Source organism: Gasterosteus aculeatus, chromosome 2, assembly GCF_964276395.1.
Source record: "Gasterosteus aculeatus chromosome 2, fGasAcu3.hap1.1, whole genome shotgun sequence".
Taxonomy (NCBI): Eukaryota; Metazoa; Chordata; class Actinopteri; order Perciformes; family Gasterosteidae; genus Gasterosteus; species Gasterosteus aculeatus.
The window spans coordinates 4,856,419-5,863,044 of record NC_135689.1 but is presented as its reverse complement, the minus strand read 5'-3'; the positions used below and the strand labels follow the sequence as shown (position 1 = coordinate 5,863,044).

General features: G+C 45.1%; 69 protein-coding genes, 10 long non-coding RNA genes and 2 pseudogenes across 255 annotated transcripts in view; 39 read left to right on the top strand and 42 right to left on the bottom strand.

Moving 5' to 3' along the window:
* The window catches only part of iqsec2b (IQ motif and Sec7 domain ArfGEF 2b), a 24,120-nt gene extending 20,046 nt beyond the window's left edge, over positions 1-4,074 (top strand). The window contains 4 exon segments of the mRNA XM_078086161.1: positions 8-71; positions 73-163; positions 382-431; positions 668-4,074. Coding sequence (XP_077942287.1) covers positions 8-71; positions 73-163; positions 382-431; positions 668-1,849 — 1,387 coding nt within the window. The 3' untranslated portion in view covers positions 1,850-4,074.
* Positions 4,075-4,737: 663 nt separating this feature from the next.
* kdm5c (lysine demethylase 5C) lies at positions 4,738-21,291 on the top strand. Of its 4 annotated transcripts, none has more exons than XM_040194522.2 (29): positions 4,804-5,170; positions 6,908-7,055; positions 7,702-7,779; positions 7,877-7,999; positions 8,112-8,282; positions 8,443-8,577; positions 10,565-10,621; positions 12,600-12,723; positions 12,989-13,263; positions 13,343-13,501; positions 14,047-14,166; positions 14,249-14,407; positions 14,960-15,141; positions 15,297-15,459; positions 15,548-15,667; positions 15,750-15,944; positions 16,084-16,265; positions 16,369-16,493; positions 16,593-16,740; positions 16,814-16,904; positions 17,033-17,415; positions 17,514-17,652; positions 17,777-17,956; positions 18,036-18,164; positions 18,271-19,026; positions 19,135-19,177; positions 19,265-19,464; positions 19,953-20,141; positions 20,233-21,291. In XM_040194522.2, exons 2-29 carry the CDS (start codon positions 6,912-6,914, stop codon positions 20,239-20,241), a joined length of 4,779 nt encoding a protein of 1,592 aa, XP_040050456.1. In that variant the 5' UTR covers positions 4,804-5,170; positions 6,908-6,911; the 3' UTR covers positions 20,242-21,291. The 4 variants fall into 4 exon arrangements, with proteins under 4 accessions (XP_040050458.1, XP_040050456.1, XP_077944359.1 ...); XM_040194523.2 differs by lacking the exon at positions 4,804-5,170 and adding an exon at positions 5,430-5,669; XM_040194524.2 differs by lacking the exon at positions 10,565-10,621 and having other exon boundaries at positions 4,738-5,170.
* A 69-nt stretch (positions 21,292-21,360) lies between these two features.
* On the bottom strand, positions 21,361-35,759 carry LOC120829917 (PDZ domain-containing protein 4). 2 transcript variants are annotated; one of them, XM_040194525.2, is made up of 8 exons: positions 33,735-33,939; positions 28,452-28,505; positions 27,211-27,521; positions 26,967-27,054; positions 26,782-26,880; positions 26,632-26,694; positions 26,184-26,285; positions 21,361-24,715 (listed from the first exon to the last, which is right to left on the bottom strand). In XM_040194525.2, the coding sequence occupies exons 1-8, from the start codon at positions 33,792-33,794 to the stop codon at positions 22,793-22,795; spliced, it is 2,700 nt and encodes an 899-aa protein (XP_040050459.2). In that variant the 5' UTR covers positions 33,795-33,939; the 3' UTR covers positions 21,361-22,792. The 2 variants fall into 2 exon arrangements, with proteins under 2 accessions (XP_040050459.2, XP_040050460.2); XM_040194526.2 differs by lacking the exon at positions 28,452-28,505 and having other exon boundaries at positions 33,735-35,759.
* Positions 35,760-42,006: 6,247 nt separating this feature from the next.
* LOC120829919 (uncharacterized) lies at positions 42,007-45,911 on the top strand. Its single transcript, XM_040194532.2, has 4 exons — positions 42,007-43,465; positions 43,567-43,654; positions 44,090-44,165; positions 44,274-45,911. Exons 1-4 carry the CDS (start codon positions 43,273-43,275, stop codon positions 45,168-45,170), a joined length of 1,254 nt encoding a protein of 417 aa, XP_040050466.2. The 5' UTR covers positions 42,007-43,272; the 3' UTR covers positions 45,171-45,911.
* A 1,131-nt stretch (positions 45,912-47,042) lies between these two features.
* On the top strand, positions 47,043-54,188 carry LOC120829918 (protein-serine O-palmitoleoyltransferase porcupine). 6 transcript variants are annotated; one of them, XM_040194530.2, is made up of 15 exons: positions 47,048-47,228; positions 47,838-47,975; positions 48,089-48,281; positions 48,402-48,445; positions 48,547-48,728; positions 48,849-48,979; positions 49,086-49,106; positions 49,816-49,830; positions 49,930-50,055; positions 50,147-50,247; positions 50,383-50,459; positions 50,582-50,645; positions 50,853-50,938; positions 52,115-52,225; positions 52,392-54,188. In XM_040194530.2, exons 2-15 carry the CDS (start codon positions 47,840-47,842, stop codon positions 52,491-52,493), a joined length of 1,389 nt encoding a protein of 462 aa, XP_040050464.1. In that variant the 5' UTR covers positions 47,048-47,228; positions 47,838-47,839; the 3' UTR covers positions 52,494-54,188. The 6 variants fall into 6 exon arrangements, with proteins under 6 accessions (XP_040050465.1, XP_040050464.1, XP_077944321.1 ...); XM_040194529.2 differs by having other exon boundaries at positions 47,050-47,228; positions 47,833-47,975; XM_040194531.2 differs by lacking the exon at positions 49,816-49,830 and having other exon boundaries at positions 47,043-47,228; positions 47,833-47,975.
* Positions 54,177-56,307, bottom strand: LOC120828793 (uncharacterized). 2 transcript variants are annotated; one of them, XR_005713587.2, is made up of 5 exons: positions 56,149-56,307; positions 55,149-55,418; positions 54,973-55,004; positions 54,808-54,877; positions 54,177-54,649 (listed from the first exon to the last, which is right to left on the bottom strand). It is a non-coding gene; the product is annotated as an uncharacterized LOC120828793 (long non-coding RNA). The 2 variants fall into 2 exon arrangements; XR_005713586.2 differs by lacking the exon at positions 56,149-56,307 and adding an exon at positions 55,597-55,628.
* wdr13 (WD repeat domain 13) lies at positions 55,825-61,669 on the top strand. 2 transcript variants are annotated; one of them, XM_040192380.2, is made up of 10 exons: positions 55,825-56,084; positions 56,618-56,705; positions 56,841-57,072; positions 57,473-57,582; positions 57,805-57,935; positions 58,032-58,339; positions 59,429-59,609; positions 59,740-59,881; positions 59,996-60,114; positions 60,862-61,669. In XM_040192380.2, exons 2-10 carry the CDS (start codon positions 56,665-56,667, stop codon positions 61,044-61,046), a joined length of 1,449 nt encoding a protein of 482 aa, XP_040048314.2. In that variant the 5' UTR covers positions 55,825-56,084; positions 56,618-56,664; the 3' UTR covers positions 61,047-61,669. The 2 variants fall into 2 exon arrangements, with proteins under 2 accessions (XP_040048314.2, XP_040048315.1); XM_040192381.2 differs by having other exon boundaries at positions 55,912-56,084; positions 57,473-57,570.
* A 2,523-nt stretch (positions 61,670-64,192) lies between these two features.
* LOC120828792 (putative G-protein coupled receptor 173) lies at positions 64,193-69,469 on the bottom strand. 2 transcript variants are annotated; one of them, XM_040192390.2, is made up of 2 exons: positions 68,347-69,469; positions 64,193-67,286 (listed from the first exon to the last, which is right to left on the bottom strand). In XM_040192390.2, exon 2 carries the CDS (start codon positions 67,139-67,141, stop codon positions 65,924-65,926), a length of 1,218 nt encoding a protein of 405 aa, XP_040048324.1. In that variant the 5' UTR covers positions 67,142-67,286; positions 68,347-69,469; the 3' UTR covers positions 64,193-65,923. The 2 variants fall into 2 exon arrangements, with proteins under 2 accessions (XP_040048324.1, XP_040048325.1); XM_040192391.2 differs by lacking the exon at positions 68,347-69,469 and adding an exon at positions 67,371-68,327.
* Positions 69,470-71,607: 2,138 nt separating this feature from the next.
* On the bottom strand, positions 71,608-79,738 carry ppp1r3f (protein phosphatase 1, regulatory subunit 3F). 3 transcript variants are annotated; one of them, XR_013452531.1, is made up of 5 exons: positions 78,030-79,738; positions 75,428-75,474; positions 74,742-75,006; positions 74,604-74,630; positions 71,608-73,334 (listed from the first exon to the last, which is right to left on the bottom strand). XR_013452531.1 is itself a non-coding variant. In XM_040192376.2 (5 exons), exons 1-4 carry the CDS (start codon positions 78,944-78,946, stop codon positions 74,604-74,606), a joined length of 1,074 nt encoding a protein of 357 aa, XP_040048310.2. In that variant the 5' UTR covers positions 78,947-79,738; the 3' UTR covers positions 71,608-73,334. The 3 variants fall into 3 exon arrangements, 2 of the variants coding, with proteins under 2 accessions (XP_040048310.2, XP_040048307.2); XM_040192376.2 differs by having other exon boundaries at positions 74,924-75,006; XM_040192373.2 differs by lacking the exon at positions 74,604-74,630 and having other exon boundaries at positions 74,924-75,006.
* On the top strand, positions 79,732-85,016 carry tspy (testis specific protein Y-linked). Of its 2 annotated transcripts, XM_078088112.1 has the most exons (8): positions 79,732-81,341; positions 81,438-81,515; positions 81,604-81,715; positions 82,118-82,272; positions 82,525-82,601; positions 82,853-83,106; positions 83,347-83,418; positions 83,604-85,016. In XM_078088112.1, the coding sequence occupies exons 1-8, from the start codon at positions 80,364-80,366 to the stop codon at positions 83,642-83,644; spliced, it is 1,767 nt and encodes a 588-aa protein (XP_077944238.1). In that variant the 5' UTR covers positions 79,732-80,363; the 3' UTR covers positions 83,645-85,016. The 2 variants fall into 2 exon arrangements, with proteins under 2 accessions (XP_077944238.1, XP_040048323.2); XM_040192389.2 differs by lacking the exon at positions 83,347-83,418.
* Positions 85,017-88,209: 3,193 nt separating this feature from the next.
* Positions 88,210-99,691, top strand: sema3ga (sema domain, immunoglobulin domain (Ig), short basic domain, secreted, (semaphorin) 3Ga). 2 transcript variants are annotated; one of them, XM_078088075.1, is made up of 18 exons: positions 88,210-89,720; positions 91,388-91,524; positions 94,317-94,477; positions 94,597-94,659; positions 94,776-94,895; positions 95,083-95,176; positions 95,276-95,395; positions 95,520-95,665; positions 95,756-95,870; positions 95,976-96,045; positions 96,180-96,324; positions 96,424-96,646; positions 96,751-96,839; positions 96,934-96,975; positions 97,082-97,239; positions 97,330-97,397; positions 97,477-97,604; positions 97,892-99,691. In XM_078088075.1, the coding sequence occupies exons 2-18, from the start codon at positions 91,413-91,415 to the stop codon at positions 98,297-98,299; spliced, it is 2,262 nt and encodes a 753-aa protein (XP_077944201.1). In that variant the 5' UTR covers positions 88,210-89,720; positions 91,388-91,412; the 3' UTR covers positions 98,300-99,691. The 2 variants fall into 2 exon arrangements, with proteins under 2 accessions (XP_077944201.1, XP_040048306.2); XM_040192372.2 differs by having other exon boundaries at positions 97,922-99,640.
* On the bottom strand, positions 99,504-103,462 carry LOC120828787 (actin nucleation-promoting factor WAS-like). The gene is made up of 11 exons (XM_040192378.2): positions 103,069-103,462; positions 102,248-102,388; positions 102,026-102,112; positions 101,773-101,878; positions 101,502-101,531; positions 101,364-101,399; positions 101,071-101,269; positions 100,799-100,974; positions 100,111-100,706; positions 99,924-100,026; positions 99,504-99,834 (listed from the first exon to the last, which is right to left on the bottom strand). The coding sequence occupies exons 1-11, from the start codon at positions 103,168-103,170 to the stop codon at positions 99,776-99,778; spliced, it is 1,635 nt and encodes a 544-aa protein (XP_040048312.2). The 5' UTR covers positions 103,171-103,462; the 3' UTR covers positions 99,504-99,775.
* An 18-nt stretch (positions 103,463-103,480) lies between these two features.
* Positions 103,481-111,449, bottom strand: LOC120828790 (sodium-coupled neutral amino acid transporter 3). Of its 4 annotated transcripts, XM_078088138.1 has the most exons (18): positions 111,228-111,438; positions 110,120-110,150; positions 109,880-110,015; positions 108,184-108,266; positions 108,008-108,092; positions 107,767-107,882; positions 107,173-107,246; positions 106,853-106,945; positions 106,667-106,748; positions 106,482-106,564; positions 106,249-106,307; positions 106,028-106,165; positions 105,788-105,867; positions 105,597-105,697; positions 105,385-105,509; positions 104,947-105,091; positions 104,743-104,846; positions 103,481-104,637 (listed from the first exon to the last, which is right to left on the bottom strand). In XM_078088138.1, the coding sequence occupies exons 4-18, from the start codon at positions 108,222-108,224 to the stop codon at positions 104,533-104,535; spliced, it is 1,431 nt and encodes a 476-aa protein (XP_077944264.1). In that variant the 5' UTR covers positions 108,225-108,266; positions 109,880-110,015; positions 110,120-110,150; positions 111,228-111,438; the 3' UTR covers positions 103,481-104,532. The 4 variants fall into 4 exon arrangements, with proteins under 4 accessions (XP_077944264.1, XP_077944269.1, XP_040048320.2 ...); XM_078088143.1 differs by lacking the exon at positions 110,120-110,150 and having other exon boundaries at positions 111,228-111,376; XM_040192386.2 differs by lacking the exons at positions 109,880-110,015; positions 110,120-110,150 and having other exon boundaries at positions 111,228-111,449.
* On the top strand, positions 110,882-111,376 carry LOC144388231 (uncharacterized). Its single transcript, XR_013452542.1, has 2 exons — positions 110,882-110,972; positions 111,151-111,376. It is a non-coding gene; the product is annotated as an uncharacterized LOC144388231 (long non-coding RNA).
* A 530-nt stretch (positions 111,450-111,979) lies between the features above and the next one.
* On the bottom strand, positions 111,980-114,767 carry apex2 (APEX nuclease (apurinic/apyrimidinic endonuclease) 2). The gene is made up of 6 exons (XM_040192379.2): positions 114,548-114,767; positions 114,377-114,460; positions 114,035-114,215; positions 113,639-113,782; positions 113,492-113,561; positions 111,980-113,138 (listed from the first exon to the last, which is right to left on the bottom strand). The coding sequence occupies exons 1-6, from the start codon at positions 114,660-114,662 to the stop codon at positions 112,110-112,112; spliced, it is 1,623 nt and encodes a 540-aa protein (XP_040048313.2). The 5' UTR covers positions 114,663-114,767; the 3' UTR covers positions 111,980-112,109.
* Positions 114,066-127,704, top strand: LOC120828781 (protein bicaudal D homolog 2). 4 transcript variants are annotated; one of them, XM_078087909.1, is made up of 10 exons: positions 114,066-114,201; positions 116,288-116,608; positions 118,689-118,901; positions 119,119-119,271; positions 119,544-120,053; positions 120,625-121,485; positions 121,740-121,919; positions 122,884-123,035; positions 123,983-124,343; positions 125,351-127,704. In XM_078087909.1, exons 2-10 carry the CDS (start codon positions 116,360-116,362, stop codon positions 125,354-125,356), a joined length of 2,685 nt encoding a protein of 894 aa, XP_077944035.1. In that variant the 5' UTR covers positions 114,066-114,201; positions 116,288-116,359; the 3' UTR covers positions 125,357-127,704. The 4 variants fall into 4 exon arrangements, with proteins under 4 accessions (XP_077944035.1, XP_040048292.1, XP_077944043.1 ...); XM_040192358.2 differs by lacking the exon at positions 114,066-114,201 and adding an exon at positions 114,758-115,195; XM_078087917.1 differs by lacking the exons at positions 114,066-114,201; positions 123,983-124,343 and adding an exon at positions 114,933-115,195.
* A 1,421-nt stretch (positions 127,705-129,125) lies between these two features.
* Positions 129,126-136,542, top strand: nt5dc2 (5'-nucleotidase domain containing 2). Its single transcript, XM_040192377.2, has 14 exons — positions 129,126-129,892; positions 131,687-131,871; positions 131,964-132,038; positions 132,128-132,183; positions 132,275-132,368; positions 133,017-133,145; positions 133,875-133,935; positions 134,022-134,124; positions 134,225-134,326; positions 134,415-134,496; positions 134,632-134,718; positions 135,240-135,380; positions 135,571-135,635; positions 135,951-136,542. Exons 1-14 carry the CDS (start codon positions 129,544-129,546, stop codon positions 136,210-136,212), a joined length of 1,791 nt encoding a protein of 596 aa, XP_040048311.2. The 5' UTR covers positions 129,126-129,543; the 3' UTR covers positions 136,213-136,542.
* A 157-nt stretch (positions 136,543-136,699) lies between these two features.
* On the top strand, positions 136,700-179,000 carry LOC120828783 (rap1 GTPase-activating protein 1). Of its 35 annotated transcripts, none has more exons than XM_078087954.1 (26): positions 136,743-136,759; positions 152,403-152,438; positions 160,945-161,038; positions 164,822-164,857; positions 165,815-165,862; positions 166,832-166,870; positions 166,956-167,147; positions 168,014-168,117; positions 168,896-168,974; positions 169,079-169,132; positions 169,442-169,525; positions 171,005-171,105; positions 171,274-171,403; positions 171,981-172,136; positions 172,211-172,282; positions 172,421-172,507; positions 172,611-172,751; positions 173,896-174,027; positions 175,067-175,144; positions 175,781-175,890; positions 175,993-176,112; positions 176,282-176,417; positions 176,533-176,659; positions 177,008-177,087; positions 177,199-177,246; positions 177,441-179,000. In XM_078087954.1, the coding sequence occupies exons 3-25, from the start codon at positions 160,970-160,972 to the stop codon at positions 177,205-177,207; spliced, it is 2,184 nt and encodes a 727-aa protein (XP_077944080.1). In that variant the 5' UTR covers positions 136,743-136,759; positions 152,403-152,438; positions 160,945-160,969; the 3' UTR covers positions 177,208-177,246; positions 177,441-179,000. The 35 variants fall into 35 exon arrangements, 34 of the variants coding, with proteins under 34 accessions (XP_077944186.1, XP_040048300.2, XP_077944080.1 ...); XR_013452529.1 differs by lacking the exon at positions 136,743-136,759 and adding an exon at positions 144,414-144,602 and having other exon boundaries at positions 176,235-176,417; positions 176,533-176,650; XM_040192371.2 differs by lacking the exon at positions 136,743-136,759 and adding an exon at positions 144,414-144,602 and having other exon boundaries at positions 176,533-176,650.
* A 1,280-nt stretch (positions 179,001-180,280) lies between these two features.
* On the top strand, positions 180,281-181,875 carry aurkaip1 (aurora kinase A interacting protein 1). 2 transcript variants are annotated; one of them, XM_040194249.2, is made up of 4 exons: positions 180,281-180,341; positions 180,692-180,781; positions 180,907-181,370; positions 181,561-181,875. In XM_040194249.2, exons 2-4 carry the CDS (start codon positions 180,736-180,738, stop codon positions 181,675-181,677), a joined length of 627 nt encoding a protein of 208 aa, XP_040050183.2. In that variant the 5' UTR covers positions 180,281-180,341; positions 180,692-180,735; the 3' UTR covers positions 181,678-181,875. The 2 variants fall into 2 exon arrangements, with proteins under 2 accessions (XP_040050183.2, XP_077944012.1); XM_078087886.1 differs by having other exon boundaries at positions 180,284-180,342; positions 180,700-180,781.
* A 659-nt stretch (positions 181,876-182,534) lies between these two features.
* On the top strand, positions 182,535-190,609 carry LOC120829148 (matrix remodeling-associated protein 8-like). Its single transcript, XM_040193017.2, has 10 exons — positions 182,535-182,667; positions 185,116-185,142; positions 185,251-185,559; positions 185,657-185,758; positions 185,849-186,310; positions 188,655-188,813; positions 188,950-188,980; positions 189,074-189,153; positions 189,248-189,301; positions 189,414-190,609. The coding sequence occupies exons 1-10, from the start codon at positions 182,640-182,642 to the stop codon at positions 189,434-189,436; spliced, it is 1,275 nt and encodes a 424-aa protein (XP_040048951.2). The 5' UTR covers positions 182,535-182,639; the 3' UTR covers positions 189,437-190,609.
* Positions 190,610-191,118: 509 nt separating this feature from the next.
* Positions 191,119-210,866, top strand: LOC120829147 (segment polarity protein dishevelled homolog DVL-1). Of its 16 annotated transcripts, none has more exons than XR_013452493.1 (17): positions 191,119-191,628; positions 195,938-196,007; positions 198,015-198,136; positions 200,673-200,791; positions 203,387-203,525; positions 203,926-204,010; positions 204,145-204,214; positions 204,356-204,495; positions 205,297-205,373; positions 205,846-205,913; positions 206,071-206,202; positions 206,284-206,418; positions 206,650-206,817; positions 206,923-207,138; positions 207,396-207,445; positions 208,104-208,142; positions 209,043-210,866. XR_013452493.1 is itself a non-coding variant. In XM_078087875.1 (16 exons), the coding sequence occupies exons 1-15, from the start codon at positions 191,459-191,461 to the stop codon at positions 207,404-207,406; spliced, it is 1,725 nt and encodes a 574-aa protein (XP_077944001.1). In that variant the 5' UTR covers positions 191,119-191,458; the 3' UTR covers positions 207,407-207,445; positions 209,043-210,866. The 16 variants fall into 16 exon arrangements, 12 of the variants coding, with proteins under 12 accessions (XP_077944001.1, XP_077943997.1, XP_077943992.1 ...); XR_013452492.1 differs by having other exon boundaries at positions 203,923-204,010; XR_013452494.1 differs by having other exon boundaries at positions 203,917-204,010; positions 206,071-206,148.
* Positions 210,867-213,416: 2,550 nt separating this feature from the next.
* tnfrsf9a (tumor necrosis factor receptor superfamily, member 9a) lies at positions 213,417-216,611 on the top strand. The gene is made up of 7 exons (XM_040193715.2): positions 213,417-213,792; positions 213,924-214,037; positions 214,121-214,258; positions 214,351-214,423; positions 214,549-214,649; positions 214,728-214,937; positions 215,036-216,611. The coding sequence occupies exons 1-7, from the start codon at positions 213,657-213,659 to the stop codon at positions 215,149-215,151; spliced, it is 888 nt and encodes a 295-aa protein (XP_040049649.2). The 5' UTR covers positions 213,417-213,656; the 3' UTR covers positions 215,152-216,611.
* ccdc187 (coiled-coil domain containing 187) lies at positions 216,594-229,275 on the bottom strand. 9 transcript variants are annotated; one of them, XM_040193711.2, is made up of 13 exons: positions 228,528-229,275; positions 228,195-228,338; positions 224,100-224,162; positions 223,679-223,817; positions 223,475-223,565; positions 220,946-221,024; positions 219,174-220,475; positions 218,622-218,743; positions 218,467-218,535; positions 218,258-218,383; positions 218,037-218,131; positions 217,847-217,941; positions 216,594-217,745 (listed from the first exon to the last, which is right to left on the bottom strand). In XM_040193711.2, exons 2-13 carry the CDS (start codon positions 228,241-228,243, stop codon positions 217,600-217,602), a joined length of 2,376 nt encoding a protein of 791 aa, XP_040049645.2. In that variant the 5' UTR covers positions 228,244-228,338; positions 228,528-229,275; the 3' UTR covers positions 216,594-217,599. The 9 variants fall into 9 exon arrangements, with proteins under 9 accessions (XP_040049645.2, XP_040049644.2, XP_040049646.2 ...); XM_040193710.2 differs by having other exon boundaries at positions 228,612-229,005; XM_040193712.2 differs by having other exon boundaries at positions 228,454-228,543.
* Positions 229,276-230,181: 906 nt separating this feature from the next.
* On the top strand, positions 230,182-232,768 carry LOC120828964 (urotensin-2). The gene is made up of 4 exons (XM_040192668.2): positions 230,182-231,593; positions 231,868-231,993; positions 232,224-232,264; positions 232,358-232,768. Exons 1-4 carry the CDS (start codon positions 231,488-231,490, stop codon positions 232,469-232,471), a joined length of 387 nt encoding a protein of 128 aa, XP_040048602.1. The 5' UTR covers positions 230,182-231,487; the 3' UTR covers positions 232,472-232,768.
* Positions 232,769-232,853: 85 nt separating this feature from the next.
* On the bottom strand, positions 232,854-478,627 carry camta1a (calmodulin binding transcription activator 1a). Of its 13 annotated transcripts, none has more exons than XM_078087806.1 (25): positions 478,424-478,483; positions 474,524-474,625; positions 466,159-466,262; positions 439,087-439,167; positions 370,190-370,257; positions 339,201-339,336; positions 285,506-285,577; positions 265,020-265,173; positions 260,813-260,953; positions 257,926-260,234; positions 256,142-256,268; positions 255,611-255,745; positions 244,893-245,086; positions 244,509-244,699; positions 244,316-244,394; positions 243,818-244,166; positions 243,256-243,731; positions 242,447-242,625; positions 241,604-241,847; positions 240,703-240,774; positions 240,510-240,530; positions 240,178-240,377; positions 239,953-240,027; positions 239,569-239,599; positions 237,116-237,895 (listed from the first exon to the last, which is right to left on the bottom strand). In XM_078087806.1, exons 6-25 carry the CDS (start codon positions 339,318-339,320, stop codon positions 237,863-237,865), a joined length of 5,202 nt encoding a protein of 1,733 aa, XP_077943932.1. In that variant the 5' UTR covers positions 339,321-339,336; positions 370,190-370,257; positions 439,087-439,167; positions 466,159-466,262; positions 474,524-474,625; positions 478,424-478,483; the 3' UTR covers positions 237,116-237,862. The 13 variants fall into 13 exon arrangements, with proteins under 13 accessions (XP_077943943.1, XP_077943920.1, XP_077943930.1 ...); XM_078087810.1 differs by lacking the exon at positions 478,424-478,483 and adding an exon at positions 477,903-478,235; XM_078087817.1 differs by lacking the exon at positions 260,813-260,953 and having other exon boundaries at positions 232,854-237,895.
* Positions 478,628-480,161: 1,534 nt separating this feature from the next.
* On the top strand, positions 480,162-487,615 carry dnajc11a (DnaJ (Hsp40) homolog, subfamily C, member 11a). The gene is made up of 16 exons (XM_040194461.2): positions 480,162-480,306; positions 481,220-481,349; positions 481,482-481,555; positions 482,199-482,300; positions 482,435-482,563; positions 482,704-482,826; positions 482,917-482,990; positions 483,103-483,292; positions 483,390-483,475; positions 483,714-483,830; positions 484,221-484,376; positions 484,504-484,573; positions 484,797-484,854; positions 485,736-485,878; positions 486,091-486,220; positions 487,170-487,615. Exons 1-16 carry the CDS (start codon positions 480,235-480,237, stop codon positions 487,193-487,195), a joined length of 1,680 nt encoding a protein of 559 aa, XP_040050395.1. The 5' UTR covers positions 480,162-480,234; the 3' UTR covers positions 487,196-487,615.
* Positions 487,616-488,264: 649 nt separating this feature from the next.
* Positions 488,265-492,038, top strand: LOC120829885 (F-box only protein 6). The gene is made up of 7 exons (XM_040194469.2): positions 488,265-488,656; positions 488,762-488,947; positions 489,880-490,129; positions 490,246-490,360; positions 490,446-490,541; positions 490,991-491,126; positions 491,213-492,038. The coding sequence occupies exons 2-7, from the start codon at positions 488,882-488,884 to the stop codon at positions 491,357-491,359; spliced, it is 810 nt and encodes a 269-aa protein (XP_040050403.2). The 5' UTR covers positions 488,265-488,656; positions 488,762-488,881; the 3' UTR covers positions 491,360-492,038.
* A 1,038-nt stretch (positions 492,039-493,076) lies between these two features.
* Positions 493,077-495,999, top strand: LOC120829890 (F-box only protein 6). The gene is made up of 6 exons (XM_040194475.2): positions 493,077-493,706; positions 493,793-494,042; positions 494,169-494,283; positions 494,382-494,477; positions 495,002-495,137; positions 495,227-495,999. Exons 1-6 carry the CDS (start codon positions 493,626-493,628, stop codon positions 495,371-495,373), a joined length of 825 nt encoding a protein of 274 aa, XP_040050409.2. The 5' UTR covers positions 493,077-493,625; the 3' UTR covers positions 495,374-495,999.
* Positions 496,000-496,923: 924 nt separating this feature from the next.
* LOC120829884 (F-box only protein 6) lies at positions 496,924-501,484 on the top strand. Its single transcript, XM_040194466.2, has 8 exons — positions 496,924-497,373; positions 497,498-497,558; positions 498,945-499,109; positions 499,245-499,494; positions 499,619-499,733; positions 499,833-499,928; positions 500,326-500,461; positions 500,551-501,484. Exons 3-8 carry the CDS (start codon positions 499,035-499,037, stop codon positions 500,695-500,697), a joined length of 819 nt encoding a protein of 272 aa, XP_040050400.2. The 5' UTR covers positions 496,924-497,373; positions 497,498-497,558; positions 498,945-499,034; the 3' UTR covers positions 500,698-501,484.
* Positions 501,485-502,326: 842 nt separating this feature from the next.
* On the top strand, positions 502,327-503,958 carry LOC144388201 (F-box only protein 6-like; annotated as a pseudogene). Its single transcript, XR_013452477.1, has 5 exons — positions 502,327-502,530; positions 502,612-502,861; positions 502,986-503,097; positions 503,192-503,252; positions 503,672-503,958. The product of XR_013452477.1 is annotated as an F-box only protein 6-like (transcript).
* A 375-nt stretch (positions 503,959-504,333) lies between these two features.
* LOC120829889 (uncharacterized) lies at positions 504,334-519,371 on the top strand. The gene is made up of 17 exons (XM_078086155.1): positions 504,334-504,571; positions 504,653-504,902; positions 505,027-505,138; positions 505,238-505,333; positions 505,858-505,993; positions 506,083-506,226; positions 510,100-510,349; positions 510,474-510,588; positions 510,688-510,783; positions 511,181-511,316; positions 511,406-511,549; positions 517,524-517,619; positions 517,701-517,950; positions 518,075-518,186; positions 518,286-518,381; positions 518,613-518,748; positions 518,834-519,371. The coding sequence occupies exons 1-17, from the start codon at positions 504,491-504,493 to the stop codon at positions 518,978-518,980; spliced, it is 2,397 nt and encodes a 798-aa protein (XP_077942281.1). The 5' UTR covers positions 504,334-504,490; the 3' UTR covers positions 518,981-519,371.
* LOC144388204 (uncharacterized) lies at positions 508,063-508,685 on the top strand. The gene is made up of 3 exons (XR_013452483.1): positions 508,063-508,229; positions 508,354-508,414; positions 508,542-508,685. It is a non-coding gene; the product is annotated as an uncharacterized LOC144388204 (long non-coding RNA).
* On the top strand, positions 513,279-514,877 carry LOC144388202 (F-box only protein 6-like; annotated as a pseudogene). The gene is made up of 5 exons (XR_013452478.1): positions 513,279-513,482; positions 513,564-513,813; positions 513,938-514,049; positions 514,144-514,204; positions 514,624-514,877. The product of XR_013452478.1 is annotated as an F-box only protein 6-like (transcript).
* Positions 519,257-523,527, bottom strand: LOC120829888 (cell division control protein 42 homolog). 3 transcript variants are annotated; one of them, XM_040194472.2, is made up of 6 exons: positions 523,385-523,527; positions 522,710-522,851; positions 522,541-522,613; positions 522,341-522,450; positions 521,489-521,686; positions 519,257-521,310 (listed from the first exon to the last, which is right to left on the bottom strand). In XM_040194472.2, the coding sequence occupies exons 2-6, from the start codon at positions 522,812-522,814 to the stop codon at positions 521,221-521,223; spliced, it is 576 nt and encodes a 191-aa protein (XP_040050406.1). In that variant the 5' UTR covers positions 522,815-522,851; positions 523,385-523,527; the 3' UTR covers positions 519,257-521,220. The 3 variants fall into 3 exon arrangements, with proteins under 3 accessions (XP_040050406.1, XP_077943886.1, XP_040050407.1); XM_078087760.1 differs by having other exon boundaries at positions 519,257-520,848; XM_040194473.2 differs by having other exon boundaries at positions 519,257-520,644.
* A 673-nt stretch (positions 523,528-524,200) lies between these two features.
* On the bottom strand, positions 524,201-526,887 carry LOC120829886 (CMRF35-like molecule 3). Its single transcript, XM_040194471.2, has 4 exons — positions 526,810-526,887; positions 526,353-526,718; positions 525,751-525,793; positions 524,201-525,599 (listed from the first exon to the last, which is right to left on the bottom strand). Exons 1-4 carry the CDS (start codon positions 526,844-526,846, stop codon positions 525,461-525,463), a joined length of 585 nt encoding a protein of 194 aa, XP_040050405.2. The 5' UTR covers positions 526,847-526,887; the 3' UTR covers positions 524,201-525,460.
* On the top strand, positions 526,429-532,549 carry LOC120829883 (acidic mammalian chitinase-like). Of its 2 annotated transcripts, none has more exons than XM_040194465.2 (11): positions 526,429-526,740; positions 529,382-529,411; positions 529,495-529,696; positions 529,823-529,879; positions 529,970-530,135; positions 530,737-530,861; positions 531,032-531,155; positions 531,266-531,451; positions 531,555-531,674; positions 531,841-531,982; positions 532,058-532,549. In XM_040194465.2, the coding sequence occupies exons 3-11, from the start codon at positions 529,563-529,565 to the stop codon at positions 532,348-532,350; spliced, it is 1,347 nt and encodes a 448-aa protein (XP_040050399.1). In that variant the 5' UTR covers positions 526,429-526,740; positions 529,382-529,411; positions 529,495-529,562; the 3' UTR covers positions 532,351-532,549. The 2 variants fall into 2 exon arrangements, with proteins under 2 accessions (XP_040050399.1, XP_040050398.1); XM_040194464.2 differs by lacking the exon at positions 526,429-526,740 and adding an exon at positions 528,950-529,220.
* A 93-nt stretch (positions 532,550-532,642) lies between these two features.
* On the bottom strand, positions 532,643-535,531 carry slc60a1b (solute carrier family 60 member 1b). The gene is made up of 10 exons (XM_040194462.2): positions 535,196-535,531; positions 534,890-535,088; positions 534,451-534,693; positions 534,168-534,330; positions 533,965-534,080; positions 533,681-533,854; positions 533,431-533,578; positions 533,270-533,340; positions 533,030-533,150; positions 532,643-532,938 (listed from the first exon to the last, which is right to left on the bottom strand). Exons 1-10 carry the CDS (start codon positions 535,423-535,425, stop codon positions 532,844-532,846), a joined length of 1,560 nt encoding a protein of 519 aa, XP_040050396.2. The 5' UTR covers positions 535,426-535,531; the 3' UTR covers positions 532,643-532,843.
* A 5,419-nt stretch (positions 535,532-540,950) lies between these two features.
* lemd1 (LEM domain containing 1) lies at positions 540,951-550,554 on the top strand. Of its 16 annotated transcripts, none has more exons than XM_078087711.1 (12): positions 540,951-541,109; positions 545,495-545,609; positions 547,081-547,174; positions 547,301-547,447; positions 547,871-547,911; positions 548,191-548,238; positions 548,341-548,493; positions 548,650-548,730; positions 548,861-548,953; positions 549,067-549,156; positions 549,330-549,388; positions 549,895-550,554. In XM_078087711.1, exons 3-12 carry the CDS (start codon positions 547,093-547,095, stop codon positions 550,205-550,207), a joined length of 1,107 nt encoding a protein of 368 aa, XP_077943837.1. In that variant the 5' UTR covers positions 540,951-541,109; positions 545,495-545,609; positions 547,081-547,092; the 3' UTR covers positions 550,208-550,554. The 16 variants fall into 16 exon arrangements, with proteins under 16 accessions (XP_077943837.1, XP_077943836.1, XP_040049634.1 ...); XM_078087710.1 differs by having other exon boundaries at positions 547,078-547,174; XM_040193691.2 differs by lacking the exons at positions 540,951-541,109; positions 545,495-545,609 and adding an exon at positions 545,668-546,238 and having other exon boundaries at positions 547,078-547,174.
* A 129-nt stretch (positions 550,555-550,683) lies between these two features.
* Positions 550,684-555,086, top strand: pm20d1.2 (peptidase M20 domain containing 1, tandem duplicate 2). 2 transcript variants are annotated; one of them, XM_040193689.2, is made up of 13 exons: positions 550,684-550,964; positions 551,114-551,200; positions 552,174-552,409; positions 552,488-552,574; positions 552,668-552,801; positions 553,022-553,141; positions 553,286-553,361; positions 553,450-553,511; positions 553,598-553,676; positions 553,757-553,828; positions 553,916-554,081; positions 554,170-554,269; positions 554,577-555,086. In XM_040193689.2, the coding sequence occupies exons 1-13, from the start codon at positions 550,745-550,747 to the stop codon at positions 554,704-554,706; spliced, it is 1,569 nt and encodes a 522-aa protein (XP_040049623.2). In that variant the 5' UTR covers positions 550,684-550,744; the 3' UTR covers positions 554,707-555,086. The 2 variants fall into 2 exon arrangements, with proteins under 2 accessions (XP_040049623.2, XP_040049624.2); XM_040193690.2 differs by lacking the exon at positions 552,488-552,574 and having other exon boundaries at positions 550,687-550,964.
* A 1,748-nt stretch (positions 555,087-556,834) lies between these two features.
* LOC120828944 (chitinase-3-like protein 1) lies at positions 556,835-564,764 on the bottom strand. Of its 9 annotated transcripts, none has more exons than XM_078087700.1 (14): positions 564,690-564,764; positions 564,023-564,061; positions 562,915-562,946; positions 562,533-562,559; positions 562,233-562,437; positions 562,087-562,143; positions 560,451-560,616; positions 560,209-560,333; positions 559,999-560,122; positions 559,723-559,905; positions 559,461-559,577; positions 559,236-559,368; positions 557,950-558,288; positions 556,835-557,883 (listed from the first exon to the last, which is right to left on the bottom strand). In XM_078087700.1, exons 3-14 carry the CDS (start codon positions 562,937-562,939, stop codon positions 557,282-557,284), a joined length of 2,103 nt encoding a protein of 700 aa, XP_077943826.1. In that variant the 5' UTR covers positions 562,940-562,946; positions 564,023-564,061; positions 564,690-564,764; the 3' UTR covers positions 556,835-557,281. The 9 variants fall into 9 exon arrangements, with proteins under 9 accessions (XP_077943826.1, XP_077943831.1, XP_077943829.1 ...); XM_078087705.1 differs by lacking the exons at positions 564,023-564,061; positions 564,690-564,764 and adding an exon at positions 563,621-563,718 and having other exon boundaries at positions 556,835-557,661; positions 557,788-557,883; XM_078087703.1 differs by lacking the exons at positions 564,023-564,061; positions 564,690-564,764 and adding an exon at positions 563,621-563,718 and having other exon boundaries at positions 557,950-558,103; positions 558,146-558,288.
* A 4,352-nt stretch (positions 564,765-569,116) lies between these two features.
* On the bottom strand, positions 569,117-569,652 carry LOC144388103 (uncharacterized). The gene is made up of 3 exons (XR_013452475.1): positions 569,515-569,652; positions 569,335-569,410; positions 569,117-569,255 (listed from the first exon to the last, which is right to left on the bottom strand). It is a non-coding gene; the product is annotated as an uncharacterized LOC144388103 (long non-coding RNA).
* Positions 569,653-581,029: 11,377 nt separating this feature from the next.
* Positions 581,030-584,382, bottom strand: LOC144386404 (uncharacterized). Its single transcript, XM_078087609.1, has 4 exons — positions 584,283-584,382; positions 583,662-583,706; positions 582,840-582,866; positions 581,030-582,619 (listed from the first exon to the last, which is right to left on the bottom strand). The coding sequence occupies exons 2-4, from the start codon at positions 583,684-583,686 to the stop codon at positions 581,484-581,486; spliced, it is 1,188 nt and encodes a 395-aa protein (XP_077943735.1). The 5' UTR covers positions 583,687-583,706; positions 584,283-584,382; the 3' UTR covers positions 581,030-581,483.
* Positions 584,383-592,950: 8,568 nt separating this feature from the next.
* Positions 592,951-594,226, bottom strand: LOC144386405 (uncharacterized). Its single transcript, XR_013452123.1, has 2 exons — positions 593,284-594,226; positions 592,951-593,202 (listed from the first exon to the last, which is right to left on the bottom strand). It is a non-coding gene; the product is annotated as an uncharacterized LOC144386405 (long non-coding RNA).
* Positions 594,227-594,851: 625 nt separating this feature from the next.
* On the bottom strand, positions 594,852-613,513 carry LOC144386402 (uncharacterized). Its single transcript, XM_078087607.1, has 4 exons — positions 613,386-613,513; positions 599,870-599,914; positions 596,959-596,985; positions 594,852-596,739 (listed from the first exon to the last, which is right to left on the bottom strand). The coding sequence occupies exons 1-4, from the start codon at positions 613,432-613,434 to the stop codon at positions 595,289-595,291; spliced, it is 1,572 nt and encodes a 523-aa protein (XP_077943733.1). The 5' UTR covers positions 613,435-613,513; the 3' UTR covers positions 594,852-595,288.
* Positions 613,514-617,624: 4,111 nt separating this feature from the next.
* Positions 617,625-623,397, bottom strand: LOC120814084 (uncharacterized). 2 transcript variants are annotated; one of them, XM_078087560.1, is made up of 5 exons: positions 623,308-623,397; positions 622,152-622,196; positions 621,044-621,070; positions 618,634-620,942; positions 617,625-618,600 (listed from the first exon to the last, which is right to left on the bottom strand). In XM_078087560.1, the coding sequence occupies exons 2-5, from the start codon at positions 622,174-622,176 to the stop codon at positions 618,397-618,399; spliced, it is 2,565 nt and encodes an 854-aa protein (XP_077943686.1). In that variant the 5' UTR covers positions 622,177-622,196; positions 623,308-623,397; the 3' UTR covers positions 617,625-618,396. The 2 variants fall into 2 exon arrangements, with proteins under 2 accessions (XP_077943686.1, XP_077943680.1); XM_078087554.1 differs by having other exon boundaries at positions 617,625-620,942.
* A 20,769-nt stretch (positions 623,398-644,166) lies between these two features.
* Positions 644,167-650,187, bottom strand: LOC144386392 (uncharacterized). 4 transcript variants are annotated; one of them, XM_078087493.1, is made up of 5 exons: positions 650,090-650,187; positions 649,259-649,342; positions 648,375-648,419; positions 647,229-647,255; positions 644,167-647,013 (listed from the first exon to the last, which is right to left on the bottom strand). In XM_078087493.1, the coding sequence occupies exons 3-5, from the start codon at positions 648,397-648,399 to the stop codon at positions 645,104-645,106; spliced, it is 1,962 nt and encodes a 653-aa protein (XP_077943619.1). In that variant the 5' UTR covers positions 648,400-648,419; positions 649,259-649,342; positions 650,090-650,187; the 3' UTR covers positions 644,167-645,103. The 4 variants fall into 4 exon arrangements, with proteins under 4 accessions (XP_077943619.1, XP_077943634.1, XP_077943627.1 ...); XM_078087508.1 differs by having other exon boundaries at positions 649,259-649,308; positions 650,090-650,131; XM_078087501.1 differs by lacking the exon at positions 649,259-649,342 and having other exon boundaries at positions 650,090-650,140.
* Positions 650,188-653,536: 3,349 nt separating this feature from the next.
* Positions 653,537-655,917, top strand: LOC144386398 (uncharacterized). Its single transcript, XR_013452108.1, has 4 exons — positions 653,537-653,639; positions 653,818-653,862; positions 654,600-654,626; positions 655,089-655,917. It is a non-coding gene; the product is annotated as an uncharacterized LOC144386398 (long non-coding RNA).
* A 1,889-nt stretch (positions 655,918-657,806) lies between these two features.
* On the bottom strand, positions 657,807-658,821 carry LOC144386401 (uncharacterized). The gene is made up of 2 exons (XR_013452112.1): positions 658,514-658,821; positions 657,807-658,314 (listed from the first exon to the last, which is right to left on the bottom strand). It is a non-coding gene; the product is annotated as an uncharacterized LOC144386401 (long non-coding RNA).
* Positions 658,822-665,525: 6,704 nt separating this feature from the next.
* Positions 665,526-672,971, bottom strand: LOC144386399 (uncharacterized). The gene is made up of 2 exons (XR_013452109.1): positions 672,150-672,971; positions 665,526-668,480 (listed from the first exon to the last, which is right to left on the bottom strand). It is a non-coding gene; the product is annotated as an uncharacterized LOC144386399 (long non-coding RNA).
* An 11,626-nt stretch (positions 672,972-684,597) lies between these two features.
* On the bottom strand, positions 684,598-686,993 carry LOC120815503 (uncharacterized). Its single transcript, XR_005711743.2, has 4 exons — positions 686,955-686,993; positions 686,559-686,603; positions 685,740-685,766; positions 684,598-685,547 (listed from the first exon to the last, which is right to left on the bottom strand). It is a non-coding gene; the product is annotated as an uncharacterized LOC120815503 (long non-coding RNA).
* A 7,768-nt stretch (positions 686,994-694,761) lies between these two features.
* Positions 694,762-696,346, bottom strand: LOC144386395 (chondroitin proteoglycan 2-like). Its single transcript, XM_078087522.1, has 4 exons — positions 696,249-696,346; positions 696,033-696,077; positions 695,813-695,839; positions 694,762-695,523 (listed from the first exon to the last, which is right to left on the bottom strand). Exons 2-4 carry the CDS (start codon positions 696,055-696,057, stop codon positions 695,168-695,170), a joined length of 408 nt encoding a protein of 135 aa, XP_077943648.1. The 5' UTR covers positions 696,058-696,077; positions 696,249-696,346; the 3' UTR covers positions 694,762-695,167.
* A 2,120-nt stretch (positions 696,347-698,466) lies between these two features.
* On the top strand, positions 698,467-700,059 carry LOC120815502 (chondroitin proteoglycan 2-like). The gene is made up of 4 exons (XM_040170297.2): positions 698,467-698,572; positions 698,744-698,788; positions 698,982-699,008; positions 699,298-700,059. The coding sequence occupies exons 2-4, from the start codon at positions 698,764-698,766 to the stop codon at positions 699,651-699,653; spliced, it is 408 nt and encodes a 135-aa protein (XP_040026231.2). The 5' UTR covers positions 698,467-698,572; positions 698,744-698,763; the 3' UTR covers positions 699,654-700,059.
* Positions 700,060-706,720: 6,661 nt separating this feature from the next.
* LOC144386391 (uncharacterized) lies at positions 706,721-712,919 on the bottom strand. Its single transcript, XM_078087488.1, has 4 exons — positions 712,499-712,919; positions 712,038-712,082; positions 709,989-710,015; positions 706,721-709,834 (listed from the first exon to the last, which is right to left on the bottom strand). The coding sequence occupies exons 2-4, from the start codon at positions 712,060-712,062 to the stop codon at positions 707,088-707,090; spliced, it is 2,799 nt and encodes a 932-aa protein (XP_077943614.1). The 5' UTR covers positions 712,063-712,082; positions 712,499-712,919; the 3' UTR covers positions 706,721-707,087.
* A 3,105-nt stretch (positions 712,920-716,024) lies between these two features.
* On the top strand, positions 716,025-719,855 carry LOC144386390 (uncharacterized). Its single transcript, XM_078087484.1, has 2 exons — positions 716,025-717,085; positions 717,239-719,855. Exons 1-2 carry the CDS (start codon positions 716,737-716,739, stop codon positions 719,695-719,697), a joined length of 2,808 nt encoding a protein of 935 aa, XP_077943610.1. The 5' UTR covers positions 716,025-716,736; the 3' UTR covers positions 719,698-719,855.
* A 4,835-nt stretch (positions 719,856-724,690) lies between these two features.
* LOC120828841 (acidic mammalian chitinase) lies at positions 724,691-728,371 on the bottom strand. 2 transcript variants are annotated; one of them, XM_040192475.2, is made up of 12 exons: positions 728,330-728,371; positions 727,852-727,916; positions 727,745-727,771; positions 727,426-727,630; positions 727,295-727,351; positions 727,041-727,206; positions 726,830-726,954; positions 726,619-726,742; positions 726,261-726,443; positions 725,344-725,460; positions 725,110-725,236; positions 724,691-725,015 (listed from the first exon to the last, which is right to left on the bottom strand). In XM_040192475.2, the coding sequence occupies exons 2-12, from the start codon at positions 727,904-727,906 to the stop codon at positions 724,747-724,749; spliced, it is 1,455 nt and encodes a 484-aa protein (XP_040048409.2). In that variant the 5' UTR covers positions 727,907-727,916; positions 728,330-728,371; the 3' UTR covers positions 724,691-724,746. The 2 variants fall into 2 exon arrangements, with proteins under 2 accessions (XP_040048409.2, XP_040048411.2); XM_040192477.2 differs by lacking the exon at positions 725,344-725,460.
* On the top strand, positions 727,913-729,803 carry LOC120828844 (uncharacterized). The gene is made up of 3 exons (XR_013452110.1): positions 727,913-728,223; positions 728,351-728,429; positions 729,043-729,803. It is a non-coding gene; the product is annotated as an uncharacterized LOC120828844 (long non-coding RNA).
* On the bottom strand, positions 729,497-732,847 carry LOC120828843 (acidic mammalian chitinase). The gene is made up of 11 exons (XM_040192480.2): positions 732,676-732,847; positions 732,548-732,577; positions 732,251-732,455; positions 731,784-731,840; positions 731,513-731,678; positions 731,253-731,377; positions 731,044-731,167; positions 730,532-730,714; positions 730,287-730,403; positions 729,892-730,024; positions 729,497-729,801 (listed from the first exon to the last, which is right to left on the bottom strand). Exons 1-11 carry the CDS (start codon positions 732,698-732,700, stop codon positions 729,527-729,529), a joined length of 1,440 nt encoding a protein of 479 aa, XP_040048414.2. The 5' UTR covers positions 732,701-732,847; the 3' UTR covers positions 729,497-729,526.
* Positions 732,848-734,857: 2,010 nt separating this feature from the next.
* On the bottom strand, positions 734,858-745,863 carry nfascb (neurofascin homolog (chicken) b). Of its 2 annotated transcripts, none has more exons than XM_040192474.2 (27): positions 745,441-745,863; positions 744,788-744,915; positions 744,599-744,704; positions 744,299-744,489; positions 743,240-743,362; positions 742,874-743,092; positions 742,054-742,165; positions 741,691-741,878; positions 741,479-741,610; positions 741,251-741,394; positions 740,538-740,649; positions 740,258-740,421; positions 740,022-740,169; positions 739,791-739,915; positions 739,562-739,663; positions 739,282-739,479; positions 738,956-739,026; positions 738,648-738,870; positions 737,982-738,097; positions 737,316-737,526; positions 737,108-737,230; positions 736,633-736,806; positions 736,393-736,524; positions 736,243-736,312; positions 735,708-735,719; positions 735,496-735,531; positions 734,858-735,374 (listed from the first exon to the last, which is right to left on the bottom strand). In XM_040192474.2, exons 2-27 carry the CDS (start codon positions 744,861-744,863, stop codon positions 735,143-735,145), a joined length of 3,540 nt encoding a protein of 1,179 aa, XP_040048408.2. In that variant the 5' UTR covers positions 744,864-744,915; positions 745,441-745,863; the 3' UTR covers positions 734,858-735,142. The 2 variants fall into 2 exon arrangements, with proteins under 2 accessions (XP_040048408.2, XP_077943607.1); XM_078087481.1 differs by having other exon boundaries at positions 744,788-744,909.
* Positions 745,864-748,378: 2,515 nt separating this feature from the next.
* On the bottom strand, positions 748,379-754,123 carry LOC120828836 (calcium-independent phospholipase A2-gamma). 4 transcript variants are annotated; one of them, XM_078087453.1, is made up of 9 exons: positions 753,992-754,123; positions 751,657-753,126; positions 751,272-751,430; positions 751,034-751,191; positions 750,846-750,940; positions 750,588-750,759; positions 750,417-750,474; positions 750,049-750,243; positions 748,379-749,695 (listed from the first exon to the last, which is right to left on the bottom strand). In XM_078087453.1, the coding sequence occupies exons 2-9, from the start codon at positions 753,028-753,030 to the stop codon at positions 749,561-749,563; spliced, it is 2,346 nt and encodes a 781-aa protein (XP_077943579.1). In that variant the 5' UTR covers positions 753,031-753,126; positions 753,992-754,123; the 3' UTR covers positions 748,379-749,560. The 4 variants fall into 4 exon arrangements, with proteins under 4 accessions (XP_077943579.1, XP_040048401.2, XP_040048402.2 ...); XM_040192467.2 differs by having other exon boundaries at positions 748,379-749,673; XM_040192468.2 differs by having other exon boundaries at positions 753,978-754,113.
* On the bottom strand, positions 754,012-756,804 carry LOC120828839 (uncharacterized). Its single transcript, XM_040192473.2, has 3 exons — positions 756,355-756,804; positions 755,136-755,324; positions 754,012-755,019 (listed from the first exon to the last, which is right to left on the bottom strand). The coding sequence occupies exons 1-3, from the start codon at positions 756,505-756,507 to the stop codon at positions 754,825-754,827; spliced, it is 537 nt and encodes a 178-aa protein (XP_040048407.2). The 5' UTR covers positions 756,508-756,804; the 3' UTR covers positions 754,012-754,824.
* LOC120828837 (monocarboxylate transporter 2) lies at positions 755,666-761,891 on the top strand. 5 transcript variants are annotated; one of them, XM_078087471.1, is made up of 6 exons: positions 755,677-755,794; positions 756,252-756,306; positions 757,537-757,756; positions 757,977-758,120; positions 759,456-760,307; positions 760,418-761,891. In XM_078087471.1, the coding sequence occupies exons 4-6, from the start codon at positions 758,027-758,029 to the stop codon at positions 760,639-760,641; spliced, it is 1,170 nt and encodes a 389-aa protein (XP_077943597.1). In that variant the 5' UTR covers positions 755,677-755,794; positions 756,252-756,306; positions 757,537-757,756; positions 757,977-758,026; the 3' UTR covers positions 760,642-761,891. The 5 variants fall into 5 exon arrangements, with proteins under 5 accessions (XP_040048404.1, XP_077943597.1, XP_077943585.1 ...); XM_078087459.1 differs by having other exon boundaries at positions 757,537-757,767; XM_040192470.2 differs by lacking the exon at positions 756,252-756,306 and having other exon boundaries at positions 755,666-755,794; positions 757,537-757,767.
* Positions 761,892-764,218: 2,327 nt separating this feature from the next.
* On the top strand, positions 764,219-794,962 carry LOC120829797 (chemokine-like protein TAFA-1). 3 transcript variants are annotated; one of them, XM_040194248.2, is made up of 8 exons: positions 764,219-764,748; positions 764,983-765,034; positions 771,651-771,750; positions 778,370-778,514; positions 792,410-792,550; positions 793,589-793,713; positions 793,898-793,984; positions 794,128-794,962. In XM_040194248.2, the coding sequence occupies exons 4-7, from the start codon at positions 778,373-778,375 to the stop codon at positions 793,928-793,930; spliced, it is 441 nt and encodes a 146-aa protein (XP_040050182.1). In that variant the 5' UTR covers positions 764,219-764,748; positions 764,983-765,034; positions 771,651-771,750; positions 778,370-778,372; the 3' UTR covers positions 793,931-793,984; positions 794,128-794,962. The 3 variants fall into 3 exon arrangements, with proteins under 3 accessions (XP_040050182.1, XP_040050180.1, XP_040050181.1); XM_040194246.2 differs by lacking the exons at positions 764,219-764,748; positions 764,983-765,034; positions 771,651-771,750 and adding an exon at positions 773,731-777,290 and having other exon boundaries at positions 778,373-778,514; XM_040194247.2 differs by lacking the exons at positions 764,219-764,748; positions 764,983-765,034; positions 771,651-771,750 and adding an exon at positions 773,731-777,290.
* A 7,875-nt stretch (positions 794,963-802,837) lies between these two features.
* LOC120828988 (chemokine-like protein TAFA-4) lies at positions 802,838-807,520 on the bottom strand. The gene is made up of 5 exons (XM_040192698.2): positions 807,175-807,520; positions 806,288-806,432; positions 805,079-805,234; positions 804,848-804,972; positions 802,838-803,881 (listed from the first exon to the last, which is right to left on the bottom strand). The coding sequence occupies exons 2-5, from the start codon at positions 806,400-806,402 to the stop codon at positions 803,870-803,872; spliced, it is 408 nt and encodes a 135-aa protein (XP_040048632.1). The 5' UTR covers positions 806,403-806,432; positions 807,175-807,520; the 3' UTR covers positions 802,838-803,869.
* A 408-nt stretch (positions 807,521-807,928) lies between these two features.
* On the bottom strand, positions 807,929-813,362 carry LOC120828986 (NEDD8-activating enzyme E1 catalytic subunit). Of its 3 annotated transcripts, none has more exons than XM_040192694.2 (18): positions 813,255-813,353; positions 813,115-813,153; positions 811,902-812,025; positions 811,680-811,760; positions 811,498-811,580; positions 811,257-811,337; positions 811,129-811,172; positions 810,968-811,032; positions 810,660-810,815; positions 810,238-810,340; positions 810,029-810,139; positions 809,857-809,910; positions 809,075-809,111; positions 808,906-808,987; positions 808,692-808,792; positions 808,552-808,615; positions 808,394-808,448; positions 807,929-808,310 (listed from the first exon to the last, which is right to left on the bottom strand). In XM_040192694.2, the coding sequence occupies exons 1-18, from the start codon at positions 813,272-813,274 to the stop codon at positions 808,222-808,224; spliced, it is 1,389 nt and encodes a 462-aa protein (XP_040048628.1). In that variant the 5' UTR covers positions 813,275-813,353; the 3' UTR covers positions 807,929-808,221. The 3 variants fall into 3 exon arrangements, with proteins under 3 accessions (XP_040048628.1, XP_040048629.1, XP_077943537.1); XM_040192695.2 differs by having other exon boundaries at positions 813,073-813,153; positions 813,255-813,297; XM_078087411.1 differs by having other exon boundaries at positions 811,129-811,337; positions 813,255-813,362.
* Positions 813,363-813,523: 161 nt separating this feature from the next.
* LOC120828987 (PRA1 family protein 3) lies at positions 813,524-816,782 on the top strand. The gene is made up of 3 exons (XM_040192696.2): positions 813,524-814,137; positions 814,714-814,931; positions 815,677-816,782. The coding sequence occupies exons 1-3, from the start codon at positions 813,956-813,958 to the stop codon at positions 815,850-815,852; spliced, it is 576 nt and encodes a 191-aa protein (XP_040048630.1). The 5' UTR covers positions 813,524-813,955; the 3' UTR covers positions 815,853-816,782.
* Positions 816,783-817,184: 402 nt separating this feature from the next.
* lmod3 (leiomodin 3 (fetal)) lies at positions 817,185-819,825 on the bottom strand. Its single transcript, XM_040192693.2, has 3 exons — positions 819,311-819,825; positions 817,579-819,174; positions 817,185-817,329 (listed from the first exon to the last, which is right to left on the bottom strand). Exons 1-3 carry the CDS (start codon positions 819,596-819,598, stop codon positions 817,282-817,284), a joined length of 1,932 nt encoding a protein of 643 aa, XP_040048627.1. The 5' UTR covers positions 819,599-819,825; the 3' UTR covers positions 817,185-817,281.
* A 390-nt stretch (positions 819,826-820,215) lies between these two features.
* frmd4bb (FERM domain containing 4Bb) lies at positions 820,216-836,546 on the bottom strand. Of its 4 annotated transcripts, none has more exons than XM_040192691.2 (24): positions 836,316-836,546; positions 830,413-830,478; positions 830,006-830,100; positions 829,807-829,899; positions 829,614-829,698; positions 829,205-829,261; positions 829,066-829,088; positions 828,154-828,237; positions 827,903-827,968; positions 827,567-827,624; positions 827,389-827,475; positions 825,958-826,034; positions 825,615-825,753; positions 825,377-825,518; positions 825,060-825,193; positions 824,812-824,928; positions 824,100-824,328; positions 823,953-824,006; positions 823,704-823,851; positions 823,366-823,533; positions 822,466-823,250; positions 821,984-822,122; positions 821,532-821,651; positions 820,216-821,067 (listed from the first exon to the last, which is right to left on the bottom strand). In XM_040192691.2, exons 2-23 carry the CDS (start codon positions 830,476-830,478, stop codon positions 821,534-821,536), a joined length of 2,964 nt encoding a protein of 987 aa, XP_040048625.1. In that variant the 5' UTR covers positions 836,316-836,546; the 3' UTR covers positions 820,216-821,067; positions 821,532-821,533. The 4 variants fall into 4 exon arrangements, with proteins under 4 accessions (XP_040048625.1, XP_077943511.1, XP_040048626.1 ...); XM_078087385.1 differs by lacking the exon at positions 836,316-836,546 and adding an exon at positions 831,381-831,502; XM_040192692.2 differs by lacking the exon at positions 821,532-821,651.
* Positions 836,547-840,955: 4,409 nt separating this feature from the next.
* Positions 840,956-862,804, top strand: LOC120829706 (microphthalmia-associated transcription factor). 6 transcript variants are annotated; one of them, XM_078087378.1, is made up of 10 exons: positions 840,956-841,202; positions 849,110-849,350; positions 856,322-856,537; positions 856,622-856,717; positions 857,003-857,120; positions 857,265-857,360; positions 857,459-857,512; positions 857,674-857,749; positions 858,477-858,624; positions 859,195-862,804. In XM_078087378.1, exons 1-10 carry the CDS (start codon positions 841,099-841,101, stop codon positions 859,504-859,506), a joined length of 1,461 nt encoding a protein of 486 aa, XP_077943504.1. In that variant the 5' UTR covers positions 840,956-841,098; the 3' UTR covers positions 859,507-862,804. The 6 variants fall into 6 exon arrangements, with proteins under 6 accessions (XP_077943504.1, XP_040049993.2, XP_077943500.1 ...); XM_040194059.2 differs by having other exon boundaries at positions 859,108-862,804; XM_078087374.1 differs by lacking the exon at positions 840,956-841,202 and adding an exon at positions 845,779-846,315 and having other exon boundaries at positions 859,108-862,804.
* A 917-nt stretch (positions 862,805-863,721) lies between these two features.
* On the bottom strand, positions 863,722-865,939 carry LOC120829667 (uncharacterized). The gene is made up of 4 exons (XM_040193974.2): positions 865,684-865,939; positions 865,406-865,500; positions 864,759-865,004; positions 863,722-864,628 (listed from the first exon to the last, which is right to left on the bottom strand). The coding sequence occupies exons 1-4, from the start codon at positions 865,770-865,772 to the stop codon at positions 864,372-864,374; spliced, it is 687 nt and encodes a 228-aa protein (XP_040049908.2). The 5' UTR covers positions 865,773-865,939; the 3' UTR covers positions 863,722-864,371.
* A 236-nt stretch (positions 865,940-866,175) lies between these two features.
* LOC120829666 (forkhead box protein P1) lies at positions 866,176-877,107 on the bottom strand. 4 transcript variants are annotated; one of them, XM_040193972.2, is made up of 17 exons: positions 876,942-877,107; positions 875,982-876,053; positions 874,674-874,814; positions 871,835-871,972; positions 871,650-871,739; positions 870,698-870,818; positions 870,328-870,430; positions 870,113-870,220; positions 869,738-869,825; positions 869,284-869,361; positions 868,993-869,197; positions 868,726-868,802; positions 868,543-868,644; positions 868,261-868,388; positions 867,502-867,556; positions 867,235-867,401; positions 866,176-867,115 (listed from the first exon to the last, which is right to left on the bottom strand). In XM_040193972.2, exons 2-17 carry the CDS (start codon positions 875,982-875,984, stop codon positions 866,953-866,955), a joined length of 1,767 nt encoding a protein of 588 aa, XP_040049906.1. In that variant the 5' UTR covers positions 875,985-876,053; positions 876,942-877,107; the 3' UTR covers positions 866,176-866,952. The 4 variants fall into 4 exon arrangements, with proteins under 4 accessions (XP_040049906.1, XP_040049907.1, XP_077943474.1 ...); XM_040193973.2 differs by having other exon boundaries at positions 868,999-869,197; XM_078087348.1 differs by lacking the exon at positions 875,982-876,053 and having other exon boundaries at positions 876,942-877,039.
* Positions 877,108-877,932: 825 nt separating this feature from the next.
* Positions 877,933-882,627, bottom strand: LOC120829576 (eukaryotic translation initiation factor 4E type 3). The gene is made up of 7 exons (XM_040193825.2): positions 882,044-882,627; positions 881,081-881,153; positions 880,474-880,568; positions 880,331-880,391; positions 880,184-880,250; positions 879,926-880,081; positions 877,933-879,836 (listed from the first exon to the last, which is right to left on the bottom strand). Exons 1-7 carry the CDS (start codon positions 882,184-882,186, stop codon positions 879,793-879,795), a joined length of 639 nt encoding a protein of 212 aa, XP_040049759.1. The 5' UTR covers positions 882,187-882,627; the 3' UTR covers positions 877,933-879,792.
* LOC120829575 (serine/threonine-protein phosphatase 4 regulatory subunit 2) lies at positions 882,583-887,308 on the top strand. 4 transcript variants are annotated; one of them, XM_040193822.2, is made up of 9 exons: positions 882,583-882,739; positions 883,460-883,541; positions 883,688-883,882; positions 884,332-884,425; positions 884,571-884,608; positions 884,781-884,855; positions 885,074-885,217; positions 885,411-885,691; positions 886,112-887,308. In XM_040193822.2, exons 1-9 carry the CDS (start codon positions 882,706-882,708, stop codon positions 886,429-886,431), a joined length of 1,263 nt encoding a protein of 420 aa, XP_040049756.2. In that variant the 5' UTR covers positions 882,583-882,705; the 3' UTR covers positions 886,432-887,308. The 4 variants fall into 4 exon arrangements, with proteins under 4 accessions (XP_040049756.2, XP_040049758.2, XP_040049757.2 ...); XM_040193823.2 differs by having other exon boundaries at positions 882,604-882,739; positions 883,712-883,882; XM_040193824.2 differs by lacking the exon at positions 884,781-884,855.
* A 725-nt stretch (positions 887,309-888,033) lies between these two features.
* On the top strand, positions 888,034-890,188 carry guca1b (guanylate cyclase activator 1B). The gene is made up of 4 exons (XM_040193820.2): positions 888,034-888,878; positions 889,086-889,235; positions 889,355-889,469; positions 889,555-890,188. Exons 1-4 carry the CDS (start codon positions 888,675-888,677, stop codon positions 889,677-889,679), a joined length of 594 nt encoding a protein of 197 aa, XP_040049754.1. The 5' UTR covers positions 888,034-888,674; the 3' UTR covers positions 889,680-890,188.
* A 231-nt stretch (positions 890,189-890,419) lies between these two features.
* Positions 890,420-892,086, top strand: oard1 (O-acyl-ADP-ribose deacylase 1). Its single transcript, XM_040193821.2, has 5 exons — positions 890,420-890,717; positions 890,881-891,046; positions 891,439-891,497; positions 891,602-891,714; positions 891,826-892,086. Exons 1-5 carry the CDS (start codon positions 890,673-890,675, stop codon positions 891,971-891,973), a joined length of 531 nt encoding a protein of 176 aa, XP_040049755.2. The 5' UTR covers positions 890,420-890,672; the 3' UTR covers positions 891,974-892,086.
* LOC120828943 (synaptotagmin-2) lies at positions 891,849-942,425 on the top strand. 19 transcript variants are annotated; one of them, XM_078087201.1, is made up of 12 exons: positions 891,849-892,003; positions 892,154-892,198; positions 893,696-893,759; positions 914,181-914,245; positions 928,547-928,762; positions 929,111-929,271; positions 932,961-933,098; positions 933,225-933,392; positions 933,819-933,986; positions 935,114-935,231; positions 935,569-935,702; positions 936,385-942,425. In XM_078087201.1, exons 5-12 carry the CDS (start codon positions 928,567-928,569, stop codon positions 936,598-936,600), a joined length of 1,299 nt encoding a protein of 432 aa, XP_077943327.1. In that variant the 5' UTR covers positions 891,849-892,003; positions 892,154-892,198; positions 893,696-893,759; positions 914,181-914,245; positions 928,547-928,566; the 3' UTR covers positions 936,601-942,425. The 19 variants fall into 19 exon arrangements, with proteins under 19 accessions (XP_077943327.1, XP_077943342.1, XP_077943363.1 ...); XM_078087237.1 differs by lacking the exons at positions 891,849-892,003; positions 892,154-892,198 and adding an exon at positions 893,292-893,594 and having other exon boundaries at positions 932,970-933,098; XM_078087184.1 differs by lacking the exons at positions 891,849-892,003; positions 892,154-892,198 and adding an exon at positions 893,292-893,594.
* On the bottom strand, positions 941,811-954,680 carry LOC120829572 (protein phosphatase 1 regulatory subunit 12B). Of its 6 annotated transcripts, none has more exons than XM_078087317.1 (8): positions 953,883-954,680; positions 949,255-949,271; positions 949,019-949,148; positions 948,008-948,112; positions 947,817-947,867; positions 947,622-947,672; positions 946,908-946,976; positions 942,807-944,163 (listed from the first exon to the last, which is right to left on the bottom strand). In XM_078087317.1, exons 1-7 carry the CDS (start codon positions 953,982-953,984, stop codon positions 946,935-946,937), a joined length of 498 nt encoding a protein of 165 aa, XP_077943443.1. In that variant the 5' UTR covers positions 953,985-954,680; the 3' UTR covers positions 942,807-944,163; positions 946,908-946,934. The 6 variants fall into 6 exon arrangements, with proteins under 6 accessions (XP_040049753.2, XP_077943443.1, XP_077943446.1 ...); XM_078087320.1 differs by having other exon boundaries at positions 946,908-946,973; positions 953,883-954,647; XM_078087309.1 differs by lacking the exon at positions 946,908-946,976 and adding an exon at positions 945,190-945,477 and having other exon boundaries at positions 944,029-944,163; positions 953,883-954,647.
* On the bottom strand, positions 954,671-959,055 carry LOC144383007 (uncharacterized). The gene is made up of 5 exons (XM_078087301.1): positions 958,968-959,055; positions 957,998-958,091; positions 957,695-957,913; positions 957,467-957,581; positions 954,671-957,038 (listed from the first exon to the last, which is right to left on the bottom strand). Exons 1-5 carry the CDS (start codon positions 958,985-958,987, stop codon positions 956,749-956,751), a joined length of 738 nt encoding a protein of 245 aa, XP_077943427.1. The 5' UTR covers positions 958,988-959,055; the 3' UTR covers positions 954,671-956,748.
* A 705-nt stretch (positions 959,056-959,760) lies between these two features.
* Positions 959,761-965,386, bottom strand: LOC120829374 (uncharacterized). 2 transcript variants are annotated; one of them, XM_040193411.2, is made up of 5 exons: positions 964,857-965,386; positions 963,176-963,648; positions 962,718-962,784; positions 961,318-962,170; positions 959,761-961,220 (listed from the first exon to the last, which is right to left on the bottom strand). In XM_040193411.2, coding segments are annotated over exons 1-5 (1,674 nt in total). In that variant the 5' UTR covers positions 965,136-965,386; the 3' UTR covers positions 959,761-961,218. The 2 variants fall into 2 exon arrangements, with proteins under 2 accessions (XP_040049345.2, XP_040049344.2); XM_040193410.2 differs by having other exon boundaries at positions 963,176-963,651; positions 964,857-965,377.
* A 560-nt stretch (positions 965,387-965,946) lies between these two features.
* Positions 965,947-972,599, bottom strand: LOC120829375 (immunoglobulin-like and fibronectin type III domain-containing protein 1). Its single transcript, XM_078087166.1, has 12 exons — positions 972,481-972,599; positions 971,799-971,940; positions 971,362-971,658; positions 970,500-970,796; positions 968,355-968,534; positions 968,124-968,252; positions 967,667-967,975; positions 967,299-967,384; positions 967,012-967,204; positions 966,626-966,922; positions 966,232-966,558; positions 965,947-966,134 (listed from the first exon to the last, which is right to left on the bottom strand). The coding sequence occupies exons 2-12, from the start codon at positions 971,812-971,814 to the stop codon at positions 966,130-966,132; spliced, it is 2,136 nt and encodes a 711-aa protein (XP_077943292.1). The 5' UTR covers positions 971,815-971,940; positions 972,481-972,599; the 3' UTR covers positions 965,947-966,129.
* On the bottom strand, positions 972,481-977,328 carry LOC144386356 (uncharacterized). The gene is made up of 9 exons (XM_078087181.1): positions 977,165-977,328; positions 976,086-976,281; positions 975,471-975,743; positions 974,999-975,319; positions 974,424-974,525; positions 974,167-974,286; positions 973,536-973,661; positions 973,126-973,258; positions 972,481-972,605 (listed from the first exon to the last, which is right to left on the bottom strand). Exons 1-8 carry the CDS (start codon positions 977,285-977,287, stop codon positions 973,128-973,130), a joined length of 1,392 nt encoding a protein of 463 aa, XP_077943307.1. The 5' UTR covers positions 977,288-977,328; the 3' UTR covers positions 972,481-972,605; positions 973,126-973,127.
* A 77-nt stretch (positions 977,329-977,405) lies between these two features.
* LOC144386221 (immunoglobulin-like and fibronectin type III domain-containing protein 1) lies at positions 977,406-981,887 on the bottom strand. The gene is made up of 7 exons (XM_078086150.1): positions 981,722-981,887; positions 980,737-980,813; positions 979,317-979,376; positions 978,200-978,322; positions 977,891-978,030; positions 977,653-977,752; positions 977,406-977,485 (listed from the first exon to the last, which is right to left on the bottom strand). Exons 2-7 carry the CDS (start codon positions 980,780-980,782, stop codon positions 977,406-977,408), a joined length of 549 nt encoding a protein of 182 aa, XP_077942276.1. The 5' UTR covers positions 980,783-980,813; positions 981,722-981,887.
* Between the last annotated feature and the right edge of the window lie 24,739 nt (positions 981,888-1,006,626).

Genomic DNA, 1,006,626 nt, shown 5'->3' with positions numbered 1-1,006,626 from the left:
GGCCTAGCCTGCTCACCGGAAGCGTGGTTGGAGGCATGGGCGTGAAGAGCGACGTTGTGAACGGCACCCTGGGGAAGGACAAGTTTTGATGACAACTGCTCGATGGGTGAGGGTCTGAAACGCACGGCGCTCAGCTCGTCTCTCAGGGACCTGTCGGATGCAGGTGAGCGAACGGCACATCAGAGACGGCGTTTTAATTCTGGGTTCAATTGGGCAGCACAGATTTTCCATGATTTCTTTATCCGCTGCTACACGCTGTTCCTTTCTCTCACCTGAAATTAAGACACGGCTCACGCAGTGGCTCTCTTTTACTAAAACACATGTGAGCAAACTTTCCATCTTCCGCTCCTCGCTAACCTGACTCTTCCTGGTGGGGTGCAGGGAAACGTGGTCGCAGGAACAGTGTTGGTTCTCTGGACAGTACCATGGAAGTAAGTCTCAAAGAATGGGTGTCCCCCTTTACTGGTGCACGCTCAGTTTGTGTGCAGTGTGCATACGCATGGTGTATATCTGTGTCCACATGTGCCCGACCTGCCACTCACTACCCTTTGCATGGCTCTGTGTGTTCACGTCTCCTGTGTGTGACGATGTCAGTGGGAGCAGAGGCGTTAAGCGGACCCCTTCAGGGGATTGTTCTAAACCCCCCATGATGCTTTCATCCTCCCAGGGATCCATCATTAGCAGCCCGCAGCCTCACCAGCGCTACCCACTGCCAGGCGTGTTGCCCGGCTGCTACGCAACAGAAGACTTCCGGCCCCGTCATCGCCCCATCCTGAGCCCCGGATCGGGGGTGGGGGGTGGGCCGGGGCAGCAACACACCACTGCTGGGACAGGAGTTGGGGGAGTCTCCAGCAGTGCAGAGAGAGCAGGAGCGGGGAGCGGGCCTGGGGGGAGCAGCAGCAGCAACAACACAGCGGCTCCTTCCTGGGCTCCCTATTCGGCAGCAAACGTGCCAAACCACCAGGGCCCCTTATTCCACCGGGTCCACCATACCCCGCACCTGTACCCCCACCGACTACGGGAGGGCCCCCTCCTCACTCCCCTTCATCGCTGTGCCAGCTGGACGGGGGCCCTCCAAGATCCAGGCGTTGCACGCACAGTACTGTCACGTGGGCACCGTGCAGCCCCCACCACCTTACTACCATCACCATCGCTACACGTCCAAACTGTCCCGCCTCCTTTGCAAGGCGTCCCCCACCCCATTCTATCCAGAGAGGCCCTCTACCCTGTCGTCTACCGCTTGGCGCCCCCGCACGTCCAGCACCCGCAGCTGGCCCATCTCTCCAGCTCTCCAGCATGGGCTTCCGGTTCGTTACGCCAACATGGTGGTGGGGTGTCCCCCCCCCCTTTCTCCTCTCTCCCCAACATTCCCAGAACCCACAGTTTGCCCTGTACCACGCGCAGCCTACAACACTCTATCAGAGGGGGCGGCGTCCCTGGCCCCAAACTCCCACTAAGCATGTCTCACTCCTCACCCGCACCCCCACGCACACTCCCCAAACCCACCCCGGACACGTGCACACCCCACACCCAGCCAGCCACTCCACCCATCAAACACACTTCATATTCGGCACTTCTGCCCCACAACCTGCCGTCCGCCTCCGTCAATGCCGCATCACGCAGCTTCCCGCCGGCCCGTATCTGCCCCAGTACCCTCTCTTTCGTCTATCCCCCCTCCCCCACCACATTCCCCTTTACCCCCCCCTTCGTCCCCCCTTACCCCCTCTTACACCTCTCTCCCCCTCTCCCCCCCCAGCACCCCGGGCAGCCTCAGCAGGGGCCGCAGGTGACGGGGGCTGGAGCGACAGGTACAGGGGGCAGCTCCAAGTCCAAGCCTATCACCGGATAAGCACCGTGTGTGAGCAGGATGTGGGGCCCCAGGGGTCAGAGGTCAGATCACAGGGTGGAGGAGGTTGGCAGAGCCAGGCCCAGGAGCAAGTCTGCCAGGACGGAAAGTAACAGCAGCAGCGCTGGCGACAAGAGTAAACGCAGCTTGCTTCGTCTCTGTTACTTTCACCTCCGCTTCCCACACATGTAGGTGGCAACATCGAGCGCAGCGACACACAGAAACACAGACACACACAAATGAATAAACACTAAATATAGAAAAAAGTCTATAGCCATATAATTTAAGATAAAACTAAATCTATATCTAGATATATCGCCTCGGTTTTAATTGTCTAGTTGAGGCTGTATGAGATTATTTACATGTACAGTACTAGGATGTGATAATGTGATGCAGAGATCATATATATCCGGCTGCTTACATGAGGATGTAAATAAAAACAAATGCACCGAATGCATTCCAGCGGAGTTTGTCATTAAAAACAGCAGAGAATTGCAAAAAGAAATGTCCCTCGACTTTGCAATAATTTACTTGGCTTCAGGCGTCTCTGTCCACTTTTGCAGGTTACGCTTTGCTGACAGGCTCCTTTTTTTTTTCTCAAAAAGACCTCAGATCTGTTGCTTTTGTCTTGAATTTCTAAAAACCAACGCACGGTTTCCTGACAGTCTTTTGCTTTATGGTCTTTTACATGTCAGGAGCCACTTGGCTTTTTAATGCATTCCTTGTGGGGTATTGGGAAATTAATGATACAATCAATAATATATTTTGAATGTTTCTGAAGCTTCTTGCTGTTTTATCGATACTATAATATACCTGCTATGAGTATGATGTATATTGTACAATATTTGTTTTGATCAGTGATTAATTATATCAGCAGATGTTTATACATGGTTATAGAGAGTATATATGCACATATAATTCCCCTCAGTATGCCAAAACCTGCAGAGGGTGTTCCGATATGTGAAGTGTAATTTATTTCCATTGTACCATTAAAATTCATATTTTTTTCGTCCAGTATGGGTTGTAAGAAATTGAATGAGGTTTAGTTTTGTTCAAATTGAATTTGAACACGTTGCTCCATTTCTGTTTTGTTTAACGTGAGCAAACAAGGGGCGTACTTTCTGACATGGGGTGACGAGCAGAACTTGAATTTAAAGAATGGATCAGAGTTCATGTTTCTTTTTCTATATTTATTAATGACGTTCCGAAAATTGGAAAGAGGCTTGAATACGGTTGTGTAAATTGAAAGAAACCTTTTGGACAATGTCATCCCCTCACGATTATAAAGGGCATCTATACTCACTTCCTCGCAGTCATCAGATTTAGTCATTTTGTGTTTGTCGGGATGTTTTGTGGTTTTGCACACGTGATGTCTTAAGTCAGAAATGGCCTTCTTCTTATCCTCCCTCTTCTGCCACTTTTAGAAATATCTTGTTACATTTTCTGATGCCATGGCATCCTGCAGAGGGCTTCTTGTTTAAAATGGTAACAAGTTCGAGAATGTAAAAATAGCCTACAGATACATAATGTATTTCCCCTTCTGTAAGTGTTACCCCTTCTGCTTCTGCAATTTTTTGAAGATAAAATGAGCACTGATGTCATTTACCTTTAGTGCCATTGATTTCCAAGGAAAAACTACACTTAACACGATTTGAATGGGACACGATGAGAACAAACTATTAAAATAAATGGCAAAGTTTAAAATCCTCAACAAAAGGATTTGTAAGGAGGTTTGGAGACGGTCAAGAATGTCAAATGAAGATTTTATAAGTATTTGTTGGCTGGCCTTTTCTTTTTATTGTGTCCTTTTATGACTCGTCTTGCATGAATATACCTGCCCTTATTGAATAGATTGTATTGTATAAATCTGAATGTATATACAATAGGCTTCTATACATATGCTTCTTATCATAATTATGGGATGAACTACTCCCATTCTGTATTCAGGTGCGTGCATGTCAGTGCCACTAAGACTGTACATAAGAGGCGCGCGGATATGAGACGTTGGCCACAGGGAATGTTGACTTATTTTTATTTCTGACCGAGGGTGAGAGAATGAGTTACCATTATACAAATTAAAGGCAAAAAGAAATGTATATGTTGGTGCAGTTATTGATTTTAAAACAAATTTTCTTTTTATTCCTTTGTGTATGTATTATGTGTACTGAAAGAGTAGAGAATTGAGATGTGAATATTTATTGCTTCTGATGAATTAAAGTGTCCTTGTAGTGAAGTGGTCTCTGTCTACTTTTTCTGAAACATCTGTTTCAACCATTCATTTGCTCAGTAATTAACATATTTACCAGAAATACATAACCACAAGACAATAAATATGACTACAATATATATATGAGAGGCTCCTTTGCATATTCACTCTTCATAGAAGCCATATTTAATAATGCAAATATGCATAATATCAGAAAACAACCCCAAAAACCCTCAGTGGCACAACATACGTATATAAGAGATGGATAACCAGCAAAATCGCAGGTTGTCGATAAAATCTGCGTCATTAATAAATTATTCAGAACAATGAGTGCTAAAAATAACTCAGGATCTCAAATACACGGTATGGATGCATTTTCATCCAATGCAATTCATAGAAAGGGAAAAGAGTGCAATGACTTGACGGCTATAAATTCAGAAAACAAGCGACCCGGACATTATGCTAATAATATAAAACGATGCATAATCACGCCTGCAAAAATATAACACAGCACGAAACGCGTCGCGTTATGGTGTATTTTATATAACATGGTGTATTTCTATATTTGCATTAAATGTTTAGTATTTGTAACGAGACTATAATTGCGTGGAAGCACAGTCAATTTGAAGCGATTATGCAACGACTTCCCGGCCGGTCCCGTCGCAGCTGCGTGACTTGAATTGGCGTACATGGGCACTACTTTCAGGGAGTAAACGTGAGGGACGTGATGTGAAGATTTGAGGTTGTGCTTCGGTCGTGAGAAAAAAAAAAAAAACTAAGATGGCGTCTCATCAAGAAAGATAGAATGGCTTGAAGAGAGTAATGATGTTGGTCAGGAAATGATTGATAACGACACAACCGATGACGTTTAGTCCCTCGCTTGCTATTAAACGAACTGCTGCCATTTATGTTTTGAACCCGTTTGTGTGTGAGAGACTGAGCGGACTATATGGAGAACCGAGGCCGGAGAGAAAACGGTCAACTTTGCTAGCAGCGTCGGCTAGCCAACTGGACCGAGCACAGCTGGCGGTGTTAGCTATCCACCAGTCATCACAACAACAGAGGAAGGAGAACGGCCACCGGCCCTAGCATTCCCCGGGACATCGCGGTGTCTTCGGGTCAGTTACGAGAACGCAACGACACATTATAGTACAACTACCTGCATGTGGGCTTTATCTTGTTTGTATCGAACATAGATACTGTTACGTGTGTGTGTGTGTGTGGGTGACGTTAGCTGTCGGGTCTAACAGCACCGCCTGGTTGCGTGTGTGTGTGTGTGTGTGTGTGTGTGTGCGCGCGCGCTCGGTTAGCCTGTCTGTGTTTGTGTGATTTTGAGGTCAATCCACAGCCGTTTAGTCAACGTTAGCTAACTGTGCTAGTTAGCGTTACCTAAAGCCGTGGGAGGCGACGGCACTGGGCAGGGTGAAAATGGAGGCCTCGATGCTAACGTTAGCTGGAAGTGGCGTTATCGGCTGTGATAAATGAACAATGAAGACAAACATACCCCGCGGGTAACCGGGGACATTACTGACACCTAGCTGACCCACTTCAAGTCATTTAATTGGCGACATTTATTTTTCTTCTTCTAAATTTCTTTGTCGAGACTGTCACTGGAAGGTAAGGTTAGTTTCAACGTCAGTTCCCCCAAGTTTAGGAGCTAATAGTAGTTAGCTAACAGTTATCAGTTAACTAATTTGTATTATTGAGTAATGTCGATAAGATAGACGTGGACACTTAAATGTCACCATGTGGGTTACACGATTGAGGGTTGTTTATTTGTTGTCATGTGTTTCTGTAGACGGTATTAATTAATCTAGCCCAGCCTACTCGCGGGCAGTGATGCCTCCATGGCCTTCTATACCTTGTGGGTTCATGGCCTCCACGCCATTGTTTGTATGAAGGCCTTTGAAGGAGATGACAAACATGTTACTGTAATCCCAGAATCACGTTGATATGGGTGGTTTTTTTCTTCCCGTAGCAGGTAATACATTAGGAGATCGTTTAGTAAAATACCTGGAGACTCATGTGCTAACACGTTGCACAAACGATTATATTTTTAATATACAAACTGTACCCCTTGAGAAAAACGATCAGTTCTATGTGATTATAATCGGATTGTTGCTCAGTTATGCGATTGAAAAGGCACTACCTAAACTTTTGCCCTTTTTTCACCCTGAGCCTTTTAGATTCAGCAGAGCATGGCATTTGTTTTGTTGTGTCTGGTTTTGGGGGAGGGGGTTTTAACAAGGACCACAGGGATTTAAAAAAATAATTATCTCTGGATTATCCATGTCTCTTGTTATTCTCTCGCTATTACTTTAGTCGAAGTTTGAATGGAAATGATAAACATAAAACATGCAGAGGAGCTGTTCACAATAGTACAACGCACTGCGAGACCAGGAAGTGGTTTGAGCAAGAGTAAACAAACACAAGCGGCTTGTGTATTAGCTTCATGAAACGCTTTTTAATTTCTTCTACACGTATCCCTGGTACTCAATGTGTCTGTACTATCTGTTTACATTTGATTTGGAATTTATTTTGATAGAAAGCATATCTTGGCCTATGAACATTAGCGTCACAAGTATCATTTCAGCCCCCCTGGGGCCCATCATTCAGTATCTTTGTATTTGTTACAGCACTCGGGACTTCCCTATACTATACGGAGCTCCTTCACTAATCAGGAACAGAACCACGCAGAAAAAAACAGAGTTGTAGTTTAAGGGCTTAAGACTAGTATTATCTACAAATTAGCTTTTAAACTTACAAATATTTCTGAAAAGGTGTATTGACGCCGCTCATAAGAAACTTCATTATGGTCCATTGACTTTTTTTTTTTCTTCTCTTCCTGTTGTCAGGGCAATGGAGGGGGAAGAGTTTGTGCCTCCACCGGAGTGTCCAGTGTTTGAGCCGACATGGGAGGAGTTCCAGGACCCACTGGGCTACATTGCCAAGATTCGTCCCATTGCAGAGAAGTCTGGAATCTGCAAAATTCGTCCTCCACCAGTAAATATTTGCTGACGCTTGGATTTTTTTGAAAATTGACATGCTCACTGTGTTCTGTGTGTCGCATTTGTAGCATGCATTGGGTTTAAAGTGTCTAGATGTGCTAGGTAAGAAGTGTGTGGGCTCGCTGTTCAAGCCCTGACAACGAGAACGCTACGTGCAACATTGAACAAAAAAAAGAGCAGCATGTTTTACTTGAGATTAGAACGTTTCCCGTTGAGTTTTTTTTTTTTTTTTTGAAAGGCGTTATCAAGATTCAAGTTTCAGCAGGATTTCATTTGTGTACACGCGTTTACTGTTGAGAAACTATTAATGATGTGTAAACTGAATGAATCTTCTTCATGGCTTGGTGGACCTTATCATACATAGAGTAGTTCTACTGACAGTTGGTGGAGTTTTTCTATTTGGTTTTACCAGGTCAAGCTCTTTACCAATGACAATTTCTTCTGATTGAATTGGTATTGATGTGATCTTGAGTTGTTCTCCAATAGAAGACCTCGATTTTTCTTTCTGGTTCTTAAGCCAAACGTTAAAACAGGGTTAAGTCCAAACAAATTAACATGATTTATTTCCCATATTCATTTGCTATTTTTATTGCGCTCCTTGAATGTTAGAGGTCACATCACATGCCTTTGCTCCCAAACAGGACTGGCAACCACCATTTTCAGTAGAGCTGGATACATTCCGGTTCACACCCCGCATCCAGAGGCTTAATGAGTTGGAGGTAACTTTCTCTCCTTTAAATTGTTGATTGATAATTGAAGCTGACACTGGAGTTGTGTGGTAGTTCTCACGGTGTTCCCTCCTGCGTCTGATTTTAGGCGGAGACCAGAGTGAAACTTAATTATTTGGACCGCATCGCCAGGTTTTGGGAGGTCCAGGCATCCTCCTTGAAAATCCCTCATATTGAACGGCGCATCCTTGATCTCTTCAGCCTGTCAAGGGTAGATATTGAACACATTGGTTGTACTTTCAAATTAGTAGTAGTTATATTTTTAAGCTAGATATTTTTTCCCTGTATATCGGATTTTCTAAATCTGCCTTTTTCTGTTCCAGATTGTGACGGATGAAGGGGGATTTGAGATGGTCTGTAAGGAACGGCGCTGGGCTCGTGTAGCCCAGCGGCTCGGCTATCCTCCGGGCAAGAATATTGGTTCTCTGCTGCGCTCGCACTACGAGAGGATCGTCTACCCCTTTGAAGTGTTCCATTCTGGTGCCAGCATACCGGTACCACGCCACTCATTCCCTCCACCGTCCTTTTGTGTTAGGGTTAAGAGCAGCTTAGTAACTGTTTGATGTTCTGTACGAGTTCTTTTCGTCAGAATCCAAAGACATTCATACACATTTTATGTGTTTTCATATGAACTATTTTTAAATTCTTTCCTAGAATTGCAAGCCAAAGCACTATGATGGTGAGGATGTGGACAAAGAGTACAAGCCCCACTCCATCCCCCTGCGACAGTCCGTGCAACCATCGAAAACAAGCAGCTACGGACGCAGAGCCAACCGCTGCCAGCCAGAGGTGAGTTGAGAGTTTCCCTTCGTACTTGTCATTCAATCAATTTGCATACCTCTATGACCACTAACCCTGAACTACTGAACTGTACTCCGGTCACTGAAATATGCTTTTTGGATCACATTTCCGCCTTCAAAATTATTCAGAAATAATCAATGTCCAGCTGCCTTTCAATTCAAGGGTTGGGTGCGTTTGGGTTTTTGTGCAACTAATCTGCCGAAGAGGAATTTGCTTAAGGAGCTGCACAAAGATGGTGGTTTTAATTCAACCTGTGAATTCATTTAGAGATCCACGGTCGAGTCACATTGTTTGTTCCTGTTTTTGAACATAGATTTCGAAATTGTGGACAAAAAAAAGATTGTCAATGAAAAGAGAGACTAATGTCTGAGAGCAAAGCTGTGAATTGCAGGAAGAAGACATAATTTTTACAAAGTTTCACGGCGGTTTTCCGTCCCGCAGCTCAAAAAACATATCCACACTTCTGCAGAAACCCGCGGGAAGGTGCCGGGTTTTTGGATAAATTCAGCCCAGTCTCTCTGCCTGCACACAGTGTGATAAAGCACAAACCACCAAACAGACTGACACACAGACACGTAAAAACATGGAGTGAGGTGACAACCCGTACTCTGACGCTGACAAGTGCCACATATCCCGAGCCTCGCTGTGCGGAAACGGGGGCGGGCTGCCTGCCCCGTTTAAGGTCTCCCGGCTCTTTGCAAGCGCTCTGAAGAGTCCCAAACGTGGCAAAGTAAGAAGGCAAGAGACGATGTTGACTCTGCAAATACAGACTCCGCCCCACACTTTTAATGGGTGACAAGTGATGATTGAGAAAAATTCTTTTTGTATCAGTCAGCACATTGTTCAGGAGTAAATTGTTACATATGATTATTTTTAACAACCAGGCTTTCAGGGAACTTAAAGCTCACAAGCTGGACACAAAGTTCCACTAAATAATGTCAAAGCTACAGAGTGCTTCTATGTTGTCATTGTGAGACATGGTTTCCCTGGATGTTTAAACCTCTGTATACAACAGAGATGTGATGATCTGTGTATGACGAGTTTACCATCCGCCCGTTCGGCCAAACTAATAACGACAGCCCTCCCGTCATCGCAGGCAAACAAAAAGCCGAGCCAGCGGTCGACGACAGTGTTCGTCCGATGACCATCCTCTCGAGAGCACCGCGCTGTCTTGTTAACGTTCTTCTCTGCTTCTCCTTGTGTCTCATTGCATCGGTTTCAGTGGCGGCGCCTGGAAGCTGTGGTTGTGCACTCAGAGCTCATCCCTGCTTGCTTACTCTCCATCCCGCCATTGCTGCTCTGCTTCACTCCGCTCCTTTGGCTCTGCTCTTTTTTGTTGTTCTGCTTGATTCACCCCTCTCACTGGTAGACACGCCATTGTTTATTCCATGAGCCTCATTCTTTCACACGGCTTTCGTTGCGTTTCATTAATGGAACCAATGCACAGTTCTGTGTTCTCATGCTGGTTGCGTGTATTCCACCTCCTTTGTTCTCCATTAGGGCTGTTAGAGCTGCATTCAATCAACGCCTGCTTGAACATACTGCACACATAACACACGATGGGATTTTATTCCCGTTTGTCATAACTAATAATATTATCCAATTCAATGTCCAGCTGAATCACCTGTCAGTTGTTGGCAGCAACTAGTAAGGTCACGGCTGAGATACAGAAGTACGGTTGTCTTTTTATAATAGTTCAGCTTGTTTTTAAAAAATGATGAACTGTAACCATATCCATTGGTCTGCAAACTGAACCCAACTGACCTTTTTTCCTTTTAAATTATGCAATCCTATCCAACAAAATACTACTCATACCAAAAATATACCTGAATGCTGAATTATTTCAGCATCCACATCTTTGCCATGTGCACCAGTGACAACTAGTGGCTCTGTTTTCCAGGATCTCCCTCTTCCTCTCTCATCTGTTTCCCTCTTGTCTTGGTTTATTTGTTGCTGTTATTGTCTCCCCTTGCAGGGTCCAGAGGATCTGGCCCCCCATCCTCTCACCACTGGCTCTCAACTCATCCCTGCGGTACTGCCTCTTGAGCATTCAAGCTCTACTTCCGCATCGCTTTCCTTCTGCCTCTTTTCTTTCACCACCTCACCCCCCTCTGATGCTGGTTACATGTTTCTTGTTTTTTTAACTAACCACTGAAACGTTTTCATCACCATGCGATCGCACCTCTCAACCCATAACCGGTTCACATAACCGTTGCATACTTTCTTAAAAAGTCATTGAAAATGGCAGCGTAACAACAATAGGGAATGCAAGTTTTAAAATTACCATTAAATCCCAGATGTAAACCAGACAAGGAAAACCGAGAGGAAGATATTCCCGGCGCGTTTCTACAGTTAATGATTCATATTGGACAACGGTGTTTTGGGGTCTTTTCTGTTTATTTTTTATTTTTATTATATTACAGAATAATAAAAAACATGCTGATTTGAATGCCAATGTAAAACTAATGTGTTTAAATCTCCTAAATTGCACACACACTTTGAGTAAATCCTGCATCGGCTAACCCATTCGCCTGGTAGTGGGGCGGATGCACTCTGCAGCTTGCTCTCTTTCACTCGGCTTGAAATGCCTTGTCGCTGAGCTGGCTGTGACCCTCCTGCCGTTTTGCGTCAGTCTAACCACTACAGCGCCTACGAGTGTGGCTGCACGTGTTCTTTTTTGTACTCTCACTTGGTTCTTTTGAAAAGGTTTTACCTGCAGAGTACCTTTTTTGATAGACTTATGGAAGTCTTAAATCACTGAAGCATCTGAGCCTTTCAACGTCCTGATGATCGGATTTATTGTCTAGTGCTTCCAGTCCCACTTCCACTTACATAGTCCTTGGACCAACACAGTTTGGGGGCGATGACAGGCCAGTCTTTTTATCTGAGGGAAACAATATGAAAATGGATGTCAGCCAGAGTTACATTTGCAGGACTGAAGAGGGTCCAATTTGCATACAGGTGGAAAAGTCAAAGACATGCATGCTGCTTTCTTTGGGAACAAAGGCTTGAGTGGTATCTTTTTTGGCAATGTCATAACCAGATGTTATGCCTTGAGTGGCACTACAACAAAGTTGTCGTGGCAATCATCGATCAAACATCACCCAGATTAGAACCTAACTGCATGTCTGAAAGCGCCTTCCGTTGGTGTTAAGACAAGATGCTCTGAGTTGGGTTTAGATCTGCTGACATCAGCTGCTACATTGCTGATTACACAAATGTTGTGTTTCCTGCTTGCAATCATATGGCAGAGTGGAACTAGGGTCCAAACGTCTAGCACAACATCAGTCCATTACAAGGGAGGGAGTCTGAAATCAAAGAATCGTTCACTGCAACACAATTGTCATTTTTTGAGTAACATTGTGTTTGACCAATGTCTGCAAATAAAATCCCAGAAATATTTCATTTTTCCCCCCTGATGTCGCCATGCAGCCAGAGGCTGCAAGAACACCCAGGATTTGGCCCTTTAATGCATAAAAAAGGTCACCCCGGGCTGAGAACAGGTCAAAATATGCCTTCAGTTAGTCCGAGGAAATGTGACCATGGATCAGCCATTGTGTGTCTGAGATTAAATCAGAGCAGTTGTAGTGATCGATCATCAAAAGGGGGCAAATGCAAAAACCCAAGTTAAAAGAAATCTTTCAAGACAAGTGTGTATACAACTTGTCTAAAAAAGAGACATTTGACAATTTCTTTTAACACAACACATGGATAAATGGGGTATAAGCATTACATACCTTTTGGGTCATCAAAGAATAGACTCCTAATTAAAAATAAATGTGGTAGTGGCCTACTCTAACATGATTGCAACTTCTGGTGGTTATTTGTTCTGGTTTCGCTGTGATCTCTGCTAACGTTTCCTTATTTTCTAACCGAGCATTGTCTCGTCTTGTGAATCTGTCTGAGCTGCGTTTGGCCCTAGATCCTCGCTTGGTTCTGTGTGCTTCTGAGAGAGCCGTTGGTGTTTCTCTGCCTTTTTTTTCCTGACAAAAATGTACTTTTGTCCAAAGCCTGAACCCACAGAGGAAGACATAGAGAAGAACCCAGAACTGAAGAAGCTTCAGATCTACGGCGCAGGGCCCAAGATGATGGGACTTGGACTTGTGGCGAGGTACAAAGGCATCAGGAAGAAAGGTACGTCCCGTGACCACAACCGCAGTTCAACACCCTTTTAGACGCACGCAGTTAAAGCTGCGAGGTCTTTAAATGTGGTCAATATAACGATGAGAAACCTGGGCATCTAGACAAGTCATCAATTCTTGGTGCGGTTGAATAAATTGTGGGTATTGGAGAGCTTGTTTTTGGTTTGGATACAATTTTTAAGCTGCCAACTAAAAAACAAAAACGACCCCAATTGCAGTACAGGACATTGATCCCTCCCCCTGTTTGTTTTGTTCAGATGAGCTGCCTCAAACTGTAACCGTCAAGGAAAGCATCTCTCCCGCTCCCGGTGATGCTTCGGTCAAAGCGGAGTCAGTGGAGCCCCCAGAGAGGCAGAGCGACGGAGGTGCATCGAGCCCCCAACCGCCGCCTCCTACCGTCAAGGTAAAGACGGAGGTGAAGAAAGAAGAGCCGGACGTCGCCGCTGGTAAAAAGGAGGAGGGCGGCGTGACCGATGGGCCGTGTACCAAAATGACCATGAGGCTTAGACGCAACCTGGGCAACCCACAGAGTGTAAGTAGACCGGAACGAAGTGTTATACCTGTTATAACTATAACCCTACAAACGTCTGATGGGATGAACTTTTCCAAAGGTGGACTCCTTTGTGTGTCGGATGTGCGGTCGGGGAGACGACGACGAGAAGCTCTTGCTGTGTGACGGTTGCGATGATAACTACCACACCTACTGTCTACTGCCCCCCCTCACCGACCCCCCCAAGGGGAACTGGCGTTGCCCTAAGTGTGTGGCCGCGGTGAGTAGAGACGTTATGTGTGTTTGGACCAAAATGCTTGTTAGTTGAAATCATTGTTTTGTTTTTAGTCAACTTAAAAACCTTTTCAGCCCAGTGTTGGTTCACTTTATAGTAGAATCCCTATAATTAATTACATTTCTATTCATTACTTGTTGTTTAACTATGTTAAAATGTATATCATCATCACTGTTTTAATGACGTTATCAGGAGAGATTTATTGCAGTAATATGTCAGACATACAAGGAATTTGACTTGGCGGACTGGACAACAAGACAACGGTGCAAGATGGATAAAATATAATTCCATGGGTTAGTTTAAAAATAAAGAAATAAAAGTTAAATATTAAAAAATATAGAAAAATAAAGTGCACCAGCGTGTGAAAGTGAAAGTGACCGGTGAGATGTCAGTCAGAGGGGGACCGGGTTCTGTTGATGAGCCCGACTTCCGACGGAGTGGCGGGAGGTCGCCTTGTCTTAGTCACACAAGTTCTTCTAACCCACGAGGCAAATCTCTGTTTTGATCTTCTCACTTCACGACTCTTTCAGGAGTGCAAGAAACCCTCGGAGGCATTCGGCTTCGAACAGGCCACCCGCGAGTACACGCTGCAGAGCTTCGGGGAAATGGCGGACGCTTTCAAAGCGGATTACTTCAACATGCCAGTCCATGTAAGCGCGGCCACCCGGGACGTCACCTGCTCATCACGATGATGCCTGGCACTCACCCTCTGGCCTTTTGTGTCGGTTGTAGATGGTTCCCACTGAGCTGGTGGAGAGAGAGTTCTGGAGGCTGGTTAGTAGCATTGAGGAAGACGTGGTCGTCGAGTACGGGGCCGACATCCACTCCAAGGAGTTCGGCAGTGGCTTCCCGATGAAAAATGGCAAGAAGGAGCTCACAAAGGAAGAGGAGGTACGCACATTGTTGTCCTTTCTGTGAGAAGTTTGCTTGAAGGGTCTTCGAGGTTAAAGTGAGCTCGCTACATCCTGCTTGAGATTATGTCAAAGACGCTCCCAACTTATCCTTATTTATTTCAGTGGTGCTCTTGATAATAATATTAACCTAAAGTTAACTGCAAAGTTTGTATTTCCTATGAATCTCTGCTCCAAATAAAATCTTTTTTTATGACCCTTCCAACACTTCATCACCCAATAAGAAAATGCAACTACACTACATTTTTATGAGGATTAATGGACAACACATTTCTACAGTGTTTACTTATGGAATAATTTTTAAAAAGATAAATCCACTGTCTTTAATTTTCTATTTTGCTTCTATCGAACGGTTTCCATTACCATTTCCATTATTTCAACAATCAGCTGTTTGGAAAAAGTTTGAATTTACAATATTCTCCATCGGTAATGGTGTAGTTAAGACACTACCTGCGTTCTGTGTTATTTTCAACCTTTTCCTAGTCCTCCACCAGTGTCTATTCTCAGTGCACTCTGTTCTCTCTCTGTTCAGGGATACGCCCGCAGCGGCTGGAACTTGAATGTGATGCCCGTGCTGGAGCAGTCGCTCCTTTGCCACATTAACGGAGACATCTCCGGGATGAAGGTGCCCTGGCTTTACGTCGGCATGGTGTTCTCTGCATTCTGCTGGCACATCGAGGATCACTGGAGCTACTCCATCAACTACCTGCACTGGTGAGGAAACCTTTTGGTTTCTTCATACTCGGACTTAAAACGGGTGCTGCTTTTCAAGCGGCAGGTTTGATGATGTTGCCTGGAACGGTTTTTGAGTGAAATACTCCAACAATTCCTCTTTGTTCTTTCCTTCTGTGCCCGTCTTTAATGCGTAGGGGTGAACCCAAGACGTGGTACGGGGTTCCTTCCGTGGCGGCCGAGCGACTCGAGGAGGTGATGAAGAAGCTGACGCCAGAGCTGTTTGAGTTTCAACCTGACCTCCTGCACCAGCTGGTTACCATCATGAACCCCAACATCCTCATGTCTCACGGTGTACCGGTCAGTCTCCCGCAAACACGCATGCCGCAGCCACGCGGCCGCGTCCGCCGTTGTCTTTTGAGTGACTTCCGTGCTTGTGTCCCGGCAGGTCGTTCGCACCAACCAGTGTGCCGGTGAGTTCGTCATCACCTTCCCCCGAGCCTACCACAGTGGCTTCAATCAGGGATACAACTTTGCTGAAGCCGTTAACTTTTGCACTGCCGACTGGGTACGTCCGTTTACGCCGTCGCGTCTCCTGTTTAATTTAACACCGTTGCCGTATCAACATCCCTCTTCTCTCTCCCGCCCAGCTGCCCGCTGGCCGTTCCTGCATCGAGCACTACCGGCGTCTCAGGAGGTATTGTGTGTTCTCCCACGAAGAGCTCACCTGTAAGATGGCGGCCAGCCCAGAGAAACTAGACCTCAACCTGGCCGCGGCTACACACCGGGAAATGTTCATCATTGTTCAGGAGGAGAGGAAGCTGCGGAAGGGTCTGATGCAAAGGGTGAGACGCAGCAACGGGTCCTAGACATTGTTTTCCTCTCAATTTTATTCATCCATTAATTCACTCAATATCAGCATGCTGTCTGATGAGGATGCAGGAAGTCTGATTGTCTAATCAAAGACTGTCGTTTAACCTGCAGGGCATCACTGAAGCCGAGCGCGAGGCTTTTGAGCTGCTGCCCGACGACGAGAGACAGTGTGACAATTGTAAGACGACGTGCTTCCTCTCTGCGCTGGCCTGCTCCAACTGTCCCGAGAGACTAGTGTGCCTCTATCACACTCAGGATCTGTGCAACTGCCCCTCTGAAAAACTCTACCTCAGGTATTTAGCTCAGAGTGTGTGCACTCATTCTTTTTCAGAGTAACATTTCCTTTGTTTATTACCGGCGATGCTGACATATTATTTCTCGTCCCCTCACTTTCAGATACAGATACACCCTCGATGAGCTGTTGGCCATGTTGCATAGATTAAAGGTTCGTTCTGAGTCCTTCGATTCCTGGGCCAACAGAGTGAAGGAGGCACTTGAGCAGGAAGAAGGAAACAAGATAGGTGGGAAATCACAATGGATGTATTCCTTTAGAATTAGTTTGAGAAGGAAGCTACGACATTGAAATGACGCGGTATGACCAAATGGTTGTGGAATTTCAGGAATTGACGACCTGGAGAGGCTGAAGGTGGAAGCGGCGGAGAAAAAGTTTCCCGACAACGAACTTCTGCGGAAACTCAACACTGTTCTTAAAGACATAGAACGCTGCCATCTGACCAGTACAGAACTCCTCAGTAACCCAAAGACCGGGTGAGACCGACGTTCTGCTTAACATTCACACAAACTGTCCCGTTCCATGCGCTCACTTCTTCTGTCCTTTTAGTGAAGGTAAGATGACGTTGGCCGAGCTGAAATCCTTGGTAGAGACTATGCAGAACCTCCCGTGTGTGATCACCCAGCTGGAGGATGTGCAGGTGAGACGTTCCTCTTGAGCCAACTCGCTATGGTCTTTTGGGATGTGATCTAAATGTTTCCACTAAATTAAAAGTTGGCTTTTTAATTATTTTTTATTTATCTACCTCCGTGCCGTCTGATCTTCAAGGTGGTTCTGCGGGCGGTGGAGGAGTTCCGGAGCCGCGCTCAGTTACTGGCCAACAACAGGGACTGGAGGAGGGACTCTGCGCCGCCCGAACAGCTGGAGGCTCTGCTGGCGCAGGGGGCCGAGCTGCTCGTGGTGGTGCCGGAGTGTGATTTGCTCCGGGGCCTGAAGGAGCAGGGCCACTGGCTCGCCGAAGTGAGGCGCACCCTGGGCACCGAGGGAGGGGAGAGGCAGGAGGTGACGTTGGAGGTTTTGAGGAGCCTGATGGAAGCCGGCTGCAACGTTCCCCAGAGTGTGTCCGTGGAGACGGCCATGGCGGAGCTTCAGGAGCTGCTCACCATCGCGGAGCGTTGGGAGGAGAAGGCACAGATCTGCCTCGAGCAAAAGTGAGACCCAACGAGGTCAACCGTACACTTTAGTCGACGTTAGCGTTGCCATCACTATGTAAATGTGACCTTTCCATGTCGTGCTTTTGTTCCTGCAGGCAAAAGCATCCCCTCTCCACACTAGAGGCGATAGTAAACGAGGCCCACCTGATCCCAGTCAAGCTGCCCAACATTCTTGCTCTGCAGGACTGTCTCACTCGGGCACAAGCCTGGGTGACGGACCTCGAGGAAATCCAGGTAGCAAGAAAAAAGTTTTTCTTACGCACTCTGTTGTGTGATTTAGAATGAGATGTAAATACCCCCAAATTGTGCTGTAACTTGGTGCTTTAAACATTGTTATTGGTGTTTTTCCTTGTTGCAGAACGGGGAGCATTACCCCTGCCTGGACGACCTGGAGGGCCTGGTGGCCATCGGGAGAGACTTGCCGGTCTTCATGGAGGAGTTGAGACAGCTGGAACTGCAGGTAGCCAGCGCTCATTCCTGGAGGGACAAGGCCACCAAGACCTTCCTGAAGAAGAGCAGCCAGCACAGTCTGCTAGAGGTGGGCGATGCAAAGAAAGCAGTTATTTTTGCATTTTGCTCTTTATCATGCGCTGATGAACCCCGGTGTGGCCCTGCAGGTGTTATGTCCCTTTGCAAAAAGGAGAGCGAGGCGAGATGAGGTGGCGCTGTTGGACGAGCCTTCAGACGATTCGGATACCAACACTGTGGGCCTCTCTGCTCAGGACCTGAGGGACCCGGCCGCCATCGTGAGTTTCTTGACCATCTTGTGTTTTTTTTATTTTTATTTCTCACACGTTTTAAAACGAAATACTAGTTTAGTAGGTGAACTTGTTCTATGCACCTTGTCTCTAGGTGATTGCATTCAAAGAAGGGGAGCACCAGGAGAAGGAGGCCCTGCTGAGGTTACAGAAAGTCAACCTGTACAAATCGGGACTCAACGCCGCGAGCTGCGAGGAGACCAAGGAGGGCAAGGACAACGGGAGGTGGGAGGACGCCATGGAGACGGACACGTCCAGCCACTCGGAGGACTCCGTGAAGGGCAACGGCAACCACGCCGGCCCGCCTCAGCCGGTGTGCGTGTGCACCGGTCAGCCTCGCGCGCCTCAACTGCGCTGTCACCTTTGCAAGGACTGGTTCCACGGGGGCTGCGTTCCCTCCCCCGCCCTGCTCCCTTCCTCGGGGCCGGCCGGGAACCCGCTGTGCTGGTGGGACTGGGACTCTCGCTTCCTGTGTCCGCGGTGCCAGCGGTCGCGGCGCCCTCGCCTGGAGACCATCCTGGCGCTGCTCGTGGCCCTGCAGCGGCTGCCGGTGCGGCTGCCCGAGGGCGAGGCGCTGCAGTGCCTCACCGAGCGGGCCATCACCTGGCAGGGCCGCGCCAAGGAGGCCGTGGAGACGCCCGAGGTGCAGCTGGCCCTCCAGAGGCTCCAGGACCTCAAAGAGACGCTGCATTGCGACGCCGAGGAGAAGGAAAACGCGGGGCAGGAGACGCCGGGGAGCGGCGTGATTGTTTTGTCGGACTCCGAGGGAGGGGAAGCGGAGGAAGGAGTCATCGATCTGACGGACGAGAATTCCCCAAAAAAGAAAAGCAAGGAGAGCAACGGAAGCAAGGTTAACACGTTATTGTGACACTCTGATGTTAAGACTAAAAATTTGAATAACAAAAATGAGCCAAATATCTCCAACCTGCCTGTTAAAACAAAGCTTGTGTGCCCACAGGCCGGATGTGAAAACGGCCTCAGCCAGAAGTCAAATGTTACAGGTAAGATGGCGTCTTCTAAAGCCAACGTCAGGCGTAATAAGACATGATTCCTCACAGCGTGTCTCCCTGTGCTCACTCATCGCTCAGGCGTGGGGTCTCTGCTGCCCCTGCTGCCGTTGCTCAAAGGCCAGGTAGTGGAGCTTTTACCAGCAACCAAAGTCCAGCTGGAGGAGCTGCAGCTGGAGGGAGATCTGCTCGAGGTGTCCTTGGACCAGACCCTCATCATCCACAGAGTTCTGCAGGCTGCTTCCGTTCCACCCAGAGAAACGCTGCGCACACTCATTCAGGTCAGGAATGAAGATTTACGGCTTTAATTCAAAGTTCACAGATTATTTCAAATCTAGTATTCATCATGATTGACCTTATGATGGAGATATGAAATTACTTTTATCTTGGTAAAAGGATTTGGCCGTATCGCCGTCTTCAAGGTGTGACACCTGGATTGTTTAGCACCATCTTTACTTGGGAAGTCTTCTTCTATGCCTTTGCTGGTACATAGCTGCCCCATGTTAACTTACAACGCAAATTAACTTTAATTAAGATATATTACATAATTATTATTTTGGATTCTAGAATAATTAAACTGATGCATTTAGAGAGATGAGCAGCTGATCTAGCTTTGGTGTCTTTTGCGAACAGGCTGTATCCAAAAAAAAAGTCTGACTGACTTTTTTTTTTTTTTTTTTTGAGGAAACTATAAATAAGGAAACCGTGTTTATTCATTGTTGCATTTTTGGTAACGAGGCCCTTAAATCCCCCCCCTGCCCCTCCTCAGATTGAGCTTGAGGAGCAGAGGCGAACCAGCCGCGGGCGCGCCAAGGACTCCAAACGAAAGCGGAAGAGCCACCGAGGAGGCAGCGGGGACGCGGCGGGAAAGCGCTCGCCGGACACCTCGGAGTCGAAGAAAACCTGCCCGCTCAGCATCAGCCCCTCCCCTCGGTTGCCTGTCCAGACCAATCCCGAGGTAACTGACCCCTTCTGGCCGGCCCTCGCTGCGCCGCTGTAGTTTTGATGCCAAGGCTTTATTTGAGGCTTTTGTCTCCCTCCGTTGACAGATTTTGTGATTAGAGTCGACGCCGGATCTCCGTTTAGACGGATCGGTCGGAGGAGGAGAGCGAAGGGACAGATCGTTCTGTGCCAGAAGACAAGTTATTGAAAGATGCAGGACATCCCCATCCCTGTACCCAACGTCCCTGCTCCTCCTTCATTCACACCTCCAGACACTAACAGAGCAATGACTCTTCTTCTACACTCCACCCTCACAAACCCTCATGAACTCGGCCATATCTCACACGTCTTGATTTCTTTTTTATTATTATCTCAGACTCACTGTCTTACCCCACCGTATATATATACTATTTTGCCGCCTCATGTTTCCTGTGAACATATTCAGACTGTTAATGGACCGATACAGGACTCGCGGCAATAGGAGTGTATTTGCGGTCTGGAGTCGTCTCTTGAGGTCACTCGGTATGCTACGTAATCCCAACTGTATTCAAGGTTAGTTGAAGCGAAGCCCGGCTCGGCGCCGGCGGACGCCGCTCTCCTTCACTTGAGCCCAGCGGGTGGAAGTCGGACACGCTGCGGGGTGTATTTAGACCGCTGTGTCGGGGATCCTGAAGCTGAGGTACAGCAGAAGGTCTGACTGCTTTTTGGACAGCAGCATCGTGGTTACACTCGTTTTTTTTTAGTTGTATTGGATCTTGTGTTTGATGCTGTTTTGAGGGAACTTGCATTTGATAATAAACTGAGTCAATTTTGGGGAGTGTTAAAAACAGGCATTAATGTTTTTGGTGCTACTTTCCCAAAATGGACATCTGTACCTCCTTAGCTTTGTCCTACCTTTCCTCCCCATGATTCCTTTTTTTTTTTTTTAAAGAGACCGTTACTTTTTGGCTCAATCTGTTCCTTTTCATTTTCTCCCTCGTTCTCTTTGCAAATTAAGGTAACTTCACTGTAATTCACTTGTCGCAACTTATTTTGTTTCCTGGGTTCAAATATTATTGATATTGCAGACAGTTGTTGTGAGTTTGTGTATAAACTTTTCATTTTACTGTTGCCTTTGTTTCTTTTCACTCTTGTTAGAAAAAATAAAGGTTTAGAATTGTTTAGGACATATTGACTCATTATTTCTCAGCTTAGTCTCAGATCAAGGACGGTGACACAAAGAAATACGAAACAAGTTTCATGATCACAGCGTTTATTTAGAAAAGCTTTCACTGGAAAATGGCCGACACCAAACGGACACTACGATATTGAACAAGTACACATTGTTTTCATTAACTATGCAAGAGCAAGTTAGAAACACGCACACAAATACAGTATGTCAAATGCTTTCAGTCTTTAAAAAGGACACGCATTTCTGCCTCAATATCAAACATGCATTTAAGCCGAATAAAAATGAGCTGTTGACTGTTTTCTGAACCATGTTCTTTGCGTTAACTGGATAATAATCCAGGCTAGTTCTCTGTTCATCATTTAGAAAAGTTATCTTGAGAATGAAAGTGCCAAAGCAGCTGTAGACCCAAACAACAGATTCTGTGGTTGAAGAACAATCTTTCTTTGCAATGAAAAAGCCTTGTTTAGTCAACAATGGGGGGAAAAGCATATTTGCATACTGACCAAACTCGTTGTTCTGGGGGAAAAAAAGCCTTTACCACTACTTTAAATGGCAGCGAGAAAGATGTTTTATTCATTTACATGGCTGCTTAAATAAATTAACTGCCCTTTTTGAATACAAGTTTGTGTGCTTCATACAACAAAGGGTGCTCTTCTTAAAAAGATAAACGTCAGTTGATCTGTGCTTCAGTAGTTTAGCTTTTTTCCTTTTATCGCTTTGAAAATTGTGCTATAGAGTCAAGCCTGCCTGACAGGAAGGCACCGCTCCTCTTTCTCAAAAAGCATCTATGGTCTGACCAGGTTTCCTGCATCACAACAAAGGAGCAGTTATACATGAAGACTACAAGAATGAAACAACATGTAACCACATTAACTGGCACACATCAAAATGTGCTTTCTGGACACTTAATAAACAGTTCCATGGCACTTCATGTTTTCACAGCCGCGTTTTGGGGCTTAGAACCATGCGGCTGTTTTCACAGCCGCATGGTTCTAAGCCCCACTTTTTATTTCCTTCATAAAATCTAGAGGCCAATCAAAGATTACTTCAGTGCAAAGCTCCTCTAATGTACTGCAGGTGGTGCTATCGCTCTTTGCAGCAAGACAAATGTGCTTCCTCCAGAATATCAAGTCGGTTTACTCCCCCACCCACGCATTCACCGTGTGACGTCTGGATTTAAAAAGATGGGTGGCATTCTTATAGCGCACCATGAAAATGTTTTGTCCTCACAAATTAAGATCCATTCAACCAGACGAGGAGAGAGTGAGAGTATCATTGTACAAACTGTTACTTCAGTTGCCTTCCTGCGGCTGTGATCCATCTTCTAAATGTGTGCACCACCTCTGTGATGACGTACACGGTGACCAGCAGTCTCAGTCATGAGGCCTTTTCTCCAATCCAATCGGTGCCTTAAGTACGGCGAGGTGCACTGAAGCCACTTGGTCTCCTTATAGGCCCTGGGCCAAAAACGCTTTGCCCCCCCCTCCCCGGGTCCCTCAGACCGTGGTGACAGACAGCAGGGGGTTATACACCTTCTTCCCGTCTGCGGACCTGGACCCGTGGGCCAGCAGCTCCTGTATCGTGATCCAGTTGTCCAGGATCCTGCGACTGCGCTTCTTCACGCTCCTGCGGTGGCACAGCTCCAGGATGGAGGTGGGCTCCTGCTGTGGAGTCGACCCCTGCTGGCCGCCGCCGCCCCCCTGCTCCCTCTCGCGCCCCCTCAGGCAGTCGAGGCGGCTCTGCATCATGAACTCCCTGCGCCGCCGCTGCTCCCGCGCCTTCAGCAGCTGCTGCTTGCGCTCCTCCTTGCTCCAGTAGCGGCCCATCTTCATCTCGCTCACGGCGTCGTCGTCCGTCGTCGTGCCGCTGCGCTCCTCTCGGATCTTCATGGCGCGCGCCTTCAGCAGGCGGTCCCTCACGGGCCGCTTGGCCACGTAGCGGGAGCCGTCGCTGCGGATCTTCACCTTCCACTCCATGCGGGGGGAGGCCGGGGACAGGGGCGCGGCCCCCGGGGCCTGAGCGACGTCCCTGCACGTGCTGCCCAAGCTCATTGGGCTGGCGTCGCCCCACGTCTCCACGCCGCCCTCCCCGGGAGACCCCAGCTGCATGCAGCTCAGGTAGTGCTGGGCGGGCTTCGTGTCCGGCTGACGGCGGGACAGGTAAGGGCTGTTCTCCGCGCTGTGTCCCCCGGACCCCTCGGCAATGGCTCTGGGGTTGCGTCTCACCTCCCCGTCTGAGCCCCGCCTGGTTCCCCTGTCCCGGGACAGGGGTCCCCCGACCTTTGCCCCGGGGCTGTATGTCTTGGCCTCGCCCCGTCTCCTGTGAGAGTGAGGAGAGTAGGGCTGGTTGAGGTTGGCCTGCGGCCCGTCGCCCCTGGCTCCTCGCTCTCTCTGGCGGGTGGAGGGCGCCGGGAGAAGATGCTCTCCCCTCTCCAGGCTCTGCGTGGAGGGGGAAGGGTGCTGTTCGTTGACCAGCGGGGTGCTCCTGCAGCTCTCCCCGCCGGTGTTGTAGGCACTCGTGCTGTCCTTGTCCGAGCGCTCCCTCTCCGGGAGCTCGTTGATGTCCGACAGAGCGTGGTGGCAGGACTCCTCGCCGGCCGCCGTACCGCTGGCGTCCGGGCGTCCGGCCCCTGCGCTCGCCCCGTTCTTGTCCTCGAGGGGCCAGGCCTTCAGACACCGCTCCCTCAGCTGCTGCATCTTCTGCGCCCGCAGGATGTTGCGGCACTTGAACTCCAGGTGCCGCAGTTCCTCCTCCAGGAGGGCCATCTCGTGCTGCGTCAGGCTCTCGTTCCTGTTCACGTCCAGCGAGACGCCGTCCCCCGGGGCCGCACCCTGCCCTCCCACCGCCGGCATCAGCGCGCTGCTGATCTTGTCATAGTAACACTTGATCTCCAGGAGCTCTTTGTACCTCTCGCACTCCTCCTCGGTCAGCCCGGGCATCATCATTCTGAGGGGGTCGGCGGCGTAGGCCCTCTCCAACCGCTCCACCTGTTCCAGCCCGCAGCAGTCCAGCCCTAAGAGGGAGTCGGCGCTGAACTGCAGGTCCTGGGAGTGCAGCAGGGGCGGAGTCTCCCCGCGGCCGGACAGAAACCTGCGCATGCTGCCCGGCGTGTTGGTGGCGTTGGTGTTGGAGGCGCTGGTGTGGTCGTCTCCCAGGAGGTCGTGTTCCGAGGACTCCTCGTAGCGCGTGCTTTCGTCGGTGCGGCCCACCCCGCTGTCCAGCTCCTGGCTGTTGCTCAGCACCTTCAGCAGGTCGGGCGAATCCCCGCCCAGCGAGCGGCCGCCGAGGACTCCGGCGACGCCCGCTGGCCCGACCCCGAGGGCGGAGGGGCCGCTCCTCGCCCCGTGGCCCCCGGGCAGGTGGACGGCGTTGTCCAGGGTCTCAGGGTCCAGCTCATCTTGATCCAGCTGGTTGTCGTTCTGGCGGGTGGATGGCGAGGAGGTGGATGGCGAGGAGGTGGATGGCGAGGAGGTGGATGGCGAGGAGGTGGATGGTTCATTGTTGAGGAGGAGAACAAAAGACAGCAGGAAAAGTGTCCGTTAATATAGAAACCCGTATATCTGAATGTTTATCAAATATTTCAGCGTGGGATTTTTAACAGAATGAAAAATTTTAGAGAACAAATAACGAAACATTTTTTTTGCTCACCTGCTATTTACAGATGAAGCAGATAAGGATCATTTTCAGTGTAAACAAATGGATTACAGCCGCTTTAATGCGGCGCGCAGCCCGTATGAGAGAAGTGCTCCTGTCTGCCACTAGATGAAGCCATTGCCCTGTGAGATTCTAACATTTCAAAAGGGGGCGAATTGTAAAAACAAACGCTCCCAGCTCATGTTGAGACCGTATCCAAGTATGAGCGCTCTATAGAACAGGCGTTTACTGTTCAGCCGTCTATTGCACGATGTCCATCGAGAATATGATGAATATCACTTAATATTTTAGAATTGTTATGGTTTGTGAGCTGTTTTCTTTGCTCTATTGATTTGCATCCCCTCATCAAATGAGATGAAATGAATAACTAAACAACTCCCTCCGCTAAGCCCAGTTGCTCTTGGCTAATTGGCCTGATTGGAATGTGAGTTGAGGTGCAGACTACAGACAACGTATTGATTATCTTCACTCCTATTCGTCGACATCCCCTTCTGCTCCCTCACTTTCTCCCTCAAGACAACAGATCAAGCTTTAATCTCAGCTTGTGCATTTCCCACCGACGCCCCTCCGTCCTCCGCTCGCTCCCTTGAATCTTAATGCGAGGCCGCGCCTCGCCCACATAAATCTGGTCAGCCTGTCACAGGTAGAGGTTGTGCAAATCTCTCGCCATGCAAGGGCACATTGCATCGTTTGACTTTGAATATTTGAACGCTCCTTTTAAATCCCTTTAGCTCCTTCTGTACGGATGCGGCATACACGTCTTTACAATTGCATGTTTCAAGGAAATGTTACACGGTCAGCAGTGAGCATCTGTTTAATTGTGTCACACGTGTCTACGTTGCTATTTACAAGTAATTTAACCAGACCTGCGTTAGTGAGGCGCATCTTGCAATGTCCCCATATCTGCTAGAAAAGTGACCTTGAGGCGTTCAGAGCATACAGAGCGGTGCAACATTTGCACAGCGAAGCACAAGCTCTATTTGTCTTTCGCCGCTCCCTTCACACTATCTGTGTACTCATCATGTTTCTGCACCTCTTTGCTTTTCTAGCAGCACAGGACGCAGCGGAGCACCAAGCCCCGTTCTTTATCTCACGACTCGACGTGTTCACACGGCGGTAGAAGTAGTAGTAGTAATCTCTCGCTTCATAATGAGGGGAGAGGAGGCATCTCGTTTTAGGTCAGCGGTCATACTTGTGCAGAGCTCTAGGAGACCGCATATCCAATTTGCTCACCTCGATCTCGGGCCGTGCAAGGAGCAGGGAGACATTAGTGCTGTCCTCTCTGGTGAGAATAGCCACTGCCTCCTCTCTGTCCTGGATGTCCACACCATTTATCTGAGCGAGGAAGAGGAGAAGGGAAAGAAAGAGCCGTCACACCGAGGCTAGACTCAATTAAATGACTTGATTCGGGAGAGGCAGGGGGAGAAATCTCTCCTTGGTTTAATAGCAAAAGTAATGAAATTCAATCTCTTATGAAATGATTTAGAATTATTGCCGCGCTAAAACATGAGAACTAGAGGGTGGATTAAGGGGGACCCGACGTCCATGAACCAGGAGTTATCTTACACTTCAGTTCCATCCATTACGTAACTAAAGAAAAAATAAAAAGCCCTTCCACAACCCTGTAGTATCGAAACTGTAATCATCTAAAAGGAATCCAGCATATATGGGAAACTTGCACCTGCAGTATTCGGTCTCCTTTGCGGATGCGTCCATCTAATGCGGCGATGCTGTTTGGGTTCACCTGGGAAAGAAAAGAAGCATTTGTTTAGGAGTGTAAAGAAATGGAAGAACATTAGGGGAAACTTTAAAAGCACAACATCCTCTTCACCTCTCCTACGTATATCCCCAGGTCCTCCTCATCGTCGGTCCTGTAACACACCGTCAGCCCGAGTTTGTCCTGCTGGCGAGACTTGTACAGCTCCACCTCCTGAAGCAGGTAGAGAAGAAGTGTGAGGCGGACGGACGGACGGCCGGACGGCAGCTTTCTGAAAAACCGGCTCTGAGGGCCCTCACCTCATATTCCAGCTCGTCCTGTCTGTCCACTTCGTGCTGAGTGATGTCAAAGTAGTCGGCGGGGTCGTAGTACACGGGCTCCACGAAGCTGAGGAGGACAATATTCAGGACATAATGTTTCAGCAATTGGGGCGGCTTTGAAATTGAAAACGTGTGGACGGACGGGCGTGGACCGGGACCAAGGCGGCAGACGAGGTCTGGTCAGACAGCTGGACACGCTGCAGAGGCCGATCGGACCACTCACAGTTCATTGAGCAGATACGGCTCCAGCAGCGGCGGCAGGGGGGGGGACGGCGGGGGGTCGGGTGGGGGCGGAGCTCCACAGGGATGCTGGCTGCTCTTGCCCAGAGTCAACATATGCTGGAAGCTGATGTCCGTCTGGGTGCAGCTGTCCACGCAGTCGGCCATACCCGCGGTCACTGGCGACGGCCCCCCGGGGGCTCCCGCCAGGCCTGCGCGCCTGCGGGCCCCCCGCCTCAGTATGTTGGACAGCACAGGGTCCCGTAGGTCCAGGGTGGGGTCGCCAGAAAGGCGGCAGAGGTCCTTTCCATTCACCTGGAAAACACGGCCGAGGTCAAAATGAGAAAATGAAATCATTTGGGCGAAGGAGGCGGAGCTTCAACATTCAGTGCTGTAAATATGTAACAGGGCAGCAAATGGTGAATAAAACCGGGAAGCTGCAGCATGTTGTCCTCCTGGGATATGCTTCCTTTTCACTTTTCTAAAAGCATATGAATTTAACAAAGAAGTAGTAACGGCGTGGAGGAGTGTCTCTCTGAATATACAAAGAACTTGCGAGAAACAGAAACAGAAGATCTAAAGAGCGGGCAGCAAGGTCAGTGAAAGAATGACTACGGTGATGGCGACACGGTGAAGCCAGTGGTGGAAAGCACATTTAATCAAGTTCTGCACAACTTTAAAGTATCGCGCATTTTGGTGCACGCTTTTTATGTCACTTAGCTTTTACTCCACTAATTCAGAGAGAACGAAAGGCTCTGCGCAGCCACACAGGTGTTTCCCATCGCACTGATTAAACCCCCGGTCAGGTGTGCTAACGAGGGAGATGTCCTCTAGTTAGGAAAGTGAAAACACCCGTGTGGGTGGACGAACGGAAAACTGTCCGTTTGTTGTTGTTGTTTACAGCGGGATGTTGCTTCAACTTAATTACAGTTTACTTCTTCCACCACTGCAGGACGGGAGGAAGACAAGATGAATGAATGGAGTACACAGGGTCAGTATTATCAAACAGGGAAGGTTAGTTCGTAGAAGCAAAGCGGCCTCACAAGTACACAAAGGAGGGGGGGGCTACGGATACACACGGGTCAGGAAAGACAGAGGTGTCCTCGGTTAATAGGAGACTAGCAAAGACAGATAAGTGGCGCGCGGCTGGGCGCGTTCCCACAGGCACACAGAGACAAACGGGGGTTTGTATGAGAACGGGTTTCGACACCACATGACACAGAGCAGGAAGCTTTATACTGAGACCTTCATTCGACCGTCGGCATCAAAAGAGCACAACATGTTGTTTATGTGACTCTTCTGTGGAGAGAGAGGGACAGAAATGTTAGAAAGTCCCTAACGTTGAATGGCAGGAAATACACCACAGGGGGTTTCTTGAAAATGCGTTTCATCAAGGATTGAACTGGAGGTGGAAAATATAATAAGTTATCAGCCACAGAGATAAAAATGTGTTTTCGTCACCACATTAATTTTGTGCTCTCCGGTCCTCCTGAAAGCTCTTCTGCAAAACAGTTATCTTTCTTTTGTGTGAATCAGAAGTGGTTTCCCTGCAAATATATTTTGAATGAGTTTATTGGGGAAGCTACTTAAATTCTCCCTCATTTCTGAGCAACGGCTTCAGTAAAAAGTAATGCATTGCAAATTCTGCTGTATCCTGCTTTAATAAATTTGCTTTAGTGAACTACAACTCTTCCAGCTGAGACATACAGTAGATTTTCATCATTTCGTTCCAGAGACCATTCGACATGGAATTTAAACCGTACTCATGTATATTTATATATATATGAGTGTATTTGTGTGTATATCTACAGTTGAAATTATTTTTATGCACATACTCATCACAACTCAACATTTGGTACGATCATGCATGTTCCCCAGAGCATGAATCCTAATCATTTAATGACCATTTCCTCCAGTGCCGCCGCCACCAGGTCAGCGTATTGAGTGGCTTTTTCTAATCAGCAGGTCAACATTTCAATTAGCTCAATGACTCGGTTTATAATCATCTTGACATTTTGTTTGCGCTAATACTAATTACCAAATATAAGCATGGCAGCGCTTTGATAATGAACATGTAAGAACTGTACTTGTAGCTCAAAGACCCCTCATGTCTGAAGAGGCTCTTGGTTGAATTTTAATAGAAATTAAATTAACACATTTTCAAAAGCACTCATGAAGACAAATTGAATTCCGCTGATGTCATTACAGGGCGCAGGCGGCACCATGAGGACGTTCGAGTGTCATTCACGCTGCACCCAGTCGCTGACCTTGGCCGTCTGCGACGGCCGACATCTTTGCTGCACCGCTTCGCGCCCCCCCCCCCCCCCCCCCCCCCCCTTTGCTCGTGTCCCCTTCCAGTAATTGCATGTCAAATCAATGTTCCCCCAGTGCAGCCAAGCGCGAAAAACTTTCTTGCCACGCTGAGTCCATGCTCCCGTTGGTCGTCTCCCATGCTGCTACACCTCCACCAGGACCCACACCCACCCCAACCCCTCTGGTCCTGCTTTGCCATCGTGTTTCCATGCTCGCATTATTCTCCTTCTCTTCTCTTTCTCTGTCTCCACTTCTTCTTCTTCTCTCTCTCCTGCTTTCCCCACATTCTGTTTTCTTTAGCGGTGCCGCCTCAGCAGTTCTGTCTTCCCCGTCCCTTCCCCAAGGGAGACGACATCTCCCACCCCTCTATTCCAGTCGGTCCATCTCTTCCTGTGTGTGTGTGTGTTTGTCCTTCCTCCAACTAAAGTACCCTCGTAAATCTTACTGTCTGCCTTAATGAGCCTTTCTACTTGGAGACAAATAAGATGCTCCCTCCTTACACGGCGTGCTGGTGATGAAGGAATTAACTATGCGTTGTTTTGCATTGTAGAAGCAAAGAAAATCGAACCTTAACATCCTTCACCAAAGGTCATATTCATTACAGCTCCAGCCTGTTTTTCACCAAACTGCAGGTATCAGCTGTTTCTGTGATTCTGACCACATGGTCGAGCTGTTAGTGGCTTTTCTCTAAAGCGAGTGACAGGTATGAATACAGAGAGAGAGGAGAGGGGAGGGGGGTTCTCATTCATTATCAATGAGGGGTGCTGGGATTGCTTTGAAGATGACTTCATGCAGGCTAATGGTTGTTGTGTGTTTGACCTGACTTGATGGAGAATCCATTACTTGCCGTGTTCTGTTCTCTATGATCTCTGTTAGTGGGTCATTTCTGCTCTGTTGTTAGAAAAGAAAAGGAATGCAAATAATGACCCCTTGGGTGTACACCCACCGCACTCCATCTCCATTCAGTTTGTTTGTGTTTAAAAATAATTTACATTCAGAAAAATGGTAAAGCCTCCACAACTGGGCGCAGTAGGGCGGTGGCGGCAGGAGCAGCAGCTGTGAAGGGTGGGGACGGTGGGGGACGGGGGCCGATCGGTTCGAGATGAAAGAGATGCAATGAGTTCAAAGTGTAGAAAAGCGAACGCAAAGGCAGGAAGATGCAGGGGGGAGGAAGGGATGTGGGGGGGCATGTAATGATGCAGGAGAAATGTAGAGCGCACACACACACACACACACACACACAAATAAAATGCAGGCTCGTGGGAAATTGCTAAGTGGTTGATGCATAATTAGTATTTTTCGGAAAGCCCTTTTTAAAAGAGTAAATTAATTGCGTGTGCCGTACAACAGGCGGAGATGGAAAAGAAGAGAGAAGAGAAGGGGGGGCGGCTACTCCACAGTAACGCACAATAGCCTAATGCGCGTTCCTCCCTGAGTGTTTCACAAACGTGGGCTATCTGCATTTTACAGAAAAACACAAAATGTCCTTAACTATCTCCTGAAAGATGCTAAGTGAGGGGTGTTGAAGTGGGAGGGATGCACAACGTTACAGGATAATCTTATGGATGATAATCTCAAACCCCACAATAAAATATAATAATGCCTTTTGAGAAACTGACACTTTGCTCAGTGCTTGTCCAGACATTTGTTTTTTAGATGCCCTTGTCTAATAATGTGTACACATGCATGTGAACATAGGAACATGCACCAATTTAGCTCCTCTCAGCTGATCATTATTGATCCTCATCGATTTACCGTTTGTGGCTGTCAGCATGTTTCTTCACGACCATTGTGAACAAGAGCACGTTGGGTTTGTTCAATGCCGCCGGTTGCCATGGAAACAGCGTGCTGCTTTACGGTGATGGAGGAGAGAAAAAGGGAGTGGCTGCAGGGCTCGGGGAGGAGAGGGGGGCTGTTTACTGTCTGTGTAGGTCAGGTACTCTGCAAAATGTAGGCCAAATGCAAAAGGATGCACATGGACGTGAAGTCTACCAATGAGTACATCATTTATCAACTGAACAAACAATATGCCTTCTCATCGGGGCTACAGGAGGCTAAATTCATCAGATACATGCCAGTGGGTTTGGACCAATCACCAGTGTGCAGCGTATGTGTAGCAGAAGCCCAATGTATAATGCATGAGTTTTATTCCTTTGGTACGAGAAGAAACTGTTTTTTGACGGAGACTAATTTAACAGCCTGGTATGCAGTTTAAATGTAGCTGTAAGCGGTGTAATGCTGCATTTATTGTCTGAAAACAGTTACTCAGTGGACTGCATCTAAATCTAATTGGAAGGTGTAATTATACTTGATTAGTTAAGGAAAACCGCTCAAAGCTGAAAACCTCGAAAAACCATGAAATGTGTGCACGACTGGGTGGGAGGGGATTGTGTTCTGTTGAACAATTGTACACAGTATACCTCAATTCTTTCTTTGGCATGATCTCTGGATTATTCAGCCATCTGCACAGCAAGGCTTGTTTTGTAATCATTAATATAATCACAGATCTAAATCTTTATGGGGAAAAAAACAGCATGAAGACAGTAAATACCTCTTGGCCGCCTTTTTTTTAGGATTCTCTCTCTCATGCTCCTCTGCCTCCCTGCCCACAATGCCATTTCAGGCTCACCAGACCACAATACATGCAGTCTTTCTGTTTCAACCCCCCAAAACGACCTGCACTACACAACCTCCATTCACAAAATGTGTTTGCATGCGACGTGACGACCGCTCTGCAGGCGCTGACTCGTGTAACTCCCCTTCACTGTTCGCTCCACTCGTCGCCACGCCCGTCTGTGAACCGCGTGCACGTCCTCCGTCAGCTCGAGTGCTTCTGGGATGACGGACGTGTGCAGACACGGCTGACCTCACATTGCTGGATCAGTTTCCACTTTCAAAGTCGTTAACCTGCATGATGTCCGTGTCATTGCTTCCGACTCCTGTTAGATGAGGCCACTGATTAATAAAATGCTTTGTAAAGTCACTTGAGCCTTACTTTGTTCCATGACGGGTAAACGGCAGGAAAAAGACTCTCACTTCCACATTTATTTTGCCTATTTTCTCCCCCGTTCGACTCATTATCGTGCCTCTATTTGGACTCTTGTCCCCCCCCCCCCCCCCCCTCCATGTTTTTCTTTCTCTTGGCATCGCCCCTGGCACCAGATGCAGCCCGATTAACTGGCCCGGAGCCTGACTCCAGCCTGCTTCAGAGACCCAGCCGAGGCTTCCGATGCCACAGATGCCGGGAGTGTTGCGCTGCATTACCCATGAGTGCCGGGGCATTTCTCATGCTTGGTTAGCGTGGGTCTCTTCTTTGGTCACTGCATGTATCGTGGAGTTAGTCAGCAGCAGCAGCAGCAGCATCCTTGGGCACTGCGCGGCCAGATGAGCTTACTCACGTACCGTCTGTGGTCCCAGTTGGCAGTTGGTGCTGAGGCTGTAACCGTAGCAACCCCTCTCTCCCACAACACTTTAGCCCAGCTTTAACGAGCCATCTATCCGGCTGCCTTTCGAGGCTCGGCAGGACTCCACGTTCCCAATGCCAGCCTAACATTCCATCTTGCGCATTTTAGCACTGCTCCCTCTGATTGTAATCACAGTGAATCGTCATTATCATAATTATCGGTATTAACGGCACCGACTTTTTAAATATATAGCTTTGTCCAAAATCTTTTGGAGGGGATCATTTATGTACCTAAAATCACATAAGGGTTACAAGCTCACCAAAAAAAGTGTCACACAATCGGGAATTTATATCAAACCAATCAGTTGCGTTCACTGCAGCCACAGTTTAAATTCACCCAATACATTTTAATAATTGCTCGATGATATGTCACTATCATGTTTAAGTATATATAAATATAATGTCGCAAATATTCTAGTTGGACTCATCCATGACTGACAAATGGCTGCATTTTATCAGCTACATTGATCTTACATTTTAAACTGGTTATTGGGAATATTATGTGTGAATTATTCAGGTTAATTGAGTGTGTCAACGTGACGAGGTTCCGTTTTATTTTAACAGTAGACTTTCTTGTCTGAGCTGTTTTTTATTTTCACTCATGAAGTTGCATCACTGCAAGAAATGGCCAAATTAAGACAAAATAAATAACTTTAAGGACAGCAAATATAAATGCTTTTGCTTGAAGATGGAAGAAAATAGAACCGGGCAGAGTAAGAGAGAGAGCGAGAGGACGGAGATGGAGAGCTCACCTGGAACATGACCCTGTATTGTTCCTCAGGCTTTTGAACCACGCACATGTTGCACCCCATAGTGACCTTTGACACGGCGCCGGACTGCACAGGTTCAGAATCGCCCCACTTGACCAGTTCTCACGGCAGGACTTTCTCTATCAAAGTCTTTGTCTGTGGCAGTGGGAGAGCCCCACCCTCACTGCACTCTCCCTCCTCAGAATAACATGCGACACATCCTTTGCCGGGGAAAGACTCTCAGTTTATTTGGCTCCGTTCTCCTCTGGTCCTTTTTAGGAAAAAATGACTTTAATGCAAAGTAAATTCTAATGTGGCGATTGTTTCAGAGCTGCACGACCACGTGTTTGTAACCGTCTCCATCTCCAAAATGCGGCTCGTTCGAGTAAATGTGCTTGTTGTAGATGGTCCAGTTTGAGTGTTCTCTCCAAATCCAGCGGGTTTTGTTCTTATGTAGATTCGGCAGTTCTTTCAGGCAAATAAACGCTGATCCAGTGACTTTGTCAATAGTGGTCATACGGTACACTTCCTGGGCCGTGGCCGGTCCTTCTCTTTACTGAGGTAAACTGCAGCACAGAGCAGCTTTCTGGAAAAAAAAAGGTGCTATCAGGACCGCCCTGCTCTCATCCGCCGCCTCAGGATCAAAGTATTGCTCAAGGAATTTGCTAATTTAACTTTTATGTGAGGCGGGTTGGCGGTGAGCCGTGAAGAGGGGGCAACAACACACGGAGCTTTCAGCTACGAGCTCTCACGCTGACACATTTCCTGTACCTGTCAACAAACCTGCCATCGACAGAGAACTCGTCCTCGTGCTGCCTCTTCGAATGATACAAGACGCGTCAACATTGTTATGGGAGACTGCAGACGAAAACGCAGTGTGTTTATCTGATCTGCTGTCGAGTATTGAACCATCGGTTCTCCGCACGCTCAGCACTGCTCTGGGGTGAGATCTGAATGACGGATTATAATTAAATGAGTGCCCTCTTGAGCAGAGATGAGACAAGTCCCCGTCCTGACTGAGCCGAGAAATCAATATCCAGCCAACTCACGGATCAATTGGACTCTGCGCTTGCAAGGTTGCTTATCAGTAAGTTCCATCAATGTTCGTCTTCACCACATCCAGTGATTTATTTGCTGTGGTCATTTTTATCAGCCTGTCTGTATGTAAATCATGTTCTTGACCAGCTCCTATAATTGAATTACCAGTCAAAGCCGACCTGAATTAGAAGGGTAGCAGAATCTCTACATAACTTTCTCAGCTGACGTCCTGTGCGTTTCCTTGCCCTCTGTGTCCCATCACGGTGGTGAAACCCTCCTCTTTAATCCTCCGGTGAGACCTCGAGAGTCTCGTCTCAAAGGTCCGTTGCCTGTGTGCTGCCGGCTGCACGGTGTTAGAGCTGCTAATCCCCGTTCACGGCTCCCCTACACCTGTATCCCTTCCAGAGGCAGCGTAATCCCAATGTCCACCCCCAACCCCGACCAAGCAATCCACACTCACCCGCGCTGAAATACTCATACGCACACCAAGTTAAGGGAGACGCAACCGCATAGTCTGGAGAACAGACGCTACCTTAGACAGATGTGTCAGACGTGCTGAGCAGGCAGGTGTGCTCCAACTGTCCCCCCCCCCCTCCTCTGCTTCGTCATCACCCTGAACCTTTATGTACAAGTATCAATCCTACATGATTATCACAGTGAAGTGGCTACAATCATTCTCTGCTTTCCATGATGATGATGATGATGATGTTGAATACGTCAGATAAATTAGAAAAATGCCTGTATTCTTCTGTTATCACATGTCCTCATGTGCCACAATTGCAGCCATAAAAGTTGTCTTCAGTCTGCAGCAGAAACAAAAAAGTAATTCCATTTTAATCCTCCCTTTGTCCTCTGGTCAGCCGGTTTGAAATATCCACAAGAGGGTATTTGTGCTTAAGAAAAGAAACAACCGTGGTGGAGTATTCCAGGTGGTTGAGGTGCTGAGCAGCGTGCAGCGATAAATCACCTCCAGCAGCCCCACAAGATGAGAGAAATCACCAACGGCTGATTGGAGGATACTTCTCGGCTTCTCCCTCTGGGCGCGACGGTAAGTGCACTCCCCCCCCCACTGCAGCGGGGGAGGGCGAGGGGGGGGACACACAAAAGGCGGTTGTTCCCCAGCGGTGAAGAAGCCTGCTGGTCTGGACGCTCCTAAAAGCTGGATTCGCACTGGATTTTACACTGTTTCATTTCTGTCTCTCTCTCTCTCTCTCTCTCTCTCCCTCACCGGCTCCATTTCCAGGGCTGGGCTACTGCTCTCTTCTCTAGTCCCCCATAATTCTTACCAACACCTCATTTGCTACCATCTCCCTCCTCCTTACTCCCTTTTCTGCCCTGCCTCTCCCTCTCTCTCTCTGCTTGTCTGCAGGCAAGGGAGCAAGCACTGGAAAGCCTGTGCACGCTGCTGGAGCGGGACAGGAGGAGATAACCACGTAAAGGTGCATGAAATATCAAGCATGCAGACAAGCAGGGAGGTTAATTCACCCCTGGCATCTTAAGCCATTATATGTCACCTTGAGTTCTCATGAGATGGTATTGGAAAGAGAAGGATGATTGCACTTGTTCAAACCAGTCAAAATGCCCAAAGCAGGCAGAGAGCTGGTGACAGGCTGCGCATTTAGATGAGCTTTTACGCTTCCACAAAGGAGGAGGAAATACTGGGGGAAATGGAGGAAAACAAGTGAATAACAGGTGTGACAGGACGCGTTTAAAGATAACGGAAGAGAGCCCGGGAGAGAAAATGCAAATGAGCGCGTGGGAGAGAATCGAAGAAGCTGAGATTGTGCGGTAATCACGATGACCTGCTGAAGATTCGGTTGGATATTTGTGATTATGAAAACCTCTGGGCCGCACTACCAGCGCTGCTAAACACAATAAGAGCACCGATTTCGGCTAATTTCCTCGTTTAAAAAAAAGCCTTTTTGCTGCAGTGCTCCGCTGCCACGGACCTCAGAGATCCACAGGGCCTCGAGTCAAGGATGTCAGTAACTGATACCAACAGCTACTTTTCTCCACACCAAGCACCTGTTTTCTACGCGGAATCTGCAGTTTTGCTTTTATTCCGTCGTTGCACGCTTGTCTGCTACACCAGAGAGGGATTTATCCGCAGAATCAACTTCTCTGCCGGGTCACTTATTATGCCGCGCTCCCTCTCATGTGCACATCTTGACGTCCTGTGATAGCTGGCGTTTGATATTTCATTTGGGATATTAGTTCAATCGGGCTTACGCGGACGAGAGACGCCCACGGCATACTGAGTGCGCGCCACATGCGCTTTACCCTTTCTCACACAAACACAAGCAGAAAGACGTCTCTCTCTCTCTCTCTCTCTCTCTCTCCCCCCAATCTGTCTGCTTTAAATCCTCCTCCCCATCACAAAAGGTCAGCGTGCAGTGTGGAAACATTCCGAAATATCAGCCGACCCGCTCCGCGAGACACCGAGGAGTAGAGGGCGTCCCGTTCAGACAGACAGGTCGGCCCGTGTGCGGCTCATGTTGGATCTGTCGCTTCACATCATCTACTCCAGATACTTTCTTCTTGAACGGAGCAGAGAGCCGGGAGTATGCTGCCCTTCTGTTTCTCCACTGAACTCTACCTTTGGTGTGACATCAGCATACGCCCGCCGGCCTTGACCCCCGCCGGGGTCAGACATGCAAAAAGCCAAGCAGACATTTCGTCTTCCTGGGACTTTCAATGAGACGATGTGTCGCGTTCTGCCAGTGAGGGTGAAGCGTCTGTCTGGTAGAAATGTTAATAGAAAATGATGTATTCATGAGTAAAATAAAAAGAGACACAGTAGGATCTACGTTTATAATGGGGAAGGTGGACTGCGGGGAGATTAAAAGGGATGAAAATATCTAGAGAGAAGAACAGCAGTTCTTTTCAAACACTACTTTCTTTTCACTCGGCACAGAGCTGATAGCAGAGTAATGGAATACTGGCAGAATTTTAACAGTGTTCTCATTATTTATTTACTGCTCTGAGGATAAGCGCGCCGATACACTGCTGCAGAAAACATGCTTTGTGGTTTTCTTTTGCGTGTACGTGTTCATGTATGTTTGAGTGTGTGCGTGCGTGTGCGTGTGGCGTGACTGCCATATCGTAGCGGGGGGGAAGCGGCAGCAGCTTCATTCACATTCAAGAGAAGTCACTGTGTGTGTGAAAGCTATTTCATAGAGAAAAAGGATGAGGGTCATCAGCCAAGTCTGAGCGGCACCAAGTAGTAAGAAGCAGCAATGAACTACAAAACAAGTAGAGGACACACATCATCTTCTGCCAACTGATTCTTAATATCTGTTATTGTACGGAGTCGGCTTGCTCTAATATTTCTTTCGCTGTGCTCTCTTGAAAAAAAAAAAAAGATGAAGCTTAGACAACGAATGTAAGAAAGAAAAAAACATGCAGTAAAGATTTTAGCTTCGCATCATGTTTTAAAAGGAGCTGCACAACAAGAGATGTTGAATCGCCGTGTGAATGGCACAGATTATTTTAATGGAAGGGGAGAGAAGAGACGCAGACACACTTGAGAGCTGTTGAGCTGTATGAAGAATTAAATTAGCTGTCTGTCACGGGAGGCTGACCGGCATGTGGGACATGTAAGTCCTCTTACACAAATTAATGGCTTTTCTTTGCAGTCGGGGAGATGAGGCAGCGACTGGAATGGCGTAATTCCCAAACGCCAACCCGTCACTGTGCTTCAATCTCCGCTCATCACGAGTCTACACCCTCGATCGCCTGGTCTCAGTTCGCTGTGCTACTGTGGAGGAGGCGGGGAAGAAGAGCGGAGGGCGATGAAGGAGGTGTAAGGGGCGAAGGAGGAAAGCGGGTGAGCATCTCGCCTTCAAAGGAGGAAGAAAGGCTGAGACCAAAGACATTTCCGAGCATATAATTGGTGTTTCAGTACAGTACCAAGTAAGCCTGCCGAGAGAGAGTAAGAAATACACCAACAGTTTGGAAAAAGAAGAGGGAGTGAACCGAGGGCAGAGAAACACAAGGGGGAAAAGGTAAAGCAGGTTGAGGAACAAAGGAAATCACAAAAAAGTGCAGTGGGCGTCAAAGGGGAGGAAGGCTTAGTGAGAGTGGCCTGATCAATCTGAGGACCAGAAGTCTCCATCATCGCTTCGGCCCCTTAATTGGCCAAAACAAAACACATTCATTCATATTTCTCAGCACGGACACAACGGTAGTATCGCATCAACAGAACGGGACGCTGGATGGCTCGTTCACATCAACTTGGCGGAATAATGGATTCATAAAAGCTCAGTGAGAACTGAATTAATTAGTTGGATTCATACTTCGAATGTTAAATCTGTAATCTTGCCGGCTCGTCGGCAACTCCAGCCGCGAGATTGCGGGTTGTTTCCAGGCCTTTTTACCACGATGCTTCGACCTCACTGACCCTTCGGATCAATAAAGACTGTATCATTCACCAAGCAATGTATTTAATGATCAATATCAACATCTTTCACCTTCTTGCCTGCAAGGACACATGTGCACGGACACACACACACACACACCTTGATGCATTATGAGGAGAAAATCCCATTAATTCCACTCCATCCCTCCCTCTCCCCCCTTAGTGATCTCCCCTAATGTGATCCCAGATGGCCGTCCGCTGTCTAAACGCCTGCTTTAATAGCCAGAAGCTTGATATAATTCTGGTCCAACGGAGCGCTTTGGATTACAGCTGAGCTATCGTATTTCGGGCATAAAAAACAATTCAAATTCCCATCTACTAGCAGTCGTGCTGCAACGCGACGTAGAAACGCCGCGGCTTTGTTTGTGCTCACACACTGTTGGGCCTCTCTTCCCGTCTCTGAAGGCGTAATAAGACAAACAGGTGTTTTAAGACATCTGCGAGCTGTGGCTCTCCTCCTGCTACACACACCTACTCATTTGCCCTACAGGCCCATCAAAATCAATATGTCATTACCCCCCCCCCCCCCCTCCCTCCTCTGTTCTTCATCCATAAAACCTCAGCTCACTCCCACTCCACTCTCACTCCGTCTTCCCCTCACATTTCACACTATTTCACACTGTTTTTCTCGCCTCTCATCTCCACCCCTTGTGCCTCCACCTCCTCCCCACTCTCGCTTCGGCTGCTCTTCGGTCCTTTGGGTATTTCTCTGAGCTCCGCCGCTCATGTGAAAGAAAGTGTGCTGGGGAGAGTTGGGGGGGAAGGAGGGGAGGGGGGGAGGGGGGAGGGGGGGGGCAGGTTAAAGGTGTAAGGGACAAATTGGAGCCGTGTCAGGTGTAGAGATGGCGGGTGAGGGTCTGTGTCGCAGAAACATGAAGAGAGAGCCCAGCAAAGCAGGGAGGAGATGGGGGAGCGCGGGGGGGGGGGAGTCTCTCCCCGGCTGTCTGTGGGGGTGAAATGAATGTGTAATTGCGTCGCAGTGGCTCAACCCTTCACCGACGGCAGTAAGCGACGGCAGCAGCGACCGTGGGCCTCTCGCCTGGGGGGGGGGGGGGGTTCCGACATACAGAGGCTGTCAGCAACACGCCCACACCCCGAGTGTCAAACATGGCAAGTGGCGAGTGATACATGGGTCAGGAATGCTTGAAGCAATGGTGTGAGCACTGGTCAGTTTGAGGGGTGAAACAAAGGGAACTGTTCAAAATAAGACTGAATCTCCCCCTCACTGCTTCTTCCTCCAGCTTCACACTGCCGAACCGTAGCCAACCCCTACATTTCTTCTTTTGCATTCCCTCCTCGGGTCTCTCCTTCCTCCCACCCCCTCCTCCCCCACCTCCCACTCCTCCTCCACTTTAAACGACGCGAGGAGGGCTGAAGAATGGGGTAATTAAAACGGGGCGGCTGCGCAGTGAAATGAAGCCAAGTTCAAAGAGACACCTCATCACCAGGAGAGGAAAAATACCAACGGCAAAAAGGACGCACTCGGCCGCGTGGAAGAGAAGTGTCTAAACAGTCGGTTCACGTGTCATTTCCATCCAACCAAGAGTAGAAAATAACCCAACTTTGACGGCCCGCGTGTCCCCTTCTCGCAGCAGCAGCCCATCGCTTTGATTGACGTGCGCAGCTGCAGGACAACGGACCAAACCGGCGAGATGGTGACAGCTCCCGGAAAGAAGAGGGGAGTCAGATGCAGCGACTGTACCGCGGTAACTGCAGCAGAGGCCGGGGGTTGGCCCGAACACGAGAGGGTGCAGATGGAGGGGTCACCTTGAGGGAGAAGAGGGGCAGGAGGGAGGGGAAGGGACGCCGCGCCAATGCCAATTTCATTTCTGTTCAGGCCGTCCGTAAGCTGGTCGATATTTAAGAGACTCCCTTGAGGAGCAATTCAACTGGATCCCGGAGAGGATGTTTGCCTTCGCTATCGAAACCACGAGGTTGTAACGTGTGATAACTGCGGGAGGGGGGTAAAATCCTGTAAAAGCTTCACAGGTGTCAGCTTCTGTTTGCCTTCACATTAGGCCGGCAGTCTGTTCCATGTTGACTAAACACGGCGGCCGGTGGGATTGTGTTTTCACACACCAGTGGGGGAGGATGGAGCTGAAATGCTATTGATTTAACTCTCGGACACAGCTTTATAGAATTGATTTTGGATGAGTATTAATGCCTTAAGTGAGATTACCATATTCCAGTTTGCCTGGGTGACGGCTACAAATTTGTGTCGTTCAAATGAGTCAAACGGGCAAAGTAAGTGCAGAGGGTTCATTGGTTCTACGAATGATGTTTTATGAAATGATGTTCAAATGTCCAAATGAATTACCAGAGTTTGTTTCAACTTGTTCTTTTAAAAGAGTTTTCTGTTATTTTGAGCACCGGAAAGGGGTCGACTTGCCCTCATTAAACAACGGTGACATCTGTTGGTGGAGTGTGTATGGTGATCATTTACATTTAAATTTATTACAATCAAAAGATCAAAAGCAACAACGAATTGATCTGTGAAGCCAAAGTCTAAATTGACATCTGCAGATTTATAATAGATCATGAACCGTTTAAAATATTCACAGTAGGAACAAATGGGCTGAGTGGGCTGCAGACTAGAGGGAAATAAGATCTGGAGCCTTATCCTTTCATTTAATCTAATTTAAGGGAAGAATTAAATGAGTAATATTGTTATCGATATAAATGTACGGTGTCTGAGTTCTAAACAACGCATTGCTACAAAATGTAATACACTGCGAACCACATTCCCCATAAACGTTTTTTAAAGAAGACATTAAACTCCTCAGACTAGTACCAATAACGTTAATGATAGCGTGTACAAATAAGCATCATTAATTTTTATTATTTTCAGTTTTTACAGCTGCCACCAGTTAAAAGGGTCATCCAAGTGAAATTGCTGGTGCATTAAATGGCACTGCCTGCCGTGTATCCATCATTGTCACACAACGCATAAGCATCCAACCGCAGTTGTAGAAATGAAACGAGTAACACTTAACAGTAAGATTCACAAAATGCATCATTTACATTTTTTTCATTGCATCATTGCTGATTAACTATACGCCAGTTGCAATTTCTGTGCCATAAGTACTTTATACTTTTACAATGAATCATTATTTAATGATTCCTGCACCCTTAGTTCCGACTTTATTTGATCATCTAATCGGAATAATTCAGGAAGTAATTATTAAAATGTTTGTTAATTTGTTATTGGATCATCTTGTGCTAATTCGTTGGTAACTAACGATTGTGTGTTCCTCATTGGAAAGTGGAAAGGAAAGAACACACACATAGACATACTGTGAATTTCTATTTTAACTGAAAGTAATACATAAAAACGAAAGTGTTGGTTTAGGGTAAATTATGTGTTCGGATGTTTAATTTAAATTTAAGTCAACAAATTATCACATGAAAATATGATAATTAGTTTGTAAAAAATATGTGTAGGTAATGCAGTAATTAAAATTCAACATTCAAATATAGCCTTCAGTTCATAGCTTTAGTGACCAGTTTGACTAGTTAATTAGTTTCCCAAGAACCGTGCTTAAAAGGTAATTAAAATGAGCTCAACTTTTAGCAGATGCAACATTAAAGAGATGAACACATTAGTGCAACAAAATGCATAATCAAGTGATGAAATACAAATTCTGATTCTGAAATGGGCCACTCTGCATAATAAGAGTAAATACGTATATAAAAGTGTTTAAATTCTCCTTACTTACAACACAGTGTGCATTGCTAATTACTCAAGTTCTTCCACCACCGGCCAGCAGGGGTCCTCAGAGCACCATGAGGTGGCGGTCGCAATGCCGGAAGAGAAACACAACAACATCTTCTTTACTGCTGTTAAATGATTACCAACAGTCGGCCAGCACCGGCCATTTTTTGTTAGCTTGAAGGGAAATTACAACAAATATACATACTACCGTTTAACATAACCCGTTAAAAACAAAACGTCCTGTTTTTTACAAATCTAACGTTAACGTTAGCTCAAATTGTCCGTCTCTGCAACCGGAAGTCGAACGCTGTCCGCCGGCGATAACTTCCTTCGCCGCAGCGAAACAGCAGCACCCAGACAGTTGCTCAGCTAAGATGTCGGCGTGTTGCGTGTCCGGCTGTAAGTCGACCTCCGCCGGCGGACTGCAATTTTTCAAAGTACCCGTCGGGTCGATGCCGTTTACGGCCAACCGGAGGCGTCTGTGGCTCAGAGCCCTCAAGCGCGTGAACGGCAGCACCAAGGAGCTCGCGCGAAACTCTTTTGTTTGCGGCGCTCATTTTAAGTCACGTAAGAAACCCGTGTTTGTAGCTAACCTAGCTAACGTTAGCTCACTGGAATGTTGCAGTTGGTTAAGAAAAAAAAAACTTTGTGTTGTTTGCATTTTGTAGAAAGAGCCGCATTGAACCCCGATAGTCCCGACTTTGTGCCTTCCGTGTTTACGTGCGCTAAACGGAACCGAAAGAAAAAAAGGAAAAGGTGAGACATGTGGATGCACGTTATCTTGATGACGTCACCCACTGTGCAGTATACAAACAAAACAAAACATTACGCTTGTATAATTCCCCCCTCTATTTTGGGGTTGGAGACATAGATATTGATAACAATATTTCACAACACGTCGAGCTAAGAAAAGTACATTTGTTGATAAGGACTGTAGCAATTTGCTCCTAGTTTCCATGATTTTTGATGTCTTGCACATGCTTGTAGATATAGATAACGTGACCTAAAAGGAAACTAATCTGAAAGCCAGAACGCTATACTTCGATGTGAGGTTTCCTTCCTTATAAAACCAGATCATATTGTTGTGTACATAATAAATTGGTTGTTTTTTCCTAGTCCACATTGATCAGTGTATGCGCAACACGTTTATTGTGTATTCAGATCATACTGTTTTTCCATGTTTTTCAAAAGCGTTTATGGAAGAAGGCAACACCACAAAGCCGATGTGGAAGAAAAAGCAACACCGCCCGTAGTTGATTCTCCTATGGTACGGAGGTCCTCTGTTATGGTGACACATACACATGTTATGCTCTCAGTTTATTTAATGTTGTTTTGGTATGGTGTTGATGGTGTGTCTCTCCTTTGTTTGTCCCAGAAAATAGAAACATTGACTGAGGAGCCCAAGATGGAAACCACACCTGTCAAACCAAACACATCATCCAGCCCACACAAGGCGTCGCCATTATTTAAAACCGCGGGGGGCATCCCGCAACTAGACAAAAGAAGTCCGTTTGTGCTGCTTAAAAATATATATCGATCATCTGGCGGGTATCAGTGTGAGCATTGCGATCAGAGCGTCGCCAGCGTTTCACAGCTCATGGAACACAGAAAACGGCACAGCTCCTTTGTCTGTGAGAAATGTGGACTGTCCTTCGAAAGGCACGCCGATTTCACCAAGCACCAATGTGTTCCCGAGCCCTTCTTTCTGTGCAACATGTGTGATCGGTCTTTCTCTACACGGCCTAACCTCAAGCGCCATCGGCTGATGCACGTCAAAGACGGCAGGAAGTGTCCCACGTGCGGCGTGCTGTTCTGTCAACGCCACAATCACGTTTTGTTCGCGCCACTGCCGCCGTCCATAACCGAGTATGAAGAGGATTCCACCGCCACCGGGCCCCAAAATGCCTACGGCACTGACCGGGGTCACCATGCTGAAAGCAGTGTGGCCACCGAGACCCCGCGTCCAAAGATCTCTTCAGAAATCTTTGTGCCCGTGTTATGCAAGCCTCCCTCTCAGTCGGGTCCACCGCTGCCGGTAACCAAGGTTACAAGGAAATCTCCGACCGCGTCGTGTCATGCATCCTTCGCTCAGACGCTTCTGCCTCCACATCCAGAACTTCCACCCTCACTGAAGCTCTTTTCACCAAAGTACCTCACCTCAGCATTTCTTCAGGTTAAAAGAAATTATGAATATATTTTAAGCAAACCAAAAGGTGTCAACAAGACTTGTGAAGGAGAAACCATGAAAGCGGCCTCTGATTCCTCCGCATGAGCGACGTGATGCACACATGAAAAAGGACTACTTACAACCTGGAGGTTGTGCTGTGATCTTAAGGTTTGAGAGTGAGAGAATAGTATCGCTTAAAAAAAAAAGTAAATTAATAATTTAGTTTCATTGCAATTGAAACACCTTTTTTTTTTTAAGTTGCCCATTTTCTAACGAGTGTAATGTTTACTAAGACTTGTGCTTTGTCTGATATGAGGGGGATTTTAACATTAACCCAGTTTTGGTCATGCTACTGCCAGTGAGCCCCACCATTGCGTTCTGCATGACATGAAGGGGTCACATTTTGTTTATTCCTAAAATGTTCAGACTGTGAAGATATTGCTGCACCTTTTTTCTTTGGCAGTTTGACTCAATATGCTCCAGCACCTTGACAGTAATGTTTAAACTAATTATGCTGCTATTTTTTTTATTTTGTAACGACATCTGTATTTAGGTTGCTGCCACTTCCACTAGATTATACTAGTTTGGACTGCTGGCTATATTATGTGTTTTGCAGTTTGTAGGATAACCGATTAGGTACCCTCCAAACTGCACATTTCTATGAATGACATCCTTACCTAGCACCGTATCTGACAAGACTATTTAAGTCCCTCTGTGTTCTCGTCTATTGCAGTGAATGGGAACTGCATAGAAAGTGTTTATTTATTGCCATATGTTGCACACGAAGTTACATTTTAAAATACAAGCTCCCAATTTTTAAACAGTGAATAAAAAAACTTTACAGATCTCCCTTTTCTGGTAGTCTTTAATGATTGTTCTTTTTAGTCTCTTTAACAAATGAAAATGTTATAATAATTAAGTGTTCCTTCATAGTTTTTGGGTCTTGTAGCACTAACCGTAAATAGATTATTATATTCACCTCAAACTGTCTTGGACCAACCTCCATTTGTGTGTTACAGTGCATTAACTGGCCAGCTTAAATAAGGTTAAATTTAACCACAAAAACTCAAGTGGCGACTCAATAGTTTGTTATAAATTATAACATTATTGACAGTTAGAATTTGTATTTGATACTGACAAACGTAGACCTGTTCACACAACACAATGTCACTTGAATATTTCAGCAGAATTATTTATTGTACGTATTTGTCTTGTTTCCATTTTGTGGTAACTTAGACACTTTTTGCCACTAAAAACGTGTTGATGACACAAATAGTTTTTTTTGTTCTTTGGCAAATACAAGAAAAAGTACGTGCATTTTGATTTTTAATTCTTACCTACAGTTCATCCCTCCAAAACCTTTATTATGATAATGTCAGGGTTTTCTCTGCTCCGCCCCACACGTATAGCATATGTCATGTCATCTCCACCCGCGTCCCATCTTGGATGGAGCAGATGTCACTAAAGGATGAAGGGGAATGCTTTTTACTGTTTAATTAACTGCAGTCAACTTTTACTCAATTCTTAATTGTTTAAAAATGTCCTTTTCTTGTGCCTTATGTTTTAATGGCGTCATGGGAAGTACTTTGAATTGTCTTGTTGTTGAAATGTGCAATACAAATAAACGTGCCTTTCCCACTCAAAACATAAGAAAACCTATAGAGACTGTCTCCCCAACGGCGACTTGAATTTTTTTAATTAAAGGTAAAAAGTTGAGGACATCATCAAAATTACCTAAAGGAAAATTAATAATTTGAAGATATACAAAATGAGTTGAATTCAATTAAATCACAACTACGACCCAGATGTGCGTTCACGGCGAATCTGCACGCTGTACACATCCTATTGGTCGGCAGGAACCGACAACGGTTTGCTATGGATCTGATTGGCCGCGGTACCTGTCACTCAAGACACACGACTTGAACGAGTTGCTGGCGTCCCCGGACCCGAGCAGCCGATTGGCCGATGCGTGTCCCACGGACACGCCCTCTAGTCGACGGTCAAGCGGTGCTGATGCTGTTACAATGGGAGTCATCCAGATACGCATCATCTGGACCCAGCGCGTTTAAAACACGGCAGGCAGCACGCGCGCACGCACGCGCCCCAACTCACTTGTGAGGGAACACGAGGAGGAACCTCCAGCTGCTGCCGCTCCGCGTGACGGTAAGTTGACCTCGACCCCCCCCTCCATGGAAATTGAACTTACGTGCCCGGCGGCGTGCGTGTGCGCGCCGGTATCGCGTCTCCGTCCGTCCCGCTGGCTCGGGAGCCTCATCACCCTTTTCCCCTCGAGCGCAGCAGCGCGTTGTCGATGCAGCGGTGTGCAGGAATGCAGCTGTGAGTCAACTCATCGCATCGGCGGACTGCATTGCGGGGGGAGCACAGCCCTGCAGAATATCACGGAGACACTACTCTGCTTTGTGACCAACCCCCCCCCCCCCAAAACATCCAAATCACCAATAAGCAGCTAAATAATTCAGCATGTTTTTGCACCACGGTGGGGAAGGTTTCTATCTGACAGCTACGGGTGCGATGAATTATGTCTCAAGAATAAAACATGAAGTCATCTATAGTATAGGCCAGTAATAGCATCAGGTTTTGCTTACTTTGACATCTAATGCATGGATTTATACAGCAATCGGGAAGGTGAAGTGCATGCTGGGATTTGAAGTTTGAAGGCAGTCTACATGTTCTAGGCACTGCTAAAGCAGACACATTTCTTTTTTTTTGTAAATGCTGTAAAAATGGCTTCCCTCTGCTTTCAAAGTGCAGCGATGGGAGCATTCAGCCGACAGAAGTTCTTCCAAGAGCTCACTCATGGATGCCTGCTGCCTACAGCTCAGCAGGGCCTGGAGCAAGTATGGCAGCTGCTGGTCATCTGCCTGCTGTGTCGACTTCTCTGGATGTTGGGTGAGAGGCAGTCGGTGTATTTCACTGTTCAGCCGTCATACAGCTTAACTCCACCATTAAACAACTGCACTGTCGTCTGTCGCTTTGTGTGTCTCTCTCTCTCGGCGTGTCAGGCCTGCCTTCTTTTGTGAAGCACTTGTGCACCATGGCGGGAGGTTTCTACACTCTCTACCTGTTCTTTGAGCTTCATATGATCTGGGTGGTCCTTCTCAGCCTTCTCTGCTACCTCTTCCTCTTCCTGTGTCGCCACTCCACCATCCGAGGCACCTTCCTCTCCATCACCGTGCTCATCTATCTGCTGCTGGGGTGAGAGACGCCTCCCTTCTGCTGCCCGACGCGGCTCAGCGGCACGCATCGAGTCCGTGTTTAGATTGAGGCCTAAAACCCACATCAAACAATGAAGCTATTCTTATCTAATTTCATCAGAGAGCTGCACATGATGGACACCACCAACTGGCACAAGATGAGAGGTAGCGTTATCTTTTGTACGCAGCGACCTTCTAGTTTTACCTTCCACATGCAGCGTTGATAACTGTCTCACGCTGGAATCTGAAACGTTCACGGGTTCCAGGTTCACAGATGGTGGTCGCCATGAAGGCCATCTCTCTGGCCTTCGACCTGGACAGAGGCGTGGTGGCCAGCGTACCGTCGCCCGTCGAGTTCATGGGCTATATTTACTTCGTGGGCACCGTCATCTTTGGTCCCTGGATCAGCTTCAACAGCTACAAAGAAGCTTTGGAAGGACGTAAGCTGGTGAGCGCGATAGGGGATCTCTCGAGAATGGAAGAGGGTTTAGGGTGAGGATTATTTCAAAGATTTAGGCAGAGATGAGCCGCTAACTGTTCAGATCTTTTGCTTAATTCTCCTCCTCAGAGCTTTTCGTGGCTGCTAAAAGTGTCCGTCAGCTGGGTGAAGAGCCAGGTATGCCTTGTTATTTCAAACTGCGTGGCGCCATACCTCTTCCCGTACTTCATACCGGTCTATGGAGACAAGCTGCTACGAGGGTGAGTCAGACACACAGGTGAACGAATCCAAATCCCTGTTTATTCTCTGGCTTGGATTGCCTGTGAATAATATAAATCTTTCTTCTGTTGCCTGTTTTGTTTCCAGCAAAAAGAGGAGGAAGATCAGGTAATTCCCCCCCAGTGATTCTGATACTCACCATTGTAGCCGTTCCCCTCACATTAAAGAGATGCTGGTTTTAAGTGGAGTCGCACGACGTTTTTTATGTACGGTCAGCAGACGCTCCGCATGCTTCTGGTTTTGGTGATGCGCACATATTACACACAAGTTGCGGCTATAAACGGTTTACGTGTACGCTATATTTAGAATAATTTTTACCACATTATCTTTCCACGAGACGGCAGTTTCCAACCGGGAATGGAAGCCGTTGTATCCAGCTGTGCTGTTAAGAAAAACCACGAGACTCCATTAAAATAATCTGTAATTTTACCTCTCACAACACTGGGAATCGGTATGCGATTCTCTAAGCTTGCGGGCGTGCAAATGGTCATGTGCTGTATGTAAGACTCTGGCCAAACTGTCCCTTTAATGCCATGTAACCGTTTGTGCATCGCCTTTCTCCTGTGACACTCGCTGAATCACTCCAATGGAAACTAAGCGAGCGACCACCTACAAACCGTCTATTGCACCATGTAGCGTGTCCTGAATGTCACTGCATGTCTCCACGTCATGCATGCACCTATATGCGCCAGCACCATGTTTGGCGGTTTCACCATCTTGAAAAACAAAGATCATCACACGGCAGGTCAATATAGCTTTGGATGAAATCTCTAACATTAACTGCTACGTCTTCTCTCTTCATCATGTTGCTTCTCAGAGGTGCACCAGCAAAGTATGTTGTTTTGTGCTTTGCAGAGATGCATTTGGTTGTGTTCTGTGATTGACCTGCAATACCTGAACGTTCCTTCCTCTTTCATGGTCGTTGCATTAGGTGGTTGTTGGCGTATGAGAACACGATGTCTTTCCACTTCAGCAACTACTTTGTGGGTTATCTGGGCGAGACCACCAGCACGCTGGCCGGGGCAGGCTTCACAGAGGAGAAAGAAAACCTCAAATGGTCAGAATTGCATGTGTAATATTAACGTTAACTGTGTTTGTCTCTGTTCGTATTCGTAAAACAGCCCCCTTTTTTACCCTCTGCTGTGCAGGGACATGACTGTATCCCAGCCGCTGAACATAGAACTCCCCCGCTCCATGGTGGAGGTGGTGACGTCGTGGAATCTGCCCATGTCTCGCTTCCTGCACACCTGTGAGTTATGATGTTAGCGGTGATTTGCTTGATGGCAGCAGCTGTTTTTGGTTGTTGTTGTTGTCGTTGTGAACAGCATGCTAACGGCTCACTCAAACGAACACCCTCAAGCAAGCCGATGCTCTCGTCTCACAGATGTTTTTAAGAGTGCTCTCAAATTTGGGACGTTCTCTGCCATTATGGTGACGTATACAGCCAGCGCCCTTCTGCATGTGAGTTCTTTTCTTTTTACATCACGTGTAAGCCATGATACACCTGATACCCTGTGCGCGCTGCTGTTGTGTGTCTGTTTTAACGAGTGGATTGTTTAGATTGTGTCTCCTGTGTCCGGCAGGGTTTGAGCTTCCATCTGGGTGCAGTACTTATATCTCTGGGGTTCATCACGTACGTTGAGCACGGTGAGAGTCTAATGTTGTCTCTTTTTTCGACATTAGAACCTTTCCATTAAGAGAAGGTGCTTAGCTTTGCGGTAATGGTTAATCGGACCCGCTGTTGCACAGTGTTTCTGTTCACCGCGGTGCTTGTAATTTACCTCTTATGGCTGAAAGAGAACTCTCTTTCCCCCGGGCTTTGCTTTAATGCTTTGGACTTGTTTTGTGTTTCAGTGTTGCGGAAGAGGCTTGCGGCCGTTTTTAGTGCCTGCGTACTGTCAAAGAAATGTCAGCCAAATTGCACTCATCGTAACAAAAAGGTAAAATGCTCCATTTGTCTCCCTTTCAAAGAAAGCGCCCATTTATAGCCGGATCTCCGCCAAGAAGACCGGTCCAGTATAGTTCAGTTGTTTAGTTACCACTGAAATGATTCAGCCAGTGTCACAGAATTTTAATTTGCCGTCGCAAACAAATCCTTTAAGAATAAAGAAAACGTGATGATGTCACGTAATGTGCCTCACAGTTGGATTTCTAATTGAGTTAATTGAAGGATTTCACAGGTTTTATGAACTTTTTAATGCATGTTTGATTAATGATTTGTGCTGCACTGATGCTGATGAATTCTATTTCACGTTCCAATCCAACAAACCTTTGGTGTTTTCTACATATTTCGGACGTTTCCCTGGTTTTCTTCCAATTTTGTTATCTGTGCAAATGGCCGTTGCACTGAAATTTCTGGCACCTCCTTTCAGAGCAGGAGGTGTTCAAAGGGGGCCTCCCTAGAAGACCCTCTGGCCTAGTTAGCAGGTCTCTATTTTTACTCTGCATATACTTACAAATATGAAATTGAGCCACTTATTATTTTTCCCTTTGATTTACTTATAATGAGAATAAAATGAAACTTCCTAAACAGGCAAATCCTATTAGAAACATAAGAAAAGGTGTAATCAATCAATGAAAAGGTGCCTAATGGGTACAGTGTGTAGATTGGATTTTAATGGCAGTAAAAATACAGCACAGTTAGTTGATAGATTTTAGGAGTTGAGTGGCAAGATGCCCAGCTCGAATCCCTTCTATTATATTGGTTGCACACATCAAAAGGAGAATTAGGGGGGGGGGGCAATAATGATTTAATGATGATTTATTTAATAATGGTGCATGCCGAGGAGAAGCAGCCTGCATGGACTGAAACATACTGCTGATTGTTCAAATTGTTACCTGCATGACACATTAAAGCCAAATAATGGCTGCATAACTTGAAGTATCCATGGGGCGAAATTCAAAGCTGTCGGCTGATAAAAAGACGTTATTCCTCTTTAAGACTTTAACCGTCAAGTTCTGATCTGCTTCATCCGGACAGTGTGAGAAGCTTAGTGAGAGAAGTGTACTGCGGAGTGAAGCTCACACATAAGACAACGAAAAACAAGATAGACGTGTTATAAATATTGGTTTGAGCCCTTTGTTCTTACGTGATGCTTTTTTTCCTCCCCGTGCAGAAGCTGTGGGTGTATGTGATCAACGTAGCATTTAGCGCTTTGGCGATACTCCACCTGACGTACCTGGGCTCCGTGTTCAACTCCAGCGTGGACTACGTGGACGAGGAGGAGGTGAGGTCACAACCTTTAAAACGTTGTGACGTGAGAACATGTTAACTCCCTGTGGAGGAAACAGCTCCAGTGATTATGGTTCAAAGCAGAAAAGTGAGCTGACGCATAGTTAAAAAGATACATTTTGAATCCCGTTTGCTTATTGTCATTGTCCTGCCCTGCGCAGGATGACGTAACCCATCACACCATTCAGAAGTGGTCAGAGCTGAGCTGGACGAGCCACTGGGTCACATTCGGATGCTGGATATTTTACCGCCTCATCCTCTAACAGCGAGAGACGAGACAAAGTGAAGCAATAACAGGAGCGACGGTTTGGTTCTCCACCTCTTTGGTTCTCCACCCCTGCACTGGGGCTTCGTTCGGCATCAGCCCGGGGGGGGGGGGGGGGACGACCTGCACACGAACAATAAACCAAGACGCGGCTGAAGCGTCCCGGCATAATATATGAATCTCACCTGCTGGGGGGAGGGGGGGGGGGATAGTTTTGATGTCCATAAAATGACAGCCCCCCCCCCCCCCCCCCCCCCCCTCCCTTTCTCCGTGTAGCGACCTTTTTCTTTTATCTGAGCCGCGGTTGCCAGGCGCTCGTGTTGTGACAGTGGTTCCCGAAGTCTCACTGTGAGCCGCGATCAATACTTATCAGCATGGTGGAGGCCGACTGCTCCTCTCTGTGGGTCCGTGGTAGAGCTCATTATCCAGCCCCCCCCCCCCCCCCCCCCCCCCTCAGATGTGGTTTCTCCTTCACCTCAAGTGTTCTACAATCAAGTTTATAGTTTTAAAGACGAGGCTGGTGGAGTTCTACGTATTCTTGTTTCTCCATAAATCCCATGAAAAGGAAAACTGAACATTAAGAGTCCGTGGCTCTCACGACTAAGCATGTTTTTATATTTACATTTTTTTTAAATGAATGAATGATTTTCTAAAATACCCGAGCAGTGTAGTCTCTCGAACAAGATTACTTTAATTGATAGGCCTGTTCCACCGGGTGCATGTGCAGCAGCAGGACGACGATGGAGGCAGAAAGAAGCCACACGTACTACATTCGTGGATCGAGCGTTTTCATGGGATTTGCTGGAACTAAGAAACACGTAGAATCCTCCACATTCTTTGCCAGAGGTTGTGCGTTGTGCATGTGTAAGATAACACAGACAGGTTTCTGTTTTGGGATGATGAGAGCACAGGTTTCGAATACGAGGCAGCACTTACAATGTAAAAATATTTTCCCTTTTTATTCTAGATAAAGAAATGAATCAGTAATCTACAAATCATTTGTGTAGTGAAATTTGCTAATGGTGTTTGTATTTTGTTTTGTGTAATTACGACAATTTCCTTTAAACAATTTCATGATTTGTCTTAGCGAAGATCTCATCAGTATATGTGAACATTTTAAAAACTCCTTGTCCGGTATTGAGAATAGAGGTTTGGAATCAGGGTATTTCACACTTGTTACTGTCACGGGGGAAATGTTTAAACTTCTTTTCTAATTTCAAAGTGGATGAAATGGTACAGAAAACTATATTGAACCATAAGTACAGATTTCTACCACGCAGCTGCTTTAAATGGAGCATTTATGTAATTGATGATTCCCCGACAAAAGAATCAAAGCGCCTGTGTCAGATTGTGTTTACTTTCCGTCTACATCTTTCTGAAAACTGGGACGTCAAAAGGATTTGCTTCGTGACAAAGACGTAGTGTTGTAGACGAGAGACGGAATGTTTGCTCTTCAGAACTAATACCACTCAATCCGACAAGCAGAGTATATCAAATACCATTGTGATATGTACTTTAAGCCGACTTTTCTCCCTGTTAATGTGAACGCACTGATACATCTGTGATATTTTTATAAAATTTTACATCAAACCTGGATTATTGTCTGTTTAATTCAATGGGAAAGTCTGAGAAGATAACAAACGTCAGAATATCCGGTACAAATAAAGCCCCATACATGGACTGCTGTAAGAAATAGTTGTTTATTTGCATCGTTATTATTTACAAGAAGGACCGTTAGACAGTCGATTGTGATATGAAGGCGAGTTCAGGGAGGATTGCAAAGGGATAACAACATTTTTTGTTGTTGGTGTTGCTCGCAGCAATGGTCCGGTTTAACCTGGAGTCTATTTCTGAGCATCCGATAAGCCTGCGTGGAGAAGAGGGCCGGGGAGGGTTTAAACAGCAGACGGGGATGGATGGAGATCAGGTCCACTTTTATTTCTCCGCGAGAGGTGAACCAGACGCTGGTTTGGAAGGCCGCACAACCGCCCAGCCTGCAGGTTCAGGTTCAGGTTGAGTGCGATGGGAGACGTGCGTTCAGCCCTGTTTGCCCCGGGAGCTGCCGTGTTTGCGGCGACAGGACCCCAGCAGTGTCTCCAAAGCCATCTTCACAAACGCCTGGAAGTTATTGCTTCTCTCCCTTCGGCTGTCCTGCTAGGAGAAGAAGCGCAGACAGATACCTACACTTGGAATGTCTTTTTTAAATTTTTTTATTTGTGTTTAAACTTGGAATGCATCTACTGTGTGCACAGGTTTGATCCACCGGGTCGAAATGTCATGCGGACCAAATGTAGCCTCGTGTAAATGCTTACCTCCTTGCTTTTTGGTATCATCTCCTTTCGGCTCAGCTTTCTTCGGCTGCTCTTTAGGACTCTGAGGTTGCTGTGAAGTGAAGGCAATAATAACCGTCAAATGAAACAATAAATACTTAGTAGAAAACTAGTGTATGAGTACAGTATAGTAATGATTTTTCCTACCTTGGTAGCTGACTTCTTGTCCGACTTATTACCTGAGAACGGAAACAGACAGACGTTAATTTTTGAATTAGCCATTTAAACGTATACACCATTGAACATGCAGCTCAGCTAGCACATAGATAAATAAAAACAAAACGTATTTTTATCTAAATAAATGTTTCTTTCCCATTTTGTACCTTTTGTTCCAGGCATTTTGGCTGTGCTCCAGTCAGGTCTGATTCCTGAGAATGCAGTGCTCAATGCGGCGTTCAACTCGGCCATTTATGGCCCTTGCTTGTGAATGACTCCGTCACCGGGGCCCCTTTGAGATAGAGCGCCTCGAACAAGCAAAGAGCCCCGTCAGCTGAGCAGCTCCGCAGGTCTCTGCTGAGCCAGGCGAAACCTCCGAGCTGACCTTGTCATACTGCCATTGTGATCCCGCTGGAACCGCGCTTTCACCCATTGTCCTGTGGATGTGTTTTATGATTTAAACCGGGATCATTTAAAAAAAAAGAAAAGAAAAAAGTGATCAGCCACATTAGACGCTGTATAGACGAGTCAAATTTGGTTGTTACACATTAGTTTAAGTGTTGTCAGCACTTCAGGAGTGAAGGATAATATCAGGGGTCATCAAGTGAGGCTCACATTTGCAATCATTTTAATCTTGATGGTGTAGACTTTGCTGTGGTGGAAGTACAGAGCTTTTGTAAAATTGTACATTCCTACACTTTAGAATATTGTATTTTACTCAACTACATTGATTTACCATTTGCATTTGCGGCAAATTACTTTACTAATATAAATAAACAATTAGTAGTAGTAGTAGTAGTATTTCAATCATTAATATAGAATAAGATTCCTAGCTTTACCAGATGCAGCATGATTACACATTAATGCCTAATGGTACTTTTACTTTAGCTCGATGATACTACTCATACGTTTACTTTTTTCAATGCAGACCTTTTACAAACTATTCGTACCCAGTGGTTTCTTGTGATCTGGATAAAATGCTACAACAGATATTGCTCTTATTAGCTAATGAACGACGTTAACGCTCCACATCACTACGTGGGCTGGTTGCACCGCGTCACGTGACCCGACGCTAACGCAGCGATGGAGAAAAGCTAAGGAAGGTGAGCCGTGTTTCCACGTTCATTTCTCGTTTCATTCTGTGCCGCATTTGAAAAATGAAACTACCTTGTACCCCGCACGACCCTGCCTACCGGAACGCTATCTACCGACGCTGGAGAACGAGGGGGGGGGGCTGATTTTTGTGGGAGTAAATCGCGCCCGATGTTGTGGCTAACTCGCTAGCTGCTAGCTGACGTCGGTTAGCTTTGAGACGTTAGCTGTCAGGAAATGCGCTCCCGTGCATTTTGGGTTCCGCTTCCGCCAAACGCTAACGTCCCCCAACCCGTTCGTTCTTCGTTTTGATTTTCACAGTTTAACAATTTACATTATGGCGTCAAACGTCGCTAAACAGCGAGTCCTGTGGTGGCATCACGTTCTGCATCATCGCCACCTTGAGCTGTGGATGCGAGGATGATATTTCAAATCCTCTGAATGTAACACTCAACGCTAAGCTAAGCTGTTTGTGTATACAGGGGCGTAACTGTCATTTATCGCCAGTTGCCTATAAATGAATGTGCCATGTTCCTCTGGGCAGGAATCTGCCCTGGCAGTGGGTTCCTCTCTACGCACAGTGCTTGTGGAATGGCAGCAGTTTGGCAGCAGGTGTTGGCAGTGGACGCAAGGTGAGGCTCGTCACACCGGCTTCTATTTGTCTAAAGTGTCGAAGGAGACGTGTAGTTGCTTATGGATCACTTGTGAGTTAATCTGTGTGTATGTGTGTGTGTGTGTGTGTGTTGTGTGACTTTTCCCTTCCCCAGGTACAATGCTTACCGCACGCCTACGTTCCCACAGTTCCGAACTCAGTACATCCGCCGACGCAGCCAGCTGCTCAGGGAGAACGCCAAGTGTGGCTTTGAGCCGGGGCTGCGCAGGCAGTACCTGAGGCTGCGCAGTCAGCTGCTGGCCCTGCGCTACGGGCCCCTGTCCGAGCAGAGCAGCTTCAGGGCCAGCAGTGTGCGCAGCTCCCGCACCACACTGGACCGCATGGAGGTCAGACCCGAAGAAAGGGCAGGGAAAGTAGAAGGAAGGAAGGAGTAGAAAAAAAGGGGGGTGGGGGTCTGTGTTCGTTTGAAAATAAGATATGCAAATATCCGACAGTTGAAATAAAAAAATATAGGAAACAAGATATGAGGGACACGTGGATGGTCCCGCCTTAGTATTCATTAATCGGCAGCATAGACGGGTAACACTCGAACGCATTAAGCTGAGCAGCTTGGTTGAAATGGCTGGCAGTGCCCGTGTATATTTGCAATACCATTGACTTCAAAACCATGTTCATTTCAGGACTTAGTGACTGTCATTTTCTGATTGTTTGTGGTCACGAGTTCTGTCTCTCCCCCCCCGCGGCTCCCTCCTCATCCTCCTCATCCTCTCCTCTCCTCTCGGGCAGGACTTCGAGGAGGACCCCCGCGCCCAAGGGGCTCGTGGCCACCGGCGGTCCGTCAGCAGAGGCTCCTACCAGCTGCAGGCCCAGATGAACAGAGCCGGGTACGATGACAGGTACCCGGAAGAACGAGACCCTCCACTCGCCTTCAACCTCTTGTCTCATCGCCTGAAGCAATTCTCTTTTGATTTATTGCTCCTTTGAGCCGCTGCGTTTTGTTGGATTTGCTGGCTGTAACTCTTCGGTTCGGTTGCGATCTGTAATGATCGGATCTCGTATATTGAGTTGTCAGCTTTGGGGAAGCTTGTTGTACTCAGTGTTTTCATTTCTGGCGGCAGGCCTCCGGGCAGCTTGGTGCCCACCTCGGTGGCAGAGGCCAGTCGCGCCATGGCGGGGGACACCACCTTGAGTGAAAACTATGCTTTCGCTGGAATGCACCACATATTTGACCAACATGTCGACTCTGCTGGTAAGTTATATAGTCTTTAAAATATGAGATGATTCATTTCAACACATTAAGCTTCAACATTTATCCCGGCCGATCTTCCTCTCTTTGTTCCTTTAGTCCCACGTTTGCAGTTTGCTAATGACGACAAGCATCTCCTGGCTTGCTGCTCCCTGGATGGCAGCCTCTCCATCATGACGCTGTCCCCGTCCCCCCCCAGTGTGAAGGTGACCCTCAAAGGTCACGGAGGTCCAGTGACGGACTTTGCCTGGTCGTTGAGCAATGACATCATCGTGTCGACGTCACTCGATGGGACTCTACGGATCTGGAACACGGGGGATGGCCGGTGCATTCGAGAGGTCAGAGATCCGGAATCCAGCGAGTTGCTCTGCTGCACCTTTCAGCCCATGAACAACAACCTCACGGTGGTGAGTCCCGATGGAGACGTTTTGTCATTTTTTTATATTCTCTAGTACAAGGGTGGCCAATAGGTCCATTGTGGGGCACTTTTTCATCCTAGATTTGCTTAAGGTAAAAACCTGGGTGTGATTCAATATCTTAAATTCTACTTATGCTGTATATTTAATATTTTACAGGCCTATAATAAGTTTGCAAAAGCCGCCTGATGTTTTGTAAACACAAACAATAATAGAAATGTTTGACTTCAATAACAATGGCAATACTTTGATTTGATGGCTCAGTAAATCTGTGATAATTCTAGATTTTAACAACAAATCCAAGAATATTTCACATGATACTTAATGATCCATGCGTTTTAAAAAAAGTCTAGGATGCCGTCATTATTTTGCTAAGACATCAAATCTGTGTCTCATTTTTGAGATTTCAAACGTCTGAATTTAAATCCCCGACTCTGCTTTGCAGCTGTTTGCAGATTTAGTCTTTTAAAGACGACTTAAACCAACGATTGCTTGTCAGTATTTGCTTTGTGTCAAATGGGAAAAGGCCTCTGTTGGACTAGTGCGAACACCTCGGGAGGCGAGGCACTGGTTAAACCTGAAAAACACTATAAATACTTTTCTTCTCATGTCTCTGTCACCAGAAATCCATTTTGACACTTATTCTTGGCATCTAAGTCCAATTTGATCACATACAGTGTTCAGAATTTTGGAAAAATGTAGCAAACGTGCTCGTGTCCCACAATCAATTACACTGTATTCTTCAGTTTTTATTTACTCCTCTACGTACACAACATGCTGTAATAATATATTTAATAATCAGCGCTTATTTTCTTATACTGTCATTTTTGTGAGTAAAGTATTTTCAGAAATTAATTCAAAACATCTCTATAGGAGCCTTTCATCCCGTCCCCGTAACAGCTCGCCTATTCACACCATTCAGACATCGACAGTAGGTGCTTCACGTCGGATTGCTTAGTGTTATATTTTACAAATACAACCTGTCTTCACTGCACCCTCAAAGAACACTCTGACCGGTCGTGTTATCGGAGCTCCCTCGTGGAGGTGCTGCAGGTCCTCACGCCCGCTTCTGTCGTGCAGGTGGGAAACAGCAAGCACCACCTGCAGGTGGTGAACATCTCCACAGGGAAGAAGGTGAAGGGGGGCTCCAGTAAGCTGACGGGCCGCGTGCTGTCTCTGTCCTTTGATGCCCCAGGGAGGATCCTTTGGGCCGGCGACGACCGGGGCAGTGTTTTTTCCTTCCTCTTTGACATGGCCACAGGTACCATTCCAGCAGAGGGCAAAGGCACCCGAGTCGCAAACTCCAATCGGATCTAAAATCACACACTGGATAGTGTCTCTGGTCGAGGGGGTTAATGTGCGTTTCTGCTCCACCCCCCCTTCCCTCACAGGGAAGCTGACCAAAGCCAAGCGTCTGGTGGTGAGCGAAGGCAGCTCCATCTGCAGCATATCTGCTCGGTCCTGGATCAGCCGAGAGGCCAGAGACCCCTCCCTGCTGATCAACGCGTGTGTCAATAAGCTGCTGCTGTACAGGTCCGTGTGTGAGGGCGAGGCGCCGTTTCCGATAGTGCAGCTGGTATGTGAGGGTGTGCTTGGATGGTTGGGTTGAATCTGATCAGTTGTTCCACCTTTTCTTTGCCCCGGCAGGGTGGTGGACAATGATGGGACTCTGCAGCTGAAGAGGAGCTTCCCTATCAAACAAGGGTCCCAGCATGTACACAGCATCTTCTGCCCCCTCATGTCTTTCAGACAAGGGGCCTGTGTGGGTAAGATATTCCAGTAGTAGATTATAAACTGCAGCTTAAATGAGTGATTTATATGTATATATGTGAGGATATTCAAAAAATAGCAGACTGTTTTTTTTGGGGGGGGAGCTAAAAAGAAAAATAGCAACGTTTTATCTTATGAAGTAACCTACCTTTAAGGCAATTTTATTGGCTTTGTATAGTACTCAACTTCCAAAGGGTTGTAGATTTTCATTGTATGGAGCAATTTGTTCAGCAAATTGTTTGCATGAGGGATATTTAACACCGCTCCACTTTAGCTTCACCTTATTTGGCTTTTATCACTTCTTTATTTTCGACACTATGACAATCTTTGTCACCATCACGGGCAATTCACAATAATCTAATAATCAGTATGATCTAATATATACTGTATATATGTGAGAAATCTGCCCCGATTGACTGTTCGGCTTCAGCAATTGTGAGGAGAAATGAAAGTGAGAAACGCGCAGAAGGTTGTCCGTTTTTCCATCCTCGTCTCATTTGATCCTTCCAAACGCACGGATGTTCTCACAAGAACACGGCCTTCTGGGAGCTAAGTGGAGGCTGAGAAAATGGGAGGCAAACGGCCTCGCGTCATTTCCGTGTCCTTTTTTTAAATGGCCGACTCCACTTTCTGCCGGGACGGACAGTTATTTCCTCGCACAGAATGCACACTGCTAGTCTTCGCGGCGTGACTGTCGTCTTTACACTGTGTTCACGTACACCGCTTTGATTTCTCCCACGCAGTGACCGGCAGCGAGGACGCCTGCGTCTACTTCTTCGACGTCGAACGCAACACCAAGGCGATCGTGAACAAGCTGCAGGGCCACGGGGGGCCGGTGCTGGACGTCAGCTTCAACTGCGACGAGAGTTTGCTGGCATCCGCCGATTCCACCGGCATGGTCATCATCTGGAGGCGGGAGCAGAAGTGACCGGCCCGCCGTCCAAAATGGCTCCTTTAACCGTCCAATAACGAGTCCGCAGGTCTTTCACTGGAATGTAAACGTTTAACGATGACTCAAGTGCAATCAGATATAGAACACCGTGCTGTGTAGGTGGTAGGGATGTTTTGGGGGGGGGTTGTGTGTGTGTGTGTGTGTGTCGGTACTCCTACAGCTGAGAATTTTCTTTTTAACACAGAGCACCACTCCATGCATGTGTCATGGCTGACCTCTGACCCGTACGGGTGTGACCGAATTCCATGTTAGGAGGAAGCAACGTAATCTTCCGGAGAGAACCGGTGCAACACTTGGTATCGCACACACACGCCGGCGTAGATCTAGTTCACTATTTATGTAACTGTTATTCGAGCAGTGTAATCAAGTGCAGTAAAACCCGCCGTGTTTGCTTTCCGTTCTGCAATCGCCTGTTTTTTTGCATTTACGACCATGTGCATGACACTGAAGTCGCCACCAGACCACAGGCGCGTCAAATTGATCGTCTCTCTTTTTGAATATGTGTTTGTACTGATCCGTGTGCGCTATTCAGATCATGCTGGTTGCAGATTCAAATAATTTATTGAACGCACATACTGAATAAACTACTGGAACTGTCAGCGGTCTTTGTGGGGTTTTTCTTTTTCACCAAATGTATTTGAAACGATCAGATGGAAATGGTAATAAGAGCCTGATGTAGCCGGGTGGTCCGGCCTACGGTGGAGGAGAGTATTAGTCACTGTGTGGGCTTTTCTCCCATCTCCCGACTTCAATGACTGAAGGGAAAATATTCCGTTGCTTTTGGTTCTTGGCAATCGATGTCATGTATCAATGGATAAGATATCGTTATAGAACGGTGAAATAACTCGCATGTGGTCTTCTATGGTTTTCATTAGTGTTGGAGCTGTTTGGCCGTGAATCATAATAATCACGTCGCTGAGGAGGCTTTTGGCGTTGCCCAGTGGACGTCGATGTTGGGGATATTGGCTTGATTGTGTTTTTACAGATCTGCATGTTCTCCTCAGGATGAATACTCCGGACTCGTGATTGTGCTATTTCTTTATAATACTTATAATACTGTGTTTTTACCCGCGTCACCTTTTCCTGTTGAGTAATTATCCACAAAATATCAGGTAGATTTACTTTCCAACCTGTGAACCCTAACAGAAATAATTTGTACTTGTGTTGTAGAGTTCAGCCGTGGAGTCATTTGTCCTTTTCTAATACCGTGTAATTTTGTAATGTGTAATTTCATGGGTTTCTTGAGGCTGAATAGATCTAGTTTCAAGAGAAAAAAACGCCAAATCTGGAAAAAATAATGTTGAGCTGACGTCTCTAATGACCTCTGCACACATTTATTTGATCCATTTAATCGTCTTTGGATCCGTCTGATGGGTGTTTTGGGACACTAGTCGCAACCACAGAATAAAGCCATACTATTTCTACACAGAATGCAGTTCTATGTCTAATCAGTCGATATTATACGTTCGTGTATAATGCATCTTGGCACAATCTGTGCACCTTTTGCACCGTATCAGTGCATGAAAAAGATAAAAATAGTTTACTGAAAAATGTGTTTACAGGGTGGGGAGAAGCACAGTGTGAATATAATCTATAATTTGATGTTTTGAACACATTTTGTGTGATTAATACACAAATGCTGCCCCCTCAGACTTGCCATATTTCATCCTCTCACGGTTGGTGGTGTCGTTAGTAATGTGAAAGAAACAAACAACAACAAGGATTTCTATCCGAGAGAGCAACACAAAACCCCCGATTGGACGATGCAAACGATCCTTATCTTCAGTGGGCGAGGACACGTTTTTGGCAAATGAGTAAGAGCCTTTGTTGTGGCGAATCTCTGAGAGAAGTGGGAATAAGATAAAAATAAGGTGAATGTTCCACACCAGCTCCGCACAGCCGTATGCAACCTGTTAACGGGACTATTTAGCAGATGTCCACTCGGGTGATGCTGCTCACTATGGAAACGTCTTTTTCATCAGCCACAGCGCTCAAATAAAGACAATGGAAATTACTCCTCTTTCACATTCAAAGTACAGGATAATTGTGTATCCAGAGAATACGCAATCACACAATGGCTGTATTTCAATCGGGCCCTAATTAAAATTGAATCATCATGTTCTCGAACACCCATTCCATTTATATTTTATAATGTCACAAGTATGATTATGTGTGAATAAGGTTTGGAACCCGTCTAAATGAGATTCAGTACACAAAGAATTTTTGTTCCTTATCGGTCTGGGGAGTTAACCCTTAACAACAGTTAACCACATCCTAAAAGAAGGCATTTATTTCGCTTTTGGAGTGGAATCCTGATGCTTATTAATCAGATGCTATTCATCCAGATAGTGCCTGAGTTTAAAGAATGAAATGAGTTTTTCTGTGTCTGTTGAAGGATTGGATGCCGCCTCGAGCCAATTACCCGGTTTACACTAAAGATTCCACAGCTGCCGCTCGAGAAGCCGGAAACACAGGAGCAGCTATTTTTATTGACCTTATTTCTGTATCAAAAACAAAGATCTTTATGGTTTCCCTCTGGAGAATCGCAATTAAATGCTATTTCTAAGAAAAAACATATTACTGAATTTAACCACTTAACGTTTGAATCCAATCCCGAATGATTTTATAACACACATTTTAGAAAATATTTCTTTAGCTTCATAGTTTAAAGTGTGGCTACACTGTTTTAGCACTACTTTCTGACCTGTAGCTTCTGGTTACTAATTATATCAAATTTTGAACAGTAGTTGCCGCACAGCTTTGTATGACTCCTCTCTGTTTGTGTAATATTCACTATATCCACTATTATCCGGTTAATTTCATTTATATCAGCCAAAGTCAAATAGTCTCACTTTAAAATCTACTTCATGAAGATCTAAATATGTCTGATCACTAAATTAAGAAATCAACTTGTGACTTCTGACCACATTACTTTTTGTTTACAAGAGTCCAGTTGAAGTGTTATATTACAAATGTGCCACACATACCAACTCCTCAGTTTGTGTAATTCTGCACCTGTCTCCACAGATCCTACACAGGGTGTCATTTGTGCGGTAGATAAACTTCTAAGCGGTCTTTTTCCCGTGAAAGCGTAAAATCCAGACGGCTCATTACTCAGAGTGCATCAAAAGTAGAGTCTTTATTGATGAGTGGGCAAAAGAACCACCTCAGGTAAACTGTACAGTTACAGAATATCATCTCGCCAAGGAATGCCAGACGTAAAAATGATGGACCTCAGTTCCCACTTTACTTCGTCTTTCCATATCAACATCTGTACAGGTTGTAATCCCCAGTCCTGAGTCTATGAAATGCCGTGGGATGCATGCTAATACAGTATGCAGTGCAAGTGTCCACATTTAGAAAACTGACTGCACAAATATACAGTATATATGCCTAACATACTGCAGGTCTGACATTTTGGATTCTCTTCGGCATTTGGAGACACCTTCATGTACTTTGAGCCGGTTGCCACACAACAAACGCCTGCGGGGTCGTATGCAGCCTGAGCTTCCTTTGATCCAGTACAGGACACTCGGATGGGGACATTTATGTTTGGGGGGGGGGGGGGCTGTAGATATATGGAAGGGGGCCTGCAAACATTCAAGTTTTCTTCTCATTAAGAGTCACTTCATTGCTTTTCTCTTTTTTTGTATTCTGGTGAGAGCATAACAATACTTTAAAAACATTCCCAAAATCACCAATTGCAAATGTTTTTTGTTTTTTTAAACAAAGTAAATTTACATCATCATTCAAGTCATTCAATTCTTTCGCCGGTTGTTTTCTAATTATTCAGTCCCCTTTTTCATAACCCTGAACCCTGAAAAGAAACTACATTTTTCAGTTAAGGAAATGAAGGATACATTTCCATATGTTTACTGTTCAATTTCGCATGATTTTGAGACACCAAGATGAGGCTGCTTTCATATTGACTCAATATTACTGGGACCTATTCTATCATTATTATTTTTCTCATCTTCCTCCTTCTCCTCTCTGTCTCTCTCTCTCACACACACACACACACACAAATGTTATATAAAAAACACAAGCAGGAATATACATTCCTGTACAGTCTGTACAATATGAAATCAAGTCATATTTCAAAATAGTGTCATCTGCTTAACATGTATAGTTTACAAATAAAGGAAAACAGGCATTTTTTTATGATACAAAGAAACCTGACACGCCCTAAATCAGGTTCATAAAATCAAGCATGTTAGGGGTTTCTCGGGTTTAAAACAACTATTTTAAATGTATCCAAGGTTATTGGGTCCATTCAATAATCTGCAGTCTCTCCTTTGAATTACATGAAAAGGCGTCCGGGGTGGTCTTTGAATCCATTCAGACCCTTTGAGTTCCTTGATGTGTTTCACAGTTAGTAACGCTCCGATTAACACTTTCTATTCACAGTCCGCAGCAAATTTCTTCAAGGATTTCCACCCGCTGTGCGTCTGTTTCGTGCCTCAAGTGACACAGTAACTCACTCTCGGTTGAAAGCTCTGGGGCGTGTCCCATCGAAATAAGGCAACGTTATTTTTAAAATGGCATCTGTCACACTTAGTTGGAGCGGTGATAGTTGTGATCTTTCCTACTTAGTAATCATACAGCACATCATCAGAAATACAAACCGTCGCCAGGGCTTCTCTGGGCTCGAACCGCCGCATCGCACGCATTTATTCAAATATCAACATTCTCAATAAAATGGCACTGTGCCTGCATTTGTCGGCAAAATATTTGATGTTGTTGTGCGGAACAACAAAACAGACACTCAACCATGGTGCATTAGATCACTTCTACTCTCCAAATACTCCCTTTGAAACCTGAAACATTCTCTTGATTATTGAACTCATATCTTATCACATAATGCAGTAGGCCTCGTCCTGGGGCAGGTGTTGTTTAGTCCTCCAGTATGTGGGCAGGTGAGCTCTCAGCACTTTCCTCAGGTCCTCGTTGAGCAGGAGACAGAAGATGGGGTTGACTCCGGCTTGGGCGAAGCTCATCCACACTGTGATGGAAAGGTACCTGTGGGGGATGGTGCAGGACTTGACAAAGACCCTCCAGAAGCACGCCACGATGTAAGGAGCCCAGAGGACCAGGAAGAGCAGGGTGATGGTGTAGAACATCCTGCCCAGCCTCCTCTCTGACCTCACCTCTTCCATCCCGAGCAGCCGCCGATGTTGATTGTGTAAGTTTTGCCTGATGCCCAACAGGGTGGGTGGCATGGGACCCCGACCGAAACCTGCAATCCAGTTGGCTGCGGCTTGACCTGTGGCCCCGGGACCGTGGAAGGTCCAGTTCTGGCTGATCGCTGGCACCAGCTGGACAGGTTTCATCTTGCGGTGCCGGTACTCAAATAGGAGCAGCTTGGCGTAGAACCCGTGGGTGGCGAGGACCACCACGGCCAGCATGAGCATGAAGCCCAGGGTGTCGTTGGTCTTCAGGTAGCGGTGTTCAAAAATGCACTGGTCCTCATCGGGGATGAACTTGTACGTCCCCACGTCAAAGACAGGTGGGAACGCCATGGCGACGGACAGAGTCCACACCATGCAAATGACGGCGGCGCAGGTCCAGATGGTCATGCGCTTGGCGTAGAATCGGTGGTGGGCGATGGCAAGGTAGCGGGTGACGGCCACGCAGAACAGCATGAAGGCAGCGTGAAAACAAAACAGCACGGCCATGAAAGCCACCACTTTACAACTCAGGGCGCTGTAATTCCACGCCGAGTTGTTGTGGACGGAAGCCAGCACGAAGGGGAAGCAGGCGGCGGAGCGAACCGCATCGGCCAGGCACAGGTCCAGGAGAAAGAAGTACGGAGCCTTGTGAAGTGTCCTGTCCCGGAGAACCAGCAGGGAGACCAAGAGGTTGCCCGCGAGGCCCACGCAGATGATCAAACTCAAGAAGACCAGCTTAAAGTAGGCGGACACATCTGCGGCGGAGATTCCTCCGCTGTTGCTGCCGCTGTTGCTGCCGCCGTTGCTGCCGCCGCCGCCGCCGGCTCTTGCCATTCCGCTCTGCGAAGCCAGTACCGCCAGCAAACTGCCGGGCCCATCGATGGCAAAGCTCTGGTTAGCCATGTTATCACCTCCCACTGGAGCCCCCCTGGTTCGGTCCCTTTTTATGAACACTAGTGATCCTCCTACACCGTCGTCCCCCGCGGGGCCTTTCGTCTTTACAAGGAGAGGCCGCGTGGATCGTTCCTACGTGACAGACTCATCTCTCCTGTGAACAGAGACACAGATTTTGAGGAGCGGAAAACAAGATGTCTGATGTTGCCCGTTAGGTCTAAAGCAGTGCCAGGCTCACATGTAACAGCGTGAGCGGAGAAGTGCTGTGTTGGGGGCGACACGGCGTCTGAAATCTTCGCCTTCCTCTTTCTCTGAGGCTGGGATCAGATCAGCAGCTCTACAGCATGCCAGCTCCTTGGCTCTCTCTGTAATTACCTTGCCCGTTGCTAAGATACAACAGCTCACATACTTTGTGCAAGTGTGGGTGTTTGAGTGAATGCACGGGGGTGTACGATGGGGGGGGATGGAGCAGACACAGTACAAGTAACACAAAGCATGTCCAGCAAACAGAGACGTTGCAAAAGAGCAAAGAGCATGTAATGCTTTCTCTCTGACGCTCAGTGCAAGTGTTGTGCGTGACAGTCTAGTTTAAGAGCACACGGTGCAGTGTGTCCCATTCACACGTCAAAGAAATATGAAAATATAACGGGCAGCCATTTTTCTTTTTGGTGTACTGTGGGCCTACGTGTCTGCATTAGTCTCTCAACAGGAGGTGGAAGTTATTATTTTGATTATCATAATCCGGCCCCAGTGTTTCAGTACGGAGCCCACAGTCAGCCCGGGTTAAAGAAGATGACTCAAAACGTGAAAAATTCAATTTTATAAAACCGATCCGAGAAGCGGGCCTCGTTTAAAAACTCATTTATCGCTGTGTGGTGATAATAAAACCTCGCGGTGCTCGTCTGGGTGGGCCGTGTCTATGTAGGCCATGAAACATAATGTGATCTGCTGTAACAGAGGACTTGTTTTTTTTTGCACTACACATAAAAAAGCCCTCTGACACCTTGACTAATATCATTTTACGATTTTGTGATTCGACGGTCGTTCGTGTCGGCCAGGCCTGAAACCCAGACTGGACTGAAAAACAGATGAACAGGTGTCAAAATCACCTCCGTTGTGTGTACGTGTGTTTGCGTGTGTGTGTGTGTGTGTGTGTGTGTGTGTGTGTGTGTGTGTGAGGGAGGAGAGACAGAGAGAAAGAGAGGATAACCTACCTTTCATCCTTTTCATCCTTCCATCTTTTATTTGTGGGGGGGGGGGTATGTTTTTTCTTCACGGCAAAAAACACAAAAGGGTCCCCGTCGCTTTGTTTCACCGTTTGTTAAACGTGGAGAAAGGGACATAATAAAAGCCTCATGCTCGTGCTGTGCTCTCGAGCACAAACAACACCTGTTATTCATAAATCCATCGCGAGGAAAATCGAATCTGCCCCGACGTACAATAAACACGAGACAATAGAGGCTAATCTGATGATAATCAACAGCTGATCAAGCGATCCGGGATGAGGACTCATTTAAGAGGTGTATGAGAAGAAGAAGAAGAAGAAGAAGAAGAAAAAAAAAGATCCACCCTGTTACAGTGTCACGCGCGCGGGGGGGGGGATGTTGTCCATCTGTGTCTGAATATCATCCGAGAAAACACATCTCTGCGCTGCACCCCGCCGAGGACGGACTTCCACTGGGCCGGAAGCAGACGCGTGGAAAGGACATTATCTTCATCTGTGCACATACATCCAAATGATGTCAGCTTCTCAACGCTCGCAATCAACCCACCCACAGGCGTTACAGGGGAAGGAAATGACTCGCGCATCCCATAAAGCCGTCGCCCTGGCATGTGTGTCGGATAATGGCACCAGAACAATTAGTCCGCCTCGATTCGCCTCTTTGCCCCATTCTTCAGTAAAAAAAAAAAAAGAGAGAAAGAGAAAAAAAGGCGATGCGTTTACCCCGAACTGTTAATATGCAGTCTGTGTGTTTGCTGTCCAGCGAAGGCAGGCTACATTTTATTAGTCCAGAATAAAAAAATAAATAAAAAACCCTGCGCGACAGGACAAACACATCTCGGGTAAATCCAGCGATGTCACGTCGACCAAACGCCGTCGAAACCCCGAATCCGGGACAAAAAAAAAAAGAGAAGAAGAACAACGCGGCTGGATTAGGTGAATTATTCCTGAATAATCCCAATTATGGCCGCTCGCGAGGAGGCAGCTCGCACATTCGCGGAAAGCGTCGGTTTTATTCGGGGCGGCGGGGGAGAGAGAGAGAGAGAGAGAGGGAGCGAGGGAGGGAGAGAGGGAGCAGTGAGCTATTGTGAGCAGTCTGAAAGTGATGTTTTATTCCAACTGTCTCCCCGGCATCACGCAGTCTGTGACGCCGCCTGGTTTCTCCCACAGCGAGGAGCTCCAGCTGTAGACCGGCCGGGTCTCTCATCGGCCCCCTCCCCCCACCCCCCCGGGAGGGACTGCGGCCTGAAAAAGGCACAGACGGGCCCGCAGGGCCGCAGCAAAGAGTTCAGGGGCCTCTGGAATGATTCTCTGAGAGGATTTATGTGAAAACTGGAAATAGGTGAAGAGCGAGTGATGTGACATGAAATGAAGGTCTCGAGTCTGGAATCGACCCCCCCGACCTTCTGGACCTCCTTTTTGACAGGATAAAATAGCACAACTCAAATTTCCAGGGAGACCTTAAACACCACAAAATATACATTGTTTTATTTCCCATTTGTGCAAAAGAAAGGTTATGTTTGTAATTTTGACATACCTTTGAAATTCTGAAATCGATCTCTCAGATCTCACCGTTATTCACTATACCTCACCTCCCTTTTTGATTTATACCACATATCATCCATCTCACTTAAAGGTTTTCTATGAAATATGCAAAATAAGGCAGCAAACAACCGTTGGCTAAGTGTAGGTACAGTGGAGGAATGTCTGCCCTGTGTGCAATGTTATCCCAGCCTGCCGCTGTTTGTTTTTTTTGCTTGGTTTTAATGCACATTTCAGCATGTGCATTCATACTCACACTCATACTGCCGTTACGATAACGCCGTCCCGTTGTGGAAGATCGCCTTCCGTCCCGCCTAACAGCGTTAGCTCTGTCAGCACCGTTGCCACTGCTCGCACTGTTAGCGCTGAATATTGTTTCGAGGACCTTTAAGTATCTATGGATGCTGTATCTCTGTAGCTTGATCCAAAGTGAAATATCTCAACTATGGATTGAAACGACAGTTAGCAAAAAAAAAGTACATTTGTTAAATTACAAAACCCATTATCACTCGCTAGTTAACCCTCAAATGTATTTTGGGGACAGGACATGAGGGATGTCATTTTAATCTCCAAGGGACAAGCATTAATGCCATAAGATATAATTTGATTGACAAATGGCTCGCCTGATAAGCAGCGGGACTACATTTCGTTTAGGTTCAAAGGTCTTTATGGCCTCATTCCACGTTTTTGAATGGGATGTTTTGAAGATTTTACAGGCTTTAGAGATCGGACTAAAACATATCTGGGTTAAATAATGGCTGTGAGGGATTGGATAAAGGCGTTAAGCATCAATGGACCATGGGTGCTAATCCCTCTACAGTGCACTGACATATTGAAGGAGGGTGTTATTGTTTGAAATATGTTCTCTGGAACAAACAAAACCCTCTCTCAGTGATATCACATGGAACGGAAAGAGGAAAAGGGTGAGAAAATACTCCTCAGGCTGCTGTTTCACTCACAGATCCTCTTTTGAAATACTGGTCTAATGCAGCTTTCAGCGCTGTATTGCCTAAAAAGCTGTTAATTATTTCATGTTGAACTTCTGTGGTAGAATTCACACCAATTATCCTCCTTTGGTCACTTTTAAGTCTGCTTAAATTTTTAATACATCCCACACTGCGGCTATGTGACCATCACACAAATGAATTACACCCTTTTCCCTGCACAAGTCCACGAAGTGCTCTGATTAATAATTTTGTTTTGAGGCCAAATACATAATCCAAAGAATTCCTGGCATCCAAGGACATTTGGAAGTTAATACGGGATATAATCGATTGAATCAGCAGGACAGCACTGAGTAGTTTGACCCTCAAGCACATCGGCCTTCTCATTAGAAATAGTCTGGCGGCGCGTTGTGTGACTTGCGAGGAGCTTTCCTGAGAACATGGATCATCAGCCAGCGTGCCCGGGACTCGATGACACCACGACCTCAGAGCAATGCGTGACCTTTGGCTTCTATCCGCAGCTTACGTTACCGTCTGTGTGTATTCCCACTTCAGGCAGAGCCATGAGCTCTGAAAAAATGTATGAGACAGCTGAAAAAAAAAAAAAGAGACCAAAAAAACAAAAAAAAAACGGGCTCTGATGTTATTTTTGTGGCGCGTCAGTCTCGCTGCACTGCGGAGTCATTACTGCGCACAGAACTGTCATGCACACCGCAACTTCTGCAGAGCGGATGAAAAGACCAATAAATCACCAAAGACACAGTGGAGGCGATACGACCACGTTTAATGGCAATACACTGCAAAAAATAGCCACCACTTCAAACACGTCACTCAGTGCTTCAAGTCTGTGAGGCCGTCAAAGTAGTGCGATACAGTTTTGTGTTGTGCAACAGCAGCAGTATGGGTTTAAAAAGCTAGAATCCACGGGAAGACTCATCAAACTAAATGTGCAACGCTGAGGAATAAATATATCTCACAATGGACAGTTTTCCACTTTTGTCCCTCGAGCAGCATCCACTCCCCTTCTTCTGTTCACCGTGGGTTGTTTTTTTGGCATTAAGGCAACACTTCACATCCCAAAGCCTCTGCTTTGCTTTTGTCAACAAAATTCCATTGCAAGTTTCAAAAGTGTCCCACTACCGTAACTTTCTTTTGTCCTTCATTTAAGACGTAACAGGTGGAATTCACAAAAGTTAAATTCGTGTCAGTGGGGTTAGACAACAGCCTTCGCTACACTCACAACAACAATGAAAAGTCTATTAGAGGACTGATTTATTGAATCGGAACACACAACACCACATCAACGTGACCACATACAAAACATTGTGCTTCAGTGTGGGTGTGATCACAACGTTGTGGTACAAGTGGGGTAATAACTGACTGCTGTTCTATTACCTAGCACATTTTTTTTCACATAATGCATTAAAAAAATATCTGTAATATTTGTAAAATTACTTTCTCCTTGCATGGTAACACTCATTAAGTTCTCCCCTTTTCTTTGATTAAAACATGTACTAATCTATAAACTCACACGGTGACACACAACTTCAACAGACTTGGGTTTCCCGTTTGTTTTTCTTTTTTCTTTCTCTAAACTTGTTGGCTTATTTCGGAATCACAAAAAGGCACTTTACTTGCAAACAGATCCGAAAGAACTTTTGTGGCATGATCAAAAACGGTGCAAGACCCAAAGAAGTCCAATGATAAAGACGGCGCCGGGTTCCTGCAACGCCACCGAGAGGCAGACGACGGCGCTCAGAACGACGACGCACGGCATCACATCCCTGCCGGCGTCGTGCTCACACTGCGCCTCAGGACCCTCGGACGACGGGTTCGGTGGATTCTCCAATAATGCTAATGATGCGTCAGGGGAACTCTGGGGAGCGCCTTCCTCCTCTCCGTCTCGCCCCGCGCTCTTGGTGAGTTCAGGCGTTGCCGGAGGAAGATGCTCCCCGCATCCCCCCTGGCACATTATGCCACCTTCCGATAACCCCGCGACACGTTGGCTCAATCCCGCCGCGGCGCCTCGCTCGGAGCCGGGAGCGGAGCACTCGGCGGGCGCCTCCAGACAGAGACGGTCCTCTCCCGTTGTTGGCCGCAGGTTTGACCCTGCGGTGGGAAGATGAAGGGCGGAGGCTTCGGAGGCAGATGTGTCCTCCGCGCCCGTCCAGCAGCCGTCTGCTCTCGGCTCGTGTCGCAAAGAGGGAGTCGAAGCCGCCGCTGCCGGCGGCAGCGAGCGGGTGCTACCGTGTCCGGGCGCCTGTGACGTTTGGTTGCCTAATTCACAGTGAGGCCTGGGTAAAGGCCGGGACTTATTTGGCTGGAGCGGTTCTCTGGCACGGAGTACAAAGGACGGATCTGATTGAAGTGTGGTTTGGGGAGACGTGGAGGGGAATCGTTCACCTGGGGGTACGGCGTGAGCGGACAGCGTGCCGTCAACAGATGGGAGCTCCTGGTTCGGTGGGACGCGGGGACCAGGTGGGCGAACCGCAATCTGTTAAAAGTACAACAACGGGACAGCGACCGTTAGGAGAGCAACGTTAACGTTGCACGCAGAGAAAGGAAAATCATCTTCACTGCATAATGATGCTTTTCCGTAAAATGAATCTCATGCCGACAGTGTAATTGTGGGAAAATGAGCAAAGGAAGTAACAGGCACAGGCACAGTATGACGAGATTGACTTACGAACAGCAAAAAGTAAAAGTAACAATCTACATTGGAATGCTTTGACGTCCCTTTGTGTAAAGAGATTTAATTGAAGTCGTCAAAGCACAAGGGCATCCAAGGGAGAACAAAATGCAAAATCAAAACACATAAAAGCACAAATTACAGAAAAGGCTGAGAGTGTGCATGTACATAGATGACTAAACATTATAACATTCGCGTGTGTCCTGATGATAATCCAGCTTCACCCTGTATCTCTGCAGAATTGGCAAAGATCTGCACTCAGTGAAGGGCAGACCTTCACCAGGCCGCTGCAATAACCATTTATTAAACGAATTCAAGCCACAATTTCCCTCCTTTTGGGCCGCAAGCGATCAGCGTGCTTTTCACTCACACGTCTCACCCAGCGGAAACGCTCCCGTTTTACTACAGTTTTCTGCAGTCGAATGACTTTCTTGGAAATGATTGGGTCTGAATGTTTAGCCCTCTGAAGAAGATTCTTAAACTGGATGATGGGAAAACATTCACTGATTGGAAAGAGACAGATATATGTGTGTTATTAGTGAAACAATAAGAGCGGATCATCGCTTAAAATCAGTGCCGAACCGTCAGTAACGTCATCTTCTGAAAAACAAATGTCTTCCAGTCTGTTATGTTCTTTATTGTACACAACCGCTCCAATAAACTTTTGTTTTCCAAAAAGCTAACGTGACCCTCCAGGTAATCCCGGTTTCAAGCAGCTCAACAGTTTTGAGTCTTTTTCACCATTTTGAGCTCATGGGGCAATTCTACACTTACGTGTTCTCCTCCAACTTCACAAGGGCAGATATGAGCAACATATTCATCAGCTCATCTGACTCTCTGCAGCGGAGCCAACGAGAGCGTTTCCCGAAGAAAACAGCACAAATAATGTAACTCATCAACATGCTTGCACGTGGTGAGGATGAATATTAGCACACTGAATCATTTGCAACTGAAAAAAAAAAAAATCAGAAGGTGCAAACAATACAACCAGCATGCAGCATGAGATAAAAAACCCATACGAAGCCGACGGGGGGAGATGCACACAGTACTCAGCGGGGAGAAGCGAGACGTTACCTAAGTTGTTGCCGAAGCTTCAATGAGCTGTGAACAATAATAACAAGCGAGCCAGTGATGATGAGCTTCAGGAGTGGACCAGAAATGTTTGTTACGTTTTATTAGGCTAAAAAGGGATCAAGCACTGAACCTGCTTACCTGTTAAATGGGGAATGCGTCAACGTGTGCATGCAAAATCAAGGTCATCGGAATATAAACCTATAAATAATTTGCTGAATGTGAGAAGACGTAAAAGGTCGTAGACAGTCCACGGGGACAATTACACAGGCGGACCCCGTTGGTCCATCCGATTAAAAGCCACGCGTGTGGTTCACACGTACCTCTATGTCAATCTCCGGCTGTACGATGATTGGGCAGACCCCCGTGGGTCTGCACAGTCCAGTCCTGGAGGTCCGCGCTTCGTCTGCCGATGGAGAATAGATAATCACGCTGCGAGAGCCCGATTAGCTTAATTAAACCATTATTAAACCAGACATTGGCGTCACGTCTCCTGTGCCTCAGATGGGATCTATTGTTCGGGGCTTACATCTTTCCACAGAAAGGCTCGATTACGTTCGGACCATTTTACAGAATGAGGGAGGGGCCATCTGCTGGAAGGCGCGGACCAGTTGCACTATAGGAAATTTATGACGGAGCAATTTAAATCCCTAGCTTCATGGATGTGGAACTTTGGCAAAGGAGACTTAAGTAAAGGGATCACTTCAACATCCTATGAAGTGCAATGATTTGGAACTGATCAATTGTATTATTGCTAAATGTCCGCTGTCTCAGATAGCACGTTGACATGTCCATAGTGATTTCGGACGACAGCATTCATGCCCTACCTTCATCCTTTTCCTGCTCATCTTCCGAATCGAAATCATCATTTATGCTGAAAGAAAAGAGACATTTTATTATATTATAGGATGTAATCTGGAATTGGATCGTCCGGATTCAAGAACCAGACTATATGATATAGTAAAATACCTCCACAGTTTTACACACCGATTTAGTGTAAAACATAAGGCTTTAATCATAATTCTGTATTTACGGCAGTCAAAATGTGGGCAGATGCAGAAGATGAGCCTTTGAAATAAACCAAAGGCTCATGTTTTAAATCCTCCATTAGATTACTCAGACAGTTTCGTATTGAAGATTCGTCCTTGGCTATAAAAGCAGCATCAGAAAGGAAGAAACCCAATTTGGTTCCCCAAATGGAAAATAGTACTTGAAGCATGAAGACGGCCCATTCTACATGTCGGGGGGAGGTGGTCGTGCACCACCAGCTACACCGGTTACAGGTAATTGGGGTCAATATTTGCTGATGCAGGTTGTCTATGTGCCCAGTTAGCCGTTTTCACTGAATACGGCTCAGTATCTCATTGCACTGCATCGTATGTTTTGTTCTGTTCTGCTGCAGCGGCTGACGGACTGTTTTGCCGTCTCGTTAGAGGACTCATTTAAATAGGCGGCGAGGTGGGAAATTATTGAGTGAGATGTTGCGGACTGAGGTCAATGAAAGGAGCAAGCACAATACAAGTCCGTAGATGTCATTTTTCTGTATTTTATTTAATGTATCAGATGTAATTTTAGTGACATTGGGCTAAATCCTCATTTTTTGGGGGCTGTGTAATAACATAGCATCCATGTCCGATCAACCGTGACATGACTTTATATACACTTAAATCAGATTCTAAAAATTGAAATATTTGTGGTCGAGTTGATACAATTTAGCCGTGATTCATTTTTAAAATTATTTGCAAACTCATGGCACTAAAGTGTCCTTTCAAAAGAGGGGGGGTGTTGCAACGTTGGCAAAAGTCTTTCAAAGGGTGCCAACTGAACTAAAGGTCAAGAAGTGTGAGGAGCATGTGACAGGAGCTGGAAGAGCTGCTCAGACTCACTCATTGCATCTCCAGTTGAGTAGATTTAAAATGTGACGGACACATGACATAAGATCGAATGTGAAGATCTGCGCATCTCTGCATTCTATGAAAGTCCAACTACAACTTCCAAATTACAACTGCAGGAAAAGGTCCCTTTTGAAGAAAAAAAAAACCCTGACTTTCTAGAAATGCCTGGACCAAACCCCTAAAAAGCCTGTGTTCCCTAGTGTGACCTAAGCCTGATATCGACCAAAGATGGTGTGATAGTGTAGGCAGGTGTGTGATAAACGCTCATTTAGATACAGGTTACAACATGAGTTAGCCTGAGCTGACGTTTGTATTTACCTGAGGTGGATACCTGCTGTGTTTGTAATTCTTATCCCTTTGCAGCAGGTAAAGCTGTTTTTAATCCCATCGTATATTTTCCTCCCCCACTGGGTGCCTTGTTAATACGTTCAAATATAATGATCAGAGAATTTCAAAAAGGAACTAATGAATCCATAATGGTTGCTACATTGGTGATGGCGGCAGTTTCCGCTCCCCCATTTCCAATCAGTGACTCATTCATTCATTAACAACCCATCTGGCCCGTTCCAGTTTCAGAACAGACCTACATGTCAGCTACGTCAGTGCACACCGTGTTCTTCCTCTCTGGGTCCTGGGGCTGGGGGGGGGGGGGGGGGGACTATTTCCTGCTATCTTGCATCGCGTCACTGCACGTCAGGAGATTCATGACACAATTTCATCTTCATGTGAAAATGAAGTTTAGTTCTTCCTGCAGTGATCAGCTGATTTGAGTGAAGGTGAAATAAAGAAGAGAGGTGGTTCGAGCCCCAGTTTCCCCGACTACTCAAAAGCGAAAGAGGCCAATCTGTTGCAAAGAAGTTGCTCCTCTGCCCTACGACTTTGATAGAAAAGGTCACAGGTTCATCTACTGGGGGCAGGGGAACATCAAGCCTGAAATCGACACCTGCCCTTTGCCTATTTTGATCGTCCTCGCACACCACTGGATGGACTGGCATTCTGTTCATTCGGTGTGCACCCTCTTCCAAAACTCATTCTCTCTCCCACTGCGGACCCCGAAGGCTTTGGCTATAAACAAACTCTGCTTAGCAGCTTTGAGCTGCACCCTTGTGCTCTCATGATCCAACAGACTATGTAAGAACAGAACTCCTGGAACAAGCTGCATGCTCAATTCGGCCATGAGACCTCCCGGGGAATTAGTAGGCAATTGGAGCACAGCAGCTGTTGCACAAACCCCACGTCAACTATCGTGACTTATTTCTTAATGATTTGATGGATAATACGGAACCCAAGCAAAAGTTAGGGCTATTCATTAAATACAGAAGGCTCTGACGCTATTATTATTCTGAAAAGATTGTGTCTTTAATGCGTCTTCATTTTGCTTTGCAACTCCTCTGGGCCGATTGAGGTTTTTACCAGTTCCAATAGAAAGGCGAGCCCTCTGTGGAGGTCAAAGGTCAAGGGAATCCCTCAGTTGCCAAAACATTCCCCGTGGTCTGACAAATGAAAGCATGCGGCGTGACACGCGGAGATTTACCTGTACGCTTGTGGGGGTCTCAGGATACCTTTAACTTGCTGCAAGATGTTGTTGTTGTTGTTGGTGGTGGTCGGAGCCATTTGGTCTTCGTAGGAGAGGAGCAGAGTGACCACATAATTCATAGAGGAGTTATTAGCCCAGAAATCGCCGTCTGAGGTTTCATAGCGGACAACAAACTCAATGCGAGAGCCGTGCGTGGTGTAAGGTGGTGCAAAACACAGCCTGAAGGAGAATTGGTCAGTGGTGCCATCGTGGGACCCCTGGACATACTCGGCTGGGTGGTCGTAGTAAGAAGCCCAGTTGTCCATGGTGGATCTGATATAAACTGCTTTGTGGAACGAGATGTTCAGCACCCGGACCACCCCACTGAAGGCAAGTGGCTCCGTCTCTGAGGGAGACAGCTGCTCCACCTCCACTTTATTGGAGTGCACCGCCTGCAGCAGCGCGCCGCCGGCGGGCGCGTCAAACTCCGGGCGCACCCGGTAGCTCGGTTCCCGCACCGGCTTTCGATACTTCGCCTCCTCTTCCTCCCACCTGGCGCTCTCCTCATCGTCGTCGCCGTCGTCGGAATCGAAGGCGACGAACTCCTTCACCTCCACCAGGTCCCCACCTGTTGTGTCGGCGAAAAACACTCGCTTTTTCCCGGCGGGCAGCGCGACCTGGATGCGCATGTACTCCGCCGTCTCGTCGTAGATGGAGTGGCCGCGCTTCCTGGGCACCGGGGAGCACCTCGGGATGAGGCGCACGTCCTCGCAGTCGTCGTCTTCATCCTCATCGTCGTCGTCATCGTCGTCGTCCTCGTGGTCGTCGTGGGCTCCGTCGTCCAGGTGGGACCGACCGCCCGCCCGCTCCGCGGATCTGCCGGTTCTGATCGTGGTAAAAAGGCCCTCTTGACTCGGTATGGATAAAAAAGACATGCTTGCAGAGGTGTACAGGCATGGAATGCTGTGCGCTGAAGAAAGTACTATGGCGTCCCCCGCCCCCCCCTTCCCTACTCCAGAAGAAACAATACACAATAAAATACTGCCGAGTGTGGATCGTTGCTGGAACCACGCAGTCAGAGCCTCTGTTGTCAACGAGTGGCCTTTGATTCCCCTCCTCGGGAGAGTGTATCCCCTGGTTTACATGACTGTGTGCATCGCAGCTTGGCTGCTGTCGCGGAAGGAATAGCCTCTAATTTTAGCACTGACCTACAGGGCTCTCCGTGCCTCAAATGTGCCTTTTAAATTGGTATAATCCTGTGACTCCCCCTTGTTCCCTTTGGTTTGGGCTGGCTGAACGCCCACTACTGGAAAGTAGACGCTAAAGTGGCATTATATCTTCCAGGTATGACCTTCTTTTGTCCACTCTATGGGGATGGCACATTTAAAAACCTCTGCAAACACCATCTGGTGGAAATTGTGACCTGATTTTGCAATCTACAATCAGAATTTATATTCAATCAATATATGGACTCACTGTGAAATTCCCAAAAGGAAATGAACGCACACACATTTGAATTTTTCCTGAAAACAATCGAGCTGTACAAACTGAATTATGAAGCTACTTTTGTGTTTGTCCTCCCCTGGGAATAAACACATTATCTAATCATCACACAGACAAGTGTTTACGGCCTGTCGCCTCCAGGGCTGCTCATTTCAGGCATTAAACCATCCAGGGGATCTTTATAACGGCTGTAAAATAATCCCATTGATTGTTGTAAACGATTGTGCTAAAGTGATATAATACACAGAGTGCGTTGAAAAGCGTTTGCTTGAATGCATAAACCGTGTTGCGCAATCATTGCCGTGCGGGTTATCTGTGCTGCGCAGTTATGCCGCTGCTGCCGATATAATCATCTAAACACACCCTTGTAAACGATTGGCCGAGCGGTTTTAGCGCGGCGCGTCGCAGCCAATCAAACGATTGTTTTTCTGTCACGTCGCTGCACGGATAGTAAGCTAACGGATATTGCAAACATAAACTAATATAAAGAACACGGGCTCTTCCTCAAGGCTGCCGAGCGGGGAAGGGTTTTGTTGTTCGGGTCGAGTCTTCCTTGTTGGGATTTTATTCGTGAAATGTGGAGCGGCCATCACCGCCGAGACACGCGAAGTAGGTTACGTTAGCTAACTCGCGTTAGCGGTAGCTTGCTCATTTTGTAACGTTCCGCAAGGCCTCGGAGAAACACAACAACCGCTTCCTGTTTTCGCTCCCCCGAGAATGTAGGTTGAAATTACGATCCGAGTTACAGAATCGCGAGTAGCCAGGCCGGCGGTGCAATCGACTGCATTTTAAGTTTGTTCGAGTTGTGCTTGCGGGCTACTTGGCTCGTTAGCTATTTGGCTAGCTAGCATGAGTGAACTGACGGGCTGCAAACAGTCCGCCGACTCTGCGTCGAGGAAACGGTGTCCGTCACCCGGCCACGACGAAGGCAGCGCGATCCCCAGCAAGTCCACCAGAGTAACCGACGCGCCGGACGAGGCGGCGGCGGCGGCGGCCGCCACTTCGGAAAGTTGCCGAAACAGCGAAGCCGAGAGTAAAGAAATAGCCGCGAGCGGCGAGGGCCAATCAAAAAATAGTGAGGGAAAACCAGCTGCCGTTCAAGCGGACCAGGGTCCGCGCAGCGCGAGCGGCACCGGCGCGCCGCCCGCCAGCCGCTCCGAGCCGGACGCCGCCGGCGACTCGGAGAAGCCGCAGTCCTCCGACGCACGCGGGTCAGCGGACGACGACAACGACGACGCCGCGAAGACCGCGGGGACGAAGCGGCGTCCCCCGGCGAGCCTGGACCAGAGCGACTCGGCGGCCATCGCGGCCGCAGAGGCGCTCGCCAGCCTCACCGCGGGAGACGGCGAAGGCGCCAAAGAGACTCCTTGTTCATCCGAAAAGGCGAAACAGGTGAAACAGGGGAGCAAGTTCAAACAGCGGGGGAGCCACCACTCCTCGAGGACGGGCTCCAAAACGCAGGCGGCCGCTGCGGACAGCTCCACATCTGTGCACAGCACTGACCGGGAGGATGCAGACGAGATGCCAGAAGCAGACGACGGGGATGAGTCCATATCCGGATCCTCCTCCACTCCGAGCTCGTCTTTCCCTTCGGACAATGAGGACAATGACGATGGAGAGTGCGCCATCGTGTCGGTGAAGATGGCCCCAGAGATGAGGCAGTCGGTGGCGCTCCTGGCGGAGGTACAGATGAGGCTGGAAGCCCTCGAGAAGAAAAGCGCTCGGCTCCACCAGCGAATGGAGCTGAAGATCAGTCGTCAGCGGCGTCCACATCTGGACCAGCGCAGCTCCATCACGAAAACCATCCCGGGCTTCTGGGTGACGGCTGTATCCTTGCAATGAAACGTGGCCCCTCTTTTTTCCCTTCCTGTGCTGTGTGATTTTAGTTTGAACATTGTGTCGCTGTTAACTTTAACGTACCAGCTGTTGAACCATCCTCATCTCTCGGCCCACATTGACGAGACGGATGAAGATGCTCTCAGTTACATGACGGATCTCGAGGTAGGAATCGTCGTCGTGTTCTCCCGATGTTTTGATCCTGCAGGTGACAGGTGGCACTAGTCAAACATTTACCGATGTCCTTTTACAGATTGAGTCCTTCAAGAATAATAAGCTGGGCTACAGAATCCGCTTCCACTTCAGACGAAACCCATATTTCCAGAACAACATCATCATGAAGGAGCTTCACCTTGGGATGGGAGGTAAAACAAAAAAAAAAAGAATAAACGTGGTTATTAAGGCGTTTGCAAATGAGTTTGTTATGTGCAGTCCTGTTTCTAGGCTACACTTTGGGGCATTTGCAAATCTGCTTGTTCAACCACCATTTTTTTTTTTATTAAAAAGAACAGCTCAATCCCTGGAACAGCTGGTAAAAGGTGTTGACGACATGGCCAAAGTTCAACAAAATAACCGCCCACGACGACCAATAAACTGTGTAAAATAGCTATTTTTCTGTCACCCTTCAAATATCATCCTCCGGGGACGTCCTCTTCTAGTACACAACATCTAAAGTTCAGTATTGATCGTCACTTGATGCCACCTAAAATCTCCCTGACCATGAAACTCTGGTTCTCCTCCCCGTCCCGGCTGCTCGCCCTTTTCAGGATCTCCCATGTCCTTCTCCAACCCCATCCTGTGGCAGCGTGGACAGAACCTGACGGCCCACAGTGAGCCCAGGAAGTCGTCGCGCGGCGTCTACAAGACCTTTTTCAGCTGGTTCAGTGACCACAGCAGCCCGGGACAGGACGATGTCGCACAGGTACGGCCCGACCTGCGCCTCCACACTAGACGCCTGGCTCGCGATTGTTTGCAGACGCGCCGATCGGATCGGCGGACGTGTCTCGACAAGTCGCCGGCCTGCGTTCGGTGTCCGTGTTATGGTGACACTTTTGTGGATTTGTTGCATGATACTGAAACCTTTTTTATCTCAAATTAGCAGGAATTTGGGGTTTATTATTAAATGAGTACATCCATCCATCGAATTGAATCCTCCTCCTGTGCTGTTGTTTAGATACTAAAGGATGACCTGTACCGGGACCCTCTGAGATACTACCTTACTCCACTGTGGGAACCGAGGGAGAACGGCAGGTAAAACAAAGACACCCGTGTGTGTGTGTGTGCATGTGCACGATGTGCAGTCACGGGACAAACCGCTTATTAAGACATATGATTTAGGGCCGTTCTCTGGTCCTTTGAAATTGCAGTTCATGTGTAAACTCCCAACAGTTTCCTGTCTGCCCCCCCCCCCCCCCTTTTCCCCCTCCGGTGAGACCAGGTGGGATGCATACCGAAACAATGAGCGCGTCTACTATTAACACAAATGTGTGGTTTTCCTCCAGCGGCGGAAGCGGCGCCAGAGCTGCTGACAACGGGAATGGAGACGACTGTGTCGTGATCTCCGACTCGGACGACGAGCCCGGCGAGGAAGCTGGCGAGGCGGAACAAGGCCGTAGTAGGGATGAGGAGGAGGAGGAGGAGGAGGAGGAGGAAGAAGAAGAGGAGGAGGAGGACGGAGAGGAAGGAGGAGGAGATGAAGAAGAAGAAGAAGAGGATGAAGAGGAGGAGGATGAGGGCGCCAGGGGACCGAGTGCTGGTCAGTGCTCATGTGTTAAAAGAGACTTAAGATCCTTCTGGGCCACACAGCTGGACAAATAATGCAGGTTCACTAAAAGAAGAAATTGTATATTTTTACGGGTTTAAAAGCATCCACAGTGTTTGCTGTTGAGGTCGAGAGCCTGTTCGCGCTGAGTTGACCGGCTCGTGTTGTAGCTTTAATGTCCCTGTTTGGGTAATGCAGGCTAAACTAAATAGACAGGAAATATCTCCTCCTCAGATGAGAGTCCGGAGGAGGATGATGATGATGATGATGATGGTGGTGGTGGTGGTGGAGAAATTTTGATTGACGGTAAGACCACTATCCCAACAAACCAGCGAGGGAGTAGGGAGGTCGGAAACCTGTGGCTGCTCATAGTATTTTTCCACTTTTTCACTTTTTTATTTTGACACTTGGATAGAGTTGCGGTCGACGCGATTGACGTTGGTAAGAATCTCCTTTAAAAATTCCAACCATATTCCTTTTTCGTCCGGCAGGCTCCGACGACAGCGAGCAGGAGGACGACGACGAGGCCTGAGAAGAGGCGAAGAGGAGCAGGTTTCATGTCGACGATGAAGGCGAGTCATCAAGGGACCAGAGACCAGGAGGGGGAAGAGGACGCCGAGCGACTAACAGTACCAGAGCGGAGTCCTTGTTATGCACAGAATATCAGTTTGAGTTTTTCTTTTTTTTAACCTAAAACTACATAGGAGCATTCTAAATCAGGGTTAACTGTAATAATAAAGCCACTGCAGCATGGTTCCCCCTCTATTTTATACAGTCACCACTGTGTAGTCACTTTTTGCAAGATGTGTTTTTTTTGTCTACACAGGTTCTCGGGCATGTTATGCCAGTAGTGTTCCTCTATTTAAGAAGGCGCAGCCTGCACGTGTGTAATGTGACACATCTTGATTGCAAACTCATCAGACGAGTAACGCCGAAGCCTTCAGGGGCATTATTTAGTGGTCATTTTAAGGCACCGTTTTGGCCGCGTTTTAGAATCGATGTGACAAGCTAAATTGATGCTTACGACAGTACTTTTTAGACTTGGCGAGTACTGAACCAAAATCTGTTCTCAGGGATGATCATGGTGGCGGTTTTACTGAACGAACCATACTGATTCCAGACATCTACTCTCTGATCATTGTTGGCTGTGCATAAGGAAACGTGTACTCTACTGTAGTGAATAGGAACCATTATTGTTTTTATAGGCTACCCGTGTTTCTCCTTCACCTCTTTGCTCAAACCTCCACCCCCCCCCCACCCCCCCGTTAAGTCTATGAAGTTTAAAATCATGACGTAGTTTGATCAACGTTTCTGTGGTTTCCTACATTTTGTAACATGCTAATACAATAAATAGCTGAGTTTGTATCATTTTCCCCCCCTTTTTAGGATTTAAATTAATTCGAATAACCTTAAAACATTTCAGTTGTTTTCATGTTATGTGTTTTAAGATCTTCTTTTTTAAAAAGATGGTATTTATTTGTTTTTCTACAAATCCACATTATGGCATGCCTGTGAACAGTACGATTACAATACTTACAAGGCTTTTAATGTGCACAGTGTCAGTAAATGTAGATGAACTCACAGCAACATGGGTGCACTGTATAAAAAAAACAACAAAAAACTAGTATTTGTATTTGCTTACTTTTCTTAGCAATGACCTGTAAATAATGTCTCAGCGTTGTCTTTTGGATAAGACAAGTACACATGTTTAATCCATGGATAATTTATCAAATAATCTGAAGTTTTCCATGAACGTGATCAGAAAGTTATATTTTGTGTGCTGTGTTTTATAGAACACTGTAGTTTAAAGATACCTACTTGATTGTTGCTTTGGTTTATTTTGTTTGCTTAAAGATAAATGTCCACCTTTTGACAGAGACCTAATAAAATAGGCAGATGTTTTACCTTCCTGTCTCCGACTGCAGTTCTGGATTTTCTTGTTTTCCACTGAACCCCCTTTTTTTTCCTCTTTTCTTTCTCTTAACTCAACCAGCAGGGGGCAGTGTAGTTCAATGATGTCCCAAATTGTTGTACTGAATCGTCACGGATGAAAACAGTCTATAATTCAGTACTCTAATTGCCAGCATTAAATCTCTCAGATGTGTTTCGACGAGAAACAATTAAATGCTGCATAAACGCGACTGTCTGGAATCCTCGGAGAACCGCCGCAAACAAATCATTCGTGTGGAATCCGTTCCCAGAAACGCCACGCTCCTTTTCGCCCGCTTGGCCTCGACCTGTTCTCGGATAAAATAATAAAACGACCCCCCCCTGCTGTGATACAGCTGTTCTTTAATGTGTCCGGGCCTTTGATATGACAGCGGTGTGTGATATCTGACGTTCGGAGTGTAGCACTGCAAATAGCTCCGGGCAAAGACATTTTTGGACAGGCCCAGACAAAGGAGGCAGCGGCGGTGTTGCAATGGTACACTTAAACCCCTTGATTCCACTTTTAATGCACAGCTATAAATATTCCACTCGCAAAAACCTGTCCTGCCGCAGGCCCAGCAGCGCCCGGGGTATGCGGTCTCAGATGGGCATATACTATTAATACTGATGATGGGAGCGCGTCGTACCCCCGTGTGATGATCTCGCGTGAAACACAGTGTTTGTCTCCTCTTTGAAGCCGCTTTGCCCACAACAACACGCTTCTTTTTTATCACTATGAATAAATAATAGGGTTGGTTCCTACAATATTGATCGTGACAAACTTAAGTAGAGATTTCCGGGACGACGAAGCTGTCCTCGGGCTGCTTTTTGCGGTCTGAGGTGTGTACGGGGCGATAAAGCCTGGATGGATCCCCCCCCCCACCCCCCCCGTGTGCACTCCACTCCCCTGCGTTGAGCCGGTGTTGCTACTGTACACAGATCGTCTTGTCACGCTGCTTCATGCTCTCACGTTTCACAAAGCAGTCCAGAGGAATCCGCCGCTCAGACTGATTCAGTGGAGACCAAAAACAAAAGATAACACACATGCACACAGATAACACACACACAGATACACACAGCAGATCATCAGCCACCTTTGTGAAGGAAGGATTTTGTTTCCTGTACAAATGTGCAAGAAAAGGCCCTGTGCTGCTCTCCTGGGTACATTTGAGGTAATATGATAGGCTGAGGAAGGACCTCTGAATACCAACTACTTGTGTGTGTGTGTGTCTGTGTGTGTGTCTGTGTGTGTGTGCGCGTGGAAGCTGGCATTCTTTCATGCAGTCCGTCTTCATGTGCATATTTGTGGCTTTTCAACACCACGACGCGCCGCACGTGTGATTGTCTGCACGTCAGCTGATCAAGATTGAGCACAGGATTTGAACTGTGCAGGTGGGGGTGTGGGGGGGGGACATCTAAAGGAGGGGAGGGCTTGGGGACGGGGGGGGGGGGCAGAGAGTGAGTAGGACTGGGGGAAACGGATGAGTGCAGTGATAAGCGGAGCAGCCTGGGCCCTGACAGATACACACAGCAGATGGATGACTCTTATCTGGGAGATCACAGAGTGCATACTCGCGCCCAGGCCCAGTTACAGAGAGCCACAATCACACCAGACAGATGAATAGCCCCCCCCCACCCCAATCACACTGCACACACACACTGGTGCACACATACACCTACACACACAACCACAGAATGAACAGATTGCAGCGCTTGCGTTACCTTCATGTCTTTGACATTGGAATTCACCTGGAGTCCGATATGTGTGTGTGTGTGTGTGTGTAGGGGGGAGGGGTGGGGGGTGGAGAGTGAGGGGAGAGATAAGAGAAAATCGTTTTTTATTTTAATTGAGGCAGCAGAGCCAGTCCATTTGTGTGTGTGTGTGTGTGCATCTCAGCCCGCGCACCCTGTATGCGTGTGTGTGTGTGTGTGTTGGCGTCCACATTTATCTGCCAAAACACAGCGCCTCGTGCTCTACGTTCTCACTTTTTTTTACCCTGCATGACAGATTTTTCTTTCACGGATTCTCTGATCACAAACAATCTCCGCCTGCCGAGGTCGAGACCAAGCTGAAGGAAAAACCCATTTTCGCAGCGTTTGTGACCTTTAACCGTTAACCGGCTATTATCGAATGCTTCTGCACGAGCCCTGACAGATTTACCTTTTTCATCCTCACTGCTTCCTCACTGTAACACTCCCTCCCTAACACACACACACACACCCCTTGTTATTTGGAAAAAGAGCTCTTCTTCAACAGCTGTCGACTCTCCCGGCTGCATTTTACAGCGAGTGAGAGTGCCAGTCTCGTCTCGGGAGGCAGATGGTGGCGGGCTGGCGGACACGTGGCACGCTGGACGACCACAGACGGTGCTGCATCTCGACCGGAGCTGCAGCCTCAGTCTTGCAAAAAAAAACAAAAAAGAAAGGGGAAAAAAAGAAAAAACAACCAGCAGACACCTCACAGCTGGAATGTGTGCCACGTATTCATTCATGTTAAACATGTTTCCCTTTTGGCGGTCGCTGGTGTGTGAAGTCGACGGGCGTCACGCGGCACCTGTTCCCTTTATGTCGCATTTTCCACGTTTACATCTTCTCCCGACTGGAGACTTAACGAGTGGTGGTTGGAAAATAGAGAAAATAATCCTGGTGAATATTGCACCTTTCCTGGTTTTCTACCCTGTAATCTCCTCCCAGGGCTTCGGCGGTCCATCCCAGCGTTCATTGGCGACGCCCTGGACTCGCCTCTCTCGCAGCAGGCGTGTTCAAACCCCGAGCTCAATTCATCAATACACTTGAAGGAAAGACCATCAGTCGGTTCAAATAATGGGTTCTTCTTCCTCGAGGGGACAAAACTCTAGAATTGTGATGATTGATGTGTCTGAGGGGCCGGGTTTTATCCGGAGTCTTCGGTTGGCCTACAAGGATGAATGTAGCTCCCCATCACCTATCCATTAAACTAGGCCGTCCCTCTGGCAGAGCTTTACGGGGACCGGAAGAAAACAGAGCCAATGTTTGTCTTTTCCACTCCGAGCCGTCCGTCTCCACGATACCAAAACCCATCCATCATGTCAGGGGGGGGCAAACAAGCCCCTTTCACAAAGCAAAGACAACCCCCCCGCCCCCTTTCCCGCGCTCTGCCGGGACGGTACAGCCAGAGATAGGGATGACGTTAAGAGGATGCGGTGGGAACTTGACAGTGGACCTAAAGTTAAGAGCGCACCAGGACCAGGAAGCCTGACTCATTTCCTCAGCTGGAAACACCAGGGAAGCCTCCTGTGGGACAGGAAACAAACGCCCCCCCCTGTCCCAACCCTGCTGGGCACACTGCGAACACGTTGTGCCAATGCCCAACTTGAGGTAAGGTCACAGAGGTCAGACGCTTGTCCCCGTGACGACGGATCCAACATTGGAGGCGTTTTTTAAAAGAGAAACGCGTGAGTCCAAACGTCCAGCTGCTTTCCAGGAACCGCCCCTCCTCCGTGACCTTTCATTCAGCGAGCCATCGACTCGTGTGTTTATTCTGTCGGACTGTCACGCCGGCCCGGGGGGCTCAGAATACATTCACACGCCGCCTTTTTTACAGTTACTGTGCCACACTGCGTCATAGCTCGCCACAAAGCCGGCAGCGATGTGAGGAGCCCCGAGAGCTGTTTTAATTCCAAGCTCAAGGCTCCGTTAACAGGACGGGTGTCCTTTACGTCCAGTCCCATACCCCCCCACCCCGTCCCCCTCCTGGCTGCTTTGTCACCGTTGTCATGAGCTCCAGAGAAAGCCAGGCAGGAATCCCAGGAATCTTCTCTCGGGCTGACCTGCCTCTCATGCGGAGCCAAGGGGAGTAATGGTGACATTGTCCGAGAGGCAGAGCCGGCACCCCCTTTAGTAGTGGATCGCGGCCCCTGAATCATGCATGAGAATAGGCCGTGGCCCCCCGCTGGTGCATGAGAAAAACATTTATATTAAACGGTGGCTGTATGCCCGTCACCACGTAACCGACTTATTCAGCTTCAACTTTGACAAAAAATAGATGGATGAAGAGCAATGTGTGAACCCCCCACACACAAAAAAAACCTCCTGCCCAGCAGCGACGGGGTTAATCATACCCATATGGCGTACCAAGAGGTTTGGTCCAATGCTGCTGTGGGCCAACAGGAGAGAGGAGGCTGGGTGGGGGCAGAACAGAAGGGAGAGGACAGCAGGGTGAGACAGCCTCTCCTCCACCTGCACCTGGTCTCTTGGTTCACTCGCAAACGCCTCCCCAGGAACGACCAGGGGACCGGAGCCCCGTACTCACCCCCCGGGGATACTCGCCGCCCTCCGGGCTTAAACTTTTTGGTTTTTTTTTTTGGAGCGAGTGGAACAAACGTTCAGGGATCCATTTTCTTTTCTTTTTTTTAAATGTGTTGCCTGGAAGAAAAGCCGTCGGCTTATTAGCCCCCCCTCCATTCCCCCCCCTCCTCCCCCTCTCTCTCTCTCTTTCGCTCTCTCTTTCTCCTTCAGGATGAATTTGTAAACCTATCGGATTGTTTAATTCCTGCGCAGTGCTGCGCGCAGATTTTCCAACACGGCTCCAAAAAGGCGCAGCGCGCGGGGAACGCGGCGGTAACATCCCGCAACTTTTCTTTCTGGTCTTTCCTTCTTCCCCCCCTCTGGATCTCAGCGGCGAAGTGCCAAAGCCAAAGGTAGGACATTTAACCGGTTTAACTTTTAACCCGCGTCCGGTTGCTCTGTGGTCCGGATGGTGGATGTGAAGTGGCGCTCACATTTGTTCGGCTTCTATTTGTGGGTGTGGAGTTAACAGGTAAGTGCGCAGAGAGGACTAGGCTATTTAAATCCTATAATTATATATGTATATATATGTTTTTAAAGGGAAAGCATATTATTACAGCTGAACTTTAATAGGTCACCCAGCCTGCACAGAGACCAGTGGAAAAATCCTTCAAACACCTCAAAGTACAACCAGTATGTCAAACTGTGGTGTTCTACATCCTGTTAAAGGGAATACTGACCCTTGATTTATTTACATTTAAATAAAAGAAGATGAAATACAATCAGTTGGATATTTTTATAGCCACTAAGCCCAATTTTCCCCTTTTTTCTTTCTTTTAAAATAATATTCAAATATGGATTCAAACATTATTCTGTGGTGTTCATAATCCAATAAGCTAATTTCACTATGATAAAATAACTATTGACTATGTTTATTATTTTTGTGATGGGCTTCAATGATGTTTTAATATTGAAATGACAATCACACGTGATTAAATGTGTATCCGTATCATTTCTGACGACCCGGCTCGTGGTTTAAAACCATGTGAATGCACCGTGTTTAATAGAAGGAAGAGGGATCGAGGCACCCCGATGAGCCGGTATATGGTACACGTGTGATTACGCCAGAAAGCCCGCGGGGCTTCTGTTTTTCCTCGCTAAATGTTGGCCACGCCACTCATTTCAGTTTCATCAGTTTCATTTTGACAAAAAAAAGAATTCCTTATTGTGAACCCGCAATGTATTAATGCGTTTTGTAAAATCTCTCTAGCGTCCCTCCCTAAAAGCCCTCATTTCGAGGCTTGTAGCGTGTGGCCCGTTGGGGGCCTTGTGAGAAAAAGAAAAGCCGGTGGGGTTCCTTACGGCCCGAGCAAAGCCCACCTTCAGGGAGTCAATTTAATGGACGTTGTGGACTCAGCTTTTAGTATTCATAATTTATACGTGATCCTCTCCAGCAAAGTGCAGATGCATAATGAATGCTCGAGTTAAGGTCTAACCGTCAGACTACGCTCCAACACCCCTAAACTGTCAGAAATTGTCTCCGCGAGGACTACCTGTGTCTTTGAACTGTCACGTATTTCACTCGTCAACTCCTGGAAAGTACGTCGATACGCCGCTGAAAGAGAGAGAGACGCCGGGAATCCCTGATGGGCACCAGGCTCTTGATTAATTTAGTTTTCTAGGAAAAAGTGTATGAAATACATGTCAAAGAAAATGCAATACGTTAAAGAAAAAAGACTTTAAACTTGTTTTCGGAAGACCTTTTCCGTGTGACTGCTCATGCAAATACCGTTATATAGTCTCAACACATACCTCACTGCATTTACACCTTAAATAAGTAATAGGGCTGTCATATTTTCCAGTGTGAGTGTGAACATTTGGACGTTGTTCTCTCCTGCCAGACTATACAGCTCGCTGCAGGCCAAACTTCTGATCATAGAGATCAGAGAAAGAGAGAGAGAGGGGGAGAGAGACAGTCAGTCTCCCGCCTGTCCCTGCTTCTTTTTCTGTCTCACACACTTCTCACTGGGCACTCTATAATAATAATAATAGTTCATTCCGCTGTCTTTTCTTCGTCCAGATTTAGATCTCTGTGGGCTACCTGCATGACTGTTACCATGGCAGCATCTGGAGCCCAGCTCCTCCTGCTGGCCTTGTGTGTTTACCGAGGCTCGGGCCTGCAGCAGTCGGCTCCGCGGATCCGCCTCTCCTTCAAAGGTGAGCTCCTACAGATTAACCAAAAGTCCTGTGACGGCGAGGGCTTGTCTTAATAGTTTCTTTCACTTGTTTGGCAAGTCACTCAGCGCACACACGCGCCCCCCCACCTCCCCCCTTCCCATGCGGTTATGTTTCCTCCTCGAACGTATGCAAAGAGCGTATTTCCTGCCGCATGTCAAACAGTGCGACGCTGGAAACAAAAGGTGGATATTACGTGGGGTTTGTAACTGGTGCCCTCGGACACGGTTTCTGCCCACACCCTAAAACCCAAACGCACTTGAGTTTGACCCGTCATTTATTCTTTGTTTTTGAAGTCTGACATGATGACACAAGAAGGAAACACCTGAAATCCGATCACAGGAGCCACAGTGATGTTGTAGAACTGCAATCTTTTGGCCGCAAAGGCCTAAATTATAACAGTGTTTTTAAAGCCTTCAATGGAGCCTTAAAAAAATGTTGAAGGGATCTGCTATTTTCTCCGTGTGGTCTTCTTGTTCTCACCGGCTGCCGAGATTCATGTTACAAATATGTGGCTGACACCTTTGAAGAAAAACAATGCTGGATGATTACACTTATCTTCGTCATCGTGTTGCACACTTCAAGCCCACCTGCACACGAGAACGTGCACGCACACGCGTCACGCCTGAAGAATCTGTGGAGGAGGGTCACGAACGCTCCGCTCGCAGGTCGCGTCGAGGCGGCCTCAGTTTGTTTGGCGTCTCGCCCTCAGCTGCTCTGTTTCAATAACAGAGATTTGTGATTTTGCACGATGTGGACGGGGCACATCTGACGCAGATTAGGACCGCGAGCTGACCGTGAGATCCGTGGTTGATTTCTGGGACTTGGAGGCTGCAGCGAAGCGACTGAAAACAGCTGTCTGCGCCGGGCTGGCGGCTGTCGCGCGGCTCCATCTGAGGGATTGCGGTGCATTTTCATGTGACCTTTAACACAAATCCTCTTGCAGTAAACAGCTTATAAACACCAGGGCGTGTTTTTTTTTTTGGTGCAGCAACACAGTGCACAAAGTGGTAGTCTGACTAATTACACAAGTTTGGTCCTGACCTTGATTCTCTTCCTTCACCATTTTTGAGATGCAGGAACTCACATCTGCACAGAGCTCTCTGTAAACAGTACACGTGCTGCTGGCGGTTCACAGCAGCGCTGGGGTGCTAAATTATTAGTTAGATTGTTCGATTTTGAAGATAAAGGAGCCATGTTGAAAGACCTCGGCCACCCCTCCCCCTAATGCCAAAGAAAAATTACTCCCCGACTGTTTTCTGCCACTCCAAGGTTTTATTGTTCATTGTTTGCGACAGCGAGCCCCTTTGTCCGCGGGGCCGCCTGTGGAGGAGGCTTTGGGCCGGCTGGAGGACATGTGACTGTTCCGAGCGAATGACCCGGCCTGATTGACACGGTCGGGGGTGGTGGGGGGGGGGGGGGGGGTAGGGGTTACAGGAGGCCTGCCGGGGAGAGGGAGCTCATATTGTTTCCTCCGTTGCAGGGAACTTGTGTCAGTTATGCACACTTCAAAGGGACCGACCGAGTCTCCTTTGATGGAATTAGTCAGCACTGCCAGAGAGCAAAATGTGCAGCGTAATTGAAGCCATGCTTTAGGAGGCTGGTGTCACCCGTGTGTTCATACTTGAGATTTGCCCGGGACTAAACGGCAGCGGTCATTAGTGATTCAAGTGACAATATGTTGCCTGGCTGTAACGTCAGAGCTTGTAGTAGCCTACGTCAATCGTGTGTCCTTCCCAGTGTTTCCCAGTGCGTGTCAGAATGTTGCCGGGGGACAAGTGTCTGCTGAATGTTTACCAGATGATGGCAGTGTGCATTGTTTGCTATTTTTGGGAGAATGGAGACATGCACGAGTTCGGTGTGATGTTTCTACATTTAGCCCGTGCAGTGGATCCACTATGGCCCACTGGTGCTCGGCCAGAGGCTTGTTATCCTGTGTTTACCTCTCAGGAACAGAACCGGACCTTCCTCCCCGCCTCCCGACAGGCTCCATCCCGGAGCCGTCCGGAGATCCGATTGCGTCGGCTATTTTAGTTCCCGCGCCGTGGCCGCATCCTGTTCACGTTGACCTCAAAAAGGAAGATGGGAGGCGCTTTGATGTAAATAAAGATTGCGCTTCCCCCCCGAATCCCCCCGTAAGCTGGCTTCTGAGGGTCTCCGTGAACATTTGTCAAGACATAAGCCTGCTGTCTTTGACACGCCTCAGCTGTGTCCCAGCGTGAGCACATATGCTGGTCAATATCTTACCCCTGATGCCACTGAAGTGAGGATGAAAAGGGGTGGAGGGCTTTTTCTCCCTGATGAAAATTGTTCAATCAAAGCTTTCAGGGGGACAAAAAAAAAAGGAAGGAACATTTTCCCCCCCGTAGCGTCTTAACAGGTTCCGCTCTGCTAAACCCAATCCCAATTCCACTGACCGTGTTTCCTAAGGGAGTCGCTTTTTCGACTAACTCTGCAGGGCGTGTGGCGCCTTAAACTCAATCAGCCGGTCAGGACACATAAAATATTGAGATCTTAAAAGCAAAAAATAGTTTCTTAAAATGCTCCAAGTTGGGTCATATTAAATCAGTGACACACATTTTCCAGAAAAGAAGCGTGAGGGGAAGATTGCTCGTGGCGCCGTGGGTTCATCCAAGTCGGTAATGAAACATGTTAAAGGCATAAAGCGAATTATGGGACAAGGTTTTTAGAGGTAACCTTTGCTCCCCCTGCTGTCGGTTTTTCCAAATAGTGAAAATGGTAATTTTTTTCAAACAAAGCAACTCTTCACACAGAGCTTTTGGACACGAGGGCGGCGCGGCCTTTCAGTTTCTCCTTCAACACCAGCGACTACCGCATCCTGCTGATGGACCAGGATCAGGGCCGCCTGTACCTGGGCAGCCGCGAGTACCTGGTGGCCCTGGACATGCACAACGTCAACAAGGAGCCGCTCATAGTGCGTACATGCAGTCTAACCTTTTCACAAATCCAGTCTGCCGTGTGATACCCGGCATTAGATCTCACAATGCGATGATCCTGTGTGTGTGTGTGTGTTTTTTCCCTTCATAAATACAGATCCACTGGCCGGCATCTGCTAAGAGAAAGGGAGAATGTCAGATGACAGGAAAGGGAAGACAGGTGGGATCACGTATTCACATCCTGTTCTTTTGACGAAGAAATAACAAGACGCCTGCTTTCAAGACGGGACAAGGAAAAGTGTTTGACTCGCATTTGTCTCTGTCGTCTTTGTCCAGGGGGAATGTGCCAACTTTGTGCGGCTCATAGAGCCGTGGAACCGCACCCACCTCTACACCTGTGGAACGGGGGCGTACCAGCCCATCTGCACGTTCATCAACCGAGGCTGGAGGGCGGAGGTGAACACAGAGACATTTACAGTTCCCAGAGCGGGATTTACAGGAAACATCCCTCAGCGGTCGGCCCTGATAAATATTTCAGGACTACAAACTAGGACACTGATTTGTTTGTGATTTTTTCCCCATGCTTCCGTGTGTTCCGTGTCACGATTTAGCAGTCCATTTTTAATGCACGCTCTCCCTGCAGGACTACCTGTTTAGGCTGGTCCCTGGGTATGCGGATTCAGGGAAGGGAAAATGCTCCTATGATCCCAAACAGGAGAACATTGCGGTCCTGATCGGTGAGAAGCTAAAAAAAAACAACAGCACAAAACCTGATCAAATTCCATCTCCTACGAAAAGCCTCAGGTTTCTGTCGCGTTGTTGCCTCCCCCTTGCAGATGGTAACCTGTATGCAGGGGTCCATATCGACTTCATGAGCACAGATGCCGCTCTGTTTAGGACCATGGGAGGGAGAACGGCAATCAGGACGGAGCAGTATGACTCCAGGTGGCTCAACGGTGAGTAAGTGTGGGTTGTGAGGAGGGAAACGTGGTTTGATTACAGTTTACGGTTCCTCTCGTATTGCTGGACAACCTCTCGCCTCAATCCTTCCCCCTCGCTCGTCTGTTTTCCTCCTCCCAGAGCCCGTGTTTGTTCAGATCCAGCAAATCCCTGACAGTGCAGAAAGGAACGACGACAAGCTTTACTTCTTCTTCCGCGAGAAGAGCCTGGACTACAGCGGCGGGGCGAGCCCCAGCGTTCTGGCCAGGGTGGGAAGGGTGTGCCTGGTGAGCCCAACCACGACGCGCGGCGTCCCTTTCACAATGAAGAAGCGCACTGCGCTCGTTGAGCCGTGACCCAATTTCCTTCCTGTCCAGAATGACGAAGGAGGCCAGAAGTCCCTGGTGAACCGCTGGACGACGTTCCTGAAGGCTCGCCTTATCTGTTCGGTGATCGGAGAAGACGGAGTGGAGACGCGATTTGATGAACTACGTGAGGCCGCGAGAAAAAAAGAAAAAAAAACACCACCAAGCCGTATAAACTGATAGCATTTTAATTGCAACTCCCTTTGATGTTGGGTTATTGATTTTCTTCCAGGAGATGTGTTCATTCAGCCCACACAGGACGAGCGAAACCCTACGGTGTACGCTCTCTTCACCACAGCGGGGTGAGTGGTTCTCCGAGGCTCGTTGGGTCGATTCACCTCTCAACTTCATAGGAATATTTTCTCTCAGATGATTCCTGCCGTAACGTGGGGGGCGTACTTCTAAATCCTGCCCTGACGGTCTGTTTCTGCCCCAGCTCTGTGTTCAAGGGGTCCGCCGTCTGCGTGTACTCGATGGCCGACATCCGCAATGTCTTCAATGGGCCGTTTGCCCACAAACACGGGCATAACTACCAATGGACAGAGTACACCGGCAAGATTCCCTACCCGCGGCCCGGGACGGTACGTTTCAGTCACGTTGTCTCCGAGGCGAAATCTAAATCTGCAAAGACCCCCCCCCCCCCAAGTGATTATCGCCACCTCTTCTTTCTTCCCGCCCAGTGTCCAGGAGGAACCTTCACTCCCGGCATCCGTTCCTCCAAGAACTTTTCAGACGAGGCTGTGAATTTCATCCGAGCCCATCCCCTCATGATCCATCCGGTTTATCCCGTCCACCGGCGCCCCCTGGTGGTGAGAACCGGCGTGGACTACCGCTTCACCGCCCTGGTGGTGGATCAGGTGGATGCTGTGGATGGACGCTACGAGGTGCTCTTCCTGGGGACAGGTGGGGGACGGCCGGACGGACGGACGGCCACTCGTTTGGCTTTCGGAAGGTAGTTTCGCTAAAAAAGAAATGTAGGTCTTAAATATGATTTCTTTCATTTGTAGATCGAGGCACCGTACAAAAGGTTATAGTGTTGCCGAAGGACCCGACCAGCATGGAGGAACTGACTCTAGAGGAAGTGGAGGTTTTCCGGGTATGTCTGAATTTGTGGTCCTGAGATACTCAAAGATTTTTGAAAAGGGGTTGTATTTTAATTTGTCCTTTTTTGTTATTTTATTAATTTACAGTCCAGGGCGTCAGTCAAAACCATGAAGTTGTCCTCTAAAAGAGTAAGCCCATTCTCCATTCAGACCGATCCCCATTTCGGGGCGCTGACCAACCCACAACAACAAATCACACTATTGTTGTCTTTCGTTTTCCTTTCGCCACGTTCAGCAACAGCTGTACGTGTCGTCGGACGCGGGCCTGACCCAGGTGTCTCTGCACCGCTGCGGTGTGTACGGCAGGGCCTGCTCCGACTGCTGTCTGGCTCGAGACCCCTACTGCGCCTGGGACGGAGAGAGCTGCTCCGCTTTCACCCCGTCGACCAAGAGGTCAGTGGGTCCTCGTATCTCTGCAGCGATAAAACAATAAAGTGCTGTGTGTGTGTGTGTGTTGATTCTTATTTCTGACCTTTTTCTCAGGAGGAGCAGACGACAGGATGTCAAACACGGTGACCCCCTGAGGCAGTGCAAGGGCTTCAACGCCAAAGGTGGGTTTCACTCAGGTGCACATCACATTCTTGTTTTGGAGCACTTGGTCACCATTTCTTCTTCTCTCTGCCGGTGCAGTGGAGAAACGTCTGAGGGAAACGGTGCAGTTTGGGGTGGAGGGCAGCGGCACCTTCTTGGAATGTCAGCCTCGCTCCCCCCAGGCCTCCGTCAAGTGGCTCTTCCAGAGGGAGGGAAAGAGGAAACTGGTGAGGAAGCACACTCACATTCTAGGAAATGTTTAAGCAAATAGTTGAACATTCTGGGGGATTTGAGTTCGATGAGGACATTTCGCATTCTTGCATCTGTAAATATAAGTATAGACTTGTCAGACGGACAACCCCCCCCGTGAAACACCATACGGACAGATATATCAAATTCCTCATCAGATTCTCAGAAAACCGCTAAGCGCATCCACACACACACACACACACACATTGACACACTGGTCTCCGAGCGATAAACACTCTGCAACTCTTCAACTTCCCTCTCTTAGACTCCTGCTGTTTCCTTCCCTTTTGTGCAGCTCACCCGCGCCGGAGGTGTTCTCAAGACCAACCACGGCATCCTGCTGAAATCTCTCAACCAATCGGACGCCGGGCTGTACCACTGCCTCGCCACCGAGAACAACTTCAAGCACACGGTGGCCCGCGTGGCGCTGCGCATCCTGGATCGAGACATCGTTTTAGCCCTCACCGCTCAAGACGGCGAGGACGACGAGCCCAAGACCCTCAAAGCGGGGCCCCACCAACAGTCGCCCCTCGTCTCCACGCCTTTCCCGCCGGAGATAAGACTGATCAACCAGTACTGCCAGTCCTACTGGGAGAAACTCAGTCCCAAACAGCAGCAGCGCAAGCGCACCAGCCGCAGGCACACGGAGGGCCAGGACCAAGGCCTCGGCTAGAGGACGGAGCGGGCGGCGTCCAACGCAGGCCTGTGTGGACTTTTACGGTGGACTTTTGTGTTTGACATGCATGTTTGTGTGTCACCTCTGTGTTCATCAGGCAGGTGATGCTGTCATGCTGTTGCTGAAGTACTATATTTGTGGTTTCCTAAGTGTCAGTCCGCAGGAGATCCTATTGTGTATACTTTAGGGGTATTTGTGACCACTTCCCCAAGAATTTTATTTTCTGGGTATTAGCTTGTGGTAGTTTGACATTCAAATCATTTCATAGATGTGTCAGAGGAGTATTCTGGTCAGCCGTAAATAAACCATCTGCTAGTGTCAGCGCATACACTGGTATTCACATTTTATTCTCATAATGGGAATTAAAAAAAAAATATGGACCTTATATTTTTCCCTATTTCAACCTATCGTAGGGATGATTTTAAACCTTAACATGATTTAGGTGCTTCTGGGAAAAAACCCCGGCATCCTTAACTTGAGAAGCATGGAAGATTGATTTTAGTGCAAAGAAAAAATTAAAACAACCAAAAAGTAGTTTTCCCGACATCATTCTTTTGCTTACTGTAATTTTTCTTCGAACTTGCGAAATCCGACATTTTCCGTCAGCTGATTCTCAGATGGTCGACAGCTCAGACAAAGAAGCTTTTTCTAAACAAGGCCGCTAGGTCGAGATTGATCACATATAGTAGTTACTAGGCTTCGACATGCAGAACCACAGGTATGGTACTGTCAAGTACCTTGAAACAGAAATGTAATATATTGATTGTGAATATAATATATATTGTCATTGGATTACACTTGTATTGTATGAAGTTGATATAAATGCATATGTTGCATGCATATGTTTTGTTTGTTGCAAGTTGTACATTTTACTTGGTGTGTAATGTTTGTAAGGTGTAAAGTATTCTGTTGAACTAATTCCATTGGTTTTGTCATATAATGACTCCCTTACTGTCCTGTGCTTTAGTATGTTGAGGATATGTTTAGCATACAGTGTTCTTCCAGTTATGCACTTTGTCGGTGTTTGTATTCAAGGGAATTTGGGATCTTTGCACAGATGTATGAGGTAATGAAAAATGACTTTTTTTTATGTACAGTATGTTATTATAAGACTGGGAATAGAACTGGCTCAGATGTAGTATTGATTGTTGGTGTTTTGTCATATGCTGTATTTCCAGACTTTACAAATTGCTCTTTTAAGTGGAAGCGTAACAAACAAGATTTATTTTCTAGTCGGAGTCACCATTCACGTCATTGTGAGTATCACAGTGCTTTAATCAGGATCAACCTACACTGGAACGTTTGAACAAATATATAAAACGTTTCAAAACTCTCAAACTTCTTTTCTTTCACTTTCAAGTCTTTTATATTAAATTCGTTTGACCTCAAGTCACATTCCAGTTTTATTATTAAACTTGAAATTCAAGTATTACAATTAAGAATTCTATCAGTTCAAAATCGACACAAACTTCATCAGTCGTCCCATTCGTCGTCGTCTTCATCGTCATCCCCACCATCATCTTCACTTTCATCTGGCGGAGAGGACAGATGCAAACACGTGTGGGTCCTTTTCCTTCCACTCTACCTCGACGTTGGCTACAATTAATGCTCCAATATTTACCCGAGGAATGGATGGCTTTGCTTCTCTTCTGCATGACCGACATGAGAGCGCCAACGATGCCCTCGCTGGACTCCGGTGCCGGCGCGTCGGGACTGTCTATCACCTGGAACACACAAAATGATGTAAACACAAACCTCTGCCTCAGACGTGTGTCGATGAAGACTTAAGAAAGAGAAGTTTGCTTTACGTTTCTGAGCTTCTTCCCCAGTCGAATCTGATCCAGCAGAGCTCCTCTGGGCTCTTCTCCTCCTCCGCCTCCGCCTCCTCCTCCTCCTCCTCCTCCTCCTCCTCCTCCTCCTCTGCCTCCTCCTCCTCCTCTGAAGGCAGGGGGAGGTGGTGGTGGCAGGTCCCCAGTGAGAGGAGGAGGGGGAGGTGGGAAATTTGAAGAAATGGGTGGTGGAGGTGGCGGAGGAGGAGGAGGAGGTGGCCCTCCACCGCCTCTGCTGGGCGGTGTAGATGGAGGAGGAGGAGGTGGGAAACCCGAGGAGCGCTGCTGGCTCGGCGGAGGGGGTGGAGGCAGGTTGTTGGGGGCCTTCGGGGGCGGCGCTGAGGGGAACTGAGGAGGTGCGCAGTGGGCTGGTGGTGGCGGAAGGCCACTTCTGCTCGTTGCCGGAGGCGGGGGTGGCAACGCTCCTCGGGCAGGAGGCGGGAGCCCCCGAGAGGACTGGCCCGGGACGGGGGGCAGGGGGCCGGAGCGGCCTCGTGGGGGCGGAGGGGCGGGGGCGGAGGAGCCCGGCACAGGAGGCAGAGGCCCCTGTCTCCCGGATGGAGGTGGTCCGCCAGCTGTGAAAAAATCAAAACATGCACGGCAAATAAACAGAAGCCGTAGAAGACCACGTCAGCCAATCAACCAATCGACGGAGAGCCATCCTGACCTCTGTTCACCTCCCGCTTGACCGCCTCCATGCCCCCGGACTGCTCGATGACGTTTAAGATGAGCTGGGAGGTCTTCTCGTCCTTCATCTCATCTTCGCCTATTCCGGCTTGGGAGAGCAGATTCAACAGGTCGGGGTCGATGTTGTTGGGATCCCAGCCGACGTGAGAGACGTGCCTGACGAGGAAGGAGACCGAAAGGAGACTCAGTAAAACCCAATCCTCTCTTGTTGTTACCTACACTTCAATGTGTGACATCGAGGCAAACGCTCACTTAAATCCGCTAGGTGCACCGATGTCTGCTTTGGAGAACTTGGGCGCCTTTTTGTCTTTCTTCTTGTTCTTCTTCCCTTTGCCGGTGAGACTTAAGGAAGCAGTGGGCGAAGGCATGGAGCGGTAGCGTGAAGACTGGATGTCCGGGTTTGGGATCTCCACAGTGGACATTTGAAAAGAACCGGGGCTGCCAAGTGACGCTTGGAGAGACGGAGCACAAGCAGTGTGGTTATTATTTCATTGCACACGTCGTCGCTGGTGGCAAAAGGTTACAGTCAGAAAACCTTTGTGCACCTTTTTCTGGTGGGGGTGGAGGCAGGGAAGCTCTATCTACAGCGCGGGAAAGAGAGAAATACATTTACTCTTATAGTTTGTGACGTGTAATATGGGATTCATTCAATCATTCGGTCCTGGAGTTTGTTGTTATTTTACCACTGGGCGGCAGGGGGCGCTGTTTCTTTTCTGTCAACAACAAGGAAGTGAGAGAAACCATTTTGAGACGTAATACCAAACCATAATAACATATTTATTCAGCTACAAATGCCGTTAAAATATTTCTCTTCAATTTTGATTCAAGAGTTTATTAATCAACTGCCATGATTATTTAACATCGTCTGCGTGTTATATTTTCTGTTCACTGGAAGTATTATTAGCAGGGAAACGTTTGTGCTACAAATACTCATCCGAGCGGTGTGGGTCTGACCTTTCTGACCCTGACGGCTCTGTCTCTGGTTGATTTTCTCCTCGACAGCGTCCTGGAAGGCTTCTGCTTCCTGCTGCGCAGAAAAGTTCAGGCCGACTTGACAGTCCTGCGTCCGCGTGAGGCAACAGACAAGGAATGTTTTAGCAACAGTACGCGATCCTTCCAAAGATGTGTGACCTAGTGATCAGGGCGTCGAATCAATCAACCCAAACCCCAAATTTTGCAGCGAGAGGTCGATCGAGGCCGTGCTTACGTCCGCGGGAAAGGTGTGAAAGTACTTCTGCGGCGAGGAGTAAAGCATCTGGTTGTAGATCTCCTGCTCCCAAACCATCCTCCCTGTCTGTGGAGAAACGTGCTGAAGGTTGAACTCTTTAAAGGAAAACCGCTCACATTTTGCGTCTGCTGCAGTTCAACGCCTCACGCGGCGATGTGATTGACAGCTTAAGGTGGGCCTTAAGCGGCCGAGCCGTCTCACCTTCAGGTCAAACATCCGTATGAAGTAGGAGCGCTGGAAGCTGTCTTTGATGAAGCACAGCACCCCGGTGTGCTGCAGGCTCCACGCGGAGGGGCTGTGAGGCAGGGCCATGAACAGCTGGGCCACCGCAGTGGCTGTGGACTGTGGACACACAAACGCACACTTAAAGCCGGGGACGCCTGAGAGCGTTTTATTGCAGATTGCATGCAAATGTGCAGTTTTGTGGTGACAATTCACTTCCCCTGCAGTCTTCCGCCGACAAGCTATTTTGCTGTTAGCCAGGCGGACACATCTGCCAGCAGAATGCGCGTCTCGGTGGCTTTACAGAAAGTCAGGAACAGAGCTACTTCTGCTCTGCTTTACATGTAAACCTAACAATAAAGTGTAATTTTGAAAATGGTTCAGCCACCATTTCCTGTTACAGCTACCTCTTTTTTTTTTGTTGATGACCTAATGTCAGCGGCATCGGCATGACAGCGCGGTGGATTCCTGCGGATAAGTCAAAATTGGAGTTTAAATGGCCCTGATTATGTACAATTCCTAAAACATCAGTCGAGAATCTAACAGAATGCGGCGAATGTGAACGTGTGAGAGCAGAGTTCGACAGTCGAGTGGGCTCGTCTAGATTCAGGATGTTCAACCACCATGAGGCAGACACACAGAGAGACTTTTGACCTTTTTCTAGCATTATTTCTCTGTCACAACAAAACTCTTCCAAAAGTCAGGACGCGAGTCTGAACAAACACAGCTTATCATGTCCCACGGTGGGCTATGGACGGCAGAGGAGGAAGGGGGACGGGGGGCAGCATCTCAGAACTTACAGCACATCTTCTGCCCATCAGCTCCTCCAGCTGCTCATTCTCCTGCGAACTCAGCAGCGAGCTCCGGACGCTTTCTGTTTTTGCTTTAGATCCACGGCTCATGGTCCCTCTGGCGCGTCTCCCCCGGTTTATTTGGAATTCATGTGGACAGCATGTGAAAAAAGGCGTCCGTTGAGCTCTAGTCGAGGAAGTTTCTCTTCTGTGTTCTGCACACACACACACACAAACACACGCACACACCGACTGAAAGCAGGAAACGCACAACCGCACTTCTCTAACCCCCACTTTTCTTTCTCTCTCTCCGGCGCACAAATGAATGTGCTACTTCCATGTTCAGAGGGGGAGGCAGGGTGTCGTCGCTCTCCTCCTCCTGTGAGTGCGCTCAACGAACAGCAAGAGCAGTTAAACGCACTTCATTTCCAAACTTCCTTTGAACTTTTGTACAAAGGAAGGACATGTTTTATTGACAGAGAGCAACACTCATATTAACTTAAAAATGTACAGGATGAATTACAAAAGTCAAAATATATTTTGGTCCAATTTTAAAGACAAAATAACAAAACATAAGAGAAAACAGACTTCAATTGAACTTAAAACCCATTGAACGCACAGGTTGTACCCCACCGTTTATGACACTGCTAAAACAGGCCGAGCATTTAAAATCCTAACGTTTCACATTTTTTATTGGCCTTTGCTGAACATTGTAAAAAAAGAAAAAGAAAACCCTATTTCGATGCGATACAATATTATATTCTTTGGTGTTTCAGGACTGCAAAAGAATCGCACAAACAACCTCCATCTCCGTTGACTCGCAGACGACAGTTGACCTTTGTGAGCAGCAGCCAAACAAAAGCAGAATTGCACCGTGTCCTTTGGATTGTTCAAAAAAGTGAAATCACTTCTACAACAGTTATTGTCAGAATATATTTACACAAAATCCACATCAGTAACATCAATGTAAACGTCATTAAATGTCGCGTTTTGCTGGATAGCAATGGTTAGTGTGGAGCTTGCGGGTAAAACTTGATAGTGAATCTGTGAAGTTTATTGAAATTTCTGTCCGTGAAATGTGAGTTGTTGGGGAAGTAGATTGGAGGACTTTGGCAGTGACTGAGTTATTCCAAGGGAACCGTACACATCCATACTCTAAAATGGGATTTCCGTTTGAGTCACGTTGTTCCCATTCATCTTTTTTGCCGTCTTTTGCTTTTCTTCACGTGCCTCCAAACGACATGCTTATTACCATGAGGCGTGACAAAGGTTTCATTCAGTCAGAGCACATCGCTTTGTACCTCCTCATATCATGTCAAAATGCTTTCTTTTTGTTGTTGTCGAAGGTTCGAATTCGTATTCTTCGTCTTGCGCGACCGAGCTTTCCTATTTTGGCTTTGTGTGACCAGGTGAGCGGTAATGTGCCGACAGGGAGAACGTGGTCTGGCTTTCTGTTTGGTTGCGTCTCCGCTGCTAGTGGCCGCCGACACTCCGAGACGCCCCGGTCACCCAGTCGATGATGATGAACGTCAGGCTGGTGATCATGAAGACGACTCCCAGGGCAGCAAAGCAGGCGGCCTACAGGGGCGGAAGGAAGCAAGAAGGACTTTTGCGTCAACGACACATTCAAAATCGAATTAAAAAGTAGATTTATTTTCAAGGGCTGAAGGGACTGAGATGTACCTGAATTTTGGGTCTGGACCGAAGTGGCTCCTGGTCTTCAGGAACGATACGGATGTAGAAGATTCCAGGCAGGATGAAGATGAGGCTGGGCGCAGATGTGGCTCCTGAAGATGAAAGATGAGGAAAAGAGGTTACACACTTTATACATTTTATAGTTCCCCCCGCAAAAATGTGCTGCAAAGCCCAAACCAGACGGTCACGTACCGATGAGGCCAAAGATGTCTTTGATGGAGGCCACAAAGATAACCAGTAAGTTGACCACAAAGATGAGGCAAAAGGCAATGCCGATGTGTACCAACCAGCTGAAAGGCTTTTCGGGGAAGAAGATCTGGAGCAAAGCCCTGCGGATCTACAAGGGGGGAGGAAGGAAACGGTTCAACACCTCATATTCTTCCCCAGAATAAACAAAACTACATGAAAGTAAAAGGCGATCTTGTTTTATCACCTCAGGCAAAGTGTCATTGAACGATTGAAAGATTCAATTTATCTTAAAGATTCATTCAGGATTGATATTTTCTCTAAAGAAAAGTTGCATTGCATCTATTGTAAGAAGGTTCAAGAGGATTTCATCTGAGTCTGCTCATGTACGTTAAGTATGTTGTGTATCCTAATAGACAGTGTTCGTGGTGATGGGTGTCTCACCGGGAAAAGCACCACGGGGACGGTCAGAGTGACGGCCACCAGCACGGCCACGCGCACGCAGAGGAGCAGGACGTCCAGCGTGCCCGCTTGACTGTAGGTGTGCAACAGCTCCGACTCCACCCCACCTGCGCACAAAACAAGCCGTTATCCCGTGGGCTCTTTCCTCATTCACGACACTGGCAAATCACTCGTTTTGAGCCGTAGCGTCTCACCATAAAAGGTCAGGTAACCAAACAGAGCCGTGAGCAGGTACATGACGAACATGGCCAGGATGGAGACGTTGGCCACCTTCTGCATCCGTTTCTTGGTGGCACTGGGGTAAAGAAAAGCAAAACCATGACTGTTTCCCTTTCCCTTAAACCTCAGCGTTCGGTGAAATCGCAAAGGCCGCATTCTGACTCACTCTCGTAGCTCAGTGTAGATTGGCAGCACCTCCGGGTGGCAGACAAAAGCGAAGGCCAGAATTGGGATGGTGTACGGCGTCTGCAAGACAAACAGGGCAAAAGTCAGAGAGCGACCCCTGAAAACATCTGCACGAGGATTTCGTTCCCGCTGTCGACACAACATGCCTTAATGCTGTTGGGGCTTATCGCGGTGAAATAAAGATCCAGCCAGCGATCCATTTCTTTTTTTTTTGTCGTACCTGCGGGTTGACGGTAAACAGTTTGGCCTCACAGGTGTCGTTCGCCCCACTGGCGGCAGTGTGAAGAAGAGCAGCGGCAGTGGCGTTGTGATGTGCATTCGCCAGCGGACAGAAGGTGTTGAATTTCTTGTAGATGACCTGGGGAGACACACCGGTCGGTTAATCAAAGACACGCGTCGGAAACGAGCCGCGTGTTCTATGTGTCTTTGGCTGAAGCTCACCGAGATGAGGAAAAACACCATGCAGGACAGGGAGAAGCCACTCGTATAGCCCAAGTAACCTGCGGGGCAAGGGTGACAACACGTTGCAGAATGATTTATAGATGCTGAAAAGTGATGGTGACCTTTCATTTCAATACAGCACACAAAGGCAAGCTCAACAAAAAACGCGGGAGTGGACACGCAGAGTGACGCGGGGCGAAAGGAAAAAGACGAGAACAGAATGAAAAACATACCGAGGTGTTTCATGAGCGCCAGAGGGAGGATGATGGCAGCACTGACAATCATGATCAAGTAGTTTCCATCCAAGAACCACTCTCTGGGAGACAAACGGATGGAGGGGGGATCAGTTCATCGGCAAACAAAAAAAAACCCTGAAACGGCACATGAAGCTTTGTCTGAATACCTCGTGGACACTCACCCCTTGTCTACCTGTTCACCGAGGAACGCTTTAATAACCAGGGGCAGCTCAGACTTGACGATGAAGAGGTAGCTGGACATTGCTAAGAAGAGGAAGTGAAAACAGCCGCCGTTAGCACACGCTTACATTAATAGATCGAACACATCTGTGACACGAAAGGGAGGAAGCAGCGCGACGATCGTGTACCTCCAATGTTGTGCACTGTAATAATGCAAGCGGCCAGCATTTTCCCCGGCGCCCCAAAGGCCCGATTCCCGAGCTGCTCATAAGCCCGGATGCCTAAAAAAAACATTATTATACACATTAGAGAGTGATGAGTCGTGAGCGCGGCATCGGCTGAGAATTAGGCCGAACCACGGCAGTGACTTCAGGCCAGGGTCAAAAAAAAACTTCCACTGCTTCATTTTTAATCAACTTAAGTCTTTTATGAAATAATCTCTGACATGTGCCTTCGCATATATGTTCAGTGCAACCCCCAAAAACTGCAATATCACGGCTTTGCTTACCAACGACCCCAGCACTTTTCAGCAGGAGATGAATTGAATACGCAGACAGAATGGCAATGGATACCAACAGGATTCTGAATAAAAAACAAGATTTGGGAAATACAATGAATCTAAAATGAACACAAACAAAAGACAACATTTAGATTGGCCGCCAAACATTCTTCTTCTTATCTTTGCTCGGTACGTTAAACAATGACAGACGGTGAAAGCAGCCTCCACCTCCCACTGCCACACAGCCAAGGACTGATCCAGGCGGTCGTGTCTTGGATCTGATCACCGCCGGCTATTTTTAAACACTTAAATCAGATTTAGGACGCCTGCCTGCGTATGAGCTCTAATGTACATTCTGACAGGTCAGGCTTGTGTGTGTGTGTTTGTATACAGTACAACACCTGCAGCTTACAGAGGTGGACGGAGAGAAACAGAGCCCCTTAGTTCTGGACGTATGTGGACATTGACTTGTCCAGCATCCCGACTTCACACACGTTTACTGTGAGCGAGTACACGTCTCAATGCGGGCGGAAACACACACACAAGCACACTGACAAACACAGCGCAGCGTTCAGGGGGAGGAAGGAGGACTGCGTTACTCACAGAAAAAGAATGATTCCAGTGTTGGCCATCGCATAAGCCAATCCCAGAATTCCACTGCCCATAATGGCGTTACTGAGATTAAAGATGGACATGCCAAAAGAAGTCTTCCCCTCGAACTGCAGGAGGAGCACAGCAGGTTAAGTTACACAAATAAATGACTTTGCTTTGAACTCATCAAAAGCGTCACAGTCAATTACTGTATCGGATTTAGCTGCAGCAAATCGATTTGACGGGCTCTCACATCTGTGAAGCGGCTCTCTTTCTTGACGCCAGGTTTATGTGGGAGAAACTCGTCGTGTTCGGCCATCGCGTCCAGCCCGTCGAACCTGCAATGGGATAAAAATCACTGGTTGGAAAGAGCCAAAAAAAAAAAAAAAAAATATTTGAACTACGGTAATTACTGTTCATTCGTCTCACCCATCTTCTCTGCTGTGTCCATTTATTTTCTGAAGCTCCATTGTGGTTGTTTCCAGAGAGATCCACCTCAATCTGTCCCCTGGCTGCAGGTTTAGAAAGAAACACTTGGTTTTAATAAATGTTTAACACCTGATTTGAAGGTTTACCTGTGCGTGGATTTGGTTAAATGTTCAGCTGGGATGATTGTTTTCACACATCAAACATAACCTTCATGCACCGATGTTGCCAGCTTTCTATCCATTTGTAAAGAAAACTGCACTCAGCACGACCTCTGCACGCGTCCTGACCTTTCATAACTTTAACAAGATCTCACAGTAAACAGTGACACACAGATTAATTTCATGAGACAGATGTACGGTGTTGGCATGTTGATGTATAAATATCGAGTAGTGTAGTGTAGACGGCAGACTGCTATAAGCTTTATAAAGGTTACAAACTTGAACACAAGGAAGACGGCATGAAGAAACACAGAGTATGACTGTGACTGCAGCACAGAAATGTGGTTTTAAAAGAGCCGACCTATTTATAAAGTCTTGGGACACGAGCTGCTGTAATTCTTCCCGCTCGCCAAAGACAAGAACAGCGTTGCTTTTCTTCTTTTGCCGATGCCAAAAAAAATCCCTTTAGATAAAATTCCGGCAAATCGGGACGTCGACCATTTAAAGCTCGACGTGAAGGGCTTTAAATAACAAACGTTGTCAGAGGACTTATGTCCCTCTAATCTGTTGTGGGACACACACACACACACACACACACACACACACACAAAGCCGGCGTGGACGGACTGCTGGGAACCGGCGTAGGTCAGTGCTGCTGACACGGGGTCATGGGATCCTTTCCTCCTCTGCGGGTCAGTCTGCCTCCCCCGGGATTTTCACCTCGGACCCCCCCGAGGACACGCTGGCACTGCATTGCGCCATTCCTTAAGACTTTCACACAAAGCTAGATCTTTTTCTTCTTCTGATGATCGGCGGGTCTGTGGAGCTGCAATAAGTCATCCGGCTTGCTGGTTGGTAGCAGTGGGACGTGGAGACGGACAAAGGCTTCCTGTGTAACCGCTGCTATTTGGACCGAGCTGCTTCCCTGCATACCGGCCTCAGGTCAAATTTGGTTTGGACGACTTTCTTTAGCTACATAACAAACAAATTCTCCCCCACGGTTCACACCCAACGCACACAACCACGAAATGCCAGTAACAAAATGACATTTACTTCAGAAGGACTTATTACCACTCTTCCCCCATTTCAGGTTATACAAAGGGAACATTCTTTGCATTCTCACGAAGGGGGAGATAGAGAAACTTAACCACAAACTGGTCCCAAGTTAAATATTCCAACGGGCCCCGCGGGCGACTCGCGCAAACGGTAAAACAGTGTAATAAAACTAGTGCTTCTGCACTTTCCATCTATCTGAGCAACCTTTGTTTTCCAAACAACCAACTTCATTCCCTTTACTAACTGTTTTGATTACAACCTTTTTTTTTATGAATATGACATTCATATTTCTATAAGAATCTTGTTGTTAACGTTTAAAAGTTAAACCCAGTGAATATTACTAAAGCGCTGCGACCAAGCGGTGAGTCCCACATGGCTCCTGCCTGACGCAACACCCGCTCGTTATTGACAGCTCCTTACTTCCTTTCCTCAGTATCTGGAACACACACACACACACACACACACATCTTACAGCAACTTACCCTCGTGGTCAAGAACAAGGCAAGTTTTCTCCTCTGATTATTGACAAGAATGAATCCTTGTGGAAGTTAACTCAATTTTTCCAATCCTCCCAATGTTTTATGTACAGCTCCGTCCTCATGAGTCTCTCCAAAGCTCCTTGTTAGTGAGGAGGGGAGAGAGTGAGAGAGATTAGAGGCTAGGAGGAGTGAGCGGGAAAGAAGAACACCCACATTTAACCCTTTGTGGAGGTGTGACTCTACCTGTAGTGGATCCACTCAGCAGGTGTCCAACCTGAAAAAAGGCCAGTGATTCAATCCAAGCAGGCGAATCGATTGCCTGTAGTCAGCGGTTTAAAACTACAGGAGATCCCAGGAACCAATGAAATCAGCAGAGAGCTTCTGGGGTTCACACTGGAGACCAACTACCATGTTATCACAGGGGGGCGTGGGGGACAACTGAGGGGGGGCTTTGTTACACTGCTGCTCACTGACAGTTTGCATCCTGCTGGAAGTCACCGTGATGGTAATTAGCTTAGGAGTTAGGTGCTTTTTTAAGATTGCCCACATGTGATTGTGCTCAAGAGCGGAAACATCGTGCATGCACACTTGATCCCATGAAGGCACGTGGACATGCACGCGCGTACGTGTGCGGTTCGACACACCGGTTGGACATGTCATCCGAGACGCGCTCCACCTCGAGCTTGTTCGGCTCACAACCTCCTCCACCTCTCAGGCACCACATTTCCGTTGGCTGATAAAGTTCAACTCGACTAAGATACCGGGTTTGTCAGCACGCCCGTGAAACACCCACGTTTTCTTTATCTCACCACGACACAAACACACTACTGGAAAACGTGTTCTTTCTTGTTTTCAGGTACACTTATGGCCGGTGTTCATACCTTCTGAGAAACATTTGATACATTTTTTGTTTTTTAGAAAGCTGGATATCATTAAAAAAAGGAAACATTTGTTGCCATTTGTGAGACGATGAGTGAGAATCAAAGCCCGTACTCGTCGGGAAAGTGAAACCATGAATGAGCTTCAGCTAAACATGTGATCCAGAACATGTACATCTACATACTTGTATGTGGCAAATGAGGATCTCCCATTGCAAGTGAGTGTGAAAAAACTGCCAGCATGTCAAACAAAAAGACAGCGTTGATGTTTCTCAGGACTCAAAGAATTGAGCAGAAACCGGCTGAAAAGAATTTTAGCCACATCGCTGCTGTCGGTACCGTTTCATTGGAGTTAGTGACAGCTATTTTCTTAAGTATTTCCCCATGTGTGTGCAGGGAGGAAATTGAGCAATGGCCCCAACTGCTGGAGCATCTGCATCGTGCGGGCCTGCCGGCCTTTGTCTGGCACTCACCACTCTGGAAACAGTCCCACAGATGGATGTCCTCAGTCCAGACAGAAGCGACAGGAGAAAAGGGGAAACTTGTTTGCCGAATTACGTCACAAATATGCTTCCCATGTAAGTAAAGAAGTTCCTGAGAGCCGTGAGACCAGTGAAAGAAATGAGAGAGAAGGCGGGAGCAGTGCCATGTCACAAACCTACAGGCCACTCCCTGTTCCTGAGCAGCAAACACGTGGCCCCTTTTTCTTACATCATTACTCGGGACTAACTCTGTATGTTTTAGCAACTGTCAATGTTCATGCTGGCATTTTACCCAGGGAAGATTTGATTTGATTATCAAGTTATATTTTAAATGAGAGGTAAATGTCCAAAGCTGATGAATGAAAACCACATCCTGGTTTGAGATAAATTACAGTGGTTATATTTTAACTGGGTGACGCTTCTGGTGTCAGTGGATAGAATTTGATGCTCTGTGAAGTAACAATTTCCTTTTTTCTTTGTGCTTCAGCGTTGTACCATGAGGCCAATACCTACTCCATCTAGTGGGCACAAACACCACGGTGCTAAAGAAAACCTCTGATCACATTGAATCTGTTATAATAAAAACGGTTTTCAGACTAAACCAATACATATATCCACCTGTCCAAATTGTTTAGCTAAAACTGAATTAAAATGGTGCAAATCCTCACAAAGAAAAGCTGAAAACTGATTATATTTAGCTTCTTTTCTGCAAATCAACTAACAAAGCCTTTTATAACTCAAAGTTATAAGAAAATAGTTTATTATTTTTTCCAGCAAAGACAAAAAAACAATCAAATAAAATTGTTCCAATGACGAGACATCCTTGCAGTAGTCTTACAGTACTTGTTTGAGCAGGAGGACAAAGTACACACGTCACTTGCCCTTGTCAACCCATGTAAAGTAATTACAGCGAGCCTCGGGGTTGGAGGCATGTCCTTGAGGACGGGCACACACAAAGAACTGCCTGCCCACGTTCGGCCCTTCCTTTTTCACGGTGCGAAGCACACAGGGTTCCCCGTGGACCTTACAGGAGGGCGGTGGTGGCGGTCCGTGAAAAACAGACTTCCAAAACCCCGAGGGAGCCGGCCCTTTCTTGGCCTCCGGGTTCCCCGCAGCGTGCCGTGCGGCTAAAGGTCTCGTCGGCGGCGGCGCTTCTTGGGAGGGAGTCACTCGGAGGGGTTTTCCCACACGCTGCTTCAGAGGGGCCTCGGTAGAGGGAAAAGCATTTGCCAGTTTGGGTTTGAAAAAGGACAGGAGGCTCCCCTGCGGGTTTGGAGAAGTCTTCACTGTCTTAGTCTTCTTCCCCTTTGGCGCAACAGAGTCTGCCGTCGAGGACCGTCTTTTGCCGGAGGCGTTTCCCGCTCCGGACGGGTTAGAATTCTCCCTCTTTTCCCCCTCCTCCTGAGATCCGGGTAATGCATCCCTCTTCTCCCACGCAGCTGACCTTTGGTCCACTTTAACAAGGAAGCGGGAGAGTGTCTGCTGCTTGCCGGCAAACTCGGGCAGGTAGCGCGTGCAGAGGGGCGGAGGCTTGGAGCTGGCCAGGAGACAGCAGCTCAGCCGCCCCCACACGGGGCAGTGGTCCGACCCCTCCACCTCCGGCATGATGTCGGCTGCCACAAACTGCTCCTTGGCCAGTCGGCAGTCAGCGAATACGTAGTCGATGCGCGTGCCGTAGTTGGTCTGTCGCGCGCCGGTGAGGGTGCTCCAGCAGGTGAAGGCGCTGGTGCGGGTTGGGTGGAAGAGGCGAAAGGTATCGACGAATTTTCCACTGCGATTTGTTTCTGAGGAAGTTACCTCGGATTCTTCATTGGGCTCCTCTTCTTCCGTTTCCCCCTCTTCTCTGCCACTGTGCAAAAAGGAATTTAGCCATTTCCTTCCAGGGTTTTCACTGAAATCATCCTAGTGAGAAAAACAAAGAAGGTAGTTTCATTATTATTATTAATAAGCCTGTTATTTGCATATTTGGCAGACTTTTTAAAACTAATATTATATAATTTTTTACATTATGTTAAGGATTGTTTTTGCCACAATAAGGTTGCTTACTTCTTTTGTTATTATTCAAGTTAGGCACTTGAAATGTAACGCTAATGGTAAGCGGATTTCGTAACCTTTGGTCGGAGCCTTGCTAATAGTTAACTCCTGTTTCGGTATCTAATCATAAACTAAGATAATGTTCCTGTCTACTATACACATGACAGTTCAATTTTCTCCTACTTTCGGCAAGATATTGATGAAGCATGTTCCCAACTCACAGTGTCGCTGGGGTCACAGTGGTCTATTTGCCGGTGAGATGTATTCACATCTCCCAAAACAATCACGTGGCTGTAAAGAGAAACCATTAACTCAAAGAGTAACTAAGCAGTAAGTAAGTAAGATGTAAAAACTGTGTAAAGTCTCACCTCCCTTCTTTCAGCAGAGCTTCAGCCCGACACTGAAGCAGCTTGTAGAACTGCAGCTTGAATTGCTTTCGCTCCGGCTTTTCAGGGTCGGCTCGAGGACAGTATACATTTATTACAGTAACCATTTTCTCTTTCTCCCCACACCTGTGGGGGGAAAACAGAGTCCGAAAGAGACACATTCATCTATGGTTTACGGCTGCTTTAATAGATGAATTACGCATGCATTAGGACCCCCCCCCCCCCCATGATCTTTGTCAAACCGTTACGTTTTCAGCAATGACTTAGCACCCAGCACTATTCTAGTTAAAGAAAAACTACAATTTGAGCACGGATCTCCATTAAATATTAACATGCAAAAAGCCTGCCATAGGGAAACTTTGTTTCATTTTCTGTTACATAATTCTGTGCTGGGTGATAACGGCTCGTCCTTCATTGTCCAAAGGCTGCAGCTCCTCACTGCTGAAGTCCTTCTGGTCACCGTAACATCCAACGGCCCCTTCGTGGTTGGTTAGCAGACCTGTGAGACCCTCCTCAGCAGCGAACGGAGTGGCACTGTCTTTACAGTAAGTGGCAACCCCTGTGCACGTAAGGAACGGAATGGGAATTAGTCATTAGTATCATGGCCATTGGTAACATGGATTTTGTAAGTGCCGGGTGGCTCCAGTAAGAGGTCTTTTCGGGTAAAACTAAATCTAATTTAAAGAAAATAAGGGCAACTATGATCACAAAACAACGCACCTGAATAGCCGCTGCGTCCTCGACTGAAGCTGAAATAAGAGTTGTAGCCTTCGACGATGGCAGTTCTTTCATCAAGCAAATCTCCTGTGGGGGACACATGTTGGAGTTTACTGTTTTATTCCTCCCAAAACAAGACTTCTTCTGACGTCATACCGCGCTATCGCCACTTACTTGTCACTTTTGTTTCTTGGACGCAAATAATGTCGGCGTCCAGTGAATCGAGGGCCTTTTTAATGCCGCCCCCGAACGTCCTGATGCCATTTATGTTCCAGGTAACGATTTTCATTGTGATGCATGAATATTTTACCGTTGTTTGACATGTGGGGGGGGACACTGCAGCCAGACAACAATGTGATCATCCGGAAGTAAAACGGAAGTAGTGACAGGCACGAGCGGAAGTGAATTTCTCCACTCGTCTGTTATTATTTTTCTCTAGTTTCGGGTTTGTGGTTTGAAATAAAATTGTTATATTTATTGCACTGCTGTATTTATTGTATTTCCCATAAAATAATGTATCCCGCCTAACGCTGAAAATAAAGACAATTGAATGCGGGTGTAATGCATCGCGCCGTTGCCTAGCCAGAGGGGGCTGTGGTGCCTTCACGTTTTTCGGCGCGCTTTCGACAGCAGAGCAGCAGAGCTCACTGTGAAACCGGAGAACCGGGTGGGTGGAAGGGTTAGCGGTCGCTCGGTAACCTGGGCTGGTACCCTTGGCTACTATTGTGATTAGCAAGCGTTGGTAGTTTCCCGGAGGAAGTAACCACAGGGCAAACGTTTGCCTGCAACTGGCGATCTCCATCTTTGAAAAGAAGCCGGAGGGTGAGTAGCCGGTTTGGCTAATAGTTCGCAATCTAGCGTTAGCCAATTAGCTCGCCTGACAGGATGCGACTGACGTTACCGGAGGAGCCGTGCGCAGCGGACGGCGGTGTCAGCTACCACGTTAAGCCCCCGCAGTTACGTTTAACGTTAACAAATGACAAAGCCAATAAGTTAGCTAACGTTAGCTCAATTGTTCGACTCCGCCGCTGTCGCGGTGCTTTCGTTTGCTAACCGCACTGGGGGCTGAAACTGCTCCCCGACTAGCTAAGCTCTCAGGTCGGTGTCGTCTTTAGTTGTTGTATCTCCGACAGAATAATGTTAATAATTCATTCAATTGAGGAACCAGATTTTACCTCAAATATAATGTGTTTGAGGGAAATTTGGTCTCAGTTGATGCTAAGAGGAAGTGGTTCGCAGGGGAGAGACAGATGCTCATGGGATGCATCACTTGGCCCCGGACATCGCCGGCTGGTGTTTCCATCTGCGGTCAAAGGAGAGGACATTAGGAAATAAGGGAAGGCTGCCCCACCCAGTCAATACGGGGGAGGTGGGGGTCAAAGTAACCGTAATCCAGGTCCGCCCCACGTTTAAGGTTACCTTGAGGAGGACGCTTTAAGCGCCGGATATTTACCACGCAGGTAGCATTCGCCATCAGCCCGAAGAGAAGTAACGTGGCTGATGTTTATTAAGAAACCTCACTTTAAGATTTCCATCCTTTTCACTGCGGGGAATTGAGCGTTCATCGATCTGTCAGCACCACGGGGCCGGTGTCAATTTCAAAAGGAGGATATCAGCAATGTGCTAGTTGTAGATTTAAAGGGCCAATAACACCCGCCAACTAGATGATTGCAAACCGCACCAGCGGGTAATCGAAGGTTTAAATTGGGCTTTTTGTGCAGACATTTGAGGAGGTTTTCCCCATTCAAGATAATCCCGCCCACTGCTGCCCTGCTCTGTTCTGTCCTAGCCCATCCTATTGTTTCACAATCTGATTTACACCAATCCCATCCTGGCAATTGTTCTAAGAAGTTACATATTAAAATACATAACCACCGTCTTTGTGTTTTTTTTTCTTTCCTTTTTGTGGTGTAGAGTAATGCGAGTGGGGGAGTGAGTGAGAGAGAGGCAGGCGTCCCCCGTAGGACATCGGGAGGCCAAGCAAGAATGCTGGAGGCGGACGCAGACGCGGCAGGTGCGGCGTCCGAGCGAGAGGAAGCGGAGATGGGGAGCGGAGATTTGAAGACGGAGGTGGTGCGGCTAACCCTGGAGCTCCAGGAGGCCACGGAGGAGAAGCTGCAGGCCGCCCGCTACGGCCTGGTGGTGCTGGAGGAGAGTGCCGCTCTCAAGAAGAAACACAGGCACCTGGAAGAGGAGTGTGAGACCCTGAAAGGGGAGCTGCAGCAGCTCAGAGAGGTAGGAACGAACGCCCAAAGCCTACAATTCTGTCTGTGAGATCGGTGGTGAAAAATTTAAATGAAGTCCAAATGTAAATGTTATCCAGCTGGGCTGTATCTGGGCAAAGGAGTTTATCACACCACAGAAAAATATTTGAATGATTTCAAACAAAAGACAAGTGTGTGTATATAACAATTCCAAATTGCGATAACATCCCTCGCCCGATCTTGTGTTTGGGAGGATCACACAGTTTAAGCCCAGAATAAATGGCCAACGGGCTTGCATTAGGAAAGAGACATTTGTGCCTCAGTGAATAATCTTTTTTTGGGACGGTTGATCAACTTCCCGCTAAAAACACTTGCATAGACATTATTTTAATCAATAATTGTCAAATCTAGAATTATTTTCCTTTCTATGTTAATGCAAAATAGAATGAGTGCGGACTGCGTAGTTGGCAGACAGAGTTGCTCTGTGGATCCATGGATAGGAAAAATGTGGGTCTTATAATCCAAATTTTATGCACGTATGTTTAACTTGTCTTTCTTCTGATTGCTGAACATGTTTGACGTGTTTGGAACCCGTCTCAAATTTCACTTTGCCCCGTCCTCTGTTTGCAGCTGATGAGCAGCATGGCAGCGTACCAAGTAGTCCTAAAAACATACATACCATTGTTGTTTTTATGATGTGCCAGGGACATACGACAATGATTCCTACCTGATTGCTTATCCTTTAATTGCGTTTGGGTAACTTTGTCAGTCTATCACCACAGTACCAGTTCTGTTACAGCTGTGAGCTCGTGGTATACTTTCAATGAGGTGGCTTGTGATCGCATGCTGAGTCAGTTTTGTCTAACATGTCATCTGATGCTGATGGCATCAGTTGGAGAACGTTAAGTGATTATAGGGCTTTTACAGCCAATTAGTCAGCACATCTGGTGATTTAATTCTTGCACTGGATGTTTTTTCTGGTTTTTAGGGTTTACGGTTTGAATTAGGTGTTGGTGGAACAAGCTTTAAAAACAGTTTTATGTATTAATTCATCTCCATAAAATCCAAACCTTTCATGTGGGCAGATTATTTTTGTTCTACTAATGCACCTTTTTGAATTCCTACATTTGAAATCCTGCTCACATTTAGTTATTTCGAAATGAATGTGTGCCAGGATAACAGTACAACTGCTCATAAGCTCTTTACGTCTTAAAGTACGTCGTGGTACAGAATTTCAGCAATTCCATAATCTGCATGAACCTCATATGACTAATTAGGCCTGTTTACCTAATTAGACTGTGGAAGAGTTTTAAGAAAGCAGAGCGGACTCATGTGTTGTGAATTAGCACCATTATTAGTGGTGCCGTGAATCATACAACTCACTGTTTGGATCAAATCAGAGGCCGGAGTCACCGATCCCGTCAGCACAAGAGGAAAAAAACAGAAAATGTAACGTCTGCACATCCTGGATCTTTTTTTTTTTTTTGCTAATAATAATAACTGCAGACTATTGCTGCTCTGTTTTGCCAGATGCAGATCCCTTTGTTGTTAGATCCTAGCTGATGGTCTCAGAGGCTCGGCGCTATTTTCATTATTTGTGTGTGCAAATTTCCCAAAAATAATTTCACCCTCTCTGAAGTCAGTAAACCATCAAAATATTCAAATAGTTTTACTTTCAGCCGTAGTATTCTTTTTTCAACAAACCGGTCTGTTACACCACTAATCTTTGTACAGCCGTTAGTAGCATGTTCATCATTCAACCCCCTCATTTGATCGTTCTTAGGTCTGCAGGCATTCATGCAAAATGTGTCAAAGCAAGCTGCGAGGAGAGAAAAGCCAGTGCTATCTTTTGAGATTTTCTCATAGTGTCACATCGGCTACATACGAGCACAAGCTGCTGTTTCTCCGTCGCCTATCTTCTTATCAACCAACAACAACCTGTATTGCCTGTAATCAGGTAAAACATGATTGTGGTCAGTGAAGTCCTGTTTCCCCTTCTTTTTATTTACGATGTCTGCGTTTCTTGCCTCCATGAGTAGCATGAGTTATTTCCCTTCACCCCTGCAAAGGTCGTTCCAATGTGCCCTCAAGCCCTCTTTGTTTGTGTAAAGGCATTCGCAGATTCTGTAAGCAGCCAAAAACGTGCAGCTGCTGATGGAGAATGCCGGGAGGAGGATCTGCTACAGGAGACGGCCTCTAAGGAGGCTGCCATGGCAACCCGCCTTGAGGAAGTCCAGGCAGAGCTCAAGCAAGCACGCCTTGCTCTGAGCAACGCACATGCAGAGATCGATAGGCTGGGGGTGGTCTCCACCCAGCTAAAGAAGGTATAGTGGCTCACTCAGTACATCCGCACATTAGTGTCACACTAAATACTATTATTTCCTACCCAGTCCTGATGCATACAAGTAAACCATGTAATCGCTGCTCAATACATTCGCTCATTCCCAAAGTGAAATTAGCTGTGCGTGGTGTAACATCAGTAAATCTGCTACTTTCAACGTCATGCTTTGTACTGATTTCACCGAGGGTTGTTTTCTACAGGAGTGCGAGTGTCTGGAGGGCGAAAAGGGCCATCAGAGGGATGAGATGAAGGAATATAAAGTACGGGAGCTGCGCCAGTTGCAGGACAACAGCGAATTAGAAGAAGAAAACACATCTCTGCAAAAACAGGTGTCTGTACTGAAGGAAAACCAGGTCAGTGTTCACGCGAGCCAAAGTTGTACCGAATATATGTACGTTCTAAATGTACAGTTAAGAAGGAAAAGAAAACATTTATTGGAGTCATCAAATCCCCAGTTTGGAAACAGCCCCTCATTACTGTCAATCCCGTCAAAAAACTACATTTCTTTTCTGGGGGGAAACGGATTTAATCGCATTGGTGTTGATCATCTCAAGAGGCCTTTCCTCCTAATTGTGTAGCACAAAGCACCGTAGACACAGACCCGTCATTGTGCTCCACTTTTCAGGTGGAGTTTGAATCGATAAAGCTGGAGCTGACCCACAAGAACGAGGAGCAGGAGGAGCTGCGAGGTCAGATGGAGGAGGCCGAAAGGCTGAAGGAGATCGCAGAGCGGCAGCTGGATGAGGCCCTGGAAGCCCTGAAGGAGGAGCGGGAGCAGAAGAACTGCCTGCGGCGAGAACTCTCCGCCCTGACGCTCAACCCCTTCGAATCCGTGGGGAACCTGGAGCTCCACTTGGACCAGCTGGACGACAGCCAGGAGGAGGGCCAGGGAGGGGAGGGAGAAGGTGAGGGAGAGGATCAAGACAGCGGCATTAATAATGGTCCTGGTTCTGCTCCCGATTCTGCTCGCCCTCCTCACTTGGGCGGCTCCAAAAGCAACGGCCTCATCCAGCGCTACTCCACTCCACGCAGCAGCGACGTGTTCCTGCGCGCTCCCGCCTCCGGGCTGGTGTCGGACCTGCTGAGCGAGCTGCACTTCTCCGACAGCCAGAAGCTAAAGCAGCAACTCTTGCAGGTGGGCAACAGCTTCTTAAAGATGCATTAAGACGGTTTGATTGGGGGAAGTGATTAAAAGAAGAATGAACGGGGAACACGGTACGTAGAGAAATTGGGCTGCGCAGTGAGGTTGTCATCGAGATTGGTTTGCGTGTCAAAGCTGTCGATGGGGATGTCGGCCGCTTCCTGCTTCAGACCACATCCCCCGCCCATCAGTGGAGTGAGCCTGTTTTTATTTATTTTAAAACACGGATTCAGTTACACCTCACAAATACAGGCTACTTTTAAGAAGGTCTTGAACCACTATGAGGGATATATTTATATATTATTCATGGTGCATTTAAATTGGGGGCTGGGTTAGTGAGCTGCTACCCGTCAGATGTGGGGTGTGGAGCTGAAGGGGTCATCCACGCTCTCGCATAAAAAATGCATTACGAGTAAAGGGGGTGGGGGGAGAAATTGTCAGAGAATAATTTTTCTCCCTATGGAAACCATTTAACTAAAATGGTTCCATAATGGGTGAAATGGATGATTATTCAACTAATGAGCGGCAGTAAATTTATCAAATTTGGTTTCTTCTGTGAGTCCAGGCAGAACGGGAGAAGTCCAGCCTGATCAGCAAGGTGGAGGATCTGCAGCTGCAGCTGGTGGCGTCCAAACAGGCGTTCAGTCAGCAGGAGGACAAGCTCGGATCGCTCACGCAGCAGCTGGAAGCCGCGCAGAGCGGCCAGCACCCCAAGCACGAGGCGGGCGACGGCGACCCGGAGAACGGAGACGCCGTCTTTGACTACGAGGTCGACACCAAGAGCAAGGAGGTGCTGGAGGCGCGAGTGCGCTCCGCCAGCGAGGAGCTTCTGAAGCTGCGGGACGACCTGTCCCAGGCAGGAGCTCGCTACAACACCCTGGAGCACCGGTACAAGCAGGAGAAGGACCGGTGGCGGGCGGAGGCCCAGGAGCTGGCCGACAAGATCCGCCAGTGCATCAAGTCCAGCAAGCAGGACCAGGAGCGCATCGGCGAGCTGGAGAAGGAGATCGGAGCCACGCGGAAGGTGGCCATCGATTCGGAGGGGCACCTGAGCGTCGCCCAGGAAGAGCTGCTGGCCTTCTCTGAGGAGCTGTCCAACCTCTACCACCACATCTGCGTGTGCAACAACCTGACGCCAAAGCGAGTCACCCTGGACTACTACCGCGACGGGGCCCGGGCGGGCATCGCGGGGGGTGGCCGCAGGTCCCATTACGTTCACTCGCCGCAGAACTCCCAGAAGAAGACGCGGGCCAACGACGCGTTCATCTCCAAAGCGTCGGTGCTGCAGTTCATGGGGGAGGTGGATAGCGCCGGAGCCAGCGGGGAGTCTCTCAGCTGCCCCGGATCCCCCACGCTGGACTTCAGGGACCCTTCAAACGTCTGCAACTTGGTGGCGGTCATCCGTTGCCAGATCAAACACCTCCGGGTAAGAGGTCACACAATTTAAAGCAGGTCTTTTAACCTACAGTCATTTCTGAAGCTTCACTTCACAGATTATTATATTAACATTATTGTCAATAAATGTTAGAATGTATATATTTTGCAAAGAAGGCCATTGTTGATAACTTTATATTTTGGATAAACTGTTTATAAAACAAATGGAAGCTACGAGACAAAGTTTACTTTTCCAGTGAAACAAACCGGTTTACCCCCTTTCTGAATAATTGTGTATTCTCTCAGGTGGCAGTGGACCTCTGTCGTCAGAGGGGTGCGATGCCGTACTCCGGGTTTAGCAGCAGCGGGGAGTCCGAGCGGGACGCTGAAAGCCTAATGGAAGAAGTTTTGAAACTCAAGTCCCTTTTGAGCACCAAGAGGGAACAGATTGCCACCCTGAGGACCGTCCTCAAGGCCAACAAGCAGGTAAGTCACAGCAAGCTGCGCTACAGTGGGTCCTGTAGTCACTCAGTTCTATTCTACTGAAGGGTCAATCAACCAGACCTGTGTGAGAACTTCTATCTCATATCTATCTATCTCATATGTGGTCATTTTAGTTTTACTTCTGTTTCTCTGCAAAACATCTTGAACACTCAGGATGGACAATGCGCTCACCCGTTGTTGATGAGGGCCTGACCAAAGGGAAGAGGTCGCCACCATTATACTCGCATGACCTTGACATAAGCGGCTTCTCGTCTAGACGTTTCCTCGGGCTCACGTGGGTCTGCACCTTGAGTACAGCGGGATGTTTAACTCTCCTCCCCCGTTCCTGTGGCTCAGGCAGCGCCTGACCTGCTCCTGTCGTGTCCTTGGCGCGCACGCGCACGCGCACACACACACACACACACACACACATACTCACTCTCACGGTAATCTAATCTACTAAGCTGTACAATCATACAGAAGTGCTCCCTCTCAATTCAGATTTCTAGGACCATTTTGGCAACTTAATGTTAAAAATTAGAAATTTCTGTATTGTATCGCATTCCCGTCACAGACCCCTCAAAGTGGGCGTAGGCTTGGCTTCTATCAACAACCCCACTGTCCAGCCAATCGTACTGCTTTGATCATGCAGCCCACCTCGTGGTCTTAGAGACAGTGCGGGATAATAACACACTATCGACAACAAAACCGTTTTTTTACGAAAAGCGTAAGAAGAGTGAACCAGTGGTGTCTCTCTTCTAGGTGCCATTCAGTGGAGCACGGCTTGATGCAAAAAGCCTGAACCTAGCTGTGTTTTTGTTGGTTTTATTATTTATTCTTCATGGTACAAAGTGTTTATTCTGTCCAAATCATGTGTGATAATATGCTTTTTTAAGAGCCCTACTTGAGGGGAGTAATGGTGCTACAGTATTCTCTAATCGTGCAACTGTCTCGCTTGTCGATGTAGACTGCGGAGTTGGCTCTGTCCAATCTGAAGACCAAGTACGAGACGGAGAAGAGCATGGTGTCTGAGACCATGATGAAGCTGAGGAACGAGCTCAAAGCCCTGAAGGAGGACGCCGCGACCTTCTCTTCGCTGCGAGTCATGTTCGCCAGTCGGTGAGTTTTGCTTTTTCTGTTTGTATGGAAAACAAGGTAAGCCGTAGTATTGTAAAGGAAACGCCTTCACTTATTTTGTCCCGTGGCAAAGAAGGTTGTTCTTTGCTTTGAAGTTCATTTGAACTAACTTAGCGTGTGTTTTGCATGCTCTCGTTGCGGCGCGGCGTCGGCCGCGTAATAAGCTTACCGTGCTTATTGCGCCTGTGGGCAATCCACCGCTTCACGTGAAGATTATGAACCACGTGCTCTGCCCCGCGGAGTTGGGGGAGGAGGCAAGAACCGATTTGTCCCCTCGGTCCAGGTTGCAGTAACGAGGGAGATGCCTGATGTGGGTGGGATGTTTAATTGTGTGGGACGGTGCTGTTCACTCACTACGCACCTCTTCAGTGGATCCGATTGTTTGGAGTTTGACTAGAGGAGCTTGTTAGGCGTGCATTATCTGTCTGGGACTTCAGTCCGGTATGAGCTGGCATTTGATTCACCTTTAGAAGGATTGGGGAGCAGAGTTCTACGGTCTACCGCGGGCTAAAGATTACAGCTTAAAAGATCTCCCTGTCCGTAACCAGGGGATGTGGTGCCATCGTGTGGATAGCTGGAGTGGTAACGGTATAAAACGACGACACGGGAATATTCATTTATAAAGCTATCAGTCCAGTCCAGATACATTCTTAATGTCGTTGTCTTCACATGCACCCCAGATTTTCTTTATTTTATATCGTAGTAAATTCAACGATTTCATTTTCCTAAAACGTAACTTGTGTGAAGGGATCCCTTTTGTGTTTTGCTTGAAGTTTTTTTTTTATATATAACAATTCGGTAATCCGAATCAAACGGCTGCTTGATTTAATCAATAATGAAACTAATCTTTGTGTCACGGCTGGTGTGTAAACGTCGTGCCTTTGCCTGCTTGTGCATGTTGCATCTTTTGACTGTGTGCCGCCTCTCAGGTGCGACCAGTATGTCACCCAGTTGGACGAGATGCAGCGGCAGCTGGCAGCCGCCGAGGACGAGAAGAGGACCCTGAACTCCCTGCTGCGGATGGCCATCCAGCAGAAACTGGCCCTCACTCAGCGCCTGGAGGACCTGGAGGCGCCTCCAGCTTCCCACAGCCTGAACAGCAGCCCCCGCCGCTCCCGGGCCAAAGAGCTGGCCACCAAGTCGGGTCGGGCTCCTCGGAGCCCCCGAAACAGCCCCGCCCGGCCCCCGCTGAGGAGCAGCCCGCGGGCCAGCCCGGTGCTCGGCGGCAGCGTTACGGGGCTGGCCACGCACCACCTGCGAGGTTTGACCCGGAGTCTCCACACAAGCCCCGTAAGAACCGCTCTCTCTCTTTGCTCCGACGGGCCCGTGCAGACGAGCTCCCGCCGGGGCAAGCCCCTCCCGCGGGACGCCACCTTCATTAGAAGTCACAGTGTAGGGGAGGTTTTTGACACAGGGTGGAGTCCCGGTTCCCCCCCAGCGCGTAAAGCCTCCACCAGTTCTGTTTCCAGCGAACTAACGGTAAAAAACACACAAGTCAGGGAGTCAAAGAAAGGTTTGTCTTCGGTCCCCGTACGTCAGGACACCTTCATCACAACCCGCGTCGTACCGGCCTCTTCCGGCAGGCCCAAGTCTTTTTTGTTTTCTTCATCCACAGCTAATCTAACCTCTTCTAAAGCCTCGCGTGTGTATCCTAACAAACCCGAAGCATGGCGTGAGACTCGACTAAAGCCTGATCTCGAAGCGTACTTAAGTACCTCGCTAGGAGGAAAGCAGTTGACTCGCGGGTCTGACTCTGTGCAAGCAGCGGCAGCTCGCAGCACGTTTCAGCCGCACGCAGCAGCCTCTTCGCCGCTGACCGCCGAATCCCCGGCGGTCCCGGCAGCCGCATCGCTCCGCGTGGACAATCCACCGGGGAAGAGCAGGCTGGCCGGCGCCTTCAGGGAGTCTAGGCGCAGAGCGTCCGCCTCCTCAAGTAGAGCCACAGAGGAATCGCTCCCCAGCGCCGGTAGGGGCTCCGCTAGCAAAGCGCAGGGCACAGCGGCCCGGCCGCGGAGCTCGCACTCTAAATCATCCCGCAGGCGATAAGATTTAGGCTCAATGCTAAGCTAAGCTTTCTCAATAGCTGTACATTGCCACTACATAGCTACGTACTACGCTATTATACATTTGTTCTGTGGTATTTTGTTTAGATTGACGCTCTTGCGGTTATGATTTGCTTTTATACATCTCATGTACATGTAGCTTGGATCCTTTTTTATATGTTGTCATCCTCATTATTTGTTTTTAATTTGAATTAAATGTTTCTTTTGTGTCTCTGTGTGCCCCTGTCTCCGTAGCGCTGAAACACTCCTTCCATCACTCCAACCTCCCTCTTCTCCATAAGGACCTGTCTTCATGTTGACTCCCTGGCTCCCACCTCCCACAGATATGACGCAACATTTCCCCGTCTACCCACCACAACCATGGATGAAAAAAAAAAATGTAAAAAATGTTAAAAAAAAAAAAAAAAAAAAAAGCTCCCACCTGGTTTTCTCTGCTCGGATCGGAGAAACCTGCATGCAGCCGGGAGCCGGACGGGGAGAGAAATGTGCTGCTTGTTGCTCCGTGAAGTCAGTGACTGTCTTGTCCCGAGTGGATCCAACGTCCCTCTGGTCTTGTTCAAGGCTGCTGTGTGTTGTGGTGAACCAGTGACAGTATTTATGCCAGAAGGAGGGGGGGGGGGGGGGCGCAGCGTTTGCAGTGGTTACTGTCCTCAGACTGTGATTTGACGGTCGCAGGCTGTACGTCTTTACACTGTTCCCTTTAGTCAGGCATCCTTGGTCAGATCGCTCTGGCGTATCTTAGTGTCTGTAAGCCATTAGATCCCCTGTGATAAACCCCCCCCGAGTAGTTGATTTTGTAGAACAATGCAGCCTTACTAACATAATTTAACAATCCCACACTGTTGTATCGAGGTCTCCTCCTCTCACTGATGGTGCAGTTTCTTGTCCTCTTTTGTTCTTGTTCCTGTGACGTGCCTGGCACTTTGGCTCTTGGCCGTTAGCCCCGCCCTTTAACTGGAGGTCAGTAAAAATGCTTTTAGTTGATGGAAATCAATCAGCCATGAGTTCACCACCTCAGGTCAGGCAGAGTAATCCGATTCATGATTTGGGAGATCCTAAATGAGCAAAACTATGCAGACCATGTCAGGGCGATGCCTGCGCGCTTCTTGCTGTTCCTTTGAGTCCCGAAGGGTTTTGAATTTCAACTTCACTTAAGTACATAATGGTTTGGCTTCTCTCACCATAAGCAGCTTTTGGAAACTTCTCTGGGCATTGCAAGCATCCCATTGGCTGAAATGTAGTCACCTTGTTTGGCTGTTGATTTTAAAAGACCGCATCACTGAAGAATCCCAGTTCTGATTTGAGCAAAATCCGAACATATTGGGCCACGTGCATTTCGCTTGGCTACATAATCATAACAACAGTTCCCCATTCAGCTTCTGCTACTTCTCACTCCTTTTGAGCAACTAAGCAACCATGTTCCTCTTTTGTATTCCATCGCTTAATGTAAACCCGCTTTTGTCTGCTACCAAAGTCAGCATGTTGTAATGAACTGGTATTACCCACAACCCACTAGTTCCCCCCCCCCCCTCTCCCCCCCCGAGGCTGCGGCATCAATTGCGTTAGCAATGTTAATAGGGCTAACCGGCTACTGTTCCAGTTGCTACTTGTAGAACAATGTAATATTGTCCCATTATTTGAAAAGCATTACGCAGTGCTTTGCGTCTATTGGACTATTATGACATAAAAAAAAAAAAAAGAATAAATACATACAATATTTCAAAGAGGCGTAACTGGCATTGCTCTGCTATAAGGAGCTCCACGACAAGAGTGGAAACGCAAAGAAGGATAAATGATGTATGTGCTCATTAGGCATCAGGAGTTTACAGAGTAGTTTGATGGCAGAGCTCTGATATGAGGGCAGCAGCACAAACGCAGGCGTCTGAAACAAGACCTGCCTCGTTAAATGCAGTTAGAATTCAATGATTTTAATTCACCTGCAGTAGACCGATCATGCTCAACTGTCCTGTGGTTTAGTAGAAGAGGCCACAACCTGCTGATTTGTTTGATTTTTTTTTTTTTTTTTTTGTGCCTTGGTTTTGATTTGGTCTGGTTTTGGATTACATCGAGTTTTCTAAATCAAGGCTACTTTTCAACACTGTTGTAGTAATTATTATTTTTTGAAGGAATGTTTTATTTACTTTGCCATTAAGCAGTATTCACACTGAATGAGGGTGTCATTTTGTTAAATATTCATATTCACTTTTTAGCTTGCATGCCTTATATGGACTCATTAGTATTAACTAATGAACAATTAATGCAGAAAATAAAGAACATTATGTATCACAAGGATGAATTTCCAGGCTAAGAAGTGAAAATGCTTTAACAATATGTCATATTTCTTCAAAGGTTGTAAATAGATTTCTTAATCTATTTAATTCTGTGCAGAGGTGTGTATAATTTAATTACCATTGTTGTATAATATTTTAACTGTATTTATGTGGTCTGGCTTCTGTGTCTGTAAATTGTTATAGAGGACGACGTGCACACTCCGCATAACACATCGGATGGTCCCCAACTTTTGGTGTGGAATCTCCTTTGACCTGTGAACCGCTTTAGTCATGAAGAATAAAAACAAGCCAACACTGTTTGTTGATTGTGGTCTTTTGAGTTCAAGCGCAGCAGTGGAATGCTGTTTACAGTGTGTTGATATGTGATTGCACAGCTGGCTGCTACTACTAGTTAATGGTAAAGCTTCTGCTATGAACATGTGCTTTGTCTGTGTGCTAAAAGCACTTATTCTATCTTACTGGAATATGTTTCCGTGAAGGAAAGAAAATGAGTAAGACCTAGATGAGTAGTGCAATTGCCTTGAGATCTGAATCATGCTGCAGTCGCAGATGATACCTACATTTATTGCAAAAGTGCAAAAACCACCCAAAATGTTCCCCTGCGCTAACAGGAAATTGCAAACTGCAGGAGGTAAAACTCTCTTTCAAATAGAGTCCAATAAAAACAAAGCAAACAATTAATGGAGAGCATTACAATACCAACTTACTTTGTCTCAGAGCATCACCACTAGTCTAAAGCATCTACCACTAACTCTAGAACAGAATGAGTAATGAGCAATACCAAATTCTGTCAACATTTTTAACCTGATCTCCTGGAGCAGCTTATTCTGGAGCTGATTGTTAGCCTACATACAGTATTTACTCCTGGGACCTTTATCTAAGGCCAGCTGGCAGAACAAGTTTGATAAGCACCAGATCTCCTTGTGAGGAGTTAAAGTAAACAAAAGCATATTAGTACAGCAGTTCATTTAGATAACCTTTACAAGCAAACATGAGGCAATGACACGCGCTCTTACACTAAAAGGAAAACCAGGGGAACCGGCTGGTCTGGTCAAACTGTCCTGCTCACGTTCTGCACTCCCTAAATCCCTCGCATCAGAAATATAGAGTGCAAAAGAATAGAAGGTGTTGCCATTTTATTTTTAAACATTTATGTATATTCTCAGATAATGAGTTTGTGGATCATTTAAATGGTGTTGGATGCTATTGCTCCACCTACTCACTTTACATTACAGACCTCTTGGGAGAGATGTGAGCTGTACGGTCAGAGTAAAAACTAAGCAACGTTTAGTTTCTATGCACCATGTATCTGGAATAAGCTGTAATGAAGGATGCAGACTCTGAGATAACAGAGCATGAGGTGCTCAGACGTCATAAAAAACGTTTTGTCATGATGTTTATATTCTTGGTTGCATCGGTGGAAATGGGCTTTTATACTTTTCTTTGCCACTACCTTATATTAAATCAAATAACTGCATTGTAAGTATTATTCTTTTATTTTATAAATGTCTTATCCTGTTTTCTGTCCTCGCCTCTCACGATGCTCTTAATGTCAAAGTAAGAGTAGATTGTTATTATAATACATTATTCTTCAGTGTACAAGATAAGATCCTGCATGACTTTTGAAAAATAAAATTGCAATGTGCGTTTAAAAGGAGATAACTAGTGAAAGCATGGAGGTGTACAAAAAGGTAAACAAAGAGCACGGCACAGTGTGTTCAGACTGTTATTAATTGCATACATTTAAAACGTCGAGGATTAAAGATGGAGAAAACCCCCCACATAAAATAAGACTATATATATTACATAATTCATGAAATAATAAATGCATTGATGCAGTTTGGAGAATAAAAACAGTGAAACATTTTAAATGACCTGTCAGTTAAATGCCTGAAGTTTAGAGCTTCAGGGTGGAGCTTGAGATTGAGGTCCGTGATTAGCTGCGGGGCCTGAAGACCCTCCCTCTTTTAAACAAAAGGGGCGGGTCTATCCGGGTCACGCTTAAATTGAGGGGCGGGCTCAAAAAATGAAAAAGTCAACGAGTTGTTTTCGCCAGCCTGCTGCTCGTTCGAGCGGTGCGTCCAGCCTGCAACGGAAGAAGATTTTAAACTTGGTTCGCGAGCAGCAAAGTTTAAAATGTCTTTCAAGGCGGTGGGCGCGGCGGTGGTCCGCGCGCTGTGGACAAAAGGACACGGCACCCCGCCGCTGGCGCGCTCCACCAGGGCGAGCACGCTCACCACAACGTGCAGCGTGTTGACAGCGAGGGAGCCAGGCTCCGAAGCCAGCAGACTCTCCCCCGAACAAAGCTACGGGCCCGGCTCCGACGGGCCGAGCGGCGCCGACGTGCCGCCCTCCGGCGAGCCGCCTCATCCCGGGGAGGGCGAGGGGGCTCCCGGTGCCAGGGGACGGTCGTCCACCGCGGTCCCGACCCGTCAGGCGTCCTACCTGTGGGCTCGGTACAATGACACCAAACGGCTGGTTCACGGTAAGCAGCAGGGGGAGCAGCAGCAGCAGCAGCAGCAGGAGGAGGGAGGGAGGGCGGGGGGGAGGTGGGGTTCCCCAATACACCCCCCCCCCTCACCCCCACACTCTCCAAAACAAGCGCCCGCCGGCCCTCCACGTCACCAGCCTCTGAGCCGTTGGTGAAGACATTTTGTTCACGCGCAGGGTTGTTTTTCATCGTTTTTTTTTTTTCAAAGCAACGTTTTGCGAAGCCGTTGGCAGTGTCTTTTGAAATAGCAGAAGTCTGTAACAGTGCGGCTGTTTTATGCAAAAATTAAATAAATAAAAAATGCAACCATAAGAAAAAAAATAAGTATTCAGAGTTGCGGAAACGTCGGAATCTGTGAATATGTTCCCGAACTCGATGTGACGTTATTCTCTTTGCTCGTTACGCTGATTCCGTCGTGGCATTTGAACTTGAACGGAACAATGGTCCTTTATGTGGCTGCAGACCCCCGTCATAGAATTACATGCTGCATCAAATACCATAAAGTACAAGTCTAACAAAGCAAAAATGACTCATGCATTTCAGATAAAATATAAACGTGAATAGTGATTCACCTCTTAACTCTTGCAACATTGGGTTATACTTCTGCAAAATTGGGAGTTTCTGCTTCGTAATCTCATTAGGTTTCAATGACTAACGTTACTTGGTTCGTTACACTAATCCCTGGTGAAACCGTGTCCCATGTGCTCTGTGCTTGTTCAAAGCAGCCATTTTGACATGTAAATGCAGGGTAAACACCGGTGTTATTACCACCAATCGCAATTACCGTCCAGATTAATGTGAGCGGGCGGGGCGCTGCTGTTTTGCATGCTGGGGCGCTTTAGTGGCGTCGACGCTTAATGTGATTGGGACCTTATCAGTTCGTTACACCTTTTTGTTTACCCCGCGATCACGTGTCAAAAGAGCCGGTCACGTGGAGGCATTGGGCGTGTCTTTCCACACACACTCTAAATGTGGGCCCCATTTTCACCCTGTAACTAATACAAACTTCTTGGTAAATTGTGTAAAATGTGTGAGGAGCATATTTCTGTTTGCAAAGCGTGAATTGTAAACATGATGTGTATTAAGACTCACAGACCGACTAGTTATTTGGTAGAGCTCATAGTTTTGAAACATGGCTGGGGCCCTTTTTCAGTAGGCCGGTGATAAAATAGCCCCGGGCTGGTGCACATGCATGTCTGCTGACCAGCTGCTGGCCTCCCTGCAGTCACACAGCCGTGTGCTCGTATTGCAGCAAATGGGCTTGTAAGGCGGTCTCGTGAGCCCACCGTGCCCATGCGTTGGCTGCATGGCTGTTATGGTTATCAAGTGTGCAACAGTGGCCAGCATAACTCCTGAAGTAACGACAGGTAGTGCACGCCATGATCCCGTGCAGCCGTACATTAAAGGGACACTCTGAATTTGGAAGGGCTGGTCTAAACGTTGTTGTTTGGGCAAGTACTTACCTGTAGTTCTGCTTCAAGTCTGTTGTCATTCTGGAAGCGCACACATTACACAACATCCTATGAGCCCTATGAGCCAGCCTCACTAGATTGAAACGAGCAGTGGAATTATTGCTTTAGTCTCTGAGATCACAGATCAGATCCGAGCTGGTTTCATAATACAGGAGATAATATTACAGCTTATTTAGTGACACTGCATTGCCTAATCCTTCCCCTTCTTAAAGGAAACCAGAGACTTTTATTCCCTTTTCTTTTTTACTGAGTCATTGATTTGTGTCCATCTACTGTTGACTTTGTATTCTTAACGTTTTTTCCAATCTGCTCTCAGACCTGATCCCCCCAGGCGCTTGTAACCTCCTCAACTCCTCCACCATCTACGCCAACAACGAGGTCGACCTGTCCACAGTGGACATCTACGGCTTTGACTACGACTACACGCTGGCGCTGTACTCGAATGCACTCAACGGAATGATCTACGACAAAGCAAAGAGCTTCCTAATTGAACACTTTAAGGTGTGTTTCTACACTCGCTGCGTGACGGTATATTCGCATTAACACTTCTGCTGGTCAGCTGAATTGATTCGTTTTGCCTTCCCGCCCAACAGTATCCGAAAGAAATCCACAAATACGATTACATTCCCAACTTCACTGTGCGGGGTCTGCACTATGACATCCAAAAGGTACTCGGCCTTTTTTGAATCACAAACGTCCCACTTAAGAAATGGTTTCATTCCTCAGTGCCGATAATCACGAGTGAATCTCTCTGCAGGGTCTTCTGATGAAGATCGATGCCTTCCATTACATACAGCCGGGAACGGTGTACCGGTAAGACGTTGCTGCTGTGTTGAGTGTGTCTTTTGTTTGATCATATTACGTGTGTTTTTATCTTTTGGTACACTTCTCTGTTGGTCTGCAGGGGACTGAGCCCCGTGCCGGACGAGGAGGTCCTGGAGCTCTTCGGGGGGACTTACCATGTCCCGCTGGAGCAGGACAGTGGCTTCTATGGGAAGGTGAGGAGATTTTATTAGAATAGTGGACAGTAATATAGATACAATGCAGCAAGTCGTTTGGCTTTGATTTGTGATAATTTGCCTGACATCTATTAGTTATTGCTCTTTGGGTTTAAGATAATTTCACAACATGTTTTTCTTTGTAAGGCATTTGGTTTTGGCACAGAAGAAAAACCTTCATTTTTGTAGACTTGCACATCGGATTCAACTCATCTTACAGGGACGTGCTTCAGGATTAAATGTGTTCAGTTCACCAAGTGGGCTGTCCCGGGTCTGCTGTTGCATAAGCTGGGATGTTGAATTTTTAAATCTCATTTGTTGCGTTGTTGACAGCTGGAAGGCAGCGTTCCTGTCCCCAAATGCTGGAAGCAAAATCTGCGTCCAAAAAAAGAATCTTTTAATCATGATTCCCCCTCAATATTTCATACAGAAGTAGAAACCAGAGTCCGGCAGTCACAAAGGTCAACTACGGTTTGGCTCATTAGGAGTGATGAATAGTTTTAGTGCAGCAGAAACAACAACTAATTCACCTTGAAGCATTCCTATCAAAAATGGTTTCTTATGTAACTAGGAAGGGTTATTATTACAAGTTAACAAACATTGGACCCAAAGTAATCCTCAAGCCTTGGAATGTGTTTCCTATCTCAGGGACCAAAGCTGAAGCAGTTCATGGACATCTTCTCTATTCCTGAGATGACTCTCTTGGCTGCGGCAAATGATTTTTTCATCCGAAATGGCATCGATTATGATCCAGTTCACCTCTTCAAGGACGTCTCGGTCAGTATGTATTGAATGTCTTCTATGTTACGTGTGCCTCGTACCGACCCGTTGTGTTCGACTGTTTTCTCGCTCCGGGGTTCTTCAGCTGGAGGCTCAGGAATCTGCTGGGCTCACTTAAAGTTTCTCAAGGACTCTCATGAATAGAACAAGAACAGGACAATACTTGCTTTTCCGCTTGATCCTGAGAGCCGGCGTTTCCAGTTACAGGAAACTAGTGCAGCAATCACAACATCTGCTTTGCTTTAAGAACAAAAGGAAACATGCAAAACCAAAGTCTGTTGGAGATACTAACTGTGTAGGACTGTGTCAGTCCCATTTTTATACTAATGTCTCTATATGACTCACATATTCAAATGAGACCAACAGCAGGAAAATGGTCTGTTTCAATATAAATGTATCTATGATGCTTGATCATAGCATGCGAGGGTAAGAATTTGGCAAAATCCTGCCGGTTTACCAGAAGCTCTTTTTGCCTCGGCCACGGCATGCCCCAGAATCGGCGTGTGGGCGGAGAGCTTGGCACTCTGTAGCAACGGCTCCGACTCTGGCCAAGAGTCGTGCATTGTCTCTCGGCTCTTTTGTCCCACAGGGGCCCACAGTATTGCCGTCATCCTTTTCATACACGGTGCCCTTTTTTATTTGCGTAGCCTGGATCTTTTTCTCGCAGTGTGTAGCATAACATTTGTGGATCTGTTGCCCGTCTGTAAGCTCTTATTTAATCCACAGGAAGCCATCGGCATGGTTCACCTGAAAGGCTTCATGTACAAATGGATCATGGAGGATCTCGGTAAGATGACTTTTTCCAAAGTTTGCATACTGCACGTGCAATTCGATCACGAGTGACCTCTCGTGCCGACCTCCTTCCCCTCACAGATAAGTTCATCCTGAGAGGAGACGAGACGGATGCCGTTTTGCATCGGTTGGTCAGTCAGGGAAAGAAACTGTTCCTCATTACCAACAGTCCCTTCAGCTTTGTGTAAGTGTTGCTATCTTTCGGCTCAGAGTCCACTCTGACCCATAATGAGGGGTTAACTGTTCTGTTGCAATGTGTTTGTTTTGTTTTTTCCTGTGTGCAGGGATAAAGGAATGAGACACATGGTGGGAAAAGACTGGCGAGACTTCTTCGATGTGGTCATCGTCCAGGCAGATAAACCTCACTTCTTCACTGATTGCATCAAGTGAGCAAAACTGTTTTGGGAGAAAACGGGGAACCGAACGTTTATCATCTGCTTCAGCAATAACCCTTTAAAATGTTTTCTCTTGCAGACCCTTCAGGCGTTTGGATGGTAATGGAGACCTTCAGTGGGAGAAGATAACCAGTCTGGACAAAGGACAGATCTACAAGCAGGTCCGTGTAACTTTCCTGGTCTTCTAATGCTTTGGCTCATTTATCTCTATTCAGTAGTTGTTTGCCCATTACTAAGTCCATGCGTTATCTGCCTTCGTGACGAAAATGGTGTGTGGATTTCCTTTGTGTCTTTAGGGAAACCTGTTTGACTTCCTCAGACTGACTGGCTGGCGAGGTTCAAGGGTTCTTTACTTTGGAGATCATCTTTATAGCGACTTGGCTGTGAGTTCCAAATCCTGTTGATGGAGCACTCCATTGAGCATCCACTGAATAACTTTGATTCATATTTTTCTATGTATTTAATCACAATACTTAAGAATTTACTTGGTGGAGGTTTGTAGTATTTTTTTCAATATAACGTGTATTTTGTTGCATTGAAACATCCTTCATGGTCTGGACCTTGTCGAACACAGACTCACATATTGCACAATTCAGAACATTGACAGTGACATTTGGGTGCGGCTGCAAAGAACATTTCAAACAACAGATGGCAGCAAAGACCGTGTACCATTTATAAATGAGGTCATTGGCTCGGATTTACAAAAAGTCTAAACAAGTTGCCAGGAACATGTATATGTAGCATTGAAGTAATATTTGTTTGCTAAAAAGTGTTTTAAAGCCTTTGTATGAGACTTGAAGCACAAACGTTACCACCTTACTGCAGATCAGAAATGTTTGCATTGATTATAGACACTACAGACTCGTACCGGCTACAGTTTGACCAAAGCTTGTTGTCACCGTAGGACCTGATGTTGCGACACGGCTGGCGTACGGCCGCCATAGTGCCGGAGCTGGAGCCGGAAACCAAAGTGGTGAGCACCCACCGGTACGCACTGAGCCTCACCTGGCTGCAGGCTTTAACCGGCCTGATGGAACGGCTACAGGTGAGAGGTTTACAGAGCTTTTATATTATTTTCGTCGTTGAATGTCTAAAAATGTGAGTCTGTCTTACCGACTCAATCTAAAAGGAGACGGATATTTAAACCGCTCAGTTATTCTTGTTTCTTTAGCCTCAAATTGCCAAATTTAATAACAGACGTTGATTTTTGTTTTGTGTTTTCTTTATATTCGCAGACTCATCGGGACCCAGAGTCTAAACGTGTTTTTGAAGAATGGCAGAAAGAGCGGGAAGAGCTCAGGTGGGTGCCTTTTTAATTCATCAATCGTTTCGGGTTACGATTTCCACTCAATTAGGAGAAATACGATGCCAATAAACTACCTGCGTGTGTGTACGGCTGTTCCAACTCAAGCAGCTTCAAAATGCTGAAACATTTAAGCATCAGTTGATTTTTATACGTGGAGAGAATTCTGCATTAATTTTGAGTGAGAGACGTTCGCTTGGGATCTGGTATTTTTGCTGTCGTATTGCTACAGTTACTCAGGAAAAGTATCCGCATACTCCACGTCCACCACGGTGTGTATTAACTCAACCTTTTCTTTTTTTAATGTCTCAGGGCGATGACTAAGAACGTGTTCAACCCGCAGTTCGGCAGCATCTTCAGAACGTGTCACAACCCCACTTACTTCTCCAGACGACTCTCCCGTTTCTCCGACGTCTACATGGCCTCCGTCAGCTGTCTTTTGAATTACGACCCCTCGTACACTTTCTACCCGCGCCGCACCCCCCTGCAGCACGAGGCTCCTCTGTGGATGGACCAGCTGTGCACGGGCTGCATGAAGACTCCACATCTGGAGGAGATGTCTCAAATACGATGAGATCCTCGCTCTCCTCAGTGACTTGTTTTTAATAGTTTGTTATTTTAGTGCTGGCGGCCATTTCGTTCTTAGGATTTCTTCTCAATAACAGGGTTTCATTTTTAATCACGATTCTGCTGCACAACTCCCTCGTCGCAGGGCAAAGTATTACCGCACTGATCCACGTCTCCAAAGACTTTACTGAAGGGTGCTGCAGATTTACCTGCAGGACGGACGGCGTGCGATTCAAGATTGCCAGACTCTCTGGTTGCTGCCTGATTTTAAAATGTGATATGGAAATGAAGTGCAATAATGGAGCTATTGTCGCACAAATAAACAAGTGGCATCTTATGTGTTCTGTTATTAATAAACGTGTTACAGTAGCTTTAAGGAAGTTACCTTAATATCCTGAATATTACTGCATTCTAGAATTATACATCAACCAGTTGTGCACGCAGTCAATTATTTGATTGGTTGTTCGGTTGCTAGGCAGCGCAGCCTCCATTCATCGCCGCTGTACTCTGCATCCCAGACTCATTGAGCCGCCTGCATGAAGACCACCGCAAAGGTACTTGTCTCTGTCGCTGCATGCTTTGACACATACTCGTATGGTGCAGATGTTTGCTAAGGAGCGCGTTTTGTGTGTCTAATGGGTGTAATGCTTGGATGGTTCCCGTACGGAAGTTCTTGGTTTTGCTGCTACTCAGCGTCGTTGCTCCTCGGACGTTTGTGTTGACAGTTTTAAAAATTCTTTTTTTTTTTTCTTTTTTTTTTCCGGGGTGGGTGCGAGGAAAGTGTTTTTCAAATGAAACATTAATAATTAATTTTAACTGGAATTGTGAGGTTTGAGTAGCTCTCGAGATATCAATTTCCTCTCTTTCTCTCGAGGTATTAATATTTTGGGGAGCAGAGCCTTTCGTTTGGACCAACGTTTCCAAGTAACTTGAGTGACATGAAACCCCAAATAATCCGAGTTTGTTCCCGCAGGCGTTTCTCAAAACCGAATATGTTGAACTGCATCTTTCATCCTGTGATTCTTATTCGTCGTTAGATGAAAGCTCTTAAACATTTAAAAAATGTATAAATAAAGATTCCTGACAGATTTAAAAATGAACTTAAATTCATTTTTATACAAGTCATGACGCCCCTTTTTCAAGTGCCTGTAATTTTGTTCATTTTAAATTCAGATTTGACACACTGCTGTCCTCAATAATATTTTGGAAATTGACACTTATGATGCAGTTACTTTCTCAAAGTTAAATTTATATTCTTCATTGTCTGCCGATACCCCATTAAAACCAATATGTTTGCGAGGGATCACCGTTTGACTTCATGCATTCTTCTATATTTTTTTTCCCACAAGGTTTTATTTTCCCGTGTTTATTCTTGTGCCGCTTCTGTGCGTTTGCAAGGCTGACTGGTGTTTCACTTTATTTCATGGCTGCCTGCCTTCAGTGACTCTGCCAGGTGTTTCGTAATGTGCTGACCTCTTTACATACGTTAGTCGACCATCACTAACCTCAATTTACTGAAAAACAAGCGAGTCGGAATGAATATATTTAACCGATGCATTATGTAAAGAAACTTGTTTTGAAGAGTCCCTTAAGTGATGACACAGATTTGAGCGCCCCCCCCCCCCCACCTTCCCTGCTACGACACTCCATCCTTTTGCGGTTCCATTTGCTCCCTCTAGCTCCTTCATTTTCTTACCTCCTAAATCTCCCAATTGCCTCCCTTCCTTTATACCTTCACGTCTTTGTTTGCAGTTGAGTGCCTGTGTGTCTGTCGCCGTGTGCGCTCAGAGGTTTGTGTGCTCTGGCAGCCTCTTCCATTATTTAATGTCAACGGGACCTTTGGCTAAGTGCAGGAACATTTCCCTGTTTCACAGCATATTTCTTCATCCTCCTTGAAAGTAAAACAATAGAAGCTCTGAATAGAAAACACAAAACAGGTCTTCCGTTATCCTACAGGGCGGCACTTTGAATTCAGACTTGTGATCAAATGTATCGAGGATAATTATATGACATATCCTCTATTTTTTAGGTGATTTATAAAGGTAATTTCCATCAGATTTATATTCAATAACCGATTACGGATGTGAAGAACCGTTCTCTCTCTCTCTCTCTCTCTCTCTCTCTCTCTCTCTCTCTCTCTCTCTCTCTCTCTCTCTCTCTCTCAAGAACCTCCACTCTATGTTCAAGAAACCCAGTTGGTTTTCTTGCAAGGGTTTGCCAATTTCGCCTTGATTATTTATAGTCTGGTCTGTGAGGCTGCTGCTGAGAAACGCCGCCGCGCTTTCATCATCATGCACATATGATTTCCCTTTTGGCAAAGCGTCAAACATGCAGGCCTGTGAAGATGCACATACAATTTACCCGCTTGCCCTCTCATGCCGGCGATGAGGAGGCAAAGTGGATGAAGACGTTTGTGCAGCCCAAGAAAAACTGGCTAATAGCAAAAAGGAAAGCGACAGCACTGGTATTTCATCATCAATGAGATTCTGCTCACGATTCTGTTTGATTATTGTAAACCACGCGCCCCTTAATCTCTGTCTCTGCTATATTAAGTCACTTTGGATTTTTTCATAAGACATGCTAATTACAGAGCTGTCCCAGCACAACAAACTATATTTAAACCCTCACGTTGATACTTACAGGTCTTTTTTTCTTTTAATTGGCTGCTTCATTTCCTGCCCTGTTTAATTATTCATCTGCAAACTGTATTTGTGTGCGTTCTGTCCTCTGGACCAGTGCAAACGTGTACTGTGTCTTTTGATGGGCGTAGAATGAGTCACCCGCTCTCTGCATGTGTATACAGGAGGCTTGTATATTTATTCTCGGCGTTCATCACACGTTGCCTTTGTACTTTTTACACATTCAGACGTTTCGGTACCTTCCAGGGTGCATCTGCTTAATCGTCGAGTTTCACGTGAACCGGTTTACCTGCCGCTCTTCCTCACATCCACGCGCTTTCATGTCGGCCTTATTAAAATCCAGAAAAGTGTCTGGTCATGTGCTCTTGTATCTTGACCCTGGGGCTTATTATTATATTCACCTTTATCTTGTGGTGGAAAGTCTTTCTTTGCTTTCATCTTGCTGTATTACAGAGAGACCTGCTGATGGTGAAAAAGGACGTTTGTCTCAATGTGCCACAAATAGATCAACCACAGTAAAGAGTAATTAGGTGTCAATCACATACTATAAAACATCATTGACTCTATTTTTATGGTGTGTGTGTGTGTGTGTGTGTGTGTGTGTGTGTGTGTGCAAGTTACCATCTACGGAAGCGTTTAGATAAGATTAATTGGCACACTGTAAAATGTTATGGCTCCATGTTAACATGTGTGCCATGCACATATCGTGTACAGCTTTAAATAGGCACGCTCAGCTGTTTGTATGAGCACGGCTGTCATGATACCCGACACTCACTTCATCCTCCTTATTTCCATTTCCATAAACACAAGCGCACTCATTGCAGTGGTGGGGAATTAATGCAACTCACTGCAGATTTAACGTCCAATCGTCATGCGGAAGAAATGGTTCCCACTGATGATGAAAAGGTTTTTCTCGATAAGCATGAATAAGAAAAGCTACGTGCGTTCCTCCTCCTTAATGGCTTCCTGTAGCTTCTTCTCTGCACCACTGAGCTGTGTGACCGACAGACACAGAAGAGATGGGAACTTTTCTTTCTATTTTTGGGGTCACCTGCTGTTCCCATTCAGCCACTGTGACAGCGCGATCCCCTCCGTCAGGTCTGTAGCTGGCTGGAGACCAGAAGTAGACGTCACTCCTGACAGCAAGAACACAATGTCAATGCACTAGAGAACAGAAGTTACCAAACAGGACTTTTCTCATTATGCCGAGTAAGTGGGATTATGTTGAGGGGACTTTTTATGATCAATCTTCTCCTGTCTCCAAGAACCCCTTTAATGTAACATTTGAATCAGACATGTTGCCAGCAAAGACATTATGTACAATGCTAGCTAACACAAATATTTTCATATATATTTCATATTTATAACATTTTTTTTTTCAGAAGCTCATGTAAAGCATAATTTATCGAATTTTTGATTCCACTAAATTATTCATTTAATTTCATTCATTTTTTGAAAACTGAATACATTTAAGCTTAAAATACTAATTTAATGCAAAATTGTGATTTTTTTCTAAACCCTGCATGGAGGACAAGCAGCTTTGAAGATGATGGATGGAGCGAAACAAGCAGACCGATTTGTCCTTAAGTACATTTTGTACCTGGGCAATATTTTTTTATTCTAAAATGGGTTATAATGGGCAGAGTCCACTAGAGGGCGCTGGTATCCTGCTTTATACTGAGCAACACTTGCAATTCTGCAATAGAGCCACACATGAAGGACTTTTTTCAACACTTTTTAGAGACCGTCACAACATTATTTTATATTTTTTTTACCAACTGTAAACTTGAATATTTGCAGAATTCACAAAGGTAACATTGAATTATTTTGGATTCTGGATTAGTGATCAATGGAAATTAATGCCGTTAGATGTACTATTTCCACCAGTTTAAAGCAAAGGGATTCAAACGAGCTTTTCGGCTTTTGTGCAGCGAGTCTGTCTCGAGTCATCTATTGACCACCTGGCAGGACGGCAAAGTCCTCAGTCGCTGAGAACACATCGATCTCAGAGCTGCCTGAGACGCACCGGAGAGAGTAAATAGATATTTCCCTGCAGCAGAGATCTGTGTGCAACAGGCCCCTGCAGCTGTGATCTTTCATCAAATCATCATCGTCATTACCAGGAAATAAAAACAGCTGCAAGCCGTTGATTTTGAGGCTGATCCCTTTTATGAAGTCCCTCCATTGGTAAGAACTCTCAATATTGCAATTTGTGACGCTAAAATGAAACCAGTTGATAGTTTGATAGTCACTCTCCCGTGAGCAGAGTGAAGCGGGGCTCCTTCAATCGGAGGAGAGTGCAACGACGCTTCTTTTCCTGGTACTCTGTCCTGTCCCCATAATGAGACGCTGCACTTTGTGTGCCTCAGGCTGTTTGTAGCGGCTCCCGGGGGCCCGAGGGCCCGCGACCCTACCGGGAGGAGGCTGGTTGCACAGGCTCGCTCCACCGCTCCCAGTCAGATGGTCAACCACCCGTACTGTGACTTCCCAAGAAGAACAAAACACACACACACACAATGTATAAATATCCCTTTTGTTCTTTTGAAGTGACACTAAAGTTAAGTGAAGCGATTTAAGAGACCTTCTCTGGTTCAGCATGAAAACCCAAAACATTTCACATCTTCTTCACATATTCCCATCTACCAGAGCCTCATCCGTGCGCTTTCACAGCAGCTGCACACATGTTTCAGTGTGGTGAAAATGAAACGCTCTCAGAGATAAGGCTCAGCCTGTTTCCACTTTGCCCGAAGCTCAATTGCCCTTTTGAATATTCGCTCTGATCAAATATTTGTGCGGCACCCCTTCATCCGCAAACTCACCTTCTCCAAATAGCCGAGTGTGTAGTCCTTGTTCGGCCAAGTATCTGGAAAATATTTAGAAGGTATACACTCCACAAGCAGCTGGTTCATGGCGATACAGTTTAAACATTGTGGGATAATTCATTGTTTTTTTAAATGGTTATTGGCGAGCTTTAGCGTCTGCCCTCCGAGACCAGAGGTCCTCTCTATACAAAAACACCCTCACTCGTATTGATGATCGACCTCCATCAGGTACAGAGGTTTGACCCCCGAGGAACACGCAAAGAGACCTGTAGCGATGTTGCTCAAATGTCGACAAAAGCCTTTTGATTTGAGCGATCGCACGTTTGTAGGACACCAGTGCGCCTCACTAAACGCACTTTGAAGGCCTTTAAAGAAATCTCAAACACTAAGCTGGCTTCCAATTCCTCCATTCGGGCCAAAAAAGTGCATTATATTAAAACGACATGAACATAATTTGCCCTGAACGGAGAAAAGCCAGATCATGAAAGAAAACACTCCAATACAGAGAAAAGTATTATTAATGACTAGAAACAAAGCTCAAGATTTTTTGTTTTGTTTTTTGACACATAGCAAATTAGATTTCTCTCTAATGAATTGCGGCGTGAAGCCTTAACAAAGGCCTTTTGCTCGAGCTGCCTGTTTAATCAGTGCACGCCTCTCGGCGCAACGCTCATTTATTCCGCGGGAGCAAATTTCCTGTCCCATGAAACCCGAGCTGTGAATGAATGAATGGATGGACTTTGCCCCCCCCCCCCACACCCCTCCACCCTCCACTCCCCTCCACCCTCTCTCACTCTGCTTCCACCGCTGCCCTCCCCACACTGTGGAAAGACTGGAATTAATGGGACATTAACTTCCCATTCACACATACAAGTCAGAGGAGACACCCGCCCCCTCCCCCCTCACCTGTAGAAATAATTGCATGCATCGGTGTTGCTTCACAACATTGCAGTGCTTTGGGTTTCTGTCTGGGTCGGTGTGGCGGTGGCGCGGCGGTGTCAGTAGTTTCGGGGAGGGAACTCGGCCTCTCTTGTCCTCTTGAGGGTCGTCCTGCCCGTGCGCTTCCTTTTAAGACGGAAAAAGTGGCCTGAACTGGGGGAGGAGGAAGAGGAAGAGGAGAGGGGGGGTGGCCTTGTTGCTGACGTGATGTGATTAAAAGGCCTCCGTCAGTCTGGGCTGCACCCGTTCGGAAGCCTCGCACGCCACGGCCGCTTAAGTTAATTGAATTGTGAGGAAAGCGGACGGGACTCTGATGGCGGCACCAAGGCCGAAGCGCCAAATCGATAGAGTGCTACTTAAATTTGGTGCCAAGGATGGAAAGAACAGCCTGGTGTTTGTGGGCATCAAGCAATTGATTTCTGATTTGTTTCAGCTGATTAAAAGTAAGTCGGCTTGTGGTGTTGGATGAGAAATAAAGTCACAAGTTTTGACATTTGTCGTCAGTCCCCATACTACTCCTTTCCCTCCATGAACATGTTTGCACATATTTATTGATTCTGGATTCTAGATATGCTTTTGAGCATAGTTGGGTTTGAATTGTTCAATGTTTATTTTAGGTTTTGTCATATATGTATATGTATGTATTCTATTACATTACATAGGACGTCATTGAATTAATAGTTGTCTTTTCCCGTGGGCATATAAGTATTATTACTGTCAAATAAAGAGATAAAATGGCCAAAGATGTGATTAGATCAGATCCCTTTCCAAGTCAGCCAAGTACTCTTGGTAAAATCTTTTCAGAAAACTGCAGTCTCAGAGGAAAGGGATGATGTCATTGTGGGGAGATGATGTCATTCTCCCTCAGCGCGATTGTGCTAATTCTGTTGGTCGATTGATTAAGTTCTCAGTTAATCTGATGAAGACACTGATGGTCTTTGGGGAAATTAAGGTCGTGGATTGCAAAGGTTTTATTTGCTCAAGTCAAATGTTATCACCTTTGCTCCTCCGTCGGACACATCTGACAACGATTGTGTCCCCTTTGACATACCGATGGCTCTTTGGGATTTAAATGTCTATCACATGACGTCTTCATGTTTTACAAATCATTCTTTATTCGATATTTCCCTCCCCCTCAATGCTGCTTATCGAATTCCAAAGCGTCCAGTCGTCCAGACATTCACTCACAACGGGGTCCGTTACCGACTGACTCGCTCCTCCGCTGACTAATGCTGCTGGCATCGTGTGCACAACTGCAGTGACACAGACGGGAAACTTGTTCCCAGAGGTCGTCATCACTTAAGAGGAGTGGAGCCGGGGCAAAGCGCCACGACGGGCGCCATCGCGAAGGCCGATGATCCTTTTGTTTACAGCCTGTTTAACCCGCTGTCTCCTAGTGACGGGGGACGGGGAGTGTTGCCAGACTCGTTCTCAGGGATTTCTCACAATACCGAGAAATCGGCCTCTGTTTTGCAATTAGCCTTATTAGTTTTTGTTTCCTTTCTTCACCTGTGCCTCTGACGCCACATGTTGGGATCAATGGCAAAGCTGTCATTGTGGTTCCCTGTCGCCTTGGCGGGTGAGAAAGCGCAGGGAAAGGCTGCCGCCACCCTCCATGGTTTCCCTGGGAGACCGGCATGGTCAGCAACGCCCTCTCCCCCCTCCTCCCTCATCCTCTTCTCTCCCCCTCATCCTCTCCTCCCCCCCTCCTCCCTCATCCCCCCCCCCCCCCCCCCCCCGTGAAGGAGGCGTGTGTGCAAGGAAGAGGCAGGGCAACGTTAGCCGACGCTGCGGGAGTGCAACTCAGACGGCAGGCAGAGCACACAGACAGACACACACACACACACGCAGACACACACACGCAGACATGCTCAGTCAGCGTAAGTGACTCAAGTGCTGCTCCATTCAGATTCAGCAGTGTGTCGACCGGCTCTCTGCAATCCGTCAGCCGGCATGCCGCAGAGGAAGAGGAGTTTCACTTTTGGTGCCTACGGAGGGTAAGAATGAATACGATTATTTCTCCACAGCAGCCGAACCTCTGCACAACACACAGTGTGTGTGTGTGTGCGTGTGTGTGTGTGTCTCTCAATGTGTACCTGTCTGGCTCTTTGATGACTGTGCACATTCTATTTGTACATGTGATCCATTTTCATTTGACCGTCACCGTGTTGATGTGCCAGTCTTTACTGGAGAGACGTCAAATGTAGGAGCAGAAAGCCACAGACAGAAAAGTGAAAAGCTGCAGCGCAGCCGGAGGCGGGATGGATGTGGGGATGTGGATCGTGTGTTGTGTCAGGCGTTTTTTATGACTCCCACTTCAGACTCGGCAGGGCGGCAGGAGCTTTTTAATGGGCAAAAGGTGAACAGGTGCAGCGATGCCTCACTGCCTTAGGTCGCCCATACGGTTTGTGTACATCCATATAATGTGTACGCGTGTGTTGAAGGTGGCCTCACCGATAGAGACGCTAATTAAAGAGCATTATTGGACTGATGGCAGACAAACGCTTTCTTTCTACGGTCGCTTGTTTTTGGTAATAATTTGCTAGAAGATTTCTAGGAAAGAACCATATCATTGGGTACTAACGATTTGGAAAAATATAGACAGTTTATAATTGATATTCGGCTTTTTTTGGGAATCGACCCAAAGGGCTCCATAGAGAAGCTCCATTAACTGTCCACTTCTCTTTGACCTTTTCTAGTTAAGGGCAACTGACCAGACGTAACCTGGCCAAAACAGTTAGACTTCATCCTGTCAAAAGATGAAGATGAGATTTATTCGTTCTTGCTTTTACAAAGTAAAAAGTCTTGGACAATATAATGGAGCTTAATCGTTAATAGTGTGTCCGTTAAACGAACACGCTTGTCAGTACTTCAGCACATTTATACAAAACAAAAAAAAACACCTGCTTTTTCACTGGAGGAAACCCGCTGCCCCCCGCTTCTCCGCCTCCCTCCGCCGCAGCACGCTCCATCACCTCCGCATCAAATATTAATCTGAGTTGTTACGTGTTAGCTTTTTGTTAAGACTTTGGGTGCGTCCTTTTTATTCATTCGTTCATTCACTATGTGTGACAGGACGCTGAGAGATGTGGCCAAGTCAAGTGTGACCATTATATTGCGACATCTTTTTTTTTTAATTTTCGTATATCCTTCGGATCGGCTCTTACACGCCTGTTATTGTCACATGAAGTCCCTTGTCGCTGCTGCACGGCGTGCATTTGTTTGTCAGCTGTGCAGCTCCCCGTCGACTATTGAATCACGAGATGAACACATAACTCCAGCCTGTGTTGGTGTCACATTGGAAGAACGCGTGTCAGTTTAAAATCAGCCCAGTGGAAATACCCGCATTGTTTTGAAAGGCGAGAAGGCCTGAATTGGGCTCCACATTCTCTGGTCAGCTGAGTGAGCAACGGCATTTCCTCCACGCAACGAGACACCGTAGCCTTCAGGGTGTTTCTGAGTTTTAAACAGATTAATGATAGCACACGTTCACGTTTTATCTCACCCGTCTGTTGCTCCAACAAACAGGCAAAGTATCTGAAGGTCTTTCCTTGATGAAAACCTTTGTTCCGCGCTGCCGGAAGAAAACAAGAGGCTTCTATCTCTGTTTGTTTTTTCTGAGTAGCTCGTCTCTGAGGCTGATTGTATTAAATATTGGACAAAAGAGGAGAAGAGACACACCGAGAGGATATTTTTGTTTGACGGAAGCGAACGTTTGCATGACAAAAGATGATTAGACCTCAACGCGGGGCTACTTGAGGACGGGAGGCCTCTCAAGGGCCCCAGCAAGGTCAGTGGCAGAACAAACCAGAGGGCTCTTCATTGCCCACACTGTGAGTCCACCTTGACTCTTTACTGTGACATTCACATTCACAGTGGCAAGCCGTCCACGGTGAAGAACCGGGTGGGTGAATTTATATATGTATTTTTTTTTTGTTGACGTGATAAGACTAAAAACATTAGTGTTATTGTTCTGTTGTGAGTCCCGCTGTGCACTCATGCATCAGATGGACCTGCTTCAGAGAGGTGCGCTTCTGCAGTCATGCCAGACAATGTTATTGCCACTGAATGCCTCATGACAAAGTTAAAACTTAACAACTGATGTGGTTCAAAAAGTGAGCGGGAACTGGTTGACTTTGGCACGGGGAGGTTACTTATAGGGGCACCAATAATATGAGCCCAGATAAGACAGTGTGTTGAGCCTGGGTACAAATATGTGCTCCAGAAGTTGGGTGAAATAGTATAAAGAGAGAACAAATATATGAATTCTCCCCTCGGGAGACCGATGGTTCGTATGATGACGATTCCATTGGAAAAGTTGGGAATGAGAATGACGTTAAAGGACGCAAAATGAAAAAGATGCATGATTTGACCTGCAGAACATATAAAGGTTTTTATTTCCAAACGGACACTAATACTTTTATCTCTTCTTCATCTAACCAATTCAAAAACAGTTTTCCAAACATATCTCTACATCTTGATTTTATCAGAGCAGCAGGTCACATTGAGTCAACAACGTAACAGGGTTAGTGCCTCACATTCCCCCGTACGGCTAACGCAAAGCTAACGCTGTTAGCTTTCCCTTCACTGCAATAAAACAAACTCCCAGGTTAGGGACTACAGAACAGGGTTTTATAAAAATATCTGCTTTACAGTATCAAAACCACACACATAATTAAATATGTGAGGGACATGACATCGCAAAATAAACAAATATTAATCATGACAACGGAAAACTTGATTTTTCTTCGTTGGTTGTGATAGATATCACAGTGCCAATAAGCCAAGCTCTGGTGTGTGTGTGTGTGTGTGTGTGTTTTCATACACACTGTGTCCTACTGTACTGCAGCTAACCGAGGACATTGAACCACTTTATGCCCAGTTCTCCGTCAATGGATGCATTCAGTGCGCTGGGTGGAGATACAGTATCCAGGCTGGTCACGTGCTGTTTGACAATGTTTCTTGTTACTACCCCGTGCGTAGTGTGTGAAGATGTTGTTGCCTTTTGTGTCTCTCTCTATGAATCTATTTTCTATCCAGTTACTATCCTGAGGGACAATGGCTAAGCCTGACACAATACCTCGTTCACAGTAAACCGAATGAGCTCTCACGCTGTGTTAATCCATATTTCTTATTACAACTATTTGATAGATTCTCCTTTTACATTTGCCGAGACATTTCTGGTCCCCAGAGGATGAATCCCACTGACATTGGTCCCACACATGTTTCTAAACCACTACAAGCAAGTTGACTCTTGTCATATTTTGACAACAACTACAACAGCTGGGTGGATTGGAATGATATTTTGTAAACACATTCATGGTCCCTCGGCCCGAACTGTAATTGCGTAGTCGACCCTGTTGCTGTCTGGCCGGCGGCATCATCAGGTACTGAAGGAAGATGCAAAACTACTTCCCATGTGGGCTCAATGTCAGCTTATTTCAGCTAATTCCTAAAGTGAAGGAAACCGAAAAGGAAAGAAATTAAGAAATTTAGAGTTGGGCTTTAAGTCAGATTAAGTTGAAGCAACTAGCTGACGCGGCGATGGCTCAGGGTTTCCTGTGCCTCGCCTCGAGCCTGCCCATCCCTCGCTGATATTTGTTTCCATGGAAACCGGCCATCTTTATCTTTCCCAGTGCGTTGATATGAGGTCTCTCTTTTTGGGTGTCATGTTGTATAGCTGAAGTAATACAGTACATTTCCTGTAATGGTCTTGGTATTTCAGTTTGGAGCCTTTATCCAATAATCTCAACACACCCTGGTTGATTTCACTTTATGGGAATTTCACGAAACTTGAGAGTGGGTGAGACGCTCAGGATGAGGTTCGGGGGAACGTTGTTGTTAGTGGGGCGGTTCATCTGAACCATATCCTTTCCTCTCCGCTTCTTAAGAGACAACCCAGACGTTTTAAGGCTGTTTACCGAGGGCGGCTATGCATTTCACTGATGACGGTCTGATTTATCTGCACACTGTCGGCATCACTGAAATCGACACTCTTTGAGCTCGAACCGACACCACAAAAACCCATTTAAATGTATGTGTCAGGCGGAGACCTTGGGGTTGTAAATGACCTTCTGCATTGGGGGAGTCGGGCCTCGTCCTACTGTGACAACGCGTGTGTCCACAGTACAGTGAACAAACAAACCCCACAGGGCCGGTTTCCTGACACTTTTTTTTCGCACTGTTTTCTGAGAAGGAGGAAGCTTTAAGCTTTCATTTATATTTTTCAAAATTTCTCACGACAGTGAAAGTGCAAATATTTGTTTCTTCACGTCTGTGTCTTTTCATAATATTAGAGTCGTTACAACATCCTGCAAGTTGCAGGCCACAAATATTTACTCAATGTTATCATTAAGATGAGGTCAAAATTCAACCGTCAGCAGTAGATCACAGCACCATGTCTTGCCGTGCTGCCTGTGAGGTATGTGCTGTCGCGGCGTGAGGCGCCACTTGTCTGGCGTGGCGACGACTCCCTGGCCGACCACTCGGGGTCGAGGCTCCTGATGGGCGCTGGGGCGGGTTTGCCGATCAACTGGAGCGTGGCGGTTAAGGAGACGCGGCTAAGCGTCTCCAAGCACAATCAACTGGGCAGATTTCTCAGGGAGATCGTGGCCTCGTTTGGGTAAAGTCCCGCGCGCTGACAAAGATTACAAACGCTCTTCATTTGTGCCGAGGGCCTCTGGTATGCAGCTCGTCAAGCTCAAAATACCTGCTGTAATAGTCTGTAACTGCTGTAACTGTGAGTACAGTCCTCGTTTGAACTGATCAGTAGGGATCTGGCTCGTCTTTGGCTCTTTATCGCTCAAAGGCATGCGGCAGGCGGGGCACATTCCAGCCATCGTCTCAATCTGCGTCTTCATCCTGCACCAAAACATCATCTCACCGGCTCTTTAAATGCACTGTCCTCCCCATTGTGTATTCAGGGCAACGTCTCTGCCAACAGTAAAGTATTGATGAGTATTCCTCCCCCTTTTGAAGATGACGTCATTCATTTTTGAAAAGTCATCTTGTGGTTTCAGGTATTTGGCAAAGCTCCGAGGGCATATTCCTTTCTCCTCTGACATCCTTCCCTGATGATTTTTCTCAGTAACTTAAAGCTTTGTGTCGCTTTCAGCTCAGTGTCATTGAAAGGTGAAATGCCGTGTGTACCTGCATGTCCATAGCTGCTCTGATGCCGTCCTCCTGGACAGACACTGACTTGCTGGAGACAGTAATTGCCTTGTTTAAACTGTGGATGATAATAAACTGGTCCCTCCTGAAGTATCCTCTAGTGGGATTATTTCTTACATTATTTGGAATTCTGTGATGTCATGTTGGGAATCCCAATACGAGCTCACAGGACGCACTACCGGGAGACACAGGAGCAAACTTTGACATATCGTTAACCGAGGGTTGCTTCTCGCTCGCCTTTTGGCCGTCTCCGTGTCTCTCGCGGCTGAAATCTTGATCTTGAAGTCTTGATCAGGCTAGATTAGTGATGCGGTGCCTGAAATAGATGATCTCTTTGGCCCAGATCGTGATCTTCCCCGGGTTAAGCTTAAGTCCTGGCTCTCTGGGGCGCTGCAGCACGCCACAGAGGTTTTTTTTTAAGGTCGACCTTTTATTTTGCCGTAAATCAGGACGCCAACAACTATCTGAGTCCCCGTCAACTCTCCGGCTTCCCGCTGTAACTGGTTTTGGGCAGATATCTGTCCAAAAGGTAGATCCGAACACCGAACACAGTGTTGAGTGTGGTCAACTTGGAGCTATAAAGCCCGGACGCCTGATCTGGAAGGCTCCTGCTAACCTGGACGTGATATCTTTGAGGGTAAAGGTCAAAGTGGCCACTTGTTGACCTTGTTCAAGTGATGTGGGTCATGGCACACACTCGGCTGTGCCTGGCCCTTGTGCTGCAGATGTCAAGTTGACCCATTGGGTCAGGGACTTTCACAATGGTCCCTTGTTTAGTAACGTCCTGTAGCTCCCCTTTTAGGCTGATTCGCAGGTTGATTTGTCGTGCACGATGGCAACCTTGGATGTACCGCCGACGGACAAAAGAGTTTATTGAATTGAGGCGGGACATGGAGCTTAAGCAGAAATGAGATGGTCTTATACTGACATTTCATTTCGCACTTGCCTCTGACAGTTCTCTCACCACCATAGTCATATATTGGGCCGGATGAGGGCTGTTGTTTGTCGAATCTTCTGAAAACACACGTGGGAATGACATTATCAGCGCCTCCCTTAAAGCTGACTGCAGTTCTCTTTGCTGATCTGCATTTCATTCATTCCATTTCCCTGCCTCACTGCATCAGTAAACAAATCCTCTTCATCTGCATCTTTGTCTGCATGCTCGCTTTTAGCGACAGGCGGAATGTTTTCCAATTGTTGCACATCTTACACGGCTTTGAACAGGCAGCTGCCTTGTGCTGCGTGAGCCTCGTTCCCTCGGTAGCCGTGTGTTTCATGTCTGTCTCCCTCCCTTCCGAGGATCTTATTGAGTTTTCTTTTCTTTGCAAGAGAACGCCGGGTGAGCTGCAGTTTCGTTCTGTGCTTGTGCTATTACACATGACACCTTTCGATGCCTGTCGTTCACGGCGACTGAATCCTGAATATCACACGCTCTCTCTCATCATCTCTTGCCTGTTAGCATGATTACAGCCAATTGTGAATTGAATTGATACAATCTAATTACAGCAGAAGTTGTTGGAGACACACACAATAGTGACCTTGATAAACGTTATACCAGTTAAACATCAGCATCTTAATATTGACAAATGGGAGATCCCAAAGCCACTAACACGCCGCTCTCAGTCTTATTTCTCAAGCTTCATTTCTTTTCTTTTTTTTTCTTCTTTTTTTCCCAGAAGTGGTTATTTGATCCTTTTGGTTTTGTGAAAACGAATCACGTCCGGGAAAATATGAGTAAGAGGTCTGAACGGCGTTGCTTTGGGGACAACCGCGCAGGAAAGGAATGAGGCGCATGAGGGATGGAGCCGAATATGTTGCCATGGGAGATAAGGTCATCAGCAAGGGAAGAAAACTATGTGAAATCTACAGTTTGGGGTTTATTTTCATACATATTCATATATTGCCTTTGTGTTGGGGTCCGTTATGTGCAGACACATAAGACGAGTTCCCTTTCCCCTGTGACACTGCCTGACGCCATCACGAGAGACCGGCGCGCAGCCCCGAGTCTTTCCACAGACATTTTTCACTATAAAGTCAAGTGCTGCTTCCCAAGACTGGTCATGCTTATGATTCTGGTGGTGATGTTTAGCAAACAAACTTACTCCTCTTTGTCAGAGTCCGGCCGTCATGATACCAGTCCTACGGGTTGATGAGCACAGGGGATTTTTTTTATGAACTGCACCTGTCAGAAATGAGGCTTCTCCCACACAAACAGCGCCATCTACGGTCAGAGGCAGTGCTTTGCATCATAACCTGAGCAGTCATCTGGTGCACAAATATTCTTATAGAGCGACGGAAGGATAAATGATATATTTTTTTTCTTGAGCAACACTGATTGATGATCCTCATGGTGGGATTTATCAACCATGACAATACCCGTTTGTCTCAAGGAACACCAAGCTTGTAATCCTCCTCTCACTCAGAGTAATGAACTCCGTTATATGCCAACTTATATGCAAATATATTTTAAAAAGTATAGCTGACTTCCTTTCCTCGTTGTTTTCATAAATCACAGCGGTTTATCTTCTTATTGATCCCAAATAAACACAACTACAAAGTCATGAAATGAGAAATAGAGAATTGTTTGTAACAGCTGTATTTATTTTCTCCTTCTTTTCTTTTTTTAGCGTTGACAAGACATTCGCCAAGGCCAGAAGCTTATGGTGAGTTCTTCTCTCTTTTCTCAATAAATGTGTTCAATTACGACAGCACAGCACGTTGAGGCGATGGCAATTTGTTATCTGAGTCACACACAGCTTTACAACAAACACAATGGAATACCCCCCCGACCGGCCTTGTCATTTTTTTAAATGTGTGTCGCCCGAGGAGGCTGAAAGCGACATGAATGAGCGTGTGAAAGGCAGAGCAGATGTGTGTGTGTGGTGTGGGGTGGGGTGGGGTGGGGTGGGGTGGGGGGGGGAGATGGGGGGAGTCAGACTCCCACCCTGCGCCGCTATCTCTGCAGTGCTGGCAGGGAGCTGAGCGCGCACGCCTCTCGCCACTGCAGATGGACCACACTCCTCAATGCGTTAGGTGTGATGGCCCCAGGGGGCCCTCAGTCCCCCCCCCCCCCCCCCTGCTGACTGCAGCAGGTTATACGGTGCCCATCGCTCCTTCCCTCTGGAATACAGCAACAGGAAGATCTCACTTTCCAGGCGGCCCTGCAAGCGTTACTCAGCAGAGGCTTGAGGGGACTGAAGTTTGGCCGTCGGGGCCACAACGCCGCGTCAGACTGCAGTCGGACAGCTGCAGCGCACGGGAGGAAAGAAGAGGACAAAGCAGCGGATAATAACCTCCAAGAGGATGACATCACAGGAATGGTGAACGAGGATTGCAGGCGAGAAGAGAGGAAGCGGCACTAAGGAAGCGAGTGGACGAGATGACGTGAAGGGAACAGCGTGAGAGTTCAGCAGACTCGCACTTGGTCTCCTCCTTGTTTCTGGGTCGTGCGGTTCTTCAAAGCAATAACTTGAATTGTTTTATTAAAATCATTGGTGTTGTGACAAATTTCTAAAAAAAAATACTGTTGTTCAAATACAAAAAAAGATCCAGTCTCCCACCAAGTTCTGTATCTTGGACAAAACAGAACCCAGCAAAATGCTGTGCTCACCTTTCCGAATTGGAAGGCCGAGAAAATGCTGGTGAGTTTTTTTACAACCTGCCTGAAGTTGGTTTTGATGACGAACGCATGACTCCACACCTTAATGCAAAGTTGCTTCCTGCATTAATTCCTCCAAAATCCCTAAACATTAAAAAAATTATTAAGGAAGCGAAGCGTGCATTCTTTCTAAAAAGCAGCAATATCTTACCGCTATCTATGTCAAACAAATATATACGTTTAATTTATGATTGATATAGATTCAAACTTCATTTGTACAGCGGATTAGTGTAGTGTAAAAAAAGACTGGGAAACACATTTGTTTTACAATTTAAGTACAGTAATCCCTCGTTTATCGCGGGGGTTACGTTCCGAAAATGACCCGCGATAAGTGAAATCCGCGAAATAGAAAACTTTTTTTTTTTTTACAATTAGCAACTATTACATGTATACAAATACAGTGACTCGCGTGTAGGCCGTTTCACTGCTCTTCAGACTGGGCCGCTGCATCCTGACTGCGCTCTGCAGTGTTCTCTTCTTCTGAAGCCCGCGGTGCAGGTGTGTTTGTTCGGGAGAAGAACATAGTGATAGGCAGCTGTTGTCGCTCTTTTTTCTTCTTTGCAAAAAGATCCTTGTACACCGACATGCCACCATCGATTACGTTGGAGAACTGTAATGAACGGCTCGGGAGTGAGTTTTTAGCGAATCAGAATGCAGAGCACAATGCACCAAAAAAAAAAAAAATGCAATATGAAAATCCGCGAAATAGCGAATCCGCGATAAGTGAACCGCGAAGTGGCGAGGGATCACTGTATTGCCATAAAAAACAGCTCAGACTAAAGCAATGGTTTTTAAATCCAAAGATATCAACAGTTTCATCATCTCTCAGATTCTACAACAAAAGCATAAATAAAGACAACAGCTCCTCTGGTTTTGATCCTTTGACTCTTGTAGCTGTTTAAATGCTGAATGACCTTCTTCCATCTGGTCACAGACAATAGACAGATGCTCCTCGAGCCCCGTGGCCGCGCTCTTCAGGGGAGGCCTGTAATTGGTTGTAATCCCGCCCTGCTAAGCTCCCCTGATGGCGGCAAATGGCAGAGGCGGGTCAGTGGGGACAGTGGCTAAATGGACATGTTGTGCAAGAGCCTTTCTTTTTTCTATACGTACAAATATCCGGGCCCCAAAGTGCACTCGGCCCCTGGAGCATGATGGATCATAGGGGCGGGTTGTCCTGTGAAACAACTTGGCCCCTGAGATCCTTGCCTCAGACCAGCTGACCTTTAGCCGGGCAAGTCTGCCACCCTCGAGTGCTGCTCTTGCTCGCAGTTCTTCCTCGACTGTGAATATCTTCTTGCTATTAACCTCTTCTTGAAATGCAGCAATAAGCAGAATGTAAAGTCTGACTTTTGCCTAAAGTCTGCTTCCACTCAAAACTGTGTGTTATTGTTACTTCTCTCGGGTGTTTGAGCTTCGCTCTGCGGAGCTGAAAGAGGTTTTTGTTCGATCGCATGTTAGGAAACCAATCGCGGTCCGACGTGCAGCTTCCAGAGGTGTAATGTGGAAAGGCCTCAATCCTGGACTTTTATTTTGGAAAACAGGAGTTTGAGCTCTGCGTTAAGTGGTGCACATTTTGAAACATACAGTATGTTTAAAATTTTCAACTTTGTGCACAAATGATGCGTGGGAGGGCATCTTCAGTTTGAACAGAAGAGTCCAGCTGTGTTCGATGGTTGTGCTGGTCTTGGTTTCCCTGTTTTCTGCCCTCTAGTGGTAGAACGTGTAGTCTGCAGTTGTCCTTTTATTATTGCTCAAAATGATATCTTTGATGAATTGGTCGTCCAGACGGGTGAATCGCAAAGGCTTGACAGTGGCGTACTTTTCTTTCAGACTGATCTAAATATCAATTGTCTTGTTCAAATGACCTCGCTGTTTTATTCAAGATTGTGTGACGCAACAGCACATTCAATTTTTATGATGCTTTCTAAATTCTAGGCCCATTTCATCCTCTGTCTCCTGTTTCTGCCCCCAAAACACTCAAGAGGCGTCTGTGCACACACTCGTCTGTTTGTGCTCACTGATTCCCCATGAGATGTCACTCTGCATCATCCTCCACCCGTCTCCTCCGCACATGCGCTCCCGCCGCGGCGTGAAGCCGGGCCGTGGTGTCTGTTTGGTTGTGCACGCTCGTGTGTGTGTGTGTGTGTGTGTGTGCGTGCGTGTCGAGCCGAGTTTGTCTGGAAGAGAGGACGTAGTGGGAGAGCAAACTGTCACGCCGGATCAGACCAGACTCTCTCCCTGCGAGTCTCCTGCCGTCCGACCAAATATAGCAGCGGAGTGACAAACTCGTCTCAATAATCCAAATCTCAACATGTCGTCCACCATCCAGCGGCGGCAGGAGAAACCATAAAGCTCCCGGGGAAGCAGGCGGCGGAAGGTTGAGAGGAGAGCCGAGCGACTTTGACGTTACGTTTTCCTTAAACTTTGTCTGATTCTTGAACCTCTTCAACGGCAAAGTAGTTCAACACCTCGTCTTTGCTCCGGACTCTCTTTAAGATTGAAGAGGCCTTTTTTGTTCCTTGTTCGTGGGTGGGTAAATATCCCGGGGAATACATTTGAGGAGGTGTCCCTCGTGGGATATTGATGATAAGCCAGTGAGGACTTTGCACTGTAGTTGTTCTTGTGTTGATTGAAGGTTTGAAGACCACTGGATACAGAGTTTTCTCTGACCGCAACTCAAGAGAGTACGAACCGATCCTTCTGTGACCTGCTGGCATTGAAGAGGCACATCCACACGACTGTGATTTCCCAAGGGGGGGGGCGGGTTTCCAAGGAAATCTGAACTGTGATATTGTGAGAGATAAGCCAGCTAGAAATCCAATACCAAAAGGCCGTCAGAGTGAACATGCTTTATTCAAAAACAGCTGCTGTTCATGGCTTATGCAAGCTGAATGCGGCCAGCTGTTGGGGGGGGTCAAGGAGTCTCCTCACACGGCAGATCCCACAGACATCTCATTATTCATCATTCAATGCATGATGAAGTATTGTTTGGCCATTTTGTTATTTCTTCTCATAAATACAGTTGTACTTAAAAACAGTCGGTGTGGAATTGCTAAACGAAAATTCCTTATCTTAATGATTTTACAATCAAGTGCAGTTCCCCTGGGAACAAAAAGCTTCTCAGACTTATCTGGTTTTCTAAATGTGTCAAATATTTGCCTTTGTCTGATTGTGGCGGCAGTGACGCTGACGGCTATCGGACTAAAAGGGTCTGAAGGTTTTACTTTGAAAACAGAATGTTTGAATACTTCCCTGCCGCTCACACGCGGAATCAGACTCAGAAGATCAGACACAGCGTTAAAGGTTTCACTACATACAGTGTGTTCATGGAGGCAAACTTCCACCACAGACTTTCTTCAAGTGGGACTCGCATCTTTTCATGTGGAAAGATTGCTCGCCGCTCAGAGAAATGGTTTCACACCGGAGACAATCACCCTCCTATTTGTGCGAGTGCTTCAGGTCATTTTGAAGGGGGGGGCAGAACGACCCGGAACACACGGCAATTCCAGGCTCTATTTGTGTGGTAATTCATTGCACACGGGCCAGCCGAGGCACCAGGTGTTCCTTCTTCATGACAAATTAAAAAAAAACAAGCAGGTTGGTTACTTATATCTGAACTCCTCAGTGTCGTCGGCGTCATACGTGATGGCGCCGGGGAGACGAGATCACCGCGGCTGAATCTGTTGTCTGACCTCTGAAATACATTTTCACACACATTGAAAAACAGCCTGCTCCTGAATTGATTTGTGTTTGAGGAGTGTCAGCCGTGCTTATGAATGAAGTGAGGTCGGACCTTTGGTTCAGTGGGTGGATGCTGACATGGGGGCGGGATCTTAGGGGTCAGAGGTCAGAGAATATCCTTTCAAACTGAATATAAGTGATATTGAGCCAGCACGGATTTACACATGTTGGAAATGTTGGTCAGGGGATCCATTCACCACTTTCCACTACCTGAGACAGCTGTAGAGCGCTGTTATTATGTAGGCGCACTTATATTGTCATTATTTATGATAATAAATGTGTCATTGCGGTTTACTTTGTGCATCAGACGTCACTACTTAACAACTGTTTCAACGGGATAATAAAAGTTATGGCCACGAGCAATAAACACGCTTACCTTTCATATCGGCCTGACTGCCCCCCCCCCTGATGTTGTGGCGCAATTACCCGTTTCCAAACATGACATTTCAAAATAAACCTTCATGATTATCAATCCGGTCCCGATCATGTGACACACACAGCGGGGCTCTGCAGAGAAAATCATGCTGGCAACGTAAAAGTTAGGAAGCAGTTGGCCCTCCTACTTTGACTTGCAAACAGACTCTGGGCCTGATTACCTCAGTGGATTTGTTTGTATGTCCAAAGCACATCTAGGAACAGCAGGAGAGCCCTCAGACCTCCGACATTTCACACGTTGCTGCAGGAAGAGTGAGAGCTAAGCTGCTGGAACACTGCGGTAATCATTAAATACCTCATCAATTCAGTGCGGTCCCTCCCTGATCCCCTCTGAGGTCCAGCACCGCTAATTAAATCTCCCCCTCTGGGAGACGCTCGATCGTTCTGCAAAAGTAACCGCGCATTCATATTTCATTGGCCCTGTTGCCGCGCTGCTTGTGTATAATGTGTTTTAACCCCCCTAAGTGACCTCTGGGGTCACAGGCTGGTCCCCACACGCACACATTATACAAATCTGGATGTATTAGTGATACCTGATGAACTCACGGTTGCCGATTCTTCATCAGTCTCGTCCTGAGCCTCTGCGAATGATACGCTGCTTTAAATCATTATTTCAATTATTATCTAACCTGTCTTGGTGGAGAATTAGCTGCTAAAAAGCCTGAGCTGGAATGAGGGGAGGAGGTGAGGACATCGGAGGAGAGCAATGGAGAATGTCCACTGGCCTCTTCCCCGGGCCACTGGGATGGGAATCCTTTACATTCACATTGGGATTGTTGTGCTTGTTGTCTTCTTTACTTATTAGAGGAGTGTTGATCTGACCAGAAGCGTTAAAACATCCGTCCGCCTGCTCTTATCCGATGGTTTTTATCTGCAAGCACCATTGACGAAAGCCCTCACAGAAAACAACGTCATGGTTTAAAAAAGGTCCTACCTTCGTGTATATGTATGAATATATCGATCCGCAGTCTTTGCTCAAGCGTCATACAGAGTTCCAACCAAAGTCCTTACAAATCGCTTCTAATCTCCGCAAAATTAAAGTGCTGTCCGACAATATGTTTTACTTCCTTTTTGCCAGTAAGCTTTGGCCATGTGAGAGGATTATTTGTTTTGTTTATCACAATACAAAGCTCCTAATGGAGCCCAGCGTGGGGACTGCGCTCTAATCCCTTGTTATCTCTCCGTGGCCGACACGTACAGCACACACTCCGTCCTCCTGCACAAGGAGCAGTAAGGGGGCAGCTACGCCGGCTCACCTTTAACTGGTATATGCTGGACGCAATTACCTCAATCATGTCGAGACAAAATTAACACGGCTTTAAATTTGCGTGTGGCTGATGTGGTTGCCACAGCAACAGCCGTTAGCTGGCTCATGAGGCGGGGCGGGGATGGAAGGAAACACCCATTAGTCTAATCAGCGCTTCTTTCTCTTTCTGAGCGGCAGACTTCTTTCGTCCCCCTAAATGGACGAGGGGGGGGCAGGGACGAGGGGAGCGGGGGGGGGGTCTCCCTCTGTGAAGGGGACCAGGTCACGCGTGGTTGAGCTTTAGAGCGGAGAGGGTGGGGATGAGAGGAAGCGACAACTAAAGAGTGCATGTGTGTGCATGAGAGACTGGGTGGGAGGAGAGTGATGGAGGGTGGAAGGAGAGTGAGGGAGGGAGGAGAATCAGAGGCAGGGGGGGGATGCTCACTGGGAGTTTGCGGCACTCCGAGGAGCCGTGAGTGAGGCCAGCAGGTGAACGACCGATTTGAAAGCAGCAAGTGAACTGACACCGGAGAGAGAGAGAGAGAGAGAGAGAGAATAAACAGAGAGAGAGAGAGAGAGGGAGGGAGGGAGGGAGAGGAGGAGAGAGGGAGGGCTCTCCTGGAGGAGAAGCGCACAGACAGTGAGTCATCTGTCTGACTGCCGGTCAGCGTCCGGACTTCCCGCGGAGCGTCCAGCTGCCGCTGTGTGAGTACGCTTGCTGCTGATGTCGCTGGTGCGTCTCCAACCAGCCGGGGCGTGTTATGTAATTTGTTGTGGTGTTTTGGGATGAAGCCGTGGCTTAGTGATGCAAACTGATCCGCGGCAGGGGTCTCGTGTGGAAGTGGAACAGGCAGGTGTGTGTGTGTGTGTTCCTGGCACAGCATGCTCGTTGTGGGGGGGGGGCGAGTTTGTAATGGACTGGACGGGACGATTCTTCTGCCACTTTATTGTGTGTTTCGATGACGCCACAGTGGAGCACTTAAACAAGTTGTTGGGAATGAAAGCTTTTTCTTTCACACATATATGTATGTATGTGTATATATATACACATATGTGTGTGTTTTCAGAATCCATCTATATTGCATCATGTCTAATTAAGAGTCCGGGACAGATGATGCCCCTTGGTATCCCACGGGAGAGATGCTGCTGCTGCTGCTGCTGCTGCTGCTGCTGGGGCTCAGCACCTTGTGCATGCTTATTGACCCTGCTGAGGAAGGGTCCATTTATATCGTTTTCTTTATTTTTTCATCCCCTATATTGTATTTTAGGTTCCGTGGAGAGATTTCCATCCCGGCCGTTGTACAACTTGAGCATCTGTTTGTCTCATCCTCAGCACCAGAGCAGCCTACATTCACTCTACTAGAAAAACGCTTCGATTCGGGAGTATTTTGTGCGTCTGCTCGGTGCCTTTTTGTGTGTTGAAGGACACTTCCCTGGATTCGGAGACATGATGCATATTTTATTGTGGCCGCTGAAGCCCTCTTTGATCATCGCAGGTACAAAAGGAACATATTTAACTTTGCACCGTCACTGCTTCACAAGGATTTCCGATCCCTTTTCACAGCAAACAATCACTCGCCACTGGTCAACAGGGGACGCCGCTAAGTGGGGGTATCGACCGGGTCGTGTGGGGATGAATTGCCCCGGGGAGAGATATTGACTTTAGAGCAAAGGACAGTGGTATCGTTGGGTTTTGCATTAGCAAATGTGTTACTCGAGGGAGTTGGCGGCATTGTGTCCCTCGATCCCTCGAAGTTTTGCGAATAGCAGCTTATTCTCTGAAAGAAAGTAGGAACCTCCTCAGGGGATTATGATTTGTTATTTTCTAGGCAGCAGTTTTATGTTTTTTTGAAAAGAGAGAATAAATTGTGTATTGACTTTTTGTGTTTCCGACACGCTTAACTTAACTGGGTTGAACCCTTTACCACATATTTCATAAGAAGAAACCTGAAGAACGATACCTCAGAGCAGTACATATAAACGCATTCTGTTGATGAATGCGAGCAACAACATCTCCCGGTGCCTTTCGTCTGTTCTCCTGCTTGATCCCAAACTGACGGAATGTTCTCTTTCACCTGTCTGATCGCAGGAAACAAGATGGGAATGAGCCACAAATGTCTGCGACGCTAGAGCCCCAGCTGCTGCAGCCTACGGCCCCGTGCACCACCTCGCCGTTCCACAAGGTAGGAGGAGAGCGAGCGGGGAGGAGGAGGAGGTGGGGGGTGGGGGGGGGGTTGAGTTGCACTTTGACCCCTGACCTTATCCCAGCGACCTCCGTGTGAACTTTGCTAGGCGTCTCTGCTCATTTTGTCCCCACGCCTGCTTCTCTCCGGGACATGCTCGCTGGGTTTTCTGTCTCCCGTGTAATCTGTCGTGACTGTTAAGACTCCGGCTTCCTGCTTTTTCATTCTCGTCCTCCTTTCAGCGCACGGAGCTTTGTGTCTGGGATGATCATCTTCGCCCGATTCAATTAATACAAATCTATTTTTATCAGGAAATTGTCAGCTTGATGACGAGATATTCTCAATGCAAGCCGAACGAGTCTGAGGCCATCGAAGCAGACAAAGTACAGCTTGTCTGAGGAGTCGTCATTGTTAAATCAAGAGACTTTGTCTCGCGTAGGATGCATCACTAGATTGGAAAGACACTAGTGTTCAATCTTTGTGTGGGGTTCAGTTGTTATCTAGTTGTGTCCAAGCAACGACCAAGTGTTATTTTAGCTTCGGTTAAAAATCACAATTTTATTTTTCTTCTGGTAAGCAAAGTATGCGTCAATTCCTCTTCTTCCAAACCTTTTTCCTTCAACCCGCAATGCCTGTTTGGCCACTTTGTGAGACTCACTGCCAGAAGGTCTCGTCGAGTTTTTCTCCAGTCCACTAAAATATTCACATTAGCATTTATGAATGTGCTTCGCTTGTTCTCTTTTTCTCCCGTTCAGAGGAGAGCATGTGAGGAAAGACTTAGATTGGAGGTGGAGAACACAAAGGGGCATCATTTCCATGAATCTATTTCAGGTCGTCACAGTACGCATCGCATCCACGAGGCTTTCTCAATCTTCCAGCCCACCTTTTGGCGCCTGCTCTTGCCATAATGAGCTGCTGACGCGTGAAACCGTCCACGACTCGCCTGGTTTTTCAGATATTTTTGGAACTCGGAAACGGAACAAAGCTGAGCTTGCTGGTGATTAAAAAGTGGATACAATCTCGCAGGCGTCAGATTGGTTTTCGCGAGGCCTCTTCCACTTTGGATGGGGCTTATGCTTCGCTCCAACTGACTTGATCTGAATAGAGCGGCGGGAGTGGGGAGAGAAAGGGATTAAAAGGGGAATGTCGAGGTGGGGGGGCGTTAAACAGTCCCCTCTGATCTCTGCCTCCGTACTTCAAACCTTTATTTCCAAACACTGGAAAGGTGTCAGCGGCAGTTGGCCAACGTTGTGTCTCCAAATCCCTGATTTATTCAACTCTCTTTTAATTTTGCCATTCAGTGTTTGATGAGAATATTGAGGCACAGAATGGTATTGTAGTGTATAGTACTGTAGTATAATAAGGGTTTAGTGGGTAAGACACAAAGGAGCATATCACTTTAATTCAGAGCCCTGCGGAAAGCAGGTCAATCTGCATTTAACCCCGGCAGGTCTTATGGTCGCTGATTCAAACTACTCCGGTGTGACAGCAACTAAGTGCATGTAGGTCATTTAAATCAGTAATTCCAGATGCTACTTTTCTCCCATTCAATATTTCACTTTTTACTCCACTGCATTTATGTGACATCATACATTACTAGTCAGTCGTCACTACCTGCAGGTTCAGACATTGGTGCAGCACAAATTATAATACAGACATGTTTTTATTCCCTAGATGTGCCACTCTGCACACTGATGCTTGGGTTAGTCTCTGTAGTTGACTTTTGACACATGGAAGAATTTTCAGTTCACTGCTGGATGCCTTCAAATCTCACCGTCTGAACCTTTTAAGTCAAAGATATTAATAATGTTGATTATTTCTGACAGATATTAAACACACAAATGTCAGTATTCTTATAGTTTGCTTCACAGTTTCCAATCACAAATCTAATGGAAAACCACGATGCATTTAGTTCAATACATAAGGTAATTTTCAGAAGCTCCTGTGCTTAAAACAACACACTTTGAACAACAAGCGCTTTATAAACGCACACACCCTGCCTGGTGTTGCCTCACACTTTGGATTTTAGTGCTACAATAGAAACTGTTTTCTCCAATAGTCCTCCATAAGCTCTTGATGACAGTGAGATCCTAAGCAAACAAAACTAAGAACCAGACATGCATCAAAGAAAAAGACAACCGGCATACTTAAGCCTTTTGGAGCCGGTTAAAGATTGAGTCGCCCTGATGAGGAAGATGGTCTTATCATCTTATGATGAGCTCCTCGGCTCTGGTAGTGAAAGGTGTAGAGCACTTGCACCTGCACTGATCCCCAAACCTCAACCTAATAACATTTACTCCTCTTTAAAAGCTTTAAAAGCATTTGTTTCCAAGCTTGTGATCTCCTAAATTCTCAATGTTTGCACCACTGCTCTATTAGTTTACGGTTCAGTGGCACTGCCCACACGCGGTAGTTCTCTTGTGAGCAGAAGTTTGTTCAAGGCACGTCAATGACAGCTAATTGTGCTCCACCCGCGGCCACCTGTCAAGATACGCCCGGTGATAAAGAGGTGGATCATTTGGAATTTGTCCTGCACTGCTACGTGGTGACTGAGTAGGACAAGACTTCGAAGGTCAGTGAGAGGATTACTGCTCCGACCTCCAAGCAGCAGCAGCAGCAGCAGCAGCAGCAGCAACACGCGCCTTTGCATGCAACCTGAGACACACACGTGCCGATAGTGTTGTGTGTTTAGAGCACGACCCGGGAGAGCCTGCGGATCTCGTCTCCAACTCGGTCTGATACGACTCTTTGGTCATATGGTGCTTGGGATGCAGCTCCACGTTGGCTGTCAAAGTGGGACGTCGTCAAACCGCCTGCGATCCAGGGAACAGGTGTAAATCGCATGCTGAAGTCAGTAAGGAACCATCTTTTGGAGCTGCAGGACGCCGTTTTTTTAGGAAAGTTAGAAATGGATAAAAGTGGCGACAAGCCCTTCAAAGCTCCCCTGGTGACGAAAACGAGCTGGAAGAAACCCAGCAACGTAAGTAGCTTCACTTTAGAAACGTGCAGGTTGGAAAACATCCCTAGATGGAAAACTATAGATGCAATTTCCAGAAAATTTCCGTCGAAGCTTTGACACCCGCCTCTCAAAAGGCGATTATCTCAGTGTAAACACACAGATGACATTACATGAACATTCGACTAACCTGTTCTTTCTGGGCCGGTATGTCATGACATACGCTTTAATAGCCCACGGAGAGGTTGTTGTGCAGCTCGGCAGCTCCTCCGGTTCTAATCTCTAGTTAATGTTGTTGAAGCTGCGGTTATTTACTTTCAGGGTTTCGTGGCAGCCTATTGTTTGCACATGGTGGAGGACTTTACTCATACTCACACCAAAAGCAAAGATGAGATGGTTCTGCACACAAACTGTTTCAGCCTTCACTTGAGAACCTCGGACCGGCGTTTAAATGGACAGTTGCAATTCACCTTTCTTTCTTTTTTTTGCAGTAGTTAAAGAGTCGCCCTTGTCTTTGCATTTATACAAAATAAATACTAGTTAATGCATAACCTTTTGTAGATTATAATACATTAAATATTTTCTTCATTTATTGCATTTGCTCATGTTCATGTTTATGCAGCCCGGTTTGTTGCAATATGGTGGACACATTATCTGTTGGACCTCACGCAATAAGGAAGTACGCTCCACCAGTGGGGTTGTAATTATCTCAACTAGCGAACAGGACTGAGCTCAAAGCATCACACTCACTGCTGTAACATCAACTAACCTCCTCAGCTTCCAACGACCCGTCTCAAAAGAGTTTTATCTCACTCTCCTCTCTCCAGAACCCCGATTTATTTGAAATGATTGAAAAGATGCAGGTAAGACGACGCGTCTTCCCTTGTGTTCTGCTTCGGCTTTACGGGCTGCGCTCAGCGAGCGACTAACCGTGACTTCCTAATTCTGCAGCACCTTGTCCCCCCTTCCTCTGCTGCGACACATCTGTGCATTCTGTAAACAGGTCGTATTAAGTCTGGTGTGTTTTCAGAGATTCGTCAGAGCAATACGTGTGTTTCTCGGCCTTTGACATTGTGATTGTAACTCCGGCTGACAACGTCGTACTCTTGTTATCACACCTCAAAAACAGTCTCCTGGTTTCTGTTGCTTATTCTAATCATGCGCTCCCACACCAGCAAGCTGGGGATTGTTTTGTTTTTTTAATTGTTGATCTAATTGCAGCCATAAGAACATCAGTGGGCGCCACCTCTCGTACGTTTGGCCGGCATTACTGAATATCTTAGAAATATCATAACTATTCCTCCTTAGCAGGCGGAGTGATGCAGGACTGTTTTCTTATAATAAAATAATAAGACACGATCGTCTCGTGAAGCCGGTTGCCCCCCCCCCCCCCCAGCCCTGCTTAGGTATCTCGGCTTCTCCAGTTCTTCGTTGTCATGCTCTTTCACATAAACTCCCCGCAGGTGTAGTTTAAGCGCATCACTTATCTCAGTATCTCCTTAATGCCCTGAGTCTTATTACCCCGCCGCCCCTCGCCTGCTCTTTATCCCTACGCCGTGGTTTATCTCTCTCTGTATCTTTCCATCTGTCCCTCTCTGACTTTGCTCTGTTGCCTGCTGCTCTTTCTCTCTCGAATCTCGTGAGAAAACTCCGCCATTATGTAACGAGGGCGGTGATTCTTGTTTCAGGACATGATTGTTATGTAAGGTGTTAATTCAAAAACATTCCGAATTTGGAATGAACATACTTGTGTTGGTGACTGAGCGTGACCCCCCCTTTTCTCCCCCTGGTGTTCCTCTTTCCTCCTCTCCTCTTTGTAGGGCGACAGAATGGATGAGCAGAGGTGCACCTTTCCTCCCCCGCTCAAGGTGGGACCCTGCATGCACAGACACGACGTCATTCACACCTGCACCTTGTCCCATGACTTGTGTCCATTGTCCCATGACTTGTGTCCACTGTCTCATGACTTGTGTCCATTGTCCCATGACTTGTGTCCATTGTCCCATGACTTGTGTCCATTCTCCCATGACTTGTGCCCATTGTCTCATGACTTGTGTCCATTGTCTCATGACTTGTGCCCATTGTCCCATAACTTGTGCCCATTGTCCCATAACTTGTGCCCATTGTCCCATAACTTGTGCCCATTGTCCCATTATTTGTGGGCATTGTCTCATGACTTGTGTCCACTGTATCATGACTTGTGCCCACTGTCTCATGACTTGTGCCCATTGTCCCATAACTTGTGCCCATTGTCCCATAACTTGTGCCCATTGTCCCATTACTTGTGGGCATTGTCTCATGACTTGTGTCCATTGTCCCATTACTTGTGGGCATTGTCTCATGATTTGTGTCCACTGTCTCATGACTTGTGCCCATTGTCCCATGACTTGTGCCCATTGTCCCATGACTTGTGGGCATTGTCTCATGACTTGTATCCATTGTCCCATGACTTGTGCCCATTGTCTCATGACTTGTGCCCATTGTCTCATGACTTGTGCCCATTGTCCCATGACTTGTGCCCATTGTCCCATGACTTGTGCCCATTGTCTCATGACTTGTGCCCACTGTCTCATGACTTGTGCCCATTGTCTCATGACTTGTGCCCATTGTCCCAGAGATGGTGAATTCACAGCGAGGAAATAATTCATTTAAACCGTCGATGTGCCAAATAATGGCATTACTCAAATCAAGCATTGATTCCAATGCAGTTTGCAGTATTGCATAACAGTTATGCAATGCTCTAAACCGGTTTCATTTGGGGTCATAGAGTTGGACAGTGTGATTATTATTCTTTTGACGAGGAAATAAAGCTTTGCTTCTCCGTTGTTGGTTTTCAGACTGAAGAGGATTACATTCCGTACCCAAGCGTCCACGAGGTAACATGATCATCATTTCATTTACTTTCACAACGTCATGCCTTGTGTTCCTCAACGCGTCTTGTCATTCTGCACTTTGGGACAGGTGTTGGGCAGAAAAAGTCCCTTTCCTCTCATCCTCCTGCCGCAGTTTGGGGGCTACTGGATCGAAGGGACGAACCATGACACTAGTTGCGCGGTGGAGACGGTACATCCGCAGCCGACGTCCCCGACCACCAGCGGCAAGCTGCAATGTAACACAACGGCGACGCTCTTCCGGAAACACTTCCTGGGAAAGGTTAGCGGCAGCAGAGAGGAAGATCACAGTGGTTTGCTCTGTTATTGTCACCTTATGTAAAAGCTAACAATGATCTAAAAAACCCACAACATTTTACGATTGAAGCTTTATGAAAACACAGGGATCAAAAACACAGGCAAGACATAAAGACAATAGAACAGCAGTGAGGCCATTTCTAACTGCAAGTATATGTACACGTCTACAAATCTCATTTTCTTCATAATGTGAATTTTCCAAATTATTTCTTTCCAGTTGTGGAAGCAGAGGCATGATTCCTTAAACTATGATTCATACATAAGTTTCAAAATATGTTACACTAAATCGATCTTGGTACTCTAGTAATACTAATTCTACATCCAAAAAATATGCTGTCTAGTCCTGTCATGTAAAGCAACTGTTTGCATTCATTCAATGAAACATAATGAGCATCAAACAATTAAGTTTATTGAGCAATAAAGTGCAATCCTCAGGTTTGTAAAAGGTGTGTTCTACAGGTGATATTGCTGTAGTCAGACTCATGACACCCCTGATTATAACAGAATGAGCCTCTTTACTCTAATAGAACATTTCACAATCAATTTCAGTTCTTGCTCATTGTTGTATTGTAATAAGCAACAAGCGTATCGCGATGGAATAACCCAGACTCACTGTTGTTAATGAAGATGCTGTGGGATCTGCTAGCTGTTCTTACACACACGTAATATGAACACATTTCACCTGCCTGCGGTACGAGAGGTACAAAAGTAGAAATGGGTACTGAGTACTTCAAGGTGTTGGATAATGAGTGGAGTGAGTGTGAGCATTAGTGTCGTGTGTGTGTGTTTCTGACAGGTACTAATGGCCGTGTCCTTGTACTGTGCCCTCAGGAACACTTTAATTACTATTCAGTGGACAGCGCCCTCGGACATCTGGTGTTCTCTCTAAAGTACGATGTGATCGGTGACCAGGAACACCTCCGTCTAATGCTCAGGTAATGCTCAATAGGCATACATGGTGGGGTACGTCATGGCATTTTTTAAAATCATAATGTTGTTTTATTTGTTTTATATAAATAAAAACTTTGTTTTTTAAATGACACAAAGGAAATAGAAGGATGCTAAAATTGTTAAGGGTTTGTATAAAAAAAACACTGTCAAAAGCAAACAAAAATCATCAGAATCATGTTATATTTTAAATGTTCACTGATAAATAACGGTGGAGAATATGTCAAACAAAAGAAGTAATGTACAGCACAAAGAACAGTTTTTAAGATAAATTCCTCTTTTTGTAAGGAGACAATGACACGAAGGAATCATATAATTGCTGTTTTCAGTCTACGCAGTGATTCTGGATAGAAAACTGCCCACAAAACGTTTGACACAAAGGGAAGTGAAGATTCCAGTTAAGCAATTGATTAAGAATTATCGACGAAAGTATGACTCAAAGGGATTCTGTGTTCCTTTACCTCACTTTAAAGACAAATGTACAGGTTTGAAGAACGTTGATGTCCAATTTAGTCAGCAACTTCACGGCAAAAAAATTGCTTTAGAGAGAGTATATGCTATTCTAATCTAATATAGACATGAAGATCTTTATATCAACCTCTGAAGTCACAAATATTGAAACTTTGACAAAATGTCTGGATTTTCAGCATCAACAGGAAATATATGGTCCACGTCGGATCGTCTCTCTCATGTGATGGCTTCTGAGAAATGTTGCATTGCGTTATGTGGCTTTAGACTCCACTGATTGTTTTATGGCTTCATCAGAAACAAGCTGAAAACCCACCATGATGTGATCCCCATTTCCTGTCTGACCGAGTTCCCCAACGTGGTCCAAATGGCCAAGGTGAAAAGAGATGTTTTCTCTTTTTATTACGCAGTGATCAGTCCATTGTGATCAAAACACAGTTTAACATTTCTTCCTCTGCTTTTTTTTTTTTTTAATCCAAGCTCGTCTGTGAAGAGGTCAATGTGGACCGCTTTTCTCCGGTCCTTTATCCAAAAGTAAGATCTGGTTTGGTTTGTATAGTTGCAGCAGGTGGAAACGTCGGTTGCATTTCCACACATCTGATGACTCACAGGATAAGGATGCAATTCTAATAGTCTGCATTACTGCAAAACGAAATACTTTCATTTGGAGCATGCACACTTTTGATTTGTGATTTCAGACGCTTCAGATAAACTTTTACAAGATGAGCATTTACATTGTTAGCAGGAGATATCTCAGGATAAACGAGGCAGGATTACAATTTTTGTTTCATAAGAAATGTGAAACTAAACTTGAATATCCCTTATTTCTCTGTTTTTGTACAGGCTTCGAGACTTATTGCCGCCTTCGATGAGCATGTGATCAGCAACAATTTCAAGTTTGGGGTCATTTATCAAAAGTTTGGACAGGTGAGTTTTGACGTTTGGATGTCAACTAATTTTTGGTCAGATATGGCTTGTTAGATGTGCATGTACCCAATAATTATCCTATTCAGTAAGTGAAGAAATGGGAATGTAGCATACATTGAAATGTCAGATTTCTCCAAAGAATCACTGTCTTTCTGAGTCCGGCACAGTAACTCACTCTTATTTCACGAGGCAATCACAGCTCTTTTGTTTACTGGGATGAGGGAGCGTGGGGGATGGGGAGGGGGGGGCACTTGTCGAGGGCACTTGTACTTCTGAGAAGAGACCTCAGTGTGTCAACATCTGCCTGCAGTCGTTTATAAATACATTGTTAAATGACTTGTAAATGAGCCGAGGGCCGTCTCACAGAGGCGTTGAGGGCCCTCTTCCCTCTTCTCCTCCCGCCGGACCTCGTTCCATCCGGAGGGGGTGCCGAGTGGAGGAAGGCCTGATGGTTGAAAGGGCACATTGCATGCGGTTAACACCACATAAATACTCACTGGGCAGCAGGATCTGCACGTCGGGCCGTCGTTTCCTTGTCTGCGTTGAAGCCGCATTACGCTGCCCACGCTTTCAGTAGACGATCTAATATCTATCATAGACATTGTTGCACAAGCTTTCTTAAGCCCCCCCCCCCCCCGGTGCTACATCCACCTGTTCTGTGATGCAGATGTTTCAACCGTATTGAACTGTTGCACATAAAAGGCGTGTTTTGTCGCAACGCTCACCTCTTGAGATCTGTTGTCCCTAAACCTCCCAGATATTGTCCCTGCTGCTTGTTTATTTGTAATGCAGACATCAGAGATGGGGACTTGGACTTAGCCTCGAACACACTTGAGACTTGGACTTGCAAAGAAACAGGTGTGAGCACGTCTGTGTCTGAGGGGAAGAGGGAGCCTGAGAATAATTCTGCGACAGATTATTATTCTATGCCTGTAGTGTTGCAGGATTTTCCTGCTACTCTGACTGGAAAAAAAAAACGCAAAATGTATTTATTTACTTTGAAAGTAAAGCATTACAATAGTGTGTTTTGAAGTTTTATTGCACAGTACTAACATGTGCTGATATGGTAAAAGATAAAGGAGTGATGACACAGCAAATGCTTTGAATACCTCAGATATCAGAAGTGACGGCATGCTGCAGATGACAGAAGGTCCATTACAACCACAAGACACTTGATTTGAGACCTAATTTGCATTCTATGGCTCAAAGATTTGACAATTGACTTGCTCAACTACACAACTTGGATTCTTTGGCTCAACATCTTGAATATTGACCTGGACTCCTGCTCAAAGACTTGAGAATTGTTTTGGAAACTTGAGTATTCGCTAAGACTCTTTTGCTCCAATGTTTTGAGACTCAGACTTGTAAACATCTCTGGAACACACACAGCAACTCACAGAAATCAGCCCCGGTGCTGCTGCTGAAACCCTTTTGTCGTCCCAGCCTTGATGTTGATGAGATTTGTTCTGCTGCTTTCAGACTTCAGAGGAAGAGCTGTTTGGCAACAGCCACGAGAGTCCTGCCTTTGTAGAATTCCTGGAGTTTCTGGGAGATAAAATTGAGCTGCACAACTTTAAAGGGTAAGGATCAAACCCGGGTGTGTAAAGGCTCTACGTACTCAATCACGCATTTAACAGAATGCCGACAACCGCCACTTACTCCACATGCGGCCCCGGAAATAGAGGCGGTCACGGTGCAGCAGTGATGGCGGAGGATACCTTGTGAGACATGGTTGTGTTTGCTTGCAGTTTCCGCGGAGGGTTAGACGTCACTCACGGGCAGACCGGCACTGAATCCGTCTACTGCAACTACCGTAACAAAGAGGTCATGTTCCATGTGTCCACCAAGCTGCCTTACACGGACGGGGACACCCAGCAGGTATCGTAACGCGATGCCAGACCAACACAGCTCCCATTGGGGTCACGAGTACCAGCTGTTGCACGTACCTTCGTGTGGTGCCAAACACTTAACTTACAAGAGGGAGAAAACACCCCACTGGTAGTAAACATGCATCACTTTGAATGTATGCTGTGGCATCACGCCGCCCCCCGCTGGGATTTAAAGCACTGCCGAACCCTCCTCATGTGATTTAGGGTGATTTAACTCTCCCCTGAAGCCATTATCTGGAGACACAGCGCTCCCTGGTGGTGGTTGATACATTCACATGTGTCTAGTTGGAGGACACGGAGGAGGAAGAATGGAGAGCAGTTATTTTTTTAGTCATTATTTATGATGCCTGTATATTTCACAAAGCACGGTTTTGTTGTACAACGAGTACAAAAATGTGTCATAAAACACCGATATCGCAGGCTTACTGTATTTTCTTATCCTAGCTGTGATCAGTCGGCAATGCGCCAACTGGCTTTGTGACGGATGAGTGGGCTTAATTGACAATTAGTCCCACTCAACCTCTCACTCACCTGTGAGTAAGTCATCTGTGGCTGCTGTGTTGCAGTTGCAGAGAAAGAGGCACATAGGAAACGACATTGTGGCCATCTTATTCCAAGAGGAAAACACTCCCTTTGTACCGGACATGATCGCCTCCAACTTCCTCCACGCATACATCGTGGTCCAAGTGGTGAAGCCCTGCTCTGACGACGTTCTCTACAAGGTGAACGGTCTATCTCTACCCGTGCGCTGACTTTGGATCCTGTGATCAAACCTAAACTTCCTCTTAATTGTCAGGTGTCCGTGACCGCTCGGGATGATGTGCCTTTCTTTGGCCCCGCCCTCCCCAACCCTGCTGTCTTTAAAAAGGTGAGAGGAAGAACAACCCGAGGCCTCGACTACCGGACCCACCCCCCCTCCCCGCCACTGAGGCAACGCGCTTTCCTCCTCTCGGCCGTTTAGCCGCTGTAGCTCACGACGTGACGTCTCTTTGATCTCCATCCGCAGAGCCCTGAATTCCATGAATTCCTTTTCACGAAGCTCATCAATGCAGAGTACGCCTGCTACAAAGCTGAGAAATTTGCCAAATTAGAGGTGAGCAGTTGCAAGGATCTTGAACATTTCTGACATTCAGTAGAAATTAACCTTGTTTCATCCCCTCGTTGTGTGTGTGTGTGTGTGTGTGTGTGTGTGTAAGGAGCGGACAAGGTCAGCTTTGTTAGAGACCCTTTATGAGGAGCTGCACGTCAACAGCCAGGCCATGATGGGTGTTGGAGGAGACGACGACAAACTGGAAAACGGGAGCGCGGGAGGAGGGGGCTTCTTTGAGTCCTTCAAGGTAACTGCAGAGGAGGTCCGGCCCGGTGACAGCTTCACTTTATACAAAAGTCTGCTTCTAACGAATAAGCCGAAAAGTTCAATTCTGCATTTTTGTTTGCTAACACCGAGATAGGAACGCTGTTATTGTGTTGACAGATATGTTAAATCAATATTACATTTTTATCTCTGTTAAGGAAGTATTTTCACAAATTTGGGAATTACTTTCCTATAGCTCAGGTATTCAAACTGAAGGATGCATTGCATGGATTTAATCAAGTCATGTATTCTGTGCCACACATGTATTTGGTTATTTGCACACAGCTAGGCTTAATGCTAAGCTAAGAGAACCTGCTGCTACAGACACATTGAACAGTGATTTTTGATCTTCTCATCTAACCTTTTGCAAACACATTCCCGGTAGTTATTTGTTTCAATGTCATTATAAGGTCATTTCTACTGCACAGGAAAAGCATAATACTTACTTTACGTTTCCAATGTTCCTTCTGATGATGTGAAAAGGGGTGTCTTCTCTCTTATCTATGCACAATGGGCTGTAAGGGTTTACCAACCTCCCTCGATCTCTGTTCGATCTACATGAAGAGGAGCTCTGCTGCTCTGTCCTGCTGGGACGCACGGCTCTCTGCTTGGACGCTCTTCTTCCTCGCGCCTGCTGTGCTCTCCCCGCATGCTGCAGTGTTCAGTCCCTAATCCCTCATTTGTGTGATTCTGTCATCTGTGTTTCTCATTAACATAAAGCAAATGGAAAGAGTTCCTCCACCCTCAGATGCCTCTGCCTTCTCTCTCTCTGCTCCGTGCCTGCAAAGAGGGGGTGGGGGGGGTGGGGGGGGGCGCGCTGGGCTTCGACCTCTCCTGGCTGGGTTCTAAAACGTAGTGTGTCCTTCTAGTCCCCCTCTCTTGCCACCTATCCTAACATAATGACTCATCTGGGGCCCCTTGTGGTCATTAAAGCTCAGCAGTGTTCTCTGTCGCTTCCTTGTCGTCAGTATCAGCATCAGGCATAGACACCCCCCCCCCCCCCGCCCGCCCTGCCTCACCCAAGGCTCCGGTAATGGGCTGGTAAGGCCGGTAAGGCCGCACAGCGGCGCTGAGGGGGTCGCGCGGGGGTCCGCACCATCTGAATGTATCCTCGTCTGTCTCTGTAGCGGGCGATGCGCAGCAGGAGCCAGTCTGTGGACGCCACGGGTCTCACGTTCAAGAAGCCGCACACTTTCTCCACTAGCTTCAGCAGCAGCTTTAACCACGACCCCGCAGAGAGCCCCAAATTCCCAGGGATAGTAAGTACAGCCCCCCCACTCCTCCAGGTCCTGAGCGAGGCTCAGCCCCCCCCCCACCACCAGCAGTTCTGCTAGGGCTCGTGGCCCCTCCTCCCTCACTTGCCTGCTGCACTAACTTCTCACAGAGAACCGTGAACTGTAAACTCGCCTCTCGCGTTGCAGCGGTCGCACATGCCATGTCTGCCTGCACGAGACGGAGTGTCCGGACATGCGTAGCCTTTGAATGCTTCTAGGACACAGGGTGGATTCCCCCCCACCCCGGCCCCCCCCAGGGTTAAAGCTGCTTCTAGTTCCTAAAGATTTCACCCCATGCACCGGCATTGTTCATAACGTCTCACGGGAATTTCAATGAATGTGCATTGGTTCCTGTTTGTATGCATAAGTGTTTGTGCATGCCAGCCAATATGTGTGGATTTTTATTCAGTCCTCAGGTAAAAATCTTGTTCCTCCAAATTGCAACTTTTGTGCATTTCTTTATATATGGTTTCTGCAACGCTGCAAAACATTGAGGGTGTTACACAAAAGCTTTGCCCTTTTATAGAGAAGCTTTAAAACACTCATTCCATTCCGGTCACGAGGCGTTGACTTAACAATGACCACGTGTGCGGTTGCTGGTCTGATACTGCAGGGAGGTATTTTTTTTTGTGGGAACTTTGATTTTATCAACGTAAGACATTTAAAATGGTCTTCTAGAATAAGTAACCAACAGCTTAATCTCGCTCTTCCTCTCTGTACTGTGTTGATGTGAAATGTTTAATATGCTGTACGTCTTTGTTTTGTCCTATTTGCCCTCTTCCTTGCAGGCGTAACCATGACTCATCACTTCTCTCTCCCATTCAGCTGCCCGTGTTGCACCCACGGGGCCGAATGTCCCTCTTTGTACCCTCCAGTAAACAAATGCTTTGTATTGTGTTCATGACTGACTGCTTGTAATCTCATATATATGTGCATATGTCTCATGTTTACCCTCCTCTCTTCCTTTTTGTCACCTGTCTTCATCTCATCTCTCTCTCTCTCTCTCTGTGTGTGTGTGGCTCAGTCATTGCTTGTCCCAGGCAAAAGTCCCAGTAAATATGGACGTCGAGGCAGTGCCATAGGGATAGGAACAGTAGAAGAGGTTGATGTCTAATTCTAACTACTTGTTTCTCCTATTTTCTCTGTTTCTTCTCTGCATGGCTTCACTGCATCGGCCCCTTTGCTCTATTTTAGCATTCGACACAGTGTGCGTTCGTGTGTTACATTGAATCAACTGCATTATCTCAATCTGGGATTAAAAAAATAAAGCAGAAATGGATATTTTTCTCACATGGATTAATTGCTTCGCCCTGTTATGTTGTTACATAAACTGCAATCTGGCAATCAAATTGGTAAGAGATAAGCAGCTCATTGTAGCACACACACAAAGTCGCATTTTAAGGGCCCACATATGACTCCCAGCTGACTAATTTTCTTCTGTTCTTTGAATCCAATCTTCACGCTCACATTTTTTTATGACTACCACATATTACAATTCCAATATGCTTAATTCTCTAAAAGTATTAGTTTAAAAGTTATGGATCTGCCTTACTGTTCCTTTATAGTGACAACTCAAAGTGAACAATGCTAGCTAGTGTCCATATTTCCCCAAATATTTGAAATTCGAATAGTTAAAATTAAATATAATCATCACCCCGCCCCTTGGTAATGATGAAATAAATTGATAAACTTGATGTTAATTACTTGCCTCTGACTATCGTTCCTCTCTCCCTGGCAGTCATTGATAATCCCGGGAAAAAGCCCAACCAGGAAGAAGTCTGGTCCTTTCAGCTCCAGGAGAAGTAGCGCCATTGGCATAGAAAACATCCAAGAAGTCCACGAGAGGAGGTGAGAGAGAGAGAGAGAGAGAGAGAGAGATATCTTCTCCCTCTTTAAGCCACGTCGTCTTTGCTGCGCCTGACCGCTTGTTCCACGTGTCTTACGCCGCAGCCGAGAGAGCTCCCCAAATACCCAGAAGACCCCCGACAGCGGCCACGTCTCTCAAGACCCCAAATCCGACAACTCGTCCAATCAGAGCTCTCCGGAGGTGCTTCCGTCGCCCAAGAACAGGTGTGTTCACGTAACAGCCGCACCTCATGGCTCTATTGATCAATGGAATAACACATTTCATGTCATTTGGGGGCAATCTTCTGCCGTGGCATCGTGTTGAGTGACTGTGTCCTGTACGTAAGATGAAATCAGGGTTGGCTGTGCTGGAGGGTGATAACCCCAGGTGTAGTTCTTGTCTCGGTGGCAGGGCCCCGTCCATCCCCGAGGGTCACGACCTCTCCCGCTCCTCCTCCAACGCTAGCAGCTTCGCCAGTGTTGTGGAGGAGAACGAGACGGAGGCCGCGGAGGAGTACGACACGGCCATGGTGAGTGCTGCGTGTTAACGGAACGAGACCAGTGGGAATCCGCTGTCGGTTTGTCCTCAGGTTGCATACGCACGTTGGCATGTTTTGCTGCATCTGTCCTTTGCGCGCTCTGCAGGAGAGTCTGTCGTCCGCCGGGACGCCGCTCAAGCGAGACTCCCTCACCTACAGCACCTGGCTGGAGGACAGCAGCAGCATCAGCAGCGGCAGCACCACCGGTCGCGGCGGCTCCTCAGGTGAGAGAGGTGGGATGCTGAAAATTCCCCTCAAACAGAATTTTCAAATATGTAAAACAATTTAGTCCATTAGTCCTCAGAGCAGTCATTGTGCCAGATACAATGGTCCAGATATACCAAAGCAACGACAAATATTAATGACCGTAAATACCAAATATGTAATATTACAATTATCTACACAGAATATTATTTTGCAAACACAAACTTTCATCCTAACACATCAGGGATCACCTAGTGTCTTTTTCAAACGTAGTGTCTTCAAAGCTCCCCGTCCCTTAATGTTCACGGTTGACTGTTTTCCACGTGGATCTGCGATGGACATGAGACTGTTTCACTCACTGCTGGTCCATCACTCAGGGCCTGCCAAGCCTGACCGAGGGAAGGGGACAGATGTGCGAATCAAACTGGAACGCCCACCCGATCATCGGTCCTCATCGGTGAGTCGGCCCGGAGTAAACAGATATCTGACTTTACGTTTCTACCTCCGAATTACCTGTTTTCGTTGTTTTTTGTGTGAACTTCTTTGTTTTTTGTTCCTTTGTGCGCAGAACTGTTAGCGCCACCCACACGGCCGTGTCCCAGATCTCCATCCTCAGGTTAGACTCAATCCACGGATTTTAACTAGACATAAATGGACCAGATACACTGTATGGACATTGATAGCAAACGTGTCTACACTGTCTATATACGTACAAATGTCAGCATGCATGCAGATTACGGAGGAATGAATGAAATCAATACACAGTTGTTTGGACCCATTTTATAATCAAGTTTTCTTTTATTCCCAAAGCATTCTCATAGGTCACAATCCCTCTGGGAGGTGAGACAAGTGCAGGCGTTTGCCACGAACGATCATGAGAAAGACAACGATGAGGAAGATGAGAGAGAAGAGGGAAAGCAGGTGGGGCTCGGCCGGGCTGCTGCTCGGTGGGGGGCAATAGAGGAACGGGGGGGGGGGGGGGGGCACGAAGAGCGGCCAGCTTTTGCACAGTGTTGTTTCCTTCCACTCTTTTATTTGCCTCTCCGAACTGTTTCCTAGCTGTTTATTACTGTTGTTGTTGTTAATGGGTTTTTTTTACCACATCTTTGGTTTCAAAGGCGCACATTTTTTATGAATTACCAATGAAATAGTTTTATTTGAAAAATATATAACTTTGGTTGAGTTGGTCTTGTTGAAGCCCAGGTGTGCTGGCTATACAGGGTAAAGACAGTGCCATCGAGATAATATACATATGTATGATATAATTCAGCATCAAAGATGGATATTTTCCAACAAAACCTCTAATGTGATATTGAACTGCTCTGTTGGATGCTGTTAAATGTGATTATTTTGATTTATGGGTAAAGTCCAAATAGAAGGAATACACGGCTGCAGAAAAACCAACATGTCCCCAAGCTGACATTTCAAACTTCCATTGAAGGTATCGTAGGAAATGGCCTTAAAACATAAACATGCAATTTCTTCTTCCCTGGGATTTAGTTTGGCTAATTGCTTGACTCACTTGTACTGCATATAATAATGGAATAGCATTATTATATTATTTGTCAAACTAATAAATTCATATTCATTTTTCAAGCACAGAATTTTCTCATAAAAGGGTGTTACATTTGAGTTATGCATCAGCCATGTCTGCATGGAGTGTTTGTGTGTGGATGATTCATCGATGACATTGATATTAATTGATGACACGTTCTATTCTGATTTTTTTTATACTGATATAATTTATTTATTGTTTTGTTTACTGCTGAAGAGGCATTTTTCTAGTGTATATCTATCAAACTGTACCTCTCTGGTGACATGCATCATCGTGCCATTTGCTTATTCTGTGTGGTGCATTGGAGTAAATAATAATGTTGTCATCTTTAGAGATCTGTCTCCAAAGGGTCAGATCTCTTTCAGTGCAGTGCATTTGCAATGTACTTATAATAAACCGTCAATATGTATTTGTCTTTAAAGAAAGAAAATAACAACACAACTACTGATTTTGTAAATAGATATTTAGCTGGATAAAACAGTGTGTAATATACAGACTATTCATTTTAAATGGGGTTGACCAATATCTCGTCGTTACTGCCAAGTTATCAGTACATTGTTATATTTCTTCCCTACTTTGCATATTATTTTGAGAAAAGTTTTGTAGAAGAGAACTATTTTAAAAGCTATTCAGACTGTTCTGTTAAAGGGAAATCTCGCAGTACGTCCTGCTGATCATTTCAGTTGCCTTATCATCATAAACTGATGGTGTAAGTATGAATAGTGAAGCAAATAGCAAATAATAACAGGATTTTCAATGAAATTAATGTTTTGTTGTTGTTGTTTTTATTGTAAATAAACATCCTGAGAACTTTACAGTCTATTTCCCACATGTTCTTTTGACCTGCATCATGTTGCTCAATACAAACTGTACTGTGTGTTCTTTGCACACCACTACGTTATTCTGAATGCCACATTAAGAAGATTTCTGCTGCGACATGCCTACAAACTGTAGATGTTCCACTTCTCACCATCCTAATGAAAGCTAAGAGAGAAATCCCCCCTGAATAAAAGATTTGAAGTGGCTGCCCAAAAATACTTCAAACTAGAGCAATTTAAAAGTGTAAATAAACCTTGCTACATACTTCAGTTTTAATGATTCAGAAGGTTATAGTCATAGTTATGACTGAGATTGGCTTTCCAAAGGTATCGATTCATGAAACAATGAGGGAATAGGTCAAATATTTTAAGTATTTTGTAAATACATTTAGAAATGTGCAATTCTATAATGTGAAAACAACATAAATGGCAAAAAAGAGCTTTTCACTCTGTCCTGAATATGTTATGCAAATATGAGTTTAAATATATCCTCATTCCGAGGAATAAAGATCAATCTATAAAGTGAAGGTCAAGGTGTGTTTGGGTGTACGTGTGTTGTAAGAGCCTTGGGGCATTCTGGGTTGATGTTATCCAGGCAGATGTTTTAAATACTGTAAAAAACACCACATGCATGTTAATATACAGCCTACTGATAGTACTAGAAACAGATTCAATTAAAATGTGAAGCTATAGTATAAAAAAAATATAATAAAATGTCTACTTTTAAAATGTTTGTTTGGACAAATACAAAGGATTTTTTTCTTCAGATGTTTATGCGAGATTTATGTGATCTTTGTGATTTAGAAATAAAAACAGCTCTTTCCACCTCAGGATATACAGTATTTATAGTTGCTCAGTTGACCTCAATCAGCTTGGAAGATGAATAAACCAAAAAAATGAAGAAGGTACCAAATTGTATGCTTGTTACAAATCAAAAAAGGAAAAAAATTATCCAAGGGTTATTTTTTCTGGATGTGCATTTGTGGTTCATTTGTGTTCACTGATCTCTCCTCACGTGGACTCGTCCATTTGCACCATTTTGCAGTATAGAAAAGTAGAAAGTAAAAGTTACATTCCATCAATCAAAAACACACAACTTATTTACTTATTTGTGTTCTTATTATATTCTTATTATAGAATTACTGTTGCTGTCATAATTAACTTGATTATTATAATAATATAAAGCCAAGTTCTCCCTGAGGAGAACCACTTAACTGCTCAGGCGGAACCGTTGTTCGCTCCGAGAAACAGGAAATGCATTAATTCTGTGGGGCTCAATCCGGAAGTGGACTTCTCGAGTCACATTGAAGACAGATATCCCGGTCAAACGAATATCAGGTAAAGTAAAGCTGTTCATAAAATAAGTCCAATTATTCTTTTCATATTGTCAGGTAGTTGATGCCCGAAATATTCTCAGCTTCAGTCTTTTTAATATTCGCTCCCAAAGCGGATCCACATTGCTAGCTAGCATTAGCAACCAACCGAAGGTGTCCTCCGTGGTCTAACGTTATGTTCATAGTAATTATTTGACATTCTCTGTTTCCCTCCTTTTGATAACGTTTGTTAAAGACATCCGCTATATCGTCGGTCGCCTACCCATATATACTGCATTTGTAGCCCAATAATAAATGAAATGTTTGACTAGCTGGATGGAAGAGTTTTGACCAACACGATGCTTTTGCCCACAGGACCAGTGACCAGTCAACTCATCCCTGATGACTTCACTCTAACCATGTTTAGTTCAAGGGTTGTCCCCCGCTTATTACGTAGAGCAACATGTAAGTACAACTATAATAAAATACTAATAGCAAGTGTATGTCTTTAATACATATTAAACCCTATTCCAGTTGAAGTATTTAATTGAAGATCTAACTCTGAATATCTTCCATTATTTCTCCATCAGGTGCACTTACAGGCCACGGAGAAGTTCTGAATGGATGTGTGCGACCGGTTCTTCCCGCTTGTTGTTCCTCGCTACAACGAAAGCCGCGAAACTACTCCACGGCAGCAGACAACAGGCCTCCCCCCCGATGGGTACAGCTTGAGCCGGAGCTGGACGAGGCGCTCGTGCCACGTAAATTGTCAGTGAGTCCTCTGGAGAGCTGGCTGTCGCTGCGCTACTTTCTTCCTCCCCTGCTGGAGTCGGCTCCGCCGCAGGAGGACGCCGGGCTGCTGGAAGACAAGGTTCTGCCCCCCATCTCCGTCCCCGTGATGGAGGATGGAGAGGGTTCACCTACACCCCTTAGTTGTAAAAATGTGCTGGAGATCCGACGGCGGAAGATGAACCGACATAATTACAAGAAACTGCTTAAGCGGACTAAGTTCTTGAGGAGGAGGGTGCTAGAGGGGAGGGGGAAGAAGAAACAGGTGAGCTTTTGCTTTCTTTTGGATTTAAAAAAAAGGGTCTTGTGATCTTGACTGGCGAGATTTATACAACTTTTCCTATAATATTTACCCTATTAATATGATGTAGGGTCATTTGATAACATAACAATAATGGTTAACTGAATCAGACTTGTTTGTTTCTTGATTGTTGTAATGTGTGTGTCTTGTGCAGAAACGATTTGAAGAGGACCTGAAGAGGATTTGGACACGAGCTGGACTGAAGAAAGCTCCAGAAGGCTGGCATGCACCAAAGATCTTCATCAAGCAGCACGGAAACAAAAGAGACTGAGAATCACCGACTCACAGGAGTTTGTGTCACATCGCTAAACACTGGACGGCTCGACACGCTGCAGTCGAAACACTCGGCCGACTCTGTGTTCTTTACATCTCAATTTGAAAAATGTTTCAGTGATACAAGTAGAGACCTGTGTACAATTATTTTTAACAAAGTGTACATAATCCAATAAAGACCACTCTGTTACCCCAAGACGTGGTGTTTTTCATTTTCAGAGATTTGAATTAAACGACTTCTTACATTTTTCTTTTCTTGCCATGGATGGCAGCATTGTGCAAAATCTGAGGAAATGCTTTAACCCTGTAATTCTCTTGTCAGGGCACTGGCTATTTGTTTTAACCATAGCTATTTGGTTTAACTACAAAATCCAAGCACAGAAAAAATAACAAATCTGACTTGTTGACAATTTCAAAATTTAATAAAACAGGGAATTAAGTAAAATTACTTTGAGAAACCAGCAAATCAAGACCTGTGAAATGAGCAAGGATCCTTTCAGAATCACTTTATTGTGTGGAAGTTCTCCCAAACAGCCTGTTTTCTATTCTTGGTTCTGCAACCATATACTAATATATTCAATATTCTTATATCCATACGTTTTTGGTTTTTTTAAGGAATAAAAATATAGGCCCGTTATTCCTTCAGTAAAAGCAATCCTTGTTGTTTTGTAGTATAAGATATTGTAATTTCGGACACACAACATTACAAACCCTATTGAACATCGATCCTTTGATTCTTCTGCTGCACCTTCAAAGTGTTTCACATTTCGTGCAGCAAATGTCGTCCCGCTGTAGTCGCCGTTGCAAACACCCGCTTTTCTGGTGTTTGCGTGGGATCCTTCGGCCTGCGGAGGCGGAGCGTGAGATCCGAGACTGCAGGAAGAAAACAAAGTGGAAACTCCTCACAAGCGGAGCCGCTCCCGTCTCCGCATCCACGCGCACAGCAGCTCCACGGCCACGATGCACCCCCACCTGACTCTCCTCCCCAGTAAGTGCTTCACTCCTCCGGCTTTTAGCAAATGGGGACAACGATCACTTGAGGATACTTTTTTTGTTGTATTGTTGGATCCGGGTTTAAAAACGTCCGCTCGGAACAAAAGCAGAAAGCTCTTCAGTTCAGATGCTCTGCACAGTAAATATCTTTAAAAAATCTTGAAATCTTTAAAAAGATATTTTTTTCCTGTCAACGTGCCTGCATTGTTTATTAATATCTAAAGTGTGATCTTGTTAATGACCCCGCTTTCTTCTGTTGTCCTATTTGTATTGTTTATTGTTAACTCGGTAACATCTCCATGTTGATCCAGTGTTAGTCTACAGATGTTACGGCCCACATCATTTATTTCCTTTTATGGGCTTTATAATACTTTATCTGTGCACGTCCGTCATAAAAACCAGGTTAGAACTGTATTACCTGTGTGAGTGACGTCATGCATTTTCTTTGAGCGCCTCTGTTATGAAATATAAAAGTTCTTGAAACAACACGCGTGGAGCTTCGCGGGCGTGAAACGGGGGCTCGCGCGGCTTTGACCGTGTTGTCGACTAAGGGGGATTTTTTTTATTTTTCTTTCTTTTTTTTGTGGGTGGCGCACAATGTGTTTCCAGTTAACCGCGGTCTGAGTCGAGGAGTCAGCACAATCCCACAACCCGTTATTATGAGTGTGGGTAATGAGTGTTTCACCGCGGGGGGGGGGGCTCCTGCCGTGTTTATGGTGGACTGCGTCTCACCTACCCTTTTACTTTATTCAATATCACTTATATGTATAAAATGGGTATTATTCTGGAATAAAGTTTTAGGTACTGTGAAAATCACTATGACTTAAACGTGCTGGATACTTGGCCTCATGTCATTATGAGTCCACATGGCTGCAGGCGTGTGAATGTGTCTTTGCATGTTTAACCAAAAGCTGCAGCTGGACTCATTCGTTTGATTTATTCCCGTGTTGTGACTGCGCTGTGGCTAAACATCTTCCTCCCAAAACCCCCATCAATCGCACGGATTATGCTGAGTAAGCACATGCTTTACGTCCCAGTTGAAACCGTTCTCTTGTCGGACCTTAGCGGGGACATTCCGTTTGTGGTTTTCTCCATTTTGGTTCCTGGGCTGCAAATGAATACAGTGATCTGGAAGATCGTTTGGTAAATGCCGGGTTATTATAGCCGACTACTCGATGGCACATTGTTAAGTCTTTAGCTTTAAAAACAGCCCTGCGAGTCATGAGCCTGAGTAAGTGTGTGTGTGTGTGTGTGTGTCTGGGGGAGAGAAAATTACAGGGGTGGGGTCATTGTTACCTTCTGCAAGAAAGTTTATAGCCTCCATCAGAAAAAAAACAAAGTTTTCCAGCATGATGTCTTCTCTCTGATGTCAGCGTGTGCTGAAATCACTCTGCTCAGCTTGGGAGAATTATTCTATAAAGGTGCAAATCACCGCATTAAAGGCATTTAGCAGCACTCCTGCGAGGCATCTGCTGTATCTTCACATGTGGTTCTCCTCTGATCACATGTGGAGTGATTCAACCGTATGTGCTCCCACGACGAGCAAAACCCTTTGATGGAGAAGGATCTTTTAGGTCCTGCACTCTGTCTCAAAATGATCATGTGCGGCTGGCTTTATGGTGTCAGACCGCGAGTGTCACGCATAGACCAAAAATACGCCAGACGCTTTTGAACTGTTGCAAACATTAGAAATAATGCACCTTTAAACTAAAGAAAGACGCATTCAGCAAAGCAGCATCATACTTCAATGTACAGTAGAACATATTGGCCATTAAGAATACATACTGTACGCTTCTTTTACTAAACCGGATGTATCCTCACTCAACACCTGGATGCTCTGCACCTCCAGCCTCCGTATTTCATGGTACAAATGACCAGTAAAAATCTAGTGTTTTTGAGTGACTTCATAGCAGCCCGGTAGTTCATCCCCTCAGCGGGCCGGCAGCAGCGGGATGAATAGAGGCTCTGTGTGCGTCTCCCCCGGACCTTCAGTAAACACACCAGGAAATAACACTGTGGGAAAATGCATAGAAATAGCAAATAGGCTGTAAGCAAAGATGTTCCGTCTCTCGCGTGAAAAAGCACAAGCCGCAACATACAGTATATTCCAGAGAATATTGTTGCAGTCTGTTTTTTTTCTTCTGTTTTTTTTCTTTTGTGGTCCCGTGTGGAACTTTTATGCTTTTTAAACCCTTCGCTTCTCACTTCGTCTGACTCTTCAGCTTTCCTCTGTTATTGTAAACCGTCCTCTCACTGAACCCGCAGCAGAATTCTTTCACTGTCGGGTCTTTGCAGGTCAAACCGAAACTTTCAAACTAGTCTCATGAATATTCCTCAAGACATGAACTAGTGCCACTGCTGAAATCTGTGATACCTCAGCATGAAAAACTGGATGCTTCGGTGGAATAAAACTCCAATCGCTGGTGTTTATTTTCTCTTTCAGTTGTGGCCTTCGTCTTCTCGCCCGGAGGTAAGGCCTTTTGGTTTTCTCTGCCTAAACCTTTGATGCGTCTCTCTCTGTCATCGCTGTATTGGGCTCCTGAACCAACGTATTTCCCGTGTTGTATTTGTCCGTCAGCATGGGGCCTGAGCGGCGGCAGCGCGCCCGGCGTGGTGGCGGAGCCCATGGACATCACCCTCCCCGCGGGCTCTAAGGCCCTTCTGCCCTGCCAGAGCCCGCGCATGGTGTGGACCAGGGACCGGCTGAAGGACCGTCAGAGGGTGGTGCACTGGGACTTGGTGCGCAGCAGCCCGGAGTACTCTGTGGAGCGGGTCCTCGACATGTCCCCTGGGGCCCACCAGAGGGTCTACAATGGCTTCAACAAGGGACGCGTCTCCATCCCGGACTCTGCCTTCGACGACGGCAACTTCTCCCTCGTCATCGACGGTAAGACCGGCCGAGCTGTCCCACCGGCACCACGAGCGCCGCACTCCAACGTCCTCAATTTAACGCCGCGCTTGCTTGTCGCCCTTTTGTCTTTCAGCCGTTGTCGCGGCCGACAAAGGGATGTATACTTGTAATCTGCACCACCACTACTGCCAGATTCACCAGTCCATCCAGATCCAACTCAACGTGACTAAATCAGGTGAGGCGTCCTAAGCGTCCCCCCCCCTCCTCGCGCTCTCCCATGATGTCACGGCGCATCCGACAGTATCTCACGCTCATGTCTTTCCAGCTCGAAAAGAGAAGCGCTACTGGGATGGAGAGAAGTCCGTGTTCGTGGTGCTGCTGGGGAAGTCGGTGGTGTTGCCCTGTGTGAACCGGCGCCCCCTGTGGAGGGAGGGCCTCCAGGAGGAACAGCAACAAGTGGCCCACTGGGACTTCCAGCCCCCCGGCGTGCGCCCTGACAGTGCCGACCGCCTGGTGGACCTCTACGCCTCCGGGGAGCGCCGGGATTACGGGCCGCTCTTTGGGCAGAGCCGGATGAGCGTGGAGGAGGACGCGTTCACCTTGGGAGACTTCTCGCTCTCCATTTCTAGCTTGAAGCCCGCCGACAAAGGCCTGTACTACTGCCACCTGCATCACCATTACTGTGGTCTGCACGAGAGACGCATCTTCAGGCTCACTGTGGGACCTCCGCTTCCATCCGGCCCCACCACGGCACCCAGGATTTCCCAGAACGATGTGCCGGAGCTAAGTAAGTTGCCGAGAATTTCGAAACCGCAATCAGAAGAACTTTGTTTTCCCAGATGATGGTAATGGTAAATGTTTTCCCCATATGGCGTCTTGGCTACATTGTGCATAGGGTGACAGCACAGATACTCGGCTTTCTGTGCTTATTATGGGCATAGTTGGTCAGTTAAGTCAGTTCCTCTTCTCCTCTGCCAATTCTCTTCTCAGACCTCTGCTGTTTTTGTGTTTGAGCCGAAGAGGGAGGCAGTAGAAGGAATGTAGACGCTGGTTGAGTGAGAAAGATCAAAATCGTTCTGTTAGTTTGTTGACTATGAATTCAAGGGGAGCTTTCTCGAACTAAACTGTACTCCACGAAGCTCTGGCTTGTGAAGCTGTCTGCAGTAAACCGCTTTAAATTGCCTGAGATGGAAGCGGTCTGATTCTCCTCGCTGACCTTTTTTTTTCTCTCTCCATTTTTTCATGTACAGCTGGAGACATTTTAACAGTGCTGAGCGGAGGAGTAGGCTCCAAAAGCCAGTCATTTTGGGAGTGGACGGTCATATGTTGACTGTTTTTTTTCCTCCGCTTGACCCCGTTTTCTAAAAGTCCCGACCAGATGTCCCGACTGCTCGCGCTCTATCTGGAGTTTTGTTTATTCGTCCTCCCACTCCGTTCTGTCTTTCTGCTGTCGTGTATCTCCCTCTGATTCAGGATTTACCAGCAGTTCAAGGAAGTCTTGAACATCTGTTCAACATATGGGCCAGCTGTGACATGAAAGAGCAAAGCAAAGGGAGGGGACGGAGGTGTTATAGTGTAGGTCCTCCCACAACGGCGTGAGCTCCAGGAGTACGTTGGAAGAAATGCACACGTGGATGGATGCCATCCTGCCTGCGCCTTTTCACTGAACCTCATCTGCAATTCACTCCTTCTTCACGCACTGCTGATCTTGTGTGTTAGATGTAAAATTACATTGTTCCTTTCCACACTGGCAGCATTTGTCTGAGATTACAGCTTTCACGAGAGCTTTCCCCTTTAATGCTGTGACTCTTTCTGGCGTATCGGACGTCGTTTCTATTGAATCATGAAGCTTGCGATCTGTAAGCTGTTCGCGTCTCTATTTGAAAATGAAGACGCTTTCCTTCAGACCACTGAGTTGCAAACGAAGCGCATCCCACAGGGACACAAACACCGGGTAACCGCTGTGCGACATATGTGAGATTAGCCATGAACACATGCACGCTCGTCAGATCTGTCAAGGACAATGGAAATGGGCCGCTGTTGGGATGCAGCGCCGGTTGTTGACACATGCCCTCTGGAGACAATCCCTTTGGAGACGTCTCTCCAGTTTCATCCGCAATAGGTACATTAAACAATGACAGGTGATAATTGGCAAATATGCTCCCATTTAGGAGCTGGATGATTAAGTTAGAATAATCTTTCTGTGCATGATCGGCTGCTTTTGAATCCATGATCAGAGACGGTACACTGCCTGTTTTTTCCTCATTAGGCTCCTAATGGCGCCTTGTCTTACCGGTGTCTTATCGGCTTTAATGAGAGAACACAGAGGGATCCTAGAATCAATAGAAATATCCAAGAGGAATATTCAATGTCTTTCATGATGCATTATTGTGTTGTGATCTGGCTTCTGTGAAGCATTTGAATTAAAGGAGAAATCAAAAAGATTATATTAACAGCAATGAGGATGTTAGTTCTTTGTTGTTGCTTAAACTGCCTCCATAAACATGCATTGAAGACCATTGTGCAAAAAGAATCTGCAGCACAGTACATCCATTGTTGTTTACCTGGAGACAAGGAAGTGTGTGTAGTGTTGTCTGACATTGTAGCTTGTAGATTTCACACTTTACTGAAAGTGTCACCGTTTTCCTTTACATGCGTGCGGAAACTACGCCTCTGTGTTTGTCAGAAGACGTGAAAAGAGACAAATGGAAAACTAACGCAGACGTGCAGACAAACCACATAACAGACTCTGCTTCTCTTCCCTCACACTTCTGGTCAGGTCTTGTTTTTCTGAGTTGCAAATGAAAAAGCTAAACAGCTGCATGACATCAGGTCTGGAAGTCATTACCCCAGAACAGACATTTAACTCTTGCTCTCCACGTCTGGCTTTTGGAGACAAATAAAAAGAAAAAAAAAAGGGGAAACATGTTTTTCGTTATGTATAACTACTTTCCAGTTGGATCTGTTTATGGCCATTGACAATTGACTATTTCCACAGTTAGAATCTGACAATAAATCTTCTAACATCCATCCCATTGTTGTTAATTTGTGACTACACGGAGTTTACAACGTGTCCCACCAGCTTTGTTTAACATAGAAAACATCTGCTCTTACCCGCATTCTCCTTTCAGGGACTGAAGAGGTGGAGGGTCCACGTGTGGTGAATGTCATCCTCCCCGACCACCGCGGTTATTTCGTGCAGCATTTGGGCTACTTCCTGGCCACTTTCCTGCTGCTGGCCTGCATCGTTGTCGCAGTCATCATGCTGACTCGACGACGCAAAAAGAGAGGTGCTTTGTGTGACCGTAACTCACCTGCTTCTCTCTGCTCATACCTGCTTGTAATTATGAACGTAACATTGTCAGAGACATGGATACTTTGTGGTTTGAGACCACGTGTTGAATCTTTTTTTATTCGTATTTCCAGGTCTCGAGTATGACCTGCGTCGACATGATCGGTAAGAGATTATCATACGTTACATCTTGAGCCGTTTCTTTCCTTTGAATTGGACTGAATTTTAAGCAGAACAATGTTTTTTTTTCCTTTGCAGGGTAAATGTGATCAGTGGAGGTGAAATGACGTTAGACTGCACAGAGCTGAGGACCCGTAACCAAGAACCCAGGAATTCAGGTACAGTCAGCTTCCTCCATACATGCAAACACACACTAGTTTTACAAAAGAAAAGCTGCTGTCTCATAACTGGTACGTGTGTTGTAATCCACAGAACTCAAAAACAACCTACTGAAAGAGAGTAACATGGCCAAAGACTGCGATATGGGTGAGCAGACATCGTGCAGTTGCGTATCAGTAAATAAACGTCCACAGTAGCATCGTTATAGGAAACATAATGTTTTATTAATATGACGTCTGTCTCCACTTTGCTGCCTCAGACTCTGGGAAGCTGTGGAAATGAGAGCCATGTCTCTGAGGCGCTGCTGGCAGGTCCAGGGCAAAGACCGGGAGGGCAAAGGACTGTGGAGAGAAGGAGGGGGAAACAAGAGGCAACCCAGGAGAGGACAGGAGGAATGCTCCCTCTGCTGTAACGCTAACACACCAAGCTTTTTCATTAAAAGCCACCACATTTGTTTTATGACTCATTTTTTGAATTTAACTTGCATTTTCACCAGGTCCTATTCAGTTAAAGATAGAGTTGACCCTTACTTTTTGCATTCTTTGAATAGCTTATGTTGAATATTAAGCATTTTTTACTCATTCTTTTGAAAAAGTGCATGCTGTTTATGTTTTATGTGTACTTTTCATGCTTACAGACTTGTAAGTTTGCAGTTTTGAGGTGTGATCTTTTTTTAACTAAGTCTGCTGTAGTGTAATATCTAAAGGATTTTCATTATGTTTCAAAGTTAATGTCTGTGTAGGTCGACAGTGTTTGAAAACAAGGTGAACTTATTTCTAGCTCCCTAATAAGACTTTTTCATTTCAAAACTGTGGTTATTTTAGAGATGCAGACTGCCAGACTTCATTTATTTTCCAAATACTATTTTTGTTTCAAATTGGTTCTGTGGTAATTTATAGTGAAATTTAATAGTCATAATAAATGGACCAAAGGCTCGGTGTACCAAAACTCAGGAAACAAATACATAATAACTGCTATCTGGTTTTAATGGGCTGCATAAAGTGCAGCTTTGTAAAACACTAACGTTTCATAACTAAACCTGATGATACGAGTTAAGAATCTGTCTTAAGCGCCATGAGGTTCACAGGAAGAAGACTGTCTCCTATCTCAGTAACGCTAAACCACAAACTGTAATCCTGTCCCGATTTTGCTGTCTTCTAGACAATATTTCTTCTATTAAGGGTTTGCAACAGTAGCCACATATGCGTCACTCTCTGTTCTTGTTGTTAAGAGGGTGGGACACACAGACGTTGACCAATAACATGTGATATTCATTGTATCAGCACAGTTGTAGGTAAGTAATTTACTTTTGTTTTGCATCATGAGATAAGTGAACCACTGTAGTGTTACAGGTAGTTAACATGCTGTTGTTCATGTCACATTGTAACCAGCCAGGCATTACTAAGCCTTCACCTATTGTCACCCCATCCAGTGATAATAAAGCAGTTACACTCATATGAATGTCTAATAATTGGAAATGGCATTTTTGGAAAAGCCTATTCTATTTTTTATTCTGGCCATACCTAATATTTAATAAGCCTATATCTACTAAATGATACCAAACGGAATTAGCCTGCAGATTATCCTTTCCCGCCAATCTCCCACATTACTGCTATTGTATTATATATATATATATATTTAGAAATCGCTTATAACATATTTTGGATATTTTTTAGTATTTTAATTTGAAAATTGTGTCTATTCCAATACGATTTGTGTCAGCAATGCCAAAAAAGGGGAAAAGGGTCATTGTGTATCTTGACCGAGATTTTTTTATTTTTTTAAATTTTTTTTTATTGTATTCTATTCAAAGAATATGCTATTAGCTTTATTTTCTACCGCCTCGCGCGGTAATGTGGAGGCTTCACGGTTCCTCTTTGTTCGCGAGGTCCTTCCCGTGCAGCTCGCGAGAACCCGGCTGTTGTATAAACCGGCCCGCGCGCGCGGCCCGGACACGCCGCTAGATGACAGCACCGTCCAACCAATAAGCTGGTGGGGGGGTGAAAAAAACAGCAATATTCCCTCACTCCATATCGCAAGGATGTGGACTGTCCCTTCCTGTTTTAGTGCCGAGAGAGCCACCGTACCGACTCGCACCGGAGCAGGAACACAGGCGACCGCAGCGCGATTATGTCGGGATTTCCGCGGCGTTGGTCCGACACACGCAGCCGGGCGCGCGGGTTCGCCGTTTAGGGAACGCGGGTATGTTATTCTGCGGGTAGCTGGTAACGCAGCAGGGCCTCTTTATCGCGCCGCCGACCCTCGTTGCTTTCCCGTGTCAATGATTGTCCTCCCCTCACTCTCATGGCGGAGACTAAAATAATATACCACATAGACGAGGAGGAGACTCCTTATCTGGTCAAGCTGTCCGTTTCTCCGGAGAAAGTCACCTTAGCGGATTTTAAAAATGTCCTCAACAACCGACCGGTCAACAGCTACAAATTCTTCTTCAAATCGATGGACCAGGATTTTGGGTGAGTGGCCACCATTATTATTATTATTATTATCACCCCGTTTGTCGGGCTCACTCGCTAATTTGTTATTGCGCTGCGTGCGCGAGCGGTGTGAATGACATGACAACAACATACATGCATATCCCGGGTCCCCCGCGGGGGGGGGGCGGCAATTACATGTGTGTGTGAACTTGCGTGTCTTGCTTCCACGCTCCTGGCACCTGCTCGCTGTGGGCGGCGTGTGCGCGCAGCGGCGCAGGCACGCGAGGGTTCCAGGTGATACCAGATCCGCCCTGAGCCGCGATGACGCAGAGCCAGAAAGAACCGTGCCCGGCTCCTTCGCGTCCACGTATTAACGCATTAACGCACGCTCACGCGCTCCGGTTTCACGTCGTCTTACTGGAGTAAAAGATGAGCCCCCTTTAAAAACATTTTTTTTTTTAAAGAGGAATGTTTTATTCTCCCGTGTAGGATGTCCCAGGAAGTTGTCTTCCTTTACACACAATGGACTGCAGGGAATACGACCACTCATGTAACCATTTAATGCAAGGAGGACATCTGTCGAACAAGGCCACATCCTCACGACCTCATTTTTAACGAATGCATTATAAGCTGCGTTATTACAGTGACATGTAGTTTAAACAATGCAAAGTGAACACATTTCTACACGTTTCAAGCCCTGATTAGTGTTTGTCGTTGCATCAGTTATGGAACAAAATAGAATATTCAAGGAAACATTAGATGCCATGCAATGCAGTTTCAAGCCGATGATTAGTAGCCCAAATAGAATTAGCCTTCACAGTAACTCACTTTATTATTTCCCCCCCGTTGAATAACACACCAGAAAGCAACGAGAGCCACTTCCTTTATTAGCTGGACGCTGGAAACATTTCTCCCTGCTCTGCCTCCCTTTTGTTTCCTCGCCGTTTCTCCTCTTTGTGATCCCGTCCCGACGTCCAGGACGCCACAGCGGGTCTGCGTAGTTCTCCGGCTCTCTCCGTCTGCGAGATCTAGTCTTATCGGGGCCTCTTCTGTGGATCACAGCTCTGCGTCGGTGCCGGTTTTCTGATTCCAGTCCGATCAGTCACGCGTGGGGGAAAAAAAACAAACCTGAACGGTAATCGCAAGCAGGATTGCAGGAAATGCAGAGGCGGGCAGGCGGCGTGCGTGGAGCCAAAACGTCATACATTCCCACTGCAGCCTGACCTTGTGAGGGAAACCGTCTCTTCCTGGTGGCGGGCTACAGGTTTTGGTGAGCCGCCCCCCACCCGCCCGGCTTCCTGCCCTCGGTTTGCAGGCCGGACTGCTCACTAAGGCCTCAGGTGATCGACAGGCAGATTATGGAAACAAACAATGCGTGTTTGCTTTCTCCACATAAGAGACGAAGCCCCATGTTGCGGGAGAAACGCCGGCTTCCCCCGGGCGCGTGCATCAACAAAGCACGTCGCACTACGCCGCGAATTGGACATTGGCGAATGTTTTCACACAGAGTCGTTGTGCCGCAGTCGGTAAAGGCGTCTCCGTCGGCATTCCGGCCCTTTGAGCTGAGGCCGAATACTCCGGCTCTGTGAGCGCCGTATGGCGCTGGCACGGTATGGGAGCGAAAACCAGTCCAAAGCGCAGGAGGATAGCAGCACTTTGTGGTAGCCGTTCTGGCTGCACTGCAAGCACACACACACACAGACACACACACACACACAGACTCGATGGCTTCTGGAGAATTAGCGAGGGAGGAATAAGACTGCAGAGCACGGAGGGAAAACATCAAATCCCTCGCAGTTCTCGACTGTGTTTGAAATGTAAATGAGCAGTCAGCGCGAGGTCCTCTGTAGTAGACCCCCTGCTGCGCAGAAAAAAAGAAAAAAAAAAACCCCGCCATCTTTATGTGGGATTGGTGGGCCACATTCGTGCCGGCGATATCAGCTCTCCAAGCAGCGGCCCGCCGCACACACATTTTTGATGAACGGGCCTTTTGCACCCTAATCGCCTCGGCCCGCTGCAGCGAACATGTCACTTCGGTTCCCTTTGGAGTCGCCGGGGATACTTGGAAACGTCGCCTATGGCGTTTATATGGCATTAATATGCCATTACTATGACAGCTTTAATGATGAACGTTTCTTTGTGCACACACACCCCCCCTCCACACACACACACACACACACACACACGTAACATTCACTCATCAATATTCAGAAGGCAGGCAGGAAGCTCGTTGAGTGAGTGTTGTTTTCAAGCACCAACACACTTGGGCTTTTTTTACAAGGCGATGACACGGCGTTTTGTGGTGGGCGCGCTGGTGGCGAGCGGGTTCGAGGCCTCGCTATAATAATGCAAGTCACACAGGCTCTCCGAGGAAGGAGGCCAACCCCGAAGCCCCGGAAGAAACAGTCCTGTTTGTGCCTTAGAAAAACAAGGGGGGGGGGCTGCTGTGGGAGTCTTTCTTCTGCGGAGGTAGGGGTGCTAAGCCCCCGCAGTTAAGAGGACAAAAATCTGCAGCTCGCCGCACCAATGCACCTCTGCTTCGCCTCGCCTGCTCTCGCTGAGGATAGCGGCAGATTTTGCAGGTTGTGCTGCGTTTGTGTCGTAATAGGGTTTACAACAAGAGTCTTTGTTAGACCTTGTTATCGTACCGCCGTGGAAGAAAATCACACGGCTAAATCCGGCACCTCTGTCTCACACTGTCTCATGTTGAAGTCGATCTATTTACGATTATGTTTGACTGCAAATATTTTTGCTTCGGTGTTCATACTATCATTAGCATCAGCCCACTGAAGTCTGAAGAGTATTGGCCGGCTTCTGCTGCCCCTGGTTTCTGGTTTAAGCCCTCCTCTGTCCATCAAAGCATCAACTACCACGTCTAATCCCTCCCCCCCACCCGCCAGAACACCCCCAGTAGTGGAATATCCAGCCATCTTGTGTCATTATCCTGTAAAATCTGTTAAGAAGGGACCACACCAGACATGTGCTCATCCCTCATTTGTGTGTGTGTTGGGGGCCTGACACGATAAAGACGTCATCTGTCGTGATTAGAATTGTTTCTGGTTGCTTCAGTTCTTGTTACAGATATGGTAAAGAAATCCATTTGGCAGTTCCTTCGAAAACCTTAAAAATACACTTACAAGTGGACCTTGTAACCTTTCGGGCCGCTCCCACATCCTCTCAAGTCACCTTGCAGCTGGCCGTGCAGCTCGAGAGGGAGGATGCAACCACTTCCTACCTAACAAGCAGCCGTCGCCTCCCCGCCCCCCTTTCCCCCCCTCCCCCCTTCCTCCCCGAGGTGGAACGGGGCCACGGGCGGCGGGGGGGGGGCCCGTTCCAGCCGCAAGGCCACGTTATCTCTGTCCGCCACTCCCGGCAGTGCAGCTCCCACAAAAACACGAGCGGCTTGGCTAATCATTTCAGTAGCGGAGAAGTTCTGGCAAACAAGTGTGCGTGTGTGTGTGTGTGTGTGTGTGCGTGTTGGAGAGGCGCGGGGCGGGTGTGGGGAAGGTGGGGTAGGGGGGCTGTAAAGTTGCTGTCAGGGTGCTGTCCCCTGCGTAGAATCTTCTCAGGCTTTCCTGCTGCTCTCAAGCCGCGCCTCTCCCCTCGTCATGTGGCAGGAAGCTAATGCGAGGTCTCCAGAGGGTCTCAAAATGTGCTTCTTTGCGACAAACGAACATTTCCCCCAAGATACAAAGGAGGGTTTGTGACGGAACCTGTTAAATGTGCACGTCGGTGTGCACAGAAGGTGTTTGCCAGCTTATCACCTGAGCCCCCTCGGCGAGCTCCAGCCACCCTACGCGACACACGAGCCCGGCAGGTGTGGGGACTGGTTGTCACTGAAATGTGTCCCAGCAGGTCAAAGGTTAACTGGGAGGTATTTTGGTTGGGAATTTACAGCCGAAGATGTACACACACACACACGGCAAAGTTCACGAGCTTGATCGCTCTATTAATACGTACTCCTCTGCCTCGACGCCCTTCTGAGCGCTTACGTACGCCTGTCAGTCTCTCACTCCCTCAATCTCACCTGTGCAGGTGACTATCACAGCCAGTCGTTACAGATTAATGGTTCTATCCGGACCGGTTGGACCGGTCCTCATCGCGCTAAACACGCCGAGTGTCACTGGAGGGCCTTGATTCATGTTCATGAATCAATAACTCAGAGGCTCAGACGCTCTCTGACTGTGAGGCGCGTCTCGGGCCCCGTGCGCCGTGTCCAACCCTGTGTCCCTCACTGTGTCCCACCCTGTGTCCCACTGTGTCCCTCCCTGTGTCCCACTTTGTGTCCCACTCTGTGTCCTTCTCCTGGTCGCTTCGCCTGACCGCCTGTGTCTGCTTTGCTCCACAGGGTTGTCAAAGAAGAGATTTCCGACGACAACGCCAAGCTGCCCTGCTTCAACGGGCGAGTAGTGTCCTGGGTAAGTGATACGGCTGCTCTCTCTCCTCAGCTCAGAGACGTGTGCAGGGCACTCATGGATCATGTGAATGTGGTTTTGTTACGCCTCCACAGAGCTTTTTTAACGCTCTTTACCTTGATTTGTAGCAGTGTGGGTGATTCCATTAGATATTTTAGTCGCTACTGCAACAAAACACCATAAAATAGTTTAACTGCTAAAACAAGGAATATCATTGTATCTGTTGTAAGCTGTCTGATGGTCACTTACTCTATTGACTTGTGTGGCTTTATTAGCGTTTGTAATTATGGAAGAAAAGCCCGGGTTCCCCTATAGGGACAACAAATTATAGTAGCTTAGATAAATCCATCAATCTGTCATGTTATACAAGGATTTAGATCGGAATCATAAAAAGCAGAAAACGCAGGTTCAAGCGCCGGCTTTTAATACAGATGGAAGATTAAAAGCAAGAATGTATTGATGACTTTGACGTGTTTAATCTACTCTGTGGCTTTCTTTTAACGACGTAGTTTGACAGTATACTTTATGGATCTCAGTGGGAATGTTCATTGGTTGGCTCCCGGGGGAGGTCGGAGGTCAGAGCGAGGAACACGGTGTTGCCTACCGAGTCATTAAGGGCCGTCTTGTTCAATATCACTTACTTAGTGTCAATGCGGTGATTAAATAGGCTCCACTGAACGACGCTCCGTTTGACCAAATGTACACGTGTGAGTCTTCATTACTATCCACATGCTGTCGATCTGATTTTACGTATATTTAGTCTCCTACAAGTTATATAAAAAGATAAATCTTGGCGTCACCCTTTAGCGATTATTCTGCATAATTAACTATTTTTCCGTTGTTGTTGCAAACGGGGGGTGAAGCAGTGATATTCATAAAGTCACACCAGGCCAGAGCTCCACAGCGACCGCTGTAAAACCAACCAGATGACTTCCACACATTTTCGTTTTCCTTTGACGATACTGTCAAACGCAGAGAGACCACATCTCAATAAAGCGGCTTTCCGTAAAGCTGGAGCACCGAGGAGCGGAGGGCTCGTTCTTACAGGCAGAAAGCCGCTCAGAAAGGAGCTGACGCTGATGGGAAATGGTGGAAATGATCCAAATTCTATTGGAGGAAATAGAAAGTACCCCACAGGGTTAGCATAAGAAGCTAGTGACACCACAGTGACAACTGTGAATCCCAAAGTACTCAGGGTCCCTTGATGCCCCTGATGAAAGGAAAATATCTATATCAACGGCTCACTGTACCTCATCCTTCGTGCCGACACACAACTGAGTAAATGCAGCGTGGCGCTTTTTAGTCGTCGTCTCCGTGGCCTCTTGGCGGCATCTCGCCCGTTCGCCTGACGTGCTCGTCTCCGGTGCCGGCATCACTGCGTGTTTATGTCTGTTTAGGTTGTTTTACATCTTCCCTCTGCTCGCTATGGAGCCTGTGTCATTCAACACCATATTTATTGTCGTTTGTGTTTCTCTCAGAGCATAAATGTCTCTTGTGTCTCTTAAAGAATTGACTTTAAAATCGTATCTGTTGGTTTTATAAAACCCCGAACGGTTTAGGGTCAAAGTACATTTCTGATCTGCTGCTACCTCGCCAACCATGTCGGCCAATCAGGACGTCAGGGACGGGTCTCCTCTCTGTTCCCAGAGTCACAACCAAACATGGAGAAGCAGCGTTTAGTTTTTCTGCTCCAAATATCTGGAGAAACTCCCAAAAGGCTGCAGGTCTGCTGAGACTCGACATAGACTTTTCTATTTCGAGCCGCCTTTAATTTACTATCTACTACTGTATTTTATTTCTTAAACTGCAACCCAACATTTATTCAGTTTTTATCTTTGTTTATTATTTTAATGTTCCAATCAAATGTTTTTAATTGTTTTTTTCGCCGTACGCCTCGATGCTTCCATCGGTTTCACGTGAAGCGCGTTGAATCGCCTCGTTGTTAAAATGCGCCGTACAGATAAACTTGCCTCGTCTAACGCAAATCTCTCCCGACTCCCCCCCTCTCAGTTGGTCCTGGCAGAGAGTTCCCACTCGGATGGAGGATCTCAGTGCACAGAGAGCCATCCAGAGCTGCCCCCTCCTCTAGAGAGAACAGGGGGCATAGGAGACTCCCGGCCCCCCTCCTTCCAGTAAGTGGGCCGATTACTGACCGTCGCGCATGCACAATTTCACCCACACGTACACAGACATGTAGGCGGATTCATTCAAGCCCGCCTCCCGGCGCACCGGCTCGCCCCTTCTGATTTCACGCCGCGCCGTACGAGCTAATTAGCAGCGCGGAAAGCTCATCACAGAGGTTCGTGGTCACCGGCCCGTGCGTGAGGTGCAGGTGGTCCGTGCACGCCTGTGTGTGAATACGGGCACGTATGTAAGTATGTGCTGAGGCTTCCAGGATGCGGGATCATGCACGGGTGGGAGTTTTTCTCCCACGCGCGCCCGCTTGTGTGCGTTCCCTCCCGCCCACTCCCGACCACGGAGCGAGGCGCTCATCGATGTAAACATGACGCGGATGCCCGCCGGTGCTGCTGATTCTGGAAATAGCCTTTTCGCGGCACGAATATCTTCAGGCAAATACTTGCACTCAGCGAGGCCCGTTATGTTCGGTCTCTCCGAGCACACGTGTGGCCCAAACACACACACACACACACGTTGAAAGCTCAGGAATGAAGATTCTCCCCCGTTCGGCCCGGTGACGATTACCTGAGCCCAGACTTTGACCCCAAACGGCCAGAACGGAGGATATCGCTGCACTGCACAGGAGAAGTCCCTAGCTAAATATAGCCAGAAGGGCTGGGGGGCAGTGGGGGCCGGGGTTGTTGCCGCTACAGCGCGGGAGCAATATGGCCCAGGCTCTATATTGAGAACATGCAATCTGTCATGTCTCAGTGTATCTCTTTATCCAGTGTTTGACATCTCGGCTCCCTTTCGCCCCCTATGGGCCGTCCCCCCCGCTGTTCGCCTGTCAGCTGCCCTGATGGTTTTATTGTTCCCGGGGCGGCTTCCACCCAGGACTACCGCCACCTTGTGGAGTAAGACGTCGGTGTCCGGGCCTTCCTCACCCACGCCATGCCCCCCCCCCCCCCCTCCTTTACTCTCCCTTTCTTATCCCCCTGTATTAGCCGGACAGACGGGCCTTTCTTTTAGAGAACCAGCGTGGTGGCGACTTCCCGATAGCAAACCTCTCGTTCTGAAATGAATCCAGTCCTCAGCCTTTTGCTTCTGTCCGTAAACAGCTAGAATATTATTACCACTTCATTTTCTCTTGTGATTTATTCATGCGTTTCATGTGTTTGTCGGCGTGATAGGCTCCATTTGATGTGCGCACAGAATAGGTGTTTTGGGCTGCGAATGCACACCAGCGATGTGCTTCTGCCTGGTAATCCGGATTAACGGACATTAAAAGCCACCGTCTCCATTTCCCAGGAGGGAGGGGGGGGGCGGCGATGGGCAGCAGAGAGGAGCCAGGCCGGGGGAGGGGGGGGGGGGGGTTGAAAAGAGGTGGCATTCGTTCACAGCTGCAGCGCCGCGCCCTGGATAATCCCTGCCCCCCCCCCCCGGCCCGGATCAGCAGCCCGCCGCCTGGCTGGTCAGACTGGCAGCCGCAGCCACATCAACCAGCACACCGTTGGCCTGCAGCCCGTGTTGGTGCAGCCCGGCCCAGGTGCACCCATTAGCACCTGGAGGCAGAAGTGTGTACGCACGCCTCATTGAGCGCCGCATCCCGCTGGGCGAACGCCGCAGACACGGCACCTTGTTTGCTTTTTTAATGTGCATTGATCCTTTGCAACATCGCCAGTGAGCGCTGTGCGGACTTTTGAGCCGGCGCCGGGTGACGTTTGTGTTTTATTTTCCTTTTTTGTGTGTGTGACAACACGAACACGGCACAGCATTTCTAATTGAGCCGTTTCAGCGCGCGTGAACGCACGCCCTGTGGCAGCGCGACAGCGTGATTATTTATGAATGGTGTCGAGTGCTCGTCGCACATCAGCCTAAGTGTGTGTGACGGACTGACAGGGCTTGAGTAGAGTTCTCACCAGCTTCAGGTTTCTCTCTCTCTCAACCCGGCGGCGGTGTCGGCCCCTTGACCCCTGGTGCCGGAGGCCACAGAGTCTCTGAATAACAGACCGCCCTCCAGCCCCTTCAGAGCCCCCAGACTCCTCCCACAGGCCGGCTCATTGCTCGGCCCACACCTGATCTGCAGCTTCTTGCTTTTTTTTAAATGCAATCTGTCATTCTCCTCTGTCTGTCTGTCTGTGTGTCTCCCGATCAAACTCCAGGCACCATCTGGGCTTTCAATGGGTCTCATTAATGCCGGCATTGTCCAGGATGGCTCCCTCTCAGGGTATCTGGTCATTAATGACACTTAGTGAAAAACACATCACATACCATAGAACAATGAGACTGCTATTTCGGCCCGAGGGATTGAATTGGAAACAGAGTGATAATATGAGTTGGTTATTCCCCTGAGGCTGAATGGCAGGCAAACCGATATCATAACAGACAGGCGTGCATTGTAGCCGGGGATTATGTTCAGGAGTTTTGGTCGCAGGCTGGCTGGAGAATTAATTTGAACGATTTTTCTTTCGAGGGAGACAGAGGGAGTGTGCGCGTCTTTGTGCACATCGTTATGAATCTGACTGATGTTTTCCGATGTATGTATTGTAGCGCCAATGCGGTGAGCAGCCGCGATGGCCTGGACACCGAGACGGGAACGGAGTCCCTCCTGAGCCACCGCAGAGAGCGAGAGAGAGAGCGGGCGCGGAGGAGAGCCAGAGAAACTGAGCGTGAGTATCGGAACGGACGGAGGCAAAAAAATCCAATTACGTTGTCATTTTTTCTTGTCATTGCGTTTTGTTGCCTCCTACAGCACTTCACTTCCCTTCAAAACTAAGCTAGCAGACAGCAGGCACGTATGAAAAGAGGCTCCATGGGATCACATGACCCAGCACAGATATTTAAATCCTCAGAGGAGTGAAGAAAGCGCCGGGTGAATAAGTTCACTGTTTGGCAAACGGGATGTTTTTGGTCAGAGGCTGTTTTCCACTCGGTCACTCTGACACTTTTTTAATTATACCCTGTCGACAGACACCAGCGTTTTGGGAAATATCACAGGAAAGTCTGTGATTTCTATTGAAATCGCTTATTTGAGACAAACAAACTACTCTGCTTCAGACTCCACCAGCCAACGTCGCATACCAATATTTTTGGCGAAATTAGTGCTTTTTTTGTGGGCAATGAGGTTTCAAACTTTGCTGTTGTTAAAGCCAACTCTCTCTAACTTCCTTTCCCCTGTCCTCCCCTGTCTCTTCGTATCCTGCACAAAATCCATAATCGGTTACGTAATTAGTTACGCAGCGTGAGGTTCAGGCCTTAGTAACGGCCTTTTTAATCCGAATCTGTCACCCTCGTGTATTTCGTGGCAGTGTTTCACTCGATTCCAGACATATTGTTGGCGACCTCCGTGTCGGATCCACTGCTGCTGACTCCCAAACTGCACGTCCGCTGTTTCCTGGCCGACGCGGAAATACTTCGGAGACTAATGAACTTTACATCTGTCCCCATTCCCCTGTTGTGCAGACTGACCTAAAAAGACGTAGCAGTGCGGGAGCACGTGTGGCTAATGAGCTTCATTTTGGGTGTAGCCAGCTTTGTGGTCGCTCTTCCATCGCTCGGTTGTACGGAAGGAGCCGGTAGCCCCGCTTTAGTTTTCTTTGCAGCCTGCAGCATCAGCAGGAATTCCCCCGTCACCTTATACGCACACACGCTTCAAGGGATTTTGTCACAGATTGAATGCCGGCTGTTTGACAGTGACGGGTGAACGTTTGCAGCCCTGGGAAACAGCGTTCGAGAATAAACAAATGAATAATACAGCGGTTGGACATTTTAGTATGGTTAACAGGTGCTGGATGAAGTTACGATCTGTTTCAACGCCGCCAGCTGCTCTGCATCTTAACCCGCCTCTTAATGCGCAGCTACTAGATTGTAGCAGAAAACATGTAATACCCTGAACCAGTTTAATGCTGTTCAGCAGTGCTGGGATTTCAGGGTTGAGGTCAAAGACGACACGGCTAAGCCAAAGCACTCACGCTCGTATGAAAGTATTAACACAAAGCACAAAAACATCTGTCGCAACTGTTGGTCAGAACGGCGCATGTGCTTCTAACAACCCGATGGCGCTTTCACACCGAGGCAGAGGTGGGACTCGACAGCACACCGTCTTAAGTCCCTCAGTGTGTCCGTTTGGGAGAATACCGTCGTCTGATTGGAGGGAGGCGGATTAGCTGTCATTCTATAGTTGCCATCTATTGAAGGGCGGGAGGAGGCAGTCGTTTACCCCCCCGACTCGCAGCTCAGTTTCTCTGTGCGTCGGATGGAGGCTCACTGTCTACACTGGCTGTGGTGAGAGAGATTTGTTGTTATCTCTGATGATGAGATTTAATGTTTGAATATGTTTAATGTAGGTATTTGTTTTCCATCGCTTGAATGGGAAAGTGCTCTCGTAGAGTTATATATATATAGAGTTTATTGTTATTTATACGGTACTGTTAACCCAGTCCCGCATTTACTTTATCCTGTGCATTATTCATTGATTTAGGGATCATAATTCATTAAAACAAACTTGTATGCGATTCGTTAATACCATATTATCTTTTTAAAATGTCTCTATTCCCAAAAATTGCCTTGCTCACCTCTTGTTTTCGGACTCCCCGCTCTCTCCGCAGAGCACCTTCACGCTCATTCCCCTCCGCTGTAGACGAGCCGCGACGCCTGTCAGCGGCCAGCCGGCGGGTGAAGAGCGTCTGGGCTGAGTTTTAGAGACGGCGCAGAGCTCAGTCTGGCTCGGCCAACCCGCACGCTTGTTTTCCTGTTTGGTTTCCCCCTGGTGTGACAGTCATCTGAGCGTGGGAGGACACATGTTTGTGTGATCTTGACAGTGGATGTCATGTCCGTCCGCCGATCGAGCGCCTGCGTGCGGTAGCTCGGCTGTCCCAGGAGCAGCCTGTGGGCGGAGAGAGAGAGAGAGCGATGGGAACATCCACGTTGCTGGAATGTTTCGCTCGCTCGCGGCCAATGCGTTGGCTGCCGCGCCCTCTTCGCCTAATGAGACCTTTCCGGCCAATCCGCTGTCACCCTGAGGCAGCCCCGCCCCGCCGGCAATGTGCGTATGGAAATGGGCACGGCGGTTAAGTACACTCCTGTGAATTTTTAGAGCGCATTAAGACATATATTAAGGGATATTTTTTTCCCAATTGTGCCACTCGTAGTGACTGCGTCTTCCCTCCGTTCCCGGTCCGTCCCTCTCGTTGTGATCTGACCCCCGCGATGAGCCACGCGACCTCCAGTCTGACTCACTGCCGCTCTGCTCCTTCCCTCTCCAGTCCCTCGCATCAACGGTCACTCGAAATCAGAGCGCACCGCCAGGGACTCGGCCATGGGTTACGACAGCGCCTCGGTGATGAGCAGCGAGTTGGAGTCCAGCTCGTTCGTTGACAGCGAGGAAGACGAGAACGCGAGCAGGTAACAAAATACTTCTCCTCCTTTCCCTCCGCTCCATGCAGACTCTCAGAAGCTTTCTGTTTTATACATATATACAATTATAATAAAACATCATTAGGAACTATATATTTATATTTATAAGGCAACATAAAGAAGTTGTAACTTCAGCTTAAGTGACAATTGATTTGTTCTGTTTCTTTGTAAGTTTATTGTACTGCAAATGTGTATTTAGCTTAATTTTGTTAGTTAAATGTACACTGTTTTACAATGTAAACACGTTTTTTGTTAACGTTTCAGGTCTTTTCAGTGCTGTACCCGTAGTATACGTACTCACCACTACTTACCGTGTACATTTTTCTCCCCCCCCCCCCCCCCCACATCTCTATTTCCCCTCTCTCCTACTGTGTTTGAGGCTCAGTAGCTCCACAGAACAAAGTTCTTCTTCACAGCTCATGCGCAGACACAAGCGGCGACGGCGGAGACACAAAGTGGCCAAAATAGACCGGGTGAGCGCCTCAAAGACACATCACACGCATATATCCTGGCGAAATTGATGTAGACATTAAGCATAACAAACAGATGAGAGGGCTGATGTATTTTGACTGTTTCTGATGTGTTTGTCCTCCTCCTGCCTTTCCAGTCTTCGTCCTTCAGCAGCATCACAGACTCCACCATGAGCCTCAACATCATCACCGTCACGCTCAACATGGGTGAACCTGACACTTCCATAGCTACGATTCCATTTTATTTACATGGATATGTATCGACACATACATTTGAATGTAAAAGCATAGCTATAATACGTTTTTTAAAGCCCTAATACTGTGTGTTCTGTGCTTTCTCCCGCACAGAGAAATACAACTTTCTCGGTATCAGTATTGTGGGTCAAAGTAACGACCGAGGAGACGGCGGCATCTACATCGGCTCCATAATGAAAGGCGGCGCAGTGGCTGCTGATGGGAGAATAGAACCTGGAGATATGCTCCTTCAGGTACTTCAGATTTTCTTTCAATTTTACAAAGTGTTATTGAACTTTCAGAGTTTTCATCAAGATACATGTTTGCGATGAATGTTGTTGTTTTGGAGTAGTTAGAACACCTCTGTGTTCTTTGTACAGACAAGTCGAGTCAATCCTATGTATTAAAAATGGACGTCTTTGGCCTTTACTATCAGCACAGCATATGAGACCCTCTGTCCATGTCCCTTGATTTGGATTAGGACAGACGGATGTGCGACAGACGCTGTGTGTACAGAATAGACAATCCGTATGACACAAAGGATACATAACAAGGGAACAATTGATCAAGAAAATGGATCGAGTGGGATGCTGAGCAGCTTCCAGGTGTTATCTAGAGCCCGAGCCCAACAACCTCCATTACAGCATGTCGCCTGGAAGAGAAAGGACGGGCTACGTAAACACACAAGAAGCAAACTGGAAGCACATCATTCACTAGGATGGGACGTTAATAACCACAATGTTGCATTCCCTTCCGTTACCAGCCTCTTTTGTAGAAGTTGTAATTCTGCCTCTCCTTTTCCTTCCTGCTGATGCCTCTGTTTTGAGCTCCGCGCTCTACAGCGACTCCCTCTAGAAAAGAGTTACGGCCATTGTTGCCTCAACATTCACAAAATAGGTTTCATTATGAATGTGTATCCGATCAAAAGCAGTTTAGGAAGAACACAGCGGAGATGAATGTGCCCAGTAGAGTGCATCGATTCTGCGTAGCTTCACAAATCGTATTTGCCGCTGGATTGCGTCTTTATGTCATGCATGTTGTTGTCTGCCCACCAGGTGAACGATGTAAACTTTGAGAACATGAGCAATGACGACGCAGTGAGGATCTTAAGAGAGATTGTTTCCAAAACTGGGTAAGAAAACACAACTTGCTCGGACCAACAACTACTGAGCGTTGTGATGCTTCACTTCTCTGCTACAGAAGATTATCACATCGAGGGCAGAAGTAACTGTAGGTCGAGGGTAATCTTACACCAACTAACTAGTTAATCTCATTATTCTTTGTTTAGGTATTCAAAGAATTAAAGGAATCCCTGTTGAGAAAAATCATGTCCCAACAGCTTCCCCGTTGTTGCCAAACCTGCATGTTTGTTGCTAGATTTCAACTTTACCAACACTCTTTGTTACTATTCCATAAGACCTTTATGAGCTGCTATCGGCTACTTTCCTGCATCAATGTCCTGCTCTTAATGTAGTTGAGAGCGAGCTTTTGTAGTACATGGCACACTCTTGATACTGAGCAGAGACACATAGATTAGCATATGGTGTCGGTAGGTGATTTGTAGCGATGATCTTTAATTGTTTATCTATTTGCCTTTTCTCCAGTCCCATTAGTCTTACTGTTGCCAAATGCTGGGACCCGTCTCCACGGAGTTACTTCACGATCCCTCGTGGTAAGACGGACCCCGGTACTATTTTACAATCACATCAAAAACCTTTATTACCTCCATAGAAAATTGATGTTAGAACAGATGTTTTTAACTAATCTGGAGAACTATATACCAACGTCTCGGAGGAGGCTGAACTGTATGTTTGACCTTATTTGTTCAGCTGAGCCAGTGAGACCCATTGACCCAGCAGCCTGGATTTCACACACCACCGCCCTGACGGGACCTTACCCGCACTATGGTAAAAACAACCAACCATCACCTGCAACACACTCTATGAAGCATCCATTCTGTGGTAATTATGATAACCTTACAACATTTAAACATTTGAAAATGTCCTTTTGTCAATATTTCTCTGACTCCTCTCCCATGCCAGAGTTTGACGACTTGCCTCTGTCTGCAAGTAAAACAGACATGGCAACCGTCGTCAAGGTGATGCAGTTGCCCGACTCTGGGCTGGAGATCCGGGACAGGATGTGGTTGAAGATCACCATCGCCAATGCCGTCATTGGTGAGAAAAGTTTTCATGTGAAATCTAAAACCGGTTTCTGAAAAAAATGTAAAACGTTAAATCCCACCAGTTTTCCTCAAATATATCAATTGTTATTCTCGGCAAAATCAAATCAATGTCTGAGGCCTAAAAGGTATCATTTTAACATGAACAACACCAACTTTATTCAAGGCTCTATTGTCTGTATTGTGCTGCTTGCTGAGCATGTCGGCCCGTTTGTTGCTGTGTCAGGTGCTGACGTGGTGGACTGGCTCTACTCCAGAGTCGAGGGATTCAAGGACCGGCGGGACGCGAGGAAGTACGCCAGCAGTCTGCTGAAACACGGCTACCTGAGACACACCGTCAACAAGATCACCTTCTCCGAGCAGTGCTACTACACCTTCGGAGATCTCTGCCAAAGTACGGCCCCCCGGTGTCCCTCAGTGTCGCCCCGGGAAACCAGCTGTGTGAGGTTCATTCATTAACAGAGTGGCTGCACTAAACCTTCTGCTGTTTCCCCATCAGACATGGCGTCGCTTAACTTAAACGAGGGATCCAGCGGCGGAGGCTCGGAGCAGGACACCCTGGCACCGCTGCCTCCCACGACCAACCCCTGGCCTCTGGGCGGGCAGCCGTTCCCCTACCCTCCCTTTCCCTCTGCACCCCCCAGCTTCCCCCCGGGATACTCAGACCCATGCCACAGTTTCCACAGTGGGAGCGCAGGCAGCCAGCACAGCGAGGGTGAGCAACAAAAAAAAAGCAGAGAAAGCTTTTTTTTTTCCACGAGGCTTTAATTAACGTGGTAATTTGACTCAACGCGCAACGTGACATTTTTGCCTCCCAATCTAATTCTTCCTGACATATGACGTCAGTATTCACACGTGTCCCCGCGCTCTTGCTAATTCTATCCGTTCTGCCTCACGGGCGGAAAGTTGACATTGGATTGCATCTTTATCAATCAAATATGTGTGTTCTAAAACGCATCCTGTATTGTCAAGGTCAATCATGAGCATCCTGAGTCACGCAGCGGACAGCTCTGCAGTACTGGGTGTGTACACACGAGCGAATCTGATCAAGCACAATTACCAATCACCGGCTTGAAATGATCAACACCGAGGCCATCCCTCATCCGGGCCGGATTGATCTTTTGTTCCATTTTGAATCAGAACGTTGCTTTGTGTTGCTTCTGCATGGTTTTGGATGTCTGCGTTGAAGGGGAGTGGAGAACCGGGGGGGGGGGGGGGGTGTACATGGGTGGATGGCTCTGACGGCGTGGTTGTGACACATTTCAAAACCAGGCGATCGAACATGTCACCATGCATCATTTTTTTTAATGATTCATCCAGACATCATCAGGTCTTGTTCTCGCCGGTTGTCACTCAGCTTAGTTGGTTCATCAGAAACCTTTGATACGTCGAAGAGAAGGAGATGACAGATAAGTATAGCTGTGTGATGTAATTTATACGTAGTTTTCTGTCTTTTGGCACTTGTTGGCCTACTAGTTTGAAAAAGTGCATGTGTTCTCCATAACTTGAACAGATATTTTTAGTCAGATGACAAGGAAAATACCCAAAACAGCCACGGGTGCACCATTAGGTGCGTCCATAAGGGACAGACGCACAGTATTAGGGTACATCGGGTAGTGGGCTGGGCTGGGAGGTGTGTGTAATTCTATTGTTCCCTCTGTTTCTGCTGGGCAACGGTAGACTGAAGGAGGAGGTAGTCCCAGGACACTGGGGGAACCGGTAAGCCCGCCAACCCCCCTCCACTCCTTTGCTCCTCTCTCTATCCCATCCATCAACCTCTTCATCTTGTTCTTTTCCTCTTCTGTCCTTTTTTTTGTTTGTGTGTACCCTGTGTGTGTGTGTGACTCTCCCTCACAGTCCATTCTCCCTCTCTCTGCACCTCGGGGCATGCATTCACGCCGGGCTGGGAGGTGCATGATGCAGGACGGTCGCTCTGAGGCTTGTGCTCACAGACAGGGGGCGATCATGCACCACTTTACCCAGTACTGTGGGGCTCATTGCGGAAGGACTGGCGAGGAATGTTTGACTTTGCGACATCGCGGTGCACCTCTTTCAGGATGACGCCAGTAGTGTGCATTCACAGCATTGAGACATTTTTAAAACACTATTGACAAAGTTGATATCCTTTAAAACAAATATGTACTGTTAATCTGTAAGTGCTGTGTGGTGGTGTCTTTCTGATTCAGGTGTATCATGTTTTCATTCATAGTCAGCGATGTTTGGGGTTTTGTATGAATAATTGATAAAGGTCACGGCATTAGTTGCTGCAGGTACAACGTGGGAAATAAACCTTTGAGATAAAGGTGTGTTGCCCTTTACTGGTGACTCTTGTCACACCTTTGAAAGAGTGCATTTAAGCATTTGATCGCATTAATGCATTTAATCGTGTAGTGCTCAAGAGGAGGTGTTTCATGTCATGTGATGGCTCATGTCCGTTGCAGCTCATGAAGGCCAAATAGAGCTTGGTGATATGAAGTATTTTCTTTAATGTGTGAGGTTCTGCTCCGGTGTTAATCAGTACCTCGTAGGTCTGAGCTGCTGACTCTTACTATAAATGATTATTCTGTGGTGAACCGCAGAAGGCCGTGCTTCAATTTCCTCATTTTCTTTCCTCATCAGCAAGCCGAAGCAGTGGATCCAACCCCAGCGCGGGCAAAGGCAGACGCTCCTCTCCGCAGGAGAAGGGTCAAAGGTCAACATGCAGCGAATCAGAGCCCCGCGTTCGTGGAGGGAGGCGCGGCGAGAGGTCCGCCAGCCAAATGAGCCATCACAGCCACGCCGTCTCCAGCCACAGCCACGCCCGGTCGAGCCTCAGTCACAGTCAGTCACACAGGAGTCACTCACAGAACAGCCACCCCTCCTTCGTCCACAGCCACGCCCCCTTCGCCCAGCCGGGGCCGGGCTCGTGCGCCCACAGCGAGCGGAGCCACGCCTCCTCCTACGGCCCCCCGGGCCTGCCCCCTCCTTATTGTCTGGCCCGTCTGGCGCCCAAGACGTCAGTCAGCAGCACCACGCCCCCCGGAGCCCCCCCTGGGAGGGAGTTAGCGTCCGTTCCTCCCGAACTCACCGCCAGTCGCCAGTCCTTCCAGCACGCCATGGGCAATCCCTGCGAGTTCTTCGTTGACATCATGTGACAGGACAGTGCCTTCAAAACGCATCAAGCACAAAACCTCCTCAAAACCCACCCGGGCCCTTTCGCTCCTTCCCCTCAACCTTTTTTTGACCATCTCGTCTGTCCCGCGAGGCCCTGCAGGAGCACGCCGGGGGGGGGGGGGGCAGGGGGAGGTGCGACGCCTCTCACGCACACACGCACAGACCCTCGGTGGTGGAAACCCCTCTTTTTGAATTGACGTGACGTTGTGCCGTTTGTGAAACGTGAGTGGTATTGTGGTGATTCGTTAAATCTGCCACGCAGACATTCCCGGGAGTGTGTGCTGTTACCTGGGGATGTGTTCTCTTTAAGCTACTGGGCCTGGATCTCAATCGCCCCCGGACGCCGGCCGACACCCACAGGCCCGCACTTAGGAACACTTCTATGGGCCTAGAACCTGGAATTCCTTTACTGACTCAAATCTAGCTTGTTGCACCAGACCTCCGGCCCCAGTTTCATGGCCTATTTGAGCGGCCAAGCCACTAAAACGTTAACCTCGGTCAGTGCACAGTCCATGGCCGTCTGCAGCTCCATCAGCGATGGGGTGTAGGCGGCCATCGGTCCAACTAGGCTGCACATTGCATGACTTTCTCCACTGCGTTAAGGAAAGGAAATGTACTAATACATTTTGTTTTAAAGTATTACTGTTGTATGGGGAAGGGGGTTACCTCTTGTTCCGCCAATGTTCAAGACTCAAGTACACTGGATGATTTTTGTGACGTTATTTATGTGATCATGTTTTTGCGTTGATGGTGTCATACGTTGTCTACCGAGGCCGACTGACCGACAATCAAACATCGCTTATTGTGATTGAGTGGCCAATTTCCACTGTCCTAGCTGTGCTCTGTGGAATGTATCATTATTCAGTGATTAAACCCTGACGTTCGTACCACTTAAAAAGATCTAAATAAGCAAAGCGACTTACAGACAGGACATCCCCCCCCAGTGGTGAAAAGCATCTCAAACCAGTGGCTCAAAGCACCGTGACATTTCTCAGTTTGAACTTTAAACTGACTTCAGGGGGAATCCTGGCTTTCTGATTCTCCTTGCAGAATAATGGCAACCCCCCCCCCCCCCCCCTCGTTGTAGCTCTTGGTAACAAGTAACAAGAGGGAAATAACACACAAATATTAGTTTTGTGAGCACTTTTCCATTTTTTTCTCTCCCTCCCTTTAGTATGAAACACTGTTTGCAATCAAAGCTTTCTCTTCAATTTTGTTTCTTTACGGAAAAAAAAGAGTAAATTGTACATAGAAATTTATTATATATATAAATAAAATATATATGTTCAACATGATGTCTAGTTTTTGCAATGATAATCCACATCCAGGCCCACTAGAGGGAGGCATTCAATGTGTGAACCTCACACATTGAATGCGTGAGATATATATTTATTTTGTTTACGCATTCCAACAACTTACACACATTACATTATTATTAATTATTAACTCGACACAATCGAGAAGGTCTCTCAAGACACGACGACTACGAACGAAAAAAAAAGCAACAACTGTAAAGAGGCATGAAATTCTCACAACCCCAGACGTGTTAGCCGCAGCCCGTCGAGTTGACACCCCGGGGTGGAACTTCTCAGCACCGCGCGGCGGCTGCGTACTTTCCCCGTGGGCTCAAACGCACCAAGCCTCCCACCCCTCACCCCCCCCCCACGCACACAGACCCCAGAGTCAGCTTGACCGGCCAACCGCGCACACCCCGGGGAGGCTGTTGTTTCGAGTGACGTCACGCTTCCCCTCCCCCGCTTGTGAGAACGCCTCTCGGGGAGGAAATGACGTCAGAGGCTTGGCATGAAGGGGGGTGGCGGCGCGCACGTAGGGAGACCGCGGTGGTCCCGCGTGCTCGCTGGCACGACGCTCACAACTAAAACATCTAGAAAACGTCTTTTTGACGCTTATGTCGCTCACTGATTTGCACTTTGTGCAGACCCACACGCACGCGCGCCGGTTTACCGGCAGAGTACCAGCACGTCTCTGTTTAATGGACAACTCTGTTTCCCCAGTCACTATGTTAATTGAGCTCCCGGGGTTTACTGCGCGCCGTTGCCGGATTCAGGAGGAGGTTTGAAGAGTAAGTGTGGGAGTCGTTTCTTGACCAAGCACGCGTGGGCACATGAGACGCTGGCGCGTGACGTCAGTGCTCGACAACGTGTCCCTCGCAGTAGGCGAGCCTGCCAAAGGTCATCCATCAGCATCAAGCGCATGACGAGTTGTGTAATTTGGAAGCGTCTAAGAGGGATGATTGTCAAATGACTTGAGGGGACGGACGCGATCTCATCATTAATCAGCAAGTTTCTTGTTCTCCAGAAGATGAAGTGCTTACTGGGAGGGAAAGCGAGGTCACTTTGTGAAAGATATAAGCACTTTGAACGCAATGAACTGCTCTTGGAATGCACACTCTGTTAATCATAAAACGATGGCGCCTCATGGAATGAAGCTTCTGGGGGAGGAAAAGAGACCCCCCACAAATCAGGAATCAGGAAACATTTATTACCAAAATATGCCAAACATACAAGGAATTTGTCTTAGCGAGACAAAGAGGCGAGGTCAAGGTTTGCTAAACTAAGCATCGCTTTCACTTTGAGTGCAGGTACGATATCTATCGCACTTCTGCCCATCCTGGGGAAGGAAACCCTCTTCTGGTTTCCTTTTCTTTTCTTCTCCCTGTTAAAAGGGGATTTTGGGGAATCAGGGGAAATACGGATCGCAGAATCCCAGGAAAGAGGATGTTGCATGTGTCCAGATTGTCCTTCAGGGGGTAATTTTATACAAAATTAATTTAATTTCATCAATAGATTATGGGAGAAGGGCGGCACGGTGGCGTGGTGGTTAGCACTGTCGCCTCACAGCAAGAAGGTCCTGGGTTCGATTCCGCCCAGTGGCCTTTCTGTGTGGAGTCTGCATGTTCTCCCCGTGTCTGCGTGGGTTCTCTCCGGGTTCTCCGGCTTCCTCCCACAGTCCAAAGACATGCTCTGGGGATCAGGTTGATTGGTGACTTTAAATTGCCCGTAGATGTGTGAATGTGAGTGTGAATGGGTGTGTGTCTCTGTGTTGCCCTGCGATTGGCTGGCGACCAATCCAGGGTGTACCCTGTCTATCGCCCGAAGTTGGCTGGGATGGACTCCGGCCCCCCCGCGACCCTGTGTGTAGGATAAGCGGTTTGACAATGGATGGATGGATGGATTATGGGAGACATTCTGTATTTCCTCACTGTCGCCTCACAGCAAGAAGGTCCTGGGTTCGATTCCGCCCAGTGGCCTTTCTGTGTGGAGTCTGCATGTTCTCCCCGGCTTCCTCCCAAAGACATGCTCTGGGGGCTTACTGGGGATCAGGTTATTTGGGGACTCTAAATTGCCCGTAGATGTGTGAATGGGAGTGTGAATGAAATATAAGAATTTCATAAAAAATGTGATAAGGTTTTTAAAGGTTTCAGAGAAAATGTGTAGTGTGTAGTATGAAATAACAATTCACGAATAATGCCGTACTATAGCATGCCTTTAGTTTTCATAAATAATTAAGCAATTACAATATAACCTACATTTTAATAAATAATGTTATACTATAGTGTACCTTAATGGTCATAAATATGTGTTGGTAAAGTACACCACAAAAGAATCGTTTCATAAGATGCCCTAAAAATTGTTATGTAAAATGTTACAAAAGTAGTATTACAGCATTACAAGTCATTGTAGGTCATTTTGTGATGACCTACAATGATTTTAAAACAAGCCACAACAAAAGGCTGGGCAACAAAATAGCTCTGTCATTCGTGAGTCACTAACAAACTAGACACGCCCCCCGGAGTATAAATCAACCTGCTCAGCTTGCTGAGTTGATTATGAGATGGAAAGCTCTCACAGCACAGCACAGGGAGATCTCTTCTTCTCTCTTTCATCTTCCCACCCTGCAACGTTAAAGCGGACTGGCTTTTGGTTAAGAAGAATGCTCACGTCTTACAGAATTAAGCTACAGACTTAGAGAGAAGAAAACAAAAACAAACAAATTTGTTCCCGGGGATACTTGTTGGACCTGGATCACCTTTCCCGAGGAAGCTTTGTTGGCGTCAGCATGGCTGCAGTCTTCTGGACGATGGGTCTCTCTCTGCTCCTGCAGGGCTGTTTGTGGAGCGTTGGACAGACGGACACAGGCTGCATCCGGTGGACAGCAAGCGGGACCGACGTCTGCTGTCAGGCCTGCCATCCTGGTGAGTGACACATTACACATTATAGGTTTTAGTGTCTGGCGTGTTTTGTGTTTCTCAAACCTTTCAATATTTGTAAGCGCGTTCTACGTGGATGTCCAGTTATCCGTTATTAGAATTCACCCTCTTCGTAGGAAACCGCCTTGTGAAAGATTGTGGTCCACGGCCAAAAGAACTTTGTACCCCATGTGAACGCGGCGCATTTGTGGAGAAACCCAACATGTGTACCACGTGCACACGGTGCTTGGGTAAGTTGTCATATCTTGAAACCCATCTCAGGAGCAATCCCTCCAGTGGTGACGTTCTTTGACAACCCTCTTTGCACGTGCAGGTGCTCTTGTCGAAGTGGAAAAGTGCACGACCACTACCGACACAAAGTGTGGCTGCAAAGAGGGGCTCACCTGTGGGGACGACCGCTGCTCCTTCTGCGTGGATAAATGTGACAAAGGTCAGGAACCCACAGAGAAACGTAAGTATGACCTCATGACTTTAGTGCGCACACACACACACATTTACAGGTTATGTTTTTGGGGCAAACCAACTGAACGACTGTCTGCACAGGTTCTTGCAGACCATGTCCAGATGGAACCTTCAATGACCAAGTTCACCAGATGTGCAAACCGTGGAGTACTAAGTGAGATATTAGCCGCTCTAATATATATATATATATACACATATAATATATATATACACACACATACACAAGTACCGTTGCCATGTTTCATTGGTGTGCTGACTGACGGATTTGTCTCCTCGAAGGTGTCCCAATCCAGCGGAACACATCGTTGCCGGGGGAAACGCCCTCACCGACATCACGTGTGGCGTTTCACTCAGGCCGGCGAAAAGTCCAAAGCGACCTGGTAGGGCGTCATCCTGCGGCGCTTTAACTCGCGCGTCTATCCAAAGAGAAGCATTGACGTCTTGCTGTTTTCTGTCAGATCCCACAGAAGAAGCATGGCCTTTCGTCCTATCTATGGTCACCAGTCTGCTGCTGACGTCTTTCGGCACCGTCGTCATCATCACGATCATCATCATCAGCAGACGCAGAAGCAGAATTATGGCCAAGAAAGCCTTACAGAAAATGGAGGAGGAAGAAGAAGAAAAAGGAAAGGCCATCCCACGGACACTGATAATCGATAGTCCTACAGGTAATTACCAACACACTGTCGGATTGTGATCACACCGTTTGTCAAAAAGCCCAAACGCAGTGAAAAGGTATCTGATCCGTCGTCTTTCTCCTCTTCAGATGATCCCAGGACATTGATAGCGATTGAGTGCAGCTTCCACGAGGCCGAGCAAGAGCAGGGCAGCAGCTCCGAGTCGCTGGCGTCCGACGACTCTGCCGAGCGGCTCATCGCGTGATGGGCAGAGTACCACACCAGAGTTCCCGGGGTTTTTACGTGGCATTCTCAGAAAAGTTAAACATCCCTCCAGAGCTGAAAGGAATACGCAGACAGGTCGGCACGAACTGCTTGCTCTGCGGTTACAAGGATGTAATTATAGTGATCTTTTGACGATAGCAAAAGGGGATTTTATCTGGAGGAAGACAAATGACAAGGACTTTCTATTGTATTCTTCTTGTGAAGTTTAACAGTAAATGGGGATGTGTTTTCATTTTCCTCTTTCGGTTAAGCTTGTTGCATGAGATAGAGACCTGTGGCGTCCTTTGTTTCCTTGTGCCAGCTGCCTTTTCGAACAAAGTAGTTGCATACTGCAGGTGACGGTGGAAGCATAACCAGACAGGTTTAGTCACGCCAGATGTGTAACCCACACTCGCCCCCAGATAAAAGTAATCACACCAGTGACTAACGGAGCTACCTTCCTCTTACTGCTCATGCTCGTACATGTGAAACCGTAGTTTCAGTACAGGGAGACAATAATATACATCCTGAATACTGATCATTATCATGTAGTTTAGTTTTTGTTTATTACCAATATTTAATGTATAGATATGTGCCAATAGAAGACAAGATAACAGCCTTATTACAGCCTACTGAACATCACCAGGAAGTATGAGGAACTTCCTAATACAGTGTGAAAAAGTCCGGGGGAGTTTTGACAAGTTTTACAATATGTCATGGGGAACTCTGCAGTAAATAATTCAAGGTAAATACACACACGCAAGCAGGGACGTGCCCTTTGAACGCAACACCGGATCCCCAATGAGACTGTGGAATGTTCATTACGATAAAACGTCAAACAAGATTAGTTACGAGCAGCTTATAGATCAGTAGAAAATCCCACGGTGCGTCACATTGGGAGTCCTTGATGTTGGTTTGTTTTTCAAGATTAGTCAAACTAAGGGTGCAGATAAAATAAGCCTTAACCGTGGGACATATGTCATACACGGTGGTCTATTATTGGAGGCGCGGAGCAGCTCACATCAAGGGTCATGTGGAAACCCCCCCCCCCCCGTCACCCCAGAAGGCTCCGTGCTCCGAAATGCTTCAGCTTATCTTCTAACACGACAGAGTGGGCAGCTCGATCTGACGTGAATGGAACGTCTCTCCTCAAACACGTCTTTTGTAAACTGCAGCGGGCGTACTCCTTGATTCTGAATGGAACATTTGACAGATGTTGGCCCAACGCTGTAGTAGTGTATCAGTATCTGAGAGTCATAGTGAGACCACAAAAGGTTCACAGTTACCACACTCTACGTCATTCAGTAATTTATCCACTGTAGCACTTTACATTACTGTTATCGGATTAACTTCTTCCGTTTGTTTCTTGTTAAGAAAAATGTTTTACAACACTTGTTTTTTACATTGTACTTTTCTAATAAAAAAAAAAAAACACCAATAAAATTTAAATTTTAAATTTTATTTGTTGCCCTTTCATGCTGAACAATTGCATTCATAGTGGTCCACCTGAGCAGTGGCACATTTAATTTGTATAATAAAAAAAACAATGTAGTGTATATGGCAATGTAGTAATTACAGATGGGAGTAATATGAATAAACAAATAATCCATTATTGTGTTAGAATACATATTCAATGTATAAATGAATAATATTAACAGACATAAGTACATAACTCACGTTGTAATGTCAACATTTATCAGATCTGCACGGACTAGTTTGAGCATAAAAGGTCCACTTTTAGAGTTTAAGAGTGGCGGTTTCATCACACGACCACAAGACGCAGTTTTAACCCCTAATAAGTGGATCTTTGACCTTCGATTAGTTTGAGATACACTGTCCGCAGAAGACATGGTAACATCTGGAATCTAAATATCACTAAACAACATAACGTGATTGTTATAATTTGCTTTTCAAAAAGTTAAATTGATTGTCGTTGTACGGTTGCAAACATGGACAAGGCCGCGCCACACTTCCACAACACAAATTTGGCAGAGACTAAGAAAGAGGATGTCTTAAAGTAGCTTGTCCTTAAAAGCACGGGGTTATCGACTTGACTGTTTTTTTGTTATTTCGGCGGCTCTTTGGTGGCTATTATTAGCTGTGAGGAATGACTACAGCGCTACTAAGCTCATCCAAAAACACGTGGTTACAGATGAGGGAGGGATGCAAAAAAATAAAGTACAAATATTGAAAAATATATTTTGTATGATTAACACTGAATAATTCTAACAAGACTTTCTACATTTCCCTTTGAAAGCTGGACAAGGCACGAGTCCAAAGTGTCGTTATTTGCATATTTTGTAAAATGTCACTCTCTCAAATCTTTCTCTGATCCACTGGTCTAAAGTGCTGGTTGGGTGGCTGGTAGATACCTTCAACCTTAAACAGTAAAAAACAAACAAACTTAAATACATATATATAAATATGCACTCTAACAGCATGTGTGAAATTATTGATGCTTGCAATTGTCCTTCTTTTTAGATTTAACTCGCCCGGATTTGTCCGTTTTCCGTTTTGTGGGGGGAATGAAAGTCGCCTCCTCGAGTAAGTCGTTCAAGCCAGTTTGAGGCATTGGGAGTGACTGACAGGTTGGACCTATATTGGAGGAAATAGATTGTGAGTGTCCACTCATTGGGATGCAGGTCTCCTTTAAATTGATTTTTTTTTTTTAAACCATCATCTGCCGTTTACGGTACCTTCTGCCCCCCCCCCGAAGCCCTCTGTGCTCGGCCTCTCGCCTTGGAAGGTCGGGTCCAGCTCCTCCGCAATGTTTCGGAACTGCTGGGATTCTCTGTAAATGCAGCATGTAAAGCAGATGATCAACAGCTGGTCACGGACATTCATTGGTTTCATGTGTATTCACAGGAGGGGGGAGAGGGGGCTTACGGTATCGTGGCGAAGGGGCTGGGCGGCTGGTTCTCTGGGGAGCCGTCCTCAGTGGGGGAAGGAAGGCCTTCTGAATCGAGTCTCTCTCGATGGACCTGCAGGGAGTAAATAACGAGATAATGAACATACTATTGTTAACAGATTGTGCAGCGGGACACAGTTACTGAGCGATAGAAATGCTGTGTTAGCATAGCGAGACACTTCATCTACAACCCATTTACCGGTCTGTCCCGTGCAGCTCGACCGCTAATCATCCCTCTGTGCTCGCGCCACGACTCCGGCCCCTCGAGCTCCCGAGATCTTCGCTTGGACTTCATTTCCTGCTTCTGCATAAAGTGAGCAATTTCCTGGTCCAAAAGACACAGTAGATTATTCCACAGCGGCCTATTAGGGATGAGATCATTGGGTGCCGTTGGTAGATCAATTGTACCTCATCCTGCGCCACTTGTGCCACTCTGAAGTCTCCCTCTGGGTAAACACATGGAGAGGTCCGAGAGTTCTGTGAAAACAAAACGGCAAAAGAACAAAATAAATAATGAGAATACATTCCTTTGTCCTTTTGTGACCCCTAAATCCTCCATCTACCCTTCTCAGCAGCCGTTCCTCTTCCTCCTGCAGCTTGTGAGCCAGTTCTTCATCCTGCAGCACCTGACGCAGCTCCCGCAGGTCCAGGCTGGCCCCGCCCGCCTCCGCCTGCACCGGCGCTCCTAAAGGTCAAAGTACGACATGCATCAATCTGAAGACATCACTCAAACAAGTAGTGAAGACACAGGACGATTACTGATGAATCATAGGTCACTGAAGAAAGGAAAGACAGGGAACGATGGCGTTTGAGTCATAAGAGATGAGAGGAAGCACGTTAGGGCACGTCAGTAAGTTTTGAAAGGAACTTCGTGGCGCGGATTCCCTCACTACACGAGAACAGAAGGAAGAGGAGGATGAAGATGATCGCACACAGGGGAGATTGTTTCAGGACTACTGGAATTACACAGAGAAGAAGATGTCCCACTTCGCCAAGAGACCCCAAGTCACCAACAAAGCCCCCATTTGTCCAGATTAGACGGCGATTGAGGGAAGATGGGAGGAGCAGACGCACAGAGAGGCAGGAGGCGGAGCTTCGGGAGCTCGGCGCGTTACCTGCTGCCGCGCGCCTCCACCGACCCCCGCTTGACGCCCGGCTGCTGCCGAGGCTCCGGGTGCGCTGTGGGGCTCTTGGAAGGGGCCGCTCTCCTCCCCTCCCCGCCTCCCGCCCTTCCTCCTCCGAGCTTAACCTTTCTTCTACGGCCTCGGGCCGAAACCTGCGCCGTTGGCTCGTTGTCCTCTCGACCCTGCAGTGGTTTGCATTCCTCTCGCTCCCGCCACCTTCGGTGCGCCTGTGGTCTTTCCACCGTCTGCTGCCCCCCCGCTCTCCCCGCGCAGGATGATTGGAGTCTCTTCCACTAATCTCATTAAGATTTCTGTCTTTGCTCTGCCAGTCTCTGTGATCTCTCCCACTGCTCTCTGGGTATCGCTTCCCCTCCCTGATATCTCCATGGAAACTGTGCCTGGTGGCGGCAGCTCTCCGGAACGCTCCCTGATGTGGTCGGGAGTCGCTGCAGGAGACCTCGCTCCCGTGGAGCACCAGGCTGTCTCTGCCTGCAGGCCTTATTTGAAGCGGCGCCCCCTTGCAGCCAAACCTCACAGGCACGCCCCTCTCCCTGAGGACCTGGCCCAGCATCTCCCAGACGTGCAGCGCGTCTCCCTGCGGCCTGGGAGAGCGCCTGGTGTCGTCCTGAAATCGGACATGTTTGTCTGGGTTTTCCGTGCAGCTCCAGGTCCTCGCCAAGTCTCCGTTGCTGGGTTTCCTCCGGTCGTGTAGCCTGACAGATTTACTGCGACTGGATCGCCTTTCTCTGACCTCAACCGACCTGCAGTCTCTAGCCTGCTCCCTGCCACTGTGGAGACCCCGGTTCTCCTCGCTCTGGGCATCCAAATTCCTACGGTTCCTCCTTTCTAGATCCCCACTTTCATTATAGTTCTCAGTCCTTTCGCCTCTCTCCTCCTCTGTGTAGCTGCGGCGAGAGTAAAGACTCCTGTAGTTCCTCTCTGGCGGCTGATATAAAGATGCCCGCCGTCGAGGAGGCGCCGTGTCGAGTCTCTCAATCAGTCTCTCAGAGAAAACGGTGTCCGAGTCCTCTGAATCCTCACTCAAACGCTCCCTCAATTCACTCGTGTTTTCCCTAATGGAGTCGGTGTGTCCTTGATTCGACCATGGAGTTGTGTTTTTCTGAGCGTCTACCCCCCTGGGGGAGTAAGCCGGAGGCCTGGTGAAGTCTGAATGGCTGTGAGAAGTGGAGTACTGCCACCTGGTGGTGGTAGACGAGTACTGCGCCCCCCCGTGGTGAAGGCCAGTGAGTGTGTGCTGGCGTGGGGACGGTGGTGCAGGGTCGATAGTGCGGCCTTCAGTAATGCCAAACATGCAAACACAAAAGCAAGATGGGTGAGTCTGTTAGCATGTACTACGGCATAACTGCAGTTAATCATGTTACGCAAATGCTTTGCATACGATGAAAGGGCATCGTAAAGACAGACACTCACAACTAAAACATAACATAAAGGGACACATGTTCCATGCATGAACGGATCAGAGCACATGGAGGGAAGAATAAACTGTAGGGCGATAGCAATGTAGAGGATGTTTTGCTCATGCAGTTACAATGTGGAGAATGACTTATAATAATCAGCAGTAGCAATAAGCTACTAGTTTCCACGTTTGCCGTTCTTAAAATCTCAGCAAATACACACATTTAGTTCAAAACAGCCCATTTTAAAACAAGAGATCTTTAACATTATTTGTCAGTGTATTTGGATTGTTGAGTAACGTCGCTGACTGTAGAAAACATTGAAATGAAAGAAATGACAAACCGTACCTTCATTAAGGCCGTCCCACCCTCTGCTTATTCTTGTGATTCTCTCCTTCTCCTCTTCCTGCATTTGTTTAGCTATTTCCTGTGAAGACACAGATCGCTTCTATGAAATATAAGTAACCTATTTTAGAACACTTTGCGCTAAATGAAGGTTACAGAGAAATGCAGGTAAAATAAGAAAATAAACATAAATATCAAATTGATTTCTTGACCAGAAGTTGACAAATCAGTTATCGCAAGTGATGAAATGGTCGGGACAAAAACAGCCTCTGGACTGAGAGCAGTCGGATCAGACGTTGGCGTGCGACCGGTTGGTTTCTCTCAGACTTCGACCAGCAGGAGGCAGAACAACACAGATCATCACCCGACTCCACACTCAGACGGGTTCAGTCTGAAGGAAACTTTTGCTTTATCTCACATCTGCTAACCTGCTTTTGGAAATCTACAAAAACATCTCCAAGAAAAACACCTCTTACACTGTATTCAGTAGAAGACCATTTTCAATCAAACCGGTTTGACCCAAGATCACTTTTTCTTCCGAGAGGTTCTCAGTTCCCTTTGATTGGATCTGTATATTATTAGCTTTCAAGCAGCAACGTGAATGTAACGCGTTGGTACTACTGCGTTGGTACCGCAACTCGGCGTAAACACCGCGTCACGGGGGAACGGCTGCGCTTACTAGAGCTGTTCTACTTGAAACCCCCCCCCCCACCAACCTGTCTCCGTACCACTTTGCTTGGAAAGTCCAGAACCAATAACATTCTCCACTAATGGGCCAATTCTTGCGGAGAGTTCTGTGGAATCGCTCTCTGTAGGCTGCCTTTGCCACTTAGATCACAACTAAAAGCCAACGCAGCTCCATTTGTTTTGCAGTCGGTGTGTGTGTGTGCGCGGCAGCCACTGTGCCACCGTCAGCAGACAATTAGCAGCTTGCCGTGGCGCGTCAGGCGCGGCCCGCCACGGGGATCTGGCATTTTAAAAATGCACAGCCGGATGCCTTCTGCTCCTTAATTAAAGGCAAAATCTACAGGGAGGCAAATATTTAATCAACACCTCTGATCAGTCAGTCATTAAGGAAGGTAAGCAAACAGTTCATCATCTGCTCCCGACAGCAACACAAAACGAGTACATCCTTAGACGCCTCACGCCGGCTCCAAGCGCTGCAGTAACGATGAATAGAGCCCACAGTCGCTCTGACTTCACCTCCACCAAACAAGGAGCTCTTAGAAGCCTTTCCACAGCAGCCTCCTCTAGAAAGGAAAATGCAGAGTAAAAGGAAAATATTATGCTGAGCAGCCTTGTGACGCCGACTCCTCCACTCCACCAGCTGGGGAGCTTCATGGCACAGTTGGCTTTTTCTCTTCTACGGCTCAACTCCGTTGTTTTTATTAGTAGGCAGTTGAATGTTCCTCTCTGTAGAAAACATCGGATGCACAGAGGTTTTTAGACGCCGGGCTCCTGAGAGGCGACCCATTCGGTTTCCCCAGCGTGTTCCGCTTCAGAGAAGAATGTTTTTGTATCTGAAACATTTTAGGAGAGAGCCGCTGCTTTAACACAAATCACCACTAGAGGAAACGGGAATACAGCTGTGAACCAGTGAAGCCTTATCGAGAAATCCATGTTATATTATATGCTTTCATTCAGCCACACACACACACATTCTGTATCAAGGGCTTGATGCTCCACGTCTGGGATCAACCACCATATAAATAGCTTGAGCATCATCCAGATGTGACCGGTTAAACAGCTGACTTGGCTCACACAGCCGTCTTACATCAGAGGGCCAGAGCAGCACTTTGCTGCAACCGCCGTTCATTATGGATTCAGTTGCCCCTGAGAGAGAGCAAAGTAAACGGTACGGTACTCCCCGACCTGCTGGTAACTGGGAGGTAATTAAGTGATATACAAGTACGTCCCAGGTGGTACTCAAGTCTATGAGTCCCAGTGCTGAATGAACAAGTACTGATCATGCTGGTGCGGTTTTAAGTCGGCCAACTGCCCTTAGATGCAGTTTGAGATACATACTCATTAATGGACCTTTATATTCCTCTTTTTGCGCCAACTTACTAAGTTGAACTATCCATTAACACGATCCATTGTGGCCTAAGCTCAGTAGCCGCGTTAGATATTTTTGAGGGACACTTTGAACAAACTTCTGGCCGCCGGCATTAATTGTAACAGAAGTGACAAATGATCAACTATTAACAACCAACTTTCAGGCAAATGTCACGGAAAGTCCAAAAAAACAAAGTTCGAAAAACGTTTAGAAAAAAATAATATGTCCAAAGATGCTAAAAGAAAAGTCAAAATGTATTTTGTCCAAAATATTATGGGGGAAAAAAAAGACAAAAGATGTCATAGTTCAATAAATTACAAAAAATATCAGCTGGTTAAAATATTAGCATACTCAGGGCGCTCCAACGCCTGTCACGACTGACCTATTTGTCCATATAAAGGAGAGTTGAGTCTGGCTAAATGTTAATGGGAGGAATGCAAAGCGAGTGAAATCGGTTGACCTCGGTTTGAACTCACCTTATCCTCCTGCTCCCTCCTCCGGGCCTCCTCGGCACAACGCTGGATCTCCTCCTGAACTACACGGGCGTATTCAAAGTCCTCCATCTCTCTGCAGACAGGGAAGGAAAAGACTTCACGCTTGTGACATACGTGATGAAACTACCAAGCCACCCAGCAACAATGCACATCTAACATGAGGGCAACACGCAGGAAGTCACCCACAGTCGCCTGGAGGACTGTCTGTGGAGGGTGCTCTGCTGGGCCTGCTCCTCTTCCTCCTCGTCTTGCAGCCTTTTGGCAACACGGATGTCGTTCTGCACCAGCTGGTTCTTGTGGATGTTGGTCGTGTAGTATTGCTCAACTATAAAAGGGCGAGAAAAAAGAAGAAAAAGGCAGAAGTCAGGACAGACTCAATGTGTGCGATAAAAAAAAAACGACGTGCAACAAATAGTAATCCTTTGTTGTGTGTGAATAAATTACAATAGATGCTGCTAAATAAAATGGTCGGGTGCTTTTCAGTAGGAGGGTAACTACAGATGAAGTCACCAAAGCGGAGAGGTAGTGATTGCCTAAGACTAGAGAGCAGCCCACAGTACAAACGACTACACACTCGTGTGGTGTGCAGCTGCCACGTTGTACTTACTCTCCTGTTCCTGCAGGTTGTGTGCCAGCGCTCCATCCTCCAGCACAGCGAAGCACTGGCGCACTGCAACAACACAGGGAAGCTTCAGCGTCAGACAAAAGGTGACAAATGCAGATTTCTGCTCCCGATGCAGATACCTGAACCGACACCGACAACCAATCAGATACAAGTGCGTCAAAAACTATTTTAAACAAGTTTTCTATAAAATAAATAAAATAAAAAGACTATAACCTTTGTAGTGCATTTAGAGATGCTCTTGGTGCAGCAACCTCCTTTAAATTCCATGTCCATAAAAATAAACCAGTGTTATAAACTGACAGCCTCTATTCTCCGAATGCTTAGTCACCAAAACTACACATTCTAATAGACTCACTCGATCCAACATCTGGTTTAAAGTCTTCCAACGTGACTGCAGTGGGGATACGAGTGTTAAAGAAGGAAGCTGTTCTCTCAGCTTGAGGATCACTGAAACAACAGAACCACCACAAGCATCTTGTTTGCTCCATCCAGAAACACGGTTGAGCCCTTGGACGGCTTGAAATGATATTATAGTGTATTCTGGTTCAGCACTTTGCCTAAAAAAGGAAAGAAATATATAGAGAAGTGCGGTGTGTCTTTTATTGTTTATTTGACAGTCAAAAGCTGGAGGAGTTTACCGGTCTGGCCTGAACAAACCATTAAATATATAAAAAGCCCTCGTGAAGCCATCATAACGGGGTGAGTGACCACAGCTTTTACTGTCCTCCCAAAGCTCCCTGGAGTAAAGACTGCAGAGGAACAGCTCTGCATCCTAACAGCAGTAATGTGACCAGACTGGCGCTTTGTGTCTCACAGTTTTGGTGTGTATGCATCTTTAAATTACGTCGCCAATATTTTAAGGAAGCAGGTCCCTGTTTTCCATTCAACAACGTGCGGAGACGCAAAGTTTATGGTACGAAAGCATCGTTGTGAATCCAGAGGCTTTAGCAAAGAGTCTGCAAACCGTCTGCTTCTCCACATTGAACCTTCCCTTTCCCATGATCCCACGGTGTCACCACCTGCTGCTGGGTAAAGTCCTAACATATCGGTTTCAAGTCATTAATGCCAGCTTACGCATTGTCCCCTTTTGTCACAGCGTTGACAAAGCTACTCGAGGGGGGGGGGTCAACATTCCGGAGGAGTTATTAGTTTGCGTTTTGACCAGAGTTCTTCTGAATACTCAGATGAAAAGGCGGTGAAGGTCGCTTTGCTCTCTACAGTTTAACAGAGCATCTGTGTACTGTTGATGTCGTCTACTGCCGGACGTCCTGAATCACCCTCCTGTCTCTGTGTGCGTGTGCGTGTGCGTGTGTGAGTCGACGCCCCGAGGCTGTTAAAAGCCTGTCCAACGAAACCCCAAAGTAGCAGCTGTTTTCTCCACTTCCTCCATATTTCACTCGGTCCGGGAAAAAAACAACAACAACAACAACACACTTTGCGGTGTGTCAAAGAGCGTCTGTTCAAACGGTGCGGCCCAACGACAGACCGGCGTGGAAGATGTTTCGCTCGCTGCAGAGGGAGCGAAAGTACAAAAGATGTACAAATAAGAAGAAGAGCGACTGAACAGACGACTCCGGAAGTTTACTTACTTGCTGAAGATAAAAACGCATTATGTCGTGGACCACGAGAACAAATGGACAAATTTCTACTGCTACTACTTGTGTTCACCATCTCTCTTTAAGGACAGCTCTTCAGGTTAATTTAATCTAGACACATCCATCCCCGTTGACCCACCATGTCGGACTCCTCTACGGGTTAAGAGTCCTCTTTAATGCTGCACCTTAGCTGAACTACAAGAGAACACTAGAACAAGCACTTACAGATCAGCTTCTGAGTTGATATAACAAGTCAAACTGAGGACAATAGAAAGAAAACACTTCTGAAAACAGTCTGCTGGTCAAATCCTATAAAAGGAAAACAATGTCCTTGCTGAGAACAACACTGGGATGGGGGAGGTGGGGGGGGGGGGTTAGTCTACAGGGGCCCCAACAGTCAAAGTTCATAGAACCCCCCCAGAGAGCGGAGCCCTCTCCAGGGTCTGTTTACACCACATAATACTACACTGTGTTAACCCGCACCAAGACTGACACACCTGTCGTGGAGCTTAAGAGACTATCCGCTGAAAAGACCTCCGAGCTGCCTTCATCCATCCCGTCTGTCAATACGGAATAACGACCAACCGAACACTTGGTTTCAATCCCAAAGGATAAACAGACGCTTCAAGACAGGAGCTTACTCTTAAATCTCACTCAGAAAGCAGTGAAAGAAGCAGGTAAAATGATAAATATCTTGTTTGGTGTGTGTGTGTGTGCAGACGTGGCTGAGGGCGTGTCTGCATTGCGGGTCAACTTGTTTTTCCTCTAAGCCGCAGTCACACCGCCGTGCTGTGGGAGGGACAAGGAGACGCTGTTACTACCACGGATAAACGAGTCCAGGGACTTGTGCAGTGGGAGTTCAAAATTCAACTCCTCCTATATAAGCTTCTTAATAAGGGCACCGAAGAGGACCCTGCCGGGCCGCGTCGGGGTGGTACATCCGCAGGAATCGCCTGTGGCATTTGAAGACCAGAGGCTAAAGAACGCCTAAGGCGACGCGCTGCCTTACCCGGTACATCCGCAAAGGACGCGGCCAGACAAAAGTGTGGCGAAGGGGCCGGCGTTATGGGCAGGAAACCACGACCTGCGTGACCTCGAGCCTAAACAGTCCAAACAAGGGGTTTATTTTCCAACGCCTGTCGGCCCCTTTCAAATATACCACGTTACTATACCTTCATCTCTTCGGCTACTCGGTTAGCAGCACTTCCAAGTGGCCCGATAAACAAAGAAAGCGGGCCTTAAGGAGAAACTGACGCGGGTTCTATTTCCAGACAGAATCCTCCACCCGCCTCGCTCGCTTCATCTCCTGTGGTGCTCGCACAACATTTCACCAATCGCGGTCGGTGCATCCAACCACTCTTTGTGCTGATGAGTGATAAACTACGCGATCTGAGGGAAACTGATGGAGAACAAAGAGATGTGAGGGGTGGGGGTGAAGGGAGTCTGGGTCAGTCGGTGCGAGTGGAAATGGGAGCGTGGAGGGTGGGGGTGGAATTCCTCCAAGAGCTGCATTCCCTCTGCACATCGGGCTATATCTGGAGACGCCAGCGGAGGGGCAAAACAGGAACTGATAAGAGGGAGGAGTGTGTATGGGGGGGGGAGGCAGTGAAAACTAAGAGTTGACTTGGCTGAGCCTGCCGGATCGGGTGGAAAGTGAAGAACACGATCCCGATGCCGCAGAGAGGAAGAACAGCGGCGCAGTTTGGAAAAGCCGGCACCGGCGAAAAGCGCCGACGGGCTGAGAAAAGTACACGAAGCAGCCGTCTGATTTACGTGCCGCTTTTGTCTCGGCGTGCAGTTTTATCGCAGGCGCGACCGGCTTTGTGTGCACATCGGCCCCTTGCTCGATCAAGCATGAAAACGCAGAGCCGCACAGTGCGCCCTTTGTGCAATGGTAACAAGAGTGGAGTGTTGAATTATCTGATAAGTAAAAAAACTAAACACACGCAGTCCTCTTTCCAGCCCGTTCATCAGCGTGGACGTGTCCACGTGTCCAGGCCGCACCTTTGACTGTTTTCAGACTCACACGCAGACAAATAAGGTGTATGACAGCGACAAATGGCGTTTCTGCAAACACCGGACCACGACGGGATCCACCTCAGGAGATACCGAAGGCGGACTTCTTAAAGAAGATGGACAAGTGATGCCACAGAAATCCGGCTGACACACACAAGGCGAGAAAAGAAGCCATGGACAGTTATTTGTGGGATAGAGTATATATATAAGTTGTCAAATGTCTGATGGTCTCCAAAGCATCCAGCAGACATGAAGACAAGCATGTCTTGCGTATAAACTGTGCTGAAGACTCACAGAATCACACACTTTGTCCCCTACTGGCTCCAGACCAGTTGCCCTGACCTCTGGTCGGCCTTAGGGGGGGCTAAACAAAAATAAATACCTTTCCCCAGGACAGACAGGCCGGGAACCATCGTGCAACGTTTCTATACAGTAGAAGCCTGATGGGAGTAAGTTAGGATTTTACCTTCTTGGACACGTGGAAGGTTGGACTGGTCTATTTCCACCTCGGCCATCGTGGTCCCCGTCTTGTCACAGCCTCATGCTGACACAGAAGACCCGGACACCAGGACGGGAATCCAACATCAGTGGGGGGGAAAGGCAAAGACACCTACACAGGGAGACATTCGGTTGAAGTTAGTGTCTTAAAGTCAAAACACACGACTGGTTTAGCTCAGTGGTGTTGACGCAAACATAAAAATGTCAGCTATTAGTTAAATACTAACAGCGACCGAGCTAGCAGGAGCAGCGCGGTGACGCGTAGCTCGGCTAACTACAGGTGGAGACATTAGCGGTTTACCTATAAGCACTTTAGCGTCACCTGCGCCACTTTTGTTTGTCGAGCAAAGCGGAAGAATGACGCCGTCCATTTGTTGTCACCTACCTGTCCTCCCGCAGCGAGCCGTGTGTGCGCGCGCAGCCGGTTCAACAAGTAGCCACGAAAACTTTGTCCGCTCCGCCGCACCTTCCGCCTCCGTCCCGGGTCCCGGGTGTCCCTGCCCACCGATACGAAATGTCCCCAAAGGACGAGGGGCCGTTTGCAGCGCCTGTGTGCTGGTGGATGTTTAGGCGAACCCAACGAGAAGTTACCGTCGACTGAATGGAACAAACCCTCCCCACCCTCCGCGCGCGTCAACTCGTGATGGGATGCCAGGGTGGAGAAACCTAACCCACCAGTCCGTCGCTCGCGCTGCTCGATCGCGGCTTCAGTTCGACGGCGTTGCCTTCAGGTGCTGTTTTAAGCTCGGAATTATTTATATCGGTCACGATGTGAAGCCTCGGAAACTACAATAAACTTTATTTGAAGTAAATCAGATAAAGCTTGAAGAGCGGCCCACTGCCAGCAACAGAACAGTGGATATTCATCTTCGTTTAGTGACACCCTACGTGACCTCAGGCCGACAATGTGCCTAGAACTCAAATATTCCAAAAGGTTCCTCGACTACAACTTTAATGTGCGCTGACTAAAATGCAATATCTTGATTAGTCGTTGAAGGCAACTCTCAACCTGCCGATGGTTGTGTCTGTATTTTATTATTTGAATGAACAAATTCTGGATTAGAATGTGCAAATATTATGGTGGAGAGGACTACTTCGCACCGCAGAGTATGCATTTTAGCATAAAAGTGTTGATTTACGTTCTGATAATGTGGCAACGTGGTTGGCAAAAATAATCCCAAAAGACCCATTTCTGAGAAAGATGGGCTCTTTTCAAAAACTGCCTTGTAAATGTCAATAATGAAGATCATTTGGAGGCTGTGCAAGCTATAGGTTTTGTGATGTCTTGTGCACTGAGACTGAAATGAATAAAAAGTGTTTAGGAAGATATTTTCTTTGAGCTAAAATCAAAAGATTAGAATGGAGGCTAATGTGCAGACAATCTATAAATACAATAGTTTATGGAATATAGGTGTATTTGGTTTCCTAGACATGACGTTGCCCTCTGCTGGCTGTACATACGTCAGTCAGAGTCCTGTGGGCCGAATATTGTCAGCAAGTGGTAAAAACCTGTGAGGTCACAAAGCTTGGACTGTTTAATGGGACATGTGAACATAAAATCAGGTATTTTCAGTAATAATGTCTGAATATGAAATCAAAGGTTGACAATTTAAATACTCAATCACATCTGAATGATATCTGGTGTGGAGATGTGGACATTTCGGTGTAATTTGGGTTTTTCATTAAAGGATCCATTTAATTCTGCTGTTACTAAATGTTCAACAGGTACTTTACAAACTTCAGTGGAATATATTTCTCAAACACCATTTTGCAACAATTTTGCATATTAATGTGGCAGCATTTTAAACTGCAAATGGGACGGGAATGTTTGTCATTTTTTACACTGCTTTTGCTACATCAGCATATTTCAGTGCAAATACTTGTTCTCATTCATATTCAACATTTGGAAAGCAGGACTTCATTTGTAATATATCTTTTTTTTAATCGACATTTCTATACCGGGAGAGTTTCCATAGAACTTCTTAACAAATAGAGTTTAGCCTTTAAATTCTATTTAAGGTTAATAGTCACGATGTCAACAAAAACTCCCCATCGTTGATGCAGCTACTCTCGCTTTACCTACTCGGCTCTGTTCACACTAATCCAAATGATATCGTGTGAAGAAATTAGAAAAGTGTCCATTTTGCTTATGACACGGCTGTACCTTGATAAAATTCAACCGTCCTCGTGAAGTTGTAAAAGAGGACCCCATATGTTACAAGATAAACCTCAAGCATTGGGGGAGACTATACGTTTAGTTTAGAGGCCGGAATAAACTGGGATTGGCAGCCGGGCCTTGACTAATACAGAATATAAATGGTAATAGCTTTTTATGAAGCAGCACCTAATGTAGAGCCGGGTCTTCGGGCAATAAAAATCAAATGTCACTGTCGCTCTGTCGACCCTCATTATCATAGAAGACACTGAACATTGACGTCAGACTTCTAATAAATATACAAATCACGGAGGGGCAGAATATGACCCCGTGAGTAGCATTCTCCCTCCGTCCCCACGACAGCAGGGGAAGGTTTTTTGAGTTAGAGCTGGACGTTGTCATAAAGTTGCGTTTTGTTACATAACCAGGAAGTGAATGCACACGTTTAACATCTTACCAAAACAAGTGCTCTAAATAATATGCACGTGTCAATCTGATTCAATGCCCCATAGAACACATTCGTCTCTTAGATTGACTTAGAATGTCAGATGACCTGTAGGCTCCAAGGCTTCCAACATTTGAACATTTCTGCTGAACCAGTCTCTGAAAATGATCACGCCGTTTCATTAGGAATAAACACTGATTTGTACGCAGCTCCACATTGTGGAGATTCACTCTGAGTCAAGAGGATTCAAATTGCCCAACAGTTTAATGAGCCGGTAGCGTGAAAGCGTCGGCCATTTGGCTGCCGCCTTTCTCCACCTGCTCCCCTGCAGGACATCTGAAACACCTGCTTCAATCCCATTTACAAAGACAGTTAAACAGTCAAGTAAGCTGAAGAGCTGGTAAAACACGGCTGTGACCTGGAAGCGACGGCCGCGGCACCGTAACTCACCTGTGACTGCCCATTGATTTACTGCAGTTAGAAGGGATGGGGCTGTGGTTTTGGCCGGAAAGAGTGCATGTTTGCTGCGTGGCATAAGGGTTGGGGGGGGGGGGGGAGTATTTAAGCCAGTTGTGACCGAGCACGTACAAGTCTTCTTTCCACCTGAGGATCACCGTGCGGTTCAGAGCAATCTTCCAGCAGCAGCGGCGTCGGGTTCGTGATGAAGTGTGACCATCTTGTGTCCTGGGCCTTTTTGCTGGTGGCCTCTGGCCCCCTGCTGGCCCACCCCATCACAGAGTCCCAGGAGATGCCCTATCCAGGACCCGGTGAGTGGAAAGTCCTATACACTGTGTAGCTTTTGTTCACGGAACATTTAGCACCGCGATTTGCATTCATAGCAATAAAACGTAACCATTGAAGAGTTTGACTGTGTGACTCTGATTGTTCTGCCAAACTGATTTATCTCCTGTTCCAGAAAATATATTTAATTTAGTTTTCTGTACAAATAATGACAACTTCAGCATAGACTAGCATAATAACCTAAATAAATCTCTAGAAATTGTACATTATGTGAACTTGTGGTCGTCATCTTGTCCTCAGTATCAGCTGAGGACGGAGGACTCAGCGCTCTGGATGATCTGTCTCCCTCCGAGCAAAACTTTCCTTCCCGGGATGCAGCTGGTCTCAGATATTCCACTCTGATATCTGGGGATTATAACAAAGACGGTAAGAAACACGCACACAGCTCGTCTTGTATTAAAGTGCTCATACTCGATGCAGAACCTTTAGTCCAGGGAAAAAATCTTGCAGAAAGAATGTGCTACATATTTTGCACCGACACAAAGAATGATGTGTGACCCGTGTTGTTACCATATTTTATCCATTCATTGGAGGTGCTGATCAAGACCGGGTAGTTTTAGTTGTGATTGAATGATCTTAGGTTTTATTTCTTCCAGGTGTTAGAGCGGGCCTGCTTCCCAGGGGGATGAAAAGAGAGGTGAGTTTTCTACAAATGCTTTCCTTTAAAACACCAAAGAAAAGTAAGCCGGAAGTCAAATGTTTACAGCTGCTATTTCATCCCGCGTTGCAGGTCCTGCTGGAAAGACAAAGCCTCCTAAATCCTTTCAGCCGCCTGTTTGGCATCCGGAAGCAGTTTAGGAAGAGAGCAGGGAATTCTGAGTGTTTCTGGAAGTACTGCGTCTAAAACACACATAAGTACATCCAGACACAATGATAATCACCACGCAGGTATCAGTGTGTCATGTAATCACACATGTCCACTCACATGCATGCTCACTGTCAGTATTAGGTAGTACATAGGTACAATTAGGATCAATATCTGGGGACTTACAGTTGATTTATTGAAATAATTTATGTATATTTATGTGAACACATTTTTTTAAAGTCCTTAGTCGTACGTGTTATGCCCACATGTCTTTTAAAGGTGGGAGTAAAAGGTCGTACAGCGCTGTTTGTTGAACAATAAAAACTGCATCATAAATACTTGTCTTTGTAATTGTCTCAACTTGAAGGTGTCTGTGCAAAACATACTGGGCCAAAAAAATGGAGCAAACGTAGTAGCCAAGTTTTTCTTCATTTTTACCTTTTTTTATTATTTTACAGCAGAAAGAATATAAAGCATTCAGAAAACATCTTCCATATTTTAAGGGCAATTCAAAACGTTTTGCATGGCTTCAGCAGCTGAAATATCTTTTTTTTCCTTTTTTTTTAAACATATCCATCGAGTCAGTGACGCTTGTACATGCACAATTACCGAAATAAAACTTACAAACAAGAGAAGGGAAGAAAAAGGAGGAAAGCAAAACACATTAGGAGAACCAAGAGGAGATGAACCTTTCGAGGTTTGGGGTCGGGAGCGGAGAAAAAGTGGGTCACATAACGAGGAAAGACAGAGAGAAAGACAGCTATAGAGGAGAGGAAAATAGATCTAACACTAGTTCACATGCAAAGTGTCGAGGACCCATAACTTTCTATCAAAGCAGGGCCTGTTTTTTCTTCTTGGTTTGGAATTGATGAAAACGTGCAGTTCGGTAAAGGGTGCCATATAATTGCTGTCCATAAACTACTGAATGCTTGTCTTGCAATACTGGCATTTGCATAAGAGTAAGTCGACTACATGTGTCCAATCGTTTTAAACTTCACTAGGTCTATAGGTCTCCACAAAATAGTTCTTTATTGCTCTGTGTCCACAAGTGGAATATGTTGTAAAACTGTTTCTGTTCTGTTGTCCTGATGTGCCTACCTTTCTCTGGTCTAGGTGCTCGGGGAAAAAGAAAAAGAGGAGGAAAGGCAGATTCCCTGGTCAATCCTTCGAGACAGATAACGTGTATGAAGCTAAACCTGTCATCCCATTCACAAATGGCAGTACAAAACAAGATTTGCAGGGTGCACTTTTCACATAGCTACAATGTTAAATCTTAAATACCCTCTGCATTTTGTCACTTAGATAAATTAAAGGCCTAAAGAACCGGCCTGAGTTACACTGTGATTTGACAGGCTCCTATGACAGAAAGTCAAATCATTTATCTTAATAAGCTATATATATATATCACAGGACTTTACTCCGCGGCCCCACCGGTGTCTGCAATGATCAACGTTACCGGGAGGAAATGGATTATACTTGAAAGAAGCTGTCTGTCTTTACCGGAGGGCACAGCAGGAAGGATTTTTTTTTTTTTTAATTTCAGCTTCTTCTTCTGTGAATCACGTGTCCCACTCTGCTTCTTCCTCCCCGTTTTGGCACCCTGAGTAAAATACAGACGGGGGTGGTGTGGGGGGGTGAACCTGTCCCTCAGCCTGGAGGAGAGCGATGCCGCTCAGAGTACAAATGGAACGGACACCGCGATACGTCTGCATGTGTGCCGCTGTGCTTGTGCGTGTGTCGGTGTGTCACTTGGTTAATACTTGCTATACATACTGTGACAATGGTCTCCACCCATGTACATTTGTCCTATTTGAAGTTGGGAGCACACTGATCAAATCTAAAGGAATAGAAGAAAAATAAAGAAAAGGTCTAAAAAGTTTGTCTAAAAACAATCCCGTCCTCCCGCAGCGACGCCGAGTATCGATCGCCGGCTCATTTGTAAGTTTCCCGTCAGGCCTCTAGTCACTTTCTGAGTTCTGTGACACGTCAAAACCAACGTTCAACAGTGAGTCTTTATAACAAGTCTATCTGACTACAGATTCTAGGAAAATAAGCATGCTTTAGGTGCAGTTTGGTCACCCAGTTAACTATTTTACCCATGCAAGCATAATAAATCCTTCTCCTTTTCACCACGACGTTGCATTGGCTATGCGTTCTACCCACAGACCGGGAGGATTTCAATCGCCAGGCAACAAACCCCAGTAGTGGCGTATCTAAGTGAGATTTCAGCAAGCTGTCCCTTTACGAAAGAGGAAAATAAGGCATACAAAACAAAAATAGAGCCGAGCGCGTAGACAAGCTGGAGTGTGCGGTGGGAATGTTGTGCGTTTGGTGCGTGTGAGGTGACGGCGATGGTGCGTGTCCACGGAGAGGACGCAGCACTGTCTGTTCTCTCACATTCCCTCAACCTCGGTTGTGCGCCGGCCGCATTGTGACACCGGGCTTGCGTGATCAGGACATGAATAGGCACTTTCTACATAAACACTCGGGAAATCAAGTTTACATGTCAGGAAAACAACAAAAAACAAGCGGTCAGTCAAAGTCAATGAATGTGAGATATGACCTGCCGAGGCTGATAATCATTCAACAAACGTGACAATACTTAAATAAACAAAACTCATCTTTTTCAGTGGCAACTTGGCTTAAAAAAAACCAAATGTCATTACTTCGATACAGAATACACTTTGTGGTAGTTGTGGTAGGAATAAATTATGTGACACCAGGCGGCAACCAGGCGCCTCTGAACCAGCAGCTCAGGTTCTCTCTCAGATGGTTCCTACAGCCCAATCAATACTGATATATATAAATACATACACGCTTAATATAGTTTATCCAATGTAGAAGACAGTTATTATGCCTGATTATAATAAATGGCACCCGAGCACTATTTCACACATAGTTACTACAGTCATTTTGGCTCATTGACTCTGCATCGAGGCAAGTGGCAACGTTTAGTGCCGTCTTTCCAGATAGAATCGGTTTAGCACCTTTCAATGTCGGGACAGTTAGTTTTGCAAATCTTGTCAGCTGCTTGACAAAGAAATCCATTCATGTACAGTATGCTACACATGTTGTTCAACTAGATGGAATATAAGGTCTATTTAGACCCTGGCAGCCTAGCCCACTGTGTTTTTTCCCCGTCCTTTAATTAAAACAAATTGAACTAGGACAATCCTGCCACTAGTGCATTGCAGGGATCAGACAAGAATTGATGAATCAATGCTCGCTGCAAGTTAGTGTAAAGTTAAAGACGTGCATCTAATCTTTCTCAGTGAGGGACACAAATTACATCGTGGGCAAGGCTGCCAATTTTTAAGCTCAGGCAAGACACCTCAATAACACATTCCATTTGTAACGACAACACAAGATGAAATGTAAACGCTGCTGTGTTTTCAGTGATGGTCAAATGCTTCGGTTATCAGTGGGAATAGTGGAGACGTGACAGACTTCAATGTGTTCTGCTTACTTACAGCTCCCCCTGCAATGTGTGTACCTTGTTGTTCTAGAGACCCTCGACCACTCGCGTTGTTACGGTCTTCAGTGCTAGTGTGTATTTCACGGTATGATTATCTGTTCTGCAAAAAATGAACTTAATTCTCTTCCTAAGCTAGATAGCATTCACGTACCTCGGCACCATTGGCAACAAATTCTTGGTAGCCCAAAACAAACAGATAACAAAGAAAGTAAACATAACCGTACTTGATTTGTGATAATGCAGACATCTCCTAACTCTAAATACAGTATTTTTTTGTTTTTTTATATTGCAATAATATCATGCTTTAGCAAAATGTTCTTCTTAAGAACAATCAAAATAAAATAAAATACTCTAATAGTGAAATAGTTTTAATTTTACAGAGCATAGCCACTACTAGTTTTGCTGTTTTTTCCCTTTTTGACTCTGTTCATACTTTTCATGCACATAGCTCATTTTTATCCCAGGTATTTACACTATATACAAACAATACAACCATACTTCTTAGGCATTCAAACAAAACTATACAAATATTCTGTTTTTGTCTCGTACCTGTTTTTGACCCATTTTTAATGAATAAAATAATATATTTCTAAAATACAATCCCCTTCGGGTAAATGTTTTTTTCCTACGTACTTTCAGCCTTCTTTATATACAGAAATCGCTCAATTGTCAAAAATATGGATTTGTCAAACCCCTATTTTGGGACACGCTTAGGGACCCCTCAAAGAATCTCTAAGACGTCAAGGCAATGTATGTGATCTTCCCCTCAAGAGCCTTCACAGGCTCCGAAGTTCATTTAAAAACAACAGTAATAAAACTGCATGACCAGAACCATTACAACACAAAATAGGCAAGTTCATATCTCCTGTTCGGTTTCAGAGGATCAATCGACCGATCAACGCAAAATCAATAGAAACGGGACAATAAGGGGATAGCTTCACACCGAGATGACAGAACTCATGGGGGATAAGATGGAAACAAAAAGTAAAATCAGAGGATAGGCTGAAAGACTAGACCGTAAGCACACAAGCAAAGACTCTTCTCGCCAAGAAGTCATGCATTTTTTTCTTGGTAGGATTCAACAACATAGAGCCTGAAGATACAGATCACCAATACATTGGACATGATGGAACAAATACATTGGACAGAATGAAACGAATTCAAGTAATAAAGTGACAATATACACCATAAAGCATAGGTTTCCTTCCTTTTTTTCCTTTTTTAAGAAATGTCAAAACCAAAATATTTTATCCCCCCCATCTGCTTCTGCGTGGTTAAACCCCGGACTACATTCATTCGTAGCTCCACCCGCGCGGGCAGAGTGGTGGGGTAGAGCACAGTGGGACAGCAGGGGTCGTTGAGCTAAATTGAATATCATATCATCTACAGCCGTGGGTAGAAGTGGGCGTGTGGGTCACCAATATATTTGGTTTAAAAAATAAATAAAAAAATCCTTGCTCAAATGAATTGCTCGGTCACTTAAAACACAATTAGAGGCCAGAGTGTTTCTGCGCGGCTCCCCGTCATCTGAGATCTTCTGCCGTGGCCTTCATTTATCTCCTCGCCGTCCAAAAGCCTCTTTATGCTCCAAAAACACAACGCAATCCAGGAAAAAAAAATAAAGTGCAAAGAAAAATGCCATGACGCAAATGTTCTGTACCCCCCCCCCCCACCCGCCCCCCGTCCCTTTTAGTTTATAATCCCGTAGAAGTTGCCACTCTGCAATCAAAATCAAGTCAGTGGAAAGAATAGATATGTGAAAAATGCTGTTGTACATGTAATAGTAGTTGATCCAGTAACACTGCAGTAGTAGTAATAATCGCAGTGCTTGCATTGATGTTCTTCTTTTTTTTTTACTTCCATTTCTCTTTGTAAAATGTCTCGGGTACAAACAAAAAAGAAAGGAGGTGTCAGGAGAGTGATGTCACATCGCCAGGGAGCTCTTCTGAGGGGACTCATGTTCCCTGGCCCTTTTCAACTCTTTCACCCTGGAACACAGAGAGAGAAAAGCGTCTTATCAAGCACGAGCCAAACGGTTTCACACTGTTCAGCCACGTCGCGTCAGCTCAGACCACCAGGAGCTACTCCTGGCTGTGAAAAGAAAGGCTGGTCAATGTGCAATCAAACAATCCGGAATGAGCAACGGAAAATAGTAACTATTGGGACAACTACGGAATCATTACCATGTTCGCCCGTTACAATTGGGATTAAATGCACGTTTGTGGCGATAAATACAAGATTCATGCATTTTATTTTCCCGACACAATATACTGATGATATCATATTTACACAGATTACATGTATTATTCTAGTTAATACTACTCCTTTAAAAGTGACACATATGGCACTCTGAAACAAAGCATGTGACTGTTTCCCAACAGCATGACGTGCGTACTTCTGTGATTATTGAAACAAAGACTATAATATAACAAGTATTGTCCTTATAGAGTCTAACTCTAGATAGTTAATGGTGAAATGTATGAACCATTAAACTAAATTACTAAAGTATTTCCAAACATATCAGTCGAGGCAAAAATGGAAGATTATCTGTTTGTGGTTAAAGAGCAATTCATATTTCAAAACTTTATAAAATACATTGTGTGGCAGCTCACAAAACGAGAGACACGCGTCTCATATGAGCAAAGGGCCGACGGCCTGTCGAGGACGCGCTGCTCCTTTTCACCGAGCAACTGATTTTAACACACCGGGGTTAACAGATCGGGGTTAACACAGCGGACGGTCGCCACTCCAACATTTATGTACAGTTAGACTCCGCGACCTATATGCCGTCCCAGCTTCCTGACCTATATCCAGCAGACAACGTCCCGTCAACAATCTCACCTGCTCTAAAAGCCTTGTGCCCTATTTTGGGACAGTGTACAAACATGAGATATGCAACAGCAAGGAGGTCAAAGGTCTGTAAAAATACTAAATGTATATCGGAGGGGTTGAGTCCCCCTCTCGGCCTGTCGAGTGGCTGGAAACAGGACAAGCAGCCGGTGAGACGGACAGACAGACTACTCGAGGCACAGCAGGCCCACAGCATGCCTGAAGTAGGAGAGCAAGGCTCGTAGTGATCACCACTGGACATGCAGCAGAATAACACAGGGTTGGAAAAAAAAAAGGCTCCCGTTCTCTTAAACCGGCCATCTGCATAACCACACAAAGTGAAATAAAAAAAGAAAACCCAATATGAACAAAAAGTAATTCCCGAGGAGAGAAAGACAGAGATAAAGAGAGTCAGTGAAGTGCCTGTTAAGTGTTGCAGTGATATTGTCATTCATAAGCATTTAGTTATTTCAAGAATACTGCTTTTAAATCTGAGCTTCTCAGTCCACCTGTGGCTCCGGTCGTCAGCCTTCATGCAAGCAGGCATCAAGCAACAGTGATGGAAAAGGAAGTAGGCTGGGTGGAGGGATGGGAGAGAGAGAGAGAGAGAGAGAGAGAGAGAGAGACAGAGAGAGAGAAAAGGGAAGGAGGAGGAAAATGCAAAGGCCGAGACCTCAGGAGGAGATAATTGTATTATTAAAGAGTGAGAGACGGAGAGACAGAGTTAAGGGCGAGAAAGAGACATATGTAATAACAGAGAGAGAGAGAGGGAGCGAGAGAGAGCGAGAGAGAGCGAGGGAGGCACGAACTGAGTTGCTGAGGCTGCACTCACCCGCTTGAACAGTCTATGGTCCATCAAGGGGCTTGGCATAAACAGCAAAACAATACCAGACAGCTATTAGCACACAGTAGGCACTGTGAGGGAGGGGGGGTGGGGGACAGGTGGGTGGGGGCCAAACACAGTGAGAGGAAGGGGTTGGAGCTCAGGTGTTGCCACCGAGTTTGTCCGACAAAAATAAATCAAACACATGACACCAAGTAAAAACGAGGACACGAGTCTTACTGATTAGCTCAAAGGGATTCAGTTCTTTCGAACCGTAAACCCGCCCGTGCATTAGATCTGAGTGAGAGGCTTCACCCCGGCCCACGTGGAGCCCTGCGCGTACGTATGTGTGAATGAACTACGTCAGTACGTGTGTGAGTCGGGTGGGGCTACCTGTGGCGGCAGCGACGTAGGAACCTCATGATCTTCCTGGCAGCTTGATCCTGCCTCTTTGTGAGCAGACTACCTCTGTGAAAACACAACACAACGACAGTAAAACATGTTAATATCATGTTCATCTCTGAATTTCCGTTCCAGTGAGTCCTACCACAAGCCTGCTAACAACTGGGTTTAAATAAACGAAGGAACCTGTCCTTCATCAACCGCTGATGCGTCTACCTTAGTTTATGCTGCACCAGGGCAGCGGCGGCCCCCCGCTGGTGGGGCTTCAGCCTGCCGAACTCCTTGTAGCTGCGGTAGTACTGCTGAATGAGCACAGCGGCCCTCCTGCTCTGCTGAAACTTCTTCTGTTCGTGGTAGCTGCGGAATTTACTCTGGATAAGGATGGCGGCCTGCGTCATCTTCTTATAAAGTGCATACTGCCAATGAGAACGAGACAACACGTCACGCTCTGCCGCGGGAGAATACCGCAACAGTGCTGAGGGTTCACGCCGGGGTGGGAGAACAACGTTTGGCAGTTAATTTAGCTGCTGGTAGTGGAAAATGTTTACCTTCAAGGCTATCCATGTTAGCTTGCAAAAAGAAAAGGGAATATATTGTAAATGATGGAGGACTTACACGTACTATTCTGAAATAGTAAAAAAGATATATGTATATATATAATAAACTAGGATATATAGTAATCAAAAGCACTTAATACATGGGACCATATCAGGAACAGGACAATAGATTCGTGGGGCCTACCTGTTTGTATTTCTTGTAACAACGCTGAATAACAGCAGCAGCCACTTCCTGTTGCTCTCTGAGCGGACGCCCCTGTTGGAGAGTAGAGGGTGCAAAGGTCAGAGGTCACAAAGGAACCTACGTTTCGCCATAAAGGACTCAAGTCTCCCTGAGGTCCCCTGGTGGCCGACATGTGAATGGCGCCCTGGCGTGAGTCCATCCTTGTGCAACGGGCCCCCAGAGGAGGAGGAGGAGGAGAACTGTGGAGGGATAAAGGTCCTCCTCAGTATCAGCCGGTAGAAAGGCCCAACAGACGACTGCAAACGACAGCGAAAGAGTTTGTGATATGAAAACCCATTGAAAGTAGCTGGGGATGGGTAGCGAGTTGAGGAATGGGATCGGGCAGTGGGAGAGGACTGGTGTGTGGAAGCTAGTTATAAAACAGGCAGCAGCAGGCTCCATACACCTAACTCAGAGAGAGAAACAGAGACAGAGACAGAGGGAGGAGCAGAATACGAGCTTAACTGTGACTAATTGGAGCAGGGATACAGAGGACAGTGCAGTCGCTCCTCTAAGCAAGGCCATGCTCTGCTCAAGGCACCTTCCCATGCTGAACCCACAGGGACTTATTTGGATACATATTTGTTTATGTTGTAATGTGTGTACGAGCTGAAGAACAGAGAATCAGACAGAGGTAGAGACAGAAGTGTGAGTAACATCAGGTACGATCGGACACAGTACGATCAAGAGCGCCATAGCGTGTGAACAGATAAACAAAAAGAACCCTTCAACATCTCTCTCTCTCTCTCTCTCTCTCTCCGAAAGCAAAACCACTGAAGAACGCGGGCACTAAGAGCACAGCCCCGTCACGGCGGGCTGCAGCACGCACAGCTGGAGCGCCCCCCGAGCGCCGGGCCTGTACCTTGTACTTGCGGAAGGCAGTTTGGACGAGACGGGCGGCCTCGTACAGCTCCCTCTGCTCTGGGTCGGACAGAGTCAGCTGGGCCAGGTCCCGCTCCACTTTGCTGTTGGAGGCAGTGATGAACTCACTCCAGTCGGCCGGGGACGGGAGCGCAGACCTCTCCAGAGGCCCCTCCCTCAGTGGAGACACCGCAGGATTGAGGGCGGGATTGGAGGATGAGGTCAGCGGTTCATTGTAGAGAGAGCTAAGGAAGAAATGTGGCAGAGAGGTTTCGCTCCTTTGAACACTTTTATCTGTTACATGTATGTTCAGGGTATGAATGAAGGAATATGAGGGAATATAATGAGGGAATATTCAGGGTTACACCTGTTCACCTAACACGTACATGTAGATTAGGCCTGGATGTGGGTCTCAATGCAAAGTAATTAAAAACAAATCATTTAAATAATTTCTTTACACTGCTTGCCAAGGTTCCATGCGAGAGAGAGACATCTTTTAATATAGTGTTAATTATTCATTAGGTTTATTGATTACCTGCAAACTGTAGTATGTGTGTGAATTAAACTTCCCAAAAGTCCCAAATAAACAATTCATTGCTTCTTTTCAAAATGACCTTTCACTGTTCTACGCAACGATCGACAGTGATGCATATAAACATGTTCTTCGAAGTGTTTTTTTTTACTGTTCATTTGACCCCCACAAAGGTGCAGCCTTTGTGGAAAGTACTAGAGAGTAACAAAGCACAGGAAAGAAAGACGAATGCAATGGCGAGACGAACACCCACCCACACACTGGCCATGCATAATGCATATCTGCTGTCTTCCGCCCCGCGGTAATCCTTACCGGAGATGTATGATGCTCGGCAGCTGTTCCACATCTCCAAGGTAGTTGGCCAGCCAGTTCATGGTGTTGCTGACACCTGACGTGTCTAAGGGCACGGAGTCTGCGGCGGTGAAGTTCTCCCTTTTGATTCTCTCGGGAGTCGCTTCAATGATGTGCTCTGCCAGAGTCATCATGTTCGCCTGTTTAGTTTGGACAGAGGGAGGGACACAACCGTGTCAATGTTTATCACTATGTACATATAGCCGAGCGACTCCCTATTCGGGAGACTGAACAGGGTCTAGGCGTGCGAGTTCAATCTCTTTGCCGATATGACAAAGTTAATAGAGTACAATTAAGACGAGTGATGCTGTTTAAAGTCCTAATCCAGCACTTCATCTGACGGAGGGGTAGTTAGCCTTAGATGGTTGGCTGGATGAATTCCCTGGGCTATGGAAGGGGATCAATAGAGAGTTTATTATGCAGTGATGATCATCGACAGAGTGCCGTGTTGGCCTGGTGCATGCGGCCGGCTCAATGCCGAAGGCGGACATTAAAGGGGTCGCTTTGTGAGGTTAGCTTTCTTCACTGGTGACAATGTAATTGATATGCATTCCACTTTCTAAAATGGTGCCAATAAAATATCCATACTGCGGCCTCACTCGATAAGAGCATTGATACATAATAGGGGATCAGTTTTTTCCCCCCATGCATCTTATCATCAGCTGCAGGAAGGCTAATATTATGTAATGTTATTTCTGTAATGCGAGCATTTTAAATCGAAAGGTCCCAATTTATTTTGAACATTTCCTATGTGGGTGTTTTGCTCTCACCTGCAGGTCATCCATCTGAGTGAGACAGTCCTGGCTCTCCAGATCCTCCCGATAGGATAATAGTTCCGCATCAGCCATTTCCCTGTCGGCCATCACCAGCATGTCCAGCTGCTCCCGTTGACGCAACCGGTTCACCAGCTTCTCCTTCCCCAAGTTGCTGCTTCCGCTGACCCCCGATGACTTCCTACCCATGCCGCCGCTGGAGAAACTCTCTCTGGAGGTCCATCTGGTTGACCCCGCGCTGCCCCCCGTAGACAGGCCCTTGTCCGAGCTCAGCCCCTCTGAGGACAGGCTCCTGGGACTGGAGGACAGATTGTGGAGCTGTTGCTGCTCCAGGCTCAGAGGGACAGACGTGGCCTTGTCGGGCCGAGTCTGAAACAGTTCTGGGTTGGGTTTATGTTTTTTAGCCAGTGGGAGGTCTCTTTGGCCCTCGCTGCTGTAGTAGTTGGAGGGCTCTGACCTCGGTCTTCTCAAGTCTGCAAAAAAAAAAAAAAAAGTTAGCTGCATAGCTACGCTTAATTAGTGTGTAGTAAGAGACGGTTAGAAACAGAACTCTACGGGCCTGGATTGAGGCTTGTGGTGCTGGATGTGGTCGTAGTGGCAGCGGGGCCCGCTTTCTTGCCACTTGGTGTTACTCCGCTGTTGTTCGCCCAGCTGACCATCCAGCTGTCTGTGGTGGGCGTGTCGGGGGCCGGAGAGAAGGACATGCGAGGGGTGGGGGGCAGAGGGGCCGGTGGCTGCTGCTCCTCCCTTTGCAGCTGCTCCAGACATTCGGCCAATTTGGTGTGACCACGAGATCGGGCAATTGAGAGGGGTAAGCGGCCGAGAGAATCCGGGATGGCCAGGGCACGTCTGTCCCACTTGTACAGGACCACCGCCGCCTCCAGGTGACCCAGCGCACAGGCCCACATCTGGAGGGAAAACAGACAGAAAAGTCAAATAAGCAAAAGGGAATGTTAAGTCAATGGTTTACAGCGGACTGTTAAAAAAAATCAACCACAGGTAATCGTCACACACGCTAAGAATTTCTTGCTCGTGCCGCTAACGTCAGCTCTCTTACCAGGGGCGTGCAGGAGAAGTGATCTACATTGAGAGGGTCCACCTCTAACTCCAAATCAATGCTATCAGCATGTTTGGTGCTGGACAAAAGAGAGGAAACCATTAGTATCTAACAGCTGTTTAGTGGAGTCCACACATATTACAAAACCCCCGAAAGCGCCATTAGCACAGTGTGTCAAGTGCTTGGTTCTCACCGCCACTTGATGAGTGTTTGGATGAGGGTGGCGTAGCCCTGGCCTGCGGCCAGGTGGAGGAGCGTCATGCCTCTGAAGGTCTTGGAGTGGATTAAATGTTTGGACTTGGCCCAGCAAGCTCTGCTCATCATCTTCTCGCAGACCACAACAACGCGGCTCTCAAAAGAGCTGCTGGCCTGACCAGATAAACACTGAGACACACAGAAGAGCATATCGTTATTGGTCGAGGCATTTTGTCCTCCTTAACCACAACAAAACCACACGCTTGTGTTCCGTGTAGTTACACGGAACTTATGTGAATCGGGAACAAAGTGAAAATGTGCTGTCGCACGCACGTCTCTACGCACAACATATGAGTGGCGGGATGTGGCTTTTTTTTTTTACCTGCGACTGGCTGTTGTTGCCTCCACCTCCTCCGCCTCCCCCTCCTCCTCCTCCTCCTCCTCCCCCTCCTCCCCCTGTCCCTCCCCCAGCTCCGCCACTCCCTGCGCTGCTCGACTGCTGGTGGCTGGCCATCTCTGCCATCCTCCTCTCCATCTGCTCCAGGCGCTCCAGGATAGACATTCTGAACTGGTTATCTAGGCAAACAGTAGGACAGAAGAAGAACACGTCAGCACACGAGCAGCGTTCAGCAAGCTAAAAAAAAGAAAAAACGAGAAATAAAAATGGCTGTCTTTGCAATTACCCGCACACAAACAACCCGGTGTCCTGACAAGACAAACGATCACCCAGTATGCACCACCAGCTGCACCAAATATGTTGCTCTGAGCCGCAATAAGGCTGTCGCAGTGACTTGGGGCTTAACAACATGAGGCATGCAATCAACCATTCGGGAGCGAATGCATTAGCCCATTTCCGAGATAAAGCGGAGCTTGATGGAAAGTTACTGTAATCTTCTGCGTCCAGCTGTAACACTAAAACAAATACTATAATCATAATTAATCCCCTCAGGGTGTACGTGAAAACAAGAGCATCAATCATTGACTTCATCAAAAACATTGGTTTTACTAAAGTAACCCTTAAAGCCCATCAATCATCTGCTAATGGCTGCAGTCACTGAACTCTTACAGCGATCTCTCCCACAGCACTCAAACACAGCCGCAGCTGACCTATTAAGGTGTAACGATTGGCCAATGAGTGGGGGCATGTTGAATGGGTCCTCCCTTCCACAAAGAGCTTCAGACATGATCTGGGGGGGTTGGTGGGGGGGGGGTTGGGGGGGTGCAGCTGCCGTCCCTCTCCAGCTGATTAAGTGCACTGTCTCTAGGTTCAAGGAGTAAATGCACCTATCCAGAGCCGTTGTTTTCCTACGACAGGATGGATGGAGGTGTATAAGAGTTCAGAGCGTTTACACGGTGCTCAGGAGGCAACATCTGCTTCGCACCCGGTGTCGTTAGTCAGTGCAGTTTTTTTTGCGGATTGTCTCTGCTCAGGTTTCTTTTCTTTGCCTTGTTGGGAATATAGAGCACACTGCATAATTCAATACATTAGTGAGGAGAGGGCAGAGCAAGGGACTTCCAAACACCGGTATTTGATTTAGTGAAACAGACAGGGGCGTAAAGGAGAAATTAGCAGACTGTGACATCTCGGGGCAAGTTGTGATTGCAACACAAAGTGCATTCGTGTAACCAGCCGTGAAACGTCAACACGCGTACAAAACTGCAATTTTTAACCTGTTGCGACACGTTCTTGTTATGATTCCAAGACACCAGCCTCATTAAGACATTTAGGGGTCCAACCAACCAACAAACACTCACTTACATACAAACAAACACTTGTGTGTGTGTGTGTGTACACAGACACACACACACACACACTACGCTGTGTACAGAGAGGGGAATGGGATGGGCACAGAGAGCCCACTGCAGCAGGGAGTATAGAAGACTGCATTAGCATTCCCCATTTAGCCACTATGAGGCCGTTTCTGTGGCAACCTGCTGCCGAGCGGTAACTAGGCGACAGGAACATGCTGTGTGTGTATGGCCTGCCTGCGAGCTATTGGCTTATTGATGGAGGGGAGGGGAAGGACTCCATATTCCAGCAGAAAAAAGAAAAAAAATTAAGAGAGAAAGGCAAACAACGGAAAAAAATTGAGTCCATAAATCGTCTTTGCTGTCCTATTGTGTACTTGACCTACTCTCAAATTCTCTGTGTTGACACCAACCCAACCCTAAAGACTCTAAGCGGGGAGCCGGCCCAGCACGACCCGGTGACATTTGCGCTTTGCGCTGTCTTGGCAGTCGCGGCTCGGGGCTCCATGGGGAGGTAATGTCAGCGATAAACCATTGTAAAAGAGGTCAAGTAACTGCTATCATTGGACAGGAAAACATAATGTCACAGGCTGGTAAATTAGTGCTGCACCGTGAATAATGCACATGGAGGACAACAGTGAGGTCCCCGTGTGAGCTGTAGACCGCTGTACTGGCCCCAAACGCTCGCTCATTAAGCAGCGCTCCTCCCGATGTGGGATCCGTCCTCACCTGTCCACACGGCGTCTTGTGGAAACAGGTGAGGCGACGGGATGAGTGCTTGTGCCAGGAGGGGAGCCAGAGGGTTGAGATAGGTCACGGCGCTACAGCCTGACTTTGTGTAAGGCTATTGTCTCCCTCTCCCTCTGGCTGACGAAGGGGTGAGGGGTACGGGTGTGGGGGGTAAGATGCGGGGGGTGTAGAGCTTGAGATGTAGAGAGAGAGGGAGAGAGAGAGAGAGAGAGAGAGAGAGAGAGAGAGGGAGTGGGAGAGGGGATAGTTAGCGGTAGGCTGACATGTCTTTGTTCAGACCCAGTGCTGCAGTGTGCTGCAGTGCAGATGATGTCATCTCCACCTGCTGCCTGCTGCTCCAAATGCGATGCACGTCCACTGCAGAGGGAGGATGGGGTAGGGACGAGTGGGAGGGAAGAGGGAGGAGACATGGAAGGTGGGCAGCCAAACAGAACCGTAACAACACTGTGATGTCGTTGACGCCCTCCCCCTCTCTCCGGTTTACTCCCTCGTGACGATCTGTGGCAGCAGACGTGGTCACTCATTAATTTAGGGCAAGCCGTGATGTGTTAATTTAAACAAACAAACAAAAATTGGGTGCAAAAATGGGGCTGACAGCCATTTATTATACAGACAACACTTGAATGGAAGTTAATCAGTCAGCGGAGGTGTAAACCTACAGCTGCCACGACACAAATATGCTGCCCAAACTAAGGCTATATCACTGTAAATAAGTGCAGTTCACTTGCTTGTGGATATCTATGATACATTGGCTACCCTTACTATTGGGGAAGTATTTCCCTGTAGAATTTAGACCCTTGCGAACCTTCAACCAAATTGAATATGAAAAATACAAAAGGAGAGAGATTACATTTCTCAAACATTTATTTAACTGAACTCACACTTACTCTGGGTTTTAATGAGGTATTATAATAGGGGAAATAATACAGTCTGGGTCTTGTATTAGGGGAACAACTGCATTGGCTAATAAGGAAACATTTTGCAGTCTTGAACTTGCCATGACCGATAACCCAAATGAGTAACTTTGTCACTTGCCTTGGGGCCGACATTCATTAGAATCAATTGCTATTTTCTTCATCATGGGACCCACCAGACACATGATCCTATCATACGGGTTAAGGAACTAGGTTGAATGGAGAAAGTCACATGTCTACTCGTCAAATGCACAGCATACGTATACGTTATAAATCGCCTGATCGTTGTGGATCTCCTTTCAAAAGGACACTCTTCCTCTGAGAGAAGTAGAGGACCAACGCAGGCACAATGTCGCAGCCTTTAACCAGATCATCTGTGTTTGTCTCTCGGACGTTGCAGGAGCTCCCCAGGAGAACGTTGGACGTACGGACGGATGGGCTTGGGGAGGTCAGGGCCGTTTACTGAGGAGCCTTGTGGAAGGGCTAACACAGCAGTAGAGATTACGGGTAGAGAAAGAACGATGGGCAGGTTAGATGACAAGACAGGAGAGGGGTCATGCATGAAGTGAACTTCTAAGCGTGTGAGGACATCTTTCAGCCTCACACCTCCGCACGTGGTTGAGCCAATTGAGTTCAGTGCTGGACCTCATTGTCGCCCCGCGGCCGGTCGGCTTCTACAACCCAGTAGAGAGGCCCAGAGGTGACCGGCAGGGGCTGTTGTTTGGGAAGGTTCAGGTTAAGGGGCCAGGCCACCCGGCTGCAGCCCTCAGCAGCTGGAACACATGGCTGTCTATTGATCAAAGGCCGACTTCACGTTCGCAACGCACAACGAGTGGTATTCCATATTTTTCTTCTTTTCTTCTTCTTATGTTAGCAGAGCGAAAACATGCAACAGGGGGGATCTTTCTTTTCTGCAATCGGTCGTTTTGACAACCAATCAATCCATCTATCCATCCATCTGCTGTGTGGCTCATCCTGTTCAGGGTCATGCGGCGGCGGTGAGCGGCCGGTCGTCAATCAAGCCACACACTTGCAAACTTTTTCACCTTCGCACCAGAGGGCAATTTTTTGTGTTTTTGCGAGAAAGCAAATAAAAAGACTATTTCAGATCCATACTGTAGAGGGATGTACTTGAGATGTTTGGCCATTAGATTGCTCTAAGACAAAATTGCTGTTTTGTCATTTTTTGTATGCCCTGTTCCTGCAACCATGTGGGCTACGGTTCTTATAGCTTTACCGGTCTTGCATGCAACAACATCATCAGGTGGACCACATTGCACTTTACTATGTCCCATTGGTAAAACGGTTTATTTTACCGCCATACGCGGACGTTTAATGACCACAAACGGTCACAAGGCTCATACTTTTCTATTGTGCCATGAAGGTGAAGCAGCTCTTTACCTGCTGGCGTTCGTCCAGCTGTTTAGGTCAATATGAGTTCAGTCTGAGCACTGAGTAGATACATTGTGTCATATTGAAGGGTGAAATGCCAAGAGTGTTCACCATGGGGATTTACCGTCATCCACTATCACACTAACAGAGTAACACACTGTTGGTTTTGTTCCTCGGAAAAAAAGTAGAGATGTTAAACTTCTATTTATAGACGGACGACGCAGTAACATGTGCATTGTTAGATACCTATTTGCATAAACAACCTAAATACTGCTTGACACGTCTCATTGAGGCAGGGGAGCAAATGAGACACATGTGGAGAAATAATTTCCAAAGATGAATCAATCTGATATAAAACAGCACAACCCAAGGGATGGGACGTCTCCAAAGCTTTCCATTAATAGTGAGACAACACAGTTAGCCTCAATACATTCTCAGGATTTCTCAGCCTGAATTTAATAAGCATAAGTTTAAAAGATAACTTATAGCATAACATAAAATTAGCACTTTCCTCAGATGTTCAATAGGCTCAGAATATAACAAAATGTATGATCTCTTTGTGCTAACTAGGCAGACTGGAGTCTGTTAACACAAAGGTGCACAATTTTATGCATAATTCAAATCCCAGCATGGACAACACAATACAATGTAAACCACAAACTATTGCTATTTTTTACCAAAGGCTTTATTGGACACCGTTTGGACAGTCCCATCACAAACGACTGTACACGTGACACTGCGAGCCTTCAAGGCATGATTATTAATCTATCTTATATCTAATCAGTTTAATAATCATGCCTTGTAGGCTCGTAGTGTCATGTGTACAGTCGTTTGTGATGGGACTGTCCAAACGGTGTCCAGCAGATTGCTGCTATGGAATCATACTAGTCAACAATAAAACTCTGAAATAATGGGCTCTCCACAAATGACTGTTTCTCTTCAGACATTTCACTTTAAAATCTCTTGTCAGGGGTGATCCATCACCTTTAAGTGTAAGCATTCCCACATCACTGCTGCTGTTACTAGAGGTACTGCTATTGGTATTCCTCCCTCTTTTACTACAAGATCTACAGTCACACATTTACCAAAACAACATCCACTAATGGTACTGCTGTCTATTATATTATTAAATATTTTCATTCGGATCAATAGGTGGATAGTCAAGTATTTAACTGCCGAAGAGGGAAATCTGTTTTCCCAGCATGCACATGTCAATGCCGCGACAGGGAGAATGGAATGCACACAGTTGATGCAATGTTCATATTTTCACGTTTACTTCAATGACGAAATGCCACTGCAAATTCGCAGATCGGCTGGTCCCGGTATCCCCGGTGTGACATCTCACACGGCCAGAAAGTGTATGAATATTCAATGTAATAATATCACGTTTTACTACTACATGCATCCAAACATACTGGCATACACAGTGTATAAGTACATAACGATTAAAGCTGAGTAATAATTGATGATAATAAAAGGTGAGAATTTAGTGTATTGTGATAGATTTGAATTCCAATGAAGTTCTATGATTAGATATCGTGATACACAATAATGTCCTATCAATTGATGTTAACAAGCACCTACTCAACTCAAAGTGTTGTACTCAGTATGTGATATGAGTCACAAATCTAACTATTTTTTCATTGAACTACAAGCAAACATAATATCATGATGCAGTGTCATCAAGAGATAAAATTAACTCGTGATTGGCCAAAACGCACACACACAGACACACATAGTTCAATGCAGTTGGGTTGATTTTGGGGGGTTTATGGTTTTGTGCAGTGGAACCAGGGGAAGAATTGTTTTCACCGTTGCCACTTATAAGCGGCAACACGTGACGTTATTCATATGATCTAAACAACACACAAAAGCACTGTGGGGATCCATCCAACTTCTTCAATACATATTGTACATGACTTTGCCCCTTTGGTCTGTTGTATTGTGTCTTTCACAGTTTTGTAGGAAATGCATATTGTTCCATGCATTGAAGAACGGAACACTCAAAACTTCACATGAAAGCAACAGGTAGACAAATGTACACCTGAGATCCTCTCACTTTGAATGCTGAAGGAAAGCACTCGACCAAAGCAAACTTTGAAGACTTATGTTAAACGGGGTCGCCGTGCAGTCGCTGTCCAGAGGTCTGTGGTGCTGAAACGCTCAGCGGCTGCAATCGCGACGGAAACGTGGCAACGTGCGGTTTGGATTTCGTCCTCTTTTAGCGGTTCTGCTGCATAAAGATTCGGACAAAATGCGACTTTGACTCCAATCCGATCCCCGATTTTCTATTTTTTAATTTTTTTTTTACCAACGACTCGCTGTCCCCAATTCCGCGTGCAGCGCTGCCGGATGCGACAACCCTCCGATGCGCTACAGCAGCCGCCACACTTTCAACAACACGTGAAACACCCCCCCCCCCCAACCTCAGACACGGGCTGCACACGGCTATGCGTCCCAAACACACTGAAACGGTCCATAACGAATCCGGAACACTTCAAATGTGAGAGGCGGGTTCTGCAAAAAGTACCGCACACGAAGAAAGAAAGAAAAGGGGCGCACAGACGCTATGAGACAACTACTTTTGTTATTGAAAAATACCAGGAACGCAAATAGTGATTGTTTTTTTGTTGTTGTCTCTAACGGCGTCTTGTGGAGTCTTTAATACGCTCGAGCACAAGTCGTGAGTCTGCAATGAGGCAGAGTCACATGAAACACTGGAAGGAAGCATGTGGCACAAATAGACCAATTCTTCAAAAACTCCGGCACAGCGGCGCACACACGCACGCACACACACACACACACACACACACACACACACACACACACACACACACACACACACACACACACACACACACACACACAGAGTTGGACCACATCAAGACACAGTACGGCATGCGGGGGATTCGGGGGGTGGGAGGGGGGGGGGGCACGTGTAACTTCAACTTCTTCTGCCATTCCCGGGTCGAAAACAACACAAACAATACACAGCACAGCACCACAGCCATAGGTTGAACTTAACACTTCTAACCTTCTATCTCATTTTCCATTGGTAGAGTCCACCCCAAAGCCAAAAGCACTGCCTCTTTTGTCTTTTAGGAGAAGCAGGTGTCATTCACAGGCATCCTGACCCAAAGAAGTCCCGCCAAAGATGCATTTCACTCAAATTGCAGTTTTGCCCCCCCACCTCCCCAGACACCCCCCCCCCAGCCTGACGGTCAGACCACTGCACGGTGTGACACGGAGAAAGAAGAAAAATATAAATCCTTGGAGTGGACTGAATCTCAACAGAGGACTCGTCAACAATAGAACAAAGTGAGGGAAGAGAGCGACGTGAGGAGAGAGAGAGAGAGAGAGAGAGAGAGGAGGAGGAGGACCGCTCACTACTCTTCTTCATCTAATAGCCCCCTCCTCCTCTTCACTTCTTTCAGCTCACACACACACACACACACACACACACTTTCCTTGTGTTTCTAGTAGTCGCTGCCATCCCAGCCTGCAGTAAAAGGACAAACACCGAGACGTTGTGCGCACGTGCCGCCGGTAAACAGACGCCCTAGTTCCCGTTTTCCGCCTCCTCCTCCGTCTCTTCCGTCTCCTCCTCCTTCTTTGAGCTCCTAAAAGCTCGCCCCTTACCGCACTGTAACCATTCGTTTTTTGGTACGTTATATTAATAGCAGACCAAAAGAAGGGCTTCCGGTTAAATCGATGTGCTTGGCTCGACGCCGGTGGCTCTGAATCGGGTTCACCGGGCGCCCCGCCAGGAGTCTCCCCATCACCGGAGGAACCGGGACCGGGTTCGCCTTCCCGCGGGCCGGCGGCCGTCTCAAACTAAACCGTGCTCCGTTTGCGGTAGTTTACGATGTTTACCCAAACACGCCCACTCCTTCGCTCCCGCAGTGTGTGCGTGCGTGCGTGCGTGTGCGTGCGTGTGTCAGCCGTTTGTCACGCCGGTGTAGTTCAGCTCGGAGTCAGTACCGGCAATGCGCACCGTGGCGCACTAACAGACACTAATTTGGCGCTTCGCAGCGAACCTCCACCGCGCTCGCGTCGTGGGGTCCGCAGCTCGGGCTCTTTGGGGCGCACGATGAGCGCTCTGCGGCTCCGACAGATTTGTTTTCCTCTTCTTCTCCCCTCTCCCTTCTGTCCTGCCCATGGCTCCGTACCTGCAGTGCTGCAGAGAAAAGCGCCCCTTCCCCCACTCTGCATTATGACAAATCAAGGGAGGCGGGCAGCTGTGCCATTAGCACATCACAGCAGAGCGAGTCTTCCGCGGGAGAACAGACCCGCAGAGCTTGCGGACTAAATAGCTGCACGCACACGGCGCGTAATGTCGGCCGGCTGTATTGACTCTGGGGGACTGGCCGTATAGGGGGTTAATGAAACCAAAGGAGGGTTCTGAGAGGGTCCAGACTAACTGTCTTGTAGCTGTCATTGTCCCGTTGGACGCGCTTGTTGCCTCTGGACATTTTCACCGTGGACATTATCGATGGCGCACGTTCCCGGGGATGCTTATCCGGTAATAGTGGGAATGGAAATTCCTTGTAAAGTTTGAAGTGAGCTTCCGAGTCGCTGTCCACGGCACTGTGGTTCTGAAGCTCGCGCACGTGCTGTAGCCACAAGTGTCTGATGGACCCCAGAAGAACAGTTTACAAGTAACGATGCATCATGTGTGTGATTGGCACACATGAGTCCGAACAACAACAGCAACACGCCTCACATCTTGCGATACACTCACACTGTCTCTCACACAAACACACACACACACACACAGAAACTCACAGTTTCCTCACACCTTAATATGATATTACAGTTTTTATACACAGTTATGGAACAAAGCATGCACACGTATACATGTTATGTATTATGCATTTTCACCTTTTTGTGTTGATTTGTGAATATTGCAAATTTCCACTTTTGTCCAGTCCGTAGCTGGATGCAACAACAGTAAATCACTCTGAAATCCTGCAGAACCTCACAGGTGAAAAATCCCATCGCAGTCAATGACCTCTGTGGGTATGCGTGTCCTCTTCGCCCTCAAATAGGAACACCACAGACCGCCGTGAGACAACACAGTGAGCGATGGCGGGGAAGGGGTTAATGTAAGTAAGGTAATAGGGTGGGCTGTGTTTTCCCTGAGACAGTCAGCTCCTCCTTAACTGGTTCTGTGAATGGGCCAGTGAGGCAGTAGGGTATGAATGGAGGAGGGATCCACTGGTACCGCTGTGGATGGGAGCCGCCAGCTCTCCATTACTCACTCCCGCTTCCTCAAGGGCCGTCTGCAATGCAGCTGTCCTGTGAGCCTGTGCCTCACTGTGCCCTACTTTATCCTGTCAATGCTGAAGCACTGCAGCAACGCTTCCCCAGCAGCACACGCACCCACACACGCACGCACACACACAGAAAAACACACACACACACACACACACAGGCCACTTACATTCTGGTGAACAGGTCTTCTAACTCACAGCCTTCATCTGAATTTAAACAGAATGGAAATTTGCCAACCCTGCACCATTTGTTGTTGTATGTAGAAGCTCTGTACACTGTACACATCTGTTTTTACTGAAAGGGGATCACACTAACAATTCCAGCACAATTCACAGGGTAGGTATTTGTCATTTCATTTGCACTGTCGTTAACACAATGGATTTCCCACTGGCTGATTGAAGCAAGCAAGATGAGACAATGAGGCGTTGACCTTAAAATGACCCTTTAAATACGACATGTGGTATTTCCTCTCCACGTCTCATGAAAACAACAACATGAAATGTCTCATTCAACACATCCAAGACTTCGTAATAACATGCAAAGTCAGTTGATTTATAATAATAATGATCTGTCCGACATAATTACATTGGGCAACTCTTCACACAATTAGTCAGTGCTCATTAATGTGGACAACCACATTTTGTTTGTAACTACTCTCCATAGTTCTGTAGTTGATACCAACAAAAGGTTCTGACGGTTCACTCGTTCTCTACACACACTGAGTAGGAGCAGCCAAATAAAGGGATTTCCCATGGCCTTTAACATTACGATCACAGTGCATCTTCAAGCCGTTTCTTAGACATTCACAAGGCCGATCTCTGTGAGAAGCTTTCTAATGCATGATGGTCCATTAATCAAAATAAACAAAATCAATAAGGCCGCTAGAGATCTGCAAGGCCAAATAGAAGAAGTGGGAGTTACATGACGGAGTAATGAGTAAATAGAAAAGAGAGGAAGAAAAAGGAAGGAGGAGGGATGGAAAGAGGGGCCCAGGCTGGCGTAAAACTGAGGAGAGACGTACCATCCAGCGAGAGCCAGTCGTGCTGAGATGACGGCAGCGACGGAAGAGCACGCGCCTTGTACTCAAACACCACCGAGTTGGAGATGATCTGGTTACTTACTGCCACCTGCAGTGTCACCAGACCTGTGTCGTGTGCTGCAGAGCAAGATGATGATGAGAATTAATAACATGAAGTAAACGTCATGTCACTATTACGTGGTCAGTTTTGTACTGGACCATTTTTACCATGTGAGGCGGCTGTTGGTATGAATGAAAATGATCATTTAAACACATTCTTCTGTTTGATTGACATACAGCAGCTTTTTATACAAGACATAAAGCCACAGCCTAACATTGATTTTTATATTCATTGTTTGTGCGGTGGAAGGTAATGATAACGCCGGATCCATAAAACATCCTATTGTCGGATCACGCAATACTAATGACCACAAATCATCCTAACCTCCCACCCTGGAAACCGAAACATAGAAACCACAAACAAATGTGATGGGTAAACCTCCTCATGAACATCCCGTCCCTCCTCTGACTTACCTGGGCAGTAGCAGCGCAGCACCCCCGGTTGGATGAGAGAGGCCGGCACTGAGATCTGGTCAAACAGGCAGCTGTAGTTTGAGCTGACTTCCTGCCAGGGCCCAGTGATCAGCACCTTAACGCCGCCCTAGAAAAACAAGACAGGCGGATGCAACTCTTAACAGAAGCGGCAAGTCGGGTTCAAGTGTCTCTACTGAAATTAAATGCTGTTAGCCTGCCACCTAGTGTGCAAAGACATGAACGACAAGGAAGTGGAAATAACCCTGCTGCCGCTCTCTGCTGCCACCACGTGGAGAACCAACGTAAGTTCACTACAGCTATTTTATTTTAACAACTCAGCCAATGCCGACGATGAAATATTGTGCTGCCCTCTAGAGGTTATATGAGGGTATTACGACTGAGTCCATAATTCTTATATAAGACACAGTACAGTAATGGGAATGTATGTGCGATATATGAAAGAGATTTGTTTTTATTGTCAAATGCTTTAGAGAGAAATTGTTGAAACTCTAACTTTGTTGATAAAGCTGCATTTTTGTCTGCTTACATGACGTCTCTCATCTGTTTGACATGAACAAAAATTGTGATAACATCACAATTTTTGTGTCCAGACAGATCTGCTGAAAAGCATCAACTCTGGTGACACACGATGAGTGAAAGCACAGAAGTTGACTCTTTGATGGCTGTCAGAATATCAATACATAGAACAAACAAAAAGTACATACATTTGAAACAATTTTATATTCTAAGAGATGAATTCATTTCAGACTGCTGAAATTTATATCTAAAAAGGATATTATGATTCTCAACTAGATCCTTTTTAGTAGCCATTATGATATTCCTTACTTGGAAAAATGTACAATATGAACGCAAACACAAAATGTAAAAAATCTTCCTGGATTTATCAACATTTAAAAATCAAATATCATTTGATTAATCTGATTTTAGGATAGATTATTACGATTTTGCATATTTACCAAAAAGTGCACGCTCCTCAAAAACCTCCGCACTAATATTAACTGTAAAACCAAACCAAGATAAGGAAAAGGTAACATTACAGTTCTAGGGGGCATTACTTGCCTGTCAAGTAGTTTTTAGTGAACCCCCTCCGCTACCCTCCCTAACTTTATTGATAACATAACAAACAAATGAGCCCTTTTGCTGTAAGAGTTCAAAGTCTTGATTTGAGTTTCTAAAACCAGACTTACTGACCATAAATCACAAACTGAATCACTCCAAACTAACTTGAATTAAGGTAAATGCATTTAATTAACTCTTTAGAATCTAATGGAAATGATATAAAGACAGTATAGTTATGAATTCTTATTATTTATTTACATTTCATATATAAATCCCTCAAGTGTTTATTGAAATGTACAATGTGTGATGTCTGGTCCCCGGAGACATTGTAATGGGTGCATACAACCCATATTTATAAAAAAGTGAACAACTTACTAACACCGCGTCGTCGGCCTCAGTTGTGTTTAATGTGCAACTTACTAGGGACTGTACAGCCCCTACACATTTTGATAGTTTGACTATTACATATCCAAATCGGCACTAGTACCTTCCTATTTGGACTAATTTACACAGAGGGGAGCAGTTGGCAGGTCCTGGTCACGGAGGGAGTAGTGGTTCAAAGGGGACCACAAACTGAATCACTGCAAACTAACTTGAATTTAGGTAAATGCATTTAATTAACTTATAGTTAGTATAGTTAGCAACTGAAATCCCTTCGAACCAATCCGCATGCATATGAAATGAGAAAGAGCACAGTCACTCACCTCGGGGTAGGACCACTCGGGGGAGTAGTCAGTGACCATGAAGAGCCGCCCTGTGGCCTGAAGCATCCCCAGAGCCCCCTGGGCCACGGCTGCAGAAACCACCTCTGCTACATTCATGTAGGACAACGAGCCTGGCTCTCCCGCGTTCCCCCCAGCTCCGGCCCCTGCGCTCAGAGACTGGGGGCTGCAGCAGGGTTGGAGGCAGAGCTCCGTGGGGCTGTAGCCAGAGCCCCTGGCCCCTCCATCTTCCTGGCCTTGCTGAGGAGCCCCACCCCCTGCGTTCTGACTATTGGAGCTGTGGGATGTGACTAGCTGGTGAGCGTACAGAGCCCCTCCGGCTGACATGGTGGCTCCACTGCCATCCACTGAGATGAAGTCATTGATGAGGTCAGAGAACTGGTTACCAAAAGAGATGTCGAAGTGATCCAGACTGATCTCCATGCCCGTCCCTCCAGCTCCCCCGTTACTGGCCGCTCCTCCGAGGCCTTGGTGGCCCCCGACAGCGTTGTAGAGACCCGGGACCATGCTCGTCCCTTGGAGGAGAGGCTGTAGCTGCTGCTGGGAGCGGTTGCCGCCGTCGCCGTTGCCGTTATGGATCGCTACTCCGTCTCCTGCACCTCCAGTCCCTCCTCCACCACCATCCGAGCCCTGTTGCAGGTAGTGCTCCCCGCCCTCTCCGTTTCCCGCCCCACAGGCCTGGATGTGGTCTACTGGCTTGAGTAGATTCTCAGTTGCATTCTCAGTGACTCCAGCCTGAGCTGAACTCACACTGCCTTGTTGCTCAAGACCCACCACCTCCTCGTGCGGAGCGCCCAGTCCAGGAAAGCCCCCCTGGTACTGTAGCAGCTGCAGAGAGCCAGCCTGGCCAGGCCCCTCTGTGGGTGAGCCTCCGTTACAGTTGGCCCTGTGCTGGTTCTGGTGGGCCTGGTGGGCCTGGTGCGCTTGGTGGTGGTGGTGGAGGTGTCCGTTGCTGCCGGGGGAGTCCGTCTTCACCACCTGCAGCCCCATGTAAGCGCCAGAGTCGTGGGTGTTGTGCTCCATCAAATGTGATTTCTGGCCCATGCCGGGCCTCCCCTGCTGAGCCTGGCCGCTCTGAGAGGAGTCCTGGAGGAAGAAGCTGGGGGAGCGGTTCTGGTGTTGCATGTGAGTACTGGACATGGCCTGGCCGTAGCTCACTGCGGTAGCGCTGGAAGTGTAGTCCTGCTTGGCATCTATAGCACTGAAATCCATCTGTTCGAGCGTGGTGCTGGGACTCAGACCCCCACCAGAAGGCAGTAGGGATCCTGCTGCTGTCAGAGTCAGGCTGCCATGGCCTGAACCAGCACCAGACGACACAGACACCCCGCTGCCACAGTTCACCACCGGCGCCACCTGGTAGCCGCTCTCTTTGGCCAGCTGCTGCTCAAATGACGTGTCTTCTATCTTGATGTTCTTCACCAAAGCCGAGCTGAAGGCGTAGCCGTTATCTGACATGGTGGGGGAGCGCTGCAGACTGCCGTTGGTGCAACTGCTTCCACCGGAGGAGGATGACGTCGAGGAAGAGTTTCCCTCCGTCTTCATTGCACTCCCTCCATAGGTCTGGCCCTGCTTGGGGTTGTTCAGGAAGCAGTCGGGGTCAAAGTTCATATTGGTCTCAGGGATCTTGATGCTTCCAGCGTCCAGACTGCTGGAGAGCACCAGTTCCTCTGACACCCCGGCAGAAGACAGCATGGACAGACTGTCTCCCGCCACGGCGCTCCCAGGTTCCCCTCCTGCTCCACCGGGGAAGGCAAATTTGTGACGGTCAGACGCCACGGACAGCCCCAAGCCCTGGGAGGTGGCATCCGCACCCATCAGGTGGGTGTTGGGACCCCCGGTAGGAGACATGCTGTAAACGGGGTCCCCAGTGACCTCAGACATAAAGACACCCTGGGACAGGCCAGACATGACAGAGGCCACGTGGCTCATCCCTGTCACCACGGGGCTGTCCGCCATGTCTGGGTCGCTGTTGAGGCCACTGCTGATGGACACAGGTGAGTTCTGCGTGGTGTCAGGAACCTCCACCTGGTTGGTGGACGACACCTCCGTGCTGTTCTGGTGCAGCAGGACCGGCTTGTGGACTTTGCCGTTGCGTTTCTCCCTGGCGCTCCCGCCTCCCCCGGAGCTCTTCCCCCCGCCATGGGCGCTGTGCTCGGTCTTCCCCTCTGACACGTCGTTGTTCTGCACCTCAGAGTGAGCAGTGCTGTAGCCACCCGAGCGGGGGTCCACCTTTGGGGAGATTATGCGGTGTTTGGCGCTGTTGCATTTGTGGTGCACACTGCTCCCTGCACCTGTATGGGGACAAAGACAGAGGAAGAGATTGGGGGTTTGGATGGGTGCCGGGGTACACAGCGGGGAGAGAGACATTTTCCAAACACATCCCCTAGGAATTGGGCGATACTGCTGCAGACAAAGAGGGATGCACTGTTTTTATTTCATTTATCATTTGGTGAGAGACGGTTTTCTGTTAGCATACAGTGAGTAAGACAAATCGAAAGTGATGCCGCGAATGGGGGTCGTCCAGACTCTTTTTGTTTAGGTAATTAGCAAACCACCGCTCTAGATTACTGGGACTATTTTGAGTGACAGCCTCTAGTTTTTGAGCATTTGACATTCTGACTAGCATAACATTTGGGAACAGCTGGACTCTCCACATTGTTATCAGTAAACAGAAATAATAAGCCAATGACCCAGAAACTCAATTTAACTGAAAATAATCGACCGATAAAAGACCTCAACCACCAACCCCTGATCTACCATATAACACACAGTCATAACGACATCTCCACAGCCTTTTCTTCCCCTCTTCCCCGCAGAATTGTCCAGTTCTCTCTGGAGAACAAACCCCCTCCCACCCACTAGCCCTTACCCAGGGTGCCCGTGCAGAGGCAGTTGTGAGTCCGGGGAGGTGGCTTAGTTTGGTGGCTGTCCAGAATCTGTTGCACTAGCTGCTCCACTGAGAAGCCAGAGCTGCTGTTCCCATTGCTGCAAGTCCACTTGATGCCATGAACTGCCGGGAGAGAGGAGGAGACAGAGATGTCAGCCAGCCCAACAGACCACCAGCCACGCCAACCCCCCGCCCCACCGTCTGCCCTCCCTGTTGTACCTCCCAGTGTGCATCACGGTGCTCACCGGTCACCTCTCCATAATGTCAAAGTTACTGTAGTACGACGGAGGAATTCATGTTCCTGTTTGTCCCGAAGCGAAAACAAACAACCCACTCACTGGCTGCAGTTAAATGCCATGTGAGTATTAGAATTTGAACGGCACTGGTTGTGATTACGCATCACTCTCCATCACGCCGCCTTATTATTTTAAAGTTCATAATAACCGTAAACTCTAAAATGTTTCTCTGCGTGTCTTTGCTTGGTCCACGATGGAACAGATGCGTTGGTCCGTCTCCTCGCCTGTGAGCGTTCTGTCCTGCATTTCTGATTCTCTGTTTGCATCTCGCCCTCCCACACACAAGGTGACACCAACCCCGATCCTTCCCCCGTCCACTGTCACCTCGACCTATGACTCTGACAGGGAAAGCCATCGCCTAGCTGCAGCTGCCGGAGCTGCTGAATTTGAGGCTTTCTCCGGCGAAGTCTCGCTCTCTGCCTCGCTAGCCACTCCTAAAACCTGGGAGATGCCACCGAGTGCTGCTGTGCTCGGGCTCTCAACAGGGGAAAAGGGCCGTATTGGAGGAGTCAAGCTAATTTAGACTATCAAACAATACTAAACCTGCTTTAATCCAAGCTCAGTTCCCTTGCAGTACCTCCGTATAAAAAGGGAGGCAGGTTGATAAAACAGCAAAGATGTGCTGAGTGCATGTCTGTTTGCTAATGAGATAAAAGGAGATGAAGACAGCGAGACAGAGATAGTCGAGGTGATGGGAAAGAACGCTGGGAAACGTGTGATAGGGGTTTAACTTGAAAGCTTCGGGATCCTTTGGCAGCTTAGAAGCTGGTCACCGGCAGATGTCAGTAGCGCTGCTGTGATCAAACTGAGATCATACAAGTTGTTTACACAGATTATGGGAACACAAACAGGATTTGTTTCTGACCTATCGCGAAGTCAGATTCGGTCAGCCATTAATCTAGCGAGGGAGACAAAATTGAATAAAAGTGTGACGGGAAAGTTTCATCTAACGCCACTGAAATTAGCACAGACCGCTCACCTCCTGACAGTCACGCAAACTATACAGAGAGGATAGAGCCGCAGGTAGACTAAAAATGCTGTCATGACTCCCCCCTCCGTGGCGACGCCTTAAGGCCTTAAGGCCTTGGGACAGAAGAAGGTCGTTCTGCTGATGTGACTAAGAAAGGGTGACAGATCAACAGTGAGAGCCTAATGCAACAGCTTACATCCACCACGTACCGCCATCCCCGTTTGTCCAAACAATCTCATCTCCCCTCCGCCCTGATCCCTTGTGCCAGAATTGCCTCAGCCCGTCTTCAATCTAGACGGGTCGTCAACCCCCGCAGGCGTGGGGGGAGGGGGGGGGGGGGGGGGGGGTTGTTGACGTACAGTTACAGCCGCGTCCGCCTGTCCGCTCTTCTCACTGAGGGTTAGGTTCCAAAGCAGACATGACAGCAACAGAGCGCCACCGGGATTAACAGCAGAGGCACCAAACAGCAAACCCCCGGACGCATCATCGTCCCGATGACTGCGTCCTGTCGCGAGCAGCGCCGCACAGCCGCAATGAATAGACGCACAGCGCGTGTCCCACACCTCGTGGCCTCCCCGTCCCGTCGGACAGTTTCACATGATGCCCCGGCCTGCTCTCCACTGGCGCCGTCCGTCCGGCCTGCAGGGGGGCCCGCCGTCTGTTTGTTAGAGCCGCTCATGCGCTCATCTGTCAGCGGGCCAGGGGCATCGCCGCCGAGGGCGTTGCGTGTTTAGAGCATCAGAGTGAATCAAGCCGGCTGCCTTGTCTTTGGAACTGTAGCGTGACTGAGTTGTGATGCCGCTCTCTTATTCCACCCCCCCCCTCCCCCCTCCTCCTCTTTCTCATCAAACACCCCAGGCCGTCGAGGAGCACAAGGTCAGACGAGGCCATGTCTCACACGGCTTCTATTTGAACTGTTGTGTGCGAGCCACTGTGCATGTTAAAAGTTTCTGCCACTGAGCCCACGAGTGTGTGTGTATGTGTGTGTGTGTTTTTGTCGTTGGGAGACAGAATAAGCTCTACTGATCCATGAAATCCACATTTTCCTTTGTTGTTTTTTTGTATCATTAGAAGTGTCAAATGGTTTACGCACTGAAATATCGTGAAGAGAATAACAAAAGGGAAGAGCAAGATGGAAGAGGGCAATTATATTGGAAAGGTTGCTGAAAAAAGAACTATTTGACTTTAGAAAAAAAGGCTTGTGTGCTGAGAAAAATCAGTGGTGTAGGAACCATCATCATTATATGACAACAATTACCTCACAGACAGCGACACAGCATGTGACCCAGTGTCGAACACACTGTTCTGAACCCTCCTGCAATCCTGCATTCTCAACTCAAAGCTCCAACTACAAAGTCTGAAGGTTTTGCACACTTCTGATAAAGAAAATATAACTGTGCACTTCTAGTTTGTCTATCCAACCTTGGAGGAATACAGGAAGTATGCTCTGATGTGTTCCTAACATCTACGTGCAATGCAACAAAACATATCTGCTAATGGATGCAAGTTGGGTTTTTTAAGATATGGGCCAATCTAGGAAGAAATAGACTGTGAGGAATGAATGTATAATTTAAGATTAAATAATACATAGATAATACAGCATGACTGTGACTCCCTATATTTAGATCAAAACCACTCAAAACCACTAGATGGCAATGTTGCTGTATCCCTGGGCTTGTGTTGATATACTGGATGTTCTATCAGACCAGGGAGAGAGAACGAGGGGAGAAGAAAGATAGAAAGCAAAGACAGAAAACAGGAGAGTTTTTTTTTTGCTCTTTATGTAGCACCCTCATGTAGCCTGACAGCTAGAAGGCATCTCACACTCACCCTCTTTGTCCCAACAACTCCCAAAGTTAATGACGTTACGCATTACTGCAAATGGTGCTTGGTTTTTACATTAAGCCACGGAAATAATGAATACAGTAGAGTAGGCCGTTGTCGTTCAGTGGCTGTCCTGAGGTGAGGCTTATGTTAAAATATGTACTAAAACTGATAGCAGGCAGAGCAGCGAGGAGGATAACAACATAGCCGAGACCACAGTGATGGCGGTCTGGTCTGCCTTGTCAGTATGCAGCCGGCATGCGCGTGTGCTTGTAAAGCTGCTGACACGTTCCTCTTTAACTGGTCACATCTGCAATAATTGGCCATCGGAATATCAGTCACAGGCCCGCTGGCCCCTGCCAGGCACACCCGAATCACAGCGTGGTTGTTAAAGGTATCTCAACAGCTGATTTTCCATGTCCCAGAAGGTTCCCATTTGGCTATCGTCATTATCATCATCAGACAAACCTTGACTTTTTTCCAAAACATCGCCTCAATCCTTTGGGGAGGTCTAGAGGCCCGTATAAAAACATATAGTGCACTTCTCAGAGCATTAGTAGAGCTGATAACAACAGGGAGGGATCAATCCAGCGAAAGGGGGAGAGAGAGCCAGAGAAGGGGTGGACGGGGTATTTCTGGTGAGTCAGACATTCTTGCTCCCACGCACTAACGTGAATCAATAACCAGCTCGCTGCCCACCTCTTGCCTCGTCTTCCTTTCCTCGGCCGGAGAGGATGCACACTCTTAGCCGGGCCAGAGTGGTGCCAGAGGTCTAGAGGAAGAAGCTGAACTTTGACCCGTAACTTGCAGACGGCTCCAGGAGGAGCGCAGACACGCAACAGAGTAGGAGCGCTGGCCGAAGATGCTATCTGACCGCGGTGCTGAGGGCACTCGGTGTGCCCGCCATCAGCAAATAGGACATGACATCAAATCCTCAGACAATAACAACAACGACGACGACAACAACTGTGTTGAGTCCTTCCATGCAGGCCTTTTAGAGGAGACATCAACTGTTCAAAGGTTATAAATAAAAGCTGGAACCCCAGGTGACAGGAATTGATGAACGCATAGTTGTGAGATTGATTTTACAAATACTCACACATGGGCTTGAGCTGGCCGATCAGTTCCTCTTTCGTCCACTTGGCCCACTCCTTCTTGTCGGTGTTGATGGAGCACAGGATGGGACCGCACGGTTTACCACAGTCCTCGATGGCTGGAACATTCAAATAGTGGACGAGCACGATATCGGGGTTCTGTGGGGTACGCAGAGAGAGAGAGAGAGAGAGAGAGGGAGAGAGAGAGAGGGTCGGGGGAGGTTAGATGAGGTGACTTTATGGCCACCGTTTCTCGGGGATGCTAATGATGAGAGGAGTAGTGGCACGTAGATGCTGTGGCTCAGCTGTGAGGGGCTTTACGTGGAACAGGCCAGCTGGTTGGTGAGAAGTAAAATGCGGCTGAACTTTTAACACTGTGAATGGTAACCCACTCACACTCTCTCCCTCTCACACACACACACACACACACACACACACACACACACAACAGAGCTCAGGGCAACAGAAGATCTCACTCGTTATCTCACATGTGACTATCTGTATCGCAAAATGTGTGGGTGCCGGGATGTGTATGCCAGTGCGTGTCATTTTCGTGTACATTTATGTGTACATGTGTGATAATTACAAAGTGTGCTTGTGTAACACACTTATGGCATTTTGTCAAGTCCTCCCACATGGTGAGCTGATGCCCTCAATTAACTCTGCCGGTATTTACCAAGTCAAAACTCAACAATTTGCCGCCTGCAAATTGTTACTGGGTTACCTCGGCAAAATTCCCTAAATTGACAGCTTATGAATAATAGGTGGCGTTTGAAGGAATGTTGTGCGGGTGTGAATAACATCAATTCGCTTCTGTAATCATGATATGCTTTGATTACCGATCCGGGTGCCAATAAGCCCGAACAACCGTGACACACGAATGCAGCACGATGCCCCTGCGCTCCAATACAGGCTGCGATATCACAGCCAAACACCGCATACGGTATATGGAGGAAAGATCGTCATCAGATGTGTGAGACACGCACGGAAAGCAACAGGCACGTTGGTCCACTCGCGGCTAAATAAGACGCAAGACTTGTTCGAAACGGGCCGAGACCACGATAGGAGGAAAATGCTGTGACAACACGCGTGCCGTTGGAAGCTTCATCAGAACTAAGTGGCGAATAAATCAGGGCGCTGCTACTGTAGGTCTGTGCTCCCTCTCAGTGTGTATCATTAATCTCAGACAACACCCCCCCCCCCACCCACCCACCCCATCCCCCCCATTCCCTCCCTCCCGCTCTCCTACTCCCCCTTTAATCAGACAGGGGTGTGGTTGGGCGACAAACACATCGCAAACAAGACGCAATCACTTCTTTGGAAAACATTTCAAAATGTGCCACCAAATACTACCATCTCAATGTGAATGGAGCCGCCACCGCTGCAGTACTGCGACCCCCCCCCCCCCTCTCCCCCCACACACACACAACGATGGCCAGGGGCTGGTCATTGCAGTTTAGCTATGCCACTGTCTCCCTGTCCACTGTCATTGGCGAGGACTGCTGGCCTGATTGGACGGAGATGGCACGGGGCGCCGCGCGATGCTCCCAGATGGCGTCACCAGCTGTGTGAGAGATGCCCTCAATCTTTACTTGGAGGGATCGCACATAAACGTGCTGGATGTATGGCAGTGAGGGAGGGAGGGAGAGCACACACAGACACACACACACACACACACACACACACAAATCAAAGGACACACAAGGTTTAGATCTACACAATCATACACAAGGATACGCACAGTCTCTTCCTCACAGCCCCCCACACGCCCAGCTGTTTCCCAACTTTTCACACCGAGCCACACGTCGATTTCCCACACACACACACACACACACACACACACACACACACACACACACACACGCGTACAGGCACAGAAACACACACAGTAAGACACCATGTGGCCGCCTCAGAGCTCACCCAAACACAAGTAATCTGTGTCTCTGAGCTTTACTGAGGAATCTGCCGTGTGTCTGTCTGGAAGGCTTGTTTTGCTTCTCTCTCTTCTCACTCTAGACGTTTAACAGTTCTCTCCAAACTCAGGTCCACTTCCACTCTGGGAGGAAAACAACACAGTGAAAACATAAAGCATCACATAAATCTATCAGGATGGTAATTTAATTTCGTTTCCTGCTGGCTGCTTTCTTTTTCCCACCGTGTAATATCAGGAGTTGGTTCTCCAGGAGTTGGGGGGGGGGGGAACGGCTGAGGGGGGAGTTTTTGCCTGGATATCGTTTCCCAGAGAAAATGAGTTCCCATTACCTTATTGATTAATTGCGTGACGTAGTCTTTTGGTCGTGTTTTCACTGGACCGCCGGTCTCAGGGCGAGCTTTCCAGTCGGAAATGGAGACTGGGGGGACAGTTGTGGGAACCTGTGTGTTCTGCCGGTTTGTGAGGAAGTGGAAGCTCTTTGTATCTCTATGTGACATAGTGTGTTTTCTGATCCTCAAGCCCACAAATACACACATGTTGGCTGCGCCTGCAAGCGAGCGTGCCAGACGCTCTCACGTTAAGGCCTCTTAAAGCGTGACTGTGTGATCCACATGCAAAATGGAGCATGTCTCCAGCCAGCATTTTGATGTTGCTCTGGTAATGTTTACCGCGCCTCCCTGGAACAGATGGATAGATGTTGAGCTAATTACTAGGAGAGTCTTGGGGAGTCAGCCATGGGGGCGGAAGGCCCACTGAGTGGGTGGTGGAGCTCCTTCCTACCCCTCCTTTCACCACCCACTCTCTCTCTCTCTCTCTCTAACACACACAGACACATCAGCATACAAAGGCATGCATGCATGCAGAAACTATCCTACACATGTTCACAGTCTCACACCCACACAACAAAAATTTGGCGAGCCAACGCACACGTTCACACACACACACACACACGCGCGCGTACATGCACGGGCGCGTACACAGGACATCGCCATCGCAACCGGAGGATAAAGGTGCCGCTGTAGCCAGGCAACAAGTTTCTCCGGCACCCACGCACTTAGAGGCAGCCAGCGCTCCCACGATCTCTCAGCGACTGCCTACCTCGTCCTGAAGTCATACACCCTGTTCTACTCCAAGAGACAAAGAAGAGAGAGAAAGACATCCGCTAATGGAGCTGAACCCGGACGGAGGTGGATGTTGGCGGAGACAGTAACAATGACCTTCTGCTTTGAGCTGAATGTGAGGCCGCGGATGTTTAAGCGGGGCTGCAGCTGCAGACGTAACCAGCTCGAGACTTGGGTACAAAGCACATGCCGGTGTGAGTGGTCAAGTGACGTGTTAGCTGTCTCGTTAAGTCTCTGTGAACCCCCCCGACGCCACTCCGCCACTCTCTTGGAACACCTCCGCGTGGCCGCTGCTCCAACGGCCCGCCCGTAGCTCATTAAGGGCCACAGAGCGAAGGTTATAGAATGAAAAAATACACGGAAAGACAGAAGAATGACAGTAGGCAGGCAGCTCTGCTCCATGGTAATACTCTGCCGTACAGGCCTCGCTTTCCCAACTTGTGCACAGGAGCGATAAGAACACCATTAAGATGAAAGGATCTTAATTGAGAGGGGATGCTTCATGCGACGCGGAAGAGCCAGCGAGTGCAGGAGGAAACTCCGCAGCCAGGAAGGGAGGCTTCAAAGCCCGTCACAGTGAAGGAAAGAGCGGCGCAGACAGGGGCTCAGGTTCCTTTACCTTACAGCCCGAAGAAGGAATGGGGGGGGGGGGGGAGGGGGTAAGGAAAGGAGGGAAGGAATGAGAAAGTCCTTCATGGGAGAATTGAACTAGCAGGGATCTCCATTTCAATACAAAATATCATGAAAGCAGAAACAGCCAATTGTTTAGTCACAAACAGTCAGCATCAAGGCATCAATACCGAGGGGGAGGTGCATGTGCTGCTGTGTTTGTGTTTGTGGATGTATCTTTGCCTTTATGTGTTTGCGACTGCCTACATTAAATTACAAATAGCATGTGAATGAGTGTCTCGAGGCATATTTCCAGAGGCATGTCTCTGCATGCAGAATGTGTGCAATGAGCTGTGAGTGTGAGGCTGAGCGGGTCTTCCATGTTAACTGCACACTCATGCTGTTTCGCGATGTGTATTAGACCTTGTGCTGTGCATCTTTGCATATGTCCGGGCAATTTCCTGCACAAAAGGAACACCTGTGTGTGTGTGTGTGTGTGTGTGTGTGTGTACGTTTCATGCGAGCTGAACGGGTGCGAGAGTGTTATTAAGGCTCTGCTCTGTCGGCTCTGCGGGGGCAGTCGTCCTGGCAGACGCGCTGTGATGGATGGCGTGAGGTGCCAGTCATTAGGCAGCCTCCTGGCCCCTGGCACCGAGGTTGCACTCTTAAAGACCGACCTCCCCCACTTGTCCCCAAACGCCACTGCTCGTTTCAAGGTCAACTGCTTCTGTGGTGCTGCACGTTCACCTCCACGAGGCACAAGGCTTCTTCCTTTTGTTGGGAACACTTACGCTCTCTGCCAACGGGTGTGCTTTGCAATGTGGGGGTGGATGCCGTGTGCCTCGCCTCGTGCAGACGCACACGTGCAGCAGCACATGAACATGCACTCGCGCACCCACAGAACCCCCCCAAAAAAACAACAACGTCAAATTCTCCCAAACAGCCAGCTAACACCCTGAAGCTCCTGTCAAGGTAGCAGCGCATACCCCTATTTGAACCCCCCACCAGCAGCTCCTCTATGACAAACTCGCTGTTTAAACGTTCCCATTTTAGAATCCAGACACTGTAATAGGGGTGTCTGTAGTCAACACGTCTACTGCACACGGCTCTCCACCGAGCACAACACTGCCTGAGTGCTAAGCTAAAACAGTGCCCGGGGTGGCAGCCCATCCAGGGGTAAGAGACAGTTCACAGAGGGGTTTTCTTAACGCGAATGCACAGCCTGGCAGGAGATCCTGATTTAGGGATGATTCATACTCCGCCTCTTTGCCTCAGCTACCTGGTGTACAGGCTGGGGAGATATAGAACTTTTGAGGAACAGGAAGAGGCCAGCATGTTTGAGTGTGTTTCGGAGGAAGCCAGGGGCTGAGGCCTGTGATGTTTAATTCAGCAGCACATAATCACTCCGATGGAGTTGAGAGCGGGGCTTTAAATAACTCAGCTTAGAGGGGCAGAACTGCTTCACTCTGGGTGGGGGAACGCAAGTCTGCGTGTGCGCGCACATACTTGTGCACAAGATATGAGAGTGCGCCGCATTTCTACATGTCTGAGAGTGAGCATGCAAGAGAGTGCTCCTCTATTTCTGCTGTGTGGATCCTCCCTGCTTTGAAATGTGTTGTTTGTGCCGTGCACCACAGTAAAAGGTGCATTGTGTTTATTACTGTGCCAAGCATGCGCATGCATTACAATAAAAGTGTAAAAGGCCAGTATTCAGAGCCTGAATATGGAGGAGCCTTCTGGATGCCAAGCGGGCAGGCGGTAAGTCAGGCGGTAAGCCAGGCAGTGAGGCATTGAAGCCCCTTTAGCTGCCACAACTCAACGCACGGTTTACAGCCTATTTATTCTTCCTAAGGCCCTTTCAGTGCACACTACCCTCTCCATTAGTTGTGTTGGTCCCAGGCGAGAGGCCACGCTGCCCTGGGGTGAGTTGAGAAAAGGCCATCGGGATCCCATCCGGCTGCCATAATGGCCTCGGATGAGCCCGTGGCACTGATCCTAATATTCAGTGGCCATCCAGGTGACAAAAGTCACAGTGGAATAAAAGGAGGGAAAAGGCCGTTACTGAGCTCTGTCAGACACAGGGTGGATTTAACCGTGTGCTCTCTCTCTCTTCAGGGTTCCTTTCTTTTGTTTCCATCTAAAAAACTCTCAACAGAGTCATTTCCACACTCTCATTTTCATCTCTTCCTCGCAGGGCATAGTGCAATTCATTTGGAGGAGGAGAACAAATCCATCTCTCGTGTCTCTCCCTCTCCTCGCACTCCCTTTCATATCGGCGCGGAGTCTGATTTGTTTGTGCGCGTCGTCGTCCTCCCCGTGTGACTCGACAAGGCGTGCTATTTGTGTGCCTCTGCCCGTGTCTGCGAGCGAATCAGGACTTTACAGGAGCAGCCGGGGAAGATGCGCTGGTGCGTTTCTAAATAAGGAGACCCGTAGGTAGTGACAAGGACGACTAATGTGTGTCCAGCCCAACCTGGCTACTGTCTGCTTTGGCAACGGCCGACTGAACAATAATAGATAACACCGCTTGTCACAATCAACAACAACGGTTGAGGTTGTAACAGAAGAGAGACCCAGTCAAGTACAAACAAGTGGCGCATTGATGCACACGCATGCAGGTGTGTACGCGCGCCACGCGTGCATCCACAGACGTGCACACGTCGACAACAGCGATGGCTACAGGACTGCTGAGCGCGTGTGGTGAGGGGCTCATTATTATTACTGGGCTGGATACTGGAGCAGCCCCAGAGCTCAGCTTGGCAAGACCTCTCTCCGGAGACTCACACACACAGGCCTGAACACGCACGCACCCACACACACGTGCATGCACACACACACGCACCCACGCACACGTGCACACACACACACACACACACACACACACACACACACACACACACACACACACACACACGTGCATGCACACACACGCGCACACACACACACACACACAAACACGCATGCACACCGTACAAATGGGTAATCAAACAGCTGCCCCTTGGGGAAAAAAAATAAAATCCCGCTCATATGGTTTCCTAGCAACCGACGATGTGTACTGGGTCCACATGAAAGATAAAAAAAAAACAGTATGCATATGTTTATGATTTTTTTTTTGAGACCAGTGCACATTAGAGAGAGATAGCAGGGTTTACGGGGAAAGGAGACCCGGGAGTGAGCGGTCCAAGATAAGCAGCGCTGAATGAGATTTGAGAAGGTAATGAAGAGAGGAAGAGAAAGGGCGCCGTCAGAGGTCTGGCAATCTGATCGACAAACACAACAAGCATTTCCCTCCGCCTCCCCAGCGGGGCCGCGTTGACTGCGAGTTGATCCACGGAGCAGGTCCACAGACAGTTGAGGCCGTGGCCGGGAATGTGTTATCAAATCACAGCTCAGGAGGCGATAGTCATGGGAATAACTCGCTATCCTGCGCGCGGTTACAAATATGTGCCAGGGGAGGGGATTATACAAGAGGCAAAGCATCGGCTTTAGGAAACGCAGCGCTGCATATCACGCCAAGTCCAAATGCAAAACAAGGGGCCGCTGTGCTTTTACCAAAAGCGCACAATCAGGTGAGAGGAGCGGTTTGTAAAATTGCTGAAGAGGCAAAGCTGAATCTCTGGGGCTCTGAAGAGGGTTTTTTGATCATTGCAGAACATTGTAACTAAAAGACGAAAAGACAGATTCAAAAAGTCACATTCTATTTGTTTATCTGTGTGCGAAGTGTGTGAAAGGCGAAGGGGAGGCAAAGCAAGCGTGTAATAGTGTACGCGTGTGCTTCCATAAGATACTAGCGCGTGTCGCGGCGCGCGTGCATGTTGGGGACATCCGCATGTAGAGTTGTGCGCGTGAACTAGTGAGAAGCGTACTATCGCTATCCAGCAGCTGCCGCCAAGAGGCTTCCCAAAACAAGCGCGGGGCCATGACAGAGACAGAGCGACCGCAGCCTTCTGGTGGCGTAATAGGAAATTAATTGAGACCATCAATATGGTATTAATCATTAAAGCTCAGGTGCTGAGGTGGCACTTTGCTGACTGCTCTACTGTTGGCAGCCCACACACACACCCACACACACAGAGTAAAAGTTTGACCTGCTGTTTTGCAAAAAGACGGAAAGAAAAAAAAGGGAGAGACAGAGGGAAATGAGAAAAGTCTGTATCCTCTATCGGAACACGCAGAGACAGTGGTACTTTTTATACACGGTCACCGCCTGTCTTGCTTTGCCCAGAAAGTGGTCTGTGTTTACCTCGTTTGAGCTTGACTGGGTAGAGGGGCAGCTATCGAATAGGAACGCGAATTCTGAAAGAGATGTTCGCATCAGGGAAATGACAGGTACATTTGGAGAAATATTCATCAACTCCCCCGCAAGCCACGTTTCTTGGTGCCACCTAATCCTTGGCGAGGCGAAACGCGGCGAGGACCTGGGTGCCGGTGTTAATCAGACAGAGGACAGCCGAATCGCGGCAACTACATTAAGCCGTTAAGCACGCCTCGTCTCCGCAATTGTTTGAGGTGTCTCGGTGAGATGAACGCTTGCTGGATTATACATCGCGCACATTACAAGACCAGACGCAGACTTTACGTCATTGTGCGTCTTTAGCTGTGCGGGATGACGCTGCGACGCGAGTTAAGCCCGGCGTCAACTAGCTTCCATAGGCACTTTACACCAAACCCTCGGCACCTCCTGCCTGTCAGTGTCAAGGTGGAGCTTATGAAATGTTTATGATGCAGGAGCCGTAGATAAGATTGATCTGGATTGAAAGGCAAATAAGATTGCCAAAGACCGGAGTCAGCTGAAAAGCAGGCCGAGGGAGCAGATGTGAGGTGGGGGGAGGATGGGGGGGGAAGAGGGGGAAAATGCATTAACACCGGTCTGGTCGTGAGATAGCGCCGAGTAATGAGAAGTTCCCCAACACGCACTGCTATACTTTGCGGGGGGGGAGGATTTGGACACACCGCCATGACCAGCCGACTGATGCCGCGAGTGGGAGTCTGATCCGTTTGGCTGATTGCTGCCATCCAACTCGACTCCAGACACCCTCCTTGTTCCGTGATGTGTAGGAAATTGCTTTAAAAAACAGGTGCACGCTATTTGCTGGCCGAGATTTAGAGTTTACGAGTTTGTACGCATTTGGGAAAAGAACTTTTTATTTATTTTTCTATTTTTTAAAACATGTCCAAGAGTGCTAAGCTTGGTAACTATTAACCACTAGCACACTATCTAAATAGGACTTTCTGGGAGAATAGGAGGCCCTGACTCTCTTTAACACCCTGGTGAGAACACATCAGCTTTGATTTACGATGTCAAACAGTAGGAAAAAAAAAGGGAAATGATGTCATCAAATAGCGCTTTTTTTTCGAGGGCGAGAGGAATGTGTGTGCACGCATTAATGCGTGTGTTTGCGTGTGTGCTTATGGGACGGATGGAAGGACGAGACCCCTTTGATGTATCCCCTGACGGCCCTGAACTGAGTTGAGGCCACCAGAGGGTTGGGCCCCGAGCCCTGGGGGCCCGTTCGTTCCCTCCCCCTCTCAGCTTGCCCTCTCCTCCCTTCTTCTGATCAATACCGGGTCCTAATGACCGAGGACAGTACGGCAGTCCCCTCTTTCTCTCATCTCCTCTCTCGCTCTTTATCCGTGGTTTTGCAACCTCTGCCTCTGCCGTGCTTTTGCCAACCAGCAGAAAATGCCGCGCACGCTGGTGTGTTTGCGCTGGTGTGTGTGTGTCCGCACCTTTGCCAGTGTGTCTATTCACATTTGTGAACGGGTGTCACTTTGAGTCTCTGTAAATACGTGAACAGGCTTATACAAGGCTGTTAAAATGTGTGCTGTGGACAACAAGATAAGAGAATATCCTTGAAAAAGCACTAACATAAACCCCAGTGAATTACCAGCATGCATAAACTTGAATAATAACACATCCCCTAATTTTGGTGGCTTTATCCCAGTTATCTAATTGCCTGTGTCTTATTCCTTTAATAAACTAATGAATGTGGCAGGATTTAGGTCCTGGAATCATATAGGCAGCTATAACTAGCATTGCTTTAAACCACCAAACTGAATCAGAACAGCTGAATAATTTGTAGGAGAAATAATTACGGGGCAGAGGAGCAGGCATCAATCGTGGAACACCGACAGTGTTCTCGCTGGAAACCACCTCACCCATAAGCCAAGGCTCCATTAGGTATTGTCTGGGGCCCACAGGCTAATTTGTTTGCATCAATAATACATTCAAAGGATTTATCTAACTTGCAAATGAGTGCTCATTTACTGGTCCAAGAGGCAAGGAGGAGAGCAGCCAGCAGGAGAGAAGGTGTGAAAGGCTGAAACAGCTGGTTGGCGTTAACCCTTCGCTGGCCAGCTGACTGTTAGTCAGGAGTATTCCGAGATGGTTGCTTCTGACATGCTTGGATAAGAGCCAGTGTTTATGTAGTGCACTGGGAGGCCGAGGTGCTGGTGACCAACCCCTCTTGGAAAAGCATCAAAAACATGAAGCAGTGAGGCTCGTTGCAGCCACAACTTGTTACCTGCTGCACCGAGGATTCTCTGATCACATGCCAGATGACAAAATGACAAAGAGGAATGTGTGTGTGTGTGTGTCACAGTTAGAAGACGGGGATGTTGCATGAGCGAGACGCGGTGGGGCGTCCTCGGGGAGGGGGGGGGGGGGGGGGGGGGGGGACGACACTGGGATCCCCACCGCCTTTTGATCTCCGTACCGCGCCGTCTCCAACGGGCGATATTAGCTGCTAAAGCCAAAAGAAGCGGATGTATGTGTGTGTGTGTGTGTTTGTGTGGGTGGAGGCGGGCAGGGTGGGGGGGGGTATCAAGCGAAGAGAGAAACAGAGAAAGATTGGAGAGGAGGACGGAAGCTGGCCATGAACATATGCTGCCTCTCCGTGCCAAGCCCCACTGGCTCAGGCAACCCACGTATCCGCTGCTGCCACTCCGGCCCGCTGCAGCACCAGCTCCACGCCGCTACTCAGTCAAACAAAGCTGGAGAGACGAAACTGGGAAGAGACGGGGTCTCCCCATCCGCACCGCTGCCAGGGAAGGGGTGTTTGGCCTGGGTAACACTGTCTGATTACGCACACACACACACACACACACACACACACATACAGAGCGGTGACATTCGGCCCGGCTGGTCGCGTTACTAAGTAATTATTGGTAAAAAGGAAAATTACTAATCATAAAATAGGTAGTGCCTGTTTTTTTTCATTGGAGGGGCGTTTAACACGGCGAAGACACACAGCTGTGATGACATCACATTATCGGTGCGCCAATTAGTCACCTGTGGTAGAATTTAATGACAGCAACAAAAAAAAGAGGTGTAAATGTTGAGAAACAACAACAGGTGTTATGTCAAAATTAAAAAAAAGAAAGAATCCTAAGGCGTTGCTTTCACAAGAATGCACCAGCACTACGGATCGCCAAAACAAATCATACACTTTCCAACACATAAAAATGAATCCTGTCAGTTGAGGTAGAAAAAGGGGAATGAAGAGTCTGATTGAGGAGAAAATTATGGATCATGATTATATCATTACATTTTTTCAGTTTCAGAGTTACGATGGAGTTTAAAGATTTTGAGAAGCTATGTGTGCGTGTGCATTAGTGTGTGTGTGTGTGTGTGTGAGAAAAGAGAACTGTGCTTACTGGTACTGGGATATTTGATCTACTGCCCACCTAAAGATATTATTAACACTGACAGTCTTGAAGGTCCAATTCAGTTTTTATTGCTTGAACATTTTATGAGCTTCAGACTTAAAATTCCCAAAAAGGTCACACTAATATTTTCCATACAATACCATATTTCCAAACATAATTTATGTATGAAACACTTACTGTAATGAGGCGCTTTCATTAACCGCTGCAATGTGGCTAGGGGGCTCAACAAGAAAAATGTTTAGAATAATGACTGACCACGTATTTGATTTTACCACGTTGTTAAAAGGAAAGGAGGTCGGTGGCAGGGGGAGGAGTGTGGGTGGGGAGGGGGGAGAGGGGGGTCTGGCTCCCCACTGGGAGTTAAACCAAGGGCGAAAAACGGGAGAAAAAATATGCTGGCAACCGCCAACGACACACAGATCCCAGATTGGGCCACACACGTTCACCCGTGCGCACAGATAGATCCACACAAACCCGCACACTCCCACACACACACACACACACACACACACACACAATAGCGCCCATACAAGAATGCAGACGCACAAACAGCAGACGGATAATACGCTTGTATAACACAGAAATCAAATTCACGGTGTATCGTGCAATCTGAGCCTCGCAAACTCAATTCCCCTCCGCCGTCCAGCCGCTTCCCGCTCCACGCCTTTTCCATGTGAACGAATGGGGTCAGTATCGTCACATAAACATCACCCACTGCCCCCCCGCCTCTCCCTCCCTCCCCCGACCGCGCCCTCCCCTCTCTAAGTGAATGGATGCTGAGCACTGGTGCATATCTACGCAGGGATGGCAAGGGCACCGAGGAGAGAAAATCAATACTATATCTCACCACTAAGCACAATCCCAACCAAAAGCAGCTGGAGTTTGCAGGTTGCTCCATAAACTGGACGGCTTCATCTGGCCGGCCGCTGTGTCGGTGGATTGCTACAGTAATGCACTACAGCGCAATGGCCTTGGCCAGAGCCCGCCAGACACAGACGTACACACACACACACACACATACACACACAACGCTCCCAGGGGGGCGGGGAACAGCAAAAGCAATGAGAAAAACTCTCATGAGGCAGAAGCAGGGTTGACAAACACGCTCCTTCCCCGGTCACAAACAAGGAAAAGCACCCCTGGACCATTTAGCCCACCCTGACTGTGGACACACACACACACACACACACACAAACACACAAATATACATTTACACGCGCACATGGGCAACACACAGAGAGGGCCCTTAAAATACCTGCTCTAAAAATAGCAGGCGGAAAGCGGGAAACGGGACCGAGGCTATTATTATTGCGCACACGTCCTGCCCGGTCCCACCAAGGAAAGGGAAGAGACTAATGATTTTGCTGGTGCAAGCAATTAAAAATCTATTTGTCACCTGCCAGGCCGCATGTGACGTTGGGGGCCTTGGCAGAGGACCACAGAGAAACTCGACATACACACACTGTGCAGCCACACGAAGTGACGTGCACCCAAAACGAGCGCATCAGAGGCGGAAAGGGCGCATGGGAAACAGGTGATGGGAGGATGAGGTAAGACTGTAGTTTAACAGAGTTGGGTAATTGGGTGATTTATCCAGACGGGTTAATGCACGGCCAGACAGGGGCTCAGACAGCACACTGCCATCAGGAAGTCATATAATATTTAGACTCCAGCCAATGAAAGTGATTCTGCTGCTGCTGCTGCTGGGCTCCCGGCTAAAACAGAAATGTATATTTCCCCATCGACCCCTTCCCGCCCACATGCCCTAAGAGCACGAGAAAAGGCATATTCCAGCTCCATATCTCTTTACTTGTCTCCCCTCTCTGTTCCCGGGGCTGGCTGCCCTGGGGAACCGATGGAAACATGCAGGTTTATACGCGCGTATAGTCTCAACTAAATGGCTGTAATCCCTGCTGGATTTGTCAAAGTGATTTCAAGCACACAGAGAAAGAAAAAAAAAGAGAAGGTGAAAGCAAAATCCACATTTTAGTATCACCAATTAGCTTCTTATACCTGCTATGGTTTCTGCATTGGGAGGTAAACATAGTCAACTATAAAATATCAGAAGAGGGCACTGGGGAGGTCCATTTCTTCATGTTTGATTTTATTTGTGTAGTTCAGGCGGAGGGGAATCTACCCTTGCGGACTGTACATGTATATGAAGGTTCGGAGGGGCCACACCAGGGGCCGACAAAAACCTCCCACTATTTGTGTGGAAACATCCCCGGATGCTGCCACAGGAGGCCGATATTTGGCTCCGGGAGACAACCGCTATGAATTGGGAGGAGGCAGTAAATAATCCACATCCGGCCACGGAAAATTCACGAGGAAGCTCGTTAACGGCGGGTGATTCGCACTGCTCGTTTGCTCCTGCTCATCGCTACCAAATGATGTCACCTACTACCTCTGATCTGTCGACTCTAATCCCCTGTTCGAAACCCCCCCCCCCCCCCCCCACAACCCCACAAACCCCCTGCCCTCCCCTCGCTAGTTTCCTTCCTTCTACCCTTCTACATGTCTGCTCTCTCTCTCTCTCTCTCTCTCTCTCTCTCTCTCTCTCTCTCTCTCTCTCTCTCTCTCTCTCTCTCTCTCTCTCTCCTCTTCCTCCTGCTCCTCCTCTTAATCTCTGTGTCTTCTCTGGTTCGCGTGGGCGAGTTTGGAGATGGGGGGAGCAGACAGAAATGGGAGCACAGCCATCCCACTCAAGGGTGTGTGCGCATGTGAGCTCGATATGACATCTTTTCAGATCAAAATAAGACTAAAAAAGAAATCTGGTTCGACTCTGAAGGCTTTGTGCGCCCTTGTAGTTACTTTTTACACTGCCCCATACTGAGAGGGAATGCAAGCCCCCCCCCCCTCCCGCCAAAAAAGCTGGATTTTCATTTCAGAAACCCTGGAGAAACCAAGTGGCAGAGAGAAATAGAGACAGATAGAACAGTGGGACGGGGGGCTCGGGTCAGACCAGAACAAAAAGACGAGAGGGAATGGGAAAGGAAAATGAAGGCGATATAAGGCACACAATCGAAAATAAAAATGAGGTTTATAACAGAGATTGTTATTAACAATCAGGAAAAGCAATGGCATTGTTTTTATCCATAATAAACACACAACCTCTCTAATCAACTAATAAATGGATTCAACCACACAGGACCAATACTTTATTCCATGTCCACAAACAATCCCCAGTCTTTTTATAACCCACAGAGAAATCAGCGCGCCGCCGCCGACCAGATGCAAGTAACACGCTCAGATTTTCACAATGAAAATTGCCAATTATAGAAATTGCAATCAGAGCAGTTTGTTTGTATGTTGATAGGAGATGGTTGAAGGGGAATTGAGATCGATGTGAATGCAAAGTGAAGCAGTATCTATATTTACTACGGCTTTCATAACAGATCCCCTTCGCACACACGTCTCCCCTCTCAACTCCATCCTTCCCTTTCCCCGTCTCTCCTTCTGTGACACATCCAGGCGATCGTGTCCGGATGTCAGCCCTCATCCACAGCTAATTGGGGCTCAGAGGAGTAATCAGGCCAGGACAAATCGGACAGTTCTGGTCATTAGCTGTGACCAGTGTTCTCTGGGAAGCTGGGAGATTGCGTACACACACTGTTTGCCATCACGCCGGAACCCGCACGGTGACACGAGCAGATCTGTGGCTCGACACGAGAGGGGACTCTGAGATTGGCACGGCAGAGAACGAGACTCAGGCAGGACACAGACACAAATAAGCCATGCGGGCGACTGCGTGCACAGGGACTCTCTTATTGTCGAATACAGGAGAGGCAGCAAAGATAAAAAGATAAAAGATAATTACTCACTCATTGAGTGAGTAATATGAAATCAGCGTCAAAGTTTGTAGCAATACTCTTTGCATTTGATGTATTTCATACTCAACCTTGCATTATCGACAGACTTTTTTGGTTTTCTGCTTGGTAAACCATCTCCCTGAGCTTTTTTGGAAAGACGAGAATAACGCGTAAGATATCGGTGTCGATAACAATCTCAGAAGCAACTAAATGTAAACACGTCGATGGCTGCTCCCTGTGAAAGAAGGGTGGACAACTTCGAAAGCGAGATGAATGTCAATTTGCTTTCCTGGCAGAGCCTTAACCTTTCAGGATAACTGAATTATTTAAGCACCACATATACCTGTTGTGGGCCTCTGTTTCCTCCGTCTGGGGTGAGGCCGGTTAAGAGGCTGCATGAGTCTATGGCCATGCACGCCTCTTTGGTCACAGAGCGAAAATGGCAAGACAAATGCGGCGGGGGATTTGTGATAATTGGCCGTGCTGGTGGGCCAGGCGTCGGGCCTAGAGAAAAGGTCGCAGGCACTGAGAAACAGATCAGTCTGCTCGGAGCAGAGGAGTTTCCGCGGGCCTCTGGGGGTTTAGCTCAACTTCTCTCTCTCTTTTTTAATACGGGGAGGAAGTGCTCCAGCAGGGCCCATTAATTAAGCACCAGAGGAACCTTCAATTTGTTTGGAGGTCAGAAGCCCCAGTGTCACTGTTTTGGGTGGAAACCCACTCAGAACTAACTCTATATTCTCTCTCGGAGTGAAAGCGGAGAGGGCAGCGGAGGTACTCGGCGGGCTGGAGGAGAGTTCGCCAGCAGAACGGGGGACATATTTAATAGTTCACAAGTAGAGAGGATTGGAGAGGGTTAATGTCAGATGTTCCTGTGTGACTGCACACAAAGAGGAGGAGAAGCGAAGGGGATGAGGGGAGCCGGGGGGACGTGGCTCACACCCCGACATGCTCGTGAAGCAGCTGTTCTCCTCACGGCACGGAGAGTGGGGGCCTGCCAGCAGCAGCAGGCTGCTGGGAGCATCTAACGGAAGGGCGAAGCCTGACACACGCGCACATGCACGCACACATCTACACACACGCACAGGAAAGGATGAGCACACGCCGACCAGATGTGCGGACGCACGCTCCCAATGCGGTTGATGCCGCCCGTTCTTCTGCCAGTCCGGTGTTGAGATTTCGTGGGTGAGCGGTAATGTCAGGGTGATGGAGTCAGATTCATATGCTGTACATCTGATCTCACACTCCGTAGAGGTGCATTTCCACTTGATACAAACAACAGCCTGCATAGCTAAAGGCAATTATATTTCTACTGTCTCCATTTGCCCCGAGGTTGTAGACAGCCAGTCAAAACCTCGCCAGGTTTCCCTGCCTCTCTATCTTTGCAGTGAAATCAACAGAACGGTGCCCAGGCTCATCTATGATTTACCTCAGTGAAATATTCATTACGTAGCCTTGCATAGTCTGGACGTATCTGATGCGAGTCTGAACCTGACAGCTCTGCTCCGTCATCACACATCACCCGAGCCACTCCGAATCCGGCACCTGTCTCCCAGTGCTCAACGCAGAGGCAACTAAACTGATCCGAACGAATAGAGGACTCTGGCAGATATAAAGAATCCATCTGTCTGCCATTGGCCTGCAGGCATGTGGCGGTCTTTAGTTACTGGATCCTATACTTGCACACCGACCTGTGACGGATCACTGCAGCAAAGCTACTCAACTTTTCCCATTCGATTGGTTTGAGAGCGAGAGAGGGCCCTGGCCTGACTGGCGGTGAGGAGGCGTGCACGTGTTGGGCCCTGCGTATGATCCGCTGACAGCGATGGCTTCTGGGGAATAGCCTGGGACTTCAAAGGGGCTGTTTGGATTTTTAATAAATCAGCCCAAAGAAACAATACCCTGATGTGGTCAGAACAGTCAGAAAGGAGAGATCAGAGCCGGTTTCAGCACCACGGACAGCACCGCAGAGTCACAGAGTTCTCACTCTGCCTGTCTGATTAAGTTACCTTTGAATTATTCCACGAATTTGAATAGCTGAAATACTGTCTAATAGTTCTGGAATTGTCACAGGGACAACAGTGACGACTCATTTTTCCAACATAACACTAATTCAAGTGGTTCCAAAGTCATTATACTTTGAAGGACTAATAAGAAAAATGTAACTGCGGTGAATGGTGATATTAATAATGTATCCATGTGAGACAGACTAGAGCGCAGTGGCCTAAGCCTGGGAAGGTAAGAGGGAGAAAAGTGATAGCTGTGAAGAAACAAGGTCGTCAGCATTCCCTCCCGCCGTACTAGTCATTTCATTATCTCATCCCTCCCTCCTCCTCTTTAAAGTAGGAAAAGCGGGAGAGGCTATTGACCCCTCTCTGTGTTCGTGGCAGGCAGCGGGACAAATGAAGTTTCCCCTCAGACCCCCTCCGTATTAATATCATAATTATCCGCACCTCTGTGCCCCCGTCGGCCGGCACAAACTCCACTGTCTCGTTTGATGGAGAGGCGCGAGCCGGGAATTACATTCGATTAGCACTAAACAAGAGAAGGGGACACGGAGCAGCGGAATCAATCAGTGCCACCGGGACGGGAGAGATCGTCGCCGTCGAAGGGCGCGCGTCCGTCCGTCCGTGCGCGCGCGCCATGACAGTTTGTGGATGGAAAGGCTGCGTAGAACTCCACTCGTAGGGAGTACGGCACACACTCCGGCTTGGACTGACAGCGCTTAAAGAGCAGATGCATAATGTGCTGTGAGGATGTTGGTGATTGTTTGGGATTTGCCGGTAACATGTGACACACAGCCTCTCCGCTGTTTTAAAATTTAGTTTTACCTTCTTCAACGAGGGTGGTGAGTTTGAGTGACAAACCACACGGTCCGCTCCGGGCAGCTCTCTGTCTCAGCAGCAATTTGGATTCATTGTTTGCAACCGCGCGATAACTGCGGTGGCGCTTTTCTTCAGTCGCAGCCATTTGCGGGGACGGGCCAGACATGTTAAAGTGGTCTAATGCCGTAGAGAGGTGGAGGTGGTGTGCTGGCGAGGAGCAGATTGAGAGTGAGAGGTGATGAGAACAAAAGACAATGAATGGAGTTAGAGAGGACCCCCCCCCCCCCCCCCACTCCCCTCCCAAGTCTTCATTCCTGTCCCCTGTCTCATTACCCCGGCTTTGACTCAATAAAGAGTGGATAAAGAGGCACACGCCCACAGGCTACCCCCCCCCTCCCTAAAAATACCTTTCACCAACCTCCGCCTGCCTGTGTCTCTCTTCCACATAACAAATCTAAAAATACCCACCTATACACAGCGGCCACTTTCTTCCTTTCTATTCTGCTGGATGCTTTTTTAAACTTGAGTATTTTTCAGCCTAACTTTTGCATCCACTCCCCACCCCCCCCCCCCGTCCTCTGTGTTCCCTCCCTGTCGGTGCTGTGTAATACGAGTTATTTCCATCCCTGTCTCTCCGTGACTGTGGCCGCTGGATGGCTGGATATTTACATTTTTCACTCACTGGTGACCTTTCCCTGTTGCCGCTCTGGGAGCTCCAGTCTCCTCGCTGCTCTGTGGTTGACAGACTATTGCCTGCAAATATCTCACATGGACACAGCAAATGGTACACAGGGAGTCAGCGGCAGAGTGTTCAGAGACCAGAGACAGGTGAAAAGAGACTGCTGTAACCCAGACTGACACTCTCAGTGGTCTGACTGAAAGCGGCCTGGAGAGACGGACGTGCTACGGACTGAGGTGGCGTAATCTTTTACCTCTGGTGTCATTGTGATTTTGGCATCCTGACAGCAGAGGTGGTCCGCAATAAACTGCCAGAAAAAGAGATGTAAATCTGGGGATCCAGAAATGTCAACAAAAATTCTTTGGAAATTGATGTTTTTTCGCTGCACAGCAGAAGGTCGTTTCTTTCCCCCCCGTTGAACGAGTTAATGTGTTGCCTGCACAGCAGGGCCGGGTGAGTCATGTACGGGAGGAGATCTACCGGGCGGTGTGAGAGGGGGAGAGGTGAGAGCCGGGGATTCACTAACCAGGTTGTTTGGAGGTGATGCGCTTCCATAACAGTCGGTGAACTGCGGTGAAGTTTCACGAGTTTTTACTTGTCTGTGCTGAAACTGGCAGAGAGAGACGTTGAAAATGAGGGCTGAAGATTCAAAAAGTTGAGCGACCCCCGGTTGACTCCGGATCTGACCTGTTATGTTTTCATCCCTCGGTGGTGCACCTCGAAACCCATGAGCGTAAGTTCCCTTTGTAACGCGTGTGTGTTACTTCCATATTTCTCCTTCAGCTGATGCTTTAGCAGCTGGAATTAGTAAAGGAGGTTACTTCCCGAATGTTGCACACTGTACCTCAAATCATTTGGAAAACAGATTTCAGAGGAAATAACCCGAGCAGCTCCGCTGATCTCAGAAGAGACGTGCGATTACTGCCTGAGAGACAAAAACTCTTCTCAAAATATTTTGGATTAGTATTTAAGTATTAGTCCAGTATAAGTCCAGTGTTTTTCCCCCCATTTTGTCAGCTCATTTCCTTTGCTAGCCAACACTGTTTGGGGTTCGGTTCGGTTAACAGTGAATTAGTCTTCTGGGTCCATTCAGTACGGCAGGGAGGTCGTGACTCGTGTCCTCAGAAAATACCACTTTGGGAAGCTGCACTGGCGTCACTGTGGGAAACAAGTCTTTATCCCAAAGACAGTTTTCCTCCCAAATAAATATACGACATAGAACTCGGCTCTATCTGGCTAGATAGATAGATACAAATAGCAGCAGCTCCACACACCACTATTCTCTGCGTGTGTGCTTTATGCTCCCTTTAAATTGTGAATGGCTGGTCACATCAGCCACCTTCCAACAATAATGGCCGCCATGCTAAACGAGAATGATGAGATGTATTGGGGAGGTGATCAAAGGACTACTATTTACAACCACTCTCAGCCGGGCGGACTTGACGACCCACTGCGAGCACACTATACTGTACAAGGGACGTCTTCCATCATGCTTTTACTGCCCATCACGGCGCCTGTTAGACAGGGGAGATGGCAAAGCTTTTAGCAGACTGAGATACCGCCCTGGTGCTGGACGGCGTGTACGGGCAATGCCATCAGAAAAGTGAATGACCGGGAAAGATAAGGGGGAATGGAGGCTCGCGAGAGAAAAGAGCGGGAGAGGGGAGGTGGAAGGGAGGGGGAGGGAGGGGGCGGGTGCCTGCCTGCCGGCTGTCAAAATAAAACGCTTTGGTTAAATGGAAACTGATATCATGCAACTCATTCCAATTCTTGTGGATTGGGCCGGGGAGACCTCGAAAGTGAAACTAAAGCGTGGTGTTCTGCAGAGGGGGAGAAGGAGGAGGTCTTACCTGGAGCAGCCAGTAGCACCTACGGTGGAAGGTGGGGATGATGGAGGAGTGGACGTAGCAGCCATACAGACACTAGAGACAGCAGAGGGGGGGGGGGGGGGGGCAGAAATAAAGGAACGTTACATTGCAGCAAAGTATACGCTCTGACCGTGTCAGCTGTGACCTTTGAACTCCCCCCACGGACCAGCTGGCAGATGGTCACGCCATTGTTCTCTGAAACAAAGTCTGTGACCTGGAAGTAGGAAGCGGACGGGGTGAACCGGCGAACACCTCGGCGTCGCCACATGGCTCCTTTCCCTCCCTCCCTCTCTTCTCCTCTCCCCCTTTTTCCGGCTCTGGGGAGAGGCTCCCTGACAGAATGATTCAGGTGCTCCTTACTCCACCCCTCCCGTCCCCTCCTCCACCCTCCGCCGCCCCGCAGGGCATAGCGCCACGTAACTAAAGCACAGCGTTATTAATATCCTTATCGTAAACAGATAATACTGCGCCTGGGGCCTCGTTACCGCGGCGAGAGAGCCAGGCCGGGCCGATAACGCCTCCCCCGTTTCTGGCAGAGGGGCCAGGAGACATTTTTTTTCCAGCGGCCGGCGGTGAAGGGAAAGACGCAGCGAAGCCCCTGTGCGGCGGTGAACAGGAGCGAGAACTTATCCTCCTCCATGCTTCTTCTCCGGTAGACCCAGGACCCCCGGCTCCCAGGTGACCCGCGGGGGGTCGCTACCCTTGGTTTTGTCTGCAGCGCTCACCCCCTCCACGACCTTCACCGGCTCGGCAGCTTTTCTACAATCTAATATTTGTGAAAGGTGAGGGTGGGCTGGTTTGCACTTTAAGACAGGGAGCTTGGCTCTTGCGGGAATAAATCAAACAAGCAGGTCGGGAGGGTTGAGCTTCACTCCGATTGACTTTGGTATAACTCTTTGTTTAGAAATCAGGAGAAATCACCGCTGTTAGTGAGCGAGTACGGGTGCGTGTGCAGACATGACCCGGCCTCATTATTCGGAAGCCGCGTGTTCAACAAGTGAAGGCGGCTTTCCTCAGGCACTGTAGGAGTGACTGGGTAGGTGGTAGGGGAGGGTGCGGTAATGGTAAAAGGAAAGGGGGGGGGTGGTTGTTGGTGGGGGCGTTGGGCTACATTGCTCGGAGCACCGTGTGATAAATAGGTGCCTGGAGATGTGTTATGTGCTCCTCTTGTTTAACTAAAACCAAGCGCCCGGGCCTGCAGATGAAGTCTGCAGACACTCGTTTGCCAACGTGGAACCGTATAATTAATTATAACAGAGTACCGTCGCACAGCTACACAGGCTGGGCACACGGCGAGAGGAGCATTACATCGCCAAAAACAAAACAAACACACCACACAGTCGCAGAAGCATCCAACACCAACACACACACACACACAGACGCCTGATGACCAATTCACAAACAGCAAAAGTCACATCCGCCTGGACGCGTTCTCCAGGTGTTCCTTTGTTCCCAACACATCTATTGTGAACCGATTTCAATACTAGCGAATAGACGTTAGCGAAGGCACGCAGGCTTCCTCCTGTTCTTATTCCTTTTCGCCGTACTCTCATCCATTACAGCTGTCTGAAATAGGATGTATGCCTCCTCCCACTCCCGTAGCTCCGCCATCCATTACTCCACGCTGGCAACGGACAGACGCTTCCTCCCACAGTGCACTGAACATTGCTGCAGTCGACCACAACTGTTAGCAGCTCGCACAGACTGATACATACTGAGCATGTATGCCATGGACTGTAGTTATGATGTAATACGGTAAATTAGCCCCAAATGGCACTAAAGTGTTTACCTTTCCCTGTGTCCTGCGATACTTTTGTGAAAGGTGCACACGGACCAAAATGCTACCACGATGTCTATTCGGACTTTAAATTGAAACACCAACATCGATTCGGGCCATAACGCTGCATATCTGTTCACCGCACACGGGAAACGCAGACTTGGTTTATATGCCGCCTGCGTGCTTAAGAAACTTGCTGTCTTGTTAATTCCGATTACGGAAAGTTTATAGATATATCATGGTCAGTACTGATGTAGCCTAGAGCACTTGGCCCACTGGGGGGGGGGGCCGCGGTGTCCGCGCTACGGCACGGTTCTCAGTTTTGACAGGTGGGCCAGAGCAACAGGCCTCTGTGACTACGGCGACTGGGGAGTGAATAAATTTGCCCGCAGGCTGCTTCGCCCTCCCTCTGTTTACTCCATTTCTCCACCACACAAAGCGCCGTGCCAGACCAACAAGCAGCTTAAAGCATAACACAACTGTTGCACCCGTCAGTACCGATATACAGGAGGCATCAAACACAAGCACACACACACACACACACACACACACACAATTAAACAATGAGTTCTTAAGCACCAAACTGCTCCCACTCACAGACAAGGAAATGTTCAAAGACGCGCGGACACAAGCTGTCACGCTCACGCGCACATCCGAACGCACACGTGCACAGACAAAAGTCACGATAGACAAAACCCCGGCCAACATACTTTAGAGAGCACAAGAAACGCCCGGGCAGACAAAGCTCATCATACTCGAGCGCCTATCAGTAATTCAAGACGCATATCAGTTACTGGCGTTTCCGCCGCTCTCTGCATGCCGAGCGTCTGGGTGACAAAGTGACGGCAGCAGAACCATTATTTGCTGTCTTAGGGGCTGTGACAGATGACAGCACATCACAGGGCAAGCAATTAAACCGTAATTATACACACACGTACACACATTTCCTCTCATTTAAAGTGCAGTTTCGCAGTGTGTCATTTTGAACAGCCTTTGCAGACTGACACTAAAACAGTGAAACAAATAGGTAGGTGTGCACTGTGTGCACAGCAACACGCGCACACACACAAGTTTGGGCTGCAAATGAGACACAATGGAACAATGATACGCAGCTTATAGTCTTGTTGGAGAGCGTGTCAATAACGTATTCATGCGCTGTCACTGCAGACAGCGGGAGGGGGAGAAAAAAAATAAAGACTTACAGCGACGTGTGTCCTCCAAAGTCAGACACTGATGCAGCAAAATCATTTGGTGTTGTCACTCAAGCGGGCGGCCGAGGCGATGACACTCCGCCTTGGCCCAATGAGAGGGTGTTAAAGCGGCTCTGAGCGGAGCGCAGTTCGAGCCGGCCAGACAGCCCAGTGACAAACAGTTGGGCTTAAATAAAGCCTTCAGATGTAAAAGGCAGGGCCACCACCAGTTACAGTTCCGAGGAAAGGGGAGACTTGCTCATTAGACCACAAGGATGTGTGAAGACAGTCGGAATCAAAAGTGAGGCACCTTATTTATGTTGGCAATTTGCCGTTTTCCCGCCATGAGGCAAACGTCTGACTGTGAAACGTTGCCATGGACAACATTTATTAAAAACTGTTCTGCTGACTTTTTTAAAAGACGTGGCTCCTGTCCAGCTCTCAGTCTCCATCCATCATCACATCATCCAGCCAACTCTTTATGGGTACCTTCACAATTAACTCACGTCTCACTCGCGCGTCCCCTGATGTCTCCTAAGCCAACAATCGTCATCACATATCATCACTCCGGATGTGAATAATCTACAGTCGGATCCAATATGAATTGTATCGAGTGACTGGCCTTGCACTATTTTACAGTTGTTGACACGGACGTCCACCTGGTTAAGTAACGTCTGGCTCACTGCTTCATTAGAGGGAATGTATCCTTCTCTGTTTGTGCTCTTGTGCGCGTGTGTCTGTTCACTGGATGCCCGGGGCAGGTGATTCAGCCAGGGGCACGGCAGCATAAATAGAGCTCATGCAGCAGCCAATCAGGCAGGGCTACCAAACCCCATCCGTGGAGGGAGCGCAAAAATCCATACTCAATAGAGATTCATGGACCATGCAAGATTCAAGCTACTCTGGGCATTGACAGCATCCATGATGAGTATTGATCAACCAACGATTTCTGGCTCTATACAGACGTGATTAGATGACTTACGCCTGAAAAGTGCCACTTCCAGTTTGGAGGATGAGCTCATTTTTGACTGATAACGTAACGCTCTGAATTTCACCTGCTGTCTTTACGGTCAGGCGCTCTCTTCTGCCCTCCGACCAATCAAATGATCTGTAGTGTCTGGTAGGGTGGCACCAGGCCCAGAAAGCCCGTATTATACGGTATCTCTCTTGCATTTCGGATTGATATAGAAACGCACACCTCCTGTGTGCCACCAGCACAATGGCTGGCTTTTTATACCAGCGACTTCTTTCTCTGTTAAGATTCTTCTTCTTTGTACCACTTTAACTAAGCCACTGCTTGTAGTCGTAACAGTATAGTTCTTCAGTGCATCTGAAGACTTAAGCAACGGTTGATGAGACATTATACATAATAAATCAAAAGAGGCTTAGATTTATCTCTGTCCTCTCCGTTGGCCCAGCTGCAGTCTCTAAATCAGTCAAAACTGAGCGGGCCATAAAATGAATTGGCAGGCTGCACCGAGCTGAAGGAAAGAATGAAAAACAAACCCTTGAAAAAAAATTCCTCAACAAAGCAAAACAAATGACGCTCTGGGAAAATGCATGTGTTATGGAAATGACCGGCTCTAAAAATACACAAAGCATTGATAAACAGGCCCCGAAGAGGAGAATTAATAAGCCACGCCGGACGCGTAAACACGGCTATACATCAAGTTCAAGAGGAGAACAATAACAGGACGGAGGCAGTTAGAGAGAAACCCCTGACCGCTTGCCACACCGAAAAACCCTGACGGAGGAAAGACGTTTCAGGGAGGAGAGCTGTGGTGATGAGGAGAGAGAGAGGGAGGGGAAATAGAGTGGAATGAGAGACAGAGGACAGAGAGGAAGAATAGAGACGGAGAGAGACGGACGCGGGGGGTGTGAGGGGTTTTGCGGCCGCGCTTTCCCACGTGCCCGCGCACTGTCTGTCTCCCTGACTGAAGACGGGGCGTCTGTTGATGCTAATGCTAGCCAGCCGGGCTCACGGCCAAAAGGCATTAAGTGGAATCGAATTCCACCAAACTGGCTTTAATCAGCAGGTTTTTAAGGTTAGAATTACTCTCCCTCTCCTGCAGCCCGCTGGCCAAGGTTAAAGCAGACACCGGCGGGGGCCTGGGCTCCGCTAATGGGATGGAAGGGTGGCATGTGGCCTGCGGCTACGGCCGCCATACAGTGACACGCACACACGCTGACACACAAAGGCACAAAACACGGACACAGATTGTAGTTGTGCGCCAGGTCACACCTGCAAATAACGATAATGCACATACTGCTACGCAAATAGAAATAGCACTTTTACTCCAGAGCGTGACGGTCGGTGTGTTACTGCAGCTACATCTCTTCTGAATGTGGTCTTTTCACTTAGTAACAGGACTGTTGAAAACCATGACACAAAAGAGAGGTTAAAGGGCCAGAGGAGAGAATATATCAGACATTTTTTTAAATTTTATACATCACCAAGACGCAGTAGGGGCCTTGCCTTGACCTCGTCAACACGTTGATGTCCTTCAACAAAGGAAAGCTCAGGAAAACCTTGCAGCACTTCTGTCAGCTTCTCGGAAGTCAAACTGTGTTTCTATAGCACCTAAAGTAGGAGCTGGGTCCTTAGCAGCAGTGGTAGCAAATGTTCTCTCTCCCCGTTCCCTCCCTCAGGCTTTCATTTGTTTCTCGTCTTTCTCCTCTGCTCAGCTGACACGTAAGAAAGCGGCCTTCCTTTGGAGACGCGCCGCAGATTAAATCAAGTCTTTGTTTTTGATATGCTAATAGGCCGCCTTGCAAATGTGCGTTTCGACTCGTTGCATCTTGACAAAGCAAAATAGTTTGAGTTGAAAGTCCACGAGAGGAGATTCTCCTGTGTGAAGGATGGCAGGGTACAAATGGATGCTAAGCACATGCGTAAAAGGTAAAATGTAAAGTGCAACCAGTCATTATCTCAAGACGCCACTTCCTTATCACCTAACCTTTGGGCCGACCTCTAGATTGCCTGTCTAAAATCGACACGTAAAAAAAAAAATGTATGGCAGTAAAAGGAGTAATGAGCATCTGTTTGCATTACAAGACGTAGGCCAACAACCTGGACGGGCACTTCATTCCATTAAAAGGTGGAGTAATGGATCCAGCAATCCGGTTATCGTCCCACCGTTTAAAGAGAGGGGGTCGCAGGTCAGGTTTTAGCTGTCATTTTAAGAGGGTGGGAAACAGCTGAGTCTAAGAAGACTTTCCCGTAGCTTAGTCAAACCCAAATGCATGTGCTGGAAAGTGGCCAAAGGGATATCAACACAGATCGTGGACATTCACCTGGGATGGAAACAGCGACGAAAGGTCAGTCGCAGGTCAGTCGCAGGTAAGGATGAAGGCGAGCAGTAGGAACACATTTTGTATCTCCTAGTTCTTCTCCTTGACTTTGTCCTCGTAAAGTGGGGCCCCTTATCCGGCCCCCAAGGGATTCAACGTCACGTATATATAATTAAACAATGAATTACCAAAAGCATCACATGGTGAGCCTGCCGCTGCTTAATAAACATAGATGGCATTGTTTGAGACGGTGTGACCGCCCATTAACCTTCCCCTGTGTTAGCTGAGGTAAGGATAAAAGTGCCACTGTGTGGAGAAGGGGAGCACGTCCTCTGCATTAATGAGAGCAAACCACCCGAGCCCCCGTTTCCACCTAAAACACACACACACACGCGCGCACGCACATGCACGCACACACGGAGGAGACCTGCTGGAGATGACATCACAGGCTCAGCCTCCCTGCCGTGGGGTACGCCAGGCAGACATGCTGCCTAATTGTGGGAGAGAGCTCAGATTTGTAATGCTCCACAGTTCTGTTAGGGCTGATTAGCGGACGCTCGCGGCTTCTCCACCTGCCCGTGATCTATAGGCACTCCAAATTTTCCAATATCTCCAGTGTGAGCGAGAAAGAGCTGAGGGAGACTGTAAATCATGACAAGTCCTAGGGAGGAGAAAAGGATGGATGGAGGGCGAGGGAGTGAGGGAGAGCCTGAGCAACGGAGGGAGGTATTCAGCCGGTATGGAAACACGAGGTGGAAGAGGAACGTAGGAAATTATTGAGGGAGGGAGGTGATGGGAGACGGAGTGGTGCACATATAGAGGAGAGAGGAGCACACATCAGGGAGACATGAAAGAGTAAGGGGGGGAAGAAGAGAGGAGAGGAGATATGATTACCAAGAAAACAGCAAGAAAAAAAATTCCCGCCGGGGAGAAAGAGACAGGGGGGGGGGGGGGGGGGGGGGCAGACAGAGAGGAGAAAGAGCAAGGGGGAAGAAAGGGAATGGGAGGACGTAGAGACAGAGAGAGAGAGAGAGGGCGAGAGAGAAGAGGATGGAATGAATGCTAACAGGAAGCCCAAACACAGTACTGAGGCTTTATCCTTCACAGGCGGAGGAGCAACAATCGCAAACACATTTTCTCTCGCCCCGGCCCTAAGAGAGATAAAAAAGCAATTTGTATTCTATTCCTATTCAGCGTCGCTTGGCCTGTTTCTCTGCCTGCATATTTGTAAACACAGCTTTGTCAGAGCAGCTTAATCTTCCCAACACAAACACAGACTACAGGAAGGAGGGGCCAGAAAGGGCGAGGAGGGGTGAGGAAGGAAGCGCTGCAATGAGGGTAAAGGACGAGAGAGGAGGAGAGAAGAAGGGTGAGGGTGTGGGGGGGTGGGGGAGGTCGAAGAGCAGCAGAGGGTCAAATAAAAAGCTGGGCAGGGCACGAGGGATCAGAAGCGGTTTCCGTCTCGGCTGCCACGGGGACGCCGCCCCCCCACCCCCCCCCCGTGTCAGACTCTGAAAGGCCGTCGATGTGACGTGCAGACGCGCAGGCACGCAAACGCGCCATTGGTGGACCCGTGTTCCCCTCCTGTCGTCCCCCCCCACCGGCCCAGACGGATGCAAAAGAACAAGCCCTCCTCGTCATGCGGCCTGCATGTGACAGATTGAAGGGGCGGGCCCTCGTGCATCCTTAACTGCCCCCCATGCCTCTATTTAGTGCTCGGGCTGCACATTTCGCCTGTCATGGAGCTTACAGGCATGCGCTTAAAGGTTCCAAAGGGGAACCAAAGTCCACGTCCTACGCGGGGCCAAACACATCACTGCAAGCGACTCCACATTAAGCAGCGGGCCGGAAATAGAGATAGCGAGAGAGAGAGAGAGAGAGAGAGAGAGAGAGAGAGATAGACGGGACTTGGAAGTGGCGATCATCTGGGTGCACATTCGCTCGCGGAGGCGTGAAATTAGGCAGAGCGACACCTGCCATTACGCATGGCATTATAGCGCGCTGGGCTCGCCCCGCTCTTTGGCCTTCCCCATCGCGCCGCCTCTTTCTCGCCCTTAATCTATTCCTACATAGGCTGCAATCTCTCTCGCTGCGGCCCACGGTGCCCAATTAAAGAGTGGTGGCGGCCCCGCCCACTCCCAGCACCACGAGGGGAAGGTGGTGAAAACTTCATCAGTTTCTGTGCACTTCCAGTCTATCCTCGCTCTCCTTGGCCCCCTTTTAGCCCCGGGAGCACCTATAGCTCACCCAATTTGGACGGCCCGGCTCAGCGCTCGGGATTAGCCGGATCGAGAACAATGACCGCGAAGACAACCATCGTGGATTCCCGCCTCCTATGCAATATCCTCTGTGCAAAGCTTGGACTTCCACAACAAATCCCACCAACCGAATTAAAAACAATATTTATAACAAGCCTGGCTGTCAAGCCCATCAAGCCTCACAAAAGGTCGGCGGCATCCCGGCGAGCCTTTCCGGAGCTGTCATGGCAGTATGACTCAGTGAGGCACATAAGCTATTGACAAAATGTTGCTGGAGTGCTAAGATTTGCACCTTGTTTGTGAGCGGTTTGAAACAGGCGTCGACCAAAGACAAAATGTCCTTTGTGGAATATTAATCTGTCTGTATTCCACTTTGGATGAGCAGACATTCAACGAACTTCCCGTTTGCCAATACTCGTACTGCTGACTGTGCATGTGTGGGGAGGCAAAAGAACCCCGCAGACGGACACGCAGCAGACAGAAAGGGAGGAACACACAAAAGACAGATTCAGAGAGACAAGCAAAGAAAGAAAGGGAGAGCCGCAGACACAGAGCAGGCAGATGGAGGAGCCTGAGAGCCCCCGGGCAGCCCTGTGATGAAGACAGTGGGGAAGGCAACCAAGGGAGTCCACGTTATGTTCTGATTGTGATGCGGAGAAGGATCGGGTGGTGGCTGGTTACGGGTGCGGAGGAATGGGGGGGGGGGAGGAATCAGCCAGCGAGCCAAAAAGAGGGAAAGGAAAGCAAATGAAAAGTGACACTTTAATTCAGAAGGCTTTCTTGTGCCTGAGTTATTATGAGAAGTTTGTAAGCCGGCTCGTCCGTGCATCTCCCCTGGCCTCGCGCCCGGCTCCCTCTCTCGCCGAGGAAACCTGTGGCGCTAACCTGTCTTTATCTGAGCTGCACAGCAGGGGACGGCACTCTGCCACCATCCACATGTTTTTGATCCTCCCACTCCCAGCGCCTCAGTGGCGCCCTCCCACCCCCCCTCCCTCGCCCAGCCTCACCACCGCTCAAATGCAAAATGTCCGTGTCCCGTCGCTGCTTTGATACGGCCAAAGTCCTCGGCACCCCCTCCACTCTGGATTAATTGCGATAACTCGAATCTGGATGGAGAAGGTTAGCTTGGTCTCCACAGAAACACTCCTGAACACAGCGGTGCGGCGGTGCGCCGCATTAAGATAACCACGGAGAGGGAAGAGAAACGGGGAAATTACATTAAACTCATATTGGAATGTGTGTGCATGACGGAGAGAGATGAATGGCAATGGAGTAGAATAGTAAAGGAGAGACTGCGAGCATTAGAGGCCCAGAGAAACAAAGACGAAGAGGAGGAAAGAGAAAAAAAACGGTGCTGAAACTGAAATGATTTGACATTCCGGCTGGGCAAAGGCTGGTGTTTGAAGATGAGCGCCTGACAGCGGTATGTGATTTCAACTGTAGAGAGAGGGAAGGCCACGAGGGCTGTTTTGGGATGGGGCAGCGGCTAGGGAGCAGACAGATAAAAGAGACAGGCAGATAAAGGAGATGGACAAATAGGGGAAGGGAATTATAGGCGCACACAGATGCATTGGCTAAAATGCACCTGAAGTAGCAGACAGGTACAACCTTGAAGCCCAAAAAGACAAGGATGGAAGTGGGGGAGAATGGAGCGAATTCAATCAGGCAGAGAGATTCACTCGCACATATACAAATACAAGTAGAGCCAGACAGACAAGAACAAGGATACTGTATGAATGCACAAGGGGGCTTTGATGAGAAATGTAACAGTAATGTAAAAAAGTTTTTAAAAAAGGACTTAGAGGAAAGTCAAAGCCAGAATGAGGGAGAGAAGGGAAGAGGCAGACATGGCGATGGCGGTGGAGGTGGTAGTAAGTTGGAGCGCCCGACAGAGGTTGTAAAATATATCATCGTTTCAATCTCTCAACAGCAACTACAGCCCTCCTTTTTCATATCCTTCCCACAGTCTGAGGACGGAGCGCTACTTCTGTCCTTTGGAGCAAAATCGACATTCAAGATGATATAATGTGCTCATTTTTTGACATTACATCCCCAAATCTGGACGGCTATTTGCGGCTCGATGTGCTCTCCGTCCCCATTCTCCCTCGAATTCTCAAGGTCACTAATGGTAAAGGATGGATATGAAATGCCAACGTCGAACACGCTCCTATGTTTGTCTTTGCGCTGTTTCTCCACCCCAGCAGAGGTTCGAGACCGGTGGTTGATTTATCTGAAGCACGCGTCATTAATCCTGCGACCACGCACGCCTGCTGAATAATTGATCTCTGCGCTATTGTAACTACATCTGTCAAAGCAAAGGCACCCCACCTCCTTTTCTATCGCTTTACCTTCCTCTTTACCTCTCCACTCGCCAGCACCTTCCCGTACCTTTGAGCTGTTCTAAAACAAATGAATCAAGCGCACCGTTTCCACCATCGTCTGCCCACTGCAATTTGAGGAAAGGAGGCGTCAGGGTTAGTTGGAGAGCTGTTTTATCCCCCCACTGTTGGTGTGACACTGCGGTTCCACCAGCAGAGGGAGGTACCCCTCGACTGTGTTCACCGGATCCAGCCACTTGGCCAAATACACAAAACAAAGTATGAAGATGTAGCTGACAGGGTAATCCGATAATGCCGACGTATCTCCGCTCCCGAGTCCCGGCAGCCTAGCGAGGGGGGGGGAGCTGAGCGCAGCAGTGACCTCCTAAGGTGATCCGCTCTCAGCTCCCCGTCTAGACCTCGACAAACAGCTGCTCGGTCTGGAGCAGAAGGGAAACAATGACCCTTTATATGTGTCCACACCCCTTCCTCCTTGCTCCCTCGCTCCCTCCCTCCCGCCTGTCGCTTTGACTTGTTTTTGCATACTGCATTTAAGGTAATAAGTACAGTATCTCCTTGAGAGCCACAGTGCTATAAATCAGAAGAAAATTGACCTGTCATCTAAGTAAACAACGCATGAGACCAGTTTTCATTAAAAACAAAAAGGGTTCTGGAGGAGCCTTAGCCATGCATACGGATGAGGACGGGACCCAATCTCTCCTTGGCTCGCCCCGAGCCTCCGGCTGACATTGGGGGGTAACACACACACACACACACACACACCTGAGCGAACAGAAGCTGGGCAAAGGAAGTGGATCCCGAAGACACTGAAAGATGTTGATTTGCTCAGAGCTCAACGCGGAGGTAACGCCTTCACAAATAACAGTTTGATTATGATATTCACCCCGCATAATGACTTCTCGTGACAAGTAGCGAGTCGCTCAATCATAACGCGTTGGTCGAAGTGACATTACCGAGATTTAGGTCAGCGCTCGGGGAACGAGCTTCGCATTCGATTGCAGAGACGACATTGTTCAATGTCACGACAGTGCCATGAAACTTTAGCGTCATTTGTTATGTAGTGCCATCAATGTTTATGACAGCCGATCCATCGTCGAGTAAGCTGTGTGTCAACCTTCATGTCGGCTTTATGACACGTGGATGGCATGAAATGTCATGAAATGTCATCTCTATGTTCCCGGGCCGCAGAGCACATGTGATGGATACAAGGTTGAGAACAAAAAAAAAATCTTTAATCTTTAGAGCAAGGGGGTGCGGAGCAGAGTTCAAATAGCCCCCTGTGTTAAAATAGGCGCCAGTGTAACATGCCCCCCTCCCTCCTCCAACCCCCCCCCTTGTGTGAGGCGGCAGGCGGAACGGCTCCCTGCAGACATTTGCATGCAAAGCTTCATTTGCTCCTTCCATAGCGGTGGCCCCTCAGGTGTGATCGAGTGGAGGCTCCTGGTGGCTTTCTGCCCCTCTGCCTGCCTTAATGAGATTGGGCCCGAGTCCCCCCTCAGCTGTGTGTGTGCGCACTGAACTCTGGACTGGATAGATGATAGACACGGGGGGACAGGGAGGGAGATAGAGAGTGTGGCCTTTAGTTCGAGAGACGTGGACTAACATTTACCCAGCCGCTGATTTCACGACCCATGATGCCAGAGCTTTAGATGACTCCTCCTCTTGCTGATGATGACAGTAATGGAGGCGGCCGGAGCTAAGCGTTTCTCCAAAGACGCCACCGTTTGCGAGTGATTGCTACAACCCATTAGACAGGCTGCGTCCCTGAGGTATACTTGACGAGAATGAAGGTGGCCATACGTCTGTGTGTACAGTAGCTACAAACAGGCCTCCAAGCACAAGTTGTACTTGTACAGTAATAAGCTTTGTTGAGGCCCGTAAAGTGCTGCCACTGCATTTTTGGAGTGGGCAGAATCGCAGTGCTGCAGAGTTCATGGAGGGAAATCTGGGGAGGAGATGGGGGAAAATAAAAAGAAATCTGTGCAAACTAGAGTCTATGTCTCAAGGCTTCTTTAAGTCTAATGCCGGCTGTTATCTGTCAGGGAGAGCTGAGGGTTGCACTCTCACCAACGCTCACACTTACAGACACACACAGACTAAATTAAAGTTCCTCTTCGATCTGACGAACGTGGTTTGGCAGCGTTGTCTGTGATACACTCACTCTGCCAGCCAGATATGAGGCGTGCATGTCAGCCTCTGTCTGCAGCTGCCATCCTTCAGACGCGCTCGGTGACAGCGGGGACCGGCGCAAACGTCCGCGGGCGACGTGGCGGATCGAGGAGGCGCGATGGCCCCGCCCACCGCCAACCCCACCCCTTTTCCTCAAGAGGCCCCCGATGCCCCTGACCTGTCTCATTATTTGGGCGATATGTTTAGGGGGTCGCTGAGAGCGGTGCTGTCACACCGTCAGCCAGCATAATGCCTCTCACTGGCCACCTAGTCACTGCAGCACGCAGTTTGTGTGTGTGTGTGTGTGTGTGTGTGTGTGTGTGTGTGCATTTAGGCTCGCCAACCACAGAGATCCTTTACGCTGCTGCTGGATTCTTTTAACACAGCTGAACTACAGTCCAAAGGGGGTCCACACTAATGCCCGCCTCCAATTTCCCTGAATCTTTCAACTGACCGGCGTGAACACCGTAGCTGGATTGTGACTTCAATTTGCGCCTATTGCTGAGAGTAAAATTTAATTAAGTAGGGAGATTTACAAGAGCAGATGACAGTGGGACGTTGGGGAGCGCTAGCGAGGGGGTTTCCATTCAGACTGCAGATTAATAAAAGCCTATGTCAAGATCTGCAGGATGACAAACAGCGAGAAACCAGACGGCGCAAAACAAAAGCGAAACAATCAACTCCCTGAAAAGGCTTAAATGACATTTAATATATTTACTGGCAAACATAAAGTGAACACAATATCTCTGATTGCTATTACTGGCATAAGCAATGACAGCATGCGCTAGATTGGTGTGGTATATTGAATTTCATGTTCTTTGAAATGGAGTCTGAAATGTGAGATTTGTCTGTTGCCTCTGAATAGCCCTCCCTTCTCATTTGGAGACTGGCACATTCAGTTAACTAATGTGCGATATCTGGCGATGCTGCGCTGTTACCCGGTTCCCCTCAAACTGCCTGTCGAGGAGGCTGGAGCGTCAGATGTGATTTGGAGATGCTTTCTTCTCGTTTCCGTTTCCCATCAGAAACATACCTGCTGGGAAGATTTCCTCTCTATAAATCTCCCCTATCTGCTACCGAAATGCTTTTCATCTCATTACGGTTGATTGGGATCCTCATCACATTAGGGAGCGTGCACACAAGCGTGTGCGTGCGTGTGCCTTTTCATGCATGTAAATAAAGACAAGAGATAATGAGCATAGAGAATGGGAGCGAGATAGGTAGAGAGGGCGAGCGGGGGGGAGAGAATGAGCGAGGGAGGAGTGTGTTAAGGAGTGTGTTAATGAGTGTGAGATGTGCTGAGGTCGCTGTGTTTGTTCTGTAACAGTGTGTTGCCGCAGAGCGCCGCCACCTCAGGTGGGTGATTAGCAGTAATTATATAATTACACAAAATGCGATAATAAACAGCACAGGGGGAATCAGCCCTATCATCTACTTTGCTACACCTCGTATATAAGCATATATTCATTTATTTTTCTCATGTAGAAACAAGTAAACACAGTTCTCGCTTTGTAACAAGCGGACGCGCCCTCTGCGCCGGGACGCACGGTCCTGCGTCAAACGCGGAGAGGCGGCGACCAACACATTTCGCACTTAGATAATTCCAACCCGATACAAAAAGTAATGGAACCCACACACACTCATCCTCAACTCGCACCTGTGAGTAAAAAACGATTTGCTCCCTGACACACAGTAACAGCCAATAAAACAAGTGCTGACTCGCTCCCAAAGGCAGCCGAGGGGAGCGGGGGGACAAATGAACACAAACTGGGAGTAAAAAAGCTGCTCCCAGGAGGATTTTTGCCTTTTCTGTAGTCCTCATGCTCCTTCCTGCTTGAGTGAGAAACACGATGTGAAGGAGCTCACAATTGTCCGTCTCATCTCTGGGCCTGCTGCAAAAAGAAACATGTGTTCAGATAAAAGAAAAGATGGTGGGGGGGGGGCGGTGCGGTGTGGTGTATTCCTCGGTGCTTTTGGCTATTGAAATTCTATTGAAGAGTAAAAAGAAAAATGTGTTCTTTGCGTGAATATGTGTCCGTTTAAATGTTAGAGTGACCTTCGTCAGAAGTATGGGGGGAGGGGGGGTCCATTTGTACAATGGCAAAAGAAAAGAAACTGAAAGAAGTTCAGAGCCCAAATAATACAATTACTAAATAAAAAAAACGGACAGGGATGAAATTATAAGCACAAATGAGCGATCCACTCGACTTAAGGGAGGGAAACTCACAGCGGGGGTGAACACCTGGCAAAAACGATGAAGAGCGAAAAGGATGAAGGAAGGAGAGGGCAAAGTCGGGATCCGGAGGAGAAATATAGGATATGGAGTGAGGGAACAGCATGGGGTGGAAGCTGGGGATAATTACTGCTAATAAAGCCTAATGGAATTCAGGCCTCACGTCAGGTGCAAGATGATCTGATTACTTCTGGGCGGCTGGGGGAAATTGGGAACTGATCCGTTAATCCCGCCACCCCTTCTTGTTTCTCATTTGGTGAGAGAATGTGAATCGGTACGAGCGTTGTCACAATATCGGAGAAGTATGCAAAGTTGGTTCGACTCAGCCTTGTATAAGTGATGCATACAGAGAGCGCAGTGTATATATTTCAATAATCACGTGAGATTTCATATTAGATTTTGTCTTTCCATTAGTGTGTGTTTCTCTACTCACTTTTCGAGAGTGTGAATCACACACACACACACAAGTTCTTACGGTGACCTGTGGCATCCCTGAATGAGAGCACAGCCCATTGTACTCAAGTAGTCACACTGCTGTGTGAGTGTGTGTGTTGGTATGTGTGTTTATTTGCCTCCTGTTTAAACTTTTCAACTGCCTTTCCCACCCCGACCTTCCTGCTGATGACCGCTGACCTTGGCTGAATATCACAGTCCGGGGACACAGAGGTCAATGGAAAATGCTGCCTTTTACAGTACAGTCAGGGACAGTATATATATATATATATATATATATATATATATATATATATATATATATATATGTTGTTGTTGGCACATCTGAGAGTAGTTGGGCCGATGTGAGGGCTATAAGAGAGTGCATACACGTAGGCACATCTAGATCGGTATGTGCATATGTATGCGGATGTGAGGGCGAGCATCTTGTTACATGAGTGCATACACTCGAAACAATCTCCTCCTCATCTGCCGGGGACCGTCTGCCTCGACTGCTGTGATGTTTCCTGCTCTCATCTGCTTCGGCGCGGAAAACAGTTTCAGCACAGCGAGCTGAGAAAGGAGCCGGCGTCATTAGCCGGGGTGGAGATGCCTTTCTCAACCACCCTCTATCTCTCCACAGCACATGCTCCGTCTGCAGATGAGATCAGGAAGGTGGGGCAGTGGAGGGCAAAGGAAGGGTGCAGCACAGGCATGCTCCGAGCGGGAAGAGAGGCAGATGAGGGTGTTGTGCGAAAGATGGGAAAGACGAGGGCTGCGCACGGAAGATATCAGCCGCGCGCCTTAAGACCGGGCTCAAGGCGGCCCGTTATCGTGGTTTGATTTCTTGCTATGCTGCTCGGCTCATTGTAATGGCTGTTGGGTGTGAACATGGACGTGGCAGCGGCAAGTCAAAGGGATTAGCCACTTAAAGAAGGAAGGATGTTTATTTTCAAGTGACGGTCTTTTAGCATATATATCAAAATGAACATCCAAGGAAATAATATGAATCTAATCCCTGAGGAAAAATCCACTTTGTACCAACAGGGTAGTCAAGTTGAAAGAAACATCAAAATGAAGCATGTAAAGTCGTGGCATTTTCCTACGTGAAATACCACCATCAGTAATTCGCATTTGAAATGTCTAACAATAACAGGGGACGTTCAACAAGGTCTTATCCAGACATGGTCGCCTTTCAGCACTAACACAACCAAGTACATCGTTCCCCACCACCGCAAAGAGGAAAGGCCTATATGATCACTGTGTTTAACATAACAGCAGATTGACCTTGTGCTGTGGAGGAGTTAAAGTGCACTTCATACCAGAGCGCACAAAAGAAACAGTGTTTTTCACTGACATTTTCTTTATTTTTCAATCTGCAGAGAGAAATATGCTGCCCCATGGACTGATGGAATTTCCACAGTAATGATAATCTCTGTTTTTAAATTGTAACGCAGTCACTAACATTTCAGTCCATCATACCAGTAACACCTTCAGCCCCTGTGCAGCTGCTCAGGGTCTGTTCGCAACACACCCTGTAGGCCTTTATAGGTTCACATAGTGTGTAAAAAGGCTTTTACTGCGAGACAATCTGAGGGCTTGTTGTTTCTTTTACAGAGTATCATCCTTGCTTGTGTGAGAGTGGGATAACATATTGGATGTTTATTAGCTTGAGAGTCAATGCTCAGGCCAGAGCGCCGCTATAAAACCAGCCTCTATTGCCAGTCAGGAGGGGCGGTCAACTGGGCTGCTGGCCGGCTCAGGCCAGATGCCACTGGGCTGCTAGGAGCACTTCTGTCCCCTAATCCCAATCACCACTAGGTCACCCTGGAAAGGTAGAGTCACGCACAAGGGAGGAGGGGGTGGGGGGGCTTTGCTTTGTTTGCTGCAATATGGGTACCCCTTGCAACACACACTGGTAGCTCAATGAATGTCCACAGCAAACGCTTCATAAACATCTGCAAGCATGAGCTAGCACACAGAAGAATAATTACTATTTTCCGGATCCAAATTCAGCGGCAGTCCAGCGTGTCTGGCATAGCCGTGTGCCGGCCTTGTTGTGAGTTGCTGTCCTCTATTTATTTTTGGGCTCCTTGAATTTTTAAAAGGGGGAACCGAAGCACTGGCCAGAAGCACTTTAGAGACCCCTGCAGCAACACGAGGCCCGAAGCACACGAAAGAAAGAATCATGGACACCGGTCACGCCAACACCCGGGCAGTGAGGTGAGATGCTGCGCACTTAGGATCTGACGGGCGCAGCCAGTCCCTTTCTCTCTTCGATCCCTTCCTGAGACCATTTAGCACCCCAGATACACGCCGGCGTGTCCAAGTGGTCCTACAGAGCCAGCCGTCACCCTGGCGCACTTGGCAGGGGGATTGTGATGGAGAAAACAATCCGTCTGTGTTTGGGCAACGGCCGAGGCACTTTAAGGGAATGGTGGCGGCGTTTCGGGGGCCGAGGGGGAACCAGGCCCATCTTTATTGCTCTTTAATCAGAGCGGTGCAGGCCGGGTAAAGATCAATGATCTCTGATGGTGTTAGCATTGACTGGAGCCTACAGCTCCCAATCAAGGGCCCCTCTCCCACCTAATGTTACATTTAATGAGCCAATTAGTCCACAATGGCGTGGCCGGCATCTTAAACTGTTGTTTACTCTGCATTCATTATTAATATCTCATAGTTAGGTATGAATAAAATTAAAAGGAGCGTTGAGACCATTAGCTCCCCATTGTGGGATGCTTATTAAGATAGGACGCTCTGTTATCGGAGCAAGGGGTGGGGCAGTAATTGTTCGCGGTGGGCAGGATATGCTGGTTCAGTAGCAAGAGAGCTTTGATTTACACAACCTTGGAGATGTTCATGCATGCGCGTATGAGAGATGGAGTGGTGGGGTTTGCTCTAATGGCTGTGAGAGAAGAACAACAGCCTGCACCCAGTGGCGTCAGATACCGCTCTCGCTGCCTTGTAAACAATGCCCTGCACTCATTACCCCGGCTTTCTACCCTTTTTACTTCCTCCCTTCTACTTTAACACCTCTGGGAAGATGCATGAAAATGAGTTTAAACCCTCTCTCCGTCGCTGCATCTTTTCTTGTTTATTGGTTTTGTTTGTGTTCTTTTGCTAGTCTCAATTATTCGACTTTTTTTGATTTCATGCAGAAGAGGAAAACACAAAGTGGTCGAGGTAGGGTACGCTTCGGAAACCTGTTACAGCACAATTGATCCATCACTTAGATTGGAGGGGAGTCAAAATCAAACACCTCCAGCTAGCGCCGTTAGCACTCTTGTTCCGCACCTTTGTTCTGGCACGGCCGGATGTGGGCACACGGGGACCGGGACAGGAGCCCGCTGTTTAGTTTTTGTTTTCTCCGTTTGGCTGTTCCTCATGACTAAGACAGAGTGAGAGTGTGTGTACGCAGGCGGGAGGAGAAAAAAATAAATCAAAAAAATCAATACAACATTAAAATCACTTCAGCCAACGGAGCACAAACCCGGCCGCATCCAGCAGCCCGTTCGCCCAGAAAGTCTCTCCGCCGCGTCTCTTGATGGGACTGTCTCCAAATATTCAGAGTACACACCTCAGAGGAAAGCCTTTGTGTTTCTTCAGGGTGGAGAGCTGACAACATTCATTATGAACAGAAATGAAACATATTACAGACACGTCTGAATATAATATATAGAGGTTATTGGCCTGAGGCGTGGTGCTTATGACCAATCAGTGCAATTCGTCTAAAGAATTCATGGAATAAAACGATCTGTGAACCAATTGTCAATGCCTCCCATTGTCCCCGAGGCAAGTGGTTTGACAGCTACTGGCTGGAAGGAATACTCCATAAATGATAACTAGATCTACAGAAGGCTACGTTATAAACGGCTGGTGGTGAAGTCTTCTGCTCACTTCCTCCGTTCCCCCCTCATTCTTCTCTTCATCTACGGGCCACAGTCAGAGAGCAACAGGGTAAGCCTTTTGGGTTCCACTGCTCCTCGCCGCTGAAGCACTGCATAATAACTCAAGCCAACATCGTTCTGGAACGCGGCAGCAATTTCTTTCAAGCTCCCACTTAAAATAGTCCTGGTGACAAGCCCCGCTGCTTTAAATAAGCGCCCCAGCCTGTCTGGAGAGGCTCCTTAATCCCAGTGGTGAGAGACACTCCAACAGGAAGACACCGGGGTGAAGAAACACTCCTGCACCGGAGCCACCGGGGCAATTTACAGCAGGTGACGGTGGGAAGCGGGATAGCGAGGGTGTGTGTGTGTGTGTGTGTGTGGAGAAGTGGAAAGGTAATATACATGGAACGGAGACAGCTTACCTACAAATACCTCAGTGCCCGTCCCCTCTAAACACATCCTGAAGGGGCACTCCGGCGCAAACGCTCTAAACAGAAACGGGGAGAAAATACCAGCGCAAAGTAATATGAAAACACGAGCCCCCGCGGCTGAAAAGGCAAAGGTAAGTACAGCGAGTGCTTCTTCCACCGCTGCTCAGTTCCTGTTGCAGGAAACTCCATGTGCCCTCTGAGTCTCTGCCAGGCTGTGAGTTGTGCTTCGGTGGCCCAGCGAGGTGACGTAATCTTTGGCCAGAGCGGAAGACAAGGGAGCTGTGACATCACACCTCCCCCCCCCCACCTCCCCCCCCACCACACACACACACAAGCCTTCCACCGAGAACAGTATGTCCGCTACACAGAGGCTCGTCCTCCCTCACTACTTCTTTCTACCCTTCTCTCAATGCCTCCCTGTCCCGTCCTCTCATTCTCTTCCATGCCAGCCTGTATGTCCCCGTTCTCCCCCACTTCCCCCCCCCCCCCCCCCCCCCTCTCTCTCTCTCTGCCACCCTATCATTTCCCTTCTCCCTCCTTCCCAACCTAAAACTCCCTCTATACCTGAGGCTCTTGTTCTTTTATAGCAAATTGAACCTTTCACTCTGAAAGAAATAATTACTCTCTGGAGAGAAAGGGGACTGCCGTGGAATGCTGATATGACACACAATGTCACCTTGCCACTCAGGAGCTGCCTGCACACCCAGTTCAGACAGAGAGAGAGAGAGAGAGAGGGCGGGGGGGATGCGAGGAAGGGAACGGGGCGGGTCAGGGAGCGGGAAGGGTGAGGAGGGTGATAGAATAAAAGTAACAGGAAGAGAAAAGGCGCGGGTGACGGAGAGGAAGAGTGAGAGGGAAATGTGCCCGTATAAAAGAGGAGATGGACGGAGTGAAACCAAAATGAGGGCAGCGAAGGTATAACAGGTAATAAGGCAAAGTGTGACCAAATAATATAATAAAGGGCCGAAAATGAGGCAGGAAACGGGCTGCCAGCGTTATGTGGAATTGTAAAGTAAAAGTGAAAGAAAAGGCCAAGAGAGTATATGTGATAAGAGGAAGATAAGAAAGGTCACGGGGGGAGACGGGAGCGTGGTGGCGTTTTGGTGTCAGAGAGTACGGGAGCGAGAGATAAGGAGCAGGACGAAGAGGGTGTGACGGCAAGGGCCCCCACTGGGGTCAAACCAGGGTGGATCCATCTTCCTCCACTGGCATTTGTGGGCCGGGAGCAGCAGCAGCTCGAGCCGTGAGCCGGATCACTGCCATTTCCACTTATTACCCATGATGCCTTTCAGCAGAGTGGCCATGCGGTCATGCTCCGGCCCCTGGGAAGCTAAACGGCCCTCTGCGGGCTGAAGGGCAGAGGGGACAGAGTGGGAGGACGGGTGGAGAGGACAGAGGGATGCGTAACGGTTTTGGATATCAATGTATTGTTCAATGAACTTGTGGTTTGGAACACATAGAAAATCTTGAGTAACAGCCGCAATTATTTGGGCTGATCTTCTTCGGATTAACGGTCTGAATTAAATGGTGACTGTAGTGATTTCAGCTAACAGAACAATGCAGGAGGAATAATCCAAATCAGACCAAATATTTATTTAGGTGTACAATTCAGCTTCTGAAGAGAGTTGTATAGAATATGTAGTATGTGGCTCTGGAGGGAGCTTAAAAGAGTGAGATAATATGGGCAATTTCATCATTTATGCAAAGTGAAGCCCCAAATTGCACCTTTAATTAAGAAAAGTTCAAGATTTAATATAGAATATAGTATAAAATCAGGGCCCAATATAGATGAATTAAATTGAGGAAGCCATTTAACAGCAATTAGCTTGAATAAAATTAATCTTGTTATTTCTATCTTGAAATAATATATATATATATATATATATATATATTCATACTGTATACCTGCAAGCACCTCTGATAACAGTCAACCTCCACCTCTTCCAGCGAGCCATGTGGAATGAGGGCTATTTTTAATATCTGCTCGAGTGCCTTCTGAATAATGGGCAAATATTACTCAAGGTCACAACTTATTTGTCAGGCTGTGTGAGTTGAAGGATCGGCCCGGTGCACTACGGCAAAGATTTCGGCTTTTCTTCCGCGGATATATTCCGCGGCGGCTTCATGGGCGCACAGAGTTGGTAAGACGGGGGTGTACGTGGCGGATATTGGTGGACAGCACGGCGGGGAAGAGAATAACTCGCGGGGGAGGGAGGGAGGGTGGAAGGGGAACAGGGCTTATGCTTGGACCAAATTGGAGAAAAATCCATCAGCTTATTTCCTCGTGATGTTATAACAGAATGTCAAAGGTAGCAGGGAGGAGTGGCTCAGAGGATAAATCGTGTCGCCTCTGCTTCCGTGACAGCTTTAGTCACAGTGACGTCCACAAAGGGGCTGCGGTGATCAAACGCGAGCTGTGATGACTTCATCCAAAATGTCACGCGCACAAAGCGCTACAAACACCTGGCGTCTCTGCGGGCGAGCGTCATTTGATCCTGGGAGACGGGCTCATGACAGGCCACGACATGACGACTCGTCTCACATCGGAGACAGTGGATGTGTCTTTACATAGAATAGTAAAACAGATACACGGGATAGCACTACCATGTCATGCCTTAGAGCGACATTATTAAATCATCTTACGGTCATGCAACTGTAAACTATTACTGGGCTCCTCCCTCAACCCCTGGTCTAAGGTTATTAAATCCTACAGCCCCCAGCATGCATCTCCAGCTGAGATGCTTCCAACCCTGGCCAAAGACTTTTATCTTCCTCCCCAGCACTGGCATGGCACCTCCGCGATGCTTTCAATTTTCTGCTCTGTGCTTCTGTGTTTTATGGGCCTGTGCAAAGGTTCCAGACTGGCTGGCTGGGGCGACCCGGACTCCCATGCTGTTGGTGCACGTGCCGCGGGTTTGGGGGTGACATCAAGGCCGCCGGCCAACCCGGGGAACGGGGCCCCCGTTGCGTCGTCAGCCAACCCCAGAACACACGGATGCACCCCGGCCACAGAGACACAGGAAGACATCATGTTCCACGCATGCTGGCAGCACATGCAGTGCTCTGACATACAAAGAGCAATCCCAACACACAGGCCGCGGGTGACAGTTGCTTTAGTCTAGAATATTGTGTCTCTTTATAAGACCCATTCTTTGCTCGGAATAACGAGCAGATTTTCATTGGCACGGTCAAAGAGTCGGAGACCGAGTCTTTGTTTTTTGTTCCAGTTCTTGTGAAAATGGGTTATGCAAAGCTGAAAGGCAAATGAAATCCCACTCTCAACCGGGCTCAAAAACTGTAATTACCTGTACATACAAATTGAGTGAATAAATTAGCCACAGCCATTGTATGGTCGGAGCATCACGGCAGGGGGAGGAGCCTGGCTCGGCTTCTGTGTTAAACAGTAACGAATGAACACCAGGTAAGAGCACATTCATTTTAATTGTCTAAACAAATAGGTTTATACATGGAATTTGACCTCTGCATTTATGCTACTTCTAACCACAGAGAGACTAATGAGCTGGGGGTCAATTGCTAACCTTGTAGTTAAACGACCAATTAAGCTTCATGTTGGTATTAGCTCCAAATTGCTATTGTGCGAATATCATTGGTGTATGAGACTGTGGTCAGTGGATTACGTGTGACAACTGAGGAGACCTCATTTAATCACAGCGCTGTCCGATATCTAAATATACAATGCATGTCACAGCAAAGTTATGGACGGCCGCTGCAGCCTACAGCATAACTTGGGTATGATTTATTATCTCCTCTGAGCACATGAAGTCTCTTTGCAAAGAAACGATATTCGTAAACGTCACAGGTCGGATTGGAAATAGGGAATTGGGATGGGATGACCAAATAAATAACAGGTGTTCCTTCCTGAGAGCATCCATCATCCAAGGAGCTCACATTTCCCACGACCCTCCATCTCCCGAGGCTGCAAGCCTTCGATGTTCTAGCCGCCTCTCTGCAATCCATGGATCCGAATCAAATCATTACTTGGATTGAAACTCTTTAAAATTGGCTGTTTTTGAGGCGCAGGTACAAGGTTGATGGGAAGGTAACTCAATAAAGCAACTGGTAGACGATGGCCTGTGACCCGGTGAAGGAGCAGCTGTCCTTCAGGAACGCCCAGATGTCTCATTCCTTTGTGTGTGATTTGGCACAGCTCCTCTTCATGCATGTGCATCGGGTCACGGTGCCCGTAGGGGGGGCAGGGTTCAGGACCCCGTCAAATCCCCCCACCACAAACCTGGGGATTTTCACAAATTAAATATAAATCCTGTGTGGGGTGTGAGGCAATGATGGAGGAACCTGGTTCCCATGAAAAGGCTTGAATGGGGAGCATTGGTTTCTCCTGTACTGGGGAATACGGTGTGATGTATTACATCTCTCAACCCAGCACCCATAGCCCACCGCTTAGCTGATCTTTGAAAGATATTGCTTATAAAAGAGATGACTCCAGGCGACGGCCAAGTTCTGTAGTTTTATTACACCTTGGGGCTGGAGCGGCCTGTCTTCGGAGAGATAAGGTTGTACCCTTTTCATTTTGTATCCTCCGGCCGATATTTTAAGCTGGCTTGTTAAGGGCAGGCAAGCTGAGTGCTGGAACAGAGTTTGATGCATGGCTTTACAACAGGAGCCGGGCCCATAACGCTCAAAGGCCGATCATTACTGACCTTAATAGCCCAGTCTGCATCTGGGCTTGATTGATCGTGCCTAGCAGGTTGTGAAATGCGCCATCTGGAAGGAAGGAAGGTGAGATGGGCAAGCGGAGGCGAGGGAGATGGCAGGCAACACCAGCCGAGCATGGAGAAAGGGAGGAGAAGAGGAGAGCAAGAGAGCAAGAGGAGACAGGGGAGAAGAAAAAAAACACAAACCTAGACCATCTTGTACTGAAATTGATGGCCATAGTGGGATGCTGGAGAACCCTAACTGCACTAAGAGGCCCACCAAGCACCATAAACTCTGTCCCTGACATAAACAACAACGCTTTTGCCAGACTAGGTGTATACAATATTCATCCGAGGAGCTGCTGCTTGGAAACTCTTGTTTACTCGCTCGGCGCACTTGGATAAAATCAGCACTGCTTAGGTAAGACAGAAGGATGGTAGACTAAGTGTGATATGAGTTATGTGAAGAGGTGTGATTTTCTATGTGTGAGGAACAGAGGGCGGTTGGGTCCACGGAGTGTCCAACTCTAATGTTTTACATCCTAAAGTCTGCATAATGCATGATCCTCAAGCACTACATTGGTGCGACGGATTACCATAAGGCACTCGATATTCGGCTGCACAACTGAAGCCAAAACACTGTTAGGTCACCACTTAGCATAAACCCCCTCTAGGAAACTAAAAAGCTGTTTTTCAATTACACAAGATTAAGCGTAATATCACGTCCCTCAGAAGTACCTTTTATTCCAGTTTCAACATCTGCAATCGAGGAAGCGGCGCACGACGTCTGCACTCCATACAAAGTTCATGCATAGTAACTGCATCACTCAAACTATTCATGCGCAATGAAATTTCACCGCCGTAAGTATTCTAGATGGCAGAACACTGCTGAGCAGCCCTTTCGTGTCAGCCGGAGCTCCCGAGAGCCCATCAGGCTTGTGTTCTCCATTACCACACTCTCCTCTCGGTGGGTCAGAAACGGCAGCTACAGCAGGGAGAACTAATGTGTGTCTTGTACAGAAGGAGAACTCTTGACAGACTCCTTTCGCCGCTTCGTTAGGACAATCATTTGGCCTGCTGAGTCATTTCATGCGCAGTCGAAATCAAGCGCGTTATGATGCACGCGGAGAATGTTACCCTTCGTCGGGGGGGGGTTGATATCAACGTTTTTTCACATTTCTGTGTTCGGGACAGATGCCAGTACAAAGCGGAGCGTGTATCGCGACATAGACGGGGCGGTTAAAAAGTGTTAAATTGCAAATTCATGAGCGTTGTAATCAGCACCACAATATGTCTTCGGAGCCAAGTTCACGCGAGAGAAGATGAAACATCTGGTATCAGGTGTTAGGAAACAGAACGAGGAAGACAGCGGAGCGGGCAGGAATGTGTGTTTGGAGCGCTTATTGCTGCAACACAGCTGCAATGCGTGTTTACTGTGTGCGAATAAGATCAAGACACATGCACTGACGGTAGGCGCGTGTATTTACGCGTCTGTGCGAGTGCGCAGGGTTGTTGTTGTTGTTGTTGTTGTGTTGTTGTGAAAGGGTAAAAAGGGATGACAGAGGGCCATGTGGAACGGAGAATTCTGTCACCTTTCTCATTTTATTACCAATTCGTCCATGACAAACACGGATGGCGAGCGGGACAAAGGCTGGGATGAGAGCGGCGGAGGTCACCTCAGAGCTGCAAACATCGCGTTTGGTAACGCAACATGCGTATGTGACCTTTACATGATGCACTCTTCCATGGGTCCTTTTTAGACACGCCGGGGTGACAGTGACGGCCCGTGCTTCCTATAGACCCCCGACATGTCAACACAATAGGCGGTTTGAAATCTCATCCCTCGATTGACAACCAAGAGAAAATGCTCGGCAATCAATAGAGCCTGTAAAATATGAAGCAATCATTGTCAAAACCGAGTCAAGCATAATGCATATCAAGCATAAAGAATATCCGGAGCTACGCTAACAACGGAAATGCTGTGTGTGAGATCTATTTTATTGAACGGTGATAACGTATCAGCTCGTGTTAAAAAGTGAAACCCGTATTCGGAGGCCGCGGTGAGATTGAGCAGGTCGTGCGCTGGGTGCCACGTTTAGAAGGCCGGTCTGCCAGTTCTGCGATGCCACGTGAGGAGGAAGCTGATTAGCCTGATTAACGGCTGCAGGGCGCGGAGGGTGGCGCTTGAAGCGCGGCGAGCCGGGGCGATGGACTGGAAAGGAGTTCATTCACGAGTTACGAGTGTGTTTCAGTGATGTAGTAAAAGAGGAATAAATCCTTCCAACGGCCTGTGAAAAAAAAAAAAAAATACAACCTTAGGCGTGTGACGGAGACTCAACGAATGAGACACTGGTGGCCGACACGCACACGTTACGCCAGAAAATCTAACCCCCAAATCAACACCGGATGTGGTAAACAACAAAAAAATCAAACCGCCATGCTGCTTCAAACAGACTTTTATATTTTACCCACAGCCATGACAGCGGTGAAAACAGGCAAACAGTAGCCCGGAGACCGTCACACTCTCTCTTCTTTATTTTTCAAGGAGATATTCCCTACTTAAGAGGCCGAGGGAGCCTGAGTAAAGTCTTGGACAGACAAGGAGCACGCTGATATAAATACCAACACAGCTAAGAGCTCTTTCTCTGCCTCACAAGGACCCAGACCTGCAAGGACGAATGACCGTCCCTGATGGTGTCCCCGAGTCCCCGTGCTGAAAGAGGCCGGGTTAAGGTTAAGAGAACCTCGGGCCGGCTACCGCCACCCAGCAGCATGTACAAAGTCAAACTCCTCCTCTCATGAGAGAACCTGAGCAGGGGCGTGTTTTCATCTTCAGATAACCCACTTTACATACTGTTATGCAGGTATGGTAAGATAAAGGGATTCCACGGAGGCAGAAAACATGACAAGATATTAAGTGGTTCAGAAAGAGGGTTGTGGCTGCACACCGGGAAGCAGTGGCCAAAAATCTAATTAGTTTTGAGGTGCCAGCGAAGGCTGTTCCTTGACTTTCTGTTTATCATCAGAGTTGGAGCTCCCAGTGGAGACCAAGTGTTAGGGATTAACATGTCATCGCAGAAGGGGAAACACAAGACACTTTGACAGTTACACTCGTGAGCCGCGAGGCTCCATCTAACACCTGCCTCGCACCTCCTGTCCAGAAGCGCACCTGTTCTGACACAAGTGTGAGGCTGCGGGCCGTTCCTGGAGCAGTGTTTACACCTGTCCTTTCCTCGCGGCGACGCGCGTTTGACGGGGAAGAATGAGAGGGGCTGTGGAGCAGGGGGGGGGGGAGAAATCGTGGGGGAAGGAGGAAGATGCAAAAACAAAGAAATTGATGAAAACTTCCCGCGGAGAAGCTGGGGTGGAGTAATGGTAACGCCTGGGCACGCTCAGCACCGCTGAGGTGTCGCGGTAACATTGATGCATGGTGTGACCTTACTTGTAATGCCAGCCTTAATCTACGCAAGTGGAATAAATGAAGTGGGGCCACTGCGGACGTGTCACCCGGACTTATAAAGACAAATCCGCCGCCGCTCTGAGCTGTGTACATGTATTCATAAAAGTCAGGGAGACGTCTCGGAAAGAGCAGGCCGGGCCTGGCAACGAGCACGTCCTGGCTCACGGTTGTCATGGCTGCGTGGAGCTGTCCATCATTATGTGCAGCACACAGAGAGGCTGCAGGAGATGTGAAGGTGAAAAATAGACGGCGGGAAAAGCAAAAAAAATAAAAAAAGAGTAGTTGAGGGAAATTGAGAGTAAAAAGCAAAAGATGATGAAACGGCAACATGCAAGTGAATTGTTTATTTTACATCATAATAAATTTATATTTTTTATACACACTAGCGCCGTTTTTTCGAACAAAGTGACAAAAAATATTCCAGTGCAAAAGAAGGAAAGTCTGACGGAAGACGGATGTCCTGACAAACAGTGTGTTCTTCCGCAGAGCCTACCGGCTGTCATCTTAGCGGCGCTCAATTCATACTTGGCTGGCTTTATTGGCATGTTGTTGAAGGAAAGAGGCGTCATCGATCAGCCTGCGTTTAGTGGGTTTGTCGCGGAGCAGCGGGAGCTGACCGGGTTGAAGGAGCCTACCCGTGATAGATGCCGGGCTGACGGTGGACATATGCGTGTGCAGCACTGACACACGCGGAGGGGCACCGGGAGAGGGGCGTGTCCAACATGCCAAGATGTCCGCCGTAAGGCACGCTCCCCCTTCCGCTCTCCCTCCCCCGGACAGTCCGGTCCTCGCTCTGACACGGCTGTGACTAATGCCCCCAGGCCACGGTGATGATAATAATGATCATAATTAATCAAGGGTTCTTCCTGCCCCTACAGGAGCCCATCATGACCTGGAAAAGACCCCCTCCCCCCCCCCCCTCCTCTCTACTCCTCCCTCCCTCCCTGTCTCACTGACAGGCCTGAACCTCGGCCCGGCAGAAAGAGCCATGCATTATCCTGCCATCACCACTTCTATTTATATCACACCGTCCATCACTATCACTTACTCTCCTCCGCCTGCCTTTCGTACGCCCGCCTCACCAAAGTGGAGTTTTCTTAAAACTGCCCCATATTTCCTGGTGGAATAACGCTGCCTATGCAAATGTCTGGGAGTCGGAGAGGGCGCCTTAGTGACAGTGAGAAATGATCACCATCATTTTTTCAGTCATAGACAGAAACAACGTTCAAAACAAAAGCCACCACCTCAGGGCGCCTGAGGCCTGTTGGGAGTCTCCCTCTCTCTCCTCCATGTATTCCTGAAGGTTTGACATGCTGTGTGTGTGTGTGTGTGTGTACTGTATGTGCGAGCAGGCGGTTCAGTGAGGAGAGTGTGAGTCTCCAACAGAGATCTAGAATATATGCAGCTGCAGAATGATATTTTAAATTCCTCGGCGGCTTCCCGGTAACAGTAGCCCGGAGCGATGGAAAAGTTTTTTTGTCTCACCTTCTCTTTATTTCCCCCCGGTGAGGAGGATACAAAGCTCTTTTGCTCGGCTGAGTCGTACGTGCCAGGCATGTGTTCAAAACACCTCCCTCCCCCCGAGCGGCTCAAATGCACATGGCACACGGCTTCTCTTTTTCTCATTTTACTGTCTCTTAACACTGTCTGTCCAACAGCACCGAGGATCTTAAGACAGCTGTTGACGGTGCTCACGTGTCAACAACGCAAATCTAAACCCACACTCACAGTGTACGCTAGTGTCGCGGGAGGTTCTGATTCAAAAACTATACCCACGCCGCCGTTTACCCAGTGATGCAACGAGTGGTAAAGTAATAGCGCTCGCCTTCCCTCAAATGTTTTTCTCTCTGTAAAATGTTGGTCTCTGAGTGCTCTGACACGTTGCTTATCCCAGCGTGTGCAGAGTGCCGCAGGAATGAGTCCTGAAAGCACAAAATCGGGTTAGCCTTTTTCCGTCGTGACACAGCCGATGAGTTTCTTGTAAGACGCTTTGAATGAGGTTTGTGGTTAGTTTTTAAATCCCGCAGATTTACGTCACAAGATCAAAAAAGTGGTTCTAACTAAAGACTAACACTAAAGATTGGAACAGGAGCGGTGTGATGCTAACTTATGGTAGGACCTGCATAAATGCTCCATTCCTGCAGTATTAAATAGCACATAATAGATCTTAGTCCGATTCACCGTGTGCAGACGGCTCTCTGTTCCGCCTTCCTTCGGCCGGCAGGTTGACACGCGCCATTGTCATTCCAACCGGTTATCTGGGATCGGTTTAAAGAGACACAAACAAGCCTCCCCCTATAGCACAACGATGATGTGAGGAGACAGACCTTTCATTAGTGCTGACAGCCCTGTGGTTGGCTTCGGGAGACACGACACATAGCAAATCCTCCCGTACCTCCATGCCAGACCCAGCCGCCCACCGAGGATTCCTACTATAGACACATGACACCATGCGAGCTCGACCCACACACAGCAGGAACAAAGGGAGACCTACATTTACCTCCAGGTGCCCTACATACCCAAATTGCATAAGATGAAGAATCCGTTTTTTCTGTCCTTAGATTAAGCTGCGTGTCTCATGCATTTCAAAATGTCTCATTTTTGAGTTGTTAAGATAAACAGAATAATAAATGGATATTATTACAACCCACTTAACAAACACAGTATGTCCTACAAATGCACAATAGATTTGTCTGAAGCAGAAGTGCACGTTCCTCTCTGCGCGGGGGCCATAATGCCTCCTGATCTGATTCCAATGTTACATTCTAAGCGGTTACATCTCACCAATGTTAAAACACAAACCACGTTTGCTCCGAGGGTCAAAGCTCCTGTGGATATCTGAGTGCCCACCTCTGTGAGGGGAGCAAACTTTACCAACAGTAAAAGTTTTGTTTTTAGTAATGATTGTGAAAAGTCAAAGAATTCAAATTGACTGAAGCTGTAATACACATTCGTCCTGATGCCGAACCTGACAATGACACATAAATGAGGAGAGATGTTATTCATACTCAAGGTCACGCAAATTAAAAGTGCTCGCGTTGTCGACGTTGTTGCCCAATGGAGCGCTTCCCCGCTCTTTGATAACAACCGCGGTGCCGCGGTGGGAGTTCGAGGGGTCGGCCCCCGCAACAAAAGAGGAAACCCACGCGGCAGAAACCTTGAGCTTCCTCCAAAGGAAAAAATGATGAACAAACGGATGAATTGACACAAAAAAAGTGAGTTGGAAAGCGATGTTGAGGGGGAGGAAGAGGGAGGGGAACGGATAAAACGTCTCCGGAGTCGGGGGAACAGGTGAGGCAGCCGCTGCTGGCAGCTGAGCAGTCATCTGCAATCAGTGGGGCCAAAGTGAGGAGCCTAGAGGCCCCCCGACTGTACGGCTCTGCCAAGTCCGTGTCTAACGAAGACTAGGAAAAAAAAAAACCCTCCTTATCACGCAGGAAAATACAGCGCGTCTTCGGCAAACACAGAGATGCCGTTGATAACCTTGCGTTTGTGCTGAACATCATCACTCCCCGGGAAGCTGAAGGCGGGGGAGGAAATATTGACAGAAATGTTTTCAGATTATATTCTCATGACTAAATCAATACACAGATGGGCCATCTCCTCAGCGCGGAGTTGGGATGGAGTCATCCTGAAGGTCAAGCAGTTAGCCTGTTAGAGAGGTAGCTAGGCGCGCCATTTGGCAGCGCATCTCTGCCTCCGCCTGCATGGCAACCTTGAGGAGTTGATTAGCGGTAGAGACGGCTCCCACGACACGCACGAGACCCCCCCCCCCCCCCCCCCCCCCCGCCACCCCTCCACCCGCCTCGTAAAATCCGAGGCCCGCTGGAAGAACGAAGGGAGAGGGGGAACTGGAGGGAATTCAAGGCGGGAGAGCTGCTCGCCTGCCTCATCTTTTACGGGACAAATTAAAACCACAGCGGAACAAGTCATAAAACAGGAAATAATGAATTCAATTATACTTTTTACTGTTAAGGGGCTGCTGGCGAGATGTGCTGAGTGGGCAGCGGTGGGGACGGGACGGCGGCCGCGTCGGTGGCGCTTGCGCTTTGCTGCGTGCGCGCTGAACGCGTGTCCGCGCGCCCCTAGGAGCCGTTTACACCTCAACAGGGCCTTCATTAGCAAATGAATGACTCCTAATTGGCCGGGCAAATACACAGGATGCTTGTTGATTACGAGGAGGCTTCTACACAGACGGAGCTAAACTAGCGGAGAGGCGCGTCTTTAGCGCAGGTAAGGCGGACTGGAGCTGTCACGTCATCAGGGTGACAGACAATCGGAGGCTTTGCCGTGCCAGGTTCAGAAGCAGGGCTTCGGCTGTCAAAGGATTTCTTTACGACAAAGATTTCTGGGACATTTTCTCTTTCTCTTGCCCATCTATACCTCTCTCAATCTCCTTCTACCTCCCACGGCCTTTTCTTTGCGCCCGTTTTCAATCCGTTCTGGCTTGTCCCCTGGCATAACTAACACCTCAGCAGGAGGGAGAATCACAGACTAGAGCCCCGGTGTCCTACATTCGGTTTCACTGGCGGCGCATAATGGTTGTTCCGGCTGCCCTATAGGAGTCAGAAATAAGCCACAAAAAAAAAAGGCAACACAGCGGAGCCCACGGGATCCGCCCTCACCGTTCATACTCTCACAACGCGATACAGAGACAGGCGGGTGTTATGGGTGGGATTATTCCACGTTTGGAAACCAGAAATACCATCAGCAAACTCATTTAATCTATATGTAACGGTGTGCTTGAGGGTACTTGTGAGTTATAGCCCAAGGACATGAAGCAAGGCAAAGTAGCAGCATGAACATATGGATTTGTGACTCTTGGATGAAGGATCTATAAGTAAGAAAGGAGCTGGACTGAGGTGAAAGGGGAGAAGTAAAGTAAGAATCTAAGGTAGAGAAAATAAAAAGGGAAGAGGGGGGCAGAGGAGGCGAGGTGTGGAGCAAGAATGGTATCTGTGGAAAGTCGGTGTTTTGCCTCCGCGCCCCGGCCCCTGGTGCCACTCACCCACTGCCAGCCTGCCAATTAAAAGCCTGATTAAAACCGACAAAGTGTCTCCAAATGAAGAAAGAGCTGTTGGAGGTCTTAACTGCTGAGGTCTGTCAATTACCCTGCCAGAGGAAAGTGGTGAGGGAAGAGCAAGAGGGTATAGCAATGACACGCAAAGCAGGGGGGGGGGGAATAGATGAATAATATAGGATCTCTCAATCATTGCTCTATGACTCCCCACGCTCCACCAGAAAAAAATGAGATAATATGTGAGGAGGAATTTAACAGGGAGGTTGACTTTTGAGTTGTTATTTTGCTTTTTCAACCCCACCGAAACTTTGTTTTTGACTTCTCTTTTGTCAGAGGTTCTCTCAAAATTTGCACACAGGGTCTTATATGTGCGGGGGGGAAAGTGTGCCCCGTGGTAGACTTGCACAAGATCTCACAGAACAATAAAACAGTCTCCCTTTTGTAACCTGTTGTTGTGCGCTGCCACAGTAAGTCATAGAAGCGGCCCAGCGATGGGCTCAACAGCAAATCCCTCAATCCCAGATAAACCTCCCGCAGTGTGCATCAACCGCTAAAATACGCTGGTATTCGTGAGGTCCTAAATCTTGTCTTAGCGGGAGGGGAAGAGAGAAGAAGCCCTCGTCTTTCCCCGCATCGTTACAGCCGCTCCCCGGCAGCCCGTTCCACCTCCATTTAAGCTAAATGTCAACTGTTCGGCTCTGTTTCTCTGTTGCTGTTTGCTTCCTGCAGTTTGCCATTTGTTTTAACGCGGGGAGGAAAGTACGGAAATAAGTCAACAGGAAGAAAACTACAGAGACTTGTTTGTCAGCGGCTTTCGGGGCTGAGTGGACGGTGAAATCTTCTAAAGTTTTCGAAGGAGAAAGAAATCAGCGGAGGGAAAACTTGGGAGTTACAATGGATTCCCGATCCGTCAGAATCTCTAACAAAGAAGCCAATGATATGAGTAATGAGGGTTCCCATTTGTTGTAACAGCGTCTTGTACCTGAACAGAAAGAATAATTTCACATCCAACGAGAACTCTAATTCCCTAATACTTCATAAATGTTATTATTATTTGGACATTAATCATCATTAAGAACCATAATGATATTCTTTCAGGTTAATTAGATTAGAATAGGTTTTTTTTCTGCGCTGCGGTACAAGTGGACTAACGGCAAGATGCTCTGGCTGTGGATTAAGAAATAACAAATTAATGTCCCCAAGGAAACGGTGCAGTACTTAAACTAGATTATTGTCACTGTCCTCAGCCAGTTATGTGTGTAATACACGACTTCTCCGTGTCATTTTAAAATGTAAAAAGCAACTGCACAATCCACCGTTTAAACCCACGCGTCCGTTTCATCTATTCGTGCTTCCAGTTGTTTTCCTCCAGCCACCTTTAATGGGCGGTCTGCCGCGCTGTCGTGGCGGGGAGAGACAACGGTGGTTCTTGGGTGAGAAGCAACGAACAGATGAGAAAGGACCTGCATGCCTCATGAAACAGAGGTCGCCACACAGCGACCGTGTCCTCTCGGCACGTGGGAGGAAAGCACAGCCCGAGCGCAGACGAGAGGCCGAGGAGCGAACGCACTCGCCATCTGATTACTTTAAGCCTCCTAAATCCCACCGCTCCGAGTCTCCCTCATTTCTCTCTCTCTACTTGTTTGTTACCGTCTCTCTCTCGCCCTCTTTTGATTAGGCCGAATGAAAAAGCCGGGCAGAAAACAATGGAAGGAAAAGGACAGTCAGAAAGACAAAATAAAAGAAAGAGGGGAGACCAAAGTGATGGTAAGAGCTGGAGAAAAGACCCTATTCTTCAGACCAGGCCGGGGCCCTAAGGGGCATGCATTAAACACCATGTGAGGCAGACCTTACCCTTTACTACTCTATTGGCTTATTCAGAGGGGAGGCAGCCACTGTTAATATTTCATGGGCCGAGCAACAGAATAAGGAGGTGTAAGCTCCCGGGAGTCTCCAATGCCCCCCACACACACCCTCCCCTTGCTTCCCACCTCTCTGCTCTGGCAGTCGGGCTGCAAATGTGCACCGTGCGTTGCGTGTTTGCCGTCGGACCTTGTGTTGCACGTGTAGCAGCGCAGCGGTGGATCCCTCGTTCTCCCTTTTTCCCCGACAATGTGGAGTAAATGCATTGAAGCAGAGTGTTGGGAGTGGTCATTCAGTGGATTAGTGATGGTTGTATCCTTGAGCTGAGCAGGGGTTGCAATGTGATCTACCCGTCCACTACTAAACCACACCATACAGCTGCTGTAACATCCGCCTTGTTAGGGACTCGCATGATCTTTCCTGTGATCCATTTAGAAGACAAACAGGCAGACATCACTGTGAGCCGGAGATTGTCACACCTTAAAAGGCCCACAAGCCCTTTGTCCATTGCACCAAAAACAATACAATAGACCTTTTGTTATTTCTTCTTTTAAGCCAAACGTGGGCCTTCAGTGAGTAATTGTAAGATGCTGTGTCAGGCATCCACGAATGGCTACTATCCTTCACTGGCACCTCTCAAGTGTCTGCATGTGTTGGGCAATTTACTTTTTTTTAGCAAAAGAGGGGCAGAGCCTCTATGAGCACAATGAAGCCGTGCTCGGGTCTTTGGCTGTAAGAGGCACTTTGCTGACTGCGTCCCCCGAGTGCCAGAGCAAGGGGACGGTCCTTTGTGTTGCAGAAGTCGTGGGCCACTGAATTCCCTGTTTCAGCAATTCTTTACCGGGGACAGATCCCGAGAGGTGCGGCTTCTCCCTGGGCTACCCCGGGGTGACTGACGTCCCCCTTCTGTTCTCATGTATAGGGGGAAAATAAGGGCCAGGGTCTGACCCATTTTCAATGACTAACTCCACTACTTGGACACAACTGTCCTCGTCAACTGTAGCCACTCGGGAAAAATGGGCGCACCAGCGAGAACGCATGAGTGTCCAAGAAAGAGTCAAACAAAAAGAAGTGGTCCGTGGAAGCAGAACAGTCATTAAAGGATGTTGTTTGCTGTAAGAGGCTCGTCTGGTGATCAGTCAGCTTCACGGATTGGCAGAACAGGGATGGCATGATGTGCTACGGCTAATTTACAGGCAGAACGCGGTGGTGTATACATCTGTCCCTCTGAAACCTTTAAAGCCTATTTAGAAATGTTTTCATAAGTCTGTCAAATTCGTCAAGGGACTGTTTCACGGGGTCATAAAACGAGGTGCCTCGGGTCAAAGAGTTGTTAACATCTGACACCCATGGCGAGGCCGGGGACTGGGCGGGACCAGCTCAGGGCGGAGCAATAATAAGTTTCGGGCGTAACATTAATACTGCAGCAATTTGTTTAACCTGACGAGAACACGTGAAGGTGGAGACAAGTGACTGGTGTCCGAGCAAAGACATGTGCAGGACGTCAATGATGCAAACGCAATAATAGTTTGGGATAAAGTAACATTTGTTTAGAGCGCAGTTGCAGCGGTCAGGTGGAGAGGCATAGAAGAAACGCGGAGCGAGAGAGACGGTGGGCAGCAAATGAATGCGGCAGCCGCGGAGCACCGTGACAGGCAGATACCTCGCTGTGCACGCGACCCACCTCAGGGGACGTCTGGCTAATTTCCTGTGAAAACAGCCGACAACCGAGGCAGGAGGCGGCGGGTGGAGGTATAACAGCAAACGGAGGACGAGGTGAACTACTTCAAGTTCCTGGAAAAGTCTCGGCAGGGGGGGGCATTGAGGCATATGGGTGGTGCTGAAACAGCTGTGATGGAGACCCCACCCTGCCTGTGGCAGCATGGCGCCCCATCTGCATCTCGTTCGGGACGACCCCGGCTCCAACCGTATACCCGATCCGGCTGCGTCCTCAGATCCTCGTGACAAAACACCGCTGAACACCGTCTGCATGAACACATTAACGCACACTCTTTGACGCGGGGCGTTTACTAGCGGCACGGAGAGATACGCATTGCCGCGCAAATGACAAATGCCATTCCAGATTCTCTGCAAGGGAAATATGGCTCCACGTCCTCATGACACAATTGATGCACGGGCGTCGCAAATTATCCACGAGCCTGCAAGAGTGGAATGAATTGATATTACAATCATCTGCGCGGAGAACAACGGAAAAAGTCGCCTTGATTGGTGAAGTACACAGACGGGAGAATACGACTGTCAGTCCGGACCAGAAGCGTACTTGTTTCCTAGCAAAGGCCCGCTCCTAATAGATGCAGCCTCCAATAAATTTGTACAAATATTCCATCGGAAACGGGGAGGCCGCTTCATCAGTGGGACATGTTGATAAATAATGGCGTTCTCTATTAGCAAACGCTGCTGTCAAGGACGTGCATGTCAGCCCCACCGAGCAGAGGGAGAAGAGAGACAGCGAGAAAAGAAGGGCGGAAGAAAGAGAAGGAAAAAGGAAATAAAGAAATACAGGGAGGGGGGAGAGGTGAATGAGTGAAAACTGGGGTTGTTCCCAGAAAGGTCAGGCTGATTGTCTCGGCCCAAATATGCTGGCCTTTTCAAAATTAACTTGGCAAAGGCGATATTTCCCACAAAGCCGGCATCATGAATCAAAGAAGCGTCTATAGTTCATCGTTGAAAGCAAAGCAACTCCCCTACTCGCTCTCTCTCTCTCGCTCTCTCCGGTGACACTCCACCCTCCCGCATGGAGCTGACATCTTCAGTAATTATGTAATTAACACCATGGCAGGCCTAATTTCAGAGATAGTACGTTATAATTGCATTCAGCCGTTCATTAGTCAGGCCAAACATTCGATACACTGTGCGCAGGTGCGGCAGAGGGCCAGAGGCTACTTGCTTTTTGGAGCGCAAATACAGTGTCGATGGCTCGATTGGTTTCTGCTTGATATCGCCGACAGGACAGGTTTTTGTAATTTACCAATAATTACCCTCAGTCTCTGATACAATAAACAAAGTCACTGCTCTCCGCTTGGATAAACCAATCGGGGTATTTTCCTCCTGCTCCCCTGCCTCATGGTTTGCTTGTCTGATGTGAATAATGTCCAGCGGGCCGCGTTAAGGGAGGAAAAAAAAAAAAAGAACGGGACATTTTGTCCTCCCAGTTGCAGGTGTGATACTGTATTAAATGACACCAAAGCAGTAATTACCTGAGTGATAAAGGCATGTTAAGAAAACCAGCAATACAAGAGCTGTTCAGGGTGATGTATTACACGAGTCAGAGCAGCAGTATGTCTCTGTGAGCTGTTTTTAATGGATTTTTTTTTTAAAACAACACTGGGAGCCAGTAATCTACATGGACAGATCATAAATGAGCAGCTTCCGACTGCAGCAAAATACATTGTTGGATTTCGACTCTTAATGGGTAAAACGGCCAACAGGGAAATAAAATTCTACCAGCATTATCCTTTAATTTATGACTGAACTGAAGCAATGCACACTGGATGCAACGTAATTAAAAGGGATTTGTGTCCTGTAATGAAACTTTTTCGTTATCAGTGGACGGACAGTATCACGACATTATGACGTTACAGTCTGGTTAGGCAGGCAGACAATTTGGTCCCAGTAACACCAGATCTGCCCGAGTCGCTGTGATGATTCCTTCAATTAAGCCGTCCTGGCAGAGGAGGCCGAATGCTTAACTAGGCAGAATTGGAGCTGCCACTAGCTAGAGGTAGCAACGGGCTCCACTTTAACAGCTCATTCATCAGCCCCAGCACTACCACTGGGCCACCTGTTCTGACACCACGCAGGGATGCAGTCATTTGCATTCCGCTCCGACCGTCCCCCTCCCTCACTTTCTCCCCTCCTCCCCTTTCTCTCGCACTCGGCCTGTGCAACTTTAAAGTTCTTCGGTGGCAGCGCCGGCACATGCTGAATACCGGGGCGTTTGATTTAGTTTGAAATCAATTTGGGAAGGGGCTTTTCATTCACGCTGCTCTTTGACTTCTGTGCTATGTCTAAAATCCCTCAAAAACTTTGGCAGGGGCTTTGAACACGGGACAATGCAAGGTAAAATTAAGCAGCTGAGCTGGATTGATAGCCAAGTAGAACACGACAGGGCAGGGAGGGTCGTATCCCGGGGAAAGGGTGGACTCCTCTCCTGGGGAGTCTCTCTCCTCCGTGCTCTTTGTCACCACCAGGTGCTGCTGTGAAATAAGGAGAGAGGTGTCGACAGGAGGCAGCCAAGCACATTGCTTGACATTTCAGCCAGCTCCCTGCAGACACATATGGCGTAAGTGTGTGGGTGTGTGTTTGTGTCCTTATGTGTAACAATATTATTCTGTGTGTATGCATTGCATGCATTTCAGTACTTTGCCCGCCTGTATTTCTGTTGAGATGAATGAGTCAATGTTTGCAAATGTAACACGGTTGTGTTTTTGTAAATGCTCTCTCTGGATGTTGTATCTACCTCTTAGTGACAGAGTTCAGCTGACAGATGGACGACACCATTGACCGGTCAGTTATAAATTGATGCGATGCTTTATACGATTTGTTACAAGGCACAATGGAGCATTATATTATACTCTATTTGAAAATAACTTGGTGCTATTGGGAACAAATATGGAGCGCTTCAGCCAGGCGCATTCACTAAGCACTTTCCTGGGTGTTAGAGGACCCTTGAACACAAACTGGAGGGTTGAATATCAGCTATCCAATAAAGAAAAAAAGGGATAACATTGTGGAGTGAACAACTGCGTGAGCGCCTTAACTGAGAGGGATGCACAAATGGACACTCGGCGTCACAGCCTCTGTTGGGGACATCAGCAGGCGGAGCTCACTGCAGGTTTTCTCCACTTTAAAAGCAATTTCTTCCTCTGGATCAACCCTCCCCCATCCTCCAACTCCCTTATCTTCTTGTGTGCTGGACTCAATTGTCATCCGACTGACTTGAGGCTGTGTTAGATTGTTAAAACCTCAGAATATGGTAATCCGTGGGCCGCAGTGACCTTGGGAGAGTGTGTTTGCAAGGTGTCAGACCCCCTAATTCATCAGAGACAGGCCATTAGCTGGCCATCCAGCCACACAAACACACATTGGAACAGGAAGGAAAGTTCTCAGTGAAACAGCAGCAGCCCCCGTTCCTGAGATATCATTAGTTACTGCCTTTCAAAACTGCTGAATTGGGACACTTACCTGACTTGCCCCATTTTTTGCACCACAAGAGCCAAGATGTTGATGAATGGTTGTGAGAAACTGTCACTCGGAGGAACTGGAGAGAATAGGGTTAAGGACAAAACTCCTCAACATCCTGGACTAATGTGGGAACACGGGTGAGAGCGAAAACTAACTATGAGGAATCACGTATACCTCCCACTTACTATGGTAAACCACTAGCATACTTAAATAAAAACCTGCAGGATCTGCAGTACAAGAGCACAGTTACACTGCGAGTCCATCTTTGAGGGATTAGTGGATGAAGGACAGGATATGCAAATAGAGCTTTTTCAAACAATCTCAAAGATGGTGAGTGGTTGCATGTGAGGTCAGCGGTTGCGAGCAGCCTCATATATCTAGATGCCAAGTGAGATGGAATAGTAATTACCCCTCTGCATCTCTGTGCGGCGACACGGCCTCTATCTTGTAAGCCGCGGTGATTGACAGCCTCACTAAGAGTCTGCCGCCGCGCCCCCTTTACCCCTCCGCCTACACGGCCCTGCGACGACTGGTCAAACCCATCGTCTGGTGCCCCCCCTTCCCCCTTCGCCCGGGGCGGGGCACAGGGGGGGTGACACCCCTCGCTGATAATCCTGCCCATCACATCCATCACGCCGCCCGGCTCACCCCGAGAGAGGGCACAACCGAGGGAATCTAATCAGGCAGTTTAATTGAGGAGCAGGGCTAGCCAATACCCGGGCAGGGAGGCTGGCTCCGCCTGGGAAGGCTCGGGGGACGTCAATAACACTCAGCGGGTGTCGATTCATCAGGCCTCCTTAATGTCATTAGCCCTGAGAGCCTCGCTTCGCCCCTCTCTCCCTTTTTTTTTTTTTTTTTCTCTCTCCGTCTTCTGACTATCCATCTCGTTCTCTCGTGCCTGAAAACTTTCCCTCACTCACATTCTGTTGCCTCCTCTCTTCCCCGCGTCTGCAAATCTATCCATCTCCCGCTCTCATTACCCTCTCCCCCGCCAATCTTTCCACAGGCAATAATATGTTCACCTTGCATAACAAGTTCAGGACTTGCCTCGAGAATGTTCTATCTGTGTGTCTGTGTTCGGGTAATTATCATGCGTGCGTTCCACCCGCCGCCTCCTCAGACTTTGCCACCCCAAGTCTCCTCGATCCTCCTCCCACCTTCTTTCCCTTCTATCTCCAGCCCTCCCCCTCTGCCCCAATATGTTCCTCCTCTCGCTCTCCAACAACATGTGGCGCATATTCCAGCTGTTTATTAAACAATGCCGGAGCTTCCTAGGAGCAGGTGATGCAGTCAATTACTCCACAATTACCTGGGTAATTATGCAGAGGAGGAGAGAGAAGAGCGGCAGCAGAGGGATGAGGAGGACCTTGGCAGAGGTGGATCGGTCGCGTTGGCAGTGGTGGAGGCCGGGAATGGCAAGTGATTGAGACCTTGAAGTGACGGTGCCAGGCAGAGGGCAGCTATAAAGGACGATGTGCCCCCCTCACCTGCCAAAAACATACACTCGCACACATAAACAGCCGCAAACACAGCTCCAAACATTCTGCTTCTGCCCCCAGTACGCTGACACCATCAGTGTGTCTGATTGGACAATAACTATACAGTCTTTCCAGTTTATTGCCCCCCCCATGACAATTAGGGGTCTTATACCTAAGAGGCAACGATCGAGGGAGGTGGAGGAGTATGGAGAGCGGCTTAGAGAGCGTTTTCGATGAAGGACAGAGGGGAAGAAAACAGCTGAGAAAATATGGGGCGTCGTTTGTAAAATGTTGCACGTTCTAAAATCCTGCAGAGTTTTGGTACATTTAGCATTATTTATAAAAACAAAAGCATGACAATATTAATGTCACTTTTTCAAATATTTAGAGAGAAATAACTTTTCAGTTATTTTTTGCCATGTTTGACCGTAACATAAAGTTGTTAAATAATATAAATTTACATTTATATTTAACATTTATATTTACATTTAACATTTAGATTTAACATTTAGATTTAGATTTAACATTTAGATATGACATTTAACATTTACATTTATATTTAACATTTACATTTATACCTTACATTTATATTTCACAACTTTGTGTTACTGCCAAACCTTATCCTTGGAAAAGATATTGCATGAATTTACATGAATTTCTCTCTAAACGTTTGAAAAAGTGACATATGGATATTGTCGTGCTTTTGTTTCATATGATAATGCTAAATGTACTAAAACTCCGCAGGATTTTAGAACATGCAACATTTTACATACGGTGCCCCATAAGAAGAGGTGGAATAAGACTAGCATTCATTCCTTTGTAATGTTACTAATCAAACAAGACGAGCGCCTCCTTTCTTATTTCGCTTACAGCACCCTTTTTAGCTTTTATAAATAAAATATATATTTTTTTAAAACGACATTTTTAGGAACATGCCCATTTCCTGTCGAACCCCACTAACAACCAGCGCTCTGCAATATCCATGTGACCTGCTTTGCACACTGACAACGCAGCTCAAGTCAAGCGGGCCTGACAAGCACGTCTCGGGCTAAATTGAACCACACAGTGGCTATTCTGAAACAAAAAGTGTCAGATGGAAGGAGAAGGGTTGGCGTATTGCCTGCCATGGGAAGGTTTATGCACTCGGATTGAAAGTATTTTCGCCGGCAGGGTGAATAGTAAATTGTCAGCTCATCACTTAAGGAGGATTGTTGGCGGGTATAATACTTCTCAGCATGTGGCTTCTACAAATAATCTGCGGCCGGCCAACCTTCTTAAGTCTGTCGTGATTCCGTGGCCGGAACACTAAGCTTTCACTTCTGACTCTCCAAACTCATCTCGGTGGCTCATATTCATCTCTGTGTTGCAGATTAACTCATAAATCCCCAATCAAGAGGCAGGTTGACTGACCAGCCGAAGTGGAGATGACCACATGTAGCAGAGGCACAGTTGAGGGGAAAGTATGGTGGAAAATGTGTTTTTTTTCTACAGCAGAGCTCCCTTTTTCTGATGAAGGAAAAACACTTGTCCTTGGCCGACCTGTGTTTTTTTTTCGTTGTCCACCTGTCCGTCTGTCCGTCCTCCTGCCTGTGTCTAACAGACGGGCGGAATTAGGTGGTCACATGGCCGTCCTGTGTTAGTGAAGACGGGCACGAGGGAATTACCTCGCAGCTCCGTATCTCAAATCTGCGGGATTAAGCTCCATTAAACATGGAGCGCCGCCGAGCTTTATCTCGGGATTTCACTCTGAGACACAGCAGAGCGCGCGGGGGGGGGAATAGCGATGAAACGTCCTTCACCTTTATCGACCAAATTATATTTTTTTTAAAAGGCAGGATGAGAAAAATCGCTCGCCCATTCCACAGTACAATGGAGGAGAGCTTGGCCGTCTTACACTTGTGTGTGTAGCATGCTTAAACACCCCAGACAGCCACTCCAACACCGGCCACTACCTCTGGGGCTGCTCCTGCTGCCATACACAGGCATTGTGTACAAACAGGCCTCCCCCGAGGCACGCTGGCCCCTTAATGACAAATAGCCACTGCTGAGCCTTTGCGCTGTACCTTACACACTTGTCAAACAAGCACAACTAAATTTGCTCATGCACAATCAAACAAGCTTCCCCGCGAGTTAAAGAGTCAAGTGAGATGAATTCGACTTTCGCCGGTTTCCTCTCAGGCTGGGATGTTTTGACCTGCACTTTGATTAGATTAATCATTCGCTTTGCTGAAGGGAAAGTGATACAAGAGCATCGTTAGCCGTCTTTGCAAAGGGAGGACCATGAATAGCCTTCATTTGAATAATCGATAAGTCCTACTTTCCCAATAGCTCAGCGTCTGTATCTATGTGTATCTATGTTTCAGTTTCAGGCAAGAAAATGAAGCAGGACTTTGCTGGATACATTAACCGTACAGCACGAACAAGAAAAAAAGAAAAGGTGAGCATGCCGGGGAGTCGGTGTGGTCCAGTGATGAACACCTCCTGTGTCCTCCCTTCATCTTCTCTCTCTCTCTTCTCTCCCTCCTCTGGGCTGTTATTGATCTGATCTCCTCCTCTCTCAACTGGAGCCATGATTCATGTTGTTCCGACTGGCCCTCACTCACCACACACAGACACGGCTCAGTCATGCCCTCCCCTATCTATCTGTCCATCTGTCTCTGCCTGCTCTCCCTCGCTCAGCCCTCGGGCAGACCAACCTGCTGTCCACAAAAAGGGCCACCACGGTCCGTGTGATTATTATCATCACTAATGTCATTATTTGTCATCGGCTTTATTCAACCTGCGTACAAAAATCTTGTTCTTCCAGTCCGCTTTCTTGCTGTAAACACAAAGATTGACTTTCTTGATTTTCTTCGTATACATGTAACGCCTAATGAAAATCACTTACGGCCTGTGTACCGAAATACACTCAGATGAACGTGTAATTGCACTTTAAAACCATATTTCAAAGTCCGCATGAAGCTCTGCATGACCGCCTCTGAATGCACTGATTAGGTTAAAAGACATTTCTTGTCCTACGAGAGACTCAAAGGAGGGTTTCCATCAAATGTTTGTGTGAGCGCTATTTTGGACCTTATGTGCCCTTTCTCTGTTTATTCATCTCTCAAAGTGGTCCAGTCCATTCAAATGCAGGATGTTCATTTTCTGGAAGAAAAAAAAAGGGAAAGAAAGACTGCTAGAGTCAGACAAAGAGCGAGCGAGCGAGCGAGTGCACAGGCAGTGTAGCTGCAGGAGCACATAAAAGCCGCTTCAGCCAAGGCCCCTGCTCCAATGTGTAGAAATTAATTGAGTGAAAAAAATCTGCTGTTTAAGGTTGAAGTGGGTTATGGGAGGCAGTGTAACAATTGTTTTCTGTTTGCCCGGGGCTATATATCGTTCATTCCGGCTTTTCTCTCCCCTCTACACCCCCTCTCCTCCCCCACCCCCCCCCTCCTCCTCCTCCTCCCTTCCCCTTTACCATCCATCCACCTTCTAAGCTTCTCTTGCTCCCTCCTCTTCTTTTCATCAGTCTTTTATTTTCCACAGTCCACAGTCTTTTTGATTCATTTTCTATCTCTGCCGTTTTCATCCATCTCGCGGGAGATATTCTTTTTGGGTGGGTGCGGGTGGGTGGGGGTGGGGGGGGGTCCTTAAAACTTTTTTTATAGAAATGTTTACCAATAACATGCTTCCTTAATGAATCATGTTTTTACCATATTGGCGAATGTGCGCGTTCAGTATGGAAATGATATGCATTTATACATACATAAAATGACAAAGAAACCCCCTGAGATTCTGCCGGTGTGAGGAGTGTACGGTGGGGACAAATGTACACGCGCACACAACTGCGTGTGTGTGTGTGTGTGTGGGTCTGCCTGCGCGTCAGCGCAGCTGTCTGCATGCGAGCGTCATTATTTAGTGACAGTGACATTAACAGGGGACCGGTGTCGACACACAATGCAGAACAAGCTCAGCACCCCCTTGGGTTTATACAAATGACTCATTCTCTCTTCACATTTACGTGCGCAACAGAAAGCCACAACTCTCTGTTGTCGCCTTTCATTTGGGCGCGAACGCGCGGCAAGACAACGACGGCCGCAAACAAACTGGAAGCAGTGAAACTCAAAAGGGGAGAGAGACCTTGTGTGACGCAGGAGGTTTAGAAGGGAACATCTATTCAGATTACGTTGAAAAGAAGAAGGTAAGCGCTGACGTAACATCCGGGGACGGAATCGGAGAGATGCGAGTTTACCCGCAGGAAGAGACGATGGTAAAAGAGGACACTAAGTTGTGACGTGCGAAACTTTCACGGGGATCCCTTTATCCGAATGAATCATGCCTCTGATGCCCAAAGCAGAAGGGTTAAACCTGTTTCCTGTGTTAAGCTCCCCTTTGCCCCCCCTTTCATTTAAATATCAAACCTTTCAATATCACTCGGAGGAAAGCACAGTTGCTCACCCTGTATATTTCTACACAAACACTTAACCATTCTCTTTGAACTTTGCAGCTCCACTCATTATACCTCCTTTGAAGAGTGGATGTTGGGAGCAATGCTACATTTTGATTTTGCAGCTATTAAATGTAACACAGCAGCGCATTACATCTAAACCTCTGTGTTGCTGGTGAATAATACATGGGCCGTGTGCACAAGCAACCAGAATAAATAGCCCAGCAAAAAGGAAGATAAAGGTAGCCGATGAGCGAGACGCTCGGGGTATAACAAATTCATCTCTTTGCAAACGTCAATACACAAATATATCTTTTTGCAGATGAGGCAGAAAAAGCTCAAGTGGAAATTGCGGGGCCCGCTCCGCCGCCTTTCTGAGTAAAGAGGAGATAATGACACCGGAGGAATCCTCCTCAGAGCCTTGCCCCTCGGTGTGTAGCGGTCTCCCAAACACAGGTGCCGCGCTCGCCATCTGAAGGATGTCAAAAGAACCGAAGCGCTCCGAAGCCCAGCGGCAGGGGAAAGAAGAGATGGTCCCGCCAGGGCCTCGCGACAATGCGGAGGAAACGGCTTCTCTTGACATCGGGGTCTGCTACAATAACGGGGGCCATTGGAGTGGGCAGCTTTTTCAAAAGGAAGAAGCAGATGGAGGTTAAAAAAAAAAGAAAAAATACTGCAAGAAAGAGAGAAAATAGGGAAAATAGAGGCAGATGGGGAGAAAGGGAAACTCGCAGATTCAGTAAAATGTCCTGAAGAGCTATCCCAGGCATTTCAAGCAATGTATATAATACATTTCACAGGTTTTCAGGGATAGAAAACCACTCTTTGATTCTCCTCAATACTCAGGGCCTCAGACGACCCTGACCTGTAGAAATGCCTGAGAAAAGTGTGAACCAGCCAAAAGCTGGTTGTAGATCATTAAACAGAGATTTCTCTAAGAACTCGCACCCAAACATAAGGGATGTGAGTTGATGCTTAAACGACTTGCTTTCCTTTGAACTCCCACCTTGAAATTCGAGAGATTTAACTGGATCCGGCGATGGTCTATACCAGAGAGGGCCTTTCAGTGTATAACACTGCGCTCTGCATCACTAGGAGGTGCTTTATTCGGATCAGGGTGAATCTCCGAAGAGTATTTTGGCCTGGAACTGAGAAGTGGTAGACGGTAGAATTTTGGTAAATAAAACCCGGGCCCCGCGTTACCCAGGGATCCATGTTGGGCTCACGAAAAGAAGAATTCACAAAGCATAGAGAGTTTGCAAAGCCCGCTCACTGCCTGCAGTGCTGCGTTTTCTTCGCCCTCTCGACAAATCTCTGGCCCCTACTTTGCATATTTGGAGTTGGCTCTGCTCCGCTGCTCCCATGGGGGTTACACATGCATCGAGGGCCGGCAAAAACGCTTGATTTGGTGTACCGACAGTATGGCGATAATGAGTGACACGTGGAGCCCTGAGAAGAATCCGTGGTTCAGGTCTGAAAAGAGTTTGGAGCCCTCCAAAGAATGACAACAGTAACAGTAAACGCACTCTGACTGTGCTCCATTATTCCTTTGACTCTGAAGCAGGTGGGTGTAGCAACTGGACAGTTTTCACTGGGAAACGCCGTGGGGAGATTTGATAAAGCCAGTTTTTAGGTTAAATTCCTTAAACTTTGCAACATCTAAAATGTATTTTTGGGCGGTTTTCTTTGGAGAAATCTCCCCCTAACCCTTCACAATAAAGACACGGAGAAGCCTCATCGTGATGATGAACACTAAATGTGGCAGCAAGTGGTAAATTAAACAACGGACGCTGTCAATAAAGCCTTTTTTTCATTTTTTTTAAAGGGCCCATTATAGATCCGCTCCCTACGGCAACCTTTCCAAAATCAGCCCCCTTAATTCCGGCCGCTGGATTGAAACGGCGATAAGACGAAAGGTGAAAAGCACACTAAGGGCTTAACGGCTGCTGAGTGATTCACCATTGTAAGAACTAAGAGAGGAAAAACTAATTACTGGGGTCTTTAAGGAAAACCATGGGTAAAGTGGACGCTCCCAATGCTGGGGGTAAGGCGTTCATGTGGGAAGGCTTTGGACCAGTCACTAATAACAACATAACAACCCCCATTAAGCCATTATGCCGGAAAGGGGATTACTGCTTTAATGTAATGTGGCGGGTAAAAATACATTAAAAAAAATATATTACACAAACTAAAAATGAAGATCTGGCTCCATCATCTCCCAAAACTAATAAAGGCTTTTGCATTTGGATGCACTGTGTATGTTATTTTATAATCAAGCATTTTCTCGTTCCAAGTTCATGTTGTACCTTGTAGTAGCATGAATAAATCTTGTTGCTAAAGCGTATTCTTCCTGTGCTTTGCAACCACTCATTGACTCCACTGTACTGTATGCGAGAGAAGAAGGGTTAGGAGCTATAACCATGGTAACCGTTCTTTGAAATATCACAAACAGATTGGTCTTAACTCCTCCACAATCAGGTAATTCAAAAAGGAAGAGCTCGCAGCGTGAGCTCAAGGCAAAAGGAAGGAAAAATAGAGAATAACAAAGCAGGCTCCAGGAGAAGAGCGAAGACAATGGAAGCTGTAATCGATTTACTGTCTTTACAGAACAGGCAGCTGAGTGCCGTTGAAAAGAAAGCCTATAACTTTGAATAAAAACTGGAAAATATAACTAATATCAGTAAACTGATCTTAATTTCACAGTTGACTCGAAGCTGGAGCTGGGGGCAGAGCATGCACAGCGTCGCCTCCTCTCAGAAACAGGGGTTTGTTTAGTGCCCTCTCACATCTGGCCTCACAATCTGGTGGCGTCAACCACCGCATCTGTAAATCAGTGGTAGCACAGCTACTGAAAACACAAACACCCACACGAAGCAACTCTATTTCACAGACACGCAGCTAGTTTGATCATAACATACTAATGAACACACTCAGTTGGCCATGGAAATGTGGAACGTTATTTCCCCCCCATTCCCTGTGCCTTAACGTGCTTATAAATAAGGAGTGACGCCGTGAATTTCAACTCAGACACAAACCCGATCGGATGGACAAAAAACATCAACATCGATTCTGCTGCAAAAATAAAGGGCAGTGCTACTAGTAAAGAGGAGTGAAACATTGAAGGTCATGTGATATTAAAAGCCAATGCAGTGTGGCATCCAGTGCGCATCCAGTGCGCATCCACTCCATTACAACATTAGCAACTAATGTTTTGACATTTGTCTTCATTATTATCAATGAACAGAGCGATTGAGCCACGAGCATGCTCCATTACCTTCCTTCATTGCACAGTTGCACAGTTGAAATCACACATTAGGGTGGATCCAACATGAAATGACAAGTTACGGGGGCTTTAGGACGCAGCAGCTGATCATTGAGGTGAAAGGGCCGGCTGAAGGGATGGCGGCGTTGAGTTGAGGCAGGGATGGGATTCAGGGAATTGGTGGAGAACTGTATCGGCGTTCAGATCTCGGGAGCACAGTGGCGCAGAGCGCCGCAGCGCACCTCAAGAGCAGGAGCTCATTTCAATCGGTATAATTAGCCGGTGGTAATGAAATAAGTCAGAGGCACTGCCACCTTCACTTAAGAGACAATCGATCTGTATTTTAGGGAGTTTATTAAAGCTCGGGAATAATGAAGAGAAAAGATAGGAGGGGTGGAAGAGATGGCGGCGTTAAGCCGACGTTAACTAATCAGAGGATGAGCAGAGGTGGCGTTGGGGTGAAAGCTCGACAAGAAGCAGGGCGGATATCAGAGTCAGTCAGAGCAGGTGTGTAGGGGGTCTCTGCTATTACACAGGGAGAAGCCAGGGGATGCTAGAGCTGTGCACACTGCCAGGCCTACAGCCCGGCTTAAGATGACATCACTCCGGGAGAATAAAACCCAATCGTAACCCGCTGTGACCGAGGAATCTGTCTGACAGAAGGCCGCCGGACAGCCCCGCCACGGGGGGGAGGGGCGGTGGGGGGGGCGGGTTTGCACGCATCCCTATCGAGGTTTGGCCGTGACCAGGAGCTGGTGAACTACTTGAGCTTGGCGAGAGGGCAGGGTGTGGTGAGATAGTCGCTGATGGACATCTCTCCTCGGGTGCCCCGCATGCGCGCTGGGTGCTGCTTGCTCATTTATCCAGCCGTCTGGCCGACTCACCTGGAGTGATGGGGAGACGTCAGCACGGCAGGCTGCTATTTCACGGCCTGTTAAGCGCTAATGCCGCAACATGCCCCGCGCTCCAATTTTAGGGAACAGGGAGCATTACCGCCCAGCTCAAGGTTCCGTCCGCCCGGACTGTGGACTCGTGGAGTGGAAGAGGGAAGTTGGGAGGAGAAGCAGAAGACGGGGTGGGGGCGATGGACGATCTAGTCGAAAAGAACGGAAAGGCAGGGGAACCGAGGGTGGAGGAGAGAAAAGACACTGGGGCGAGCGTCGGGGGAAGCAAGGTGGAGGAGAGAAAAGAGGGGGGCAGAGCCTCGGTTTACACGGGCTGCTGAGCCAGCACCGCGCAGCAGACAGGGCAGCAGCGGACATCTACTCATGCCACGCTAGGTTGCCTCTCGCAGGCCCCAGAAGGGCCTTCGCTCGCGGACTTGCAGCATTCCCCTGGCTGGAGTCGCTGAGCATCACCGGCCTGGACCAACCACAACACTTGTCCTCTCTGTGCAAAGAATCTGGCCCACGTAATAGCCACAGAACCTCTATTAAGCACCGGGTGGCCGGGGAATCAGAGCGGCTACAGCACAGCACGGGAGCTCTAAAGACTCCACTATTGAGTCTATTGAGGTTACACTCAACTTGTGTCAACTCTTTGCGTTTTGCCTTGCAAAGATATTACATTAATTATGTATTCTTTCTACATCTAAATAGAATAGCAGGCAGAAAGAGATCACTCTATATCCCCTCCCGTGATCTCATTTCTTCCCTGTACAGAAGGCAGAGGTCAACTCATCTGGATGTGCTTACAGTTAACATGCCTGTGCATTGTGGGTCATGGTTCCCATCATGGGCAGGTTGCAACGGTGATGGATCACTTCACTCTGTCAGACCTGAGGGGTGAGCTGTCGACCCGGGTGTTCCCAGGCGGCAAGATGTGGATGTGTGCACAAAAAACACAAGACAATGTGTGCACTGCATGCTCACATACCGTCAGTGAAATGGCAGTTTTTTTTTTCTGTGATCCCGTGTGGCTTTCCATCCATGGGTCGGCTTCTACATGTCCACTCTCTCTCTTTCCCTCTGTATCTCCCTCTTCACTAAGCCCAGCTTCACACCTTGCGCTGCTGAGCACAATTAGCTATGGCAAATTAGGCAGGTTACAACATATCAGAGCTCACACAGCCAAACGACAGAGAGGAGAATCCCACGGTGGGAACTCTCCATCAGTCCTCACCCGCGTGACTCACGAGGATTCCTCTTTGCATCCTTTATCTTAAATTGTTGCACACTGTACACTGCTCACTACAGGTTTAGCGATTCCGCAGCTCCGCCTCCGACGACTCATTTGCCACTAATGGACATAAAGTACTGTAACAGTGACCAGCGCATTACTCACTGTTTGTGTCGAGCTGGAATGTAAAGAAAGGCTCGCTCTTCCAACACTTAAGGGATATATAACCTTTATTTTTCCAGGTCTTCAGTCTGGCTAAAGTCCAAACCCCGCCGCTACCAAACTGCAGCGATGCATCATACGATGTGCTCCGTTCGGCAGCACGAGCACACATCGGACCCACCTTGGCAAGACATCGGGACCACACAGCATATACAAGCGTGTAGCATATGGGGTGAATCTGGAGTGCTGCCCTGGATTCGAGAACATTTTTTTTTTTGTTGTTTTGTTTCACAAGAGTGCTCGCCTCAAGAGCCAATCTCTACAGCTGCGGGTTTTTCTTTTTTTCTACAATTGCTATAAAGATGAGTTGGTCACAGAGGTCTGGATATTTTTATGCTGTAACGCCGTTTCTCCTCGTTTATTGTGGCGGCTACAAGAACACGGAAAACACGCTGGCGTCCAGTAGCCAGGAGAAGGTACAGAGGCTGCGATGGGCCAGTTCAGAGTGTGGCTTTAACGCAAAAACGGCTGCTCTTCTTGGAGCATTGGCCAACATTGATGGTGAAAAACAGGACAGTGTCAAACGGTACAGTATTCTGTAGGGGGCGGGGGGAGTGGTTCTTTTGCATGTACTGAAGTGGGCCGCGAGGATCTAATACTAGACAGCAGAAGTAAGGTGGATGTGGGGACATATTCAACGAGCATCTTTGGCCACCTTCTCGCTTTAGATGTATGTTTATAATGTTTAAGCTTTTAAGAATGATTTGTGGGATCAGCTCACTGATAACCGTGGAGGACACATTCAACGGAGAATCTGAGATTCAACCCCTCCTGGAGGGACACTTTGAGGATGGAACTAAATGCTGACTCGTGACACCATCTTTTATTAGAAAATACAAATTTTTAAAAATGTACGGGGTGGAACTGAAATTGGTGCGCCACCGTAAAAGTCAGTAAAGACGGGTGAAATTGGCAGCTATGACCCCATCCGGCTGTCAAAAAAAACATTATGCAAGTAAAATGAGTGGAAGATTTGATCAGGACCCCTTTGTGTGCTTGCTGACGTGTATTCTGTGTAAAAGTCCAACTTTACTGTCCCTAATCTGTATTAGTATAACCCTTCCAAAGCAAGTTGGCTGACTTAGAGCTAGTACTGTCAGAAACTGTAAAAAATATGTAACAGGTCCAAAAGGATGGACGTGTCGTGTCCCAGCGGGTCATCAGACCACTGCAGGACTCAAGATGACACTTTGCTGGCAAGGCAGAGGAAGTGGCCATTTTCTTGGAGTGACAAATATCTGGAGGAGTACAAACAGAGAACATTGGCCCTGTTGGGAGAATGCCTGAGCTTTGTCTTTGTCTCCATGTGTGACACAGACTCACAGCACCACTCCCTGAGGTGTGTGCTCAGGTGTTTGGGAATTGTGTGTCCGTGTCTATGTGTGTATATGTGGACATATACACAAACGCCGAACAACGGCGAAAAATCTCGCGTCTCTTGTCTCCTGGGCTCATGGCTAATCTCGGGAAGGGGACCCGAACCCGAACTTCAGCACCGCCCTTAAGCAGAGGCGGAGAAGCAGTCCGGGTGCTGCGGCGCGTCCGGGCCCGCTGTGCCAGCGGCTGGCGTGCGGAGCGACGTGGAGTCGAGGTGAGGGGAACGCCGGCTCGACGGCACCGCTTCGAGCCAGCGAAGATTAATGTAGGCTCTCTGGAGCAAAAGGCAACACCCGGAGCCTTAATAAGGTACAAACAATCGGTTCCACTCCGCTGGATTCCCAGGGAAAAGTATTGTTGTGCCGCATTGTTTCTCGGTGAGGCTCCTCAGAGACACGGGCCGATTGCAGCATGTGACCGTCTCCATTACAGCCAGGGGACGGCTCGCCGTGGACGTGTGTTTGTCTGTGTCAGGGTGAAGGCTGGCTCTCGCCCGCCCCCCCTCCCCTGCACACCCACCCCCCTTTTCACTCCCTCTATATCCAAACTCTTGTAGGCGCACTCACCTCGACTCCCTGCACTTTCAGCTTCATGTGATCCTCCCGTGTGGTCTTCCCGTCTTTCCTCTTCTTCCAGCAGTAGCCATCCTTTCTGTACTTCACCTTCTTCCTATTGTACAATATCATCGACCCATTCTGCGGCCTGGATCCGGGGAGACCGGGCAGAGGGGTGGGGGGGGGGGGGGGGGGGGGGGGAAGAGTGAGGGGGGGGGGGGTGAGGAGGGCAGAAGAGAGAGAGAGAGATGAGATGAGAGGAATTTTTAGGCAAAGCTACAGCACAGCTCGGGGACTCATTTTAGAGATGTACAAAGAGGCCCGACACGAGTCTGCGGCAGGCAGAAAATGCACCAGTGACTTAGATGACAAGACTTCTTTATGGTGCTTTTCAGCATTGGTATGCACAGTTTGAAAATGAACAAAGCCCCCTTCAGCATACATTTCTACCAACGAGAAGTGTGTGTGCTGCGAGCAGCTAAAGTGACACTTCTTCACACGGAGTAAATTACATGAAGGGCAGTGTGTGTATGTGTGTGTGTGTGTGTGGTGGTGGGGGGGGGAGGGGGGGTTCCTTCCTTATCTGTGATTCATCCAACTTAAATGAGTTGTGGTGTTGGAAGTCCCTCGGGGGAGGCGAAGATCCTCCCTCACACTCCATTCATAATTCATCCTCCCTCCACCAGACCACAGCCGGTAGGCTCATAATGATATAATGTAACTATTTGATGATAATTTGCCTTTCCACTTCGATAAGTAACACAGGCGTTTGGCGCTCAGTGTTAAACATTAACGCAAAGTGTAGCATAAAACATTTATGACTAAAAAATGAGTCAGCATTGGAACATAGTATTGTGCGTGGTTGTATTTGTATTTTTGTGCACTGTACACATCTGCAGCATTAATCCATACACACTGCAGTTTCCCTATGCACCTCTGCATTCTTACCACACGCACACACACACACACTAACAAACACGCTGTATGCTATGATTTGAAGCTCTTCCAAATGAGGAGAGGTTCGCCTCAGTGTGCGTGGCCTCACAGTGAAGGAGTGGAGACGCCACGTGCCAAAGCTGCTGAGGAGGCAGAGTGACGGCAGCGCGCGGCCTATGCTGCCACACACGCAACAATTTCTGACCTACTCAAGAAAAAGTACAGCAGAAGAACACTCAAAGTCTGAGTTTGTACCGGCGAACCGTTAACTGACGCAGACAAATATGGAAGCGCACACGATAGACTGAAAGCAGTTTTCTTGTCACGCATGGGGTGGAGCAAAGAAAAATACTTTTATTTTAATAAGTTTATTTTTAATACTTTAGTTTAAACACCTGGGGAGGGGAAGAGACAAACATGGTTTAAATACACTGGGAAGGGGGAGGTGGTTGGACACAGGTGGAAACAACCACAGGGGATGACGCAACAGGGCAGGAAGTGAAGATAACCCAGATACAATGAGAGGCAGGAAACTACAAAATAAAACAGGAAACAAACCCACACTGTCACATTTCACTGATATTATCAAATGTCGAGACCTGTTCTGCATGTCAAATTATGTCCAATACATCTGCAATGTTATAAGGTATCTTGTTAGCAGTTGCCCATTAAGTTATTATGAAACATGTGCCTCCCCTTGACACCCCCCCCCCCCCCCCCAAATATATTCTATTGTAAGAAATATTAGTTTGCCATGGTCAGCGGTGGTGGAAGCTTCAACAAGAAAAGAATTCAGTCCCAAGAGGTGTCTGGAACACTGACAGCTGGTGAGCCTTGTTAGCTTTGTGTCCACTGTTAACATGTGTGGGAACAACACACACACACACACACACACACACACACAACATATGAAACTAAGAGTCACAAAAATCTAGCAAAACCTAATCACAGCTGAAGACCCACGCTGGGTATATTTGTGTCCCACAGTTGTTTTGCGCTCTTTTGTTGTTCATCGTAAAGCTCTTCGTTTTTTCTCCGCGCGGTTTATTTATAACGACGCATGCATCATTTTGCAGTGCTGCCTTTTGGGGCCAGAGCTCGTGTTTATCTTGGTATCACTCATCAATCATTTTCCCATCCGGATCTCAGGGGCCAGCGGAAGGGTAGGAGACGGGGGAGGTGGGGTCCCTGCACCCCCCCCCCCCCTGCCCCCCCCCTCTTCCGTAGCCCCTGACAGCACCTTCTAATGAGAGACGCCACTCACACACTGACGTGCTGGCTCCTTGCCGGTCTCCCTTCTCCCCCCCCTTTCCTCCGCAGCGCTCCCTTCTCGCCGTCAGTCAACTGGAGCGGCGCACCGGGGACCGTCTTTGTCTCCTCCCTCGCTTCAACTCCTCTTCTGCCGCCTCTCCGCCTCTTGTTTCATCTGTCTCGGGATCCCTCACCTCCACTCTCCCACAGCCTCCCCCTCTTCTGCTGCCTCCCCCCCCACACTCACTGCCCTCTGTCGTTTAGCGCTCTGCATACTTTGCAGAAAACTACTGTTAAACAGACATTTTTTTATTGGTCAGTTAGAGAAGTGGAACTGCTCGACGGCTGAGCGGGATGCATACAGGAAGTATAAATTGTGTTCTGGTTTACAGCCTCCGTAATGTCATCCCGGCGCTGAGGCGCCACCATAAATGGCACTCATGAAGCAAGAACTTTGCAGATTGCTGCGATCTCAACGTGTGTACTTCTACCCATTTGCATCCCAAATGTCACTCGAAGGACACTCGTCCTACAAATGCCTACACCAGCGGTTGGCCTCATTCAAACAGCGAAATGGTCCTCTCTAGCAGTGCGATCTCATTATTTGTTTCCGTATCATTCTGGGTTTTGTCCTTCAAAAGGTACCGGGAGTGTGTGCCTCTTAAAATGTAGCCCTGCTTGAGACAAAAAGATGGGCGTAGATGAGATAAGGCAGAAAATCAAATGACACAGGGCTATCTGATCTCCTCCAGAGCACTGGAAATTGGGGTGAGGCTTCGGTGTCAGAGGCTCCACGTCGTATTTATCGGCTCTGCGCGAAAAAAACGCATAAGCTCAGCTATTTTTGAAGACCGTTGGGTAGATGCTTTTTTTTTTTTGGATTCAAGGCACTTTGGAGCGGGAGGAAATTGTCCTCGGCACAAACTCAGGAGTTAGTCTGAGGCCCTCCCACTCATCTCCTACCACTGTATACTTAGGCGTTTCAATTAATCTTATCAAAATTATACATATTTATACACGAGGGGGGAAAAGCTAACTGCTCTGTTATCAAAGAAGCGTGACAGGAGCCTCTCTGTCTCCGATGCCTAAATGTTGCAGATTAATATGGAAATACAGGCCTCTGACAAAGTGCACGCTAGTTCCACAGCCGCCTCTTTCCTCTTTGGAGTTTGCAGCGATAACAAGCTTTACCCTCAGGGCGATGTTAGGCCTTGTCCAGTCCTTTAGGAATCATTCATTTACCCAGGTAATGGCATTCGCTCAATCAGATTTGTTCATTTGAAAAAGTCTGGGGAGGATGTGGGGGCGGTGAGGGAGGGGGTTATGAGGTTGGTAACGTGTTCGGCATGGTTAACAGCTTGGAGAGTCCGCGCGGGTGAAACGCAGCTTGGAGACTCGGCTTCTAAAGGCCGATGCTGATGAGGAGGACGAAGCCGCGGACAGACGGACGGAGGGACGGAATCTGTGCGAGGAGAAGCCACCGCGCGGGACGTTCATCCTAAGCATCCTAAGATCTTCTGTGAAATCACATTGATGGAACTTCAATGGAAAATGTTTTAGAGAGTGATACGTGGCATATTTAAAAAAAAAGAAAAGATTCATTGTATGACCCCAGTTTTATTCCCGAGCTCATTCGTTAAATTATTATTACTGCACAGCCAGACTCAAAACGACTCGACTGTATCAAGTGTACTCCTGTCAAAGGGGTTTCAGAGAATGAAAGATTTCTGTCTAGCTGAACCGGTGTAGCGGTGATAAGTGGGCTCTAGCCTCTTCCCTACTCCCCGTGATGCCCTGGGTTTGATTAATACCATACATGCTGTTTTTCTCCACGGCAACCTCCGCTGGCAAGGCAGCCAAGAGGAGAGGAGTCGACGAGACGAGGGTAGGAAAGGAAAGAAGGGCAGAGCCGAGAGGAGGGGAGGAGACGAGAGTAGGAGAGCAGAGGAGAGGAGAGGAAAGGAGGGCTGGACCGGAGAGAGGCTTTGAAGATCGGAGGTGGAGCCGGTCGGGGCCTGAAGTGGCTCGGAAGGGAGGCGACACCTGCTGTTCTCAATTACCCATCGGAGCCCTCAGCCATCGCAGCCTTTACCCCACAGTGTCAACAGCCCCGCTCACGCCGACTACTCATCCAAACACATCAGCACCAACCCTGGTGCGTATAAATACGAAGCACAAATATGCCCCCGAGCGCCGACACACAAGCGCACACCAAGCTTCCGCCGACCCTGTTGCTCCACCCGGGGATAACGTTAATAGCGAGACGAGTGACGGGACGTCAATATCACACGGATGCTGGTCATTACCGCGTCTGTCAATCACGGGTAGAACACAGGTCACATGTGTTAAAAACGCGCGCGCGCGCACACCTTCGGCCGCCGGTGCCTGTAATTAGAGTTCAGGCGCCGGCGCCGCATTACTTGGCAGCTCGTCTTTGAGCTGGTTGGGCGAGCAGAAAGGTGCCGCCGCCGCCCCTGCCGCCGCCGCGTCGGCGGCTCCTATCTGGACGCATCACGTGCAATTGATGACTCGCAGATAAGCCGCTCCCTTTCAGCCCCGGCCAAAGAATGCATCAGGAAGTGGGGCGTTTCGCTAAAACTACTTTAAATGTAAATCTGCCACGGCCTCAGGATTGAGATTCATTGTCTGCGCCGCTCTGAAACCCCTCCAACTCCCCCGCTAGTGTTCGTACGTCGAGACGCCGCGGGTCGCGCACCTCTTTTGACTGCCAATGAGGTCGCGGCGCCCGGTCACTGAGATGCCAACAGTCCTTAGTCCTGTGCTCCTGAGTGGCCTCGGCCCTCGACCATGAATGCTTGATTGTGTATGGTAATAAAGGGGACGGCGGGTCAGTCAGCTGGTACAAGTTACGCAACATCCTTTTAATCCGACGGCGTCATCCTTTTTTCCTCCGTCACAGGGACGTTTTTTTGGACCCGTCTGGTAAAAGTCTTTAAAAAGGAATTAAGGGTAAAGGGTCGCAGTTAACTGAATTAGACGGCGATGAATCTAGGAAGTTAAGTTTTACAAATATGATATCACGTATCTCCAAGGCTGTGCAGATGGAGCCCAATGTTTTGTTTACCCAATGTGCTCGACTAAATACTAACAGTAATGATGAGCGGGTAGCGGCGCCCCCGGAGTTGTAATTCAGGGTAGGGAGACAGATCGCGTGCCTCCCCCTTTTTCTCTCTATCTACACTGCCAGTGGCTGCCACAGTACTCAGGCCCCGGCCCACTGCCCTCCAGCACAAAACAGATGTTCCCCCCCCCCCCCCCCCCCCCGCACTTATCGCAATGAAAAAATCACAGACAATTTACAGAGAATATAAATTACGGTTGTAGCTGCACATCAGTGTCTCTGTCCCTGTAAGACCTTGTAAACGGGATAAAGGTGAATTGGTGTGGGAGGCTGGGTGGATTGTTGGGAGACAACATGAGGTTGGACGGAAGCAGTGGGGGGGATAAGGGGGCCGGGGTAGGGGAGGGGGTTGTTGCTCTTATCTGGTCCACAGCAGCCCAGCAGCATGAGAGAGAGGCTGGTGACTGGCGCCGATGCTGCGCTGATAGCGCTAAGCCGGTTTCATGCACATTTCAGGGAGGCTGCCATCACTACTCAGACTTAAAGCTCTCAGCCGCTGCGAGTGGATGAGGTGGGGACGTTATTTACAAATAGCCATGTCACACACTGGTTACCCGCGCCACCGCTTGCCCGTGTCAACGCGTGCACACGTAGCATGGGAGGGCTACATGCGCGGCTTTGATGCACGGCTTAGGTGACATGGAATTTGAATCTCAGTTGCCTGTGAGGTTTTGGCTGTGAAGACGTTTTTTTTTTTTTTTTTCATTCCCTTGAAATGCACACACAGGCACACACGATGTGTTTAACTGGGCTGAAAATGTCAATGGCTCCCGACCCGCTCGCTCAAAAGGCTTCAACATCACATTGGTGGTGGATGCTATTTTCAGCCCTTAGGCGGTGTGCATATGCTTACTCGGAAATAGCGACAACAGAGAGGAGGATTCATACCTCGCATCCTCTCCGCTAATCTTCACAAATCATCCGCGGCGTGTCTCGGTGCGTTGTAAATAAAAAGGTGTCACCGGAAACGAGCCTCTCCGTGGCCCCGACTGCGTCCGTCAGCTGCGCGCCGCGTGCTTTTGGGCGCGCGTTAACTCAGAATCCTGCAGCGCCGCCTCACTGTGACACTTTGCGAGGAGGATGCTTTCCTATACTCAATAATGGCAGCGAGGGAGTTGCGTACAACCTTATTTTACGTCACGGGGTAGAGCTGCTGCTATAGGATCCACGGCTCTCCCAAGGTGACAAATACCGACTCGCTGAAACGCAATTAAGTCGAACGAGGCCGCAGCGGCAAAAGGTCAGGTTATGATTATTAGCAACAACAAGCTGGCTTTCTAATAAAACTAGCAGCAGGAGGATTAAGCTAGCAGGTTAATGATGTGGTCGTGTACTTTGTAAAGCCAACTTCAGTATGAAGGATCAAAGATTTTCATTTAGTCTTTGCCGGTTTAATGCAACAAGTGGGATAAATTTGTGTTGCGTCACAGTATGGCATCAAAAGCAAAAGATTATAAAGCCCGACCCAAAACTACAATGTTAGAACCTTGAGCCGGTCTTTGCTGCCAAAGATTTAAAAAATCTTTAATCAGAACAAACTACCTGCCACAGGTATTGTGAAGGAAACATATTGCTCTCACATTCCAGGAGTTGTCTGTCTGTCAAGGACAGAAACAAGATGGGTCAAGGACAGACCCCCCCCCCCCCCTTCCCCCCCTCCATTACGGCTCATGCCAGACCGAGCTTATGGATCACATGGACGCGGCCCTCCTTGTCTCTCCTCCTGAGCAGGCGGTGCCACCACAGAGCCGCTGACCTTCCCCTATTGATCCCTTGGTGACGGAGCGCCGCAAGGGCCAGCTATTGAACCACTTATGATTAATTCACAAATCCTGCCTTGTCCACAAAAAAAGGTTAAAGAACAAAAGCACAAGCAGGTGGAACAAGTGAAAAGAGGACAGATAAATGGCCAGAGAGCTAAAAGAAAACTCTTAGAACTTAGAAGTGCTGCTTTACGAGCTGACCGAGCTATAAAGCACATCTCAGTCAGTGAAGGTGAGAAGGTGGGGTTGTGAAGAGTAATAAATGAAGTGAGAAGAGTGAGAAAAAGGAAAGGGACGGAGAGGAAAACAGAGAGAAAGGGGTAAAAAAAAGCTTTTCTTCCTCTTCTTTCTCCTTTTCCTCAGTTCCTTTTCAGTCACGAGGACGGACCAGCGAGGGCCAGAGGTTGAAATTGAGCTGTAACTCTATCTGTGTGCTGGAGCGAATCAGAAAGTCTATCCCACCTTTCACCTGGGAATCACAGCTCTGGCTGTGCCCTGTCTGGTCGCCACACCAACCATCGCTCGGCATCATGGGATTAATTGGAGCCCAGGGCTCAGCGGCAGCTCAGGCGCGGACACAGAGCGAGGGCGAGAAGGACGGACATCAGCCAACGGTCAAGTGACGGCGGCCATGCAGATCAAATTGAATTTCAGGCATTGGTTGCATTGCTCAGACGATGAAGATATCGGCGAGTCCGCGGCGACGCCTGGACTGTATTCCGGGATGAAGTCCGCGGCATCGCGTTCAATTTGCCTGTGTGGGGATTTCGCACAAACACCGACACACCCGAAAGGATTCGCCCTCCGCAGAGAGCGAAGAGAGCGTCAACAGAGGGCAGCCTGCTGGGTCGTGTGTGGTCGGGATAAGCGGCAACCAGGGGAATGAGTAAATTGAGTGGTTAAACCAAAATTGACCCGGCGTGACCTGTTGATTAATGGGCGATGTCCACAAGAACGAAAACACATAAAAATAAATAGGCTTTTTACTCAACAAAAGAAAGGTTCTATCAGTAGATAAATGGTCGTGGTGTCAAAGGGTCAGTCGTGGTGCACTGTATGTCAGTGGCAATGTTACGCAAGTAGCATTTCTTTACCAGCTAAACACAATGCTAATGAAAGAAAGTTAATTAAAAGTAATCTTTGCTGGAAATATTTCCATAAACGTGCAAGTGGCGCTGCAGTCATTCGTTGCTCGGAGTCGCCTTTAAAGCTGTGTGGCACAATCGGTGTGTCTACAAAAACAGGTTTGAGCTGCTCAGCCGGCCAACAGATCAGACTGCGCTTGTATCGGGACGCTTTCAGCTGTGGATGCGTGCAACCGTGTCAGTGTGGAGGAGAGACATTTTTCTGCACCCTGGTTAAACAAAGCAAACGATGGAATGAAAAAAAAAAAAAAAGATTATGGAGAACACTGTTTACTTGTTGACAAATAAAAGTACCATGTTGTTTCTATAGACGCAGTGGATTCGCCTGCTCACAGTTATCATGTCGGCCCTTAAGCAGCACTGCAAACAGACGCGTTGCAGTTACTCTGTTAATTGACGGACAGGATCCGCCCTGCGAGGTCATCCCAAGAATCAGGATCAGGCTAATGTGCAAAATCAGGCAAGATAAAATTAGTGTGAACTGATTTGAATAACTAGTTTACAATGTCTGGTGTGTTATGCATTGCGACAGCAACTACATTGCATAATGTGACACGTTTTGTTGATGTTTTCCTGAGCGTGTTCAATACCTGAATAGAGGCAAACAGGAGCAACAAAAGAAGTGTGTGGGGGAGACAGACTGAAAGGTGAGATGGAGCTGAACCAGTGTGGGCGAGGCTGCATGTGATGTTATGGGTGAGTGTTAGTCAAGTGGTCCCACAGGCCACCGCCATCTCTCACACTCAATTTCTCCGGGTATGTTTGTATATGACGACCCTTGACCTTGGCCCCTGGCACACGTCTGGGATCACTCCGCTTCGTCTCTGCTGCATCAGCTGGGGGCCGGGACCTCTCGCACACACACACACACACACACACACACACACAAACACACACCAAGGCGAGGCGGAGGATGCTTCTCCTGGTTGTACGCGGCGACGCTGATGGGTTTTAACCAGACGATGAAGATGATAGACTGTGTGTGTCCTGCTGTGTTTATCTACTGCCGTCCGGCTACAGACTCCCACATCTACAAGCGTATGCGCGCGCGCACACACACACACACACACACACACACACACACACACACATCTGAATACAGTCATAAAGTAGTCAGCGAGGCACACCTCTAATCATGGTCACCCCTGTCTTTCCATTTTCCAAGTTCACTGGCCCAGTGAGCTCCCACACACTAAATCACATCCACACCCTCTCCTCGATAAATGATCCACCCACAAACATTCTCTCTGTCCTCCATTTCCTCCTTCGGTTGCAACAAGAAAAACCCACTCAGACACAGAGCGCACATTCATACACGGGCGGAGGCACACTCAAGCCCGGCTAGCATGATAGTGGGCATTGAACAAAATAAAGCACACATCTCGGGGTGGACTAGACACAGGTCAGCATGGGCATCTGGACTCCCCCACCGCTTGTTTCCATACCAAAAAAAAGGCTTGTCCTCAGTCTAGCACACAGCACGACGCTTACTACACTTCCTGAAGCACCGTTTCCAAACTACAGCGGCACACCGGCCTCGCTGATTGACTATTTCCCCCATGTTTGATATTTGACACCCCGGGCGAGTCAGTTCATCAGTCACCTCAACAAGCCGTGAGACTTGGAGCAGGCGGGGGTGGGGGTGGGGTTGGGAGGGGGGGCAGCGAAAGGTGCGATCAATGCTGCACGTACAGGTAGCGTGATAGTATTCACAACAACGCATCTCATCGGTTCTTTCAAATATCATATTTCTTTCGCGGAGAGAGGGGGGGGGGGGGGGGGGGTTCCTTTGATCAAAAGGATGCGCAGGGGGAAATGTGGCTCCACCACTGTCGCCCCGAGACTGTGTTGAATACGTAAAGGCTGGAATCCGAAACAAAATCCCAGAGCTAATCTCAGCTGGAACCTGTGATGTGCGGCGCCGACAGCGCGGGGAAATATCTGTGTGTTATTGACTGCTTCTCCACTGTTTGCTCAAACCGGGCGTCTCGCAGGAAACAGACAGACCGACGGCGGGTTGTATTGAGAGGACGCCGCCATGACACCGCCCACGGAGGACAGACCGTGCCCACGGCCCGGAGACCCGCCGGCCTGCTCGGCAACACGTCTCGGAGGACAATGAGATACTGCTGCGGCCGGCGCTGGCATTGTGATGAACTACCTCTCGAAGCAATCATCCGAATTTACATCCCCCATTGACATTTGGCCTCACACTCCACGAGCTATCAGTGTGGGGTGTCTTGTCTGCGTAAGAGTTTTTTGAGTGTGTGTGTGTGTGTGTGCGCACGTGGAATTAAATATCTTTTCCTTGACATTTAGCCTCTCTGTCCGCATGGCGCTCTGCAGGAAGAGGCAACGTGGGAATGCCAATCTTGCAACACATTATTTTTTGGTGTGCGGCCATCCACGTGTGCCTGTTTTGTGCAGCCGTGTCAGAAATGGAATATACAGTTATTAAGGGGGGGAGGCCTGCCACTCATGTGTCTCCAGAGGGTGAGGAGACCAGGCACCATATAGCAAGGCGAGGAGAGGGGAAAAGGCCGACTGAGGGGAGAGAAACGGAGAGGAGCACAGCTAATGAAGGCGAGGAGGGAGTGGTGGAAGTGTCAAGGCACCCATTGTACTGCTGGGCAGCAGCAGTAAAGACAAGATAGTGGCCTCTGCAACTTTAAGATTGCCATTAAACTCTCGCCTTACTCGTGTTTATGGTTGGCTTTGTGTGTCAGAGGAGAAGGGGATCGTAAAGCGGGGCTTTGTCTGTCTGCCATCGATTTATATCCTTCGTTAGGGTGATGACACTGCCTGCTTATGATGTCCTAGCACAGACTGTAATTACAAAGCACTTCCGTCTTTATTGATGTCACTTTGTTAGTTTAATTATGCTATATTGGGTTTTAGAGTTGCTGCAAGAGCAACTCTACCATGTAGGGCAAATATCATCAATGGAACATCCTCTCCTGAAGATGTCGGGGTTCAGACAGTTAGGAGACAATTATTTCACCGGCGTCTGAAATGCACCCTGTGCATCTTAACATGCACAAAGGCAAAGAGAGAGTAATCTGGAATTGAATGACTATTCTGTCTGGGTTATGACCAAAGTCAGAGGGAGGAGGACCGGGAATGTGATGAGGGCCTTAATGGAAATGAAACACCTGGGTTCAACCTTGAGAGCGCGCGCAGGCCCCAGGTGCCGGGGTTGACTGAGAGTCACGCCGTATGATAACTATTGGTGTTTGTGTGTGCATACAGTATACATGTATATATGATGGGATGGGACCCCGGGGGAAGCAGTGCCATGTGAAGGTGACCCATGAGGGGGAGGAGAGGAGGAGGAGGGGGAGGCCACCTGCTTACCGGCGTTGGCAAAACGAGGGTGACAGCCATCCACCTGTCTGAGAAAACTCTCATTTCAGCATCTACGACCCCATCTGCCCACCCCCTTTGGGACGTCTCTCGTCCTCCCCCATGCTTCCCCACCCCCAGGGGAGCCTGTGACCCTCGCTGTCGTCAAGTTGAGCAGGCCTCCTGTCCGCGGTCCCTGTACGGCCGGCTGAAACTGCCACCGCTCGCCTCGGACCAGAGGCCGTTCCGCGCACCGTGATACTGTATCACACATCGGGGGCTCTGCAGCACACGCTGGCAGTTTCACTCGGTTTCTCCTCTTTCTCGTATTAAAGCGATACAGGCCGCCAGGCTGTATGTGTCAGACGGGCGCCATAAGTCTCCCGGCTTGGCTAAGTCCTCACAGGTAGCCAACAGGGAAGGAGCGAATTTGCTCTCTTTTTTTTCTTCTTTTTTTCTCCGATGTTCCCCAAACTGAAAACTCACCGTGGTGTTCTGTGGCACAAATAATCGCCGGCGCAGCAACAGAGCAATTTGGCAACTCAAACAACGGTCACATATAGTGCACTGTGTGTTTGCCACTTCTTTCTCCCTCGCTCTCCCTCTGTGCATGCAGCTGCCTGCGTTTCTTGCCACCGTGGAGTGGAACACCGGAATTACATTCTCACGCCAACCAATGCCTCCTCGCCCCCCCCCCCCCCCCCTCCCCCTCTTCCTCCCCCCACTGTGGACGTGGATGGATTTATCTATTCAGGGCTGTCTGTGTGACAGTCGGGCCCGGCCGTGTCTCCCCCGGCTTCAGACCTGTGGACTGGACCCAGGGATGTGTTTGCACTTTCTTTATGGACTTCAACCACATAACGGAGTGCGGTCTGGGGGGAGAAGACCCAGCAGACTTCTGACATGTCTTCTGATCTCCATCATCCCTCCGGGGCTGACGGGCCCCACTGTACTCATTGCAAAGGAAATTGTACTTTGCAGAGAAACAGGCTGGGGAGAAAGAATGGGAATAGAGAGGTGAAGGGAAAAGGGGCACAGAGTTCAGCCCCAGATATGCAAAACCCTCAGCTTCTTTCTTGAAAGTGCCTTGCAGGAAAAATACTGACTTGCCAGAAAGTATGCACAAAGTCAGGCAAATGCAATTTAGAGAAGCTTGCAAAGGTTTGTAATTAAGGCAGGTTTGGGGCTTGGAGGAGCATCTTGGAGCAGGATTTGTGTCCTCTCAGGCTCTCTGAGCTCTCTGCAAGGTTCTGCATGATTGCCTGTTGATTCGCAGCATATTGGCGTTATCCGCCTGCCTCCCTGAAAAAAGACATAATGATTCTTCAGCTCCTCATGGCAGACATCACTAGGAGAAACCAAATAACTGCTCTGCTGCTCCTCTCGGTGGGCGAGTGGTCTTTTCTTTCTTTATTTTCGTTTTTTTGAAGTTGGGCCAAGGTTAACGCTTTCATTTTAGTCTCGTAAACCGTAGCGTTGAAAGCGGTGAAAAACAACATAAGTGGATATTAAGGAGCTCTAAACAGCATAAATCCTTCTAACTACTAAGATGAGTTTTAGTTAAAAATTCATTTTATATTGTATTTTCGCCTATAAATCCCTAAAGATGACGATGACATAGTGGAAGGGAAAACAGTTGAAATTAGTTTTCGGACGGTGGCCCAAAAAGTCAGGAGCCTCGAAGACAAGCTGCTATAAGAAAAAAGTCGTTTTCCTCCCCGTACGATCATCAGTAAATTTGCAATTTGTATCTGGATACAGATACTGTTGCACTACAGAAAAAAACAAAACATGGTCAGGATCTGATCTGTAAAAGTCTTATTTGGGGAATATGGTTTGTTTCCTGTCTTGTGCTGCCCCTTTAAGAGTCAAAGCACCAGTGATGCTGTCTCTGGCCATTAGCATGCCTCTGGCCATTACACATTTCAAGGGGCCGACCTCATTATTTATAGATGGCTACATGCACTCCCACATGCACAAGCATGTGCTGGAATATACCAAACAAAATGACACACGCACACCGCAGAGCGTGCCGACGGGATCTCTGTGCTGCAGCGAGACGGTGTTTGGACCAACACCGGGCTGTCTGTGCAATACCACAGTGGAAAGTCCTCCCCGTCCTAAAAAAAAAAACTCCACACAGTAGATCACAGTTGCTTTAGACAGGAGCGAGCGCTGTGACCAAATTCTGGCTTCATTAGGAAAACTCGGCCGATCGGCTCCTGGCGAGTCGGCACCAGATGCCAACACTGGGTTGAGTTTTTGTTACAGCTCAATACATCTATTACCATAAATCAGCAGATCTACACCCACGATTAAAAAAGATAAACAAACTACTCTCGTATGTCTTTGCTTATCACAAAAAGCTAAACTGTCTCCCACAACAACAGCATTAGCGCGCGCTTTGGCCGGAGGCGAGAGGCGGTAATAGATAGTAACGTGGTTTAGCACGGGGAGGCAGCAGACGCAGTCCGGGGGGGGGGGGGGGGGGGGGCGCTCTGGCAGACGGGAGGAAGGGAGAACGTGTAAATAAAGAGCACTGGGAGAAGATGAAAAATGGTTAGGGGAGGAGGGAAAAAGCGGGAAAGGGAAGGTTGAGAGGGTGAAAGGAGGAGGCTGGCGACGAGGAGAGAGAAGGTTGGGCTCATTACGATTAGACCTTCTCTCTCTCTCTCTCTCTCCCTCTCTCTCTCTCTCCCCCCCCCCCGCGGGCTCAGGTGACCCGAGCTCTCCAGCCCTCCGCCTCGCACACCACTAATCATTTGGTTTTAATCACCGGGATATTCTCCCCCTTTACCTCCCCCCCCCACACCCCTCTCTTCATGCCCTACTGTGCACCCCGGCCGTTGCCAGGGTCCAGCTAATTTCATTCTAATTGGCACCAGCTCGGTGCCGGGCCGATCTGCCTCGTTGTCATCGTTCCACCCGACGTCCCGTGTCTCTGCGTCCCTCCAGGCCACCGTCGCAACTTCACGCCTGCCTCCAGGTCTCCTCGACGACCCCCTCCCCCCCCCTCCCTCCGCCTCATCGCTCTCTTTCAGCACCCGTCATTCCATTCCCTCCGCCCTCGAGCAGCCGCCTCGGTTTCCTCGCCCTGTCCGCCTTCCGCGCAAGTGCTTTCCGATTCCTCTTTCTTCCTCTCCTGTTGACCGTACATTCCACCAGACAAAACAAACAGCCCCGATGCTGTCGGCCCGGCAAAGTGCTGCGTGCGGCCGCCTCGCTCTGCACACAATGGCGTGAAAGAGAAATGTGAAGCCGTTCAATTAGCTAAGCCTGACGGCTGAGGGCTTGACGATCCGGTCCATTCTGTGTGCAAGACGAAGCCGACCGTCTGTCAAATGCCCACGAAAAGAATTGAATACGACAGATCTTTAGACGACAGGGTAATTGTTTGCATGCTATTTGAGTCGATTTGAGTATGTTGTGTGTTGCATGTGAATTCATCCAGCCGTACATTTTGCCCTTCAGTGTTTGGGCAAAGAAAGTCAGGGGCTGTTAGATTTTTGGTCATGTTCATTCGGCTTGTCATTAGTGTTCGAGCAAAATCATTTGAAGTCAGCAATTCAGAATATTCTAAAGGAAGTCTTCTTATTATGTATCCACACATGAAATATTCATAGCTGCCGGCTAACTGGCCCGTCGACGAAAGCTCCACAACACGGAAGCCGAAGCTCGCCGTGCCCGCGCTCGGGGCTAACTTTACCTGTCGCCGCCGGCTAAAAATGGATAGAGGAAGATGGAAATCCTGCGTTACAATCACACGCTACAAATCCTCTACTTTTCTTTTCCCCACCGGATCAACAGCTCCAATAAATTTTCATTACACCTGTGTGAAGCGCTTCAAATAGAGCCACAGAAGCAGAAACTAATTACTTTCTAATTTATTGACTAATGGCCACAGCCCTGGGAGACAGCTGCAATTGTTCTAACAGTCCTGCTGCTCCTACTGCACTCAGGTCCACTTTGGATTCATAACCAAAATAATTCATCATTACAAGCACATTAAATTGAACCGTATAGACCATAACAGTGGTAATTTATATCATTTTGATACCGGGGATGCTTTCCCCTCCCCTATCTCGAAAGCATATACAGTCCTTGGGATGGAATTTGTCTCCAGTTGGTTGTTGTATGTGACAGGTTCACTTTGTTCTTCAAAGACTTCTCCGTTTTGTGCCTCATTCACCAATTGTTAGGGCTTACAGTAGAAAGGAGACAGAGTGGACGAAGGAGGGACCTGCGTTGTACGACAAACGGAACGTACAGTACATATCAGAAGACTATCACTGCCTGAGTGCCTTATATACATTGCATTGTGAGGTACAATCAGTAAAAACTGATTTTACAATATTTTTTTGTCTTCAATGTCACCAAAGAATCGGTATATTGTGGCACTTTCGGTGATGGATTAAGAGCCTGGATAAACTATTTGGTCCTCCGAGCCAGCGAGCACTGGGAAGAGGATCCTCCCACATCAAAAATGTAAAGACATGTTGGTTCATCATTTATTTGTGGCAGGTCTGCAATAACAGGTAGTTAAACACCGGGACCCTGGATTGGACACTGAAAATGAAAAACGGAGACCAAAAAGCCAAAGCTTGATCATTTCCATCCCGCGTAGGACGGTGCCCATGGGCACATAGGCAGGGGCGTGATCAAAACATCGACATTAAAAGCAACCGGCTCTGCACTGTAAGTAATCTGTCCGTCACCATTTAGTATCCAGCATCCCTTCATCAGACAGGCTAAATCTATGCTGATAACATATTCATTTCCACCAATTGCCTCAATCTCATAATGCATCTTTCTCTTGATTGGAACAATGCCTTCCAGTATGTCAATGACCCTATCAACAGGACACAAATGGTCACCCGGTGGTTTAAACAGCGTGATAACAACATTAGCCATGTGTCAAGGCTTCCTTAATCACCAGTGAGGACGCCGTTTGTGCGTTGATGGGATATTCTCAAGCAGAAGTATGAGATGGCATTTTCCGCTGGCCTCGTTACGATGGAAGGCCCATATGATCATGCAAATTTATTAGGTGAGCGGTGATTAGCGTTGACCTTGCCCTCTACGAGGTGACTGGTTTGAATCAACGCCAGGAGAAGCACACCATGTCTGCAGAGGCGGGATGCATCTAGCAAATACAACACAACACAATAGGACATTTCCCTTTAAAGCATAAGCAAACAAATAATAATGTCTCGTAGAGCCATACCGATGCACCCGTTCCCAGCTTCTCCGTGCTGGCGGTTCTGTACTTTTATTCTGCCTTTTTATGCAAAAGAAAAAGAAAAAAAACATCCTCAAGGTTCAGCCGGGTACGAGCAGCAAGACGGATGAATCTACGGGAGGAATTCCAACCTCCCACGGCAACCGATCCAACCGTGTTGATAGTACCAGCATTGTTTTGTGTTGTGTTACTACAGCTCGGTGGTGTGGCCCTGAGGGAGGGTCTGCACAGTAACAGTTTGTCTCTGTGGGAGGCCACCTCCGTTCCCACCTCCCTCTGCTCAAACATGCCAGCTGCTCAAATTTACACTTCTACCGCTTTTATTGTCGTTCTCTAAAAGCGACGCCAAGCAAAATTGCATAATTATAAAAATGCAAGTGCAGGTGGCCATCTGCAACAACAACAACGTGTGTGACCTTATCCCTGCATTTTCTTCAGCTCCTCGTGCTCATGAACTCTGTGGTTCATTTACAACCCGATCGTTTGACCGGAAAGTTTATGAAATAGGCCTTAACATGTTATGGTCGTGGCTGTAAATCGTCATTCACAGCTTCAGTAAAAAGATCAGGACACACACGCTTAGGTATTCATGGCGGCAATGTTGGTGAATCACCATTGAGCCTCATAAATGATCTCAACTATGTGCTGGCAGAGACGTATTTCTTTTTGGATTTTATTTGATCAACAATAACAACCACAAACGCGCATAAATTGAAAAAAAAACATATGGGCGAATCCTCCCTTGCTCATACTCTCCGAGTCGTCCTCTTCAGACGTCCAGCTTTCACAGGCTGATCAATAGAATCCAGCAGGGCACAAATACAGAGAAGAGGGTGTGTGGAGGGGGAGGGGGGGGGGGGGGGGGTCCCGTGGGAGAGACAATAAGGACATTGAGAATAAAACAAGAGACCGCTGACACGCAAACAGAAACACGCATTAAAACGCACGCGCACACAACCAGCTCTATATTCCCTCGCCAAGTGGTGACGTCAGCCTCCCCGTTTAAGACAAGGCCCACCTAATGGAGCGCAGCCAAGGCAAAATATGCGCGTTTGTGTGTGTAAGTACGTGCATGCGTGAAATATTGTGGGGCTGAGCGAGTATACCCGCTGCACGGAGGCAGGGGAAGGACACGGCACTACAGTGGAACGCACACAAAGTCAAGCACAATAGCCATTAAATCAAAAGCAATCTCTCCGCTCCTGGCAATTCATACACAGAGTGCTTTCACACTGGCATGTATGCACACATAACTGACATATACCACCATCCAATACACTGCACGGATATGAGGTCACTTTAAAAGGTGTGGAAAGACGTGTGGGAGGGAAGGAATGACATTCCACCAGTACATCCTCTCCAAACCCAAACAAAATGCGTCAGCAGTGGGAGCATAAAACCTCCAAATGGGAGTTTTTGGGGCATATGAGATATGGAGAGAAATCCATTTCAGGCCCAAGTATGGTGGCAAGGACGTCCGGAAGGGCGTCGCTGTGTTGATCCGTTCATATCAATTTGCGCCCTCCTGCTGCCGGAGAATGCCGCGCTGCATCTTTAAGGAATGTCGCCCGGCGCTTTAAAACACATCATTTTACAGTCAAACCATCTCAAATGCACATGGAGCGGAAGCCATTTTCAGGCAACATAAAGTTTAACACGCCGCTACATCTGCCGAGCCGCTAGCTTCCACGCTACACGGGACTGGCCGATTTAATTAGGGCACATGGGATGATGTCGTGTGGCGCTGCAATAAGCCCCGCCTTCTCTATCCCAACCCGACTTCTCCAAGACAAGATGTGTCACTAAACACCGTGATAAGTCACAACAAAGTCCTCTATCACACGAGCCTTCCAATCTTGTTTCAAAATTTCAACCATTTTACCCTCCACGATTATGTACCAACGTTATGTGTTAAACATCATGAATATTTTAGACATAGCTATACTCTTTGTCCATAATTATGTTATTAGAACTGAATATTGCTGCTGGATGCAACATTTATAAATATTAAAGGCATTTCTGACCATCTAACTCTGTTGTCTACAGCACTTCCTCCATCTTAGATAGACATTTTCTCCATGAATACGTATTGAATATAAACCTATTCAGAGGCTCGAGCAATTTCACAGAAATGCATTGCAAAAAGCAAGAAAATAAAGTGGAGATTTAGATGAGCTGCTTTGATAGCCATTAGTCTCTTGAGAAATGACTCCCAGCTGAGATAACTTTTTGAACAATAACGTCTCCCTCGAAAAGTCATAAAGAAAATCTGTTTCAAAGTTTCCCCCGGTTTCCAATGGCGCCTCCCTCCACGGAGCTTTCAAAGACCTGAGTGAGGAGGGACCCGATCACTAATGCATCCTAATTCAGACAGTATGGATTACAGATCGTCAAGGGCAAACATTTGATTTTTTTTGCCCCGACCGTGTGAAAGCAGGCGCCCAATATACATTTAATGGATCAATTGTGATGGAGGGCTGAGAATTGCGCTGGACCGTGCCACTTCCTATTGTGCATTTCCAAACGCGAGTGGGAGATCGCTGTGCTCTGTGGACCCTTGCTAAGAGTAGACTGATCCATACGGAGCCTGAGCACAAGGCGTGTCAGTCCTTTAGAGCACTGCAAACACTCATGTATATGTACACCTCCGTAGGAAAAGAGAGGTCACCTATAGAGAGGTGACGGGTGGCGTCGTGGATGAGAGTGCACCGGCCCAATGGGAACACCGAAGCGAAAGGCTCAAATGTTGAGGGAATCCATTTGCTTGCTAATAATCACTCGTTGCTTTGTAAAGACATTTACATTTATTTGTCACATTTTGCGGCGGGAGAATGGAGCTACGGGGAGCGCGGCGCCGCTGGTCGGGTTGAGTGCCTTTTAAATGGCTCACCCTCTGATTCCGGCTCGCCCGTCCCTCAGACTCTCTTGGAGGGCGTGTAGGTAATGAGGCCCTCCTGCAGTGCTGCGCTCCGCTCCTCTGTTGGTGCAGAAAAGCGCACCCCTGCCACGTCCTGACATTCTGACAGATAGGAGCCGCGGAAAGCATATGGCCGACGTGGCGGTGCCTTCGACGCCCTCCAAACTGTCGTGGAGCTCAGGCATAATGAGCTGCAGAGAGACGAGCCCTGCTCATAGGACACATTAGGCATCACGCTTTTCCGCTTCTGCCACTGATCAGCCGGGAAACAGCGCGAGTGGGGGGGGGGGGCGCTTACCCCGTATAAGAGTCAAGATATCCCAGGAATTTGTGACTTTACAGAAGAAATCCATGTAGTTTAGCATGGCTGAGCTAGACGGGGAGTCTCTGAGGGACTGCGTATCTGGGATGACTGCCAAAGAAATCGGCTTCACGAAACAATGTGAGTTCTTGCGGAAACATAAAACAATTCAAATTTGCAGGTCGACTGGTTTGGTAGCGCGGCTGAATTCGGCCAGCGTCGCAACGTGGGAGTCAAGTGGCGGACAGTCGGGGTCGAAACAGAGAGGGGGAGGAGGGGAGCGATTGGTGCGTCGGGCCGGGAAGTGGCCGCTCTTCCTGTCAACTGTCAATACCGTTAGTGTCCAGAAGCTGAAGTTGTCAGCGGCTAGAGGTGATTTCAGATAAGGCGGCCATCAAGCCTCCCTCTGGCCCAGACTGTTTCCCTGCTCTCCGTCTGGACGGTCAGGCATAACGGGCCTGACCGGGGGGGAGGGGTGGGGGGAGCGGAGTTGCTCTTCTCAGCTCTCTTGCTTTTTGAGGGGCTACTCATGTCGTTCGCCACCGGAATGCTGAGAGAACGCCGCCGCTCGCCGCCGCACTTCAATCCTCCTGCGAGGAAACAAAATTATCGCAACCCAAGACTCAAGCTAAAACCAGACCGTCTCGAGGGGGTCGGGCTGTAATTGCGAAACAATTGTAATGAGGCCGCCTGCAACAATCATTCAATGATGTAGCCACCCCTCTGAAAAAAAAACAAAATAACAATTGGAATGACTTCCACTTAGGGACACTTTTTGCAATGGCGGAGAGGAAAAGGAATGAGAAGAATGAGCGAGCCGAAAGGCAATTACAGAGCGGATGGTGTCGCTCGCAGACTGATCTGCATGCGGCGGCGGAAAGGCGTCCCGAAGCCCGGGCTGTCAGGTAAGAACATGGAGCGAGAAAGCCGTGGGGGCAAATGGAGATTTCCTGAACCACCCCCCCGCCTCCTCCACCCCCACGTTTAGCCTCTGAACCCTCGGCCCACCAACAGGTGTGGTGTGGACACCGCGCATTAATACCGGCCCTAATGAGAATCACTTTAACCCTGACCTGCGGCAGCCGAAGGCAGTGGTTGCAATGCATCAACGTCACTTCCCTATGCACAAAGCAAGAGCCTGACTGATCTCTATTAAATTACATGGATTAAATCAGAGATCCTTAATTAGGCTCCAATAAAAGCGTCATGTGGCTTTTGAAATCTCTGAGCGAGCCGTGATTGGATGAAAATGTGAAAACGTACTAAATGAAATTGGTTTACCGCTGAGTGTGCGCCCCGTGACTCTTGAGTGCAGAAAGGGGAAATAAACTGAGGATAAAAAAGTAAGAGACAGAGACAGAGAGAGAGAGAGAGTGAGAGATGCAGAGAAGGAGAGCGAGAAGTCTCGGGGCGCATCACACCTCTTTGCCTCAGAAAAGCTCTTAAAATTCCATGTGTGACCCGAGGGAGAGAGTCCGACTAAGATGCCATGATACGGAATCTGGCTGTTCCGGAGCGGTGAGCTAATACAGTCCGCCACGAGCCACGCGGAGGAGCGCTGCGGCCATTAACGCAAGGACATGCATACTGACAAAACACACACATCTGGGACACACATCCGCTCTCTTAAAACTGGTGCGCGACGCCTCCCCGCTCCTCTGGCCCCTTTCCCTCTCCCGGTGTCGGGACGGCCAGAAGCTTTTAAGTGCTTTAAACTCATTATAACCCTAATGCTTAGTCTCCTGTGACTGTTGTGTTTGTCTCTGAGAAAATTAAATGAAATTGAAATTCAAAGACGGGGGATGTTCAGACATTTTTCGGGGAGGGTGGGGGGGGAGGGGGGTGTTGTGGGGATTTTCTTGTCTTTCGGGGCCTTAGGAGAGGAGCCGGCGCCCAGGACGTGTCGGGAGACGTGGCGCACACACTCCTCCTACTCTCGCACATTAGCTTTTTGTGTTGTTTGTGGTGTTTTTCATTTTGAAAAAACACGGCAGGAATGAAGAAAAAAAAAAAAAAGAGACATCCAGCGCCACAGTGAAAACAGTAAGCGCACAAACAAAAAACAGCCCCCAACCACCTTCCCACTCGCCACGAATCCTCTTGTGCCCTAATTGTGGGCGCAGTCACCCAGGATTCACGTCTTTGAGGAAAGAAGGAGAGAAAGAGAGGCCACCCGCTCTTCTCCTAGGGAGGATTTTCTCTGCCGGTGGACACCGGGACGGTAGGTGGTACTCTCTCTCCATTGCATCTCACTTTTCCTCCCCTCTTTTCTACGGTAAACCGCCTAAGGCGACTGTGGATTGTGATGGTGGTGGGCGGGGACGGCGTCTTTGTTTCCCTCAAATAGGTTTAATATACAATTATCCAACGCAGTTGAGGATCTCTGCGTGATTGTCTTTTCCGACAATGGGTCGGGGCGGGGGGGGGGGGCACTGATGTTACACATGGTGGTTTCCACTGAAGTCGGAGTAGGCGGGCCGGTCGGCCCCCGGTTCCTTCTGGTGGGCTTCTGGTGGGCTCCACTCTACCGCGGTGACAGCAGGACGTGCAAACGGGCCCCTCGCACTCCGCTGGACAAACATTAAAGCGGCGTGTCAGGCTAACTCTTTGCCATTTGATGCTCGTAATCAAAGAGGCCATCAGACTTTATTTCTTTTCGTCTGAGCGGTCTCGCCAGCGTTGGGGACGGCTGCATTGGACTACAGCCACGCCAACCTTCACAGCAGCACTCTATCTCCCACTCTTTCCCTCTCTCTATGTCTTTATGTCTGTCTCATACTCTCCTCTCTTTCAGGCACAAAACCAAGGCGCACATTAGGTGCTGGTGCTGCACATTTTGATGCTTGGCTGTCACTGTATCATTGTCTGGTGACATAAAGCGCAGTAAAGCACTGAGCAGTGATGAAGTGGAGAGGGTTTTAAACCTGCGCTCACTGGCACATTTCTTGCCTTTCAACCAATGTCATTTGGGGGGGGGGGGCGTCATCATCCCACTGTGAACGCAGACACCCCCCCCCCCACTCTTCGCCCCCACAAAAAAACTGCCGAGGGACATAAAGAGAGAGAGAGAAAGCTTCCTCCCTGGCAGTACTTGCTTCATTATTCTGCTAGAGGCTTGATTAGACAGAGGGGGTAATTTACGAGCCACTTCATTGCCAATTCAACGGGCACATCACCTGTAAATAATTGAAACCCTTCATGTCCATTTCGACATAATCATATCGCTATCATGTTAATGTATCCAGCAGCGCTTTTTTTCCTTTTGGGTCAGGCGCAGGACTACGTTAAATCTTGGCAGACTCGTCCCCCATAACTCTCCCGAGGACCACCCTCGAGCAAACAGAAAAAAATAATAATGATGAAGGACTGCGCTGGGAAACGATGAAAAATCGGAAATATCGCATAAACAAATGCGGCGGTGGATTGCAGGTGGAGGGCGCGCGTTTCTGCACTGGCTTGTTAGTTGTCTTTGGTTATGATGCAGATGAGGGAGATCCATCATCTTCTTATTCATCCATCTCGTTGAGCGTTCTGGCAGTCCAGCCCTGACATAAACACGCGCCTCACAAAAAACTGGGAGATTTGGATGTTTGTAGCGGTGACGATGAGTTAAAGGAGACAAGAAGGACTCTTTGCTTTTAATTGTAGGGAATGGCACCATCGTGGGAATTGTCTCTGTAAGACACTTTTAATTATACCAGTGCTTAAAAAAACTGTAGAAATGTAATTGATAGCTATAGCTCTCCCTGCATTTAAAAATAGTTTATGAATATTAATCATCCAATCTCAAATAGTTCTCACCCTTACTAATGCGCACGTGGCCCAAAAGCGACAAAAGAAAAAAAAAAAGATTTGAATAATTTATCAATTGACTTTGTATTTGAATTGATTAGTTCACTGATGCAAAATGAATAGATGGCCATCTTCCACCATCCTCTCCCATCCTCTCCCATCGCTAATGAAGCGGTCAAAGAGCGTTGCAGGGGGTAAAGTACCGACTGACGAAGTGGGCAGGAGTTTGGAGCCCAGTGCAAATCTACAGTAATGGAGACATCTCATTTGAATCAACAGGCTAACTGTAAAAATGTTTCATGCCCAGCGAGCCGGCGCCCTTCAGGGAGCAGCTGTCCGCGTCGCTCGGTAAAATATAAAAAAAAAAAAGAGGAGAAAGACACGCGGTTAAAGGGAGTCAATCAGACGGGGCGGAGGAGCAAAGGTGAGGCGAAGGGAAGGTGTGTGTGCGATCCACAAAGCGGACCTCGCCGCTAAGTCGCTAAATGATGAGTGTTCAGCGCTTCCATCCGCTGTTGTTACACACAGAATGTCGCCACGTGGCAACTCATCATCCTGGGTACTTCCTGTACTGTGAAGCTCAGCTTGGGAGAAGAAATGGGACAGAATGTGTGCCAGTTATTGTGTGTGTGTGTGTGTGTGTTTGTGCGCACCCATGTCGTGCCTGTTCTTTGCTGGTGATTCACCCGGATCTCTGGCAGCCGTCCAGAACCTATTTTCTCCTTCTCTTTACATAACAGCAAACGGTGAAGCTGCGTGTTCTCTCCTCCTCCTCCTCCTGTTCCTCTGCCACTTCCTGTCCCCCCCTCCCTCCCTCCCGCCCTCCCCCACGCCCCATCTTGTCCTCCACCTTTCCTGTATGTGTTTTTTTTTGAGCCCATCGGTGCATCTTCCCCAGGTGCTACTGCTCCACCCATGAACAGGCGTTCTCGCAGGCTTTCGACTGAAATGCGCCCAAGAGCTTTTCCCGAGGCCCAGGATCCGGGATCTGCTTCACCATATGCCACCGGGACCGCACCCTACCGGGCACGGGGGCGTGACGGGCTGAAAATAGGGACGCCAACTCACAGTACCGGCTAACATACGGCCACTGCGCAACCCACAGGGCAGAGTGACGAGGTGGAGGAGGACGGAGGACGGTACGAGACAGGGGTTGAAAATAGGACATCAGCGAGTTGAAGGGAGAGGAAATGAAGAGAGCTTAGTTTGTGAAGGGGGGGGGGGGGGGGGGGGGGGGTGACAAATGAGGCCGTGTGTCTGTGTGTTGAAAGTGTGGGAGAGATGTGTGGGCAAGGTTGAGTTTCTGGACTGCTCAGTGACTCAGGTGTGAATAATACGTTAAGTGTGTGTGTGTGTGTGTGTGTGTGTGTGTGTGTGTGTGATGGCGAGCGCGGCGTGCTGCCGGGTCGGTGTCGGGGGCCGGCCCTCTATGTGTCTGGGTGGCTGGGGGTGTGCTCTGCCGCGCCCGTGGCCCGCTCCGTGACAGCCAGCCGGCACGCTGCTCGCCGGTGCAGAAGCGCTAATTGAATTAAGTCTTTATTATCCGGCTGCAGAGGCAGCACTTCTCCCCATCTCGGCCCGCTTGGCTGACACTTTCTCCTTGAACACCTGCTTGACATCAACTTCCTCCTCTATTTATTTATCCCCTCTCTCCTGTGGCCAGCCACTGGCTGCACTGCACACTGCACACCTCCTCCTCCTCATTGGCGTAGCGAGCGAGGCTGAGCCTGCTTGTTTTTCAGGGCGCTGCCTTTTTTCGTGTGCCGCTCCGTGCTCCTCAGCTCGGATAACCTCGGCGTAACACAACCAAGTAACCAAGAGGCTCTTGTGTGCTCTCTTTTTTTTAAAAACCCACCCAGCACTCGGGTCCTTTACCACACAAAAATGGACACACAATAACTGGGATTAATCCTCAGAGCTGATGGTGTTGGTCCTGGCCTTCAGCAGCCATCCGCGGTGAGCGTAGAGGGAATAGAGGCGATAAAGCTAGATGATGTTCTATGTCCTATTGAATAGTCTCCGGTGGGGACGCGGGCCGGGGTAATATACAGCAGCTGGGATGAGAACCAACATATATCCAGTCCCCTGTCCATTTCCACTAGCCTCAGGCTCAGCCGGCTTCCCTGGGCTCGGCTCGGGCATTACTTTAGACGACAGACAAACAAGAGGCGCTATTAAGTTGGCTGCGAGTCGGAGGCCCGGGCACTTGGCCCGGCACTAGCTGTAATCTATTGACCGTTTGCATTCTCCCTCCAATGCCCCAAAACCACGGGGCTTTTTCTCTCCCCGTCAGTTGAATCCATTGCTCGCCTCACTCCATCTCTATCTGCTGCTTATCCACTCTATTTTTCTCTTTCTTCCCTCGCTCGCCCCTATGTCAGCTCAAACCCCCTCTGTCGCTCGCTCTTTCGTCTGTTTGCGTACATCCACCCCCCCGCTCACTACTTCTCCTCCTCCCCAGCCCATCCATCACTATTCCACCCATCTCCACCCCGTCCGTTCGCTTCTCTTATCGACATGTTTCCATTTTCTAAACTGCTCTCGCTTCATCATATTCACCCTTCCTTTGATGGCGATTTTTTCATTTTATCTCTTTCATTCAGTCTCAGCTCGCGCTCTCTCTGGGTTTCGACCTCCCTGCTGTCCTCTCCGCTCCCTCCCCCCCCCCGGTGGGCGCTGCTTCACCCAGTCAAAAAAGGCCCCGGGTGGGCCGATCCGTCCTTGGCGGCGCTGTCGAACCGGGTGGAAGCAGCGTGGGGCGGCGTCCTGCAGGGCCCCGGCAGAGCCAGGCGGCCAGGGGCGAAGTGTGTCGCTGTGCAGCCGGCTAAACTTTTGTTCGCGATGAGTTGGTACGAAAAAACAACAGGAGAGCAGGAGAGCGGCCGGAGGAAAGAGAGGATGAAGATCCAGACGAAGATCAGCCTCTTCAGAGCTCCATACTGATGGAGTGTCATATGTTCTACTGCTATTTGTTTCAATGTGATCTTAGCAAATACCACGTTTACGCCATGTGCTCATTTATCCCCCCCCCCCCCCCCACTGCCCATTTCCCTCCTGCTGTTTCTGTCCTTTTCCACTCTCCTCTGAAACTCTGCCAGCCAAAGAATGCCACAAAGAATTAAGACAAACACTAACACACATACTAACACTGTTAAAAAAACTAAAAATACAAAAAAATATTTCACATTCACAACACAGGGACACAGTTTCACTGCTAATTATGCACACGTGTTATTACACCAATACATGCCTGCATATGTTCACCCGCAACGGCTTTCTCAAATGCGCCGTCACGCTCACGCCAGACATATATATATATAAATATATATATATATAAATATGTGTGTAGGTAACATTTTCTATATATATATAAAATGTTCACGGGCCGTACGTCCACAATAGCAAACAGTCAATAGCGGGTTTCAGGCTGCCTCTCAGGTTCCGCTGCGCTCCGTTCTCTCTCGGGTGGCGGCGCCGCTGTAGGTTTTAATAAAAGCATCGTCTGCGGGAGCTGTCTGAGGGGACTCGGTTTCATTTTGGAGTGCTGCCGCCGCTGTGGATGTGGATGTGGGAGGAGAGAGGGCTATTGCGCTGGGACGTGGGGGCGGCAAGGTTCAGTGTCATAGCGGGGCCCTCCAAGGACTGGTGCTTATTGTTTGATAGTTGCACTACACTGTGTGTGTGTGCGCGTGTGTGTGTGTGTGTGTGCGCTCCTCGGTCAAGTACGTGTTAAAATGCGCGGGTTCTAAACTTGCGTAAAAGTCAAAACAAATGTATGTTTGTATTTCAGGCAAGACGGGAGAACACAAACAAACCCACCTACACACACACACACACACACACACACACACAACGATTTGGATGACAGGCGTGGGAGCACTCGCTCTGCGGTGTGTTGAGATGTGTGGCTGTTAACCAGTTTTTATAAAACAAACAGTGGAGGGAAGAAACACTAATGTGCGAGCGATGCCCTCGTCGCCGTTTAGGCCGACGCTTCCGGATAACGAGCGACACACAGCTGTCCGTTTCCTCTTCGGGCCGAGCACTGCGTGAAACCCTCCGGCCAATCGCTCCTCCGTCCAAGGCCTCCAGAAACAAAGCCGCCGGAGGAAACATTTGTGTCGTCTTTTGATGGAAAACGAACGCCGGCTAAAACGCCACGATGAGGTCGGCACGGTTGTTGCCGTGTAAATTTGGAGTCTCTGTTTATTACTCTACTCCCACGGGCCCCTTTCAGATCCCATCAGCGGCAGCGGCGCCGGCACATCTTTAAAAAGGCAAATGGAAAGAATGAGTGCGGCTATCTGGGAGGATGAAGGAGAGGAAAAATCCTAATTGTCCCTTTAAGTGTGTTGCCTCCTGTGGAGTGAAGGTGCGGGGTAACGGCCATCTTAAATCACAGCCTGGCCGCGGCCTTCATTAAAGCCATAATGCCCGGCTCTCCTTTTAATGGAAATGGAAGCCGGCGAGGCTATGGGCGTAAATTAAAGTGTAAGGCCCGAGCAGGGAAAGATTTCCCCAGCTCTGACAGGTGCGGCCTGAATTAGCTGTAGTGCTGTTCAAGCAGTCGGCGGGAGAACGCTGGTATTGATTTTAAGCACTGTTGCACTTCCTATCTGAAAGTGAATGTGCATTACTAGAGCCAGGCACATCAATCACTCAGCGTTCCGCCGCCGTCCCCGGGCACGCTTCAGATTTTAAGATGATAAACAAACAGAAACCAAACCAAAGACCACGCCGGGCCGCACCGCTGCGTGAGCACCCAATGACGAGCATTAGCCCCTGTAGAAACACATCCGCGCCTCGCGCGCAACTGCTCCGCTTCCCCTCCTCTTCCTTGCGTTGACGGGGTGCCATCTCCATTCAGGGCATGTCCCGCGCTGCGTGTCACCTTGGTCAAACAGCTAGCGTCAGCTCGCTGAGCTTGCGGCCGCGGCCGCGCTCCCGTGTTTACGAGCCGCACGTGTCACAGCAGTCACGTGCATGCGGCGGTGCCTCGTCGTGCATGACCCCGCTGCTTATCGCTACCTCACGTCGCGCCCCCGCCGACCCTGTCTGGAGGGAGAATTAGCCTACTTAGCCTATTCCCCTAAGGGGGGGGCAACCCACGCGCAGACGGCGCACCCAACCGCAATCAGACGGGCGCGCACCCACCCGGAGTTGTGCGATGACAAGCGATAAGGCAGCGCTTAACCACAGGTGTCCCCGGTTTGACCTTTCACCCGTGACCTTGAGCAGAAAGCTTTTCATACGGAGGCCAGCCGTCAGTCCCGTCCCATCAATCACACATAGCACGGCAGCACCCTTTCACCACCCAACCTCTCCTGGCCCCAACATCCATCACTGCGCTGTACCCTTTCTCTGACATCCAGGAAAACACAAACACTTCACAACCTCTCCCGCTGACTCTCTCTCTTGTCTGGAGACGCACACGCGCGGGGCAAACGCACACATCCCGCCCGGCCCTGCAGACACGCGGCGCGCTGTTGTGCTGGGTTGTCTAGCAGTGGGACGCTCCCCCGGTGACACATTTGCTGAGATATCAGCACCTGCGCTGAGACGCGCTGCGCAGGTTGGAGCCCTTGAGCACGCTGGCAGCTGAGACCCCGGCATTAACAGACAGCCAGAGGTGACAGACTGTGGCCATGAGCATCCGGAGGACCATTTGGATCAAAAGTCCCTCACATCTCTCACAAGTGTCACTTTTAGGCTTTCTGGGGCTGCAGGATGCCAGCACCTTGACATTTGGAATGATTCAGTACCCTTCAGAGTCTCTTTTTTTTGTTTTTTTACAATCTTCACCCGTTTATGTTTGTTCCTTGGTGTGTTGGTGTGTGTGTGTGTGTGTGTTCTCGTACAGCAGGATTACGTCCCATGTATGTTCTGGAGACACTAATAGGGCTGCTCTTAGTCGATTCAACTAATTGGTTGATCTGGTCTCAGTCGACAAAGATTTCTTGAGTAACTTCTGTGGTAAACACGATACTTAAAGTGGTCCTTTTTATTTTGTTGAAAAAACGGATCCGTTGATTAATTGCTTGCTCGGCAAAACTGTACCAGTGTTAGTGGACTTACCCTACTTACGACGAGTCCAATACTAAATCTGCAGGCCCCTGGGGGAATAACGCTGGTTTCACTTTGGGTGAGTTGGAGAGTAGAGGACATTCGTGGTAAAAATGAAGAAAGAAAAAAAGACGAAGGTGTCCTCGGTGCTCTTTTGGCCCGCGCTTCATAATTAAACCAAAGAATGTATTCTAATTGGCAGTGTCTCTGTGCGGAACGATTATCAATGTCCCTGCGAGGCAGCGAGCAGAAAGGAGGGGTGGGGAGAGGGACGAGAGGAACGGGTTCTCCGTCACCGGGCCCACTGTCCGTTTGCTACACGGCTGAGGACTGCTAATAATGCCGAAAAAGGGAAAAAGAGGAAGACGAGTTTTAACATATCGCACTGAGCGGGAGCGCGAGGAAGCGCAGACGGGACATGGCGTGACGGTGACTGTGCGGTCTGACAAAATCCCGGACCGTCCAAAGACACTTAAACAAAGGGCCGTCCACTACTTTGTCAAGTGGGGAGAAATGTTATTACAAAGCCTCGTGCATTATTAACTATTCTACATCCCAGCCGGTGCTGCCGCGATAACCGTTCGTCGGCTGACGTTAAGTTGCACGTGTTGGCTGAAAAGCCCGGGAGGAAATATTCTCTCATTTGCAAATTGGCCCCAATATGTATCTGCAGACATTAACAAAATAAACAAATTGCAACGCTGGCACCCGTTATTCTTTTTTAAACATTACAGTTGCTCTTGGCATTTTGTTCCTCGTGTGGGTGTAACGTCTGACCCAGACAAACACCTCCTGCTTCAGCGGTGCTATTAGCTGAGTGGTGAATGTGCAGATGGATAGGAACACATTAACATACCATCCAAAGCAGATGTTGCACCGGGGCAGGTTATGTTAATAGGTTTGATAAAAGGAATTATTAGTCAATATTAATATTCTATCGTTTATCTGTAAACTTTTCTGAACAGCCATCAGCAGCTTTTAATATTTAACATCCTACACTGAACTTCAAGGGGGTTTGCAAGGAGAAAAATGTGTTTTTTTCGGCTCTTTGAACGCAACACGTTCAGGGCTGTGATTCTTAATGTGTGTTTTAAAGTGCGATTCTCTTACCTTGTTTTAGGGGACGTCGTTAGCCATTCTTCATGCTTTTCAAATGTTATCAAGTAAGCCGCGATCTCCTGTGGAAAAGAGCAGAGAGGAGGGAGAGAAAGGGAGTGAGGCTTAGACATGTCATCTTTAATCACCGTTCTCTTGTGTTTGTAATACATCGGTGAGGCCGCTTCATTGATATTCCGGCGGCCTAACCAGCAGCGCAAACACGGCGGAGACGGAACCGCGGGGCGGGGAGCTCGGGCAGGTAAACGGAGAGCGGTGAAAGTAAAGTGAAAGACAGAAGCGGAAAGCAGCTAAGGTCAGATCATCTTCTGAGACCATCTTTGTTCGGAGAGCTTTGATCAAGTTCTCCTCTGAGGACATCAAGGTGCTCACAGGAAGATTGATGTCTCTGTGTTTGAGACGGAGCAGCTTTTAACATTTTTGGTCCGATCCTCCCCCAGATCCCTTTGATCTGCCCTTGACACTCCTCTGTGGATCAATCCACTCTTTAACCTTTGAATAATAATTACACGCCAGTCTCGCAATATTGACATGTGTGTGTACTGCGACTTCGGAAGAGGGTGGAGATCCTTTGGAGTCAGTTGTGTAGAAATAGATGTTAAAGACACTGAAATATGTGTTTATTTTTAAAAAAGCCCAAACTGCCGCTGGTCTGTACAGAGATGCTTCGAGCTCTCTCGTGTTTCCCGTGCTCGCTCTGCCTACTGCATCAGTCAGACGCCTGACCATACCCGGCCATTTTCCTACCAAACTAATGGGCAGAAATGAAAGCACTTTGGACGCCGGTAGACAACCTAATGATTACTAGCGACAGCCGGCAATTCGCTCTTTGGCATGGAAATTATCGCAGAGTGTCGGAGAGAGCCAGACACAAGGACAGACCTGCCGTCACCTTGCACAGAAACATCATCTCATCTCAGTTCTTAAGGATGTGTAACGTGTGTAAGTCTTGTTCAGTCGTTCATGTTTTCATGTTGTTGCTTTGCTTCGCCCGGCCACACGGGGCAGTGATGTCTCCCAAAACGGAAAAATCGGATGTATTCAACGGCAGGATTTGGGAAAAAATGAAAAATCCCATTTGGCAGCAGACAGCGATCGCAGTAGCTGAGCCAGATGTGCTTCCTTCCTGCTTCCTCTCTTTGCATGCGCAGGGCGCCGATTGGCCAACGGAGGCCGTGTCACCAGTGTGACCTGGCACGGAGACGCAGCACACTGCCGATGGCCCGTGGGGACGCCGAAGGGCGCTGCCGGGCGAGGGGGGTTCCCGGGCTGGCGGGGGTCCCGACCGAAAGAGGGGAGAGTGGGTGGGGGGTTAGCCTGACTGGCACCTACGCCTCCAGGTGCAGCCTGGGAGATAATGCCGCGTTGATTAGCCTCCTGTTCTCTTGCCATAATGACCGGAGGCGGCGGAGCTGTGGCAATATGGAGTGTTGTACCGACAAAAAGAAAGGAAGCGGATGAGGCTGTCAGAAAAAGAGCTCAGGGCTCCTTCATAACTTATGCTGTGTGACGAAAATAGGAAAATCAAATGCAATGTTTACATAGAAATAAAAAAATAAGGCTTTGATATTAGGGCCACGATAAATGTATTTCTTGCATTGGTGCCTAAATTGGACCACGGCGGCAGTGGTCAGATTAATCCTGGCTATTGTGGGCTCGTTTTGGGAGGCATAGAAACGGCGGCAGGAAGCTCCTTCAGTGACCTCTGTGCCTGTTAGCACAGAGCTCCTTCCATCACCCCGGTCTCTGTGGCGCACCATGAAATATCGGGCCGCATGGTCTCGTATTTAAAAAAGGAAAAAGAAAAAAAACGAACACACTTAGAAGTGAGCCTCTACCTCTGGCCCTTCGCGCGCCCCTCCCTCTCCGAACAGATGCCAGGGATTATTCCAACCCCCCGACCAACCATAAAGGTGCAATAATCTTATGGTGAGGAAACAAACAAAAACAGACGTGCAGCCATTAAACAGATGCAAAGAGACAAAAGTTTGCATGGGCGGCATAATGAGAGGCTAGCGTGTGTTCAGGTTGAACAAACATGCCAGCGGGTTAGTGCAAGAGGGTGGGGGGGGGGGCGGCACTGATGGTGCATCAAAGTCAAACCAGCAGCTGTCAATGGGCTCTGGACTCTATTTGCTGACCTCGGTGCCTCTTCCTCACCGGGGAAATATTCATTAGAGCCCCCCCACACACACACACACACACACGGCTCCGACTTCTCTCCACCTCACAGGTTAGACTCCTGCTTGCGGAGGGCCGTTTGAACTTCCTCCCTTTGTGCCTCCGCCTCTCGGGCCGACGCGGTCTATGTGCCGTATTCATCTCCAGGTGCTGCTGGAGCTGCTTTTCTGCACAGCTGAAAATTGAGGCAAACTCAAAACTCACCTGTTCTAAATAAATAACAATCGAGCTACCGGTGAACCGGAGAGCGCGTTTGAGCAACACCTCCTCTAATTGACACGGTGGTTTCGACAAAAAAAAAAAAAAGAAAATGAAAAAAAAAGGGGGGGCTTTCATTTTCCAGGAACAACCCGGAGCTGTTTGTTGTAACCCAAACCATCTCGTTTGTTCCTTTTGTCTCGGCGAAAGCTGCGACACACTGTTAGCACAGGGGGGAGGAGGGGGGGGGGGCGCCCCGCAACATGACGGAGCAGTGTGGCGGTTTCAGGGGCTGATGGAGATGGAGAGTGTTTGTGTGTGTGTGCGATTCTCTCCACCGTGTAACAATAAGAGGGCCTGATTACTGTTTACCTGCTCGTGCCCGGCGTGTTATTAACATGCTCTTCAGGAGGTGTCACTCATCAGTGTGTCGCTCCTCTAGTTCTCCTCGACACACACACACACACACACACACACACACACACACACACCTTCTCCAGTCTCACTCTCTCACTCCCACTTACTCATTTATTTTTATTTTTCTTTCCTATACCTGCTGAGGTGACAAGGAAACCCTTGGTGAGAAACGATTCCCCTTTGAGACGACCGTCTTTTACTGTCTTACAGATGGTATTCTCTCTCTAGAGGTACAACGTTTTCTCAGAGAATCAGCTTTTCAAATGTCTAGCTATTTGGAATGGGAGATGACACTCACATATTCATCCCATTTCACTTCTTTGCATCAAGGGAGCAGGACGTGGGAACAGGAGCAGTAGGCTGGGTAAATAAAAAGCATTTGACTCGTCCCATATTTGGATTGTCTCGGAGTAATGGCAATTTCAGGAGCAACCGCTTGGAGACGGATCAGGTGGGTTTCCTTTGACCCTTTCTCAATGCACAAAAGCCAGTAAAACATGACGCTAATGTTCAACGGAGATTTCCGATGGTAGATTCACCGTCCCGGGACGACCTGAGGGCTAGATCGCTTTGCTGTTCCCTCTGATTCTCTCTATCACGAGCGTGTTTGATTTATGGATATTTATGGGAGGAACGAGTGTTGCGTTGAGACGACCAGCGCTCCGGCTTTTGGCTGACAAGACGCGATCACTTGAAACAGCCGTCGCTGCGCCATTAGGAGGAGAGATAGGAGTCTCTCTGCATTATCTCGGGACGCATCAGACACCTGTCTCTAAACACCGTCTGTAATGCCTGGCCCCCCCCCCCCCCCTTCCTTCTGCATCCGCAGCACAGCGGACGGAAAAATGAGAGGTGGGAACAACGCGCGTTCCCTTGTGCCCCAACGTTGAAATACCAACAGTTACATCACTGTCTGACAATGTAAAACAGTGACGAGACACAAAAGCGTCTTAGAAATCTTCACACCCCCCCCCCCCTCCCCCCAAAAAAAGGATTAAAAATGACATAATGTGTTTTGTCCATTACAGTACCATTCGTTTACTCCGGTGCTCCAGTGGCATTAATGAAAAGGCACTTAATAAATCGCCGTATTAGAAAAAACTAACTTTAGCAACGGTATTGATTGCAGTAAAAGCTTGAGCTAATGAAACGAATATGAGAGAGCAGGAAGATGCAAAAAGAAAAGATGGGGCAAAGTCTGGGAAGAGAGGAGTGCAGCGCCTCCAGCCTGCCCCGTGGTGAAGTCTGGGGAACGCATCCTCAAAGCTTTGACCTTGCCCTGCACTTGAAAGCAGGAAGTGGATGAGAAGGGGGTGGAGGGGGGTGGATGCGGTGAGAGGAGCCCTCCCTGATGACCTGGGTTTTGCAGTGGAGTGCCAGGTCATCTGATATTTCCTCCAGGGAAGCCCCGGAAGCCAACCTGCCCTGAGGCCGGGCACAAATGGACTGGTGGGGATTCGGGGTGGGGGGTGGGGTTACCGAGGCTCTAGGCTATCACAAGATTACACCAGAAAAAAAGAAAAGAAAATTCAAATGCAATTAGACACAGGAAAGATAGACACTGGCTCTAAAGAAAGAATGGAATAGAGGAGGAGGGGAGGGGGGGGGGGGTGGAGTTTCTGAAAAGGGAGACGATAATCAAAAAGTAGAGAGAAGAAGTTTTTTGTCCCCCCTCCCCACCCCATGACAATGATAAATGCATTTAAAACAGGAGAAGCGCAAAGGTACGGTGATTAGAACGGAGCGCTCTGGTTCGATTCTGCCAGCATAGGCGCCTTTTCTGTATCATTTCGGAATTTCTTTGGTTGTTTATCCTTCATGAATTCTTAATGCACAAGCAATAATGCATCACACACTGTATCTATTAAATCTCACATGGCCATATTACTCTTTTAAACTGTGGGGAGGTAGTGAGGCAGGGAGGTATAGCAAAGATGTAACCTCCAGCCTTCGAGGCTCTCCGAAGGCTCGCCTTCCTCTGCTATGGAGGTTGATGTTCGGTCACGTGGTGTCCACTCTGGTGCCCCGCTGGTGAAGGAGCAAACCGCCCTCTTCGTCCTGACAAGCACGTGCGTTCAGGTCTCGTTTGCTCGGAACGCACATGTTTCAAACACGCGCTCGCATATACGCGCCTCCTGGCGCTGCCGGGGTTCAGCTCTCTCCCGCCACACACACACACAGGAGGCGAGAGGAGCGAGACGGGCCGTCCGCTGGCCCGCGTTACCCACAGTTCTGGGATCAATTTGGCACTGATCCTAGACAGCTTGGATGTTTTCCAGTCGTTGGTCAATGCCTCTCTTCACATTTCTGCTTGGCATGCTGGTCACAAGACTGTTGAGAGAAAAGGAGGCATTCTCTTGGGGAGCCTCCTCAACGCCGCACGCCTCCCCGCTCCCACAATCAATGCAACCCACAGCAGCTGCTCCGCCAGCACTGCTTTTTGTTTACTGTGTCACTTCTACACACTCTGTGCTTTTATACAAACAGAGGATTTAGCAATAAGAAGGAAGAGTGACGGAGGGGAGGTGGTGATTTTTTATCACGACGTAACTTTAATTTATTAATGCGATATGAAAAATGATTGGTGTGCGTACAACAAAGCTCTTGTGCGTGCTCCCTCAATGGCCACGAACACACACACACACACACACACGTAAAAAGTAAGACACAACAGTTTCCGCAGAGGGATGACAAATCAATGGTGAAACCAGAATAAATGAGGAATAAGAAACATAACAAATGGAGATGTTTCCATACGGGACACCAGGGGTTACTGAATGGTTTAATGATTATGCAAATCACGAGTCACATATTGCAGCCGATATTTTCCACACATCTCTGAACGTCAAAGAATATCTTTTTGGGAGGATGGTGTAGAACGCAGGCTAAGGTGCACTGCAGCTGTATTCCACCGGGTTGGCGCGGCTCAACATGTGTCGAGCATCTGTGAATTGTACTGAAAAGACAAAACAAGTGTTTCGGCAAGCAATTAAACAGCCGGCTTGTCAAGTGGGCCAATTCTATCATTCTTCAAGTTTGTCGGCCTTAAGAATTTGTTAATTGCAAGAAACCAGGCACAATGCTACGTGCGACAGATAAATACTGCAGCACCACGGCAGGAGAAGAAGGAGTTATTTAATTAGGATTAGCTTCGGTATCAATTAACCGTGTTAACCACTAGCTAAAGGGATTATTTTATGTTTATTTCATGGACATGAGCAGGATTTAAGAAAAGAAAACAAATAGTTTCGCCATTTCACCGAGGATATTATTCACAAAACAAACCTTGAAACGTGACGAATACCACAATTGCACAAAATATGTTAGATGGCCTCTTCCTTGCAAGTCTGTGACCCTCATGGCTCCGCGAATGGCTGCAGGCTTCATTTTGCGAGAAATGAAAAATACATGCACGTCATCGTTATTGTCGTGTTGTTGGGGCAAGAGGACTTCCCCTCCCACCTCCTCCACCCTGGGAGGAGACGCTGCACCCTGCTGAAGGGAACGGACAGAAAGAGAGAGACCAGGAAACGGGAGCCGTGAGCCGGCATGAAGCTCGGCCTTCCTTCGGCTGTCTCGGGTGTCATTATTTTGCCCGTGCTGTGTTATGCGTCAGGGAAACACTGAATGGGAACAGGAAATAAAGTGGAGCCGAGATGAAATCCATCCGTCTTTCTCTACCACCATCACGCGGCGCACTGTGACCCCCCGGCTTGTTGCCGTGGACGCGTGCGCCGGCGAGCCTGCTGATCTAAAAGGACCGCCCACTGCTTTGCCCTTGAGAGATGTGTCTCGTGTAATGATTCTCTCTCTCTCTCTCTCCTCCCATCTCTGTTTCCCTCAGGCTGTAACTCCTGGCAAGACTCTTAAGACGCACGTCGGCGGAGACACGGGGCTCTGCCTCGGTGAACGGGGCAGATTGGACGCGTATGCGAGCGCGGGCGCATGGTGGCGCGCTGTGGGGGAGGGGGGAGTGGCTTGAAGCGGCCATGTTCTGTTCCCTTCCTAGCTTCCTGTCTGACCTCTGGCGTCGGCGCCGCACGTCCTCTTCATCATCGATGCAGCGGGATGTCTCCCCCCCCCCCCCCCCCCCCCCCCGCCCGCCCGCTGACAGCCCATCCAAGGAGAATGGAGGGTAGCGGAGCCCCTCCACGATGCTGACCTTACCCCAGCCCCACCGCAGAGTCTGTTACCCCACCCTGCTGCTCAACTTCTCCCCCTCAAACCTAACTTCTGTCCGGCAAAAATAAAACACACAACCGGCGGGAGCACTCAGCGTTAAATGGAGGGAGGGGTGGGGGGGGGGTTGTCAGTGTTTCCTCCCTCTAATTCTGTACTGTATGTCTTCTGTTTGACAGAGCGCTCTTGTTTTGGTCGACAGCAGACAATAAAGAGCCATGTCCTGTTACCCAACTGCCCGCCAGGTCTGTTCGGCTCCCAATGTAATTTCCCAAATTTGACAACGGGGTGCAGACGTAGACGCTACGTTGTTGTAGCTGTATTTTGCTTTGTGAAATCCACAGAGAGGGTGTAAAATGTCATCTAGATATAATTGAGGTGAGGTTCCTCTCTGTGGGGACACGCTGAGAAATCTAAGCGCTGCATCCTCAAAACCCACCGGAATTTGACCCAAAGTCAAGGAGCGGTGGCATCGCGCATAAACGAAGTGGCAGAGGAATCTAGAAGGTCACCGCTCACTTCGTATCAATCAACCGATGTCAACCTTCATTTTAAGGCTCCCGCTGGACTTATCCAAAGAGGGGGGGGGACTCCCCGAATGGGACAAATGAGCCGGGTTCTGTCTTGAAAGCCTATTTATTTCAGCCTCCAGAATCAATTAATGCCGGCATTATCCTCTGAATCCCCCCTATTGAGTGCAGCCAAATGACTGGGGCACCCTTGCATGAAACCAATTTCCAACTTTCATTCCGAGACACACCCCGAAACCACCTAAAGGTCTCCCTTTTTGAAACCGCAGCTCTGTTTGACCGCGCGGTCACGCACGCACGTGCGGCGCCGGGCGCGTGCCGGCAAATTTGAGCGCGTGCACGAGTGGCGCGCCGCGCCTGAGAAAGAACACAAGGGGGTTACGCAAAGTTTACAGTGTTTATGCAGCTCCGGTGGAAGGGCGCTTGAATACAAAGATGCAGACTGTGCTGACGGGGGAGGAAACTGTGGCGCAGAGAACGAAGCCTGTCCGTCGAGTTAAAGGCAGGAAGACTGGAGACGGAGAGCCGGAGGAGGAGGAGGAGGGGAGAGAGGGGGGAGAGGGGGGAGAGGAGCAGAGAAAGGGGCGAAGACACAGATTGAAGAAGAGGCTGATTATGTGTTAAAGGTCAAAAAGGTTAGGTCTCTAATCGACTACAGTATATGTCGGGGAAAGAGACGGGATGAAGTATTGAGCCCACGCCGCCCTGTCCATCCAAGGAGAGCAACACCTTCCACGCGGGAGACAGACAGAGAAGACATTAAGACGAGACATGTCTGAAAATTCACCAAAGGGATGGACCGATCTCCAGCTCAGGCCAATTAGCCGGCAGAAAGTCTTTTTTACACCCCCAACTACTCGTCAGCATGAAAGGATCACCCTTTGTCTGTCAGACTCATGCCTTTATCCTCTATTGCTATACACCGTCTGTACGGCACACACACACACGCACACGCACACGCACACACACACACACACACACACGCACGCACACACAGACACACTTTTAATTCTTACATGAACAAGTTACATTGCTGCAGCTCCCTTTTCTGTTCCTGTCATCTCTCTGTACGCCTGGCAGCACACACATGTCCAGGCAGCACAAACACACACAGACACACACACACACACACACACACAGAGTATCAGTCAAATCCTCACATAAACCGGGCTCTTTTTATCTTCTCTCAGCTCCTGCCATCTCGCTGACTGATGTGATTGTTAGTTCTGGAGGAGGGTTCTCTTTAATTGAAGTGAGTGTGCGTGCACGTACACGCGTGTGTGTGTGTGTGTGTATGTGTGTGTGTGTGTAGGGTTCCAGAGCGTTGGCTGGCCATGGCTGGTATTGTTTGGCCTATCAGGCAAGCTGTCAAGTGCCCTCCCTCTCTCTCCCTCTCTCTCTCTCTCTCTTTCTCTCTCCCTCCCTCTCTCTCTCTCTCTCTCTCTCTCTCTCCCTCCCTCTCTCTCTCTCTCTCCCTCTCTCTCTGTGTCTCTCCACCCCTCTTCTCTCTTGGCTCTCTGCCGCTTTGTGTTCATGTTACAATAACGGGAATGTGGGACTGTGAAGGTCACAGACGCCTGAAGTCGAACCAGCTTGCCGGCGTGCATGTTTTGTCTCCAAACAGCAGAGCCCAACAGCAGACGTCCATGTAACACAAACCATCCACGTGAGCTACAGTCAATGACCAGTCTACACCAACAATCATCGCGCTCAAGGTCGTTCTCACCAAAAAACCATCAAACGCTAAAGTGCATCCGTGCGGCTGTATAGGTTTCACCTCCAGCTTTATTTTCTCCCCGACTTTTCCTCAACTTTTCCGCCTCTATCTACACACTCCCGTCTGCCCGGTGTGCATTATCTGTCTGGCATCTCAAACCTCTAAAAGTTTGGCCCGAGGAGAGCTGGAGGCGCGGGCTGCTTCTTTGTGAACGCCGCTCTCGGCAGACGGCGGGGAATCGATCAGCCGGACGCTCCGATGGCCTGCTCCTTTGTGAGCCCGGTCCGGCTCTCCTCTGTTTATCTCCGTCACGTCTCTCACTGGCTACATGCTCTTAATTAAACACGCCGGCCGGCTATTAATTGTCAACCAGATTCAATTTGTTCCCCGGGCACGCTGTGAATGGGCCTCTCCTTCCAGAACAAAAGGTGTCCGAACAGCCATGTCAGAGTTGGACAAAAGGCCCGAGGCATCACTTCTACCTCGGGAGCGCTCCGGCAGGCAGCCGTTGAATGAGGTGTCATCCCGGCAGCTTCCCAGGCAGCTGTTCTAGAGGTCTTCAGAGAAAACAGTGTTCTAATTTTCACGTCATCTGTTTTTTAAATCCGGGCAGAAAGAAAGCATCGCATCGCAGGTTAGCTGCTACGCCTTTGAAAGCTGTCGTAATACTATTTGCCTAATTCCGCCTGCTTTTTAATCTTGTAATCTGTTGACCCGAGAAAGCTTTTGACAAATTGTGTAAGGAAATAACCCAATGACTGCTAAGATGAATCTGGCAGTAAGCAGTTGCCAAGGCGTAATATAATTCATAGCGATTGCTACGGTGTTGGCCAGAACCCACGGAGCCATGTGCCAGCACAGTCCCTCACCCCACCCAACTCTCCGTCACTCTGGCCATCAACCCAATCAATGCCGCCGCCGCCCCAAAAGCCCCAAGCTCCGGGTCGGCGGCGGCCTGGCTGGTGCTATTCCACCCTCCACAATACAAGAATAAACCAGCGCGCCCCCCCCAACACACGCACACACACACCGAGCCGTCCGCCTAGACTCACATGGAGCCCTCGTAACCACGTCAAAATAACTGACGCAGTCAAACAACATGTAACGTGTTTGAAAGCCTTCACCTACGTCGACACTACAAGAAAGAAAAAGGAAAAAAAACGAGTATCATATCAACAAACAGAAGCGGTATTGTAGCACAGAATAAAGTATTCAGTGAAAAAGCCTTGTTCAAACACAGCATCGTGGAATATTTAATGAGAGTCAGGCGAAGGTGGTGCAGCATACAGAGAGAGGAGATCTTTTCCCCGCTGAGACTCCATTCCGGCCTTTTCAGCAATCCCAATATTTTTGCTGCTGAACTCACTGAGCAGTTGAGGAATTACTTATTTAAAAGATAAGGTTTCCTCTGTTGTCAGCAAAAAAAAAAAAAAAAACGCCTCTTGTCCATAACGGGAGAAAACCAACGCGGTGTGAAATCAAAGGTCACGCGGAGACAAATGGCACTAACAGGCGAGAGCGGGGGTGACAAGCGCCCCCCCCCCCCCCCCTCAGCGTTCCCCAAATTAATTAAGAGCGGAGATTCAACATGGCATCTCCAACACAAAGGAGAACGAGCCGCCTTGTTGTTTCTAAAGAGAACAAACGCACTCCTCTGTTCTCTATCGCCATCAAAGCGTGTTTACCCGTGTCTCTCAAATGACTCCGCGCATTGAATGTTTTGTGTGCGCCGGCTTTTGAGTAGTCCGATCCCGATCTGGGCCCGCGGGACGCCTCTCCGCGTGGCTCTGCCGAGCCGAACGCCTCGCCCGAGGCGGCCCCCGGCTAATCCGCCGCGTTCGCAGGTGTCTCCGTCTGGCCGTGACGGCGAGATAAGCACGCGCCTCGAGGAGAAGGAGCCGCGAGCGGCGTACACAGAGTGCACGTTTGACTCTGGAGGGCGCTTTTTTCGCGTTCGGGCACACAGTCGGGTCACCCGGGTTGAGGAGTTGAGCGGGAAAACAGCAGGCGTGAGACCCGAGTCTGGGTAATGACACATCACCTGGGAACAGCTGGCGGGGAAACATCTGCATCCCCTTATCTCCGCGATGTCAAAGCGACACGGAGATCGCTCGCTGGATTAGCCTACAGTAAGCCGCCGCATGATGTTCTCTCACGGATCGGTGTCGTGGAAATGTTTATACGGAGCGAGCCGGGGACGGGAAACTTGTCTCAGTGTCCAAGATAAGCGCGTCCAGCCGGGGGCGCCGGCCTCGGGCGCGGTTTGCAGTGGAATTGATTGTTCACTCAACCAATTGCGGACCAGAAGATGTAATAAGCCGCAGTTAGATAGGGACAGAAAGGTCCTAATTATGAGACTCTCCAAATTCTCCAAAATACAAACACAAAAGGGTCAGGAGGAGAAAACGTCGTTTTCGGCCACTTTATTTCACAATAAAACTGTTGATTCCAGACGGGAGGCTTGTGGGAAATGGATGTTTGGTTAATTAGATTTACAATGAAGGGCAGTTATTAATAACCACATAATATCCTACAAATTTACTGCGTTTAAAAAGGTTTCATTGGAATTGCATTAACAACGAGGGGTCTGTGCCCTTGATGTTGGTGAAATATGGAATGTGCAGGTCATAGTACTAAGACAGCGTACCACTCACATGTAAGGTCATGTTCAGCTGCAGCTTTTGGCCTTTAATGGGCCATTTATTGTTCATCAAGTGTGTGCGTGTGTGTGTGTGTGTGTGTGTGTGTGTTTGTGAGTGCTTGCAGCTTCCTACGTCTGTGTTTTATTTGTTCTCCCCCCCCCCCAGCGGGGGGACAGCACCACGGTGGCCTCGCCGCCTCCACCCACCCATCCATCCCACGTCTTGTCTAATTAAACATCGTTAACATTCATCCCAAGGTCTTATGCAGATGAGCACGGGGGGAATGTGGTGCACTGCGCATTAAGAAAACAACTTGGGGGTTGGCGGCGAGGTGAGCGCGGGGACGAGACGGGGTTGTATCCGAATTGAGACGTGCATGGATATCTCCGATTTGACCTCATTCATCAATTAATTACCACCATTAGCGGGAGGTGATGTGGAACCAAAGCGGAAATCACTGCACCGAGGCGTATCCACCTCCAGTTTGTTGACGGTGGCATATGTGTGTGACAGACAGGCAGCCATTAAGGCCCTGAGCCAGGTACGTTTGAGTGTGTCTGCGTGTATGTGTACCTACAGTACGACCGGAAAGGCACAAAGATAGACAAACTGATGGGCTTCCAGCCAAGCACTGTCATCGGTGCCTCCTCAACAGAGCTGTGATCACAGCTCACTTCTGTCATGTGGCTGTCACTCTATCACTCAGCCACACACACACACACACACACACAGGCGTGGCACGCAGTAACGCCTCCGACTCCATGATCCCGTCTCTAGCGGCAATCTTTGTTCTTTGTGGCTCACGGGGCACTTGAGGTGTGATCACAAAAGCCGGCTGTTACCCGCATGCGCGTATTCAGTGCCCCGAGAGAGCGACAGGGACGACATCGGCCACGTAACCTGCTGCGCATGAAAAATAAAAGAAGAAAACAACTCAATGTGAGACATTATCCCAGGACCTAGAGGCCACAGAGGTTAAGACACCACGTCAAACAGTCCTCCGACAAGAGCCATTATTCACAAATTGTGACGATGCCGCCAAACATTTCATCTATTCAAACGCAACATAAAATCCATAAATACGACATATTTAGCTCTGCATGCATTGCACAGCATTATGCCAGGTGAGCGCAGGTGCATTTGTCAGAGGCAGAGACGGGGCTTGTGGACTAGCCTGGGCATGAATGGCACCTCGCAGTACTTAATCCAGGAGACTAAAATGGGTTTAAGAGGCTGTGGGAGCTGTTATGGTCTGAGGGAGTGCTTGCCAGGGCAGTGGGGCGGGTGTGGCAGCAAGGCTGTGAGTTATGCGCGCCGCACGCGGACTCATATTTTTCAGGCCGGGCTGACGGTTGGCCATGCACGGCAGCACAGCAAAGCACTTCCTGAAGCCCTGTTTTGTAACTGTCTGTGGAACAAGAGCCCGGGGGAGGAGTCTGCTCAAACTCACTCACCTTCACCACCGGCCTCAGATCCATCTATGCGCGCACGGCATGCATCCTACATGCACTAAGAACTAAGTAAACAGAGAACAAACAAAATATATATATATATAGTAGCAGACACGCACACACACACACACAGACGTGTCACATAAGCTGTGTGCAAACATAGCTCAGGGTCAGCACACTACATGTGGGCTTTTGCAAAAATAAATAGTCCTCCTCAAAGGACCAGCGTCGAACGGCCGTGCACGGAAAAGCACAAAAAGCACTTTGCCACGCATGCATATCCGATGCACGACGGCGAAGGTCGGTGCAAGTCCTCTCTCTATTGGGCGGCCGCCCGAACCACCTTCAAGGGTCGCCGACTTTCACGTGGCGCTTTGTTTACGTTCACAAGCGCGTTGTGCCACTTGAGCACCAGCGAGTCCACCTCTCTGTGATCGATCATCGGGGTGGTGTCGTGGCTCTGACCAGGAGCAGGGGTGGGGGGTAGGAGGGGGGGGGGGGAGGTGCTGTGTAGACAGTCAAGTACCGGCGGCAGTGGCGAGCAGGCGGGCTCGGGGAAACGATGATGAAGTGCGGCATTAGTGCGGTGATTAACTCCTTCTCCCGCTCTTCCTCCTCTCGTTCAGTCCCATTTCCTCCCACCGTGGGACGGGGGGGTGGGGGGGGGGGCTTCTGATCAGTGAGTGTGAGATTCCCCTGACACACCGTCCATCTGTGTGCGTGAGCTGGCGAGCCAGCGGGCCTCCTTCTCCAGCGTCCCTCCTCGTAGGCCCTCCATTACGAACCTTTCCTCGCTGGCTCTACAAATAGCAACTGAAACTTTGATGAGCCGGCGCCCCATTTTGGCGTGACATGATGTTAACATGCTATGATACTGGCGCCAGCAAACGACGATACGCGCTACCTTTCTCCCCTCCGTGCACCGCGTACAGCGTCGTGAAATGTGTGTGCTTGTTAGAAAGCTGTGGTGGAACTGTGCAGACACAGTGAATAAATGGCCCGTTGTTACCGGGCTGGACTGAAAAACAATTAGGCACCCGGCTCACTCACCTCCAAGAATATCCCTTTTAGGGGCGTCCGAGCGCCTAAAGGCTCATCAATACACACAGTGCGTTGTCTTGTTCTACGATCTGCACTTTCTGGGCTAAAACGGCAGAGAAGTATCATGCTTTTCATTTGAAATGTTGATTTTGATCATCTTGAGAATCTGTGCTGAGATTGACTTGTTGGCAGAGGCACACAGCAGGAGGCTTTGAGAAGGGACCCGGTACTAGAGTCCCTTTCCAGGCAGCGATCAGAGGGCCAGGTGGCTGTGGCAAATGACCTGCACTCAATGATGCAGTAATAGCTTCACCTCTTCACCAGAGAGGCTATTCTGTGATCACATAGCCCCCACTCATATCAGATTGCATCACCAGCCGCCAAGCAGGGAAGTCCTTTTTCTCTCGCTCGCAGGTGCAGAAAAAAAAAAAAAAAAAAAAAAAGCAGCAGCGGAAACCCAGCGAGCTGAAAACACAGAATGAGTCAGACTCCTGTTATTAGCAAGTCTGCAGGAGCTGATGGCAAAATCCCCGGGCTTATGATATTTTGCCACGCAAAACAATTTCACACTGAATATTCATAATCCCTTTGATAGTAAACTAGTTGTTCCTTTGCGTAGACGCAGGTGAATCTAGTTTTTTTTTTGCATCTTTCAGACATACGTTTGTGTCACTCACAGGTGAGGCTTACTTCGAACAAGCTCTCTGCACAGGTAAGGGGAGCCTCTTTGGGCCGAAGCCTTCATTTAGAACACGACCTTCTCGGACGCGGCCGGTGGTGCTGAGAGACTCGCCGCACATAAGTGCGTACTTAGACTCACTCCTCACAGACGGCGCACGGCGGGGACACCTCTTGTCAAGCACGCCGAAACATCCTGACGCAATTCGCCGGCAGAATAAACTTGTGTCATTTGAAACCAAATTCAAAAAAACCTTCTCATCACTTCGAGACTGCTGTTGTTTTTCCGCAGAAACGATAAAAAATGCACGGCTTAACCCAGACGGGCAATCAACCTTAATAACAGCAGCATTTACAATGTTTTGAGGATTTTGTAGACTTTCAGCTGTTATAACCATCAGTATTAAGTGTCTTTCAGTAAAGGTGATTCTCACAGTGGGATGTGTATCTCCTCCTGTCTCTATTTCTCTCCTGTGGCCTTATAAATTGTAGACAATTACATGCCAGGGCTTCTTCTTCTTCTTTTTTTCCTTTCTCCCAAGTAGAAATTACAGCTGTCTCCTCTCCTCTCTCTCATCCTGGCATCGCTCATCTATTATTCAGTTTTTAATTTGGCTATTTGAGGTTTGTTCCCTCGTTTGGCGACCAGTAAGCCTCTGCTAAACAGGCACCTTATCCATTACACTAAATCTAGCACACAGCAGACAGCATTCTGGAATTGACCATTAGAGGGGTTATTGATATAACCACCATTCCCTCTCGTCATTATCCCTCTAATTCATCCGTAATTGTATAGCAGCTTTTTAGGGAGTTATTCTCACCTTGGATGCAGCTAGAGAGCATCTTCACTTTTTGCAAACATATCCATGTTTGAGTAGTTTAAACAAAGAACTATATATCAAATTATTGATGCGCAGTGTTCTTGTCGGAGTCTCCATTGTGGCCATTTTGTTCAGGAGCTTTTGTGTTTATGACAAAAGTTCCCTAAATTGGAGTCGGCTTTCTACCTCGGGTGCCATCACACTTCTGGTCATCGTTACAGAAAAACGAGCCTCTCCGACAGATCTGCAGGCTCCCATAATCATATGCAATTGTGGTAAAGTGAAAAGAAAGACATCGCTCTTTACTGGGATCTATGGCTCATTGTATCTTACGTGTCACACAAGCCAAGGATCAATAGCACTCAATAGTCTATTAATAGGCAAGTCTTGGCTCTGTTCAGACTAGAGCACCAGCGTGTCCACCGGACCAGGCGGTGAAAAGAAGAGGGTGCAATAGAAAACCAATCCGCGCTTTTCTGTTAACAGTGAAAGCCTCTTAATCATCTCAGTTTCCCATTGACTTACCCCTCGGTGCTCCTCTCCCTCTCACCCAAAAAGGCCCGTCTTAGAGGGGAGAGTTAACCGACCCCCTCCCCTCCCCTCCCCGCCACGGAGAAGATGACTCTTTCAATTGAGGAGTTTCGGAAGCGAGTTTTTTACAGTCTGGACCGAAAGTGTTTGAGCTAGACCTCAAACTGCCCTGTGTGCAGTCCAACCTTTGAGGAACACCACATTATTTGAATCATTAAAATTGAGGTTCCTCTTCCACATTCGACCCCGGTGATGACAGGCCGGAACGGGAGTGATTACTGACACGGGCACTGGGAGAAGTAGAACAGCGTCTTCCTCTTGAGTGCAAGTAATCTGCCTAATAGACCGGAGTGTATAGTTATCTGATAAGAGGCCGTCACCCAAAATCAGACTCCAGACGCTCCCAAAAGAAGACGATCAAAGGACATCTGAGCACATAAAGCAAATATTGATATTGATCTGCAGTCTTTAATTTCTTCCCACCTCTAATACTGTCGAAAACCAAATAGAGCTCCGGGTCCTCCGCTATTTACCATCTTGAGCAGATTACCGCATTAATTCTCGCCGAAGAAGAGCTATTGATGAATTCCTTTGTGTTGGTTTAAGCCTGTTTTGTCGAGGGCCTTTATTAAATACTGCTCTCGGTTAAAAAGGAGTGTTGGTTATATCCCATTATTTACTCCGCGGAGAACGAATGTACTGTACAGCGTGACGGAAGGAATATGAGCAGCGGCGGGGAAGCAGTCACTCAATGGGGCCGATCTGATATTTCTCTGTGGTTTACTCCACCACCTCGGGCTCAGCCAATAGGGGACGGGAGTAGGAAAGGGGGGAGGCGGTCAGCGTCACGTGATCTCCCCTCAGCGAGTTGAGCGCCGCCTCCCTTTGGGGCGGGACGGGGGCTGTCACATTCGTCTTTGTCAAGGCGCGGCGTGCCGCCCATTCATCAGGCCTGCCAGCGATGGCATCCCTTTCCTCCGTGTGCCCGGAGACTGGGCGAGTCTGGGCCTCACTGCCTCCCTGATACACACAGAGAGCAACACACAGACACTCTGATGGATTCATTTATTAGGCCTTTCATTACCCAGGGGGCCAATGGTGAATCGCGATGCACTGGATGCCTCCCTCTCTGGCTCACTGCCGCGGCGGACGGCAGAATAAGCGTTTTCATCGGAGGCCGGACGTCATTTGGACGACCAAATTACATGAGTATTTCAACATATGGAACGCGGACACAGAGGATCGTGTTTCTCTCTATCGGCAGACCTTAAAGAATATGACCCGACCCGCCTCAGCCAGGACGGGACTCTGCTCTCGCTTAATCCGCCGGCACGCGCGGCTGCTGAACGCTGCTTCCGTTATAGCGCGGCGGCCCAGCGTGCACGACTCCCATGGCGTTATGAACCTTGTTTTAAAGAGCACACTCTGAATGAGTTCTTTTGTGCGTGACAGCCCGCAGATTCCGAAGCAATTGGGGAGAAACCAACCACAGAGTAGATGTGTGAGGATGGAGTTCAATACTGCCTGCAAAACTTAGTATTATTGATTGCCCCGGATTGTAAATTCAATATAGTCTAAAGAAGTTAGAATTGTAGATCTACAAGCCGAGCAATTCGATAGTGTTCGTCCCATGCAGCGGTGAGGATGTGGGCACTGTCTGATTCAATCCGAGCAGCCGTGGAGAAGCCTAGCAGGGATGGAGGAGCCAACAAATGCAATACGCTGTAGCTTCACAGAGGCTCTTTGGAGTCAACAAATGTAATAGAGCCACTTTATCCCTTCATATGTTCGTGCAACTAGTTTAGAGTGTGGGGAGGTCTCCCCCCCCCCCCGTGAAGCGGCTGGGAGCTGAGGAGTTTATCCTAAATAAACTCTTGTCTTTATTGCATCCTTCTCCGAGTCTAAGCCGAGCCCTGGATTAATTATGACAAATCCACCGTATGTGTTCGCCATGTTCGCCAGTGATGAGGGGCCGCTTAAAAGCAAACGGCTCGAAAGCCAACTTCTGTCAACGGCAATGGCAGAGGGGGGGACATCTCAGGTTTTACCCCTCCACCGCTGCCCCCTTGTCTCTGGTTCTACCAGATGGTTACAACTGTCACAATGATAAAGATGTTTTCATCCGAGAAGAGGGATGCTCATTTGAGCCCCCCAACCTCCCCGGAGTTGAAATTCAAAAATTCGCACAATCCTGCGAGAGCGTGTAAAACTCGGCCACCGACACAATGGCGGCGTCTCACCGCGGACATTTACAATCAAGGCCAAATTAAGTGTGGCGCGAATTAGCCACAGATAACACAAACCGGCGCGCGGGGGCTGCAGGAGGGGGTGTGATTTACACGACTCAAGAGGATACGATACGTTTCTTTTCAATTAAGGATTTGAGCAACGTCGACGCCTCGCTTTAATATTGCCCGTAATGAAAGAACTCATTTGAATATCCGCTCCATTCTCTCATGATATTAGGATGAGGAATCGCTCGTTTAAAAAAAAAAAATGAAAGGGAACAAGATAAGCATTTCTAATTGCTGCCGTGTTTGTTTCTAATATGTGACCCGCGACAGTGAAATTGTGTAGTTTGAAAGCAAAAAGGGGAACTAGAAAGGCATTAGAGGGTGAGCTCGGCAGAGGCAGAGGCATGCTCCGAATGCTCAAATACAAATTTAGCTGTGAGGAACCCTGAATAACACAGGCGCTGGTTGTAATCCCAACACTACGCTGCACTGTCGAGCAGCTAATCAAAATAGGCTGCTGGCAGATCAAGTCGGTGATTCAAATACATTCAAAGCCTTTCTTAACAGAACTGCAAAAAAATCCCATTCTGGCTCATTTTCCGACTCTTTTTCCCTCTTCTTCCTCACTCGCCCCTGCCTGCCTTTTGCATTGTTCCCTGGGTCTCTCTCTCTCTCTCTCTCTCTCTCCCTCCTCTCCCACTCCTGCTCCCCATCTCTTCTCACAGTATCATTGCTAAATCTATTTGGAGCCGCCGCTGGGAGCGATTGAGCAGAAATGGGTTTGTGCACATCTTGAAAACGGTGTCTGTCATCAAAACACAAAGGTTCAGCACAAAGAACTGGTTAAATATCCATGTGTCTGGTCGTCGGTGGCCGGCAGGTGTCCTCAGCCGGGGGGACGGGGGACGGGGGACGGGGGGGGGGCGACTGTTGACTTGGAACGACATCAGACGAGCTCACCCACTGTACTGTGGCTTTGCTTTAGCCGTGTGTGTGTGTGTGTCCCCCCATAAAATCCATTCTCTGTCCATCCGCGACCGCCAATGTGTGCCACGCGGTGCTGTCACACAACTGGGCCATGCTGAAAGCGAGCCGCGCCGACCGGCCACGTCCTAATCAACTGCGATCCCGAGAACGACACCTGAGGAGCAACAGCTGTAGAGCCGTGCCTAGAGAGACATCACACCCTCCCTCGTGACGAGTCCGACTGCGGGAACGGCACCGTGCGACGACGACGACGACAACGCCGCCGCTTCCATTTGCCGGAGTGAGATGATATGACTCCGGCTAAAGCCTTCTGCACCTCAAAGAGCACGTACATCTCCATGACTTTGAATTCATTACCCCATCAAAGATAAGTCTCCTTTTCACACGCGGGGCTCTATTTGTCAGTGTCATCACACAAAGGAGAGGGGCAACTTATTCATGCCATACATGCCTCCAGTTTCAACTTTTAGTCGCCCCCTTTGAGCACAGTTTTCTAATTAAAAGAGGTTCCCTTTCTTCTCTTTTTTTCTATTTCTTTTTTTGCAGGAATGTCTCTTTGAATCCGACTTTCCTCAGCTTGAAATAGTCACGATAACATATCTTTCAATTACAGTTTTATTGTGACTACCATCCGGTTGCCATTCAAACCTCCTCCTCCTCCTCCTCCTCTTCCTCATGCCACTGTACCTGCAAATAGGGAAAATGACACACGGGTCTGCATAGAAACGAAGCTTATTTTCACACATCACGCACCACCAACGGCTTTTATCTGCGAGCGGAGGGAACACACTCCGCCTTAGGACGAAGCTGTCGTGCGGTGGACGGGGGAGGGGCTCCTGTTGAGCCGAACGGGGGGGGACGGAGCTGACCTAACTCCCCTCATCCCAAACCTTGACTGTTCCCCTCTGCACATTGACAGGCGGCTAGATTGAGGGCTAAGATTAGCAGCCACTTTCTCACAGAAGGCCGGGGAGATACAGTAGCGAGAATGAATGGCCGCGTCATGTTGTCAATGCTGTAACCTTGGCAACAGACGGAGTACTATTTTAGTCAACCCACCGGCCACCTGGAAATGGTTTGGCAAGACGAACCCGAATCTTCTCTGCTCACGACCGGCATGTTGCTCACGCGTACGTGCGCACCTGAGCCTCGCCGCATGTCTTCAATCATCAAGCCTCCCGATCAATACTTACGTATTTACAACTCAGGCGTGTCAGCAGAAACGGCCGAGTGACAGACAAAGGCAACGCAGTCGTTAAGTGGACACAAATGAACGTGTCCCCGATGTCATTTCTGCCCGGCGTCTCGGGCCACGCGGGCCGCTGCGCTCATTTGCCGGAGGACGAGCTGGCGAGTGTTTTGCGGCGCACGTGGAACACGTTGGCCGCCCGAAACCGCGAGACAAAGACAGACCGGAGTCGGGAGAACGGAAACCCCACAAAGCCGGGGAAAGCAGCTCCGAGGCGAAGGCCGTGACCGTGTTCTGATTTCTGTGTCTACATCACTCTAAGGACTTAATGCTTCATCATATTTTGGGATTTTTCTGTTTATTTCCAAATTTGGAAAACAAAAAAAAAATGCTCTGGAACAGGAACACACAAAATGTACTAATCGGGTTAAAGCCATGTTCGCTATGACGAACACGGCCCCTTCGTACCCGAACAAAGGCCGGAGCAGCCTCTACGTGGCAGGTTGCGGTGACTCTCCTCGTCCAGGGAAAACCGCCATCATCAGTTTGTGTTGTATGAAATTATTCTTAATTTGTTGTTTTTTCCCTTTGATTATTTTGCCAGCAGAGTGAAGTCAAAGCGCTGAATTAAAATCTAATCCTCTAACACCAACCTGGCTTCCACTGATCAGCCACAGGCTATTCATCACTGCCATTACCTCACCACACATTTTTTATCCTCCTCCAGTGCTGCTGGCCAGCTCTCCTCCCTCTCTTTTCTCCATCTGACTGACCTCACCCCTCTCCCTCCATCCTGACTCCCCCCTTTGATTTACAGCCTCCAGTTCAGCCCCGTTCCTCCTTCCTTTCCTCGCACCTTTCCTCAATTTGTTCATTATTTCCTTTCCCACACACACCCTATTTTTTCCATCTCCATCTGGGAATACATTCATCTTGCCCTCGTCTTTTTTTCCATTAACTCTCGGCCGTTATAATTCCGCTTCATGCACACGGGCCCGACAATTGTCTTCTGCGTTGTTACGCCGGCCTTGAGGCTCCTCATTCAACGTCTTTGGGAGGCTGATGTGACAGCCAGCAGAACGGCATGTTTGGGTTGAACATATCTAATTATTATAATTCACGATATTAAAAATTCAATATTGAAATAACAATGATTCAAGTGGAGCTCGACGCAGCTGCTTGACTAAATATGTTTGTTGTTGTTGCTGTTGCAATGTGAATTTCTGTCTGTATAAAATAAAAATGCCATGCAGAAAGTTTTCTTCCATGTTGGTCAGTTGAGTTATTGTTTTAGTCAAGTTGTAATATTATTATAATATTATTGTATTTGTTTTCTAAACTTATTTCAAATGAGGTTTTTCACAATTGGCGCCTGAAGAACCTAAAGAAACATGTGTGGTTTGACTCATACAGTGCAGAGTAATGAGCTCCTAAGCAGACGCCTCCGTTACGTTGAACCTCTCAGACTGTTTACTGGGAACCCTCACGGAACTGGTTTCTAAATATAAATGTTTGTATATAGATGTAAGTTTCTCCTGTCTGGATGGCTCTGGAAGAATACATCTTACTTGCTGCTCCTCCGTGCTTTGTTCCTCTAATTTTGTCCGGTCCTTGTGCATCCTCTCTGCAGGGAGTCTCACTTGAAAAAGTAAAAATAGCACCACTCCAGGGCAGTTTAGCCGCGAGTGTTTTTCCCTTACTTTATTTTATTTTTTTCGGCAACTGGAAATGCTCAGAGACAGGCTGACTGCTGAATCTGGAGGATTAGGAAGAAGGCTCTTTGATCAGGGCTGGGTGAGCTCGGAGATCTCTTTCACACCCCCCCTCCCCCTCCTCACCTCCCCTCACCCCTGACGTATTCCTCCCTGTTTCCCCCGTCCTACTCTCTCTCTCTCTCTCTCTCTATCAATCCCACTCCTCCCTCTTTCATCTGTCTTCCTCCCCACGTTTGTTGAAAACTGCCCTCGCCCTGGCCATTCCTGCAGCCTACCCCCCCACCACCCCCCCCATCTCCCCCCCACCGGGGCTCCCAGACGGGAGGTGGCAGTGTGACACAGTGGAGACGAAAGGAGGACGGCATCACAGGAGAGCGGGAGCCGGGGGATGAGGACGCCTCTGTACCGGCGTGGCGGGGGATAAGTAATAAGTAATCCCCGGCCCCTTCTGCTCTGACTCAGCAGTCGTGCCTCTGTCTCCCCCGCCGGAGAGACGTCCAATGGAATCGCAGCATTAGAAGCGCTGCATCGCCACGGTCGGGCAGGACTCGCACTCACGCCTCTTTCTGTTGTGACGCAGATTTGTTGTTGGTGTTTCTGCCTACCGAGGGGGCCCTTTTTTTTTTACATTTTTTTATTTTTTACATAGGTTTTAGCAACGCGTGGGAGGGGTTCTGAGCAGCAGCAGAGGAGGCCGGCGGGGCAGAAAGGCGGGTTCTCGCATCAAAGCCGCTCTTGATTGGTCTGGCGGTCGGGGCGCGGGGATTACTCCCCGCTGCTGCGTAATGGCACAGAGCTGAGGAGCCATGAGCGGTTGCGCAGACAGCAGCACATCTGTGTGCCGATGAAATATTCAGCAGTGAGACAGCTCCCCGGAGGAGCGCGGGCTACAACTCCTGCACACCTCCTCCACCAGCGTTAATGATTTATCAATAGCCCCACCCTCCTGCCCGGGATGCGTGGCGTGCACCTCGTTAAAAAAAAAGACTCCTGCCAGAGACGGGGAGGAACCCTACATCAAAAATAGATCTATCCAAAACATGAGAGGGGGCAGCAGCTTTAACGTCGGAGATAGAGAGGTTTAGCAGCCCCCCCCCCCACCTCCATCACCTAAATGCCCGCCACCCCATCCAACCCCCAAACCCCACCTACAGTGCAAGCAGCGTAGTGCCAGAGCCTCCACCTTCTTTGGGTTAGGCAGGTGGAGGGTGTTGGGTTAAAGTACGGCTCTCCGATTGTCACGTCAAACAAGGCTACTACTGCGGGAGGGGGGGTCTTACCACATAAAGGTGTCGTTAGAATAAAGTGTGCTGGCAGGTAGCCTATAGACAGCGTCTGCTTCCAAGGTATCGTTTACAACGAATGTGTAATTACTCGCTCGACTGGACCATGGCAGAGTGACTACACCCATCCCCGACGTAACGGTCGAAAAACCTCGGCCATTTCCATCGCAAAGCTTGGCTGTAACCACATGGTGACCGACCCCTCTGGGGTAAAACGGTGGCAGTGAGGAGGTAGACGGTTTACTTGCAGGGTGCATGTTGGGAGTATGAAAGCAGTGGTTTGATTCATAGGGACGAGTGAAAGGAAGGCGCATGCACAAAAAGTTCACAACCATAGAAGAAGCCTATTAACCTTGGTTGGTACTTTAAATGTCATTATTTGTAGCTGACGCGACAGAAAGGCCTGCAAGAGCTGTTCTCTTACCGATGCGCCATGTAAATCACTTTCGCAAAAAGGAAATTACTTCCCGGGGCCCAATGTTATTAATCTAAATTCTCTGGTTAGTCAAATTGTTGCACGTAATAAATATGGAGCAGCTTGTGATGCTTATCTGCTGTGACATCCCATTCTCGCCAAAACATTTTTTCCCTCATTTTCTCTTTATTCATGTCTCGATGGCATTCTTGAAAGAGACAGCTCTACTAAACAGCAGTAACACTGGAAGAAGAGTAGGACGCGGAGGGGGTAGAAAAGGGGAGGGGACAGTGCTGGGAAGACACTCTCCCTCCCTCTCTCCCTCTCTCTCGTGCTCGCTTATAGCCATCTTCCCATCTCTTGCTTATATGATGCCTGTCTCGGCTGGCTTTTCTCGCTTGCATGTCTTCATCTATTCTCTGTCTCAGACTGTCTAGCTTGATGACACACACACACACACACACACACATTGGAGCTCCTCTCCCCTCTAGCTGGCAGCAGCAGATCTGGTTGCCAATATAGAGCGGACCAGATAACTCACTACGCTGTCATATTAGAATAAGCAGCCTTGACAGAGAGATCATTTGCATGCACCACATCGCCGAAATACCCAGCCGTCTCCTCTTTTGCACAGGGGGCCACGGCGTCAGACTGGAGACGGTGAGACACAGCGACACGGGGTGAGGAGGGGAGGGGGGAGGTGGGGAGGAGGGGGGGGAGACAGATAATCACATACACAAGCAGAACAGAAAGATCCTATATACGCAGACATGGGACGCTGCTGGGATCATCAGGCTGGAAAATAAAAATCACCTGGACAAAACAACGTGCCCCCCCCCCGCACATGGTACGGCTGCTGCTGCTGCTGCTCCGTGGTGATTCACTGCCTCTGGGACTGATGGGGACGTGGCTGGGACTCCGGTCGGGGGTCCTTCGGGCCGTCTCGATGATGTGCATGTGTGTGTACATTCAGTGTGTGTACATTCAGTGTGTGTGTGGGCATGCGTGTCCTGATTATGCAGGTATAATTGTGGGGAGGTGGGGAAAGCGGAGCCTCAAGGTCAGGGTGGTGTGGCTCATCAGCTCCAGCCTCTATCACTTTAATTAACTCCTCCGAGGGGCTTAGGAAAAGGCCCTTGTTAAAAATTCACCACAATGGAGCCGACAATCATCGTGCGAGAGGGAGGGGCTACACGCAGGTTGCTAAAAATAGCTATTTATGACTGCTAGGACGAGCAATTATGTAATTTACCCGGCTGGGAAACGAGACCAGGTTGAGTACGGGGATAACTTTTTGTTTTTCTCCTGCTCCCGTCTTTGAGTCATAACCAAACAAAACAAGACCCACAAACATTCTGCTTTCTAAGTCGAAACTGTGACTCTATCCAGGAGCGAGCTGTGCTACATTCATGAGATTCTTGTAAAAAAAACGCAGGAGTAGACCCAGGCTACCGAGTCGTAAGCCCACCGGTGTGTGGAGGACTTTCAAACTCCAGCAGTGTGACGTGAAGCGTAATGCAACCTCAGCACACCTGCCTCGGTAGGGGCCTCCCTCTGTGGAGAGGGGAGCCGGCCGGGAACCGAGGCAACGGAGGACTATGGGACTAGTGGAGGAGTGGAGGCACGGGTTCTGGGGATTGGGGATTCTCAAATGATTGGACCCACGCTTGCTCCTCGGCACCAAGAGCAGACAGACGACGTCTCAAGGAGACGGTCATGTGAACATAGAGGCGTTTAGCAGCAGAAAAGAGAGGTATCTGCCTCAAGAGTTGCCAAAAAAGAACCAAATGAATGATCCGTCCCAAAAATATGGTCTCTTCGGGATCTGTTTGAAATTCAACCCGCAAGCAGGTCTATGGTACTTGTATCTCTACCACGGATCAGGACCAGGATCAGGACTAACTAACACCAATTCACACCTCAAGGCAGAGACTCAATTTGGGGTTAAGTGGCCCAAAGACCCGTCCCCATGGACTGGAGGACTCGGATGAATGAACCCTGTTGACGCGCTCCGTCAAGATAATGTTGAAGGATAAAACGGCCCGAATCCACACAGATAAGGAAAATACCGTAAGACACAGGCCCCGTTTCCGGCTACGTTACCCAAAGTGACCGTCACCGTGATCAAAAATAAAGCCTCGTAATGGATGGCGGCCCGGGTGTCGGGACACAGCCACTGCGGCTGTTTTATGAGGCCATTATGGGGCTGTTTCCTCAACGAGGCGTGTTGCTGAGGGTGGCAAAGGACAGATCTGTATCGCGTTGTTTGTGGATCAAATTGAGAACTTTAATTAGCCGTGGGTCGGGCCAGCCGGTGCAGAAGGCCCAGGTAAAGCTCATCAGTGACGGGGCTTACAGGTGCCTTCGGCCCTAATCTCTCCGCCCATCTCGGAGAAATTAAAGCGGCAAATGGGAAATTGATTTCTAGCCCCCCTGTCCATGGCAATATCTCCTTTTGTCTTAAGGACATTAGGTGGGCTTGCACTTGCCTAAGCTGTTCTTTAAAACGTTCATTATTGATACGGAAGGCTGGGCTGGCAAACGGCCAGGGCTACCGCGCAGAGGAGACGGGCTCTCTGAGCTGCCGGCTTCTTCTTCTTTCTTCTTTCTTCTTTCTTTTGTGGCAACAAGTCGCTCACGCAACGATCCTCAAAACAAGCTGAGTGGAGAGAACGACTTTGACCTCGCCTCCCTACCTCCAACCCGAGCTGCTGCTGCTGCTGCTGACACGGCACCTATACGGCGAGATTGAGGAGATTAGACCCGTCCGAGAGAGCCGGGCTCAACTCTTCAAATAGAACTTCTCAATATCGTCCCACCGATCAGTTGAATCAAAAAAGTTAGTTCTAAGCCGAAGGGGGGGGGGGGGGGGGGGGGGGAGCCCCATGAGCTCGCCAACTTCAAGGAACACAAAGCTCCCCAACTTCAGCCCGTGGCGAGAGCAGAACGACGAAGAAGAAGCGGGAGTGAGTCAGCGGAATCTTCAAGCCGACAGCATCCGCGGCAACTGATATCACATAGAATCAAAGGGAGTCTAACTCATTTCCCTCCCTGTATGTCACTTCCCTCACATCGCACTTTCTGTTGTGCCGTGTTGATGTTTTCCACTTTATGGCAGGATGCTATTTGTCATTCTAATGAACTTCTCTGTGGGAGAAAAAGATCCCAGGGAACATTCCTCAAGATGTCAGGCAGCAGAGAATGTAAAGTGTGCAACACAGTTAATTCAAGTGGGCCTGCCCTGTAGGCAAGAGGCCTGCCTGTGTATCACTTCTTAACAGGGACAATTCGTGCCAAATTAAGGCAGGGAAATAGAGAATGCAGGAACATGTCCCGAATACTGTGCTGGAAAGCCAGTTCTCTTCATTTGGGGGAAATGTGACGACCGGCCGTGACAGCGCAGGGCCCTCGTCGTTAGGCGGCCGTACGGAGGGAACATACCACGGATCCGATGGCCGGGTTCACAATGTGCAGCGTTATATATTATGTAGGATGGAGCCGTATCATAGTCCTGCTGCCCTATTATTCAAAAGCCAAAGACACCCAAAGTGCCCATGGCTAATGTTGCGCTGTGCAGAGTGTGTTCTGCGCCGTGGAGGGGAAGAAGGAGCAAGCTGGTGTGCTGTGTGCACGTGATAAATCTGCTGGTGTGCCGGGGCTCTTTTCTCATTTGTTAGGCAGCCATGTGTGAAAATGTTAATGAAGGCCCATATAATCTAGGAAATTCTCACCATTAGAATTTCCTTCACGTAGCCCGGCTTTCTGCTTACACACTGACTATTGTGCGCATCAATCCTTCCACTGTCGTACTAATAATAGACCTAATTGCCTCAGTCAGCCCACTAGCTTTCTCTGCCCCCTCTGTGCATCTCAAAAAAGCAGTCGAGGATTGTCTCATGACAAGCTCATGACATAGAACAGCGAGTAAATCGGGCCACATTATAACAGGCGGAATCACACAGTGGCACCCTGCGTGGTGTCCATCCTCCACCTGGCCTCCATCATCTGGGTTCATGAAATATTAAGCATCCAGACGCCGAAACATTTGCCAGGGCTCAGCCAGGCAGGGCGACATTCTTCCCCCCTCCGCCCCATCCATTATAGATACGATGGAATAAAACTAGGCCTCGTGACACGATGTCTCCCGCTGACCTCAGAGACCTCCTCCTCTTCACGGCGGCTGTTGTGTCCCGGAGAAGCCTCTTTGTGAAAGCCCAACGACATCTTGCTCGGCAATATTTGGCTATTATTTTACTTCACCCCGTCCTTGTACATATAATATGCAGATGTCTTTTTGAATTCCCTGCTGGAATTAGCATTCGATGAATCCGAGAGTGCCCACGGCCCACCTCTTCGCTCGGAGAGGCAGAAAGGCGTAATGACTCAGAGGGAGAGGTGAAGGTTTGGCCGTCTTAATTCCTCGGAGCAGAGCTTCTCTACGGGAGCAGCGGACGCATCGGTGCACGTTAGTCCTGCGGCAACGACAAATGCGTCCAGGGTATCCAGCTTCCAGGTCGAGACATAAAAACTAGTTAACGTGTCAAAGTTAGCGCCTTATCAATTCATTTCAAAATGTGAGATTGGTTGATTTTTTTGAACTTTTACCTGCTCTGGTAAAAACAAAGCCGTAGTCATGTGCGCATATTAAAAACCACTGCGAGAGAACCCACTGAAAAAATGGGACTATTCTAGATAAAACCCATCAAAGTACAATGAGATCTACATCTGTCTATCGCCATAAACCAATGACGTTCTACGCTGTTGTCGACTATAAAAACGAAAAAATTAATGAACGTGTAAAAATGATACTTAAAAAGTATCTTGTTTTAATATTCAGCAATAGTTTACTCACTTTCAAAAGCCTGTACTAGCCTAAACTACTATTTTATTGCTCAAATATAATAATAGTTTTTAGACGATCTGCTTCTCTTTGGAAGTCTTTGTGCGATGGCGGCTTCCTCTGTTCAAACGGCTCCAAGTTAAACCCTTTTAAAAGGAAAAGGATCAACGCTGTCAGAAAACAAAAGGCGTTTTACGTCTCTTTCTTTTTTCCATGAGCAGGTATTCATCCAGCATCTCCCACATACCCGGGGAACTGAACCCGCCTGATTCAAGTTTTGGGTGCAGAATTAGTTAAAGGAGGAGCGTTGACGTAGCTCATCCACAATGAACCGTAGTAAACCACTACCATTATTGCAAACAATTAACTCCTCAAAGAAGCCGACCTTAAAACTCATTACTGACTTTAGCAAATGACGTATGTGTTGTACGTTTTTAGGACTTTTTGACAATGGTATTAATAGTTTGGACAAATGGTTTTGTGGCAACCGACAAATTTAGATAAAGGGGCCATACTTTTGGAATAAGCTACCTGTGGTTACGGAGACGCAAACCTCTCGGCTTGTACAGCTGAGGAAAATAACTGATCAATCTTTTTCTTAAGCTAGACTTCAGGAGTATTTCTTCTCTCCTGACCCAAACACAACCATCTCAACCAAATTGCTGGTACGGAGTTGGACAATATGTCGTCCCTCCCTCTTTCTGTCTCTCTCCCACACGCTTTCATACCCTCTGGTCTCCTCTTGGATCTGTGGAAAGGAGACTCCCTCTGCAGCCACAGATAGCAGAGCAGATGTGCTAACCCCGGGGCCCGGAACGCCTTCCAATTAAGACACGTAGATGCAAAAACATTCCTCCACGCTGACCTCGCTGGCAAACACGAATAGCATCCACCTGGGCGAAGACGCAGCGACTGCCTGCTTCTCCGAGCAGCCGTCCCTCCCGCCGCTCTTCCCAGCCTAGTTTTAAATCTATTTACACGAGCTGTGCAACAGCCCGACCTGTTCCGGGCCCAGCTGTTTGGTGACAGAAGATGTAAAGTTTTGTTGGCAAATGACACTGCGCACTGAGTGTATACTCTGTGTGTGTGTGTGTGTGTGTGTGTGTGTGTGCGTCTCTGTCTCGGACGTCGCCACGTGTCCTGCTTTTATTTAAAGTTATTCCTACTATCCCCTTCAAAGACTGTGTTTATTGTCTCAGCTTCGGCTTCTCGGCGTCCCGCTGCCTTCTTCAAAATGGAGGGCAAAAGCTGCCTGAAGCACCGGCCGAGCTGCCATTCTAATGCTGAACGCCGAACACATCCGACGTAAACACAGCTACTAACCATCATGGACATTACTTTGTCATCTCCCACTGCAGACAAACAGTCGCAAGTGTTGAGATGAAAAAGGCTTCTAACTACGTGAGAAAAGGGGGCGCTTGTGAGCGCTTGTGAAGGGAGGATATTCTCACGCCAGTAAAGAGAAGTGAACTTTAGTCTCATTTTTGCAGGTTGACCATTAACACCCACCTTATCAAAGTCATTTGTCTCAGGACTTGTTGAACATCTACAAAAGGCTCTTTTGTCCGTTCTTGAGTGACACTGTCTTCTGAAAGGTTAATTGCTTCTCGTAGTAATAAAAGGCCAGATTCCGGGCTGTGATTGACATAAATAGAGGTGCCGAGGTTCCCACTACTTCCATCCTTGCTGCCAGGTCAGTTTCTGACAATTGTGATTTATTATTAATGACATTCGGTGCACTTCCTGTGACATTCCTTTTATTGGGTTCTTGCGCCTTTTTGTGGCCCGTCGAAGGGAGACACTTGTCCGCCCATGGCCAGCTTTATGGCCCAAGAGGGAATAAATTCTCCAATGTCACAGCACAGGCGGCCGACAACGACTTATTTGATGCTAAAGATGGAATGATTCATCCCGGGATTGTGCATTAGAATTTACTTTTGAGCAGCTTCAATACAAACAACAGCCCAATAAATCTTTTGCCTCTCGAAGTGGGGATTACTCTCTGTCTGCAAAGTACTGGACTTTACACGCAAGCGGACAAAGCGCCTGCGGTGGAGGCGGGGGGGGGGGCAATGGATCGACCGGGCAAATGAAAAGTTTAAAAAAGACCCCAAAAAGACGGGAATGGCGCAAGAGAGATCGAGATTAGCAGAACCTCCAATGGCTCCGGAGGTTGCTGTGGGTTTTTTTTTTTTGCAGGACCCTTGGAGGCGCGTGCCAGGCCTGAAGGTCAGCCTGCCTCCTTCATCGGGCCGCACAAAGCAGCTGGTGGCCCGGGGGTGGGGGTGGGGGGGGGGAGGCTGGGTGGGGGGGGTCCCTGCCTAATTACTACCCTGGCCTGGCGCTGTGTTCATCAGGCCTTCTTCGGTAAGTAAGGCCGGGCCGCTGAGATGGCTGGGAGCCGAGCCTCATTAGATCCTACAGAGTGCCTCTGAGTGAGGCAACATGCGCGCACACCACCAGACACCGCCGTGCACTAATGGCCGAGGAGACGGACAGTTAACACACGCAAGGAAAAAATAATAATTACAGAAGTGCACATCCGTGCTTAAAACCTGAGACGCAGTCTTTTGAAATTGTACTTGTGTGGTAATTTTACGATATGGAAATGATGGTTTTTTTTGCACCACGGGTGTCATGGTAGTGATTCATCCACACTGCATCTAGCTGGTTAGTTCTCTAATGGGTCCACTAAGCACACACACACACACACACACACTTATGTGCACGCCATCACTATGCACCCCCACCGTAACTAGCTTTGATTTTCTCCCATGTCAGCAGACTCTCCCTGTCAGCGTCTTCCCCACCGCGACTGAGATGGAAAAAGCTCCTTTACTTAGGGCTTTTATTTGTTTGCCTGTTTTTTTCTCTGCGTCCGCTTTCATCTTTATCTTTTATGACTGCCCCCTACTCCCTCCCAGACTCCCCAGAAAGAGACGGGCGTGGGGGGAGGGAGGGAGAGTGAGAAGGGAGGGGGGGGGCTGAGTGGAGGAAGCAAACAGAAGGGGGTCTCTTCTGAAGGAGAACGAGGAGAATTGAAAACGGCCTGCGTTGTGAGATGAGGCGAGATGGAGAAAGCCAATCCGCCTGTGAGGGCAGAGGAGTGGGAGAACAAGGGAGAGGGGAGCGCAGGAGAGAGAGAGAGGGGGGAGAGAGAGGGGAGATTCAGTTTGAGCCCCTTTCGTCTACGAAGGAGGGGAAATTAAGAGGGACGTCGCGCAAAGTGCAGCGCGAGGTGTGACTTTGGTGGAGTAATCCCCACCCAGGGAACTGTTCCCTGGCAGCTCACCCTGTAAAGGCAGAGGCCACGGGGGGGGGGGGGGGGGGGGGATGGAGGAGGCGGGAGAGGGGGGCTTTGACAGAAAAGCTCCCCTCCCCGGCAGCGCTGCTCATCAAGTAGCGCGTCGCTCCAGCTGTTTTCTCGCAGCGACAGAAGTGTAACGACACAAGCGGGCTCGGTGGAAACTTTTTGCTCACGTGACGGGAGGCGGGAGGCGTTTTTTCTATTGGCATTCTTGATGCCCACCCCCCCCTCGCCCCTTCCACACCTCAGGCTGTTAGTATCTAACTGTCCTAATGACGATTTGCAATCAAGATCCCCTTTGTCTCATCAAGCTACTTTTTATCCAATCGTTTTAAGGGTCGGTCTCTTGTTTCCTCCAATCCTCCTGACTGCGATTGTTATAATTGCAAATCGCAAAAATTGAATGAAAAGGTGGGTGAGTCAAGTGAGGGAAAAGAAACTACGCTGCACACATCTCTCCATCCAAACTAAACCAGCAACTAGCTCATGCACTTTCATCTTTATTTGCTGGTTAATTTATTTAGCTGCCATACCCTGGGGTACCCTACATTACAATGAGGAGTGAGGTGATTTGTTTTCCCACTCTCTCTCTTTCTCCCCTCCCCCCCCCGCGCGCGCCGTCCCACAATGGTTCGGTCCGTACAGCGACGGCAAAGTGGAAGTCGGTGTATTAATCAAAGTAACCCATCCCGCATACTGTCAGGTCCCACTGGTCTGCCTCACCACCCTCCCTCCCCCAAAAGGCCCTCCCTTCCTCAGAGAATGCATGATACCGGGGACATTTCACACGTCCTTGACTTTGACCTTCACATAGGCGGCGTGCACGTCAGCGCCAGTCGGCGTGGGCTTTATTTGCGCGGCCTGCCGTACACAATAAGTGGGTAAAAGTGCCGCTTGAGTCCCTGCTGAGCTCAGATCAGCCCGCAAACGGCCAATCTGTGTCCGCTGTGTAATAAATAGAATACTTGGTCAAACTATTCTCCCTTTGCTAGTCTCCAAAACATTCTCTCCGTTCTCTCTCACCGTTTCTGTCTCTCTGTAGTTCACCGGATCCATATGTTTCTTTAATACATCTTCTTGTTATGTTTGGCCCTTTTCACAGTTTGCTGCAGGGCATTTCATCTTTTCCTCTCTCTCTCTCTCTCTCTCTCTCTCTCTCTCTCTCTCTCGTTCACTCTCTCTCTCTCTGAAAGATATTTTTTTCCCTTCAAGGCCTTTTGAGAGGGCCATTCGCCCCGACGTTTACAAATGAAATGCAAGGAAATCAGTGGTATGTGACTCCTTCACAGGGAGACGCTCCATTATACATTGGTTTGCTCAAACAGAGTCCCACCCCTCTCCCTCCCGCCTCCCCTCCCCGTGATTGGCTATAAGCAGGGATACCAGACGGAGAAGAGTTACCCGAGATAGCGGAGGATGCAAGCAAGTGGAATAATGGCGGGTTTAGAGATAGAGAGCGAGGGAGAGAGGGAGAGAGACAGGAGCCTTGCCCAATGTTTTTTGGCTGTTTGGGAATTGATTTATTCTTACCGATCCAACAAACCCCATGTATTCTCAACCAATGGATGAAGTATGAAAGGTATCATTTGTCAGAAACCCACCGGTCCACTCACGAGAGCAGAAATTGTTTGTGAACACGGGTAAAAAATCCTGCGCGTACACGCAGCGGTTATGTGTCATCCGACTTGCCTTCTCGCTTCACAACTCGCTAGACTGGGAGACGGGGGGAGTGAGGGGGAGAAAGTTTTAGGGGCGAGGAACATGGGAAAGCTCCCCCGCCATATTCTTTGAATGGGATTTAAATCTTCCCCCAAACAGAGCACTGTGAGATGTTGTGACAGCGAGGTTTAATGTAGTGCCGTTACAAAGGGTTCAACCTTTTCAATGTTACAAAAAGAAGGAAGAACGTCTCTATATTCATTTCATCCCGTTGTGTTTTCCTCTCCCCCCGAGGAGGAGTTAACAACCTTGAAGCTTTGTAAACATCAACGGTACGTGGAATAAAAAGTAGATTATCAAAGGGATATTTCCTATGAAAGGCAACATCTGCTGTGATAAGTTATCGTCGTCTTTTATCGCTTGATCAATTCGTACGGCAGTTTTCCTCCGTGTGACTACATCCTCTTTGCTTTTGTATTTTTTATTGCACTGCTATCTTGATAAACAGGGATGTTTATCACATTCTAGCCATTGTTCTGATGTTATTCGTGGCTCTAACTGACATGACAAAGGGAGCGAGCGTTAACAATCTTGTCCTGCTAATATTGGTGGAGAGAAGCCGAATTAGCGGGAAATGAAGATGCCTTTCGCGGCGCCGAAGATGCCAATCAAGCATCCTGAAAAAAAAAAAAAAAAAAGCTCTGAGTCCGGGGAGGAATGCAGTGGAGTTCAATGTGAAGCCAAGGACGTCCTCATTGGCAGACAAAAAAACTGTGAGAAAACACAGCAGGGTGCTAAGAATAAACACAATCATTCCAAACAACCCCACCACTGTGTTGGGACCCCCCCCCCCCCCCCCCTCTTACCGCCCCCACTCAGCCTTAAGAAATGCGGCCCTGGAAGCGAGCCCCTCGTACTCCCATCACCTCCCCCCGACTGCCCCCCCCCTCCCCCAGTTCACATCCAGCTTCTCCGTCTCCCATCATAAATCTGGATGAATCCACAAACTACTGTCTGGCATGCTCCATCTGTCTCCCTCGCGCGTGCACCGGCAAAGAAAAACCTCTCTGCCTCCCCGGCTGCCGGCAGGCTGTCCTCCAGGCTCACTTAAAAAAGAACGGGCCAGAAAAAGCACCGTGACAGTAGACTGAGAGGACAGGATGAAGACCCACCTCCACGTTACATCACTCTCCGTGAAACAAAACTCTCAGATGCGACGTGATTGACGGACACCCTAATTTATAGTTACTCACCCATGATGCAATGTGATAGAGATGGGAAGACATCGGACTGAATGACTTGAAAAATAATATTTTTGGCTTGTAGATTTTACGACTCACATGAAGGTATGGGTCATTTATTTGAGATCGCTTTTTTTGTTTAACACTGTTTTTTTTTATGCTTGTTGAAACAAAGGAAAACACTGCAAGTAAAAAGTAAGAAAATACAACACTGATGATTCTGTTAGTAACTGTTTTCTTTCGGACAGGCTAAATATCTGGGAGGGGGCCTGTGGCAGTGAAACCAAGCCTTAAATTGAATGGACGGCGTCGGAGGCGAGCAGCAGGCGGCTGCAGACGGGTGGAGTCACGCTGTAGCGGACCTTTGATATCCACCAACAGGGAACGCAGTGGGAGGGCCCGGCGTCCTACGGTGGCATACTAAAACACGCACACGCACACGGGCACGCGCACACGGACGCACATGCACGACCTGCTCCAGCAGCACAGATCGGGCTCATTACACCCCACCCACCCCGTCCCACCACCAGCACCAGGGTCCCGACCCAAGCCGTGGACACTGTGGTAAACGTCCCATGTGATTGGTGAAGGGAGGCAGAGGGAAGTTTGGCAGGAAAACATTCTGACCATCGCAGGTGTTCCAGAGTATTTGTCCCTCGTGTGAATAACTCCAAATACACTAAAGTGGAAAGAAAGTGAGAGTGTGTTTACCTGTTGATGACAGTGACGGCCCGGGTGGATCCACGGACATGGAAAAAACAGAGAAGGGAACCATTAGTTTTAAAAAAAAAGAAGCTTTGATTATTTTGTGAGATGTCATCAACAGGTCATCAACAGGTCACAGGGGTTCATGGAGTTCCTCTGTGTTTCTACAGTCACTGATTACATGCCTCCCCGCCATTTATGTACGACACCTCCCAATAAAGTAACTTCTGTGTTGGCCTTGGTTGCACCCGCCCAAGGACACCGTCAAAATAACACCGAGGCGCGCTGGATCAAGCCGACTAATTTACTGTATGCCGCCGACACCTATTGATGTATGCAAGCACTTCCCACGGCCACGGTGTTAGTCATATACGCGAAATAAATCAAGAGGGCAGGGCAGCAATTTTCTCAGGCGAGGGAGTGAAACATCACTCCAAAATAAAATGGAATTTAATCAAATAAAAATAACTGTGCCAACATTCCCAAAACCGTCATTTGCCGTAATGACGGACTATCGGCGGGTCTGTCTGCCGAACGGCGCACGCTTCACTAAGTGTCCCCCTGGAGACAGGAAGGGTCTGATGGCCCGGGGGTGATGGTTGGTGTTGGGGGTGGGGGCTCACTCACTCACATTCATGCCTGATCTCATCATAATAATCACAGTGGAAGCTCACTGATGAGCTAGCGGTGCCAAATGGCTGTTGGGAAAAAAAACAAAAAAAAGAATCCAATACATGAATATTTTACGGCGTCTTCTGACTTATTAATTCTACTTTCCCCTACATGAGACCTCGTCACTTTCAGTACTGTTTTTCATCTGGTTGGGACCGACGCCACCTGTCTTCAGCACAAACAGCCCACCACGAACAGCAAAAACCAACTCGAAGCCGCGTCACGGCATTGATGGAGGCTGCTGAGGCAAAACCACTCGTGGTTTACGCTGCGTCGTAATCTTGCTTTATTTGGCCCCTTTTGTTATTTGTATATAGAGATGAAAACAGTTTATATCTTCTTTACAAAAAAATACAAAGAGTGATGATGAAACTAGCAAGGGCATTTGCTCTGCTGTCTCTTAGAAGACAGGACACACTTTGAATTTCATGAATAGATGAATGAATTAAAAGTCATTTAATCAAACATCAGGAACCCCCCCCCCCTCCCCCCCTCCACTCCCACCACACACAGACACACACGCACGCACACACACTTGCTGCATGACTGCCAAGGGATCTTCCGTCAGTGGCTCCTCTTAAAAACAAACATGTAACATCTCAGAGTGCAAAGGCACGCAGCACCGTTTCTGCAATATTTCTCTTCTTCATTAGGATTCATGGATCATCACGGAAACAATTCTTTGTCTCTCATTTCGTACCGTGTGACAGACAGTAAAATATAGACCCTGCGTATTCAGACTAAATAGCTTTTTTGTTTTGCCTCTTTTACTTAGGCTGCAATATATCGGACCACTCAAACATAGTTTCATGTTGATGATTTTAGATTCTCATACGCGGCTTTACTTTGGGTTTTAATTAATTGAGGACGGCTGCATATTTGCATACGGCCCAGCGTATATTCCTCATGACGTGAAGCCCGAGCCGAGCCACTCATTACCGCTCTGCCCCCAAAATGCTGCAGCCGAGATTTATTCCAAATATTTAAAAAATAACATTTAACCGAGGAAGGCCAAGCTTTCCATTTGTATACTCATTCCTTCTTCGACGGCGCAACAGGAGCAAGCTGTTTCAAAATGAGTCTGGAGACCACAACATGCTCTAATTGATATGACCTTTAATTGCTCATTCAGTGCAGAGGAAAGAAGAGGAAGACATCAAGCCAGTCCGCTGTGGCTCGAGCTAAAGAGGCGCTGCGTAAGATTGGCCCACACTCCCGGGCCCCGTGGACATAATTAAACTAGAATAACAAACACTTACACAAGTGCTCTGCTCTCCTGAACAGGATTCTAAAAACATCCAGGACACCAGCCCACCGCTCTTCTAGTCGGCCCCTCAATCAGCGGATTTGTTGAGCGTAATTGGCGCCCCGGACATTAGCAGCCAACACGAATGAGGTCCCGTTGTCCATTGGCCGAAATGGAGTTGAACTGCGGTTCACCCGAACAATTTGGAATAGTTGGCTCAGTCCTGAAAATATTCGCCGTGACGTGAAGTAAATACATAAAAATATGTATGTAACGTCGCTATATGAACAAATAAAAAACGTAATTTCCCATTCTTTGTTTAAGTTTATTTAAACGGTGTACACAGAATGCAGCAAAGATGACTGAATCTTTTGTCAAATATTCCCTCGTCCATACGGAGGAAAGACGTCAAGGCACCACATCCCCAGCTCTCCGCCGGCACAACAGATGTGCAAACTCCAAATAGAGCATCTGCATCGTGCTCCGTAGCGTCTCGCCGTTTTGCATTTAGCCGTCCGACGGGACTCTCCACGTACACATTGTAATGAGAGCGGGAGCTAAACGAATAGACCTTTGCATTGAATTAGACGCCATTAACTAATTTACACCCGAGTCCACGGGCCTCCTCCCCGAGCGAGCGCTCGGCTTGGGGTTAGCCGGCGGGGTTCGAGTCGTCCGCTCGCTATGTATTCCGGCTGGTGGTCACCAGGTAATCTCCCTGGTGGCGATCACAGGCTGGCCTCTAGCACACCTCCATCATCATCTCCACCCGCAGTGTTGCTACACCCCCCAGAGAGCGGCTGTGAATGCAGGTGCCGGCCGTCTAGACGAGGGGCTCATTAGCTTTCCTGCGGCTCACCAGCTAGTGATTGCTGAGGCCTAAGCTGCCTTCGCCGGGAGGGCGGGGACGGGTCCTGATTGAGAGCGTGCTTTATTACAGGGGCTTAAGGTGGGGGCTTCAGGATTAACACATAAGTCTTCCACCTTCATGGGTGCGACTGGTGGTGCTCCGTGGAGCCGGAGGGGGAAGTGCAGCGGCACGGGGAGTGAAACAGCTTTTCTCACTTTGCATTGATAGACTGACCGGAGGCTTAACACACACGTCCTGGAGGTCCGGATGGATTTGTGTTACTTACGGCAGTCGACCTAAATCTCTAAAGGGCAATAAGAAGTTTTTAAAATGTTAATTCAAGTTAATTCGTTTTAATAACTTTGGCTTTACCGCGCTGAGCCTGTGTGTTTACGTGCGTCCAACATGTCCAGACGCCACGATGCGAGAGACCACACGGGGGCCTGTAATTGTTTCAGCTCGGTCTTTCACCGCAGGGGAGAGCCGGTCCAGAGAGTGGCAGCTCGTGCCCTTTTCCCCCCCACAGGTCTCTTTGACGTGGGCAGACGTTAAGCTGAGCTGCCCTTCAAACTAACGCCCGAGTAAAAGCTTCGGTCGGGCTGCAGCGGTATTATGTTTTGTTATAGTAGACAATCTGAGCCAGTTGCTGAATTCTGTGGTCGGCCTTTATCTCTAAGCAGATTTGATATTACTTAAGGGTACACGATTAAAGGCATTTCTGCATCATAAGTCTCGGGGCGTTTGAAAAATCTAGGCTGGAAATAGAAGCTTTCTTTAGTAAAAAAAAAACAAAAAATGATTTGAATTGCAAAATTGTAGCCATTTGCATGTCTCCAAATTCAGTACATATAGATGTATTTCTAATCTAACTTCCAAATTGCTTTCAAGTCTAATGTTTATAGTCAACAAAATCTCACACCTCTCTCTACATTACCACAACCACTTTCCTCAGACGATTAAGCGATAAGAAAGAAAGGCAAAACAATAGTGGAACAAATAACTTTTCTCTGCTGAACTTTTTGCATAATTATGACGCCTGAGGGCCAACTGATTCACTGAAATCTGTTCTCTGTAGGGGGAGGGAAACCTAAAATAGCAGCCTCTGATTGTCACACAATTGGCTTAGACTGCGCTGTGCAGCTGTGCTCTGAGCCTGTCTGTCTGTCATTTAACTGATTGCTGTATGCCTGCCAACCTATCAGGTGCATCATCACTGGGATACGAGCTGCTAAGCGCGCCACCAAATTCATCCCCAACTCCTTCCAGAAATATATGGTCAAAAAAACAAAAAAAAACACATGTGTAAATATAGAGTACAGCGTGATGCAGCATTGAGCAAAATGGAAACGCATTCCACTTTTTGATTATCATAACGCCACAGAGTTCAAAGCCTGGTTTGTGCAGCTGCAGATAGGGAGAGAGACTACGCCCACCCCGCCCTTCCACACTGCAGGAGAGGGATGAAGGGAGGAGGACGGACACAGGAGAAGAGATTCCAGGGCAGTCCTGGTTAATTACCCGGGTGCAAGTGTGATAAAACACCCCTCCACCTCTGAGGCCATCCCCCCTCCTGCCAGGGCCTTCGTCGTCGCTTTTAGAGCTCATAAGAGAAGCATAACTCGTCGACACAACAACCTGATTTAACGCGCTTACAATTTATATACAAAGGTTATTGAATGTTAATGCACAATGTGGTGCCAGATTAGCACACAGCTCCATGTTCCATTCACAAGCTTTGTCATCAGTATGGGAGTTCAGCCTGCATAATGAAGGAAAACAAAAATCAATTACCACAAAAAAATGTTTTCCCTTTATTTGATCACCTTTTGGACTGTGGCAATATTTCAACATTGAAATGCCGCATTGATTATCGCCTGGTGAAAAATAATAACTTCATCGCAGGTTCGGGTAAGTCTGCTGAACCGAAGAACCAAAAGTCTAACCGCTTCGTTGAGGTGACGCACTTTGTGTCAAGTCATGTCCTTTTTTTTTGAACTGTGCTAAAGTGTGACTGCATGGCAGTATCTCCCCATATTTAATTAGCCCGGGCTACGTATCTGATTACTGACATGCCTGAAGTGAGGGTGATAAAAAATAAAAATGCCTTGTGGTTTATCATGCGCCGTTCTCCATTGAAAAGAAGAAGGCACAGATTAAAGTGCTATCACGAGGTTCATGCATGGTGAATCATGTCCACAGTATTTCCCCCCCTCTCTTCCGAAGTCAATAGGCCTGTAACGTGAGCGCAGCAGCCGGCTGTCCCTAGGCAGGCCGACTGAGCCCGCTAATGAAAACGGAGGAAGGGGAAGGGAGAAGAAAAAGAAACGGAGAGTTCTGCGGGTCTGAAGGAACGCGGGAGGAACACCTTCAAGGTCACCGCGAGAGGGAAAAAAAAGAGGAAAAGGGGAGCGAGGGAGATGGAGTGATTGAGAGGCGGAGACTCTGAAGTGATGATGAGACCACGAATGTGGGCTCCAAGAGGAAATGAAACGCCGATCCCGTCAATAATGCATTAAGAAAAGACTCCAAATGCACGGTAAAATTATGTTTTTTATCACAAATATACATAATTATCATAACAAATCATAAAATATGTTCATATTGCATGATAATGTGACTATATAAGTTACACCGAGTGGTCATTTCCTTAATTAGGTAAAGTGCAAATTCATTTTATGTTTTCTTTTTTTTATCTTCCATGGGTTTGATGTTTTTTCACGTTACTTAAAGAAAGCAATCACCACTTACAGTAGTAGTATCCCTTATCCTACATTAAACAGCGTTTATAATGCATTATAACTTTTTATAAAAACAATTTTAATCAAAATACACTTTAATCCTTACTAAAAATAATCTCAGGGAGCGACAAGCGTTTCCTTACATGAACATTGAGGGATTATAAAATGCTTTATTATGTGTTGTGATTATCGTTATACAGCAGTTTAAGTATGTCTTGGTTTGTATGACTGAGTACACTGTGCTATAAGCAGATTTATATTCATTATAAGCGTGTTTAAAATGCATAAAAGACAATGGTGTCTTCTCCACTCTTTGTTTTGCTGTTCACAAATGCATTGTGGCCAAAAACATGGAATTACAATGCAACGCCTCCCAAATAATTATTTATTTTCACAGTTCACTTATCTTCCTAAGTGCAGAGGATTACACGGGCTTTACAACAATAAAACAATGCAACAAGAGAATAAAAAAGGCAGGCACTGTATCCCACTGGGCAAAACACACAAATGGGCTTTGTTTCATTTTTATGACCTTCTTAACATTACTTTATCAATAACAAATCAGGTATTCCTTTTTATAGCTCAGCACTCAAAGCAATATCCAACAGAGCAATCCACAGAGCATGCTAAGAGTGTGTGAAGTAAAACGGGCCGCGGCCGCACAGCCGTGTAACGGGGGCAGAAATGGGAAGATGGCTGTCAGGAGGACGTCAGGAGCTGGACTCTTGCGGGGCGTGACGTTACAGCAAACCTATTATCTACCATCCAGTCACTTTGGCTTTTCCACTACAAACTTGGGACCAGATTCAATTTCAGCACCCCGAGATGTCTGCTTCTCTGACCATCACGCAGCCACTCTCCCTCTCTCACCCTTCCTGAGTGGGTGTGTCCCCTCGGGGAAGAAGAAGACGGCACTATTTACAGCACTTCAGCCAACCTTAAGAAAAACACTTAGCACCAGATCCAGAGCTGATTTCTTTTTTTCTTTTTTTTGACAGGCGTCAGTGCTGCCGTTAATGAAAAACCCACCCTGCAAACATACGTACAATGTTCTCACAGTATTAAAAAAAAGAAAAACAAGATTTTTGTCAGTGAAACTTTTGGTGAGGAATGCATCCATTCTGCTCTCGGGGATGTACGGCGGGGGGGGGGGGCGCGCTGTGGGTACGAGATGACTGCGGTGTGTTGCATTCAAGACGAGCTTATCAATAAAACAGCATCAAAGACGTGCCGGAGGGGAGGAGGGAAGAAATACCCGGGATCTCGGGGGCACGAGGCATAACATTGCAGTGGGAGAGACGCTACCTCGAGCTGTGGAGAACAAAACTTCGGCGTGACGTCCCCCGAACCTCCCCCAAGAGCCGTCTCTAAACAGGCAACTGCACGCCAGTCAGAGGGAGGAGGCGACGATAACAATCAGCCCGCTCCTCAAGACGACGCAGGCATCGATGAAACACAGCAGAGACACAAAGAACACACATCCCCAAGTGAAGCATTGGTAGGCGATGCCCCTTTGCGACCGGCGGCAGGCGTCGTTTGGTGCGAGGGGTCGGTCAGTCACGAGGAATCCCGACTCGGGCTCAGCGGCCCCCTTTTGTTTGCGAGGCGTTGTTGTTTCTCCACCTCGTTCGATTCGGACGGCTCAACGTTTCACTTGATGCAGCCTTTGCCAAAAGGGACCCGTGTGTTCGCCATTAAACTCGCGGAGGAGAATTAAGGGAAGGATGTTCACACAGATCAAACCGGAGGGCTCCCGGGCCTCTTTCTCTCCACGATCAATAGGGAGGAAGACATTAAGAGGCAAATGAGGACGTGTACGCGTCGCGGCAGAGCTTACACATCTGCTGCTGGACCACTGTGCTTTACCGAGAGCAGAAATGTGTGGAACAGGTACACGAGCAGATCAATGCTTACGACGCGTCACAAATGGCGCTCGCGTCCGTATCGACGGGTTTGGCTCTTCTCGTTTCCGACGTAGCGACTTTAGGCGCTGCGAGTGCCCCCCCCTCCCCCCCTTCAGGCCCAGTCCCACTCTGACTCAATAAAAGTCCGCTTCCGGGTTCCTCAGCTGGTGCGGCCAATTAGTGTGAAATTTGGTGACAGAACCGCAGAGGAGCTATAACAGTCTTTGTGTAATTATTGATCCAAGTTTCCTTGCCTGCTTGGCTACATGCGCCTAATTAATAGTGACAAAATCTGACTACGCTTAAAGTTGCCGAAGAATCTTGTGTGTGGACTTATTGCAAAGCTTGGGCTGGGTGTCACAATTAGGGTGGAAACCAGCCTTATTATATCCACTGTTATAATCTCTGCCATCTCTGCTCTCGTTTGCTTTCTTTTCTTCTGACAATGTTCCGATCTGTGTGGAATGCAGACAATAATCACTGCGACTGCGGGATTGCCGGACCATGCGTGCGGCACGCCGTCTGGATTTTCGAAGGTGGAATAAGTGGAATAATTATAGTGACAAGACAATACACATGGAGAGGGGTGTCCGGTAAAAGACGATTTGCGGTTAAAATCAATGTCAGACATCATATTGCAGGGAGCGTGCAGCACTTTATTTTGAACTAATAAACAGTGAACATTTTAATTGAAATACGGCGTATTGGCAAATGTTCATAGGGCTTTTTTTTTTTAGCGGTGGTTTCTAGTGGGAGCTGTTCATCGCTTTCCACAGAGGCCTCTCTGTAGTTCACACATTGTGCTCGTCTGAATGAAAGCCCACTTCTTGATTTGATTATTTGGCGGGCCAGAAGGGGACACAGGTGGAACAGCGGAGCAAAGTCATTTGTAGAGCATCTTGAAAGAAGCTCCTCTGGTGTCTTATTAGACTGTGTGGGTCAGACAAAGAAACACTGTGGGAAAAGCACTCGCCGCATACTGAAATAACATCTGACATCAGTTCACGATGATTCCATCTCTGAAGAAATGCTAACCAGCATCTTTTCCTTTTTTTTTTTTTTTTCCCCGACCTCTCCCTGGGATTCCTTCCAACCAGTCGCTCTCTGAAGGCTCCGGAAAGACACATAATATTCATCAGAAGAACAGAGGAGCTGCACCACGAAGAGAGGAGAGACGGTTTAAGTGCGCGTCTTTGATAAAGCGGCGTTTCTGAAGCGCCGCCCGTTTAGCTCCAACAGGACAAGGGGAAGCAAGGATGGGACGGCGCTCCACATCAATGCACACCGCGGGTACCTGGATGCCTCCCAAACAGAGGAGAGACGCCAACCGGCCCCTTACGCTCTTTGATCTTTCTCCCTCTTGAATATAAAGACTGTTGCTGACTGCACCACAGAGGGTTCAAGCCCCCCCCCCCCACGCCCCTCAATATCCTGATACCGCTGAGCTCCCTCGCTCTCCTCGAAAACTTTAGAAAGAGGACGAGGGGAACTTTTTGCTCAACGCCCCGAGAGTCATCTTCTGCTTTTGCCCACGAGGTGGCCGTGCTGTTGTGAGCGGGTGAATTAGCGGCTCGGTGGTTCGATGGCACCTATTTACCGTCCAAATGATCATCACCTTCCGGCCCGTTTACCTGCCTCCGTTTCTTCGTATTGATCCAAGCTTTTTGTCTTGGCCTAGCAAGGTGTGCAGCGGTATCAGTCCAAATGAGACCGAGGGTCCCAGTGAGATCCGGCAAGAGCCTTTGGCGACACCTTTAATCTCCCCTCCTCTCCACTTGTGTTATATCTATTTTAAATCGCTTTCTTTACTTTCATTTGTCTGCGCTCACTGCACGGCAACGTGGAATTGCGGAAGGGTTTGTGCCTTCTATCACTCAGACGTAGTTGAAGTTAGGTGTATTTTTGCATCTCTACATTTAGAGCATTTGTCGTGACTGTGACTCAAAGCGCGTTTGATGTCTCCTGAATTCTTTTTTTTATGCATACTGATGTTCTATTTCTACTAGGTCTCCATGGTTTTACTGTGTTTTTGTAAACAAAACAGACGCACAAACGCTGATGTGATGCATAACTACCTGATGAGATGGCTAATGTGCAACTGCTTCGCAATTTGTTTTAAGCCACATAAACAGCACACAGCTTAGTTTTGGGGGGGAATGGCTTAACTCCCAAGGACAATATAAGTCTTGAGGTTTTCAGTTGCAGCAGAGTGGATGAAAGGCCACTTGCAATTACATAAAAAACGATCCCTTGGAAGGGTGAGAATATATCTGGTATCCAGACATTATGTGTTAATTTTTATGTTTACTCATGTTTCATTTGCTATACGGCCCGTGCTTCAAACTCTATTCCTGGGTCTGGAAAGTTAGACCTGTTCTTCAAGATGTGGTGGATTCATTTGAATGAAAAGGGAGAAAACAAAACAACAAGTGGTTATTGTTTGCTATGGAAATTAATATCTGTGCAGAGTTTTTTTAGAGGCTGATTACGGATGTTCTCCTTTTATACAGAAGCACAAATTTCCCTTTTTTTTCTAAAATGGTCAGTTTCATTGTCTTGTCTTTCACTATCACCATTTTATGGAATCACATTAACACCCAATGAGATGTTTTTAGGATCTATTTAAAAGCATAAATATTTGCGACGTTGACTGGATGTTTCGATTGTTGCAACACTTTCCAGATGTTACTTGTGCAACGACCCTCGGACGCTGCGATGGATTTTTCCTCCTATCCGATCTGCGAGTAGTTTGATAAAAGCTTTTGGCTCGCCTTTCATGGATAGTTTGTTTCTATTAAATGTTCGGCTGCAGAAAAGACCGTTCTTGGCAGCGCTGTGTCGTATAACCACCAATATAAAGTAGACACGGCGGAGTGGTTTCACCAGTCTCAGCCAACTGGAGGTGGGCGACAGTTAGGGCTCTCCCGTCCCGTGAGAACAGAAACTGTTAACACAGCAATGGCTCCAGCATTGCTGAGTGGCACTAACGGGGGGGGGGGGGGGCTGTGCAGTGAGAGGACTCACCTCTCTCTACCCTCCAGTTTCCCCCATCGAGCAAAAAAAGCTTTCTCTTGTCTCTCGGTCAGGTGTAATGTGCGTCAGGATCTCCAGAAATTCAATTACTGTTTCCTTTTAGCAGCCCCTGTAATCTTCCTGTTCCCGTCGCATGCTCTGGGTGCCAGCCGGTGTCGCGCGCTTTTTTAGCAAAATTATTTATTTCGTGACGAGCCAGTGAGGGCAGAAACTCCATGCAGTTATAGAGCGGTTCCGGATCCATTCAGGCCACCATTTTGCCGAAACCTAATTACGTTACATTTGGGGGAATGTCACTATAAACTGTGGGGGTATAGTGGTGCTGTCTCTAATGACTGTTCAATTAAACAGAGAGCACCCACAAGGCACAACGGGTCCAATAAAGCCAAGTGAATGCTTTTTTGCAAATTGAAATACTCTAATTGTAAAGTCTTGCGTCAACAATCCACGTTGGTAGCAAAGAAAAAAAGGCAACCGGACACGTTAAGACGCGAGAAGTCTCAGGATCGTCGACAGAAGACCACAGCTTTGGTCATTTGTTGAGACGCATAATCAAGGCTACCTCCTGTTGTTACAGAGGTTGATTTGTCTGACTATTTATTGGCCTGGCCAAGAAAGTAGAAATAGTCTGAACTAACCAGAAGTACTTGTGAGCTGCTGTAGAACCACAACATGCCTCTTACACCCTTAATAGGACCTTTACAGGTACTGATTGGCAGGCGTTTCCAGTCTTGTGCTAGGCTAAGCTAAGCTAACCTTCTGCAACTGATGGCCTTATGGATGCAGCACAGACATGAGGGTCGTATCAATCTTATAAACTCTCAAGACAGCAAATAAGAGCACGACCCAACATTTTCTTTTAATAAAAAATGTCCGTATCGTTGTGATGGCGTTACGATGGCGTTACGATGCCAGAAAGCCCAGCAGAGAGATGGCAAAGGAGGATTTTGGTTGTTCTAACAGTGATTTTGGCAAAATGATGTTGTCCTGAGAATACTGGCATCGGATCAGAGACCGCTCGCGTGGCTCTTTCATGGAAAGAAATTATGCATTTTGTCATTAAAGTTATAGCAACTGTTGCAGGGGGAATTGTTGCTTCTCAAAAAGTTGGAAGAATTAAGTGTGAGGAAGAAATGGGGGCGGGGGGGGGGGGGGGGGGGTGCGCATTGTCATCACCTCTGACAAACATGCGGTTGTGTTTAATTATCAAGTGTTTACTCTCCCGCCCAGCACGTCAATCTCATAGACCCCGAAAAAATGTGACACACACTGTGGCCCCACGCTATTAACTAGAGTCAACAGAGCAATGATCTGTGCCCGGTGTTCCTGTCTTGTGATAGGTGAGGATCTGCGCCCCCCCCTCACCCACCCCTCCGCTCCACCTGCCTCTCCTGTCTGCCGGAGTTAATTTATCTGGGTGATAAGCAGGTGGACGAGGGGAGGAGAGGCCCTCAGACTGAGCTGCACTGTCAGACCTGGCAGACTGAGTGACAACGCTAATAGCCGAGGCCCCATTAACCTCACCGCACGCCTCACCTTTATCTACCACGCAAAAGACTGTTTGTTTGCTTGTTGGCTGATAATATTTACCTCGTGGCTTGACATGACAGTGATATTTGTGCATTTTGAGCGGGCCCTGTGATTCATGTGGAGGCCGGCGGGGCCGAAAGGAGACTCCAGCCCGTGAGGATAAGGGGTAATGTCCTGATCTGGAACTTTAAAATGAGAGCATATGCTGGTTTCCCTTTTTCTTACCTTGAAATGAACATTATTCTACAATGCTCTTGGCGTATCACAACACAATGCAGTTCAGCCCCATAAAGCACAATGTATCCGCGCGCTGCATTAGTGCATTTAGGCAGTTTATTCTTATCTCGGGGCCACGGTACTATCGAGATTTTGGTGGACGAGGCCTGTTGTGAGCTCGATGCTATGGTGTCAGGCACAAGGCTGAGAGATATTGCTTTAATTGGAGAGTTACTGATCCTGCAAGGCATTTAGGTGCCAGACGTTAGCATCGATGCTTCTCGCTGTATTCTGCTGCGCAATCACAAAAATGATATTGGGGGGGACAGCAGGTGATCCATAAAAGCTGTGTTTTAAAGCCTTGTTAATTATTCTTTCAGAAGTCTAATGAACAATGGGGATAAAACCTTGTGCAGTAGGGCAAATCTATTTGTGGGAGAGGGGGAGCAAACTCTCTTTCGGATACAGCACTTCTGAGGCTTTACCCAATCTCATCCGTCAACATGAGGGTATAATTATTATGTTATTATGTTCATACAAACACACACGCGCGCGTTATCCTTTGATCACAACCCTGATATATAAGTCCGGTACAATATTTTATGGCCATGTACACCAACAGGGATGTGGTGTTTGGGTGGATATGTGTGCTCAAAATGATGCACAATGAACCAGATGCCGAAGATTATATAGTTTGGCACAGAATTTGAATATGCATAGATTATCTCCTATTTGATTTAGCAGCTGGTGTCTCCATGCGGATGCGTACAGTGCATCACTCGCGAATATCCGGGACCTGCACATTCTTGAATTTGGTTTCGGTGTAGTTTATCATATTTCCTTGTGTGGAACCGACATCGTATTCTCTCTTTGGCTGGAGAGGGCTTAATACGCGGCAGGCCTGCCAGCTCTTTCGCTCGGTACGAGATATGAGAAGAAGGAGATTAGCTAAGCTACCCGTCCATGACCTTGATATTATGATGAAGACGGATAATCGCTTTCTTCCTCCACCTGCCCAAAGCCTGCAAGGCTGTTTAAACAGCAGGCCAGGCAGTCATCATCCATTTAAAACAAATGTCTTCTACCGGCGTGCTATTCAGCATCCTAAGTCAATTAATGATGTCATACACTGGAAGAATAAAACTCGCTACGGAGCCTCCAGAGACAAGATTCTGGAAAGATGAGTGTAGGATAGTGGCTGCACAGCAGTACGCCTGAAAAGTATTTTTGATTAAAACTTAATTTGCACGTAGCTAAACTGCCTTTCAAAGCTTCAGGAGCGCAAAAAACAAATTTCACTGTTTGCTAAAACTATTTGCCCTATGACAAACAAAATGTTAAATCCAGACTAACAAGGTCATGAGATTAGCAGAAAAGGACATTATCTGAACCCGGCATCGAGAAAAAAACATCCAAGCGAATGTTTGAAATAATGAGCCGGGCACAAGTGATCCGCACTTCATCTTCACCTAACAAAGAGATTAAAAAGTGGAGCTCAAGCCCCTCGCAAGCGCTGACTGTACTAAAAGAAGCTGGTTAAGTTGCTGTTTCCCCAAACAAGCACAAACTTGATCTTCTCTTGCTGGTCCACATCCAATTTACAGAGAAAATACAAAATATACTTGTTTATAATAAAAAATGAAAATGACTTTTGCCAATACAGTCATATCATTATCTTGCATTCTTTTGCTGTGCTGTTTGTTCTGCCATCAGACATCTAAAACAAATTATTACATGAATCCATTATCGCTTATGTTCCGCATGAGCTAAATTTAATGCAAAAACTGTAACCAGCACAGTACGCATATGGACATGGTACATCGTAAGGCACGGTCTGCGTCTGACTTCACGTCATAATGATGTATTTTAAAAGCAGACCTACATGTTTTCATCACCGTGGAACTGTTTGTCATTTCGGTGCAACTTGCTCATCACCGAATCACACTAAAAGCACCCGAAAACTGTCGCTGCTGGCCGGCGTGTCGTGAAGGAAGTGCTGAGAGGGCAAACCTTTCTTTTACCAGAATGCACTGGGAGCATTGAGGAGATGGCATTAGGACATAATGAGTAAGAAATGTCTCTCTTTCAGCGGGCCAAGACGCTGATGGGATTTTCATGCCAGGCTGAATCTCCGATGCATTCCGCAGACAGCAAACGCTCAGGACATATGTGATTGTTGCTGATGTTGTAGTTAACAGCTGCTGCTGTATTTGGATAGAAAATAGAAAAGTGCATGAATTCGGACAGGGGTTTGGGATTCTGTTTTTTTTTTTATGCCAGAAAGACACAAGCGGCAAATTACGACTGAAGATGAGGAAATGTTCTAATGTTTGCCTCGAAAATTAGAAACAAATTGACGAAACCACCGTGCATGACTGTCCATTTAAAAAAACAATTTGTCATTGGAATCTAATCTGTTCCAAAGTCAAACATGTTAAATGTGGTTTTCTGTGTTTACGAGTTAAAATGTAACAAGCAATATTTGGGATATGTAATGATTGTGATGGACGGTTTAATTATGTTTGTATAACACACATGCTACCCTCATTAAGCTTGAATTCAATGGGTGGAAGGCGGGGCCTCTGGGTACAAATAAAGTCTCTGCACACTGATATAATGAGTAATTCAAAAGAGTTTGAGTGAAATCTGTGCTGTGTCCCTTTCAAGACCTCCTGATTTAAGTCCGTGGATTTGGCTAATAAAGCTGAAAATGCCCTTTGACCATTAAGTGAACTGATCCTGCTTTCAGAGAAAGACCGGTGATTCATACAGTGCGCAGGCTTTAAAATGCTCCAGAGGCTAAAAAAAGAAACACAAGAGGAGAAAAGAGAAGAAAGGAGAGAGCGGATAGAGAGGGCGAACGACAAGGAGAGCCAGCTAAGTAGAAACAGAGGCGAGGTAGAGATGGGAGGCAGGATGTGACGGAGGTGGTGGCGTGCCAAAGTTGCCCACTGATCCACACCGAAACAGATGCATTTGATCACAGCAAATCTCGGGCTCGCAGCATAAATACATAATAAACAGAAATTAATGGAGGCGAGCGGCATGCATGTGTTTGGTCGGCCTGCGAGCTACCACCACAGTGACTGGAGCGGGGCAGAGGCATCCATATGGATGCTGCTTAGAGAGCAGACTTGTTAACATATCTCCTTCACCGCTCCTAGCCAAGCGGTACAGAGATGGAATACATAACAGCCACATTTAATAACAACAATGCCGGGCTGCGTGTGTGAAAAGAAAAACGGATGTTGACGCCCAATTGGATCGATATGGCTGGGAAACTGCAAAGCGCTCATTGTTACGCGCTGCGCTTGCTACGTACAGTAAGTCCTCAATAAGTGTAATAAAACAGTGGTGCTACAATCACTGTCTCACAATACTACAACATACTGTACGAGACAAACATTAGGTGTTCCATTCCAGCAGAGGTCAAAGGGCTGCTGTTATCCGGGAACAACTGATCACGACTAATCCTGCTTGTGCTCACAGCAGCAGGGACGAGGAGAAGAGATGAGAAGGACTCGGAGCTCACATCCCGATCCTTGGCTTGCAATTAGAACGACCATTTTTTTTCCCCCCCCAAAAGTGCGGCAGAAAACACAAAGAAGTCAAGGATGATGAATTAGCCTAATGATTCCACAGTAATGTCGCTCGGAGGCGCCGCTGGAGGAAATTGCCGTTCCCGAGCGAAAGGCCTGAAATTACCCCCTAAGATACGGCTGAACTTCTGCCACCGCGCTCTCTGCTGCCATCATTATCCAGCGAACCCCGCTTGTTTGTGTTTGGTATCAATATGGAAGTCAATGGCCACCTCTCTCTCATTCCCCTCTTCACTTTCTGACTCTCTTTTCGTCCTCTTCTGTCTGTGTGATCTCATCCTATAACAAGCACACAAAGCCCGGCGGGACGCTAATGCCGATCCGTCACCTTCAACGCGTCTCGTCGAGGGCCGCGATAGAGGATGCATGCATTGTTTAGGCGGTCTTGGCGGGAGACAAAGGGCGGGTGGGCAGAGCATGCTAGAAAACACGACACGCAGATAAAGCCTCGAGGCCTCGGGAGGTGGAGGGGGCACGCGAGAGTCGACCCAGCGGTTCGGGCGGCAGTCGCTAATTAGTGTTGCGGCTCTGACCTTGGCGAGGCCTCCTCTCCCCCTCCCCCCCACCCCCGTCCCGTCGAGGAGCGGTTGTCGCCACAATGCAACGCGAGAGAAGCTTCGGCTGAATGAGACCTATTGATGAGGGGGGGCGGAGGCGAGGAGACTGGAATAGAAACATCGCCACAATGCCCGCCGACCTCCCTCGGCAGCTTGCCGCGACTTTGGCTCATTTGAATGCGTCACCCGGCGGCGGCGGCGCGCGACAACACAGACCTCAATAAATAAGGCCTGTGTGTCTCAGGCTGTGCCAGTCTGCGATGATCTGGGCCTTTTTAGCCCGCGCTGCATGATTAACAAGGGGTGGCGACGTTTCGCTTGAATAAATTAGAAAAACTCCACCAGCTATTCACTTTTCGGTGTGGGGGCGGGTGTGGGGGGTGGGGTGGAGGGGCGTAGAGGGGATACACAACCGATACGTCTGTGTTTGCAGAATCTCCAAAGGCTCCGGTAATTGAATTTTCACAAAAATCCCATGTTTACGCCACAACAAAAGAAATTAGATAAAGCACAGGGAAGCAGCAGAAATAAAATGTGTCTATCACCAAAATAACTCGATGCAAAGCCCCTGGAAGTTAATATATTAGAGGAAAAAACTATTTTATTCTCCCGATGCACCGTCAGCAAGACAGAAATCGCCCAAAACCGCAGGAACAATAATGCACCCCGTCTCTTAGGATCATAATCCGAAAAGGGGTCTGTGTTCAAAAACCATTGTTTCTGTCAGTTTATAATGGGCAGAAAAATGACCCCTTAGAATCTACAACCAACAAGACCTGAGCAAACCTCCAGCGCCGGGAAGGACGGCCCGGGTTCGTTATCGCGTTAAAAAGCACTTACTCTGCTGAAAACTCATTTTACTGTTATTACTACCAATGTATTACCATTACCGTTATATCTCCCTAACCAGGACAGGGCCGAGCAGAAGAAGGAGGGACGGCGACTGAATAGTACGATGCACCATACTTATACTGTACCTGGGTCAATAAAATAGAATTAAAATATAAGTCTGCGCTGCTACGAGTGCCGTCGAGGAGATGAAAAACAAATCGTTCTTCTTTGAAGGTTTATCACATGCCGAAAAGCTTCGTAGTGGTTTGCTTTTTAAACTCCGGGAAGTTGTTCTTTTCTCCACTACTTAACGCTTGTGTTGTTAAACTCATAATTGCCAGAATGCTACAGCCGAGAGGATGCAACCGTAACTGTTACTCAGGATGGTCACACCAGAACCAGAGATATAGTCTCTGTTTCTCCACGCTTTCTTCTTCCTCGTCAAAACCAGCTACAGTATCCATGTGCATTACCCACAATGCAGCACGGCCTCCTCAAATCCAGTCGGAGATTTGAGGGTGTTATTCTACCAGTGGCAAACGCAGCCTGGAGCCGCGAGCCTGAAGCGGAGACGAGCAGCGTGCTATAGGTGTGTTTTAAACTACCTGCTGTCTTACATAACACACACCCTATTTCAGATATCAAAACGGGAGTCTTCTGCCACAAATAAAGTCGGAATTTATCAGATGCCAGGCGGCCCCCTTTGGAGCCACGAAAGACCGTATGCTACTTCTTCTTTTTTCCTCCCAGATAGCAGTACGCCCCAACACACGAAAACAAACTTTGATGAGAAAATCCACACACTTCCCCTCTTTAAGTCAAATAATCCAAAGTGGTTTTTCTCAAGGAAATGTTTGTGGTTGAGATGCATTATCACTCGGCTTGTTGCCGTGCAACAACTTGTAGTGAGAAGTGGCTTTAGCACTGCAGGCCTTGAGGCCACAAAGGCAACTGGTGCTACAGTAGCATAACTAACCACCGCAGATACTTGTCTGCAATTAATCGGTGTGCTGTTTTCCTGAAAACATTCCTGCGTTTATGACTTTTTAATAAGGAGTTTCCTGTACAACGGAAGCCGGAGGAAGAGGAAGAGAATGTAAGAGTCAAGCTTGTTAGCGGGCCAGTTTGACTGTTTACATGCTCGACTTGAACTGGGTCGACCCTAGTTAACAATTCATGGTGGAAGTTGTTCTGCCAGTCCGGTGCCCAAAATGCATCTGGGTGCACTCACCCCCTTTAGGCTGTCCGTTCCTGTTGTCCTCTTTATCTCCTCCTCCTCCTTCTGTCTGCCTTCTGTTAGGAGCCTTGTGGGTCAAGGTCCCTCAGCCACAGATGTGGAACGATAAGTTTTCAGGCCAAAGCTCCCCGTGCTTCACAGCAAGTAGCCCAGCGAGAGTTTGAAGAACAACCCACCATTTGTATGAAGGCGATCGTGCACGCGATTGTAACCTTGGCTATATTTAAAAGTATCAACAAAACAGATGCGCGTTAAGTAACCATTGAGCGCGCTCCTTTATGAGCTCCTCAAGCACAAAACCTCATCAGCTCAAGCGCTCGACGATGATATCACTCAACAAAAGGGAGTCAAAATGTATTATCAACAGAGATAAGCAATGTCCTTGGACGTTAATGGGTGTCTATGTGGAGCACAAGAGTGAAGTGCGCCGTGCGAGTAGGCAGCCAAAAGGGAACTGAGCCGTGCCTGTGCGCTCGCCGGAGTACATCAGGACCGAAAGGGACATCGAAGGGTGACGGCCGAGGCTTATGATGAGTGTGTGATGTGTGTGTGTGTGTGTGTGTGCGCGGAGGTGTTAGGTTCACTCTCCACTCACAGGGTTAACGACAGCCGGGACGGGGAAAGCCTTTTCCCTCTCCTGCACCCCATTCAGAGCCTGTCTGGGGTGCAGGGTGGAGGGTGTGGGGGGGGGGGGTTCAGGCCATCGGATAATGGGTGCGAACTGAGGAATAAAATGTATCATGCATATGAAACCACAAAGCATGAAGAGGATGCACAGATTGCTGTGGGAAAACAAAAAGAGGGCGAAGAAACCGTAAAGCGAGGAAAGCCCTCCCCCAGCTGGGAGATGAAGATGACTGATATCCGCTGCACTCGCGGCCCAATCTCTGTAATGCTAAGAGGAGCCACGGATAGAAGCGAACAGAACAGGAAAGGGAATCGGGGCGCGAGGTGCAGCGGCGCTTTCTCAAGCGTATCTCCAAGGTGGAAATGCAGACGTCGCACTCCCCCCCCCCCATCACGTTACCCCGCCCCCGCCCCCCTGCCGGCTCGTCCCGTATCTCCGACTGACAAACGAACAAACTGGTGTTGGTGGCGGCGGACAAACACCAACATCGGGTCCCTGGACGGATGTGCGTCCCGGCGTTGCGCACAGAGAGCGGATTGTTGAAATGCGGAATAATTACCATGATAATCATCTGCGTCCCGCAGGGGTCTGAAAACGCATACCTGACATCTGACATTTGGTACCCATGGCTCCCCTCTCAATCTGCATAATCACATTTCTGCCCAAATTTCAGGCACATGTTTGGGGAGGGGGAAGCGGAGGTTGAATATGCTGGATTTCGATGTGTGGGCGAGGTGGAATAAATCGATCAAAAACTATTTTAATAATCAATTTTTCAGTGGTGGGGAAAAAAATGCATGACAAGAGGTTCCAGCTCCTCAAATGAAAAACGCTGGTGCTTTTTCTTTATTTTCTATAAGTGGAAAGTAAATATCGAGCAGATTGACTGATAATGATAATACAGTGGTTACCGCTTGTAGCCTCTATCTGTCCTCTGCGTCAGATCGATCACTATAAGATGATCAATAGAATACAATTTTCTTTGTTTTTCTAAATTAACAAACTCAATTCCATAAGCTTGGAGGGAGACTATTTTTTTATTGAGAGAAAACAACTTATTTTCCTGTCAGGATTTCAGTGTTTGTAGCACCAGCCTCAAGTAGCCGGAGTTACAGCGAGGAAACGTATCAAGGGACGGGAGATAACACATGAGAATTACCTTTGCTCCATTTTATTTCCCATATGCTGCCCCACTGTAATCGGACTACTGGATTACGATGAGCAGATTATTTACACAGCATTTGTAAACAGTTGGTCATCGTAAACCTTGATCTCTGTGATCATTTTACTCCATGAAAGTGACTATTAATAAAGGATTATCTTATCATATCTTATCTTAATTGTAACATTTTAAAAGCAGAAAGCTGTCTTGTGCATCGTTGCGTTGTGCTCCACCCTCACAATGTGTGTGTCGTCCTGTAAGCAGCCAATGGATCACCAGAAACAATACAACTGCTGTGTTCAGGATTTATGAAAGGAATTTTTCTTTTCAATACTATGGATCATTTTCAGGCCATAATTAATTTGTACAAATGCAGTAACAGTTTACAGAGCGGTCAATGCACAATGAGTGGGCTGTGTGTGGAACACGGTGACTTCGAAATGATATTAGAGGGAATTTTCAGCCATTTCAGCAAAACAATGTATTTTTATAAATAGCACTTAGAGATATTGAGATATTATAACCTTGATTAAAAATCATCATAAAAATGGCACTATTTTTTACTTTTTGTATCACACTTGATTGCAAAAAGTCCCTTAAATCTATTTAATAATTTGGTAAAGAACATTAAACAAGCTCATATTACATTAACGTGTCTGTGTTTCTTGGCATTTTGGCAGGTATATGAAGAGCAATGGGACTGTTTGAACTGAAATATAATCACATAAAAAGCTCTGTGAACAAGGATTTCATGTCATCGTTTATCTGTGGGTTCCATCGTTTAAACTTCTTTGTTTTCTTGAAACAACTTGCGTTAAATCTGCTACACTGACACGGCGAGATATCAACCTCGGTGGCGTGTATGCTGCTGCAATGCACACTAAGCTTTTCTTTTCTTCTCCTCTTCACACATTTCAGACATTTACGAGACATTATGAGATAACAAGTTGGAAATGGTGAGAAGTGATTAGGCGGCGCACTCGACGGATATGAGAGATGCAGTTTAGTCGCCGTTCAGCACATTGAGCAGTATGTCTCGATCTGAAGGTAGACCAAACACCCCCCCCCCACCCCTTCTATCCGCACCACAATACCACGGCCCGCTCACATAGTCACAGCTCTGCCGAGCAGCTTGGCATCAGCGCGAGAGATTCAATCCCTCTCATTCGGAGTCACGCTGTGACGGGACAGCAGTCATCAAAAGCACAGTCGCTGATACAAAGCTCCACTGGCAGCCGGATTCGTCTCCGTGGCTTTTTGTCGCCTCCACCTGAGAGAGAAAACCCTTAAAAAAAAATGAAAAAAAACGTGATGGCCACTCGTTCCCCTCGAAAGCGTACCGTGGGCTGGAGCAAAGTGTCACCAGCCAGAGGATCATCTGATGCGGTCGTTATGAGCTTTTCTATCGGGATCCCTTATGTTTTCTGCATTTGTCCTTTTTCACCAACCTGGGGGGGGGGGGGGGGGGGGGGGGGGTTTAACATGCTATTACCCTTTGACACAGTGCTGCTGATGGAAGTGGGGGGGTTGTGAGGTATTTAGCCGGGGCTCCAGACAGTGAAATGGAAGGCAGGGGGGGTGAAAAAAAGGGCCTGCTCTCTCCTGCGAAAGGAGATGGAGAGGGCGCCTGGGGGCAGCGGGGGTGGAGGGCTCCAGCCCGGGCCCCCCGTCCATCGCAACCTGCCACACACAGCCTGAATCCCATTTGTTCTTGGTGACCTTAAATAAAATGCGGGCTCCCCCTGTGGGCCCCACGTGAGGCCCAAGCCAAATGGGCTGTGTTCTCCGCTGCTTCTACCCCACTGCTAGAGAAAATGAGCTTTATCTGTGGGGTAACTCGGGGGCCACGGACTAAATGCCCCCTTACCTGCACGAGTTTCCGCACAAACTCCCCCCCGTCCGTTAATCTGCAAAGCCGCCGCCTTTTAATCACCAGCTTTCGGTTTTGAAATGCAATAAGAAACGCCTAACGAGTTATTACGTTTCTCCCGACATATCACATATCACGAGGAAAGCTTGCAATTTGAGACATATCAAGGATTTTTTTGAGCATGAAAATGTAAATAGACGCACGGTCCCCAAGGTGTCATGATGGGGGCCATCTGACAAATGTGTAAGTTAATTACTGCAAAAGAACCAATAAAAAAAAAATGTACTCCAGTTGATTAAGTTAGGTTGTCAGAGCACTGGGAGGTGACAAGTATTAGAGAGGTGAGAAATTGTCTGTCTATTTCTGAAAGATTCACAGTGAATAATGCAATGTATCACATATTCATATCAAGTACTTTGATGTTTGGAACCAGTTAAAACTGGATGTCTGTAATGTTTTACTTAATAAATCATTCATTGCAAGACCGAGTCAGTGGACTGGAAGCGTCAATTTCACACCACGTTTGTATTTTCATGCATCGAAATCAAGCATAAGCTCAGTTGTGTCACACTTCGCTAGCCGCCACATTCGCCATGGATTGCGTTGCCGGATTCCCACAAACAGCACGCGTCCACATTGCTTCAGACAGCTCGCCGCCCCCCCCCCCCCCCCCCCCCCCCCCCCCCCCCCCAACGATGTGTAGGAATTGACGTATTTCACCTTAATTCATAGGTGCTTTTAGGTGGATTTCTTTCTAAATTTCCGGTCGTAGCCCGAGAAAAGTTGCCTATCCATCAAGGGGCACCTCTTTGTCACGGAGAACCCACGGAGGGCACTAGCGGCTTTCGAGTGGCCACTACACGTCCACGCAGAGCCCAAGTCTGCATGAGCAACTCTAATTAAAGCGGAGTTAATCACAAATAGCTGGATAGGGCAACAATTGAGGCATATGTTAAGAATGAATTACTAATTAGAGCGGCAAGCACTGAGACCAGTCCCAGGCTGCTTGAGAAGTCTCGGCACGTTACTAATATATGAAAAGGTATAAACAAACAGCAATCTGGTTGTTTAGCTCCTCCATCCCACTTACAAGGATCCAATTATGGCAGATCCCTGGAGCCGCCAGTACAATCAGGCGAGAGTGAGGCGGCGTTATGATTAACTGTGAAGGCCACGTACTCTCTGTGGCGGCTCCAGCCAGCCAGCAGGCCTCCTTTGACAGGGGCGGTTATGTGGCTCAGTGAACCCCGGGGCTCCAATCCCAGAACAGGCCATTGGAGAGCACCGGCACAACAGAACACAACAACAACAACAACAAAAAAACACACAGCCCGAGCCTCAGATACTGCGTTCAGACCGTTGTTGTAATACGTACGAGCTAATTCACTGGATGGCTTGCTTTTATAGGAGGCGCCCCACAGGGTGCCGTGTAACACACAATTAACACGGTAAATTCATTGAGCAATGCTTATGGCACTGATGACGTGTGGAGGGGGGGTACGCACCTGTTCCCGCTCTCAGCGCCTGGTGGTTTAAATGCACAAGATGGCCGCTTACATTTGATAATTGAGCTTTTTTCCTTTTTTCTTCCTTTAAACACCAGACAAACAAAAAGAAATGCAGCAAAAGCTCGCACCCACAACGCTCTAGAAGCTGAAGATCTTCGGGGCGTTTCTGCCGGCAGCGCGCGTAGCTCCTGAACAGAATAGCTGTCCAACGGGATAATTCTATACCAAATCATTCGGAGTCGGCCCACACCCACACACCCGACCGCGGCTTCCACCGCACCTTCAGCGGGAAAATCAGTGTGCAGCCAAGAGGTAAGCTGGGCGATGGATGAAATGTGCTCTCTTTTGCCGTTCATCATTCGGTGCTGCAGGTCGTGTACAGTTAGCCATCTGGATCCCGGGGAACTGTAGAACACCCCCCCACCCCACCCCCCACCCCCCTTCTCCCCCGCGCCTCCGATACCCGACTGTAAGGAGCAGCTGATCCGGAGACGGAGGCAAACAAAAGGTCGCCTTCCCGCGCTTTTCCACGGCAGCGACGACGAACACGAGCGACGCAAGATGAATGCTCTCCACTATTCATATAGTCGCGGGTACGGCCTGTTGATGTGACGTTCCATTTTCATTTAAATGTTTTCTTTCTGTTTCTCCCCACAGGCGAGTGTGTGTGTGTGTGTGTGTGGTACACTTCTGTGGAATCAAACTAGAGAGGGGATCACTCAGATCATCACCAGCCATCCGGCACTAACAAGAAAGACACCTACAGACGCACTACTGGAGGCGAGCAGCATGATACTGTCAGTCCTGGACACACACACACACACACACACACACACACACACACACACGCTCACAGGGCACGCTGCAGGTGGGAAGCAGCATGATCCGGCATTCACTTTAACCTGTGTGGTGCTGCCTCAGATACTGACAACACCAACACGCGGCCCACCTCCGACGCCTTTTGTTTCCTCTACTCCCCGAGCCGAGAGGGGCCCCCGCGTTTAAAAGGGGGCCCCCCCCCGCACGCCTCCTCAATTAGCGGCTTGCGGATCGCAGCGGTGCTCATTCCAGCAGGAAGCTCCTCGCCCTTTAGCTTGGTCCAACTACTTGACCCGATCCGAGTCCTCCCCCTGCTCGGTCTCACTGCCGGTGGGGCCGATGTTTCGCCCGTGTGCATTTGTGTGTTTTTAAGGTACACTCTGTTGGTACAGCAGCCAAGTCCCCTCCCCGATGATTAATATGGAGGAGCTGCGGGGACAAGGGGGAGGTCGAGACTGGAGATTTGTCTGTGGTTTAATTAGTGCATTCCTGACAAATTCTTCATCCATAATTATGGCCGGAGTTGTTTCTGACCTTTCCGGTATTTTCTGCATGTTTGGCTTTTATCCGATCATGTTTTATTCAGGATCTTTGTTGTGTACAATCTGTCTGTGCCGGAAAATACGGGCAAACGGCACTTCTATCCATTAAGATTTCCCTTTGATTCTTTTTCTCTCCCTACTCTGTGAAATTACAAGGTTGCACCGCGAAGCGAAGCGGCTCTGTCTGAGAAGCTCGTCCAGAAGGACGCCGTACATATTTATAAACATGTCAGTCTGTTTGCTTTCATGAAATTCCATTTTGCACGGAGGAGGAGAAAAGAAACGCTTCAACAACAACATGTGAATGGCTTGCCGATGTCCCCATCGGCCGCCCGACGCACAGAAAAGAAGCAGTTTTTCTCCTCCGAGGTGTTCTTTCTTTGACACGAGGGAGGACGTGAGAGCCAATCTAAGTCAAATGTATATTTCAGCCGGCGAAGAAGGATGGAAAAAAAAATGATGGGAGAAAGAAATCAGGCTGTTGAGAACGGAGCTTGCACATCAGTAGCCTTAACAACAAGGATCATACCAGCTTACACTCACAGATTAATTATGTCAAACTAGCATTCGTTGAAGAAAACCTTTTCCACACAAGTCACGTCTTCCCCCCTCGGTTCTTCTCGGCAACGTAATGGCCGATAAAAAAAGGCGCTCAATACCGAAAATGTGCTGCACAACCCTGTTATTGTCTGTACTCGGTGAGCCACGAGCAGACATTCACGCATGCAGCGGCGGCTGCAGACTCCCCTACGCAGTAAGGCACAAGACATGCATGTATGAGAGCAGAGGCGGCGCCGGGGGGGGGTTGCGGGGGGATTTGGGCTGCCAGAGCCCCTGCGGGGAAGCGACGGCTTCCCGTTCCCAAGCCTTTCTTTAGCGAAAATGCTTAAAACGGGCCAAACGAGAGCAGTGCTTATCCGGCAAAATTGCTGCTAGATGGAGCAGAAAGTGCACAAATTTCCTATGACACCCCAGTAATGAGGTTTTATATTGACCCGCGGCCCGGCGCCGCTCCTCTTCTCCTAAACTCAGTCGACTCTCCTCGACCTCCATTTGGAGGCCCACTACAGGAACCAGTATGGGCTCAGACAGGTAGAGCAACAAGAACAGACGCGACTAAACGAGGGGGCCCTCATCAAGTATTCATAAACCCCCATTATGCTGTAGCTTTTTTTTTTTCCCCCCTTAAACTGTGAGAAAATAAATCATTTCCCCTCTTTGCACAGATGGAACATATTTTCTTCCTCATAACATCAGAGCCGCATCGGCATCAACCGCGCTGCTTCTCCGGCTTTGGTGGCAAATTTAAGAGCAGACAGCAATTTACGTGACTTTATTTGGCAGAGGTGCACACACACACACACACACACACAAGCTCCCAATATCACGTAACCCATTTTAAGTGAGTTCTCCTGACTTGCCTCTTTCACTCTGACGTAACATTTTCGTAGCTTCAAATGCTTTTCAACTACAGCTTTGAATGAGAATAAGGCCGAGTCAGAGTACCGGGGGAAGTGAGGCACTCTATTAAACACACAGTAAACATTGTGCTTGACCCAATTAGTTTAGATCTGGAACAATTGGGGGAATTAACTGAGTGGACACTTGAATAAGTTTAGCTCGCCAACTATTTTGATAATCGATTAATAGCGTCTATAAGTAATTCGTTGGACTAAAGAGGACAAATGTTCCTATTATTTCCCCAATGGTTGCACTACGTTATCGCAAACTGACTTCAAGACAAAACTAGACATTTAAAGACGTCCCATCGGTATCTGCAAAATGATATTTGATTACATTTCACAGAGAAAACCCTAAATCCATTCATCCAGAAATTAATTGGCGAATTAATCAAAAATTAAATGAATTGGTAGCTGCAGCCTGAATCGATTATTAAATCTACGGGGGCCACTACCGTTTGGTATCTTTTTTTCTTTCTTTTTAATGTAATTTGATGTAAGAACGCGTGAGGCCCTGAGGTATTGGTGTTTGTCCGGTCGCTCCTCCTCCCCAGACGTTAAACTGTCTGCTGATTCTAACGGAGACGAGGGAAGCGGATCCACTACCGACGCCTGCACCAACCTCACCTGTTGCAAAATGCATCCCTCCGTAACCTGCTAATGTGTATCACAGAAACAGCCTTATTCTGGATAATCCTCTTACACGGTAAAAAGAAAAGGGCAAAGCGTTGTTGCTCCGCCCCCCCTCCCCTCCCTCCTCCACGTATAGGCTGGTGTTCACTTTTAGTAAATTAGATGCAAACGTTAAACACATTCAAAAGAGTAAACAAACATAATGTAGCTTTCTAGTATGCGATGGATTACAATGAAATAAATCCCGAGCATATCTTACCGAGCAAATATTTCTTCTTCTGATCCTGAGTGTTCATTGGCCCGCGACTAAAGTGCTTTTACACTGAGTGAAGACTGTGTTTACGAACTGACTGTAATTGTTGACTTTAGTACAAAACTGTACAAACAGAAGTGCAGATGCTTTGATTACTACGCGTGCTTTCTCGTTGGATCAGAGTCTCCCAGAAGACGTCTCCCTCCCAGAATCCTAAGTGTCTAAGGCAGCGGCGCCCGGCTCCACGTCCTGCAGCTGAAGCGGGAAAAAGGTCATGTTTGTGGAAACCGGGGGGAGCTCCGGGTGATCTCTGAACAGTTACTACGTTTGTACTGTAGCATGTTGTGTAACTTGCTCTAACAACTCGCACAACTCCTGTCCGAGGCGCCTGTGATACTTTTTTCGTGTCACGCGAGCAGAGGTACAGAACTGGTCCTCTCATTAGAGCGGTATCTCCATATGTCCGTCAGGACGGCGTGCACAGAGCTATTTTGAGCAAATGCACCATGAGGCAGGTTTTGCAAAGTCTGCAGTTCTCCCTGAATTAAAAATGTATGCTTGGATGGAAATAATGTTGGTATACATCATAATTATTAGCTTAAAGGGAAACCCATATCATTTCAGAGGAGGGTTATCCGTAAGAATTATCTTTCTAAAGGATTTTTTTATGGGTTCAGTGAGAGTGGTATTTGCCAGCTTTTAACCATCGCCTCTCAGGCCATTTAGTGCTTTTTTCCTGTTTAATCTGTCCGAGGTGCCAACATTCAGTCCGCGCTTTCTGACAAGCATAAGCCTCAAAGGCCACTCACAGTGCATTAAGAATGTTTTCATTTTGACAGACATCAAAATGTGACCTTTAAATGATTCTTGTTATCAAGGAAGCTGAACAAGAAAATCGATAGGATGCAGCCGGAGAAGAGGGATTAATGCAGGGCAAATTGATCATTCCATTTCATTTTCATCTCCATTTGATGTGCCAGCCATACACACCTAATCTGACCACAAACTGCTTTTACCACTTCCACAGGGCAACGCTTTGAGGAGGAGAATACGACCAGCTTAACCAGCGCCGCAGCCAGAAAAAAACGATAGGGCCGGAGCACGAGCCTTTACTGACAGTCAACCGTAATATCAAGGACGCTCTTTTCCCCCCTTTTCCTTTTCATCACTTGTGCTTTTTATAGCGTGGAGCTGTTGCTTCTCGCCACCACAGGGAATACGCGACGGAAAAGCTCATCGTCTCTTTCGCACAGTTTATGGGTCCATCAAACTGCACAAACAAATGCATTAATCATCAGAACACGCTGATAGATCATTAATTATTGTACCTCGCTGTTGATGTCACACGTTGTTGAATCCTTTCATGGATAATCACGGCACTTTGGCAGAACTTTACTAAACAAAGTGTCCGTTCACAAAGCCCTATGTGGAAGCGTAGGCACCGAGTCGGAGAGATAAAAAGACAATATTTTCTTTGAAAGAATCTTTCAGTAAACGCTAAATGGAATATCCGCCTGGAAGAGCTGCACCATTTCCCCGTGCCTCTTCTCGTACACAGCTGAGATCGGTGGGGGTTTTGGGGGTTGTGGGGGGTGGGAGGGGGGCGGGGGGGATTGCATTACCTCTGAAATGCCAGAGCTCGACAGATAACGGCGATAACAAAGATAGCAAATCTGGAAAATGAAAAATGGCACTTCTCTTCTACGAGGAGATACATCAGTGTTTATTAAATCAATGCCAGACAGAGGAATCTGAAGGTAAAATAATGAACCACTTATAAATGATCTTTGCTTCGCTGGGCCTTACCTGATCAGGGTGCTCAGGGACCACCAATGCGAGGCGTATTAGGAGAGGTCTATTAATCCTAGAGCTTCTCCTAGCTGACTATAAAATGTGTGAGTCCTCTGTGACTCGGTAGACACATCCTTTTTAATTTTTCACCCGCGAAGGAGAAGAAGGAGGAGAAGCAGAAGAAGGAGGAAAGAGAGCCGGGCCACGCGGCTCCCGTTGATTGGGTGTGAAAGTTTGGCTCGTTCGGATATTTCATTATGGTGCTCTGGGACACACATTAACGCTGCTCTGCTACCTCGCATCCATGGCAACTGGGGAGGCCGCTCTCCCGGCAGAAAATGTGCTTTTAATTGAGTGACATCTAATCAGGCAGTGAAACACGGCAGTGGAGTTAACAAAACAGGTCAACGAGGGACAAGGACTACCAGCTGCAATCGCTGTCACGGCGCGGCGCTTAGCCGCCGTGTTGACCAACCCGTATTAGTCTGGCTTTAATGAACAAAATTACAGGGCTGGAGGTATTCCTCGCAAAGATCCTCGGGTGAACGTGTGATTGGATGTGATGAGCCCTTCTTAAGACTACACCAGCTTGGGGAGGAGGCATGTCTTTGATGTGCACGGAATTACTGCAGCCGAGAGGTCTCTCAAGCTGCGCCTTAACACATATTAAACAGGCTCCGAAGGAAATTTTCCCCGTCATCTTTTTTTTTTCTTTCTCCCTTTTTGCTCGTCGGCCGTAGTCGTTCGTTTTCATTATCGGATGTTGAATCAGCGCACAGGGGGACACCATCAGCTCCCGTCAACCTAAAATCCTGCGTGCTGATGGCACTCTGCACTGACATACGCAGATGGAGGGGGTGAAGGCGGAGTGCGAGTAAATCTTCCTCCGAGCGCTTTGGGGAATCATTGGAATTCATGATCTTTTCTCGGTGTGCTAACAATAATCTTCTGCTCGCCCCGTCTCGCACATCAGCAGGCACGGCAAACAACTTGTCTGCACCGAGTCTCAGGGAGCATCAGCTTCTCTCCTCGCCATGCAGATTTCCGGGGGCGGCAGAAGGGGGGGGGGGGGGGGGGAGCTCCTCGCTCTTTGTATTATAACTATGTCCTCCAGTCGCTGCCTTTCACCGGGGGACGAATCCGGCGCCAACGAGCGGCACGCTTGACACGCGCCGTCATTCTCATGGAGGAATTTAGCGCCACGGAAAAGGATCCTCTCAAGACACATTTCGCCGCTCTCTAAATGTCGAACAAACCACCCCCCCTCCCTCTGCCCCCACCCAGCAGCAGCAACTCTGGCCTCACTTTGAGAAAAAGTGTGAGATGCTTTTGTTAAGCCAGGTATAACAAATGTTTCTGCAGTGAAATCTGCTGGAGGAATAAAATGCAAACCAAGACAAATGTTTCAGTGTTTGTATTTTCCGCTCCGAATTGGGGGGACCAGAGATGGATGCTACTAAGCCTGTAGTTGCTGCTTTACTAGCAACTGAGCGGCTGCCATATGAATTATAATCCTTTGCACTTCTTTGGTGTTCTTCATTATAATTTAAATATGTATATACATATTGTAATTATTATTATTTGATTGTTTAGAATTTCATTTTTTTTTAAATTTTTCTTTTGTCTTTTTTTTGGAACACATTAACCCTCTGGTTCCCTCCAAACACCATTGATTTGTATTTTTACTGGGGTTATTGCAGCAATTAGATATGTGACAAAAACGAGTGGTTTTCCTTCCTTTATTACATTTGATTATTTTTTCAATATTATTATTATTATTATTTTTATTGAATATTTCTTTTGAATATTTATCTCACTCATCAAAACACATGTTTTTAGTTTGGTTGAATTTATTCATTTTTCATTTTTTTTAAAAATATTATTATATTATTATTATATAAATATTTCGTTTTTATTTTCTTTCTTTTATTCTGAGTACCTATTATCCCCTTTCATCTACATTTCAAGGACGGCTTGCTTTCCCTTATTGCTGGTGGTGGTTGGTTCTATGCACCTTTCACTGGCCAGCTCATCTGTTTTTTTTAAATAATACAGCCTTTAACAGCAGAACCTTAGTGGGACCAGAGCTTCGAGCATATGCTCCACACGTTGATGTCATGATGTTTATTGTCTATGTTTTATGCATCTTGTGTTTGAGTCTGTGTGCATTCTAAGACAACGTTCCCTTTGGGCACAATGAAGTTGAAGTTGAAGCAGAAGTCAACATCAAGACAACAGATGGTTCAGATATAGTAAATTTGCACCGCAACCACTAAAAGAGGTGCTGAATATGTTATCAGTACCAGTGAAGACAAATAAAGACGTAACCATACGCTCAGGCCCATAAATTAATCACTTGACGTTTTAAGTGCTCTCTGTCATTCTGTTTCGCTTTAAACTTTTGCGGCATTTAGGCGTAAAATCGGCCTCGGATTGGTGCACTGATAGATTTGTGCCGGCATTTTACTCTGCATCTGCACACTTCGCCATTAACATTAGGACAATAATCTGGCGACTAGTTTGTGATTGCAATCACATGCGAAAACGTGAGTGAGGACGGCGTTTCACGGTATTAGAGAAGCATTTCATCCGCCTCACCTCCAGCGGGAAGCTTTGACGGTGTCAAGTGGGAGACGACAACCAATTAAAAGAAAATCAGTCAAACAACCGGGGGTCAGATCTCAAGATGCTCCCAATCACTCATAATTTCCCGTTGTTATGCAGCGTTTCCCTGTGCGCCTGATTGGACTGTGATAAGTCGCTGTGCAACGGTCAGTACTTCTGGATCCGCAACGGTGTCTCATTAAAAATAAAACCCCAATGAAGTCCACTAGGCCACCCAAACACTCCACGCATGGGAATAAAGAAAAGCGTCCCTCTCAGAACTTGACACCGTTTCCCTAAACAAACGAGGTGCAAAGGTGAGCAGACCTTTAATGATACCTGCACGGCGCCGCACAGGCCGATGGCTGCCTGCTGGCTTTGAGGAATGCAGAAGCCGGTGAGGCGACAGGAGTGGCGTGCGCGTGGGGGGGTGGGGAGGCTGATAGTGTTTCTGTGCACGTCCTCCCCTGTTAGTCATTACTGTGTGCAGACGAGGGGTGATGTTTACTCTGCTGAGACAAGCAAGTCCACCGCTCCGGGTTGCAACCTTGTGACTTCCTCCTCCGTCCCGCTGCCAGCTCTCCTAACGCCGAGGGCCGGACCTGCCACTCCGTGGGCTCACTGGTCCTATGCTGCTGCTAAATGCTTACCGTGTTCCAGGATTGGCTCTTTGGAAGGAATGGGCCGAAGCCCTTCCGCGCGCATCGTTCGCCCGGTGGTCGCTCGGTTGATATTTCCGGAAATAATACACACGGGGGACGTCGGAGAGAAAAAGATTGCTGTGCCATATTCCCTTCCCCCTGTCTTTAGTTTCCAAACATTACCTCCACCTACGCACATAGATAAGAAATAAAGACGGTGACAGAGACTTACTGCAGTACACAATGTATGAAGCAAGGCGTGGAGCTGCTCGGTAGTACAGATAAAAATAAATCTGGACGAACGGTTCATCACATAAAGATGAAATCAGAGAAAATAAAAATGAATTAAGCACGGTAGCAAACACAACAGAGAAATTATTTGTGTAATGCTAATAGCCCAAGGACAGTGGAGGTAACAGATCAAGACAAGTGTGAAATAAAACAGGAGGAATACATTTAGAGAATGCAACAGTTATAATGTGATAAACAGAAACATTCGTGACAAAAAGGGGAGAAAAACGTTAGACAGAAGCAAGTTGAGATGATAGATAATGGAAAAAAGGTCAAATCAATCATAATGCACCAAATAAAAAATGAAATGATTACCAAGCTTATGCAGGAGGTCAGGGGTCAGAGGTCAAGTTCAATACAAACACGGAAACCATTATGGCGTCTGCATGGATGTCTCTGGAAGAAATAAACAAGGAGTTGATGTAAGTACACTTCAGTGTAAGTGCTGTTTAAGTCCTACATCTACTTGACAATATGTAGCACTCAAACATTAATGTGACACAATGCTGTAGTAAGCACTGATTCACAGCAGTGGGGAGGCTCAGTTTCCTTAAGTGGTGGTGGGCTATTTCAGGGTTTAGTGAATCACACACACACACATATTCCAGCCCTTTAAAACTATAGAAGGCATCTTTTTTATCATCCCATAACAGCGTCGCAACCATAAATTAAGCGTTTGCTCATTCCAAAAACCTCTCAGGAAAATGAGGAAGCCTGAGAAAGACGCAATGCAAACGCATCACCCGTGCTTTATGTCTCATGCTCTCACGCCCGTCCCTCCTCCCACGCTTACTCACAAAGAAAATCCTGAGCTTATGCACAGTCAAGACATGCGTAACACAAAGAGTGTGTTTGATTCCTTTTTTGTTTTTGCTGAAATAATCCTGTGGTAACTCAGAGGCCCCAGCACACCAGAGACAACAGCGGTATTACTCTTTGCCACATGAAGAAAAAACGACGCAAATGGTTGTGCAACCCAAGCAGAAAGTATTCATCCACTTGAGCTTCGCTTTCATTTTACTGTTATATTGTCCGTGTGAAGCTGACAAGAAATGCAGAAAATAAAAAATATTGTTTTGAATGTGATTCAAATTTCGGTCTCTGGTGGTTTTGTTCGAGATCTTCAAAACTATTCAAACCGTGTTGCTGGCGGAGGCCACGGGGTCAGAGACACGGCATCCCAACACGGATCGAAGCCTTTGTGTTTCACTCAAGGATACAAAGTAATTCAGACAAAGACGCTGTCCATGGCCACAATAATGCTGGTATGCAAAAGATAAAAACACAGAACTGCAGATTTTACAACAGAGCCCAATAAAACACCAGCTCATCTTCAATAATAGCCCGATGACTCATTTTATAATGGAAGCTGTGGAAAAAAAAGAAACCTTCTCAACTATTAAATTCTAACCTTAAAACCCCACTAAGGAGCATCGAATGGAGCCAGATGTCACATTTATCAGCTAATATAATAAACAATACAAACGGTTTTACAAAGAAGGAACATGTTGCCGGGCCCACAAACCCGGCCTGGGCATGAAATCCAAACACCATTAGGTGTGAGACAACACTACACATTAGGCCCTTGGGCAACAAATCAGCATTGAAACAAGGAGGGAAGTGCTTGTCACAACAACCCTGGGTTTCATTAGTGTTGCAACACTTGAAGAACATCACGCACAAACTCTCAAACAAATGCGTTTAGAGATTCTTCTGCGGCGCCGTGACATGAAGAGAAGAAGCCGGGGGCTTCTGCAGCCGCGTGCGCTTAGTTCCGCCACCCGAGATAAAGCACGCAGCAGCGCACATGTGACCCCGGCGTAATCTACGTGTCACAGTCGCACGGCAACACCGGGCCGCAGAAACGACAGCGGCTGTGACGGCGCCTCGCGTATAAAGCGGAGTCCCGCCGGTGTTCTCCACCCGTCATTAACCGTCTGATCACAGCGGAGCAGGAAACAGCGCGGGCTCAGACGGCGGATCTCACAGGTATTAACTACTAATTGCCATCAACCAAAACAGGCAACATTTTCTGGAGCAACCCATATATATATATATATATATATATATATATATATATATATTAGTTCTTTCTATTCTGCCCTGCAGAAGGCACGCTTGATAAACGCTTGTACCATAATTACAACTAATTGTGCAAATAATTGCAAAAGTTCTTGTGCCACATATGCCCACAATAAAACAAAAGCAATCTCTGCGGCTCTTGGCTGTGAAATTGAAACAGTCCTATTTTCTCCGGGTCTCTGTTCTCCACCCAGTTATTATCTAGCATTTGTATCTGCTGTGTGTTAAAAGCCAGATTTTGCAGAAAGGAAAAGGAGGGTGATGACAGGGTTTCATGGATGCTCTGAATGCAGACATGCTTTTTCACCGCCTCGCTTCCTCCAACAAAACATTTGAAAAGCTTCAAAGCCCAAAGCTTTACGCTTTGGAAAAGGTCTTTTGATTATATCCAAGGACGGGAACAAACAAAGAAAGAAAAAAAAACAAACAAAATATCACCTATAAATCGAGATAGTTTTTTTGCGGGAGATTTTTGCACCTAATCCCTTTCATTTCAGGTCAGTAAAATATTAGTGCTTTCTCACTGCTCTGATGGTCAAAGCACATTTCAAAGATGCTGTGTGCTTCTCTAGCAGAGGGGAGAGAGAGGGGGGGGGGGGGGGGGCAGTGGGGAGCTCAGGCAATCCCCCCATCTATTACAGACAAACCAATCATCAAAGACAAATTACAGTACACTTCACTGAGATATGCTAATTCCAAATTAGATCGTCGTCGAAAGATCAGCATTGCAATATTTTGCATCTCCGAATGGAATATGTCTGCTTTTAGAACAGGTTATAATACCTGTATGGACGCGGACGTTTGCATTGTTTGTGTAATCGTGGATGAAAGTAGACTTTTGTTTTTTTGTGTGTGTGTGTGAAAGAACAGCAGTCAAGCAGCGTCAATAACATCTGTCAATAACATCTGGGTGTGGGGGGGGGGGGGGGGGGGGGGGCAGCCACCGGAGCCGAGAAGCTGAATTCTGCACCCTAAACCGAACTTACTTGCGTAAGATTCACGGTGGAATTGTTCGCGTCCATCTCGTGGTGACATTCCACCACAGATAGAAACCCAACGAGTGTCGTCGATTCGACGAGACGCCGCTTCAGCACGAAGCTGTGCGTGTTCTTAATCCCCCCCTCCCCCCGTCTTGTGCTCGAAAAAGACGCGTAGTCGCTCAAAAGCTCAAGGGGCTGCTTTTCTCGTGGACAGTTAAAGTTAGGGGTAAATGAAAGAGAATTTGCACGGAGGTCTCTCGTGCACCGACCCGCTCCCCAACAACGTCTCGCTTCCGAACCGCGTTGTGGGGTTGATATTCAAAGCTACTGCTGCAAACATCGTCAGTTAAAAATAACCATGACTACTGTTAGCTCTAATTAGTTTGTCAAGTAAACAGTATTTGCGTTAACTATTTTTCCATGCTATGTGTGCACGCGCTCACTTGAGAATAAACAAATCATAAGAACATCTAAATTTAGTCAGGCGTTTGCAAATTCCTTTTGTTCCGTAAAGTGCTGATTACATATCAACAAAGTGTTCTCTGCTTCGCAAAGCATCCGAACGGCAGAAATGATGGCGCGCGTTTTATGGAGTAATCTCCATTGAGATGGTAAACACACCCATGACTCATCTCAGGGTTTTGCTAACTACACGCTCTCCTCCGGCGGTCTTCGTTCGGCGCGGCGCGGACGTCGTCAATGTGCCGTTGATTTGTGGAGCGGTGCTTGTCAATAGGCGGCATTAATTGCATCCGTAGCACATCAGCTGCAACGTCAGCATCCGGGCAATAAAGATGAACATTCGCAGAGAGAGGGAGAGGACTGTAGGCCGCACCAAAGTCCTCAGCTCGGGCAAACTCAAGTCACTGTGCACGGCCAAGAGGTAGCCTCAAAGATAGCAGCCCCCCCCCCTTCGGTCCACCCCCCCCGCCACAAATGGTTTTTCCACTTGAGTTTTTGTCTGGCTTAAACTGTTTCCAGTCGTGATACTGAGCTCGGCTAACTGACTCCAGGCTGGAGCTTCATATTCAACATACAGATACCAGAGTGGTATCGATTTTCTCATCTTAGCAAGCGAGCTAATAAGCATATCGTTCAAAATGCCAAACCGGTCCTCAGAAGCACATTTTCTGATTGACAATCCGCACGCTTAAAAAAAAAAAAAAAAAAGAAAACTACCCCGAAGAATATGAAACCTAAATATGTTTCATCTTCAGAGTGAACAATATTAAATGAAAAGATATTGATTTGCGAAGCCGCCATCTCCTCCGAGCGGCGCGGGCCGCCGCCGCCGTCTTCCATCGTGCATATGAGGAGGAAGACTGCCAGAATGCAGTTAGTTTAAATAATAGAAACACAGACAGACAATTACCCCGTCCCGAGGGAGTCACAGACTAAAGAGCTGGTCAATATTTCTGTGCAACATATGCATCAAAATGGCTGGGTCAGCTCCGGCGTCTCGCTGCTCACTCTTTTCCCTCCTTTTAAGTGCCTCTTCTCGCCGCCCATGTCCGAGGGGAGCACGATCGCTCCATCGGCGAGGTGTAAATACGTTGATGAATTCACCCTTTACGTTTGACACCCGGATGCGCGAAAAGCCGGGGCTTACGTTGAGAAGAGCGCCCCTTTTGACAGTGTCAATGTTTCTCTCCAACATGCAGAGTAGGCACATGGACTAATGACGGACCAAGTATGTCAGCAAATGAGTGCACAACCGGAGCAGAGGACCGGTGGGGGGGGGGGGGGGGGCACGGGGGGGTTATGATAGCTCCACCGACAAATGACTTGACGGGACGACTGCAAAACACACAGGCAGACAAAAAGGGTTGAAGGCACGCACACACACACAAACAAACACACACACACTCACTCAAAACCACAGGGTGGTGTTTCCTCATAAAAAAATGAAAAGAAAACGGCTTTTTAAGATTAGCACGTGAGTGGAAATGTGTGAAAGTGCTCCTCCATCAACAGCGAAGAGCCGTGGCTTTCCCCCGCGGCGTCCTATCGTTGCCAAGCATCTGCGGTCAGGTGCACGCGTTTTTACTTCTTGAGTTCTTCAATAGAAAATTCCTGCATGCTTCTCTTGATGCTCCACACACACACACACACACACACACACACACACACACCCCTCCCCACTCCACCACGGGGCTTATCATGAAAGCACAACAAGGATATATTGTCAAGAAATCTTTTGGGTAGTCCTGATTGAAGAGGCCGACTTTTATTCTCTCAAGTACACCCCTTCCTCTTTTCCCTCCGCCGTGGTACACGAGGGTGCCATTATGGCGGCGCTGCGGACTTCATCCATTACTCATTCTTCTCACCTATGACGCGAAAAACACACATATATCAACCGCCGCGGCCCTCCCTCTTCCCTAAATCACGCTTTGTTCTTCTGCGGGTAAAGAAAACGGCCTCAGCTTTGGACGTTAACGCCCGCTGAGTTCCGAGAACAGCGCTCCACGAAGGGCGCCGCACCGTTTGGATTTCTGAAATGGAAAAGCAATTAAGTCTGGATCAATTTTAGGGTATAAATATCTGAAACAATTAAAACTGTTATCTTCCTTTTTGGTGAAGTTTTAATTTTAGTTTAGAGTCTTGCGCAATGTCTGATATTTTTAACATGAGTTGCTTTATCTTAATTGTGTTGTTTCTACGTCTTTTTCTGCGGTCGTGGGTTTGATTGTGTCCAATGTGTGATCCAAACAGCCGCTGATCGACGCTCTACAGCGTTAGGCTGAGCTCGCAGGCTGTGATTCATTCAAACGTGGCCTAAACGTGGTGCAAATGACACTGACTCCACCGACACCGATACTTTTCTTTAAATGGTCCATCATTGGCGGTTGCCAGTTAAGGGGAGAGAGGCAGGTCGCACACCGGCAACGGCAGTAAATTGCCACGTTGGTTCAGAATCAACGAGCACGGAAACGCTAAAGACCAATTCTATCTGCCTCCTGTGAGTCATTTAGGATTTCTTTTTTTTGGGGGGGTGGGGGAGCGTCTGGCGCTGCCGTCGCAGTGATTGCATCTACCAAACCAACATTCCCAGAGAGGCAAACATGCTGACTGACAGTTGATGGCGTGACATCATTACGTGCTTTACCATAAAGACTACACAATTCAAATAGTATCTCCAAGGAGGATTCTCTTCCTCGATAATAATGAAAATATGATGCCGCTTATTAAAACAGCGTCGCACCAGGACGTGTCCTCCTGGCACATCAGTGGGCTACTTTGGATTTCCCTGAGCTGGACACCTTGTCCTCGGAGATGGAGCATGACTGGTTTGCATACTGGATGTAGGGGAGTTAATTGTGGTGGGATTTCTTTTTTTCTTTTTTTTTGTGCCATTTATTCATTACACAAGCAGTTTCTCTTGCATTATTCATCTTCCAACAGGATCCGGGGCATGTTTTAATCATACTGAATGCAGATTGACATTGCAGTGTCACCAGCACGTTACAGTGAAAAGAAGAGCGCTACCGCTTCTTTGTTGTTGAAACGTAAACAGATTAAAAAACTGTCCTTGTTCAAATATCACCGTTTTAATGAAAATATTTTGCACGAAATGTTGTTTGGGAGGATTCTTTTGTAATGGGATTTCAAAATGCCAACAATGTGGGCACTCCGGCTTCAGAGGTCAGATTTCCGTAAATGTAGCCGTGATACATCTACATACATCATTTTCAGCTCTGTCCATTCTCCCTCTAAGGAGGAGGAGGAGGAGAGGCTGGAGAAGGTACCTTCTCCCAAGACACGGGCCCGTGCCATGGCGCTCCTCCTGTTCCTGTGCTGAAGCCGCCACCATTGGTGTTCGGGGGCCACGAGGCAGGCAATTTTAGCGTTGTGGTGTGAATCGATACCCAATCACATCACGTTCTCAGGCAGCATATCAACCTGAAGAGGCCGTGGAGCAATTTACAGCATATTGTTTTTGGCCCTGGGAGCAAACAGGCACGGGGAGTAATAGAAGCATCATGGCAGAGCAAGACAAGGCCTTGTCATGGCCACAACGGCCGTATCTCTGGTCACAGAAGTACCCGTATTAAACACTACAGCCAGGGGGGGGCTCACAGGCATGATGCAATGTTTATTTTGAACTGTGGAATCCAATACTTTAACAGTGGGGAGGGGGGGTTGTTGTCCACACGAAGACTCCTCAAGGTGCACCTGTTAACCAGTAGGCCAGTGATGTTAAATATTGTTTACTGTGCGAGAGTGATGATGATGATGAGACAAAAAGCATTGAAAAGCATTTTGCAAAATTGCGATCAAGCTGACAGATCGATGGTAGATAATTAGCTGCACGCTTCAACGGTCTCGCTGGCCATCGTGTAGAAAAGACAATAGAGTGCGTACGTATGTCAGTGGAGTTCAGAACAGGAGAAACCAGCGTGCCAGTTATGTACAAGCATGGTTCTTCCTGACTCTCGCCGATGTACCCGAGTGGTCCAAGGTGGTCCATGGGTTGTTCAATCACTAATCTGATCCGGAAGGGACCACAGGAAGTAGGGCCATCATGGGAAAAATGAAAGCCGTAGCACCACCATTTGATTGAAGCGTTTATTCCCGGGAGAGAATAAGCCACTATGTCAATTTCAACAACTGCGGCGGACACATTACGCTGTACCTATGGTTGTTATGGATACGTTATTCTCTTAAAACGATACTTTTATTGAGTGAGAAACGAACTGAAGCCAGTCAAGGTCTAAGACGCTAAAGCATTTACCAGCACAGCTCTGAGAAATATCAACATGTTCTTTTATATGTGGTCCTGATGAAGTGTTTGGTGTGAGACGTTTGATTAAATGTGAATTTGTTAGTGCAGGGAATTAGGCCGAATAATTAAGGATTCTAATTTCGCTTAAGGATGTGGGATTTGTTCATTTTATCTGGAGCTGCAACCACAGGATCATTTCAACATTAATTCAACGTTTTTGCTTGAAAAATGTCTATTAAAACTACTTATCAATCATGAAAACAGTTGCCGACACACTTCAGATAGTTGATTAATCAAATATGATTTCAGCTTAGATTTACTTTCATTCCATCTTTGGATAACTCTTGGGAGTTATCCAAAGATGGACGGGCCACGAGGACAAATCCCAGTAAATCTTCTTATTTTGTTAAAGGTGCGTCTAATGGCCTGTCGCCCTCTCACTGCGGCTCCGGTCAGTTTTAACGTCCAGTGGATGCAGATTGTGTCCCCTGTCGCCCAACAAGCAGGGAATACATCACACGTGTTGAGGCGCTCTCTGTCTACTGCCCCAAGATCCCGACTCATTTCCCACAGCGCAGCCAGGAGGAGTCACTAATGTAGCAACGAAGACGTGACTGCACCTGCAAACAAACCGCTAATCGTGTTTGCATGTTGCACCCTAATCCGAAGCTCTGCAGTGGTGAGTGGGTCCTTTCGTACTAGAGTCCCTCAACACCTTTTAATTCCTGACATCAAAGGAGCAATAGAGCAGGTGTTGAATTCAGTACACCACTTTACTACACCCCCCCCCCCCCACCCACGTTAGCACACACAGGTTTGAGATATTAAAAATATATCTGGGTTACGATAAATGTCTGCTTTTCCTTTGTCGTCCATTGGGGTCGCTGAATGGGTGTCGTACTGAAACAATCTGATTTTCCTCCACTCATGTTGTTGTCTGCATTCTTATTTTTGTGCATAATAACAAATCCATTCATAGTTAGCAGCAGCTAATAGTCCCTTATCCGATTACAAGCTGTCAATCCTCTATTTAAATTGCAATCAATACATCACGTGCGCTTGTGCGGTCAAAACCGCCAGCAAACGCAACGTAGAACGTCACCATTTTACCAGGGATCCCTCGTTCAACAAGGATCCCTCGTTACTGATGTTCTGCACGCACAGATCGGTGTTCGTATAACACACCGAAATGTGAATGTTCCTCACATCTCCGCTCTGAGCATGTTAATCGGCGGCGCATCCAGTGCCCACCAGACCTCATCCATATTCCTGCGTGCTTACCGCGGTGGGGGGGGGGGGGGGGCTGTGGTGATAAAGCGGATCGATATGCAGAGCTGGTAAAAACACAGCGAGAACACCGGCGTGGCACGAAAGGCAAAGACAAGAGAGGACAGGAGGGTGAGGCAAAGACGCCTGGTAGGCCGAGTTTAACATCATCATCCTCAGCATAGTAATGAGAGGAGAGGAGGTGATATGAGATATGAGCAACACTAAGCTAAAGGATAGTATATATATATACATATATATGATATTTATTGTGCAGCATGTTTGTTCAACTTCTTTACCAGCTGTTCTCGAGGTACAAATATTCATTTTCCAGGCAGCTTTAAAAAGGTAAATAAGCAAAACCTCACTGCTTAAAATGCCAGAAGGCGTTTTGAGAAATACAGCAATAGTATTAAGTTAACTCTTGACGTACTGTATTTTTCTTTATGCCAATACAGAGTAAGAACTGTGATGCAGTTCATAGGTGCAAACATTGTTTAACTGCAGCAGTCTGGATGTAATATAGCTCGAGACGTGCTGCCTTTAAACCTCTTTGACAGGCAAACCTGGGAAGGCATCAAAGATCGTCTCTCTTTGGCATATCTCAAAACTGCAACAGAGAATTGAGTGACAACTTTATTTCTCATCTGTTACATAAATCAAAAAAAAAAAAAATACTGTGAAAGTCAGCTCTACAAACTAAGAAATTCCCGGCGCTTTCTAAGCTTCGAAAGGATTTCTGCAACAAAGTTCCCCACAGGAGCGAGAGAAAAAGTAATTCTTTTGACAGGCAGACATTGCATCAAAGAACGGCGCTCCAAACAACAAAAAAAGAAGGTAGCTGTTAAAAAGGCCAATTTTCCAGCCCGCATTGTCATTGTCACACTCTTAACTCCAAAGGCAGACATGCACTCTGGCATCAAAGGCCATTGATTTTTTAATCAAGAGCAAATGATGATTAAGGCATATCTGCCCCCTTATCTTTCCGTTTAAAATCCTCCTTTCTGGGTGCAATTTGACTTTGGCGGCTTTGCTGCTGAGGGGAGTCAGGACAGTCAAAGACAAAGACACCTTGAAGAGACAACGGGCGCTGTCGTGAATGATTACGGCGAGCGGAATACAAAATGACCCCCCCATGCCCCCCCCCCCCCTCCGTCCTCCCTCCCCTCGGGTCTTTATATCGATAAGACACGGAAGCCGACGGTGTTGATCGATAAGCTTCTCGCTGAAGACGGGATGGCGGACTGAAAGTTGATCGCGAGGGACGGGTTGACGCGCGCCGATCCTCGCCCCCCACCCACTCCCCCCGCCTGAAGCTGCTCCACCCAAAACGTAAACACGGAGCGGAGCGAGTTTGCCTCGCAGGGAGGCGTTCGGCCTTCCGTGCCCTCTTAAAATTCCCAAGCCGGGTAGCAATAAACAACGTTTAAAAGGTTGGCCGATGAAACCATCTCTTTTACCTTGATAACATTAAGAAGTAATACCACAAAGCAGAGCAGCGTCACCCTCAGGGTGCACATGTTCATTTCTTCGCAGACTTCAATTACCCCAACTTTCTCCCCGTGGTCTCCCTATGTATATGTTTAGCCTTTGTGATACACCTGCCTGAGGATGAGGGATTAACTTCCACCCCGCTCCGCCAGCTCGGCTTGGACTTCAGGTTTAACGCTCCTTCAGGACCTGCCTGCAGCTCGGCTTAACAATGACGGCCGAACATTTCATCTCTTTTTTCCTCATGCCGACTTTAGACCGTTAACATTTCTCTGGTGGTGGTGGAGGAGGAGATGGGGGGGGGGGGGGTGGGGGGATCAAAGACGGATGGACATCATCAGCCCCTGATTTCCACGCGGCGCCGATTCATCACGCCGTGCGGCGCGTTGTTCAAGGTACAGCACTACTGGTGATGAAGTACACGGGGTTTATGCTAACCAGACAAACGGTGTGGACGGGGGGACGGGTAGGTTATTAAAAAACATGCAGGGCCCAATATCTTTGATGAATAGAGGTCATTGTGCTACAGCTGTTCGTGCTAATTATTCCAGCTTAAGGAGTTATTACTCCAGGTGTGACACCGTCAAATAATGAGAAGGGGCAATTATTCAAGATTCATTATTTCATTAATTCCATCAAAATTAACGTTTTGACGAAGGAGCGTTCGTTCGGTTGCAGGCCGATGGAGAGAGAACTGATTTTGTTCCCTCCGCATTTCCCTCTCTTGTGGCACCAGCATGTATATATTTCACCTTCGCACTCATTCCACCAGTGTTCTCCAACTCATTAATCATTAAATCAGACTCCTGAGTCTTACGTTTTCTCAAACCGCTTAAGCTTTAAGTTCGCTCGGGTAAATGATTCTAAAACAGTATGCTCGGGGCTGCTCGTTGTGGTATTAGGCGAGACAAAGGCAGAGATATGTCGCCCTGTCATTCCCCATCATCAGATGGCTGAGCTATTACCAGCAACCCCCCGGTCCCCCCCCTCCCCCCGCCATTACCTCAACCTGTCCTTATCAGCCGAACACTACGTATCCATGTAACCTGCTTTTTGCTGTGTTTCCTGGCGTACATTTTAACCTTAATCCTATCAGCTAACGTGAAGGCACTGATCCACACCTGACTTGAAGGTTATCTGTGCATGTTTCACACCCGCGGGCGTTTATTATTTACACGGCTGCTCCCTCGAGACGTCGGCCGCCGCCGCGGGAGGTTGCAGGCGGGGGAATCTAGCTCCCAATCTGCCGGCGACATATCCATATCTGCACTGCATGGCTCACTGACTTAGGGAGGATGCGGCGTCAGGATTACCATCCGCTCCCTGGAAACTTCATCACCATCGGTACGAGCAAGCTGGCACCAGACTGTTTGCCCTTTTTATGCCAAGGGTTCCCCAGCACCGAAACCCCGGGGAAACAAATCGGAACGTAACCGTGCTCATTAAGGGCAGTTTTGAGGAGAGCTACTGAGAGGAAGGAGACTTTCCTCCAGAGAAAAGCAACGCTTGATACGGAAAAATCCCCCAAAATGACATATGAGTGGCAAAGACCTCAGGAGGGAGTTGAGCTCCGTGTCCATCAGGAGCAAAGAAGGAAGCAGTGTGACGTTTTTATGGAGCCAGTAAGTAAGAAAGGTTGGATGGATGAGGGGGGGGGGGGGGGGGGGGGCGCAAAACGCCACGCGTGCTGTTTCTTCCCCTAACGTTGACCAGGTGGCTCATATTGTAGCCATCATGGAACCCAAACTTGACAAATCATTTCTTTTCCAAAACAGAAACCAAACCTCAACTATGGCGTCGTCAGATCCTCTGCCCTTTATGAGCGTTTTGCCGCTTAAATCAGTCCTTTGTCACTTAGAGGTGGGCATTTAATTTAAGTCCAATCGGAGGGGGGTGTAGCATGAGGTGTAGGCTCAAACCGAATCACGCTATTCATCTCCCGGAGAGGAGCGAGGTTTTGAATGCAGTGTTTGGTTAATCCCTAAATCAGTGATTTATCTAACTTCCACATGTAGAGTATGATAAATGTATCAGCGATTGGATGCAGCAATTTCCCAACCTCATCCCATAACCCCCTGGATAATTCATTCTAATGATACTTTCTCATTTTTCTTTTCCTTTTTTTTTTTGATTCGCGACACCCATCACGATAAACATCAATGCACAAACCTGTTCATAAGAATGTGCCATTGAGCGTAACATTGACCTTTCCCAACCCCCCCGTCCCCCGTCCCCCCACCACCTCCTTCCCGGACGTCTGGAGACACGTGTGTGAAAAAACACCCTGAACACTCGCGCCGGCCCTTTAGTGTGCGGGGCTGATTTGATATAAGCGTGACAGGGGTATTTATAGAGCGGCATAAAGCCTCGCTCTCCCCTTCCCTCCCACGCCGGGGGCCCATTCCAGCCCAGACACCATCGGCAGCCCTGCTCACTCACTGGAAAAGCCATCATGTCAGCACACGGGCGGCAGATAGCATGTTGTGCTAAAAGATTTGGGAGTTCCACTAGCGGGGAGCTTGACGTTCTTCATTACGCGGTGACAATATACGTCCCTTATTTGACGCCTTATTGCACCGCGCCAAGACAATCGAGTGATTGTCTTTTCTTTCAATCTAATACAGACATTAGCTTTGGCCACAGTCTGATATCTTAAGCCTCCATCAGCCTCCCGCTATTGTTGGCGTACATACATGATGATGGAATGTTGAGAAGGGATTCCATGTTATATTATGGAGCTGGGCTTGATTTGAGGAGACTGTGCTGGTGTTATTTATTACGGCATGCAAGACATTTGAAATGCACCATTCTGATTTTAGATTAAGTTTAACTACATGGGGCCAAAATAAAATAAGAATGTAACAACTTAATTGGTTGGCAGGGATTAAACTGCACTGTACAGTTTGTGAAAATAATGATTTAATGTCCTCTAACGTGTGGCAACCTGGTTGGACGTATTAATGGTTGGAGACATTGGTGTAATCTCACGGAGTGGAAATTAAGAATTTGCCTGTGCTCTCTAAAGAATGCTGATGCCGGTAGCCTCGTTTATTACATTGCTGTTTAAAATACATATTTATCGTGGGAGCCTGGAGAATAAAAAGAGTGGAAAAGGAATAGGTAAGTCGGAGCCAAATTAATGAATGCAAATTATTAGAATTTGTCTTGAATAATGCAGTAAACAATTAATTCAAAAGCTGAATTGTCAGTGAGCGAGGAGGTCTAAGGCCTTATTGGACCTGCAGTAATGCAGCCCGTGCAGCCACACCCACCCGAATGCTGCGTGTTTATAGCAACAAGCGTTCAAAAAGTCGAGGACAGCGGGAAGCCAATCGCAGGCGTCCCTGGATTTTCCCGTTAAGATCGGCTCGTTATCCGCCCCGCCGGCGCGGAGTGCGAGGTGCATCAAATAAATGAGTCGAAACACCCCCGAGCAGATGTTTACATAAACACGGTACACAAATACATTAAGCATTGCCCGGTGCCTTCACTGCTATAGGACAGAATTCTCCATCGGGTTCCCAGGTGTTCCTTTATAGTGCAGCGATACGCTGCTTTGATCAGCCTATCAGAACAATCCCCTCTTTCATCTTGGGGAACTCGATGTGGTTAAAGGGAGATTTTGGATGAAGGTTCAGGCGGAGCTCGAGCACGTCCCTCCCTCCTGTTTGGTATTCATGCTGAGTATGGTAATCTGGGTGTTGCTTTAATAAAAGTCATCTGCAACATAAATTTCTTATTAATACAGCGGGAAAATATTCAAGAGGGAGGGAAGGAGGGGGGAGACATAAGTGTAAATGAACACGGAAAAAGGCAGTGAAATGACTCAAAATGTGAATTTGAACTCGATCGTCCTGCAATTTACAACGGAGTTCAGAGTTAGTGTAACGTGTTGACGCTCTTCTGTTCTTTGTTGAAGGGATGTCGAATGATATCCCACAAATTCATCTGCGGCCGATGGCGAATGACTGACTGCAGGGCGAACTTTAAGCGTTGCTCACACACCATCAACAGAAATACAGCGTCTCCCAAAGCCGTGAGCCGAAAGGGAACTGTTGAGTTTCTTACTATTCAATTACTCGTATTTGAGATCTGAAGCAGGCTTTCTGTTGTTATACCTGCCACTAACAGTCTCAGCAAAAATCTATAGCTTGCTCTTGTAAATTAAAGCAATCTCACTGTTGATTTCTCCCTCTGCCGGCAAACACTAGTTTAAGCTGTTATGTTGATTCAAGAGGCTGTGACCGGAGGCCCTGTGGCAAAACAACGCCGAAAGAAGTGAGCAGGAGAAACATAAATGTACAGTTCGGAGAAGCCGTCTCATGGAGGACAAAACCGCCGTCTGAGAGGGGGGTCCCCTGTCTCCAGGCAGAGCGGGATTGTTTCCGTGTGAGATAAGGAAGTTTGCTTCCGTGATAAGAAAGGGGACAATGGAAGATAAGAAATTCCATTCAGGGTACAAGCTGTTTTTTTCCCGGCTGGAAACTGCACAGGTGTGGCATAACTGTCGCCGTGACGACTGCGAGTCGGCCCCAAAAAGGGGACGGAGGCTGACCTTGCGGTTTGACCTTTTTCTATTAAAAGACGAGTGTTTGTTGTGTTCTTTTGGATTTCTTTTCCGGTGCGTGCGTCGCAGATATTGCAAGATGAATTCAGGAGGGTTTTTTCTGCTTGATTGGTTGAATAAAGTTGTCCTCTCCTTTCTATTCTTTTCTCTCCGCATCAATCTGACCAGGCAAGCCAAAAAACCTGGTCCGGGCGCCACCGACTAAGTACGGTCTAAGCTCAAAAGCTAAATTATTTAGCCAGCGAGTCCGGTTGATAAATGTCATTGGTGCAGGTCAATACATTACAGGGATGTGTGGACCAACTCTTTGGTAGGATTTATTATGCATTGGGGGAGATAAAGGCCATTGATCGTCTGCAACAAGGTCACTATAAGGTCTCTTTCTCCACTGAAAGGGGAATATCTCCCGTGGCAACAACTTTGGGCCGCCAATTTGCGATACCATACAATAAGGTTAATCAAATCGGTTGGAAGAAACTATGAATTGTCTTACGTCTGCCAAGGATACTGAGCGATAATGGGCTGTATTTATTGAAGGGATATATAACTCTTTAAATTATTCATGGGGTTGTGGGAAATGCAATGGCAGTGCTAATATAATATTGACCTAACCTCAACACTACATGAATGGCAATAGAGGCACAGCTTAACACACACACACACACACACACACACACTGTGGGAAGTCTTACTGGAACATGTCTCTTCCTCTTATGATCAATTCACACACTATACACGATACTTGGAAACTCAATACAGGAGATGGTCTTCTTAAAGGTCACGGGAGTGACTGGACACAGAGAGAGTTGTGTCCACACAAAAAGAAAAAAGACCCCTTTTATCATCAGACATCAAAGCCGTGTAGGATGAGATTGTTTTCTTTTCGGTCAAGGAATACTCAGGAGGGAGTTTTCTCTCTTTATTTGCTGTACCGCGTGGGCGGACAAGAATGGATTGAAATAAAACAGAGCCCGAATGGATTAACGGTTTATCAACCCGCGTTTAATGAAGATGTGTGTGCAGCCGGCTTTATTGTAAAAAACACAATCATCGCTCAAAGTTTGCTGCAAAGTGCCGACTTAAAAAAAATGAAAGAAGGTATCGGATTTACATTAGAAGATGTTTTTCTCACTTTGGAGACATGTTTAAAACGCATCAGTAAAACCGTCACAAGCGGAAAAAACAAACAAACATCAATCACACAGTCAACCAGAAGAGTAGTCCTCCAATTTGTATAGGACCAATTTGTGGGAAAGGAAAAAAGCTAAACCTCTTACGCTATAGTATTGAAGTGAGGAAAATGTGTTTTGTATCATAGACAAAATGCATTCAGTACAAAGGGAAAACATTCAGGCAAATGACCGCAAGCTGTGCGTCCTCATCCATCCGTATCTCCTCCCTGAAACCGTATTCTTTTTCTGTATGAACCCTAAATCTCACCACTCAACAGTAACGTGCAAACATCCGGCCTGCCAGACGCGATCGCTCCAATTAAAACTGTCTTAGCCGTCTTTCGTAACGCGGCGATCGGTGTCATCGTCTAACAGATCGCCGAGGGTCACCGGCAGAAAGGCAAGAGAAAAGCAGGAGCCAGCGGGTCCTTACTGAGAAAGTCAACGTGTCGCCGTGGTAACAAAGCCCAGCTGAGGCATTCAAGCCTCCCGTCCAGAGGAGATCTCAGAGCGGTTTTCACTGTCAGGTACCATCAAAGCGCTTCCGCCTCCTTTCATACTATCTAAACATCACTTTGAAAAATATCCCGCAGTGACGGGGGGAGGGGGGGGGACTGCGGGGCCACTGTGGGTCCGTGCTGTCATCAACTGAGATTTCGAAAAGGCGGCGCAGAATTTTAATGGTGCTTCAAGGTTCTCGAGGACATCCTTGCAGGAGGGAGGGGGGGGGGTGATGGTATTTATGGACTCTTGAAAGACACTTTGTTGACACCTCAACCTTTGAGGCTCAAGCTGGAAAGCAAAGTAACTGCCTTCCACCAAAATTCCAGCCCCAACCAACACGTAGGAGAGGGGAATAATGTGATCGTCCATTGATCAACGTATGAAGCTGCCATGGAGCTTCAAGTGTTTGGACGTTCAATGGAATCCCAAGTTAGTCAGAAGCTCCTCAAACGCACAGCCGAGCACATGGAAATCCGAATCTCTACACACGTCTTTAGTGTAAATTCACTCAGATAAGTTTGTCAGCTGCGTAAGAAATCACGTCGAGAGCAATTCCTTAATTAAAAGCGCTTTTGTATCAACGGGAAGGTTTACGACATCTCGTTGAGACCGTTTCTGATTGCGCGTCATTTTGCGCGCGCAGCGACTCTCGAGTGGAGGCTGAAACCACACACGGCGATTTGTAGTGTTGCTCCACTTTGTGCTACCTGCCGCTGAGCCGCTCACACTCAGCTCCCCCCTCCAGCGACTCGCCTGTCAGAGATATTTTTTTTAAATAAGCTGCACGGATCACTCACCCGCGAGAAAAAAATGGTACAAAATATAATCAAAGGAGAGAGCCGAGCAATAAAATAAACACCTCAATCGGCATCCACTTTCCCACAAGTTTAGAATAATTCATTCCGCGTAACCGTTTTGTCCTCAACCTTTTTCATATGCGGAGATAATTTGGTTGAGGGATTTGAGAGACTTTTAAACTTCCCGGAGACTAAAGGAAAAAAAGAAGAAGAAGAGCACAACGTAACAGAATGAATGACCCACCGCTTTAAACAGCCATTAGAAGGTAAACCTACTGAGAGCTTCCTCATTCTGCAACTTTATCCATACTAAAAAGCTTTTCGAGAACTTGCTCAGTCCCAGATCGGGGGACCTGTGGGATGGATCATTATGTCCTTGTCAGCTTTATTTTTATTAAATTCCCCCAGTTTTATTGATGTGTAAACATCTAGAAGAGAAAGGGGACTTCACATGCTGCCCAGATGAACAAAGGGCTCAAGGACATCCAGGCAAAAGGACGTCTAAATCCTGCTGGACCGGGATCCTTCGAGCCGCCTGAATGGGCCGTTTGATAAGAAAAAAAAAACAATGAACTTATGGGGAACAACCTTTGATACTGTGATTCAATGAAATACAACCCAAAAGGTCAGGGCGACCTACACCGGATTATTATTTCAAAGTAGGGTATATATTTTTACCATAGCGTTGATAAAAAAGGATAAGCCTAGGTTATACTCCTAGGCTTATAGGTTTAAATGAGAATGATGTATTTGTAGGGTCTGCATGAGCAAAGCTAACATTTTAAGGTTGTTGATTTTGTGTTGCACTGTATGATTAAAGTAATTCTACTTTAAAATAATCAGAATTTGGGTGCCTTGCTTCTAAATGGAAGAGGCAGGTTTTACAGGAGAGGAAATGACAGCTCAGTCAGCTGTGCGTCCACAGTCGTGTCAACCTGCCAAGTGCTCAGGTTCTTCATCTGCAAGTTTTATAAGCGCTTTAACACAGCAAGCTAAAAATAAGAAAATACAAGACGGGCGGCATGTGGCTCCATCTAACGCAGGTTTTCCCAAAACTGGGAAGAGCGGCGACTTTCATCTTAACAGCCTCTTTGGTTTGGCAAAAAAAAAAGATCTTAAAAGACATTAAAAGGATGCATAAATGCAGGAAAAGACTTGCATTTTAAGGCCGTCCCTGCTGCTCACAAACAAGGTCAGCGATAGCCCAGGTTCTCGCTCCCCGTCATTGACAATGAGGGCGGGTTTAATCAGATGGAGCCCTAATGCAGCAGGGCTATAGAGGCACTTCCGTGCCTGGAGCTGTCCATCAGATAGAAAAGGGGGCACGATGGGCCGGGATCCAAAGAGGCCCACAGAGAATCCCAGCCTGCTGTTGTTGCTGGCTCCTCGTTCTCAAGGACCTTTAGAGATCAAAGACCAACGCACAACAAGAGAGACAGCCAGAGAGAGCAAGACGGTGATGTGGAGGGATGGACCAAAGAAAGCGAGTGGGGGGAAAAAACAGGAAGGATGCCACATCTCAGAAGAACCCATGTGGCCTTCAGTGATTACACAGACGCCAGGCCTCCTACCGAGTCGAGAGAACAAACAGAGGGGTTTTCTGGAGAACGTCTGTGAAACATCAAGCCTGTGTGGAGGCAGCAAACCTGCATCCGGTACCAGACCTCAACTCCCTCCTAACACGATATAGCGTGGAAACGATGTGCTGTTTTGATAAGAAAAAAAAAAAAAAAAGATCCCTCTGTCCTCTGAGGGATTGTCGAAGAAGCCGCTCTCTCTCTCTCCCTCTGCTTTCACTCGGAACAAAAATAAAAAGATACAAGATGTTCTTCTAACGGCCAGCGCCGTTGTTTAATCTTGATGCAACGCAAAATGGGACAAGCAGCGGAGCCGAACAAATACTGAACCACGCAAAGCGCCGCGAAACAACTTAGAACATCTAAAAATGGACAACAAAAACACGAGTGAGAGGCCGGGCAACCCGAATATGAACTCAGCTCAGCAGAGGAGCAAGCGAACATGCAGCTTATCCAACCTGGATACAAACAAGGGAGGCAGAAGATACCAGGGACATCTAATAATATAGACTTGAAATACAGTATGAACCATTGTAGCCTTTTTATCAAAGCTAGAAAATGTTCAAAAGTGTTAAATAGCATGTATCTTATCTTGTCTTATTGTTTGTTACGGTTGTTGTCCAAATAAATAAAATAAAACCCTTTTTATCTTGATCTTTACAATATGATATAAATATTAATATGGACAGTGAGCCCAGGCACCCAGAGTCCCTTTGATCATTTCATAAATGAATGTTGAAGCTGGCGTCACAGGTTTTACCAAAGGAGGAATTCAGGCGGATTGTCGTTTAATCAGCCAACGCACAATCCTCCCCGCTACACTTTACTGTCCGTCCTTACTCCATCATCTACATTGTTGCCTCCCAACGGTCCAGCGTAGTCGCACAACGCTTCCTGCGGTTCCTACCAAGGCTGCTAAACAATTTAGCACTCGTGGCGGATGATACGCTTCCCGACGTAACGTGCATAATTTGCTCACCAGTTGGGGCATTCTTTTGTGCCACAATCTCCCGACACCCTTCTGACAGAATATCGAGCCACTTTTTTGTATTCCAGAGGGTACATCGACACGAGTCATACTGGCATTCATTTTGTTTGCAATCTCTTTCCATCTTTTTGTCTACTCTTAGTCAATGTGGGACTCAATTCTTTCCCGTTTTTAGATGTTCTCCTCTGTGAGTAGCACATTTCTCTGCTTAATCTTTATCTTGGTTTCCCCTTTGTTTCCTTTTTGGTCAAATTACCATTGTTCCTTGTCTTCCTATAATGTTCTTCCCTGGTGGGAAGTTGCTTGTTGTTCATTTCAAATCTGTTAATTGCGGATTCTTTTCTGCTTTATCATACAATTCTATCTAATGTCGTATTATCATCACAAAGGACTATACAACTCTCCTGAATGAAGAAGAGGGGTAATTTATTCACGAAACTCCCCACACGTTGAAGAGCTCAGGGCATGTTCTCATCAGCCTGCAAATACCCTCTTCAAAAGTTAAATTCACGAAGTGAATATGATGATGTGGATTTACCGCCATTCAATCCCACTCATGGCTGGCAGAACGGAGGTAGTCACTCATTCGGACATCCACTCTATATGAAACAATAGAACGGCTTATTGAAGCGTGGACGCGCACATCAAACGCAGAACTCATTTTCCTTTATCTAGTAAATAAAGTTAAACTCCATTACAAAATGGTTCCGCACAGAAAAATCCTGACCCAGCAAATTCAGAGGAAAAGGTAGAAATTGTTCTGTGTACACCTGAATAGCTCTGCAGCTCAGTGAACACACGAGGACAGAAGGGGAAGAGACAGGCGATAAGAGTAAAGGGGAGGAGAAGGAGGGGGGGGGGAAACCAAAGGAAGAGAGAGCTGGAAAGAAATCAAAAACACAAGCTGGGTTCAATTTAGAGGCCTCCCACAGGAGGCAGAGTGACCTGTATCTGCCACGATAGAGGTCACGCAATTTTGAGTGGATACCCCCGTCTTCAGAGGAAACTGAGGACCCCTGCCTTGATGTGCAAACCCTGGGGGGGGGGCAAAGGGTCCCCGAAGCATACAGGACCCCCTCAACGACCTGACTTGGGTGGGTTCCTATTACGACTGCCCGACTACTCCGCGGCCTCGCAATCGGCGCCTCACAGTGAGCCACAACACACAATCAGCGAGGCTATCAGGCTCACGGGAAGTCGCCATGAAGTCAGCCATCCAAAGGAAACGCTGCCCGGGTGCTGCTATTAAAAAAAGGACGCAGTGAAAAGTTGTCACTGCGACGCAGCGGCTGAATTACCGTGCTCTTATTGTGGTAGGGTATTTTGACCTCGAAGGACCCGTGCGCGCCGCGTGCATTGGACGCGGGGACGCAAGACGGAGAAGCAACAACACGCAGATAAAAAAAATAAAACAGATGGGCGGACAAACATGACCTTTAATTTCCACTGATTGCCCCGGAGAAGCTAATGAACATTTCTGTAAACATTTGCAATCGGTGGGAGTTTTTAATTACTCTCCTTGCTGAAAAAGACAGCGAGGCAGAGAGCTCAAATAAACATTTAATCAAGCACGACCTCGTGGTCGATTAGGTGAACTCTCCGAGCACCGACCACCGGCAGTTCAGGTTTGGTAGCGAAATGTATCAGTATCGGCAACGAGGAGACCAAAACCCGGTAGTTCGACCAAGGAAGCCAGATGTACGTAGTGCGAGTCCTTCTAAGCGACAACGCTTTTATCCAAAGTGTGTTTTAATGAGGTCAGGCTGGAATGCTGCAGCTTCTGCACCAGGAGATTCAAACCAAAGTCTCGGGGGCTTCTGTACACGCCGCGCAAAATTGAATTTGTTTTGTTTGTGAAGGCTGAGCTGGTGCTGAATGCAGCGCTATTAATAAATGCAGGCCCACTCAGTACAACTTCAGGTCTCTCCATCTATTAACACACACGCACACACACACACACACACTGGGGAAGGTCGCACAGGGTTTCCCCACAGTGTTCGGTAAAGCGGAGGCTCCCCGGCTCGCCTGAACTAAAGTGCTGCTCGGCTAATGACAGAAGAAATTATTATATTTCATGAAACATAACATTAGGCGTACTGAGCTCAGGGGAAAACTTCGCAGCAAAGGTCGTGTATTTAATGAGTGAGTCATTTAGGAACTACGTTTACAACGAGATTAGTCAGAATCGTACATTCGCGTTGCAGCGATTAATCAAAGCAGCTCTTTTTGCTGTTTGGGTTAAAGTGCCCACCGGACTTGTGTTGGTTGAATGTAATCAGACTGCGCGCGTTCCACCACCAGGAATCAATTTCCGGGGCTAAACTCATTTGCACGTCACAGCTGGAAAAGTAGACTTGCGTCTCACCGGGCGAAAAAAAAAAATAGATCTCATAGATAGTCGAGGGCGGCCTTTCCACTGGGAACGCCATCTCTTCATACTCTGAAATGCAGTGAAAATATTTCAGCAAAGCAAACCACCGAAGAAGAAGCATTGAAAGAGTAGATGAATGAATAATTGTATTAAAGAGCGTGTGCTGCTGCCCGGGATCCAACCAGCGGGATCCGAGATAACACAGTGGCACCCGGCGCGTTAACACAAGCCACGTTTTAGTCGGAGATAAGGAGTGAACGATGGCGCCACACTGCATGCAATCGGGCCCGCCATTACACCACCTATCTGGTGACGGGGCCGGCGGTCTCTAAGGTCTGTCCCGCCACCCGCCTGTCGCACCCTGACCCACTGCCCCCCCCCGGAGGGTCCGCTCAGCGTCTGTCTTGAGGGGCAGCATATTGCACGGAGGCCCCCCGCTGTGCTGCTGCTGCTGCTGCTGCTGCCCTCCGGTACTCGTAGCGCCGCGGCGTCCATTAGAGGCGGAGGGCGTCACAGCAGCTGAGGCCCGTGTGTCCCCCTCTCTGCCTCTGCTCTTTAGCGCTGAGCCACTGGGAGTCACTTCCCCAAATATTTCAACAATTTTCAACAATTTCAATGCTTTGTAATGTCACAGATTTTTTAAAAGGCTTAGGGCGTGTGTGCAAGGAGGCCAACACCGGGGCGTCTAATCCGGAGAAAATACTGCTCAATTGCGTCCTAAAGAGTCATGAACGCCGCCATCCAGATTCTGTGCACACAAGAACAGAGTTAGAGGGCAGACCGGAACCAAAAAGCCGAAAAGTCAAATCAAATCTGTTCTTTTATTTCACTGGTAGTTTAGATTCTGTAAAAAAAAAAAAAGTACACAGCCTGAATAAGAACTCTGAAGTCAACCGGAGAGCAAGAAGTCCAATTTTGAAAACAGCACTGGTAAAATTGCAATGCTCCGGCGCATCTCAAGTCCCGCCACCTTCATGCCGGCGTAACCAAACATCCGGCTGACACTGTTTGATCTTGAAAGGGATATAAGCCTAAAGCCGTTCTTGTTGGAGATGTCCTTCTTTAGAGAGATTCTAATCTCCAGCGAAATGTCTAGCAAAATGAAGGTCATGGTGCCAGAGCGCCGAGCAGACAATAGCGGACCTGAGAGGAATTCTGTGAGGATTTGCCGTAGGCGTCTCACCTGAGAGACCCGGGGACGTGGCGGCACAAACGAGGTAAATATAGACTTGCCGGGAAGTTTTGGTTTTGCAGCAGACCAACTACAAAGCGGGCTTGTCTCATTGAATCATCACATGAGAAATCACAGAAATGTAATTTGTAATTTGTTCTCATTACAATCAGCGCCTCCTTTTATCTTTCTTTGACAAAAAATCTTGTTTTTCCCCTCGGTAAAATTCTCAAGCACCGCCAGGTACTTCTGCCCCATTGATCATCTGGAGGCTGATAGCATAGCCGCACCTTGCACGCTGCGTGTGATTCAGTGACGAGAGTATCATCCGCTCATCCCTCTAAACGCCCACCGCCTCCCTTGAATCTTGATTCGATTGGTTTTTATCTAATTCTCCGGTAAATGCTTGAAATGTATTCCTGCACACCTTCTCCTGATGAAACCACACGGGGGAATCTGGCGAATGAGATAGAAAATGAATAGCTCTACATTATCTTCTCCTTACCTCGCCGGCAAAGCCACTGCCCCCCCCCCACATCCGCCCCTCTCAGCCGGTTTCCAGGCACAAAGTTGTATCCTTAACCAAAAGTAACATAAAGTGTGTGCCTCTTCTTGAATGAAACCGACCAACACAATTATCCGAGATTCGAAAAAGGTGCGACTAATGCAAAACGGGAAAAAAAAGGTGTGCGACGGGGGAATGGAACAATACATACTTCATGATTAATCCTCCATGCTGTTAACTTAAAGGGATTTGTCCTGAATGCAAATGATTTCTTTTCTTCTAGTGAACATGTAAATACAGGTACGGGTAGTGGTGAGAGTTAAGGGAACGCTTTGGATTGTTTGAAGTGAGGACGTAAGTGGTACTTACCTAGTCAGTGTTTGTTACCTACAGTAGGAGGCGGTTGTCAGTGTGGAGAAGCAGGAAGGAGAGCAAAGCGCTGTACTGAAGTGTGCGAGGACAAAGAGTTCCGCCGGGTAAAAATCAATGTTGTTTTTTTTGTCAAATGAGTATTTGTGACTTTGAAGAGAGCGTAGATAAACGCTTCATCCGTCGGATCGCAAGGTAAAGCAATGAAAGTGTCATGACCATAGCGTACACTACATTTTTGTGTGGGCTAAAAACACATTTTGCTGACGTCCGTGGCGCTAAATTGCTTTGCTCCCGTAGCGCCACTTCTGCATGCTTCTCCACACTGAGGGGGGCCGATAAAGTAATTTACTCTAAAGGCAAATAAAGGTACATTTTCCATGTAGTGTCCTCTCCAAAACAGTCAGCGTTTGCTTGTAGAGAAGTCACTCCAGCATAGTTTTTGGATTTGTTACCAACATTCAGCCAAGGAGTTACCAAAGAAGAAGAACCCCCTGAAAGCCCCCCGTACCCACAACAATAGCTTTCTAATGTAAAGCAGTCAAACCGAATGGGGAAAAGGAAATAGAGCATTAGCAATAGCGGCTCTAACCTACCAGACTGCTGAGGTTCCTTAGCTGATAAAGTGGGAAATTAGTGCATTAAGGATGCAGAGCTGGTGCCGGAAATATGCACAGAATTGATGAGGTGTCACTTTCACTAAGAGTCATACAATTGCGACAAGGAGCCTCTGTGATCCCTCCCTTCCTGCCTGTCTGCTACCACGAGGCACAAACACACGGATTTGCACGGTCTGCATGAAAAAAAGTGAAAAGAAATGTCCTTGATTTTTCACAAAGGTGTTCTTGCTCCCTTTAACCCTGGAGAACCCGACCGGCGCTCACACCAACACGCGCAAGCGATCCCAATGTCACGTCCGCCCACGGATCCGCCACGAGCTGAACCTGCAGCCCGGCAACACGACGGCGCGGTGCCGTTCCTGAAACACGTCTGCTCCGATTTCCATTTGGTAATGAATGGCGAGACGCGCAAACAGCCGTGGCCGACGGCATTTATCCCCGGCAAATGCTTACACTTACAGTTTGAGATCAATTTCAAAGCTGTGTTAATTAATTTAGACTGCTAGCAGCACAATGCCGGTCAGACAGGGCAAACAAGTTACGACGTCAGCCAATTAGAAACACACAAGCGTTTTACATTTTTTAGGGCAAGTGCTGGAGCAAAGATATGACAGATGGAGACTTGGATGGAGACTGCCAGTGATATGTGTCCTTCTGCTGCAGTAATCACCACTCTAATTGTGTGCAGCTCTACAGATCCACATCTTCACCACAGATAAATAGATTCCTTCATCTTTTTTTTTTTTCAACTAAAATATTCCCAGCTAGTCTGTATAATAGTCTGTGTAAAATAATATTTAACTGTACGTCAATGACAGATTGTCCTTTTTAATCTCCTGTTCCTTAGAAACGAGCCTGTCTGGCGCCTTATCATCTGCTTGTTTTTCAGTCAATTAACCTTCATCACTGCACATGACTTTATTTATTCAGTCACAACGTGTTAATCAAAAGCACGGTTGGTTTATTTTTTTGCACGTTGGTGTTTAGGGCTAATTACAAACCAGTTATTCATTTAAAGAACAACCAGTCTGTCAATAGAAGCATCAAAAAGGGACAAACTCATAAACGTGTCCCTGGAGAAAAGGTTGGCAAATTAGTTATTTTAGGCAAATGAAGCAACATACAGGATGAGTTCAAAATATGTTGATCCAGGGGAGAGAAAATCAGCTAATGGACGGATGAAGATTGTTTTGGGCTGTATTCATTTTTTTGCATGCTGAAAATGATTATGCAAAAGACCACACGGCTGTTAGATTCAGATTCAAGCAGGAGAAACTGTTCCTATAAAAAATATAGTGTTGTATGTGTAACAGCACAAAAGTCAACCAAGGCTAAATAAAAAAATAATTCAAAACGGCCTTCGGGCCTTTAAGAGAGAAAATGAAATCCATAGCAAAGAGCATCTGGGACATCTTGGTACAAAAGCAAGGCATTTTCAGGTTTGATTTGTAAAGTCAGGCGTTATCTCCCTGTCTTTATCTTCACTTCAATAGTCCTCAATAATACTCGATAAATGCAGCAGCGGTGACGTTTTATGAATAAAAGTCAACCTGCAACTGACTTTAACCTTCAATTTATGCCAAACAGGGTTTCCTTGGAGAACGAGCACTGGCGAATCCATTGGAAACATAAATTGCAATATGAGATGGACATTTTTCTTGAGTTCTTTGTTTACATTGTGGACATTTCTTGCATGGGAGCAAAGAACATACAGCATCTGGATTAAAGGTCAGGCTGTGCACCCACAACCCAGTGGCAATGAATTCTCCATGTTAGGCTGAAAACTGTGATGGAGCTAAATTATGAAAATGTTAAAATCATTTCACTTAACTTATTGCAAGGGGGGGGGGGGTTCCGAAAAAGGTTGCACTTTAAATGTAATAAATAATTAATGCAAAACACGAGAAAAATAGTTTCAGAACCTTGCAAACAGTTATACACAACAATAGTGTTTAAATTGTCCAATTGCGTTAATGTGGAGGCTCTTTTTTTTCATATGTCACATTCAAACAAGTAACCCTACGCGAGAAGTTAAAAGACGGCTGGACGGGGTCACCGAATGCGCCAAATGTTATGTTGTTTGTCAGAGAGTTCCGGGAAAAATAGGGTCCTGAAAGAACACGGCGTGCCGCTGCAAGGTGCCGCTGTGACGGGATGGATTGAGGACAACGTGTGTGTGTGATAAGGAGCGGTGGCCTTACCTCATTTGTGTTCCACCGGTGTCTCTCCTTTGGCAGCGAGGTGCATTTTGGTAGACATTCAAGCAGCTTCTTGGGCAGGTATATTTTCAAATGTCCATGTTCATCTACAACAACAACAAAAGAATATTCAACACAGGCATCATAGCTTGTTGACCTGATCCACAGTCCTCTTCATCAGCCCAGCCGCAGCAAAACGCTGACTGTAGGATAACTATCCCCAGGCAGAATTAGGAAATTCAGTATGGCATACATTTTATTTTGTCCTCGGCTAAATTATCTTACTGTGAAACGCATCCTATCGGGGGAGTTCACCAGAGATTTTTCACTGTCGACTTGTAAAGGCTGTGTCTATTCATTATTTAGACACAATAAACACCCTTGAGTGATTTTAAAGTGCATGGGGATTTACTACGGGAAGCTGCGTGGCGTGCTGCACGACAGAATGTAGTATATATTATATATTCAGGGAAATTATTACAATTACCAGGCCCAATGCTTACATCATAATGCATGTCGTCGATCAATAATTTACATTTCACTACCAGTTCACAACCGTTAGTAAGACAGTAAGGTTTAAAAACGCCCTCAAATGTTCACCTCATTCCTGCTAAAATATGCAGATGGCTTAAATGTGAACATATTGTATTGTTTGGGGGGACAAAAACATAATGAATATATAATGTAAAAATCCTATTATAGTAGAGTTTTTTTGTGGTTTTTATCAGTACATGAGATATAGGCTTATGTAGGAATAATTTACATACAAAAGTAAGATATTCTAAGAAAGGATCTTATCATTAATAATGCGTTTAAATGCAGAAAGGAAAAACAGAAAAGCCTCTAAAATGACTGTGTGGAAAAGGTGTGTGGTTGGATATGGAGCTTTTATAGTGTCTTTGAGGAAGGATTCCACCATGCACAGAAAGTCCGCAGTACGAGCTTTTCTTGTCCCCAGTTGGCACTAAAAGTTCACCTAAAGTTATTCCTGTCCCCTATCCACACAGGCCTGTGAGCATCTAATCTTTTGTACGCCACACTTGTAATGCATTTACAATCTGAGAGACCGCAAATCTGGGATGCAGAGTGACTTAATCCGAGCTATGTTCAAGCATGTGCAAATGAATGTATTATTCAGCTTTAGCGTGTGTGGATAGAATGTAAATACATTCTCTAAAAGTATCAAAAAGACTCTTTGCAATGCAATGCAATGCCGCTTGGTAACACATTACAGCCAGAAAACCACATTCTTTCATATTCATACAACTGCTGGTGATGATACTAGCAAATGGGTGAGGAAGGGGAGACACGGAGGGAGGCATGAATATGAGTGCTGACCGTGGATCTCTGAGGAAGCCGATATCAAGGATGCAACACGAGGGTATGTAGCTTGCTGGGCATCACTGCAAGAACAGTGTGCTTCTGCCCAGACCCCCCCCACTTCCCTGCCCCCGCCCTCCATATAGAAACGTCCGATGGGACCGATCGCAGGAGGTGAACGGAGATGGCGCCGGCTCAGAGCCTCTGAGTTTTTGTGCGAAAGGCAGAAGGCCATCGCTCCGAAGGGAACGCAGGAGTAGATGTACGTAGGACTTGCACCCGTGATTCTGCACGCGCACTCTGTTTTATATGCGCAGGTATCTGTAATCACTCGCTTCGCCCAATTAAGAAACACATGCAGCAGCTGGTCCTCGGTACCAAGGAGCGCTTCCACCGTCAGATCTGGAAACCACACGCTGCAACCGAGTGATCAGAGAGGCTCCCGAGTATGTTCCTCCGTGTAGTCGCATTACTGTACTGCATCGACTTGCGATGAGCAAGAAGATGTAGTCAGGCCTCAACGCGCTGCTACTTATGTGTATTATTCACTAACCGGCTCAGGAAGCGCAAGGGCCTGGAAGATGGAGGCTCACTCGCAAAACGGAAAAATCTCGCTGGCTCGGCGCTCGGATGCATCGTGGGTCGGAGGTTGCAACGGTCTCGTCCATTACCCGTCCACGGACTCCACGCCGAACGCGCTTTTGTGCAAGCGGCAGACGGCAGTAGCAGCAGATACGGGCTACATATGGCCAGCCTGTCTCTGCACGGAGGATTCCCGAATCGACGCTGCTCTCTGGCTCACACCATCGAGACAGAGCTGGATTGGAATACGTCTCGAGCAGCCTACGTGGAGGATTTCCTCACAGAGAGAATCGTGATGGAGAAGTACTGCAAGATTCGTCTGCTTTATCTGTCAGCCAGCTACTCGGGCTGAGGCTTATATAATACTTTTAGCAATTTCAGTGCGTAATATTGTACGATTACCGCAGCTGTTGCATGACTTGTTTTTGCTAGTACCCCTGAAACCGGAGAAACATCTCAGTTCAGAATGCCGCAAAACATGCATTTTACTTTGAAAGGCCGGCCTCGTTCGTTTGCAGGTTTTTTTTTAATTACACAAATTCCCAAACAGATTCCGTTGTCTCCTGCGGATTACATCATCCCCGCAGACGAGGAAGGCGCGTTGTTGTTTTTGTGTCTTAAAAAAAAAGAATGGAAAAAGGCCCCAAAACAAGCAAGACATGAATATGTCTGCAGCACAAGCCTGGCAGAGCAGCGCCAGGGCGCACGCCAAGTGTCTGTTGATGTCCTTGGATCAGTGCAGCGGATTGGCAACCAAGTACCATAACAATGTCCGCGTTTCAACATTATACCGATGCGATGTCATTTATAGTATTTATACCTCCCGGGGGTCTGCAGTGGAATGGACGGAGCACTTATAGTGTTGCGTTTATTTGAGGTACTTTTTCTTGCTGTAACGTAATCATCATTTATTCAAAACGGGCTTAATTCTCTCTGCTAATTTAAGACTGAAATATGCAGAGGAAAAGAGCGACGTTGGCAAACCAGGAAGCCGAGCTGCCTCGTATACAAACGGGTCATTTAGAGGGGAGGCCGTTTAACGGCCTGCGGTACATTAACATCCGATCACAGCGGGCCACTGGGCTTTTTCTCCGTGATTGTATTTCTTTGAGGAACGCTGTCTGTTTTAGACGCGGCCCTTATTTTTCCGGATGCTCAGATTTGGCCTTCTCTAATCCGGGAGTCCTCGTCTAACTTGAGAAGCAAAAAAAACAACATTTCTCACGAGGCTCAGAAAGAACGCAAAAGGTGAACTCTTTCCACAGCATTACTCTCCCTTTGCTCTCCACAGTTTTGTTCTTTCAGCTGCTAGTTATCTACAGTGATAGTATTTCAGGTGCTGAATGTCTGCTGTTTCCTCCATCGGGGCATTTCCACAGATTTTGAGGGAGGAACTGTGACTGTTCCAACAAAGTATTGCTTGCTAATTAAAGATCTGTCCACTGTGGCATGAGAAGCCCCATACACCGGGGGGCTGGTGCGTCAGCTGAAAACAAGCGGCCTCGGGGGAACAGCTCCGATGCCAGATTTGGAATAGATTTACAGAATATAGTAGAGGAGCTCCTCCTAATCAAATTGTCTGATTTGATTAGTGCCTAAACAAGAAATTACCAACAGAAATTTGGCTTCTTTTCTTTTTTTTTCCCCCTCTCAGCCAGGAGGGGTTGATCAAAGCCTTAAAGGACCCCTGCTCCTTTTGCATTTCCCCCGCTTAAGGTTTGATATCTATTTTTGGAGTGGAAACGAGCCAGCTTAATGACTGCTTGCGCATTAGCCAAGATGGGAGCCACACAGAAAACGACTGTTTGGTTGTAAAACAGGAAAGTGCAAGATGGGCTGATACCAGAGATTGTTTGCGTGAGAGGATGTGCTGAGCAGGGCGGCCACACTGGAGCCAATTACGAGCTCATGCACAAACACACACACACACACACACACACACGGGAGGAGCTCTGTGGCATTCACGCCGCCATCGCTGGCCATTTGCGTTCGCAAACCGGCGGCGGGTCACCTTCTACCGGGAACGGAAGTGGAGGTATGTATTTCCGTCGGCTGATGTCCCGGGAATTATCACCGATCCCGGCTCAAAGCAAACACTTGGGCCAAATTTAAGGGTATCTGTCACGCTAGCTTGCCCCGGCCCCACCCTAGAGACCAGAGCCAGGGTCATGAGACTGGAAGGGCTGACAAAAACAAATCTTTAATCAATAGCCGAGCCCTGAACGCACAACCCTCTCTCTTCCGTCTCTGTCTTCCGAGCGCCGTGGGAGTGACAGTTTTTCCTTTTATTTAATCTGTGCCCACATTGTGGAGAAATTGCAAGCTAATGTTTTGGCTTTAGATCGTTCAACAAATGGCTGCGGGCGGCCGCATAAACCCAAAGTCACAGTTTGAACGCAAACACCGTCCGACATGGGTTCGGCGGGCCGGCGGGGGGTGGAGAACCGCGTCGCAGCATTTCGGAGCCGCACCTGTGAGGTGTGGGCGCGGCGGATCGCAGGAGAACACGCCGTCCTGTGGAGAAACATTTGGCTCACGTATCTGTCCGGCAAGAAGCGCCGGGAAACTGAATCAGGTCTACGGCGGCGTCTGCTATCGCGAGGTTAGCCGTCCACCGGGCCGCGCCGCAAAAAAAAAAACGCTCCAAAGAGTTTCGCTGCGAAATGAGCCCAGTCAGCCAAAAAAGCTTCGCTCAGACATATTTCATTAAGTGGGTTAAGGAATTTAAATATACCGGAAACAAGAAGAAGAAAAAAAAGCATACCCCTTCATCTGCTGCACATAATTTAACAAGTGGATCACTATTTAGATGGATTAAATATGTAGTGAAAATGAAATAGCAAACCTTTCAATATATGCAAAAGAGGAAGTAATCCGTCAGAATCCTTCCACTTTAACATCTCGAAGTAATTGCCTAATTTGCCCATTACCCAAAATGGTGACTACATTTCCATCTTAAGGGAACTCTCTTTATTTTCTCCTATTACAGATGAAAATAAGGCCCATAGTTTTAACTGGTGACACTAACAATGATGTTGGTTGCGGGAGCTTACTTTTGAATGGATATTTTGATCTCCTAATCGCTAGAATACATTGACACCATGCCGCAGTTATGCAGTCACGGTGAGAGGGACAGAAAAAGTACAACATCACTTATTTAAACACATTGTTCGGTACTTGCATCACCATCAAAGGTATGTGACAGAAATGTACATCATGCGGTCAGAGAGATGCATGGACATGCCCACAAAGATGAGTGTCTAAAGTCATGCTATCCACATCTTAAGTGAGTGGGATGTGTCGTGCATTAAGTATTAACCACATCCATAGGAGGCGATTTGTCAAAGCGGTCCGTGGACTTAAAAGCTCAGACCGAAAGGCAAAGGTGCAGCGACGGGTTAACGTGGTAAAAAGCAGTTACAAGACGATGGCACAATGAAAAGAACAGGGGGGAAAAAGGGAAAAGAATACGGTCGAATGTGAAGCAGAGATGGACTCAGGCAGCCGAGGTAGAGGGGTCCACTGATGACAAGCTGTCAATTAAAGGCGATCAATGGGGTCGTGAGGCGTGAAAGAAGAATGAGGGAAGGGAAAGGAAGGAGGGAGGGCGGCGGGGTGGGGGCGCGTGGGGGGGTTTACCTGCAGGAGGCTTTTGCAATGGCATTTACAGTAATGGGATATTACCCCGGCAGCCTTCGGATTAAGACACTTTTCCCGGGATTCGGTCACTAATCACTCGCAGCGAAACGTCACGACTCCCAGGCTCATTTAGAATGTCGGAGCTAACGTTAATCATTAAGAAAATGATTAACCATTAATATGTAATTAACTTCCAGTTTTGAACATGTGGAAAGAAAAAAGAAAAGGGATTACCCTCTTGCACTTTCGTCTGTTGACGTACTTGAAAATACTAGTTTACAAATGTTTAGTTTATACAAAGTCCCTCATTTCAAGAGGTCGGGAGACATCGCCAAAAACATCTTGCACAGACCTTGAATTACTACATCACCCTCTTTAACCTACTAGCGGTACTTGGAAAGTGGGTGAAGAGAACACTTGATTAGACCAAAGTCTGAAGCCTTCTACTGGTGGAAGATTCTGAGACTGAGACTCCAATTTAGGGCCAGTCAGATTTCCCTGGCTGTAATATCAGTGATTGACCCACAGTCCAGGAGCGCGTCTCCCAACGACCCGATGGCTCTTGATGGGAACACGGAAAGGTGGAAGCAGACTTAAAGCGGCCACATGTCAGCGTAGGACTAGGGAACCAATTATCTCCATCATTTGCCCTCCGGCCTGTTCGATAGCGCTCTTACGTACGGTGAGATTACTAACCGCCCACGAGCAAAGTCATCCTGAACCCGACTATAGCGTTGCTATGTTACGACAACACTACCACAAAGAGTACCCCCGCGCGCACACACACACACACACACACTGACGCAACACATAACAGCTGTTAAAGACGTAAAAAAAGGTGTTTTTCTCCTTCCAGGTGGTCAAAAATATGCCCGAATGCCAAGAACTTATTCATGTTTCACTAAATCCAGCTAGACAACTTATCGCATTCATATGACCACACCACATATGCAACAAGTGCAGGGCGCCAGAATTAATTGTCTCGAATTACATCATTTAAATTCTCTAAGTGGCCGATACCCTGGGTGCACTACGGCTCCAGGAGGTTATAACGGCACGGTGTAATAAAGCACAATATGGGAAGGCTGTCAAAAAGTCAAACAGCTGAATAAGAAAAGAGCCCGGGCCGATTACTGGAAGTTCAACAAACATGCACGCCCGCTTAACTGCCTGCAACAAACTGAAAATGACTCTTTATGTGTTCTCAGCCCTCACCATGCTCACCCATCCATAAAAATCCCATCTCAAGGAGAGCAGAGGTGAGGTCTCCCTCCCTCCCTCCCTGCAGCTCTTGTTCTGCCTCCCTCTATCTCATTCCTGCTTAAACATGCACACAAACAAAGCCCTTCTTTTCTGTATCATAACTACTCCCACAATTACTCAGACGATTACTCAGATCAATGGTTTGCCTGCCGGTTTGCCGTACTCCTCTACTGAGTGTCCTGCTGAGGCATGGGGGGAAGGGGGGGGGGGGGGGGGGGGGGGAGACCCCCAAGCTGAACGCATTAAAACAGGGTGTCTGACATGGGCACGGGGATGCTGTAACACCACGCAATAACACGAGGGGGAAACGCAAGACCGGCGAAGCCCTATTGTCAGTCACAGCTGTCACACATGAGGGGGTGAAGCAGAAAGTCAACAATGCCCCCTGTTACAGTCTACGGGCCCGTGTGATAGATCTGCCCGAGCAGTCGCCCCCAACCCCACCCCCCACACCCACCCTCCACGCCGCTAAATCTCTCGAAACATTTTTTTTTTTAAAAGGAAATAAATAAACGAAAAGGGATTTGGTGCAGAAGAGCTCTCCCAGGGACACAGAGTGAGGAGTCTAACAAGGGGTTTGTGGGGGATTTCAGACTCTCTATTTAGGAATGACAATACACGAGCCCACTTAATTACCCCGTCTGCAGTCTGGATCTCGTCTTCCAGCAGCGAGGAGACTGGAGTATTCATTAGCCATGATGGGGTTCCTTTCTGAGGAGAAACTATCTGCTTCACAGAGGACAGCTTCTTCCAGCGGGTAGCGACGGAGGCTAAAATTCAGACGCATTTTCCCGGGAGGATTGAAGGGAAAATGGTGCCCGAACAAACGCGAGACTTTGGCCTATATTTGACTGATTGTTTGGTTTGGTTATGACAGAAAACAGCACACGTACACAGACTTGTAAGTGCACCGAAGCGATTCCCACAGAGGCTGGTTTTCCGAGCCATAAAAAAAAACCTCAACTGTGATGGCGGGTTGCCTTTGTTCTTTGGCCCCTCGTCTACAGTCCTCGTCGAGCACAGATAATGAAAGGGAGGCAGAGACCGATCCATTTAAAGAAAGCACGTACCACGCGATACGCCAGTGCATAAATATTGATGTCGGTTTTGCAAAGATTTTGAACTTGAGCCGTTAACTTGGGCAGATTTTTTCCCCCCATAAGATGCAGGTTTAAGAAAACGCAGAAAAAAATCCAAGTACAGGGCCATTATTGATGGCTCAACGTGTAAGCTTTCCCTCTGAGGGTCTGCTCAGGTCCTGATCCCCCGGCCTCAACCTGAAACAATCACTCTTAGTTAACGACAACACTTCAGCTATTGACAGCGTGATCCCGTAAAGCAGACACTTCAATCAACAGAGCAGCCGGAGGAGGTGTTGTGTCGGAGGGGGATAGAAGGAGGAGGAGGAGGAGGAGGAGGAAGAGGAGGATGGAGGTGGGGGGGGGTGGGGGGCATGGGGACGGATGAAATCAAGAAGTAAATAAATGAATCAATGGATGAATAATAGATCGGCCAGATAGTGGCCTCTCGGAGCAGCGATGCAGTATTAATAACTGACTCTTACTGTTCGTCTCTGTGTCATCACTGATACTCTTAGGTGGACCGTGGCCAGCATAACACACTGCTGATCTGTACATTCGATCCGGATTACGAACTTTCTTCAGTCCTTCAGGAGGCAAAGAGAAAAGTAGAGAAAATCGAGGAAAAGAAGCATTTTCTCAGCCTGTGATAGCTGAGCAAACACCCCCCCCCTCCCCTCATGCAAGCAATATTAACAGAAGCTAGACAGTATATTGAAACACATTTAAAACACAGAAGCTAATAACATTCATAGTAATAGTAATAATAGTTTCATCATAATGTCATCATAGGTCACAGTGAACTAGTCTATTGTCAGGTGAAACAGTGAGGTTCTCCATCGCCTGAATACTTTTGTATGTTTATAAGAAGGATGGAAAGTACTGAGGCTCTGGCCTGGTTTGATAAAGGTCAATAACACTCCCTGTTGTATCAGTGGTAAACTAGATGAATCAATACAATCCACCGGCGGAGGCGACCACGGAGCGGACCGGGGTCTCATCCATCCTCACCTCGCTGATTCAATTAAAAAAGAAAAAACGTAGACCCTGATTGAACACAAAAAAACCTGCGAGAGCGAGTCGTCCCGAAACCACGAGTAGGTTGAACTCGTCCTTCTTTACAGAAACGGAGGAGAAATATTCATTCCATTGCTGCACAAGCACTTTTGTAAGTTAATGGCTGACTGCGTGCTTACTTGATGTTTCGCTGCTGCCTCACCCTGAACCTAAATGATAACATCTAGAAACTCTTTAAAAACTGCGCCCCTCTCAAAATGCAAAATGGGAAATATTACTTTTATCCGCCGTCCTTCACTATTTTAGAAAGCAACCTGTTGCCGCTGTGACAAAAGTTCCATTTGAGATTCAGTTTAGTTGTATCTGCTGAAGAATCATTGGCCTTGATTTGATCTATTCTATTTTTTTTTTTTAAATCAACTCTGGAGGTTAAAAGCATCAACATTTAACTTTTAACAGCGTTTCCTATTTATGAGCAATCCCAACACCTCAACGCATGTTTTGTTTTGTAGCTCGTGTTCTCTAAAAAGTGCTTGTTTATTCCTAAAATGTGGCTCCTGGAAAATGTTTATGGTTATCCACTGTGGCGGATTCCTCAAACCCTCGGTGGTAGCTTCATCCAGAGCGGCGCTGGTGTTAAGACGCATCGAGCTTGATTCCTCGGTGCCCTCCAGGCCTTGTACTTAAAGCTGTGCACCCACAGCGCTTTTTCAGGGTGTGAAGAGGGTGAAAATAATGCCCCCGAGGGCCCTGACAATCAGTGAGGCTGGAGAGAAATACCCCAGGATGTAAACATTACATTACCGAGGGAGAACGGGGCCGTGGCCCTCTGGGTTTTAACACGAGATGTAACCCTCGCTTGTTATGGGCCATCATAAGAGCTGCCAAACAAGCAGGAGAGACCAGCGCCGCCCGGCGCGCGCCACAAGGACAAAAGGTGAAGGGAAAACACTCTGTTCGCCGCTCTCAGCGGCCACGCGACGTCCAGGGACGCGTCTTACACAATCTGACATACTGGTGCAGCATTCACATTGAGGAACGGCCCGGACTGGATGAGGGAGTCAAGATCCAGCGTGGCGGCTCCACGTAAACGCTCTAAAGGCGGGGGACGTTAACGTGGACGTACGAAGCACTTCTCTCTCTCTCTCTCTCTCTCTCTCTCTCTACGCTCCCCATTGCGCCTGCTCCTCCTTTTTCCCCACTGACCGGCCTCACGGGGACACTGAAAATAACTTAACCTGCTCGGCAATGGGACTTCCAAGTCAGGGGCTTTCAGCGAGAGGCATCGGGACGAACAACTGGAGCCCGTTCGTTAAATTCGGCTACGTAGATGAACACATCGGGACCTGCGCGCCACGGCCAAGTCATTACTATCATACCCAGATGTCTTTATTGTATTTTTTGTCATAGTCACACACAGATCCCTCATGTGGTGCGTGTGTTTTTGCAGCTCGATAGCACCCCCTGCTGGGGCTCCGGTTAGTGGTTGGCACACTGACATGCAAACAACTCTTTTATCTTCTCCACTCACATGGACGGCCGCAATTTGTTTACTGTCGTTTGAGACATTAGAGTAATGCTACATCAAAAAGAATTTGTGTTTGAGGATAGTGACGGCAAACTGTGACGCAGGTCTAGTTTACAATGTGTTGGGAAGAGCTCAAAAAAACAGACGCACCTATAGTGCATTTTCTTCTCCTACTTCTTCTTCTTCCTTTCCAATTTAAATTACTCAGCCACTTTTAAAGCCTTTGACGAGTCTTTTTGTGGCACCCAAAGGTGCCGCACTAATCAATGCGTATGAAAGAACACCACAAGTTTAGGCATATAAATAGAACACACTGTATTAATGGCCTTTGATTGCATTAAATCCTGTCAATTCTGTAAATCAAGAAACTAGAGTTAAACATTTAAAAGTTTGACATCATTGAGACCAGATCAACAACATTGAATCAGACATGCGCATGACGTTCAAAAAAATCTCATGTATTTTTCATGAAATTCTATGAATGACATTCAGAAGTTGCCGTATGTTTTCGTCATCTCAGACTGCCGCCTCTTGTTGAGAACGCAACCTCATCCCCGAAGGAAGCTCAGATTGGATTTAGTGCATCTTTGCTACATTTTCAAATGAGCTGCTTGATTACTCACCCAAAAAGTCCATGGGCCTCTCTGAATGAGAACAGATCTCTCATGCATATGTTTTGCAATAAAATCGCCCACTTGAGAGGAAATAAGTAAGTCTAGTGCATTTCATTTTTAAGCAAGTGAGCCGTATGAAATAAGCTGAAGGGGAGAACGGAGGGGAGGAGGGGGGGGAGTCCTCATTTTTCCCGATTTGTAAAGTAGTGTAATGAGCAGGCTGCCGGAAATCCTTCTCTCCATCCTCCCTGTTTCCTCTCGTGTGATGGCATCTCATCTCGAGTGCGAGAGGGCACTGCGAGCGGATTTAGACGCTTAGACACCCGTGACTCGAACACACGAATATAGGCCAAGTAGTGGGCTATAATTGGCATTTGGAAGAAGAAGCAGAAGAAGAAGAAAAAAAAACACAACATCCGTTGATTTGAAAAAAAAGAGAGTAGAAGAAGAAGAATGCTTCCACTTCTTACTCGCGAGCACTGATCGCTGAATGGCAGAGGGGCGCGCGAGCCGAACCGCCTCTCTCCTGCACGCGACACATCACACACAAAACAAAATCGAACAACAAGACGTTACGTTTAAAAAAACAGATGTTTAAATCACTATTGCAACGCTTGCGGGGGGGGGGGGGGGGGATAAAACAACACAAAAACCTCCCGCGAACACCGGCCGCGAGAAGAGAGCCGCGTTGACGGATGAACTTACACAGCCGAGCCGCCTCTCGTGCAGCCGGGTAATACGGGAAGAAGTTAGTCGACGCCAACGACATGTTGTCATTAACTTAGCCGCGTTGCTAACAACTCGCTCCCTTCCGTCCTCTGAGCGGGATCCCGCCGTCGGGGGGTTGAACGCCGGTGGAGACCGTCGGTGCCCGCGGCGTGCTTTAACAAAAAAAAAAAAAAAAAAAAGAAAAGAAAGAGATGTGGGTCTACGGTGGGAATAGTGTAGCTGGCTGGAACGCGAGCTAATGTTAGCCGGCTAGGTGATGTCTCTCCACGTTTCGGAAAGGGTAAAAACAGCGGAGCCGTTTTCGGAGTCACCCCCCCTCCCGGCCCCCCAACACCCCTCTCTCCCGACCCCCCCTCCGCGAAAAAAAATGTCCCCGCTTGTCCTCGCGCGGGTGTCATCTCCGCGCGGAGTTGCGGCTGTTTGCGCGGACCAAAAAGAAATAAAAAATCCCACAGCGGCCATACTAGTAAATTAATCCCATTATATTTTTCTCTTACCTTCCGGCTTGTTTTCGGCAGCCATTTCCCCTTCACGCGCAACATCCTCCTCCTCCTCACGACCGTGGGTACCACGCGCGTGCACGAGGAGGGACCGGAGGAGCGAGCGGCGAGTCGGTCCGACAGAGGCGAACTTACTATTGGCTGCGAGGCGGTGACTGACGGAGAAGCTGCGGGATGGAGAGCGCACATCTCCCCTCACCTTGACACGGAGGGGGGGGGGGGGGGGTAGTAGAGGGGAGGGGGGGGCTATGTTGTTGTCTTTCTTTTTGTGTTTTCGTTGTTGTTTTTATTTTTTCCTTTCCTCAGAGACGCTGCAGATCAGGCATGACGCTTTTGTTGAAAGCTGGTGACGCGTTATTATATTACAGAGAAAGATGAAGGCAGAGCGGGTGAAGCGACGTTATGTGTCCTTGATTCAAACTAATGAGATGGTGAATATTTGACTTTGAGACCGCTAAAGTTTCTTTACCTTCGCTGCGGGTCAACAGACTCGGTTGGTGCGTTGATATTAAACTAAATCACAGTTTTAATAGACTTCATCAAGACCTTTTTATTAACATAAGTCCACTGATGTAAAATCATAATTGAGGCTTCGCCTGTTAACAAGTAATAACAGGAAAACTAAATTAGTCACCAATCGATGGACCTTCCATAACAGCGTTCATTTTAATGCCTTTTTATTTCCCTATCTTTAATTATAAACCAAATGTTGACTGCAGTCATGTGTCTTAAAATCAAGCACTCAAACACTGCACATAAAACAGTAGTGGCCGGTCGATCAATCAACTGTCCGTACGTCAGTTTACATTTGAAAGCCTGCTCGTTCCCTTCGGACATGTCTGGCTGATCTCAGATAGCGGCACCGTGATGCTTTAAAGCTGCGGGGATCCCTTGGAGATGTGGATCCAACTATTAGGAGCTGCCGGCCGAGTCCATCTGAACATTTCTATCAGGTATCCTGCGGGGGTCAACGTGATGTACAGATCCGAGGACCACTGCTGACACAGTTACTGCAATTCCGCGCGGTCGAGGTCCTCAACTTGTATCCTTGCGGCGCAGTCGGGCCATCATGGGCTGCACAACAGCATGACCATGCGTTAAATGACTGCAGGCGATCTAATTACAGATCGTTGGGTTTAACAGACATACTACGGCTCTTAAGGGCAGCTTTCATCCGTGGCGCGAAGGGTGAAGTGCAATGTATAGTTTGAGGGGGTGGTGCTGAAAGGACAGTTCCTCCACCGCCCGCTGCTTGCCCGTATCTTATACAGTCAACGGTTTGTTGTTATTGCAAAGAGAGTAATAACGAACTAATGAAAGACCTAATGCAGTGAAGCAATTTTCTCGCCCCTTGCCTGAATTGTTCCCAGGTGGATAGAATGCAGATATTATCCCTTTAGAGTAAGGCATATGTAGGCTACCTTTTTGCAATATGAATTGAAAATGTAAGACCATATTGAAACATTTTTTTTTAACTTGCACATAATTTACAAAAACAATAGATTCAAATGAATTTAACATCATGCACTTTTTTAACATCAAGATTTTTTAGGTAATAAAAAAGTCATTCTATTTTTTTTATTTTTTTTACTTCAGAGACAGATCGCTTAGATGTAAACTATCTCATTAAAAAATTGCAATGTGCATGTTAAACTCGGAAATTAAAAATCACACGCACACGCCGATAAGCCCTCAACGCTCCCCGTCGTTCATCCCGACCACGAGGGGGCGGCAGCGCGCGCGCAGAACTCTCCGAAGCCGCGTAAAATGACGCGAAGAAGAGAAGAAGAGATGACCGGTTTGTAAACATGGCGTCTGCCCTGGACGATGATGAGATCCTAAACGATGATTATTATTCCCTGCTCAATGTCAGGAGAGAGGTACAATGCGCAGTTGTGCTCTGAGTAGATGTCCGTGCGGAGGGGGCGCGTGTAGCAGCTCGTCCCGGGCGCTTCCCGCACGGTTGATATTCAACGCGTTCCCCCGATCAATCACATGTAGCGTTAGCTAGCGAGCTAGCGGTGACCCTCGACATTGATTTCTGTGCTGGGAACTTTTACCAGGAGTGGGGGGGGTACGACCTAGTTGTCAGTTGGTGAAGGTGATAGATAATTGCGTGTTTGGGGCGGTGATGTGGTTTTGGGGATGATGACAAACGGTGCTGTTTATTTTCTTTTTCCAGTTTAATTCTGATCTTTTGGAGTGAGCAGCGCTAACTTTAAGTGAGCTAATGCTACAACTGTACTTTACGGCTTCATCGTGTGACACTCACAATGAATTAGATGACAATATAAACACGATCTGGTCTCTATGTCTCTGTGTGTGAAGCAGAGAGCATTGTGTTCTAAATGCAACACAGAAATAACCAGTGCCACAGAGACACGCTGTTCCACAGCGACCCAGTATACCACGATGTAAAACCTAAGCCGAGTTTAGGATGTGCAGAATGTTTGCATAAAACCTTTTAATTCATATCATCTTGAATCTGTCTCATCCGGGAAAGGCACTTTGTGAGGGATTTAAAAAGAGAATAGTGTAGATGGCATGCATGTGTGTACATAATGGTGATTGGGGCAATGCCTTTTGTATACTTCAACAATATCCCTCATAACAGAGAGTTTCTTCATGAAGATCAAATACGTGTTGAGGGATCAGAAAATTGATTATTTTTATTTTCCCGGCGGAGCAACATCCTGCTGTGTGTTTTGAATGCTGCTGATCAAGTTTCCTTCTCTTTTCCTCTTTCGAACTTTCTCTTTCACATTAAATTCCATATCAATTGTTTTGCTTTAGGCAACACAGGAGGAGCTGAAGGCGGCGTACAGGCGGTTGTGCATGCTGTATCACCCAGACAAACACCGGGACCCGGAACTAAAGCGCCAAGCAGAGCAGCTTTTTAACCTCGTGCACGAAGCCTATCAAGGTCAGTGAAGCGCTGATTATTCCCTTTAGTCAACTCCCTTTTCAAGCTGATGTTGACTTCTGTGTGTCATGGCCTTCCTAAATGAACTCTTTTAACGGTTAATATTACTGGTGGTCATCTATGTCTTTCTAGTGCTTCGGGACCCGCAGGCACGAGCGATCTACGATATCTATGGCAAGAGGGGGCTCGATGTTGATGGATGGGAGGTATGTTTCTGTGGGAGTGACTGTATTGGCCAATAAATACCCCAAAAACGTCACAACATGCAGACAAACAACAGCCGTCAGGTGGAGCGACATCAAACCCTGAGGTTTTATTCAGGCAGGAGATTTGTAGCCTTATGAGACCAGCTCGGGGGAGTTCTAAATTTCACATCGCACAACTCTCCTCTAATACGCCACTGACTTTAGTCACCTCAATAAATGTGTTTGGACGTCTTCCCTGTGGTCAGCGCAGTGTGTTTGCATTTGCCTCCATGGACTAAGAAGGAACATTGGTTTAGCTTCGGGTTAACACGTGTAGCTTTGAATTAGACCCATCTTGGTCAAAGGGACTTTCAGCCACGGTGGTTGTGACAAAGAATATTTAACATGAGTATTATTCTTTATACTTATAATGCTTTTTTCATAAATTGCTGTCTTTACATGCTCTTGGTATGAAGCCTGCATTCTAACTACCAGACCATTATTTCCTATATGACATCACCTCATTCAATCTGCGCGATATAGTTCCGGTTTTCCTTCATCCTAATTACGCTTGAAATTTTAGGTACTATAACTCTTATCTGCGACCCGTGAATGAGCCATTGGAGCAGTTTCTTTCCCTGCAAATCCTATCCTTGTACTGCAGGTGGTGGAGAGAAGAAGAACCCCTGCAGAGATTCGGGAAGAGTACGAGCGTCTTCAGAAAGAGCGAGAGGAGAGAAGGCTTCAGCAAAGGACCAACCCAAAGGTATGAGCAGGGCGAGTGACGAGCTTAAAATGCAATTGAATGTTTTATATATATATGAGTCATAAGGTATCACGTTGCATGTTATTTAAACATTTAATTAACCTGGCATTCTTTCCCAAACGTGTTATTCGCAGGGAACTATTAGTGTGGGTATCGATGCCACGGACCTGTTTGACCAGTATGAGGAGGACTATGAGGACGTGGTTGGAGGGGGAGTCCCACATGTGGAAATTAACAAGATGCACATATCGCAATCCATAGAGGTAACGGGCGGCTCCATATTTGACTTGAGGTTTTAAGTGGCGTTCTTACGATGCGTTCTTGGCCGTAGCCGCGGTTCCATTTGTGATCGTTTCCGCTGATCCTCATCAAAGGACTCGTTGTCCCGTGTGTTCTGCTGCAGGCTCCTCTCACCACAAAAGACACAGCCGTTTTGTCGGGCTCCCTGTCAACACACAATGGAAACGGAGGTGGCACAATTAACTTGGCCTTGCGAAGAGTCACCTCAGCCAGCGGGTGGGGGGAGGTATGCTGCGTTCTCACACGCGTCTTTAACCTTTTGTGGTTCAATGCGTCGACGTTTTACGATGTTTCCGTTGTGCGTGCGTGTCAACAGGTGGAGATCGGTGCCGGAGACACCCAAGGACCTCTCTTAGGAATGAAAATCTTCCGCAACGTGACTTCTCGATTGTATGCCCTCAAGACGCGAGACCGCTCCATTTTTTATTTTTTTATTTTTTTACTTCAACCTGAACAACCTGGTTTTAATCACTCCCATTTTTTTATTTTATTTTTGCCTCAGCTTCGTCACAGCTCAGTGCGGGCTCCAGTTCTCATCCCGAGGCGTGCGCCCCGGTGTCACCACGGTGCTGGCCCGCCACCTAGACAAGAACACCATGGGCTATGTGCAGTGGCGCTGGGGAATCCAGTCCTCTATGAACACCAGCATCGTCAGGGACACCAAGAGCAGCCACTTCACCTTCGCAATGCAGGTATGGCAGATACATTTAACCCCAATGTCAGCCAAGGGGACGTAAAGAATTCCTCGGTGGGGATGGGGCCCCAATGTTTGACTCTCTGTCTCCGCAGCTTGGCATTCCTCACACGTTTGCGATGATGAGCTACCAGTACAAGTTCCAGGATGAAGACCAGACGAAGATTAAGGGCTCAGTAAAGTATGTTGTAAAAGTGCTGTTTTTCCGTTTTGTAAGCACAAATTCATACTGAGACTTCTGTTGCAGGTCGTAATTAGTTTACTGTTTTTGTGTCTGTTTGTGCAGTAATTTAATTTCTATAACCATTTCAATGTAAATAGTTGGTCATTTTTGTCCAAGAACCGACAGCTCAAATTGAAGTAAACTTTTGAGTGAAGTGACTGCAGGAGGAGAGAGTGACTTTGCCTTCGTGTCGCAGATCGGGTTTCTTTGGCACCGTGCTGGAGTACGGCGCTGAGAGGAAGATCAGTCGACACAGCGTCCTGGGGGCCACCGTCAGCGTGGGAGTGCCCCAAGGTGTTTCTCTCAAGATCAAGTGAGTGCACCTCTGTGCTCCGGTTCCCACAGGGTTCTCCTCGCAGCGCTGTTGCCATGGCGCCCACAGGATTCCCGACGTGACATCGGGCCAGACAGGCCTGAGACGTTTCTATAAGTTGCGTGCTGTGCCGGGGTCTTTGAGGATGTAAACAAAGGATTGGACCCATGAGGATGCTGCTTGGTCCTGGGATATGAATATATAAAGATAACTCTTTATTGCGCCCCCCCCCCCCCCCCCCCAGCAGGGGACATTTGCAAAATGCATGAGCATAAAGATGCTCTATATGCTCCGGCCTTGTGTTTTTGACACCATTTTTCTAACATTGTAGGAACAATCGGCACACGATTCTCTCTATTCTGCCTAACCTAGAGAGCTCTGTATCCGCAGACTCAACCGAGCCAGTCAGACGTATTTCTTCCCCATTCACCTGACCGACCAACTCCTGCCAAGTGCTGTATTTTATGCCACAGTCGGACCACTGGTTTTCTACCTCGCCATTCAGCAGCTCATTATTCGGCCCTACGTGAGGGCCCAGAAGGAACAGTAAGAACCCCGTCTCTTTAAGTTCCTTCATGCAAGAAAAGTGTTATTGGAAATAGCGCCGCGTGTATTATTATGTCGGCGTTTTATGAGCTCATTTCATTTCTCGGTTTATCTTCCAACCACCCAGAGACCTGGAGAAGCAGCAGGAGAGCTCGGCCTCTAATATAGCCAGGAAGAAACAGGAGGCAGAGTCCGCTGTGAGTATTTCACAAGCGTGCGCGTGACCAGACGCAGATTGTAGTTTGGCGTCAGATGAGACGTGCGGGTCCTGTCTCCCAAAATGTTACACGTCCCACAGCAGCCAGATAAGAAGGGACCATGTTAGTGAAAATCATTACTATAATCTATATGATTTGCAATCTCATTGTTTGTGTCGGTCTGCTTCCTTTCCCCCCGTGTGCCTTTTTTCCATCTCTAAAGGTTTTGCTCATGCAGGAGTCTGTGCGCCGGATAATTGAAACCGAGGAGTCGAGAATGGGTAAGATGTGTAATGTGGAGGAAATTCTCGCAAGGATGAGGCTTTTAAGCAGGTCGTGAGAATACTTATCTTACATTCAGAACATTGTTTTATGTGTTCTTAGTGAGTGCAACGTGTGAGATGTGGCGCCCTTGTTTTCATTATGTCATACAAGACTTTTGATTTTAGCAATAATGTCGCCACTGTTGTCAAGCATCAAAAAATGAAATGTAACTAAAGAATGATACACACCTTTAGTGAGTCTATTGGGCGGTGCACCTGCAAGAGGCTAGACTAGAGATTAGGCTTTCTCCATGAGTGGAAACTGATCATCCCTAGTTAGATTTTGTAGAAAGCTATTAAAATAGAGAAATCGGTGGACTTTTTTCAAATACCCTGCTGCTTTTCTGATGAGTGATAATTGTGTATTTTTTGCCTCTGTTAAGTACCACACAAAAAGTCCTCAGCAGTCATTTTCACCTTGGGGAGCGAGTGATAATTGGTTTGTGACACCTGTCACTGTAGAGGTTGCTTTAATTTTAGTATCATCAGAGGTCCCCTAGACTTTGCACTTAAAGCAATGTTAATAGTGTGTTTGTGTCAATGTGTGATGACGGACACACACACTTTATTATTCAATGGAGCCCTCTAGATAAAATAGTGATGGTATTGTTTGTGCAGCCTGCAATTAAAATTAATTGCCTTTTTCTTACATACTTGCAATGAAAGTCTCCAAAATGACATTGAGTCTGTTATTAAATATGAGGCTTAAGTTTCAAACATGCAGGCCTGAAATTATTATTTTGTGGAATTTGCCCAACCTCATGTAATACAAAAAACACATTAACACATCACGTCTTCAGTTTACTCACACCCTCTCTGACGCCGTTTCATTAAACCAGGCCTCATCATCCTCAACGCCTGGTACGGCAAGTTTGTGACTGACAACAGTAGAAAACACGAGAGGGCAAAGGTCATCGATGTGACCGTGCCGCTGCAGTGTCTGGTGAAGGACTCTAAACTCATCCTCACTGAGGCAACAAAGGTAAGAACTTAATCCGAACCCGATTCTATGACGTACACGTTGCCGACGTAACGTCACTGCGTCCACCGATGCAACACGGGGTGTTTCCGTGGCGCGCGGAACATCTGACAACGTACCGTGCACATACCGGTGGTTACAAACTGCTGTCCTCCACCTGATGACTCCACCTGCTGCTGCTGCCGCCACACGTGACCTTTGTGTTTGCTCCACAGTCGGGACTCCCTGGCTTCTATGACCCCTGTGTTGGGGAGGAGAAGAGCCTGAAGGTGCTGTATCAGTTCCGCGGAGTCATGCATCAGGTCCTGTCAGCAGACGCCGAAGCACTCAGGATACCAAAGCAATGTAAGTTCTGTGTAGAATACGTCACGTGGAAAACGCCTGTTTGGGATCACGCCGCTGTGCCGATAAAGCCAGACAACACATGCAAAACATTGGTGAATAGAGGTGCAGACCGACAAATATAAAGGGCATTAAGTATTTAACCAAGTTTGTAGAAAGCCAAAATACAGGTTCAACCAGAAAAGGAATCGTTTCCTTTAAATTTACAATTTCAGAAAACTTATAAATAGAAGTCTTAAATCCAAAGTATATGCAATAATTGAATGTAATCAACATTTCATGATATCTAAATGTTTTTTTGTCATCTTATTCCCCTTTAGTGTCTTCAAAATGAACATTTTTATCACTTTACATACACCAAACATTTAAGTTTAATTTCTGTGTATCTTATGAACGTTTTTACAAAGGCTTCTCATTTGTAGCCTGATTGATCTATTGTATCTTTTTTAAATATGCCTAAATTCCCTTTGTAAAAACCTTTTTTTGAAACCTAATATACCAACAACAAGAGACACTTTGAACCTGGCTTTATCCAATGTTCAGATTTGTGTTCCAGAAATGTAGCCGAGATCGTGCAGCTTTAATAAGACAATTGGTTATTTCAACACAAATGTCAGGGAACTTGTAACCAATAATGAACTGGGGAAGTTCCACGAGGATATCTATCCGGTTAAAGTTTCACCTCCATTCATTGGGGTGCCTTGGCGTGATGTAAGTACTTCAGTGCAGACTCAAAGATCTGGTGGATCATCTTGCACTGACTCACCAGCCCCTGTTTCAGATCTCGCTGACAGCAGCGGGACTCGACTTGAACCCCGACTCATTGTAGATTTGCGTGACGCAACACTTCTCAGAATATTCTATCCGAGCTGAGAGAGCCTGCTAGAACCCACTGAGCTGTTCTGCCAGCGGCGTTATTTCTCACTTCTGTGTAACTGTTTCCACCGCGCAGCTCACAGGATCGACGCGGACACATAGGAGCCCCCCGAAAAGACTCATCCCTCGGCTGGCTGTCAGAAGATGGATTCAACCCCTGTTTTAGATGCGACGCAGATCGAAGTCTGTGTTATTCAGAAATCATGCATTTACCTTCTTTTTTTTTTTCTTGTTCTTCGTTATATTGGTTTAAATATCCAGCGCGGCGTGAAAGCACCACGGACTGGATTGATCATAATTCAGGATCCGTGGACGGTGTTTTGCTTGAAAATCTAAAGACATCCAAATCAAATCTAATGTCCCGGGTCTTGGTATCCATTTATTTTTGGTATATGGCTTGTAATTTGTGATAGAGGTCTATCAGCTGTATTGTACACAAACTGCAGTGCCTACATGATTGAATACATGAATGCACCTTTTGTTTATTTGCCATATTATTAAAATCAGTCTCATGTCGCTGAAGCATTTTCGTCACTCTTTTCTTTTTGTAAAGCTTGTGAAATGGATTGTTTTGGGGATCATATTGCTTTAAGTATGGCTGATTTGTCAATGTCATCGGGGGAGGAGTACTGTGGGGATATGGGAATTTTGAATGATAACATGAACAGAAAAACTGTAGAAGGAAAGTATTATGATTATCAGTTGGCTCATTGGTTGTTAGTTACACTGGAGCTCTTCTCCCTGGGATCCTTCCCTTGTTTGTGTGCCATCAACAGAAAAGGGGAAGATTAAGTGAAACTCCCGTGAGACCAAGGATGGCTTAACTCCCTGTGAAAAAATGCAACCCTGCCTTTTCAGGAATAATGATAATGGGATGAGGAGGATCGTGCAAAGACCAGATGCTTCCGGAAAAAATACAAATATCTCTAGAATGAGGATTTTTCTTGAAAGAAAATGGAGTTTGAAAAGTTCTGTATTTTCTTCGGGATAACTGGACGACCAGGTTTTACCAGAATAATTGGAGGCCACCTGGTATACGCTGCCATTCCAACCTGCCCCCCCCTCTTCCACGGATTTGATCTTAGATATTGTGAGTCTTTACAGTATAACGTGTCGGGGTCAAGCCCGGGCGCCCCCGGAGGCTAAAACGAGCGCACCCCGATGAACTGACAGTGTAACGGAAGCTGAAGCGATATTTCTGCAACTCCCTCTTTGGCCGCGGTTTTCATGTAATTGCGTTTGTCTAACGTACCCGGTACGCTTTCATGGTGGTACGTATGTGTGTTATTTACACTTTAGTGAAGGATCTGGAAGCTCGTTGCGGTAGCAGGAATTTTGCCGATTCAAAAGAAAAAATCATATCCATTAAGCCCCGCCCAATTAAGACTGCTAAACCAATCAGATCGCGCTATGATGAGAAGTCAGCAGTTAGTCGACGTGAGCTCGGGTGTACTGGTATGAACATCGAGCGCTACTTTTTCCCGGAAGCCGGATGTCTGTCGGGAATCGACGTATGACAAAAGTTACAAGACACGGTAAAACCAGAAGCGGCTGTCCTTTCAGGTACATCTGTGGTGTTATAGGTCTACAGCCATAGCAAACATTCAAGCTGCTTTTAGCCTCCCGCGAGCTGCACTTCCGTGTTGTGTGACCTCATATCTGTTACAGACTGCGAGTCATGTGGGCGGCCGACATGAAAGTCGAGGGAGTCGGTGTCTTCTGCTGCATTGTCGAGTAAACGTCCCAAAGCCCGGTTCTGTCCCAGGCTCGTAGAGGAACGCTAAAGTTATGGGTTCGTCTCAGAGCTCTGCTTCAGCCCCTGGAAACGACGAGTCTTCCACCTCGCTCCCACAAGTAAGTGTTTAGATTCTTAGACTTTTTCGTTTTTCTTGCATAGGATACAAGCTATTTTAACTGTAAAATATTACAGTATCTCCACGCTACAGTAGATTAATGTCAATACACACGCACATCGTTCTTCTTCAGCTTCCTCCTGCTCCATAAAGCACAACTAAATGTAAAGTTAGTTCATAATCACACCACAAAACAAAAGGAGCAAAGCAAGTTCAGTTTTTTTGTGTATTTATTCTGTATCACTGACTTAGAAAGTGATATTTCAGATTCATGACTTGTCTACCTGAGCTCCCTATGATCCACTTGTGTTCATAATATGAATATGAAAGTAGAAACTATATATAAAACCGTCACAGCGTCAACCTCAAAAGTTCTGAAAGTGACTTTTCACTAATAATTACGGGCGGATGCGGGTTCAGGTGCGAGTCTGGGTCACGGGCCGTATGGGGGGCAGCAGGACAGCGTTAACGTTATAACTAGGAGCAGTTTGTTTAATTTAAAAACACAACATTGATTACCAACGTCACGTAACTTAAGTGATTTCATAAACTAACATGTGATGTTTATGTTATAATATAACATTTCTATCAGTAGATATTCAAGGGAATTCTGTTAATTTAAAAGTGAACGTTTCCGCGCTGTCGGATCACCCGCATCCGTCGTGAATAAATGAAATCCTCGTCGGCCCGCACTGCATGCTGGGATATGCTGGGCTGCAAAGGATAGATCAGATGTGTCCTCCAAATCGGCTCCTGGAGGGCTGCGTCCCTCGACCACGTTCGGAGGAGCCGACGGATTGGGACAGGCAAGTCGCAGCTGAAGTGACATGCGGTCGAAAAATGCATCCTTAAGGATGCAGCCTAGCGACTTTGAGACACAGCCATAAATGTAGGCAAGACCACAACAAAGTTCTACTCGTCTGTTGTCTCCAGGTGTTGCCCGTTCCTCTGGAGATCCTGGAGGAGATCTTCCTGCATCTACCTCCCCATCAGGTGGTTGGTGTTTGTCGGTCAGTGTGCCGTCAGTGGGGAGAAGTGTCTGACAGTGAGTCTCTGTGGAAAGAGAGATGTCGAAGAGAAGGATATCGCCCCCGTGATCCTTCCAAAATGACCAAAGACTGGAGGTTGTTTTACTTCTTGTGCAAGAAGAGAAGAAATCTTCTGAAGAATCCCAAAGGAGAACGTAAGAACCCACAGAACTGCTTTCACTCTCCATCCGTTTGCCATCACCCCATTTTATTCCTGCTTAAAAAATGAAAAAAATAATTTTACAACCCCCCACCTTCTTTGTTTTTATAGATGGAATGACGGACTGGAAGATAGTGGAGAATGGTGGTGATGGGTGGTGTGTGGATGGAGTCATGGTTCCACATCCCAAGGAAACGGTCCAGCTAAACTTTGTGACCTCTTACTGGTCAGTACTCACCAGCAGAGCTCCAGACAGCAGATTTCAAACATTTGGATTGAGCAGCGGATAAAACCCTCTTTGGCGTCTGCAGGATGTGCAGGAAGTCCCAGCTGATTGATTTGGAGGAGGAAGGTTACAACCCATCGTTCATGGATCGGTTTCAGCCAGAAATCAGAATTTCTGATTGGTGAGAAGAACACACATGAAGAACTCTCCCTCTCGCTCTCCTCCTTATGGCCACTGTGTAAAGTCTTAATACACATGACCTTGTTGCAGCCGTGCAGGTTTGTGTCGTGATGTTTTTGTGCATGGAACTGAAGGTGATAGTCTACACTCCAACCAAATATTAATTGCTTCACTTCAAAGCATTTGGAGTTGTGTAAAGCAACGTGTAGAAAAATGTTTCTCAATTCAAGTACTTATGGCCAAAGCTGTATGTTTGTTGTATGTTAGTCAAGTATTGACAAAATATAATAATATTAAAATAATTTTAGGGAGTCAGTACCTGTTTTAAAGCAATACATATATAACATATATAAGCATATCAAAAACATCCATAATGTTTATACTGAGACTGTTGAATGGTTGAACCTAATTGCAGAGCCCTGATCAGAGTGCATGTTGTTCTTGTATTAGGTGTGCCCCACGATGGGATTGTGGCTGTGAGTACAATATCTGTGTAGAATTATTGGATGAACAAAAAAATCCTATGCAGACGTTTGCTCCTGAGAAAGTTTACTTTGAGCAGTGGAATGATCAGAGTTGGACTCAGGTAAACACAAAGCACGATGCATTAATTAAGAAGTCCAGAGTAGTAACTGAAGGACAATCATAGACTTCCGTGTATCTATTTTTCAGATCACCCATGTATTCCAGGACTATGGGCCAGGAGTGAGGTACATACATTTCATCCATGGAGGCAAGGACACAAAGTACTGGGCCGGACGGTATGGAGTTCGTATCACTGACAGCTGTGTTGAGATAAATCCAGCAATGGATTCATAGATCTTGGATACTCACAAACCTCCTGCTTCCCGCCACTACACAACAATTTCATAATTGCACATGATTTGGGGGATATTGTACCAATTCTTGTTTTTCTTATGTAATCTGCAGTCATTTGACATGTTGAAGGAGAGTTTTTTGTCCTCTGTAAGAGGCTATGACTCCTGTATGTGCATCGTTTTTTTGTGAAATGTCATTGTCATAACACCCCCAATGCCTTATAAAGACCTAAATGAGGATTTAACGTGGTATAGCACGCTTTTGTGATATACGGTTCTTGAGTTAAAGCAGTGCTGCACAGCAGAACTGAAACAACATATTTGTCCACACACAGGTCAAATGTAAAGTTTAAAAACAAAAGTATTTCAGGGGAATATTCAGGTTATAATTGAATATAATTCTCCACACTCTCACATCTTTGGAGTAAGTTTGGTTGTTTCAGTAACATGTCACATTATCCTCCGAAGTCAACATTGAGTCCAAATTAAAATATTTTAGATACGAAACAGATTGAAGTCCCTGTTAACTTTTCATTTATGTTTTGTATACGGCTTGTAATTTACTCACGGTCTATTTACTGTATTGTACACAAACGTCAGTGCCTACATTATTGAATACATGAATGCACTTTTTTTTTTACCTTCTACATGATTAAAATCCATCTCTGTGGTTGCTGAAACATTTTGGTACTTTTCCTTTTTTTAAAGCAAGTAAAATGTTTTTGGATCATTTTGGCTCCATTGAGGCATTGCTGATTTATCCATTTCTCCAGGAGACGAAGACTACTGAAATGTGTGATATAATATGAACATGAAAGGTAAAACATCAGTTTTAACAGTAAATCAACATGTGAACACTTTAATAAGGAAAAGGTTGTGATTATATAGAGTTAAGGAAGAGTTTTTTTGGTAGATTTGACTTTGGTAGAGTCAACGTTTCCGTTCCACGGAAGCTGTGATCCTTTCCTTGATCTGGGTGAACTGTCAATGAGTCTTTTCTCCCCTCGCTTGTTTGGGTGCCATCAAAAGATTCACTGAAAACCACCATGAGACCAACAATAATGTAACCCTGCCCTTGTATCATTGCTGATTGCCTTTTCAGGAATAATAATGAGTTGATCATGCAAAGAGGGCTGAGATACTGACCAAATGCTTCTTGTAACTCTAAAAACAGTTCTAGAATGGTTACAATACCGACTCGTGCAGCTTGGCGTGGCTTGTGGACACACAACTCATGCCTGACACAATCAGTAGATTACAGAGACAATATTGTGATAACTTTATTATCCTGAAGACTACAATTTCAAAATGAAAGCTTTAAAGTTGGAAATAAAGAATCACAATCTCAATTTAGCCCCACCCAATTATTATTGCTCAAACAATCAAATCAGGCTATGATGAAAAGTTTGACGTTCACACCGGATGTCCAGTAGTAATGGATAGGTATTATTTTGGTTTCTTCCGATACTGGTGCTAAACCAATATTTCTAAAACGATACCGGTGCCCAAACAAAAAAAGCACAAAACAACAGCCGGAAGTATATATATATAATCTATATAGTTAATTGGAATTTGGGGAATATTAATGATTTAATTCTACATCTATGTTCATTGTGCATGACCTAGAGATATGTAACATATATTGAAAACCATTTGTGTTGGATTGACGCTCCTTGTTTGTCTCAATTTATTGACGTCATGATTGCAGCAGGTGCAACACAGAAGAGCTGCATTACGCACGAGAGCATATCGTTTTTCTACCGTGTGCCAGAATGTATTATTTCTATGTTTAGTTAACGCTTTGCTGCGTAAAAATGAAGACAAAACGAAAAGAATGAAGCGATCTCCTGTCATTGCCGCGAGGAAACAACGTCACTGTGTCTGAAGCTCAATGCGGCTTAATGACGAACAACGCTACACCCCCGCTTTACAACTTTGGCGGCGGGGCGGAGGCGCGCGACTGAGGGGGCGGTGCTTGCAGACGCATGCTCGGTGACCGCTGGTGACCGCGTGCTCACGTGTGGGCGCGAGACTCTCGGTGTCCAACCCGCTCCAGAAGACAGAGTGAAACCGAAAGTGACTGTCCCTTCAGATAATATCGGCGGTCATTTGTTAAGTTTACAGTCGTAGGACACATACGAGCGCGTCATTGGAGAAGGAAATATCTTTACCTGAAAGGGAAGCTGTAAGCTGTATCTTTGGCTGCATTTTCAAATAAACGTCCGAAGCCCGGGTCTATCGCAGGCTTGTAAGGGAAAGCTAAAGCCATGGGTTCGTCTCAGAGCTCTGGTTCAACCTCTGGAAACAATGAGTCTTCTGCTGCAGGACCGTCCACCTCGCTCCCACAAGTAAGTGTTTAGATTCTCCCCAACACGAAGCAACTGCTTCATTCAGTCACGACCACAACAAAGTTCTACTTGTCTGTTGTCTCCAGGTGTTGCCCGTTCCTCTGGAGATCCTGGAGGAGATCTTCCTGCATCTACCTCCCCATCAGGTGGTTGGTGTTTGTCGGTCAGTGTGCCGTCAGTGGAGAGAAGTGTCTGACAGTGAGTCTCTGTGGAGAGAGAGATGTCGAAGAGAAGGATATCGCCCCCGTGATCCTTCCAAAATGACCAAAGACTGGAGGTTGTTTTACTTCTTGTGCAAGAAGAGAAGAAATCTTCTGAAGAATCCCAAAGCAGAACGTAAGAAACCACAGAAGTGATTTCACTCTCCATCTGTTTGCAATCAACCCATTTTTCTCCTACTTAAAAAACGAAATAGCTCTCAAAAAATAATTGATCACACAACCCCCCTCTTTGTTTTTCTAGATGGAATGACGGACTGGCGGATGGTGGAGAATGGTGGTGATGGGTGGTGTTTTGGGGAACTCAGGAGGCCACATCCGAATGAGACGGTCCAGAAAGACTTTGTGACTTCTTACGGGTCAGTACTCACCAGCAGAGCTCCAGACAGCAGATGTCAATGTGTGTTATACTACATTTGGATTGAGCAGCGGATAAAACCCTCTCTGGTGTCTTCAGGATGTGCAGGAAGTCCCAGCTGATTGATTTGAAGGTGGAAGGTTACAACCCATCGTTCATGGATTGGTTTCAGCCAGAAATCAGAATTTCTGATTGGTGAGAAGAACACACATGAAGAACTCTCCCTCTCCTTATGATGGCACCTGTAAAGCCTGAATACCCATGACCTTGTTGCATTTGATACAGTGCCCACATGAGGAGAGGCAGTTTTTTTTAATAGCTTAGGGGGCTGGAATGAAGTCTGCTACATGTACGATGAGTAAATGAACCCAGGCCAATAATGTAGCGTGGACCATCTCAACGTACAGGTTTTTTGTTGATAACAGAAGCTGCTTTGAAACTATGAATGAAGAAGGCAAAGTTTTGCCATGAGTGGAGAAAATATATATACGTCCATCATAACTGTACTAGGTATTGAGACCAAATGTTATATTAGTCTCACAGTGCAACACAGAACATATGTTGAGTAATTATTTGCGAAAAATTAGCTTTAACTGTTACCCTTAAAATAATTAAACATAACTTATCAAAAACATACATAATGTTTCTACTGAGGCTGTTGAATGGTTTAAACTAATTGCAGACCCCTCATCTCTTTGCACATGTTGTGTTTGTATTAGGTATTCCCCGCGATGTGATTGCGGCAGTAAATACGAGCTGCGGGTAGAATTATTGAATCATAAAAAACAATCTCTCCAGACGTTTGCTCCTGAGACAGTTTACTTTGAGCAGTGGACCGATGAGAAATGGACTCAGGTAAACACAAAGCACCATGCATTAATTAAGAAGAAGTCCTGAGAAGGTACTGAAGGACAATCATAGATTTCCTGATATCTATTTTTCAGATCACCCATGTATTCCAGGACTATGGGAAAGGAGTGAGGTACATACATTTCATCCATGGAGGCAAGGACACGCAGTTCTGGAAGGGATGGTATGGAATTCGTGTCACTGACAGCTGTGTTGAGATAAATCCAGCAATGGATTCATAGATCTTGGATACTCACAATCCTCCTGCTTCCTGCCACTGCACAACAATTTCATAATTACAGCTGGTTTGGGGGAAATTGTACCAATTCTTGTTTTTCTTATGCAATCTGCAGTGATTTTACATGAAGGAGATTTTTTTGTCCTCTGTAAGAGGCTATGACTCCTGTATGTGCATCGGTTTTTTGTGAAGTGTCATTGTCATAACACCCCCAATGCCTTACCAAGGCCTAAATGAGGATTTAACGTGGTATAGCATGCTTTTGTGATATACGGTTCTTGAGTTAAAGCAGTGCTGCACAGCAGAACTGAAACAACATATTTGTCCACACACAGGTCAAATGTAAAGTTGAAAAACAAAAGTATTTCAGGGGAAAATTCAGGTTAAATAATTATCCAAGTGTCTCACTTACACATCTTTGCAGTGAGTTTCATTAACATGTCACATCATCTCCAAATGTAACATTGTGTCCAAATTAAATTAAAGTTCCTGTTAACTTTTCATGTATGCTTTGTACGGCTTGTAATTCATCACGATCTATCTACTGTAATGTACACAAATGTCAGTGCCTATATGATTGAATAAATTAAAGCAAGTGAGATATTTTTGGCTCATTTTCGCTCCATTGAAGCATTGCTAATTTGTCCATTTCTCGAGGAGAAGAAGACTACTGAAATGTGTGATATAATATGAACGTAAAAGGTAAAACATCAATTTCAGTTTTAACAGTAGATCAACACGTGAACACTTAATATGAAAAGTGTTGTGATTATATAGAGTCGAGGAAGAGTTCTTCCGGTAGATTGAGTCAACGTTTCAGTTACACGGAAGCTGTGATCCTTTCCTTGATCTGGGTGAACGGTCAATGAGTCTTTTCTCCCCTCGCTTGTTTGCGTGTCATCAAAAGAAAGTGAAAGATTCACTGAAACCATGAGACCAACAACTAGTTAACCCTGTGATAAAAATGTAACCCTGCCTTTCTAGGAGTAAAAATGAGTGCATCAGAGGGCTGAGATACTGACCAAATGCTTTCTGTAACCCGAAAAACATCTCTAGAATGGTTACAATGCCGACTTGATCAGCTGGTGTGACTTATAGACACACAACCACGAACACACAACTCATGCCTGTCACCAGCAGTACATTCCAGAGAGAATATGGGGAGAACTGTATTATTCTGCAGAGTACAATTTCAAAATGAAAGCATTAAAGTTGGAAAAAAAAATCCCAATCTCAATTTAGCCCCGCCCAATTATTATTGCCCAACCAATCAAATCACGATCAGTTTGACGTTCACCCGGGTGTCCAGGGCTGAATATCGAGCGCTACTTTTGCCCTCCGAACGGCAGAGAAGCTGAACGTCTATTGGGGCTAGAAGTACGACACAAGACAGTATCTGTGACTCAATTCTGGCAGTTGCATTCTTGTAGGACCCAGTCTCCGCGGTAGACCTGAGCTCGGTCCTAAAACGACCGCATAGGCTGAACCGAGCAAACGGGGCGGTTTGGCCTACGGGGGCACTTTACCGCCACTGCTCCCGTTGCCTAGCAACCTGCTGCGCGTGACTGTAAAAGCCTCAAAAGCCGAAAAACTTATCGAGCACAGATAGATAAAGTCATCTTTCTGATTTAATTTAATTTAGGAAGATATGCTTCACCTCCGGATCATGATGTATTTCAGGCTGAGATGTAACGGAGTCAGAAATACACTTTATCATTTCTTATTTTAAATGTATTGTTATTATTCAACGATCTTGTTGAGTGTGTGCGTTTTATTTCCATGAGTTGGAACTGTTTCCTGCGGAAATTGCGTTTCATCTCATTTCCTCCTCCTAGGCTTCCGTAGTTCCGTTTTTTCCGTCACAGACGTTTTATACCGTTGAATCTTAAGTTGTTTGGAAAATGATTGTTATATTCTTTAAAAATGTAACTCTTTATGTTACACACCGTAATGGTCGCTAATACGATCACGGTGTCCAGCTGTTGTGTGCCATTATATTAGAAGGTAAGAGTGTCATTTTATGGCTGTTTCATTTTGCCTGTTTGGTGCCGTTTGTTTCGGCTACACCAGGTCGCAGTGACGTCTCCGTTACTTTCCTTTTCTAAATCGTGTTGTTTTCCGTGTCTAGAAAGCTGATGTGCAGAGAGAAAGACCAGAAGGCAGCGTCTGTGTTTAATTGTCTTCTGCAGGTATGTCTTTTCTTTTGTTTAATGTTGGAATATTCGCTGTTTCCGCCGAGTCACTCTAGCTCACGCAGTTATTTATTTTGTTCCCTTGTTGTTTCCCCTTTTTGTCATGATGCATATTTTTGACAAGTTATAATTTGGATTTTAAGTAGGCCCGTTTTTCCTTCACGGAAGTTTTGTACTGTTGAAGGAAGCTGATGTGCAGGAAGAGACCAGAAGACAATGTCTGTGTTCAATTGTCTTCTGCGGGAACAAATAAATGCTGCAAAGATCATTATCTGAGTCGACTTCTTCCATGGCCACACACATCTGTTAAGGAGAGAAGGACATTTTCCAGTTATTTTAAGTTCTAAATAAATAAGTTAAGCCATGTTGTTTCAGCTAAAAATAACACTGCAATCAAGGCTAAGGAAATGAATCAGTGCTGTCAACAAAAGCAAACACATGTGTTAACTTGAATGCAAGTTCTTTCTTTTTTTCTTGCATAGGATACAAGCTTTTCTAACTGTAAGCCCAAGATATTACAGGATATGTGCAAGCTACAGTTACTGAATGTCACATCGTTCTCTCCTTCACCTTGATGCTGCTTCCTCCTGCTCCATAAAACACAACTAAATGTAAAGTTAGTTCATAATCACACCACAAAACAAAAGGAGCAGAGCAACCAAATTCAGTTTCTTTGTGTATTTATTCTCAACGTTTGTAACGTTACTGACTTGGAAAGTCATCAGGTTCATAACTCGTCTACTTGAGCTCACTTTGATCCATTCCTGTTCATAATATGAAGTATAAACTATAAATAAAACCTTTACAACCGTAGTAAGATATTAGTCGGCCTCTAAAGTGTAAAAGTTAAGGCATTAAAATAACTTTTCCCTAAAAACTGCGGGCAGACGAGCTGCCGTTAACCGCAGGACGGAGTTAACGTGATAAATAAGAGCTGTTTGTTCTTGTCTTATGTGTATTTAAAAACACAACATCGGTTACCAACATCACGTAGCTTATGTGCTTTTATAAACTAAGAAGTGGTCTTATATATTATAATATAACAATTCTATCGGTAGATATTCGAGTGAATTATATTATTTAAATTAAAGCAATAAGGTACGAGAGGCTGTACTGTATCGTCAATAATGTTACACTTCAATGGTGTTGTTAGGCCCAACGCGCAGCTTTTACAATACGGTTGGTAAATCGCTGCCTTTCTGCACAAAATAGTTGTATAGCCACCAAACGTTGTGTATCACATCTCAGTAGCCCAGAGAAAAAAGTCAACTCACTTTGCTTTGACCTGCACTTCTGTGTTGCGCGTCATCAGATAGGAATGTAAGTTTACATAGAAGCTGTAACAACATATCCGTCACAGTGAGCTGTATCCTTACTGAACAGGTCATCAGAGAGTCGGTACCTTCGGCTGCACTGTCAGATAAACGTCCGAAGCCCGGGTCTATCGCAGGCTTGTAGAGGAAAGCTAAAGCCATGGCTTCGTCTCAGAGCTTTGGTTCTGGAAACAATGAGTCTTCTGCTTCAGGACCGTCCACCTCGCTCCCACAAGTAAGTATTTAGATTCTCCCAAACACGAAGCAACTGTGGGGACCAGCTTAGTCTCATGGGTTCAAAGTCTATGCTTGAAAACTAAACAGACCCTCGAGAGTTGGAGCTGATCTGTGTCCCGTCTATTGTCTCCAGGTGTTCCCTGTTCCTCTGGAGATCCTGGAGGAGATCTTCCTGCATCTACCTCCCCATCAGGTGGTTGGTGTTTGTCGGTCAGTGTGCCGTCAGTGGAGAGAAGTGTCTGACAGTGAGTCTCTGTGGAAAGAGAGATGTCGAAGAGAAGGATATCGCCCCCGTGATCCTTCCAAAATGACCAAAAACTGGGGGTTGTTTTACTTCTTGTGCAAGAAGAGAAGAAATCTTCTGAAGAATCCCAAAGGAGAACGTAAGAAGCCACAGAACTAATTTCACTCTCCATCTGTTTGTCATCACCCCATTTTATTCCTGCTCAAAAACAAGGTAGCTCTCAGAAAATAATTGATCTCACAACCCCCCCTCTTTTTTTGTAGATGGAATGACGGACTGGCAGATAGTGGAGAATGGTGGTGATGGGTGGGATGTGGATAGAGTCAGGGTGCCACATCCGAATGAGACGGTCCAGAAATACTTTGTGACTTCTTACAGGTCAGTACTCACCAGCAGAGCTCCAGACAGCAGATGTCAATGTGTGTTATACTACATTTTGGATTGAGCAGCAGATAAAACCCTCTCTGGTGTCTGCAGGATGTGCAGGAAGTCCCAGCTGATTGATTTGAAGGTGGAAGGTTACAACCCATCGTTCATGGATCAATTTCAGCCAGAAATCAGAATTTCTGATTGGTGAGAAGAACACACATGAAGAACTCTCCCTCTCCTCATGCAAAGGCTGAATACACATGATCTTGTTGCATTTAATACAGCCCTCACACGAGAGGCAGGTTACAATAGTTTAGGGTGCTGGAATGACTCTGCTACATGTACGATCAGTAAATGAACGCAGGAAAATAATGTAAGCATGGACTGTCTCAACGTACAGGTTTGTGTCATGCACAAAAGTCTTCTCTTCAACCGAATATTAACTGCTTCACTTCAAATCATGTGAATGTAATTTTGTGTAAAATCATTTTAGGCTTAACAGCCTTAAAGCAATAAAAAAAGCATTTGAAAAACATAATATTTCTACTGAGGCTGTGAATGGTTGAACCTAATTGCAGAACCCTGATCTCTTGTTCTACAGGTGTATCCACCGACGGGATTGTGGCTGTGAGTACAATATCTGTGTAGAATTATTGGATAAAAAAAAAAAGCCTATACAGACGTTTGCTCCTGAGAAGGTTTACTTTGAGCAGTGGACCGATGAGAAATGGATTCAGGTAAACACAAAGCACCATGCATTAATTAAGAAGAAATCCTGAAAAGGTATTTAAGGACAATCATAGACTTCCGTGTATCTATTTTTCAGATCACCCATGTATTCCAGGACTATGGGCCAGGAGTGAGGTACATACATTTCATCCATGGAGGCAAGGCCACGCAGTTCTGGGCCGTACGGTATGGAGTTCGTGTCACTGACAGCTGTGTTGAGATAAATCCAGCAATGGATTCATAGATCTTGGATACTCACAATCCTCCTGCTTCCTGCCACTGCACAACAATTTCATAATTACAGCTGGTTTGGGGGAAATTGTACCAATTCTTGTTTTTATTATGCAATCTGCAGTGATTTTACATGAAGGAGAGTTTTTTGTCCTCTGTAAGAGGCTATGACTCCTGTATGTGCATCAGTTTCTTTGTGAAATGTCATTGTCATAACACCCCCAATGCCTTATAAAGACCTAAATGAGGATTTAAGGTAGCATAGCATGCTTTTGTGATATACGCTTCATAAGTTAAAGCAGTGCTGCACAGCAGAACTGAAACCACATATTTGTCCACACACAGGTCAAATGTAAAGTTTAAAAACAAATGTATTTCAGGGAAAAATTCAGGTTAAATAATTCTCCAATATCCTCCTTTTTTGCCGTTGGTCCCGATCTCCCGGGTTTATTGTTTTAACTTGTTTACGTCCCCCACCCCTAGACACTTTAGGGACATAACCGTCTCACTCACATATCTTTGCAGTAACATGTCACATCATTCTCCAAAAGTATTTCAGAGGAAAATTGAGGTTAAATAGTGATCAATTCTCCAAAGGGTCCCACTCACACATCTTTGCAGTAAGTTTAGTTGTTTCAGTAACATGTACGGCCTGTAATGAGTGATCAAGGTCTATCTACTATATTGTACATAAACGTCAGTGTCTACATGATTGAATACATTAAAGCACCTTTTTTAATTCTGTTGTGGAAGATTTTGCACAGACAATCGGTAAATAAGAATAAAGGCTCTGAGTCAAATATGTCTTTTCCGTTTATTTCCTTGCAAGGGAGAAAAGGTCACAACAGCTACGTGCTCAGTAGACTGCCAAGAATCTTCCTTCTCCCATAACAGGGCCAGGCAGTTCTTATCCCTACAGGTGGCCTCTACAGCCAGGAGACTGGCATCTTATCGGTGTGACACACTCCAGCTCAATTCTTTATCATGGCCACACCATTCCAGCATTTGCAATTTATAACCTTGTTCATTGAATGAAACATTTTGAAGGGTTACACAAATTTTCCATCTCACTTTCTACATTATTAGAATCCGTCTCTCTGTTGTTGCTGAACAACTTTTGGTGCTTTTTGTTTTATTTTAAAGCTCGTAAAATGTTCAGGGGTCATTTTGGCTCGATTGTTTCATCACTAAACCAATACTTTTAAAACGATACCGGTGCCCACACAAAAAAGGCACAAAACAACGATTGACGACATTAAAGAATGTTTTTTTTTAATTGTCATGTAATTACATTTTCTTTACTTCAAATTGATCAATAAATTAACAGTTAAAACAATACTGTAAATATGAATAAAAACTTTTCAAACTTTTTAACTTCAAACTATAAACAACAATGTTTCCCCTCTGTAAGAGGCAGAAGTGTGTGTGTGTACACTTGCGCTGGTGGGCGCGCAAGTGTCTGCTTCTGTCCATCGGCGCGGTACCATTATGGCACCGGTTCTCAGTACCCAACCCTACAGAAGACAGTGAAACCAAACCTGACTGTCAGATACCATATCGATAGTTAGTTGAGTTTACAGTGATAGGACACATACGAGCTGCTATTACTTCACTTTGATTCAACCTTCACTTCCATGTTGCACGTCATCGGATAGAAATGTAACTTTACCTGAAAGGGAAGCTGTAAACTGTATCTTCCGCTGCATTGTCAAATAAACGTCTGAAGGCCGGCTTTATTCCCGGCTTGTAGAGAAAAGTTAAATCCATGGCTTCGTCTCAGAGCTCTGGTTCAACCTCTGGAAACAATGAGTCTTCTGCTGCAGGACCGTCCACCTCGCTCCCACAAGTACGTGTTTAACCCCAACACGAAGCAACTGCTTCATTCAGTCACGACCACAACAAAGTTCTACTCGTCTGTTGTCTCCAGGTGTTGCCCGTTCCTCTGGAGATCCTGGAGGAGATCTTCTTGCATCTACCTCCCCATCAGGTGGTTGGTGTTTGTCGGTCAGTGTGCCGTCAGTGGGGAGAAGTGTCTGACAGTGAGTCTCTGTGGAGAGAGAGATGTCGAAGAGAAGGATATCGCCCCTGTGATCCTTCCAAAATGACCAAAGACTGGAGGTTGTTTTACTTCTTGTGCAAGAAGAGAAGAAATCTTCTGAAGAATCCCAAAGCAGAACGTAAGAAGACACAGAACTGCTTTCACTCTCCATCTGTTTGCCATCACCCCATTTTATTCTTGGTGAAAAACAAAGTAGCTCTCCAAAAAAAATTGATCTCACAACAACAACTTTGTTTTTGTAGATGGAATGACGGACTGGCAGACACTGGGTGATGGTGATAGGTGGTGTGTGGAGGAAGTCACGGTGCCACACCCAAATGAGACGGTCCAGAAAAACTTTGTGACCACTTACGGGTCAGTACTCACCAGCAGAGCTCCAGACAGCAGATGTCAATGTGTGTTATGCTACATTTGGATTGAGCAGCAGAACCTTCTCTTGTGTCTGCAGGATGTGCAGGAAGTCCCAGCTGATTGGATTAATTTCAGCCAGAAATCAGAATTTCTTATTGGTGAGAAGAACACACATGAAGAACTCTCCCTCTCCTCATGATTGCACCTGTAAAGGCTGAATACACATGATCTTGTTGCATTTAATACAGCCCCCACATGAGGAGAGGCAGGTTTTTAAAATAGCTTCGGGTGCTGGAATGAAGTCTGCTACATGTACGATGAGTAAATGAACACAGGTAAATAATGTAGCATGGACCATCTCAACGTACAGGTTTGTGTCCAGTTTTGGGGGTTTATATCCATGCAACTGGAAGGTGATAGTCTATACTTTAAACAAATATTAACTGATTCAGTTAAAATCATTTGGAGTTGTGTAAAGAGGCAAGATGTACAAAAAGGTGTCTCAATTCATGCATATTGTTTATACTAATGCCAAATTGCAGACCCCTGACCTGAGTGCATGTTCTCTTTGTATCAGGTGTGCCCCACGGCAGCGTTGTGGCTGTGAGTACAAAATCTGTCTAGAATTATTGAATGAAAGAAAACCGCAGTTCTGGCCGGGATGGTATAGTGTTTGTTTCACTGACAGCTGTGTTGAGATAAATCCAGCGATGGATTCATAGATGTTAGATACTCACAGAACACAGAACGCATGCACAACTATTATATAATTGGATTTTGTTTTGGTGGAAATTGTACCGATTCTTGTTTTTCTTATTTAATCTGTCGTCATTTTACTTGTTAAAGGAGTTCTTTTTTTTTGGAAAAGTCTATGGGTACTGTATGCATGCATGCGCATATATATGCAAAGACTAGATGTCTTACGGCGGAGCTCCGTTGGCCGGCAGCGCGGACGGGGCATCTATCCTTTATATATATATCAATGACTGTATGTGCATTGCCACATCCTGATGTAGGATTTCAAAATTAAAGTGGAATTTCAAAATTAAAGCATGCACTTAAACGAATCCTGCCTATGGCGCCTGACAGTATTTGTGGCATTTAAAAAAATAATCTTACAATCCGTTTATCTCCGCCCAATTATAATTGCTTAACCAATCAAATCACGCTTCGATAAAAAGTTTGACGTGCACCCCGAGTGTCCAGGGGTGAATATCGAGCGCTACGTTCCTCCTCCGAATGGCATAGAAGCAAAATGTCTCTCTGGACTGGAAGTAGAAGCTGCTTTTAACACAGTCACTTTTCTTCGACCTGCACTTCCGTGTCGAGCGTCATCTGTCGGTTGTAATGTCCCAAGCCCGGGTCAGTCCCAGGCTCGTAGAGGAAAGCTAAAGCCATGGGTTCGTGTCAGAGCTCTGGTTCAGCCTCTAGAAACAATGAGTCTTCTGCTGCAGGACCGTCCACCTCGCTCCCACAAGTACGTGTTTAACCCCAACACGAAGCAACTGCTTCATTCAGTCACGACCACAACAAAGTTCTACTCGTCTGTTGTCTCCAGGTGTTGCCCGTTCCTCTGGAGATCCTGGAGGAGATCTTCCTGCATCTACCTCCCCATCAGGTGGTTGGTGTTTGTCGGTCAGTGTGCCGTCAGTGGGGAGAAGTGTCTGACAGTGAGTCTCTGTGGAGAGAGAGATGTCGAAGAGAAGGATATCGCCCCCGTGATCCTTCCAAAATGACCAAAGACTGGAGGTTGTTTTACTTCTTGTGCAAGAAGAGAAGAAATCTTCTGAAGAATCCCAAAGCAGAACGTAAGAAACCACAGAACTGCTTTCACTCTCCATCTGTTTGTCATCACCCCATTTTATTCTTGGTGAAAATCAAAGTAGCTCTCCAAAAATAATTGATCTCACAACAACAACTTTGTTTTTGTAGATGGAATGACGGACTGGCAGATACTGGGTGATGGTGATAGGTGGTGTGTGGAGGAAGTCACGGTGCCACACCCAAATGAGACGGTCCAGAAAAACTTTGTGACCACTTACGGGTCAGTACTCACCAGCAGAGCTCCAGACAGCAGATGTCAATGTGTGTTATACTGCATTTTGGATTGAGCAGCAATTACAATACTGCCCGTTGTCTGCAGGATGTGCATGAAGTCCCAGCTGATTGATTTGGAGGAGGAAGGTTACAACCCATCGCTCATGGATCGATTTCAGCCAGAAATCAGAATTTCTGATTGGTGAGAAGAACACACATGAAGAACTCTCCCTCTCCTCATGATGGCACCTGTAAAGCCTGAATACCCATGACCTTGTTGCATTTGATACAGTGCCCACATGAGGAGAGGCAGTTTTTTTTAATAGCTTAGGGGGCTGGAATGAAGTCTGCTACATGTACGATGAGTAAATGAACCCAGGCCAATAATGTAGCGTGGACCATCTCAACGTACAGGTTTTTTGTTGATAACAGAAGCTGCTTTGAAACTATGAATGAAGAAGGCAAAGTTTTGCCATGAGTGGAGAAAATATATATACGTCCATCATAACTGTACTAGGTATTGAGACCAAATGTTATATTAGTCTCACAGTGCAACACAGAACATATGTTGAGTAATTATTTGCGAAAAATTAGCTTTAACTGTTACCCTTAAAATAATTAAACATAACTTATCAAAAACATACATAATGTTTCTACTGAGGCTGTTGAATGGTTTAAACTAATTGCAGACCCCTCATCTCTTTGCACATGTTGTGTTTGTATTAGGTATTCCCCGCGATGTGATTGCGGCAGTAAATACGAGCTGCGGGTAGAATTATTGAATCATAAAAAACAATCTCTCCAGACGTTTGCTCCTGAGACAGTTTACTTTGAGCAGTGGACCGATGAGAAATGGACTCAGGTAAACACAAAGCACCATGCATTAATTAAGAAGAAGTCCTGAGAAGGTACTGAAGGACAATCATAGATTTCCTGATATCTATTTTTCAGATCACCCATGTATTCCAGGACTATGGGAAAGGAGTGAGGTACATACATTTCATCCATGGAGGCAAGGACACGCAGTTCTGGAAGGGATGGTATGGAATTCGTGTCACTGACAGCTGTGTTGAGATAAATCCAGCAATGGATTCATAGATCTTGGATACTCACAATCCTCCTGCTTCCTGCCACTGCACAACAATTTCATAATTACAGCTGGTTTGGGGGAAATTGTACCAATTCTTGTTTTTCTTATGCAATCTGCAGTGATTTTACATGAAGGAGATTTTTTTGTCCTCTGTAAGAGGCTATGACTCCTGTATGTGCATCGGTTTTTTGTGAAGTGTCATTGTCATAACACCCCCAATGCCTTACCAAGGCCTAAATGAGGATTTAACGTGGTATAGCATGCTTTTGTGATATACGGTTCTTGAGTTAAAGCAGTGCTGCACAGCAGAACTGAAACAACATATTTGTCCACACACAGGTCAAATGTAAAGTTGAAAAACAAAAGTATTTCAGGGGAAAATTCAGGTTAAATAATTATCCAAGTGTCTCACTTACACATCTTTGCAGTGAGTTTCATTAACATGTCACATCATCTCCAAATGTAACATTGTGTCCAAATTAAATTAAAGTTCCTGTTAACTTTTCATGTATGCTTTGTACGGCTTGTAATTCATCACGATCTATCTACTGTAATGTACACAAATGTCAGTGCCTATATGATTGAATAAATTAAAGCAAGTGAGATATTTTTGGCTCATTTTCGCTCCATTGAAGCATTGCTAATTTGTCCATTTCTCGAGGAGAAGAAGACTACTGAAATGTGTGATATAATATGAACGTAAAAGGTAAAACATCAATTTCAGTTTTAACAGTAGATCAACACGTGAACACTTAATATGAAAAGTGTTGTGATTATATAGAGTCGAGGAAGAGTTCTTCCGGTAGATTGAGTCAACGTTTCAGTTACACGGAAGCTGTGATCCTTTCCTTGATCTGGGTGAACGGTCAATGAGTCTTTTCTCCCCTCGCTTGTTTGCGTGTCATCAAAAGAAAGTGAAAGATTCACTGAAACCATGAGACCAACAACTAGTTAACCCTGTGATAAAAATGTAACCCTGCCTTTCTAGGAGTAAAAATGAGTGCATCAGAGGGCTGAGATACTGACCAAATGCTTTCTGTAACCCGAAAAACATCTCTAGAATGGTTACAATGCCGACTTGATCAGCTGGTGTGACTTATAGACACACAACCACGAACACACAACTCATGCCTGTCACCAGCAGTACATTCCAGAGAGAATATGGGGAGAACTGTATTATTCTGCAGAGTACAATTTCAAAATGAAAGCATTAAAGTTGGAAAAAAAAATCCCAATCTCAATTTAGCCCCGCCCAATTATTATTGCCCAACCAATCAAATCACGATCAGTTTGACGTTCACCCGGGTGTCCAGGGCTGAATATCGAGCGCTACTTTTGCCCTCCGAACGGCAGAGAAGCTGAACGTCTATTGGGGCTAGAAGTACGACACAAGACAGTATCTGTGACTCAATTCTGGCAGTTGCATTCTTGTAGGACCCAGTCTCCGCGGTAGACCTGAGCTCGGTCCTAAAACGACCGCATAGGCTGAACCGAGCAAACGGGGCGGTTTGGCCTACGGGGGCACTTTACCGCCACTGCTCCCGTTGCCTAGCAACCTGCTGCGCGTGACTGTAAAAGCCTCAAAAGCCGAAAAACTTATCGAGCACAGATAGATAAAGTCATCTTTCTGATTTAATTTAATTTAGGAAGATATGCTTCACCTCCGGATCATGATGTATTTCAGGCTGAGATGTAACGGAGTCAGAAATACACTTTATCATTTCTTATTTTAAATGTATTGTTATTATTCAACGATCTTGTTGAGTGTGTGCGTTTTATTTCCATGAGTTGGAACTGTTTCCTGCGGAAATTGCGTTTCATCTCATTTCCTCCTCCTAGGCTTCCGTAGTTCCGTTTTTTCCGTCACAGACGTTTTATACCGTTGAATCTTAAGTTGTTTGGAAAATGATTGTTATATTCTTTAAAAATGTAACTCTTTATGTTACACACCGTAATGGTCGCTAATACGATCACGGTGTCCAGCTGTTGTGTGCCATTATATTAGAAGGTAAGAGTGTCATTTTATGGCTGTTTCATTTTGCCTGTTTGGTGCCGTTTGTTTCGGCTACACCAGGTCGCAGTGACGTCTCCGTTACTTTCCTTTTCTAAATCGTGTTGTTTTCCGTGTCTAGAAAGCTGATGTGCAGAGAGAAAGACCAGAAGGCAGCGTCTGTGTTTAATTGTCTTCTGCAGGTATGTCTTTTCTTTTGTTTAATGTTGGAATATTCGCTGTTTCCGCCGAGTCACTCTAGCTCACGCAGTTATTTATTTTGTTCCCTTGTTGTTTCCCCTTTTTGTCATGATGCATATTTTTGACAAGTTATAATTTGGATTTTAAGTAGGCCCGTTTTTCCTTCACGGAAGTTTTGTACTGTTGAAGGAAGCTGATGTGCAGGAAGAGACCAGAAGACAATGTCTGTGTTCAATTGTCTTCTGCGGGAACAAATAAATGCTGCAAAGATCATTATCTGAGTCGACTTCTTCCATGGCCACACACATCTGTTAAGGAGAGAAGGACATTTTCCAGTTATTTCAAGTTCTAAATAAATAAGTTAAGCCATGTTGTTTCAGCTAAAAATAACACTGCAATCAAGGCTAAGGAAATGAATCAGTGCTGTCAACAAAAGCAAACACATGTGTTAACTTGAATGCAAGTTCTTTTTTTTTTCTTGCATAGGATACAAGCTTTTCTAACTGTAAGCCCAAGATATTACAGGATATGTGCAAGCTACAGTTACTGAATGTCACATCGTTCTCTCCTTCACCTTGATGCTGCTTCCTCCTGCTCCATAAAACACAACTAAATGTAAAGTTAGTTCATAATCACACCACAAAACAAAAGGAGCAGAGCAACCAAATTCAGTTTCTTTGTGTATTTATTCTCAACGTTTGTAACGTTACTGACTTGGAAAGTGATCAGGTTCATAACTCGTCTACTTGAGCTCACTTTGATCCATTCCTGTTCATAATATGAAGTATAAACTATAAATAAAACCTTTACAACCGTAGTAAGATATTAGTCGGCCTCTAAAGTGTAAAAGTTAAGGCATTAAAATAACTTTTCCCTAAAAACTGCGGGCAGACGAGCTGCCGTTAACCGCAGGACGGAGTTAACGTTATAAATAAGAGCTGTTTGTTCTTGTCTTATGTGTATTTAAAAACACAACATCGGTTACCAACATCACGTAGCTTATGTGCTTTTATAAACTAAGAAGTGGTCTTATATATTATAATATAACAATTCTATCGGTAGATATTCGAGTGAATTATATTATTTAAATTAAAGCAATAAGGTACGAGAGGCTGTACTGTATCGTCAATAATGTTACACTTCAATGGTGTTGTTAGGCCCAACGCGCAGCTTTTACAATACGGTTGGTAAATCGCTGCCTTTCTGCACAAAATAGTTGTATAGCCACCAAACGTTGTGTATCACATCTCAGTAGCCCAGAGAAAAAAGTCAACTCACTTTGCTTTGACCTGCACTTCTGTGTTGCGCGTCATCAGATAGGAATGTAAGTTTACATAGAAGCTGTAACAACATATCCGTCACAGTGAGCTGTATCCTTACTGAACAGGTCATCAGAGAGTCGGTACCTTCGGCTGCACTGTCAGATAAACGTCCGAAGCCCGGGTCTATCGCAGGCTTGTAGAGGAAAGCTAAAGCCATGGCTTCGTCTCAGAGCTTTGGTTCTGGAAACAATGAGTCTTCTGCTTCAGGACCGTCCACCTCGCTCCCACAAGTAAGTATTTAGATTCTCCCAAACACGAAGCAACTGTGGGGACCAGCTTAGTCTCATGGGTTCAAAGTCTATGCTTGAAAACTAAACAGACCCTCGAGAGTTGGAGCTGATCTGTGTCCCGTCTATTGTCTCCAGGTGTTCCCTGTTCCTCTGGAGATCCTGGAGGAGATCTTCCTGCATCTACCTCCCCATCAGGTGGTTGGTGTTTGTCGGTCAGTGTGCCGGCAGTGGAGAGAAGTGTCTGACAGTGAGTCTCTGTGGAAAGAGAGATGTCGAAGAGAAGGATATCGCCCCCGTGATCCTTCCAAAATGACCAAAAACTGGGGGTTGTTTTACTTCTTGTGCAAGAAGAGAAGAAATCTTCTGAAGAATCCCAAAGGAGAACGTAAGAAGCCACAGAACTGATTTCACTCTCCATCTGTTTGTCATCACCCCATTTTATTCCTGCTCAAAAACAAGGTAGCTCTCAGAAAATAATTGATCTCACAACCCCCCCTCTTTTTTTGTAGATGGAATGACGGACTGGCAGATAGTGGAGAATGGTGGTGATGGGTGGGATGTGGATAGAGTCAGGGTGCCACATCCGAATGAGACGGTCCAGAAATACTTTGTGACTTCTTACTGGTCAGTACTCACCAGCAGAGCTCCAGACAGCAGATGTCAATGTGTGTTATACTACATTTTGGATTGAGCAGCAGATAAAACCCTCTCTGGTGTCTGCAGGATGTGCAGGAAGTCCCAGTTGATTGATTTGAAGGTGGAAGGTTACAACCCATCGTTCATGGATCAATTTCAGCCAGAAATCAGAATTTCTGATTGGTGAGAAGAACACACATGAAGAACTCTCCCTCTCCTCATGCAAAGGCTGAATACACATGATCTTGTTGCATTTAATACAGCCCTCACACGAGAGGCAGGTTACAATAGTTTAGGGTGCTGGAATGACTCTGCTACATGTACGATCAGTAAATGAACGCAGGCAAATAATGTAAGCATGGACTGTCTCAACGTACAGGTTTGTGTCATGCACAAAAGTCTTCTCTTCAACCGAATATTAACTGCTTCACTTCAAATCATGTGAATGTAATTTTGTGTAAAATCATTTTAGGATTAACAGCCTTAAAGCAATAAAAAAAGCATTTGAAAAACATAATATTTCTACTGAGGCTGTGAATGGTTGAACCTAATTGCAGAACCCTGATCTCTTGTTCTACAGGTGTATCCACCGACGGGATTGTGGCTGTGAGTACAATATCTGTGTAGAATTATTGGATAAAAAAAAAAAGCCTATACAGACGTTTGCTCCTGAGAAGGTTTACTTTGAGCAGTGGACCGGTGAGAAATGGATTCAGGTAAACACAAAGCACCATGCATTAATTAAGAAGAAATCCTGAAAAGGTATTTAAGGACAATCATAGACTTCCGTGTATCTATTTTTCAGATCACCCATGTATTCCAGGACTATGGGAAAGGAGTGAGGTACATACATTTCATCCATGGAGGCAAGGACACGCAGTTCTGGGCCGGACGGTATGGAGTTCGTGTCACTGACAGCTGTGTTGAGATAAATCCAGCAATGGATTCATAGATCTTGGATACTCACAATCCTCCTGCTTCCTGCCACTGCACAACAATTTCATAATTACAGCTGGTTTGGGGGAAATTGTACCAATTCTTGTTTTTCTTATGCAATCTGCAGTGATTTTACATGAAGGAGAGTTTTTTGTCCTCTGTAAGAGGCTATGACTCCTGTATGTGCATCAGTTTCTTTGTGAAATGTCATTGTCATAACACCCCCAATGCCTTATAAAGACCTAAATGAGGATTTAAGGTAGCATAGCATGCTTTTGTGATATACGCTTCATAAGTTAAAGCAGTGCTGCACAGCAGAACTGAAACCACATATTTGTCCACACACAGGTCAAATGTAAAGTTTAAAAACAAATGTATTTCAGGGAAAAATTCAGGTTAAATAATTCTCCAATATCCTCCTTTTTTGCCGTTGGTCCCGATCTCCCGGGTTTATTGTTTTAACTTGTTTACGTCCCCCACCCCTAGACACTTTAGGGACATAACCGTCTCACTCACATATCTTTGCAGTAACATGTCAGATCATTCTCCAAAAGTATTTCAGAGGAAAATTGAGGTTAAATAGTGATCAATTCTCCAAAGGGTCCCACTCACACATCTTTGCAGTAAGTTTAGTTGTTTCAGTAACATGTCACATCATCCTCCGAAGTCAACATTGAGTCGAAATTAAATTATTTTAGATACGACACAGATTGAAGTCCTTGTTAACTTTTCCTTTATGTTTTATATACGGCCTGTAATGAGTGATCAAGGTCTATCTACTATATTGTACATAAACGTCAGTGTCTACATGATTGAATACATTAAAGCACCTTTTTTAATTCTGTTGTGGAAGATTTTGCACAGACAATCGGTAAATAAGAATAAAGGCTCTGAGTCAAATATGTCTTTTCCGTTTATTTCCTTGCAAGGGAGAAAAGGTCACAACAGCTACGTGCTCAGTAGACTGCCAAGAATCTTCCTTCTCCCATAACAGGGCCAGGCAGTTCTTATCCCTACAGGTGGCCTCTACAGCCAGGAGACTGGCATCTTATCGGTGTGACACACTCCAGCTCAATTCTTTATCATGGCCACACCATCCCAGCATTTGCAATTTATAACCTTGTTCATTGAATGAAACATTTTGAAGGGTTACACAAATTTTCCATCTCACTTTCTACATTATTAGAATCCGTCTCTCTGTTGTTGCTGAACAACTTTTGGTGCTTTTTGTTTTATTTTAAAGCTCGTAAAATGTTCAGGGGTCATTTTGGCTCAATTGTATCATCACTAAACCAATACTTTTAAAACGATACCGGTGCCCACACAAAAAAGGCACAAAACAACGATTGACGACATTAAAGAATGTTTTTTTTTAATTGTCATGTAATTACATTTTCTTTACTTCAAATTGATCAATAAATTAACAGTTAAAACAATACTGTAAATATGAATAAAAACTTTTCAAACTTTTTAACTTCAAACTATAAACAACAATGTTTCCCCTCTGTAAGAGGCAGAAGTGTGTGTGTGTACACTTGCGCTGGTGGGCGCGCAAGTGTCTGCTTCTGTCCATCGGCGCGGTACCATTATGGCACCGGTTCTCAGTACCCAACCCTACAGAAGACAGTGAAACCAAACCTGACTGTCAGATACCATATCGATAGTTAGTTGAGTTTACAGTGATAGGACACATACGAGCTGCTATTACTTCACTTTGATTCAACCTTCACTTCCATGTTGCACGTCATCGGATAGAAATGTAACTTTACCTGAAAGGGAAGCTGTAAACTGTATCTTCCGCTGCATTGTCAAATAAACGTCTGAAGGCCGGCTTTATTCCCGGCTTGTAGAGAAAAGTTAAATCCATGGCTTCGTCTCAGAGCTCTGGTTCAACCTCTGGAAACAATAAGTCTTCTGCTGCAGGACCGTCCACCTCGCTCCCACAAGTACGTGTTTAACCCCAACACGAAGCAACTGCTTCATTCAGTCACGACCACAACAAAGTTCTACTCGTCTGTTGTCTCCAGGTGTTGCCCGTTCCTCTGGAGATCCTGGAGGAGATCTTCTTGCATCTACCTCCCCATCAGGTGGTTGGTGTTTGTCGGTCAGTGTGCCGTCAGTGGGGAGAAGTGTCTGACAGTGAGTCTCTGTGGAGAGAGAGATGTCGAAGAGAAGGATATCGCCCCTGTGATCCTTCCAAAATGACCAAAGACTGGAGGTTGTTTTACTTCTTGTGCAAGAAGAGAAGAAATCTTCTGAAGAATCCCAAAGCAGAACGTAAGAAGACACAGAACTGCTTTCACTCTCCATCTGTTTGCCATCACCCCATTTTATTCTTGGTGTAAAACAAAGTAGCTCTCCAAAAAAAATTGATCTCACAACAACAACTTTGTTTTTGTAGATGGAATGACGGACTGGCAGACACTGGGTGATGGTGATAGGTGGTGTGTGGAGGAAGTCACGGTGCCACACCCAAATGAGACGGTCCAGAAAAACTTTGTGACCACTTACGGGTCAGTACTCACCAGCAGAGCTCCAGACAGCAGATGTCAATGTGTGTTATGCTACATTTGGATTGAGCAGCAGAACCTTCTCTTGTGTCTGCAGGATGTGCAGGAAGTCCCAGCTGATTGGATTAATTTCAGCCAGAAATCAGAATTTCTTATTGGTGAGAAGAACACACATGAAGAACTCTCCCTCTCCTCATGATTGCACCTGTAAAGGCTGAATACACATGATCTTGTTGCATTTAATACAGCCCCCACATGAGGAGAGGCAGGTTTTTAAAATAGCTTCGGGTGCTGGAATGAAGTCTGCTACATGTACGATGAGTAAATGAACACAGGTAAATAATGTAGCATGGACCATCTCAACGTACAGGTTTGTGTCCAGTTTTGGGGGTTTATATCCATGCAACTGGAAGGTGATAGTCTATACTTTAAACAAATATTAACTGATTCAGTTAAAATCATTTGGAGTTGTGTAAAGAGGCAAGATGTACAAAAAGGTGTCTCAATTCATGCATATTGTTTATACTAATGCCAAATTGCAGACCCCTGACCTGAGTGCATGTTCTCTTTGTATCAGGTGTGCCCCACGGCAGCGTTGTGGCTGTGAGTACAAAATCTGTCTAGAATTATTGAATGAAAGAAAACCGCAGTTCTGGCCGGGATGGTATAGTGTTTGTTTCACTGACAGCTGTGTTGAGATAAATCCAGCGATGGATTCATAGATGTTAGATACTCACAGAACACAGAACGCATGCACAACTATTATATAATTGGATTTTGTTTTGGTGGAAATTGTACCGATTCTTGTTTTTCTTATTTAATCTGTCGTCATTTTACTTGTTAAAGGAGTTCTTTTTTTTGGAAAAGTCTATGGGTACTGTATGCATGCATGCGCATTGTTACGATATATGCAAAGACTAGATGTCTTACGGCGGAGCTCCGTTGGCCGGCAGCGCGGACGGGGCATCTATCCTTTATATATATATCTGTTACGCACGTACAGCACCCCGTGAGGGGAGGGGAACATACACCGCGCTGCCAAGAACCCCAGACGGCCAGAGACCGGGTGTGGGCGCAAGTAATCACACCAACATCGATGGGTCTGGTTTAAACAGGCTAGCACGTGCCAGTTTATTAATAATAATAATAATAATAATAAACAATAGAGGGAAATGGGAGGACGGCTGAGCTGATCCAAAACAAAGAAATTAGCAAAACCCCACCCCTTACCTGTCCCAACGTCCTACACAAAACACTTATTTACTCTGGCGCTCGAGCAAGGCGCCCTAACCAGAAATACAGGGGGTGGATCGCTCAGATCTAACCTGGTGTGTATAACAGGAGATATCCCTACGGGTGATGTATGCCCAGGGCGTCTTTCCTAACACTCCCAAGTGCTTTCCGTTCTCCCTGGGAAGGACACACGAAATACAAATGATTAACACTTTCAATACTCCAAAACACTCCACCATGTACAACCAATTTCACAAGAGCACCCCAAACACAACCTTACACCCTGCCTGAGAGATATGGACTGAACAACCAGAAACACATAAATACAGCTGATGGGACGATGCGATTGGAGGATGGGAAAACAGGAACCAGCTGTAGGAGATCACGGGAGGGCGGATGAGTAATGAAGACAATTAGCTCCACCTGAGGAGGGTTATCACACACACAGAACACAGACAAGACCGGGGGTCGTAACACGCCCACCACAAAAACAGCAAACCTCCAGTTTGCGACAAAACAACCAAACGTAACCCAGTACCTAAACACGCGATAGCTGGGGGCTTCGGGGCAGGGACTGAGAGTCTCGGAGCGGGGACTGGCCGAGTCGGGGCTGGGACTGAGAGCCTCGGAACGGGAGATCGCTGCGGCGGCGGCCCAGCGGGAAGGGGAGATCGCTGCGGCCCAGCGCGAAGGGGAGATCGCTGCGGCCCAGCGCGAAGGGGAGATCGCTGCGGCCCAGCGCGAAGGGGAGATCGCTGCGGCCCAGCGGGTAGGGGAGATCGCTGCGGCCCAGCGGGTAGGGGAGATCGCTGCGGCCCAGCGGGAAGGGGAGATCGCTGCGGCCCAGCGGGAAGGGGAGATCGCTGCGGCCCAGCGGGAAGGGGAGAGATCTCTGCGGCGACTGAGGGGACATCAACAAAACTGGAGATGGCTGAAGTAGCCATCATGTACACTATAACCGAACACACAACAAACTAAAGGTCATCCCATTCACAACCCCCACACCGTCCACCGACCGTGTGGACGAGGTACCAAATGGCTCCTCATCACCCACACCAGTCAATGGTTAGTCAGGGTCCAAGCAGCGGGGTGCACAGATCCCGGACGAGCCCCCATTTGTTACGCACGTACAGCACCCCGTGAGGGGAGGGGAACATACACCGCGCTGCCAAGAACCCCAGACGGCCAGAGACCGGGTGTGGGCGCAAGTAATCACACCAACATCGATGGGTCTGGTTTAAACAGGCTAGCACGTGCCAGTTTATTAATAATAATAATAATAATAATAAACAATAGAGGGAAATGGGAGGACGGCTGAGCTGATCCAAAACAAAGAAATTAGCAAAACCCCACCCCTTACCTGTCCCAACGTCCTACACAAAACACTTATTTACTCTGGCGCTCGAGCAAGGCGCCCTAACCAGAAATACAGGGGGTGGATCGCTCAGATCTAACCTGGTGTGTATAACAGGAGATATCCCTACGGGTGATGTATGCCCAGGGCGTCTTTCCTAACACTCCCAAGTGCTTTCCGTTCTCCCTGGGAAGGACACACGAAATACAAATGATTAACACTTTCAATACTCCAAAACACTCCACCATGTACAACCAATTTCACAAGAGCACCCCAAACACAACCTTACACCCTGCCTGAGAGATATGGACTGAACAACCAGAAACACATAAATACAGCTGATGGGACGATGCGATTGGAGGATGGGAAAACAGGAACCAGCTGTAGGAGATCACGGGAGGGCGGATGAGTAATGAAGACAATTAGCTCCACCTGAGGAGGGTTATCACACACACAGAACACAGACAAGACCGGGGGTCGTAACAATATCAATGACTGTATGTGCATTGCCACATCCTGATGTAGGATTTCAAAATTAAAGTGGAATTTCAAAATTAAAGCATGCACTTAAACGAATCCTGCCTATGGCGCCTGACAGTATTTGTGGCATTTAAAAAAATAATCTTACAATCCGTTTATCTCCGCCCAATTATAATTGCTTAACCAATCAAATCACGCTTCGATAAAAAGTTTGACGTGCACCCCGAGTGTCCAGGGGTGAATATCGAGCGCTACGTTCCTCCTCCGAATGGCATAGAAGCAAAATGTCTCTCTGGACTGGAAGTAGAAGCTGCTTTTAACACAGTCACTTTTCTTCGACCTGCACTTCCGTGTCGAGCGTCATCTGTCGGTTGTAATGTCCGAAGCCCGGGTCAGTCCCAGGCTCGTAGAGGAAAGCTAAAGCCATGGGTTCGTGTCAGAGTTCTGGTTCAGCCTCTAGAAACAATGAGTCTTCTGCTGCAGGACCGTCCACCTCGCTCCCACAAGTACGTGTTTAACCCCAACACGAAGCAACTGCTTCATTCAGTCACGACCACAACAAAGTTCTACTCGTCTGTTGTCTCCAGGTGTTGCCCGTTCCTCTGGAGATCCTAGAGGAGATCTTCCTGCATCTACCTCCCCATCAGGTGGTTGGTGTTTGTCGGTCAGTGTGCCGTCAGTGGGGAGAAGTGGCTGACAGTGAGTCTCTGTGGAGAGAGAGATGTCGAAGAGAAGGATATCGCCCCCGTGATCCTTCCAAAATGACCAAAGACTGGAGGTTGTTTTACTTCTTGTGCAAGAAGAGAAGAAATCTTCTGAAGAATCCCAAAGCAGAACGTAAGAAACCACAGAACTGCTTTCACTCTCCATCTGTTTGTCATCACCCCATTTTATTCTTGGTGAAAATCAAAGTAGCTCTCCAAAAATAATTGATCTCACAACAACAACTTTGTTTTTGTAGATGGAATGACGGACTGGCAGATACTGGGTGATGGTGATAGGTGGTGTGTGGAGGAAGTCACGGTGCCACACCCAAATGAGACGGTCCAGAAAAACTTTGTGACCACTTACGGGTCAGTACTCACCAGCAGAGCTCCAGACAGCAGATGTCAATGTGTGTTATACTGCATTTTGGATTGAGCAGCAATTACAATACTGCCCGTTGTCTGCAGGATGTGCATGAAGTCCCAGCTGATTGATTTGGAGGAGGAAGGTTACAACCCATCGCTCATGGATCGATTTCAGCCAGAAATCAGAATTTATGATTGGTGAGAAGAACACACATGAAGAACTCTCCCTCTCCTCATGATGGCACCTGTAAAGGCTGAATACCCATGATCTGCATCTAATACAATTGCAAGCGAGGATTGTTATTCCGTAATCCCTTAAAAGCAACAAATACATATAAAACATACCTAAAGGTGTTTCTACTGAGGCTTTTGAATGGTTGACCCTAATTGCAGACCCATGATCTCTCTGTGCATGCTTTATTTTATTAGGTATGCCCCACGACGGGATTGCGGCAGTAAATATGAGATCTGTGTAACGTTATTGAATAAAAAAAAGAAGCCTGTCAAGACGTTTGCTCCCAAGATAATTTACTTCGATTCGTGGGACAGTCAGAATTGGACTCAGGTAAGTGCAAAGCATGATGCATTAATTAACAAGTCCAAAATGGGTACTGAAGTAGGAATCAGACTTCCTAATATCTATTTTTCAGATTACCCATGTATTCCAGAACTATGGGCCAGGAGTGAGGTACATCAGTTATACACATGGAGGCAGGGACAAGCAGCACTGGGGACGATGGTTCGGGATTCACGTCACTGACAGCTGTGTTGAAATATGTTCAGCGATGGATCCATAGATCCCAGATCTACACAGACTACCTTTTTCCTACAGACGAACCTTTTCTGACAGTTACAACATCCATGAGGCCAGAATGAATGTCCTGTGCCAGAAAAATATCTTTGATCAAAGGGGATTTTTTCTATAAATATTTAAACTACAACAGTATTACCAACCAGCCTTAAGGTCATTTCTTTTAATGATGTCCTGTTATGTTGTAAAAAAAAAAAAAACTATCAGTGGAAAATTCATACATTTTAGACCCTTTTTTCATGGAACAAAGTCAGACAATATGTAGTATTTTAAGTTAAGTTTATTCATAATACTGTTTTATTGTGGTGCTTTATCAGAAGATAGATACAATACAACTTTGATGTCAAATTAAATAAAAAGCAAAGAACTTGTTTGTTATTTTGATTTCAGTGTCACCTTGCTTCCTTCAAATCGTTATTTTTAATGCACACATTGTATTCAGTCAATAAGTTATTCTGTATTTACAAATCAAATCCCAGCCCGTCACAATTCAGGTGCATGTCTGTACTAAAAGACAAATATAAATAGTGCCGACCTTCACAGGGTTCCAAATGATAAGATTTCAGTTTTATGAGAACAAGTGCGTTCAGTTTGCAAAATAGTTCATTAGCTTGTGGTTACAGGCTGGAATTCTCCTTTGATAAGTATTCAAGACACACATTGTTAACTCACTTGTCACAAAAGGTAAATGTCTTGGAAATTGTGCTCCAACTTCTTGCATATAGTTTGTTAAATTGACAATTGTAACATCCATTTCTCACATGTTAATCGGCTTCTGCAGATCTCTCCTCTGACAGGTGTCGACTTATGACGTTAGATTTTGGCAAACCAGAACTACGATGGGGAATAGCTTAGAAATGTCAAGTCGGCAAATGTTTCTTAGATTTACTCCAAGGCCGTGTTGACTTTGAACGTAAAATGATGTATATACGTATAGAAAAAATAAGTAAACTACGGCACATTTTATGAACACATTAAGAAATGAAATTAGTCTTTAAGAATTTGTTATTCTGACAATGCCACGTTGCCGAATGCAGTCTCGTGCCACAGTGGTGAACATGTGGTACAAATGATAACCTTGAAAGGAAATTGGTTTAAAAGAATAGATGTAGCACAGACTAATACATAGTTGGAGCCGTTCACTAACCCAACGTTCTCAGTTCTTACAGGGCCGTCAAAACAGAGGCTCTATTAAAAATACCTAGTGTCTTCTTTTGGAATTGCATTTCTACAAAATTACCTTTAAAATATAATGTTGTCAAAGTGAAACAGCATTTAATTATGTCACCAACAGTTTGCTGACGTATCTGAAGTATTCAGTGTTCCCGTCACGTGGGACCATTTCATTGGCATCAAAATCGTCACAAACAGCATGAGCTGTCACGCCATCTAAAAACCATGCTCAACACATTGAATACGTGTTTAGGTTAGGCCAAGTTAGTCAGAAGGAAAATATTTCACAATATCTTAACCCATGTTGGAATGTGCTTGTGCATCAAACTCTCTTCAGTACCGTTAACCTAGATTTGGAAACTGGTGTGAAGAAGGCTGTGACGAAACCTAGAGCAGAACACATTTACGCCTTTTCTTAGGTTCAGGAGGCTCCAGGGCCGCCAGTATTGCCTCATCAAACACATTCTTTAATCCTTTCTGTGGAAATAAAATATTAATATTCAAAACAGGGCTGTGCTCCAAATACATATTAGCATCTTCGGGGAACTAATTGCAAAAGAAGGCTGGGTAGAAATGGAGCAGGGCAATCAAAAGTTTAGTTTATTCAAATAACATTATACAAGACTCCTTTGTGAACAAGTTGTCTGAGTAAAGACAAAAGCCCATGGGAAATTTCTGATGCTGCAGTAGAAAAAAAAAAAATTAAATAAAGATTATCACTGTCTAAGAAAGATTGTGGCATAAATGCTCTGCAGGTAAAATCGAGACTGAATAACAAACAAATGCAGTCATGTCCAGTTTCACAGATTTACACCCAGGCTGCAACAGACAGACAAGAAGAGCTAAAGATTGGCACCATTGTTAAATCAGGCAGCGTGGATAGTTGTGATTAGGCCAAGTTGAAAAGAAAGCACGCATGGACAGGAGGAAGAAGTTAATGGGCACAAAGTCTTGTAAGTTTAAAAGAGCGTTGTAGTTATTCTAGTGACAGACATCTCTTTACAATGAGTAAGCAGCAGACAATCGAGAGGCAAAGCTAGATGCACAAAGACATCAGAACAAACAGCACTTTCTCTTTCTCTGAGTCTCAGGGGGCTCTAAAGCGGCTAGGATAGCCTCATCAAATACGTTCTTCAGTCCCCGCTACAAAAAGAGGGAAAGGAAGCAGAGAGACAGGCAACACACAGTTAGATGAAGGTTTTTTTGGCCAAATGCTGTTAGGAAAAGACGAGGCAACGCATGTCCACCACAGCCAGGACATCGACATTCATGCACATGCTCGCCGCAATGGTTTCGGACGCTGTTTAATGAAAGATCTTACCTGCGTTAGGGCTGAACACTCAACGTATTTGACTGCCTTAAGGTCACGAGCCAACTTTTCCGCCGTCTCAGGGGTGATTGGCTTCTGTTTGTTCTTGGCTAGCTTCTCCACTGTGGAGGGGTCATCGCGCAGGTCGATCTGCGTGCCTACCAACAGGAACGGGGTCTTAGGACAGTGGTGAGTTATTTCAGGAACCCACTGGAGGAGGAAAAAAACGGGAGGAAAGAACACACGCTTACTCATCTGAAAAAGGAAGACGTACACATTCACAGGAGATTCTACACGGAGGTTGTTAAGCATGAAATACTATTAAATAAAATGACACAGAGACGGTTGCAGTTTGAGGACGGGAGCTATTGGTAGATAGAGTGACGGGGAACAGATGTTTTGGATGGAAGAAAAAGACAACTTTACATTACCATTACCAGAACATGGAATGATAACTTAAATTCCTATGGGCGGAGCAGAGATGCACCGATACGGATACCGGTCCATTTCGGTCTTACATAACTAGATGGGGTTAGAAGTTAAGAAAGCAGTGGCAGAAGCAGCAAGAATACTTAACTATGCTGCATATAGAGTCTACACGTATAGATTTAACTTAGTCTCAAAAACAAGAAGCAGATTAGCCACTAAGTACAGCTAATCAATTAAATCTACCATGTTTTAAACAGCGTGTGGTCGCTTCCTTTATAATTCCCTTTGGTATCAGTCGATCTGTACTATACTTTGCAAGCAGTTTCAGTTCAAATATTTGTAAAGAAATACGACATGTGTGGGTGAGCAACCTCACTGCATTTGATATATATATATATATATATATATAAATCTATATTAAAAAGTTGTACTCACCTTTTCTTTAACATTCTCAAACGAGGAGGGTGAAACAACTGAGAAACAGACTAGGAAGACATCTGTCTGTGGGTAGCTTAGTGGTCGTAACCTGTCATAATCCTCCTGACCTATAAAGAGACCAAACTGCATATTAGCTGATCTCCGTTAGGGAAATAATTCAACTACGAGTAAAGAAATAAAATAAAAAAAGATCTTACCTGCTGTATCAAATAATCCAAGGGTGTACGGTTCACCCCCAATCATTACAGTTACAGCATAGTTGTCAAAAACCTGTGATACAAGGTGCCAATGACATGTTATGGTCAGCTCAACAGCACTTTTCACACTTTTAACCAAAAGGCGTCGGTCTGCATCGGACTGACTTACTGTCGGTACGTATTCAGACGGGAATTTGTTAGTGGTGTATGAAATCAACAGGCAGGTTTTCCCCACGGCTCCATCACCCACCACCACACATTTGATAGTCTGCATCTCTGCTTTTTTTGGATTCTGCTGGGAATGCACTTAGCTGTTGGGAGAGGTTAGGACATTTAATGAGTTTGGGTTGTTGTTGTTACATTGTCCCTGAATTGATTTAATATCAGTGCCCCCCCACCCCCTATCATCGCTAACGACAGCTTTGATTAAGCTAGGGGGTCCAAGGGAAACGGCTTTGTAGCCGTAGCATTAGGTTAGCTAGCGCTGGTTATCAACAGAAATGGATGCTAACGTTAAGAATAGACAACGTTAACTCCCTTAACAATTCCCACCCGGACCAATTCATAACTACTACTTTTAGAGGAATCACACAATATCACACTACCCAGCTTATTAAACGCATTATGAGGGTGAAAACGTATTTGTTATCGGTTAGCAAACTAAGCTAACGCCGCGCTAGCAATCAACAGACAATACTAAGCTAGCTTAGCTAACATTAGCTTGTAAATGAAGGCTAGATAGCTGCTGTATCTCAGTCCCAGCTTACAAATCGAAGCATTGGAAACAACATCCGAACTTTTAAATATATTCGACATCGGTCAGATAATTGCTTTCGTTACGTACCAATGTCCCTCCACTAGCTAACGTTAGCTGTCTATTTCGCCGGGCGTTGGCACCAGCGATCAGCTGCAACTTGCTACACTCGGGAGAAGCTAAGTGAGATACGAAGTCCAAACCTCGACTACGAGTGTCAAGGTGGAGAGAATAATACCGGATATTACCTTCAAAATAAAAGAGTTAGCACTCAGCTAAATATTAGATTATTATTATTAATGTTATATGAAGTCGGGATCCAATAAATGTTTTTTTATTCAATTCTATATACATCAAAAGGATTCACAAATCGTCGGCTACGACATTCACTTCCCTTTGCTACGGACTTTTACTTGGTTCTATTCCCATTACAATTCACCTGTTTCCATTGCACTTTTGTTTTGAAAGCTAACTTTCTCTGGTTATGGTGGCTGTCTTTATGAGAGTTCATGCCTGGGGTTCCTGCAGCAGAACTGATGACATCACCTCCTAAATCACTCACACTTCGCATCCTCCTCTGCGTTTGAGCTCCACCTCGTCCACAACAAATCTACATATATATTTCAGTTATTTTAGTATAAAACATATGTTTTGTATGTGCATTATATTGTATGTTTTCAGCTCCGCTGGTAAAAACCCACAAAAAAATATAAAAATGTGTAGAATGCAATATAATTTACCTGACACGAATACTGCATTACTGTTGTGATCCTTTACTGTTGTTTATACATTGACACAAAATACACAATCCTGTAATATTTTTTGAGGACAAAGTTAATTTGCCATGAGCCTTTTTGTGGAAGACATTTTTGCAGGTATTTGAAGAAAATGCACAGGTGCCACTAATAGAATGACCGATAGCTGAATTCCTTTATTGCATGCCGCCTCACTGTCACACCGATTGCTTTACTGGGGCACATGAAGAGAACAAAGTCAATGTTTATGTTATTTGTAACAATTGTGCTTTTCCTGCTCTAGGACGAGTCGGTTGTGAAGAAGACCTCAAAGGCGTTTCTCATTTACATTCATGAGGCTGACAGAACAACAACATCCTATAATGCAGTCTAATACAGCACCGCCAGAGACTAAATACTCGGAACATTACATTCTTTGCAGAAACAAGGTTTATTGCATTAGATTGTACATATTTGTCTAATCTAACTGTGAATATATGCGGTTATATGTGCTGTTGTCTGAAAGCACAGACCAGCAGACACAATTATCCAATATCTTGCTGCTACAACCAGCAAGGTAATGAAATCTGCTCGACAAGGTTCACAAATCACCACTGCCTCTTTGAGGGAAGAAGTCGGATTTTCTGGGGGATTTTAACATAATTTAGATTTGTGGGTGTTTATAGGAGGGTAATCAGTGACATGTGCCTGACCGGGGCCCCGTAAACCCCATTCCTCCAACCCAGAGCACAGAGGTGTATGAGTTGTGGCTCTCGGTGTCTTTTCCTTGTGTTTAAAGCGCAAACATCAATGCAGCTTATTTTACAGATCAAATCCTCTCTATCTGTTGCACTTATAAATAATCTAACTACATACTGGTATACTTGTGTGAAATATCTACCACAGTAATCCGCTCTTAGATTATAAAGCAATGTAGCAGGCCATAAACCCAATTCAACTTTAGTGTTGGTCAATGTTTAGAGAGAGTTGGGGTTTCATTTTTGTGTTATGATTATGCAACTTTTTAGATATTTGGAGGACTACATTGCTGGTAGATTTGATAAAAAAACCCAGATAAACTAGTGGTTAAAAATACAATTTTAAATAAGAAATACATGTAAATATATCTCTATGACGCCCCACATAAGAAATGCAAATATATTGAATGAAAGCCAACAGCCTCACTTCTCCAGAGGCAGCAATTATAAGATAATTCCATATTCAAAAGTCTGGACCAAAGTGATCTTGGGCCCCGGCACCAAAATCCACTGAGGTTTCAATAATTTATACTAAGAAAAAAATAAGCTGAAAGGCACATTTTGACTAATTTCATCTCTCAGTGTAAATTCACCCACTGACAGAATGTCCACTGAAGGAATAGTTTGGTAGGCTCAGTATAAATCATACAATAAATCAGAGATGACTTTCAATCCTAGATGTTTGAGTTTAGATATTGAAATTGTTGCCGCCGTATTTTCCTCGCAGCCGTTGTCTTCCACTCAGCAATGCGTGTTGATACCAAACAACACAACATTAGAATAAAGGAGATCCAACGCAGGGTCATCCACCAACTGGTTCAAACGAACAATATGAGGATTAAAAATGATTTACTTTTGTTCGTGGCACATACCCTTCATATCATTATTAATGTGGTGTTTCATCAATATTACGATGAATGGTAATTGTAAACTTATGTATATTATCCCTCTTGGCTCTTCTCACCTTGTTACATCCGGCTCCAGAAGAGTTGTTGTCGTTGTCATCACTGTGAAAATGAATACAAATTCCATTTACTGACTAATCGATCCTCGCTCCAACTCTAACCATCACATGAGCCTAATCACCCATGTCTAAATATATATGTATATATGTTTGTGAGCCCCGTCACCATGACAACAAAAAACTACTTGCACATTTGAATACTGTTACAGAATGTTTCTTTTGCTCCAGAACTGTCCCATTGAGAAGTCAGACGGGTGTAATAAGAATTATATTTTTAAATCATATTTATTATTCCTTATATAATATATTATATATATGCTGTTTCAAATGTGTTTACGTCATGCAAGGTGGGTCTAATAACTCATATTTTCGTTTTCTGGGAGTGAAAAATACAGCGTTCTCAAAAGTCCTTTTTCTTTGTTTGTTGATGCAGAAACCTTTTGTCCATAACTTGTAAAAATGTCTTTTACGTCACAAATAGTCACTATTGTTTGAGTTTACAAAACACACTTTTAGTCAAGTTCAGTGTCCTTCAAGTCACAGTTAGATTACACGTTTTTGATTTCCAGGGTGAGTGAAACACAACGAAGCTGTATGCTCACCTGTGTGGGAGACGAGGAGCTTGACACCGGTGTGGATGTCCCTTCCAGGACGGTTAATGACACACCAGTACTTCCCGTTGTCGGCCTCTCTGAGAGAATCCATCGTCACAGTGAAGACTCCGGCCTTCTTATCATCTGCGATGGAGCCCCTTTCTTCTGGTCGCCTCCTGGGTGTTTCCGCCACTATTTGACACAGATCATAAAGCGGTCCTCTGCACCAGTACTTTATGTTGTCTCTGAACTGACGGTCGTACTGACAAGGAACTGCCACGGATCCTCCGTACGCGCCTGTCACCACCTCTGGAGCCGACAGCTGGGCCGAGGCTACTGCATGCTTCGTTAGCCAGAAGAGACAGAGAAGTGGAGCTGTGAAAGGCAAAAAACACAGGTGAGCCGGTCTATTCAAGTTTTTCTTCCACCATTAAACAAGGACAGTATTTTAAGAAGTCGCTCTTGCCGTTGAGGAGGCCGAGAGACAGCCCCGATGTCTTCATGGTGAAAATAGGAGCAACAATGATAAGCAGAAGACAAGCGTGCAACACTAGCGGACTTCCTCTTATGTGTTCTCTGTGGTTAGGTCATGCAATGATGTGATTCAATTCACTTCTGCACTATAGGCTTGTAATGTGTTGAGATATCATGGCAGGTCAATAGTTCTCTTGTGTGTCTTGTCCATCTGTGTGGGGGTCCTGTAGAGTGGGAACCGTGAGTCCACTTTATTTACTTTAACAGCAGGTGGCACCAAAGACCACCAGAGTCTCCATCATTCTCGTTCTTTTCTTTAGTGTATTTTCACCTGAGGAAAATCAAAAGACTGTTCCTGTTTCTCACCAAGTTGCACTACAGCAGTGTTGCCGTTGTTAAGCAGCTGGTGAGAAAGCTACTCTGTGGCTCTGTCTCTCTTTTTAGCAGGATACGTTACTACAGGTCGGGCTAAATTAACTTTTGACGTATTTCATCAGGCCTGCTCTTTTTTTTTAACTTAATCTAACTGAAATCTTTGCCATTTGGAGGTACTCTACATTTTTAATGTCTTAATAATGATGTTACTGATACCATGTATTATCATACGAGAATTATGTTTCTTAGGCTTTTATATTCCATGTGCATATCACATATACAGTTCCGACTTCTTTTCATCTTATTGTGTCAATTATTTGCAATTTTTTAGGTGACAGCTAATATTGAACTTTTATAGATTTGACAAGAATGAATTGTTTTGTTGGAGTGAGTAGGAACCACACAGTTCACATTTTCTTCATGCACCATATTTTAAAACATGCAACCTAGGAAAATGTACAGTAAATGTACATATATTGCATTCATATATACATATTTACACATTTAAAGCAACAGATTCTCTGAGTTTATGAAGAAGCTGGAACAATGTGAATGAGTCCTTAGAGGTTAAGCGAGATTGGAAAACAGAACTATGAGGGTGACTCATGGACGGGTGCTGAGTAACTATGAAGGTTACAACACCCACGTGCACGAATCTGTTTTTAAAAGGTTCCTTTATAACTTCCGCTTATTAAACCTATCAAAATCCTATATGAAGTGGATAGTTTTATTTGAAACAAATAGCCTCTACCACTTATTCTGAAACTCATTACAAGTTTTAAAATGTGTAGGGCGGCTGTTTGATGAGGTCACACTGACTAAATTCTTGTATTTTCAACTGAGAAGATGTATAATTCAAGGACATTGATGATATGTGACGGATTTTCACCTCGGGGGAAAACAGTCTCAAGCGCTAAACTTTAATGAGATGATGCAATGACCTTGGTTAAAAGTTAAGTTGGGTTGTTTTTCACTATAAGTGAGAAAATCAGTCGGTAAATGAACCACTTTCAGTCTCCCCAACATTTGTTTAGCGCGCTTTAAAACATTTGACACGCCATGAAAGCAGATTGGGTTGTTTTGGAAAAGCAAATGTCTTTACTTATGGCTGTAAGCTTCGGCTCTGCCAAGGTGTTTTGTAGCTGACACCAGCATATCTTTTTTAAATATTACCTAAACTGTTGAAGATAAAAAAAAGGCCGGCCTTGTAATGGAAGTGAAACGATTAGATTAGTTGTCCATTTTCTTTTTGAAAGCTTTTGATAACAATGCAAGTCCCTATTCATGACACATTACGATCCTCCTCTGCAGCGTGATTGAAGTAGTCAAACATATTTATCATCACATATCTGCAGTCTGAGTAGTTTTACAAAAGCAATTTTGCGCCGTTGTTAAAGCGAGTTGATTTTGAATGCTTGATGTTATCCCTGAACACAGATGGTAAATTTACTGCGTGACATGAAAGGCAAATTTGATATGATATCATATATTCATGCTCAGTGGTGAAATTAATAAAAACACCCTTGTTTAGCTGCAAATGCATACATTGTTTAGCTGTGAATGCATACATAATCCACTAACAACATTTAAGTGTTTGTCTTTTGGACACGAGTTGAGAATATTTAATGTCCAGTCAAACAGAATTGATGAAATTGGAGATCTGCATCCTACTACAAACATTTATGATACATTTTTCAATGTTCTTTGGTGGTTTGGGAAACTTGGGAAACACCTTGACCCTATATTCTTTATTTCAGTACCTTTTTTGGATGAATTTGTCCTTCACACAAGGAGAAATTGGGCCTGTGGTAAACATGTCTGGAAGTGTGATAAGTAATCGCATATCACTCTTTAAGTGAGCACATTTGGTAATCTTCTCTGAAACAATCTTTTGCAAATAAACACCTTTCTGTTTTGGGCATCCGTCCCAATTTGGTTTGAGGCGATTGGGAGTGTATAAAAGCGAGTGCACCTAATAGATGACCTGCTTGTACAAGGCAATCATGGGCAAAGTACTGTTTGTGACGGGTAAGTCAGTGCTCCTGCATTCTGAACCATTGTCCTCTGGTATGTCCACATGGTCAGGATTTTGATATGTAGTTTATTGCAGCCATTTGGGAGGACAATTCTGATCACTATTATGAAATGTCTTATAACTAAAAGATAACATGTGACTTTTAATTTTACAGCTCTGGCACTGCTGCTGCACGCGCAGCTTGGTAAGCCAGTGTGCGTATTTAATTTGCATTTGTTGGTACGATTGATGTTTGCTACTTAATAATGAAATTCTTTTGAACCAAAGGCTCATCCTTCATACTGTCATGCTACTTCACAAACTGGGCACAGTACAGACCACCTCCAACCATATTTATGCCCAACGACATCGACCCATGCCTGTGCACCCATCTTCTTTACGCCTTCGCCACCATTAAGAACAACCAACTGGCCACCTATGAGTGGAATGATGTGGAGCTTTACAGTCAGTTCAACGCTCTAAAGAACAAGTGAGTCACAGAAACAGGTCTTGTGTAACAGAGAAAAAGACAGAAGTTTCACTAATAAAGCACGGTTAGGAAAGAGAGTGTGATGTTAGCTGCTGTTGGGTTGTAAAATGTCTGATTCCCTTTCAGGAACGGCAACCTGAAGACCTTACTGTCTGTTGGAGGATGGAACTTCGGCTCTACAGGGTGAGGTGATCTACAGATATCGGCAGACGTGCCTCTCTAAATGCCGCAAACCTTCTGATTCAACACATTCGATCTCTATTCCCACATTAGATTTTCACAAATGGTTCTAAGCCCTACCAACCGTCAGACTTTCATCAACTCCGTCATTTCGTTCCTGAGGAAGTATGAGTTTGATGGGCTGGACATTGACTGGGAGTATCCAGCCAACAGAGGAGGCTCCCCCCAGGACAAGCAGTACTACTCGGTTTTCCTGGAGGTTGGTTACCGCATAGTTTCCTTTTTATTGTATTCCGATACAATTTAAATCATTCAATACCTTACAGCACAACGTGATCTCCAAAACCTGTTTGTAAAAATGTATACGAAAATCTTGAACATACAAATTCGTAACAATACATACGAACTAGCGGTGGTTAACCACGCCCCTTGAGTGAACATCTCTCCGCCATGTTGGATTTTTTGAGGGGGTTAGGGTTAGTATTCTATTCTTACAAGTTAACATTGATTTCTCGTTAAAAATGCAATCATAACACGTTTATTTTACATCGTTAGACTTCACAAAGTGTGTTTACGGGGTGCAGGTCCCAATTCACGTTGAATAGGGTGACGTCATCAGTTGCAGTCCGTATTTATTTTGTATGTATCACTACGAACTTGTATGTTCAAGATTTTCGTATACATTTTTACGAACAGGTTTTGGAGATCAGGCTGTACAGCAAATCTAACTACCCAAGCTTCTCTTAAATGTTTTGGGCTACAGCAAATCCCTGTGGCGTTTCAACTTCCCCCCGTGCTGAAAAAAATACACCTAAAATTAGTATAATAGTAAATATTTTATATCTGTTGACATTCGACAGGAGATGAGAGCCGCCTTTGAGACCGAGGCCAAGCAGAGCAACAAGGCTCGTCTTCTGATGTCTGCCGCTGTGGCGGCTGGAAAGGCCAACATTGATTCTGCTTACCAGATTCCCCAGATGGGCCAGTGAGCATTTACAGCGATACAGAGACAGTACTTGTTGTGGGTCCCATCTGATCCACAGCAATATTAATGGCTCACAGTGGAACAAACAATTGAAACAAGTTCTAAACCTTTTTAATTCGAACCATCAATTTCAGCTCATGACGTTGCCTCCGTGTGTTCCACACCTGTAGGGCCCTGGATATGATCAACGTCATGACATATGACTTCCACGGCTCCTGGGATCCCATGACTGGTGAGTGCAGTCCCCTGTTTAGAAGCCCAGACGACCAGGGTGGCTTCATTTACTTCAATGTGGTGAGTCCTTTGACGAATACACATTCGTCTGCAAAGAAGTCTGCAAGTATTACCTGCAGCTACCATTTCCACTTCCGAAGCCACGCTTATTTCCCTCTTCTTTGTTTTAGGACTATGCCATGAACTACTGGAAGAGCCAGGGAGCCCCAGCTGAAAAGCTGATTGTTGGTTTCCCTACATATGGCAACACATTCACTCTTAGGAACCCTGGTAAACATGGTGTTGGAGCATCCATTGCCGGGCCTGGAACCCCTGGAAAATACACTCAAGAGGCTGGAGAGCTCGCGTACTTTGAGGTGCGCCAATATCTTTCTGTATAAATGATGACAGAACAGCTTGGTTTTTCACAGAGTTAAACACTCTTGGCTGTCATTAATGCACAGCTTAATGAAATTACAGATCTGCGGCTTTTTGAAAGATGGAGCCACTGAGGTTTGGAACCAGGCCCAGGATGTACCATATGCCTATAAGGGAAACCAGTGGGTGGGCTATGACAACATGAAGAGCTTCCAGATCAAGGTAACAGAACTGCACAGAATACTTGTTTCACTGCTCGACAGGCCAATCTGTTTTGCTGCAATAAATGTCAGTTCTGAGCTATAAATGGAACAGGAGCAAATAATGTTAAAATAATGAATGTTTGACCCCCTTTTATCTGTCTGTCGCCCGCCCTGTCTGTTTGTAGGTTGACTGGCTGATAAAGAGTAACTTTGGCGGCGCCATGGTTTGGACCCTCGACATGGACGACTACATGGGCACTTTCTGTAACCAAGGAAAATACCCACTGATTAATGTCCTCAAAAAGGGCCTTAATCTGGAACAAGCATGTAAGTGTCTGGGATCAATGTAAAACACAATGAGGAATATATTTAATCAAGTAATTGATTCGATGTGTTCTTTAGCCTGCGCCCCTCCTGCCACTCCTCTGCCCCCAATCGCCGGTGTGAGCCCGGCAACCGGGGGCAGCTCCAGCGGCGGCTCCAGCGGCAGCTCCAGCGGCGGTAGATCCTCTGGTGGAAACTCTGGCACCAAGGGCATGGACAGCGGGTTCTGCGCTGGAAAGGCTAGTGGCATGTACCCGAACCCAACAAACAAGAACCAATTCTACAACTGCAGCAACGGCAAGGCCTACTTTGAGAATTGTGCTGCTGGTCTGGTCTTTGATGCCTCCTGTTCTTGTTGTAACTGGGCCTAGAGTTGAAGTTATAGATTGACTGGTTAGCTGTGAAAAGGCTGGATGACTTTTTTTTTTACATTTGTTCTTCATTCTAAGAGACCAACTTTTTGGAGTACAAAGTCCTTTCTTCAACATTTGATGTTTAACAGTGTAACACTTGAGGCTGTCCCCTTGACTAGTTAATTCTGAGAGCAAAAAAATAAACATCTGAACGGTTGCATGTGCGTTGTATGTATCTACAATGTTTCCCTTGTTGTTAATCAGAAAATGCAAGGACAGTACTGTCTTCATCGATCAAACCCACACTATGTTCGCTTCATCAACATTATTGTTTAATACACATTTTATATAGGAATCCATGCACATATGCAAAAACACATAAAATAACATGAAAACAAAACGACTAGAATAAAAACAGAAAAAAGGGATTGAAAGGTAAGGTAAAAGACATTGTTGTAATACTTCATCTCTACAGAAGTCACTAAAGGACAAAACAGCGTTGCGTCCCGTCTCAGCTGCTCTCTGCTTCATTTCTCTGCTCTGTTACGGCCGATCCATTCTGCTCTGTTGCTGGTTCCTCCACCATGGCCAACTTTTTTGTCGTTCCTGTTGGGATGCAGAGGGAGCGTGAGTGGGGGATGATGAGTGTTAAATGAATGAAAACCATGAAAACTATTGTCAGGAGTGTATCGGGCACCTGTGAGGTAATTTCTGTGCATTCGATGGAACAGCAGGAGCCCAATGAAGAGGATGAAACCAAGGCAGGCGATTATCATTCCGCACAGCAGGAAGCTGTAGCTGCCTAAGGTAGGGATAATCTGGGGATGAGGTAGCAACAAGAAACTATTCAACACAAATCTCCATCGGGCTTGTTTTCTCAATTATAAACCTATTTCTGCAATTTTTCAACAACAATGTTGATAATCATCGGACTTACCGAGCCAACCAGAACCTGCATTACCATCTCTCCCATCCCTGCACATGTCACCAGCACTGGCGTTGCACACCCTGCAAAAACAATTGCATGGTTTGATCCCTCTCCTTGCTTTCATTCCATTATTGTGTTTTTATTGTTGTGCTGTAAAGACATCATTATACCCTGATAATCAAGGATGTCCTCCGTATAGGCGAGCATACATGGGAATATGCTGCTGAGAAAAAGCCCGCATAAACATGTCCCGACAAAAAGAAAGGTGCTGCTGGTGTAGAAAATAAGCAGCAGCAAGACTGTTACAATAGCACCTGCCTAAAAAGAAGAGAGAGCGGTCGGTTAAATGTTTGACCTTCAAGGTTTCTTTGTGTATGTCCCATTTACAACGGCACACTCTGAAGGTTTTCTAAGCCTTACCAGGTTGAACATGAGCAGTCTTACAGGCTGGAAACGGTACGAAAGTGGAATGGACAAAAGACGGCCGGCGGTGATCGCTGCCCAAAATATACTGGCCAGGTAACCAGCTGTTTTATTTGGCAATGAAATAGGTTGTGCAACACCATAAGTGTAAACGAAGCCGGCATATGTACCCTGGAAAGAAAAGGTAGATTTTTCTAGATTTTATTTTACATTTATAACATTTGTGTTGAACATAGTAAGTGAAATGCTCATTATATCATTTATTTGCATCCCTCACTCACCACAATGCCATCGGTCATGAAAAGCACCAACCCACCGAGGATATGAATCATAAAGAAGGAGACGGGCAACCCGCGCAGGTTATCATTCTGACAGCAGCTAAAGATATTCCCATGACCTGTGACAGAGCGCAAGGGTCACAAAACACTTATGACTCATTCTCAAATAGTCATCCATATATAATGCACTTCATCCATATCTTTACCTCCAGCCTCGTGTTCTTTCAGCTCCACTTCGGAGGCCCCGGCCCCCTGCTGGTCCTCCATAGCTAATTCATCTTTGTCCAGGAGACGAGGCGTGCCGTTGGGGAAACATGGGATCAATTGCTCACGATACATCAGGAACAGGACAGCGATGGGCACGGGGAGCTGAGGGTGCACAATTCATGTTTTTCATTTGTTCAACCATCAACTACAAATATCCAATTAAGAAAACACCATAACTCTTCTCCTGCACATGTGCCAATGTACATCTGTCTAACATCTCACATTGATAACAGCCATGATCCAGAAAGCAGAGTGCACATTGGACTCCTCTTTCCCACCCTCGTACGGCAGGTAGGTTTGGTTTATGTCGTGCTCTGCAATCGGACTGTTTCTCAGCATATTCCTGAAATGATGCAAGATCTCAGTCCCATTCCCTGTGTGATTCCCACAGCCCGTCTCGGAGAGGAAAGGGTCTGCAATCAGTGGGCTCACCAGGGCTCCGAGCCCAATGAAGAAATGAAGAGCCTGGGAAAATGTAGAAAAAACAAAAAGAGAAACGTAAACTCTTTAACTTTATATTACACACATATAAAGTAAGATATGGCTCACATATTGGTAAATTAATCCAACTGAAACCTAAAAACATTTCCATTAATTATTCACCCAATGCAAATGCTTTTATGTCTTACATATAAGATAGGGGTACTACAGGCCTTTTTACCTGTAGGAAAACAGCTGAATCCCTCTGATAGATGGTCACCAGTTGGATGTTAGCAATGGTGTCAATAATGCCCATCGCAAAACCAGACACGGCCATGGCGATGGCCAGCACGAGAACATTATTGCACAGAGGGATGATGGCAAATATTACAGAGATGGTGAGAGTAGAGACAAATAAGGCAGCAAGAGCACTGAAAAACCTTCAAACAAGAAAAGAGACATCAAGGTCATTATAGGGTTAAATCCATTCCAGATTATTTACACACACTGAACACCCGCAAAAAGAGTCTGGGCGAGTGATACTTACGTCTTCTTGAAAACGCCACCAATAGAGCTGCCAATCAACAAGCAGAACTGCTGGGAAAAGAATACCCAGGTAATCTGACCAAGTGTGGAGTTTGTTTGGCATTGCAAGTCCAAAATTGTTGGTCCAAGGAAAGCAATGCAGAGTCCAAAGCTGAAGAAAACGCTCCAATAGGTCAGCGTGTGATGGGCATTTCTCTTGAATAGGGTAACGATACGCTCATCCAAACCCATCTTTGCCAAATGTAGATGTCACTCAGTGAAACAACTGCCAGGGATTGGTATTACACCTCTCAATGTGTGGCGTTGTGTGGATGTTTTTAGTAGTGAAATGAGTTTCTGGATCTCTTTTAAAGCTTTAAGCGCCCTCCTCCTTGGATTGTTTAACTGAAAAGGATGTCCTTTTCAGTTAATGGGTGAAGTGGAGATTCTTCCAACAATAATCTGACTATTTGAATGATGTCAATGATTGGCAATGGTGAAGAATATGTGTTAAATCACCAGCAGAAAATGTGCATTTATATTTCAGGGCACTTTCAACCCTATGAATGGAAAATGTATCATCAAGAAAGCAATGACACACAAGTGGTTATTTTTTTGACAACCTTGCGGTGATTGCAAAACGAGCTTGGATGCTAAATATTACACAACGTGAACATCTGTGAATGAGTCATTTAATTAGGAATTGTATTTACTGGTGCAGGGTATCCTGAGGATACACCTGAATTACGTTACTAATTGTCAGACTTTTAATCTACTGCCATAATCACGTCAAAATTTAAATTTATCAAATACTTGTAAATACTCCCAAAAAACATAAAAGGAATTCTCATCAGCCTCAGCGACAGTTTGGTGAACAATCAGGTGCTTGAATTGTCATAGTGATCCTGTCTTTATATATAGTATTTGGTGATATATTGTAGACTGATGTTGGAACGGCATTGAATAATATTTGTATAATATTTGTAATAATATAATACTTCCTATTTTTCTTGAATTTTTTTATTGCCAACATGTGTGTGGGTGGTTCCGTCTAAAGTTCAGAAAGGCCACTCAACATGTGCAAAATGACACGACAATGTTTAGCTTGACCCCATTTAAGACTTAAAATGGCAGATGCTGTGCATCCCAATGCTACCGCATGATTTAGATATTTGGAATATTTATACCAAATACCAACTAATACCAAAATGTGTATCTTATAAGCGTTGTCTTACTTGGTCCTCAGTGGGATGAATAAAAGAAAGGACTTATTGCCTAATCCCTTTAATGATTGCAGGAGTAAAGCTCTACTGGTTATGGCCAAACATGGGCTTCCGGCTGAAGGTTGAAACAAGGCAAACTAAAGAAATCACATTACAGTCTTATTTTTAAAACTACATGTAGGCATCTTTAAAATTATATTTGAGTCATATGTTGTATACATTTACATGATGATGACACAAAACCTTTTGTGTTTGATTTGACCTTTTTTTGTTCTCTATAATCAGTTATTCTTAAATAAATGTCATTTCCCAGGTTCTTAATTGATTACTTTGTGATTGAATGTCTTTACATACATAAGTATGATGCATATCCATGTTCTCTGTCTTATTCAAATGACTTGTGACACATTTTCCTGTGACTGTATCTGTCTACACAGTGGTTCATATTCCAGAGATCCCAATCCCAAGCTGAGCTGTGTAACTGATTTGCCAACATGCGCTGCACGGTGGAGATGTTGAACAGGCACTGAAACCTGAGAAATAAGTGTGTTTATACAAAAGGCATTCATTAACATCTGCTTCCTCTTCTGGAGATGTAGCAACACAAGATGACTTCTCCAGGTAATTGTCAACTAACACAGTCTTAGAGACGTGCAAAGGGGGTGTTAAAAATCTACTGCAGCTTCAAGTTACTGCAGTGGGACATCTGTTTTTGAATGAACATATCATTTACACAGGTTAAGATGAAGACGAGGAACCGTGTGTGTACTTGTGAGCAAAAGGTGTTCAGCTGCTCTACATGTTCTGTAAGTAAAGTGATCAGCTAAATTTCTTCATGAGCACTTTCACCCCCCCCCCCCCTATGCTTTGAACAATCATTGATGCTGCCCAATGAAAACAAATTAGGAAGAATGAAAGAAATTCTTCCTGTCCAGTTTCTTCTCTTTGCAGAATATGCAAATATTACTGCTGGATGTTCCTCCTTTCTCTGAAAACTGCATATATGCCCCAGAGGCTTCAGCTTTCCACATTGTATGTTGCATTTTCTACACATAGTTTCAACACTAGATGGTGTAAGAGTCGCCTTTCTTATCTCTTGAACAGGCCGAGCACGACATCTCTGACACATGGTTTTCTGTCTGCAGCCACAGGCGTTAAAGTGAAACAAAACTGGTGTCGCTTTGCACCTCTTTGTTTCATCTGCATCATCTGCAGTCTCCGTGAGAGGCCTGAGACGGTTCCGGGACAATGTGACAGGACTTATAATCAGATATTTCTCTCTGCCCTTCCCCTAGTATCTACTTATTTTTTCTATCAAACCTTTATTTAACATGATTAGAACATTTCTTTCCCGAGAGCACAAGAGAAGTATTATTCTAAGGCTAAAAGAGACAAAATATTTTGTCTCTGCGTCTGTCTAACTTCCAGACTTTAGGGGCACAAAGCACAAAGATGGTGCTACTCTATTGCAAATATGAATTACTAGTTCAACGAGACGATATATAAGTGTTGTGGATTACCTGCTAATACCGCCAAAGCCCTTTGGATGTGAATATGTGACAATACGTGAGAGCATAATAAACATGTCAAGGTCTTTGAGAAGAAGGAAGTCACAGTGTGTTTGTTTAATATTACTTGTGAAGTCGGACAGGCATACGGGACTTATTCAGTATGAACTAACACAAGGGAGGATTAGCTGTAGCTGACATGATACAGACTGCTCTTAGACGTGTACCAGTCCCATGGCTTTATTTCCACAGTCAGTCCCCTGGCATAAATGCCCTGCAGTGCAGCCCTTACACATCTCCCCGGGCCCAAAATAGAGCCAAGGACAAGTGGTATGCAAACAGACATGGCTGCGGGGCAACGCGCTTCTATTCTTCAAGGCTCTGGGCCTTCCAACCAGCTGCCAGGTGGAGCAGTTAAAACACAACGACTTTAGAGTGTCGGTATATGAGCAGATTCAAAAAGTTATCAAATGAAGGAGTTTGAGAGAGAGACAGAGGAAAATAAAGTGTCACTTTTTGTGAAATCATTTTTTTACAATTGAGAGAGGAGAATTTTCTACAGGCCAACATTTAGAATTTAACGTAGGAAACCAATGTTTTGTTGCGTGGTGGTTGAGCACTGACGACATATTTTTCTGTTTATGTTTATGCTTATGTATAAAAAAGGAATTCTACCTTCTAACAAATCTTGTTATTGCAGACAGCATCAGAAAGGGGGGAATCTTTTGTCTCTTTTAGTCTTAGAATAATACTGCTCTTGTGCTCCGATGTGAGCTCATTAGGTATTTCAGGATGTCGTTCAAGTTTTGTAAAGTATCGGAATGAGTTCTGAGCTTTATTCTCTTACAGTTCTTCGTCTGATATTATGTGAATAGAAGTTTAAGTTCAGTGGAGCGTTGACACAGGTGATATTACTCTACAGTGCAACACCTGGCGACGTAAAGCTGATATTAAAGGTCAGATTTAAGGGTGTAAAGTGGGCTCTGCTTTAGAATGCAACAATACACTCTGGAATGCATCACTCATCAATTGCAACTCAAGTCCAGCTCACAGAGTTTACAGCAGGGCTGCGACTGATGATGATTCGTATTATCAATTAACTATAAGCCCAAGTCAACAAACTTATATTGCTTTGTTGGTCCAAAACAGGGTAAAGCAACAAAGGATATTTAGTTTCATACCATAGAAGATGAAGTTTGTAATTTGAGCTTTAAGTGATCAAATGATTATAGAAACTGTTGCAAATAAAAATAAATTGCGATTGGCTTCGTTGGTCATTGTACACGGTGGAGTGGAGTTTCCTGAGCCCTAAAAAATGGAATAATACAAAGTAAGAAGAAGTCTAGAAGCACTTTTCGTTTTTTTTCGTGTATTGCTCATCTTCACGAGCACAAACAGCAGCTTCGGGCCAAGAGAGAGAGACAATTAAACCGCCATTTGTGTGGACGTTGCCACTGGAGCACAGTTTCTCCTGCCATATGATTTATGATTATAATAATCATTGTACTCTATGGGGACCAGCTGACGGAACAGCAAAATCTAAAGCAGCAGAAAAAAAGAAACGTTTCTCCTGCAATGGACTGTAAAAGTTCCAGGGGGCGAAGCCAACACTGGAATGTAAATCAAACTTTGTGCCCGTTTTCATGGTCAGTGTATCAGCACCACAGGTAATAAGAATAAGAACTTTAATATTCAAAACCCCACAAAGACAAACAGATTCTCTGTATTGAGAAGTGAACCTGCTTTGTTATGCTGATGATATTCCTGTCAGTGAACTACTCATGCATGCGACTCGTAATAGGTTTGTACACGCACAACCGGACACAGAAAACAACACTGATAATTTATTCTTGTCTATCATGAGACGTCTCTTGCTTCTGCCCTGTACCCTCCCTCCCCCGCCTCCCCCCGACACAGCCGTAGAGAGAGGCGCAATGATGCGATTCCCAGTGAGACCTGGTGAATAGTAATGAACCCAGTCTGTGTGTCTCTTTTGAGAGAGAGTGGGAGGGAAGGAGGGAGGAAGAGGAGGGCAGACTGCGAGTGAAAACCAGGGCATGCTCTCGCACCACTGATGCGGCACAAGCAGCGGTGAGAAGCACAGTTGTGACTGACAGGAGTCGCGGTCGCGTTAATCCTCTGCTCCCTCCACAGCGGCCGATGTGATTCACGCCCAACAAACTGTAGCTTTTGGCCACATTGTGCTCCATCATGCAGTTGCTCACTCACCCCCCCCCTTTCCTCACGTATAGGAAACGGATCAAGGGGGAGAAAGCTGAGGGTGAATGGGACTCGGAGACGGACGTCTGCACCTGCTGTCTTCTTCCCATGTTCATTCTGCCCCTGCTAGTGGACTATTGAAAAGACAGTCCTAACAAAGACTAGGAGACTGTGAAGACACAAGGATCTCTTCCCATCAGGGTTAACCTGAAGCCACGCTGGTAATCACTCAATCTTTAAACCATTCAGGCAAATTGTCAATACTGTATGTTCAGTGTGATAAACGCAAACTTTGCGTCATTGCTGTCCAGATGTAAGTGCAACAAAAGTGCTTCGCTGCTGCGTACAACCCGGGGGATTAGCGACCGGAATATTCAGCAACTGGCTGCAAAGATCAACTGGAGTGCCAGGACTGAAAGGAAAGGGAACAAACACAATGGGGGGAGCCCCCCTACCTCAGCCTCTCTTTTATGCCTCTCCATCCAGGACCCATGGGCTCTCTGCCAACTTGGAATCTTAAGAACTCATTCAGCAAAAAAAAAGCCAAAGAAAGGGACTTGTTTAAACCCAGGACCCATTCGCTCACAGTCTCTTGTTTTTCCTTTACATTTCTCACATGAAGAGGGATTTCTGGCTACTGTTTTCTCTGACATCTCATCTGAGGGGGGTGTGGAGCTGGGCGGAAGGGTTCGTGGTGGGGGGGGGGGGGGTCCAAGAATTGCCATTCATGCAATGTTCCGTCAGGTTCGTGGTTTGAGAGTATTGTGAGCGGGCGATCTGCCCTCTGAGGCTCCTCACCCCCCACCTCTCTCTCTCTCTCTCTCTCACACACAGTTTTCATCCTGCTTTTACTCCCTCTGCCTCCCCACTCTTGCTCACGCAGTAACTCCTCCTCCCCCCACTACCCATTGTCTCACCATACAGTATCAGGCTGAGGGGGATGCCGTACTCGTTGCAGCCAGGGAGGCGGGAGAGGGAGAAAGAGGTAAGAGTCGGATTTAATTCATATGAATACAAGCGCCTCTAAATGCACGTCACCGTTACTCTATAAAGTGGACAGATATATATTTGTTTAATCCACGAATGACACTGATGCTCCGAGGCTTTCATGTGTTGTAGTCAGTCTCTCGGTGTGTGTTGGATGTCTTGTCTGCCAGTGCAAGGTGGGTTTGTAATAGATGAAAAGGGAGAACAGCATAGCATGAAAAATGACCGTTCTATCTTTCTTCTTAAGATCAATGTATAGATGTCAAATTTTGTAATAATATTCACTTTGCTATATTCACGTATATTTGTCAAAAAGACTAATAACTAATAAATCGAAACCCAATGAAAACATCTGGATGCTGATTATTCCCTTAATTTGCTTCCAGCAGTCAGGGACCATGAACGATTTCTATGGATAAAAGCTAATCGTCCCTGTGGCTGAGATTCACCTTCTCGTCCGGATGGGGCTTTACTAATTTATGCTGAGACATGCGTGAGCCTCCCCGGAGCTCAGTGGAAGTGGTCTTTTTCAAAACCGGGAAAAAAGGCCAATCGAGTGAACATTTTTCTTTTTTATGTTCTCTGTCAGAGCTTGTGTAAATACGAAGCGTATTTGAGGCCAACGAGATATATACGTGTGTTAACCACTGGATGTTTGGTTAGGCCGCCAGACTTTAAAAAAATCACGTTCAGCTTCAATTTAGAAAAAGGTTTGAAGTCTCAAGAGAAAGTTCAGACATCTCGCAACTATAGGATTTCATAAAAAAGCCAAGTTAATACAGCAAGGCTACAAGAAAAAAAGTCGGGCATCTTTCAAAATAAGTGCTTTCCAAATCCTGCTCTGCAAGAACAGGTGCATAAAAGAACGACCAGAAGTGGTTCTCAGTACCGGACAGCCGAGTACAGGAAGCTTTGTGTGCGTGTTCAGAGAAAAAAAAAAGTCTTCCTCAATGGGTCTTTTGTTGTTTGAGTTGGAGACAGCAAAAGCACGAGAGACACTGAGTGACAAATACCTGACCCCTCTGTGCCTCAAAGGTCTCACAGTCACACTGGATACAATGTCAACGAATGCCTCCTCTGCCCTCCATAGCAGCCCGCTCTCCGTACACAAGGTATTTTCTTTCATAATGGATAGTGTTTTCTGAGCAGACCTCCGGATGTGCGGATCTGGACCCCGTTGCGCAACTGTTGAGTCTTCAGTGGTTGAAAACGGCCCCAAACTGTAACGCTTAACAAAAAGATGATGAACAGTCTGCTGTTTCAGTCACTTTCAGTCCAACACAGAATGATGGGATTTCTATTCAACTTGGTCGGGGGATCACGTGTGAAATCAAATGGGCATATCAGTTTTCCGGTGCATTACTTATGATCCACTCTTTGTTGTACTGCATGGCATCTTTAAACACTTTATCTGCTTAAAATATTTGGCCACCACAGACATAACAACACTTCCTGTGGCCAGAAGTAGAATCTAAAGGCTATTTGAATTCAAAGGGACAGAAGGCGTTTGATTACAATTGAACCTTTTCCCCGTAGACTGTAGTTTAAAACAGAATTTTTAATTAAGGAATATTTTGTAGAACCCCCAGAGGAATTCAACAGCTTGCAAGACACTGCGGTTAAATTCAAGCATCGGACAAGGGTCAATTTATTTGCGTCTGTGCTCCGAAAAATACAATTATTTCCGTTTAAGGACTAACAAGACAGTTTCCTCTTCGACCCTCAGGCCTCAGATGAATACTTACAGTTTCTCTGGTTAATTATTTATGACCATGTAAGTTTTAAAGCTTGCTATCTGCAGACTGCCCCATTTTTTAAAACTCCCTTTGCTTTCAAGCTTTCAGCCTTTCTCAAACTCTACCACTGATTTTGAATCATTCTCTCCCAAATCAAGCCACATTTGTGTCTTATGGCTTTCTATTCCTATGTGAGTTGGTTTGGCATGTCATGTAGGGTCTAAAGCCATTAGATACTCAGTGGACAGTCACTGGAGGAAGTGGGTTTGAAAGATATTTTACTGTAGTTCTCTGCTAAATGCAAATGTCCCCACTCAAACAAGTAACTTAACAAAATAATCAAGACGATGATGTAAAAAGTAATATTTTTTCAAATTAAAGTTTAGATTATTTCTTTAGCAGCTATTTCTGGCACCTACTACGCAATGACATTAATAGAATCTGTAGTCAACATCTTTCCTGACATCAAACCTTTGCAGATATCATAGTCTATACACAGGTATTTCCTGCAGGTGTGTCTGGACATCTTGCTGTATTTGACGTAGCCGATGTTCAAGGAAATTGAACGGTTTATTTCTTGTTCAATAAACAGCTTCGAGCTCTCCACTACTGGAACGTTACTTTGGAGGTCTCAGCTCTGTGCATTTAGAGGAAATCATTATCCAACGGCACAGCCTGTTTTTGTTGTTCATTCAAGATGATGTCAGCAATAACATCATAGCATGTGAACATAGGAATTTTATGAATTAGCTGTGATAATATAGGGGACAACATATTCCGAGGAAAAAATGTTTTTTTACCTTAAACTATGAGAAAAGATTCAGGCAATTGTCATTGCCTCCAACTTTTTAAACCAACTTCCAACATCTAATTTCCAGGTTATTCATTATTGAACCATCATAAGTTCAAATTCACATTCAAAATGTTTTTATTCATCTTGTTTATTTTGTTCTCATTTCTGATGTAGGCTAGAAGATCAAACCCTGCGAAACGAAACCTTACACTTTGAGCTGCATCCTCACAGGGACTTGGTGTGCATCTTAACCAGCTGGGCCCCCAGAGCTATTTCATAAATCCCTACAAATGTTGCCTGTCAAGGGTCCTACTCCCACCCTGCAGATATTTCAAAATGATTCCAGGAGATTCAGGCTTTTGACTGCAATAACTCAGAATATCTCTTGCCTTTGAACTTGGAAGCAAAGCGAACGCGAGTAAATCAGAACCACTTTCAATTGAGACTTTAGCAGTTTCCGTTCACAGTTTTCTGAGCCTTCAATACACAATGTATGACTTTCAATCTACCGTTGAATTCGCCTCCTTTGCTGTGGTATGTTCAATACTGTTTCAAACAACAAGAGTGATGGTTAACATTCATTGTTACCCAACAAAAGCCACAATAGAAACAACGGTAACACGCTGCAGTATATCCTGGCATGTCAGGTACTATTTCTACGACATTGGTGTAAATCTCAAAAACTGTAGGTGCGCCAAAATTGTGCAAATACCGGTTCTTGCATGACATTACTTGACGTTGAAAAATGTATCAAAAAGAGTTTCAAATTCCAGGTTGGCCGATTATATGATTATAGTTTGTTTTTTGTCCACTCATTCCTCTGGAGGAGTCTTCTCCCGATACATTTTGCTTCAATGGTCTTGTATTTTTGCTTAAACAAAACAGAAAGGCTCTATGAAACGATACAGGTAACCCTTTGTGATGTCATATAGTCATATAGTCTTACAACATTGGAAATTATAATACACTGGCCCATAACAAAACAAATAAAAGGTCAGTTAGTGACCTCCATTATGTATAAGTATTATGATAGTAATTATGAAAGGCTTTATAAGGTGTCTGTCAGTGATTATGAACATTTGAGTGCTTATGTAGCGGTTGTACTCTTTCTTGCGTTGTGTTGAAATCACCACCAGGACACGGACCACATTCGGCTCGGATCGGCCGTTTATTTTGTGACGTTAAGACACCTGGCGAACACACAGAAGTTAACGTCCTCAGAAGGAACCTCGTGGCATCATAACTGCCAAACAGAATGAAACACATGAGCTAGTTGAATTTATCATTAGCCTTTTCAAGGGGACTTTCTACAGCCAACTTACCGGTTACACAACCTGCAGCAGACTAACTTTTTAGCTACAGGGTGTCGCACCTACGTCCGCGGGGACCCACTAGAGGGCACCCACGTGACATCCTGTCATGACTCTTAGCGATAGCAAGTGGAATCAAACACCCGTTACACTTACAACTATAATTTGTACTATAGAGGCAGTGATGTTTAGAAATTAGAATTTACATTTTACATACAATTTTTTCAACAAATTCATGAATTGATTTTGATTGATGGATCAATCTCATTGAGTTTCACCATAAGAAAAAACACCACTCGACTATGACCAAAGCGACCCTTAGTCAAATAATCTACCAAAGGGAAGCACCAGTTCCTGGTCCAACAGGCAGGTGGACTGAGTTGTATTTTGACTTCTGATGATTTGAAGTAGATGATCAAGTAGCTTTTAGCACAAGGTGTTATGTTCAGTGGGAAGTCCTCAATAGAACAATTCTGCATCTTCTGCTTAACAGACAATCACCTGACAAAGAGATTTTTCTTTTCTTTATAAAATATGTCAACAGATGTTAGGAAGGGAACCACTCGCCGCTTCTACGTGGATGCCCATCGTCCCGGTAGAAAGGCCGCACGCACCAGACCAGCACCAACCAAAGCCTGGGTCACACCTGGAGGTCAAAGGTACACTTCTCATTTCCGGTTTTCACTGACCATACAAACTTTTCCCAACAGCGACATTCCATCAATACTTGTCGACCTGTCAGAGACAGATGTAAATAATAAGATGCATTTTAATGAAATAAATCGTTACTGTGACAGGTAAATAACATCGATTTATTTAACATCCAATGTTAGCATTTATAAACAATATGATATTGGAATAAACAAATAAATGGCGCGTTCACTCGGGACCCGGAATTGTCAATCAGGCGGTCGGTGGCAGCTGTTCATCCGGTGAGGTCCTCAGGCGCGTGGCCGAGAAGGTTCCTTGGAGTAACCGTTCATCGGCCTCGCAGCAGGGGGTTTCTTTTGAGTGTGTGTTTGTGTGCGCCGCAGAAGTTGAACCAACTTTCCTTTGGGTTTCCGCGTCGTACTGCGTGGGCATGTCGCTGTTTTCGGAGAACCCGGCTCACTTCTCCAAATCGAGGCTGAAGTCGGATCTCGTTGCGCACAATGTGGCGCTGCCGCCCGCCAAGAGCAGAAAGCACGTTTACGTGGAGCTGCACTTAAAACACATCCAGCGTAAAAACGCTGCGGAATTCTCCAGCGACGAGGAGGATCAAGTACAGAACGCGGAAGTGAGTGCAGTGGTGAGTGGTGTTTTTGCGGCAGGATACTTTTTAATATATTTGTTTTTTGTTTTAATGGATACGTTTTGCAATCCCAGCTTTCTGCCACTTCGCCTGATGATGGTGCTGTTCTATCCGTGTACTTTTCGGTTGCAACCCTTGTAAACAACGCGCCTTTTTTTTTTTTAGTTTTTTTTTTGTAAGTGGAGTCGCTGTGCGCAGTAATAAAGGGAATGAACTGGAATCCCAGCTATGGTGCGCAGTGCGCATGCTCCGCAGCGGTTGCGGGAATGTGGATCTGAGGATCCGGGGATCTGGGTCACGGCTTCCAAACGGGCCTCTCGGCTTGCTGCAGCATTCGAGCCAACAGCTGTGTAGTCGGTCTACTGTACAGTTGGTGACGGTTCACACGAGACGGTTCTGCAGCTTTGGCTCGTGCCGTTGCAGTTCCGGTGCATGCGCTCGCCACACCTGTCACTGTCGTTAATGTGTACACTTAAAGTCTGGAGGTCGTTTCTGTGCTGTGTCTCGGGTTTAGGAAGACAAGTCTGTTCGTCCAGGCTGTGCACGGTCTACTCTTTAATCAACTGCACTGCAAAGGAAAGTTTTTCATTTAGAATCGACTGCAGGATTTCCACCATTTCAACTTGTTTTTTATTCAAGTCAGCCATTCGTTGTGTTTTTTTTGCTGGTGACAGTTTTTACAATCCAATAATTTGCAGCTTTTTTAAGTTTGATGTAAAAGTCAGAAGCTAAATACGTTTGAGCAGTCTTATAAATGGAATCTTCCCTCATCCAAGCTGCAGTCTTCTTTGTGTCTTGAACAGCATTCAATTAAATTCATGTTTTGCTCGGACAAGGAGGAGAGCGAGCGGATGCCCGACCTGAGTGGATTGACTGATGATGACCTCAAGGCCGCACTGCTCCGGCACGGGGTCGAAGCTGGTCCCATAGTAGGTAAGCATCACGGTCTCTTTGTACAAAATGGGGACGTTCCTCTACACTATTTGTGAGCCTATATTTAAGGTCTGTTTTGCCCCCCTCCCACTGTCCTAAGAAATATTTTTTTTTTGTCTTTGCTAGCCTCCACCAGAGGCGTGTATGAGAACAAGCTCAGGAAACTGCTTCAGTCTGATGGCCAAGGTGTTGTGAACGGAGCGGAGCAAGGTGTGTTGTACTCGGACAGTGAAGATGAGGCTGAAACTCTGGAACAAGATGTCGAAGAGTCCGGTATGACTAGTTGTGATTTTTTGTTTTTGTTGTTATTATTGGCAAATATTGTCACTGCTTTTTTCTTTACACTGAAAAAGAAAGAAGATACAAATCTATTTACATTAATGATCAACTTAGTATGTTGCTTTACATTAATAACAACGTAATTTGCATGCATCTATGAATAAAACGGAGGCAAAGTTTATCAAAGTTCTTGACAGCAACACACCCAATAAAAAAGATGCTCAGAGAAATGTTGTTTTTCTTCAGTAAATGGAAGTTTGGTCTGACGTCTAAGAGCCCCAGCTGCCTTTCCATGATTAATAAGCCATTCAATAATCTAACGTGGTGACTGCTTTAGTGTCGATGAAGGCATTGCTTTTGCATACAGTCCTCTGCCGTTTCTTGTGGTCATGGCCTTGTTTTCTGTGACTTTCACAGGTTCCAAAAAGGAAGACCGGGCACAACAAGGGAGCAGCGAGGTGAGACTATTGTAATTCAGGATCTCTTTGGATTAATGATTAATAACTCCTGTGTTAATGACTGGCACCACTTGATTTGTGTGAATTTGGGGCGCTTCCACTATCTGCTCTTCAGCTGTTCAATAGATTTTCTTGAGTTTTTGCATCACAAGCTTTTGATGATCCAATCCTTCCCTGCAGTGCCACTTGGTGGTTACCGGCGGCAACTGTAAACATGTATTCTGCCTGGAGCTGTTCCTTTTTGTGGAGTGAGCACTCTTGTTGCTGTTGTGTTTTCAGACTGGTGATTTTGTTTACCCGCAGTGCTTTTTACCCCAATCAAGGCTGGTAAATACTACATATCTTTTGCACAAAATTCTGTCTTAACTGAATTCTCAGAGGGGCACTGATGTATATTTTTCCATGTTTGATTGGGTCGGCCTTTTGTAGTACACTTGTGCTTCTAGAAACGGGGAAATAAGTCCCAAGTGGAATTCAGGGAATGCGATAAAATCGCTGGAACGAAGTCGGCCTAGCTCACAGATTTCTGAAGGAATTAGCAGAGCCCCCTCTGTAGATCGACGCTCTGGATTAGGATCAGGGGTAGGCTGGTCTCATTTCACTCCTTACTCCTTTCATTCTTCTTTTTAGACTTCTCAAGCCACCAATGGGATGTGTGTTTGTTTCACAGTAACGGGTGATGGTGTCAAGATGGTGTGATGCATGTTTGTGTTGATATGATAATACTCATTTTTGCAGTTTGCATCGGGATCAGTTATGCTCATTGGTGACTCGACAATTTCCTCTCAGGCCTTCAGCATCACGCAAATGGTCGAGGAGGAAAGTTAATCATGCATTTTTTTTTTTTTTTAAACCACAGCTTCTGAACTTTGATAAATGACCCTGTCATCTGTATTTTAAAGGTCGCCGCCGGCGTGTTCAGTCATGTGTCATTCATTTGTAACAACAGATGGAGAGTTCGAGGTCACACTCCGCGGACTTGCACACTGAGAGGGATGTGAATGGGTGCAATGTGCAGCAGCATTGGTCGCGCATCAACGGGGTCAGTAGTGCGCACATTATGCAGTCACACACGTGGTGGCCAGAAATGTTGATGTTCACTGGAAACGGGAGGAAATTCATACTGTAGAAATCTGTTGTCTTTTGTTTTCTTAGCTGGACGTTGAAACGCCTAAAGTGGGCAACATGAAGAACCAGCCCCTGTTCTACACTCCCAAGGAATCCACATACGAGTCGGATATCGAGGCATATACATCATACATTTTCTCACGTGCATTTGACTTTGTCAGATCTTATGATTACATCACAGTTCATCCTTTTTCTTTAGTGCCACTTGACTTGCTGGGCCTTCCTATTTTTGTCTTTTCCACTGATCCACTTTGAAATGAGTTTTTGCTCTTGTTTCATGAATTTGTCAGGTGCCTGTGAAAGACACTTTCAGTCTTTCCAACACTACTGCCACACCCACAGGGATCTAGTAAGTGACACACACACACACACACACACACCATTGCAGTGTGACACCATTTTTGAAGTTGGTTAACGACAATCAGCCTCATTCACCAAATGTTCTTAAGAACAAATTTGTGCTTAATCTCCACTAGCGCAGTTTTCACGACGGTTCTGGCATTCACCAATGTTTTCTTTGTTGCATTTGGAATTTACGCACACCCAAGAGCACTCACTTACACACAATTAAGAACTGACATGTTTGCGCAAAATAAGTAGTTATACCTTTTTCGTCCGTTCTGATTTAAAATGGAATATTTCTCCTTTTTATAATTTTGCAACTCGTTTTTGTTTTTATTTTACACCTAATTACGTCTGTTTTAACAAATACACACCACACGTATACTTCTGCTCATTTGTAAAGCACTTTGAATTGCCATGGTGTATGAAGTGTGTTAGGCCTATACAAATTAATGTTGCGTTTTAGCACTGTTGTGATCGTTTTATCACCACACATACTGTGTTGTATTTCAGTGCCACTCGTCGGAGACCCATCAAGGGTGCCGCGGGGAGACCTGTCCAGAACGCGTACCCGGACACGCCCGCCAGTCCCACGACCAAGGAGAGGCGAGAGGTCGAGCGGCGCCTCGTGCCAATCCAGATTCAGATTTTGGTCTTCCTCCTTGTGGTGTGCCTCTTGTACCTCATTTATGTTTGTGTTGAGGATGATTCATTCAGTACGTTTGCGACCCTGCTGGACAGTCTTGACCAGGGCGCAGACGGTCACGAGGGGCTGGCGCTTCAGGCCGAGGACCGGGACACTCCCGCACTCTCTGTGCGGGAGTGACCCGGGATTCTTCAGTCAGCACTTTGACTTAAGGCTGCGAGGGTCGCATTTATTTGTGATGTGAGCCATAATGACCCTATCCTGGGAAATCCTTAAGGGAGTAAAACTCCAGTTTTAGATGGTATTCTCGTCGGTGTTATCAAAGTGCTTTTGTTAGTGTTGTTGAGAAGTTTTATTAAACACAGAAATTAAACTTTAAAAGATGTTATCTAATGTTTAAATGACAATTCTACATTTCCTAATCCAAAGTGTGTCCGGATGCCTATTCGAACTCTACTTGTGTAATGTCCATATGTAATTTTAAAAGTATGTTTTAACCATATTTGAATAAAGAATGCATTGCTTTATCCTTTGGTTTGTGCAATTAATTATACGAATTAAACTGAGAATGCACGCAGCTACACAAATCCGCGGGGATCTTTCGCGTCGTATATTTCACCTTAAATAAATACCGAAGGCGTCGTGTCTGCTGGCGCCAGCAGGGGGCTCTTTCTCCAACGAGCCCATTCACTGCGCACACGCGCTCCGTGCGGCACGATGACAGACTCTGGGCCAAAGTTCAAAACACTCAAACTCTTAAAGCTTATTCTGAGTGGGTTCCTCGTCACGGTCTCGCTGTTATTCGCCATCGCGTCTATCCGGACGCTGTCGCTGGACGTAAATGTCGGACTGCAGCTCGCGCGCTGGGAAAAGACGAACAACATCTCGCTCGTCGTGAGCCAGCAGCAGCGCGAGGAGCTGCTCGACAATTTTAAAGGTAAATTATTTTTGTTGTTTGCCTGCCTGCCTCGGGGAAGTTGAATTGCTTGTTGGACCGTAGCTGGAAGGAAGCGCCTGCGCCCCCCCCCCCCCTTTCCCCGGTGGGCGACATTTATCCGGGTTAATTATCTCTGTCTGTCCGTCCAGAGGCGATCCGGATCCCCACGGTGTCGTTTTCAAAAGACGAGAGCAACACCACCGCGCTGCGAGAATTTGACCGGTTCCTCCGAAAAGGTACAGTTGAATTAAAACGTAGATGTGATGGCTGTGTGTTCTCTCTCAGGTGACGTTGCGTAGCTTATCTTGAAACCAATGACCCGACGTCCATTGAGCGCAACGTCGAGCTGCCACAAGTTAAGCTAACCTATGTTAGCTCCGTTAAGCTAACTTAACGTTCAACTAACTTACAACGTGACATCTGAAAATAAATGTAAAGTTATGTTAGTTTAACAGTCCCCCTGCCAATAGCTTCACCCTCGTAGGTTAATCAATATGATGACGTCACACAATACTTCTGTTAACTTTAATTAACCGTTATTTAAGGACTGTTTCCTGTCATTTTCAATCAATCATGTTTCGCTCTAAATTAACGTTACAGGTGCCGGCAGCCTGCCGTATTTTCAGTGACATTTAAGTGTTTTGTCATTAAATTGTTTTCTTGAAGTTAAAATTGGTCGAAATCTATTCAGTTTAATACTTTGGACAAAGCAATACACACAGTATTTCACACAAGGAAAAAAAGCAGAGACATTAAATGTTTTGCTCGGTTTCTTGAGAAATTACAAATTAATAAAAAAAACTTGTTTTTGTTTAAGTACACAGAGGCATGGTTTCAACTTATTTCTGCTTATTGTATTCTAGTTTCACATGTAACAAATGGTTACTAAGAGTAATTGAAAGCGTTAGTCTAGGAATGTTGTATTTGTTACTTTTATTTTTTGCAGATAAAGATATCAACGCAGCATCTGTAGCTTTAATGTTATCAGGACTGCCGGTCTGTTGTATGCGTTGAGCTCCAAAGACTCTGGACCCTACTTTTTCTTTATTAGTGTTTTGGCCGTCATGCCACACGGGCCTCATCACATCCTTGGGGTCATCTTTGTAGACTCGTAGATTTGTACGTTAACTCGTACACCTGTTTTCATAGGCCGGTTATAAACATGGTTTCTACCCTTTTTTTAAGCTTGTACTCTTCTTCCTGTGTCAGCTTTCCCGACAGTTTTTTCTTCAGACTTGGTTCGTCATGAATTGGTGGCGAACTACAGCCATCTGTTCTGGGTGCGAGGATCACAGCCGGACCTGGTGCCGTACCTGCTGCTGGCCCACATCGACGTGGTACCTGCCTCGGAATCGGATGGCTGGGATGCCCCACCGTTTTCTGCCGAGGAGATCGATGGATTCATCTATGGGAGAGGGACCATAGATGACAAGGGCTCTCTAGTGGTGAGAGAACGTGTAATATTTTGCACGACCGTGCTGTTGGGCCAACAAGACTAATCCAAAATAATTAATTTCTTCCAGGGAATTCTTCAGGCACTGGAGTACTTACTGATGAAAGGCTATGCTCCACGCAGAGGATTTTATATTAGTCTAGGTCACGATGAAGAAGTACTTGGTCAAACTTTTACTCTTTGAAATTGTGAAGTTGGATAAGATTCAAACTCTTATCAATGTATATGTCCTTTTCTTCTTTATTCAAAGGTCAGTGGTACAAAGGGGGCAATGAACATAGTACGTGTTCTGAAGCAGCGTGGCGTGCGGCTTTTGTTTGTCCTGGACGAGGGCCTGGCTGTTCTTGATGGAGTCATCAGTGGCCTCGAAGGACCTGCTGCACTGTGAGAGCCTTTTATACTCTTGTAGAAACATGATATTTAGTCTGCCCGCTTTACATGTTAAAAACAAACAACGGTACCAAGCCTGACATCGTAACAAACTCACAAAGCATTGCATGAAATGACGTGTCTCTCCATTCAATTGTATTAAAAATGATGTTTGTTGATTTTGCAGTTGTAATTTTGGTTTTCTTGTTGTTTTTGTGTTCTGCTGGTTTTGTAGAATTGGGTTAAGTGAAAAAGGTTGGGCGACTGTAAAGCTTAGCGTGTTTATGGCCCCTGGTCATTCCTCCATGCCTCCCAGTGAGACCAGCATTGGGATCTTGGCGGCAGCGGTCAAACGGTAAGAGGTATAATTATATATATTTTTTAAACTGTTTTCATTCATTCTATGAATTGTTGTTGTTTTTGCAGAACTACATTTTTTAGCACTCTTCAAACAAATAGCTATATCTAATATTTGTATTGTGTTGTGCTATTGCCTCAGACTAGAGGACAACCCTATGCCAAGATTATTTGGTCATGGGCCTGAAAAGGGAACATTTGAGCATTTGGCGCACAAGGTAAGACGAGCCAGCTACTTTTTTTATCACTTTTAATAGCATGTTAAATTATTTCTGTAGTAACGCAGTTATTCATTCTTTTTTTCAGTTTGGACTCCCAATGAAGTTCATAATGTCAAATTTGTGGCTATTTGCCCCACTCTTAGGCAGGTAATTACACCCTAAAATGAATTTGGCGAATTTCCTTCCGATTTGAGTCTTTTTGAATAAATCATTTAGCTTGTTTTATATTCCAGGGTACTTGAAAGAAAACCAGAAACAAATGCTTTTGTAAGGACAACTACTGCAGTCACCATGTTTAATGCAGGAGTTAAGGTACAGTTATTCAATCTGAATTAGATGGCAAGCCTTTCAGTTTTCCTCAGCACCAACCTAAATTCTCTCCCACCATGTAGGTGAACATCATGCCATCCCTCGCTGAAGCTTATGTAAATCTGCGAATCCATTCAGCACAGTCTCTACAAGAGGTAGTCAGTAGTTGCGTCTCCTTCTTTGAGATTTTTGTTATGTCTCTTCATGAATATTATGAGTTAGATGTCTGCTGTCACGTCCAGGTCCTGGACCTGGTGCAGTCCACCGTGGGGGACCAACGAGTGAAGGTAGAGCTTATCGATGGATTTGACCCCTTGCCTGTGAGCTCCATGGATGACAAGTCCTTTGGCTTCCAGATCATTAAGAAAACTGTGTTGGAAATGTTTCCAACAATCACAGTTGCTCCAGGTAGAATCAAGCCGAACGTAAATGTATAAAAATGTTGTTGGTAAGCTCCAAATATTCAATAACTCTTTTCTAATCTTTTTATGTTCAGGTATCTGTATTGGGAACACGGACAGTCGACACTTTAAAGACCTGACGGATGATATTTATCGCTTCGCCCCCGTCTGGTTTAAACCGGGCGATGCTCAAAGGTGATGATCGTTTTTGTCTAATACTACATACAAACAGCTTAATAAAGGCTACTGCAGTCAGTCTATTAAACCAGGAGGGAAAAGGGCGTTTTGTGGTCAACACTATTATCTCACAGACTCGTACTGTTCATAATTATGGTTGAACAACTATTACCTTTTTTATAAGTTGAACGTATGGAACCAATCCTAAGACAGTTTGCCACTCAGCTTTAATTATTAAAAATCTATGTGTGCTACACGAAAAGGACAAGACAACTTATAAAGGAAACATAATTTCTCCGCTATAATTTTTTTTTCTTTTTCTTAGATTCCATGGCATCAATGAACGGATTTCCAAAAAGAACTATGAAGAGCTGCTAGTATTTTACTTTAGTCTGATTCAAAACTGTGACATTCTGAAGCTCCCTGAGCCTCACAGCACTATCCATGAACTCTGAGGAATAGACAATATGGGTAAAATGCAATCCAAAAGAGTTCATGATAATGTGATTAATGTCAACACCACTAAACTCTTGACTTACTGAATTGATGTAATTCTGTATTCTAGAGCCAGACAGTTTTCCATGGCTTTACATTTAATGGTATTTTTAATCTTGTTTGATGACATGCATTTACCTTGCTCTGATGAATGGTGCTCTCCATTTGTGATAGCGATTTTGTGATAATGTGATTATTTTTTTTGCACAAGTTTCATAAAATTAATTTATTGATGCATTTATTTTGTTGGGCTGCTAATAATAGGAATGTACAATACCTGAAACTTTGTACAAGAATGTGTATGAATACATCTTGATAACATAAATATAAATTAAATCAAGGCTTCTGTACTATTACTGTATTCTTAAAAGAAATTTGAATTTGTAACGGCAGGTTGAATTTGCACACAATTTTCGAGAAAAGCATTTGAAACTACAAATAACATTTGATAATGTGATGGTTGTCGTGTGGTATTTTATTACAATAGACCAATTTCCCCAAAATGTATGAAAAAAGAATAATTACTTTTCTCTCCAGACTTGAGAGGCCTTCAAATAAATTTCATCACAGCAACAAAAAACAAGCTCTTGATGTTGGACGAGACCCAACAAAGCGGCCAGTACTTTCTCTGCGAACAACCCGATGTAGATGATAGACGATAGCATTTAGCAATGCACCTTTTATGTTTGTTGACAAATATACAATTCCTCTCAAGTACAGGCCTGAAAATCCCTCACCTTTCGCCGAAGTTCGCTGTTTTGAAACCAAAACAGGTGACCTACGTAAATCGTGTAGATTCGATGATTTTTTTGGGGGGGGGGGGGGGGGGGGGGGGGGGTGTATTCATATTCAGTGAACCGCGAACAGGTGCGCGTGCCAGAAGGGAGCGCGAGATTCAGTGAATTGCGAACAGGGTGAGTGATGGTTTCAATAATTTTAAGATTTTCTGGTATAAGTTAAGTTACCCAGGAGCTTTGTTGACATAGGCCAGCTAGCTAAAGCTCTGGTGGAAAATGATTAGCTAACGCTACCGTTTTTGAGGAGGTAGATTTTGAGGTGAGGGGACCGACGAGGCAGAAGGTAAAGTGGTCCACCGTTCTATCAATAAGCAGACCTGCCAACCTGATACGCATTTTGACTTCAAAGTACGCTGGTACGATTTGTCACTCTAAACTACGCAAAAATTTGTCTAAAATAAATTTTAGACTAGTTGACCAGCACACATTATATGCAATGCAATATAATGCATGACAAGTATTTAATGACTTGTACTATATTAGTTGTTGTCAATTTCCCCCCCGTCGGTGCAAAAAATGATCCCTGGGACAAAACCAGTTGAAAACCCCTGTCGTAGAGGGGTAATATCCTTCTCACGTTTTCCACCCTTAATCCATTTTCATGCCTGAAAGTAATATTGAAGCATGCTCATTTCAGGCCATTTAAAACCATTTCAATCATTTTAGGGGACTCATATGTGGGGGACTACTTTTGGACATAAGTAATGTTTTAGACCTAAACGCTGTTGTTTCCCACCCTGGACCTGTAACTGGTAAGTCATTCAGAAATGAATAATTTTTATAGAGGGCTTCTACTTAAACCCGCACAGTTTTTCTACCCTTCACACCAACCACTTACATGTATTGTAAATAATCTCATGTGATGCTACTTGCCCAATCGAATGTGTATTCTGGTAAGCGTTGCCTATGACTCCAGTAAGATATTCACACGTGGAAGAGACTGAGAGAGACGCAAAAGTCAAAGGTGTAGAGTCTGAGGTTAATTCACATGGCGTTCCTTCAAAAGAAAAATGTGGACAGCAAGACAACACTCAATAACCTAGACAGAACCAGTCAAAAGCTTGGAGATTGCTTTAAATGAAAATGAGTCACATCAATGTTGAAGGTAAAGCCTTAAATGATCCTTGACAGCATTGATAAAGAAAACAAAACAAGAAAGGTAAAAAGCCCCTTTGGGGTAATTAAGTTCTTGATCTCAAGAAAAAGTGTGAGCAGGTTGTCAGTGAAGAAAAAGGAAATTATAAGTTCAAAATGTCCACAGGGAGCGACCAAATGACACCAGCAAAAAAAATCATAGGCTAGCCCACTCTTTTTTTAATCTCTAAAATCATTAAATACAATATTAACGATGAACGAAGTGCTCATTTTGTACGATTGATCAAATTTTTAACCAAACCCAAATCGAGATCCTGCTGGAGGAAGAATTCAACACAAAATGATTGACAGAGTAGTACTAAAAAGTGTCCATGAAACCGATTAAACATTTTATTTGCTTTTACATTTAGTAACATGTATTGTATTTAACTATGCAACATCTGTTTCATCATGGAGGACAAATCTTATTATATATTCTCACATATAGTAAAGTAAGCATGCAACAACCACATGCGTGTATATATGTGAAAGCTGTTTAAATTATGGCAGTGGGAAAAAAAGATACACACCAGACTGATTTAGATACACCTTGAATTATAAGCCAACGATTGTAAATATACTGCCAGATGTTTTGACTGTATTTCTAGGTACAGACACTGAACGCTGAATTAAAGGTCAAACCCGCTGGGCACGACTGGATGAAAAATCTTCCTTGAATGCCACATTGGATAAATCGTGTTGGGTCAGGATGAGGAAAGAAGCGGCCTGCATTTCCATTACAAAGGTCTGCAAACGATGTAGTAGATGGAACTGGGGCGGCGGTGGTGGTGGTAGTCGGTCTGATTGTAGTTGTCGTAGTGGGAGTTGTTGGTGTTGTTGTGGTAGTGGGCCTGATTGTAGTTGTCGTAGTGGGAGTTGTTGGTGTTGTTGTGGTAGTGGGCCTGATTGTAGTTGTCGTAGTGGGAGTTGTTGGTGTTGTTGTGGTAGTGGGCCTGATTGTAGTTGTCGTAGTGGGAGTTGTTGGTGTTGTAGTGGGAGTTGTGCTAGTGGGCCTGATTGTAGTTGTCGTAGTGGAAGTTGTTGGTGTTGTAGTGGTAGTGGGCCTGATTGTAGTTGTCGTAGTGGGAGTTGTTGGTGTTGTAGTGGGAGTTGTGCTAGTGGGCCTGATTGTAGTTGTCGTAGTGGGAGTTGTTGGTGTTGTTGTGGTAGTGGGCCTGATTGTAGTTGTCGTAGTGGGAGTTGTTGGTGTTGTTGTGGTAGTGGGCCTGATTGTAGTTGTGGTAGTGGGAGTTGTTGGTGTTGTAGTGGGAGTTGTGGTAGTGGGCCTGATTGTAGTTGTCGGAGTGGGAGTTGTTGTTGTGGTAGTGGGCCTGATTGTAGTTGTCGTAGTGGGAGTTGTTGTTGTGGTAGTGGGCCTGATTGTAGTTGTCGTAGTGGGAGTTGTTGTTGTTGTAGTGGGAGTTGTGGTAGTGGGCCTGATTGTAGTTGTGGTAGTCATGGGAGTTGTAGTGGGCCTGATTATTGTTGTGGTAGTAGGAGTTGTTGTTGTGGAGGTAGGGAGCATGGTTATGGTTGTTGTAGGGGGGGTTGTGATAGTGGGCGTTGTTGTGTTTGTTGTAGGGCGAGGTGTACTGCTGAGGTCAGGAAAACCTAAAAGAATGAGAGTCAGATACTGTGTTACATGCTTTTTACACGTGTTTGATCATGTGATAATATTATGATGCTGAGCATGGCTACAATTCCTCCTTCATGAGGTATCTAATTACTGAATGCTGATGGCATTCAATCAAATACACACTATATTGCCCATGGCATCGCTGTTTTGAGGCCATTGGAATATATCTTGCAGTTATGCTACAGGGGATGTGAACATTAAACATGGTCTTTATGAAAATCTGTGATGGGAAGTTCGCCATCAATACTTTCTATTCGGCAATCACGGAAAATGCTTCATTGTGAACGACACATCCATTGAATTTTTCAATGGAACTCTTGTGTTGCCGGCTGCTAAATAGAAGCTAAAAGCACACATGACATGTGGAACTACTAATTTATTACATTTATTTCTGATTAATCATGGTGAACGGCTTTTCTACAGACAAATCAGGGTCTTTCCAAAGCACAGTTCTGCTTATTAACTACAGCAACAGCAACTACAAGAATTTTCTATTTACTTAACTAATCTTGTAAACTGTAGTTATTGGCCAGAAACTTTATTAGTACGGATGTTTGAACGAGAAGATCCCACATCCGTATATAATACATTTAAGAGATTTAATTATTATTTTTAACTTCATAAAGCTAGATCTAGGCAGCTCATAATAATTTAATACCCAAATATTTCTCAAAACCAATATAATAATTTATTTCCTTTGTTTTCTCTCGTAAATGACCACTGTGATGATATTGATAATTAAGTATTGTTTATACTCTTATAAGCATATTTTTTTCTATTTCGTAAAGTAAGTTGGGGTTTTAATAAGGTTACATTTTGTATATTGGACAAGTAACTTTGGCAATTGAAATTCCTAGGCATAGTTGCTGAAAAAGCCTAACATCAAGTCCTGATAGGATTCGATGTAAATGTTTTAGATTACCTGGAACCAGGAGGTTATGCAGGTGGCCGATGAAAGGGTTTTCCCCCATTTTACAGTATGTTCCAGTTTTGTCATCCAGATCCACAGACCAGACAAAGGCTCCTCCAAAGTTGTTGCTCTTTAGGTAATTGACCTGAGAGGATGAGAAACAACACATTTCAACAGCGGACGTCATTTCGACAACATTTTTATTTCACTAAATTTGAAAAAGAAATTATTGAATACCTTTGTAGTAAGGCTGGTTTTGTCATCGAAACCAACCCACTGATCTTCTGGGACAGCAAAAGGGACTTGCTGGTCAGCGATCAGCTGGGAAGGAACCCCTTCAGTATAAAGGCAGATCTGAGAAGGAAGCATCAAATATCAAATTGATTCATTCAGACAGAAATTACTCACACCAAATAGAATAATTGGTTAGTATATAATAAAGCCTTTTATATTTATCAATAATATTCACATCATTCATATTCACTACTTGCTTTTTTACCTCATAAGTGGACCAGAATCCTTCTTCCCCGGTGAAGCAGCCTTCTTCACCAGGGCCGCTTGCTGGTGCACCTACATCCATGGATGCAGTGGAGAGGTCAAAAGCACGGCCATATGCCGCCAACCCCAAGTTGAGCTTGTCTGTAGGTGCTCCCTGGTCTCGCCAGTACCTCATGGAAAAGTTCTACAATGGTGAGAGAGCTTAACAGTCAGGCTGAAAGGACATCTCTAAGTAGGAAGGTGTTTAGGCAGTTGAAATATAACTCGCCGTACTTACAGTGTTCAAGTAGGTTTGGTTTCCAGTCTCTTGGGCTCTTTGGAATAAGGGGCTGTGATGTCCCGTGACGCTTTCCCAGGGGCCGTGAAAGTCAAATGTCAACACATTGATGAAATCCAGATACCTGTTAAAGTGCCAGACCTCGTTAACCAAAACATGACAACAGCTCACCATTGGTATCATTTCAAGTATTTATTTAAATGAGCTTACGTGGAAACCTGCGGGACGTCATAACTGTCATCGATGATTGCTTTCTCGGCAGAGACGCTCGCAGTGAGGAGTAATCTGTCACGGCCAGTTGTTGTTCCTTCAGCCACAAAGGCCTCGTTGAGCTCCTGTTAAACGAAGAAAAGAAACACGGTTCAGTGTCTTTACAACATAGTGTTATATTTTTTTAAATAGCTTTATTCTGTACGGTGCATTTCAGACAGAAGATAAATTCAAGATCTGACCTTGCACAGCAATGTGAAGCTCTGTTTGCCCCCTGGTTGGCTTCCAGCTCCTCCCGGGTACCTCCAGTCCAGGTTTAGCCCATCAAACCCATTGCTTCTTAGCAGCGTGATCGCAGACTGGATGAACGTTGCTCTGTTTGGTTGGCTTGCCCCCATTGAACTGAATCTGGTAAGCATTCAAAGCAATATAACCTTTGAAAATGTAGGTGATGCAATGGGGATATTTAACGGTTAATTATATGCCTGTGTTGAAATAAATACTGATTTCTGATTACATTTATGCTGTGTGGGGCTTGATAATGACGATCATTTTTGGTTATAACGGCTGTCATTTTAAGGGGATGATTAGGACCCAAACAGTTTGCATCAATATGTGTATTTATGTACTTGTATTTATTTGAAGATTACTTTCAAGCAACCTTCTTTCAATAACGAAGACATCAGCATGTATTCTCTTTCAGTATGTGCTTATATTCATATGGAGTTTCCAAATATTTTCATCCCATAGTCCAGCGATTCCCAAAGTATGGGCCGCGAGAGGTCATTTACAATAAATAAATACAATGTTTTTAATTTTCAATTTTGAAAAGTTTGAAATTAATATCAAAATATTTATGATGCGGCACAGTAGTTATGTGAAACATTAATTGATGAAGCACAAACAATTTAAACGAACAGATTAATAAAACAATAAGGCTCTCGCTCGTAACGGCTACTTTTGTCCGCCTGTTGTTATTCAACAAAAGGCGCCGCCAAACAGGGGCACCCTCTTGTAGTATTAAAGTATATATACCGTATTTTCCGCACTCCAAGGCGCACTTAAAAGCCTTCAATTTTGTCAAAAAAAACGATAATCTGGAGCGCCTTATATAGGGATCAATTGGTTAATCGGTTGATCCATACTGGTTGTACACGGCGCTCAAGGCGCTCAGCCAAACACGCCAAAGCTCGTCTACGACGGCGAGATGCTGAGCGGGCGCTCAAGCGTGTGAGATATGGAGCTTGTTTCAGGGCGCGTCGGAGAAACAAAGCTGTCGTTCTCGCCGAGCACTTGAGATTAAAGAGCGAGAGACGGTGCCCTTTTCTTTACAGTAGCTGAACCATCTTAACGGGGAAAATAAGTTATTCTAAAAGGAGCCCTTAGCAGGCGGCGTGGCTGGAGAGCAGCCAAAGATTTAAGGCGTGGATGGCGAGAAGGGCGGCGGGAGCGGACGCACCTCGCAGCATCGATCGGACCCTGAAAGCACCGTCTCCACTCGGTTAAATTCTTAAGGTCATTTAATCATCCCTAGTTTATGTTTTGATCAGAGTTGTGATTAAAGGTTTGGGTGGGCCGCAAAAGATTTTCAGATTTCAAATTGGGCCGCGGTATTCTTGAGTTTGGGAGCCGCTGCCATAGTCTATCTCACTTATCCTTAATTTCTTAATCTCTTTAGGTAATTAAGTACCAGAATCTCTCCTTGTGGTATCTCATTTGTATAAAACAATGCACCATCCATGCTATGCAGAACCAAAATAACCGCATTGGACACAACATGTTTTTCCTTCAGCAAAATACCAGCATGTTGAAGTGCTGCTTAAAGTCGTCTTTGCTCGCACAAACAAAAGGTTCTAAATGTTCTTGCATGTGACTCACCTCTGTCCGCTTAAGGAAAGGCCTCCAACCGCCAAGAGGGTTTTGAGCTGTGGATTGCTGTGGGAGGATAAAGGTTTTGTAAGGATTGTTTGACAAAACACAAAATCAACATCGTTTCCACAAAATGAAAAGGTTAAAGCACTGACCGTCCTTTGAGTTGATTGAATGACACATAGCTCTGTACATCATTTGATTGGCTGGGCACCAGCTCGTTTTGATCGTTTATGCCGGAGAAGGCATATATCAGATGCGTACACAGGTTAGGATCAATATCGGAAACCGTGAACATCCCATTCCCCGCTCTGTTTGCAGCCACATTGTTATAGTAACACACCAGCCGGGTGGAGGAGGCTGAGACGTGGGAGAAAAAGATGATGGTTTTATTTAGTCATTATTTATCTTCTAATAGGTCTGCTGATTGTGATTAATGCATGTTACATACTTACCAAAGCTGGCGATGATCAAACAGAGACCTTCAAAATGAAAGATTGGTTAGTATTTGGTTAAAAGTCATGCTGAACAGATCAGTTAACCCAAATTACAATTTAAAAAGGTGAAAGGAATTCTGTTTAATGTGTAAAGAAGGCAGAAACAGTATACGTAATAATCTGGATAATCAGGTATACTGTTTCTGAGTAATCGGCATGCTGTTTTTGGAAAGTTGCAGATACAACAAACCAAATTCCATTCATTCTCACTGTAGTTTGAGGGACAGAAAACATTGGTAAAGAAAACAAAATACCGCTGGAGTTAGGTGAGATAATGTGTTTTTATTATTTGGAGGAAGTAAATCCTGATGGAAACAATAATTAGAAAAGTGTGCCTTACCTGCGATAAGAGTGAGCTTGCACATGTTGACGCTATGCAGATAAGCAGAAGACAAAGACAAAAATGTTAATTATGGGGATAGCGCTTATAAGGCCGTACCGACACACCAGGAAGAAGAACAACGCCCGTCCCCTGATTGACCCCCCAGGTTGACCTTTTAGCTGCCATGGTGAGTCAATCCGTCAAAGCCATGCTCTGAATTTGGAACGTAGTAACTTCACTTGTTGCATGTCAAATATTTAATTAATTCGTGATCATTATCCAAAACATTTCACTTCATCAACTAAAGTTCTCTCTTTTCTGTAATCTAATGATTTGTATACAACATTAAGTTGCTTAATCATGAACAATTGTGTCACAGGGCAAGCTTTGAGTTCACATTTTGAAAGAAGTTACTTATATTTATAACCTCACTTTAATTTACAATCAGCTGTCTAGCAGTCACCGCGGTGAAATTTGCATTTTTCCGGCACAGTTAACATTTCCTAACAAACAGTAGCAAAGCTAAAAATACCAGTATACAAAATGATACCTAGAATGTTTGTACGTTAAAGACACATCAAATTATGTACATTTTTAAATTCAACCTGACACTTCAACAAGGCCGGACAACATTGACTTGAATGCCATCTGGCACAATTTAAAATTGGCGTCCCGCAGAAGTTAAAATGTGACTTGTTGAATCCAAAGTTTAAAAGATACTTACAAATATAATGGTGAAGAAAACATACCGTCGCTCAACTGAAAAGAAACTGACGGGTGTCTTGTTGTGCTTTTGTAAGGGAATGAGCTGACGCGGGGTGTGGCGGTAAGTGGGTCAACCACCACGCCCTGTCAGTTTGCTAATTACAGCAATGTTCCGATGTGCGGATAATTATACACTAATGGAATGTAACACAATAAAACAATGTCACCTCATGCCAAGCCCTTTACACCATGTCCAAACTTTTGTTTTCTTAGGGGGACCTTCCTCTTTAATAGGCGTACTGACAGATCATAATTATAAATGCGCAACTGAAATGATTCAGTCATTCAAAACTTCTTCACTCTCTAAAGAACAACCAAAAGACGGAAGCAAGCAACTCTTTTCATTATAATAAAATCTTACATTGGCAGCTGTCAGTTGCTTGTAGAAACAAATCCAGATCTATTTGCGACCAGAGAAATAGGAAAAATATCATAAATCAGACAAGACACTTCTTAGGTAGGTAATAGGTTTCACAGGGCATATACACTCAATATTGTTGTAGTGGATTCAGGAGTTAACTAGGACATGTCTTCTTTTAATGTTGACTTTAAAGTTTTGAGACCGTTAAATGTTGGACCTGAAAAATTGATAACTTTTGTAACATTTAAAAGAAATCTTCAAGAGTATTAACCCAGATAAGAAGTCAAGTTGTGATCCACACAAGAAACAAGAAGTTTGGGCTGGTGATGTATCTTGCGAAGAAAGGTGTCGGATCAAGGGGAAAATATTGCTCAGCATGTCTTAATGTCTGCTTTAACAAAGCTGATTTGAATGGGAAAGTCAAAAGTCAAACCAAAGCATCTGCTTTGGAAATATTCCTTTTTTCCCATGAGCCATTAGATGTTCACCTTACTTCAGATAACACAACACAGAACCAACACTTTAAGTAAAACCAGCATCAACATTCAGCTATTGAATGTTAAACGTATAGGTTTTAAGTGTGTAAGACGTTATTAACATTGTGTCTGCAGGTTAAGATATTAATGACAATGTGGTTTGTTAAAATTGGAATAAAAGAGATACTTACAAATATGTTCGAGAAAGAAGCATTTACTGTCCGTCTGCGGTGACGGACCACGAGTAGGTGACGGGCTATTTAAGGTGGACAGCAGAAAAGGGTTTAGCAATTATTCAGGGTGGGAATAATTACAGCAGTATTCCATTGTCCTAAGCAATTGCAAACAGGTGGAACATAAAACAACAGTCACATAATGACCGGCCCTTAACAAGATGTTCAAATTTCTATTTTTAATTTCTATGTCTATTATAAAGGTTCTTTCTTTCAAACGGGGGAATGCGTATGCTGGTGTACCTGCCTACTTCTACATATACGCAGTACTACCCAATTCATGTGAACACACCATGAAACTAAGTATTCTAAAAAAAAAAAAAAAAAAGATTTAACTTACTGAATGAATACCAATAGAAACAGCGATTCAAATGTAAATAAGCAAAAATCTTGAATGATTGAAATAACTAACTAGTAATATCAGATGAAGCTCTTTCAGGTACCTTTAAGAAAGTTACTCATGTAAAGGATATATAATTCTTTTCTTAAATTGAGGCCAGATGTCTAAAGCATCAAATTCAAAAATAGGTTCTCGACTAGGTGCTTATGTTTAATGTGAGCTTACAAAAACAATGCATATAGGCCCTCACTGAGCATAGTGATAGAAATCAAGATTTTTTTCACATGACTCAAAATTATTTGAGTATTATTACACTGTAAATCAATGACTCTGATTTCAAGAAATGTTTGACATTTGCTCATCATACCACAGTTTAAATAGCTTTTCCACAAGTGCCAGAAAGGCAGCTTGTTTTCCCTGTTTATATCACCTGCTACATAAAGAACAACTGAGAACAACCAAACCAAAAAAAATGAAACAAAAGAAATGTGCCAAATATGTGTTTTTAATAAGCTTCTATTATTGACTGATGAATTCTATGCTATTTCTTTGCATTTATTAACCAGTAGACACATATTATATATAATGGATGTATGTAATATACAACATGTGTGGCAATATTTCATAAAATTTAAATCATGTGATAAATAAATACATTATGATAAATAAAAAAAGTTCAAAATCAAGACTTTTTTTAATTGCAGAGTGGCATTTTGCTGCATGAGCAATGGAAACAATACAATTTACACACATTCAAACATATACTGTATAACCATAAGGACAGTAATTGTTAGATTTTCATACAGCAGTTGGATAGCAGAAGGTATTAAAGATAATTTATAACCTATAACCTAACCTTCTAATGGTTTTCTGCAGCAAGAAGAACTTGTTAACGTTAAAGCCTAGTTTATGCTTCTGCGTTTTCAGAGCGCTTTTCACACCTCCTTGCGTCCTTGCGTGTGTCGAGCCATTTTTATAGGCTTGCGTCGCTTTCGACAAGCCGTCATTGGCGGGTTGTAGAAGCAGGTTGGATTCACGGAGGGAGATCGACGCAAACGCCGGTTTGCCGGTCGAGAGGTGCACAAAGTTGTGGAGGAAAATACGGGACAAATGTGTCCGCGACGAAGCAGCAGTGTCAATGCACGGGGCAATAAAGTCTATGATAAATAAATAAATAAACAAATAAATAAATAGACGTGACTCTCTAGGTCGTCTTCAACAAAACACATCACTCCGCCTGTTGTTCTGGAGGTGAATTGCTCTGCAACACACGCAAGACTTTTAGAACCATGAAGTGAACGACGCAGACGCAAACGCAGAAGCATGCGCCGGCCTTAAGTGCTGCGTTTGGATACTGTCAAATATAATAGATCCTCTTTTCTTAGACCGTTTACTGGAGAGTTTGGAGAGATACTTCTGTTGAGTGCCAATGATTTTGCTCCTTCCTGTCATCCCTCTTGAGTTCTTTCTCCTCTAGGATTAGGAACACATACAAATAAATGAAGGCAAACATGAAAATTTGGGAAAAGTCAACCACGAACTTGATTAGCTTCCCACAACGAAATAGACGAAGCTGGCTTTTGAGTCAACTGGTTTTCAAATATGAAAATACTTTGACTCCATTAATTATAGTGTCTGCATGAGTTGGGTACTAACGTCATTGTCCCAATCAATACGAGAACACACCCTATTGTTTCCAACTCTATTGTATAGAATTAGAAACACCCTATTGCAACACCTATAATTACACAGACACAGCACGTATTTTCAAGGCATGTCAAATTGAATGATGGGAGTGCCATGAACAAGAACTGATACTCCCAATTGTTTTAGATTAACCTACCTTATAATACAGAGAACAGGTTTTTCATTGTATCCCGAGTATTAATAAAATAATATGACTAATACTGTTTAGTGACAGACATTGCCACATTTAACATGTGCACTGAAGTTGATAAAAGTATATATTATATACTGGCTAGAAAAAGGGTGAAAGGAAACGTATGTATTTAGTCAAGTTACTTCTGGAAGTAAACCGGAAGTTGACCACGGAAACGAAAAGGCCAATAGCTGCAGTCGCATCAGAGATAGCGAGACGGTAGCTCAAGATGTAGAGATTTTTGCACTGGACGTAAACCAAACTGGACGTAAACCAAACAGAGACATACAACGCGACATACAACGGAGAACTGTGAAGAGGAATTCCTCCACGTGTCAAACAGAAGGGGGCTGAGCCTTCTGAAGCACTTAAAGCACTCCTATGCTAAGCTAGGTTGAAGAGTTGCTAGTTTGACATGTTCCACCCGGTGGAATTCTGCCCTCAAGATGATCAAATGTGTGTAGTTATGTGTTGAAAATAACATTAACAATTAAACCACAATGTCTAAAATACACTTTTTCTAAAGTGATTACTCATTCAGGTGACAGCCACTCATTTCAGTCTTTTGTCACGCACTGTCCCCCGACAAAGAGAGAGAGAGCTCTGATTCCTTTTAAGATTTAGTCTTTAGAACTAGTGGGTGACGTGGCGCAGGGGTAGAGAGGGTACCGCAAGGTTGGTGGTTCAAGTCCCGGCTACCCCATGTCCCATGTCGAAGTGTCCCTGAGCAAGACACCTAACCGCTAATTGCTCCCCAGGCAAAAAGATGTAAAATGCCATGGGTTAAAAATGCAATGTAAGTCGCTTTGGATAAAAGCGTCAGCTAAATGACCTGTAATGTAATGTAGAAGAAAAACAACATTGTAACAACAACATTCATTAATTGCCATTTATAGAGATGATTGAATTTCGAAATATGCAGTTAACTAGTTAACTTTTTTTTAAATCTAATGACAGTAGTTTTCACCTGTGTAAAATTAGTAAAGATGAGTTTACTGTTGACTGTTTTCTCATGACAATAGGTTCTTCTACACAAGCACGTGCACAGATAAACCCCTACTGGTGCTCAAGCACCTGCCCTTTTGCCCTGGATGAGAAAAGTGCCCCTTCTGCTACAGCCCAACTTTTTCTTCGTTCCTCAATATGTAAGAATAAAAATGACTCTTTCTCTCATCAATTCCCACCAAATGTGTTTTAATATCTGTCCGACATTTATTTGAGTTCTTGTGAGAACTTCGCCCCGACATGCTGCGCGGCGCTCACAAGCCCCGCCCCTCCCTCCTCCTCCTCCTCGTGCCCGTGCAGTGCTGAGCGCCAAACGGCTGCAGACGTCAGACAAACAGGTGACGACGGTGTGCAAATCGCTGACGTTGTTTAGGGATAAATTAACCACGTCATTAGCGTCGCTGAAAACATTACGTCGCAAATGGTCCGACGTTTCCTAAAAAATAAACAAACAACAAACTCACGAAATCCGGGATTTCAAAGCCTTGTCCAGCTGTTTACTGACGTTTGTCATGTTCAATGAAGAGAGAGGGAGAGAGATACAGACAGGCAGACAGACAGAAATTCCAGGGTCCATCAACGTCCACAGCACAGCTTGAAATTGTGAGATTTTCAGTCAATACCATGTTAAATCTGTATGTGGACCTGTAGGAATTGAATGTCGTCCATATGTTTCCTAGTTACCAGTAAAGGAGTTGTACAGGGTGCACCTGATAAAAACAAGAAATGGTGTACCTGAATCGGCAAATCAAAAAGCCGACCTTAATTCTATCAGTGGAACGCCAGTTGAGGTGGGTGCATTGTCATGGGGAAACCGGTGAATATGTCAATGTTAGGAACTATATTACAAATCCTGACTGTTTCTTTTGTACTCTTATAAAGAATAAAGAAGCATTGAATCACATGTGAATTTGTCTGTATTTTATTTTTTGACTCAAAAGTAATTTCGGGTGATTAGGTCCCTTACAGCCCTTCCATCCTGCAGGGTGGATGGGATGCTCATCCTCGGGGTCATTGGTTTGTACGGCAGGGTGTTTCTCTCCTCTAATAATTGCAATATTATGGAGAACAACACATGCCACAATGATGTCACATGCCCTCTCTGGGGTGACCCTGAGCTTACGCAGGCACTAGAACCGGGATTTAAGTATGCCGATTGCTATCTCAACCTGGGCTCTAGTCTTGCAGTGGGCCGCATTAAAACGTTGTTGGGGCCCCGGCTCAGGGTCAGAGTAAGGGGTCAACAGAGAGGGCTGGCATGGATAGCCTCGATCCCCCAGCAGGTAGCCATCAAACTCTCCTGTAATTATAGAGGACACATTTGAGTGCATTTAAAAAGGGAGACATAGAACATTTGTACAAAGCTTTTGCTTCCTTACCACGTGCAAATCTGTTGCTCAGACACACACTCCCGCTAGATCCGGGAATCATGCACAGAGCCAGGCCACTTGGCTTCTACATTTGTGATGAGGTAAGCTGTATCACATATGATCTTCACAATGCAGAGAATTACATGAGTATTGTAATGTACATATTTTTTAAGATTGTAGGTCACATACCTGGATATTGATGCTGTGAAAAGATTTTCTATTCATAGTCCCCTTCATCGAGTGCAGGCGCAGTAATAGGAATATGTGTCCCATCTATGCATCCTATCACATTTGGAAGCCCTGCAAAATGACAGCTAATTACGCTTCTTAGGTCGCAGCAGAATGTACATCATAATTTAAAATAATATATATGATTTCTACATCAGTCACCTGCAATCCTGTGGAATTCCTCCTCATAGCTCTACAAACTGCTGCCTTGCCAAAGTGCTCTGCATCCCCGATGTTGTAAAGAAAATGTAGCGCGATGCATAACATTTGCTCCGATGTGAGTGCACGTTCGCGGTGTGTGAGGTTGGTGATATATGGCCGGAGAATGTTAGTGAGATAAATGATACCTTGTGAGGAAAAGCGGTAGCGTTCTAACAGAAATTCCTCTGGAAATGATAAAACGTCTAATCTGGGTCGGAAGACACTCTCGCGACGTGAAGCATTTCGAATCACAACGTCTTCGATGTCTATTGGATTTGGTAGGAATGGGCAATCCATGTCTACTAGCTTTCTTCATGTGGGAGGAGACAGGTGGAAACTCTGTTTCTTATAGTAAACCTGCCAGCGAGCAGGTTATGTTCACAAAGTCTGTTATCATGGTGATTGACTCAGAGTTTCAGTTACCTCTCTATCTGGAACGGATAACTCTGAGTTTCCCTGATCTCAGGGTTAACTTACTCTGAGTTTTCACATAACCCGCTTCCTGGAATACCCCCCTCGTTGCCTAATTGCGTGAGATAATCACAAATGAAGTGACCGAATGCTGTTAACCTGAAAATGAAGAAAGTGAAACGTAGGTATTGCCTGGGACTCAGTCATTCAATCGGTCAGCAATTTGAGTGGAATCCAGTAACTTAAATCTCCACGTAGAACATTCAATCCCTCTTTCAAGTTGGGGAAAAGTGCAACAAAGAAGGAAGACTCCGACTTGACAGAGATTAAGTAAGTCACTCTTGATTATTATGCACAACATTAATTTATCTTATTTACAACATTTGCAGCATAATGCCAAGAAAAGAGACTGCAAAAACAGAAGGACAGGAAATATATCCTGTGTTTTTTTATTTATTCATTTCATTATTCATATTTTTAATTTCCTAAATAATTTTGGCTATGGGTGCCCTTTTGTTTTGGTTTGAGCACCTGCCCCCCAAAATGTCTGTGCACGTGGCGGTCCTAACGCATTGACATTATATTGCAAAGCAGTTTATTAAAATGCCGCAAAAAATTTAAATGCCGCAAAATACATGCATGATGAAACTTATTTGACGTTTAAAGTGTGAGCGCCGCCACTACCAGACGCCGTTGTTTGCTGACCTCTGATCCGGCGCCTGCGCAAATTGGGGAACCGTAACAAAGGCACCCTGGTGAGAAGGTGAGGGTGGAGCTGCGCTCATGTGATGTAAACGACGGATACATCTGATTGGCCACAGAAAAAAACGTCAGGGGAGAACAAATGCAGTGCACAAACGCATACAAATCCACAAAAAAATATGAATCAAAATGTATTTGTGTGCTTTGGAATGCATTTGTAAATTCTTCTGTGCGCATTTGTGAGTCTTTCTGTGAGCATTTGCAAATGAGACTAATCAGACTCTATAAGATTAAGATAAACTTGGTGGAAAATGTAATGTCAGAGTCCATTCCAGACATTTAAAACTGCAATTTCACCTTTGCATGTTGGGTGAATGAAGGAAAGAAATATGGTTGAGGGCCTGATTAGCAGTTGGTTAGGCAAACTAAGGACTTTTTGAGTGCAAAAGTAACCTGGATGAATCCAAAGTCATAAAAATCTACAAATCTGGGACTTTTACTTGATGATCTTGTTTTTAGTGTACGTGTAGTCAGTCATGCACACAAATATATTTGTCATTGTCTGGAATTATTTCTTTTTATATCGCCAATAAACAAGGATATTTGAAGGTACAAATATGGCAACCCATTTTCCACATTTGAACAGAACCCAATTATGCCTTTTATTTCTCCATATATATATATATTTCTTTTTTATACACCCTTTTTGAGGGATTGTTTTTACAATAGCCAAAAATAACCTGTGTAAGAGCGTGTGTATATTGTTTAAATTAGACGTTATATTGAGGACATTATATTGAATATAAGTTGGCATGATGACCTTTATTTTCCTCCTTATATTGACGTCATGTTTGCAGCAGGTGCACCTTAGATGGGCTGATTAGGCACTAGAGCAGTTTTTCTACCGTGTGACGGAATAACTGAAATAAACACCAATCGAAAAGAATATAAAGATCTCCTGTCATTCGCGTCAAGAAAATTGACTGTGTCTGCAGCTCAATTGCGGCCTAATGTTTGTGACCGAAGGAACGCCGCTAAATTAGTGGAATCACGTCCAGTGCCTGTGTTGTTCGAACCTCTGTCCTGTCGTTGACCATAGATTCTAATAATTCTTGGTGAAATTCCCTTAGGTGGCGTTGTTGGCTTAACAGTAAAAAACGATTACCCTCTTAGCATTGCCACTCGCGTCTGTAAGGACTTCCCATGCAAATAATGGGACGACGAGCACCATAAGCACCATGACGTCGTGAACATCTTGAACACAGTGAAAACTACAGAATGAAACAGAAGAAATACACAATGCTTCTATGTAGTTTCAACAATTAACTTATACGAAATGTTTACACTCGATACAAATCATTTGAAATACTAGCCAAAGTGAAATGAAATGTTTAAAACGCTATGACAAATAAAACATCACATGCATCCTTCATACCTCAATCCGCTCTCCAAGGGCGCTAATCAAGGGAATTTCCTCCACCAGCTAGCATCTCGGCACACCCTCATAATTAGGAGCTTTTTGAAATGACAGGCACCAACAATACAAAATAATGAAATAAATTACGATTTAAACTTTCTTTACATCATTCGAATGTATTTAACACGATACATAACTAAGTTTACAAGTTTTACCCTTGCTTCGACGATGCGTGACTTCCCCGTTGCAAATGGTAAGTAGCAGGAAGTTAGCGTCACAAAAAACATAAGAAAACGGCGCTTTTCAAAATAAAAGCAGAACGGACCTTGTTAACACATGAATAGAATATTGTGTAGGAGAACTGCAATTCAAATCAGACATTTACACTCCCACCAAATCCTAGTGTAACGGTCGGGATTATTACCGCCGCCTTATAGGGGTTATAAAACACTTACTCTGGGGAGGACTGAGTGGGACAGGATCTGGGTCCCCCACACTCAATGCCTGTGGCCTCGATGCTCAGGTGAGTGAACAGGTTGTTTACTGTTTAGCAGCTATACTGAACGGTAGCTTCTTAGACTGGGCAAAGTGGGCTTCAGCAGGTAGTCGTCTGAAGTGTGTGTGGGGTGCGTGAGGTAACCCACCCCCACTCTACCTAGGTCTAGCTAAACAGGTGAGGCGCCCCTACCCCAGGTAAGCAGCCCAATATACTAGACTAAGTTAAACAAACACGTACAGGTGTTATTCCCTCTATTGTTTACTCAAGTATAAACACAGAGCACAAAGAAAACATTCAAATACGAGACAGTTATATGGAGAGGTTTCATTAATACAGTCACCTAGAAACCTCACAAATGGCTACTCAATACCTCGGTTTCACCTCACCATCAAACATTGGGTGCTTAACTTGACACGTAGTGAGCCATACCCGTCTATTGTAAGTTTTCATGGAACCTGGGGAAGCAACATTCACCCTTGCGACAACTAAAAATGGCTCCCTTTAACCAGAACAGTAAACTTAACAGAGAATATAGCTTACTTTTAAAGGCATTTCACATTCACATTTCAATAAACTTACTTTAGATGGCAAAATAAACAGTTACTCAGCGTCTGCTGTGCCAGTCCGCATGAGCTAACCGGGTCACTCCGGTGTGTATGGGTGCGCGCGTGTGTGTGTGTGTGTGTGTGTGTGTGTGTGTGTGTGTGTGTGTGTGTGTGTGTGTGTGTGTGTGTGTGTGTGTGTGTGTGTGTGTGTGTGCGCGTTAGTGTCAGCTCCGTTGCTGTACAGTTCAGTTCAGTAGGTGCTGTTAGCGTCTTGGTTGCGTGTTAGGGCGCACAGCGCGGCTAGTTCGTTCAGTTCACAGACAGTTCTGTTCGGCTGCACACGCCACCTGCTGGTTCATGGATCAGTGTGTTGAAATGTGGTGCAGTGATTACCCATACAACCGCAGAGGTCACACGTCGTGGGATGTCCGATGGCTGGCAGCGTAAACCTCCAATGAAACGGGTTGTCCTGACGTCAATCGCCCCCTTTCCCGCGCAGCTCACACGCGGAGTGGGGAGAGGTGGACAGAGCTTTTAGCTAGCACGTTGCACCTCGAGATGTTGATGTCCCGGCTTGCTCTTCCTGAACACTCCTCCAGTCATCTTCATCGGTGCACCGCCATCTAGCCCCAGCTAAATGCAACAGTTAACTTTAACTTCACTCTAACGCCGCACGACTTCGGCGCTCGCGCTATCCGAGGAAACGTAAACCCAGACGTAACCGCGTTACTGGTTTAAACGTGTCACTTTAATCTAATGCAGCCCGACTTCGGCGCTCGCACCATCAATTAAAACGAAAACCCAAACGTAACCGCGTTACTGGTTCGGAACGTGTCACTCGATACGACCACTTGACAATATTCCTTACCGGGAAAAAAACACTTGAAGCGCCCGTGGAGCCCAAAAACTTCTACCGCTCTCCTTTTCGCCGCTCGTACCCCCGTTTTCCCTCTCTCTCTCTCTCTCCCGCGTTCACGTGAGTCTTAAAGCCGCAGTACATATTTGTACCCGCTACACTAGTACAATGAATGAACAAATAAGCAAAGAATAAATGAATGGTGCTGGATTTCTCGACTCTAAGAAATAAATTTCCTGAAATTCAGAGGTATAACTATATTGCATAATAAAGCAGTGCGTGCTGTGTTGTCAATTAACTTTTTCCAATCAGTTCTCAAGGAGGAGCACCAATTTTTTGATTGGTCTCTCAATAATTGAGGGCTTGGAGGGAGGATCTTGTTTTTTATAGGGTTTCTTTTCCCCAACTTGCACTTTAACTCGACGAACTAAGCCATCACCACTTTGAATAGTTTCAATAACTCGTCCAAGTTGCCACTGATTTCTTGGGAGGTTGTCGTCTTTAATAATGACAATATCATTCACCTTTAGGTTGCGCTGAGGTGAGTGCCATTTCTGTCTCAAAGATATGTTCAGCAGATACTCCTTTTTCCAGCGGCTCCAAAACTGTTCGATACTGAACTCTTCTCCACCGCTTTGTCGCATACAGATCCTCCTTGACAAATACTCCAGGAGGAGGAAGAGCAACTTTAGATTTCATCATAATGAGGTGATTCGGTGTTATAGGCTCCGGTGCCTGTGGATCATTGATTCCATTTACTGTTAATGGGCGGCTGTTAACAATAGCCATGGCCTCATACAGCAGTGTTCTGAGGGAGACATCATCCAGTCGAACCTGGGCACTATGCAAAGGTGGCATTCCGCACATTTCTGACAGTCCTGATCTGGCGTTCCCAGACGCCTCCTGCCTGACTGTCAGAGGGAGCATTGAAGACAAATTCGCACTGCTTCTCAGTCAGGAAAGTTTCCAGTAGTTTAGTGTCACATTGTTTAAGTGCTTCCTTGAGCTCATTTCTGGCGCCAACGAAATTAGATCCTTGGTCACAGTGCAGTTGCTGAACAGCTCCTCTCAGGCTGATGAATCATCTCAATGAGTTGATGAATGAGTCTGTTGACAAATCTTCGAGCATTTCGATGTGAACAGCTCTAGAGTACAGACATGTGAAAATCAAGCCGTATCTTTTGTATTCTTTGCGGGCTTTCTTTACAATGAAAGGGCCAAAACAGTCCATGCCGCTGTATGTGAAAGGTGCCGAGGCTTCAACGCGTTCTTTGGGAAGTTCGGCCATTTGCTGTCTCTCTGTTGGCCGTCGCAATTTCCTGCAAAACATGCAAGTGTGTATCAGCTTAGCAACCAACTTGCTCCCACCAATTACCCAGAATCCATTGGCCCGAAGCTCCATTAAAGTCTGGCTTCGACCCTGATGGCATGTCTTAGAGTGGAAATGGGATACAATCAGCTTGGTGATGTGGCTGTTATTTGGTAGGATGACTGGATGCTTGATTTTGTGACCGAGTGATGACTGTTTCAATCTCCCACCAACACGGAGGAGTCCTTCAGACCAAATAGGGTCGAGACGGAAAAGAGAGCTTGAGTTTGGAAGGTCTCTTTTACCTTGAAGCATCTTTATCTCATGAGGGAAGGCTTGCAGCTGTACGATCTTAATCACTTCGTCTGCAGCGTTCTCACACTCCTTAACAGTCACATACTCACTGGGTTGTTTTGTTTTAACCCCAAGCCTCTTAATTCTTGCAACTACTTTAAGAATTGTCGTCCAAGAGGAAAACTGACTTAGACGTCCGAGGATGTCATTGTAGTTTTTGACTTCTGTTGCAAGCACCTGAATTGTCTTCACTTCCGGATCACCAACGAGTAATTCTGATGGAGCGCTGGGTGTTAGAAGTAATTCACGCTCCCAGAGAAACTTTGGTCCTCGCAGCCAGTTTGTTGAATGAATGTCTGAAGCACGAAGACCTCGGGAGGCATGATCTGCCGGATTTTCTGCGGTGTCCACATGGTGCCACTGACTGGAATCACTGTTATCCCTTATCAGCTGAACACGGTTTGCGACAAATATGTGGAACCTACGGGCATCATTGTTAATGTACCCAAGCACAACTTGTGAATCTGTCCAGAAAAATTCTTCATCAATCTTTATGTCAAGTTCAGCTTTTAACATGACACTGACTTTTGCAGAAACCACAGCTGCCGTGAGTTCTAGCCTCGGGATGCTTGTGACGTTTGAGGGTGCAACCCTTGCTTTTGCCAACACAAGACTGCAATGGACTTCATCCATGTCATTTTTGTACCTGAGGTAAGAACATGCACCGTATCCTACGCAGCTGGCATCCGAAAAATGGTGCAACTCTACTCTAACAATGTTGTGGAAGTCATACGGGTGATAACTTCTCAGAATTGAAACCTCTTTCAACTCGTGCAGACCATTTTTCCACTCCTCCCACCGTAGCATCATATCTTCTGGGAGCGGATCATTCCACCCGATGCCTCGGTGACACAGCTCTTGAAGTATATGCTTTCCCGTTAGGCTGAATGGAACGATGAATCCAAGTGGGTCATACAGAGAGGCAATGACCGAAAGGCAACCACGCCGGGTTGAAGGCTGATCTTTCAAGCTGCTATTAAAGCTGAAAGTGTCAGTTTTAATTGACCATTGAATGCCGAGTGCACGTTCTGACGGGGTTGGATCCAGTCCCAGAGGTTCGATGGTTGCTGCTCTTTCTGAGGGATTTAAGCAGGTGAGAGCTGCTTCCTCGTTTGAGTTGAATTTATGAAGGCGTAGGCCTCCTCTTTTGCACAACTCCTGTGACTCAGTGATAAGTTTCTTGGCTTCCTCGATTGATGGGACACTGACTAACCCGTCATCAACATTAAAGTTTTTCTCAACAAATGTTGATGCTAGCGGATAGGTGGCTTTGTGTTGCCGTGCCAGATGTTTCAAGCCAAAATTGGCACATCCTGGAGACGATGCAGCTCCGAAGAGATGATCAGTCATCCTGTATTCCTGTGGTTCCTTCTCAAAATCTCCACCTTTCCACCAGAGGAATTTGAGATAATTCCTGGCTTCAGGAGTGACGGAGAACTGATAAAACATTATTTCGATGTCACAGATGATCGCTACGGCCTCTTTTCTGAAGCGGCAAAGAACTCCTACCAGTGGATTGATAAGATCAGGCCCAGTTAGTAGAGTGTCGTTTAGAGAAACGCCATGGAATTTGGCTGAACAGTCGAATACGACTCTCAGTTTGTCTGGTTTTCTGGGGTGATAGACGCCGTGATGCGGAAGGTACCACTCTGTCTCTCCCTCGGATGTTGTAGGGACAGGCTCTGCATCACCCTTGTTAATTGTTTCTTCCATGAATGTTTTGTATTGATCATAGTATTGTTTATTGGTCTTTAATTTCTTCTTAAGACACTGCAGGCGAACTGTTGCTAGCCTCTTGTTGTTTGGTAGGTTGGGTGGCGTGTTGCTCTTGAAAGGGAGTGGCATCTGATAATGTCCGTCCTTTTTCTGCGTGATGTTGTCACTGAGGAACTGTATGAAACGAACATCATTCTGAGACACATATTTATCTTCATAAGTTCTCTCAGTGAAGTCCGATTCTAGGGCCTTTAGAACATCTGTCGACGATGGATTTAGCAGTTCTTTTACTGTGAGCCGATGCACAAAGCTCTGACTTCCTTGTCTGTCTAGGTGGGGGTTTGATGTGCCTATGATACTCCATCCTAGTTCTGATCTCTGTGCAAACGGTTGATTTTTGTCCTCAATGATAACTTCAATAGCAGCTAGCGCTGATGGACAGTCATATCCAATCAGGAGCCCTACATCACAGTCTTGAAGGGGTGGTAGCTTATCTGCTATATGTCTGAGATGCGGCCACCGTAATGCGGTTTCCTTCGTTGGGACGTAAGACTTGTCCACCGGGATAAAATCACGGCTGTAGGCTTGCTGTACTTGGATGTAGCTCTTGGAGTGCAGTCCTCGAACCTGTAGACCATGGACGTTCTTGCTCGATATGATTGTGTCAATAGCTGTCATAGTACTCAGTTTCAGTTGTACTTGTTGGGTATCTACATTCAATTTGTCAAGTACATCTTCTAAGACAAACGTTGAATCACTCTGTGTGTCCAGTATTGCGTACGTAAGTACTTCTCTGTGTGGTTCTTGTATTGAAGAGACAAGGACTGGCACAATACTCGAGGTAGCAGAAGCATGGTGCGTTGATGCATGGGATACGACCTTATGCGTTTCCAAGCTGGCATGGTTTTCCGTGGAAGGCGAGCTATTCATTGACGCTTCCACAGGTCTTTGTTTCCTGTCTTCGTGCAAGCAGGTTGGGTGACGACGGCTGCATATGTCGCATGTGTGCCGTCTCTTGCAATCTTTGGTAATGTGACCCTTTCTCATGCACCCAAAGCAGAGCCGATTTTCACAGATGAATGCCTTTTTGTCTTCACCACTTTTCGCTGCGAATATGGGACACTTGGTGATGTTATGAGCTTCACTTTTACAGACGGAGCAAGGCGATTTAAGTTTACTGACGTGTGTATCTTGTTTCTCCTGAACGAAACTCTTTGTTTGCGTATTTGTGTTGAGAGCCTTGGCTTGCTTTGGTGATCTTTCATCTGTGGCCTTGAAATTTATCAACCATGGAGAAGCAATAGGGTTGCAGGCTATCCGTGCCTCTTTGCTCAGGAACTTTGTAAAGCATGAAAGATCTGGATAGTTTCCAGATGTGTCAAGTTCATCTACAATTATTCGACTCCATTTGCGCACGATCCAGTCTGGTAGTTTTTTAAGCAACTTGTGGTTTTCCTCACAATCATTGAGGATAGCTAGTCCTTTGACGTGTGGGATCGCCTCAGTGCAGCCTTGGAGGAAGTCAGCGAACTGTTGTAGCGCTTGTGGGTCGTTTGTGCTGATCTTTGGCCACCTCATGAGCCTATCTCGGAAAGCCTTTTGTATGGTGAACGGGTTCCCATATCTGTCTTGTAAGACTCTCCATGCTCCACTGTACGCGCTCTCTGAATCTCTACAGCTTCTACAGCTTTGCGCGCCTCTCCAACAAGATAATTTTTTAGATAAAACATCTTCTCACTTTGTGGGAGGGGTTTTCTGTCAATAAGAGCTGTGAATTGCATCTTCCAATCGGTAAACTGTAAATGGTCGCCACTGAACGTAGTTGGTTCAGGGACCAGCAAACGATTCATGCTTAATGAGCTGGCGATTGCTTGGGCCAGACTGACAGACTCCAGGGTCATCGTCATAGCTTGATGAGGTTGGAATGATGCAGCATCAGGATTTAATCGAGGTTCAGTTTGCATTCTGTCATTAATCTCCTCATCATGGTTATCAAAACCTTCCAAATCGTCTTATGCTCTCAGACGAGCTGCTGCTACAGCAACGTCCTTTTCTGCCTGTAACTGCTGCAATTTGGCTCTCTCTTGTTCCAACTGTTGTTGTATTTCCACCTCCTTTTGTTTCATTTCTGCCAACATTTTTGCTTCTTTAAGTTTCCATTCACCCTCTTTAAGTTCTTTAAGTTTCCATTCATTCTCCTTGGATTTCTTTCATGGCCTTTGATTGTTCCAGCTTAGCCGCAAGCTCTGCTTGTGCATCTACTCTACTGCTGTGGGTACTAACTGAGCTGCAGCGGTTGCTCAATCTCTCCGGTGACTTTGCTGAGCTTACCGTTTCAGTTTGGGTGTGACCAAAGACAGACCCATATTCATCTTTGTTTAATGTTTCTCTCACCCTTTCCTTCTCAAGTTGGTCATTATAATCTTGATTAATAGTCTCTAGACGGTCGCTTATGAGGTCACAAATGTCTTTTGTTAGTGTAACACAAGCATCCATTTTCTTTACAATCTCTGGTGTGGTGTTACTGTTACGTAGAATGGGTTCATACTGCTGGCTTACGTCATCATGCTTTGCTTGAATGCCTTGCTGTAATTCGTTAAGGTCTTCCAATGAACAGAGGGTTTTAAACTTTGTTCTAGTCTCCCTTGCTACCAGCCTACAAGAGTCATAGGTCTTGTTAAATGCTTTCTCACGTTTTCTGGTGTCTTGGTCCTGCATCTCTTGGCCTTTCTCTGTTAGCTTTCTTTCACGTGAGCTGGACCTGCATGGTGTGTCTTTAAGTGACATCTTGTTTGTTTGTGCTGCTGCTTTACTTCGAGTGTAGCCTTTGATTGTGTTATGCCTGAATTTACACTTGTAAGCTGTAGTTATCCTTTACCACAGAGTAATATTTATGCCAGGCATTAACAGATTATGTAGTTTTTTTTTAGCATGAACAGTAACAACAAGATTTTTTCTTCAACTCTTTCTTAAATAGACATGACACAAGCACATAAAAATGATGTGGCACGGGTGGATTGGCCAGGTCTGTCATCAGAAATATTACTATTATTACGTTTTATACAGTAAAAGTGCTAATGCCACTGTGCGAAAATAATCAGGTTTCTAGAAACCTGGGTAAGAAGTAGTTTATTAAATGCATTCGGTTTCAATGTAATTAGAAGTCCCAAGTGTAAGATAGATGTGTTTCATTTTTTATAAGATAAATTCATCATAATCCAGGTTGAACACTGTTGTGTACTTAACATGTTTTTTTTTGTAATGCACGTAATATTAAAAGAGTCCAGCAGATGTCACCATCTCACCACTAGGAGGGTTGACAGTACATTTTGTGACACCTTCCTTCTCAAATTTCTGAGAAAAGGAACAGTAGCAAAATGACATGTTCAATGTTTGACTATTTCGGTGATTTGTGTTTAACTGCATTCTTTTCCTTCAGTTAACACTGACACAATCATGACATTGGTTTTGTAAAGATGTACTGTGTTTTTTTATTGTCATAAACACCTAAGCATATAAGGATAAGCAAAGAGTAACCAATACAGAACAACCAAATTTAAAACAAAACCCTCCAAAAACATGCCATTATAAGTTGAGTTATTTAGGGTATATTTTTGGTACATTTCAGTATAATTGGTGTCATTTCAATTTCTACAAAGAACATGCCTATGAATGCAATTTGTACCATATATGCCATAATGAGTTTAAAATCAATCCATCAATAGCAAAACATAAACAAAATAGAAATATCCAGTCGGATTAGATACACCAACAATTAATATAAACCTATATCATACTCAACCATGAAGTAATTAAGCACTTTTATATTAACGAAAGAGAGGACCTTGAAATCCCCAACACCCCAGCAGACTTTCAAATGATCCAGAAGCTGTATGGCTAGTTTAATAACCTCCTCCTCCTCAATAATAATGGTTTACGGGATAGTCACAAGCCTTTTTGGCATGATTATACACCAAATTTGCTGGGCATTTTTGGAGGTAGACGTTTCCCCAATCACAGTTGAAAAACGTATGTGGATCTGCAGGATTGGGGTATGGCCCATTTTGTCCTCCATAACAGGGGTTTTTATGAGAGGTACTGCTGGTTGTTGTTGTCGCAATTGTCGTGGTAGGAGGACTGGTTGTAGTCATTGAAGTTGTGGTGGGAGGACTGGTGGTAGTCGTAGGAGTTGTAGTAGGATGTTGTGTATAATAAGGGTGTATGGGGTAGTCACAAGCCTTTTTGGCATGATTATACACCAAATTTGCTGGGCATTTTTGGAGGTAGACGTTTCCCCAATCACAGTTGAAAAACGTATGTGGATCGGCAGGGTTGGGGTATGGCCCATTTTGTCCTCCATAACAGGGGTTTTTATGAGAGGTACTGCTGGTTGTTGTTGTTGTCGCAATTGTCGTGGTAGGAGGACTGGTTGTAGTGATGGGAGTTGTGGTTGGCGGACTGGTTGTAGTCATTGGAGTTGTGGTGGGAGGACTGGTGGTAGTCGTGGGAGTTGTAGTAGGATGTTGTGTATAATAAGGGTGTACGGGATAGTCACAAGCCTTTTTGGCATGATTATACACCAAATTTGCTGGGCAATTTTGGAGGTAGACGTTTCCCCAATCACAGTTGAAAAACGTATGTGGATCTGCAGGGTTGGGGTATGGCCCATTTTGTCCTCCATAACAGGGGTTTTTATGAGAGGTACTGCTGGTTGTTGTTGTCGCAATTGTCGTGGTAGGAGGACTGGTTGTAGTGATGGGAGTTGTGGTTGGCGGACTGGTTGTAGTCATTGGAGTTGTGGTGGGAGGACTGGTGGTAGTCGTGGGAGTTGTAGTAGGATGTTGTGTATAATAAGGGTGTACGGGATAGTCACAAGCCTTTTTGGCATGATTATACACCAAATTTGTTGGGCATTTTTGGAGGTAGACGTTTCCCCAATCACAGTTGAAAAACGTATGTGGATCTGCAGGGTTGGGGTATGGCCCATTTTGTCCTCCATAACAGGGGTTTCCAGGTCTTTGGTAAGCTGGAAGAATTCTTGCTTGGCCAGGTAAACCTAAAATAATTATGTCAGATTTGTTAATTGCTGTTTAAGCATTAATTATTTCCACTGAACAAAACTCAAATTTATGAATGTAATAAAAGGGGATTACATTAAAGATGATGGCATTGAATCATATACATAAAACTAATAATCCACTACTTTGCTTAGTCAAGGACATAATTGATCTAATAGCGATTCTGTCGATTATGATTTTTTAATTTTATGAACTTACCCAAGCTGGCGATGATCAAACAGAGACCTTGAAAGTGACACACTTGTTAGTATTGGTTCAAACAAAGATTAACAGGACATGTACCACAAAGCATTTCAACATATCCGGGGTTTAAGTAACCGCAATCCAATCCATTTCTGGATGACACCTGCCATAAGAATACAACCAAAACATATCTTTTTACAACACTGACATTGGACTATAAGTCAATCTATCGTACCCTAGATGAAGCAGTGAAATTGTATATCAGTTCATTTACACTCGCCAAGTTCTGGGGTTTCTTGCGAGCTGTCTAGTTTGCATGTGTCTGTTTCAACTGGGTTACTTTTAGCCTGACTTATGACTTTAACTTTTTCCTAATTGTATAATATTAATTTACCATATGAATTGCTTTGATTATGAGTTGAGGTCTCTAATATAACCTGTTTGGATGTAGGTTAGGTGTCATTTATAATTAACCATGGCAATCTATTCCAGTAAGAAGATCACTTCCGTATATAACTGAAAACCAAGACTTAACAATACTCTGGTCTGCAGTTTTAGTCTGTTTGTATTTGTGCAGGTTATTATAATATTACCCAAGTTATATTGGAGTTGAATGGGATTTTGTTTAACATTATAAAATAAATGAGTTATCTACATTTGTGAACAATAGAATCATGAAGAGAGTGAGTATTTCATTCAAGCTTTTGGACAAAGGAGCTGTTATTCTGTTGAGCTTATGGTTTGGTAAGATTTCATTGGAGTTAAGTAAGAAAATACATTTTTTACTTTGGTTAAACCGACTCTATTTAAAAAATTGAATTTATCATTGTGCCTTACCTGCAGTTAGAGTGAGCTTGCGCATTTTGCCACTGTCTGGATGAGCTGAAAGACAAGCCTTTGATTAATATGCAGCGGAATAAATGTAAACACATTTGTTAATTTGAAGTCCTCGCACTGAGCTATTCTCGTTGATTGATTGGTCCCATAAAAACCACAGTTTTTAAGCATGAGAAGTGCACAGCTTAATATACACAATATAAAGGACTGGATTGTCTTTTGAAGTAAGACAGTTTGATATTCCGTGGTGTTTCCCTCACCGCCACCAAACACAGTATGTAGTTTTGGAACAACTCTCTCCGAGTCACACCACCGGTATATATTCATACATATAATGTTGCAAAAAGCCACAGAGGTAGTCAGCCCCAATCAAAATATTTATTTTTTACCAAGATTCAAACTGTCTAAATGATTGACTAGAATCGAGAGAACAATTTACACTACAACTGTGAAATGCCAAAATAAATAAATATAGTTGTACATAAGGAAGGACATGATGGTGCTCGGCACTAACTCACACATACAGTATCCTTAAGTTTTAAATGTACAGAAATATACAAAGCAGAAAAAACAATTCAATTAGAAGTCGGTGGTTAGGATCAAGGTAAAAGGTATACTTACAAATGTTCAAAGAAGCATGAACTGTCTCTGCCGTGAATAGTGACTGACACAGGTCTCGTAGCGATGTTTTATATAGAGCTGACTGGGTGGTTCAAAATTTAAAGTGGACACTTGTTGAGTTATGAGGAAATTGGCTCAGGTAAATCTGATGGTGACATCTGATTATGGTACCTCCCAGATACTTTCCTTTCGTCCCTGGCATATTTTAGCAGTGTTTAGTTGAACGCTGCCACAGCTGTTCCTTGTAATTGCGTGTGAAGTGGATGTTTTCTTTCTGAAGAATTTTGGATCACAGCGTAATTGTCCTTACACGCTGTTTCCACATCTCAACAAGGAAACTAGCCTTATTCCTGTCATGTCCTTTTTAATTAGACACACCTAATTATGCATAATGTGGTGTTAAACATATCTCTTCATCATACAGATGGTGGAAAAGCATTTCATAAAAGCTGTAGTTTAGTTTGAATCACTGTGTATTTACAGCTTTACAGGCTGTTTCTCATTTCCAAAAGAAATCTGACCTTGTTCTGTGCATGTATTGTTTTTTGACTAGTATTATTACTACAATGCCCCAAAGGCTTAAGGACATAAGATAATAATTTAACTATATAAAGTTATCATTTACACACATCACAGCCTTCAAGAAGCCTGAACATTGGATTCTTCTGGAAATGTTTGCCTTGTAAAATCATACTCTGGAAAACTAAAGATTAACCAAGTGATGTTTAATTCATATTCGTTCACAAGTAAAAATAAAACTTAATATTGCAATTGTGCCACTGTACTGTATTTTTGGGCCAGCTCCTTTACCTCCCTCTTTTGATTTTTCTTGATAACTAATAAGAAACAACAGAAGCCAGGCAACATCTTTTAAAGTTGTACATGTTGTGTGTTTAGAAATGGTCTTCTGCATATCTTGCCTTTTTCTGCATATGTTGACATTTTACCTTTTTCGACAATTCTCTATGTATGTTTATAACCGGGCTGGAATAATTTTGAATTTTGATGACCGCTTTGTTCTCTTCTCTCTTTTTAACACATTTCGAATAAGCTAACATAGATTTAGACTGGACTAACGGCATTTACTGTTGATCAGTGAGGCATACTGCTATCTATTCATCAAAATGTATTAACTAATAGTAACTAATGGCTGTGACTCTCAGTCAATGTAAACCTATGAGTTATGTTTTGCTTCTGGCTCTTACAGAGGGTAAACACTAAGCATGCTATAAACAGTTAATATATTGTTCATAGTTTGAAGTAAAAAAATGCCTTCATTTTTTAATTTTTTTTACTGCTATCGGAAAAAACGCAAATGATGACCATTCCTGGGTATTAGCTGGACACGCCAAGAAAACCTCAAAAGGGAGGGATCTTCATCAGATACCAAACCCTGCCAGCTGGCCCTCAGACTACCTGAGCCCATTTCCTCATCAACATGTTAAGTGCATAATTAACAAATTGGAACATTGTGACCTGCACATTTGCAACACCTTCTCGACTAATTACAGAATCGCTGCAAGTCATCTCAGTCGCTAGACACAGCAGAGACCTTGTAGCATGTTCAATTTACACATTTACAACTTAACTCTACAGTACAAAATAGGTGCGCCTGGATCAAAGCAGTTGATGTATGTATATGTGCCTCCAAATATGTATTTGGAGGCATTGAAATCATATAAAGTAACTACATCTTTAACTGTAAATGTGTTTTGTAAATATTGGAGCCCATTTAGTCCCTCAAAAGAACCTTCATTTTGGCGTTGAAGGACTGGTTATAGTAGCAAGACCGTAACACAAGACTTAATAGCTTTTAATCTCCAAGGCCTTTGGATACCTTTGTCAAAGTTGCTGTGACAAAGTCCTAGGGAGTTCGTCAAAGTATAGCGTCTTGAAAGTGCAAAAAATAGAGGGAATATTCTCACAATATGACTGACTTCCTGTTCATTTTAGAGCATGGTCCCAAAAGATTTGTTTTTAAGGCCACCTGTTATACATTTTTTTTTTGCCCAAATTCCACATCAACTCTGGGATGTCATTATCTAGGACACAGACAAAACATTTCAAGAGTTTTTGAGTTTTCCAAGGCTCGGAAATATCTGAACTGTGATGCAAAGGCCGTGTTGTCACGGCAACAAAGTTTTTCTATTAACTCCCAATAATCATGGGGAACTATCAAAGTCTTAAGGCTTTAATGGATACATTTAAAGGTCGATGGATTAGATGGCTAGTAGTAGCAAATTAAAGTGTTCAACTCTTGCATTTCCTTATGCCAATAGATGGCGCTATGATTCTTTTAATCACTGCATGGGACTACTTTAAGGCCTACACTACCATCATGATTTTGGCCAGAAATTTGAATATTCCTTGGAGTTATAACATTTTACATTTTCAAGAAAATCCACCAAAATGGACGCCAGGCCACGTCCAGGTTGTTGCACGAAAACTCTTGATTTTGATGACTTTCGACTACACAGGTGTCAGGATCAGTCTGCCCGAATTTAAACTCTTGGAGGAGTTCATTTGTTTGTAAATCCAAAATATGATAGAAATTGAAAAAAACAAGCAAGACAAAACAGTCACAAGCATCCCGCACATTCTTAATCATTACCTTACCGGAGTCAGCCTGGGTTGCTTTGGAATGAAATGAAATAGCATTAGCCTTCGGTCAGCTCAGGCCCTAATAAAAAAATATAGTGCACTGAGGAGCAGATAACCATACTCTACACACCTGCGTTGTGACCGTATGTGAAAGTGACAAGTGTATGTGAACGGGAAGTCTGAAGGGAGTGACCGCAGGAAAGGGGTCAGGCCCTTTCTGAATACCTAAGACGGCGAGAATGGTCTGGGTCAGGTTTGGTGGAGCTGTGGGGGATGAGGTCGAGACTTTCCGATTGTCTATAAAATCTGCAGTAGAACTCATTCATTTTGTCTCGGGTTCTGTAAGTTGGGGGGGGGTTATATATATATGTATATATTTTTCATTTTCATCTTTGTAAAGCCCCAAACTACTGTATTTGGATGTATTGAACGCCATAAGTGATGCACAAGTAAAATATGTAATTTAGTACATGAGAATTCTTTGTTTTTGTCCAGCAGATGTCACCATCCCACCACTAGTGGGGTTGTCAGTGCATTTTTTGCAGAAAGAGTGATCAAAGTTAAATGGGGATATCGGCAAAAATTCAGTCGTACAACTTCTCTCGTACTGGTAGATTGATTTCAGGGAGATTGGATCCCTGCAACAGGTTTGCCAAACAGTTAGTTAGGGAGATCAGGGTTCAGTCAGTAGAACAATGTGTGTCATTCATTTATTCATAATCATTCAATCAACATGACATATTTAAATTTGTGCTTTCTTATTTCTTTTAGGAGAATGTATGTCTGATGACAGTGAATCTGTGGCTCCAGATGAGGATGAAGATATAGTGGAGGTTGAAAATCCATGCCTACCCTGGGGGAGAACACTCCACAATGCATTCTGTAATCGCCCAGCCATAACATTTCTAATGATATCATGTCCCCCTTTTCTATGAAGACATTCTTCAGCCTATTGTAGGGCAGTCTAATTTATATGCGATACAGACACAGTTATCTAAGTTAAAGGTAAACAACCGAGGAGTTATAGTAAATAACTTAATTAAAGTTAAAACTAATAATGCAATAGTGCAACAAAATAGGAGGATTAAAGGGGGTCTTTTGAATATCAGATCTGTCATCTAAAGCTGTTTTGGTAAATAAACTAATATCAGATCACCATGTTCATATATTTTGTCTTACTGAAACGTGGTTGTTGAATTGGGAATATTTCTGTTTAAATGAAGCGACTCCTCCGAGTCATGTTAATACTCATATTCCCCGAGGCACAGGCCGAGGTGGGGGGGGTGGCGTGGCAGCTATTTATGACTCCTGCCTTTTAATAAACTTTAAACCTAAGGTGGATTATAACTCATTTGAAAGCCTGGTTTTCAGTCTTTCGCAACCGACCTGGAAAATAATCCAGCCGGTTCTCTTTGTAATAGTGTACAGGGCCCCAGGTCCTTATTCAGAATTTCTTTCTGAATTTTCACAGTTCTTAACGAGTTTGGTCCTTAAAAAAGGACAAGGTAATTATTGTGGGTCACTTTAACATTCATGTGGATGTGGACAATGACAGCCTTAGTACTGTATTTCTTTCATTGTTAGATTTAATTGGTTTCTGTCAGTGTGTAAATAAACCAACTCACTGTTTTAACGACACTCTCGACTTCGTTCTTGTGTATGGGATTGGGATTGAACATTTAACAATTTTTTCACAGAACCCTCTCCCGTCGGACCATTGTCTGATAACCTTTGAATTTCTACTATCGCAACCACCTGCTCCTGCCAAGGGTTTCTACAGTTGACGCTTATCGGATACCGCTGTAGCCTCATTTAAAGAAGCCCTTCCTTCTGCTCTAAGTTCAGTGCCCTGCCTCAAGATACAAGAAGAAGATTCAAGAAGAATCCTGTGAGAACCTCAGTCCGTCCCAGATCGATAATTTTGTTGATACTGCTACAGGCAGACTGACATAGAGTCACAACTCTGTCGAGCCGAGTATTCCGATGGACCTCACTAGTAATGACTTCATGAACTTCTTCAATGATAAGATTCTGACTATCAAAGAGAAAATTGATGGTCTCCTGCCTTCATCCAGTGCCGACCTGTCCTCCGATGTAGGAACCTTGGATGCAGCAGTGGGGCCTGATGCCTGCCTGGATGCCTTCTCTTCCATCAACCTTGATCAACTGACTTCTTTATTTTCAAAGTTTAAATCTTCTACTTGACTCTTGGATCCGATTCCGACCCAGCTGCTTAAAGTTTTTCCTTTAGTTAGCACATCCTTATTAGATATTATGAATCTGTCTTTGTTGACAGGACATTTAACACAGTCCTTCAAGGTAGCTGTAATTAAACCTCTTCTTAAGAAACCTACTCTTGCTCCAGAGGTGTTGGCTAACTACAGACCTATCTCTAATCTTCCCTTCCTCTCTTAAGATCCTTGAGAAATCCGTCGCAAATCCATTATGTGACTTTCTACAAAACAATGCTTTGTTCAAGGATTTCCAGTCAGGATTTCGAGCGCATCATAGTACAGAAACAGCACTAGTGAAAATTACGAATGATCTTGCTCTACTAGCATCGGACCAAGGACTCATCTCTTTTCTTGTCTTGCTGGACCTCAGTGCCACATTTGATACCATAGACCATTGTATCCTGTTGCAGAGACTATAACATTTAATTGGTATCAAAGGGACTGCACTCAAAGCTGGTGAGCTAAACAGCTGGTTTAAATCCTACTTATCGGATCGATCCCAGTTTGTGCTTGTAAACCGTGAATCCTGAAAGACCACCAATGTTGGTCACAGAGTCCCACAAGGTTCTGTACTTGGACCGATTTTATTTACCCTCTATATGCTTCCTTTGGGCGATCTTATCAGGAAACACTGCATAAACTTCCATTGTTATGCAGGCGATACTCAACTGTATCTATCGATCAAGCCAGAAGAGACGGACCAGCTAGTTAGACTTCAAGAATGCCTTGGAGACATCAAAACTTGGATGACCGTCAACTTCCCGATGCTAAACTCAGAAAAAACGGAAGTTATCTTGATAGGCCCAGAGCGCCTTCGAAGCCAGCTGTCACGTGATACAGTTTTTATGGATGGAATTGATCTGGTACCCAGCAGCACCGTCAGGAATCTGGGAGTTCTCTTCAACCAGGACATGACCTTCAACTCGTATATAAAGAAGACTTCAAGGACTGCCTATTTTCATCTACGTAACATATCAAAAATCAGGAACTTCCTGTCTCAAAGTGATGCAGAAAAATTAGTTCATGCGTTCGTCACTTCCAGACTGGACTACTGTAATTCTTTGTTATCAGGCTGCTCTTGTAAATCTCTTAAGCCTCTCCAATTGATTCAGAATGCAGCACGTGTATTAACAAGAACTAAGAAAAGGGATCATATCACTCCTGTATTAACATCTCTGCACTGGCTCCCTGTTAAATTAAGAATAGATGTTAAGGTAGTTCTCCTCACCTACAAGGCACTTGCTGGTGAGGCACCATCGTATCTTAAAGAGCTTGTAACACCTTACTGCCCTACAAGGCAGCTACGCTCCATAGATGCTGGGTTACTTGTTGTTCCTATGGTTTTAAAAAGTAGGCTGGGCGCCAGAGCCTTCAGTTATCAAACTCCTCTTTTGTGGAACCAGGTTCCACTTTCAGTCCGGGGGCAGATTCGGTCAGCTCTTTTAAAGTAAAACTTAAAACTTTCCTCTTTGTGCCAGTGTTAATTTTGGCAGCTATTTTTGATTTAGTCTTAGTCTTTAGACAAAAAATGCATATTAGTTTTAGTCACATTTAGTCATTTTAATCCTTCTTAGTTTTAGTCTAGTTTTCGTCGACGGAAACTAGACTAAAATATAATTAGTTGTAGTCTAGTTTTAGTCACATTTAATAGCCATATTAAACTAATTTTCTTCCCTTCTCAGGCCCAGGGACCCTCTGTGTTGTGTCTACAACTGCATAATAGTCTAGCTTGCAGTACTTGGTTGTCCATCAGATGTCCCTCCTAGGACAGGTCTATAGCAGCGGTCGGCAAACTTTTGGACTCGCGGGCCACAATGGGTTGTAAAATGTGACGGAGGAGCCGGGCCAAGAAGAAAATGGTTGAAGTGTTTGTGTGAGCTGATATAAATGACATGTGAAAAATCATTACATGAAAGGATTTGGATTTTAACAAATAGCAAAGCATTTATTTGCAAGGCAATTTAACAAATTGGCAAAGGTGTAACAACCCATGAGGACCAGGGACCTAAACGCAACACTTTGTTGTCTTTGTCTGTTTACTTGCAATGCTTTTGAAACTTCATGGTCCTTTATTGTTTCCACTGTGAAATTGCTTGTCCCAACAAAAGAGACCTTAACGTCCTACAATCGGTGCAATACATTTTTTTCTTGGCTGCAGCATAAACCAGCCATTTTAAACTGGACCCCCACTTTTCATTCAACAGTCTTGTCTTTCTCTTTGTTTATTTTTTGGTTTCATGACCAGTTCTTCTCTCTTGTGTCCTGCGGGTTTTCCTCCACCTGCTCTGTGCCGCTACGTCCTTCACCTGCACTGCGCAGTTCTATCAAAAGGATCCACCTGTCACGTGTGTGCGTGTCTCTATGTTGCTTAGTAACAGGCGTACGGTGGCCGAGACGGTTTAACAGCGTCTTCTCATGATGTGGCGTGTGAACTATAGTTGAAATGCGTGAGGCTTCAGAACCTTCAATGAGTTTATTATGTTAGACGTGTTAACAGCCCCGAGCTGTTAAACGGGCCTTCATGTTTCTGTGAAGCAGCGCGGCTTCAGCCTGCTAACAGTCAGCTAAACCGAGATCGCTGAGCTAAACTAAGGAAGCGCACATTCAAACTCACCGAAGCGTAAAATAGTCGTCGCGGTCCGTAGTTGGTGCACAAGAACCACCGCTGCGAGCGAGCGTTCTGGGTTCGTGGATGACGTCATCATGACGCGTTAATATCCGCCGTACTTTGCCTGTCAGCTGCGTGCGAATTTAGGGGGAAAAGTATCGTGACTTCGTCAACCACCAACATCTTCGTCTCGTTAACGAAAGTTAGAATAGATTTAGTCATAGTTTTTATTTTTTAAGATAGTTTTCGTCACGTCTTAGTCATGGAAAAGAAGGTTGTTAACGAAAATTTTTCGTCATAGTTTTCGTCAACCAAATTAACACTGCTTTGTGCCTATTGTTAGGGCTGGCTCAGGTTAGCCCGGACCAGCCCTTAGTTAAGCTGCTATAGGTTAGACTGCCGGGGGACTTCTTAGGACACACCGAGCTGCTCTCTCACGCTCTCGTTCTACAATAATTCACGTTTTATTAATGCACATGACTAATTCAGCTTCTTTCCGTTTTTTTTTTGTGCTTTCTCCCCTAGCAGGTCTCCGTAGATCGTAGTTCCTTCTGGAACCTGGTCCTGACACCTGCCGTGGCCCTGCTGCTGCCATCATCATTATCATCATTATTATTTTAGATATTAATCATATTATTGTACTCGTAAACCAACATTACCCTCTCCTAAAGTCTCTGTGCTCTCCCTCCCGACAGGCTTCTGTGGATTGTGGTTCTATCTGATGGTGGTTGCCCCTGCAGTGGTCCTGGCTTACTACTCACAATTACTTGAATCATTTCTGTCATAGGAATTGCATGTATTATACATTGTTCATTCTGTACACATGGCATCCATTGTAGTCTGTCCATACCGGGAGTGGGATCCCTCCTCTGACGTTCTCTCTAAGGTTTCTTCCCTTTTTTCCCTCTTGGAAAGGTTTTTTCATTTTTTGGGGAGTTTTTCCTGTGCTGATGGTGGGTTTCGGGACAGAGGATGTTGTATGTGTACAGACTGTAAAGCCCTCTGAGGCAAATTTGTAATCTGCGATTTTGGGCTATACAAAATAAAATTAATTGAATTGAAAATGAAAATATAGACTATAAAAAGTTTAAAAATAAAGTGCACTAGCGAACAGTTGTCAGTGTATGTGAAAGTGACAATTAACTTATCAGGACAAAAAAGGACTCTCCAAAAAGAAAGTGTCATGGGGTGATAGCCAGAACGAGGGTTGAACTCAAAAGCAGGATTCAGAGGATAAAAGATTTTATTTTGTCAGCAGAGGGACTTAAATAGTTCATTCGGGATCCGTGGCCGGGGAAGATGCTGGAGAGGCAGAGAGGCACAGGGGTCCAGGCGGCAGGAGCGGTGCGGTAGATAGAATCCACGCTGGAGGGAGAGGTAATGATCCGGCTGGCTGGAGGAGTTCTCCCAAGCCACGGAGGGCGAGAGGGGAAGCCGGGGAATCCGTCAGGTTCCGGGGAAGCAGGCTGGGATGGGACTGAAACACGAAAAAAAGGTCAATGCAACAAAAAACTCTTTCCTTTGAAAATCAATCTCGGGTGAGAGCTGGCCAAGTTACCACTAGGAAGGCAAAACGATCTGGCGAAGACTAGTGCTCCTGCTGTTCCTTAAGAGGGGTTCCTGACGATCGTAAATGCAGGACGGGTGTGACAGCAGGCAGCCACGAGACTCCGCCCAGGTAACCAGGGAAACCTGCTCTCCCAGCCTGAAACCACACCTCCAAAGCCAAGTCAGATCATGACAGAAAGAGCGTTTAATCCAGACTGGAGGGACTCGTTTCTGTTCTTACTTCCCACTGGAGCGCTAAACCAGTGAGTCTCATATGCTCAGAGACCGTTGCAACACCATTACGAGGGACATTGAGCACCTCCACTTGAGTATGAGAATGACCCTGACTGCATTCACGCCCAGGTTTAAAATTTTGGCAGGACAAGCCAGAGCTCAAATCCCTCGCTCAGCAAAAAAGTGGGGTATTGGGATATGTATTCTATAAAATTGTTGAAATATTAATATGTGTTATAGTTTCATTATTTTCAATAGGCTGAGAGTGTTGAGTCCGAATGTAAAACCGAAAAGGGGAAATTCAAGCTTTTCTTCCCTTTAATTTATTTTTCCTGAATAGAAGTACTTTATTTGAACATGTACAATTTTCACATTTTATTCATTGTCCAAAGATGAACCACTATACAGGTATGTGTTAACTTTCTTCACTTCAATATCTCAGTACCAAATCTACAATAAAATAAATTGTAAAAGATATTGTTTTTTTCCCACCACAACATTTCCTTAAAAGAGACTCAAACGTCAAATCTGATATGTTTTGACACTTTCATGAGGACAGCTATGCCGTCACTACTGCAACCACTCAGGCATTTGGAAGTTTCCCCTTAACATGGTCTCTTGATAGACCAGGAAATCCCAACTGCCTTGAAAGAGACACAAGCTAAAATGACCTAATATATGTACTGTGTTCATCCATTTCACCCTGAAAAATTATGTATAAGTGCTAAAAGATGATAAACAAAATAACTTACTAATAAATATAGAATGTTGTCGATGGATACTTTGTTCTTCTGGCATTCAATTAACAAACATTATTTAACCTTAAAGTTAAAGGACAGATCAGAAATAATACAAACTTAATTCAATTTGACTCCAATTCAGTATGAAACAAGATAATTATGTAGTCATTATATCACGGTGTGGATTCGTAGTTTCCTGCCTCTCGTGTCCCTGGATTAACTTCACTTCCTGCTCTGGTGTTTTCTCCTCTGGGTGATTGTCTACCGTGTCCCCAATTGTTTCCTCCTGTGTCAAATCACCTGCACCTTCCCAGTGTATTCAAACCATGTGTGTCCCTTCTCGGTTCATTGAGTTTCCTGTGTCGCTGTTGATGTGTTGTGTTGCTAGATAAAGTATTTGTTGTGCTCAAGTCTGCGTTTGGTATGCTGTATGGATTCTACATCGCTAAAGTCACACTATATCCACTCAAATGTATGCATTATCAATTCTGTCACACAAAAATACAGCAAGATAACATGTTCAATGTTTTACTATTCCGGTAATTTTTGTGTTTGACTGCATTCTTTTCCTCCAGTTAACACTGTGACACAATCATGACATTGGTTTTGTAAAGGTGTACTGTGTTTTTTAATTGTAATTGACAGCGGATAAGCAAAGAGTAACCAACAACCAAATTTAAAACAAAACCCTCCAAAAACTTGCCATTATAAGTGAAGACATTTAGGGTACATTATTGGTACATTTCAGTATAATTAGTGGTTTAACGTTTGTCATTAAGATTTCTACAAACAACATACCTGATGAATGCCATATGTGCCATATATGTTTAAAATCAATCCACCAATATCTAGACATAAACAAAAGAGAAACACCCAGTGAGATTATATACACCAACAATTAATATAAACCTATATCATACTTAACCATGAAGTAATTAAGCACTTTTATATTAACGAAAGAGTGGACCTTGAACTCCCCAACACCCCCAGCAGACTTTCAAATGATCTAGAAGCTGTATGGATGGTTTAATAACCTCCTCCTCAATAATAATGGTTTACGGGATAGTCACAAGCCTTTATGGCATGATTATACACCAAATTTGCTGGGCATTTTTGGAGGTAGACGTTTCCCCAATCACAGTTGAAAAACGTATGTGGATCTGCAGGGTTGGGGTATGGCCCATTTTGTCCTCCATAACAGGGGTTTTTATGAGAGGTACTGCTAGTTGTTGTTGTCGCAATTGTCGTGGTAGGAGGACTGGTTGTAGTGATGGGAGTTGTGGTCGGCGGACTGGTTGTAGTCATTGGAGTTGTGGTGGGAGGACTGGTGGTAGTCGTGGGAGTTGTAGTAGGATGTTGTGTATAATGGTGTACGGGGTAGTCACAAGCCTTTTTGGCATGATTATACACCAAATTTGCTGGGCATTTTTGGAGGTAGACGTTTCCCCAATCACAGTTGAAAAACGTATGTGGATCTGCAGGGTTGGGGTATGGCCCATTTTGTCCTCCATAACAGGGGTTTTTATGAGAGGTACTGCTGGTTGTTGTTGTCGCAATTGTCGTGGTAGGAGGACTGGTTGTAGTGATGGGAGTTGTGGTCGGCGGACTGGTTGTAGTCATTGGAGTTGTGGTGGGAGGACTGGTGGTAGTCGTGGGAGTTGTAGTAGGATGTTGTGTATAATGGTGTACGGGGTAGTCACAAGCCTTTTTGGCATGATTATACACCAAATTTGCTGGGCATTTTTGGAGGTAGACGTTTCCCCAATCACAGTTGAAAAACGTATGTGGATCTGCAGGGTTGGGGTATGGCCCATTTTGTCCTCCATAACAGGGGTTTTTATGAGAGGTACTGCTGGTTGTTGTTGTCGCAATTGTCGTGGTAGGAGGACTGGTTGTAGTGATGGGGGTTGTGGTCGGCGGACTGGTTGTAGTCATTGGAGTTGTGGTGGGAGGACTGGTGGTAGTCGTGGGAGTTGTAGTAGTATGTCCTCCATACGTGTTTGTGGGATAGTCACAAGCCTTTATGGCATGATTATACACCAAATTTGCTGGGCATTTTTGGAGGTAGACGTTTCCCCAATCACAGTTGAAAAACGTATGTGGATCTGCAGGGTTGGGGTATGGCCCATTTTGTCCTCCATAACAGGGGTTTTTATGAGAGGTACTGCTGGTTGTTGTTGTCGCAATTGTCGTGGTAGGAGGACTGGTTGTAGTGATGGGGGTTGTGGTCGGCGGACTGGTTGTAGTCATTGGAGTTGTGGTGGGAGGACTGGTGGTAGTCGTGGGAGTTGTAGTAGTATGTCCTCCATACGTGTTTGTGGGATAGTCACAAGCCTTTATGGCATGATTATACACCAAATTTGCTGGGCATTTTTGGAGGTAGACGTTTCCCCAATCACAGTTGAAAAACGTATGTGGATCTGCAGGGTTGGGGTATGGCCCATTTTGTCCTCCATAACAGGGGTTTCCAGGTCTTGCTTGGCCAGGTAAACCTGAAATAATTATGTCAGATTTGTTAATTGCTGTTTAACCATTAATTATTTCCACTGGACAAAACTCAAATTTATGAATGTAATAAAAGGGGTTACATTAAAGATGATGGCATTGAATCATATACATAAAACTACTAATCCACGACATTACTTAGTCAAAGACATAAATGATCTAATAGCGATTCTGTCGATTATGATTTTTAAATGTCGTGAACTTACCCAAGCTGGCGATGATCAAACAGAGACCTTGAAAGTGACACACTTGTTAGTATTGGGTTAAAACTAAGATTAACAGGACATGTACCACAATTCAACATAAGTAGAATAAATAGAAGTAGGTTTAAGTAACCGCAATCCAATCCATTTCTGGATCACACCTGCCATAAGAATACAACCACAACATATATTTTTACAACACTGACATTCACTTATAGTCCAATCTATCGTACCCTAGATGAAGCAGTGAAATTGTATATCAGTTCATTTACACTCGCCAAGTTCTGGGGTTTCTTGCGAGCTGTCTTGTTTGCATGTGTCTGTTTCAACTGGATTAATTTTAGCCTGACTTAGCCTATCTCGACAGGCCTGTACAGAAGACTGTCTTACTGCTTGAAGCAGAATAAATGTAATGGATATTTGAGAAGGGAAATCCCAAAAATTGTGATTTGGTGGGAGTTTAACTGCCATGAATGTATTTTTTATGATGTCCTGATGCACTTGTTTATTTGTTTGTGGGTTGTTCTCAGGAATATTTGTTTGTTTGGTTTGGGAGGTGGGAACTATGTTTGCTGGGTTGGTTTCGGGGGGACATGTTTTGGTGTCGCACAGCCAAGAAGCATGCGAAGAAAGTAAGGTCTCAGGTCTTATCTCAGCAAGAGATAATAATGTTAAGATGTAGGTCTCACAAGGTAGTTCCTCAGCTAAAGTGTTATCATTCCCTCTCGGTCGTGTGCAGCCAGTAAGGTACGTTTGTTTAATGTCTTGTCATATCTGTTCGATACGTTTTTGTTATGTTAGCTAATAGCCGTGTGACGTGTGTTTAGTTCGACGATGGATGCCGGCAAGCGGAATAAAAACATCAGTACGATTCGTGGTCTCGTGTATTTCCTGGAGGGAGTGAGACTGACATTGACGTATTGTCCAATCTATCGTACCCTAGATGAAGCAGTGAAATTGTATATCAGTTCATTTACACTCGCCAAGTTCTGGGGTTTCTTGCGAGCTGTCTTGATTGCATGTGTCTGTTTCAACTGGATTACTTTTAGCCTGACTTATGACTAACTTTTTCCTAATTGTGTAATATTAATTTACCATATGAATTGCTTTGATTGTGAGTGGAGGTCTCTAATATAACCTGTTTGGATGTAGGTTAGGTGTCCTTTATAATTAACCATGGCAATCTATTCCAGTAAGAAGACCACTTCGGTCATATAACTGAAAACCAAGACTTAACAATACTCTGGTCTGCAGTTTTAGTTTGTTTGTATTTGTGCAGGTTATTATAATATTACCCAAGTTACATTGGAGTTGAATGGGATTTTGTTTAACATTATAAAATAAATGAGTTATCTACATTCGTGAACGATAGAATCATGAAGAGAGTGAGTATTTCATTCAAGCTTTTGGACAAAGGAGCTGTTATTCTGTCGGGCTTATGGTTTGGTAAGATTTCATTGGAGTTAAGTAAGAAAATACATTTTTTACTTTGGTTAAACCGACTCTAATTAAAAAATTGAATTTATCATCAGGGTTCGTACGGTCATGGAAAACCTGGAAAAGTCATGGAATTTCAAAATGGTCATTTCCAGGCCTGGAAATGTCATGGAAAGAAATTAAATCCTAAAAGTCATGGAAATTTGTTATATTTCTATGGTCATGTGGTTCATTTAAACTTTACGTTTGAAATCATTCATATGGTTTTAAAGAGACGCAGGACGCTCTGATACTCACAGCGCAAATAATTCGCACCGCGGCGGTGTAAACGCGCCTTAACTGAAACGTTGGGTAGCTCAGGAATCATCCAGTGTCAGGGAAGTGTAGATTTAACCGTGGTTGGCTACGTATGGAAAAGTGCATCTCATGAGTTACGACAAACAAAGACCCGGGACGAGCAGAATGTAAGTAATGTGGAGGCGGAACATGATATATTTTAAACATGGGAGAGCGGCATTAACAAGCCGTGCTAAAGGAAGCAGCACTGCTGCTAGCGAAGCTACTACAGAAACCCCATCATAGGGCGACTGTTAGCGAAGCCACCATGCCGAGCAGCACGTCTCTCTCTTCGGCCGCCGGCGCTGTACGTGCGCTGCCCGTCTGCTAGCAGCAGTTCCAAGTTGTAAACAGAGAGCGCGGCGGCGTTGCTTCGATGTTCTTTGTCATTGAGCCGTATTAAGCTGCAGACACGTGGCTTAATTTTCTTCCTCGAATGACAGGAGATCATTTGATTCTTTTCGTTTTGTGTTTATTTTATGCTGCCATGCGTCAACATAATATACAATTACTACATTCTGTCACACAGCAGATAAACAATATGCTCTTGTGCCTAATGCAGCTCTTCTATGTTGCACCTACTGCAATCGCGACGTCAATACATGGAGACACACAAGGAGCGTCAATCCAACATAAATGCGTTCAATACAAGTTACATATCTTTAGTTCCTTCACAATGACCATAAATTAAATGATTAATATTCCACAAATTCCAATTAAGTAATACATACACTTCCGGCTCTTACAGAGACTGTTGTCTACTGTAAACTGTTAACAGTTCATGTATTGTCCATAATTTGAAGTAAAATAATGGAAAACAAGTATTGTTTTAGGCACTGTTTAGGCACCGGTATGTTTTAGAAGTATCGTTTTAGCACTGGTATCAGGAAACCCCCAAACGATACTCATCCATAGTGGATAATTGTATAATTATAACATCTTGAGACCGAATTGAATGGTGGGGGAAACACTGTATGCTTTGGTATTCTCATTGTTTGTTTAAATACTACATTTTCTCACTTTCATGTATACACTGAGATTTCACACTTATTTGGTCATGGAAATTTTGTTTGAAGTCATGGAAAAGTCATGGAAATCCACTGGTCAAAATGTGTAAGAACCCTGTATCATTGTGCCTTACCTGCAGTTAGAGTGAGCTTGCGCATTTTGCCACTGTCTGGATGAGCTGAAAGACAAGCCTTTGATTAATATGCAGCGAAATAAATGTAAACACGTCTGTTAATTAGTCCTCGCACTATTCTCAACTAAGAGCTATTCTCATTGATTGATTGGTCCCATAAAAACCACCGTTTTTAAGCATGAGAAGTGCACAGCTTAATATACACAATATAAAGGACTGGATTGTCTTTTGAAGTAAGACAGTTTGATATTCCGTGGTGTTTCCCTCACCGCCACCAAACACAGTATGTAGTTTTGGAACAACTCTCTCTGAGTCACACCACCGGTATATATTCATACATATAATGCTGCAAAAAGCCACAGAGGTAGTCAGCCCCAATCAAAATATTTCATTTTTACCAAGATTCAAACTGTCTAAATGATTGACTAGAATCGAGAGAACAATTTACACTACAACTGTGAAATGCCAAAATAAATAAATATAGTTGTACATAAGGAAGGACGTGATGGTGCTCGGCACTAACTCACACATACAGTATCCTTAAGTTTTAAATGTACAGCAATGTACAAAGCAGAAAAAACAATTCAATTAGAAGTCGGTGGTTAGGATCAAGGTAAAAGGTATACTTACAAATGTTCAAAGAAGCATGAACTGTCTCTGCCGTGAATAGTGACTGACACAGGTCTCGTAGCGATGTTTTATATAGAGCTGACTGGGTGGTTCAAAATTTAAAGTGGACACTTGTTGAGTTGTGAGGAAATTGGTTTAGGTAAATCTGATGGTGGCCTCTGATTATGGTACCTCCCAGATACTTTCCTTTCGTCCCTGGCATATTTTAGCAGTGTTTAGTTGAACGCTGCCACAGCTGTTCCTTGTAATTGCGTGTGAAGTAGGTGTTTTCTTTCTGAAGAATTTTGGATCACGGCGTAATTGTCCTTACACGCTGTTTCCACATCTCAACAAGGAAACTAGCCTTATTCCTGTCATGTCCTTTTTAATTAGACACACCTAATTATGCATAATGTGGTGTTAAACATATCTCTTCATCATACAGATGGTGGAAAAGCATTTCATAAAAGCTGTAGTTTAGTTTGAATCACTGTGTATTTACAGCTTTACAGGCTGTTTCTCATTTCCAAAAGAAATCTGACCTTGTTCTGTGCATGTATTGTTTTTTGACTAGTATTATTACTACAATGCCCCAAAGGCTTAAGGACATAAGATAATAATTTAACTATATAAAGTTATCATTTACACACATCACAGCCTTCAAGAAGCCTGAACATTGGATTCTTCTGGAAATGTTTGCCTTGTAAAATCATATTCTGGAAAACTAAAGATTAACCAAGTGACGTTTAATTCATATTCGTTCACAAGTAAAAATAAAACTTAATATTGCAATTGTGCCACTGTACTGTATTTTCGGGCCAGCTCCTTTACCTCCCTTTTTTGATTTTTCTTTATATGTCCAACTAATAAGAAACAACAGAAGCCAGGCAACATCTTTTAAAGTTGTACATGTTGTGTGTTTAGAAATGATCTTCTGCATATCTTGCCTTTTTCTGCATATCTTGACTTTTTACCTTTTTTGACAATTCTCTATGTATGTTTATAACCGGGCTGGAATAATTTTGAATTTTGATGACCGCTTTGTTCTCTTCAGTCTAAAACGATCTACACTATATCGTGCCCGTCACAGCTCTCACTAATTATGAGTGATTTTAATTTTAGTGAAGTCCTACTTTACAGTGTTAACCCAGCACTCCAAACACCTTCTGACAGTAGACTGTACTGCAATTGCTTTGAATATTCCACAACATCTACCCTACCACAACCAAGACCACTACAACTACATCAACTCTTACTACCAGAACAACCTGTAAAGCCTTTCATTGAAGAAAATCCAGCAGTTGACCAGGAAAGCCAGCTGTTTAGATGCCAAAAAGATAACCGTTGTTATAGATAGTGCTTGAAATGTGCTGTTTTTAGTTTTTAACACATTCCGAATAAGCTAACATAGATTTAGACTGGACTAATGGCATTTACTGTTGATCAGTGAGGCATACTGCTATCTATTCATCAAAATGTATTAACTAATAGTAACTAATGGCTGTGACTCTCAGTCAATGTAAACCTATGAGTTATGTTTTGCTTCTGGCTCTTACAGAGGGTAAACACTAAGCATGCTATAAACAGTTAATATATTGTTCATAGTTTGAAATAAAAAAATGCCTTCATTTTTTTTTTTTTTTTACTGCTATCGGAAAAAACGCAAATGATGACCATTCCTGGGTATTAGCTGGACACGCCAAGAAAACCTCAAAAGGGAGGGATCTTCATCAGATACCAAACCCTGCCAGCTGGCCCTCAGACTACCTGAGCCTATTTCCTCATCAACATGTTAAGTGCATAATTAACAAATTGGAACATTGTGACCTGCACATTTGCAACACCTTCTCGACTAATTACAGAATCGCTGCAAGTCATCTCAGTCGCTAGACACAGCAGAGACCTTGTAGCATGTTCAATTTACACATTTACAACTTAACTCTACAGTACAAAATAAGTGCGCCTGGATCAAAGCAGTTGATGTATGTATATATGCCTCCAAATATGTATTTGGAGGCATTGAAATCATATAAAGTAACTACATCTTTAACTGTAAATGTGTTTTGTAAATATTGGAGCCCATTTAGTCCCTCAAAAGAACCTTCATTTTGGCGTTGAAGGACTGGTTATGTTTTCTGGTTATGACCTCAGCATTGGACCTCAACATTGGAGTTGAATGGGATTTTGTTTAACATTATAAAATAAATGAGTTATCTACATTCGTGAACGATAGAATCAGTAGAATCAGTTTTGCTGTGGCCAGAACTGTACATTAAAAATTGCTATTTTATTATTATTATTAAGTGTACGAGACAGGCCTCACATAAAGACTTGGTTATATAACCTCTAACATTATGGTTTCTTGGCTTTACTGGTAAATGTGACACTTACTGAGCACTTAGACGTTTGTTGTTTGATATCCGGAACTGCCCTAGCTGCGGTGCACTCTAATAAACACCAAGTAATCAATATGAGCAGTTGAGATGGGGCTCAAACACCAACTACAAGCCAAAAACCCCCCACTTCATGAATTAGCTGAATGAGTTCTACTGCCGATTCGAAAGACAATGTCCTAATCCCATCCCCCACAGCTCCACCAACCTGCTGCAGTCCCCCACCCCTCCCTCCCCCAGCCAATCAGGTGCTCACGCCTCTACATCTATCTCACCTTCCCCTCCCCCACCAGCAACGACCCTCTCTATACTGGAGAGAGACGTTAACGGCTCTTTAAAAGACAAAATCCCCTTAAGGCAGCTGGTCCGGACGCCGTTTCCCCTCACACCCTGAAGCATTGTGCTGACCAGCTGTCTCCGGTGTTCACTGACATCTTCAACACCTCCCTGGAGACATGCCACGTACCAGCCTGCTTCAAGGCCTCCACCATCATCCCTGTTCCCAAGAAGCCCAGGATCACAGGACTCAATGACTACAGGCCCGTCGCCCTGACCTCTGTAGTCATGAAGTCTTTTGAACGGCTAGTCCTGACCCACCTGAAGTCCCTCACTGACCCCCTCCTGGACCCCCTGCAGTTCGCCTACAGAGCCAACAGGTCTGTGGACGATGCTGTCAACATGGCCCTCCACTACATCCTCCAGCATATGAACTCCCCAGGAACCTACGCCAGGATCCTGTTTGTGGACTTCAGCTCTGCCTTCAACACCATCATCCCGTCCCTGCTGCAGGACAAACTCTCCCAGCTGCACGTGCCCGACTCCACCTGCAAGTGGATCACAGACTTCTGTCTCACAGGAAAAAGCATGTCAAGCTGGGGACACATGTCTCAGCCTCTCGGACCATCAGCACCGGTTCCCCCCCAAGGCTGCGTTCTCTCCCCTCTGCTCTTCTCCCTGTACACCAACAGCTGCACCTCCAGCCACCAGTCCGTCAAGCTCCTGAAGTTTGCGGATGACACCACCCTCATTGGACTGATCTCTGGTGGGGATGAGTCCGCCTACAGGTGGGAGTCTGACCATCTGGTGTCGTGGTGCAGCCAGAACAACCTGGAGCTCAATACTCCAAAGACAGTGGAGATGGTTGTGGATTTCCGGAGGAACAAATCCCCACCTTCACCCATCACCCTGTGTGACTCCCCCGTCACTGTTGTGGATTCCTTCCGTTTCCTGGGCTCCATCATCACCCAGGACCTCAAGTGGGAGCTGAACATCAGCTCCATCACAAAGAAGGCTCAGCAGAGGTTGTTCTTCCTGAGGCAGCTGAAGAAATTCAACCTGCCAAAGACCATGATGGTCCACCTCTACACGGCCATCATCGAGTCCATCCTCTGCTCCTCCATCACCGTCTGGTACGCTGCAGCCTGCAGGGCAGGGCAGGCTGCAGCGTGTCATCCGCTCTGCAGAGAGGGTGATCGGCTGCAATCTGCCGTCCCTGCAGGACTTTTTCGCTTCCAGGTCTCTGAAGCGAGCTTAAAAGATCGTAGCCGACCCCTCTCACTCCAGACAAAAACTGTTTGTGCCCCTTCCATCTGGCAGGAGGCTTAGGTCAGGAGGCTTAGGTCAGTCCATCAGGACTAAGACCGCCACACGAACAATTTCTTCCCGTCGGCAGTCGGACTCATGAACAGAGCCCGGTCTCCCACTGACTGACCATAACATTCCACCGGGCACTCCCCTTCATACTGCACATGTCACTTTAACTGTAATTTTTCACTTTGTCGTCACTTGTCGCTAGTGCACTTTATGCTTTTTTCTTTTAACTTTTTTAATATTTTAAATTCTTAACTGACTTTATTCTCTTGTTTTATACTAACCCATAGCCTTATTCTACTAACCCATTGCATTAGCATTTCATTTTACTTTATTTTATTACTTGTGCACTGCTGTCTTGGTCGTCCATTGTTACACTGTCTGCTGTCACGCACCAACCGCCAAGACAAATTCCTTATATGTTTGACATATTTTGGCAATAAATGTTTCCTGATTCCTGTTATCCCACTGCAGCCGTGACTCCCGATGTATTATACATTTATATAAAACAATGCATTTCAAATAACCAAATAACCTGAAAATCACTCAACTGTAAAATTCAATGGGCCTCAAACCAGCCCTTCTGACCCATGAATGTTGCTTGTGTACCTCTGCCAATAAGATAATCTGCAGCTGCTCCATGGAATTGCGTGTGAAGTGGGCGTTTTCTTAGAGGTAATTTTGAACCACTGCGTTACACGCCATTTCCTCATCTCAACCAGGAAGCTATCCTTATTCCTGTCATGTCCATTTTAATTAGGCACACCGTAGTCATAACATAATGTTGTGTTAAACATATCTGATGTTCAGAATGTGCCCAGGGGTGCAAACTCATAAGGGATGAAAAAGGTGGGGAGGTCCAGGGCATTCTTCTCGGTGAATATATACTGTATATATAGTTTGTCATCACTAAAATAGTTCTACTTGGGGTGTAACGATTCATTCACTGAATCGATTAATCGATTTATATTCAAATCGGCATTCCGGACGACATATATCGATTGAAATGGTACATAATCGATTGTATCGATACTTGGAAACTGCACATTGGATTTATAAAAAAGTACAAAAACGGTATGGATGTGTGTTTGTTTGTTTGTTTTTTAGCACTTTAGACACGTTAAACGTTACTCGATTCAGTCTGCCTGTCTGTGACGTCATCAGTACGCAGCGGCAGCCGCGCGAAACTCGGAACAACAACAAAACAAAGCGTGGAGGAGACGACTGCAAGCAAGACATTTACAAACTTATCGATCCAGCGTGTGGAAATATTTTGGCTTTTGCAAACACGGAGGTGTTCTAAATAAGTCGGTCGCTGTTTGTAGAATATGTAGAAGACAAATAAAAAACCACGGAAACACAACGAATCTTTCCGGCCATCTACTAAGGCGCCGTGGGATTAAACAACGCCGACAGTCAGGCATCTCTAGCAGTGTTACGGCTGCAGCAGCAGAAGATAACTCCAGCTCTGCAGACACCTCAGGCCTCGCCAGCACGAAACTCAACATCACAGTAACAATTGCCGAGTTTATCTGTAAAGACATGCAAACCTACAATGTGGTTGAAAATCCGGGGTTCTGTGAATTGATCCAAACATCGCGTAATTATTGTGTCATGTTTACATTGAAAATGGCACTTGATTCAAATAAAAGGTTAATACATTTGCCATTAATTGTTGTTTGCTTGTTTATAATATCCATAATTAATTTAAACCTGATTTCCTTACAAGAAACAACAGGGATCTCGGAAACTTTGCCTGCCCTGTCCAGTAAAGTTACTGAATCGATTTCAAGTCACTGAATCAAATCGGATCGTTCTAAATTAACCCAGATCGTCAGTGATTCGAATCCTCAACCATGAATCGCGATTCGAATCGAATTGTTGTTAAAATGAATCGTTATACCCTTAATTTTTAGACACTTTTTTACTATGTTGTTCGTATCCATGGAATAGGTAATGTATTTTACGTAGGTGTAGAAGCTATTTAGTCCTGCTGATCTGACATAAAACCACAGTGAAAAAGCACATATGGAAGGCAAACCTAACTCTGCCTCAATGAAGGGGGCGGTGGAAAATGGACAATGGAAAATGGACTTCCAGTGAAGTTATAACTAAATAATGGGAGCCCAAAGCCAGAGTTTAAAAGGTTTGCTTCAAACGACGGAATAGATTTGGCTTTGGACGAATAGCGGAGACTAGATATTAGCAAAGGGGAGGGGGGGTGTTTGTACGACAGCTCAGCTGCCGTAAAAAAATACATTTTAAACTATTATTTGAGACAAACCGTTTCCGTTTCTTAGAGCAGGGGCTAATTTTTGGTTTGGACCAGATACAGCCCACTTTGATCTCAGGTCCGGTGGTTCCGTGTGTGTGGGGGGGGGATTGCAACTTTAAAAAACCTTGGAGCAAGATTTTGCCATACGGTCAACGGGGGAGGTTCCATGTGGGGAGTATAGTGGAGATTGTGGGGATAGAGGGGGGGAGGGAGAGAGGGGCGAGTGGCAGTGGCACCTCAGTGGCAACTCTGTAACAACTGTGTGGCACCTCTGTGGCACCTTAGTGGCAACAGGAATACTTGTTCTGCACTCGACCTACCAACTCAAACTTCCAATTTAAATAAAACATTTTTTTACATGCAGCTCGGAGAGAAGAGAGAGCAAACGGCAGAGAGAAAGTTGACATTCCGCAAAGCGCTTTCACTGAGTTGGGAGAGCAGTGATCACAGCTTCAGATCTTCATGGATTAGATTAATATGAATACGAAAACAATAGTGATCCCTTTGAAGATGGTTAAGTGTATTTATAAAAACAATGTTTTGTAAATCACATTAATAGTGCAAACCGTAAGCTGATTTTGCCTGTGTTGTGGGACAGGTGAAAAAACAGACCGTAAACTATATCAAGAAATAGTCAGTTGTTTCTGTTTTGTTTATTTATTTACTACATGTGTTTAATACATTGTTGTAATGTAATTTGTCAATGTGAAACAGAACATGCCCCTTGTGTATGTAATGAATGGTGTTCATCTTTTATTAAAATATGATTTGAAAAATGACACTTGATGTTAATGATTCCTTTGTACACATCCCATGAAGCTTTATCTTTAGTATGAAGTTATTTCCCTGTTCCCTGCAACATTACAGCTCAAATAAATGTAATTACAAAATGTGTTTGTTTAGTTATTGTTTCATATTTTGCTTCATTCAAGGAGTGGGACTAGATATCGTGGTCAATTTTAATGGTGTTGGTGTGAAATACATTGTATTATGAGGTAGTCATGGCTGCAGTAAGACAAGCTTTCCACCTGGTGGTTGTTGGTGTGCACTGCAGCTAGGCCAGTCCGGCTCATATGAAGATGAAATGTATCTTCCCTCTCTCACAGCGCAGAGCACCTTCACTGCTCTACACAAGCAGGTGTGCCAATTGAGAGTGGCGCCATCTGTAGTTAACACAAATGTATTCATATGACCCTTTTCTGCTGACATGGAAGGAAGTTACCTTAAAATATCGGTAGGGTGCAGCATCCATATACATCTTCACTTTGAACAATGAAGAGGCTAAGTCAGTGGAACATTACTATGGTAGATTCAAGGAACGTTAAGGTTACAGGTTATGTAAAGCCAGTCTTATAAGACTCAAATTAATTACAATATTTTCTATACAGCTCTGGCGACAGTAAAAAACAATGTTCTGGTTTATATTAACTTTAATTTTGACATCTATTAATGAATAAATAATGATAGATACACATCACAGTGCCTCAGTGATCTATACGAAATGTCATTAATGCAGTCTAAATATATGTTTGCTGCATTGTAATACGTTGGAAAATTCAAATCCCCACATCATCTCAATGCACTAATAATAAAGGAGATATCTTTTTGGCACGGCCATTTCCATCGGAGTTCTTTAGACGTGACTGAAAATGAAATTGTTTGCCGATGGAATCCCAAAGAGAATATGTGTCTGTGATCGCATCTCTCCTGAAAGAATTCAGTCAGCGCTTGAAAGATTTTTCTGTCATTGAGAAGGAAATCACACTGTTCGCTCCGTTTTCAATGGATTGAGAAGTAGTGGAGGAGAGTCTGCATTTAGAACTGATCGGAATTTAGTGCGCTGATTCTCTGAATCAGCATCAGCTTCTCTCCCTTTCTGACTTCTACCGGAGGTTGGAAAAGACCTCTGCTTAGACGCCATACAAAAAGAATTATGAGTCGGCTCATTATACATCTGTGATCTGTGACATTCTCTGTTAACGCAGAACAAAAGCAGACTGAGAACCAATCTTCCATTTACAGGTGAGTTAAAAATATACCACCGTTTTCATTTGTTAATAAGCCCAATTACTTAATAAATTCAGTCAATCAAAGTTGATGACAGTTTTTTTAACAAACGTTAGTTGATGTGTTAACAATCCCAATAATGTATTTGTGTAATAAGCTTGAAATACTTCAAACAAATCCCTTATTTCTCTTCTTGTCTCTCCCTTCATACAGGACAATGAAGGGGGATCAGCACCATAAGAACCAATCTGAGGCTCACTGACTGAATGACCTGCCAACATTTGTAAAAAATAAAATGAAATCTACTGATGGAGAGCTTTGATGGAGACTTTTTTTCTTCTAACATGTTCTATTATCAAACGTAATTTACCTGTATTTGATTGATTTTTCAATCAAATACAGGTAAATACTAATGAATATTAGTGCATTAGAAGTGCACGTCTAGTGAGTGGCCAAGTCCTTAGTATTATTTTTCTGTATGTGGCCCTCGGGGAAAAAAGTTTGGACACCGACTACGGTCCGCAACAACTATTTTTACGCTTCGCGACTGGGAGTGTGTGCACTTCCTTTAGTTTGACTCAGCTGTCTCAGTTTAGCAAGCAGGCTGCATCCACGGCACCTCAGAGACAGATGTGCGTGGAGATGAAGACCCGTTTAACAGCTCAGGGCTGTTCGGCAGACGGTTGGCCAGCAGAGAGATCCATGCCGACCTGCCCGCTCCATTTTCTGGCAACGGTAGCCAGCGTTTCCTTCGGCTGGTTGAGACGGTCCGTCACCGTGGTCCTTTCAAAACGAGTCTAAAATAATGACCTCATTGCAGGGTTCACATGCCTCACGCATTTCAACCAGTTCACACGCCACATCTTGAGAAGATAAACCGTCTCGGCCCCCGTACCTTTATTCCTGTGCAACATACGTGACACACATGACAGGCTTTGAATCGACTGCTCAGTGCAAGTGAAGGATGTGGCGGCAGTGAGCAGGTGTAGGGAAAACCCGAAAGGCAGAAACAAAAAAGGGAAACTGGTGATGAAACCAAAAAATTAAGAGGAGACAAAGAGAAAGAAAAAGACTGTTCTATGAAAAGTGGAGTTACAATCGAGAAAATGCGTTGTTCATGTTTTTGTGTTCTTTATATTGTGGCCTGCGAATCGAAAGGTCTGCCCGCCTTAGCAGAAGAGGAGAAGGCTGGAGTAGCCCACATCCAACAATGCAAAACAAATGTGAAATTTCCATGGTTATTCCAGACTGAACACACTGCCACTAACACTTCGACCAACACCACGACAACAGAAACAGAAACTACACCTACCACAACATCCACCACTGCCCTGTCTCAATGACTGCTTTCTTGGAAAGGTTGATGGGCCTCACGTCAAACCAGTTAAGCCAGAATGTTTTAAAGCGGTACTAATCATATAGTTAGAGGTGTGGGTGTGTTCTTGTTTGGGAATCTTTTAATTACTGTGTAATCAATGTGAAGTTCTTCTTTGTCAAAAGATAATACAACCCACATACATCATACATTGGAATTTTCTCTTTGCTCTGCCTCAATGTACCTGGGAACTCTTCCCCTTTTCTGTAAACAGTCTGTAAACATGTAAACATCATCGCTAAGACCACCTTGAGGGATGACGAGTTAAAAGAATGGTTTCTACCTGTAGTTCCTGGTTAGTTGCTAATATATGATACTAATGTACAACTACATCTTGACAGAATATGAAGAGAGTAATAGAGCTGGAACAGCTAACTCAAAATAAAGACACACCAATTTTAGTACTATTTAAAGGCTATCTCATAACAGGTACCACTACCATAACAGCCTGAGCTAAAGTGACATATAGCAGAAAAATCCAGGGCTGGACGAAGCCATGGGCATTACCAAAAACCCTGACCAACATTCTTTTTATTTGGTTTATTTGGAACGAAGAACTAGTGAAACATCATCAGTGATTATGAAAAAAGTAGAATAGATATCAACAAGCAGTTTTTTCATAAAACAGTTGAGACTTGTGTCAACATTTGAAAGTTGAAATGCTGTCTGTAGCTGAAAGATTGGCGAAGCTGAAAAATCTGAAAGTTGAAGAAGTTTAAGAGGATTTGAACACGATCTCCATTGGAAAACAATTAGAAGAAATATTCATGATTACTGATTTATATAAATTCAAGCTTAAGATGTACAAAGCTGAGTCATAGCTGGAAAGCCGGAAAAGGAGTTGAATATTTTAATATTGGAACGGTTTTAATAGCTGAAAGTGTGAAGGAGTTGAAAGGTGCGACGGAAGAAATAGAAGAAGAAGAAGGCGGAATAAAGATTCAAAGAACAATACTTGGAATGCTTAATGCATTCTACTAATAAAGATTCGAAGAACAATACTTCGAACAAATAGTCAGAACTGTTACCAGAGGGACATTTTATGGTTTGTTTTGTTTAAAAGTTTAAAAACATTTCCCAAGTATCAATTTCTGCTGCAAGATTCACACGGTAGAGTCAGAATGTGCCATAAACAATGTGTTTTGGGCGATGCCCGGTACGGTTATTAGACGCACCAAGAAAACCTCATGGGTTTGGCATCTTTATCACATGCCAAACCCTGACAACTGATCCTCAAGCCAATTTCCCCATAACTTGTCAAGTGAAAGATTAACTAATTGGAACATTGTGACCTACATATTTGCCACACCTTGTCTTCTCCTCGACCGTTTCGGCCATCACTGCAAGTCATCCGTCAGTCAATACACACATCTGAGACAGTCTATGCTTCTTTGACATTTTTAAGTATACCTTTTAATTTGATCCTAACCATCCACTTTTAACTTATTTCCTTTTTGTGCTGTCTTGTGCTATACCTGTATAAAACCCAGGGATACTGTCTATTAAGTCTACAGAATGTCTCTTAAATATTTTGGTTGTGCATTTGCATCATTACAAAATCACGGTGGAACAAGCAAAGCAAACCATGAAGCAATTCATCTTTCATAAATAACACTGATCACCAAGCACGTGCACAGAGAGAGTGGTGCTCAAGCACCTGCCCTTTTGCCCTGTGTGATAAAAGCGCTCCTTCTGCTTGAGCACAATTTTTTTCTGACGGGATATTTATTTGAGTTCTTGAGAGAATTTTCGCCCCGTTTGCAAGCCTCGCCCCTCCCTCCTCCTCCTCCTCCTCCTCCGCTTAGTGCAGTGCTGAGCACCAAACGGCTGCAGCATCGGACAAACAGCTAATGAGCGTGTTTGTGAAATATCCCGACGTTGTTTGGTGATAAATTAACCACTTTTTTTCTAAAAAATAAACAAACAAAACACTCGAAAATCCGTGATTTCAAAGCCTTGTCCAGCTGTTAACTGACGTTGGTCATGTTCGTTTGCGACGCCTAGAGTAGTGTTGTTTTTTCCTGTTATTGTCGGAATGCATTAAGCATTCCAATTATTGTTCTTTGAATCTTTATTCCTGACTTATTCTATTTCTTCTGCTGCACTTTTCAACTCCTTCAACTTTCAGCTATTAAAACCATTCACATATTTCAATATTTAGTTCTTCCATGGGAGGGGTGTTATGACTTTTCAGGTTTCTTGCTCTTAAGCTTGAATTTATATAAATAAATAATCATGAATATTTCTTCACATGGTTTTCCAATATGGAGATCGTTTTCAAAACCTCTTAAGCTTCTTTAGATTTCAGATTTTCAGCTACAGAAACCATTTCAACATTCAAATGTTGACACAAGTCTCAACTATTTTATGAAAAAAACTGCTTGTTGATATCTATTCTACTTTTTTCATAATCACTGATTATGTTTCACTAGTTCTTCAGTCTGAGTTTTACATGAGTGTGTATTGCGTTTCTTAAAATGAGAGCTGGAGATGCTAGAGTGTAGAGCAGCTTCAGAATCTGGTTAAAAAAATATGGAACTTCTTCCCTCAGAGCCAAAGTATACACTTTTGAGACTTCATTTTAGGTGAAAGTGATGGCATGGTTGTGCTGATTAATGTGGCTATGGGATCCCAGAGTTCTTTAGTTTTGGCTTCAGGAAGGTTACAGTGACACAACCTCTGCCATTGCCAGCTCGTTAATGAACCCAGGTGCGCCGCTGCCGTGGATACTCGCACACACCTGCAGTATCTCTGTCTGTGACTCACAGCTGCTCCTATTACCTGATTAGTGGAGTCACTAGTGATGTGTCGTTCGTGAACGATTCGTTAATTTTGAATGAAGTCCTCAAGGACTTGAGAGTAACGAGTCCTCTCAAAAAAAGATTCGTTCATTTTCTCGTGGCCACGCAATAGGACTTGCGTAGGCTCAGCCAAGGAAACAGAAATGATTCGTTGAATGCAGGTCACGTGGAAAATTATCCTTCTGCCAACCAAGTTGTACCAGTGCTGAGCCTATGCAGGTCACGTGAAAAATGAACAATGAACGAATCATTGACCCAAAAACTCGGTTGGCAGATGAACGAAACAGTGACACGAAGACACGGCGTTAAACATCACCACACTGTCTGCATGAGAAGGCTTCATGCAGCCACTGCGCGGCGACCTGCCGTCGCCAATTTAGTTAAGCCGCAACTAGTGGCAGCCCTCGCACAAAGTCCTCAACTCGCCAACACAGTCGACCGAGAATCCCGCACACAATCTACAAACCATAGTTGGAAGTCTGCAGGGGCCGCATCACTTCACGCAAACACAGCATCGAAGACGTTAATCCAAAAAGTTTTCCAGAGTTTCTACTTGAGGCTTCGTGGACCTGTTGAGCCGTGAACGATCCTTCCGTCGCTTCGAATTAAATCCCCGCACCACCAAAGTCCCGGTGGGTTTCCGTCGCTGTGGTTGGAAGCAACAATCCCGCTTGCAGAGTCTCATTGATCTACTCGCTACCAGTGCTGAGCCTATGCAGGTCACGTGAAAAATGAACAATGAACGAATCATTGACCAGATAACACGGTCGGGAGGTGAACGATTTGTTCACCTGCCGGATACAGATCTTTAGATCATTTTTCACGTGACCTGCATAGGCTCAGCACTGATCCGCTTTATAACAAAGCTTTTTTGCAACGTAAATAAATCAGTACCGCCGCTGCCCATTTTCAACACAGGGGACCGGCTATGCCGCGGAGAGGTCAGTGTTGTATGGACGGGACGGGGCTATATCCTGGCCATCACACTACATAATGGGCGTTTCGCGTTGACAACGACCCATCCCGGAAAGTCCACTGAGTGCACGAACCCAAATGTTCCGACATGCAAGCACCGCATGGAGGCCAGCTTTGGACCGGGTCAGCAGTGATTTTATCCCAGTTTGCACGTTTATTGGCGGACCTTTTATTGCAAGGTTCTGGCAGTCACTGGTAACCAGAGCGAGCTCATCGTCAGTGAGATCAATGTGACCCGGGTCCAGCAGTACGAGCGGAGTACTCACTTGTCTGCACGGCCGGCTACAGGCTGAAGCAGACTGGCTTGATTTTCGAGTTTTAGGGCTTCTCTGTTCTTGTTGTTGTTAAAACAGAAATGAGTCACATGACGCAGCTATGCTTTCTGTCAACAGACCAACATGATGAAGACACTCGCCCCCCAATAACAAACATTCTGTCTCCCATCCCCCCCTCCCCCAATTCAGTCATTTCAAAATAAAAGCCTCAATGATTATCTGTACCGTAACCATAAATCTCAGAATGAAGCGGTTTCGTTGAAATACGTCTTGCTCTTTCAAATACTACTACAACCACTACGAATATTACTAGTACTTCTAGTAGTACTAATACAACTGATACTTCTACTACCATACCACGAGTATTTCTACTGCTATTAATACTACAACTAATGTTATTACAAATACAACTGTGGCTAATAGTATTAGTGTTACAGCTGTTTCTACTGCTATTGATACTAAACCTACTATTACAGCTTCTACTGCTAGTACTACTAATACCACAATTACAACTATAACTAATACTACTACTAATATTACTACAAACAATTTTAAACCTTTTTATTCATCTCAGCTTTTGTTATTTCTGTTCTTTTTAAAATTCATTAAGCTCCTGCAACTTCTGTATTTTTTAGAAAATCTATTGAAATTCAGCTTCCCCACTTTAAAGCTTTAAAATAATTTCAGCTCTTTTGCCTGTACTAACAGCAATGTTTACATACTAATATCTGTAATTTTTTTCAATTTGAACATTTTAGAGGCTGACTTGTTGGCTGGCTAATTGTACCATGCTGATGTTGAATGGTTTGGAGCAGCGATTCCCAAAGTGTGGGCCGCGGCCCACCAGTGTACTGCAGGTGGCCGCGAGAGGTCATTTACGATAAACAAATAAATGTTTTTAATTTTCAATTTTGAAAATTTTGAAATTAATATAAAAATATTTATGATTTAAATTACGATTGATAATTGATAAGATACAAAAGGCACATCTTTTTCTGATTTTCTGAAGACATCAGGACCGAGAGCCTTCACATCTTCCGCCGCAAACTAAAGACACACCTCTTCAGACTCTACCTCGACTAAAGACTAACAAATTGTAGCACTTAAATTGTACTTGTAACGTCACTCATCTATAGCAAATTGTAAATTGGCTGATTTGAGGAAATTGCACTTTCTTGTGTCTTGTTCTCATGAGTTTGTACCATGGTTGAATGCACTTATTGTACGTCGCTTTGGATAAAAGCGTCCGCTAAATGACATGTAATGTAATGTAATGTGATGATTTTAAGTATTATGTAAGAGCCATATTTGCCTTGATAAGATGTGTTTATTGTCTTATGGAAAATGTGACATAGTTCCTTTAAGTTTCATTGCTGATGACGTCATAGCCTATGTTGTCCAGTCGAGGTTTATCAGTCTGCAGAGCAATACAGTTTTTTGACCGTTGTGCCAAGTTGAGCACTAAATGTTTCTTGTAACTTAAGTTTTTGTGGAGTAAATATTTTTAAACAAAGTTGCTGTCTACGAAGATTCATTACGCGTCAAGCTCACGGCCCAAACGCAGACTGTGACAGTAGTGCCAATAACATCAACGTAATTAAGATTGCCGCTATATATTATTTGAACAATTCTAGCGGCACATTAGTTATGTGAAATATTAATTAATGAAGCACAAATAATTTAATCGTAAAGATTAATAAAACAATAAGGCTCTCGCTCGAAACAACAGCTGCTCTGGTCCACCTGTTGTTATTCACGAAAAAGGCGCCGCCAAACAAAACAATGTGAAATGGGGCGCCATCTTGTAGTATTAAAGTAAATATATATGAGCTCCGGAGAAAACATACATTGTCGGTTAATACATTTTTAATCGGTTAAATTCTTAAGGTCATTTAATCATCCCTAGTTTATGTTTTGATCAGAGTTGTGATTAAAGGTTTGGGTGGCCGCAAAAGATTTTCAGATATCAAATTGGGCAGCGGCATTCTTGAGTTTGGGAACCGCAGGTTTAGAGAAAAGAACTACAGCACTTGGTTGGTGGCCAGTGCCTGTGGTGGGTCTGTGGATCCTTTTACCACTTTCTACCTGCTACCTCATTAAGAGGAGAGCGGGCGAGCAAGACATCCTCGACGGAGATCCTGTCTGCTGTTGCTAAATTAGTAAAAACAAACTAGCCAAATTTGTAACCCACTCAGACTTGTTATTAGGGATTTCATCAGTGAACTATTTCATTCTCAGTCATGTCTGAACTCTCTTCGCGCACGCAGCAAAGTAAAAATTATTCATGTGCAAATGATCAGATGATCATGCCAAAAAGATTATTATTCATGCATTGAGATGTGGTGATTTGATTTTCCAACCCATTGTAATTTAGACTTTTGCTCCAAATATTGCATACACATATTAAAAAGGCTGTGTCTCTACAACTACAAGGTCCATTTGAACCATTTTTGTGTGATAAAATTATTTGTAAATATCAGTATACATGTTTGTGTAATCTTCATTTAGAGTTGAGCACTGAGTAAAAAATTAAATTTGCCTAAATTGCCTAAAAAAGAAAACCCTTTACAAGGTGTCTTTGTCCTTATAATATGGAGATATCAGACTAAAAAAGTCAAATTCTAAATCATAGCACAATCGTGTGTGCGTGTGGACAGTCTTTCTAGAAAACTTTACTTTGGTAAAGTGAAGAAGAATAAAGTCTTATGTGAGAGTTATAAGTGTGTTTTAAAATTGGCATTTGCTTAATATTGTTATTTTCTTCGGTATCTGAGCCAATCCTGGCTTGATTTCAAAGCCCAAACCCTCCTTTAAATCGCCAGGGCTTATAGAATTGAGCTAGACACAATTGGAGAAGAAGCCAGTCAGAAGCCAAAACGTGTGTGAAACTCAACTGGAAAGAGTCCCCCCACCCCCACGCACAGACCCTCAAAACTTTCCTCAAACAGAAAGTAAGGATTTGAGGTGAACGCAGGACATTCTGTGATATCTTTAACATTTCTCTCAGACGAGCCATGCCCAATTGAGTACAAAAACAGCATGCCATTGGAGCGTACAAATCATAAATATTTCCTAACTATAGCATTTTTAAATGAAATGATGTGTGTGGTGTTTTTGCGGTGCAATATGGCCAACCGCCATCTTGCATGTCTCACAAGGCTTGTGGCTGCTGTGAAATGGCATTAGGTGGATTTATTTCTAATAAATAAAGAATTTTGTTCATGGATACTTTGTTGTTCTGGCATCAATTTAAATATAACATGTAAAAGTTAAAGGAGGAATTTGAAATAATACAATCTGTACTATGTACTCTTAGTTTGACCTTACTCCACTTTAGTATGGAAACAGATCATGTTGTCATTATTGACCTTTCAAGTAAGAATTTTTTTGGTCATTCCATCAACTCACATGTTTCTATCGAACAAACACTCAATAGTAATGGCTGAGAGTCCGTATGGGTGTAATTGTTTTGTTTTATTTTCAAGAATTCAATTGCCGTGAACCACAGTATAAATACGAAATAAATACATTTTGGTTGTTTCTGAAGGTGGGAATATACTTAGTTTTCTTAGAATATAACATTGATAATATACACTACCATCCAATAAGTATAATGCATTTACATCCCCCCCTATAATGTAAATTAATTTAGAATATCAAACAGTAAACAGCATTCATAATAGAATTTCAAAAGGTAAATATAAAGGGTTGTACAATGTTACAGTATTCTTTAAATTGTATAATTCGGACAAAATATCTTATGTCCGATTGCATAACATTATGTTTGATGGTGTATTACCTTTTAAATACAGGTGTGTTCTCCGTTTTACCTGAGAAATACTATCTTTGGTTAAAACATTATATAAAGGTATGTTGTGCTAATACTAGCTTGCTGGAGTGACAGTACATAATCTCAAATGTATGCAATTTCAATTCTGTCTCCCAAAAACACCTCAACATAACAATGTTTAATGTTTGACTCTAGCTGAGGTGATTTGTGTTAGCTTGCATTCTTTTTCTCCAGTTAACACTATCAGGGCATCGTTTTTAAAAAGGTTTATTATGTGTTACTTATTGTCACAAACAAATGGCAAAGATTAACCAATACAGAACAACCAGATTTAAAACCAAACCCTCCAAAAACCTTTCATTGTAAATCTGGATTATTTATGGTATATTATTGATTAAAATCAGTATGTTTAGTGTTTTAATATATATCTTTGTCATTTAAATGTCTAAACCGAACACGAATATAAAAGCAATATGCGCCATATAGGGCATAACATATGGCACAGTTTTAGCTGATCTGGACACTGTACTGCTAGTTTCAGCTGATATCGAAACTGTACTGGGGATTTCTTCTGATCTGGAACCTGAACTGCTAGATTCATCTGATCCGGTGGTCTTTGTGTTAGTCATGGGAGTTGTGGTGCGAGAACTGATGGTAGTCATGGGAGCTTTGGTAGGAGGTCTGGTTGTAGTCATGGGAGTTGTGTTGGGATGAACAATGGTAGTCATTGGAGTTGTGGTGGGAGGACTAATGGTAGTCTTGGCAGTTGTGATGGGCGGACTGGTGGTGGTCGTGACAGTTGTTTCGGGCGGACTGGTGGTAGTCATGGGAGCTGTGGTGGGCGGACTGGTGGTGGTCATGACAGTTGTTTTGGGCGGACTGGTGGTGGTCATGACAGTTGTTTTGGGCGGACTGGTGGTAGTCATGGGAGTTGTGTTGGGGGGACTGGTGGTAGGCATGGTAGTGCTAGAGGAGGGAATGGTGCTAGTCATGGAAGTTGTGCTGGGGGGACTGGATGCAGTCATGGCAATTGTAGTGGGGGGACTGGATGTATTCATTGGAGTTGTGGTGGCGGGACTGGTTGTAGTCATGGTAATTGTGGTGGGCGGATTGGTTGTAGTCATGGAGGTTTTAGTGGCAGAACTGGCTGTAGCAATGGGAGTTATGGTGGGGGGACTAGTGGTAGCAATGGCAGTTGTGATGGGGGGACTAATAGTCATTGGAGTTGTGGTGGGAAGACTGGTGGTAGTCATGATAGTTGTGGTGTGTGTCCTGGTTGTAGTCATGGGGGGTTTAGTGGGAGGACTGGCTGTAGCAATGGGAGTTGTGGTGGGGGGACTAATAGTAGTCATGGGAGTTGTGGTGGGAGGACTGGTTGTATTCATTAGAGTTATGGTGGGGGGACTGGTTGTAGTTATGGAAGTTGTGGTGGGAGGACTGGTGGTAGTCCTGGGATTTGCGGTGGGGGGACTCGTTGAAGTCATGGGAGTTGTGGTGGGCGGACTGGTGGTAGTTATGGAAGTTGTGGTCGGAGGACTGGTGGTAGTCGTTGGAGTTTTAGTATGATAATAAGGGTTTACGGGATAGTCACAAGCCTTTTTGGAATGATTATACACCAAATTTGCTGGGCAATTTTGGAGGTAGACGTTTCCCCAATCACAGTTGAAAAACGTATGTGGATCTGCAGGGTTGGGGTATGGCCCATTTTGTCCTCCATAACAGGGGTTTTTATTAGAGGTACTGCTGGTTGTAGTTGTCTTGGTAGGGGGACTGGTGGTAGTCGTGGGAGTTGTAGTAGGAGGTTGTGTATAATAAGGGTGTACGGAATAGTCACAAGCCTTTTTGGAATGATTATACACCAAATTTGCTGGGCAATTTTGGAGGTAGACGTTTCCCCAAACACAGTTGAAAAACGTATGTGGATCTGCAGGGTTGGGGTATGGCCCATTTTGTCCTCCATAACAGGGGTTTTTATTTGAGGTACTGCTGGTTGTGGTTGTCTTGTTAGGAGGACTGGTGGTAGTGGTGGGAGTTGTAGTAGTATGTCTTCCATAAGGGTTTGTGGGATAGTCACAAGCCTTTATGGCATGATTATACACCAAATTGGCTGGGCATTTTTGGAGGTAGACATTTCCCCAATTACAGTTGAAAAACGTATGTGGATCTGCAGGGTTGGGATATGGCCCATTTTGTCCTCCATAACAGGGGTTTTTATTAGAGGTACTGCTGGTTGTAGTTGTCTTGGTAGGGGGACTGGTGGTAGTCGTGGGAGTTGTAGTATGAGGTTGTGTATAATAAGGGTGTACGGGATAGTCACAAGCCTTTTTGGAATGATTATACACCAAATTTGCTGGGCAATTTTGGAGGTAGACGTTTCCCCAATAACAGTTGAAAAACGTATGTGGATCTGCAGGGTTGGGGTATGGCCCATTTTGTCCTCCATAACAGGGGTTTTTATTAGAGGTACTGCTGGTTGTAGTTGTCTTGGTAGGGGGACTGGTGGTAGTGGTGGGAGTTGTAGTAGTATGTCTTCCATAAGGGTTTGTGGGATAGTCACAAGCCTTTATGGCATGATTATACACCAAATTGGCTGGGCAATTTTGGAGGTAGACGTTTCCCCAATCACAGTTGAAAAATGTATGTGGATCTGCAGGGTTAGGGTATGGCCCATTTTGTCCTCCATAACAGGGGTTTTTATTTGAGGTACTGCTGGTTGTGGTTGTCTTGTTAGGAGGACTGGTGGTAGTGGTGGGAGTTGTAGTAGTATGTCTTCCATAAGGGTTTGTGGGATAGTCACAAGCCTTTATGGCATGATTATACACCAAATTGGCTGGGCATTTTTGGAGGTAGACGTTTCCCCAATCACAGTTGAAAAACGTATGTGGATCTGCAGGGTTGGGGTATGGCCCATTTTGTCCTCCATAACAGGGGTTTCCAGCTGTTGTTTTGTAAACTGGAAGATGTCTCGCAAGGCCAGGTAAACCTAAAATATTTTTTCAGATATGTATTAATTAAAGAGCACATATTCACACTGAACAAAATACAATCTATACATAAAAGGGGATTAGATTAAAGAAGCCTCACCCAAGCTGGCGATGATCAAACAGAAACCTAGAAAGTGAAACACAAAATAGGAATTTGAAAACACAATTTCAAGCAAGTTTTCTTCTATTTATTCAAATAACCTACAAGGTATTTTAGAGTAACCGCAACAAAGACCCAACTACAACGTGTCGCAATTCATTACATCGTTTAAGAAGCTGACACCCGTAATATATGAAATGTATTCATAAAGATAGGATATATGTTTTGATTTGCTCTCTACACTAAATGGGTTAAAGCTGACAGAATGAGGGTACATTTTTTTCACACCTGCCATAAGAATACATCCGTAACATATCTTTTTAATTATTGACATAGAATTATAGCCAGATCTATTGTACCCTAAATGAAGCAGTGCAATTGTAAATCAGTTCAGTTGCAGTTTTGGCTTCTCTTGCAGTTTTCATTTGGATTACATATAGCCTGACTTATGACTTAAACTTCTTCCTAATTGGTTAATATTAATTTACCATATCCGTAAAAGCTTGGATCGATAAGGATACATTGCTTTGATTACGAGTTGAGATCTCGTCTCTAATATAACTTGTCTTAGGTGAGATGTTCGGGATAAGTAACCATGGTAACAATACAACTTCCATCATATAACTGAAAACCCAGGTTTACCAATAAGGTAATTTGCAATGCCCAAACATCTTTTTTATTTTATTCCTCTTCAGCTTAGTCTATCCAAACTTAAACAGCAAATAAAAGAACACAGATATTATCTTTCCTCTACTTTTCTGCAGTATTTGTTTGTATATGTGCAGATTATTATAATGATACTCTCCGAGATTTCTATAGCCACTAAATTACATTGGAGTTGAATGGTATTTTGTTCAACAATATAAAAATGAGTTATCTATATTCCCGGACAATCAACACTGTGTCTGTTTTGTGGATCATGAGTATAGAGTGAATAATTAACTCAAACTAAGAAAACTAGCAAAAATTAAATTCAATGTAATCTCTTATCAAATTATCCACTAAGTAATTAGATTTGTGCAAGTTCCGGAAAAGGAGCTGTTTAATTTTCTGTTGGGCTTCAACATTTATGTTTATGTTTATAATTTACTTGATCAGCATGCCTTACCTGCAGTTATAGTGAGCTTGCCCATTTTGGCACTGTGTGGTTAAGCTGAAAGAGAAGCATCTGATTAATATGCAGGAGAATCATTCTTGCTCACTGGCCACTGTGGCTAGTGGTTTTCCAAAGATACCAGCCACAATTTCTGTTGTTGAGAAAATAAGTCTAATTTGATTACGTTTGACTACTGTCTGCTACAATTTACTTGAAAAACCAGATTTACAATCCTTTCAAATGTAGATAACCATTGTAAACACCCAAATCAAGATTATATGAAATGTATATGTACAGTCCAAATATGCAGCTCTTGAAGTTTGTAAAGCTCCTTTTGTATAAAAACATATGCAACTGATTAAGACAAAGACAAAAAGAGTAGCTCATTGAATATAACTGGGGCAGTCGGTACTTTGTTGTCTGTTTAGTCGCAATGCTTTTGACATGACCAACAGAAATCGCATTGTCCATTATTGTTTCCACTGTCAAGTTACTTTTTCCCAACTACAAAAGAGACCTCCTTAATTTTTTTACTCCTCTACGTCCTACAATCAGGGCATTACATTATTTTCATGGCTTGATCATAAACCAGCCGTTCTCAACTGGACGTTCACTTTTTGCTGAACAGTCTTCTTTTTCATTGCGTGTCTCAGGGTCAATGCATGAGGATTGAGAACGCACTCGGTACTCGGTTTACATGAACCACCGCTGCCACCAATGTGACCGAGTGTTCTGGGCTCGTAAACTCATGACACAATACTAACCACATTAATAACCGCCTTCACCCCTCAACCATCCTTTTGCCTCTACGGCAACACTGAGGGGCCCTGCTATCTCTATCTATAAAAATTCCATCCACTAAAGTGGCTAGAAAGAGCGAGTGCTTTACCCGCCACAGCCGAATTCTACTCGCATTTGGTGGGTGGGCGGGTGCTAATGTCAATCCCTGAGCGGTTTGAATGTTAACACATCTATTCTTATTGATTCATTGTTCCGACAACAAGCCTGAGAACCTCACAGCTTAATACACAAACTCTCTGGATTTTCTTTCAAAGTAAGACATTTTCATATTCTGTGGTGTATCCCTCAATGCCACTAAACACAGTATGCGGTTTTACAAATTCAATTAAAAGTGGTTGGTTATGATCAAAGTAAAAGGTATACTTACAAGTGGTGAAAGAAGCATACACTGTCTCTGCCATGACTAGCGACTGACAGTAGTGCTTAACACTTGAAGCCTTGCTTAAATGGAGCTCACTGGGCGTGACTTGTTTTCACAGTGTTCCAAATTAAAATTGTCAACATATTTGATTATAAGGAAATTGGCTCAGGTAGCTCTCAGGGTCAGCAGGGGTGGTTTGGACTTTGATAAGGATACCTCCCAGATACCTACCTTTTGAACCTTAAAAGTAAGGCATCTTTATGAGATGTCAAACCCATTCAGAGCCAATTTCCTCATAACTTGTCGAGTGTACAATTAACAAATTGTGACCTACATTGTGACCTACATTGTTACCTACATTGTTACCTACATATTTGCCACACCTTGTCGGCTCGTCGACCAGTCACTAGACACATCAAAGACAGTTTATGCAGTCTATCACTATTTGTTGTCAGGGTTGAGGGAAGGCAGGACTCAGACGCAGACTTGCGGGAAACAAAAGACTTTAATAGTCAAAACGCAGGAACCGGGAGGAAAACCAGCAGGCAACATGTGAGACGAAAGACATGCGTGGCGAAAGACAATGACGCGACAAGTGACACAGAAGACACACTGCTTAAATACACAAGGGAGGTGCAGGTGATTGGACACAGGTGGAAACTATTAGACGAACACAGGGGATGACGAGACAAGGCAGGAAGTGAAGTTACCCGGGGACACGAGTGGCAGAAAACTACAAAATAAGACAGGAAGTGAACCACACCGTGACAGTACCCCCCCCTTAAGGGCCGAATTCCAGACGGCCAACACTAGAGCGAACAAGGGGTGGGTGGGGAGGGAAACCATAGACGTTGGTCGGACCACCCTGGAAACTCTGGCGGGCGGCCTGGCGGGCGGCCAGACGAGCGGGGAGCCTCTGGGGGTCGGCCCGGCGGGCGGTCACCAATCCGGCTCCGGAGCGGCGACTGCAGGGCACGGAACGTCTCTAGAATGGCAGACTCTGAGACACGGGAAACGTCTGGGGTAGTCGTCGTCGGCAGCTCGGGGACACGGGAAACGTCCGGGGTTATAGTCTGCGTCGTCGGCAGCTCGGGGACACGGGAAACGTCCGGGGTAGTAGTAGTCTGTGTCGTCGGCAGCTCGGGGACACGGGAAACGTCCGGGGTAGTAGTAGTCGTCGTCGGCAGCTCGGGGACACGGGAAACGTCCGGGGTAGTAGTAGTCGTCGTCGGCAGCTCGGGGACACGGGAAACGTCCGGGGTAGTAGTCGTCGTCGGCAGCTCGGGGACACGGGAAACGTCCGGGGTAGTAGTCGTCGTCGTCGGCACCTCGGGGACACGGAACACCTCCGTAGTCTGCTCAGGCTCGGGGACACGGAACACCTCCGTAGTCTGCTCAGGCTCGGGGACACGGAACACCTCCGTAGTCTGCTCAGGCTCGGGGACACGGAACACCTCCGTAGTCTGCTCAGGCTCGGGGACACGGAACACCTCCGTAGTCTGCTCCAGCTCGGGGACACGGAACACCTCCGCAGTCTGCTCCAGCTCGGGGACACGGAACACCTCCGCAGTCTGCTCCAGCTCGGGGACACGGAACACCTCCGCAGTCTGCTCCAGCTCGGGGACACGGAACAACTCCGCAGTCTGCTCCAGCTCGGGGACACGGAACAACTCCGCAGTCTGCTCCAGCTCGGGGACACGGAACAACTCCGCAGTCTGCTCCAGCTCGGGGACATGGAACAACTCCGCAGTCTGCGGCGGCTCGGCCCCCCCCATAACCCACCCCGTAGCCCCCCCCTCAAGGGCCGGATCCCAGACGGCCCTCAAATCACCAACGGGAGGGTGGGAGAGGACCATGGGATGGGAGGGAGGGAGCCTGAGTCTCGGAGCGGGGACTGGGGGCGTCGGGGTCATGAGTCTCGGAGCGGGGACTGGTCGGGTCGGGGGCATGGAGCGTGGGGCCGGTACTGGTCGGGTCGGGGGCATGGAGCGTGGGGCCGGTACTGGTCGGGTCGGGGGCATGGAGCGTGGGGCCGGTACTAGTCGGGTCGGGGGCATGGAGCGTGGGGCCGGTACTAGTCGGGTCGGGGGCATGGAGCGTGGGGCCGGTACTGGTCGGGTCGGGGGCATGGAGCGTGGGGCCGGAACTGGTCGGGTCGGGGGCATGGGTGAGAGTCGGGGCGGCCCAGCGGGAACGGGAGATCGCTGCGGCGGCCCAGCGGGAACGGGAGATCGCTGCGGCGGCCCAGCGGGAACGGGAGATCGCTGCGGCGGCCCAGCGGGAACGGGAGATCGCTGCGGCGGCCCAGCGGGAACGGGAGATCGCTGCGGCGGCCCAGCGGGAACGGGAGATCGCTGCGGCGGCCCAGCGGGAACGGGAGATCGCTGCGGCGGCCCAGCGGGAACGGGAGATCGCTGCGGCGGCCCAGCGGGAACGGGAGATCGCTTCTTCCGCTTGCTCCTCCTAGGGTTAAGGAGGTCCCGGAGCTCGAGGCAGGCGAGCTGATAGCTCCTGGGACCAAAAACACAGTCTGTTTTCCGCTGCCAGAAGGGACTCCTTACGTCCAGGTAGTCCGGACCATAGTCTGGCAGCGGGTCTGCTGAGCCCTTTCTTGGTCGCGTCATTCTGTCAGGGTTGAGGGAAGGCAGGACTCAGACGCAGACTTGCGGGAAACAAAAGACTTTAATAGTCAAAACGCAGGAACCGGGAGGAAAACCAGCAGGCAACATGTGAGACGAAAGACATGCGTGGCGAAAGACATGCGTGGCGAAAGACAATGACGCGACAAGTGACACAGAAGACACACTGCTTAAATACACAAGGGAGGTGCAGGTGATTGGACACAGGTGGAAACTATTAGACGAACACAGGGGATGACGAGACAAGGCAGGAAGTGAAGTTACCCGGGGACACGAGTGGCAGAAAACTACAAAATAAGACAGGAAGTGAACCACACCGTGACATTTGTAAGTCAGCGGCTGTCTTTTTTTTTCTTTTTGTTAGGCCAGTCAATCAGTTTCTGTAAACATCCCAGTATGATCCAATGCAAAAAAAAACCTATCAAACACGCATTATTACTTTGCAGTTAAATTTTTATATTTATTATTAACGTTTATTCCAGCGGTTTAACAACTAATTCAAACAAGTCAGTATATTAACGAAGCGTTGTATGTGCCTCTTCCCTTTCACACTATCTGATTGTGAGGTCAGGCTGATCTGGGTCCACCTGTTTTACCTCTAGTTTCTCCGGCAAAGTTCTTCTCTCGTACCGAGTTCTGGTCGAGTCTTCTTGGAAGGACACTGCCGGGGGTCGCTCTTGTTATATAGTTAAACGAGCTCGGCTTAAGGCTGCGAAGCGCTGGCCCAAATCTCAATTTATTTTAGGACTCATTACCTTAAAACAGTGATTGGCTAAACTGCTTCTTAAAAAATGTAGAATGTATGAAGAGGGCAGTTTCTGTAGGTGAGTAAGTAGCTGTCCCACCCTGAATCCCTTCCATCACAAGCCTTCCTTGGTTTAAAACAAGGGCCAATTCCTCAGCTGGGGTGAAGCCTGGCGCTGGTGCCCCCCAGTGCCAAACAAATCAGCCTTCTTCTCAACTGCAAAAATGTACATATTGTGGTAACCCAGGGGGAGTGAGGCCAGATTCGGGCGTAAAATAAGAAACTCAGACAGCAAATGCAAACAAAAAGGGTCCTTTTAATAACAAAGGTCAAAAACTACGGCTCTTCCAACCGGCTTCCAAACTGAAATATGTGGCGTCTCCTCCTACGTGGCGCCCGCTTCCTTGTCCTGTTAGGAGCAGAGTAGAGTAGAGCGGTGAGTCCTGGGGGTTACCTCCTCTCCGACGTCTGCCCCCGTCCGGTCTCTTCTCCTCTCCTTATCTAGGGTCTGCTCTGATTACCAGATAGGCCGCAGGTGTGACCAGTGCCACGTTCCCAGTGGCTGGAGCACCTGCACAGGATAATAAATCCCCCTTATCACCTCCCCCAACCGGAGCTTGGGGCTCCGCCCCAAGTGCTTTGTTCCTCCCCCTGGTTTGCCACACACCCCCTCCACCAGCTCCAGGTTGGGGCTAGGAGCGTCAACGAGATAGCATTCTTCCCTCCTGGACAAGGCGTCTGCGTTTCCATGTGCTTTTCCCGACCTGTGCTCAACAGAAAAATTAAAGTTTTGCAGTTCGAGGAACCACCGTGTAACTCGTGCATTAGTGTCTTTGGCTGTAGACATCCATCTCAGTGGTGCGTGATCCGTTACCAGGGTGAATTTTCTGCCCAGGAGGTAATACCGCAGCTTTGTCAGGGCCCATTTTATTGCCAAACATTCTTTCTCCAACGTTGAATAATTGATCTCATGCTTTAGCAACTTACGGCTGATATAGGTCACTGGGTGTTCTTCTCCTCCTCTGACCTGGGACAGCACGGCTCCAAGCCCTGATCCAGAGGCATCTGTATGGACGATGAACGTGTCCTCAAAATTAGGGGTGCTTAAAATTGGCTCGGTGCACAGGGCCCTCCGAAGGGTTGTAAAGGCTGCCTCAGCTTCGGTGCTCCAGAGGACCTGGTGTGGGTGGCTGTTTTTCGTCATCTCGTGTAAAGGGGCTGCAATAGTAGCAAAGTGGGGTATAAAGCACTGATAATAGCCGACCAGGCCGAGGAACGTTTTTACTTGCCGCTTCGTGGCTGGCTTAGGCCAGGTGGCAATGGCCTCCACTTTCCGGGATTGGGGTCTCACACTGCCTCTCCCAATGGTGTAGCCGAGGTATTCCGCCTCCTCCAGGCCAAGGTGGCACTTTTTTGGGTTGGCGGTCAGGCCAGCTCTCCGTAGGCTTCCCAGGACAGCTTTCAGGTGGCCTACATGGGTGGTCCAGTCGGGGCTGTGTATGACCACATCATCTAGGTAGGCCGCTGCATACTCCCGATGAGGTCGGAGCACCTGGTCCATCATTCTTTGGAACGTAGCTGGCGCTCCGTGGACTCCGAAGGGCAGGACTCTATAGTGGTACAGGCCTTCTGGGGTAGCAAACGCTGTCTTCTCTTTGGCGGTTTCTGTGAGGGGAACCTGCCAGTAACCTTTAGTGAGGTCGAGCGTGGACACAAACCGGGCTGGGCCTAATCGCTCTATTAACTCATCAACCCTCGGCATGGGGTAAGCGTCAAATTTTGAGATTTCGTTCAATTTTCTAAAATCATTGCAGAATCTCTCGCTGCCGTCGGGTTTTGGAGTCAACACAATCGGGCTGGACCATGCACTGTGTGACTCCTCAATAACGCCCATCTCCAACATCCTTCTCACCTCTTCTTTGATGGTCTCCCTTTTTGCCTCTGGTATGCGGTAGGGTCGGAGCCTCACCTTTTTCCCAGGTTCGGTGATGATGTCGTGGTTAATCACCGTGGTCCTTCCCGGCATGTCTGAAAAAACATCTTTGAACTGCCCAGTTAGTTCCACCATGTCTTGCCGGTGGGTCGGACTCAGATGGGGGCCCAGAGGTACCTGTGAGGGGACACGATCTTGGGTTTCGGTGGTTAGTGCGGCCATCGGAACACTGTCAGGGGCGTGCCATCTCTTCAACAGATTAATGTGATATATTTGGCAGATTTTCCTCCTTCCCGGTTGTCTTACCTTATAATTCACCTCCCCCACCCTTTCGATCACCTCATAGGGTCCATGCCACTTTGCCAGGAATTTGCATTCCACCGTTGGAATCAGGACCAAGACAAACTCTCCCGGCTGGAACTCCCGTAGCTGAGCTCTACGGTTATAGATTCTGGCTTGGGCGTGTTGGGCTTGTTGCATATGCTCCCGCACCAGGGGCCATACCTTAGCCATCCTGTCCTGCATCTGGTCGACATACTCTATGGCGGAGCGATGGGCTGATGGCTGTTGCTCCCATGCTTCTTTGGCCAGGTCCAGCATGCCCCTGGGTCTCCGTCCATACAGCAGCTCAAATGGTGAGAACCCTGTGGACGCCTGGGGCACTTCGCGGATTGAGAACAAGACAAAGGGGATTATTTGGTCCCAGTTTTTCCCCTCCACGTCAATAGCCTTCCTTAGCATTTGTTTTAAGGTTTTATTGAAACGTTCTACCAGGCCGTCCGTCTGTGGGTGGTAGACAGAGGTTCGTATTTGGCTCACCTTCAGCAGTTTACACATCTCCTTCATCACCCGAGACATGAAACAGGTTCCCTGGTCAGTAAGGACTTCCTTTGCAATCCCAACTCTACTAAAGAGAAGGAATAATTCTCTCGCCACCGCTTTAGCACTTGAGGTGCGTAACGGGACCGCCTCTGGGTACCGGGTGGCATAATCCATGATAACCAGGATAAACCGGTGCCCCCTACTGGACTTCGGCAAGGGGCCTACTATATCCATGGCCACCCTCTGGAATGGGATGTCGATTATTGGTAGTGGTATTAGTGGATTCTGGTAGTTTACCTTCGGCGCCGTCTTCTGGCATTGTGGGCAGATTTGGCAATAATCCTGGACCGCCTTCTTCACTCCCGGCCAGTAGAATCGTCCCGGACTCGGTCGTAGGTTTTCTCCACCCCCAAATGAGCTCCCAACAGGTGGGAGTGGGCTAGGTACAACACTTTGTTAATATAGCGCTTGGGGACTAGCAACTGTTCCACCACCCGTTCCTCCAGCTTTGCCACCCTATACAAGAGGCCATTCTTGATTGAAAAGTGTGGAAAGGTGCTAGCACTTACCCCCGCCACCGGTTCTCCCTCGACCACAGCCAGGTTCTGTCGCGCTTGTTCCAGGTTAGGGTCCTCCCACTGGGCCGTCCCAAACTGCCCGGGCCTGGTGGAAGATGCCTCTTCTGCCGGTGGGAACTCCGAAAAAGCCTCGTTCGAAGACCCTTCAGTTAGTCGGGGATCCCTCCTTGTCGGGGCCTCCGCTGGGGCCGGGGCCTCCGCTGGGGCCAGGGCCTCCTCCTCTGTCCCTTCTGCAGATGACGTGGTTGGGCTAGATGGGGCTGCACAGGCATGTGCCACCTTGACTTTCTGGTCCCTACCAGGTTTCTTGGTGGGACAGTTTCTTCGGTGGCCAGCAGTCCTGCATGCCCACAAACGCCAGAATATCGGGCAGTCCCGCCCAATCAGCACTGGTACCGGCAGATTTTCCACTAAGCCCGCAACAACCTCAAATGTGCCCCTGGTGGTCTGGACCTTAATGTGGGTCGTGGGATACTCTCGTGAATCCCCGTGGACACAGGAGACTGGGATGGGGGGTCCCCTGGGGCCAGAGGTCAACCCGGGCCGTAGGAGGGTGACCGCACTGCCGGAGTCGAGTAGGGCTTCAGCATCCTGGGTCCCTATTCTGACCGGCAGCTTTGGGGCCCTTGCGCCCTCATGAGCCCAGCACGTGGTAAGATAGCTGTCGGCCTTCCGTGGGGAGTCGGAGGAGCCCGCCGTAGGCATCAGAATGTCTTCTCCCGGACAATTCCACGCTATATGGCCCTCTTGTCCACAGGCAAAGCATTTTCGCCGGTCCGGATTCACAAAGGGGCGGCGCTGGAGGGATGGCTGGGGCGGACCCCCTTGGGGCCTCGGGCTTGGGCCCAGTGCCTCCGTGTCGCTCTTCCTCAGCCTCTGCCTGTCTCTCCTGGGGTCCGATTGGCTGGGTGGCCTACTGCTTTGCATCAACTGTACCGTGACCTGGTGATTCTCCAACAGCGTCACTAGGGCATCTACTGTCTCTGGGCAGCTTTGAGAAGCGTGTCGTTTGGCACCCCCGGGTAAGGCTCTGATACAGCGATCCATGGCAACTCTGTCAATCGCTGGAGGCCCCTCCCCCGAGGTTAACCAACTGCGTGTCAATCGCATCAGCGTTGCAAATTGCGGCCGCACTGGGGCAGTAGCGTCATACTCCCAGGCGTGGAACTGTTGGGCCCTCGTCTGCAGGTTGTGTCCATAATGGGCCAAAATCGCAGCTTTCAATGCCCCATACTGGTTTACGTCAGCGGGGGAAAGGTCCCGGCAGGCTTTTTGAGCTTCGCCAATTAAAAAAGGGGCTAGAATTCCTGCCCATTGTGCTCTAGGCCAACGTTCCCTCTCTGCAGTCCTTTCAAAAACCTCTAGGTAGGCCTCAATGTCATCCTCACCGGTCTGCTTGGTGAGAACTTTACTGGGTTCCGTAGGCCCCTCTGGCTTTACCAGATGCCGTCCAAGAGTAGTGATGGCGTCCTGTAAGGCTTGAAGACTCTGGGCCTGCTGGGTTTGGGTCTGGATGAGCTGTGTCAGTGCATTCTCCATGGTTCTCCGTGTCTCTCTCGGAGTACCTATTTTAGCCTGAATCTTTAGCGACAGACCGTCACGCCCGCATTCTCCACCAAAATGTGGTAACCCAGGGGGAGTGAGGCCAGATTCGGGCGTAAAATAAGAAACTCAGACAGCAAATGCAAACAAAAAGGGTCCTTTTAATAACAAAGGTCAAAAACTACGGCTCTTCCAACCGGCTTCCAAACTGAAATATGTGGCGTCTCCTCCTACGTGGCGCCCGCTTCCTTGTCCTGTTAGGAGCAGAGTAGAGTAGAGCGGTGAGTCCTGGGGGTTACCTCCTCTCCGACGTCTGCCCCCGTCCGGTCTCTTCTCCTCTCCTTATCTAGGGTCTGCTCTGATTACCAGATAGGCCGCAGGTGTGACCAGTGCCACGTTCCCAGTGGCTGGAGCACCTGCACAGGATAATAAATCCCCCTTATCACCTCCCCCAACCGGAGCTTGGGGCTCCGCCCCAAGTGCTTTGTTCCTCCCCCTGGTTTGCCACAATATATTTTATCTAAAAAATCAGATAAAATATGTGAGCAGGCATCTTGTAAGTAATAGTCAAAGTAAAAGTGTACATACCATTTTCAAACTGTTAAGGCCTTCATCCGAATGCAAAATGTTCTCGGGATCTTGACGGGATCTTTTGCCAGCATATTTTTTGTCCAGTCGTGTTTGTTCTGTAGAAAAGTTAATTTTAGAAAGATATTTGACAGCTTGTACAGAACTTTCCTAGTACGTAGATTTTGTAAATCCTTCCGCATTCAGTCGGTTCGCTATTGTCTGCCAAGCTTTTCTCTTGTTTAATTACAGCTGCCGTTTTTCCTTCTTTTACATATTAGATACTTAACCTCCTCAAGTTTCCATAATTAGTTGCTGCTCAGCGGGTTATAAATATACCGCACGCGCCTTCGCCATTCCGACATCAGTAAATCTGTGATCGATAACGTGGTCTACTTAAGAAAGCTGTGGGCGTGCACTTATCCCAGCTATGTACACCTGGATTGCCTTAGCTCCCTCTTCTCATCCCGGCTCGGCAAACGTGCAACTGATTAAGCCGCGATGAGTCGATCAAGTCAAGCGGCGCCTTTTCAGTTATCCTGGATTTCTACTTTTGTGTTTATTGTTTTTCCCCTGCCATAAATACTTATCACAAATGTTATATGTATACATGTGGTTTTTGCATTCTTACTGTATGTGTATCAAACACTATTGTATGGTTTGTTCTTAATCACATTTTCTTGTAATGATTATTTTATATTTATTAAGATTAGATTATTTTGATTTATAACCTGTACAATAAAACAGATGTTGGTGTAGGTAGTTACTCTTTTTCTATGTGTTGTTTTATGACAACAAATAACATGTAAAACACCTTTTATACAACCAATGTCATGATTGTGTCACAGCGTTAATGGGAGAAAAAAATGCAGGCAAACACAAATTACCTCAGAGTAGCGAGCGAGAGTCACACATTGAATATTGTTATTTTGAGGTGTTTTTGGGAGACAGAATTGATATTGCTACATTTGAGATGATTTACTGTGACTCTAGCAAGCTAGTATCAGCACAGCATAATGTTTAAATCGAAGATAGTCTTTTTTGGGTAAAAGTAATAAGGTGAACACCCCTGTATTTTAAAAAGGTATTATTATAACATGTCATGTAGTGATTTTTAGTTAATCTAATAATTGTTTATGCCGTGGTTCACAACAATCACAAGAAAATACAATTTTAAACAAATAGACTCAGCCATTATTATTGAGTGTTTGTTTGATAGAAACAACAAGATCTGGGCTGATGCAATGACCAGATTGTATTCAACAGATTCCTATGTTGTTGAAAAGGATCATAATGACTACAACTTGATCTTGTTTCATACTGGAGTGGTGGCAGATTAAACTAAGATTGTATTATTTCAGATCCCTCTTTTAACTTATGTTAAATAATATGTGTTAATGGAATATCCGAACAGTATATACTTTCCGAACAAGTATCCATGAACAACTTTCTTCATTTCTTAGAAAGTTTTATTTGTTTATGTCTGTTATCACTTACACATCGTTTTTCAGAGTGACATGGATGAACACAGTGCATCCATACGGCCATTTTAGCTTGTGTCTCTTTCAGGGGAGTTGAGTTTCCCTGTTCCTGTGCAGGAAGAACAGAGTCACACCCTCACCCATCACTCTAGGTGATTCCCCCGTCACCACTGTGGATTCCTTCCGTTTCCTGGGCTCCATCATCACTCAAGACCTCAAGTGGGAGCTGAACATCAGCTCCATCACCAATAAGATAAGGCCCCTCAGAGGTTGTTCCTTCTGAGATAGCTGAAGAAATTCAACCTGCCAAAGACAATAATGGTGCACCTTTACACAGCCATCATCGAGTCCATCCTCTGCTTCTCCATCACCGTCTGGTACACTGAAGCCACAGCCAAGGACAAGGGCAGGCTGCAGCGTGTCATCCGCTCTGCAGAGAGAGTTATCGGCTGCAATATGTCGTCTCTCCAGGACTTGTTCGCTTCCAGGACCCTTATTGAGAGATTTCTTTTTATTGCAGTTCAAACTTTGAGAAATGGTGTGTTTGAAACTGCAAAAATATGACTTTTACTTTGAAGAAATCTCCAAATCTGTACAGTAAACAATAGTAGCAAGAGATGTCCTTAACACATGTGTGTTTGACTGGAATTATTGAGGACACTATTTTTAATGCAATTCAAACTTTGAGAAATGGGCCTTTTGAACTTTGAAATATAAGATAATTATCTGACTTTGTACAGTAAAAGTTTTTATTGCAGCTCAAATATTGAGAAATTATCTTTTTGAACATATACTTATGGGACTTTTACTTGGGAAATCTCTACAGCCAAAACACTTCATATTGAGCATGTTAGTAGTCAGAGAGGCCCTTAACACAGGCACATTGGTCTTTGCCTGTGAGAGATTGGTTTTTATCGCAATCCAAATATGGAGAAAAATGACATTTTCCTCTCCTCATAAGTTACCGCGAGAGGACAAAAATAGAGGACAATCCTCTATTTGGATAAAATATAATTAGTTGAGACTGCAGTTGTCTGGGGGGGATTATTGAGCTGCATAGTGTGAGTCTCTCAGGAAGGTGACCTTTTAAGTGAGCCTGTGTCCTGTCCAGGCTCACCTGGTCCAAGTCAGTCCAGGGTGAGATAAAGTTTCAACGGATGGAAACAATATGTGTCCTGACTGATCCATAAATATTATTGATTGACTGGGTCCCATTGAGGGTAGGTCACGGGTGTCTCGCCTACGTCGTCTGGTACTTTTCCATACATTCCTTTTGCGGGGGGGACTCTCCTGTGCTGAAACAACACAAACCTCTCTGAAGTGTATAAAACCTCTCTCTGTACTTGTGCTGATGATTTTGGTATTCTTTATGATTTTTCTATATTCTAGTTAGTAATAAAACTTAATCACAAACAAGTTTATGATACTTTTGATTTCTCACAAAGGCTTAATCCAAGAATTTCCACCACAAGAGCCAGCTGTGAAAGCTGTGTTTCGGATGCGGAAGACAGTCTTCATATTGATTAACACATTAAATGACAAAGCAATAAAAATAAAATTGAATGAGTGTGATTTATGTTTTCTGTTTATTTTGGTTAAAAAAAATCTAAAACTCTTAGACTACAGTAGACTACTATCTGTAGACTACTGCCTAATAGTCTTATTGCTGCGATTTGCTGACAAATGCATATACAGGAAGCTAAAATAAGTATATGTATTACTTTAAACAAAGGTTAAATGTTATTCTAAAAAATTCCCCCGAATTCTTAAAAAATACCTCTGGTTTTCAGTCAGTGGGGGCAAAAATTGCCCCTAAATAATGTGTAAATTTCCTACATAGTGACCTACATATTTGCCACACCTTGTCTGCTCCACGACCATATAAAGTATCGCTGCAAGTCATCTGTCAGTCACTTGACACATCAGAGACAGTGTATGCTTCTTTCACCACTTGTAAGTATACCTTTCACTTTGATCCTAATCAACTTTTACCTAATTTATTTCTTGTTCTCTGTATAATGCAATACATGTATGAAACGCAGGGATACTGTACGTGTGGGTTTGTGCTGGGTACCAGCATCTCCTTCCTACTCTAGAGCTATACATTTGGTGTTTCACAGTTGCAATTTTCTCACAATTCTGCTCACATGATTGTAAAACTTGATTGTCAATCTAGGTGAGAATGTCTCTTATTTTAAGAGTAATATTTTGGTTGAGAATTGGTCAGGATGAGGATTTGTCAAATTAAACATTTTTCACTCTGCATTATAATCACAGAGGGCGTCACGGTGGTATGGTGGTTAGCACTGTCGCCTCACAGCAAGAAGGTCCTGGGTTCAACTCTGCCCAGTGGCCTTTCTGTGTGGAGTCTGCATGTTCTCCCTGTGTCTGTGTGGGTTCTCTCCGGGTACTCCGGCTTCCTCCCACAGTCCAAAGACATGCTCTGGGGATCAGGTTAATTGGGGACTTTAAATTGCCCGTAGGTGTATGAATGTGAGTGTGAATGGTTGTATGTCTCTGTGTTAGCCCTGTGATTGGCTGGCGACCAATCCCAGGTGTACCCCGCCTCTCGCCCGAAGTTGGCTGGGATAGACTCCAGCCCCCCCCCCGCGACCCTGTGTGCAGGATAAGCGGTTTGACAATGGATGGATGGATTATTATCACGTGTTTCCCTTTCAGCGCATCAAAACTGTGGCAAAATGTGCAAGCTCACTCTAACTGCAGGTAAGCACACTGATGAAGTAAATGTTTGAATTAAAAGGATCAGTTTAACCAAATCACAAAAACACATTTTCTTGGCTCCTTTGGTATCTTACCAAGTGGTGGCTTCACCAGCCCAACATAGTCTTGCAAGCTCCTTTGGTTGAACTTGCCCAACATCTAATTGTTTAGTGGATAGTTGAATTGATGAAATATGAATGAACGAAATTACTTGAATTTTTTGCCTCTTCAATTCAAAGGAATGTGTTATATACTGTTACGGAATATTTCAATAAAAGCTCGGTAGAAGAGAATGATTTGTCTGATAAAACAGAGTTTTGATGAATGATCAAAGTTGCAAAAAGTCCATTTATTGCTTGCAAGCAGCAGGTCAAATACACCAGCATGTATGACGGTGCTCTGTGGAAATGACGTCTCCGAGCACTAAAGACGCTGAGTTTTTATACACATGTGAAGGACATTCTCCGGGCCAGTTACGAGAAGCCGCAAAGCAGGTTGAGATAAGAACCCAGGTGAAGCTGAGGGTAGCACACACACACACAAGATCCTCCTCAGTGGCCGGTGCAAATCATAATTAATTGACATGAAAGTAAAACTTGGATCCTGAACTTTCGTACAGAATAAGAGATCAACCAAGGCCATGAACAGGAGTCCTTTGTCTTGAAGCTTCTATGAGATCGAGTCGACTGCACTCCCTTCTCAGGGAACAGCTGCAAACTAACATTTTGTATCATGCTGCTCTGCACAGCATGCACATCATGGTCAAATACAGGACACTTGAGACACGGCTTTAGCACAAAACAATGTTATAACATATTTTACCATTACATTACTCTTCATAATCCTCACAGCACAGTGTTACTTATCAAGAATGTAAATAACTCTTATTTATGAAATGTAAAACAATATTCCATTCAAATCTAATGTAATTTGGTGACTATACAAACATCGGAGTGTATCATTTTAATAACCTTGCCCAAAAAAACCCAAATTGCAAGACTGCGGACCAGCAGATGATTTTTTTGCCTCTTAGTTAAGATTGAAAATTGAAAAGAATGTATTCTATAACTCTTCCTCACACCATAGAGTGTTGATTATAAAGAATATAAAAAACTATTATTTTTAAAATGTTGAACAAACTTCCTGGCTGGAAGTAATTTCATGGTTAAATCTGACATCTGGCTTTTCAGTTACATGACAAAACTGGACTTTGTAGCTGGATAAATTTCCATGGTTACTAACCTAGGTTATGTTAGAGATACGGTATCGGCTCTAACATGTTGCTTTCATCCTGAAAATCTTGCTTATGCGGCATACCCAAAAATAAAACCACATTGATGTAAATCTAACAATTAATTTGGTATTCGTTAAGAGATTTAATAACATAAAGTAATAATTACAAAATTAAATTAAATTTGAACAAATGGGCCGTATATAGGGAGAGGACAGTGTTCATCAATGCATCAGGAGGAACTGACACGTGACTCCCGCTCACTCCGCAGGAACAAAGTGCAAGTACAACTGAATGCCTCGTGTCATTTTTGCTGATGAACTTCATCTGTCCTACAGAACATTTACCTTATACTCATTTATCCAATATTACACTTCCTTTCCATTCCTTGTTTGTAGATTGCAGCGCTGTGGTAATGAGTTTTTCTGGTTTGTGATCGGTCAGATGATGTAAACACTTTTTAAGTGAACATTGTCAGATTAGGAAAACCTGGTTTGATTTACAAAGTTCATAACCAGCCTAATATGGCTGGTTTGCAGGATTGTGATTATTAAGGTTAAACAACGTAGGCAAAAGATAACCCGGGTATGTTAAACTGCTTCCTGGTACAGGCCCCTCTTAAGCTTAGTCTAAACCCCATACTAACAAGTGTGTCACTTTCCAGCTCTCTGTTTGATCATCGGCTGCTTGGGTAAGTTTATAACATGTATAGTTCACAAGCAACAGTGTCACTGTTAGATAAATGAAGTCCTTAACTTAACAATTTTTGGAAAACCATGATGGGGAAGTGGTTTTCAGCAAATGATTCAATGTGATCATCTTTAATGTAACCACTCTCTATTACATTTATACGTTTGTGTTATCACAGTGACAATATGGGCCCTTTCAGGTTTTTAAGAGCTTCTAATACATGTGTGACAATAACTGTTTTAGGTTTACCCGGCATTGAAACACGAAATGTTCCTGGAAACCTGTGCGCTGGAAGACCCGATGGGCAGTACACCAACCCTACTGACCAACATTCCTTTCTCAGCTGTGTAGCTGGACTAACCTATGTCCTACAATGCCCAGCAGATTTGGTCTATGTAGAAAAGAAAAATGCTTGAGACTATCACTAAAAAAAATACAGGTAATGGAGGCCAATGTAGTGGAAGAAGAAATATCCTAACCCTGATAATCAACATTCGTTTTACTACTATGTAGCTGGACAAACAGCTACAACTCCCAAACCCAGAGCAAATCATTGGGACATATTAGAAATTATGTTTGATTGCTGGCCTAGTTTCCTGTGTTTCTTCAATGTTTTTGGATGTGAGAAATGTAATAATTGTTAAATACCACATTTTCTTAACTTCAGTGTTGCCATATGAGGGTATAGGCCTTTGTGTGTATATAATCACATCGGCCGTTTTCTCTTTCGTTTATGTTTAGTCATTGGTGAATGGATTGGTCCTACATTATGACACAAATGTGGCATGTTGTCATAATATTCATGTGATCTCAGTCTAAAATGAAATAATACAAAGATATGAATACCATAACAGTTTTAAACAATGAATCAATGAAATACCACAAATATACCAGACTTATCGTAGCACTTTCTTTCACAGAACGTCATGATCACGTCACATTGTTAGCTGGAGGCCAAACAAAGTCAAGAATGGAGGCCAATACTGAACACCACTTCAAAGTAGCAGCTAGAGTTCCACATCAACAATGTCAGCTTGCTGTGTTACGAGTTGAGAGAATTGATATTGCATTTGTTTTTAGATGATATATCGGGGCTAATCTCTAGCGAGCTACAGCATCAGCACAGCATTTCAGAGATGGAAATCATTTCTTCATAATAGTTTAGCCCTGTGCTAACCACCTCACACGTCAGGGATGCCGCACCACTCACACAGAAGTCTAAACCAATAGGAAGTTGAGATAAATGTTATGAATAGTCTTTTGGATGAAAATATAACCCACTGTTGGGCTCATCCTTTGCAATCATCACCAAATCATGGTGGAACCAGCAAAAATTCAACTTCTGTTAAACAACACTGATGACTGAAAACAATCATCCATCCATCCATCCATCTTCAGCCGCTTATCCAGGGTCGGGTCGCGGGGGCAACAGCTCCAGCAGGGGACCCCAAACTTCCCTTTCCCGGGCCACATCTACCAGCTCTGACTGGGGGATCCCAAGGCGTTCCCAGGCCAGTGCAGAGATATAATCTCTCCACCTAGTCCTGGGTCTTCCCCGGGGCCTCTTCCCAGCTGGCCGTGCCTGAAACACCTCCCTAGGGAGGCGCCCAGGGGGCATCCTCACCAGATGCCCAAACCACCTCAACTGGCTCCTTTCGACGCAAAGGAGCAGTGGCTCTACTCCGAGCTCCTCGCGAATGGCTGAGCTTCTCACCCTATCCCTAAGGGAGACGCCAGCCACTCTCCTGAGGAAACCCATTTCGGCCGCTTGTACCCGTGACCTAGTTCTTTCGGTCATGACCCATCCTTCATGACCATAGGTGAGGGTAGGAACGAAGATTGACCGGTAGATCGAGAGCTTTGCCTTCCGGCTCAGCTCTCTTTTCGTCACAACGGTGCGGTAAAGCGAGTGCAATACCGCCCCCGCTGCTCCGATTCTCCGGCCAAACTCACACTCCATCTTCCCCTCACTCGTGAACAAGACCCCGAGGTACTTGAACTCCTTCACTTGGGGTAAGGACACATTCCCTACCTGGAGTAGGCAATCCATCGGTTTCCTGCTGAGAACCATGGCCTCAGATTTAGAGGTGCTAATCCTCATCCCGACCGCTTCACACTCGACTGCGAAACGCTCCAGTGAGAGTTGGAGGTCACAGACGGAAGATGCCATCAGGACCACATCATCTGCAAAAAGCAGCGATGAGATCCGCAGCCCCCCGAACTGTAGACCCTCCTCCCCCCGACTACGCCTCGATATCCTGTCCATGAAGACCACAAACAAGATTGGTGACAAGGCGCAGCCCTGGCGAAGGCCAACCCCAACCGGAAACGCCTTCGACTTACTGCCGAGCACCCAAACACAGCTCTCGCTTTGGGCGTACAAGGATTGGATGGCCCCAAGCAAGGACCCCCTCACCCCGTACTCCCGCAGCACCTCCCACAGTATCTCTCGGGGGACCCGGTCATACGCCTTCTCCAAGTCCACAAAACACATGTAGACTGGTTGAGCATACTCCCAAGCCCCCTCTATGATCCTGGAAAGAGTGAAGAGCTGGTCCGTTGTTCCACGACCAGGACGAAAACCGCATTGTTCCTCTTCAATCCTTGGTTCGACTATCGGCCGAACCCTCCTTTCCAGCACCTTAGAGTAGACTTTACCCGGGAGGCTGAGTAGTGTGATACCCCTGTAATTGGCACACACTCTCTGGTCCCCCTTTTTAAAGAGGGGTACCACCACCCCGATCTGCCACTCTTTTGGCACTGTCCCAGACTTCCACGCAATGTTGAAGAGGCGTGTCATCCAAGACAACCCCCCAACACCCATTGCCTTTAGCATCTCTGGACGGATCTCATCAATCCCCGGGGCTTTGCCACTGCGGAGTTGTTTGACTACCTCAGTGACTTCCACCAGGCTAATTGACGATGATCCCTCCTCCGCCTCCAGCTCCGCCTCCACCACAGAGGGCGTAGTAGTTGGATTCAGGAGTTCCTCAAAGTGTTCCTTCCACCGCCCGATAACCTCCTCAGTCGCGGTCAACAGGGTCCCATCCTTACTGTACACAGCTTGGATGGTTCCCCGTTTCCCCCTCCTGAGGTGCCGGATGGTCTTCCAAAAACACTTTGGTGCCGACCGAAAGTCCTTCTCCATAGTTACCCCGAACTCCTCCCATACTCGCTGCTTTGCCTCCATCACGGCAGAGGCTGCTGCCCTTCGAGCCTGTCGGTACACTGCAACTGCCTCTGGAGTCCCACCGGATATCATAACCCGGAAGGCCTCCTTCTTCAGTCGGACGGCTTCCCTGACCACCGGTGTCCACCACGGAGTTCGAGGGTTACCGCCCCTTGATGCACCTAAGACCTTGAGGCCACAACTCACCGCCGCGGCTTCAGCAATGGAGGTTTTGAACATAGACCACTCTGGTTCAATGTCCCCTACCTCCACAGGAATGTGAGAGAAGCTCCGCCGGAGGTGTGAGTTGAAAATCTTTTGGACCGGGGCCTCCTCCAGACGTTCCCAGTTCACCCTCACTACACGCTTGGGTTTACCGGGTCTGTCCCGAGTCTTCCCCCATCCTCTGACCCAGCTCACAACCAGATGGTGATCAGTTGACAGCTCTGCCCCTCTCTTTACCCGAGTGTCCAGAACATGCGGCCTCAGATCAGACGATACGATTACAAAATCGATCATTGATCTTTGGCCTAGGGTGCTCTGGTACCACGTACACTTATGAACATCCTTATGTTCGAACATGGTGTTTGTTATGGACAATCCGTGACTAGCACAGAAGTCCAGTAACAAACACCCGCTCGGGTTCAGATCAGGGAGGCCATTCCTCCCAATCACGCCTCTCCAGTTATCTCCATCGTCGCCCACGTGCGCATTGAAGTCTCCCAGTAGGACTATGGAGTCCCCTACAGGAGCCCCATGCAGGACTCCATTCAGGGTCTCCAAAAAGGCCGAATACTCTGAGCTGCTGTTTGGTGCATATGCACAGACAACAGTCAGAGTTTTCCCCCCTACCACCCGAAGGCGTAGGGAGGCGACCCTTTTGTCCACTGGGGTAAACTCCAATGTAGCAGCACTCAGCCGGGGACTTATGAGTATCCCCACACCCGCCTGGCGCCTCACACCATGGGCCACTCCGGAGTAGAATAGAGTCCACCCCCTATCCAGGAGTTTGGTTCCAGAGCCGAGGCTGTGCGTAGAGGTAAGCCCCACCAGATCCAACTGATAACGCTCCACCTCCCGCACAAGCTCCGGCTCCTTCCCCCCCAGAGAGGTTACGTTCCACGTCCCCAGAGCCAGCATCTGCCGCCCAGGTCTGTTCCGTCTAGACCCCCCACTGTCACTGCCACCCTTGTAGCAGCGCACCCGACCCCATCGGTTTCCCCCACAGGTGGTGAGCCCATGGGGAGTAGAGTGTTGGGCTGCCGCGTCACTCCTTCGGGCTGTGCCCGGCCGGGCTCCGCGGTAAACCCGGCCACCAGACGCTCGCTGTCGGGCCCTCCATCTGGGCCTGGCTCCAAATGGGGGCCCCGGGCTTCCTCCGGGCCGGGTAACTCCTTCCCTCTTCCGTTTTTTCATGGGGATCTTGAACCATTCTTAGTCTGAAAACAATCATAATAAAGTCAATTATCAGGCAATAGAAATGGGTTTTTAAACCTCTCAGACTTGTTATTAGGGATTTCATCAATGAAGTATTTCATTCTTAGTCACGTCTCAGTGGTTTACAACTTCAACTAGTGGGAAAACACTGCTTCTGAAGAACTGTTCGCGCACGCACCAAAGTGAAAGTAATTTGGATGCAAATGATCAAATGATCATGCCAAAAAGATAACTCCTTTATTATTGGTGCATTGAGATGTTGGGATTTTCCACAACATTATATTAGAGCAAACATAGCATTAACGGCATTTTTCACTCATCACTGAGACATGAGATGTATATATTTATCATTTTTTATTCATTAGTGGATAATATTAAAGTTAATATATACCAGTAGATTGTTTGTTTTTGTTTTTTTACTGTCGCCAGAGCTGTATACAAAAGATTGTAATTAAATTGAGTGTTATAAGACTGGCTTTAGTTTACTTTAAATGTATCATAGTACTGTTCCACTGACTGAGGACGATGTATTTGAATGCTGCACTATACAGATATTTTAAGGTAACTTCATATGTCACCAAAAAAGGGTCATAGGAATACTTTTGTGTTAACTACAGATGGCGACCACTGTTAACTTGACTCATGTTCATTACTTTTTCTTAATTTGTGAACTAATATTAATGAAACATAACTAGTTTCCAGAATATGATTTTATATCATTAGTGTTATGGGAAATTACATTAAAAACAGTTGTAATAGCATTGGACTAACATAGGCCTATACAATAGAAGATGCATAATCCAAATACAATACTATAACAATAAAATAACAACTGATTATGAATGACATGAATGGGTTTGTATCCTTATGGTTGAAAATTTGTTGGGGGGGAATTTGTTGAGCGTCATATTGTGAGTGTCTCAAGAACTCTCAGAGTTTCTGGGGAAACTCGTGACCTGACCTAGTTCACGCCATGACTGATCCATATCCTGTTTTTCTCTGTCTGTCTTATATGATTGACTAGGTCCCATTAAGGGAGGGTCACGGGCGTCTCCCAACGACATCTGTATACGAATAATCTTCCTTTTGCAGGGGGGTCTTCTGTTTTCCTTGACACGAACCTCTCAGAGGTGTATAAAAGCTCCTGTTCTCCCCCAGAAACTTGGTCAGATCTTCTAGCTCCTCTGAGGGGGAAAGAACCATATGCCCCTTTTCAGCTGAATTGTAGTCATTTGTCTTTGCTTACGACTTGTGTTGATGATTTCTGTATTCATCATTTTTCTATATTCTAGTTAGTAATAAATACTTAATCACAAAGCTAAAGATACTTTTAATTTCTCATAAGGGCTTAATCCACAAATTTTCACCACAAAATGCACTTATTCTAAGTTGCTTTGAATAAAAGCATCAGCTAAATGACCTGTAATGTAATGTCTGTAATATGGATATATTTCTTCCCCAGTAACATGTAAACTGATTTTACACATCAAAACCCCTGCAGGGGGTAAAAGGTGTTGATTACATTGTCACTTAATTTGACAAAAGGAAGTAGATGAATGGGGTAGCAGGTGATTCTATTGTAAACCAGATGTGTTTGTGCCAACAGCTACCCTGTGCTTTTGCCCTTTATGAGCTATACAGATCCCCCGGTCTTTGCTCGTCCTCCTGCAGAGTGCATTGCACTCTATATAGATATTAGGACTTGAGTAAAGAATAAACCACCACCCAACGTACTACAGACCACCGCATCCTGTCGTTCTGAAAAAGGAACCTTTCACAGACCACTCATGTGTAAGTGCTATCAGATATACATAAACAAACAACACTTTCTAATAATTAAAGAACATTGTTCATGGATACTTTCTTGTTCTGGCAATTTAAATATAACATGTAACTAAAGCCGATACTAGCTTGCTAGAGTGACAGTAAATCATCTCAAATGTATGCAATTTCAATTCCGTCTCCCCAGAGCACCTCAACATAACAATGTTCAATGTTTGACTCTAGCTGAGGTGATTTGTGTTAGCTTGCATTCTTTTTCTCCAGTTTACACTATCAGGGCATTGGTTTTGAAAAGGTGTATTATGTGTTAGTTATTGTCACAAACAAATGGCAAAGATTAACCAATACAGAACAACCAGACTGGAAACCAAACCCTCCCAAAACTTTCCATTATAATTCTGGATTATTTATGGTATATTATAGATTAAAATCAGTATAAATAGTGTTTTAATATATATTTGTCATTTAAATGTCTAAACTAAACACAAATATAAAAGCAATATGTGCCAAATAGGGCATAAAATATGGCATAGTTTTAGCTGATCTGGAACCTGAACTGCTGGATTGATCTGATCCGGTGGTCTCTGTGGTAGTCATGGTAATTGTGGTGGGAGGACTAGTTGTAGTCATGGAAGTTGTGGTTGGGAGACTGGTTGTAAAAATGGAAGTTTTGTTGGGGGGACTGGTGGTAGTCATGGGAGTTCTGGTGGGAGGACTGGTGGTTGTCCTCTTGAGGTAGGCTTTTCCCCAATAACAGTAGTAATATGTATGTGGGTCTTGAGGGTTGGGGTATCGCCCATTTCGTCTTCCATAACAGGGGTTTCCAATAGTGGATTTCGCAATTGTCGTGGTGGGAGGACTGGTTGTGGTCATGGTAATTGTGGTGGAAGGACTGGTTGTGGTCATGGTAATTGTGGTGGGGAGACTGGTGGTATTCATGGGAGTTGTGGTGGTAGGACTGGTGGTAGTACTGGGAGTTGTGGTAGCGGGACTGGTGGTAGTACTGGGAGTTGTGGTGGCCGGACTGGTGGTAGTACTGGGAGTTGTGGTGGCAGGACTGGTGGTAGTGCTGGGAGTTGTGGTGGCAGGACTAGTGGTAGTACTGGGAGTTGTTGTGGCAGGACTAGTGTTAGTACTGGGAGTTGTGGTGGGAGGACTGGTGGTAGTACTGGGAGTTGTGGTGGGCGGACTGGTTTTAGTCATGGGAGTTGTGGTGGGCGAACTAGTTGTAGTCCAGGGAGTTGCGGTGGGAGGACTGGTCGTAGTCATGGGAGTTGTGGTGGTAGGACTGGTGGTAGTACTGGGAGTTGTGGTAGCAGGACTGGTGGTAGTACTGGGAGTTGTGGTAGCGGGACTGGTGGTAGTACTGGGAGTTGTGGTGGCCGGACTGGTGGTAGTACTGGGAGTTGTGGTGGCAGGACTGGTGGTAGTGCTGGGAGTTGTGGTGGCAGGACTGGTGGTAGTCACGGGAGTTGTGGTGGCAGGACTGTTGGTAGTCACGGGAGTTGTGGTGGCAGGACTGGTGGTAGTCACGGGAGTTGTGGTGGGAGGACTGGATGTAGTCACAGGAGTTGTGGTGGGGAGACTGGTGGTATTCATGGGAGTTGTGGTGGCAGGACTGGTGGTAGTACTGGGAGTTGTGGTGGCAGGACTAGTGGTAGTACTGGGAGTTGTTGTCGCAGGACTAGTGTTAGTACTGGGAGTTGTGGTGGGAGGACTGGTGGTAGTACTGGGAGTTGTGGTGGGCGGACTGGTTTTAGTCATGGGAGTTGTGGTGGGCGAACTAGTTGTAGTCCAGGGAGTTGCGGTGGGAGGACTGGTCGTAGTCATGGGAGTTGTGGTCGGCGGACTGGTTTTAGTCATGGGAGTTGGGGTGGGTGGAGTGGTGGTAGTCCTGGGAGTTGGGGTGGGTGGAGTGGTGGTAGTCCTGGGAGTTGCGGTGGCCGGATTGGTTGTTGTCATGGGAGTTGTGGTGGGAGAACTGGTGGTCGTTCTGGGAGTTGCGGTGGGCGGACTGGTGGTAGTACTGGGAGTTGTTGTAGTCATGAGAGAACTGGTGGTCGTCCTGGGAGTTGCTGTTGGAGAACTGGTCGTCGTCCTGGGAGTTGCGGTGGTCGGACTGGTGGTAGTTATGGGTTCACACTTTTCATTAGATGTACTCCTCATTTCAGATGATCCAGGATAGTAACAAGCAGTCATAGAATGCCTATACACAAAATGTTCTGGGCAGTTTTGGATGTAGGTGTGTCCCCAATCGCAGTTGTAATACGAATGTTGATCAGTGGGGTTGGGGTATAGCCCATCTTGTCTTCCATTACAAGGGTTTCCATGTGTTGTTTCGTAAACTTGAAGATTTCTTGCAAGGCCAGGTAAACCTGAAATATTTTTTCAGATATGTATTAATTAAAGGGCACATAGTCCTACTGAACAAAACACAAATCTTTAAATGTAATAAAGGGGATTACATTAAAGATGATGGCATTGTATCATTTACGTACTATAACTAAGCGTAGTGGCTTAGTTTAAGACACACAGTAATTGATTTAATAGCATGTCTGTCAAATATGAATTTTAAATGTTGTAAACTTACCCAAGCTGGCGATGATCAAACAGAAACCTTGAAAGTGAAAGACAAATAATAAAAAGCAAATTTTCTTCTATTTATTGAAACAACCTACAGAGTATTTTTCAGTAACCGAAATAAAGGCACAACTACAACATGTACCAATAGAACACATTGTTTAAGAAGCTGACACCCGTAAGTGAATATATGAGGATATGTATTTATGATGAGAGGATATATGTTTTGGTTTGCTCTCTACACTGCTTGGGTTACAGCTGACAGAATAAGGATACATTTTTTCACACCTGCCATAAGAATACATCAGTAACATATCTTTTTAAATATTGACATAGAATTATAGTTAGATTTATCGTACCCTAAAGAAGCAGTGCAATTGTAAATCAGTTAATTTACACTCACACAGTTCTGGGGTTTCTTGCGGTTTTATTTGTGTCTGTTTCAACTGCATTACTTTTATCCTGACTTATGACTTTAACTTCTTCCTAATTGGTTAATATTAATTTACCATATCCGTACAAGCTTGGATCTGTAAGGATACATTGCTTTGATTACGAGTTGAGATTTTGTCTCTAACATAACTTGTCTCGATGTAGGTAAGGTGTTCGGAATAAGTAACCATGGTAACAATACAACTTCCATCATATAACTGAAAACCCAGACTAACCAATAAGGTAACTTGCAATCCCCAAATTCTGCATAATTTTACAGACCTCAGTTTAGTCTACCCAAACTTAAACAGCAAATAAATGAGAACACAGATATTATCTTTCCTCTACTTTTCTGCAGTATTAGTTTGTTTGTATATGTGCAGATTATTATAATGATACATTGGAGTTAAATGGGATTTTGTTTAACATTATAAAAATTAGTTATTAATATTTCCGGAACGATCAACACTGTGTGTGTGTTTTGTGGATCTTTAAGAGTATACAGTGCATAATTCCTTCAAACTAAGAAAACTAGCAAAAATTCAAATAATGTAATATCTAATGAAATTATCCACTAAGTAATTACATTTGTGCAAGTTCAGGAAAAGGAGCTGTTTAATATTGTTGAGCTGATGACGTAACGGCTTGGTAAGATACCAGTGGAGCGAAGTTAGAAAATGTGTCGATTAACTTTTATGTTTATAATTCACTCGATCAGCCTTACCTGCAGTTAGAGTGAGCTTGCCCATTTTGCCACCGTGTGGTTAAGCTGAAAGAGAAGCATCTGATTAATCAGATGCTCAGCAGAATCATTCTTGTTCACCGGCCACTGTGGCTAGTGGTTTTCCAAGGTCACCAGCCACAATTTCTGTTGTTGGGAAATTGAGCCTAATTTGATTAAGGTTGACTACTGTCTGCTACAATTTACTTGAATAACTAGATTTACAATCCTTTCAAATGTAGATAACCATTGTAAACACCCAAATCAAGACCATATGAAATGTACATGTAGAGTCCAAATATGCAGCTCTTGAAGTTTGTAAAGCTCCTTTTGTATAAAAACATATGCAACTGACTAAGATGAAGACAAAAAGAGTAGCTCTGTCAGATGATTGGGGAGGGCAGAACTCAAACGCAGAGTTTCGAGAAAACAAAAAGACTTTAATAGTCAAAATTTCCAAACAAGAAGGCCAAGGGAGGAAAATGCAGACATGAACCAGGAACACTCTGACTAGGACTACCGGACATTTAACAATGACGCGACAAGTGACAAGAGACACACATGGCTTAAATACACTAGGGAGGTGCAGGTGATTGGACACAGGTGGAAACAATCATACACGGCAGACAATCACAGGGGACGACAGGACAAGGCAGGAAGTGAAGTTACCCAGGGAGACAAGAGGCAGAAAATAAAACAGAACATGAACCCAAACCATGACAAGCTTGTTGCATATAACTGGGGCAGTTGGTATTTTGTCCGTTTAGTTGCAATGCTTTTGACATGACCAACAGAAATCTCATTGTCCTTTATTGTTTCCACTGACAAGTTGGTTCTCAGCAGGAAACCGATAGATGGCCTACTCCAGGTAGGGAATGTGTCCTTACCCCAAGTGAAGGAGTTCAAGTGCCCCCGTGACCCGACCCCGGATAAGCGGCTGAAGATGGATGGATGGAAGTTACATCTACGTCCTACAATCAGTGCAATACATTATTTTCTTGGCTTGATTATAAACCAGCCGTTCTCCACTGGACCTCCACTTTTCGCGAACAGTCTTTTCTTTTTCTTTTGTCTCCTTTTCATTTTCGGTTTCATCACCAGTTTTTCTTCTTTGTGTCTGTCCTCCGGGTTTTCCTACACCTGCTATGTGCCGATGTGTTTGCCTCTCAAGATGTGGCGTGTGAACTGGTTGAATTGTGCGTGTCTCACGGTCAATGCATGAGGATTGAGAATGCACTCGGTTGTCGGTTTACATGAACCACCGCTGCCACCAATGTGACCGAGCGTTCTGGGCTCATTAACTCATGACACAATAATGACCACATTAATAGCCGCCCTCAACCCTCCTTTCGCCTCTACGGCGACACTGGAGGGCCCTACTATCTCTATATAGAATTCCATACACTAAAGTGGCAAGAGAGAGTGCTTTACCCGCCACAGCCAAATTCTACTCGCATTTGGGGGGTGGGCGGGTGCTAATGTCAATCCCTGAGCGGAACGAATGTTAACACATCCAGCAATTGGATTGCAGCAATTAATTGTTCCCATAATAAGCCTGAGAACCTCACAGCTTAATACACAAACTCTCTGGATTGTCTTTCAAAGTAAGATAGTTTCATATTCTGTGGTTTATCCCTCAATGCCACTAAACACAGTATGCGGTTTTACAAATTCAATTAAAAGCGGTTGGTTATGATCAAAGTAAAAGGTATACTTACAAGGGGTGAAAGAAGCATACACTGTCTCTGATGTGTCTAGTGACTGACGGATGACTTGCAGCGATGCTTTATATAACGCTGACTGGGTGTGACTTACGTTTCCACAACCTTCCAAATTAAAATTGTCAACGTATTTGACCGTAAGGAAATTGGCTCAGGTAGCTCTCAGGGCCAACGGGTGGTTTGGAATCCATCCATGATTCTAACCATCTGAATCTTGCAGCAGAAATTGATACTTGGGAAATGTTTTTCCAATCTTCCACGTTCCAACTTCGGAAAGCCCTGGCCAATTGTGAAGGTTTAACACACAAATTCTCCACTGCATATATTAGCAGTTTCCCTTTGTTGACCATCTTCTAATGCACAACAATACCCAGAGATGGTTGTGCATTAAAATCCCAGTAGATTAACATTTTTTGAAAAAAAAAACACCCTGGTTTGGGCATGTTCAAAGACACACATTTTTTTACATTGTGATTCTTATTTTGAACTTTGGCAGATCCTGTACATTGCTAAATGCATCGAGGCCTACGTGATGTTTGCATGGTAAAGATTTTGAGAATGTGTTGAAGGAATTTTAATGACTGCATTGTTATTATTATTTATTTCTCACTAGTGACAGTTTAATAGTGACACTACTAGTGACATACTAATTATGAGCGATTAATTATAAGCTGTTCCATGCAATTGCGCATTAAGGGGTTGTTTTCTTTCTGGATAATTTTGACTTACTGTGTCCTTACATTTTCCTCCTACGCTGTTCCACATCTCAATAAGGAAAGTAACCTTGTTGTGGTCATGTTATTTTTAATTACACACCGTAGTCATAGCAAAATGTTGCATAACACATATCTTTAGACCAGCGATTCCCAAAGTGTGGGCCGTGAAGGTACTGCAGGTGGGCCACGAGAGGTCATTTACAATAAATAAATAAAATGTTCTTAATTTTCAATTTTGAAAAGTTTGAAGTTAATATCAAAGTATTTATGATGCGGCACATTAGTATGTGAAACATTAATTGATGAAGCAAAAAACAATTTAGATTAAGACAGATTAATAAAACAATAAGGCTCTCGCTCGAAACGGCTGCTCTTGTCCGCCTGTCGTTATTCAACAAAAGGCGCCGCCAAACAAAACAATGTCAAATGGGGCTCCCTCTTGTAGTGTTAAAGTAAATATACCGCATTTTCCGCACTCCAAGGCGCACTTAAAAGCCTTTCATTTTATCAAAAAACGACAGTACGCCTGATAATCCGGAGCACTTTATATATGGATCAATTGGTTAATCGGTTGATCCATACTGGTTGTGGACGGCGCTCAAGGCGCTCTGCCAAACATGCCAGAGCTCGGTCTACGACGACGAGATGCTGAGCGGGCGCTCAAGTGCGTGAGATATGGAGCACCTTGCAGCATCGATTGGACCCTGAAAGCACCATCTCGACCTCCCCACATCCCCCCCATCCACCCGCCCCGACGTCTAACGTTTGACTGCAGTATCTTATGCGCATTATAATCCGATGCGCCCTATATATGAAAAATGTCGTAAAATAGGTCATTCATTGAAGGTGCGCCTTATTGTGCGGAAAACACGGCCGGAGAAAATGGTATACAAAACATACATTGGCGGTTAATACATTTTTAGTCAGTTAAATTCTTAAGGTCATTTAATCATCCCTAGTTTATGTTTTGATCAGAGTTGTGATTAAAGGTTTGGGTGGGCCGCAAAAGATTTTCAGATTTCAAATTGGGCCGCGGCATTCTCGAGTTTGGGAACCGCTGCTTTAGACCATACATATGGTGGAAAAGTAGTTCTTAAAAGCTGTAGGCTATTTTTAATTAATGTGTAGGTGGAGCTCTACAGCTTGTTCTTCAAGTTCAAGTAGAATCTGGCTTTGTACTATGAATATATTGAAGGACAGGTGGATAAAGCCAAATGAATGGCAATCCTTCAAGAAAATATGATGCAGTCTGCAAAATACTTGAGACTGGGGCAGAGGATCATGTACCGGCAGGACTATGACGCTAAACATAGAGTCAGAGCTACAAGGGAATGGTTTAGACGCATCAAAGCATGTTAATGTTTGAAAATAGCCCAGTCAAGGTCAGACCTCAATCCAGTTGACAATCTTTGGCAAGATTTGAAAATGGCTGTACCGTTCAATCTAACTGAGCTTCAGCTATCTGGCCAAGAAGGATGGATGAACATTTTTATGTATTTTGCACCTTTAAAGTACTGTGCATGTTGTGTTGAAAGTCTATTTAGGTCTATTTGAATTCCAGTTTTTAACAGTACAAAATGGGGAGATGTCAAAAATGGTGAAACTTCTAAATAACCATATTTTGGAGATATCAACAGGCTTCATGCAACCCTGCAGACCAGAGAATGTTTTTCAACTGTGTCAATCAACTTGGTTACACGCACAGCCAATCAGGAAATTGGGTGTGAAATGTTTGTGTTCTTGTTGGGGAATTTTAATCACTGCGTCATTAGATTTTCCTTACATGCTGTTCCACATTTCACCAAGGAAACTCGCCTTGGTCTGCTAATTTAACACACCTGACGTCATCTGATAGTGTTGCATATATATCTTACATTTAAAGTAAATATATCTATTATTCATACTGACAGTGGAAAAGCATTTCCACACCAAGTTTATAGTTTGTTGTTTATAGCAGCGCGATTGTCTTAAATTCGACAAGTATCTATTGTTTGTCCTTCAAGTATGAATATTGATTTTTGTGCAAGCAATGAGGAAAATTGACCATGCGACATTATGATATTATTTTAAAAAAACCTTAGCTCAACCCAATCCACAAATACCCCTAAAATTACTATTTTTAAATTGGTAATCCTTTGAAATATTGATTCATAATTAGTCAGAACTGTGACCAGTGGGACATTGTGTAGTTTGTTTTATACTAAAATAATGAGGCAATCATAAAAACGTTTCCAGCTCGGTTATTAACACCTTTTCAAACTCTTTGCCGCTAAAACATTACTTAGACCTTGATGCATTTAGCAATTCACACAAGGAATTGTCAAAGTTTAAAACAAGCATCAGAAATGTGAATAACGGAAAAGTGACTTTGAATGTGTCCCGGCTGTTGGTGCCTGACAAGCTGGGATTTTAATGCACAACCATCTCCAGGGTATAGAAGATAGTCAAAAAAGGGCAACAGCTAATATATGCAGTGAATCATTTACGAACTTTGTTAAACTTCACAATTGGCTTTCCAAAGCTGAAACGCGGAGGAGGAGATTCAGATGTTAGAATCACAATGTGCCATAAACAATGCGTTCTTGGCTATGCCTGGTCCTGTTATTAGTTGGACACGCCACCTCAAAAGGGAGGCATCTTTATCAGATGCCAAACCTTCCTAGCCTGTTGTCTGAGCCAAATTCCTCATAACTTGTCAAGTGTACTATTAAGAAATTGGAACATTATGACCTACATATTTGCCACACCTCCTCGACCATATAAAGCATCGCTACAAGTCATCCGTCAGTCACTAGACACAGCAGAGACAGTGTATGCTTCTTTCACCACTTGTAAGTATAACTTTTACTTTGATCCTAACCATCCGTTTTTACTTGTGTCATTTTAGTACTATTTATATTGCTATAACTGTATAAAACGCAGGGATACTGTATGTTTGGGTTTGTGCTGCACAGCAACATGTCCTGAAAATTTTTCATGGTGCATATTAATCACATGCTTCTCTTTCAGCGCATCCAAACCGTGTCAAAATGTTCAAGCTCACTCTAACTGCAGGTAAGCACACTGTTGAAGTAAATGTTTAAATTAAAAGCGTCAGTTTAACAAAATCATAAAAACATATTTTCTAGTTTACCTCATTTGGTATCTTACCAAGCGCTCTTTACAAGCTCCTTTGCTATAACTTGCCCAATATCTAATTGTTTAGTGGATAGTTTAATTAGTAATATTTCTTTTTTGCCTTTCAGTTGAAAGTTAAATTGAAAGGAATGTTTTCTTTACTACACATGGCACATAAATATTAAATGTTCACTATTAAGAAAAAGTTAAAGTTAAAGAACATTACCACCAACCAATTAAGTTAATGACTGCTTCATCTTGGGATAGATAGATCTGAGTGTAATTACAATGGTTGACTGATGGGTCTAATGGTAGACTTTATATCTGTTAATTTTCTCATTAACATAGTGAGGTTATTTTTTTACCAGCTGTTATTTCATCATTTCTGATTGGAAACGATGTTACTACAATGTTTGTAGATTGCAGCGGTCTGCTGATGACAGACTTTTTCATTTTTGTGATCGGTCAGATGCTGTAAACACTTCCGGTTTTAAGTGAACCGGCTCATTATCAGATTAGTAACCCTGGTTTGATTTACAAAGTTGAAAACCAGCTTCATGGGGCTGCTTGGCTGGATTCCGATTGTTAAGGTCAAGTCAGATAAGCAAAAACTTCTTTGCACAGGCCCCTGTTAATCGTTTGAACCCAGTACTAACAAGTGTGTCACTTTCAAGGTCTCTGTTTGATCATCGCCAGCTTGGGTAAGTTCATGACATGTAAAAGTCATCATCAACAGAATCGCTATTTGATCAATTATGTCTTTAACAAAGCGAAGTAGTCGATTAGTAGTTTTAAGTATATATACGATTCAATTTCATCATCTTTGTTGTATTCTCTTTTTATTACGTTTATACAGCCAATTAATATATATATATATATATATATATATATATATAATAAATAACAGGCCCTGTTAATCCTTGTTAAAGCCCAGTACTAATTAGTTTGTCACTTTTAAGGTCTCTGTTTGATCATCGCCAGCTTGGGAAAAATCATGACATGTAAAAATCATAATTGACAGGATCGCTATTAAGTCTTTAACTAAGTTGAGTAGTGGATTAGTAGTTTTAAGTATGTCATCTTTGTTGTATTCTCTTGTAATTACATTTTCAGCATTTATGGTTTAACAGGAATTTTTACATGTCTGAAAATGATTATTTTAGGTGTACCTGGCTTTGCGAGAAATCTTCGAGTTTACAAAACATTGCATGGAAACCCTTGTTATGGAAGACCAGATGGGCTGTACCCCAACCCCAATGATCAGCACTCGTATTACAACTGTATTTGGGGACGCACCTACATCCAAAGGTGCCCAGAACATTTGTTGTATAGGCATTCCATAACTGCTTGTTACTATCCTGGATCACCTGTAACAGGCAGTTCATCTCATGAAAACTGTGATCCCATGACTACAACCAGTGACCCCACCACAACAATTGCAACAACAATAACACCCCATACGACAACAACAACCATGCCCACTACCACCACTAACGCCCACCCAGAGGCAACTACTACATCATTTGCAGACCTTTGTAATGGAAATGCAGGCCGCTTCTTTCCTCATCCTGACCCAACACGATTTATCCAATGTGGCATTCAAGGAAGATTTTTCATCCAATCGTGCCCAGCGGGTTTGACCTTTAATTCAGCGTTCAGTGTCTGTACCTAGAAATACAGTCAAATAGGTCAAAACATCTGCCAGTATATTTACAATCGTTGGCTTATAATTCAAGGTATATCTAAATCAGTCTGGTGGGTCTCTTGTTTGGGTCGACTGCCTTAATTACTTATAACAATTTTTACATATATAAAAGGTTGTTGCATACTTAATTTACTATATGTGAATCAAAGACTATTTTATGGTTTTGTTTTCAAAACATTTTTTTCAGATTTATCTTCCATGACGAAACAGATGTTGGTATAATTAGTTTTATCTTTCCCTATGCGCTGTTTGTGACAATAAAGAACACGTAATACACCTTTATACAACCAATGTCATGATTGTGTCACAGTGTTAACTGGAGGAAAAAATGCAGGCAAACACAAATCACCTGAGAGTAGCGAGCGAGAGTCACACATTAAACATGTTATGTTTTTTTGCGTGAAAGAATTGATATTGATACATTTGAGGTGACAGCACAGCTTACCTTTTAATGTTTAAACCAATAATAGTCTTTCTTGGGTAAAAGTGAGAAGGACACCTTTATTTAAAAAGGTAATAAAATATAAAATATCATGTGATGAAATGGGACAAAATATATCTGTACTAGAATGATATAATCTAAATTCTAAAGGATACTGCAACTTCCTGAAACTCACTATATTTGTTTTTTGAAAAAACAAAGTACGTTCTATAATGCACGCTGTTTGCTGATTTATATGCTATACTAATCTTCAATATAGGGAAAATGTAAATGTATAATACTTATTGGCTTGATAGAGTATAATATCTATGTTATATTCTGTGTAAAAAAAAAAGTATATTGCCGGCTTCAGACAGAAACGACCAAAATGTAGTGATTTTTAGTTAATCTAGTATTTGTTGATGCTGTGGTTCACGACAATCGCAAGAAAATATAATTTTACACAGATAGACTCAGCCATTATTATTGAATGTTAGCTTGATAGAAACAACACGATCTGGGCTGATGGAATGACCAGGTTGTATTCAACAGATTCCTATGTTGTTGAAAAGGTTCATAATGACAACTTGATCTTGTTTCATACTGGAGTGGTGGCAGGTTAAACTAAGATTGTATTATTTCAGATCCCTCTTTTAACTTAGGTTAAATAATATAAGTTAATGGAATACCCGAACAGCAAAGTATCCATGAACAACTTTCTTAATTTGAAAGTTTTATTGGTTTATGATCTGATCACTTACACATCGTTTTTTGGGGTGACATGGATGAACACAGTGCATCCATACGGCCATTTTAGCTTGTGTCTCTTTCAGGAGAGCTGAGTTTCCCTGTTCCACCGATGTTTCGCTCTATCAAGAGACCTAACAACTGGCAACTTTCAGCCAAATGCTTTAGGGGTTGTTGTATTTACTTCGTAGCTGTCCTCATGAAAGCTGGAGTTTAGTTTCCAGTGTCAAAACATGTCAGAATTGTTTTGACGTTTGAGTCCCAAGGAAACGTAGTGGTGGAAGAAAACCAATAACCGTACAATAAAACATTATTACATTATTATAGATTGAGTCCTGGAATACTGAAGTAAAGAAACTTGAGATAGAGGTTTAATTAGTTTATTCTGAACTCGAGGGTCTTAATAGTCATATAGAGTGCATAGAAAAATGTGTTGCTCATCTGTTGTTCAATCTCATCTCTCGAGCTCAATTTGAGCTTCTCATGTTCATATCATTCTGTGATCATTTGTTTCTCAGTTACTTCTCCTAAGGGTCCCTTAGGAGCAAGACATAAGCTAAAAAGAGACAAGACACGAGTAAGACAAAGGAGGTTAAATTGAGAATACCATTTGAGCAATACTTGAGAAGTGGGATAGACAGAGCAGAGATCTCATAATTGTATACCCCTGATCTCAATTGTGTCTCGGTTATTTGAAGAATAACATGACAAATCTGAGAATTATGAGCCTTAAAAGAGATCTTATTATTGTGTGTCCAACGTCTCTTCCATATCTTGATTATTTCTCTTTAATGTCTTACTGAAGCTATATATGAGAATGATATCTGAGGTATATTTGAGAAATACAAGAAGAAATTGAGAATGCAATTTAAAGATTAATTATCTTTATTAATTAGAAATAACTAAACAATACTCAATATTGAAAACTGTATTCGTGTAACATCAGTACCACACACACACACACACACACTTCAAAATCTGAAACACTTTTACAGATCTGGAGACCAATTTAAATTTTAGAATTTTTTTTTACATATCATAAAACAAATTACATTACCATAACACATTTACAAGTTACAAATTACCAAGAACACACTTTTACAAACACCAAGACAAATTTACAAATATCAACAACCAGAAAGGGAATGTACCAACTCCGAGGTTGAACCGTAGGTGAATGGGAGCAGCCAATAGGAGTTGTTGTCGTTGATGGTGTTCATTCTGACCCGATCGGTACCGTTGCCGGCAGTAGACTACCATATGTGAATTTGCCATGGTCATTACCGGTCTGGCGGTCCCGTTTCCTACTACTACTACTACTACTAACTATATTAACATATTACCATGAAAATGAATAAGAAAAAGAGAGAGATAGCGGTCCACATAGGACAGGCTATATCAGTGGCCTACTCCTTAGAGCCTGCTCTGGCCCTACATTTGTTCACAAAGGCTTTCTTGAGCTTGGCCTCCTCAATTGGTTCCCAGTCCGGTAGAGTTGCACATCTCAGGACATAAGCTGTAAGACAAGAGCATTAAAATCAGTCATGAGTAATTTGACAAAAAAAATGACCACATAGACCATATACAACTGCACTTCACCGTGAGACGTCCATTTCAGTTCAGAGAATTGCAAATCAGCAAGTAAGATTTTTTGGCCAATCATGAATATAAATAAAACAAGTGTTATCCTTAAAAAAAAAAAAAAGAAAACTTACTTAGGATTCCGTCAACTTTTTTACGGTCAAGGACCTGCTTTCCTTCCTTTCCGGAGGGGTTGTTGCCAGGGTGACCAAAGGGCACTGCATTTTGACACTCCTCAACAGTGAAGAAATTATCAAAAAGTGCATGAAACAGACGCATGCAATTTGGTTTTGATGCGTGATTCATGGCAGCCAGGCGGAATGATGAGATGAATATGCCGCTCCCAGGAAACAGCTCCTGCTGGCCTGATGGTGAAACTGGGCTGCCACAATATCTCTCTCCAATGAAGTCGCAGAGAGTCTGAAGCTCTCTGACCTGGCCTGGATCTGAAAAGGAAAAATAGTACAAACAATACAGGAGTGAGAAAATACCAAGCTAGTCTTTAAAATGATTAAAGAGCTTTAATGGCACGCAAGTTTATTTTTGAACATGCCTAGATAACCTTGCATAGGCTACAACACCACAAAAATATTTAGAGAGACACTTTGGAATATGTCTGTGGGAGGTATATAGAATAAACACTTGAGGGATCATTAATAAAACCAAGGCTTGACAAACAAACCATAAAAAAAAAAAATCTTAATTCTTGTCACAAGAAAACATTTCATTTTTTTTCTTGTCATTTTTTGTCAAGCCTTGATTATATTGATTACAGCTGATGTCTTGTGTTAATTCTAAACATCCATCTTCCAATGATGTATACCCGAGTATTCCCCTTTTCCACAGCTGATGGTTATTGCACTTATGGGACCAATAGATGCATATATGTCCCGTTTACTTGGATGGCCCGCCCAAGAAGATTAAACAAGAACTCAAAACTAATACTGCTGCACTTAATTTATATTAATATTGAGGAAAAAGGAGTGAAAATAGATTTTACTTAATTGTACCAGTTCAGATTAATTTGATCACCTTTAGCCCATTCATGTACTTTTATTAAACTATCACAATAATAATTAATATAATGACTTGTGCTGTTAAATTATGTTCATGCTATAATATATTATTGCTATAATTTAATTGTTAAGTGTTATTTCTAATTTGTTAACAATATAAAGGATTATGTGCAATAAATAAGCTTAGTTTATAAACCTTCCCATACCATTTACACTTTTTAACGCCACAACCCACTTTTCTGCCTTTTTTCTAGGATAGTTCAAACAGAGTTATGTGTTCAAGGCCCAATTACAGAACAATTACATCACAAATGAATTAGCAATTAGAAATGACTTGGCTATTCTCGAGATGACTTCATCGATCCTTCTCTTTTCCTGTAGGATTCTTTCAAACTCCCCCTTACAATCCTCACATGGTGTCCATGCATTTTCTTGCGGGCTGGCTGCATGGCCTCTGCCAGGTGAAGGACCAGAGGTGTTGCGGCTGTATGGTGATAGGCTGGGTGTATGGCCTCTGTAGGGTGAAGGACCAATGGTGTTAAGGCTGTACGCTGATGGGCTGGCTGCATGGCCTCCACCAGGTGATGGACCAGAGGTGTTGAGGCTGTACGGTGATGGGCTGGGTGTATGGCCTCCACCAGGTGATGGACCAGAGGTGTTGAGGTCATACAGTGATGGGCTGGGTGTATGGCCTCTGTAGGGTGATGGACCAATGGTCCCCCCTTTGGCAGACCTATAATAAAATTACATGGAACCAGAAATGACATTTCTTTAAACACAAATTGCCCAGAAGAGATTTGACCAATAACTACAAAGAACTGACTGGCATAGACAGAAAGATGCTGCCTTGACAACTGGGGCTGTCTACTCTTTTTATGTATATGATGGCCAGTACTGTAAGAATACGTGTTCAAGATTTGGAGCCTGGTCGGGGTTATCAAAAATTCAGCCGAATAACTTCTCTCGTTCTGGAAAATTTATTTGTCAGATCACAGGTCAAGTATCAGCGCTGCGTTTGCAAAGGCAGGAGCAGTTCAGGCAGCACACAGGCCGGAAGAACAACTAACTAACATCAGCAAGAACATCATGTTTTATAACCCTTGAAAGACAGAGAAGGAAATATTTCTATTGGCCCTAAACTGGCGTAGAGGAGGACCTTCCACCTACCGCATCTAAGATCCGGTCACATCCAATGTCCAGACTCCTGACTTAACGTAAACATCGTAAACAGAGTGTGTATGTTGAATAGTGTTGGTGTGTCTCTAACCCCCCTTTGGCTGGTAAATCTTCTAGTTGACCCGCAGACCTTACATTCCTCAGCCAGGACATAAACTGACTCCCCATCCTGTCAGACTCGTGTCTGCCTGCTTGGCAGATCCTGCTTCCCCCCTTACTTAACTCTTAAATCAAGACAAGACAGCGAACCCCCAACTAAGCCCATGAAAATAACTTTTGATTATCAGTACCAATAATGAAAATAAATGTACTATGACCAAAATCTGCCCTATTTATAATCTTTGTATACTTTAAATATAATAAAACATTTCAATACTGGAAATAGCTGGTCAACAAGATCCCAATATGTTGTGACATGTGAGCTCGTAAAAAGATGAACGTAAACGATTCTGATCATTAAGCAAAAATAATAGCAAATAATTTTCATCAGGGCCAAGAGTCATTCACATACTATTTACTCACATACAGTAATGGGCTCTTCGCACAGCTCCACTACTTCCTGAATTTAAGGCAGCTCCTTGGTTTCCTGTCTTACATTATTGGACAAACTGATTAATCCACGTGTGTCTGACCATTGTGACTCAGACACACGTGGATTAATCAGTTTGTCCAATAATGTAAGGCAGGAAATAAAAGACCAGCCTTAAGTTCAGGAAGTAGTGGAGCTGTGCATAGAGCCTATTCTATTATCATAGATTGGATAACAAAGTTATCCTAATGATGTTTTTCTTTGGTTTTAAACTCTGCCGAATCTGATCGGATAATGATAAAAAGTGTTGAACTCATGGGCCCAGGCGGTTATGTAATAATTATGACAAACCTACCCATAGGGTGGTGGTCCAGCTGTGTTGCGGCCTGTTGCATGACCCCCGTCAGGTGATGGATTCATCGATGGAAATTAATTTCTATTTGGCCACAACAATTTAGACTGGTATTTTTAGACATTATTAATGTTATGATTATTACCCCCGTATATAACAAACTATTACGTTAATACTTACCAGACGCTGCATGAAAAGTGGGATTTTCGGCAGTATGCGGCACTGTAAATTGTCGTGGAATTTCAGGTTTGCGGCAATTTGCGGGCAACGCCGAAAACTGCCGTAAATTGTCAGAAATTGATGTGGGCCTCCCTTGGCAGTTCTCCCCCCATGTCCCCCCTCCTCCTAATTCTAGGGGAGGCTTTGACATGTAAATGAAAATGCTGTGAGCTATACAAACGCAAATCAGGGTCGCAGAGGGAGTTTTAGCCCAGGTGACATTTTTTTAAAAGGTAAGAAAATCTCTGGTACAAATAGATCAGTTTTAATCAAGGTAAAATGAGCATTCCATGCAAACTGTTGTTTGCATGGAATCAGCATGAGGGGTCTGCAGATATCACAGTCTCCTAGAGCTCAACTACAGTGCATAGTGGCAGGACTACAGTGACCTTTTCTTTGGTCTTACTTAAATGCACAGAGGATGTATTAACCACACATCTTTTATTACATTACATTACATTACAGGTCATTTAGCAGACGCTTTTATCCAAAGTGACTTACTTCTTCTAGCAATGCGCTCAACTGGCAGAAATGATGCTGGGTATGACGTATCTGTTCCCTGCAAGCCCCAAACTTCTATTGGCTTTCCATAAAAATGTCTGTCCGGGTGGGGATGAAGCCAGGAAACTTGTGCAAGAACATGTTTAAATGCCGTACCCTTTGACACAACATTAACAACTATAAACGGCTTTATAATGGCTGGTCGTAGTTCTGCTAGAGGGTCAAGGACGGGTTCCTCAAAACTGTTAGTGTTTCCACACCACTTAGCATGAACATATGCTGACCTTTATGCTCTGCATCTATCGATTGAGTAAGTTACATTCATATATGTTACCCGTTTACATGTCATGGCAAAACATTCAACCTCAGTGACACAAGGGTACATGTGATGATACATTGTCAACATTGCATGTCTGTCAGACTCAAGATTGTCTGGTGGAATGGAGAAAGAGGCACCACTGTACAGTTTTCTAGGAAAAGTTGTTCTGCTGACACCAAAACAACCATTTGTCTTCCTAAAATACTGGTCCTTCCGTATAACAATAACCTCGTATGTGATTGGAGGACCCTTAGACTCCTCGTCCAATCACGTGTGAGGTCATAGGCAGGACTCAGACAGCAGTACTTGCAAGACGAGCATACAAACAGACACGTGTGTTATTATATTCAGAAGAACTGTATCTCCAGTTCCTTTGTTTGGTTTTTGCTGCTTCGTGAATAATGGCTGGGCGAGGTCTCGCGTTCAACTCGCCTTCAACTACTCTCCGCGGTCACCAACTTTCGGCCAGTCCGCAGACAGACGAGAAGAAGCTGCTGAATGCTCTCAGTGGATCGTCTCGTCAACTCCAACAACAAACTGCCGATATCAACGAGCGGTTCGCTCCACTGGAGCGTTCGGGACTCTCCAGGTTTCTGTCCATGGAGGAGAGGTTGGCGGCTCTGGAGGAACCGACTCAAAGAAGAGCAGACGGGCGCACAATCCCAAGATAGCGGAAAGAATGAGGCGGTGACGTCGTATTTGCTCCGGGAAAAGTCCAGATTTAGACGACGTCATTGTGTGTAAGTGACACGGTTTACTGTTTTTTTCTCGTGACTTGCGTTTGATTTTTTTTGTATTCATACCACACTCATTTAATTGTTTTCCAGCCGCCTGTGAGACGTATTTTGAGACGGGATGCGAAGGATTCAGCGCGGAGTCGAGCGAGAAGAAAGAAGAAAGAGGGTTGGGTAACCGCCGTTACCCAAGTGTGGGCAGATCCTCACTTTGTATGTAGTTGTTGTTTGTGTGTTGTTAATAAAGCTCTTTCTTTGCATAAACCTGTGACAAAGGTTCAATTTCTCTATAAATTCATTGATGTCCTGGTTGGTATCCTAATAATAGTGTAGTAGCCTGCATAGGATAACCATGAAATGAATATACAGCATATTATGAATATATAAATATATATAAATAAAATGAGGTGGGTGACCAATAGCGACAGATCTGCCAACCAATCACGAGTGATTGAAAGTTGTGGTTTCATCCAATCATGAACAAGGAAACTCAAGCCTGGCCTGCCCAGGTGTGGTTTTGCTGCCAATCACGAGTGATTTCATTTGTTAGTAAGTTGTGGTTTCATCCAATAAGGAGTAAGGATATTCAAGCCCGCTCGGCTCGGCCACCCGCGGTTTCGCTGCATTCATATGCTAATTTGGGCCATTCGCACCTCCGCCAGCTCTCCACATACGTCATGGTTCGTTTCCGACAATTTGTGGCAGAGACAAACGCGACGTGCGCGGGTTGCAAATTGTCGGAAATTGTCGGAAATTAGGGAGATTTCCGGGCATTTACGGGGACGAAAATCTCACTTTTCATGCAGTGTAAGGTCAAATCAGATAAGCAAAAACTTCTTTGCACAGGCCCCTGTTAATCTTAGTTTGAACTCAGTACTAACAAGTGTGTCACTTTCAAGGTCTCTGTTTGATCATCGCCAGCTTGGGTAAGTTCATGACATGTAAAAGTCATCATCAACAGAATCGCTATTAAATCAATTATGTCTTTAACAAAGCGAAGTAGCCGATTAGTAGTTTTAAGTATATATACGATTCAATTTCATCATCTTTGTTGTATTCTCTTTTTATTACGTTTATACAGCCAATTAATATATATATCTGAAAATGATTATTTTAGGTGTACCTGGCTTTGCGAGAAATCTTCGAATTTACAAAACATCGCATGGAAACCCTTGTTATGGAAGACCAGATGGGCTGTACCCCAACCCCAATGATCAGCACTCGTATTACAACTGTGTTTGGGGACGCACCTACATCCAAAGGTGCCCAGAACATTTGTTGTATAGGCATTCCATAACTGCTTGTTACTATCCTGGATCACCTGTAACAGGCAGTTCATCTCATGAAATCTGTGAACCCATGACTACAACCAGTCCTCCTATCACAACTCCCATGACTACCACCAGTGACCCCACCACAACTCCCATGACTACAACCAGTGACCCCACCACAATTACCATGACTACAACCAGTCCTCCCACCACAACTCCCATGACTACAACCAGTGACGCCACCACAACTCCAATGACTCCAACCAGTCCTCCCGCCACAACTCCCATGACTACAACCAGTGACCCCACCACAACTCCCATTACTACAACCAGTCCTCCCACCACAACTCCCATGACTACAACCAGTGACCCCACCACAACTCCCATGACTACAACCAGTCCTCCCACCACAACTCCAATGACTACAACCAGTCCTCCCACCACGACAATAGCGACACCCACTATTGGAAACCCCTGCCATGGAAGACAAAATGGGCCATACCCCAACCCCCAAGACCCACATACATATTACTACTGTTATTGGGGACAGGCCTTCCTCAAGAAATGCCCACATTATTTGGTGTATAGACATTCCATAAAGGCTTGTGACTATCCCAGACCAACTAGTGACCCCATCACAACAATTGCAACTCCCCGTACGACAACAACAATCATGCCCACTACCACCACTTACGCCCACCCAGAGCCACCTACTACTTCGTTTGCACACCTCTGTTATGGAAAGGCAGGCAGATACTTTCCTCATCCAACTGACCGAAAACGATTTATCCAATGTGGCATTCAAGGAAGATTTTACATCCAGTCGTGCCCAGCGGGTTTGACCTTTAATTCAGCGTTCAGTGTCTGTACCTAGAAATGCGGTCAAATGTGTCTGTAGTGGCTATTTGTCCATAAACTTAAACAAAAACAAATAATAACAAACTTCTCAAATGGCCACTCGAGGCTACGTCATGGTTAGGCTTTACGCAGGTTCAGAGGTACCAAAGCAAAGTAATGTCCATAACAAGATTGAGTTTGAGGCGGTTTATTCACACACATAAGCAAGCTCACAGACATTTCTGCTGCCTCTCTCACGCTGGTAAAAAACCATATGCCCTCGAGCCTGAAGTACCTCCCACCTTGACCTACTTATGCAAATGAACATAACACCATGTGACCAATAAACGACAATACGAGTAAAGCATGAATACAAAATACACCAAATTAACTTTAACAGGAAAAGAAAAAGAAATAAGTAAGGCTATAAATTAACTTAAACCCAAAATAAACAAAAATAAAAATATAGCTCCAACAACCCAGCCCCTAATTGTAACGGTACTTTACCCACAATTAACCTTAGCTTTAACACAAAGGAGCTATTTTCTAATTGTAGCTTAAGCATTAAACTGGAATCTTCACATCTTCGGATTCTCCATATCTGAAAGAAACAAACAGATGGAAGACAGAGATAGGAGAAAGAATGAGTTGTATAGTCAATTATTAGCCTCCAAGAGAAGACAGAGCTTGGTTATTGGTCTGTCCAGGACGCTGATCTTCGTTTGGACCTTCACAGAGCGAACCAGTCCTCGGGAGTCAGCTATGGCGCTTAGCACTCTGCCCATCATCCATGAGCCTCTTGGAGCTGTGGCATCAGCGATTACGACAATATCTCCTGGAATAAAGTTTCTCTTTTGCTTCGTCCATTTTTGCCTTTCTTGCATTACAAGCAAATACTCCGCTGTCCATCTTTTCCAGAAAAGCTCCGCAACGTACTGCACTTGCCTCCATCTCCTCTTAATGTACAGATCAGATTTCTCAAACAGACCTAATGGCAGAATGGGCTTGCCTTTTAACAGGAGAATGTGATTTGGAGTAAGCGCTTCTAAATCATTGGGATCTTCTGAAGCCTTAGTTATTGGCCGGTCATTGAGTATCGCCTCCACCTCGCAAAACAGCGTTTGCAGGCCTTCCTCGTCCAGCAGTTGATGTCCAATAACAGAGGTAAGTACGCTGCGCACAGAGCGAATCAGACGCTCCCAAACGCCACCTTGGTGAGATGCAGCTGGGGTGTTAAAACTCCACGTCATTCCTTCCTGCACAAAAGTCCTTTCAATTTTAGAGTGATTTAAAGCGGCCAATGCCTGCCTCAGTTCCTTCTTCGCACCAACAAAATTTGTGCCATTATCTGACCTTATACTTGTCACAGGTCCCCTTCTGCAGATAAATCTTCGCACAGCATTAATGCAGGAGTCTGTGTCGAGGGAGTGTGCCACCTCAAGGTGTACTGCGCGGCTACTCATACAGGTAAATATCACTCCATATCGCTTCAGCACAGTTCTCCCTCTCCTCACCTCCAATGGTCCAAAATAGTCCACTCCCGCATTTGTAAAGGGTGCGTTATCAGGCACAACTCGTTCCTCCGGTAAGTCGGACATCTTCTGTTCTCCAAGCTTTCCTCTGTACCTTCTGCACACTGTACATTGTGAGAGAATCTTCCTGGCCGCAGAGTTGGCATTTATGATCCAATACTTCTGTCTCAATCTGTGCAGCATGTAATTGCGTCCAGCATGTCCAAGTTGGCAATGGATGTAACGCAATATGAGCTGGGAAACATGCAAATCCTTTGACAGAATCACAGGATGCTTTACCTCCCACGGCAGAACAGACTTAAACAGACGTCCACCAACTCTGAGGATGCCATCTTCGATGAAGGGGTCGAGGCGATACAGAGGACTGTCTTTAAAAACAGTCTTTGGGTCATGTTTTAGTGAGGAAATTTCAGTACTGAATCTTTGGTTTTGCGCAAACTGAATTATTGCCTTTTCGACTTCCTCCAACCGCTCTGGTGTCAAGTTGGATTTTCCAAGTGCGGCTTTGAATTTTTTAATCTCCTTTTCCACATTCTCATTCTGGTTGACCACATATTCTTTTCTCTTTCGGCTCAAAAGTAAAAGTCTTTCTTTAAGCTCCAACAGCCAGGCCACTGATGTTTTAAGCTTTCTCCAGGATGAAAAATAGTGAATGAGCTGACTGAGGGGATTGTCACTGTGTATTGTAACAGCATTCACCTTAAGTTCCCTTTTCACCTCTGCATCATCCGATGGAATGGAAGAGGCGTCCAAGTCGAGTTTCGGCCATCTGGTGGGGGGCAAGTGCAAAAAGTCCGGTCCTTTTAGCCATTTTCCTTTTCCAAACTCCTAAGCTCTTAGTCCTCGAGAAGCTTCATCTGCAGGATTGTCTTTGGTGTTTACATACCTCCACTGATCTTTGTCTGTGGATTCTCTTATGGTGCTGACACGATTGGCAACATATGTGTGAAAGCGCTTTGTTTCATTAAAGATGTACTTGAGAACAGTAGTGCTATCGGTCCAAAAGAATGACCTTTATAATGGCAACTGTAGCTCTTTCAACAGCATTGTGTTCACTCGAACAGCAAGCACAGCTGCAGCAAGCTCAAGGCGTGGAATGGTTAGTTGCTTTAGAGGAGCGACACGAGCTTTGCCTGTGATAAATGAAACATGCACATTGTCAGTGCTCTCCAATCTCAAGTATGAAACAGTGCCATATCCTATTTGACTAGCATCTGAAAAATGATGCAGTTCTGCTTTCAATTGTGTTCCAAAGTTTTTGGGTTTAATGCACCGTTCCACTTTAAATCCACTCATATGTTGAAGTTCAGAGAGCCACTCAGACCAATGTTCAGAGACATCACAGGGAACTGACTCATCCCATTTGAAGTTCATTCTGCACAGCTCCTGTAACAGTAACTTGGCAGGGATTATGAAAGGAGACAAAAAACCCAGCAGGTCGTAAAGAGAGCTCACCACAGAAAGGATGCCCCTCCTAGTGTGTGGACGTTCCTGCACTGCAGTCCTGAAGCTGAACGTATCTCCTTGAACAGACCATTGCATCCCCAGAGCTCTTTCCACAGGGAGTTGGTCCCTGTCCAAATCCATGTTCTCCAAACCCACTGCTCTGATGTTGCTAGGAATAAGTGCAAACACATTTGAGTTATTTGTGACCCACTTTTGGAGATGGAAGCCACCTTTTTTACAGAGAGATGTTAATCCATGTATGAGCTTCACTGCATCTTCCTCTGTCACAGTGGACTTAAGACAGTCGTCCACGTAGAAATTTGTCTTGACTGTACGAAGGACATCGGGTGAATATTGCAGTGCATTATCCTCAGCAGTTCTCCTCAGTGCATAGTTTGAGCAGCTTGGAGAGGATACAGCTCCAAACAAATGCACGCACATCCTGTATTCCTCTGGCTCCGCTGTAGTGTCTCCATTGGGCCACCATAGAAAGCGCAAGAAGTTAACGTGCTTATATGGCACCCGGACCTGATGGAACATGGCGTTGATATCAGCCATAACAGCGATGGGCTCTTCTCTAAACCGAAGAAGGACACCAATTAGCGTGTTAGTGAAGTCTGGGCCCTGCAAGAGCTGACTGTTCAATGATGTACCTTTGTAGGTACAGCCGCAATCAAACACAACACGCAACTTTCCTTTGGTTGGATGATGTACACCATGGAGGGGAATGTACCACACCTTTCCTTGTTCCAGAGTGGGCTCATTTGTGGGAACCTTTTCTGCATATCCTTGCTCTAACATGTTGTTAAGGAAATCAACGTATTGAGCCTTGAATGAACTATTTCTATTAAATCTCCTCTTCAGGCTTTGGAGTCTTTGTAGTGCAATGCAGCGATTATTTGGCAAAACAGGATCGTCAATTCTGAAAGGTAAGTCAATGTAATAATGTTCATTGTTAAGCACTGTCGTACTCTCCACAATTTTCATGAATTTAATGTCTTCTCTTGACATCTCAAGTTGTTCATCACTTGTTCTTTCAGTAAAGTCATGATTATACTGTTGCATCAACATACTTTCCAAGTGTTCCACAGATATGTGATTAGCAGTTACAACAATGCATCCTGATTTGACACCAGTACCTTCAGAGTTTCCAGCACGAAGAGGCCCGTTTATGACCCAGCCAACTCTGGTCCTCACTGCATACGGTCCACCACATTGACTATTTATCAGTTCCCATGGCTCCAAAACTTTAGGCGAGTCGGTTCCAATGAGCAAGTCTACATCTGCATCTACTTCATGTAGCCTAATGCTGCTCAAATACGCCCATTTGGCAACATCATCCTGACATGGCACATTGATTTTAGATACAGGCATTTTTGTTTGTGTCAGAACAGATGGTAGCTCAATAAAGTCATCGGTGTCAAATCCAGACACCTCCAGACCAGTTACTATAGTAGTGCTAATGGTTTTAGTCTGCCCCATTGTCCTCAACACTACATTACAGTTTTTTCCTGATACTCCCAGCCTTTCAGCCATACTTGTAGTACAGAAAGTCCCAGAGCTCCCAGGATCCAGGAAAGCATAAGTATGCACAACTTTATTACTTTTCCGACTTTTCACCTGCACAGCCACAATGGGAAAAACTGCAATATCCTCTTCACCAGCCCCAATATGACCACACGTCTGCTGCTTCCCGGATACAGTGCTCACAGTTTCTTTGGAGGTTGTCCTTGTAGTATCCTCCTTCTCCACATGCAGGACAGATGGATGTTTCCTGTGACACACTTCACAATCCAACCGACCCCTACAGTCTTTGCTCGTGTGTCCATGTTTCAAGCACCCAAAACAAACGCCCTTCTCCTTTAGAAACTGAATCTTGTCCTGTTGTGTCTTTCTTCTAAACTGAAAGCATTTTTCCAGAGTGTGATTGGTAAGATAGCAGAACATACATTTGAGCTGGTTACTGTGAGCTGTCAAGTTTTCCATTTCTTTATGTCCATCCTTTGGTGCATTAATGCTGGTGGCAAATGTACCACTTTTCCTTTTCTGCTTAACTTGCATGGATAGCTTTGTATAGCTGGCTGGAGAAACATCATTAATATTTCCAAACAGAGGATCTGAAACAATTTTGAAATTCACAAAATCAACATACACTGCTCTGCTTCCAGTTTGCTCCAGTATGTCACATGCCACATTTCTCCACTTTTCCCTCAGCTTGTATGGGAGTTTCATTAGGATTGTCCTGAGGTTAGCTGGCATGTCCAACTCCTTCATGTACTTTATATGATGTACTATGTTGGAGCAACCTCGAAGGAACAAAGCGAATGACTGCAGAGCGTTAACATCCTCAGGTTTTATTGAGGGCCAGTTGTTGATTTTGTCCATGTAAGCAGAAGAGATTTTATGTTCACTGCCAAAATGTTCAATCAAAAGCGCTTTTGCTCTTTGATAACCTGGTTCAGAGGGCATATGCTGACAACTTCTTACAATGTCTCTTGGTTGCCCCCTAGTGTACTGTTCTAGGAAGTACAGACAATCACTGAAATTTTGAGTTTTATCCTCAATGCAATTTTCAAAGGCTCTGAGAAAAGATTTGAAATACAGGGGATCACCATCAAATACAGGTATATTTCTCATAGGCAGAGCAGAGGCTGTGTTTTGTTGGACCAACAGCGCAGTTATTTCATTTTGACGCTGCATGATATTCAAAATGTCCGGAGAATTGGTGGGTTGATTATCGTCACAAACATCTTGCGAACCAAGTGATTGCGTACCTTGCCTTTGAAACACAGAAATGACATTAGGTATGGGTATTTGTTTTACAACATGTTTGGGTTGAACACCAACAGGGACAGAATTTAACAAGCGACTGGAGGTAGGTTCAGAGCTTTTATTGGTGGGCACATAGCGTTCAGCATTCGGATTTAGTTCATATGTCCCTTGAATTTCTGACCTTTTCAAGTAAGAATTCATGCCATCTGATGTTTGAGATGCACATCTTGACACTTTAGAGCCACACTTTGAACTTACTTGCAGAACCTCCAATTTTGCATTTGTCACCTTTAATTCTGCCTCCAGAGCAAGTTGTTCCTTTTCTCTCCTTAAATGTTCCTTTTCTCTCCTTAAATGTTCCCGTTTCTTCCGTAATTCCTCTTGTTCAAGTCTTATTTGTTCCTCCTGCGCCTCCAAAGTGTGCTTTTGTTTTAGAGCAGCCATGCGCTCCTGTAATGCTGCTCTCTCTGCTTGCGCTAATATTTTTGCAGATGCACTGGATGAAATCCTTGACAATTTAGAGCCAGCCTTTGAACGCGCTGCAGAACCTTTATTGGATACACTGTCCTCAGGCCCAATATCAGTTTGATTATCAGGTGGTTTAATTGGAAGTTCATATGAATGACCTGCATTTGATAACCAGCCTTTGACGTCATCAATAAAGCTTGAAAAACACTTCTCCTTTTGTTCAAAATATTTATCTTGTTTCTCCTTCTCATCCTGAGGTATGTCCAGAGACACAAATGATAAATGATGTTGTTTTGCCTCATCAACACATATTATTATTTGATCCAAAAGAGACTTGACTGCATCAATATTGTCTGCAGAATGCATCAACTTATCCATCCGATTCATGTACGATTTGGCTCGTTTGTATTGCATCGATCTCTTTTCCTGACACGTTTGCATAAAAAACATCATTCCTTTAGCAGTAAAACTTGTGCGTCTTCTTGTAGGAAGCGCCGTGTCGCTTTTGGCTTTAGATGCAACGTCAGACATTTTACCCTTTGTTGATGCCGGTCATGTACACCCACAGTTGTTTGCAAAGATTGAATACAGCACATACCTTGTGGAACTTTGTTTGTTGCGGTGGTTGCCTTTGTACACGGAGTTGAATGCACGCAGTAGCTGTTGTTGCGCGCGGCCGTGCGCGTTACCTGTGAAGGCTTTGGGCCTTTGCGAATTCAAATTGCAGCAAATAATATCCTCCACTCCGTAGTGCAGCTCCAGCGCTCCAGTAGCTTCACCGTTATCCAGTACGGTGTCCAGGGAAACTTTACACTGTCGGATGGGTCGTATTATTCGATGTTTGCACTGTATGCAGCCCACACCTCCGTCACTCCTAGGCCCTTTCCTTTGTTTGTCTCCCGCATCCAGGTGAGTAATCCACTTTCGAAACGGTAATCCAGCAAACGACAAGTCCAGTATCCACGTAAACCAACGATATATCCAGGGCGGGTTTTTTACTTATTGTAGTGGCTATTTGTCCATAAACTTAAACAAAAACAAATAATAACAAACTTCTCAAATGGCCACTCGAGGCTACGTCATGGTTAGGCTTTACGCAGGTTCAGAGGTACCAAAGCAAAGTAATGTCCATAACAAGATTGAGTTTGAGGCGGTTTATTCACACACATAAGCAAGCTCACAGACATTTCTGCTGCCTCTCTCACGCTGGTAAAAAACCATATGCCCTCGAGCCTGAAGTACCTCCCACCTTGACCTACTTATGCAAATGAACATAACACCATGTGACCAATAAACGACAATACGAGTAAAGCATGAATACAAAATACACCAAATTAACTTTAACAGGAAAAGAATAAGAAATAAGTAAGGCTATAAATTAACTTAAACCCAAAATAAACAAAAATAAAAATATAGCTCCAACAGTGTCAATACATCTGGCCGTGTATTTACAATTGTTGTCTAATAACTCAAGTTGTATCTAAATCAGTCTGGTGTGCCTCTTGTTTTTCCCCTGCCTATTATTATTATTAAAAAATTGCAAGATTTATCTTTCATGACAAAAAGATGTTGGTATAATTAGTTACTCTTTGCCTATGCGCTGTTTGTGACAATAAAGAACACGCAATACACCATTATACAACTAATGTCATGATTGTGTCAAAGTGTTAACTGGAGGAAAAAATGCAGGCAAAGACAAATCACCTTGTGAGTAGCAAGCTAGAGTCACACATTGAACATGTTTTCTTGCTGTGTTGCTTTTGCTTTTTTTAAAAAGGTAATGAAATATAAAACATCATGTTATGGAATGGGACAAAATACATCTGTACTAGAATGATTACCCCCGCGGGCCGGACCTGGCCCGTTGGGTGTTTTGAACCGGCCCGCCGAGTATTATGAATTATAAATTATAGTAACGACCGCTGTAACAATTCTCCGTTCCCGACTTGAGTTTCCCAAAGCACGATGACGGCAAAATACCAGCATCGATGTTTCTTAACTCAAGTCGGGAACGGAGAAGCGTTACAACGGTGCTGTGCTTTCTGCACCGCATCAGGCTGTGAGTCCAGCTGCTGCTGTCTGCGCTGCTCACTTACTTATAATTTATATTGGTTGACATAAACACTATCCATCTGATACCGGCCGGACCGTCTGTCAAATTTTAAAAGTCAATGTGGCCCCTGAGCCAAAAAGTTTGCCCACCCCTGATCTAAAGGATACTGCAACATTCTACAACCCAGATTTATTTTTTGACAAAACAAAATGTTCTATAATGCATGCTGCTGTATGCTGATTCATATTTTAAACTAATCTATAATATAGGGTAAATGTATATGTATCATGGGTTTCTACAGTCGACGCTTATCGGATACCGCTGTAGCCTCATTTAGAAGCCATTCCTTCTGCTCTAAGTTCAGTGCCTTGCCTCAAGATACAAGAAGACTCCTGTGAGAACCTCAGTCTGTCCCAGATCGATAATTTTGTCGATACTGCTACAGGCTCTTTGAGAGTGGCGCTGGACGCTATTGCTCCTCTGGAAAGAAGAATAGCAACAAGAAGGAAGTCTGCTCCGTGGTATAACCCTCAAACACGGAACCTAAAGCAAACTGTGCGGAAACTTGAACGATTATGGCATTCCACCAAATCAGAAGGATCTAGGCTAGTTTGGCAAGACAGCCTTAAAACATATAAGAAGGCTCTCCGTAACGCAAGAGCATCTTATTAATTCAATTCAATTCATTTTATTTTGTATAGCCCATAATCGCAAATTACAAATTTGCCTCAGAGGGCTTTACAGTCTGCACACATACAACATTCTCTGCCCCGAAACCCACCATCGGCACAGGAAGAACTCCCCAAAAAATGAAAAAACCCTTACAAGAGGGAAAGAAGGGAAGAAACCTTAGGTAGAACGTCAGAGGAGGGATCCCACTCCTGGGATGGACAGACTACAATGGATGCCATGTGTACAGAATGAACAATGTATAATACATGCAATTCCTATGACAGAAATGATTCAAGTAATTGTGAGTAGTAAGCCAGGCGCACAGCAGGACCACTGCAGGGGCAACCATCATCAGATAGAACCACCATCCACAGAAGCCTGTGGGGAGGGAGAGCACAGAGACTTTAGGAGAGGGTAATGTCGGTTTATGAGTACAGTAATATGATTAATATCTAAAATAATGATGATGATGATGATGGCAGCAGCAGGCGTCAGCATGGCCACGGTAGGTGTCAGGACCAGGGTCCCGAAGGAACCACGATCTACGGAGACCTGATAGGGGAGAAAGCACAAAAAAAAGTCCCGGAAAGAAGCTGAATTAGTCATGTGCAGTAATAAAACTTGAATTATGGTAGAACGAGAGCGTTAGAGAGGAGCCCGGTGTGTCCTAAGAATTCCCCCGGCATTCTAAGCCTATAGCAGCTTAACTAAGGGCTGGTCCGGACTAACCTGAGCCAGCCTTAACTATAGGCAGAATCAAAGAGGAACGTTTTAAGTTTTACTTTAAAAGAGCTGACCGAATCTGCCCCCCGGACTGAAAGTGGAACCTGGTTCCACAAAAGAGGAGCTTGATAACTGAAGGCTCTGGCCCCCAGCCTACTTTTTAAAACCATAGGAACAACAAGTAACCCAGCATCTATGGAGCGCAGTTGCCTTTTAGGGCAATACGGTGTTACAAGCTCTTGAAGATACAACGGTGCCTCACCAGCAAGTGCCTTGTAGGTGAGGAGAAGTACCTTAAAATCTATTCTTGATTTAACAGGGAGCCAGTGCAGAGATGTTAATACAGGAGTGATATGATCCCTTTTCTTAGTTCTTGTTAATACACGTGCTGCAGCATTCTGAATCAATTGGAGAGGCTAAAGAGATTTACAAGAGCAGCCTGATAACAAAGAATTACAGCAGTCCAGTCTGGAAGTGACAAACGCATGAACTAATTTTTCTGCATCACTTTGAGACAGGAAATATATATATCCCCTTGTGACACCAGCTTCAAATCAGGACCCTCAGTGGCCGTAAGTATTTATTTTATTCCATCAAATAAACCTGGTTTTGGGGGATATGCCTCGTCTCGGCTCGAGATCCCGGCCCCTGGTCTATCCTGCGGCAGGATGGAGTCCAAGCCCCAAATACTTGCAATATCATATTATGCCTGTTATAATAAAGCATTGTTCAAATTTCAACAAGTCTCTCCGGATTGAAATGAAGCTTAGGCGAAAATTTAGTCAGGAAGACTGGACAGGCTGTGCCGTTCCCTGGTGGCCTCCTCTCTCCCTGGGGGTGCACGGCCAGCTGATTAGGGGCAAGGTCGGGTAGTATCAGACGTGGGTGTCGTTACCGTAAACCAATCGCATTGGTGCAGGCAAACGTTAAAAACTGTTCTCCTCTCTTTGCTGTCAGTTGTCATTTCAGCACGCACCAAAGGTGACCCGCCACCACCCCGGACACCTCCAATCTACAGCAGAACCTGGCATATCAGGAGAGTTATGCTACTTGGGCTCTACCACCACCACCAGTGCCTGGACTCCCAAAGGGGGGGATATGCCTCGGCTCGAGATCCCGGCCCCTGGTCTATCCTGCGGCAGGATGGAGTCCAAGCCCCAAACAACTTGCCATATCATATTATGCCTGTTATAATAAAGCATTGTTCAAATTTCAACAAGTCTCTCCGGATTGAATTATAGCTACCTTGAAGGACTGTGGTACATGTCCTATCAACAAAGACAGATTCATAATATCTAATATCTGAAATCTAATTTCATGTGCTAACTAAAGGAAAAACTTCCTTAAGCAGCTTGGTCGGAATCGGATCCAAGAGACAAGTAGAAGATTTAGACTTTGAAAATAAAGAAGTCGATTGATCAAGGTTGATGGAAGAGAAGGCATCCAGGCAGGCATCAGGGCCTACTGCTGCACCCAAGGTTCCTACATCGGAGGACAGGTCGGCACTGGATGAAGGCAGGAGACCATGAATTTTCTCTTTGATAGTCAGAATCAGAATCATTGAAGAAGTTCATGAAGTCATTACTAGTGAGGTCCATCGGAATACACGGCTCGACAGCTGTAACTCTATGTCAGTCTGGCTACAGTGCTGAAGAGAAACCTGGAGTTGTTTTTATTTTCCTCTATTAATGATGAGTAATACCGATCCCAGTTTGTGCTTGTAAACGGTGAATCCTCAAAGACCACCAATGTTGGTCACGGAGTCCCACAAGGTTCTGTACTTGGACCGATTTTATTTACCCTCTATATGCTTCCTTTGGGCGATCTTATCAGGAAACACCGCATAAACTTCCATTGTTATACAGACGATACTCAACTGTATCTGTCGATCAAGCCAGAAGAGACGGACCAGTTAGTTAGACTTCAAGAATGTCTTGGAGACATCAAAACTTGGACGACCGGCAACTTCCTGATGCTAAACTCAGAAAAAACGGAAGTTATCCTGATAGGCCCAGAGCGCCTTCGAAGCCAGCTGTCACGTGATACAGTTTTTATGGATGGAATTGCTCTGGTACCCAGCAGCACCGCCAGAAATCTAGGAGTTCTCTTCGACCAGGATATGACCTTCAACTCTCATATAAAGAAGACTTCAAGGACTGCCTATTTTCATCTACGTAACATATCAAAAATCAGGAACTTCCTGTCTCAAAGTGATGCAGAAAAATGAGTTCATGCGTTTGTCACTTCCAGACTGGACTACTGTAATTCTTTGTTATCAGGCTGCTCTTGTAAATCTCTTAAGCCTCTCCAGTTGATTCAGAATGCTGCAGCACGTGTATTAACAAGAACTAAGAAAAGGGATCATATCACTCCTGTATTAACTTCTCTGCACTGGCTCCCTGTTAAATCAAGAATAGATTTTAAGGTACTTCTCCTCACCTACAAGGCACTTGCTGGACGGACATAAACATAAAACCAGATGGATTTGGTAATTGTAAAGGATATTTATTGTTAATTGGGCAGAACTGAACAGAGCTTACAAAAAGAGAAGGGGGCTAACGGGTGCTGTGGAACTCAAAAACAGAATACAACCAAAAGAGATCCTCAAAAGGAAGATGATCTTTGCCTATCTAAGAAAACAAAAGGTTAAACAAAAAAGTCCTCACTAACTTAATTATTTAATAACCAAAGGTACAATACTCACAGCACCCCTGAACCTAATGGGACAAGACAACAAAATTATGTTAAGTTCAACCGGTGGTATCAGTATTTCTGACTCTTGTTCCTAGGCCCCTTTCTCACCCTAACCTGCTCTTCCACAATCTGGTCTGGCAGCCGCCCTCAGCTGCGATCAGTCAGGCCTTTTGAGCTGGCGGAACGGCAATGGCGATCCTCCAATTGGCCGGGACTGCTGGGCGGGTCTTCTCGATCTTCCAATCCTGAGTGGGGGATGGCACAGCTGGCTTTGCATATCTTAATGCAAAGCATTAAACTACCCACTGGAGGTTGCCGACGGCAGCCGTAACATATAGTGATTGAAATAAATAAATAAATTCTCCATCACATAGATTTAGACTGGACTAATGTCATTTACTGTCATCAAAATGTTTCACTAATTGCTGTAATTCTCAGTTAATGTTAACCTATGAATTATGTTTTGCTGTAGCCGGAGCTGTACACTAAAGGTTGTAATTCAATTAAGTGTTGTGAGACTGGCCTCACATAAAGACTTATTTAATATATAGTATATAACCTCTAACATTATAATTCACAATAATGAATGTGATATTGACTAAGCACTTTGCTGTTTGTTGTTGTTTGCTGGATAAACCCAGACTGCCCTAGCTGCAGTTCACTCTAATAAACACTAAGTGATCCATGTGAAATGAAGATACATCACATGTCATTTAGCCAACGCTTTTATCCAAAGTGACTTACAATAAGTGCATTTCAACTGTAAGGATACAAACTCAAAAGAACGAGAAACAAGAACATACAATTCCATCAAATAAGCCGATCTACAATTTGCTAAGAGCCATTATAAGTACAATTTAAGTGCTATAATTTGTTAGTCTTTTAGTAGAGTCTGAAGAGGTGTGTCTTTAGTTTGCGACAGAAGATGTGAAGGCTCTCTGAGGTCCCGGTGTTTTCAGAGAGCTCGTTCCACCATTTCGGAGCCAGGACAGCAAAAGGCCTGACTGATCGCAGCTGAGGGCGGCTGTCAGACCAGATTGTGGAAGAGCAGGTTGGGGGGTGAGAAAGCGGGCCCGGGAAAAAGAGTCAAAAATACTGATACCACCTGTTGCACTTATCAGATTTTTGTTGTCTTGTCCCATTAGGTTCAGTGGTGCTGTGAGTATTGTACCTTCGGTTATTAAATAATTAAGTTAGTGAGGATTTTTTTTGTTTAACCTTTTGTTTTCTTAGATAGACAAGGATAATCTTCCTTTTGAGGATCTCTTTTTGTTGTATTTTGTTTTTGAGTTCAACAGCACCCATTGGCCCCATTCTCTTTTTGTAAGCTCTGTTCAGTTCTGCCAAATTCAAACATAAATATCCTTTAAAAATACCGATTACATCTGGTTTTATGTCCGTCTACCCCTAGCTACAGGAACAGGACGTAACAATGAGCCTCCTCTAAAATCAGAATGAATAGCTCACATGCCTCATCTTTGCATGCATACCTGCCTGTCTTGCTGCTGTTTATTTAATGAATAATATAATTATTAGCTTTATGGGGAATTATATAAACACACTACATTAACTAAATATTGTTTCAGTTGGAATATCATTGGATTCATAGGCCTATACAATAGGAGATGCATAATCCAAGAATAAAAATATAACAATAAAATAATTGATTATGAATGACACAGTATAACATGGTAAGACAATTAATAAATGAATAACAATGAATTGCAAGAGATTTCTGAAACAAACCGATGCACACTCCATTGTGAGAAAGGGGAGTACCGGTACTGACACTGTTTTTCCACTCCGAGCACTAGTCTTCTGGTTGGTGGATTATTCAACCGTCGATGAAGACCATGCAGGTAGATCCGAGACCATTAAAAAATGTGCATTCCTTCAGGTCAGAATTTTTTTGAGTAATCAATAGTGCGCAAACTTTTCTTCTTTAACTTTGACCATTTAATCATCCATCCAAAACATCACCTGCAACACTGCCATCCCCTCACCTTTTAGTGGCAAAATTACCTTGCGTTACTGTGGTTACCCTAAATGTCTTAAAGAGAACTTCTCCCACTTATCAAGAGTTGAATCAGAACAGCATCCCTGTGAGTGCCACAAATAAGTATTGCTTTTATCATTAGTCTACTTGTGAGCTGACCTAATTAATAATACAGGACCAAATACGAAGCCGGAAATATATGTTGTTTGTTAAGCGGAAATACTTTTTAAAAAACGAACCCCAAATAGTTTACTGTCAAGATCCGGCTCAAAGGAGATGATATAAAAATATATTTATTTAAGTAAAGCAAAAATTAGGTGTGTACGTCAGTAGTTTCAGTCATGTCAGTGTGGGTGCTTGATCATGCAAGGTGGAGTGTTGTGAACATCCACCCTGCGCTCTTATACCGCCAGAACACCCCAGCTGCTCCCAATCAGGTTGATGGTATCACCTCGGAGATGATGTGATTAAATTATGCAAAGAAAATTCAGCAAAAAGATGTCTAAATTTGTGTCAATAAAAGGCGCAGGTTTATGTTTTTTCGATATGGCATCAATATCTCTGCTAAAACAAAATTCAAGCAGACCACATGCAATCCTCCCTCCTCCTTCCAAGTGTCAAAAAATAATACTATTTTTCTTATGCGTCATTTTTCTAGAAATCTGTGTAAAAAATAGTTGATGAAAATGGGATCCTGTTTCAATAAAATAATACATCCCAGGTGTAAGATATATTTGTGTTTAATTTTTTAATAGGAAGATGAATGCAACAAAAAATGTAAACTCACCCATTTTTTTCTATTCTGATGTATGTAATATTGAAAGAGTCCAGCAGATGTCACCATCTCACGACTAGGGGGCTAGTCAGTGCATCTTTTGCAAGCACAAGTTTGTGAAAAGAACAGTAGCAAGAGAAGAGTAAAGAAGTGAATAGGCACCTCCATTAAAGTGTATGTTTGAACTGTATTAAAGGGGAGAGCTCTCTGAATCAAAGTTGTCACAGGGAAAATCACAGGGTTATGGATTTAAGGTGTAGAGCACACCTGGGGGTAGAAATTAGAATACATGTAGTTCAGCGTTAGAATTGTAGTTTGTGAGTAATTAGAGATTAGTTATTACATTAGAAAGTTAGATTAAATACTTGCAAAAATAAATTAAACACAATTTAAAGTCATTTAAGTCATATAATTACTCTACACACTGAACATCCTGCCATGATGTTAATGTTGAGATTTCTCCCAATTTTCTCTCCAAAGAGTATTTTTGGGGAGCTTTTTCTCCTGTCAGGTAGTAAATGAGCAAAGGAGGTAAGACAGCCCTGCGAGGCAAATATTTTGATGAGTTAAACATAATGGTTAAGATGTAATGAACTGTGATGATTTAATATTACTTAGGGTCGTCGTGGCGCAGGGGTTAGAGAAGGTGTGCTGGGAAGCACAAGGTTGGTGGTTAGAGTCCAGGCTGCCCCATGTTCCATGTCGAAGTGTCCCTGAGCAAGACACCTAACCCCTAATTGCTCCCCAGGCAAAAATGTGACAAAATCCATGGGTTTAAAGTGTAATGTAAGTCGCTTTGGATAAAAGCGCCTGCTAAATGACCTGTAATGTAATATGATTTATTATTAGATGATGATATTATGCATGCTATGTTATGTTTGTATCAAGACGCTTTATGCCAAAGCTGTGATCATTGAAAGTACTGTAGTGTTAAGTGAATAGGGATCGGTCAGGTCAGTGAGTGATTTCAGATTCAACCATCAGATGGAGACAGGGGGGAGTCATGTGACGCCTTTGCACAGAAAGAAATTCACGAGGGAGAAGCTGGCCTTGAATGTGCAGCCAATCACATACGACAACACCACAAGGGACACGCCCCCCGGAAGATAGGAAGAGCTGAGCTGGAGAAGAAGCAGGCAGAAGCCTTCTGTGAACCATATTGATGGTCATAGACTGGACAAGGGCACTTCTCAATTTTGCGAAATAATTGACTTAGTTGACGGTTTATAGCTTCTCTTCTCATAAGAGGCAAGGGTAAAAGTATTGTTCTGAAGTTCAGAACCCAACAACAGCCAGAAGCCCCGAGGTCTGGGTGGACCTCAGGATGTAGTTACAATACACATTTTTTTAGATTAAGGAGCACCTATTGCAGTCTTTTGCAATTGTTCTTTGCCTTAAAACATGTAGATGTCAGGCTAAAAACAAACAATCGTGTGTTTGTGGAAAGTCTTTCTGGAAAGCTTTACTTTGAAAGAGTGAAGCAGAACAAAGATAGAGGTTTTAGCACAGGACTTACAGGAGAGTTAAAAGTGTGGTTTTTTAAATTGTCATTAGCTTCTTTATTATTTTCTCCCCTTCTGAAGCCATTCAACCGGAAAAAAGTCCTTCCCCTCCAGACCCTCAAGAAAGGATTTGTGGGTAACGCAGGAAATCCGGTGAACATTTATCATAAAAAAAATCTTCGATTACCTTGAAAACGGGAAATATAAGGAGCATTTATGATTAAAAAGCAGGAAGCAATATTGATATGTGTGCCTGTTTATTTTTGTTCATAACTTGGGCAAGGTTTGTTTGAGATATTTCTTGCAGCCTGACTGTGCACTGCCATGCTCTGAAGCTAGCTTTGTAAGAGAGCGGGCCTGTCTCTCCCGTCTGTTCCATGACCAACACTTACCTAACCTGTGCTCCTTCCCTACAGATCCTGCAGTCTTGGGGTAAAGGTGCAGTCTGCATTGCACTCTATATGACTATTAAGACCCTCGAGTTGAGAATAAACTAATTAAACCTCTATCTCAAGTTTCTTTACTTCAGTATTCCAGGACTCAATCTATAATAATGTAATAATGTTTTATTGTACAGTTATTGATTTTCTTCCACCACTACGTTTCCTTGGGACTCAAGCGTCAAAACATTTCTGACATGTTTTGGCACTGGAAACTAAACTCCAGCTTTCATGAGGACAGCTACGAAGTAAATACAACAACCCCTAAAGCATTCGGCTGAAAGTTGCCAGTTGTTAGGTCTCTTGATAGAGCGAAACATCAGTGGAACACGGAAACTCAGCTCTCCTGAAAGAGACACAAGCTAAAATGGCGTATGGATGCACTGTATTCATCCATGTCACCCCAAAAAACGGTGTAAGTGATAACAGATCATAAACCAATAAAACGTTCAAATAAATGAAGAAAGTTGTTCATGGATACTTTGCTAATCAGGTATTCCATTAACACATATTATTTAACATAAGTTAAAAGAGGGATCTGAAATAATACAATATTAGTTTAACCTGCCACCACTCCAGTATGAAACAAGATCAAGTTGTAGTCATTATGAACCTTTTCAACAACACAGGAATCTGTTGAATACAATCTGGTCATTCCATCAGCCCAGATCTTGTTGTTTCTATCAAGCAAACACTCCATAATAATGGCTGAGTCTGTGTAAAATTATATTTTCTTGCGATTGTCGTGAACCACAGCATGAACAAATGCTTAACTAAAAATCACTACATTTTGTTGTCTCTGTCTGAAGCCGGCAATATACTTTTTTTACATAGAATTTAACATTGATATTATACTCTACCAAGCCAATATGTTATGGTTTGTCTTTGACCCCAAGTGCACGACACCAGACAGTTTATGTTCAGCCAAAAACACGGCGTAGTTTATTCATTCACAAGAACTCAAGAGCGTAAGGTTTCCGAGGAACAAACAAAAACTGCCTCCTTAATTGGCAGGTGAAAACAAAAGAAAAACAACTCAAAATCCCTTAGTCCATGGGCACTCATAGTTCAACGAAAAAAAGGAAAACTCACTCTTAAATAATCCAAAGGGAAAAGTCTCTCTCAGGTATCCACAGGGAAGTCTCCAAACGACGACCGATCTCTCCGGAAACAGGGCACGAACTCGCAAACAGCGTGCATTATAGAACGTACTTTGTTCTTTCAAAAAACAAATATAATGAGTTTCAGGATGTTGCAGTATCCTTTAGATTGTATCATTCTATTACAGATATATTTTGTCCTATTTCATCACATATTTTATTACCTTTTTAAATAAAGGTGTGTTCACCTTCTCACTTTTACCCGAGAAAGACTATCATTGGTTTAAACATTATAAGGTAAGCTGTGCTGTCACCTCAAAAGTATGCAATATCAATTCTGCTCCTCTGCTCCTTTGCGTCGAAAGGAGCCAGTTGAGGTGGTTTGGGCATCTGGTGAGGATGCCCCCTGGGCGCCTCCCTGGGGAGGTGTTCCAGGCACGGCCAGCTGGGAAGAGGCCCCGGGGAAGACCCAGGACTAGGTGGAGAGATTATATCTCTGCACTGGCCTGGGAACGCCTTGGGATCCCCCAGTCAGAGCTGGTAGATGTGGCCCGGGAAAGGGAAAGGGAAGTTTCATCACATGATATTTTATTACCTTTTTAAATAAAGGTGTGTTCACCTTCTCACTTTTACCCGAGAAAGACTATCATTGGTTTAAACATTATAAGGTACCTCAAAAGTATGCAATATCAATTCTTTCACGCAAAAACACAGCAAGAAAACATGTTCAATGTGTGACTCTCGCTCGCTATTCTCAGGTGATTTGTGTTTGCATGCATTTTTTCCTCCTGTGACACAATCATGACATTGGTTGTATAAAGGTATATTACGTGTTCTTTATAGTCAAACAGCGCATAGGTAAAGATAAACTAATTATACCAACATCTGTTTCATCATGGAAGATACATCTTGCAGTGGCTAAATTATCAAATAAAAATCAAGAACAAATTAATACAATGGTGTTTGATACACATATAGTTAAGTAAGTATCAGGGGAGCGAGTGGAAGGCAGGACTCAGATGCAGACTTCTCCGAAACAAGACTTTAATAGTTACTAGATCCGAAATCCAAAAGGCCAAGGGGCAAAAAAAACACAGGCATGAACCTACGGACATCCACAACAGGAGACAAGAACATGCGTGGCGAAAGACAATGACGCGACAAGTGACAACAGACACACATGGTTTAAATACACTAGGGAGGTGCAGGTGATTGGACACAGGTGGAAACTATTAGACGATCACAGGGGATGACATGACAAGGCAGGAAGTGAAGTTACCCGGGGACACAAGTGGCAGAAAATTACAAAATATAACAGGAAGTGAACCACACCGTCACAAGTAAGTATGCAACAACCATGTTCATATATGTGAATATAAAAGTAATTAGGTAGGCAGTGGAAAAACAAGAGGCACACCAGACTGATTTAGATTACCTTGAATTATAAGACAACAATTGTAAATACACGGCCAGATGTATTGACACACTTGACCGCATTTCTAAGTACAGACACTGAATGCCGGTTTAAAGGTCAAACCCGCTGCACACGACTGGATGAAAACTCTTCCTTGAATGGCACATTGGATATATTGTGTTGGGTCCGTTGGATGAGGAAAGTATCTGCCTGCCTTTCCATAACAGAGGTGTGCAAATTATTTAGTAGGTGGCTCTGGGTGGGTGTTAGTGGTGGTAGTGGGCGTGTTTGTTGTTGTCGTACGGTGAGTTGTTGTTGCAATTGTTGTGGTGGGGCGACTGGTGGTAGTCATGGGAGTCATGGTGGGAGTACTGGTTGTAGTCATGGGATCACAGATTTCATGAGATGAACTGCCTGTTACAGGTGATCCAGGATAGTAACAAGCAGTTATGGAATGCCTATACACCAAATGTTCTGGGCACTTTTGGATGTAGGTGCGTCCCCAAACACAGTTGTAATACGAGTGCTGATCATTGGGGTTGGGGTACAGCCCATCTTGTCTTCCATAACAAGGGTTTCCATGTGATGTTTTGTAAACTCGAAGATTTCTCGCAAAGCCAGGTACACCTAAAATAATCATTTTCAGATATGTATTAATTCGCTGTATAAACGTAATAAAAAGAGAATACAACAAAGATGATGGCATTGAATCGTATATATACACTTAAAACTACTAATCTACTACTTCACTTAGTTAAAGACATAATTGATTTATTAGTGATTTTGTTTATTAGGATTTTTTACATGTCATGAACTTACCCAAGCTGGCGATGATCAAACAGAGACCTTGAAAGTGACACACTTGTTAGTACTGGGTTCAAACTAAGAATAACAGGGGCCTGTGCAAAGAAGTTTTTGGTTATCTGATTTGACCTTAACAAGCGCAATCCTGCCAAGCAGCCCCATGAAGCTGGTTATCAACTTTGTAAATCAAACCAGGGTTTCTGATTTCATGATGAGCGTGTTCACTTAAAACAGGAAGTGTTTACAGCATCACAAAATTGAAAAAGTCTGTCATCAGCAGAGCGCTGCAATCCACAAACAAAAAATAAACTGTACCATCGGACAAATAAGTAGAAAGTAAAGAAGTGCTTCAGGCTGAAGTAACATTGTTTTCAATTACAAATGAGGAAATAAACGCTGGTAAAAAAAGAACCTCACTATGTTAATTAGTAAATTAACAGATATACACCATCAGCACTTCCCAATAGACCCATGTAAATACACTTAGATCTATCATGCCCTAGATGAAGCAGTGTTCTAAAAAAAATCGGTTAATTTATACATTCACACACTTCCGTTTTCTTGCCAGCTGTCTTTTTATGCATGTGTCTAGTTAAACTGTGTTACTTTTAGTCTGAATTATAACGTTCATAACTTTTTCTTAATAGTATAATATTCATGTATTATATGTTGTATAGAAAACATTCCTTTCAATTTACACAAATGAAAGGCATAAAACTAAGGAAAAATTGTTACAAAATTCCACTATCCACTAAGCAATTAGATATTGGGCAAGTTAAAGCCAAGGAGCTTGATGATGAACAATTTGAACATTTACTCCATCGGTGTGCTTACCTGCAGTTAGAGTGAGCTTCCACATTTTGACACAGTTTGGATATGCTGAAAGAGAAGCATGTGATTAATATGCAATGTGAAAAATATAAACACAATGATTTATTTGACAAATCCTCATCCTGAGCAATTCTCAACAAAGATATTTAAGGATATTCTCACATAGATTGTCCATTAATTTGTATAATGATGTGACTAGAATTTAGAGAAAAATGTACAATACAACTATGAAACACCAAATGTTTAGCTGTAGAGCAGGAAGGAGATGCTGGTGCTCAGCACAAACCACACATACAGTATCCCTGCGTTGTATACAGGTACAGTTTAGCAATGTAGACAGCACAGGAAGGAAATAAGTTAAAAGGGGATGGTTAGGATCAAAGTAAAAGGTATACTTACAAGTGGTGAAAGAAGCATACACTGTCTCTGTTGTGTCCTGTGACTGACGAATTACTTTATATGGTCGAGGAGCTGACAAGGTGTGGCAAATAAGTACAATGTAGGTCACAATTTCTTAATTGTAGACGTGCCTGAGAAAATTGGCTCGGAGGGCCAGCTAGTGAGGTTTGACCAAGATGCCTCCCTTTTGAGGTGGCGTGTCCAACTATTAACCAGACCAGGCATAGCCAAGAACGCATTGTTTGTGGCAAATTCTCTACCATCTCAATCTTGCAGCAGAATTTGATACTTGGGAAATGTTTTTCCAATCCTCTGCGTTCCAATTTTGGAGATGATTGTTGTCAAAGGCTGCCGCATGCTTCTGCGTCTTTACGCACAGTCGTGTCGACGCACTTGTTTCAATTGATGGTTGAAAAAGGCTTGCGTGTGTTGTAGAGCAATTCACATAGCATTTTGCATTGAAGCCAAACATTTCAAATTTTGTTTTGATTCGGGCACCTTCTCCCACATGTTTGCTGTGTCTCCCACATGGCTTGTGGCAAACTCCACAATGGATTTCTTTTAGTTTACCTTAAGCAGCGGCTTCCTTCTCGGCACTCTTCAGTTAAGGAAAGATTTGTGGAGTACACAGCTAATAGTTGTCTTGTCGACAGATTCTCCCACCTTATCTTTGCAGCTCCTCCAGAGAAACAGTATGTGTAATGCAACATTATGCTATGACAACAGTGTGTCTATTTAAAAATGACTTGACCACATTTGACCTTAGAATCCCTAGCCAGATGTGGAACAGTGTGTTAGGAAAATGTATTGACAGTGGTTCAAACATTTTCCAGAAAGAAAACACCCACTTTACCTGCAATTACATGAAGCAGCTGATAATAAATCACTCATAACTGTCGGATATAATGAAGATCAATTTAGACTGAACAATGCGGTCGTTAAAATTCTTCCAGCCCGGTAATTAACACATTATCAAACTCTTTTCGGCACACAAACATTACATAGACATTGATGCATTGTACAGGATCTGAAAAGTTTAAAACAAGCATCAGAATGTTAAAGAAATGTGACTTTGAATGTGTCTGGGTTGATGGTGACTGACAGTCTGGTTTGGAGTTGTTTTTTTAAGCTAAGAAGCAGAATTCAGCGTTTGCTGGTTTCCTTCATTGTTGAGTCTGGGTTTTCAGTTATATGATGAAAGTGGCTTTGTTACTTGGATAGATTGCCATGGTTACTTTTGCCGAATACCTAACCTACATCGGAACAGGTTATATTAGAGAGGAGATATTAACTTGTATAAAAGCAATGCATCCTGACCGATCCAAGTTTGTAGGGATATGGTTAATTAATATTATACAATTAGGAAGAAGATAAAGTCATAACTCAGGCTAAAAGTGATCCAGTTGAAACAGAACCATGGAAACAAGACAGCTCGCAAGAAACCCCAGAACTGCGTAAGTGTAAAATGAACTGATTTACAATATCACTGCTTCATCTAGGGTACGATAGATCTGACTCTAATTGTAAATGTTGCAAAAAGATATGTTACGGATGTATTCTTATAGCAGGAGTGAAAAAATGTAGACTTATTCTTTTAGCTGTAACTCTGGCGGTGTGACACAGGGTGGAGAGCAAACCAAAATATATATCCTCTTATCATAAATACATGTTATATATTCACTTGCGGGTGTTTGCTTCTTAAACGTCTGATGACATCAGCACCGCAGAGAGCCTTCTGTCAGGAAGACTGGACAGGCTGTGCCGTTCCCTGGTGGCCTCCTCTTTCCCTGTGGGTGCACGGCCAGCTGATTAGGGGCGAAGTCGGGTAGTACCAGCCAACCAGACCAAAATATACATCCTCTCCTATATCAACAGTTGAATCAGAGCAGTATCCCTGTGAGTCCTACAAATAGGACTATACTTCGACGAAGATGTGAAAAACAAACGTAAAACTTTAGGATTAATTAGCTAATATCAGTAACTAACTTCTTCACACAGCTGCTGAGTATGATCAAGCCATTCGATGATTAAAAGTCACTCGTATTCAGGGGCGTCCTCTCATTTGATGAGGACATCTGTGTTGACTACGTCATGTCTTTGACAACAGGAAGGAGATGTATGGGGTAGCAGATGTTTGACCATTCTGTTGTAAACCAGATGTGTTTTTGCCGACACCTACCCGGTGCTCCTGACCTTCGATTAGAGAATACACTTTAAAAATGAACCTCTATCTGAAGTTTATTTACTTGCTTCAGTATTACAGGACTCAATCTATAATAATGTAATAATGTTTTATTGTGCAGTTATTGATTTTCTTCCACCACTACGTTTCCTTGGGACTTGGCACTGGAAACTAAACTCCAGCTTTCATGAGGACAGCTACGAAGTAAATACAACAACCCCTGAAGCATTCAGCTGAAAGTTGCCAGTTGTTAGGTCTCTTGATAGAGCGAAACATGAACAGGGAAACTCAGCTCCCCTGAAAGAGACACAAGCTAAAATGGCCGTATGGATGCACTGTATTCATCCATGTCACCCCTCTTAAAAGAGGGATCTGAAATAATACAATCTTAGTTTAACCTGCCACCACTCCAGTATGAAACAAGATCAAGTTGTAGTTATTATCAACCTTTTCAACAACATAGGAATCTGTTGAATACAATCTGGTCATTCCATCAGCCCATATCTTGTTGTTTCTCTCAAACAAACACTCAATAATAATGGCTGAGTCTATTTGTGTAAAAGTCTATTTTCTTGCGATTGTCGTGACTCCCCATGGGCTCACCACCTGTGGAGGAAACCAAAGGGGTCGGGTGCGCTGCTACAAGGGTGGCAGTAACAGTGGGGGGTCTAGACGGAACAGACCTGGGCGGCAGATGCTGGCTCTGGGGACGTGGAACCTAACCTCTCTTGGGGGGAAGGAGCCGGAGCTTGTGCGGGAGGTGGAGCGTTATCCGTTGGATCTGGTGGGGCTTACCTCTACGCACAGCCTCGGCTCTGGAACCACACTCCTGGATAGGGGGTGGACTCTATTCTACTCCGGAGTGGCCCATGGTGTGAGGCGCCAGGCGGGTGTGGGGATACTCATCAGTCCTCAGAGGCTCAGAGTATTCGGCCTTTTTGGAGACCCTGAATGGAGTCCTGCATGGGGCTCCAGTAAGGGACTCCATAGTCCTACTGGGAGACTTCAATGCGCACGTGGGCGACGATGGAGATAACTGGAGAGTCGTGATTGGGAGGAATGGCCTCCCTGATCTGAACCCGAGCGGGTGTTTGTTACTGGACTTCTGTGCCAGTCACGGATTGTCCATAACAAACACCATGTTCGAACATAAGGATGTTCATAAGTCTCTGCCGTGATGGAGGCAAAGCAGCGAGTATGGGAGGAGTTCGGAGTAACTATGGAGAAGGACTTTCGGTCGGCACCAAAGTGCTTCTGGAAGACCATCTGGCACCTCAGGAGGGGGAAACGGGGAACCATCCAAGCTGTGTACAGTAAGGATGGGACCCTGTTGACCGCGACTGAGGAGGTTATCGGGCGGTGGAATGAACACTTTGAGGAACTCCTGAATCCAACTACTACGCCCTCTTTGGTAGAGGCGGAGCTGGAGGCGGAGGAGGGATCATCGTCAATTGGCCTGGTGGAGGTCACTGAGGTAGTCAAACAACTCCGCAGAGGAAAAGCCCCAGGGATTGATGAGATCCGTCCAGAGATGCTAAAAGCAATGGGTGTTGGGGGGGTGTCTTGGATGACACGCCTCTTCAACATTGCGTGGAAGTCTGGGACAGTGGCAAAAGAGTGGCAGACCGGGGTGGTGGTACCCTTCTTCATGGACAGGATATCGAGGCGTAGTCGGGGGGAGGAGGGTCTACAGTTCGGGGGGCTGCGGATCTCAATGCTGCTTTTTGCAGATGATGTGGTCCTGATGGCATCTTCCATCTGTGACCTCCAACTCTCACTGGAGCGTTTCGCAGTCGAGTGTGAAGCGGTCGGGATGAGGATTAGCACCTGTAAATCTGAGGCCATGGTTCTCAGCAGGAAACCGATGGATTGCCTACTCCAGGTAGGGAATATGTCCTTACCCCAAGTGAAGGAGTACCTCGGAGGAGAAGGAGAAGTACCTCGGGGTCTTGTTCACGAGTGAGGCGAAGATGGAGTGTGAGTTTGGCCGGCGAATCGGAGCAGCGGGGGCGGTATTGCGCTCGCTTTACCGCACCGTTGTGACGAAAAGATAGCTGAGCCAGAAGGCAAAGCTCTCAATCTACCGGTCAATCTTCGTTCCTACCCTCACCTATGGTCATGAAGGATGGGTCATGACCGAAAGAACTAGGTCACGGCTACAAGCGGCCGAAATGGGTTTCCTCAAGGAGAGTGGCTGGCGTCTCCCTTAGGGATAGGGTGAGAAGCTCAGCCATTCGCGAGGAGCTCGGAGTAGAGCCGCTGCTCCTTTGCGTCGAAAGGAGCCAGTTGAGGTGGTTTGGGCATCTGGTGAGGATGCCCCCTGGGCGCCTCCCTGGGGAGGTGTTCCAGGCACGGCCAGCTGGGAAGAGGCCCCGGGGAAGACCCAGGACTAGGTGGAGAGATTATATCTCTGCACTGGCCTGGGATCCCCCAGTCAGAGCTGGTAGATGTGGCCCGGGAAAGGGAAAGGGAAGTTTCATCACATGATATTTTATTACCTTTTTAAATAAAGGTGTGTTCACCTTCTCACTTTTACCCGAGAAAGACTATCATTGGTTTAAACATAATAATAACATATAAGGTAAGCTGTGCTGTCACCTCAAAAGTATGCAATATCAATTCTTTCACGCAAAAACACAGCAAGAAAACATGTTCAATGTGTGACTCTCGCTCGCTATTCTCAGGTGATTTGTGTTTGCCTGCATTTTTTCCTCCTGTGACACAATCATGACATTGGTTGTATAAGGGTATATTACGTGTTCTTTATAGTCACAAACCGCGCATAGGGAAAGATAAACTAATTATACCAACATCTGTTTCATCATGGAAGATACATCTTGCAGTGGCTAAATTATCAAATAAAAATCAAGAACAAATGAATACAATGGTGTTTGATACACATATAGTTAAGTAAGTATGCAACAACTATGTTCATATATGTGAATATAAAAGTAATTAGGTAGGCAGTGGAAAAACAAGAGACACACCAGACTGATTTAGATACACCTTGAATTATAAGACAACAATTGTAAATACACGGCCAGACACACTTGACCGCATTTGTAAGTACAGACACTGAATGCCGGTTTAAAGGTCAAACCCGCTGAGCACGACTGGATGAAAACTCTTCCTTGTATGGCCTATTGGATATATCGTGTTGGGTCATTTGGATGAGGAACGTATCTGCCTGCCTTTCCATAACTGATGTGTGCAAATGATTTAGTAGGTGGCTCTGGGTGGGCGTAAGTGGTGGTAGTGGGAGTCTTTGTTGCTGTCGTACGGGGAGTTGTTGTTGCAATTGTTGTGGTGGGGGGACTGGTGGTAGTCATGGGAGTCATGGTGGGAGTACTGGTTGTAGTCATGGGATCACAGATTTCATGAGATGAACTGCCTGTTACAGGTGATCCAGGATAGTAACAAGCAGTTATGGAATGCCTATACACCAAATGTTCTGGGCATTTTTGGATGTAGGTGCGTCCCCAAACACAGTTGTAATACGAGTGCTGATCATTGGGGTTGGGGTACAGCCCATCTTGTCTTCCATAACAAGGATTTCCATGCGATGTTTTGTAAACTCGAAGATTTCTCGCAAAGCCAGGTACACCTAAAATAATCATTTTCAGACATGTAAAAATTCCTGTTAAACCATAAATGCTGAAAATGTAATTACAAGAGAATACAACAAAGATGACATACTTAAAACTACTAATCCACTACTCAACTTAGTTAAAGACTTAATAGCGATCCTGTCAATTATGATTTTTACATGTCATGATTTTTCCCAAGCTGGCGATGATCAAACAGAGACCTTAAAAGTGACAAACTAATTAGTACTGGGCTTTAACAAGGATTAACAGGGCCTATACTACTAAGCAACATACCCAGGGTTTAAACAACAACATTTTCAATCCGGAGAGATTTGTTGAAATTTGAACACTGTTTTATTGTAACAGGCATAACTATTCATATTGCAATCTTGTTTGGGGCTTGGACTCTATCCTGCCGCAGGATAGACCAGAGGGCGGGATGCCGAGGCAAGATGAGGCATATCTGCCCCTTTGGAGTCCAGACACTAGTGGTGGCGCTAGAGAATAAGTTGGAAATTGGCTCAGGTAGCTCTGATGCTCGCATCTAATTAGGGAACCTCCCAGATACTTTCTGTTCGTTCACTGCATATTTTAGCAGTTTCTCTTTTTTGACCAGTCTCTAGGTACCCTGCAAGGTTGTTCATGAAAATCCAAGTGGATCAGTAGATCAACAGCTCTGAAAATCTCAAAACCAGGCTGTCAGGCACCATCAACCCAGACACATTTAATGTCACATTTCTTTAACATTCTGATGCTTGTTTTAAACTTTGGCAGATCCTGTACAATGCATCAATGTCTACTTAATGTTTGTGTGCCGAAAAGAGTTTGATAATGTGTGGAAGAATTTTACAGTTCAGTCTAAATTGATCTTCATTATATCCGACAGTTATGAGTGATTTATTATCAGCTGCTTCATGTAATTGCAGGTGAAGTGGGTGTTTTCTTTCTGGAAAATGTTTGAATCACTGTCATTACATTTTACTGACACTGTTCCGCATCTCAAAAAGGAAACTAATCTTATTGTGGTTTAAGTCATTTTCAAATAAATAGACACAATGTTGTCATGGCATAATGTTGCATTACACATACTGTATCTCTTGACCCTACAGATGTTCTAAAAGTATCTCTTAAAAGCTGTAGTTCTCTGGTGTGTAGTACCGCTAGCACTCCATCCCAAGTGAAATATGATGGTGTGGTATCACGGTGTGGTTCACGTCCTGTCTTATTTTGTAGTTTTCTGCCACTCGTGTCCCCGGGTAACTTCACTTCCTGCCTTGTCCTGTCATCCCCTGTGATCGTCTGATAGTTTCCACCTGTGTCCAATCACCTGCACCTCCCTAGTGCAGTGTTTTTCAACCTTTTTTGCGTCAAGGCACACTAAGACACAGAAAAAATCTCACGGCACACCGACAACCGGAAATGATATGAAAATCCCCAGCCTGCGATTAGTATTAGTGGTGAAAATCACCAGCCTGCGCTAACTACATCCTTTACGGAGTCTCACATTTCCGCTTTCATAGCCCGATACCGCATTATTAAAACGAAGAATGTTTACGGGAGAACGGATCAGATTTAAGAACTTTTGTCGGAAGAAATGCGTAAATATGACTGCTTATACAAGCCGTCATTGGCGGGTTGTAGAAGCGGGTTGGATTCAATCAATTCATGGTTCTGCGTTGCAGAGCAATTTGCCGCCGCAACAACAGGCAGAGTGACGTGTTTTGTTGAAGACGACCTATAGAGTCACGTCTATTTATTTATTTATCATAGACTTTATTTCCCCGTGCATCGCCACTGCTGCTTTTCATCGCGGACACCTCTCGACCGGCAAACCGCCGTCTGCGGCGATCTCCCTCCGTTATATCTTTATCCAAAAGACTATTCGTAACGTTTATCTCAACTTCCTATTGGTTAGGACTTCTGTGTGAGTGGTGCAGCAACCCTGACGTGTGAGGTGGTTAGCATAGGACTAAACTATTATGAAGAAATTATTTCCATCTCTAAAATGCTAGTGCAAAGAAAAACAATAAGTCTGATATAATTGCGGTATTTTATTGATTCATTGTATATAATTACAATATGCCACATTTGTGTCATAATGTAAGAACAATCCATTCACCAATCAACATAAACGAAAGAGAAAACACCCAGTGTGATTATACACACGACAGTTGCGAAAACCTATATCCTATACAACAACAGTGAAGTTAGGAAAATAATGTGGTATTTAGCCATTATTACATTCCTCACATCCAAAAGCATTGAAGAACACAGGAAATTGCACATTTAACAGAATTTGATTATGTCCCAATAATCTGCTCTGGGTTTGGGAGTTGTAGCCGTTTGTCCAGCTACATAGTAGTAAAAGAAGTTTGATTATTAGGGTTGGGATGTTGCCCATTTCTTCTCCCACTACATTGGCCTCCAGTATCTCTACTGGTAGTTTAACCTCTCCTGGGATAGACGCATTGATTAATGCGGCGTCTATAGACCAAATCGGCTGGGCATTGTAGGACGTAGGTTAGTCCAGCTACACAGCTGAGAAAAGAATTTCGGTCGTCACGGTTGCGGTACTGCCCATCTCGTCTTCCATGACAGGGGTTTCCAGTTTGACTACTGGGATAGTCACAGACCTTAATGGATGGGTTATACACCAAATTTGCTGGGCATTGTTGGACGCGTTTTTCTCCAGATACACAGTAGAGGAAAGAATGTTCGTCGTCAGGGTTGGGGTATTGCCCATTGGGTCTTCCATCACAGGGGTCAGTAGAGGATTTCATCGCTTCAATGCCGGGTAAACCTAAAACAGTTCGTGTTACACATGTGTTAGAAGCTCTTAGGAACCTGAAAGGGCACATATTTTCACTGATAACACACCTATATACATTTATAAATATTATAAATTATAATATATATATATTATATATATAAATTATATACATTTATAAATAGTGGTTACATTAAAGATGATTGCATTGATTCATATATATGCTGAAAACCACTTCCCATCCTTGTTTTCCAAAAATTGTTAAGTTCATTTATCTAACAGTGACACTGTTGATTGTGAACTATACATGTTATAAACTTACCCAAGCTGGCGATGATCAAACAGAGAGCTGGAAAGTGACACACTTGTTAGTATGGGGTTTAAACTAAGCTCAAGAGGGGCCTGTACCAGCAAGCAGTTCAACAACGAGCAGTTCAAGTTTTTGCTTCTCTGATTTAACCTTAACAATCAAAATCCCGCCAAGCAGCCCCACGAAGCTGGTTATCAACTTTGTAAAGCAAATATTTAATCAGTGTGCTTACCAGCAGTTAGAGTGAGCTTGCACATTTTGAGACTGTGTAGATGCACTGAAAGAGAAGCATTTGATTAATTTGCAGCGTGAACATTTTTTTTAAGAGACATTCACCAGACTTAGTAGACAGTATTCCTGCATATTAAAAAAAGTAATGTATACAGAGCATCAGAAATTAAATACGTTAAAAGTGGATGGTTGGGATGAAAGTAAAAGGTATACTTACAAGTGGAGAAAGAAGCATACACTGTCTCTGATGTGTCAAGTGACTGACAGATGACTTGCAGCGATGCTTTATATGGTCGAGGAGAAGACGGGGTGTGGCAAATATGTTGGTCACAATTTTTAGATTATGCAGCTGTACAAAAGCCAATTATACAGGAATCTTTTTGAAAGAGACACCCAACTAAGTTAGCAATTATGGCCAGCTCTGGTTTGGCATCTGTGTGCCTCCTAGATACCTCCCTTTTTGAATTTTTCTTTGCGTGTTCAACTAATGAGAAACAACAGAAATTGAGACCCATCAGACCAGGCAACGTTTTTCCACTCTTATAACCAGGGTTCATACACATTTCGACCAATGGATTTCCATGACTTCTCTTTCCAAACTACTTAAGAAATAAAAGTAAAAGTAATGTAAGGGAAAAGGTCCATTAAGGACAGACTTGTGTCCTTAATGCACTTTTAACCTCTGCCTTTAATTAAACAATTTAAATAAGCTTTTAATTTATAATTTTATTTGCTGTTTTTAATTGTCACTTTATTGTATGAAATGTTATGATGTGAAGCACTTTGAGTCTGCCTTGCCTTGCCTAAAAGACTAACAAATTGTAGCACATAAATTGTACTTATAACGCCACTTATCTATAGCAAATTGTAAATTGGCTTATTTGAGGAAATTGCACTTTCCTGTTTCTTGCTCTTCTGAGTTTGTACCCTATGGTTGAATGCACTTATTGTAAGTCGCTTTGGATAAAAGCGTCAGCTAAATGACATGCAATGCAACGTAATGTGATGTGATAATGGTGGGAAACATTGATCTGGCAGCGGGTGGTTATCAAAACATTGGCCAAATAACCCGTTTTCCCAGGCTATGTGAGCAAATACAGAATCCCTTTGTGTTCATTTCTAAAGCCTTGCATTAAGACATGCATCACTTTATTGAAGACTGCGGTACTTGTAAGTCGCTGTGTTGTGCCAGATTCTCAATAAAGTAAGAAAAAAACATTTACGGCAACCCATGGTCATGAAGAAACTCATTAAACGTCACATGGAATTTGTATGTCGCTAAATACCCAACTGAGATTGGCTTGTGCTGTTCAGAAAAAGGAACCTTCCACCGACCACTTTTCGCACCCGGCGTCACTCTGATTTGTGTCATCTGCAGGTGCATCGCGGAGAAAACCAATAGGGTGTCTGAATAGTATATGTTTATACTTCTCATACAATCACAATGAAATTCACTTTATCCGTATGGCGCGATTTTTCTGGTTAGGTTTTTTTTGTGTGTGTTTTTGAATGACGACAAGCTGGAATGAAAACAAGCCAAAATGAAATTAGGCTATTTTTAAAATGTAAGGAGTAGAAAATATAGATATTTGCGTGAAAGTGTAAGGAGTAAAAGTAAAAAGTCATCTGAAAAACGAATACTAACCCAAATTTCTACTTAAGTAAGGTAACAAAGTATTTGTACTTAGTTACGTGACACCTCTGCACAACACATACAGCCACTACAACTACCACAACATCTGCCATCTGTCTGAATGACTGCTTTCTTGGCAAGGTCGATGGGCCTTACGTCAACCCTGATGACCCAGGAAGTCTTACAACTGGGCCCACACCCGTAGTTAATTATTGAAATTGGGTGTGTTCTTGTTTGGGAACTTTTTAATCACTGTTTAATTATACATTCTTCATTTTCAAGGCAAGGCAAGTTTATTTGTATAGCGCTTTTCATACACAAGGCAGTCTCAAAGTGCTTCACATCATAACAAGTGAAATAAAATGCAGGAATTAAAAGAAAATTAAAAACAGCAAATAAAATTATAAATTAAAAGCTTATTTAAATTGTTTAATTAAAGGCAGAGGTTAAAAGTGCATTAAGGACACAAGTCTGTCCTTAATGGACCTTTTCCCTTACATTACTTTTACTTTTATTTCTTAAGTAGTTTGGAAAGAGAAGTCATGGAAATCCATTGGTCGAAATGTGTATGAACCCTGGTTATAAGAGTGGAAAAACGTTGCCTGGTCTGATGGGTCTCAATTTCTGTTGTTTCTCATTAGTTGAACACGCAAAGAAAAATTCAAAAAGGGAGGTATCTAGGAGGCACACAGATGCCAAACCAGAGCTGGCCATAATTGCTAACTTAGTTGGGTGTCTCTTTCAAAAAGATTCCTGTATAATTGGCTTTTGTACAGCTGCATAATCTAAAAATTGTGACCAACATATTTGCCACACCTTGTCTTCTCCTCGACCATATAAAGCATCGCTGCAAGTCATCTGTCAGTCACTTGACACATCAGAGACAGTGTATGCTTCTTTCTCCACTTGTAAGTATACCTTTTACTTTCATCCCAACCATCCACTTTTAACGTATTTAATTTCTGATGCTCTGTATACATTACTTTTTTTAATATGCAGGAATACTGTCTACTAAGTCTGGTGAATGTCTCTTAAAAAAAATGTTCACGCTGCAAATTAATCAAATGCTTCTCTTTCAGTGCATCTACACAGTCTCAAAATGTGCAAGCTCACTCTAACTGCTGGTAAGCACACTGATTAAATATTTGCTTTACAAAGTTGATAACCAGCTTCGTGGGGCTGCTTGGCGGGATTTTGATTGTTAAGGTTAAATCAGAGAAGCAAAAACTTGAACTGCTCGTTGTTGAACTGCTTGCTGGTACAGGCCCCTCTTGAGCTTAGTTTAAACCCCATACTAACAAGTGTGTCACTTTCCAGCTCTCTGTTTGATCATCGCCAGCTTGGGTAAGTTTATAACATGTATAGTTCACAATCAACAGTGTCACTGTTAGATAAATGAACTTAACAATTTTTGGAAAACAAGGATGGGAAGTGGTTTTCAGCATATATATGAATCAATGCAATCATCTTTAATGTAACCACTATTTATAAATGTATATAATTTATATATATAATATATATATATTATAATTTATAATATTTATAAATGTATATAGGTGTGTTATCAGTGAAAATATGTGCCCTTTCAGGTTCCTAAGAGCTTCTAACACATGTGTAACACGAACTGTTTTAGGTTTACCCGGCATTGAAGCGATGAAATCCTCTACTGACCCCTGTGATGGAAGACCCAATGGGCAATACCCCAACCCTGACGACGAACATTCTTTCCTCTACTGTGTATCTGGAGAAAAACGCGTCCAACAATGCCCAGCAAATTTGGTGTATAACCCATCCATTAAGGTCTGTGACTATCCCAGTAGTCAAACTGGAAACCCCTGTCATGGAAGACGAGATGGGCAGTACCGCAACCGTGACGACCGAAATTCTTTTCTCAGCTGTGTAGCTGGACTAACCTACGTCCTGCAATGCCCAGCCGATTTGGTCTATAGACGCCGCATTAATCAATGCGTCTATCCCAGGAGAGGTTAAACTACCAGTAGAGATACTGGAGGCCAATGTAGTGGGAGAAGAAATGGGCAATATCCCAACCCTAATAATCAAACTTCTTTTACTACTATGTAGCTGGACAAACGGCTACAACTCCCAAACCCAGAGCAGATTATTGGGACATAATCAAATTCTGTTAAATGTGCAATTTCCTGTGTTCTTCAATGCTTTTGGATGTGAGGAATGTAATAATGGCTAAATACCACATTATTTTCCTAACTTCACTGTTGTTGTATAGGATATAGGTTTTCGCAACTGTCGTGTGTATAATCACACTGGGTGTTTTCTCTTTCGTTTATGTTGATTGGTGAATGGATTGTTCTTACATTATGACACAAATGTGGCATATTGTAATTATATACAATGAATCAATAAAATACCGCAATTATATCAGACTTATTGTTTTTCTTTGCACTAGCATTTTAGAGATGGAAATAATTTCTTCATAATAGTTTAGTTTAGTCCTATGCTAACCACCTCACACATCAGGGCTGCTGCACCACTCACACAGAAGTCCCAACCAATAGGAAGTTGAGATAAACGTTACGAATAGTCTTTTGGATGAAGATATAACCCGCTGTTGGGCTCATCCTTTGCAATCATCCCCAAATCATGGTGGAACCAGCAAAGCAAAGCAAAGCAGCGGACAGCTGGCAATTCAACTTCCCATTTAATAACACTGATCACTGAAAACAATCATGATAAAATTGTCAATTATCAGGCAATAGAAATGTGTTTTCCCACTGTGTGACAAGTGTGAGTAGATCAGTCACATTTTGGGTCAATTTGAGCATTTTAGAGCGTGACTTGTTTGCTTGCTAACTTGCTAAATCTACCATGCTGATGTTGAATGTCTGGAGAACAAAAACTACAGCACCTGGTTGGTGTCCAGTGGCTGTGGTGGGTCTGTGGATCCTTTTACCGTCTTCTCCCTGCTACCTCATCAAGAGGAGAGCGGGCAAGCAAGACATCCTCCACGGAGATCCTGTCTGCTGTTGCTAAATTACTAAAAACAAACTAGCTAACTCTGTAAACCTCCCAGACTTGTTATTAGGGATTTGATCATTTTCTACGTCTAATGCAGTTTTATTTTTATTTTTTTGCCGCGGCACACTGGTGTGCCTCGAGAGGCTGTCAGGTGTGCCGTGAAAAAAAAATATTTTTTTACATACTGTCACTTCATTGATGGAAAAAAAAAGAAGAGCCAACTTGTGTGCGTGTGTCGTCCCGCTGTTGGTGGTATGAAGGCTCAATAGTCCCCTCTGCCTGTGGGTGGCGGTACGCAGCGTAATTAATAGGCAGATTTGCTGAGGCGACAATTTAAAAAAGTGAGATTTAAGGCTGGCGCATGCTTCTGCGTTTGCGTCATTGCGTCAATCACTCAATTGTGATTGGCTGTTGGTCTCCAATCACAACGCTTCCTAAAGAAGACGAAAAAAAGTGATATTAGAAGTCCGGCTAGCCACCATCAGACATGACCGAAGCAAATGATGAGAACAGCAACAAGTGTTTTAATCCAGGCCATTAGCATTTAGCACATTTAGCACAAACTTCAACAACTCGCTGCGCTTCCGCGATGCTGTAGGTAGTTCTACTAGCGTTGTGATTGGAGACCAACAGTCAATCACAATTGACCTTCTTTAATTCTCTGATTGGTTGGTTTTGTGGCACAAATGTAACGCTGCTGCAAGTCGAGCGAGCGCGTGAGTGAAACGTTGAGGGAGCGCGTGAGTGAAACGTTGAGGGAGCGCGTTGAGGGAGCGCGTGAGTGAAACGTTGAGGGAGCGCGTGAGTGAAACGTTGAGCGAGCGCAGCGTGAAGAGGTGGAGCGAGCGCAGCAACGGCTGCCTGCGCGCAGAAAACGAGTTTGTGGAGAGGGCACCTGAGTAAACTGCGCGCACGGAATATGTTTTTCTTTGCTTAAAATATAGTTCTCTGTGCTCAACTTAAAATTACGCGCTCAGGATTGTGGCACAACTATAACGCCATATACAACCCGCCAATGACGGCTTGTATAAGCGGTCATATTTACGCATTTCTTCCGACAAAAGTTCTTAAATCTGCTCCGTTCTCTCGTAAACATTATTCGTTTTAATAATGGCGGTATCGGGCTATGAAAGCGGAGATGTGAGACTCCGTAAATGATGTAGTTAGCGGACCAATCGCAGCCTGGTGCGCTGCGGGAGGCTTGCGTTGCTAAAAAAATGTCTCGACACACGCAAGGACGCAAGGAGGTGTGAAAAGACACGCAAGGGGGGCTTGGGTCTGCGTCGCTCTGAAAACGCAGAAGCATAAACTAGGCTTAAGAGATACCTGGGCATAAAGCCTGTGCCATCTTGGCATTAGGATGATGTTATGTTTAATAAAACACAACAAATAGAACACGTGTTTCCCTGATTTCTTAGAGTATATTATGCTCATGCTGAAACTGTTTGGGATTGATTTTCATATCATTTCCGGTTGTTGGTGTGTCGTGAGATTTTTTTCTGTGTTTTAAGTGTGCTTTGACGCAAGAAAGGTTGATAAACACTGGTCTAATGGACTCTCTTCGCGCAAGAAGCAAAGTGAAAATAATTCATATGCAAATGATCAGATGATCATGCCAAAAAGATAACTCCTTCATTATTAGTGCATTGAGATGTGGTGATTTGGATTTTCCAACAAATATTTTAATGCAGAAAACACAGATTTAGACTGCATTAACAGCATTTCTTATTAATCACCGAGGCATTGTGATGTATATATTCATCATTATGTGTACAGTGGATTTTAATATTAAAGTTAATATAAATCGATACATTGTTTTTCACTGTCGCCAGAGCTGTAGACAAAAGATCGTAATTAAATTGACAGGCATTACATAAATACTTGGTTTATTAACCTGTAACCGTAAGGTTCCTTGAATGAACCATTGTTAATGTCCCACTGACTGAGCACTAAGCCTCTTTATTGTTCAAAATGAAGATGTATTTGGATGCTGCACTATACCAATATTTTAAGGTTCCTTCATATGTCACCACAAAAGGGCCATATGGATTACATTTGTGTTAACTTGACACATGTCCTTCACTTATTCTTAATTTGTGAACTATTAATGAAACACAACAATATGATTTTATATGTCCAAGATTTCCATGTTTAGGATTCTTAAAAAGCTGTGATATGTGTAAATTATAAATAATCGTTCAAATATATCAAGATGTCTTTAAGCTTTTGGGTTATTGAAGTAGTAAAAAAGTATGTAAAGTGAAATAGTCTTTAAGTCAAGTACTTACACACCCAACGGGTCGATGTATTTTGTAATAGCTATAGAAATTCACAATGTATTATTCTGCTGAATAATATATGAGCCTCCTCTAAAACCGAATGAATAGCTGACACGCCTCATAAGAGCCTTTATTATATAAAGCCATACTTTTCTGAAAATACCAGCAAACCACCTGTATCATTAGTGTCATGGGAAAGTACAAAAACACAAATATTGTTTCCGTTGGGATATCATTGGACTAACATAAAGATGTTAGTCCAATAGAAGAAGATGCATAATAAAGTATAATAATATAACAATAAAAATGATTATGAATGACAAAGTATAACATGGTGCCTGAGTGAGGGTGCCGATTCACTTTGTTACACTTCACTTGCTACTGTTCTTTTCAGAAACTTGACAAGTGTGCAGAAAATACACTGACACACCCCCTAGTGGTGAGATGGTGACATCTGCTGGACTCTTTCAATTTTACATACATTAGAATAGAAATAATGGCAAAAATTGTGATTTTATTGAAACAGGATCCAATTTTCATCAACTCTTTTTTACAAAGGTATCTAGAAAGATGAAGGATAATAAAAATAGACAATATTCTTTTTTGACAGTTTGGAAGGAGGAGGGAGGATTCCGTGTGGTCTGCTGGTATGCTCCTTTCGGATTTGGTCCTGTATTATTGGCTGCTAAATAACTAGGTCAGCTCACTAGAGTTTAATGTTAACTTACTATGTAGTGGACTAATGATAAAAGCAGTACTTATTTGTACGACGCACAGGGAAGGGATACTGCTCTGATTCAACTCGTGATAAGTGGGAGAAGTTCTCCTTAAGAGATTTAGGGTAACGACAGTAACACATGGTAAATTTGCCGTTAAAGGTGAGGTGATGGCCGTGTTCCAGGTGATGTTTTGGATGGATGATTAAATGGTCAAAGTCAGCGAAGAAAAGTCTGCACACTGTTAATTACTAAAAAACATGTGGAGGAATGCATTTTTTAATGCTCTCTGATCTACCCGCATGGTCTTCATCGACGGTTCAATGTTCAACCGACTAGAAGACCAGGGATTGAAGTGGAAAAAAAGTGTTACTTTGGAGCTTGTATCGGCTTGTTTCTTGCAATTCATTGTTTGTTTATTAATTATCTTACCATGTCATAAATTGTCATTCATAATAAGTTTTAGGTTAAATGGCTAGGAGTAGCACATCAAAGTGTAAAACTTTTGCATTTCCCTATGCCAATAGGTGACGATATAATCTTTTGAGAATCACTGCATGGGAATACTTTAAGGCCTACACTAGCATCATGAATACGAAATTATGGCCAGAAATAAGAATGTTCCTTGGAGTTATATCATTTTACTTTTTTAAGAAAATCGACCGAAAATGACCAAAATGGATGCCAGGCCACGCCCAGGTACTTGCACGATGATTTTGATGTGATTATGATCACTTTTAACCACACAGGTGTCAAGATCATTCAGCCCGAATTTGGAATTGATCGGGTTTAAGCTCGTCGTTTAGGGAGTTCGTTTGTAAATCCAAAAAAGCACATTTTCAGCAAATGAGTGCAGCGCCCCCTAAAGTTCAAATATTCTGAAGAAATTGGGGTATATTCAGGAACTCAATGTGAACCAAGAGATTACTTTTGAGGTTATAGGTCATTGGTCACCAAACTAAGGCCCGCGGGCCAACTCAGGCCCGCGGGCCCCCTTTGACTGGCCCCCCAGCCCCTTTACCCCCCACTACTTGAACCGGCCCAATGAGGCAATCCCCAAAAGTCGTCATTGCCTATTTTTTTAAATTGCTTTTTGGAAAATAATAACATGTCTGCATCTGGTACTTCGTTTGATTTTTTCAGTTAAAAATGTATATTTATAAAATGAAGTACATTTGCCGAATTTTCGTCACCCGACATGCTCGAGATCAAGCAATGACAGACAACGCACGTGCATATAACTGTCAGTTTTCAGGATCGGACAGTGATGACAGTGTTGGGCAAGTTACTTCCAAAATGTAATTGTACTGTGACTCGCGGACTTTTTTTCCCTCTGTGCCGAAATGTTACGCGGTGTTGGTGAATTCTTAAAAAAATAAAAAATTGCGCAGGACTTCACTGTGAGCGGACTGTTTAGAGACAATGTGACCGTCATGTAACGTTAAAGTTATCTGCTACTGTAGCAGAGCTGCAAGTTTAACTGAAAGAACGAGCAGAGAGAGAGAAAGACAGTCGCGTGCGTGCACTCTCTCTCTTCGGAGCCTTCACCATCTCCAAACTAAGCGCTGTCTTTCTCTCTTTCCCTCTTTCCCTCGCACATATTAATCAAAATAGTAAGGGAAATGTGCCGAAAAGTCATGGAAAAGTATTGGTTAAAATGTGTATGAACCCTGAATGTGGTGCTTCTTGTGTTCAATCTGTCATCCCTCCATGCCAGGGCTCCATAAGGCACCCTGAAGTGAGGAGAGGAGATTGCTGTTGCTGACCCCATCCCAAAGACAATTCATCAACAAGTGCAAATCCAGCTCACCTACATATACTACTGATTTTGATTCCCATTATTTTGTATTATGGTTGTGCTTTTGTTTTGAGCCTACTGCTCATTTCATTTTCACCTTGACCTAAAAAATGTTTACTGAACATGCTCACCTGGATAGGCATAAGAGCTGGCTCATGTTAATATAATTTCAATGTTTTTTTAATTAATACATTTTTATAGGCCTATTTATTTGACCTTTATTAGTGCTGCACACAATTATTAATATCAACAGGCCTACCTATAATTTATAATTTTTCACTCACCTTTGCCAGTGTCAATCACCTCAACTAGGGAGATGTTTCTTACCTTGACAGCTTTGATGTTATTTTTATTTGAAAATAAATTAATGGAATATCTGTGATATTTCAAATTAAAGCAAAGTGTGAATACTCGATTGCTACTTTTGCAAACCACTAGTAAAGATAAACAAATATGTGCCAGGAATCAAGTGTTGATCTAGTAGTGTGGATACAGTAATGGGGATGGCTGTGCCAGGCTAGTAATCTCTACTACACAATGAGGCCTGCTAGTGGTCATTTTGATCTGGGTCATACAATTCTATGTTATATAGCTCAGTGGTCCCCAACCCCCGGGCCGTGGACCGGTACCGGTCTGTTGGCCGTTTGGTACCGGGCCGCACCACAGAAAGCTTATATATATATTTTTTTATATTTTGAAAATTGACCCGATTTTCTCCTAATTATGTGCGCTCGTCCCTCTGACATATTCCCCACGCGTCACCAGGCGTTTTTCTTCACGTTTACAATTGTCCTGTACGGCAGTTTCGCCCACCAGCGAACACAGAGCGCGCGACTACTTCAGACCTTCTCGACCGGTCCGCGAAATATTGGGGACCACTGATATAGCTGCCCCAGCCCCCCATCACAGTCAGGAACGATAATGTGGCCCCCAGAGAAAAAAGTTTGGTGACCCCTGTTACAGGTCTTTAACTATTCGGCCACACCCCTAAGATCTTCATTGGTCCATAACTTCTAAACTAAATGAGATATCCAAAAACGTTTAGCGTTTAAGGGCATTGACATACAGACATGACAAATAAGTAAAGGGTGCGCTAGAGAGCCATACTAGCGTGATAGTCACCGTAAAACACCTCAAATTTATGCAATATCAATTCTGTCACGCAGAAAACAGACATGTTCAGTGTGTTACTCTCGCTCGCTACTCTGCGGTGATTCGGTTTTGCCTGAATTTTTTTCTCCAGTTAAAGTGACACAATCATGACAATGGTTGTAAATGTGTTATACGTAATTTTTATTGTCGAAACCAGGGCTTAGGCAAAGAGTAACTAAAAATACCAACATGTTTCATCATAGACAATAAATCTTGCAATGGCTAAATCAGTAGATTAGATTATGAGAATGTAATTAAGAACAAACCCATACAATAGTGTTTGATACACATATAGTATTTCTATACTATATGTATGTAAAAACCACATATATATATATATATATTTTGTGATAAGAAATTATGGCAGTGGAAAAACAACCAGACCTGACAGAACAGAAACAGAGACACACCAGAATGATTTAGATACACCTTGAATTACAAGCAACATTTGTAAATACACTGCAAGATGTAATTGACGGCATTTCTAAAAAGTACAGACACTGAACATTGAATTAAAGGTCAAACCCGCTGGGCATGACAGTATGTGAAATCTTCTTTGAATGTCACATTGGATAAATCGGGTTTTGTCAGTTGGATGTGGAAAAAAGCTGCCTGCCCTTCCATAACAGAGATCTTCAAATGATGTAGTAGGTGGCACTGGGTGGGCGTTAGTGGTGGTAGTGGGCCTGATTGTTGTTGTCGTACGGGGAGCTTTTATTGTTGCAATTGTTGTTGTGGAGTCACTGGTAGACCCGGAATAGTCACAAGCCTTTATGGAATGTCTATACACCAAATGTTCTGGGCATTTTTGGAGGTAGACGTTTCCCCAATCACAGTTGTAAAACGTATGTGGATCATCAGGGTTGGGGTATGGCCCATTTTTTCCTCCATAACAGGGGTTTTCATGAGATGTACTGCTGGTTTCTGCTGATCCAGGATAGTCACAAGCCTTTATGGAATGTCTATACACCAAATGTTCTGGGCATTTTTGGAGGTAGACGTTTCCCCAATCACAGTTGTAAAACGTATGTAGATCATCAGGGTTGGGGTATGGACCATTTTGTCCTCCATAACAGGGGTTCTCATGAGATGTACTGCTGGTTTCAGCTGATCCGGGATAGTCACAAGCCTTTATAGAATGTCTATACACCAAATGTTCTGGGCATTTTTGGAGGTAGACGTTTCCCCAATCACAGTTGTAAAACGTATGTGGATTATCAGGGTTGGGATATGGCCCATTTTGTCCCCCATAACAGGGGTTTTCATGAGATGTAATGCTAGCTTCAGCTGATCCTGAGGCTGCATTGCTGGTTTCAGCTGATCCGGAACCTGTACTGCATATTCCATCTGATCCGGAACCTGTATTGCTAGCTTCAGCTGATCCAGAACCTGTACTGCTAGCTTCAGCTGATCCGGAACCTGTACTGCTTGCTTTAGCTGATCCTGAACCTGTACTGCTTGCTTCAACTGATCCGGAATTTGTGCTGCTGGTTTCAGCTGATCTTGAATCTGTATCGCTGGTTTCATCTGAACCGGAATCTGTATTGCTAGCTTCAGCTGTTCCGGAACCTGTACTGCTGGTTTCAACTGATCTTGAATCTGTATTGCTGGTTTCATCTGAACCGGAATCTGTATTGCTACCTTCAGCTGTTCCGGAACCTGTACTGCTGGTTTCAACTGATCTTGAATCTGTATTGCTGGTTTCATCTGAACCGGAATCTGTATTGCTAGCTTCAGCTGTTCCGGAACCTGTACTGCTGGTTTCAACTGATCTTGAACCTGTGCTGCTGGTTTCAGCTGATCCTGAAACTGTATTGCTAGCTTCAGCTGATCTTGAATCTGTGCTGCTTGCTTCAGCTGATCCGGAATCTTTATTGCTAGCTTCAACTGATCCGGAACCTTTGTTGGTAGCTTCAGTTGATCCTGAAACTGTTCGGCTGGTTTCAGCGGATCCGGAATCTTTATTGCTAGCTTCTGCTGATCCTGAAACTGCACTGCTGGTTTTAACTGATCCGGAACCTGTACTGCTGGTTTCAGCTGATCCGGAAACAGTGTTGCTAGCTTCAGCTGTTCCGGAACCTGTGCTGCTGGTTTCAGCTGATCTTGAATCTGTGCTGCTTGCTTCAGCTGATCCGGAATCTTTATTGCTAGCTTCAACTGATCCGGAACCTTTGTTGGTAGCTTCAGTTGATCCTGAAACTGTTCGGCTGGTTTCAGCGGATCCGGAATCTTTATTGCTAGCTTCTGCTGATCCTGAAACTGCACTGCTGGTTTTAACTGATCCGGAACCTGTACTGCTGGTTTCAGCTGATCCGGAAACAGTGTTGCTAGCTTCAGCTGTTCCGGAACCTGTACTGCTAGTTTCAGCTGATCTTGAACCTGTGCTGCTGGTTTCAGCTGATCTTGAATCTGTGCTGCTTGCTTCAGCTGATCCGGAATCTTTATTGCTAGCTTCAACTGATCCGGAACCTTTGTTGGTAGCTTCAGTTGATCCTGAAACTGTTCGGCTGGTTTCAGCTGATCCGGAATCTTTATTGCTAGCTTCTGCTGATCCTGAAACTGCACTGCTGGTTTTAACTGATCCGGAACCTGTACTGCTGGTTTCAGCTGATCCGGAAACAGTGTTGCTAGCTTCAGCTGTTCCGGAACCTGTGCTGCTGGTTTCAGCTGATCTTGAATCTGTGCTGCTGGTTTCAGCTGATCCGTAAACAGTTCTGCTGGTTTCAACTGATCCGGAAGGTTTACTGCTTGCTTCAGCTGATCCAGAATCTGTATTGCTAGCTTCAGCCTTTCCGGAACTTGTACTGCTGGTTTCAACTGATCCACAACTTGTTCTGCCTGTTTCAACTGATCCGGGACCTTTGCTGCTTGCTTCAGCTGATCCGGAATCTGTATTGCTAGCTTCAGTTGTTCCGGAACCTGTACTGCTGGCTTCAGCTGATCCGGAATCTGTATAGCTAGCTTCAGTGGATCCTGAAACTGTACTGCTGGTTTCAGCTGATCTTGAACCTTTACTGCTTGTTTCATATGATCCGGGATAGTCACAAGCCTTTATGGAATGTCTATACACCAAATGTTCTGGGCATTTTTGGAGGTAGATGTTTCCCCAATCACAGTTGTAAAACGTATGTAGATCATCAGGGTTGGGGTATGGCCCGTTTTGTCCTCCATAACAGGGGTTTCCATGTGTTGTTTCGTAAACTGGAAGATTTCTTGCAAGGCCAGGTAAACCTAGAATAATTTGTCAGATATATATATATATATATATATATTTAATTGCTGTTTAACCATTAAAGGGCAGCACATTTCTCCACTGGATATAACACAAATGTATAAACGTAATCAAATTTTGTTGATTATGAGTTTTTACATGTCGTAAACTTACCCAAGCTGGCAATAATCAAACACAGACCTTGAAAATGACACACTGGTTAGTATTGGATTCAAACTAAGATTCAAAATACCTAGGGTATAACCAACCACAATCGAATACAACTCTTGCGGCATGAAATGAACTGGGACCAAATAAAATATACATTAAAAAAAAAATATATCAGCAGAAAGAAAGTTTTCTTTCATTTATTCTAATGACCTACAGTGCATTTTACAGTAACTGGAAAAAAGTAACACTACATCCAATCTGTGGCGGTAAGACACGACGACAACATGGAACACACTTTAAGAAGCTGACACCTGTAAGTGAATATATGAAATGAATTTATGTTGAGAGAATATATACTGTATCTTTGTTTGCTCTTTACTCTGTGTCACACGGCCGGGGTAACAGCTGACAGAATAAGGCTACATTTTGTCACAGCTGCCATAAGAGTACATTTGCAACATTGACATCCTAGATGAAGCAGTGATATTGTAAATCAGTTAATTTACGCTCACACAGTTCTTGGGTTTATTGCGGTTTTTTTCTTTGCATGTGTCTGTTTCAACTTGATTACTTTTAGTTTGAATTATGACTTTAACGTCTTCCTAATTGTATATCATTGATTTACCATATCGTACAAGCTTAGAACGGTCAGGATTCATTGCTTTTATACAATATCTCGTCTATATTAGAACTTATTCCGATGTAGATTCGGTGTTTTGCATAAGTAACCATGGCAATCTATCCAGGTAACAAGACCACCTTCTTCATATAACTGAAAACCGAGACGTAACAATGAAGGTAACTTGCAAACCCCAAATTCTGCTTCATGTACAGTTGTGGGCAAAAGTTGACATACACTTGTAAAGAACATAATGTCATGGCTCTCTTTCTACGAGTCAGATTTTTCTCTGATAGTGTGATTGGAACAGATACTTTGTCACAAAAAACATTCATTAAGTTTGGTTCTTGTATGACTTTATTATGGGTTAACAGAAGAAATGATCAAATCTGCTGGGTCAAAAATATACGTACAGCAGTACTAATATTTGGTTACATGTCCCTTGGCCATTTTCACTTCAATTAGGCGCTTTTGGTAGCCATCTACAAGCTTCTGACAAGCTTCTCGTTGAATCCTTGACCACTCCTCTTGACAGAATTGGTGCAAGCCAGTTAAATTTGATAGCTTTCTGACATGGACTTGTTTCTTCAGCATTGTCCACATGTTCTCAATGGGATGTACGTCAGGACTTTGGGAAGGCCAGTCTAAAACCGTAATTCTAGTTCTAGTTAGTTATACTTGCCTTGCTATGAAGCTCATTTCATTGACACAACTTTCTAAGTAACCAAAATTGCTAATTCATGTTGCTGTATGTATATTTTTGACCTAGCAGATTTTGGCACTTTTTCCGTTAACCCATAATAAAGTCATAAAAGAACCAAACTGTATGAATGTTTTTTGTGACAAAGAAGTATCTGTTCCAATCACACTATCAGAGAAAAATCGGAGTTGTAGGAATAACTGGAAACTCAAGAGAGCCATGACATTATGTTCTTTACAAGTGTATGTAAACTTTTGACCGCAACTGTACAGACCTCAGCTTAGTCCAACCAAACTTAAAAAGCAAATAGAATAAAAACAACACAGATATTCTCTCTTTCCTCTACTGCTCTGCAGTATTAGTTTGTTTGTATTTGTGCAGGTAATTATAATGATACTCTCCGATATTTCTATAGTCACCTCATTACAGTTGAATGGAGTTCTGTTTAACGTTATAAAAATAAATGAAACTGTGTTTTGTGAATCATAAAGAGTATTGAGTCAATATTTCATTTAAACTAAGAAAACTAGTAAAATGTCATAAAATGTTATTGCTAATCAATTATCCACTAAGCAATTAGATTTTGTGTTCACGCAAATTAGCTGCTTAATATTCTGTGGGGCTGATGATACAACTGCTTGGTATGTAACCACTGGAGTAAAGAAAATATATTTTTGTAATTTGGTTAAGACGACCCTTTTATTAAATAATTTACTTGATCAGCGTGCCTTACCTGCAGTTGAAGTGAGCTTGCACATTTTCCCACCGTGCGGTTAAGCTGAAAGAGAATCATTTGATTAAGTTGCAGCGAAATAAATCTAAACACTAATACCAATAATTTGAAGTCCTCACCCTTAGCCATTCTTATTAATTAATTTCTCCCACGAAAACCTGTTTTTAAGCCAGATTACCGCACATTTTAATACACACTGTCTTGATTGTCTTTCAAAGTAGGTCAGTTTTCAAATTTAAAGGATTTTCTCCATTTTCACATGTATGAACATTCAAATTGTCTAACATTGTACAATACCACTCTGAAATGCCAAAAAATATATAATTGTACAGCAGGAAGAACATGGTGGTGCCCTGCACATATACAGTATCCCAGTATCCCTGTGTACAGCAATAGACAAAGCAGAAAAAAAAATTCTAATAGAAGTTGGTGGTTAGGATCAAAGTAAAAGGTATACTTACAAATGTTAAATAAGCATACACTGTCTCTGCCGTGACTAGTGACTGACAAAGGTCTTGCGGCGATGCTTTATATGGAGCTGAATGGGTGTGTCAATTATGTGTAGTCACGAAGCTTCAATTAACAGTCAAACCCGCTGGGCATATCCCATATCCCGTATGTCGCTTCATAGGGCATGATAGATCTGAGTGTGTGTCAATTGGGACCTTTATGACCCTCTGGGTCCGGCATATCCATAACAACGGTCTGCAAATGATGTAGTGGTAGGATGGGGGTGATGGGGTGGTAGTGGGCATGATTGTAGTTCGTAGGGGACGTTGATGTTGTGAAAATTGTTGTGGTGGGGGGACTGGATGGACAAAGCTCAGATTTTTTAATTGTACAACTGATTCATTATAATAAAACAGCTCAGGCAGCTCGCAGGGCCTCACAGGGATGGATGTGGGTTGGATCATCTTTTGAAAATAACGAACTGTACATCTAATTACAGGGATTAAACAGTTCCCCAAATACACACACATTCCACTGCTAATTTCAATAATTAACTATGGGTGTTGGCCAGTGGTGTCAAAAGTTTCACATTAATTACCCAAGTATAAGTATAGATACTAGGGTTTAAAAAGACTTCTGTAGAAGTTGAAGTATCAACTCAAGCATTTTACTTAAGTAAAAGTATAAAAGTACTGGTTTCAAAACTACTTAAAGTATAAAAGTAAAAGTAATGTAAGGGGAAAACCCCTGTTTTAATGATGGGAAACTTTGAACTGGCAGCGGTCAGTTATCAAAACATTGGCCAAATAACCAGTTTTTTCAGGCTTTATGAGCAAATACAGAATCCCTTTGTGTTCATTTCTAAAGCCTTGCATTAAGACATACATGACTTTATTATATTATATTATTAAAACGCTGCGCTACTTGCAAGTAGTTGTGCCTGATTCTCAATTAGGTTGGAAAAAACATGTACAGCAAACCCATGGTCATGAAACTCATTTAACGTTACATGGAATTGAGGAGGAGTCCATGTCGCTAAATACCAACTGAGATTGGGTTGTGCTGTTCTGAAAAAGGATCCTATCACCCACCACCAGAGGAACTCTATCCGGATGATGCGATTTTATAGTTTCGTTTTTCTTTGCAAGGTTAAAATGATACTCTGCGATATTTGTGTAGTCACCAAATTACATTAGATTTGAATGGAATTTTGTTTGACGTTTCAAAAATAAAAGTTATTTTTATTCTTGATATTCAACGCTGCTTTGTGTGGATTATGAAGAGCATATAGTATATACCTCATTTCAATTGATTATTATCAGATTATTAACTAAGAAATTTCATTACAAATTTAACTATCCGCTAAGCAATTAGGTGTTGGGCAAGTTCAAGCAAAGGAGCTTGTAGAGACTATGTTGGGCTGGAGGGACCACCAGTTGGTAATATCATGGCATAGACCCCAGGTGTGATTTAAATGAGGACACAGCTCCAACCGGTTGTGTAGCTTCAGTGTGATCATCGTCATAATTATCATTATTAGTAACCCTGACTAATAATGATAATGACGTAATTACTTGTTCTCACTTTGTGTGTGACCCTGAAGGTATTTGTGACATCAACTTCAGCAGAAGCAGTTTGGGGTATTTTCCAGCTTTCCAGTTTTTTTGTCCCAGTTGAAAAAAACGTTGAGACTTGTAATTATTAAAAATGAGGTACGTAAATAACTGCACTAGCTTCGGGACGATTGCAACTATCGGAACTGTAATTCCTTTTCTGGACAAATATAATCAATTGCATATTCTTTTAAATATTTTAATAGGATTTTCAGGGATTTTTTTTTAAAAGGATTTAAAAATGCATTATGTCGGTATTACACAAATATGCCTCGTAATCCTATGTTTTAGTGGAACTATTATTGAATTGTTTTAAGCATAGTAAATGCATAGCCTAGTATTATGAACTATTACGTTTATAACTGACAGTATAACTGGGTTCCATACGTAATAAGTAAAGAATAAGTAAAATTGCCGTCTGGTAAACAAGCCAACATGTGAATAAGGTGAGTACATTTGTTTTTTTTTAACTTCAAGCACTAGGCAAAATGCTAGGCAGCTCTGTAGATGTTTGTGACACGTCTGGTTACCGATGGGTTCATGTAGGGTTAAAGAGGCGGAGACACACACTTATTGCAGTTGTCGGCGTTTCTCTATCCACCTTCATCCCCCGCTGAGGCGGCACTACTGCATTTTTCAAAGGAGAGAGGCATAATTAACCTGATATGATGCCTCCGCCAGGCATAGTTCCCTGAGCCACTCCCCAACCCTGCACCCTTTGTAGCTGAGCCCGACCACGCACCGCCACCACGATGTTATAAAAGTAAATAAGTGATCTGTCATTTATTAAATTGTTACATTCTAACATTTGGTGTTTTAAAACCATAAACTAATTTGCATTTCTGTGTGAGTGCATAATATCCACTCAAGGCATGTGGAACAGTTTCTATACATTTCCCTGTGGTGCTTTGCATTAAAAAGACATATTTGTGGTCTTTTAATGTAGGGCACAGTGTTGTTATAACGTAAGTGATCACCAGGGGCCTCATTTATAAAACCTTGCGTAGGATTTTCGCCAGAGGTGGCGTACGGATGAAACGTCGGACGTGCGTACGCACAGAAATATTCAGACTTCTAAAAGCGTGCGCACGCACGTCCTACGCAGTTTTCCCTTAATAAATCACAGTCACTTCTAAATGCAGCGCATCTTTTGCGGCTTCATGTCACGCCCATAGTTGCCAATATATAGTCTGTGGAACGCCCACACATTAATATTCATCGATTGCGAAATCATGACAAACACTGAGAGGAAAACGAAGAAACGTAAATTCGATGTCAAAATTATCATTGGCGAGGTGGAAAGGAGAAGTTTAATGTTTTTTGGAGGGCACAGTATGGGCATTACTAATGTCAAAAAGGCACTTGAGTGGCAAAAGGTTGCAGAGCAACGCTGCAGCCTCACAACCTCGGACCGTGGCTGAAATAAAGAGAAAATGGTCTGACATCAAAGTGGATGCAATAAAGTGTTTAGCGCACCATCGACAAGATGTGTCTGCCACGGGTGGGAATGGCGACACCGGAGCTGTCCCCTCTTGATGAGAGACGGGGGCCAATGATTGGTGATCGGGGACAGGGTCTGGGCCAACACAGCCATCGGCGTCAGGGGGTCGAGGCACGTTTGGAAGCTGTGCCACATCATGTAGCAAAGCACATGCCAGCACAATTTTGCACACCTTTTCAGGAGTAAACAATAACCTCCCTCCAGTGCAGTCGAGGCAGCGCCATCCGCCCCTAAACAGGCCGATGGTGCGCTGCACTACAGCGCGAATCCTTCAATTTGCCACATCTTCTAAGAGCGCAAGATCAGCCATTTTGCGTCATTACGCATTGTGATGGCATCCTGGCATTTTATTCCATTTGATTGCATCGGACAAGCAACAGCTGTGTTTTGAGGATAAATTGCATAACATGCCAATGCCTTTTGTCTCCTAAACGACGGGGGAGCGGCCAGCGCAGCCGTTCAGAGGTTAAATTCCCCTTCCCAGACCTGAACTAGCCAGTGTGCATCTCTTCTACAAGGCCACCAGACATCCAGGCGACCTGAAATCGGACTAAGTATCTCTTTCTTTAAACCAAGCTAGTCTGCTAAATTTGCTGTTGATTCTAGTGTCTTAAGTTAATTTGATTGCTGATTTGCTTTAGTTTTTTGTCGTCTCACGACCAGTTCTCTTTGTTTGAAGTAATCTTGGTTGCTAGTTTGCTCAAGCTCTTTCAGTCTTTTAGTGCCAGTTTGTGTTCTAGATTCTACTATTAAGTTAACTGCCAGTGTGCCCTCCTAACTCTGCTAGGTTTTGACCTGATCTAAGTCTGTTTTGCCTTGTTTTCTGAAGCAAATAAGACTTGTATCCTTAAACTCTCATTTTGTCAAAAGACCACATGGTGTTTGTTCACTGATTAGGGTGTCAAGCTATTGGTGCTTTGCATTTTGAGGAGTTTCTGTCGAGGCCAATCGACCTTTTGTCTCCTAAACGACGGGGGAGCGGCCAGCGCAGCCGCAGCCGACTTCCACTAACGAGGGAGTATTTAACTAGAAATCGTAGGAAGCGTTAGCTTCAGCGTTATCTTATCCTCGCAGCACGAAAGACGAGCAGAACAAAGACAAGGGAGTCTTTCGTGGCAGTCTTCGGGGCGGCTGAATGCGGCGCCTTCTTCTGCTATTTTTAATAATGTGTTTGACCCCTTCACCCGTGCCTGTTCGAATCTCTTCCCGCAGATACTACAGGCCTCGGGCTAGATCTGCTCTCTATCGTAACCTCTCCTCTCTCTCCTATCCCACCCGCTCCTCACACGTCCAGCACCTCGTCACAGGAGGTCTCTGGAACTGCCAGTCAGCGACTCGCAAGGCTGACTTCATCTCCGGCTTTGCTATCCAGCAGTCACTCGACTTCCTCGCTCTGACCGAGACCTGGATCACACCCGAGAACACATCCACCCCAGCCGCTCTCTCCTCCGCCTTCTCCTTCAGCCACACTCCCAGGCCCACTGGTAGGGGTGGTGGCACAGGTCTACTCATTTCACCCAAATGGAGCTTTTCTCTCTACCCTCTACCACCAGCCACCCCATTGTCCTTTGAATTCCATGCTGTAACAATCACTCACCCGGTACAATTAACCATCATTGTCCTCTACCGTCCGCCAGGCTCCTTAGGTCATTTTTTGGAAGAATTGGACATTCTCCTGTCTAATTTCCCCGAAAATGGTCCTCCGGTCATCCTCCTGGGTGACTTCAACATCCAGACAGAGAAGTCATCTGACCTCGTACACCTACTTTCTTCCTTCGCTCTGTCACGCACTCCCTCTCCTCCTACTCACAAAGCCGGCAATCACCTTGACTACATCTTTACTAGAAACTGCTCTACCACTAACCTCTCTGTAACTCCACTTCATGTGTCTGATCACTTCTTCATCTCTTACTCCCTTCCACTCTCTATAACTAACAAACCTCCTTCATTGACTAACTCTATACCGGCTCGTCGCAATATTCGCTCCCTCTCTCCCTCCTCGCTGGCATCCTCTGTTCTATCAGCTCTCCCTTCAACTGACTCCTTCTCACTCTTGCATCCGAACGCTGCTGCAGAGACTCTCCTCTCATCTCTTTCCTCCTCTCTAGACTCTCTCTGCCCTCTTACGACACGACGGACTGGCAAATCCCCTCCGGCTCCGTGGCTGTCTCAACCGGTCCGTGCCATGAGAGCCACCATGCGAGCGTCGGAAAGGAGATGGCGTAAATATAAACGACCTGACGACCTGCTTGAATTTCAATCTCTCCTCTCCTCGTTCTCTGCCTCTATCTCTGCTGCCAAAAGCTCTTTCTACCAGTCCAAAATCGAATCCTCATTCTCTAACCCCAAAAAACTCTTCTCGATCTTCTCCAATCTCCTCGAACCCCCTACCCCTCCTCCCCCCTCCACCCTTCTTCCGGGAGACTTTGTCAACTACTTCACCAAGAAAATAGCTGACATACGCTCCTCCTTCTCAAACCCACCACCTACTTCTCGCGTCCCACCGACCTCACCTCTTTCGCCCTCACTTCCCTCTTTCACCGCCCTCTCTCCTAACCAAATTCTTACCCTAGTAACCTCTGCCCGTCCGACCACCTGCCCTCTTGACCCCATTCCATCACATCTTCTACAATCTATCGCACCTGACCTTCTTCCGTTCCTTACCTTTCTCATCAACAACGCTCTGTTATCTGGCTGTTTTCCAAATTCTCTGAAGGAGGCAAGAGTCAACCCTCTCCTGAAGAAACCCACCCTCAACCCTTCTGAAGAAAACAACTACAGACCGGTCTCTCTTCTTCCCTTCTTGTCCAAAACCCTTGAACGTGCTATCTTTAATCAACTCTCCTCTTATCTCCACTGTAACAACCTCCTTGACCCCCACCAGTCAGGTTTCAAGGCAGGCCACTCTACAGAGACTGCTCTCCTTGCTGTCTCTGAGCAACTCCACACTGCTAGAGCCGCCTCTCTCTCCTCTGTCCTCGTCCTTCTGGACCTCTCTGCTGCATTTGACACGGTCAACCACCAGATCCTTATTTCCTCCCTTCAAGAACTTGGTGTCACAGGCTCTGCTCTCTCCCTTCTCTCGTCCTACCTCGATGGCCGCACCTACCGGGTAACCTGGCGAGGATCTGTGTCGGAACCGTGTCCTCTTACTACTGGAGTTCCTCAGGGTTCCGTGCTGGGTCCCCTCCTGTTTTCGCTTTACACCAACTCTCTTGGCGCTGTCATTCGCTCGCATGGCTTCTCCTACCACAGCTATGCCGATGACACCCAACTAATTCTCTCCTTCCCTCGCTCGGACACCCAGGTGGCGGCTCGGATCTCTGCCTGTCTAACTGACATCTCTCAGTGGATGTCCGCCCACCATCTGAAAATCAACCCCGACAAGACTGAACTACTTCTCTTTCCCGGAAAAGATTCGCTTACCCAGGACCTGACAGTCAACTTTGGAAACTCTGCGCTAACGCCCACTTCGACTGCTAAGAACCTCGGCGTCACACTCGACAACCAACTCTCCCTGACTCCCAACATCACTGCGACAACGCGATCCTGTAGATACACGCTCTACAACATCAGGAGAATACGTCCCCTTCTCACTCAGAAGGCAGCGCAGGTACTGATTCAGGCTCTTGTCATCTCCCGCCTGGACTACTGCAACTCCCTCCTGGCAGGTCTCCCTGCCACCGCCATTCGACCTCTGCAGCTCATTCAGAATGCAGCAGCTCGACTGGTCTTCAACCTTCCGAAATTCTCCCACACTACTCCACTCCTCCGCTCTCTTCACTGGCTACCGGTGGCCGCCCGCATCCAGTTCAAAACACTGGTGCTCACGTACCATGCTGTGAATGGATTGGGTCCAGCTTACATCCAGGACATGGTCAAACCCTACATCCCAACCCGCACTCTCCGCTCTGCATCTGCAAAACTACTCGTCCCTCCCTCACTGAGAGCAAAACACTCGACTAGGTCTCGACTCTTCGCTGTCCTTGCGCCGAAATGGTGGAACGCGCTCTCTGAAGACATCAGGACCGCAGAGAGCCTTCACATCTTCCGCCGCAAACTAAAGACACACCTCTTCAGACTCTACCTCGACTAAAGACTAACAAATTGCAGCACTTAAATTGTACTTGTGACGTCACTCATCTATAGCAAATTGTAAATTCGCTTATTTGAGGAAATTGCACTTTCTTGTTTCTTGTTCTCCTGAGTTTGTACCCTATGGTTGAATGCACTTATTGTACGTCGCTTTGGATAAAAGCGTCCGCTAAATGACATGTAATGTAATGTAATATTATTGCAGAACATATTTCACTTTTATTTTTGAAAATGTGTTTAATAAATGTGCTAATTGAAATTTGTATTTGTTTGTTTTACGCTGCAGATCGATCAAACGGGTGTTCGTGTTATTTATGAGAGGCCGTATTGGCATTTCTTTTACAACAGTCTAGTTTTACACACTTTCACACACGTTTGCGTGTTTCTTGCATTTGCCGACGGTTCTCATTTCACCCGTTTTTGTGCGTACGCATGGGTCCGAGTGAAGGACCGCACATTTTTCCGTCAAGTTTGCTTTTTATAAATACAATTATTGCGTAGAGAGCGGCGTACGCCTTCTTTTGTGTGTACGCAACATTTATAAATGAGGCCCCAGGTCTCAGAGGATGCCAGACACGTCAGTTCAGGCTACAGGTAAAGTTCTTAATGTCAAACTTTTATTGAAATGGGATCAGAATTTCTGGCCAATATTCATGGCCAGTTACAGCACTTGCAGCTATCCTGAAATACCAAATTAGCTGGGCAGTCCATAATCCAGGTGATGCCATTGGCACAGCTGTAAAATGAACCCGGGGCATCAGGTTTGGCATAAATTCCACCAGTCTGTGTAGCACAAAAACCTTCTGGGATGTTGGAGGAAGTAGTGATTGCTGGCCCAGGACGAGGTGCGGGTTGAGGTGTGTTTGTAGACGGCTTCACTGGATGTGGGGAGGTTTCTCTTGTGGGAAGGGGGGGGATTTCTGTAGAAATGATGAAAGGTCACAAATGTCAGTCAATAATGACCAGCTGGATCCCCAAAAAAATACCTGAATATATATTTCTACTCAGCCAGACCCAGTAGCGAGCGTAGGTGGCTGATGAGCGGATAGTTTCCCTGTGCACAGAACTGTCCATTAAAGTCATCCAGATCCAGAGCCCAGACAAAAGCTCCTCCAAATCTGTTTTCCTTTAGGTAACGGACCTGGATGAATACAGACACTTCAACAACAATGCATGCACTTGGACTTTGTATTTAACTCGTAATTAACTGCACCAGCTTCGGGACGATCGCAACTATCGGAACTGTAATTCCTTTTCTGGACTAATATAATCAATTGCATATTCTTTTAAATATTTTAATAGGATTTTCAGGGATTTTTTTTTAAAAGGATTTAAAAATGCATTATAAATATGCCTCGTAATCCTATGTTTTAATGGAACTATTATTGGATTGTTTTAAGCATAGTAAATGCATAGCCTAGTATTATGAACTATTACGTTTATAACTGACAGTATAACTGGGTTCCATATGTAATAAGTAAAGAATAAGTAAAATTGCCGTCTGGTACACAAGCCAACATGTGAATAAGGTGAGTACATTTGTTTTTTTCAACTTCAAGCACTAGGCAAAATGCTAGGCAGCTCTGTAGATGTTTGTGACACGTCTGGTTACCGATGGGTTCATGTAGGGTTAAAGAGGCGGAGACACACACTTATTGCAGTTGTCGGCGTTTCTCCATCCACCTTCATCCCCCGCTGAAGCGGCACTACTGCATTTTTCAAAGGAGAGAGGCATAATTAACCTGATATGATGCCTCCGCCAGGCATAGTTCCCTGAGCCACTCCCCAACCCTGCACCCTTTGTAGCTGAGCCCGACCACGCACCGCCACCACGATGTTATAAAAGTAAATAAGTGATCTGTCATTTATTAAATTGTTACATTCTAACATTTGGTGTTTTAAAACCATAAACTAATTTGCATTTCTGTGTGAGTGCATAATATCCACTCAAGGCATGTGGAACAGTTTCTATACATTTCCCTGTGGTGCTTTGCATTAAAAAGACATATTTGTGGTCTTTTAATGTAGGGCACAGTGTTGTTATAACGTAAGTGATCACCAGGGGCCTCATTTATAAAACCTTGCGTAGGATTTTCGCCAGAAGTGGCGTACGGATGAAACGTCGGACGTGCGTACGCACAGAAATATTCAGACTTCTAAAAGCGTGCGCACGCACGTCCTACGCAGTTTTCCCTTAATAAATCACAGTCACTTCTAAATGCAGCGCATCTTTTGCGGCTTCATGTCACGCCCATAGTTGCCAATATATAGTCTGTGGAACGCCCACACATTAATATTCATCGATTGCGAAATCATGACAAACACTGAGAGGAAAACGAAGAAACGTAAATTCAAAGTCAAAATTATCATTGGCGAGGTGGAAAGGAGAAGTTTAATGCTTTTTCATTACAAATTTAACTATCCGCTAAGCAATTAGGTGTTGGGCAAGTTCAAGCAAAGGAGCTTGTAGAGACTATGTTGGGCTGGAGGGACCACCAGTTGGTAATATCATGGCATAGACCCCAGGTGTGATTTAAATGAGGACACAGCTCCAACCGGTTGTGTAGCTTCAGTGTGATCATCGTCATAATTATCATTATTAGTAACCCTGACTAATAATGATAATGACGTAATTACTTGTTCTCACTTTGTGTGTGACCCTGAAGGTATTTGTGACATCAACTTCAGCAGAAGCAGTTTGGGGTATTTTCCAGCTTTCCAGTTTTTTTGTCCCAGTTGAAAAAAACGTTGAGACTTGTAATTATTAAAAATGAGGTACGTAAATAACTGCACTAGCTTCGGGACGATTGCAACTATCGGAACTGTAATTCCTTTTCTGGACAAATATAATCAATTGCATATTCTTTTAAATATTTTAATAGGATTTTCAGGGATTTTTTTTTAAAAGGATTTAAAAATGCATTATGTCGGTATTACACAAATATGCCTCGTAATCCTATGTTTTAGTGGAACTATTATTGAATTGTTTTAAGCATAGTAAATGCATAGCCTAGTATTATGAACTATTACGTTTATAACTGACAGTATAACTGGGTTCCATACGTAATAAGTAAAGAATAAGTAAAATTGCCGTCTGGTAAACAAGCCAACATGTGAATAAGGTGAGTACATTTGTTTTTTTTTAACTTCAAGCACTAGGCAAAATGCTAGGCAGCTCTGTAGATGTTTGTGACACGTCTGGTTACCGATGGGTTCATGTAGGGTTAAAGAGGCGGAGACACACACTTATTGCAGTTGTCGGCGTTTCTCTATCCACCTTCATCCCCCGCTGAGGCGGCACTACTGCATTTTTCAAAGGAGAGAGGCATAATTAACCTGATATGATGCCTCCGCCAGGCATAGTTCCCTGAGCCACTCCCCAACCCTGCACCCTTTGTAGCTGAGCCCGACCACGCACCGCCACCACGATGTTATAAAAGTAAATAAGTGATCTGTCATTTATTAAATTGTTACATTCTAACATTTGGTGTTTTAAAACCATAAACTAATTTGCATTTCTGTGTGAGTGCATAATATCCACTCAAGGCATGTGGAACAGTTTCTATACATTTCCCTGTGGTGCTTTGCATTAAAAAGACATATTTGTGGTCTTTTAATGTAGGGCACAGTGTTGTTATAACGTAAGTGATCACCAGGGGCCTCATTTATAAAACCTTGCGTAGGATTTTCGCCAGAGGTGGCGTACGGATGAAACGTCGGACGTGCGTACGCACAGAAATATTCAGACTTCTAAAAGCGTGCGCACGCACGTCCTACGCAGTTTTCCCTTAATAAATCACAGTCACTTCTAAATGCAGCGCATCTTTTGCGGCTTCATGTCACGCCCATAGTTGCCAATATATAGTCTGTGGAACGCCCACACATTAATATTCATCGATTGCGAAATCATGACAAACACTGAGAGGAAAACGAAGAAACGTAAATTCGATGTCAAAATTATCATTGGCGAGGTGGAAAGGAGAAGTTTAATGTTTTTTGGAGGGCACAGTATGGGCATTACTAATGTCAAAAAGGCACTTGAGTGGCAAAAGGTTGCAGAGCAACGCTGCAGCCTCACAACCTCGGACCGTGGCTGAAATAAAGAGAAAATGGTCTGACATCAAAGTGGATGCAATAAAGTGTTTAGCGCACCATCGACAAGATGTGTCTGCCACGGGTGGGAATGGCGACACCGGAGCTGTCCCCTCTTGATGAGAGACGGGGGCCAATGATTGGTGATCGGGGACAGGGTCTGGGCCAACACAGCCATCGGCGTCAGGGGGTCGAGGCACGTTTGGAAGCTGTGCCACATCATGTAGCAAAGCACATGCCAGCACAATTTTGCACACCTTTTCAGGAGTAAACAATAACCTCCCTCCAGTGCAGTCGAGGCAGCGCCATCCGCCCCTAAACAGGCCGATGGTGCGCTGCACTACAGCGCGAATCCTTCAATTTGCCACATCTTCTAAGAGCGCAAGATCAGCCATTTTGCGTCATTACGCATTGTGATGGCATCCTGGCATTTTATTCCATTTGATTGCATCGGACAAGCAACAGCTGTGTTTTGAGGATAAATTGCATAACATGCCAATATTATTGCAGAACATATTTCACTTTTATTTTTGAAAATGTGTTTAATAAATGTGCTAATTGAAATTTGTATTTCTGTTTGTTTTACGCTGCAGATCGATCAAACGGGTGTTCGTGTTATTTATGAGAGGCCGTATTGGCATTTCTTTTACAACAGTCTAGTTTTACACACTTTCACACACGTTTGCGTGTTTCTTGCATTTGCCGACGGTTCTCATTTCACCCGTTTTTGTGCGTACGCATGGGTCCGAGTGAAGGACCGCACATTTTTCCGTCAAGTTTGCTTTTTATAAATACAATTATTGCGTAGAGAGCGGCGTACGCCTTCTTTTGTGCGTACGCAACATTTATAAATGAGGCCCCAGGTCTCAGAGGATGCCAGACACGTCAGTTCAGGCTACAGGTAAAGTTCTTCAAGTCAAACTTTTATTGAAATGGGATCAGAATTTCTGGCCAATATTCATGGCCAGTTACAGCACTTGCAGCTATCCTGAAATACCAAATTAGCTGGGCAGTCCATAATCCAGGTGATGCCATTGGCACAGCTGTAAAATGAACCCGGGGCATCAGGTTTGGCATAAATTCCACCAGTCTGTGTAGCACAAAAACCTTCTGGGATGTTGGAGGAAGTAGTGATTGCTGGTCCAGGACGAGGTGCGGGTTGAGGTGTGTTTGTAGACGGCTTCACTGGATGTGGGGAGGTTTCTCTTGTGGGAAGGGGGGGGATTTCTGTAGAAATGATGAAAGGTCACAAATGTCAGTCAATAATGACCAGCTGGATCCCCCAAAAAATACCTGAATATATATTTCTACTCAGCCAGACCCAGTAGCGAGCGTAGGTGGCTGATGAGCGGATAGTTTCCCTGTGCACAGAACTGTCCATTAAAGTCATCCAGATCCAGAGCCCAGACAAAAGCTCCTCCAAATCTGTTTTCCTTTAGGTAACGGACCTGGATGAATACAGACACTTCAAAAACAATGCATGCACTTGGACTTTGTATTTAACTATTGGTATGACAAAAGAAATCAACACTGTTTTGTGGAAGCACGTGGCTACCTTAGTCTCAAAACTCTCTTTGTTGTCATAGCCAACCCACTCATTTTGTTTAAATGCATAAGGAACTTTCTGATCCTCAATCAGCTGGACACTGGCCCCTTGGAGAAAAAGGCAAATCTGAAAGGAGGATGAAATATAAAGTTTTAAACTATTATGTCAAAATATTTGTATATTGTATGTAGCAGTGAACAAATAATCTTTATTTAAAGACAAGTTATTTCTATCTGAGCAGAGAATGAAGTTGCTCCTCTACTGTGTGTATGAGTGGTGTAATTTGTGCTTCTCCGTGCTTTGCTTAAATAGCAGGGCCAAAACACATGACTTTTAACACCTTAGTGCATGCGTGGATGCCTCCTTGTCTAGCTCATCGCCGGCACACTTCAATTACCTTATGATACAGCTGATATACACATTTCGAACAACAGCCTAAATGGGGTAATATAGTGGCCACCGCATTGACTGTACTTAAATGAACGTATTGGGCAGGACTTCACCCATAGATATGCAAACTGCCACTGTGAATCAATGAATTTGTTTGCAACCAGAAGTGAAGCAAGACTAAAGTATAATAGAATAAAAAATAAGAATATTTTAGGTGACCAAAAATGTTACGAATAACTAACATTAAGTGAAAACACATTGTAGCATCCTGTCAGTCACAAGGGAACAACCTCCTAATCTTTTTCTGAAGACTTATTTAAGTGAGGAAACTTATTTAGGAATTTAGGTCTAAGGCGATTCCATTTCCATTAAGCGAGCCTTAGTAAGGCAATAGATACACTGTGAATTTCGCATTAGTAATTGTAAAATCCTGTTAGACAACTTTATGATAAAATAATATTTTCTGTTGTCTAGTACAAAGGGTTTAAAATATAACATTATCAGAGTTAATCTTATTGAGTTGTTGTCAGTTTCACCTCATAATAGGACCAGAACCCGGCTTCCCTTGTAAAACCACCAGCAGCAGCAGGACCAGTGGTTGGTGCTCCAACCTGACTGGATCGAGTGGATAGTCGAAATGACCTCCCATACGTGGCAAAGCCCATATTTAGCTTTTCTACAGGTGTTCCCTTGTCGCGCCAATATCTCATGGCGAAGTCCTGAATTTTTAACGTGGAGACAAACAGAATACGACTATGCAATTAAATGCAAATTTAAAAACATTTCCAGAAAATGGTCGATTTTAAGCATGATGCCGTGCCGTCCACAATGAACTCTCATTCTGCGTTGACTGTAGCGGTCCCTGTAAGGTAAAAAATAGTTGTGTTTACTCACAGTATTTAAGAAAACGTGGTCCCCTGTGTCATTGGTTCCGTTGTACAAAGGGCTGTTGTGTCCTGTCACAGTCTCCCAGGTGCCATGGAAGTCATAAGTCATCACGCTAACAAAGTCCAGGTACCTGATTAAATGGATATGAGATGGAGTTGACTAAAACACAATGACATATAATCATGGTGAGGCTGTCAGGAGTAACATTTTGGTGTACTTAGCCATCTCGCCAATTTCATAACCAGCATCAATAGTCCCTTTCCCAGCCGCCACGGCAGCAGAAACCATTAATCTGGGCAGACCAGTTGCTGTTCCCTCAGCCTGATAGGCCTCTAGCAGTTCCTGTACACCATGGCGACATGGTAAAGTCCATTTTTGGTTAATAATCAACATAACTAGAACACCAGAACAGTTATTTTGCATCCGACCTTGCATAACAACGTGAATCTCTGCTTGTCCTGCACAGGACTTCCTCTCGCAGCGGGGTATTCCCAGTCCAAATCAAGTCCATCGAAACCATATTTTCTCAGCAGTTTGATGGAAGACTTAATAAATGTATTTCTGTTGACTTGTGTTGCCACCATTGTTGTGAATCTGTGTGGAATTTGGAAGAGGACGCTTTTAAGAAGACAAACCTATAATGCTTTGATTTGTATCGATTGTTTCGTGCTAAATATCTTACTTTTGTGTTCCAAAGTTCCAGCCTCCGACTGCCAACAGTGTTTTAAGGATTGGATTCCTATAGGAATATATAAACAAAGTTGCCTCAATCGCTATTTTACTCCAAGATAATGCTGAAAGATATGGACTGACCTCTGCTTGAGTCCATTAAAAGAGTTATACAGTGCATCATCATTCCATTCTATGGTGCTCAACTCATTTGCCTGATTAATACCAGCAAAGGCATAGATCAAGTGAGTACACAGGTGTGGTTCAATGTTTAAAGGCATAAACTTCCCATTGCCAGGTCGGTATTGGGACCAGTTAGTAAAATAGCACACCAGCCTAGATGACAAACCTATTCATGGAGTAGAAGAATAGTTGTTTTCATTAATCCTGGGGATAAATAAGTGACTGTGTCCAGTTAGTAGTAAGGTTGTTCAATGTAAATATATTTAACTCATAAACTCACCCAAACTGCCAAAGGAAAGACAAAGACCTTCAAAGTAAGAGATTTAGTTAGTAAATATTAGGAAAAACATGTTTTGTAAAACAAATTAACCATTTTATTTTCCTTACCTGTGATCAGAATGAACTTGCTCATGATCGTTGTGGTTGGATGGGCTGTTGTCATGTCGAGAGCACTGTTAGAAAGAAACTATATGTAAATATACAAAACTGTTCTGAGTCTCAGCTGTTGCATCAACTACTGTGTCATCATCTGTTGCGTCATCAGTAAGGCAAATAACAGAAACTAGTCAAAGATACGCCGATAAAATAAACAATTTCAGCCAGCCTTTGTAACCAATAGTCGTAGTTATACTGACACTTTATTGGCTTCAAATCTCGTACGTCTTCAAAATCGTTCAACTTCAAACTATTTCAGCATTCTCAAAGCATGTTTTGTGGCTTTGATACCAGATCAAAGAACGCACCACCGTTACCTGTGCAGTGAGTAACTGATTGATGGACTAGAATGATGTGGCACAACAATGGTTTACTTAATGGCAAGCTAAACGATTGCAGTTGCTAATTGCAACTTCTCACCTCAACTTACCTGCCTGTTTCTTCTTCCCAGGGAGTTTCGCCAAAATATTTCCCCAAGGGGGCAACAGCAGCAGTAAACACTTCAGGAATGTACCAACCAGAAAAAGCAGGTAGGGGTTTATCTTTTAGTGATTATATGCGGGTGATATTTGTAAATGAATGATTATGTCTTATTATGTAAATGTTTAGTGTGTTGCTAATATATTAGCAACACACTAAACTAGTACTAATATATGTACTTGTAATTTAATTAATAAATGATGCTTTGTTGAAAACCTTGTCTAGGACTCCTGATTTGCACATTTGCCCCGTGGCAGCTCGTGCATATTGAAATCACAGCATTTTGTTGACTTATTGTGGCATTAAACAAAAAAAAAACTTGTTTAAGGGTTTTGGGTCACTCTCTTGCTAGAGAGGGAATCTGTGTGTCACGATCCAGCGCTCCCCTTCCCCGGAGTACTGAGGCCTTCAATATCTGGTCCCCTGTTTACTGTCCAGTTGGTCTGTCCCGTTTTGTGTTGGTTTGTTCCACTGTGTGTCTGTCTGTTGTGCACGTCCACTCATCCCTACACACCTGTGTCTGGTTCCCCATCAAGCTGGTCTGAATATATACCCCTTATCCCTCTGGGTTCTTTGCGAAGTCTCGTGTAATTGTTATCTCATTCTGAGCGTTATTTGGATATCCTGTTTTGTACTCTCGTTGAAGACCTCTTTTTGTTCCAGACCTCGTTGCCTCCTGCCTGATCCCTGACTGTACCTTTGCCCTTAACCGTGCTCCTGGATATCGACCTCCCGCCTGTCTTTTGGATACGACTAAGCCTAACCCCTGTATACCTGTTCTTCATTAAATCTGCGCTCTGCGCTTGGGTTGACTCCTGTCTCCTGTGATGCGTTACACTATGTTTTACAAACTGCAGGCCTGACAGATGGATAAAGACAGAATTGAATAGCTCTGTAGAAAGCAGTAATATAGAAACACAACTTTTTTCAACACTTTCTTTTGTCCACATGACTTAGTCACTCATTAGTCATTCATTCCAAATTTCCCCAACATGGAGTACATGCAGTATTCTGAAGTCTCCTTTTCTCCTGCATTTGTTTGATGTCAAAATCATGTAATCACGTTTTATTTACTTGTAATGTACATTATATTAAACATTTTAGAAATAAAAGCCAGTTTGTTTGTTTCATGAAGAGTCTCGTTTATTTAAGACCAGTCACAACAGTTGCATTTTTTACTGAAAACAAGATTAACTGGACACCGCTGGAGGTACGTGACTCCTTGAGAGCACTGATAAAATAAGTTGCGGTCAACCTCATTCCCGTAGAGGCCGTCAGTCTTCCCGGAACAGAAAGCACTTCCAGAGTCCCCCGCGGTTGTGGTTTTCTCAATGGTGGTCGTCGGAGTAGTAGTACGTGTGCTGTTGGGGCGATTTGTAATCTCTGGACGGCTTGTGGTTACAGGCAATGGAGGTGGAAAATCTAGTAAAATAAAAATGTATTTTAAGTCAAGAGATTATAGAATGTTTATGTGATTGTTTATGTCTTGTGCAAGGGTGAGGTCTGACTTACCTGAATACAGAAGGGAGCGCAGGTATCTAATGAGGGGGTATTTTCCCTGGCCACAGAACTGTCCAGAAAAATCATCCAGATCTAGAGACCAGATGAAGGCTCCCCCAAAATTCTTTTCTTTCAGATACTGTGCCTATATGGAACATACATTTATTTAATAATGCAAGTTTTATCGTTGTAATACGTATAAATAGCAGGTGTAACACATTATTTTGAGCAGATCCAAGAATCTCGTATAATCAATAATTTATTATAAGTTTAGCGGGTGGGTCCAAGTTCATTTAGATGAAGTAAGCATCTAAAATGACAAATATTTGAGTTACAATCCAATGAAATGTTGAATTATTTCTGAACTATTGTTGATAGAAAAATATCCAAATAAGGTTGTTAATTACCTTGATTTGGTAGCTTCGTTTGTTATCAAACCCAACCCACTCATTTCCTTTAATGGCATAGGGCACACTTTGTTCATCAATCCAGTGCACAGTGGCTCCTTGGAGAAATGTGCAAATCTGTAAAAATAGAAGAAAATATCATTCAGACCACCTGAAACTATTTATGTTTGGCTTGTAATTTAATTGTTTCATTTATGTTATGTATTATATTGTTATTGTTGCTCTTGTGTTGAACCTTCACTGACCTCATAGTAGGACCAAAACCCAGCTTCACGGGTGTACGACCCGGCAGATGCTGGTCCGCTGGTTGCTACTCCAAGGCCGCTCGCTGAAGATACTGTGCGAAATGTGCGTCCATACGTAGCAATTCCAACTATGAGCTTTTCAAGGGGAGCACCATTGTCTCTCCAATATTTCATAGCAAAGTCCTGTGAGAAGAGGAAAATAAAAAAGAAGCATTTCCCTAAAATTGTAGGGTTTGATAAAAAAAAACATTCAAAGTTGGCCCCTCCCCCCTCTTCCCCGGCTCAACAAAGGTTAAGCTGGTCACCAGCAGGTGAAAGCCAACTACAGAATTACTCGTTTTGGAATGTGCATTTGCCGCTTGGGTTTTTGACTCACTATTTTTTTATGTTTTCATAGTTTACTTTTCAATCCACACTAACGAAAAGCATTTTTGTTTTTGTTAAAAACAAGGCGTTCAGCTCGTCGCCTGCCGAGGACGGAATGTCAGAATCTGTTCGAGAATTCCACTCACCACATTGTAGTAGATGTTGATATCCTGATCGTGAGAGCTACGGTACAGAGGGCTGTTGTGACCTGTGAACGGGTCCCAGGCTCCGTGGAAGTCGTAGGTCATGACATTCATAAAGTCTAGGAACCTGTTAGAGAAGCAGGATATCACCAAATAGAACTCATTTTCTTTTAATCAACTTAAAACGCAACGAATACCTCACAGGAACTTACTTGGAGACATCAGCGATCTCGTAGCCGTTGTCGATGTTTCCCTTCCCGGCAGCCACTGCAGCTGTAAGCAGCAAACGTGGTCTTTTGGTCTCAGCGGCTTCTTTTTTGAAAGCAGCGAGGAATTCCTGAATACAAGAGGAAACAATTTAGGCTAAACATGTGTACAGTCGGAGAATATTTTGCATTGCTTTATTTGCTCAAGCTCAATCAACATCAACATCAATCATGTTGTGTTGGTTGTAGATTTTTTTTAAACTCACTTGGCAGAGCACTGTGAACCTCTTTTTGTCCTCTGGTGGGCTTCCTCGTGCTCCGGGATACTCCCAGTCCAGGTCCAGCCCGTCAAAGCCATACTGTCTCAAGTATTTGATGGAAGACTGGATGAACCTCTCGCGATTGGCAGGTGATGAAGCCATAATGGTAAATCTGTAATCATGTAAAAAAGAAGGATGTAGCTACGCTGCTGATGGTCACATTGTAATGTGATTTGGGTTTTAATTTTCCTTGCTGTTGAAAACCCTGGGTACTCACTGTCTTGATCCAAAGTTCCACCCCCCAACAGCCAGCAGAGTCTTCAGCTCGGGGTTTCTATGCAGGATAAATGTGTGGATTAACAATTAATTGAATTGAATTAAGTGATTAGAAGATGGAGTAAAGGACCTGCATGCAAAGTGTTCTTCTCCAGGAGGTGTTACGTTTTTTCTTCTTTCATTTCAGAAATAAAATTGTAGTATTTTTTCTTTTTTTTCAATATCTCATTCATTCCTCATGATCTGTTTCTCAAAACACTTTGAAAAAAGTTATAATAAAAACACTTACCTACGCACACAAGAGGAAAAGACATTTTTAATTAAAATTCTTAAAGTTCCACCACCACAGATACCTGTGGCTGTTTTTTGTGGGGGGGTTTTATCTTCTCATAAGTAAAACAGAAAGACAACACTTAACCAGACACGCAAAAATATCCAACTTGAAGAATGCAGGCGAGAACAACTCACCTATTCTTCAGGTCATTGAATGATTTATAGAGAATATCATCATTCCACTCATAGGGCGCCAGCTCATTGGAATGGCTAATTATGGAAAAGGCGTAGATCAGGTGTGTGCAGAGGTTGGGATCTACGTCGGCAGGCAGATATTTTCCAACACCTGGTCTATACTGGGACCAGTTTGTGAAGTAGCACACCAGTTTGGTGGAAGACACTTTTGGAGATGGGAAAAATATTTAGAGTTTAGTTAATTTTTTTTGACGTCATGAGAATTGAAGGTGAATAAATTAAGTAATAAATGCATACCCATCTGGAGACACATCAGAACGGACAGTCCTTAACGAAAAGACATTTCATTAATATTTGTTTTAATTTTGCACAAGATAGTTTTACAGTTGAAGGAATGAACAAACAAATGAAAGACTGTAACTTACCGGCCAAGATTGTTAGCCGAGCCATGTTGTGTCTTTTCCTTAAGAGCTGCAACAATACAAAATTTTCAAAATAATTATGAATCTTCTCTAAACTTACAATAAGGTTTCTCTTGACTGGAACCAGTTTACAATGGAGACGCTTAGGTAGCAGTGCTACACATAATAGAACAACCAGTTATAAGCTGTCTGCTGATGGCTTACCTGTTCCTTTTTATAGAAATGATAAGAAAGGGACAAAGGGCCGAGTGAGAGAGATGCAACGCACCGTTTAGCAAATGGACAATTACCGCTGTGAAGTTGTTCACATTAGACTGAAGTGAGATAATGAAGATGACATGACGATGATTAATATTTTTATTGCCAGATAAAACTAGATTAAAAAACATTGAGTTTGTGAAGTGGCCTCTATAAATTCACTGAGATTAAAGGAGCTGGTCAATTCGCACAGATAAACTGACATCCATAAACACATAGTCTAATTGTATTTTAAATTACATAAGGTATACAATTGTTCCCATGGTATCAGCAACTGAAGTGTCCTTGAGTTGTTGCTGATTATTTGTTCTCAGACCAACCTTTCAGTTTCTGGACAGGTATTCATTTATATTTCGTTGATTCTTGAAAAAAATAATCGTAGCTCATGACATTTGGAAAGACATCGGCTCTGTGCATTTTTTCATCTTAGTCTTTAACAGCTTGTATGCTCCCACAAAAGAATAATGCTCTGTTTAATAATGTTCACAACAAGCACTAGTGTTCATTAGAAGAGGCTTTGCGACTAATTTGAATGTCATTACTTACCTACCCTACTGAAATGACTGTTGCCTATTATTATGTGGTCTTAGAGATACTCTTGCCTGGTTGCGTGAGTCTCCCTTGTTTACCATGCGGCCAGTTTGTGAGATTATTATTAGTATCATTATTCAAATTTGATACATTATGAGTTTTTAATGTTTCGTTTGCCCTGGGCTTGTCAATACACCTTAGCTAAAAATCCAACAAAATAAAATCATTGGATATTAACCTATACTTTATGGTTATTCAGCCCTATAATCAGGGAGACACAGTAATAACAGTATTCATATCAGTGGCCTGATTAATGTTAAAAGTAAGACACCATCACAGATAAGATATCATTCTCATTGTACGTGGATGTTGGAACTATGAGTTCGATGCCAGCAAAAAGGCCAGAGTTCAATAAGCTGAGCTCAAGTGTTGCTTCAAGTGGTTTGAAAGACAAAGTGATTCCGCCACAGTAAAAGGATCACTAGTGATAATAATGAAGCTGATTTAGCTTTGCACAATGACTGGAGAAAAAAACTCCAGCAAAACAGTGAATTGTCTCTATTAACTATTTTGTCACTACATGCTCTTGGGTTTGTATTGTTCGCTTTGAACACAAGTAAACCAGCGCTTACCCAGTTTCTGGTATTTATGCAAAGTAAGTCAGCCGGCTTCTGGCTGTAGCTTCATAAGAAGCCTACAGAAATGAAAGTGATCTTACACTTAATGCTATTCTGTGATTGAAACAGATTGAATGTAATATTCACAGTCAGAACAAACATGCTAGAAATGAATGTTTCCACTTTATTTCCATCTAACGATACAACTGTGGCAGTACACAGGACGTTGTCAATAAACTAAAGTTGTTAAATCAAGATGAATGATCTCCATAGTGAGGTAAAGGCGGACACAGTTCTGTCAACCTCATAGAGAAACATAAGCTACTTCTGAATTACCATTTGGTTTATGGCGGCTTTCTGATTCCCTGAATGGGTTCAGCTTGGTTCAGCAAAGTGACAATGCAGACAAAGTATTAGTCCACATACGGTTAATGATATAGTCCTTATCTATCACCAACAAGACTTTTATACTCTCAGATTGCACCATTAACCCTAGTTTATAAAACAAAGACGACATAATCTAAGTTTATGGAGTATATTGTTGCTCCCTTGATATTTAAAAAGTGAGGTATGCAGCCCTTTTTTTAATCACACATGAAAAAACACAAATCTATTACTGTTGAAACTATTGAAATAAGCTGAAAGGAAAATATGTACAAAGAGTAGTAAAGTTGATCCTTGTTACTGCTTTTATCAACATGATAAACTGATCTATTCCTTCTCCTTGGATGTAGCCAGGGTCCCTCCATCGATAGGATAACTAAAGACGTACTCATCCATAAGCACAAACAAATAGCATTTTATTTACACAAAACACAGAAAGTAAAGCTTGCTTTACTAGATTCCATCAGATGAACGAGCATCTCATCTCTTGTATTGTCCCAATTATTTTTTCCATTTTCTTTAAATACAGGAAAGTTGCTTTATCTGCATTGGACACAGGGTCGTAGCACCTCCCCTTCTGCAGACACGCCGCACAGGCACCACATGTTTCGGAATTTAAGGTGGAGGGTACAAGCAGAGTCACAGGATAACCAGAAAGGCAGTTTGACTTTTGAGTTTTTTTACGCCAGCGAGTAGATGGTATTCACTGGCGAGTGGAGCTCCAGTGTCCCACCAAAGTCCAACTCCCTGACGTCCCTCCTGGTTCCTGTGTACTGGCCGATGAACGAGCCGTCCTCGTTGAACGGTATCTCGCTTCCCTCGACGTAGTCCACCAGGCTGTCGTCGCTGTCTGACCGCTTCATCATAGCCTCCATGGACGACTGGCCTCTTTGAAGCCCCCTTTCCTCCTCTCTACAAAGTAGCGCAAACAAACAAAATTCGTGGTGCATCATGTCAGCACTATGATAAGGAAAGGATAAAGCGTACTATTATGCCTGATGTGTCAATACATTTAGAATGTTCGTGTACATACCGCCGTGGGTAGGGCAGGGTGGAGATACGTGCTATCCTAGAACATGAAGATAGCTTTTATGAGATGATCATTTGTGTGATTTTATCTCGCTTCATTTGTCCGTCACCCATGAAAGACTTGTTACAGTTCAAATGTTACGCTATGAGTATGCAAATATATCCATACTGTTAAAATGAGTTTTGTCAATGTGTCATTATTTGGTCTTTTCTTACCTTTCAAGAGACCTTGAGTGGTTCAGTGGGAAAAGAACAGGGTTGAGGTTTGGGGAGAAAAAAAAGGCTTGGCGTGAATTGTAGAACAAAAAGAAATATTTCAAGTTTGATTGATCGTAATTAAGGCAATGCATGCTGCCGTTTGTATCTGTGCAGTTCATGGACAAATGTAATTATATTTTTAGTTTTCACAACTAATAGGGCTATAGAGCAATGTTTTTCAGTGGGGCCTCATTTTGTTTGTATTGTGCACATGCAAGCATGTGATGTGATAAAGGGACCGCCTGTTATCCAACAGAGCAAAGGTTGGTGAAAACACACAAAGCAATGCGCCAGGAAGGCCGCGAAGAAGATTGCCAGCCATTAAAAGTGTATATAAAAAGTGCCCAATCTATCAAAAGTATTTAAAAATTACTAATTACAAAGTAATGTGCTTTTCATGCTATCAACTGTGCTGTGCATTCTTTGTCAATTCGGCCATTAGTGGGTTCTGTTGCGTAACACCGGGTGGACGGAAGTCCACTGTGATGCTTACCTGTAGTCAAACGACCCTTCCTGATCTTTGTCATTCACCGGCTCCATGGAAATATCTTTCTTTTCCCGCACTGAAATTACAGCAAGCTACACTGTGATATGAGACACGGCACTCTGCTATCGGGCATTACGAGAAGACTCGCCAACGTACCCGGGTATTTCCCCCCTCGGCTCCTCTTGATGAAGCAGACTATGAGTAGGATGAGCACCATGAGAGCTACGGCACACATGATCCCGATGAACCACCCCTGAGTGGTGATGTCCACCTGGTCCTGCGCGTACGCTGGGAAACACACAAGCACGCGCGTTAATCAAAACATCAGAACCAGCATCCACCCTCCACTTAAAAGTGTTTGTTTGGTAGACCACCGGGTGTGTGGCAGTGAAGTACTTTCAGTGGTGTAGTGGGGTGACTCCTCAGTGTGCCATTCCCCCGTCCCGATGCGAGTTTGTGCCGCCACGGAGAATCTGTAACGAGTGTAGCGGTCGAACCGCCGGACCGAGAAGCTTGTTACGTTTGGAGTGAGCTCCTCGACCCGCGACTCCTCTCCCCTGGTGGCGTTCACTGCGGAGAGAGTCGGCATGGTGTTTAAGAGCGCCCTTGATTGTCGGATGGGGTCCACACAACCGAGCGTATAGCTTGCCTGCTCGGAGATTGCCTACACAAGTGTTTATTACCCTCTCAAGAACACACTTCAGCGGTATTTTGTTTTTTACGTGCATTTGTAAGTGTGCTATTATGTGCTCGAGAGCCGTGGACCTCAGTGCCATGTGGGGTTTTTTTCTATCATAAAAGCCACGCTGTTTCTCCGAGGAAACTAGACTGTGAGTTATTTGGCAGTGTTTCAGATGTCGAGTTTGGTTACTTGTCTGGTACTTCAGGGAATATCCGGTAATGACACCGTTGGGTTCGGCCGGAAGGTCCCAGTCGACGTAAATGCTGTCCAGGTGTCTCTGTTGGATCCTGAATGATCTGGGAGCAGATGGTACTACAGACAAAAACACAGCAGGGGGTGACAAACATCATATTTGTTCAGTTGTTCCTTCCTTGTTCAATTTTTCACTCTTTCTTACCTCCTTCCGGCGTTGAGAAGACGATATTATTACTGGGCGGCCCTTCGTATCGATTGTTTGCCACGACTATATACAACTTGTAGTTGCTGTACGGAACGAGCCCGGTGAGAACTCCCGAGGGTTCTGGATGATTGTCTGGATACGCTTTGGACTTCATCCCTCTATTGACCCTCAGCCACCCCAGCTGGCTGCTGTCCCTCCAGTAGTAGGCCTGAGAGATGAGAAGCAACCCAGAATTCTTATCAGGCTGAAAGCACTGTAGCTTTCTTTTTGGTAGCAGTTTTACAAGAACGAAATTCAGTTACATATGAAGCATAAATAGTGTGAATAAGTGGATATTTGATTTATTTTACATCAACATCTCTGTACTAAAGTCTCAGGTTGTAACAACTAGTCAAAAATGAGCCACATCCAAGCCGGCTATCACTAAAATTACTGGTTAAAAAAACACCATTAAAACAAGACTCGCTAAATTTTGTTTAAATAAATAAACTGAAAAAAATAAATGCGATACCTGCCTTATGAGACCTTAATCTAAAGTTAACCAGGAAATGTCTTGCTACTTTCCAGACAATAAACAAGTGTTTCCTTCATGGAGGAAAAGGTTGTCATCATAAATGTAATCTGTATTGCCATTATTCGGTCATAAATGTAGTAAAGCCAGACCTTGTATTCTTTCAGTTCCCCCATCATTGAGCCGCGTGTCACTGAATCCCAGTGCAACGTCACCTGAGTGCTCTCGATGTCGGACACTCTCAGGTTCAGGGGGGCCGTTAAGGGACCTGAGCGAAACATAGTTGGCTTAGTCTTTGCTCATCGGGGAACACAAAGGGAGGTGATAAGGCTCAAGCACTCCCCGTGGATAAGAGTTCAGAGATAAGTAACACAATTAACAGGAAAAATTAGTGGAGAAAGACAATATCCCAGGCTTGCTCAATGGTCAGAATTGATATTTGAATGGTTTGTCCTTATCTGTCATGCACCTTGACAGGGTTTATATGAGGTATGAAAGACTTTGTCTCTATAAATGGCACAACGTTTTGACCTCGGGAAGCTTTCTGGACTCTGCTTGAGAGACAGTTTGCAAAAAACTGTGTGGGAAGTTAAAGAGGCGGACAATATTAGAAGAAATATAATCTCAGAACCTGCTGGCTATCATCTGAAAAATAATTGAGCTTTTAATTTGGTTGAAAGGGGCTTTTTAACTGACTACTTGCCAAACAATCTGGTCGTACACCTTTTCTTCTCAGCTCCAACTCCAGCCTTGTTTCTAAAGTTAACTGTTAACTGTTAACAAAGAGCAGCGCACGGGGGGAAAAAAAAGGCACTCACGGTCCTCCCCGGAGTAACCGGTGACAACAGGGGACTCTGGACCCAATCCAAAATCATTGACAGCCTGGACTTTGATGTCATACGGAGTGAAGGTATCTGCATCGTAGATGTAGTACTTTAACCATTTAGTGGTCGCGTTCTTCCACTCCTCTCGGGAATCTCTCCTTTTCCACCACACCAAATACTTCAGGTGGGGCCCGTTCCACTGTCTGTACGTCAGCGGCTGAAAGCATAGTTGACTCATTGTGATGGAAATGAAAATATGCAGTCGAGATAGTTCTGAAAAGTGTTTTCGATGAGTTCTTTACCTCCCAGCTGATCTCCATGTTATTCCTCCATGTGCCCACCCCTTTGACGTTCTTTGGAATGACATCTGGGGCTGTGTAGGGAAGCAAGGTGGTTAGCTTTCAAGAAAAGAGGTCTGCACTTCGGGAAAAAACCCTCATTTCATTTCTTGCGAGTAAGATAAAAAGATTGATGACACAATTTATTCATCATGTTAGACACACAAGAGTATCGATCCTCTCATCTTTGCAAGAAAACAAACTTTTCCTTTTGTTGCACAAAATGGTTGTTTACCAACTTAAAATATGCGTCTGACAACAAGTGTGTATTTAAGGAAAATCAAACCCACGAGCACCGCTGCTCTGGAAGCGTGTAGACGGACGACTGGGGCGACTCATTCCGATTTCATTGATAGCGATTACCCGAAACTCGTAGTAGGTGAAAGGTGTGAGATGCAGGATGACAGAGTTGAGGTTCCCCGGATACGTTGAGAGGTTTCTCCACTTACCGGGCAACCAGTCATCATCATCGTACTGCACTAAGTACTCTGTAACACAGCAAGAAATGGAGAAAAAAAAATCTTTTGTATTCCTGTGGCTTTATTAACTATTCAGTTGAACATTTCTTACCTGTTATAGGGTTGTGGTTGCTTTCTCCAGGTACCCAACGGAGTCTTACACTGCGTTCATATGGATCGGACAACTCCAACTTGGTGGGAGGATCTGGACGGTCTGCACACGTTCACACACACACACACACACACACACACACACACACACACACACACACACACACGTGATTAAAAAGCCAAACGTGTCATTTGGTTGACAATTGTAATTTATTTAAGACTTGTCATACCCATCACCATGAGACGTGCCGAGGCAGACTTCTGCTCCATTTCACTCTTGATGACACAGGTGTAATTACCCTCATCGCCTCTGTTTGCATTGGTGATGACTAGATTCGATTCATCCAGAGAAATCCTTTCGATACAAAAAAACACAAACTGGTTAGCTCAAGACACTGATGGGCTCACGCTCAAACAAAAATGTAATTTAACAGAGACAATTATATCATTGAAAGACGTACCTCCAGCCAAGGGTGACATGCTTCTTGTCTTTCATCCAGGTGGTTGTGACAGGAGTAGTAACGTCCGTTTTTACACCACACTCAAAGCGCACGTCGCTCCCGCGGATGACTTTCATACTCTGCGGTCTCGTGACAATCAAAGTGGGCTCTGAGAAAGGTGTGCGCAAAAACACATGATGGGTCACACAATCAAAAAAAAGTCAAATGTGTTTACTATAAAACTTGGTGACCCTCACCTTTGACCTCTATCCGGACTTGACTCTCATCTCTTCCTGCGACGTTGCTGACTACACACAGGTATGTTCCCTGATCTTCTATCCGTATTTGTTTGATCTCCAGAGTCCCGTTACGGTGGGTCTTAAAACGATTCCCTTCAAGGGTACCCTGTCCGTATTTGGACCTGTTCATGCGGACCCATAAAACCACACACACACACACACACACACACACACACAAACTGTGAGCCAATGATTGAACACACTCTTTGCAATTACATGTCTGACAGCATCTTCTCACCATCGCAACTCAGGTACTGGAGAACCAAAGTAGCGGCAGTCTAAGAGGGGACGACTGCCCTCGATCACTTTGATGAGTTCATTCCTGGCCCCCAGAATACGTGGTGTTGCGTCTGGATAAACATTGATCATTTATAGTGATACTTTTAATATTGAACTTCATGCACACCCGGGGGTTCAATATTTTACACATTCCTGCACCAAACTTTAAAAACAAATATGTCTTAAATAATATATATTAACTTACAGCTCCAAAATACTAAATCATTTGTGTGTCAATGTGATGGTGGAGTTGAATATCTTTTGTCGTCATTATACTATGTAAAAGTTATTTTTTTTTAAATATTTCTTTCATACTTTGTCATGACTATTAAATCTCATAGAAAAGTACAGCCCATGTTAGTTGGCCTTGTCTGTTTGATGTCATGACATTTTACATTAGTAGCTTTAAAACCTGTTTCAACTGCATATGTAGTACAAGGTTCCCAACATGAAATTCATCTGAATCTTAATTTCTAAACATTTTCATAACATCCTACAGGTGTATGTGTAATTTGTTATTATATTATATTAATGTTCATTGTATTACCTGTATTTTTATTATTATATCACAATTATTGTTATCATTATTTCTTAATAATGATAATAATAATTAATATTTATACATATGTTTTACACTTTTAATGGCATTGGAGAGCGGAATTGGTAACTTACGTAGCACGTTGACAAACGCGTTGGCCAGTAAGTACCCAAACTCGTTGGAAACGTTGCACTGATAGACAGCTGTGTTTTCAGCGGTCACAGCGTGTAAGGTCAGTGTGTCTCCCGACACTTGTCTGTTAGGCTGAGGTGTAGCAACTGGAAGAACAAAACAGACCAAGGTTGTTTGGATTCACTTCGACAGCCGGGAATGCGTGCATTCCAAAATACATACATACATACCTTCAATAGGTTCTCCGTTGATGAACCAGCTGACTGTGGGACGCGGGGCCCCATCCGATTGACACAAGAGGCGTCCATTTTCCTCCGGGGCCAAGACCAGATCGGTGGGTTTCTCCAGCCAGAAGGGAGCCGCTGTCGAGTAGAAGTGAATCTTTAAAAGTTACTTTAAAGATGTGAAGTAAGAAGTTACAAAGTGTTTCCGCGACCCTCACCTTTGACCCTGACGGTTACTGTGTGCTCGATGTATCCGATCTTATTGGTAGCAGTGCAAGTGTATTCACCCACATCATCGAAGGACGCCTTTTGGATTTGAATCATCTTGTTGAAGTTCTTTACTTTAATGCGCGGCGATGGCCCCAGGTCGTCACCATTCTTGGTCCATGCAATACGAGGAGTCGGCCTTGATGATGAGAAACAAGGCTTTACACAGGAGCACTTTCATGAAATCAGAGTCAACGTTATATCAAAGAGAAAAGATTGACAGAGTGGATTTTTTTAACTGCAACATTGATATTCTATAAAAAAAAAAAGATCTTCAGTTACAAAATATCTTGTGATCTTGCGTTGACGCTTACACTCCTGCAGCGATGCACTCCAGGAGCAGCTCCTCCCCTTGCAGGACCAGTATGGAGCTGGACGAGCCTGTGGGAGACAGCCAGGTGGGGGCAGCCTCGGCCACCGTGCGAACTGCAGGGAAAACAAACCAAAACCAGTTCATTCACAAACCCCGTCTGACCAGACAAGTTGACCCGTGAAATCAGAGAGGACACCGACTCCACAATTGGAGTATAGGAGAAAGCTAAATGTTTTAGTTTATAGCAATAAGTATTGCAAAAAAAACAAAAGTTAATGGGTAAAAAGTTAGCAGTTTGGTTGGAAAACATTAGGGTGTCATAGATGAACAGAAAAGTCTGTACACCATTAAATCAGTTCCAAATTATATATTTGGTTGGTAGCAAACTGAGATGCAGAATAAAGATCAACAGGAAAAAATACACACAAATAAAGATGATCTAATATGTCTTAGAAAATTGTTAGATAAGACAATATGTGAGTCAACAATTCCAATAGCTTCAAACGTGTTCTATATGGAGTGCCTGTGTTTTTTTACACTCATCCTTTGCAAATCACCACAGCAAAACACAAGAGGCCAAACCTCATACATCTAAATCTAATCTGTGTTTTTTTGTGTTTCCTTTACTTCCATTGCATTGATTATTTGCTGTGCTTGTGTATTTGACATCTACACATGCAGATTATCAGTATCTGAATAAAGTTCCTTCAGCGAAGATGGATTATGTTACAGATAAAAATAATTCAAAACTTTACAGGAAAGTAGGATGATTTTGTGAACCAAAAAGCAGATGGACACTGTGAACACGCAGTCATACTCACTCGTCAGCACCTTAACCACCACTGGCATCTTCTGCTGGATGACGTTCTTGTAGGGGAAGCGGGCATTGCAGCAGTAATCGGCAGCAGAGTCATTGAACTGGACGTTAGAGAAATACAGATCTCCGTTTATTCCCATGGATACCCTGCGGTCCGGCCGCACAGGGTGCATGGTGGGGACAGCTGTCTGAACCGGCCAGTTAAAAGGCCTCGCGTAGGAGCCTTAGATGACAGAAATACAATAATACAATAAGTTCAGAGGAATTTCGAGACTTCTAATTCTAATGACGGATGTGGATTATTCAAATGACTCCTTGTTGAAACCTATTGTTTCAAACATCTGGAGACGTAACTGTAGAAGACTCTTACAGCTGGACATCCAGTAGGTGTCAGGTTTCGGAGGGCCTGGTGGCGGGTCACAAGACAGGACCAGAGGCAAGCCAGCGCTGACCACCACCGGCTCCAGGACTTCCCTTGGCCAAACAGGAGCTCCTTCGCAAAACAGAAGTACACACGTCTCCACTGAGCAGCGAGGGGGGGATTTTCACAACAGTGCACAACACAATTCTGTACAGCAAAACACTTTTATAATATAGTATTTTGTGGGACTTGTCTGCTAACACTCTCGAGAAAAGATACAAACAGGCGATGAGTTCCTCCCACCATCATATATTGTTTCTGTAGCTGAAGCCAGTTTATTTCTTTTCTGTGCCATAAAGCTCCATCGTCGTCCAAACATTATACTAAAAAAAGATCAATGAGCCTTGGTGTAATTTATTTACAGCCAACCACACGTAAACCGTCGAGGTGATGCAGTTTGGCTGTCACTGTCTGCATCTGAAAGTAGTCCCTCTCAAATACATATTAGAATCCTGTTTCGGTCATTTTGCTAAAAAAAAAAAAACTGAACCACCAAGCTCTTTTAAATAAAAGAAAAGTATATATTTGGGACTTTGTGTGTTTCAAGATTTGTATATTTGGGAGGAAAAAATTGGCTTGAGTCTGAGGGCTACAGACAGAATGTCAGAAAATAACACATTATTAGTTTGGGGTTTACTGCCAAAACCACAATACGTAATTTAGTTATACTCATTCGTTCATTTGTCGTATTTTTGTACAACTCTCATCGCATTTTAAGAAAATATCCACAAAACACTAAAGAGTGAAGAAGCTGAATGCTCAGATAAAGCGATCTTAAAGTGTCAAAGCAACATAACTAGATATATATGCTTTGCACCTCTACTACACAACATATTATATTGTTAATATAAAAAAGCTTCTTTTTTTACTCTCAAATGTTTAATTGAAAAGGTGTTCTAGCTGCATTTCATGTTAAAGTAATGGCCATATTGTGTCACTGGACCCAATGAGGTCCTGAGTCCTGTATGCAAATAGTTGTCTCTCTAATAGTTCCATTAATGAGCGTACTGTATAGCCGCAGTCGGATCTTGTTGGAGTATGCAGATCCGTACGCGTTGGAGGCAATGCACTGATACTCGGCCTCATACTGCTCCGGATTGTTCCAGGCATAGATGTCCAGGGTCCCCGAACGCCGGCGCATTGAAACTTGAGTATCACGTGCCACGTTGAAATATTTCCCATTCCGTCTCCACGAGAAACTTATTGAGCAAAAAAGGTGGAAGAAGACAGGAAAAACGGTGAGGCGGTTTGGAGATAATTATATGAGTGGAAACACATGACTCGAAAGGGGGCCACGTCGGCTTTTACATGGGATGAGGGTTTCCTTTGGCTTCACATTCTATGACCATGGTGTCTTTGGGGTCAACAATATGGTCCTTCATCGACTGCTTTATGATGGTCGGAGGCTGCCTGACTGTAGGCAGAGACATGCAGTAACTCAGCTTAGTTTAATAGAGGCGTGTCATAAATGACATGCATGTTCAATAACTGACTCACTTTCCAGAGGGACGTCCAAAGCCCAAACACTCTGCCATAAAAGAAGCAGCAGAGCTGGTTCGACCAGAGTCCCCATCTTTACAGCACATGGAACCAGGCAACTTCTTCCTTCACCAGTTCTCCTGTTACTAAATGTAAGTTAAAAAAAAAACAGAATATCGACTGTATGTCATGTCACACAGATGAATTTCACACAAATCCCTTTAAATCAAACTTCTTATAACATATTTCATAAATGCCTCATGTGCTTGCTGCAATGAAAATCCCACAGTGGAGGAAAATGATAATTTAAGAATTGTTGAGTAGAAGTCTTTGAAAATCCCACACAGGTAAAAGAGCCTCAAGTATCAGCAGAATTCAAGTATCAAAGTAAAACTACCTGCACTGATTTCGCAGAAATAATAATAAAATGTTGAATAATTCAATAACTCGTTGAGAGTCAAACAGATATTTAAATTATATCTCCACTAACCGATTATTCTCACACAGTACAAATATAAGAAAAGGTTTTTAAACTGTATCCCATGATGGCCTACCTGAGTCATTTGTAGTAAAAGTGTTAAATTAGATTACATTTCAAATATTTTGACCACATTACAACAATGAACCACAAGTCTTTAGTATGAACAGGACAAATAGTTGTCAGTACCTACCGCTCTCAAATCATGGCTCTCTCCTCCCCATCCCTTTGGCTTCCCCGATGCATCAATAACTCCAAAGATTCTTCACAACCAAATAAAATGACTGTTGTTTGCACAGTGCGCCAAGTAAAGCCTCTGTCCTTCAAATATCAGGTTGAGAACCCTGGAAGAGTCGATAGACTTCAGCAAGAAAGTTTCTGTCCGTCACTGCCTCGTACACTCTGCCCACCCATCTCATGAATGATGAATGAGCGCCGTACGCCACCTACTCCTCACCCACATCAGCCGAGTGTTCCGACGAGGCTCTCACCATTGTGAACACCATTATCTCAGCCAAGCACGGTCCCGACGTTTGCTCACTCGATAAACACATAGAAATTAAACTTTATTATACCGTTAAGGTGGGGCATTTAACATGATTTGAACTGAGGAAGGCAGCTCATGTTTTTCTTAGGCCTGGTTTTTAGTACTCAAAGCATGGCATTCCTGTTGGTTTTGATGACATCAAAATGTGGGCTTGATTGTTAACTGAAAGGAGCCGGGGAAACAAGTGAATGAAAGCCATGTTTGTTTCTCGCATGTGAATTTGACGTGTGGCGCGTGACTCCAGTGCAGTAGCTCTGACTAAAGATGGAAATTGTCATTCATATCATTTTCAATAACAGTCTGACGGCATTTCTGCCATTGACCTTCTATAAAATACTTAAATATTTGTACCTATCTTTCATGGTACTTTTTCAAAACCATCCCATTTGGAAATTTCTTTATTCTAAATTCAGCCATTCACATGCACATCCCCGGTGTACGGAGAGGTAATTGCCATTCAGCTGAGAAAATCCTACGGGTGGGGGGGGGGGGGGGAGCAGCTGTTGTCTTTTCTAGAAAAAGCCACAGGAGAAGCTGTATTTGTGTAAAACAAAAGACTTCTCAAGGCTGTCGACAGTCCTGATCTGTGTAGGCTTTCAGGCATCCACACGGGGCTGCACGTACAAACCAGCACTGACTGGGCTAAACAATGGATTGGTGGTAAGGAAGCGGGGGGAGGGAGGGGAGGGTCTCTACCTACAGATGCAAATAAACCTGTCCTTTGTATCTGGGCGGCTAATAACGATTGTATAGTTTGCGTAAAGCTATTCCTCATCATAAAGTGACATGGACTGTTAGGACTTCCACAGCTCTGCATCCTCTGGCCGTGACGCCCTCCTTTGTGTTCACAAGTGAAGCACGACCTGACATGCTTCCCCCACTCCACTCCAACCCACCCCACCCCACCCATACCCCATACAGTGGACTAAAGCAGGCCTGGCAGTGAGCAATGATCAGTGCCATGCACCAGATTGCACAGTGAAGAGGCAGAGGGATAGACAGAGGCAGCTCAGTGGCAACAAGAAGGTCTCTATGCTCACGGGTCTCCTCCGGCACGTGTGCCCGGGGCTCGGGTAAAAGCAGATGGCATGTGGACGGGGGGGGAGGAGGGAGATATTCAACCGCACAAGTTGCCTGTTCAGACTTTGAGCACCTTCTTTGCATTTTGACGTCACTGGTTTAGTGGGCACTCAGGAAAAAGGCCAGAAGGAGACACCAGGACACTGAGCTGCAATGAGTCACCACCGTGCTATCAAAACATTATTGTCTCACAGACTTGAGCTCTCTTTGTAGTGAGGTAATCTCCAGCAGCAGAACATTTTCTCAAGACCTTCCTGTAACATGAATAAGAGTCAACGGCCACGTTGCAGCTGCTCTGTCAGACAGCATCTAGGTAATCAAACAAAAAATACAGTTGAGTCTCTAATGTCACTATGTTACTAGTTTCTTATGTATTTGGTTATAAAACAGCAAGATGCACCTGTCTAGGTAATACAATTAATCCTGAGGAGGAAATCAATATCTGAAACCAATTCTACTTTGCCCAATTATTTAATACTCAAATTCATAATCATCCAACTCATTGTGGCTCTACAAGAAGGTCAGTTCTTGTTATTAGGACAGTCTGTTACACTTGTTGTTGCATAAACTGTATTACATTGCCATTAAAAGAGCCAAGGCTTTGAATGAACGCTCAACCAGCTTGTGTTGACTGCGATACAAATCAGCTGATGCACATGCAGACCGGTCCCACTTCTGAACTCACACTATGACATCATTAAAACCTTGAGATCCATTGAGAGCCGTCTTGAGTAACAGCTGGCGGAACTAAAGCACTCCTTCACATGGCGAAACACTTTATGCTACTCTAAAGCACTCAATTCTTTGTCATTTTGATCCTACGGTGAATATTCAAAATCACACAAAAAGTAAAACGGTGATTATTAGAGGTCTTACGTGTTACGGTGTTGTTTAAAGTGTTCTCTTTCCGCTCGCTCCGTGGTCCCTTTTTCTACTGCCTCACTTTTTCTAGCCGCATCTGCTATTTGTATTATTTTTCACTGCATCAGTCTGGGTCACATGCCTGGCGAACCTATAGAAAACCTATAACAACAAATCCATTGGGAAATCGTCACATAAGTATAACATAGCTGCTGCAGTGATGAGAATGAGTTGTGTAATGCAATCACATGGCATACATTAGTTTAGGTTTTGGTTAAGGTCTCTTCTAGCTCGTGCAGCAACAATCAGCTGCAGCTTGAGATCAGATCTTTTCTGTGTTGTTTTCATGTGTGCTGTTGATTTGCATCGCGTTAGATGGGGAGTGGGTTACTGACCTTGTATCTTCACCCTGGCTGGCACGAACGCACACTCTCTCACACAAAGCGTTTTTGTCAAGGAACAAAGTCGGCCCATTGTGGAAAGGGAGGACGCAGCTTCCACACGCATGGGGAGGAGGAGGGGGATTTAACTCCTAAAATCTGTGACTGGATGACGTTTGCCCTGTTATAAAGTGCAATTTATTTATAGTGCTGAAAAAAATGGTGTTTTGTGTGATTAGTATAGGAACAAAAAGAAAAAAGTCTTCATGAATATTCATTTATTAAAAACATATGATGGCACAATCCACTACTTCACAATACCATACAACTGTGATGTAATGTGTGATGTCACATGAAAGAATAATTTATAGCTTATTTCAGCTGATATCACATTCATCAACACTGAGAAGTGCAACAATCAGATAAGAACTTCTGTCACATTACACATAGCTTTTTTAATAAAGTGCATGATAAGTTAGACTTGTTTACAAAATCCTATTGATTTGGTTTACGTGAGCCTGCATGTAGAACAAGAAGTGGACAAAACAGCAGAAAAACATTAAATGTCAAACCTTGATGAACTTAGCAGCAACTATCTGGCTTCTTTGGTTCTTTTAAAACCGTCTTCTACTCGATTTGAAACATCACGTGGAGATGTGATCGTGGGGATTGTTGAACTATCTCTGAGGGCTGATGCATCCTGTCGTTTAGTGGGCTGTAACTTAATGAAACTCACCCACATAGCCTGCTTTTTAATTGTGAGTTTTGCTGCAAAAGCTTCACATCACACATTTATGGTGACGGGCCAGTTTCACACAAGCCAAAGACGGAAAACTGAAATAAACAAAGATAACTGGGATCACATATAGATGTTGTCCCAACTCACAATCCTTGTAGCACATAGAACAGAAGAAAACAGACTTGAGGGATGAATGCACCATTTCAGGTCAAATTATATTATATTTTAAATTGTTTATACCTTACTATGAGTTGCTAATCAGCATTATGCTAACCTGCTAAAAGCAATATGTCTTGGTTTGTCAGCTAGTGTTCACCATGTTCCCCATTTTAGTTTTGTAATTAGCAAAAAAAAGTATATTCACAACCATCTCTGCTTCATCTCCCAGGCCCGCTCACTCATCCAGTCCTTAGTTCTGCTGGCAGCCGAGCGCTCCGGCCCGAGCACCAAACAGAGCCTTGCCACTTTGGTCTGGTTTCTCTCCAGGTAGTTCTGGGTGTCTCTCAGCAGCTGGTCCATTGCCCGCGGCCGGCTCTCATCCAGGGACACCAGGGCGCTCAACGTGGGGTTGAAGCGGAAGTACACGTCTGGGGCCAGCAGATCGTCCAACAGGGTGTGGACCCCTTCGGTGTCGGTAGCGCTGCTGATCAAGTTGCTGATTTTGGCCCTCAGGCTGGTGGAAGTGGCAGGTCCCCTCTTGGCGTTGTCATAGCGACCGGTGCCGAGAGACAGCACGCACTGGAAAGGCTGGTTGGGCCACAACAGACGGCTCTCGTGGATAGCCAAGGCACAGGGATTGTTCAAGATGATTCCTCCATCCTTCAATGAGACAGAAATGTATCTAAAAATGTAAAGGACACGTTTTGTGTTCCTCTAAATTATACTCCATGAATTAGGAGTAGCTATTATACTCCTAATGTTATATTGTTGTTAATGTCATATGCACTTTAAGCTATTAATGGTCGATTACTTCTCTCTCAGTCAAAGAACTAAAAGATAGGTATTGATCCCTAGCAGTCTTGTTGTTAATGAGCTGAACACTGAAGGTTCAGCCCACCCCCGAATAAACATGTGATATGTGACATATGATAATTGAGTGAATTTTTATCACTCAATTATTACATTTCTTTGTCTTTTGCAGCATCATTTTGAGTCTAACACTTAAAACCCCACCGAACAACAGCCGCTTCCTACCTGGTGAATGTCACTTTGTAAGGGGAACTCCTGGAAGTATCCCGGGGCGGCTGATGATGCTCGCACTGCCTGCCACATTTCACAAAGGGAGCCTCCTGCATAGCGACTCAGAGAGCCTGGTTTGTGGTTGTAGTTGCGGAAGACGAAGGCCTTTGGACTGGTCCCCCAGTTCACCACAGCGCTGACGGCTGAAACCTGAGCAGATACCAACAACACCCTGCGTGAGATGTTCACGAAGCCTTCAATGCTGAAAATAAAAACTTTGCAGATTATATTCTGTCAAAGGAGAGAACGTCCGTCAAAGTTGTAACCTCATCAATCGAACACACAAAAGCCATGAAATGAACCCGCCACTGCAGTATTCTTACCTTGGGGGTCAACTCATCTCCGGCGGTTTTGATAAGTACCCGATTTCCCAGCTTTTCACTAAAGGGATGAAAATACAAAATTCCTTCAGAGCAGATTGTGTTGCCATACTATTAACATGTTGATAAATGCACCACATACACTGTAGCGCATTCAACGCGTTAAATGTATACCGTAGTATTGTCTCCCAGGTCTCTGTGTTATAGTAAGAGTGACTCCAGCCCATCTTCATTGTGCCGACTAGCGGGTTCTGCCGAAACACCTCGGAGCCAAAACGACGATACATGTCAGCACACTCTTCTAGAGAAAACTGGGCAAGACCCAGCATGAAGGCTAGAACGGCCCCTTTAACAGACACATACAGAGAGAGGGTTGTTACGCATCAATTATGTTGTTAATATTAGCTGAGTTTATTGTCAGTTATTTGTTACCTGTGCTCACTCCACAGATGTAGTCAAACAGCTGATGGATCCTCCTGCCTGTTTGAGCTTCCAGTAGCTTTAATACCTGTAAAGGCACCACACCTCTAAGAAATGCAAAGACAAAAGTTCTCTGTGTTTTAAACTGTTGGTTGGATGAAACACGCAATATCTTCTGACATTTCTTAAACAAGAATTACCTTGTCCCACCACCATCGATTGAGAGCACTCTTATACCAGAACCCTTGACGGGATCCACATAGCCAATTAGAGCCAAGCTTTCCCTCAACGCACTCTGAAGCGCCTGGTTATCTCTGTGGGTCCGTCGCTTCCTCAACAATGTGACGGCGGTTCTCTCCTGGAAACAGACACTTCTTTGAGAATTCACTGAGGTGAAATCAGATCTTTTCAAATGTTTTCGCTCCACTTCCGACAGACCTGCCACATTAAAACTTTGCATGATGGGTAACGGATGAGGTGTTCATTGAGCGCCTCCATGCAGGCAGCCAGAGCTTCTGGAGGCGAAGTCTGTGACAAAGTGCCGATCAACCCCCGTGTCACTTCCTCTGCCTGCCTCCGACTCAATTGAGAGCACAGCTGAGAAACACACAACCAGAAATCACTAATATACATGTGTGCAAAACTTTGCATGCATGTGGTTTAGCTTCTGTAACAATACCAGCAATGTTCTGACAACCCCAAAAGGGACGAGGAAGATCTGGTTACAATTTGAACAGCAATGGCATAAAGAACGTAATTGGTGAAAAACAATCGATATATTTTCGGTTCAGTTGTTCAATGAATACTTCATACCACAACTCACCTTTCTAGTCAGCATCGTCTCTGGTGAAGTGACGGCGGGCTTACGAGTCTGAGACAGGGGGCCTAGGTTCAGATAAGCACCCAGCAAGTCAGGGATGGCCCTGGTCGGGTTGTAAAGGCAGTCCTTGAAGGTCACGGCCTTTAGGCTCTCGGAACTAGCAAATCCAGGATCCATCTCTTTTAAGACATTTCGATCACTGTCCTCATCTGATCCACTCTGACCCTTGAAATACTGATTGATGTGTTCGGCCGTTTGGGAATAGTTATCTCCAAAGTTGGTGTTGCAGCTGCTGTGGAAAAGACCTTCTGTGTTATGGATGATATGTTTGTCTTGCTTCATTTGTGACATGGCGCCTCCGGCTTGTGAGGTATCATTCCTTTCAATCTGTTCTCGTCTTTTCTGATCTTGATCCGCTTCTTTGGCAACTTTGGCACCAAAGTATTTATTGATGTGTCTTGCAAAATGTAGGTAGCCCTCCTCCCAGCTGCTGGAGGTGTGGTTAGTCTCCAATGTTGGCAGATCAGCACCGGATTTTGCTTGAGACATTTCATCCTCTTTAGACCTGATGATGTAAGTGTTTGGTATTTGTCTCTTCTTTAGCCTTCTGGTGTTCCCTCTTGTGGGAGAAATGCTGTCCAAAGGCTCCTCCTTTTGAACCTTCGTAAAACTGCGAGAGAAGACTGAATTAATGTGACCGGCAACATAACTGTAGCTCTCTCCAAAAGTTGTTGCCAGAGCGCTGATGTGAAATAGTTGCAGTCCACGGTCGTCTTGTGTCGAAGGAGGGATTCCTGAGCTGTTCCGTTTGTCTTTGCTTTTCAAGGTCCGCATTGTGTCTTTCTCTGATTTATTCCGCTCTCTGGCTGCTGTCTGGCTTTGACTACGCCTCTGTGACCTTCGAAGACTTTCTGGGCCATCCTTTACAGCTGGATAAACACCCTTTCCCTTGAAATACATGTTAATGTGTCTGGCCATTCTGTCAAAGGATTGACCGAGATTCCCTCCCAGTGATCTTGACAGGAAACCGTTCGGAGCCTCCTCGAAGATCCCAATCGGAGCGTCAGATTTTAATGTACTCCTATTGGAGGAGTAAAGACGCACCACCTGGAGACAAATCGGTTCTTTGGTATAATCCCAGAGGAAGTGGTTAGAAGCAGAGCCTGCGGCACCGTGGCTTAAATTGTTAAATATACATTGTCTGGGCAGATGAAGAGGAGATAGCAGGTAGTATCTGCGGGGGTCCATGCCGAGTGTCGCTTTAGCCACACAAGGGTACTTTCTGAGAAGGCTGATCAGGTACCTCACTCTGCAGAATGACCTCAATGTCTTGTCCACTGAACTTGAACACCAGTTGGTGCTTAGGTAGCGGCCCATGTTTCACCTGAAGTGGTGAGCAGCAATCAAATTCCAAATGTAACTCTTGAGCTTGCATCGATTTTTTTGCCCGGAAGCCGCATTTTCAACAGGAATCTAGGAAAGTGGAGGCAGCTCTGTGAGAGCACACAGTGATACTAAAGGCTAATTTTCGCATGCTAACACGGTCTGAATGACGATGTTGTTTGTTGATGTTTAGCCGGATAATGTTTACCATGTTCAAAATCCTCGTTCAGTGCGTAAGCATGTTGACACATGCTAATTACGTGAAGCATAAAGCAGAGTACAATTGAGGCTGATGGTAATGGAACCTTTTTGGAGGTGTTTTGTCATAAACTAAACTTATTCAAATTCATCCTCAATGAACAGCCTGTACCCCAATTCATGGAAGTTCATCCAGTAGTTGAAGAGAGATTTTAATAACAAAGAATGACATCGCACTGGTGGCGTTGGGGAACGTCAAGGGATCACTTAAGTCATGATGATTCATCCTCTAGAAAACTGTATGCAAATTATATTCATAATTTATCCGAAACATACAAATTTAACAAATGAGTTTGAAGAGTGTGTGTGTGTGTGTGTGTAAAAGTGCACAATTGTTATATTTCACAATAACATTGCACGTCGACCTTTCCAGAAATCTTAGACCAGATATTTCGGTGCATGACTTAAGAACTCTTAATGCCGTAAATAGAGCTGCTATTTACGCAATGTTAGATGGGAATTTGAGACCCGAGAGCGCTTTAGGAACAGTGTAACGTTCTTCTTCAATTGTTCTATGTAAAAGTAAAATGAAAACTCAATTCATGAAAACTGTTGACTTAGAAAAGAGAGGCACAGCACCTGACTTTCCCACTTGAGTGGGGGAAGGTCATGAACCAACGTTGCTTATAGCTACTTTAACCTTGGCAGGACACATCAGATAAAAACATTCACTAAGGATTTACCTCGATCACAATACCTAGTCCTCGGTCTTCACAATTCCTCTTCAAAGTTCCTTTATTTCAAAATCCAGTACAGCCCTTATTACACGGGGTCGGGACCACTATTTCTTCAGTGTTTTGATTCTCAATTCAACCTTCCTCTCATGGAGTACTTAACTGCTATTGGTTGAGCTGGTAGACGGGCGGACAAGCATAAGCCAATGCTTTGTAAGACCACACAGGCTTAAAGTCATGTGTTGGAGCTAAAATTAGATTGAGGGGGTGGGGGGGACATTTCAAGGGTCTCTGTGAGCTGAAGTTAGCTGCTGATTACGTCAAAGCACAACACAAACAAACCGTAGGCCAAAACAAATCGCCTTTCCTAGAAAAGGCGCTATAATGACATCTAGTGGCAGTTTAATAAGCTTGCTTTTCTATCCGCTTTTGAATTGGCCTCGATCTGAGACGCTGTGCAACAGGATACGAGGCCAATCGTGCATTTTTTGTGTATAAATGCCCTCCGCTGTTTGAAGTCAAGCCTTTTATCGGCATGTGTGTTTTGGGGTCAACCTAAGTTTTTATATGAAGATATTATATTTAAGTTTCATGTTTAGAAGCATACTTCCCTTTAATTTTTGGAAAACGTGTTCATGAACACACACACACACACACACACACACACACACACACACACACACACACACACACACACACACACACACACACACACACACACACACACACACACACACACACACACACACACACACACACACACACACACACACACACACCTTTTTCAGCTCAGAGGCCCACAAAACCCTGAACAGAACAAGTGTATTATATTATCCTTTTTTTTCGGTTTTTCCTCTCAGTTTTTTTTTTTTTCACAGCGTCCTTTGGCACACTCTTCACCCCGCCCGGTCCACTTTAAGCGATTCCTGGCAAAGAGGGCGTACGACTTGTCCATGAATGGTCTCACAGGTGACCACATCATGAGTCGACCCAACCAGCCAAGGCCAACTGCGCTGTACATGACTGCAAAGGCAGGTATCCCACGATGAACCTGCCAATAAAACGCACGTTAGATAGTGCTCCATAATGGTGACAACACTTGTAGATTAATCCTCAGAAATTTTCCAACATGTCAAGTGTTGTGACCGTAAAGCTGGGGGAATTTACCTCGTCTTTCTCATCAATCACGTGCATTTCCTCCATGGCCATCTCGTAGCTGACATCCTTGTTTTTCTCTACGTCGTAGCCAGACAGGGAAATGTCAACAAAGTCCACTTTCCCAGGCCGGTTCCTCTGCAGAAACTGGAGGAATCGGATTTCTGTCACACATATGGGACAGAGCCCATCATAGAGCACCTGAAACAGAGCAACATGTGGGGTGGTAAGGATTTGAAGCAGGGTTGTTTGAGAGGGAGTAAAAAGACCATTTTCCTAAATAACCAATGCTCTACTGGGGACAGTAAAACAATACTGTGCTAATTGTGGTAAAGCACATTATTATATTGGATATCAAATAAATTGTGGTTTCATAGTCGGTTAGGACTAACCATAAAAACAAATAACGTCAAAAATGTAGCAACGTTATGGCATAATCTGTGACATATTGTGTAATCTGAAGTCACATATCTCAAACTGCGTAGTTTTGCATTATTGAATTCTATAAAATATTTTCCGACGAACGTCACCTGATCTCTAAAGTCAGGTTTAGGCTCGCGACCCCTAACGTTGCCCACGAGACATTTTCAGTCTCCACACTTGCAGCGGAGCAGCACGGGACAGGACACGCGGTTCCACACACTCCGGGGGTCCAGATTCGGAGACTGAAGGTGACGTGCTTCAGATTCTGACTTTATGTCTGTTGGAAGTTAAATTAGGAGGGGGAAAACGTGTTGTTTTGTCCTCGGGCCGCCACTGCAGTCGACTGCGATTCAGCGAAGAGTTACCCGCTCACTTTCAGAAATGGGGACACAAAACGTCGTCACAATATCTCTTAATATGAACAATAAACGTGACTTGCACGCGATCCTTTTTTAGATAGTTTACTCGGAGACAGACGTACCACTCCGTTGGCTTTTTCTGTATATAAAAAAATGCCAATACAGTACTCACTTAAAACTTATCGTTTACCATCATAACGGCAGAGTGGTGGTCTTTCTTTAGCAAGCATCTTTGACCGAACGTCGTACTAGTTACAGCTGCGGACTTGGCACGTTTACTAAATGTCAAATGTCTATTTGCGTTGATTTGCTTTTCATGCCACTAACATGAAGTTATCTGTTGCAGTCACACTGCAGCCTGCAGCGGAAAACCACCAAACAAAATAAAAGACTTTGAAGAGGTTTGTTGTTATGCACGTGTAAACGTGATGCACGCAGAGACGTTTTACCTTCACACCCGCGGACTGCGGGCCGGAGGTTCGATGCCGGCGATGCGTGCGGAGGACAGGTGTCTCCTCACCAGCCGCCATTGGCTTCAACGCGTACGTTACACAAGCGGGCAACCTGGCCGAGGCCCAGCCCGCTCTCACCCGGGACAACATCTCCGGGGATGACACCGAACGGCGGAATTGCCGAATAACCGGACGACAAACTCGCGTGCACAGCCGCTCGCTTCAACGACTTTGTGTGGCACGCGCCGGTTGACGTAAAGACAACAATGCGCGAGTTACGCAAGCGACACAAACAGAGGTCACCGCTGTAGAAAGCCGACACCCGACGGAGAACCTTTTAAAAAGGTCCTCGCGTCCTCAAGTTCGCTAATTTAGTAGAACAAGTTGAACTAATGAAATGCAAAGTATAGCGGTGAGATGGTAGCAGCAGCTGACCGGAAGAGAGTGACGTAAAGGGGCGTGGTGACTTTCTTGCCAGAGGTCCCACTCTGTTACTTTTTTAACAAGCTAAATCTTAGTGGAATTAACTAGTTGCTAAAGGCGACCTATTTCTCACAGAGGTTGTGTTTTATTGGTCCTTTGGAGATAACGTTGGATGCGAGTGTGATTTGAGAATTTAATAATTTAATTAAGATACATATTTTTTGTGTAATTTCTCACAGATTACGGTTAGTTATTATTAGTGTTGCTTTTCTGAAACACATTAATTGGGTTTTTGGTTATTATCTAAACTAAATAGGTATGTCCTGTAATGTCTGATTACACCTTGTTATTTTTACTACGATGAAAGACTTATTTTATTTTGTTGGCAGTCATCAACTTCAACAAAGTCCAAGACAGAACATCTGTGGCTGAGATTTCAGCAACTAATATTTTTGTAGAATGCTAACAAAATAAATGTAGTCTCCAGGAGGGTTGTTGCTCTATCTGGTCACTAGTGTGTGGAATGCGAGCACACGTGATGAGATCAAAGGCCTTAAAGCAGGGTCTTCCTGTTGCGAGGCAGCCACAGGACCTTACAACAACAGGCTCCATAGCTTGACTGTTACTGTTTTAAGGACTGGGCAGGGGTGAGCTCTTGACAGTAAGGTGTGTTAACATTACCACAGCTTTTGAAAATGTGCATTTTTTTTCTTCTTTTTTACTGCGCTTACTTCTTTTAACTGTTTGTCCTTCCAGCCGGCGGATCGAGCATGCCCCCCGCAGCGGGAACCAAACTAGGCTACACCCCACCAGATGGAGGCTGGGGCTGGGCTGTTGTCTTTGGCGCTTTCATCTCCATAGGATTCTCCTATGCCTTCCCCAAGTCCCTCACCATCTACTTTAAGGAGATTCAGGAATACTTTTCTGTCTCCTACAGCGAGATTGCCTGGCTGTCCTCCGTCATGCTCGCTTCTATGTACGCAGGGGGTCAGTGGCAATCATACCGTCATTTTTTTTATTTTTCTATTCAGAAATACACGTTTTTCATGTTTCCCATCCGCATTTGACACATGAAAGAGAAAAGTTATTGCATCATGCCACCTATTTAACTAAATAAGAAAAACCACCCCAAGTGTTAGAATACTTCAGTGAAGAAATGGTTCAGAGAAAATGAGATATTTCTTTTCTCTGTGCAGGACCTGTGAGCAGCATACTGGTGAACCGCTTTGGCAGCAGACCTGTGGTCATGGTTGGTGGGCTCATGGTTAGCACAGGCATGGTGCTTGCTTCTTTTGGCAGGACTATCATGCATCTGTATCTTTGCGTTGGAGTTATTGGCGGTAAATTCTATTTTTTTTCAATCATCATATGTGATTTTCAGGTATTTTAATGTGCCTAAGGGTAAGTGTGCTGCTGTTCTCTGTAAGGTTTGCTGACAAAGGGAGGATGCAGGAGTTTTTTTTTCATCAGCCAGTCCAATAGTGACATTAGTGCCACGGTGGGGGGTCAACTTCCACCTTCTTAGCAATGTGCAAGTCTTTTCCTTGATAGAACAACACGCAGACCTCTGTCAACAACTTTATTTAGTATCTTATTAAATCAGATGATTAAAAAGAATCGCTGCACACTTTCATGTACACCGCAACACCTGATCACACGTACACCCCCAGTTGAACAAAGACTTTAAACCTAAATCCTGTCTGGACGCTCCACCTACTGTGAGCAGCATACTTGTCCTCCACTATGGCGACAGGCCTGTGATCAGCTCAGTGGGCTTTAGGTTAGTGTTGGCGTACCGCTGGCTTCTTTTGGATCTGTATCTTCGCCTCAAAGTTATTGCTGGTCAATTACGTTTAATTTTTCTGCTGTCCTTTGTAATGTTTCTTTTACGTTGCCTGATTGTGACCACCTGACAAAGGGAGGATGCTGAAGCTTTTAGATCACCATTCAGTCCGCTACTCCTGTAAAACACGTCACTCCGCCTGTTGTTCTGGCGGTGAATTGCTCTGCAACACACGCAAGACTTTTAGAACCATGAATTGAAACGAGTGCGTCGACGCAACGACGCAGACGCAGAAGCATGCGTCAGCCTTAACGCTGTGGGGGATTAACTTCCGCCTTCTGTGTATTGTGCAAATATTTTGTTATTAGAACACTTGTGTTAAGGGACCTTTTTCTTTTCTTTTTTGCATGACCTACTAAATCAGATTATTTAGAAAATCCCCACATACCAGAACACATGATCATACTAATGCTACCAAGTAAACAAAGACTTTAATCTTAAACCTGTCTGGATGCTCCACCTACTGTGGCACACAAAAAAAAACGTACATAGGGGAATTGAATGAATTAAAACATTTTTTAAACTTTTAGACATTAAATTAAACTTGACGTGAAAAGGAAATACTTAAATACTGATTATCAGCTGATGACTTTTTTGATTTATTAATTCATGTTTTTCATGGTAATGGTATAGTTTTATTAGTTCATTTTGAAACAAAATCAGAATTATTCCCACAGCAATATGTGCCACTGAATATCAACATTTGAATAGACTTAAGTTCTGTGTCCACTGGCCACAATGTTTTTCTATCTGTCTTTTAAATTTTTTTTTTTTTATTGCATTAATTGATTTATTCATGGTGAATTAATGAGCCATTCGATTATTTCAACAGGTTTCGGACTCGCCCTGAACCTGCAGCCGGCACTGACAATCATTGGTACCTACTTCCAGGTGAAAAGGCCCATGGCGAACGGGCTCGCCATGGCGGGAAGTCCAGTTATTCTGTTCACTCTGGCTCCTCTCAATCAGTTTCTCTTTGATTCCTTTGGCTGGAGAGGGAGCTTCCTCATCCTGGGATCCATTGTTTTGAACTGCTGTGTAGCTGGCGCTTTGATGAGACCAGTCAATCGAAACACCAAACCGAAATCAGGGGCTGCACCGGAGCGTGACAGGCCATCTGCTGAGGAAGCCGCTAGCCCGGACGCCCGTGAGCAGTTGGCTGACCTGCTGACTGGAAAACACCAGTCGAGCCGCGGCTGTTTGAGCAAGTTTATAGACGTCTCACTTTTCAAACACCGGGGATTCCTCATCTATCTCATTGGTAACGTGGTCATGTTTTTTGGGTTTTTCGCGCCGGTGGTCTTCATGGCTCCGTATGCAAAACATCAAGGGATTGATGAATATTCAGCAGCTTTCTTGCTCTCTATTTTTGCTCTGGTGGACATGTTCACGAGGCCGGCGACTGGCTTCATTGGCAACAGCAAGTGGATTCGGCCACGGATCCAATACTTTTTCAGTTTTGCGGTTTCATTCAATGGTGTGTGCCACCTTTTATGCCCACTGTTACCCGGATATGCCGGTCTGGTTGTGTATGCGGTCATCTTTGGTTTGGCGTTTGGCATGGTTTGTGCGCTGCTTTTTGAAGTTCTGATGGATCTCGTCGGAGCTCACCGCTTCTCCAGTGCAGTTGGACTAGTCACCATCATTGAGTGTGCACCAGTGCTTCTTGGGCCTCCAATTTCAGGTTTGTGTACTTCTGAGAGAACACTTTTTTTTTCAGATTCGAAATACATGAATCAAAAAAGTGGGACTTTATAGAATGGTGATGAAGTAAGTGTTTATCTTCTCTTTCAGGAGCTCTGGTTGATATCTACGGGGAATACAAATCCATGTACTATGCGTGCGGAGTGTTCATGCTGGTGCCGGGCATGTTTTTCTTCGTCATGCATTACTTCAACTACAAGAGGCTGGACAAAGAGAAGAAGCAAAGTGTGGCTGTGCACATGAGGACTTGTGAGGAGGCACTAAAACCTAAAATGAACCGGGATGGTACTAGAGCACATGAAGCAGACAGATGAACACGCTGGGTATGATTTTATTTTGATGGATGGCCAGATGGACGCTGCACACGTTTGAATCAAATTAAATGAAATTTGTTTGTTAAGCCCCAAATCACGAGTTTGCCTTAGAGGGCTTTAAAAATTGGACCAACAACATCCTCTGTCAGGGACCCTCGCTTGGAAACAGGTAAAACTCTTCCAAAAAGAAGAAGAAACCTTAGTGGATAACAACATCCTCTTCAAGGACGGCCAGAAGTACAATAGATGTCATGTGTATGGAACAAACATAATATGATTAAAACAGTCAATGTGTATGACATAAATTATGTATATAATGTAGTTATACACATCATTTATAAGTAGTAGTCTTTAGAAAGCAGACTAATGATGAAATAACTACAACTAACATAACAGCAGCAGCATTGCAAGCAATTGAATAAATAAAATGTATTATTAGTAGCAGTAGTAATATAAATGTGATTAACAGTTATTTTGAACCTTAGTATTCTTGGTATTTTCTTTGTTATTTCAGGTTATTATTGCATTATGTGCCATCTGTACCGCATCTCTTCTCTCGTAAATCAACTAGAGATGCTGCAGTATTCAATGCATGTATAATTTATCATAATGACTTCCCTAGCGGCTGAATAAAAAGTTGAGGGACTGATTAAATAAATACTAGATAACTAGATCAATTAAAAAACACAGAGCCACACTTCTCCTGTTTACTGCTATCTTCTCACCACTAGGTGGCACTGGACTCTACCTTGTGATCTCTCAAGGTGCAACATCTCTTCTGTTAAACAAAAGGCATCTTCATTGTTGGTTCGGTTCTTTACAGCATTGATTTCCAAAGTCTGGGTGGCGACCCCAACAAGGGCTGGCAAATATGAATGTGTTGCTAAGGGTACAACAATTAGAATATGGGGAAATTCAATTTCCTTCTACACACATCTTAAAATGTCTTTCCTGGAATCCTTCGCTCGATAGGTTTACCTCCAGCCCATAAAGATTTCTTCAATATTCACCCTCAAAGTTTCAGTCTCCAGTGGAATACATCTGCTAGGCCATGGGGATCTACGAGTTGTTTCACTGTGGAATCATTGTACTACAGTCCTAAGAAAATCATTATGAGAAATGGAAATGTGTCAGCATCAAACATTTAAATGACTCTTTGGAAGCATATGTGCCTTTAAGAAAAGGCCTGTTTTTCCGTGTGCAGTGATTTTAACTTCCCCTCTGTGACATTAAAGGTTTTGTGCACATAACACCCTCACATCCGGGGCTTTCAAAGATTTTAATATTTCACAGTGCTGATTTTAGTTGTTTCTCATCTGGTACATATTGATCTTATATATTGTCAATAACCCCTTTTAATACATGATCACGGTTTAACGCCTAAACCAACCGACTGCAGACCACACATCTCGTAGATAAAATGTGCATATTCTTAGCTTTATCCCATTACATCCTCTTCGTTCCACACCTTGAGTACCTGAGGTACTAAGATACATAATAGAACCATTGAAAGGAAATTAACGATGCTGCTAATATGTACGCTAAAATCATCCGTTCTCATGTGCCTGTAAGGCGCATATTGACTTCCTTTTTCAGATGGATGAAAATTGTTTCAGTGAGGAAATCAATATATGTATTTATAATCTGAGTTAACGTTATCTGAAAATCAAACAAACAGTTGTCTGCTCTTGACACAACTGCAACCCAAATGTATTGGACTACTGTTTACCCAAGAGGATATTTTTATCCAGCGTTGGATACAAAAAAAATATTTAACCACAAAACCGTCTTGAATCTATGTTTAACATTGTTCTGAAGCACATGCATATTATTGACTCATTGCAATGCATGGGGGGATGCAGAGATCAATCAATGTATTGAGTGGTGTGTAAATTAACAATTAAATGTAAACTGGGCATACTTAAGTACAGATACACCTAATTTGTAAATGAGTAAAGCACTTGAATAGATGTGAAAAAGTGACATACACAGTCATAACCATTTTAGGTTGTTGAAGAATGATGGCTTTATTTGAATCTGTCTTTAAAAAAATAGGTATAAATGTGATTTTGCAGATATTAATCTATTCCGAATCCAAAATGCTGAGTGGACACTAAGTGAAATCTCCAATTAGTGGCAGTTCCCATAAACTCTGTATCATCTCCTTACCGAACAGCTTGAGCATAATCACTGTGATGAACTGTGACTGATGTCACTAAATCTGACTTTAATTGGGACCAAGAAGATTAAATCCAGGCGGCTCTGCCTCTGATCCCTGTGATGACTGCTCCCATGCCGAGACCTAATGTTTTAACCGCGCTTCTGGTTTGAGCAGTTCAGCGCAAAGTTGTGTTGTCTGTAAAGACGGGAGTGATACTGTCATTATAATCCAGCATGTTTGTTAATAATCTCTGCTAATCTGCTTTACCCACGGCAGCAGAACTAATCTGTCTCCACTATGTTGGCACTCGGAGGGGAAGGCCACGTCATGAAAATGACAGAGACTTAGGAGTTTATTCATCAGCCCTGTGGACGCAGCTATTAATGACACACGGCTGGTCCATAATAAACGTTCATAGCCGGAGCATCTTACACGGATACACAGGGCATGTCGACAGAGGAGCGATTACCATGTCAGTCTTTCCAAGGAGCTCTCAAGGACTCAATCACACATTCCAGAGACTAGAGACACAAAGTCCTGCAGTGCGCCTAAACCGACCGTCGCCCCTGACAAAACGCAAGATTTACTGAGATCATTTTGGTGAAAACAAGGCACAGAGTACCTCACTCTCAAAATCAATCATCTTGGCTAACAGCTAGCGTACCATTGATCATGGTCACCTTGATATTCACTTCACGCGGTCAGCGTCTAAACGCGTGCAGGGAAAAACAGGGTCTAGATCTTGGGTTTTTGGTGTTTCCAATCTACAAAGAGAAGTGTGAATTGGATCAGAGATTTCTGTTTCGCACCCCAGATAGTTGATCATGCTTTGATAATGTTCATCTTGAAATAAAATGTGTAAATAAAAGCTTTTTTTGATGCTGGTGGTTACTAACTACGTACATATACCCCAGTAACTGTTCTCAACTATACTGTTTTTAGGTATCTAATTTGCTGCTAATTTAAATTTCTAATCCATCAATGTTCCGAGCAAATGCAGCCGGCTTTGTGCAGGGTTTGAAACTTTTCTGCTCCTCGAAGGTGCAGTGTGCAACATTAACTGGATCTATGGGCCAGTAAAAATGTTATTAAGTTTTTTATTCTGTATAAAATCACATGAAAGTAAAAATCATTGTGTTTTTGTTCTGTTAGAATGAACCATTCTGGAAGGAACAGTTGATCAAATGTAGGGTTATGGTTAAGATTAAGTTCAACACTGAGCGATCTCTTTTCACCCGATATATATTTTATTTGAACATATTCATTATATCTTGAAGTAAAGGATCTGAACTAGGGCTGTCAATATAAACGCGTTAATCTATGCGAATAATGTGGCCAAGATTATTGTGACAAAATATTTTAACGTAGTTAACGTACCATTGTTTACTTCCGGTTTACTTACCGGAAATTACGGAAGTTTACCGCGGATACGAAACGGCCACCAGCTGCAGCCAATTACATCGGAAAAAGCAAGACGGTAGCTCAAGATGGAAAGAGCTTTTTGCATTGGAAGTAAAACAAACAGAGACGCGACATACACTGTGCAGAGGAATTACTCGTGTCAAACAGAAGGGGGGTGAGTTGAAAACCGCCACTAAAAGCACCGCTAGGCTAAGCTAGCTGGAAGAGTTGCTAGTTCAAGAGAGCTGCCAACTCTCATGCTTTCGCCGTGTGACACACGCCTTTGCATGTTTTCACATGTACTCACGTCACACATCCAATTTCTCACGCAAAAAAAAAAATCCAACTTTGGGCCGAGACGCGTTCCTTTGCAATTTCCCCGACGGTAGATGGCGCTAAGGAGCGCACCTTTAACCCTATTCGCTGCGTAGACATCCTCTTAGTTAGCGACATAAGAGTTACAAAGAGAAACAACCGCGGGAGAAACTCAGGAAGAAAATCCAATGCTGAAGAAAATCTTTATCTCCAATCTGAGCAGAGACTAGGTATGTGAATGCCATGTGGTTCAATTAAATACTCACTCTCTTAAACTTTAAATGTTGGAATAAATGATTTGTTTGTGTTTGTGTGTGAGAACTTGATTGTGTGTGGTGAATGCAAACTCTGCTGTCATAACAAGCAGCAGGAGAGCACCTTGTTAAGCGGTGTACTGCATGCTCAAAACATCAGAGCATTGTTTAATTAGGCTGCTCACATAGCATTTATCTTTTTATTAACAGGCCAAAGAAAAGGACTCACTCTGAAGACTTTTCCAAATAGCACTTTGAACAGGTAAGATGTATTCCAAAGAATTTAACATAAAGACAGGACATTTGTGCAATAGAAGTAGACATGTTTTTGTAACTGAGAGTAGTTATTATTTAAGCACTTTATTTGTGGCACTTTTTTGTTTGATAGAATGTGTAGTGGGAGGCTTTGAATAATGAACAATATTCCTCCCGAACTAATCTTGTGTCATTTTTTGCTGAACATAAATCATTAAGTGCTCTTAAGAATACAATTGTTAACAATATAGGTTAGGTTTCAGTTAAGAATTAGTTGTCAAATCATTGAGGCACAACAATAGTTTTCTGGTTGAATGTTCAGCTCAAGTCTAGAATGCCCTAGTCATGATCAGATGAATATGAATCCGAATAAGTTCCAAGTATTGCAGATCTTTAGCATACAACCCAAAAATCCACTAGAATGCAGGAAATAACATCTACTTAAACCAAAATTCCCTGTGGGTGGACCTTCAGCTATGTCTTTGCTTCACAGAATGTAACCAATGTTGTCCATCTCCAGGAGGCCGCCTCTATCAACGACTTTGGGAACCACAAACCACCAGATTGCAGGGCACAACATGGGTGCAACGGAAAATTGATTCCAATTCCCTGATCTGCCCGACAAAATCTCACTCCAAGGTTTTTCAAAAAGTTGCCAGCCAACATGTTCCACCCGGTGGAATTCTGCCCACAAGATGATCAAATCTGTGTAGTTGTGTTTTAAAATAATTCATTAATAATAATTAAATCAAACAGCGTCTAAAATACACGTTTTCTGTAAGATTCTGTAAGATTTAGTCTCATTAAAAACAACACTGTAACAACAAAATTCATTAATCGAGATTAATGAAATTCAAAATGTGTAATTAGTTAATTTTCTTAAATCTACTGACAGCTCCAATCTGAACACTTCTTACACCATTGGTGTATTGTACTACTGTATAAAAAACAAATCAAATTCTAACTCTAAATCTTGATCCTTGGATGAAAAGGATGTTGTAATGTTCATGTCTTCACCCGACCAAGACAGTTTGATATTACAAACTGCTGGACATTAAGAATCCTTGTGGAAGACAAATTGGACAAAACAGCCCCTTGTGAAGACGGACATTTTTTAAAATCAAACAATAGAGGAACTTAAACCCCTAAACTACTCAATCATGACTAATGCTTGTAAAAGAAATTGAGTCGCTAAGCAAAGAGACTTAATGAGATTATGTCACCCATAATTAACATCTGTGAAACACATTTCCGAAAACCGAGAACACTACAGCTCCTTTGTCCGCCGTTGAGCCAAAGAATGTGGGAATTATCATCCGAACACACATTTACCCCACTTTTCAGAGCTGACAATGCAGAACCCCTGACCAATATCCTTAATCTGCCACTCAAAATACATTTAGCCTTTGTGAGAACAAATGTGCTCAGAAGAAACACTGGTTGTGGAGACTCTCTGCGGCTTATTAGAACCATTCTTCGTCTTTATCTGGTGAACACAGACAACCACTAAAGCCTGCACGTCTCTGGACGGTGGTGCTGTTATATGCATATTACGGGAAGAATATGAGGATGTTCTACGTATTGTAATCTATCCTTTGAATACCACACCAAATTAGGTTGGAAGATGTTACACACATTTTTATTGAAGAGCTAAAGGACTGGATGACACAAACTATCCGCAGGCACTGTACTATTTACACATTGTGCACAAACCCAGTCTCTAATGCGATCTGCGGCGTGTGGATAATAAAAAGCAAGTGGCTTGTGTTTTCAGTCCATCGGGGCAGCACACTCGCGTGACCATTTCGACCTGAGATAACGTAAGATTTCATTTAATTCCTCAGGCTTGATTTGGAAAACCGTATAGAATCTGAGATTGTTCCTAATCCCCCACGCGCAGACGCCCGAGACATTCAGCATTCAGCGCCGTGTCCTCGGGGATCGACACTCGGGCCTCGGCTGGGACTGGGAGCATGACAGAGAGAGGCTAGGCACAGAAAAGGGAGAGGAGCAGAAATAATTATAACAGCAACTCGGGCATATCGTCTTGTCCTTGCCACTTAATGAAAAGCAGGATGAAACATGACGGCGGAGATCAACCTTAATCCCTTTATACAGTACCTGATTCACTGATAGCATCCGTGTGAATTTCACATCAGGAACCTTGTGATACAGAGGTTCTGTTACCAAATGATGTCTTATTCCAGATCCTGGACTGATTAAATGTGTCATTACTCTGAAACCAGGCTGCCGATGAGCAAAAAGAGGAAAGCGGCTGTCCTTGGCAATGTGGAATGCATTGATGATTAGCTTATTTTGAAACTCGGGGCGCACTGTGATTTTAGTGGCGCTTGTCAGAGCTGAAAAGGGTCTGAACACACTGGTCTTTGTGACTGCGAATGAGTGCAACAGTAGCTGAAGTGAATCAATGTCATCAAGGGTTCTTTGTGTTTCAAGGACAGCCGCTGCTGAGGCTGAGGCTGACATGACGAAGGTTGTTGACTCTTCGCTGCTGCCTCGCTAAACCCCCCCGAAGGTGTGTGATTAGATTCCCATTCTTTTCCTAAAGAGAAGTGAAGCCATTTGTGAACCTATAAACCATATGGACAAGCCAACAAAGTGTCTTTTAAGCAGAGCCTGTAGGTTCTCTTGGAAGAAAATGACAACGCGTTTGTGTGCAGCACATTCTACGGATCAGCACACTTTTGCTTTTTCAGATTTCATGTGGTCGAGCAAACGTTTCTAAAAGGAGTTGTCAATAGCTGCACAGGTGGAAAAAAAGTCATCAAATATCTAATTTTCCCTTTTTTAAGACTCCGAAGGTATTCTTTTGTCACGTTTAAAAACGTTTTGGAGGACTTGTGAAACCAAAGTACTAAAATAAAACCATTACAGGATAATAGAGCTGTTGATTTTGTTATCGCTAAGAGTCAAAGACTTCAGGACCAAGTCTCCATGTCCTTCAACCAGTTAATCATTGAGTTTGATATGATAGTTTCTGTTAACATGGCAGACAAGGTGCTAGGTGAAGGGCATTGTTTACAAAGAAAAAAGGAATATTGTCTGAATTGCAACAGAAGCTCATCTCAATCGTACACGACCGGCATAATGGAAAAAACAAACCATACAAATTCTGCTGTGACATCCAGTGGTGAATTTCCAACTTCCCTCTGTCAGTCATAGTTTCTTAAACAGCAGATGCGTTTTAGAAACGTTCTCTTTCATTGTCTTGCTTTCTCTATGAGTTATTTTAAAAAAAATCCACTCCCCTCTCCCGGATTACTGAAATGTATTCCTGCTGTCTTAATCAGGCTTTCTAAATTAAGCCTGCAGGTGAGAATGAAAGCAATAACCAAATCAAAAGGATTTTAAAATGTCTTCTTATTAAGAAGATGGTGTTATTATATTATATTTGCCCAACAACAACTCTATTGAAAAAATAAACTTACAATTTCAAAATATCCATCTGCATCGTGAGTCTAAGGCTTAAGCGTTACTGAATATTTTCTTGATACTGGAAAACCTTTACCAGGAAAAAGAGACTTATTTTGTAAGTGAACTGCATTCAGTGGCTTATATATACAAAAAGATAAATTATATATAAATAATATATAGAAAAAATATATATACTTTGAATGTTGTTCAAAGTGTGTATATATATATATATATATATATATATATTAGTCAGATTATTTTGGTTCCTATTAGTCAGAATAAATCAATCTTTTAGTAAAGTATTTGTTTGTTATGTAATAAGTGTCTAAGCTCCATTGAAGCCTAAAGTGAGGATCATAATTCATTTCCATTATTTCTCTCATTTGGTAAAAATACACCTCAGTGAATTTCAGAAAATTTACCAAGCAGTTGCAGCCATATATTTTGTTTTAATGGAAAGATTTAAGAGCTAATGCAACAAAATGACAAACCACATAACTCAACCACATACTGTGCAGCCAATCAGTTTTAATGTATTGTAATGTATTCATAAGGTTGTTCAGTGGTGATGGATTGGCTGAGAGTCAGAAATTATAAACAAATTTGTTAAGTCTTTACCCTCCTATACTTTTGCAGCTCCAGATGCACAGCCACACAAACAGCTTTGAATATGTCAATCAAACATCATTTCACTATTAAATCAATAAAAAAGTATATAATAGTATCAATATAGTGTCTACGATGTGTAAGCATAATTCTTAGAAAGAAAAAAAGCATACAACCTAAATTAAATATTAGTACAATGTAATCTATTCATAATATGAGAAAACATGTTGAAACTGTTTCACGACCTAGTTGAATTAAACTGCTTATATAAAACAACCAAATAAGCAAATTATACACAAAAGACCGAAATTAACCTCATCATTGCGAAGTGAAGAGCATGATTGCAAGCACAGGCTGCATTATACAATAGCGCGTTTCCAAAAGCAGGTCTCTCAGCTGTTTAAATAGGATGATTGCTGCTGGTCTGAAGGGTCCTTCAGTGAGAGCAGCTTTGCAGGGAAGAGACAGAGAAAGGCAGCACATGTGGGAGGTACCAAATAAAACATCACTGATTAACTTGTTTAGTGCAGCTATTTTGATGCGTGTGTGTGTTTGCACTTGCTTTTCCCTTACATGCAGCAACACTTTCTACGTGTCCACATGAAGATTTACTTGTGTTTTTTGATGAAGTGAAACGAAATATGTCTGAGCCCAGGTGCTCTCTTCTTTTTCCTTCTCTCTGAACTGTGTTCCTGGCCAGGTGAAGGACAGAGTCAAAGGAAGGCATCCTTTGTGCAAGAAGCTGAACCGTATTATCTTTTAACTGCGTGATGATCAAATTATCTCCCCATGTAACTGCTGAGTATATAGCTAATAGCAGCCATTTATCAGGACATATTAATTGAAGCAGACATCCACGATTAATCAGTTCTTCTTGCTATTGTCATGCAACACATTACTTTTGCACAGGCCAGTAATCCACAGGGAGCCACACGGTAGTCAGTGGCAGTTATATATAAATATGTCATTTCTGTTTGTATAATTCAAAGAAGTGCTTTAATGACTACAACTTTTTTTCAGTTCACCTGCATTATGAAAACGAGAGACCTTGCGTCCTTCGTCTGATCCAGAGCTTCTTGTTGCGAATTAGCATCCTCATTACAGCCCACGCCTATTCTGTTTTAAGCCATCATCGGCTTTTCGTCAACCTTCATCCGAACTCAAGCGTCAAACCCTGTCAGCTTTAGACTTTAATTTGATTAATGATTTTTTATTTTGTTTTTGCAGCTCTGCCAGGGAATGATTATTTAAAGTATCTATGTGTGTGTGTTAAATCTGCTTCCAGTTATGAAACATATATATGTATATGTATGTGTGCATATTTTATGTTGATGTTTTCGTTAAAGCTGCCAAACAAAGATGGGGATGATTCCGTTTGAGTTAGCGTCTCTCAACACGGTGGCGCTGAGCAAACAGCTAACGGTGCTAACGACGCTAAAATTTCAATCCATGACAAAAGTGCTAACAGAGCTAACAATGTTTACCTCTGAGGTGCCCGGGGGGGCCGTGTGTGAGAGCAGTGTGTCCATGAGATAACTAAATGTCACAACAACGCATGGCGAAGGTCTGATAGCAACACACGGCTGCAGTATAGACAGTATAGACATTACTCTTCATCTTCGGCAAATAGCGTTTTGCTGCTACATTAATGCTCACAATGTTAAATGCAGCTCCTTTTAAGAGGGGTCAGCGCTGTTGGTACCATGCTGGGTATCGTTATGACTTTCGTTTAACAAGTGTAAGTCCCCATAAAAAAGTGACGTAAAATACAGTAGAGGGAACAGAAGAGAAATTCTCTCTATACATCCACACTGTATGAGTTGCTTTCTGCTGTTGAGTTATAGTGATCGCAAACAATAGATGATAGGACCATAGACTTATCAATAATGCATAAGATAGTAAGAGAAATGACAGGCACTCTGCTGGTAGGCTCTTTCCAGAAGCAAGCCATAAATTTGCAGGGCAATAACAATGACTCTTCTCAGGGAAATAAAGGCCACCCTCTGCTCCCCGTAGCCATAAACCTGACTCACTCTTCCATTGGCTGGAAGAAAAATGCTTCCTCTCCCACCTCACAGGAGTCATACACAGTAGGTACTTCAACCAGCCAACTTGATATGCAATCATCTCTCCTTACAGAGGAAAGAATACAATTTCAGTTTTTATATTAGCTATTTTCCTTTTATGCCTGTGGAGGTGGGGAACTAGTGAGCACAGTAATTGTGAAAACGAAGTTCAACGGCTTGGGAGAATATTCAGAAAAGACAGTAATTTTTTCACTTCGACCAATTTCTAATCCTGTTGTGCTGCCTGTTTTGTATAATTGTTTTGTGGTGGACCTTTCTATCAAACTGCGTATTTTAACTACAAGAAAGCCTTAATTTGTCTTTTATTTTTTATATAAAGTTGGGACACATACTGTATTCTAGAAATAAAAACAATTATTGAGAGTTGGGCGAGTAGGTTGAAATCACGTATGTGTGTCTCTTGATTGTGGAGCATTTACCTAGTTTAGCTTACAGGGAGACAGCCAGCTCGTCTGATTAACAATACATACCGTATCTATTTCATGTGTATTCCAGGTTCCTCCAGCTGTTCAACTCATCTTCAGCCAGCAGTGGCCCAGAACAAATAACCTACTTGGATGGAGAGTATTGAGGTGGGAGCCCTTCGTCAACCCGAGTGAGTCGCCTTCAGAGAGCAAACAGCAGGTTTCAAACATTTTGGGGCCCATTTGTTGTGCTGAGTGCTTTCCTCAAAAGATTGCGTGAGACACTCTGAGCGTTGCAGGTTATGCTGAGATTTCCGCTGAATGCCTTCAAGTCGGCGGAAGAGACCGATCGAGATATGACAGGTCTGCCTGTTTTCATCCCGACATATGGCTTTTAACTTGCTGCAAACAGCCACCTGATACTACAATAATAACAGACAACACATTTCTGTCTCCGTGTTCCACCTGCTTTTGGTATTTGGCAGTAGCAGTGAAGGAAAAGACTGTATGTATTTATACAGTCAAACATCAACCCTAGCGTAAAAAGACACAACCCCTTCAAATGAACGATCCGGCACGTGCATTCCCGACGTACAACATACGGCTGTTACAGGAACATGACCAAATTATTACGTCCGTGCCATTCAGCCACTAATGTAAACATCTGGAGGGCAAACGTGGTTTCATCTCGGGAGATGAAGAAAGGCCTCAAAGGAAGACAAATTCAATTATATGAACAACCACAATTTCAGGGGGTTGTCATTTGATGTGATGGAGCCAACAGGACTTCAATGTGCCATGTCGACCGTATGAGACGAGGACACTACAGGCAACGACCATGATTGATTGTTTGACTTTAAGGGGAAAAAGAATTCAGCCTCTTTCTTTTTTTTTTTTGTCCAAAAATACAATCTCCCTATTTCATGTTTATATCAGATTTTTCAAGGCGAGGCCAAGCACCTAACCAAGATAACCGCAGACGAACGATTAAAAGGCAGGAATAAAAGACACCTGATGCATCAGTATTTTTTCGGCACCTGTCTGCCGGAGAGACGGACGGTTGTACAGTAGAAAACCTCCGGAGGCTGAGGGGCAGTTAATGGAACGGTGAAGCCCAGTGGCAGATGGCAACAGCATCTTCTCTCTCTGTCATCAGCAGTTTGAGCTAAAAGAAAGGCTGCACGCGTTGAAACGCTCTGCTCTTGCCTTTCTGACATTGCAACACCGTCACACTCCTTCATTTGAAATGTTCACGATGTGCGCACAATGACATTTGGCTCGATGGCAAGATCAAATAGTGTAGCTTTCAATAAATGTCAGTCTGACTCAGGAAATAATAGAGGAGAAAAGGCATTTCCAGTTTTAAATGATATGCCTTAAGAGCTGAGCATGCATTACATTGGCAAACAGTTTAATTCTGCTTTTTTTCAGCCGAGTTTTCTCATATGACACCTTAGCTGTAGAAATGTTTGTGTCTGGAAAATAAATGACTTGTTTGGCCTGAGAGAAATATGCCTGACTCTTATCCACGACAAAGATATAATGGAAAGATTAATATCCATAAAAGAATCTATTAAATGTTAAGACCAACTGATTGAAAAGGTGAGACACTCAATTTCCATTAAACATCAGGGGTTCAGTGAATTGAAGAAGAATTCAGCGCAATACTTCAGTTATTTTAATAACAGTTTGGGCTTATTCTACCCGCTAAGACATTAATACTCTACTGAATAAGATTCAAAGGCCAGATTCTCACACTGCCGTCTAAAGATAATCTTATTTCTTACTCGGCTGAACTTGTGTGTTGGCTCATGCAGATAAAGTAGACACCAACTGTTTCCCATTGACCTTTCCACAAAGGAGCAGCGAATGCTTCAGAAAACAAAAACGCTCAATGAAAATGCAAATGAAAGGGATCCCTCACTTTTTCACTGTAGTTAATGCAGTTATTTTATGGCAGTGATTTATTGATCGCACAGAGAAGATATTTGAATTGTTGAACCAACAGCAAAATAACATTATCTTATGTTAGGGAATGTTTTCACACCACTTGTCACAGTTATATGCAATCAAACAGCCTGTAAAAAAAACGAATGTGAAGATTTGTGTGAAATTACTGCAGGAATTCCTGTAGAAAGATATATATATATATATATATATATATATATATATATATACCGGTATGACTTTTATCTAGAATAACTCCCACCACCTCCTCTATTGTTCAAAATGCATTGCACAGTGATGCATGACATGATGCACGGTGTGTTTTTTTACGCCCAATTGTTATTAGCCTCCTGGGAATGGAGTTATGATAATCAACAGTCATTTTATCTTAAAATGTCATGTTTTTGGGGGCTGCTAAACCTTTACTGTGTCCTGTTATGACAAGAGTGGGCGCAGCTGAGGGGGAAGCTAAATAGAAAACTTCTGCATAGATTTTCCTGAGAGATCCCCAGCTCTCCCACCCTGAGCGAAACACAACGATTTATTGACATTTTCTCTCTGCTTAAAGTAGCAACCAGCACCTTATCTCGTGGGCATGCCATTCGGAAAGGAAATTCAACATGGAATCAGACAGGCGTTAAGAGTAGACCCATATTGCTGCCATTATTTGTAAAATACATGACTTTATGTTGTCGTTGGATGTAGGAGGAAGCAGGACGTCCCTGAGAATCTCATCACTGCAGGTGTGTAACATTCAGGGCAAAAGCCCGTGGGAGCTCGTAGGCCCGTCTGTGCTTCCTGGCCAAATCTGTGCAAACCGTTTTAGATTTAGGAGACAAACTCTTACATTCTTACAGAAAATGTCTTTATTTTCATGGTTACTTTTCAGAAAGCAGCCGTCAGAACCTTTCAGGGAGGAGTCCATTGAATCAGTAGTGCGTGAAACTCATTCAGACAGAAACTGGTGCTCTGCCGGTGAGGAAAATGTCTGTCTGATTTGGGGGGGTTTTGCATTGCAAGAATGACGGATAGAGATTCCTTTTCTTTGAGATTGGAATAATTTCAGTATTGGTATTTTGTGTTTTAAGACTTCAAAGTAAAAGGTTTTACCAGGAAAATGCTCAATGAAGCTCGACTCACTTTGGGGACGAGTCCGTTATGTAAACTTTACTTATGCTGCTTCAGTGTGAAACCTTTTTATCTATACAGAAATAATTCAACAAGCGTATGAAGAATCAATGGGGTATTCATTATCTTAATGGCCATTTTACCACTGAATTTTACCATGAATCAATTCACCCTGTAACATATCCCCAAAGCCTGACATAACGTAGTCCTCTGTGTCACATTGTTGTCTAAAATACATTCATGAGCTACAGCTTTGGAATCAATGCATCCTTAAACATGGCCGCTGCGGTTTATTTTGATTCAATCCCTCCCCAGAAATGTTTACTTGCCTGAGCAGTTCACCACCAGCGAGCCGGGGAAGCACTGCGATAGAGGTCGAATGGAAAAAACTTAAATTCCTAACGTTATTTATAGACAACAATGCGCTTAAGAGTTCAAATGAATTAAACATTCTCAATTAATATGCATTGCTTCATGGGATACACATGTTTTCATACTGTATGATGTTTAAATGAAAACCAGATAAAAGCTTTTAAAAACGTGTTGCACATTTAAACGGTCACTCTTTCTGTCAAGATCCCAGATATTTATTTATTCAGTGAACACAACAGAAAAGAAGAAATGGGCGGTTCCTATGCGCAGGATTAATTTAGTTCCCCTGCCCCAAAACGCGCCACTGCCTTCTATCAGCGAAAGGGAATTTTGCCCTGCAGCTGCTCCAGGTGGATGCAGGTGATCTCAGGGGTCAACCAGCCAGAAGTGTGTGTGTGTGGGGGGCAACAAATACTATGCAAATAATTGCCTTAGGTGCCACATATGCATAGTTACAGCGTAAAATATTAGAAGAAGTGATGGATTAATGACGGCACGCAGTAATGATGAGACAGGGACTGACAGCTGTTAGACACTCTTTGGCTGAGGTGGAATCACGAAAAACTTTTCTTGGACGCTTCTAAGGATTTTTGCACCAAAGCTTTGGCCATCCTCTCATCATGCATCCCTCTCGCATTGCCTGCCAGAGGAAGGAGCCACTCCAGCTCCGTCACCTCTGTTTCATATGCCGGACCTTCCATGGGCTCCCAACAATTCTTTTTTATTTCTAATCAAACTCCCTTGTTTGCGTGAAATGCAGTCCCGTGTCAAAGTGTCAACATGAGGAAATCTCTCTGAACAGAACCACTCAGCAATTTATGCTATTTGGCGCCCTGCTTTATCTCCCAAATCCCCTCTGCACAGAGTTGATTCTGCCAAAACCTCAGACATTAATGCTGCATTGTTTTGTGCCCACATCCCAAGCAGCTCCCCTCTCTCTCTCTCTGTCTCTCTCTCTCTCTGCGTATCCTTTGCTCCTTCCTGAACTGGGAATGCACCCTGAGTGTCTCCCTGAGCGAGCATCAAAATGAAATGTGAAGTCTTTACGCCGCAGAGATGGCAGCGGGAGCTGGAAGGCCACAGGCATGTTCTGCATTCCAGCGATAAAAGGAGAATCCAGACACAATGCGAAAGCAGGGGTCTCGCCGCGTTGTGAAGGTGGCGAGCGACGGGGGAGGATCAAGTTTGTCTCCCAGACAAAACAGATCGCTGCTGATTTAACGGCCTCCTCTTTGTTACAATCGCCATCACATCTCCATCATACGCTAAAGAACTCCCACAACTGGTGGGAGAGATTACCTGCAGCTGAATGGACGATTACTGTGTCCCACCTGCTTTCAACTTCCTCTACCGCTCCGCTTCCTAGAACATGTTCTATTCTAATCTCATTTTTGCACCTTCCTGCGGAAAGGTAAGCAGGGGACCACCGAGGGTTTACTTCTTTCCCTCCTCGAGCGCATCTGCCACGGACATCCTGAGTCTCTCGTTAAATTTCTTGGAATAACTTGTTTTCACTTAATTAATGAAATGTCTGCTCTTTAAAACTCTTTAGATAGAAAACTGGCAACAAAGGAACAGAAAAAAACAAAAACTGACATTTTCCCTGGGGAGCCCCCCCAAAAAAAATCCATTCTAAATGTAAATAATTGTTAATCATGTGGTCACAGCGACGTGAGCGGGGCCAGTTTCCCCGCTTTGCATCTGTCTGAAGCATATGATCGGGATGGGGATGTGTGTGGGGGGGGGTCTCACCAAGCCGTCTAATCCAGAGGCAGTCTGGCTTTAAGACATGTGATACAGTCTTTACGCACAGCGAGGCTGTACGGGAACATTTGTTTCTCGGTGCTGGCTGAGGGGGGGACCGAGAGAGAGACAGAGAGGGAGAGAGAGAGACAGAGAGTCGCTGCTCAGAGGCTGCCGCTCGCTGGAAGGATGCAGACGCTGAATGGAGAGATTCCACTACAGTTAATTAAGGAGCACTCGGCACGTGCCTGTAAACGCGAAGGGGCAAATGAATTCAGTGTCAGTGGGAGCAGCTCCTCAAGGGGATGCAGTGATATTTCAAAGGTGGAATTGAAAGAGCTGTGAATCTATTTCCTGACTCTGGCTTGACGGTCATTTCTGAATCACTGGACCGTTGCTATCAAAGTGTGGAGCAGGGAGGGAGGGTGACTGGAGTTCCCTCCTCCAGCGAAATTCTGAGTTATTGGATGGGATCAACATGAGCAGCGTAATGGATGGATTTATGTCATTCTGTTAAGATATTTGTATACTCTTTGTTCAGGTAAGATTGTTTTTTTTTTTCTTTCTACTCTGGGAACAAATAGTCATGCATGTTATTGTCAAGAGATTTAGATTTTTTCAGAAAACTAGAAAATCATAAATTTGCTATGAAAATCTGTTATTTAAATTCACATCCTTTTATTACATGCACACCGTTGAGATAGACAGAAAGCCATTTTCTGGTACTTTATTCTATGGTATGATTTTGTTTTGATGATACAGAGAATTGCCGTCTCCTTTGAGATGTTCATGCAGCAATTTGCAGAAGTATTTAATTGCGTTCATTCAGATGAATAAACCACAATCAAAAGTACTCTGCACGCTTGGGTAGAGTCTGGACAATGCACTGAAGAGTATACTGGATGCAATACACATCTTTGATTAAAGTTTCTATGCGCTTGAAACCGTTCATTGTCAGGCTGAAGTCATCAAAATATGTAAAACTCAAACAATGCATTCAAAAAGATGTTTACCTTTCTAATTCTTGTCAGCAATCTGTTGCTGTTTTTGTATTTTCACCTCCATTGAGTTCCTTCTCAGCCACCCTCTTCCCATGACCAGGCGCACACCTTGCGTATCTTTTCCCATTCTTTTTCCTTCCTAAACAGCCCGGGTGAACCCTTACAGGGCTTTTAAATTCCTTTTACTGCTGTGTCACTCTCACGTTATTCCAACGGATAAAGCTGCCTTCAAAATCCTATCTTTCTTTAAGTTTGACTTGGGTGTTGGAGGGAGTCAGCCTGTCAGGGGAAATGTCTGCTGCATGGGGGAGAAATTCCTCAGGGATCGCTCCACATTTGCAGCGCTGCGGCCCTGGGACAAGACGGGGCGAACTAGGAAGACGAAGCAGTGAAGTCAAACTTATGTAATCGCGCTAATGATGAACTCCAGTGACTAAAAGACTCCACTGAGGAGCGTTAATGCCAGAATGCTTTTAACAAAATCATCGTGACATTCATTTATTTGTAATTATCTATCCAAGTGTGTGCGTGTGTGTGCTCTTGTTGTCGGTGGGGGTGGAAGGTCACAGATTGTGAACATGATGTATTTTGTCTTGACTCCACCTCTGCCGGTCCTTAGCAGATGTGTCCTGTCATGTCCTGGCTGCTGTGCCTGTGCCTCTGGGTCAGTGTGACGGCCATTCAGCTGTGTCAGGCCACTTTCTACGACACCATCCAGCAGCACCACGGGACGAGGCCCGGACGAACCAGCATCCACATGATCGGTGAGTCCCTTTCTCTCTCCTGCTGTGGGTGCCGCACATGAGCTCTCACGAGCGTCACAACGAGGAGCAAACGTTTTCTTTAAATGCCATCTTTTCAGTTGCCGCCTCCGGCCCTTGTTGTGTTACTGCTGCATCCCGGGTGTGGTTGCTCAGAGATAATAACAACACTTGATCTTGCTGGTTTTTCGTATTTCCGTCATGACTTTATTGCACACGTTGATGTATTATTGGGTAAGCAAACAACCAATTATTCAGCAAGCACATTTTACAGTGGCGGTTTTTCATAAAGATGTGCTCTTGATAGCATGAGAATATTTCTACTGAAGATCACAAAGACAGACAAAAGATGCCTTTGCGCTTTCCTTCTTAAGCTATTATAGTTGATATTCATGCTACACTGCTCCTTCCCAATTTGATCTCCGCGATTGTGGTCCCTGTGAAATTGCGCCGAGTAGAATCCGACCGAGTCATTGCGGCTGAACTTTTGTTTTCATCGGGCGGATGCGCGCCGCGGGTTATGGTAAATAATTATGGTCTCAGAATTCAACAGAGTGTGAGGAAGTTGAATGCTGTCAGAACTTCAAAGTATCTGCTTGAGCGTGCAGGTCCTTGGTGTGTTACTTCCTCCGTGCGCCGCGAGCTTATCAGCGAGGGGTCTTCTCAATAGTCTACATATTGTGAGTCAGAAAACTTTGTGTTCCAACATCTTGATTTCATTACTCTCGCATACGCACGCGTATTGGAGGAGAAAGACAAAATGCACTCGTAAATGAGATGTATTCTAAAAGGTGCTCTCGTGTCAACAAAAGGGAAACGCGGGATTAATATTTCACAAGTGCATTCAAGCACGTCTTCGGGGGGGAAACAAGTTCAAAGCTAAGGAACTTCAGAAATCCTTCAGGACCCTCTGCCACTAAAAGTGTAAATGCGCTGTCATTCCATTTACCATAGTATGGCCGGCCCTCACTCCTGGATAAATGAGATGCCAGTTTTATGAGAGGAAGATGGGGAGCCTGTCTGGATTGATTCTGACACTGGCACATTTGTTCTGCGCTGTGTGCCGTGCGCCTGTTGGATTGGTGGGAGGATTGGGGTTGACGGGTCATGAATTGGTGGCAAGAAGGCCATTGGTTGCAGACCATTGGGCCAATCATTGAAGCCAGCGAAATGCCACAAGTTCACAGAGACTGGTAATAACAGCGGAAATCGAGATTACAGAGGTCCAGAGGGATCAGTTTTGTCCTTGCCAATAGAAATTTGGATCTATTGGAGGATGTTGTTTGGAAAACTAAGTCAATCACGTGTAGCCACTCTGGAAGCAGCCAAAGCCTGACGGGATGCTCCGACCCTGTCGGCACACACAAACTCTGCAAAGTGTTAGTTGTAAATAAAAACACCTGCATTGCGAAAGGTGTACGAGAAACAAAGATTACAGATTCATGAGCCGTGTTATGTTGTCATTCCAAACGTGTGCTCAGTCATAATTACTTCTGACAGCATATAAGCGACTGTTCCACTCATGCACCAGGATATTGACGGCCTCATAGCTATGAATATGTGTCCAGAAGTCCATTAGCTGGATGACCCTGGAGTAGAGGCTTGCGTGTGCTCACTGATTCAGACAATGCAGCTCTACTTACAGATTGCTGCCTGCCACTCTCTCATATCCGCTCCCGGCTGTTCTCTGCCTTCCTGGTACAGACCGCGGTATGATTCATAAGGTGCTGTATTCATGTGATGCAAAGAGCGTGAACTGTACACACACAAGAGTAGAGACTGTGCTTGTTGGGAAGGGACGCTGCTTTCGGGGTCAAGCATTTCTCGACCCCTGAACATGTCCGGAAGGAAACAGCAGAAGGCGATTTCTGCTCGTATAAAACATTGACTTGCTAAACAGCGAAATAACCTCCCACTCGCATCAATTTTGAAACTTAATCCAGAGAGAAATACGCTTTGCAGGTGTGATGATTCACAGCGTTTGGAGTAACATCTCAGCTCTTCTATGATATTTAGTAAAGACGGATATGTGCGCTGCCTGCAGAGAGTACAAAGGTGCATTGAATCTGTGGAGCAGCAAGAAATCCTGCCATTGGTGATGCAGTGCGGAATGTGCCGTTGATAATAGAGACGGCTGTATGGCGAAAAAAATATATGGCGGTTGCGTGAGGTGGCCTTGCTTACTCCCACCAGCAGCCGGCTTTGTGGGGTCAACCTGTTCTTAAGCGGAAGGTCATCTATTCTCAACACGGATAATCTTCTGCAAAGTGGTTTTCGGTAAAAATGTGTAGCTGCGAGTGAACGACCGAAACGAGATGAGCTACTCGGAGCAGCTCAACCGTGGATAAAAGCAGAAGTAACTAAATTGTTAGTATCCACAGTGTATTATCATTTATTCAGTCTTAAGTCATGAATACTTCACTCGTGTGATATCCGTTTCAGTGTCTTCCTCCCGCAGTGCACGACTGTGATATTCTTCTATAGCCACTAAGTTGAAACTCTCCCTCGTCAGTCCTGTCGGTCCCGATTAAAGATGCGCCGGATGTCATTTTAGTTTTAAGTGAAATATCAGTTGTATCCTAGAATATGAAGTATTTCTTTCCAGTGTGGAAATACCATTTAAATCTCTCTAGTCTCCCTTTTAGGAGCTTTAATGAGGAGTAGAGAATCAGGGCTATTTTTTTTCTCCGATGCACTCACACAAAAGAACCCACTCGCTGGTGAAGCCCGTAATGAAACCAACAATGAAAAATGGATTTTCGACTGTCACAAACAAAGGTTGTATTCTCTGCGCGCGCTTTTAGATGCTGAGGATTTAAACCTTTTATATAATGCATCCTGGAGGCACATCATTTTGACATACATCTTCCTCCACCCTTCCCGTACCTCCTCTCAACCATGCTCTCACTAGTGTCATTGCTGCTCCACTGCAGTGCCAATGGGAAGTGGCGTGCAGCCTCAGCCCGAGGCCTCTCCACATCTGGAGTTCAGCAAAACCCACTTTGTCCTGATGTTTTTACACATCCCACTGAGACGTGGAAGGACCCCTCGCCGCTCTGTAAAACAGCAGAAAATTCCTCCACAGCCGCCAAAGTGGTTTACTTCATTTCATTTCCTCTGTAGTAAGGAGAGGCAACGCTGGTGTATTTGACCAGAAATTAACTATTCATGTAATTTCCTTAGTTAGCCCTTAAAGAAAAATACATATTTAATTAAATTAATCTGAGGACAATCAGTGGCCTAATTATTACTGTATGCTCAAAGCTACAAATAGGTTTTACATATTTGGGCATTTTTTCGTTTATTTCCTCTTTCGAGCTATAAATTATTCATAAGAGAGAGCTTCTCTGGGCTTGTGGATATTTGTTTAAACGGCATGTTTAATTGAGCTCTTTCAGCCAATTCTGTGCCGGGTCTATGGTTTGTGGTCACAACGCTTACATGCAAAATTAATTTCTCTGGCCCACAGCTTAATTAATTAATTAACTCTTTCTCTTAAGACTACACCAGCTGACTACGCCAGCTGTTTCTTCACAGGAATCCCTTATCATTATTAAAGGGGGTGTTAAAATGCAAACTCTACTGCAGTGTTGGGGGTCACGGTTGTCTTTTTAAACACAAATAAAATAGCATTGCCTGTAAACTTCTTTGACACACTGTTGACAATAGAAACATTCACCCTGAAACATGTTTTTGTTTCTGCTACCTGCGTCCTTATACATCAAATCAGTGGAGTAAAAGAAGACCAGAAAGGCAGCGCGGTTGTACCGGGGCCCTCGGGTGAGCGGGGGCGGGGGGACGGGGGGGCTTACAGAGAGAGCAGGCCCCTCTAACTGTTCAGGGATGAACGGGCTCAGGCCAGTGATTCTGATTGCTACCCTGGAAATTTACCTCTGTTCAAAGAAGCATTCCAATTCAGGCGCTGCGGAAGAGGTGCACTCGGGAGGGCGCCGATCCTCTCCAGGTGTGTCTGCAGCGATCACAGCTGTACGGCGTGATGGAGTGAATGCAACCACCCGCTCCGCCCACCTGCGCCAGACAAAGAGCGCAGCGGATGGACAGAGCCAATGGCAAAATGGATTATTATTCTACATAAAAGATTATAATGTACAAAACATCATAGAGATCCCTAAAGAGCAGAGGGAAGCGTTTCAGGGTTCAAAAATATCAATATCAAGTTTATTGTTGAGCAATGTGTCCTGTAATTAGTTGTATTATACTAATAAGATTAATTGAATCAGGATCAGGATAGAATAAACTGGAATGAATCCAATGTTGAATGGATATGTTGAATGGAATGGATATGTTGGAACCAAAATCAAAGGGTACGTTACAGCTCTGGTGCAATGCATTGCACCAGAGCTAACCAGGCCAAGGAAGGAAAGGAAAATCACGAGTGAGTTTTGCGGTTTGGAGACATTTGCTTTTTAATAACTGCAGAACACATTTAGCCAGAGAACAGCATTATTAGTTAATCTTTTTGTAAACCACTTTGCTCTGTTGGGTAGAAGAAGCAGCGCGTGCTCTCGGGATCATTAGCAAGATTTTAAGCCCCCTGTTCTGCTTTAGTAGTTAGCGGCAATTTTCTAAATTTGTGGTGACAGCCGACACAGCTGAAGGATTCTTGACTTTGAAACCCTGAGTCGTGAAAAAACGTTCAGCTTGTTCCAATCCAGAAATAGTCAAAAAAACAAAGCTACGCTTTTAAAGACACGTTTGTTTTTGCTTTGTCACAACAGCAAACCAAATCAGTGTGTTTTGCAATTTTCTGGGAGCTGATTGTGCACACAGAACATCTCGAAATGTACAAATGAGTAAATGAGTTTCTGTATCACATTCATCTTTCACATCGATAAATGTGTAATGATAGTGTTAGCTGTAATTATTTTCAAGCTGCCACTACTGTGAATAGTGTTTTTGCATTAGACCGGGGCTGTAGACACAGATATACAGAAGGTTACATTATATATTCACAGATCTTGGTAGAATCACTGGGTGGGAGGGACTTTCCAATAGGGATTTGGTCCAGGGACCCTGAGCTCGTCCCCTGCAGGCCGTCCAGTGATACATCCACCACGCTCGTCGTTCCCCCGGAGATGCTCAACGCGTCCTCCTGTGTGAAGAACGCCTCTTAGTGATACAATGACCGGAAAAGTAAACACAACTAAATCTGAAGCACTTTATTGCACCGTAGCAAGAGACTTAATTTCCGTCTTGGGTTCAGCCTGTTTGAAGTCGAACACTTAAACCCACCACGTTACAGAGCAGCAGAGGATAGTAAATGTGCCCGGCCCAATGATAGCACTTCAAATTTCTCTTGATTAATAACACACACACAGACAAAAAATCAATCCAACCTCTTCTTATCTTTTGTTCCCATGCCAGAGAATCAAAACAAGCCCTCACAATGGAAAGGATCCCATCAGCACCGCACTCCACCGTAATTGCTGATGTCAGTGGCTGCGGAGGCCTGTGCGGGTTCACGTGTGAGCACCGCTCCTCTTTAATTTAACATTTTTCCCGGTGAAACAAAATCTACTGCTAAACTAATGATAGCTGTGTGTTCCCGCTGATCGTAAATATTATATCAGGCAGCTCAGACCTTCTTGTCTTATGTGCGCAGAGGATTGTCCCTGCACAGGTAAGAGCTTCTCTGCTGCCTGTACTTCGCCTGTTGACCCACATTCAGCGGAGACAATTGTCACAGGACGTTTTTGTCCCTCTTTTCCTTTGTGGAGGGTTTATAAGGTGTGACGTTCTTCAGGCTATCTTGGCTCTTTAGGAGGGGAATGGGTTTTTGTCACTTCACTGTTGAGATTTAGATGAGGTTTTTGAAGATTTAGAGACCCACTTGCGAGACGCATCGCTTATTACATTGTCGTAACAATTGGGTGCATAAGTTCCTGGTAATTGCATGAGACTAATATCTTACCAACCTTAAATGGGCTCAGTGTGAAGATATATGAATTTGAAGATTTTATTTCATGATTGAAAGAATTACTTCTTGTAGATGAGGAGCTAGAGATCATTTCATATGGCATTGACTTCGTAATTCCACAAGCCTGTTTTAAATGCTTGGCAGGAATATAGAATTCATTAACAGTACTTAGACCTCATTAAACCAAAAAGAGGCATCTCAACTTACTAATTGGTTCCAATGGGGAGGATAGTATGATAATTAAACAAAGTAATTAATATTGACTTTATCAGGGTCTATTGCAGATTTCAGGGTTTTTGTCGGCTCTAATATCTCCGCGGTGTGCCATATCTCATCTGGAATATTTAAACTAAAAAAAAGAACTCTACTGGAGGCACTGAAGTATACATGTGTTGAGGTTGGGGAAAGAAATTGATAAATATAGTTTGCGCAATATGAACAACACATCGCGAGATGAAATACAACATAAAAGTGATCCAAATGAAGCAGTGAGTCAAATATACATATCTACAATTAAAAACATGTTCCTAATAGGTGTTGGAAATATTGTTCTCATGTTCTATACCTCTCTTAACTGCAGTGAGATGTGATCAAAATGTTGATCATGTGACAGTGTCGGCTCTGTTGCATCAGACTGAATAAGTACAGAAACCTCCCTGCCAATTTCTCCCGTGTTGTATCGTAGTCACAGCCGACCCTTCAGAGGACATCATGCAGCACAAAAGGTCATTCAGCTTCTTCCTTATGCATTGACACGCGGTTTACATGTTGCAGGCGCGCGTGGGCACACTGCAGTGAGAAGGCCAGCAGTCACATGAGAGGCTGGCAGCTGTTCTCCAAAGGCCCTCTGAGCAGACTCTGTCTCGGTTTCCTTTTTCTTCCTTTTGAATGTAACTCTTTCATCAGCCAAGGCGATCTAAAAATGTGAAATACCAGCTCTGGACATTTGCCAGATGGGGGGGGGGGGGGGGGGGGGCTAGAACGAAGGACAGGAACAGCTTGACATTTAAAACCGAGTGACATCTCACTGACAGAGGGCGTGTTCTTATTCTTCATACATTTCAAAAAGCTCAGAAGAGAATGTGCGTTCGATGAGGATTGTGTAGATGGAGTGTTATATATGTGTGTAACGGACATGAAAGCTGCCGGCATTCTCAACAAGCCAAATATCCACCGGCGTTTCTTGCAAATTTTGTGCGAATCCGAACAGCATTCATGAGGACCCCACTTACGGTGTCCCGGGCCTGATCTGCCGGGGGACAACAGAGAGAGACAGAGGCTTTGAGGCTCATATGTAAATGAAAGAAATCCATTCTCCACTACTCGCAGCTTCCTCTGTTCCGTGTTGTTTTCATGAATCTCGAAAGAACACCGGCACTTCTCCGCGTGTAGTCATTTTGCATTTCAATAGTATCACCCATCTTTGGCCCGCTGCACAGGACACGCCTGTTGTGTGTGACACGCTGTCAAGACCGCCAGCGGTATTTTAAAGACCCTCTATGCTGTTATTGTCGTGGACTTTTATTTTCACGGCCGCAAATGTGTGTTCCGATTCTGTCCAGAAAACACACGCACTCTCTGCTGTGAAAAACAAGCACGCACACGCATGCTGACACCTTTGCGTGTAAAATAAAAAAGCTTGTTAAGAAAAAGATATCCTCAAGTATCGACACCATGGCTATCAGAAGTTTTTCCCCCAAACTGTTACATTTCAAAACAGTTTTTAATTACTCTACTCCAACACACGAGTCCTTTGCATTTTCAGCCTCAAAACAAATTTGCCTCGCAGTTTATCGAGCAAAATGTCATTCAATTTCACACCAGCATTTCTCCAGAACAACAACAGTAAATCAAAGGCTTGAGATGTTTTCACAGAAGGAAGGGAACAAATAGTCACTCAATTTGACACCAGGCAGTCATATATTTTGCACAGTCTTACATATGCATTAATTTGAACATTCTCCAATCTGGAGCTCCTATTTCCTGTCAGCGACAGAACCGCTGCAGCCCGCTGGTTTGAATGTCTGCAGAGAGCGTACACAGAGAAGCAGAGCTTATTACGGGTCACCTTGGAGGCATTTCCTATTAAAAGGTGACAGGCATGCTGTTCTAAAACACGGGACTGCTGTGGTTTGGAAATCAGGACCTGCTGTCACTTGTAAATTACTTTTAAGCCATTGAAATAAATTACAGGCCCCGAGTTTGCAGGACTTACGTGCGTTGTGGATTCTGAGCTTGTTGTATCAGTTATATCGTCCCGTTAAGCACGTTTCAGTGGAGTGCGTGGGTTCGGTACATGCTGCACAAATAATGCCGTTGGCCGGCAATCAGCTAAATCTAAAAAAGCTCTAGAGAGACAGGTCACTTGCTAAAATGAGTCCCTCGGGCTTCACATTTGGTTTGTATGTCGAGTGTAACAGAAACTGCTCTCACGGCTCTTCTTTCGGGGCGTACGTTAAATCCATATTTCACTTGGATTATTCATTTTTAGTCAAAGGATTAATGTTCACAACCCCTTTTATGAATTGAGGATGTACATTTTCCTGCGTGCACAGATGGAGGAGAATGCTGCCATTCAGTCGATATATACACTTGCTCTCAAGATCTCGAGAGACAAACCCGGCAGTCTGGGCTTCATTACAGTACCTCTGTAATGAAGACGACAAGCGAGTCGTTGCATACTTGTTGCACAGCGACGTTTCCATTGAGATGTACTGACCACTTTCCTCTGTGCAGTGGCTGTTACATCACATTTGAAGAAGCATTTACTGGTCCCACAAGAACCCTGCTCACATTCATTAGGCAGGCAGAACCGCAGATCCACAGAAATTCATGTCACGCATGATTTGACAGCACTCGCCTTCACCCGGGCTTGCTGTCCATAACTCATCCGACTTTGATGCGGCGGCGGCGGCTTCCGGCGTGACTCATTGTGCCAGAGACGCTCGACTCGGCGGCACTCAGCAGCCGAGACGCGGCCGCTGCCAGGTGTTGTCATTTGTGTAGATAATAGCATTACAGTTAAGTGCTCTGACAAGTTTCCGTGCGGTGGACTTGAACAAAGCAGATCCCCGTGTGAGACGTTGTGTAGCGTGTCAGTGTTATGTTGATTGATATTAATTGATTAATTGATATAATTGATTTTTATTTTCACTATTCAACTCATTTGCTTTCAACACACTGTTACATTGAAGACCCGTAAAGACTGAAAAATGGGGTCAAAATTAGTTTAGAATTTTTTTTAATCAATTTCTCTCTTTTTATTGTGATATTAGAATTTGGCTCAAATAAAATAAACATATTATAAGTAACTATATATAAGATATAATCCTTTTAAATGACTTACTTTACAAGTAGACATCCAACCAATGTTCCTTTCAAACAAGGCAATTGATCGTTGAATGTGAAGCTCTGGTGAGTTGGACGGGAGAATCTGATGACATGGAGTCACATGGTGACAGAATAATTAGGCAGAACTGCTAATGAGGTATATTTATTCTTGACCTTGGAAACAGCAGTGAAGGAAAAAAAGAGCTCACACGGTTTAGCAGATGTCTCTTCTTTAACTTAAGGCTGAGGTTCTGCCTTCAAGTTTGCATTTAACATTCAAGTGATTATCTGTAAGTCGTTGAAATAAATGTGAGATAACTTGAAAATGTTAGAATGTAACAATGCAAAACAATAAAATGAATATCAAAGAAGAATAGTCGGCCCTTAAAAGTGCGTTCAGTAGTGGAATACTTTCGCTTAAGTAAATGTACATTTTACAACTATGTCAAAATTTGAGAAGAAGAAAGTACAACGTTCAAACACGTGGAAAAAAGTTGAATCAAATCAAAATACTTTTAATTGCCTTCAAAGTAAAATAAAGGTTAGAACTGCAAAGAACAAACATGGAAACCTTGATATATTATTCTGAAAAAAAACATTTGGTAATTTAACTGGTCCCATCTAAGGTTATGAAGCTCTCAAATGAATATAGTGAAGTAGAATGCAAAATACTTCCCTTAGAAATATAGTTGGGTAGAAGTACAACGCGTCATGACAAACACTCAAGTGAGACATATTAAACACATCACATACGTAAGTATACTTGGTTATATTCCACCACTGCGAACTGACCAGACTTCATATGCTGATGAAGTGATGTTTTCTTTTACTACATCAGTATGCATCTCACTTATAATAATGAATAATAATTGTGATGCTAAATGCAGACAAAAAATAAGTACTTTGCCCAAGTAGAAACATCACAAATAAATATATGTTTTTGTTATCTGCTGTCAATAATGAATAACATACCTAATTTCTAATTTTCTCATCATCTGACAATCTGTCAGATATGATTACAAACGTAGTCATAGAGGTTCACATCAAGCGATTGAATGTCAGCACTTCACAGCCATATCGCGGACCAACCACATTGTCTGTATTGTGCACCCATTTCCACCTGCATGTAAGTTTAAACATTTCAGAAAACATTTAACATGAGAACAAATGAGTGCAGATGAGACCAATAGCAGATAATTTGGGCCAAACTAATTACAGGGGGGGGGGGGGATTTCTTTTCATAGCCAGAACAGACCAACAAAATAAATGTTTGCAAAAGAGAGATCAGCACCAGGAACAAATCCTCCCAGAAACAGCAATAGAACCTCATAGACCACAAAGTGACGACTTTCTCCAGCTTTTTCCGGCCTGGAAATGAGCCGCGGCCTGTTGGGCGCGGGTCGTAGGCCGGCACCTTGTTTCCTGACGGTCTTCGTGGCTCGGAGTAATAACGAGGCAGGAGCACAGAGCATGGCAACAAAAACAGGGCAGTTCCAGCGGAGGCCCTCTGCATCGACGTGACCCCCCCTCCCCCCCGACCCCGCGGATGATCATTTCTGTGTGACCCCGTGTCCCCTGTCCGTCAAAATGATTTTGGAGAGAAAGGAAAAAACCTCCAGCACTCGCATTCCAAAAGCTGACATTCGGGAGGCTGACTTTGTCTATGGTAATGGGGGGGAAATGGAAATAACAGAAAACAATTATACCCTTGCATGGCTCCAGCCTTCACCTGATGAGAGCGCTCATCTTCAGCCATGTTTTTCTCCGTCTCCCTCTGAAATATTCATAATGCAAAGACGGGGTCTCGAAGCATGCAGCGTGCTGTACTCGCGAGCTGAAACCATGGGTGAACTTGAAAAAAAAAAAAAAAAGCTCATCCGTTGTTGCATTGCTTCTGTCTAAAAGGCACCCAGTACACCTGCCAGCTGGAAATACCACACTGATTTGCATTTTTATTTGATTTTAATATATTCTTCGGAGGTGATGATTTCCAAATATAGAGTATCCCGATTCTTTGCCCTGGTTGCTAGCAACGAGCATTGCAAGTTAATTCTGTTGCGTGGAGTGTTTTTAATAGATCAAAGAGGAAATCTAGGGCTGTCTTATGCAATTAAGGAGATGCATTAAGAAGAACAAACCCCTGTGGGCTGTTGTTTTCAAATGATGCCCCACTGCTTCCACTGGTACATCACGATTAAAGTTGTGCAGACATGCCCTTTCGTTGAGTGCATCAGACAGGAGGCAACATTCTCCCAGACCAGATACAACTTCTGGATATTTTTCAGTTAAACCAAAGGCTGTTGATGTTTTCTGAAATGCAGAGCCAGAAGTCATCATAACCCCCGAAAAAAAACTCGACAGACTTGGCAAGATGCAGGAAATAGACACTCTCTCTTCATTCTTCTGCTCCCGTATGGAAATGTGGCTCTCAATTGTATAACACTTGTCTAATCAACACCATGACCCTATTTCTGTTTATTATTTGTAACGTAAGATTTATTTTTAAAGCAGATTTACAACCAGGCACAGCACATATTCACCTTAGAGAAACACATAAATGCACAATGGACTACAGCCAAGTTGATTCTGACTTCTCTTAAAGCCTTTATGGACATAGTTTAAAATAATGCGATCCGGTAGAAATCAACAGTGAGTCGGGCCCATTGATTGACTTCTTTACAGTAGATACAAATGTGTTCGAAATATTTAGGACAATGCGACTATAAAAAATGTTTCTTTATTAAATCAGGGGTCTTCAACGTTTTTTCAGGCCAAGGACCCCCAATCTGATGGCGGGATGGAGCAGGGAGCTCCTAGTTTGGTCGGCCATCTTTCATTTTTGAGCTTTGCGCGCTTTAGACGTGAGGAATAAAGTGCCTGTGCTGTCGTATTTGCATGAAAGCAGCTGTGAATGAACCGGTTCCCAGCCTGAGAGCTCCTGGGGGAAGCTGAATGTGTTGCGGACTGATAGATAACATCTTCTCCATCAATTTATCCGTTCGCTACAATATAGATTCATGTTAATGTGTATTTAAAGACAATAAATACAATTCTGATTCTGAAGATAAAAAAAACAAAAAAAACTCACCGGCCTGACAAACCCAAATATTAGCACGCAGTGAAGGGACGAATGCAAACCTACACATATACGACACATTTCTCCAACCCACATCTCATTGTTAAACATTTCTTGAAATCACTTTGCAGGCAGAATATCGGTTTCTGCCCCCCTCACTCCCCCTTCCCCCCTCTCTGCTTTTTCCCTCTGCAACCTCCTTGATCTTGTGTCGTGCTGACTGGTGTAATTTTCCGATGGCCCTCTGCTGCTCTGCTCTCGTATGTGGAGAGTGTGAGCTCAGTGGGTGGGAGAGGCCAGTGGTTGAGGCGGGTCGAGCCCGTGCGGTCCGGTCCTCTCAGCCTTCGGGGCAAAGTCAGCGGCTCGGTGATAATTGCATGGTTGAAACAGTGTTCATATTCATGATAACCCTGAAGCACGCCTCAAATAGATGTGTTTTTTTTTTCCTGCCTGCTCTCACACGTCTCTTGATTAATTCAACGAGCTGCCGGGGTCTCGCTCGCTCAAAGAGTGTAAGGCACAATTATTATTGTTTACAGAACACTCATGTTTCACAGTTATTTTTGATTAATCATGAGATAAATACTCACAAAAGTATTGTAGAATACATTTATATTGTAGAAGAGAAGGAAGTATGCAGATTATTTACTTCAGTAAAAGGTAATCATATTGGATTGTAAAAATAAGTGTTAAATACAACATTCTATACACAATACGTATGTGAAACAGGACAAAGGACGTTCGGCTTTTAATAACAAAAACTGTGAAGCCACTGGTTAATCTTTTAAAATGCATTTTATCAAGGTATCGTTTAGATTTTCTTCCTAAAAGCAACTGCTATTGTTGGAAACATTCAACAAGTTCAATCCTGCCTCTCACATTTACATTCCCAAACTAATAACCTCTCCAGTTTCATGTCAAGCTAAATGAATTTGTTGAAAATGTTGCAAAGTTTGAAACAAAACAGAACTGTACTAAAGTGCTTTGTTGGGCACTTTGTTGGGTTTAGTAAAAAACATCATGGTTGGGAATAAAATTTAAATTTAAAATGGAAAGACAAAAACCCAACATAAGTACTTGCTTACAGAAATAGCATTCTCCTTTGATAAAACATTTTCTTTTATCCATTGCAAATGCATTTGTAATACAACTAATGCAGACGTGAAATACGTTCTCGTTATTTTCGAAGATAATTTGGGAGAGGGAGTGCTGAAGAAAGAAAGAAATGAATCTTCAAGTTACTTTTTCAAGTAAGGTTTTGGTTTTAAACTTGATAATGTCCTCAAATATATTGTTTAACATATTCAGCATTCAATGAAATGGAATAAATTCCAAATCGCTAATGATTTTCTCACAATCGATTTAACAGTATAAAGTGAAAAAGCCTAAAATAGAAATGCCCGAGTGCAGTACGAGCACCTCAAAGTGGCACTGATGTTTGGCCACAAATATCCGCACGGCGTGCAGTTCAGTCGATCTCAGAAAGCCGTCTGATCCCCACGGAGATGCTGATAAAATGCAGTTTGTCGTCTGTTTCTTTCTTTTCCTCACCAGAGGGGGGCACGTGTGAAGTAATCGCAGCTCACCGATGCTGTAATAAGAACCGCATCGAGGAGCGCTCTCAGACGGTCAAGTGTTCTTGTCTGCCGGGGAAGGTCGCCGGAACCACCAGGAACAGACCTTCATGCGTGGACGGTGAGTACTGTAGCATATGAGGGAAGAAATGCACGAGAGGGTTTCACTAGAATGTTGTCCAGAGGTGGCACAAGAAAATTGGTTTCTTATCACACCTTGTATACAAAAAGGTAAAATCCTGACAAACGTGCCTCGTACATTTTTTTGAAAAGTACTACTCAAATAAAAGCACAAGTCTCCCACGTAATGCCGTGTCCCCGATAAGATTAATATTTCCCCGGATAATGTCACAACCGGATACGGTGGCTGACAGACAGCACGAGGTATCTGCACCGGTACGCTTTTACGACAACAGTCACACGCAGAATGGAGCGCACCTCCGGGAGGAGCATCGAGGCGAAGAGTAAAAAAAACAACAAAGAGATGCAGAGGACAGCGGCGGTTGATTACATAGGAACTGTATCTTGTGATGGTTTCACACATGTTTTGACAAATGTGTCCGATACACAAACTCGATCCGCTGCAATGGATTTAGTGCCGAGGTCTGAACACACAACTCAAACACATTTTGGCTTTAGAAAACCTCTCACCTGCAGCTTTTATCTTAAATCCTTCTGCAAATATGACTGAAATCTCTGAGCGGTCAGGGGGAACGGCGGGTCGCTGGATGACAGCTCCGACAGATCCCTTTCCCTTTGCCACACATTACAAACCATTTACTGTCTACTTACCCTATATTTAAAGCAATTTTCTCTCCTGACAGCAGAAATGTGGCATGCATTGAAGTCAAGTCACATCCACCGATCCACTCAATCTGTGAAAGGCCCGAGTTCCACCCATCGCATTCACGTAGCCCGTGACTGCATCTAATAAGGAAAACAAACCGTAATAGTTTTGGCCGGTAGCAAGTTGTCAAAAGCACACACACACACACACACACACACACACAGAGCCAAGTGTCTTACGGCCACCTTTGACGTCCGGGACTGGACAACCGTGCCCAGCGGCCGTCTATCTGCAAATTGCGGCGTTGTGCAGTCTGGTTTTAGAGGCGAAAGGTACCTGCATCAACATTTCCCTTGTCTTCGTTGCCCGTAGCGTCCATAGTAATTGGGAAGTGGTGGTGTGAGATGGAGCCTTGCCTGGAGGGGGAAGAATGCAAGACGCTCCCTGACAACTCGGGCTGGATGTGTTACGCCGGCAACAAGATCAAAACCACAAGGGTGAGATAAACTCTCTTGACCTCGGGGGGGGGGGGGGGGGGTAGTAGTAGTAGCGAGGCAGTGGGAGAGAAATGTGAGATGCTGCGTCACCCGGCGCAGAATGGTTAGCGTGATTATGTTTCACAGCAAAATTATATGTTAACAACTCGGTAAAACCCTCAATTTCCTTCTTCTTCTTTGTCAGAACACTCAGCCATACACAACGTCAACATATTAACACTTTGAGGAAAGGACGCAAGGGAACGCCTCTGGTTGGAAGGTTAATCTGCAGGTCAGCCTCTTCATTTCTACTGGGACGCTGGCATGCTTATTAATTCCTCGCAGCCGTCTTAATTGCTGAGCTTTGTGGATTTACGATCCTTTTTTTTTGTGATATTCACATCACCCTAAATGCGCCTTTCCTTCTTGTTTCAGCACTGTCACAGGACCGATTATCCCGAAGACAAAGAACCTTTTGTTGCTTTGAGAACACTCTTCAGATTAAAGTGTACAAAGATGTAGAATACATAAAGCACATCCTGCACAAGGCCACTAAAAATACTGATGCTCCAAGATGCCTGCGGGGGGAACTTCATCATAACCTTCTAATGAATATATTTTCATCATTTCTTTCCAACTTTGAGATGGAATGTGAATGTCTGTGCATTTGAATTAGCATCTGGGGAGCTTTAGCGTCCCTCCTCAGACATCAGTGGGACAGATGTTCACTACGAAGGAGACAAGAATACATCGAAAGGACACGAGAACAGTACAGTAGTTGACAGCCCTCAGGTTTTTCTTTTTTCTACATATAAATATTGTAGGAGGAAAAATAATGTACAGAAGTGTTAGTGTCATTTTCTTGTGTACATTAACTTCATTCATGGTGGTGTGGAGAAGCAATCATTGGAGTCCCTGAATGCAGTCTTGACCGTCCCTCTTGTTACCCACAAAACCCAACGCGGCCAAATTCTTTCTGAGTTCCATGATGTGAAGATAAAACAGATCAATTGTGAGGAAGAAGTTTTTTTGCAAATACAGCTTGTGTGTCGTGATATTTTGCATTTTACCTTTTGATCACCTCTTAAATTGCTTTACCAGTCAAACCTGGTATTGTGTCAGCTACCCTGAAACGGATTGATTCACCAAAAGCGTGATCCCAGTAGGTTGTTTTCGATACTTGAAATGCCTTATTTGTGTTAAATCATTCGATGATGATATTGTAAATATGATCGATATGTGCTGAAATTTCATTAAAGTCACTGTTCCTGTAACGAATGTGAATGCATCCTTGCCACTGCGCTCACCACATACACCTTGATGTAGCCAAACTATAATGGAAACTAGGTGATCTTAGGCACATAAAAACAAGTGGAAATAGCCAGCCTGGCTCTTCGTCAACGGGAGTTACTCTTGTTTTTTTGGACACCGATATTAAGCCGTGAACACTTATGTAAATAGATGAATAGGTATTGGGACTCGCTGTTATGTTTACAACACTTTGATGCAGCATCACAGTGGGATGCTGCCCATTGCTTTCACAGCCTCTGCCCCTTGGTAAATTATTCCTGGAGGAACTCCGGGTGACTGCTGGCGCTGTGTGTCATCCATCTTCCGGAGAAATGATTCCAGAAGGGAAAAAGTTTATTTCTGGATCTAAAGCTCGTTTTGTTGTTTTTCAGTGTCCACTTACTGCGCATATATATTAGGCTGTGCATAAAAGCACTGTCTGTCTGTTCATTCCAATGCACCATTTCTCCCATGCCCGAGATACAAATATTATATAAGAATAATATAATACTCTTTTATTGTTTTGTTTTTCCTGAAACAATATGATATTTGGTAGCTTTCATTTCATCATCTCGTTGTGTTCAGTCAAATAAAATGGTGATTGATTTGGTAGAATTCAACAATGACAGCTTCCATCAGTCTGTCAAAACCCGGGTTCCTATTTTAGGACAATATTACACATTAGGGAGTGATTCAAAACGCAATTTCTGAACTTGTTTTCAAGGATGCGTCTTCATAAGCATTTTCGAAATCTCGCCAATTTCACCTTTCTGCGTCAAAAGTTAAAAGGGTGGCAAAGGTAGTATTTAAATCCAAAATTTTTAACTGGTCATTTGTTAAAATGTGTGTACATTGCTGTTGGATGTTGGATTCAAAAGTTGGTTTTAACCAGTCAGACAAAGCTGTCTGACTTTCCCCATACGTTTTGAGTGCTCTTGGGTTTGACAGGATCACAGGGTGCTGATGGAGTGCTCAGAACACAAATAAAAGCCCAGACCCAGCGTGAATGTCCGTTGTCAAGGAAGATATATGAGAGAAACCAACTGTACAAAAACGGAGTGCAAAAGCGGACGTGGAACAGAAGCAAACCTGGAGGTGTGGGGAGGCCGGCTAAGGATATCTGCATGACAACTGATCAGTGAGTCAACTACCACAGTTGCAGATGTGATACTTGCAGCTGTCATCCCCCCTGCATCACCGCAGAGAAAAACCGTGGAATCAGGTACGGCTGTGCAAGCGATCAATAGTGAATTAGTGGACATCTGAATGGCATGTGTTCAGTGTTCCCCTGCTATGTCTCTGGCTGTATTGTGTGATTGAATGAACACAACTCATAATTGTCTTACACCCCCCCCGCCCGTCCCTCTCCCCGTCCAGAGACTGATGGCCTGTTACTCACTGTTAAATCCTCCCAAAAACCAGCGACGTTTCATGCAGGCAGTCGGCTCAAAGTAGACACGCACAACATTTCGGTGGGGTCTGCGATGCAGCCAGCTGTGTTATCACAAACAACCCGTATTGTTTCTTCAGCCATAACTGGGCACCCAAAATATGCTGCAACAGAATGGGAAATCAAATGCACACTCACTCGCTCCCAGAGACGTTGCGTGGAGCACGCCGTCCATCATCCCTTGCGCTAGATGTGCAAGTTGCACGCGAATGCTGAACAAGGGTTCGGGAATACAATAAAATGCTGTTCAATTCAAACTAGAAGTAATGTTTCCTTTCCAGCACAGGAAGCTAAATGGGCATAATATTTGGAAGATGGAAGCGAGCAGCATCTAATTTTCCATCAGTCGTCAGCACGGTTCTGCGGGCCGCCGCTTTAGGCTTTAATGTCTCACATCATGCTGCAGAACAGTGAGAAATAAGACAAAAGTGATGGTGATGTGCCCTGACTTCTTTTTATGATGCACCGGGGACGTCCTGGGAATTTAGGCTCCCTTGGGTTTGTTCAGGAGACACATTTCATTCCAAACACTCAGTCACAGACAGTGTCGTCATGCTCCATTCTCTCCACTCTGTTGCCGTCAATATCAAGGTGCAGCTTAAAGCAACAGGATATAATGATGAGGTTTAAAGTGTGAAATTACTCCTATAGAGAACAAATCCGCTCACACTGGTGATTATCTGCTTGAGAGAGGATCACCGCTCAAGATCTCTCGAGTGGTTGTGTATACGTTTAAGTGTATGGTTTTTGTGAATACTGGATTTGCACATAGAGTGTACACAAAGCATTTAGACAAGATAAAGGCCATTGGCTCCTCTTTGCAGTCGTTTTCTGCGGCATCGAGCAATCGCCAAGATTAACCAGTCTGATCACATCCCGTCACCGAGAACTGTCTCCGCTGCCGCTGCAGGATTCTCAGGTTTTAAAGTCAAGGTAATGTCGACCAAACTGGATTCTGATTAAAGCTGACATCAGGTGTCTCGCACTCCTTCCCCCCTCGTCCTCGGGCTTTCATCTAAATGATTCATGCAGAGAGCACCGGCCCTTTCATGCCGTTAGGTCGCCACAAAGGAATAACAGCTTGATCATACACCGCAAACATAGACAGATGTGCAATGACACCGGCTCAGTGTCTGTTGCACCGACTTATATCAAGTCGCATCCGATTGAGGCCGAGGAAGTCAGCTGACATGTCGCATTTTGTCGCACGGATGTTTTGCTGCAGATATCCGTGCTGACAAATGCAAGAGAGAGAATTAAATCACAGGGCTAAAAATGGTTTTATAATAGAATCACCACCAAGACAAAAAATACAACAAAATGTTGGGTTCCCCCGGTGGGATGATTTGAATGGGGTTTGACCTGCTGTCAACCTGAAGTGTGTGTGTGTGTGTGTGTGTGTGTGTGTGTGTGTCAGCCGTATGCTGCGGGACGGAACGCTGGCTTTGTGGAAGAGAAGCATCAGTGTAGCTGTGGGTGAGCTGAACGCCCGGCGGGAACATTACCCCCGAAAACTCTGTGACACAGGTAAGCTAAATAATTGGGGAATAGAGAAATGAATACTTGGGGGCTTTTTCTTCTTCCTCTCGTGAGCGGCGGAAGGGTTCATCTCTGTGTGAGACGGACTGCCTTGGATTAACGACGCGCTCCCTCCCCCCTTCACTTTGTGAACAACACAGCCGAGAGTAAACAATAACGACAGGGATGCAAAAATAGACGAACAGACAATTTGGTTCCTCACGTGTCAACCTTGGAATTAAAATAGTCTGTTCTCAAACACAAATAGGAGTGTGTTCATCACCAAGGAACCTTCAGACCGAGAGTTTAAATTTGTCATCTTTTTGAGGCGGAGGACGTGAAATGAGCAGCGACCGACTCGAGTCCAATCCCTCCCTCCCTCTCTGGCTCGGGTCGCTTGCTTTAGGGTTTTCTTTTGTTTCCCTCCCTCACCACTGTGGCCTCGGCCGCGTACGTGACTTTAATGGGGACTGACGGTAAATAACAATTACCCGTACAAGAGGCTGTAAAAATAGGAAATTTGTCAAAAGGTTCGTCTTCGGAGGGTTGAAAGTTCAGGCCGAAATTTGACACTTGAGGGTTCTCTCTCTCTCCCTCTCTCTCTCCCTCTCTCGCTCTCTCTCAAAACTGCTCTGCTGACCTGAACTGACCTGGAATGTCTGCTGTGAAAGTGCCTGCTTTTCTACAGATGACTCTTGAAGGACTCTGACGTGACAATAAAGAAAAACACCCGGGCAAAGATGGTTCGAAATGTGGCAAATATTGTAAATCTGGCATTTATTTGTTGCACTTCTTTGTTTTAAGATTTCAAAAATGTTTTTACTAATCCGTGGCTCACAAACTAACCTGCCTATAATGCAGGAACACAAAATATAACAACAACAACTGTTCTATCACGTGAAAATGATTAGAAAGCGGGAGAAACACAGCAGGATGTAGTTAAAGATGACATGACACACACTGTAAATCCCAGGACCCTCTTGGACTGCAAAATGTTTTGCAAGAAACGTGAGCCCCCCACACTTAGTGGAACAACATGAGCAGCAAGAGCCTTCATGTCCACACCAACAACAACTTCAATTATTTTCTTGGCAACAGCCTGCACTTTGAAGCCAGTACATGCAACGAATGACCGGTTATGAATGTGCATTCGCCTCCCTCAGTACTGCCGGAGAGTCAATAGAAGAAACTCATATTTTAAAAATCTATTTAAAAAAAAAAAACGAAAGAGTAACGGAGCCACGAGGAGAAAACATGAAGCAATTAAATAGCACCTTGTTATAATCGCCAGCAGGATTAAACATCACCACGGCACACGTATGAACTTCACAGCGAAAGCATCAAGGCAAAGGACACACAAAGCGCACACACAAGTTTCTAGGCAACGCAATAACTGAGTGTGTTATCACACTCGCCTCACTCACAGCGCAGTACAGTGAGCCATGATTGTGACCCGTAAAATCCTCCACAATGTTCTCTGGGGTTCACCTTCTCTGCTTGTTTATCCCCAAAGTGGAATGTGAGCGTTCCACTAAACGTTTCTCTCCCACAATCTAAAGCTCTGAAGTCCGATCAAAAGTAAAACAGCAAAAGGTTCTCGCACAACTCACTGGAGGTCACACGCTTAGCGTTTCAGCCATGGCGCATACCTGCAGGTATCAAACGCACCAACAATCAAACGCACCAACAATCTGGATTCACCTTTCGGCATTTAACCACAGGTGAATCCAGATTGTTGGTGCGTTTGATTTGGACCACTCAGCATGTTAGCCGGGAGGGGCATTTAACCACCGCTTGATTTTTTACTCTGACAGTACAAGAATGTTAACCACAAATAAACAAATACTCTTCGAAATGAAACTTGATGTGTGTGGATGGAAAGTAGGCGACCATCTGAAAAATATGTGATAGAATTACAATTGTGATTTAGCCTCCTGGTCCTAATGTTTGGAAGCACACGTGGCCATTGGCTGTCTGGCTGAGAGGTTAGAGGATTATCTTGGTTAGTTTAGCATTAAGAAGGCCAACAGGCAGAAATAGCCGGTCTCCATCACCTCCATTTGTCTCCTGCAGTTTTTAGTAGAGCAATTAACCTTTAAATCAAATGTTTAGAAAAAGGGTCTTTTTTGGAGCGGGAGGGGGGGCAGGTTGTAAAGTGACTTTTTAAAAATGTACTTTCCATGATCTTTAAATGTCAGGCGGAGTGACTTCTGATCCGCATTCAGATTCATCTCCTACATTGTTTTATTAAAGGAAATGAGTTGGAAACCGTTTCATCATTTGGGTGAGGAAAGTAGTCCCCCCCCCCCCCTTGAATCAAACAGGGTTTGTTCCATTAGTGTAGCATGCCGCTATGAGGCATGAATGCATATGAATACATCACAGCAGCTGTTAACATTAATATCGTCCAATTAATGTTTTTTTGTTTTTTTAAAGCGCTCTGTTTTAATTAAGCAAAACACTGTAATTTATTTTCTCGATAGTGTGCATGCATAATGAAAAAATGAAATAGATGAAACTTCTCAGCCGTGACCAAACTACTTTCGGTCCATCCAAGTCGCCTATAAAGTTGCCTGCAGTAAAAGACTAATTTAGTTCACACACACAAAGTCATACACAGAGAAAAATAGAGAGAGAGCAACGAGGAGATTTGTGTTTACATTTTTTATTGCAAGTGTCAAACCCATACGAGGAAAAAGTTGTTGAAGGGGAATAGAACAGCGTTTTCATTATGTTTTTCATGTGCCCCAGGACAGTTTATTTTCTATTAGTGAATGTGAACTACTGTCCCCAAGACACTCAGGAGAGAGGGACGGTTCTCCACCACACATTACCTGCAAACGGATATCAAATAAGCTGCCACAAATGTGTTATTTGTGAACTCCTCTGGCCTTCGTAAATAACCACATTTCTCTTTTATTTTGCGCTTGGAATGGAGAAAATTGCGGACTCATTCAATCTTTAATCATCTGTTATTGCCTCAGATTTTTCTTGTGTGCAACATGTTAAAGCCAAGAGTGAGTATCCCTTAACTCCTTCCTTAATTACTTTATTTTGGCTGCCTTCATTTTGAATTCAAGATAGGATTTTTGTTTTAAAGCCACGTATTGTAACAGGTGCTCAGAGGGTTTCCACTCAATTTCTCCAGACTAACAGAGATAAAGCTCTTTTGATTGGCTTCTAGGTTATTTTAAAGATTAAAGATAATAAAGCCGTGCGGAAAGATTTCTTAAACTTCTCTAAGGAGTTTATCTGAGACACTTCTGGAAGTCACCTAATGAATGTCACACCAGCTCCTTTGAAAACAAATGAAAAGAGAAAGTTGTGAGTGCTCCGTGGCATTTTAGGAATACAGGAACAAATTTGAGGATGCCTGCTGTCATCGTTGAGATAATTCCCACCGGGGCCTGAAAGATTTTTACCGTATTTCAGACTTTTATCCCAAGAAAGTTGATTTCTTGTTGAGAATTTGAGAAACAAAGTATCTTATTTGAACATATAGGGCCATAAAGGTTGCAAACAGCATAGCACTGCATTATTTATACACATCTCAATATGTTTGTGAACAACAGCAGCGAGTGGAAGGATGGTAATGGTATGGAAGTCACACGTCAGCCTCTTCAGTTCAACTCCCAGTGGATTCGTCTTTTCTGCAGCTACATTTACAGAGAGAAAATGTGGCTCCATGAGTTCCTTTTATTTCCGACGCTTTCTTGTCCATCTACTGAGATTTTAAGAACATTCTTGGGACGTTTAACTTCAACGAGGTCTGTGTTTTTTGTACTATGTAAACGGTTCAATGAGCAGGAATAGCTGATGAGTCTGCTGCAGGAACGACACACTCCTGAGTTGAACCTGCAGTATCATATTCAGTCTGTGGAAACGTCATTTTCAAAGATGAGAAGCAAAACGAGTCCTCGTAAAGCACCTTTAACAATATTCTCAAACCATTTGTATGAAGTTTGTTTTTATTGGTTTATTCCCAGAGTTAGTGTATACTTCATTAGCAAGACTCAGTCTGCATTCAAGAGTTACCACAACTGAAGAAAGACAGTGTTCCATATTTAAAAAAACAAATTATTATAATAATAATCATTATTATTCATTATTATTATAATAATAATCATTGTTTAATTTGCCAGCAATCCTCCTGAATTCAATGATCTATTAAATTTGTCAGAAAAGGGTAGTGACTTCAGATTGCAAATTTTGTTTCACCAATGCTCAAAAACCTGAATATGAATAACACATAAGAAAAAGCAGCGATTATGTTTTTGCATGTTGGCTTGAAAACATATTCACAGAGTTAAAAGGTAAAGCTGTATTTAACATTTTTCGACAGACATTCTGAAATAATACTGTATATATGTGTGTGAGCACTGTAGCATCCACTCAACATACAACAGCTGCACCCTGATCAAGTTTATATTGTGGCAGAAACGTGCTCAATCAAATCTAAGGTAATTTTAATTACTAATACTAACACTGACAAAACTCCATCACTTGAAAGTGAATAGATTTAAACAGTCAATATCATTATTTTGATCTTGAAATGACATGGCTTAGATGACACGCACAACACTGTTAACGTTAAATGACAATCAGAACTTCAATGTTCGTAAAGCAAAGGCGTGCACAAAGTGACTTGGACCACATGACAGCTCAGGGAAATATCTCAAGACAACCATGAAGTATTATTCCGTTAAGTAAATGTAAGCAGACTGCTTAGAATTCAGCCGATTTCACACAGCACAGCATGAGACATTTATACAAAGTCTGATCCTTCCGACAGGAGGATTTGCCGTCACTCTGTTTCGTCATTGCAAAGGTAAAATGCAAAGTGTGTGACTGGACTGAAGAGATAAAAAAAAAAAAACAGGCAATCGGGGTGGAATATTATTCATGAAATAAGGACAACTGATGAAATTCTAATAACTGTTAATATTCTGTTCTGTTGGTGTTTACACTTTGCTTGGAGGCAGAGAATCTCCAATATGTCTCCAAGAGCCGAGATCCCCCCACACAGAGACAAACAAAAGCATGGAGTAAATACTCGCAGCAGTGAAGAAGCTCCTCTCCTCCTCTCCGCCTCTCCTCCTCTCCTCCTCTCCTCCTCTCTCCCCGTCATTAGCATTTCAAACAGCCCTTGTTTTGCATCAGCGCTTCATGCGTGTGCGCACGCCATGGCAGCCTTGCAGGTGGCGGCCTGTCCGACCAGTGGAGTTGAAATGAAATGTGCGAGTGTGTACGTGGTCGGGTGGGGAGTGAGGGGGGGGGGGGGGGGGGTCTCTTTGCCGGTAAGGAGTAGTCCGAAGGGATATGACCTCTTTCCAAAGCTCAGAATAAGTCTGCAGGACAGCATTGTTTACACATGCTACATAATCATAAATCTCTCAGTGTTTGTGGTCTTCTCCTCTGATCGGCGGGGAGGGGGGGAGGGAAGGGGGGGGAGGCAGTGGTGAACTGACTGGATCCACATTCCGCCTCCTGCAAATCCACAAAATCTCTTTTTAAATGTCTGCCAGCAGTCCCATCCAGGCTTTGATTGAGTGCATCGCAATGTGAGCAGCATATCAAGCGCTGAAACAATGATACAGACTTTGCATGCAGTAGCTGCCTGTTTGGACGGGGGAAGGAAAGAGGGGTCGGGGGGGGGATGCGTCACTTTATCTTAAATCAGCTGCTAATAGATTGTCCACTCCGCGGGATTGACCCCAGCTACAATTGTGTTCGAGCAAAATGGAAATTAAAATGATGGGTTCTTGCTGTTTCGATCGCAGCAAGGAGATATCTGATTAAATCCATATTGTTCTTTGCTCTATCTGATGGGCTCTCGCTGTCCTCGGAGTCCAGAGTTAGTTGAGGTGACTGCAGCGGACCGCGACGAGCTCGCGCTGATTGCATGGGACTTCTGTCGTGCTACCGCGCCACCTGAAACACCAAGACGTGGAAGAGCCAGATTTCACAACTCTGGTTTTGTTTTACACAAAAGAAAGCGGATGTATAATTAAAGTGTATTCAGTATTTAAAGTAATTCCCTTCTTATTTACCAGCTTAGTGAAACATTCATTGTTATAAGAACATTTTATTAAACTGTGTCATTCTGAATAATGGGTACTTTTGTACCTCTAAGTACAAAAATATATTTGAATTCCAATATTATTGCTCTTTTACTTAAAGGTTCAGTGTGCATTGAGTGTGATCTAGCAGAACGGTAAAACGCTCTGCTCGCCTTCCCATTTGGAGAACTACTGTCCAGTGAAAAGGTCAAAGGCCAAACGTTCAAAAGCCCTCTACAGAGTCGGTATTTAGCCGTTCCGTGTGCGTTTTGGGATACTGTAGAAACATCGTACGCTGTAAAGGGTCAATTCTTAGCGTAGGTTCTTTTTTATACACTAATAGAGACATAGTCCGTATTATTGCACTGCATTTCTCCCAATAGAGTCTCCTAAATAATAAACAACTTGCTCCAGTAATTTAGTCTAAAACGTTTCCCACAGGAATCTTACATACATAAAACAGTTCAACCAAAAGGCAACTTGTGTGAAAGAGCATTTATAAACGCAGCGTGGCTTCTTTTGACCGTCAGATTTAAAAACATGGGTTTCACTGTTTTGCTTTACAGCTTTCTTCATGTTTGTCCTCTTGGCTTCATCTTACACCAGATTCTAATGAGCCAGAGTGTCGATACGGCCAATGGAAGCAGGGACCGTGAGGTCGATTGTGGAATCATTCAGCATCAAAGGAGAGATTACTAAAATAACGTTTTATGATGAGCGTTCACGAGTCTCGATTGGACTGCAATTAAGCGTCTATAAATACCACGTCTTAAGCTAAAGCCATTTTGTGTTGCAGATTTGTTAGCGTTGGTTCAGCTGTGACTGAAGGAGGCTTCACCTTTGTGGTCTTCACTTTGTTCCCAGAGATGCATGACCAACCAGTGAGGTCAGGGAGAACTCGGCACTCTTCCCCCTTCAGACACGGCGCCATTTTGCACCACCACTTCTGACGCACAATGGAGGCTGCAGAACAACACACCACGGACTCTACTTTTACAAATAATACATTCCAGCCATGTCAAAGTATTTCTGATGGAGAGAGGGTAAAAGACGCTCCCGCTAATATTACCTTCAACACAAGAGGGCAAAGCCCTCGTCGTCCCCGCCACCTGTCCTGGGAAGCAGGAGCACTTGACGGTTTGAGAGCGTTCCTCAATCTTGTTCTTATTGCAGCAACGATGAGCAGCAACCACTTCACAGGTCCCCGTCCTCTCCTGCGACGACCCTGAGGGTGAGAATTCAGAGGGAAAGATTAACATTTTTATTCTGTTTTAGACGCTGTGGCAGCTCTAGGCACTTCAGCCGATACAGTTGGCAGAATTTCATTCAAATTCTAATGATTTCTTGTTTGTTTTTCTAATGTAAAATGTAGGAATATTGTTTTTTTTTTGTTAAACTCATTCAGATGATACATAAAATACTTTTTTTGAAATGTTTCTAAAGCTACAGCACCACCAAGTGGATAAAAAGCATCAACACTCAAGCCACAGTGAAGGAAAAACACATTCCAATGTCACAGAATATCAGCCGACATCGCTGTGTTCAGCCGCCTGATTTAATATGAATAATAATATCATTAACAGAAACATGTATGTCTACCGCATATGCTTCGATATTATTTCACTGCAGGATCAAAAAAAAGCAGTGATCAAAAAAAAATAAACAAGTAATTGAATGCAAATTCCACCAGTACAAAAAAACTCCACCAACCAAACTCAACAACCACACGACAACAAAACGACAACCAACCGTCGGCCTGGTCACAGACGCGTAGCGCCAACGCTCCGGGTCGCCCTGTTAGCTCCGTCAGCGCGGTGGCTGCGGTTTGCACCGTTGATAACGTTAGTCATGGGCCGATGGCCATGTTGAAAACCACTGACCTCTTAATGTCTGATTTTGCGCTTTTAAGTATATGACTGTAACACTTCTTCCAAGACTGCTGTAATTACTCAACTTGTCCCTCGGCTGATGCTGCAGAGGTTCAGCAGGCCGTAGAGCCGACAGCGACATTAAACTGCAGCAAATCCTGGCCTTTTTAATCCCTCTGACAGCACAACAGCATAATGCATTTTTGTCTGCGAGCTATTTGTTGTACTGTGAGGCTCTGAGTAAACATGGAAAACCGTATCCAGCATTACTGTTTTTAATGAGACTCATAGTAAATCGGTGGTTTGTGTTACTTGAGCTGAACTCTCTACCTGGCGACCAGATTGTTGACCAGGAGCCCTAATGAGTCCCTCAGGGGGGCGGGACTGGTCTGGTTGGGTCTCGCACCTACCCGTCTGTCCTCTGGAGCTTTGGTTGCCAGTGGACACGAGTTGGCTGCACCAGCCTACTATACAAAGAAGCAGGAGGCCCCAGTGTAATGGTCCAGCCGACATGTGCAGCTTCATCTCGCCTGCTCAGACCAACAGGTTCACGTGCTGGAAAAAAAAAAAGCACAATCTTACCAAGTATATTTATACATTACCGGTCAAAATGTGTCATAACACAACATAAGACACCATCAAACAACAAGTTACATTTCAGGGAGAAATAGGGACGTTGTTCTTATCTAGACACAGCGCTTATTTAGTGTTTTTAGATTTTTGAAAGTTGCCTTTTTTAGTGCATGATCCGAAGGTGAATATTAAATGCATCTGTTATTTCCTGACTCCTGAAATAAGGTTCACAAGATCGTTACATCTATTTGCTCAACTGTGACTCATCCATCAGCAGGCTCCATTGAGGGGAATCAAAGAAATGCCAATGTGGAGCCTGAGCAGAGGCTCAGTTAAGGGCAGACGGGTCCTTGCACTCATTTCTGACTCAGATTATCCCTTCAGCTGTAAACATGCATTCAAAGCTAGATTCTCCCTCAAAAACAAGTTGTTTTCCACATGAGTCAAAGAAAAACTGGGACGTGCACTTTTACGTCAAATTACAGCGATGACTAATGCAGCAGTTCAAAGATTAGATTACGTGAAATAATTGAGATAATCAATTGATCTAAAGGTGATTATTTTAAATAACCCAGAGCACAAGGTCTAGAAATAGATAAAAATATTTCATTAACAATTATGTAAATCTGAAAAATGCACGTTGAAGAACCTTTTTACTGCATTAACAAGATATCAGAGCCAAACACATGTTGAGTACTTTAGCAATATACAGTGCAGCTCTTACCTGTGCTCGGGTTATTATTGAAATGCATGATGAGCCGTTGCAGAAATCAGTTTCTGGATCAGCATCGTGCATAAGCTACTATGTGTATCTATATATGTATATTGATTCCTTTCAGCAAAGATGCACAAGTTTTGCAGTAGATATGATCCTCCAGTTTCCACAGTCTTCTGCTGCAATCCAAAAGTAAGAGCGGGGAGCCTGCGGCGAAATAACGCACAGAATGAGGCAACAAGTCCTCTGCGTGAAAAACGTGCGCCTCCGCACCTCAGTTCCTCCGCTTGGAGACGCTTTAACCGTCCGTGCGGGATGCGATGTGTTGATCCGTGAACACACAACGCGAACACAACAACGTGCGAAGCCTGCCAGCCCCCCCCCCCCCCCCCGGGGAAAGAACTAACTCAAACTTAATCAGGACAGGAACCATCTGTCCGCCGGACAATATGCGGCCACTTTCATTAGCGCCATAAGGAGCTTAAAGAGTATCGACCTCCTGTCAACCGCATCTCAAGGCGTGATCCCTTCTCACGACGCGCGTGACGTGTTTTCTTTCAGCTCGTATTTGGAAACAGACGGACTTGTTGCTGTCACGTGACAGCCTGCAGCGGGGAGACTTCAGGCTTTTTTTGCGTGTGTGTGTGTGTGTTTGCTTCTTGGGCCCCTGGAATGATAAACGTACACGTGCAAGCCAGTGACTACACTTAACTAGCTTGTTCTCACTAGAAATGTATATTTTTAAATAAACTTTCTCTTCAGCCATGATAATAAAACTTTATTAGAGCAGAGCGCACATGATTACTCTCATTTGATTGACATCTAATATAGCTACAGTAGAAGTCAAAACAGAGACAAAACACTTCAAAAAGTAACCGTTACTAATAAAAAAAACAAAAATGTTTTAAAGGATTTTATATTCATATGACAACCAGTTCAAACCAGTGACGCCTCACTCATCTTATTTACATCATCATATCAGGAGCGCTACTGCGACCGCCCAGTAACGCCGCTTCGCATTCAGATTCAATCCGACGTCGGTCTCCGAATAAATGTTCAGGTGGTGAAATTGAGCTTGAAGAGAACCGTCTGAGGCGTGGTGACGTCGGCCACGGCCAGTTCCTGTCCGTCCGACAGGCCCAGCTCTGAAACATGACACACGGTGTTATCACAAAGCGGGCGGAAGGAAACGTGGCAGGCTGTGCGCGACCGGACGCCTTCTTACAACCTTTCAAAGTCTTGCAGAGGTTCGGCCTCGTTCGTTCCTCGATGGATTTAACAGACTGGAAGGAAAATGCAATCGCGGTTTAATCACAGATTATTCCGGAATGTGGGAGAACCAACACAGTGAGGCATTTAAACAGTGAATGGGCCGCTGTTTATTACCTGCAAATACAGCGTCTTATTCTTCCCTTCCAGAGTTGTGGTGATAGCCGGCGATTTCATTTGCCTGATGAAAAAGAAATACACAATTTGAAGACGTTTTGAAGCGACTTTGCAGGACGTAGTCTTCTGATTGCACTCACAGGGAGGCGCTCTCTGTGAGGAACTGTAAAACCTCCTGTAGTTTGGCAGACGAAGGGAATTGGAGATCCTGAGGCACCTGGCTGCAAGCAGAACAATTTTCCTGCCGATCAAAGATGATGCAGAGTAAAGTGGTTATTCTCTACATGCAGAAATGCCCCCTGCTGACAGGGACTTTACTGTTGGCTACAGTCCCTCCCCCCCCAAAAAAACAACCTTTCGTTCCGCTTCAAAGGTGTAGGTGTACAGTCCATCCACGTCGTTAAAGACCAGGTAATTATTTAAAGGGATATACGCACTGCAAAAACAAAATTCAGATGATGAGTAATGTTTTTCACAGGAATCAATCAAGATGATAAATGAATACGTGTCATTTGCTCCTCACCTTGTTGCAATTTTAAAGACTTCGGTGGCGCAGGCAGCTGTGGAGAACAAACACAAGACAAAGGTGTGGTTACATCCGTCCGTCCGTGCATCCATTTCACACGGCTCATCTCCGGCCCGGTGGCGGCGGCAGCAGGCTCAGAAAGGCTTTTCCAGACGTCCCTCTCCCCAGCAACGCTTTCCAACTCTTTCTAGGGATCCCAAAGGCGTTTCTCCAGTGTATTCCTAGTGCACCCCGGGGACGAGGAGGCGTCCAGGAGACATCGGATCTGATCTGCCCCGAACCAGCTTAGCTTTTCATCACAAAGAAACAGCAACTGGACATCTGGTCCCCTCTGGATGTCTGAGCTCCTCATCCTTCTCTAAGGCTGAAACCATGACCATAAATGAGGGTACGAACTGGTGGAATCGAGAGCATGCTTTCCGTCTCGGCCCCTTTTTTTTTTTACATTTACACAAATGCTCCTATTGCCGATTATCCAGAAAAATAAAATGCCCATTGTGGCAGATCCGGTCCTCTGAAAAATCAACAAACTGAAGAACAGAGCTAATTGTTATTCAGAAGGATTTTGATTTTAGTATGAGAATTGGTTTTTCCCCCAATATTGCTACGGACGATTTTGCCCGAGGATGACGCTGAAGGAACACGGGCCTGACGCAGGACTGATTCTGACATTTACGGAAAGATGTAACTGAACTGTTATATTTCCCTTCTATCGACACTTCTGAACCGCTACTGTCTGAAAAACATCTGCGTGTCTGAAAAGCATCTGCGTGTCATACCCGCGATAACAGCATTAGTCGACGCCACAGCTGGAATGATCCTCTTCACGACTCCTGTGGCACAAAAACAGTTTGGTTTCATTTCAGTACATATTTGTGAATACATTTAAAAACTGACTGAACTACAGCATCAGCGTTGGATTAATTATTGTCTTTTGATTCACAAGTTCACCTTGAGTGAGGCGGTACGTCACTCCTGTAATGTTGAACTCTGCAGCTCTTTTTCGGGCTCTTTCAAACACCCACTCGATGTGCTCTGGATTGTCTCCATCTAAGCTGGTATCTAGTGAGGAGGAAAGAACCCTTGTTGTCCTTTGTGAATGTACACAGACAAAAGGTTACACCGTGTGATCAGATGTGTTTATGTGCTGTTTAGCTTACCTCCAAAAGGTTTTTCTTTTGGCCATTGTAGGATTCTGGCATATTCAATGCAATGTTCTGGTAGCCTAGGCATTGACGCAATGGTGCACATCGGGAAATTAATCTGTGGACGGTAAAATTAGGTTCAAGCATGTAAATCTCTATGATATCCATCTATAAAACAGAAGATTAAAGCAGTGCATGAAAATGTTTCTTCATGAAATCTTAACTTTATTGTATTTTCATAATTTCTCTTTGGGTGTTTTGGCCCATGACGAGAAAATAACTGCTGTGCTGCTGTTGACACATTTTACCTTTTTTTTTTTTTTACGCTTTTGTCAGAAGTTGAATTCGGCCATTTAATCACATCAAACTGATGTCAACCGTATTCATATGAACCTTTAAAGTGAAACCAGAAGATAAGATGCTGTTAAAAGGGTGACCTGTGGCGGGTACAGCTCCAATGTGCAGTCGATGCATGCTGTCATGCCGGGGAGAATGACACGGGCGTTTCCTTTAAAGCCCTCGGTTCCTCCATCGATGAGAGGGATGATGGAGCTGGGGTCCAGGACTCCGTCTTCATAGCTCAGGAGGGATATCTAGAGAAAGCAACGCAATCATCACTCCCCGCACGTTGCACTTATATATATACACATATATATATATATATATATATATATATATATATGTATATATATATATATATAAAGGCGCATCAAGTGAACACAACCCTGAAATCTCCCTCTCCTACCAGCATCCCGTTCATCCAGCGTCTGGCAATGATGGAGTCCAGCCCACAGACGATGATGTGGAACTCTGCAAAGATACAAACATTTGAAACCTCTGATGTTTTTTTTTTTAAACTTTTTTTTGACTGTAAGCTCCGTTGATGCATCTTAGAGAAACACTTACGCCTGTAGAAAGACTCGTCAAAGTCTTGGATCTTTTTAAAGTGGCTGCATTTCGTTAATAAGGAATATAAATTGTGTTGAGAGTATTTTCCACACTGTAAACGTAACAACCATTGGTGCAAAGGATACGATGCGACTTTACATCCAGGGATGCGACTGTTGATGAAGTTGGCGGCCACTTCAGCCTTTGGTCGTCCAACGTCTTTGGGCCTGAATGAACGCAGTTAGCTGATAATAACTGTTGGGCATAAGAGTAATGTACTCTGATTTGATCACCCTGCAACTGACCGTTACGTCCCACTATGTTCTTTAACGGCCATCATGTAAATAATTAATTATTTTGCATCATCAGAAATACCGTGAAGCCTACCTGAAAAGAAACTGCCTGTTGAGGTTGGACAAGTCAATGGTGTCCATGTCAACCACGTGAATGATGCGAAACCCAGACAGGGCCTGTAGCACAACGAGCATGTGTAAGAACTTATCTAAACTCAGTCACTGTCCATTGAATTTATACTTTATACTTATACACAGATGCACAACATCTCTTACCAGATTTTTGAGGAGCTCACATCCAAGACCTCCCGCTCCAATGACCAGAATCTTGCACGTCTCCAACAAGAACTGTAGAGACTGAGATGAAAGAAACATCACATTATTGAAATAATTAAAAAAAAAGTACTGTGGTCTGGAATATCATCATCACTTCATCATCGTTATTGTACCAGATTGTTTCAGTTTAACATGTGAAATCTCTGTTTAGTTTCAAGTTACCTCAGCACTTGGCTCAAAGTCAGGATGGGTGAACGGGCCGGGTCGCTCCAAAAACTTGGTCACATGATTCCACCGGCCATCCCAGTCACACCCACCAACCCCGTGTCCACCATCTACAGCCATTCTGGACACACAACACACCGTGAACTAGTACCATTAGGACACCTATCCCTACCTATCCATTATATGCACTTTTAATTCCCTGAAGGTTCAGTAAATAACAGTAATGGGCATTAATAAATAAGTAAACAAAGAAGAAAGACCTGTTATGCAGAAATTACAGCTACTAACCTTTATGGTAACTTCACACAACCTGCAAACACTTTAAGTTTGTCGTGAGTCAACGTCACTCTGATTTAAAAAATAAATCTTATTTGGTTGAAAATGTTGTCTTTTAATAATCTTTTGAGAACACACAGCTTAGTTGTCCATAAGGGGTAAACTGATGGATTTAAGGTGCCACAAAAAGATTGGCCGTGATGGAAATAATAAAAAGAATCAGAATATTGGTAAGAATAATTCCTGCAACAAATGTTTTAGTTTAATGGGCAAAAAGAAAGTGATGTGAAAAATACTCATCAGGAAACGACTTTCCAGACGTTCTTCATAAACATGTGTTGTGGTTCTATTCCATACCAATTGTATAGCTTGTGTACGTTATCGAGATCTTTAAAGAATACGTTTTTTGCAGCAAGAATGTACCAAATTAATCACACACCAAAATGCACATTTGGGAATGTCACTTTCTTCTGATTTGACCTGCAAGTAGTTCCTCTATTTTGCTTTTGTGCATTGCATTGCACGACATCAGTGCAGTGCAGTACATCTCACTCATGAGGGGAAGTTTCTATTCGCATGCATTACCGACTCATGCGAGTTTACACGGTTGTCACTCTTCAGGTTTGAACACACAACGTACTCGACCCCTGTTCAGGATCAGTAAGAGACCTTGGTGTAATTGGTCGTGTGTGCAGCTGCAGTGTGGTGGCCCCTACACATTTGTCCCGTACGGAGGATGCACGCTTGGTCTTGTGGCCCTATGTTTGAGGCTGTGAATGGACACATTATGGAAATGGACGAACTTTACAGTGAGCTAACTGCGTTATTAAGTTAACGTTTATTGTCGTGTCTCTCCCGCTCCGACAGTCGCTGCTCAGAGTGCAACGCAAACCTGCTGCGAGCCAAAGACCTTTAATTAGTATTCGTCACTAACTTCTCGGTCGGGTCCTCTATTCGCCGTCTTTTCTTCTCCCTGGTAGAAGAAATAGAAGAGGGTTCAAGCATCCCGAGCCTGCGGTCAATTGCGCCGGTTTAACTACGATACAATCACATTAATCGTCCATTGAGACTTACGGCTCCTCGGCATCCGCCATACTTTCACGGTCCCATTTCCCCGATTGTGACTGCTGTGTTTCCGAGCGTCAAAGCTGCGCCCAGCAGCGCCCAGTACCTGTGCAGCGCAACCATATCTTTCCTCAATCTTATCCAACCATTGGCCGCAAATTAAACAAAAGATAAATTACCTTGAAAACTAAAAGCGTTGTATCAGATTACATATACACACAGATACACAAAACACATCCGATCCGATTCTAAGTATGTATGTAAATTCATTGTTGGACATGTTTGGGATTTACAGAGTTATTTTTTTATTTAAAGATTTTAAAACAATTCTGAATGGAATTTGAACTAACTTCTTTTGACGTAAAAATCTTCATCGTTAACGTGTCCGCATCAACATCACTCGTGGAGGTATATTTATTACATGCATTGTTATTTCAAAAACAGCGTCCATGCGTTTATTTCGGATGTTCTTATAATGCTTAATGCAACGTTCGTTTACTGCGATTGGTACCGCTGCGCATTCTAAGGCGCAATATTAAGGCTCCGAAACACCGATTCGATAATCCAACTGTCGCGAGATCTTGAGCGAGAGCAACGCTTGGCCGTTTGACTCCCCTCTTCCGGGCTCCGACGGGTGAATCAGCTGGTCTGTCAAAATATTCGGCCGTGTTTTTTTTTGTCCGTGCGTCGCTTCGCCACTCGTTGAAGACATGACAGCCAAGATGGAGCTGGCGCCCCTCAGGGCGTGGGACGATTTCTGCCCCGGAATGGACCGGTTTGCCAAACCCGAGTTCGGAGATTTAACAAAGTGGAACAACCGAGTGATCAGTAACCTGCTGTACTACCAGACCAATTATTTCGCCGTGGCCGTGGTGGTTTTCCTCATTGTCGGGTGAGTCCTAGCGGCATGCTAACAGGAAGGCGAGCTAACGTTCGTGTATTAGCCTTCGCCCCGCTTGTCCACACGTGACAGCGCGCAGTGTTTCTACCTCTGCTGTCGGTTTGCCAACTTTCCGGAACTCTTCCGCTGCATCTTAAATTTGGCTTATTATTTTGGCCTATTGCCGTTAAGGTGTTGCACGTTTTTTTTTAAACATTCCATAACAACAACAACGGTCAGTTGTGACACCGTAGCTACCTTAAACAATGTGTGATTTACATTTAACTGATTTTAGATTTTTCTTTTGATTAATGACATAAGGATTTGGGATGTTTCTCAAAAACCTTCCCAGTGCAGCCACGTATCACTGCTGCCAGTCGGTGGTGGTGTGTCGTGTCGGTTTGGTGGTTTTACTTCCACTAGAATATGAGTATAGGCCTTTTTATACCATCGTCTGCCACGGCTCACACCAGCTGATCAGGCCTTTAGCTGTTGTTGTTGTTGTTGTTATTACCAACCAGGTTGTGCTATTTAAAACCAAACCTCCACTCATGGACAAAATGCCCCTTTTCCTCATCCAACATGAAGGTTCCTGAACCCGTTGGGCATGTTCCTGGGAGGAGCTGTGGTGGCCCTCGTCTTCATGGGTTCAGTGTGGGCCGGAGAGAACCAGGCCACAGTCAAGAACTTCAAAAGGAAGAACCCCACCCTGTTTATCATCGGGGTCATGGCCGCCAGCTACTTTCTGCTGTCGCTGTGTGGCGGTGTCATGGTCTTCATCTTTGGAATCACCTTCCCGATGCTGTGTAAGTCACAAACTTTCTGTTTACTCAAGAATTCAGTAACGCTGTGTCACAGACGGAACTTTTAGTCAGTGAGACTAGAAGTTCCGTATCCAAGCGACCGACTGGATCTGGAAAATACATTTTGTGCTCGGCTTAAGCCAATTACAGTTCCAACTTGTGATCCCCACGCGATGTGATGAGCACTTGTTGGCGAATGTGGTGTATTGGGGCAGTGAGTCACTTTCTCTGTGACGGAACAGGCTTTTTCCAGAGCTTTCTCACTCTGACTCACTCAGGGGATTTAACAGCATGTACAGTATTTCATGCATTCATTCATGACACAGATAGCAAAATAATATCATTACAGGGCGAGGGATTCCGTAGTTAAGAGTCTTGGATTCGCCACAGCTCTCTCAACACATTTCGAGACAGTGGCGGGGTCTCGATAATTGGCGTATCAATCTACCCACCCCACCCCCCCCCCCCCCGCTGCTGCTGTCTATGTTGACGGGTTGCTATGGGTTGTTGATTTTGAGAGCCCACATTTACCGGCTGATGTCATGTGTTCAGTATCCGGCCCGCCGTGGGAATAAAAGACACGCCGATCCTCACGCCTGCTGTAAAGCCTGAGTTGCCCCAGTATCATTTTGTTTTCCTATATTCCTCGATGTATTCCAGAGAATATCCTGTACTAAGTTTCGTAATGTAGAATTTATGACGCAAATGTCACCGTGATGTGAGTACATTGTCGTTGTGTCTCCCTCAGTGATTCTGATCCATGCCTCTCTGAGACTGCGCAACATGAAGAACAGGCTGGAGAACAATATTGAGAGTGTTGGGCTGAAGAAGACCCCCATGGGGATCCTCATGGATCTACTGGATCAGCAGGAGGAGAAAGTGAGCAAGGTTCGGGATTTCATTGAGGGCAAACTGAAGGAGTGAGGCTCGCCGTGTGCCAATGGAAGTCGGTGCCGTACAGAGTGAATTAAAATGGCCATAGCACACTCCCATGTGTTGTTTTTATCCCATCCATACATGCATAACGGATATTTTACTTCTCCATTATTTTATTCTGTTGGTTTACTTTAATGTATCATTCTTTTGTGTGACGTCACTCACAGGTGGCTGGTAAAAGATTTCTAACAATATTTGCACGATCACGGTGGGGATTGGATGTTAAAAGGTCAAAAAGCACCAAAGGTCATTCCTGTGTGAATTCTTTTTCCAAAAATGAATCATTTCCTTTGTTCCACATGAAGACTGTTTATTTAGCAAGAGAGTTATTTGGAAAGAGTATTTAGCAATGCAAAGCGGAATGTCTAAACATAATGTCCATTGCTGTTTTTAGATACTCATTTGTTTTTTGTAAAGAGGAAGTTGGATCATTTCAGTTTGCTACCTCAAAAGAAGCATGTTTTATTCACCCAACACCAAGGCGGCAGCTGAAATCTTATTAAACAACAATAACGTCCATTTTGCCACCTTAGAAGCTGTAAGAATACTGATCTGAGACCAGTTTGCTTCTCGACTAATCCTTGTGGATTTTCAATATTCCTCACCATGCAGGCCGGCCTGACTGTATTCCTCTAAACACAGCTATGCAATATTAAAAATGAATGGCAACGGCAGCTTTATTTTTTGTGTGTTATGTCATGACATGTAAATGTTTGTTATTTCTTTATTTTCATAATTTAGCATGCAGAAGTTTATGAAATGGGCTACAGGATACAACGTAGCTGAAATAATTTTGGCAATGAGTAAATCTTATGAATTATTATTATTATTATTAATTGATCCCTAGTGTTTTCCCACTCACGGTTGGGATCAAGACCCTTTCCATTGTTAAAAAAATAAAATAAAATCCGAAATCTGTATTTTGAAGTGTTCATTCTTTTACTGTTACTCCTGATAGTAAAATGATTTATTTATTGTATCTTCTCCACACTTTAACTGCACTCTGCATGGTACTTCCACGTATGAAAATTCAGAAAGCTAATGTTATTTGGATTATACATTATATTTTCACTGGTGATTTGTGACTTTTTTTTATTCTTGAGAGTTGATTGAATCAAACAACAGAGTAAAACCTGGCTGTCCTGTTGCAGTCGTTTTGAAATTCAGTGTTTAAATAAAATATATAACCCTCATATAAGTCTCATCCATAAACGATCCCTAATCAAGCCAACCTGCTCTAAAAAAAGTTTTAAGGAATACATGAATGGCAATATCACATAATAAAAGCGGTCTACTTCTTAAACTACACAAGAGATCAACAACCGGCCAATATATTTTAATTATGAAATGAAAGTATAATTCAGTTTTATTTTGCACACAGTTGATAAGAGGAGGACAAACAGCTCAAGTTGCAGCCTCACAGGAGACTTGTTTCACTTGATTCCAGGACTTTAGGGAGCGGCACCTGCAAGCAGCAGCAAAGAGAAAGAAAAGATGACTTGTGTTTCTAGTAGCAGGGTGTAAAGTTATTATAGGAAACACCTTAAGACAACTTCACACATCCACATGCAATGAGTGCTTTTGTGTTCTGAGAGCTTTCAACGATAGTAACCCTTTTTCATCGAATGGCAACCCTAACGCGTCAAATGTTAGTAGTCCTGTGCGCTTGACACCAACTTGATGGATCTCGTTCTACAAATTCTTGGATACTCACAGATTTGAGGTAGGCCACGCTGCTCTTTTTGATCTCACCGAGCAGCTGGTCGCGGGGTGTGACGTCCACCTTGGCCGCCAATCGCCTGCGAGGGACGGGCTTTAAAGTCTTAATCACGTCCGTCAGATTTGCTTTTTCTTCCGTCGCTCCATTGCCTCCATCCTTCCCTCTGGGAGTCTTCCTCAGCTGGAAACTTGCCCTCCCTGGTGCCTTGTTGTCCCTCGGATCCAGGTCGAGAAAAGGGTCACGCTTCTTGGGCGTCCTCTTCAGCTGGACTTCCCTCAAGGTGTTTGCCGTTTCGGCGGCGGGTTGCTTGGGCGCGCTCTTGTGTTTGAGCTGCTTCTGGGGCTCCGGGTCCGCCGCCTGCTGTGGCGTCGGCGCTACCACGCTGGGTTCCGACGAGGGCGGGACGAGCCCACACTCCCGCAGAAGCTCCAGAGGGGGCAGGTAGCCGAGCATCTCCAGGAAACCGGGAGGCAGGTTCAGACTGTTCTCGTACATCTGCATCATCTCCCTCTGCTCCTTGGCCTGCTGCTGCCTCTGCTCCTCCTTCCTCAGCTGCCTCTGGCGGTCCAGATTCCTGGTCAAAAGGTTGGTGACCACCATCCTGGGTCCCGCCTGCTCAAAATGGTAGCCCATCTTCAGGAGGGTGTGGTTGGCCTTGAGCAGGCGCGAGATCTCCATCTCCGAATGGTGGCCCAACATGTGCCGCTGGTTGTGGAAGCGCAGCTCTGTGAGCGTCTCGTTGAACTGGAGGCAGCGGATGATGGCCACGATGCCCTTCCCGGTTACGAAGTTGGACTCGATATTCAAAGTGGTGATGCCGCGGTTCTCTCGTAACATGTTGGCCAGGTTGAAGGCTATGTTTTCGTCAACGCCGGTGTTGGCTATGCTGAAGGTTTTCACGTGTTTGTTCTTCTTCAGCGCGTTGACGTAGTCCAGCAGCATGTCTTTGGGAATGTTTTCGATGTTGTTGAGGTTGACCTCTGTGATGGAAGGGTTGTTGTTGCGGATTTTGTCGAGCGTCGACTCCAAGTTTGTCTCATTTCCCGAGGGTCTCGATGTCATTTTTACGTTATTGAGGGCCAGCTTTGGAATATTCAATTTGTTAATTTTCCTCTCTTCTTTCTGCGGGAGCTTTTCTTTTGTTCCGTTTATCTCTGGCTCCTCTGTGGCCTCTTTGGGAGGCGAAGAGTCGGTGGTTTTAATTTCCTCCTTCTCTTCACCTCTTGATGTGCTTTGTTTTGGGGCTACGCTGTCACTCCTCTGCTTTATGTCTGAAAGGGGCCGATTGTCATCTGTATTGATATCTGCTACTTTTTCTGTGTTGGCGTCTGGGGAATCTACATGTGTGTTAGTATTTTCATTCCGGTCTGCGTTCACGGGCGACTTCAACCCTTCCTCGTCTTTCCCGTCCACCCCTTTGTTCTTTTCATCCCTCTCATCAACCTCTTCAACAATTTCTTCAACAATCTCTATAATTTCCTCTCCATCTGTACCATTAACAGCTTCCTCCTCAATGACTTCCTCTATCATTTCATATTCCACATCTTCTTCTTCTTTGTCTTTCTTTTCAGTTTCCTCACTCAACGTTTTCTGATGAAAGATAAGCATTGGATCCAGGTTAGAATTGTGCTTGTTCCAAACACTATGTTTAACCGCGGCCTGTAACATTACAATATAATATGATTTCTAAAGACATATTGTTATTATCATTAAATTGAGCTCTTACCTCACTGGGCAGCAGAGTAGCAGGCACTCTTTCCTCCTCGAGCATTCGATTGGACTCTTTCTCCCAGTAGAGGTAACCAACCAGGGACCTGTGGTCGAACGTCCCCGTCGGAGTCTTCTCCGTCTGGTCCTTTTGCCTCTGGCCCACTGGCACCCTCTCATCTGGGGCAATGATAACATCCATCTCCCTCTGGAGCTCCTGAAGCTCCTCTGGCGAGAGCGCGGCAAGGAGTTCATCCTCGTCAATGTCCTCGTCGTTGAGATCCTCGAGGTCGTTGCTGTTTGACATGTTTAGCCTTTGTTCTCTGTTCTGTTGGTGTCAAAAGCTACGACGACTTCCGTCCAGCCTGTGACTCCGTACAGAGCAAACTGAGAAGCCTCCGACTGTCCTGCCGCATGTGTGGGAGTCTAAAATTAAACGCTGTGAACTGCATGGAAGATATTTCGGTTGCAGCACAGGCATTCTTCTTTCAGCCCCCAAACCCAGCTGGCCCGGCCGTCAGGATCTTTTGGGGTGACAGCTGCTTCAGGCCCGAGTGAAGGATTGACGGCAGCAGCCGCGCTGCTTGGCTGGCGGCGTCGCAGAATGTAAAAGTCTCCTTCGCGAGTGCTGCACAACAAACCAATTAGGTAATTGAGAGGGAATTCTGCCATCACAGAAAAACGTATTCTTTATCTTTATTTAAAGAGGAAATACGGGGACTTTTTGGAGTATGCTTACCTTACCGGGGGCACATGTTTGCCATTTTCATGGTATTTATGCTACGCTGAGCCCACTTACTCCATTTTGTCGATCAGATTATTCCAGAATGAAATACAGATTTCCAAAAGTTGAACTACTCCTTTAACTCAATAACAAAACCCGGACTGGTTGTTTACCAGCTGCACAGAAAGTGATCACAGCCGTTTATGTGTCACACGTTTTCATTTATTCACATCTTTGTTCCCAGTGGAAAATATTTGATGACAACGTCTAACAACATAGAACTACACACTGACTGTACAATATGTGAGAAAACAAACTACAGGACATGAATGTTATGGTTTTCACGGCAGTGGTCTTCTGTTAGTATAAAAAGAAGTTCTTAGATTAAAAAAAAAAAAGATATTCTCACCATGCATTTTTTTAAAACACATTACGCCACCAACAAAGACAAATGGTTCTATAAACAATATTGACATAATACATTCTGATTGAAGGTTTAACAAAAGAAAGAAATGGAAATTCATCAAATAGTCTGCTCTAATGAATGATGAGTTAATTTCATTTTGTTCAAGCTTGGTCTTCTATGTGGATGTTTTTAACTCTATTTTTGATCATACTTTACTGAGATGAATGTGGTGAAAATCATTTTAATCTATAACCTACTGTTTTTTTTATAAGGCAGAAGATAGTTCCCGTTAAAATACACAGAGTTGTATTTCAGTAAAATCACGTTGCCTCTTTTTTTCCCCCCATCTTTAAAACACAATAGGGTTCGAGCCCAGTGTGGTTGTGCAACATCTAGAAGTTCCTCGACACATTCTCATCTGCCTGTAAAATTCATCCAATCCAAGGCACATGGGAAAGTCATTGAAGAGTGCCATCGCTGTGTTCAGAGGTTACTTAAACATGAGGACACGTAGACGCCACCAAAACCAGAACATCGCCCAAGAAAGCAACAGCAGTTTGTGTCCAGCCTGTGTCTCCATGTGCTGCTGGCTGTACTTGTGTTCACTCTTCAGTGGATACTCATGTAGCTTCCATCCAGGTGAAAACTGCGCAGGCAGGAGGAAAAGTATACGTCAAATGTATTCCTGCTCGATTGCGGTGAAAACTAAGAATGCTTGAACTTTGTGGAAAAATCACCAGGGAGTTGGAAAATGGAAATGCAGTACAGTGAAAAGGCATGCAGCGTGACTTCTGCTCTGAGGAGTGAATAGAAACTTCTTTTCTTTTTTCTTTAACATGCAAGCAGCTACAACGTAGGACGTTATAGATTCGAGTCTTGTTGCTTTCTTTTCAACGGTTGTTTTGTCGCTCAGCTGCAAAATCACCAACACAGTGACTGAAATGGTTTGCCGCAAACACACAAGTGAGAGAACTCCTCGGCAGATCACAATATGAAAGTGACGAATCTTGGATAAGCTGCACTCATCACACGCACGAATGAAGAAGACGGACGTCAAAATGGAGATGAGTGGCAACACGACACAAAGCAGCGCGCTGCGTTCGCTCTCACCCTTAAGTGCTAGAGCGGTTGTCTGATGGTTCGTCTGCACTAGCGGCCCGAGAGCCAACCGCCGCAACTGACTCAGATTGTTTAGGCATTATGTCAGAGACTTTGCTTTCTGGAGGAGACCTGCATACATAAGCATTGGTCAAGTAATTAAGTCAAGCAATAAAGGAGGAAAGAGATGCGGTCCAGGCGGTTAGGTTATTCAAGTCACAATAGGTAAAAACCTCTTAGCAGGGAAATACAAAGTTATTATCCAGGGGAAGCCTGTACAGGAAACATGAGTGGCACTGATATCCGTACACGCCCTACGGCATCGATGAGGAGTTAATCATCCACCAGCGTTCTAATCTAACGTTCCACTTACAATGAGACGGAGAGAAAAGCGTCTGTGGTTGACTCACTTCCTCTCGCATCCCGCAGCTCAGGGGGATGATTTAGTGAAGCGCAGCACTCACCTGGTGTGTGAGGGACTGCGGTTGCAGGGAGAGGCAGGCGCTCCGGGGTGCGTGCAGTGCGCCGCGTCGGGCGCGTCGTACTCGGTCAGGCCGACCGCCAGCTGGTTGCGCCAGTTCCCGGCGCTCTCCACCGAGGACACTGCAACCGGGACACAAACACGCGGCTGTTGTTGGCGTGTTGTTGAAAACACTCGCACTTGGAGATTAGCGTCACTACTGCAAAACAGACAGGTGCCCTTCGCATGATGGCAATGTGTTTTTATAGTGTGTTTTCTGCCACTTTACATTGAAACCTCACAATTGTGTGTTGGACCTAGACACTTTCATAAAATTGTTTTTCCCCTAAAATTTCTTTCAATCCCCTTCTCTAAATGCAAATGCAATTTAATGCAATTGCCAAATCCAATACTATTAGCCATAAATGGTCAATTTCCTTGTTGAATATTTTTCCTATTTAAAACTGCTCATGGGCATCGACTCACCTGAGGAAAAGGACGTGGTTCTGCTGGAGTGGCTGAACGCCGCTGGCATGGTCTGGTAGCCCAGACTGAGCTGAGAGCCGCTGTCGAAGTCGTATCCAGCCAGCATCCCCCTGCCTCCCTCCCTGTGGCCCCTGCTGCGGTGGTACCAGCCCTTCAGGTGCTCCGCCACCAGGGCCTTCTGCATGTTCTTGGCCAGCAGCTCGTTTCTGGGCCCCTCCCTGGTCCGCGGAGGCCTCATCGTCGCGTATGGATTTTGGGAAAGACTGTCTGCCCGCTCGCTGCTGTAATTCCTGAATCTGTCATGTCCGTGATACCCATTTATTTGGTAGGAAGGGTTGACGTTGTAGTGGCCCTCTACGTCATTCTCATACCCGTAGGCACCGTTAGCGTAAGGCTCCATGTCCGGGCAGGGGTAGCCGGTGACGTAGTAGGCACTGGGCGTGTAGTGTGCTGAGTTCTCACACGAATAACTGCAACCAGAATGGTGCTGGACCAAGTTGGGCATACTCCCGGTGTTCCCGTACACCTCCACCTTCCTGTGGAGACGATGCATGGTTGAGGTCCTGGAGTCCAGCGTGCCGTAGTGGGAGTGGGCCGCCCCGCAGTAGTCGAGACTGGACTGGCTGGTGTAGGAGGAGCAGTCCTCTAACACCTCCGTGCTGTTGCTGCGGTGGGCCGGTGACAGGACAAAGACGGGCTTCTCCGAGTCGGCGTCCTTCCTCGGGCGAGGCTGCGCCTCCAGGCTTCCGCTGCGGTGCCTGAAGCCGTGAGGAGACCCCTCCGACCTGCAGAAGGGGCACAACTCAACTGTAAACTGCCTTCTAAAAGCGATGTGAAGGTAGCCGAGCAGATTGGGTTAAGGTGAAGAAGGTGCGTTGTTGGCCATGCAGCACATCTCACCTGAGCTGACTGCTGCTGTAGGCGTTGCGGGTCATAACCGGGGTGGGAGGCATGCTGCGTGGATCCCTGGCAGGTCTGGGAAGGGTTTTATAGGGACTACTGTGGGTGGAGGAGACCTCTCTCGGGCTGTGGCAATAGTGGGAAGCATCCTGGCCTTCAAACGCTAATCTAAAAGGGTGTTGAGTGGATGAAGGAAAATATAAAAAATGAGGGGATGAAAGGAAAGGAATGAGCATGCATGACCGCCAAATTATTACATCATTTTTTCAAATAAATCAAGAGCTGTGAAAATAATTCACACCTCAAACTAGACGGATGAAGGAGATGTGTTTTCAAACCTGCTGTGGTTCTTGTTCTGGTGATCGTCCCTCGGGGGTCCTTGTCTCTCCGCCTCGTATTCTGCTCCCGGCGAGCGCATGGGACTCAGCTGAGGGGAGCCTTGCACCGATCGTGACCGCGGCCGCTGACTGACCCCGTCTGAGTCATCTAAACACAAAGGAAACCCATAGGAACAAAAAAATGACGCTTGCTCTTTCAAAAGATGTTATGATGATTCAGTGTCAGTTGAATTCAATGCACTGACTCACCGTCATCCAGCGGGAGACTTGACAAAGAGCTGCAGTCTGAACGGACAAGCTCATCTGAACAAAAGAAAAAAAATAACTCTGGTTTATTGCAATATATGAGATATATCTAAACGGTAACCCAGTAACAGAGATTGACATGCATCATACCGGCAATGATCACTGAGGCCCGCTGTGTGGGTTTTTTCCCCTTCTTGATCCGGTACTGGTTCATCTCGTCCTCTATCTGCTGGAGTTTCTGCATGGCATCCAAACAGTTCCGCCTCCTCTTCTTCTTGACAGTTTTGCACAGCTCTGCCTCATTCGCGAGCTTTTTTGCCGCCTCCACAATCTTTTTTTGCAGGGCAAATCTGCTCTCCAGGTTTCTCAAGAAGGGATCCTGCAGCAAAACACAAGTAGCACCATCCCCAGATATTATCTTATTGATCTATAATCAAGTGTTTTCCCTTCATTTGATTCGGTAATATACCCGTATGCACAGTGTCTGTCAAAAATAGCCTTGTGGATTTGTTGGGAACTATCTTCAGCTGCAGATTGGTGCACCAGCCAGTATTTGAGTCACCGCAGGCCGATGTGGGACTGGCTCTCGGTCTCTTCTCTGCCCGTCCAAATCTGTCTGGGTTTTTCCACCGGATCATTTTTTTTTAACTTTGTAGTTTAAGATAAACGATCCCTAACTAACAGCTCAACATCCAGGATGCTGGTTTAATGGCTATTGGAAAACAATGAAGCTGGTGGGGCACAAAGGAATCAGATACATCAGGTCTGGAATACACCCGTTAGTAGAGAGAAGTAGGTTTTTGTGGCGTTTGTGAAAAACATGTGAACTTTAAAGTGCATGGTACAAGAGTTAAACACAGACCTCGTTGTAAGGGAAGAGGTCGTCCAACTTGAACGTGGTGCCAACGCGCCGTCTGACTTGCGGCGGTCTTTCACCTGAAGAGAGGGGATACTCTTTTGGCAGCTTGCCGGTCAGCTCCTGAAAACACAAAACAAAACATCCATCTTAATAATGGAAGTTACCGCTGACTCAATGTTTGGAGAAAAAAAAAATACAATGCAAGACATAGTACCAGTCCACAGGAAGTGTAATTAAAAATATTTTCTCACCGCCTCTCTCAAGCAGATCTTCTTCAGTTCTTTTGTTTTCTTGGCCAAAATATCTTGGAGCTCAATCTCTTTTTTTCTCAGTTCAGAGAGTTTCTCTTTCTTCTGTTCTTCACTTATTTCAGAGTCGGCCGAACCTGTTCGAGAGAAGTTTTACTATTCATGCCAACATGCAGCAAGCATCTAAAAACAGCACACTGTGAGCTGGCGTTCCGCCGCAGAGCTTTTATCCTTCCTGGCACGCTCGGAGAAATCTGTGAGCGTTAATGTGATCTGAAATGAAAACTCAAGCTTCATGAACTGACATAATTATAACCAACCTGTGGACACCAGACTCCCATTGCTGGCTGTTATTAAGTTATTCTTCAGGCCTGCATCTCCCAATCTGTTTATCTTTGCTCCTCCGTGCTCCGTGAGGTCCATGGCAATTTCGTCCACACTTCTTGCTGTTCCTAATTTAGTCTAAAACAAATACACAAGAAATAATGTACACCAAAAGATCAGTGGACGTTACCAAAGGAAAGTATTAAAAAGGATGTAGCTTGGTCTGACACTTACTTTGGTCTGCTTCCTGTCCAAGTAGAACTGGTGCTGGCTGATGGCCATGACCCAAATGGTTTTGATTAAAGAATGGCTGGCATACCACGTGTGGATGAGTAGGCCAGTCTGCCCAAAAGTCCTTTTGGTGACTGCTCTCCTGTTGCGAGATAAAAGAAACCCAAATAAATCATTGGTCTGGATTTACTTAATCACAATTTAAATAGAAATATTAGTGATATAAACAAACTCTTGGGATAAGTGCATAACAGGGCTTAAGAATCTGTGAGCAGCAGGAAAATTGACACAAAACAAATGAATCGACTTGTGTCCAGTTTACAAAGAAAGGTCTCTTGCTTCTCACCTGTGTGGATCGTTAACCTCTACGGCAAATTTCTTCTCGCGGAAGTACAAGTTTTCCAGCTGCTTCCACTGGTAAAGCTGTTGTAGAAATAAGGGAAATAGATATTCTGTTATCCACAAACAGCAATAAGTGCTTCAAAATGTGTCCCTTTCGTCCATGTTCATTTCAACCATCTGTAATAATGCTGCCATGACTGACATCACTATTAGAAAAGAAAAAAAACATTAGCAGAGTTATTTTGGTTAACCTGTCATTACGAAAAGCCAGACAGCAACATGAACTGTCATTAAAGTCTGCACCGCCCGGCGTGCAAAATCTGCAATAATGCAGGTGTTGGAAGGCTTAGAATGCCACAAGGGGACATTACACAAAGACTCATCGCAACACTTTCCACCGCCGTCCTCGTATCACCCAGGTGCTCACTGACCACAGCCAGGTATGAACAGTCTATTTGGGTCAGTGAATCACTGTGTGTCTGGACAAGATGCAGATGAGACAGCTCACCGTTATGGATCATAATGCTGGTACGTTCCTAACATAACAATGTAAATTTCCAATTTTCCACCCATTTTTACATCAAAATAATTACACGATTTCATGGATTGAAGTAATGTAAGATGTAAACATAATGTGCAAGAATGAAAGCCCAGTCTTGTACAGCTGTACGTCCAACCAGACAAAGAAGTGCAGTATCGGGTCTTACCGGTACACTCGATCTTCACAGGTCCTCCACAAGTTAGTAAATCCTCCCTGACTCTGCTCTCATAACAAACACATACTTTGTTCCTCCTCCTGTCAGCTCCTGACTTGTCTCCTCAGGTATTCTTATAACATGCGTTATTACGCCCCCAAATCCAGCCCCTTTAACTTTGACATCACCAGCCCACTCCCTCTCCGCTCCAGCAGCACACCGCTGCCTGAACAGGGCCGGCCGCTTGCACAATTTTGGGCCGAGATGTGTTGCACCACGTTGAGCGATTACCAGGGAAGAGAACAGAAGAAGAGCGGTGCCCGTAAATGAGTGTGAATTGGTCTGAACTCCTCTTTGTATATCTAAGTCTCTACATGGTAAATGTAAAATGGTAGATGTCCCCCCCCCCCTCCTCCCATTAAATCACGCAGTAGAATGGCACTCATGAAACAAGAAAAGCAGGTTTGTTTCATATGTACATGATGATTGGTCACTAAACGCTACCCTGGAGACTGAGATTCTGCTCCAATTTGACAAGTCTGGCCCAGTCTGCTGCAGCAGCTGAAGCCCAGCCTTTGTTGGAGTAGAACAGATGATGCACGAATGTGAGCCGGTGAATCACCGCCGCTATGTGCAACACCGGCAACCCCTGTGGTATCAAGTTCACAGTCGGATCAGCGAAGCAGAGAAATAGCAGCGGCCATTTTAGACGGGGGAAAGGGAGGGGGGGCGGGGGTTACCTTTCGAGGTTTTAATTTATCCTGCAGGTCGTACTGGCCGATGCCCTTGTAGCTGATTCCGAGCCACCACGGGATCCCTTGTTTATCCTGTGAGGTCAGAACACAGCTGGTCAACTGGTGGTGGCCTCAGTTTCAGGCACTTTTCGGCATTTTCCATCGGTCACAGCAGAAGACCCACCTTCACTTCGTAATAATGCACGCCGTACGTGGGCAAAGATTCCACCAACGTCAAATACCTAGAACAGGACGAAGGTTTTTATTAAAAACGTGGCATTTGGTTACATCTGCGTTTGGTTTACCTTGGAAATGTGAAAAGATAGAAATTCAACCCCGGCGACTGAGGAGGAGCTATTGATTTCTTTTAGAAGATGAGAGAAGGAGTGCCAGAGAGAGAGAGAGAGACGGGGGGGGGAGGTGCAGGGCTAATAGAGGTGAGAGGAAGATTAATGGAACTGTAGCTTAATAGCATTCATCGGCTAATCACAAGTGTTGAACCGTTTACTTCAATACTTACTGCACGATAGCTTGTCCTCGAGAGACTCCTTTCAGCTGTTTGTAGTGTTCAATCACTCGGTCCTCGCTGCCATGTCAAACAAAGAAGACACCTTTTTATGCTTTAAACTGAATCGTACAGCATCAGATCAAACCACTCTGTAGAGATGTGTTTTACCTGCATTCACAAACGCAATAAAAGGGTTGAATATTGTATTTTTGAGGCATTTGTGTCAGCAGTATCTAAGAAAAAAAGCTTCGCATTAAGCGTACCAGTATGCAAATGATGGGTGTTCCTTGAGCACTTTGGTAGGAAGAGTTGGTAGTTTCTTCAAGTCGGCTCTTGTGTTTTCATCACTGAAACAGAAACAACAAACCGTCTCCACTTAACTGCCAACTGTGTGGTTCTATTATTTTGTTAAGTACGTTAAGCATCAGTGGTCAAGCAAAGTAATTGTCGTCTCTAAGTACAATTTTGAAGTACTTTCATGTTTCAAAGGTTCCTCAACTTTATAGTTTTATTGAACAACATTTGAAAAGAAAAGTGGACACTTTCCCTCAAGTACTTTTTTCTGACAGCAGAGGTGAGTTTATTTTTGCTCAGAGTAACTGAGTAGTTCAAATCAGCTCTCCCTCAAACAGCTGCATTAAAAGGCCCATTCGGCAGAAGGACCACTTGTACTGTTTGATACTATGCGCATTGTGTTGAAAATAATGGATATTTTCATTCAGATTGTACTCCCGAAGTTACTTAAATGCCCCTAAAATCACAAAAGAAACACCTGACCTCAGTGTCCAGACTGATTGTCACAACCCCGGCAGGCATCGTAAAAAGAAAAAGACTTGAACAAAGACGTCAGTATTCCCAAACCGTCTTACTTCATCAGCTGGTCAAAGCCAGGTGGCGACCTGCACAAAGCCCGGCAGTATCCCCTTTGCATAACATCATAAGCAAGAGAAGAGTTGCTGTCTAAGGTGTCTCTGCTCTGCAATACTTGGCATCCATCAGCACTGTGAGACTCATTAGTTGCATGGCGGCAGCTCCGCGGCACTCCGTGGTAAACCTCACATAACGCTGCCATAGATTTTTCTTCTGACCTTCCGAGGGCCTCTGCTTAAAGCTCACCATTAACGTCTCGTGCTGCTGTTTAAATACCTCTAACCCAGCCGATGGAATGCACTTACCTTGTGTAGTCTCCCTTCGCTGCCTGGTGATAAAAAAAAAAAAAAATTAAAACATGTTATGAGATGACATACTTTAAAGGGATTTGAGATGCGGTTCTGTTCATGTTCTGTGCGCATGGGCGGATTAAAAAGGACTAACCTGCAGAGCATTTGCAGCTAATTTGAAGACATTCTCACTTTCCACTTCGATGAACCCCTGAGGGACCAAAAAAAAAGATCAATATAAGAGAGAAAAAAAGATCAATATAAGAAGTAAATGAGCACTATGTAGAAAATGTGTCCACGTGGAGCAGAACATCTGTCCCTCCCACACACACACACACACACACACACACCAATAACCTCTGCTTAGTCTCTGGATGTACCCTTATCTTCAGTTTACTTTACATTCCAGCCAGCAGAGTGGGAAGAAATGTTCCCTGCGGCCATTGTCTGCCGAGCTGCAGGCGGTCCAGAGACGGTGAATCATCGGGGAGCCGATGAGAACAAAAACAACCAGCCGGATCGTTTTCCGCGGCTTCGAAAACAGGAGGAAAAAAACCACTTACGTTGTAGACAGCAGACTTTGCGTTGAGGAAGAATAACTCCACGGTGATGATGTCCTTGAGCTGTGTAATGTTTTCTACATAAAACCTGTGGAGGATAAAAAGCAAGTGTACACACAATCATTCAAAGGTTAAACAGCAGTCAGGATAGGAGACGTTTTGTTGACAGCTGACCACTATGTATTATAGGTTTTACCTGACCAGGAAGTTTAGGGCAACGGGCCCGGACTTCTTCAAAAAGTCGTGGTCGAGAACTCTGCGGTCCGTCTGCAGCCACTTACGCTGACCGCTGCAGAAGCAAAGCATTTTTCAACAGCATATTTCAAACATTGATGTGTGGACATCTGGAATAGTTCAAAGCACTGTAAAAAGATGAAGATGTTCAATTCACATACTGCTCATCAAAAAACGCCAGTCCAAAGAACTCCTTCTCCTTGAGGTTGAAGTGGGAAGAAACCAAGTCCAGGAGTTCGTAGGACAGCAGCTTTGGCTTCGGAAGAAGGTTTGGATTTAGTCGTCGACATCAGATCAGGCACATTAGGCAAACACGTGTTGTGAAATATCTGCTAACCGGGTCACAGATCCTAAAATAAATAATTGACTTCCCTCCGAAGAGAGGCAATGCTGAAAGATCAATTACAGCGCGGAGGGTAACAGGAGTAAGTGACTATACGGCGCTGTGCTCAAGGACACTTCAGCAGCCAACACACTCAGGGACTCATTGCTTGTTCCGTAGTCATTTGATTGATTCCTTCTCATAGTAACATAGATTACAGCAGCTTCACATTGGCTGCAGTCACACCTGAACCAGCAGCTCCAGCTTCCTGTCATCCAGCAGATGCACTTGGCACAGTCTGCCCTCGGCCATCTGCAGGGAGAGGAAGAGAGGAAGTGCAAAGTTAGCGACACAGATAACCAGCTGCTCATCGCGACGAGGCGCAATGACAACGGGTTGTGCTTTGGGGATGTTGTTTACAGCTGTTACCTACAGCACACGTAAGGCCGGGTAATAAGGGCTTGTAACACTGAAGTATCTAAAGAGTCTTAGAGATCCGTACCGAGCGAACGCCTTGCTGGTACAAGTGTCGGGAGGAAAAAAAAATAGATCGACGTCGTCCACAATAAAACCATTGTTTCAAAGATTTGTTGCCGTAGCAACCGAAGGAAGGCCTTGCACCATTTTGAACCGTTCACATTTAACTTTTGCCATTTCATTCTCTCGGTTTTTCCAACATTTAAGAAATATCCAGTGGTGGAATGAATGAATATAATTGAATTACACCCAGTACTCGTACTACTACTTTCTACTACACTACAGTCCAGGAGGAAATATACTTTTACTCTACTACTTGTATTTGACAGCTAGTTGCAAGTAAGATTTTTCCCATAAAACACATGAATAGTACATACAATATAATGCGTTTCTACAGATTCACAAACCCAACTATATACAAAGTAATTACAACAATTTTCACCTCCACCAGCAACAACATTAAGAAGCTGTTCAGACATCAATGCAACAATAATTGTAATAGTCGGTGAACAGAAAATGTTGTTTGTTAGTGGGGATTTCTTTAGATCACAAACAACGATTCTCATCACAGAATCAGCTCGAAGAAGACACACAGAGGTCGCCGGATGCTCGATAAATCAAACGCTGTAGCTGGTAAAAAAACAGGTTCACAAACTGAAACATAATCTGAAATATTTTCCAGGCGGTTTCAACATCCTTCCCCGCTGACAGAATGAGGCTGACTCCTAACCGGTTACCTGGTAAACCTCCCCGGGGAGGGTGCAGGTGTGGATGCATCCCTGACCAGACCTCATCCCTGAGAAACAAGAGTCTCCCGTCGGATCCGAACCGTGAGACCGCGAGCAGCAACGGACGGTCTGGATTAACCGGCAAACTTGTTCCCTGCGGGGTTTATTGACTGAGCGGCGCTGAAGTAGCTGCGTGCAGAGACGGCTCACGCGGTGTAGCCAGTTAATGAGAAAGCAGCAGCTGACTGGAGGCCAGGTCAGAATCCCGTCCACGGTCTGCGGCTGGACTTCTTAATGTGAACAGCGGAAAACAGGAGTAGTCTTTGTGGTCTGCTGACTTCACCGAGACATGGTAGATGCTTATTTAACTTGTGTGCGCTTCTGTGGCTGAATAGATTTCAATCTGGATATCAGGTTTCTCCTTTTCATGTACTTTGACTGAGTGATTTCATAAAGGAGGTACTAAACACCTCCCAAAGGCTTTACTTTATATAGACTCTATTCTTTTCCTCACACTGCTGCACTAACAAACGATGGAATGCCATGTTTCCTGAAGGGGACGGGACACACCCGGTCACTTCTTTTAATTACACCATCTGTAATGTTTTAAGGAGCACTCTGTCGATTACAGCCTGCAAACAACGTTGTCTGTCTCTTCGCCACACTCCTGAATTCTCTTTCACAATCTAAATCAAAATGCACATTCAATGAATACAATTCATCTGGAGTGTGGCTGCTCGAGACATTATTACACTGGTTACAGCTTTGATTTATTTATGACTGATGGGGTCACACAGGCCCCATCATGACGCTATAGCGTGTACAGTAAATATTTTGGCCACTAGATGGTGCAGGAATTAGCACTTTTCTCTGTGGTGAAGTTATTGATGTGGAGAAAATGGCCTCTTAAAACAAGCATGAGCCGCTGAGGAATTTTCATAGGCAGTTGTTAGCTCAGCAGACGAGAGTCCAATGCAGCTGGGAGGACTTGCACTTATGCAATATAGATGAAGTGAGTGTGAGGAAGAGCAGTGAGTTTAGGGAATCTACACTATTAATCATCTGCAGCCATGATCACCACTAGAGCTGCTATTTATATCTGACTGAGTAAGCCGAAGATCCCGGCTGACCGAACGCTTTCTCTGTCACAACACAGATGTCGTGACAATATCCTGGAAACACAACTTGACATCTTCAAATAATCGCTTTAGTCAGTCCAACTGTAAATAAAAAAACAAAGATAACAAGTTTAAACTCACATATGAAAAAGAAAAGTTCTCAAAGTGGATGAGCTTGAACTTCAAACGCGGCCTGAAGTTCCTGATTCATTGTTTTTGCTGATCGATTAATCAACTAATTAACTAATTGCAGCTTTAAAAACGATTGCTACAAATCTAAATATTCACTAATCATCTCCTGATGTACTTTTACTCCCCAAAGCACAGCAGACAGCGCTGTTTAATCAACCAAACACAACCTATTCAACCTGAATAAAAGGCCAGCCGTGGGTCCTGTGGGGTTAAGACAAGCACCGAACCTCCATGTGAAAAAAAAAACAAAAAAAAGAAGAGATGAAAGAACTGTCAGTCTTTGTGTTTGTCTCTCCAGAGACGCTGCAGGGTGCGTGGCTGGCTCCAGTCTGCAGCCCGAGGTTGGCATGTAGACAGACTGTTGCAGCGTGCTACAGCAGAGAAAAGAAAAAAAAGAACAACAGCGTTCATCACAACGAGACGTGACCTGGTAAGATGTGCAAATACGAGGCCCTCTGACATCGAGCAAACGACCAGAATTAACGTTGTATCGAGCTCAAGACTCGTCCAAAGAGCAGACAGGAGGATTTCTCTACCTGCTGAGTAACCCGGCTGTTTAATACGTCCCGCTGCTTAAATGTCATGTCCAGACTGCAGCTTGTCTTATCTCAGTTTCCTGTTTTCATGCATTATTGATGAAGGCTGATATCACACACAAGTCACTGTGCTATTTATGCTTACACGCTTTTTGGAAGACACCCACTGCAATCCGACAAAGCCAGAAATGGTCGTTGTTTAAGAACTCAAACCATTTTGACTTTGATTTTTACACCCGTACAACACTTAAGTAACTATAGTGACATTGGTCTATTAGGACAAAAATAAGAAGCTAAAAATAAATCAAAATAAAATGTATTTTCTCTTCAAAAGTAATCTGACAGAAAGCTTAATTAGCAGGAGCGTTGGCAATGTAAGAAATAATAAAATCCACTAAAGCCCAAAGCCGCTCAGATCAGCGAGTACAGAATAAGATGCATTTCAGAGGCTGTGGGCTGAAGGATGAAGATTATCTGAAGCCTCATCTGATATCTCATCATGACTCATGTTATCAGCGGTCAAAAGGTATCCGTGTAGCATCATCTCCCAGCGACAACCAGCCGGGCAGTTTGTGATATGCGGGAAATATCACGAACAATGAGGCTCAGGATATTATGGAGAAATCGGGAAGAAACATCTTCTTTTTTTTTTTTTTTTTTTGATAGCTCAACACCTTTGCGATGCAAGGGCGGGTCGCATCGCCCAGGAGTGATTCATGCGAATGATGTCATCGCGCAGTACAAGTTCAAAAGGACGTCTGCGAAAGCGGTAGGACATTGTGATGAATTTCGTCCCAATGTCTGTGGCTGTGCTGCGACTGCAAGAAGCGTCATCAGACGACTATATTTTATTAGAGGCCACGGTGACAGCAGTGGTCAAATCTGCTTACATTCTGTCAGATTGTTACAGATTGCTACAAGTGGAAAAGCCTAAATATCCTAGTCAGCTTCAGAAGGGCGGGGCGATGAGGCCCAAATCTCGTGTCCCAATATGTCAAGCCATATGTTGATAACAATATACTGTTTAATACGGTAAAGCAATTTTCTGATAACTCTATTGATAATAATACATTTGTAAATATGTCCAGCTTTACAATGCATGTCCTTAAAGTAATGAAAATGGTTGGATACCATCAGGATTTTACCATCAGCAAAATTCTTATGAATTCAGATTTTCAACATTCAAGTTAGTATTTTCCTGAACAAAATGGACAAAGACAAGAGGCTACAGGGTTTTTTCCATGGACTTATACATTCATGGGACTGCTCCCATATGTTGTCATTATTCTCTGTGCAAAGTCTACACTTCAGATGGAAGGGCGGCCTGCAAAAGCTCTTTGGAGTTTCCAAACTGAGTTAAACGTGTTCATCATATGGGGAACATTATTCACATTTATTCATTTGTTGGGATGTCTTTTGCGTAGAATTCCATGTTGATAAATATTTCCCCCAATCCGAATTACGTGTTCTTTGGATCAGTCACTTTTATTGATCCTACCCAACAGTGCAGATACTCGGGTAAACCCCAAAAGTGTCAAACGCCAATATGTCAGCGCAGAATTGCAGTTGCTTCGGGCTTCACAGCGATTCCCACTGGCTCTCCTGATATGACAAAACGGTGGAGTTTCATTACAGCAAACTGCAGTGACTTTCTGCAGTACTGGGGGACGGAGCACTCAGCCACAGACGTACGTGGAGGAAAATGATGGACGCTATGCATTGTCTTTACCTTGACGGGAGGCCTGTGCAGCGGCAGTGTTACATGTATGTTAAAGACAGATTAATCCATGTTGATTTTCAGTAGTGCCGGACGTGCGTAAGATTAAGTTCTTCAGTGATGCTGCTTGCCTTTCGCCTTATCATATGCATCGTGTTCATTCGCTCGGCGTACAGCACGGAAGGATGATTGCTCGCCTGTCCAAAAATAGATATCTCCCCCTCTGTGTGTTTAGCACATTTCTCAGAAAGTCTGGGCAGGCTTTGATTTTTAAGTGAACGGTTGCCAACCGAGTGCTTAGACATTTCTCTGCAACTTCAAACACCTGCCTCTTTAGGCCCTCAAACTGTGAGGACAACTGAGGACGGCCATGAGAAAATATATTCAATTGTGTGCTGGGGTTTGGATCCTGTCGAGAGGTAACCACAAAGCGTTAGTTGGGTGACCCTTTAAAATAGGTCGAAATCTGGAATTGGGCCCAAAAGGTGGACGGGCGTGATAAATGGCACAGGACATCCTCTCCAACAAATAAGAGCAACAAAGTTTCACACGGCAAGTGTGTCACCATCACAGCGGCAATTCCTGTTTACGATGCCTGATGCTTTAAAAACGCACTCACACACTCGCACACAGGCCACTTCCTTCAACTCTGAGATAGCTCAGCAGGTCAGCGTCAATCTCTGCAGGGCTCATCCTTGTTTTTACCGCTGTAGTAAAAAGAAATACCCAGAACAATACATTTTGAATTGTAGCGAGGAGGAGGAGGTGGAGGCCTAAACCAAAACTATAACAACTAATGTCCTTGTAATGAATTACTATTAAATGCTCGGCCCATATCAGCAGTTGTCACCATAGCGACAAATCACAAACACTTCTCAATAGAAAATGATAACTATGCACAAAAACCCTCCCATAAAAATGAGGCGATGCCTTGGACTTCTTTTCTCTACCATAAATGCAATATACAGCCTGCCTCTAGATCTAATAGCGTTTACACTTCACCTCTCCCTTTTTTTTTCATCTAACGACATCATCTTATATCCACTACAAACAGTATAGACAATATAGTGCAGGGCATCTTCTAATGAGACTACAGCCCACCTCGGGGCCAGTGGCCACTATGCAGGGAGAACAATGAATGTGCCACCAGGAGCTCCTGTGGATGGGTGGTTTCCACCTGAGCAGCGTGTGTCAAATAAAATTAAAAAAAAAAGCTCAGCCCTCCACGTATAACCGAGGAAACCGAAGGAGAGCCGAACCCATGCCGGTTACGTTTCCATTGATGCTCACACGCGCCCGCTGCCTCCGTCTACTTTGTCTCCCCGCAGCCCCGTTAAGGCGGGGTTCGCACTCTCCTCCATCACGCCGGACGCCGCCTCACCTTCGATCTGCTTATGTCCCGCGCAGGTATTGATGAGGTACCGCTTGCCCGTGCACACCGATCACCGCCCCGCTCAGCATTCTCCCCGGTCGCTTCTGCCAGCGAGGGGAGCCGCCGTGCAGCCGCCGTCCGCGTTCATCCTCCCGGCGGCTCTGTAGCGCACACGCCGGCCTCGCATTGAGCCACACTCACCACGCCTTCACCCGCCGGCTATTATGCGAGAGCGAGCCCGGCGTCCCTCCCTCCCTCCCTCTCTCCCTCCCTCCCTGCGCCTCTTACCAGCAGCTGCCGGTCGGCCTGAATCACTCTGAAGCCTTTGTAACACACACACACACACGCACACACACACACACACACACACACACACACACACACACACGCATATTGGATTTGATGGTTTTAATTTGTCTTATGACAGTGTTTAAGGCAAAACATTTGTCCCCTGTTTATTCTGACCTTATCTCACTAAGTGGACAGTGTGCACAGGGGGGGGGGGGGCATGATGTCTGCACTCATATTGTTATTAATATGCGATTTATTGAGCCCTTATTGTATCATGTAACATCCGTTTATTGCTTACTTGGATTCTCATTAGTTATTTCTGTCACAGCAGCTACTCTTAGGAAGCGATTACAACGTCCCCATATTACACCCGACGCAATGAAATGATATCAACACCAGCAGCTACAGTGAGCCTAAACAATACATTACATGTGGTTATAACTTATTACTACAAAATGCCATTTGGCGTATTTCCTTGTTTAGGGAGTAAAGACTGTTCAAGAGGGACAGATAAATAAACTGTGAGACGTAACAATCACAGGGTAAAGGTAACACGGCTGGAACAAACATAACATACATGTAATGTTTCCAGGTTTATATATTTTAGAGATTCATACTGAAAATGACAGTGTGAGAGTTTTCAAGTTGTTGTTTTCTTTTCTTTATATGATGTTTCTGTCTTTTTATAAATAAGACTGAAGGGAGTTCCTGACAAGCCAGCGAACAGGTCTGTTATGTTTGTTTTCGTCTTCTTGGATGCGCCGTATTTGCACAAGGGCTTTTTCCCTACATACATTGAACCCTGGCAATGAAACAGGAAATGAGAGATTAAAAACGTGAGCAAGTATACAAGGATGTTTTCAGAACATTAGTCAACTGACAAAGGCCAGGAAACAGTAACCGTTTTATTATTTTACCACATTGCGTTTGACCATCGTCTCCAGCTGCGAGACACGACTGTAGACTGACAATGAGCGACTAATTAACCAATGTCATCTTCTTGACTCGGAGGTCGGTTTTCAGCAGGACGAATCAACAAAACTCACCGTCATATTGAGAAGGACTTAACCGAGGGAACCTGAGTTGAACCAACGTTGAACTGAAATCAGCATTCCGCATTGCAACGAACGTTTTGATGTTGTTCAAAAGCCAAAAAATGTTAAAAATACCTCTGTTGGCCTCATGTTGTGCAGACAACATATTCTGAGCAATTTGAAATATCCGCCTTCTGACTGATATTTCATGATTCGGGGATTTACACAGTCTGCAAACATCTTTACGTGTGCAAATCTTCGCACAGAATACCTGTTATTGAGACTATCGGTGTGTGTTTCACACGTGATATTCATTTCAGCTCGGACGCTGCCTCTGAAATATTCATTACTGTCTTTATTCTTTACCCGGCCGAGCATGTTCCAAAGAAGCCGGCACGGCGGCCTTACACAAGTCCTCCACACCTCGTTTCATTCTGTTGCACAAATAAATATTGAGAAACCGTATAATACACACTCAGACAGACAGCGTCTACCCAATAAAATGCCTGGATAATGTAAGAATTGCTACTGTTAGTCCTCACAGAAGAGAGGCTTCCCCTGCCAAACTGCCCCCCCTCCCTAACTGCCCCCTTCGCTTGTAGATTTCTGACATCAGACATGAATAAGTATCTCATTAAGATTCCCCAAAACCATCTGTCCTCCTTGGAAGAAAATCTTCTCATAAACAAAAGAGAGGGATTCCCCTCATTAGTAATTTAATTATATAATCAATGGCAATGTTTAATGTATTCATGGAGCACATCTAACCCAGTGTTTGTTGTTCTAACCGGAATGTAAGACGCTCACATGCAAAGAAAAGCTTCTGCGGCACATTTTACAATACAAGCTCTAAAGTCAACGAGCATGTTTGTGCTTTTAAAATTACAGCTTGCTTTTTATTTTCATGGCCTTTTATTTTCTACAGAATCTTTTTTGTCTGTCTGCTATTTCTTCATCGATTTGTATTAAAAAACACGACGACTGATGCGTGCAAGACAACTATGTAATTAGACCTGTTTATATATTATTGTTTGCCAGAACTATATCATGTATCCAAAAGTTGTGAAAAGGAGGGTATAAATAACTGTTTTGGACATGTTGTGTAGCATAACTAAGCTTTGTAAGAATTTCAGCTTTAACTTTTCACAAACAATTACAATTAAAGCATCATTATTCTACCTTACACAAATTATATATTTTATACATCTACAATTCCCCAAGAGAAACAAAGGTAAGAATCAGGTGAAACCCCTGATTCATTTCCCCTTCTGGTCATTTGTTACTGGGTGAGATTCCTGTTGCTTTGTCAGCTTTCAAATGGTCCAAACTGATTAGCAGACATCAGTAAGCGTGAAACAACCGCGCTCCTCTTCCTCGTAACCCCCGGCTCTTGTTTTGACAGCAGCATGCGGGAAGCGCTTTGTGGCTCCCGCGAACACAACAAGATGGAGACGAGGACGGATCACGCTACTCTCTGCTGCTGTCCGCCCAAATCACACTCTCAGCCGGCCGGTGTTTGTACCGGTGGCAGGTGCTTATTAAGTTTGCACAAACAATGACGTGTCCCCGTTGGCCGCGACGCCACCGCGTGTCCTGCATGTCTCGTGGCACATGGACACCATGAGGACACCTCGGACATTTGCTGTCCGTTTTTTTAACACCGTTACAGCCTTCAAGTATCGGTGTTGTGACGGCGGAGAGCTGGGTGTGGAAGCAGGACGAGGTTAGAAGTGATTGCACATATGGGCCTTGATCCATCGTCACAAATGTAACCCGGTGAATTTCTGGGCCTTATTCACACTTTAGTCCAATCCAATTTGGGAGAATGTAGCAGCAACATAATACTGGGCGAAGTTTAGCTCCCAACAAAGCCAACAGAGTGGGTATGTTTTATTTTATTGTTACGGTTATTCCGACTTTTAGACACAACAAGCTCAAGTTTGACCTTAAAAACGATCGACTGTCAGTTGTTAAAAACAATGTGCACCTGTTTTTTCTTTTTTCTTTATCTTTACAACAAACAGTGCCATGCAAGTTTTAACAGAACTAGAGTACAACAGGTCTCCACCAAACCATATTTCAGTTTGGATAAATAACCCACATGGGGACAAATAATAACGCCGGACCAAAACAACCAATTGTCGTTTATCGATCAAATAATCCTTCAAAGACGGAACCATTTGAGCCCAAGTATCAAATATTTGTACACACTTGAGGAATTACAAGGACATTGTAGTCTATGAACTCTGGGTGGGGGGGCTCCCTCAGCTGGGGGTCCTTTGTAATCAGGGCCACTGCTCACCCCACAACAACACCCAGAACAACGTGTTGTCTGGTCTATTGTGCGTCTGTCTCCGTCCTCTTTGCCTGCACGGGAAGCCCTGCCGGTCCCTCGCATCACGTCTCCTCTCCTGACTGTAACTCGCTTCCCATTCGCCTCTGGGCTTTTGTAACAAAATAAATTCCGTCTCCTATTCTGGTTCATCACCGTGGCATTTAAGCAATTTTTTCCCCCCCCGGCAAACTTACATTTTGCATGGTATTTGCCTCAGTGAAACGCAGACCTAAACCGGTCGAGCAGGATGAGGGCAATGCAAATGTTGAACTTAAATTTACATTTTGTAATAGAAAGAAAGTCCCCCCTCCCCCTCCGGTGGGCCCACAGCACCGGCTTCCCCGGCTGGATGCTGCCCCCTGGTGGCGGATGAGAGTCCAGCCAGTTGCACTGAAAGAGGAGCGACGACCTGAGCGGGAGGACGAGGTCAGACTGTCGGCGCAGGAAACGGAGGGAAACAGAGACGCGAGGGTCGACCAAGCCGAGGCAGGTTTGTTAGGATCATTGAACTTCCGGGGTGACGACATAAATGCAGAAGTGAATTCAAGATGGCAAAGTGAAACATTTTTTTTATCACCTGTGACAGCAGCAAGGTGAGTTTATACATAGTGAGAATTATAACAACGGACTATTTCTTGATTTTATTTTTTCTCCCTCTTATGTGCTTTCCAATTTTAGTGGAAATGTGGAGCAATGCACGGTGTGGTTCACCTATCACAGACACATATCTACAACTGTAGTATTTCGGTGTAGAGTGATTATTGTCCGTAAAGGCAATAACGCCTCGCGCCGTCAGATTCTCTCGCTTTCCGTATCGTTGGAATGAAAAGGAGTGAAGATGACAGGCTGTTCGTTCTGGATAATAATCATTATCACCGGAGGAAATTAAACCTGTGCGAGGAGAATCCTCCCCCTCCCCGGCCGCGTGTCGCAGCCAATGAAACCCACGCTGGCATTGACAGCCGAGGTGCATGCCGGTAGCTGTAGTCGTAGCTCCGGGTCCCTTCACAGCGGTTCATACCGAGCGGAGTGCAGCGGCACGAATATCGTCCGTCCGGGTCTCTTTTTTTTAAAATTCATTCATATTAAGGGGCTGCGCGTCTTCCCCCCGCAAGCGTTGACCCGTCTAAATATGCAGGCCGAATCGGGAATAGTTCCTGACTTCGAGGTCGGAGAGGAGTTTCAAGAGGAACCTAAAACGTATTACGAACTGAAGAGTCAACCCCTGAAAAACAGGTCAGTTGTTCGGCCGCGCGCGGTTATTTCCCCGCGTACCCCGAGCGGCTTTTCGTCATTATTGTTATTATTATTATTGTAAAGTCGTTGGTGAAGCTGATTCTGGGCTGCGGACTTTTTTTTTGCCCCTGCGTTGTCGTGCGCGGGTCCGTGCGCGGGCGAGGCTCTCCGTGCAGATGTTGTGGTCCCCAGCTGCGCGGGCTCGCGTAGCCGAATTCAAAGTGCCCTCTCGTTCCTCCCGCTGTTCTCCTGCTGGCATGAAGTTATGCAACGCTTGGGTGTCGCCTCGTCAACACCAACTTCAAATATTAGCCCGTGGAGGAGCAGACAGGTCGCTTCTCTCGTCACTCACTGTTTGGGGAAAAGCGGCTCTGCGTTTTATGGAGAAGTTTTCAGTACAAAGGTGGTTGGAGCTCTGTGTGAACAGACCGGACCTGCTTTTGAATGAAGTTCCGTCCTTTTCTGCGTTCTGAATTCTCCCCCTAATCATTCAGAGGACTCGCGTGGCATCAGGAACATGCACACAAACACCGACTTGTCACACAGCTATTTTCAGCGCATAGTGGAGGCCTCTGCTGACAGTCTGCGTTGAGCTGAGTCAGGTCTATGTGGTCTGATTTGACCTTTCACCCCTTTTCTGGAAGCGCTGCACAGCAAGTGGGCCGCCTGGCTGTTTGACGTGATATTCAAATACCGTCAGTGTAGTCAAATTTACTAATAACCCGCGCTGGGATTTTAGGGAGGGATCGAAGGAACATTTGTGCACGTACAAATAGGGCGAAACTGCTATTAAGTTGTATAAAAGTCCCCTTTGAGCACTTTCACCTCCTGTCTGTGTTTGGACTCTTGTCTTCAGTATTCATGCAACCATGAGGCAACCAGCTGAAAGTTCTCATCAAATGGACGGATGTGAGTGGTAACCAAGAAGGCAAATTCAAATATTTCCCAAAACGTCAAACCAATTCCCTTAAGGAAAAGAAAACTAAAGCCATGCTCTTCTCTGAAGAACTGTCGTCACGGCACCGATGGCGTGCCAGAATATTTTGGGTTAGTGACTAAATAGAATATAACCAGATGTATTTGGAGTTATTACAAAGAAACGCGTCTCTGTGAGGCTTTCGCCTCTGCGACCCTGGTGATGACGACGATGCATCTGTTAAGAGGACGGTGTCTGTGTTTTGTGTCCCCTCGTCTCCGTTAGGTTTCTCAGCGGTGGACATGCATGGCTCCATTGTCAGGTCGAGACACACGGAGCACAGCTCACCTCTGTGCTCAGACAGACCTCTTATTGCAGACGTTTGGTCCAATCCTGTCATATTCTTTTTCCCCCCCTCTGGACATTTTGTTTGTGGAATGGAAAGTTTATATCTTTTTTTTTTCTCTCCAAACTTCAGCCCAAAACTCCAGCTCCAGAGAGAAGAAAAAAAAAAAAAGCTGTCGTCTTGCCCAGTCTTAACCTTTGACCCAGTTCTGCTTTTTAAACTAATTTCTTCATTAGTGAAATGTGATTATCCTGTTGCACATTCAAGAGCTGAATCTGAGCTGAATGGTTGCTGGCAGAGCAGCGCAGCCAGACAGCTTCAGTATGAGCAAAGCATCGCACATTATTTCAATAAATCAAGTAGGACGAACATTTGTTTTGATTTTAACGTATTCCACTTCCTCTTACCGTCACATGAGGATGATCCGGCGAAACAGTCACGATGCGTGTGCTGTTTTCAGACGTTGTTGCTCAAAACTGACGCACTTGTCGCGATTGATTATTAAGGCGTGCGGGGTCTCGTCATGCCCCCCGCTTTAAAATAGTGTGACAAAATGTCATTTTAGATTTGATCATAGCATATGTATTCTCGCTGTCTCTTTAACTTTGACAGGAACTGCCGCTTAAGATGTGCCAGACGTTTTGTGCCTAACATAGACGTGCGACAGACGGGGAAAAAATAGTCCATGCAGTGTAAATAAGATGTGTAAATTTAGCAGTGGATGTGTTATATTTGAAAGCGAGAGCTGGGGGATCATTAATTGCAGACTTACTTGGCATGCACAGTCCAATCGTGGTTGTGCACGAGGCAAGTTATGGAAGAAGCTTGATATTTTACAAAAGGTTCATCGAAAAGAAAACATGTCTTTAATGAGACAAAAACTTGTGCAAGAGCTTTGCCTCTTGACTGATTTCTGAAATCAACAAAATTTAGATTTATGTCACAAACTATTTGACTGCAGAACAGACAAACAATACGGATGCGTTCATCTTTCAATACTTGGCTTGTTGATATACATGTGAATCTGTATTACATCACAGGTCATACTGTATGAATATTGAGTTTAAATACTAACATTTCCATTTGGCTGCCATAGAAACCTGATCAAATGGTTAATATGTGTACAAATATGGTTATTGCAGATTAGCTGCACGCTGGCAATACAAATTAAATGAAGTTAAATTTGCCAGTGAAAGCTGAGTCGGGTTGAGGGCGCTGAACTCGTCCTGTGGGGGAATTCCCTGTCGAGATTCCGTATGCAGACAAAGGGCTTCATCCACAATCCCAAAAAGTGGCTGCAGGAACGACTTGTTCTGCTCGCTTTGCTAAATGAGTATTAGAAACAGTGGTACGTGACCTTTGTCAGCCTCTGTTGGTGACCAGAAGGGACTGCAACAACGCCGAAAACACATCCCTTCCCGGGTCACACCCTGCCTGACGTTTAAATATTATATTAATATTACCCCAATGTGTGGCCTACATATTGCTTGTTTTTGGCTAAACACTCAGTTTGATCAGCAGCAGATCTTCCCTTTTGAGAGGAGTTCATTCTGGTCCTTTTTGCTTAGAAAGTGACTATTTGCTTCAGCTCTAACCTGTTAATATGATCACATGTGTTTATTCACTCATATCATTTTTCTACTTGAAAAAGAGAGCTTGCAGCCTTGCATGTCCTTCATTGTTCAGTATTTAACTTTAAAAGGTCGTAATTGTAACGTCTTCCCGGATGTTAGTTCCAAACCAAAAATTTGGATTGTTATTGCATTGACAAGGAGGACATCAGTCATATTTCATTTGGACGTTCCAGAGGGAGTTGAAGCGTCATTGTGGACGTCAAAGTAGAAATTGGAAAAGGAAATCAATCACACAATGACGTAGAATTGGGATTAAGACGTCCCGCCTGGAGTTGATTTCCCGTCCTCTGCTCCATTGTCTCTGTCATTACATTTCGCTGAAAACCTTTTTTTTAATGAAGAACCATCATAAAATTAAACAAACGAGTAAGAGCTCAAGTGAAGAGAATAGAGTACACCTGAGCTTTCGGTATTAAATTACAGATTCGTTTTTTTTTTGTACTTCCGATCACCGTTCGGTCAAAACACCATAAAACCCTTTGAGATGCGCTTCGGTCATTTTCTCAAAAGGGCAAGAATCGTCACGCTAAGTTTAATTTTCATGGTTATTGTGCGTGGATAATCAGGCATGAGTCATGTCGGGATGTGAATGGCTTCCTTCATAATGTAAGAATGTTAAAGGCAAATCGGCCCCTTGGAGACGCTGGAATAAGCTGCTTTGTTTTTCTAGTAGAACATCCGTGTTTGGATGAACCAGAAAACCTCACGGACTCACTCAGCCTGCCGGAGGCCACCGTATGAAACCCTCCTCCTGACTCTGCTGGAAGCCCAGAGAGGGGAGCAGCCGGCGCAGGCCGTCCTGCTGGAGGACAAACCCTGAAGGACAATTTAAAGAAAATAGCAAATTGCAAAAGTAGGGTTTGGATTAAACATGCTTATCTTTCTTCTCGTGCATTAGAGGCTAATCACTCAAAGTAATAATCAAGTGAGAAGCAGCATCATTTGTTCGTGGACTTTCATATAATCCAACTTCTGTTTTTTTTAACCAGTAGTTTCATTCTGGCCGTCACACATTTAGGAAGGTTTGAGGCATTTAAGGCTTCATTCTTCTGTCCCGACGGTTGTCGACTTTTTTTTGTCCCAAAACTCAAATGTACTCAATGTATTAACACTTTGCAAGCATAACATTCCTCGCCGCATTAGATACAAAGCTTAATATTGGTTTGGCCTGACGTATACCACAGGATTAATTAGTATCTCATTTACTTAGCAAATACATTTCTACATTTCTGTAGCAAATACAAGGCTTCTACCCAAATTCACTTCAAACGGTTCAACTATTTACCTCGTAGTTGTCTGTTCGGTTGTCGTGTACAGTCATATTCGCTGGGCTGAGTTCCGGCTGGGAGGTTGTGTTCTCTGGCCCCCCGAGTAACGATTTTGGCGATACGGACCCTTCATTTGAAGATATTTCAACTTCCTTTTTTCTATTTTGCAAAGACGCGATGCACGTACACAACGGCGCGTTGTGCTGCACAGTGGAGCTGAACTCAAAGCCAGTTAGGAAAGCAGTTGAATGCTCCGAGAAATGCGTCGTGACAAAAAGAACACAGCTCCGAAGGAGTCGACACATTTGGAGACGCGTGCGGTGACTAAAGGCTGCAGCTGCGGGCCGTCCGCTGAACCCGTGACGACACGAGTCTCCGAGCGAGGCCGCGTCGGTGGGGTTTAAAAGCAGCTTGTTGATGGGCAGCGTGCCGTCCCCTGCTGTGCTGCCTGGGACTCTGCGTGGTGATTGGAGACTCCAGGCCGGGCCCCGGAGCCTCCCCCCTCTGACACGCTTTCAGCGCCGCGCCACCGGCGTGTGACTTTCACTGCTCTCCAAGGGCGGCCGGTGCACCTTCAGGAAAGAGACTAAAAACAAATATGGAGGCTGTTGGAGTGCAAGTGTACAGGCCCTGCTTGTTTGACTGCTTGTGAGTATGGCGCCCCAGCATGCTGGCATGTTTTAAGCCGTGATTCTATTGGTCTGCTGGTGTGACTACGACGCCACACGTGCACATAGAGGACGGGAACATGCGATCAGCAGATTACTCCCTGTGCAAAATAGTTTGGCTGCCGGCATTGGTTAATAATCCAAATCCTATTTCGTTGTTTTTCAAACGAGCGTGGACTCATGCAATTGGTTGAACACGTTTGTTTGTTAACAATTAAAAGTTCCCGACGGAGTGGCATTAGTTCTCAAATCAAGGTTGGCTATTGGCTCCAGTCCTGCAAGTAAGTCCTGCAGTAGTGTCTTTGCTGCCTATTCTTTTCCTTTTCACTCTGATCAGACCTCTGTGGCTGCACTGAACATTTCTCCCCCCCCCCCCCCCCGTTATTACACCGACTCTCACTTTACTTCCGTTTGCCGCCCTGCCTTTAAAACCGGCATTAAAGACTCAGGTCCGACTATCTGACCCACGATGGAGAAGCGTAGTGAGCAGAGGAAAAGGAAGGAGTCATGAGTTGGGTGGGTGGGGCTCGTCAGAACTGTACAGCCATTGTGTTTGTGTTTTGATTTTGTCTTGATGATACACACAAACACGAGAGGAGGTCTACACGCACACACACACACACACAAGAGGGGAAAGGTTAAAAATGACAAAAGAGCTTTTATGTGCTAAGAGGTCTGTTTGGCTAAAAGCCACCACACACTTGAAAGGAAGAAACAGAGAGAGAGAGAGAGAGGGGGGGGGGGGGGGCTTCTGGTCACCCATGCACACACTGACACACACACACACACACACACACACACACACAGTCAATGAATCTGGTAATAATTGGAAAAAAATCATGAGGTGAAACAAGTCTCTTTAGATCTCTTTTACAAACCCGTCTATTTGCGAACACGTACCTTGGCCCTTCTTTAACTTAAAGAAATCAAAGTTGACACCTTTTAATGGGATGTGGTCATTGTTTATTGACATCCTGACCGATCCAGCCCCATGGAGGTTACAGATGTATTAATAGTGACTTTTGTTTGGGTGTTAACAACACAAAACAATGAATTATTGTGTGAAAAAGCTAAGATTTGTTTAGGGTAATCTAGAAAAAGTGACGCCTAATATATTTTGTCCAGCAGAGGGCAGTGAACATTTTATAAAATGAGAATAAAAAGGCATTACTGGCAAAAGCCCACACAATGAGCCCCAATAACTTTGGTGATCCCTTCACTTTGACTCCACCAGCAAGTCCAGATGTTTATTTCTTATTTCCACCGCATACATAACCAACAATAGTCTGCATTGGGGGGGTTGTGTTCCGATTAGCACATGTCAACATGCTAAAAGGCTAAACTAAAAAAGGTGTACATAGTAAACATAGTAACTGATGATCGTTAGCATGTTAGCATTGTCACTGTGAGAATCTTTGATGTACAGTAAGGTCTGTTTTAAAGCCAACCTTCTTTTGGCTTAAAAGACTTTGTTACACAAACATCCACTATTTAAGTAATTTAAGATCACAAAGATGTTCACCATCTATGAAATTGTAGTTATGGTAATAACGTTTGTCTTTTATTTTTGTTTTTTAAAGAAAAACAATTGTGTTGTCGTCGGAAATTAAAAAGTGTTAAGACGGATTAAAAGAAAGAAAAAATCTTTTTAAAAAAACGTTTCTATCATTAGCTCCAGTGACTTTTGTTTGAAAGTCAAAGGATTAAAGGAAATACACTCACCCACAGTCATACAGACAAAGGAATTATGCACACAGTCCCTTGACAAGAAAAAGGTTTGAGAGAGCCAAAGCGCTGCAGTGTTTTCAGCGAGCAAACTAGCGTCCTTGTTCTACTGTAATTCATTCATTAGATCCTTTTTATAATCAGTTTATCTGCATTGTGTTGCGACGTGGATGAGACCATCTTACGTGTGTTTCTGCCCTTGTGCAGCGTCCAGTGGGTGTTGGTATCAGACAAAGAGATTAGATGCGGTGCTGGGGAGAGAATTATGGTATGTTGAGGGCTCGACACCCACTGAATACGCTGTAGACCGAAGCAGTGTTTGACTCCACTGGCTAATTAGTGCGATTACTGCACAGCTGGATTGGCCAGACGTTTTTACTGCGTTTTTGTCTAAAGGATCACTCACTCGATGAAGGCTTCATGCCGACCACTTCTGCTTCAGCAGAGTCTCTCTATTTTAGGACTGGCGGCTCTGTCTGCGGAGCCGGCGTCTAAATTTAAGGGAGTGGGGAGACTGAAGCACGGCGTTATTTTTTACGAAAACTGTTCCTCTTTTGTGCGAATACAGCGGGAAGCTTGGTGAGAAACTAAATCCTCCCAATCACATAGTTCAGCTCTTTGAAGTTACAATTGATGCTCTGATGGAGTATTTATTTCCTGCAGTGTATTTATTCCCCCCGAAATGACTTCTACCCCCCTGAAAAGGTGTGCAATCATTTATTTTTAAGAAGAAAGTTAACATTTTTATATATTTTTTTGCTATTTTTTGTTATTTTTCCACGCACAGCAGTTTCACACTGACATGAACATCCCGCAAATATGTTATTTTTGGTGTAAATACGGCTCCAGGGTTGCAACTAACAATTCATTTGAGCAAGAAATTATAAGAGGTAGTAAAAAAAAGCTAAACCACATTTTCCTAGAGCTCCAAGCTACGTCTTGAAATTGCTTGTTTTGTTCGACCACCGGTCCTGAATCCAAATGCCTTTTTGTTTTCCAACATCAGACAGAAACCCCTGAATCCAGAAACTGTTCAGATTCTCCTTTTGATCTCCACCCCTTTCAGTTATCTTCATATTAACCTTCTACTTCATCTGCTTGCCCTTCATCTTCTTCTAACTTTCCTTCCCTCTGATCTTCCTCCTCTCTCGTCTCTTTTGCTTGACCTCTCCTTCCCCGTCTGACCTCTCTCTACCCTCTCGCCGTTATCACCCCGTCTGCTCGCCTCTCTTCCCCCTCACCTACCCGACCCCCTCCTCCCCTCCCCTCCCCACCGCCGCTTTCCCTCGCCGTCTTCACATCTCTCGCCCGCTCATTCATCCGTCCCCTTTCTTTATTGCACATCTGCAGCGGCCCGCCGGGCGAGCACAGCTCCTCCAAGCCCCCGCTGAGCTCCTCGGCCGTGACATCACGCGTCCTGCTGCGGCAGCAGCTGATGCGGGAGCAGCTTCAGGAGCAGGAGCGCCGGGAACAGCGGAGACAACGAGCTTCCCAGTGCCCACAAAGCACGGCGGCCCAGACCCCCGCCATCGATGTCAGCGTGCCCGTCGGTCTGCCGCCTGCGTCCCAGGTGCCAATGGAGGTGTTCAAGGTAAACAGCCGTGGTTCTGGTGTGGGACGGTAGAAGAGGGATGCACGGGAATGTGTCATGTTAACATGGTACCAATATAGTTCTGACGCTGGTGGATTAGCAGGCTGACAAAGTGTTCAGTTTTTACAGTACATGTGTGTAAAGTTTCCACCTCTGAAATTAGATGATGCGTGTGTCATGGTTGCAGTCTGAATGGTCCAGGCAGCGCTGTATTTATAGGTTTTAGTGAGTCGGGTGTGTGTGTGTGTGTGTGTGTGTGGACGGTCAGGCAATTGTGGTTTTTACTATGACCTGGTGTAAAAAAAAAAAACACAGGAGTGAGTGAAGTGTGTTAAAATGCGTAGATGGGGATTATCTTTCCTGAGAGAATTCCTCTTTAATGCACGCTGTGCTTCCAGCCATTCGGATTTAGCCATCTTTAATCCTATTTGCTCAGCTAGATTCACATCTTTTCATAGCTTTGATTCCCTGGCAGTCCGAGGGACAGGAGACTGTTACGATTTTCTGTACCAGTGAAGACCGTTTTGTTTGAGGGATCCTTTTAACAAGGCAGTTTGGTAAGTTTGACTTCAGCGTGTTTTCAGAGAGTTGGGAGATTTTTTTTCAAATGGTAATAGAATGTGTTTTTCTGCATTGTGTGGCGTTGAATATTTTGGGGTTATCCTAGTTTGTGGACGCGTATATTCTGTTTTAGCACATACCGTCATTAGCGGTCTGACAAAACGTGGTGTGCGTTTGTGATTTCCTAAGATTTGCACAATATACATAAAAGTGTTTTTCTTTTTGCCGTTCCTTGCAAAACTTGTGAGCCGCTTAATTCTTGGTTCTGGCTTTCTAGTCTTTTGGAGTTCTTCTTTTTTTTACATCATTGCAAAGTAGACGGGAATGTTTGTGGAGTTTTTCATGAGGACAAACACACACACACACACCGTATAATCAACCTTTCTACTTCTCTCAGACAGACACAAATTAAGCTTTTGCTTTTGCCATTATTTTCCATTTGTTATTTCCCTGTGTTGATTTTTGGAAGGCTGCGCAATCAGGGCTGCAAGTCTTTTCATTTCGCAAAAGAACTTTCCCACGCAAACATATAGTCCTGTTAGTGCATTTCAATTTTCAAGAAGACGATACGCTTGTTTAGAACCCCAAATAGGGTGAAACTCAAAGTTTTGAATTGTTTATCCTCTCATTAGGTGTAGTAGAAAGTAGATATATTCTGGGGGGGTTGCTGAGTAATCTGTGTTGATCTTTATCCATTCACAACACAATCACAGATTTCATGGTTACTCGCTCAGCCACGCTTTCATCACCCTGGATGTGTGTGGCATGGGCCAGCAGCGACGGACAAATACAGTATATCCATTGAAAACTAGCAGCGTAAACATGACTTACTCCCCATAATCTGCAGCTCTTTGAGAGGTTTAGGGCACCCCTACCCCCAAACCCCCCTCCCCACCCCCCGCCGTGTACAATACATCAAGTTAGAGTCATTTCTCTGCTTTGGCGAGAGCTTACAGACATTCTTCATTGACTGAAGTCCTCAAACGAAAAGGCCGTTGCAGCTTGGCTCCGTTGAGCGGGGTTAACCTACTCACCTGTCTGCGGGTAGATTAGCGGAGTCCTCAAAAAGCTCAGGGGTACCAGGCAGAGCTGCCGGACCTCAAAAAGTGCAAACATTAAGCTCAAATGAGTTTATCTAGAGACTGATTGGACCCTTAATTAACCAAGTGACCTCCGACCTTCTGGGGAATAAGTAAGGGATCAGTTTAGGGATCAAGACAAAGGCGAGCACAGCCTTACCACACAGCGAACGCTAATTCAGTGAAGAATGCTCGTAATTAGCCCCCACTGCCTTCATTCCATGGCATATTTGAGAAGGGGGGGGGAAACGCTGCTTTGAAATTTATGTAGGATAACTTCCTAAAAGGGTTAAAAAAATGATTTGTCTTTAAAGGGATTTACTGTGCCTTGAAAAGAACAAAGTACTCTCCATGTACAAAATGTACGTTTCTTTTAAATTACACAAATGGTGCAGCTCGTGACTGGTACATATAAGAGTGTACAAAGATGCTAATGTCTCATTTCAGTAGCATTTTCTCAGGTAACGCGCCTGGATATTTGGTGAAAAATGTACATTTTGCAGCCTCTTATAAAATGACTCCCAGCAATTTATTACTAGCTCTCTAATTATTACAGATATTTATTCTAAGCGTATACAGCGTACCACGCATTAAAGACATGCTTTTTAGCTTATGTTAATTTTAACACAACAGATCATTATTTAAAGACACCAGGTTTGTGTTCCACTGGTAATTTACCAAATCTCTGCATAATTGCATGACCACATTGGAGGCGTAAAAAACCACAGGTCGCTCTGATGTAGCTGCTCACATTAGCATCACAGTTGTCGCCTGCAATTTCCACCGAGCACGTTAGCAGCTTAACTGTGGGACAAAGTGGCCTATTCTTCTAGGCTGCATAGCAAATGGTGGCATTCTTGTTAATGTATCCTTATAGGACCATCGTAGACTGCCCAAAGCATGTAAGCAAAAAGAAATACAGATCCGTGTTTGTCAGCTTGCCGGCGTCGTCTCTCAGTACAGCAGGTTGCTTTGTGCGTGTTTTTGGACTGTTTGAGGGGTTGTGTTGGCCCGGGGGCATGAAACAAGCTGATAAACAACAAGCTGTCTTGTTTTTCCTTCGCTTGCAGATGCTGTTGACGTCACATTTGAAAAGTGTATATTTCGGGAAGAATACATTAAGTGAAGTCGGGTAAATTAAAGTTAAAGCCCCGCCGGCTGGAATCGCTCCGCCATCCCGAGCTGTCCAAGCTGATTATCAGGGTTCGGGACGTATCGCAGTCTGGGATGGAACTGGAAAAAAACAAAAACATATATATTGTATAAAAATATACTTTTTGCCCCTCAGACCAGTGCATATTGACGTTTCACCCTGAGGTCAGAGGGCCCCAGGGGGCCCCGGTTAATTCTGAGCAGTTAGATCATCTAATTACGTGTAATAACTTTGGAAATCCCTCTGGATTCGTCTGGCTAAATATATGTAAGAGGTCTGCTACTTACTGCAACAGCGAGAAAAAGAGTTTCAGGGCTGCGACTTGTGATTATTTATGTATTTTAGAAGTTGATTATTTTCTCAACTAATATACAGAGTAAGAAAATAGAGGAACAAAATGCAATGTGAAAGAACCCAAGGAGATACTACTATTACACACGAATTGCTTCGTTCCACATGTCGATATTCCGATATTCAGTCATATGAATCCTCACATCTGAGGATCTGAAACAATTAAAAGAAATATACCATGGATAAATGTACAGCCGTAACCCCTCATTTTTATTAGCGATAAATCTGCAGATTGTTTCTTTGATTAAGGGATTAATGTTGATTATGAAAATATCCCCTTCGTGATTAAGTCTTAACTCAAATTATTCATTGTTCGTAGAAAATAATCGAGTTCCAGATCCATTTTTTCTCAGTAGCATAATCGTTATAAACAAGCATAACGTCTGCAGTAAGGACATCATAAAAACAAAAAAATCCAGCTGTTACATCCAATAAAACACTATTTTTATACCAAGAAGAAAAGACTCCGACAGTGATCCTTTGTATGTTCTTGTGGTTTCTATTTTTAGCATTTCTGCTCTAAGTTGACGTGAAGAGACAGACAGACTCAGTAGGTCTTTGGAAAACTAAAAAGAACTTTGGGAAGCAGTGGTTTCCGATCAGGTGGTCTGGAATCCCCAAAGGCTCCTACTCTGTATCTGAGGGGTTCGGAGATGATTAACAGGTCAGTACCGTAGCGAACAAAACACGTCCGTCTTGCTTCTTTGGCAGTCCTGAAGTCTGATGATTCATATGATGCTCAGAGGCGTCCGAAAATATAGACGTGAAGAAAAAAAAACTAAACTGATGGGATCCACTTGCATGTGCTGGTACACCACAAATTGCTTGAATAAAACATATCACCGTATAAAAGCCTATTGTCGTTGACTTCTCCTCCACCTGGCTGAGGGTCAAAAGGTCAAGAGCAGTTGCAAAGGAGAACAGGAGTTGACTCTTATGTAATCGATATGTGAACGGCACTTGGAAATTTGGAAGGTAGAGAATGAGAACAGTGACAAAGTCAAAGAGGAACAATCCACGTCTGGATTCTGCTCCGAGACCAAATCACGCCTCCTAAGGCCGCTTTCAATTCCTCCGCAGCGTGAGAAGCGACAGCGGGCGTTGCTTTAAAATGTTGCCGCCGTATGGAGCCGATGGACAACATCATTTGCTTACTGAATGGATGGTTCTATGTACCGATTACCGACTACAGAGAATTAACCAAGCAGGTCTTCATCCGGTCTTACATTTCATTTAGTTACTTTGAAATTTACAAGAAGACCAGTGTTAATTGTTATAGATTCATCAATTCAATTCTAATAGCTACCTCAGCCGATTAGCACGAGCTGAGCCTCTGAGTAGCGGATCTCTACAACAGGAAACACCAGAAAGTTTGACACCAATCCACATCCGTATTGTGCATACAGCACAACGCTGCTACTTGTGCGTTTCTGCCTGTTTTAAGGCTAAAGAACAGATGTTGCTGTTACTAAATCAGCTCTGAAGGTTTTTTTTCCCATAAGCAACCGCTATGAAATGAAGATTGTTCCCACAATGAGAGAGGCAGCTTCACGCCTCACGTGTTGGGACGATGGCTGGAACCGACTAGTGAGATGGAAAGGATTAACTATTTTCCAACGTAGGTTTTCCCACAAACTAATCTGTAGTTTTCAATATTATGACAGCAGCTGACTGGCCGCAGATCAAGAGGTGCACTTTGTCTACATGGCTGTGCTTTTGTTGGAATAAAGAAATGAAATAACAATAAAAACTGTTCAATTTGATTATCACACAATTCAATTGCAGCCCTTTCAAATCCCTTATTCCATCTATTGAGCCAAATGACATGAAGGTTTTCCTCATTGCTTTCTGTAGATAAGTAACTTAAATTCCACGTTAAGAGCATTTATTTATTACAAAGTGGTAGTAACTTCGCCACAGTGATGTTTTTGTGCCAAAGATGCCTGTTGATTTATTGTCGATGATCCAATAACAATGTGATCAGTATCGATACATCGGTTGAGTTAAACACCATAATGATAACAAAGCAAAGACTACGGGATTGTGGGGACCAACATTAATGAATCTCACTGTTTTACCCTTTAGCCCAAAGCGGGACTTTGTTCTTCTCGGTGAGTAATTGACGTGCTGTAAACATGTCGGCTTTACAACCTGGTAATGACGTCATACCTGCGTGATAAATGTAAAACCTCTCACATGAGAACCCCCCCATCCTCTCCGGCCCCCCTCGGAACAATGGCTCTGCCTCTGGACCGGAGAATCAGGTAAAGAGGTGAGACAAGTGATAAACTAGGCCTTCTCCAAAGGACACAAAGATGCACACGGATGATTCAAAATTAGAAATGTCGTGTTTAGTCCCGTTATGTTATCTTAAGTCAGTCCTCCCCGAGGATGCGTCGGTGCATTTTTTCATCAGTTCCTCGGGCTCCGTGGGTTGTGATAACCAAATCCTCTCAGCTGTCAAGTGCCGCGTGCAGACTACAGGGCTTTTCACGGCTCCGCTGAAGCCGTATCCTCTGATCTTACACAAAACAGACACACACACGCTCAGAAAAGAAAAGGAAGCAGCGCAGGCTCTCGTCCGTTGGGTTTGAGGCTCGGGACGCACGTCGTCGCCGGTTTCAAATGTAATTCACAGGCAAGATGAGTGACAAAACCCGGACATGTAGGGATGTGAGAGACTGTTTTCTTTGTGTCGTTTTAAATTGGGAATTCACGCCCGAGTCTCCAGAGGGTTCAATTATAAAAAAAAGTGGACGTGACAAAGCAACAGCCTGAGGCCAGTTTCAGTTAAAGAGGTGGCCGTGTAAAACAAAGACACTGACTGTTAGCAGCAAGTGATGAATTCAGATTTTACATAAAACAACACAAATTCGAAGAAGCTCATTGTACCTCCTTGATGTGCAGAACTAACGACTTTTCTTGTCTTTAAAAAGACATGTGTCTGTCCGTAGCAGGATTTAGTCTTCTGGTGCAAGCAAGAGGGACGCAGCTACAGCACTCAGTTTAGAGGGAAGTTTAACTTGGAAGTGTTGCTTTTTTCTCTATCGGACGGTTCAGTTTACTGTAAATGATGCTTGAGATGCTTGGATACCAACCGTATGAGGTATGTTTGAAATGAAAGTTATCTTCTTCGAGGGGTATTTTTTATTTTATTGAAACTAACATTTTTTTTGTCTTAAAGCCATCGCTTTTTTCCCTAACTAGCACATGCGTCATGTATCTAAATTTACTATCTGTGGTGTCATAATAACCACAGATTTTGTCAAGGAACTCAGGGAATAGACGGTTTAAATATAAACGTGAGGAGGAAGGCAGCAGCACTGCTCCGTTTGCAATGTGTCACAGCCTGAGGTTGGTTCGCTGTGTATGCATTAATGAAATCAAATGTATTCATAGCCAAAGGAGAGCAGAGATGGGTGTGTGTAAATAGTGTTACTTCAAATACGTGCACCATAAACACCAAAAAAGCAGAACGTCGCAGCTAAAGAAGATATGTAGAAATATGTTTTCTGCTGAGACTCTTTTAGATTTAACACTTTGACAGCATCTCAGAAGTAAAATGCATAATTCATTATCTGTTTTCAACACTATTTCAAGTTTATTTTAATACTTTAGTCAGTACAGTGAAGTGCTTGGACAGGCTTTGAGGTATATTTAGTCTTTAGTCATAATCTGTGTACATCTGTGTGTTTAATCTAATAAAATAATAATACAACAATAATATAGCTGTAGTTTATGATTTATTGTAGGATTTATTTCCCATGGTGCACCTGTAACCATCGACACTTCCCACCTCCCTCGCCCTTCTCTCTGCCCACCAACAGGTCCAGACTCACCTGGAGAACCCAACCAAGTACCACATCCAGCACTCCCAGCAGCAGCAGGTGAAGCGCTACCTGGGAAAGCTCGGCTCTCAGGTGTTGAACTTGCCCTGCCACAACCAGTCCTCTGACCACGGGGGCATGCCGCCAGGGCCGGGCAACAGCGCCCCCAACAGCCCCATGGCCTTACTCACCCTCAACTCCAACTGCGAGAAAGAGGTGAGCGCTCGTGATGCGATGTTGTTTTTTTTAACACATTAACGCAAGGATTTAATCTCCCTTTTCTCTGCGCCTTGTTTTTAGATGGATGATGTCATTGACGACATTATTAGTCTGGAGTCCAGTTACAGTGATGACATCCTGGGCTTGATGGACCCGGGACTCCAGATGGCTAACGCGGTAAGTGTGTGTGTGCAATTCACCTTTCCAAACGACTTCCCTGCTCTGTGTCTGCAGGGAGCCCAGCGATCTCTAGCAGTTTTGCCCAGATTTAAAGAAGTGGTCACAGATTGACCTTCTCGTCTCGCTCTGAGCACGGACTCAACTGAAACCCTCCCTTCATAAGTGACAGTGTGACTATTTTCACATATCATACGCGTGTAAACCTTTGTCCCCACCCTACCGATGACTCTTGTCTTATCGAGGGTCATCTCTGCTTCACGTCTCCCCTCCGCGTGCCCTCAGATCCCTGTGAACGCTAACCTCATGGACATGTACGGCAACCAGGGGATGTCCCAGCAAGGTCTGCCCGTCAGCAACTCGTGCCCTGCCAACCTGCCCAACATCAAAAGGGAATACTCCGGTAAGCAACAAACGCCTCACAAACACCGATTTTTTGTTGCATCGAAATAATGCATTTCCGACCTTTTTGAAACGCCTAATGTATGACATTCTATTTCTATTTGTATCCATTCCGCTCATATATTAAAAACATTATTCATCGCAGTTTCACAATCCCCGGCCATCATGCACATGCTGGATAAGTCTGGATCCTGCGGCAACAAGTTTGACAGCTATCAGCGGCCTGAGGGATTCCCTGTGGGTACGTGTGGTGAATTAGCTGCCAGCCCTTTTTGGAGATTTGCATTGCTCCATTGATTACATTGATTGATTCAAAGTATTGATTTTTCCTTCCAAAAGCTGAGGTAAGAGCGATGGCAAAGGAAAGGCAGAAGAAGGATAACCATAATTTGAGTGAGTTTTGATGCATTTCAATTGCTCTGTAAATGTGTAAACGTAAATACTGAAGTGTGGTAACATCTCTTTGTTAAAGTATAATATATATGTATATATATTTTAGATGGGAGTTTGTCAGCTAATCATGAATACTTTTCTTATCTGTTTTTATTCTGTAGTTGAGAGAAGACGACGGTTTAACATCAATGATCGAATCAAGGAGTTGGGAACTTTAATCCCCAAATCCAATGACCCGTAAGTTACTTCTATTATTCTTTTTCCTTTTAATAAAGATTCGTTTTTATTCTCTCATTACAACATGGCCTCTTTTGGTTATTATCCGTCCACACCCGCTAGTCAAAGAAACACTGTGGAAACACAAAGAGAGCATTTACTTCACTGTTGAAACCTCATTATTTATTTGATCCCCCATTTCTTACATAATGCGAGTATTTTTAAAACAATATATGAACTTATCCTTTCTTCAATTTGCCCATTTCACTAGACAGATCTGTTGATCATTTAAATCTGTTAAATCAATCACAAAAGGGTCAAAGGTTAAACACAAACTGCAAATGTCCCCCTTGTGGAACTAATAAAGGATAATCTCATTTCATCGAGTCCTCGCTGGATCGGCCAGATTACCGGCGCATAAATACTTTCTGTTCTCTATGTATTGATACTTAGACGCTAGAAGCACCACTTTAAATGCCCTTCTCTTCCTTTGACCTTCGACCTCGCCTGTGGCTCCGTGAAGATGTCAGCAGCTCTTTGTGTCATGTCTATCCACCCGTGGTTGTTTTGCTAAACCCCGGCTGAGTGCTCCACCCACACCCAAGACCTACGGAGACACACGCTCAGAGCCCTCCTCAAACAGGCCCAACGGCTGTTATTGTAGACCAAACGTTCTCAGCGCTATTATTGATTCATTCCCCTGTACGCATTAACTATGCTTTTTTTTTTTTCTCCGTGTGGCGTTCAGGGACATGCGCTGGAACAAAGGCACCATCCTGAAGGCGTCGGTGGACTACATCAGGAAGCTTCAGCGGGAGCAGCTGAGGGCCAAGGAGCTGGACAACCGCCAGAAGAAGCTCGAGCATGCCAACCGACATCTGATGTTGAGGATACAGGTAAAGCAGCTCCTACTTGAAATCCGACAATGAATAAAAAAATGAAATAAATAAAAATACTGAAAGAAACTGGAATGTCAGCATTAACCGCCTCTCGTAACGTCACAACGGATTATAGCCCGTTATAAAATCAGGTCAAGCTTCGGGGAAAAGCAAGCAGAGCCGCCAATTCACCCGGCGAAGGCCACGTGCTGAGTGTGGGGGGGGCGGAGGAGAGGGGGGGGGGCTGTTTAGATCCACCATCTTGTAAATAATTAGTCACAAGACAAGAGGCGTCAGGATCGGTTCCATTCGACTTGGCGGATATTGATTGATTGATTGCTCACATTGTGCGTGTGTGACGCGGTAAACAAAAGAGAACCCCACTTCAAGTAGTGGAAAGGTAAATTGAGGCGGCTCAGTCCGTCGCTGCCGGTGAGGATTTAAGAGGCCAGAGAGTGAAGCTCCTCCCCGATTCACCCAGAATGTGTCTTTCACTTGAAGGAGTTAGAGATGCAGGCCCGGGCACACGGCCTGGTCATCGCACCTCCAGCGCTCTGCTCCGCTGAACTTTGTGCCCGGCCCATAAAGCAGGAGACGGCCCTGGACGACTGCCGCCCGGAGCTGTACGCGCTCCACCCGCACCACCAGCACCACCCGGCCTGCACCCCGGAGCCGCCCGGCGCCCCGGAGCTGAGCGAAGGCCACGGCGACTTCTCGGCGGAGGGTCACTACGGCGTCCACGTCAAGCCGGGCTCCAAGCTCAACGACATCCTCATGGAAGACACCCTGTCCCCGGTGAGAGGGGGGGACCCTCTGCTCTCGTCCATCTCCCCGGACACCTCGAAGGACAGCAGTCGCAAGAGCAGCGTGAGCATGGATGAGAATGATGAGGTCTGTTAGCGGCCCCTGCTGGAAGAAACCCGGCATGCGTCTCCGACCGTCTCCAGCCTGCCGCAGGCGTCCCCCCCCGTCAGCGGCAGCGACACACTCCCAGCTGCCGGAGACGCTTTCTCCTGTCTGCGTCTGCATTTGTTCTGTTGTTGTGTTTACATGCGTTGAATCTTCTTTTTCTGGTGATGTCTTTGTCTTTGTGGATTTCAAGGACTGATTATAAAGTGTGTTTGCTCCAATCGATACTTTGCTGACAATGAGTTACAATAATAGAGGTTTTTATATTTTAAAAAACAGACATGCGTTAAACTTTAAATAGAGGCTAGATTGTGTTTATTTCTATTGATTCCAAAGAATCTAGGGAAGTTATGAATCACGGTCAGAAATGTAGATATTTTTGTTTTAGATAAACACTGCTTTTTAAATCGGTAGCAATAATAGAAGAAAGAAGATATATTTATTACGATAGTGCTTTACACTCCTTGTGTCTTAGAATGAACTTGAATGTGCCAATGCCTTATTAAGACGTTCATACATCAATGTCATATTGCTGTGCACATTTTTGGGCTGTTTGTCAGTCTTCCAGTTGACATTTCTTCTTTTTATGAATATTAATCATTTGTAGATTTCATCTTATTTATGTATCTATGTATCTAAGTACACATTCCCCTGAAAGGTATTTATGACAAGGCATTTAAAAGAGCCAATTTGAAACGACTAATAAACAAAAGCACATTAAGAATAGAAAGCTAATACGTCTCCTTCACCAGAACACAAACACACAAACACACACACACACACACACACACAATAGGCTGGTTCCACTTGATGGATTGGATTGTTACCTAAAGATGAATCGGAGGCGTTTTTAGTGTATTCTTGTCTGTAGGGTGTCCATTTCCTAAATTATTATTATTTTTTTTTATTTGTTTACATCAGTTTGGTGATATTTCACATCAAGGATGTTTTCTTTTCCACCATTATGTGAACATTTATATTTCCATGAACTAAAAAGAGACTGCTTTGGGATTTTGTATGACATTGTCAAAACACTGGAATGACATCTGTAATTTGTTCACTCTTTTTTTTTATCCAAGCATAAACTATTGTATTTGCCTTTTCAAACGCATACAGAATATTGTATGAGATTGTAGATTATTTACGACATATGGTTGTTGTATATTTTATCCGTTTGTTTTCAACAGTTGTAGCACATTGCATTAGTACGACTTTGTTCATTACTACTGCCATACATTGAGAGCTCCGTTTGTTAAACTATGCAATGGTTGATGTTGTGCCTGCACAGCGGCGTCATGTCTCGACAATGTGATCTCCTTATGAATAAGTCTGAAGCAGTGTAAAAGTAAGTATATTTTAATTGATTTTAAGTGCCTTACAGTTTTTTCTGTTACACTGGTGATGTTAGAGGAGTTAAGACAGTGATGCAACATGTTGTTGATGTTTATATTGGTGTTTGATGCTTCATGTGTTAGCTGAAAAGTGCCAAAGTACTTTAGCAAGTAGTAGGAAAGGGGGCATTTGTCATGTTACAATATAACATTATCTGCCTCTCTTACTCAAGCCACAAGAAACCCTTTGTTTTGATGGAACCCCAAAATGTTCAGTACTGAATGAATAAATAAGGCATTATGAAATAAATGATCATAAGACTAAACAGAGTTAAATTCATAAAGCAAACCACTGACTTCTGAAATTAATAATGAATGCCATTTCATTATTATTATTTTCACATGAAGTGTTTTGTTTTTTATTCCGTACACAGTTGTTTTATTTAAGAAAAAACATTTTTCTAAAATGTGCCTTTACTCAGTAATGGCACTCTCCGGAATGAGACTTTTCATTTAAACCTCGCTCTTTTATCATCCAGTTTCACCAACTCTTCACCCTCTTCCAGCATTTACTGAATCCTCTCTGTAGAGACTCGTCGACAGCCAAACGCTCCTCGACCACAATGCAAAATATAATTCTGACTGGATGACGTAGCAATGAGCCGAGCAACAAACGGCTACTTTGCATTAGCACAACTTGGCTAAAGATGCTATGCGGCTGTATACTGCTGCTAGGTTGGCTTTGATCATAGTGTTAAACGGAGCATTTAACTCCTTCATTCAGAGTTACCGTGAGAGAGTTTTGCCCTTAAAGTTCTTTTTTTATAGAAGGAAAATGCATAGTGCCTAAAGCATTAATCATCATTATTGGGGTGACCCTCTCTCCCTTATCATCCAGCAACACACAGCCGCTAGCACGGCGGTAGCCTCCTAATCTTAATATTTAACTTGTTTATTCACATGATTATTTAATACATAATGTATCTAATGTGATGTATTTATTTCATGTACTTCATATTTAACACATTGGCCTGTTTTTTCATGTTTAATGTTTATCACGGTCAAACTCTACACTGAAGGGGCTGTTTTCAAAGTTGTTCTGAATATTCAATATACTCTTCACATAGTGTGGATGTAGTTCAATGTGATGCCAAAATAAGATATAGAATACTTTTATTTAATATGTGTGAATATCAGTTTTTAAAACGCCATAGATAATGCACGCGTCAGTGGTACTTCTCTTCCAAAATGACAAGCAATACTGACAATATGATTTCAGTCAAGTTAATTCCCATCTTTTGAAACAGTAGTTTGGGAGGAAAACAAAACTGAAGATCAACTTAATAATTGCTTTTCCGGAGACAAATGGAGATAGCTCAGCTGTCGCCACATGGCACTAAAGAAGTATGAAACATTAATTGATGTGTGTTTGAAAGCCTAGAAAAAGCTCATAAGTGGACCTTAAGTGGATTTTTCTGGCCGTGGGTGAATTACAGCTTGAGTGGACTGCAGAACGGCCTTCATGGTTACAACAAAGCAACACTGCCAGCTACCGAGCCTCAATATGAAGATAACGTTGCCCTTCAACTGAACCCAAATCAGCTTTAGTTCTCAATGGGGCATGAATCATCTAAACCCCTGATATGTGACAGGTTGGAATAAACATGGGCATCACATCTGATGGTGGTGGCAAATCATTTAAAACCATCACTGATCAATTCCTCTAAATTGATTATCCAGCTATTAATTAGAGGTAATCTCAGTTTAGATCTCTTTCCACTCGCTCTTATTCCTTTGGTTCATACAGACAATGACTTGTCGCTACGGTCCTTTTTGTTACAGCCTACATGAGATGAATGTTCTAATAGTCACTGTACGCATTGGTTTCAGATTAGTGAAAACCATCGGTACCCAATGTGGAAAATATCTTGTGAGAAATATTAAAAGTTTTATTTGAATGTTTGTTGAGTTTGTGTTTTTCTGGTAATCAGAAACTTACCAGTGAGAAAACGCGTTAATATGGTTGGCTTTATGGTGTAATCCAGTAGGTGGAGTATAGAAACAACAAGTAGACAGTAGGTACAATATTAGGGACAATTAGATTCCCCCCAAAAAGGCCTTTATTTTGACATTAACTTACCCTTTAACTTCGTCAGGCAGATAAAGTTGTGTTTATAACACAAAAAGGGAAAGATGTATGAGTTGGTTACATGCAATTACGCATATCAGACATCTTCATTATCAAACTCAAATCCCCATTGGCTCTGAACAAGGTTAGAATACACACAAACACAAACAACACATAAGGTAAACATTGGAATTAATCCAAAAAAGGAACAAACTGTTAAACCTTCAAGTTCAATTTCAAAGATCTTCATTTAAAATAACGCTGAAGTAACATTAAGTTGATTGAGTCTATGGCCCACTGATCAAAGTACTGCAATATTCATATATTTACAGTTTTGCAAACAATGCTGTACTACACTTTTTCTCCATTGTATACACATGACCTATGAAATGAACTATGAACACAAATCTGAAAAGGGAGAAAAGGCCTTTGCTGTGCACCATGGTAGAATGAGCCAACAGTAGACGTTTAACACGCTCGAACACATTCTAAGGTCAATGATGTCGTCCGGACACCCCGTGGGAGCCGTGGCAACGGCGAGGACAGTATCTCCATCTGGCTCCCCGGCCACCAACGTGACCAATTATATTCGGAATGCACGACCAAGTCCGCGTTTCACGTGTGAGTGACATCACCTCCCCCCAGTCAGCCGAGCATACCAATGGACATATAACTAAAGAGTGTGAACATCCTGCATGGCCAATGAACATAAGGAACTAAAAGAAAACAAACTGAGAGCTCGTGCCATTATTCTGCCAAAGGTTGTACTTCATTTGTATCACATTCATTTGGAATGACCAAACCAAATAACAATTTATTACAAAAGCAACCGTTTTGATGCATAATATAATTCATTTCCATTCACATTTTACCATCTGATAAGTTCCCTTGGTTGTAGATTACATGCTGTGATCACTTGAATGGTCGGAGGTGTCTTTTTGAAAGCATGCTCCCACGTCCCCGGCGTGGTGCACGTCTCCCTCGTTCATGCTGTATGGGGAGACACCGGAAACGTACAGGATGTCAGCGGAGCGGATGTGGACATGGCTCCACAAACACACCGACCTGCCCTCCCTTTCCGCTCCGAAAAAGACAGGATGTTGGCATTCGGCGGCCTTCCTCGGCGGGCCGAGGTGGGGCTTTAACCACCAAAAGGACCGTGTCCATCTTTCCTTGCGACAAGCGGCTCTGCAGCGTTTCATCGGGGTGGCGGCGGGTACCTGCTTGAGGGCCCGCACGCACAAACCCACTGCGAAAAGTAATCCGGGCATCGATTTGACCGAGAGGAGACAGTTGGGGGAAGTTCGTTTAGCATTCAAGGTTTTCACATTCACAACGTTTGTGATTTTTTTTTTTTTTTTCCATTGTACTTGCAGGGGCCACAGGTGAGGAGGCTCTCAGCGATAGCAGACCTCTGACATCTCCATGGCCAGCTCGATGAGTTCTCCTGCGTCCTGACAGGAGCCGCAGCAGTTGCAATCCATCTCCAGGTTGTAGTTGCAGCAGTCGTTTCCCTGCTGGTCGCTGGCGGCCGTGATGTATTTGTACGAGGGAAAGCAGCGACCCACGGCCAGCTCACACGCATCCAATAGCAGAAGCATGAATTCGTGAAAGCGACAATGCAGGCAGGCGAGAAGAAGTGCTGCACACGCATCTGGTGGTAAGAAGGTAGAATAACACAAGAGAAAAAGAGGCAGAGGTGGTAAGGATTAACCATTTTCTGGTTAATAACGCCACAAATCCAGGGATTCTCAATTTCATCAATTTAAGGAGTTGAACAATACCGCCACCGCCAGTCTGGCACGAGTCTTCCGAGGAAAAATCACTGCTGCTGCTCTTCAACTTGTCAGAACCAACGGAGAAGCTCGATCCAGCCCATTCGCTGCCACCCAGGGGATCACGGGGAGTGGGATCGGTGTCCGGCTTTTCCGGTTCTTTCTCCGATATGGTGCTCAGCCTGCACGCCCCGCTGACCAGCTTGCCCGCCATCTTCCGAGGTGGATTATCCATGACTGGCTTAGGGATGCTGCCTTTTTAAAAAAACAAAACAAGGAATAACTTTGGAAATAAATCATGCAAATTCAGCGAGCACATCAGCACAAGCTACTCAGAATGTGTTTGAGCGAGTTTTAATAATTCAGAGTACCATTAACATGCGGTATATCAGGGAGGTGAGACCTCAGCTGTCTAATGGAGGAAGCTTGCTCAATAAAACTTCAGCGAGCAGAAATTATCGATTTGCAAGCTTTTATTTGGATCTAGTTTCCTCCACTGAATAGGCCAGGAGGAAAATATACTTCTCCGCTGACATTTGACATGCAGCACAGACATCAATCAGTTCTAAACGCAGTTTTATTGTAGCGGTGACTAACAATAACTTCACCTGAGCAGTAGAGCTGGATCCGACACGGAATACACAACAGCAACCTACCATCAGACTCATGGTCCTCTGTTCTCTCAAGCTCGATACCGTCCTGATTATTCACAGGGAGCTTTAAATGAGCTGTCATCTTAAAAGTGGAGATACTACAGAGTGAGACACACATGCAAAGCACTGCCTTAATCAAAATAACAAATAGTCAATAACTTAACTAAAGACAGACAGCAATAAATCCATATTGCAAGACACTAAGGAATCGTGCAATAAATGTGCATGTTTATTGGAGTTCAATGATTAATTCTGCCAAATATTTAAATTGTTTAGATTACCTGTCTGTACTGGTAAATATCCAACTGTGTGATCGGTGGCATCTGCAGCTGTGAACTCCCTGTGAGCTCGAGCGCCTCCCATCAACCATGCACACACCCACATCATGAGCACACTCCACATCAATCAATACTCGCCAATCAGGAAGCACAACTACAAGTCATTGACACATAACGCATAGAAGACGCATTCAATTACGGTCGATAGAAAATCAAGCACCTAGATGCAGTAAGTAAAGCTGGATGATAAGCGTGCAACATTAAGGTCTACATAACGTGATCTTACCGCAATGTGTCATGTTGCTTCCAACCCCACAGTGGTCTGCTAACGTAACAAAGGTGAAAGTAGATCATTTATTAAAAAGGAAATGCCACAGTAACAATCGCCCTATTTGCCATTAAGAAGTCATTACCGCTGAATGTCTTAATTTCATTATATAAAACACTGCTCACCAACGAGGAATCATAGATGTGGATAAAGGGACACATACACAATTCACATTTTTCATGAGGGATTTATTATTCATAAAGATGCATTGTTTTACAATTGTGTTAAATCTATATTTTCTACGCTTACAAGCTCAATTAGAGCGGAATTCCGCAATGTTTATGGAAGGGGTGAAAAAGACCAACAAGTATAAAGAAGCTACACATTCTTTTCATCAATTGATTTGACCTTAAATACAAATATATCAGATCACGTAGGAGGTGAACATTTTCATTTTCAAAGCAACATTTAATTTCTTCTACAAATCTTTATATATTATAACTACTAAAATAAAAATCAGGTAGTGAGGCCCCAATATAGCATAACGTAGCTATACAGAATCTATTCATTGTGAAGTGCTTTTAATGTTCCTTTTCCTTTGGCTTCTCTGCTCATGGTCCTTTAGTTTTCACACGCGCACACACACACACACACACGTGTAGATAAACGTATATCAATACGCACACACATATATATAATATATATATATATATATATATATATATATATATAAATAAATAGTATCAATATATATATATATATATATATTGATATAATATATGTGTGTGTACATATACATATATATATATATGTATATATACATTAAAAATCATAAAAAGATGCATTTTTGTGAGGTCACCCTACTTTACAGAAAAATCCGAGCTAGATTGACAACAAAAAATAAGAAATGCCGATAAAAAAAATCCCCAAGAAGAGTGTGTTTGGTTAAGTAGATGAAGCAGTCGTTTTAGAACCCTGTGAGAGTGAGAGCTTGGACCTCGCGGTCAGAGAGAAGGCACTTTGTTGAAGTGAAGGTGGGGCCTCTGCGGGCTGCCGTGGTCTTCGTCGTGGTGCATCTCTGGGCTGTGGCCGTGCTCGTCCGTGCTCTCCGGGGACTCGTAGGGATAACCTTCACAAATCTCCTCGTCTTCCTGCTCCTCTTTAATGCTGGTTTGATAAACAAACCCCAGAAAAAAAGAAAAAAAACATAATCAGGACCCGTTATCACATGATTGCAATCAATCACAGCTCAGCAAAGGGGAAGCAGCTCTGCAGCAGACACTTACAAAGCTTGAGGAGGGGACTGTGTTGCGCTGCTGTCACTTTGGTATCCAGATCCATTAGCTAGAGCTCCATTCATCTGCTCTTGGAGAACATGAGACAGGGAGTGAAATGGGATGCTGCCCATAAAGGCCGGGTTGTACAGGGAGTTGTTGCCGTCTAGACCGCCACTCTGAAAACGTTAACATTACAACATTGCATCAACACACAACGGTATTCAGCTGTGAAATGCCTCATGTCGTACAAGCCTGTATATTGATTTATTATATTACCTGAGGAGCAGACCCAGCCACGTTCTGATGGTTCTGGGAGTTTTTCAGTAGAGACCTAGAAGTGCAGAGAAGAAACCAAAAGTCATTCTCAGTTTAGTTTCTTTAGCGTTTTTTCTGTTTACTTAACACAATATCATGGGTGGAGCCGTTGAATGCACATTTAGTGACCCTTTTAGCGCGGCCTTGTTTAACAAGACGTCAGTTGCAAACAAAGAAACAATGTATTTTAACTTCTGAAGCAGACCTTATCTGAAATGTGTGACATGTCACGGTTGAAAAAGAAAATACAAAAGAACGTAGAGATTTAAATCTGCAACCGTTGCATATGGAGGAAGGGGGAACTGGACAATGTAAGTTACAACAGTAACTAACGAGGGAAAAGCCGGGTCGGATATCCTAAAACTACTTTCTCTGTGAGCGGCTGCCAACATGCACACCGCACTTCCAGATCCCTTTGTTTCATGAAATCCACGGACGTTTAAAGTTTGATTAACTGTGGCGAGTACAGACTAGCCGACTAAAACCACCAACCATCGTTTCAAGATTTTGGTTTTGTGGAAAGCCCCTTTGTTCGCAGAGGCGTCGGTTTTCTTCGCTAAAATCTGATGTTGTTTGTAGCACACTCCGGCTTAGCCTGTGCATCTTGCTTACAGTAAATATTGTGTGTACTTTAATAGGTGGAGTAAGAAGGTCAATAGCGTCGGTCTTATCTGAACTTCTGTTCTATCCGAAAGCGCCGGCTTCATGTCCGGCACCTACCCGTTAGCGGCCGCCTTCTGGGGCCGTCTCCTGTGGAATTCGATCTCATCTACGGTCCACACCGCTCCCTTCACATTTTCCAAACGGACGAAGCATTTATGGAGGCTGAGATTGTGTCTGACGGCATTCTGGAACACGGTAGAAAGAAATAAGGATATTAGGACTTGCATCAAGTACGGACTTTGAACATTAACATAAATACCACCAAATGTATCCGACGACTTTTCCTGTTTTATATGTTACTATCCAACGAAACCGTGAAAAGTGTCGTGCAGTTCATACCTTCCAGGTAGCCGCATTGCGCCGGAAGTATGCAAAGTTTCTTGTGAACCAGTTGTAGATTTCATTTAGTGTCAGCTGATTGCGAGGTGATTCAAAGATTGCCTGAAAGAAAGAGCATGCAAGGAATTGTTATAATTGAGATACAAATAAAGGATCTGCTCCATTCAGATGTGAGCACGTTACCTGTCGTATGAGAGACGCATATGTAAACGGAGGTCTAACTTCTGTGCTCAAGTAGAACTCCTTATTATCAACTATATCTGTGGAATGACAGTATTCAAACAAATATTATTTTATTGGAAATAAAACATTTTCTCCAATTGTGGAAAGAAGAAGCAGCATTCAATAAATACAATTCTCTGTGGCTCTCTGAACTTATTTTAGGCGAGACATGCTTCAGCTTGAAAACCTACAAAAAGGTGTAAAAGAAGTTGTGGTTCCTGAGCTCACCGTTACCTTGGCTCACCGAGCGGCTGTATCGCCGCCGCACAGGGGGCCCAGTGAACACGCTATTGGGGGGAGTGAGGACCGAGGGGGGTTCAGAGAGCGGCGTCATGGGCGTGGACGGTGCTGTGGCACTCTGAGACAAACTTATAGGAGGCGAGCTCTTGGGCAACGTTGCCTGAGAGAAGGACACGTTGGGCACCAGATTCACCTGGGAAATAAACCGTAAACAGCCGCGTCACTACGAGCCTGATTACGATTACGTGCTCGTTCCAACGGAAGGAAGCGGGTACTTACAGGCTGCGCTGCGGGTTTGGATTCAGAGGACTTCAGATGAGCCATCATAGCCTGCAGTCGCTCTTTGTCCTTTCTTAACTGTGACAGAGGAGAAGACAGAAATCGAGGTGGACGGCCGGTGAATTCAGAGTGAGTGTTAGATGACAAAATCACAGTCTGTGTCGCTTTCTAGCGTTCTGAAAAGTGCAATTATCCAAAGACATCACTTCTGTTTCCAGCCCTGGTGTGAAAACACACCACCACTGCAACAACTAGTCATGCATTCGCTGTCGAGAGTTTTTGCAAAGCTCTTCCTTTCCTTTTCGATAGAAGCGTATACTCCAGTCTGCTTTGTCATTGTTACGTTATTTCTAAATTCAAGCGCTGTTACTAAACTGAAGATGTTTCATCCCTTTTGTAGTTTTATTTTTAAAATGAAATATGGCTCATGAAGAAAAATCAATCAAATGCGTACCTGCAGTTCCAACTGCTGAACTACTTGCATCTGCACACGGCACTGTGCCGTGCTCTTGTCATCCAGTGTATGTTCACCGTCCAAATGTCTGCAGACGAGCACAATCAGGACACGCGTTAAAGAAACCATGTGTTGTACAGGCTAAGAAAAATAAATAAAGACATCAACATTTGCTTTCATCATTAACATTAAGTATCAGCTGTACACCACAGAAACAGGAAACCACCCGATAGTAAAATAAAGAGGAAATAATAATTGTAACTGAAGGCTCGGATGATAATGTGACATTTAAACATCTTGTGTATCCAAACACATTTCTTTCCTGTATCGAATATATTTACTATATGAAATTGTATTTAAAGTTTCACCACTCACTTGAGAAATGACTGAAAGTCTCCGAAGACAGTTTCACAGCCGGGCCATTTACACATTCCATTTCCATACAGCGCGTGGCTATTCTGTGCGTTTTCATCCAGTGACCCTCTGCAACACAGTACAAATCCGCCATGGATGAGACGCCTGGGAGTCGACACGTTGGGACCGCTCAAGAAACTAAAGTTCTCCCTGGACAGTGTGATTTGCCAACGCACCTTTCTGTCCTCTTCAGGAGAGCGGGATGATCGTTGGTGGTCGACTGCTGACTGGAGGACTCTCTGGTGTCTCCGGCAGGCAGGATGCTGCCATTCTCACAGCCTGAAATGCAAACATAAATAGACTGGTGTTAAAACGCACTCGAGTGCCACTTTGTTTGCCAGAGTCGCTTTTTTAAACTCGTGCATCACCAACGGAAACGTGATGAATGTGCATGAATGAGGATTGTAAATGTTCCTAACTAACGCCCCAATAATACCACACAAGTCTATGCTCCCTCTCACTGTAGACGAAATCTGTTTGTTCAACGGCTCTCTGCTTGAATGCAATGTGGGAGAATCGTCGTGGTCCCCTTGCCTCGGTGTTTACCTGTGAGTGCGATGGGGGTGGCGGGGAGGACGGACAGCAGGCCCTGTCTCTGCAGGTTGAGGAGATGTTGCTGCTGCACCTGAAGAAGCTGCTGCTGGATGGCGATCTGCTGGGCTGTCAGCTGGGACACAGAGACGACACAATAAAGGCCTGAGCCGCTCTTCGCTGTGTGCAGCTCAGACCGGGAGAGAAACGGGTCTGATGTAAACCCATCCCTCACAGACAAACTATTTACAGGGGCTGAACGTGTGTGTGACACACACACACACACACACACACACACACACACACACACACACACACACACACACACACACACACACACGTCAGGTGCTGTCAATCACGTAACATAAAAAGGCAACTAGCGAATGCCATCAGCTATTTAAAGATGAAACCTAGTGATCTTCTTTTAAGCAGAATATTGTCTTCTGGTCCAAATTGTAAGCATAAACAAACATTACCAATGGAACAAATGCACATTTGGGGAACACACGGTGACTTTCAGCCGGCAGTGTATGCAATTATTTTCGTCTTCTCCTCGAACACCTGCTGCCTCGCGCACTCTGCCAAGTGCGCACTACGTGTCATAAACGTCAGTTAATTGATGAGATCACACAAATACATGCGCACAAGCTGATGTTTTGTGTCGCACAGAATTGGACATTTTGAAAGCGATATTCCTGGCTGTAAGAGCAAATGGTTATAACACTAACTATGATTTTAGTTTAGTTTTAAACTGGCATTCAAGCTTTAGTCCTACGGAACCAAATCACTCCCGCCGCCGCTCATCCAAGAAAGAGTTATCCTGGTTACACAATGAATATGGCCACAATGCTCAACTATTATTGACCTGATATCAAAACACTACTAATAATGGACTTCTCATGGTAGGAGATGAAGCAAAGAGATGAAACATCACAGGAGACGTCGGCTATAATGGAAAAACAGTTACCTCTTGACTAACGATCCCAGCGTTCTTTTGTTGCAGCAGCTGGATGTTTAACTGCTCTTGCTGATTCTTAAAGACCTCTTGAATCTGTTGCTGCAGAAAGGTTGATGACATTTCAGTCAAACAAAAATAAAAGCACGGGGTTTGATGTGGGGCATGACTAATGCGTAACTAAAACATAGAATTACCTGGTGTAACATGAGTGCTTTCTGCTGCTGGAGCAGTGCTTGGAGCTGCTGAGGACTGAGGACCTGCTGCTGTGGGGTCTGTTGCAACTGCTGGGGGGCCTCTGCTGGTGGGGTCATCATGGATAATGACTCGGGAACCTGCATCATAGAGGACAGGAAACAACAAATGCTATTTAGAATCTATACCACAAAAAAACCCCGGTCACACAACAGTTTAGACGGGGGAGGTAATACACAGGAATATACAACAAAAGGTAGGCTGTTGTGCGTGTGTATATATGCATGCAAGCTACATCCATTCAATCTAGTTGCTGTCTAGTGCAGACAATCAGTGTGTTTACATGTAAACGAGAAACCATATCTCTTTAATCAAGGTGAAGGATTAGAAGACGCAGCTTCCTGCTGGAGTAACTTCATTCATTTGTCTATAAATATGTGCAGAGTTTCTAACGGTGATTTTAACACGCGCGCGCACACAGGAAAGGTTTTACTGCGACTGCCGGGTGACAAGTAAAAAAACATGTAGTGGTGAATCCAAACGTATTAAACCCAAAGTTCAAGTGAAAGAGACGCTCATACACTTCCACAGCTGGACAGTAGGTTGTTTGTGAAAACACAACCATACCACCGCCCTCTACACACACTTTAAATCATGTGTCTCTCCCACACGAGAGTTTGTGATCTCACTCAAGAGCACCATCAGTCCCACGTCAAAGCGAATATAGGCCTGCCTTGGTTACCATGGTGAAATCTAGAGTAATAAGAGTTTACCTAAATGCTAAATCTCAACACGCGTTAGAGAATGAAAGAAATGCTTTGCTGTAATAAGGTGATATCACTGTATGTTTTAAATGTAAATTCATTTCTTCTCTGCCACTGACGTGATTTATCAAAAATGACCAAAGCAATGAGTAGAATATATCAAATAATGTCCACTTAAATTAAAATAACAGTGTTACTCCTCATTATTCTCAGATCAATGGTCAACCAGGCGTTATAAACTTGGCCCTCCTGCTATTTCTGCTAAAAACAAACCCAACAACAACGGCTGTCTTAGACTTAGGGGAATTAGAACTCCATAACAACAACAACAACCACCACCACCACTGCTGCAATAACAACAACAACCTCCTCTGCGAGGCCTGCAGCAATTGCCACACCATCCCCCTCCCTGTCAAGCCTCGCGGCTCAAGGGATGTTTACCGTAAACATAAACGGAGTAATCAAAATCGCACAGACATATAAATAATGAATTTTTAAAAAAAGCATACAGAGCCGGTTTATGAAAACAGAGCTTGAGATTCGGATTTTAATTAAGGACTGAACCACAAACAAACATTTCTCTCCAAGGCAGAGTCTGTTTTGAATCGGGTAAACAAACTGACAGTGAATTTCACACAGGCTTTGGGCTAACAATCACAGATGACTGCCTTCTACTTGTCCTTTCTTATGAAATCCAAGGCTCCAGAGGTGGCCACCAAAGCAATGAGAACAGGTCCATCCCACAAACACAGCCAGTTGGCCCCTCTGCTTTTCTGTGGACACCATCAACACAACAACAGCCTCTGCACTAATCCCCGTTGCCATGGCAGCCGGCAAGTCCAAACAACTTCTGTTGTTGTTATTGTTGAAAGTCATACCAGTGAGGGACCGAGTGTAAACACAAATCTGGTCCCGCAAGACTGGTCTTGTGAACTCGGAGATGACTGACAGCAAATAGGAACGCCGACTGCTTTCCCTTACGGGTTTACGAACGCGCCCCGACGGGTGCGGCTCAAGGATTACATCCCGACTGTGGTGTTAAAATAAGAAATCAACAGATACAATGACCACAAAAGGTGCAACATTGTTTTCACTGACACATTTCAGCTGTGCAACTTATCAAAAGCTACTTCACAAAGCAACACAGAACCAGTCGGAAAAACCAGACAGACCGCCCGTCCGTCCGTCCATCCGTCCATCTTTGCACTGAAAAAACAAATGCCATTCAGCAACAACAGTCTGCCTAAAAGAGATAATGTGCACATGAATACAACCAACAATATAACACTGATCCCTCCGCCCAGCAGGAGCTGTGCTCTTCCTCCCTCCCCTGCTCCACCCCTCCCCCCACCCAGTGTTCCCCGTCAGCATAGATAGAAATCACAGTGTGGAGAAACAAGTGAGACAAGTGAGATACCGTTACATGTGAAGATAGCGGAACAAAAGCACCCCACATCATCATATAACAAATAAAAGATATGATGTTTGGCTGTACAGAAATTCAAATGCACCGTGACCACATGGGATTCACGTTGGAGGTGAAAGAAAAAAAGGGCTGCATCAGCTCGGATGCATATTTCCGCGTTGAGGACGAACAGTTACGCATGCCCCCCTCAGCGGAGAGGCACCCAAGTGCAAAAAAGAGAAGAGAAGCTTTTGCCTCTGGGCAGCTGTTCATTGCGTATGAGTCAGATCATTTCTTTTAAATCAATAGTTTTGCATAATCAAAATTCCACGGCCCAAAGGGAATGCCATAAACTAGTAATAGTAGTAAAAAAAAACATGCAAGCGGCCTTGGGGGAGATCTTAAAATGACTATTTACAGTCAGGTGCAAAGATATCCAGTTTTACTAGAATGCAAAAGCTGCAAGGCTCTTCACATTGGTGCGGCTGGAGACAGGAGGCTGCTGAAACGTTGGCTTGGAAGACGAATAAAGCAAAGAAGTAAATCAATATGGCTGCAGCTCAGCTTCAACATCGTGTCGCATTTTAGTGGAGTATGCAAATACTAAACAGATCACAATCGTTGTGAAGAAAAGAAAGACGTCAAGAAAAGGAAAAAGGAAAAACCACTGACCTGTGGTGCCTCTGGAGGAGGAGTCTGGCTGCTCCTCACTCGACTCCCATTCTCACTATTATTCCCGTTTTCTGTCTGACTGGCTGGAATGATGTGGCTTGTTGGTTCTGACCCAGACTCATGCATCTGGACTTCACTGAGCTGAGAAAGGAAATGCATATGTATAGAAATAGATAGATATAGAAAGCAATTTACTTTGCATGGTGATAAGGTCTCTTCTCCACCACACATCTAGCGATATATGACTTTGAAGTTAACCAAAATGATTAATCGTGTAAAAGAAACAATTCCTGTCTAGAATGTAAAAAGTGAGCAGAATAAAAGGTGAAGAACGCTCCCGTAGCTCTGCCCACCAAGACAAACATTCTCCTCCACAAGTGAGGGAGGAACATGTTAGGTCTATTTGTTGAATAACCTAGTGCTGCCATGACTACTGTAAACACAGGGGCCCTGGGTCCATGTTTATGTGCAAACATATCTTCCTTCTGGAACAATTTACCATTAACCAGGTGGTGCGATAAACGGCCATGGCAGGCAGCACAATGCACAAGTAGGCTTTTATGTATACAGCTTGGGCGTGTTGAAGTCAAAAGCTAAGCAGCATAAACAAAGGTAAATAAAGAAGGCAAACAAATAATGTGAACAGATGGAAAGCTACACAGAAAGGCTCAGATGAAACAGACCACGTAGCGTCAAGAATAAGCCCAAACTACATTCCCATATTCAAATCAATACTTTAAATCCACCAACCAGTTAAGCACCACTGGGAGCCAACATCAACATTTGGGCAACATCTGAAAGATGACGTGATCAGACTTCCCCTTTTGACCAAAAACTGAACCACTGGTCAGCCATAAACAAATCAAAAAAAAGGAGAAAAAAAAGTCCTGTATTTGAGAACGACTAACAGATGAGGACGGAATAGTCAGTTATGTCCAGCATCAGCTCAGTGTGTAGGTGGATATGAGACCTAAAAACCTAATCTAATCAACACAGGCAGTATGCTGGTGAGGTTTCCACTGTTTACTTGTGCTTTCAGGATCAGGATTAGTTGGAAAAGACAAAAGGGCAGTGTTTCCTGTAGACATTTTTGAAGATGTCTGGGGAGATTTGGGTTGTATGAACCAGAAGATGACGAAATCTGTTCCACGTCAGCTTCATTATGCGCTATTTCAATAACAGATCCTATCGGAATATTGTTGGAATGAGAAAATTGAACAGCGGCACCCCCGGGAAACGGTTTGCCGGATGGACTGTGTAAATAAGCCGATGGCGAGTTGTTTTTATTTGTATTTAAAGAGTTCTCACCATGGGGGCAGCGCTCCGGCGGTGAGGGGGCACCAGTCTTCAAAGAATGCAGAGGAAACACTGCAAAGGGGCCTGGAAAGAGCAAAAGAGTCACAAAACACACCCTCTCGCTTTAAGAATGTGGTTTATGACAACTGGTTTCACAGCGACCCACAAGTCAACTATTGACTGTAACAACAAATTGTTTCTATGAGGATTATTTGCACAGGTTTTTTTTTTTTTTTGCTGTAGTTGCATAATGGCAAAGAAATAGGGATCCCAACTCATTAAGAAACAGCTGTTTGACTTTTCCTCCCCCATCAGGACTACGTTACATTACGTATCAAAGCACTTGTCGTAGCTCATCGATAATAATCGACCAACGATCATTTGATCCGGGTGGGATTCGTCTTCTCGGCCAGCGTGATCATTCTCAACGCGATCGTCCGTGGACGCAAGAACCTACAAATGTTGCACACGTTTGGTTAATATTCTTTCAAGTTAACTCGACCCTCCACATTTCCTCCCCCCTACAGTGCGCAGCTAAACCATCCCACGTTTCTCTGCACGTTGTCTCACGTCAAAAAGGCGCCGCCGGTGTCGTATCGTCGCCTCCACGCGAGCTCAGGGATCGATGGAATCGATGCCCGTTTACCGCGACCAACGGCCGTTTTGGGGCTTTAGCCGCGGCCGTCTCCGCGGAGAGCTTCGCACGTGTCAACGAGTTGGCTCGCATGTAGCCGCCGTCTTTAATAACCCGCGTTGAAGAGCGCGAGGAACAGTTTTTCGGAGCGACCTCGCGGGAGACGTTTTAGCGTTAACGGCACAACAAAAGCTAGCAGTCCATCCCCACGTTAGCTCCCGAGAACCGTTCGTCGCTTCTCGGGCGTTTTAACACCCGGCAATTTTGTAATTCGCCTAAATTGTTCACGGCAATCATTCGGTTAGTGCCGGCGCGCTGTTGAATCGACGTTTACTCACCGAGTTGTGCCCGGGCCGACAGTCTTTGACTCGGGGTGGCGTCTGAGGGGCAGATTCTGGAGCACTGCCTTCCTCGGTTACGAGCTAGCCACAAGTTGCTAACAGAGGGCGTGGCTTATGTAAAAGTAAACATAGGTGACGTCAGACGCTAGACTTTTAAGTTCACATAAACTAGTAAGTAAAATAGCATTGTAGCTTTTAGAAAAGGTCCAATGAACGCATTTGATGCGAATTGGATAATTTTGGTAGCAGAAAGAACATTTTTGAGAATTATAGAGGAAATCGCAGTAGAAATGACGCTTCATTAAAAAATAAAAATAATAGAAATAATTTATACACCGGCTTCTCAGTCCAGTTCCAAGGCAGATGCGCAGAACAGTGTCCCTTTATCACCTATTTAGATTTGGTATAGAAGGCAGGCTGATTAGAGTGAAACCTACATGGTGCATTTGCGCTCACTACATATATTTATGTAATTACATTATAACGTTTATTGGCAGTCATTGGAAGGACAACATTGCCTTCCCGAGCAGATGAAATTGGTATGTTCTGACTCTTCAAATGCAGAGCTTCTTGTAACTATTTCTTATGTCTGTGATACAACCACGAGGGGGAGACATTTTCCTTCTGGCCGCCATTAAATGGTTGCTTCCTATTTCTAGTTTAACAAAAGAACCTTCAGTGCTTCAGTTTAAAGTGGACTGTCGATGTTGTTCATTTAGCCAGACATTTTTTGCATTAATTAAAATGTGTGCAATGCCTGCTGTATAGTCAAATCCCCTGAGATGGTATTTTTCTAATTAACTTATATTTGATTCAATACTAAAGTCCCTGGAGGAAATGAAAAATTACCGGAGTGGCCCGAGGGCAAACACCTGACAATTGTTTAAAAAAAAACTGGTCAAAAATGTCCAATATAATATGCAGCTTTTGAGCCAGTACAATACTGATAATCTCATCACACAGTCAGTTAGTACTCCAAACAGTAAAATATAGTTTAGGCATCTTTATTTTTTTAAACACGTGTAAAACTAACAGAGAAATATGACTATAGACAATTCCAACATGCTGAATACGGGCAACATTCTAAACTGCTGGTAAACGCAAGGCACCGTCCAAGATCAACATTCAGTGACAAAGTCTGAGATCAGAAGTGACTGCTAAACAAGGGTACAGTACTCCCTTACCCTACAGTATTTGCTCATATTACATAACTACAGCAGAATAACGGGAAAATCTGTGGTCTGAAATCCTCCTGTTAATATTCTTTAGTGGTGAATCGAAGCAAAGACACCAGCATCATAAACACGTGAACATTGGATTAGATGGAGGAATTATAGCGGCATTCTTTCTGTGGGTTTTCGATGCAGACCCCTTAGCTAAATGTGACCTCAACTGCTCTGCTCTATGCAGCACATAATAGTCTGCCTGGTACACCCTGTCAAACACAAACAAAGGGGTAACATGCCTCTGATGTGAAGTGGTTCAACTAATTCTCCTAATGTGATCATGTTTTTTTTTTTTACTAACGCAAATATAGAATTTTACATTACCACAGAAAACATCTTAAAAGCTATAGACTTGAGGGACACACGTAAAGAAAACAAGTTAGTCAGAAATGGTTTACTATTGCTGCATTAACTTTTTCCCGTTATTTGACCCTGCTTCAATGGTTGCATCACAACCCCGATCCGTACACAAACAGCGCGAGAGGCCCCGAGCAATTCCACAAGGAAAGTGACATTTAAACCCACATCTTCTCCCCTGTTTCTGGAATCGCTCTCCGTGACAGATTCACATATGTGTTGGTTCCTTTTGTATGGGGACCGATTTCGTCCGAGAAAAGGGCAGGCTTCCATAATTCTATTTTAACACGGGTAAAAAAACAAAAAACATATCCCAAACAATTTGTCACTTACACATCTCAAACCACGACCAGAAAAATAAACAAAAACAGCTTTTCATTTCACCGGAAAAGGCGACACAAAACCAAAAGGGATTTGGTCTCAGTTATCAGTTTCTCTCACACACACACACACACACACACACACACACACACACACACACACACACACACACACACACACACACACACACACACACACACACACACACACACACACAAAAGTGCTTGATTTGGGGTAGATACTTGAACAAAATGACAACCACAACACTGCAAATTCTACCAAATAGAAATGATTGCATATATTTCTCAGCATTTACTCTTGTTGATTTGTGGACTGAGATCATTTTTTGTAACATATTCCTGTCACAATCCGCGCATATTCTGAAAAAAAAAAAGTGCAACTCTCATATATAATCATTCCAGCATACTAAAACATTATTTTAAGCGACACTATTTTGGCTGTAACACAACAGAGAAGACAGCTCACTAGAAAAGCCTTGTATTGTATTGTTAAGATAAAGGTCTGCTTTATGCAACTAACCTTCCTCTTAGATCCCAAAAGGAGATTTTAATCAAAAGACATAGCTCTGTCTGTGCTCAGGAAATGGCACCAAATGCCATAATACATCTAAAAAAGCTGGCATGTACATGATGATGTTGTTTTGGTTGAGGATTTGAAAAAACGTTGAAGTATAAAAAACATACAAACACTGACACAAACTAAAAGGTTTTCGCAGTAGACTAAAACTTTCAGTCATTATAATGAACTACACCAGTGCTCTGAAGATGGTAAACTCCATCAATTGAAAATGATAACGGGCCACATGTTGAGGTAACAAAGATAATTTTGTGAGTAACTATAAACTCAAAACGGCCCCAAATATTGTTGAACATGTTCAGCATCGATAAAACATGTACAAGAGCGTCCCGACGTTCAAAAATGTGCTAATGCCGTCGACCTCCCTCGAAGGCGTGATGCTCCTCGTGTGCTGAAATGAACCAAAAAAGACCAATGACTCCCATTGTGAAGCGTAATGGACAAACGTCATGTCGTTAATATTCCCTAGAAAATACTCACGTTTGTAAAACACAGCTTTGAACGGCGTTTGTGGAAGGAGCTCATTGATCCGCCCCAAAATGTTGGACTCGTTGGCACAAGAAGCGTTTCCGTTCCAGACCTGAAACACGTCTTCTCTCTCTCTCACACTGACGCTGACGCCGACGACTTCGTCGTCTGCAGGAGCGCACCCACACAATCAGATTAATGCAGTTTGGATTTTGCAGTATTCCGCAAAAGAAAACTACTTTTTCACATAACTCCATCGAGAAAATTTACCTGAGGCACAAAAGTCACTGAACTGCTCCCCAATGGTAGCCAATAGCAACTCCTTCCATACGGCAGACTGGTAATATGAAGGAAAACATTAAATAGTAAATAAGCAATGAGAAAATGGTAAATGAATGTATTGATTATGCCACTCACTGTGCATTCTTTGGGTACTTTCATCTTCCAAACACCCCCTTTGGCATTGCTGTCTTCTTCCCTGCAAACCAACATTCCACAAATTTTGAACATCTTCAAATACTATAAACGCGGGCATGCCTTTATCTTAAATGCAAACTTACCAGAGCGGTTTTCTCTCTCCTCTCATCAGATGATAGCTGCATCTCAGCGGCAGGTTAGAGACGCCGGGTATGTTGTTGTAAACTCTCCAAAAGTTCTACTCCAGGTCCATGGTGAGGAGAGAAAGTGGATTATTGGATTGGAACATCGTATCGGCACAGGGAGGGCAGACCGTTGGGCTTGTTAATATTCAACATGTTATGAGGTAGAAGGTCACTGCCAAAGGTCTTTTCCTCATTGCTCTTAACCACACACACACACACACACACACACACACACACACACACACACACACACACGAGTTCTCATCAAACAGTTGTGGCAATGGTTCAATAAAAAGTGTTTTTTTGAGCTTTTTAATGTCCTGTAATGAACACAATGACACGCAACAAATAACCTGCCATGCTAATTAGTTAGATCGTCTCTAATTCAGTTGTTACATCACATTACACAAAACAGCCTGTCATAGTAGAAGTAAGGAAAACTTGCTATTGACCTTTTCATCACATCCAGTACTCCTTCCTAAGCCCAAAACCCCCGAGTGCGGCACAATGTAAGACTGAGCCCAGTAGAGCGGTGCGCCAGTCTCAAGACTGTGAAGCGTCTCACCTGGACGGTGTCCACGGTGTAGATTTTCTTCAGGTTTGACTCGCACTCAGCGGCTGTTGCTCCTGGTAGAGATCTGACAAAAAAAAACAAAAAACAGGCACATTTAATTTAAGGACTTTAATTGACCTATTTATATCTGCTTGTAAAGATTTCAGGTCCTGGAACATGACGTGATCTTTCATTACGGAGACATTGAGTTTCAGCGAGCTGCCCTCTGAGCAGACAGGTTATGTTGGGCTTTAAGGAGGAGGGGGGGGGGGGGGTGATCAGATGACTAATAAGCCAGTAAACAACACTGACCCCATTTGTACACAGCACCCTCTGATTTGGATGATCGGGCTTCTGTAACTCAACATCACCTGTGTTCACATCAGCTGTGATTGCTTAACATGAATTTTGAAAAACAAAAACGCTGGATCGAAGCGTTTGAATTTTAAATTGGGAACTTTGTGTAAAGCCAGAAGCGAGCTAAAGGTGTCAATCCAACAGACAAATAAAAACTGCTTCACTGAACCATGGCAAGAGAAGTGACACAACAACGTTGGTAACAACACAAAGGCTGAACTAAAAAGGGACCTTTCCTTAAATTAGGTCGTTATTTTTGCCAATACATTGTTTTAAGATCCTTCCAGTGGAGGATGATGTGGGTCACAGAGAAAACAAGTTAACTGGAAAGCTGCATCGACACCATCACAAGTAGTGTTTGTTGTCATTTTAATATATTAAAGAGATTTATTAAGACGGTCTTTCCCTGTCATCGCAGTTACACACAGGCGTTGCTAGAAACATCCATAACGCTTTCTGATCTGCGGAGGCCAACACAAAGCAGGCCTGATGAATTCCTCACCTCCCTCCTTTGTTCTCAGGGAAACAGCCATCCGCAAAGGGTTCACCTTTTAACACTAAATATATATAATAATATTACAAATGGGAGGGATGAATACATCAAAAGAAGCGTCTTACCTATCTAGCCAGAAGGTCCAGGGTGAATGCAGAGGCAGAGTGTTGTTTTCCTTGTCGCTCGGAATGCTCATGTGGATGGTGTGCTCCAGCAGACTCGGGCCGGACGATGCGTTCACTTGTAATGCGGCTACTGGAACCGCCATCGTTAACCTCGCAAAAACCCCAATGATTGCGAATAAAAGAAGCGACCAGGTCTCTTGTGCAGATTTTTTTTTTGTTGTTGCCAGGGACGTTAGACTTATATATAGGTCCGTTGGGTAAAATTAACCTCGATCAGCTGCTGACTCATTGGTCGCTTCCACCCGGTTTGTGCCCGTCACAACAACAGCCAACGATGACGCCCGCCGACCGCCTGCGACTTGTAACGTTAGAGCCATCCAGAAGTTTCTGTCACTGAGGTCGGCACATGATTTAACCCGAAACACAACCAGTTGCGCTATAAATATAAGAAGAATTTCAATTATGGCTGCCCGTTCCGTCGACACAAGCGCATCGAAGTGCTTTGTTGATCTCTCAGGTTGAACTGGAACGCATCTTCCGCAAATGTCAACACGTCATTTCAGACATGCGCAGTCCGATGCTCCACTTCCACTAGCTTTGTCGGGTTGCTACATGCTATATGCTAACTAGCGAGCGTTTCCTGCCTGTGACAGGACACAGCTATGGACATCGACGCGTTATCGGAGGCGTTTCGAGGTAATATTTAAGTTACTTTAAGTAGAGATTCGCTCTTTGACATCGGCAATGATGCTCACATAAAATAAATCTCAAACGTTTGCTTAGTACGTTTCGTGTGTTGCTATAACTTAACGTTAGCTTACTAACAAAGATGAACCTGTTAAAACATTTGAAGGAGGCACATATGGACGATCTGGTCTGCATGGGCTCGATGCTTCGTTAATATTCTCTTAGAGAAAGAAGTTGTTTATATTTCAACCGTTTATTTCCGTTCTGACAGTTGGAGATTATGTAAACAGCTAACGCTAGCTGGATAGCATCACGGTAACATGTTCATTTAGGAACTTTTATAAGAACTTTCACAGTTCGTTAACTGAAATGTATGTTTTAAAACTTTACGTATGTTTTTGCTTTTCTATTCAGAACATTTCCATTTGATTCATTCAATTTTAGCAACATTTTGATCATAGTCGGCGCATGATAAATGTGCCAAAAGTAACGATAGACTGAAACGAAACAAGATTTCGAGATTGTCCACAATGATTTCCGGATTATTATCCTCTCGTGTTCAAGTGCTTCTGTGTTGATTCGACACAACTTTCAACTTCGCGTTAAGGTTCATGCAGGGACACACATTGTTTGATTGGTGGGCTGTTTGGATCCCCGTTATTACCAATGAACTCATCTTTTTGTGTGTGTGTGTGTGTGTGTGTGTGTGTTTTATTTGTGAATTCACAGATTTCGAGAAGACAGGCAAGAAAGAGACCTGTCCTGAACTGGAGCAGTTCTTGTGTCACATTGCAAAGACAGGCCAGCCCATGTGAGTAGCTCACACAAAACATCACGTTTAAACTTGTCCAAATGTTCTCACGCAGCACTCAAGACCTTTTTTTGAAATTCCTCTATTCTGGCTTTTTGTAAAAAGTGTTCCAAGACTTTTGAATCTCTTGTTTGTGTGACGTGCAGACTTGCATTTCCGATATCTTCCAGGATCTCGTGGTCACAGTTCAAAACATACTTTGCGTTTAAGTTGGAAAAAGTCATGGACGATTTCCACGCTTCTACACCAGAACAGAGAGCGCGTCATAATCCCAATGTGGACTATGTTCCCTTTGAAGAGATGAAGGCGAGGATCTTAAAAATAGTGGATGGCTACAATGGGTGAGTGAAGCTGATGATATGACACTTTACTTTTTATGCTTCCACACAGTGTTTTTTCTGTAACAGCCATGGTGGGACGGGCGTTAAATGTTTGGCATTTTGCACCTTTTCTCATCAACCCCAGAAATCTCTTCTGAATTTTCCGTGTTGCAAAATAAAACCGTACGTATGAGGTCACCTTAAGTTGCCTCAAACGACAAAGCTGACAACGGCTCCTTTCCTCGGACTGATCCAAATTTGAGATTTGAACACGTAATACTGTGCAAACCGTTTCCTTGAAATGAAGAAGCATATTGACAAAGAAATCATAAGTAATGATGTCCGTGACAAGCTGCGATGCGGGATGGTGCAACCTTTTCCCCTCATTCCGCTCCAGGGTTGCCAGGTTTGGCAGGTGTTGATGGCTCTGCGTGACTAATCCTAAATAAATCTCTTGATAACGTTTCCAGAATCCCATTCACCATCCAGCGTCTATGTGAACTCCTCACGGACCCCAAGCGCAACTATACAGGAATAGATAAGTTCCTCATGGGTTTAGAGAAGGTGAGCACGGCGCTGCTTGTTGACTGCATGACATCACTAAAATGTTTTCACCCGAGATAAACGATATTGATGAGCTCTGTATTAAAATACAATTTCCGTGATTTTAAATTGAATTGTAATATATATAATTTCTTCGTTATTGCAGAATGTAATGGTGGTCAGCTGTGTGGGCCCCACATCAGAGTAAGTACAACAGCTGTCGAGCTTTTGCTCCCACTTGCTCTGCTGGCTGCAGTATTTCTGTTCGGCTGCTTCTGATGCACATTGGCGGCTCCCTTGAATTCGCTCATTTAGACACACTTTCAAAGTTACAATTAACAGCCAGATGTTTTGTGCCTTTCTACTTCTTCCGAAGGAAAAATGGGGCATCCAGTGTAAACAGAATGAATGGAGTGATGTTCCCCGGTAACTCTTCCCTATATTCAGACAGGTGGGAGCCTTCCACAAATCTAAAATAGCCTCATACACCACCTAGTGGAACATTGAATTAGTGTCAAGTCAAATATCCAAAAATCCAACTAGGGTACCGCAAAGGCAGTCATCTCTTGCCTGTCCGTTGGTTTTTAGAAGTTGTGCGGATTCTCCATCTTGTAATGTGACTTGCATAAGAAATGCTTGTTTTTTCCCCCATTTTTTTATTTTTTGCAGCCGAAATGTAAACGGACCCGACACACCGAAACCGCTCAACCGACCGAAGTCGTCGCTGACGTCTTCCCTCTCCACAAACGGGCTCCCTGACTGTCCTGTCAGTAGAGAGCCAATCACAGAGGAGGTGGAGGAGCACCATAGCGGGTAATTGAAATACGTGTGGTGTGTGTGTATTATACTGTGTATTACACTTATTTTAAACGGAGGGGCAGTAATGACATGTATCATAAGCAGCATAATCTCTCCTTGTTTAAAATGAATATATGAGCTTCTGGTTCCTTTGATCTGAAAGTAAACCATTTACTGAACAGATTTGTCCCTTTTTCCATGTGTGCAGTCATTCCTCGTCAGCAGAGGGGGAAATCACACCGAACAGCGGGATTAAGAACAAACACCCGGCGGAGGAAGAGGAGGATTATGAGACTGGCGAGCACGAGGTGAAGAGGCTCAAGTTCGACGAAAAAGAAGAGGACGAAAGGGAAAACGAAGAGAATGAGTCGTCCTGCAGAAAAGCGCCAGAGAGCTCGCCAGAGACACCGCAGTCCTCCGAGGACTCTGGTGGTCAACGCTACACAAGTGGAGCCTCTTGTGACACACGTCCTGCTGCAGAGGATCACGGTAAGAGCGAACTCGTCCTCACTTAAGCCGCCGTGCGTGAGTGAGTGTTTGGACCACTCTCAGATAGAACACAACACGGTTGTTTTTGCAGTCAGGTAGCATTGTGGGTAATGTAGTCGCTCGCTGACCAGGGAGAAAGGCCCATGGAATAAGAAGAGACAAAGTCAGGTTTTGGCGTGTCAATTTTGACCGTCTTAGTGCAGTGCTTAATACATTATTATGATTTCCAGTGCATCCTCCTTTTGATTGATATATTGATATTTTTGACTGATGGAAGGATAAAGCAAACATTTAAAGTCTCATTGGGAATTTTCAATGGGCATTTCTCACCATTTTCAGACATTTCTTTGTATTGTATTAATAATGAAACTAGCGGTTATTTGCAGCGCTAATGTTAACGTTGTCCACTCGGGTCCCCAGAGCCTAGTTGCACACGGACAGAACCATCTGAAAGGGATGAGGACTTGTCTGAGACGGGGAACGTCCACAGTGTGGAGGAGGACAGCACCGTGGCTCCGGACGCACAGCGTGCTCCATCAGAGACGCGCACGAGCTTCGAGGGGAATGAGGAGAGCTCTCGCAGCATAGAGAGAGAAGGTCCACCCGGCGACAAGCAGGTCCCATCTTCTTCTAGTTCACGTGACTTGACGACAGAAGCCAACACTGACAGTTTGAACAGCGCAGAGATTGCGACAGAGCCTGGGGAACATGTCTGTCCTCAAGCCCGGTCGGCAAACTGACTGGCTTCTTCTTTTTCTTCTTTTTTTTACACTGTATGATACCATGTAATGGGTCTATCTGTAGCACTGTGAACCTCTGGACTTCAAGACCAGGAGCAAAGTGAACCTTGATTCCTCACAGAAGGATCTTTTGGTCCTCTTCGATTTTAACTCGAGGTCACACACCGCCTGGTCTAAACTGGAAGGAAATGATTTAAAGACTATGGAGATTCTTTTCACTTTTTTTTAACCTCCCCCACAGATTTTTATATGAACAGTATAATTTAACCTTTGTAACTGAACTATCCGATAACTTCATTATTCTTAAGTCATTTGGCATGAATTCTGTAAAAGATACATTCGACGTTTTGAGTTGTGTTGCGGCTTAAGCATTGTTGTTCTTTTTTTGGGATTGTGCGTCTCTCCTGTTTGATGAGGACTCATGCCATTAGGAATGTGAGACCCTTCTCTTTGCTTGTTCAATGACCAAGCTGAAAACGTATTTCTTACTAACATTATATTGCACTTGTTTGCGTTTAACCCTTGAAGGATGTGGAATATGTCACAGCTTTGCTTTATTTTGCTTTTATTAAGCCCAAGTTAACACACGTTAGTCCCCGTTTGTTAAGATAACATATTAGTTTGACTCATGGGAAGCCATTCCTGCATCGAAATATGTCAAAATAACACAAGGTACATTTACACTTTCTGTATGTCATACATTAGTTGTACAAATGTCCCTTTTTGATAGCTTGGATTTTTTTACAGTGAGCATCTGTAAATCTGTTTTTGTAGACTTGTAATACGTGTCCACTGCCTCCACAGACCTGGTGATAGCTGGACACGGAATGCTGGAACTCGTGTCGTTCATGGAAGGCAATAAATGCTAAAAATGTGATGTATTCTCAGTTAATATTAAGGAGATGTGCTTTTCCCTTTTAGAAATATGAGGGCTGAATGAGGTCGCACTCAAATATGGGCGGATTATCACACCAGATTCCACAACAGACATTATTATTCTCATCTAAAGCCAATTTCTGGACTACAAACTAATCCACTGCATTCCCATCATTATAAATGCTAAACCAACATGGTAAAAGTTAGAGCCTCTGAGCATCAACATGCCGCCATTATACCTGCCAGCATTTAGCTCGAGCACAGCCGAACGTAGCTGCTCGTCTACAGCAAGCGCGGGTTGGGTACTTAAAATGTCCCTCGTGCTAGAACAGTAGGTGCGGATCTCCTCATTGTGGCGCTAACCTCCAGTGATACCTCAGGTGGCCTTGACACTTTTAAGCTATGATTATGACTATCCCTGTTGTCAGCACACAAAGGTGTTGCGCCAGAACAAGCCGTTGCCTGTAAACACCGGCTACGATTACATTACCCGCGACTCTTATTCTGTTAAACACTCACTGCCCAGTCAGTACTCGATTAAGGCCAAAAAGCCTGCTGGATGTTTCCACCCGTATCCCAAATTTCCCCTCTCGATGCCTAAATTGTAATGTTCATCATTAGCGGCTTGAGCTACACCACATTTATCATCGGCTGCAGTCAGACTACAGCGGGGCGTGTAAACAGTAATCAGGGGAGCCGTAAATAACATGGTTTCTGAAGGTCACCGCCGTCGGGGATAAGGCAGCGCTTGGCCTGCGTGAATCATCAGACCACTCAGAAAGGACCCATTACTGAAAGGACCACATCAGCAGTGCCGTGGTTCGCTTCCATAACGCTTGGTACCTCGGAGGAGAAAGATTAATAAATAATTTAAAATAACAGCGGCGGATGAGAGACCCTGATTTATTTGTGCCACAACAGGTCATCACATGCACAAATGGATTCACATAATAATTATACCAAATGGGTACTTGAAACCTACGAGTGCGTGTTACTAAAGCTAACAGATGTCCTTCCTAGGAAAGGCAGGAGCAGTGCCACGAGGAAATCCTCTCCGGATCTACTGGTTAACTAATTGATTTAGACAAGTGTACATATCTAATCCCTTCATCATGTGATCCATAACAGGCTGCGGCTCATCCTGAGGCTCAGGTGGGATTTGCCACAATAGAGAACTCAATACAGTTCAGGTTATTTGGACATTCATGCCATTGTGACGAATTTGATCTTTGTCGATTTGGTGCAACGGTCGACTCTGCAATCGGCTCGATAAATAATATGTAACGCAGAGGGATGCTTGGAAGAGTCACCCAGGTCCAACGGATACATGTGATGTAAGCGAGAATCCCCTTTTCCCCATTTCCACTATGGGTCAGCGCCTGAGCGAGGAGAGCGACCCGGACAAGGAAATCGATGTGGCGGAGCTGCAGGAATGGTACAAAAAATTTGTTGTGGAGTGCCCGAGCGGAACTCTCTTCATGCACGAGTTCAAGGGGTTCTTTGGCGTTGCCGATAACAAGGAGGCCGCGGATTACATCGAAAACATGTTTCGAGCCTTTGACAAGAACGGGGTGAGTACCAACCCCAGTTGTGTGGTTCTATGAGCCTTGTCGCAAGTTACCAAAGTTGCGTTAATGCCACACGTTAAATGCCAAAGATTCTGATGGTCAATTACTTGCGGCCCTGCATGCATTTCCTAGTAGGAGCCCTATTTATATTCAATCGTTTTGGCTACACACGAATGTTGCTTCATAAATCCTCTCTCTCGGCGTACACAGGACAACACCATTGATTTCCTGGAGTACGTGGCAGCCTTGAACTTAGTCCTGAGGGGTAAACTGGAGCATAAGCTGAAATGGACATTCAAAATGTATGATAAGGACGGAAGCGGATGCATTGACAAAACAGAGCTTCTTGAAATCGTGGAGGTAATATTTGCCGCCACGCTTTCGAAAACCTTTCGAGGAACATTTCAAAATAAACCACTGCGCTGTAATGGAACGCAGTCAGCAGGATTGGTTGTAACCTACTTTTCTGTCACTCTCAGTCTATTTATCGGCTGAAGAAAGCCTGCCACGGAGACCTGGATGAAGAATGCCACCTGCTGACCCCGGACCAAGTGGTTGACCGTATATTTGAGCTGGTTGATGAAAATGGAGACGGTGAGTGTTTGTCGCTGCACGGGGGGATTCAAACGCAACACAAACAAAAAGCAACAAGAGAGCAATTGTCCCCCATCACTTTTAGGGGAGCTCTCGTTGGACGAGTTCATTGATGGAGCACGGAGGGACAAGTGGGTGATGAAGATGCTGCAGATGGACGTCAACCCCGGGGACTGGATGAACGAGCAGAGTCGCAGCTCGGACTTCTGATGAGTGGACTGTCGAAGTATCACGCATCATTCATGCGTGACCAATCCCGTGGATATTTTTCTACGTATTACAAGCTGTGGATAAAAGACGTCACAACAGTCCTCCTGGCATTGTTCTGAAAGCAGTCGTTTAGGAATTAGAACGTTTTTCGTGTTGCTTTGCTTGTAAAAGGGGCGACAATTAGTTTCCAATAATGTTTAAGGTCAGCACTTGTGCAAAAGTAGTTTGGACCATTTACTGAAAACTATGGTTTTGTTGGTCTGTTAATATTTATGTTTTTCTGGAATGCCGCAGAAGTGTTTTTTTTTTCACTTTGAATGATTAGAACTCATTTTTCATTTTCCGCATTCCCTCTTTGTTGCATTGACACTTGAATCTTCCGCAGTCATTTCTACATCAGCATTCCACCAACGTCTCATAACAATAGTAAAAAGCATTACGGGTATAGTGCAGATGTTATATGTAATTTAAAGCAACAATGTTTTTCAAATAAAGAAAATGCATCCAAATGATACTGTCAGGCACGTCTGTATGTATTACAGTAAGCATTACATTTGTTTTATTCATTGTTTATTTATTTGACTGAAACTAAGGTATTAGTGGGAACAATTTGTGCATTCAGGGAGAACCTCTTTGACAAATGTTCACTACAGTGTATTACTGTGAAATGTCTGCCCGGTGACTATACTTAAATTAAACCTGGATTCTTTCCATAAAGCCTCGGCCATGCACGAGGTCTCGCGTCCTCTCGCGAGATGATAAGACAGCTACCGGCGCTGCTTCGTGACGAGTCCACAGAGCTATGAAAGAGCCAACCAAAAGTACCTCCACTTGGCGTTAAAACGCCGCCACTGCAATTTACGGTTTGTGGGCCATCGGAGACACTTCACCGTCGCATGATAAGCTTGCTCACGGGTCGTCCAGCAGTGCTTTTAATGTGTGCTCAAGACAGCAAATCAACCAACCGCTCAAGTGCGCTCGTCACTGTTGCGAATGTCGTCTGAACTTGACAAACCAGTAAACACTGACGACGTCGAGGTAAAGGGGGGGATACTTTTTCTATTTCGGTTTAAGGTGCCCCCCTTAAGAAATGTATTTTTTTGTACATAGAACGTCGGCTGACGCCAGTGTTTTTATTTGTCGTTCCTTTCCGTGTTGTGCTTCACGATCACGTGGCGCGACGGCGCCCCCTCCCGGCCAGGCCCCAGAAGACAGCCGGAGACTGCGTTATGTCAGCGGGGACCTGTTCTCCTGCCCCGGGGACCAGGCTTTGGCCCACTGCATCAGCGAGGACTGCCGCATGGGGGCAGGCATAGCGGTGATGTTCAAGGAGAGGTTCAAAGGGGTAGAGGAGTTAAAGGAACAGAGTGAGTCGGCTCCCTTTTTACTATTAAATATTCATCAGGAGTGAAAGGGTCTTATTTTTGGTCTCATCGATTCCAGCACAGAAACGCATGCCTTTTTAAAAAAAAGTGAATTTTCTAATAAATAACCGAGCTGCATATTGTCACATATTTTATATATTCTGTATCAAAGTTTGATGATTTGCACTCTGCACCGTGCCATCATATGGAAATGTTTTTCATGTGCACATTTTTTATCCAAATATTATATATTCTAATATTGCTTAAGAAAAATTCGCACTGTTTTGTTTGTTTGTGCACAGCATTGATTTGATTTATATAAAAAAAACTATAATACCCGGGGTTTGTATTGTGTCTAATTTGACATGAATACTATTTTCTTTATCTCCAAACAGAAAAGCTGACAGGAAATTGCGCCGTGTTAAAACGAGACGGACGTTTTGCCTACTATCTGGTAACGATGTAGCAGTCAATCTGAATTGCTTCCTATACCATCTCTCTATGTAACGCGAATATTGCAGTAGATATTATTGATGCTTTCCTGTAATTACAACGCAGATAACAAAGAAAAAGGCCAGCCAAAAGCCCACCTATGACAGCTTGACACACAGCCTTGAGGATATGAAGTCCCACTGTCTGGCGAACGGAGTAACAAGAATATCAATGCCTCGGTGTGTGTCACGTCTACTTCATGAAACACAATTCAACAGAGAAATACCAATTAGCTCGATAAATGCGCCGCAGATGTGACCAGAGTTGTGTTGGCGCTCTCTTCCTGACAGTATTGGTTGTGGCCTGGATCGACTGCAGTGGAGTAGAGTGTCAGAGATACTGGAACAGGTCTTCAAAACCACAAACGTCTCCATCACCGTCTACAGCCTCCCCGAGAAAGCCGAGACCACAGCGATGAAGGAAAACAGGCGCAGATGATTGATGTGGGGGGGAGAAAAAAAGATCATTGTAATTACAAGTATACACTTTTCTGTGTCATCCACGGCAATCCTGTTCATTTAAATAAAAATACATGTTCTCGTTCACGTAAATATCAGCCAAACTCTCATGAACACTTTTCTCCTGATCATCTGTTATTCCGGAATCTCTGCTTTTCAGAAAGAACGAGGAAGCACGCTGATCTAAATATGTCCCTAACTTCAGGTGATGCTCTCATTTGTTCACCTGCCCCGCCTCGTCACGTGGTGTTTAGCCTAAAATGTCGGGCGTCTCTTTATTTGCTCATCCACCCCCCCCCCCCCCGGCAGGGATTGGGCAAACACACTATTTGCATTTCTCTCAGGGTATCCTATTACTTCTAGAGTGCTCATGTACTCATTGTAGCCTCTGTAGAGGGTTGAATATTGTGTGATCCATTATTGATCTGCATCGGGTATTGTACTCCGGTCCAGCTGGCTCTCATCGAAAAGGTACCAGATGCCAGTCAAAGAATGAGTGAAGGGAGGGAATCTGACACCACAAAGTCAATCCCACATCCACCCCCCAAGCTTTTCAAACACTGAAATGAGAAGCAGAGAGCTGATGATGCAGAAATCAGGATAATTGGAGTGAAGGGGGCTCTATTTAAGGATATGACGACCTGCACTTCAGGTGTGAGTAATTATCATAAACCTCGGTTGCAATGAGACTTGTCAGTAGTTTGCTGCCCCCCCCCCTCCCCGCTCTCCTTTAGGGCACCTTTGATAATTCAGAAGGAAAGGGCATTAAGTGCTGTAGCCTACACTGCGGCTGCCCATGCATCTACCCGTGGTCGGCTGGAAGACTGTACTTCAGCATCACTGCAACCAACCCCCCTCTCCTCCTCTTCCTCCTCCTCCTCCTCACCCTCCCCATCCCCCTTCTTTGCCTGGCAATTAGACTCCACACTGCAGCAGAGCGACCTCGCCGCGCTGCAGCGAGTGCCGGGGAAACCTCCCCCCATCCGACCGGCTGTCTCACCTCAGCGTGATGCGGCTGGGTGGACTATGTGTCCAAATCCGCCCCCGTCTCATCTAATAGCCCCTACCCCCTCCCATCATTGTTCCCATGCAGCTTCTGCTTGTCCCATTGCGGTACGCTGGTTCGCCGCCAACGCTCCCACTCCCCCTCCCCCCCCCCTTCTGTCCTCCATTGCTTATTTTTTTCTTTCTTCTTTTGCTCGATGCGTATGAAATTGCAGAGCTCAGCATCCTTCTCCACGGGCACTTGCAAAGGAGGGCGGGGAGGGGGGAGAAAATAATGAGAGATGAGCTGGGCGGGAGGGTTTCTGGTGCACCACACAACTGGCCCCCCTCCAATTAAAGGAGAGAGCTTATGTTATTGAAGAGCAGCTGAGCCAATCAGGAGGCAGTGCGGGCAAAGACAGCAGGAAAAAAGCAGAAGAGCGAGTGGGCAAGAGGAAGGGAAAAAAGAAAAACTGCGGTGTGTGAGTGTGTGTAGTTTTTTTTTTATGCTCCCCTGAGCAGATCTTTATCAATTTGTGTACTCCAGTCCTGGGGTGCATTTGAATGGGTGTCTGTGTGTGCATATGTGGCAGAGTTTACAGGAGGACAGGGTAAAGGTGTGTCCAGGGGGCTGCATTCGACTCCTGACTTATTCATTCTGAAACTGGAAATAAGAGAAAGTGAGAGAAGATTGATTATTTTTCTCTCTATCTCAAAGTGTGTCGGAGCCAGTGGAGAAGGGGGAGAGCTCGGTGACAAGAGGAGAGCGACCTGCACAGAAGGTAAGCGGTTATATTCTCCTACTATAAGCTTGCTTTTTCTTTTTTCTTTTTTTTTTTTTTTTACACTTCTGAAGTTTATTTTTTTCTAGCGTCTTTTGCCAGATTGCATTCTGGCTCATCTGCCGTCTTTGAGTCTTTCACACTGGGATAACGACGCGTGACTTGTTTTATTCATTTTGTACATTATAGAGACTTGAAAGGAAAGCAGAGGGGAGGCAGAGGAAGGGAGAGATAGAGGAAGAGAGGGGAAGGGAGGGGGGAGGTTAGTGCGGGACTCCCTGATGCTTCCAGGCAAGTTTCTGTGCACACGGTTCTCTAGTGCTGCAGTATCTCATTACACCCCAACGCAGAGCTGCCTCAGCATCCAGCCTCCGCCATCACTGCCACCATATGTACAACTTGGTTGTGTTCCCTCGATGGAATTAAAAGTAAAGTTTTCCCCCCTGGTTGATGAGCTCGCAGTACCAGAAGTCCATTTTGGTTCTGTCGTGCATGCCCGCGTTGTGTCCCATTGGGGTTAATCAGATAACAGATTGAACGAGCTCTGATGGCGTTGGAGCCGGGAGATGAGTTTTAGTTTGGTTGGTCCGATGTTCTGGGACATTTTACCACATAATAAGGGAAAAAAATGTTTACCCTCGCTGGAGTATTTATGCTCTGAACATATGGTTCTAAAATAAGCTGAAACTAATTCAAGTGTAGTTTGTTGTCATAATTATCATTATTAATTATTATTATTGTTATTACTACTAAAGCACATTTATATTTTTTCAAACTATGCATTATTATCTTTATACATCCCACCATCTTTTGTTTTCGGTGGTCTGACCTTCATCATTTCTGAATGAAGATATGTTACTGTCCAGCAGTGGGCAGTGTGTGTTTCCTCTGTACCAAACGTCTGTGTGCACTGGCCTGCTGCAGAATGGGAGGAAATAATGGATGGATGTATTTTGTGTGGGCACGCTGTAAAAGCGTCGCGTTAGGTAGGACGAGGAGCACAGTATGTACCCTCGTTTTCATATCACAAAGCAGCAAGGTTAATACCTTTCACCCTCCCACAGTACACATGAGTACAAGATAATCATGGAGCCGACCGCCTCACTGATCCTTGCTACTGGATTTAAATCATGTTTAAATTATTCAACACTGAAATTATCTGGGGGGGAATAAGGAGGAGGCCCGGAAACGAAGTGTAAGTCGTTTCAGCACCATGGACAGAGCTTCTCTCCAATTGTGTGATGCGAACCAGTCTTTCATAAAGAGGGTCCAAGGAGAGTCTAAGGTGAAGCTTATTCCACTAAAAAATGTCTCTTTAGACGACCTGACAGACGGCGATGCTCGTTTTTGAAGTCTTATTTTGCTCTGACAGGAACGGCTGTTGGCTGTGCACATCTGTCCTTTTCGGTCGAAAACACTTTCCATTATTCATGCAGCGCTCCTCGTCTAGAGCACCGTCCACCCTAAAGAGAACTCTTTTTTTTGGAAAGGTGCTGAGGACTCAGTTCATGGCTGTTTCCTTAGCAAAAAGAGAAGAAAAAAACAACGTGTCCTCCCTGTGCTTGTCTACCTGTATTATCACTATTTGCTCAAGGTGGGAGTGTCACTGCTGTGGTTTTGTTCTAACTTCCCTTTTTCAATGCAAAGCTCCAAGAGGCATATCCAACTAGGGCATGAAATTGACTGCAGCATCAAAATCATTGAGGTTTGACACCTCATTACATGGGTCCATTCGTGTGGTAATATAAAATCAAGAGGATGATGTTATTGAAAGGGCAGGAATCGTACATTTGGTCTGCCGACGGTGCCCTTTGAGTCATTACGTTTCCAAGAAAATCAATTTGAAAATAATTGAGGAGGCGCTAACAGGTAGTGGTGTCATGCTAAGTCATTGAAAAGATAAATGTAAAACATGTGTTGGCTGCAGCCGCTGTAGCTTTGACACCCGCTGTCACACAAAGCTTTGTTTCATATCACGGTTGAAAGCGAGCAGGAAAGTGTCTCTGCAGGATGCAGCCGGCACACTGAGACACACATTCGGATAGCAATGATTAGGAACCTGTGCTCTTTAATGGCAAACGGAAACAAGACCCCTCACGGTTTCCAAGAATTACCCAGCATCCCTCTTCGTGTCAGAGACGGAGGAGATTAAACCAATCCAAATTAGAGAAGATGACTAGTTTACCCAAACTTAAATCTAATTCAGTATTTTCTAGCAGGCTTTTCAGCATCCCAAAATAAACAGCTCTGGTCCTGTGCAAGAATTTGCCTTCGATGAATGCTGGATAGTGAGGAACCTCAGTTTTGCTCTTTGAGAACAGAAATAAGAGATCTGTTCTCATGTATTCATACCAACGACGTACGGTAACTCTTTTGAAGATTCGCTGACTTTCTTGGTAACGAAGGCAGCAGCTGCTGGGCTTGTCATTGCTCATTCTGTGTGTGTGTGTGTGTGTGAGAGTTTGGTGTGCCCCGGTAACCGATGGTGTGGGCAACATAGCGGAGCACCAACGGCTGTCACTGTGACATCCTGCAGTTGGCAAAAATCCCTCAAACTCTGCAGATCAGGATGAGAAGAGGTGCCGTGAAATAGTGTTACATCTGTGTTGTTTAGATTGTGCAGATGAAACACAGTGAAAGCACTCAATGGCTTTACTAGAATCCCTCTGTGATAAATACAGTGTCTAAGTGTCAGTGGAAAAACAGTGTGTGTGTGTCTTCTGCATCGCCAGGAAAAGGTTACAAGATGTATTATTAGTTACTAAGTGTGCAAGTCAGCGACAGAGGGCCGGGTACTTTCCATGAAGAACATGAGAGACGCCGTTGGACACTTGGATCACAGGCGGCTTCAACGCCGAGGGGGGGAAAAAAATGGCCTTGAAGCGTTCGAAAGCAAAGAGAGGACAGCGGAGATGTGGATGTAAGACGTGCAACCCGAGCGATGGGCGATGGATCGAGCGAGAGATTGAGAGATTGTCAGAGGCAGAGCAGGAGCGGCAGAGAGTGGGTGTGCATCGCAGAGCTACGTGCACTGCAGTACATTGCGGTGCCCAGCCCCCGCCGTGTTCTCTGCTCACCATCCGGGTCCATGCACCGAAAAGACCCCCGCAGCAGCCGAGCTGCACGATCAGCGGCAGCCTCCCAGAGAGCCCCGTTGTGCACCCGGCACCCGGGGAAGAAGCACGGGGATGTTTTATTTTATTTTTTGGGGGGGTTATTTATGGAAGCACGATGCTCGAAACAGCCGACCCGCGGCTGCCGGCACTCATGCTCCTGCAGACAGAGGGAGTAGTCGATTCACGCTCCCCCTGGATTATGTAAGCGTATAACACATTCGCTTCACCCCACACTAGCTGAATGATCCCGTTTTCCCCGGCCATGTTTTCCTCAGCAGGAACATCTGCCTCGCAGTTTGCTTTTGTTCCAGAGGTAGCATCTTTGCAAACATGGAGAGTCACTTTATTGAGCTTATTGTAAAGGGCAACAATAGGGGGGAAACAAACAGAGCACACCCTTTGAAAGCCTGTGGTTGGACATCACGTTGATGATGCTGGAGTAGCAAATAGTGATGCCTATGAACTGAATAAAATACCCCCCCCCCCCCCACCACCACACATTAATTCAGCTTAAAGCCAGGCAGTGTGCACGGGATCCACGGATGACTCACGCGGGGCAGCCTCACACTTAAATGAGATTACTTACGCGGCCTTTTGGTGGAGCGAGCTACACCCACACACGAGCACACGCGCGTAGAAGCGGATGACTCCTAATCACGTGAAAGCTCGACAGAGAAACTTGTTTCTGCTTTCCATAAACAGTTGCTACGTTCCCGTCCCGCTCGCCTGCCCGAGGGGTCGGACGGCTGAAACGCTAGAGCTGCCCCCCCCCTCCCATCCTCTACTCAGCAATTCACGTTGTGTAGCGTGGAGACTCTCTATCTCGCTCTCTCTGCTTCCTGTGACAAGGTCTGATTGTGTCACTCACAGTGTTCCTGAGTAGTTGAGTCAATTACACCTCGGCAGACAGGTGTTTGAGCTGTGAAGTGTGTTTGCTGCGGCACATCACAGCGTGTTTGCTTCTGATTTTCACAGAAATCAGCACCGGGGCTCTGAAAGAGATAAAGCTGCAATGTGCGTAACTGTATTAGATGTATTTATTAACACCAAATGCTCCCGATGCCCCAAACGGCCGCTTCCTATTGGTGGCCGGTGGGAAAGCTGTGGTTTGAAGAATCTTATTTCTACCTGTGTTTTACACATGTAGGTGTTTTTACTTCCCTCGGCGAAGAGGTGTTAGATCCTCTAACCTTGCGAAATCCATTGAAGAATGGAAGAAAATAATTGCTACAGTCATGTCTTTTCGTCCTTGAGAGAGCGCAGTGTTCTCGAGGTGAGTTAAACGCTGTCTGACTATTCGTGAAGGGAAAGCAGAGATCAACACTGTGGTGTGTGTGTGTGTGTGTGTGTGTGTGTGTGTGTGTGTGTGTGTGTGTGTGTGTGTGTGTGTGTGTGTGTGTGTGTGTGTGTGTGTGTGTGTGTGTGTGTGTGACAGCGACAGAGAGAGTGGGAGAAGGCAGCGGAGTGTTGTAGTGTGGGTGAGCTGCAGTGGGTGAGATCCGGAGTGCTGCATTGAGCTGCATAATTAATGTGAAGGGGGTGGAGCTAAAGGCGCCGTGGAGAACAGGCCTCTGCTACACTACCACAAGCAGAGCTGCCTCTTTTTATTGGGGGGTGGGTGGAGGGGGGGGGGGGGTTGAATCCTTCTTGATTACAGAGCAGTATACCAGTGGCATGTCGACGCAGGACTAAGGAGGCTCTTTCTGTTGTTTGGTCCAGATCTGAGTCCCCGTCCCATCTGCTCCCCTCGGCCCTGAAAGCCAATCAGCCTCCACTGAGCCGCGTTCCACGGCCAAATGCCTCAGCGCTGGCGGCACGGCTCTGTTAATCATCCAATTTGTAGCAAAACAGCTTCCTATATGACACATCTGGTGTAAGTCAGCTCGTCGGCCCGAGCTGGACCACGAGGTAGGAGGGGGAGTGGCTTTGTCCTGCAGGACATTTAGTCATCTTTCCCATAGATTCCAGGTTGTTGTTCGCCTGTTATCTACATGGTGAGGTTGTGCTCGCTGCTTAAAGGGCAGCTTTTTAGCCTTCGTATTCGTAGACGATGACCATTATTCTGCTCCTGTTTCTTTGGATACATCTGCCTGTTCAGCCGTTCAATCAACTCACGCATTAAAGCAATGTGCATATATATTTTCAGGAATGCACATGCGTGCACACGTGTGTCACAAAGGTGCAGACAGGATGTCTGTTATTGAAGTCATGTGTTAGATGCATCGAGGCTTCAGCGTGTGTGAGCTTGTTGGTCTTTGGTGCCGTCAGAGCTCTGGAACCTGTTTAGCCCCCCCCCCACCCCCCCGTCTCCAGGGGGATACTGGCTTGCTGGTGATCACATCTATATCCTGCCGCAGCGCTTGCACCCCTGTCACCTAACCTCATCATCACCGTAGCTGCTCTGAGTCCTCGACGTCTATTCTGTTGCAACGCGCCCTGCCTTCACGTCCTCGCTGCTATACGGTCAAGCTCTGCCCAAGTGTTTTTCATCGTCATCCATACGCGTGTTCTGTGGAGTATATTTTCGATTTCCTTTTTGTATTTAGCTCTGAAACGGTGCCTCTCTTTGATTAGAAGCGTCTGCCAAAAAGCCACCGCGGGGATCTGTCCTCGTCAGAAGGGCTGAGGGGACCGCGCAGAGGCATTTGAAATGCACCCTGTGTCGGCTCCGAGCTTCTCTATACACGCCGAGGAGGAAGCTGGTAATGATGGCAGTTTCATCCCGGTCCCCCGAGAGCAACAAAATCCCACTTAAATTACGACCTCAACATTATCAGTGCAAGTGGAGGCGAATGCGATTGAACTTGGAAGATAAGGTGCATCCTGTAACACGCCTTCAGGGTTCCAGTGGGTTTAAAACGTGTGGGTTCAAAGGTTCTGAGTGTTTTGTTCCTATTTTTCATCCAAGTCCATCCCAAAAGGCAACTGCCAATCTGAGGTTTTCTTTCTACACAGAGAAACATCACAAAGCTTCTGGAAATATATATTTTTTTCCTGTCCCCTGAAATCTCAGAGATGAGGAGACTTTTTCTCTCTCTCTGTCTCTCTCTCTCTCTGCAGTCCCTGGGGGATTTTTGCAGTGGGAGGGCTGAGTTGCCATTTTTTTTTAGCTTTGTGAGAAATCGCCCATCTGAAATTCAGAAGGCTCAGAGCGCTGCCAACATCAACAGAAAGAGAAATATAACCATAACTCTGGCAGATGCGTGCATTGAAATCGTTCGCGTGTCATACTGGGACATTTCTTGAAATTAGGTTTAACTGCAGGCGATGGTGATGGGGAATCTTATAATTGTGTTGCATCGTGTAACCTGCAAGCTTTTTACAAATCAGAGGAGCACACAAATGTATGTTTTTCATTAGAGGAACACCGTGGAATGCAACATTACCCAAAGAGATACGCAAGGAGAAGAGAAAGAGGAGGGAGCGTAATACTTTTGCTGTGTGAGTAGGTGCTCAGCATGAAGGCTGCCTCTTTTCTCTTTGAGTCTTTTGAGGCCAGCGTGCAGGCGAAGGACACGGCATACGGAATGAAAAATCCCTGTGAGCTCTTCTGACAGTCGTGTCACTTGTGGCGAGATTGAGAAATGAAAAGGAAAACAAGTTCAAAATAAGGACACGCATTAGTCATGAAACCCATTTCACCAGCAGCCATTGTTTGGAGCTTTGACATATGACTTACGGTTCCTTTTCATTAAAATATTTATCTTTTAATAAGTAATAGAAAAATCATCAGCACTCAAAAATGACGATTGTTGTAATTAGAAGTTTTGATTCCAGTGCACTTTATTTGTGTGACTTGAATGAAGGACTCCAGCTGCGTGAGTGGCAGGTCACTTAATGTGCTTTGTAAAGCTGGAGGTGCACGGCGTGTTAAGCCGTCCTCCCTCACTCATTCTGCACTCAGGTCATTGTGCGGCTGCCACACCGACAATAAAAGATTCCATTTGTGCTCAGCAAACCTGCCCCGAGTCAGGCTGCAATGAAAAGAAGCGTCATTAACGAGAAGAAATGAACGTTGACTAATTAACGTCCCTTTTGATTTTAAACCTAAATTCATTCATTTTTGTGTTCCGGCAGCGTATTCCAGCCAACTTGAACAAATCTTGCAGATTCGATCTCTCGCAGAGAGATTATTGACTTGACAGCAAATTGGTTTGTCTCTCCAAGAGCATGATGGAGGGTTGCAAAATCTATTTCCTCCATGATAAGGCTGGTAATAGTTGGGACTAGCAAGATGGACACGATATTCAACGCGCTATATTGATCAAAAGTAATGGCTCCCATCTTTTCTTTTTGCCCAGTTTTATAAGTCCACTCACAGCATTGTTATCTTAAAAGCTGCTGATAAATACATTTTTATGCAATCTTCCCCTCACATCTGGAGAGTCCTCTTGAATCATTTCACAAAGCCTCCAAAGCCAATACAGAGCTCCACTGTGGTTCTTTTGGTTGAATGAAAATGCTTTGTGAATTTTTACATGTCTGTGTTAATCGCCAAGGGCTTGCATGAGTGTGGTTGTACAACATCTGACAGCTCAGGAGGGAAAAAAGGTAAACAAAAGGGAAGGGGGTGGGTGGGTGGGTGGGCATCAAAATGCCGCTGCAGTGGTCTTGTATCCTCCTTAACGCTTGAGGGGTCTTTGCATTCATTTCAAGTCCAACTTATTCTCACGTGCTCTTGGCAAAGACATATTTTCACATGTTCATGCTTTGCTCTTTCAATTTGTGAGATATACTCATTCAGATTTTGTAGTGCTGTCTCTCAAAACCTTGTCGGCGTAGCCAATTAGCGCGCGCTTGGATTTGTTTTTCTCAAACAGAATGCTCGCACATATATATTTGCTGCTTCCACAGATTTCTCTGCTTCGGCTTCAGCCCTTCTCTGTGCCCTTGAAAGCAGAATGCTATGGATCTAATTAGTGAACTGATGATGTCAGTATGTTAGTATTCAGTACGGTGAAACAGATCACGCTGGGAAGGGAACTCCAAGACGAAATTAAAAATATAATAATAATTATTATTATTCCAATTCCAATGGGTCCTTGCATGACCAACGTTGTCGGCTGCTCGGGCCTTGATTATACATCAACGTCAAAGAAGACACAGCAGCAGGCCGCTGTAATAAGACCAAGCGGTTCCAAGCGAGCGTCGTAAGCTAATGACTCGTCATCAGTGATGCTCTGAGAAGTAAAGTTAACCGCAGCCGCAATGAGGCAGGAAGCATTTATTGGTCAACTATATTAAATTTATTCCTTGGTGATTTTATGGTGGTTTATTGACTTTTCCGACAAAAAAATTCATTTAAATTCAGTTACCGATCTTCCAAACAGGAAACACGTCACTCAGATATCTTTTGCTCATCATCGTTTTCCAGAGTGAGATTCTCCTCTTGAGTCGACCACTTACAAGCATTCCCTCACACTCGACCCTTCAGCCGGCCAGGCGCTGGTGACATGTTGAACTAAATAGCTTCAGCCAACAGCCAGAGACCTCTGCGGTTTTTAAACTGAAGGACGAGGAGCACATTAGTCTGGATTTGTTTTAAACGGAGCCCTGGAAGCGATGGCGTTCCCTGTGCATCGCCTGCTCTTATGTAAACCCGACTGCTGCAGGGAGCCTCTCCATGCAGTGCAGGGTGCCGTTTATCTGGGCCACGGCTGGTCTGCGCCCCCCTCACGGAAATGCGTCAAAGAGGCCGTGACAGTGAGGTTGATAGTTGGTTTTTCAGACGGTGTTATGAACACAGTGGGCACAAGACTCATGAGCTCGGGAAAATCCACAGTGGCGAAGCGGGGCAGAACACTCGCCCACCAGCGCGGAGACATGGGCACGGCCCCGGCTCGGTCATGCATCCTCAACACAACCAGGCTACGTCAGACTGGGGTGATGTCCTAGACCGGCTGCAAAGGGCTGGCTGGCTGGCCGGCGTGCCCGTGTGGAGCGAATCTGGGGGATATCATTGACCTTTGAGTGTGCTTCGCCATGTGTCATGCAGGGAGCACGCTGCTGTCACCACTCGTCCCCGGGGACGCGGTGGAGTCGGCATTGACAAGCACCACAAAGCGGAGGCGATTCATCTGAATTTTAACATCGGGTTGTTTTTCATTTACTGATAGATAGAAGGGACGGAGGAAAGTGGTCATTAGCAGTTGATGGTGACAGTTATTGCCGATGGAGGTATTCAGAACCTTTGCTTGAGTAAAACTACCACTTCCACAATACCAAATCCCTTTATGCAAAGTCCTTCCTAGAGGAGGAATATACTGCTACTATAATATACGACATTCACAGCGTCCATAGAGCAGCAAACATCTACCTACCTGAGCAGAGAATGGATTGGCTCTCCCTCTGTGTGTGTTGTTACCTGAGCTCCTTCTTGCGTTGCTGACGTAGTCGGAGTGGCTGCGAGTGTTTTTAGTGCGTGTTAGTTGCGGGGGGGTTTAGGTGGAGGTGGGGGGGGGGGGGGTTGTTCACCGCCGGCTGTCTCACAACCGCCACTCTGCACGGCTCTCGTATGAGGGTTGCAGCTGGGAGGGACATCAGTTGCTTCCATCTCCTGGTCCCCCCCCCCCCCCCTCCCCCGTTAACCAGCTCTGACAGTGCGTCTGCCCGTTGGCTCCAGCTGACATAGTCGGCTTAGGAATCGCTTAAAGATCGAAAAAGCTCCCTATTTTGTGTTTTGTGCATTTGAATTCCTGATGCGTAGTATCCCCCCCCCCCCTCAAAAAAGAATTAATTAGTAATATAAATCGTTTATTTCAACTTACCCTTATTATGCCGGGAAGGACGGGCCAGCATTTAATGTTCTCTTTACTGCGAGTGACAAATTCTATATTACGTTTTTGATTGATTGATTGATTAGAACTGATGCATCATGCCTGCGGCTTGCGTTGTCTGTTGTTTAGTCATAGTGGTTGTAATCGTCACCGATGTATTGTATTCTGTGTCAATTTGCAATCTGTAAACTTTAAGCCGTCTAGTGCAAAATATTGACTTATGAAGTAAAATCCCTCGCTGGTAGTTTTATTTCTCTACATATTCATATTGGTGTGTCTCTTGATGGAAATAAGACTGATAGCACTTTATTAAAAGTCTTAATGACACGTTTTTCATTTACGAGAGTTCCTCACTGAAGTGTCACTTAAATAGATAATCTAGAATGGTATATTAATCAATTTCAATTCAAATGCCCACACTTCATTCTCATCATCAGTTTTTAATCAGCGACTTGTCAGTCCTTTATAAAAAACAAGTGAAAAGAAACTTAAACAGTGGATGTGACTGCAGCGTAACTTATTTTCTCTTTTGCACTTTCCAGACAAAACTATTATTTGTACAGGAACATTTTAGGTTGAAAAACAAGGAACTGATGAAATTGGACTTCTTCTCTGCGAAAAGAGGAACGACCTGTCAGCTCGGCTCAGGTGACGAGCTCGTCGTCCAACGGCACGTTCACTCATAGTGATTTACACGTACATTTCTCATCTGGTTCCCTGCATGCGGCGGAAAGGTTTAAGAATGTCTTTACAAACGATCCTTTCATTTATGCAGCATCGACATTTTCACATTATAAAATGAAGAAATGAGTCTAAATTTGAAAAGTTAAGCCTCAATAGAAGTCAAACCAACGGGGCATTATGTGCCGCTGCCCATTCTTAAGCTGCCACTCCTTTTTTTCCTTTTCAACCATATTGGAGCGTTTAGTGGATGCAAAATGGAGCCTCTGATTTATGCAGCGTGTGCAAAAGGAAGCAAGTTCAACATCACTTCTTATTTAATTGTTTTTAAACAGTTGCTGACGTTCCTTATAGACTCACATAGGCAGCACCACCAACACGTCAGGCAGTTATAAAACACACACGGATTATTTCCCATCCAACGGTTTGAAGCTTAAATCCTGTACAGGTGTGTCAGCATTTATTTAATACCTATATTGGATCACATTAAACGCTGCCAGCGACGGCGGTTCTGGTCCACATGATAAGATCAGTGCAGCTCATAATCACTTGATGCTGTTTTGAGAGTTGAACACGTTTGGTACGTTTAACATTCCAGAGCAGGCGAAGGGCGTCGCAGACAGACATCAGGAAATTTAAACAGCCAATAATTAGATAATTAGACATTAGTAATTCTTTGACTGACAAGACAAAATATTGAGTTGGACGTGCAGAATAACTGAACGTCAGCAACATAATTAGAACCCACAGTGACTTTTTTTCTCACATATTTGCAGTTTGAATGCTGCTGTGACTTCTAACAGCCAATGAGGACTTGAATGAAGGTACAAATGACGCTATTGATTTTTGTTTTTTGACAGACAGCAAATGCTAACTTTACAAAATGTACCGGGAAGACGTTCATTCGCCAAAACTGTCACAAAATCAGGAACCCGGAGAAACCAACGTCCAGTGTCAGTTTGTGCGTCACTTCTCATGTTACGAAGTGGTTTTCCAGATAACTGAACTGATGTCACTGAATATTGAGGAGAATTCTGTTGTTTACTTGTCCTGAAATAGCCCCGTGCTCAGTAAGTCTACGCTGTGGCTCGCTCAGCGATTAGTCAGATTTCGGCGAGCCCGCCATGAGCCCTACGCGCCCGCCGGCGTTGCATGATTGAAGTCTCAATGTGGGACATTTTGTCTCTGGGGGAGGTTACGCTTTGGAACACCAACGAGGGTGTTGGACCCTCCTCGTCCTCTGCATCCCATCACCTGGACGCTCAATATTTAATGAGACACTTTTTTTTTTACACTCTTTTCATCCTTTGGCCCAAGTGAATCACGCAAGATGGATTCAGAAACATCCCACTGCTCACAGTGTGCACGGAATTACTCTTTCACTTATGGCACTGAAGATGGAATGAGGGCACTATAAAATGTGATGGAGGTGTGTTTCTTGATTTTCTAACATTTTTACCCTGACTTTGTTTCACCTGCACTTTTTCTGATCTACGATTCACAATGGAAATCAGGCCTGACTTAAGGATCAATGTTGTTCAGCACCGCTGGGCTCACAGCGATCGCTGGCTCTGACAAGCGGCAGATGGGGTGCTGCGCAGTGATTTACTGCTGCATACCCGGGGGGTGCAGTACTTTTTGTGAGCCTTTTTCCTCCTGAATAATTGATACAATTCTGTCAGGATTTCACATATTGTCCATTGAGCAGAAAGATTTGGCTTGTTATGTGTTTCTTCAAGGCTTTCTGGTTTTTAATTGTGAGGGTATTAACTTGCATCTGTTAGGATGCCGTAAAATGTGGACATTATGTCCTTTTTTATGGTGAAACCAGATTTAATGTAATCCAGTAATCCCACGGCTACCTGTAAAGTTTGTCTTGTTTGGCAGGAATAAAAAGGATAGATAATCACAAGATTTAACTTGTCTAAAGTGAGCTGGATGACTATGCAGAAACACTAAACTAGAGATCACCACACCCATCCTCGTGTAACTGGACTTTACAACTAGTTCAAACTGAATCAAATTGTTTTTTTAAAGATGTTTTTTAGGGGTACCAAACAGTCGGGAAAGCCAAAATGCCGCCATGATAGAAAGTCACAGGAAGACATCACATGCACAGCCCACTGCATGATTTGAAATCCAAGAAAGAAATAAAACCCGGTTTGATTTCATGGGCATGTGCTGAAAACGTACCGTTAGTGCAACATCCAGCTGGAAACATTTGATGTGACCCTTTTGAATGATTCACTTTGCATTTTTGCCAGCGAGTGAAGTATTTTTGCGGTAACATTTACCAGCCAGGCCGCAGCACTGTGTGTGTTTGTCAGCCAGCTGACGCTGACTGCCAACAACGTCTGACGGCTCCATTGTATGAGGAGCTACAGCTACCGTTCGCCAAAATATACAGAGGACAAAGTCCAAGACTTTGGTCATCCACAGACTTTGCTTGTTGAGCCCTCAATCGGTTGATTTTCGATATTGATGAGGATATCTTCATCTGGGAATCTTCTGGGAACCAGGTGTTGGATCACAAGAATCAAATCTCACTTGAAGCCTCACAACATTAGATGTATAATGTTTGCAAGTAGAAAATGAACCACTTGTAAGAGACACAACCCTTGGACGACACAACATCTGCCTCATCGTAGGAGCGTTCCAACGATTCGGCCTTCGCGGCAGGTAGCTGCTTCCAAACTGATGAGTGCACAATTACCGCCATGTTTCTAACAGGCATCGATTGGTCTCGTCCTCTCTCTCGCTCCTGCCATTGATTGTTGATGCCGCTCTTGTGATTACGAGGCCTCGTGAGGGCAGGTGATAATACACTACTGTCTGGCTGCAGGAGCGTCCCCGCGGCGTCTCTCCTTTATTGTCTGGCTGCAGGAGCGTCACCCCCACGGCGTCAACAGTATTTTGTGTTTTCTCTCACGGATGTATTCAGAAATATTATTTCAATGGTGAAATAAATGCAATTAGAAGGAGCTACTGTATTTATGAATATTTGCTAATGTGCAGCTGATCACTTGAGACGGTTTCCGGGTAGCAGCACTGAGGAACACTACACTTGATTTGATTGCTAACCACTAGACATCAATGCAATTCAGCATTTAAAAAGGATCGTACGAGATATTTTGGAACACACATACAAAATGATTATACAATTTAAATTCTAGATATACAATTTAAGTTGTATTTATGATGACTAGATGAAGCTGGTGTAATTACGACATGCTTTTCATTATGAGGCACTTTGGCTAATATTATGTAACGTCAGACTATGTCGGCGCAGTTCTTATTTAAATTGCAATCAGAGATGGATGAGTTAAAGTATTTAGTCTACTTTCCTCTCCCCATCCCTGTGCAAGCACGTTTCAAAGGTCAGCTCTAATTTAGTTTTTAATGAGCGCTTAATTGAAAATGACTGTCTACTTTACAGATGATCTCAGTTAAATATTGCAATGTTCTTCGGGTAAATCTTTCCACAACAGTGTTTTCCTTTACCCTAATATTTGACAGATATTTTGCCATTAACCTACTTTATTTGATGGTTTGAAATGTCCTGTAACCGGAGGAAAGTGTCCGTTTTGTTCACTGCGGTGAGACTGATTCTGATACAGCATCATTGTGCAGCAACAAGAGTCAGTTTTTTTGTGGTGCAAGGAGATCATCACGAGAGGTTATCTGTCACACCCAATCTGTGTTTGACTAATGGCGCTGTGGTTTCCAAGATTTGGGCCGGCCTTGTAATAGAGTTTACTCATGATGTGAAGGTGAATGATCCCCGTGAGCAGCCACTCTGTTTGCTACTTGTGGCTTGTCTGTTGTTTGTCCCACGATGCCTTTGACCGCACAACAAGGAGCGAGAAAGAACATCCGCCCTCCGCAACAACACTGCACTCTTTGAATTCCCCCAAATTATAAAATAAAATTAGAAGACGTAACATGTAATATAAAGGATCAGAATTAGATTGGACGTGTAGCACTTGCTTTACGGTATGAGAATCGATCGTTCCTCCCAACTTTCAATATATATTGTTTTTTTGTGGTTTATTATTTTGAAGGTCCTGCAGAGCACATCACAAGAACCTATTTGACATTTATAAGAGTTTGTTGGTCCCCTGGGGAGTTGTGTTGTTTTTCTAGAGCCACACAGCTCTCAGGTAGCACATAATTCAGAGACATTGAGCTCTGGAGGCTTTCGAGTCTTTGCTCCCTTTGTCTTTGCACAGATTGTTCCTTTCCATAATTATCAACAAATTATTCCCATTGGGATAATAATCTGTTAACTCAATCAATGCCTGGTACAACACGTTTACGTGTGTGCAATGTTAATGGTCAAAAGCAGGGAGTGAATTGATACTGTTAATATGAACCAATCCTCTCCCTGTCTAGCGTGTGTTATATTTCATTTACTGGGCATGTGAGGAGGGAAGCAATTAATCTGGAATTGTGTGCAGGTTCCACCCAGCTGTTGACCATTTCTCTGGAACTAGATGATGAATCGCCTTATTTCAGCTCATAAACACAGGTCTTGTCTTTCCACGAAGGACGTAACCAGAGGAAAGTAGGATTTATGGACAGCAGCTTTGTGAAAAATAGCATTCGGTTTGAATAAGTGAAGCAAGAAGTCGCTCCGTAAAAGCTGTTAAGACTGGAGGACCAAGAAACTCTTTCTTGTTCTCGCTGTGAGGTTGTGAGGCTGATGGAGACCTTTATAATGTACTTGATGCAGACATTTCAAATTTAGCCGATCGATCTGTGACCCCTGCCCAATTATTTTTAACCTGTGCATCTAAATAGAGGATGATCTCCACAGGGCTTAATGCAGGATAGTAAGGGATGCTGAGGGTGAAGAGTGTCGGCCCACAGTGCTTCTGTCTGCCCTTATCATGTGAGCACTGTGGGGGCTCAGCGGAAACACACTTTCACTACAACAATGCACTCAATAAATGTCATATATGTGCCAGGTGTGTCTGCAGCAACCTTTGTGTTTGATTGATTGAATGAATGAAGCAAATCAATGCAACCCATTGTCATGACACCAAATATCTCTTAAAAATTATTTAATATAAATTCATAAGCAAGCGTCGATGTGAGAAAGCAGTCGCCTCAAAGTCTTATAGAACAAGAGCAGCCAAGAGGAACGCAGCACCGTGTGTGCCGGTAGCTCCGTTAGCTGGGGGGGGGGGGGGGGCACTCAGCAGTGGTGGGGAGTCAGCAGGGAGTCAGCAGGCAGTCAATGGCGGTTTAAAATAGCCACTAAAAGGTGTTTTAAGTGGGAGAGACCGCAACTGCATAGATATTATAACAATAAAGGTTGAGGACTGGCCTTTGAGGTATTTACTTGAAGGTACTTGTATGGGAACAAGTTCATTGACAGTTTACAAATCAGTACACGGTAAGAATCCGTAGATGTGTATACTAAACATTTGGCAAATATATGTTCTATTGTGCTGTATTAGAAGGAGAACCTGCAGACAATGGTCCATTGAGATCATTTGTGGAGGAGGAAAAAGGGGCCTTTCGGTACCTTTTGGGGACTCACTTCTGACGAGATGCTGGATGCAACATTGTCGGTTAAGCTGCTGTAGAACTCTGCCAGCAGGGGTTCCAACCAGCAACGGCATTTTACAACCCAAAACAATTGCTGGTGGCAGAACGGAGGAGGAAGCCATTTCAGATCACTAACATTCCTTACTGGGGCAACGTAACGACACCGTGGTATTGATCGTCCCGGGCTAAGTGACTCTTTTTAACAGTGTTACTAACAACACATATACATCCAAGTCCTGCACATCAACAGGGAAAATCTTTCAAATTAATATTATTTAATGTGACGTTTTTATTTTACATTACAGGTCATTTAGCTGACGCTTTTACCCAAGCGACTAACATTACATTTTTAACCTGTGGCTTTTTACATTTCTGCCCGGGGAGCAATTAGGGGTTATGTGTCTTGCTCAAGGACACTTCGACTTGAGACATGGGGCAGCCGGGACTCAAACCACCAACCTTGGCTCCCCTCACTACCCCTGCGCCACGACGACCCACTTTTTGCTAGTTTCCTGCCTCATGTGTTAACTTCACTTCCTAAAGTGTGCTTTGCTTTTAATTACCAATGTTGTCAAATTCAAAGAGCAGTGTGGTATTTAAGGGGTTATATATTGGCAGAAATAAAATACTTTTATTCATTAGTGTGTAACCATCAGAAACTAGTAAGCGTTTGGTTTTAGTTGGAACAATCTCGTCTATAAACACGTGGACCAGGACGTCCTGCACGGAGGAGCGCCGCCACGTTGCCATCAAACGTTTGATGGGCAGCGCATTTTCTCTCTCTTGTTTCCGCCCCGGCTGCATCGGAGCGCGAAGATGCCAAAGTGTCGCCGATTGCATGTTTCTGCCGACTTTAAAGGATTCCCACAGTCAGCGATCTGTCATGTACGCAACCACCCATCTCGCTCCTCGCCCTCTCGCACTCTGGGGAAACTGTCTGGGCGATAAACAGCGAGGCCCACGGCAGCCGCCTCCATTTACATTCAGGCAAACGGCGCATTAAGGAAACCTTTTCATGTGCCCCGTTCCCTCAATCAGCTTCGTACTACCAGTTATGGGATCTACATCCTTTGGCATTTGCGAGATTGCGTCAAACAGCATCCACACAGACCAGTTATGACTAATATAGGATTACTAAATAAGTCTTGGTGTTGTTTTCACTTGGATCGTAGCTTATTTAGGCATCGATGTTCATCATTATGGAGACACAGTGTGAAGGATAAAGCGTCTAGTGGTGTGGTTACAGACTGTGACCAGTTGAAACGTGGACGTTTCAGTTTGTGCAGAATTAAGTGCTGCAGCTACACAATACCAACAGAAGATATTTAAGATAAAATATCTCATTTCTGCCCATAGCGCCCCCTAAATGCGACACGCTGTACCTTTAAGACTTAATACGTACGTGAAGCAAATCCCTGACCTACCTGTGCACTGAGATGTGACGTCTGACCAAGCTTAAAGAAGAGCTGCTTCGTAAAACCCATTTCATGACATCGGGAGTCCCTCCTTCCGACCGCCAGACGCTCTTTATTCCGGTGTCTCAGGTCAAACTGCCTTTTGTGTTTCACGGGACCCCCCGTGGGCCTTTTAGGTTGTGCAAAAAATGTGTGTGATCGCACGACCGCTTCTTTAAAGCGTCCGCCTGCCTTCTGGCTCCGTGTTAAACCCCTGCATTGCAGCACTGCCGGTGGGATTTCAGCAGGCTCGGCCCTTCTTTTTTTTTCTTTTCTTTTTCTAAACCTCCATCCTCACAAGAGAGAGATTAAATTTGGGCCAGATCTCCTCCTGCGTAGAACGCTCCTCGCTCACACACGCACTTCTTCCAGCGTTGATACGCTACGCTCCAGAGAGCACAGGGCAGCTGAGAGCCCCCCAAAGTCTCCTGTAGGCTCCCTTTGCCCCCACCCCAACCCACCCCTTTCCTCCCCCACCCCACGTCTGTGTGGGAGAAGCAGTCATGGAGAGCCACGTGTCTTGGAGACAGAGAGGGGGAGAGAGGGGTGGGGGGGGGGGGGGGAGAACATGGGAGCCGTGGGGGCTCTGCAACCGTAGTGCTGCTCAGTAATCTCGTTTAAAGAACGGATGGTTCTGTAGTTCGGTGCCGAGTGACTTTTCCAGTTGTTTGGACTCCATTGCCCTCTTCGTCAATTGGAGGATAAAGAGGAAACATAAATCAAAGAATGCTCTTTCTCGTGGACAGCAGTGTGAATATCAGCAGAAAGCTTTGTTCCAGCCGTGGAGAGTCAACTAGAACGCTGCTTTTTGGAATCCTTTTCACACATGAAATGGAGTTGGGGACTGGTGGCAAAAATGTTGGTAACGCTGATGAGATGACGGTTAATGGTTACAGGAGACACTAACATACAAGGAAATTAAAGCAACAATCATTGTCAAAGTGCATGTGATGGACAATGAGGACATTATACAATTGTATTGTAGTTAGAATTTGCAAAAACATGAAAAAATAATAGAATATCATTAATAATGTAGCAGCAAGGTATTATTTCTCTATAGCTCAACCTGTTCTAAATTCCTCCTCAGAGTGCAGGAACTGTTTCACATTTGATGTCACCTACATCCTGACATTGAACGATTTGATTTCCAATTGTCCATTTTGATAATAACACGGATCACTCACGTGGACCTGCGATGAAAGAAATTAAATCGTTAAATTCCTTTTCCTTTTGCCTCTGCGTAGAGTTTGGTCCCTTGGGGACATACATAGGTGTGTGAAAGATCTAATTATGTTCACCAAGAGGCAATTCCCTTTGCGTGATAGTATCTTAGAACGGGCTCAGCCGGTCGGCCATGTCAGCCTGCCAAATTATGGTCTTTTACATTTTTTCCCGCCTTCTTTGTGTAAGATTGGACCCATGAATGTACCTTTACAGGATAACGCATATTTCTACTTTAACGTTATCTTATTATATAAGACTATAGCAGCCAAGAACCTTTATGTTTCCAATCCAATTTGATTGAGTTTATCTTTTCTTGTTTTGAATCCAGTCCTTGTCAGTTGACCTTTCTGTTTGAAATAAAAGGCCACTTGTGTTCCTGGAGTGCTGCAGTGTGAAGCACTGCTTTACTCCTCCCTGTCACTTTAGTGCCTCAGCTAACTGCAAATAACTCACTTTGACAGTTTCTCAGCGTTTCTATGAGGACTGCAGGTATGTCGCCGGAGTCGGCCATCTCTTTCTGTCGATGCATTTCGTGATACAATCAAAATAAAGCAAATAAGTCCAGTGGATCATGAAATCGATTGTCTTGGTGAGAAAACAAGAAGGATATCTGGCAACAAATAGAAAAAACCCTGAAAGGTTTTTTATAAGAGCACGGACGGAATTGAAAATTCTTTAATTTGGTCGTGCACACTGGAAAGTCCTCGGTCACGGCTCGCTGCTAAGCAAGCATCTCAGAGCGGGTTGTTGTACCTGCAGGGAATAGTGCGTCATTGGGAGGAAAAAAAACGCTAATTCGCTTGGAGCCGGGTGGATGAGGCTATACCGCTATCTTAAAAGCTCACAAACCTTTTATCTCCCTGCTCCCCGGCTCCTCCCCGACGACAAGACTCCGGGAAGTCCACTTTGGTTTATGCACAGGTTAAATAACGCTGATACATGTCGCCTATATGCATTATTTGTGCCAAACTAACCAAATTGTTTTTACAATGTGTAATACAACAGCCACAGGGATCTGGCTCGGCTCATAATTAGTTGGTTTAAGTAATCAATTTTGCTCAAATTTTGTCAATTAAATATTGGATCCAATGTCTTATAAACAAACGTTTATTCAAAAGGGGCTCGATTTTGCCGAAAAATGTGTAGAATCCCAAAGCTTGCTGGGTGGAGTCTTACGTTTTGTTGTTCTGGTTCACAGCCGACAATTAAACTGGTACTACGGTTGTGACCATAATTTGGTTCAATAACTGAGGCGTAGTGTGCAACGTGTAGCTTTCAGTCATAATTCATTTGTACTTGGCTATATGTCATCTTATTTATGTGAGCGGGAGACACATATCAATATTCTTCTTTTGGCTCTAATGGGATTCTGCAGTGTGCACATTAAAAGTTCATTTTTCCACGGCTTTATTCTAGACTGCTAATCACACCGGGTGTCAGCATGATGTAATGCCATGGCTTATCTTCCAAAGATACTCACACCACTTTAACTGCTCGGCATAATCAGAGAGGTTTGACCTTTCCGCCAAGATTCTCCAAGAAATAAATGAGAGATCTTTCTTCTGACTCCACGATGGAACTATGCGTCTCTGACTTCACATTGTCTTTCTCTTTCAGAGCTTCTGATTGACAACATTCTCACTGTGATTACCGGCTTCTTTTCAAGGAATCGACATTTGGCTGTGAGTATCCCACTATAGCGGTATATGTTACGTGTTAAGTCCAGGCTCTGAGCCAAACGACCTCCCGTGACCTCTGAGGTTGCGAAATGGGGAGAGAAGGAGAGAGGAGGAGATCCTCCACTCCATCAGTGCAGCCCAGTGTCATTGCTGTGACCGAGGAGACAGATCACTGCACATTGTTAGAAGCCTCCGTCCTCTCCAGCCGCCCTCTCAGGAATATCTCCCTCCTTCCTGCCTGCTCCTGTGTCCCTACTGTCCACTGAAGGCACGGCCCAGATTGCACACCATCTATGACTGGACGCTTCTTCTTCTTGTTTTATCTGTCCGGTAATTAAACACTGATGAGAATTGACTTATTCATGCATCCCATTTATTTTTGGGGTAAACGTTGAGTTAAAAAATGAATAGCCGTGTATTGACTTCCCTGGATGGCGTGTTGGGTTTTCCCCGTCAGTCCTCTGCGTGAAGGAGCTCACTGCAGTGTGCAGTCTGCAGGAGGGGGCGTGGCCAAGGATGAAGGTGCAGCCCACTGCGCGCGGACATGACTTAGCGTCGGATTGGTTGGCTTTCCAGCGCACCGTGCACACTCCGGGCCTCGGACGATGAATAAGAGTCATTTTCACCGGTGATGTGAGCTCCAGTGCCTCAGAGGCTGCAGGAAGCCAATAAAACTCAGCGGGCAACTGCCACGCCTTGAAGGGCGGTTTGATTTTACACCGACTCCGTTACCACGGCCGTCTGCCATCGTTCGGCCCTCACTGCCTGTTGTCAGTCTCTTTGTTGGTATCATTGATCAGCTCAACATCTATTTGGGCCGAAGGGAATGGTGGTCCACACTTAGTGGTTTGAATATGCAGCAGCATTAGAGGGGTTTTTTTGCGGGGCGTAAAAACCAAAGCAATGGGCTGAAAGGCTCCATTTACCCGAGAGAGTCGTGTGGCAATTTATTGTACGAGCGACAATAAAGTCCATTTATTTTGTTCTTTGTCACAACAACATTCCAAAAGAAATGCTCTTTGCCAAAATGTAAGACAGGAGAAAGTGTTTCAGAAGCTGAGACCAGTGAAGGCTGGCATTTAATTTTGAAAATTAAATTTTTAGTTGTAGCACAACGAAACACAAATAATTATTTATTAAATGGCCTTTGTTGCTGCTTCAATACGTCACGCACTTGATGTTATTCTGAGTATTCATGTGTACAATTTCACTAGTTGTCACCTGCAGTTCACCTTCAATCTTCAGTAACGCAGAGCAGTTTCCGAACCGCGGCACAGACGCACATTATGGAAACAGGGCTCCATAAGAGGGGTTTCCATCTCGCCTTGCCATATTTTAAATGGGCCAACCAAATGAAACGCAGAGAATCTCATTTTTGCACCTCCTCTCATCTGCAGCACCACATCCTAACACACAGATCTTAATCCCCCACTGCCTGGCAGCCGCGGCGGAGTACATTTACCACACATACATGAAGGCACCATTCGCTACAAAAGATTTGGAGATCGGTGGAGAACGGCAACAATGCTCCGCCGCCTCAGGACTTCACTTGATAAAAATAGCGCTGGATGAGATTCTTTGTGCATGTGTGCTGTATATGGAAACTCGAGACACATCTTGTCGATTTTTTTTTTTTTTATTGTTCTCACATTCCCAAAATAGAAAAGAAGCATCACAATCTTCGTCATCTTTCCTATTTTGCTCTCTTCCTGTGGAGGTTCTGTAGATCGTATCCAGCGTCTCTGAAGTACTGTCACCGTGTTAAAACCCAGCCACGTGCCTCTACTCGTTGCTCAATGCTCAAACATATGGCATTGCATGTGATTTCGTAGAACAGCCATTGACTGATTGGCTGTACATGGCTGCTCTCCATGCAGTCGGCTTCCACAGCAGGCGCGCCTTATTAAATATGTATTCTGAGTTGCACTGAATCTCTCTGGAGACTCGGCCTGTTTAGTTCAAAGTAAGGTCTGATGGAGTTTTTTTTTTTTCTTCTTTCTCTCTTACTACTCAGTCAATGAAATTGCTGGATCATTAGTGTATTTAGTGTGTGGTGTAACAGCAGCGGTCAGCAGTCTAAAACGATGACGCGAGCATTCGTATTTGTCATCTGTCACTGGAAACCACCATGCGTCTGTTCTCCGTGTTTCATGGGGCGGCTGCCAGTGTTGCTCGCCATGGGTTTACCCAGCGTGCAATGAGTCCTAGTTGGATCAATATCCTGTTCCCACTCAGACGGTGAATCAGACCCCGGCTGGGTTCAGGGCCACCGGGCTGCAGCGGTATCGCTCACGTTGTGTAACAAAGAGCGCACAAAGCAAGCGATGCAGGCTCGAACGGGCTTCTGGGCTTGAATCTATAGATTCTGCAGCACGGCCTAAATGTTTTGCCATGTTGTTGATGAGGAGGGGATATAAACTATCGGGCTTTGTTTGGTCCAAATCGCATCGCAAGGCTGCCATTTTACTTTCACCCTTCACAAAACAATATGGAGGTGGAGAGCATCCAGAAGAGCTGGAGCTGCCAGCGCTCCATAAAAAGACCAAAAACAAAGGGTGAACTCATCCTGGTAACGGGTTTTGTGTGTGTAGCCAAAGCCGGATCTAGCTTTGAAGTCCAGAAATGATTTAAAACACATCAAATATAGATAGATGTAGACGCAGGCACGGCTGCAAAACAACAAATGAGCTTCATGCCACAGACAGTGGGGGGGGGGGCAGAAAGCATTGAGAGACGACCGACACATTGTCTCTATTGATGTTTTTCTGTGATTCGTTTACAACAACAAAAATCTGGAAAATTGGCCAGCAACCAGAATTCAGAGACGAAGATTTCGAGCTGTAAAAGCCAGCGCTCGTGTCGTTTTCCTTGATGTGTTTAACCAGGACAGCTCCACCGCCCTTATAATTACCAGACCACTTCCTATTATTCAAAAACCAGCTACCGTGCATCGCTGTCTGGACCAAAAACTGAGGAACAGTATTTTCCATAGACAGGAAACAAATTACATTTCTCTCGTTCTCCCTCCCGTTGTATGTTTTGAAATTACAAAAAGCCATCCCACTCCACCTTCCATTTTCTCTCCGATTGAGACTTTATTGATTTTTTGTTCAAGTGCTTATTGCCGGCCGGTAAGGAGGGTGATTCACTTAGGGGACGATGATAATTCTCGGTGACGCGCTGTGATACCCGAAGGGCTCCAAACTGTCTGGTTGAGCGTTGGTGCTAAGAGAAAGAGTGCGTCACATCTTGTCTTTAAACTAGCAGATTTAGTCACATGCTCATTGTCAAAGGAAGGCAGCAGTGTGAGCTAAGGCGTCTGGGTGGCACTTTGCACTATTTGTTCAATGATGTATTCATTTTTTGATGCCTTTTTCCTGCGGTTGTCCTCGGGGGGTCGCCCACAACTGTCTTCACTGAGCTTCTTACACAAAGCAGTGTGAGGTCAGCAAATGTTTGTTTTTTTTACATGGCAAAGATGCTCCGTAGGATTAAAATCCTCCTTGATGGGAGGGGAGCAAGTGCAAAGCCATCATTCATATAGATGGATGGAAATGGAACGACGGCAGACTGCAGCTGCATGGCAAATGACGGGCTCCTTCTTCCCGTCTTGGTCTCGTTATTTAGCCGAGGTCTCATCCACAGTGTGTCATTCTTTTTCCTTGTTTACTTATTTACATCCGTTCTTTTTTCTTCGTGCAGCGGCCGCTCAGCTGCACGCCGTGCTGCGCGAGCGAGGGTGTGGGCGCCCGGTCGGACGGCGGAGCACAGGGACGGGTTGCGGATTGCCCCTCGCGCGTCGGACCGGGGCACTGCATGCAGCACCTTGTGAGCAGCATCGCAAATCAGCCCGGCTGAGTAGTGAGAGCCGGAGAGTGGAGGGAGAGATGGAAGATGGAGAGAGGAAAGGGGGAGGGGGGGGAGAAGGGGATGGGAGGGGGATCCTTCCAGTGACAGAGATAGAAAGAGTGGAGCGAGGGAGAGGAGGAGGGGATCGGCAGAAGCAGAGGTGGGGGTAGTCACCAAGAGAATGAGTGAGCGTGTGTGTGTGTACGTGTAAGTGTGTGTGTGTGTGTGTGTGTGTGTGTGTGGGAGAACAAGTAGTGCTGCAGTGGAAACAGTGCGAGGAGGACTGCAGTTTCCTGGTGCTGATGGGGGAGCGGTTGAGGGACGTTATTAAGGAATTGTTACATTAACCCTAAGTGCCTCTTTGGTGAATGGGTCAGCCTCTTGTGGAGAACAGGATTTCGGGATTACGGTAGGGCTGGTAAGGGCGTGTTTCCGCTCTCTCCTCGGCGTTGCTCGGACGCCTCCTCCTCCTCCTCCTCCACGGAGGAGGAGGAATCTGGATTTAAAGGCATTTAACGCTCGGGTGTTGTGCTGTAATTCTTCCAGGCTGTGTGTGATTTGGCTTCTTGTTGGTTTCAGCACAGTGCAGGTGCTGTGTACGCGTTACTTCCTGCTGCATGTGGTCCAAACTTTATTGAAAGCTAATCATAAGTCTTGTGATGGGAACACTGAAAATCACCTCAGTCCCCATCTGCCCCGGTGAAAGCCTTGGCTGCTACCATTTTGTGTGCAACCCATTTTCGTTCCACAAAAGGCACTGTCTTTTTTTTTTTTTTTTTGAAAGGAGGGAGGGATGTAGTGTAGTACTGGATCGCGATTATTCTCATTGATCATGCCTCATTTAGCTTTTGCCCAGCGGACGTACTTCCTCTTTCCTGGAGAGTGTCCAGGAGGCTGCCCTGCTGACAGATGCTCTGCGTACCCGTGTAGCCGCACCGGCGTCGCTCTTTAATCTCCCCGAACGCACAGACAACAAACAACCGGAGCCAAAAAAAAAAACCTCGGGTTAACCGCATTATATGCGCGTGTAACAAAACGGACCCGAGCCACCGTGCTCTTTGAGAGCGAGGAGCCGGACATGGAAAGAGGCTGACAGTTGTGCTGAGGAGTATGGAGAGGAGAGGGTGGGGATTGAACAAAAAGTGCTGCAGGATGCTCTTTTTTTTTTCCTGCTGTCTCTCATGGGACATTTAGCACAGGCAGCACCGAGGTGACAGTACCAAGGACAAAACCTTTCTCGGGCTACTATGCCTCTTCCTACCTATAATGCTGACTCCGGAGGGGGGGGGGGGGGGGGGGGGGGGGGTCGGGCTCGTCATTATCAAAGCAGGGTTTTCATTAAATTGCAAATGCGATTGATTAAAAAAACTTACTGAATGGATGTTACAGTTATTTCTGATGTGTTGTCGCGAGGCAGAGGTCGTTTAGCCCCCGGGTGAAGCTCTGCAGTTTTTAAACAAATCAAAATCTAACACAACTTTCACATTATGCACAAAGGGAATTAAGTGTTGCCTGCTTTGCAATATGAAGTAACACCTTGTAATATAAACCAGGTTTGTCCGGGATCACTCATGTTTCAGGGAAGCGATAAGCAAACACCTTGTGGATGTGTAGGATCGTATCATATGTAGATATATACCTGCACACATGTTTACTCATCCAATATCCGGAGTGCAGAAGACAATTTCATGCCGAGCATGATCTGAATCTTTGTTTTTTCCGTCAGGCACTAAAACATTCAGGCAGGCTCATTAAGTCCGTACCTCAGGCTGCCGCTCCCATTGGCTCTCACACTGAGAAACAGACTCAGACTCTCGTCTACACAACCAGAAAAATGAGAGGATGCTTTGAAGTTCACCAATCGTATTTCTTTTTCTTTTTTTTTCCTCCCTTTGGCCCCCCTTCAAGAAGGCAGCTGGTGCCCGATTGCTGAGAACAGCTCAAAGACGAAGAGAAAAAAAGAGGCTTATTCTAACCGTGCGGCCTCCTGGAGTGTCTTGCTTGAACGGATATGCCCTCATGCGTCCGCATCACCTTTGTCGTATTTCACTTCCTGCCGTTCCATGGCGTTGATATATTTCTTCATCAGCTAGTATTCCAAGTATTGCATAAGCAGAAGCATGTTCAAGATGACGAAGCCACCCGTTTTGGACACGCGGAATGAGTCTGTGATTTTCTCTCGTTGGCACAACGGTCATTGGTATTGCATCGTTACCCGAGGTCAGCGTTGCGCTGCAGGTGAGCGTTGACCCCCCCCTGGCAGTGGCGCAGGACCCTTTCATGGTGTGTTGCTGGCACACAATGGCAGACAGCTTCGGTGTTAAACGGTCAGAAGTCACAGCTTAGCTGACGGGGGCATTTTCACCAGTCTTTTATCTTCTGAGTGAGAAAAACATGCCGTTTTTTTGTTGTTGTGAGAAGTCTGGCCTCATTTGTTTACCCAACATCCATGTTCCTCGGGGGAGTGAGGGGGAATTTGTGATGGTCAGAGAGTGAAATGCGGAGCAGAGTAACACGCGCACGCCCCCGAAGAGATGAGTGAAAGCATTTTCAATGTGTTTCATCATACTGGGGATGTTGTGTGTAACTGTGTTGATGCAACCCCTTGTAGTGTAAGTTAGCATGTGTATCCTGCACTTAGCTCTATGTTATAATTTGGCGTTTTGGATAGATACCAGCCTCATGTCTGTGCCACAAGCAGCTGGTTAGCTTAGCTTAGCAAAAAGACAGTTTAGCGAATTGATTAGCTTGGCTCTATCCAATAGTAAGAGATACATCATTAATGAGTTGTTGTTTCTTCAACCAGCACAAAAAAACATGTTTAAATATGACGAACCTGCATTTTTACACAGGTCATATGCCAAACTATCTCCTGGCAGGGACCAGCAACTTCCTGGAGTCTGCCGGTTGCCTGGCAACTGCTCTAAGCCTATAGAAATAGCCCGGTACATAACATGGTGAATTATTATTTCTACAAACGAGTAAGATTCTACATGAGAGTTGTTGAGGGGCACATTTTTTTATTTCCCTTATTTTTCAGTATTTATGCTAAGCTAAGCTAGCTGGTTGCTGGTTGTGGCTAAATATTTAATAAATGGACATGAAAGTGATATATGCTGTGTATCTTTCTCCAGTAGAAAACAAAACCCAACGTCAAACTGCTCCTTGAACTTTATATTTTCCATTTTGAAACAATAAGGTCAGTGTAGATGCGTCCTATCTGCAGTTCTGCAGAGGTCCTCTCCTCTTTCACAGTTTCTCCACACAGCTCTAAATGCAGATTGGGTCACTATCTGTGTGACAGAGTGATTAATCGACCCATCAGGGGAACGGGAAAGGGGGTTGTGCTGAAGGTGGCTGAGGGAGAATGTATGGCAACTGCCTGAAATTTATTCCCGCAGGTTCTCACTCAGCATTCAAACCCCTGCGCCGCCCGCGTCCTTTTCAAGGATCCCCCCTGATAATAGCTGAGTCACGTTCAGCTGCAGGTGAGAATGAGCATTGTTTTATCTACACAAGCGGGTTTGTAAATGAGCCTCTCTGGACCGCCCTTTGGGTCGGCACTCAATGGGAGAGGCTTTTCTCTTAATTCTCTTCAGCGGGACGATACACAAGCCCAATTTTTCTCTCGGTTGTGGCGGCGGAAGGATTTCCTGATTTCCTGATTTGCATTTGCATTTTGCGTCGCCGTAAAGGTGTTCTCGCCACGTTGACTTCTCTGACGGATGGTCACCGTCTCGTCCTGCGCTTGTTTCGCGCATGCTTGCGTCCCGAAAATCAGTAAGCAAGTTTGGTACCAGTGAAATAAGCCTGGAAAAGATAATGTTTATTAAAGCTGAAAATGCCAGAAATATAGGCTACTTACAGTACCGGATTATATTTCCCTCCCTCCAACGAGAGGCAAGTTTTGCTTATAATTAAAGCTAGCAACTTGTTAACTGAATTGAATGGCTTAATTATTGTCACGCTACAGCATCCGGACAGATGCTTGGCACCTCCCCACCGATGTTTTGTGGCAGCAGACTTGAGGGCTCTTGGTCAGGAGTTTGGGAATCTTGGCTCTGGCGCAAGTTGTGAATGGCGTGCTGCGTTGCTGGATTTGTCAGAGCTTCCGTCATCCTCTTGGCTCTCCACCATGAACTGACAAAGCATGGAGGGCTTTGCAGGCTACTTTGCAGGAAGCTGTCTCTGCCACGCACTCGCAGTTTTACTGACTGTTGGGGACTGTACACTGACATTATGTGCGTAGCGGAGATATATTTATGCAGCGTGGCTCGATGCGGCAATATGTGACCCAGGAACATGGAAAGATGCAACTATCAGCAGCTGTAAAGACCTCAATGTCATTGTACTGATCCTGTGGAGCCACCAGCACCTCTAAGCTCAATATTCAGATTCATGCTTCGGTAAAGAAAGCTTTTTACAAAAGCTGTTATCAGTAATGAGTTCAATAAATTGACAGAAATGGAAATAGCTGCGATTCTATTATAATAAATTGTTCTGCTTTTACAGCTGACTACTCTTAAGGTTCGTCTCAGGTCGAGCTCCACACAGTTTCTCATCCCTCAATGGTAAATAACAAGCAATGCAGCCATCAGTATCCCCCCCTGTAATCCTATTAAAACTCTGCCAAAATGAGACCATTATGACTGTGGAGGCCCCAAGTCCATTTCAGCGGGGGTGAATTACATAGAGTAGCAGGAGTTCAGGAACAAAGCTGCACATTAACTCTAATTGAAACAACTCCACCATCTCAGCTCGGCTTTCCGGCCCGCAGTAATGCTCTGTCTGATGGGTCTAATAAAATACCGTGCCCCCTGTTCTCTAAATGTTCCCGCACACGTTTTCGGCTGAAAATCGAGTCAAGGCGGATCAGACGGGTCGGCTGTGACTCAGCGGAAGTCCGGCCGATATTTTCCTCCCATTTCTTCCAGTGTGTTTATCGTAAATTCAAGATGTGCGTGACTCATAATTACCTTTTGTATGATATCCACCATATCTTGCGCCGCTAAAAATAGCTGGATGGGATTGAGATGAAAGAGTCCCTGGGCACAGCAAATACAAAGCTAGAGCACACACACACACACACACACACACACACACACACACACACACACACACACATGCATGCAGCTTCACTGGAAAAAAAATATATCTGCCACTATGAAAGACACACTTTGCATGAAAAGTAGCATTCGCCGAAACCTCAAATTACCAAATTAAGATTCTCTAGTATTTGAAAAACTCACTGACTGCTTGTATATCTTAAGAATAATCCCTTCCAGTTTACTGTAGCAAACCACATTAATGGTGCAGAGCTTCTACAGCTGGAGGCCAAACACTCCGCCCACCCACGCATAACCCGTAATGTCACAGATGGCAGGGCCCTCAGTGGGGGATGAATGATTTCATCGGGGTCACATTATTCAGATTACTTTACATCTTTTGAGGACCCTGGTCTTCTGCAGGCCGCCGAGGAGCCGCCCGTTCTTTCCCTTCCAACGCGAACAACCTTTTTGCTGCGGCAAATATTCAATACTTAATTTGTCGCCCCACTGCTCCTGACTGTTGCCCCGAGCTGCGGGCACATGACCCCGCCACCACTTTCCTCTGCTTCTGCAGAAGCCATTTTGAGAGTGCGTGCAGAGACGTTCTCGATGTCGCACATGCCGCGTCCGTAATGAAACCCGCAGAGCAACGCGTACGTAGATTGGCCACTGGCAGACAGCTGTGGGAACTAGCACGAAGGCAAGTTAAAGGGCCGGGGGGTGGTGGGGGGGACAAAAGACTTTACCGTCTGGCTACATATCGCTAATTAATTGCCGTTCAGGTTCCTTGTTGTCGTGTAATGAAACAGCTGGATGACTTGGGCTCTCCTTGGGTTGTTTTGGCTTGCATCCGGTGCTAATAAGCCCTCAGTAACGTGGAGTTTTGTCTGCAGGTGGTGGGCTTCCTGTCACCGCGGTGTGGTCAGTGGGTCATCACGCATGATGGCATCAGATAGGGAGGGCAGCGTTTCTTCGTCTTGTGTTTGTATGTGGGAAGAGATGTAGTCATTATAATTAGAGTTTGACAGGTGGGTGGTAATTAAGTAAGAGCACTCAGCCTGCAGGCATATTTGAGGGGTTTTAAGTGACTCATATTTTTCTCTAATGATGATGAAGGCAACACGTGATGTGGTAATCCATTAGTGTGCATATATGATTAATATATCTCCCGATTATCTTATTTGTCCCTCTTATTAATTTGCATAAAACATCAGGGCATTAAATATCCGTATATAGGTGTTGGGAATTGATACGTCGACCAAAAAAGCATCCGGCTCGAGTTCCTTGTGTCATCTCTCCACAGTCGTGAATAAAATCCATGAAAAAAAGCTTTTAGATATGAGGGAAGACAAGATGGATCATGTCAAAGAACATGTTACGATATACAAGAGGTGAAATAATCAGAGAAACACCTTGTGATGGGTAGACTATTTCTGTATGCGGTTTTTAAAATGGATTCCACTGGAACAGAATAAGCTTAAGTTATGATTATTTCTACCAACAAAAGCAAAATAAGCGGACGGATGTGTTTCAAAAGCAAAGAAGCACAATTCCATTTCTCCTGATAGACTGTATCAGTGATCTTCAACAAATAACCTTCCTGTGTGTCAGCTAAACCTTTATGTTCACAGTTCATTTTACATTACATTACATGTCATTTAGCTGACGCTTTTATCCAAAGCAACTTACAATAAGTGCATTTCATCCATAGGGATACAAACTCAGAAGAGCAAGAAACAGGAAAGTGCAATTTCCTCAAATAAGCCAATTTACAATTTGCTATAGATAAGTGGCGTTACAAGTACAATTTAAGTGCTACAATTTGTTGGTCTTTTAGTCGAGGTAGAGTCTTAGGAGGTGTGGAGGCTCTCTGCGGTCCTGGTGTCTCGTTCTACCATTTAGGATGAAAATGCTTGATCCCCATCCGGCCCGCAGCAGTGTGCGTTCTCATAAGGACCCGATCACACCGATAGCTGCTCTGTAATTCTGATGACTCCAAAAAACGCTTACAGAATAAGAAGCAATGGAGTTGTAGTTAACTACAGGGAACATTTCTGCAGCAGGATTTCTCTCGTTCCAGGATCGGCCCGTTCCACTCTCACGCAGTCTGCGCCGGTCACCGCGCAGCTCCAGCGGAGCAGATGGAGGTTAAGAGCCTTGCTCAGGAGCATCTTAGCGGTGGTAACGAGAGGGAGCGAGCGGGGCTCCATTATTTCTTGCCCAATTTTTAATCTGTCGGCTCGGGGATTGAACCACTGAGCCTCCTCCTGTGTTATCAGATAACACAAGACGTTGAGACCGTCGTATCTGTTTTATATATATATGCGGTACAGACATTCGTGCCTCTCATAGGATGGATATACAGTTATGTCATGTTTTCTATCATTGAGGGATCAGCATCACGATACTGAGCAATTGACTTCAGGCCAGGTTCTTGTTAAAAAACAATAGCAAAGCACCAACTATGTGCCTGACCACACCTCAACACTCCCAATGGCGCACAGACGGACGCAAATGCATTCGCTACTTAAGTTGCTACACAACGGGGGCGTTGGGAAAGAAAATGACAGCAGCTGTTAATTTGGTCCTTTAGTCTCGAGTCTGTGAAATGGGAGATGATCAAAACGGGTTGGATTTTGCATCTGTTCGGTTGGATATTTCCGGGTGGAGCTTTTGACCTACTTGCTATTCAGGCTAAATTTGATGAACTAGACACTCTGTCAGATTTAGCCACCTCGGTCAGCAGGCAATTCCTCCCTCCAAAATGAATTCCAAAGAAGCTCAAATATTTCCCTTTTATGAGGTGGATTTCTCCGCCGTGACCACGAACCGCCGGCTGTGAAGCGGCGCTAATTGCTGTCATAAAACAACAGTTAATGTTCGCGTCCTCTCTGTCCGTCCTCAGGAGACAAAAGGCTTTTGCAGATACCCGTGAAGGTTAATTGAATAGGTCTGGCTCGGCCTGACGGCAGCGACTAGCAGGGTAAGATTCACACAACGCGTAAGTGGAGCTTTTGACACGTCATGAGGTGCACCGTGATGTTTAGAAGAGATGACAGGGAGGCCACTGCACTGCACTCGTCTTTTTTTCACTGATTTTTTAGTCCAAATCATTTTTATGTTTTATGTTTACGCTCGGTTCCCACCTCGCTATATTATTACAAGACGCTGGCTGTTTGTAACATCTGCCCACATAATAGCAGCGCGAGCTATTTTAGAGACACGTATTTAAAGATGTATAAGCTGCTACTGGTCCCTGAATAATATAAGCTCATCCGTGCCGCTGTCAGACCCAATTTAAATAATTTATACGTGGCAATAAATGGAAGCAGAATCTCTGGCACCAACTTGGGAAATTGGCTCTTGAGAAATGGGAAATTCTTCTCATTTTTGCCCGTCTCAACATGACTTTAATAAAATCAGCAGCAGCTCTTGTTAAGCTCGTCATCTTTTATCTGCCTGCGCGGGCGGAGGCCTCGCCCCGATCACTCACGGCTCCGGCGGCGGGTCGCGTTCTGCCGCTCTTGTCACGCTGTGATTCCCGGAAGCGATAAGAGCTCCGGATGAGCATTTGTTTGGCCCGTGGGAACGCCACCGGAGAGCCGCTTGTGGTCGTTCATTCCGTCTCGTTCCCGCCGGTTTAAACGGCCTTTCCCTCGTCAGGCGCCGTTGGCCAGAGTGCATGGCGCCGACCGCTCCAGACAAAAGAAAGGTGCGATAAATTGAGAGTTGTTCCTCATAAATAGTGTCGGCAAGTGAGCTCACATCATCGTCCGCGGCCCTTCGCAGCGGCGCAGTGTGTTAGCAACACTTCAAATGGGCTGACTGAGGGGCAGACTGCTGCACTCCATCATTGCATGGAATAAATTGTTGTTCCAGGCAGGAAATGGATTCAATGCTGCAAGGCCAAAAGGGTTTTGTAAATTTAATTAAAAAAACAAGCTTTGTCAAATGTTCCCAAAATATTTTGGCATTTGTTGACACTCTCTGTGTTGTTATGTATCATGAGTTGGATATTTATGTCGTTATGGATGTCGTTTACTAATGTACTACTTTATGTATCATTACATTAAATCTCACTGAGATTTTGGACTTTTGGAATTATTGTTGTGCGACTGCTGCAGAAAAAGGACATTGTTGTGGGAGCATCATGAGTTTGGAACATAAAATGAATGTCTTTATTTGCTGGTGTATGAAGGTGCAATTTGTCTTTGTAATTGCTTCGTGCATGTTGTCTTATAGTTTCTGCGAGGGAAGATTGTGTGCGCCTATCAGAAGCTCCCTGAGACGTTGTTGTTTTAGGCGTCCTTTGTTCTCTGTTTTTTCTAGAAGGATATACAGCACATGTAAGTTAGCAGAACAGGAGGCCTTTGGCAAAGAAACGATCTGATCTGGATGCATTCAACAACACACAGTCGTTGTCTGACTGTAATTACTCAACAATCAAAGACTGAATGATAACCGTGGGGTGTTTGTGCCAGGAAAATATTCCAAATGTAAATGGTTTGAATTACATTTTGCTTAAAAGCAGCTTTTTGCACCTGACTGATGATAAATCAATCATCATGAGTTCGAGACTCTGGCAAACTCACACTTATTTATATCTTAAATATCTTTTGTGATGACAGCTTAATTTGTCATCACAAACTTCATTTATTAAATTACATATAAGTATTAGTTATTTGTAATTTGTGCTCAGGTCTGGCTCAAGACATAGTTATGATAAAATAATCTCACAATTCGACCCCCTGAATACAAAGAGATTGACTTACTATAAATATGAACAAAAGCAAGGAACAAAATCCACCATTTCATTAGCATTTGTCTGCATGGAACAGGAGGCACATCCAGCCTAGACAAACCGGTACATTACAATATTTGTCTGTGTTTGTCTTTGTGGCAGGTGCACGTAGAAGAAAGCATTAGTCTCTCGGCCGTGGACCTTTTGGAAGATAAACTCGATACCGTCAGCGGATCTAATTGATAAACATCTGTGTGTTATTCCAATGTTCCCGAGTCACATTTCATTACTTTTTCTGTCACCTGAGTGAACATTTATTCCCCGTGCACACACACTTACTGTACCAGGAAGTTTTCGGGAGTCAGTGTTCAACCCCCTTTGGGTCCTTTTTCATTATTTAGGGAATTTTCAGAAGACTGAGTGTGAAGTGGTTCTGCTTGGTGTTTAATTTAGAAGCCAGTCTTAAAACAGCTGTATTACAGTGTAACCCACTGAACCGCAATACCCCCATTAGGGTGTTTAAGTTGGATTAACCTTGACAGCTGTCATTTCTTTTTACCAAGCGGAGTTGATTCCTGTGTGAGATTTTTTTTCTTCTTTTCTTTTCCAAACGTTTTTTATACTTTGGCCTCTCTTGATGACGATTTCTCTTCTGTTTTTTCTCAGGGACTGTGTGTGCAGCCTAAATGACGAAGTGGAACTTGTTCAAGCATCAGACAACGCCCATGGTAGTCGCTAACCCAACGGGGGCCAGTGCCTTGACTGTGACCCCTGCCCCCGTCGCTCTGGTCTCCACCGACAACTCCACCGAACCCGTCGAGAAGAACGACGGCTTCGACGAGATCAAAAACAAGTTCCTGAATGAAATCGACAAGATCCCACGTGAGTGGCAGACAAAACCCAAACCCGCTCCGATCAAACAACTGGTATTGATGTGACTCTAAGCATTGATTTTGGAATTACATTTTGTCTTTAGCTGCAGGCATCGGCAGCCTCGTAATGTCTTTATTCAGTATTGATCACTAGCTGCCCTTCCTAATGGCAGAGAAATCTAATTTTCACACAATTTAATTGTTAATCTAGCACCTCGTACTAAATATGTTTGGCCCAGGACATGACATGGAGTATAGGCTAAATGATTGGTTGTTCAAATGTCAATGTATTTGCTTCTCTCTTCTCTCTCTGGGTGTGGATGTGCCATCTGTCCATCGGTCTGTATATTCTCCTCAGTGCCGCCCTGGGCCATCATTGCCATTGCCGTGGTCGCTGCTTTACTCATTCTAACATGCTGCTTCTGCATCATCAAGAAATGCTGTTGCAAGAAGAAGAAGAACAAGAAGGGCAAGAAGGGGAAGGGTGAAATGGGAATGAAGAACCTGAAAGGGGGAGAGGTATGTTCGGATCACGGCCGGCGGGATTTACACCTACACTGTACACAAAGCCAGGCCGACCGCGGCCAACGCGCCCGCGTTACGCAAGAGCCGCGGGGCTGAGAGAGAGAACCTGTGTGTGGAAGTTTGACTCAGCTAATTATGTAACAAGCCGTAGTCCTCGTGGTGCACATTTTACTCTGGTGACAAGTTTCCTGTTGTATTAGTGTATTAGATCGCATATCGCTCTTTGTCTTTGACGGCCTGCTAACCAAGTGCGTGTATTCTCTGCAGGTGTTGATTACATTCTTTATCCACCATTATTATTTTTCATTTTTCTCTTTCTTTCTTTTTTCGTTGTTTGTCTAATGTGTTCTGTCGTTAAACGTTGTCGTTGCTCTTTCTTCTCTCACTTGTGCTTTGGCATTCGAGTGGAAAATGACAGGACTCTTTTCGGCCAAACCATTGTTTTCCCAGTCATTAATGAGCAATTATGAAAATTGGTACTTAGTACAATGCCTTTGTTTTTGGGCCTATAATTATTTTTAAAAAAACTGTCCGCATACACGACTGAATATTTGACAAAGTGCAATTTCAAAGCGCGACGTCCCTGCTGCGCGAGATAGGAGCAGGCTTCTCTATCTGTCATTTTCCTCGCTCCCGCCAGTGTAGCTGACTACATTCTGCTGTGATTACACATCTTTGGTGTCTGCTGTGAGTTCAATCTCTTCCTTTGTCTCTGCTCTCCTCCTTCCTGCTTTGTGTCTTATGTGTGCTCCGTGTATCTTGACTGTGGTGGACTTCTCTGCCTACGGTAGGTCTGATAGCACGCGGCGCCCCTATCTGGCCGCTCTGAGTAAGCGGAGGCCAGGGCTTGCGGGGATGGGGGGGAGGTGGATGTGGGGGTGGCGGGCCGGGCCGGGCTTGGAGGGGTCGGATTGCAATGACGATGACAATGAGTGCTATGGCTTTCTTAGTTTTTTTTGCAAGCTTAGGTGCTGCGGGTGCTTGAGGAATCTATGGGAGCAATTTAGCTGCTTCGCAAAATCCACTGAACTGATATGCCGCACAAACTGCTTATGTCTTGAAGAATAAGAGATTGCAATTTTTTTTTTTTTTTTGGCAAAAAACAACAACGGAGCAAAGCCGTGTTTAAGTGTCTACGGTTTGATATGGATATGAAGCTCACGCTGTGGTTGAGCCTTTGAATGACCAGTGCACTGAGCATTTTTACTAGAGATCACTAACATGCATGTGCAAGGGGTAAGCTGGATATTTGTCAAATAAAAAGCTAGAACTTTACCTAAACCGAGAGCCCTGAGCACGTTTCCACCACGACAGGCCTCTACTGTGCAAACGCAACCAAAAGCTGACACGTTGCCAACAATTTCCCAGCGGAGACACATTGGCGTCCGTCTGAAATTCGCACGCTGTGCCCTACTCGTGCAAACGCGCTCCGAGTTCCTGGGCGGATAAAGCAGTTTGTGCGTCTTGACAAAGCCCAGCATATCCCCTTGCAGTAGGAGCCATTGAATGGCCACAACTTGACTTGAGAGTAACTTTCCTGGATGACCCATGCTGCTGACATTACTAGGTTTCAGGCATTCAGATAAACCGTACCCTTTTCCTTAACCCCCCCCCCCCACTGGAGGTTCTCAATGTGGCATGATCCCTCCACGGATGTATACGCCTCACTCAGAACACGTGTGTGGAGCCGCTCGGGCAAGAAAACAACAAAAGAAAACACACGACAATTACTTTTATCCGTCATCGGACATTACGAGGTCATTCATTCTACGTTTGCCATCGGAAAGAAACGTGGAACCTGCATTGTGTGGCCTGGCATGCTTGAATGAAAAGTATTTACGACAATAACGAAAGAGAATGCCACATATGCGGATATTGTGTGAGGAGTGAGAGTGAGAGGGCGTTTTCTCAGCATGCACGACGAGCTCGCATGTAAGCAAATGCGCGTGCGTGCGCGCGTGGGTGGGTGTGCGAGTGCACAGTGAAATATGGTGTGTAGTGGGTGTGATGGTGTGCGTATTATTTGTGTGTGTGCCCTGTTCCTCTTCCAGCTCATCAGTGAGTGGCTGGACCCTCCAGTCTTACGAAGACATCAGTGTGTTTTCAAGAAGACAGCCATAGGAAAGTAGGACATGCTGAGATGTTATCCATGGGAAATGAAAGTTTACTTCATAATCCATATCACGGCATATTGATTTAACTCGATTAGTCACCACCGCCTCTTAAGAGACGAAAGACTGAAGAGTCACTGGGTGTGAGATGTAAATGCAACATTGATTTGTCTTCTTCGTCAGCTATATCGGGTGCAGTTAACTGTCAGTAAACTGTAGATATTTAATCCAGTAAATGATCAAGAATCACAGTTATTCATAATACAATATCAGCCGAGGGGGAAAGAAGTGGACTGTGTTAGGAATAAATTGATAAATTTACCAGCAATGCAGTTAGCTCCAATAATGAGGCCCGAGTTCAATCAGCAGTAGCAGTGTAAACACATTTAAGACACTTCGGGATGAACGGCCGACAGTTTTATTGTTTGGCAAACAGCTTCCATTATCAGTTAGAGTTTGAGGGCTTTTTGTGAAAAGTGTTAGGAATCACCGCGTCAGGAGTTTGATAGGATCACAGATCTATTCCTCATAGCGCTCGTCCTTCAGTTCCCCTCAGGGAGGACGCTCTGCTTCCCGTGACAGCTTCTGTTTAAAATGCGGCGCACGGGGCTGGACGACATAACGAGAACGCCTTGCAGTCTAGTGCAATGGAGAGCAAGAGCTGTGCAGTAAATACCAGTTTGAGGCGTCCACTTTGGGGCTGAAAAGACTGCGAACTGTGTGGTGTTTTGGGGAAATATCACGCGACGTCCTCCAGTCTGTTTACTTTTGAATTTGGCTCATCTTTGCTGATGCGGCGTCCCCTGTGTGTGGGACATGTGGGCACAATTTTGTGGACCTTTTTTTAAGTTCATGTGACTCATTTCAGATGAGTCGCATATGAGATTTGTGCAGCTGCCTGTTCAGCTACCTGTGTAACCGCAATGCAGTCCCTTCAAAGTCCCGTCCCTTTGTGGCGCTCCACACCCAGAAATGTCACAGGCGCAGGCAGCTACACGGCCGTATCGATCGATTTTTAAAAGGTTTGCAAATTCACAGTTTTAATGAGTGGAAAGGGAGAACTTCCAGAGGTTTTTGCATGGCTGTTGTTAGGTTGTAGTATAATGTAAGGTGTTCCTGTTTTTCTGTCCAACCCCATATAAATAGTTTAATTTTATTATATATTCTATAATATTCTTTCTCTCTATCCCTCTCCAATCACACAATGACACAGTTCTCTTCAAATCACATACTACATTTTTTGGTCAAAGAGAGATTCCCTACATCGAACATTTTTTCCAGATTTTAACATGCATCTAATGCTCCCCCCCCAAAAAAAACAAAAAACAACAGCAAATGGTGTCACCCAAGAAAATAGTGAAATCAAGTCAGGTTGCAACTGTGGTCATCGATGAACCGATTGCACTAGTGCGAGCGGGGGCAGCGGGGGGCAAGTGGCAGGCGGGTGCTGTGGCTGATGGTTTAGTGTTCGGCACCGCCGCCGCCTCAGAAAAACGCCCTCTCACTCTCCTCCTTCTGCCCCCCCTCCCCACACACCACCCCCCCCCCCCCCCCCCCTCTGTCTGTGTGCAGAAACAACAGGATGAAGACGACGAGGAGGACGACGTGGAACCCGGGCTCACTGGAGACGAGAAAGAGGAGGAGGTGAAGGAGAAAGAGAAGCTCGGGAAGCTGCAGTACTCCATCGATTACGACTTCCAGGAGAACAAGGCAAGAACTTGGTTTATTTCCGCGGTTGATGATCAGTCAATTGGAGCCCGATAGAGAACATCGTTGATGGCGCGTGAAAGGAGTGCTCACTCTTCTTCATCGTCACGCGCTTCCTCCCTCCCCCAGCTGACTGTGGGAATCCTGCAAGCAGCTGACCTGCTCTCCATGGACAGCGGCGGCACCTCTGACCCCTACGTCAAGGTCTTCGTCCTCCCCGACAAGAAGAAGAAGTACGACACAAAGGTTCACAAGAAAACGCTCAATCCCACCTTCAACGAGACCTTTACCTTCAAGGTAAGCTGAAGCTCCTCGCCCCCCCCACCCCCTTTTCTTATTACTTATTAAAACAACATGCACGTCGAGCGGTTTGATGTGTCCTTCGGGTCCTGGAAGGTGGATCGTCCTTCTGTCTCTTGAAGGGGCTTTGATTCGGAGTTCTTTTTCTTAAGTACCTCTGACCATCAGACGCATTCAAGGAGTCCGACAAGGAGAACGTGGTGGGGAATCGAATTAAAGGAGAGGGCCACCTCTGGTGCAGCTCGCCTGCTGGCACAGCCCCGTAGAAAACCATTCCAACGAGCCGCGCTACTTCTGCTGGAGCGGCATGTTATTCAGCAAAGCCAAAGTCACGACCCCATAATGCAGTCGGGTTCTGATCCCACGCTGCGAGGAGAAGGAACCATTCCAGGTAACTGATGGGATTTACTCTCTGTCCTCCAGATTCCATTCCAAGAGATGGGAGGAAAGACTCTGGTGATGTCAGTCTATGACTTTGATCGCTTCTCTAAACACGATGTCATCGGAGAGATTAAAATACCCATGAACACCCTGGACCTGGCAAAGCCAATTGAGGAGTGGAAGGACCTGGACAGCGCGGATCAAGAAGAGGTGAGAGTCGTGTTTGAGTCCATTTTCTTCCACTGGTGTTGGAGAGTTGCATGTGCTTTTTAGATTGTTTAGGCCAACACCAGCACGGACTGACTGATCATTAAGAGTTTCACTCCTAACCTCCCAGTGATGAATCCAGAACTGCTGCACCCCGCTACTTCACAGAGCTTTATAATCAGTTCCTGTTGGTTATTTGGCTGTTGGGTCCGCAGTTCCCATCGCCGCTTTTTAAAATTTCAGCCGCAGCAGGCAGCTGTTGTCAGACAAACGAGCTCTTAAAACAAACGGCTGTACACTTCCTGCTCAGCACCAGACGACAGACAGACAGCAACTAGCTGGCGAACGTAATCAATTATTTAACAGCTAATTGGGAGCCAGATTTTCCTCGGGAGTTGAAGAAGATCACAAGAGGGTGAATATGACTTCCATTCACCAGATGGCCGTCAACAAGACTCCAAATGAACGATAATGTTGCCCTGCAACTGCTGGATGTGTAAATAGTGACTCTAATATCTAATAGCAGCCAATAGAAGTCTCCTGGTTCTCTTTGCAAATAACATATTAGTAAAATACATATTGAAACAATTCTGACTCTCAGCAAAAAAACACTATTTTATATAAATATACAGAGCAGCATGACCATCCTAGTTAGCTGATGACATGATACAAAAATAACCTAAGGCACAAGGGGGCCACTTGGTCTGTTCGCCAATGAGAGTCAGAGGGCTGAAGGACACACTACTCGTCCTCCTAATCAGCTGCACTCCTCCATCTGCAGCCTGTGATGTGTTTCCACCAGTGTGCCGCAGCAGAATATGAAAAACAGGTTTTAATAAATTGACCCCCCCTCCCCCCAGAGCCACCGTAACATGAAATAATCCCTCTGTTTGCTTGGGGTCACTGATATATTTATTAACTCTGAAAAGACCCACGAGATGTACTTAAGAATACCGCTAATTTTTGCTGATAAGACCACCGCAGCAGTTTTTATTTATATTGACATTGTGTCTCTAAATTGGGATTCCGAAGGGACAGTTTGTGTATTTGTGCGGTGATATCTCACCCACCCTCCCCTCCCTCCCGCCTCAGTCCTCCTTTAACTTTCCACCCACCCCTCCTCTTCACAGCCGGAGAAGCTGGGTGACATTTGCATCTCCCTGCGTTACGTCCCCACCGCTGGCAAACTCACCATCTGTATTCTGGAGGCCAAGAACCTGAAGAAAATGGACGTGGGAGGACTGTCAGGTAAACGCACGCAGCTGAGCGCCGCGCGTTCCCTCTCCTCCACCACCGCGCTCGACGCTGTCTCCGCGGCGAGCGATCCGACGGCAGCGCGTTTGGACGCTCGCAGTGGGGCCGCGGCGGAAGCGGGAGGGCGCCTGTGAGCGCGGCCATTAGGTCGTCGCTGCTCTGCTCACGTGCTGACGCTGCAGTGCTCGCCATGCAGCAGCCCTGGCTCCCCCTTGGCTTCAGCATTGGCCCCATCTGTTGGTGCACGGCAGCACTGCAACCCAAACAAGCACGTGCAGGGAGGATTCTGTCATTCGCTTTATCATGATTTTTTGCCTTCTTTTTGCTTCAGATCCCTACGTGAAAATTAACCTGCTGCAGAATGGAAAGAGGCTGAAGAAGAAGAAGACGACAGTGAAGAAGAACACTTTGAATCCGTACTATAATGAGTCTTTCAGCTTTGAGATTCCTATTGATCAAATGCAGGTAAGCACATGGACTCTCTTGTTAAAATCCATTAGCGGCTAGCAGGGCTGGAAAGAGTACCGCAGAAAGAATAAAAGTGCTTACTAATTACTGTAAGAAGGCAAACGTGTACCCAGATCAGCACCACTGAGCCCTACCAAGCAATCCACCATCAGGCCGTTATATGGACACAAATAAACCCTCCTGGGGATGGAACACACCCCTAAATTCCACCAATTTCACTTCATCACATCAGAGTTTGATTGGTCGATTTGGGAATACAAAAGCAATAACATTTAGTTACGTGACCTTTCCTGCCACAGCCTTATTTGGTCTGTTAGGAACAATATGTTAGCAGATATTGCTGGTCAATAACCTGATAATAGACACGTGTGGCCACGGTGGCTGTGGTTCGTTGCCATGCCTACAGTAGATGCTGTACTGTGGCCGACTGGCTCTGTACGGCTTCACCATCGGGATCTCTCTCGCTCCTGTCGAGCATATTTTATCAACGAATGGATGTAAAAAAAACATAGTTGTATGAAGACGAAAGTAAGCAGGACCCTCGTTGTCCTTTGACAAAACGCCCAGCGATTCATCCGAAATGAATTATTATAGTATTTGAGCAAAACGTTCTCTCGGCCCTCATCTGCGTGTGGTCGCCGCGGCGCCCTGAACCTTTTTGTGCTGCTTTCTCTCCCAGAAAATCCTAGCTGTGATCACGGTGCTGGATTATGACAAGATTGGCAAGAACGACGCCATCGGGAAGATCTTGGTGGGAAGCAAGAGCACAGGGGCCGGGCTGAAACACTGGTCCGACATGCTGGCCAACCCCCGTCGCCCCATCGCCCAGTGGCATCCGCTGCAGCCCGAGGAGGAGGTGGATGCCGCCCTCGCAGCGCTGAATGCCAAGAAGTAAACCCCCTCCACCCGAACACATTGTCCCCACCTCCACCTTACCCACCCATGCATTCCCCATCATGTCCCCAGGTCCCACATATGAGTGTATATTCCAGAAGAACGCCCCCAGCTGTACATCCGCTCCCCTCCGACACCACCCACCCACCCACCCACCCAACCACCACCTCCTCCTCCTCCTCTTTTGAAAAGATCCATCGATGTCACCGAACATGATGGGAAATATAGTTTAAAAAAAAAAAAAAAAGAGCATCATGGTAAATGAAGTCATGTCATTGAAAAAAGAAGACGCGTTACTGGATGGACAGATACTCCGTTGATTTCCTTTAGATCTATTTTTGTATTGGGGTTGTGGTTCCATTAATAAGAATACAGAGTAGACTGCGAACGCCAGTAGGAGTGCTATGTGGGAATCTGGTGATCGAGGGGATAAGACATGCACTCACTCACGTTGTACTTCTCAGCCCTTCCCTTTAGTGACACGGTTTGCTTAGAGTAGTGCTTAATAATAAAATGCTTTATACTGCCATATGATAGAGAAATAACACAAGCAGGTCCATTCCTTAGGTGTATTGTGCACCGTGTTCCACACCTGCCAGTTGTCATACTAGGTGATTCTGTTGGTTTGAAGTACATTCCTAGAGTTGGGTAGCGAGTAGTGAAAGGCACACGTCCAGTTACCCACAAACACACTGCCTTTTTTGATTAGTTGACCTTCCGCCCATCGTCTCAGGAAAACTGAGAGGAAACTGAAACTCCATGCCTTTTTTTCTAAACGGGTTCTCATTATTCAAACACTCCACATGATGAAAAGGAAACATTGGATTGAAAAGCTTGAGCGCTTGTTTTGTGTTTTTTTTCCCCCGGTAAACATAAGGCTGGTGTTAGTGGATCCGTGAGATGCTACGTTAGGGAACAGGGAGCGGTGGGTTTTTGGTTTAAAAAAAAAAAACAACAGAAGGAGGGTTATTTTCATATTTTGTGACAGTGCAAGGTGGCGGTGGGTGTCGTTAGAACGAAAAGCAAGGAAATATCAGAGCGGTTACAACAGAGACTGATTCCAACCACCAATGGCATGATATTTACAAGGTGTCGATTACTGCCCGCAGTCTACCACCTCCCCTCCCAGCGCCGCCGATTCTGTATCTCACTTGTTGTGCTACTGCCATCAGTCATGGACTTGATACAAGGGTTTTACTCCAAAGGAATCCCTATAACCGTCTTACAGTCATAAAGGAGACAAGCCTTCAAAGTAACAAAATAAGCAATTTTCAACTACCAGGGACGCCTTCCAGTTAGCGGTGTTGTTCTCTTCATTTCTCGCTTCTTTTGTTTTTCCAGTTTCATTTTATTTCACTTTCAATTACTTTTATTCCTTGTGCACTTTAAATCCAAATGTTGTGTTTAAGTTCCCTCGGAAACCAGAGCTTTAATTGTTTATGTTGTTAATAACAGCTGGTTTTAAGAAGGAAGCGCATTATGTAATCCGTTTTCTGTTGTTGCTTTGTTTGGGCTCAGCTTTTTGTGAATGTGTTTTGATTGTTTGAATATTACGATTCTCACTTGATTGCAAGGACATGGTCTGGAAGAAGGCGGCGATCCGCGTGTACTTCACACGCAGCTTACCAAACTGTTGAATTTAATTGCACTACTGGGTATTATTCTGTTCTGTGGTAATTTGACACTGTTCTTCGATCCACGTAGATTTCGTTGGTTAGTTATGAAATGTGTTGTGCGATTGGATTTGTCGTGTGGCACACGTGGTACAGCGGAAAGAAGCCCTCGTCGCGTGACCATCTAATGCTCCCTGTCTCCTCCGCAGAATGGAATTGGCTCAGTGTATTTCTAAATTATAATCAAAGAGGGATGGTGAGGTCAAACTTGTACCTCTGATGAAATCCAAACCGCTTGTTTGACCCTAATTTTATTTAAATCAACAGCCACAACTACTCATTGGCTGCAAAGTCAATGTAAATCAAATGTAGACAGTACTACAATGCTTGGGGAATTTAATGAATGTTGGCTCTTGTATCTTTCTCTGTTGGAAATTGTGAATTCTTATTTTTTATAACCAACGTAGACCATGTTCAGATTTTTCCGTCTTTCTTCTCACATGATATCGTTTCCTCCGTTGATGAAGCAGCACTAAAGAAAAGGCGACATGGAAGCAATCAAACAACCCATTGGTGTGTAGTTTTGCCTATATACATAGTTCATACACGTTGATACTGCATGTTTATACAAAATACTGTACATAGCCGCATGTTTTAGAGACAAAGCAAAAATATCTCGTGTACGTAAGTGGATGTCATTTGTCATTTTAATAACACAAACGAAAGGGAAAAAAAAGACGCACTGTATATTTTCTAAATGAAACAAATGTGTATTTTTTTTTTTCAACGAGGGTCTTTGGAGAGAATGTCATACAAATATTAGAGTACTATTACTAATAACAAACCTTTCCACGCCTGAAAATCTTAAGCAAGTGTGTCGTCCAGTACTGTGTGTGAGTTCATGTAGGATGAAAATGTAGCCGCATGCTTGCTATATACTTCCTTGTGATCAAAACTTTAATTTGATGCCATTTTTATGCCAAGTTGTTTCGAAGGCCAATGTGTTACTGAATTTTAACGCTGTTGCTTTTTTTTCTTTCTTTGTCTTGCTAAGAAATATGTTTTAGTTTTTTATATGTTTGGGCCGGGGGGGGTCTCCAAGTCTATAATATGACTTTTTTTCAAACGCATTTAGTGCGGTGTTATTCTGGAATAACTTGTTAGATGGAGATTGAATATTCCTGCAATCTGTAGGTGGATTGTGGGAGTTGTTTTCTGTGCCAGTAGTCAAGTCTGTTGGATCATATCATTGTATGAAATGAATTTCCAGTTGCCAAAAGATGAAATATCCCATTCCAGTGCACACAGATGACTTGGAATCCCTTCTTCTCTCAGTTTATATTTTCACTTCTACCGTATTTAAATGACCTGAAACCTTTCACGGCTGTGTCTCTTTTACTGTGTTTATTATACAATACGTGTATGTGTATACGAGACAAATGAATAAGACAAAACTAAAGCCATAAAACTCATGCACTGACGCTGAGTAGCTAGTTTATTTATGAAAAAAAAAAAAATCTTGACATGTCTTAATTTTCCTTGGCCAGTGTTTCTCTTTTACATTCCGTTCAGAGGTCTTTGTTCATCAAAAGGGCCAAATCCACTTTTGTGTATATGTGAGCTTTGGGAACAGTTGTGAGTTTAATAGAGTGAGTGTGTCTTTTTCTACTTTCAAAGCTGTTGACGTCCTTGTTTCATAGAGGTAGCTGAATTTACAGTATTGTGATTAGTAACGTATATGCCTTGTTTTGATAGTATGGATACTAGATATACAATCACAATAGGTTCTCAATAATACTGCTAAAGTTAAAGTATAAATATATATAAATATATATATAAATATATATAGTGAGAGAGAGAGAGTGTGTTCTTTTCTTGGGCTGAGTGCAATGAACCTGACTGGGTCCCTATTCAAGTTTCTCTTCTCGTGGTTGAACAGCGGTCTGTACTAGTGACCACGAGTACAATCAATAACACACTGCTGGCGAGCACGCTGGCGCCTTTTCGTTGGTTTGTTTAGCGCGTTGCTCAAACAACACAACCTTGTAGTTAGATATCCAACAATCACAGAGCAAAACTGAGAGAAACTTTAAACAGCGGCACCCAAGTTTTAGGCCTGAATCCCTCCCATAGAACTATGCATAGATTTATGATTTACACAGACAAATGGCAGAAAGTATATGAAAATATGGAAACACATATAATGTTATCGACATTAAATGCCATTAAAGGAGCAGTTCCAAGTTTTGGGAAGTACGCTAGTTGGCTTTCTTGCAGTGCGAGAGGAGACGATTGATACCACTTTTATAACTGTGCTCTAATTTTGGAGCCGGACGTAGACGGTTAGCTTAGCTTAGCACAAAGACTGGAAACAGCTAGCCTGGCTAGCCTGTATTAAGCTAAGCTAAACATCTCCTGGCTCTAGCTCCATACTTAAAGGATTAATGTGTGTCAATCTTCTTTTCCAACCAAAAAAGAAAGCGAGTTTGCCTTTTTCCACAAAATGTTGAACTTTTCCTTTAAGTTTACGTCAGATGTTGAATTTTCTCTGAAGTAAACATCCACCTGCCGTCAGTCATCAGTCCTGGCAACGATCCTAAATGTGATGTGCAACGCTGCACATTGTCTAAAGCAATATCATAGTTATCAACTGTCCCGTTATTGTTTCCAATTGTGACCGAATGATGCACTGAGAACAAGTCAAATACAAGATTTCAGTGTGTTTCACAAAATACTGCCAGTACCTGCTTACAGTCGCCGGCGTTCGCTGTTTCAATCTACACAAGCCAAAATAATAACTCACGTAGAAGCAAACGGAACACATCAGAGGATGAGGCAAACGTAATCACAGGTCGAATTTATAGCACATTTAAGGGATTTGTTTCCTTTTACTTTACTTGGGTCACTGCAGTCACATGCCATCCGGGTTCTATGGGGGCCAGAGACTGGGAGCTGTGTGCGCTTGTGTTTGTGGTACAAATAGACGACGTGTTGGCCCTTTAGCAGACACGGTGCAAATTACACAGCACTAGAATCAATAACTACCAGATACAGTACAGGTCTGCATGCACGGGACACATAACTCATCCTTCGATGTACATCTTTGTGCGTGTGACCGTAATACTCAAACAATCTTCAGTTCCACTTTAAACGCGGGGGTTGTTCCGCTGTGTTTCCGAGCTGTGTCCATGTTCACTACCTTATGCACAACTGCAGCTGAGACCGTGCGTCGTGTCAGCTGTGCAGACACAGTTTTGGAACGCCGTTCGCAGGACCAGCTTGTTTTTGTTGTTGTTGCTGTTGTTGTTGTTTTGTTTGTCTGTTCAACAAACGCTGGGATTTAAAAAGGGAAAACATCCAAAGTTCAGTAGATCATTCACCGCCCTGTGGAAATGTGTGGCGGCGCATCTCAGCGGGCAGAGACGCCACTCTGAAACGTGTTGTCTTGTCTCCTATATTACTCGCTGTATTTCTTCTTTGTATTCTTGTGCACACGTGTAACCATCTGTCTTTATTTTTCTTTCTTTTTTGTGATGTAACCCTCTAACGTAGAATTGCGGGAAAACTGTGTCTGAACCGACGCCAGGGTCACGTTTGCTTTTTCCTTTTTTTTGGTTCGCGTCTCTGTCCCGTTTGTGTGTAACCAGCTACGTACCATCAGTTTCCTTGTGCTGATTGGGAAGCAGGCTCGTCGACTCTCTCCACTCAAATCTGCTTTTTCCGCTGAGCGCAAAGGACGCCGGCCTTCATGTTTACATGGATATACCGTATACTGCCGAACATGCAGGACCGTACCAAACTCTCCTCTCGAGCGCTTCGTCCTCCCCCCTCCTTCTCGTCCCCCCGATGCAACTGTGTTCTCAAGACTCTTTCTTTTTTTCTTTTTTTAAATCTTTCTCCCCTCTTTCTCCTCTTGATCATCTTTTTAAAGAGTCGGGGGACAGTCAGGATGTGTCCTCTAGCTGTGTTTCTTCGTGTCTAGTGTCGTGGTGCGCGTGTTCATGTCAGTACTTGTGCCTACTGTGGATCGCATGCTTTAGCCCTTGACTGGACACAAACGTTGCTCACAAACTCCTCTTGACCCTTATGTGGACAAACGTTGGGGATCCTTATAAAAGTTATCAAGGGAACCAAATAACTTATTACAAATTTATCATATGTGTTACCAGTTCTGTAAAAAAACAAATAGGAAATAAAGGCCTTTTAATTACCACGAGTTGTTTGTGTTCAATACTTAAAGTGTTCCCTAATGATTCCTTGTGAAGCAAAGCACATTAATGTCACACTGAGAAACATCTCCGTCCCGTTACAGTTTATTAAGCAAAGTGTGTAAACCGGTGTGTGTGCATATTAGGCATCAATACATCCCAAATGTTTTCCACCTAGTCCATTATATCTACAGCGTGTGTGGAAAATGCCAAATGAGCCTCATTTGTGAATTGCTGGATGTGATCGAAGATGACATCGATGTTACAGAATGGAACCATCACATTGGGAACGGACTACATCAAACAAGGGTTCATACCTTGAATATGATGAATGACAAACTGTTTGAACCAGTGATACTGGTGAATAAAGTGACACTCAGGCAGCGGCCTCTTTCTGGGTTTTAATCGTTCAGTTAACATTTTTCAAACATTTAGTGGAGGAAGAAGAATTTTACTATAATGCAGTTGCACCAGTAATAATGTCTTCAATGACCAGGGCTGCAGGTACAGTATACCTGCAGTAATAAAATGGCAACTGTATTTAGGCAGTAGTTAAACCCTTAAATTAAAGGTAATCTATGGTGAGAATATAGAAACTCAACCCGTTGCAATCTGTCCACAGCACATGTAATGAAACAGGTTCCTCCTCAGAACGTGGGATTGTTATTAATCAAACTATGTCGTGGAGGTCGAGGTTCTCAGCGCCTCCACCAGTGGAAGATTTTGAGAGAGAGAGAGAAATCTTTCAGTACCGTATAAACAAATTTAGTACACATGGTGCAAAGACTTAAATAAATAAATAAATCAGTATTACAGAAGAAATGCCGCTGTCTTTCTGCTGTTTTGAAGTAGTCTGGATCATGCAAAGTAAAACCAGTAAAGCAACTCATACCATTTGGTCGGATGACCGTATCAAATGCGGTGGGGACTTGATCACAAAAGTTCATTGTTTTATTGAAATATCCTTGAAGATGTAACAAACCAGTTAGTTTGCTAAAAGGACGTTTGGGGTTATTTTTAACAGAAGCTAGAGTTGAAATGTGATTCAAGAGGCGTTGTCACATTGACCAGTAAAAGTTATCAATCCAGGCAACAACATCAAAGTATGCATCTCACTAAGACGTAACATCTTAAATTAAGCGCAAACATTTTCAAAATAATTTACTTTACACAACAGTTTAGATATATGTTAAACAAAATACATTTTAGCCGGTGTGAATGTTCATACTAGGACCTTACAGCCCGGCCCTGATCTCATTCATCATTTGACAATCTGATCTTCATGCCAAAGTGGCCTTTCGGGCCCCTTGACTTCCCTCCTCTTTTGAAAACATTAAAATACATTTACGCAGTGGTCGATGCAGCAACAAACTCAATGTGGTGTGCGGTTATAATGTTACAAACACCTTCCTGCGAACCCGCGGTGGGAATTCTGCCTCGACGGGTCATTCAAACGGCACAGCTGGTCCCTATCTGGTTAATGTGGAAAAAACTAATCACGCAGACACATGTGTTTTAACTCCATCATCACACGCTGAAGCTCTTCAACCACAGCGTGTGACTCGGGGACACTGTCACAACCCGGGGCGCCGTGGATGGCGGCACCTTCGCCTTCGGGGGGGTCGGGGGGGGCGAACAGGAGCGTCAGACATCTTTTCATTTAGACAGTTTGCTGATGACTCGAATGAGAGCCCCGTTCTCGTCCTTGAGCCTCTGGTTGTCTGACTTGAGCTCTGTTAAGACCTGAGGCCGCAGAAGGAAAGAAACGATGTTAGAACTGTCGTCAGCGCGTAGAAATGTTCACTTCAAGCTTGAGTTGTTGCGCTGACACTATTCTGCTGCAACGGCACGATATCGTCAATCGCCACTAACAACAAGTGGACTAAAAGTAGTCTTTCAGTGACGTTTGACACCACACGATGAGGACATGCTTCACGGCACTCGATCATGCAGGTGAGGAGTGGCTTTGACGACACGTTCCGCATGTGAAAAGGGAAACAGAGCAAAGCCAGAGAGAGAGAGAGAGACTGAGGGTCAATTTCTAAAATCTAGGTCACGTCTCTCATGAGGAGCGATGACTAAAAATAACCGCCGTCTTTGCCAAAGAATTTCCTTTCTGCTAGAGACAAACAATAACCCTCTGCTCTCTAGCTGTGACACATTAACAAAAACTGGTGGATGAGAAAAGCCCCACGGCGACATGCTGTTACAAATCACCATTTCAGAGCCCCTTTTTTAACCCAATTTTTGTCATACCAAATTCCCTGTAATACAAATCCTATTTGTCGTGGTAATGCACTGCTTTAATATTTCTGCTATTAAACCAATCGAAACGCACACAGTGGCTCAGGACTCGTTTTGAATGCTGATGATCTCACACATTTCATTTCCTCCTAGAACGGCTATTTGCTTGGCAAACAGCTTTGCATTGATTACACAGCACATTACACAGCGCCCCAGTGTTTGGCAAGTGGCAAGATCAACAGCCGCCATGAACGTGTTTATTCTTTATGTCTCTGCGTGCTCTTATAGACCCTTCTATTTAGATTAAAAGAAGAAAACATGTCATGGTCATGCCATGTGAAGCCCCATGCAACATGGAGGTGACTGAAAAATACACTTCAAAGGAGGCTTATGTGAAAGTTTTTTTTGGGGGGCGGGGGTTAAGGGGTCAGCGGGGTTGACCTTTGATGGCCATAAAGCAAGTCAAGTTAAAAGCGTGAGGAAGATACATTGCGGGGGGTGGTAAGCATTTGGAGTGAGCAGGACCTGCCTGAGAGGAACACAGCAGAGGACGAGGCACCAGAAGAAGAAGGGAGTGCAGAAGTTATGTGTCTGAGAAGTGAAGAGGGGGGGGTGGAGGGGAGAGGGAGGACAGGTGACATCAGAGGGTCAGAGGTCCTCCGTCTCCGGCATGGAGGCCGTCTCGGAGAGGCGGGCGAGGGCGCGCAGCATCGCTCTGTTCTCAGCCAGGAGACACTCGTTTACCCGCCGCAAGGTCTGGACCTGAGCCAGAGCGGGGAAGGCCTGCACAGGGGGGGAGAGAGAGAGAGAGAGCTGCACAGAGGGGAGGACAGAGAAAGCATGCAGGGGGGAGGAGGGGGGGGCATGTGCAAAGAAGAAGACTCATACACGTATCCACTCACCCACACAGACAGAGAGAACAAGAGATCTGAGCGACTCGTATAAGGAGTATTTACCCAACGAGGCCAGGGGAGAGAGACCGTTCTCTTTGGGTTACTCGCAGAGCGGTGGGGCTTTTAAAAGTGCTGAATGCACGGCAGAGGCAGAGGACAAGGGCTCAAAATAAATAGATAAATTACAATCATGTATATTCTACTATTTCAAACATAGCTCATAGCTTTGCCAGTTTTAAGTGAAAGGAAAATAAGTGATTCATTCCCCCTTCACTTCCTCTTGGCCGGACTTTTTGAGGTGAACCTCAACGTGGTTAAACAGAAACATCTGTGGTTTGACGCAATTCTTGAGGGCAAACCACATAATACACACACACACACACACACACACACACACACACACAGACACACACGCGGGGCACTTGAAATGTTTCAGGCTACCGAAACACGTGAATATGGCCCACGTTAGGGTTCAAAGGAGGACATCCAGCTGCTTCTTACAACACCAAAACACATTTAGACAAGAAAGAAATTCACAGTTAGCCTGTGTTTGGAAAGCAACAGCTCATGCATATAATGTCCTCAGAACAAGAAGGTGCAGCTTCTGGAGAGGTGCCCTTGGCGAGAGAGAAGAGAAGGGTAGAGTGGGCTGAGGAAGCACTACGTCTGAATGAATTCATCACACTCTCATAAAAGTGAGCTCTTTGATAATAAATTAGATCGGAACAAACTTTCCAGTCTGGAAGGGGATCCGGCGTAGTTGACCCTAATCAAGTTTCACAGGGAATAATTCGGCCTTACGTGTGAAATGTGAGGCGCTAGAAAGTAATCAAGACACCAGTGGTGAGACTATTTCAAATGGGGAAACAAGGACACACATTGATGAGAGGCACCTGAGACCCTCGGTGCATTACAGACTAACGGGATCAGACCTGAAGAGGTGGTCCCAATTAAATCTGCACCCCTCTACTGGAGGTGAAGCCGTGCCTACGTGCGCCGCCTACAGGGAAGGAGTGCAGAAGCTACTGCAATGTTCACTCTTCTGTAAGCTTCAGATTGTCACAACTGTGCAGCAGGTTGTGTTCAGATCTCGGGGGTCCTAACGGCGCTGGGGGTCCTTTCCGGTAGGTGGCACGTGTTGGCACTGCTCGACTGAGCCGCAACTCGCTAAAAGTGAACCAGTGACTTTGTGAGTGAGTGAGTGTGGCTTAGATGCAGAGTGCGCGTCCACACGTGTAAACATGCCCGAGTCTCTCGGCGGCGCAGAGTCGCGTGAGGTGACAGGCAGGTGTCAATCACTTTTTTTTTCCCACGTCGCCCCTCCCCTCCCCCCCACCACCCTACACCCACCGCCACTTCCCCCGAGACCACCTGCTCTCAGGGCTGGTACCCGCAGCGGAACCGCAGCGGGGCGTCCTGCTGGGGGAACCACGACAAACGAGGGGGGTCAAACATTAGCCGCCGACATTCCACACTGCTGCACGTGTCACTGTTCATGACGACGCGGCCTGCGCGCGACACCTTCTCTGTTTCTCATCTCCTGACAGAGAGAGAGAGAGAGCTGCACGTACACAGGGCGAGCCACGGCTACTCGGGTGTGAAATCTCTCTCGTCTCGGACGGGGTTTTGGTGCTCTAGAACTAGAACTGGGTCAGCATGTCCACCCCGCCGGTGGGATAAGTGGAGCGAGAGGAGCATCGTCAGCAGCAGGCTCCCTCCTCGGCGTGCCGGGAAGTGGGTGATGAGCCCCCAGCGTTGACCTTCCCTGTCCTTGACTTCCAGCCCACCTGGCTGACAACAACCCTGGAGGGAGAACGCGGCGGCTATACGTGTGTGTGTGTGTGTGTGTGTTTTGCTCCGTAAAAACATTTTAGGCGTGCTTGATTTAGCACGTGTAACAGTGGCTTGGCCGGAGGCGTGGACCTTCATGTACTGTTAGTGTTATTGCAGGGTTTGGGGGGGAAAAGAACATCCCAGATAACTGACGCACGACTTGTATAAGAGAGAAAATATGCTATTTAAACCCGGGGTGAGTATGCAAGATTTGTTTCTGCTTGCACTGACCTTCAACTCATCCTCCATGTTTGACACTTTTTTATCAAGAGCTTGTTTTTCCTGTAAATAAAAGAAAAGGGCGCTGACATGAATATATTTTATTGGGGAAAAAAAGGGAAAAACACTGAGAAAGGACACGAGCATTCAGCCATCTTGATGGTAGAATAAAATATAGACATTCCAAAATGTTGCAGAGACACTTACCCTTTTCTCAGACTCAAGGACTGTAGATCTCTCTGATAGTCTGTCGTGCCTCTAGAAGTTAGAATGATACTGTTATTTTCAGTATTGGGGAATATTTTGAAGCCTGATTCCATTAGGGACCTTGGAAGGATGATGGTGAAGCAGTGAAAACAGAACTGAGCTGACAGTTTTCCTCTCTGGCTTTTCTGTACCTGCGCGACTTTGTCCAGCTGAGAGCGGATCTTCACCAGTTCGTGTTTGCTGTCCTGCAGCCTGGACTTTAGCTTCTCGTTCTCATGCAAAGCCTCTGCGTACATCTGGAAGTGGACATTGTGACGATTAAGAATGAGCCTTATTACAAAGATTTAAAGGTCAAAATATGTAAACAAAAAATTTACCATTTAGATTAAACTAATTAATTAAAATTAGCCAGTCAAAACCCAAAGTATATGTAGACACACATCAGTTTTCAGTGTAGTTCATTTCTTTTTGCACAGGTTGGTCATAAAACACTGTTTTCTTTCTACTCTGCTCAAGGAGCGATTTATGATTTTATATATTATATATAACTTGCCAGGAGAAAAAAGCCTGGGGAGATGACGTTCTATTTTTTGGTTCTCTGCCGGCCTTTTAAATAGTTTTTAAAAACATGTTTTGAATATTTGTGTCGGCAGGTTGACAAAGCTTTTATATTTCACTCACACACAAAGTTCACTTTTGTCTAGAGACCCTGAGATTATCATACAATGCATCCCCTGCATTTTAATGGTGAAGCTATTTTTTTACATAAGCAAATTAAACATATGGGGTATATTAAATATATCATTTTAATTCATTCTGTATATTATATTAATTTGGCACAGTCACTTTTTGAAGTCCTTCCCCAAATCTTGAGAACCTTTATGTTTGCAGATACCTATGATTTTGTCGTTTGGACTCCAATAGGGTAAAATACATCTTATAATAACATATTACTATTCGGCATCATTTATATGACAGGAATTATCTAAATGCGCTATCAATGAAATTAATGTAAAGTATAAACACCTGTTATATGTCACTACTTAACATCTGTAAATAATTTGAATGAACTTTTATCCAAATATTGAAAAGACAAAACGTATTATCTTCCTAACAAGTATCTGTTTGCTTTGGCATGTTGTTAAAATAGATGAATCGGCTCTCTGCAGCACAGGAATCCCTCTGGGGTGATTGTTCACTACCTTCTTATAGTCTTTGCTGGAGGAGTCTTGCTCCTCTTTGCTCAGGGCAGCCAGCCTGGTCTCCCTGCGGGTGTAAGAGCCGGCGCGGCCCAGCGGTTTGTCCGTTGCACTCTCCCCACTGGAGTCATATCTGAGAGCAGCACATCCAGCACACACTTTAGGCCACTTATTGTTGGATTCTTCAAGGGAAATATAGTTTCATATTACCGGAGAGAAAGAAGAAGATAAATCCTCACCTTGACAATCTGTCATGCTGCAAAACAAACAACAAAACGATGTTAGTTGGATCGCCTGACACTTCAGCGTGAGATAAGATTTTTTTTTTTTACTGTTGTTGGATCCAGATTTATCTGTTTGATAAGATCAGCCAGAGGCTCGGCGGTGAAATGTTTTTTTCATTTCGCTGACAACAGAGGAGAAAACAAAAACTTCCAGGTGAATTATCACATCGCGTCCAGAGACCTGGCGCCCCGGCGGGACAAGAAATGCGACATTCAATCCGGCCAAACATTGAACTAACAAGGTTCGCGCCGGTCAGCGCTCCCCGGTGAGCCCCGTTAATCCCCCAGAACAGAAGGCCGCCGGGCCGATCCCCGCGGCGCGAAGACGACATCATGACTTCAGCAGCGAAGCATCTCCCGTGTGGCGGGTCGACGTGTGACCTCGGGCGCTGGCGGGGCTTCGCTGTAAACGTTGCCAAGTTGCGCTTAATCTGCCTGATGTGATCACACACGGAATTTAGTTCCACTTCACCGCGGATTCTGGGTGGTGTGCTCCACTCAAGAGTTTTTGGCTAATTGGATTTCACTTGGCTCTATTTTCAGAAATGCTCTTACCCAACAGATATGTCTATGATTTATTAGCTGTAATTTACATGTCTGCTGCCGTGTTACTGGACACGTCTATCGCTTTATATGTTCTCTACTATCAGAATCTGTTCTGCTCCAAACCAAACTGAATCAAATAGATCAGAACTCACTCCCATCAGCTGATAAACGTGGCACATGATGACTGGAGGTGTTTACCCTCAGTCGGAGACTGGAAATAAGAACGGGAGAGAGAAGAGTCCACAATAGGATGTCAGAGTGATCAATGATGTGCTTGAATGCAGCACCTCTTTCCTCCTAAACGTAAGGATTTGGAGTTGCTGTCTCGCCAGGAAAAGAGGGCTTTAAACACCTCAGTTGAGAAAATAAGGGCAATGAACTTGTCTTGTGTGCCACTGGTGATCCAAGCTGCTCCAGACAAGAAGCAGATGTAGACAGTCAGACAGCTCTGCTATGCAGCAGTCGCTTGACTTCTCCCTGAGACCTGGATCGCACCTGAGAACACATCCACCCCAGCTGCTCTCTCCTCCGCCTTCTCCTTCAGCCACACACCCAGTCCCACTGGCAGGGGTGGTGGCACAGGTCTACTCGTTTCACCCAAATGGAGCTTCTCTCTCTACCCTCTTCCACCCCACTGTCTTTCGAATTCAGTTACTCACCCGGAACAGTTAAATATCGTTGTCCTTTACCGTCCGCCAGGCTCCTTAGGTCATTTCTTGGAAGAACTGGACATTCTCCTGTCCAATTTCCCTGAAAATGGCCCTCCGCTCATCCTCCTGGGTGACTTCAACATCCACACAGAGATGTCATCTGACCTTTTACTCCTATTTTCTTCCTTTGCACTGTCCCTCAGTCCCTCTACTCCGACTCACAAAGCTGGCAATCACCTGGACTATATATCCACCAGAAACTGCTCTAGCTCTAACCTCTCTGTGACCCCACTTCACGTCTCAGACCACTTCTTACTCTCTCTATAACTAACGACCTCGCCCCATCAACAGTCGCTCCCTCTCTCCCTCCTCTCTGGCCTCCTCTGTTCTATCAGCTCTCCCCCTCAACCGACTCGTCCGAACGCTGCGGCGACTCCTCTCAACTAATTCTCTCCTTCCCTCACTTCGGACACTCAGGTGGCGGATCTCTGCCCGTCTGACTGACGTCTCTCAGTGGACGTCCGCTCACCATCTGAAAATCAAACCCGACAAGACTGAACTACTTCGCTTTCCGGGAAAAGACTCTCCTACACAGGACCTGACTGTTAACTTTGGCAGCTCTGTGTTAATGCCGACTTTGACTGCCAGGAACCTCGGCGTGACACCGGTCAACTCTCCCTGACCCCCAACATAACAGCGACAATGCGACTTTGTAGAGACACGCTCTACAACATCAGGAGAATACGTCCTCTTCTCACTCAGAAGGCGGCGCAGGTACTGATTCAAGCTCTTTGTATCCTTATGGTTGAAATTTCACTTATTGCAAATCGCTTGGGATAAAAGCGTCAGCCCAATGACATGTGTTGTAATGTAGACTGAATTAAAGTAATGGGCTTAATAGGTGGACAATTTGCGTTGAACAGAACGGAGCGAACTGATATTCCTGTGCTGGCATTTGCAGACTTGGTTGGGGGGGTTTCATGCAGCATCAAAGGAGCTGCTCCTCACCAAGTGTTTACATAACCGAGCCAGCGGCGCCTGTCCTTATGTGGTCATGTGCTCAAGAAGAGCTACCGAGGAAAAAACAGACCTCCGTGACCTGAGATGAAAAAAGGGCCATGATGAGCTCCCACTCGCTCTGATCCCTTCCTGCAGCGCTGATAACATTCCGCAATTATGTTTGGTGCTCGTTCGTTAATTAACTGTCAGGATCGGCCCCCTGATTTTATGAATAAATCACCGTGACGTCTGCCCCACCAAACCCGTGCAAGATTAGGGGTTCCTGACTGTACGCAAACCTTTTTCACACTAAAGGATTAGCAAATTTCTTTTTTAAGTTATACGGGGAGAGATTCTTCGTAGAGGTGATCCTTAAGCCGATGCACTTCTGCATCATGGTGCTTTTTTCTTCAACTTCAACCAAAGCCAGAAACTCGATCATAGCTGAAATTCTTCTTCTGACTGCGTGCCGCAGTGTGCCTCCCTTGTTAGGAGCGAGTCAGAAGTGGCACATGCAGCAAACTCTGTGAGGCAGAGCAGATGCGACGGAGACAAGCGGAAAACAACAGGGTGTCACACTGATGGAAACGTGCATGCTTGAGCCACGGGCGCTCTGTAAACACATCTGCCTCCGGCTTCATGGTGTGACAGGAGCAGCGTCATACACAGCAGGGGGTGGTGGGAGGGGTAGAGGGGGGGGAGTGCACAAGCTCACTGCTGCATTATATAAACGGTAACGTTAACAGCCGTCCCTGAGAGCCGATGGAATGATCACTAGGAGAGTCTTGACTCCCTCCCTCTCATCTCCTCCCCGCCGTCGCAGCATCGCAGTAGGAAAACCTGAGCTACGCGCACACACGCATGCACACACACACCCACGGCTTTGTCTCTCCACCCTGCTGGAAATGACGTCGCACAGGCAACCATAAAAGACGTTTCTTCCACATTCACTCACCTTTGCTCACTCAAACCTCTCCTGCTATTAACTCTTTGCAGCATCAGAGCCGGTCGGGGAGCTGCTGCTTTTTCTTTTTTTAAGAGCACTGAGTCAAAATGAATCTTGTCCACTAATGGAAGTGGAAGAGTCCTCCGATGCTTTTCTTCTGTACTTTTAATTCGTATTATTTCCGTCTTGTCTGTTTGTCAGCCTGGTTCTTGGTCTGCAGTTGGGTCCTTCGTGCCTGTCTTGCTTGTTGAGCCACAGCAATATATTTTGTGGAACTGCTGTAAACTCATGGGCACTAGAACTGTTTTTCCTCAAACTAATGGTGGGGAATCTTCATGTGTTAGATTTTCTTAATGAGAAACATAATTTAAAAAAGAAGCTCTTGATTATAGCTGCAGTATTTTAAGTAGCATCAAATGGAAATGCTGAAAGTGGAGAGGTGATAGTATTTTATTTTTCATTTTACTTGAGTAAATGTACTTAGTTACTTTCCACCACTGAGTATTTTCCAAACGTCCGTCTCATCCAATAAAATGTGTTTATTCTACTTACACTTGCTCACCGCGGTGAAGCACGCTGGACCGGGTTCCCATCAAAACATCGGGACAAGTGCTACAAATACTGCATCAACCCGATTCCACTGATCTGTGTTTTTTCAGAGTCAAACCAATTCAGATTGATCTGACGTCATGGAAAATAAATGCTTGTTTCATTGTGGATATGTTTCAAAAAGGAAAAAATGATAGCGTTCACTGCTGGCAATTGTGCTGCAAGCTTCTGCAGTGTTGCATAACGCAGAAGATGAGCAAAGTGAGTGTCTCTAAATAGACTGTGTAACGGCGCCTCATATTTTTGCATTTCTTTCTGTGCCTTTAAATGTGTCCGTCAAGGAGCTCGGTCTGCTGCACTGACAAAACCCCTCAGAAAGAAAACAAAACATGGCAAATGCAGAAGAAAAGTCTTCTCCAGAAAATGTGGTAATCAAATAAGCTGAGCTCACAAGTTATTTCAACAATGTAACTGAGTGATTCGGGGACTCAGGATTCGTGCATAGTTCATCATCATTTACATAACATGGAGTAATTAGGGATTAACTCTTATCCTGTTATGAAGAGTTGACATTCTTGCCTCTTTGACTAAACACACTCACAACTGTAAAGTTATGAATATTTAAAAGGCTTGCAACAACTATTTAAATTATCGGTTAATCTGCTGGTTCATTATTCCTTTGCCAAAATTAATAAAAAATATTTAAAAAAAGGTCCAGATTTTTTTAAATATATTTTTGCCTGAAACAAACGTAGAAAGTAACAGTTTAGAGGCGGAAATCCAGAATATTAATTATTTCTACACCGTAGTTCTGTAAATCACAAAAACGGTTAAATAAACTGAGATGTCCGATATCAACACTTTTCAGACAGAGGGAAAGTTTGTGGTCTTACTCTGTAGTTTTTGTCTGTAGGGGACGGAGAGGACGGCGGGGACTCGGTCAGCGACTTCCTGGTGCGAGTCAGGTCCTTGGTGCGCGGGTAGTAGGTGGACATCTCACCCCCCCTCCCTCCGTCTCTTCTGTTGGACTAGAGGTCAACGTCTACTGTCACGTTCACCGAGGACACCAGCAGGTCACAGCTGCACAGAGGCCCTCAAGCAACGGTGACGCAGATGCCCATGACTGAGCTCCCGGGGAATCCTCAAAAACAACAGGTGTTTGTGTGCGTGTGTCTTTGTGTGTGTGTACGGCCGTGTGTGTCTGTGTGTCTCAGTCCAGCATCACACTCACACGATGAGCTGAAGATACTTGCAGCTAATTCTAGAGGAGTTCCGAATGTGTGGTCACGCCGTGTTCAGAAGTCCAGACGGTGGAGCGATGATCAGATCAAAAATTGCAAAAGAACAAAAGAAAAAAACAATTGTCCTCCGAGAACCAAAAGACAAACATCTCGTGAAGCAAACAGAACCGTTCTGCTCCGGCTGACGTCTCGGATGAAACGTGGAGGGAAAGAAAGTCTACAAAGGAAGCGGCCAGGAGAGAAAAGTTTGCTCCCTTTGCTGCCTCTTCCTATGTTTCCCAAAGTTATACACGCACTCCCTCTCTCCTTTTCCTCTCGCTGCTTGCCCCCTCCTCTCCCCCAGACCCCCGCCTCTCCCTGCTCCCTTCGGTCCTGGAAAGCCGCCAGAAGCTCTGCTGTGGCTGAACTCGGCACCGAGGGCTAAAATTGCCCAATGATGTGGACGAGGATAAGGGGGAGGTGGAGCACGGAGCCAGAGTTGGAGTGTGTATGAGGGGGGAGGTGGGGAGGTGGGGATTGGGGCGGAGGGGGCGGTGTTGGCAGCAGTTTGTGTCCTGGAAGGTCAACACAGAATTACCTGAGGAGCACATCATCCACCCTGAAGTGTCGGGTAACTGTGTTCGTCCCACAGTGAGATGGAGAGGAGAGATGCTGTCAGGAGTGACACACTGTGTCAGCACCTTTTCCTTCCCGCCGAAACGCGAGGAGCCGGTTTCTCTGTTTAAGACCCGGGAATATTAACGAGGCGCCCGGTTAAACGTCCACATCAAGACCTCGTTCCGTCTTAATCACGGAAACGTTTTGGGGGAAGGATGATTTGCTGAGTTTGATGAGGAAGCGAATACAATGTCTGGACAATACCCGCTGTATGGAGCCGTGGCCGCTAAAGCTCGATATTTACCATACAGGCGAGAGAGAGTGGTATCAATCATCTAATTCTCAGGGAGAAGGAAAAATACGCAGTTCCCAACAGGACTGCCCCTTGTGCACAAGCCGACTCCTGCTACCTTTTATAGCGAGGCACGTAGCTCTTTGCTGGGGCCTCGTTCTTCCTTGTTGTGAATAGATCAAAGCAAAGATAAAGTCAAAAACACAGAGGCATGAAAAAGAGAGGTTGATGTTCTTTGGTTGCTAAACTATTCTGCATGTATCACTGTGTAAGCTTTTGTGACAGATGGTTTGAATCTGCAATCGGCAACAGCAGCTATCTTGTATATGAGGTATATTTGTAATGCTCTTCTCCATCTGTAGAGAATATATGACTCGGTGGAGAGTTTCAAAAGACTGGAGCCCATCTGGATTTGGCCCAGTCTGATCCTCACCCTCGGCTTCAGGATTATCCACATGGGTTGTTATCTTTTTTTCTCAACACAGACGACGAGCCGCCGAAGCTCTTCCCAGACTTTGCTTGTTTTCAGGAGCTGTGTTGGAGCGGAATGTGCTACCAGCCAGGATCGAATCACTGAATCCCGAAAGTGGCAGTGGGGGCCTGCGCTCTTGTAAAGTCCCCCGTATCATAATCCCCGCCATTGCCTATGTCTTTACAAGGATCAGACACCCTCCTACGCCACACCTGTCTCCCTCCCTCTGTGCCTGAAAGCCACAGTGGAAAATCTGCTCAGATCATCACAGGGTCACGCAGGGGTCGGCCGTGGCGGTGGGCAGCCTGTCGCGCTCCCCATGAAGCCTCGCCGCTCTGTGTTATTATCACGGACGGATATAGTCCGCTGCGTAATGCCAGGAGACTCTCGTGTTCCTAACAGATCTACGGTTCAGATTCCACCGCGGGCGACAGCTGAACCGCTGACCCGGAGTCAGCTTAATGAAGGGGAATCTACGATCCATATCCTCGTCATGCATCCTCTCTCTTTACCCATTCACTGACCGGCATCCGTCTTCTCACAGATTAATAGAATGTCCTCGGTGAAGCTCATGTGGAAGCAGTGACGCGGTTCAGGTGGTTTCACGTGAGGCTCTCAGGTGGAGGGAGCACAGTATCAGCTCAGAGGGTGGAGGAGAAAAGACAGTCAATCCCTCTGAATCCAAGGCTAAGACCAAGCAGAGAGCCCAATATGGTATGGTATGCTGAGACACCTCAGCCATGTGATGTGAGGAAGCAAAGCGACTTAGAGGGAGGAGGAGGAGGAGGAGGAGGAGGAGGAGGAGGAGGAGGAGGAGGAGGAGGAGGGGGAGGAGGACGGGGTGGAGCAGGAGGAGGTTTGTCCCCCCTGGATTGTCTTTCCACGAGATATTAACCAGCAGTTCTCATGAAGAGAATCTCTAAAGTCACACTTCACGTCTGCGATTGCGGAGCTTCTCAGAGTCTTGCATCAGAGTTCCGCAGCCTGTGAAGCGCACTTAGCTTTCGGGAGAGAAACGGGATGAGACAACCTTGTTAATTAATATTGAAGAATAAAATTGGCACGAGATCCTGTGCCGTGAAAGCATTTAATACCGAGATACCTTTTTCCTGAATAAGAGTGTTGATAACCAAAGTGTGTCATGAGCACACATACTCTCAAGGGATCTGAATGCATGAGACTGTAGTTATTCTCAAGTGAACTGTAAATACTCGGATCCGCTCAGCACAAAGTGAGAGAACAGAAATCTTTTGGCTCCATCTAGTGGTACTCAGGGGGGGACAACCGGAAACGAGGCAAGAGCCATCAATGGAGACTAAATCAAAACCTCTTTGCTTTCTGTGACGTTCTCCACGTACCTCTCCATCACAGAAGAGTCGCTGTCTTGTCAGCGGAGCTTCATCTTCAACGCGGTTCTGATTTTCATCCCTCCGGCATATCGCACCAGCTGTACAAAAACAGTAAATACTTTTATTCTGAAAGGATCTTTCCATCACTGCTGGAAATAAAGGGGAAGATTTACTGTGAAATTAACCCTGGGTGTCGTGTCTGGGTTTCTTTCTTAGCTCAAAGAACCTTCTTAAAATGTTTTTTGTCACCTAGACCTTGTCAATGATCGGCATTTCAAATTCTGGAAAAGCAATTTTAAATACAAAGGATTCTCATCCAGAGCAAAGCCTGTGGTGTCTGATCAACCTCACACATGAGTAACGTCACTATGTTGAAAACAATAATGATGCCTGAATGGATTTTTCATTTTCGTTAAATGCAGAGGCCCAGTTTGTGGCGAAGGGGAAGGACAACCTCTTCAATATCACTCACTCCCTGACTCACATACACGCACGTGAATCAGAATATAAGCAATGCTCTCGTGACCTGTGAAGGCGTTGTTGCAGTGAAGCAGCCCACGGGATCCAGCAACACACGAACACGGAAGGTCTGACATCGGAGAGTCGGCGATGGTTTCTAACCTGCGTTCAACGTTCCCCTGCTGCACAAGCATTAAAGAAAAATACAAAAATGGTAAAGAAATCACAAACATCCTCCAATTCAAACACGGCTGCTGAGGCCGGTTCCCAAACGGCATTCATTCCTCCTACTGACCTCGTCCATTTTGCTCCATTTGGGACCATCGGGCCATTTGGGACTGATCTCCGCTGTTTCCGTTGTCTCCATCGAGACACTTCTGACTCTCCTGTCGTCCGTCAAGCCGTTCTTCAGGCAACTCAATTCAGCCAGAGGGCCTCCTTCCGCCTTCCGACTGTTTTGAGGAGACAGGATGTTGCTTTTCTGAGCCTCTTTCAGGTCAGTCAGAGTCACTCCCTGTAGGACATTTATACAGCTTCAAATCTGTCAACAGTCAAAACCCGATCCAATAAAATGTGTCATCAGACATTGGATCTTTACCTGTGTTGACCTTCGGGTCTGTCTGGCATGACGGGACTTTGCTTTCCTCTGAGACTCCGCTTCCTCGTCCCTGACTGGGGTCAGGTATGACCTGCTTGAGTAGAGAAAAAACAGTAAACATAAATATTTAAGCACACATAATTCAATAACATAGTATACTTCACAGTATTTCTTCATGTTTTGCCAGACTCACTTTTTGTACATGGACCAAAAAATAACATGTACATATACATATAAAATCGTACACATTTCCCATGTAATGTATATTTTTAAATAAATGAAAAAAAAATGTAACCTTATGAACCATCAGCAAGTTTAACAGCATTATGCTCCAACGTCACATTCAAACGAGAAATACAAAGAATTAAGAAGGCAAGATGCTCTTAAAATGCGTTTTCATCGTCACTTAAAGACCTGAGCTCAATTTGCGCAAGAGGCTTAACAGACACAGAAAGTGCTGAGGAAGCATCAGTGAAGCTCGTGTTTTACCGGCGAGCTGCCGGCTCCTCCCCGGCTACGCTTTTACTGCTATTGATCTCGGGTTGTGGAGTCACCCTGAGTCCTGACTGAGAGTCTCACTCCACGCTACAATGTGCAACGCAAAGCATATTCGATGTTTCCACCCAGAACTGCAAGCCGAAGGCCTTCACAGCAAAACCCTCCTCTTAAGAAAAGTGAATAATAAATGACTTGAAAATAGTTGCTAAGAACAACATCCCTTGGCCAATCGTGACTAATCTACATAGAGAGGCTCGCCAAAGAGAAAGGGCTCATTCCAAACCCCACGAGTTAAACATTGCAAGCTCACATTACATCAGTTCAAAGAGGCCTACAGAGCATAGCTACTTGACATTAAGATGACAAACACATGGCCGAGGACCTTTGCTAAAAAAGTGGCTTGTTGTAGAGAAAATAGGTGAAATAAGAATCCAGCAATGGAGCAGCCCAACTCGCTGTCTCTGAAACTTACCTGGGAAGAAATGCCTGCATGGTCCCTGTGGAAGGTCAGAGACTGAGGCACCGAGACACTGCAGCACCGATATGTGGAAGAGGCTGGAACCAACTGACTGCAACCGGCTAGAGAGACAGAGAGGGAGAGAGTGGGAGGGAGAGAGAGCATCTGATGCACACACAATCGATTGAGACATTCTGCCAGGTCTAATGCAAGCAAGGGTTTATACCAGTTGCAGAAAATGGATTTCTTGATTTAAGTATTATTTGATAAGTTATAAAAATGCATCCACTGTGAGCAAATAGTAAAGAAGAAGGTTAAGGGTGGTATCTTTTCTGGTGGTGACATGTAGGTTGCTAAACTACAAAACAGTGCAAATTCATTAGAGTTACAACAATTAGACATAGAATAGACATGGCTCATGTCTAATTGTTGTAACTCTAATTCAATTTAATAGTCATCGAGATCTGTAGAAAATATTGAAAGCCTTATTATTTAAAGTAAGTAAAATCTTTTCCTTACCTCCAAAATTCAAACGTTGCGATAAAACATCTGGGGACTGATGTTTCGTAAACAGGAGGAAATAAATCATTTTTTTGGAGGAATTTCAACTGCGGGTCTGTGAGCATTTTTATCACAACACTGGCTGACATGTTGTGTTTTAAACAGTTGGGATTACATGAGCTTTCGTACACTTAGTGTGTCCGGCTTTGCCTATACGGGTAACAGCACCCCGCCCCATGCGCCGCTCAAGCAATATTGATTGATGTGAATTGTGTACGACAACAGCACAGAATCCAGTCCAGAGAAGTGAAAGAACCAGCGTTTATTTAAAAAAATCATGAAATACAAGTTTCAAACAACCAGTAACCAGCGCCTTGGCAAATGCTGTGTGCTTTAAAAAGCAAAACGTCCAGTGGGGTCCAGGTGTCACTATACTACAAAGAACTGAATCACTAAACATTCCACATCTGACTCCACTCGTCATGTCTCTAAAGAGCTCATTTTCTAACAACATATTTATTACTCTTAATATCTGATCTTATTCTTCTGACTCAATCACAGCTTGCACATTATTTCTGCACTTTTAAGGATGTCACATTATTCCAGTCGATGTGAAGAGCATCTCAGAGACACGGTGTTGTGGTTTGACCTTACGCCTTGAACTTTTTTGTTATTCTAATGTTCCCAGACAGGTTCATCAGTCTCAAGTGACTGTGCAGATACGAGCAGAGGCGCTCCTTGCTCCTCCTTCGGAGTCCCGGCATTGTTTCAATTCAAGTTAGGATCAGACACGTCTCCATGCAAAAGCTCCCCAGATGCAACTGTAAAGTTAAAACTTAAACTGAGGTTATGATCAATCAATATTGGCCTTTCATTTTGGATGAAAACGACTCGTTGTCTCTCTGATTCTGCTTTTCAATGCCACTCGAGACTTTGCTAAAATCTTTGAGGGTCATTTGTTCCTGAAGCTTTTTTATCACCAAATCTTGACTTTGTAGTCCCCCAATATACAGCTGTTATTTGTTAAATTACTGAATGATGTCAAATCTGAACTAAAAAAGAATAAAGAAGAAGAATGATGCTGAAAAGATTCTTGGTAGATGACTTATAGTTTACAACACTACAATTGTGTAGGTCTGAGTTGGAGTCGTTGAAGAGCTAAACCAAAGCATACTCCCAGTTTTTAATTACAGTAAAAAGTTTTTTTTTTTAATCTATCATCTAGTTTGTCCTTTACTTAAAAAATATTCAGGACTTTTTCTTGTTTATCCCGTCAAAGATTCTTTCTTTCTAGTCGGCTGTGTTTGCCTGAGTAAAAAAGTGGGATACATTCAGTAACTAAAAAATCGTCTCATAGTAAATTTCAGGAAGTGAGAAAAAGAACCCATTCATTTCAATGTCCCCATGACAGGCGTTTCTTATGGCTTAAGCTGTAGTGATTGACAGTTAACAGTTCGGGACATGACTCTGACCATAAACAAAGTGGGAGTCCTGTCCAGTGTTATTATGTGATGGATTAAGGCTTCTGAGGTTGTTGTTGGCAGGGAAAACCCTGAATTACTCATTTCAACATAACAGCCTTGTCTTATTTTGAGGTACATATTTCAGCTTTGAATCCAGCGCAGTGGCTGAATTCTGACTGAGGTTTGCCTTCCAAAGAGCAACCACATACACAACAGCAATCAATCATTCCTTCCTACAGTCGGCATGTAAAATTCAGAGTTCCGATCTGACTTTCTGGATATGTCCGGTATGAAACAATGCCCTCTGTAAAACATAACAAAACAAGAAAATGTTAGCACTGGGCAAAACAGTGATGTTAATACATACATTGAGTGTTGGAAAACAAGTTATTTTTTCTTACATTCATCCTCCAGTAAAGCGTCATGTCCTAATGGCTCCTCTTCGTCACCCGTCTCCTCTTCAGCTGCTACATGGTACGGTTCTTCCTCCCCTCCCAGTCCTGTTTCTCCTTCAGACAACATCTCCTCCTCTACTTCTTCTTTTGTATCCCTCTCTTCTTCATCTGCATGCTGGTTCTCCTCTTCAGGCTCTTCTTCACTCTGCACCTCCTCTACAGGAGCAGTTTCATCATTCGCCGAGTCTCCCCATTCAACAGGTGCTTCATCCTGTGCCGCCGCCTTTTCTCCTTCATCCGCCTCCACTTCTGGGTGGGATGTCTCTTGTTTTCCGTCAGTAGGAAATGCTTCTTCGGCTTCCTCTTTTCCAGATGTTGCAGGTTCCTCTCCTTCAGGTACTGCAGCTTCCTCTTCTTCAGATGTTGCAGCTTCGTGTTCCGCAGATGCTGCAGCTCCGTCTTCTTCGGATGCTGCAGGTTCCTCGTCTTCGGGTGCTGCAGCTTCCTCTTCTTCGGGTGCTGCAGCTTCCTCTTCTTCGGGTGCTGAAGCTTCCTCTTCTTCAGGTGCTGCAGCTTCCTCTTCTTCAGGTGCTGCAGCTTCCTCTTCTTCAGGTGCTGCAGCTCCCTCTTCTTCAGATTCTGCAGCTTCCTCTTCTTCAGGTGCTGCAGCTTCCTCTTCTTCAGATTCTGCAGCTTCCTCTTCTTCAGGTGCTGCAGCTTCCTCTTCTTCAGGTGCTGCAGCTTCCTCTTCTTCAGGTGCTGCAGCTTCTTCTTCTTCAGAAGCTGTAGCTTCCTCTTCTTCAGAAGCTGCAGCTTCCCCTTCTTCAGGAGCTGTCTCTTCCTCCGCCGGTCTCACCGGCTAAACAATAGAAAGCAATAAAATACATATTTGTTCATAGTAAACCAGATTATTTATAGTGAATGATTTGAGGGGCAGATATGTGGACACCCAGATGCTTTGGTAAATGAGATAAGAGAGAAACGGCATGTAGGTGTGGATGTAAATCCTTTGGGGACTCCATGCCTAGCAATTAGCTCGTTCAAATTAAAAGATGGAAATCTCATTATAGTTCCCTTTAGGCACAAAATAGACAGAAATAGCAAAGAGACCATGTGTGCTGACGGTATGTGTACTAGGACATGTCCCGCATGCTCTGCCATTATAGATCTAGTATCATCTAATGATACAAAACTGTTGTAAAAAAAAAGATCTGTGACATATTGAGTTATGTATTTTATCACGATCCCGTGCATCGTGATTTGTTCAGCAATTCAAGTTCAATCTGGTGACTGGTGGGTTTTCGGTTTCCGTGGTAACCCATTTCTGCAGCGTTTTCTCCAGCTGAGCTGAGTTCAGAGTGCAGACTTTGGGCTCCTGAGTTCTGATCCTGCCGGTTCTGACCTACCGCATTGAGCTGCTCTTCCACACCCGCCTGCTGGAGCCGCTGGGACGCTTCGACCTCAAGCAACTCTCTGAAAGAGAATGAGTGGAATCATGGTTTATTGTTATATTACAGAATGAATTGTCTAGCCCCATGAAGCCTGACCCCTTATTGTTAATTGTATTGTCTATTCGTTTGACTAGGTTGCTTTCTTCTAATCTAAGGTGTGCAACGTCACATATTGTTTACATAAGCTGATTTTACATTTAAACAATTCAGCTCCCAAAACCATCTATGCAATAGAAGTGTTTAAACAGATCAGATCAATCACAATGTGATTTGAGGCCTACTGACTCTGGACTAAAGTAACACACAGCGATGACAGCGAAAGGGGCTTTGATAAAGTCAACATCAAGTCATGGGTCAGCGGAGGTGAGCTATTTGCTCCACAACACTGCCGCCTTTTTGTTCTACCCGCCCACCTGACGGCAGCCATCTCCCGCGTGCCGGCCTCGAGCTGAGCCTGGTAAGCGTCCAGCCGCCCCTTCAGTCTGAGCACCTCGGCTGCTTGTCCGTCCAAACCGGCACTCAGCGCGGCAACCTGTCCTTCCTGCAGCTTCGACTCCGCCTCCCCGACGCTCACCGCCAGGACCTCCACCTTGCGGGACAGCTCGACGCCGAGCGCGGCCAGGCCGTCCACCTGAACCCTGACCCCGTCGAACTCCTCGCTCTTCCCCTCCAGCAAGCTCTGCAGCTGGCTCAGCTGCTCCGGGGACACGGTGCCCTGCTGCACCTCCGCCAGCCGGGCGCTCATCTCCGCGTGGAGCGACAGCACCTGAGAGGGGAGCTCGGACGTCTTGAGCTGCTCCGCTGTGGCCAAGGCCACCTGTTTCTGGGCCAGAGCATAAGAATCCTCCAGGGCGTGGAGGCGGGTCTCCAGGCTCTCCGGAACGTGCTGCTGCAAAGAGACGCACAGGAGCGATGCCGGGTCAACGTGGCCACAAGTCTGTGACTCTGGATGAGCGATTCAATAGTGCCTGTAAGTGCCTGTACCAACTACGGTATAAGTGGACTCCAAAACAATGAGAACTATTTAGTAAACATGATGTTACCGTGTGACGTTTCTCCTTTCATAGGTCCATGGACTATATGAAGCATTTCATATACAATGAGAACAGGTCTGAACATGCCTGTACATCATAGTGAAACTTCCGTCCTTCCTTGCAAGAAGTCACGTGATACAAACCGAATACTGAATTTGCATAATAAAGTAACGCATAGAAAGGAGTTAAGTATAGTTAATCAGCATCTGGTTTCAAAAACATTTCAACTAAACTTACAAAACCACTGTTCGCTGTCGTTAAGACGTGTAAGTGTGACTGAGCTGGTGTGAGGAAGGGAACGAGTGGTCAGACCGGATTCGTTGTGGTTGAGTTCAAACTGAAAAAAAAGAATCTTGCTCATCTTGCTTGCGGCAACTTAGTTGCGATACTATGAACAGGAGGAAAGTGTGGCTGAAGCCCATGAACCATGCGGCTCTGTTTGCAGTGACAGCTATAGGAACGAAAGTTTCTTTGATTAAGTAGTACTTGCAGTATTTACTACACCTTTATCATTTCAGAAATACAGATGAAACAATCACCCCTGTCTGTTATTCTACAATCCGGCCTGTAAACAGCCTCTGAACTGGTGCTGGTTTTCAAAGTCACAGACTAAATTTAGCCTCGGCTCACTGCTGGCTTGTTTCTTTCTATTTTGGCAGCATCCTCTGCGCAGCTTTAGAATTGTGATCTCCACTCCAGTTAGAAATAAAGACATTTTCCACACAGCACTTTAACACTGAGCACATTCACGTATTCACGCAGCAGCAGGTCAAGATTAATTCCTCTTCACCAACCTCAGCAGCTGAGTGCGTGATAGAAATAGCAGCGTTTTGTGCTCACTCCGGTCAACATTTTGAAATCTGATAACAGGCCCGAGGGTCTCCACCCTCCACCTTGGAGGTGTGAGCATGTGCTGAGGCCTTTTCCTGTTGAGTCAACGTGCACATTGGAATCTCAGATCGTATTCATATTGTAATATGTATGTATATATCACAAGAGGAGCATTGTTCATTCGCCTAGAAAAAAGTATTATTTTTCGTTTCTTTTTGTCGCCTCTTACCTCGCTGCTTGACTGTCGCATTTCTTCGTGGGACGACTGAAGTTTTACTATTTTCATCTGCATGCCCATGAGATTGTCAGTTAAGTGGGTTAAAGTTTGCTGCTGCTGGAAACAGAACCATGCGCCCCCGGCACCGCCGATCGCGATGAGCAGGAATAGAACCGAGAGCACCGCGGGGTTGTTGCCTCCGGCGCGACTCTCCGACTCGGCGACGTCGTTCCTGAACGAGCCGTCCTCATGTTTGCTGTTGCCTTTCCCTCGCCGATGCTTCGCCGTCATTTTATTATCTCCAACCACAGAGGACACAATGTTCTCGCCCGGCACCGGGAGCGCGGTGGGTCCAAGCTACCAGCGGCGTTTGGAGTCTGGTTTCCCTCTGCGTAAAGCGGCTCCGCGCCAAATGCGGGCTGGATTCAATCAGCGCGAAGTAAAGCACCGAGAGGCTGCGACGATGAAGCAGGAGAAGAGGCAGGAGGAGGGGGGCGTGGACCGCGGGGGCCCGCGACCGTCCATTCAGGAAGAGCGTGTGTGGGAGGTGTGGGGGTGTGGAGGGGGGGGGCTGAGCCTGGCAATGGCAAAACTACACGTAGAGGGTTACTGTGCGCTATTTTTGGCCCGCTGCAGTTGTGCGCTCCTGTCGCGCAGGGCCACTGTGGGTTAGGATGGTGGGACATGGTTGGCCATTTATATGAACGGCCACGTGACCTTTTGATGCTTGTGGCCCATTTGGACACAGTTTGGGGTTAACAGTCCTTTACTTTATTTGTATTAATTCAGTCAATTGCCGTTTTATTGTCGGCTTGTCGAGAGGCACCATTGTGTCTTCTTGACTTCCCCTGTTAAACCGGTTCCCCCAAAGATCTTCTGAGCACTGCTCTCAAGACTTGGATGAACTCAATTGCCACACAACTGCCACAGTATCATGAGTCTCATCTGTTTTCAGACGGACATGTTTTCTCAAGCTGCTGTGGATCCATTCTCAACAGAAAAACGATGTTGAACCACAACCATCTCCATCTATTAGTATGTGATTTGAACCATGAGACCAAACACTCCAGGTTTATCATCTTTAAAAACACCAAGGACATTGTTTTATTTAAGCAATACTTCTATTTATTTTTATTAGCGTTCCCAATTGACACCACAGTCCATTTTGTTCCTGTTACAAATAGTGTATTACATCCAAGCAGCACAACCAGTCCAACTCCAAGTTTTTACATTGAATCTAAACTTTAAAAGAAACACTGCTCATTCTGTGCCGCCTGTAGTTTCTTCACTCTGTATGTAAAAAAAGATGAAATAATACCACATAATTAAACATGTTTTTTTGTTTTTATTCCACCCTCGGAAATAACCAGCGGTGTTTCTCTCTCACCTTTCACGCTGAGGACGGTGGAGCACTCGGCCCGCCCGAGGGCGTTCTCTGCAGCGATGGCGTACTCCCCCGTGTCTTTGGGGCCCACGCGGAGAATCAACATGGAGCAAACGCCGCAGGTGTTGCAGATGTAATAGTTAGTATCAGTGTTGAGGCTGATGTGATTGCGGTACCACGTGATGCGAGGTTTGGGGTTTCCCTTCACCGCGCAGCTCATGTAGCACTCGTAGCCCTTGGGTGCAGCGTGAAACTTCAACGGGACGATGAAGGTCGGAGCGCATCGCAAGTCGCAGTCCTTTCTGGTCGGTACGCTCACCACACATTTTTCTGCAAGGAATGAGAAACAGATTCAACATTCCTGAAGAAGAGACAATTTGAGGTCGCAAACGTATACCTTTCTTCTTCTCCTTCCAACACGTCGGTGACTCTGACGGCGCGGAAACGCCCATGTCGTTTTCGGCATACACCCGGAAGTGATATTCCCTCCCGGGCATGATGTTGCAGACTGTACACTTGTTATTGAAGAGGTTTTCAGCCACTGTTGTCCAATTGCGTTTGGTGGAGTCCAGTTTGGACACAGTGTAGTGGAGGCGGTCATCGCGCTTCTCATCGGGAGAAGGCTCCCAGATCACTGTCACTGTGCCGGGCACGTTTTCCTCCAGCTCTACGGGGCCGGGTGGCTTTGGGTCATCTGCAAAACACAAACCTGTTACCGGCTCATCCATCAACACAACTTACCACATTGATGTAGCAAAAGAAAAAGTCATATCTTAAATGTACCTGTGACCCTGACCTCTGTACTGAATGTCTCCTGTCCTGCAAGATTTTTCACCAAAATGGAGTAGATACCAGAATCTGAGCGCTCAGACGAGGGGATCAGCAGCTGCGATGAGCTGTCAGAGTTGCTGATTGTGACTCGTTTTGTCACTGGCACGTTGTCCTTTATCCACATAACATGTGGGCGAGGGGAGGCCTGTGAAACAAAAGGGACATTAGTAATGTCTTGTCTTGAATGTAAGACCCACAAACCTTGTTTGCAGATAATCAACCTAAAGATGAAATCTCACCTCAAAGTTCACTGTGATCCTGACAGAGTTCCCTGCCCTCACCACCATGAAGCTCTTCATCTTGTGGTTTGTGAACTTAGGCCTCACTAGAAAAGTTGAGCAAAAGCGATCACGCGAAAGTGCTTTTTGAAAATATTCAACTTCACCAGGTTCTTACACAATGGGGAACAACACTAGAATACGCAGAGGTTAGTTTATTAGTGATGCAGTACCTTGAAAATATCTGAGTTAACATGCGGAATATTGTCATGGCTGTAATGTGAAGTAAACAAAGTACACTTTGAAAGGCTTGGAATATCAATGCACTTCAGAATTAACCACCAGCTTATTACTACGTTTTCTTTGTTTCTTTTAACATAATGACCCACCAGGTGAGGGAATTGCGAGGACATAGTTGGCCAGCTCCTCGGGAGCACTCTCTCCCCCATCGTTCACCGCGATGACTCTCACCCAGTACATGTTCTTGGACTTCAAGCCTTTCACGCTGAAGGAAGTCGTGATGATGCGAGTGGGATTACAGCGGGACCAATCGAGGCACTCTGCAGGTCGGATCTCAACAAAATATCCCTTTGCCTCATCCTGAATCTCCGGTTTATCCTCCGGTTTGGTCCAAGTGAGGACAAAGTGGGAGTAAGAACTTTCTGTCACCTTCAGGTTTGAGACTTTACCAGGAGGCTCTGGGGTGCACAACAATTAATGTCAAATTCAAGTAATCATAAATATGATCTAAAAATAAATAATTTGAATTCTTACACATTCCTACGAGATATGTAGATGAATATTTTACGCACAATTTATTGTTTATTGTTGAGTTTATTAACTTACTCTTTGGATCCCGTGCAAAAACAAACTCGGAGGGGTTGCTGTATTCACCAACTCCTGAGAGGTTTACGGCAGTGACTCTGAATTCATATTCCATTCCTGTCACAACATCTTTCACGGCATATTTTTTCACTGGAAAAAAAATTCAGAGAAACAACCACAATGACAAAACATCAGTGTTGGTGTCTTCAACGCCGTCAGGTTGAAAGGGTAGTCGAATGCAAAGTCGGAGACCTTTTATGAGTTCATCCGTGGCATTGACGACGGACCAGAGGTTACTCCCCTTCTTGCGCTTCTCTACCACATAGCCCAGGATACGCGAACCTCCTGTGTTACTCGGCGGAGCCCAGGAAATGTTGACGCAGTCGTCGTAGGCACTGACCACCTTTGGAGGTCCCGGAGGGCCGGGAAAAGCTGAAACCGACAGAAAACAAACTGTAAAGTTTGTAGTCAGGAATACTGAATTGATCTTTTGTAGTGTGATAGTACTTACTTAAGTTAATGCAGCATTGATGCACAAAAATCCACCAAGATACTATATACATGGCCATGTTATAAAGTATCTTGGTAGACAAATAAAAACTACGTGGCACACCTGTACCTTTTTTTGTGCTGAATCCTCTGCTTTTATAGAAGTGCAGTATGCGTGACAACTATCTGCTGAAATGCTCGGCCTCTCAATTGATAGGTTGCTTGCAATAAAGTGAGTCAACTATAATAATTTGAATTTGCAGCTATTGTTTCAAATTGTTATGTGAATTAATATTTTGTGGTATAGGGCTGCTCATCAGAAGAAAACCCAAGCAATTTCACTTGAACATGAGTAATTGCTATAATTATTCACTTTATAATAGAGAGACAGACTGACTGACTTTAATTGTGTCTCATTGCTCATGAATTCTGTGAAAGATGTAATGGAGCACGGCATGGGGCAGTAATGACACTAAATCAACTGATGCTCAAAGAGACACATGTTGACACCTCGCGTGGGAAAGGCACAGGTGCGAATGATTAGATTGACGACGTCACCAATCTGTGCCTGAAACGGTCCGTGTCTGTTGCACACGTTACTAACTGACACGAGCCACAAGCGCAGCGGAACCATCCAGAACATCGCAAACCAACGTTAGTTAAAAGAATAATCTCTGCTCAGCAGCAGAAGGAGCATTTTTGTTTCTAAATTGCCTTTGACGAATGCAGGAACCTCTTCTAATCAGTGGTAAGAACCGTTTGCTTGACAAATTAAAAAAAGTTTGAGTTTATGTTTGGTTAACTTAACATTAGCATTGTAGCTAGCTAACATTACGATTAACGTTAGCTTAGTGCTAACGTATTTTTACAATGTATAAAATAACCCAAAATAAAAAAAAACTATCCAATGTTAATGTTAGATAACAGGCTAGCTTAAATTGTTATCTGACAAGATAGCATTTTGATATTCGACACCATTAATAACGTTAAGTTTAACTTCATATACACTGTTACACTTGCCAAGAACTGTAATCACATTGTATTGATGGAGTTTAGAATATAACGTTATCATTATCGGATAAATCACATGTAATTATCGTTACAGTGAAATGTAAACTACCATATAACGTTAACTAGTTAACGTTAAACTTTAAACTTGATCCATGAATACAAAAAAGTGTTTACATTAAGGGAAAAAACATGAAAGGCTTCAGGGCAGGTAGATCGATATTAAGAAGAAATACTGGTGTGTGTGACTTAGTCAGCACCGATGAAGTTATCTGCAATAACAATTTAATGTGTACTATTTTTACAATGGCAACAGATTGTGGAGAAAAACTGGACGATGACCTGGGAGTGGACGGCTTTAAACCTTCCTCGCCAGTCTTACAAACCGATAAGACTCATGGAGAACGTAAGTCAGTATTTTTCCAGTGTGCCTATGTTTTATTTGTGTTGTGTTGGCCTCTGTGCTGTACAAGGCCTGTGATTGTTGTGACCATTTTCCTTTTTTTTTCTGCTGGACTTTTGGTTAGCTGTTGTGCCATCAGGAGGATTGAATATACAGTACCGGTGAAAAGTTTGGACACATTTTCTCATTCAATTTAATAAGAAACTGTCTCCATACTTTTAACTGGTTTTGGATATTGAAAGTGACTAATATATTGTTATTGCTTCGCCGTGTGACTTGTAATGAGCAGGTTCAATAACTTCAAAAGAAGATTTCACGTTGGAGGATTCTTTTGTCATATGGCAATAAAAGTCTTTTAAGTATGTTTAATTGAGACTAGAAAAAACGTGAAACCTCAGTGTGTGCAGTTCATAATGTATTATCATAGGATTGTAGATTAGTTGGTGGACCAAACTGATCTGACAGACGTACACCACAAAAGTCCCAGTTTGGCTCACCTAGTGTGCCGGCTTGCATTTCATCAGTCTCCATCACTCCACTTGCACCCTCGGCAGTAACTGCCCGGATACGGTAACAATATTTCCGGCCATGGTCCACGTCTGTATCGCGGTAGCTGGGTACACCTGGGATTTCCCCAATTTTCTTCCAGGTGTTCCGTCCCACCTGCTGTCGCTCAACCATGTAGTTGATCACTGGTGAGCCACCATCATCCTTTGGCGGCCTCCACCTAAATTCAATACAAATAGCGGAGCCTTCTGTTACCTCTGCAGGACCCAGCGGGGAGGTAGGTTTGTCTGAAACATCAAAAAAGTGTTTGTTAAAACTTGAAAGTCGAGAGAAGGCTGCATTAAAACAAAGGAGAGACAGCATTTTATTGAGAGATAATACAAAACTAATTTGACACTTCAAATTACATTTGGCCGTTTTGGAGCTGAGGTTTTCAACATAATAACTTCTGGAAACCACTTAACACATCTTCAAACTGTCACATTATCACCCACTGGACTCTTGCAATTGGAAAATAAATACCTAAATCTGTCCAGGCACAGATGGGGCCCAGTGAAATGGGCCCCTTTACTCACATGATAAAAGACTGGCCTGATTTTTACAATTGGTCTATGTGGATGAACTGTGACGCAGTTAACAAAACCGCTGTTTGCTGCGTAAGATCTTACAGCAAAGCACTTCTAACTACAGAACGTCCTGCACACATCAGATCTTTTGGTATTGGCAAAGATTTATAGTGACAGTTAACTTTTGAGTAATTTTTTTTATTTTTATCCTTAAGTCAAACAGTGCATGGCAGGACAAATTTGCTCCTAATGAGAGATTTTCCTGCATTGTCCTTCAGTCACTCACCGAGCACAATTAACTGTGAAATTGCCTCAATGAAGCCATGTTCATTCTTGAGCTTAATCCTGATCTCTCCCGTGTTCTTTCTCTCGCACCTGCTCAGTAGCAAACGGCTGTGACTTGCAGATTTCTCTATTTTTGTGTTGTTGTTGTCATCTAGGAGCTCTTCTCCTTCACTGTACCACTTTATCTTTACGGGTTCTTGGCCAAGAAACTGCAGTTTGAAGATGGCGTGGTGGCCTGCTTTAACCGTCACAGGCTCAGTGAAAGCTCTGAGGTCTGCGTGGTTAAACCTTGGGGGATCTACAAAAAGAACAGACCAGTTAGTCATTTAATTGGTATTTAGCTGTAATTTGATACTGTCTGATGGATGTTAATATACATTTGTTCAGTTAGCCGTTTATACTGTCTAATCATTATAGATGCAAGACAAATTCTCAAACCTTTGACGTTGATCATTGCCTCTGTTTTACGACCATCTACCTCAAAGCGGTATTTCCCAGAGTGCTCTTCCTCGCACCTGATTATGACTAATTTATGGATCGCACCATCATTAGTCACACTGAAATTGTCATCTGGGGATATCTGGTAGGAAAAGGGGACGACGAATGATAATCAGCAATCCAGGCAACAACTCTTAATTAGTTATTCAAATCTGAAACAAGGGCTTTCTGTCCTGCTCTCTTGTGTCCCAAATAGTACTGAAACAACTGCCAAAAGAGGGGGGGAATGAGGGGGGAATCTAATGAAAGTCTATGGCTGGATTTGTTGCATTCATGTATTACACTTCAGATCCACCCTGTTTGGTTTGGTTCAGTTCAAACAATCTCAGGCTGTCCCGAAAGTGATCCCCCAATATGTAGGCGTTGTGTGCCTAAACCATACAAGATCCGTTTACAACCATGCCAATTAATGTAGGCATGACCCTTAAAACACATATATGTCCCCTGCATCAGAGATTGGAAAGGAATAAAACCGAAAGTTGGTTGAGATTATGCTCTATGTATTTTAGTAGTTTATCAAACTCATAGTATCCTTGAATAATAACAATCATAGTTGTTAAATGTGTTCCGGATATACCTACAGTATATAGTACGAAAGAAGAGTTTGACCTTTACGACTGACCTTTTTGCCGTCTCTGAACCAGGCTCCCTCACAATCTTCACTGCTGAGTTTACATGTTAACTCTGCAGTCTCATTGATGACGGCATTGACATCAGACAAACCACAGATGAAATGAACCCCTGGATCTAACGCACACACACAAAAAACAGTTAACTGGGACTATTTTGAATTGCATCCAAAATCAGACCTATTTAACAATGATAGAAATACAAAGTTCTTTTAACATGTCCTATTAGTAGGGATTTCTATTGTTTGTTATGCTACAATATAACAACTTTTCTTTATTTAATGTCAAATTTTCTATTTTGGAGCAAAAATAAATCATACACTGTAATATACATATTATTAGTGAAGATTTAAAAAAAAATGTTTGCCTTGTAATGTATTTCTCTAGGGAGGTGTCCTGCCAATGTAGCAAATCCTGTTTCACATGCAGCTATGGTTAAGAAATGAGTATCAGTTATGAAGTTCATGGTTTGACTGCAGTTCCAAGATCTTAAGTTACTGTAAAGTATTCTATGCATATAAAGCACACTATGAAAACCATTACGGTCTTTAAAGCGTGCTAGCATGACAAGGTATACATATAACGAGCAAGTGTATTTGTTGGATGTGATGTTGGAGCCTCTGATTCAGTCGTGACACCTTTAAGGATACTTGCCAATCACCACATCTTCTATCAGCGGTCCTCGTCTTTTACGCCTTGACTGTCTCGCTGCGCCAGTGAAACCTTCAGTCTCGTCACACCCACTGTGTTCTTCAGGACATGTAATTTCACCTTTTTTGGAAAGTCAAATTTAAATCCATGACAAATCCAATACATTAATAAAGTTGCGGGTTGTTCATAGGGTCATTAATAACAACCAATAATTTGCTCTCCTGTTGTTCATGGTGCAATAACCATGAATTGAAGTATAGAAATGATTCTTCTCATACAACATGTTGTGGAACAATATTAATTGCTACATAGAGCAAAACCATCAGAAACTTAGATTTTCCGTCCATTGGCTCACACTACACTTCCATGTTGTAATGCACCGCTTGTGGTCACTTACCATTGACTTTCTTTAGCTTCTTGCTTTGCTTTGAACAACGTGAACGCTTGTGCTGGCCAGGAGAGTCCTCACTCTCGTCACTGTAACTTGCTTCATCGTCACTCGCTAGTTCATTTGGATCTTGCCCTATAAGGAGAGCAACAAGAGCTAAAGACTTAATTATATCCCAAGAGCTGTGCCACCATTCTACTACACAAGCTCATATAGTGGTGGGTGGATTTCACTAACATTTAAAACTACAATACAGGCAATAAAAAAATAGCCCCGTTTGTAATATTCCACATGCTCACTTATTCTTGTTGTATTTGAAATATCAAAGGACTTTCAGTTAATTTTCATTGTTTGGGTCAAATCACATCACCCCAAATAAAAGGAGTAAATACAAGTACAGTACCTTCGTCTCCTTAGGGTCAACTAGAGTGTCTTTGCAGACAATCAAAGCTTTGATATTACGTTATCAATAAATTAAAAGTCAAGGTCAAAATTGTACATTAATTGTACCCAGAAAATGATAAATTGCATCAATTAAGGCTGTTGCTTCTCTCAGTAGTTAAATGTGTGTGACAAGCGTGACCAATCATGAGCTGGCAACTTCCTCCATGCAGTCAATATGTTGCCTGTTCTTTACTACCAGATGTACGTTGTTTCCGGTGAGCCTTCTTTGTGTGCTTTTGGCCTCTAGCGTCTTCATTTCCATCACAATCTGCTACATCATTTTGACTTTCGGCTGATCCCTCAGTCTGGTCTAACTCTACCAGAGGAATCAGTATTGTTAAGACAATAAGTAGGCATGTTAACTGGACTCAAAAAGAGAGTTGTCAATGAAAGCAATAGATCATTCATATAGATATGAATATCACGCAGCATAGTTTCGCCATGTAATCTTACCAGTTTGTTCATGTTCTCTATTTCGACCGTGCTTTCTGTTTCTTGACTTATTGACAGATCCGGTAAAGTCATCATCGTCTTCAGAATCTCCTTCATTTTTATCTGCGGAGTGTCAATTATAGTAGAATGATTGAGCGTTGACCTGTCAGAGGAATGTTAATCAGGTTTGTTGTGTGGGACCTCTTTTAGATGACTCCACTTCAGCTAACATTCTATTTACATTACCTGTTCGGCGGTTTATATTTAAGCTGTAATTTAAGTTTGATTTAAAACTTAAATAATCACAATGAAACCATGGAACAAAATCTTTAAACATAAAATTAGGCCCAAACAATTAGATACTGATTGAGCTGACTGCTTATCAAGATTCTTAAGATTTATAAAATGTGATTGTGATCACATTTAACCCAAGCACTAAGAATAAAGACATAATTTAGCTGAGATCTAATCATGTTATGCATTCATCCACTCCTATCATAATATATTGGAAAAGAAAAATAGCATGTTTTGTTTGTGAACATATTCTAAACCCCACTGGCTATTCACACGATAGATGTAGCATAGATCGACTTTACCTGTTACCTTGTCAAAATCCATTTGACCTGATCGAATGCGTTTCTTGTTCTTTGGGTTACCAAGACGCTTCCCTCCTGCTCGCGTTACACCCCCCGAGTTGTCCAAAGTAGTGTCCATGCCATTTCCTTTAGACTTTTTGACCATGGCTGCCACTTGTCCTTCTCTGTGTTTTGCTTTTACCGCTGCTAAAATCTTCTCCATCTCCTCTCGTTTTTTAATTTGTTGCTCTGCGGCCACCTTCTCAAGGTCGATCGGTGTTCCACTCGCCACGGTAGTTTTACGAGCTCTCCTCATCCCAGCGGAAGCAGGGTCACTCTCAGCTTAGAGGACATAAAACACAACAAAAGTGACACATGAGTCACCTATTTTTTTATTTGTGGGAATCCTAACTCAAAATGATGACTGCAATTAGGATCCCTTCAGCACACGCTGACAAATTGGTTATTGAGGCATTTTGCCGTTAGGTGTTACCTTGAACAAGCAGCCAGGCACTGCAGGACGTAACGCCAGCCCCGGCTGAATAGATGCCTTGGTCCAGCGGGTCGCAGTCTTTAATCAGCAGTCGGTGGATGAGTTTGTGGTCCGACACGGTGATGCTGTACTTCTCTCCCTCCTCTAGGGTGATGCCCTTGCCCGTCCATGTGATCTTGGGCAGTGGGTGGGTAAGGACGCACGCAAAGAGGACATTGTCTCCTTCTTGAGCTTTAAGCTCCTGAATTTTGATGACAAAGTCCACAGTGGAAACTGTAAAAGCAACACAAAACGATTTGTTTTGGAACACAAAGCTACTTCAATTAATGTGATAGTAATGAGTGATATTCTGTTTGTGTTTACCACTGCTGAACCATAAGAAACCTGCACATACAACTGCAGCGTGGAGTGACATCATTATAGATTAAGTGGGGAAATCATTTTACTTTTGCAGGACCTTTTCAATATTTGTTTGAAAAAACACTGCTGTCTCACAAACTGTTTTTAAAAAAAGTAATCTCGCTCTCGCAAAACGGACCTCAAAGACACTTCTAACCTGCACTCATGACGGATGTTTAGAAAACGTTTAATCCTAAACAGCGTTCCAGCACATACGTATAAATTTTGTAGAAAGTAGCATGGCCTCTTCATCCGTCAGATCCAGCCCTGTGTTGAGGAGATGGACCTCTTCCTCCTCCCGATGGAGCCCCGTGCTCTTTTGCATCACTTTGAGATTAGAATTTTTCGTCCTCCCACCACTCGACAGGCTGTGGTCCTCCGTTCCATTTTCATCATATGCAGTCGTACCATCCTACCAAGTTCACACAGGACACATTCTGTATTATCACTGCCAGATAAAGTGCATCCATATAATTTAGAAGAATACAGCGGTATTGTTGTCAGAGTGCACTGCCATTGCACTTTGCCTCAGTGTGTCAATGTTAGAGGCCTATGTATAGTGTTCTGAGTGAAACATCCTTAAGGGAATAGGAGGTTAATATACAATTCAAACTCTCAAAGGAGGTATTGTGAAAACAGTGCAACGACTATCTTCTTAGGCTCATGGTCCGATTCTTAAAGTTATTGCAGTTATGATATCACACTGTAAGGACACCCATACATCTCTGAAGCAGAGTGCTTCTTTTTGATCTACCTTTGTTTTGTTGTGGGAGAAGGAATAAATAGTTGTTTAAAAAAAAGGTTATGGCAGGTTTATTTTCTGTTTTAGTTTTTGCATGAGGCTCATCTGCATAGAAAGGGGAAAATGTGTGGAAAAAATACACATTACAATATTAATGCAAATAGCAGAAGAGTGCTGAGATTCCATTTGCTTCGCAGCCCATTTAGGAGAGCATTTCAACGTTTGTGAGACCCTCAAGAACTAGACCATTTTGTCTCATTTGTGCAGGTTTAGCAAGCACAGAAGCCGTACAGTCCTTTGGTGGAGCAGAAAATGGAAAAGAAATGAGCAGCTGAAGAGATATTAATCCGCTCATGGTGCAGCATTAACCTCAATTTCTAGCTTTAACGAAGCACAGCGATCTTTCTCTTCTTCTTTTTTAAAATATATGCTTGTTTTCTGACATGAACGAGTAAATATTTCAAATGCCTTTCGAACTATCAACTCATCGCAGCGAACAATAAAAGGTGCTCCTCTGTGAAATGGCTCTCCTTTAAGAGCCGACTGTTTTTACCTTGTAGTTATTTTGCGCCCTCTCCTTCTTCTTTTCTTCCAGCTTCTTGAGAATCAAATGTAAGTCTGAGACACCAAACTCAGTACAGATGCGCTCGTAGTCTTTCTTATCAGCTTTCAGCATTGCCTGCCAGAATCTTTCATCACTTTCCCCTCCGGGTTTTTCCTTACTAAAGCAAATGTTGAAAAATAGTTTAGCCAGACAAGAATATATGATTCAATTTTCACACTTATTCAAATATCTAACAAGATATTTTGCTGTCGTTTATGTTGTCTTGCCTTCTCCGAAGCAATTTTCTGAAGTCTGAGGGATGGTTCGAGGCTGAAAGCAGGAAATTCAACTCCAATTTCTTAGTGTTTGTCAGATAAAGCTTTTAAAACTCTAGTTTTTCTTTAAATGATTAAATACACAAAAATAACTTTCTTTCAAATGAAAACATGTTGAGGGGAATTACAATGCTAGTTAGCGACTATTGCCTTCACTCTCACCCTCAATCACAGTTAAAGTCGTTTTGCAGACAGCTTTTCCATATTCGTTGGCAGCGTAGCATTTGTATGTATCCGTTTCCGCACCAGACACTTTGACAATCTAGAAAAACCAATGATGCGAGATAATAGCAATTCATCAGATGTACATTGAATTTACGTATTTTATTACAGCCTTACTGTTCATTCTGTTTTACTGTGATATTAAACTGTTCAAAGGTGTGGTCATTTAGTTACTCACCTCTAATATATGTTCTCCAGTTGATTCATCATATTTACTGTGAAATTTCTTCTTGTCTGTAACGGGCCCTTTAGCTCTTCTCCATGACACTTCCGGTTTTGGATCCCCTTTCACCACAACTTTAAAAATGGCCATGTTCCCTGGAGGATTCATGAAAATACTGCATCTTTATTTTCATATCATTAACAAATATTCGAGAATAGTGCTATGCATTCTAACCCATCAACCTTTCTTTGATTTATTGTCACATCTTTTTTAGGATAACAGCATAAATATTTCAGTTTTTCTACTGGTTATAACAAAACCCACCTTCTTTGATATTTTCTGGCACCGGTGTGCTCTCAAAATCTGGGGTGCTTTTCCCCTCCGGTATGTTTATTACATACTGCGTAATCATTACTCCAGGAGTCATGGATTTTATCCGGATGACAGCTACACAAAGCCGGCATATATGAAAATAAACGGTTAATTATGAGCAAAGTACTTTATAACCTGTAATCAAAAACAAACACAAGTGTAATAGAAAGATATTATGTTCAGGTGGGGAATGCTGCTTTTGTTAATAGGCCTAAACTATAATATATCAAGGTTTTGAGGACTTATGTCTCAACAGCATTTGGAAAAACTTTCATCTTCAGTAGACTGGACCATTGTAATGGTGTGTTCACAGTCAGACAACTGCAGCTTGAGTCCTCACTGAGACCACTGAGTGGTTGAGGGCTGAGTGGTTTAGGGACACAATACATGTCTGTCCTGTTGCTATCTTACAAAACATCCGACCCCCCGGGTTGCATGGGAAAGGTCAAATCTCTGCTCCCAGAGTCCGAAGCAAACACGGAGAACGTTCAGTTTTTCTGGGACTCTACAGACCTCAGCAAATTGGCCTTTCCCTGCCTAGACTTACTTATTGTTTGCTACCAGCTGATGTCAGGAGTGTCAAATGTTTTCCCAGGGATGCTGTGGTGATGGATATGTATTTTTCTCAGATTCTCACTGAATGATGGAAATATGTTATTTAGTTGAAAACACGACAGATTCATTCCCTCAAGCATCTCAAAAACATCAGTGCATGACTTCCACATTGTGATCGTCTGCCAACGTGCATTGCAGCTGAACACTTTCTTATCAGGCTTTGAATGTGCAAAGATAGAGGATCACACGGGAGTCGATGGAGCACAACATTAATCCATGGATTAAAGGTTATTATGACAAGGATTGAAATAGGTGAAAGGCACCCTGCCAAACATAGGCGACAGATTTGGCAATGCAGTAAACAGATATGTTATCAGTCCAAAGGCAGGGCACGGTATTCAATAATACCCAATATATTATTCAACATAAATTCCATTATTCCTAATAAGAGATACTGCCTTGAATTGTTTTCAAACCGTAGAGCAGTTCAAGGAGACATTCTCTATTATTTCACCTGACTTGCTGCCAGACACTTCATTAAAACGCTGAATGTATTGATGGACGATGGAGAAACCTGGGGGGGAAAGAAGTTACAGTAGATCAGTTAATAGGAGTGAATGCTACGCTATGGCTGTCGGATATGAAGTGGATATATTTATCTATACTGTACGTGAAGCATCAATTTACTTTTTTTATTTTCTAGATGGATGTCATGGATAGATGATAGAGAGAGAGAAATGTTTGAGGGAGTGAGACAGAAGTAATTGAGTGAGAGCCCAAAATAAACAGTGGAGGAAGTGGAAGTGACCCAGTCGGCCATAATGTGGAAAAGGAAAGGCCTGAATAAACTGAAGCACTGGGAGGCTCTCCGCAAAGGGCAGAAGGCAGGCGACCTTAATCCAGGGATGTTTTTTTCTCATCCTCAGTGGATCACTGAAGTTTGACTGAGAAGATCTTTTGAAGTGCTTATTATTGGGGCATGTTATAATACATGTTGCATAATTCTGATGGAGATCCTGTGCAGCATGTGTCTGAAGTTTTTTTTACATTCCTTGCGCTTTACAGATGAAAACTGACAATGCACAAATATAAATTTTTCAACCAGCAATAACATGTTTTATAACCGTTAAAGTGAAACGAGATTTAATAACCGTTTTTAGTTTCCAACAACTCACTCGCTATTCTCCAAATGTCGTTTGATTTTTTGTTTATTTACTGTCCGCTGCAACCTAACATAACACAATGAAAGTGAAGCTGAAATAAGTGAGATACTTAAAACCATAAATAAATGCATATTTTGGTAAAGCCCTGTTAAGTTTCATTACTATCCCTTCACATTGACACAATCTTCATGTCTTTATCTGATACATGATTATAAAAATATTGATTAGTGCTGCCTCATAAAAATTGTTCTAAATGTTGGTAGCAGAGAAAGTGTTAAACTGACTTTCATCTAGAAAGATGCAGTAACCGTTGTTTTCAACAGTAAACGACGAATACCCCTTTAATATGAATACAAACATAATAAAGACTTTAGTGGCAGACATTTGTGTCCTCAGCATTACCCTTCATGTTTCAAAGTGTTTGAAGCTGTACTAATCTCCACTGAATGCAACATCAAGTTCTTTGTTAACCTCCGAGTTGTTTTTGACTCGAGCGATACGCTCTGTTTTGGCAGCATTAGTTACAGCTCAGTTTGCTCCACTTAGGGGGGTGAATTGACTTCCACATAATTTAGTGCGTTGTAGACGGCAATTGAATATGGTTTTATCTCGCCAAGACTAATGTTTGCTTACATTCCAGATAATCACTGGAAAATACTGTTATGGACAATTTGTCCACTTTGTTGGCAAAAGATGGACATGAGTTAGTAAAATGGGACACAAGTAGGCATAAAAAAGATGTGCAGAAGGAGGTGAATGACAATACTGTACATCGTCTGTTGCTAGTGGGTTCTTTGTTCTTCGCTGTTTTCCACATTTTGGCGAGCTATAACCGTGAGAAGGGCAACCTGTGAACAGAATGCAAACATTAACACCAACATCAGGCATCTTATTTGGAAAAACCTGTATATTTATATACATAAACTTATATTACTTAGTATTTATCTTATAACATAAACTATGCGTTTTATGTTCCTCAGTATGTGCCACATCTTTGTTCAACAATACAGAAGATTGACATGTAGTGTCACCTTGAGTTTCTTTATGCGTGACAATAACAAATCCTTTTAAGGGAGCGATCTGAGGATTTGCAAACATTAAGATGGCGGTCATCCAGAGGCCAAGTCATGTTGAATGCACAACAAACACTGATGGCGCTCAGCTCCCAAGCTATAGTTAGCTGTAACCCCGTAATACCTTCATATGGTTGCACCAGGCATCATTGCATGGCATCTGCTAACTCAATTTTCAGAGGTGGAATTCTCGGAATGTAATGCTCCCAAAACATCAGCGTATTAAAAGTACAGTCAAAACAATTAACAAAAAGCATTAAAAAGCCAATATGGAGAGAAGAGGGGGCTGAGACACAGAAAGAGTTTTTTTTCTCATTGCAGCTGAACATCCGTTCTTTGGTTACATGGACACTTACAATGGTAACGACATCCCTTGTATAACTGGCTCGTGTTTTATCACAGATGCAGAAGAAAAAGTAAAAGCACAGAGCAAAATTTCTTCATACCCGACAGTGCCGTCAAACAAGCACTTTCATGGAGTGAAAGTCAACTCTTAGATCCAGACCTCGAAGTAGATTCCACTCAAGAGCATCCTGTCACCCCCCCTAGTAAATCTCCTTTTACTATAGTTTCATGAACCATAATCCACCTGGAGCTCATGACCCAAGGCTGACCGAGGGTCAGGACGCACCCCTGGGTCACACAAGAACACAGACAAACAAAGAATGAGGAAAGTGGTTTACCTGCAGCTCTGTCCTCACTCCCACTGAGACGGCTTTGCAGAAGGTATAAACCTGCGCTGTCTGGGTTTTACTGGATATTGAATCCTTCGGGAAGACGCGTTAGGTTTAGCTGCCAAGCTGGTTGCCTAGACAGTGACTGTCAAAGAGAGGCTTCTTCTCTCTAGGCAGGTGGATGCTCAAAGCCGGGTGGTTGTTATTAAGGGGCGGGTGGTGGTGTGGGCACTGCATGATGTAAGGAGGGATGAATAACCTCGGCCAGCGAGAGGGAAGGGCTACCAATGACGAGTTAGTGGTGAAGTTTGTGTCTTACCGCACTAATTACCGATGACAGCGTGCTCATCTTTCACAGAACAGTTGCTGACAAGAAAACAAATGCAGAGTTCATTTGATTTGTCTGCTATCTGATGCGTTCAGATACCACATTACAAATGCCATACTCCTTGAACTGCCATGGGGTAAGTGGTGCTTTCACTGCCGGTTATGTAGAGTGTTAATTGGTGTGAGTAAAGGCAAATGAGTTCAAAGGATACATTAGAGTTTGAGCTGTTACACTTGGCTGTTATGGAAACATGAAGCATTAAACTATGGTCATTTCTTTTTTTGGTGACTAGCAGGTAACGTGGCAGAATCTGGACTGTAAAGCTAATAACAGAATGTGGTGTTCTCTTTCAAGTGTTACCCTTCATTGAACTGACAGAGTATGTTGTCGAAAACAAACTCCGAGATCACACGTTTTGGACAAGGTACTTATCCCCTTGTCTGCTGTGTTCCTCTTATGTAACATAATCAAGGTCATGGCATTTATGTGGTATAAGCTGTCCTTGTCTCGGCTTTGAGGCATTTGTGACTCCGGAAAGGGAATGTCAATTAAAGAACAAGGAATTAATGTTCTCAAGGTCAAGTACCAGTGTGCACAACAAGTCAAACGCAATCTGTCTTTAACATTCATACCACTTTTAGTATGTAGTAGATAAAATATGTCACCACAGCATAAACATAAACATGGTTGTCTTTTACACAGTTTGTTTTTGCAGTTGCTGATCTATTTTCCTTTATGGGCGGTAATCAATTCCTGTTATGTTTTCTCTGTGGACACCCGTTCGTTGTTGTCGTTGTCCCATTAGCAGCCTGACATGTTCACTCAGCAAATCAGACTTTTCTTTTGGCACCGCCAACAGAAATCTTCAATTTCTTTATCTGCTCTACAAGATGAATTGTCACCTAAGCCACTAACGTGTGAAACCCAAGCATATAACGCTATGCTAACAGTAAGCAAGCTAACCTGACACCTAAGACAAAATGCTAGCATGCTAATATTAGCATTCAGCTCAAAGCAAAGCCTTGCCCAACAGCTGAGGCTGTAGAAAGGCTGTCTGACAATGTCTGGTAAATTGAGTTTGATATTTCTTAAAATGGATCTTGAACAAACATTAAAGCCGTTTTAATTTTGCTACCAACACAGGCTTACCTCATATGTCATTGTTTCCAAAAATGTTGTTTTCTGGCTTATGAGTCAATGCGATAAACATACTTCACCACTAACAGAACTACATCTTGTGTCTCAAAGGCGTTCTAATTTTGAATTTTATGTAACAGGTCCATCCGTTTCCTCTAGTGATATTTCACCTCGTGGATTGAATAATAAATGGAAATACAGGCTTTGACACTTCAGACAGGTCCTTTTTCAACAGGATATAGAATCTACTATTAAGTCCAAACGGTGCCAGTGTTGTGTCATGCTTGTCCTTCCTCATGCTATACGTCTAATGCATCTGAATAGGCTTTTGAGTAAGCCTGAGCCCACATAAACCAGCTGGATTAGAAATGAAACCCCCTCAGCCGACCCTCCTTTTATTGATGAAATGTCATGCCGCGTTGCTGTCATTCCACTCGTGGGGAACCACAGAAAGCCGCCACGAGGTGCTAACTCGACATCCCGGCCGGCTTCTATGGGTTGTAGATTCATTTTCTGAGGAAAACCCCAATAGTACATCCGTTAAGGCCTTGTTACTCATTCTTCAACAAGGGGTGAGCGTATTCTTAGCCTCAAAATAATCAGAAAATTTTATTTATTAGGTTCAGATTAATTTGAGAAAGAGAAAGATTAATTTGAGAAAGATCATGTTTTGCATCAAACAATAAGGAATTGACCCTTTGCTAAGCTACACGCCCTGTCCACTACCATGTCAACCTGGAAGAGCTGTGTTTATAAAGTTAAGTTCTTAAATTCAGATGCCTGAGTGGACTACTGTATTATTCTTTAACACTTTCTGAATGAAGGGATTGAAAAAACAGAACCGTAATGAAGAAAAAAGAAAAATACGTATTTATTGGCTCATTGGTAGAATGAAAATGAGTCATAGAACTACAGGAGCCTTCACATTTTAATGTCATGTGATTCATTCAGAATGAGCAGTAACAGGCCTGCTGTTGTGTTGTGTATCAAAGAACTGCATAGCTGAGCAACTTGACTTAATCAATAAATTGAACTATGTAATTTTCACATATTTACTGATTTTTATTTTTTTATTTCACTGAAACTAAAATAACGTTATACTTAAAATAATTACCATCTTTGAAACAAGCCAATGCTGACGTAACATTTGACATCTTAACACACAAATTTGAAGATACGCAGACTGTTGGACCATGACTGTACAAAATACACAGGGGTTAGTCGGCACAGCTCGTCTGCAGGTGGTCCATCTAGAGATTAAACATGTGTTGCCTATTTTTTCTCTCAGCAAAAATAGTGCGTTGAGCCACAGCAGTTCAGCTGATCCCACTGGTTGTGTGTCTGTTCTAATCTGTCAAATTGGCTGTCAAAATAAAAGGCAAGAGGTTTTGTGTGACCGAGACGCCGGTAATCACTTACTATCTACATATAGTGCTGTGTAGCGTGGCTAATGCAAGCAAATACACATTTACTTGATACATAAACAAAATTATCTTTGATATAGTTTCCCTCCAAAATCACCATATAACATCCTTATTACACATTGCAACATCAGCAGCACATTCAAAGTCAGAAATTCTCAAAATGGATCAATGCAATAACATAAATATTCAATCTGGCGAACCCTTTAAAGTTTAGCTTATCTAAGAAAACCAATTGACTTTCTGCAGAACCCTGAGGCCTTAATGCTGACTCACCATTGGAGTTCTTAGCCTGGGAACATGCTGCATGCTGTAAAAGTGTAATAATACACATGGGACGGATTTAGTGCGACGTAGTGATATATGCAGCAATACACAAAATGAAACGCAAAGGAAAAGGAGGACAAACCTTTACAAGAGCCTCTTTTCTTATCCAGGCAAAGTGTGAAGTTTTAACCACCGCAGAGTGTCACAAGGAGCACAAGTTCAATATGATATTGAGCGATTTAAAAACATTCAGGCAAGCTGCCCAAACATTGTCCATTAGCCAAACTCTAGCTGTGTGTGTCTGGGATGGAATATTTGACAGGTGATTCTTCTTCACAATTTAATTATGTTATTTCAATTTTGGAATTGACCCTTTCTCATTCAATTATTTCAGGCATTCTTCATTTTCAGGCTGCTTTTGTCATAGTTTATTATTACTTGTTAGTAGAGCTACAGGTTTCAGAAACATTGTTTCAACATTAGAGGAGTACTTTAACATGTCATTAACTAGTATTTGAACTTCTATGCTAGGCAAGCTACTGCATGTACACGCATTCTACTTTTTGATTGTATCAGTGATAAAGAAAAGATCCACCCTGCATCACAGGAACAGTGTTGTTTGCCACAGTGTTTATTGCCACTTGATACAGTTTACTTTGATCTGTTGGGTTAAGCTTTATCTTTTCATAGATTGTTTTTTGCTACAGAAATCAGTCTGTATGTATCCTTAAACCGCATATTGTTGACAATTCTGCTTTCTGCAGATTTCCTTCAAGGGCTTCTTTAATAGCTCTTGTGTTTCTGTGTTAAAGTTTTTTTTTTTTTTTTTAAGGCAATTTATCTTCAATGCCATTCTGGCCTTTACCGTCCCCAATGTGGACAGTCTGTTTGAGGTTCTGATTAGAGGGCTTTGACGTTTCCATATTTGCTTAGGAATTGTTTGATTGTTATTCCACAAGCAATTAGGCCTTAAACAAAGTCCAGCGGGATCCGACATATTGTCTAGCTTTTGACAAATTAATAACCTGTTTTTGCGACTGTGCAGTTGCTTTCAGATAGTCTGCCGTGATCCCCACTGTTTCAGTCATCAGACTTTAATGCAGCTGCCTGCCGCTTCATCCTATTTTATACTCTATATGCTGTCGCCCTTTCATTATTGCTTTAGAGAATGTCTACTCAAAGAGCTATGATTACATCAGGTGCCTCTCGCATGCCCACTGCAATGCTGATGGACCGCTGATGACTATAAATCCCAGTGATCTCACGACAGAATGTGCAGAAGAAAGCAACGAAGACGCTGTGTATTTGACACATATGTATTATATTGCCATCTCTCTATGAGAGGCCGTATTGAAGGTGTATATTGCCTGTTTTTAGGCCGTTTCTGAGAAAGGCAGTAGGGGGAATGTTCACCATGTATTCTGAGGTTTCTAAATTCAGGGCGGCACACCAGAACACCCCAGACATCGCTGGTCAGAAATGAAAACCTGTTTTTGATGAGACCAGAGGGGATCTGGTGTCCACAGCTGAACCAAACAAACGAAGCTCTGATTTGAAGGGCTCATGGGGTTGAAAATGGGGGACCCAGTAAAGACTTGAGGAGTAATGTTTCTGATATGAAACTTAAGTTTTATTCTGGTCTGAATTTGGAACATGCAGAAAAATGTTTTTCTGTCTTGGCTTTTTTAAATTGTAAGAACAAAAAAAACTATTGTCAGCAGCTATAGCTGCACAAATATACTAAATGTTATCAAAATTGCAATATAGCCTGTGGCAATTTTCATATTGTAGAAATAAAGGCAAATTTTGGTCAAATTATCATTTTGAATTAAATACACTATTTCTGTAGATATCAACAATAAAAACTATAATCACTCTTACACGTGTGTCCTTCTTACTCTTAGCCTTTTTAATCACACCTTATTTAAAAAGTACCAAAAATACAAAAACATTTTAGGATTTGCACGTTTACAATTCTGCAACACTTTTTACAAACCTGTAAACACATTTTGACACAGGTGTAGGAATGGAATCTCTCAAATTTTAAAATGTACCCATACCATAAAGTAATGAGACAATTAGCCAGCTTCCCAAGTGTGAAAGCTATTGCAAAATACTTTAAAACAACCAGCCATCAGCTTTTTGTTGCCTTAACTGAAAATATTGTTGCCAATTCTACTTATATTTTCTTGTTGTCTGTATGTACTTGTCCTTTCTCTTCAGCGCTGGACTTAGTACTTATGAATACTGCACACCATGATCAATTGGAATCCTCTATTGTCGATACATCTTTCAGTCTAGACAGCATAGCACGTCAATTTGTTTCAACGTCATTTCCATCAAGTCATTAACAAGTCAGTCAGCTCTTTGCAGTCAACATACGGTTCTATTTATGAGCTAGCAATTATTAGTTAGGACAGACAGGGAGGGGATAGGACTGTCCACTAGAGAGAAGGCAGAGGAATGAAGAGGCCTCGGTGAGACCGGATACTTCCCTGTTTCATGAATTGCATTCTAAATCCTCCTCACATATTTCGGTGGCCCGTTTCCTTCATCATTTCTCACAGCTCCAATGGCTTCAAGCTTGATTAATTCTGCTCACTGAGTCTGTGTGCCCGGCTCGGCCACTCTGACCGTTGCCCGTAAGCTCCCCAGGTACAGCTACATTTTAACCAGCTGCTTCAAGCCGAGCTGTGCACACCTGAGAGCTCATTGATGGCAGCCAATGCAATTTCCAGTACAAAACTATTTGTATTCTTCAGAGTGATTCTTGGAGTCTTCGTTCTCATCCATTCCAGATCAACACGTTGTCACAACAACTGCAAATAGACGTGCATTGACTGAAACCTGGCCCTGTCTCCAACGTCAGACATAATGTTGAGAATTGATTTTTTTATGCCTGTAGCATTTCCTGCAGAAACTACATTCTAAAACCATAACATGAATCAAAAAAGTCTGACACCGCTCAAACTGGGTGTGTTACTGTCGTAACACAAATCATACTGGGGCATGTGTAGTATCAGTCAGCTTTATTGGCCATGTATGCTTATGTATACATGGAATATAACTTTTTTCTTTCCCCATTGTTTTTCCATTTTTTTCCCTCCAATTTAACAAAAAGGTAAAAATCCCTTAAAAACAGGATAGATATAGATATATATATCTATATATATCAAGTACTTTTTATCTCCACGTGTTGTTGGTAGCTGTGTTGCTGCTGCTTCTCGCTGTGACTCGTATTCCTGAATGAATCTCCATCCAGCAGGTTCTCTTTTCCCTGAAGACTGAACCATTTGACGTATACTGAAAACCAGGTTGGTCTTTTTCTCCTTAGATATCCAGAAGATGGCAGTAGATTTCCTTCATTTGCAATCATTGTGAAATTGAAACCACCGTCCTTTAAAGAAGACATGTAAATGGCCCTCTGTTACCTTTAACAACAAGAAGAACCTTCTTTTTCATGAATATTGTGAAGTTAACATGCAGCTTAGTGCAGTTGCATATGTTTGGGACATAAGGCTTTTTGATGTGTTAAAACAGATAAAATCTTACCTAACCCCCTTGAGTTTGTTCATTGCATTTTAATTCATCAGGTGAAACGGAACATAAAAGCAGCTAGCACACTGCAAAATAGGAGAAGGTTACACCGATAATTACATTCCAGATTTAACAATCCTTTTTGAATTCCAGGCTGATATCCATACATTGAATGGCCTTTTCATTTTGCTAGGTTATGAGAAAGGCACTATATGATGGCATCGCAATCTCAGTGAGGTGAATGAAAAGCTGTGTGGAGAAATCTGAAATATGTGGACGTCATTGTTCAATTTGTAGCTTGGTGAGAACCTCAAAACTAACTCAGACTTGCAGGACTACCACATATAACGTTTATTCACCAATGGTTCTGCATGTACCCCATGCAACACTTTTTTCTTTTGCAGATTCCTCAAATATGAAAATGTCTGCCACACATGAAAGTGTAACGAGGCTCCAAACAATTTGCCCCATTTGGCTCGTCTACATCTTTATGGCCAGTGTTGTGAAAGCTGTCAGTCAAATCAACTTTCTCTCTTTTTCCCAGCAGTTGGCTACAGCAGCCGGCTCCTTCTGCTCTTGGCCTCTAGTGACGTTTGTGACATCTGCACTGCGTATGTGACCCCCAGCATTGACCCGCAGTGGTCACATAATTAGCATAATGCTAATCTAAGCTGATGTTCATGTTCTTCTCTATATAAACAGCGTGTGAAATGGGAAGAAGAAATTACCTTGTTGTTGTATTTGTTATATGGGCCTAGAGCTCTTACTAGTAATATTGCAATTAAAATGTTGAGTAAAAGACAAATAATCGGAAAAAACATTTGTATCCTTGTAGCCAAAATACCTCCTATTTCTGCTTCTCAGTTGTCAATATCAGGTTGTTTCTTTGGCCTTTGTTGACGGTAAACTTACTAATTTAATATTTTGGTGCGGACAAATTGAGCCATTTTATGATGCCATATTTTAAATTTTGATGGATGGTTTGTTTTTTGCTTATTTTTTCCCCACATTCTATAGACCAAACTTTGACAGCAATATGAATTCACTTGAGCCAGGTTACAACATCGGCACCATCCACTTGGCGAATGAAGGTGAAATACAAAATAGCCTTTTAACAAATGCTGGTTTGAATATTCAATTAGCCATTCGACCTGTGGACAAAAACCACATTTCGCCCCATGCCCGCAAAAACCGTTAACATCATTACAACATCTCTTTGAGCCCCCCTCGTTCTGAATGCTTGTTCAGATATTTCTGTACAGACATCGCATTGGCAACAGTCCATGCTTTATGGTTTTCAGATGGTAAAAAAAGCGACCCTACAGGCACCCGTTATTACTGCTTATCTTATCTAGAATGTTGTTTAACGGTAATCTGTATCTGTGGCCGAACCACAAATCGGCGCAACTCACCAGTTTCTTGTTTTTTATCATTCTTTAAGATCGAGATTTTGAAAGGGAAGTATTTTAAAAAGTCAAATATCACAGACTATTTTTTTCTGTAACTGCTTTATTGCTGTGAGACCCGTCCTTTAAACTGGAGGGTGTTTTTAAGTTAATGAAGGCCATTAAGGTGCATTATCTATTTGTCTCAAACTCCTCAAGGAGAGAGGCTATGAATTTTAAATGATGAAAAAATACCACTGTTCAAGATGCCAATTAATAGGTTAAAAACAGAAAAGTCATGTATAAGTCTTGAGTGATAACATAACTTTTCCTTAATCTTAGTAAGGACATGTATTTATTTTGGCCTCCCAATAAACTGAGGGAAAAATATGAGGTTATTATTTATTTCTTGAAGACTTGAATTGTTAAGAGTTTAATCTTATCCATTTTTAATTTTTAATGGCTCAGAGTGAAGACCCGTGTGACTGTTTGACTTGTGATCAAACCCATGAGATCGTTGCTGGTAATATCTGGTGTCTGTGGCGGCCTATCTCTTTAAATCCTGGTCCATCAACTCGCGGAACACGCTTCATTGAGACCTTGATACTTAACCATCCACTTAACGAGATGGTCCAGCAGCAGCTATCTAACAAAAAGAAGAAAAAAGAAAAGGGCCGAGTGTGCCTATCAATCTTGGAACTATACTGCTAACTGCATTGCAGCAGAAGACCCACTTAATACAGAAGATGGCAGATACGCCATCTGAAATCTCTGATTAGCTTATCTATTGCAGCTGTAGTTGAAGCAATATCCGTTAATTTTGTACGAAATAATCACTACATTTTCTTTACCGGTCCGTCTTGTTGAATTGCTGTAAATGAGCAATAAAAGACAAATAAAAGAAATATCAAACAACATATTTTTTATATATCAAATGACCTGCACTCCACCCCCTCACATGCTTTGGAGACCACATTTCAAATGTCCAAGTAAAGGTCATAATATTGTAATGAAGGTGATTGCAAATTGATTTCTTTTTTTCTTTTTTGAATCAATTTCTTCACCTATCACCCAGAATAGCTACAAGCAACCTGCCGTTTTATATTAGTCTCTCTCCCCATTCATTTTGCAATTTATTGTTCTCTCTCCCACAGAACCATTTACCTTAGCGGTGACTTTAGAAGTACGGCACCCATTTCATCACCTCTCCAAACATCATAACAAATGTAGGTTAGATTAAAAGAATACCAAATAAAGCTGACAGTCGCACATCGCAAGACATCTTCAGTCTACAAAAGAGCCCCAAACTGTGAATCCCCCCCTCCCCCCCGCTCGTCTGTTCCGGTCGCAGGTCACAAGTACCGGACCAACCTAACACTTTCTAATCAAGCGGTCACCCTTTATCATCTCCAACTGACAGATTTAAGTAGCCATAAATAAGCGCAGGCCGAGCTCCTCATTTGTCATGTGAGGCCCTGCTTGCTGTGTATCCCCCCCCCCCCTTTTAGAGACCATTTCTCTTTTTTACAGCTCCTGCCTTAAGTAGGCGATGCTGGGGAATGATGGCAACAAATAATCCTGTGATAATAATGGGTCTTCGTCCCTCAATGATGATGAAAGGAACGCCCTCATAAAAATACCTTTTTAAGCTTTCATTTTATTAAACAACAGTGCCTCTATTAGCATTGCAGAATTGATGCTGTGCAGGGCCGCTGTGGAAAATGGTCCAGGCTGCCAGAAGAAAAGATGTAATTACATTTAATACATTGGCAACGGGGGAACTTTTTCGGAGTACACCTTCCCCTTATTTTTGTGTTTACTGTGTAAGCTGCTTTTGCCAGCTTTTGAGGAAGATCTCTACAATTAAAAAGGAATAAACAAAAACAACTAAGATGAAAAGCCTAGCAATAACTAAGCAAAAGGCTGCTTGGTTTCGTGTAACTTTGCCCATTCGTAACCTTCTTGTGTGAAAAATTCCAGCTGAAAATTGTGTTTACTATTGAGCCCGACATTAGTTGTGAACTGGCAGGTAATTGCGAGCTTTATACACTGGGGCGGCTGCAACGGATCCCGACTCATGTTGTGATCTTCTGCACATTAGAGAAAGTGGAACAAAAAGTTAAACTATGGGATCAGAGCGATGGCAAGTATGTTGAATGTATAACCTTTCGGTACTAAATTACATTACATTACATGTCATTTAGCAGACGCTTTTATCCAAAGCGACTTACATTACACTTTAAACCCATGGCTTTTTTCACATTTTTGCCCGGGGAGCAATTAGGGGTTAGGTGTCTTGCTCAGGGACACTTCGACATGGAACAAGTGGCAGCCTGGAATCGAACCACCAACCTTGTGCTTCCCAGCACACCTTCTCTAACCCCTGCGCCACAACGACCCCCTAAATGCTTCTGTAATCATCACAACAACACACAGCACTGTATACATATGGTTTATTTTCTTCATGGAATACATTTCCCTAATTGTTAAATACATGTATTCAGTCTATTGAATTACCAATCTTGGATAAGATTGTCTGGCTAATACATAACTGTTATGTACAGAGGAGAACATCTTCTTCTTCCGCACCGTTTGCACCAGACAGACATCCAATCTGAAGCGCTGTTCCAGTGGTTACACTTTGTGCTTTGTGTGCTTGCTCCCGTGTTTAATGAGGGTCAAAATTTGGCTAAAAGTGCTGCGTAAATGTTGCACACTGAACCTGTTTGTTAATCCGGTGCCTCGCTGGTAGCTCTGACACAGAAGTGCTTTGGATAAAAGTGGCGTGGAAATGCCGGCCGTTCTCCCCGGTTGTTCCAATGACTGAAGTAATGAATTGTCATAACAGCGCGTGAAAGGTGCAACTAAGGGAAATTACAATTCAGGCTAGACCCTCTAACTATCCGATCTCCCACTTTTTTGGTAAGTGGGAGAATTAAGATCTAGTTTTTCCTGCCAGGATGTTAAACCTGGTCCTGAATGCATCAGGGCCATTCTCCTCCTCACACAGAGGAGCTCATTGCGTCTCATGGTGGCGTTTCAATGTATTCTGAGCACATGAGACACTGGTTTAGTGCTGCAGTGGGTATAAACAAGTATAAACAAAAACGAGTCTGTCCATTGTGGATCAAATGCTCTACTTTCTTTGTCCACTTTTCTCTTTTTGCAGAACGCCATTTGTTCCTCATTTTCTCATCCGTCCCTTTCTCTCACTTTCTCAGTCTCACTCGTCTTTTTCTCAAATTTCTCTATCTTTCTTTTTATTCCTACCGTCTTTTTATTTGTAATTTGCCGCTACCTCTCTCGTCTGTCTGCAGTATTGAGACGATGTCATCCTGCCTGGAATGCAAATACTCGATTGGTCGAGTAGTAACAGGTGGGATGATTTAACTTGAATGCTATTGGTCTGTGCTTTAAGCCAGTGGTCCCCAACCTGTTTTACCTCACGTACCGTTTCCATGTCAGACAATATTTCGTGGAGCGGTCGAGAAGGTCCGGCGGAATAACGGGGGGGGTGTAGTAGTCGCGCGCTCTGTGTTCGCTGGTGGGCGAAACTGCCGTGCACGGTAAGAGGACATTTTTAAACGTGAAGAAAAACGCTGAGTGAACCGTGGGGAATATGTCAGAGGGACGAGCGCACATAATTAGTAGAAAAGCCGGTCAATTTTCAAAATAAAACATTTTTCAGAAAAAATAATATATATATTCTTTCTGTGGTGCGGCCCGGTACCAAATGGCCCACGGACTGGTACCTGTCCGCGGCCCGGTGGTTGGGGACCACTGCTTTAAGCCACTACCGTAAAGACGACTAAAGCTGCGCCGGTTGAAAAGTGCGCTGTCACGTTAAAATCACAACAGTCTTTTTTTAGCTTTATGTCCAGATGCGGATAGGGTGGCTTCTGGGTCCGGATCCAGTTTGTGACCTCTGACTTACGGCAATGCAATATGTCAAATCTAAATTCCTGTTTTTCCCAATTATGCATATTGAGGTTTTGATTGATGACTGTTAAATGGATTTAAAAAATAAAACATGAAGGGATCCAAGATAGCATTTCTTCCTATTTTCCCCATTTAGTATCAAAGATTCAGGCATGCAACTAAAAAGGCAGGAGGGAAAAAATGGAAGGGACAAGGTAGAACATGTCACTTGATTCACAACCACCCTTGGGGCTTTTTCACGGTCCCACACTTACTTTTCCTCCTCCATAGCCTGCGAGGGTGACGAAATTGTGTTCCGATTGTGGCCGACACCCAGCCCACGCTGCTCCTCCATAATCCCCAGCAATAAAGTTGCTTCAGACGATCTATTTTCTATACTGTATTATGCATCACATATACAATAGATACTTGCACAGAGCATAGCATTTAATCTGTGGACCACAGTGAATGCTTGTTTGCTGTTCATGTTACTGAACATCATTTATGTGTCACTGTCTGAGCGCATCAGATTCTTGGCTGTGATTACAAACACAGGATGATTAGTAGACATGGCCACGTCCCAAACAGTATATGTACATATAACCCTGCTACCCTAAATGTAAAGATGTGCAGTTGCTCCAAAATGATCCCGTCCACATTCAACGCTGTGAATGGCACGTATGATTGTTTGAGTGGGTGAATGAATTCGAATTGCACTCCACTGACCAGCAACCATCTAGCCCCATTTGTGGGTCAGGCCCATTCCTCCTTCAGAATAAATGGACATAAATGATATGCTGCTGCCAGTCAGCGACAGCACTTGAGAGGCGCCGAGGGAGACTGTTTGGTGCCCGCCCCGTCACTTAGAGTGGATGTCTCCTCTGCAGCCCATTTACCTCTCATCTCGCTGTGACGTGTTTGAATGCTGACAGTTTCCACAGAGTCACTCGCTTAAGGAACTTGGTGTTGCCTCATATTTGTCCCGTCGACCTTAATGGAGTTGTTTAATGTCGGTGGAGGCAACATAGTAGTCATCAAAATCAATAAACTCTTAATAAGAGGTGACACTGAATGATTGCCATCAGGGGTTTTCTTCTAATGACTAAAATCCATAGTGGCCTATTATTGTCAGTAATGTCGGTCCTCCCCTTTATTGTGTTTTTAGCTTTACTGACCTGATACATTTCTTGTGGTTTCTACAACAATTAGTAAAAATGCTTTGGTCAATCTAACCGTAAATCAGCGCTGACAAATATTGAGTGAAAAATCAATAAAGATGATCATTTGGGAGTTTTCGTAAATCTATTTCCATGACTTATTTGTTTCAGATACATAAGTAAGGGAAATTCTTTAAAACGGTAACATCAAAAGCTTACGGTACGCTTACAGCACGCTAACGGCCCGCTAACAGCCCTTAGGGAATCTGTGTTTCTTTGTTTTTAGCTGAAATAGACAAAATATAATTGGATACGAATAGATCAAGGTGCTTCGCCCTGATGGTTCTCTGAAGTTTTTCTGTAACTTCCTGTGCATTTAATGTGGCGTGAGCACTGCGCCAGACAGGATAGCTTTTTAAATGCTCCGTTGCATGTCGGCAACCGGTCACAGGGTAACAGTAATTTGGCATGCAGTTTAACACAAAGGTCGTAACGCAAGTAAATGACTAACGATTATTCAGACTTAATCTAAAAATGAAATACTTTTAAAATACCTTGGTGTGCTTGAGGTAATATGTAAGCCTGTCTATCGTCTGGGCGGTATGGCCAAAAATCCATATCAAAAGATTCTGTGGTTTCTTTCGCTAGATTAGCATCCAAATGTCTTGTTTTGTGTTTCATCATCTAACCGGTATCTCTGGCAACACCACAAAAAAAAGGCAACTCTGGCAGGGTTAGGCCTGAGTGAGGCCTAAATATTCTTACAGACTTTACTGGCTGTCAGTCAAGCAAATCCAGCAGGCCTCTGGTTTACCAAGCTCGGGAATGTTCAGAGCCAACAGTGTTAATTCTTTGTTGGAAAAGCATCGCAGCATTTCACAGGTTTGTTTGTTTAGTGTAGCTATGCCGGTTTTGTTTCATATCCGTGGGAAGAATACTCACCTGTGAACTGAAATGTTTCCCCCATGCCTTCATAAGGCCTTTGGAAATTTAGCTCGATAAGCACACCAAATTGCTGATGTGATGCTCTACATCCATCTTCTGATATCATGTTTGCTTAAGCCATGGGTCTCAAACTCATCCGGCCCGCCGGTGCGTCTTGTACGGCCCACCGGGGGGTACCGACATTGGCGTACCATTAGCTTTCAGTAAGTATGAATACCAAGTCTATCATCACATTGTGTGTAGGGGGGGCGACCGGTAAATAGACATAAGGAGTCGATATGAAGAAAACAACAAGCGCACATTCTTGGTCATTACCTTACGGGAGTCAGCCTGGGTTGCTTTGGAAGGAAATTAAATCCGTCCGTTGGTAAGCAAGAATTGCTAAACCCCATTACCATTAGTTGCATCTCCCGCGGTAGACTGTGTTACGTCATTTTTTTATCGATGGCACGCGATCGACTGGTACTTCCTTTGAGATCGGCTTGTTGATCGCGACGTATTGAGCACCCCTGCTCTATTACAGCTTATTTGAACAGTTGAATCTTCATAAAATAATCTAGTTTAATGCTGGATGAACTACAATCTGTCCATGGCAGGATCTTGGGCAGTGAATGCATGCGTGTACCTATATTGGGTGCAATTATAGCCTCAATGTTCAGCTCTCAAAGTTCTTCATGTTAAAGGGCAAACCTGTGTTTTAACCTTTCATTTCAGAAATGTCCCCTTACAGTCAGACTTGTTGAACAATAATTGATCGTAATTTTAAAATTCCCACTTGTTTTGGGAGTTACGTTGACAAAAGAGGAGCAGCACAATAGCTTGAATTGACCCATCAGTTAAACCATAGACTGCAAACAGACAGACCCAATAAGTTTGCTTTTTAGGGTTCCATCTAATGTAAAAAGATTTTATTTAAACGCCACCAAAACAAATGAAAATAATCTGATTATGATGAAATGCGTTATTCTCAAATGCTTTCACATAATTCTACTGACAAATCATAGAGCTGCTGTTGGATTTTAAACTGATAATTGATTAACCCAAGGTCGTTTCTTGGTAATATTCTTGTAGACTGTAGATTTTTATACTTTCATTATCTTTCCCTACAGACATTGGTTTTTAAATTTGATCCCTGGGCAGTTTTAGGTCAGATAGAAATGTCTTATGACATTTGGTCATTTGGTAGACATTAATGTTCGCTTCAGGATGAGCTATGATCAAATTCACCATTTACATTCAATTGGTGTCCCCTTAACTTTTCACCCAGTGCCATCAGGAAGTTAAACTTTTAATTTTGAAGTATTAAAACTATTAATCAAGTGACCCCTCCAGTCTCAGCTGTACAGTGTATTTCCTGCCAAGCATACTAATACCTGCCCAACATTAGCATGCTAGCACCGGTGTGGACTGATATTTGACTTTGTACTGCTTTGTCAGCTTAATTATCTTTATTATTTATTATATTATTATTATTAGCATACTATTACTGTGTATTTTCAATTCATAGTATTCGCTGTGAACAAACGGGTTAATGGTAGATTTAACTGGCACGGAATCAGAATTCAAAGTGTAACATTTATTTTTATTTATTTTATTTTGAGCAGAAGAAAGCTAAAATTCCGCTGTAAGTTGGGTAACAAAGCGAGCGTGGGAGAAAGACCAACGTCACAAGGGACCAAAAACATGCCGCAGCAAGAATCAAAAGTTTCCTTTCACAGGAACCTCTGGGACCTTCTAGGATCTTCTTCCTGAATACCGTAATGCTGGTCCCTCACAGGTTACCCCGTTTCTCTGGTTTCCCTCACTTGAAACCAACAATGATGTAACAATAGCAGTTATACTGATGTGACAATGCTGGTGTCCTGAAAGATTGATTACAGGAGAAGTTTGAGCTCAGCATTTATTTAGTTAGCGGTTATTTAGCTGTACAGAAATACGCAGCCCCCCAGCTTTGTTGCCTGGATGGGGATCGTCAGGGAGCAGATGCAAGAGCCAAATGATTCATGTTCGCTAGCGGTTCTTGTGAATGATGCATTTCTAATGTTTAACAAAAGGATAAATCACTTACAGCTGAGAAAAGTGTACATTTCTATTGTAATGAGGAAACAAAGTACACATTTTAGTATTTAACTTCTGCTACGACACTCTTTTCTCTTTTGGTCGCACTTAAGTACTTTTGAAGTTTTGATGCTGCGTTCTACTCCACAGTATTTCAGAGGCAGAAATGAATGAAATGCAGTGCACGAAAGCACCCTGCTGTATGAAAATAGAGATGGTTCCAATTTTTTAAAGCCCCAAATCTTTGCCGAATCTGATTTTCTTTCTAAGCGCAAGATTACAGCAGAGCTCCAGCCTTTTTATAACCACCATCCCAAACCCGCAAATATTACTTTCAACCTCCCTAAAGTCAGATAAAACTATAAACATGTTTAAATGTTATCCTGTTTAGTTTATTGTTGGTCATAAATATAGCCTCTTGTGTATATCATTATAGGTCCTCCAGTGTGTTTTCCTACATAAGTAAGTCTATCTAGACCACAAGCAGATGGTTTATAGCTAAACACAAATGTCACCACATGAATATGCAGCCATTTTATTGGAGCTGCTGAAATGATATCAAGGGAGGAGAGGAAAGCCACATTGTTCGCCCAGGCTAGAGAAATGGAAGTCCAGAGAGACGCTTTTTCATCCTGTCTTGTGGCACTGTGCCCCAGCAGGTGCATTATAGCTCTGCTTAATGAGGGCTATGATATACCACCACCACTCTATTGGAAGGACTTGGATTCTTTCCCTGCAGAAAACCATTACTCACCATAAAATAAGCGTCAGCTCCAACAGCCATGATGCATCAGACCGGACAAAAACATGTCCACATATACTGTATGAAGATAGAAACTTTACTTTACACTTCTTGGGATTGTCCTTTGGTCATGGATTAAAGGTGGTGCCAAAACATATCGTGTTGGAAATGAGGCATGGGATAACCACAGATGATGGCAATAGTATATTTTAGGATAACTTGGTGTGCCGGATTATGCAACCCCCTAAAATTGAACTTTGTTCAACAATGACTATTTTCAGCTGATTCTATAGTAGGCCTCTTTGCTTCTGAACGTATTCATGCTGTGCGGTCTTAAGCCCCAGGTGGGAGTCCTCTTGTGTGCCATCGTGGGTTGTATTTGATTTTTCAACATGTGATGAGACATTTCATCTTCACATCTTTCCGGCAGTTCAGGGCCAAGACAGGCTTTGCAAACACACTGTAATCCACCGGCAGCTACAGAATGGAGTCTAAAGCTTTCTCTTCCTGGTATATCCTTTGATCGACAATAAATATTACATTTTCTTCTGAGACCAGACGAGGCCTTTTGCATGAAAATGAAACCCAGCTTTTTTATTCTCACTTTCTTTTTATGTTCAAGGAGCTCGGTGTTAATCAGCACGCCGTCTTCAGTGTAGACGATAGCAACGAGCCGCCAGAGACATGCTTTTTTTTCCCACATGGGGCATCAAAAGGCTGTCATTTTTAGGATGCTTCCTCCCCGTCTACTCGTTTGCGGAAGATGTTAAAGTACAGTTGCATCGATTTAATCTGCTGTACATTGATATCGGCTGATATTTGCAAATGGAAGTTGCTGTTTTGGTTCTGTTGTGTCAGAGGTTTTAGACTTTTGATTATAGTATATTAAATTGACCAACGGATGCCTAAATGATGGAAGTAAACATTGCCATTCATTTAAATGCAAATATATATATATATATATATATATATATATTTAAATAGTTATTCAGATAAACTAGTTATTCTTTGCAATTTAGACGACTTTGGGAAGTTCACATTCATTTCAACTCATCTGTCAACATTTATCTATTTAAAAGGCCTTAAAATGTCTAATTTCCTGTACACGTAGAAGGTTGTATTCCCATAAGCAATCGTTTTCTCTGCTCTTAATAAAGGATTAGGTTGCTGATTATCAGCATGAAATTGAAAGATTGAATCATATCTATTTCTCATGGTTTGCTTTTGTCTCTGTGTGCTATTTAAGTACACAGAGTTGCCACACGTGAATCATTGTCAGTCTGCGTGATGCCAAGCAGCATCACAATATTGTCACTTCCTGCATCCTGCTGGTGAAGCCTGTGGAGCAGGTTATTACTTTCAAATACTTGTGATAAAAATAGATGGTTCATCAAATACTTGGCTGTAAAAAACAGCAATTTGAAACACACATCTGAAGTCTTTCAGTGTTTTCCCTAGGTTTACAACTTGGTGGGGAGTCAAGCAAACGGATCGGCCGACCGGGGGGATTGTTACTCTGGTGCTCTCTGCCCCGCTGCTGCGAGCGCCACTCTTTCGAGGGGGGAATAATATCTGGGGGAGGCGGTAGGGGAAACACTGTTTTTACAGTATGGTGGCCCTGAGGGTCAAAATACCACATTTAACTAAACACCATATTTCTCTATATGTCTAGCTGTACAATGTATAAGCTGTACAAAATAATGTCACGCTAAAACATTGAAAACATATTTTTGAGGGCAAGGTCACTAATGCGCTCGTCCATCTCTATTGTTCTAAAACAACAAGAGATCCTGAAGACATACTGAGCTCAGGAAGTAGATGAATGCTGCTCTAGTAGATGAATGCTTGTGTTGACTCAGCTTGGCGATTGCAGCAGTTTCACTCCAAAGTGCATTGAGATAAAAGTCACTATTCTTCCAATAGATATGTCAGCATAGCACAGACGGGACAGGTGGTAGACGGGGAGGCAAACGGTTCCGCTGGAAGCCAGCCACGCCACGCCATGCGCGCAAGCTGCTTACCAGGACAAGGAATAAGCGCTGCGCACACACCACATCGTTGTGGCGTACAGCAGCACTAGGAGGAATGTTAGTTTTTTTTTTCCATTTTTCTTTTGGTTCCATTTTGATTTGTCGACTTTTCATTTCCCAGGTTCATTTCATTAGGTTGCAAATGAAAAACCACACTTGCGCTGATGAAAGTTTGGGTCGTACACTGCTCCCCTTGGTAAGTGAATTACTAACCATAAAGACAAATAGCCAGGCGGGGAGGCAGATGGGCCGCTGAGGAATGGTACGATGTTATTGGATGTTTATAAAAGGAAGAGAGGGGAAGACCGAGCGAGAGAGGGAATGGGGGATTTCCCCCACTGATGGCTTCACCATTGATTCGATTTATTTATTATGAAACATTAGAAAATCTGGTGCACCGTCAGCAGCACTTCACATCCAATAATACAATTAATATAATAATGTTAAGAGCCTATTTTTATTTTATATTTTTGTAAACTTTGAAAAGAAGTCAAGGCCCAGACTTTTAATGTTGAATTAGGAATAACGGGGGATAATCAGAAATGCTTTGCTCTACTTGTTATTGATGGAACTAAATGTTTGTTGCCTTTTTGCTCCAGACCTAAAGTTATACACAGGAAAGTGACAAATCGAGGCAGCGGGCCGATGTCATTAGACAGATGAGGGAGGAAGTTAATTCAGGCACCAGTCACCAATCACTTGATGAAAAACATCATCCACTTTCCCAAAGTAATTACTCGGCTTTGTATCTACTTGAACAAAACAGCCCTCGTGTTCATAGATTTCAGAATTTGTGCTATTCCTCTCTGTGGCAGGATTGATGGTGTTGGATATGCATATTAGTTCTTTGAATGAAATCCAGCTGACTCCTGCTCTGTGGAGAGAACAGAGGAGATATCCAAACACTCATTAATGATTCAAACTGAGTGCTGATGAAAAGTAAATTGATCCCCGAGTACAGTTAACTTCCCGCCGCTGGACCATGAACAAATAGTCCAGCGGGCTGAGAATCTTTTTCTGAATCAAAATGTTTAACGAGATAAACGTTTCATCGGAAGAACATCTCAGCTCAATGTGCCTCCTATCTATTAAACAGCTGAGTGTGAACCAGATAGAACAAGAGGCAATATGCCAGTAAATGAAAAATTCTCTATGAAAGAACTTTAATACTCCTCGTCACTAAGGGCTCCATGGCTTTTGGGCAACAAAAGGAGAGCACTGGTTTATGCAGATTTCCAAAAACAACGAGGTCTTTCGACCATGACTCTTAATCCTCTCCAAAAGAAACTCAAACAAATAGTTCTGAAATAGGCGCAAATAAAATTACAAAATGAACAGTTGGATTTAAAACCCTACTCATCATTTCTTTCATTTCTTCTTTCAACACACATGTTGTTTCTTCTCAGTAATGTCTGTGATGGAATTAGGCCTCGTTCGCTGCTGAGCGAGGGCGGATGCAACCAAACTGCAAAAAAAACTGCCTCACAATGAAATTGAATAGTGTAGGAGAGTGTCTGTGGCATCACAAGCGATGGTCGGTGAATGGGAGAAGGTGTGATTTGACATCTGGACGGACCAGCTTTCCACACTATCTATCCTGAGATTGTCCGGGTGAGGGCGGGGCTCCTACGACACCTCCAGCACGATGGAGGGACGGCGACTGCTGATCCAAATGGTTGGAGGCTGCTCATTAATATAGATGGGGTTTTTATAGGAATGGCTGTTGGGCTAAATTATTCAGAGGGTTCAGGGAGACATACGGGCCGGCCCCCTCTGCAGCGCGGCTAACCCGACACGCAAATACCCAGCGTGGGGCGGGTGGAGCACAGAGGGAGCAGCAAATATGGGGTCTAGGAGACGAGAAATGGCACCGTGACTTGACGGTCCTAAATCATGAGCTGGTGCAGTGTCAGTCCAGCAGCCATATCCGTGGACACACCAAACACTGCTGCGTATGTAGCTCCAAACGGTCGGCAGCACGTGTGTGACATGTGTGTGGGCGGGCGATGCAGGCTCATCATTTTGGTACCCGCATAGGGGGCGAACGAGGGAATTACTCACAAGGTGACCAGAGATATACAAAGTCCATCTATCGTCCAACCACTTATCCTGCACACAGGGTCGCAGGGCTGGAGTCTATCCCAGCCAACTTCAGACTGGGTACATCCTGGATTGGTCGCCAGCCAATCACAGGGCTGACACAGAGACATACAACCATTCCCACTCACGTTCACACACCTACGGGCAATTTAGAGTTCCCAATTAACCTGATCCCCAGAGCATGTCTTTGGACTGTGGGAGGAAGCCGGAGAACCCGGAGAGAACCCACGCAGACACGGGGAGAACATGCAGACTCCACACAGAAAGGCTTGTGGGCGCCACTGGGCGGAGTCGAACCCAGGACCTTCTTGCTGTGAGGCAACAGTGCTAACCACCACACCACCGTGCCGCCCGATACAAAGGCCAATATGCTGATTTGTTTACCAACAATCACATACATCAATACTGGTTCTAAACACTTCTCCAGTAAACCTTGTTGATTTAAATACAGTTTTTCAGCCTAGGCAATAAGACGACACAGTCAGGTTTAAGTAGTGCAGCTGCTTATTTAGGTTTAGGAAGAGTTTGTGGTTTGGGTTTAAGTAAATGAGGATGTATGGAAATCAAGTGACGAATAGGTCAACGTTGTCTTCCTTCTTTCACATGTTACTTCCTGCTTAGAAATAATTCCTTGATTACTGTTTTGCATGTTCTGTTATTCCAGCATTCTAGCCTGATATTTACTGTGAGTATTTGTTATATACTACTAGAATACTTTTTTGGTCACTGATCAGATTCTAGATGGTGGACAAGTGATGATTTATGTTTTTTTAAAAGATGCTTAAACCGAGCGTTTCAGGTGGAGGTTGAATACAGGTAAATAAAAAATAAATCATTGAGCATTATTTCATGTATACATGCACAGCTGAAGCCCCCAATTACATATTAAGTAAGTGAGGATAATATCTCGCCTGTAAATCAGTATATACAACTTGTATATAAAGTATATTAGTAGTTAGAGTGTGTGTTCCAGTTAGATGATGTCGTGCAAACGGAAAGATGGCCCAAACTGCTGTGGAGATTGGTTAAAAATAGCAGCGAGGATATTACTAAATTCCTGTCAGGGCTTGTACACATTTGATTGACACCTCCTGACAGAAGAGGAATGCAAACACAGAAAGTGTGGCTCTCACCTGGCTTTTCATCCATCTGGTGAGCACACTAGCTGGTATACACACACTCACACACAGGCATACGTACTTGGAGATAAACGAGGGGTCTCATCCTGTGATCTGGTCCATTAAGTCACCCTGTCAGTGTTAGCATGCTGTTATTATTGTGCGAGGGGCTATGGTAATGAGCACATGATTCTCTGTAACAAGCAGGTCATACTGCGTTTATTTTCGTATCCTGCACAACAAGGAGGAGGTATTATGTTGTGTTGACTCAAATAGTAATCCTTTTTGATCCTTTCAAATACTGCAGAGTGAAATCATCATGTGAAACTAATAATTCATATTTTACAGGATCAGCTTGTTGTTTTTAAAGTTACAAAAGGTTGCAAATAGGTGTATCGAAGTACGATATTTCGTTCGATTTACCGCAGTAGAGGAATATAAATATGTGTCTTACTGTGTCTGTTCATATTGTTGTATTTGAAAACTTTCACACACTGCTGATGATGAATTAACTAATTATGAACCTTAAAAAACAAGTTAGTTTTTGGGTTTCACAAACCTGAACAACACATTTAAGGGAGTGTCGCTGATGGAATCTTTCCTCAACAGGGTTCCATTATGCTGCCACGAAGTTTAAGATTATTTGAGGTCCAGGAAAAAGGCAATCATGCATAAAGTTTCTTTCCGGTGATTTAATGTATTCAATTGTAGTAGATATGTGCTCATTTGAATTTCATTTATCAGATTCCAGTGAGGAAACCTTTTATGTGCCACTCTTTGAAGGCGCATGTCTAAAAACTCCTGAACTTGTTGGGAGCAATCAGAAAAGATGCTGTGCATCAGTTATGCAAGAATATTGCAAGTCATCTGAGGACGCACACGCCTTTTAAACATTCATAAAGACGGGGTTTAACAACTTCAACAAGCATGTCTTCCTGGTGAGGAGGCGTAAACTGTTCTAATAGCTCATCTTCATAAATATTATCACGGTGGGGATATTTTTGTTTTCTCTACTTTGTCCAAGAACAGATGCACCTGCAATATCTTTAACATCACATCTGTTTGCAGCTCTTCCTCGAAATTCCAGTGTTTTACCATGACAATAGTTAAATGACACAAACAATACTTCTTCATCAGATATAGCTGGTAGATATTGATGTATAATGGATATGTCTCTTTGCAGTATGCTCACTGTGTGCTAACTTTATTCAACCAATATAGGGCTCCACGGTTTACTGGTTCAAACGGTATAAGATTTCCGTACGGTAGAAATTTCTCATGCACCGTACATACTGGTTACAACATAACAACTGATGTTATGTTATTATTTTTACACGTCATCGGGAGGAGCTACCTGTCTTACGTGTGCTGAGATTGAGTCATGGTTGTAACTTTATAACGACAATGAAAAACCCACGACACAACAGCTTGTGACACAAATAATTCGTAACACTAATAATTGTACATTTATAAAAATGACCCCGCCGAACTGCATGCTGGGTACAGCAAGTAACTTTCTTGCTATGAAAACACTGAAAAGAGTGATTACAGGAGGGACCAACGAGAGACCAGAGATGCACAACTTGTGCTGTGTGTGTCTAGAGGTTTTTTTTTTTTAGTCCGTCGACCCGCTGGTATTACCTCTGGTAGCAACAATAGCAGACACAACACGGTAACACGCTAACATGCTAACTCGCTGGCCAGTGAGCGGCGAACATCGGGTAGCCGGCGGTCCTTTTCGGGGTCAATAAATTAAGTTGAAAAAGCAATACCGTTGTATACTGGGATACCGTCAGAATCTTTCTAAATGCTGTGATATGGATTTTTGGCCATACTGCACAGCCCTAAACTAATGTATGTCTGGTACTTCACAACACAAAAACAAAAAACACCAAGTGCATAAACCGCAATGCTAATTTAATAGATGAACCTTTCTGACAATAAGCGTTTTACACACGGCAATCCTTAAAAACACATTAACACTTTTACAGCTGTAATATATTTCACAAAATACTTTTTTATTTCCTAAGAACCTAGCTGGATGAGTCTATAGCCGTCAGCTGCGGAGATCTGAAAATACTTTCAGCTCACTTTGGGCCATCGATGACCTTTTCAAACGTGTGTAATCTAGCTGTGCACGAAGACACCACCACCAGGGCCCTTTATGTGTCGGCTTCATGATGAGGTTTACTGTGCCCTCACTGCCAGTGCGGAGGGCAAGCTGGAGGCATTTGACATTTGGTTGTATCTTAATCCCCTTTCCAAATGCACACTATGGACCTCTGGCTTTTGTCTCCTGGAGGAAAGGTCCCAATCAGTACTCAGGAATCAGGAATCAGGAAACATCCATCCATCCATCCATTGTCAGACCGCTTATCCTGCACACAGGGTCGCGGGGGGGCTGGAGTCCATCCCAGCTAACTTCGGGCGATAGACAGGGTACACCCTGGATTGGTCGCCAGCCAATCGCAGGGCAACACAGAGACACACAACCATTCACACTCACATTCACACAACTACGGGCAATTTAAAGTCCCCAATTAACCTGATCCCCAAAGCATGTCTTTGGACTGTGGGAGGAAGCCGGAGAACCCGGAGAGAACCCACGCAGACACGGGGAGAACATGCAGACTCCACACAGAAAGGCCACTGGGCGGAATCGAACCCAGGGCCTTCTTGCTGTGAGGCGACAGTGCTAACCACCACGCCACCGTGCCGCCCCTCAGGAAACATTTATTAGCCAAAATATGTCAAACATACAAGGAATTTGT

Excerpts from the sequence above, each read along its gene's own strand:
- kdm5c (XM_040194522.2), top strand. The coding sequence starts at position 6,912 with ATGGAGGGGGAAGAGTTTGTGCCTCCACCGGAGTGTCCAGTGTTTGAG. Across the intron at positions 8,578-10,564 it reads CCAACCGCTGCCAGCCAGAG|GGTCCAGAGGATCTGGCCCC; the intron begins GTGAGTTGAGAG and ends CTCCCCTTGCAG. Across the intron at positions 13,264-13,342 it reads ACCTGGGCAACCCACAGAGT|GTGGACTCCTTTGTGTGTCG; the intron begins GTAAGTAGACCG and ends ACTTTTCCAAAG.
- LOC120829917 (XM_040194525.2), bottom strand. The coding sequence starts at position 33,794 with ATGGGGTGCAACATGTGCGTGGTTCAAAAGCCTGAGGAACAATACAGG. Across the intron at positions 27,055-27,210 it reads CCGTATCTGCTCAATGAACT|CTTCGTGGAGCCCGTGTACT; the intron begins GTGAGTGGTCCG and ends TGTCCTCCTCAG. Across the intron at positions 26,881-26,966 it reads AGGACGAGCTGGAATATGAG|GAGGTGGAGCTGTACAAGTC; the intron begins GTGAGGGCCCTC and ends TACCTGCTTCAG.
- LOC120829919 (XM_040194532.2), top strand. The coding sequence starts at position 43,273 with ATGTCGGCGTGTTGCGTGTCCGGCTGTAAGTCGACCTCCGCCGGCGGA. Across the intron at positions 43,655-44,089 it reads CGAAAGAAAAAAAGGAAAAG|CGTTTATGGAAGAAGGCAAC; the intron begins GTGAGACATGTG and ends GTTTTTCAAAAG. Across the intron at positions 44,166-44,273 it reads CCGTAGTTGATTCTCCTATG|AAAATAGAAACATTGACTGA; the intron begins GTACGGAGGTCC and ends TGTTTGTCCCAG.
- LOC120829918 (XM_078088176.1), top strand. The coding sequence starts at position 47,810 with ATGGCTTCCCTCTGCTTTCAAAGTGCAGCGATGGGAGCATTCAGCCGA. Across the intron at positions 50,056-50,146 it reads GAGAAAGAAAACCTCAAATG|GGACATGACTGTATCCCAGC; the intron begins GTCAGAATTGCA and ends TCTGCTGTGCAG. Across the intron at positions 50,248-50,382 it reads GTCTCGCTTCCTGCACACCT|ATGTTTTTAAGAGTGCTCTC; the intron begins GTGAGTTATGAT and ends CTCGTCTCACAG.
- wdr13 (XM_040192380.2), top strand. The coding sequence starts at position 56,665 with ATGGCAGCAGTTTGGCAGCAGGTGTTGGCAGTGGACGCAAG. Across the intron at positions 56,706-56,840 it reads GTGTTGGCAGTGGACGCAAG|GTACAATGCTTACCGCACGC; the intron begins GTGAGGCTCGTC and ends TCCCTTCCCCAG. Across the intron at positions 59,882-59,995 it reads AATAAGCTGCTGCTGTACAG|GGTGGTGGACAATGATGGGA; the intron begins GTCCGTGTGTGA and ends TTGCCCCGGCAG.
- LOC120828792 (XM_040192390.2), bottom strand. The coding sequence starts at position 67,141 with ATGGCTAACCAGAGCTTTGCCATCGATGGGCCCGGCAGTTTGCTGGCG.
- ppp1r3f (XM_040192373.2), bottom strand. The coding sequence starts at position 78,946 with ATGTCTTTTTTATCCATACCGAGTCAAGAGGGCCTTTTTACCACGATC. Across the intron at positions 75,475-78,029 it reads AGACCCCCACAAGCGTACAG|CATAAATGATGATTTCGATT; the intron begins GTAAATCTCCGC and ends CTTTTCTTTCAG. Across the intron at positions 73,335-74,923 it reads AGCCGGAGATTGACATAGAG|ATTGCGGTTCGCCCACCTGG; the intron begins GTACGTGTGAAC and ends TACTTTTAACAG.
- tspy (XM_078088112.1), top strand. The coding sequence starts at position 80,364 with ATGAGTGAACTGACGGGCTGCAAACAGTCCGCCGACTCTGCGTCGAGG. Across the intron at positions 81,716-82,117 it reads GCTTCACCTTGGGATGGGAG|GATCTCCCATGTCCTTCTCC; the intron begins GTAAAACAAAAA and ends CGCCCTTTTCAG. Across the intron at positions 83,419-83,603 it reads TGGAGAAATTTTGATTGACG|GCTCCGACGACAGCGAGCAG; the intron begins GTAAGACCACTA and ends TTCGTCCGGCAG.
- sema3ga (XM_078088075.1), top strand. The coding sequence starts at position 91,413 with ATGACTGTTACCATGGCAGCATCTGGAGCCCAGCTCCTCCTGCTGGCC. Across the intron at positions 95,871-95,975 it reads GACGCGATTTGATGAACTAC|GAGATGTGTTCATTCAGCCC; the intron begins GTGAGGCCGCGA and ends ATTTTCTTCCAG. Across the intron at positions 97,240-97,329 it reads TTCACCCCGTCGACCAAGAG|GAGGAGCAGACGACAGGATG; the intron begins GTCAGTGGGTCC and ends CCTTTTTCTCAG.
- LOC120828787 (XM_040192378.2), bottom strand. The coding sequence starts at position 103,170 with ATGAGCCGTGGATCTAAAGCAAAAACAGAAAGCGTCCGGAGCTCGCTG. Across the intron at positions 101,400-101,501 it reads GCGCCCCCTGCCGCCCAGTG|ATAGAGCTTCCCTGCCTCCA; the intron begins GTAAAATAACAA and ends CCCGCGCTGTAG. Across the intron at positions 100,975-101,070 it reads GGTGCACCTAGCGGATTTAA|GCACGTCTCTCACGTCGGCT; the intron begins GTGAGCGTTTGC and ends CTTCCTCGTCAG.
- LOC120828790 (XM_040192386.2), bottom strand. The coding sequence starts at position 108,224 with ATGGAGCTTCAGAAAATAAATGGACACAGCAGAGAAGATGG. Across the intron at positions 105,868-106,027 it reads TGTTTACCGTCAACCCGCAG|ACGCCGTACACCATCCCAAT; the intron begins GTACGACAAAAA and ends TTTGTCTTGCAG. Across the intron at positions 105,092-105,384 it reads TCCCCGTGGTGCTTTTCCCG|ATCCGCAGGGCTTTGCTCCA; the intron begins GTGAGACACCCA and ends CCCCCCTTGTAG.
- apex2 (XM_040192379.2), bottom strand. The coding sequence starts at position 114,662 with ATGAAAATCGTTACCTGGAACATAAATGGCATCAGGACGTTCGGGGGC. Across the intron at positions 114,216-114,376 it reads AGGACGCAGCGGCTATTCAG|GGGTTGCCACTTACTGTAAA; the intron begins GTGCGTTGTTTT and ends TTACGTGCACAG. Across the intron at positions 113,783-114,034 it reads ATCACCCAGCACAGAATTAT|GTGTGGGGAGAAAGAGAAAA; the intron begins GTAACAGAAAAT and ends TTCCCCCCACAG.
- LOC120828781 (XM_078087904.1), top strand. The coding sequence starts at position 116,360 with ATGCTGGAGGCGGACGCAGACGCGGCAGGTGCGGCGTCCGAGCGAGAG. Across the intron at positions 121,486-121,739 it reads GCCAGATCAAACACCTCCGG|GTGGCAGTGGACCTCTGTCG; the intron begins GTAAGAGGTCAC and ends GTATTCTCTCAG. Across the intron at positions 121,920-122,883 it reads TCCTCAAGGCCAACAAGCAG|ACTGCGGAGTTGGCTCTGTC; the intron begins GTAAGTCACAGC and ends TTGTCGATGTAG.
- nt5dc2 (XM_040192377.2), top strand. The coding sequence starts at position 129,544 with ATGTCTTTCAAGGCGGTGGGCGCGGCGGTGGTCCGCGCGCTGTGGACA. Across the intron at positions 134,125-134,224 it reads AACAGTCCCTTCAGCTTTGT|GGATAAAGGAATGAGACACA; the intron begins GTAAGTGTTGCT and ends TCCTGTGTGCAG. Across the intron at positions 135,381-135,570 it reads GCCTGATGGAACGGCTACAG|ACTCATCGGGACCCAGAGTC; the intron begins GTGAGAGGTTTA and ends TTATATTCGCAG.
- LOC120828783 (XM_078087919.1), top strand. The coding sequence starts at position 144,559 with ATGCCGCAGAGGAAGAGGAGTTTCACTTTTGGTGCCTACGGAGG. Across the intron at positions 166,871-166,955 it reads CGTACCCAAGCGTCCACGAG|GTGTTGGGCAGAAAAAGTCC; the intron begins GTAACATGATCA and ends ACTTTGGGACAG. Across the intron at positions 172,283-172,420 it reads ACCCTGCTGTCTTTAAAAAG|AGCCCTGAATTCCATGAATT; the intron begins GTGAGAGGAAGA and ends CTCCATCCGCAG.
- aurkaip1 (XM_040194249.2), top strand. The coding sequence starts at position 180,736 with ATGTTTAGTTCAAGGGTTGTCCCCCGCTTATTACGTAGAGCAACAT. Across the intron at positions 180,782-180,906 it reads CTTATTACGTAGAGCAACAT|GTGCACTTACAGGCCACGGA; the intron begins GTAAGTACAACT and ends TTTCTCCATCAG. Across the intron at positions 181,371-181,560 it reads GGAGGGGGAAGAAGAAACAG|AAACGATTTGAAGAGGACCT; the intron begins GTGAGCTTTTGC and ends TGTCTTGTGCAG.
- LOC120829148 (XM_040193017.2), top strand. The coding sequence starts at position 182,640 with ATGCACCCCCACCTGACTCTCCTCCCCA. Across the intron at positions 185,759-185,848 it reads ACTCAACGTGACTAAATCAG|CTCGAAAAGAGAAGCGCTAC; the intron begins GTGAGGCGTCCT and ends ATGTCTTTCCAG. Across the intron at positions 189,154-189,247 it reads CCAAGAACCCAGGAATTCAG|AACTCAAAAACAACCTACTG; the intron begins GTACAGTCAGCT and ends TGTAATCCACAG.
- LOC120829147 (XM_040193008.2), top strand. The coding sequence starts at position 191,459 with ATGGCGGAGACTAAAATAATATACCACATAGACGAGGAGGAGACTCCT. Across the intron at positions 205,914-206,070 it reads TTACTTCACGATCCCTCGTG|CTGAGCCAGTGAGACCCATT; the intron begins GTAAGACGGACC and ends TTATTTGTTCAG. Across the intron at positions 207,139-209,042 it reads AGGCAGCCAGCACAGCGAGG|CAAGCCGAAGCAGTGGATCC; the intron begins GTGAGCAACAAA and ends TTTCCTCATCAG.
- tnfrsf9a (XM_040193715.2), top strand. The coding sequence starts at position 213,657 with ATGGCTGCAGTCTTCTGGACGATGGGTCTCTCTCTGCTCCTGCAGGGC. Across the intron at positions 214,424-214,548 it reads TGCAAACCGTGGAGTACTAA|GTGTCCCAATCCAGCGGAAC; the intron begins GTGAGATATTAG and ends GTCTCCTCGAAG. Across the intron at positions 214,650-214,727 it reads GAAAAGTCCAAAGCGACCTG|ATCCCACAGAAGAAGCATGG; the intron begins GTAGGGCGTCAT and ends GTTTTCTGTCAG.
- ccdc187 (XM_040193709.2), bottom strand. The coding sequence starts at position 226,267 with ATGGATGAAGGCAGCTCGGAGGTCTTTTCAGCGGATAGTCTCTTAAGC. Across the intron at positions 223,818-224,099 it reads CAACCTGCAGGAACAGGAGA|TTGAGCAATACTACACGACC; the intron begins GTAAGTACAACG and ends GCCCTTTTATAG. Across the intron at positions 218,384-218,466 it reads CACAAGTGGCGCAGGATGAG|GAAATTGCTCACTTTATGCA; the intron begins GTACAATTGATC and ends CTTTTGGACCAG.
- LOC120828964 (XM_040192668.2), top strand. The coding sequence starts at position 231,488 with ATGAAGTGTGACCATCTTGTGTCCTGGGCCTTTTTGCTGGTGGCCTCT. Across the intron at positions 231,594-231,867 it reads GATGCCCTATCCAGGACCCG|TATCAGCTGAGGACGGAGGA; the intron begins GTGAGTGGAAAG and ends TCTTGTCCTCAG. Across the intron at positions 232,265-232,357 it reads CCAGGGGGATGAAAAGAGAG|GTCCTGCTGGAAAGACAAAG; the intron begins GTGAGTTTTCTA and ends CCCGCGTTGCAG.
- camta1a (XM_078087771.1), bottom strand. The coding sequence starts at position 478,448 with ATGGCTGCCGAAAACAAGCCGGAAG. Across the intron at positions 466,263-474,523 it reads TGATGACACAGAGACGAACA|ATGAACATGGACATTTGAAA; the intron begins GTAAGAGTCAGT and ends TTGTTGTTGTAG. Across the intron at positions 237,896-239,952 it reads CTACGTCGCTGCCGCCACAG|GGTGAAAGAGTTGAAAAGGG; the intron begins GTAGCCCCACCC and ends TCTGTGTTCCAG.
- dnajc11a (XM_040194461.2), top strand. The coding sequence starts at position 480,235 with ATGGCGTCTGCCCTGGACGATGATGAGATCCTAAACGATGATTATTAT. Across the intron at positions 484,377-484,503 it reads GTGAGGGCCCAGAAGGAACA|AGACCTGGAGAAGCAGCAGG; the intron begins GTAAGAACCCCG and ends CCAACCACCCAG. Across the intron at positions 484,574-484,796 it reads AACAGGAGGCAGAGTCCGCT|GTTTTGCTCATGCAGGAGTC; the intron begins GTGAGTATTTCA and ends CCATCTCTAAAG.
- LOC120829885 (XM_040194469.2), top strand. The coding sequence starts at position 488,882 with ATGGGTTCGTCTCAGAGCTCTGCTTCAGCCCCTGGAAACGACGAGTCT. Across the intron at positions 490,361-490,445 it reads AACTTTGTGACCTCTTACTG|GATGTGCAGGAAGTCCCAGC; the intron begins GTCAGTACTCAC and ends TGGCGTCTGCAG. Across the intron at positions 491,127-491,212 it reads ATGATCAGAGTTGGACTCAG|ATCACCCATGTATTCCAGGA; the intron begins GTAAACACAAAG and ends TCTATTTTTCAG.
- LOC120829890 (XM_040194475.2), top strand. The coding sequence starts at position 493,626 with ATGGGTTCGTCTCAGAGCTCTGGTTCAACCTCTGGAAACAATGAGTCT. Across the intron at positions 494,043-494,168 it reads GAAGAATCCCAAAGCAGAAC|ATGGAATGACGGACTGGCGG; the intron begins GTAAGAAACCAC and ends TTGTTTTTCTAG. Across the intron at positions 495,138-495,226 it reads CCGATGAGAAATGGACTCAG|ATCACCCATGTATTCCAGGA; the intron begins GTAAACACAAAG and ends TCTATTTTTCAG.
- LOC120829884 (XM_040194466.2), top strand. The coding sequence starts at position 499,035 with ATGGCTTCGTCTCAGAGCTTTGGTTCTGGAAACAATGAGTCTTCTGCT. Across the intron at positions 499,110-499,244 it reads CGTCCACCTCGCTCCCACAA|GTGTTCCCTGTTCCTCTGGA; the intron begins GTAAGTATTTAG and ends TATTGTCTCCAG. Across the intron at positions 499,734-499,832 it reads TACTTTGTGACTTCTTACAG|GATGTGCAGGAAGTCCCAGC; the intron begins GTCAGTACTCAC and ends TGGTGTCTGCAG.
- LOC120829889 (XM_078086155.1), top strand. The coding sequence starts at position 504,491 with ATGGGTTCGTGTCAGAGCTCTGGTTCAGCCTCTAGAAACAATGAGTCT. Across the intron at positions 505,139-505,237 it reads AACTTTGTGACCACTTACGG|GATGTGCATGAAGTCCCAGC; the intron begins GTCAGTACTCAC and ends CGTTGTCTGCAG. Across the intron at positions 518,187-518,285 it reads AACTTTGTGACCACTTACGG|GATGTGCATGAAGTCCCAGC; the intron begins GTCAGTACTCAC and ends CGTTGTCTGCAG.
- LOC120829888 (XM_040194472.2), bottom strand. The coding sequence starts at position 522,814 with ATGCAGACTATCAAATGTGTGGTGGTGGGTGATGGAGCCGTGGGGAAA. Across the intron at positions 522,451-522,540 it reads TGGATTATTTGATACAGCAG|GTCAGGAGGATTATGACAGG; the intron begins GTAAGATCTTTT and ends GTCTCTTTATAG. Across the intron at positions 521,687-522,340 it reads TTGAGAATGTTAAAGAAAAG|TGGGTTCCTGAAATAACTCA; the intron begins GTGAGTACAACT and ends TTCCTCCTCCAG.
- LOC120829886 (XM_040194471.2), bottom strand. The coding sequence starts at position 526,846 with ATGAAGACATCGGGGCTGTCTCTCGGCCTCCTCAACG. Across the intron at positions 525,794-526,352 it reads GCTCCTCGTCTCCCACACAG|TGATGACAACGACAACAACT; the intron begins GTGAGCATACAG and ends TCATTTTCACAG. Across the intron at positions 525,600-525,750 it reads CTGGAGCCGGATGTAACAAG|TTGGTGGATGACCCTGCGTT; the intron begins GTGAGAAGAGCC and ends CGTTTGAACCAG.
- LOC120829883 (XM_040194464.2), top strand. The coding sequence starts at position 529,172 with ATGACCTGCTTGTACAAGGCAATCATGGGCAAAGTACTGTTTGTGACG. Across the intron at positions 529,412-529,494 it reads GCTGCTGCACGCGCAGCTTG|GCTCATCCTTCATACTGTCA; the intron begins GTAAGCCAGTGT and ends TTTGAACCAAAG. Across the intron at positions 530,136-530,736 it reads ACTACTCGGTTTTCCTGGAG|GAGATGAGAGCCGCCTTTGA; the intron begins GTTGGTTACCGC and ends GACATTCGACAG.
- slc60a1b (XM_040194462.2), bottom strand. The coding sequence starts at position 535,425 with ATGGGTTTGGATGAGCGTATCGTTACCCTATTCAAGAGAAATGCCCAT. Across the intron at positions 534,694-534,889 it reads ATTCAGCTGTTTTCCTACAG|GCTCTTCATTTCTTCATTGG; the intron begins GTAAAAAGGCCT and ends ACATTTTCCCAG. Across the intron at positions 533,341-533,430 it reads GGACATCCTTGATTATCAGG|GGTGTGCAACGCCAGTGCTG; the intron begins GTATAATGATGT and ends TTGTTTTTGCAG.
- lemd1 (XM_040193691.2), top strand. The coding sequence starts at position 546,032 with ATGTCGCTGTTTTCGGAGAACCCGGCTCACTTCTCCAAATCGAGGCTG. Across the intron at positions 548,731-548,860 it reads TCACGCAAATGGTCGAGGAG|ATGGAGAGTTCGAGGTCACA; the intron begins GAAAGTTAATCA and ends TTGTAACAACAG. Across the intron at positions 549,389-549,894 it reads GCCACACCCACAGGGATCTA|TGCCACTCGTCGGAGACCCA; the intron begins GTAAGTGACACA and ends GTTGTATTTCAG.
- pm20d1.2 (XM_040193689.2), top strand. The coding sequence starts at position 550,745 with ATGACAGACTCTGGGCCAAAGTTCAAAACACTCAAACTCTTAAAGCTT. Across the intron at positions 550,965-551,113 it reads GCTGCTCGACAATTTTAAAG|AGGCGATCCGGATCCCCACG; the intron begins GTAAATTATTTT and ends CTGTCCGTCCAG. Across the intron at positions 553,677-553,756 it reads TGTTTAATGCAGGAGTTAAG|GTGAACATCATGCCATCCCT; the intron begins GTACAGTTATTC and ends CCCACCATGTAG.
- LOC120828944 (XM_078087699.1), bottom strand. The coding sequence starts at position 564,712 with ATGCTTCTTTCTCGAACATATTT. Across the intron at positions 562,560-562,914 it reads CAAGCTCACTCTTATCGCAG|GTCTCTGTTTGATCATCGCC; the intron begins GTAAGGCACACT and ends TTCATTTTGAAG. Across the intron at positions 560,617-562,086 it reads CTTTCCTTAAGCGGACAGAG|ATTCAGTTCAATGGGGGCAA; the intron begins GTGAGTCACATG and ends AATGCTTACCAG.
- LOC144386404 (XM_078087609.1), bottom strand. The coding sequence starts at position 583,686 with ATGCGCAAGCTCACTCTAACTGCAG. Across the intron at positions 582,867-583,661 it reads CAAGCTCACTCTAACTGCAG|GTCTCTGTTTGATCATCGCC; the intron begins GTAAGGCACAAT and ends GTCACTTTCAAG. Across the intron at positions 582,620-582,839 it reads TTTGATCATCGCCAGCTTGG|GTTTACCTGGCCAAGCAAGA; the intron begins GTAAGTTCATAA and ends TAATTATTTTAG.
- LOC144386402 (XM_078087607.1), bottom strand. The coding sequence starts at position 613,434 with ATGCTGTGTTTGCGTGAAGTGATGCGGCCCCTGCAGACTTCCAACTAT. Across the intron at positions 596,986-599,869 it reads CAAGCTCACTCTAACTGCAG|GTCTCTGTTTGATCATCGCC; the intron begins GTAAGGCACAAT and ends GTCACTTTCAAG. Across the intron at positions 596,740-596,958 it reads TTTGATCATCGCCAGCTTGG|GTTTACCTGGCCAAGCAAGA; the intron begins GTAAGTTCACGA and ends TAATTATTTCAG.
- LOC120814084 (XM_078087554.1), bottom strand. The coding sequence starts at position 622,176 with ATGGGCAAGCTCACTATAACTGCAG. Across the intron at positions 621,071-622,151 it reads CAAGCTCACTATAACTGCAG|GTTTCTGTTTGATCATCGCC; the intron begins GTAAGGCATGCT and ends TTCACTTTCTAG. Across the intron at positions 620,943-621,043 it reads TTTGATCATCGCCAGCTTGG|GTTTACCTGGCCTTGCGAGA; the intron begins GTGAGGCTTCTT and ends AAAATATTTTAG.
- LOC144386392 (XM_078087493.1), bottom strand. The coding sequence starts at position 648,399 with ATGGGCAAGCTCACTCTAACTGCAG. Across the intron at positions 647,256-648,374 it reads CAAGCTCACTCTAACTGCAG|GTTTCTGTTTGATCATCGCC; the intron begins GTAAGGCTGATC and ends TTCACTTTCAAG. Across the intron at positions 647,014-647,228 it reads TTTGATCATCGCCAGCTTGG|GTTTACCTGGCCTTGCAAGA; the intron begins GTAAGTTTACAA and ends AAAATATTTCAG.
- LOC144386395 (XM_078087522.1), bottom strand. The coding sequence starts at position 696,057 with ATGTGCAAGCTCACTCTAACTGCTG. Across the intron at positions 695,840-696,032 it reads CAAGCTCACTCTAACTGCTG|CTCTCTGTTTGATCATCGCC; the intron begins GTAAGCACACTG and ends GTCACTTTCCAG. Across the intron at positions 695,524-695,812 it reads TTTGATCATCGCCAGCTTGG|GTTTACCCGGCATTGAAGCG; the intron begins GTAAGTTTATAA and ends GAACTGTTTTAG.
- LOC120815502 (XM_040170297.2), top strand. The coding sequence starts at position 698,764 with ATGTGCAAGCTCACTCTAACTGCTG. Across the intron at positions 698,789-698,981 it reads CAAGCTCACTCTAACTGCTG|CTCTCTGTTTGATCATCGCC; the intron begins GTAAGCACACTG and ends GTCACTTTCCAG. Across the intron at positions 699,009-699,297 it reads TTTGATCATCGCCAGCTTGG|GTTTACCCGGCATTGAAGCG; the intron begins GTAAGTTTATAA and ends GAACTGTTTTAG.
- LOC144386391 (XM_078087488.1), bottom strand. The coding sequence starts at position 712,062 with ATGTGCAAGCTCACTTCAACTGCAG. Across the intron at positions 710,016-712,037 it reads CAAGCTCACTTCAACTGCAG|GTCTGTGTTTGATTATTGCC; the intron begins GTAAGGCACGCT and ends GTCATTTTCAAG. Across the intron at positions 709,835-709,988 it reads TTTGATTATTGCCAGCTTGG|GTTTACCTGGCCTTGCAAGA; the intron begins GTAAGTTTACGA and ends AAATTATTCTAG.
- LOC144386390 (XM_078087484.1), top strand. The coding sequence starts at position 716,737 with ATGCGGCGCCTTCTTCTGCTATTTTTAATAATGTGTTTGACCCCTTCA. Across the intron at positions 717,086-717,238 it reads CCACACTCCCAGGCCCACTG|GCTCCTTAGGTCATTTTTTG; the intron begins GTAGGGGTGGTG and ends ACCGTCCGCCAG.
- LOC120828841 (XM_040192475.2), bottom strand. The coding sequence starts at position 727,906 with ATGACAACAGCCCATCCAACCACAACGATCATGAGCAAGTTCATTCTG. Across the intron at positions 727,352-727,425 it reads TTTAATGGACTCAAGCAGAG|GAATCCAATCCTTAAAACAC; the intron begins GTCAGTCCATAT and ends ATATTCCTATAG. Across the intron at positions 726,743-726,829 it reads GAAATTGGCGAGATGGCTAA|GTACCTGGACTTTGTTAGCG; the intron begins GTACACCAAAAT and ends CCATTTAATCAG.
- LOC120828843 (XM_040192480.2), bottom strand. The coding sequence starts at position 732,700 with ATGGCTCGGCTAACAATCTTGGCCG. Across the intron at positions 732,578-732,675 it reads TCGGCTAACAATCTTGGCCG|GACTGTCCGTTCTGATGTGT; the intron begins GTAAGTTACAGT and ends CTTTTCGTTAAG. Across the intron at positions 730,715-731,043 it reads TCAACATCTACTACAATGTG|GACTTTGCTATGAAATATTG; the intron begins GTGAGTGGAATT and ends CTCTTCTCACAG.
- nfascb (XM_040192474.2), bottom strand. The coding sequence starts at position 744,863 with ATGGGGACTCTGGTCGAACCAGCTCTGCTGCTTCTTTTATGGCAGAGT. Across the intron at positions 740,170-740,257 it reads AGTCCGGATAGAGGTCAAAG|AGCCCACTTTGATTGTCACG; the intron begins GTGAGGGTCACC and ends CACCTTTCTCAG. Across the intron at positions 736,807-737,107 it reads TTCCCTGAAGTACCAGACAA|TGAACGCCACCAGGGGAGAG; the intron begins GTAACCAAACTC and ends CTCTCTCCGCAG.
- LOC120828836 (XM_040192467.2), bottom strand. The coding sequence starts at position 753,030 with ATGGGCCGCTACCTAAGCACCAACTGGTGTTCAAGTTCAGTGGACAAG. Across the intron at positions 751,431-751,656 it reads AGACGATGCTGACTAGAAAG|CTGTGCTCTCAATTGAGTCG; the intron begins GTGAGTTGTGGT and ends TGTGTTTCTCAG. Across the intron at positions 750,475-750,587 it reads ACCTGGGAGACAATACTACG|TGAAAAGCTGGGAAATCGGG; the intron begins GTATACATTTAA and ends TCATCCCTTTAG.
- LOC120828839 (XM_040192473.2), bottom strand. The coding sequence starts at position 756,507 with ATGTTGTCCCGGGTGAGAGCGGGCTGGGCCTCGGCCAGGTTGCCCGCT. Across the intron at positions 755,325-756,354 it reads CGCAGTCCGCGGGTGTGAAG|GTGCTCTATGATGGGCTCTG; the intron begins GTAAAACGTCTC and ends GCTCTGTTTCAG. Across the intron at positions 755,020-755,135 it reads TGATTGATGAGAAAGACGAG|GTTCATCGTGGGATACCTGC; the intron begins GTAAATTCCCCC and ends TTTTATTGGCAG.
- LOC120828837 (XM_040192470.2), top strand. The coding sequence starts at position 757,551 with ATGCCCCCCGCAGCGGGAACCAAACTAGGCTACACCCCACCAGATGGA. Across the intron at positions 757,768-757,976 it reads CGCTTCTATGTACGCAGGGG|GACCTGTGAGCAGCATACTG; the intron begins GTCAGTGGCAAT and ends TTCTCTGTGCAG. Across the intron at positions 758,121-759,455 it reads TTGCGTTGGAGTTATTGGCG|GTTTCGGACTCGCCCTGAAC; the intron begins GTAAATTCTATT and ends TTATTTCAACAG.
- LOC120829797 (XM_040194248.2), top strand. The coding sequence starts at position 778,373 with ATGTGTCCTGTCATGTCCTGGCTGCTGTGCCTGTGCCTCTGGGTCAGT. Across the intron at positions 778,515-792,409 it reads AACCAGCATCCACATGATCG|AGGGGGGCACGTGTGAAGTA; the intron begins GTGAGTCCCTTT and ends TTTCCTCACCAG. Across the intron at positions 793,714-793,897 it reads ACAAGATCAAAACCACAAGG|AACACTCAGCCATACACAAC; the intron begins GTGAGATAAACT and ends CTTCTTTGTCAG.
- LOC120828988 (XM_040192698.2), bottom strand. The coding sequence starts at position 806,402 with ATGAAGCTGCACATGTCGGCTGGACCATTACACTGGGGCCTCCTGCTT. Across the intron at positions 805,235-806,287 it reads AAGCTCCAGAGGACAGACGG|GGTCGTCGCAGGAGAGGACG; the intron begins GTAGGTGCGAGA and ends TCTCACCCTCAG. Across the intron at positions 804,973-805,078 it reads TTTGCCCTCTTGTGTTGAAG|CCTCCATTGTGCGTCAGAAG; the intron begins GTAATATTAGCG and ends GTTGTTCTGCAG.
- LOC120828986 (XM_078087411.1), bottom strand. The coding sequence starts at position 813,274 with ATGGCGGATGCCGAGGAGCC. Across the intron at positions 811,581-811,679 it reads GTGAGCTCCTCAAAAATCTG|GCCCTGTCTGGGTTTCGCAT; the intron begins GTAAGAGATGTT and ends GTTGTGCTACAG. Across the intron at positions 811,033-811,128 it reads TGACGAGTCTTTCTACAGGC|AGTTCCACATCATCGTCTGT; the intron begins GTAAGTGTTTCT and ends GTATCTTTGCAG.
- LOC120828987 (XM_040192696.2), top strand. The coding sequence starts at position 813,956 with ATGACAGCCAAGATGGAGCTGGCGCCCCTCAGGGCGTGGGACGATTTC. Across the intron at positions 814,138-814,713 it reads GTGGTTTTCCTCATTGTCGG|GTTCCTGAACCCGTTGGGCA; the intron begins GTGAGTCCTAGC and ends TCCAACATGAAG. Across the intron at positions 814,932-815,676 it reads AATCACCTTCCCGATGCTGT|TGATTCTGATCCATGCCTCT; the intron begins GTAAGTCACAAA and ends TGTCTCCCTCAG.
- lmod3 (XM_040192693.2), bottom strand. The coding sequence starts at position 819,598 with ATGTCAAACAGCAACGACCTCGAGGATCTCAACGACGAGGACATTGAC. Across the intron at positions 819,175-819,310 it reads CTACTCTGCTGCCCAGTGAG|AAAACGTTGAGTGAGGAAAC; the intron begins GTAAGAGCTCAA and ends ATCTTTCATCAG. Across the intron at positions 817,330-817,578 it reads GCGTGGCCTACCTCAAATCT|GTGCCGCTCCCTAAAGTCCT; the intron begins GTGAGTATCCAA and ends TGCTGCTTGCAG.
- frmd4bb (XM_078087385.1), bottom strand. The coding sequence starts at position 831,437 with ATGAGGTCTGGTCAGGGATGCATCCACACCTGCACCCTCCCCGGGGAG. Across the intron at positions 829,089-829,204 it reads TAGCTGCAAATGCTCTGCAG|GCAGCGAAGGGAGACTACAC; the intron begins GTTAGTCCTTTT and ends TTTTATCACCAG. Across the intron at positions 824,329-824,811 it reads ACCTCTTCCCTTACAACGAG|GATCCCTTCTTGAGAAACCT; the intron begins GTCTGTGTTTAA and ends GTTTTGCTGCAG.
- LOC120829706 (XM_040194059.2), top strand. The coding sequence starts at position 841,099 with ATGCAGGCCGAATCGGGAATAGTTCCTGACTTCGAGGTCGGAGAGGAG. Across the intron at positions 841,203-849,109 it reads AGTCAACCCCTGAAAAACAG|CGGCCCGCCGGGCGAGCACA; the intron begins GTCAGTTGTTCG and ends GCACATCTGCAG. Across the intron at positions 857,121-857,264 it reads CATCAAAAGGGAATACTCCG|TTTCACAATCCCCGGCCATC; the intron begins GTAAGCAACAAA and ends TATTCATCGCAG.
- LOC120829667 (XM_040193974.2), bottom strand. The coding sequence starts at position 865,772 with ATGGTTGATGGGAGGCGCTCGAGCTCACAGGGAGTTCACAGCTGCAGA. Across the intron at positions 865,501-865,683 it reads ATATTTACCAGTACAGACAG|TATCTCCACTTTTAAGATGA; the intron begins GTAATCTAAACA and ends CTCACTCTGTAG. Across the intron at positions 864,629-864,758 it reads GTGCCAGACTGGCGGTGGCG|ATGCGTGTGCAGCACTTCTT; the intron begins GTATTGTTCAAC and ends TCTTACCACCAG.
- LOC120829666 (XM_040193972.2), bottom strand. Across the intron at positions 870,431-870,697 it reads CACCCCCATCGCACTCACAG|GCTGTGAGAATGGCAGCATC; the intron begins GTAAACACCGAG and ends TTTGCATTTCAG. Across the intron at positions 869,362-869,737 it reads TTCAGCAGTTGGAACTGCAG|TTAAGAAAGGACAAAGAGCG; the intron begins GTACGCATTTGA and ends CCTCTGTCACAG.
- LOC120829576 (XM_040193825.2), bottom strand. The coding sequence starts at position 882,186 with ATGGCGGTTCCAGTAGCCGCATTACAAGTGAACGCATCGTCCGGCCCG. Across the intron at positions 881,154-882,043 it reads TGGACCTTCTGGCTAGATAG|ATCTCTACCAGGAGCAACAG; the intron begins GTAAGACGCTTC and ends TTTTTTTGTCAG. Across the intron at positions 880,082-880,183 it reads CAGTGACTTTTGTGCCTCAG|ACGACGAAGTCGTCGGCGTC; the intron begins GTAAATTTTCTC and ends GCGCTCCTGCAG.
- LOC120829575 (XM_040193822.2), top strand. The coding sequence starts at position 882,706 with ATGGACATCGACGCGTTATCGGAGGCGTTTCGAG. Across the intron at positions 882,740-883,459 it reads GTTATCGGAGGCGTTTCGAG|ATTTCGAGAAGACAGGCAAG; the intron begins GTAATATTTAAG and ends GTGAATTCACAG. Across the intron at positions 884,609-884,780 it reads TGTGTGGGCCCCACATCAGA|GAAAAATGGGGCATCCAGTG; the intron begins GTAAGTACAACA and ends CTTCTTCCGAAG.
- guca1b (XM_040193820.2), top strand. The coding sequence starts at position 888,675 with ATGGGTCAGCGCCTGAGCGAGGAGAGCGACCCGGACAAGGAAATCGAT. Across the intron at positions 889,236-889,354 it reads AGCTTCTTGAAATCGTGGAG|TCTATTTATCGGCTGAAGAA; the intron begins GTAATATTTGCC and ends TGTCACTCTCAG. Across the intron at positions 889,470-889,554 it reads GGTTGATGAAAATGGAGACG|GGGAGCTCTCGTTGGACGAG; the intron begins GTGAGTGTTTGT and ends CATCACTTTTAG.
- oard1 (XM_040193821.2), top strand. The coding sequence starts at position 890,673 with ATGTCGTCTGAACTTGACAAACCAGTAAACACTGACGACGTCGAG. Across the intron at positions 890,718-890,880 it reads TAAACACTGACGACGTCGAG|GCCCCAGAAGACAGCCGGAG; the intron begins GTAAAGGGGGGG and ends CCTCCCGGCCAG. Across the intron at positions 891,047-891,438 it reads AGAGGAGTTAAAGGAACAGA|AAAAGCTGACAGGAAATTGC; the intron begins GTGAGTCGGCTC and ends ATCTCCAAACAG.
- LOC120828943 (XM_078087201.1), top strand. The coding sequence starts at position 928,567 with ATGACGAAGTGGAACTTGTTCAAGCATCAGACAACGCCCATGGTAGTC. Across the intron at positions 928,763-929,110 it reads TGAAATCGACAAGATCCCAC|TGCCGCCCTGGGCCATCATT; the intron begins GTGAGTGGCAGA and ends TATTCTCCTCAG. Across the intron at positions 933,987-935,113 it reads ACAGCGCGGATCAAGAAGAG|CCGGAGAAGCTGGGTGACAT; the intron begins GTGAGAGTCGTG and ends TCCTCTTCACAG.
- LOC120829572 (XM_078087309.1), bottom strand. The coding sequence starts at position 953,984 with ATGTCCACCTACTACCCGCGCACCAAGGACCTGACTCGCACCAGGAAG. Across the intron at positions 948,113-949,018 it reads CCAGCAAAGACTATAAGAAG|ATGTACGCAGAGGCTTTGCA; the intron begins GTAGTGAACAAT and ends GTCCACTTCCAG. Across the intron at positions 947,673-947,816 it reads TCCTTGAGTCTGAGAAAAGG|GAAAAACAAGCTCTTGATAA; the intron begins GTAAGTGTCTCT and ends TTTTATTTACAG.
- LOC144383007 (XM_078087301.1), bottom strand. The coding sequence starts at position 958,987 with ATGCAGGCATTTCTTCCCAG. Across the intron at positions 957,914-957,997 it reads AGACCCGAAGGTCAACACAG|GGAGTGACTCTGACTGACCT; the intron begins GTAAAGATCCAA and ends AATGTCCTACAG. Across the intron at positions 957,039-957,466 it reads CTGCAACAACGCCTTCACAG|CTGGTGCGATATGCCGGAGG; the intron begins GTCACGAGAGCA and ends GTTTTTGTACAG.
- LOC120829374 (XM_040193410.2), bottom strand. The coding sequence starts at position 965,135 with ATGACGGCGAAGCATCGGCGAGGGAAAGGCAACAGCAAACATGAGGAC. Across the intron at positions 963,652-964,856 it reads TGCGACAGTCAAGCAGCGAG|CAGCACGTTCCGGAGAGCCT; the intron begins GTAAGAGGCGAC and ends GTCTCTTTGCAG. Across the intron at positions 962,171-962,717 it reads TGGAAGAGCAGCTCAATGCG|CCGGTGAGACCGGCGGAGGA; the intron begins GTAGGTCAGAAC and ends TCTATTGTTTAG.
- LOC120829375 (XM_078087166.1), bottom strand. Across the intron at positions 970,797-971,361 it reads TTCACAGTTAATTGTGCTCG|ACAAACCTACCTCCCCGCTG; the intron begins GTGAGTGACTGA and ends TTGATGTTTCAG. Across the intron at positions 967,205-967,298 it reads GGATCACAGTGAACTTTGAG|GCCTCCCCTCGCCCACATGT; the intron begins GTGAGATTTCAT and ends TTTGTTTCACAG.
- LOC144386356 (XM_078087181.1), bottom strand. The coding sequence starts at position 977,287 with ATGCTGAAAGCTGATAAGAAAGACTACGAGCGCATCTGTACTGAGTTT. Across the intron at positions 974,526-974,998 it reads GGATTTTGACAAGGTAACAG|ATAAAAATGAAGGAGATTCT; the intron begins GTAAAGTCGATC and ends GACACTCCGCAG. Across the intron at positions 973,259-973,535 it reads GAAGCTAAAGAAAGTCAATG|GTGAAATTACATGTCCTGAA; the intron begins GTAAGTGACCAC and ends TTTCCAAAAAAG.
- LOC144386221 (XM_078086150.1), bottom strand. The coding sequence starts at position 980,782 with ATGTGGAAAACAGCGAAGAACAAAGAACCCACTAGCAACAGACGAT. Across the intron at positions 978,323-979,316 it reads AGTGTCTGGCAGCAAGTCAG|CTGTCATCCGGATAAAATCC; the intron begins GTGAAATAATAG and ends GGCTTTGTGTAG. Across the intron at positions 978,031-978,199 it reads GCCAGAAAATATCAAAGAAG|GGAACATGGCCATTTTTAAA; the intron begins GTGGGTTTTGTT and ends TGAATCCTCCAG.